Source organism: Leptidea sinapis, chromosome 31, assembly GCF_905404315.1.
Source record: "Leptidea sinapis chromosome 31, ilLepSina1.1, whole genome shotgun sequence".
In the NCBI taxonomy this organism is placed as follows: Eukaryota; Metazoa; Arthropoda; class Insecta; order Lepidoptera; family Pieridae; genus Leptidea; species Leptidea sinapis.
In genome coordinates this window covers 5,961,626-7,082,703 of record NC_066295.1, presented here as the reverse complement: position 1 = coordinate 7,082,703, position 1,121,078 = coordinate 5,961,626, and the positions used below count along the sequence as shown (strand labels likewise).

The 1,121,078-nt window shown below is 34.3% G+C and overlaps 23 protein-coding genes across 31 annotated transcripts; 11 read left to right on the top strand and 12 right to left on the bottom strand.

Annotated features, from left to right (window-relative positions):
- Positions 1-40,553: 40,553 nt before the first annotated feature.
- LOC126974111 (fos-related antigen 2) lies at positions 40,554-141,715 on the top strand. 2 transcript variants are annotated; one of them, XM_050821530.1, is made up of 6 exons: positions 40,554-40,970; positions 119,924-120,369; positions 124,656-124,745; positions 129,371-129,493; positions 136,092-136,250; positions 136,587-141,715. In XM_050821530.1, exons 2-6 carry the CDS (start codon positions 120,106-120,108, stop codon positions 137,130-137,132), a joined length of 1,182 nt encoding a protein of 393 aa, XP_050677487.1. In that variant the 5' UTR covers positions 40,554-40,970; positions 119,924-120,105; the 3' UTR covers positions 137,133-141,715. The 2 variants fall into 2 exon arrangements, with proteins under 2 accessions (XP_050677487.1, XP_050677486.1); XM_050821529.1 differs by having other exon boundaries at positions 40,555-40,970; positions 129,338-129,493.
- A 1,992-nt stretch (positions 141,716-143,707) lies between these two features.
- Positions 143,708-164,673, bottom strand: LOC126974089 (histone acetyltransferase Tip60). Of its 2 annotated transcripts, none has more exons than XM_050821493.1 (14): positions 164,474-164,673; positions 164,276-164,402; positions 163,160-163,312; positions 162,260-162,388; positions 160,558-160,715; positions 159,949-160,143; positions 158,767-158,850; positions 156,071-156,272; positions 153,414-153,536; positions 151,082-151,244; positions 150,302-150,410; positions 147,382-147,485; positions 145,969-146,003; positions 143,708-143,821 (listed from the first exon to the last, which is right to left on the bottom strand). In XM_050821493.1, the coding sequence occupies exons 1-13, from the start codon at positions 164,516-164,518 to the stop codon at positions 145,997-145,999; spliced, it is 1,599 nt and encodes a 532-aa protein (XP_050677450.1). In that variant the 5' UTR covers positions 164,519-164,673; the 3' UTR covers positions 143,708-143,821; positions 145,969-145,996. The 2 variants fall into 2 exon arrangements, with proteins under 2 accessions (XP_050677450.1, XP_050677451.1); XM_050821494.1 differs by having other exon boundaries at positions 163,184-163,312.
- Positions 164,674-167,032: 2,359 nt separating this feature from the next.
- On the top strand, positions 167,033-168,645 carry LOC126974152 (mitochondrial import inner membrane translocase subunit Tim9-like). The gene is made up of 3 exons (XM_050821590.1): positions 167,033-167,250; positions 167,341-167,436; positions 168,430-168,645. The coding sequence occupies exons 1-3, from the start codon at positions 167,206-167,208 to the stop codon at positions 168,562-168,564; spliced, it is 276 nt and encodes a 91-aa protein (XP_050677547.1). The 5' UTR covers positions 167,033-167,205; the 3' UTR covers positions 168,565-168,645.
- Positions 168,646-177,729: 9,084 nt separating this feature from the next.
- Positions 177,730-182,865, bottom strand: LOC126974141 (keratin-associated protein 4-8-like). The gene is made up of 4 exons (XM_050821576.1): positions 182,693-182,865; positions 181,084-181,139; positions 180,301-180,440; positions 177,730-178,303 (listed from the first exon to the last, which is right to left on the bottom strand). Exons 2-4 carry the CDS (start codon positions 181,109-181,111, stop codon positions 177,809-177,811), a joined length of 663 nt encoding a protein of 220 aa, XP_050677533.1. The 5' UTR covers positions 181,112-181,139; positions 182,693-182,865; the 3' UTR covers positions 177,730-177,808.
- A 1,956-nt stretch (positions 182,866-184,821) lies between these two features.
- On the bottom strand, positions 184,822-190,795 carry LOC126974092 (UDP-glucosyltransferase 2-like). The gene is made up of 4 exons (XM_050821498.1): positions 189,932-190,795; positions 189,102-189,324; positions 187,579-187,795; positions 184,822-185,354 (listed from the first exon to the last, which is right to left on the bottom strand). The coding sequence occupies exons 1-4, from the start codon at positions 190,739-190,741 to the stop codon at positions 185,063-185,065; spliced, it is 1,542 nt and encodes a 513-aa protein (XP_050677455.1). The 5' UTR covers positions 190,742-190,795; the 3' UTR covers positions 184,822-185,062.
- A 4,334-nt stretch (positions 190,796-195,129) lies between these two features.
- On the bottom strand, positions 195,130-206,006 carry LOC126974091 (UDP-glycosyltransferase UGT5-like). Its single transcript, XM_050821497.1, has 4 exons — positions 205,176-206,006; positions 204,885-205,104; positions 204,385-204,601; positions 195,130-195,559 (listed from the first exon to the last, which is right to left on the bottom strand). Exons 1-4 carry the CDS (start codon positions 205,998-206,000, stop codon positions 195,277-195,279), a joined length of 1,545 nt encoding a protein of 514 aa, XP_050677454.1. The 5' UTR covers positions 206,001-206,006; the 3' UTR covers positions 195,130-195,276.
- Positions 206,007-216,012: 10,006 nt separating this feature from the next.
- On the bottom strand, positions 216,013-227,231 carry LOC126974094 (UDP-glucosyltransferase 2-like). Its single transcript, XM_050821500.1, has 4 exons — positions 226,372-227,231; positions 221,513-221,732; positions 216,898-217,114; positions 216,013-216,542 (listed from the first exon to the last, which is right to left on the bottom strand). Exons 1-4 carry the CDS (start codon positions 227,188-227,190, stop codon positions 216,266-216,268), a joined length of 1,533 nt encoding a protein of 510 aa, XP_050677457.1. The 5' UTR covers positions 227,191-227,231; the 3' UTR covers positions 216,013-216,265.
- Positions 227,232-234,875: 7,644 nt separating this feature from the next.
- On the bottom strand, positions 234,876-244,320 carry LOC126973985 (UDP-glycosyltransferase UGT5-like). Its single transcript, XM_050821331.1, has 5 exons — positions 244,312-244,320; positions 242,391-242,666; positions 238,269-238,491; positions 236,423-236,639; positions 234,876-235,350 (listed from the first exon to the last, which is right to left on the bottom strand). The coding sequence occupies exons 1-5, from the start codon at positions 244,318-244,320 to the stop codon at positions 235,074-235,076; spliced, it is 1,002 nt and encodes a 333-aa protein (XP_050677288.1). The 3' UTR covers positions 234,876-235,073.
- Positions 244,321-244,599: 279 nt separating this feature from the next.
- Positions 244,600-261,168, bottom strand: LOC126974093 (UDP-glucosyltransferase 2-like). Its single transcript, XM_050821499.1, has 4 exons — positions 260,313-261,168; positions 246,304-246,526; positions 245,988-246,204; positions 244,600-245,094 (listed from the first exon to the last, which is right to left on the bottom strand). The coding sequence occupies exons 1-4, from the start codon at positions 261,129-261,131 to the stop codon at positions 244,818-244,820; spliced, it is 1,536 nt and encodes a 511-aa protein (XP_050677456.1). The 5' UTR covers positions 261,132-261,168; the 3' UTR covers positions 244,600-244,817.
- A 12,848-nt stretch (positions 261,169-274,016) lies between these two features.
- On the bottom strand, positions 274,017-278,660 carry LOC126974090 (UDP-glucosyltransferase 2-like). Its single transcript, XM_050821495.1, has 4 exons — positions 277,635-278,660; positions 276,969-277,191; positions 274,851-275,067; positions 274,017-274,497 (listed from the first exon to the last, which is right to left on the bottom strand). The coding sequence occupies exons 1-4, from the start codon at positions 278,454-278,456 to the stop codon at positions 274,176-274,178; spliced, it is 1,584 nt and encodes a 527-aa protein (XP_050677452.1). The 5' UTR covers positions 278,457-278,660; the 3' UTR covers positions 274,017-274,175.
- Positions 278,661-299,737: 21,077 nt separating this feature from the next.
- LOC126974127 (brachyurin-like) lies at positions 299,738-308,168 on the bottom strand. The gene is made up of 5 exons (XM_050821557.1): positions 307,864-308,168; positions 304,553-304,820; positions 303,840-303,938; positions 302,312-302,502; positions 299,738-300,183 (listed from the first exon to the last, which is right to left on the bottom strand). The coding sequence occupies exons 1-5, from the start codon at positions 308,077-308,079 to the stop codon at positions 300,082-300,084; spliced, it is 876 nt and encodes a 291-aa protein (XP_050677514.1). The 5' UTR covers positions 308,080-308,168; the 3' UTR covers positions 299,738-300,081.
- Positions 308,169-350,632: 42,464 nt separating this feature from the next.
- On the bottom strand, positions 350,633-351,669 carry LOC126974136 (cuticle protein 3). The gene has a single exon (XM_050821570.1). It carries the CDS (start codon positions 351,637-351,639, stop codon positions 350,869-350,871), a length of 771 nt encoding a protein of 256 aa, XP_050677527.1. The 5' UTR covers positions 351,640-351,669; the 3' UTR covers positions 350,633-350,868.
- A 46,987-nt stretch (positions 351,670-398,656) lies between these two features.
- Positions 398,657-402,297, top strand: LOC126973984 (craniofacial development protein 2-like). The gene is made up of 6 exons (XM_050821330.1): positions 398,657-398,957; positions 399,057-399,287; positions 399,396-400,484; positions 400,848-401,072; positions 401,295-401,549; positions 402,122-402,297. The coding sequence occupies exons 1-6, from the start codon at positions 398,657-398,659 to the stop codon at positions 402,295-402,297; spliced, it is 2,277 nt and encodes a 758-aa protein (XP_050677287.1).
- A 23,375-nt stretch (positions 402,298-425,672) lies between these two features.
- LOC126974077 (semaphorin-2A) lies at positions 425,673-963,569 on the top strand. Of its 3 annotated transcripts, XM_050821480.1 has the most exons (17): positions 425,673-425,848; positions 612,213-612,248; positions 721,277-721,408; positions 879,091-879,178; positions 883,413-883,464; positions 883,714-883,776; positions 891,290-891,397; positions 907,202-907,472; positions 913,290-913,520; positions 921,360-921,618; positions 926,755-926,909; positions 954,392-954,492; positions 955,792-955,964; positions 958,251-958,442; positions 961,091-961,228; positions 962,293-962,401; positions 962,862-963,569. In XM_050821480.1, exons 3-17 carry the CDS (start codon positions 721,303-721,305, stop codon positions 962,916-962,918), a joined length of 2,103 nt encoding a protein of 700 aa, XP_050677437.1. In that variant the 5' UTR covers positions 425,673-425,848; positions 612,213-612,248; positions 721,277-721,302; the 3' UTR covers positions 962,919-963,569. The 3 variants fall into 3 exon arrangements, with proteins under 3 accessions (XP_050677437.1, XP_050677436.1, XP_050677435.1); XM_050821479.1 differs by lacking the exons at positions 425,673-425,848; positions 612,213-612,248; positions 721,277-721,408 and adding exons at positions 759,643-759,804; positions 772,344-772,606; XM_050821478.1 differs by lacking the exons at positions 425,673-425,848; positions 612,213-612,248; positions 721,277-721,408 and adding exons at positions 759,643-759,850; positions 772,344-772,606.
- Positions 494,924-495,936, top strand: LOC126974137 (uncharacterized oxidoreductase TM_0325-like). The gene has a single exon (XM_050821571.1). The coding sequence runs from the start codon at positions 494,978-494,980 to the stop codon at positions 495,731-495,733; it is 756 nt and encodes a 251-aa protein (XP_050677528.1). The 5' UTR covers positions 494,924-494,977; the 3' UTR covers positions 495,734-495,936.
- Positions 569,717-572,524, top strand: LOC126974118 (spermatogenesis-associated protein 17-like). The gene is made up of 2 exons (XM_050821540.1): positions 569,717-570,079; positions 571,384-572,524. Exons 1-2 carry the CDS (start codon positions 569,783-569,785, stop codon positions 572,152-572,154), a joined length of 1,068 nt encoding a protein of 355 aa, XP_050677497.1. The 5' UTR covers positions 569,717-569,782; the 3' UTR covers positions 572,155-572,524.
- On the top strand, positions 668,019-668,785 carry LOC126973982 (uncharacterized). The gene is made up of 2 exons (XM_050821329.1): positions 668,019-668,483; positions 668,525-668,785. The coding sequence occupies exons 1-2, from the start codon at positions 668,019-668,021 to the stop codon at positions 668,783-668,785; spliced, it is 726 nt and encodes a 241-aa protein (XP_050677286.1).
- Positions 963,570-1,018,194: 54,625 nt separating the features above from the next.
- LOC126974128 (collagenase-like) lies at positions 1,018,195-1,026,266 on the top strand. Its single transcript, XM_050821558.1, has 5 exons — positions 1,018,195-1,018,408; positions 1,022,219-1,022,492; positions 1,024,023-1,024,121; positions 1,025,016-1,025,209; positions 1,026,134-1,026,266. The coding sequence occupies exons 1-5, from the start codon at positions 1,018,208-1,018,210 to the stop codon at positions 1,026,236-1,026,238; spliced, it is 873 nt and encodes a 290-aa protein (XP_050677515.1). The 5' UTR covers positions 1,018,195-1,018,207; the 3' UTR covers positions 1,026,239-1,026,266.
- A 4,541-nt stretch (positions 1,026,267-1,030,807) lies between these two features.
- LOC126974124 (brachyurin-like) lies at positions 1,030,808-1,054,132 on the top strand. Of its 5 annotated transcripts, none has more exons than XM_050821553.1 (6): positions 1,030,826-1,031,076; positions 1,031,296-1,031,420; positions 1,049,826-1,049,974; positions 1,050,371-1,050,469; positions 1,051,507-1,051,700; positions 1,053,990-1,054,132. In XM_050821553.1, exons 1-6 carry the CDS (start codon positions 1,030,849-1,030,851, stop codon positions 1,054,098-1,054,100), a joined length of 906 nt encoding a protein of 301 aa, XP_050677510.1. In that variant the 5' UTR covers positions 1,030,826-1,030,848; the 3' UTR covers positions 1,054,101-1,054,132. The 5 variants fall into 5 exon arrangements, with proteins under 5 accessions (XP_050677512.1, XP_050677510.1, XP_050677509.1 ...); XM_050821552.1 differs by lacking the exon at positions 1,031,296-1,031,420 and adding an exon at positions 1,047,283-1,047,473 and having other exon boundaries at positions 1,030,834-1,030,885; positions 1,049,701-1,049,974; XM_050821554.1 differs by lacking the exons at positions 1,030,826-1,031,076; positions 1,031,296-1,031,420 and adding exons at positions 1,040,603-1,040,831; positions 1,040,945-1,041,069.
- Positions 1,054,133-1,058,195: 4,063 nt separating this feature from the next.
- LOC126974108 (26S proteasome regulatory subunit 6B) lies at positions 1,058,196-1,067,702 on the top strand. Its single transcript, XM_050821526.1, has 10 exons — positions 1,058,196-1,058,361; positions 1,058,430-1,058,522; positions 1,058,601-1,058,772; positions 1,060,363-1,060,524; positions 1,061,738-1,061,941; positions 1,062,911-1,063,058; positions 1,063,145-1,063,241; positions 1,063,459-1,063,553; positions 1,065,626-1,065,784; positions 1,067,564-1,067,702. Exons 1-10 carry the CDS (start codon positions 1,058,329-1,058,331, stop codon positions 1,067,646-1,067,648), a joined length of 1,248 nt encoding a protein of 415 aa, XP_050677483.1. The 5' UTR covers positions 1,058,196-1,058,328; the 3' UTR covers positions 1,067,649-1,067,702.
- Positions 1,067,703-1,069,878: 2,176 nt separating this feature from the next.
- Positions 1,069,879-1,095,216, bottom strand: LOC126974085 (serine/threonine-protein kinase PAK mbt). Its single transcript, XM_050821490.1, has 11 exons — positions 1,094,845-1,095,216; positions 1,093,967-1,094,123; positions 1,092,317-1,092,872; positions 1,091,470-1,091,579; positions 1,088,924-1,089,115; positions 1,086,527-1,086,703; positions 1,085,459-1,085,581; positions 1,084,854-1,085,018; positions 1,079,713-1,079,900; positions 1,078,297-1,078,349; positions 1,069,879-1,076,169 (listed from the first exon to the last, which is right to left on the bottom strand). Exons 2-10 carry the CDS (start codon positions 1,094,105-1,094,107, stop codon positions 1,078,337-1,078,339), a joined length of 1,665 nt encoding a protein of 554 aa, XP_050677447.1. The 5' UTR covers positions 1,094,108-1,094,123; positions 1,094,845-1,095,216; the 3' UTR covers positions 1,069,879-1,076,169; positions 1,078,297-1,078,336.
- Positions 1,095,217-1,097,855: 2,639 nt separating this feature from the next.
- LOC126974084 (CWF19-like protein 2 homolog) lies at positions 1,097,856-1,106,682 on the top strand. Its single transcript, XM_050821489.1, has 5 exons — positions 1,097,856-1,098,192; positions 1,098,284-1,099,096; positions 1,103,547-1,103,930; positions 1,105,434-1,105,772; positions 1,106,528-1,106,682. Exons 1-5 carry the CDS (start codon positions 1,098,133-1,098,135, stop codon positions 1,106,657-1,106,659), a joined length of 1,728 nt encoding a protein of 575 aa, XP_050677446.1. The 5' UTR covers positions 1,097,856-1,098,132; the 3' UTR covers positions 1,106,660-1,106,682.
- LOC126974129 (dnaJ homolog subfamily C member 17) lies at positions 1,106,653-1,109,362 on the bottom strand. The gene is made up of 3 exons (XM_050821559.1): positions 1,109,113-1,109,362; positions 1,108,423-1,109,029; positions 1,106,653-1,106,896 (listed from the first exon to the last, which is right to left on the bottom strand). Exons 1-3 carry the CDS (start codon positions 1,109,185-1,109,187, stop codon positions 1,106,706-1,106,708), a joined length of 873 nt encoding a protein of 290 aa, XP_050677516.1. The 5' UTR covers positions 1,109,188-1,109,362; the 3' UTR covers positions 1,106,653-1,106,705.
- Between the last annotated feature and the right edge of the window lie 11,716 nt (positions 1,109,363-1,121,078).

Genomic DNA, 1,121,078 nt, shown 5'->3' with positions numbered 1-1,121,078 from the left:
ATTCATACTCATTATTATGCTCAATATATTTCTCGTGTTTAATGTCAGATGATAAAACAATTGAAATGTCATCAGCAAACATTAGGGATCGATAATTAGTCACATTAGGAAAGTCATTTACATAAAGTAAAAACAAAAGTGGCCCCAATACACTTCCCTGGGCAACTCCATGATTATTTTAAAGGTGGTTTGATTGGTAAGTACTGACTGTATTTGTACTATCAAGAAAAGTTAGTTGGGTACACTGCACCCTATCCTCAAGATACGACTTGAACCATAGTAATGATGTTTCCTTGATTATATTTCCATCTTACTTAGCAATATATCATGGTCAACATAGCCAAATGTTTTTGACATATCAATAAAAAGCCACTGCCAGTGCCACTGCACGTCTTCCGCAGTCCAAGTTATAAATAATAGATTAAATTAAATTAAATATTTTTCCAGTGTAGAAGATTTTTCCTTCTGAAAACCATATTGATCTGAGGTAATTATTTTACACTTGTCACACAAGTACTAGTAAAAAAAGAAGGACTCGGCGCCGTGATATTAGCAAGTGAAGCAACTTTATGCTAGTGTGTGTGCTATTACGGGGTTATACCAGTTACAATAAATAAATACTTTTATATTATTGTTTTTACACTTTTTCACAACCCACGACGGCATTTTTAAAATATTTTATTGCGACGCAAACTGATCTGTCACAGACGACGGCAAATCTCATAATGGCGACTGATCGGCTTGTATTAGTGTAAGTGTATGCGTGGGGCTATGTATTTACACGTTTACCGGCTTGTTTTGGTGCCTCACTGTTATGTACGGTGACACGGAGTTCTTATTTTTTTGCAAGTGTTGGGTCTATAATTCGACATTTAAGTTTTCTCACCTCTTTTATAAAGTGGTCTTATTATTGATAGTTTTAAAATACTTGGATAAATGCTTTTTTCAAAAGAAATGTTCATAAGATGTGTTAAAATTGAATCTAATTCATCTTTATAGGCCTTAAAATTTTAGTCGGAATTTCATCATATCTGCAAGTATTTGAAGTTTTTAACCTTTCCGGATCGGCGCTCTCCGCCGCAAAATGTTCGCCTTAGATCAGCATGCGTTCGGCGCTCGCGCAGCGTTCTCCCCGTGCGTATTATTTTACGTGTAGTTATAAAATGCTTATAATTAGGGTAATTTGAGTGACTGTCTCTGAAAGCTATTGAAACAAGCTATAAGATCATGTATAAATTATTCATATTGTGTTTTTATTTTATTTCACACAGACTTTTCATTCGACAGTAAGTGTAAAAATGGGTATATTTTAGAATAAATTATTAGTTTTAATGATAATTACTTGTTTTATTTACTAACTTTTATGTTTTTGTAATAAACATTTTATGTTCTTTATAAAATAAAACCAAAATCTCCACAAAGAACAATCTTTGTGCAAAGTCTTGATAACGACCGCTCGCTGCGCCGCCCGGGAACAAGTGAACACAAAAATGCTATGTCCGTAAAGCAATGACGTCGAATATTGGTGGCCTTGAATCGTAACGGATCGAAATTTGTATCGGACTTCACTCGTTCATAATTGCGTAGGCAAATAAACCATCTTGTACACCTAATAAGTGTGAAAACTGGGTGAGGTAAAGGGAGTGCCTTGGGGCACTGCCGAACTCTGTGTGTTTGTAATTTCAAGTGCCTGCGGGCACCGTCCGATGTGGAAAGGTGGTTTAATAATTTTTTGAGTTTTTCTGTATCAAAATAATAATAATAATAAAATGAATTCAGTTTAGGTTTTATATGCTTACAAGCTTTCAATGTATTTTTCTTATGGAAAGCTATGTCGGATTCTAAATTAGAATACAACTTATTGAACTCCGTAGCCTTTTGCAAGGGATCAGTTACTGTTCTATTATCTGCTCTTATTTCTCTATATTATGATTGGGACATCCATTGCTATTGTCTTCTTTAATTGCTGTCCATGAGGCTCAGGCAGCATTTTTACTATTTTTAATATAACTCATAGATCGAGTTTTTTGAGCATGGTAAATACACTTCCTTAAAATTCTAGAGTAATTGAGATATTTTATTTTATTTTCTTTACATTTTGTTATACTACATCTGAAACGTAGACTTCTTTTTGTTTAGCCCTTTGGTAACCCAATTCAGACCTTCCAACTTATTTGTAATATTTACTCTAAGTTTTGGGAAGCATTGTTCAAAAATAATTTTATTATTACTTAAAATAACTGGAAAGCTAAATTGGAGTAATTTTCAGCATATACGTCACTAAATGTTTAACTTTTTAGGTACATTTGGATTTTTTTCATTTTTCTTAGAAATTATGTTAGCACATAATATTTCACATTGCATAATTTAATTTAATCTAATTCAATTCAATTAATATAATAAAATTTAATTCAATTTAATTTTGATTGAATTGAATTGAATTTACTTTTGATTTAATTACATTTCTTTAATTTTTTTTTTATATATTTTAGTTAAAATGTGTTATTAATGTGTTTGTAATTTTTTGGTTATATGTTGCTCTCTGTTTTTTATATAGTGTGTGAGGTAATTAAGGTTTTTTTAAGCTACGGGGGTGACATAGTCATTATTGACTAAACCCCAAAAAAAAAAGAATAAAAATGTGTACATGTGTGTTTATCCAATGCCTCAGTATTGGGCAGTCAGGCCCAGCAGGTCAGGCAGTTGTTGCTGATAACAACAACACTCAACATGGTGTTGGTTCTCCCCCGCACCTTACGCATGAGCGATGCGACTCGTTTCCGCATGACTGCGTAAAAGTCGTATGTATGTGCGTTCGCACATATTGCCGGGGGATATGACGGGGGCGCCCCAACATCATCCTGAATGCGTTATTGGATTGGATTCAGAGAGCATTGTAAGTATTCTACGTATATTTAACCCACAGGCTGCACGTGTATAGTGTTTGACAAAACGCTTTAAAAAGTGTGACCCTAACGTTCAATGTACATCGAACCTACGAGTCAACATATTTCATCGGACCGCAATGGCTCCCCTTTCCCTCTCTATGTCTAGGTCGTCCTTTAATTCCTCGGTAACAATATGGCCAAGGTATTTGAATAGCGACACTCTTTTTAGTTCCACTCCATCCAGTATCACTAGCGGAACATGAGCTAGTTATGAGCTCGCCCGAAACACTAGGAGTTCACTCTTCTTCAGATTGTATTACAGACCGTGCCTCTTTGCATAAGACTCACAAACTGCCAGCATCCTTCGAAGTGCACTAATTGATGGACTCAACAGCACCATGTCTTCTGCACAACTAATACTGTATATACAGTGACCCTTCCTCGAGCAGCCGACCATGGTAGCGCCGATCTACACAATGTGCTGATTGACGTTAAGATGGTAGAGCGCTGGAGATCTCAAACCGCCTTAACACCACACTTCAATCCATACTCATCAGAAAGTGCATTTTTCCACTTGACCTGACCATTAGTCTGATGTTCATACCAATGTTTAAAAATATTAATTACTTCCTGTTACGCCATTCTCACTTAATTTAGACCATAGGATGTCGTATCTAACTAGGTCAAATGCCTTCGACAGGTCAAGGAAAGCCGCGTACATGGGGGGACTTTAGTAACTGACGGTATGCTTGAGCGCCAGGATCGCACTTTCCGTAGATAGACCCGGGTGAAACCCAAATTGTGCATCATGAAGAATGAGTTGTTTAGAAAGCTGACGCTCTAACGAACCGTCCAGTACCTTTGCATTAATAGTAGCCAATGAGATCAGTCGGTAGCTCTATCCATTATGTCCCCGGGTTTGTTTTTAGTTATAGGTACAATGACCGTTCTCATCAACTCGGAAGGCAGATAGGAGTGCCTGATACATATGGTGAAAAGTAAAGCTAAGAGCCTAGGGAGATGCGGCCCGGCATGTATAAGATGCTCTATACTCTATGCCATCGTGTCCGGGTGCCATCAGTATCTCACTGATCACCTCAGCAGTTATTGCAGCCGGCACGCTCCCGCCCACACTCAGTACAGGCTGTGACGATGAGTGTACCTGAAAATGGTCTTTAAACATGTTCGCTATCTCCGTTGGCTCTTTAACGCCATCAACGCTCACTGGTACCCCCATTTTTGGACTTCTTTTTCACTTATTTTCAGAAACAACGAAAGTTTTTATTTTTATGGCGTGAAGCTAATTATAGCTTTAGTCCATAGACATTAGTCCATTTTTATTGCTTCTTGATTATTTTGACAATGTTTCAGCTTTTTCTTAATTTTTTTTCTAGAATCACACATAGCCTCGTATATACGACCCTGCCTCAGTTTTCCGAACCGAACCCAATTTATAAGTTTTTGCCTAGCGTCACAGTTTGCGTTGCGTACGTGCTTATTCCACCTAATATGCATCGCCTACCACTACCCTTCCTCGGCTGACAATAATTAAGTTCATGACTGTAAGAGGCCGCCTCTGTTATAGTTATTTATGCAACTGTTGTGTAATAAGGGGTATTAAAACACGAATGTGGGTTTATCATGGTATCACATGAGTGTTTTAATACCTAATTATCAACAGTTGCATACAAGACTTTATCTACACCCAGAATATGAGTCCTCCAAAAATTCTGAAACAGTTAGCTTACTGCTAACATTAAAACAGCCAGTCCTAGTAGTAACCTAATATCATCCATTACTGATTATATACAAATAAACTAAGTATTAATGAAAGAATTATTTATTTTAGTAGTAATTTACATTTTGTATAGTGCAATTATTAAAATTCACTTGCATATTATGTTCTTTTCCAGCATTTAAAATATCCGGCGGTGTGCTGTGAAAACTTAAATTGCTCATTTTTTCAAGAAAAATGGCGAGGTTTGAATAACCTACTTTTTTTTAACGGCGCGCCACGTTCTGGTAGTGTGGAATGCCCGTAAACGAAAATGTTCTTTTTTTGAAATTCATACAGATACCAAGCATTGAGCAAAAAGAATGTGGCTGTTTGTTGAAACTCTGCGCATGAAGGGATCGAAAAAAAAACCAAGGAGTGTTGTTATGAAATTCAGTACAACATTACAACACTCATTTGGATTATTACGACATTGGGTGTTTTAATGTTGGTAATAAGCTAACTGTTTCAGGATCTTTAATAGAGGACAAAGACAAAGGCATTTTTTTAAGCTTTTCATTACAGTATTTAAATTTATTTATTTACTTATTGCACCAACAAAGTATACACTAATTCATGCAAAAAAAATATATAGACAAAAATACAAGTTGAGTGTTGCCTCAAATAAAGGCGCAAATGACATACTTAAATAATGTGATTAAAAAGTAAAAATTTCTGTTTTAAAAATTAGGTCACGATTATGCCATGAATCATACTAATCATATCAAACTAAATCACAATTAAATTGAATTAAATTAATCTAAATAACATACATAATTAAATTATTAATTTTATAGTAAATAATATAATAATTAAATGATTCTACAGTTTTTACTTATAAAAGGTTAAAAGAAACAGTTTAATAACAATATAATAAATAAAATTAATTTCATTACATTAATAACAGCAAATTATAATTCAAATTAATACAAAAAAAACAATAACAAATAATTATTAAAAATTAAATAATTGTATTAAATTCAAATTTTACATTACTTCAATTAACTACCTACTAGCTAAGATGATTTTTTATTGTTTCATCCGCCAATTTCTTAAATTGTGTTATCGAATTTGAGAAAATATCTATCTCGAAGCTTTCCTTAGTTCTGTCTTTTTTGGTCGATATACCATCAGGGGCTATGTTTTGAATCAAATTATAACTTTTCATGCATCGGTATAGTGGAGCGTTTTGACCCAAATTCGATTTAGTTCCGTTTATATTGAAAGGAGGTTTCTTTAATTTTTGTACTTTCCTATATATTAATAAATAATTATAATAATTAATATTAATATTTATTTTAGATAAGTGATCGGGGCTATCTATAATTCCATTAAAAGTTTGTACAGAAACATGGTGTCAAGCATTTCTATACGATGTCGAAGTGAAATGAGATGAAAATGTAGCAAACAATCTTTATAACTTGGAAGGTGCCTAGACAAGTTGCAACTGTAGGACAAGTGCCATAAAAACAGCTTTTGCACACTTTCTAACCGCTTTACATATATCTCGTAGTGCGGATTCCATACAGAACTGCAAAATTCTAGGATACTAGGTACGAGACAGGAATAAACTACTACTTTAGTCCTGGGCCTCTTAAATTCTTTACAGTTGCGAAGAACAAAGCCCAACATTCTAAATCCCTTGTTGGTAATATCGTCGATATGCAGGTTAAAACGCAATTTGCTGTCTAGAATGACTCCCAAGTCTCTAGTGTGGTTGACTTCATTCAGGGTTACCTGATTAATCTGATGAAGCCTCTTTGGTGTGTATTTTTTACTACTAAATCGAATTATGTTATTATTTGACTTAAAGACCGATCGCCCAATATAACCCTGTTCATAGAAGCGCACGGCGTTTCGGTCTTTGGCTTGACCTCCAACATGTTATACTGGACCTCCAGCGGAAAATAATCGGACCAGTAAACGTCATGAAGTACTCTTATCGATTTTATTGACCGCCAGGCGGCCTCAGTTACTAAACTGTGGTCAAGCCAACGACGAGAGCCATGCGTTTCATAAAAGCGTGGGTTGCTTTTCAGGATATTATCAAAATAACCCTTCTACTCATATCTGCCCGCAGTTTTTTTTATTTTACTATAAAAGCGTATTTTTTTAGTGTTTTTTAAACTATTCTTTAATTTTTTATACACAGGGGATTTCGTTTTACGTTTCAATTAAAAAAAAATGTAGTTTTATCCGTTGAAAATAAGAAATAGCTACAAAAACATTAGAATATAAAGGTAAATTTCGCCATTATATACAAGACTATAATGGCTCAGATGGGACATTGGGTGATCCGGAAAGCAGAAGACTCCGGTTCGAATCCAGATGTCCTATTAGTTTTTTTTAGCGCAAGTTTTGTACATTCTTAAAAATACGAGCAAGGCTCGGTCGTCCGGATATTTAATATCTAACGGCTTAACAAATATAAGATAAAATAGACTTTTATAAATATTACTTGCGCTTAGACAAACAAAGCATGCGAAAGTGAAGAACATCTTTAACACAAATACAGCAAGATAGATAAGAGAAGCGAATCTATTGTAACTATAACCGATTTTGATTGACAAGTCAAAGAATTAAAAATCTTAGTATTTTGAATACTATTAAAATATCTAACGCACACAGTTAAATCAAAATTGGTCACACATTGTCCGGCTGTCTATACGCTAGGATATATATACAAATATAATGTAAAATAAAGTCTTCCGCCGCGTCTGTCTGTCTGTTCGCTATAAACTCGAAAAGTAGGACCTCACAGATTTGTTAATATGTGTTGTTATTATTATGATGTTATTTACACCAATGGATTGGTTCTCGAGAGAGGTTTAAGTATATAAGTTGTTAAGTTTTTGTATCCATTTTTTGATTTTTCGAACCGAAGGGTTGGGATTCAAGTCCCACATCGTTCATAAAATTTTGTTTTGAAATTTTATTTGTGTATTAATTTATATGTACATATACACAAATGAAAGTTGTGTGGTTCCTAGAAGCGAGGGTTATCACTTTAAAACATAACAAATTGTTTACATTTGTTGAGCAGGTTTTCAACTGTAAAGTAGGATCCTGTAGATGAAGCCGCTAACTGAGAGTTTTTTTTTTGTTTTTTATGGAATAGGAGGACAAACGAGCGTACGGGTCACCTGGTGTTAAGTGATCACCGCCGCCCACATTCTCTTGCAACACCAGAGGAATCACAAGAGCGTTGCCGGCCTTTAAGGAAGGTGTACGCGCTTTTTTTGAAGGTACCCATGTCGTATCGTCCCCGAAACACCGCACAAGGAAGCTCATTCCACAGCTTTGTAGTACGAGGGAGAAAGCTTCTTGAAAACCGCACTGTGGAGGACCGCCACACATCCAGATGGTGGGGATGATATCCTAACTTGTGGCGTGTCGTGCGATGGTGAAATTCGGCGGCAGGAATCAGGTTAAACAGCTCTTCGGAACACTCCCCGTGATAAATGCGGTAGAAGACACACAATGAAGCGACGTCTCTACGCAACGCCAAGTGATCCAGCCGTTCACAGAGCACTGAGTCCCCGACAATTCGAGCTGCTCTACGTTGCACGCGGTCAAATGGATCGAGCAGATACCACCAGACCACTAGATGCACCAGACCAGAGATGACAGCAATACTCCATGTGTGGCCGGACCTGCGCTTTGTAGAGCGCTAGAATGTGGGCCGGCTTGAAGTATTGCCGTGCTCTATTGAAGACGCCCAGCTTCTTGGAAGCCAATTCGGCTTTGCCCTCCATATGGCCACGGAATTGGCAATCGCTCGAGATTTCGAGACCCAGTATTCCGATACTAGGCGCGGCTTTAAGAGAAGTGTTCTCGAAGAGCGGTGATACGACAAATGGGGTTTTTTTAGTGGTAAACGCGCAAACTTGAGTCTTCTGGGGGTTAAATTGGACAAGGTTCAATTTACCCCATTCCGCGACCTTCTCGAGAGAGGACTCGATAGAAGACACAAGTTTCTCCCGGCACTGGTCGACGATTTCCCGAGAGAGACCTGCATGGCCCGTGTATACGGCATCACCAGTGCTGTCATCTGCATAGCAATGCATGTTGGAGGTGTCCAACATATCATTGATATGCAGAAGAAACAGCGTAGGAGATAGCACACAGCCTTGGGGCACTCCAGCATTCACGGGCTTCGGGTTCGAGCAATATCCGTCGACAACGACCTGTATGCTACGCCCAGTGAGGAAGCTGGAGGTCCACTTGCACAAGCTCTCGGGAAGCCCAAATGATGGAAGTTTTGAGAGGAGCGCCTTGTGCCATACACGATCAAAGGCCTTCGCTATATCCAGGCTAACTGCCAGGCCTTCCCCCTTGCTTTCAATAGCCGCCGCCCATCTATGTGTTAGGTATACCAGAAGATCACCTGCCGACCGTCCATGGCGAAACCCGTACTGTCGGTCGTTGATCAACTGGTGACCCTCTAGGTATACTAAAAGCTGGTGGCTAATTATGCTCTCCATGATTTTGGAGAGCAGGGGGGTGATAGCAATAGGCCTGTAGTTCGCCGGATCCGAACTGTCTCCTTTTTTTTGGATCGGATGGACAAGGGCTGACTTCCATGAGTCAGGGACTACGCCTTTGGAATAAGAGTGCCGGAATAAACGCGTTAGCACCGGCGTCAACTCAGGGGCACACGTTCTAAGCACGATTGGAGAAATGCCATCCGGCCCGCTCGACTTCCTGACGTCCAACGAAAACAGAGCTCGCCTAACAGTTTTCTGTCTGAACTGTACTTCAGGCATAGAGCTCTGACACCGCGGGATGGTCGGCGGTGTTTTTCCGTTGTCGTCAAGAGTCGAGTTGGAGGCGAAAAGAGCGCACAGGAGCTCGGCTTTCTCTTTTGCCGTATGGGCCAGGGTGTCATTCCTCATGTGCAACGGCGGCATGGACGGCTGGTTGATGTTACCAAGAGCAGCTTTCGACAACGACCAGAACTTGCGTGTTCCGGTCGGGTAACTGGAAAGCTGCTCGCCGATTTTGACGACGTGCTTAGACTTCGCACGGGCGATTTGCCGCTTAAAAAATCTGGAGGCACGGTTATATTTCCTCTTAAGAACTTTGCAGTTCGGATCCTTTGTGCCCAGCGCCGCAACCCAAGTTCGATACGCCTGTTTTTTGCAGTCAGATGCTGCTTTAACTGACGCATCGAACCAGGGCTGTGATCTGCCATCGATCGGTACTACAGAGCTTGGTATAAAAATATCCATGCCCTGCAGTATCACATCGCCTACTGCAATGGCGCAGGCACTAGGATCATCCGAAGAGAAACAAACCTTGCCCCAAGGGTAGGATGCAAAAAAGGAACGCATCCTATCCCAATCTGCTGACTTGTAGTGCCAAACGCGGCGGGTCGCTGGTGGTCTGCGACGTTGGCGTCGGATAGGCACTACACTCCTGACCAGGCAATGGTCGGACGTTCCAAGAGGGGCGTCGACAAAGACCTGGTAACCATCGGGATGTGTCAGTCAGCAGTCAGCAGAAGATCAGCAGAAGATCTAATAAGTCAGAGTCAGCAGAAGATCTAATAAGGACGGCATGTGGCTATCCACATCCGGGAGCCGCGTTGGCGACTCAACCAATTGGGACAGACCATACGCCAATGCAAAATTATGCACAGATCGCCCTGCGTAGTCTGTGGTACGTGATCCAAGCCATTCGGCATTGTGCCCGTTGAAATCACCCAAGACCACGATTTCAGCGGAGGGGATCTGTGCAAGCACGACGTCAATTGCAGCTTGAACGCAGCCCATGAGATGATCGGTTTCTGCGTTACCACTATGGGACCTGTAGACACACGCATAGATACGGACGCGGTCGTCTAAATCTACGCGGAGCCAGAGAGTAGACAGGTCCCTACCCTCAAAATTGCCGAGACGGCGACAGCAGATATCCTTCCTAACGTACACACATACCCCGGCATGAGGCAAAAAGTTGTGCTCAATTTTGTACCCGGGGTACGTTAAATATGACGTATCGCTAGGTCGAGATATCTGCGTCTCCGTAAGGAAACACAAGGCCGGCTGCGCCGTCTCAAGGTGGTGGTGGACGGCGATTAAATTGGAGTGAATTCCCCTGATATTGCAAAAGTCCACGTTGAGCGTGGAGCGGGGTGCCGTGGTGTTACTGCCTCGTTTGTCCTCGGTCATGCGCGGTTCTGTGCCCACCCCAGAATACGAAGGGCGGCCCGAGCGAGAGTGCTCGGGGAGGGATTCTCCGGCTCTGGTAGAGCTGGTACCCTCCTGGGGTAATATCTTTTTACGGACCGCTCTCATAATTTGTGTGGGGGGGGGGGAAGGGATGGCCTCCGGTCCTCGACACTAACCTATGCGAAACATAGCGGCACTAGGCCGCTACTTCACGCCGGTATTCTGTGCGAGTGTGGTAATTAACCCGGACGAGTCTGGCCCGATTGTGCTGACGTCATAAGACGGCAGCGTGACTCTCCCACTTCTAAAAAGCCCTTAGTTGCCTCTTACGACACCCATGGGCCTGGGACTCCCCTATTCTTTTTACGCCCCGGAGAAAGTACAGGGCAAACAAGTTGAACAAAGCATACAAGATTTTATCAATTAAGATTGGCACTATTACAACAATTAGTAAAAATTATTAAGTTTTATAAGTGCTGCCCTGCAATTTAAAAAATGTTTCCTTTACGAAGGTATTTGCAGCAGTACAGGTATAGTGTTTTATATTATTTTGTACTATGGTACAGAGCCCGTCGTCTGGGAGTTTGAATCGCGTTTGACCGATTTCTTGTATCAATATGTTAATAACTATTAAGTCACCATTAAGTAATGTCTTAAAAAACCTCTAGTACTTATCCAAGTCGGAACCGGCTCGAAATAATGAATCATCGGACAGATTACAATATGAGCACACAATAATATTATTAATCTCTGTACATACAAAAACTATATGATTTTAACAATATTTTTAAGAACTCCATGTCATTTTATACCTAATAAGTTGACGAAGACAAACTGCCAACCATTCATTTATTTATATTTATCAGTGTTCAGACTTATTTTAATTGTGCGATAATTATAAAATTTGGTTCTTAATAATTTTTGGTTATTTCAATATTGCTTATCAAATATTATGTATCCGCTAAGGAAGTTGCAAGATATTCCCAATACCCATAGATTTCCCAAGTGTCCTAAGACAACTTAATGGTCTCTAAACAAAAAATTCTAATTTGAAAAATGTAAAACCAAATCACGATTACTTATTAGATATTTATGAAAGGTAAATAAATACTCCTTAGATTTCATTAAACTGACCATTGATTGAAATTTCTTCATAACACGATATGACCATGTTAGTTTTATAATATGTGTAATTTACCAGTGTTTTGACGTCAATACCTATTGAGCCGTTTTGGATATTTGCCGTAAATAAGTTAAATAAGTCTTATCGTATTGGTATTTGTGTAGGTATTATTAATAACGATCCAATGCCAAATATTCCAATATGTGTATTGGTTGTAAAACAAGGAAGAAAAATTTCAATATTATTCGACAGTGCTGTGGTACTACAAGAGTTAATGAAAATAAACTTAGACTCAGGGCTAATACATCAATGTCACCAAAGCTTTTTTTTATGAAAATAAGGGACCAGATGAGCAGGACGTTCAGCTGATTAATTGATACGCTCTGCCCATTACAATGCAGTGCCGCTCATGATTCTTGCAAAACCCAAAACTTCTGATAGGCACTACAATTGCGCTCGTCACCTTGAGACATAAGATGTTAAGTCTCATTTGCCCAGTAATTTCACTAGCTACGGTACCCTTCAGACCGAAACACAGTAATGTTTACACATAACTGCTTCACGGCAGAAATAGCCGCCGTTGTGATACCCATAATCTAGCCGGCATCCTATGCTAAGGAGCCTCCCACTGGTGAAGGCTCCAAAATAGCTGAGATCAAGACTACGAGGATCCAGTGGAAATGATGTCAGATACGAAATGGATAAGCAGGCATCCAGCACTGTATCACAGTAGCGGTACCATTGATACCAATACCCTTCTGACAAGAAGACTAACAGGCGTTGCTGGATCTTATTAACAAGACTGTCGCCTGTTTTCTATTTGGCAAATCAGATGCAGCAAGCCAAGTTAAAGAGCATATTGCAGAAATCCACCACAGATGGCATTCAGCAGTATGTGAACACACATGAGCCTGTCCAAATCACAACACCCGCTTCAACCAACCAAAAATATTGGCAAAAGAAAATAGGTTATATGGTATATAAAGCTATTCAATTTTTAAAAACAACATTCAATTTTCAATAGAGAAAACGAGCCATAAATCCGTGATCTAAAAATATCTAAACCGAAAGTGCCATTGATTGGTAATTTTTGAAGTATCGGGGTGCACCTGACATCATTATGGCTTACTTTACTGTCATAATATCCTGTCCCATTCTAAACGCGTAGGGTATAATACTAGTATACGATAGGACATAAAAATGAGCACGCAAAAGACCGTCAAGAAAAAGCTGGCGTGTGGCATTAAAGCGAACTATTTATTTTCTCAGATTCAAATTCAAATATTTTTATTCAAAATAGGATATGAAATCACTTATAGAAAGTCAAGAACTACCACCCATTTGAAAAAGTGTGCCTCAAAGGTTTGAGGGAGAGGTTAAAGGGAGCAAGAAACTCAGCTGGTTTCTTATTTTCATAAAAATATCGTTACAATGTAATATCATGCAATAAAATGTATTATTTAATGCCTGACTGTGGTCGCTCCATTCCTAATATGTTTTATCATTAAGAGAGTCATTTATGTTTTACTAACCTTTACCACACAAACGTTTTTTACTTCTTTTAAATTTCGTAGTACCGTTGTTTTGAACATTTTCTAGAATCTTGATGTAAAACATATTCATCGGCCCAAAAAACGTGTACTTACTCTACTTAGCCGAGTAGTAGGCATAAAAATTCACTTATGTGCCTATGTACATCCATTACATTATCAAGAATATATGAAGAGGCAACAGTTAAAATGTTTATTTCTTTAAATTTTGCTCTCAATAATTCTTTAGGACCTAGATTATAAATAGCGCGAATAGCCCTCTTCTGCAGCACAAAGATGGTATTACAATATGAAAATATCGCATTTTACTTATTCATTTTTCATATTAACTAGTCACACGGTATGTATGGATGCTTATATGTATTTATGTATGTTTGAGTATAATGTATTAAATATATCGTTGTCTTGTACCCATAGTACAGGCTATAAGCCTAGTTTGGGGCAAGATAATATGTGTAAAAGGATGTCAATATAATTATTATTATTATTTACACAATTTTTAGGGTTAATCAACCATTTTATGGAAGGCTCTTTTATTGAAAAAATAAAGGTATCTAGACTTTGACTTAAGTGACCATCGTAGGTCGGTAGCGTCAGATCAGATATTATCAGCTAAAATGTTATTCCAAACATTCTGGAATATTCTGCTTTCCAGAAACGATTACCTTGAAAGTTTGCCTATAGCATTTCTAAACCATCAGACAACTAATACAGTCAATATCAAATGAAGAAATCTTACAATCATTACTGAATTAACCGTTAGTATGATTTGAGACTAATTTTATCAACGTGCCCCTGACATAAAAATGCTCGCAATAAGGCTGTCACTAATTAATACGAACTCTGTCCATTTATCATTTCAGAGACGTGTTTCTAGTTAATTTATTATCAAATTCCGTGGATGAGTTGTTCCGCGTTCACTTGGCGACTTGGATTACAATAATGCTATGTCTTATCCACACTAATATAAAAAAGTTGAATCGTTTATTTTTTGGTCACACTAATCAATTGAATAGTCAAAAGAATAACTTTTGATATTCATAAGTGTAATTTCTTTGACCTAAATGAATAAAGTAATTATTAACTGACTCCGAAAAACGAGGAGGTTCTCAATTCGTTGGTATACTGTTTTTTGTTTGTTAATTCAGAACTTTCGTCTAGTTGATCCGATTTTGATAATTCTTTTATTATTTGAATGCTCGTACTTTCCGTGTGGTCCCATTGCAATTCAAAAATAACAATAATTGTAAATAGAATTAGATTAATTAATTAGATTGTATACGTAATTGTTTGTTTACTTTTTAGTTTAGGAATAGTTTTTTTTTTAAGTCGGTTGTTTTTTTGTTAATTTTTATTTGATTTTGATTCTTTTCATCATGATTGTCAAAAATGAAAAAGTAGTGAACGATGTAAGAATATATACTGCAAGTATATTTTATAGCAATAGCAACGACTGTACCATATTGTATATTTTATTAAAAAGAGCGCAAAAAAGAATGCGCAAGAAACTCTCCCAGAGTTTCTTGAGCCGCTTTTTCTCTATCAGAGCGCCATTTGTTTCCGAAGCGGTAGTAGTATCTAGTATATTAGAAATGACATTAAAAATAATTCTAAAGGAATCAATTTTGTGAAATAAATGCCTTTTTATACCAAACATTGTGATTTCTGAAAAGGTCTATAACTTGATGCTATCGTAACTTAATAATTAAACAATTTCTTCAGTTAATTTAAACGCTAGATTGTATCGTAACCTCCAGGCGGAGCTGACTTCATTAAATGAAAGGCGTGTCGCGTTCCCTGCAGTCATTCTTGAGTAGAGCTAATTTTCAATAATCAATCAATATTCATTGAGCCCTATCATTATTCAACTAACATTTGCCGGTGCAGAATGGAAATGCGGTGATATTAGAGTGGGTTATACTACACGCTTTGGGTGTGTTTAAATTATAATTAAAATTTATTTTCTATACCAGCTTTGCTCTCAGGTTTGTCTGGATAGATTTTAAGCCTTTTATATTGAACAAATACAAAACCTAACAAACCATTAAAGAATTAGAATTCAACATTTAAGGAAATGATGACGTTATTTCGTAAGGCTGTGGAAGCGTATCTTCGAAAATATTTGATAATTTAAGACAGAAAGTTGGAGCTTGGAAAGGCTTTTACCGAATCTGGGATCCATATTTCAAATTTGTTAATAAAAGCAAGTTTGTTAACAGCCTAGAAAAAACCAAAAAGTGACAACATTTGAAATGTAATATTACTGTGTGCAATGGCTTTATATATAATAACAAATGCTGACTCGGCATACTTTATTTTGCTATATAAATTAAATTCCCCGCGCCCGCTCATTGTATGAATTGTTGAATGTCATTGACTAACTTATTTGTATTACGGATGGACGGATATAGTTATTTCTAAGTCAAAATATGGGTTCGGGATAGATAAACACCAACATATCATATTAAACCTTCTCCGAAATACGTTGAATCTTAGCGTATATGTACCGATGATCGGTTCAGTAGTTTTCGTAGTATAAACGAAGAAAAACATCATCTCACCATTTATTAATATAGATAGGTAAAGGAATGATTGGTTTGAGTCCGCTTATTAGAAGTAATAACACGACGTCACACACGCGAACGTTCGCGGTGTGAACATTTTAGTTTTCAAGTAAAATGTAATTATTTAGCAAAATGATTAAAAACGTCAAGTTAGACATAATATTGTTAATTTCAACGGGCACTTACCTGAAATTCGACACTCCATCGATTTGTCATTGCGTGGCGTTGTATTCGAAGCGCGGTTGAAACACAACTTAAACATAAACTCTGCCCAACAGACGCGTACGCAGAGTTTTGTTTCATAAAATTTTGAGCGTGATTGTGAGTCTAACTGTTTACGTCAATGACTATATAAGATACATTGTTTTCACAGACCGACGAATAACTGAGGCTTAGTAAGAACTAATAAGGTTCTCGTTTAGGTATGGTATCCTAAAAAGCATTTTTAAAACAGTCCAACATCTTTCATCGTAAGCTTAATATGTGGTCACATGAATACTCGATTAAAATCCTGTGAAATAGGCTCAGCTTAAGTCGACAAACCGTTAAACATTCGAGTTGATTGAGAATTCTATTAAAGGGAGTGAGCTCAGAGTCGTGGCATACATTAACAATGCGTGAACTTTATGTTAAGGCAAAGCTCACCGCTCAAGTAATCGTTCGAAGGAATGTATTAAAGGCGCGCTCATTTCCTATTTAAATGACGGTTATATTCTAGGCAAATTATTCTTGCAACGGGATGCCCTGAGGATCATTAGAATACATTACATTAATTTCTATTCTTATATTATAAAAGCGAATGTGATGTTAATTATTGTACTATCGATGTCTATTGTATGTTTTAATTTATATTAACCTTGAAAAAAATAACAAAAGTTTCTAACATAATAAACGCGTTCTCAATTTGAATTTTTTTTTTATCAAACACTGGCTGGAAATTGTGATAAAATAATTTTAAAACGTTAAATGACAAACTTCAATATGTAACAACAGTACAATCAATGACGTTCTATACATAACGAATGCTCAATGCTAATGAAATCTCAAGCAATTGTTAAGCATCCCATAGAATACTGTTTCCATTTAAGCATTAATTTATACATTTGTGGCCAGACAGATTAAAGACCTGTATTAGAGCGAAAGTTATTATTCATTTCGATTATAATTCAGGATCTTTGTCTATTTGGGTCCACACCTCTGATAATAACGTATTTTTTCTCTGTTAACAAAATTAAATGCTTATCTACCATCAAGTGCGAGACTCCTTTGCACAGGATGCCGGCTAGATTATGGGTACCACAACGGTGCCTATTTAAGCCGTGAAGCAGTAATGTGTAAGCATTATTGTTTTTCGGTCTGAAGGGTGCCGTAGCCAGTGATATTACTGGGCAGATCAGACTTAACATATTATGTATTAAGGTGACGAGCGCAATTCTGCTACCGCTCAGAATTTTTGGGTTTTTCAAAAATCCTGAGTGGCACTGCATTGTATGAGCAGGGCGTAACAATTACCTTCAGCTGAACGCCCTGCTCGTCATGTCCCTTATTTTTATAAAAAAAAAGTGATCTTGGTAGAGCTCGTCCAATACATTTATCGTGCTATCTAGTAATACCAACAGCTGTACATACCGAGTAAATTTTACAGAAACAGTGAGTCACATAATACTATGACGCATTATTATTCTAAACGTTATAAATAAATAATACAAATCGAGATAAAATTCACCTTCTAAAAAACTTACAGAGTAATATTCAATTCAGATCTTCGCAGATCTGTTTGATAAAGGGCACCTGTACTGAACGGATATTCAAAACATTTTATACAATGGACAAATATTTGAAGCTTTTGTAGAGTCACTACATTTTAAAAAAGCTGAGCATATAATAATGAGTTTTGGTTTGCAGGGCGCCGTACATAGTGAAATTACTGGGCTTATGAGACTTGACATTTTATGTCTCTAAGTAAAGAGTGCCATTCTAATGCCGCACTATATTCTTTTTAGTAATATAATATCTTTGACCGTCAATAAATAGCCTTTCAACAAAAAGACAATATAATTATAATAAATTTTAGTTACTTTAATATCGCATAATATTACCACCATTACATAATCTAAGCTTCCCAAACTAATGTCACTTTCAAGTTCTCGTAACGTCACTAGTGACGTATTTATAATGACGATTTCGTTGACTAAGAACGATGCGTAAGTTATCGATATCGATAAACAGGATAACTGCTATCGAGTGTCGTTTTTATTTGAATTTAAGGCACAATATATCATAATATTAAGAAGTATTACAAATCTATTCGTTACTGAGATTTATGATATACAAACATTTCACGATAGTTTATGGTTTTTTTTTAGACTGCCAAAGAGTGATTGCAACTGTCTTTAAGTTAAAGTAATATATTTAGAAACAAATAAAAAGCCTATATAAACTTATATTGGTTCAAACAATCTGCATAATCTTTGGCACACACGAGACAATACAATTTACAAAAGTCAAACTTTAAACCAGCAAAACTCTTAAAAAGCTAGGAAATTTTAAGTGGAAATTATATGAAAATAATATTACGTCTGTTATAATTTTACACGCCCGAACAATACTACACGAACTCTCTCACTCGTCTCTGAAATATTTGGCGACTTTACATGGCACGAATCATCGACAATATCGTGATTCTGTCGGCATCACTATTACATTATTAGAAGCGAATCATCAAATCAATTACGAGGCATTACATCATCGAAGGATTGAGTCACGGCCATAACTTGTTGCCTTCAAGTATTGTCCTATTCGTCCGTGGGTAGGATCCTTTTAGTCATCTGAATATGATACTCATAATAGGTTAAGTCACTACTGACCGCAATGTAAACAATTATTTTGTTAACCTACTGACATTTATTAAGATAAATATAACAAGAGCACAGCCCGATGTGGTAATATCCTTTTATATTATCGCTAAACATGCATTTGATAAAGATTAATGATTATTAGTTAAGATAGAAAATATTGCAAGGGTTTGATGACGTAGAGAGGATGTATTATAGTCAGCGACGGAAGAGATGGATTCACTGCACAAATCACACTACCAGTAGGAGGCTTCTTAAAAAAAATTTAATTACAAATTTTCTTATTTATTTTATTATTTATTTATTTATACTATTAATCATTTACAGAAAGAATCTTAAAAGCTAACATAGTCACGCAAAACAGTTTGGACAGTTTGTCTGCAGGATCAAGTCTCTTGTAATACATTAATGCTTAATTTATGCTTATTGATTTTATACAAGTGTTATTAACAAATATTGATAAAAAATATAATAAGAAATCTAATTTTAATTTACTATCACATATCTATATAAGAGCTTACTGTCTATAAATAGAAGCTATTAAAAATTTAGGCCATATATGTAGGTGTCAGAAAACTTATTTCTATAACCCTAACTACGAGTTGAGGGATCAAACTTTCGTAAGCTTATAAACTAATACTATATTATCTTCTAAGGGAGTCCAGGAAAACTGGGAAAACCCTGGCTATTCTATATCTACCATACCGGCGTATTTCTCTACCCTCAAGGAATAGTGTGCGTTAGTAAAAACTCTCCTTTTTATCCAACGGCGTCTGTCTTATTACCTTAGTTAAATGAATGTCAATAGTCCACCTAAATCTATAGGTATTAATATCATAGATACTAAAGAAATTCTAGACAGTAATATGTAATCAGGAAAAGGCACTTTTTTATATGATATGCAATTGTTAATATATCTTGAATAAAAATTCTTCAATACTATTTTTTTTTCAGAGATCTTTAGTCTGGGTAGGCAAATAATTTTCTATCTCTCTTTCCTTTTTCGTTGGCCCCTCGCTACGCCTAGTAGTTCGTTACATCAAAACACAATATTTAAACAATTATAGTATTTAATACATCTAATATTCTATCTGTTTACGAATGGAACAAAATCTACGAATCATTTAATGATAATTCTGGAAAGTCATATTTAATATACGTTGTATGTTTCATAAGTCTGCCAAGGACGTCTTATCCTGGTGGAACCAGGATACCAACCTTTCCAAAATATAATAATTGATAATTCAAAATATAAAAATTATAATAAATTAATAATTCTGGATAAATCACATTTCCTATACGTTGTTTAATATAATCTGGAAACACGGTACCTCTCTAAGACGAGCCTTTGAAGAAATGATAATTTTTAAGAATTATCATATTTTCGAACGGTCATAGCTTCGGTCTGTTTCCACCAGGATAATATGTCCTTGGCAGACTTATGAAATATACCAAAAGAAGATTAATAATAATATTAATATATTAGTAATATTATATATTTATTATATATATAAATTTCATGACTTAGTTAAAACTGTTTATGCAAATAAAATTTCACCAATATGTAGAGATTTTATTTATTGGTACAAATGTGGTAAAATTCAATAATTCTTGGTCTTATTAAGTTTAGATTCTGGCACAGAAGTGGCACATTCATCTGTGATGTGCAGTACATATTGGAAGTCAGAAGTTGGCTCTACTTAAAGATTTCTTCTCATCAATAAAGGCTTACTGTTTTCACTGAAAACTTATGAGTTTTGGCAGCCAATTTTACATTAAATTAACTGCCAAATGTATATAAAATAAAAGTTACAATTTATCGTCTTTTACAATTAACATTTAATTAATATTAATAAACTATAAGGGTGAGATCTATAGAGTCTACTCAGACTCTACTTACGTAAAACATAGCTGAATGTGATCAAATTACCTTGACTTTTGTATTGGGCTGTCTTAGCTTAAGCTCAGTACAGTTCAGATGTAAAATGACTATAAAAACGTAATCAAATATTATACCTACTAGGCTAACACTCATCTAAGTTTTACGTAAGTTAAGTCTGAGCAAAGTCTTACTACGCTGTATAGATCTCAGACTAAGAAAATTTATTGGTTTAGGCAATTCTGTGGGGAAATCCAACATTACCCAAATGGTTTGAGTTTTCTTTAGTGTCAATTCCGCCAATATTTGTCTTCAAACAATTCGACACGTTTCGCCTCTACACGAGGCATCCTCAGGAGATGTTGACTCGCCAAACTCTGGCACGAGACTCTGACAAAGTCTCTGTAAAGAAAACTAAAACCATTTGGATCTCAGACTAACTCCTCGAATCAATTGTATTCAAACAGGCTCAAATATTGTAAAATAAAATACTGTTGACAGTACAGGCACATTTTATTGCTAAACATCTTTAAATTCTCATATGAGACGTAGGTATCACTATTAGTATTTGGTGGCTATACATGTATATATACGATTGTATATATATAATCTTTAATTTGTTTAAATGCCAAGGTCTTACAAACACAATACTTATATCCTTTAACGTATTGGTGTGTCTTTTCAATGAAATGTTTTGAGCAAATTGTTGATTTTTTCTAAGAAATTTTACTTCAATTAAATAAACTTTTTAATCAAACATGACAAAGTTATATGAATATCTGTTTTAACTAGGTTGTTTGGGAAGATCTCTGATGTGGGACTCGAAATGCGTCGAAACTCTGACTCCTTCTCATGTTCAAGCAACTCCAGTTGGTCTTGTGCACAAGACCAACCAGTTTAAATTTGTCGGTCTTAGTGACTCTTACATGTTTGCGCCATTTGATTTCGATACACTTATCTCATGGGGCCCTGAGGGGCAGAAATTGTGCAAAGTACAACAGTAAGAAAAAAACTTTGAGTTTTTTCAATGCTACCAGTGTTTTGAATAATTTTTTGTAAATTCATATTAATCTTTACTATACCAGATACCAGTGTTAACAATATCCTGTCTGTTTTTACCGACTCATGTTCGAAATTCAATTTATGCCTGGCCTGTACTATGGTTACAAGACAACTATATATTTAATACAATATACTTACTTAAACATACATAAATACATATAAATATTCTGGACGCGGAAACAAACATCCATATTCATCATATGAATGTTTGCACCTACCGGGATTCCAACCCGGAAACTCTAGGTCAGTAGGCAGGGTCACAAACGTCGTAAATATATATGTATGACAAATTAATAACCAAAATATTATGTTTATTCAAAATACTCTCCTAATGAAACCCGACCGCTCTCAAATTCTGGAAAGCTGAGGCGATGACTTCACGGTGCTCAAGCAAGGTGCTTCTCTTCCAAAAGCATTTTCAAGACGAGCGGTACAGCCTTGCGGAGAGAGAGAACTTTTAAAATCATAAAAAATAATCGCTCTAAAATCTTTTCGACTTAATTCCATTTTCGTTGCGTACGTAGAACTTTGATGTGTGATAAAAAACAATTGACAAATGATTTCCCGCCAATTGTTTTTTATTAGTAAGAAGGTTGCAACGTTTCAAAAAATATAACATTCAAAATTCAAATAGTTCCGAATAGCTAGAAGTCCAAAACTTTTCGTGTGCCCCATGTATAAAATCATCTGACATGGTTACCATTGAACATGCCTAATAAATAATCTTGACAGACGTATTCTAATTAAAAACACCTCGAATGATTAACGATTTAAGTAGATTATACTTTGAAATATAAATTAGTATTTATTAATTAAAAATATTCAAATTAGATACAATAAAATTGAATGTAAACGAGAGATTAAGTAAATTTTTATTGATTTCAATCGGATTAGATTTTACAGTATTGGTTCCAACAAACATAAATAAGTTGATGAGGGAGCACGAAATAATTTTGATAATTGTGAAAGATATAAGATCTTTGCGTATTTATTTATTAAGGTACACCGATGTGGTGCACATAAGATACAATAGAATACAGTGCTGTTCTAAACTATATGAAAATTATGGCTAACATAAAAATTACAGATAATACTGCTTAATTGCTTTTAAAAATAAACCAAATACTATGGCTACAAACAAAAGGAAAAGAAGAAATAAAAGTGCAAATTATAAATTTTACTTATTCATCGAAAAAAAAAAGAAAAGGATGCTGTGGTGAAAGGAGCTCGTTATCTATGCATACTCCTCTAGAAGACTCACGATTACCTTAATCTTAGGATAAAGTATATATGTAAGTAAATTAAAGTTGTTGTTTTGTTTTTAAAAACTCAAACGTATCGCGTCCTTTACAATTCGCTGCTAATGAATTGATGCAGGCTTTACTTCCGCAGAACCTTCAAATACTATTGTTATCTTGTACTAGGAAGTTATATTATAAATGTACTAACATAATGTTAGTGTTACTATGTTATGATAACAAATTGGTATATATTGTTTTTATGAAAATAAGGGACAAGACGAGCAGTATGTTCAGCTGATAGTAATTGATACGCCCGGCCCAATACAATGCAGTGCCACTCAGGGTTCTTGATAAGCCCGTAAATTCTTACCAGCACTACAATTACGCTCGTTACCTTCAGACATAAGATGTTAAGTCTCATTTGCCTTTCACTAGCTACGGCACCCTTAAGACCGAAACACAATAATGCTTAGACATTACTGCAGAAAAAGTCAACGTTGTCGGTATCCATAATCTAGCCGGCCTCGTGTGCAAAGGGGCCTCCCACTGCTACATAATATTTATTAAAGTTTTTTTACACGACGTACATGAGATGCCAAGTCATATGTATTCTTGATTGCACCAAACCTTCAAAACAATATTGATATTGCGCTCGAAACCATGAGACATATTAAGATGCTTAGTCTTTCAGTAATTTCAGTAGCCCCTATATACTATTACTGCTTCAGCGCAGAAAAAGGCATCACTGTGGTATCCTGTGCAAACAGTGCAAAGTTCAGAGCCTGTCAAATGAAGAATCCTCCCCCTTTTAAGCTATATCATTGAAAATGTAATAAATTAAAGACATAAGTTAAGAATGAAAAGAATATAATCAGCCAAAAATATGTTTCATCACAAACAGCTAAAACAAAATGTAGAGATCATATAACGTGAAAAGTGCCTATCAAATGTAGTTAAACAGAGTTTGCTTCTATATTTACTTCTAAGACAGTTAAATCAGGTGGTCTCCTGTCATTTAATGATTGGGCAACAGCTGGCATTCATAGGAGCAGACAAAAGCTATATGAACTACACTGGCCTTCAAAAGTAAGTATCACACTTTTAAAATTGGAATAACGTTTTAAGTTAAGATATACTTTCGAAATAAAAAGGACTCCAAAGAGAATTTAATTTTGTACATAAAAACTTTATAGTCGGTAACATTCTTTTAAGAATTGGCTGAAAAACACTTCAAAAACAAAACCATTCCTTTTTCAAAGTGGACGTTTCCGAATTACAATTTTACCATTCACATTTTTCTTTCTGTTTTAAATTAATTTCAAGATCGATGGGTCTTGTTTTAAGAATTTATGCTAAAAAGCACATAACATTTATTTATCATGCCTCTTTCAGTTGAAGAATGTGCTAGGATCGTGGCTTTTCTGGAACTAGGCATCAGTATGCGTCGCACTGCAAGAATGGTGGGTGTGACGGTACGAACGGTCCAGAAGGTAAAGCGAAGGTACGAAGAGACTGGACACCATCTGAGGAGACCTTGTTATGGCAGACCCAGGTGTACCAGTGCCCGAGAAGATCGTTATATTATTTCCACTGTGTTAAGAAATCGCCACCAAAATGCAGTTGAAGTCCAGCAACAGCTACTTCAGACCCGGAGGGACTACTTTAGTGACAGTACAGTGAGAAGAAGACTTGCTGAAGCAAATTTGAAACCCTGAAGACCAGCGAGTGGCGAGACGGCGATACGCCCGTGAACACATGCAGTGGGATGAAGAAGAATGGTCAAGAATTTTATTTGCAGATGAGTCTAGATTCTCCCTTCACCCTTCTGATGGAAGGCGAAGTGTTTACAGGTGACCTGGTGAGCGATATCTTCAAGCCTGCATTTCAGAAAGAGTCCAATACGGTGGAGGCAGTGTACATGTATGAGCTGGCATATCTTCAGAAGGTCGCACAGAGCTAGTAGCCATAGAAAATGGCACCCTCACTGGGCAAAGATATGCTCAAGAGATTCTCAATGAGTATGCAGGGCCGTATTTAGCAAATATGGGTGATGGATCGATGTTGATGCATGATAATACCCGGCCACACACGGCTCATATCGTACAAGAGTATATTCAGGAAGTCGGTATCAGCGTGATGGCTTGGCCATCAAGAAGTCCTGATCTCAACCCGATTGAACACGCCTGGGATGAGCTTGGGAGGCTAGTCAGAAATCGCAGACCACGACCTACTACCCTCAGGGCACTAAAGCAGGCCCTGGTAGAAGAATGGGAGAATATTCCCCAACATCGGCTCCGAAACCTAGTGTTCAGTATGCCAAACCGGCTCGAAGCTGTAATCAGAGCTCGAAAAGGCAATACCAGTTATTAAAAATTAAATAACATGTAGTACATTTTAGTTGATTTTTTTTTACACTTAACTAAAAATGTCTATTTTCATTGTTTTTTTCTTTTTTAAGTTAAAAATGTTACTAATGTATAATTTTAGTTTCTAAGAATTAAATCTCTACCTTCTATAGTTAAGAAAAAAAATTAATTTGAAAAGTGCGATACATACTTTTGCAGGCCAGTGTATATAGTGAGAGATCATTGTATAATCATGATGCATCTTTTCTCGAGTATGTTAAGAAATACTCTAAATCATTTAAAAGTGTTTGTTATATTGCAAAGTCTATACATATCAGACAAATAATTAAAAATGCACCAAATAAAATAAAGATGACTTGGAATGTTATTAACTGGGAATCTGGAAGATTGAAAGACCGCAACATTGAATATAATCTATCAATAAACAATACAATATTTCAATCTCAGCAGGAAGTTGCTACTGCTTTTGAGAATTTTTTTTCCGAGATTCCAGTTTCTATCACAAACACTCTTGTCTCCTCCACCAGTGTTGCTGAGTCACTTCTTCTAGAAAATGTTATAGGATGTCAACAAAGTTTACAATTTTAGTTTTGTTAGCCCTGGAGAAATAATTAAAACTTTTAAATCTCTAGACTTGAAAAAAACTGCTGAAATATGGGGCATTTCTGTTAAAATAATAAGTTCAATAATTGATGTCATAGCAGCATATCTTGCAATAGTCTTAAATTATTGTATTAATCATATCGTGTTTCCTGACCTTCTGAAACATAGCAAAATTACACCAATATTTAAATCGGGATGCTCTTCTGACCCGAATAACTATCGTCCTGTGTCGGTTTTGCCGACCCTTAGTAAAATTTTTGAAAAAATAATTTTAAGCCAAATTACTTACTTTAACTCTCATAAGAATACAATACAGTTGAAGTAATCATTTGAAACAATTTGGCTTTACTAGGGCGTTCCCTAGTAAACCATAGTAAACCTAGTAAGTCCATCCGTTGTTGAACGTTTTCAACAACGGATGCAGGTGTTGAGCTTATCAAGAATATTTTTGATGCCTGGGAGGAATCGCAGAATGCTCTTGACATCTTCTGTGATTTATCTAAGGCTTTTGATTGTGTTCAACATTCAACGCTGGTCAGGAAGCTATGTTACTATGGCATAAAGGGAACTTCGCTCGATCTTCTGATTTCATATCTAAACAATAGAATTCAGAAGGTCGACGTGAATGGCAGGAGATCTCCTGGGACTCCTCTCAGTATGGGGGTACCACAAGGGTCTATTCTCGGATCGTTCCTCTTCCTTATCTATATAAATAATCTTCCTAATCTTATAGAGAAAAAACATAAGGTAGTATTGTTTGCGGATGACACTTCACTGATTTTCGAATTGAAAAGAAACCAAGCTATGTATGAGGAAGTGAACGATATTCTATCTAACATCGTGTACTGGTTTAGCGCTAATGACCTGTTGTTAAATAGCAAGAAAATGAAATATATAAAATTTACCGTACCAAATGTCAAAAATGTTGATGCAAGTGTTTTGTTAAACGGAGAGGTGATAAAATCGGTGGAATCTGCTAAATTTCTTGGCATTACTCTGGATTCCAAATTACAATGGGGCCCCCATATTGAAGAATTGGCGAACATACTTAGTTCTGCAGCATACGCGGTTAAAAAGATTAGACAATTAACTGACATAGAAACGGCGCGACTTGTATACTTTAGTTACTTCCATAGTATTATGTCCTATGGTATATTGCTGTGGGGCAGCGCTGCCGATATTAATACAATATTTGTGCTGCAGAAGAGTGCTGGCTATTCGCGCTATTTATAACCTATGCCCTAAGGAATCATTGAGAGCAAAATTCAAAGAAATTGACATCTTGACTGTTGCTTCTCAATATATTCTTGATAATGTAATGTATGTTCATAGGCACATAAGTGAATTTGCCAGAAATTGTCATAACCATAATGTTAACACCAGGAACAGACATAAGCTTATAATGCCTACTACTCGACTAAGTCGAGTTAACAAGTCTTTTGTGGGGCGATGTATATGCTTTTACAACAGGATCTCAGAGAATGTTGAAAACAAAAGTATTACGTTATTCAAAAGAATTGTTAAAAAACGTTTGTGTGGTAAAGGTTACTATAACATAAATGACTTTCTTAATGATACCACAGATTGGGAATGGAGCGACCGCCCTCAGGCTATTAAATAATAAGTTTAATTGTAGAATGTTAATTCGTTACTTTGTAAATGTTACTTTGATACTTTGTAAATGTTACTTTAATTGTAAAACATATTTTTGATGAAAATAAAAACCCGCTAAGTTTGTTGCGCCCATTCTTCTCAGGCCTGAGGCATTCATTTTGGAATGGGTGGTAGTTTTTTGACATTCAATAAGTGACTCACATCCTATTATGAATAAAAATATTTGAATTTGAAATTGGCAAAAAGTAGCAATTTGGGAACGGGAAGAATGTAGGTCCAAGCGGGTGAGAATATAGGTATTTGGGATTTTTGATAATGCCAAGTAAAGAACTTACCACTGCTAATCAATACCATCGCAGACCCCCTGTCGTATTGTGATGGAAACACCGCACAGGGAAGCCGATTCCAAAGTTTGATTGTTGAAGTAATCTTCTACCTATGGTAATTTGCTTGGTAGTTTTAGAATCATAGACCTTAATTGACCTAAAGTCGATTCTTATTTGTTGAAGTGTATTTGAATAATGTTTATTTGACTTTGAATTTTGAATGGAAAATATGATGTATATTATATGAAATCTGGGGGAACATATAACACATGATATGTTCGAAGTAAATGTCAATATTTTATTAACGTATACGTACTACTTAGATAATGACTAGATTATCTAATTAACATAACTAAATATAATAACAATATAAATAGATTCATCAATATTAATAATTAACAATTTAAGCAGATTCTAAATACAATAACCTTAAAAATTTTAATATGATTATTAAAATATATGATTAAAAGGAATCCCTTTAGGCAGCGTTCCCTCATTGAATAGCTAGACTAATTCTGTTTCCGAGGTAGCTGCCAGCTCTTCGGTCTCCTGTGATGTCGACTAATCTTTTTGCTTTCCTTAAAAGTCCTTATAATCGCTAGAATCCCACGGAGCATGGGTCACTACACCGAATGGGACAAAATCGTATTCGGAGCCACGACCCCTGTATTTGTATGCTTTAGCTTTTTCAGCTGCTTCACAAACCGCACTAGCTCTGTTGTTGGTTCCATCATCCATATAGAAAATATGTAGATGTAGTCACGTACTACACGGCCATATTTTTTGTGGACCTCGCTGGTACGTGAAGCCCCCTCCAGTACCCCTTTCACCCCCTCGCGCTCGTCCTGTTGTGTCAGTAAGGTTTGCAGCTTCATTACATTTTATATATATATACTTCATAACATTTGTTAGGTACATGTCGTGATATTTTCGTGCTATCACTGCTTTGTTTTTGAAGTTTTAATTGTTTTTACTTTTGTTGTTAACAACAAACAATTAATTAAAAAAAATCAATTAATTGTTCTTTATTTTTTGTTGTTCTGTCTCGCTATAATAGTACTGGCAGATAAATAAATCTTTTTTTTATGTAACCCTGATTCTTTATTGATTTTTTTATCATTATAATAATAATAATCAGCATCACCCTTACATCGATCTATAATACTGAAAAATAAATCGTTGTTTATTTAATAATAATATCCAAGTGATCCTTGTTTTACACTCCGCAACAAAGCGACGATGTGACGTCATCGACGTCAAGTCCAGAGATCATGTAACATGCTGGTAAATCACATGTTATTATAACTTGAACTTACCTATTCAAACAAAATATTTCAAATTCATGAACTTGAAGTAAGGCTATCTCAATAAAATTTTGGGAAATAAACATGATGGCTACTTATTTTTAGCCATTTTATTAATGATCGGCAATAATAAAATGGCTGGCTTTCAAGTTTCAATTGACTGGCTGATTCAACCAGATGACTGTGTCGTGGCTGTAGAATTGAGAGTCTATCTTCCACTTTGTCACAAACCATTTGCCTCGAATCATCTAAAACGATTAAACATCATAAATCATAATGTAAGACATTAGGGGCCTAATATAAAATCAATCAAAAAACAAAAATCAGCATCAATAATTCACTTACGAAATAATCAATGTTATCGCCATCAATTATCTTCAGACGAGATTGATGAGATTTAAATATTAACAAAGCCCTCACGAAACCTTGGATTATTCTTATAGCATTAGCACCTCTACGAATCTACGAAGGTCCGCCAACTAGTGGTTTGTTTTGGTCGCTCCGATACGCTTCATAATAATATGTTTATTTAATAAATTATTATTCTATTGTTGGCTCGCGCATTCATTTGCCTATCAAAATATTTTGACATATAGAGTACCTATGTGGATGTTATTTGCTTGAATTTATTACGTTCATCATCATTTGTGTGTGTACATAGGCATATAGGTAAATTTGCTAATAAGTCTCGTAACCACAATGTTAACACCAGGAACAGACACAAACTTATAATGCCCCCTAATCGGCTAAGACGAGTTAGTAAGTCTTTTGTGGGGCGAAGTATATGCTTTTACAACAAGATCCCAGAAAATGTTCAAAACAAAAGTATTACGAAATTTAAAAAAGTCTGTGTGGTAAAGGTAACATAAATGACTTTCTAAATGATCCCACAGATGGAGTGACCACCCTTAGGCTATCAAATAATAGGTTTAAATGTACAATATTACTTTGTAACCAATTTTTTTATGAATTAAAAGAAGTCCACTGAGTTTGTTGCGCCAGAATACCTGCGAACAGCTTCTCAGATCTGAGGCATATTTTTTGGATTGAGTGGAAGTTTTCGACTTTCAATTAGGGATATAACATCCTATTTTGAACAAAAATATTTGAATTTGTATTTGTCTATATTATAAGGTAATAATATCACAAAAACACGACGGACTAACTCTATTGTTAATTAGTAGAATTAAAAGGCGAAAAGCAGTTCGGTGCAATGAAAGTTGATACAAGTTGAGTTTTGATTTTACTTTATTGTCTTAGGTAGGTTAATCCTAGCTCAAGATATTTTATGGACACTTTCAAAAAGCTTCATAAGATTCATACGGCCAATATAAGGTATATAAAAAAATAAAGTCTTATTTGTATACAAACACACGTGTTCAATCAAATATAAATATCCAAGTTTCATAAAACGTCAATAATTTTATTAATAAATGAGTAATATTAAAATTAATTTGAATTTAAGCAAATGTGTCTGCTCAACTCATTCAGTCAAGTAATGGGGCCGAATATGTCAACACAGAAAAATTATAGCTTTCGTTGTCTACGTCCAAAATTAACCCAGACTTTCTTAAGCACACAACTATTTCTTTGTCTCATGAGCGTTCGATATTTCAAAACTTCATTATCGAATACCATTAGTATTGTTCACAGTTCTTTGTCGTTTGTCAAACACGGCGTTCACAGATTTATATTTTCATACCCTAAATAATCTTAATGTCTACCCATTATCGGGCTCCACGTGTTATACTTTCAGTAGGAAACGGGCGTTCAATTCTCAAACCAACCGAATTTTAATTAAAGATACTGCTACAAGCTTAAGTAAATAAATAATAATATTATTTAATATGATGAAATTCCTATATGTTATGCAAAAAAAAGGTATCTTCATCAACGTAAACTATTTTCGGAAATGTTTATAAACGGTTAAATAAATGTCAAACCAAAATTGTTATTGATAGTAATATTATAAGAAAAAGTTGTTAAAGTTATTTATTTTTTCATGATGTTTTTCTTTGGAAGTACTTTGGAAATAGGTGACGCTCCGCGGTCTAAGGCTGATAGAAGGCTGAGATTTATAAAGCGTACTTAGAAATTGTTCAGACTTTATTTTCGTAGAACTTAGTGAGTTGATAACACGCGAACTTGACTTTTGCTTTATGCTCTCTCAGCTTAAGCTCAGCATAATTTCAGCTGTCAAATGACTATAAAAACGAATACAAAGATGATGCTATTCTTAGACTCAAATAAGTTTTTCTTAAGTAAAGTTCGAGCGAAGTCTAAGTACTATATAACCTAATAGATCTCAACCTAAGATTGGAGATGCGTAGGTAATATTAATGAACACATCTGCCTATTCACAAGTTTTTATCATTCGCCACCGATATATTATTAGTTTAAACACCGGTACTGGGGAAGTTTCACAAACGAATTTTATTATAAACTTATAATTATTATGCTTCTCAATTACACGAAAACATAAATATGAGATCGAAATGTGTTTTGACATAGTTTACTTGTACTATTATGTATTCTTATGTTTAACTTGAATACTAAATTCCTACTGCAAGTATCCAGACTTAGAAGAAAAGGTATTTGAATCCTCTTCAAAAAACCATTATTTCCAGAAACTTACACTTATTTGATCAAGGGCACATATTAAATCCCTTAGACTTGTTTCAGCTAATTCGATAGACAATATATCTATGACCATAAGAATACGGCATGACATGTTATAAATGACGGCCTAGTTGCACCCTCTGTCTACGCTAGATTTACAATTGTGAACAAAGGACATCAATTCTTCTGTGACACGTTATTTCATATTGGGGTCTTTGTCTAAGAAATTGTGACATGATTTTTATTAAGTGAATATTTGATGGTATTTCTTTTGTTTCGCCTGTGAGGAAGTATACCTAAGTATAGATAGATCGATCTTCAGTTGGATTAACGTACCTATCTTTTGCCATGTCATTAAACTTGAACAGACAGGGTGCTACTTGTGCTGGCTGGATGATTCTATGTTTCTAAAATTTGCGTTATTTAATATATTTATAGTTTTATATATATATATATATATATATATATATATACAGTCGTTGTTCTGTATATAACAAAAAAAAAATACTGTTTTATAGGAATTTGTCAATAATATTTCATAACATCAAGAATTATTTCGTAACGTATGCTCCTTGTTGTTATAATGAAATTCTCTTACAGCAGAACTGTCAAATCGTGCGTCAATAAATTCTCTCACAGAAAATATATCCATACAAAACAAATATTGGAAATAAAAATAATTATGGGTCCCAGATCGAAATAAAAAGTATCCTATCTCTCAAGTTGGACTTAACTGCACTCCATGAAGTAATCCCCATTTAAATCCGTTCATTAGTTAAGGAGTCCATCGCGGACAAAGAACGTGTCACGTAATTTATATATATTAAGATAATATCATAATTATAATTGTTAATGTAATGCTGGCTTAATATCTTCATTAAGTTACTTACAGTGTGTGTGGATTGACGTATCTACTATATTCAATAACTCTTGTGTTTTTATCTATTTAATTTTACAATTATTTTCCATTGTTTTTCCTACATTATTTATTTTGACTTACTCGTGTAAGACATTGACTATTTGATGTTTGATTATTTTTGTTGCATCATTTTACACTTATAATATATTCTAAATAAAATAATTTGTTTGTCGATGAATCTGTAAAAATTGATTTAAAAGAGTGGCAATGAGTTTCTTGCCTCTTCTTCTCTTTAAATCTCAACCGTTTCGGAAGTGGTGGTACATGGTAATTAGAAAAAAACTTTTGACATTCATAACTGTAATTTAATAAACCTAATTGAATAAAGTGATTTAGATCAATCTTTTAATTTAACTATAATATCATTGATTTAGATTTGATTTAATTAATGAAGCATCAGTGTTTAAAATGAATCTGACCAGGAGGACATGTAACGAGAAGAGCTGGCTATATTTGGATTAGGATTTCAACCGCTATGAAAGACATTACTATCACCGCTACTATATTTATGTTCTTCTGGTATTTATGTAGTAATACGTCGAGCGCATGACGTCCGAATATATTAAGGTATACTCCTATATATACACATAGGCTATAAACCTTTTCTGTGCTGTCAGCCTTAAAGGCTTTTACAGCGAAGCCGGGCGGGGGCATTGGAAGCCGAAAATGTAGCTCTCAGGCGCGGGGCGTCTCGGAAGGAGAATCGAACCTCGGACCGCCTGCTCACTAGGCTAGATAGAGAGAATATCACTAAAGATCTCATACATCTGTTAGTCCAATGGACTCTAGGTTTGAAGAGACTTCGCACTCGCCGACGAGTGCGGTGATATATGTATGTGTGTTTTGTGATTATGCGTGAATGTATGTATATGTATAAGTGTGTGTGATTTGTGATGTGAGTGTGAGTGGTGTTAAGCGATTGCAGAACGAGGGCTATCTCGTCGGGTTCTACCAAAGTATGTGACTTGTATTATATTAAGCTAGGGATTGTCAAAGTTTAGTGTGCCAGCGGTTTATTACACCAGAAAGTGGCTCGGCGGACTGTGTTCTATGGTTACAAACACACACATGAACTGAAAACCTCTTCTTAATTAAAGTCGGTTAAGAATAAATTGAGTTTAATTAGTTTGTTTTATATCCTAAAAACATGGTCGGATTCGGTACGGCGTTGTACTTGGTACGGTCCGGTCGGTACTCAAAAATACGACATATCATCGAATATGGTCCGACCAGACCACGTCTGATGGTTTGCGGACCAAATCCGATCATGTGCTCAGACTATTACAATTTACCAGGAAATATAAACTAGCTGTAAGATGCGACCTAAGGGCCTTGTCCTACCGCCAGCTATAAGCGAGAAACGAGTAGAACTAGAAACTTAAAATGGACGAGCAGCTAAAACCCATAGATTTGACATTTGTTGGACGATTACTAGCACATCACTAGAATGACCGCTAGAAGTCGTTCGGTGAGTGTTTGTAATCGCGTGCATCATGCAGTATTTTCTAAACTAATGAAGACCGTCCACGCCGGCTGGCCTGTCTCACTCCCCGTGTAGGTATCGAAATCGTAAGTATTTGCAGCGACCTCTGCAGCCAGCCAGTAGAGACTCACGCAGGGGTAGGACAGACGCCTTAAAGTGACGTTTTCAGAAGACTGTAGTGCCATCTGTTAGTTGTCCCGAAAATGAAAGCTTTCTTTTCCCGCTTTGAAACCTTTCAACTTTTCTTTATTTGTGTCACTGCCCACTGGTCATAAAATGGCGGCTACTCCTAGCGTTTGCGCATGTATGTAGCTCTCGTGTTCCATTTTGCATAATTACACTACTAAATGTATCTTTTATGTTCTATGTTGTGACAAAATTAAATAACTAACTCTACGCGCAATTTCAAAATGGTAAAACATTGCAATACCTACATTAAAAAGTTAAGAGTTAGTTATTTAATTGCGTCACAATATTAAAATGAATTTTATAATTTCGAGCTTGTACATAGTTATTTTCGGGGCCAATCTTCAGATGACGCTAGTTTTCAAATAGACAGCTCATAATGCGTAGAGAGGGCTCTCTCTTCCCTATATATTATTATACTCTTTGGACTCACGAGTGAGATACTTCACAGATCCAACATAATTTACAACATATATTTAAAAAATGGAGAAACATAAATAAAGCAAAATATATTAAGGATCATTGGCGATACAATTTTAAATTTTTAAACTACCTAAAGACGCTGAAACAATTTTATTTAAAGTGATAATTATTATAATGAAATTACCATTAGCTACCTATTTATTTCCTATAAACTAAGTAGGTTAGAGAATGTCGTGATCTTCCAACGCATATATTACTAATTTGGTTATATATATAAATAAGGTTTGATAGCGAAAGAATATTGATTTAATATAACGATTACATACCTATTTATATTATAGAACTTGACGTTGAATAAAAATGTAGGTTAATAAAAAATAAAAATGCGCCGTGCGCTGTATGTGCTGTGTGTGTGTGGTGCTGGAAAAGAATGCTCGGTATACCGTGGACGGAATTCCGAACCAATGAGTCCATTCTTCGGGAGCTCGGTATCAAACAGAGACTGTCTCGCTCGTCAGACAAGCTCGCATTCTCACTTTCTTCGGGCATGTATCGCGACGTGGAAGCGACTCCATAGAACGCAGAGCAGGGTAAAGTCGAGGGCACTAGACCACGAGGCAGGTCCCTGATGAGGTGGAGGGACCAAGTGAGACAAGTTTACAGCTATTAATATATTATGCCTCTTTTTAATTCACATGGTATCTAGTTATACATTACTTGAGTCAAAGTTATTGTCAAACTCAAATAAACATAATTCAAATAGGCTTAAACTAACCGCATTTGAAATTTTATTATAAATATTAAATTTAAATTACTGGACCTACCATATGATAGGAAAAGTCGAGCTCGTAAGTTCAACGGATACTCTTGTAAACCAAATAGAATATTTTACAATAGCGATGAGCTATAAATACTCGCTTTCTCGCTGTCACTGGAACCACTACCTAAAGTTCTTTATTGATAATCGGCTTGCGCGCCACCCGCGTCTACTTTCATTTGTCAACGTTATGTCACTTTGACTTTGACACACTTGGTATGTTGATACAGCTTAAACATCTTAATTGCCGGGTGACGATGAACATGTACAAATACTAGGCGAACAGTTACCGATTGATTCCTACTAATAAATTTAAGTAGTATATGCTGATGCATTGTACACGCGCCGATAAATAATTTATCATAGCAACTGTGATAGCAACCATATTGTAATTGTTATATTATTTCATGTTTTGTACACTTTTTCCGATACGGAGAATCATTGAGATTCTTGTCTGGTTTTGTTTCAGAACTCGTGCTTAGAACGTTTAATATCATTGATAAATTGATTAATTCACGCGATGCTCGTGTCGAATGTCTTGTAGCTCTTGTTATATTGTACTAGGTTTGCCAATCGTAGGTACTCTAAAGTACGAGTATTGTACTTCATATTATGTAGTCGTACTCTTTAATCTAAAACACTAATAGAGTATGATAAAATACACCTTTTTTACACAATTCTTTTTTAAAATCTTGACCAATTGTTATGAGCTGCAAAAAGTACAAAAAATACCTTTTTAAAACTATAAAATAAATGATATTCTTTTTGGAAGTCCGTACTCTTTATTTATCCCCTTTGAAATCAGATACACTCTTTTTCTTCTAGTAAAATTTGGCAACCCTATGTTGTACCTACATGTTGATAGTCTTAGATAATTTATACGTCTAGATAGAGCCTCCAGCTGCTAGACAGCCGATGAAAACAGGCCAGATTTATTACTTTAGTGTGCGTGACAAGCTGCGTCTTACACTCGCGATTTGTATGACACTTGCATGGAATGTTCAAAATAGAGGTTAATCTCAATATTTTCTTACGTTTTCACAGCGGTCACAGTCTATCTAGACGTATATATGATCTAAGTAAAAAGTTTTTCCATTTATAAAGGCATACTGGTCCTCAAAAATAATAAGTATCTGTTTTTAAACATATAAAAACGTATTCCACGTGCTTATAGCTTATATGTTTCTAAAAATATATTTGTTTTTGTTTCAATAAAAGCAAGCGTGTACGTAAATAATATATACATAGATAATTCAAGTAGTTTAAATATATTATTTTCTTTTTATAAAACATTTTTTGATTTTTCAAGACCTACACGACACAAAGAAACTATAGCTTTATAAGCTTCATTTTGTGTTTATCACCAAAATTATCTATGTGTGTTGAAATTAATACTTTAATACCATTTTAATATTATGCGACGACATTATCTCTGTTTCGGACAAGCGGTTTCCGACGTAATGTTTGTGGACTTATGTAGATTCAATATATGTCGTCCGCATACTGAAGCTTGACAAACGAGCGTACGGGTCACCTGGTGTTAAGTGATCTCCGCCGCCCACATTCTCTTGAAACACCAGAGGAATCACAAGAGCGTTGCCGGCCTTTAAGGAAGGTGTACGCGCTTTTTTTGAAGGTACCTATGTCGTATCGTACCGGAAACACCGCACAAGGAAGCTCATTCCACAGCTTAGTAGTACGAGGAAGAAAGCTCCTTGAGAACCGCACTGTGGAGGACCGCCACACTCCAGATGATGGGGATGATATCCTAATTTGTGGCGTGTCGTGCGAAGGTGGAATTTGAAACTTAACTATACTTTCAAGATTGCTACCAAATATAGTTTTGTACCATTGCTCCTTATACAGGATGCCGGCTAGATTATGAGTACTACAACGGCGCCTATTTCTGTTGTAAAGCAGAAATGTGTTACCGGGCAAATGAGACTTAACACCTTGTGTCTCAAATGATGAGCGCAAGTGCAGTGCCGTTCAGAATTTTTGGGTTTTTCAAGAATCTTAAGCGGCACTGCATTGTAACGGGCAGGGTGAATAAAAAAAAGTTTTAAAGATTCTAGTTTAAGCAAAAATTTTCAGCAACTTGATAGTCATTCATAAAGTTTAGAATGTTACAGTGATGGGTTTAGCCAAATATTGGCGCTATTTATAACCTAGGTCTAAAAGAATCATTGAGAGCAAAATTTTAAGAAATAAACATCTTGACCGTTTCCTCTCAATATACTCTTGATAATGTTGTGTATGCACATAGGCACATAAGTGAATTTGCTAGAAACTGTCATAATCATAATGTTAACACCATAAACATAAACTTATTATGCCTACTACTCCGCTGAGAAGAGTTAGTAAGTGTTTGGTGTGGGCATGTATATGTTTTTACAACAAAATCTTATAAAATATTCTAGAATGTAAACGCGTCCTTCACCGAAGAAACGGCTGTGAAAACGTGATCTCTCGTGACTAATCGACCAGGTTAGTTGGCAACGTGAAATTCAGTTTGTTATTTTATATCTCTTCCTTTCGTCAGTTAACACACAAGCGTAAAAAATCGAAAGCAAGAGCCTCTCTTTGCTTGCTTGAGATGATATTTAAATTCTTATCAATTGAGCTAACCGTTCGAATGATATCTTAGTATGTCTTGTTCAACTCTCAGGTTGTGACTCTATCTACAGGATCTACAATTTGTTTAGACATCTCAATTCAATTTCCTAATATGCTCTTATTGGGGTTGAGCAGGTTATCAAGTGTAAAGTAGATCCTTTCCATATCTATCCATAGATTTAATTTGTATAACAAATTAAATTTGTGACCGAAATTTATAGACGATGCGTGACCCGAACCCGCGCCTCTCGGGAAACGTCCCAGCGCTCTTACCCACTCAAACAACCGTCAGCATGCTGCATGATCCGTAAATATCGGTATGTTTGTTCAACTCTCGAGTTGGCATCGTCCATAAAAATGTTGGTTACAATTTACCAAAATACAATAAGTGACAACAGAAAAAGGCGCCGCTGTGGTACCTACCATCCTGTGTAATGTGGACCCCCACTTTTCTACAATGATAATTATATAATTAAAATAATATTGACATTCTAATAAATCAAAATGAAATAAAATAAAATAAAAAGTCTTTATTTCTTGCCAGTTACAATTCAGTTTACTTTACATTAATTACACTTAATTACACAAATGAAATTCGAAATTAAGTTAACTTATTTTGTTTTAATTTTTTACTTATTGTTAGTAATAATTCTTTTTTTTTCCATTTGAAATATATGAATGTAAGTTTATAGTATTACATTGCTTGTATTATTTCAATATATTTGTAAGCAAGAATCCATCTTCAGGCCTTTGACACACTATTAGACATATTATTATCTTGCCAACAACTATACATATGCCTGTAATAATATGGTTACAAGACAACGATATATTTATATACTTAAACATACATAAATACATGTAAACATCCATAACTCGGAAACAAACTTCCATAGTCATCATATAAATGTTTGCACCTACCGAGATTTAACCTGGGACCTCTATAGGTCGGTGGGCTAACTAACTACCTATATGAGTCATCATAATAATACTTGTTCATCAATAGTAAAATTAATATATTTTTATGCATTTTACAATAAAAAACAGTAGTCAAAACAATTTATCTATTTATTAAATAGAAATCCAACGGTGTATACAATATTAATCCTCACTCTAAGGCACACCCTTAAGTATATATGATAGAAATTGTATACCTCTGAACTCAAAAACAATGCAATACATTAATTGCAAGGAGTTGTTTAAAAAAAATTACATTACAAAAAAATTATAAAAAATCAACTAAAATTAAAACTACTAAAAAGTAATATACAATTAAAATACAATATGAACTATTAAATATTTCAGTGTATGAAAAAAATAAAATGAAACAAATGAAACAAATCACGCAATGCAACATTAAAACTAAACTAAACATTTATCATTATTTGTGATCAGCCGGAAAATGTCCACTGCTGGACAAAGGCCTCCCCCAAAGATTTCCCCAAAATTTCCCATTTCATAGAATAATTTTGGTTTTCTCTATTGACAAAATAAAAAAATAAGATAATGAAATAACACATAATTTTTTTAAAACAACTGAAAACAATGGATCTATTTGAGAAATTATAAAGTATATTAATGTTAATGAGTTCTACTAAGCATTAAGAATTGATGTGTGAAAATGTCATGTGACTCTATCAACTCTACCAAGATAGACTCTGCTTTAAAATCACGTTTTACTTTAGAATATTACTATAAAATTTTGTTACAGCATATTTGCAGTCATTTTTTGTTATCTTATTTAAATTTTAATGCACTAATTAGTCAGGATATTATAAACTACATACTACAAGCTTTTAAATTACAATTATTTAGAATGCACCTAAAATATAATATTTGAAAGATAAACTATCTTCATTTAGAAAATCTTGAAAGATAATCTCAACAATTTTGTTGTTATACATTAGTTAATTGCCTCTACGATTCCGTATCAGTTAAGTTATCAAAAGTTTCGTTAATCGCGACTTGAATTAACTTCGGTATGCTGTCTATCAATGAAGTAGCCACCAATAGCGGCTCTGTATTGCGTGATAATGCTCGAACATGATTGGCTAGCAATGACGTGATGTCTATTTTAAGACCGAACGAGAATGCGCGCGCTGGTGTCTTTACATGTGTGAATTGTATAATACGTCGGCATGTTGTCACGTATGTGTGCGTCTGTTGTTGCGGCGAGGCGCTCGCTGTTTATCGCGAAGCAGGTTCTGTGGCCGGCGAACGCTTCGTCTAAATTATTATTTGTTTTCACGTGCGTAGCTCGAACAGTTTTCCGGCGGGTGCCATTTGCCAGTCTTCACTGTTTTTCAATTTACTGGTGATTCGCGCCGGTATGAACACGAAGCAAGCGCTTTTATAACGCTGCTTGTTGATTTAAGTGTTACCATCGGATGCGATGTATAAATTTTGCGAACCGAATCTGTGTGATGAAAAGAAGATTTGTGATGGCTGTGTTTTAATTGGTCGGCTCTCTGTTGTGAGCCCTGTGTTTGTGAAGTGCTGGTGTTGTTCGATGGACCTCACCGTTGGAAACGTTTTTATTATTTGTGCGAAAAAACGAAACTCATACAGCGTTCCGGGCGATCATTAAGGTATGACCTTGACTCTACATCACATGTAAATTTCTTATAGCAAATGCGATCCTTATCGCTTTACATTTCCTTTACTTAAATGTGTTTTCTTTGCTTTTATTACGTTTTATAATTAAACAACAGACTACATTATGTATTTTACTTTCGTGTTTTTATGTTTTTCTGGTATATAAAATCCATAATAAACGAAATAATTGGCTTAAAATTTTAGATGGATGATAAAATTTTATAAAAATATAATTTTTTAAGCTTTACTGCTATTTTAATATGAAACCTTATTTACAGAAGCTTAAGAAATTTATTTTAGTTTTTAAATTTGCATTATGTGTTTATACTTCATAGATGATTTTAAATTAATTGCATACTATTTAATAACATTTAAATTATATTTATTATTATGTTCTTACTATCATGAAGTGGACAAATCATAAAAATAGAGTTTGAAGAGCAAAATCCGGAACTCTATAAAACGAACCAATCTTATCTAAAATTAATTGAATTTTTTTTGTGTAATCTGATTTGAATTTATAACCATGATTTGTTTAGTGTATAGTAGTTTGTTAGTAGTTGGAGCTTTCACAACGCAACTCTACAAAAGCTGTAATGCATATTCTCGGATGTTCCTTAACCAATCAACAATCTCGCATTCATACATATTTTCACAGCACTGTGAACAATTTATATACATAATATGAACAATTGCTTAGTTATTGAATGCTGCGGACTGCGGTATGTTAGTTTAATCAATCATTATGATAAGATTAAGAGAAAATTTCTTCCTTATAATGTTGGGTATATTGAAAATTCTTAGACACATTAGCGATTTAGATTTTAGATATAGCGTAATTAGCATAAGCGTTATACACCAGTACCGAACGTAAGCTTATTAAGCCTACTACTCGGTTAGGTTGAGTAAGTAAGTTCTTATTAGACGCTTTTACAACATGATCCTGGAAATTGCTCAAATATGTTCCGAAATTCAAAAGAATTGTTCAAAAACGTTAATCTGGTAAAGAATAGTATGACTTAAATAACTCTCTTAATGATATTATACAGGAGCGATGAGGAGCATACATGGAGCGACCGCTTTCAGGCTGTTTAATAAATAAATTTTATTTTAACCAAATTTTATGAAGAAAGAGGAGTCCGTTTAGTTGGTTTCGTCCGTTCTTCATGTCATAAATCTTCAAGTGGGTGGGAGATTTATACGTTCAATTAGTAACATAAAATCCTATTTTCATTAAATATGTTTGCTTTTGAATTGTAATTAACAAATAAAGCTCTGTTAGTGATTTGTAACTGATTCATATGTATATATATAAGTATGAGCCGGTCTTTGTAATTTCATTTGTAATTAGCTTTTGTTATATACTCTTTGGTTTAAAACCCAAATCAATCACTCACTTCATACTACTGTCACAATGTACTACTGTTCAATCTGTCGCCAGAGTGTCGAATGTCAAATGCTTAAGTTAATTGCGATTTATTGAAATATCGTGTAAGACTGTTGGCTATAGTCAGCGGTGGATTTACACTAGGGGCAGTTGGGACAAGTGCCCAGGGCGGCAAATTTTTTAGGGTGGCAAAATTTTGAAAGTGATGAAGAAATTCAATTTATCCATTATTTGTAAATTATAATTTTGGCACGTTTAGTAAAAATTTATAATTATATTTTATATTATAAAAACATTAATAGTTTCTGCAATAAATTATAATATAAATAAAACATATAAACTATAAGTTTAAGTAAAATTCCAGTATTGGGGCGGATTTTTTTCCGGTGCCCAGGGTGGCATTAAGTTTAAATCCGGCCTTGGCTATAGTATAATATGCTTAGTAGCTTGGGTTTATGGTGTTGTTTTTTTCTTATAGTATTAACTCAGATTTGTTTTTTGTAGTTTCTCTACCTCTATAAGACAAAACGTCCAGATTTAAAAAAAAATACGTTACCTGCTTTTTAACTTCCAACCCTCCGTTTCTCTAGTCTAAACTCTATAAGTTAAAGTAATCGAATCCATTCCGAACAAATAATTGTTAAGTAAAACTCTTACTTAATGTTTGTTAATCTTCTCTAAACTTATCATTTTATAATTCTTATTGATGCCAGTTAAATCACTACTCCTGCTTTGGAAACGAATGGCGCGGAGAGAGAAAAAACGGCGCAAGAAACTCTTCCATCATTCTTTTTTGCACTCAGTTTCATTCATTAGACTAACATCGATTATAATGTTGTATATATATTTCTATAAGATAATCTAATCCCTCTGGAATTCGAAACATATAACTTACTGTTCTACTAAACTCAAAATATGTAATCATCTGCATCTAAAAACTAAACATAAATCAGCAACTTTAAAATACAAGAATTCGCGTCTCGCTTGAAGTTTGTAATTCTACTGTAATTCAATTGAGTTTATATCTGAAGCTTTTACACCACTTTGAATATTTTATTATAATATCAAAACAAAATTTTATCAACAGAAACGAAATAACAAAAATGTCAACCCAACCGCAATGGCCGAAAATGTTTATTGCGAAATATTTGCAACGAGTTCCACCAATACCAATTATATTATGATAAATAAACATTATGTTGATGTTTCGTAATACCGAGTTTTATGAATGAGAGGAGTGAACGCCTACATCAGTTGTTTTTATACGCTAACAAGCGGTACAGAAATAATTGTTTTAACACTGCACCGGAGCGGGTTGTGACACGATTTAATAAAGGCCGTCGAGTTAACACGATTCTACTGATATTCAGGAGTTATATTTAGAATAATCGCGTCTTGGGTACAAATAAATGCACGTTTTTCTTTGATTTTCAACTTTATAGTGAAATCGTTAAGAATTAGTTTTGTCTGTGTGGAATTCGCAAAAAACATCTCAGTCGAAACATCATTATTACAGCGATTGTGACGCCGGCACGATTCTATTGATATTGTTGGTTTCAATTGTATTTTAATGATCGCACGCTAGTAACTAATTCTCAAATTTTGTTGAATATTAACGGTCTCTCTCTACCATGGACCATTTCATAGGTCTTCTGTTGATCTGTTAAACACTAAGGTTGACATCTATATAGTTTGCACAGACTTTGCTTAAGTAAAACTTTGCTGAGTGTAATAGAACGCGAACTTGACTTTTGCATTGAGTTCTCTTAGTTTAAGCTCAGTATAATTTCAGCTGTCAAAATGACTATGAAAACGAAATCAACGATTATGCTAAGCTTACACTCACCTAAGTTTTACGTAAGTAAAGTCTGAGCAAAGTTTAAGTACGCTCTACAGATTTCGGCCCAAGACATTTTCTTAAATAGAAATACAAGAAAAATTATTGGGTTTTTTACATGTGAAACATGTTTTTCCAAATGCTGAGCATCTATTAAGTCCATGAGTTTTGCCACAGTTTCGGCAGTTTTTAATAATTTTTTGTTTTATTTGCCACAAACACCTCCGCTTCCAATTTACATTCGTCTGTTTTATCTTGTTGTACAAAAAGTCTACAGTTTTCTGCGTTTTTTAAAAAGTTCATTACATATGGTAGGTCTAACTTTGCATCATCTTCGGATATTAACTGAGCCTTTAAATTATTATACCTCTCATCCAGCCCTGCTATAATTTTGCTCACCGTAAGCCCTTCTCTCAATTTACCAAACTCACACGTCAGACCAATATTTATAACTTTCGTGAAGTATTCTTCCAAGCGCTCACCGCCATTTCGTCTGGTGACGAAAAATTCATTTCTAGCTATTATTAAATTCTTTTTCGGTGAAAAATGCGCTCTGAACTTCTCAATTAATTCGTCAAACTTCTTGTCTTTTGACTCACAATTAAATGAATTATATATTCGGATAAAAAGGCAGGCATAAAGGCATAAAAGGCATTTATTTTCTCAAAATTTATTCCTTTAGAATTCTTTTTGATGTCATTTCTTATACTACTAGATACTACTACCGCTTCGGAAACAAATGGCGCTCTGAGAGAGAAGAAGCGGCGCAAGAAACTCTCCCAGCATTCTTTTTTTTTTTGCGCTCTTTTCAATAAAAATATACAATATTGTACAGTTGCTATAAAATAATCACAATCTAGTCCCAGGCTGTCCGATCATTTAGATATTCAGCAGTGGAGTAATAGGATTTACGACAGAGCCATTTTTTTATAAAACATTTAAATTTATTTATAGACAATGCCTGAACAGTGGCTGGGACTTTATTGTAGAAGTGTATACATTTACCCTTAAAGCTATTATGTATCTTATGACCTTATTTTATTTACATTTTACTTTTATTGACTTATACCTTGCTGCCTTGCTATTTTCCTTTGCTCAGTAGCTCCGTCCAAGTCATTAGCTGTTAAGTAAATTTTGAGTCTTTGACTCCACGTGTCAAAATTTTGTGCCAAATTGCCATCATGGCACATTGGCGGCACCGCACCCGACGCACCTGACACCATGTTAATTTACTTGGACTTAAATTAAAATAAAAACGCACTTACATTTTAAACGTGTATCCTTCAATAGAACCAGACCAACAAGAGAGTAGCCATAGGTAACCCCAAGTGAGTATAGAACATAAGTACCATAAACAAATGTTTATGAAGCATTCTATAAACAGTCCTACTTCATTTAACATAATTAAGGTATCTCCTAGTGAAAATTTAGGCGTTTCGGACACGGTAAAGAGGCACAGGTAAAAATTAAAATATATTCTGATAATATAGTATTTTAATATTTATTAAGTTATAGTATTAAGCTTTTGTCATGACATGCAAAGCTGACATTACAAATTTACATGTGTGAGTGCGGGCGTGTAAAGATTTTTACAAATTAAATAAATTATATCATTGCGAATTCAATCTGAACTTCACCGGTTTTTGTAAATATCAAAACCGGTACAAATGAAGCAAACAGTATTTCCATTTAGTAAAACTGGTTTCGGATTTATCATTCATGATAGTCACCGTACATAACTCCATATTAATTAAAGTCTCAACAATAAAACATCTTGCAAAAAGAACTCTACATTCCGTGTTGACAAACAGACATAGAGACGCCAAGTTTAATTATTAATAACATAGCACTTACCTACATTGCACATTTCTTACAAAGTGAAACTTGATACTTTTATTTATTTAAATCTATCTTGTAACTTTTTTTGGGATTTAAGAAGGCGTTGTTCTGTCTAGATTACAGGGGTGCTCAAGCTTGAACTGCTGGCGATCTACCTCAAAATTTGTAGACTACGATCGGCTCTGAGAGGCTTCAAGTATGTGTGATGAAGGATTGTCGTCTAGGTAGAGTGTTACGATGACATAGATATTAGATTTGTGCAAAATATGCATTTTTTAGTCAAGGTAAGTGTAGGTCTGCTCTTAAATGTCAATGAAAAAGCTCATAATTATTATTCAAAATTGCGAGTTTATTGGTTCTAACAAAACAAACGCGTTCTAAAGTTCTAAGCATAACTAAAGAGTGACTTTGGATGTTGAAGCGTGACACTGCATGTCCTGAGCATACTTTTCATAAGATGGTACGTAATTACCCATTTTAGTTTATTATACCGGATTTTTTTCTCGAGATCAACTCAAACAGCACTCGCGATCGACCTGTCGATCCCGATCGACCGTTTGAGCACCCCTGGTCTAGAAGGTGCTTGATTGCTGATCTCTTAATGAATATACATAGTAAAGAATAATTGAATCGTATCTCAGAATGAAGTTACACTTAAAATAACAACTTAAATGTACAATTATTCATACACAGATTCTTATAGTTGCTAGCTATCGAAACAAAATAATTATTTTTATCTCATAGGACGAAGGATGATGTTGACTTTATAAAACAATATTGAAATTTAATATATTTTTTATTTACGTAAACTTATAAAAGCATTTGTAAATAGTCATAATATATTTATGTCTTCAAACAGTAAATTACGTAAGTAATTAAAAATACTTTAGTAGAGCATGTTACGGGGACGTAGAGACTCACAATATGCAAGGAACCGTACGCCTTCATCTTCAATATTCTCGATCTTCAATGCTGCGATTGTTGTTCCTTGTTTTGTTCAGGCAATTCTGTTTTGCAGCCTTTTAGATCGTGGGGAGCTTATTACAGAACCTAACACGATTTCCCAAAAAAGACTTATTTGCTTACTAGTTCTAAAACTGGGTATGACAATTTTATGTGTGTGTCTAGTGTTACAATGCAATACAATTCCCCACTTACATAAGCCTCATATTACAAAATCATTTACTTTGAACAAAAACAGGACATTCTCCTACTAAGTTTCAATATTATTTCGTACACTTTGAACTGTAAAAGTTACGAAACCAAATTATATTAAAAGAATGGATCGTCAACAGAATCATGTACGATAAATACTTAAACTGCTCGCACAAGGGCATAAGGGACGATTATGCAATAAGCACTCGCATAAAATACAAATAAAACGGGACTTACGAGTTATTGCAAAGAGACATTACGGCCGTCTTGCTGTATAATATTAAGATTATCATGTATACTAGTATTGCGCCCACGGATTACTTGCATTTAATGTGCGAAAATTACAAATAAATTTATGTAGTACCTTTTTTGTTAATGCATTTCGTATTATTCTTAACAATTTCTTGTACATTGTTTGTCAGTCTGACGTAGAGTTGTTATAGTTACTCTCACTTAGTAACAATTGTGCAATAGGTTGAATGGTTCACTCACACCCGAAAGGCCCTGGTTCGATCCTCGCGCGCCACGTACCAATCTTTTTAAGGTTGGCAACGCTCTTGTGATTCGTCTGGTGTAAAAAGAGAATCAGGTGACCCGTATACTTGTTTCTTCTGCTCTTCAATAAAATATAGTAAAATTGAACCTATCAAAAGACTATAAACACACAACAAAATGTTCCGAAGAGCTGTTTAACCTGATTCCTGCCGCCGAATTCCACCTTCGCACGACACGCCACAAATTAGAATATCATCCCCATCATCTAGATGTGTGGCGTTCATCCACAGTGCCGTTTTCAAGGAACTTTCTTCCACGTACTACAAGGCTGTGGAATGAGCTTCCTTGTGAGGTGTTTGCGGGACTATACGATTTAGGTACCTTCAAAATAAGCGCGTACACCTTCCTTAAAGGCTGCTAACGCACCTGTAATTCCTCTGGTTTTGCAAGTGAATGTGGGTGGCGGTGATCACTTAACACCAGGTGACCCGTACGCTCGTTTGTCCTCCTATTCCATAAAAAACAGTATTTAATCAAAATCTTATTGACAATTTTCAAGCCCATCCAGTAGCAATTTTTCAGTAATGTCGTGCTATGACGACTCTAGTCACGAATCTATCAGCTTTTCGAAGTATTCTAGTACTGTGGCTCATATCTTTTAGCCGTAAGTAAATATATACAGACGGCAGGGAAGTGTCAACAATTTCAGTGACTTGAAAAGGGTGTACATGAAATGTCAGACTTAAACCACGAATTTATCTGATGAACTGTTTCTCATCACCATGAAATATTGCACGAGTGTTATCGAATTGTGTGGGTTTATTCCAATATTCTTAAGATATATCAGCGGGCAGAAACTTGCGTCTTCCAATATAGATAAGTAAGCTATGCATGTGGACAAGGTCTCCAAACACATGAATGGCTGTTAAATATGTCTGTCTGTTTACCCACCCACACACATTCACACCTGCAAATGTACTTGTCGCAAACACAACTGATATAATGAGCCTTCACATTTAGCACTGCTTATTATTAACTACACAATAGGACTAAAAACATACCATATTCAACTAAAATTCAAAGGACAATTCTGTAGATGGCAACAATAATGAAATCTGCATTAGCCAGTCATTCAACTGTCCCGGATAACTCTTCTTTTCTCACCAACTCTTTCATACAAAGTCTACTGTTCTACGTCTACCTCTAATAACATTGCAATCTCAAAGTAGGTTGTATTCAATTCAATCCACATTCTTTGATAATCGTAATAATAATCTCAGAACCTCCACACGTTCAAAATATTTCCTTCTATTTCATATTCTCGTACAAATTATGCTCGGAACTCATTAGTAAATCCTTCATGCTGTTTTTACAATAACACTCTTTACAGATATATTTTATTTAAACGTGTTTGGATATAAGAAAGAAGTTGACAAAATTATACTTTGATTAGTTCACTGTTATAATATGTACAACAATTGTCTAAATACTGGCTTTCTCTCGAAGCTTACATTTTTCTATTTCTGTATACTATTTTGGTCTATTAGATTTACTTAATTATTTTTATATGACTGTTTGAACCTTTGAAATCAATAAATAAAATAATCTCTACATGACCAAACCACTCAACATTCCCTTCTAACATTATAATAACATATTAATTATATCTTTTTGGGATGTCAAACTAAAAAACTCAGTTGCGATCAAATAAAAGCATGCGATAACGAAGCGAATAGTGAAGTTTAACAAAAAAATGTTATTTTAAAGAACGTCAATCTTGACATGAAGATGTCTTCAGACTTGACTTAAGTTCGGCGAGGTAATTTTGTATTTTACGACCATTAAATTACTATTAAATTATTATATAAAATTAAATTAAATTGTATTAGATTTAAAGTTGAGTTTAGGTAAATAAAGACCTTTTATAAATTAACCTAAAACTGTTGAATACAATATATATTATATTTGGCATTATGTTTTGCAGGCTTTCCGTTTTACAAAATAAGAAAACATTCAATTTAAAGTTTATCTCCATTGTTAATCTCAAGGTGTTGTTCATTAAAATTCGTTAGACCATATTATCACAGATTTGTTTGTTGCTGTGTCCTGTCGTAATCGTATCGTGTTACGTTAAGTTCTAGGTCTTTATGTAGTGTGTTACTCAGACTACATTGTCACGTTTATGTTGTCCATCACTTACAAATATCAGGTGCCACAATACGTAAGTAATATGTAAGTTAATACTCACACTTTAAGGCGAAGAGTAGGCAGAAAACACGCAAACATGGTGTTTTTAGACAAATTTTGTGGTGAAAATATATCATTTCGAGCTATGATCATTACTTAATCCTGTTACACATATCCTTTAGTCTTGTTTGTAGGTTGCTTATGCCTGCTGTTGGTTATAGTTCACACTCCCGAGTCTTTTTGAACTACCACTTTTCTTTGCAGTTAAACAAGTTTTTTGGCATGGCAGGACGTATTTTTTTAGTACTACCTACTCTCAGAAAAGTTTTTTTGTGTAGGTACATTTATTCAGATTAGTAATGAATAACGAGGATTGTAAGTAAATAAACTAATTTCCACGCAAGAATTTTGAAAATATTGGCTTTGTTACATAGATGGCGAGCCGGCAGCCGTGAATTGATATCGCTCAAGGTCGCTAACATTTAGTGTCGCCTTAAGATTAAAAAGTAAAAATTCCATGCATAGGCTTCACACGTTGATTCTAAAAGCGTACGATTCGGCAATTGTTGACATCGTAACACAACGCTGTAAGTATGCTTTATAAACACATTTATGCAATCAAAGATTAATTTTTATGATGACAGATGCCCTTGCATGCCCACTCGATTTTAAAGAGCCACTCGACGCTGTGCGTATAACGATTCGGAAAATAAACATTTAAATTTGTGTCACAATCGATATTTGGTACATCTTTAATTTCAACCTTCTTCCAAGGGCAATACTAAATTGTACTTACGCTATATGTTAATTTATTATGTATGTAAACGCATTGCTTCCGCCCTTTAAGCCGTGGGAAGTGATTAAGTGTTGTTTCAATAAAAAACAACAAAAGTTTGTGCTTACAATTCTCATGTACCAAATCGGAATGTATTTGAGGTCATTCTATTTAATATATTCGAAGTGCGCTGGTATCTTATTGTCCGTTTTGTTTTACGTAATATTTATTAATAATGTGTGTACTACGTAATGTGCGTAACTTCAAGATTTTATATGAAAATTGACCCATTTATAAAATTTGTTTAGCTAAAATAGTACTTTCGGGTTTAATATAGTAATAAGTAAACATACCTATGATTAATATGGATGCTTGTTTTCGAGTCATGTATGTTTATAAGTAAATACTTATATATACATAAATATGTTTGCTTAAGTAAGTATATTGTATTAAATATATAGTTGTCATGTATATAGTACAGGCTATGCCTAGTTTGGGACAAGGTAGTTTGTTTTTTTTTTAAATAAGGTACGAGACGAGCAGGACGTTCAGCTGATGGTAATTGATTCACACTGTCTATTACAATGCAGTGCCGGTCAAGGTTATTGAAAAACCCAAATATTTTGAGCGACACTATAACTGCGCTTGTCACCTGGAGACATAAGATGTCCAGTTTCAAACTGAAACACCATAATGCTTATACATTACTGCTTCACGGCAGAAATTGTGGCACGGTTGTGGTACCCATAAACTAGCTGGCGTCTGGTGCAAAGGCGCCTCCCACTTGTGTAATAGTGTGTCAATATTATTTAAAAAATATAACATGTTTTTAAGGATTGCGTGTATGTATTTGAACATGGTAAGGAAGCCGTTGAAAACACCACAGTAAAATGCAGTCAAATACGACTAAAATTAGAATAGATAGAGTTCGAAATCCAAACATATTCAATATTAAAATGGTTCTTCAACTTATTATACTAACTGCCTGTGGCTTCATCCGCGTGAAGCTATAAAGCATCATTAATACTATGCCTACATTTAGAATGATAATAGAAAGCCTATATATTGTCCCAAACTCTTGTTCTTATTTATGCAAAATTTAAAATAAATCTATTGAGCAGTTTTTGTATTATTCCTGGGTATAGATGTACTGACAAACAGACAAAAGTTATATAAACTACTTTTTTGGTTTCGGTATTGTTTTTGGAACATACAGCAAGTAAAGTATGCTAAAAATATATTCAATGTACTGTTTTTACTTTGTTAGGATTATATTATAGATGTATAGAAATTCCAAAACATCTTTGATTTACCAAATTTTACAATGAAAACTTTGTAAAAATACTTCTGTCTTGAGCCTTGTTTGTAAGATAAGAATCTCTAAATAACGAAATATGTAGACACTTATTACTAAAATCCAGTCTCAAACTTAATTAACTCTAAATTAATATTGTTTATCATCTTCAAATTTATTTCCTTAAATGTTATTGCGTCTAAAATTTACCTAGATCCGCGTTTGTGAGCATTTTATGACAGTGTTTTCGCAAATATGTATCTATAATATTTATAAAGCTATATTTATTCATTCATATTCATTCATTCATAATGTCATATTTGAAGTAAGTTAACATAGTAGTTATATTGTGTTAGTAAGTACAGTTTTGCTGTATTTTCTTTCTTGAGGTTTTCGTTGGGGTAAATGCCTTATCCAGATTCTTGCACAAACAATCCAGTGTTTTCATTAACTGTCTGTTGCGTCATCAATCCACCGTTTGGAAGGTCTTCCAATTTTGTCATTCATCAATCCATCAGTTTTGTCATCGAGTCTTCGAGGAATAATTTTACAATTGATGTTCAATAAATAAATTATTAAAGAATAGGTATTGTATTGTGATATAAGAAATAATAACCGGATTTGTTTATATGGTTCATAGAAATTAAAGAATATTCCAGAAATGGACAGATCAGTTAATGCACGTTTTAATAATAGCTGTTATTTCACATTTATCTCGGATTATGCACTCAATATATGCGCTCACTCCTGAGTGAATTGCGCATTTGTTTCGAGACGATGAATTAATTTATTTGCAAAATATTCAGATCGCATGCTACACTACAATTGAAATCTTTTATATTTAGTTATATGAGATCAAGTTATTTACTTCAGTGTTACCTTTATAAGTCTACTAATGTATCTTAAAACTATAAAATAAACAACCTCTTATTAATTAATACATATCTCAATTATACTTTTAAATATGTAAATAAGAACATTGTTGTCTCAAAATATGTTAGAAGTGGGTATTTTCTTGCTTTCTTGATTTTTACAAAATAGCTTCCGCAAGTTTTTAAGGACCGGAAACTTTGTTCAACTCTTAGGTTGTGGCTTCATTTACAAGATCTTATCAACGATACGTCACTCCAACGGTTGGGTCAGTAGGTAAGAGCGCTCGCACGGAACGCGAGAGGTCGTGGGTTCGAGTCCCGCATCGTTCATAAAATTTTGTTTTCAGTTTTATTTTTGTAAGTAATCCAAGAAGTGGTTATCACTTTAAAACATAACAAATTGTGTAGAAAAATCTGTGGTTTTTGGTGTGCAGGTGTGGTGGCCAATTTAAATATCTAGAATATAAAATGTAGATGCGACTGTTTTGTTAAACGGACAGGTGGTAACTCCAGTGGAATCTACTATATGTTGGCATTACTCATAATTCCAAATTAGCATCTCACGTTTGGTTTACTTTCGTTATTGTCATGGTATTATGGCCTGTGGTATATTATTATGATGAGACAATGCAGCTGAAATGAATATCATCATTCTGCTGCAGGAGAGGGCTATTCGCGCTAGTTATAACTAGGTCCTAAGGAATCATTAAGGGAGAAATTTAAATAATTTTAACGATTGTTTCTTAATATTTTTTTTTATGAAAAATAAGGAACGACTCGAGGAGGACGTTCAGTTGATGGTAACTGATACGCTTGCCCATTATAATGCAGTATCACTCAGGATTGTTGAAAAACCCAAATATTCTGAGCGGCACTACAATTGCGCTCGTCACCTTGAGACATAAGATGCTAAGTCTTATTTTCCTAGTAATTACACTTGTTTCGGCGCCCTTCAGACCGAAACACAATAATGTTTACACATTACTGCTTCACGGCGGAACATAGGAGCCGTTGTGGTAATCTAGCCGACATTCTGTGCAAAGGAGCCTCCCACTGGTATTCTTGTAATGAATATTCATAGGCATATTAGCGAATTTTCTAGAAACTGTAATAATGATCATGTTAACACCAGGACCAAAAGTAAACTTCTAATACTTTTACAACATGATCCCAGAAAATGAAAAATCCAACAAAGAAAAATATATTACGAAAGTCAAAGGAATTGATAAAAACGTTTATGAGGCTCAGGTTTCTATAACAGACATAACTTTCTTAATGATGTCACAACTCAGGATATTTAATTAATAAATTTTATTAATAAGAAATTCTTTGAGTGCTACTCAAAATATTTTTTTTTTAATTTGAAACACTTTTCTTCTTCCTCCTGGACAGACTTACCAGTGGGAGGCTCCTTTGCACAGTGTGCCGGCTAGATTATGGGTAGCACAACGGCGCCCATTTCTGCCATTAAGCAGCAATGCGTAAACATTATTGTGTTTCGTTCTGAAGGGCGCCGTAGCTAGTGAAATTAACATGTTATGTCTCAAGGTGACGAGCTCAACTGTAGTGCCGCTCAGAAGTTTTGGGTTTTTCAAGAATCCTGAGCGGCACTGTATTGTAATGGTCAGGGTGTATCAATTACCATCAGCTGAGCGTCCTGCTCGTCTCATCCCTTATTTTCATTAAAAAAAAACAGATCTTATACCATACCGTTTTTGGCCTATATGTACCTGTTTTTCCATTCCGGAGCTAGCAGCTAATGCCTTTCTTATAATGTGCTATTTACAGCCATATGACTTCAAATTACTAATAATTTTTGGTAAACATAAATCATCTTTATTGTTCATAGCACGAAAGATTTATAGTCGAGCATTATGGTGTTATAATCTTAATTAATCTTGTGATAAACATATTATCTAGCAAAGTTTGCACTTCGGATGGCCGAAGTCTGCCTGACCTGTTTGAGATGGTAAATATTTGCCAGCAAATATCATTATCCGTGAGACGGTTTGCTTAGCTTCGTTGCCTTCACTATATAAATATAGTTTACTGAACATGTGATTTTGATTAAAATTGAATTCTATTTCGTTATAATAAGACTGATAATTTAACTGTAGTCGTGATTTGTATACAGCGGCAAAATTTATAATTTTACTGCTATATCTTTTTTAGTAGCATTAGAATTAAGTGGATTTTGCTTAGATCTTATAATCATAGGAGCCTAAGAAAGGGTTTACTCTGTGAGAGAAAAATTTAGGGAATTTTACCTCAATATAAATCCACAATAGCCAGTACTGATTATTTCATAACTTTATTACTACTCGCGGACCTGACAGACGTTGTCTTGTACACATAACTTAAATATAAAAAATCCAGCCATTTCAGCCGTAAGGAGAAGTTCACTACCATAAACATGAGCAGGAGAATTATATATGGACTGAATTGAGAATCTAAACCATTATCAAATTCACTGGAACACACAAAAAATCATCAAAATCAGTCCAGCCGTTTTGGAGGTAGTTCAACCGTAAATCTAAGCCATCCTCGAATCCACTTAAAGACACACAAAAAACTTCATTCACATCGGTCCAGCCACTGGAGTTCGAGGAGCCAGAGGAGTTCACTGTCAACACACATACTGAAGAATTTTAATATATAAAGATATCACATCACATTTTGTGATTGCCTGACCAATTACAGTACGCTGTGACCGTTACCTGACCAATGAGCATTTATAACCCCCCACCCTTTACCCCAATTGATTGATTAATTTTATAGATGTTTGGAGCATAGCGAATTTTATAGTTTGTAGAAGCCTATATTATAAGGTCTGTGGTTTGGACAGTACATCTGAACTTTTGTTTTGATTCGAAGGCCGGATCATCGCATGAGAATACATATTAAGTGTTAGGTTGCCGAGCGCAGCTTAACGTCATTGGCGCCGTATTGCTTTACGCAATGATATTGATCTTCTTGCATTAACAAAGTATTAAAATCGTGAGCTGTTTTTAATACTGACTGTGGGAACGATTTCGCATTCATTGATAATATGACATATATTGTGTTCAACCGAAGCAAAACGAATCTCTCCCCCACCTCACCTTCCGCCAATGAGATCCTATTTTTTATTTCTGCGCATCCAGTGAGATCCAAAATCCGGGCATGTATAACGTGACAGCGGCAGACCTGTCTCCAATGCTTACTCAATTATTACTTTCGGCGATAGATATAAACAACCATTAATAACATTTTTGCCTCATGTATGGTAAGAGTGGTTAAGAAGCCACAACTTTTGTTTTTCATTAAAATAAACAGGATTCAATGAATATAAATATGTATAACATAAGTTTCATTATTTAGTGTTACAAAACTTATTTAATAGCAAACAGTAATGAAAAATTGATAGTAGATATTTATAAAATCTTTTTAAAATTGTCTTTTGTGAGTTCACTCATATACGGACAGCTTATAACAAACATTATAACATAGAACTATTGTGTGAATAAATGACCTGAATTAATCTCAGCAGTAAATACTTGTAAGTATTTAAAAACACTAATAAATATTTTATAGAGCTATTTCCCCACAAGCACATAAAACACTCCAAGCTGAGTATGTAGGTCAACATATCACATCCCATTTCAGAGAATGGAAAATTTTCCGTTAACAGCTTGTATAATTCAGAATTAAATCTGATTCGCTGATTTTTGTATATGAAATATATTTTTCTATATTCTCTAGAATTTATGAACAGTTGACTATATGAAGAGCGAGTTAGGTTTCGTCCCTGTTTGAAGAGATTTTCAAATATCTGGTAGAGAAAGTTATATACACATAATATATATTGTTCATATATAAATAGCTTGCATGCATAAATGTATACAGAATAACATACCATGAAACAGGCAAGATTTTTGATGCTAATGGAGAAACCTAAAGCGTGGAAAAGGTTTTGCTTTAAAATGTGTTGCAATTTAAGATGCAGTTTGCAATTATAATATCAAGCTAATTAGTATTTTGCTGGAAAAAAATTGGCAAAAAATACAAGTCTTATACAACTTATTTTATAGTTTCTTCAATTCGTAAGATGCTAATTACTTGGAGAAGGTCGTGTAGAGTGATGCAAAAAATATTGTGTTTGGTTATTTGACGTTTTCTTCATCGTGTACTTCGTTTAATTCGATTACGTTATGTACTCATTGGTTGTGTGGTTGTTAGTGTCTGTCTTGCAAACAAAATATTCGATATAAGTTTCTTGCGCCCGTTTTTAGGTCGGCTGCAGTCACGCATACTATTTCGAATGGGTGATAGCTTTTGACGTTGATAAGTGATTTCAAATCCTATTCGGAATAAAATGGAGAGCTGTTTTTTCTTCGGTTATACTGCGAAAACTACTGAACCGATCGGAATAATACTTATACCATAAAATGCAGCGTGTTTCGGAGAAGTTTTTAGTATATAATGTATGGTGACTACTTAACCGGAACCTATTTTTTTTTTACCTAAAAATACCTATAGTTTGGAACGCAAATAATTCAGTAAAAACAGACATAGAATATCTCCTTTCCATTCAGTCCTGAAAAATGTTTTTTGGTACAATTGGTTAATATTTGGACGAGGAAGTGGCCAAGAATGAAACCTTATTTTTTGAGGTTTTTACACACGATTTTTAGTCGGAGATGATGGTTTTGCCCGCGTTAACGCAACAGTATCTTGTTTAAGGATTCTTAAATCCAAAATAAGCCGTAGCTAAATCTAAAATATCAAAATGACCAATCATCGAATGATCCATATTTTCCGTACGATGGCAATAACAAGTTACGATCCGTTATTAAATCACGAATAATCAGATCTCGGGTGACCCAATATTTGTATAATCAGGTCACAGGTCGGGCTAGGAATGCCTTATGCCGTATATTGACGCCTCCGTTCATTGCCAGTAGCCTTGTGCGCTATTTAGGTGGGCTATTTCAATGATATTTGCTTGTTAAATAGTCTTGTTAGCACGATTTTTGCGCAAATTAACTGAGGTATAAATTATTTAATTTCCCAAGAAAGAAGTCATGTTTCGCTTATTACTAGTGGGGGGCTCCTTTGCACAAGATTATGGAATCTAGCCGGCAGAAATATTTCTGCCGTGAAGCAGTACTGTGTAAACACTACTGTGTCTCGGTCTGGAGGGCGCCGTAGCTAGTGAAATTACTAGGCAAACGAGACTTAACACCTTATGTGTCAAGGTGACAAGCGCAGTTGTGGTGCCGCTCAGAATTTTTGGGTTTATCAAATCCGGCGAATCCTCAGCGGTAATGCATGTAATGGGCAGGGCGTATTAATTACCATCAGCTGAACGTCCTGCTCGTCTCGTCTCTTATTGCCGTAAAAAATCAAAAATCAAACTCTTCATGTATATTAGAGTGTGAAAGATTATACTCGTAGTTTTATTGACTACAAACGACCGCCCATGACAATATCTGTAAAGATTTCAGATCATTAAAACAAAGCTGTTCCAGTTAGTAAAGTCTGAATCCGTTCAGCTGTTTCGGCTGTTATCCAATACATACAGAATGCCATATCGACAAGAATTTAAACATTGTGTTTTGGTACAAATATAGCGTAAGATTTAAATTCATTTACCATAATGCTGTTTAATTAATCTAAACAAAATGAAAAATGTAAATAAATGAGAGATTCCTAATGAGTTTTATAGCTATTCAGTGAATTTTATTGCAAATACTAGACTTATCGTCAATCACTTTTAAATAATGTTTAAATAAATATTAAAGTTTAAAACTTAAAATAACTAAAATATATAAAAAGGCTAAATGAATCTTTATACCATAATGCCTCCAAAATATTGCAAAATATAATTAAAATTATTAAATTTATAACAGCAGCTAATATAATATTCTTTGTTAAATATAGGTTATTAGTAGTCACAGTAGTTCAAATATACAAAGTTCGCAAGTACAGTAATACTTCGTAACATCTGTATGGCATTGTAACGAAACATGTAAATTGGGTCATAGGATTTATAAAAGTATAACTCGCTAGGTTACAGAGATGACCCCGAAATTTAATTTGATTCTCACTAAATCTGTAGCTCGGGTGCTGGCTACAAGAAGACTTGTGAATTAACTTAATAACAAAATCATACCTCTTTCAATGTTTCTCTACAAGCTAATTAACTTAATGATATTATTTTTCGACAAATTTTTGACTGAATAAAAAGAGACTATAAAGAAAGAATAATTTATATGTACTTTAACGAAAACTTCAATTTAAATCATTTGATACTAAAACGAACTTATGATATTTAAAAAAAAAATTGTCAATTTAAGGAAAAATAGTAAGATCATTGTATTTAGGGTACTTTATTGACGACCAATATAGACCAGTGGTAAGTAATCTCCTGCCCATTGAGCCAGTCCCAGATTCGAATCCCGGTGGGTGCAAAAATTTATATGATGAATATGTATGTTTGTTTGTTATGTATGATAAAGTATATATTGTATGTCCTGCACCCTACCTACCTATGTACAAGCTATGCCTAGTAAGAAGTAAAATAATTGCAGTAAGAAGTGTGTCAATATTATTACTGTTATCTTAGAGATAAAAAAGTAAGGAAAACTAAACTCCGACTTCTGATAAATCACACATAAAATTATGAGACAGCTAACATATTCTTATCTAAAATTGTGTTACGTGTAAAAGCCATACAATATTTATCATCTGTTAAATGAAATACTTACTAGTAATATTTTAAATAGAAATAATATTATTACATAATCAATTACATATTTGAAAATTATTCGTAGTGATGTTAACCCTAAGTGTTTATTCTTACTAATTACAAACACCTTTAAAAGCTTACGTAAATAAAAATATAATTTGAATATCCAATAAGTTATTAAGAACTTTTTTTGGGGGCGCTCTACTGGGTATCAGATGGAAGGGCATGTCTTTATTTCCTTTATCGGCGCCATGTTCAATTATGTGTGGCGTTATATTTTATATTGACTCTGAAACAGAGGACAATCATATATAGTTTAGAAGTTATATATATATATATATATATATATATATTTATTTATTTATTCTAATTTATAAAATTCTCGTGTCATGGTGTGGTCATTTTGAGTGCATATTGGGTAGGTCTGAGAATCGGACAACATTTATTTTTCATCCCCCTAAATATTAAGGGTGGTCGACACGAAATTTTTTTTTTAAATTTGTTTGATTATGAGTCAGCATTAATAAATACATACAACTTTAAATTTTCACCCATCTACGATCAACAGTTACTTTTGTATCGAGATTTTTATATCGGCAATACGTTTGCTGGGTCAGCTAGTATATATATATATATATATACGCGAAGACAGTTTCTTGTGCCGTTTTTTCTTTCTCAGAGCACCATTTGCTTTCGAAGTGGTGGTAGTGTGTGACATCAAAAAGAATTCCAAAAGAAGCAGTTTTAAAAATATGAAATTTCTTTTCTTTTTTCATACTCACCTACTGATCAAAATATTAAACCTCCTTTTCCTAAAAACCTACTTCACTGTAAGTAAAATACGAATGGTATCTTTGAAAATAGACCTTGATCGTTAATTGAATTAATTAACATACAAATTCTTTCGCATTAAAAGCCTCTGCATTATAATATGCAGTTAAATTATAATGAGTCACATCAAAGGCGCCGCTAACGTAATGAAGAAAAGATAACAGAGACTAGATCTAGAAGATTGATGACACAGAAATGAACATACAACTAACTAGGACCACATGTCCTATATTCTTAACTATAATTAATTACTTTTGGCCATACGGTAAATTCAAAGTTCATCATTGATTTACGTTTGGCCTTGAAAGGTCATTAAATAATAACAATGTTACGTAATTATTTTATTCAGACTTACTTAATACCTTAAACATTATATTTCTGAGTAATGTACAGTATTGAGCAGCACTCACTGTCATATTATTTGGGTTCTGAGTCCCTTATTGATACACCATCCCTTTGCACAGGATGCCGGCTGGATTATGGGTACCACAACGGCGCCTATTTCTGGCGTGAAGCAGTAATGTTTAAGCATTATTTTGTTTCGGTCTGAAGGGCGCCGTAGATAGTGAAATTACTGGGCAAATGAGACTTAACATCTTGTGTGACTCATCTCAAGGTGACGAGTGTGCTGTAGTGCTGCTCAGAATTTTTGGGCTTTCATCAAGAATCCTGAGCGGCACTGCATTGTAGTGGGCAGGATTATTGAAAAACGCAAAAAATCTGAGCGGCACTACAACTACGCTCGTCACCTTGAGACATAAGTTGTCAAGTCTCATTTGCTCAGTAATTTTACTAGTTACGGCGCCATTCAGACCGAAACACAATAATGCTTTCACATTACTGCTTCACGGCAGAAAGGCGCCGTTGTGGTACCCATAATCTAGTCGGCATCCGGTGTAAAGGAGCCTCCCACTGGTATATTACTAGAATTGTGCCTTAGATACTATGTTATATTGTTATGCAATGATTATTTTATTAAGGCATGGCTTAATGAAAACATGTGAACCTTAAAAGATTATATTCTTTTATCGAGTTTCTTAAACAATATTATAAAGATATTCAATATAGGAAGACAAGTGCAATGCTGTTATCAACTAGAGTGTTTTAAAGGAAGTATTCTGCACGATCGTCATTATCTTAAAAAAAATAACTAAAAGTAAATATAAAAAGGATAAAGTGAATATAAGTACTAAAATGCTTTGAAAGTGAGGTCAGGTTACACAAAATTATAAAGTAATTCTACTCTTCACGAAATTTGATGCTCCAGAGTTTGTTTTTATAAATCAAACCTGCTTTCTATCGAGTCATTTCACTTCACCTGAACTGTTTTGTGCTAGTTTGAAGGGTGGTGAAGGTGACGGTTACGTTTTAAAACCTATTTTGAATAAAAATATTTTAATTTGAATTCAAATAGGTTTAAAAATTTCTTTTAAATTACTGAATCTACCATTTCTTCGGAAAAAGAAGAGCTCGTGGAAAGAACATGCAAAAAACTCAATAGCCACTCTTTTCAATCAAATAGAGTATTTTACAATGGCTGTAATACACATAATAAATTAGTTTGGAGTCTAATATACGAATCGTGTTCATTTGCGATGGTACAGAAACATTTATGTGGAAGCCCGACTCAAATTTTATTTTGTTGGTTTTCAATGTGACGCTGTCACGCTCGGCTATGTAACGTTAATTGGGGTAAAGTCATCTCAAGTCGACAGTGATATCAGTCAGAATAATTTATAAACAATGTTATAACTATATCTACAATTACGGGGAAGCGTACCATAAATACTGGCAGCATTTCCACGTTGGATAGCAAGGCTGATCCGTGGACTGAAATAGCTGCCACCGTTTGGGTTTCCAGTAGCCCTATGGAGACACGTAGATAGTACTTTGTACATTCTCTGTCAACGGGCCAATTGTCTCGACACCAAAGGACACAAAAATGTATGACCCTCTGAGCCCCAATATATTTACGACGTTTGCTGTCTTCGGCAGTTGAAGCAGCAGCCCCAGCACCAACTGACGTAACTTGGACATGAGAAGGAGCCAGACTTGAACCAGATTGTCGACGCAAAGTTGCGTCCCATACCATGCCACCAGCGTCATTCCATCAGAACGCTTGCCATCCCGGCGGGTGCAGCGGCAAATTGCAAATATATCTTCATTATTCTTTATGAAAATAGATTTAAATAAAATGATACTGTATTTAAGCACATATAATTTTATTTAAATTTTTACTCCACTTAAGTCAATTTCTGACTCCAAGCAGACGAACCAGTGGGCTTTTATATATTAAAATATAATATATAATGACTAAGAGGTTGGTGATATTTTGTTGTGGTACTTGATATCACGGGTCACATTCGGTCAAGATGTCAAATAGTAGGCATTATCGTTTGATAAACGACCGCATAGCAATTTGTCGGCTAACTAGTGTTGATTATACAGAACTTAATTAAGAGTTATTTATATTTAAGTTATAAACAAAGTCTATTAATGCGTACAATGAAATCGCAAACATTAAATATTAAAAACAGTCTATACTTCTGTAAAGGAGACCAAAGAATACTAACTAATACCCGGTTGACGGTTTGTCTTATTGCTTATGCACGCTATCAGAAACGGCTAGATCAATATGAATGCGGCTTGCACTGGTGAACCTAATATGGCATGCTCAATGTAGCAGTGTTCGTGAATTACATACAAAGAAAAAAAAAGTTAATTGAAATAGTACAGCATTTCTTCTAATTCTATCATCTTTCAAATTAATTAAAATTTTAAAGGTTCAATTTATCACATATTCTAAACTTCCTACTCCATCTACATTGATTTCCGTATAATACTATTTTAATCTCTTATTATAAAGCTACGTTCATACTAAATTTCATCAAAATCGGTTGGTTAGCTTAGAATTACAGCGACTAACAGACATGCACAGCTAGTTTTACAATAATTAAAGTAACAATATGTTATTTTTTAAAAGTGATAAGCCTTGCTTCTGGGATTAATTATACAAATTAAAATTGAAAAGAAAATTTATGAACGATACCAGACTCGAACCCGCGACTTCTGCGAGCGCTCTTCCCTTGAGCCAACCGTTCGAGTGACGTATCGTTGATAAATCTTGTATATGTGTTTTGTTCAACTCTCAGGTTGTGGCTTCATCTACAGGATCTACTTTAGAGTTGATAACATGTTCAAGTCCAATAATTATATTAAAAGTCTAGTCAATAGTAGATTGTATGTACCTTTAATTACACCAGTACAGTTAGCAAAAAAATTCAAAGTTTTTCAACGCAATTCGAAAATTATAGGCAATATATGTATTTCACGTACCGGAAGACGCAGTGTTGGTGGGCCCCCCACAATATGGACCGACGACCTGGTCAAGATCGCCGGAATACGTTGGAAGAGGGCAGTGCAGGACCGATCGTCGTGGAAATTTTTGGGGGAGGCCTTTGTACAACAGTGGACGTTTTCCGGCTGATGATGATGATGTATTTAATGTAAACCTGTATTATGCTAAACAAGCGTAAGTTGTTATTAAATTATTGCTATATTTAAACTTAGTTACACTCAGGAATTGCAAAACTGGGTGTTTGAACTAACACACTTTATCTATAATATAGCTGTTGCTAAGTTTATGGAACATTCGTTCGTTCGGTTTACATTTGATAAGATATACATGTCGGCACCTTTAATGACATGCACATTAAACGCAATGTGGCAATCAAATTCAACAATTTTTATTGAAAATAGCCGTGATTTTTATCTTCAAGAGGCCAAATTGATATGAATTTTGTATATTATATGCAGTGGCTGCATTAACACACCAACTAATATGATTACAATGGTAAATGTTAATAGAGGACGAAGTCGCGGCTTACAGCTAGTGATACTATGAGAATAACTGAAGTAAACTAGTCGCCCCGTATCTATGTCAGTTAATTGTCTAATCTTTTTAACCGCGTATACTGCAGAACTAAGTCTGTTCGCCAATCCTTCAATATTGCCCCATTGTAATTTGAGTCTAGAGTAATGCCAAGATATTCCACTAATACAATAAATAATAGATTCCATTGGTTTCACTCCCAGTCCGTTTAACCAAACACACATTTTGAGACATTAGGTGCGGTACATTTTATTGAATTATACGGGATAATTATACAAGTTCTGGTACGAGACAGTGCCATAATTTGGCACGTCAACATCTCCTGCGGATGCCTCGTGTTGAGGCGAAACAGATGTCGAATTGATTGAAGACGAATCTTAGCGGAGTTTACACTCAAGAAGGCTTACAACAATTGAATATATTTCGTTTTCTTGCTATGAAACAATAGGTTATTTGCACTAAACTAGTCAAATAATTAAGCAATAGATAACAAAATATATATATTACATTCATTTATATTGTGGGGCGGTCATGAGGTTAGGAAATGAAATCAAGATAAAACTTCTTCTCTTTCACACAGCTCGTAACATACACTATTAATCTCTCGTTCTATATCTTTTTTCGCTGTCTTCCATACATAATTATATGTTAGGCCGATTACATAAAATTTGATTATTGCTCAAACTGAACATGTGTGTAACAGCCCTAAATAAGTGAATATGTTGAACGAAATGTGGATTTTATTAAAACAATGGCATTCGCGACTGACATCGACCTTCACCGCTGTATGCACGTCGTAGCTACAATTATATTTCAGAAATTACAACATGTGCTTGCCCCGAAAACATTTAAAATAATTGTTATTTTATTGAATAAAGTATTGAGACTTTTCACACTGGCCGATTGTGGGCACGAAACGATATCGTGGGACTGAAAGTTTCATATATTTTGTTACAAACAACAGTTTCACAAACTTAGATCATTAAATACGTCTAGATATACATCGAAAGTATTGACTTTAGAACTAACCTCTATTTAGAGCAATTCACGCACAGTAACACAAAGTGTCATACAAATCGCGAGTGTAAGACGTAGCTTGTCACGCACACTAAACTAACATTCCTGGCCTGTTTTTATCGATTGTCTAACAGCAAGAGACTACCTAAACGTATAAATTATATTATAATTTCACAAAATATCGTCACCGACACCGATATCGTGTCGATATCTATGCGTGGTGTTTACATATATTTAAGATTCATAGTACATAATATATATCGGTAGAAATTGTTTACTTATAATTTATAAATAATAAAACATAAAGCTATATATAATTTTATTTATCTTAATTGTAAAATAAATTTTCAGTTTGTTACTTTTAAGTGATATCCTTCACTTCTTAAATATATACAAATTTAATTTGTACCATAGTTTATGGACGATGCGGGATTCCAGTTCAGTTCCAGCACTTTTACCAACTGAGTGGCACGTCCGAATGATCCGTAAATCTTGGTATGTTTGTTCAACTCTCGGGTTGTGACTCCAAATACGTTTTATCCATACAATAAGTAGAGTCAGACGTAGATATAGTTGTATGACCTAATAATACCTCCACTTTAGATGTCGTTATTGTTACGTCATTGACGTTGTTATAGTTAGGTCAGTATCTAACAAAACACGTGTCTAAGCCATGGCTAAATTATCTTTTTGTAATAATACCGTTATTGTTTTAATTTTATTTACGGTTCTCTTGCAATAAACATACATATTTTGGCAATTTTTTACTATAAACTAGGAAAATATGTCAGTTTAACCCGGATTACTGAAACCATTCCTTAGTTACCTTAATACTATTCAAAAAACATAATCTAAATACAGTTTGTGTATTAAATTCGTGAAATTAATAACATGTTATTAAAGACAGGTGTGGCTAATAGTGAACGCACGCTTGTCGTAAATACAACACGAATATATGTCAAATTTTGACATGCCTTTTAAATAATGGCCGTTTGTGACATCAAGGTTAACCGACAATGCGTACCTTCTTAATGTTAATACTGTGACAGTTAAAGCCTTAGAAAGGGTATTTGAACGCTATTAGCTAAATACGACTTAGTCTGGTACATTGAAAAAAAAAAACTTCTTCTCATAAGTTTATCTTGTAATAACTTATATAGTAACCCGTGGAAATTGTCGTAGTATATACACTTAGTACTACTTATGTTATTTCTTCCTTTAATGTAATAATCTAGTGTGTAATTATTTTGTGTCCTAAATAAAATAAAAAAAAGTAAAGTTTCGTTTCCATAGAACCGTTGAAATTTTTTTGAAGTTGAAGTTTCCTTAGCTGCGTTAAAATTCTTTTTTGTAGGGGAAAATCTTATGGGTTCGCGTCACCGAGATGCTCAGGACGCAGCGATTAATATATAATGAAAAAGATAAATATAAATAATTTAGTTAGACACTTTTTGGATGGGTGAAATCTTGTAACTAAGTCCAACTAAGTATATCTTAAAAAACCCGTTTTTGAGTATATATTTTTTTAAATTGTTATCAAATATGTCAACTTCATCATGATGCCTGTTATATTATGTGGTAATTCTATTCAAGGGAGAGAAATAACCTAAATTAGTTACAAAATAAAGGATTATATTTCCTAAGATATATAATAAAGGAATATGATTCGGTACATATTGTTAAGTACCTAAAAAGGTGTACGGTATATGTATGCATATATATATGTATACTTATAAAAAAGGGAAAAGGTTTTTTTATCAGTCTTCAATCTTCTATCGAAAAATATACATCATAAATATATATTCAAAATCTGTTTAATCTTGTGCCAATGACTTTCCAAGCATAAAGACTCTATTATTTAATCACATAATATTTTTCCCTTATGTAACATAAGGCTGTATTACTTGCCAAATTTCATAGTTCTGGGTTAACGGAAAATACTCTATAAATTTTCATTCCCTTGAGATTGTCGAATTATAAGTTTACTGCGTCATAAACGGCTGTACCTTTTTTATGTTAACTTAGAAGTTCAATTTATTCAATTTCAAACGACTGTAGACCTGAGTATCACGTTTAATATATAAATAAAATAATTTCAACGCAATATCTCTACGCGTTCCCGAGATAAAGGGTCTTGACGGACAGGCGGATGGATGGACGGATAACAACCTGATTGTATAAGAATGCCATTTTTTTCCGATTAAAGTACGAAAGCCTAGAAAGAAGTTTTATACCTTGTGATTTGAGGTGAGTGGAGTGCCTTACTTTTCTTTACCCTGAAGTAGGAAAGTTACCTCCTCAAGTGGTTCAATTTATATTGAACAGTGGTTATTGAATATTCTGTTATTGCTCTATTTCGAACAGAAAAGTGATCGTTTATCTCGACACATGTATGGACATGCACCTTCGATGGATATTTATTGTAATTTTAAGCGTTACGTGACTGACACGAGCCTCGTAGGTAATATATTGCGCTCCTTAAAGATATGTCTTTCAATTTAATGATAAGTTAAAATTGTTGGTTTTGAGCATACATTTCAATAGATATTAGATTAACACAGCATATAATCATTATTATTATTAATCATAAGAGTAATTAGGAGGAATTACAAGCTTTTACTTAAGGCAAGCAAAATCAAAACCTCAAAATAGATAGAAGTCATTCCTTACTTTGGGCTTTGTTAAGGATTCACTTAGAAAGAAATTATTTCCAGCACACCTTTTTTTTACGATAAACTACTTCCAAAATTTGATGACGGCAAATATTATTACGTTGTGTGGTAAAAGAGTGGCAAAAAGTTTCACGCCACATCATCACGTTAAACGTTAACGTTTCCGAGGTGATGGTTAATGATAGAATGATATAATTTTTACATTCAAAAGTGTAATTTTTACTAAGTTATAAGAATAAATTAGTTTTGCGTTTGGGAGTTTTGAGAGTGTGTGGTAGGGGCGTAACTACGTAACTTGTGGCAGAAATTAAGGGTACGTGTAGACGACGCCGCCGCTACGCTGCAGCGCGCTGCTGTTGCAGCATCAGCATTTGCTTTTATGTTGTATTCGGTACAACATATTTTTTTTTATGAAAATAAGGGACAAGACGAGTAGGACGTTCAGCTGATGGTAATTGATACGCCTTGCCCATTACAATGCAGTGCCGCTCAAGATTCTTGGAAAACCCCAAAAATTCTGAATGGCACTACAACTGCACTCGTCACCTTGAGACATAAGATGTTCAGTCTCATTTGCCCAGTAATTTAATTAATAAGTTCAGACCGAAACACAGTAATGCTTAGAATGAAATGTCAGAGCGTTTGTCTTACAGAGAGAGTTATATGTTGTTTAGAATTTGAGATGGATTGATTATTGTTACATCAATAGTCCACTGCAGATCTTTTATGTGTATATAAATTTATTAAAATATGCTTGTTTATAGTTGAATACAATGTCTGTAAACATTCTCAAAACCATCTTTAAAGATGAGATTAGGTAATAAGTGATTTTGAACAAACGAATATTACGTTTTATTATTACTAGCTGAGCCTGTCACTTTGTCAGCCTGAATCTTTCCCGGCAAATTAATATAAGATTAAAGGAGAAATAGTTTTGTATGTCGATTATCATAACAAATTACGCCTTTGTTTTGGTTTTTTGCTTGTTAGAGGCGCTTGCATTTATTTAATTTCATTATTTATTACCAACGTGAGTGTAAGAATGATGTAGGATTTTGATTTTCGGACATTCATATATTTGGTAGAGAAGAGACCAGTGTAATAAAACTTTAGATATCTTAAAAGTGTGGTTAAAAATCTGTAATTTAAAACATGCACAATGATTTTTTTTAACTGTGAATTCAAAATAATGCCGATAAACACGCGACAAAGACGTGGCAGCATAGACTACACTAGCCTTAACTCTTCGGTTAACTCCATGATGTTCTAAGATGCACAATAAAACGATGTCTCTACGCAAAATCAAACTTGTTCAAAATCAAGTTAACCTACTGTTTATGCCATACACTCACCTCTACTATACACCACTGGACTGGCGGCTGTCAAAGTGCTTTTGTGCCTGTTTGATATTCGCCATTTTGGCGCTGTTGGCTATGAAGTGATGACAACCTCAGCAAACATCGATAGATGGTGGGAAACTATTTACAAAAGATATGTGTACTTTATTACGTTGATTCTTGAAGTATAAATAGCACGGAAAACGAAGGAAATTAATTCAATTCCTTCGCAGCCATTTGTATTATACGTCAAAATTAGTTCTCTGGACGCTCGCGAGTGGCGCTTCAAATAGGCACAAAAAATTTGCTATCAAACACATGGAACAGCCTTTCCAGTGGTATTTATACAGGTCAGTGATGCCATACGTTTATAACAGAATATAAATTAAAACGTGACAGGCGACGTGATAAGTGAACATTTTCTACGAAGTTATACCTCGCGTCGATATCGCTACTTACTACCAAGAAATATTCAGCCTCTTGACATGTTGCACTCCTAATACTTTGATTTAAATTAAACAAAATCAATTTTAGTGTACAACGAAATAATTTTGTTTTTTTTTTCTTTTTTTTTTATAAAAATAAGGGTCGAGACGAGCAGGACCCATTACAATGCAGTGCCGCTTAGGATTCTTGAAAACCCGTTCGAAAATTCTGAGCGGTACTACAATTGCGCTCGTCACCTTAAAAGAAGAAATAAATATAAGAAAACTAGCTGCCCCGACAGACGTTGTTCTGTATATAATAAAAAAAAAACTGTTTTATAGGAATTTGCCAATAATGTTTCAAAACATCAAGAATTTATTAGTAAAAAATGTTCCCTGTTGCTATAATAAAATTGTTTCACAGCGGAACTGTCAAACCGTGCGTCACTAAATTCTTTCATAGAAAATATGTCCATACAAAACAAATATTGAAAATAAAAATATTTATGGGTCCCAAATCGAAATAAAAACTACCCTATCTCTCAAGTTGGACCAAACTGCACTCCATGAAGTAATCACCATTAAAATCCGTTCATTAGTTTAGGAGTCCATTGAGGACAAACATTGTGACACGAGATTTATATATATTAAGATAAGTAATTAGTAGTTAATTAGATAGTTTGCTGTTCAGTAATATTGTGCATACCTTTGAGGTAGGTATCTAAATGGTAATAGATACTCATAATTGTACACACATTGGTATATGTTTAATTATGTATCTAGTTGGTAAACCTAAATAAATAAATAAAAAAGTCACAGCGTTGGTTTTACGGAGGAGTTTTTTTTACGGAGAGAGTTTTGTTTGTTGACTTGAATTTGAGATTTAATGACTTTTGGAACCATGCCAGCTAGATCGATGCACGATTGTTTACAAAAAATATTCACCTACGCGTCTCTTTTATAACAGACTCTATATCAAACAATCCGCTATACGCTATTGAAAAAATCTGCTGTGAAATGTTATAAAATATTATCGTATACTAGTGGACCAAACAGACGTTGTCCTGTACACACGTCTTAAATTTGAAAAATCGGTCCAGCCGTTAGTAAGAGTTCACTAACATACACATGAACAGGAGAATTATATAATATGGACGGAATTGAGAATTTTAACTAATCTCAAATTCACTGAAACAAATAAAAAGATCATCAAAATTGATCCAGCCGTTTAGGAGGTAGGTTCAATTGTGAATCTAAACCATTTTCGAATCCACCTGAAGACACACACCAATCTGAAATTCACTGGTACACACAAAAATATCATCAAAATTGGTCCAGCTATTTAGGAGGTAGTTCAATTGTTTATCTAAACCATCCTCGAATCCACCTGAAGGCACATAGAAAGTTTCATCAAAATAGGTCCAGCCGTTTAGGAGGAGTTCAGTGACATACACACGCACATAAGAAATATATATATTAAGATATATAGGAAATTAAATAAACATCCCAACCCGAAAAGTCTTTATTTATACAATACATACTAAATTTCTTGGCTGACAATGATAAATAATCAAAAAATCGGTGCATCATCAATAAATCTTAAATGAAATATATGTCCCTACCTAAATAATCTCTATTTTATAATACATATTTTTTGGCTGACAGTCATAAAATAATTATTGTAAAATCCAACCAATAATGTAATTATTCAATTTATATCTGTAATATAAACTCTTCAACGAAAGATATGTCCCACTGTCCCAGAGATTTCTTAACAATGCATATTTTCTTAGCTGACAGTCTAAAGATGATGATTGTTGAAGTGAAAAGCTTTTACTGCGTTAGACACCTTTTTATTGGAAAAAATGCTTAAAGCAGTATATCTGTAGTTATACAGCTGACGTGCAACATTAGTGCTGTGTATATCTTATAAGTGAAATTGAATGGATTTAGTGAAAAGTTATACTGTGTACTTATTGCTGAAATTTTTTTTTGTTTGATTTGAATATATTATTGAAAATAAGTTTTAAAAATAAATTGAAATAAATAAGTAATTCACTTCTAACGGCAGTCTCTACAATTGACAAGTTTTTATATATTTAGATTGACAGTGACACAAATGTTTAGAGGTGGCCTTAGATTGCCAAAAGGCACGCTAAGGGCGCACTAAATTAGGGATATCTTGTGAATTTAGTTAGAGAATTATTATGTACATAGCTAGTTTCGGAATAAATGAGCTTACTATTATTATATATGTATATATTAACATAGAAATCCAATCAACAAATCAGTACGGTAAAACTAGAGATTGCAATCTGAGTGCAAATGATTTCGTTATGTAAGATGAATTATTATGTGTTCTTACTGACTACGTGTATAGTTTCCGGTGTTCCATTGGCATCTTTCCAATATGTTTATGTGTTAAAATCGCGTCGCAACGGCTCATCTGTGCTTCAATAAACACAACAGTATGCTGGACCTACAGCCTAATTAAATCTACTAGCAAGGTCTCTGATGAAAAATCAAGGATATTCTGCATGTTAATATTTTGAGAGAGCTTCATTGTAATAAGACAAAGGAGTATCTTTGATGATGTGATTTATCTATATATGTATATAAAAATGAATTGCTGTTCGTTAGTCTCGCTTAACCTGAAGAACGGCTGGACCGATTTGGCTCATTTTAGTCTTGAATTATTTGTGGAAGTCCAGAGAAGGTTTAAAAGGTGAATAAATAGGAAAACGCTGCTACATTAATAAATATGAAAATTTTCGAAATTAAATAAAAACAACAATTTTGTTTTTCCTTTGATGTGTCCCCCGTCGTGTCGCTCAGAAATCAAATTGAAAGAATAGTTTAAAATGAATGTTTTTATGGCTACTTATTTTTATTGTTTTTGTATTATTTTGTTATTTATTTCCTTTTAAAATTAACTTAGCGAAGCGGGCGGTAACGACTAGTATATTATAAATTTAACTTTGACTATGTCTATATAAGCATCGTAAAAGTTGGAAGTTGTATGACAGTATTGTATAATCTATCTATCTATATATATAAAAATGAATTGCTGTTCGTTAGTCTCGCTAAAACTCGAGAACGGCTGGACCGATTTTGCTAATTTAGGTCTTGAATTATTTGTGGAAGTCCAGAGAAGGTTTAAAAGGTGAATAAATAGGAAAACGCTGCTTAATTAAATAAAAACAACAAATTTGTTTATCCTTTGATGTGTCCATACATAATTTCTATGAGAGAATTTATTGACGCACGGTTTGACAGTTCTGCTGTGAAACAATTTCATTACGACAGCAGGGTGCATATTTTACGAAGTAATTTTATGATGAAATTCATATAAAAACATTATTTTATTTCAACGTTTGTCGGGTCAGCTAGTAATAATAAGCAAAATTGAATCCAGACACGCCTTCACATTACATAATTTAACAAAGTTCAATCAGTCAAAATTACCAATTACTACTATTAATGAATATTGAGATATTAATTTAAAGATATTAAATGATGCACATTAAAATAATATTTTAGAATGGGATTGTTCAAGTACTCAGACAGTAGCAATAATTTTATTGTTAGAGGAGTCGCGTATACGACGCGACCAAAAGGACTATATATCGATATTTTATAGAAGTTTTAGATTTTTTAACTTCAACTATGATTACAACTTTATCAAAATTACAATCTTTTATCGCTCTACAAAATATATAACGCAATTTCGAATGAACAGATTTAGACGGGTCGATTAAAATCGATTTAACGAAGCAATGCAGCATGGCAAATATTGAAAGAATCTATACAAATGATTTAAGTTTTCTTTAGTGTTAATTCCGCCAATATTTGTTTTTATAACAATTCGACACGTGTTTCGCGAGGCATCCTCAGGACGTGTTGTCTCGCCAAAATCTGGCACGAGACTAAAACAAATATTGGCGGAATTAACACTAAAGAAAACTTAAATCATTTGTATAATTATGGATTTCCGCAAAGTAACGCCTAATTCAATAAATTTTTTTTTTGAAAAAATCTGTTAGTGTGTATTTAATACTTCGACTTAAAACGAGTTTCATTTCTTCTGCATCTATCTGAAATAAACATTATAATATATAAATAATTCTTTATCAATTATAAAATTATAAATCCCAGTGAATGTTGACCTGGCTATTACATAATTTATCTTAAACCATAAATAAAGTATTTTATGTCATGGAAATGAATTCGTAGACATAATAATACAAACCTTGGTATTATTCAAACCGATTGTCCTATTCAATACTCATCTTATGTGTAATTAATATTTAACGCTTTCTGTGTTTTTCCCGAACAAAGATACTATAGATGATGATTGATAGTAAACAATAGTACTTATTACTAAACCTTTTTTTATTATAGGGGGCAAACGGGCGTGGTAAAATATATATCCTATCGAACAACAAGTTAATGGTTCCATCCCAGTGTTAGTTATGAATATTAATTACTGATAGAGGAATATTATTCACTAATATTAATTACTGATAGAGGAATATTATTCACTAATATTAATTACTGCACAAAGGCCTCCATCAAAGATCTCCACGATGATAGGTATATATGTGTACATACTTATCTAGAGTTGCAAAAACCCCGTACTTATTCATTCATCCTGCGTTCTTATATAACTAGAATTAATTAATTAATTTGCATTCAATCGCTAATGAATTGAGTGCGAATAAAGGGTGATTATTCGAGGTCAGAATGAACAATTGACTTTGTAATTTCTAACAATTTATAAGCACGCTAATCTTATATTTGCGGGTCATAAATGGCTCTTAATGAGTTAAGTTCGTGGTGCAGTTTGCAGCCATTTTTTCGCTCGTGGTGCACTCAGGAACCTTCACTTTTTTACAGTTCGTGTTGTTATAATTGTTTTTTCTTTGCCTCCACCTTATCCTCCACGATTGACTGATGTAGTTTGGTTATAATATATTGTATGAAGCAAATGGAAGCGCTGAAGCAATATTTTATTCCTGACCTCTTCTGTTTAGTAAAGGCTCTATATTTGGCGGTAGCGCGACATCTCGAAGGAAAATGCGTCTTGTTATCCTCAGTTTGCCACAGTCCTATAGTACTTACTATAATAATATAGTTATACTTTATATACCTACCCTTTCAAATTTTCAGAACATCCTGTATGACTCGGTAAGCCGATCTTGACAACTTCAATTCACATTTGCTCAAGAAATGTATTGAGTCAATCTACTTTCATTTCTGCTTTCTTTATGTCCAAACTTAGATTTTGTTGATAATATTAATTAATAAACGGAAGACGCAGTGTTGGTAGGCAGGCCCCACAAGATGGACCGGTGATAAGGTCAAGATCGCTGGAATACGTTTGATGAGGGTAGCGTAGGACCGATCCTCGTGGAAAACTTTGGGGGGAGGCCTTTTACCAGCAGTGGACGTCTTCCGTTTATAACATACTAAAATAAGAAATAAAACTTCTTTAATATATTCAATAGCTATTATTCACTTGTCACCTAATGTGATATTCTGTGTTGATTGATACTCATTTGTTGACTTCCACATATTTTGTATGTTTGGATTTAATAAATTTATGAAGAGAGTGATGGATATCTTGTGTCTAGAAAACAAATCACGGGCATATTGCCAATGGGTGTCATAAAATTGGGTTACTGACAATTATTGGATTGTTAATGTTGGATCGTGGAAATATCTCCGATAATCTTGTATTTAGAAGTTGAAGAATTTAATTTCGAATAGAAATATAAATATGTATATACTACTTATACCTATATACTTTTTATAAAATAGCTATTACGAATTAGCAGATTTTTTACTAACGCATAATGCGTGAAGCGACCTAATTGGGACAAATTTTGACAGTAGATAAGTGACACAGATACAAAAAGATGCTGTTTTAATTTTTTCACATTTTTCAACCTTTTTACGTCATTAAAATAATTCAGTGTGCTGCGAATAACAAATTTTCCGTTGTATATGAGTATATTACATACTCAACAATCAATTTTTATAATTATAAATTGACTTTTTTTTTACTTACTCGTGTAAGCCGTTTAGTTTTTGACGTTTGAGTATTTTTGTTGCATCACTTTGCATATATTTGTAATTGAAATGATTTGTAAATTACATTAAAAATAAGAACTTGTTATGCCTAATCTGTTTTTTAAAGAGCAACCTTAGAATTTCTTGCTCATTCTTCTCTAAGGGAATGAGCTGTATGAAAAAATTACATATTTCAAGTGTAATATGATTTACCTATGAAATAAAATAAAAATAAAAACAATAAGTTTAACGTTTGCATATTTTAGTCTTATAAATGCACTAAACTCAAATAGCGACCGATGTGTTAACATATTGTTTGTTAGTTTTGATAAAACAAATAGTGTTGGATTTCATTTTTTTTCCTCAAGCCCTAGAATAACATTGCAGTAACTTCACAACATTTATACGCCTTTCAGAAAGTTTTTTATTGAAAAGAATGTGTTAGAAACATATTAACAGCAACTATAGTAAAAATTCAACATGAAAACTTCCTTCGGCGTACTGAGCGTTTATTTTGTGATAGCTGAATGAGACTTGGCTGAGATCATTAGAGCCTACTCAGTCTTTACTTACGTAAAACTTAGCTGAGTGTGATAAAACGCAAACTTGACTTTTGTATTGGGATGTCTTAGCTTAAGTTCAGCATAATTTCAGCTATTGGTTATGTTTTTTCCCTCACTTCTAGGATTAATACTCACATTTAAAAAAAAAAATAACAAATTGTTTAGATTTACAAGAGCGACATCGCAAGTCAATTTCCTCATATGCAAATATTGGGGTTGAGCAGGTTATCAACTGTAAAGTAGATCCTGTAGATGAAGCCACAACCTGAGAATTGAACAAAGCATACAAGATTTTATGACCATACGTCACTCGAACGGTTGGCTCAGTTGGTTAGAGCACTGGCACGGAACGCCAGAGGTCGTGGGTTCGAGTCCCGCATCGTTCATAAAATTTTGTTTTTCCAAATTTTATTTGTGTATAATTTCAGCTGTTGAAAGACTAAAAAAACGATGTCAATGATAATGCTAGGCTTACACTCAGCTAACTTTTACCTAAGTTAAGTCTGAGCAAAGTCTAAGTACGCTCCCAGCCTTAGCTCGAATAGGTTAAGTTATCCAAGTGAGCGCAATTAATCAAATAATCAATACACAGTTAAAATATATCTAGTATTATAAATGTTAAGGAAGTTTTCACTTTTGTAGCGTTGTCTTAAAGGCACGCCATTTTCTTAAGGAAAATAAATATCATTGTCTAACCAAACAAAATGTATAAACATTTAATGAATGTGAGTCATAAAAAACTTTTCATTAGTATCTTTAAATAGATTAGTCTATTAACATACTTATGTATTTTAATCGTCATATATCAACATTTCTATAATACTATGATGTATTCAGGTTTTCCAACTAATCCATTAACTTTGAACAGCATTTTATTTCGCCCCGAAAATACATCGGAACTTGCGTGGGCTCTTTGCCAGATACGAAAAATACTGATAACGCAATATTTATTAGCCAATCTTACGAATTTTTTACTTTTGCTGAATCAAATTTGTATATTAATAATGACATTTATTAACGTATTCGAAGACAATCGGCCTTACAAATAAACTTGGTATAAGTTATAAAACAAGACGTTATCAATAACGTATCTCTAGTTTCGGATACATTGCTGTCACCGTTTGATGACAAGATCTTATCTATCCGTAGTCCAGTATAGTTATAGTCCAATGCTTTATGTCTATATATTATTGAAATGTAAGTAAGCGTAAAAGGATAGATTTGTCTTACCTCTAGTAAGTTAAACTAAGGATAGATAGGTTATTGAAAACGGCCATATATATCGCTGACAATACTATCAATACAGATATAATTCTGAAGTTTTCCGAATGACTAGCAGCCAAATAAACGCGGTGAACGTTATATGTAATTAACTCTTGGTTTATTCTCAGGTATAACTTTATAACAAGTTTATTATTATTTTGTAAGACCAAATGTGTTACGCATACCTAATACCTTACATCCGCAATTGTTACACAGCTTAAAAAATTGACAGAGTGCCTATTTCTATTAAAGAAAGAATAAAAACCAATATGGTGATTTTTTTTAACTTTGGTTCTAAAGTAATTCAAATTGTTTATTGTATTTTATTATGGTCCCATAGTTTGTGTACCACGTACTGTTGTAAGTATTAATATTTTTGTGATATCATTAAATCAATTATTATAAATGAAGTAGAATTTTTTGATATAACAACGATAACAATAGAATTAGTGACCTGGTTTCGATATTAGACTTCCCGCTCGCGCCCGCAGATTCCTATGGGATACCACGAAATGCCGCCATTTTAATCAAAACGCTAGTAAAAATTACGTTGTGAGCATTTAATAGGTCAAAGTCAAATGTAGTCCAAAACCAAAGTTAGTAGTTCTCGCTAACATCAGAATACTTTAACTTATATTTATGTTACTTTAGGTTAAATTATGATCTGCCCAAAGGTTTTTTTTTAATGAAAATAAGGGACGAGACGAGCAGGACGTTCAGCTAATAGTAATTGATACGCACTACCCTTTACAATGCAGTGCCGCTAAGGATTCTTGAAAAACCCAAATATTCTGAGCGGCACTACAATTGCGCTCGTCACCTTGAGATGTTAAGTCTCATTTGCCCAGTAATTTCACAGTAATATTTACACATTCCTGCTTCACTGCAGAAATAGGCGTCGTTGTGGTACTCATAGTCTAGCCGACTTCCTGTGCAAAGGAGAAATGTAACTTTGAAGATCTTATGAATGTGAATGCCAAATAACTTAAAAATCCAGAATTTTTTTTTCGTTTTCCTTTGAAGGGAGCCGTAGGAACTGGGATTACTTGGATAATAAAACTATCATCTTATGTCTCCAGCGCAGTTACGATGCCGTCCGGCTTATATGCATTACATAACTTATTCTCCTAAAAATAACTATTGTATCAACTAAATGTTTAAATCTGGATTTAAAATACAAATTAAATAGAAGGAAGTATGTATTTTATGGTTAAATCGGCGCCTAGTTCAAATTTCTACAGAATTTTTATTATTTGGTTTAACTGCCTTATAAACTAACAATTTAATTTTGTACTTTTGAGTTTTGCATATAGTTTGTGCACGGCTAGAATATATCCAACTTCATAATCAAACCACGTACCTACAAATAATTTAATTTAATTGGTCCCTAACGGTTTCATGACAAGATAAGTTGTATTTAGTATTTTCTTTAATTAACGCGAGTGTTACACATTTAAATAAAACACTTTTAAAGGATTAAAACACGTGTTATTGTAACGGTTTCAAGACCTTTCCAGATCTCGTTTTCAGGTGGACAGCAGATGAAATCAATCATTTCATCTGCATCTTAAAAGTATTTTATATGTTGAACTATAAATAATCTTCTATATATATAAAAATGAATTGCTGTTCGTTAGTCTCGCTAAAACTCGAGAACGGCTGGACCGATTTTGCTAATTTTAGTCTTGAATTATATGTGGAAGTCCAGGGAAGGTTTAAAAGGTGAATAAATATGAAAGTGTTCGGAATTAAATAAAATCAACAATTTTGTTTTTCCTTTGATGTGTCCCCCGTCGTCCGATATTTGTTTTGTATGGATATATTTTCTATGAGAGAATTTATTGACGCACGGTTTGACAGTTCTGCTGTGAAACAATTTCATTACAACAACAGGGAACAATTTTACGAAATAATTCTTGATGTTATGATATATTATTGACAAATTAATAAAACACATTATTTTATTTATTATATACAGAACGTCTGTCGGGTCAACTAGTAGTAATATATAACTTAACTTTACAATATAACTCATGACTTGATAGCCTTCTTCTTTTATTGACATAATCAATTTATTGAATACAATAAAGAGTAAACATTATATTAAGGCTCATATATCCTTGTGTTGAAAACCGATAGCTTTACAATCAAGAATTTGCATCGCTCGAATACAAAGAATTGTACTGACAATAATAACAATGAAATCGACAATAAGATATTATACAAGTGTTCAAAACATATTTCTAATACAATCAGTTTTAATTAACTGAATACTTGATACACAATAACGTTATTAAAAATAGAAATATATTTATTTCCAATAATTGGGAGTGACAATAACATAACATATTGCAACAACACTTGGTTAAACGTAATGAAACGTCAGTTTAAGTAATGGCGCTATGACACGGGGAGAAGTACTGATAAGAAACTACCAGCCAATCTTTTAAATCATATATCAATAACAGAAATCATATAATAACAACCTACTTTATTAAGTTTAATATAGTTTTATTATATTAAATATAGTATTATACAATTTGTTGTTGCCTGCGGAGAACCAGACAATAACCATGCAGTATTATCTTCTATATAATTTACTATACTATAGTCTGGCCATAAATACTGTTACAATTAAAAATAAACAAATTATTACATTTGAATATGGAATCTGTCATTTTTATATGAATGTTCATTGAGTTTATGACATTAGATTTATGTATCTCTTATAAATCGTTTTGTAAACATTACAATACTATGATATATAGAGACTAATGATCGTTATTTCATGATCATCATAATATGGAATAATTGTGGATGAATGGAATAATACATATTATGCATTGTCATTAAATAAGAGTGAAGTTCAATATTTTATAAGCTTATAATATGACTCCATTGTGTAGGAGTACGTGTGATCAAATAAACCATATTTTTTGAAAATTTTGGCAAATTTTGAAGACACTCTGAAAATAACAATATCATTATATAACTACAAATTTACTAATACTTAATTTAAGAGTATAAGTAAAAAATAATTTCATAAATATATGTGTGAGAAACTGTAAGCTTTGTGTGTGTGACTCTTAGTTTGTTTGTGTTTTTGGTACTTATTTTTCTAATTTCTGTTTGTATGATTCTCACCAATTTCTCAAATTATAAACGAATAACATGGTGGTCAAGGATCCGTAGGAAATTTCTTCCTTGTTATCGTAATTCGTGCAAAAATGTTCAGTTTAGCCAAGTTGAATTTAATTATACAAAATAATTTGCTGTAAATTTCTAATTAGCTTATATTAATTAAGCTAAATGCAAAATTACAAGCGCTGCTTAAAACTCACACAAAGCATGCTATGTTCACGGACGAGTAAAAAAAAAGGACTCCGCGCCGTGATATTAGCAAGTGAAGCACCGTTTATGCTAGAGTGTGTGCGGTTACGGGGGATACTAGTAACACAATTTTTTCTCCCTTAAATAATCATATATGGCCACAAATACTTATATAGTATCATTTTTACACTTTATCACAACGCACGACGGCATTTTTAAAATATTTTATTGAGACGCAAACTGATCTGTCACAGGCGATGACAATTCTCATAATGGCCGCCTATCAGCCTGTAGTAGTGTAAGTGTGTGCGTGGGGCTATGTATTTATGTTATATATCACTGTTATGTAAGGTGACATGGAGTCCTTATTTTTTTACTACTCCGTGGCTATGTTAAGCGAATTAAATATGAATACTACAATCTTCATCTTCTAGGTAGGTACTAAATATTAGAAATATATTAATTGTAATACAACTGGTATAAGATGGAGATAGTTGTTTTGAGTTTAGACAATATTTGTTTGTTTGTTGCATTCAATTATATATTATGCATGTTCCTTTGTTCTGTTGTATGAAGAGCTAGTGTTGTTATCATAACTATGACTATAATATTAATCTACGTTTCTTTAAGGGTTTACAGTTTATGCTTTATTGCTCATCTCAAGGGTAGTGTGTTTATCATTATATCATGTAATCACGAAAAAAGAGGCGAGACTATTCAAAAAAAAAGTTCTTACGCATCTAAGTAATTTGTTATATTTTAAAGTGATAACCCCTTCTGGGATTAATTACACAATAAAAATTGAGAAAGTAATTTATGAACGATGGGGGACTCAAACCCGCTTTCTCGCGTTCAATGCGAGCGCTCTTTCCAACTGTATGTCTTGTTCAACTCTCAGGTTGTGGCTCTACAGTATCTACTTTACAGTTGATAACCTGCTCAACCCCAATATTTGCATATATGGAATAAACCTGAGAGTTTAACAAGACATACGAGACTTATCAACAATACGTCACTGGCGGCGTTGGCTCAACGGAAGAGCGCTCGCAAGGAACGCGAGAGGTCGCGAGTTCGAGTCCCGCATCGTTCATAAATTTTGCTTTCAAATTTTGTATGTGTTCTTTTGCATATTAAATTATCGTGTAAAAGGAAGAGCCGCACTATAACAGACTGTGTAACGTTAAAGAAGATATGTCTGTATGTTTTGTTCTAGTTCTTAAGTTTAGTAGTAACTCTTTTTTATGTTAATTAGTAAAGTCAATTTCATTCAGCGTTGCATCACATTTGTGTTGCAACACATGCTGAGTGGATCCTTTTTTAAACACCACACGTTTTTATATATTTTTTTTTATATTTTTAAATTGTTTCACTTTTGTTATTTGTGTGTGTGTGTTTATAAATAAATATTTTTCTTTCTTTCTTTCTTTCATATGTACTGGTGAGCTGACTTCTTCTGAGCTCCTCAGTCTCGTAGGCTTTCATGTCCCAGCCAGGTCTCTCCGTTCATGCATTTCTTTTGAATCATTGTTATGGTCGCCCCTAGTTTTATTTCATTTGTTTGTTCTTTTGTATCAATGTGTATTATCAAATTAGTTATTTCTATGAATTTGTTTGCGTTTGTGACTACTGTTGTCTTTGATTTTTCTTTTTTTATTATTGTATCAGTATAATATGTGTCAGGACGCATCTATATTTATATTTTATAATTCTCCCTATTTTTTTCAGATCTTGTAAAGTGTCTGTTATGTTTCCTTATAATCTTAATATATATAAATCCAGTGTCCTGATGTTTGTTTCCAGTGATCTCTTAAGCTAATGAACGGATTTTAATGGGAATTACTTCATGGATTGCAGTTTAGTCCAACTTGAGAGGTAGGATAGTTTTTATTTCGATTTGGGACCCATAATTATTTTTATTTCCAATATTTGTTTGTTATATAGTGACATATTTTCTATGAGAGAAATTATTAAGGCACGGTTTGACAGTTCTGCTGTGAAAGAATTTCATTATAGCAACATGGAGCATATTTTACGCAATAATTCTTGATGTTATGAAATATTAAAAATTCATAAAAACAGTACTTTGTTTATTATATACAGAACAACGTCTGTCGGGTCAGCTAGGAATAAATAAATAATGTATGTTCCATCAAATATGTGGGGAGATTTTAATGATTCTAAGTCAGTTAATCGTGCGAGTGTCATTGAGGTCAAAAAAGGGTCGGGATTTTCGATTTTCCGTATTTTTTGGAAACAGCTTAGGCTGTCTTGTTGTTTTTGTTGACTCAGCATGTTGCCAATTATTAGAGATAGGAGCCATAATATATACGCAATTAAATATATTGTATATATTCTTTTCTATTGTAACCGTAGCAACGATGTACTGGTAAATACAATACAATATCGACACATAAACTTCATACAATCGTGTTGCTTATTTTTGACTAAAAAGCAAATGTAACTTATGCGATCGACAACATTCTTTGTTTCCATATAAATGTAAACATTTTTCCGAAATATCATGCATTATGAGCTAGTGGGCGGCTCCTATGCATAGGATGCCGGCTATATGGGTACCACAACGACGCCTATTTCTGCCGTGAAACAGTAATGTGTAAACATTACTGTGTTTCGGTCTGAAGGGCGCCGTAGCTAGTGAAGGTACTGAGCAAATAAGACTTAACATCTTATGTCTAAAGGAGACGAGCGCAATTGAAGTGCCGCTCAGAATTTTTGGGTATTTAAGAATCCTGAGCGGCACGCCTTGCCCATAGGCGTATCAATTACCATCAGCTGAACGTACCTTATCGTCATAAAAAAAAAATCTTATTATGGCAGCCTTATGCAACCTTTTTATTATAATCCCCGCTTTGATGTTGTTTTTTTTACTTTTGTCGTGTAGTCTTGATCACACAGCGATTTTTCTCTCTTGCTCCATATTTCTTTAAAAGTCAAAACAGTGCTATTAAAACACTTAAGCTACCGGATGTTAGGAAAATGTTCGACGATAATGTATAAAGTATGTTGACGAACAGATGTCGCGGTTATAAAAATTGTCGACTCTTTGATGTCATATGTTTAAAGTTGACATTCGCAATAAATTGTATTTTAGTTAAAGAGTTATACGTTTAGTAGAATATCCTATGCCATAAAAATATACAAAGTCATCATCCTTTTGTACCTTAGAACTAACACACCAATGTACCTACTACATCCTCTTTTAGTTTTTAAAATCACAGGAATTTTCTGTTATACATACAATACAAAACATCTTAATATTATATTATTATCTATTATTACATAAAATGCTAATGTTCGTACGTATGTCCACGGTTTTCTCTGTCATCCGCAACTTCAATCAACTTCCGGTTGGGATGTCAAACACCTCTCGGTCCCCTGATGTGTATAAGGGAGTTTGGTCGGGATGGGTGGAAATAGGTTATTGTGGGTGGCAAAAATGTGAAATTATATACATCTGTCCTTCTCTAACTAATGTAAACTTTGAAAGTGCTAACTGAGGTAATCAATCTAGAATGTTCTAAGGCTTTCTGGAATGATCTAGAAAGTTCTAAGACTCTCTGGAATGATCTAGAAAGTTCTCAGACTCTCTGGAATGATCTAGAAAGTTCTAAGACTTTCTGGAATGATCTAGAAACTTTCAAAATGTATATAATTGATGCAATTGATACGAAACGGTCTAGAAATCCGAAATGGTCTAGAAAATTCTAAAATACCCTTAAACATGCGATGTAATTTTCCTCGAGCAACGCCGGGTTTCGCCGCTAGTTATAAATAAAAAAATGAGAATAAGCTGCAGTTAGTTATTCGAAAATAAAAATCAATTTGTCATCTAATCTCAATCGAATGAAACGGAAGAGCAAACGAGTTCGAAAGGTAATCTTATAAGTGATCACCGACGCCCATGTTCTCCGCAATATCGTAAGAACATATTACGTCCATATATCGGCAAATAGTATCGTAGTGCGGTACACTCATTGTAAAAGAATTGCAAAGTTTATAAGGAAAAGAAACTTGTAAACTCAATTGTGAAACTGTAATCTGATTAGTAGTCAGAAGAGTGAATAGTGAAATGCAGTACCATTTTAAAACAGCCAATGAGAAGCGGTAACATTAAACAAGGCCACGCCCACTCGGGATGAACACTGACCTACTGCTTAGTGCTAGGCTAAGGTTAGTACTTAGTAAATATTCAGCATAACACCTAGGCCATTGCGTAAATAATATATCACTTACGACAGACACCTATGATTATTAATTAACGACCGTTTTCAATAACCTATCTATGTTTAACTTACTAGAGGTAGACAAATCCATCCTTTTACGCTTACTTACATTTCAATAACCTATCGACATAAAGCAAGGACTATAACTATATTGGACATAACTATGGATAGATAAGATCTTGTCATTAAACAGTGACAGCAATGTATCCGTAACTAGAGATACGTTATTGAAAACGGCCGTTAATCATATCGTTATGGTACAAAAATGATAGACATAATATACTGCCTTATTAATAAACACAATGTAAAGTTACTCCAAGTTTAAAATTACTTCTTCCTGTCATGTAATTCTGTTGTAACAAAGGTAAGATTAAAACAAAAATTTATAAATGTGGAATAACTTTACTTCGCGTTTATTAATAGCATTTAATGTGATTTCCATTACATTTCAAAGTCTTAACATATCAAAAGTCATAATTAGCTACATGCAAATTTACAAACACTGCGGATTTATAAATATAAGTATAGTAAAGTACCTTAAAAATATAAACACTAAATACGATATTTATGTATTAAAATAGTTAATAAATAAATCATTTTTAATATGCTGACGGTACAGGCTTAAGAGCCGCCATTTTGTTTTTACACATAAGACATAAATTTGCAATTGTGAATATTTGAACCCCTGCATCTAATAAGATTAATAAGAAGTGCCCAAACAGATTATTTATTAATGGGAAACCTCTGGATAAAAAGAGATAATGAACTTTCCAGTGATAGTCGCGGTTAACACGTCTTCAAAAAGTATTTATTGAAACCAAACACCAATGACATAGGTATTAATTTAAATGTGTGGAAAATAGCCATGAGCTTCGAGTAATAATATTTATCTAATATTCTGACATAGTCGACCGTGGTTTGACAGGCAATATATTTCTGTAACTCAATATCTTTGTTTTGCTACAACAGTGTTTTACAATATATTATTTTAACATTTCGACAACAATTTGACGTTCACAGTTCACGTCGTCTCACATGTAATTAATTGTATTTGCATGCGTCCGTCCTGCTAAATAAAACAATTGAAAAATCAATCTGTGACGATTTTTGGTCTCTCATGTTGTAAAAAATAAATTACACCCGACAGAAGTGATAACTTAAAGAATTTTTGGTGATTGACGTTGACAATCTTTTGATTTGATGTCAATAAAATATTTTTGAGTTTGACTTCGACTTTTATCTAAGGTGAACTATGAAATTGTTTAACTCGAGAAAAGCTTATGTTATTACTTTTTTTGTATAATAATATGATAATGTAAGGAAAGGATATTAATATTGGTATAGGTTATAGGAAATGTTATAGAAGAGTCTAGATTCTAGACGAAGCTATCTAGACTCTAGAACAAAACAACCTTACTCATTTTTTTTATACTATTTAGTTTTTGAAGTTAGTTTTTTTAAACGTAGTTTCTTTTTAGTTTAATCTTTTACAGATTTATTATTAATTGCCGCCTTAAACCAAGTTGGTATCTTATACATACTAAAATTGATAGCCACTAATCAATATCAGTTGTTATGCAAGGTTGGCTCAACCTTCGGATACTAAATTTTAAACGTTTCGAAATCTTCTCGAAGCACCTAAGATAATATTTGAGTTGTTTTATCACGGCCCGTTTCCTGTATTGCTATAAATGTTTTTACATCTGCTAATCTGTTGGTATTCATTTTATATGTCATACACTTACATTCACGGAACCCCTTAAATATATGATTTAGGGGGTTTTGTTAATAAAAAGAATAAGCTAGACCGTAGACAAAATAAGATTTTGTATAATTAATTTAATACTCATTTTTACTCTAAGAATTTAAATTTAATTAATTCAGTTGGACTCCAATAACATTTCATAAAAACACATTGGATTTAAATTTCACTAAAGAACCAAACTGAGTGTTGTGTTCAACTGTAATAGTGATATGCTAGTTAACCTATCCATTGTTGCTGCAATTAAAACCCCACAGTGCGAGAAAAATGATGTGGGATATCAAGCAATATCAGAAAAAAACAGCCATAACTCGGAACCAATCCAAACAGGACAAGACCGGGGGAGAAAAACAGTCAAATCGAAAGGCACTTACAAAAAATACTGACAAAACATGGCATTTCGTGTTTTTCCCCCAACCCAGTGGTGAAAAACACGCGATGCTGTGGGGGTTGTTACTAGAAAATATAACACTCAAATCAGGCAATAGATTCGTAGGATTACTCATTACTTGATGCTTGCATTGAGTATATATTTCAATACTAAGTTTAACTGCGGGTTAAGGAAAATGTAGGTTAAAGGAAAGACTTGTAAATCCCGAGTAAAACACATGACCTAGTTTTGGTGTCGTGACCCAGTAATGGTTCGTGTGTTCGTGTCTGCGGTGGTCCGGATCCAGCTAATGGAAATCCATTAGACATATTAACTCGTATCAAAATCATTCGGCCAACTCTTTGTTGTGAAAGAAGATTCTCATATATCAGGCGTGGCACTTCGTTCTGATTCCAAACCGATCAAGTAATTCGTACAAGATAAACTGTGTACTAAAATTTATGATTTCCTTGGGCTGTCTTTTCGGAACGATATGACATGGGTATCTTCAAAAACGCGCGTTCACCTTCTTAAAAGGCCGGGCAGGCTGTCCCTCTCTTCCATAAAAATTAAAATTTAGATTTTTCTCCATCTAGGTATATATTTATTGTTACATCACCAACAAACTCTCTAACTATTGCATTGTTTCACACTCGCTGTTCCGATTAATACTAAATCTATACTTAGTCACTGGTGGTCTGTGGTGTAAGTGAAATGATAAGGTGAATTTTCATAGTATCTTTAAGATAACGTTTCAATTTTATGATTTATGCTAAAAACGGTTTGTTTAAAAATGATTGTATTGATTTGTTTATTTTAAATGGACACACCGCTACATCCAAAATTTCGAGAAATATATAAATGCTTCTTTGACAAAGACGGCATACTATAGTATAGTAGATTATATAAAGGATAATGATGTATGGTTCTGCGCAGGTCACCAAAAATTGTAAAATATTGTATTAAGTAGGCTCATTTGTTATATGATTTAAAAATGGGCTGGGAGTTTCTTTTTACTTCCTCTCCCCATGTCATTATCATCATACCCCTTTACAAATTGATGTAGCTTCATGACCTGCACCAAGTGTTGTTGCAATATGTTATGTTATTGTCACTTCCTATGGTAAATAAATGTATTTATATTTCTAAGTAACAATTTCCTTAACGTATCTTTTCATGTACTTATTTATACCTATCTTTTACCAAAGAATGTGCCCTATATGTATAAATACGAGGACAATACAATTCATAGGTAGCTGGTAACACTCAAAGACAATGTTGTTTAGTTTTATAGCTGCCATAACAGATCTAACCCAGTTACAACAATGTATTTAACTGATCAACGTGTCGCTACGAAGGATTTGACGTGAAGGGCGCTTTTAGATAAAAATTTATATTTTTTGCGGCGCACTACATTCCGCTTTCATTTACCGATGTTTTTGGAACTCGATAATTTCAATATTTCGCAATGAAAAAAAGAGAGGCAAGACTTTATGTAAGAATCAATATCTGTCTTTGTTTTGCTTATTTGATATATTTATTTTTGTTAGTGCTAGAGTACTTCAAAAATTGCTTAAAACAGCTTGATCCTTTAAGCTACAAGAAGAGGCAGGGATACAAATCCGACAATAAGAGAATAAATCGACAGTCTACCAGTGGGAGGCTCCTTTGCACGGGATGCCAGCCGGATTATGGGTACCACAACGTCGCCTATTTAGTATGAAGGGCGTCGGAGCTAGTGAAACTACTGGGCAAATGAGACTAAACATCTTATGTCTCAAGATGACGAGCACAATTGTAGGGCAGCTCAGAAATTCTAATGGGCAGGGCGCATCAATTATCATCAGCTGAACGTCCTGCTCGTCCCTCAATGTCATAAAAAATATTTTTTGCTACAGAATACTTGGTTCGATTCAGTTTCCAAATTTTTTTTCGATTGGTCAATTTTCGGAGAAGGAAATTGGCAAGAATGAAACTCTCATTGATGAGTTTTTTACATAAGATTTTTAGACAGAGCTGCAGTTGTCCTAATCGCAGTGATGACTGTCTCGTCCGAATAAGCGCGAAGGCTGAATTTTTTAAATCTGAAAAAATTTCAACTAGCAAAGAGTTGCGGGTAAAATTTCAATAATCTTTATCCAAGTTTACCTTAAGCAATGCACTTTTGTACTGTTATTCCGTACCTATAAGTTAAAATACCGGTAACCCTTTTTACTAAGACCTGACTTTCTCCTTGACCGTCTGTCTGCGGGCATTTTTCGAAAAAGCTGTTTTTTATGGGTTGTAAGTTAGGATTGAACCTGTAAGAATGAATGAGTAACAAAATGGCGAAATACAAATGGATTGCAATGCATTTAATAGACAAGTTGCTCAGTGGCTACTTTTTCTAAATTCACTTATTCTTCATTAAGTATTTGTACGTTTCAATTCCCGACAAAAACATATTTTTTCTATTATTATCTTCTGTACTATTATTGAAACTATTATTAGGTTGCTGAGGTTGTTAGTACACTTGACAGATTGTCAAAGTTTCAAAAAAGTCATTCGAATATAATTCACGTTATTTAAACTACTTACCAACGTTTTGTTGACTTATCGTGATAGTTTGAAAATTCAGGAGACATGCTTCATAAAAACATTCGATTATTTACTGTTATGATGAAAATTCATTCGTCATTAAAACGAATTAGGTATATCCTATCTTAGTCTAATTGATAGAATCTCCATGTTTTTGTAGAGCTATAAATCCTTATAGAGCTCCGGCATGAGATCGTAAAAGTGTTTTAATCAGTCGTGCATTTAATGTTCACTAAGGTTGGAGTTTTACGTACATTCGTTTATTTAATTAACTACAAAATGCTAATAATTAATAAAATAAAATAGCGTTTATACTATTACTGGAGACTTAATTTTTCTTATAAATGAAACTTAGATTAGCTTAACTAGTAATTCGTCTCTCGACAAAGGCCTCCTCTAAGGGCTTCCACTTTATTCGGTTTCTAGCTACTCTCATCCAGTCCAGTCCTGCTATCCTTTTAAAATCGTCCTCCCGCCTTCTAATCTTTTCTTTCCTTCGTTTCCCGTCTCTTGGATACCATTCTGTAACGGTTTTTGTCCATTTCTCTTTCTTTTCCCTCAGAATGTGTCCAATCCATTTTCACTTTTGCTAATAATTAATATGTTGTTAATCAGTTGAGGAAAATATGTTAAAATTATAATTTCTATGATAATATTACCATAGAATCTATTAGTTTAAGGCTACGATGTGCTTATGTGATTCCTTTGGTGTCATATGTAGTGGTGATCACTTGAACAGACTGTATTGACTTGTATTGTTAGCTGGTGGTATACATAATAGGTTTATTGGCCCATATAAAAGTTGAACCAAATATAGATAGTGGTTATTATATCGCCTAAATAAATTTGCTTGCCAACTCTAACTTTAGATAATTTATACGTCTAGATAAAGTTTCTTGCTGCTAGACTACCGATGAAGACAGGCCAGATTTATTACGTTAGTGTGCGCGACAAGCTACGTCTTACACTCGCGCTTTGTAAGTCACTTTGTATTAGTGTGCGTGCATTGCTCAAAATAGAGAGTAACTGTCAACCTCAAGACTATGACAGCTGTGAAAAAGTCGAAAAAAAATAAAGTTTAGAACTAACCTCTATTATGAGCAATTCACGCACACTAACACAAAGTATCACACAAATCGCGAGTGTAAGACGTAGCTTGTCACGCACACTTAACTTATATTCCTGGCCTGTTTTCATCGGTTGTCTAATAGCAAGAGACTATAGACGTATTAATTATCTAAGTGAACTACTACGTGAACGTCCAGATCTTTTTATTCCTCAACTAGAGGTTGTTTCATTGCACTTATCAATGGCCCGGGATGCAAACCTTCGATATTACCAAGCGTATGAAGGCTTTGAAAAATTGTACTTGGTATTTTCTTTGATAAACGCGATTGTTATTTCATTTAAATAAAACACTTTTAAATGATTAAAACACGTGTTATTGTAACTGCGTTTTTACATTAGATATTTGCGTAAAAGTTACAATATTATTTTTGTTTTAGTTAACTCGACGTTTCTAGACCTTTCCTTTCCTTCCTTTGAGACCCTCTCACAACGAGATCTGAAAAAATTAATCTAAAAACACAGTTACAATTACAAGCGTTTTAATCCTTTAAAAGTGTTTTATTTATTGCCTCCATAATTGTGTATTACCCCACTCCATATTAATACGACAATTTTTTTTAACACAAATTGGCGCTAATACGAGAAAACACAATTAAGATTCATATTATTACAATGACAGCTTCCAAATTCAAACACAATTTTTTTTTATTGTAATGGTGACGGCCAGATTAAAAATTTTGTTATCTAAAGTTTCAATAACCTGTTTTCTTCCCGCGTTAATTCTATACTTAAAACACCAGATTTGGAATTATCAAATTGGCTTGCTAACATACTTATAATACGTAATAATACTAAACACAATTACGTTAGTTTTCCTCAACCGTATTCATTGACATTGAAATGCTCTTAACCACAAATGTAGCTAGATGAGATTAGTACACGAAATGTATTTAATACACAAACAACATACGCTTTGGGTTTTACGTTTTATTGTGCAAATTCGACTCCACTCATCTATCAAACAAGACATGCAGTTTTAGACTTTAATGTACACTGTTACAAATTAAAATTGCCTACGCTTATATTCGGGAAAAGCCGCCATTAATTCCGGGCTGCCGTAGACATATCTGCTTAGTAAGGTAAGCCCTACGTGCTTAGGTAGTTCATTAGAATATCTATTTTATTTTCAAATTATACTATTTATTCTTTTTTTCTGATTATTATTTACTGAATGATAGGCGATAAGGCCGCCTATTGCTTGTTATGTATTTTTGATTTATGTAATACTAAGAATGCCCCGCGGTTTCACTCGCTTAGATACCAATCTCGTGATAGTGGAAAGTCTACTAAATCAGTCTATAATAGATTTATTTTTGTTCACATTATTATTTGATTTAGTTAATATGTTATTATTGCATTATTTTCCTTAGATAGATATTTTTAAATTTGTTATGTCTTTTGAATGGAATTTCCGAATAAATATAATAAGAATATATAAAAAACGCTGAAGCAGGGTTTTTAAATTAACTTACAGTGTTTTTTCGTGGTGAAAAAAAAATCTGAATGTGCTTTAGTAATTTTTTAAATTGAGCTAGCTCCAACTGAATGATTATTTTGCTATATAATATATGTCACTGTATAGTATATATATATATGTATGTTTACTTGTAACCGACTCATTTGGGTGCGATTATGACCCACTTTAAACGGCCCGATTCAAACTTCGTGGATTTATCGAGGACCGATGACAATGCTTTAATTTGATAAATTTATTCCATTTTTCAATTTACAAAATAAGATTTTTGTTAATTTATATAATTTTTTCATTTATCGTCGATAAGGCAGGATTTGATGTTCATTTTAAGTTTCAACCTGATATAATCAAATATATTTTCAACCAACGCGTGTTTTTCAATTTTTTAAACTTTTTTTTACTAAAGCAGCAATATTTGATAGCAACAAATTCTAATAATGTTTAAACAAACACAACTACAAAATTCACTATATCACTACGCTCAAACGCCCAGTGCCACTCGCTCATGTTTATGAAACGAAATAGGCTTTTTGTTTTTCCATATGAATCTCGGTTACGCAATTCACAAAACAACCTGTTCAAAACTATTTATGTATTCAAAACAGGCCCTTTATCAAATAATAAGTCAGTAAGAGTCGAGCTTCATTCAAAAGAAAGCGAATCCTCATTTCGACTGTTTACTTACGAGTTACAAGATTTCTCTGTCGAGTTGTAGCATTTATGTGTTTTCTTTTGAATACAAATAACTTTTATTGTGATAAATTTATTAGCTTACGGTAACTGTACGGTGGATTTCATTCTTTATTTGCATTTTGAAAGCTCATTCAACCGACAGGGTTAAGTATTAAAAATTAGGAAATAAAACTGTAAAGTCGACGTGTCTGTAAATTACTATAACATAAATGATTTCCGATACCACAGGCTGGGAATGGAGCGAACGCCCTCAAGCTATTTAATTGTATTTTTTTTGTACGACAATACTAGTACGATGCAGTGTTGCTGGGTCCCCCACAAAATCGCCCTCATTACGTATACGACATACGTAATGAGGGCAGCTCAGGACCGATCGTCGTGGAAATTTTCCACCTTCGCACGACACGCCACAAGTTAGGATATCATCCCCACCATCTGGATGTGTGTGTGGCGGCCCTCCACAGTGCGGTTTTCTAGGAGCTTTCTTCCTCGTATTACGAAGCTGTGAAATTAGCTTCCTTGTGCGGTATTTCCAGGATACGACATGGGTACCTTCAAAAAAAGCGCGTACATCTTCCTTAAAGGCCGGCAACGCTCATGTGATTCCTCTGGTGTTGCAAGAGAATGTGGGCGGCGGTGATCACTTAACACCAGGTTACCCGTACGCTCGTTTGTCCTCCTTTTCCATAAAAAAAAATCTTTGGGGGAGTCCTTGTCCAGCAGTGAACGTTATCGTACGTCCACTACATAATATATTGTAACTAGATAAAAAACCCGCTGAGTTTCTTGCGCTGTTCTTCTCAGGTCTGAGGCATACTTTTTCAAGTGGATTCTTGTATTTGACGTTCAATAAGTGATTTTAAATCCTATTTTGATTAAAAATATTTGAATTGAAATTGGATATTTTTTATTTTAATCCGATTGTAATAAAGGGAGTTGTTATAAAGGGAGTGTAGCTGAAAAATTGTCTATCTATCTGTCTGTCTGTTTGTTTTGTACACACTAATCTCTGGAACTACTAGACTTACTCAAATGCCTTCAGCGTAGCCAACATTTAGACTGCCTGATCAATATCGTGCATGAAAGAAATAGTTATGTTTTCGTTTGGATGGTTTATATAAAAGCGAAAGCATTCCTATAAACATACACTAATTTATATGAACGAAGTCATACCTAAGGTCTATAATACTACAAGTAACACTTATTTTAACTATAATATTTAAATAAAATAGCTATTTAAGTAGCCTAGTCTTAAAAGTACAGAAAGTTATCAATGAAATATTTCAACTTAGTAAATTTACGTAACGATCGGTTTATCATATTTTAACTGCATAATACATATTATTTAAATATTCATGTATTTTGTATACGTCATAACATGAAAACCGTCTGTGTAACGAATGAATGTTTGGTACAGAAATAGCTCGGTTACGAATTATTCCAAACAAAATTTGATAAATAATCATTAACGTTGAAGCAATATTAACATTGCCTTACGAAACCTTTGGTATACTAACACATACTTCGTGGACGTTTTACGTTTTTGATCGGAACTAGGTTACATTAGATTCGTGCCGCGCTTTTAAATATTGTGCTTGTAAGTTCTTGTTTCATAGTAATTCATTGAAGAAGCATTCCTTGCAAGACTATAATATAACGTCAAATTATCTTAGTACTGCATTAGACTGTTAAATAATTTTCTATATTAACCGCTTGTTGCAGAAGGCATCCATAATAATGTTTCATTACATCAAAGATAGCATCTTTGAGTGTCAAAATGAAAAAGTGACGGTATTATAATTACGGCCGTTTTCAATAACGTATCTCTGGTTACGGATACATTACTGTCACCGTTTTATGACAAGATCTTATCTATCCATAGTTATGCCCAGTATAGTTATAGTCCAAAGCCTTATGTCGATAGGTTATTGAAATCTAAGTAAGCGTAAAAGGATAGATTTGTCTTACGTCTAGTAAGTCAAACTAAGGATAGAGAGGTTATTGAAAATGGCCGTTAATGAAACTAGCTCATGACCAGTGCGATTCGCCTCACCTAAACCAACAAATACATACATTTAAAATATTTTTTGTTAATTACGAAATTTATAGATGATTATTCATTATTATAATTATTTCGTTTTTCCCTGTTCTTGTAATGAAATAATCTCACAGCAGAACTGTCAAAACCGTGCGCCAAAAATTTATCTCATAGAATTATTTATACAGAAATAAAAATTGAACCTTCGGACGACTGAGCTTGCTCGGATTTTTAAGAATGTACAAAACTTGAACAAAAAAAAACTAATAGGACATCTGGATTCGAACCGGGGTCTTCTGCTTTCCGGATCACCCAATGTCCCATCTGAGCTATAATAGTCTTGTATATAGTGGTGAAATTTACCTTTGTATTCTAATGTTATTGTAGCTGTTTCTCATTCAAACATGGATAAAACCATTTTTTTTAAATTGAAACCTAGCTAGATCGATTTATCACCCCCGAAATCCCCTGCATACTAAATATTATGAAAATCGCGCGTATGCGCAGAAAAAGAACGAATTATTTTTCACTGATTGATAGGTCACGCTATCAACAAGGCGAATTTCACTATAATATGTTTCACGATTACTACAGAATGTCAAAGACAAAATTCTATATACTGAACAATTAAACCTTACGTGAAGGATTGTTCTCCGCTGCGCTTCAACTAGATACCGCAGGCGTAGTCGCAAAGAGTGAACTTTTCGTGTGAACAGAACATCGTGTGACGTTGACGTGCCACATGTTCTGTTAAACTTTGCTAATACCTAATTGAACTAAAATGCCGGGTTGCATAGTAAAACTTAAAAAAAATGCTGGCAGATTTTCTTGCGGCTCTTCTTCTCTCTCAGAGCGCCATTTGTTTCCGAAGCGGTAGTTGTATCTAGTATATTAGAAATGACACCAAAAAGAATTCTAAAGGAATCAATTTTGTGAAATAAATGCCTTTTATGAAAAGAATACCACAAGAAATAAGAAAGACACTGGGATCACATATCATCAGTAAGTATTTTGTATTTTATCAATTTCAATGGAAAAGAACACGAACCGTTATGTTATAAAATTTGAAAGATGCCACGCCCACAAGCATCTAGTAGTTGTCATAATCAAAAAGCTATTGTTCTTAGGTAGTGCGGTATCTCGTTGAAGCGCAGCGGAGACCATACCTTAATCTAAGAATAAAACTTTAAATAGATGAATCATGAATTATCTATATATATATATAAATGAATTGCTATTCGTAAGTCTCGCTAAAGCTCGAGAACGGCTGGACCGATTTGGCTAATATTGGTCTTGAATTATTTGTGGATGTCCACGGAAGGTTTAAAAGGTGAATAAATATTAAAGTGTTCGGAATTAAATAAAAACAACAATTTTGTTTTTCCTTTGATGTGTCCCCCGTCGTCCGATATTTGTTTTGTATGGACATATTTTCTATGAGAGAATTTATTGACGCACGGTTTGACAGTTCTGCTGTGAAACAATTTCATTACAACAACAGGGATGGTCCCTGTTTTACGAAATAATTCTTGATGTTATGATATATTACTGACAAATTCATAAAAAAACATTATTTTATTTATTATATACAGAACAACGTCTCTCGGGTCAACTAGTCATTAATAATAATGGTTATTTCTACGGTAAGTGGGCATGCATTTAAATTTGAATTTACGTCTTTATTTGCAGTCTAACATAATTTTTCATTCAACTCGTTCCCTCGTTGACCTCGAGGTTACCTTCGGATCTATGAATTGTGTGGGCATATTCACGATAGCACATCTCAATAAGATCTGTTTGTCTCATTACAATATAATATATAAAATATTTAATCTATAGATACATTTAAAAATTCTTTTATAATGTTGTATACTCCACTTACAGGCTAACTCGACATGCTTAATAGTATCATATACATTCTTTGTTAAACTAAAACTTTTGAAAATAATTTTTGAAAAAATTTAACAAATGAAAGCCACAAGCAAAAGGCTGATAAAAAAATAACTATGTTCTTACTTAATAACCAAGAAAAACTAAAGAATAAAACAATAACTACGAACAATGACTAACCATCTTGAAGTAATTTCATAATTTTTTTGACTTCTTTTTTAAATGGTAGGTTTTATTAATAAATGCTGAAGATTTTATAATCAGATCAAAACAGAAAATGGCTCAGCGGTTATAGTTAATATGGTTTGAAATTTTGTAACTGTCAAATTAATAGAAACTGATATTCGGTAGCTTTAGTTTGGATTTGCGGTGCGGACTCAGTAAGTTTATAATAATGAAAGTTTAAGTAAACTTTATATTATATTATTTTTAAGTATAATAGTTTTTAATGATGAATGCCATTAGTCCATTTTGAGAATAAGAGAATATTTTAACAAGAATATTTACATTTTTTTAGTAATTTACCCTTTACCACAGTTAATAAGCCAAACCAAACGGCAAATAAACTGTGATTAGTTTAAAATTTAACGGTTATTACCGGTTAAAATCCGCTTTTATGTATTATGAGTTGTTTTATAACCCTTACTACCCGGTAAATTCTGAAATGGCCAGTTTAGTGCGGTATTTTGGATAAATATTTGGTAAATGTCACTAAAATTGATTCTGTGCTCTGTCAAATGATTCGGCAACGGAAAAAATACCGGTTTGCACAAGATGCCGGGTAGATTATGGGTACCACAACGGCGCCTATTTATGCCGTGAAGGAGTAATGTTTACTGAGTTTCGGTCTGAAGGGCGCTGTAGCTAGTGAAATTACTGGGCAAATGAGACTTAAGATCTTATGTCACAAGGTGACGAGCGCAATTGAAGAGCCGCTCAGAATTTTCAAAAATCCTGAGTGGCACTGCATTGTAATGGGCAGGGCGTTACAATTACCATCAACTGAATGTCTTGATCTTCTCGTCCCTTATTTAAAAAAAACGGTTTATTTAGTATAATCTGTATAATGGATTTAACCAACTGTACAGTTTCGGTTAAACATGGTACAAAACCGAACAAAAACCTCTCGCTGAATTAAATCGTGAACCGGTTAGATTTCTTCGGCTTCCAAACCTTTAATAGTTGTAGATAAAACATGCCAAATGTCATTCTTCATCAAAAATAGATGCTAAAAATGTCAAAGACTTAATTGACGAGCATTTAACATCACGAGAATTAGTTTCGAAGCTTTTTGTATTCAAACCGGTACCCGCCCACTCAGTGCTGACATTTTGCGAAAGTTTGTTTGATCCAAAGGCTTACTTTTGCATGCCTTAAGTGCGAAGCACGTAGGTATGTTCTACTAGGGCAAAATTAAAATCAAAACTACCAATGATATATAAAGAATTTCGTCATAAAAAATGGTTTTAGTGGCTTATAGTGTGGATTTATAGAGTCCGCGGGGTAAACACAATAACTTCTGAGAATATAATTTTTTTAACTGAATCTATTTTTTATCTCTCCTTTAACTATGTGGGAAGCCATGGAATGTTAATGACGGTATAATTTTGTTCTGTGAACTTATAAATTTTTTTTTCAGCCGGTACATGCCCAAATTTTCAGTCTTTGAGCCGTATGTTTTATTTATTTGTAAATAGAGCTTTAACTGACAGCTGATACTAAATTGTGTTTTATTATCGTTTGACGTAAAATTATCACAAAATAAATAGTAGTTAAAGAAACTAAAAAACACGCATTCTATAAAAAATAGTAAATTTATTTTGAATTTTAAATTTAACATCAATTCCTGCCTTATAGACGATAGATGGAAATTATATAAATTAACAAAAATCATATTTTGATAATTGAACAATGTAATAATTTTATCAAATTAATGTATTGTCATCGGTCCTCGATAAATCTACGAAGTTTCAATGAAATCTGGCCGTTTAAAGTGGGTCAAAATCTAGCTCAAATGAGTCGGTTACAAACAAACATACATACAGGTGATGTTAATACAATGCGTGTAATTAGAAGTAACGTAATACGGTCATATGAGGTAATAACATATTAGTGAAAAAATTTACTGTACTTTAAACTGTTTTTACTGTATTTAAAATACTTTAAAAAAATTACGTCTAAAATTAACACTTATGGCATGCACATAGGGCTTCCAATCCCGCGGCCCGTATTCAATGTCGGCATTTGCGAAATCAATCCCGCGGGATCTCGGTATTTGCGGGATCCCGCATATTGAAAATATGCACATTTTAAGACAATGAATTTATCAACTCCACATTTATTTACGTACATATTACTATTAAAATGAGATCAATCAAATTATACAGTTTTTTTGTTCACAAAAAAAAACAATAACAAATTCTGAATAAAAAGCAAAACAACACAAAAAAATCAACCAAAAGAAAACACATTTTAAACTGATAAATTATTACTTAATTATTAAGTTTGTCAGTTTTTAATTTTAACTGAAATTGTTTGCGAAGGAAACACAACATGTCCAAACTGTCGTCTGCCAAAATTCTGCGTATTTTAGACGCAATATAGCCTGCTGCAGAAAATGCCCTTTCTGCTTCCATACTTGTGGGCGGTATTCCGCGGCGGTAATGAATCTTTCATTCACGTACAAACCCTTAAAAGGATGTATCAATAAACTTCACGAAAATACGAAACAGTTAATAACTTGAGTTATTAAGAATGATATTTCACGCAGATTATCCTATTTAGCATTGCATGCACGAATTTTTTCAGTCAAGCAAATCCCGCGGATCCCGCGCCCTTAATCCCGCATCTGGCGGGATTGGAAAATGTCGCGGGATTGGAAGCCCTACATGCACATTTGCATTTACGAAACTTTTTTTAGTTTTATTCTCATGTACGGCAATAAAAGTTGGTCAATATGATGTTTTTGTGTTATCACCTCACGTTTTTATAATACGCAGTTTATTGTTTATTGTTAATGAAACGTGATTGTGGTTTACATGTTCCGATGTATTTAATGTGTGTTCTTCATAGAAACGATAGAAGCGGATCTCGTAGTATTTGTAAAGGACTTCCTTTACATACTATATGCTTATAATACATACTATATGCTCTAATATATATATATATATATATATATATAATATACTCTCGTATAGACAAACAAAGTGTGCGAAAGTGTGCGTCTCCAACGGAATACAGCAAGAAAGGTAAGAGGTATATTATTGTTGTAACCGACTTTTATTGTCAAGTCGTAAACAGTCAGACACGCTTAGCACTAGCTCTTTATTATTTTGAATATTACGCATTATCCGGCTGCTGTCGTCTATACGTTGGTTTATTGTAAGTCCATGATAATTACTGCCACTATATCAACCACAGCATTCTAAATAAGCAGGTACTTGAAATGTTAAAGTAGTATTTCCTTGCGGTTCAACTGGTAGTCTTTATATACAATATCTAATATATAAAATTCTTACGTCGCGGTGTTTGTAGTTAAACTCCTTCGAAACGGCTTCACCGATTCTCATGAAATTTTGAGTGCATATTGGGTAGGTCCGAGAATCGGACAACATCTATTTTTCATCCCCCTAAATGTTAAGGGTGGCCCACGCCAAATTTTTATTTTTTATTTTTTTTGACTTATTCAGCATTAAAAAATACATACAACTTCAAATTTTCACCCATCTACGACCAACAGTTACTTTTGTATCGTGATTTTAATATCGGCAATACAACGTTTGCTGGGTCAGCTAGTCTATATATTTCATTGCTAGCTACTAAATTAAGAATCCCACAGTTAAAAATAATCACTATATATATCATTAATGTAAAAATAGCAGTTTAGTGAAAAAAAATTAATAAAACAAAAACCTATGCACGAAAAGTAAAAAAAAATATTGCGTATTATTTTTTTATAAAAGGAAAAAATATTGCTACAACTAAATAATGAACTTATATTTAGATTTCTCATAAGTAAAATGAAATTAAAAATATTCGACTACCTAAAAGTCTATAAAATTGTTAAGACAACCATTAAAATAGGAAAACTGGGTTCAACCAATCGAAAGTTCTGAGGTGAAAAACACAAAAAAATACCATCGAATCGAGAACCTCCTTTTCTGAAGTAGGTGAAAAAGAAAAATTACTGATGAAATGTGATATTTTAACTATTTATCTATCGCTGTTCCGATAAATACTAAATCACTACTTATATATTTAACGTGGTTATGTCACTTCTTATACCTATTTATTGATAGTTATACTAGCTGACTCGACAGGCGTTGTTCTGTAGATAATGAAAAAAATACTGTTTTATAGGAATTCGCCAATAATATTTCAAAACATCAAGAATTATTTCGTAAAAAAATGCTCCCTGTTGTTACAATGAAATTGTTTCACAGCGGAACTGTCAAACCTTGCGTCACTAAATACTCTCATAGAAAATATGTGCATACAAAAAAAATATTGAAAATAAAATCATTATGGGTCCCAAATCTAAATAAAAACTATCCTATCTCTCAAGTTGGACCAAACTGCACACCATGAAGTAATCCCCATTAAAATCCGTTCATTAGTTTAGGAGTCCATCGCAGTCAAACAACGTGTCACGTAATTTATATATATTAAGATGATAAAAGCAAATATTAAACACCAGGATGACTCCAAAAAGGTTGATGGTTCTTCTATTCAAATAAATTGTGTTTTAAATAATAGTTTTAATATGCCAAGGCTATTATGCGGTTCTGTTAAATAATAACAATGGGATTAACTTAACCAGTAGCTGTGGCTCACCGTGGTTTACACTTTAGATAGCAATGTTACCATTCGTAAGTTTATTGTTATTTTGACCCATTTAGGATATCTATACTTAGAACGTGAGTTCAACTGTGTCTTTTATATTTTTAACCTTAGATTATTTAGCCGTCTAGATAGATTGTGACAGCTGTGAAAACGTCGAAAAAATTTAGGTACACAGTTAACCTCTATTTTGAGAAATGCATACACACTAACACAAAGTGACATACATATAGCGAGTGTAAGACGTAGCTTGTCACGCACACTAAAGTAATAAACCTGGCCTGTTTTCATCAGTTGTCTAGCAGCAAGAGGCTCTATTTTGACAAATATACTGGCCTTCAAAAGTAAGTATCACACTTTTAAAATTGGGATAATGTTTTAAGTTCACAAGATATACTTTCGAAATAAAAAGGACTCCAAAGAGAATTTAATTTTGTACATAACAGCTTTATAGTCAGTAACCTTCTTTTAAGAATTGGCTGAAAAAAAACTTCAAAAACAAAACCATTCCTTTTTCAAAGTGGACGTTTCCGAATTACAATTTTACCATTCACATTTTTCTTTCTGTTTTAAATTTTTTTCAAGATCTTGGTGGGTCTCGATGGGTCTTGTTTTAAAAATTTATGCTAAAAAGCACATAACATTTATTTATCAAGCCTCTTTCAGTTGAAGAATGTGCTAGGATCATGGCTTTTCTGGAACTAGGCATCAGTATGCGTCGCACTGCAAGAATGGTGGGTGTGACGGTACGTACGGTCCAGAAGGTAAAGCGAAGGTACGAAGAGACTGGACACCATCTGAGGAGACCTTGTAATGGCAGACCCAGGTGAGAAGATCGTTATATTATTTCCACTGTGTTAAGAAATCGCCACCAAAATGCAGTTGAAGTCCAGCAACAGCTACTTCAGACCCGGAGGGACTACATTAGTGACAGTACAGTGAGAAGAAGACTTGCTGAAGCAAATTTGAAACCCCGAAGACCAGCGAGTGGCCCAAAACTCGAGAGACAGCATCGAGTAGCGAGACTGCGATAAGCCCGTGAACACATGCAGTGGGATGAAGAAGAATGGTCAAGAATTTTGTTTGCAGATGAGTCTCGATTCTCCCTTTACACTTCTGATGGAAGGCGAAGTGTTTACAGGCGACCTGGTGAGCGATACCTTCAAGCCTGCATCTCAGAAAGAGTCCAATACGGTGGAGGCAGTGTACATGTATGGGATGGCATATCTTCAGTAGGTCGCACAGAGCTAGTAGCCATAGAAAATGGCACCCTCACTGGGCAAATATATGCTCAAGAGATTCTCAATGAGCATGCAGGGCCGTATTTAGCAAATATGGGTGATGGATCGATGCTGATGCATGATAATGCCCGGCCACACACGGCTCATATCGTACAAGAGTATATTCAGGAGGTCGGTAACAGCGTGATGGGTTGGCCATCAAGAAGTCCTGATCTCAACCCGATTGAACACGCCTGGGATGAGCTTGGGAGTCTAGTCAGAAATCGCAGACCACCACCTACTACCCTCAGGGTACTAAAGCAGGCCCTGGTAGAAGAATGGGAGAATATTCCCCAACATCGGCTCCAAAACATAGTGTTCAGTATGCCAAACCGGCTCGAAGCTGTAATCAGAGTTCGAGGAGGCAATACCAGTTATTAAAAATTAAATAACATGTAATACATTTTAGTTGATTTTTTTTACACTAAACTAAAAATTTCTTTTTTCTTTTTTAAGTTAAAAATGTTACTAATGTATAATTTTAGTTTCTAAGAATTAAAGCCTATAAAATTTGCAACAAAACGTTTTTAATCTTAAATCTCTACCTTCTATAGTTAAGAAAAAAAAATAATTTGAAAAGTGTGATACTTACTTTTGCAGGCCAGTGTATATTATTCATATTAGTTTTAACTTAAAAGGGCTTATATTTTATAAAAAGGTAATAAAATCGCAATATCGTAAAAATCGTACATATATTTTTTTAAAGAATACTTGTTTTTTTTTTTACCGAAGCCAAAAAATATTTTATAGAATTTTTGTCTGTTAGTTTATATATATGTCCAAGCAAAACGCAGAAGTACTGAATAGATTTTTTTTTATGGAATAGGAGGACAAACGAGCGTACGGGTCACCTGTTGTTAAGTGATCACCGACGCCCACAATCTCTTTCAACATCAGAGGAATCACAGTAGCGTGACCGGCCTTTAAGGAAGGTGTACGCACTTTTTTTGAAGGTACCCATGTCGTATCGTCCCGTATTTTGCTTGCATAGTCAAAAGAGTAAAAAATAAACGTAGCCTAAGTTACTCCTTATTACATCAGCTACCTGCCAATAAAAGTCACGTCAAAATCAGTCCAGCCATTTCAAAGATTAGCCGGAACAATCAGACAGACAGACAGACAAAAATTGTAAAAAATGTTATTTTGGTGTATATACATTCATATTATACATGTAGTAAGAAACGGTTATTTTAATATTACAAACAGACACTACAAATTTATTTATATGTATAGATAACAAGAATCATGAAAATTTATTGAATTAGGCGTTACTTTGCGGAAATCCATAATTATACAAATGATTTCAGTTTTCTTTAGTGTTGATTCCGCCAATATTTGTTTTTAAAACAATTCAAGACTTGAGTCTCGTGCCAGATTTTGGCGAGACAACACGTCCTGAGGATGCCTCGTGTAGAGGCGAAACACATGTCGAATTGTTTTAAAAACAAATATTGGCGGAATTAACACTAAAGAAAACTTAAATCATTTGTATAACAAGAATCATTTAATTACTAAACGTAAAGATCCATAAGTGCGAGCAAGTACGCGATATGGGCAATACCGCTCCCTCCTTTCACTCCCGCTTTCCACAAGCCATGAATGCGTGCAATCGTCGTCGGCAACTGAAATATAACACTAATTCTCATTCAACACCGTGCCAACTTCGTCAGCAAAAAGCATGAAGTTTTTGTGCAACTAGGAAATAAAATCATGTCTATTCATATATGCCTGAATATAAAACAGTTAATGGTTGCGCGGGTAATTCATGCTGGAGTTGACAATGGCGTATTGTAATTAGCGCATCTCTTGTGAATCTGCAGGTATCATCATTTTATTATATTTCCTGTCGTAAAATGAACAAGGTCGCTCGCAATAATTGCAATTGCACGATCGATACTTGCTCTCCAGCGTGGGTGGGGTTTATGTTCTGTGACAAGTGTTTGACTTCTGTACGGGGCTATTCTTAGTGCAATAAATCTATATCCCTACTTATCTATATAATATAATGAAAATGGTCTTTTTTTGAGGCTCAATCACACCTAAACCACTGATCGTATCGACATGAAACTACCACCATTCGATGCGAAATTTATCCTAGATGGTTAATGGCTACTTATTTTTATATGGTATCGTAATAAGATGAATAAAATTAAATTTATTACCTTATAAAAAACGCCCAGCGAAGCGGGCAGGAATGGCTAGTAATATTATAAATGTGAATATAAGTTTGTTAATTACGCTTTTACGCCGGACCTATTTTTCTGAAATTTGGTACAGCTTGGGAATGGACATAGGCTACATTTTATTCCAGAAAAATCCATGATTCCCGCGTGATTTGTAAAAAACTGAAATTCACGTCGATGACCTATAACTATACTATTATTAGGTTTAGTTTGCCATAGCAATCTTCCTCGAAATAAGATTCATATAATATTTTGGGAACGGGAGCGAAAACGGAAACCGAAAATTGATTAGTATATGAAATATTCTTCAACCCCAAACTTGCTTATTATTTTTAAATACCCTCTATCTACAAGGATGAAGTCGCGGGCATCAGCTAGTGTAATATAAGTATGAAAAGTAATACAGGTGTACCTAACTACTGCTTAACCCTTCAATGCTATATAATATGAATGTACAAACGTCATATTAATGCGCTCACATGGAAAGCTATCTTCTCAAATCATTTCTCTGGTTTCAACCCAAATTTCTGAGCGGCACTACAATTGTGCTCGTCACCTTGAGACATAAGATATTAAACCTCAATTTCCCAGTAATTTCACTAGCTACGGCGCCCTTCAGACCGAAACACAGTAATGCTTACACATTACTGCTTCACTGAAAAAATAGGCGACATTGTGGTACTCATAATCTAGCCAGCATCCTGTGCAAAGGAGCCTCTTACTGGTATAAAAGCTGGTATAAAAATATGTCTACTTACTATTATTTCAAAAATATAATAAAGTAGGCGAAAGAGTCTTAATTTTATCAAGCCAGAGAAGGTAGCGCTGAATACTCAATTTGTTTTCCATTATAAATTCCTATAAAAAAAGAATCATACATTCAAACTGATCCTATAATAACTGAAAAATTAGTCAATTAGATTGACAATATATAAATATTTGTAAATTTGGTATTCACCATGTTGAGTCTTATTATAGAGGCAATACATAAAATTAAACTTTTAGTTTCCGAAACGGTGATAGTAGAAGTGACATCAAAAAAGAATTCTAAAGGAATATTTTTTAGAAAATAAATGCTTTTTATACCTCTTATGTTTAAAAGAATAAAAATAAAATATCGCCTAATATTTTAAGCATAATATTAAGCATCACTTATATTCGATTATTACACTGTAGGAAGATTGTAGGTAAGTTATTATCGCATTTACATAAACTTATTTAACTTATCGCCCTTGACTTTGTTCATGAGCAAGAAACTTGCGGAAAATAACTGCAGAGTTCAATTTATATTGAAACTCAACTATGTAGTATTATGAATGTTCATTTTAATTTATGGTTTAATAAAAGTTTATTGATTTAATTAAATAATTACTCATTGAGGTGTTATTACATTTATAAGTATAACATGAACTGCATGTAAACTATTATATATTAATCTGTCCGCGGGCGATAGATTATTTATTATAGTAAGTAATATCTGGTGAAGGTGCTCTTTGCTTCTCCAAAGGCCTAAACAAATGCATACCTGCACTAAGAACATGAGTGTCTCAGATAGCGGGTAACAGCGTACTACTAACGGCCGTTAGAAATATACTATCTACAGATAGATATAGATTACCTTCTACTGTCAGTAAATAGCTATTTATCTTCTGAAGCTGTCCCAATATTCCCGATAAGTGATTGTTATCTGAGCCCTCCCATGCGCTCCAACTAACTCAAAATAACTGAGGGAATTCAGGGAGAAATTCGTCAACTCAATATTGTTCTCTTTTCTATCTCACGTTTTTTTTTACAACAAGAGTACAAAATATTATTCTATTCTATATATTTTGACGGAAACTTTTTCATAGACACCGATGAGTCTCCTTACCTCTACCCTCCATAATATACACAAATAAACCGAGGAGAACATCTTTAACGGAGATACAGCAAGATAGAAAAGGTAAGTAGTAGTAGTTAGTAACCGATTTTGATTGACTGGTCGGTCAGTCACGTTTGACATCAGCCCCATACTATTATGAATATAAAATCACTAGCACTAAGGCATACATTTTACCAGTGGGAGGCTCCTTTGCACAGGATGCCGGTTAGATTATGGTTACCACAACGGCGCCTTTTTCTGCCGTGAAGCAGTAATGTGTAAACATTATTATGTTTCGGTCTGAAGGGCGCCCTAGCTCGTGAAATTACTGGGCAAATGAGACTTGACATGTTATGTCTCAAGGCGACGAACGCAGTTGTAGTGCCGCTCAGAATTTTTGGTTTTTTCAATAATCTTGATAGGCGCTGCATTGTAATGAGCAGGGCGTATCAATTACCATCAGCTGAACGTCCTGCTCGCTCGTCCCGTATTTTCATAAATAAAAAAATTTACGAATCAAAATTGGCTGGCTGTTGTTATCGGGCGTCATGTCGTGTATACGTTAGTTTATTCTCAGTCTATAGTATTGTATAACAATGCCTCCTTCTTTTTAGCATTTCTATAAACTCTAAATAATTCATTGCTTGTTTACGTTTTCTGTCAGTGTCATACTCGAACAAAATGTCTGTTTGTTGCCAAAAAAGATTTTAAAACGTCAGATGAGAAATTTACTACCACTGCAACGATTATAAACTAAAATATACTCTTTGATCAAAAACTTCGAATAAATATTAAAAAATTAATGAATTAATATCGGATTAAGACCTCCTGGCCTCTAGGCTATTTGTGTATGTATGTATTTCATTATTATGATTAATAATTATATCAAAACAGATAGGTACGTAAGTCGTGACTACGAGACGAACATTAATACAGTATTTATAGTAGAGACATAAAATCGGTGAAGGTTAGATAGGTTTATTATACAGATACTACAAATTTACTAAATGATTTATCTGTTATTAATTAATATATTACTTTTATGAGATTAAATTTGATCCTTTTAATTTATTCAAATTTTATTTAGAAATCATTGATTGTAAGTTACAATAGTAGGAGCAAAAGACGTACATAAGCATACAGAGCGCATATTTTCTGTGATGAAAAAAGTGGAAAGAGCAGAAGACGAAATACAGTTAACATTTAGTATTTTGAGAAGTACTGATAAAAAGCCTTTCATAAAAGTCCGAAATAAGTTATAACTTTCAAGTTTATCTCGTTTAAATTACTTTTCTCGTAAAGAGTAATGACTTATTTGATATTAGTTGTTACATAGTTGTATTTTTATATTCCATCTGAGTTAAAATTAAATCCGGATAAGTTACAGAGCCGGACATAATCCGGACTAAAGTCTAATAGTCCGGACTCGTCCGGATTAAGCCGGATGTATGGTAACCTGACACCCAAGGGACGAGAGTCGTAACTAGATTATAAAGAATTTGTATTCAGAATAGAACGTGTTGTATTTAACATTATTTACGTCACCTTAATAAGGTTATCACTTCTATCATGTACGTAATCATAAACGCACACCGGTTATTACTAATTTGCATGCCCAATTAACCCTCCTACATAAATTGTTAAACAGCGAAGTCTTACTGTAATTAATTAATCTTAGTACACACAGTTAGTGCTGTTGGTCTACCCATCGGAACCCCAAAAAGCAACCAAAAAGCTTAAGAATTCTCAAATCGTGTAGGCGTCTAATGGACAAAATATACAATGCAAATTTTTCGTCTACAACTTGACAGGGAACAATACGCTGCCAAACTTCCTTTGTTCCTTTTGCGAGATATACATTTGTGTATGTTATACATTTTATACCTACCTACGTATTGGAACCGGCCGCGGATTCGCCGAATTAAATGTCAAAGATTTACAAACTTCTAGACGGATGCAATCTTTATTTGAGATGTAACGTTACGATTCGAACACAAAGTATTAAAGGATCAATTTCAAACTGTCTGTGAGTATCAAATAAATTAAAAATTAAAAATGATATATATATATATATATATACTAGGTCAACCGACAGACGTTGTTCTGTAGATAATAAAAAAAATACAGTTTTATAGGAATTTGCCAATAATATTTCATAACATCAAGAATTATTTCGAGAAATCTCTATACAAAACAAATATTGGAAATAAAACAAATATGGGTCTCATATCGAAATAAAATATATCTTATCTCTCTAGTTGGACCAAACTGCACTCCATGAAGTAATCCCCATTAAAATCCGTTCATTAGTTTAGGAGTCCATCGCGGACAAACAACGTGTCACGTAATTTATATATATTAAGATATATTTAAACACATATCATTATATGAAATACTAGGCCCTACCCAATTTCTTTGTGATTTAATATTATAGTACTTATAAGGAAAAAATCTACAAAAATAAATAAACCCTATAAACCATCTAACCATACGTTTAGTAGTTTTTGCTTCAAAGAAATTTGCACTTGAAAAAGAAACAAAGCAAAATTTAAATTAAATAAATAAATTTTCAAAAACATTTGCGCATTCCATAGTTTTACACATAAGTAATATATTGCTTTATAACAATAAGGCATTATTATATTACTATCGTATTTTTAATATAAATTATCTTAAAAAAAATTTAGATAGTGCATTTCTGAAAACAAAAGCTTTAGACAATAACAATTATAATACAGTAACATACTCCTTTAATATACATTAGTAATGAAACACAAACCTATAAATAAATAATTTATTGTTAAGATAAACTAGGTGAAGGTCACAGTGACAATAAAATTATTAACACTTGTGCCATGAATTAACTGGCCTTTAATTTGTCGTTACTCATTTGTGAGACGGTATGCAGAAATACTACTCATAATAATATAAAATACATATACATTAGTTAATTTATTGAATTAGGCGTTACTTTGCGGAAATCCATAATTATACAAATGATTTAAGTTTTCTTTGGTGTTAATTCCGCCAATATTTGTCTTTAAACCAATTCGACACGTGTTTCACCTCTACACGAGGCATCCTCAGGACGTGTTGTCTCGCCAAAATCTGGCATTATACATTTAAAATATATAGAAGCAGATCTGAATGCAACTAAAAAAGATATAGCAGATATAAAATGATGCGTTATATAAATCAGGATCTTATCATCTTAGAGATATAACTTTTACATAAAAAAACAAAATAATTTATTAAATTAATTGTTATAATTAATTAATCTTAGTCATACCTTTATATTAGTCAAGCCTAGCTATTGATTGATTAACTCTTTTGTGATTTAATTGCGAAAATTACAGATTTGTATGGCCTTTTTCACATACAACTGCAAAGTCTCCCTTCTCTTTTACTCTCCTCGCCACACATACTTACCCTTTCTATTTCGTTGGATAGCTTTTCTTCTCCGAACCCGTTTAGTGTGGCTTTGTAGAAGTATCAAAGATATTACGTTCTAGCAATGTACCTACTTATAATTTAAATAATATAATTGTGTCTATTTCATTGCTAAGAAGTTATCACTGCAGCTATATTGATTGTATGTAAAGTCGATCGTCGGAACGCTTCTGAGACAAGTTCAGGTCAGAACCATCACCGCCTTGATTAGAATTTTGATGTTTTCATAGTCATACATATTGCATACAACTTACAATACATTGTCCATGTATTTATTTTTTTTGCGAGCGCAGAGCGCTCAGAATTTTTGGGTCTTTTGAAGAATCCTGAGCGGCACTGCACTTCAATGGGCAGGGAGTTTCAGCTGAACGTCCCGCTCGTGTCATCCCTTATTTCCATGAAAAAAAAGTATCCCTTCACAGTACGGTTGTCAAAGAACTTTCTTCCACATTGTTCGTGGAAGAAAGCATAGTATGGGATGAACTGTATTTCCGATAACGCATGCCCATACTCTGAACAAACTAATATAATATTAATGGCGTGTGAAAGTCTAATGATTGTAACTCTATGGCACAGATACGGTGGTGTGCGTGTTAAAGAACATTTGCCACACCCACCGGCACGCCGAAATTACGGCCGATACTTTTTGTCCGCTGCTGAGTGTCAAGGACAAGCGCTTCTGTTGCTAAGTTCGTTTTAATGTTTAACATATTTTAACTATACGTATCCTCAAGTAATAACAAAATTACAGTAACATTGAACCGGTTTGAGGAACTTTCTGAGATAATCGGTTGAATATTGAAATGTAATTACATAATATTAAGGAGTATAGGTACGAATTCATTTTATATTTTTAATTTAATGGCCATGCAATGCATTATCGATTTAGTCCGCTTCGCAACAATGATATTATAGTATTAAACTTCCTAATTGTTTATTTAACACGCTTCCTGGGAACAAGTAAAATTCGGGATAGCATTAAAGAAGTTTGGATTAGTTAATAGTTAAGTCTAGCGCCAAACGCAATTATGTAGGTACTCTAACAATGTAAATAGTTATTCTTTGGTAGTATAGATAAAATAGTTTGTAGATATTGAAATACAAAATAATTGTAACTTCTTACTGTAATGGGATTGAATATCTAAATGAAACCACACCGTGGGAATGGAAGGGTCCTGCCCAGGCTATTAATTATTGAATTAATTTAATTATTGTAATATAATTTTATTAACTTAGAATACATTACACTAGGATTTCGTCCGGCTCTATTATTTGTCCGGATTTTATTTTTAAGTAGATGGAATATAGAAATGATTATTAACTAATATAAAAAAGTATTTTATTTTTACGAAAACGAAATCTCAACGAGATCAACTTAAAAGTCCGGACATTTATCGAAATATCAGGCCTTTTTCCTAACTTTTCAAATTAATAAAAGGTTGAACCGAAAGAAAAACAGACCCGCTGAGTTTCTTCTTCGCCCGTTCATGTGAAGTCCGAGGCATTTTTTGGAATGGACGGTAGATTGAAATAAAAAATATTTAAGTCAGATAGTTACGAGCAAACGCCCGCGAATTAGCTCTCATAGATTCGTTTACAATTATTATTAGACCACTGAATCATTTTTGTTGAGACACCGTAAATAAATTGCTTTAAATAATTATTTAATATACAGACAACGTTTACGACTTTATTACATGTATCATGACCATCTGACGGTCCGGTGGACGCCTCGCACCAATTAGTCCCACTCGTCGTACTCGGTACAGTCCGGACGGTAATAATAATACTTTTGTATGATGGACAATGCGACGTACTATCAAATATGGTCCGATGGCTTGGCCGTACCAACTCCGATCATGTGTTTAGGCTATAAGATTAATTTAGAGTTACAAACATCCAATAATTTATAGTCATCAATAAATCTGCATCAATGGTAGAATTGGACACCTACACATACTTTGTGTGATTTTTAACAAATAATAGAATTATCGCAATATATTCTGTTGTTACATAATAATAAATGGAAATCTGTTTTTTTGTTCGGTGAAAACTACTGAACCGATCTGAATAACACTTATACTATATGATGCAGCGTGTTTCGGAAAAGGACCCCTTGGATATTTTTGTTTCTGTTTTTAAAACGTTTTTAACTCGTTATTGTTATCATTTGGCTTAAAAGTGAGTTATGAACGAAGAGTGAACGAATTTATAAACAGACAAAAAGCCATGTTCTATTGTATCTTCTAATATTGTAACATGAATGAAAGAATAACTTCTAACTTCTTGTGACATGAAATGCCATAACAAGTCAATTGTGTGGGATATAAGAGTGAAATCAAATATGTTGACAGCTTGTTTGTTTTTATTCGTCTTATAAGTGACAAGTAAAATCTCTGGTCAGACAACTATTACCTTTTTGCTCTTAATAGTGATTTTCATTTTTATAACACTAGAAATAAGGGATTGCTTGTGACTAATTCTAGTAGGCTTCATAAGATAAATAATAGCTTTAAGGGTAAATGTATACACTTTTATAATAATGTCCCAGCCACTGTTCAGGCATTATCTATAAATAAATTTAAATGTTTTATAAAAAAAATGGCTCTGTCGTAAATCCTATTACTCTACTGCTGAATATCTAAATGATCAGACAGCCTGGGATTAGATTGTGATTATTGTATAGCGATAGAAATGACTGTACAATATTGTATATTTTTATTGAAAAGAGCGCAAAAAAAGAATGCTGGGAGAGTTTCTTGCGCCGCCTCTTCTCTCTCAGAGCGCCATTTGCAGCGGTAGTAGTATCTAGTATATTAGAAATGACATCAAAAATAATTCTATAGGAATCAATTTTGAGAAAATAAATGCCTTTTATGCCTTTTTAAGCCTTTTATTATTCTCTGTTGAAGCTCTTATACCGCTCAAATCGTCCGTGTAAATATTTACTCATAATACCTAATAATATTCTTAGGCTAGTGCTTGGTAAAATACATATTAGCAGCAGTAACTCGTGATTAAAAACCTACTCCAGTTAGGACGTATCCGCCCTTAGTATAATATGAAATTTTAGTGATTTTTGTCCAGAACATATATTTTTTTTTTACTTAGAAATACCTATACAATCGCAATACAAATATAATTTAGTCAATGACATTTCATTACATATGACAATTCAAACAATAAGCGGGCACAGAGTACTTCATTTATATGGCAAAAAAAACGTTTACGAAGATAGAGATAGAATAATAATTTTATTTCATGGACGACAATTTAAATTTAAATAAAGTGCTTTTAAATTTCACAAAACACAAACAAATAGTACGTTAATAATACTTAAATACCAGCTTTACCACATCACAGAGACCACTTTCTAACGATATAATAAAACTAATGCAATTAAACCAACATGAAATCGACAAGTGGGTGCGTCTAAACTGGGTAACCTATTTCTTGTTGAGTCGAGGACAAAGAGGAAAGCGTTATATTATGTTACATACTTTTATATATCCATCTTAAGGACACGCTGGCTATTTCATCGAACTCCTTCTGAATCGAAAGGGACGGAGATATAAAGGGTGAATAAATGTGATTACTGAATTCTACGCAGTTTGTTATTTAAGAGTACTTAACAACCAGAGATTGGATTTGAAATATCTTTACATTTTTAATAATAATAATAATAATAAAAAGCCTTTATTCACTCAATTTACAGTACAATAAAAATACAGACCCCCGCCAAACTGGATAGTAGTTTGTTGGCAGAGAAACAGCTCCCAAAGTTATATAGATGTTATAATTACCTCCGGCTTTCTTTTCAGTTTTTTAGCAAATGAGCTAGAATGTTCCTTTTATACTCACTTTGGTATTGGGCTTATTTCTGATATGCCTAGGCATACTGTTTAACAGTTTTGGTACAAGAAACCTTCTAGCTCGTTCACCATAATAATTCTGCGTTCTAGGTACAGACAGCATACACATTTCTTTGCTACGACTATTTTATTTATATGCAATAGGATTTTTGTAAGAATTTTTTTCAAACTGTTCCGATATTAACAAAAATTGAACCTTCTCATGTACTGTAAAACTTTAAGTTCATTAAATAGCATTTCTAGTTAGTCTCTTTACAAGTATTTTTAGTGGTTTCATTTACAAGCATTTTAAGGAACTTCTTTTGTAGTTGTTTAAAATTATCTACAGAAATATTGGTGAATCTACATACAACTTTTATTAACTTTTTATGAGTATTAGTATGAAAAATATGTAATGGTACAGAGCTGGTATTTCTTAGACCTTAGTAGATTGACGCTAAGAATACTATTGTAGTAAGTCTAGAAATAAATATAAATTCCAGTTTGAATATTTTGAGGTTATGTCTGACAAAATATGATATTATGCTTAGATAATTTATTCTTCTATCTAGATAGATCTCTTGCTGTTAGGCAACGCATAATACAGGCCAGGTTTATTAGTTTAGTGTGCATAACAGCTACGTCTTATACTCGCGATACGTATGTCACTTTGTGTTAGTGTGCGTGCGTTTGCTGAAAATTGATTAGTGAAACTATCAAATCTGGTAATAATAACAATTTTCCCATTTAATAATATCATAAATATATCTATATTAAGGCAAAGAAAATGTGCCATACAGCCAAACACAATAAAAAGTTCAGAGATAGAATTTATTATTTTATAATATTTAAGTACTTTAATTTATTTGCCTCATGTATTTTTTAAGACATAAAAAATATTCAAATTTTATTAAAATACAGTATTTAATAAATTAAAAAAATATCTATATATATTACAAAATTAATTTAATAGTAGGCTGTATAGGTCTGAAGCCCAAGCCTAATATCAATTATCTATTATAACCAGATTTAAAAAAAAAGCGGCGGGAAACAGGTCTTGTTTTTTCGTGTGTTTATTAATTTCTTCAAATTTGCTAAAATTGTTAAAATGTCCATGTTATACTACTGTTTTATTTAATCAAATTTCCTTGTAATCGAAATGAAAAACAGAGTTTATAACTCGTCCACAAAACCATTTTATCCTCGACATTACTATCAGCCCTCGCCTTCGGCTAGGGCTGCTAAAAGTCTCGGATAAAAATGGTCCATAGGGACAATGCGATATACCTTCGAATATGGTCCGGCGCCGTAATCCTTAAAAAAAAGTATTTTATTTAAATTATAATACTAAATTAATACTCAAAATACTAAATGAACTTCAAAAACTTTCAGAATACAATATGTCTAAATAATCTTCAAAAGAACGAAGTTACGTTAGAACGTTGCAGCCACCAACAAACCTTGTTTTCAAAAACAAACCCACGCAAGCTTGGCCGGATACATTTATTTTCGATTTTCCTTTTTTGGATACGGACGTCCTACTAGTCAGTTTAGCATATTATATGGATATTAACGTTGGTTGCAGCCCACGCAAATGGCACTTTGATATGTAATTTCATTCATATTTTATGCGAGTCAGTAATCGGATAACCACGCTTTCTTTGAGAAGGTTAAAGGCTTCTAATTTTCCTATGTGACCACGGCACAAGCCAATTACGAATGTGTGACGCGGTGGAGAATTCTTTGTCACCTTTTATTAATAAATAAATATATCAAATTCGATTAAAGCGATTATAGGTTGGTCTTGGCTTACACCAGAGTTCATTGGAGGTCTTTCTTAAGTTTTCCTCTTTTAGTAGACTCTTGCTCTTAAGTAAATTTTGATGTTTCGAAGTTACAAGCCAGAAAAGTGGAGATACACTTTATAGACAATCTGTTAGTACAGTGGTTAGTAACGATTCCGGTTGTACAGACACAAATAAGAATATTTATTTGATAGTTATGTCACCAGGGAGGAATGATTATAATGATGAAATATCCTGGTGTTTCAATTTTTATATATTTTCAATGAAGTGTCAATGTCACGTCTTACATTTCTTCATTCCCGCAATTAGATTATATTGCGCTTGGAAATACTCAAAATTTTCAGGGCAAAATCTAACCTACGTTGAATTAAATTGATTGCGTAGAGTTGGCGTCTTATTTAGGGTTACCAACAGGAACTTTATTACAAGCTAGCTGAACCGACAGATGTTGTTCTGTTCATAATAAAAAAAACTCTAATGATAACGGCTCTAGTAGTTTTTGAGTGTATCGTGAACAGACGCGGCGGAGAATATTGTTTTATAATAAAAGGCATAAAAAGGCATAAAAGGCATTTATTTTCTCAAAATTGATTCCTTTAGAATTCTTTTTGATGTAATTTCTTTTCTTATACTACTAGATACTACTACCGCTTCGAAAACAAATGGCGCTCTGAGAGAGAAGAAGCGGCGCAAGAAACTCTCCCAGCATTCTTTTTTTTGAAAATATACAATATTGTACAGTTGCTATAAAATAATCACAATCTAGTCCCAGGCTGTCCGATCATTTAGATATTCAGCAGTGGAGTAATAGGATTTACGACAGAGCCATTTTTTTATAAAACATTTAAATTTATTTATAGATAATGCCTGAACAGTGGCTGGGACTTTATTGTAGAAGTGTATACATTTACCCTTAAAGCTATTATGTATCTTATGAAGCCTACTAGAATTAGTTACAAGCAATCCCTTATTTCTAGTGTTATAATATAATATGTAGTGATATTCGAAAAATAAAATTTCACAAGAAACATTCTAACTGACGTGCACATTTCATTTATTCTTTCCATTCGAAAAAAAGATGAAACATTTAGAAAATGGATTCATTAATATTACTTTCGAGACGAAATAGGAATAAAGTCTAGGTCGAAAAATGATTTTGCGAGACGAAACTCTGCAGGGCAAATGAGGAACGAATCCTGAAAATATTCCTTCTCCTCCGATTGTACACAGCTTAATGTAATTCAGACAGACTCTCCTTGTAGTGTTCAATATTTGATCGTAAAGTAAAAAGTGTTAAGTTTACACAGATGTCGGATTGCTTAACAAATACAGCCGACCGCTACCGAATCAAGTACCAACTATTACGTAAAATGTTTAAACAGTTCTTACTTTTTGCGGACAAGTTTTTTGTCGTTTTAAGCTCTTCTACTTACTAGTTTATTTAAGGCTTATTTTTCCTCAAGCCAATACTTGCGGCTATTTTGATAGAGAAACAGAAACAAAATGTACCTATTATTGAGCTGGTCCACGGGTTCGATTACTGGCTTGCTATAAACATAGAACGATCAGATTGTAAGCGGCGTATTTTCACATAATACCAACATTGGTCGTAACGCATCTCAAAGTGACAAGGCGTAGCGTACCGCGATATGGGCAATATATCACCCTGACAGCTAATGTTAAAGTGTCTCTTGCCCATGTCATTACACCGCATTATATTGAAAAATACTACTTTATACCCGCGTGGCTCATCCGTATACATAACCTGAGTAAACTTATGGAATAAGTGACCACTTTACACCACGCATTACATGCATTTTCACTTGAGAAGTATAACATGAAACTTGCAAGCTTTACGGGAATAAGATACGGTAATAAGTTCAAATAGTAATATTTTACTAAATCCACCCAAACCATGCAATTTAGACTTTATTTACTGCAAATAGTTTTGCAGAAACTTGGCATTTTATCCTCATCGCATACAGAATAAAACATTCTCAGCAACTAGGTTACTCGGAGCCAGTGCTTTATTGTATTTACGTGACAGATATGAGAGATAAACAGATAGAGCCGCTTAGCTGGGTCAAGGTGTTTGACAGCTTTCGAGTCGCATATCTAAATATGGACTCAATGAATTTAGCTCCCGTTTTAATAAGAGCTACAAATCGTGATTTCGGTCACGGCACGCGTTCAATGGGCCCCAATCTCCACACAATGTTGTCTCAGCCATCGGTATTATGCACAATAATTGCTTGATACGAGTGTCCTTGCTGTGATAATCCATATTACCACGCCCATCCGAACAATGGATATAATTCCACGCGGAAGAGTGTTAAAACGCGTCGTAAAAAGAGCTAGTTTCAATTTTATGGCTCGCATTCAATTGGCGTCTGTAAAAACGTTTTATTAGAGTAACATCCTGGCTGCGAGGTCGCGATGGTCGGATAACTAATTAAAAAACCAGCTGATACTTACGAAAGACAGGCCCGCACTAATCGTATAATTGCGATTTCACTTTTGTGCTTTTTAGCTAAAAAAAGAAGCCCGCTAAGTTTGTTGCGCCCGTTCTTCTCGGGTCTAAGGCATACTTTTTCGAATGGGTGGTAGTTTTTGACTTTCAATAAGTTATATTATATCCTATTTTGAATAAAAATATTTGAATTTAGCTTTTTGAGCTAATGTAGCAATTTGCGAAGAGCCAACCAAGCAAAGCACTTTATTTTATAAACTAGGTGACCCGGCAAACGTTGTTTTGCCATATAAAGTATAATTCACGCGATAGTTTTATAAGTAATAAAATATTGCCTATATTATAGCCTGTACATCATTTTGTTCTATTGTCAATAGTTTTTGCAGCGCACTCAAAAATAGGTTTTCGATTTTACACCTTGTGTTACAAAATAGCAATTTTATTACGGATCCCTAATTTTGAAAAAAAAAAACATAGCCTAAATGTAGCCTTCCTCGATAAATGGACTACCCAACACTGAAACAATCATTCAAATCGGACCAGTAGTACCAGAGATTAGCGCGTTCAAACAAACAAACAAACACTGCAGCTTTATAATAATATTATTTTAATTATTTTATTATTTTATAAATTGCATATTGCATATTTCCGTCGTAAGCGGTTCATTTGATGGGTGAGAGTTAAATTAGCACATTGCTGACTCATAGTAAAAATAATTTAACATTTAGAAGCAAAAATTAATAAAAATCTATAATTATTACTAAATTAAATAGTTAAGCGTTTAATTCAATAATAAAAACACACAAGAAATGGATTTTACTAAAAACGGTATTATGGTGCAGTAAGATTATAGTTGAACATAATGAAACTGCATGATATTATGTCTATATTTGATTCTTTTTTCCATTTTCTTGTATAAAATGATGATGTTTATCACACTTCTCAATCGGTCGCAGATATTAACACAATGACAGTTAAAATCAGTGTTTATTTCTATCACCATGAAATGTTACAACAATAAAAACATGACACTGAAAATGAATTTTTTTTTGTTGCAGATATCGCAAGAACCGTTACCAGTGAAGATTTAAAGACTTGAGTGCCATTGGGAACCAGTTTACCAAATTCAGTGATATTTAGTCATAGTGGTTATATTTACTTAGTATTACGCTTATGCTAATAGATAGTTTTATTGTGAAAGTACCAAAAAGAAGTGAAGCTGGCTCCCTACAAGGATATCATGAACACGTCGAGCATAAGCTCAGCTGTGCCGACCATCAAATGTGAAGATACTTCACCATCACCAACTGCCGCTGTTGGCAACGACGGAGAAACGGGACATTTTTTAAGTGTTAATTTAAATCTAAGTGCTGCAATGATGAATCTCTTAGCAGCAGAAAATGGCGGAACGACAACTCTACGAACGCCTGAGATTGTCAATGATCTTATCACCATGACAAACCCTTTAGACCAGTACAATTATGACAAGAATTCGAACTTTAAGGTAAGTGCGCTATCAGGTATTATTTGATGAAATTCTTGTTTTTAGACAACAACCTTAGATAATTTGTAGGTCTAGATAAAGCCTCTTGCTGTTAGACAACTGATGAAAACAGGTCAGGTTTATTACGTTAGTGAGCGTGATATGCTGCGTCTTACACTCGTGATTTTTATGTCACTTTGTGTTAGTGTGTGTGCATTGCTCATAATAGAGGTTAACTGTTAACCTCAATTTTATTCAACGTTTTCACGTCTGTCACAGTCTATCTAGACGTATAAGTTATCTAAGTCCACAACAATTAAACAAAATCTAAAATTATTGTCATATTTTTTATTCACTGTGTCTCAGTATTTTAAAGACGTTTTTAGATTGGGTTCGTATATTGGTGCGGCCTATAAACAGATAAATTTTAATATAGTTAACTAAATACTTGTTTTTTGTAGTGCTCAGTTTTCATCTATGAACCATCAAATAGTTCAGTTGGATCCTCCAAGTATATAAATTATTTTAAACTAAAACTATAATTGGCTCATTGCTTTGTAGAAACAGGAACTACTTAAGTAACATTACAAGATTTATAACATTATTCTTAATTGAGCCGAATTTTAATAATTGGAAACTATTTTTGTTCTCAAATTGTTTTAAAAACGTTAGCAAAATCACGACTAGGCGTTATTTTGGCATTGAAAACACTTAGTACCAAAGCAATTGGAAGTGACCTTAAAATAGTTCCTAGAACTGTCTAGATAAGTGCATTAATTGAATAAACACCTACATTTTAGAGTGCTTGATTGTAATTCTGTTATGTAGTTATAACACGGCTAAATATTACTCATTTAAATAGCCAATCATGACAAACAAACTATAAAAGAATATCTTTATATAACCACCTATTGTATCCGTTATTCGAAGGATTATTGCCAGTATGTTTTGCATTTTGTGGAAACTCTAAATCCTTACTGATTTAAATTACAAATAGATGAGGATCCTTCAAGCATTTAGGTCTGTCAAGTGAAACGCTCTGTCGAATGCAAAATGAGCTATTGAATGTTTGCCAAGAATACGTAATACCACGTGATCATCTACACATGAATAACTAGGCATTACCGGTTGTGATACTTTTGTACAATAGACATTCAGGCGCCAAAATGTATCCCTAGATGCATACAATGTTTATTAATAAAGATCAACAATTGATGTTTAAACAGGGCCTTCATAGATGTTCGTGATAACCGACCATATAGGATTACAATATTTTAATTTTTTTTTGCGCCCAGTCAAAGCTTCCCTCTGGGATAATGATGGGGGGGAGGTGGTGAATACTCATGTATGCATACCAACGTAGCCTAAGTCTGCGTTGGTTATGTTGGACTCATGTAAAACCTTTCACCAGCGGAAGGCTCCTCTGCATAGGAAGCCGGCTAGATTATGAGTACCACAACAGGGTGAAGTAATGTATAAACATTACAGTGTTTCGGTCTGAAGGGCGCCATAGCCAGTGAAATTACTGGGCAAATAAGACTTAACATCTTATGTCTCATGGTGACGAGCGCAATTGTAGTGCCGCAGAATTTTTGGGTTTTTCAAGAATCTTGAGTGGCATTGCATTGTAATGGGTAGGACGTATCAATTACCATCAGCTGAACGTTCTGCTCGTCTCGTCCCTCATTTTCAAAAAAAAAACCTAAGTGCCTTACCCCCTAAACACCACCTGAGATTGGCTTTGGGCAAGTGCCCTCTAAGCCTTCATTTAAGGCGACCTTCTCTTGGGGAGAGAAAGGCGCAATGGCACTCCCTATGGAGTATCCGCTGGGAAAATTATTTACAATTTGATAACTATAATGATGTTAAAAATAATCTCATAAAATATACATTTAATATTATAATCAATACATTGATTTGCAAAGTGCGTAAGAAGCTCATTTTTGTAGGAATGCAAAAAAATGCAGAAATTGAGACAGATTTGAAAGTCTTTAATGTGAATTCGTAAAGTTATTTGGAATCGGTTTTGTGAATGAACAACGCGATAAAACTTATATCGAACATAGCGTAGATGAATAATTTAGAGCGTGAAATGACAATAAACAATGGAATGATTTTGTTATCTGATGTGACACATTTTACATAATGGATTACCGGGGTGTGTTAATGGGCGCCTGGTAGCTTTGTTATTAGAATGTGATTTAATACAAACTAGTTATTGCATGCAAATTTTACTGTTCTCTGATTTAAATATTTCTCTAGATTTAGCTTAATGTCTCTGAAACTTTTATTTTTCTTACACTATTTGGCGTTTTTCCGCTTCAAATATAGTTTAAACTCATCTGCCAGCCTAATTTTTGTTTCAAATTAAACATATTCAATTAATGTTACCTGCTGTTAAATATGCCCAACGAATGAAGTTCTTATAGAATTTTTCAACAGTCTTCAATTGTGTTATTTTAAATTAAGTTTGAAATATTTTTTATAGATAATACTTATTAGGGACGCATCTACTTTAAATGCGATTTACTATCGTGAACCTCGTTATATCTCTCAGACTCTCTATTTTAATCAGTTCTCAAATATAATTAATAATAAAATAAAAAAAACAGTATGTTCTTCCTACTATTATCTTTTCGTTCTACGGGAGGCTAGGTATTATTACTATGAAAAATTTTTCTCCAATTCAACCTCGTTAATTTTTTATTCCTATCTTGAGGACAAAGGGTTTCTACAAGCTCTTCAGACGATATCTCTTCTTGCAACTAAAATATTTTAGTTATATTCCTGTTTTAGCCAAATGGGCCTTACAAATATTTTAACAAGAATCTAGTTACGCTAGAATTAAGATACCATTTACACTAGTTCTATTTACATACAATAAATAAATCTATTTACATAAATTAAGCAGATTTACTTAAATGTACGAATACTAGACTGATATTACCATATTTATTGAATACTAAACTATATTTATTGAAACGAAATTCAGTTTCAACGAGTTTTATTTTTGAATGACATAGAAGCATTACAATGAAAATATAACTTTATGATCACGTGAAATTGCGTGTTACTTTTATAAAAAATATTTAATTAGTATCAGTGCCTACTCTGTGGTATTAATAATAAAAACTCACTGAAAAGGCTTATAATTATATACAGTGCTGAAATATTCTCAAATAGTAATCAACCTATTATGAAGTTAAGACCAACAATGAATATCAATAATACAATTTACATTTTCTTTATTTCCATTCTAATTATATTAACTATTAGTAAATCGATATTAGTGACATCACTGTTTTAGGATACCCAGAAAAAGATTAATCCTATTCAAAACCACAATTTTGAAACACAATAAACTTAGATGATCTTTTAATTTAATACGGAACCGTTAGCGCGCTCGTGTTTTTATGTTTGCACCAAAAACTGTCTCATTGCAAAAATTGCCCGCCGGTGATAGTAAGGACAGCCAAGAACATTCTTGTTATTTTAATGTTATGAATAACTAAAAATCTGTAGTGTTTATACCACTTAGTATGTTAGCCTACATGCAGAATGCAACAGTGTCCCACCTAACTCTAAACGCATCTTCTATGAAGACTCGGCTCCCGCTAAACTCTCGACTGAACGACCAGATTAGTTGCTAATAAGAAGGCTGCTTAATCCATTTTGACATGTTGCGCCTCTACTCGGGGCATCCTCAGGAGCTACTGAATCGATAAACTCTGAAATAAGAGTAATAAATAATTAAAGATTTTCGTTACATAACGCCTAACTCATTCAATCTTCTCTCAAGAATATGCCAACTATTTAATTTTAATCTTAACCGTTTAACTATTTCTTACAGCAACCCAGACCTTGAACTTTTTCATAACGTAGGTCACGGACGATTAAAAAAAGAAGGACTCCACGTCACCTTACGTAACAGTGAAGCACCAAAACAAGCCGGTAAACGTGTAAATAACCCCACGCGATGAGTGTGTACTCACACTATTGCAAGCCGATTGGCCGCCATTATGAGAATTCCCATCGTCTGTGACAGATCAGTTTGCGTGTCAATAAAATATTTTAAAAATGCCGTCGTGCGTTGTGAAAAGTTGTAAAAAAGATACTATATAAGCATTTGTGGCCATATACGACTATTTGACAGAGAAAAATTGTGTAACTAGTATCCCCCGTAACCTCACACACGTAAATAAAGGTGCTTCACTTGCTAATATCACGGCGCGGAGTCATTCTTTTTTCACTCGTCCGTGAATGTAGGTATGTTAATAATTATAAAAAGGTTCTGTCAATATTTTCAGAGCATCAGCGGAAATGACTCCAACTCTTCGATGTCAAACGGATCCTCTGCCACCTCACCAGCCTCAGGCACTCCGCCGAGTATCCAAAAGGTACTAACGAATTTATCATTTAAAGATTATGTTTGTTTTAACAAAGGTGTTTGGCGCATTTAGATTTGGCTTCATCATCATCATCAGCCGGAAGACGGTTTTAAAGTGAAGTTGATGTTGACTAATATTTTTTAAGGGGATGATTAAAATTTCTACATAATTTTGCTGTAAAATTTTCTGTTATTCATATTAAATTAAATAAATATAGAGATAAGAATGCTAATAATACTTTAAGGACCTTTACTTACTATAAGGACTATGTATTGTGGAATAGCTCATAAAAATATGTTGGCGATGTTTAATTACATATTATATTTATACATACCTATTGATAATATTATTGTGAATGGCCATCATAAGTTCCCACAATAAACTAACTCGATAATCTAGTGGTATACGTCCGCCTATGAAGCAGATTAGATGCCTAACAAAGATCTCCATTGGTACTAGTATATATTTCATTTATGAGAAGAAGTAATGAGTCAAGCAAGATACGCCCTGCGCTTTGTAATATTGAAAACGCCCCAATTTCAACGTCATCACAATTAGACTCATCATCTCGAGACATAAGATGTTATCATTATTTTTATGATATTATTAAAAGATGATAAAATAAAATATAAAAATAAATAAGCCTTTATTTCTACTACTTTCCAATTTATACAAAAGAATAACTTAAAATTAACTTAGTTATTAAATTAACTATAAATTTAATATTAATAAGTACTAAATCAACTATAATAAATAAATTAAGTAGTAGTTACCTCTACTGCAAAGGCCTAAACCTTTCCAATACGCTGTATATCTGGATCTTCTCATCCAGTCCAGTCCAACTCTTTCTTTCTTTCCTTTTATCTCCCTCTTTGTCTAGAGCCTTCCCATTGTATCCATTCCGTAACTCTTTTCTTCCATCTTGAATCATCTAATTATGAGATAAGCATCATTAACCTAACAATTTCACTACTTAATCCACCCTTAAAGCCCAGAAAAGGGCAACAGTTTGATACCCACCGTGGCTTCCAACGGGTAAAAAACTATTGTTAAGTGCTTGGTCCTAAGCATTTTCCTTTACTGCTTTGCTTGGCAACAGGCATAGTTAATGAAAATGCTGTTAATGGTGCCACTTTTAAAATACAACTAATTCAAATTTTTAAAAAGCTAATACATTTTATTTATTTTTTCATATTATTCATCTTCAATCATAAATGGATGGTTCTTCGATTAATTAATTCCAATGATGATAATTACAATGGTTATTGCTATTTTTTGCTATAAATAATGGACAATAAGCGGATGTTATGTGTGAGAAAAATATATACATTAGTGCAACAGTGATGATAATTATTTACCTTGTGTGCACAATTATTACTTATTCATGTGGCTATGTAATGAGGAACTTGTAATTTATAACTCATCTAGAATTATAGTGTTCAAAAACAGTGCGTTTTCTAGAAACTTATTTCAGGCACAAATAAACTGTCTATACAAGTGCGCTTATTTTATTTTATTTTATTATTATACTAGTGGACCCAACAGACGTTGTCCTGTACACACGTCTTAAATTTGAAAAATCTGTCCAGCCGTTAGGAGGAGTTCACTAACATACACATGAGCAGGAGAATTATATTATATGGACGTAATTGAGAATCTAAACCAATCTCAAATTCACTGAAACAAACAAAAAGTCATCAAAATCGGTCCAGCCGTTTAGGAGTTAGTTTAATTGGGAATCTAAACCATTCTTGAATCCACCCGAAGACACACATCAATCTCAAATTCACTGGAACACACAAAAATCTCATCAAAATCGGTCCAGCTGTTCAGGAGGTAGTTCAATTGTGAATCTAAACTATTCTCGAATCCACCTGAAGACACACAGAAAGTTTCAATAAAATCGGTCCAGCCGTCTAGGAGGAGTTCAGTGACATACACACACAAGAATTATATATATAAAGATTATTTCAAAAAAAGGAAAACAATTAAATCCTCGCATTTGTAACGTTGAATACTTAACATAATGTGACACTCGTGGTCTAAAATCCAATAAAAAAATTGCATTGAAAGAAGTGATTCCATCATAGTTCTAACTAAGCCCATATAAATGGACAAACGACCGTACGGGTCACCTGATGTTAAGTGATCACCGCCGCCCACATTCTCTTGCAACACAAGAGGAATCACAGGAGCGTTGTCGGCCTATTATTGTATATAAATTATTTTTAAGTATACATTTAGAAAGATATTGTTTTTTTTTAATGTTACGACCTAACATCTTAGATAATTTATATGTTTACATAGAACCTCTTGATGCTAAACAGCCGATGAGAACAGACCAGTAATATTAGTTTAGTGTGCGTGACAAGCTACATCTTACACTCGCCATTTGTATGACACTTTGTGTTAGTGTGCGTGCATTGCTCAAAATAGAGGTTAACTGTCAACTTAAATTTGATTTCAACGTTTTCACAGCTGTCACAGTATGTCTAGACATATAAATGATCTAAGCTATACAAATTCAAATTAATTTAACTTTTGTCCATTCATCCAAGTTTAGTAGACATATGAGTTACAAGGGGCTAATGCTAACTGAAGTTTTTTTTTATGGAATAGGAGGGCAAACGAGCGTACGGGTCACCTGTTGTTAAGTGATCACCGCCGCCCACCATCTCTTGCAACACCATAGGAATCACAGGAGCGTTGCCGGCCTTTAAGGAAGTTGTATGCGCTTTTTTTGAAGGTACCTATGTCGTATCGTCCCGGAAACACCACACAAGGAAGTTCATTCCACAGCTTTGTAGTACGTGGAAGAAAGCTCCTTGTAAGCCGCACTGTGGAGGACCGCCACACATCCAGATGGTGGGGATGATATCCTAACTTGTTGCGTGTCGTGTGAAGGTGGGATTCGGCGGCAGGAATCAGGTTAAACAGCTCTTGGGAACACTCCCCGTAATAAATGCGGTAGAAGACACACAATGAAGCGACGTCTAATTGACCTACAAACGTCAGGGTGTTTAATTAGGGTTGAATTAGGGTGTCGGAGTGAGCGCACATCGTAACTTAAAAAAAAAATCCACAATGGCGTGAATTTATGTTACGGACTCTACAATATTTTTACAGCCGTGTGGGTCTCGATACCTTGGACATACACAGTACACAAGTGTAAGTTAAATTAATGGAAACACACACTACCTCTACAGCCTTCACATTATAAACATCAAGGTAAATCGTGATTTGTGAATAGCAATAAAAATAATTACTATGTTTACAGTAATTTATTTTAAATACAAACATGTATAAGCTGTTGTAGCTTCTATAATCATGACGGGACAGTTTACGTAAACTTTCAAAATGATTAATGTTATTTCGATAACGAATTCTATTTGGATGTACGTAATTTAGTATTAAGTGGGTGATTAAGTTTGTTTGATGTATAACGTAATTATTTCATAGTTTGCGATACTTTTCAAGGTCACATGACTTTACACTATAATCTTTGTAATAATCGAATAGGCTTAAACTAAGCGCTTTTGAATTGTCATTATAATTGCTGTTCGTTAGTCTCGCTAAAACTCGAGAACGGCTGGACCGATTTGGCTAATTTTAGTCTTGAATTATTTGCGGAAGTCCAGGGAAGGTTTAAAATGTGAATAAATAGGAAAATGATGCTAAATTAAATAAATCCAACAAATTTGTTTTTCCTTTGATGTGTCCATACATAATTTCTATGAGAGAATTTATTGACGCAAGGTTTGACAGTTCTGCTGTGAAACAATTTCATTACGACAGCAGGGTGCATATGTTACGAAATAATTTTTGATTTTATGATATATTATTGACAAATTCATATAAAAACATTATTTTATTTATTATATACAGAAAAACGTCTGTCGGGTCAGCTAGTATGTAATATAAATTACTGAATCATCCATATGTTCGGAAAAAGTAGCTCGTGAGAAGTACATATAAGAAACACAGCGGCCACTCTTTAAAATATTATTGAATATTATAATTAGAATTAAGTGAGTAAGCTTGGGGAACGGTAAAACCACCGGTGACATAAAAGTCCACCAAGGGTACGGGCCACCTGAACGTAAATGATCACCTGAAGAACTAGAATACTATTTAGAACAGTGCGAACTTTTTTTGAAGGTAACTACGTCAAATCAATATCGAAGGAAACAGAGTTAAGACATTCAGATCAAAGATTCGTTTTTTACGTCAAATAAATTAAATTTGAAAGAAGCTATTTTTTTTCAATAAACAACATATTAATCAATTTAATAATCGGAAGAAAAATCACACAAATTTATTTATTATATTATTATGCTTTCTTTTTAAAAAAAAACATTGTCAGGTGTGGGTTTCAAGTTACGCTCCCTCTCCTACGGCCACGGTACTCCGCGTCCGATTGTAGTGCATAATACGACATGCGATAGTTGGGCGAAAAAATTTGAAGCGATTTAATAAAAGTTTCACTTTACAACCGCATTTTAGAGGAACGCCCAAATAAAAGGACTCCAAATAATATTTTTAAAAGTATACCTTTATTACAACTTGTGTTAGCTAAAATTAATATTGATATTTGTTTGCAGACGTGTTCGGAATTAATAAAGGCTGGTTTAAAGTTGTCGATAGAATCTAAGCGGAAGATGTCTGGAAGCGACACTGACGTTGGTGTGAAGAGGATGAAGCGAGAGGATAGCGACGAGGACTACGACAGCAGTAACACACAGCAGTCTAAAAATGAGGTATTTATTATCCTTGAATAATATTATTTTAAAACCCTTATTCAATTTGTTATGTTTTTAAAGTGATAACCCTCACTTCTAGGATTAATACACAAATAAAATTTGAAAAACAAAATTTTATGAACGATGCGGGATTCGAACCCACGACCTCCGGCGTTCCGTGCCGGTGCTCTAACCAACTGAGCTAACCGTTCGAGTACCGCCTCGTTATAAAATTCTGTTTGCTTTGTTCAACTCTCAGGTTGTAGCTTCATCTACAGGATCTACTTTACAGTAATTGACAACCTGCTCAACCCCAGTATTTGCATATTAGGAAATTGACTTGAGATGTCGCTCTTGTAAATCTAAACAATATGTTATGTTTACAACCTCAGAGTTGAACAAATCAAATAGAATTTTATAACGAGGCGGTACTCAGTTGGTTAGAGCACCGGCACGGAACACCGGAGGTCGTGGGTTCGAATCCCGCATCGTTCATAAAATTAAGTTTTTCAAATTTTATTTGTGTATCCTTTATTCAAACAAAACACATCTTATAACTATATTTACAATACTATGATTACTTTTTACCGAAATAGCTGCCAGCCCTAGATTTCCAGTAGTCCAATTGAGACGCGTAGATAGTATTTTGTACATTCTCCGCCCCTTGGGCTCCACGGGCCAAATTATTATTTAAATATTAATATTATTCTTTATATTACATGAATAGAATAATATTACATATTGCAGTAACACTTGGTAATTGTCATGAAGCTACATCAGTTGATAAAGGAGCTTTGACATGGGAGAAGAACTAATAAGAAACTCCCAGCCCATCTTTTAAATCATAGAATAACAAAATTGCTTAGACTACTTAATATAATGCATACAATTTTAGGTGGCATGCACGGAACCAGTCAATAACCATGAATTATTACCTATAATATAACTTGTTATAGGTACTTGTGAGCCTTTCTTATCAAAGAAGCTAATATATATTTCTTAAATTTGCACTCAGTGAGATCTAGTAGACTGTCTGTTATTTTATAGCAAAATTGAATACCAAGACCTATGAAGGAGCCCTTAACCTTTGACAAAATATAGTTTATTCAATCTACTTAAATTTAAGATAAAATACTTTTACTGTTGTTGTTTCATTAAACAACTTCCAATTCGTTGGCAGAGCTTTAACTGATTAAAATAAACCATTTGTTATCTCTGATTGGTTTCCCTCACGGCTGCGAGCTTTGAACCATTGACGATTGAGATTCAACCCTTACAAGTGTACCATACCTGATGTTAAGTGATCACTGCCGCCCACATTCTTCCGCAACACCAGAGGAATCATAGGAGCGTTACCGGTCTTATAGACAGGTAAACGTGTCATATTTAGAGTAGTCATTCCATAGTTTGGTTGTACGTGACAGAAAGTTCCTTAAAAATCCACATCGTGGAAGAACGCCACGTATTAAGTATGCTTCCAGACGGTGGGGATTCAATTGTCTGTGTGAGATTCAAATTTGTGGCGTGTCGTGCGAAGGTGCAGAGATTTAGGGGCAAGATCTACTTAGATTTTTATTTTTTCACTAAGTTAACTGAAAATTTTGAGTATTCTGTTTCAAATTAAAATATTTGTATTAAAACTAGGTACCACTCATTCGAATATTTTTTCTTCAGACCTGAGAAGAACGGGCGCAAGTAACTCATCGGGCTTCTTTTTATTAATTTCGTTTTAAAAAAATAAAATTTATTATTTTAATAGCCCGAGTCCTGTGGTATCATTAAGAAAGTAGTTCATGTTAACCTCAACTGCATTAAAGTGTTTTAACAATTCTTTTGAATTTCGTAGCACATTATTATTGAATAATTTTTGAAAATTTTCTGGAATCATGTGGTAAAAGCTATATATCGGCCCACAATAGACTTACAAACTCTACTTAACCAAGTAAACAGTAGTTTTAGACTTTTCATATGATACTACAATACAATACAATTTATTATATGAAGAAGCTGTACATTTAAATAAAATAATAAAATTGAGTTTCAATTTTCCGAAGTAAAGGAAAATGGCAAAATGAATATAAAAACTTTTGACTTTGAGTTTGAGAATAGACTTCAGATTTGATATTTCCTGGAACCACAGTAGTATTACCGTTTATCAATATAACTTCTAAAGTTAACATTTTCAAATAAAAAAGTCTCAATAAAATTCTCTGCCATTATTCATCATAACTCAACTAAAGCACAATATTATTTAAATGCGCAGACGCTGACAGACTCATAAAAATGTAATCAAATATTAATGTCGCCGATGAAAAAATATTGCATTCACTCTTAACAATCAAAAACAATGAAGTTCATTAATTTCAATTGTTACAAAATAAAAAGGGTTACAGATTACAAGATTTTACCGGCGTAGTTAAATGAATAAATAAAACCTAAATTCCATCGCTTTATGCTTCATTCATATAATATGGAAATGCTGTGAATCTGTTAAATTATAACATATATATAATAGAAATTGCCATATATATTTACACTAGCTGGACTGAGTACGTAGTAGCAACATTTCAATATTAAAAAAAAACACTTACTTATATCAACTTATACTTACTTACTTACCTGTCACCCGGGGATAGTGTAGCTTCTCAACAGTGAAAGGATCGTTCAAATTGGTTCAGTGCAAACAAACAAACAATCAAATATTTCCTCTTTATAATATTAAGAATACATAATTTTCTGTCCTTTTTTCAATACCGGATTTAGAGGTCTGGAGGCTTCGAGAAAACAACGAAGTGGAATTTCTAGTGTTATTAGCATTAGTTGTTAACCTTTGTGGTTTTTTTAGATGCTAAGTTGACCTAGTTTTATATCGGTATAGGTATGTAATATGATAAATAAAAAAAAATTGACAAATTTTTCAGTCGAGTTATTAATAATTTATTGTGAAACCAAGTACAGATTCTTTTATTATTTAACAAACATATAAATATAAACAGTTTGTTATTTTTGTAAGTGATATCCCTCACTTGTGGGATTAAATATATATATACTTTCCTACCAATTAATTTTGTACCAAATATTTTTTCGAGTACCGCATCGTCCATAAATAATTTTGGTACGAATTAAATTTGTATATAAATATAATCGGATACAAGAGTTATCTGGAATTAAATTTTATCGTTAACGAATGGAACCTTTCGAGCTTTTTTCACCGAAATCCAGTTCCCGGTGTAAATCACTTTCAATACTCAGGAGAGAAAGCGGTTGCCTCATCGTGGTACGAAACTTGATAAAAATGCATTTTCAATTCAATTTCAAGGTTTGGGAATGTAACTCTGAAATTTTGAACTTCGAGAATTTGGAAGTAAAATAGTTTTAGTAGGTTTTTCCTTTTGTTCGAAGTCTCTATTGAGCCCCTCTTCTCGGAGGCCCCGGGGCTTCGGCCCCGGTTACCCTCTCCTAAATCCAGCCCTGTCTTTTTTATGAGAAAGAACCGAAACACAATAATTCTTGCACGTTACTGCTTCACGGCAGAAAGAGATACCAATATGCTGCCACCTAGTCGGCATTACAAGCCTCCCTCTGGTCTCACTGTCTACATTCCTTTATACATCTAGTTAATTATTTAACTAATTCTCTTATTCTTTGGTGTGTTTGGTCTTATCTATAGAAACAAAGAAACAGTCTTGACGTTCAATATCATGTTTCGGCTGTTCACTCACCCAAATATAAAACTGTGAGCTCGTTAAACCATCACGACAGTAATAATCATATTTTGGCAAATAATTTATTGCTTCCTCGCACATGGTCCGCATTCAATAAGTCTCGCCTCGTTTAATGTGGTATGAAATTTTAATTTTACACAGAGAAGGTCATCTCGGGATAATATAAACTGTTGTTAATTTGGGTGTTAATTATGTAATTTTATGTGTGCACAGTTATTGATAAATTATTCAGTCCACAAGTTATCTTTTTTCGCGAAGATTTTAAATGGACAATCACCTTTTTGTTAAATGACAACATCTGCCGATACTCTTGCCAATACTAGAGTACGCTTTAGTACGCTCAATAAGAGCTTATGAACGAGCTAGCAAAGGAATTATATTTCCGCTGATTTTGATTATCATCATCATCATCCACTGCTAGACAAAGGCCTCCCCAAAGATCACCATGACGATTGGTGATACACTGCCCTTGCCGGCGATCTTGACCAGATCGTTGGCCCATCTAATGGGGGGGCCTACCAACACTAAGTATTCCGGTACGTGGTTGCCATTCGAGGACTTTACTACCCCAATCGCTATCCATTTTTATTATAAGATAGCAAAATCTTTCAACCACATAGAATTGTGGATTTTAAAAGGTAACTGCGAGAGTTTTTTATTTTGTAGAGCGCTTTTTCTGCCCGACACATTATATTGTATTCACGTAATAATAACGTCGTAAGAAAAAAGAATAAAAATCTAAAGAAATCTATTTTGTCAAAATAAATAGCATGAATTTATAAATCTGCAATAATTCTACGTAATAATTACTACTCATTCTATGGGAAAATAGTCGTTTCCACACAACTAGATTTCACAAAATTCAACTATTACAATACAAGTGGAAAATACTTGAAGTAGGTAGTATGAGAACAACCATACAGTTAATATTTGCCATTGTACAAGCCAAACTATCAAACCTTTCACTAAAGGTCTCACTGATATCGTTTGAACAGTTGGAGTTATTAGGATTGAGGAATATTTAGAAGCCAGGGAAACAAGAAACTACCTGGTTTTACGGAATAATCTGTTATAATAACATACTTTGTTACAACAAGAGTGAACAAATTTATCATATTTATTACTGTACCACCCAACAATGTCCCGGGAAACTTATACAGTAACAACATATCTGAAGTAGCGTTCAATCATAGAATAGAGAATTATTTAGACGGAGCGATTACCAAGTATGTGCACCTACAGATCACAGAAATCAATGTCTAGAGTCTGTGTAATATAATAATATAATCAACAAAATTTTATATTAATAATTATTACGTGATCCAAAAGTTCGAATAAGTTTATATCAGTACTCCTTGACCGGACCTATACATAGATTTATAGTTTACATACTATGTATTGCAAATATATTGAATATAAAACAACCTAAAAAGGTATTTGTCATTTCAGTGGAGATGTACTAAAGATTGTCGCCAATCAAAATAAATTTCAATTGACAATATATTATATCTATAGAATTTCATTTTTTATTAATTTATGAAATAATATTTTAATAGCAACGCCTTCACAGCAATATAAATCACTGCTTTGCTAATATCTGTGCTAAGTTTGGTTAAAGAAGAAAAAGGTAATAAATCTATAATTATTGTACTCAAGAGTTCTTATATAAAATAGTTCAATTTATAGCAGTTATTTATTACTGATATTTGGAAACAAGAAGGATCAAAACTGTTTAGTTTTCGTTCCGTCTACTGTATTCCTAGGCCAAGTGTTCCCTTACTTATAATTCAACGGCTTGATTGAAGTTTTACGAGCCTCAAGCCGGTGTGCATTGCAATCGCACTAGCTCGTGACTCTACTGCTTGATTGAAGGATATCATGATGCATGATCGATCGAATATTGATTGCGTCACAGTACAATCTGTGCCGGCTTATTTGCTTTCCTGTCACAATAGTATATCTTGCATATCAGCAACTGCAAGACATACATTTGTATGAAATTCTAATCCAACTTAAGCAGAATTGATGTGACTTTAGGTTGTTAATGAATAGAGTAGAAATAAATACAAGCCAGAAATTCAACTGATTATCAATTTGTGGTCGACAGAGCCATGTTTCTTTTACAACATTTTTCTTCTTCGGCGTTACACTCTTGTCAGAGTGGTCGTGGTCGTCACGTCGAGGTTAGTGGCCTGTTTCACAATGCGACGCCACTCGTCGCGAACTGCCGCTCTTCTCGTTCATTCATGCAGAGTACCGTCGACAGCTTGCCTCACTTGGTCCGTCCACCTCATCGGGGACCTGCCTCGTGGTCTAGTGCCCTCGACTTTACCCTGCACTATTAAGCGTTCTATGGAGTCGCTTCCACGTCGTGATACATGCCCGAAGAAAGTGAGAATGCGAGCTTGAACGGTAGTAGACAGTCTCTGTTTGATGCCGAGCTCCCGAAGAATGGACTCATTGATTCGGAATTCCGTCCACGATATACCGAGCATTCTCCTCCAGCACCACATCTCAAGAGCATTGATCTTTTTCTTCTCACTTTCTCGTAGGGTGCATGTCTCAGCAGCGTAGAAGAATATGGGGAATATGAGAGTCCTTACAAGTCGTATTTTGGTGGTTTTAGTGATATTGCGATCCTTCCAAATTTTCCTCAATTTATCCACAGCAGATCTGGAGATTGCCATGCGTCGTTTGATTTCGTCTATGCATATTTACAACATTAGCGAAATCAAATAAGCGGTTTTGGACTTCAAGGTATCCATGTCATAAAGTATCTACGGCTCATACATACATTTTACAATAATATTATTATTGATTATAAACTTATTATAAGATATAAGAAAGCTAAACTCTATACAGGACTGATTCGTTTTAAATGTTTATTACAGTTGACACCAGAAGACGAGGAGAGGCGACGACGCAGAAGAGAAAGGAACAAAATAGCAGCAACTAAATGTAGAATGAAGAAGAGGGAACGAACTGTGAACCTTGTTAACGAAAGCGAAGTTCTGGAGAATCAGAACATTGACCTCAAAGCACAGCTCAAGGTAAAGTGTACCTAAATATTAATTTCAGTAGGGATAAATATTCTATTTAAAAAATTTAGGTTACTTATTTGTAGAATACATGTGTATGTTCTATTTTACTTCCCCTTCTTCAGTTTTGTGAATATTTTCAATTAGTAAGCAGTCAATGCAATCTGTATCAGCGAAGAGATGTTTTGAAAAAAATTAAGTTTTTTAAGAGTAGCTATCTAATATAATTAAGGACTTCGTAATAGAGGAGCAAGATCAACGTGCTCGTATAAACTAATATTTCACCCAAAAGGTGCTCTTACTGACCGAACTATATAATACGTAATAATAACTAATATTTTGTTTCAGGACTTAGAAGTACAGAAAAGACAACTAATGGACATGCTGTCAGTACACGCAGCGTCATGCCTCAAGAACAATACTGCCACAAATACCAACCGAACCTCACCAACAACATCATACAATATGATTCGAACATTTGAATCGCCAACATTCCCCATCTCTTTTGATACCAACTCTCCCTACATCAGACCCGAATCTGCCAACATTCTCGCATCCAGCTACACATGTGTCACTCCGATCAACGGAGACTCTTCCATAGACACAATTTCTTCACTGGAGTCGACTTATATCGCTCCTCATACCATAGATATGGACTACACGAGACCAGAGAGTGTTCTAAGCCTACCTCCAACTTCAGACGGTAATTTTGGGACCACTGACGGTTACTTGCCTAAAGCCTCCACAATACTCGGTCCGATTGAGCACGAAAGTGAATATTACGAGACAGAACTATCTTATAACGTTTCATCACAGTGCCATACGTATCCCAACACTCTTCAGGATGCTCAAACGAAGATTAACAACAGCTTAAACGATGGCTGCTTAGTTTAGTTGCAAGTATCATACTCGGCCGGTCGCTGTGGTCCAAATTATCCGACATGTATACGTATAAAATTTTTTATTAATTCGAAATGTTCAGTCTTCACATTTTTCGCTTCCAATCTTGTGATTAATGTTCAAATTTTGTTGAAATTATTGTTGATGGGAATTATTTCGAAATGAAATTGTATGTCTACTATGTAGAACGACGAAATATAGTGGTGTCTGTATTTTACCCACGAAACATTTTATACTTCCATGCAAAAAAATTTAATGTAAAACAAACTTCCAACATAATATCTTCATTGTGTTAATTTCAGCGTTGTGAAATAATTTATTACCAGACACCAATGGATAATTTAAAACTGTGAAACAGTTGCTTAGGTAGGTATAACATAAAATAATTGTTTTACTCTAACATTACCGTAGTTTATAAGTTCTATAATTTTGCTTTGATCTGTACAAAATATTTATGAAGATCTGATTAAGTTAATCGTAAATCATTCGACAAGGGACAAGTTATAGCAAATAGCCATTAAATCTAGTCGAATATCGACACCAAATACAAAGATCACATTCTACCAGTACAAGTAATAAATAAATAAATACCTCCAGTTGATACTTCAGAAATATATTGAACGTTGAAGAAATTGTCACATTTTTATTAGCTTTCGATAATTTACCATTATATAAGTGTAGTGTAAGATGCTTTAACTCGGAGTATGCGGTGATAATATAATATAATAAAATTATCGAAGAGTGTGATGTATATAACATATATATTGGCTTGTATTTTTGTGCTATAGACACAAAGTGTCTCTACATAACCGTCTTAAGTGCCTATATAATATATTTATTCGTTACTTAATATATTTAATATTAAGAATATATTTTATTCAGTGTTCGGGTTACCTTTTCTACAATATAATATTAAGATTTGCAAAGCAACCGGAATTGTACGGCTGTGTATTTTCTGAGTTATGTTATTTGGAAGGAACCCAACGGTAAATTATTTTATCTGTGACCCATTAAAAAAATTGTATTAATACCAGATTCAAAAGTAATTATTCACAAAATAAGCTGCATATTTAAGCTTTCGGGAGCTTATGCCTAGAATAATTATGTAAGTCAAATTGAAATAGTCTATTGGAAAAATATTGTGATTATTTTATATTATCTGTAATCGAATCATAACGCGTGTAATATTTTTTTATCAGCTTTCCAGTACTTAATAATAACAATTTTATTTTTTTATAACTGTTAATACTAACGTGCCCTTTTTTAGATACGTTTAATTGATAAAACTACATAAGGCACCGAAACCGCAATCGTACAAAAAAATTCTGCGCACAATTTTGTTACAAGTGCCTTCACGCAGTTATCCTAGTCTTACGACTGCAAATGTTCAGGTCTTTAGGCTTAAGGCAGTCATGAAAGCATTTACTTTAATATAATGTGATAACGAGCTTCTATTACATAATGATGAAAGAAGCCAGATAAAGGCCTCCCTTCCCTTTCTACTACATATACGTACCTTCCTTCGTCAATGTTCGTTACATATGAACCCGGCCTTATAATCTAAATTTCTCTTGGAAATTTCACTGTTTACGGCAACTTCAAATTTCCCCCCAATACAATCCCAGTTAATCACTGGTGTACGAGAGACTGTATTTTTTTTTTCAAAGCAATATCGGTCATCGTCTCTTCGTACCGGCTCCACGTTTGGGGCGCGACTGCCGCGTCCTGCGAGTATCGATGGTTGGTTCCACGGTTTCACGCTCGAAATTCGCGGCGACTATAATCCGACAACTTCGTGCGCGACTGTCCAACGGGGTGACAGGTGGTTGTGGAGACGAGGTACTGTACGACTGTCTCACGCGTTACCCTTCTCCGCTACCCGCTGATATCATTGGCACGAAGTTGTTGAACGACATGTCCCGTGACAACGGATTCAGGCTTCGTTCTCGGTTGTGAAGCGAACTAGGTAAGCGTTGTATTTTTATGGCGGAAAGTTCACACATGAGTATCATCTGTAAACAGTAGCTGCGACTCACGAGCAAGTATGTAGAAACTGGCTGACCTCTACTATACACCATTGGACTGGCGGCTGTCAAAGTGCTTTTGTGCCTGTTTGATATTCGCCATTTTGGCGCTGTTGGCCTTGCGAGAGTCTGCGATACTAAAACTACTGATGACAACCTCAGCAAAACATCGATAGATGGTCGGAAACTATTTACAAAAAAAATGTATACTTTATTACGTTGATTCTTGAAGTATAAATAAATAACACGGCAAACGAACGAAATTAATTCAAAATGTAAAAATACCTCAGAGTATTGTACGTTCCTTCGCAGCCATTTGTATTATACGTCAAAATTAGTTCTCAGGACGCTCGCGAGTGGCGCTTCAAATAGGCAGAAAAAATTTGCTGTCAAACATATGGAACAGCCTCTCCAGTGATATATTTTATACAGGTCAGTGTTTCAGCAAACGGTGCGACAGAGAGCACAAACACATCACACATATTGTTGCCCCTCGAACATATTCAAGTTCGAAATTAGTACGTTAAATTTGAAATAGGCCTTTTATTTTTTTATGCGAGCTTGTAAATTTGTATCATATAAAATGTTGAATTGAAAGAGGTTTAACATTTAAGTTATATATTAACATATATTATTTCCTCTAAGTAATCTTATATAGAAGATTATCTTCAGAAGGCGTTATATCTATATTTTTATTGACATATATTCTGTGTATGTGTTATTAATAAGTATGCTTCCGATTTTTTGTTGCATGTTTAGGTACATTATTTGAAGTCACAGCTTTTGTAAATTATGATTGATAACGACAGTGAGAAAACAAATGTGAGATTAAAAATTATATTATTAAGATATTTTTGTATTTTTATCCGCCACAGGCATAATAAAATTTCACCGAAATTGTTTTCATGTGGGGTGTATGTATTTTTATTGTTCTATGAATTTTTATTGCGTTGCTGTTATTACTAGTTGTACGGACAAGAAAGTGGGATAGAAATAAAGTGAGGGAATCAGTGATCTCTTTCTAGATTTCTGATTGTCTTACACTATATTAGAGAATCTCTCTATACCTATCTATGTTAGCACCTGTTACAGACATACAAGGTTTGTCTAGGGAAGAAATTAACATCAATCTCATGCATTGACTACTTAATACATACTACAACTAGACTCCCAAACGCCTATAAAAAGGTCGTCAAAAATATCCATGCGGCGTTGTATAATACATAACTAACACAGATAACATTGACACATTCATTCAAATTAACACCCCATTTTGTGGCAGTGATGTTCAATCTATGTAATACAAATAAGAAGCATTGAACGAAAACTCTGCCTACTTGACGCGTAGACAGAGTTTTGCTTCACACAGTTTTTGAGCGTGATTTTGAGTCTAGTTGTTAATTGTATATCAATCTGTCATATAATATTGTCAATCGCCAATTTTAAAATACGCACCTATAGCAAGATAAAACTATATTATGTATAGTTTTATAAAACAATTATTATAAATGTGGCTGGAGGTTGAAAAGTTATAATGCGATTGGTCATCTGATTTTAACAATATTCCAATATAATGTCAACTTAAGAATAGTTGTAATAATACAAATTAATTTATTTTTCAAATTGATTATAAATAGATACCGAAATGTCACAAATTGTGTTTAAGTCGCATTGATTTGGTCATATAACGGAGGATGTTAAAATTACAACACGGTTTTATCGTTTCTCGAAACAAATCTAGTGATTTGACCAAATGCCAGAGTGGATCCGTGAAATGACACAAAGTCTTTTCTTTGGTTTTCTTTTCTTCTAATTTAAAGGTTTATTTGGTAAGACTTCGACATAATTTGGTAAAAATTTAGTATCGTGTCGCAAGTGGCGGGGGATGAGAGGGGGAGGGGGGAAGGCGGAACGGAGGGTGATGTCCTCTGTCCCCACAGTACCACTCCCATGAAAAGGTAACGCACCATTCTCTTGAAAATCAATTTAATGTAATCTATCCTCAAACATTGCTTTAAAGGCCACGAAGTAGATGGCGGGCCATCCCACCATCCCCTTTCACCAAACCTGTCCGAGTCGAAGTCACTCAAGGCTGAAGTCTGAAGCTCGCTTTTACATCCCAAGTTCTTCTTGTGGGGACACTTCATGTCATTTCCCGGAACCAATTCTGGTATTTCATCAAATCACTAGATTTGTTTTAAGAAATGATAAAATCGTCTTGTTCTTTTAGCATACTCCGAGATTTGATCAAATCAATTAGGGAATAGACCAAATCTCTGCTATTATCATATCCGTACACATATACAATTCTACATTTGCCAATGTATCGTTCTAAATTTAATGTACATACTCAATGAATATCTACGGTCATTTTATTAGTAATGTATGTATACACATTTTATTATCCACAGTACATTATTAAATTATTGTTTTATTAATAAGATAAGTGTTAAACATCACTTGTACCTGCTTCTTGATGATATATATTTTGACAATCGAAGCAAAATTAATGTGCTTATTTACTGAAAAAATAAAACATTATATTGCATAATATTCAGCTTGGTTTTATTTGACGATTCCGTTTCATCTATTATTTTTAAGAGACGTCTACGGTAGTGCAAAAATTTTTGAGCACTATAATACTAAGGCCAACGAGACGATATAAAGAATGTAAACAACCAGGCCGTTACTGAGTACATTACCTATCCTGAGTTATATTGTCGTAAATACGACTGATTCGGATTTCGGACTCTTCAGACGAATCATCTTTATCTAAAACAGACGACAGCAATTAGAATAGGAAATCCATAGTTATTTAAATAAGTTATTTATTCAATTAAAAATATTTTCAAGCCCTGATATGTCTCGTTGGCCTTACTATACTTATTTATAAAGAAACCCAGATAATTCTAAAAGTAATTTTCACTATAATGATGACTTCAAGGACGAGTTACACGCTACTCTTAGGCCTGTACCAGAACGATTCTCAGCACTTGAGGAATTAGTAGTAGTATAAACCCCGTATTAGGATCTTTTCAGTCACGGAAAAGACGATATATCGTGTGGTGACATTATTATTTAATATACCAATAACATCGATTGTAAATGTACTTTTAAATTAAATTTGATATAATAAATTTTAAATCAAAAGATTACTATTTATTTTTTGTTGAAATATTTTTTCCCGTCTGTTGAAGTTTCACTTCTACTATACCCCAGCATTTTTATTTTTTTCTATATATTACCACAAGATCGCCATGAACATTGTGAAAGCCGTAGACATGTACTGTCGGTCTTTAATCATCTTCATGATTTAGGAGCCTAATCCCAGATGACATCATTTCTAAGGATCGGATGGACAAGCACTGACTTTCATGCGTCCGACATTCTCAACTCTGAGTATGAGTGGGGATATAACCGCGTTAGCACCTGAGAAGGCTTACTAAAGTATAGTAGATTATATAGACAATGATGCATGGTTCTTGTCTGGTTCTACGGAGGCCACCTAAATATTAAGTAGGCTAACTTGTTAGGTATATGATTATATGTAGATGTTTCTTCATGACGTTCACCAAGTGTTGTTGCAATAATATGTTTTGATTGTCACTCCCTCTGGTAAAAAAATACAGTAAAAGCTCTTTATTCGCGGGGTATATGTTCCCTAAATATGCCGCGAATACAGAGACCGTGAATACGGAATGGTAATTTATATGGGATTATAGGGGATATGTTCCTATGTGACAAAATAAAAAACAAACATATAAAAAAACAATTTAATTGAAGCTTTTGACCATACTTATTAATTATTATCTTCAGGCTTAGGAAACGGTTTAAACAATTTTGTAATTTTTTCTTACTTGGCAATTTTTAAAAGGTCCTTCAGTTCAAACTGATACGAGTATTCAGCACTGGCATTAGCAATTTGCCACTAAAAATAAGACTTCGTTCCATAGACGGATAAATTTTCATAAAGAAATCACAAAGATCATTTGCCAACTTTAAGCCTTCACTAGGATTTTTCAGAATTAAATGTCACATTTCCAGTGCTTGTTGAAGCCTCTTCTTCAATGGGCTGTGAATTTCACATTTCCTCCAAGTCGATTTCAGTCAAATCTTCATCTTGCATTTCAAGCAACTTCTGAATGTCATTCGATTCTATCTGTTCGTACTCATCTCGTCCTATTCCATTCGCAATTTCGGCTATATTGGAATTCTTTTTATTAATATGCATGTACTATATACCGATTACATCCGCGAATAAAGAAATCTTTAGCCGCGAATATAAGAATTGTGTCACAATTTTCTAATGCGCGAATGAAGGAAGCGCGAATGAGGAGCTTTTACTGTATATTTCTATTTGTAGTCAACACACGAGCACACGATCTGAGCAAGATCGGAGAAATGCCATTCAGCCCCGTCGACTTCTTCACGGCCAAGGAAAATAGAATTTGCCTTATGTTTTATTTGAACTGTACTTCAGACATTACAGCTCTCTCTGACACGTTTCCCTTGAGAGAAGTACAAAATTTGTAATAAAACAATAAAAATTTAGAGATTTTTTATTCATTACAAAAATACTACTATACATAACTTGTACAGATAGGTATCCACATTTCAGTGTTGGGCGCGGTGAAGATTTTATTACTTACCTACAGACATCTGCAAACGACAAAAGAAATTAATTCGAATAAAACAAAATATAAATATATTTCCGACCATTAAGGTAATGAATAGATTGAGAATACAAACAGCTATAGGGGCGTGGATGAAGGTAACAGGTAACAAATTTCGTTCTTCAAATCCAAACATAAATATTACTTTAATTTTAACATATTATGAGTTTCGAAAATGAGAGCTTTGTGAAAGGTTGGCAAGAACTTTGCTAGTAGTTAGAAGTGGTCGGACGTTCAAACTGAGGCGAAGGCAACAAAACGAATATTCCAAGATCCCACTATCCGTACGTAAGAGCCTGATGTTACGTCTGTACGAGTTAGCGGCGCGAAGTCGTATGATTTACTTGCAAAGTATACGCGGAAACGAAATGAAACATGTACTACTAAGTACCTATCTTCTTCTTCAAACCTTCAGAGTAGTATGTTTATAGAATTAACTGTATCAGCAGTATTATTATCAGCGCCGTAGCTACTGAAATTACTGGGCAAATGGGACTATACATCTTACTCAAGGTGACGAGCGCAATTGTAGTGCCGCTCAGAATATTTGGGTTTTTCAGTAATCCTGAGCGGCACGTCATTGTAATGGATAGGGCGTATCAATTACCATCCGCTCAACGTCATGCTCGTCTCGTCCCGTCTCGCCCTATATTTCATAAAAAAAATCGAAGAGGCACTGCCACCACATCAATATATATATATATATGTACAGTACACTGACAGTGCAAACGTACTGTTTTGTTATAATTTGAAGGGTTGCAGGACACAGGTAATATAACAGTAGCGTAACTCTGCGGTCTCTACTTGTAATTTATACCTGCGTCTAGGCGGAGCGCTAGGGCTGTTACTTAGATTGACGACGCGGACCAGCTAATTTAACTCGGAGAACGACCAGTCTCGGTGGCGTGGCAATCAATAGTTGTGTATGTCCAAGATTGTTTAGCGGCCGTGTAAATCGTGTGTATGTGTGCGAGCGTCGATTTAGTTAAAGTACTGTTATATTACTGTGTATATTGTGGTGCGATGTGTTGGTGTGTACTGCAGTTATTAGCATATCAGTTATGAACATAGCACAATCAATTAGGTTTCCGGGTGGGTGGTTTATATGGAAGAGGGGGACAAACGAGCGTACGGGTCACCTGGTGTTAATGTTGATCACAGCTCACATTCTCTTGCAACACCAGAGGAAACACAAGAGTGTTGCCGTCCTGTTAAAAAGGTATTCGCGATATCCAGATGGCAGAGATATTCTTATCTAGAAGCGATTGTCTCTTAGCAACGCTAAGTGGTTTAGCCATTCACAGGGAACTGGATCCTCGACAATTCAAGATTCTCTGTGTTATACCCGGTCAAATGGTTCAAGCTGATACTGGGGTACGTCAGACCAGGCCGGCTTTTACTCAGGGGCAGACGTTCCGAGCACGATGGAAGAAATGCCACTACTTTACGTCTAAGCCCCAATCTCACCCATGTTACTTCAATCTGACTTCAATAAAACCCCAGTTTTACGTAAACGAGTCCAAATGCCAGTCTTGATCTCACCAACGATTTCATCAATACCTTTTCAGTGTGTTGACGTAAACTGAGTTTACATGTCATTAAAAATAGAATGTTTCAAATACCTGTCAATACTATCATCAATAAGTATGAAAAAAATCAAAATGTTTATATGTCAATGTTTCTATTACGATAACGACAGTGACAAGTTTTTAAGAATACTGGGACACAAAATCCTCAATAATGCCCCCTTTTTTACGTGTAGAAACCCCCACGGGCCGTCGCACCACACGGTGTACCATACCACGCCTTAGTAGGAGGAGTTCGGGAACGACGTTATTAGTACATCCGGTACTCCTCCTGGCGTCTATCCGCAAGAACGCGGGCACCATCTTCAAACTTCAAACGTTTCCGGCTGACCACTAAGACGGGTCCCCAGGTTTGGTTATCAAGAGCAGCTTTCGACAATGACCAGAACTTGCGTGTTCCAGTCGGATACCGAACTTAAAAGCCACTTTCCGGTTTTGAAAGAAAAAACCCAATAAAGCGAGCAAGCGAATCGCGGCGAATCGTCTCAGTTTGAACGACGCTTTAGCCGTTGGTGGATTAATTTATAAAAACAATATATTGTCATACATGTTGAGGCCTCCGATGCTGTCTGCATTCAAACACTGTTAACAAAGAAAAAATATATTAATGGAAAGTCTATATAGTATATATTGCTGGAGAAGGAAAAAATAATAGGATTCTCTTTGAAATATTATTAACAACTCCCAATCGCCTATTAAAGGGTCGTCAAAAAATGTCCGAGCGGCGTTGACAATAACTTATACAGATCACATCAAAACATTCATTCAAATTAACACCTTATTCGTGGCAGCAGGGCGGATTCAAAATTAATGCCGCCCCTGGGCACCGGAAAAAAATCCGCCCCAATACTGGAATTTTACTTAAAATTATAGTTTATATATTTTATTTTTCAAAACTGAAATAACTATTTTATTGCAGAAACTATATTATAGTTATATATTCTAAAAACATGAATAACTATTTGTTTTTTTTCTAACAATTATAAATTTGGCACTAAGCGTGACTCATAATTAATAATTATTAATTACATTACATCAATTTTTTAACAGGCAAGCACGTCCGACTTTTTGAATTGCGAATTCGTCGATTAAATCTTTGCAATCTACAGTTGTGCAATCTTTATAACACTAAAAAAAATTTTTTTGACTTTCAAAATGTTGCCGACCCAAAAAAATTTCCGCCCTGGGCAATTGCCCCAAATGCCCCTAGTGAAAATCTAGCGCTGCGTGGCAGTTATGTTCAAAGTGTATGAACAAAAACTCTGCCTAATAGACGGGTAGGCAGAGTTTTGCTTCAGACAATTTTTGAGTGTGATTGTGAGAGTCTAGTTGTATTGTATGTCATTGAGGAATCTGCATTATTGTCAAAACAAAATTAATAAGTATTTTTTTGCATTTAAATAAACAAGCGTACGATCCGGGTAACCCATTGGTTTGTGACCCTGTCTACTGAGATAGATGTCCCGGGTTTGAATCCCGATAGGTACATTATATGATGAATATGGATGTTTGTTTCCGAGTCATGGATGTTTCTTTGTATATATATGTAGTAAGTATATAGTATTAAATATATCGTTGCCTTGTACCCATAGTACCTACAGGCTATGCCTTGTTTGGGGCAAGATAATTTGTGTAAAAGTGTGACAATATTACACAAATTAAATTTGCTAACACAATTTATGAACGACGCGGGACTCGAACCCGCGACCTCCCGGGTTCCCTCCAAGCGCTCTTCCGCTGAGCCACCCGTTCGAGTGACGTTATCGTTCATAAATTTTGGTAAATCTTGTTCAACTCTCAGGTTGTGGCTCCATCTACAGGATCTACTTTACAGTTGATAGCCTGTTCAATAGTTTCATATTAAGAAATTGATTTGAGATGTCGCTCTTGCAAATCAATCATTTTAAAATTAAAATGAAAAAATTAAATAATAAAGAAAAGTTATTAATTGATATCGTACCATTTCGCTCGCTTCGACCAGTCCTTCGGCGTCCAGTGCAAGCATTTGGGGTCGATTCGTAACAACTTCTTCTCCATGGCTGCTTCGTGTTGTTCTATTGTTTCCTGTGAAACATTGCCACAAATATATTTTTATGTTTTGAAAATACGATGACCAATCAAGTTAGAACGTTGGTAAGTAAGCGGGTAAATTAATTTTATCTACACCCATGCTTTAAATCCTCTATTAAAGATTCTGAAACAGTTAGCTTATTACCAACATTAAAACACCCAATGTCGTAATAACCATTACATCAACCAAACGAGTGTTGTAATGTTGTACTGAATTTCATAACAACACTCCTTGGTTTTTTTTTTCGATCCCTTCATGCACAAAGAGTTTCAACAAACAGCCACATTCTTATTGCTCGATGCGTTGTATCTGTATGAATTTCAAAAAAAGAACATTTTCGTTTACGTTCGCGTTCCACACTACCAGAACATGGCGTGCCGTAAAAAAAAGTAGGTTATTCGAACCCCAGCTATTTTTCTTGAATAAATGAGCCATTCAAGTTTTGACAGCCGCCGGATATTTTAAAAGCTGCAAAATAACATAATATTCATGTGAATTTTAATAATTGCACTATACAAAATGTAAATTACTACTAAAATAAATAATTGTTTCATGAATACTTAGTTTATTTGTATATAATCAGTAATAAATGATATTAGGAACATGGTGAATGGAGCTTTGCACTCCTTTATGAACAGTCAGAAGGTGTCTAATAAGGCTCGCTTGGCTGTGCATGAGGGGGTGTTGGTTCCAACACTCATGTACGGAAGTGAAAGTTGGGTATGGCAGAAGAAACATGAAAGCAGAATAAATGCAGTTGAGATGAGAGCGTTGAGAAGTATGATAGGGGTTACACTGAGTGACAGGATAAGAAATAGTGAGATAAGAAAACGTTGTGGTCTGAAAGAAGATGCTGTGACAAAAATTGAGAAAGGTATGCTGAGATGGTTTGGACATGTCGAGAGAATGAATGAAGAACGATTGACGAAGAAAGTGTATAAGGCCAGTGTGAATGAAAGTGTTGGAAGGGGTAGACCTAGGCGGACGTTTCAAGATCAAATCAGGGACGTCTTGAAAAAAGGCCAGGTCAAGAGTACCCTAAACCGGAGAGCATGTATGAAAGGAATAATGAAAGTGGACGAAGCGAAAGAAGTATGTAAGGATCGTAGCAAGTGGAAAGAAGTGGTCTCTGCCTACCCCTACGGGAAAGAGGCGTGAATTTATGTATGTATGTATGAATGATATTAGGTTACTACTAGGACTGGTGTTTTAATGTTAGCAGTAAGCTAACTGTTCCAGAATCTTTTAAAGGATTCATATTCGGGGTGTAGATAAAGTCTTGTATGCAACTGTTGATAATTAGGTATTAAAACACTCATGTGATACTATTATCACAATGAACCACAACAAATCCACATTCGTGTTTTAATACCCCTTATTACACAACAGTTGCATAAATAACTATTGCTTTTCACTTAGAGCGTAAAGCGGTGTTTTCACTGTCCAATTACAGTCGGCATTGAACTAGTTGATTGTTTGCACCTTCGATCACTTATAGGTCTAGATGGACTGTGACAGCTGTAAAAACGTCAGAAAAATTGAGGTTGACAGATAACCTCTATTTTGAGCAAAGCACGCAAGCTAACACAAAGTGACATACAAATCGCGAGTATAAGAAGACGTAGCTTGTCACGCACACTAAAGTAATAAACCTGGCCTAATTTCATAGTACTCAGCGGATCACAAATGATGCAGTTGAAGTATTTTTCATTTAGTTTACGTCACGCATTAAAAAAAATGTATTATTAAGCGAAATCAAAAGCGAATTAAGTTTTTAACATTTATACAAATGATTCAAGTTTTCTTTAGTGTTAATTCCGCCAATATTTGTTTTTAAACAATGCGACACGTGTTTCGCCTCTACATAATAAATAATAATAAAATAGCAGTCTCGTGCCAGATTTTAGCGAGACAACACGTCCTGAGGATGCCTCGTGTAGAGGCGAAACTCGTGTCGAATTGTTTAAAGACAAATATTGGCGGAATTAACACTAAAGAAAACTTAAATCATTTGTATAATTATGGATTTCCGCAAAGTAGTTCAATATTTTTTTAAACATTTATTTATGTATTACATATTTATGATGTAAATACAAAATAATAATACATAATAAATTCGACCAAAGCTAACTGTAACTATATTTTTTATTTAAACCATTTATTCTTTCATTATTTATAATGCCAATCCTTTGGTGTTGCAAGAGAATGTGGGCGGCGGTGATCACTTAACACCAGGTGACCCGTACGCTCGTTTGTCTTCGTTTTCCATAACAAAAAAACCGTTAGAAATAGTTCTACGACTACTTCGGACCGTGTTTTCACGGGTTCGGATCGGACGTAGTGCGAAAGCGCTCTTAAGCAGACTTTATTTAGTCTCGGACACATTTTTAACGTAATTTAGAGTCTATTGTTTTGCCAATGCATTTATCACGGGGAGTGTTCCGAAGAGCTGTTTAACCTGATTCCTGCCGCCGAATTCCACCTTCGTATGACACGCCACAAGTTAGGATATCATCCCCACCATCTGGATGTGTGGCGGTCCTCCACAGTCCAGTTTTCAAGAAGCTTTCTTCCTCGTACTACAAAGCTGTGGAATGAGCTTCCTTGTGCGGTGTTTCCGGGACGATACGACATAGGTAACTTCAAAAAAAGCACGTACACCTTCCTTAAAGGCCGGCAACGCTCTTGTGATTCCTCTGGTGTTGCAAGAGAATGTGGGCGGCGGTGATCACTTAACACCAGGTGACCCGTACGCTCGTTTGTCCTCCTATATAAAAAAAAGAAACTTGATAGTCTAGATTGTACTGACCCGGTTGACTGAAATAATATACTGTCCCTTGTAGTAGTTGATAAGATTCAAGTTCTGCAGCGTACTTATGACGTCCTCTTTCTTAATGCTGGTCAACTCGCAAATTTCACTGAAACAGAAAATAAAACCAATTAACATTTTTTTATTTTTATAGCACTCTTACCAACTGAACCAACCGTTCGAGTGACGCATGGTTTTAAAATCTTAGTGTGACTTCTCAACTCTCATGGAACCACAACCCAAGAGGTCAATCAGTAAAGGATGTCAAAAATAAATTGTTTAGATTTGAAAGAGCGACATCTTAAGCCAATTTCCTAATATGCAAATATAGGTTATCAACTGTAAAGTAGATCCTGTAGATGGAGCCATAACCTGAGAGTTGAACAGACATACCAAGATTTACGAACCATGCGTCACTCGAATGGTTGGTTCAGTTGTTAAGGTCGCTCGGACGAAACACGAGAGTACGGGGGTTCGAGTACCGCATCGTTCATAAAACTTGTTTACACCCGTTTTATATCTAGTCATTACCATCGATACTAATCTCATATGACCACTATTTAGATAAATCTGGATATTGCATGAATACTTTATCAAAATCTATCCAGCCGTTAAAATATCCACACTCATTGTTTTCAAATATATAGTCAAGTTAAAAAAGACACCGTGGGCTAATCATATTGTATAAAATTTCATCAATATCGGTCTTTTCGGTGAAATTTTAATTTAAGAATTAGAATTTAATCAATTATTTGCAAATTACATTAAACAGAAACTTACTTTATCGTTATAATGGGTTTTTCGTTATCACCTACAGGTTTTATGCTTATCAGGATGTCGAGTATTGTTTGAGCCCAATAACTTCTGTAAGACAGCAGTCCCAAATCTGACAGGGGTTTCTCGGGGGAACCAGTTTTACCTTCAAACTTTGACAGTTCATAACCTGGGAATGAGATTATAATTTATTGAATTAGGCGTTACTTTGCGGAAATCCATAATTATACAAATGATTTAAGTTTTCTTTGGTGTTAATTCGGCCAATATTTGTTTTTAAAACAATTCGACACGTGTTTCGCCTCTATATTATAATAAAGAACAAATGTAATCTCATTCAACAAATGACCTTCTTACAATGGCAGGTAAAAACTGGCTAGAGAAAGCAAAAAATGGAGAGAGTTGTGGAAGAAGATGGAGGAGGCATATACCCGGATGAGATCAAGATTATAGTTTAAGTAATAACAATAGTTTAAGGCTTATTTTTGTTACTAACACATTCAATCTTGGGAAAGGGACGGAGGGAGAGGGAATAGGAGGCCAGTTTTCGCCGTTATTTAATTCTTATAACTAAACCAATTTACAATATATTGGTTTTACATTTATTCAGACCTAGCTAGAACTCTGTGTGCGTGAGTGTGTGTTTGTCTATACGCTAGTGTTCTGTGAGCTCTAACCAGTTGTGATGTGGTAATGCATGTTTATAACGTTTTATGCTGAGGCAGTACTCTGTGAGTGACTTACGACTACAAGTCGACCGGAGGGCGGGGTTTATTCCGTCCTTCAGTCGGCGTAGCCCTCTGTAGAAGCTATACTGAATCAAATGAGCCGGAAGCCGCTGTTTTATACCCTCGTCCCATGAAATGACGCGCTGTGATTGGTCGGCTGTTGTGACGTATTACCCCCGGATGAGACACGTAACAAAGGTGATGGGACTAAATTGGTTTGTTCACTCAACAATGTAAACATGTTATTTTTGTGTTTTATTATTTCTAATTGCTCTAACACATTTAAGCGAAATCTTTTTTCACATGTATGTAAAATATTAAAATTATTATTGTTTCCGAATGAGTGACTGTCAATTAAATGTTTCGCGAAGTGTGATTTTTCCGGATGATTATTATTCAGTCTCGTGCCAGATTTTGGCGAGACAACACGTCCTGAGGATGCCTCGTGTAGAGGCGAAACACGTATCGAACTGTTTACAAACAAATATTGGCGGAATTAACACTAAAGAAAACTTAAATCATTTGTAAGATTATAATAATAATAAGCATATTCATTCAAGAGTCATAGATTACATATTTGAATGTGTTAGTAACTTAAAAATATGCCTTAAACTAATGTTATTACTTAAACTATAATCTTGATCTCATCCAGGTATATGCCTCTTCCATCTTCTTCCAAAACTCTCTATTTTCTGCTTTCTCTAGCCAGTTTCTACCTGCCATTGTAAGAAGGTCATCACTTCACCTCATTTTGGGTCTACCTCGGTATCTGTTACCTGAGGGACCACTCCATGTTGTCGTTTTTAAAGTCCATCTTTGGTCTGGGACCCTAGCCTGCCCATGTCCTGCCCATTGCCATTTCATTGTTTTGAATGAGATTATATTTGTTCTTTATTATAATATAACCAACTAAGTAGTCTTAATACCAAGTACACTCAACTTTGTAGTATTAATAAACGACCGTATTTGTTGGATGTAATTACATCCAAAATTAAAAAAAAATACTAATTATGACAGTAATAACGACCATCATGTTCACGAAGCATTCTTACACAAGCAATGAATTCAAGGTCTAAGGGTTGATGCATCCAATAAGCGATAATTTATATTTATAAGGTATATATATAACATGTTATGTTTTTAAAGTGATAACCCTCACTTCTAGGATTAATACAAAAAATAAAATTTTTGGAACGATGCGGAATTCGAACCCACGACCTCCTGCGTTTTTCAAATTTTATTTGTGTATTAATCCTAGAAGTGAGGGTTATCACTTTAAAAACATAACATATTGTTTAGATTTACAAGAGCGATATCTCAAGTAAATTTCCTAATATGCAAATATTGGGGTTGAGCAGGTTATCGGCTGTAAAGTAGATCCTGTAGATGAAGCCACAACCTGAGAGTACGAGGCGGTACTCGAACGGTTAGCTCAGTTGGTTAGAGCACCGGCACGGAACGCCGGAGGTCGTGGGTTCGAATCCCGCATCGTTCATAAAATTTTGTTTTTCAAATTTTATTTGGGTAAGTATATATATATAATTTATACGGTATATAAGGTGTTAATTTATATTTTTTGTGTACAAGTTAATGCATGTAAGGAAACTTACTAAATTCTATTAGTAGTGTTCCATATCCCTTCCTCTGGTACGGCGGCAGTGTAAGTATACAAGCTACATTGTAGTCTTCTGTGCTCTCTTTTTCTTTTGAAAAATAACCCACGATGTGAAACCCTGTAACATCATGTCTATTTAATATAAAAGATAAAAATGACCAAATATATTTGCACAGCGGACTTGGTCTGTTGCTCTACAATCAATTCAGGAAATACATACAATACAAGTGCGTGCTTAAACACATAGATAATGGTTACTTATAACATATTATATTAAATTTAGAAAGGAGTACTTTACTTCTATCAAATATTTTCAGAACTCATTTAAAAATTTAATTCGAAGCTCACTCGTGAACCTGTTTTGTAACTTAATTGTATTTGTATGTTCACTTGTTTTCCGCAATACAGGCATGCCTAGTGCGGAAAGCGCTGCTAATTTTGTACTTTTATGTAGCCATTTTTGTCAATAAATATATTTTCTTTCTTTCTTTACAATACCTGGGTATTGTCAAACCAAACTGAAATTATCGAGAATGCGAACCTGAAATTATCGTCATAATTTTGTAAATAAACAACCGTCGCGTTTCGCTCTTGGTTCGCGTCTCTCATTCGCTCTCTGTTTGACGTCGTGCATACAAAGCCAGCTAATACAACTATCTCGCTTACACCTCGCTTTGTCCTAGCGTGAGGCGACTTAAGCATGCTTTTATTGAGCATGTGTGCATTAGTAGCACGTGTGTACTGTAATGAGCATACTTATTTAGAGCATGCTTAAAAATCAAACGACGTTTGATTTTCGAGCATGCTACCTGAGGCGCGGGTAGAAGGGGGCGTGCTCCGAGCGCGTCTGAACAGGTTTGCTTATTAGCATGCTATTATCGATTTGATCTCGATCCGCCGCGGGCGACTATGATTATTTTATTGAGTTCTGTATGGATATCACTGTCACTATATCTTTGTACATCCATTTTGTCCAAGAGCCTGGTGCCAAATAGCAGCACTTCTGTCCGGTACGTTTGCTTTAAGCATGCTTTTTTATGAGTATGCTTAAGCAAGCATGCTTATTGCTGGCAAATGTGAACAGTTGCATGAGCATGCTCACTTTAAGCATACTTAAAAACACGCTTTTTTTGAGCAGGTCTGTCCGTACCTTTACGGTTCGCCACGTTTTCGCTTTTCTATGTGACTAGATTCAAACGATACTACACATAACAAAAAAAACTAGGTTTAAAAAAACCGACTTCAAAAACTGAAAAGTATAAAATTACTAAGTATAAAGTTCTACCTATAGGTTTTAAGTCGGTGCCCAGCACTAAACAAAATAAAACTTAATATTATAAACAGCTTACTTACTAAACAACTATTAAAAGTACGTCAGGCCGTGCGTGTCTGCCCGCTAGGGTTGTTATGTTCTAGACTTAGCTATCCCGCTCAAAGTCACGCATGGCGAGTGTAGGTACCTACCATTACTTTTGGCTTGGCACCGACTTCAAAGCAATCCATATGTAGCACATACAAATAATAGTATTTTATTAATATTAAGGGTAAAGTTTAGCATAAGATGTGCATTAAATTAAATTTTTATTAAGTTATTTTATACTTTTAAGTTTTTGAAGTCAATATTTTTTTTACTTTTTAGTGTCAGTTTATAATTACATACATAATCAAACTGAATAAAAACTCCTAAAAAAATAGTACACAAAAAACAATTTTTTATGGGACCAAATGGCATCTATTCCGCATCAAACTAAGAACCGCCATCTTTTTGAAGTCTGTTAAAAATGAAAACACTTCGCTTGCTTTCAGTTCGCTGTCTGTTTGACAATAGCTTTAGATGTTTGCGTACGTTATAATTAAATTGTATTCTCTTTCGCTTTTAGATTCGAGAACAAATCTTCGTCACTAAATCAGACTATATTTACATTCAAATCAAATCAAATCAAAATCAGTTTATTTACGTAGGTCACGGAAATGACACTTATGAACGTCAAAAAAAAATCTTATTGAATCTACCGCTACTTCGTATAGGGTTGAGCTAATGAGAAGAAGTAGCAAGAAACTCATTGCCACTCTTTTATTTCAAGAAATACATTTACATCGATTTACAAATCATTTCAATTACAATATAATATGTAAAATGATGCAACAAACACACTCAAACGTCAAATAGTCAATGAATTACACGAGTAAGTCAAAAAATGTAAATTAATATAAAAGTTATTGAGTACAGTTGCTGCATCATCCACATACACCATAAATCAATAAAGGTATTCTGTGAGCATTTTATAAGCGATTATAAATAAATAAATATATATATATATATATATATATATATATATATATATATATATATCCATACATATATATACACGCAATAACTTTTAAGAATCTAAAAGGCATAAAAAGCATTTATTTTCTCAAAATTGATTCCTTTAGAATTCTTTTTGATGTCATTTCTTATACTACTAGATACTACTACCGCTTCGGAAACAAATGGCGCTCTGAGAGAGAAAAGTGGCGCAAGAAACTCTCCCAGCATTCTTTTTTCGCGCTCTGTTCAATAAAAAATATACAATATTGTACAGTCATTTCTATCGCTATAAAATAATCAGAAACCGAGTCTTTATCATTAGTTTAAAGAACACAACGCACCTCTAGAATCAACTTCGGTCATAACATAAAACAAGAATGGATCCGTGTCATAGTACAAGGTCTTGTGATCCAGGAACAGTTTCGCCAGTAAACATAGATTTTGGGCATAACACTTGTTTTTTCTTCCATCTATCTCGAAAAAGGATATACTGCCTTTTCTGTATATCTCGTTGCCGGGCGGATGTTTTAACTTGCATTTGATCTGCAAACAAATATCAGTCAATATATTATTTTATATAAAAAAAATATATAGATACTATTTATCAAATGACATGTGGGTCGATAAATATGAATGAAAATTAATTTTTAACTTGTTCTTCATTTGTGTTTGAATATTTTGAAGGAAAACGACTCTATCCAGTCCATCTATTTGCCAGTGGGAGGCTCTTTTGCACCGGATCCCGGCTAGATTATGGGTACCACAATGGCACGTATTTCTGCCGTGAAGCAGTAATGTGTCAGCATTACTGTGTATCGGTCTGAAGGGCGCCGTTAAATTACTGGGCAAATGAGACTTGACATCTTATGTCTCAAAAGTGACGAGCGAAGTTTTAAGGCCGCTCAGTATTTTTGGGGTTTTTCAATAATATTGAGCGGCGCTGCATTGTAATGGGCAGGGCGTATCAATTACCATCAGCTGAACATACTGCACAATTTGTCCCTTTTTTTTATTTAAAAAAATAGCTAGTTTCAATTTATAAGAAAATAATGCAACGATCTTTAAAATGGTTAAGATTTGAGTGTATTAAAATCCTCGGCTTCGTCTCGTGCCTATAAATTGCGCACTCGTGGGAATCTCTATCATTATCCTATTATGGACTCAGGACTCATAAAATAAGGCACTTTAGTATAAGAAAATTCTAAAGATTCAGAAATTATGCGCGCTGGGTAATACTATCACTGATAGCGCTGCTTTTGTTGTTAAATTTTTAACATTTTTTGCGCATTTTCATCGTGGTAACTTATATTTTTTACTTCAAAATATATAGCTGTGCACGTATATATTGGTATATTATTACAAAAGAATTATTAAGTAAAAAAAAATAAAGACGATGCCATTTATATAAGCATCTGACTAAAAGAAGAACTTCAAGAATTGTTTATGTATGCAAACTTTACAGCATTTCTATTTTACAAATTAACACTATAAACTATATACATGTTTTGCCTTTAACAAAGTTTGGCAGGTTAAATAAATTATAATGTAATAATAACGACAGTAATAATATCCTATAGATTTTTACTATTATGTTAATTATATAAAAAAAAGAAGAAGAAGTCCTGAATAATGTGTGCTTGTGATGTATGTTATGAGTTGTGAGTAGTGTTCAGTGTAATAGGCATCGTTCTCAGCTTGGGACATGTGCTCGATCACTGAGTTAATAAATTTATTACGGTTGATGAAAAAAAATGACAATATCTTCAATTTCTTTTTTCGTATAAATTTACAGGATTAGATTAAGATGGCTGGCCTTTTCAGAAACAATTCGTGCACTCAACCTTTAACATTAGAATATTTATAATGACACCGAAATACTACACGGTTACATTATCTCTGGATCTGATGACGTCACATCGTCGCTTGGTTACGGTGCGCAAAATAAGCATTACTAGGATATTGTTACTAATAAATAATATTGACACACTCTTATACAAATTATCTTGCCTCAAACTACGCATCGCCTGTGCTATGGTTACAAGACAACGATATATTTAATCTATACTAATATTATAAAGCTGCAGTGTTTGTTTGTTTGTTTGAACGCGCTAATCTCTGGTACTACTGGTCCGATTTTAATGATTCTTTCAGTGTTGGGTAGTCCATTTATCGAGGAAGGCTATAGGCTATGTTTTTTATTTTCAAAATTAGGGATCCGTAATAAAATTGCTATTTTGTAACACAATGTGTAAAATCGAAAACCTATTTTTGCGTGCGCTGCAAAAACTATTGACAATAGAACAAAATGATGTACAGGCTATAATATAGGCAATATTTTATTACTTATAAAACTATCGCGTGAATTATACTTTATATGGCAAAACAACGTTTGCCGGGTCAGCTAGTACAATATACTTACTTAAACATACATATCAACATCCATGACTCGGTTAAACAAACATTCATATTCATCATATAAATGATTGCACCTACCGGGATTCGAACATTCTCTCCTCTAGCTCAGTAGGCAGGTTCACTAACCACTGGGCTATAGGGGTCGTCAATAAACGACGATTAATTTTTAATAAATTGGTGGAAAGCTGTTGTGTTGTTTTTTTTTATGGAATAGGAGGACAAACGAGCGCACGGGTCACCCGTTGTTAAGTGATCACCGCCGCCCACAATCTCTTGCAACACCAGAAGAATCACAGGAGCGTTGCCGGCCTCTAAGGAAGATGTACGCGCTTTTTTTGAAGGTACCCATGTCGTATCGTCCCGGAAACACCACACAAGGAAGCTCATTCCACAGCTTTGTAGTACGAGGAAGAAAGCTCCTTGAAAACCGCACTGTGGAGGACCGCCACACATCCTAACAGTTATGAATCTGCAAACCGTACTGACACAACAGGACGAGCGCGAGGGGGTGAAAGGGGAACGAGAGGGGGCTTCACGTTCCAGTTATCCTGAGATAATGTGGCCGTGTAGTAATACGTAACTTACATCACATTTTATAAAATTCATTAATAGAATCACTCACCAGATGTCGTTCCAGGCATTTTTTACTTTTCCGATACTTCAAACAGAATTCACATATGTAAATGCAGGGTAGATTTACCATTTCCTGAAATAAAGAAGTGTGGTTAAGAAGAATTTCTTAAACGTTTGACGTTCCGGCGTCATCTGCCACGTAGCACATCATGAAAAGACGTTTGGCTTAGCCAGGTGCGTGTATTAGTTTTCAAGGCACTGTAGATTTAACTAGTCGCAGTTGAGCTTTAGTCGGACAGTACTAGGTTTTGATGTCTAAATATTGAAATTGTATATCGAATATACCATCTGGAGACTGCCTACCGTTGGTATTTAGGATCTAGCGTAAGTAATGTTTCTGATTCCTGCCGCCGAATTCCACCTTCGCACGACACGCCACAAGTTAGGATATCATCCCCACCATCTGGATGTGTGGCGGTCCCCCACAGTGCGGTTTTCAAGGAACTTTCTTTCACGTACAACAAAGCTGTGGAATGAGCTTCCTTGTGCTCTAATGCCGGCAACGCTCCTGTGATTCCTCTCTCTGGTGTTGCAAGATATTGTGGGCGGCGGTGATCACTTAACAACAGGTGACCCGTACGCTCGTTTGTCCTCCTATTCCATAAAAAAAAAAGATTTATGAGTTGGTGTTCAGTAGTTTGGTAATAAATTACTGAACCAAATTAAACTAAATCACCATTAACACTAGTGCTATATTTATGTTGATTCTAAACGAGGTAGGCACTGCCTAATTGCCTATACGGTATGTACGCCCCTGGACGTAGCACACTGCGATAACGCCCCGATCTCATCGTATTGCCCATCTTCGTGAGACTTAGACTGATATCTATAGATCATACTTAGATTTTGCTCAGACTTTAGTCACGTAAAACTCAACTGAGGTCAAACTTAGCGCAATCTTTGATTTGATATTTGAAGTCATTTGACAGCTGAGATTCTACTTTTATATATATTACATACATACAGCCAATTAGAAAGGTTAAAGCGCGCAGTATAACAGAATTATTTCTGCGAATTGTCTATGTATTTTCGTCTTATGTCTTGTCAACTTATTTGGTATAAGAAATGAGAGCTGCTATTGCCAATATAGAATAAAGAATTGAGAAATTGACATTTCCCAGTAAAATTATCATAATTTTATGTTATTCGTACAAATTGCCTTATGCAGTACCTGCGGATAGGGCGCGAAATACCATGGCCGAATCCGATGCCTGCCCAGCTCAATCATCTCGATATTCTTCATTCTGGTGACCAGGTCATCATGGCCATGCGCCACCATACTGCCAGAAGTCCTCGGTCTGGTGGTGGGAGTGGCAGTGCCACTTACCACGGGCTCTCCGCCATCAAGGGAGTCTACTGGCTCCATCTGGATTTATTTCATTTTATAACAAAAAGTGAAATAATTGTATTATAATTGTACACTTTATAAATGTATTTTATTAAGTTTCTTTTTTTTCTACTATTTTCAACATCACATATATCTTTTTGGGTAAGAGATAAGGCTTAAGAAAGAAGTTTTTTCCGTATTAAATTAAAGCTATTTTATTTAATAGACATGCAAACCAATCAGTATTTTTATTTAATCACTTTCAAACTATACATAATACGAAAATTACGTCCGTAAAGAAGTTTCATTCGCTTCAAAAAGTAAATACTCACAGGTTGGCATTCTCTCTATAATTTCTCTGGAGAGGACAAGAGAGCATGGGCTTTGGTGGTCACTTACTCACAGTTGAATTGCTGCAATCTCATAAAAAAGGTAAAAATAATTAGTACTAACAATATCATTGTCGAGTGAGTTCGCCTTGCGTTTCCTGCTCATCTTCTTCTGCAGGGCTGCGACTAAGACCGCACCACCGTTGACTAGCGATGACGACTCATTGACCAGAGTCGGACTCGCCGGTCGTGATATCAACTGGCGAGGTTCCAGCGTGGTAACTTGAACCAAAATAACACAACATTAATAAACAAACGATCTCAAGTCGCACCTTGACAAGATTAGTGCGATGTGGGGTCGTGGCTCACTACGCCTAGGTAAGGTAAGAAACACGTTAGCTGCATTAATATGCCTCACATTCATCATAAAGTAGTCCACTGACTGTCCAGAAGCTTGCGAGACTCCAAGTTCTTATCGCGGGCCAATACTTTTATCGAACCTTACATAATGTGAGTTGTCGGAGCTTAGGGCATGTTCTGCCACTGCCGAGCTGCTGCTGCCCAATATGTAGCTTTTGCTGCACTCGCACCGGATTTCGTAGACACCAGGACTCTCCAGAGGGTCCCTATACTTAAGCGATCGTAGAAGACTACCAACCAGGGGGCGGAAATATAGTCTCATCTCGTTGGCCTTACAAAAGTCTTGGGTGACCACGCCTATAACGCCGATTAAAACAGACCGACGAGCTGTTTTATGAAATGGATAACATATGAAACTGTATGTTGCGGAATTAAATTACTTAATGTGATCCCAGGACAATACAACACGGGAACCTTTAAAAAACGTGAAAACCCATGTAAAAGGCCGGCAACACTCCTGTGAAAGAACTGGTGTTGTAAAATAGTGCAATAGGTGGTAATCACTTACCATCAGTTCCACTGTACACTGGTTTGTCCTTCTTATTCCAATAAAAAAGACAAGCAAAGAATTTTTGATGTATCAAAATACCTATATAAATATAAGTACTTACCAGAGTTATTTTTGTATTTACACACAATAGAATACTTATTTATCACACTTGTCTGAACAACATTTTAATATAATACTTAATGCTAATAAACACATATTTTCTATAAAAAAAAACACATCAATATTGCTGATACAATCAAAGCAATGCAATCTCTTAGGGCCACATTTCATCGGGACACCACGGTGGCGCAACCAGTCACGTCATCGTGTTGCCCGTAATGTACCAAACTAGACACCAGAGTCATGACAGACTCTGAGACAGAAAATGGAGCTCAAAGAGATAGCACCACTACTGTATGTACGTAGGAAAAGAAAGCTTAAGAGAAAAGGAAACAGTGGTGGTTTCATCCTTATTAAGCCTTAGCATTTCATTTTTAAATGAAACGGAATTATCTGCTGAGGAATTAAACTAAATTGATAATCTATATTGAATTTCGACAATAAATCTGCATCGAAATTATCCATGGTATTCAATTAACAAAGCAATTAAAACAACAGTGCATACTTGTTGCACACAACGGCCGGACTGACGGCAGAATGAGAGAGACACCATACATCTATATAGTAATTAATGGTTGCGCGACCAGTAATATTCTGTGCATGCGTCCGAGCTGGTCGCACAACCAAAGACACACCAAATGAGTAGCTAGCTCCCTATAGAGCTGTATATATTTTGTTGGTAGTGGCGACTGGTTGCGCCACCATGGTGTCCCGGTGAAATGTAGCCCTAATATAATGCAAATAATGAAAAGTTCGTGTACTATTCTCATTCAAATGAAATTGAAAATCGACATACCAGGTGCATTTCTAACTGAGGAGCCATTAGGAGTGTGGTTAATATGAGTTTTCTCGGGTTGTTTTGGTGGAATTGAGTGTGTTTCTCTATTGCTATGTGACTTCTGGATTTCACTGCAGAAACTATCATCTGCAGACAAAAATAAACTTAAACCATATAAATCCACTTGAATAGCATCACACAAATTTTTAATAAAGTTTGTAAAGTTAAATCCTTAGTTAATTAACAACTTAAAAAATTATTTAACCGGTTAAGTGGCGTAAAATACATTATTTTTATTTCGCGCGTTACTTGATGAAAATGATGCATACATAATTCTCAATAGTCCTCACGTATGTTGGCCATGCAAACAAATGTGCTGACATAAATAAAAAAAACAAAAGCAAAGTGAAGCGGTTGAAATTGATTGGAGAAGTTAAGACTTCTTTATTTACATGACCTGATGACATAAAACCCCCCATAGCTACGGTTTCGCTTAGTAAAAAAAGCTATAAAATGTAAAAACTTACTTTACTTATCATTTAATAAATTGAAACTACAATTTTTATAACATTTTACTGCCTAAGCCATTCCAATCAAATATTTTTCACAAATAAATTAAATTACTCATACGAACAAAGCCTAAAAAAGGCAGCATAACAGATATTTTTACGCAAATAGGTCACCTAATATAAAACACATAGCAGTAACATCATTCATGCATCAGGCAAGGTACAGGTGATTTCATACCATCAAGAAAACTCTGCGCTCTTCCTATGATAATATTATAAATTTAGATACAATAAATTGCAAAGCAGTGCTAAATAAAAATCAAACTAGTCAACAAAACTGTACAAAATTAAAAAAATGAACATACATAATATGCAAAACTAAGATTAACTAAAGGCAAAACACACATACTAAGAAAAGTAGGCATCACGCCACCTCCTGATCCTATATGGGTTTTCTTTGGTGTTGTTGTGCCCGCAGCGGGTGCCCCATCTCGTCTTGGAAATATAACCTTCCGGGTGTCCAACCATGACTCTTCAACCCATTCGTCCAATCTTTTGTTATCTGAGGATAATTAATATTAGGTTATGCATTGAGAATAATACAGACTATTATTAGATATAATTAGTATTATTGAAATACAAGGGAAAACACCTGTGCAAGTCTAACTTGACTGCACACCAAAGGTTCGTAAGCTAAAAAATAATAAATCATCATTATTTTATTTATTTTGACGATTCTAGTGTAGTAACACTGTGCTGTAACTATCTTACAAATAAAACAGGTATTGATAATATTATAGTAAAGATTAGTGATGTTAATGATTCAGTTGAAATAATTAATTATTTTTAATAACAGAGAAAATAAGTAATAGTGATTGCACATTCCTATTATACTACAAATATGGTGTCACTGTGATCCCCAAATAGCTTCTTGTAGTAAGAGGCAGCTACTAGCAATTCTTGAATATAATTGTTAATTGTCAATGATTTACTATTTTCATGAGATAATTTCTTGACTTTGTGTTATATTTTTTATTTTACTCATAATACAGTTTTCCTGGTAATCACAATTAGGCTTTATATATTTCGATCAATGCTAACCCAAAAGTTCTGTCTGTTACGTTACTTACTTACCTTCTAATTTTTTCTCTTTTTAATAAATTCTCTTGAATAGAGATTTTTAATCCATGAGTATGTAACATATATGACACTCTTTAGACAAGAGAATAAATAGTAACAAAACATATAACACCTGTGTGTGATGTTGACAAACTTGCACTGGGCCACAGTGTTTGAATAAAATCTACTTCATTTTACAGTTCTAGGGGATCTTTGAACGTTTTTATCAGAATTTAATTAGATATCTCTACATGTTAATGGAAACAGAGTCTTAAGCAAAAGACTGTCCACAAAGTGATCCTACAAGAATTACAGGTAATTGTTTCAAGCAATGGAGCTCTAAAACCGCTTATACAAAAGCTGCTGTAATCGACAGATAAAATTAAGAATGAATCCTAAAACTCACAATCAACATAATGAACATAATATTCTCTCTGTCCCCGTACTTCTTTAATACTGATTATTTCGGCTAGAGGCCAATCGTCTCCACCTTGCATTCGGACTGGCATTCGACATCCTTCCACCAATGAAGCCTGAAAAGATTCAATTGCATATTATGTGTTGAATACTCTTCTTAGATGATAGAAAGCATAATAAGAAATACCGTTGAATCACAGAATGTCGCTGCTTCATCTTCATTTTCATTCATTTCAACTAGTACCTACTAAACTAATAAGTATGATTTATTTCTATTATATATTTGTTGTATTACTTGTTTACAAAAATACTATTTAGTGTTTACAGAATAGTGAAATAAAAAATAAGAACTCACAATAGGTACGTTTAAAAAGACCTATAGAAATTACAAAACACTAAATGACACTAACTAAACAACAACTTTGACACATGACACTTGACAGTCATTACTCTGTTTTTGTTTTTTGAGATTTTATGACCTAGTCTTTACTCAATAATAAATCAACACAAGAGATACTACGATTCTCAGAATAGACTGTTTTCCAGTTACAACATTAGATTCGTTACACATTTTTCAATCAACTAACGACATAAGAAAATGTGTTTGAACGATGCTGGAAGACCAGCATCGTTCAAACGAATACGTAACAAATTATTTTGAAAGTTTTTTAAGAAAATAGAAAAACGTACGGACATAGACTCATTCTTCCTGAAAATATTTTATAAAAAATTTTTTTGATACGTTCAATATTTTAGAGGAAAACACAAAATTTTGTAGGTAAAATCGGTCTGACCTGCATTTCTCCATATCGCACTCTTCGGGGGAAGACTGGAGGTGACGGGCGTTGGTTAGCATGTCCGGAGTATAACATATGAGTTATGCACATAATATATAGTGCATCGCCCTGATACTATGGGTTTGCTTGTCAGTTTGGTAGAATTTATTTATGGACAATTTTCGTGAATGTGAGATGTATTGTGTAGCTGATGATTATATTAATTTATATAGAATAAATCAATATAAGTTACCTACGGATAGCCAAGCATGTATAAATTATACATGCAACCACAAGTATAAGGGCGCGTTTCCACTGACACGGAGCTGGGCGAAACTGAAATTTAATTGATCAATCACAGCTGCTTCCATCAGCGACATGAAGTAGAGATTTTGAGTAGGTAGACTGTGATGAGATAGTCGCACTTCTTTGATGAGATAGTGGCACTTCTTTGATTGCATATTGGGCATATTTAGCGTACCTACTACAAATTTCACACACTATACATACACTATTTCAATATTTATATTACATTCGTGATTGAATGTAAAATGTATCATCATCACGACAAAGTCGTTCCCGCTGTCTGTCCCTATGTATGCATAGATCTTTAAAACTACGTAACGGATATTGATGCGGTTTTAAATAGATAGAAGTTGTAGTGTTAGCAGGCCCCTAACAAGATGGTCCGGAACAGGTTGGATGAGGGCAACACTGGACCGATCGTCATGGCGATCTTTGGGGGAGGTAATTTGTTCAGTAGTGGACGTTTTCCGGCTGAATGATAATGATTATGATGATAGTAGAGAAACACTGGTCATTTTTGAGTTTTCTCATGTGATGTCGTAAATTAACACATTTTTTTTGCGCATACATTGCAAACGGTACGGTACAGCCAGTGTACCGTACGAGATAAGTAGATCAAAATGTGCTAGAGTATTGTACAACATTGTTGTTCGACGAAAAAGTGCGCCATGGTAGGTATATGTCTATCTCTTAAGGATAACCCACAATATCAATGGTTATATATAGTATACATATAGCATAAAAAATGTTTTATCCTTTACTATTTACGAGAAATAATGGATTATTTACGAAGCGAATTTATGCAATACAGCATTAATCCTTATAAAATTAAGTAGATATACATTGTGCATTTAATATAGAACAACATGGCCTTTTACAGCATTTAAATGAATATTCTCGAAGATATTAAATATTTATACATAAAAGTGAAAATAATTACTCAAAATCCGAAAAATTTTGAAGGCTTTCGTTTCGTCGTAGTTTTTTAGAAATAAAAAACTTAATTCAGACTGTGTTAAAAAAAAATAAGTATGAATAAAGGTACCAATTTACCGAAAAATGATTTAAATATTCTTCTTTTATTGTATTTTGGTTTGAGCTGATGATATTGTTACCAATGCCCTAAATAAATAAAACTAATGATACCTTTATTAGTTTTAGTTTTATTGACTATTTAATTTTATATACCACATTAATTAAAATGTGAATACAATTTCATTTTAGAATTCTAAGGTATACACAAATTTATTGAACAGAAATATACTTGGCAATGGCTAGATCGAATCATTTATTGAAGCAGACATCATAAATGTTTTCGTAGAAATGAACTTATTTATCAAAATGGAGAAGACAACATCTTACTTTCTTATTAGATTGCTAACTCTATGAATATTTCATTTCAACACTGAACTTAGTACACACGCACTCTGCAGGTGCATTTTAAAACAAATTCATGTTCCAATTAAGCGTCACCACAATTCGGCATTGTGTGGCACTCAGTCGCATTACTCTGTAATTGGAAAACAGCCATAATTTATAATCACGTTTTATTTAATGCATTTTGGTTTGAGCTGATGGTCCAGTTACCAATGCTCTAAAGAAAAAAAAAGTAATACTGTCAACTGTCAAGTGTCAAATTCTGCACATTCAAATTTCAATTTCAATTTTCAAATGATTTTTGTTGAATTTCTTCTTAGAATTTGGGGTATAGTTAACCTAAATTTAAAAATGATGAATGAATGTTGAAAAGTTTTAAATTTCAATTTAGGTATTGTTTCTTATTTATAATAAGGCTTCTTCTATTTAAAACAAGAGCTTAATAATAGTCGACGAAGAAATGGCTTCAACAACTGAAATGAGTGAAGCTGATCAAATTAAAACGGTATTTACTTACCTATCATTAATATTGGTTATAAATATCCATGAGATCTGTGAATTAAATTAAAATGAACTTTTTTTATATATATTGCAGTTTAAGGACTTTCTCGTTCAGTATAACAAGTTATCGGAGTTATGCTTTAATGACTGTGTTCATGATTTTACTTCAAGAACTCTTAGAACTACTGAGGTAACAATTTTATCATTATTTTCTAAACTAACTACGATTCTTATTGAGAATTCAATGCCCTTAGGTACTTAATTATCACTTACTTAAATGAATTAAACTGACCTAAGAATTTATATATTATAAATAGTATAGCCTTTATTTTAGTAGTATAGGAAATTTAACTAAACTAATTGTGGAAGTCATTTTTTACTGTTATTTGGTTATATATTATGCATTAATTTCATATGTTTATTTTTACCTTTGTGTTCTTCCGTAATAATATAATAATCTATAAAATATTTTTTTCTATATTAAGATCATTAGTTTATTTGTGTTTCAAATTGTTGAGTTAGCTTCATCGAGCATACTTGTAGATATAATTAATCACAAATATCTCTGTAAATATAATACAATTCATCAAAACCATCTCCTAGTAGGCATTAATATTAAAGGAAAAAAAATAGTCTTATTAGCTACAAAGTATTCAAATAACTTTACTCATTATGTTGAGTAGTGTGATCTAATATAATTTATTTTATACATACAACATTGTTAGAAGTTACAATCTAAATGGGTTAATAAACCTAAAAAGAGGGTGTATAGTTTTTTTTTATCACAGTAAGGGACAAGATGAGCAGTGTGTTCAGCTGATAGTAATAGATACACCCTGCTGATCAGCAGCACACAAAAGATGGAAACCTAGTGGTTTGATTGAGGAAACAGGACCCCTATACCATACCCACATGCACTTCTGCGCACACTATAGCCGTACTATAGTATTGCACAGAATCGCCAGTCACCACCTGAGATATGTGAATTGCAGGGCAGGGGAGGTAGACAAACATCAAACTAACTCTATCTGCCGTCGACCATATATATCGTGTGCGTCTTGTCATTCGCACCCTCCTCTGTCTTACCCTCCCACATACCTCAGAATACCACCACTCTCTGTCGCATTATTGTTGACTTTTATTTAATCAATTTTAAGATCTATTTATAATGCATTATTTTTAGGAAAAGTGCACCCTGAACTGCATGGAGAAGTATTTAAGGACAAATCAAAGGGTATCACAGAGATTCCATGAATTCCAAATGATAGCTAATGAAAATATGCTTGCACTTGCTCAAAAATCTGGAAATGCAAGTTAGGTTAGTCTATAATTTATTATATTAGTTGTTTGCATTTGTAATTAATGAATATAGGTTATTGAATATATTATATAACACCTACTATTGTTTTTTAATAATTATTTCATAATCTGGTATCCAAATATAAAAGAGTTAGCTAACACAGGACATCCAGTACAACTCAGTGAATATATGCAATTTCTAATTAATAAAAACAAAGTACTATGACTTAATTAATAAAAACAAAATATGAAGTGGATGGTCTCAATACACACAAATAGGGGAAACCACTTTCTCCCAAGTGCTACACAATATTTTAGACTACACTTAGGTACTAGGAACTTCTGTGCAAAATCATACTTAATTTGGCCTTAAATGTGACATTTAGTAATAACAATTAAAATCTAGACCTTAGATTAATGATTGGTTTCTGCTACGCTCCAACCTATGTTGTGCTGTAGATACTGTACTACCTTAAAACATAGCTTTTTTAATACAGCAACTATATATTGTAGTGTGAATTGGATATTTGTAGATGCTTATGTGCATGGCATCTTGACACTCAATGGTATCTTTCAAATGTAACTTATATATACTTAGTGTTATTATATTGAAAGTAATAAATTAAAAATAATTAATAAATGATATGCGTGTGGTATTGCACCAGAATAGCACCACCCCATCTCCTCCCGTGGGTGTCGTAAGAGGCGACTAAGGTATTCAAAGAATGGAGGATGGGCAGCAGCATCCTTCCGGGAACCACCAATACCCACTGCGATCGCCAACCCGCCTGCCAAGCGTGGCGATTACGGCAGAAAATCAACCCATATATGAAAATGGACACTGAAAGGCCCCGGCCCCCAGTCCCCGGCGGCCCCGCGCGTGGTGGCCACGGTAGCAGCCACATAAGCGGCGGGGCAAGGGGTGCTAAAAATCCGCGGGTTCGGAATCGCTACCACCGACGAAGACCATTGGCCCTGGTAACATACAATGTCAATACACTGCGACCGACGAGAAGTTGGAGGAAGTTTTAAGCAGATTACGATGGGATGTCATGGGGTTATCTGAGGTCCGAAGACAGGGTGAAGACTCGATAATCCTTAATTCCGGACACCTGCTCTACTGCCGGGAGGGCGACCAACTGTCCCAGGGTGGTGTCGGGTTCCTCGTGCACAAATCTCTCGTCAGCAACGTAACTGAAGTGGGGAGCGTGTCGAAAAGGGTAGCGTACCTAATACTCAGAATTACTCAACGGTATTCGCTGAAGGTCATTCAGGTTTACGCTCCGACTTCGACACACTCAGACGAAGAGGTGGAGGTCATGTATGAGGACATCTCAACAGCCATTCACACTCCTAAGACCCACTTCAGCGTTGTCATGGGAGACTTTAACGCAAAGCTGGGCAAACGTAGCGGCGATGAGTTGAGAGTGGGGAAATTTGGTTATGGAAATCGGAACGCCCGAGGCCAGATGCTGGCTGACTTCATGGAGAAGGAGGATCTCTATATGATGAACTCCTTCTTCATGAAGCCAGAATAACGAAAATGGACTTGGATCAGCCCCGATGGTGCCACCAAAAATTAGATTGACTTCATCATGTCGACCAAAAGACATATATTCAATGATGTCTCTGTGATAAACTCAGTGAAAACTGGGAGTGATCACCGCATAGTAAGAGGCAAATTGAATATAAATCCAAAACTGGAGCGGTCTCGACTGGTGTAGTCTACGCTCCGGCCTGCACCCATCCAGATCCAAAACCCGGAAAACTTTCAACTCGAATTGCAAAACCGCTTCGAATGCCTCGGTGAATGCGTTGACGTGGACGAGTTTAATAACAGTTTCGTGGCAGACGAGGCTAAAGATAGGCGACGGCAGGGTCATTTCGTCTAAGCCCGAACTATTGAGAGAGGTCGAGAAGTTCTAAGGACAGTTATACATGACTGCACGGGAACACAACAACAAAAAAAGGCTGAAGACGCAAGAGCCAGACACTATACCGAAGATATCCCAGACGTCAGCCTGTACGAGATTAGTATGGCCCTAAAACAGCTTAAAAACAACAAGGCGCCGGATGATGATGGAATTACAGCCGAGCTTCTGAGAGCTGGTGGTACTCCTGTGCTGAAGAGTCTCCAGAAGCTATTCAATTCCGTTATCCTCGAGGGCAAAACGCCGCAAGCATGGCACAGAGGTATAGTGGCGCTATTCTTCAAAAAGGGCGATAAAACGCTATTGAAGAACTATAGGCCCATATCACTTCTGAGCCATGTATATAAGCTGTTCTCTAGGGTTATTACGAATCGTCTCGTGCGCAGGTTCGACGACTTCCAGCCTCCCAAACAAGCCGGATTCCGAAAAGGCTTTAGTACCATAGACCACATACATACGCTGCGGCAGGTTTACAGAAGACGGAGGAGTATAACTAGCCACTATGCTTGGCGTTCGTGGACTATGAGAAAGCCTTTGATTCGATCGAGATCTGAGCGGTGCTTCAGTCTCTTCAGAGGTACCACATTGATTATCGACATATCGAAGCGTGTTTGTATGATAACGCCACCATGTCAGTCCGTCTCCAGGATCAGCTCTCGAAGCCTATCAAACTGCAGCGGGGAGTCAGACGAGGCGATGTTATATCGCCGAAGCTGTTCACCGCTGCACTGTTGGATGTCTTTAAGCTTCTGGACTGGAACGGGCTGGGCATCAATATCAACGGCGAATACATCACTCACCTTCGATTCGCAGACGATATCGTAATCATGGCAGAGACCATGGAGGACTTAAGCCATATGCTCGATGGCCTCAATACAGCTCCCCAAGGAGTAGGTCTCAAAATGAACATGGACAAGACGAAGATCATGTCTGTGTGTAACAGTTGGGAACTGTACTCTCGAAATTGTTGACGAGTACGTCTACCTTGGACAAATAATCCAGTTGGGCAGGTCCAATTTCGGGATAGAGGTCACTCGTCGAATCCAACTCGGATAGACAGCGTACGGGAAGCTCCGTAAAATCTTCTCGTCCAAAATACCACAGTGTCTGAAGACGAAGGTTTTTAACCAATGTGTGTTGCCAGTGATGACATACGGAACACAGACGTGGTCGCTAACTATGGGCCTTATGAGGAAGCTCGCTGCTGATCGAATTAGAAATGAGGAGATCCGTAGGAAAACCAAAGTCACCGACATAGCCCAAATGATTGCGAAACTGAAGTGGCAGTGACGTGATGTGCAGAAAGGCCACTCCATAAAATTAATAAAAGACATAGGGTCCCTTGCGGCCATATAATAAGGTGTGATTCAGATTTCACAGCGCTATTAACCTACATTTTTATTCACCTAGCCTCTTTTTCTATCGCGTGATTCTTACCTCTTCTGACCACATTAGGGTTGCCTTCTTTACCTAAAACTATACCTACCTAGTCTAAGGTCATCTTATAAAAAATGCTCAGTTTTTTCTGTAATATTTGTATAGGTATGTAATCGTAATTTTAAATCAATATTCTTTCTATGTCAGCTACATTAGTTGCAGATAATACTGTATGTGTTGGACCACGACATCTAGTCAACATATTTCATTTTTCCTTCAAAAGGTATTGACTAAATAGGTAGGCACATACGAGCTTGAAGAGAACCATGACGGTTTTAAGGCGATACTAAATCCCAGCGACCTTGAGCAATAAGAGTTCATTAACGACTGCCCTTCCGCCATCTATGTGACAAATTAGCCTGTAGTTCAATTTCTTCAAAGAGTAATGTACTAATCTAAATAAAATTACCTACAGAAATAAAGTACAAACTGTAAGATTAACTCTTCTTAGTTTTATTATAAACAAATGTTTCATGTCGAGCAAAAACTTGTTTAACTATAAAGAAAAATTATATTTCAGAATAGCTCTGGTGTGTTAACTATAACCAACAACAAGCATTGGTAACCTAGAAATAAGACTTAAGGGTATGTGTAACAAGATAAACTAGCATTCATAGCTCCAAATTCTATATTTTCCGAACAAAACTTGTATGAAAGCACATTGTTTGCGTGTTTTCTCGGTACCCTTCGCCTTGACGATTGAAAGCACATTTGCTCACCGCTCCAGATTCGTGTCGTTGTCTATACCAGCTGAAAATAAAGTCTAAAATTGTATGTAAGGTATTGTATATTCATTGGTTTCAAAATTAATTAAAGTTTCTAGTTGTTATAATTTAAGTGTCGGTGATGCCGGTAGATCCGTTGAAGCCTCACCACGGAGCCCTCGGTTAGATACTTGCTCGCCACGTACTTTTGATATTTTTTTTTTCAAATTCATATGTGTAGCTTTAAGCCTCTATTGCTGATGACAATTGATAACACAAAGGGCTATCTTTCTTTTGCAACGCTAATATGACGTTTGTGCAGAAGTGCTTAATGAATATAAATTATTTCCATATTACAAGCAATAAGTCTGCGAAAAGGTACGCGAATCAAGTTCATTGACTGTAGCTATGTTTATTCAATGCTTCATAAGGTTGGCAACAATTGTGATGGTGCTACGAGGCTAGGTGATCATATTATAACATCAGACATGAATTCTCGTATGTTTTGCTTGTACCTCCTACAATTAGCCAACCAACAGGCAAAAACCTTAGTGAATACGAGGTCGCTCCTGGAAGTCTATGAACACCCCAGGAGTGTTCTGAACTGCTGGAAGGTGCTGGGATGGTGGAATGACTGCACGCAAAATGGACCCAACTGAGTGGGGTCTTATTGCGGAAACACGAGCCATTTACCATCTACTGCAGCTTTGTTTCCTAATTATTTACACGCCATGGATTGATTATCGTCATACTTGCTATAAATTGCATATTCAAATTCAAATTCAAAAACAATTTATTCATGTAGGTCACGGAAATGACACTTATGAATGTCAAAAAAAAAATAAAAATATTGTTTCTTATTGAATTTACCGCTACTTCGTAAAGGGTTGAGCTAATGAGAAGAAGTAGCAAGAAACTCATTGCCACTCTTTTAAGTCAAGATTTACATTTTAATTGTTTTACAAATCATTTCAATTACAATATATGCAAAGTGACACAACAAAAATACTCAAATGTCACATATAAACACAAGTCTTATTGAGTATAGTAGATGCATCAATCCACACATACCGTAAATAAATAGAGGCATTATGTGAGCATTTCATAAAATAAAATATATAATAACCTTAGCTTTAAAGGAAATAATAATAATAAAAAACACATCAAGCAGACCTCCCGGTAATAAGATCATCCAGCCACCACGAGTAGCACCCGTTCACGAGCTTGACGCATAGACCAGCCATCGCCTCCCTCGACCATATTTTAGGGAAGGGAACGGAAGGGAACCCGCCCCACGTTGCCGCCACAAGCAGAGGCATTTAAGCGAGCATGACGATACCTGTCACGAGAAATCTACCGAATAACAAAACAATTCAAGTTCATCTACATATTATGCAATACTTACTAAATGCCTCTACTTACAATTTTGTTTCAAATTACATAATTCATGATAATTATTATTCTTATTAAAATTGATTAAAAAACAGAAACAATATTAATATGTAAATTATATAATTATAATGACATTTATCAAACTAAGACAGACATGTAACAGCCCAGCAGCTCAGTCCCAAGGGTTCTTCAGATCCAGATATTCAGATATTTTATAGTACCCTTTTGTATACAACTTTTTCTTTAGCACTGATTTATATTCATTTAAAGGTAAGTTCTGAATGTCAATAGGGACCTTATTATAAAAACGTATACATAGACCTCTGAATGAATTTGTGACTTTTTGAAGTCGACTTACATGAACAGCAAGCCTATCCCTATTTCTAGTATTGACATTATGAGTGTCACTAATTTTTTTAAACGAATTTATATTTTTTTTACATAAACAAGATTTTCATATATGTATTGCGATGTCAAAGTCAAAACTTTTATTTCCTTAAATTTTTCCATTAGTGACACTCTTGGTCCTAATTTATAGATGGCACGAATAGCTCGCTTCTGCAGTGTGAAAATGGTGTTAACATCGGCAGCATGTCCCCAAAGTAAAATACTGTATGTCATCAGACTATGAAAATAGCTGAAGTATTTTCATCCGTAAGTTGCCGAATTTTTTTAACTGCGTATGCTGCAGAACTAAGCTTTTTCGCCAAATTCATAGTATGAGGACCCCACTGAAGTTTGGTATCTAAGGTACTCAACTCATCGTCTTTTACTACAATATTTGTGTCAACCTGTCTAACATTAGGCAGGGAAAATTTAATACATTTGGTTTTTTTTCATTAAGAAGGAGATTATTCGTAGTGAACCATTCCACTACTTTGGAGATAGCATTGTTCACGTCATCAGAACCAGTATGCTGTCTATGTAGTTTAAAAAGTAAAGAAGTATCATCTGCAAACAATACTATCTCATGTTTATTTTGTACAAAGTATGGTAAATCATTTATATTAGGAATATTATACAAGGAATAGGAATGGCCCAAGAATCGAACCCCGCGGAACGCCCTGTTATTGAGCGACCCCTTGAAAAACCAAATTGTTTAGTGCTCATTAAATTGTTACCATAAAAATGATTAAGCAATTGTTGTAAAATAAGCTTTTCAAATATTTTACTTAGCGTCGGTAGTCGTCGATATTGGTCTAAAATTTGTGGGGTCAGAAGAACTACCGGCTTTGAATAATGGAATGACTACTCTGTTTCATCAAATCAGGAAACACACCATTGTCAACACATAAGTTAAATATGACAACCAAGTATGGAGCAATACAATCAGCTATGGAGTGAATTATTTTAACGGAAAAGCCATCAAGATCAGCAACCTTTTACAATTCTACTGATTTAAAGGCTTTCATTACATCATTGTAAGTAACATGAGTGAATTTGAACTCTATTTTACATTCATTTACAGAGACTATATATATTTAGACATAATTATAGATTCAGCAAGAGTGGCAGATGACATGGGCCTTGGTGGTGGAAACTGGAATATCAGCAAAAAATCTTTCAAAAGTATTCAAGATTTTATTATCATTTATTTTTAAACTAAAATTTAAGTTGCGAGGTTCGTTTCTTCTCACTGTTTAATACTTGCCATGAGCTATTTTTAATTTTATTACTTATATACATTGATTTTGCTAAGGTACATGAGCGTTTAAATATCTTTGAATAATTTTTTACATAGTTAGCAAATCTTTCTGAGTGATTATACAATTTTTCCTCATATTTCCTCCGGAAATTATACTCACTGAGTATAATTTCCTCCTGCTAATTTGAATTCCCACCGTTGCCCAATCACTGAAAGACAATGATTTATTTTTCTGTATATACTTTGGCTTAAATATAACATTATATTCACCTTTGATAACATCAATAACAGAATCATATAGTTCATTCGAGTCCTCATAATAATTTAAACTAGGTAACTTCATTAAAGTATTTGATCTAAAATTATTTCGGCGACTAGTGTTCACAGGTACATATTTAACACTGTACTTACTTAGGTTTACTATAATTAAAATTAAAAGTGGTTAGTAGGCCACAGTGGTCTGATTCTAATTTATTTATAATTGAATTTGACTGTGGAACAATATTGGTAAATATATTATCAAGACAGGTTGATGTAGTCACTGTAATTCTAGTTGGCTCTAAAAATTAATTTACTAGAATATAGCATCGAAATAGGGATATTAGCTAAGTGCTCAGGCAGGATTCAACTAATAAATATACATTAAAATCTCCACAAACAAGAATATTTTTATAACTAATTTTAAATAATACTTCATCCATAATTTTTTCAAAAATGTCATATGATGCAGCTGGTGGCCTGTATACACTCATTACAACAAGCTGCTCAAGCTCTATACAGGCTATCTCAATAGTTTGTTCAACTGACAGGCTCACAATATCTGAACGTTCTTTATATTTTAAACTGTTATCAATCAGTATTAGAGAGCCTCCGTGTATTGCATTTTGTCTGTTGAACGAACTAGCAACCTGGTGCTTGCCAAAATTAAACATAAGCTGATGACTTTTTAACCAATGTTCTGTTAAACAGTATATCAATATCATTATTATTTAAAAACAACTCAATTTCCAAGTCTTTCCCAGACAAGCCCTGAATATTTTGGTGCACCAGGTTAATAAAATTTTTATTATTAAATTTATCTAATACGGGTGTGCTATGCTTTATATTCAAGTTATTATTTTTTGTTGTATTAGATTTCAAATTTCTGCCGGAGTTGTTCTCAGTTGTCTTATCAACTAGTTTAAATGGTTTGGAAAATATTCCACAGTAATAACAGTATAATATAAAGTAATACCACTTTCCGCTGTCAGTTCACGGAAGGTTGTTACTGATGATGTAACAAGACCTAATTAAGTTTTTATGTAGGTAAGTAAAAAAACAATATTTTGCAACCAAATTTAAATTGTTTATGTAGGCTAAGCGTTAAGAAATTATGAAATATTATGTACTACAGAATTTTAGTTCTTAATTCTAAAGATTAACAAACTAAGCCTGGGCTCACCTAAACTTACAACATGGGAGTGCCAGTCAGACAACATACTTTATCCTTGCATTGACTAACAACTAGACTCCCATCACCTATTAAAAGGTCGTCAAAAAATGTCCCGAGTGGCATTGTATATACGTATTAAGACATAACTTTATAACACACAATAAAATTAACCCCTTATTTAGTTATAATGTTCATTCTATTTGTATACGCTCATTAGAAGTAGTAACACTACGTTACGAGCGAGAAGAACGTGAACACGAGGACATTTTGTTTAAGTAATTGAAATATAATTATTTAGCAAAATTGATTAAAAACGTCAAGTTGCACAATTTTGTTAATTTAAAGGGTCACTTACCTCAAATATGACACTCCATCCTTGTTAAGTTTGGACATGCTGTTATTTGAACAGTTTTTCACTGAACACTGTCATTGCGTGGCGTTGTTTTCAAAGCGCGGTCAAGACGCCTAGGCAGAGGTTTGCTACAGACAGTTTTTAAGCGCGATTCGTATTCTGGTTGGTTATTGTACATCAATGTTGCTTTGCTAAATGTTTTACTAACAAAACCATACTTAGATATGACGATTTAAGAAAAGCAACGAAGTAATTCTATAGAGTATGAACATAAACGATTGTCTTGTTTCAAAATTTTTATTTTTATTTATTCATAGTTTATTTCATGTGTAAATGTTACTTTACATACCCTGCGGGCAATCAGATCTAATCAGCATGGGGGGCAAGTGGGACACTTTTTGGGGCAAGGCTTGTAACATTTTTGTTCAGGAGGGGAGAAATCTATTATAAAAGATGTTTGAGAGCTAGTGTAGTCAAAATGGTAGTCATTGAACTTGGCTTCTACGCTGTATTTAACATTTTCATTCTTATCATCAGGATCTGTATTTAAAACGTATTTTAAAGGGTAAGGACCATGAGGCGCGTTGCTAACATTCGAGGGCTTAGTGCAAATTGAATATTCTCCTCCATGTCTTATAATTCTTATCAGTGGCTGATTGCAAGGTTGGGGTTTGCAGCAGGAGGGTAATGATGGGCATACACCTAAACATTTAGGTGGTGCGCAACAGGCTGAATGCGAGCACGTAGGTTTTGCGCAGCAGTCTGACGGGCAAGGGGTGCATTCACGTGATTTCATACAATTATGTTGTTCGATCTTTCTTAAAACGGAGCAAGATATGTGACCTGGGCGCCAACCACAGCGTAACTGTAAAAGAAAGGTGAAATAATTAAATAACCCTAATACCATCGTCATCAAGTCCACAATCAAACTGGAATGAATTTGCTCGTTTCCATGTCGATAGAACTATAAAATTTCATTATATCGAATAGAAATTATAATTTGATGTAATCATTTAGTTAACGAGGGGTTAGGACTTCGAGCTACTTAATGTATTATAGATATGCCCGTGAACGCTGGAGTGCCCCAAGGCTGCGCGCTTTCTCCTACACTGTATCTTCTGCATGAATTGAATGATATGTTGGACATCTCCAACATACATTGCTATGCAGATGGTGATGCCGTATACACGGGCCATGCAGGTCTCTCTCGGGGAAATCGTCGACCAGTGACGGGAGAAACTCTCTTCGATAACACCTTTTTTATGGAGAAGGAGGACAAACGAGCGTACCTGGTGCTAAGTGATCATCGCCGCCCACATTCTCTTGCAACACCAAAGGAATCATAGGAGCGTTGCCGGCCTTTAAGGAAGGTGTATGCGCTTTTTTTTAAGGTACCCATTTTGTATAGTCCCGGAAACACCGCACAAGGAAGCTCCACATTCCACAGCTTTGTAGTACCTACTTGGAAGAAAGCTCCTTGAAAACCGCACTGTGGAGGACCGCTACACACCCAGATGGTGGGGATGATATCCTAACGTGTGGCGTGTCGTGCGAAGGTGGAATTCATCTCTTCGGAACGCTCCCCGTGATAAATGGGGTAGAAGACACACAATTAAACGACGTCTCTATGCAACGTCAAGTGATCCAGCCGTTCATAGGGCACTGGGTCCCCGACAATTCGAGCTGCTCTGCGTTGCACGCGGTCAAACGGATCGAGCTGATACAGGGGTGCGCCAGACCAGAGATGAAAGCAATACTCCATTTGAAAAGGCATTTATTTTTTCAAAATTGATTCCTTTATAATTCTTTTTGATGTTGTTTCTAAGATACTAGATATTACTACCGCTTTGGAAACAAATGGTGCTCTGAGAGAGAAGAAGCGGCGTAAGAAAGTCTGCCAGCATTCTTTTTCTGCGCTCTTTTTCATAAAAATATGCAATATTGTACTGTCATTGCTATTGCTATAAAATAATCATAATCTAGTCCCAGGCTATCCGATCACTTAAGATATTCAGCTGTGGAGTAGTAGGATTTACGACAGAGCTATTTTTTAATAAAACATTTAAATTTATTTAAAGATAATGCCTCAACAGTGGCTGGGACTTTATTATAAAAGTGTATACATTTACCCTTATGTATCTTACGATTATGTGGCCGGACCTGCGCTTAGTAGAGGGCTAGAATGTGGGCCGGCTTGAAGTATTGCCATGCTCTATTTATGACGCCCAGTTTCTTCAAAGCCAATTTGGCTACGCCCTCTAGATGGTCATAGAATTGGCAATCTCTCGAGATTTCGAGACCCAGTATTCCGATACTAGGCAAGGCTTTAAGGGAAGTGTTGTCGAAGAGCGGTGACACGACAAATGGGGTTATTTTAGTGGTAAATATTTTATCATTGTGAAAAAAAAATCTGAATGTGACTATTTTAATTTCTTGTGTCGAGCTAGCTCTATACCTAATGGATAATTGTTTTGGATTAAAATTTATATGATTGTATAGGGAATCTAATTTTCTAGATATTAAAGCAGAATTATTTGTAAAACAAAATTCTAATAGTTTTTAAATAAACGAAACCGATTGCTCAGTGCTGCGCGCTCATCTGTATGAACCGAGATTGCATTTTAGTTTTGCCATACTTATTCAGAATCTTCTTAATACACTTTCGTTGTAGGTATTGTGCTTCCAGTAATCCAAGCAACTTTATATTATTACCATTGCATTCGCAACTAAAGGATTTATCTCAATAAAATGTTTAAGTAGGGATAACAGAGAGAGTTGGCATAGCGACATCGCATTCTGCACGGTCGGTCGTACGCCAAGAAAGGGAAGTTATATATTTATATTATTAATATGTAAAAATACCTGATGTTGCGGGGCATCTTTAGCAGTGTAGAGCCAACCCATGTTACGTGGAATGGGGCCAGGCTTGACGTCATGTTTCACTAAGCAACGATGTTTCGGTAAATCACACCGGCCCAAACAGCTTACTGACGATTTATTTGCTACACACAGAAACATTTTTATAAATATGAAGGGTTTTGATTCCGTCTCCAGGATCAGATCTCGAAGTCTGTCCGAATGCAGCGGGGAGTCAGACAAGGCGGTGTCATATCGCCGAAGCTGTTCACCGATGCGTTGGAAGATGTCTTTAAGATTCTGGACTGGAACAGACTGGGCATCAACATCAACGGCGAATACATCACTCACCTTCGATTCGCAGACGATATCGTAATCATGGCAGAGACCATGGAAGACTTAAGCTATATGCTTGATGGCCTCAACACAGCTTTCCAAGTAGGTCTCAAAATGAACATGGACAAGACAAAGGTCATGTCTAATGTCCATGTCGCACCTACTCCCATAACAATTGGGAACTGTACTCTCGTAATTGTCGACGAGTACGTCTACCTCGGACAAACACTCCAGTTAGGCAAGTCCAATTTCGTGAAAGAGGTCACCCGTCCAATCCAACTTGGATGGGCAGCGTTCGGGAAGCAAGGAAGACATTTTCATCCAGTGTGCTTTCCAGTGATGACTTACGGTAGGTATCTCATACGTGGTTGATGAGAAACCTCTAAGCTATGGTTCTAAGGCTATTTGAACAGTTTCACAAAGATGAGACTTGTAAAATATAAGGACACTTACATCGCCCCGGTTTGCAGCAACACGCCATTATTATTATTGCAAGGGAGTGTTAAAGCCTGAAAAGTAATCGTTTTTTTTTTATTAATTTAACATAGAAAGACTAGGCTTTGTAATAATGAAGCAAATTTATGTAATTGTGAGCGCATAATATTATGTTTGTATTGGTGTTAACGCGTCGATGGCGAAATGGGTCGAATAACCTTTGACTCCACGTAACTGTGTTTTCGGTTTTCGAATTCATATTATTATGTATGTTTATTCAATGCTTTCTTGTGATTCTTTTGGTGTTGCAAGAGAGTATAGGTTGCGGTGATCACTTACCATCAGGTGACCCGTACCTATGCTAGTTTTTCCTCCTGTTACATAAAAAGATTTAACTTTCTTTTTAAAACAAATGATTGATAATTAATAATTATTCCAATAAACTAATTTCTGAATTCAATAACGATGTTACTTAATTCCCATTTAATTTGATCAATGAATAAAGTGAACTCAAAAAAAAATATGAAGCGATTACATAAACATTCAAATTGTATTTTTGTCAAGGATAAGTTACGATTTAGGGTCGTATCGTATCGCTAACGTTCCTGACGTTTTACGATGCGGACAATATTGCTTATGGAATTTTTAACTTAATAAATATATAAATATGTAGATATACGTATACACATGACTGAGCATGTAGTGTTTTCTAAAATCTTTGTTTTTAACAACTTTAATAACTTTATATTAAATGTAGATATCGCAATTTAAGAGGCCAAGAATCTGAGGAATAAAACTTAGAAAACTGATGATGAGATTGACGAACGAGAAGAGCACGACGTTCAGCTGATGGTAATTGATACGTCCTGTCCATTACAATGCAGTGCCGCTCGGGACTAGAAAAACCCAAATATTCTGAGCGGCACTACATTTGCTCTGGTCACCTTGAGATATGTATAAGAAGTTAAGCCCAGTAATTTCACAAGCTACGGCGCACTTAAGACCGAAACACAATAAAATACATTACTGCTTCACGGCATAAAAGGCGTCGTTGTGGTACCCATAATCCAGTCAGCATCCTGAGCAAAGGTGCCTCCCACTGGTATCTTCCTAATTGAAATCTATCCAATACATTTTTCATGATGCGCACACAAATGAAAAACTCTTTATTATTTTGTTGATATAGATTACAAATTGGTATTTTGTTTAGATCTCCCATCAGCTTGTAAATATAACCTTTCTATTAAACTGTGGTTAACACTATGGATGCCACTATAAATAATATTGTATTGTATTTTTTTCTTTTTTATGGAATAGGAGGACAAACGAGCGTACGGGTCACCTGTTGTTAAGTGATCACCGCCGCCCACAATCTCTTGAAACACCAGAGGAATCACAGGAGCGTTGCCGGCCTCTAAGGAAGGTGTACGCTCTTTTTTTGAAGGTACCCATGTCGTATCGTCCCGAAAACACCGCACAAGGAAGTTCATTCCACAGCTTTGTAGTACGTGGAAGAAAGCTCCTTGAAAACCGCACTGTGGAAGACTCCATAATAAATAAAACTCCTACCATCAGAAAAGTTATTTAGTCTAGTAAAGAAGTATACAGAACAAAATAGTTAACTTACTGTTTATGGATTTATGGTGCTTGTAACATATTGTTTCGTCTCTATCATATTTTTTTAGAAATATCCATGGTTTTGTTATGCAAGAGAAACTACATTTTTAATGCATATTTAGATAAATTTCTAAAAAAATATGACAAGTTTTAATAATCCCGACTAATGTGGCAAATGCATTGATATTTGATAGAACTCTATTTTTCTTATATACGTCTGAATTATGGATTTATCAAAAAGAGGTTTTTAGCATGCAACGGCTATTTAGAGAGACTTATCCTAAATATTATGCGCTTATTACACTTAACTGAATTTAGTCGTCTAAATCTAGTCGTTACTGAATTTAGACAAGTATAATCGAATTGAGCAACCTTGCTTCCTAAATTCTGAAGTAAGGATGGTTTCTGGCTGCCTAATTTATTTAGGTGCCTAATAGAAACGTATTTAGGAAAGTGTTATCGATTTCAGTCGCTCGTGGCTCTTCGTGCGTGGAGGACGTATCCAATATACGTTTTATGTTCACAAATAATAAATAGTAATAGCCCCAACAAGTTTCAGACATAGTTTTTGTCAGCAGGGCTTGGGATATTAAAGAAATGAAATTAAAATCTTGATATGAATTTCCTGTTGCAAGAAATCTTAGTGTTACGACCAATTTTTCTTTTACGCTAATACTATCGAGTAGGAGTAGTACTGTAGTAGAGATAGTTTTTTGCTTTCGAATAGACGGTGTCACAAGATTTAATTATATGTCATACGATCTTGAATCCATTCGTAGATAATTCTAATCTGCTGGTACTAAAACACCTATACTCTTTGTAATGTTTGCTTTGTTGCAATTTGTTTCCAAAGTTGCTTCTGAATTTAGACGACCGAATTGAGTGAAATGTAATAAGCGCTTTATAATTTGCTCTATAATTCTATCTAGTTTCACTTGATGTGATTGTCGCGATTTTACTCGCAATAACACACACAAATTAATGCGGTTTGGAAACGTTTGGTTGGTAATAGCTGTGACAAAGAACTCCTAATCACTTGTCCAGTAGCAGTTGTTACACAAATATACTACTCAAATATCAGTCGATATTAAAATACCCGATGTTACTAAATACTCGTAATCAGTCGTCGAGTGACAGCTGTTACTCAAATAACATTGATAGTTACGATGTGAGTGACTTCCGGAGCGTTGTGACTTTTGAACGTTGTTACTTTAGTGTGACATTCCAGAATGGTAGATCACGATGACTTTTTCACCGTTACATTATTTATCACTCACCTCTAGACTCTCATCACTGTTCCTAATAAAGGCAGAATAATAATAAGCACATGATCGGATTTGGTACGTATCGGTGCGGTGGGCGTGGGTTGATCACCTCACGCCAATTGGTCCGCGTCGTACTCGGTACAGTCCGGACGGTAATTATATTAATTTTGTGCGACAATGCGACATACCATTCAAATGGTCCTATACCGGCCGCGTTCGATGGTTCAGCCGGACCAAATCCGACTATGTGTTAAGGCTATAACAGTTTTCTAACTAACTTTAAATTCTATTTTTGCTAGAAAGGTGGTGCTTTCCGTGTGGTTGCATTGCATCATTTGCAAAATGGTCGAGGTCTGACAATGGTATCCATGAGAAAACCAAAAAAGTCTTAGGTATGTGCGCGACAAATGGACGAATAACTCAGTAGCACGCCAACCGATTTCGTTTACCCTTTTTAATTGAAAAGAATATACTTTAAGGATACTTTGGTGAGGTTCTGACTTAGGGATCCATGACAAAGTAACGGAACTCTTCAGTTCTTAGGAGCAAATTAACGTTAGGTACTCAGCCGAATTTATATGCTATCCGGATATTTGAGTCACCTACCGTAACGTCGTTATGGTCAAGTAATTGTTGTTGTCAAATATGTTGATCGATGGAACTCTTTAACGACTTACAGTAAGGGTGCAATCTGTAGCAGAATTTCAAACTGTCTGTAATCAAATTGCAATGTGCTTACGTTCATTGCTGCATTACAAAATTCAGTAAGTCTAATTAGACTACATATTACAATACATATTCAGACAAATTAGTTAGTGTTCCACTTCAGATTCACTCAAACGCAAAAAATAAAAAAAAATAACAAAAAACAACCGACTTCAAAAAACTATATTATACTAATACAATAAATATAAAATATAATATAAAATAAGAACTTAATTCTTAAAATATGAACCTCTTTTTCAACCTACCTTCTAGCACTGCTATAAAACCTTGATAATGAAAAAGTTCAGTGAAGGATATAATAATTGGATACGTTATATTCTGTCAAACATTTATTAGAAGAACTACATGTAAAGATTTACATGTAGTTCCTCTCTCAAAATATATCATTTTTATTCTTGCTTAGATCTCTTCATGGTATGCTTTTTATCTTGTACAATATGTTTAATACGATACATTTTTAGAGCTATTTTAAGTAAACATACAAATGTAAGTATAATTGCGATATAGATGCACAAAATGTCCAAACACCAATATTGGTAGAAAGGTATATCAACGACTCTATTACGATAGTTCAGATGTGGATGACGAGCTACAAACTCAGTCCAGTAGATGGCAGTGTTTAGTGCTGATATGGGTCGGTCATGCCACGCTCTTGACAAACGTGTAACATTTTCACGGAATCTGTAAAACAATATAAACAAGCATTATTATACTTTATTATAGTTCAATCTTGAAATGAAATATATCTTAAGGATCCGAGCCAACAGTCTTGAGGAATCGACCGGAGCTTGGTTACCTCTCTCTATCTATCTTACCTCGTCTATAAAAAATAGAAATGAAAAGAAAAAAATAATTTTCTTCTAATATTCTGTAGATATAGGTAATAATATAAATTATAATAAATTTCGTTTATTTCAAAGATTACATATACATTTTTTAGTGGTTGAGACTTCCCAGTAAGTTGTCTTAGGACACTTGTATTGGGAATATCTCGCAACTTCCTTAGCAGATAACTTTTTATTTAGTAAACAATATAGAAATAAACAGAAATGATTAAAAACCAAATTTTACAATTTACAATTAATTGTGTGTGTTTGTGTGTGTGTGTGTGTGTGTGTGAGTGAGTGAGTGTGTGGATGTGGGTTTGAATTGGACCTTTGATTGGGTCCATGTCCATAGGTACTATTATTTTTTATAAAAAGATAAGCTGTATATAAACCGTCAAGAAATTAAAACGCGATTTATTCCAGGCAACCTGAACTGGTTGTAAAAAAATAGTTATAGTTGATAAGATAACACTAGGTAGTAGGTAACAGTAGTAGCTATCGGTATTCATATAATTAAATTAAATTATTAAATTTATTATTAATTATTATTAAATTTTAATATAAACATACAGTAAATAAAAACAAGATAAATTTGTCACAGTGATAAATAATAATTTAGGAGTATTGTTTGAAATATTGGAGAGTTTGAGTCTTTCTGATTTCAGTTGGAAGAGATAAGTTTCCAATAATAAGTAAATAAGGTTCCATAAGTTAACAGCTTGCACAGTGAATGAACTGTTAAAGATGGAAGTTTTATGAACAAGTGTAGAAAGCAAGAGATCATGGACAGACCGAAGATTTAAAAATAGAGTACTGTCGTCGTTGTTTCTGACTGATGAACGTCCGCACGATACGTGCCGTTAACAAAACAGGTGCCTATTGTATCTGACCCTGTTATTAAGCGAGAGCCTAATGAGATAGTGGGAGGCTCCTTTGCACAGTATGCCAGCTAGATTAAGGGTACCACAACGGCACCTATTTCTGCCGTGTCTGTTTCGGTCTGAACGACGTCGTAGCAAGTGAAATTACTGGGCAAATGAGACTTGACATCTTATATGTCAAGATGACGAGCACAGTAATTGTAGTGCCGCTCAGAATTTTTGGGATTTTCAATAATCCTGAGAGGCACTGCATTGTAATGGGCAGGGCGTATTAATAACCATCAGCTGAACGTCCTGCTAGTCTCGTCCCTTATTTTCATAAAAAAAATAGTGTTCGAGGCTATTTGCTATTAGACCGTTTCCAGAAACGAATTTCAGGACAAATATTGTTGAATTATCATCCTAAATGTCAGTAACCTCGTGTGCTAGGTACTTCGACAATTTGTCTATCTCATATCTCATCTCTAACGAGGTTACTTATATTTTTTTAAATATATTTAGTGGTTGCCAGAAGCGAGAATTTGGCATTCAATTATATGCTTGGTACTTAGGTATAATTATCTAAAAACTGATAGAGATTTCAACCTCCTTATTCATAATGGTCCGCTAACTTTAAACAGCCGCTAAGGAGTGTTTTTTCTCATTCTGACTCAGGTCAATATAAGAAGACAGAGTGAGAATTAGCAATGCCTTAAGTTAGCAGACTATTATGAATAAGGGGGCAAGTCTTTAAAATAAATAAAGACACACTGTGTTATTATGTATATGCTTATTGCAATATTCTTATATGGTTTTCCAGAATATATAAGAATTATAGCACATAATTTGAGAAAGGTGAAGCAGTCGTGTAGCATAAGAGTGTAGACGGCGGATATCTCTTACCATCACCATATGAGCCTTGTATGACGTACTTAACATCACTATTTGGCTAAGACAAAGCTAACAAGTACTGAAAAGTAATTAAGCTATTGAAAACTTTATGTATAGACGAACAAACCGAGCAAGAGTGTTCTCTCACGAAGATACAGCAAAATAGAAATGGAAAGTGAAGCTATTTGTTACCAGTTTCGATAGACAAGCCGTAAACAGTCAACCATTGGATTGGAATAACCTCATAGTGTATTCTAAGTCGGATACAACTAAAAGACACCAATACTTGTTTCAATGTAGACAAAAAAAAATTAAAGTCTAACTCACTGTGGATCCAGAATCTTCTTAAGCGCTGCAACTAGAGTTTCGTTTGTAATTTCATGCCCTTGTATTTGTACACCCAAACCAGACTCTTCAATGCTCGCTGCATTTGATGGTTGATCCCCTAAGATAGGAAATGCCAGGATAGGTACGGAATAATGCAAAGCTTCTACAGCACCATTTAAACCGCCGTGTGAAAAAAACGCTAAAGTCTTCTCATGGGCTGGAATGTAAAAATAATAATCGTGACTGTCTTGCAGCATATATAGGTTATCTTTTTTTTCTAAATAAGGGACGAGACGAGCAGGACGTTCAGCTGATGGTAATTGATACGCCCTACCCATTACTATGCAGTGCTCAGGATTACTGAAAAACCCAAATATTCTGAGCGGTACTACAATTGCGCTCGTCACCTTGAGACATAAGATGTTAAGTCTTATTTGCACAGTTATTTCACTAGCTGCGGCGCCCTTCAGACCGAAACACAATAATGTTTACACAATACTGCTTCACGGCAGAAATAGGCGCCGTTGTGGTACCCATAATCTAGCCGGCTTCCTGTGCAAAGGAGCGTCCCACTGGTAAACAACAGGAGATATGATCAGGCTAATATAGTGATTATCCGCTTACAATCAAAATTATAACAAAATTAAATCAAAACAATGACGTCATAGGTAAAATTCAAAAAATCTTAAAGGCTTTAAATTATAATTTTAAAATATCTCGGTTACGTTTAAAATATATAATATTTTCAATGCAACAAAAATGTTATCCGCCATACTTGCTAACTAGTTAATTATGCTGCTTTTTTCGTTTTAAGTAAAACAAATACGAAAATAGCCATGACAAACTGTCGAGTGTTATACTCGGTTACTTGTCATTGAAGACCTAGAAACTGTCCTGAACAGACATATGTCTGCATTGCACGTGGCTTTCCACGTTACAAGATTCTATATGTTCCACCTGCCACGCCAGCACTTCAAAAAACGCTTAGCCTATATAGTTGCGTAAGCTGATATGAGATATATGCAGCTTTTTAAACAATTGGTATAAACTCGATTTGTTTGTTTATTATATAAGAGCAATTGTTTTTTCTAGTGGATATTTGCAGGTTTAGTTTTTTAGTCTTATGTGATTTCTTAGTGTATATAAATAATTGGGTATTGCATTGTTTCGCACTAAGAAGCTGTGGAATGAGCTTCCTTGTGCGGTGTTTCCGGGACGATACGACATGGGTACCTTCAAGAAAAGCGCGTACACCTTCCTTAAAGGCCGGCAACGCTCCTGTGATTCCTCTGGTGTTGCAAGAGAGTGTGGGCGGCGGTGATCACTTAACACCAGGTGACCCGTACGCTCGTTTGTTCTCCTATTCCATAAAAAAAAGGCCATTAATAAAGTTACACTAGTGAGAACAAAATATAATATTATAATAGTGTTAATGTTATAAATAAATACACATTGAGATTGTTTGAAACCAAACAAATTAAGTGACCAGAATAAATTGTAATGCAAAATGAAAATTAATTCACCTAAAATATCTATTTGAGGCAACCAATCAGCTATGAAAACTTTATTTTTGTCCAATACTTGAGACTTGTTATGCCATTTCCAAATGAATCGCTGTGGCATTGCAGATATTGCGTGTATTATAGCAGTAACTATGTTGTCAGGTAGGCTAGAAGTCTTGACGAGAGACCCAAACGATATGTAAATGACACCGTGAGTGGCGCCTTCGATGAAACTCTTCAAATCCTTAAAAAATCCAAAAATAACATTAAACAGAGATGTTATAGGCAAATCCTTGTATATGACGTAGTCTGAATATAATTTTGTTACTCAGTTAACCCAGGAAAATTGTTATACATTTAAATTCTAGCCTATAAAATAAAATTGTATTAATGTTGTGCTAGGTTTTTCTTTGCAGTTCTTTTCCCAGTAGATAGTATGTTTTGTCATGTACTGCCATAGGTACAGTTGTTATTGACATACCCAAGTGGCACTTTGTGTCCTATCGGTAAAATTTATATCTTTGAATCTTTGTTGTATTGTAGATTTTTATCCGTTTACATGTGAAGAGCGGTCTGTGGGTTTCGTTTTTATTGCTTTTAAATTTAATAATAGTAGAATAAACCTACAAAATCATTTAAGCATATTATGTGCAAATCTCAAATTGAATGCATTCGGTATGAGGAGCAGTAGAACTAACAGTAGTATTGTATTGTTCAGTTCGGATCAGGTGCTGTGTTGAGCTTTTATGCTATGATCTTAAGATAGTAGGTATACATTACATGCCTGGATCAGTATTTGTTTGCACTATTTCTTGTTCATACAGATTGGTTGTATAATAATAATTACTTACTCCAGTTACTTCCTTTGCCTCAGGAACGTGATAACCACTTACACTAATAATATTTGAAGGGTATATATCCGAACCCGTTAGAACAAAGTTATTATAGACAAGTAACAGTTTAATATCTTTTGCTATTTCTTCTAATGGAGGCACTTCACCCAAATACTTAGCGACTTTTAATTGTTCAAGTTTTTGTGAAAAGTAAAATATAAATTTGGTGTAGGTATTCAATATCGACCGTTCAAATCTTTGTAAAACTGTAGGATGTCTTCCACCACCAACGAACTGGAATGGCACATACGCTGGGTGGTAGGGAACTCCAAATCTTTCATAAAGCCATGGCATTATACCGTTTGCTGATATTCCAACTATAGGAGCATTAAATTTGTAGGCGAGTCCCAAACCGCAATCAGTATTAAATTGATCAACGATGGCTAAATCGTATTTTGGCTTTTGCCTAATAAGTTGTTGTACATTTTGATTCGATAACAGCACTTCACAAGATTCTCTTCCATATTTAAGCATATTGAATGAAACAAGAAGAAACTTTACATAAGATTGTCGGTATAACAGACTATTTTCGAATACTGTACTGTTTTCTGCTAAGCTCACATCATAATAGTTTGAGGGAGGTGATTTTTCTGGAAAGTGAGATATTACGGTCAAATTATGACCTCTTCTGAGTAGTTCGTTCAGATATACACGTTGTACTATAAAATGGCTCCTCCCGTGAAAAGGTAAAATTGCCACGATGTTAAGCGTGATGCAATGTCTAAATGCGATAGCAAATACTGTAAATACAATATATATATATTTCATGATAACTTTTCCAATATGTGTGCACTACCGAACGAGTTACAAATAATACTATTTGTATTGGTTTTCGAAAAAACCTTGATATTTAAATAGTATTTATCTATTCTAATGCTTTTTTAGCATGCAGTTGTTCTAGTTTTATTTTGTATTATCGGCTTTTTGTTCAATCCATCAAAGAAAGTAATTATAAATTTGAAGCTGCTGGATTATTATATCGAGTTCGTACCCGAAGGTTAACCAGCAACGTCCTATTAATATGACTTTGCTGTTAATCTGTCCATCCATCTATCTATCAGCGACCTGTGTCTCGTAAATCGCAATAGATAGGCAGATGGACATTTTACATATTTTAACAGCGCCATGTCTTGTTTTTGTCTCGCACTTCTTGCCCACTGTGTTAACATAATTATAAAAATATGAAACAAGTTCCAGATGGAAGAAGTATAAAAAGTAAAAACGTCTCTTATATAGAAAATATTTATTTTAGTTGAGGACAGTATAACAAAGAATGTTACACAAAATGCTATATTCCCACGCATATGCGGACAATATTCTCTGAATTTTTACATTCTGTATACAAACCATCGCCTCCTTCGCTTGAAACGTGTCGAGAATCAACAGTTAGTGATATCATGTTAGTCTATTTATACCTCACTGAAAATAAGAATATAGCTGCAGTTTTCCTTGTTAGAATGGCTGACGTCATTAACAAACCTTAACACCTTTTTTAAATGTATCATGGTGTTGTTCCTGAAGTATAAACGTACGAACATAGAACCAGTACAAAAGGCGTGGAAAACTATTAACTAAGCTCTTTCTGTTTTATTTCATAACTCTATCATTTTGTCCAAAGTAGCATTTTACAGGGTTCATCAAAAAACGACTGGTATTTTTCTTTTATTGAATAGTATTTTATACCTTTATATTTCACTTCCTTTCTAAACGACTATATTGGCAAAAACGTTCTAACAGACGTGATTTACACAGATATTATGAAGGCATGATATAATTCGTATTTTATTACCCTGGTGTTTTCCTTATATTCCAACAAAATACTTAAAAAGTAGACTTAATAACTAATGAATCTCGGTCTCAGAGTGTTCATGTAATTTCTAGCGTACCTCAGGGCGCAATACTCGGACCTTTACTGTTTATCATGCATATTAATGGCATAAAGCAACATTTGCGTTATTGTAATTTTATTTAATGATTTAATTAATTTGACCTGATTTTTATTTGAGTCGTTTGAAAATATAAAACAGAATGTGATTAAATCCAACAAGACCTAATTCGATTATCTGATTAATGTAGCTAGTATTATTACTACTAAGCTTGCATAAATGAAATTTTATCATAATTTTGCACTGAGTAATCTAAAGTCTTATCTGTTAGGGACCTAGGATTATTTGTAGTAACAAATTATATTTAAATCTACAAATCGACACAATTGTTAAGACTGGTTACTAAATGTATGGATTTATCATCAGATTAACTTTCAAAGCTAAAAAAGCAAATCAGTGCTAATGAAAAAGTTGTATACAAAAGGGTACTATAAAATATCTGAATATCTGGATCTAAAGAACCCTTGGGACTGAGCTGCTGGGCTGTTACATGTCTGTCTTAGTTTGATAAATGTCATTATAGTTATATAATTTAAATATTAATATTGTATCTGTTTTTTAATCAATTTTAATAAGAATAATAATAATAATTATGAGTTATGTAAATTGAAACAAAATTGTAAGTAGAGGCATTTAGTAAGTATTGCATAATATGTAGATGAACATTGTTTTGTTATTCGGTAGATTTCCCGTAACAGGCATCGTCATGCTCGCTTAAATTCCTCTGCTTATGGCGGCGACGTGGGACGGGTCGTTCCCTTCCCTAAAATATGGTCGAGGGAGGTGATGGTTGGTCCATGCGTCATGCTCGTGAACGGGTGCTACTCATGGTGGCTGGATGATCTTGTTACCGGTAGGTCTGCTTGATGTGTTTTTATTATTACTCGTATTATTTCCTTTAAAGTTACAGTTATTATATATTTTATTTTATGAAATGCTCACATAATGCCTCTATATCTCAATAACTCGTGTTTATAAGTATTAATTTACTTTTTTTTTTCTTTTTTTGACTTACTCGTGTAAGCCTTTCAGTTTTTGACATTTGAGTATTTTTGTTGCGTCTCTTTGCATATATTGTAATTGAAATGATTTGTAAAACAATTAAAATGTAAATCTTGACTTAAAAGAGTGGCAATGACTTTCTTGCTACTTCTTCTCATTGGCTCAACCCTTTACGAAGTAGCGGTAAATTCAATAAGAAACAATATTTTTATTTTTTTTGAAAATCATAAGTGCCATTTCCGTGACCTACATGAATAAATTGTTTTTGAATTTGAATTTGATGACTGAAATATACGGATAGCATAAAAAAGATTCGGCCGAGTATCGTTAAATTGCTCCTAAGAATTGAATAGTTCCGTTACTTTGTCATAGATTTCGTAATCAGAACCTAACCAAACTCTCAACAAACTATCTTTGAAGTATATCCTTTCCAATAAAAAAAAATCATAGAAATCGGTTGACGCGATATTGAGTTATTCGTAAATTTATCATCCACATCCACATGCTATAGACTTTTATGGTTTTCTCATGGATGCCTTTGTCAGATCTGGACCAAATTACAATGGGACCACACGGGAAGTACCAGCTTTCAAATAAAAAAAGAATTATCAAAATCGGTTCATGACGTCGAAAGTTTTGAGGTAACAAACATAAAAAAAACATACCGACGAATTGAGAACCTCCTCCTTTTTTGAAGTCGGATAATAAACAATTATAATTTTTAATAATATAAAATATCCAATGTAATTATTTCAGATCCATGAGTGCTATGGCAAATGCTATGGCAATTATAATATTTCTTACGTATATTTTTTTTTTCAGTCGCAAATTTCTTCAAAGCATGTCTTTGCACGGCATTATAAATAGCATAATTGTACTGCATTGACCAACAAACAATGTTATGTTATTCCTAGAACAGAACACATCCGAAGACAGAGTAATCTTATGCTATTTTCCACTTTTTCATATAGGAAGGGGCAAACGGACAATATCGTCAACACCAGGGTTCAAGATGATTATGAGATGCGTTTCCGTCATTTAAGGTGGAAATAGGTGTATTCTTGAAGGTGCCTAAGTCGTATCGATACGGAAAAACAGCAGCAGTGAAGTACTGTCTCGCCTTACTTGGGTGCACTAAAATTTTTAGGAGCCACTTTAATTGACTAAAGAACTCAACGTCTATCGATATATCGACGCCGACTATGCCGATACAGACTGTGGCAAATAGAGGAGTGATCTCGAATCGAGGGGATTACGACAAAGGGTACGCATAAACGTCTTCTTAGGGTTAATCCGGATTAAATTTTGTCTGTCCCATTCTGAGATATTGCAAGGCATTGTCTAGATTTCATATACAAGTCTGTTCCGGTTCACATTTACGCTATACTAGGAGGTATTGACATGGCCGCTGTAAGTAGTGTACTGTGCTGTCGAGTCTGCTGACATACAACATATCATTGATATGCAGAATAAACAGTGTAGTGGTGATAGCACGCGTCCTTGCGGACTTGCGTTTATGAGTTTTAACTCGGAGCAAGCACCGTCGATAACGACCTTGATCCTCCTATCTGTCAAAAAGCTAGTTAGCCATGTGCACAATCTCTTGGGAAGCTCTTCGAATCGAAGGCTTTCGCTATGTCCAAAGTCATCGCCAACGCCTTTCACTTGGACTCAACCGAGTTACAAGAATATACCAGCTGAGCGACCTTGGCGGACACCGTACTGGGAATGGCTAATCAGCTGGCGCTCCTCTAGGTAGGAAGGTAGCTCCTCATAGGAATGAGCTGGCGTTGATGATCGACACCTAATGTTATTTTTTCCAACTTTGGAGAAAATGGCTTGTGGTGGTAGTTGGATGGATCCGAGCGTACACCTTTTTTAGGGATCGGGTGCATTATAGCCGCCTTCCACAATTTCGGGACTACACCTGATGAGTAGAAGAGCCGGAAAATACGGGTAAGGTCCGGCGCCATTTCCGGAGCCACTTGTAAATATTAATATAGGATTATTTTAAATATCTTCTGTTTCTGTTGTCTGTGTTAATAATTATTGCAGCATAATTAATTTGATCATAATATCCTTACTTTAGGAATTTGAATTTGTACTGAGCATTGTAACTTAACGTTTTACACAGCAAGATGCGGATAGGCGCCGTATTGGATTAAATTTTTATTAGATCAATAAGTGAACCTTTCATATTAAAATCGATGTTAATTTACAGTTGATATATATATTCTCAATAAAGAAAAAAAAGATTGTGTCCCCTTAGTAACTCTAAAAATTATTTTATAGGTTCTTCTTGCATGAGTTAAAATCAAAACTTGTTTAACAAGGTCACTCTTAAATACGCGGTATGTAGGTAAGTCAAAACAAGTTAAAACAAGTCATTAACAAATAGGACATAAAATATTCAATTTAGTCCGATTTCAGTTTCTTTGATTTTTTCCGTAAATTTATAGATTTTATAGAATACATTAAAACAGATTTTAAAATCCAAATCAACGTTATGGATAGCAACAGGAGCACGACTGCCACATCTAGACCTAGATATTGGTAGAGAGGTACATCGGCAGCTGGTGTTCGGAATGTGTAGTTATTGTATCGAGCTGCGAACTCCGTCCAATGAATAGCTGTATTCATAGCAGTAGCAGGCCTGTCGCGCCACATCTGCGATATTGTTTTCACTTGCGTTCTAAACCTGAAATGAAATTTTATTTGCAACATGTAGTTAAGATATTAACATAATATTATTAATAATCCAATATGTTACGTAAACTGACATGCAAATTATGTTATAGAGTTGTCTAAATACCAACACACTATTGTTTTACTGAAACATGTCGGATTTCACAATGCTATCATTAATATTTATAAAATAAAATTTTAATTTGGCGTTATTTTGCGAATATCTTATTCAATGTTATGAGTTTTCTTGAGTGTAGTTTCGCTATGATTTGTTTTTAACCAATTTGACTCATGTTTCGCCTCTACACGAGGCATCCTCAGAAAATGCTGAATTGCCGAATAGTGACACGAAACTCACTGTCTCGGAGGGTAAGAAATCTAAGTGGAATGAACAGTCAAGAAAACTCATAACATATTTTGTACACATCAGTTTATATATTTTCACAGTAGATATACTTAGGTAGATATAGCGAAAGTAATCCTCATATATTTTTCTCTCCCAGATCACTTTCTGTCAATCTATGGAATCAAGTTGAAAGGAGACTTTGGGCCCACTTTATATGGTGATGTTTATTTATCGTATTATGCTAGTAAAATTGTAAATAATTTATTATTGTCAACAGGCCATATTTTATTGTAAAATCTAACCGGGATTATGAAATTATTGTAAAAAGGCAAACACTTTATACATTTCCTGTATCCAGTTCTGGTCACTATGGCAAAACAATGCGTATAATGAAACAATTGTAACATTTATGTGAGATAATAAAAATATTACTGCAAACGGTGGCGGTGACAGTGATTTTCGGCCTTTGAAGAACCTCAATCAATCATCAAGATGAGATTTAGCCACCTGCATCGTTTCTGGATGAGATTCTAATACTAAAAGATGATTTTGAAAATGATGATGACTAATAAATATTTATACTATATAAACAATGTGTTTTTTCTTTCTATGATATGACTTTGAAATTATAGTGATGGTTGTTAAGTACCTACTGTTTGCAAGCTTTCTGGTTTAGTGGTTATGGTTAGTGCGCTGACTGCTAAACTGAAGTATTGGGGTGTACACACGCCTGGGACTCTTAATATACTTGTGTTATTAACATTTTTGTTCTGTGCATCATTGTAAATCATCTTTTATCAGCTGTATCCTTACTCTTCCTACAGGCTCTGTTTATTTTGATATCAGATAGTACTACCCCCACTTAATTATGGCTGTTTCTGTTTTCTCAAGACATTACGTGATATGATTTTTAGGTTATTTTGAGGTTTACAATTTTGTCGTATTTCTCAGTATTCCGGTTAGACAATTTCAAACTAAATATACTGTTGAAATCTAGATATTATAAGGAATAAATCAGTATATGTTTCTATACTATACACCACATTTCAAGGTGGGCCTAATCGCCGAACAAAAACAAATTTCTCCTTTACTTTCGTTACCGGCTGTTGTTGTTGTAAGTTGTAGAATAACTAAGCTTTTAAATTAACCCAATATACAGATTCGTATGCGTAATATTTCAACACAGAATGGAAACCTATGGTACCTATGGTAACCTGGGTACTTTCAATTATCTTGGAATCATACAATCTGTTGAGTACCAAACAAGGTCAAAACACAAGTAAGACAAATCGTTCTTTGTTGTTTTATAAAACAATTTATTAATGTGTGAGCAACTGTAAACAAGTATATTTTCATTGATCAAATCTTATAACTATATTAACAATAATATGACTTAAAATTAATACTATCATTACGTGGAAGCGTACCAAGAAAACATGCGAGCAACTTGAATACATCAATAATTTTGAAAGCAAATTGTAAAATTTTTTAGTAACTATCAATATAAGTTATTTCATTTAAAAGGAAGTCTTGGTACGCAAGTTAGACTTGTACTTGTCCGCTTTCTGCATAAAGAGTTTCTGAATTTCATAGATGCGTTAGCTTTCGCTTTAAGTGCATGCATGTTGTGGGCTTATTGGCATACACCTTATACATCGAAATACCTCATAAAATCCATGTTTGTGCATAAAAGAGGGGCAATCCTTACACCTGTCCGAAATGACAGAGAACCAACACCACCGGAAAACATCGACCAATATCTATACACACTAATCAAATAATAATTGAAGTTTGATTCTTTTGGGCGATCACTGTTCCATCATGCAAGTATACTGTATAACCGAATTTCTCAATTACTCTCCTCACAGTTGAACTATTTACATAATTATCACGGGCATATGTTGAACTCAATTTCAATTTCAAAATATCTTTATTATCAAGTAAGTTAAGTTATGTACAAAACCAGTGTAGGTAGATCCTAGTAGTACAGTATCGTGGTTTTAGGTATTGTTTTGTGGGTACTTAGGCCTAATAAAAACATATAAAACGTATAGAATAAGTTAATTACATGGTAAACAAACGTTGTTAAGTATAATAATTATTAATTCAGCAAGGTTTTTTAGTCTATGTAAGCCTTAGACACAGCATTACATTTTATAACACTGACAATTTTTTGTAGTTGGAACTTCGTAATAAAAGCATTTGCATTTATTAGAGGATAGGAAAGTTACAGCACTTGGTATGATAACATATGAATGTGTTTCCAGCTAGCAACAAGAACTCGTCACGTATTATGTCGCGTGTAGTTCACAGCATACAACCCGCAGAACACTATTACTCTAACGAGATGCAACCGCTCGCTCCAGCGCGGTAACCGTGAGTGAGTCACGAATGCAGTGCATAGAAACAAACGCGGCCTAATCGAATTCAAGGAAATGGTGATGCGGTAACCGATATCGATGATACTTATCGATAAATGTAAGATTTTTACTGCGGGTTTTGCATAGATTTCTAATAAGTTTGTTTTTGCTTTTAGGATTGTTATATAAGTTAAATTTTGTTGCTAATTTATAAATGAAAGCATCGATTTTAGGAAGACCTATGTTGTTATGCAGTTTATGTAAGTTTATCCGAAATGGAGTACTGAATGCGAATTTTAGTGCTTTGTTTTGTATTATTTGTAATTTGTTTAAATTGGTTTGGCATGTACTGCTCCAAACCGGACAAGCATAAGTTATGCAGGGTCGGACCAAGGTGCAGTATATTCGCAGTTTGGTGTGGCTACTGAGTCGAGAACGCCTGTTTAAGATTGGACTGAGTGCGTTGAGTGCCTTCACTCCTTTGATGCAGAGCTTGGAAGTATTTTCAGATCAGTTGAGTTTTGTGTCGAGGATTGTGCCCAGAAATTTTACTGTACAACTCCAAGGTATATTGAGATTATCCATTTTCAATGTTCTTTTAGGAGGATTTCGTTTTCTGGAAAAAAGGATAGCCTCTGTTTTGGATGCATTTATTTTTAACTTCCATTTATTAAAGTAGTCAAGTAATAGATCAATCGATAACTGTAACCGACTAATAATGAGATCGGTGTCAGAGGATGAGGTAAATGATGCCGTGTCATCCGCAAAACAAGCAATATTAGTACGCGGTTGGATACGTATATCATTTAAATAATTTAAAAACAGGATTAAGGCAAGGATTGAGCCCTGAGGGACACCTGCAGGGATTGGTTTAGGGGAGGATGAATATTTATTAATACAAACACTGAAGTTTCGACAAGTCAAGTAGGATTTGATAATTCGTGTTAATTGAGTACAGATTCCCATTGAAACCAGCTTATGCAGAAGGCCTTGGTGCACGACCGTGTCAAAAGCTTTTTCAATATCGAATAGGAACATTCCTGTAGACTGCTTTAGATTAAGATTGTAAGACACGGTTTCTGCAACTCGGACAAGCTGTTGCACTGTAGAATGGGCCTGACGGAATCCAAATTGTTCGTCGATCAGGAGGTTTTCTGAGGCTCTCGTTAAGCGCTTGTATATAATTTTTTCGAAAAGTTTACCAATGCATGGGAGAAGACTAATGGGGCGATATGCATATGGGTCTGATAGATCATTGCCGGGCTTAGGTATAGCTATTACCTTCGCTGTTTTCCACGGCGATGGAAAATAGCAAATAGTAAGGCATGCATTAAAAATTTTTACCAATAAAACGATACATTTTCGGGGGAGATTTTTGATTAGTAAATTTGAAATTTTGTCCGATCCTGGAGACTTTCGAATTTTTAAGGATGAAATAAATTTTTTCACTTCCTTCGGGCGAACTAGCATGAAGTTGCTATCGGAACTGGTATGGTTATTAGTCAGTAGCGATATAGATCGCTCGACTGCTTGTTTTTCAACGCTATCCCAATCATGGGTCAGTAGCATGTTGTTTAAGAAAGCATTAGCTAAGACATTACACTGTTCTTGTGGGTTAGTGGTATGGGACAAAACATCCGCCTTGAGAGGAGGAATAGTGGATTGCTTGGGGTTTAAATTTTTTACAAGACGCCAAAGGTCGTTACCAGGGTTGTCAACTTTATTAAGTTTATTATTCCATACTTTGTCATTGTGTCGACTGATAGCGTCATTGATCCGTACTTTTAAGTGGTTAATTTTGCTGAGTAAGATTCTGCGAAGGTAATAATTTGGTTCTTTTGATACATTTCTACGTAAATAGTTTTTTGATTAATCATCCTTTTAATACATCTAGGTAAATGACAACTGTTCCAAGGCTTAAGAGTTGAAATTGGCACACTAATGTCTCTTGCCTCTAGCATTGAACGTTGCAAGTCTATAATAGAAGAGTCAATATCGTTTATAGATTCGTAGACTTTGGAAGAAAGTGTAGCATTGAACGTTGCAAGTCTATAATAGAAGAGTCAATATCGTTTATAGATTCGTAGACTTTGGAAGAAAGTGTGATATTGTCGCTAAGAAAACTCCGATATTTTGTCCATTCGGCTTTTGCATAGTTAAATTTTTGCATAAAATCACGAGAGGGATTACTATCAAATTTGACAAGGACGGGGAAATGGTTAGAGGATAGAGCGGAATTGGTTTCAATGTCGCTAGGTGGAAAGTTTTTGCTTAAAAGTATATCTGGAATGGATGGTCTGTAATCTGCACAATAATGCACTAGAGTTGGGACCTGGGGGGCGTGGAGAGTATATTCGTTACCAAGCATGTGAGAGTATAGTTTTCTGCCGTGGTTATTGCTAGGACCAGGTGACCATAAAGGATGTTTGGAATTCAAGTCACCCATGGCAGTTACCTTGGTACCAGATGACATAATATTATCTATATCTTTGGTGATAAGTGGAAGGTTTGGGGAAAGATAAATTGAAAATATTGTGATCGTCTCGTTGGAGATATTTAGAGAGATACCAATGGTTTCTAGGTTTTCCGTGTTTGGAGTCTGGATCAGGTTGTGAACTAGATCAGAACGAATCATTAACGCTACACCCTGGCCAAAACCATTGCGATGCTTGTCTTGTCGGTAAGAAATGTAGCCTGGGATATTTAGTTTTAATCGATTTGTAAGTCTTGTTTCGCAAAGTGCTATGATACCTTTATTTTATACTATACCTTATATATACTATACCTTTAATTTACTCACCGCAAGGTCTGCGAGTTCTTGTTGCTTTCTGTGAATACCGTCGGCGTTCCAGTAGAGTATGCGTAGTTCGTGGTGATTAAACATAATGACCGAGCTTAGTTATTATGAGTATCACTTTTTCCATGAATGTGTTGCACTTGACAAAATCTTTCTTTAGTGATTGAATAGTTGAAAGGATTTCAAGCATTTCAATCATTTCTTGGTCTTGAGGGATTTTTTCAGTGTTAGCACCTATACAGTACTGAGTCGGAAAAACTTGAGGCTTCGTGAGAGGGTGTTCAGTTGGTTGTAGTGAATTGCCTATTTTATCAGCTGGGCTATGGTTAGCTGGAGTAATATCCTCAATTTGGAAGTCGGACATTTTCTTATTTTTAGTACCAGATCTTGCAATTTGGGCCCAGGAATTTGGTGTCGCCTTTGTTCGGGATGCTTCAGTAGCTATAGCCCTACGTAGTGTTTCGCGTCTGGTCTCAATACGGGATATATATTTTACTCTCTCACTACACTGGGCATAGTTTGCTGGGTGGTCTTGTTGGCAGTTGCAGCATCGAGCAGGTTCTTGTCTGTCTTTCTTGGTGCATTCCCAGGTGGGGTGATTCTGTGCACACTTGACACAGCGTGGTGTACGATTGCAGCTGCGAGCAGCATGCCCAAAGCCTTGGCATCTAAAGCACTGAGTTCCTGTCTTGTTACGGGGCTTGTAACGTTCGATCTGTACAGCGCAGTTGGACAGGTATTTAATTTTCTTGAATTTTGTCATGTCTGTAGCTGGACTAAGATAGGCGTACATTCGGTGGAACGAAGAGTTCTTAATTCAGAAATGACGGCTCCTGCAAATCCTACAGACTCCAGTTCTTCAGGTAGATCACTTTGAACAAAATTAGGTAGTCCTTTGATAACCACTTTGGGTAACTTTTCGTCTTTGCGGCTGTAAGTGTAAAATTCGACTTTTTTGTCAGACCATCTTTAAGTATTTGGTGGTTTGCGGCGGAATATCACTGTACTTTTATTATTTTGCGGCCACTGTTCTGTATATGGTAGTCTTTGCAGTGTTTCTCGATCGCTTGTTTAATTTTTTGAAGGGTCCAAACGCCGACTAGTTCTATCGTGATTGGAGGAATATTGTTGGTTTTCTTCTTCTTACTGGCATGTTGAAATAGGTTTGAACTTGCTTCAACAGCGTCAACAGGAAGTCCCTTGAACTGGTTGTGGGTAGGCGTTTCCTTGTTCTCGGAGTTGGGTGGAACTTTAGTAACGAACTTCTTCGAGGTTCGCCATTTATTTGGAGATATTTCATCTTCTCTTGGCCGCTTGCTGGCCAAGTTTGGGTTAGATGTTGATTTCTGTAAAAATTTGTCCATGTTGGACTAAGGTGTAATCAATCGACAAATTGTCGATAGCACCTTAGTCCAACCCTATTTGTGTTGAACCGGTTTAAAAGAATACGGAGTACAACTAAATACGTGCGGTCGTCGTGGCAATCGAGCACGAATATATATTGAACATATATTGAACTGTTGTCCCAGATAAAGACTTCTATGTACGAGGGCGGCACTGAAAATTTCGGGGATCAAGGAAGTGACATAACATTACTATTAAAAATTGTATTTATTGCTTTTCGAAGTATTCTCCGCGAAATTTGACACATTTTTCCATACGATGGAACCAATCATTGAAGCAACCATTCCATTCGGAAGTTGGGGTCTCCAAAATGGCCGTTTTGTAGGCGTCCACAGCTTCTTCAGGTGATGAAAATCTCTGACCACGCAATTTATTCTTTATTTTAGGGAAAGTATAGAAATCATTAGGGCTTAGGTCGGGGCTGTACGGCGGATGGTCTAATAATTCTATGTTTTCTTGCTCTAAAAACTCTTTTGTTCTGTGCGTGGTGTGAGAACTCGCATTGTCGTGATGGAGGATGATGCGGCGGTTGCAGTTCTCTTTACGGAGTTCAGAAACGACCTGTGGCAAACAAATGCTAGCATACCATTCTGCATTAACCGTTCTTTGTCCCTCAAGAGGAATAGTCGCAACATGGCCGGTTTTGGAGACAAACGTGGCCACCATTTTTTTTACAACACTCCGTGAACGAACAATTTTTGTTGGCTTTAACTCATTTTCGAACACCCAAACTCGTGACTGGTTTTTTGTTTCGGGTTCGTTCGCGTATATCCAGGATTCGTCACCTGATACGATGTTGTATACAGCATTTGAGGATCCTGCGTGGAATCTATCGAGTGTTCTGACGCACCAAGTAACGCGAGCCGCTTTTTGCTCTTCACAGAGCAAATGCGGTATCCATCGGGAAAACAACATTTTTACACCTAATTGTTCGTGCAAGATTATTTTTATTTGACTCATGCCAATGTCTAAAGTTGCCTGAATTTCGCACGTCAAATGTCACATGTCGATCTTCCTCAATCAGCTTACGCACAGCATCATCGTTTTCTTTGGTGACTGCAGTTTTAGGACGACCTTGACGGGGATCATCACTGAGCTTGACACGTCCATATTGAAATTCAGCAAATCAGCGATAAATTGTGGTTTTGGATGGCGCTTCATCACCAAATGCAGAAATCATCCGGTCAACACACTATTTTTGTGTTATACCACTTCGAAAGTCATAATAAATCATCGCTCTAGAATTTTTTCGAGTCAATTCCATTTCCTCAACGACTAAACAAGTTTGAAAAGACCTTGTGACAAGACCGAGAATCTTTTTTTAAATGAATAAATGGTATTCGATCTTCAAAACCAAGGAGGTTTCGATTAAAAAGATTTTAATATGATAGGAACAGTGGAAATATTCCATTCCCGATACTTTTAGTGCAGCCTATGCATACTACTAGACAAGATGTTTGGAATAACAATTGTGTCCCAATTTAGGATTTAGGACTATTCATTATTTTTGAAAGTTTATTTTCTTAAAATATTTTTCGACTATTAAAACTCGTTATTCCATTGTAAAACGTCAATTTTTTACTAAACCACAAAAAGCTGTCAAATGGTATATACACCTTTCTAAAAGTCAGTGGACGCATATAAAACATATGCGTTTATTACCTGCAACGCTTCTGTGATTCCTCTGGTGTTGCAGGAGAATATGGGCGCCGGTGATCACTGAACGACAGTTGACTGATGAATTGGTGAATGACATCAAGTGATTTTGATGACACCGCCTACATTCACTTGCAACACCAGAGGAATCACAGGAGCCTTGCAGGCCTTTTAGAAAGGTGCACGCGCTTTATTTTTATTTTAGTAAAGTAGTAACTTTGTCTTTTGTGGTTTTGAATTAAAGTAGGAACTTATTCACCAAATTTTTCACTTACCTTGGATCTAAGATTACTTTGAATTTTTCCAATAAAAGTTCTTTACTGATACTGTTATACGATATTTGAACCCCAAGTCCTTGTTCTTCTATAGCTGCTGCGTTTGTAAATTGATCACCAATTACAGGCATACCAAGGACTGGAACACCATGGTGTATAGCTTCAGTAGTTCCAAGCATTCCACAATGAGAAAAAAATGCAACTACGTTTGGGTGACCTAAAAATATTAAGTCCTTTAAAATTTTCTTAAAAATACATTATGCCTCTGTAGTCATACCATTCTTTCCGAAATTTTTGACTTGATAGTAATTCAATTGTTGTACGATGGAAAACAATGTATTGTTCAGAAAAATAAAAAAGGCACGAGACTCGTGCCAGACTTTGGCAAGTCAATATATCCTGAGGATGCATCGTCTAGAGGCGAAACATTAGTTGTGGGCCTATTGCTCGACTCTCAATGCCAACTAGGTATATAAACTATTTAACTTTATAATACGTACTTAGAATATCATTTTGCGGAAGCCATTTCGATGAATAAATGTTGGTAATGTTTTGAGGCAGTTTTTTGTCCCACTTCCAAACAACTCGTTGCGGTAACTCGCTCACTACATCTAAGATTGCTCGAAAATACTCTTTCTTTATTGAAGATCCTTGTAAAATTGTACCAAAACTGATATATATAACTCCATTCTTTGATTCGTCAATGAAATTTTGGAGGTCCTACAATGAAAACTTTTGATATAAAAATACTTATGCCTGCATATTATAATATTTTTTGAAAAGTTACTTACAGCTGGCAATTGTTTTGGTTGAGCTATATGATAACCGCCAACTTCTACTACATTTGGGGGTAATATCTGAGAACCAGCTAGGACTAAGTTTTGATATAAAAGTAAGAACTTCACTTGACGGCCCAATTCTTCAACAGATGGTACGTTGTCATAGTAGTGCGAAATTACAGAATCTTCATGTTTACAAATATGTTTCTGAAGGAAGTTTATAAACTGATATGAAAAGCTTCTAACTATTCTTTGCAGAAATGTTGGTTTTGTTCCTCCATGGTACACATCGTAGAGGATATAGGAAGGGTTATAAGGAACTCCGTATCGTGGGTAGTGCCAAGGTAACAACATATACGAAGTAATTCCAACAACAGGGGCTTTTAATAAGTGAGCAATAGCAAGAGGACAGTCAGTGTTAAATTGTTCAGCCACAACAAGATCGAATTTTCGTTGTGTGAGTATTATGTCCTGGACCTCTTCATCATCTAAAATTTGTCTACATGTGTAAGAACCAACTATTGGTTGTAAAATTGCAAAAGACAACAATGCTTGTGCATAAGATACAGACACGGGATGATTTAGTTCAAAAAGGGACTTTCCTTTTCCTAGATCAATGTCGTGATAGTTTTCCAGCGGTTGTTTTTGAGGGAAATATGATATAACAGTTAGATTATGGCCCCTTCGCGCCAATTCTTTGAGATACACATCGTAAACATAGAAATGACTCTTGCCCATAAACGGAAACACTCCTAATATATTATAGCAGTTCACTTGATTAATTAAAAAACAATTCAAAATCACTGAACATATTACTAAATACACTCTTACGTTCATCGTAGACGCGAGTTATTGTGTTACTAATGTATTGCTTCGGTTACTAAAGTCGTGATTCAGGTTTTGTTTTATTTTTTATTATGATACAGGTTGTAATATCTCTTAAAATTAATAATATGAATATCAACTGATAACAGTGAGCTGATATTGAAAGTCCTTAATCGTTATTATTATCTTTCAAAGTGTAAGTTGATATATGTAATTAGGTATAAAACATATCAGATAGCCCCGTCACTTGTATACGTGAAATCCAAATTAAATTAATTAGCAAATAGGTGTTACGCATTCAAGCAAAATAAAACCACTAAAGTATGATAATTGAACATGTTCGGGAGTGGAATACATGGCGTTTTATTGAACACAAATTCATTAAAAACAGTCATTAGTTTTACTAACTTAATAATTAAAGTTAATAAATTAGTAAAAGAGAAAGGACAAAATATAACTAAAAATAACCCACGAGTAGAGCATGTTGCTCTGAGCAACTTATATAATATGATGTCATCGTCTATGGTAGCAACCATAGATGTATTATACAGTTAGTGGGATAATATATGTATGGTAGCAACGAATTTATCAAACCAACCGAAGTGTGTAGTAAGACACACACGCGTCGGGAAGGGTCACATTGATATGTTTGTACTCTTTATAGTTTATACAGTTAAGACAACGCAAGGTAGTGATTACAATTATAAACGGCCGTTTTCAATTACGTATCTATGCTTAGTTTAACATACTAGAGGTAGACAAATCTATCCTTTTACGCTCACTTACATTTCAATAACCTATCGACATAAAGCATTGGACTATAACTATATTGGACATAACTATGGATATATAAGATCTTGTCATTAGACTGTGACAGCAAAGTATCCGTAACTAGAGATACGTTATTCAAAACGGCCGTTAGACAGTGATAGGGTATAAGGTATTATTGCATACATTATATGAAAAATAATAGTTTAAAAAAACTAAAAAGCACGCTTTATAGAAAATTCAACTAAAAAATAGAAAATAAATTTAAGTTGAAAATAGTGTAAAAAAAAATATATTTTATTTTAAAAAAAGCGTATTTATTTTCTATTTTTTAGTTGAATTAAGTTGGTTTTTTTACAATAAAATATTTTATTTTTACACTATTTTCAATTTAAATTTATTATCTATTTTTTAGTTGAATTTTATATAAACCGTGCTTTTTAGTTTTTTCTAACTATTATTTATTTTTCATTTTTTAGTCAAATTAGTGTAATGTCATCGGTCCTCAATAAATCTACAAAGTTTGAACGAAATCTAGCCGTTTAAAGTGGGTCAAAATCGCGCCCAAAGAAGTCGGTTACAAACATACATACAAACATACAGGTGAAGCTAATATAAAGCGTATAAAAAGTACGACACAAGGGTCTAAACGTAGCAATTCCTATTCTACTATAGTGTAAGTATGGAATTGATGACTTTAATTTTTTACTTTTCATTTCGAATTAAAGAAAAGTATAAATAGTTCTTTTTCTTAAAAGATGTTTATTGATTACCTTAACACATTACCTGTAGTATAAATCTTAGACTTAGATGTTCAAAAACAACAATTTGTGAATTTTATAGTTGAATTCTTGTTTATGATACTCTGAATATTTGCTATATATTAATAGATTTTTCTCTGTTGGATGTCTGTCATATTTAGAGATACTGTATGCAATAAATATAGTTAGTTCGTCTGCCGCTGAATTCCTACAACGCTGTCCCAATATACTAGCGTATATACAAACAATGCGTGCGGCAGAGAACATCTCTAACGGAGATACAGCAAGTTAGAAAAAGAAAACGAATATATTGTTACTGTATTTTGATTGACAAATCGTAAACAATCAGCCATGCTTAGCATTAGCTCCTTAGTAGTTTGAATATTAAACCACAAGCTAAGATAATTTACACAAACATATTCACAAATCAAAATTGGTCACGAATTTTCGGGCTGTCAGGTCGTTTATACGATAGTATATTCTAAGTTTGTGGTCCCGTCTAGTTGCTAGTTAATATGCAAGGGTTGTCACAAAAACTTGCTATAAGATGCTGATGAACAGCTATTACAACACAGGTGTTTAAGAGTATTTTAAATAAAAAAGTAGGTACCTAGGTACTAATTTTATAATGGAGATATAGAAGGGTGGTGGTAATCTAAACACACACAATTCTTATTATCACTGTATTTGGCCATAGTTTCCACTTAGAATTCACAATAATTAACGAATACTCGACTCTAACTTATCACTATTGCATGTATAGGGCGCGACAGGCAACCATGATTATATTAACAAGTATTAGTTAACTAACATACACTAATCAATTAATTAAAGTTAATTTAACTAAAGATCTGAATAGTATATGCTATTATAGCTATTTATAATCATCTTTGGGCGCAGCATATAGGTTTTTGTCGACGGTTATTGCTCGAACACGAAGCCCGTGAACGCTGGAGTGCCCCAAGGCTGTGTGCTATCCTCCACGCTGTTTCTTCTGTATATCAATGATAATATGTTCTTCTATTGAGGCCTGTCTTAAGAAGGTCGCGGAATGACGTAAATTGAACCTTGTCCAATTTAACCCCCAGAAGACTCAAGTTTGCGCGTTTACCACTAAAAAAACTCCATTTGTATCACCGCTCTTCGACAACACTTTTCTTACAGCCTCGCCTAATATAGGAACACTGGGTCTCGAAATCTCGAGCGATTGCCAATTTCGTGGCCATCTGCAGTGCAAAGCCGAATTGGTTTCGAAGAAACTGGGCGTCATAAATAGAGCACGGCAATACTTCAAGCCGGCTCACAGTCTAGCGCTCTACTAAGCGCTGGTCCTGCCACATATGGAGTGTTGCACCCCAGTATCAGCGCGATCCATTTGACCGCGTGCAACGCAGAGCAGCTCGAATTGTCGGGGACCTAGCGCTCTGTGAACGGCTGGATCACTTTGCGTTGCGTAGAGACGTCGCTTCATTGTGTGTTCTACCGCATTTATCACGGGGAGTGTTTCGAAGAGCTGTTTCACCTGATTCCTGCCGCCGAATTCCGCCTCGTACTACAAGCCAAAAATTAGGATACCATCTGGATGTGGGGCGGTCCTCCACAGTGCGATTTTCAAGGAGCTTTCTTCCACGTACTACAAAACTGTGGAATGAACTTCCTTGTGCGGTGTTTCCGACGATACGATACGGGAACCTGCAAAAAAAGCGCTTCTTTAAAGGCCGGCAACGCTCCTGTGATTCTCTCATTGGCTCATTGGTCCTCCTTTTCCATTAAAAAAATCTTTAAACTGAAATGATAATTATATAAATAAACATTACTAACACAGTTATTCATTATACAGAATATAGTCAGTATTCGGGATTACTTGAATGTAGGGACACGTATCAAGCTTTGTGAGAGTCTAGTTCTATCTAAATTCAACTATGCCGATGCAGTTATAAGTCACAGGCTCTTAGCATGAACTAAAAATCTTATTCAGCGGGTACAAAATGCCTGCGCTAGATATTGTTTTAAAATCCCTCTTCGTGAACTTCGTGAACACTCACCATATCTAAATAATGCTAAAATGCTAAAAATGGAATATCGGAGACAATTGCATTCCGCCACTCTTCTTTATAAAATACAAAATTCCACAATATCTATATACCAAGTAACGATGGTCTGCTGACACTTGCAAGTATCACACTAGAGCTTCTCCTTACCTGCTCTGTGTACCACCACACCGATCAGAGGCATTCGTAGGCGGCTTTTGTTATAATTATTCTAAAATATTGAATGACTTATCTCCTCCCCTTCGTAATATAAATAGTTATATAATAATTATATTATAATTATAATAATAATTAAATAATAATATAATAATTATATTATATATAATAATATAATTAATCGCTTATAAAATGCTCCTGTACTCAATAACTTTTGTGTAAGGCTTTGACTATTTGACATTTGAGTATGTTTGTTGCATCATTTTACATATTATATTGTAATTGAAATGATTTGTAAATCGATGGAAATGTAAATATTGATATAAAAGAGTGGCAATGAGTTTCTTGCTACTTCTTCTCATTATCTCAACACTTTACGAAGTAGCGGTAGATTTAATAAGAAAAATATTTTTTTGACATGTGTCATTTCCGTGACCTACACGAATAAAGTTATTTTGATTTGATTTGAGAATGTAATGGTGTAATTAGTGAATGCAGGGGCGTGCATTCTATATAGGTATTTAGGCAATGCCGACCTTAATAAGAACCTTAACTAATATATACCACTATTGTTAGTCAATCTAGTTCCAATATTTCATAACAAAACTTCCCACATCCCAGTTTTAGCCTACTTACTTTTAAAACCACAAAATTGACATGTCGAGAGTAAATCACAACATCAACCTCTTTGCATTATGTATGCGATACCTAAATATTATATTATAAAGGTAGGTAATTGTATCTACAGTGCCAACCTTGCTAGAAAAGCAAGCACGCCCCTGATTGAATGGCATATCTCAATGACTCCATGACGTTGGTAGCGCATGTTAGCACATTAACTAATCAAAATAATAATATTGCTGACAATAATAATTTCAATAACTAAGAAGCAAAATCGTGTGGTGGCATGATAGAACCAGGAGGTCTATTCGGAAAAATTGACAAGGATATAGGTATTCGGAACGATACGATAATAACCGATACGATAAAATTATTTGTCGTATCACCGCTCTTCGACAACAATTCCCTCAAAGCCTCGCCTAGTATCGGAATACTGGGTCTCGAAATCTCGAGCGATTGCCAATTTCATGGTCATCTGGAAGGCAAAGCCAAATTGGCTTCAAAGCAACTGGGCGTCATTAATAGAGCACGGCAATACTTCAAGCCAGTCCACATACTAGCGCTCCACAAAGCGCAGGTGCGGCCACACATGGAGTATTGCTGTCATCTCTGGTCTGGCGCACCCCAGTATCAGCTCGATCCATTTGACCACGTGCAACGCAGAGCAGCTCGAATTGTCGGGGACCCAGTGCTCTGTGAACGGCTGGATCACTTGGCGTTGCGTAGAGACGTCGCTTCATTGTGTGTCTTCTACCGCATTTATCACGGGGAGTGTTTCGAAGAGCTGTTTAACCTGATTCCTGCCGCCGAATTCCGCCTTCGCACGACACGCCACAAGTTAGGATATCATCCTCACCATCTGGATGTGTGGCGGTCCTCCACAGTGCGGTTTTCAAGGAGCTTTCTTCCACGTACTACAAAGCTGTGGAATGAGCTTCCTTGTGCGGTGTTTCAGGCACGATACGACATGGGTACCTTCAAAAAAAGCGCGTACACCTTCCTTAAAGGCCGGCAACGCTCCTGTGATTCCTCTGATGTTGCAAGAGATTGTGGGCGGCGGTGATCACTTAACAACAGGTGACCCGTACGCTCGTTTGTCCTCCTATTCCATAAAATAAAAAAAACCCGAATATATCGCACCTACCCTACTCTAACAAATGTTCGTATTCCATATCGTTTATCGTAACAACATCGTAACCATAGTCTAATATTTTGATTGTTTACGATGTTAGAGTGAATTAATTATGCGCAAACTATGTATAATCTGTGCTATGTCGCTGCTAAGTGTCAAAAGTCAAAACATAGGCGGCATAGGCATTAGGCGCTTAGGACTATTCCAGACTCTGCACCACAAATTTGCATCATTTACGCAAAATGTAAATATTCAAAAATTATGTAATGAATATAATATGAACATTTGAAATTGAATAAATAATACAAAACTTGCGGATAATAAAATGTAAAAAAAAATAACTCAACCCTTCCCGTCGACTTCCTATTTCTCAGGCGGCCATTAGCATTACTTTCTACGCATAAACGATCAACAAAATGACTTAAATTACTTGATAGTAAATAAATCCTCTTGAATAATAAATCACATATCATTATTTTAATTTTATTCATTAAGTATGTATATTGTATGGCAAATATATCTATACAACTTGAAACGATAATAGCAACGGCAGCGTATAAGGTGCAATGATTTTATAGTATTAAAAGAGGTAGATATGTCACTAGCGCGCCGAAAATCAATCGCCTAATTGGAGTCAATTGGTTCATGTGGTCGTAGTCGCTCTCTCGATACGATAACGGTACACACGCGTTTGTTGTTGACAGAATTGCTTACAATTTTATATACAGCATTAAAATGTGTAATGCGAAGATGCACTAATTACGCAACTAATAAAAGCAAAATTGATGGAATTACATACCACAGGTAAGAAATCGTGAAATAAAGTATTTTATTTGATTTCTATATTTCTCTAATTAAAATAAAATATATGGCGGTAGGAGATCGCGTGCCGGACGGAATAGTGCAAGAGCCCGTGAACCCCAGACCTACGTAAATCTATAAAAGCTGAAAGTTTGTCAGCGCATGCTTCCAAAACGGGTAAGAACGATGGACCATTATGGAGTTTGGGTTACAGTGGCTTTGGCAGGTAAACGGCACTAAAGGCGTGTAAAATACCGATCTAAATACATCAATTAATAAAGTGCGATTTTTCGGTATTACCTACAGAATATTATTAAAAACCACGTTATTCATTGCCAGACCCTTAACATACCAGACACCCTAATGTTCATGAAATTATAGTTTTACTTACGTCATAGCATAAGAGGTGATTTTTATAGATAATAACTGGGTAATAAGTTGATGATGTTTCCTCATTAGCCAGTCACTGTTGATATTTCCAACCCCTTGCCAGACAATAATTGTAAATCGCAAGAAGAGATTCGTGATAATAATGACTTATGAAATAAACTTTTTGGCGCAGACTTATATAACCGATAGTCTATGTAAATTTTGCAAAGATTCTCAGAAAAGACATTCGATGCTACAACTACCTTAAATTGTTAAAAATTTAATTTTTTTCTGTCAATAACTGGTTTAAAAAAAACAAATTAAAATATTCCTCAAAAATTTAATTTAAAATTGGTTTATGATACAAGTTATTATAAGGGATAAAAAAATTGATTGGTGACTTTACATATTATTTTAAAATTAATTCACATTTTTTCAATGTCTCGTTAGAAAATAATGTTATTTTATCACTAATTTTGTTGCAAATAACACAAATTAATGTATCACCCATGACTTGTTTTTTTTAACAAACTCACTTTTATTTACAAAGTCACACAAACAAATTGCAAACATATAATCTACGTATCATACACCAATTATATTGAATTTACTTTGTAGACTGTATTCGAAATATTTTATATCGTTAATTAATAATGAATATTAAATTAATAGTACTTGAAGATAGTTTATTATAATATTATTTTAGCTGATGATAACAAGTACTGAGTACTAAACAATACATGCACAGTAGAAATATCAACTGCGCGGTGAGGGACCGCGGTAGACTTAACTCGCCATCTCACTCGCACTCATCCATATACATACTGCTTCGCGCTCTCCTACAGCTACCCTACATGCTTGTCTGGCAACGGTTGGAACTATCAAGTGTCTGGCTAATGAGGAAACATCATCTACTTATTACCCAAGTATTATATTATATGAAAATCAGCTTTTATGCTATGACGTAAAATTATAATTTCATGAACATTAAGGGTGTCTGGCAAGGGGTTCCCACGATGTTAAGTGTCTGGCAATGGATAACATGATTTTAATAATATTCTGAAGGTAATACCGAAAAAAATATTATTTGATATATTAAGATCGGTATTTTACACACTTTTAGTACCGTTTACCTGGCAAAACCACTGTAACCCAAACTCCATAATGATCTATCGTTCTTACCTGTGTTGGGAGCATGCGCTGACAAACTTTCAGCTTTTATAAAATAACGTAGGTCTGGGGTTCACGGGCTCTCAGACTATAAGTCGAGTGAGACTCGACTACCGAGTCGAGTCGAGTCGAGTGCCATAGATTAACATACAGAAGTTCCAAGTGAAATATTGATGCTATCTGTCACGGAATGATCCAGGTATTATATGTATTAATGTAATATTTTTTACCAAACAAGTACGTTTTTAGGTAGCTGAATTCTTAAACTAAAGAAACAAGTTTTTGGGGAGTTGTGGGCGTTGATCGTGCTATTTGACTTACTTTGGAGTTTTTGCAGCAACTCTGTTTCTATCGGTATATTTTTTGCTAAGTGCAGAAGAATCAATGGATAATTTTCTTACTCTCCCATTATCTTATTGTAATAAACCCTCAACAAAAAGATATTCATAAATAACATTACAATATACAAAAAATAATTATACACTTAAAACTTTTTGGGATCAGTCGTTAGTAAAATTGTAAAAATGGAACTCTTATTGTAAATAAATACCGGTTTTATTTTATTCTGTCTGTATGTGTTTTAAGTGAAAACTTATTTTACCATTAATCATTGTGTACGGGTAAAAGTCATATCTGATGAATTACTCTATGTTGTTTCAATTTAAACGAAGACGCAATCAGCAAGTTAGATTTATCTCTTTCTCGCTTGCGATAATTGTATCATTCTATGCATCTTTCAGATGTAATCGTAATGTAGTGTGCTATTGAAATGTTAAATCATTAATGTGTGCGTAAGTGAATCATTTTTAAACATCGAATTTAGTCTAGGTAACCTATCTATACTTTTAAATATCATTGATAATGTTTCGTTGAGATTATCGTAAAAATGACGTTTGATTGTGTGTCGAATATTCGTCTCAGACATTTTCAACTAAGAGTAGGGTTAGGACCGATAATATCGACAAATGTTTCGTTCGTTCAATCATCGTTTCGCCATTAAATACGATGTAACTAAGAGTAGGATTCGACACAACTAATGCCATGAAATATTGAATATCGATTTTAGTAATAGGCCCCCTGACGCGTGCATTGATTTCGTGTACGAGACGCCTTAATATGAGTACCTAATTCGTAATGGAACGAATCGGTACCACGGCAGACTGCGCGGGGAGGAGGAGAAATCTACTGACCGCTCGCCTTAATTATCGCACAACATCGTTGCTCTGTGTAGTGGCTGATTTGACTCACAGATTAGGTATTACAATTTCTTACTAATAATGCAATTTACAAATCATTTCAATTTCAATATTATGCAAAGTGATTCAACAAAAATACTCAAACATCAAAAACTAAATGTGCAAGCACAAGTACGTCAAAAAAAGTAAATTAATACTTATAAACACAAGAGTTATTGAGTACAGTAGATGCATCAATCCACACATAGGTACCGTAAATAAATAAAGGCATTATGCGAGCCTGTAATTGAATAAAATATGTAATAACTTTAATTTTTAAATAATTAAATAAAAGAAATGAAAAAAAATGTTGCAGACCTCCCGCAAAGAAGAGCATCCTGCTACCACAAGTAGCACCCGTTCACGAGCATAAGGCATGGAACAGCCATCGCCTCCCTCGACCATATTTTAGGGATGTGAACGACCCGCCCCACGACGCCGCCACAAGCAGTGGCATTTAAGCAAGCATGACGATGCATGTCACGAGAAATCTACCGAATAACAAAATAATGTTCATCTACATATCAAGCAATACTTACTAAATGCCTTTAATTTACCATTTTGTTTCAATTTACTTAAGTAACTCATATTTATATATCATAATTATAAGACCACACATAGGTATTTGACACCTTTGATTAGACGAAAGTAGTTGGTTGAGGCGAATTGAACAATTGAAGAACAACAAGCTTACAACGCTTGAGGTAAAAACGAAATCATTTACTAGCTCAAGCAATATCGATTACTTACAGGAATCTGCAATATTTTGAGTCTTCGACGTGAGCTGAAATTGTAATAATAGTAACAGATATTAACTCTGATATTGAGTTGATGCATTAATTATAAAATATAAAAATGGTAAGCATCAAAATGGGATCCATTTTAAACATTGTTTCATTTTGACACTGGTAGCATACCAGTAAAAACTCAGTAACGAAATTCACCAAAGCCAATTAAACATTATGTATTATTATAAATTTATTATATATTCAATCAAAACCAATCATACAATCAATTGGTCACATAAATTACAATAATATTTACACAATTTCCATCAACAAGCTCTGTATGGGGTACTTTATTAATTCCGGTACCTAATTTGTTAAATATTTTTTCTGGGTCGTAGATAAAATCGTAAATTTACACTCGTTTTGCATTTTTGAACAAATTGCATAGAAAATAGATATTATTATATTGCCTAAAATTACCATACTTATTGCTTCTTCTTTTTATTTTTAAGGATTTTCTTAGGAGATAGAAGTGATTTCAATATTTTTATAGTAATAAGAATAAATGTTAGGATAATAACAAAGAATAAAGACAGTATATCTAATGCGTAATATTGGTAGGCAGGTACTGTAGCTGCCGGGCTCGTAAATGTAAAGTTCCTGTATCGTGCAGCAAATTCTGTCCAGAAGACAGCGCTATCCATCGCTGACACCGGTCGATCACGCCATGCTTTCGAAAGAGATTTCACCTTGCTCCTAAATCTGAAAACAAATAACAATTACTTGGCCATAATTAAAGTCGACTACCTAACGTTATTGCAATAAACAGAGACTATCCTTATAAAATGGCTTATATGCTAGAGAATTCCCGATCTTTCATGACAAAAGAAAAATAAAACCCAACCCGTACGAGCTTAAGTGTTTTCTTCTACGCTGCAGAAACCCGGACTCTACGAGAAAGGGAGAAGAAGTGGATGCTCTCTAGGGATATGGATGTTCCTACCATTTAGTTATTCGCGATAGGATGTTCCTTCATATTATGTACTAAATGGTGGATGATGTGTATGCATCCACACGGCAAGGATGAAAATTAAGATTCTAGATAGGTCATTCTTACTCTGGATCAAGAATGGTCTTGAACTTTTTCAAGAGATTTTCTCTGTTCAAATCAGCCACTTGTATTTGTACTCCGAGTCCACTTTCTTCTATAAATTTTGCGTTAGCCGGTTGGTCTCCAAAAATGGGCATGCCAATAACAGGTACTCCATGATGAATGGCTTCTGTAGTTCCGAGTAGTCCACAGTGTGAATAAAACGCCAGTACCTTTGGGTGTGCTGAAATAAAGTTGAATTTATTAACTTACAAAAAATGTGTTTTCTTTTTCCATTTATTATAATATTATATAACTTTTTTTGGTAATATTAAATCATTTTAAGTAGTAAATATATCATAATCAGTTGTGCTAATTGAAGTTAACATTTCGTTTGATGGATGGTTCTGTATTTTAGTAAACTTTATACAGCATTACTATTTATTTTTATCTATTAGTACAGTACCTTAAAAAGGCGAATTAATTTTATTTAGCAATTCCAAGTAAAAATCTCTTTTTGTTATGTGTTCTGTATGGAACATTTAAATAAAAAATGTATTAAGTATTTATCATAACATAGATATCTTTTGACGATAGGCCGCTAAAGGATATCGTTGATGTATACAGTCGCAGACAGACTGACAAACACGACCTGGTAATAGTTCTGTCCTATTATGTAACTATTCTATGAAATAGTCTTTTAAGCAACTAGGATATTACACTTACTGCAGTCCTAGTCGGTGCAAAGAGCGTGTTTTCTGTCTGTCTCATTTACGGGTATTACTGAAGACAGAATAGATTTTTAACAGACTAACATTTTTAGAAGTGGGAGAGTCACGCTGCCGTCTAATGACGTCAGCACAATCGGGCCAGACTCGTCCGGGTTAATTACCACACTCGCACAGAATACCGGCGTGAAGTAGCGGCCTAGTGCCGCTATGTTTCGCATAGGTTAGTGTCGAGAACCGGAGGCCATCCCTTCCCCCCCCCACAAATTATGAGAGCGGTCCGTAAAAAGATATTACCCCAGGAGGGTACCGTACCAGAGCCGGAGGATCCCTCCCCGAGCACTCTTGCTCGGGCCGCCCTTCGTATTCTGGGGTGGGCACAGAACCGCGCATGACCGAGGACAAACGAGGCAGTAACACCACGGCACCCCGCTCCACGCTCAACGTGGACTTTTGCAATATCAGGGGAATTCACTCCAATTTAATCGCCGTCCACCACCACCTTGAGAAGGCGCAGCCGGCCTTGTGTTTCCTTACGGAGACGCAGATATCTCGACCTAGCGATACGTCATATTTAACGTACCCCGGGTACAAAATTGAGCACAACTTTTTGCCTCATGCCGGGGTATGTGTGTACGTTGGGGAGGATATCTGCTGTCGCCGTTCTGTGCTGCGTTCAAGCGGCAATTGACGACGTGCTTGACGCTGAAATCGTTGTCTTGGGTGATTTCAACGGGCACAATGCCGAATGGCTTGGATCACGTACCACAGACTACGCAGGGCGATCTGTGCATAATTTTGCATAGGCGTATGGTCTGTCCCAATTGGTTGAGTCGCCAACGCGGCTCCCGGATGTGGATAGCCACATGCCGTCCTTATTAGATCTTCTGCTGACTACACATCCCGATGGTTACCAGGTCTTTGTCGACGCCCCTCTCGGAACGTCTGACCATTGCCTGGTCAGGAGTGTAGTAACTATCCGACGCCAACGTCGCAGACCACCAGCGACCCACCGCGTTTGGCACTACAAGTCAGCAGATTGGGATAGGATGCGTTCCTTTTTTGCATCCTACCCTTGGGGCTTGGTTTGTTTCCCTTCGGATGATCCTAGTGCCTGCGCCATTGCAGTAGGCGATGTGATACTCCAGGGCATGGATATTTTTATACCAAGCTCTGTAGTACCGATCGGTGGCAGATCACAGCCCTGGTTCGATGCGTCAGTTAAAGCAGCATCTGACTGCAAAAAACAGGCGAATCGAACTTGAGTTGCGGCGCTGGGCACAAAGGATCCGAACTGCAAAGTTCTTAAGAGGAAATATAACCGTGCCTCCAGATTTTTTAAGCGGCAAATCGCCCGTGCGAAGTCTAAGCACGTCGTCAAAATCGGCGAGCAGCTTTCCAGTTACCCGACCGGAACACGGAAGTTCTGGTCGTTGTCGAAAGCTGCTCTTGGTAACTTCAACCAGCCGTCCATGCCGCCGTTGCACATGAGGAATGACACCCTGGCCCATACGGCAAAAGAGAAAGCCGAGCTCCTGTGCGCTCTTTTCGCCTCCAACTCGACTCTTGACGACAACGGAAAAACACCGCCGACCATCCCGCGGTGTCAGAGCTATATGCCTGAAGTACTGTTCAGACAGAAAACTGTTAGGCGAGCTCTGTTTTCCTTTGACGTCAGGAAGTCGAGCGGGCCGGATGGCATTTCTCCAATCGTGCTTAGAACGTGTGCCCCTGAGTTGACGCCGGTGCTAACGCGTTTATTCCGGCACTCTTATTCCAAAGGCGTAGTCCCTGACTCATGGAAGTCAGCCCTTGTCCATCCGATCCAAAAAAAAGGAGACAGTTCGGATCCGGCGAACTACAGGCCTATTGCTATCACCTCCCTGCTCTCTAAAATCATGGAGAGCATAATTAGCCGCCAGCTTTTAGTATACCTAGAGGGTCACCAGTTGATCAACGACCGACAGTACGGCTTTCGCCATGGACGGTCGGCAGGTGATCTTCTGGTATACCTAACACATAGATGGGCGGCGGCTATTGAAAGCAAGGGGGAAGGCCTGGCAGTTAGCCTGGTTATAGCGAAGGCCTTTGATCGTGTATGGCACAAGGCGCTCCTCTCAAAACTTCCATCATTTGGGCTTCCCGAGAGCTTGTGCAAGTGGACCTCCAGCTTCCTCACTGGGCGTAGCGTACAGGTCGTTGTCGACGGATATTGCTCGAACCCGAAGCCCGTGAATGCTGGAGTGCCCCAAGGCTGTGTGCTATCTCCTACGCTGTTTCTTCTGCATATCAATGATATGTTGGACACCTCCAACATGCATTGCTATGCAGATGACAGCACTGGTGATGCCGTATACACGGGCCATGCAGGTCTCTCTCGGGAAATCGTCGACCAGTGCCGGGAGAAACTTGTGTCTTCTATCGAGTCCTCTCTCGAGAAGGTCACGGAATGGGGTAAATTGAACCTTGTCCAATTAAACCCCCAGAAGACTCAAGTTTGCGCGTTTACCACTAAAAAAACCCCATTTGTCGTATCACCGCTCTTCGAGAACACTTCTCTTAAAGCCGCGCCTAGTATCGGAATACTGGGTCTCGAAATCTCGAGCGATTGCCAATTCCGTGGCCATCTGGAGGGCAAAGCCAAATTGGCTTCGAAGAAGCTGGGCGTCATCAATAGAGCACGGCAATACTTCAAGCCGGCCCACATTCTAGCGCTCTACAAAGCGCAGGTCCACACATGGAGTATTGCTGTCATCTCTGGTCTGGTGCACCCCAGTATCTGCTCGATCTATTTGACCGCGTGCAACGTAGAGCAGCTCGAATTGTCGGGGACTCAGTGCTCTGTGAACGGCTGGATCACTTGGCGTTGCGTAGAGACGTCGCTTCATTGTGTGTCTTCTACCGCATTTATCACGGGGAGTGTTCCGAAGAGCTGTTTAACCTGATTCCTGCCGCCGAATTTCACCATCACACGACACGCCACAAGTTAGGATATCATCCCCACCATCTGGATATGTGGCGGTCCTCCACAGTGCGGTTTTCAAGAAGCTTTCTCCCTCGTACTACAAAGCTTTGGAATGAGCTTCCTTGTGCGGTGTTTCCGGGACGATACGACATGGGTACCTTCAAAAAAAGCGCGTACACCTTCTTTAAAGGCCGGCAGCGCTCTTGTGATTCCTCTGGTGTTGCAAGAGAATGTGGGCGGCGGTGATCACTTAACACCAGGTGACCCGCACGTTTGTCCTCCTATTCCTTAAAAAAAAAAGACATTGTCAAGAAATACTGTCATATCGCGTCGAGCCTAATTAAATTAATGAACAACAAAAGTAACATGTGGCTGTTGTAACCTAAGATGATTTACGTGTACAGGGACAGTGATTTAAGATGCTAAGCATAATGCGTAGCGATCGTCGACGCTTAAATTTGCTGCTAAACTCGACACAACACACAGTAGGAGGTCTTTCTGTACTTTTCATAACTAGTGAATAAGCTTCCTTGTTACGTTTGACTGCACTGTATCCTGGCACCCACCCCAGCGCCAACCAATTGGACTTACCATGAAGATAAGTGCCTGCTAAGACATAGTTCGTTTTGTCATGTGTAACGATTTGGATCATTTTGTCAATGTTACCGTTAACAAGTACCTGCTGTTTCCGTCAATTAGAAAGCATCGTCCTGACATCAGTAAAAGTAAACCCACTAGAGGCTTCTTTGTGCCACTACGCTTAAGTGTGTGCTAGTAAAAGTGTGCAACCACAAATTTTATTATATTTTGCCTGAAGGGGACGAGTGCAATCGCGGAGTCATGCTGCTTTAAATTTCCCGTAGAATTTTACTGGGGAATAACGAATCACAAACCATCAGATGATCGTCTTACTCTTCTTATCATAGAAAATAAGAAGTGAGTAAAATACCTAATATATCGTTCTGCGGGAACCATTTTGACAAATGAATATTTTTTGGGTTGCCAGGCAAAGTTCCCTCCCATTTCCATAAGACTCTTTGAGGTAATTTAGACACTGCAGCGACGATTTCTTCAATTATGTTTTTAGAAGTCGTAGCTGCTTTCACCATGGATCCAAAACTGATGTAGATTACGCCGTGTTCAGATTCTTCTATGAACTTCAGTATATCCTGAAATGAAGACCAAAAATTAATTAAGTGCAAAATCCTTTTTTTAATGTTATACTTCTTAAGGCGCATTGTGAAAAAATTATGAGAGTGAAATTTTAAGATGCGCGCGCTTCATTGTAACACAAAAGTAACAGGTTGAAGTTGGTTTCTTAAATTTTCTAACGTTTGCGTCATTCGTTATTTTTTTGGTTTCTTCGTCCATTATTAGGACAGGCAAAGGGTTTAAGTCCATACAGCCGTATTCATTATTTAATAATTATTTGTCAAAGCCATCTTTGCATCATTTCTACAAAATTGTTCTTTCTAAAAATGTAGAATAGCACGAGGAATAAATAATTTTAATGATTTTTATTTCGTTAGGACAAAGAAGTATAACTTCTTGCGTGCATACATAAGTACAAACACAATTTTTTTTTGATTACGTAAAGGTTATGGTGCTCGTTCACATATGGCGAGGACTCGCTGAACGTGTAGAGCACCATTTAAGGTGTGGCTTAGTGTGGTTTGTGGCAAACGCTCGTTACCAGTCGCAACTACACAGCTTATTTGAATGGATTTCAAATTCAAATTGGCGTAACTAAAAACCATAACAAGTATTGATTAAGACCCGAATATCTAAGCAATATTTGTTTTCCTTCTTTATTTATCTTCTTGTGTACGTACATAAGTACGTACACATTTTTGAAGTTATAAGTAGTACCTACTTATTATTATTATCAGAGTGAATTTCAATGACGCTCGCGCACATCGATACCCAAATTCGAAATCTGATGTTAGTTGGTCAACTAGACCATTTGTATCAAACTTCAGCCACCATAACCCTTTTGTAACTCATAATTTATGTCCATTGAACCACAACCAATGGATGAAAATTAAATAAATTTCAATATGAATGAAATGAATGAATAAAAAAACTTTGAATAAGAATTATAAAATTTGTACATATTAAAACTTGTGGTAGCACAATTAGGCGATCTTATCGCTATTCAGCGATCTCTTCCAGGTAACCTAAAGTTATGTAGATATGTATAATTGTATAAGTAAAATAAAAAAAATCTAGCTTTCTTCTTCATACAATTTTATTGAATTAATTTAATCATATGTATATTAACGTTAGTGAACTAAATAATGCGGCTTAATAGTATTTTTATTGGGTGTTTAATACCTACTTTATTAAGAAAGAACCATATCTTTCTTCAGATATTTTTTTAAAGATTTTTGTTTTGTTACAAAGAAGTATTCCTACGTGCAAACATAAGTCCACACATACTTTTTTTTAAATCAATTATTTAAGTGTAGAAAAAACGAAGTTAACTCTAGAGAAAGAGTCGATTGCTTTTGATTTCCTTTCACGAATTTTCTCTTCTATTACTAGAACGTAACTTATATTTTCATCTCTTTAATCTTGAATATAGTTTCAATAAAAAATATAATATGTATTTATTTTATGCAGAATCTGCTAATAATAAAGTTTTATAACCTTTGGTCGAATCTGTGGTGAAAGTATAACTGATTAAAGGTCCTCAAGACTCTGCAAGGTGCATGCGCTTACCAAGGATTTACTGTTAGATCTCATATCGTAATAAGCAACATTATAACTTTTTTGGTAAGAAACATGGGACAGACTATATAATTGACATCAGTCTTTGGCCAGTGTGTTAAGATTCAAATTAATCTGACGTTTTGAAGGAGGAAACAGACAACATACTCAGGGTATGTTCCCATATGCACTGCGACCACTGAACAGTGCTATCACTGTAGAAAAATTCGTTCCGTTATGGACTGCATGTGTACTGCCGCAGTACCCTAGGGAAATATATGACGTCATAAATCGCCGCCATATTCTACTGTGAGCACTGGCGTTTTCGAGGTAAGGTACTCGCAGTACTTTGATCACGTGATCAGTCAAACCCACTCGAGTGCCTAAAATTTTATAAACAATACCTACAGTTTAATCCCAAATATTTTTAATTCGACAGTAGTCCAACAACAGTTTTTTTAATGAACTAGAAAACTTTAATACACTCATTTGAATGCTGCGTCAAAAAATGCGGCAGACAGTATACGGGATTGCGTTCCGTTTTAAACAGTAACCAGTATAACTGGCTATAAAGGAACGGCTTCACAGTATACTAAATTGACGTCACACTGTACAGTGGTCGCAGTGCATATCGCAACATACCCATAGTAATTATAACTTTTTTGGTAAGAAATATGGGACAGACTATATATTTGACATCAGTCTTTGACCAGTGTGTTAAGTTTCAAATTAATCTGACGTTTTGAAGGAGGAAACAGACAACATACCTAGTAAAAGTGGGACAGACTGTTATAATTATTGTATTATCATCTTGTTGTCATCGGTCCTTGATAAGAGTGCAAAGTTTCAATTCGAACCTTAGATTCAAACCGATATTTAAGAGTGGGAGAAAATCCTATTCCAAGATTCCGTCACAGAGTTCATAGGTAGTATAGGTCTAGCCAATAAATTAATTGCATTATGATTCCTTCATTGATTCAATGAAGTGTTTTTCGAAAGTTACAGATGTGTACTGACCTAATTTTTTTTATGGAAGAGGAGTTCAAACTAGCGTACGTGATGTTAAGTGATCACCGCCGCCCACCATATAGTATAGTCTTGCAACACCAGAGGAATCACAGGAGTTTTGCTGGCCTTTAAGAAAGGTGTACGCGCTTTCTTTGAAGGTACCCATGTCGTATCGTCCTGGGAACACCGCAAAAGGAAGCTAATTCCACAGCTTTGTAGTACGTGAAAAAGAATTCCTTGAAAACCACATTGTGGAGGAACACCAAACATCCAAATGGTGAGGAATAACTAAAAGTTAATAAAATACTATAATATCTCAAGTAATGCTATTATACGGCTTAGACCCTCTTTCACCATCTTCAGGTAAAGTATCAAGTAGGCTTATTATTAATTATTATTACTAAGCTAGAGGTCCCGGGTTCGAATTCCGGTGGGTGCAATCATTTATATGATGAATATGGATGTTTGTTTCCGAGTCATGGATGTTTATATGATTTATGTATGTTTAAGTAAGTATATTGTATTAAATATATCGTTGTCTTGTACCCATAGTACAGGCTACGTCTAGGTTGGGAAAAGATAAATTGTGTAAAAAGTGTGTCAATATTATCATTAATTAAAGTCACCCATATCTTCACATATGAATCACATGACCGACAAGTTACACTAATAGTTTGATAAATTGTCCCGATAAACTTAGGCTGAGATCTGTGGAGAACTAAGACTTTGTTTACATAAAACTTAGGCGAGTGCGATAAAACGCTAAATTGACTTTTGAATTGGGCGGTCTTAGCTTAAGCTGAGCATGATTTCAGCAGTCAAAATGAAATGAAATTGAAATCAAAAATTATGATAAGCTTACCCTCAGCTAAGTTTTACGTAAGTAAAGTCTGATCAAAGTCTAAGTACGTCTTTTTTATGAAAATAAGGGACGAGACGAGCAAGAAGTTCGGCTGATGGTAATTGATACGCCATACCAATTACAATGCAGTGCCACACAGGATTCTTGAAAAACCCAAAAGTTGTGAGCGGCAATACAATTGCGCTCGTCACCTTGAGACATAAGACCTGTCTTCTACTGCTTCACGGCAGAAATAGGTGCCGTTGTGGTAGTCATAATCTAGCCGGCTTCCTGTGCAAAGGAACTGCCCACTGGTGGTACGTTCTATAGATCTAAGCCTCAGATACTAACGTTTCATATTTTGAGTATTCCGTTGTTTTCTATTTAATATATGACTAATTATTGTAAGCGTATTGACTAATTGAAAAAACTTCAAGCATCCTAGTAATAAACTAAAAAATTAATACAGATTTGAATCCATACTGAAAAAAAAAAATATATATTCTGTAAAATAAATGTTTAGATGCCATGTCTTAATGTACATGTTTCCAGTTCTGTATTTTTTGTAAGTTTTTCATATTGTACTTTTCGAAAAAAGCAAAGATCTGAAAATTGCAAAACATCTCGGATCCGTTTTTGTTATAATGGTAGTTACATTTTAAAGTAAGGGCCTTCCTATATTCTTTAAAAAAAGATCGGTCCTGTAGACGGATTTTCGATGAAACAATAAAATTTCAGACAACTACGCCTTTTTTGAAGTCGGTCAAAAATGTTTTATTTCTTGTATTAATTAACTAGCAAGGAAAACCATATGAAGAGACAAAAAAAAATATTACAATAAATAAAAATATAATCAATATAGAAAAATAAGAATGAAATCATTGGTTGTTTATAAAATAAATTTGTAATCTCTAATTAGATAATTTAATGTTGTTAACCTACTAAGTTAAGACATCACTAAAGTACAAATCAGCACTAATAGAAAATAACATTTTATTGACCTAAATGAGCTTATTATATTATTTACAACATAAGTAAGTAATAAAAAGTATTTGCTTCATTTTCTATAAGATTGGCACCGTTCGTAATAACACAGAATTTGTATATTAGAATAAGTTCTTAATGGAAAGATGTATTATAATTAATATAAATAATCATGCTATTCGGTATAACAAATTTCAAAAAGACTCTTCTTCGAAAAAATATTTTAAAATTCGAAAATAGTTGAGTACATAAAATGCGTTACTTACTTTAGGTAATGGTTTCGGCTCCTCCACATGATATCCGTTTACTTCTATAACGTTGGCAGGCAGCAACGTTGATCCAGTTAATGTAAAGCTAGTATATTGTAATAAGAATTTTATTTCTCGAGCTAAATCTTCTAGCGGCGGAATATCATCGAAGTATTTCGCTAGAGTATTTTGATCATAGGCTTGACAGAAGTACTTGTAGATTAAGTTGAAATATGCGTTGAATATTGTTCTCTCAAATCTTTGGTAAAATGTAGGTTTTGTGCCACCTTCTAGGAAATGGAACGTTACAAAAGAGGGATTGTATGGAATACCAAACCTGCTGTAATGCCATGGCATGATCACATGACTATTGATTCCAACTACAGGTAGTCCGAGTTTGTAGGCGAGTCCAAGAGAACAGTCACTATTAAATTGTTCTGTAACCATGACGTCAAAATGCGAATTGTCCTTCCAAATATTTTGCACATTTTTATCCGATAGTAATACAGAGCAACTGTCTCTACCTGAAGTAACAAGAAACCAGCTAGATTGAATAATAGTCCAATAACCACGTTCAATCGGAAAAACACTTTCTAAAATTTTAGTTTTGCCTGTCAGACTGATGTCATAATAGTTTTTTATAGGTTTGTTCAATGGGAAATGTGATACGACCGTAACATTGTGCCCTCTCGCCGCTAATTCGCGGAGATATTTCTCGAACACAAAGAAGTGACTTTTACCAGGATATGGAAATATTCCTAAAATATTCAAAGACTCCACATTGTTAACACTAATAAACGCGCACAATATTAAAGATATCGGGCCGAGGCACTTCATAATAATTTACAATACACGAGTTGCTCTTATCAGATCCATAGGCCGACTGATTTGATTTTTAATTTTTATTTTACAAACACGTTAGTACGTTAGCGTTATTCGTTGACCGTTGTAACTTGTTAGTTGTTACACGATCTGTGTATTGTGTATGTCAGACATCAGTTTAACCTTTAAGTACATGCGTTCTTTGTGGTAAGTTTTGTTGTGGGATACAGGCGAGGCTTAAAACAACATACCTTCAAGACAGCCCTCTGTGCACGCTCCACCAAGAGAAGGTGAGATTTTGCAGCACCACCCCATGTCGTAATGCAATAATTCAAAATAGTTTGTCATATTGATATTTGATGGATGTTACTTTCTCAATGCAGCGAATACCAGCTGAGATTTGACCGTCATTTGGTAAAACAGTGATTTGTAAGTAGTCTTCTTCTTTATAGTTGTGCATAGAGAAATGGATCATTTTAGTTTTGGCTACGTTTAAGGTCAGCCGGTTTTCTTTAAGCCATTTATTAGCAGCGTTAAATCCATCTTGAGCAACACTATACGTCCCAGACAGCGTTCCGGAAGAAAATACCAATGCTGTATCATCTGCGTAAGAAAATATTTTTCCATTATATAATTTAAGATTGCATAGGTTGTTTACGTATACTAAGAACAAGCTTGGGCCAAGAATGCTCCTCTGAGGAACGCCATATTCAATGGTAGTTTCAGAACTTGTATAAGGCCCAATCTTAACACATTCGGATCGACCGGTTAGACTGCTTTCAAACAGGAATAATTGGTTTCCTCTTATACCTAACGAGTCCAGTTTGGATAGCAATATCGAAATCGAAACCGTGTCGAACGCTTTCGCAAGGTCCAGAAAAACAGTGCTACACATTTCTGTTTATCGTCAAGTTTTCTGACTATGTGATCCACTAAATTGTGTACAGCATCAGCAGTGGAGCAATTCTTCCTAAAGCCATATTAGTTTGCAGACAGGAAATTATGTGACTCTAAGTACTTAGTGAGTCTAATATTAATAATTTTTTCCAGTACCTTAGACATCGCAGGCAATACAGATATTGGTCTATAATTTATAATATGACTTTGATCACCTGATTTGAAGGTTGGATAATAGCCCTTTTAAAGCCCGAAGGAAATATTCCCGTTTTCAGGCTCATATTACATATGTAAGAGGAGGGATTATGATGCTCTTGTGCTTCTTCAAGAACCCAGAATAGATTCCGTCCCAGCCCATAGCACTATTGTTTCTTAATGATGTGACTACGCGTTCGACTTCGGATTCGTCGGTGCTGAACAGGACAAAAGAGTTGGGGCATAGAACGGACGTGTGGTATCTCGCAGCAAAAGCACTATTGTGTATTTTATCTACCAGCTGCCTACCAATATTTGCATAGTAAGAGTTTACCTCATCAACACTAAGCTGTCTGTTCTCCTTTAGGCACAATAGGTTTTCAGCCGGGGACTTCGTTTTACCGGAGTTGGTAATTAATTGTATGGTCTTCCATACTTGCTTGGAATTGTTGCCGGCTTATTGAAATTCAAGTTTTTCAAATGCAATTCTGGTTTTTCATAATAGGTTAATGCAAAAGTTACGACATCGCTTATAAGCAAGTCTTAGTGTTTCGTTTGCTGGTTCTTTCCTCACACGTTTGTAAAGTTTGTCTCTGTGACGCATACACCTCAGTAAACCTGGAGTAATCCAGGGTTTAATGGGTCTTTGTCTTCTCGACAATTTGATAGTTTTACCAGAGATAGCGTGGAGAATAGCGTCATATAAATGTTTTAGCGCGATATTAGGATCATCAGAGCTATATACAGACTTAAAGTTTATGCCGATTAGATCCTCAGTCAGCTTATCTTCGTCAAACTTTATTATTGAGGTTCGACAATGTGATATTTTCTTTTTCAATGATATCGCAGCTACAATAGCAAAATGACCAGTGACGGTCGACTCGACAACTAGTATTTTAATAGGTAGATGACTCTTCAGGTTGAGATGATCGAGGCAAGTTCGATCATGATTTGGAAGATTATTACCAAAAAAAAAGACCATGGTGGGCCAGTACTTCCATAAAGTCAACCGAATGGACATTTGACTACTCATTTGAAATATCAATATTAATGTCACCCGCAAGAATTATACTACTGTATGCCTTCAGCTGCTGAAATAGGGTGTTCAGTGATTGTATAAATCTGGAGGGGTCTCCGAATGGGAATGGTCTATAGACGGCAACTATAGCTATGTCAATACCCAAAGTAACTAATAGACAGTTAGAGTCATGTATAACTGGTTCCGTGACAATTACTCGAGTCAGTGTTGATTTGGTATACACAACCACGCCGTTGTTCTGATTATGTGTAATTTGGGTTAAGTTATAGTTATACCCATCCATTAAAGGAATAGTGGGATTTTGAGATAATCGACATTCAGTTAAGACAATAATATAAGGATAGCTGTGAATCCTCTCAATTAAGGTTAAAAGTCCCGGAAAATTTGCATTAATACTACGAATATTTTCAGATAGTAAAGTGATACATGAACTCGATATTGTTAATAACAAAAAACATGCTTCGGCATTGCATTGAATAGCATCACAGAAAGTGATGTTAGTAAGGTCGGATAAAAAGTCACAAGCCGCCGCGAATTTTAATTGGTATAGTTCCCGAGGTGAAAACACAAGGTATCTTGATAATACTCGCCAAAATGGTATTTAGTCGCAGGTGGAGACACAAAATAGAAATGTTATCGTTAGGTTAAATTGTAGATAATTTAACCTTTATTGAGCACAGTGAGGGCTCACAGAAACAAAGTATCAGAATGTAAAATTTGTGTAAGTACTTAACATTTTTGTAACAGTATGATACTGTCGATAGTTTGTAAATGATTAAGCGTATATTATATGGTTGATCAACGGGAAGACGGTGGAATATTCGGGGAAAACATGTATTTAGTATAAAAGTGGTTAGTATGAGCTGTTTGTGTGGAATCTAAGTGTGCGTTTGAGTTGAAATTTTTGACAAAATTATTTTAAGCCAAATGCTTACTCACTTTAACACTTATAAGTTACTTCATATAAAACAATTTGGCTTTACTAGGGGACGCTTGATTTGTTGTTTTAAGATGTAAATAATACAAACGTGTAACTACAGAAATAATTGCTAATTCTAGTTACTTTTGCAGTTTCAGTTGATGTACTTGGTCTTTATTTCTAATCATAATAAATGGAGATTGGTCGTCCTTTCTGACATACACTTTACCATAGGCTGTCCAGCAATACTTGTAAAGTCCAGATCGGGTTAGGTCTCGGGCGAGGAAGTGTAGACGGGACGCCCTAGGGGTTAAATGTTCAGAGAGGAAAATGGGATTATCCTCATTGGTTTAAATACCCAGTTGTTTGCAGGATAGTTTGGATTTGATAGTTTATCTTGTATGCCTTACCCAATTTCAGGACTTCTGCCTTCAATATTGTCGAACCGGTTTCCACTATTATAGGTGCGTTACGTTGTTCGTTGCTCTTATTATGTGATCTATATAATATATCCTTTATATCAGATTTGGAAATGCTGCAGTCCAAGTTGCGGGCGAGACACATTATCATTTCGATGAGGTCATCCTAAGTTCAATGCTTCGCCTGGGCACATTCTTTACGATGAAATTCGATTTGCGGTTTCCTATCTGGATTTCCTCAATTTTTGTCTCCAGCATAGAAATACATTTTTTGTCTTCTTTGGCTTGTCTCTCTATTAGATTAATTTTCTTATGGAGCTCTTCGTTCTACCCAGTCAAAAATGCAATAGAGTTTTCTATGCTGACGTTAGACTGTTTAATTTCTTTAAGGGTAATATTAATCTGCTGAACCTCTCTGCCGTGCTGTTTTGTAAAGGTATTCAGCATTTGTCGCATTTTCCGCTTCAATTCATCCAGCTGATTACTGATAGAGTCATCCATTTTATTCCTAGTTCTATTGCGATCAAATCATAATTAGGTGGTGTCTTGTTGCCTTTCCCCATCAAGTTAATATCCGTATCTGATAGTGATTTATCCATATTAGGTGTTGAAAATTGAAGATGTTCGTCAAAAGTTAAAGTTGATGGTGGAGATCGTTCACCTTTAGGCATATTATAATTTACTTTCATAGCATCTCCAATCGAAAAAAATTTAAAACGTCAGCAGAATTAAAGCAAAACGTAAAAAAATTAAGCAAAAAATACAAAATAAAATGCACAGGACTGTTTTGTGGCTGAACCGGACGCGATCTCAGGTCTTGTGCTTAGCTTTCACGATGTTATACCATTCCTCCACGACATCACTTTATGCTTTATTGAAATTATAGATAAGTTGACACATTGAATTTACTCCCTTGAGTCAACAGCTGTTTTTATGACCATATAAGGTAAAAAGTGTGTTTCAGTGCACAGAAAGGTGAGTCACAACACGTTGATTGATAACTTATGTTTACCAATGTTCGAATGATTTTCAAAATGATTGCTTGTTGCACCACTTAATATTGTCACCACTGATTCTACTTTTCACAGTTAATTGATCTGATAACGATGTAAAATAGGTATCTGAAAATTAGTAATAACCGACTTTATAATTTTAGAAGTAACGAGCACAGTGTCTACGTCTGATCCGCCGGGGGGGCGCGGAGGGGAATGAAATCCGTGTATTGCCCGGGCCTGCACAATCGCCAGACCTCAACCCTAAGCAGCACGCATGGGAAATGCTCCAGCGACGTGGTTTGAAGGACTTGGACGGAGTGGCAACAACCCAACAGCTGAAGGATTTGCTACAATTGCATTGGGAGCGAATACCGCAAGATAACAAAAACAGTCTCATTAATTCAGTGAATAATCGTTTCCGACAAGTTCTGAATAGCAGAGGAGGCCATACTTTGTATTAAATTATCCTATTCTTTCACAATAACTTCATTTTCTTTAGAAACTTCATTTTTTTTAAAAAAATGTTTAGTTGCTTATGTACCTTAGTTTCTGCAGCATTTTCTAATATTATTAATTTCTGTTATTAAAAGAACTTATAAAGACAACAGCTGTTATTCTTACATCATAGGACCATCATAAAAATATTATTTAAAAAATAAAATACAATGTTATAATGTGAAAAACCATCCTAAAATTTAAATGAGTTCCTACATGTTGCTTAGACATTTTTGATGTCTGTTTATACGCGTTGTTTTAGTATTGTGTTAGTATTTTTTAATATACGACTACCTACGATTTCGCACTTCCAGCTAATTTTAGTCACAAAACACTTTTACTCTAACGAAATCTATGGTACATATATATATAGATTGGTCGAGTAATATTATATATATATAAACACCTCTTTGCACACTTAGTTGATCCAGCCACGACCTCGTACATTGCTGACTCCGCCTTTTACACCAATATTTAAAACGGGACTCACTTCTGACCCGAATAACTATCGCCTTGTTTCAGTGTTGCCGACCCTAAGTAAAATTTTTGAAAAAATTATTTTATGCCAAATGCTTACTCACTTTAACACTTATAAGTTACTTCATATAAAACAATTTGGCTTTATTAGGGGACGCTCGACTACGGATGCAGGTGTTGAACTCATCAGGAATATTTTTGAGGCCTTGGAGGAATCACAGAATGCACTTGGTATCTTCTGTGATTTATCTAAGGCTTTTCATTGTGTTCAACATTCAACGCTGGTCAGGAAGCTATGCCACTATGGTATAAGAGGATCTGCACTCGATCTTCTGATCTCATATTTAAATAATAGGATTCCGAGGGTCGAAGTGATTGGCAGGAGATCTCCTGGGACTTCTCTTGATATGGGGATACCACAAGGGTCTATTCTTGGACCCTTCCTCTTCCTAATTTATATAAATGATCTACCTAACCTTGTAGAAAAAAAACGCAAGGTGGTATTGTTTGCGGATGACACTTCACTTATATTCAAAGTGAAACGAAGACAGAAGTAAACAATGCTCTATCTGACATCGTGTACTGGTTTAGCGCCAATAACTTATTGTTAAATAGTCATAAAACCAAATATATTAAATTCACCGCGCCAAATTTAAAAAATGTAGATGTGAATATTTTATTAAATGGAGAGGTTGTAAAACCAGTGGAATCTGCTGTATTTCTCTTGATTCCAAATTGCAGTAGGGCCCCCATATTGAAGGATTGGCGAATAGGCTTAGTTCTGCAGCATATGCGGTTAAGAAAATTAGACGGTTAACTGACATAGATACTAGTTACATATTACATTTAGTTATTTTCATAGTATTATGTCCTATGGTATATTGTTATGGGGCAGTGCGGCCGATATTAATACTATCTTTGTGCTGCAGAAGAGGGCTATTCGCGCGATTTATAACCTAGGTCCTAAAGAATCATTAAGAGAAAAATTTAAAGAAATAAACATTTTGACTGTTGCTTCTCAATACATTTTTGATAATGTTCTGTATGTTCATAAGCACATTGAGGACTTTTCTAGAAACTGTGACATTCATAATGTTAACACGAGGAACAAACATAAACTTGTTATGCCTACTACTCGGTTGGGTCAAGTTAGTAAGTCTTTTGTTGGGCGATGTATATGCTTCTACAATATGATTTTATATTTAAAAAAATGCCCCCTGAGTTTCTTGCGCCCATTCTTCTCAGGTCTGAGGCAGTCTCTTTTGAATGAGTAGTTTTTGACGTTCACTAAGTGATTTTAAATCCTATTTTGCATAAAAATATTTGAATTTGAAATAACTTGAATCCAGTTGCGTATTTCTCGGGCGAAATGGCAACGTAGCATTCTATTATGCGATGTTGACAAATGTATTCGTCGATAGTACCTATACTCGACAAATAATTTTTCAACAATTTCATGCAATTGTGGATCGGTAACGGCTAATTTTTTTAAATTCACGAAAACTTCTTGACTCTGACTATATTTCAAAAATCAATCACTTGTGTTGATTCATTTATATACTCGTACTTCCAGTAATACTTGTTTTGATACCAATAGGTACCGATATCTTAAGTGTCGATCAATAATGAATTTATTGTAATTACTCTGAAATCTGAATATTTTATATTCGCAATGCTTCATACTTTGTAAGATCCGCCTCGGTTGTAACGGTGGAGGCACGGGGGAGCACCGTACACCGCACCACGCACCCTTTAGGCCTCGGCCTCGATTGGCTTCAATAAAAACAGCACGTATTTAATTACTGTTGCAACAATTTTTTAAGTGCAAGTAAAGAAGTTCTTTCGAATCATTGTTTTTTGTAAGTTGATGAAACGAAAAAGCGAGACGATAGAGGCGCCGTTCCCAGCTATATCAAAGGTTTTCTGGGGAGCAGAGAACGAATTTGGGGTCATTTTTGAAATCCAAGATGACCGCCATGCAACTTTATGATTTCAACAATATGGATATCGTATGCGAGGTTCTCGAGGGTGCAGGGAACGAATTTGGGATCATTTTTGACATCCAAGATGGCCGCAGAGCAAAATTATGATTTCAACCATATGGATATCGCATCTGAGATTCTCGAGGGTGCTGAGAACAAATTTCCAATCCAACCAATCCAATCCAACGAATCCAATCCAAGATGGCCGCCGTGCAAAATTAAGTATGTATTCAAACAAATTCAATTTATCACATGTATGTGATGTAATGTATTACAATATAATTAATAACACAAATTGCATCACAACGCTCTGCATTGGATTCAATTATCATTTATTTCCGTAATCTCTTAAATAATTTTTCAGGGTCGTAGACAAAATCATTAATTTAAGTAGTTAGACATTTTAACTCGTACGATTTTTTGAACATCAAACAACGAAATTTTTATTCCATAAATAGATATTATGATAAAAAAAACATACTATTGCTTCTTGGTTTTATTTTTAAGGATTTTCTTAGGAGACATAAGTGATTTCAAAATTTTTATGGTAACAAGAATAAATGTTAGTATAATAACAAAGAATAAAGACAGTATATCTAATGCGTAATATTGGTAGGCAGGTACTGTAGCTGCAGGGCTCGTAAATGTAAAGTTCCTGTATCGTGCAGCAAATTCTGTCCAGAACACAGCGCTATCCATCGCTGACACCGGTCGATCACGCCATGCCTTCGAAAGAGATTTTACCTTGCTCCTAAATCTGTAAACAAATAAAGATTACTTGGCCATAATTAAAGTCACTTACATAAAATTATTGTAATATTCAGAGACTATCCTAATAAAATAGTTTATACGCTAGAAAATTCGAGATCTTTAATGACAAAAGAAAAATTAACCCGACCCGTACGAGCGTTAGTGTTTTCCTCTACGCTGCAGAAACCTGGATTCTACGAGAAAGGTAGAAGAAACGGAAAGATGTTCTCTAGGAATGTTGGACAAGAATGCACGTTTGAGGATGTGGAGAGATATTACTGAATGGACTTCTGTACGAATGCACCAAGAGAGCAGTCTGTGTAAAAAAAACAAAAGTGGTGAGGAAATTAGGATCGAGCCACCACGCCTTGTTAGTGTAACAAGCTTATAGCGACTAAGAAGATAAAACGGAAAGGGAAATTTCTATAGTTGCTATTTGTATTCAAAACGACTTTCTACGTGCAATTTCAATTATTTCAACAGTAGTGCTGACTCGCTGATGATCTTATAACTTTTGGCTTGTAAAGTTGTTAATAAGACCAGAAATTAATTTGGATGAAAGCCTTTAAATGGTCCCAAGGAAATCTACCTAAAATTTACTGCAGAATTGTAGATTTAATAAGGAATTGATTGGCATCTGCAAGCGGCTCAAGCAAGCAATGATGAAGTCAACTGTTACTCATATAACAAAAGAGATTTCCTGCAGCATGTTCAATTCCAACGTGGCTTGCATATTATGTTTCAGACGCTGTATTATTTTACCGATAATCACAATTATTAGGTCAAATACGCTAATAGAGCACGAGCGACATTATACACACAACAAACTTGTTTTTTGTCAGTGTATGACATCGTTTCAATGTTATTTTAAATAAGTTAAAATGAAAGATCTCTCAATTATATGAATTTTTGCATCTTGACCATGATATTGTATATGAAAGTTATCACCTCAATCACACAAGCAGGAACAAGGGTGGTATAATTTGGTTGTTCGCGAAAAGATATCTTCATCTATATATACTACATCTAATTGACCACATGGTGGACGAAAATTAAGATTCTAAATAGGTTATTCTTACTCTGGATCAAGAATGGTCTTGAACTTTTTCAAGAGATTTTCTCTGTTCAAGTCAGCCACTTGTATTTGTACTCCCAGTCCACTTTCTTCAATAAATTTTGCGTTAGACGGTTGGTCTCCAAAAATGGGCATGCCAACAACAGGAACCCCATGATGAATGGCTTCCGTAGTTCCCAGTAGTCCACAATGTGAATAAAACGCCAGTACTTTAGGGTGCGCTGAAATACAGTTGAATTTATTCTATTTCAAAAGTGTTGTTTTTTTCTATTTCTTATGTAAAATCTTTTTTATAAGTATAATATTTTTAATTTTAAGTTTAACATTATTATGAAACAGTCCATTAATTAAGTTAATATTTAGTTTTGTAGATTTGTTGTGTATTTCACTTAAACTTTACACTGTTAAACTAGTAATCCACGGCTATGCTGTTTTAATATATTTTTAACTATGCCATATAAAGCGAATCAATCTTATTTTGTGGGTTCAAGTAAAAATTACAACAAAAGTTAACTATTTTCATCATATTATTATAATAATATTATAGATATCATTTGACGATAGACCGTTAACGTATATCGCTATAGTGTATATTATTGACATGCGATCACGATAGGGACGCCGGATAGGGACGCTATGCTCGGATGCTAGTCACAATCTGATTTAACTACTGCTATATTGCTCAATCCCTGCGGCATTGTCGCTATGAAAGTGACACCGGAGCTTAGACGCTCTGGTTGGAAGTCTACCTTTACCTTAACGAAATACTGTCCTATCACGCCCATCTTAATGTTATTAAAGAGCAACAAAAATAAGATGTAATCCCAACCTGAGATATTTTTATCACTACACGAATGTGAATTTAAGGTGCGCACATTATGTTGGAGGCGTGTTCATACACGCTTCCAACATAAGGCTTTGAGGATAGTTGTGCCGTGACCCTTACCTTGCTTTTATCTAGTTTATTATATCCCTGGATATTTTGAGAATTTCGTTGGAAGTTCATGTTCTCCAAGATGCTGGGTCCTTTTAGAATAGAGCGCATTGCATTCACTTTGGATGTGATACGGTCATTCTTACCGGGATAGAATCTATAACTGGGGGACTTATTGCTCCTTATGGTATTTGTACAAGCAATTAGCCCGCAGTGGAATACATTTTTTCTGCTTTAATCTTTTATCTAGTTTCTACTAAAAGTCTACTGCTAAATTTTTAAAACCTTTTCAGAAAAATATGCGATTGAGAAGTGTATTAAAATTTAACGCCCTCAGTTCGCTTCCATTACTTTTCTATGCTCAAGTTTTATGCTCAAGTTCGACACCCCACAGAATGGTTCAAGTGGGAGGTTTCTCTGCACTATTCCTAGCTACTTCTTTGACTTTAACTGAACACTGTCTTAGCAACCACCCTAGCGTCAACCTATTGAACTAACCATAAGAATGCCTACTACGACTATTCGTTTGCGATTTTTAACTATTTATATCATTTTATCAACGATGTGGGCAGATGATGCGGTTAACATAAAGTACCTGCTATTTCCAACAATTATTACTATAATCGTGGCCTTGAGTAGAAGAAAACCCACCAGCGGCAGATAATTAATGTGCCACAGCGATTTAGAAGCGGCATAGAAGCAGTGTGCAACCACTATTCTTGTGGCTGAAAGGAGCCGTAGCTATTGAAATTATTGGACTGCTGAGACTTAACTTCTTACGCTTTTAGGTGCTGAGCACAATCGTGGTTCTGTGCTGCTCTGAATTTGCCGCAGAATTTTATTGGGAAATAATTTACCATTGTGTGAACGACTTGCTCGTATATTCCTAGCATAAAAATAAGCAGGGAGTTTATACCTAATATATCGTTCTGCGGGAACCAGCTTGACAAATAAATATTTTTTGGATTTCCAGGTAAACCTTTTTCATCCCACTTCCATAAGACTCTTTGAGGTAATTTAGACAGAGCAGCGAGGATTTCTTCAACTTTATCTTGAGGAGTCGTCGCTGCTTTCAGTATGGATCCAAAACTGATATAGATCACCCCATGTTCAGATTCTTCTATGAACGTCAGTATATCCTGAAATTAATACCAGACCTTAATTGAGCGAATAATTTGTTGATAACATAAAGTTAATGGTGCTTTATCACGTATGGGTAGTGCTCTGGCCCAACGCGCTCGCTGCAAGTGTAGAGGACCATTTATGGCATGAGTTTGTGGCAAACGCACACTGCCGGACGTGGTGGCATTTATTCACAAGTCGAAGGATAACAGCGCGCTTTTATAGATCGGCGGGCGTTATTGAAAAACTTGAACAATTATATTAATACATACATTACATTAAGGGAGGTCGAATCAGACAAAACTTCTATGATGTACTTTTTAGGGTTTGGTATTGTTTGAAGAACACCCTGTTAGTATTCATTAAAAAATATAACTAACAAGTCGTAAAGCCGGTGGTCGAATCCATAGTCGAGTTTGTGGTGAAAGTATAAATCAGTAAAGGACTTCCGTACGTCTTTTGCTAATAAGCGTAGTTATGAAAGGTTGGAACGTTATACACTTACTTACTATTTTTGTCGCTACGATATTGTTGAAGTCTGACAATTTAAATCGCAAGTAATTATGCAAGTATGTTGGTCGACAAAAAACGCGCCATGTGAACAGGTTATAACTAAAACAAGCTTTGTAAAGACCGTCAAGTACAAAAATATAAACATAATATTATCATTGTTGCCAAGGTCAATTTCCTCCTCAGATAATTGTTGCAATGTTTATTTATCGTCACATGTTATTTTATCGAATATGACTTGTGGTAAAATATATCATATTTTAAAAACTCTTTCAACAAAGTAGGTATTTAGGATTTTTGCCAGTTCTTTTTGGATTGCTGCAATTTTTATTTTTGTCTTTTTCTTTGTCTCATCAGCATAATTATTATGTGGTAACAAGACTATAATTCAATTAACTACAAGTGGTACTGCATGTAAATGAGTAGTTTTGGGTAATCGTATGTTGGGTAAACTGTTCATATAAATAAAATTTAAAGGAACTACTGAGTTAAATCTATAACCAAATCATGAAATTCTGGTATACTGACTGATTATCGAAAACAGTTCCGTAGGTAAAATGCACTACTTACTTTAGGTAATGGTTTCGGCTCCTCCACATGATATCCGTTTACTTCTATAACGTTGGCAGGCAGCAACGTTGACCCAGTTAATGTAAAGGTAGAATATTGTAATAAGAATTTTATTTCTCGAGCTAAATCTTCCAGCGGCGGAATATCATTGAAGTATTTCGCTAGAGTATTTTGATCATAGGCTTGACAGAAGTATTTGTAGAGTAAGTTGAAATAGGCGTTGAATATTGTTCTCTCCAATCTTTGGTAAAATGTTGGCTTAGTGCCACCATCCAGAAATTGGAACGTTACAAAAGAGGGATTGTATGGAATACCAAATCTGCTGTAATGCCATGGCACGACCACATGACTATTGATTCCAACTACAGGTAGTCCAAGTTTGTAGGCGAGTCCAAGAGAACAGTCACTGTTAAATTGTTCTGTAACCATGACGTCAAAATGCGAATTGTCCTTCCAAAGCGTTTGCACATTTTTGTCCGACAGTAATAGCGAGCAACTTTCTGTACCTGAAGTAACAAGGTACCAGCTAACTTGAATAATACTCCAATAAGAACGTTTAAATGGGAAGACACCTCCTACAATTTTTGTTTTGCCGGCCAGACTGATGTCATAATAGTTTTTTATAGGTTTGTCCAATGGGAAATATGATACGACCGTCACATTATGCCCTCTCGCCGCTAATTCGCGGAGATATTTCCCGAATACAAAGAAGTGACTTTTACCAGCATGTGGAAATATTCCTAAAATGTTCAAAGCTTCCACACAATTTACACTTATAAACGCGCACAAGATTAAAGATATCGGGCCGAGGAATTTCATAATATTTTACAATCCACACGAGTTGCTCTTATCAGATCCCTTAGCCGACTGTCGAGTGTCGAGTCAGAAGTCAGAACTCAGAGTGTCGAATGATTTTTTTATTTATATTTTACAAACAGTAACGTGATTTTTTGTATTGTGTATGAGGTTTATTATTATAATGCTTCTATTTTGCTGAGTACATATCAATTGATAAGCTCTTGGATTCTCATAATGAGTATTCCGTTGTTTTGTTTTTAAGATGTTTCTCCTACGCTGTTTGACTAATTGAAAAACATCCTGTGCCCTATGTAAAAACTACTGAATTGAATTCAAACCCGGGTCAAACGTAATTTGAAAAATAGGTATTTGAAGAAACTATTGCCGTCGCGCCGCGCCCGAAACACAACGATCTATGCGTGAATAGCCCGTGTTTTGTGTGAGTAATGCATATGATGGGGTGCGCGCACGCCACAAATCCCGTTTCATTTATCAACTTACTCCGTACTCGCTTTAAAATTAGTTTTTTACCCTGGCATTGATACACGGATTTGTAACGTTGCTATACTTTGACTCTGCTCGCACTCGGCTTGTGAATCGGATTTTGAGTAATTATTTTCACTACCTACTGAAAAATTTATGTATCAATATATATTTTAAATCTTTTATATCTTCGAAAATATTCATTTAAATTCTATGCTGTAAAAGGCCATGGTGATCTTTATTAAATGCACAGTGTATACAAAATTTTATAAGGATTAATGCTGTATTGCTTAAATTCGCTTCGTAAATAAGCCTTTATTTCTCGTAAATAGTAAAGGATAAAAAATAGTTATTGTGGGTTATCACCAAGACATATACCTACCATCGCGCACTTTTTCGCCGAACAACAATGTGTTCATTTACGACATCACATTAGAAAACTCTAAAATGATCAGTGTTTCTCTACTATCATCATCATCATTATCATTCAGCTGGAAGACGTCCACTACTGTTGCAAACAAATGTTGACAAATTACGTCCCCCAAAGATCGCCATCGCGATGTCCAGCGATGCCCTCATCCAACCTGTTCCTGACCATGTGGTGGCCTACCAGCACTATATCTTCTATCTATTAAAACCGCATCAATATCCGTTACGTAGTTTTAAAGATCTATCCATACATAGGGACAAACAGCGGGAACGACTTTGTCTTGATGATGATACGAGTACATCTTACATTCAATCACGAATGTAAAATATATATAAATATTGTAATAGTGTATAATGAAAACCTAAATTTGTAACAAACTATATATAAAACGTCTGTGGAAGGAATCTGGGATAGGTTTCTGTTCAGGAAATGGATATTCGCAGCTGTTAAATGAAATTTGTAGTAGGTACTCTAAATATGCCCAATATACAATCAAAGAAGTGCCACTGCGATGAGGGTTATCACTTTAAAAACATAACATATTGTTTCTATTATATTATTTTATGGAGCCCTAAGGGCATAACTTTATGAAACAATTGAAAAAAATGACGGATCCATGCGAAACGTGACAGCAAATCTAGAAAAAATTACTACGTATTCTCGCTACCCGAACACAACCAAAAAACCTAACAGATATGTGATATATTTGCTCAAGAAATACCTCCACTCAAAATAAAAATTAAACAGTTTTAAATTAATATCTAAATAATGTACGTTTCATAATTGTGATAACAAATAATTACAGACACTCCTTATAAATGATTATGAGCACTCTATTTCACTGCCAAAACTTATCATATTTGCAAAATTGTCGCCTTCGGTAAAATACTTATCCGGTGAGCATTTTTATCATGATAATTTATACATGCAATAAATTTCTATGGTCTCTCTATTTCTCATAGATACATCATCAGATCTGTTCTTTTTTTAAGGCTATCCGGAAGGACCTGCCTATATCATTTCAAATGAAAATCTTTCCGAATTAAACCCTGAGTTCTTAAAATAAAACTACGCCTTTTTTTTAAAGTCGGCCAGAGCAGTAGTAGATAAAATGCTTATACTTACTTTAGGTAATGATTTTGGTTTCTCCACATGATATCCGTTTACTTCTATAACGTTGGCAGGCAGCAACGTTGGCCCAGTTAATGTAAAGCTAGTATATTGTAATAAGAATTTTATTTCTCGAGCTAAATCTTCCAGCGGCGGAATATCATCGAAGTATTTCGCTAGAGTATTTTGATCATAGCCTTGACAGAAGTAGGTACTTGTAAAGTAAGTTGAAATAGACGTTGAATATTGTTCTCTCAAATCTTTGGTAAAATGTTGGATTTGTGCCACCTTCTAGTAATATGAACGTTACAAATGAGGGATTGTATGGAATACCAAACCTGCTGTAATGCCATGGCATGACCACATGACTATTGATTCCAACTACAGGTAGTCCGAGTTTGTAGGCGAGTCCAAGAGAACAGTCACTATTAAATTGTTCTGTAACCATGACGTCATGACATGATGATGAAGCACGTTTTCATCCGAAAGTAATACAGAGCAACTGTCTCTGCCTGAAGTAACAAGGAACCAGCTAGCTTGAATAATACTCCAATAAGAACGTTCAATTGGAAAGATACTTTCTAAAATATTTGTTTTGCTGGCCAGACTTATGTCATAATAGTTTTTGATAGGTTTGTCCAATGGGAAGTGTGATACGACCGTGACATTGTGCCCTCTCGCCGCTAATTTGCGGAGATATTTCTCGTACACAAAGAAGTGACTTTTACCAGGATATGGAAATATTCCTAAAATATTCAAAGACTCCACAACATTAACACTAATTAAAGTGCACAATATTAATGATATCGAGCCGTGGCACTTCATAATAATTTAGGTAGAATCCGCACGAGGTGCTCTTATCAAAAGCATACGGCAAATGTTTTCAATTTTATATTTTACAATTTTACAAACATGTTAATTGGTTTTTGTGTATAAAGTTTATAATTATCATGTCTATAATATCTTGCTGAGTACCGTAATATTGTATATTAATATATATTATATCAATTCTAATGAATTGGTTGGTGAGAAGCCCACTAAAGTGACTTTAAACCCATTACATATTATTACAACAACATAACATCAATTATGTGCTTGTTTAAATAAGGTATAAGTAAATGACCAAATTATCTGATTACGGTTTGGTGATTACGGAAAGATTTGATCTTATTTGTTATGTTGCTACTTTATTTTTGTAATAAGTGCTTTATTAGTTTATTTCGATATAATTGTCTCACTATGCTGTGGCAAAACGATATATTTAGCTTACTTAACATAATATAAATATCAATATACTTAAATCACTTTGATCAATACTGACCTATAGTAACACACGCGACAGCAACCTAAAGAGCGGGGCCATGTTCCATGTTCTGTTTGCTCCGATTCAGCAACGATCAAGACTTTGACAGAGAAAGCAAACTAATTGGTTTCACGATGAATATCCAGAAAAGGAAAACACCCAGAACCAATTGAGAAGAATTAGTGGCAATTAAATAAATTCAAAATTGTTACGTATTCGTCTGAACAGGGCGGTGAAAAAATTGCATTTTCTACGATGTTTGAAGAGTCATATTTTCTCTTGTCGATAGTTGATTGAAAAAAACAAAACGTACAGACATAGCTTTAGCATAACAAAATCTCCTCTCTAGAAGCATTATCCAGGGAGAAAAAAGGGGAATACGTTTGTATGGAAAAACGCTGCTAGCGTCCCCTCTTAAGTACGCACACACTTTAATTTATTTATTAATATATTATACGGGTTTGAAAAGGCTTTATAATAAAACAAAATATCAACTAAAAGTCACTTCATATTAATTATTAAAATAACTCCTCTCACTGCAAATTAATTTTAATCTAGCGTTAAAAACCAAGAAGAAAAGAAACTTAAAATATAAGAAACAAAGTTTTAAGAAAAAATGGTCACTAATATTACCTGGGTCATTATTGATTTTATTATTCATTTTTCACTGGTCAGCTTACCAGTGTAAAACTACTAAACATACACAGTCATTAAGTTAGAAATTTTTACTCAACAGCCAAAAGACATCCACTACTAGGCAAAGGTCTCTCCCAAAGATCTTAATGGCGATAGGTCCTGCATTGCCCTCTTTCAACCTATTCACGGCAATATACAATTAAATAAACAAATATTCACGACAATAAGGCAACACCAGGTCTGAAGCTCACTTGCCAGTAATAGATAAGCAATAATAAAAGGATATAATTAAAATATATATATTCAAAAAATACTAAATATACAATTAATTGATCAAATAAATTACAATAAAATTAGTATCACAGATTCCATCAACAACCTCTGCATTGGGTACTTATATCATTTATTTTTGAAATCTGTTATATAAATCTAAAATGTATGTAATTAGACATTTGCACTCGCATACTTTTTTGAAGAACAAACAATCGAGCTAAAATTAAATGCTATTGCTTCTTGGTTTTATTTCTAGGAATTTTCTTAGGAGACAGTAGTGAATTCAATATTTTTATAGTAATAAGAATAAATGTTAGGATAATAACAAAGAATAAAGACAGTATATCTAATGCGTAATATTGGTAGGCAGGTACTGTAGCTGCCGGGCTCGTAAATGTAAAGTTCCTGTATCGTGCAGCAAATTCCGTCCAGAAGACGGCGCTATCCATCGCTGACACCGGTCGATCGCGCCATGCCTTCGAAAGAGATTTAACCTTGCTCCTAAATCTGAAAAGGAAATAAAAATAAAAACTTGGCGTGCTATAATTAGAGAAGCTTACCTATCAATATTATATAATATGACATATAAAAATATTTTATATAGACTAGATTATATTTAAAAAAAAATTATTGCGTATAAAATTAAAATCTGCCATTACAATAGCTGAAAGACCTGGGCCGTACCAGAGTTGGTGTTTTCCTTTACGTTACAGAAACCTGAACTCAATGGGAAAGTGATAAGAAGCGGATAAATGCTGTCGAGATAGTGTTGAAGAAAAATGCACATTTCACGACTTGGTGACATATCATTGAACTGTCCTATGTATGAATGTGCCAGGAGAACGGAAAAAAAAATATAAAAAAGTGGTGAAGAATTGAGGATTGATACATGACGACAGAAAATAATTGTAGCGACGAAAACTAAAGAATTATAGATTTAATAAGAAATTGATTTGGCATCTTCAAGCAAGCTTGAGCTCGCAATGAGAAGGCAACGGTTACAAAATATACTTATATATTTTGTACTTATATAGAAATTTCCTGCATAATTTATCTTTTCCTACATGGCCTGCATATATTCCAGGCGCTATATTAATTTAAACATTAGATGGAATACGCGAAAAGAGCACGGAGAACAAAAACTTTGAACAATTTTCTTTTTCAGCGCATGACATCGTTTAGCTGTTATTTTAATTAACTTTAAATTTAAGATTTATCTTAGTTATACGAATTTTTGCATCTTAACCGTTTTATTGGTTATGAAATTTATGACCTAAATCACACAACCAGGGACAAGGATGTTCCTAACATATTTTGGTTATTCGCGAAAGGATATTACTTCATCTTATTGACCACACCGTGGAATAAAAAGATTAAGATTCTAGATAGGTCAATCTTACTCTGGATTAAGAATGGTCCTGAACTTTTTCAAGAGATTTTCTCTGCTCAAATCAGCCACTTGTATCTGCACTCCCAGTCCACTTTCTTCAACAAATTTTGCGTTAGCCGGTTGGTCTCCAAAAATGGGCATGCCAAGAATAGGTACCCCATGGTGAATGGCTTCCGTAATTCCGAGTAGACCACAGTGTGCATAAAACGCCAGTACCTTTGGATGTGCTGAAATAAAGTTAAATTTATTGTATTCCAATAGTAGCCTTATTTTTTTTTCTATTTCTCATATGAAACTGTTCTTTTTAAATATTGTATCATTTTTACCTAATATATCGTTCTGTGGGAACCAGTTTGACAAATAAATATTTTTTGGGTTTCCAGGTAAAGCTTTATCCTCCCATTTCCATAAGACTCTTTGAGGTAATTTAGATAGTGCAGCTACGATTTCTTCAACTTTATCTTTAGGAGTCGTCGCTGCTTTCAGCATAGATCCAAAACTGATGTAGATCACCCCATGTTCAGATTCTTCTATGAACTTCAGTATATCCTGAAATGAATACCATTAATTAACTGTGTGAGAAACTTTTTTTATTTAATTTTTACGTTAGTAAATGTAATGGTAGTTTTTCACATATGAGGAGCGACCTGGTCCATTGCGCTCGCTCAAAGCGAAGAGCTCCATTTATGGCGGCATGGCTAGTGGTTTGTGCATTCACGTACTATAAGAAACTAGGCTCACAATCGCCTATTAAAAAATAAAAGGTCGTCAAAAACGGCGTTGTGTATACGTAGTAACTCTTAACATGAACAGATATACAGATAATATCAAAACATTCATTCAAATTAACACCTTATTTCGTGGCAAAAATGTTCAAAGTCTATTGTTTACCCTGATAAGAAGTCCATTGATTGTGGTTCGAAATGTGCGAATGTGACGTTCATCGAACCGCATTCGTCGGCCATGTATTTTGTTTTAGCAAAAAGATTAAACGTCAAGTTACTTACATAATTTACGCTCAATCAAATCAGTACGGTCGTAACGTTCGGATCGTGCACTCGTTTTGTTTTTACCTTCAATAACTAATTCTGTGGTTTAAAATGTTCAAATTTATACGTTGTGACATCGAATTTAGAGATGGTGTGCAGTGCTCCAATTGTCAAGGTCACCTAGACTTTCCATGCGCAGGAATTACCGAAACGGGTTACCATAAGCTTGGAGAGAGAAGAAATACCTGGAAATATCCTGCATGTAAGTCGGGGTCGTTACATAGTCCGTGACCCCAATCATCACCTAGTCTAGTAGACATGGTTTCCCTCGCCTCAGAAATTAAACTCCTGACAGAGCAAACAGCCACATTACCGGAACTTATTAAAAGTATTGAATGTATTCAGACGGACACTGCGGACCTTAAAGCGATCAAGACCGACGTCTCCGATTTAAAAAATTCCATGTATTTTTTACACCAATCACAAACAAAATCACAGATGTCGATCGTGAAGTCCAGCGTCTCAAAAAAACAAAGGAAGACGTTACGCTGCTTAGGCAGAAATTTGACCTTTTTGAACAAACATTAAGAGAACAGGAACAGAGAGCAAGACATAACAACATAGAAATCAAAGGTAAAGGCTATGACAAAAAACGAAAATTCTGTATTGTGAAGGGGTGTAAGATATTTACAAGAAAAAACTCAACTTCCCCGGTCATACACATCAAATCGGAGGAGGATCTAAAAAAATATTAAATTTGTAAATAGTGCTTCCTGTATTCTAATTCTAATAGTTTCACTATATATTTTTTGTTAATACATAAAATGTAAAATTATTAATCCCAATCGCAAATATCCGCCATGGTATCAGAACTCTCTGATCAAACTCTTAAAAGAAAGAAACAAATATCGCACGATATTCAGGAGGTGGGAGGCTCCTTTGCACAGGATGCCGTCTAGATAATGGGTACCACAATTGCATCTATTTCTGCCGTGAAGCAGTTATGTGTAAGCATTACTGTGTTTCGGTCTAAAGGGCACCGTAGCTAGTGAAATTACTGTAGTGCCGCTCAGAATTTTTGAGTTTTTCAAGAATCCTGAGCGGCACTGCATTGTAATGGGCAGGGCGTATCAATTACCATCAGCTGAACGTCCTGCTCATCTCGTCCCTTATAATCATAAAAAAACTGATACAACATGCAACTTCGCATCTATTGAAATAACAGGAAAAGATGTGCTGTCCCAGAAATCAGCTGACCCAGACAGCGTGCCCCCATTTTAATTTACAAATGTGCTGAAAATGTTAAGTTACCTTTAATCATGCTGTATAAGCGCTCTTTGGAAGAGGGGGTAGTACCTTCTCAATGGAAAGCAACGCTCACTACCCCAATCCACAAAAAGGCCCCAAAGACAAAATAGAAAACTACAGACCTATTTCTAAGCTGTGTATCTTTACAAAAAATTTAGAAAAAATTGTATGTGACCAATTATATTACTCGCTTAATTTATTTATTTATTTATTTCGACTGGGTGAACGGATTTTGATAATTCTTTTTTTTTTAAAGCTGGTCCCATTGTCTGGCTTCCCGTGTGGTCCCATTGTAATTTGGTCCAGATCTGACAATGGCATCCATGAGAAAAGTTATAAGTCTTAAATATGCTATACATACGTATAGCAAATTGGATGATAAATTTACGAATAACTCAATATTGCGCCAACCGATTTCGATAATTCTTTTTTTATTGGAAAAGATATACTTCAAAGATAGTTTGGTGAGAGTTTGGTTAGGTTCTGATAACGGAATCCATTGCAAAGTAACGGAACTCTTCAATTAAGCGCTTACGTTCATTGCTGCATTGAAAAATTTAGTGTATCTGCACATATTTAGACAAGTTGTTAGTTGGTGTACTTCAATTTCACTAAAAACAAAAAAAAAATTAACAAAAAAACAACCGACTCCAAAAACACTATTCCAAAACAATAGATATAATATGCACTAAGAAGTATAAAAATAATTGCGTATTTTTATACAATCTAATTCTAGTTACGATTATTGTAATTTTTGGAGTCGGTGTCATCCAAGATAGGCTTGTAATACATAGTTATAGGTGAGATGTGCTTGAGTCGTGAGAAGATAAGAGGCGAAAGCGGGTCGCGGCGGAAGGACCGATTCCAAAAACTACAATAATCCTAACTAAAATTATATTGTATAAAAATACGCAATTATTTTTATACTTTTTAGTGCATCTATTGTTTTGGAATAGTGTTTTTGAAGTCGGTTGTTTTTTTGTTAAAAATTTTATCAAAACACATGTCGGAGCCAGCGCAGGTTGACGTTATTTATACTGATTACAGCAAATGTTTTGATAAAATTGACCACCACCTCTTAGTTCCAAAACTGAGCCGAGCTGGTATTCGTGGGAACTTGTTCAGATTGTTTTCGTCGTATGTACATAACAGATGTCAAACGGTTGTTCTCAATGGTTTTACCTCTGCTCCAAGGTCAACCCCATCAGGTGTTTCTCAGGGATCTCTCTTAGGGCCTCTTCTTTTCGTTATCTTTATTAATGACATATCTCAGTGATTCAAATTCTCTAAAATCCTACTTTATGCTGATGATATGAAAATTTTATGTCCCATCAGAAACATTCATGACCCGATACATCTCCAGAACGACTTAGACCGTTTTGATAATTACTGTTATATCAATAAATTGGCTTTTAATATTTCCAAATGCTATGTCTGCTCGTTTACGCGTAAAAATTCCCCAATCATCCACAATTACCTATTTAAAAACTCATACCTAAGCAGGTTAAGAGCATTAGAGACTTGGGTATTATCTTCGACTCAAAATTACTGTTTAATGAGCACGTGGATTCCATTATAAAAAAAGCATCGAAGGCGTTTGGTTTCATACTCAGAACGTCATCGGAGTTCAGTTCTCTTAAAACCATTAAAAGTCTGTACTGCGCATATGTACGGAGCTACCTCGAATACTGTTCACAAGTATGGAATCCCCAATATAATGTCTACATTAACCGTATTGAAAGAATACAAAAAAAGTTTGTGAAATTCCTTCAACACCGAGCCGTATCGTTTTCACATACCTACTTTGACAGGTGTAAAAAATTTCATCTGCTACCGCTTCAGCAGAGGCGTCGTACAGCAGATTTGGCGTATATATGCGGTATAGCGAACAGTAAGATCGACTGTCAAGGGTTACTTAGAATGCTTGGACTAGTAGCGCATGCGTTTCCAATTCGTAATCCTAGCCTTTTACATACTCCTATGGCGAGGTGGAACTATCGTGCAAATAGCTTCATTACTAGATCCTGCAGAAATTATAACGACTTATCAAATGACGTAGGTTTAGATTTATTTTCTACATCTAGCACTAAATTAAAAATAACCTTAACTAATAACTTCTTCCAGTTCAAATAATTGTATTAAGATAAGCGTATAATTAAATTATATCTATAGTTCTATATAAATGTGGAAACTTTTAAGTAGCCTTCATTAGATTTAATTATTTCATAAGTTATAATAATTATTGTAAGCTAGCTGTAAGTCTTCCAAATATTAATAAATAAATAAATAAATTTTGGTAATCTAAAAAGAACTTACCTGAAATGCGAGACACCATCCTTTTTAAGTTTGGATACGCTGTTATTTGGACAGTTTTTCACTGACCACTTTGTCAATGCGTGGCGTTGTATTCAAAGCGCGGTCAAAACACAACTGAACGAAAACTCTGCCCAATAGATGCCTAGGCAGAGTTTCGTCAGGCAATAGTTTGAGCGTGGTTTTGAGTCTAGTTGTTTATTGTACGTCAATGGGTTTATAGCAATTGCTCTCCATCTATCGTAATGTGGCGGCAATTGTACACAACAATAACAAATTTGCAAAAAAGCGGGCACCCAAAATTTCTCTGTACAACTATGAAAATCTTAAATAATAACGGCCTTACAAATAAACTTGGTATAAAGTTATAATTAGATACAAATGTATCCGTATTCAAAATAGTAGCACGGAAAATAAACTGTTCCAAATTTGAAAATTTCATAGTTATTTAAAAATATTCTATTCTATTCGATTCGAGCGTTCATCGCAGTTTATGTTTAGATATTGTGCTATAAATAAATAAAAAGGTTTTGTAATGTTTATGTATTGATGTTGATGTAAAATTGTTTAAATTGGTTTTTGTGACAAATTTTATACAATTACTAGCTGACCCAGCAAACGTTGTATTGCCGATATTAAAATAGCGATACAAAAGTAACTGTTGATCGTAGATGGGTGAAAATGTGAAGTTGCATGTATTATTTAATGCCACATTATAAAAAAATAAAAACAAAAAATTTCATCCAAAAATTATAAAAAAAATTTTAAGGGTGAACAACCCTTATTACTTAGGGGTATGAAAAATAGATGTGGGCCGATTCTCAGACCTACTCAATATGCTCACAAAATTTCATGAGAATCGGTCAAGCCGTTTCGGAGGAGTACGGGAACGAACATTGTGACACGAGAATTTTATATGTAAGATATAGCAGATAAGACAATAATTATCGCTTGGAATATAGTGGCCCTTCAAGAAGGTTTGGTGTCAGTCGTTCCACTGTTCAGAGGACCTGGACTAGGTTTAAAGAAACGGGTGATTGAAACGAAACCTGGGATGAGGAAGAAATCGATGTACTGGTCCCAGTGACGATCAATATATTGTAACCCCACCTTTACGAAATTAGAAGTCTACCTACAATAACATTAAAAACAATATAGCAACCTAATAATAACTCTTCATCTTAAGATTGTATAATCTCATTAATGTAACATGAATAGATATAATAATATATTCTTTTGGTTTATCGTAGTGGGAGGCTCCTTTGCGCAGGATGCCGGCTAGATTATGGGTGCCACAACGGCGCCTATTTCTGTCGTGAAGCAGTAATGTGTAAACTGTATATGTGTTTCCCTATTTATCTATTTAAAAAGTTAAAATGGAGAAGTGATGCTAACATTCCACATAAGACCCGCGCTTCGCACGATTCTTTAAATATACCCATCTTCCACACAACCGCATTTCGTGGTAGCTTTCGCTACGCAGCCACTAAGTGTTGGAATAACCTGCCACCACCACTTCGAAATTTGCACTCAAAGGAATCTTTTAAGAATAACTACAAAAAGCTATTATTGCAAGAGCAAAAACTAAATTAAATACATCGACTGTAGTGAGGATGGGTATCATAATGGATATATTTTATCTATATAATATTAAATTACTCATGCATTTTTTATATATATTTTTATTATATACTTGTCTAGCTAGTGGGGATGTACGTAAATGCGTGTATACGCATCACTACTTGATCTAAATATTTTCTTTTCAGATTTATAAATTTATTAAATTCCGAGCTTTGTTTATTAGATAGAGGATACGATAAATATTTAAATATTATAATTATTTGGTTCACTCATTACTGCCAAAATAGCTTTCACGGAAAAAAAAATATAGGAAGTTCATAATATCAGTGTTCGGAAAATACGTCCTAACGTTTGCTGAGAACTTTCCTTTTTGCGAATCGCGCTGCTGCCTGGTTTGTTATCATTCTACATAGTTAGTTTTAAAGCATTTATATATCTTTCTTTATTGTTTTTTAAACATTTGTTTTGTTATTTTTCTTTTCTTTATACAATGTTAATTGTCATATCTATTGTACTTGTAAAAAATTTGGTGGCAGATTTTCGCAAATAAAAAATTTATTATTATTATTATTATTATTATTATTAAACTTTACTGTGTTTCGGTGTAATGGGCGCCATAGCTAGTGAAATTACTGGGTAAATGATACTTTACATCTTATGTCTCATTGGGGTCGAGCGCAATTGTGTGTCGCTCAGAATTTTGGGGCTTTTCAAGAATTCTGAGCGGCACTGTATTGTATCATCACCATCAGCAATCAGCTGAACGCCATGCTCGTCTCGGCCCGTATTTTCATAAAATAAAGAACAGGTCATAACTAAAGCAAGCTTTGTCATGCTTAGCCTTAACGCTTCAAGGTCACTATAATTGTTGTCAAGGTCAATATAATTGTCGCCAAGGTCAATTTATTGCATTGTTTGTTTATAGTCATGTCACATTGCATAATATTTTATCGAACATGAGGTATGGTATGTAATCAAAATCACAACCTACATAGTGGTCCACACGAGACCGCGAACCATTTTCAATACATGCTCGCTGCACATCGTGAAGAATTATTGATTTCACGAGAACTGGAAACAAAAGGTATCGACGTCATGAACCTGATATCGAAATATTTTCGGAAACATAACATTAGCTGGGAGAAACTCCTTGGTTTCAAATCAAATCATTTAATTGCATAGATTGAGTGGGTACATTGGTGTTACATTAAAATCATAGGTGCTAACAATCTGCCGGGTAGGCATGCAAAAATAATATTTTACAATTCTTACTCTAAGTTTACCGTGAAAAACATACAACATAAAAACCAAATTATTCATAAAAGTCTATCCACCATAATATTATAAAAATGTGAAAAATAAAAATTTTAAATATCTGAATTAACTTATTCTAATGACTATACATTCATGTCTGTTAAATATTCTTTAACTGAATAATATTTCTTCGTTATTAAAAATTTCTTAATTTTATTTTTAAAAGAGTTAATATTTAAGATTTGGTCCGCTAATGATGCTGGTAGTTTATTATATAGCTGAGGAGCTATATTGAATATACTATTACCAAAAAGTGCCGTTGTATGCTGCGTGAAACATATTTTATTTTTTCTGCGTTTACTATCAGAGTAACTAAATAGTTGATCATTTGTTCTAATGAATACTAGCACTTCATATATATAGGCACGGGAAAGTAAGTATTTTAAATGTATCAAAATATGGTTTCCAGGAATCAGTAGGGCTTAAATGAAATATAGCTCTTATACATTTTTTCTGACATTTAAAGACTCTCTCCTTATATGTGGAATTTCCCCAAAATATGATCCCGTACCGAATATTTGATGTGACATATGTGTAAAAAGCTACTAACACTGCGGACTGGTTTACTACTTTAGACAGCATGTGCAATGCAATTGAAAATCTATTTAGCTTCATGCACAAATTTGCAATATGGGTTTTCCAATTTAGGCAATCATCAATATGTAGGCCTAAAAATTTTGTTTGTGTTATTTCAGATATTTTTTTACTTAGATAATTAATGTTCAATGCTATCTTATTGCGTCTATTTACAAATGTCATTATGCTAGTTTTGTCAAGATTTATGATTAAATTGTTACATGTCAACCAGTTTATAATATTGCCTATAGTATTATTAATGTCACTTTCAAAAGAATTTAAATTTTCACCTATAAATATCACTGTGCTGTCGTCAGCAAATAAAATCATCTCATGGTTGGTTACCGTAGGGAAATCGTTTATATATGTTATGAACAACAATGGACCTAATATACTTCCCTGCGGTACTCCAGTGGTTACGGTTTTTGACTCCGATATATATGGTGTTTCTGTTTTATCATGCCGTACTAACCTCGCTATTTGTGTCATTTGTTGCCTCCCGTTAGATATGGTTTTAGAAGTGATAAGCTATTTCCTCTAACCCCGTACACGCTTAGCTTATCCAATAATATTTGATGGTCGACATAGTCAAATGCCTTAGTGAGGTCCATATAAAGTACGCATACATGCTTTCTTTTATCTACATTAGTAATGACTTCCTTCAAGAAATTGTATATTGCTAAATTAATTGATTTATTTTTTCTAAAGCCTTTTTGCTTTTCGGTTAATATTTCATTCTTTTCAAAATAATCGTTTAAGTTATTACAAATATACTTTTCTATTATTTTTGAGATAATTGGTATAAGTGTAACTGGTCTATAACAGTCCATGTCTTCCCTATCTTGTTTTTTAAAGAGTGGCTTCACAATTGAAGTTTTTTAATTATCTGGATATACACCATTCTCTACACATAGATTTGTAATATGACACAAAACTGGCGATATTATATCAGATACATATTTTACTGCTTTGGTACAAATTTCATCAAACCCAGTGCTATTTGTATTTTTTAGTGTTTTTATGATATTATTTATTTGAGTAGGCGATGATGGTTTCATAAAAATTGAATTCGGCTTGTTCCAGTTAGTGTTTGCTCTTTCATTAGTTGTTGACAAAATTTAACGACTAAGAAAATGTTCATTAAAAGCTTGTGCAATCTCTAAGGGGTCACTTATTATTTCGTTGCCTTTTTTAATACGTTAAATTTTGTAATTATTGAGTTTTAATCTGTTTTCATTTATTATGTCCCATGTAGTCTTAGATTTGTTATGCGAATTTCTTATTTTATAATCATTTTGGAATTTTTGTGTTAGTTTGATGATATTTTTTAAACACTTTCTATACACTTTGTAACTTTATTTATTTTTATTATTAGGTTTTTTTCTATATTTCCATAGTAACTCTCGTTTCCTTTTGCAACATTTCAGTACGGATGGTGCTCTGGCCAGCAATATTAGGATCACGCTCTGTAGACCGATTCACGTATATTCTAACAATCCATAAATCGTTTTAGTTCAGAAGTCGTCCTATTGAAATTTGTTCCAAAATTGGTATTCACGTACTGATTCGATAGGACGACAACTCAATAGGACTGAAACTCAGCGACTTATCGACGACTTACGATAGGACATTGCCAGTCTTATTCTACTATTCCTTTATTTTCTACCTTATTCTCTTAAATATGTTTATTATGATATCAGAGTCTTTTGCTCAGTTACTAGTACTCAACTTAACAATATTTGAAGCCATAGAGTAGTAAGAAGGTAAGGTATAATTATTTTTATACAGAAATGAATAGGCTGAAAATGAAAAGTCGTATCAAAAAAAGGCCCACCGTACCTACCAAAGTCAAACTGGATTTTTGCCAAGTGTAGGTAACTCTTTCTCGTTTCTTTTGTTCGTTTAAACAAAATGAGCTCGAAGAAGATTGTAACCGTGCGTCAGCTTGAATTATTTACTCAGCTATTTAAGTTTTTTCATAAAAGCTGTAATAAGTACCTAACATATTTAATAAATAATTAAGTAGGTATTTAATTAGTCCAATAACAAAGGTAAAGGTAAATAAATACCTTCTCTTTATTCTATCTCTTCCATCCTGAGTAAGAAAAATAAATATGGAAAATAAATATGTATTTTGACTCAACATCATTGAGTGCTTTAGTCAACTGTTGCACTGCTCTAGACACTGTAGGTTGAGATACCTACTGAGTTGGAATTACTCTGACCAATAATGGTTTGGTAAGATCCTGTAGCATAAAATGCTAGTGCTATTTATACCTATAATGTAAAAAAGCACATGATTTTATAAATTATTTAATTAAAGTCTTAATTATAGTAAATATCTAGTCAGATAAGTAGGTAGGTACCTACTAAGATCTTTCTTAGTAACTACCAACCTAAATAGGAAACTAAGTATAGTTTTACGCTCCCATGGAATTAGAGGAACGAGGTCTTCAATAAGACCAAGGACTAAATTCTTGGTAAAGCGAAATGTTTTCACGAACTCTGTAGGTATCTGTCATTTCGAAAGCAAAATATTTGTTGATCCTCATATTATTTCGGCGTCGACGTTCTCTTCGCCGATCTTCCCTTTCGGAAAGATTCAAAACTAGCCAAGACAAGCTGATATTCATGTTTATGAAAAATCTTTCAACAGCCAACAACTGCAAATTACTAACTTCAGTTCAGCGACTTCTCAGACGTTCGGTTTGACATTAAATCGTTTGTAACCGATTGTAAAAAGATAGCAGAATACCACTGACACAACGATTGAAGTCCGTCTAGCTGACGTGAATACGCTTTAGCGATCATTCCTCGAACGTGCGATTTAAATCACGTGAATACGAATCGTAGGTGAACGACAGATGTCGCTGCGATATCGCTCATGTTAAATTACGTGAATCGGGCCACTGGTCTGGCAAAACAGAAGAATCCTCAGGCAACAACAACGTATTGTATCATCCACCGTCAGGCGTTAGCTCCGAAGACTCTTCCTGGATGCCTTAAGAATACAATGCAAATACAATGCAATTTTTAAATTCTACTTTTTGATAAAATTTTATTTTCGGATTGATTCAGTTTAATTTTTACGTCGTCCCTGCTACCAATAAACAATACGAAGTGGTCCATGGCCAAGGAAAGGCTGGGAACCACTGGTATAAAACAAAGTCGCTTTCCGCTGTCTGTCCCTATGTATGCTTAGATCTTTAAAAGTACGTAATAGATTTGTATAGGGTTTTCTTTAATAGATAGAGTGATTCAAGAGGAAGGTTTATGTGTATAATACATGCATAATATAGTGGAGAAACACTGATAATTTAGGAGGTTTCTAATATGATGTCGTCAATAAACACATTTTTTTGCGCTTACATTGGAAACGCTGGCTCAACCCTACGAGATAGATCAAATTAATGTAGTAGAGTAGTGTACGCCTTAATAAGGTCTACAAAAAAGTCACCGATGGTATATGTCTACCTCTTAGGGATAACTCACAATAACCATTTCTTTTCCTATACTTTTAACGAGACCATAAGGGCTTATTTACGAAGCGATTTTAACCAATACAGCATTACCAGTGGGAGGCTCCTTTGCACCGGATGCTGGCTAGATTATGGGTACCACAACGGCGCCTATTCCTGCGGTGAAGCAGTGTTTCGGTCTGACATCTTATGTCTCAAAGTGACGAGCGCAGTTGAAGTGCCGTTCAGAATTTTTGAGTTTTCCAATAATCTTGAGCCGCGCTGTGGGTAGGGCGTATCAATTACTATCAGTTGAACGTCCTGATCGTCTCGTCCCTTATTTTCAAAAAATAATCTTTATCCAATAAGTACCATAAAGACATTGTTCATTGAATATAGATCATTATGGCTTTCTACAGTATGAAAGTTAAATGAATATTTTCAAAGATAGTATGCAGTTTAAAACGCAGGGACATAGCAATTGCGGTGGTAGCATTAGAATGATTATCATCAAGTTTATAAAGTATTGAAGAAAGAAGAAAGAAAGAAAGAAGAAAGAAAGATTACGAAAAGTCTACGAAACTTATTTTTGTACGTAATTGTCGTGTATTTTTGATTTAAAATCACTCGGAAATTACATTATAATTTATTTAACTTTGTACTATTAACTTTTGACAGAACGAAGTGTACGTCCGGGCAGCTAATAATAATTATCAGTGAAGCAGTAATCTGTAAACATTACTGTGTTTCGGTCTGAAGGGCGCTGTAGCTAGTGAAATTACTGGGCAAATGAGACTTAACATCTTATGTCTCAAGGTGACGAGCGCAGATCTAGTGCCGCTTAGAATTTTTGGGGTTTTTCAAGAATCCTGAGCGGCACTGCATTGTAATGGGCAGGTCGTATCAATTACCATCAGCTGAACGTCCTGCTCGTCTCGTCCCTTATTTTCATTAAAAAAAAGCCATCACACTTCATAGTAATATCGACTTTAGCTCTATAATTTAGAGGCATTTGTATGACTTATCAGCATCATTATGAGGTAACAAGACTACCATCATTAACTACAAGTGGTACTATACATATAAATGAGTACTTGTGGTGTGGGTAAACGACTAAAGTACTAATTGAACTTAAATGTTAAATACCTGCGTTACATAAACACACTTATCAACTTTTGACAGCTAAACGTAGTAAGAATGCGAAAGATATTAAAGAATAATACTTTAGTCTTTTATTTTATTTTGAGATTCGATTTTATTTTTAGATATTGTTAAAATGAATTTATAAAAACTCTACCTATACTAGCACTTGACTAGACTTCGGGACTCAGCTACTAACGGTCGTTCCCAATATAGTATCTACAGATAGAGATAAATTACTACCTTCTACTGTCAGTAATTAGCTGTCCATAATCTGAAGTTGTCCCAATATACCCGATAAGTCATTCTTATCGCCTTATATTGGGACGCGTGAATTGAAATTTCCATACAAACTTCTATCGCTGGTAAGCTATACGTCGTCCCATTGACAGACAGCGTGTACGGATAAGGAGAGCGTCGATAAGTTTATTGGGACAGAAAAGTCAACGATAGTTACGACTTTATATCAAGTAAGAGATAGACTGAATATTGGGAACGGCCGTAATTAAGCTAACTAGCTCTAGCATACTTTTCAATTGTTCTTCACTTTGGAAAGGGAAATCGAAGTGTATTTCAATACGGATATAAACTCTATCATTAATAATCCCATAAAATGTGGAAACACATAAAATATCATATTCGAATAAAATCAAAGAACACAACCCATTACCGCCCCACTTAAATGATACAAATGAAATTAATTCTCATTTCTTGAATATCTCTGGAAGTAATCTAGTATCACTGTCCACTGTTACGTATTTTGAGTTTCACCGTTAACACGTTTAACTCAACTTTATGACTGTTGACAAAAATGTTAATCTTATTGCTTTTTTATACCAATAAGGGACGAGACGAGCAGGACGTTTAACTGATGGTACTTGATACGCCCTGCCCATTACAATTGCGCTCGTCACCCTAAGACATTAATGTTAAGTCTCATTTGCAAAGTAATTTCACTAGCTCGGCGCCCTTCAGACTGAAACACAGTAATGCTCAAACATTACGGAAATCTGAAAATTTGAAAACATCCTGTACTCTTTATCAAAAAATACTGAGTTTAATTCACAATTAATAAAATATTTCTTAGATGCCATATTTTTAGGTGAATGTATGTTTCTAGTACTCTATTATCTGTAAATGTAATCTATATTCGAGAAGTGCAACGATAGCGTCGTATGAAAATTCAAATACGCCTCTTAAGGCCATGATAATATTTGGTCTCATTTAGAAAACCCGATGCCTCTGTCCCGGCTGCATCTTCAGTTTGGTCGGTGGTACTATTTTCACTAGATTCTCTTTACTTTTAGTTGGTTATATCTTGCCGACTTCCATGAAATTTCTATCATTGAAAATGTCCGGCGGCCATTTTTCTCGAAATGATAATTTATACATACAAATTCCCAAGTTCCCTCTTTTTCTTATAAATCCATCTTCAGATCTGTTTTGTTTATAATGGTCGTTCCATTATGAAGAATATCTGGAAGAACCTATATCCTTTCAAATGAAAATTACTTCTATAGTCTGTTTAAACAAAAATAAACACAACTATGCCTTTCTTGAAGTCGGTGAAATATTCCATGTATTAATTGATAAATCATGAAATTCGGCTAAGTATACTATTTTAAAACATTTCAATAGATAAAATGCGTTACTTACTTTAGGTAATGATTTTGGTTTCTCCACATGATATCCGTTTACTTCTATAACGTTGGCAGGCAACAACGATGACCCAGTTAATGTAAAGCTAGTATATTGTAATAAGAATTTTATTTCTCGAGCTAGATCTTCCAGCGGCGGAATATCATCGAAGTATTTCGCTAGAGTATTTTGATCATAGGCTTGACAGAAGTATTTGTAGAGTAAGTTGAAATATGCGTTAAATATTGTTCTCTCCAGTCTTTGATAAAATGTTGGCTTAGTGCCACCATCCAGGAACATGAATGTTACAAAAGAGGGATTGTATGGAATACCAAACCTGCTGTAATGCCATGGCATGATCACATGACTATTGATTCCAACTACAGGTAGTCCGAGTTTGTACGCGAGTCCAAGAGAACAGTCACTATTAAATTGTTCTGTAACCATGACGTCAAAATGTGAATTGTCCTTCCAAATATTTTGCACATTTTCATCCGACAGTAATACAGAGCAACTGTCTCTACCTGAAGTAACAAGGAACCAGCTAACTTGAAAAATAGTCCAATAAGAACGTTCAATAGGGAAGACACCCTCTAAAATTTTAGTTTTGCCGGCCAGACTTATGTCATAATAGTTTTTTATAGGTTTGTCCAATGGGAAATGTGATACGACCGTGACATTGTGCCCTCTCGCCGCTAATTCGCGGAGATATTTCTCGAACACAAAGAAGTGACTTTTACCAGGATATGGAAATATTCCTAAAATATTCAAAGACTCCACATTGTTAACACTAATAAACGCGCACAATATTAAAGATATCGGGCCGAGGCACTTCATAATAATTTGCAATACACACGAGGTGCTCTTATCAGAAGCATATGCCAACTGATGTCTAATTTTTGCAAACACGTTACGTGATCTTTGTACTGTGTATTTGTGTATGTCAACTATGAGGTTTATTATTAGCATGCCCATAATTTGCAGTACCTATATAGCTGTAAATTGTAATAAGCCCACTTAAAAACTTAAACCCATTACATAAGTGTTATGTCATATAATGTGCTTATTTATCTAAGATATATTATAGATATAAGTAAATGCCCCAAATATCTAATTGCAGATAGCATAATGTACTTTTTTTTTAAGATTTTATCGAATGGATTTTGATACCCACAAAATATCAGTCTTTTTGTAATAAGTGCTAAATTGGTTTATTGAATGTAATTGTCGGACTAGGCTGTGGTAAAACAATATATTAAGTTCCCTTGCCATATTAGATTATAAAATATGGGAACACTTGGAGGAAAAGGCGTAAAGAGCCTTAAAGCCCCATCCCGTTTTGGAGTCACTCAATGCTTTGCTTTCTTGGAGGTATTTCGGGTAATAAGGTCGGGCATAAAGTCTTTTCGCATTTTGTATGCATAAACTTGTTATAAAATCTCTATGGCTGCACTATTTGTAAATGGATGGTTCTGATTGAGTTAAAAAGGTTACATTTCGCAGAAAGGAAAAAAATTGTAAAATTTTATTTTCAGCTATTTTCATTTAAAATTGTGAAAAATAATAGAGAAAAGATAATCCTACATCAAGAATTTTTTGCCTATAAACCTGGGTTCTTCTTGTAATCGAGTATATTGGAAAATGAAATAAATATTCTCTTTTATTGTATTAGGGTTTGAGCTGTCGGTCCAATACTCTAAATAATCAAAACTATAACTTTTTCATTATTTTTCTTTTTGTCAAAATGAGTTAAACTTAAATTACCGAAAATCATTAATTATTACACAGTGAGCCGTTATAAAACATGGACGCTTTGTTCCATTGACAATTTCTGACGCTTTAAAGTAGCGCATATACGGTATAGTTCTATACCGTAGTCAATTTCGTAAAAAAAGTAATAAAAAAAACGATAGGGCTCAAAAACTGTACCGTTTCAAAACAAAGAAAATAAAGATTTAAAATGCAAATTAAGTTTTGTACAGAAATCATACGGATTAACATCGCGAGGGTGTGGAATCACTCTTTACATATAAGTGCACGAATAGCTTAAAAATACAATTTAATTTATTTTATAGTTGGCACGGCATTATGCATACATTTTATCATCATATTTTCAGCCTCTCTGAAAGATTTCCATGACGATCGGTCCTACGCTGCGCTGGCTGGTCTAATCCAACCTATTCCAGTGATCTTGACCAGATCATAGCTCGGCCCATCATGTGATCCTACCAACACTTCCGGTACGTGGTCACCATTCGAGAACTTTACTGCCCCAACGGCCATCTGTCCGTCGAGCTACGTGCCCTGCCCACTGCCATTTGACTAACTTTATATTATACCTACAACTAGTAAATTTTGTTACAAATAGATGCGGTGCTTTTTGTATTTCAGTAATTTTCTTAGACTTTTTACTTTTCTTCGCAATAAGTAAATATAAAAATATATGTGCGTTAATACTTGTGCTAGTAATTTAGATTAGAACAAGACCGTAGTCATAAAGATTTATGGATAACATTTTAAGAGCAAGGAATATGATTGCATACCTAGCAAGAGATCTAAAGTATATTCACTTCATTTGAGGATGTACATACTATGTAATAAGAGGACTGCCTAAGTACAGATTGAAATTTAGTTTAGTATGAAACGTGCAGTCATTTGACATAAGTTTGAAATAGTAGTCATTACAGTATCGTGATTTCCGACGAAGCATAATCTGGCAAGTTTGAAAGCGAACACTTTTTTTTTACAAGACTATAGCCGTCATCTGTCAATCTGACAATGAATGCACATTTTGTACTACACTAAATTTAAATTTTTACTTAGGCAGTCCCGTCTCTTATTACATAGTATGTACATCCTACTTGAGATTCATCTTTAAAATGATGTGAATATATTTTAGACTAGCTGACCCGGCAAACGTTGTTTTGCCATATAAATTGTATTGATCTTGTGCTTGCTAGTTGATAAGAGATGGCGCTAGTTGTATTCATTAGTAACAATTACACTTCTTTTATATTTTGTATAATTCACACTATAGTTTTATAAATTATAGCCTTTATGTTATTCTGGTGTGTTAGCTATATTATTCTAAAGTTTCATCAAAATCTATTCAGTACATTTTGCGTTAAAGAAGTTCAAACATACATCCAGACATACAAACTTTCACATTTATAGTATTAGTAGGATTTTGTTCAATGACATACATGTCGCCTAAAAAAGAAGAGATTCCTTGCTTCGCTCGCTTATGCTCGTCTAAAGTGATTTTCTTTTATAATCCTTACCATTTTGTTTTTAAGATTTTTCTGCAATCTTTGTGTAACTTTATATCTCTCTTTTATATCAATATTCTCTATAAATATCTTTTGGAGGTAGTAAATTTAATATTTAAGAAATAAAACTATTATAAAAATAACTTCATTATTTTAACAAATATAATAAAATATTCGATTCTGAAAGAACGAATTAATATACATTTGCCCACATTTTATATGCTATAGGTAGCTCTGGTTAGATATATTTTAGTTTTGTTTTTTAAAACATAATTTTAAAAGTACTCGGTAAACCGATGTGAATAATATTGATGCAATGGTGTCAATCTTAATACTAGCTGGTTATGTGTTACATTTTAGACAAAATCTTTACCTTATATCTGACTCTGTATCTGGCACATTAAGATAAGTTAATACAAAGTAAGTATACTGCCCTGTCGACTGAGTAAGAGGTCCCGGGTTCGAATCCCGGTAGGTGCAAGCAATTGTATAATGTATACCGATATTTTTAGGTTCATCTGTATTTATGTAATATGTCTAAGTATTGTGTCTTGCATGTATAAAACAAGGTATACCTAGTTTGGGGCAAGATAATTTGTGTAAAAGTCTCTCAATATTATCTTATGTATGAGATCGACACACTAGGTTAGTGCCTACATTTACGTCACATACTTGTTAAGTTGTTATCATCACCAATATATTATCATCAACAATGTTTATTTTAAGCATGATGTTATACCATTATAATACACCATAAACTGCAAATCAATAAAAAGAATATTTCTTATAAATGATAATATGTTCAGCATTATCAGCTAGAATTTAATATGACCTGGCATGACTTATCAGAGTACATTAAAATAACAAGTGATATCACGTATACTTAAGATAACTCATAAAGAAATTGTCAAAAAAATAATATATTTGGTAATTGTTGTTGCACAATACGAATGAAATTTGTTAGAAAATGATATAGTGATCTGAAAGAGAAGAGGAGTGGTCTCGAATCGAGGGGATCCGATTTAAGGAGACTTTTCAGCGGTAACCACACAAACTTGTGTCGTCTTGGGGTTGAATTGGACTAAATTTTTTGCAAAGCATAGTCTCGATTATAGACACAAATTTGTTCTGGTTCTCGTCGACGCTGTCTCAGGACATTTTGACACAGCCGGTTTAGGGTCCATACCCTGTGCTGTCGTCTGCATAGCAATGAATACTGCTGATTGGCAGTATATCACTGATATGCTGAAGAAACAGTGTAGGGGATAGCACGCAGCCTTGCGGTACACCATCGTTTATGGGTTTTAAGTCAAAGTATGCACCGATGATAACAACCTTGGTGCTCCGATCGGCCAAAAAGCTAGTAACCTATTTGCACAACCTCTCAGGAAGCCCATAGGATGGCAGTTTTGCTATAAGCGCTTTATGCCACACCCGGTCGAAGGCCTTCGCTATGTACAAACTCACCGCCAACGCCTCTCCCTTCGACTCAACCGCTTGCGCCCATTTATATTTATAGCCCATATATATGAGGTATGCAAGAAGATCACAAGCTGAGCGACCCTGATGGTACCGTATTGACAGTCGCTAATCAGCCGGTGCTCCTCTAGGTATTCAAAAAACTGGCGGTCGATAATCGACTCCATTACCTTGGAGAAAATTGGGGTAATGGCAATGAGGCGGTAGTTGGACGGATCCGAGCATACAACTTTCTTATGGATCGCTCTTGGTAGGTATCGATCTAATGTTGGTATTTTATAATCGAAAGGTATTGGTAGATATACCAACACAATATTTTCTCTAGAAGACCATAAAAGATTATGAAATGAAGATTTTTGTTAGGGTTCTTTCACGTATCATCAAATTTTGAAGCTTGTGGCTTTGCTATGCTTATCCTACCCATGCATATCATCAATATATAAGAAATGCCAATATTAATCCCCTTTTTTCTGAAAGAGGAGATTAAGTCATAAAAAAGCAGTGTCTTTGAGCAAGGAACGGCGGTCCAAATTTAGAGTTAAATGTGTCTTTTGGGGAATCGTATGAAAGCGATTCACTGGCACAACCTTAAATAGATTTTAAATTATTTTTAGTATGTTTAGTTTTCAATTTATGACGAACAATAAAAAAAAACCATTTCACCTGTTTTATAAGTATTGGTAGATACGAAAACTGGTGATGGTGGTTATGATTGATGTCCAGGCACTACTGCTAACCGAGCCGGTTTTATATATTTCTACTGGAGTCCGTTGTCCTAGCCATATGAGTTTATTATACAAATAAATAGGGTTTTGCTATGTATGGAATCGAATAGCAGTGTTTCAAAATATAGGCGCCTCGAAACCATATAAAGAATATCGGCGTCATTCAAGTATGGAGTGATGTGCTGTCTGGGAGGAATATTCCAACAGAACGAGCGCATGCGTTTTGCACTCGTTGGATAGAGCATTTTGTTTTATAGCATGCATACATTTTGTTTTATTCCATGCGTCAACTCTTGAACGGGTGGGTTGAAGTTAATAAATCATTGTATTTATTGGATGCCATTACTAATTATGACAGTAATAACGATCATCATGTTCACGTAGCATCCTTACAATAATAATGAAATCAAGCTCTAAAGGTTGATGCATAACAATTTATATGGTTCATTCTTTAATACTTTTTATGATATATTTTATATTATTTAAACACGATTCATTTAGATGCATCACCTTACAAATAAATCTTTACACGAGGTCTACTTTTTCCCAACATACGATAGATTCAGTAATTTAAATGAAATATTTGTAGTGATGATTCAAAAGCGCTTAGCTTGCTTGAATAGAGTTTATTTCACTTTGACTTTTACGTTAGAGTAGCAAAACGAAATGCTACGTCCAAGAAATTGAATTTTGATAAGACCAGTGCTTCACATATCTGAACCAATATTATGTGTGAAGGTAAATAAAAAAAATCCAGCACGTTTAAATTTAAGAATAATTACTTTTTCGAAAATTGCGATAGCATAGCCTCAAACTATTATCAAAACAATATAAATTATAATTTATTTTTTGCAGTACTACAAAGTTTACTTATTTTACTGAATTTTAATATTACGAAATAAAGCCGACCGGTTTCGAGACTAACATTCAGGTACGTTAGTCATTTACGTTTTAAACTATTATTATTATTATTATTGTTAGCGTCTTCAGAATTGGCTCAACGACGGGATGAAGTATAAATGTATGTGCCACATATCATTCAAAATAATTAGGTGTGTCTAACTGATTGAGTATAAATTGTAAAAACATTAATATCGCGCAAAGGTAATCCTAAACCTCCTCTGCTATTTTTAACCTATTGAATTCAGTAACTGAGAATCTTGATTGCAAAAACTGTTGTATATCTTGACATGTCCAAAGCTTTCGATTTCCTAAGTCACGATATTTTATTAGGAAAAATGGAAAGGTATGGTATTAGAGGCCCTGATTTATCTTGGTTTAAATCATATTTAATTCGACACAGGTAATGTACGCAAATCAATGTGGTAAACGTAAAGCAAGAAGTAATTAAATAAATAAATAATAACTCATCAGTCATTCTCTTCCAACTGTAAAAGTGGAGTTCCTCAGAGAACTGTTTTGGGTCCCTTGTTGTTTATTATTTATTTTAATGACTTTGAAAAAATAATCAACACCGTTGTTTTATGTTTGCTGATTATATATCGATTTTCATGTCCTCTAATACTGATAATTTAAATGAATATGGATCGGACATTAACTGCACTTTCAAAAATATTATTAAGTGGCTTGATTATAATGAATTAGTTTTGAATTTATTGAAAACCAAGTATATGGATTTTTATGAAAATGGACGTAGACAAACTGATCTAAATATTAATTATAATGGAATTAATATTCAAAAACTTGACAGTACTATATTTTTAGGTGCTATCTTAGATAAGGACCTTAATTTATATGATTACATTGATAAGGTATGCTTTAAAATTTATAAATTTGTGTATGTTCTTAGAAGACTGAGGACAATGGCTTGTAATAAGTTATCTATCAGATACAGTCTTCTCATCTGGAGAAATGGCACAGGAGTACATCAAGCAATTTTTGCTCAAAAAAAAATGTATTCGTTGTATTTGTGGAGTTGATCCGAACTATTCACGTAAAGATATATATAAAAAGTTAAATATTTTGTCATTGCCCAATATGTATATAATTGAAGTGTGTAAATTTTTAAAACAAAATAATCATTTATTTGAAAGGGCCATTGAATTGAATCTTCGTTCCACCAGACTTACTGGATAGACTGGTTTATGGCCACTGTCCCAGAACAACATTATACCTAAATAGTAGCTACGCAATGTGTATAAAATTATTTAGTCATCTACCTCTAAAAATAAAAAACTTACCACAGAAACAATTTACTGGACTCCTGTTTAAATGGTTGATCGACACAAAAAAATATAGTGTTAAGAATTTTTTAAATTTTAAGTTAATTTGTTGCATGCTAATTTAACAATTTGACACTACAATAAATTGAAGAATGTATTCGACGCAATAAATAAATTTCATTTCATTTCGCCCGCGTTCACATTACAAAATGAACGAAAAACATACCGACGAATCTCAATTCTCACACCTTTTTGAAGTCGTTTAAAAATCCGAGTCATTGACATAAGTACAATAAACAACTAGATTAACAATCATACTTAAAAATTGTCTGAAGCAAAACTCCTACGTGTCTATTAGGCAGAGTTTTCGTTCAGCTGTGTTTCGACCGCGTTTAGAATAAAACACCCGCCAATGATAGTGTTCAGTAAAAAACCGTCCAATTATCAGTATATCCAAACTTAAAATTCACGGAGTGTCGTATTTGTGTCCTTTAAAATCAACAAAATTGTGTTTAAAACAATTGACTATTCTATAATTTTGCTTAATAATTACATTTGAATTGCTACAACAAAATACATCGCGTTGCATTTCGCACCCATAATCAATGAGCTTGTCATGAGCTTATACAAAGACTTTGAATGTGGCAGTAATGCAACCTTCAAATTGGCAGTAGAAATGCCAAAATCCTGTTGTTATAATTAATGATTTTATAATTGGATTATTTCTACTCACCTTGGACCGGCTATGGTTCTTTTATGTGATATTCTGCTACTTCTATGACTTACGAAGGCAAAAACTTAGGAATTGTATATAGCCTGACATAGTAAGAAAAACTTAATATTTCTACCAACTTCACTTATGGGGGGTAAATTATCAAAAGGAGAAGGTACTTAGAATATTTTACTCGATAAACTGAAAGTGGGAATACGTTCAGCTTATTTATCGATTCAACTGGTTGGAGTAGTAATCGTAGATTTGGCTTAGCGCCAGACCCCATCACTTGAATTGAGGTGTTGGAAGTCCAGTCTGGAATTCTACGCCGCCGGCCGCGGCTATAGTGTTGAGGCATCGGATAATTAGCAGTTATTCCGACCACAGAAACACCAAGAATACACGCCAATCCTACAGGACAATCAATGCTAAATTGCTCTACTATGACTACATCAAATTTGAATGAACTCGTCCATAAATTTTGCACGTGAATTTTTCTTAGCAATGTTTTGTATTTTGAAATGTAGTGGGAGATGAGAAAAACAATATTGTGTCCTCTTGGAGCCAGTTGCTGCAACTATGTTTTATAATGTTATAAATTGGCTTCTTCTGATTAATACTGATATTATATTGTACGCTCTTATTCTAAGCCAAATCAAAATATCACTAAAGGTTTTCGTGATAATGCATGATGAGGATTTTTATTGCCTTTTATTATGTATCTAAATGAAAACAATGAAGTTTAGTCGGGTCTATTATTATTTATGTATCCATACAATGACGTTGTATAGAACGTCATAAGCGGAATACAATTATAATATGATGATTGATTTTATTGTGAAAATAGTGGAATAAGTGCTATTTAGAAATATATATACAAATGGAAAACTGTAAAATATGGAATAAAATTTTCATTAAAAGCCATTAAGGCTTGTGTTTCGTTATTTAGTTTGAGAAACAGTTTTTTTTTTATTATTTCATTTCGCCAAACAAAACTATTGAGTGCGACGTTGCCAGACCGATCTACCCAATAAGTCATCTCGGTCTTAATTATAGCGGTGAAGTGATTGTGAAACGCAATCTGTTTTATCTGGAACTTTTATGCAGCCATTAATTAATCTAGCCTATAATAATCTGCTACTTTACTTGAACACTGTGAAACAGCCCCTTACTAAATCAATTATCAATAATAAAATATTGTAACAAAATCGCTTGCGTTCGCCTGATCTTATGCTGCGCTTTTTGGCGCGAAAATGCGCGTACACCTTCCTTCAAGGCCGACAACACTTCTGTGATTCCTCTGGTGTTGCAAGATAATGTGAGCAGCGGTGATCACTTAACACCAGGTGACCCGTACGCTCGTTTGTCCGCCTTTTCCATAAAAAAAAAATCGATTCGGGGTATGAATTGCGCGGGCAAGCGCGGCGATTCACTATAAGATTTTTACACAAAATTATCATAGTAAATTGATTGAATATTTATTGTTTATTTAGTTATTTTTTTGATGTTTAGGAAACAAACAGTATTTAAAAACATTTACCTACAAAAATACATAAAAGATTTCCACTAACATATTATTATCATGTGAGAAGAAAATATAAAAAAACTTTTGAAGAAAATATAAAAAAAAATTAACAAAAAAACAACCGACTTCAAAAACACTATTCCAAAACAATATAATATATAATATGCACTAAAAAGTATAAAAATAATTGCGTATTTTTATAAAATCTAATTAATTAATCTAATTCTAGTTACGATTATTGTTATTTTTGGAATCGGTGTCCTTCAGCCGCGACCCGCTCTCGCCTCCTCACGACTCAAGCTCATCTCACCTATAACTATGTATGTAGTTACAAACCTATCTTGGATGACACCGACTCCAAAAATTACAATAATCGTAACTAGAATTAGATTTATTAATTAGATTGTATAAAAATACGTTATTATTTTTGACACCTCGTATGCAAACCTTTATCTTTAATATTAATAAAAAAAAATATATGTGCTACCTATTGATAGGTTTTAAGTCGGTGCAAAGCCCTTAACAAAATAAAACTTGATATTATAAACAGCTTACTTACAGTAATTATTAAGGTTGTGGCCACGCGTGTCTGTCCGCTTGGGTTGTTTTGTTCTAGACGAAGCTATCCCGCTCAACGTCATGCGTGGCGAGTGTAGGTACCTACCTTACATTTGGCTTGGCACCGACTTCAAAGCTATCAATATGTAGCACATACAAATAATAGTATTTTATTCATATTAAAGGCAAAGTTTTGCATAAGAGGTGTATTAAATTTAATTATTAGTTATTACATACTTTTCAGTTTTTGAAGTCGATTTTTTTAAATGTAGTTTTTTATTTTTTAGTGTCAGTTACTAATAATAATATATTATCAACCGGAATGAAAATTCCTAAGAAAGCCGTACACAGAAAACAATTATATTATCAACGTAAATTTTCATAAAAAAATATGATAAAATGAAAACTACTGGGCCAAACTATGTTAAATTTTTCTGGGACCAAATGACATCCATTCCACATCGAACCAAAGAAGAATTACGTAAATCTGATTATAAATCTCAAAGTTACCGGTGTACATATACATAAAAAAATACCGATCGAATTGAGAACCTCCTCCTTTTTGAAGTCAGTTAACAAATGGATTATAATACAAGTATTCCCTAAAACTTATATTTTCTAAACTGTATGATCGTGCAAGTATTTAAATAATTATTATTAAATTTTACATTATGCCTTATTACAAGCTCGATATATAAAAGTATTTTAAACATATTTAGTACCTACTTATTGGCGGGATTTGAGCAGTGTCTCTTGTGATGGAACTAATGTGATGGGAATAATAAAAACTAGCAATGGATTTACTGAAGTAGTAAAGACCTCCGTCACTTTTTTTTAATCACAGCTGCAAGTGCATCTTCTGGATTCATAAATAAATGAATACGTCTGATTTTTCTTTTATTTTGGTTAATAAATAAAAGTGGCAAGTTGCTACAAATCCGGACTATATGACACACAAATACATATTAAAAATCACAAACTAAGCAAGACAAATGGTAACATTATTATGACTGACATAATATGGACTTGCTCCCGTGCCACTAAATAAATTAAAAAAAAAATGACATAATATAAACCAATTTGCAGTCAGTCATGTTATCTCCGCGGACAATTGTTACGAAGTGAACATTTCGCCATTTTTATTTTTGTTGACAAATCTCAGAAAAATAACCATTAGTAAGACTTTTTAATGTTTTATTTGTAATCATAATTTATCTAGTAATAATCGTCCGCTTGCTAGAGTTCTTTATTCAACATTAAGCTGATTAATTTATCAGCATGATTTGTTACTGGTTATCAGCTTGTAATGAATAAGTATTTTTTGTGTGACCCTCATATTAGGTATAATATATAATAAAAAAGCAGCCAAGTGAGAGTCGGACTCGCTCATGAAGGGTTCCGTAGCAGCAAGTAACATAATGTAAAAGTTCTTGTACTTCGTTGTAACTTTGATCGATATTTTAATAATATTTTTAAATTAAGTTATTTATAATACGATGTATGACGTATTAAAAAAACTAATTACTACATCTTGTTCAATTTTCGGTAGAAGTTTGCATGGTAATGCACATCATATATATTTTTTAGTTTTATCATTCTCTTCTTAGAATAATAACACTTAGTACGTGAGTAGGCCCAACCGAAATGAAGCAGTTTCAATGTGGTCTTTTATGACCACATTCGTTTCACCCCGCGTCAGTGTTTTTCTCTCAACTTCCAGCACAATCAGTGCGCGGAATTTAATTGAAAAACGACTTACTGTTCAGTCAAAAAAGTCTTATAATAAAAATTATGATAGAAGAAAATCACATTTCACACCTAAATACTATTTCACAACTTTTAATTTCAGCTAATACATTCGTCAAAATCATGATGAACCAAACAGACGCCATTAAAAAAATATGTTGCCAGCTATGAAAGTACTATATACCCTGAGTTCCTCCGCTGGGATAGTTATTTGTGTGTATTGGTAGATATTTATATGAGGCTATATATATACGACGCCACATGATGTTATGAGTATTCAAAGTCTTTTTTTTTAAATTACTGAATTTACCATATGTTCGGAAAATTTTGAGCTCGTGAGAACATTAATGGCCACTCTTATAACAGACTTCAAAAAAGGAGGAGGTTCTCAATACGGCGGTATGTTTTTAAAGTGAAACTTCTTTATCGACGTATGAGAGAAATTGTATAGCAAATCGTCACGATTTTCGGCTACGCGCCATTTTGTTTTTTAAATCCAAGATGGCCGCCGCGCAGTTATAATTTCAACATTATGGATATCGTATCCGAGGTTCTTGAGGGTGCAAAGAACGAATTTGGGATAATTTTTGAAATACAAAAATTTCATACCTATATTGCTCTCAAATGCCCTTGATTAGTTTTTAAGATAATATATGTATGACATTAATGAGTGTAGTCTGTACCGAAATTGCATAAATTTTAATTTAATTTCTAATTTTTTATTTTTTTATATTCATATTATTTGTATTTTCTAATGATAACGTATAAATTCTTATTGTAATTATTTGACGTGAAAAAGAGTATTTTGAGATACCTACTTTCAATAAACTGTTTTGATTCGATTTGATATGATTATTTGGCTGTCTGTGTGCGTGTTGGCGAATGTAAGTACGTGACGCTCACGCACACATTAATTATAATGTTACTTCTATATTCACAGGAACTATGAAGAAAGGTATCGTTCTGAGCGTTATTTTTCTATGATTCTCTTATTTTGAACTTACAGGGGTGGGAGACACATTTTACCACTTTGGAAGCTAGGTGCCTAAAAGTAAGAATTAATGAAAAAAATTACATTAGAAACCTCAATATCATTTTGAATACCTATCCATAGATATGAGTTTCAGTTCCAAGTATGGGGAACACCCAAATTTATTCTTTTTTTTTTTCTATTTTTGTGTAAAAACTAAAAATCCTCATGCGGTTTACAGAATACATCTACTTACTAAGTGTCAACAGTATAATTCTTATAGTTTCAGAAAATAGTGGCTGTGACATACGGACGGACAGATAGAGAGACAGACATGACGAATCTATAAGGGTTCCGTTTTTTGCGATTTGGCTACGGAACCCTAATTAGTCACTTTGGTACACGAATAATTTTAAAGAAATCGGAATAACTTTTTATGCTAAATTAAATTTCCTTTTGAAAATGATGCAAGAAGAGAAAAATTATAACTGGTAATTAATTTTGCTGGTGTTAAAAAATAGTATTATATTAGGTAGGTATTGAAAATAAAAAAGGTGCTTAGCTATTTAGTTGGAGCTTAAGAACTTTTATAACACAAAATAAATAACAACTCTCGTCATAAACAATTATATCAAGTACTCACTAACACAATAATTAAGAAATAACAGTCATTTAAGTACCGTAAGGTAATTTTACAAAACCTAGCTTCAACAGCTACTCAAATTTTACTCTTTTTGATCGTGTCTCTTGTTCAGCCATATCGATAGGTCTGACATCTTCCGTTTTGCAACAGCAACAGCAAATTGCACTTATTATTTTGCACAACACGCGCACTAATATGTAAAGTACGATACCAACAAACGCTAACACGTCCAGTTGCAACTGCTGGTACCACGGTATTAAGGTAGATGTCGCTACTAGGTTGGGAGCACCACGATATCTTGCTACATACTCGGTCCAATAGATGGCGTTTTCTAAAGGCGCCATCGGTCGGTCATGCCAAACTCTCGACATGAATTTCGCATGATTTTTATACCTGAAATTTAGAAAAACAAGATAATTTAACTAAAATACTTACTTCTATTTTTATCGTAAAATTCCAATTCATTAATATATTAAATGCTTAATTGATCCAATAAAAAAATACAATAAAAAAATCCTTTTTACAATTTCAATCAAACAGAAAACCATAATTTATTAATGTGAGGAGTAATAAGAATCTTAAAATCTTATTGCTAGGTCCGCGTTAGTATAAAACAAACATCATAATAATATAATTGGTTTGGCAATCTTTTATTGCAATTACCTACCTATTTTAGATAAATATTATAGTTAAATATTAGTATCTACATACAAATTTTTGTATAGTTGAAAAATTATTAAACTTACTTTTCGTCCAATACATCATTTATAGCGTCTAAGAGATATTCTTTTTTTAAGTCCTGGTAGGAAACAATTGTGGCCATCCCAGCATCGGTCAATACTGCAGCGTTGCCGTATTGATCGCCGAACAGTGGAATCGCTATAACTGGTATACCGGCGTCTATAGCTTCAATTGTGCTCAATATACCAGCATGAGATATAAATGCTTTGACGTTTTCGTGCTCTGTAAAGTTTACAAAAAAAAACTGTGTTTTATACAGGATAGGAACTTATTTAGTTAATAATAACAATACCTACATATTATGGTAAACCAAATTTAGTCTTGCATGCAAGATAAATTGTAATAATTCGTTGGTTATGAAAAATAACAAGAAGATCGTATAGTAATAAAAAAAACTTTACACTTTAATGTTGGCCACAAAGAAAAAAAAAGAATTTTGTTTAAATAAGAAAGATGAATCAATGGATTGAGACGAATGTTATTACTTATAGAGTTACGCGAGCCGAATTTTGCTTAACTTAAATTAATAAAAATATAAGTAATAAATGATGATGGAATAATAAAACTGGAAGGGCACAGAGTCCAATTATTACAACGTGTATTGTGTACAGCTACAAAGAGTACGTACACGTTACAGTAGGTGATCACAATACAATGACTGTATGCCAATTTACATGCAAAGTAGGTATATTAAATACTTGAAGAACCTCATGATATTCATAAAAAGGGCAAGGCTTTAAAGGCAAACCGGTTATATTATATTGTTTTTATATGGGATAAAAACTAAACCACTAACTAAATATCTTATAAAAAAAAATTTAGGTCACGTATCATGTCATTATCACGTACTGAGGAAATATCATAGCTATAATGTTTATATTGTCATATTTAAGGTGACATGATACTATAAACGTATAAATTAACCCTTTAAGGATTCATGGTTCATTCATTCAGAGTTCAGGAGAACTCTGAACTACAGGATAGCTCTCAGTTCATTGTGTCTCCTGGTCACATCTACCAGTTTCCATTGAACCATGTCTTTGGCAACTCGTCTCCAAATTCGAACTAACTGATACTAAAATTCGAATATTAGTAATGGTTGCTGAACTCTATCTCTCAGTTTCTCCAGATTTACTCTTTATCTTTTTCTTTCAGATATTATTCTGTCTTTTTTTATTGAGTAAACTGGAAAGTGGCTCAAGTAATGGGTAGTGGTGCGGCAATCACCCATGGATATTAGTAACACCAGTGGTCAAGAGATGCTTTGCCGGCCATAAGATGGGAATATGCTCTATTCTTAAACTATCATGCGAGCCGCTCATGCGAGCCGCTCTTTGTTATATGCAGTAAAATGGAAGAAGCTGGTTCCAGCTGGTATAAGCGTCCACCCAGAGGTATGAACAGAACTAAATGAGTTGTCGAATTTGCGCCATAAATAGTTCCAGAGGGCTGTTTTTCATGAAGTACTGTCTCACCTTACTCAGTACACCAAGCTTTTTAGAGGCCAGTTTGCCTTTTTCTTCCAAGTGACCACCATCGAATCGAATGAAATAGGGAGACTTTTTAAAGTTGAACGCACAAACTTGTGTACTTCTTAGGGTTATATTGGATTTAATTTTGCTAGCCCCATTCCGGAACTTTGCAAAGCATAGTCACGAGTTGTTAAGATTCTCGTCGACGCTATCCCGGGAGTTGTGTGCTAAACATGAGAATTGTGCCGTTTTTCCTCTCTCAGAGCGCCATTTGTTTCCGAGTGGCAGTGTTTCAAGTGACATCAAAAATAAATCTAAAGGAATCAATTTTGAGAAACTATATGCCTGTAATGACATGATGACAAATGGACAAAAATAGGTAAAACCAAATTCATAACTACGCTTATTCGAAGCTTTATAATATGGCCAGCAACGCTCTTGTGATTCCTGTATCGTATATATATGCTCATCTATCGTTTTCCATAAACAAATAGCCAATTTAGGTCGCATTGGTTGCACTTAAACATCAGCCGTAAATTACACATCATGAAACAACAAGAACTTAACTTGAAATGACAGGAGTTGTAGACTATATCCATTAAATTTTATTATTCTACATTTTCGTAATTGAATGTTTTTGGCAATACTCACTTAAGATATCATATTGAGGCAGCCATCTCATACTCATAACATTTCTTGGCAGATTCTCCACATTTCCTCCATCCCATTTCCAGAGGACTCTGAGTGGCAATTTAGCGAATGTTAAAAGTAGCTCGTTTAATTTGTCCTTTGGAAGCGTCGAGTCCTTTACGGTTGAGCCTAAGTTAACATAAATCACTCCAAATTCCGCTTCATTTATGAACCTCTCAATTTCCTGGAATAATATTTAAATGTAATTAATTATATTAATGTAATTAATGTTATTAATAATTAATTTATTATCATTAAACACATTGTCTTGTAAAGCCATTAAAAGTTACAAGAATGCTATTAATATTAAACGCAAAAAATGCAAACACTTAGCTTATATAAGAACTATATTTTTTGTTTCACTAAAGCATCTTATATTATTATCGTAAATGATTTAATGTTTATAAAAACACCTTTTTTTATAACTACCCTCTTGAATATATTTGAATTAAATAGATAAAAACTATTTATATTTAAGTGATTTTAATTTTATCTCGTAATCGATATATTTTTTTTATTTACCGGTTTAATAATTAATAGTATATGATGGTTTGAGCTGATGATCTCGAGTTGCCAAAGCTCTAAATAAAATAATAATAAATAAGTAAGTAAGGTAATGATACTTACCGTGGGTATAATCTTAGGTGGTCTAATGTGTATACCACCAACATCTACCACATTGTCTGACCTGGCCACTCCGCCAAATACTGACTGATGTGTGTTTACAAACACGAGGCTCGCATTCGAAGCGATGCTTTCCAACGTCGGTAGGTCATCGCCCAAGAACTTGTACAGATATACATGATCAGTAACTTGAGACCCAATGTAATAAACCCATTGAGAAACATAGTATAAAATATAACTCTTCAAACGGTCGAAAAACCACGGCTGTCTTCCATACGATAGTATCGACTGCGGTATGTGGGCTGAATTAAAATTGATTCCCAGTCTATTAAAATGCCAGGGATGTATTGGCTGTGGATTAAAAGCGATGTATGGTGCACTCAAATTAGCCGCTAGAGCGAGAGCGCAATCACTGTTGTACGATTCCACAATTATCACGTCGTACCGAGGTCGAGTCCTTATCATGTGAAGCACCTGATTATTATTCATAAGCGTTTTGCAGTCGTCATTCCCGGCTTTTGTTGACACTAAAGTCTCGAACGGCACACGCGAAACTTCATTCACTATTACGGATTCAAACGATAAGCCCTTGTACACTAGTTTGTCACTTAGCAAGATATCTCTGTACGTTTCGGGCGCCTCCGTCATTTGGAAGTGGCTTATGAGAGTTACATCGTGATTCCGATTCGCCAGTTCGTGGAATAGTCCTTTATACGTGAGGTAGTTGTTCCGATCGAGGGAAGGAAATATGCCGAGTATTTTGTAGCTTTGTCCGACGGCGAATTGTGCGATGAGATAGAAGATCAATGCTTTGAAATTTGCCATTTCAAACGTTCGTTGTGTTCCGCGGCACTGAGTTCACTATCGTTTTGATGCTATGTAAAGCTGACGTATCTGCTAATAATAGGTAGATTCTATGAGGTAATCATGTCGTAAGACCCGTAAATATACGTGGAGACCGCGATGTCATTGATCGTGACCTCGTTTTAAATATAAAACGTGCAACGAAACCGAACGAGTCGCGGCGACTGACTGAGGAGTGACGACTGTTCGGAAGAGAAAGTTAATTATTATGTTTGGCTTGCGTTTGTTTACATATGAACCTCAGTGCTTACTTCACAATTCATATTGATTATTTGTATGCAAGTGATTATACGTTTTCATTACAATAAGGGATTAGTAGTTAGTAGCTTAGTAGCTATTAAATAATAACATATCTACCTACCTAATTGGTTCCTAATTTTATGGTTTATGCGATGGTACCTATAAAATGATTCATACTAGTTGTTGTTGAAGTGATACTTTTAATCCTGTATACGTAATAATGAGATATTTGCAAAAAATCTAATTTATTTCAAATGTATTGTTAAAACAACAGTTCGGAAGTTACACCATAGGATCTGTTGGTGGTGGTATTAATATAACTTTTATATATATTTTATAAATAAAAATCAATGTTTGTATATTTTGTTTGATGCGTTCCAAAACCGTTGATCAGATTGTGGTGACACTTTTATAGAGTCTTCTTGGGCCGTTTCCTGGCCCACATAATCTAAATTATATTTAAATGAAATGAAATGAAAATTTTGCGACTTCTCTTCTCTTTTTTTATATAATTCATGTGGCTTTGCAACGCCTGCCGGACAAAGCCAGCAATAAATATTTTTCACAGTTCGTATGCCTGGCAGGGCTTTCTCAAAAACCGTAACCAGAAAAAAAATATCACCTAGATGATTTTAAAAAGTGAGGCCGCTATATAGATGCCCAATTCTAAAATGGGCGCCAAGCAAAAAAACGTGTTATAGATCCGTATTTCAGAAGGTAATCCCAATACGAAAATAGTCATAAAATATGTTTTGTCACTATCATAAGAAGTGTGTATGAAAGAGACACGATCCCATAATATAATAGAAAACTTCACCAAGGTGGTTTTTGTTCAATATTCATACAGTAAGTAATATTTACAATGTATACTGTGCATATATTCAGTACCGGTTTAAGCCCGGATGCATAGCAACAGCTCGTCTAGTTAAATACTTATAGACAAGTACTATACGGATACATTACCTCTGTTCTTTAAGCTAACACTCGGCTGAGTTTTACGTGAGTAAAGCCTAAGTATTCTCTATATATCTCGGACTAAATCTCCAACTTCTCTTGGGCTAAAACAACATATGGCAGAATTAGGAATTCGCTCAGGCGGAGGTGGATATGTGGCTACCGTTTTACGCGAGATCTGTAGCAATATACTATTTCTACGTGGCTAGTCAGGCACTGCATGTATTGGTAAATTTTGTTACGAGGAATCACGCTCCCTTTGTTGATTCGAGTCGACCCGAAATAGCGTTACATGGCCGATCGTGCCAGCTCGGTATTGTTCAATATCCACATTGATTCTCAGCGTGCCTAAATAAGTTTTCACTTCTAAAGTTTCCTTACAGCTTAGTGTATCTTTTACAGTTAATCCTTTTTATATACTTACCATACATTTACCGTACCAAGAGTACGATGGTACTATCAACGGAACCGGAACGGTACGGAACCCATTGTATCAGACTCGTAAAAAATGTATAATATTTTGTGATTCTTTATTATGATTAATAGAGAATGAAATAGGAAAAGAAATTTATTTATTTACCATCGGGAGTGACAATAACATAACATAATGCAACATCACTTGGTAAACGCCATGAAGCTATATCAGTTCGTAAAGGGGCTATGACATGGGGAAAAGAAGTGATAAGAAACTCCCAGTTCATCATTTCAATCACATTAATAATAAAATTGCTAAACCTATTTACTATAATCAATTTAAGGTAGCCTGCGCAGAACCAGCCAAAGAGGCAGAACTACGAAATAAAACAAAATATAGGAAGTTCATAATATCAGTGTTGGAAAATACGTCCTAACGTTTGCTGAGAACTTTACTTTTTGCGAATCGCGCTGCTGCCTCGTTTGTTATCATTCTAGTTATTAAATAATCCTTCCATGTTTTAAAGCATTAATATCTCTTTCTTTATTGTTTTTTAATATTTGTATTGTTATTTTTTCTTTTCTTTATATAATGTTAATTGTTCATATCTATTGTACTTGTAAAAAATTTGGTGGCAGTTTTTCGCAAATAAAATTATTATTATTATTATTAAATATTTTGCTGTCTGTAATCCATAGCATGATTTGAAAGTGAGTTTGTTAAAGTTTCCCCTACAAAGCTAGACTCGAACCGGGTCATAAGCAAACTTTTATTAGTTTTCAAATATAATCAGAACTTGGATTAGACAAGTTACCGGTTACAACATTATATAATACACGAATGTGATTATTGTTTTGGGAAGTATGGACGGAACTTAGATTAAAATATCTCATCATTCAAGTTATACAAAATAATTTTGTTCTAAAAAGATTTATAATCACATATTAAAAGTCAAAAAACTACCACACATTCGACAAAGTATACCTCAGACCTGAGAAGAACGGGTAGCAAGAAATTAGCGAATTTATTTATTTTTCATAAAAAAACAGTTACAATGTTATATTGTAGAATAATATTTATTATTGAATAGCCTGAGCTCCATTCCCAATCTGTGGTATCATTAAGAATGTTTCAAAAAGAAGAACGACAAAATAAGAATGTTCATTAAGAAGATTGTATCGAAATTTTATAGAAAAAAACGAAAGCCCGCTGAGTTTCTAGCGCCTGTTCATCTTAGTTCTGAGGCATTCATTTTCGAATGGGTAATGAGTGAAATTGAAGCATTTGAGCATACCGTCGATTTTATTTATGCAACGGGTTTAGTAGGAAGACGCTAACATAATAGCAGTAACAGTAAATGTATTTACAGTTGAGTTAGTTGGTCATATTGCTGGTACTGTGAGTAACGGTAAAAGAAAGTTTTCACGTAGACATGTGGATAAAGATAAAGTTTAGAAGAGTTGTTAACCTTAGGCTATGTATTATGGCCAATAAATAGATTGAAGCTGTACAGGCCGTGCTTAACGCCTTCCATCATTTTACAATGGTAAGCCCAGAAAAGCGCGATATCAAAATTGTGATGTATCCTACTAATATTATAAATGTGAAAGTTTGTAGGTCTGGATGTATGTTTGAACTTCTTTAACGCAAAATCTACTGAATAGATTCTGATGAAACTTTACAATAATATAGCTTACACACCAGAATAACTAATAGGCTATAATTTATAAAACTATAGTGTGAATTATACAAAATATAAAAGAAGTGTGATTGTTACTAATGAATATAACTAGCGCCATCTCTTATCAACTAGCAAGGAAACGATCAATACTTTTTATATGGCAAAACATTAAATTAAATTATTAAATAAATGAAAATCATCACGTTTCATAAAGTATAATAAAGGACAAGTGTGGATAAATATTGTAATGTGAACAGTAATTTGGTGTTTTTTCATCGCATTTTTAGATAGGCTGAAAGTTTGTGTATTATTAAATAAAGCATAATTGTTGTTTTTTGATAACAGGCTACATCTCAACACTGCTATTATAAAATTATAATAAAACTGCTTTTCACATTACCATAACTGAAAAAATTAAAACGAAAATTATGTCAAAAAATTATACCACTAAAATAGCCAATTATTGACAAATTTCAAAGAATGCAATTGTGTGCGTATTGATTCACAAAAGAGAACGAGGAATTCACATATTTATAAATTAATAGGTAAACTTGTCCTCGCGTCCCTTTTCTGGCCACAGAATAAAGACTTATAGAAGTATCACTCAGTTACACCTTTTGAAGAAATAACTACCTTAGCAGTCCGCTAATAAGATTAAATTTTGTGTTACTCAGTTCGCAGTTACGGTGGACTTACACGTAGTACTTTTAAATTAATTTACGCACACTAAGATCTACTTGTATCCAATGATATTATAGTATTAAAGGAGGTAGATATGTCACTAGCGCGCCGAAAATCAATCCCTTAAATTGAGTCAATTGGTTCCTTTCGTCGTAGTCACTCTCTCGATACGAAAACGGTACACACGCGTTTGTTGTTGACAGAATTGCTTACAATTTGATATAGGTACAACGTTAAAATGCCGTCTTGTGTTATGGGAAGATGCACTAATCACGAAAGTAAAAAAAAATCATAGAATTACATACCACAGTTAAGAAATCATGAATTATAACATTTTATTTGATTTCATTATTTATCTAACAAAATAATTAATATGTTGCCAGGACAACGCCGATCGCTGCCACGCCGATCATAGATTAACGTACAGAAATGACAAAATATTGATGCTGTCTGTTGCGGGATGATCGAGGTAGAATATTTAAGGAAATGATGTAAAAAAGTCATTGTTGCAGTGAATGTAATAATTTTTAATAAACAAGTGCGTATATAGGTAGCTGAACTATCAAACTACTAAAACAAGTTTTCGGGTAGGTAGCGGATGTAGACAGTGAGTGCTATTTGTTTACGTAGGAGTTTTTTCAGTATATCCCTTGCTAACTGCAGAAGATTCAATGGATCATTTTCTTCTTCTCCCATTACCTTATTGTAATAAACCCTCAACAAAAAGACATTCCTAAATAATATAAGATACAAAAAATAATAATTGTAATCTTAAAACTTTTTGGGAGCAAATGTTAGTAAAATTGTAAAAACGGGACCCTTACTGTAGATACCTTTCGGTTTTGTTTTGGTGTCTGTATGTTTTTTTATTATTTTATACATAAATAATTAATATCATCAATGTGGCTATATATTATAATCAATATTATTTTTTTTATAAAATCAATGACATATTATCTACCTAATTTCAATGCAGTTTTACTACTTTCTAGCTTTTACTACATGAACTCATGAATGAATCGTGATTTATGTAGGCATAAATCACGGTGTACGGTAAAAAATCATATCTGATCAATTATCTGTATTTTCTCTATACAAATACGAAGCAATTAGCCAATTAGAGTTATCTCTTTTTGCTTGCGATAATTGCATTTACTATCCTTCTTTGACGTGTAATTGTAATGTAGTGTGCTATTGCAATGTTAAATTATTCATGTGTGCGTTAGTGTATCATTTTCAAACACCGAATGTTGTCTACGTAACCTATCTATACTTTTAAATATCATTGCTTGTATCCAGTATAAAACAGCAGTCCCCGTTTTACTTAACTAATTTACTTTTGGCTCTAAGATCTAAAGATGAAACAGTCTCTCACTTACTTTGCTTAATTAGTTACGTAATGAAATGTTGTGTTATGTAATAAGTATGTTATAATTATCTAAAATTTTTTGTGCTTCTCTATGTTAGAGAGGAAGTTTACCACGGTGAAGTAAACAAACAGAATAACTTATGTTTGTAACCACGGACCGTTTTTTAGTCAGTGGCATTGAGAAATCAAAAATCTTCTAATATGAACTTCAAGAAAAACCTCGAAGAAGTAAGAAATGTGCAAATCAGAATATGGACGGTCTAGGAGAAAGGAGGCTTCTAGTTGACGATATTCGAGTTATTGCCAAGCCCGTGTTCCTAAATTACTCCGTGAGCCCCGAGTTACACTCGTTGAGCAGGCTTAGCTTTGGGAAATATTATTTAATTGATTATTACTTCTATTACAACAACAACTGCTATCCAAGATATCAAATTACCGAACACCGGTTGCTACACGCACTTCACCAACATAATGACAACACCTTCATTATAATCAGCGTACCAGAGGAGAAAGTCCCTACTGTGATGGAACATGAGCGTCGTCTATCTTTCATGCTGGGCACGGTATATATAAAGTTCCAGAGACCGGGGGGAAAATTTATTGAAGTTTCTCCCTCCAAGTCTGCAAACCAGGAGGGCTTTTCTACTGAGAAAACAGATAAGGAAGTTGCACAGTCAGAACCGATGGACGCTCAATTAGAGGACCCCACCACTACCGGTGCGCGCGTCATGAATTCCCCTTCAGAGGAAGCGCTGGTCAACCTGATGGAGCTCGAAGACACACTGTTGACGGGCTCCAAAGATGACTGTGTGTACCAAGGAGCTGGAAGAGCTGTACATCGGGGACGGGGAGGAGGTCCTGCTATCCAAATATGGCATCCCTTTCTCATAAGTGAAACCGCAACGGCTCAACTCCGGAAATGGTTGGAGGTTAACCCTACAGCACTCGCTCTAATCCAGGAGCCATGGGTTAGACGAGGCCCCATATGTCAGCTCTCCAATATTGGAGGTAAGGTCATCCACTACTCAGGTCCAGAACACCCTAGGACCTGTATATACATTTCAAACAACCTACAGGTGCATCCACTAACAGAATTTTGTTCCAGGGATATATGCACTATACAATTACTGGACAGGAATACAAACGAGCGACCGATGGTAATTGCCTCGGTGTACATGCCCCACGGTACAGATCTACCACCGGAAGAACTCGTGAGACTGGTGAAACACTGCGAGACCGCCAAATGCGAGTTGTTAGTGGCTGCAGACTGCAATGTGCACCACCCGCTGTGGGGCATGCAGACACCAAACGAAAGAGGTAAGCAATTGGCTGAATATCTCTTTACAACTAACCTAGATATCATAAACACAGGGTCAGAACCAACTTTTATCAATAGCAGTACAATGATTGACATTACTCTGGCATGGGAAGGAATGTCTAATTTTATATCCAATTGGCATGTGTCAAGAGAAGCATCCTGCTCAGACCACAGATGGATACTCTTCAACATTGAGGTAAACACTATTAAATTATCTCCTCGAAGGAACCCCCGCAGAACGAACCTCGTCGAATACAAGCTGATTATAGAATCGCGTCTGAAAGAGGGGACAAACCCAGAGAAGATATTTGGAGTAGAGAACATTGAAAAATAGGCAATAAGAATTCTAAACCTGCTGATTGACATATTCAGGGCGTGTCTAGCGCATGGATACATACCCCGAATATATCCATGCGCTAGACACGCCCTGAATATGTCAAAGGATACTTAACAACCATCTTGTTAAATTTCTCAATAAATATGACATAATAGCTAAAAATCAATTCGGGTTCAGAAAGGGTATATCTTCAGAAATTGCAACCACAAATCTTATTAGTAACGTAGTAAGTAAACTTGATAATAAAATAAAATGTTTTGCAATCTTCTTAGATCTCTCCAAAGCCTTTGACACGGTATCAATTCCGACCTTAATCACTAAGTTAGAGCGTTATGGAATTCGAGGTCAAGCGCTGGGAATTTTCCGGAGTTATCTTTTGAATCGGCAACAGAGTGTGAAAATAGACAAGCATATCAGTGACACGGAGTTAATTGACCACTGTGTCCCGCAGGGCAGTATCTTGGGACCTACACTCTTCCAGCTGTATGTCAACGATCTGTGCAAACTAAACATACCATACTGCAGCATATACGCGTATGCAGATGACACCGCACTCGTTGTACATGGTAATGACTGGAGTAGTGCCAAACAGCACGCCCAAGAAGCGATTAACATCGTGGCCGATTGGCTTTCAACTAATTTACTCACACTAAATATCCGGAAAACACAAATTCTTCCTTTTTCCTTAACATCTGCTTCCTCGGTTCCACCTGAAAACTCAAATATCATTATACATACTTGTCATCCAATAACACCCACCTGTAACTGCCCCTCTCTCAATATTGTCTCCAGCGTAAAATACCTCGGAATCCACATAGACTCTAACCTAAAATGGCATACACAAATAGAAGCGTTAAAAGTGAGGCTGCGGAAATTAATATACATATTTAAGACGTTACGACACTTGACTGATCCCAATACGGTGAAAACTGTATACCTTGCCTTATGCCAATCACTTTTGACCTATTGTATCCCTGTTTGGGGTGGAGCCCGCGTAACTATTATGTTAAGTCTGGAAAGAGCTCAAAGAGCTATTCTAAAGATAATGCTTTATAAACCTATCCGATACTCTACCAACCTCCTTTACTCAGAATGCCAAGTCTTAACGGTCCGGCAACTATATATTCTTCGGAGTGTATTAAGAAAACATACGACCCTACCCCTCAACGTGACTGTTCTTGAACGACGCCGCACCCATATATGTCCCATAATAAAATGTAAAACGGCCTTCGCAAAACGTCAATATGATGCTCTCTCCTCTAAGCTTTACAATAAGATTCATGAGAAGACTTTTATCTACACACTAAGCAATTTTGAGGTAAAAAAGAAAACCACCACTTATCTTAAACAATTATCATATTCAGAAACGGAAAGTCTACTGTAACCTACTCACTAAGAATTACACACACACACACACACACACGTACATTCACATTTAATTTTTAATTTTTGTTTCGTTTGTCATTGTCATTTGTCGAGGAATCACTGACTCTGAAGATACAGTTTTAACTAGTTTCGGGGTCAGAGGTCTTTTAATATCACTGCAAAACCAAATTTTCAATGTTCAACGTATTGTAAATAAAAAAAAAAAAAAAAAATATGGAGGGAGGTGAAAATGATTTTCATTCCAAAACCAGGTAAAAGTGACTACTCTAATGTTAGATCATTCAGACCCATTAGCCTTACCTCCTTCATCTTGAAAACTCTGGAAAGGCTATGCGAGAAAGAACTGAGGGAAAACTACCTTCGAAATATACCCTTACACCCTAATCAACATGCGTATTGTCAAGGGAAAAGCACTGAATCTGCACTGCAAGCTGTAGTAAACGTTATAGGAGGTGCACTTTCAGAAAAGATCTTTTGCCTAGGGACCTTCATAGACATTGAAGGTGCCTTCGACAAGACAAAATTCACCAAAATAAGGGATGCCCTACAACGCCATGGAGTATGTACAACACTTAACACATGGATTGATAACATGCTGAAAAGTAGAGTCATATAACTTGCTGAAGGTGAGCCACAAAAAGCGATTGTTGCCAAAGGTTGCCCCTAAGGAGGTGTAATCTCGCCTCTGTTGTGGAACCTCGTTGTAAACGATCTGATTACCACCCTCAACCAAAACCTATACTATACTGTAGCTTACGCAGATGATCTAACCATTTTACTATGCGTAAAGTTTGCTAATACAGTATGCGAAGTAACAAATGCAGCATTGAACCTTGTGGAAAAATGGTGTAGAAATAACGACTTATCAGCTAATCCAACAAAAACGGAACTGATAATGTTTACAAACAAATGAGCTCTGGGAAACTACAAACTACCAAAACTGTTTGATATTGAACTCCAAATAACAAACGAGGTAAAGTATCTAGGAGTATTACTGGACAGTAAGCTGAATTGGAGTGCCCACATAGAGGCGAAAATAAAAACGGCTACTTTATCTTTTTGGCAATGCCGTAGAATGGTAGTAATTTAGAAGTGGGAGAGTCACGCAGCCGTCTTTTGACGTCAGCACAATCGGGCCAGACTCGTCCGGGTTAATTACCACACTCGCACAGAATACCGGCGTGAAGTAGCGGCCTAGTGCCGCTATGTTTCGCATAGGTTAGTGTCGAGGACCGGACGCCATTCCCCCCCCCCCATCCCCAACAAAGATTATGAAAGCGGTCCCTAAAGAGATAGTACCCCAGGAGGGTACCGCCTCTACCAGAGTCGGAGAATCCCTCCCCGAGCACTCTAGCTCGGGCTGCCCTTCGTATTCTGGGGAGGGCACAGTACCGCGCATGACCAAGGACAAATGAGGCAGTAACATCACGGCACCCCGCTCCACACTCAACGTGGACTTTTGCAATACCAGGGGAATTCACTCCAACTTAAACGCCGTCCACCACCACCTTGAGACGGCGAAGCCGGCCTTGTGTTTCCTTACGGAGACGCAGATATCTCGACCTAGCGATACGTCATATTTAACGTACCCCGGGTACAAAATTGAGCACAATTTTTTGCCTCATGCCGGGGTATGTGTGTACGTTAGGGAGGATATCTGCTGTCGCCGTCTCGGCAATTTTGAGGGTAGGGACCTGTCCACTCTCTGGCTCCGCGTAGATTTAGAGGACCGCGTCCGCATCTATGCGTGTGTCTACAGGTCCCATAGTGGTAACGCAGAAACCGATCATCTCATGGGCTGCGTTCAAGCGGTAATTGACGACGTGCTTGCACAGATCCCCTCCGCTGAAATCGTAATCTTGGGTGATTTCAACGGGCACAATGCCGAATGGCTTGGATCACGTACCACAGACTACGCAGGGCGATCTGTGCATAATTTTGCATTGGCGTACGATCTGTCCCAATTGGTTGAGTCGCCAACGCGGCTCCCGGATGTGGATAGCCACATGCCGTCCTTATTAGATCTTCTGCTGACTACACATCCCGATGGTTACCAGGTCATTGTCGACACCCCTCTCGGAACGTCCGACCATTGCCTGGACAGGAGTGTAGTGCCTATACGACGCCCACGTCGCAGACCACTGCGTTTGGCACTTCAAGTCAGCAGATTGGGATAGGATGCGTTCTTTTTTTGCATCCTACCCATGGAGCAGGGTTTGTTTCCCTTCGGATGATCCTAGTGCCTGCGCCGTTGCAGTAGCCGATGTGATACTACAGGGCATGGATATTTTTATACCAAGCTCTGTAGTACCGATCGGTGGCAGATCACAGCCCTGGTTCGATGCGTCAGTTAAAGCAGCATCTGACTGCAAAAAACAGGCGTATCGAACTTGGGTTGCGGCGCTGGGCACAAAGGATCCGAACTGCATAGTTCTAAAGAGGAAATACAACCGTGCTTCCAGATTTTTTAAGCGGCAAATCGCCCGTGCAAAGTCAAAACACGTCGTCAAAATCGGCAAGCAGCTTTCCAGTTACCCGACCGGAACACGCAAGTTCTGGTCGTTGTCGAAAGCTGCTCTTGGTAACTTCAGCTAGCCGTCCATGCCGCCGTTGCACATGAGGAATGACACCCTGGCCCATACGGCAAAAGAGAAAGCCGATCTCCTGTGCGCTCTTTTCGCCTCCAGCTCGACTCTTGACGACAACAGAAAAACACCGCCGACCATCCCGCGGTGTCAGAGCTCTATGCCTGAAGTACAGTTCAGACAGAAAACTGTTAGGCGAGCTCTGTTTTCGTTGGACGTCAGGAAGTCGAGCGGGCCGGATGGCATTTCTCCAATCGTGCTTAGAACGTGTGCCCCTGAGTTGACGCCGGTGCTAACGCGTTTATTCCGGCACTCTTATTCCAAAGGCGTAGTCCCTGACTCATGGAAGTCAGCCCTTGTCCATCCGATCCAAAAAAAAGGAGACAGTTCGGATCCGGCAAACTACAGGCCTATTGCTATTACCTCCCTGCTCTCCAAAATCATGGAGAGCATAATTAGCCGTCAGCTCTTGGTATACCTAGAGGGTCATCAGTTGATCAACGAACGACAATACGGGTTTCGCCATGGTCGGTCGGCAGGTGATCTTCTGGTATACCTAACACATAGATGGGCTGCGGCTATTGAAAGCAAGGGGGAAGGCCTGGCAGTTAGCCTGGATATAGCGAAGGCCTTTGATGGTGTATGGCATAAGGCGCTCCTCTCTAAACTTCCATCATTTGGGCTTCCCGAGAGCTTGTGCAAGTGGACCTCCAGCTTCCTCACTGGGCGCAGCATACAGGTCGTTGTCGACGGACATTGCTCGAACCAGAAGCCCGTGAATGCTGGAGTGCCCCAAGGCTGTGTGCTATCTCCTACGCTGCTTCTTCTGCATATCAATGATATGTTGGACACCTCCAACATTCATTGCTATGCAGATGACAGCACTGGTGATGCCGTATACACGGGCCATGCACGTCTCTCTCGGGAAATCGTCGACCAGTGCCGGGAGAAACTTGTGTCTTCTATCGAGTCCTCTCTTGAGAAGGTCGCGGAATGGGGTAAATTGAACCTTGTCCAATTTAACCCCCAGAAGACTCAAGTTTGCGCGTTTACCACAAAAAAAACCCCATTTGTCGCATCACCGCTCTTCGACAACACTTCCCTAAAAGCCTCGCCTAGTATCGGAATACTGGGTTTGGAAATCTCGAGCGATTGCCAATTCCGTGGCCATCTGGAGGGCAAAGCCAAATTGGCTGCAAAGAAACTGGGCGTCATTAATAGAGCACTGCAATACTTCAAGCCGGCCCACATTCTAGCGCTGTACAAAGCGCAGGTCCGGTCACACATGGAGTATTGCTGTCATCTCTGGTCTGGCGCACCCCAGTATCAGCTCGATCCATTTGACCGCGTGCAACGCAGAGCAGCGCGAATTGTCGGGGACCCAGTACTCTGTGAACGGCTGGATCACTTGGCGTTGCGTAGAGATGTCGCTTCATTGTGTGTCTTCTACCGCATTTATCACGGGGAGTGTTCCGAAGAGCTGTTTTACCTAATTCCTGCCGCCGAATTCCACCTTCGCACGACACGCCACAAGTTAGGATATCATCCTCAACATCTGGATGTGTGGCGGTCCTCCACAGTGCGGTTTACAAGGAGCTTTCTTCCACGTACTACAAAGCTGTGGAATGAACTTCCTTGTGCGGTGTTTCCGGGACGATACGACATGAGTACCTTCAAAAAAAGCGCGTACACCTTCCTTAAAGGCTGGCAACGCTCCTGTGATTCCTCTGGTGTTGCAAGAGAGTATGGGCGGCGGTGATCACTTAACAACAGGTGACCCGTACGCTCGTTTGTCCTCCTATTCCATAAAAAAAAAAATGGTAGCAAAGTCATGGGGTCTCGCCCCATATATCGTACTATGGCTTTACACAACGGAAATACGTCCCATGTTATGTTACGGCGCAGAAGTCTGGTCGCCACGCACTAAACTTAAAACCGCATGTAACAAACTACATCGTTTCTAAAGACTAGCCTATATGGCTATCACAGGATGTATGCGAACTACACCTACTGCAGCTTTAGAAGCCATGCTGAATCTTCCAGCGCTACACCTATTCATAAAACATGAGGCAGCCTCCGCTGCGGCAAGGTTAAAAACACAAAATCTTTGGAAGATCAATAAATCTGCTTCTTCAGAGGTCCTAAATGAGGTGATTATAAAGGAACCACTGCTGTTGGCAGTAAGTGACAGGTTTCCAAAGCAATTTATTTTTGACAAGTTATATAAAATACAGCTGCATGAAGAACCGAAAGAGTGTCTTAGTGGAAAGGAGCTCTGGATCTTCACTGACAGCTCGAAAACAAGGTCTAGAACGGGATACGGAGTGTTTTCGGAAGATCTAAACATAAGCATAGCTGCAATACTTGGAGCTCATAATTCTGTCTTCCAAGCGGAATGCATGGGCATCATCGAGCGGCTACGGCGACTCTGACACGTAAGGTAAAGGATTACTCCATCCGGATCCTTACGGACTGCAAATCAGTACTACAAGCCCTACAAAGCAATATCTATCACTCACCTCAAAGCTTATATACAACTATTACTGTTCCCTGACGGAAGTATGTGATAACAACAATCGCGTAACACTGCAATGGATCAAGGGTCACAGTGGCTCTAGAGGTAATGATGCCGCTGACGAATTAGCAAGGAGAGGCTCAGAGATGATAGCCATTGAACCGGAACCAATAGTCCCTCTCCCCTCTGGTTGGCCTGCATCAGTCATAAGGCAGCACACCAAGGAGCTACATAATAAATACTGGACGGAGATGAGTGGATGCAGACAGACAAAAGAGGCTCTACCATGCATAGATCAGAGGCTCTCTCGCAAGCTGGTGAAACTCACACGATCAAAATTACGTAAAATAACTCATGTAAAAACGGGTCACGGCCCCTTTAACAAGCATCTTTTTAATATAGGTGTCACTGACAGTCCCCTGTGCAGGGCTTGCATGGAGACAGAAGAAACGGCCACACACCTCATTCTGGAGTGCCGTAGTGTGGCCACATACCGGGCCAAACCCCTGGGGTCACCGAGGACTCTCCCCGAAATCATGGGTGACATCAGAGGTTTGAGTAACTTCCTTGAGATGTTGGGATGGCAAGATTAGCAACCCAACCCTATAACGCAAAATAGGCGCTTAGCAGACGTCGAGTTGCGGAAAGTAGCCCATGAATACCTATACCTATTTCTATTACAAGTTTCCTATTGTTATTTTCATAGTATATATCCTATGGTATATTCTTATGGGGCAATACGGCAAATGTTAATAACATCTTTGTGCTGCAGAAGAGAGCAATTCACGCTATTTATAACCTAGGTCGCAAAGAATCATAATAAGAAAAGTTTAAAGACATAAACATTTTGACTGTTGCATCTCAATATTATATTCTTGATAATGCTCTGTATGTTCACAAGCACAAAAACCAATTTAATAGAAACTGTGCCACTCATAATGCTAACACGAGGAACAGACATAAACTTGTTATGCCTACAAGTCCAGTTAGTAAGTCTTTTATTGGGCGATGTATATGCTGTTACAACATGATCCCAGAAAATTTAAAAAACAAATGTGTTACGAAATTCAAAGGAATTGTTAAAAAACGTTTGTGTGGTAAAGGTTATTATAACATAAAATAAAAGGTTACCACGGACTGCGAATGCAACGAAAGCCCTCAGGCTATTTTAATAACAAGTATTGAACGGTATTACATATATTGCAATGAAATTTAAAAAAAAGCCTGCCGAGTTTCTTGCGCGTGTTCCTCTCAGATATGAGGCATAATATTTCGAATTGGTGGTAGTAGGTACTTTCAATAAGTGTTTTAAATCCTATTGATTGAATAAAATATTTGAATTTGAATTATTAGGAAATATGGGTGCTGAATTTGAATCACTAATGAACTAATGACGTCACACTTGATTCACCATCAATAATATTTAATATGCTAATGTTAACTGACGTAATATGTGAATATTTATTATTTGAACCATCATTTATCATATCATCAGATGGGAGAACATGTTTCGTCACATTTTATATGAAAACTCAAAACATTTTCTTTTCAATGCTTATATACATTACAGAACATAATATGTGCCATTTTGTTGGATCACTTTTTGCCGTTTTTTAGGTAGTGACATGATCTCGATGCTGTAAAAATTGCGGAACTTCTGATAAAAAAAAAAACAAGACAAGTAGTTTTGTCCTCTCTTTATTTTAACCTGACACCAGAGATTAAAACTGGAAATCCAAAGGTTTAAAGAATCAGGTGACGCGATGAAAGACCACACCCTTTCTATTGATCGCTTCTGGCCGCCTTCTTCTTTTTCTTTTGTATATCTCATCAGTTATTGGCGTTAGAAGAAAACGATGGTCATGAGCGTATGCTGCTAGTGGTATCAGGTTGACCTGATATAGCTAATAAATCATTGTATTTGTAAGATGCGATTTCTAATTATGATGATAATCATGTTCACTAAGCATCCTTACTCAAGCAATGAATTCAAGCTCTAAAGGTTGATTCGTCCAATATACGATAATTTATATTTGTACAGTTTATTCTTTATTACTTTTTATAAAATATTTTATATTTAGAACGCTTTTAACTTCGATCACGGTTCATCTATGAGATGCAGCACCTTACAAACTAATTTGTTTTGCATAATACAGCCATTGTAGCCATTGTAAAATACTGTATTGATTGAAAAGAGATTTCAATACAAATCCGGACCAATCTGAAAGTATCTACCGTCACTTCTTTTAAGCAACTAGGTCCCCTTAAAGTCCTTCTTTTTTTAGAGGCAACTGTATAGTTAAAAAGAATAATAAAAAAAAGATGATATATTTTTGTTTCGTTTACTCTTATCACTAAGAATTGGCGACGAAACATACTGTGTATGTTTAATGATTTCGTTAGTTAAAGTTGAATAAATGATTTTTATTTCAGAGTAATTTCAATGTAAGTAGTATTATTTACTAAACATTTGCGAATTTACATACAATAGCAAATAACCGTATGAAGCCCCTACGTTGTTATAAGAAATTTTATAAATAGAATGTTATTTTATCAGACACAAATAAACCTTTGAGTTACCAATATCAATAATATTAACTACTCAAGGGTTTCTCAATAGGGTTGTCAAATATACAGGGGTATTCTGTCTGTGACAGTATAGACTATAGGGAAATCCAAAACCAGTGGTTATGCAGGAATAATAACATGGTTTTTGCAGGAATAATTTTGAAACGGTAAAGTATTAGTCAAGAGTGAGTTTTCCCTAAAAGTGAATAAAATTGTCACTAAAAAACAGCTATTCCTAGAGCTATTAACGCTTTAAGTATGAAACAGATTTTTTTTTTGTAAAATATATTTGTCTTATCGAAGATTTTTCTCCTGTTATCAATGACCTTCTTTCTATACACATACATATCATTCTCAGTCTGATAGCAGAACGATGTGCTTAATTTAAGCATACTTTTCTCTTTAGTCGTGTGTCAACAGTCACTGTTTGAATCAAATCTGAACTGAATAAATGTTTTACATTGCTGCTTATTGACCAAGAATATGTTAAACAACTGGAGTAAATGCGGCAATGTATGGATGTAGCAGTCGAAGCTTACTATGGTGTAATTTGTGTCATGTTCCATATTTCGGCTTTATTTTTGTACGACCTGATTTGTCTATATGTATAGAACGTCATTGCCTGTTATCTGTAAACGTCTGTCATCAATGTCATTTACGCATTTTCTGTAGTACTAGCAGGGACCAGGACTTAAGAAACTCTGTAAAGGAATTTTCTATCGCGTCTTAAAAATATTTTATTAGCGTGTAAAAATTTGCTACTTAGCCTATTTAAAAGAGATCTTAAAAATTTCTTAGTTTCAAAATGCTTCTACGATTTACCCGAATTTTTTAATTATACCGAGTGTGAGAATCTATATATATACTCGTATAAAAGAGGATGTATGTTTGTATGTTCCCTAATAACTCCTAAACTGTTCAACCGATCTCAATGAATATCGTTTGTAATAGATTCGTTGAAGCTCAAGGAAGGTTTACATATATGTATATCTAATTTATATGGCAAAACAACGTTTGCCAGGTCAGCTAGTTAGTAATAACATAGAAATAAATAGAAGATGGAAGAGGAAGCTGGTCAGTAAACTTCAGTTGACAATTTCGAAGTTAAATTAACAGAAGTAAAAACTTTATCAATGTGACAAACGTTCTTACCAAAATATAAAAAACTTTACCATCGGTCCGGATTATTCCGGAAATATCCGGATTTTAATATTATTCTCTCTAACTTGTCAGGATTTATAATTAGATGGAATATAGTAATAAAACTACAATATCTTAACTAATATCATATAAGTATTATATCTTTGCGAGAAAAGAAATCGACTAAAAAGTCCGGACTTTTCAAATTACTAAATGGTTACCCTACTCGAACTGAGTTTACCTACACGACCGAGCCTTGGATGGCGCGATGGCTTAGTCTTACTCAACACTCACAAAATTAAGTTTGCTTCAAGAAGGTTTCACTTCAAATAGACATAATATTTTGAAACTAATAAATATTTTCCCAAATGTTATATTTGATTTCTACGTTTATCTCTTTTTCATAATATATAGAAATTACAACTACATAGATGCGCCTTTAATCTCATTCTCTCTAAATAAATTTATCTTTCCGTTACACATTTGCGTTTTATTATATCCAATTGACACTGTTCTTAAAGAGATTTCACTTCAAATATTGGAATTTTGATATGAAAAAAGTCAAGAACAACATTTACCTTACTGTTAGTTTATCATTCTTCAATTTTACAAGAACAACGTATGTAACACAATGAAATATACATTATATTCCTCTACCAAAACTCTATTATATCCGTATTTGTAAGAAGCATTAGTGGGGCTTAAAGTTGTGAGCCCTCGACAACATAAAAATGTAATTACAGAAGTTCGGCCCACTTAAATATAGATTTACCCTTTGAAGAGAGATTTGGTAGGGAGGTGTAGATACGAAGATCCATCATATCTCGATTGCGAACATCTCAATCATACCCCTCATCGCCTACAACTACTTTATTCATTTTTCATGCGTTTCACACCCTTGTTACATGACATTGTTAAGAGATACTATGCAATAGAAAAACTTTTTAGTTGCGAAATTTGGTACTGGTAAGTAAAATAGATTACACCTGTTAGTATTGTCAACTTATAAGTTAAACCTAATAAACGCAGACTCATGTCGAAGGCTTATTACGTTTGATTACGTTTACGATATAACAATGTGGAATAGTTGTTTTTTTTTATGGATTTTATGGTCCAGCCTTGTGTTGTTTTACTGGATTGCATTAATTTTAAAATATACCTAGTCTGTATTACTGAAACAAAGAATATAATTAAACATTTATTACTTTTACAGTGTGTTATTTTAATAAATAAATATAAAATAATTTAAAATATAAAAAGCGAATTGGTCTCCTTAAGCTGCAATACAGTCCTTTAAATGTCGAGTCCAGTAATCAATCGAAGCACGTACTCATTCCATAGAAAAATTCTTCCACCGTACTCTCTAAAACTGACCATAATCCAGGGGATTAACATATTTTTGGCCAGACTAAGTAAATGTTGTAAACTTTGTGAAATTTACATGTATTTGAATTGTATTTTTGGTCATTGACGTTGACAGGCAATCTGTTGATTTTATGTCAATTTTTTTTTGACTTTAACTTTGATTATATGCAAAGATTGTTGAACTATCTTTATGAATCATAAGCAACACAAGATTTTAAAAGTAAATGCACCAGGACCGATCGAGTGGGGAAAAGCGTGGCTCTGCTTGTAATGGTTGTACCATAGACTAACTGCCTTATTCATTATAAAACGCTTTTCGAAGGTATAAAGCTATATTAGTTAAAACGTGTTTTAAGCCTATCGAATGTTCGATAAAATTCCTTATTCATATTCGTTAGATAGATGTCCCATAACTAATACGTCTCTATAGTACGCAATGTTGCCATTACGTACAAAAAAACATGATTTTAACTAATTTAATGAGGAACTGTCAGTGGAAACAGATATCTTTTCAATGTCAATGGTTTGCCAGTTGTCAAAAGTCGATGTCAAAATAATTTCAAACTTCAAAAATCAAAGTTTTGAAGTCTGTCGGTGGTCAATCTATGACGGATATCCTACAACTTTGAGCGGGAAGCTATATAACACATTATTTAACGAACAGCTGATCGATGTCGGCCATGTTTCTTTGCGTTCGAGTGCTTAAAATAGGTTTATAGAAGGGTCCTAGCTACTGTAAGTCACGTCAGCTTTATCGAAGAGATAATGAGCGTTTTAGCTCTTATATACAATTATGAATACCATTTTTTAACAAGCGTATATAAGCGATGTTTTAAATCTCCGCGAAGTCATTATGAATAAGACAGTAAGAATATACTACCGTATAGACGACCTGATAATCCGATAATGCATGACAAATTTTGATATAAATTGATAAGTAATGAACGATAATGCACACCAATTAGGTATTAGTTTAGAAATCAAAATACTAAGGCGCTAATTCCAATCGTGTTTGACTGTTGACGACTTGTCAATCAAAATTAGTTTCAGTAATAAAAGATTCACTTACCTTTTATCTTGCTATATTTCCGTTACAGTTGTTCTTCTCTCTCTCACTTTTTGCTGGCATATTATAAAATGTAAGGGTATTACATCCACCACCTGGAAATGTGGCGTTTCTCCACAGTACGGTTTTCAAGGAACTTTCTTCCATGTACAACCTACATATGGAATGAGGTTCCTTGTTTCTGGGACGATACGACATGAGTGCTTGCAAAAAATCGCGTATACTTTTCTAAAAAGCTGTAACGCTTTCATTCCGAGCCATAATTGCTCAATTCAAGTAACATGTCAATACAATGAATATTAACGCCTGTCAGAAAATATCAACACAAATTATTGCAATTAAAATTTGCTCAACTTTTCGTCATAGTCTATAAAGATCTTCGTACAAAACTCTGACTAGAAAAGCCTCTATTGTTTTACATTTTCATATAATACAATGAATTGTTACATGTACTTATGTTTCCACTATGCTTTTAGTCTTAATAGAAACTTGGTTCGCAATTAATTAAATGGGTTGAGAGCTGAGAGAATATGCATTGATGAGGCTTGTCTATTGGGAATGTACTGTCTACTATATATTTAAAGGTATGACGAAGCTATCAGTGGGTTGAATATTACTTAATACCTATTATAATTAGCCGTATTTCTTTTTATATAGCAGACCTTACTTACCCTTAAAATTATATGATACAAATATTTTTAATAAACTTTGATTATTATCATAAACAGTTCAGTGTATGAATGAAATAAAGGCTAACAACATATCTCTAGTTATGCAAAACCCATATTATGATGATCAAGTTCATTTTTGACATTAATTTTATGGTCTGAAATTGAAAACACTCTCGCCCAGACGTCTGGATACGTGCTATATTGTGCTTTTATTGTATCTCAGATACAGATACATTAAGTGTTAGTTAGTGGAGTCAATGTAAGGGTAGGGTATATATACCAGTGAGCCTCCCAGGTATATATACCCTACCCTTCCTTTATACAGGAAGCCGGTTTTCTAATGACCGACCCAGTATGATATTGTTCTATTTCTTATGAAGAGTGTAAGAGGAATCACTGGTGATGGTGGAATTTTCGCCCCTGGTGTTGTAACAGTCAAGTGATTTGATGATAAGAGTATTTGTATAACTTAACTTACTTGAACCTTTCTTATGTTAAATGTGCATTCATTTCAGTTTCAAAATTGTCTATTGGAAGAAATTCCTGCATTTAGCCCCAAAATACTCAATAGTTTTATGGATATATTTTCTCGAAGATGTGCGGTTGATAAACTTAAGGACTTGAGTTTGTTTTATTGGATTTCAATTAAGCTATTCGAGAGCCTGATGACGATCACCCCGCTACCATGACGTGGTAGGTATCGTTTATGAAGTAAGTTTTGGTATGGTATCTTTAACCACATACGCCTTTCATCAGATTTCCTATGAATTTAGCACAATATGACGTATTGAGTGCATATATTCATTGGATTCTATCGTAGAATCATATTATATATTTTGCTCAATAAAAGACTTACTTACTTGAGTAAGCTGTGTTATAGGAATAATATTAAAAATTATAATATTTGTTTCTGATATTAATGTTATAAAAATTATGTCCATAATTTCAAAATTTATTTTTATTGTAATATATTTTTGAACTTAGATCATTTATACGTACGTACTAGATAGACTGTGACAGCTGTGAAAACGTCGAACAATATTGAGGTTGACAGTAAGCCTATATTTTGAGCAATGCACGCACACTAACACAAAGTGACATACAAATCGCAAGTGTAAGACGTAGCTAGTCACACACACTAAAGTACCTGGTAAACCTGACCTGTTTTCTTCGGTTGTCTAACAGCAACAGGCTCTATATAGACTAAATTATTTAAGGTTTTGACATAATAATATGTTAATAATGGAGTGCCACAAAGTAATGCGTAATACATTTCAATATATGTATATTTGTATTTATATTTCGTTTATCCAGGATACAAATGAAGTTACTCTGGTATAAGCAGCAGGGTAGCCAACCTCGCAACCAGCTTTTGCGCCGAATGACGTGATGCCAATCTGCAAAGTGAAATTCGAATATAGCTAGTTCAGTCTGGTGATATTTTGTTTTTGTTATAACTACTTGATCATTAATTTTGCGACAGTCTGTAAATAGTCTGACTTTAAGTGTTTTAGTATAGCAGAATGCTTCCTCCATAGGAAGTATTCTGTAGCCATCTACAAGAAAAACGCCACCTTTTTTTGTTATGGAAGAGGAGGACAAACGAGCGTACGGGTCACCTGGTGTTAAGTGATCATCGCCGGCCACATTCTCTTGCAACATCAGAGGAATCACAGGAGTGTTGCTGGCCTTTGTGGAAGGTGAACGCGCTTTTTTTGAAGGCACCCATGTCGTATCGTCCCGAAAATATCGCACAAGGAAGCTCATTCCACAGCTTTGTAGAAAGCAGAGCAGTTGGAAGAAAGCTCCTTGAAATTGGCACTGTGGATTACCGCCAGACATCTAGATGATGGGGATGATATCCTAATTTGTGGCGTGTCGTGCAAGAGTAGAATTCGGCGGCAGGAATAAGTTGAAACAGCTCTTCGGATCACTTGATAAATGCAGTAAAAGACACACAATGAACCGACGTCTCTACGGAACTCCAAGTGATCCAGCCGTTAACAGAGCACTAGGTCCCCGAAAATTCGAGCTGATCTGCGTTGCACTCGGTCAAATGGATCGAGCTGATACTGGGGTTTGCCAGACCAGAGATGACAGCAATACTTCATATGTGGCCGGACCTGCGCTTTGTAAAGCGCTAGAATGTGAGCCGGCTGGAAGCTCTAATTATGACGCCTAGTTTCTTCGAAGCCAATTTGACTTTGCCCTCCAGAAGACCGCGGAATTGGCAATCGCTTGAGATGACGAGACCCAGAATTCCGATACTAGGCGAGGCTGTAAGGGAAGTGTTGTCGAAGAGCGGTGATACGATAAATGGAGTTTTTTTGTGTCAACATGCAAACTTGAGTCTTCTAGCCATTCCGCGACCTTCTCAAGAGAAGACTTGATAGAAGACACAAGTTTCTCCCAGCACTGGTCGACGATTTCCCGAGAGACCTGCATGGCCCGTGTACACGGCATCGCCCGTGCTGTGGTCTCCATAGCAATGTATGTTGAAGGTGTCTAACATATTGTTGCGTAGCAATGCTTCGACGTATATGACGAGAGTTGACAAACTTCACATCGTGCACGAACGTAAATGACGAGAGTTGTCAAACTTCAAGACATTGTTAATTTCAACAGCTCCGTCAGCAATACTCGTAGATCAGCGGAAAAGTATTTACTTTAGACGCTGCATGTAGACCCGGGTTCGATACACCTACCAGTATATGGAATTTTTTAGGTTTTGTAATGTTAATGGAAATTTCTAGAAAGTTCAAGATCAAATCGAACAGAGTAAAGAGGATGGAAAATAGGTAAGCAGGATAACAATAGTTAAAAGAAATTTCTAGTACAATTTAAATTTAAAGATGGAATGGGGGAATCATTATTTTATTATAAAGACTCGTTCCTATATGCGGGGTATTATTTCCAATCTCTGACCTACTCTCGTGTCAATATCATTGATATGCAGAAGAAATATTGTGGGATATAGGACACAGCCTTGGGGCACTCCAGCGTTCTACAAGATAAGTTTTTGTTTTGTAGGCGGTTAATTAATCCGAAATTTTAGGGTCCCTTGTTGTATTGATATGTTGTTAAGTATAGTAACAATGCGGAAGATATTCGATTCAAAGCTTGGTTATACATATGGAACATATGTCATATCTAGATGAAAAACTAATCTCAAAACTAAGACAATAATAAAGTAAGAGCTCAAAGACTATGCCTAACATATTTTTTTTATATCTTAAGGCCAATACACACTAGTTAAAAATGTTTAGGTATTATTTTTAATGCAGCATTTTAAAGTACACGACTTTAAAGAGCAGCTAAAATTGAGTGATTACCACCACTTAAACGCTCCTGGAGCAGAGGGATGACAGAAATTTTGTGGAAGCCCTTATTCCATCTATTCAACTTGAAAACTTTCAGAGCCTCGACAGAGAACGATATTGTTTGTAAACGCTGTATTCTTACTTGCGAATTAAGGTCAGTCAAGTACAGGAGTACCTCAGTAAATTTCCTTACATTAATTCTTACCAGTATAGGTTTATCATCAATAGTAACTGCTAGTGGTCCCCCAGAGTCGCCATTACAGGTTCCTTCTGAATCAACCCCGCTTGTACATATATTCTTGCGAGATATGTTCTTATAAGTATCCTTACATTCCGAATTTGTTATAATTTTAAGATTAACAGAACTAATACGTTGATCCTGTGTAATCTTGCTGCCTGTGAAAATTGTGTTTCAATGTATTGGTCATTTTAGATCATTTATACGTCTACATACTGTGACAGCTAAGAAAACTTAAAAAAAAAGAGTGTGTGTACTCTTGTACACGCGTTAGAAGTTATACTTCTTTGGCGTATGGAAAAATAAAACAAATTTTAACAAATAGTTAAGATCAAAGATAGTATAAACACCCAGCATTTAAGGTTAATATAAACAAGTATAGAAAATTATTTTTTTTTTATTTATACATAAAATTTGTTAATATACCAGAAATAAAACAAAATGAAAAAAAAAATTTAGATAATAATGTAATAACTTTTAATTAACGATGTCAATAAATTATACATACCGACAATTAACCTCAAATGTATAAATGCACTCAAAACAGTTTATTCAAATCAGTTTTATCACATATATTCAATATATATAGATATACTAATAAATTATTAGTTAATACTATCACCGTCGTATATGAAATTGATTTAATAAAAAAACCAAAATAATATTTATTTATTCACACTGTTTAATTGTACTAAATATAATATAAATTATCGATTTTCATGCCACCTAGAACTAACTTCATGATGTAGAATTCAGGTGTCGGTGTACGCGCGCATCATAAAAATTCACTCTCATCATTTTTCTACATCGCGCCAAAAGAAGTATAACTTCAAAAATGAGTTTAACAGTTAAACTTTATTTTCAGCAATGCACGCACACTAACATAAAGTGACATACAAATCGCGTGTATAAGACGTAGCTTGCCACGCACACCAAAGTAATAAACCTGGCCTGTTTTCATTGGTTGTCTACCAGCAAGATGTTCTATCGATACGTATAAATTTTCTTTTATTTGCTAACAGTATATTAAGTGAAATAGCTATTCATACCTACCGCTAAAGTCATTCCAAAAAGTGGATGGATCAAGTTCAATTACAAAAAGAAAAAATAGTATGGCTTTTTTGAAAGAAAGCTAGGGAAGTATGGAACCTTATGGCTTACGATAGATTTGAGGCAGTCCCGATTGAAAAAGCACCAAAATTTGTAGATAATAACAAATCCATTCCGAATCCGAAGAATGTCGATTCTATAACTATTATGTAAATAGGAGCAAGTAGAAATACCTACTGATTCCTCCTAAATTTTGAATAATAATAGATTAATTGGATAAGAGTAATGGAAGAGAAAATTAAGACATTGTTTGTATCACGCACGTCAAAAACATAAAATATTGCCAAGATCTATTCTGAGGTAACAGCTATGAAAGCAGTAAAGCAAAAAAAGACAGAAAAGAAAGTGAGCTTAGAATTTCAATAATAGTAATTAATTTTACTACCGGTACTAGTTCTGCCGTATCCAGACGCGATTGCAGTCCATCCTACAAATTGCTCTCGTAACACAGAAGTGGGTGGTAAGTTAATAGGCCGAATAACATCTGAAAGAAGAAGTCGCCTAAATTTTATAATCAATTTTCAAACTTTCCATTCAATCACTCGGGCAAGCAATAATAAAGATGATTTGTACTCTTTGATGATTTAGTTTCTTCTCAGGTGGCAGCAGGTGGCTCTACCAGGGGGAGGAACATTTGCATAAGATGCCGGCTAGATTATGGGTACTACAACGGCGCCTATTTCTGCTGTGAAGCAGTAATGTATAAGCATTACTGTTTTTCAGTCTGAAGGGCGCCGTAGTTAGTAAAATTACTGGGCAAATGAGACCTAACATCTTATGTCTATCTTCAAGGTGACGAGCGCAGTTGTAGTATCGCTCAGAATTTTTGGATTATACAAGAATGATTTTGAATTTGATTGAATGGACAGGACGTATAAATTACCATCAGCTGAACGTCCTACTCGTCTCGTCCCTTATTTTCATAAAAAAAGCCTATCATCAGGATTTTTTCAGGATTTTCTAATAATGCACTGCATAGCAGAATTATTTCATAGGAGAATAAATTTTTAAAATCGGTATAGAGTTTATCCGTAGCTACAAACATACAAAAATCTAATCGTCGTTATAATTTTAGAAAAGATATATTAATTAACTTACCTGTATATTTCACTGATGGAATAAAAACGATTGCAATATCATTTAAAAGTGTTTTCGGATTCCAATTGTGATGAACGACAAAGCCATTCGAAGTGATTCGTTCTCCTCCTGCAAAAATTTTGTTTGATCCCAGCACCACTGTAACTGATTGTGCTGATACAGAGCCATCGTCTATGCAATGTGCGGCAGTTACAACTCTGTTTTTAGATATGAGAGAGCCTCCGCATACAGATGTTAGCAGTCGAAGAACTTGGATTACAAGACCTGCCTGAGAATCATGATTATATTAAACACAGTTACAGAATGGATTTGATATCAGACATTCAAGCGATGCACTTTGGTATGAATGAGTTAAATCAAAGTAAAAATGCTTCCACAAAAATTTCGCTTATGATTAATTAAGGTTCGTTTTAACCACTTGAACAATTTGAACACGTTGAGTAGTGATATCACTGCGATGCGATGTTATTAAAATATATAGAACAAGAAATACCTACGTAAAATATCTAATTTATAATAATTGTAAAAAATATGTTTACAAGAGTTCTCTTTATCGATTTGTATTACATCACACGAAGACCGTGGAATACACCTAACATCACATTAAACATATTTAATACCATCATATCCTCTTACATAAGTAATATTAAAAGTGTTAATAGTTCAAATATTATTATTTTTTATGGAAAATGTGGACAACCGGGTCACATTCTCTTGCACCAACCACCAACACCAAAGGATCACAGGGGCGTTGCCAGCCTTTAAGGCTTTTTTTGAAGGTATCCATGTCGTATCGTACCGGAAACACCGAAGCTCATTTCACAGCTTTGTGATACGTGAAAGAAAGTTCCTTGAAAATCGCACTGTGGAGGACCGCCACACATCCAGATGGTGGGGAAGATATCCTAACTTCTGGCGTGTCCTGCTCGAGTAAATCCATAATTAGCCTCTAGAGTTTGCCCTACCTATAATTTGAAACTATTTTGTCAAATACTTGTCACTCTGCCGGGCTATCCAGTACCCGGCAGATAACCATGATATTTGCTACTAGATCCATCCTTTAATTTAAATGGCACTTGTCTGCTAGATAACACTATTTATGCATCATGAAAAGCAAATGATATCGTTATTCTATAGATGACTAGCAAGTAGCCTATTCGTAACTTTACTTGTATATTGTGAAACAGGGCCTAACTTACATATTATAAGAGTATATTTATATGCGCTAGTGTCATGCTGCTCAGAATTTTGCATTCCATAACGAGTCTAAAAAATTGTAATTATGTAATAGGATATTAATATTATAATCGCGAAACTTGGCAAGTTTTTGCCGTACTGGGAAAATTATCACCCCATTTTCTGTTATTATTGGCATAAATAAATATTAAACCAGCAGAAAATAATTTAGTTTTTGGGAAATCTTAGCAAAATAAAATGTTTGAAGCTTAACGCCAGTACATCAAACTTTGATATTAATAGATTTTTTATATTCAATTAGCACTCAATTTTACCTAAAAAAATATGAGATTCTGCTCAATTGACTTTGCGATCTTATTAAGCATCTGAGTATTAATTAATTTCACCCACCATTACTTGTACATATTCTTTGCAACCACTCAAGATCATTTCTTCTCTCCCTAACGGCTCTTTGCTGTTGAGGTATGGTAGAATAAGGTAAATTAGAAAGTAATATAATTACAGTTCCTTCTTTATTCCTTGTTTAACTTTCGGAATAATACACAAATAAAATATGAAAACAAAATTTTATGAACGATGCGGGACTCGAACCCACGACCTCTCGCGTTCCGTGCGAGTGCTCTTCCAACTAAGCTAACCATTCAAGTGTACACTTGTTCATAAAATTTTGTTTTCAAATGTTATTTGTGTATTATTCCTAGAAGTGAGGGTTATCACATTAAAACATACCAATTGCTTAGAATACTACTATTATGTTACTACTATTTCCATTGATACACCAAGTTTGGTAAAGCATTTGCATTTTAATTTAAATGTTATATTACAAAGGTTAATGCTTATTGACAGTGGTAATCCCCTGGGGTCATACTTAGGCAGTTGAGGGCTCCATGTGAAGGCTCCCACGGGACTTAGCAGTAATCCGCGAGTAATCAGGACGAATCTCGGCGGGGCTTCCTACGTCTACGGACTTTCACGGGTAGATGACTAATTACTAAGGATGAAGGTGGAGAAAATCTGAGATAATATCAATTGAAAATAATTTTATTAAAGACCTCCATGTTAACCTTCGCAGGTTTCCATTACATGTCTAAACACATCAATAATTCATTTTCAGTTATAAATAAAATCGCCTACACCTACCAGGTTACCTGGTAAATACCGCTGAATAGCGATAAGGTCGCCTAATAATTAGTGTTCTACCATAACTTTTATGTACAAATTTTATAATTTTATTTGGTGCAATAGAGTGTTTTCATTCATTTATTCATTTTTCACAATAAGAGTAACCTTAGAATTAGATAAGTTGAAACAAGTAGACAGACAAAAAGCCTAAAACAGGTCCTCTGGTATTGGAGAAAGAATTCAGAATATCATCAAATTTATTTACACCTATTTAATGATTCACTGATTTGTACATTAATTGTACTAATATACGTCACTCACTGCTGCACTCAAAGTTTTTTTTAAATTAATAATACTTAAACCATTATAATTCCATTAATACACTGATTCGTTCAATGCAAAATATATATTAATAATCGTATATTTATATGTGATTACAAGTTATTTAATATGCAGTTAGTGCATCTAGAAAAGCGGATCAAAATTGCATTATTTTAATATAAATGATTAGATTATTTACATTATTATATTAATTTATATAAAACAGGGGCGTTGCCAGCCTTTAAGGCTTTTTTTGAAGGTATCCATGTCGTATCGTACCGGAAACACCGAAGCTCATTTCACAGCTTTGTGATACGTGAAAGAAAGTTCCTTGAAAATCGCACTGTGGAGGACCGCCACACATCCAGATGGTGGGGAAGATATCCTAACTTCTGGCGTGTCCTGCGAAGGTTGTTAGAAGGTTACTATCGTAAACAACGCAATTGACAATTTTTTAAGTGTGATACACATTAGTCAGAGTACGTAGGTATTATAACTGTATTTTTACAGTAGATTTTGCTTAAAAGTTACATTTTTATTATTATTTTAGTTAACCCGGCCTTTTCTGGGTCCCCCTAGTACTACACCACAGTTACAATTACACGCGTTTTATTCGTTTAAAAAGTATTTTATTTAAATACTCGCGAAAATTAAAAATTCTAGATACATACTTGATAAGGAGTTTTTGATATATCGCTGATCTGACCACCGACTATTGAGTCAAGACCTGACATCGCCATTTCTTTCGCTTCCAGAATCATCATTCTAGCTGCTTCAGGTATTCCCGTTTTCAAGTGATAGTTGGACACAGTAAGGTCATTAATACTTAAACCAAACGCATGATTAACTGTTATAATTAATGGAAATAATATAAAAAATTCCTTCATTTTAATCACAAATAACACAAATCACTATATCAAATGATTGCTAATGCAGTATGCAACATTCACAATGAATTATTGGAATGTAAATTAAAAATGAAATATAAATTGACAACCATTTCATATTTGTAGCATTTCAAAATATGCAAGAAAGGTATAAATCAAACGAGAAAATGTAGATAAATTATAATGGTCTAGCTGTTTCTCACAGTTTTACCATAATAATATTTTTTTGTCATCAAGTACCTATACTGACTACACATGATATCTGTGCTTTTTAAATGTACTTAGGATCAATATTCCTGTAGTAAATATGAACGTATTACTGACAATACAAGCGCAGGCAATGTAGTTTGCGAAGCCTCACTTATGAGAATAACTGATGAAAATTATGAGAGTATGTGATACGCCCTACCACTATAGCGCAGTTTTGAACAGGATTCTATGTATCTTCATCAGCCGGAAGACGTCCACTGCTGGACAAAGGCCTCCCCTTAAGATTTCCACGACGAACGGTCCTGCGCTGCCTTCATCCAACGTATTCCGGCGATCTTGACCTGATCGTCCGTCCATCTTGTGGGGCCCTAACAACACTGCGTCTTCCGTTACGTGGTCGCCATTCGAGGACCTTACTGCGTCAACGGCCATCTGTCCGTCGAATTATGTGCCCTGCCCAATGCCACTTCAATTTCGCAATCATTTGAACTATGTCGATAACTTTAGTTCTCCTACGGATCTCCTCATTTCTGTTTCGATCTCGCAGGGAAACTCCAAAGATAGCCCTCTCCATTGCCCTATGATTGTTTAATGCATGCCCCATTGTTTCTATGTATAGAATCATTTTATTCAGTCTCTCTTTTTCATAAACTTCCAAAGTGACAGAATTGAAATCTTTTTTTGCTGTGTATTTTACAAATCTACTTTCTTTTATTCTCACACCGTTCTTAGTATGAATAGAAATCTTTCGCGCGCTGCAAAGTGTGAAATGAAAACATAACTAGGTCAAGTAGGCCTCGCTTCCACTGTTTGTAATGTATGACTATTGAATAACTTATGTACCTACTCGTACCTCCTGCGCTGACCGTCTCAAGACCCAAGCTGAATGCCTTAGCTGTTTGTTCGTAATGTGTAGTGTGTAAATAATGTCTTTGGATTTTAAATCACTTGTAAGCATATGTCCACTGAATAGGTGTCAGTATAGTTCATAATGCATAATGTTGATTTTAGAAGATGACTCGCTTTTCAGTTTGTTTCGTGTTTGTTTCTGCAAATCATCTCATTCTGAAGTTCCGATAGAAAAAGGAGTTTGGTACAATTTTAAAGGTTTTTCATGTGTGTTTGTAACATTTGTTGTCATAGGAATATACGTATTTTGTGAATTTAAAGTGAGTTTATAATCATATTATAGTCTTTTTTTCTTTTAACATCTAACTTTCCAATAAGTGCTCTCGACGCTCGAGTAAATCCATAATTAGCCTCTAGAGTTTGCCCTACCTATAATTTGAAACTATTTTGTCAAATACTTGTCACTCTGCCGGGCTATCCAGTACCCGGCAGATAACCATGATATTTGCTACTAGATCCATCCTTTAATTTAAATGGCACTTGTCTGCTAGATAACACTATTTATGCATCATGAAAAGCAAATGATATCGTTATTCTATAGATGACTAGCAAGTAGCCTATTCGTAACTTTACTTGTATATTGTGAAACAGGGCCTAACTTACATATTATAAGAGTATATTTATATGCGCTAGTGTCATGCTGCTCAGAATTTTGCATTCCATAACGAGTCTAAAAAATTGTAATTATGTAATAGGATATTAATATTATAATCGCGAAACTTGGCAAGTTTTTGCCGTACTGGGAAAATTATCACCCCATTTTCTGTTATTATTGGCATAAATAAATATTAAACCAGCAGAAAATAATTTAGTTTTTGGGAAATCTTAGCAAAATAAAATGTTTGAAGCTTAACGCCAGTACATCAAACTTTGATATTAATAGATTTTTTATATTCAATTAGCACTCAATTTTACCTAAAAAAATATGAGATTCTGCTCAATTGACTTTGCGATCTTATTAAGCATCTGAGTATTAATTAATTTCACCCACCATTACTTGTACATATTCTTTGCAACCACTCAAGATCATTTCTTCTCTCCCTAACGGCTCTTTGCTGTTGAGGTATGGTAGAATAAGGTAAATTAGAAAGTAATATAATTACAGTTCCTTCTTTATTCCTTGTTTAACTTTCGGAATAATACACAAATAAAATATGAAAACAAAATTTTATGAACGATGCGGGACTCGAACCCACGACCTCTCGCGTTCCGTGCGAGTGCTCTTCCAACTAAGCTAACCATTCAAGTGTACACTTGTTCATAAAATTTTGTTTTCAAATGTTATTTGTGTATTATTCCTAGAAGTGAGGGTTATCACATTAAAACATACCAATTGCTTAGAATACTACTATTATGTTACTACTATTTCCATTGATACACCAAGTTTGGTAAAGCATTTGCATTTTAATTTAAATGTTATATTACAAAGGTTAATGCTTATTGACAGTGGTAATCCCCTGGGGTCATACTTAGGCAGTTGAGGGCTCCATGTGAAGGCTCCCACGGGACTTAGCAGTAATCCGCGAGTAATCAGGACGAATCTCGGCGGGGCTTCCTACGTCTACGGACTTTCACGGGTAGATGACTAATTACTAAGGATGAAGGTGGAGAAAATCTGAGATAATATCAATTGAAAATAATTTTATTAAAGACCTCCATGTTAACCTTCGCAGGTTTCCATTACATGTCTAAACACATCAATAATTCATTTTCAGTTATAAATAAAATCGCCTACACCTACCAGGTTACCTGGTAAATACCGCTGAATAGCGATTAAGTCGCCTAATAATTTTCCTACCATACCTTTTATGTACAAATTTTATAATTTTATTTTTTACAATAAGAATAACCTTAGGATTAGATAAGTTGAAACAAGTAGACAAACAAAAAGCCTAAAACAGGTCCTCTAGTATTGGAGAAAGAATTCAGAATATCATCAAATTTATTTACACCTATTTAATGATTCACTGATTTGTACATTAATTGTACTAATATACGTCACTCACTGCTGCACTCAAAGTTTTCTTTTTAATTAATAATACTTAAACCGTTATAATTCCATTAATACACTGATTCGTTCAATGCAAAATATATATTAATAATCGTATATTTATATGTGATTACAAGTTATTTAATATGCAGTTAGTGCATCTAGAAAAGCGGATCAAAATTGCATTATTTTAATATAAATGATTAGATTATTTACATTATTATATTAATTTATATAAAACACTAATTGTATTCTAAATTTGAATCCTCTATGTTACAATTTTTGATAATTCTGGAAGATTAAAGCGTCTTAGTCTATTTTATCCACAAATTGAGGATTCCTGCGCTTCAATACTTCTAAAGTGGGCATTATTTTGATATAAGCCACCCAGACCTATAGAAAGCGCCACGTAAGTTTGCCACACAAACACCAACTGCATAGTAACTTTGTAATCTTATATATAACATATGAGATTTCAAAGTAATTTTATGCAGTTGGCGTATCTAGAAAACTGAACCGAAATTACAAAATATAATGTATAAGTATATATAAGTTTTTCTTTGATTTATACCCTAAGTCCTTATTGAATTGAATTGAAATTTCAAGTTTGTAGGTTTACCCACATTGAAGTTGAAAATGGGGGGTTGAAAATGGGCTCAACTGCTTCGAGAAAAGGATAGTATGGCCGTGCCTCTTATTTTTACTCGACTTGGCAGGGGCGCTGCCGTGCCCACAGATCATAAGAAAAATGTCAGTTTGTAAGCATTATGCATAGTCTTGGTTTATTATCATGTGTAACTTTATTTGTAAGGGCTATAGTGATTCAAAATAATAATTTCAAGTTGATACCTAATTAGATAAGTATCGCCTCGATTCGAGATCACTTCTCTAACTACCAGAGCCTGTATTGGCATACTTGGCGTCGATATATCGAGCGACGTTCAGTTCCGTGGTCACTTGGAAGAGAAGGCCAAACTAGCCTCAAAAAAGCTTGGTGTACTCAGTAAGGCGAGACAGTACTTCACTAAAAGCCACCGCCTGCAACTTTATAAGGCGCGAATTCGGCCTCACATGGAGTACTGTTCTCACCTCTGGGCGAGTGCTCCCCAGTACCAGCTTCTTCCATTTGACCGCATACAACGAAGAGCGGCTCGAATCATCGACGATCAAGTCATCTCCGATCGGCTTGATTATTTAGCATTACGTAGAGATGTGGGTTCTCTCTGCATGTTCTACCGCATTTATCACGGGGAGTGCTCAGAGGAGCTGTTCGGGTTGATTCCAGCGGCCGAATTCCACCACCGGACATTACGTGCAAAGTACCATCAGCATCACGTAGACGTCTGGCATTCCACAACCACGCGTTTTGTTCGAAATTTCTTGCCTCGCACAGCCACTTTGTGGAATCAACTACCGGCGGCGGTCTTCCCGAACAGATACGACTTAGGGACCTTCAAGAAAAAAGCATACTCCCTTACATACCTTAAAGGCCGGCAACGCATTTCTTGACACATCTGTTGTTGCGGATGTCCATGGGTGGTTGCCTCACTCCCCATCCAGTGAGAATCTTGCTCATATAAAAGAAAGCATGATATCATATATTTACATTATTGATATACAGTCTGTGTGGATTGATATACTGTACTCAATAACTCATGAGGGATTGTTTCAATTATTATATTTTTTTTTATTCGATCTATTTAAAATAATTTGTAAAACGATGAAACTGTAAACGTTGATTTAAGAAACTTAATAGCTGAGCTTAAAGGAGAAGAAGTGGCAAAAACAAATAACTTTTGACATTCATAAGTATCATTTATTGACCTAATGACATAAATCTGATTTGATTGCTTTGCATAATTAATAGTATTACTGACATAAGGACGAAATCTGAGTGGCACTATATTATAATGGGCCGGGCACATCACTCACCATCAGGTTAGTCTTGCCAGTCATGTCACTTTTTCTCATTAAAAAAAACCAGGCACTCCGGCAGTACCAACAGAAAACAATATGAACAATTAATTTAATGAAACGTATGTGTTAGATAAAGTTAAGATGTTAAATCTATATTTAACAATTATATTATTGCGCAGGAGACAATTCTTTTTGGAAACGGTAGTATATAATAAATAAAATAAATATATTATATATAAGATATAAATGGTTTTTCCTATCTCAAAAAATGCCCAATGCGCTTAGAGTAGTAATCACTTCAAAAGAAATACTTAAAGAAATAATTAAAGGTAAATAAAGTACGTGTCGCCTTCAGTCGTTTCATTATCCTATTTCTCTCTCTCATATTATACGCACAAACGCGGTGGTTACTCGGGAAGGGTGAAAAAGCACACCTGCTTACACTACTTTAATTACGTTAGCCATTAATCCAAGTCAGGGAACAGGGGCTGTTGACAGAGACGAATTAGTCTATTTTCAATATTTCAAACAAAACATAACGTTAAACGATCCGCCGGCTCTTAATTGTGTTGTTGTCTCAATTGCTTTCGTATTAATTATTTGGTGAATCTGAATGGTAAGAGTTTTTGAAGAGGCAAATGTTGCTAGGGCTGTGTTCTGGGTTATAATTCTTTGGAAGCAAGGGTCTTATATCCTTTCGTGACTGCCTGCAAAATTTTGTGTCATCACTTCAGCCAAAAGACGCACTGCTGGACAAAGGTCTCCCTCTAATATTATCACGACTGTTTGTCCTACGCTGCCTTTTAGATCATCGGTCCATCTTGTGGAGGGCCTATTATATTAGCACTGTGTCTTTGACGACTTTACAGCTCCACCAGCCATCCAGCTATGTACTTTTTTGCGTTGTTAACGGCCTCACGGCGAGCTGTTACGAACTTGTAGCTATCTTACCTGACATATAGCTCCTGAAATAGAATCGCAAACTTACATTCTGACTTATGAGGTATAAGTCATAGGTACGTGGCAGAAAAAACATAACACATTTCTTAGTGGAATGCAGGAGTGTGGCTTAACAACGGGCAGAAATCCTCCAATTTCCAGAATAGCGTTCTGACATCTGTAGCAATATGGAAAGGCTGCTAGACCTCTGGGACGGTCTGGGTTGGTTGGAGTAAAAAGATGACAGGACAGGCACAATGGCCCAATCCAAAAGGGGCTAAGTGCGAAAAAAGCCCAGTCAAACTAAGTCATGTGCACAAATATTATCGCGATGATGTATACATATCAAACTTTCTCTTTCGTGTAGCAACTTAGTGGAATAATCTGCTAGCAGTTGTATTCCCGACCCGGTTTAGGGATCTTTAAACTTATAAAATTCTCCTATCTTTATTGGGTATAGTTAGAGGCAACTGATTTTTTTACTTTCGATCTGTTGGAGCACTTGAAGTTATTCGCCGTATATTGTGTATTGCAGGTTTCTAATCCTAATTGTCAAGTGTTAGGCTTTCTGTAAGAATAATGCTAGATTAATCTACTTCAGCTTTTTACGGTGTACCGTAATATTTAACCGTGATGCATAAATACAGTGGTTTGGAGTTTGACTCGTATGTTCTATTTTTATAAGTTTTTTTTGTTTAAAACTTGAAGTGAGATTCTTTAAAATTTTATATTTATCTTAACATTTTTAAAGTATAATACAAAAATTAATATATTTTGAAGTAAAAGCTTAACAAGGACAAGGCTTTATGCCAAAATATTTAATTACACCTCAGAGAGCACACTGTAGTTGATACCACAGAAGCAAAAGTATCGTCAATCATAATTGAAAAATCTGCCAAGTGCTCAAGATAAAACAAAATTTCATTTGAAAAACTACAATATGCTTTACTTTTAGATAATATTTTTAATGGACATTTTGTACTATAGCGATGCAGTCCACTTATATTTTTTTAATGGTAATAAACCAGTGAACGTGAGCGAACTTTCTATTAAGAAAAATGTTATTTAAGCTTCTTATAACAGAAAGGCTCAATTTCTTCTTATATCGTGTGTATTTCAATAATTTTTTGGGAATCCTTTATTGGAATAGAAGGCCAAAGTACTGAAAAACTTTTTTTGGCATCGGTCCTTCTTAGTAAATTTGGCGGTTTGAAGCAAATGAAAATCGTGTTCATAGATTTCTTTACATATAACGATACACATAGGCGAGGAAACCATAAAGCGTTACATTAAGATCACGTTGTCGAGATGTGGCCCATTTATATATAATCGATCTGATGACCCGTTGATTAATGAACATAACGTGGCTTAAAGTATTACGAATATGGACAATCAATCACTCAACAATCACCAGTGATAGGCTCCTTTGCACAGGCTGCCGGCTAGATTATGGGTACCACAACGGCACCTTTTTCGCGAAACGCCGCAGCTAGTGAAATTACCTGGACAAATGAGACTTAACATCTTACTTCACAAACCCAATTGCAGTGCCGCTCAGAATTTTTGGGCTTTTCCAGAATCCTGATCGGCACTGCATTGTCATGGGCAGGGCGTATAAATTACCATCAGCTGAACGTCCTGCTTGTCTCGTCCAGTATTTTCATAAAAAAAACTCATGCATCCAAGATGGGTAGCCATACATTAGATTTCGATTTGTGAGTATTTGTTATGTCTCAGGTTTGGGTGCAGACAGGTGGGTGTTATCGAATAAAACTGAGAAATTAATCACTGATTCTTGATGTTTGCTTTCTCAGTAAAATAGCTTTTGTTCAGTAAGTAGCACTGCACTAGGGGACGTCCGCTCCCAACCAATGACCGGTTGGAACTTTGAAAGTGGCGTTCCCGACTCCCGTTGTGCTGCGCATTCTTTAATGCACTTAATGTCACACGCTTAATGTCAGTGTCAATGTGATATCAGCGACAATGATTGTTAACACACATTTAATTCAAACTAAATGTCACGACACTACAGTATTGTATAATAATATGTAGATAAACATATTTTTTATTTATTTAGTTGAGTTCTTGAAACAGGCTTCGCTCAAATGCCATCGCTTGTGGCTGCGTCGTGGCTGGCTAGAAAGCTGTTAGCCTCTATTATCAGCAACGCACACTAAGACAAAGTAACTGACGTATAGCGAGCATTAGACGTAGCTTGTCATGCACACAAAAATAATAAACTTGGCCTGTTTCCGTGCGTAAGGCTCCATTTAGACACATAAATTATTTCAACCCAATACCTATAAACTATGCAAATATTTCTACCCCATTTATGCTACTTTTAATACTCTTCTATTGATTTTATTCATTACATTGGATTATATTATGGAAGGTAGAAGTTAAAGTGGGTTGAGTTTCCTCTGAGGTCGAAGAAACACCACTTCTTAACATGTAGCTTTATAAATATAGGAATTCCGAACGGGTAACTTTGACAAATGGATAAGTCGTGAAACTATGCGGATCTCATTTGACGTACGAAGGGAGTAGCTTACTTAAGTCTTAGTAGATGTTCCTTCTTGTTTAAAGTTTTACACTCCAAGACACATATACAGGATGCAATCATTAAGTGTGACCAAGCGATTATTCCCTAACTATTACAAATATCAAAATACATTTTACAAATATCGAAAGCTCGTTCACTAATCAGTAAAATGACATCAATATTTTTTTTTAATCAAACGAGAAGTATTTAATATTTTGATATTAAACACTCCTATACATTTAGTATCGGATATATTATATATTATGATATAATATATTCTTATTAATATTAGCAAACTTAATATTTGGAGTAAATGAAACATTCCAACTTTAAGGCACAGTACGATAGTCCGCGGATCAGTTTGGGATAAGTTAGGTAAGGTAAAGTGGAGAAGCTTTATAGTCTGCACCGAAATCTATATATATATATAAATGAATTGCTGTTCGTTAGTCTCGCTAAAACTCGACAACGGCGGATATATTTGGCCAGTCCAGAGAAGGTCTAGAAGGTGAATAAATATGAAAATGCACGGAATTAAATAAAAACAAAAATAGTGTTTTTCCTTTGATTTGTCCCCGTCGTTCAGAAATCAAATTGAAAGAATAGTAAAATGAATAACTATTTAGAATCCTTATATCTTTCTAACTTTCTATGGAGGTAAGAAACAAACTTAATTTTAGCTACTTATAGTTGGTAGATTTTATGTACGATTTAATATTTGGTACGTCTGAGATTCGGTCGTCATTTATTTTTTGTATCCCAAAAAATTCAATTATTGATTTTTTTCTTATTACTTTATATGGCAATACAACGTTTGCTGGGTCAGCTAGTAATAATATAAAATTCATATTCACTCAATATGTCATATGTTTCTGTAAGTTTATTAGTAGCATTTCATCTGCCCTACCCTAAATCGTAATGGACAGTGTACGATTTACCATTTGGTGAACGTCTAATTACGTCTTCGATTTTTCTTAAAAAAAAGTATATATTTAAAATATTTGCTAAGTGCGGATCATGTTAGACTCAACGTGGCTACGAAATAACATCTCATTCGGAGGTTGTATTTATAAGCACGTGAGTTCAAGAGGCGTGTAATGACCCTTCCACATATTATAAAGTCTTTTTACCGCCTTTTATGTACAAATTATATCCCTTTGAGTTTATGTCGAGCATTAAAGTACCTCGGGGTTCACATTTAACGTTTGCGTTTTAGATAATCACAAGAGTGTATACTATGTACGCGAATGACATGGGTTGAAACTTTTTAGATAAATTATACTGGGCGAGGGTAGTTAAATAGGTCGTTAAGCACGTTTTGAATTGGTAATTATTGCTCTGACTGAGATGAATTCTGTGTATACGTTTTTATTTTTTGAAGACGTATTATAAGCATTAAGGTATTATTTAAATAATTTGTAATTTTTTCAAAGTGATAACCCTCACTTCTGGGATAAATTACACATATTAAATTTGGAAACAAAATTTTTGGACGATCCGGGACTCGAACCTGCGCCTCACGGGCACCGTTCTATCGCTCGAACAACTAAGCCAACCGTCGGCAGGCCTCATAATTCGATAAGAATTTTTAATATAATTCCTAGTTTTTTCACTTACACGTCTATACCAAGTCGTATAACCTTCCCAATTTGGCATTGCCCCAGGGCACTAGATTTTACAAATACACCAAAACCGAGAGTGCCGTGCGGCACCCTACTCGCTCACGAAGTTCTGACCCTTTTTATGTTTGAAAGATGGTTAATTTTGCATGGTCTTATAGCTTGTTTCAATAGCTTTCTGATACATTCACTCAAATCGTCAATCTATTTCTACACGTAAAATAATACGCATTGACGAACGTAGAACGCTGCGCGAGCGCCAAAATCACGCCGATATGAGGCATACCGAGCGATCATAGTTTCCCGGAACGGAAAGGTGCCTGAAAATTAATAAAAAAGTAATGAGATAAAAAAACTCAGCTTCTTATTATTTTAACTAAGATTATGGTTGAGCATACATACCCACATCTGTGAATAAATTTAAGAGATTCCAATGTGATCCCTAAGATCTTGACTACAAAAGGACTTGAACCCAGGTTTGTTTACACGCAAAATAGCAAACACACTTGACTTCGAAATGTGAAAAACAATAGATTATCCTCGATTATGTGTTATTGTTTATGCTTAAATTATAGTTAATGCTTGTCTATACTTTATAGCAAAAAATTTTAAAGTAAAACGTTCATCATTCAAATCTCTTTTTTCTTCATTATCATAATTCTTAAATGTCAAAAAAATATCAAATTACTGGCCAATTTCCAAAGCAGAAACATGCTAACACTGTCAACAGTGTTTTCGCCGAAATTAATTCCGTAGTTCGCAAACATTTTCTCCACAACAACAACAAATCACATCGTTTTTGTCTCCCTGTACAAAAGCCTTACAAAAGGACAACACAAAATGTGATTACGAGCGTTTGCATGACATGACTCTAGTGAATTACCGTGGAGGTTTTTCAGGTGCGCCAACAAAACCACGCAACAGATAGAACATTCGGACAGACAATTTTATAATGTTGATGTAGAGGTGCATCCTCTGTTCACATTTTTTTACTCTTTATTTTTACAAGCCATATATCATGTTATTAATTCCTTCCCATTTATGATTATTACGGAAATTAATAGATCAACAGTACATTAGATAATATTTTTGACCTCAAAAAGTTAAAACAAGAGAAATATCAGATGTCATGTAGTTCATGGGGAAATGCGTAATAAGTATTCGTTTAAAGTTGAATTTTTTGAAGTGACATAATTTTTGGGCACGCTGAATCCTTATGTTATGGGAATGAAATGAGACTGAAGCGTAACGCACGCTCTGTTAATGTCAGCTCAAATCAATTGGTAGATTAGTTTTACCAGTGGCTCCTTTGCACAGGATGCCACCAAGATTATGGGTACCACAAAGGCGCCTATGCCGTGAAGCAATAATGAGTAAAAATTACTGTGTTTCTGTCTGAAGGACGCCGTAGCTAGTGAAATTACTGGGCAAATGAGACTTAACATCTTATGTCTCAAGGTGACAAGCGCAATTGTAATGCCGCTCAGGATTTTTGGGCTTTTTAAGAATCCCGAGCGGCACTGCATTATTATGGGTAGGGCGTATCAACTACCATCAGCTGAACGTCCTACTCGTCTCGTACCGTATTTTCATAAAAAAAGACTCGTTCGGTGAAAGTGAGAAATTAAATACTTCTATTCGAAGCATTTTGTGACAAAACTTCAATTTATACACATAGGTAATATATAAAATTGTAAATTACATTACCTTATGAAATAGAGAAAAAAACCGTAATCTTATCGCAAGAAATTTTATTTATAATTTACTATTTAACCGTGATAATAATAATTGACAAACTGTTATAATGTTAGTTTTTATAAATATTTTTTGTTAAAATAATAACAGTAAGTGTTGATGATACGAGTACATAATATTTTATATTCTTTGCATTTTAAATCTATTTGTAATAAATGCGAAGAGTATTTTAAATTTGACTTATAAAAATTTTTTAATATATTATCGTAAAAATTATACTATTCTTAGAAACACAAGATAATTTTCAAGACGTCACGTCACCTCTCTCCACTAGCAGCCGACAGACCGCTATATAAGCGGTAGCAGAACAGTTGGTGACTCTTTTCCCACAAGCACACAGCCGGTCTGAGGTTCGAGTCTCCTTAGGAGACGCCCCGCGGCTGTTGTTGCGTAGTCTTTGCGGCCTCCACGGCCCACGTCCTACTTCGCTGTGAAAGCCAGGGCTGCTAACAGCACAGAGGAGGTTTTAGTCGGTATGGGGTGTCCTCTGTGACACTCGAGTCCGACATATTACGCCCCGTTCTGGGTCGTAAATACGTAACAGTATTTCCTCCTCTCAAAAAAAAAAAAATTGGTGACTATTACTATACTTCGTTCGTCGTCGGACTGTGAACATCTCACCGAAACTCTGTCCGTTTTCGTATTGATTGTTTGTAGTGAATAATTATTTAAATTGTGTTGACAGTGACAGGTTTAAGATGAATAATAAAAAAAAGGTGGACAGGGTGCAGATGTCTATAAAAGGCGACGTCTCCCTAGCGTCGACACATTTTCGCTTCCACCGTTGACTAGTTAGGACGTTACTCTGCTCGATTTCTAATCGAATATTAGTCTTTGTGTTGTTTGAAATTTATTCTTAGAAGCTTAAAAACCCTTTTTGATCTTATTTCCCTAATACTATTATTTATTTATGAATATTCAATGTTGTGTATCTGTGTGATATTATTATAATCTTTGACACGTAGAAGCGATGAGGGCAGTTGTTAGCAGTTCGCAAGCGCTGTAAACATAACCAGTGACATGTTTGGAATAGGGAGCTGGCTACAGCGCGATGTTTGTCCAATATTTTAGCCGCTTTCAAAATCGCTACGTCCCAAAAAGCCCTTTTATGTGGGTTGTGATTATAATTTTCTAACAACTGCTTAAATGTTTTATTTAGTAGGTATACAAAAAAATAAACAAAAAATGGCAGTAGTAGAGACTGCCGAAAGAAGTGAAAACTTGTAACTTGTAGTATAAAAATTTGAAATTTCATAATGCTTAAAAACAATTATCTACAATTAACAACTATTCTTAATAATATATTACTAAAAAAAAACACTATTTCATCAAAACACAGCAATATATACAATGAAGATAAGCACAGCACTAATTTTGCACAATACGTCAGCTGTATAGCGACAGGTATACTGCTATAAGCATTTGGGTGACGCGAAATCACGAGATATCACCCATCCAAAAATCTCTAACTATAAATATTTATATTTATTTTTTTAATTACTTATTTATCGCGTGCGCCAGTCATGAGCATGTCGGTTACGCAAACCCTTAAGATTTTTCCACGCCATAAAGTGCCCAACGGGCTAAAGAAGTATTCACTCCAAAAATCTTAAAAAAAAGAAGACTTGAACTAATTATTTTATATTTATTAAGCTATTTGTCTTAGTATTCATCACTGGGTAAAATGTTATAGCGTCTCTCTTACTACTAACAACGTATTTAACCAAGATATAAATTGATCAGTCGATACAGCAAACTTCGATAAATGGTAATAAAATATATCATAAATTATTAGAAACATGCTGCAAAATACTATTGAAACTGTTATATTGGAGCTTAAAATATAATAAAGTGTAATTCAAACTTCTCACAATCCTCGCAATAAACGTCTTGGAAGAAGTTATCGGTCGGTGATTCACGTAGAAACCCATTGATATTATTGTTGCGTATCTACCTCGCTATACTCTATGTACAGACGTATTATATCCAGAGTAAAGTTTTAAACTAAACAATATTAGGAACAGCTTTTATAGTTTTTTAGTTACCTCCCCATACTCTATGAATATAATTATTATATACAGAGTAAATTATTAATCTTAACTAACATTTTACTCTGGATGTAAAACATTAAAATATGAAATACGGTGAAATATGATTTGAAACTGTATTTGTGATAAGAAATGTTATATTTAAACATATTATTATGCACTGTAACCAAAACTATGATAAATAACTAAGATAATTAATAAAATAATAACTTCTGTTTTTGTATACCATTTTGTAAACTGTATGAACTGCGCATTTTTTCAAAAAAGGCTAGCCACTTACGTTTTCATACTTTTTTTTTTACATGAAACACTCTCAAACTATGCCAAAATTATTTTGGTATCAAATTTCATGTCAAAAACTCAAGTTCTTATTTTGTTTTTTTGGAAAAAGTATCATAGATACTTATATTATTTAACGTATTTCTAGTAGTATAGTCTATCAGGAATAAGATGACACAAAAAACGCAACAAATTTCACTACTTTGTGGGCGTTGTGCACATGAATGTGAATGTGCAAACAAAAATGTGAAGTAAAGTAAAAAAAACGCATGTTTTTCTAAAAAAATCATATTTTGGGTATCACATGGAATTATTTTTTTTTATATTTTTTTCTGAGCCTTGGAGAGCTGTCCCGTGCGGGGTTAAAGGATTATCCATTCTTTCTGGGACACCCTGTATATTGATTTTGTGTCAATTATCTTTTCATTAATGTAATAATTCAATTATTATACGAGTTTCAATCTATTAAAAAGTATAATGTGTTCTATATACGTTACTTAAGTTAAAAAAAAAATAAGTATGGGAATTTAACAACATATTATAAATCATAAACTAAAAAAAGTATAAATCATAAAGGCATATTGTAATCCTAATTACGTGACGTAGCGACACGTCTACATATATAAAATAGTCGCATTAGATGTTTCACATAAAAAAAATCTTGTCAAAATTTAATTTGTGTAAATTATAACCTTGTCCATACCCATCAATAAAGTTACGAAGAATTGTTCTCGAAAAAAATTCGAATATTAATTACTATTAATTATGAATATTAATTACTATTTAATATTACATGACTATCAAATAGTTAACAATTTAGGCGTTAAATGTAGGTGTCACAAAACTTATATCTTTAAAGCTAATCACGAGTTAGGGAAACACATATTACAAACAAACAATTTTTTAAATAAATAATTACAATATTATGCTCTAAGAGAGAGGAGACCAGTAAAAAATGGCTTTTCGTTCGACGGTTTGTTCTGTATAATATCAACTCCATACTACATGTGTTAAGGTTGAGAGGAGACAGGGGTGAACAGTAAATTCTTTACTTCGCCAACAAATCCACGTCGCTTGTGATAGCGCTGTTTTATTTGGGTCAGGTTGTAAGCCAAAGTGCCTCTCGGTAAGTGTCACTACTAGACGTGCTTCACTTTGCTATGTTTCTCACACTATCGCATTAAATTCTCTTATTTTACTGCATAAACTGCTTTTGCAATGGAATTTTCAGATTAAAGGAAAATAATATGTTCAATAATGGGTATGAGCTCGTATAAAATAATCAAACATAGTTTTCTTTTATGAAAATAAGGGACGAGACGAGCAGAACGGCTGATGCTTCAGCTGATGGTAATTGATACACCCTGCCCAAGGATTTTCACCGATGGCTCGAAAACAAGATCTGGTACAGGATACGGAGTGTTCTCGGAAGATCTAAATATAAAAATGCCGCACCACTAGGAGCTCAGAACACTGTCTTCCAAGCATGCATGGGTATCATAGAAGCGGCTACAGCTACTTTGGCACGAAAGGTAAAGGATTACTCAATCCGCATCCTCTCAGATAGCAAATCAGTACTACAAGCTTCACGGCAGAAATAGGCGCCGTTGTGGTACCCTTAATCTAGCCGGCATCCTGTGCAAAGGAGCCTCCCACCGGTAGTTTTATATTCACACGTAATCGAAACAGAAATAAATTCGGTGGGTACTGCTTTATTGCCTTAATTAGAGAGATGATCATAACAACTAAATCCCACGTTATAAGTATATCAAGAAAGAAACAAGAAGACGATTACAAAATTAAAATATGAACTATATATTGAATACAGGCACCTAAAATGAGCACAACTTCCTTGCTATAGGTAAATGTGTATAACATAGATAGTAAATAAAATTTAAATATATTACTATATTAATATTGACACGAGAGGGGGTCAGGGATTGGAAATAATACTCCGCTTTTAGGAACGAGTCTTTATTTGCGTTCACTTTTTCTGAATTTGCACTTCGCCGGTCTGCCGCTGTTCCTGTTGTGGGCTGCGATACCTTCAACGCCTCACACCGCACCGAACACTCTCTTCTATCTTCTTCTTCTTGGAACACTTCCACTTTTCACTACTTCTTCTTTTCTTCTGCTTCTTCTTTACACTTTCGAGTCAGAACTAGAACTGCCGTAGGCCACGCTTAGTACGGCTTATTCTTTTTTTTTTTATGGAATAGGAGGACAGACGAGCGTACGGGTCACCTGGTGTTAAGTGATCACCACCGCCTACATTCTCTTGCAACACCAGAGGAATCACAAGAGCGTTGCCGGCCTTTAAGGAAGGTGTACGCGCTTTTTTTGAAGGTACCCATGTCGTATCGTCCCGGAAACACCGCACAAGGAAGCTCATTCCACAGCTTTATAGTACGAGGGAGAAAGCTTCTTGAAAACCGCACTGTGGAGGACCGCCACACATCCAGATGGTGGGGATGATATCCTAACTTGTGGCGTGTCGTGCGAAGGTGAAATTCGGCGGCAGGAATCAGGTTAAACAGCTCTTCGGAACACTCCCCGTGATAAATGCGGTAGAAGACACACAATGAAGCGACGTCTCTACGCAACGCCAAGTGATCCAGCCGTTAACAGAGCACTGAGTCCCCGACAATTCGAGCTGCTCTACGTTGCACGCGGTCAAATGGATCGAGCAGATACTGGGGTGCACCAGACCAGAGATGACAGCAATACTCCATGTGTGGCCGGATCTGCGCTTTGTAGAGCGCTAGAATGTGGGCCGGCTTGAAGTATTGCCGTGCTCTATTGATGTCGCCCAGATTCTTCGAAGCCAATTTGGCTTTGCCCTCCAGATGGCCACGGAATTGGCAATCGCTCGAAGATCACAGAAGATCACCTGCCGACCGTCCATGGCGAAAGCCGTACTGTCGGTCGTTGATCAACTGGTGACCCTCTAGGTATACTAAAAGCTGGCGGCTTATTATGCGCTCCATGATTTTGGAGAGCAGGGAGGTGATAGCAATAGGCCTGTAGTTCGCCGGATCCGAACTGTCTCTTTTTTTTGGATCGGATGGACAAGGGCTGACTTCCATGAGTCAGGGACTACGCCTTTGGAATAAGATTGCCGGAATAAACGCGTTAGCACGGGCGTCAACTCAGGGGCACACGTTCTAAGCACGATTGGAGAAATGCCATCCGGCCCGCTCGACTTCCTGACGTCCAACAAAACAGAGCTCGCCTAACAGTTTTCTGTCTGAACTGTACTTCAGGCATAGAGCTCTGACACCGCGGGAAGGCGGTGTTTTTCCGTTGTCGTCAAGAGTCGAGTTGGAGGCGAAAAGAGTGCACAAGAGCTCGGCTTTCTCTTTTGCCGTATGGGCCAGGGTGTCATTTCTCATGTGCAACGGCGGCATGGACGGCTGGTTGAAGTTACCAAGAGCAGCTTTCGACAACGACCAGAACTTGCGTGTTCCGGTCGGGTAACTGGAAAGCTGCTCGCCGATTTTGACGACGTGCTTAGACTTCGCACGGGCGATTTGCCGCTTAAAAAATCTGGAGGCACGTTTATATTTCCTCTTAAGATTTTTGTAGTTCGGATTCCTTGTGCCCAGCGCCGCAACCTAAGTTCGATACGCCTGTTTTTTGCAGTCAGATGCTGCTTTAACTGACGCATCGAACCAGGGCTGTGATCTGCCACCGATTGGTACTACAGAGCTTGGTATAAAAATATCCATGCCCTGCAGTATCACATCGGCTACTGCAATGGCGCAGGCACTAGGATCATCCGAAGGGAAACAAACCTTGCCCCAAGGGTAGGATGCAAAAAAGGAACGCATCCTATCCCAATCTGCTGACTTGTAGTGCCAAGCGTGGCGGGTCGCTGGTCGTTCCGAGAGGGGCGTCGACAAAGACCTGGTAACCATCGGGATGTGTAGTCAGCAGAAGATCTAATAAGGACGGCATGTGGCTATCCACATCCGGGAGCCGCGTTGCAAGCACGTCGTCAATTGCCGCTTGAACGCAGCCCATGAGATGATCGGTTTCTGCGTTACCACTATGGGACCTGTAGACACACGCATAGATACGGACGCGGTCGTCTAAATCTACGCGGAGCCAGAGAGTAGACAGGTCCCAACCCTCAAAATTGCCGAGACGGCGATAGCAGATATCCTCCCTAACGTACACACATACCCCGGCATGAGGCAAAAAGTTGTGCTCAAAATTTGTACCCGGGGTACGTTAAATATGACGTATCGCTAGGTCGAGATATCTGCGTCTCCGTATGGAAACACAAGGCCGGCTGCGCCGTCTCAAGGTGGTGGTGGACGGCGTTTAAATTGGAGTGAATTCCCCTGATATTGCAAAAGTCCACGTTGAGCGCGGAGTGGCGTGCCGTGGTGTTACTGCCTCGTTTGTCCTCGGTCATGGGCGGTTCTGTGCACATCCCAGAATACGAAGGGCAGCCCGAGCGAGAGTGCTCGGGGAGGGATTCTCCGGCTCTGGTAGAGCCGGTACCCTCCTGGGGTAATATCTTTTTACGGACCGCTCTCATATTTTGTTTGGGGGGGGGGGGGGGGGGGGGGAAGGGATGGCCTCCGGTCCTCGACACTAACCTATGCGAGACATAGCGGCACTAGGCCGCTACTTCACGCCGGTATTCTGTGCGAGTGTGGTAATTAACCCGGACCAGTCTGTTCTGTTTTAGTTATCATTATGATTATTATCAAAATGATTCTCCCATTCTATCTTTAAGTTTAAATTGTACTAGAAAATTCTTTTAACTATTTTTTATCCTGCTTACATTTTACATCCCTTTCTTTCTGTTCGATTTGATCCTGAACTTACTAGAAATTTCCATTAACTTTACAAAACCCAAAAAAATCCATACACTGGTAGGTGTATCGAAACCGGGTCTACAGCGTCTAAAGTAAACACTATTACGCTAAAGCTACGAGTACTGTTGACGGAGCTGTTGAAATTATCAATGTCCTGAAGTTTGACAACTCTCGTCATGTACGTTGCTGTACGATATGACGTTTGACAACTCTCGTCATAAACGTCGAAGCGTTGCTACGCGACACTATGTATACGTATATGTCTTTCATTATATTATTTTATTGTATGAATATTTTATTTGTATGAATGTCACTATTACCATTACTTATAAATAATATTTTTAAGCACTAACTTTATTACGCGTAGATAACGCAATATTGTTAAGAATCAGCGTAACACGTTGTTTAATGTGTGATCATTTTAGAACTCATTGTCTACTGATATATTTGTATTTCTGTTTTTCTAATAAAATAAATAAGCTATCAGGTGAACCCTACGCTTGTCTGTAGGTTGTCTCACAAGGATCAAAGTAATAAACCGATCTTAATGAACTAAGAAGACGTATCGGAAAGAAAAAACACTGTTTTTGGGGATCCGATACTAGATGTATCAGGTTAGCGGGATAGATGGACTGATTAGAAAAGGATTATGGGGAGTAAAATGAGATAAATACCTTGCAGTAAAAGGTTCCAGTCTGCGTCATTCACCGCTGCGAACAGACTTACAAACTGGACTTTACCGAGTAGTAGGCATTAATCTTGTTATGTCTACTCCTCAATAATCTCTTACTATTGATTATCACAGTTTCAAGATATTTTCCTAATGTACACGCATTATCAAGAATATATTTAGACGCTTCTGTTGATATATCAATTTCTTAAAATAATTCTCCCAATGATACATTAGTTTAAGCTTACACTAAATTATTATAAGATTACCTCTATCATTCTATAATTTAATGTTTGTAACTCACCAAATTGTGCGGATAACTTTGTCCGCATCAAATTCGGTTATTTTGATCTCCAAAGGGTTCTCCTATTTATGTGACTTTTCTTTACTGTACTTCTTCTAAACTACTTAATAACGACTGCTACCGTACCAACAATTTACAATATACAACATTTACATCTATAATTTAAAGTTAGGTTATGTGAATTTTCGATCGACTTAGTTGATAATGAGTAAATCAGTAAGAAAATAAGCTTTATTCATGCTCTATATTAAAAAAAAAAACAAGTTATCTGAATCTACTGTGGAGTTCTTGTTTGATTGCATAATAAAGTTCTGAATAGTCCGAAAATACATCTAAAAATGTCCAATTCCAATTTAAATTAAAAATCAACTAAATCGGACGATTTCTAAAATATAAAGCTTCAACATAAACCCAAGATTCATTGAAATATTTATACATTTAAGAACCCCAGTTCCATAAGCCACTTCAATTATTATAATTCTATTATCAAAACCTCCAGCCGTGGAAGATATGATGAAGTTTAAGTAAAAGTCTTGGTTAAGCGGGGTTCGAGTGGCTGTTAGGGTAACTTACTTTAAAGGGTTGTAAATCAAAGTAAAACCTTTGATTCGACTGAATGGGTTTCTCCAACTACCTACATAAAGTATGTTCTTTATTTAAACGAAAAAGACCAGTTTTATAATTCAGCTGCATTGATGTGCAATAAACAAACAATTAAATATTGTCTGAAGTAAAACTCTGTATACACGTCTATTAGGCAGAGTTTTCGTTCAATTGTGTTTAGTCTGCGCTTTGAATACAACGCCACGGATTGACAAAGTGTTCAGTGAAAAAATGTCCACATAACAGCATATCCAAATTTAAAAAGGATGGAGTGTCGTATTTGAGGTAAGTGCTTCTTTGAATTAACAAAAAATATGTAACTAACTTAACGTTTTTAATCATTTTGCTGAATAATTACATTTCAATTGCTCAAACAAAATACACCGCCTTTGAAATGTGCGAAAGAGACGGGCACCTCTTTCGCATATTTCACCATCAGCACCATAGTCAATGAGTTTCTTATAAACGTATACAAACACTTTGAATATTACTGCCACCAAATAAGGTGACAATTTCGATGTATGTTTTAGCCAGTGGGATGGCTAAAACATAGACGGCTCCTTTGCACAGGATGCCGTCTATATTATGGGTACAACAACGGCGCTTTTTTCTGCCGTGAAGCAGTTCTCTAAGCATTATTATTGTCGCGTAGCAACGCTTTGACGTATATGACGAGAGTTGTCAAACTTCAAGACATTGATAATTTCACAGCTTCGTCAGCAACACTCGTAGCTCAGCGGAAAAGTGTTGATGGTAGATGGCAGACGCTGTAGACCCGGGTTCGATACACCTACCAGTGTATGGATTTTTTTGAGTTTTGTAAAGTTAATGGAAAAGTGTAAAGAAAGAAAAGAAGAAGAAGTGAAATGTGAAATAGGAAGAAGAAGAAAGAAGAGACTTAGTGTTCGGTGCGGTGTGACGCGTTAAGGGTATCGCCGCCGATAACAGGAACAGCGGCAGACCGGCGAAGTGCATGTTCAGAAAAGTGAAGGCAAATAAAGACTCGTTCATATTAGCGGAGTATTATTTCCAATCTCTGACCCACTCTCGTGTCATTATGTTTCGGTCTGAAGGGCGCCGTGGCTAGTGAAATTACTGGTCAAATGAGACTTAACATGTCCCAAGCGCAATTCTAGTGGCGCTCAGAAGATTTAGGTTTTTCAAGAATCCTGAGTGGCACTGCATTGTAATGGGCAGGGCATATCACGATATCTCTGGAACCATTAGAGCTAAAGACTTGAAATTAGGTAGGGATATTCTTTTCACCGAGTAGACTTCAGCTAAGAACGGATTTTCCAAAAATCCATCCGGAAGAGTTTTTTTTATTATAAACAGAACAACGTCTGTCGGGTCAGCTAGTAAATAATATAGTCACTTCCGCATATATTTCCAATTATTGTTTCAGAGCATTTAGAAGAAGAGTGTTTTCGATATATTGTGATAAGAGTTCCGGTGAAAATATCACTTATTGGATTTATCATATGCTATACAAAATGTTAAGTTACTCGGAGTTTTCCTGCGAGATCGAATCAGAAATGAGGAGATCCGTAGAAGAACCAAAGTCACCACCATAAGCCAGATGGTTGCGAAACTGAAGTGGCAGTGGGCTGGGCACATAATTCGACGGACAGATGGCCGTTGGGGCAGTAAAGTTCTCGAATGGCGACCACGTACCGGAAGACGTAGTATTAGTAGGCCTCCCACAAGATGGACCGATGATTTGTTCAAGATCCCCGGAGTAGGTTGGATTAGGGCAGCGCAGGACCGATCATCATGGCGATCTTTGGGGGAGACCTTTATCCAGCAGCAGACGTCTTCCACTTGAAATGATGATGATACAAAAGATGATAATACAATTCAACTTAATTATATAAAATCCAAATGTTTTAATAGTCAAGAGCTACCTTTATAAATATTAAACATTTCGGTATAATATAAATAATTCTTTAAAAGAATAATTCACCGTGAGATGTGGTCGATAGATTTTTAAAAATGTAAATGAAATATAAAATGTAAATGTAATAGGCACAATGACCGTATTGAAATAAATTAAAAATTTCAACCTTCGAACATTCATTTCAGACTCAAACGCTTTGAATTCTTTCCAGAAAATATTCCAAGTCCAACGGGAATATGTCACTTCGTTATTTATTCTATTCTTGCCATTGTATGAAACGTGAACAATTTGTAAATTATCCCTTTTATAACTTTGTTGGTTTGTAATAATTTTTAAGAAATAAATAATACACTGTAATTAATAAATTAGCTAGAGTTAAGAGCTCCTTTATAGATCTAGTATTCATTTTTACGATAAAAAACCAGACAGTCTTACTATAGTAGATTGTATAGAGGATAATGATGTATGATTCTTGTCTGGTTCCGCCCAGACCACCTAAAATTGTATCTAAACTTAATGAAAGTTCGTGAATAAACAAATTACTTTACAGATTAACATAAGAAAACGACGTATGCGTAAAACACACGACTAAGTAAAAGCTACCCTCCGGGATAACGACGGGAGATATGTGGTGAATGCTCATGCATACCAACGCAGCCTATGTCTGTATTGGTTATGTGGGACACAGGTGAAAACCTAAGAGCCTACTCACTAAACACCACCTGAGGTTGGCTTTAGGCAAGTGCCTTCTAAGTCTTCATCGAAGGCGATCGTCTCTTGGGGAACGAGAGGCGCAAGCGGCACTCCCTTAGGAGTATCCGATAGGATATAGCAAAGGAGGTCCTATCTAGTTGGAACTAGTGACATCAGAAGGATGACCACAAACTGAAGGTAAGTCTGAGTGTGTCTGATGATCCAGGTAGAGGGACAGGCAGCGAGTAAGGAGGTCGGTGAGGGCGTTTCTGGGCCTTCTGACTTAGTAAGGGGAAGGACGGGGGGGGGGGTGTAATCCGTTTATTGCTTTACCGGTTGTCTAACAACAGCAGACTCTATCTAGACGTATATATTATGTAACGATTCTAGCTTAAATTAATTACAACAGTGTATCAATCTTCGTGTTAATAGTTTCAAAAATTGATAGGTGAAGTCATATCCAAAAACATTCACATAAAATTTGCATTAAAAACGCAAACCTTTGGAACATCTACATTTATTATAATCAAGCCGCGAAGATCCACTTCGAAATGTTCTCGGGTAGCAAGCACTCATCTTGCAATCGTTGTTGCATTTTATTACTTTTCCATTTCCACAGGGGTTTCAATTTCCTTTCTCATAATTAATAGCCTTTCTACAGGCCTGTGACGTTTTCTATTCCAGAGGTAGATACATAACTTTAACGTTCAATTAGCATGCCATCTACCGCTTTGTTATGGATAACGTTTCGTTTAGTTGCAGTCTTTTATTGTTTTTGATAAGCCCTGCTAACTTTTGTGCAGATGTTAGTTCTATGATGAATTATCGTTTCGTTTCTTTTTTCATGTTTTGCTCTATTACCTTTTGTGAAAATAAGGTAAGAGATACACTTTTAATATTATGAATTGCATACTTTTTTTGTTGAATTGCGTAATATTTAGGAACATTATTTTAATCATAAATTATCAGAAGAGGAGTACAAATGAGCGCCTCATGTTAAGTAACCACCGACGCCGAAATTCTCCTGCAATACCGGAGGAATCACAGGAGCGTCGCGGGTTTTTTAGGAAATGGTAGGCACTTTTTTAAAGGCACATTATATATACATTATTATTCTTTTACTGAAGCCAAAAAGGCTTAAATTATCGAACCGACTGATTATTTGTGCAAGCTGCCCGTAATATTAAGTGTTTGATTAAAATCCGTTATATATGGCCATGTTCCCATGGAAGATAAATGTAATCGAATTGGACCAAGTCGCGGATCGCCTCTAGTGATATAGAGAAATTGTGAGTCAGGAAGATTGCCACTAATATTTTATAGGCGATAAGTATTCTCATGCTTCAGAGGAATCACAAAAACAGTACAGTAATAGAACTATAACATCATACTAGAGCGCCCGAATCAACGCACACACACATACACACGATTTATACGGCCGCTAGGAAATCTTGGGTAGTACAATCTATTGAGTGCCACGCCGTACGCTGCCGAGACTGGTCGCTGAACGAGTTAAATTAGCTGCGCCACGCTTCCCGTGTGTCAATCTATTTGTATGTACCAACCTTAACGCTCTGCCCAGACGTAAGTATGAATTTCAACGAGACCGCTGAGTTACACTATTGTACTATTACTATGACATGTACAATGAAGGCTCCACAAAACATTAGAATTCTAAATTATATCGTAACAGTGGATTGGGAATCTATTCCGCAAGAAACTAATATTATTAATACTATTACCAACGCTCCTGTGATTCCTCTGTTTGCAAGAGAGTGTGGGCGGCGGTGATCACTTAACATCAGGTGACCCATACACTCGTTGTCCTCCTCTTACACAACTAAAAACTATAAGGCGTATCGTAAGACTAGATTTCATTTTCGATTCGTCTAGGATTGCATGTAAGCAATAACGGTATGAGGATTAGTAGATACACGACATATCAAAATTATATTTACTTTATTAAAAAGAAAAACAATTAACTAGCAATTCGAACTTTGACACTATTTCTCAGTATATAAATTATATAATAATATAAATTAATCAAAATGTTATGATGAAATTAACAAAAACCATGCTTATTGATTTAGAAATTCTGAAATTATTGATGATTAAATTAATACTTGGTTCTGTTCTTAAATAATGTCTTGTTGCTAAGTATTCTATACGTTTTTTGTAAGTTAATCATGTCTCATGGGCCTGGAAACACAGCGCAAGGAAGATCATTCTACAGTTCTGTTGGCATTACCAACCACCATTAAGTGAGGACAATATTTCAGTTTGAAAGACAACAAGGGACGAGACGAGCAGGACGTTGAGCTGATAGTAATGCGCCCTGCCCAATACGATGGAGTGCCGTTCAGGTTCAAAAACCCACAATATAGTCTCATTTGCCCAGTAATTTCACTAGCTACGCCCTTCAATATTCAAAAACATTTTATTTCGTAGGCTAATTACACTACACCTGAAATATGTATGTTTTTTTATACTAAATCTCATTCGGAAGTTAGATTTCTTTAGAGAAGAACGAGCAAGAAACTCTAAGGTTGCTTCTTATCGCAAGGTACTCAAACCATCGCTGTAGAGACATCCGCCCATAGTTGACCACGCTGGTCCGGTGCGTTTTGTTCAACTACGCCGACAGACTTTTAATTTTTTCACAGATAACTATAAGTTTCCTTACGATGGTTTCCTTCATCACATTATGTTTATTCTAATCTGTATGCGTTTGCCTTTTTTTTTAATCGAATAGTTTGTGGCGGTCGATCGAATCAGTATCCTCCAAATGATAGTCAACGAGCCCTGCCATTATGCCACCGACGCTTTTAAAGATTTTTTATATTAAATATATATCATTAGTATACTGTATAGGTATGTAAAAATAACAAAAACAATGAAATTTAACGGTTTATTTGAAGATTTATGGATCGTAAACATATTGTCGTCACTTTATGACTTGTGACGGAAAAACCGGCCAAGTTTATACAGTTTTTACGATTCAATGCTTGCTCTTCATTGCTTATATCTTATAAAAAAATGTTACGCCCAAATCAAATAAAGATGAAAGAATAAGTTTAAATTTCAATTGTGTTACGCCTATACGTGATAATTAATTATTATAACATACACACGTCCCTTTATTATACGCTAACGCATAAACTACAGGAAACTACAACAATTCAGTCAGTCAGTAAGTGTAAGCCCAATCTTAGGCTTTAATTATTCAAAAATGCTTTAGAACGATGAAACTGCTACGGACTTCTCAAATTGCTGACATCACTTTGTGAACGGCTGGATCACTTGGCGTTGCGAGAGACCTCACTTCATTGTCTTCTACCGCATTTGTTACTTATTTCGAAAAATTGTTTAACCACATTTCTGCTGCCAGAATCATAAATTTTATGGAAGATTAAGTGATAAAATGACTATCTACATATTGCACCTGTTTTACCAGATATGTCAGCATTATTATTATATAGATTAGCTAATCTGTTAACAAGCGATCAACGTCATGGAGCCATAAGATATCCCAATTAATAATTACATTTATATAACTGTGTTAGTAATTTAATTTAAATTAGAAAGAGGATTATAAACAATTATGCAACATAAGTTTTCTGATATGACCTATAAGTTGTTAATTGCTTCTATAATTAAATAGTAAGTTCTTATGTAAATATTTAACAGCAAACAATTTTTTTTTCCACTATTCATTATATATTGTGAATACTTAGTGGTAAGTACAGTGCCCAAATACAGTGATTACAAGAATTGTGTGTTTTTGAGTAAAAAATCCCCTCTTACATATATATTTCCTCTTTTGATCATAATTTGTCGTGATCTGTGATCACCAAGGCCATTACTCGCAAAGATATCATAATATGATGACTGTTGACCTTATTGAGCGAAAAATTCCTTATGATTATTTAGGACCTTGGTTATCAATAGCGCGAATAGCATTCTTCTGCAGCACAAAAATGATATTGATATCGGCTGCACTGTCCAATAACTATATGCCACATTATGAAAATAACTAAAGTAAACTATTCGCGCCTTGACCATGTCTTGTTAACGGTCTAATTTTTTACCTGCATATGCTGCAGAACTAAGTATATTAGCCAATCCTACAATATTGCCCCATTGCAAGTTGGAATCAAGAAAAAGTTTACTTCAATTACTTAATTAGCATGCCAATAGTTCAAATCAAATCAAATTAAAATCAATTTATTCACGTAGGTGACGGAAATGACAATTATGAATGTCAAAAAAAAAAATTTTCTCTTATTGAATCTACCGCTACTTCGTAAAGGGTTGAGCTAATGAGAAGAAGTAGGAAGAAACTCATTGCCACTATTTTATATCAAGATTTACATTAACATCGATTTACAAATCATTTCAATTACAATATAATATGTAAAATGATGCAACAAACATACTCAAACGTCAAATAGTAAATGTCTTACACGAGTAAGTCAAAAAAGTAAATGTAAATTAATACAAAAGTTATTGAGTACAGTAGCTGCATCATCCACATACACCATATATAAATAAAGGTATTCTGTGAGCATTTTATGAGCGATTATAAATAAATAAATATGTATATATCCATACATATAAATGCACACAATAACTCTTAAGAATCGGAAACCGAGTCTCCGGTAACAGGATCATCCTGCCGCCGTTCTGGGTATATAGGTATACTAAATATTTCTTGAGCGAAAGAACAGCAACAAAAATTTAATCTTAATCGAATTAAATTGCGCTGTTCTAAACATACTAAGCCCAACAAGAAGTGTAGCTAGATTTAAAAGAAAATTAAACGAAAATAACCGTATAATAAAAAGTAACTGCACTGTACGCGAATGGTTACTTTAAGTGCACTACTAATGTAAAATTATCAATAACTACGACAACTTGGCAGAACATTGCAGTCAACTTCATAATGAGACTTGAATATTCTTGTACGGCAACTAGAAACTTAAAATACTCATGAAGTTTCATTCAACGCCATTAAAAGTTTTGGGTAAGATTTGTGCCAATACTAATTACAAACTTGGGTATGTAACTAATTGTCTGGCTGGCAGGTTATGTATGAGGTAAAGTTTCCACAAATGCAAACTTTACGTTTGTTTGTGGTGGAATTATGGAATTTCTATAGATTACTTTTAGGGTTTCAACGTTACGATTTTTTAAGGCCATTCATGCCAGTGATCTTGCTCATAGAGCGAGGGCATGTACCAGGGTATACAAAGTGGTATAATCGTATTTAAATATTGAATTAATTTTTAAATAATAACAATTGATGACTAAAAAAAATAAGACAACAACCCTATGTAATTTTCTTTTCTGCATTTTTGAAAAATTATGAAATGAATAAAATATATTTTTATTGCACACCACAAAATAATTAGACATAACAAAAATCGAGACTACAAAAAGCAATAGCCGGCCTTATCACTTAAGAGCGATTTCTACCAGGCAACCTGTAATGAAGTAGTTTTAGTTGAAAAGATAACAGAAGGTGGTTTTATCGATATGCATATAATTTAAACATAGGTACATACAGTAAATAATGTTATTTGGAGTAATATTAATTGAAGGGTTACGGTTAAACCAGATATTCCGTGGTCAATTTATGATTATTTAATTATAATATAATATTATCGAGATTTGAAAAATAAAAAGTATACATATATTTAAGTTTTTTAGAACTGCTAGTTATATATTCAGAGAAAAACGGAAAACCATAGTGATTAAGAGGGATTTTGGGACTATCAATGAGCGAATTGGGAAATCTATTAGTTAACGGTTATACAAGAAAAGCATATTTTTAATTTTTATCCACTCTACTGATTGCTTGTCTGTTTGTGTATTTTTATTCAAGACTCTTTGAGGCATTTTTATGAAGTAGAGGACAAATGAACGTTCTGGTTGTGATGTTAAATGATCACCGCCACTGATTATTCATTTGATGATTGACTTTACAGGAGCTTTGGCAAACTTTTGGAAGGTGTATGTGCTTTTTGAAGGTACCAATGTCGTATTATCCCAACTGTGCTGTATTGTGCAAGAAACCTCAGTCCTAAGTTTACAGGTAATTAATTCTATAGAATTATCAGTTCATTTTATTTTTGCCCCAGTGCGCCCCCGATAACAATTACCTTAAGCCATTTATTGTGCAAGATTACTCCGCCTATATGTTATCGTTTGATCAGCGCATTTAGATTTGCCACAGCCTGGGTTTTTGCAGCCCAGCAAACAATAATTTATTAATTCAGTCATTGTGTCGTTATCACAGCTATCTAGTTACTTAACTCATCAGAAACATATAACATGAGGGATTTTTATAGTATTTCATGACGCGATCCTCTATCCTGCATTACTTTTTACATATAATATTAAAAATAAAGTTTTAGTTAAGTTTAGTAAAAATTACCAAACATAGCCAGTTGTCAGGCATGTTCCATTATGAAATACGCCCACCTTTTATTTGATCTTCCGACTTTTCTAATGCCTATTCCGTTCTGATTAATACTAAATAACTTCTTACTCGCTGGTGATCTATAAATCACCTGTGAAGCGACATATTTTGACCCGGCTTTGTAACTCCTAATACATTTTTATTTAGAATTCTATTGTTTGTATTTATTGTTCGGCGTGAATCCAATCAGAGTTTGACGGAAGTGATTGTTGTTCAAGACCTAGGATGGATAATAATAATAATAATAAGGCATTTATTCCTTAACCTTTATTTTAGAATCAAATGTTAGTAATATAAAGTTCTTAAAAACTAATGTTGGTTTTGTTTATAGTGACCAAATGAATTATTTTTTTCCTTTATAAGTTTGGTTTTGGACCCCATTTTGAGTATAGGCCTCCCCCAACTTATGAAGGATAAGACTAAGTAATCAAATACAATTTTAGATATAATGAAATTACACACAAACTAACACATGAGATACATTAGTCTTTGCATGCAAATACTCTGTATTTATTATGCTTTTGATCTGATCACTCTAATAGCAAAATGCTTAAAAGTAAGAATAGCATTTGAAAATGTGTCCAATGGCAGTAAGCGACACTGAAATTACTGAGGTTATATTGACAGCCTTAAAACGCTTTGATGATAAACGAATAGTTAATTTAATATGCGTAATTGATTGTATGCTCCCAAAGGGTCGGATTAATAAATAAACTTTTAATTAAGACCTCCAGTTTGAACACAAATCTGTTTAATTTAAATTAGTTTTGCTAATCTGGGTCGCATTAGAATAACGTCCTTATTTACCTCTAGGAAGTGGTTAATGCTTTCGAATGGATAATGAAATAAACATGATATATTAGCTCTTTTAAGGTCTTTACTGCAGTAGACTGATTTTTGGTATGTATATATATAGATAATAGACGGATTGATGTTAAAGAAATTTGTTTTCGACATAATATGGAACTACTCAACTTGGTACTTGGTACAACATGTTGCCTGTAGTATAATGATATTCTCGTAGAAACTGAATAATCGAAAAATAAACAAAATTAGATGATCATCAATTCAGCCCGAATCCGTCCACTGCTGGACAAAAGCCTCCCATCTCCATCATAGGTCCTTCTTGTGGGGGGCCTTTCAACACTACGCCTTCCGGTTGAGCACTTTACGTCCCCAACGGCCCCACGACTGCCCGTCGAACTATGTGCCCTGCCCACTGCCACTTCAGTTTCGCCATCATTTGGGCTATATCGGTGACATTGTTTCTCCTACGAATCCCCTCATTTCCGATCCGATCTCACAGTGAAACTCCCCTCCATCGCTTAAATAATATCTATAATTCTGTAGATTATGTGTACGTTCAATTTTAGTTCAAAAATAGAAGGTGACTCACCATTTGACTGTATTGTACGTTTGTTGAGTACCCTATATTCCGACTTTTCCGTTTCATTGGGTATCAGAAAAATATAAATCTGATGATGGAGTACTTAAGGGAATATATATATAATATATCCCCGAATTTCATAGTTATATTCTATACATATTAATATACTCAAACGTATAGACGATGAAAGATAGTAGTTGGACCAAATCCAGTACAAACTAGGCATTTAGATAAAAGCATTATAGTAATGAGTACAAATAACAAACAGTATCTTGTCACGAACCAACAATAACTTCACAAAGTGCGTTAATAACAATGTATAAAAACTTGAAGTGTTCATATTATGAGATGTGGATGGTAACCCTAATAAATCATTACATTTCATTTCATGGTAAGTTTTTGTGTCAGCAGCGCCTGATTTGTACGAGCTCGAGAGTCAGATATTTCAACTATTTTATGAAACAAAACAAAAAACCAGGCTCGCCATGATCAGAATAAGTGTGATAAATAAATAAATGAGTTGGTATCCAACTTATACAAAACGTGTTAGCAATTCTATTGCTTGTATTGTGACTATGTTACGTTACAGTAGCGTAACTCGCGGTTTCCTTGAAAGTTGTATAAATAGGTAGGTATGTGTTTGGGCGGAGTGCTAGGGTCAAACATCGACCAGTCTCGGCGGCGTACGTCGTGGCACTCAATAGTTTTGTGTCCCCAAGATTGCTTAGCGACCGTGTAAATCTCGTGAATGTGTGCGTGAGTCTTTTCGGTCGTATGAAGTTACAGTATTGTTCGATTACTGTATTGTGACATAGTAACATTGACTTTATTGGTCAGATGTACGCAAAAGTTACCTATAATAGGACATTTTACTATCTTAATTAAATTAAAAAATGAAAATAATATTGTCATTTAAGTTGTGAAAATAATGCACAAAATTATATTGGAAATTCTGTAAAATTTTATAAGGGTAATTTTTATTGAGATGTATGAATTACCTAAGAAAAATTGACTGAATTGTTCATATAGAACTCTTTAAACAGCATAAGCTATAGAATTTATTTTCTTAGAGATAAATGTACTATTTTAAACTCTTCAATTAGCTCCCAAGAACGGTAATGTTCACTGACTTAAATACTAATTAGGTTAAGCCAGTTTGTAGAATAAACAAATACAGCAAATTCAAAGCAACTTCTGTAATAAATGGAATAATTAGCTAAAGTCCCTTAATTATCTAAGATACTGATAATATTTGTAGTTGCAGTACATTTATTTAAGGTACGTGCTAAGCGTAGCTTGCACTAAGAACAGTATAATATTTAGCAACCAAGTATCGCACAAAACTATTCCAACGTAATACCGAGTAAATTGAGTAAGGCGGGCTTCTTTTCGTAAACACGCAAGCTTCCAAATTTATGTCACTATAGCGAGAAAATATTATGAAATCATGTCTTATACAATAGAAGTACCTGGTGCTTGTAAATCAATTTATTTAACAGTTTAATATTTCAAAATAGGTGGTAGAAATCTATCTTCTTGATACAGACTTGGATTTGGCTATATCTTTTAATAAGATATACAATAAGAAACAGTGCTACAATTGAAAAAAGCTTTAAAACTTCGAAAAATTTATCGTCACTAAAATAAATACTAACATACGCGTTTATGAGATTTGTAAGAGATGTTATAAATACAATGTTGCGCTGCCCTCATTCAACGTATTCCGGCGAACTTGACCAGATCATCGGTCCATCTAATGGGAGGCCTACCAACACTGCGTCTTCCGGTACGTGGTCGCCATTCGAGGACTTTACTGCCCACTGCCACTTCAGTTTCGCAATCATTTGAGCTATGTCGATAACTTTGGTTCTTTTACGGATCTCCTCATTTCCGGTTCGACCTCACAGGGAAACCCCGAGCATAGCCCTCTCCATTGCCTTCTGAACGACCATGAGCTTTCTCATAAGACCCATAGTTAGCGACCACGTCTGCGTACCGTAAGTCATAAATCATGTCGTACTATAAATATAGTAAATTTAATCGATAATTTGATTTGATCAAGGTATCAATATCGCTAATCGATAAGACAGTAGGCGTATATCGATGTATGAGCTAAATTCGTAGTTACTTTTATTAAAAAGTATTTTCAACTGTTACTCTAGTTGATTTAATTTCGAAGGAAAATTCCTGCACTAGTGATCTTAACTCAGGAAACGTAACAAAGTTAAGTTAAGGTTACGGCCTAAGTTTATGGTCACTAAACTTAACTTCGTGTAGCGTTTACTGAACATTTCCGAACTCTATGACTCAATTACTGTCACTCGTGATAAAAGCCTTACGGACTTATGTTCATGTGAAGTGAAATTCTTAAAGTAACTTTGAAAATCCAGAGTTTTAAATTGTTTCTGTAGTTAGTTAAACATACTAAGCCATGGATCTATTCCTGTTCAGGATTTAATTGATTTTCTTGTAAGAATAATCAAGGAATAATAAACCGAAAGTGCTCATGACCCACTGCGAAGCGTAGACAGTATTTGAAGTGACTTCAAAAATAATTCTAAAGGAATCAATTTTGAGAAAATAAATAATTGCGTTTTATCTCAATCAAGATAATACGATAAAGTATAATTATATGCCTGACCGCATGTAAAAACTTGAAAATAAATTATCTTCGTACTTATGTACGAAGATAATGGATGGGTGGATGGATACATAAGTATCCATCCACCCATTGGTAAAAATCAGTACGAAATCAAATAAATCGCACCAAATTGTAAAACAAAGTTGGCAATGGCGAGTATTTGTCGTGCAGGCATTCACAGCCGGCGTGATCTGCAATCGAATGATTCACAGATGCACAATGCATATAAATGGAAATACTAGCCGTGATTTTTCTTTCCTACATCTTCAGATGGTACAGGGAAGTGACAAAGCGAGTTTCTTACATTTGCAATAATGGAACGTGTTCTGAAGACCTACGTGAGGCGAACGTCTGCATATTTGTATACTTTGACGTTTCTTTTTACGTTAAATTGCTCTCTTACGGTAAACTAGTTTTCTTGTTTGTACTATAGTCAGGAAGTTGTTTTGCATTGGTATCAGTTTTATTAATATTCATGAGCCTGTAGTAGATATGCAACTTGAGCCACACTTTTACACAAATTATTTTTCCCCAAAGTAGGCATAGCCTGTGATATGGGTTTAGGACAACGTTAAAATATTCAATATGATAAACTTACTTAAACATACATATAAACATCAATGGCTCAGAAACAAAAACTCACATATTCATCATATAAATGCTTGCACCTACCGAGACTTGAACCTAGGACCTCTAGCCCAGTAGGCAGTGTTACTAACCACTGGGCCTATATGGGTCGTCATATAGCCCAGTGGTTTTGGTAAAAATGTATCTCACGTGCCTTTAAAGTTGACTACGAACTCTTTAAACAGGTATACGACAGCTCAAATGCATAGTTTATTGATAAATTAAATTATTGTACTTGTAATACATAACTTTATATAAACTTAAATTATAAAGAGGAAAGATATGATTGTTTGTTTGCATTGAATATGCTCATAAACTACTGTACCGATTTGAAATTAAAAAAGAAGGGGGGGGGGGGGGGGAATAATGTTTTCTGATTTAAAAATTATCAAAAATTCGCATAAACAAAATTATTATTTGGTGTGAAAACAACTGTTGATACGTAAAATAGGCAATATTTTATTTCGATAACCAAAGCAAGAGCAGGTTACTAGATTAATAACAAAATTGGACTCTTAAATTATAAAAAGAAAAAAAAAATACCCGCACACTTAAATATAACAGTAAGGTACGGAAGTTTGAAACAAGGTTGAATCGGTATTTTATGAAGCAAATTTAAAAACTTTTCACCGTTTCCAGTAACAAAAATTGGTCGTAAAGTTTAGTTATCTGAAGTTGGTACAATGAGAACAACTTTGCGCACCCTACTGCTATATATTAAACTTTTCTACAACAACGCTTCACTTAACGCGGATTAAACTATTTTCTGTTAAAATATTTCTCAAAGTTCTCAGCTTTCTTTAAGACGGGCTTTCGTCTCGCTTCAACAGAAATTTATTTCAAGGCGCTTTCAAGACGTCAAAGATCAGAAGGGCTTGATGACTTTTACGTTATTATTTAATTAGTAAAATCTTTATTAATATATATATAAATATAGTGTCTGTTTGTTACACCGAATACCTTACTATTTATATTTGAATGCTAACATGGGTCTTGCATGTGATTTATTAAATTTCTATCTATCTGTCTGTTTCAGGTATCTCGAGAAGGGCTGTACCGCTTTTCACGGAAACTTTAGTGGTAGACAACCAATACATAGCATGCACGTGACTGAGCCTACTTGTATTTCAGAAAATAATTCATCGATGCAAGTACTTGCCTTGTACAAATGGCAATGGAGCCATCGGTTATTTTTAAGATACAAACATTAAAAGCTAGGTATTAACAGTAAATAGTAAAAAAGATCTTCTCAGGTCTGAGGCATAACTTTTGGAAAGGATTTTGACATTCAATAAGTAATTTTATATCCTACTTTGAATACAAATATTTGAATTTGAATATTATGTTCGTATGTCGTACTATCGTTAGATATACATACTCTCTGTAGAAGACTTCTGATCTACTTGAAGATCGAAGCTGTCGATATTTTTTTAGTATAGTATATGATTCTACTATCCTAGTCCTTGTATCTTACAAGGAAAATCTTATGAAAATGTCATATTGTCATTCTTTTGTCATAAAGCGTGACAGCCCAAAATATTCAGCGTGCATAAAGAAGTTTAAACTTCAATTAAACCAAATATATGATATTTTATTCAAAGTTATTAAAATTATTTAAAGTGACATTTACAAATACGAAAAAAGAACAACTTTAACTTTTCATAGCAATAAAGAACGTCCTAAATGTCTTAAACAATAAATGTGTGTTTTAACACTCATACAAACTTGAACTTATACCTACTAAAAACTACGAATCGATGTCAATGAAAAATTTATCTAATAAACTTTTTCGCCCCAACCGTCGACTGTGTCAGGCGACTTTTAAAGTAATGCATTATTCAGTTGGTTATTAATATTGTATTTGAAATTCATTTTGCTGTGGTCTATTTTATAATTGGATTGCTAAATATTGACTTTGGCCATACAGGTGCAACTTCTGTTATTTTTTGCTTTTGCGTTTACTGTTCGCTGAATATAGATATATTTGTAGCTTTTTATATAGATATGTGTTTACGAATTACATTATAAACATATACACAATGTCTGAAGCATATCTTTTCGCCACCCGTGAAATACGAATCTTTATCAGGTCTTAATTCATGGTCTTCTTAATCAGTTTCTTCTTCTTCCAAAAAAGATTTATCCCTCCTCCATTTTACACTTCTTTGCTTGGTCTTCACAACACATTTAGTCCAGCTTTTCTCGTTAATGTGGTTGTAGAGTCTGACGTGAACCTCAGAGTATTTTTACTGATCTACGGTGATTCTGCTGATATTCTGCCAATCTCAATCGTTGTACTTTCATTTACCGAACTGTTATTCTGAATTAGGTGATTCAGTGCATAAATAACTCTCTCATTTGCTAATCTTCAACTTCATCCCGAAACCACCCAAAGATTTTCCACAGCACTTTTTTTCAAAGAAGCTCAGTTTCTGCTCATTCTCATTAATATCCTAGTTTTACCATTGGCCATATTTTTGGTATGTACATATTCATTTCTTATATGGTAGTCACAAGCTTGCTACATATTTTGTTTGCATGACTAGTCAAAGAGTAATAATTGCTGCAGTATTCCTGGATAATATTTCATCTTCTGGAACTGGTAACAACAGTAGCAAAGCTACTCTCTACAGTGACGTATTTTGTCCTGCTTAGGCTGCCGGATAATGGCAAGATAATTTGTCTTAGCTGCATTAACATGAATGCCATATTTGGCTGCGTCTTTCATAAGGTTTACTCTTTGGTTGCTGTTTTGCGTCCGGATTCTGATAACCATATCATCAGCATGGGCAGATATCTGTGTCAAATGTTGTAAGTAAGTTAAAGTTCAAATTCGGTGATTCTAGGATTAGGTTGAAAATTCAAGTTGTTAATGTATCACCTTGTTTCACTCCTGTATGTATCGCAAACGGTTCTCATTTAGCGTTTTGTAGATCTATGTATATTCCATGCTTTTACAGTCCCATAATGTGGCATCATAGAGACGAAGTAAATTTACATACATATACTTTAACTATTATTGTTGTACAATACCTGCTTGAAGTTTATGAATATGTAATGCGATCTCGAGACAATATGAAAATGACACAATAACTACTCTAGTATTCCTTATACCTTAAATAACTTCCAAGTACTACACCAACCGTCACTGCTTGTGGCGGCGACGTGGGACGGGACATTCCCTTCCCTAAAATATCTAGTCCTGTAATCCTGTGTCCTGTATGGTGTGATCCTGAAGCCGGAAACTCTGCTTCATAGTTTTAAAATTAATAATTATATTTTTTATAATTGCTAATAAAATGGTTGGTAAATACCTTTATTTATTTACGGTGTGTGTGGATTGATGCATCTACTGTACCATGGCCTACTATTATTGTTGATACAGTAGGCGTCAGCCGTGACTGTACTTAATAACTCTTGTTTTTATGTATTAATTTACTTTTTTTTTTAGTTTTTGTAGTTTGAGTATTATTGAAATGATTTGTGATTGAGTGATTGTCACAATGAGTTTCTTGCCACTTCTTCTTATTAAAGCTCAACCCTCAAAGGAGGTGGATATAAAAAGAAAAGTAATTTCCTTGATAAAATAATTTTAGAAAACAATTTTAAATTGTTCTGTGAATTTAGACATCATGACTTCAGGCAGGAAGCCGTCCGCCGCGTGACAAATGCCTCCACTTAAAATCTCCATGACGTTCGGTCCTGCGCTTCCCTCATCCAACCTATTTCGGCGATCTTGACCAGATTGTCGGTCCATCTTGTGGTGGGCCTACCAACACTGCAAATTAAGATTTATGTGTTGTATATTAATATTTATTTGGGTTAATTAATGACGATAATATCCATATGCTATTATTCACACATTGAAACACGGAATAAGTTTGATAAACATACTGTTAATAATAATTCACTAAACAAAATAAATCTCATAAATCTATAAGCTTAAACCAAACATGAGATAGAACTTCAAAGAACCTTTACTTACGCTACAGCAAAGGTAAGATAATCTGGTTAAGATTTCATTAAGCGCTTAATTTGTTACGCGTATCCGACATCCTTTAAAGTTACCAAGTCTACTTAGAGCCTTAACTCAATATATGAACACTTTAAAAGTCCATTTACTAATACTTTATCTTGTCTCGAGTTCAAATATTAGTTTATAAGAGTGGCCTAGTTTCCGCTTTTTGCCGTTGCAAGCTGCGATTTAACTTTTTATTCCTATCCAGGTGCATTTGCTGTTCCATTTCCTTTTCTAATAAAATTGTTAGCAGATAAGTTTATTAAGCTTTCAAGATGTTCTCCTTTAAAAGATTCTAGATAATGCAATCGAGTTAATAATTTACTTTAGCTTTGTTTGAATGTTTCGTTTTAAATCATTGGATAGCTACTGTTTTCTTCATTAGTTCAATTGATTCTTATTAACAAACTAGCTTATACCTGCGACATCGTCCGTGTGAACGCTTTTAGCAGCAAAGTACTATAAAATGATAATATTATGTAGTCTTTATTTTGGCCTTGTTAGTAAACTTTGGATCAACATAACATTTCTTTACCAAAAAATTACTTTCTTTTTCACTGTCCACAATTAATTGAGTCTTGGAGAGGTGAACCTTACATGGGTTCCATATTTCTCGTAAAACTCGTATCATTACTGTCAAACATAAAAATATAATTTTTCTGCGGAAAAAAATAGTAAAGTAATATGCAAACGTTATCTACTCCGACATAAATATATAGATTGGTGATGCAATCGGAACAAAACAATACAATCACCAATCTATAGATAGTGTGACCAATCTTCAAAGGTTATCTGAACATACCAATTGATCAAATCATTCAAGTGATTTGAAACATTCTCCTCCGTTTGTACTATCGCTTACAAAAGTCACATCGTAAAATAAACAAATCTGTCATAAAATATTGTTATTGTAATTTTATATTTAATTTACTAATTTAATAAATACGTGTCCAAGGATATAGAATTTCCAAAGTATATCTGCATATTATTAATAGCTCAGCACATAGATGTAATAGCTACATTTAATAACTAATACAACCGGTTTTTTTTTATGAAAGTAAGGGACGAGACAAACAGGACGTTCAGTTGATGGTAATTGATACGCCCTGCCCATTACAATGCCTTGTCGCGATTGGGATTCTTGAAAAACACAAATTTCTGAGCAGCACTACAATTCGTCGTCACCTTGAGACATAAGATGTGAAGTCAAATTTGCCCAATAATTTCACTAGTTACGGTGCCCTTTAGACAGAAATACAATAATGCTTACACATTACTGCTTCATGGCAGAAATAGGCGTAGTTGTGGTACCCATAATCCAGCCAGCATCCTGTGCAAAGGAGCCTTCCACTGGTATGTGGCAGTTGTCGTGTATTTTGGGATGTTAATGAAGTCATAAGAATGTTGAAAATTTTTCGACAAGTGTGAAAGGAAAATAAAGTAAGTTCATAAATAATAAATAGTAATAAATAGTAATAAAATCAATTCGGTATAGAAATAATTCTTCCGTTACTATCACTATATTGATAAACGTCAATTGAATGTGACAGCTCGATTCAAAAACACCAAAATATTCAATAGTACAACTCCACTTAGTACGTATGTACTGCGATTGTACATGAAACCTGGAATAATATGCTAATGGTGTATGCAGACAAGTGCTTATGTCATAGATTCATTTGATTATAAGATTAACTACTAAGGGCATTTGTTCAACAAAACTAAATGCGATGATAACATGGAGACCAATCTTTAAAAAAAAATTCAAAGAATCTGGAAAGATAAATTAATTAGATGGGAACTAAATATTTGTTTTGTTCGGATTATTGTCATAATAAAAGGTGGCTTAACAAGTGAATGTAATCCTTTTACCAAGGCTATCGAAACTTAAATTTAAGATTGGCAAGTGATAATTAAACATTATCTTATCAAATGAAATTTATACAAAAGAATATACTCAGTAGTGATAAAACTTTTAGTCATAGTTTTTATTTGTAGAAAGTTTTACGCTATAAAAATCAGTATATTTTGTTAAGGATTGTCCTACAATAAAAAAAAACAATAAAGATGAATGATACATGCGATGGTTTAAAAGCTAGTATCGATATTAAGTTAAATTTGTGAAAAACGCAACGAAATTAGCTAACTGTAGTAAATAATAAAGTGACCAAATCAACCATTAAAAATATTTTATATTTGAAATAAATAAATTAACTTGGCCGTCGCATAAAATCAGTGTATTTTTTTATTAAAAACACTGCTGTATATAAATATAGTCAAAGCTGCAATCATATAATTTAAAATAAATAAAATATAATTCAAATGTAATTTTGTTGATAACAGAAGAGGTGACATTACAATAACATTTTGTTTTATTCTACATGACTTTATTCAACAAATCATAAGAATTTTATCTTTGGAATTTGAGTCAGAATAGTAGAAACATCATTAAGTTTATTAATTTGAACACAATTAGGGAAGCGATGACGACTCTTTCTTGGCCGATTTTTTATAAAGATACCTACTCCTTAGCATTTTTTGTTCTTACTTTCTTTCAATGTTGCAGATATAAAATTTTAAATTAATAATAAGTTACACTTTTGCTAATGACTGTACACAATATAATAGCACCACAGTGCAGACAAACACATTGAAGTTAGTAATATTACTGAATGGTTTCACATAAAAGAAACTATTCGTATTATATTGTGCCTTAAAATAATTAATCACTTCATAAGTTCTCGGCTTACAATATGAGGTAGGAGTGCTAAATACAATTTAAAATGCAGCATTCTCATTGATAAAAATAGGCTGGATCGAAAAATTGACATAGTGTGTAAATCATATAAATAAGGTAAGTATTATAGTTCTTACAAATCTTAATTAATTGTGTGAACCAATGTGGTTATTTTTAATGAATAATTCGTTTATATTCGAAGAAAGTTTTTATGAAAAGCAAAATTTTATAAAATATTCAAAAGTTAGAATGAACTGATTTATAAGAATAAATAATGTACGTCTAACTGAGGCTACTAGAAGTGACTGATCACAGAATCAGATCTGAATATTTTACAATGGAACGCATCTACCCTTTCAAAAGCAAAAAAACGTAGATATGAGGTTACAAAAAATGTAAAATTGAAGTTGGCTAAAAACGATTCAACCTGTAAGAAATTATTGTCAACACATTGTCACAAAAGGCACCTTGAATAGGAAAAAACAAGCCCACTTCACACGGGAGTTGTGCGTGAGAATGTTGCTGAGAAAATAGCTTTATTGCTCTAGTTTTTGTTGCATAATATTGCAAGTCAATCCAGCACTTTGTCGGTAATATAAACTTGTACAATTTACCGTATTTGCGAAACTGGCGCAATTTAAAAGATTTAATAAATCGATACCAACCTAATCCGTGTGAATGTTATCTCGATTATGCCCGCTCGATAAACCAAAAAAACATTTCAAAATTAACTGACATTTGATATAACCGTGCAATTTTTACAATGGAAATTTTATCACGTAGTAGTATGACATATTTTTGCTTGGCAACGTTATCGGTAAATGGAAAGGCGTGGTAGAATAAAAGGCTTGAATTAATACACTTAGTGTTAAGGTGATCCAGTTCGGTTTGTTGAAGTAGAATGCGGACTTACCCACGCCTGTACTTGTATCAGTAGGAAGTGTGCGGCGCTTTTTTTGTATGAAATTATAAAACAAACCAAAATCTCGCTCAGTTGGTATAGTTTTTTTATTCGCAATTTCAAAGTTTAATGATAAAATATTATTGCAACAGGCTTATTGACGATATTTTCTAGTTTATTAAGGATTCTTCCTAAAGGAACATAAGTGTGAATGAACCTAGTACACCTTGATTTTATGGACACTTCCAAACCCTATCTTTTCTTTCATTGATTACTATTTTTTATATATATTTATTACCTTTCATACTATTTTAAATGGAGCTGTGTCAAATAGATAGATATATGAAAAGGTAATTGCTTTATTGGATTTAATTAAAGATAGCTTCCCCATATTATATACTATATTGACCTTGTGACAATATATATTATTTGTGGCTAAAAGGCTAATTTCACATAACGTGCTTAAATTATAAATTTAAATTATGATAATTTGATTGTGTTGAATATTAATTCAATTTCGGGACTATATGTTTTAAATAGATGTATTAAAATAAGTGTTAACCGTATTGATTTATTAAATATCTAAAATTATTTACAAGTTCAATTTTACATTATGTCAGTATGCAAAACTCCTTCAGTAAACAGTAAGAGCATAAAACTGTCCGTCAACACTTAATATCACAGCAAAACAACGAAGAAACTAGTTAGTAACGTTCAATCGTTACGCCTCTTTGTAAACCCAACGATGTCATTATTCACAATTTACATCGGCAAGGGTCACTCAGTAACGATATTAAACTTTGTGGAAAGAGTAAGTGTAGCCGTCAGGTGCTCTATTGAGACTGAACTTGCCGGGGGGGAAGAATCTTGTTGGGGGAGGTGTTGTGGGTTCATAATATTGCTCTTGGCGAGCTTGAGGTGCGTTGTATTGTTGGGACTGAATTCCACTGTATTGGGCTTGTTGCACACCGGTGTAAATGCTGTTAGCCTGGTATTGTGGTTGGGCCTGGTATTGTGGTTGCGCCTGGTATTCTGGCTGAGCTTGGTACTGCTGTCTTTGTGGCTGGGGAGCAACGTAGTTCTCTTGTTCGTACAATTCTGGGTGATATTGACCATCATCTACACTAGGCTTGGCATTATAGTTACGTGGTGCAGAGTACTGCTGCTGTTGAGGAGCATTGTATTCTGCTGGCTGGTAACGAGGGTCTGGCGTGTATCCGGGTGTTGGTGCAGCGGCTAATGGTGCTGTGGGGATGTGGTCACCAACGGCCTGGAAACCATTTTTGCCTGCAACGTAGTTCACAGTCTTTTTCTGTCCATTTGGGTCGATGTAGGAGTAGCTGCCTCTTCTGTTACCATCTGCGTCAGTTTCTTCCTTGAAGTTGATGCCGTCTTCTTGTTGATAGGCAGCTCCAAAGGCTCCATTGCCACTAAGGTAACGTGCTTCTTGTACAATAGCGGCTGTTCTTGGATCACCAGCGTATTTCGGAACACGTTTCGCTCCTTCTTGCTGTTGGCACGTGCCAACTGCAATCACAAAAGCGATTATAAAGAGCCTAAACATTTTCGATCAAATGTATACTGCTCGCGTGAAAGTTACAAAGTGTGTCGTGTTGGGCGTGTGGAGTGGTTTTATATGAACATTAAAGACCTTGGTATATTGGAAGGGCCTAAAGCTGACCGCGAAAGTAATGATTATGCCGCAGATTTATGAGCTAATGTTGGTTACAGTGGATGTAAGGAAATGACATTATGGTGAGGACTACTAGTGTCGTCTTTTCTTATGGAGATTTTTTTAAATGTCAAGTAGGAATGTAATTTACCGCCTTTAATATATTACTATATTATGGTTGAGAATTCGTTGGTATTTCCGTTTTAACTTCCGTAGAGGTTACCACAATTAATCTCTCAATCTAAATTAATATAAGTGCAATTTTAAATTTTAAAATACTTATTCGAGAACTCTTTTCATAAAGGATCGTGTTTTGTAAAAAGTAAGGCTTATAGAGCTAATACAACTATAGATAACTTCTTTAAACAATTTTGTAACGTCATGACGATTAGTAATTGCTTAGCTCATGTAAAAAGAATATTTAAATTTCAAGTTATTTTTAAGAACATAGTCTTTATTAATAACCTAGCAGTTGCTTGCGACTTCGCTTGGGTAGATGTCTAATGATTTACGTGGTACAATCAGAATCTGTACATGAATCAAACCTACATGGCTTGAAATTACTTTCGCGTAGCTATTTTTAATTTTTTTTTTCATACAACATCTGCTACATATTTAAACAAGCACTAAATGCCTTTGTCTATCTTTTAGAACCAACTAGTTGAGACCCCATCACGCCACGCAATTACGGTGAAGGAAAACATTATTAGAAAATCTACACAAATATCGAAGAAATTCAAAGGTTGTGTTTGAAGTTGACTAACTCCCACTGGGTCAATATAGCCCACAAATAAATGGAACTAAAGACTCCAAAGGGTTTGAACCCAAGATTATATTTAAAAAAGGCACACAGTAGACTTTAATTGCGGAAAATATACAGCCAGTCCGAACATTTGCTCTTCGGTGATTAACCGGAAGAAACAGAACAATAAAGGAAGAGACACACAATTGGTTTCCTGTTATTCGTAGGTAAGTACAATTCATATGGACCTATTAAATACCTGTAATATTGACATTACAAACTTACACTTAATGTGTTAACTTATTTATCTTTATTTTATTTACTTATTTATCTGGAGGTAAATTTTGTGAGGTTATAGGGGGCAATGTCCGGATCTACTAAGCCCATTTTGAAAATTCTGTTACCAATAGAAAGCCACAATTTACATAGGGCATGATGACACTCACAAAAAATAATTAATATTATAATACACAAATAAAATTTGAAAACAAAATTTTATGAACGATGCGGGGCTGGATCTCTGGTCTGAGGTCGTGGGTTCGAGCTTTCGAGTTTTCAAATTTTATTTGTGTATTAATCCTAGAAGTGAGGGTTATCACAATCAAATTATAATTTTGATAAATATTAACCCCAAAAATTAAAAGACTTTTGTGGTAGTCGAATTGGCAAGGTAATTCAGAGAAAACTGTATAACGGAAAAAAGAGATATATGATTGTTTTGTATCTATTATGCATTGGAACACCAACTGATATGGTTACACTGGTAAATACGAAAGAAGTCACAAGAGACAGCTAGTTAGTATAGATATTAAATGATGGTTTACAATTTCGACTATTCAGATATGTATAAAAAGATATAAAACTGATGGAAATTCAAACATTGATTATAACCGATGTTATCTATGCGATTTAATATCACAATTTTGTCTCTTTGCACTAATGGTATTTGCAATCATTGGAATTCACGTTATCAATCACAATACTCAGCATTGACGGCATGACTATAATGAGAGAGATAGAAACATGAGCTATCTGTCAATGAAAGTCTCTTCAAAATCAATACAGCCAGTTCAGAGGTTACCGGGCATAAACAGACAGAAAATAAAAACAAATATTTTAAAACTTTATTTTTCTGATATAACGACTGTGTAAACATTCAAAATAAAAACCTGTTATTGTATTACTGCAAACAAACATACATAACAATTTTAATAGTAGTATACCTTATTGTTCGTTCGCTGTATGTACTACCACTAAGCCTATTTCTAACTTATTAAGTGTGTTGTAATCGGGATACCAACTTTTGCATAGATCATTTAATAATATGACGTTCGACAGTATGTTTTAAGGTGTCCCTGTTTTGATTAGATGGTAATATGATTACCCCAAATATTTTGAAGAAAAAACTTTTGCGGCGTTAAGATTTTTCTTAGGTTGCATTTAAAATGTGAAACTCACGTCGGGACAAGTGGCCTGGTCGAATATTCGTGAGACAGTTGAATTGATTCGTTGAAATTATACATGAAAGTTGATTTTTCTGAGATATAAACTTTTAAATGTAAAATAATTGTAATAGTTCTGAAGTGTTAAATTTTTTATATACTATGAATTGTTATTTTTGTGTACGATAGCGCAAGATATGAATATTTTATTTAACCACATAATAGTTTTATATTGATAAATAAAGCAATTCGTGCGGATTTATAAGAATATTCAAAAATGCACAATGTTAATGGTCAAGTTTTCATTTCTTCTGGCACTCCCGAAGTGCAACCCGTTATTTTTCTAATAATCTTATAATAATATACAAAGGTAAACAATTTGGAATGGCCTGGATCGCATAGCTGAGCGTACGCTGGGCGCTTTGATCCACTTAATGTAAGCAGATTGGAATGGAATAGTTTCCTTTTTTGCACCCTTCTTCTTGTTTTGATTTCTTCTTAAGAAGATGTACAGCTAAGGCCGTTGGAGTGGCTTGAGTGAAGCTACAAGCAATAAATATAAATAACGTCTATAGTATCATTTTGTGACAGATTACCTACAGCTCTGGCTGAGTGAATCAATCAGACAGCTGACTCAAACAGCCCTATGCTTCCCCGGGACGTAAAAAGAATAGGGAAGTCCCAGGTCCACGGACGTCGTAAGAGGTTACTTAGTTCATTTACTAGTGGGAGGCTTCTTTACACAGGATGCGGGCTAGATTAGTAATATGTAGAAGTAGTAATATGTAGAAGTAGTAATATGTAAGCATGTGTTTTGGTTTGAAGCACGCCGTTGCTAGTGAAATTACTGGGCAAATGAGACTTAACATCTTATGTCTCAAGGTGACGAGCGCAATTGTTGTGTGGCTCAGAATTTATGGGTTTTTAATAATCCTGAGCGGCACTGCATTGTAATGTGAAGGGCCTATCAATTACCATCAGCTAAATGTCCTGTTCGTCTTGTGCCTAATTGTCTTAAAAAATAGCAGACATAATAAAAATTTGCTCGAGTGAGATACAAGTTGCACGTCATCAAAATTGGCGAACAGCTTTCAAGCCACCCGTCAGGAACATACAAGTTCTTTTGTCGGAAGTTGCCTTTGGTTACTTCAGTTAACCAGAAAACGACATCCTCCCCCATATGACAAAGGAGAAGGATGATCTGAGTGCTCGTTTTTCTTCACACTCAACTCTTAATGACAACGGAAAAACATCTCCGACCATACGGTGGTGATGTAGCTCCATGTCTTGAATGCAGTTCTGATAGGGACCTATTTGTTGAGCCCTGCTTTCTTTGTAGTTAAGAAATTCAGCGTTTGATTATAATTTGATTTGATTTCAATCTTGAGCTAAGGCCTTTGATATTACATATATATGTTTATGAAAAAAAGGGACGAGACGAGCAGGACGTTCAGTTGATGGTAACTGATACGCCTTGTCCATTACAATGAAGTGCCACTCAAGATTCTTGTAAAGCCCAAACATTCTGAGCGGCACTACAAACAAGCACTACACGTCACCTTGAGACAAGGTTAACATCTGTTAAGTCTCATTTGCCCAGTAATTTCACTACTAACACCGCCCTTCAGACCGAAACACAATAATGTTTACACATTACTGCTATACGGGAGCAATAGGCGCCGTTGTGGTACCCATAATCTAGCTGGCATCCTGTGCAAAGGAGCCTCCCACTGGTGTATATCTATCATACACAGCGCCATGTATAAGCTACGACTTATTCTTACATACGAGTACTACTTCCTTCCGTGAGGATTTTCGTAAGTCAACTTTAACTGGAAGCAGCGTTGAAGAACTTCGAGCCAAAAACACAAGTCATGGGTAGCAAATTATCGAATTTGGTGAGAATCGTCGGTAATTACGTATCATAGCAATTTTATTGTGAATTCAATGCCTGTGTACAATTATGTAAAAGTAATAACCTTGATAGATTAAGTGCGTCTAATCTTAGGCAATGTATTATAAAATCTAATATACAAATAAATTCATTAAATATATTCAGTATGAAACTTATCCCACATGAATTAAAACGATTTTCACACGAGATAGTTCTTGAGTTACTATCTCATAGTTAACATGAGAATACACAAGAATTAACAAATAATTAAATATATAGTTTTATTCTAGTTTTGTCCAGTAAGTAGGCTACTGGGGCGAAATATTGCATTAACTATGAGTAGGTAATTAAGTTTATTACATGCGTCGATTTCGGGTATAATAAAATTATAAACAACACGGCTGCTTATGTTTATTATATTGGTTTTTCGAAAATGGTAGCAGTAGCTTAGATAATTTATACGTCTAGATAGAGCCTCTAGCTGTCAGGCAACGCCTGAGAAACAGGCCAGATTTATTACTATAGTGTGCATAACAAGCTACACCTCACACTCGCAATACGTATGTTACTTTGTATTAGTGTGCGTGCGTTGCTGAAAATAGAGGTTAACAGTTCACCGCCATTTTTGTGACGTGTTCACTGCTGTTACCGGCTATCTCGATATATAAATTATACAAATGGGCACGGGGAAGGGCGCTGGTGTGGGACGCTACTTGCGTCGACACGCTGGCTCCTTCTCATGTCTAAGTTACGTGAGTTGGTGCTGGGGCTGCTGCTTCGAATGCCGAAGACGGCAAGCGTCGCAAATATGTTGGTCTCAGTGAGTCATACATCTTTGTACCCTTTGGTGTCGAGATACTTGGCCCGTGGGGCCCAGAGGCGCGGAGAATGTTCAAAATACTATCTTCGCGTCTCAATAAGGCTACTGGAAACCCAAGCGCTGGCAGCTATGTCGATCAACGGATCAGCCTTGCTATCCAATGCGGTAATGCTGCCAGTATTCTTGGTACGCTTCCACGTAATGATAGTTTTAATTTTATGTAGTCGTTGTATTGTAAATATAGTTATAAGATTTGTTTTGATTAATATACTGAGTTATATCCATATGTGAAGTAAATACGGATGCCTCTAAATACCTTTGGGTACTTACTCTGTTATTAATAAGTGCATAGATCATAGTATATACCATATTACACTGAAGTATTAAAACAGTAGGAGTGACAAAATAAATAAATATTCGGAGTTGTCTGCACCAGATAACTAAAATTCTATAAACTACAACAGAATTCCATAAGTGATCATATACTAATGAAAAATAAGGTTAACATTGTTTGAATCTCTAAATATATATTCTGTTGGTAAAATCTTACTTACGGAAAACTATTTAGGTTTAAATAAATTTGTTCTCATTAAGACCTACTGTCACTTACATGAGAAATTAACATTTTAACAATTAAAGTAGCTATTTATAAACAATGATTTTGGTAAATACAGAATGCAATACAATGTTAGGCAAATAGATAAGACATAAAATAACCCACTTATGTTATTAAAAGGTTTCATAATTATTGAGTATGTGCCTTTGGAGGCTCGCTTTAAAAGAAGTCAATGTTTTGGCATTTATTATTTCTGAGGGCAGGTTGTTATAAATCTGAACTCCCTCAAAAGTTATTGTCTGTTTTCCATAATTACTTCTCACAATTGGCAGCTCAATATGACTAGCTCTTCGTGTAACAATTCTGGTTAAATCCTTTTTTTTTAAGGAAGTATGTGTTAGAGTTATTTTTTTTATTCAAAACCTTGTAAATGAGTATCTAAGCATGTAGTGTTTGTGTATAATTGTCTGATTGTCATAATTTTTGTTTCTGTGTGGATTTTTTCAGTTGAAGTTAAGTAGGGATAATGAAACAATAGCTTGACTAGTTTATTTTGTGTTGTCTGTAGTTTGTAAGTTAGTATCCATGTGATGACCATGTAAAGTTGTGGTCCGTCGGTATATCTAGACTGGGTAGCATCATATTAGCTGTTATAGTTTAGGCTTAAGTCAAATTTTACGTTCACAATAATGCGGACTATAACATAGACTACGAAATGTGTTAGTTTCGAATTTATTTGAAACTTTTGACAGGTTTAGTCCGGTCAATTTAGACCAAAAAATGAGAGTGAAGTTACATAAAGTCCCAACAAGCTGAAAATCAGTGAAATTGTTCAAAACATAATTATAAACAATGTTTAAAAGTTCCCCATCATTCCCGTGTATGGAAAAAAATTTATTCAAGGTCAAAGGTCAAAAAAAAATAGTTTTTCGCGATTTTCAGCAAAACGGTAAGTTTTATCATAAAAGTACCTCATACAAAAATTGTAGATCATAAAATTATCTATAAAAATGTATCAATATTTTTTTTCTTACGAGCCACCGTTTCTGAGATATAAACGATTCAAAAAGTTATAAAAAAACACGCTAAGTACACTACCTGGTCGCGTGGAAACGTGTGCATATTATGACGATAACAACTTTTATAACTTATTAAATCGTTATATCTCAGAAACGGTGGCTCGTAAGAAAAAAGTATGCATACATTTTGTATAGATAATTTTATGATCTACAATTTTTGTCATAGGTACTTTTATGATAAAACTTACTGTTTTGCTGAAAAACGCGAAAAATTCGTTTTTATGAACTTTGACCTTGAATTAAAAAAAAACCATACACGGGAATTATGGGGAACTTTTGAACATTGTTTATAATTATGTTTTGAACAATTTCACTGATTTTCAGATTGTTGGGACTTTATGTAACTTCGAATGTCTAAATTGACTGGTCTAGTTGCTATTTTGCTATTTGACTTGAGCAATAGCTTTAACCGGCAAAGATTGGACGATTTCGATTAACAGATAAATTTAAGACGTCATCTTGAAATTGTCAAATGGTGCAATACATTTTTTGCTTAACCGGTACTTTAACATGTTTGTTATTAATGTTAGTAACTAACCCAGCCTTAGCCTTTTAATATTATGTAAATCCTGATTTAAGAGAGTGGCAATGAATTTATAGCTACTTCTTCTCATTAGCTTAACCCTTTACGAAGTAGCGGTAGATTCAATAAGAAAAAATATTTTTTTTGACATTCATAGGTGTCATTTCCGTGACCGTACTCATGTAAGTAAAGTGATTTTGATTTGATTTAATTATTGTTACTACACGCCTTAATTACAATTGTCATATCTATAGTCAGTCTATCTTGCCCATTATTATAAGTCTCTCATGACTCAAGAAATGCCCCAGATTCGCTACTTTCCTCCGTTTGACGGTCTGCAACTGTAGCCTTGACATTCAAAATACTGAGGTCAGTTAATGCGCAGTATTCTCCGGTAGCATTTCATCTCGAAAGCTTCTGTGTATGCTTTCAGACTCCAGAGTTCATTTATAGTTATACTAACCAATAACAAAGGTGTATTCGCACTGTCAGCTTTAAAAATAACTTGTGGCTGCACAAAACATTCTGCAATTTTTAAATCGCTTATAACTAAATTGGACACAATATTTATGAACGATTCGAACGCGCATGGCTTACGTTTTAGTAGATATTGTTAAACTCTCTGGTTGCGGGTTCGAGCCCCGCACCGCTCATAAATTTTCGTTTCAAATTTAATTTATATTATTTATCCCAGAAGTGAGGGTTATTACATTGAAATAACAAATTGTTTATCGCTTGTTGGGTTCTTTGTTTTAGCGATTTGTTATGCTTGATACTCATCCTCGCGTCGTTTTCCTCGCTGCATCAGTTTCCATCTGCTGCGATCCTTAGCCTTATGAAGGGCATCATGGAAGTTGATGCTTAGAGCAGATCGTATTTGGTCCGACCATCTCGTGGGACTGCGTCCTCTGGGACGCCTGCCATCTACCTTGCCTGTCACCAGCTTGCTAACTACAGGCTTGATTAAAGATTAGAAATAAATAGGGCAAGATGTTCTATTATTATCAATTGTAAAGCACTTTTCATGAGTAAGGGCGCTCACTGATGTTTTATTTGTCACATCTTCCTGAAAATCCTGACTTGCAGCACATTGCTAAGTCCTTTACAAGTCCTTCAATATCCGGGGCGTTGCAAGCGTTCCTAGCAATAAAACCTATGCAATATTCTCACAAATCTTGTATTCATTGCGAGTTAATGGTGTGACTACACGGTTTGTAGGTATATCCATAAAAATCATGTTTGTTTTACTTTCTTATTTTGTTATGTGTACTTACGTGTATCAATAAGACATGTTTAGTTAATTAATTATTTAATTAATATATTATTTCATTCAAAAGTTTTTTCAAGTAATATTGATTTTAGTCAATTGTTAGCTTTACAAAATTTTTCTGTTCCTAGTAGAATCTTGAGAATTAACGTCACTTAGAAAAGTATGGAGTAGATTTAGTCGAAACCAACACAAATCCATGTTGAATACTGATTTTTATCATCACTCTCCTATTTTTAAACTCAGCCAAGGGACTAACAATCAAATAAATTGAATTGATTTATGTAAAATAGTTTCCTACCTGTGACCATGTAGAACCATGTTTGATTATAACTAGAAAGTAAGATGCGTTGATTAGTTAGTTAAATATTATTACTTATATATTTAAACATAGCATTCCTTAAATTGTAGTAATTTGGTAAAAATGGTTTGCCTGTTCGTAATAAATATAAGATAATAATGCCGGCTAGATTATGGGTACCACAACATGGGCGCCGTAGCTAGTGAAATTACTGGGCAAATGAGAATTAACATCTTATGTGTCACGGTGACGAGCGCAGTTGTAGTGCTGCTAATAACTTTTGGATATTTCAAGAATCCTGAGCAGCACTACATTGTAATGGGCAGGGTGCATCAATTACCATCAGCTGAACGTCCTGCTCGTCTCGTCCCTTATTGTCATAAAAAAAAATATAAATATTCTAGCCGTTCCCGCCCGCTTCGCAGGGAAAATTTCAAAAGGAAGGAACGTTGGAATCCGAAAAATAAGTAGCCATAAACCATATAGGATAAATTTCGAATCGAATGGTGGTAGTTTCATGCTGATACGATCAGTGGCTTAAGCTTGAAAGAGCCTCAAACAAAGACCATTTTCATTATCTATATCTACTAGTGGACCCGACAGACGTTGTCCTGTACACACGTCTTAAATTTGAAAAATCGGTCCAGCCGTTAGGAGGAGTTCACTAACATACGCATGAGCAGGAGAATTATATAATATGGACGGAATTGAGAATCTAAACCAATCTCAAATTCACTGAAACAAACAAAAAAATCATCAAAATCGGTCCATCCGTTTAGGATGTAGTTTAATTGTGAATCTAAACCTTTCTCGAATCCACCTGAAGACACACACCAATCTCAAATTCACTGGAACACACAAAAATATCATCAAAATCGGTCCAACCGTTTAGGAGGTAGTTCAATTGTGAATCTAAACCATCCTCGAATCCACCTGAAGACACACAGAAAGTTTCATCAAAATCGGTCCAGCCGTCAAAGAGGAGTTCAGTGACACACGCACATTATACACACAAGAAATATATATATTAAGATATAAAACAAAGTCGTGTTAGTTACACAGTTTATAACTCAAGAACGGCTACACCAATTTTTCTGTTGTTAGATTTTTTTGGATTTCTCTTAGTCTGGAATAGGATAATAAGTAATAAAATATCAAAAAAATCACGAAAAACTATTATTATAATAAATATATTTTCTAATACATTTTGTATGGATTGACATTTTGATGACATCTCGAGAAGAGAAAGAATTCAATGAAGTTGTTTGTTAGTTTCACGCTACATGAGTAATAAAATACAACTGACAGTGCACATCATGTTATTCAAGTTGACTGGTTGGTGTGTTTGTTTCGAGTTTCTATAAGCTTATTATGCCGATATTATTATTACAATGTCACGACCAAGACGATCAAATTAGTCCCGACAAAGAGGTAATGCAACTGGGATTCGAAACATTGCGAATGAAAGGACTGAAGAAGAACAAGAAATCGCAGGTGAAAAGAACCGCGTTAGTATGGATCGACTTTGTGCTATGAATCACAAGAGCAATGCGAGGCAGCCCGTAAAACGGATCGGCTGGCAATACGAAATCGTCCAGTTAAACGTCAGAGATCAACAACTAGATAATTTTCGACACACAAGGAGAAATTTATGAAGTACTGATTTGAATCGAGGAGCATTTCGATACGATTGCAGTACTTATTATTGTTTGAGTGTGGGAAACTACCAAATCACGACATTTTCTAGTAAACACTAAAAAATACAATGTTTGTTTCTAAATGACCCCATTTGGGGCAGACATTATCTAAGAACGAGGACATTCAAGGTATTTATTTATTTATATACTTACACACAATACAGTAGAAGAATAACATACTTACTACACTTATTCCTGTGTATTATGTATGCTAATTCTAAAAAAAAGTGTTTATTTATCAGTAATACGGACTTTGCTTTAGATATTGTAGATATAAGGACAGATTCACCATCGGATTGGATCATTGCAACCTCTCGAAGATGCACAGCAGAATTTTTTACAATTATACTTCATGGGCAACATGGAGGAATAACTTGATCGATATCAAGAGATCAATGCAGCAATGAAAATATCAATTCTTCAAGATCTGCAGCAACTACTTCATGAACATTTTGCATGTCGAGTAACCCCGCAAATCTTTCTTTTCCGATCCGTCTCGCATTCGCCCTGACCATTCAAATCTTAAGCACAATCCTTCAAAGTTTTTGGTCCAGGTGAATCTAGAATCCATTTCCCATGTTCAATTAATTATAAGTGGTATGTTCATGGGATGGTAGACCATCTGCGTTATTTGCTTTTGCGCATGATAATAAAACGGTAAATGTCGTCTATCACAAGGTGCTTCACTGAAGAGTGCAACCCAAGCACCAAAATACACAGCCAATAAAGAATCATTAACGAATTTGATTTTTTTATTTCCTTATATTTAATATCCTATTAAAATATTGAAATTAATTAAATCCAAAATATGCTCATTTGCCTCTAAGGCGGAACAATGTTCGCCGGGTCAGCTAGTATACAGGGTGTCCCAAAATTCAACGATAACCTGGAAAAAAATAAGAAAAAAAATCTATGTAACTTAGTCAAGCGATGATAGACATTTATATATGAATGACATTTATAATGAAGCATGATAATAAAACGGTAAATGTCGTCTATCACAAGGTGCTTCACTGAAGAGTGCAACCCAAGCACCAAAATACACAGCCAATAAAGAATCATTAACGAATTTGATTTTTTTATTTCCTTATATTTAATATCCTATTAAAATATTGAAATTAATTAAATCCAAAATATGCTCATTTGCCTCTAAGGCGGAACAATGTTCGCCGGGTCAGCTAGTATACAGGGTGTCCCAAAATTCAACGATAACCTGGAAAAAAATAAGAAAAAAAATCTATGTAACTTAGTCAAGCGATGATAGACATTTTTCGAAAATGTTAAAAATTTGACACCCTTTGTCGCATTTTTAGGTACTGTGATCGCAATTTTCACAATTTTACAGTGATTTTTTTAATAATGTTATCTCAAATAACAGTGCTATTAATGGTGACCACAAATGAAAGTAATAATCATTGTTAACTAAGTAAAATAAATTAAATTGTGACGAGTTATGGTTTATAAATTTATGTCAGTCAACTTTGACACTCTACGTGGGAAAAAAAAATGTACTACACTACCTATTTCAAAATAGTACAACACTTGCCACTTTTCTTGCCAATAAAACTGCTATTTCGTATGCTATGCGTAGGGATCCCTCAGTAAAAAAAAATACCTGATATTCTTTTGTTTGAAAAGTTCGAAGTCTCCATTGTTTGTAATGAACAAAAGTGATAAAAAGAAATGGATAGTAGTTATGGTATTTGTCAAAACGAGACGTCACTATCCGTCTCACTCACAACGACTCATCAGTCGTTCATAATAAAATTTAAACAATAACATTTAGTACGCATCGTTTCTTCGTTTACTGCGCTTCTCTCGTAATCGTGTTACTTTCGTACTATCGACTTTGGCTTGTGTTACCCTGGACTTGATACTCTATCCGTACTTGACGACTCTGGCTTTGTTTTTTGGACTTTGTGCTGTGCAAACTGTGTGTGAACAAAATGCCGCATTTGTACACACCGCAAGAGTATGCAAATATGCATCTTATCTACGGTGAGTGCCATTGTAATGCCTCTGCGGCAGCTCGACTGTATCGGGAGAGGTACCCGAATGTGGAGCGGCACCCAGATTATCGTGTCTTCCTAAATGTGCACGCATCATACTCGGAAGGAGGATTACCCAGTGCTCGTACATCTGGAGGGAGACCTCAAGGAAACTACGACGCTGAAGTTGAAAATGACCCCAGTACCTCAGTACGTGCGATTGAAATTGCAACGGGTGTGGCGATGAGTACCGCACATCGAATTTTAAAACGATACGATTTTCATCCTTACCATGTACAACGTGTGCAGAGCTTGTTACCACGTGATCACGCACCCAGAGTTGATTTCTGCAGAACCATGTTAGCGAAAATTCGTGAAGATCCGGATTTTCTAAATAAAGTTTATTTAAACTTACATAACCTTCATAGTTGGCATACGGAAAACCCGCATTTGATGCGTGAGGATCGATCCCAATACCAATTTAAAGTCAACATGTGGATAGGAATATTAAATGGTCAAATAATTGGACCATTTGAATTCACTGAAAATTTAGATGGCGCCACCTACTTGCATTTTCTTCAAAATGATTTGCCGACATTGCTAGAAGATGTACTACTCAACTTCTACAGAGAAATGTGGTATCAACAAGATGGTTGCCCAGCACATTATGCCCGGCCTGTAAGAGAATATTTAAACGAATTATATCCCGGTAAATGGATTGGACGCCTTGGACCAATTTCATGGTCCCCTCGGTCCCCAGACCTGAATCCAGTAGATTTTTTTTACTGGGGATGCATAAAAGAAAAGGTCTACTCAAAACCAATTCAAAATGTAACAGAATTGCGCCAAAAATTGATGCATCATCAGAAGAAATCAATGCGAGGAGATTTGCAAGACTGGTGAACAGGTCATTTCTGAGGCGATGCAGAGCTCGTGCTTTAGGGAAACAATTTGAGCATCTGCTTTAATTTTAGTATAATAAAGTGTTACGATAATTTACCGTTTTATTTTGATTAAATTTTCCATGAGTTCCTTTCGCAAAAAATACGAAATAGCAGTTTTATTGGCAAGAAAAGTGGCAAGTGTTGTACTATTTTGAAATCTAGACTAAATGGGCCATCTTTTAAAAAAACTTGCCATAGGTAGTATTGTACATTTTTTTTCCAACGTAGAGTGTCAAAGTTGACTGACATAAATTTTATAAACCATAACTCGTCAAAATTTAATTTATTTTACTTAGTTAACAATGATTATTACTTTCATTTGTGGTTACCATTAATAGCACTGTTATTTGAGATAACATTATTAAAAAAATCACTGTAAAATTGTGAAAATTGCAATCACAGTACCTAAAAATGCGACAAAGGGTGTCAAATTTTTAACATTTTGAAAAATGTCTGTCATCGCTTGACTAAGTGACATAGATTTTTTTTCTTATTTTTTTCATAACTAAGAGAGGCCAAGGTATACCACCTTGGCCTCTCGCCCGGTACCAGGTTATCGTTGAGTTTTGGGACACCCTGTATATATAGATAGAAGATAGGCTTTCAAAATATTGAATAAAATATAATTTAATTACTCATATAACATTTTAGTACATATTTCTTTTTTGGTAATTGGTTCACAAAAGTTCATCTTAAGTTTATTGTATATTCTTCGAAATCACAAGATACAAGACATAGCGGATATTCTCGACAGGCAAAAGGACCTAGTGGTCCATTCTATTAATGAAAATTAGTATCTGTGTAGATAAGCGCCGGTTCCCGATATTTACTAATGTCAAAAATAAAGGCGCTAGGCCGCTTCTGTGCCAGTTTCTGGACGGCAGTATGGACCACATCGAAAAGCCTTCCCACGTAGATGTAAATTGATACTTATTACCGGAAAGGAAGGTTTTATATCTTGAATTTATTTTATAATCATTAATTTTAGTATTCTTATAAACAAACAATTATACTTCTTATTTGCCAGCCCGCAGAATACAGGCATCCATACGTGACCTTGTAGACTCTTGTGTTTCATCGACCCCTTCACTCAAACATGTTTTTCAACTTGTACATGTAAGAACTATTATAATTTTAACAATTATTTTAATCTTTGTAGACCTTTAAAAACTCGAGTTAAAGAAAGGTGACATCGTATTTTTTTTTATATAAGAGATTTGTGAATGTCCAAGGTGAGAAGTGCCTTAAGCACGGCGCCATGCCGGATTTTTACTTGCGGCATATTTGACTCGCACCGTGGAATATGCGGTCGTGGTCATCCAGAGTCGAGTTGGACGCGAAGAGGGAGCCCAGGAGATCAGCTTTCTTTTTCGCGTCATGGGCCAGCGAATCATCGTCCCTGTGCAGTGGCGGAAGAGGGAAAGTCTCTCGCCAATTCTGCCAATGTGCTTCGACTTCGCGTCAGCAATAACTCTTTTGAAGGACCTGGAGGCATGATTGTAGTGTTTTTTAAGTTTGCTGGAGTTCACATCCTTAGATACCACAGCATTGACCCAAGCCTGATAGAACTCCTGCTTTCGGCGAGAGGCCTTTTTGCAGGAGCGGTCAAACCAGACCTGCCACCGATAGGCGCAGAGGAGGATGGAATGAAGAGTTCCACCTTGCAGTACCACATCAGCAACAGCGTCAGCAGCGGCACATGGATCACCTAGCGAAAAACAGACAAGCCTCCACGGTAAGGATGCAAAAAAATACCGCATCTCGTCCCATTCTGCTGACCTAAAGTGCCACACGCGGCGACAGCCTAAGAAGCGAGGCCGTGTTAAGGGCGTGATCGGCACGGTGCTCCGGATCAGGCAGTGGTCCAACGACCCTAGAGGAGGGTCAACAGAAACTAGGTAGCCGTCCGGATGTGAGGTATTTTAACCGATCAATGTCTTCATTATTGAAATCTTTTAGAAAACCGACTACAAATACTGATAAGTACAAAATAACTTAATAAAGATTTAATTTAATACACCTCGCAAACCTGATACCTTAAGTATTAAAGTCGGTGCCTGCGCGCTTGGGTTGTTTTGTTCTAGGTGAAGCTATCCCACGCAAAGGTACCTGCTATTACATTTGGCTTGGCACCGACTTAAAACCTATCAATAGGTAGTATTTTATTAAGATTAAAAGTATGTGGTTTTCGTAAATTAAAATCTTTAGTAAGTTATTTTATACTTTTCAGTTTTTAAGTCGGATTTTTTAAGCGTAGTTTTATCATGTAAATGTTTTCATAAATTTCAGCGTAATCGGTGTATAAAAAATGGGTGTTGCCATACTTAAATTACTTTATTCCATTTAAATAATTTAATATCATTTTCCTTTCTATATAACTTTTATTATATGGATCTTAATGCTACTGAACCCTTTATGGGAGAGTCCGACTCGCACTTGGCCGCTTTTTTAACGTTCCTTCAAAACTGCCCGAAGAGGAACGCCAGACATTCAGATGCTGGGGATGATATCCTAATTTTTTCTTCAGCAACAAAATTTAGGTCAAACAGCTCTTCGGAACATTCCTCGTGGTAAATGGGGTAAAAGACACACAATGAAGCGATGTCTCTATGCAATATGAATTGGCAATCGCTCTTGATTTCGACACCAAGTATTCCGATACTAGGGAAAGCAGTGGTGTCGAAAATCAGGTATACGACAAATGGTTTTTTTAGTGGTTTACGCACAAACTTGATTCTTCTTGGGGTAATATTGGACAAGGTTAATTTTACCTCATTCCGCGACCTTCTACAGAGAGAACTCGAAAGAAGACACAATATTTTTCGTCCGGCACTAGTTAACGACTTCCCCAAAGAGACCTGCATGGCCCATGTATATGACATCTCTAATACTGTAGTCCTCAATTTGGTGACGTCCAACTTATCATTAACATACAGTAGAAGCAGTTCAGGAGATAGCGCACAGCCTTGGCGAACTCCAGCACGAGCTTCTATTATTTATGGACGTTGTATTAGTGACTCAGTATTTGAATATTGTGCGGATATAGTTATAACATCTTACGCGAAAGACGATCCGCGTCATTAATTGTCCAATAAGGAATTAGCACTTATTACATGCTTTGCATTATAAGTTGTCTCTTTCCTTAGTATTTATATGTATATGCAGGCGATAGCACCTTCGCTAATTACGAAATAATAGTTTTTAAACGACTTCAAAAAGGAGGAGGTTCTCAATTCAATCGGTATTGTTTTATGTATGTTAGCTAATTACGCTGAAATGTACACAATTACATGATTCATCTTTAGTTTGATGCGAAATGTTTGCCATTTGGTCCCATAAAAATTTGACATAGTTTGGCCCAGTACTTTTCATTTTATGAACATTTTTGCTTTCGTGGATGAAATAATTTATAGTTCGTAGGGTTCTAAAGTTTTCACATTACGTTTTAATATTAAGACGATAATAGGAGTTATACTTATTCACAATGTGAACACATAAACTGACCTTAAAAACATATGTTAAATATATTTTCTGTGATTCATCGAAAACCAATTAGGAAGATTTGAACGAAAACAAAACTCGAACATCATCGTAAACTGGCCCTACTTCTTAAACACTTTGGTAAACACCGAAATCGAGTATCTTATTACTTTTGAAGAAGGGTCCATCGAAACACAAAATAATGATAATCCTTTTTACTGAATTAGAACTTGTGAGACGTCAGCGTAGTAATTATATTTACTATTGTATATTTTAAACAAAGGTAAGCATGAAATTATGTGTTCATACTATAGGTACCAATGCAAAAAATAAAATTAATAGTAAAAATATAATCATTTATTTCAGGCCATATAATGTTAGTAAATATTATTCTAGGATTAGTAACACATTAATACCATTTATTTGAACACTTTAATTTTAACAAACTATGTCTATTTATTATATTTTCAAAATTATTCATTACATTTAAAACAATATTTGAACTTTTACTAATGCCGTCTCTAATAGAAAAAATATTGTTTCTAATCTTCTATATATATATATAAATGAATTGCTGTTCGTTAGTCTCGCTAAAACTCGAGAACAACTGAACCGATTTGGCAAATTTAGGTCTTGAATTATTTGTGGAAGTTTAAGGTGTGAAGAGAAGGCTTAAAAGGTGAATAAATAGAAAATTGCTGCTAAATGAAATAAAAACATCAAATTTGTTTTTCCTTTGATGTGTCCATACATAATTTCTATGAGAGAATTTATTGACGCACGGTTTGACAGTTCTGCTGTGAAACAATTTCATTACAACAACAGGGAGCATATTTAACGAAATAATTCTTGATGTTATGATATATTATTGACAAATTCATAAAAAACATTATTTTATTTATTATATACAGAACAACGTCTATCGGGTCAACTAGTTACTGTATAAAAATCGTTAAGACTATACAATGCAAACATTTAGGAAGCGCTACAATATTGTGGCAGGTCCATGTACATTGGTACCTTCAAAAAAAGCGCGTACACCTTCCTTAAAGGCCGGCAACGCTCCTGTGATTCCTCTGGTGTTGCAAGAGAGTATGGGCGGCGGTGATCACTTAACAACAGGTGAGCCGAACGCTCGTTTGTCCTCCTATTCAATAAAAAAAAATGCGTTGTTATATTGAACTCTTAAGATGTTCATGACCCTACGCTAACCCAGAAATTGCTTGAATAAAAAGACTGACTCGATGATTAAATCTTACTGTTAAACTTCGCCTCTCTCTCTATGTCAACGTCGTCACTTACGGCCGTTCCCTGTATTCAGTCTATCTCTTACTTTTGATAAAAATCTTAACTATCGTTGACTTTATGTTAGACTTGTATGGAAATTGCAATTCACGCATTCCAATATAAGGCGATAAGAAAGACTTATCAGGTATATTGGGACAGCTTCAGATTATTGACAGCTAATTACTGACAGTAGATGGTAGTTATTTATCTCTATCTGTAGATAGTATATTGGGAACGGCAGTTAGATCTCTATGTCAACGTCGTTACTTACGGCCGTTCCCAATATTCAGTCTATCTCTTACTTGAGATAAAAATCGTAACTATCGTTGACTTTTCTGTCCCAATAAACTTATTGACGGTAACTCACCTTATCCGTACACGCTGTTTGTCAATGGGACGACGTTTAGCTTACCAGCGATAGAATTTAGTATGGAAATTGCAATTCAATATAAAGCGATAAGAAAGACTTATCGGGTATATTGGGAACGGCAGTTAGAGTACTGATTGTCAAATGGCCTAAATATTTAAATAAAAAAGTTATTGTGTGGTTTTGTGAGATAAAGATTACAGTGAAACCTTTTTTTACAAAATATCATATTATTAAGTGACCAACGTTACGAAAACTTTGAATATCGGACACGGTCTTGAGAAATGACGAATGCGACCAAGCAGAAGATCAGCATTATAATCGAAAGAAAATATCACAGATTTATCCCTCTATTTTCAAAGAACCTTATACTATACCCATCCTTAGCCACAGATGCACTGTACCTACTAACGGTCATACGTTTAGACATTTCCTTGCTATTTAGAAGCTCTCTCCAAATAATTACAATCTATTTATTTTGATTTAGCTATTTGATGGCAATAGACCGTCAAAGTGTCATCTACACAATTTTTTATTCATTATAACACTCTGTGTTTATGTAACTATATGACACTTATTTTTAACACAGAATTAAGATTTACAAAAGGGAAACAAAAACAAAATATATGAAATTATGACCACTTAATACTAACAAAGCCTAGGACCAATTATGGACTGAAAACAATTATGAAGGTGCTAGCTAAACTGTACAATGGACTATCTTCGGATATCAAAGATGCAGGCACTTTTTATTTATTCAAGCTCCGTTTAGTCAAATGTATTCCAAATGTAATGACACTTCCCTTATCTAGTTCATACACTTATATTGATTATAGTTAGTTTTATACCTATGCTTATAAAACGGGCTATTTAAAGATTATTGACAGCTTATAAGTTTTTAATGAGAATAAATGATTGAAACCTTTATTTTTGTACGCCATCTATAGATCTAAACGAGAGCTGAAGACTGTATTTCATTTATCATACGAATGCTGTTAGTTCTCCAAGTAAAAAGACATTCAAGAGAAAGTTGCGTAATATAGCTACAATATCTTGAAATGGGTATGCTTCCCCCCACCAGGCACATTAATTTACTGCTCTCGCTCAACTTAACAATTTAATTGATTCCTTGGCTATTAATTAAAATAATTAAACTTTGGTTATGGCTCATAGATATGTAGCTACAATAGCCAAACTTTATACACTATATTGTTAATTATTATCATCACTTTTCTGGATAGCCTACCATAGTGGGAAACGAATTAAAAAGAATTGGGTAAAATTTTATCGACACAAAATATTCACGATACTGACTGTATTTAGTTTTTTATTAAAACCAAAAATATTACGAATGTTTATCATAAATTTGTCAAAAATTTTGTAAATTAGTTTAGGTTTAAGAAAATTTATTTTCGACAACTGTAACGGATGGATACAGTGATCTACTAACTGTGTTAACTTGTCTCCCTTTATCGTTATCTATAACTGAACTGCGTTTGGTTGCAAAATTTACCCCATGCCTTCAGTCATTAGTGTTTTGTTCTGATGTAGCTCCTTTACTTATATCAAGATAACCTGGAAGGAAAATTATGTTGTCGCATCTAGCTCCAGCATTGCACAAGTATTTATTTAAATCACAACTGCTGCGAACTCGGAATGAGTTATGAACTAGTTATTATTTTACTACAGTTCAAAGGAGGAGTTAGATGACTTGGTTACTTATTTATGTGTAAAGAATTTCAGAACAGTTTTTCCATGCATTTCTGTGACCATGCAGTTTCTACCATCACTACACTATCATCATAGTCATCATTAGCCGGAAGACATCCACCGGTGGGCAAAGGCCTCCTCAAATATCTCCACGACGATCGGTCATGCGCTGCCCTCATCCAACGTATTCCAGTGATCTTGACCAGATCGGTCAAGGGTGGTCCATCGGTCCAACTTGTGTGGGGCCTATCAATACTGCGTCCTAAGGTACGTGGTCGCCATTCTAGGACATTACTTTCCCACCGGGCACCTGTTCGTCAAACTATGTGCCACTGCCACTTTAGTTTCGCAATCAACTGGGCTATGTCGGTGACTTTGGTTCTCCTACAGATCTCCTCATTTCTGATTCAATCTCATAACTCCAAGCATAGCTCTCTCCATTGCCCTACGAGTGACCATGAACTTTCTTATCAGGCCTATAGTTAGCGACCTGCGTACCTTTAGTCATCACTGGCAACATACACTGCTTGAAATCCTTTGTCTTTAGATATTGTTATATTTGGGACGAGATGATTTTATCTAAATATGTTTTACATTTAACCTCACGATGCAGAATATTAATAGAAACAAGTTAGGTGGTAATCCACTTAATGTTAAACAGACAATGTGCTACGAATTGTAGTGCATCACTAAACGACCCATATATTAACATGGTACAGATTTTCAACTTCACTCTGGGACCCATCTTTTAAATAATTTCACCGAGTATTTATTGGATAAAGTACATTATGATTTATTTAATATTGCACTTGTCATTAGATTAGATAGAACAGGTTGATAGGAATAAAATAGTAATTTATTAAATCATTAAATGTGTAAGTTGTAACTAAACACACTTAGCACTTAAGAGACAGACAGTAGACGGCCTTGAAACTTGTAAGCAAATAACTTATCATTCAATAACTTAAACACTTTTACATTGATATAACTTCATCAGCAGAAATTGGTTCTATAGCACATGTAATATAACACATTTCAACACTTTAAAATAATTGGATTAATTTTTGTTTTAGGTAAGCTCTTTACAAGTCATCTTAAGAAAAATTTAGAGTGCATGCACATTTTTTACGAGAACGCAGATAAATGAAATCAAAAGATTATTTCTAAAGAAAATAAATTGAATAGTAAAAACTGTTAGATATAATGGTGACAAGATATTATGAGGTCTCTTTGGCATTATAGCAGAATAGATTTTAGTTTGGGGTCCATAAAATATGATCTCAAATTGTGTATCGCGGTGACTTTTAAATGGCATCATTACACCAACATTTAAAAGTTACCTAACCGTTTTTCTGTTGGGATGATTCAAATGTCCAACACAATTTATTGTTTGGCAAAATCAGAACCAATTCAAAGTTTGTATCACTGGATGAGAGAGACAACTTTGTAACTAATTTGGCATAAATTCTGATATTTGCGTTGACTGAAAGAACGATGGAAGTCAATTTAATTGAAATCTGTTGTAGTTTTAAAATTAATTCACGGTTAGCGGTTGTCACTAATATAGATAGCCTTTTGCAAGCATCTCATGAAGTTGTTAAGTGGATGTTTGTAACATAGTTAGCTCGTGTTTCATTATGAGACAAGTATACGTATAATAGTTTTAAAAGTAGAAGTTTGTACATAGTTTAGCAACTATTACATTCATTAAGTGGATCGGTATGTCGGAAAGGTCAGTGGTTGCCCGCAACCAAGGACTTGTTAAGTATGCGACTGCTTTCGGACGGTGAGGCTTTAATTACTTTATGTTTTCGACACAGCTGTAGGGTAATATAACTAATAAAGAAATAATTAATGTATTTAAAGATATCTCGATAGTTGCTTTTTCTGTTTTGTCGTAATCTTTATATTTCCTCAGTTTTAAAAACTCTTATATGTTTGTTGTTTGTTAAATGAGTCATTTATAACCTTACCTATGCAACTAAGCAGCCTCCTTGCAATGATAAATATTTAATATGAATATTGGTTTATTAATCATCATCGAATCTATATCTAAAAACTTGTAGAGCTCTTTTCACCGTGACAACTTAGAAAAAGACAAGTTTTTAAATAAATAATGGGAAAGATGGGTCAGACCGGCTTATTGCCCAAAAATACCACCATGTAGAAAAAATCTTCCAAATCGTTAGAGCCGATTCCGTGATACATAAAATATAGGCAAAAATATATACGAGAATTGCTGAACTGGACAAAATAAACCTGTATTTAAACTTAGTATTTTTACAGCAATTCAGCGATAACTTTTGTAGTGAAAACTTCTTTAGCGACGTTGAGCACGTTTCTTCGAAAGGGTATAAAATGTAATGCCGAAACACCGCGAGGTGAAGGGACATATTTTTGCAGTTTAATCATTTGGTTTTAAAGCTTTGTAATCAGCGAATACTCTCATTCAAGCGATAGTTGTACTTGTATTTCTTTGTTCCTTATTATTTTGTTTAAATTTTTAACTTCGTCAGATCTCGATGTCTTTAGGTCCTAGAAAGTTTCCCTGACTATTCCCGCGATGTTGTCTGTGCGTCCTGTATGTATGTGTGTGTGCGCGCGTGCGCGATAGTTGTACTTGTAGTTGTATGCGATAATTGTACTTAAATAACACAAATTATCTTAATATATATAAATCTCGTGTCACAATGTTTGTCCTCAATGGACTCCTAAACTAATGAACGGATTTAATTGGGAATTACTTCATGGAGTGCAGTTTGCTCCAACTTGAGAGATAGGAAAGTTTTTATTTCGATTTGGGACTCATAATTATTTTTATTTTCAATACTTGTTTTGTATGGACATATTTTCTTTGAGAGAATTTATTGACGCACGGTTTGACAGTTCTGCTGTGAAACAATATCATTATAACAACGGGCCGGAGCATATTTTACGAAATAATTCTTGATGTTATGAAATATTATTGACAAATTAATAAAAAAAAGTAATTTACTTTTTATGTACAGAACACGTCTGTCGGGTCAGCTAGTATTATAACTATATTATAAAATCATCATTAGTACAATTTGAAGCATTTAGGTATGGATTTAGCGGGAAGTTGCAGAGATGGCCTTTAGGGTCAACCATTTTTCTAATTTTTTTTATTATTAGTTTTCTTACTTCAGCTATCATAAACCTTTTGTATCAGTTTTAGAAATTGGTGATGATGATGCTGGAAATGAAGATGGTGAATGAGTCGTTGAAATTATGGATTAAAGTTGATTTTTATAGACATAAACTTTTTAATGTAAAATAACTGTAATAGTTCTGAAGTGTTAAATTATTAATGTAATATAAATTGTCATTTTGTGTATGATAGCCCAATAAATGAATATTGTATTTAACCACATAAATAAAGTACTTTTACACTGTTAAATAAAACAATTCGTATGAAATTATTCCCTTAACATCCCAACCATTATTAATTATATTTAATTAATATTTTAATTAATTATGATTATCATTGCAGCCCGGTTTTTTTTTGTTATTAATAAATATGACTGCTCTTGGATTTTTCCACGCTCCCGTGATTCCTCTGGTGTTGCAAGAGAATGTGGGCGGCGGTGGTCACCTAGCACCAGGTGACCCGTACGCTCGTTTGTCCTCCTATTCCATAAATAAAAAAGTATACTAGCATATAGATAAACAATTCTCGCGAGGAAGAAGAACATCTCACAATAGGTAAGCGAATATATTGTTACTGTAACTGATTCTGATCGACATGTCGTAAAAAGTCAGCCACGCTTGGCAGTAGCTCCTTAGTATTTTGAACATTTAACCACTAGCTAACACATAATAGTGACAAATCAAAATTGGTCACGTATTATCGTGCTGTCAGGTCGTCGATACGATAGTATATACTAAGTCTATAGTTCCAACAATACATGTTTCAACATCCAAACAATACAAACTTAGAGAATTGCAGAATTTGATTTGAATAATAGATTGTTAAAAGTTTTCTTGTTATCCACCCTTTATAAATAAAATACATTTTACAATAACATTATTTTGTCTACATTCAGATGTAGATAACGACCCAGGATTTCAAATGTCTAAATATTCGCCGAAAATGATCTATATTTTTCCTGTAGACCCGTAGGATCTATATCCTAAGATACTATTATCTTCATATTTATTTATTATACTATTTAATATTGTTCTTTGGTCTAAATAATATCATGTTAATTATGATCATGTAAAAGTGCTGTTCATTTGGATTTGCCTCTTGTCAAATAATCGTTAAGATTAGTTGATTAAAGTCCACTGAACGTAATATGGTGTACTGCTGTCATCTCTGGTCTGGCGCACCCCAGCTCGATCCATTTGACCGCGTGCAACGCAGAGCTCGGATTGTCGGGGTTCGCTTTGTGAACGGCTGGATCACTTGGCGTTGTAAATAACATATTAATAGTATAGTATATACGCAAAGTATTTAAAAATATTCAAGAACGACATCTTTGCGATATATAGGACTACGGTGCACATAAGTGGAAAAAGACGGTGCAGTGGGGAAGTAGACGGGATCAGCACTTCTGAATTATAGCGAGGGGCAGGCGATTATAATAATATAGTTTAGTTTCAGTTTTCTTACTTATTAATAAACTATAATTTCAATTTTGTCACTCTTGAGTACTTGGGTATACGTGTTTTAATAATATGTTCTCGTTACTATACAGTTTGTATAGTCAGCAATATATTATTTCACATCTATTCTAGATCAGGTTTAAATATTCCTTTCAATATAATGATATTGAAACGGTTTTACACAAATTATCTTGCCCCAAACAAGGCATAGCCTGTACTATGAGTACAAGACAACGATATATTTAATACTTACTTAAACATACATAAATACACATAAACATCCATGACTCGGAAACAAACATCCATATTCATCATATAAATGATTGCATCTACCGGGATTCGAACCCGGGACCTCGGCTATATGGGTCGTATTATATATAGCTATACATAGGCTGCACTAAAAGTATCGGGAATCGAATATTTCCACTGTTCCTGTCATATTAAAATATTTTTAATTGAAAACTCCTTGGTTTTAAAAATCGAATACCATTTATTTATTTAAAAAAAGATTCTCGGTCTTGTCACAAGGTCTTGTCAACCTTGTTTAGTCGTAGAGCGATGATTTATTATGACTTTCGAAGTGGTTTAACACATAAACAGAGTGTTGACCGGATGATTTCTGCATTTGGTTTGAAGCCCCATCCAAAACCACAATTTATCTCTGGTTTGCTGAATTTCGACGTGGACGTGTCAAGCTCAGTGTTGATCCCCGTCAAGGTCGTCCAAAAACTGCAGTCACCAAAGAAAACGTTGATGCTGTGCGTTAGCTGATTGAGGAAGATCGACATGTGACATACCGCGAAATTCAGGCAACTTTAGACATTGGCATGAGTCAAATACAAATAATCTTGGATGAACAATTAGGTGTAAAAAAGTTGCTTTCCCGATGGATACCGCATTTGCTCTGTGAAGAGCAAAAAGCGGCTCGCGTTACTCGATGCGTCAGAACTCTCGAAAGATTCCACGCAGGATCCTCAAATGCTGTATACAACATCGTATCAGGTGACGAATCCTGGATATACGCGTACGAACCCGAAAAAAAAACCAGTCACGAGTGTGGGTGTTCAAAAATGAATTAAAGCCAACAAAAATTGTTCGTTCACAGAGTGTTGCAAAAAAAATGGTGGCCACGTTTGTCTCCAAAACCGGCCATGCGACTATTCCTCTTGAGGCACAAAGAACGGTTAATGCAGAATGGTATGCTAGCATTTGTTTGCCACAGGTCATTTCTGAACTCCGTAAAGAGAACTGCAACCGCCGCATCATCCTCCATCACGACAATGCGAGTTCTCACACCGCGCACAGAACAAAAGAGTTTTTAGAGCAAGAAAACATAGAATTATTAGACCATCCACCGTACAGCCCCAATCTAAGCCCTTATGATTTCTATACTTTCCCAAAAATAAAGAATAAATTGCGTGGTCAGAGATTTTCATCACCTGAAGAAGCTGTGGACGCCTACAAAACGGCCATTTTGAAGACCCCAACTTCCGAATGGAATGGTTGCTTCAATGATTGGTTCCATCGTATGGAAAAATGTGTCAAATTTCGCGGAGAATACTTCGAAAAGCAGTAAATACTTTTTTAAAAAGTAATGTTGTGTCACTTCCTTGATTCCCGAAATTTTCAGTGCCGCCCTCGTATTCTTCGATGCATGGTACTATCGAAAACTTTGACAGAATTAGGAGGTAGTATCATTAAAACTGTGAGCGTCTTTACCGTTTGTTTATGCTAATCGAGTTGACAAGTAGCAAAGCTTTGATTACGCTAGCCCATGCCATACGATACGCCCCCGTTTACTTTGGACAGCTTTTACAAAATTCAGCTTCAGGAGCGGACGAAAGTAAATTAATTGAAATTGAGGCAATTAAATTACTGAGTAACATCCATACTATCATACTTTATTCATACTTGAAGTCATTCGTTTGAATTTAGTATAATTATAGGCCTAAAGAAATGTGAAAAATTTGTACTTTGGAATGTGATTAAAGTTATGTTTCTAATTAGCCTGAAACATATTTACCGATTGCTGTAAAAATAAATTGATATGCTTAATTACTCCGTATCAGACTCCAGAAATTCCCCAATTGGCCCGTTATTTTATAAGGCTGTGAAGCATAAACCTTATTAGAACAATTACGTAAAAAGATTAAAGCCTTCTAAATGTAGACGTTTCGTAGGATGCTCCGCATAAGTTGGATAGCTATAGTGTCTAACGCAGAGGTGGTCCGAATGCAGAAGAAAATCAAGTTAGTCTGAACTATCGAACAGAGTAAGATCTCGTACCTCGGTCATATACTACGCAAAGATAGGTACTACCTGCTGAAATTATTTTGACGGGGGAAATTGCTCATAAAGATGTTGGAAGAAGAAAGAAGTCTTGTCTAAGAAATATAAGGGAGTCGACTGGCATTACGACAGTCCAAGAACTATTCCGCCTAGCCATGGAGAAAAAGAAGTTTAAAAAACTGACTGCTGACCTCCAGTAATGGAGAGGCACGTGAAGAAGAAGAAGATGCTTAGTTAGAAAAAAAAACAATATTTATGACCAGTCTTTAAGACCACATGATATAAGTGCAAACCTTATCAAGGTTATGTCAATAAAATTAAATGCCACTACCGTCATCATCACACTTCTATACTTAGATTATTCTAACGTTAATAGTCGACCCGGTATAACTAATGTCAAGTGTGGCTGAACGTTTACTGCTACTTACTCGTCAATCAGAATTGGTTACAGTACAGGTTATTGTACCCTAGTACTTTGTATATTCTCAGCCCCTCTAGGCACTACGCGCAAAGTGTCTCCACACAAAACGGCACAAAGATGTATGAATAACTGATACCGACATATTTGCGACTCTTGCTGTCTTCGGCAGTTGAAGCAGCAGCCCCAACACCAACTGAATTGGCTTGTACATGAGAAAGAGCCCGAGTGTGAACGCGAGTCATCAAACATTAATTAATTTTAATAATAAAATTTTTTCTGGATTTATTTAATTTCTCACTTTGAATAACTTGTCGAGACGTCAACGTCGTCTTATAATTACTTTCTCGTTTTGCTTAGCCAAGATGAATATAATTTAATTGCTTATGCATTTAAAAAGAAATTATGAAAATGAGTTTTAGTAATCAAATAGCAGGATGAATGTAAAGGTACTTAAATCCTTTGAGGAAAACACATGCCTTTTTAAAAGCTACAGAAGTGTTTAAGGGTTAGACACATGAGAGTGTTATAATTAAAATTATTAATGACTAATAAATATTCGTGCCACTAGTAATAGTATCAAGACAGTAATACATTAACGTCTTACATTAGAAATAAAGGAATATTGGAATTTTCACGATAACTGTAAGCGTAAAATGCAATGGTTGACCCCAGGTTAAACACCGATACAGTGTCCTAAAGCAAAGCTTACCAATAAAAAGATAATGGTAACTGTTTGGTGGTCTCAGCATGGTGTTATTCACTATAGTTTTCTCTGATCATGTCCAGCAATAACGGCAGATATCTACTATGCCTAACTCTGAACAATGATAGCAACACTAGCAGTGAAACAGCACTGACTCATGAATAGATCTTCACCATTATCGCTCCATGATAACACAAGACTTCATACAGCACAAGAAACCGTTTTAACTCTACTGGAAACTGCAATTAGAAACCATTCTTCGCCCTCCGTTTTCGCCAGACCTTGCTCCAACTCCTACCATTTTATTCGTGATTTGGACAATTTTTTACGTGATATAAAGTTTTCTACTCAGGGGGCAGTACAAAATGCTTTCACAGTTCTATCCCAAAGGCACAAATGGTCTTCCTATTAGATAGCAGCAATGTATAATGTGTGGTAACTATTTTGATTAAATAAATATTTTCAATAAAAAAACTGTATTTAAATTTTTCAGTATAAAATCGGCAATTTCATACTTTAAACGCTCCTATTATGATGGTCGGTAATCACAATAATCGCTGTCATAATTTATAATCGCATCCAACAAATCCAACTTCATAAAAAAAAACTCAGACTCAACTCAGATAAAATAAAGTTGTATTTAGTTAGCCCGGCACATTTAAAGGAAATTAAATTAAGCATACCGTTAGTATTTTGATAAAGTTCGTGTAAGTAGGCGATCTCACGCAAACTAAACGTGAAACAATTTGTTGTAGTTAAAATATTGTCCGCTTCAAGTGCTCGGACACGGCCTACTTAGCTTTGAATCACAACCGCACATGCCAAGGATTCTAACTAAATATTTCCATTATATTTAATGGAATGGTATAAGAAAAATCTTAGAATAGCTATCTTTGTTTATTTAAGATTATATTTTGCAGCATGTTAAAATTATTTCTAGGGAATATCTACTAGTTTTTTTGTATTTTACCATAAATTTAATGAGAGCTTGGAGAAATTGATCGTAGTTGGGAACACCAGATGGACTGACCAAATAAAAGACTCCAGGTCCCCGAGGTTTAGCTCCGTCGTCAGACATGCAAATATTCCAGGGGTTTTGTTTTGTAATTATTATTATAAACTAACACAAATCAATAATTAGTGCTACATTTAAATTGACCAACGTAAAGCCATACCTACAATACATAATTACACTCCAAGAACATTTAAAACAAAATTTTTGCGTTGATAACTTACGTGTCGGCCATTTTAATAAATGTCTTTCATGGTTGTTAGCAATTCTAAAAAATCTCGGGATATAAAGACCGGCGGGATAAAGTGTCTTTTTTGTTTAACTTATAAATTAAAATTTCATTTGGTTAAAATTAACCGAAATCAGACGTGACAACAGCAGCAAAAAAATGTTATCCTAGATTGTTAAATACATTGTCCCGTAGAACTTTGATAAAGTATAAAGTAAATAAAAGTAAAAATACTGCATAACTACGTAAAATACATCAAATAAGATATGACCTGTTTTGAAGTAACAGCAATACAACAGAGAGTTAATTTTGCTAAGGCGAGATAATAAGGTAGATAGTAGCTGGATTTCTGTTGAAGTACTTAAAAATAAATACCATAATAATCTTATCAATCTATATTGTTATTATGTGCAAATTATTATGGCATTTTGTTGTTTGATGAAAAAAGCATATTATATATGTGGTATAAAATATCCATAGTTTTCTGAACTTCTTCAATCGTAAATGAAAAGTAATCTTAATTATATATAAATCCAGTGTCCTGATGTTTTTTACCAGTGAACTCCTAAACTTATGAACGGATTTTAATGTGGATTACTTAATAGAGTGCAGTTTAGTTTAACTTGAGAGATAGGATCGTTTTTATTTCGATTTGGGGTCCATAATTATTTTTATTTCCAATATTTGTTTTGTATGGACATATTTTCTATGAGAGAATTTATTAACGCACTGTTTGACAGTTCTGTTGTGAAACAATTTCATTATAACAACAGAGAGCATATTTTACGAAATAATTCTTAAAAAGAAGTATTTTATTTATTATGTACAGAAGAACGTCTGTCGGGTCAGCTAGTTACAGTATAAATAGTTTTGAGTTATTTGTACGCCCTTTCATATATTTAATAATTAATATAATGAGTGTAATAAGTTTAATCCGACAGATATTATCTTGATAAATGTCATTAATGTGTTTTGACGGAGTACGCTTGGTTTTCACCATGATTTTAATTACGTGGTTTATAAAAGCTCGTAATGAACTCAGCGCCTCTACGTGTTATAATTACATTATCTTATTTCGGAAATTTAATATTTGATAGTAGTTTTGCTATACTAAAATAATTAACACAAGCCACAACGGCTTACTTTGTTGATTATAAAATGAATGCAGGTTGTAGATCAAACGTTGATGGAAATTTATTTTATACAAATGTTGGTATAAAATACTAACTTACTTTTAATATGCCGCATTGGTGAAGAGATGAACTCCAAATAGCTTAGGTTAAGATAAATATTTCCATAGGAAATTTAAGTTAGTTATATTACCATATGAAGAACATTTATTGCAATACTATTTAAGCAGGAAAAGTGTGGTTGGTCAATCACGGAAACTAATTCGCTGTGAAGCGATCAAGATTTGCACCAATATGTTCAATGAATATATCTAAAATATCATGCACATACAATAGTATGCTGTTTGCTACTTAAACAATAGGTCAATCAATTTAAATGTGTAGAAGAAAATATTTTTTACTTAAATTAAATTTTTGTTAGCGGGATTCTACAAATATGACAAATGTCGTCGTGGAAATAATTGAATCTGGTATAAAAAAACAGTATTTCTTCGAATGAATATTCATTCATATTGTTATCGTTCTACGCCTTCATATCATGCGTTAGATTGAGAGCGATTTTTACATGGAAGATTTTTATGCTGTGAACATTCTCACAACTTAGAACAAACTGTCGTTCCAGTAACACACCAAATATAATATTTTTAACGTGGTTCAACCGACCTTCTAATTTTTTTGGCAAACCGAGTATTTACATACACTGCAACAGAAACGGAAGTGGTTCAAAGGTGACCAACAACGATCTGAAGTTGAACAGCTTGTCACTGTTCCAGAACATAACTTACCTCTTAATGAATTGTGTTTAGGGCGTATTGACGAAGTTCATCCTGGTAACTATAATATTATTTGCGTTGTAACGGTAAAACCTCCAAAGCGTGTACTTAAAAGATCCGTCGTGAAGCTTTTCCCTTTAACTCTCAATTAAAACTATATAAAAAAATATATTTATTTTAAAATAGTATTTAGAGAAAAGCAACCTTGTCTTATGTATTTCCTTTTAAGTTAGGTTATCAATGCACATATTTTAGTTTAGCTAGGGTATATACTAATTTACATTCAAGTTGCTAGTTTATTGTGTTTTTCTATGTAAGTCTATTCTAGTCACTGTCTGAGTTATTGGATCATGGATGCCTAGATGTTGACGGGCAGTGAATGTCTTGTGACACCCCTGGATGATTCCAAATGGGGGGAAATGTTACGGCTTCAGAACAATCCCTTAAACTTGTCCTGAAAACCATAAATGCTCCATTTCAAACTTTCCCTCCTTATATGTACATCCGTGGTAAAAAACTCTCTTAATGGCCGCGTGCGTAACCGCATCGTCACACGTAAAAAATATAGAATTCAAATTCAAATTCAAATATTTTTATTCAAAATAGGATGTGAAATCACTTATTGAAACTCAAAAAAACTACCACCCATTCCAAAGTGAATGCCTCAGGCCTGAGAAGAATGGGCGCAACAAACTCAGCGGGCTTTTTTTTTTCATCAAAAATATGTTTTACAATTAAAGTAACATTGTACAATTAAACTTATTATTTAATAGCCTGAGGGCGGTCGCTCCATTTCCAATCTGTAGTATCATTAAGAAAGTCATTTATGTTATAGTAACCTTTACCACACAAACGTTTTTTAACAATTCTTTTGAATAACGTAACACCTTTGTTTTGAACATTTTCTGGGATCTTGTTGTAAAAGCATATACATCGCCCCACAAAAGACTTACTAACTCGATTTAGCCGAGTAGTAGGCATCATCAGTTTATGTCTGTTCCTGGTGTTAGCATTATGGTTATGACAGTTTCTGGCAAATTCACTTATGTGCCTATGAACATACATTACATTATCAAGAATATATTGAGAAGCAACAGTCAAGATGTTAATTTCTTTGAATTTTGCTCTCAATGATTCCCTAGGACCTAGGTTATAAATAGCGCGAATAGCCCTCTTCTGCAGCACAAATATTATATTAATATCGGCAGCGTTGCCCCATAGCAATATACCATAGGACATAAACTAAGGTCAATCAATCGCCCGGAAAACTATGTACGTACCAGTAATAGTGCCGAGTCTACCAGAAAATAAATAGGTTCTCCTATACATCAAGTGTACTGACGTCTGCATTGGATAAAGAGGTGTGCTCCTGTCTAGTGAGTATTCCTTTCAAACCTTCCAGTTCTGTTGCCACTATATTTATCATTTTTTGAAACTTACTAGGTTTTGATATCCGTTGTTCCGGTGCCTTAGGTAATCTTAAATATATCTAACATATGCACCAAACCTTACACGTGTTCATGTACCAACACATAATATTATGTAATATACACCTGTGGCTTTTATTTGTGAATTTCTCTTCGCGTAAATATTTCCAAAATTATAAAGAAATTACATTTTACGAAAGTTTTGTTAGGTGCGAACTCAACATTTAATGCTGAAGGCTTAATAATACAAAATACAACTTTACACACTTTACTCGCGCTCAGGTAAACCGAACGAGCGTTGCGTGACAGCTTAGTATCATTCATAACCTACAAAATAAAGTTTACAGTGCGCCCAAAGAAGTATTTAATGCAATACTGAGCCGAGCAAGTCGTGCTAAAAGCCTAAGCTGTATCTTAAATCCACTTAAACATAAAACTCACCTTGTTCTAAATGTTAATTAGCGTATAACATGTCAAGGCTACTTAATATAAGTTTTAAGGAATTTAATATGACTTAGTACATCTGCGCTAAGTCTGTAATTAGATATTCAGGAATGAATTATTCATCCAATAACGAAATAAGTGCCAAATTGGAAAAGTGCCTAAAAGTGTTAATTTGAGAAAATGATGGAATGATCTACGGGCCTACCATGAACTCTTATTGCGATTCAATTGACAACCTAAAACGAACTGCTTTGCTATTTCGTACCACGACATGATTAGAGCTATATAATTTAGGTTGACGCCAAATCAACTAATTAAATCGCAATGATGTCAATTGAATGTCAAAAATTATGTCCATTGAATCACAAACTTATTTAGTTTGTTCATTCATTCGTACCATGGGGTAATATTTTAACCTAAACTGGATATCTTGTTTGTCAAAGTGAGCGATTCGTAAAAAGTTGCTACTTCCTTAGAGAAAAGTGTATCGTGTTATTAGTAACACTCTATAGGCCCTCTCGTGTCTGAACAAAGACAACGTAGTGACACAAAATTTAAAATGTATGATAGCAATTTCATGAGAATCGTAAAAGTTTAATACTAATGACATACATGTAAACAAGCTAGTAAGTCCACATAAAAGATTAAAATATAAATTTTCTAAACTAATGTTGAAAAGAAACAGCCATCTATCTATAGCTGTTATTACAATCGAGCACAGTGAGACAGATTAACAATTTTGCTGAGAAAGTAAATGAGAAAATACCGACGACGATTGAAGTGGAAAAAATAATAAAACAGATTTTCACAGAAGTAATAGTGTCAATTGTTGTCCGAAGACCTTTGTTCATCTGATATAAAAGAAGCAGGTTCCAATAATTCGGCCTCTCATTGATTTGTCGTAATGACGATTCTGCATTGTGATTCGACAAACTATAATAAAGAGACTGTGGCAATACATTGAAATGTCAACTTAGATATACAGGATGGGCCAAAAGAAGTCATCCGATGTTGTTTGGCTCTCTTTTTTTTCTAAATGAAAAACTTCGATTCTGTTTTTTGATTATGTTTATTTGAACCTTTATAATTGTATTGGTCAAGTCCAGGAGATGATATCGGCCAACTGGGCGCCGTCACAATTGATTGCCCTACGGGCTCGTTTTATGACATTTTTCATCACAGCGATAACTTTGGGCTATAGATTCTCGCACTCGTGTCGAATGTTGTCCTTGGGGGCTTCCAGAGTCTCAGGCTTGTTCACGTAAACACGGGACTTCAAAAAATCCCACAAAAAAGTCTGAAACGGTTAAATCATGCGATCTTGCGGGAAAGTGCAAATCGCCAAAACGAGAGATGAGGCGACCCGGGAACGGAATATCGGTTGTGGCTCACGCAGTGTGCCGATGCTCCGTCCTGTTGGAACCACATGTCCTGCAGGCCTAATTCGTTCAATTGCGGCAGAAAAAACTCGGACAACATGGCCCTATAGTGCGCAGCGTCCACTGTTGTCGTTTGGCCAGGGTCTCGCAAAAAATGGCCCGATGGCTCCTCCAGCGTGAACAGCGCACCATGCAGTCACTTTGAGCGGGTGTAATAACTCCTCGTGCATCACTCGTGGATTTTCGGTACCCCAGAATCGATAGTTTTGTTCGTAGCCGCTGAGGTGGAAATGAGCCTCATCGCTCATTATGATTTTGGTCGAAAAATCGTCCACTCCTTCCTCGAGATTGAGGGTGGCTTGGGCGTAGGTTACGCGTGTTTGGCGGTCGTCAGGCAGCAGGTGATGCACGGACTGGACTTTTGACGGGAACATGCGCAGGTCTTTGACAAAAATTTCCCTTACGGACGTCCTGCTGATGGCTAATTGCGTGGCACGTCGTCTGGTCGATGTTTCCGGCGACAGCTTGACATCCTCGGCAACAGCGGCGATATTCTCAGAAGAACGGGCCCTGCGGGGCCGACCACTCTTGGCATCGTCTCATGTGGTCCCATACTCTTCAAGGTTGGTGGCCAAACGGCGCAGTGTTTGCACAGTCGGTGTCAGATGACCGAGGAATCAGCGACGGAATTCGCGCTGCGCCAACAACACAGACGAATTGCTACGCAAAAATTAGACACAATTATTTCGCGTTCTTGGGGAGTGTATTGCTCCATGGCTTGTTCACTTGTATTCTGCATCTATCTAGTCCATAAATGTCAAAACAGATTTGACATTGGCGGCCATTTGCAAAAATGAGAGCATCTTCCAATAGGGTGATTTTTTTTGGCCCACCTTGTACAAATAAATTAAAAGATTTTACAACGAGTGCACAAAACGAACCATTTTTTATCCGAGACTTTTAGCAGCCCGAGCCGAAGGGGAGGGCTGATAGTAATGTCGAGGATAAAATGGTTTTGTGGACGAGTTATAAACTCAGTTTTTCATTTCGAGGATATAAAACATTTGTATAACATGGACATTTTTAACAATTTTAGCAAATTTGAGGAAATTAATAAAAACACGAATAAACAAGACCTGTTTCACGCCGCTTTTTTTTTAGTCATACGACACTGATATTAGGGTTGGGCTCCAGACCTATACAGCCTACTATTAAATTAATTTTTTAATTAATTAAATAACCTAATGTATTTTAATTAAAATTTTAATATCTTTTATGTCTTAAAAACACATGAGGCAAATAAATTAAAGTAAATATTATAAAATAACAACTTCTATCTCTGAAATTTTTATTGTGTTTGGCTGTATGGCTCATTTTCTTTGCCTTAATATAGACACATTTGTTTGAGTAGATACTTTTGTGCTACTTGTGCACAAGAATCGATTTTGTGCAGCCTATATCGTGCACAAATAAGCGATTTCAGAGAATGAGAAGTAAAAAAAGTTTTTTATTTCAAAATTGTTTGACTCAGTTTTAAGTTTTAAAAGATTTTTTAATTGTAATTGATCATGTTATATACATATACATATTAAAATGTTTATGGCGGCTTGCAATAAATGTAAACAAATGACACTGTAGAACCATTGATCTGGTTTTAACACATTTATTGAACAAAAGTTATTCCATGATTTATAAGCGGAATTGTATAAGTGGTCTAGGACTCCGCAAGTATCTACTATGCAAAGTATTAGAAGGTAATATACATCTTATCAAACTGAAGCTTTCGCTTTAGCTGAAGACGTAAATCTTGCTTCTACGACTTCCCACCTGTCGGAGGAATAATTTAGTACCAGTTTAAAGCGCTTTCTCCTAAAAGTATAAACCTAGGGTAGGAAACGTTCTCTTGAAAATAAGTAGTCGTTTCTGAATACTAATTAAATCAGTAATTCTTTATTTATGGTTTATAAGCTGGCTTAAGAGAGACGTTGTTCTGTCCATAATATAAACTGGTCTAATGGGATACAAAAAAAAAAATTTAGAATTTTCAATAAATTATTTTGTAGAGCAAAGTCTGAACCATAGTATGGTTTATGGTGACTTTATGTGGAAGCTCACTGTCGCTCAGCGGGCAATGTAGAGGGCTATTCTCAGAGTTTCCCTGAGAGATCGAATCAGAAATGAGGAGATCCGTAGGAGAAAAAAAGTAACCGACATAGTCCCGATGGTTGCGAAACTGAAGTGGCAGTGGGCATAGCACATAGCTCGGACGGACAGATGACCGTTGGGGTAGTTAAGTCCTCGAATAGCGACCACGTACCGGAAGACGTAGTGTTGGTATGCCCACCCGCAAGATCTGGTTAGGATCGCCGGAATAGGTTGGATAAGGATAGCGCAGGACCGATCATCATAGCGATCTTTCGGTAGGTGTTGATTAGTCTGAACCAGGTAAAAGGACATCGTGGTTTCACAGAGGACCACAGCAAAAAGTCTATACCGAATTAAATGATTTTTATGTTGTTTTTCTTTAATTATTATGAAATATTTGCAGAGCAAGGTCTTAAAATATAATTTGGGTACCTGAAATACGCAGTGATTGATTTTCTATAAGTTTAAACTTGATGCTATTTTCTTTATTTATCTGAAGAAATATGAGACAAAAGTTGACACTGACAAATTTCTGTTCTAAGCCGCTTTCACAATTAAAAAAAACCTAAGATGGTTTCAATACAGTGTTTACGTTACCTACAAAAGTGCTGCAATTTAAATACAAAAAATTATATTTCGATTTAAGAGTCCGAGTAGGTTATAATTTTTTATCAAAGACTGGATGACATAGTTTCTACTGGACACTGAACCATAACTTTTCAAAAGTCATATTAATTATTTAAAAAACTTTAAAAAGATAAAATGTAGCTTTTCATTAATTTCGACGCCCTTTAATAAACGAACTCAACAATATATATGACAGTAATAAGTTTAATTTGAATGAGAGTTTATTTTAATAAATGACGTGAATGAGTATTGACGCGGCACGCACGGTTCTCCACAACATAACCAACAATATGGTATTAATTATGATTTTTATAAAAGCTCTTAATCAAATCAGCGACTATGCATGTTATACCGATATTATTTTATGACGGCGATTGATAAGTTACAGAACATACCTTTATCAAACTGCTTATAAATATTAGTTTCGCTTTTAAAGATAACCCTATGTTATAACATTCATGGGTTTTTATATATATCTCAAGGCCTAACGTTGACAGAAATGTTTATTAATCAAATTTAAAATATTTTTTTATAGGATTTTAAATGACTTACTGAACGTTGAAAACTACAATGCATTCTACAATTTATGCTTCACACCGGAGAAGAATGCACACAAGCAACTCAGCGGGCTTCTTCTTTTTGAATTGAAAACTTCTTTAGCATTCGTGGGAGGAAAAGAGATTGGAAGCACAAAACAGTGTTTTGGTAGCAGGCAATCATAGAAGAAGAAAATATTGTCTTATGTATAACTCGAGTATACCTTTATATATTCTGACGTAATGCGCACGAATTATTACTACATAGACATCAGGAACACATAAGTATTGTAGCGATGATAGTAGCTTTCATAGCGATTGAAATCATGTGTCATCCTAGCAATATGTACTAGGACTTCATATGCAGTTTGAAGGTTTATTGTAAATTTTACATCGGTTACAGTGATTGCGATGACTGAGTTTTTGGACGTCAAATTTAATTTGAAAACATGCAGGCGTCGCACTGTATCAACAACAAGATCAGAAACAGTAATTGACACAGTATTTCAAAGATATATTGGGCATATTAAAACCAAAGTATTTATTTTATACTTTAGTAACTGTACAAATCCCAAAAATATCCGACAAACTAAGGTATTAAAACACTTAATAGGGGCGTACCAATCGTATATTCACCAGTTTTTTTTTTTTTTTTTTTTTTTTTGCGCCCAAGCAAGGGAATGGGCTACCCTCCGGGATAACGACGGGAGGGAGGTGGTGAATGCTCATGCATACCAACGCAGCCTAAGTCTGCGTTGGTTATGTGGGACTCACGTGAAACCTAGGTGCCTACCCACTAAACACCACCTGCAGTTGGCTTTGGGCAGGTGCCCTCTAAGCCTTCATCGAAGGCGACCTTCTCATGGGGAGAGAGAGGCGCAAGCGGCACTCCCTATGGAGTTTCCGCTGGGATAGTATTCACCAGTTACATAATAAGTAAGGTCACAGTTCTATAATAAACTTAGATAATGCGTCCTTGATGGCTTAGGGCGACATCTATGAACAATATCAAACTGTAATCGATTACAAACCTTAACAGTAAACATAAGCCTCTTGTATTATTTATCGAAAATGTAAGCTCTGGGTCTGTATAAATCTATGTAATATATGCGAATAAAATGTAAAATAAGTATCAAACATGGTATCACTATCATCATTACTAAAACCTACAATTATCCTCTTCCCGAAATTTTACATTCGTCTCATTATCTTGAAACCAAATTTTTGAAGGTTGTATTGTTTGTTGTACGTGTGAATTGCACACATATTTTTTTTAACTTCATAACAACATGAATTCTTATATAAATAGCCTAGGTACAATTGTTCCATACCCAATCTGTAGTATGATTGAGAAAGTCATTTATGTTAAAGTTACCTTCATTACATAAACGCTTTTTAACAATTTTTTTTAATTTGGTAATAACACATTTGTTTTATAAATTTTCTGGGATCATTTTGTAAATACATATACATCGCATAATAAAAGACTTACTAAATCGACTTAAATGAATAGTAGACATAGTAAGTAAATGTTTGTTCCTGGTGTTCACAACATGTAATTAGATCCTAAATTTTCCAAATATACTTACTAATTCTCATTCGGATTTTTGCTGCATTGATTGGGCGGATGACGTCCAAATAAACCAAGTAAATAGTTTAGACAAACATTGACTAGGACATTTCAGTTTCCCGTTTTACATTTTATAGCAATGCTGTGTTAGTACGAAAAACGCGGTTGTTCAAACAGTAAATCTAATTTTATTGTGAGTGGAGCCACGACAAATTTCACCAATTTATTTTATACATACGACTCAAATACTATTCGAGAACAGTTAAATTAGAAAAAATATAAGAATCTATATTAATTAAATATAATATTTTTTATGATGCAATTTGCAAATTATTTCATAGATATTATATTAAAGTTTTGCTCCGACAGATTTATTTTTTATTTATTTATGGAAGACGCAAAAGAGCGTACGGGACACCTGATGTTAAGTGATCACTGCCACCCTCATTCTCTTGCAACACCAGAGGAATCACAGGAGCGTTGCCAGCCTTTAAGGAAGGTGTACGCGCGTTTTTTGAAGGTACCCATGTCGTATCGCCCCGGAAATACAAGGAAGCTCATTCCACAGCTTAGTTGTAAGTGGAAGAAAATTCCTTCAAAACCGCACTGTTGATATTGTAATTTGTGGCGTGTCGTGCGAAGGTGGAATTCGGCGGCAGGAATCAGGTTAAAGCAGCATTTTGAAATACTCCTCGTGATAAATGCGGTGGAAGATATACAATGACTACGTCTCTACGCAACGCCAAGTGATCTAGCCGTGCACAGAGCACAGGGTCCCCGACAATTCGAGTAGCTCTGCGTTGCACGTAGTTAAATGGTTCGAGCTGATACTGGGGCAAGCGAGACAAGAGATGACAGCCGAATGTGGCTGAACCTGAACTTTGTAGAGCGCTAGAATGTAGGCCGGCTTGAAGTATTGCCGTGCTGTTCGAAGCCAATTTGGCTTTGCGCTCCAGATGACCGCGGAGTTAGCAATCACTCGAGGTTTCAAGACCCAGTATTCCGATACTAGGGAGGCTTTTTGGGAAGCGAAACGACAAATGGTTTTTTTTTGTGGTAAACTTGTAAACCCCAGAAGCTTAAACTAAATTATTAGCTTTGGAAAGTCGCGCGAAAGGTCATAGATTACTATCTAGCCAGAGTTTTCTAATTGTTAAGCAAGTAAATTGGTAAATTGAAAGTCAATCACACTAAGACTATTATAAGATATTTGTATTAAAGAATAAATTATTCGTCTGATAACGTGGAGATTATGAAGCCATATTGAAATAGTGCCTTAACTTCTCTATTTGCTTTATGTTTGTCATAGTTATGGCTTGTTAGACTTTTCAATAGCATTCGTAAAATTTCAACATTGTTACTCTTTGTACTCTTATCTTATGTAGGTATGTATTTCTTTTTGACAAACTGAAATTATAATATTATGGTTGAATGAACTGAACTAGCTTTAAGGATTTTGGTAAGGACATATGTAAGCTCTATGCCTCAAGAGTAGTTAGGATTTCAATGGATTGAATTTGTTTTCTTAAATAGGAATTTTTTATGCATTTCCTTTACAAAAGTATTAGAGAGAATATGACTTGATTTGATTATTGGTCGTCTTGTCAATTCATATCAGTATTTTTAACTTAGAAATAATAGATAATAAATATAATTAGATATAAAATATAACAATAGATTTGTATTACAATGCAGGAAGTCAAAATATCTTCCGCGAATAATGTTTTTTTTTTTAATTTTTAAATTAATCAAAAAATATTCTAAACCTACTTCAGTAATTCAATTTGAGTACATTCATCAAAGATGCAAGTTGAATATTCTATTGGTTTTTACTCAGTGAGGGTACTGTCCTTTTTTTTTCGAAACTGTAGTTGATGTGAAGTACAAAAGAGGCGTAATATCTGCACACAAAATGTACTCGTATGAAATAATAAAAACTATGTAGGTACATAGCGCGGTATGTGCGCTCAACACACAAATTTTACTTGCAAATTGCTTATATATCGATATTGGATGCCGGGCTAGCCGCGTCTACTGACCAGCAGACTCAGCCAATATGCATAATAATAAAATTGTCATTTGAGTACATTTAATATGTAGAGACAATTTTAAATTTGAATGAATATTGTAGCAATTTGTGTTGTTACTATTATTATTTTATTAATATCTTATTTTAACTGCGGAGTTGTTTGGGGATTCGATTGCTTGGGTCGTGTTGTATTTACTCTATACCTTAATTGTTTACCTTAATTTCTGATCGTATTTTCAATGCTATAGGCATATGTTGGTCTTCCTTACAGCCTTGAAAAATATTACAGCATTTTTATATTTTAATTTTCTCTTTTCTTTAAAATTTATACATAGATATAGTTTTTAAAATATTATAGTTAGTAAAAATTGTCAACAGTATGCGGCCTAAATGCGAGCCTTGGGGAACGCCAGAAAGTTGATTAATTCATTGGATAACAACTATAATTAGATATCCTGATGTCTCTTCGTGTTTGCAGTCGAATGGATTTTTTTAAGATCAAAATAATTTAAACTGTAAGAATCGACTTGTGGTTTATTCAAGGGAAAAATTTGTTTAGGATCGTTTACCTGAACAATCCTATATGTGTTTTGAGTTTTCGATTATCGGCTCGATTCGAAATTATATTCTAAGCTCCATAGCCGTTGATGTGGGGTTTATTTAAATAATAGAATGTTAATATAGTTTGAACAATGCACTTATCATTATATTTCAGGGAATTCGGGTGTTGTGTGGTTTTTCATTTTAAGGAATTTATTTAATTTTTTAATTGTATTTTCATCTGTCTGGCTATATATCAGTGTGTATATCTTAGTATTATTAACTACAACTACTTTTAACACTATTAAAATAATTATAATTAAAGTAATATAAATCGTGTAGTGTATCGATACGTATGCGTTTCGCAATTTTTTAGTATTCTGTTTACCTAAGTTCGGAAATAAGACCAAAGTTTTTAGAATATTTTATTACCATCGGTACTTGATACCCGTCCAAATTATTAGGGAAATCGGATTTCTTCAAGGCAATGAATACAACGATGAAAATTTTCCTTAAATGTATAGATAATGGATCTAGCTTATATTAAGCGTATAAAAAGACGAGGGAATGAAAAGTCTAGTTATAAAAGACCTGTATGAGGGTGTTCAATTAATTTTCAACATAAACCCTCGTGAGCTCTTTGCATTTCATCCATCGATTCTAAAGACTTGATCTCTATAATGATTTTTCTCAAGACCCTCAAAATAGCCATGTATTCCATCTATTACTATGTCATTGTTCTGAAATCGTTGCCCAGCTAAAATTTTTTTGTGTTTGGGAGACGGATGGAATTCTGAAAACGCCAGATAATGGGAAGCCGGGTATGGATGCAAATCAAAGCGAAAGTTGCATGAGGACGCTAGTTAATTCTTTATTTATACTTCCCCATATTATGTTTTGTTCTCAAATATATTGCGTCTCCTCTTTTTTCGAAGAACCAAAGAACTATTCTTAATTCTTTTACCTATTGTTCTAAAACTTAAAGTCCCCCTATTGTTAATTAGTGTTATATTGTCTTATAGAGAATAAGAATAAGTCTTAACGTCTTTAAAAATTATGTTCACTTTAAGAAATACTTTTCTTAACTAGCACTGACATACTTTCGTCGACAGATGTGGGTCATATCAACAACATTTACGTTTTCAGGTAAAGAGAAAGCATAAAAGAATGTTTCATAAGACATAATAATAAGTGTTTAAGTTTAAAATTGCCGCTTTGGCATACTCGCTACTGTAGATTAAAATATAACATTAGATGACAGCTAAATTAATATTGTAGAATAGCTGACCCAGCAACCGTTGTCAAGAAAAAATCAAGAATTAAAAATTTTGGGGTATAAAAAATAGATGACGACCGATTCTCAGACCTAACAAATATTAAATCGTACATAAAATCTACCAACTATAGGTAGCTAAAATTAAGTTTGTTTTACCTCCTGAGAAAGATAGAAAGATATAAAGATTCTCATTAGTTATTCATTTTAAACTATTATTTTAATTTGATTTCTAAACGACGGGGGACACATCAAAGCAAAATCAAAGTAGTTGTTTTTATTTAATTCCGAGCATTTTCATATAATTATTCACCTTTTAAACCTTCTCTGGACTTCCACAAATAATTCAAGACCAAAATTAGCCAGATCGTTCCAGCCGTTCTCGAGTTTTAGCGAGTCTAACGAACAGCAATTCATTTTTATATATATAGATTTAAAAAAGTATTATATTATCCTGCTAGAGGGAAGCTCCTTTGCACCGGAAGCCGGCTAGATTATGGGTACCACAACGGCGCCTATTTCTGCCGTGAAGCAGTGAAGCTTACTTTATTTATTGATTACTGTGTTTCGGTCTGAAAGCCGCTCAGAATTTTTGGGTTTTTCAATAATGTTACCATCAGCTGAACGTCCTGCTCGTCTCGTCCCTAATTTTCATAAAAAAATTGGATTGTAGGACTCTCAATTGTTTTACTGCTTTAAAAGTAAGGATGGATACTTTGAATGTTAAAGTAATTTTTGAAAATAAGTTCACGATAATCGTCTGGACCTCGAACTTGGTGTGAAAGATAATGAAAATAAGGGACCAGACGAGAAGGACTTTTAGCTGATGGTAACTGATACGCTCTGCCCATTACAATGCAGTGCCGCTCTGGATTATTGAAAAACCCAAAAATTCTGAGTGGCACTGCAACCGCGCGCGTCACCTTGAGACATAAGATAACAACTCTCATCTGCCCATTAATTTCACTAGCTACGCCGCCCTTCAGACTGAAACACAGTAGTGCGTATACATTTCTGCTTCACGGCAGAAATAGGCGCTGTTGTGGTACCCATAATCTAGCCGGCATCCTATGCAAAGGAAGAAACGGAACTCCATACATCGTATTTACCAAATCCCCAAAAGTCCATCCAATTTCTATTTTTCCACATTTTGGACAATTATTTACATGGTAAAAAATTCTTCGAAGCAACACAAAATTCCAAACCAGACTTTGTTTAAGCCAGGTCTCCAGAGTTCTACACTAATTGCATAAATAACCTTCCCTTATTTGATTTTTTATTGTATTATTCTAGTATTTTGATTGATTGACGCGAGTGTTACACTTTTAAATAAAATACTTTTAAATTGATTACGTGTAATTGTAGTTTTTACATAAGTTATTTACGTAATAATATTTTTTTTTTCAAACTTTTTTGTTACCTACCCTGCTCGATTGATCCAAATTAAAATCCAAACGACACATACCTAAAAATACAATACTGCCAGTTACTTTTGCCAAAAACCATCTGTCTACAGAAAATACTAATGAGGTGTAAGTATCATGCAAATAGCTATATTACTGTCAGAAATTACGACGACTTGTTACATGAAGTAGGACTACATATTATAATTTGTACATCTAGTACCAAACTAAAGATTATGTTATGTAATAAATTCTAGTTAGTTTTAAAGCGTATACATCTTAATAATAGTTTTATGTAAAATGTGAAAACTTTTAAGTAGCCATCAATAATTTCAACTATTTCATATGTCGTTATCTTTAGTTGTTAGTTAACTGTAAGTTTCCCAAATAATTATAAAATAAAAATACCAACTCCAAGGCACCACCATCCAAACACTCCACCTCCACCAAATGGCGCTAAACTTCACAATGACAACTATGACAAATACTATCTAGACTAGTGTCAACGGCAACCCCCCAGAAAATTTACTTCTGCAATGGTCAAGAAACGTCGAGTTAAATAAAAAATTATAAGAAATATAACAATTACAAAGTATTTGATTTATGTTAATTTTATCAGCTTTATTTTGTTTTTAAAGTCATCTGTAGATCATTGATTCGACTATTTCACTATTTTCCGCTTTCAGTCCAAAGCAAATGGATTATCTAGGTAAATTTGTCGGGCGTCATAAATTTTGCGCGAACATTCCAAATAGAAAAATGTTGTTTGAATAAAATACGAGTGGCATTATCTGACTTTGTGATGTTTAAAATATAGCAGAGAATCCAATAGTAAAAGCTTTTATTATTTTAAAAGCCCCAAAACTTGGAATTGTTTCAATTCGAAATCAAGCGCTTAAAAACGACGATGAATACGACAATATATCTCCATTAATTCTTCTATTATGAATAAAAATCCGTCTACCTCTTATGAAATAATCTAATCTTAATAAAAAGTTTAAAAGCAAACTAATATATTCAAAATTATCAGATTTGGTTTGGATTCAGGTTTTACATCTGTCTGACCATATTATTTTATAGTGAATTTATGCTAGTAAGGTAGTCATCACTTTCTTTCAATGAATCAATAGCAGCTTGATAGGAAAGGAATTCTGATCTAGATTATATGAGAGTTAGTCGTCAGCTTTTATAGAGTCTAAAAAGTCAAATGAGAGCGTGGTCAGTTCACGAGCTTAGTTATTATTACCTAAACCATGCTTTCATGCCGCATGACCAGTTGCAGAGCTTAAAAAAAGGGCCTCAATACAGTTTAAAAAACTGTGTTTATAGAAGTTCCATAACAAAGTCATAACAGTCTGTTGTTAGTTCAAACGGCACGCGGCTATTCCAATTTTTGATGATCTTCATTAAAGGAATTTGACGAAAGAACGATATAAGAACGGCAAATCCGTACCAGCCATTTACTATAATGAAATTTTTTATATATCTCTTTATGAGAAGTGTTTGTGAAAATTATTTTCAGTATAAATCATTGCACTTCTTCTTATATTATTGAGTTACTAATACCACAGAGTAGGGATAAAGATACGAATTTCCGTCGTCCACAACAGGACAAAGGCTTTCGTCAAAGATATGCCGGCGATCTTGACCAAGACTTAGGAATAAAATGATGATAATATTTCATCCAGGCAACCGTAGCGATTTATCTGACCCAAATTCTTACCCCCTTATTCATAATGGTCCGCTAACTTTAAACAGCCGCTAAGGAGTGTTTTAAAGCAAAAAGTAGTTTTGGTTGTCAAAGTGTCAAGATTTAACATTGAAGCTCTAATAGTTTTAAATAGTAAAAAGTGGTTAAAAGTACTTTTAAACCTGTGATTTATGTTAAAACAAGTAGTGCAAGTGCCAATCCCTTGAATTGCTATTAAATTCACTAGTTTTAACAAGAGAAACTTCATTCAAACCACGGTAAAAAATCACTATTATCCAATTTTCTAGACTATTATTCATGAATCATCAATAATCACCAACCGCTGCTGTCAGCTAGCATTGACATTTACTAGCAAGCACTTGACAGCGGGGTGAGCTGCCAACTGCCAACGAGTATACGAATATCGCCATAGACAAAAAGCAGTATAATAATATTACGTTCCGTTTTAAGCATACAACATACAACGTAATTAACTTTACCACTAGAAACAAGTTATCGTTATGGATCTCAATTTACAACAATTATTTCTGAAGATAAAACTCGAAATGGAGAACCAAACGAAAGAAATTACAACTAAATTAACGGAAAAAATTGACGAAAAGCTTCAGCCAATCATCGAAGAAAATAAAAACTTAAAGATTGAAATAAATAATTTGGAAAAGAAAGTAGCTTGGTTAGAGAAGGATAGAAAGAAAAACAATATTGTTATATTTGGAATGGAAGAGAGCGAGAAGTCCAACAAACAATTAATTACGAAGGTCATAGATGAAATAAAAAAGTTAGAGATAGAATTAAGTGTACAAGAGATAAATTCTGCGCATCGAGTTGGAAAGACAACAGCTGATAGTAAAAAAGCTCGGCCGATCGTAATAACGCTTGCAAATACATGGAAGAAAATTGAAATTTTAAAAAACAAAAAGAAATCAAAAAATATTTATATAACAGAAGACTTCTCGAAAGAGGTGTTAGAGAAAAGGCGCTCGTTACAAGCTCAATTGCTAGAAGAGAGGAAAAGAGGGAATTTTGCTTACATCAAATACGATAAACTAATAATAAAGAACAATAAGAGTCATGAGAAACGAAAGCGTACCCCATCTACGCCATATAGCTCTAATGCTTCTTCACAAAGTCCAAATGTAACAGAGTCTATAAGCAACACACCAACATCAAAATTTAGTAGAGTCAATGCTTTCGATATAATGCGGGCTCGCTCTAATTCTTTTAACCAAGGCACGGACCAAAACAAGTAGCAATCCCCTTTACTCGGCAACCGAACTGTTACAGACAACATTAAGAATAACTACGAAAATCTTCCTCCAAGCCGATTGGTCATCGTGGAGGAAAATGACCAACACCCTCTAAATCCTAATTGTAACTTCACAGTTAACTACCCTTCTCAAAAAGACAAACATAATATATACATATCAACATTAAATGTACGATCTATTAGCTCACCAGAAAGGTTACTTGAATTTGAAAAAGCACTCGACGATATTAAATGGGACATAATAGGTTTAAGCGAAGTGCGAAGAATGGGAGAGTGTATTGAAGAATATGACAACTACCTTCTATATCATAACGGAGAAACACCAGGCCTTTACGGAGTTGGTTTTCTGTTAAAAAAATATCTGTCATCAAAAGTAGAAGAAATAATTGGTATATCCGAAAGAATAGCAATCTTAAACATTAAATTACCAACATCAGTAAAAGATGAATCATGGACAATCGTACAAGTATATGCTCCCACTGAACCTACAAATAAGAAAGAATGTTTGAAAGTTGAAGAATTTTTCGAAACATTACAATCGATCAACCATTATATGAAAAAGAACGTTATAGTTATGGGTGATTTTAATGGCAAAATAGGACAACGTAAGCTCGGCGAAGAGCACATAATAGGCAATTCCAGTTATGGTATACGAAGTAAAAATGGTAATAAAATTATCAGTTATGCCTTACAAAATAAACTAACAATTCTCAACAGTCAATACAAAAGAAAACCTAATAAAAAATGGACCTGGGTGTCACCTAATGGAAATTATAAGAACGAAATTGATTTTATTATGACAAATAAAGCGAGATGTTTTTCTAATATACATGTTTTGAACAATTTTAATTTTAATACCGACCATAGAATGGTAAGAGCTTCACTAAAAAAAGTACCAGCCAAAAAGTCGAGAAGAAATTATAGAAACACCAAGCCAATACCTATAACAGAGGATTGCAAAAAACTACAAAATAATCTGTCCATAGCTTTAAACCAGGAAGACAAAAACTATGAGGATATAGAAGAACAATATAATTCATTAATAACTAACCTAATAAGGGAAACAGTAAAATGTAAACCAGAAGCAAAGACTCTATCAGATGAAAGTGAGAAATTGATAGAACAAAGAAAACAGTTGATTTCAAAAAAGGATAAGGCCACTAAAACTAAAATTGCAGAATTAAGTAAAAAAATAAGATCTCAAATACGCAAAGATATAACTCAGAAAAGAAATAAAACTATACAAGATCACATTACCAAAACTGGAGGAGTAAGAAAAGCACTAAAAAAACTGATGAACAAAAAGGATTGGATGATTAATCTCAAGAATAAAACAAATAGAATAACTAGGAATAGGGAAGAAATAATAAGAACTGCAGCCGAGTTCTATCGTGATCTGTACAAAAGTTCTAAAAATTATCGAAACTTAGCGGAAAATGTAAAAGACAATGAATATGATGTTATTACAGACAAAGATCCTCTACCGGAGATCCTTCTTAGTGAAACTGTTTCAGCTATCAAATCACAGAAAAACGACAAATCACCAGGACCTGACCAAATATCAAATGAGATGCTCAAAGCCACCTTACCTATAATAGCACCCAAGCTCACTGTACTATTTAATCAAATCCTGAAAACTGAAAGCATTCCGGCAGACTGGACTAAATCAACTATAGTATTAATTTATAAAAAAGGTGACAAAAACGATATTGGAAACTATTGACCGATAAGTTTGATGGCAAACATATATAAAATTTTCTCCAAGATATTACTATCAAGAATCTCTAAGGTATTAGACGAGAACCAACCCAAAGAGCAAGCAGGCTTCAGGACAAAATTCTCGACTGTAGACCATATACACACGGTAAAACAAATATTAGAAAAATTTAAAGAGTACAACTGTGTATATTATCTAGGTTTTGTCGACTACAACAAAGCTTTTGACTCGCTAGAACATGATGCAATTTGGAACTCTCTTAAAGTTCAAGGAGTTCATGGAAAAATAATAAATATTTTAAAGAATATATACTCCAAAAGCACAGCTCGAATAAAATTGGATAAGGCCAGCAGCGAGTTCCCAATAGAAAGAGGAGTCAGACAGGGAGATCCTATATCTCCCAAACTATTCTCAGCAGTATTAGAAATGATATTCAGAAATCTTGAATGGGAAAGTGAGGGACTTAATATAAATGGGGAAAAACTAAACCATCTACGATTTGCGGACGATATAGTACTATTTTCTGAGTCTTCAAAGAAACTAGAGCATATGCTACAACAATTGTCAGAGGAAAGTGTTAAAGTAGGCCTCACAATGAACGTAAACAAAACTAAAATAATGACAAACTCTAATAAAAAAGAAATTAAAGTAGATGGTAAAACAATTGAATATGTAGACGAATACGTTTACCTGGGGCATTTATTATCAATCAAAGACTGTATGACAAAAGAAATCGATAGAAGGGTCACGAACTCCTGGAAAAGATATTGGTCGCTCAGCGAAGTGATGAAGAACAAGCATATTCTCATTAAGGACAAAAGAAAGGTTTTTAATGCTTGCATACTACCATGTTTAACTTATGGATCACAAACATGGGCCCTAACCGAGAAAAATCTCACAACTCTAAAAACTTGCCAAAATTCTATGGAAAGAAGCGTCCTAGGTGTTAGATTGAGAGACAGAATGAAGCTGCAGGACATAAAAGAAAAAATAAAATTTAAAAATGTAAGCAAAATTATTAAACAGCAAAAATGGCGATGGACAGGCCATATGATCAGAGACAATTCTGGAAAATGGACGAAAAAAGTGACGGAGTGGTACCCCAGAAACGGAAAAAGAAAAAGAGGCAGGCAATCCAAAAGATGGGAGGACGACATCCGAAACTTGGTCGGAAGCATGTGGACTCGTCTAGCCAGAGATAGAACGAATTGGAAAAATTTAGAGGAGGCCTATGTCGAGGGACACGCAGCAAGAAAAGTTTTTAATAATTAAGTTATGCAATATATTTAAATGTAATGTAGTTGCTGCAATAAAGGCTATTTTTATTTATTTTATTTTTATAAGGAGTGTTTTTCTCATTCTGACTTATGTCAATAGAAGAAGACAGAGTGAGAATTAGCAATGCTTTAAGTTAGCAGACTATTATGAATAAGGGGGTTAATATACAAATAATTCTTTTTTTTTCTATTTATTGGTATGTCATTTTCGCAACAGCCCGTAAAGTCCCTTTTAGAATAAATTGCACAATCTTCATAATAATGTGGGCACAATAGTGGGAAATTTTTATTTGAAAATTTAAAATAAAAATCGTGTTATGAATTATATTAGAGCAACTACTGTCATATTAAATGATATTGATTCAACTATTGACTTTACTACTCTTTGTATCAAACTGTGTGTTTAGATTTACACATTTTTTTGGGTGTATATTAGATTATTTTCATTATATTTATATTAAAAGAGCCGAGAAAGCCGTAACAGATATAAGGTAGTCCTTTTCAAAGATGTTTTAGATACTTATAATTTTTATATATTAGCTTTTGTTTACAAAATACTACTCGAAAAATATTCATAAAAGTATCTTTATTGCGCTCCAAGTAATAATAATCAATAAATTTAATAAATACGAATTTTATTTAAATATTCATGCAGATTTTTACTTAGCGCGATTCCGAAATGAGAACAAAATGACAGAGAAAAACTATATCCTTTAAATAATAAGGGCTAAATGTAGCACTACATATTTTATATCCACACATAATAAACTTATAGAAGAGAAATCCATATGAGATTGTTATCTCATAATCGAAGTTTTCTTGTTATCCAGCTTTTTGAAATAAGTAGTTGATGTAAAATTATTATGCCTACGTTTCGATTTTGTATTTATAACGGTTTTCCTAATGTTTATTGTTTAGTCTACACATTACAGTCGTATCAATTTATACTTTCCTTAGACTTTGTATGTCTTTGATTATAAATAATTGACCTTGATAACGTTTAAGAAAATTTATTGAAGTAGGCGTTACTTTGCGGAAATCCATTGTTATCTGACTCGTACCAGAGTTTGGCGAGTCATTATCTTCTGAGGATGCCTCGTGTAGAGGTGAAACACGTGTCGAATTGTTGAAAGACAAATATTGGCGGAATTAACACTAAAGAAAACTCAAAACATTTGGATACTTGATAACGTTGTCAACACAATTAAAGTAAACTAGCTGACCCGACCGACATTGTTTTTCCAAATAAATAAATTTTTGCGTTCAGCCGTTTTTCTCCTACTTCTTTTTATTTTAAGTTTCTTATCAGCCTATGACACTCATAAGAAATGTGGCATTCTATTGGTATCAGAATTTTCAAAATCGGTAAAGTTGTTCCAGAGATTATACCCTAGAAAATTATTGTGATAATTATGATAGAGTTTTTTATTTTCGTCAATATTTTATGGTATAAAATCGCGGGCTTTTTGTAGGGCTATTTAAGATCAACATTTCCATTATACACTCATACTAAATTTATATAAAGTATAGCCTATGTGTTATTCTGATGTGTAAGCTATGTTGCTCACTAAAAGCAACCGAATCATGTAAACCTCACTTTATTAAATTAAATATTCTTAGCATGCCATCAATATATATTTATGAAGTTGCAGTTATGGTAAAGAATAATATTAATAAATATGAAACCCTAATTTCGAAACGAAACGACAACAAATTACGACCTTTGAAGTCCAGAACAGAGTTGTATCGAAACAGCATCTTTTGCATGGGACCAACAATTTACAATAAGTTACCTGACAATATTAAACGCGAAAATATATTCTACTTTAAGAAGTCACTCAAATCTTACTTAATAAAAAAGCATACTACTCATTAAGAGATTTTCTTGACGATAAAATACTAAATAATAAAAATAAACTTCAACTGAACTCAACATCATTGTGTAGCTAATGACATTATATTATAAATTAAAATGAATAAGCCTATGAAATAATAACTATTGTATGATTGATGTTAATCTAAGTTTGCCCTGGATGTATATCTTTTTTTAGTATAGTACAGTATAATAATGTAATTGTTACAGAAATTAAAACGTGAACTGACTATGTATTCCACTATAAGTTTGCATGCCTTATGGGTTAGGATAAGAGCAGCTGTTAATTATAAGCCAACAACATCTTATTATTACCTTATCTCGCAAATAAAGTTGATTTGATTTGATTTGATGTTATTGTAATAATAATCCATTCAGTAGTTTTTCCGTGAAAGAGTATCAAAAATACATCCATACATTCTTAAAAACTGTCGCGTTTTTAATTAGTAGAATGACGTAGATAGGTCACAGAAAAAATTCAACATCAGAAATGATAAATATAAGGTTACCTCTATTCTTTCACTCGAGAAGTTGAATGGAGATTAATTTATAACATTCGCTAAGGAAACATTGCCAGCAGCGGAAAGCTCTCTATTAGGGCGGACGGGCGGAGAATAGTACGATTAATTATAATTTCTTTTAACTTGCGGTCATCACGGGACCGTTGGGGTACCTTGTTACGACTTGTCTTGTAATAATAAATGCTCAGAATCTCATTACTTTTACACCATTCTAATATTTACATTTATCTTTTCTTACACTATTGGTTTACTCGAGTTTGGTCTTAAGATTTCTATGAAGAAATAATATGAACTTTAAGCATAACTGACGGTTATAATAAATTTAACTGTAGTAGTGAAAGTTGGGTCTTATACTGTAAAAATCAAAGTAGGGGCTTTTTTATATAAAAGGAGGTAAACATGCAATAGGCTCATGTGATAGAATTGGTGAGGCAACCGCCAATGAACATCCGCAAAAGTTGCGTTACCGGCCTTTAAGGTGGGAATTTGGCGCCTTTTTGAGTGAAGTTCTGTCTCGCCTCACTGTGTACAGCAAGCTTTTTAGAGGCTAGTTTGGCCTTCTCTTTCAAGTGAACACGTATCTGAACGTCGTCCTGTCATCTGATGTATATATATCTATGAATACTGCTGGAGGATATGCAGAAGAAACAGTACAGGGTATATATAGAATGGATCCTTGGGGGACACCATCGTTTATGGGTTTTAAGTTGAATGATTAATTGGTACACATTGATTTACCGTCGATAATCTTGATGCTTCGAATGGCCAAAAAGCTATTGGCCCAGTTGGGTCACAGCCTCTCGGAAAGTCCATAGGATAGCAATATGTCTATAAGCGATATTGAAGCTAACCCTATCGAAGGCCTTCGCTCTGTCCAAACTCACCACCAACGCCTCTCCCTTCTACTTAACCACATGCGCCCATTTATGGGTGAGATATACAAGAAGAGCACCAGCTGAGTGAACTTCACGGAAACCGTATTGGCCGTTATGGGACCGTTAAAGAAGTCCTTACAATATACACATCGATAATACCTAGTCTTGCCATAAATACTGAAACAAAGAAGAAAAAAATTCTATTGCAAATAACATTTATTCCTTTTACAGTGTATTAGTTTAATACATAAATATAAAAGAATTTTAAATATAAAAAGCTTATATTCGAAGTGGTCTCCATTCGCTACAATATAGTCCTATAAACGTAGAGGTCAGTTGTCAATAGAAGGGCGCACTCTTTTCATGAGAAAATCCTTCACTACCAATCGTACGGATCGTTTTAGAGACTTTCAAATTATCATGGCGTTTAGAGCAAGCCGTACTAACTCACTAAAACTGACACTAAATCAAAATCCAGCGGATTAAGATCGGGACTAGACGACGGCCAGTCTTTAGCTTTGATGAAGGCCGAAACATTCGTTTCCAACCAAGACTGCGTAGATCGACTTTTATGAACCAGCACCGAGTATTGCTGGGATGACCATTCTTGCTTATTGAACATGGTGTTGTTAAGAGGCTTCACTACCTTCTCAAGAATGGTATCTTGATACACTTGTGCCGATGAATTGATACCTTTTTAACAAAAGTATGGCTCAGTAACTCCTTCATAGCTAATACCCCACCAAACCATAAATGACGCCGGATAGTGTCCACGTTGCACTCTGAACAAAGGGCTTTCAACAATAATACAGTATTTATTTTTATTGCGAACCCCTCACGAAATTAGTCTTCGTACTTTTGTTAGGCTCGTCTCGTTTCGATAATTGCGAAATAGATCTGTTAATAAGGTTTATAAAACATCTCTCCATTTATACTCCGATTGAAATAATAGATAAAAGCCGATTTTAAAATCGGTTAACCGTCATATTTAAAACCGCTTCCCAGCCTTGTAGTTCAGCCGCTGCTGTGACACAAGTACTAGGATTACCATAATAATATTTATAAAATAAAACCAACGATTGTTAGCACAGCTTTCGCTTAAACAGCTCAAACATAATAATTGACGAGGCACTTTGAATATAATGGTTTCCTGCATTCATTATATTTGCATTAATTATAATGTTCAACATTTTTCAAGATTTATTTAAATTGTCCCTTTTCTAAATAACTTGTCGAGACGTCAACGTCGTCTTATAATTACTTTCTCGTTTTGCTAAGCCAAGATGAATATAATTTAATTGCTTATGCATTTAAAAAGAAATTATGAAAATGAGTTTTAGTAAGCAAATAGCAGGATGAATGTAAAGGTACTTAAAGCCTTTAAGGAAAACACATGCCTTTTTAAAAGCTACAGAAGTGTTTAAGGGTTAGACACATGAGAGTGTTATAATTAAAATTATTAAAGAATCGCGCCACTATTAAAGTGACTCGAGACTGTAATACATTACCGTCTTTCTTTAATTTGAAAAGGTCTTTGAAGATCAAGAATGCGTTAAGTAAATGAGTTATGAGTAATTATTGCATTTAACCTATGTTCTAATGTTTTGGTGTAATATAATATTTGCTCTACAGCAACTAACATATGCAGTAGTATGCACAGTATTACAGGTTATATTATTAACTGAATTTGAAATCACAGCTGAAAACAATTATTTTATTTGTTTCACCGCCTTTTTCGCATCACGTTTTTTCTTTGTTTTCCATCCTACTTCTACTACAACTTCATGTCTTAATTATTAAGTCTTTGTTGTCACTTTCTTATGTCTTATTCTCTAACTTAGGAGTTAGCAACCAGCTACAGTATTCTCGAAGTCTTAACTTTAATAGAAGGCCGTGATTTCACCTCAAATTAGGCAAAACCTATTCTTGTATTGCGTATATTTATAGAGAGGTCATCAGGAAAGCCACTTACTTGCCCATTAAAAATTACTTTAACATCGTATAAAAAATATTGATTTACAAAGTGAACATACGTGACTTTAATGAGAAAAAGTAAGAAAATGAGCTTGACGTTCATGTAATGGTAAGTAATACGTCCTGCCACTTACAATGTAGGTCCGTTCAGGATTGTTGATTGAATCCTATATTATGAGCGGCATCGAAATTTCGCACGTCACTTTGAGACATTACCAATGCAAATGCAGTACTGGCATCTATAAAATCGGCAAAAATGCCACGTTTGTTGTATGTGAGCCTCCTTAAATATTAATTTTATTCTGATTTTGAAGCTTTCCTTGTTATTGCGGCAACAGAAACACATCATCTGTGAATTTTAAAAGTTTAACTATCATAATTATTGAGATACAGCCTGGTGACAGATGGTCAGACAGGTGGTCGAACAGTGGAGTTTTTAGTAATAGGGTCCTGTTTTCACCCTTTGGATAAGATACTCCAAAAAAAAATTGAACCCACTGAGTTTCTTGCGCCCGTTCTTCTCAGGTGTAAGGCATATATTTTCAAATGGGTGGTAGATTTGAACGTTTGATACGTGATTTCAAATCCTATTTTGAATAGAAAAAATTGAATTTGAATTAATTAAAAGTATACTGTAAATAATATTTCAGAAGATACTAGAATGCATCTCAATAATAAACAATAAAGCAAATACATGGTATATATGGTTGTATTATTATTCATGTTTTATTCAAGTACATAAAAATAACTTGTTTCTCATTAATAGCGTTGTAATAGTGCGTTGGTTGGAGACGAAAAATCTGCATTTAAACAGTAAAAAACAAAGTGTTTACGGTTCGTTACACCAAACACAGCGGAGGTACAAACCAACGTACTTGTAAATGACCAGAGATTGGAACTTGTGGACACTACGGTCTTCTTGGGTATCACGTTAGATAAAAAGCTTCAGTGGGGTCCACATATTGCCCATCTAGCAGATAGACTCAGCTCTGCGGCAAATGCAGTTAGAAAGATTAGAGAGTACACGAATGTTGCGACCGCTAGATAAGTGTACTTCAGTTATTTTCACAGCATCATGACGTACGGTATTTTAAGTTAGTCGTAAATCCTATTACTCCAGCAGTGGAGTATCTAAGTGATCGGACAGCCTGGGACTAGATTGTGATTATTTTATAGCGATAGATATGATTGTACAATATTGTATGTTTTTATTGAAAAGAGCGCAAAAACAGAATGCTGGGAGAGTTTCTTGCGCCGCTTCTTCTCTCTCAGAGCGCCATTTGTGTCCGAAGCGGTAGTAGTATCTAGTAGTTATTAGAAAAGACATCAAAAAGAATTCTAAAGGAATCACTTTTGAGAAAATAAATGCCTTTGATGCCTTTTTATGCCTTTAGCAGTAGTAAGGATAACTTTACATTTTTCGTATTAGCTATTGTTTACACTTTCAATTTCATCCTATGAATAAACAATACTAATAGTTAGATACTGTAAATAACATGCTCAACATATTGTTTTTATTGAAAAGGAGGACAAAAAAGCGTACGGGTCATCTGGTGTTAAGTGATCACCGCCGCCCAAATTCTATTGCAACGCCAGAGGAATCACATAAGCGTTGCCGGCCTTTAAGGACGCGTTTTTTTAAGGTATCCATGTCGTATCGTCCCGGAAACACCGTACAAGGAAGCTCAATACATAGCTTTGTAGAACGTGGATGAAAGCTCCTTGAAAACCGCACTGTGGAGGACCGCCACATATCCAAATGGTGGGGATGATATCCTTATTTGTTGTGTGCTGTCCGAAGGTGGAATTCAGTGGCAGGATATTATTAGTTGACCTAGATTTATGACATAATGCATTTGTGTTTTTTTAACAATAAATAAGTAATATTAATTTCCTAAGTACATTAATTCCTATATACATATTATATACTAAACAAGATCTCTGTAAAAAAAATACAAATACGAATAAGTATTACAGAATAAAACATAACATCTAAATATTATATTATAAATGATCACATCCCATCTCAGTCTGTGAAATCGTACCGTCGAACCGGATGTTTTAATGACAAATTCGTTTGTGAAGTGAAACAGACAACCGATATTGATTTACAGCCCTTGATACAGAAATGGAATAAATTGGAATATTAATTCAACACAACAATGGTGGAAGCAAATTAAAGTGTGCCAGATGTCCGTCTCAGATCCCTTCCAAGTGCTTCGGATCTTGTTTTATTCATATTAATATAATATTGTGTTTGGGAAATCAAAACTTATATAACTATTGGAAGCGTAAAATTTTCGCTCATTTCAAGACATATTGTGGACAAAACGATGAATTATATTGAGTTGCCAATAGGTATTTTTTGAAGTGATAACTTCTTATTTCCTCTTCGTAACGTAACGCGTTGCGGCGCCAGTCTGCCTGGCTTCTTTTTCTTTCACACATACGGCAGCGCTAGGCAGGCTCCTCTTCTCTCACTCTAACCAATTGTTACTTTAATACGATTAAATAATGATACTCATAATGTATATATACAAAATTCTGATCTAAATATTCAAGAATGGTAACTATAAATAATACATATTTTATAATCAATATGATTAAATAAATTAATAACCTTTCCCTACATTATCCTATTAATAAACGTAAAATTTAAGTGATAACCTAAGCTTTTCTCAAGGCTACCAGTTTCAATATGAAATAGTTCGAGTGTATCCTCTGATATTACAAAAGAGAATGAGCTGAAGTAATCACTTACCATCAGCTGAAGGTCCTGCTCGTCTCGTTTCTTATTGTAATCATTTGATAAACATACATAAACTGAGTATAGTTTAGTGAGCATTTCATAATACATAGATACATTCATTACTTTTCATCTTGGTTGTTATTTGGTTGAGTTCTTGTGGCGGCTTCGTCATGCTCGTTTCAATTTAATTGCTTGTGGGCGGGTCATTTCGTTTGTAGATATGGACAAACTTTTAATTTGAAAAACAAAACTGCCTACTGAGCTAGAGGTATCGGGTTCGAATTCTGGTAGGTGCATACATTTTTATGATGATTATGAATGTTTATTTCCGAGTCATGGATGTTTATAATATGTATTTATGGTATGTTTATGTAAGTATATTGTGTTAAATATTACATCGTTGTCTTGTACCCATAGTACAGGCTATGCCTAGTTTGGGGAGAGATAATTTGTGTAAAAAGTATGTTGATATTATTATTATTTTAAAATCATCGATCTTTCTATGGTTTTATTAATTGGGGTGGGGAATTTATTCAGTGCCTAACTTCGGATTGGATAGATTTAGTCCAATTGTACACTAATGGCCGTTCCCAATATACTATCAACAGATAGAGATAAATTACTACCTTCTACTGTCAGTAATTAGCTGCCAATAATCTGAAGCTGTCCCAATATAACCGATAAGTTATTCTTATCGCCTTAAATTTTATTGCAACACTCTATCGGCACCTAAACCGCGGTTATTCAATCATCGAATCTAATTTGTTGCGAGCAGAGCAATGTGTTTTTTTTTCATTTGTTCGATAACTTCAACTAAAATATCACGCGCGACTGTTTTGTAGAATCAATGATTGTAACAATATGTGCGAATGCCGTGTCAGATTTTTTTTTATAGAATAGTAATGTAAAGAGTTATGTTTTGTAGTGTGAGACCTAAGTGAATAATGTCAGCCATGTTCTGAATTTGGTAATTAATTGCCATTTTCACATTCTATTCTAATAAACGGAAAGCCGGGTTATTCTTTGGTTATACTACAGAACGTACTGAACCGATACTTATCCCATAAAGAAACTACATTATCACTTCTACAAGAAGGGGTTATGAAAGGTTATGAAAAGCTTTTTGCTCTTAATAGTAATTTTCATTATTATAACACTAGAAATAAGGGATTGCTTGTAACTTATTCGAGTAGACTTCATAAGATTCATAATAGCTTTAAGGGTAAATGTTTACTTACTTTTTTAATAAAGTCCCAGCCACTGTTCAGGCATAACCTATAAATAAAATTAAATGTTTTATTAAAAAATGGCTCACCGTAAATCCTACTACTCCACAGCTGAATATCTAAGTGATCGGACAGCCTGTGACTAGATTATAATTATTTTATAGCGATAGAAATGACTGTAAAATATTGTATATTTTTATTCAAAAGAGCGCAAAAAAAAGAATGCTAGGAGAGTTTATTGCGCTGCTACTTCTCTCTCAGAGCGCCATTTGTTTCCGAAGCGGTGGTAGTATCTAGTATATTAGGAATGACATCAAAAAGAATTGTAAAGAAATCAATTTTGAGAAAATAAATGCTTTTTTATGCCTTTTAAATTAACCGCTAAGTTAAAGAAAAAGTCTCTGTTTATAAGATGTTCGCCCTGTACTTTCCCCGGGGCGTAAAAAGAATAGGGGAGCCCCAGGCCCATGGGTGTCGTAAGAGGCGACTAAGGGCTTTTTAAAAGTGGGAGAGTTACGCTGCCGTCTTATGACGTCAGCATAATCGGGCCAGACTCGTCCGGGTTAATTACCACACTCGCACAGAATACCGGCGTGAAGTAGCGGCCTAGTGCCGCTATGTTTCGCATAGATTAGTGTCGAGGACCGGAGGTCATCCCTTCCCCCCCCCCTCCCCCCAACAAAATATGAGAGCGGTCTTGAAACAGAAATTACCCCAGGAGGGTTCCGGCTCTACCAGAGCCGGAGAATCCCTCCCCGAGCACTCTCGCTCAGGCTGCCCTTCGTATTCTGGGGAGGGCACAGAACCGCGCATGACCGAGGACAAATGACGCAGTAACACCACGGCACCCCGCTTGATGCTCAACGTGGACTTTTGCAATATCAGGGGAATTCACTCCAACTTAAACGCCGTCCACCACCACTTTGAGACGGCGCAGCCGGCCTTGTGTTTCCTTACGGAGACGCAGATATCTCGTCCTAGCGATACGTCATATTTAACGTACCCCGGGTACAAAATTGAGCACAATTTTTGCCTCATGCCGGGGTATATGTGTACGTTAGGGAGGATATCTGCTGTCGCCGTCTGCGCAATTTTGAGAGTAGGGACCTGTCTACTCTCTGGCTCCGCGTAGATTTAGAGGACCGCGTACGCATCTTTGCGTGTGTCTACAGGTCCCAAAGTGGTAACGTAGAAACCGATCATCTCATGAGCTGCGTTCAAGCGGTAACTGACGACGTGCTTGCACAGATTCCCTCTGCTGAAATAGTAGTCTTGGGTGATTTCAACGGGCACAATGCCGAATGGCTTGGATCACGCACCACAGACTACGCAGGGCGATCTGTGCATAATTTTGCATTGGCATATGGTCTGTCCCAATTTGTTGAGTCGCCAACGCGGCTCCCGGATGTGGATAGCCACATGCCGTCCTTATTAGATCTTCTGCTGACTACACATCCCGATAGTTATCAGGTCTTTGTCGACGCCCCTCTTGGAACGTCCGACCATTGCCTGGTCAGGAGTGTAGTGTTTATCCGACGCCAACGTCGCAGACCACCAGCGACCCGCCGCGTTTGGCACTACAAGTCAGCAGATTGGGATAGGATGCGTTCCTTTTTTGCATCCTATCCTTGGGGCAAGGTTTGTTTCCCTTCTAACGATCCTAGTGCCTGCGCCGTTGCAGTAGCCGATGTGATATTACAGGGCATGGATATTTTTATACCAAGCTCTGTATTACCGACCGGTGGCAGATCACAGCCCTGGTTCGATGCGTCAGTTAAAGCAGCATCTGACTGCAAAAAACAGGCGTATCGAACTTGGTTTGCGGCGCTGGGCACAAAGGATCCGAACTGCAAAGTTCTTAAGAGGAAATATAACCGTGCCTTCAGATTTTTTAAGCGGCAAATCGCCCGTGCGAAATTGAAGCACGTCGTCAAAATCGGCGAGCAGCTTCTCAGTTACCCGACCGGAACACGCAAGTTCTGGTCGTTGTCGAAAGCTGCTCTTGGTAACTTCAACCAGCCGTCCGTGCCGCCGTTGCACATGAGAAATGACACCCTGGCCCATACGGCAAAAGAGAAGGCTGATCTCCTTTGCGCTCTTTTTGCCTCCAACTCGACTCTTGACGACAACGGAAAAACACCGCCGACCATCCCGCGATGTCAAAGCTCTATGCCTGAAGTCAATTCAGACAGAAAACTGTTAGGCGAGCTCTGTTTTCGTTGGACGTCAGGAAGTCGAGCGGGCCGGATGGCATTTCTCCAATCGCGCTTAGAACGTGTGCCCCTGAGTTGACGCCGGTGCTAACGCGTTTATTCCGGCATTCTTATTCCAAAGGCGTAGTCCCTGACTCATGGAAGTCAGCCCTTGTCCATCCGATCCAAAAAAAAGGAGACAGTTCGGATCCGGCAAACTAAAGGCCTATTGCTATAGCCTCCCTGCTCTCCAAAATCATGGAGAGCATTATCAGCCACCAGCTCTTGGTATATCTAGAGGGTCACCAGTTGATCAACGACCAACAGTACGGCTTTCGCCATGGTCGGTCGGCAGGAGATCTTCTGGTATACCTAACACATAGATGGGCGGCGGCTATTGAAAGCAAGGGGGAAGGCCTGGCAGTAAGCCTAGATATAGCGAAGGCCTTTGATCGTGTATGGCATAAGGCGCTCCTCTCAAAACATCATCATTTGGGCTTCCCGAGAGCTTGTGCAAGTGGACCTCCAGCTTCCTCACTTGGCGCAGTATACAGGTCGTTGTCGACGGATATTGCTCGAACCCGAAGCCCATGAATGCTGGAGTGCCCCAAGGCTGTGTGCTATCTCCCACGCTGTTTCTTCTGCATATCAATAATATGTTGGACACCTCCAACTTACATTGCTATGCAGACGACAGCACTGGTGATGCCGTATACGAGGGGCCATGCAGGTCTCTCTCGGGAAATCGTCAACCAGTGCCGGGAGAAACTCGTGCCTTCTTTCGAGTCCTCTCTCGAGAAGGTCGCGGAATGGGGTAAATTGAACTTTGTCCAATTCAACCCCCAGAAGACTCAAGTTTGCGCGTTTACCACAAAAAAAACCCCATTTGTCGTATCGCCGCTCTTCGAAAACACTTCCCTTAAAGCCTCGTCTAGTATCGGAATACTGGGTCTCGAAATCTCGAGCGATTGCCAATTTCGTGGCCATTTGGAGGGCAAAGCCAAATTGGCTTCGAAGAAGCTGGGCGTCATCAATAGAGCACGGCAATACTTCAAGCCGGCCCACATTCTAGCGCTCAACAAAGCGCAGGTCCGGCCACACATGGAGTAGATGGTGGAGTATGGTCTGGCGCACCCCAGTATCAGCTCGATCCATTTGACCGCGTGCAACGCAGAGCAGCTCGAATTGTCGGGGACCCAGTGCTCTGCGAACGGCTGGATCACTTGGCGTAGCGTAGAGACTTCGCTTCATTGTGTGTCTTCTACCGCATTTATCACGGGGAGTGTTCCGAAGACCTGTTTAACCTGATTTCCGCCGCCAAATTCCACCTTCGCACGACTCGCGTCAAGTTAAGATAACATCCCCACCATCTGGATGTGTGGCGGTCCTCCACAGTGCGGTTTCCAAGGAGCTTTCTTCCGCGTACTACAACGCTGTGGAATGAGCTTCCTTGTGCGGTGTTTCCGGGACGATACGACATGGGTACCTTCAAAAAAGCGCGTACACCTTCCTGAAAGGCTGGCAACGCTCTTGTGATTCCTCTGGTGTTGCAAGAGAATGTGGGCGGCGGTGATCACTTAACACCAGGTGACCCGTACGCTCGTTTGTCCCCCTATTCCATAAAAAAAAGATGTATGTACTTGTATAAACCTTTATTAGAAAGGCGTAGACATGTCAATAGTGCGCTGATAGAGTGACTTTATAGCGTCCTAATTGGGACACATTTGAACCTTGACTAACACTAGTTGTATTTTCCTGTATGTAGTTGTAATAATGCGTAGAACGCTACTTTTATATGGAAAATGAAGGACAAACGAGCGTACAAATCATCTGGTGTTAAGTAACCACCGCCGCCCACATTCTATTGCAACACTCGTTGCTGGCCTTTAAGGACGTTTTTTTTGAAGATGACGAATCGTCCGGGAAACACCACACAAGGAAGCTCATTCAACAGCTTTCTTAAAGCTGGAAGAAAGTTCCTTGAAAATCTCATTGTGGAGGAAAGCCACACAACCAGATGGTGGGGATGATATCCTAACTTGTGGCATGGTTCGTACGACGAAGATGGAATTCAGCGGCAGGATTCAGGTGAAACAGCTTTTCAAAAAACTCGCCGTGATAAATGCGATAGAAAATACATAAAGAAGCGACGTCTCTAAGAAACGCCATGTGATCAAGTCGTTCACAAAGCTCTGGGTCCCCGACAATTCGAGCAGCTCTGCGATGTACGCGGTCAAATGGTTCCAGCTAATACTGGGGTGAGCCAGACCAGAGATGGCAGCGTCCGTTAGATCCATGTGTTGCCGGACCTGCGCTTTGTAGAGCGCTAGAATATGGGCCGTTTGAAGTACATCCGCACTATATTTATGACGATATTATGATAAAAATGATCTACCTAACCTTGTAGAAAAAAAACACAAGGTGGTATTGTTTGCGGATGACACTTCACTTATATTCAAAGTGAAACGAAGCCAAGTTTTATATGACGAAGTAAACAATGCTCTATCTGACATCGTGTACTGGTTTAGCGCCAATAACTTATTGTTAAATAATCATAAAACCAAATATATTAAATTAACCGCGCCAAATGTCAAAAATGTAGATGCGAATATTTTATTAAATGGAGAGGTGGTAAAACCAGTGGAATCTGCTATATTTCTTGGCATTACTCTTGATTCCAAATTGCAGTGGGGCCCCCTTATTGAATGATTGGCGAATAGGCTTAGTTCTGCAGCATATGCGATTAAGAAAATTAGACGGTTAACTGACATAGATACGGCGAGATTAGTATACTTTAGTTATTTTCATAGTATTATGTCCTATGGTATATTGTTATGGGGCAGTGCGGCCGATATTCATACTATGTTTGTGCTGCAGAAGAGGGCTATTCGCGCGATTTATAACATAGGTCCTAAAGAATCATTAAGAGAAAAATTTGAAGAAATAAACATTTTGACTGTTGCTTCTCAATACATTTTTGATAATGTTTTGCATGTTCATAAGCACAATGAGGAATTTTCTAGAAACTGTGACATTCATAATGTTAACACGAGGAACAAACATAAACTTGTTATGCCTACTACTCGGTTGGGTCGAGTTAGTCAGTCTTTTGTTGGGCGATGTTTGTGCTTCTACAATATGATCCCAGAAAATGTAGAAAACAAATGTGTTACGAAATTTAAAAGAATTGTTAAAAAACGTTTGTGTGGGAAAGGTTATTATAGCATAAACGATTTTCTTAATGACACCACGGACTAGGAATAAAGCGAACACCCTCAGGCTCTTTAATTATAAATGTTTATTGTACGATATTACATTGTAATCCATATTTTATATTAAAAAAAAAGCCCGCTGAGTTTCTTGCGCCCATTCTTCTCAGGTCTGAGGCAGTCTCTTTTGAATGGGTGGTAGATTTTGACGTTCAATAAGTGATTTTAAATCCTATTTTGAATAAAAATAATTGAATTTGACGCCCCGCTTTTAAGGGAGGTATTGTCGAAGAGCGGTGATACAATAAATGGGGATTTTTACTGGTAAGCTCGCAAACTTGAGTCTTTATGACGTGTCCATAATAACATAACTTTAATATAATAAATTATTATCTATCTATATATATATAAAAATGAATTGCTGTTCGTTATTCTCGCTAAAACTCGAGAACGGCTGGACCGATTTGGCTAATTTTGGTCTTGAATTATTTGTGGAAGTCCAGGGAAGGTTTAAAAGGTGAATAAATATGAAAGTGTTCAGAATTAAATAAAAACAACAATTTTGTTTTTCCTTTGATGTGTCCCCCGTCGTCCGATATTTGTTTTGTATGGACATATTTTCTTTGAGAGAATTTATTGACGCACGGTTTGACAGTTCTGCTGTGAAACAATTTCATTATAACAACAGGGAGCATAATAAGCCAAATCGGTCCAGCCGTTCTCGATTTGGAGCGAGACTTACGAACAGCAATTCATTTTTATATATATAGATATACAGAACAACGTCTGTCGGGTCAGCTAGTCTTCCAATAATTTCAATAACACAAGTTACGATCCTAAATTGTCAACAAATTTTTGCACGGTTAATTCAGTCGTGTTAAAAACAGTTGCGCAATATTGACTCTTGCAACAAATGCAACAAAACGATATAGAAGCTTCGTTGTTATCCGTTTTCGGTCCAAAGCTAATGGATTATCAAGGTAAATTTTTCAGGAGTGTTAAATATTGTGCAAAAACATCATGTACAAAATGTTCAATAAAATACGAGTGGCATTATCAGACTTTGTCATGTCCAAAAGTTAAAAGTGGAACTGATTGCCACATCCTTTTATTGTTTTCTACGCCGGAATCTTGGAAGTGTTTCAATTCGAAAACAGAATGTTTAAAACTTTTATGGTAATGTAGGAGACATAAAAATGTTTGTTTAATTGAAAAGCTAAGCTAAATCTCTTTTTAAGTTTGTTTTTTATGTGTCTTAGCTAGTTGTTACTTGAGCATTTGTACATCAATGAATTGCGATTTGAAGGCTTTTCTCTTTGTAAGTTAGTTAATTCTAGTTAATAAAAGTTAATCTTCTACCTTAAAAAGTTGTAATCCATGTAATACCAAGTAAGGCCTTCTGTTCTAAGTTATTAAGTAATTAGCTAACCTAACAACATCTTATAGTGATCTTATATTTGAAAATTTATGTTTTAAGTAAATGGGTTAACTTGGATGTCACATTACGTTAAGTACTTTTTAGAATGAATTTTGAGTTTATTAATATTCCGTTCCATACAGAAATAAAGATAAAAGCCCGCTGAGTTTGTTGCGCCCATTCTTCTCAGGTCTGAGACATTCGTTTTGGAATGGGTGATAGTTTTTGACTTACAATAAGTGTTGTCAAATCCTATTTTGAATAAAAATATTTGAATTTGAATAAATACAGGACAAGATAATATAAAGCATGTGAAAAACTTCGTCTCAATCCCTTTCATTTAGCATGTGATCTTAATACAAAACCTTATTCATTATTACGTGGGAGTTGTGTGGAAATGTTAAAAATTTTATCGTATTGAGAGGCATTACTGGCCGCATTATTGTAATTATTGTAACCGGCTACCGTCATATTGAACGGACAGGGATATTGGGTCAACAATTGACTTTATTACTCCCTGTGAAAGCTGTGTAATTTTATTATTCCAATATTGTATGTTTTTTTCTAAATCACTATTATTGTGTGTCTTCTATCGCATTTATCACGGGGAGTGTTCCGAAGAACTGTTTCACCTGATTCCTGCCGCAGAATTCGCACGATACGCCCCAAATTAGGAAATCATCGCCGTACGTGTGGTATCTATAGATATGTCTTCATAAATGATATTGAGGTTTCTAATATATATATTTTTTTAAATTGAATAGTTTGCGCAAGAGAAACTTGCAAAATGGTATAATGTGGCTCCCCCTGTAACTTCTAAAATAAGTGAATGATATAACTAAAAAAAACATATTATGATTTTGAGTAAAGATTTTTTGCCTTTTCCATTTAAATTATTTAATATAATTTTTCTTTCTATACAAATTTTATATTATGTTACTTGCTGCTACGGAACCCTTCATGGGCGAGTCCTAAATTATGGCCGTTTATGTGTTTTCTCAAGATATTAGATAATATCTTATTAATAACATATCTTTATGATTTTTACGTTATTTTAGAGATTATAAGGAATAAATCAATATATGTTTCAATACTATATACGTACACCACACTTCGAGATTCTATTCGTCGAACAAATAAAATTGTCTCCTTTTACTTGGACTTTAGCCGTACATAATGTACTCATTAATTAAAGAAGTAAATAAAACAATGCGATAGAAATCTCGCGCATGTAATGGATTTTCAATGTGACTAAAATTTATTTCACGTTCATGTAAGGATCACACAAAAACATTTATATCCTGGAAGAAATTTTATGAAATTTTTCCACACTTTTAGTTCTACTACTATAAGTTCAATGTTATCGATTAGCTCTCTTAAATCCCTAATATGTTATCAATTGAGATGGATCCTATAGATAGCCTCACTTCTGGAGAGTTGCTCAAAAGTACCAAGACTTATAGATCATGCATCATTTGAAATTTGAACGTAGCGGTTTTAATCGCTTTGCTAAACTGGACATCTAATGTGAACATAATCGCTTTAGCGTTGAGAGAGTAATCTACACTACATTAATACAAATAACCAAATTAAAGACAATAGGTATACAGAGGAATATACATAGAAAAGTCTTTTGCGGACCATAAAATATTCTCAATACTTGTTTTTATGTTGTATTTCATTTTATGCAAAAAGTCTTCTTTCATACAAAATGTATGGAATGCATATCCTCTCTGTTAGAACAATATCTCGAAAGTAAATCTATAAAAAGGTAGTATTGCATAATGTATTAGTACAAGGGTAGGCAAATCTCTGGTCAGATATAAAATTTACATTGTATGTATTATTTCTTACTAGCTTATGTCCCAACGAAGATTCTGCTCACTTTATGTTTATATATTCTATACATTTTCACTTGTAGAATTATTGTTGTTATCTAGGAATAATTGATTTGTGTCAGATCAAAGATGTTGCTTCCTAACCGAGAGCGTTCACAAGTAATGCATATTACTATATTCTAAACAGACTTGAATGCAAAGAGAAATTATGAAAACAACAATCATTCTTAATTTATTGTCTCTCAAAACTCTTTATCTCAAACATTGTATACAATCATAAATCGTGTAAAGTTTTTACCACTGGGAGGCTCCTTTGCACAGGATGCCGGCTAGATTATGGGTACCATAACGGCGCCTATTTCTGCCGTGAAGCAGTAATGTATAAACGGTACTGTGTTTCGGTCTGAAGGATGCTGTAGCTAGTGAAATTATTGGGAAAATGAGACTTAACATCTTACGTCTCAAGGTGACGAGCGCAATTGTAGTGCCGCTCAGAATTTTTGGGTTTTTCATGCATCCTGAGCGGTACTGCATTGTAATGGGCAGAGCCTACCAATTACCATCAGCTGAACGTCGAACCTGTATTTCATGCCATATTTTCATAAAAAATAATCTTATCTTATCATGAAATCTCTTAAGTAATAGAAAAAAAATTTACAGAAAGTGTCAGATTTTAGAACAAATCAAGAATTTTTTTTGGCGAAATACGAACTTTAATAAATTTTTGGATAAAAAAACAAAATATATCTAAATAAATTAATTTAACAGGTACCCAAGGCCATGCTAGTAAGTTATACTGAAAAATAAACAATAACTTTAAAGTGCAAATTTAATCACCTATTTATCGTGTGCCTATCTGTTATAATTCGCGGAACGTCTGACCAAGGAATCTAACTAAATTAAAGTCACATAATATTTCAATAAAAGTAGCCAAACCTACTCCTTATATTTTGAGCTCAGTCCATCGAAATCCATTCAGCCGCTGCGGAACAAAAACATTTTAAAAGACAAATCTATATCACGAACTTAATATGTTCTTTAGACATATGCATATATATTTGGTAAAAATTTTCTTCTTCTTCTTAAAATGCCTCTTTGTTCGTCCGTCAAAAATTTTAATCCGTCCGTATCACCGACGAGACGGAACAATTGTTCGACGGGCAGAATCCTCCCGAATACTCCCAGGAGTTCCTTCTTCACCCAGCGCGTCTATTTCCCTCCATCTTGCCTCTCACGATGATCTCAAGCAGCTTGTATACGTCACATATTGGTCTCAACTCAGCTTGTTTGCTGGTTTAACAACCAGCATTGGTCTTCCGTTGCCCTATTTTATCAAATAAAATTAAAATACCCTTATGTTAACGCTTAATATCTTAAAATATTCTTAAGCTCAATCTATTTTTATTTTATTTAGTTTATGATTAGATATAAAGCATCTTCTACCAAAGATAATCATAAAATAAATTTAACGATCACAAAACAGCTCCACGAAGACAAATCAAATAAAGTTTATTTAATTAGGCTGAAACTATGGCTTTTGAATATTTACTATAAATATTGATTTAAAATTATTAGAATTAGGCGTTACTTTGCGGAAATCCATAATTATACAAATGATTTAAGTATTCTTTAGTGTTTATTAAAAATCTGGCACGAGACTGCCAGATTTTGGTGAGACAACACGTCCTGAGGATACCTCGTGTAGAGGCGAAACACGTGTCGAATTGTTTTAAAAACAAATATTGGCGGAATTAACACTAAAGAAAACTAAATCATTTGTATAAAATTATTGTATTATTTTTAATTAATTATTATGTTAGGAAAAATTGTAGCTAGTGAGAAGAACATACAGGAAACTCAAACTACACAATAATATAAATTATTGTATATCAGTGCATAAACCTTTACAGCTTGAATTTATTGTTTGTGTATAGATGCTTCGTGAACATGATGGTCGTGATAACTGTCACAATTAGTAATCGCATTGTACAATTCAGACAAACCTTAACAAACCTCATTTAGAGATATAAAATTTATATGTTAAAATATTACAGTGAGACCTATTATCATTCCATCCCCTAGACGAAGTGTACATCCTACGCGTTGCTTATAAACAAATATAATCACAAAACCTCAGACAGCTGAGCGGCTTGTCCCAAAGGACTTTGCTAATATAAAGGTTATCTTAGATATCTTTATAAAGAGCTATATTTTATGTTTGCTTTATTATTTGAAAGAGTACGTTAATCTTTTTACTAAAAGCTTTATCTAGCATTACTTTCCATTGTGACAGAGATGGAATTTCAAAGCTTTTCATTGATTTTAGTTCTTAAGCCGTGCGTAGATAGTTTCTAGGAGGCACCTTTGCACAGGATGCCGATTTCTGCCGTGAAGCAGTAATGTGTAAACTTTACTGTATTTCGGTCTGAAGAGCGCCTTAGCTAGTGAAATTACTGGGCAATTGAGACTTATCATATTAAGTCTTAAGGTGACGAGCGGGGTTGTACAGCTCCTCAAAATTTATTTCAAGAATCCTGTTTTGCACTTCATTGTAATGGACAGGGCGCATCAATTAAGATACAAGAGACCTATGGGGTAATATTTTTAGTATTATAAAGAACAAAATTCATTATAGTTCATAAAATGGGAATAGTAGTTAAGGGTATACATTCAAAATAGATTGAACCGGTAACCCCGATTCCAGGTAAAAAGATAGCGAGTGTTTAATAATCACACAACATCAAGGAGTAATTTACGTAAGTGCCATATAACATCAATTTGTGATAATGTACATCAATCAAGTGAAAATATTTTCTAGAAAAGTTTTGGTCTGGTATGTAAAAGTAAGTATACTTTTTTATTTAACAGATTACAACATTATTTGATGTATAAGAAATTTTAAGCAGACGGGATACTTTTTCTAAATTCATATGTATATAATGAAATGTTTTTTAATATATTATATCACTGTCTGTCTTTTGTTCTGTCTATTCTCACACACACTTGTGCATCCTTTTTTATTATTTATAATAGTAGTGTGCAAGCATTATTGTGTTTCTTATTGTAAGGCACCATAGCTAGTGAAATTAAGTTGTAATATATGTCTCGACAAGCACAAATGCAGTGCTTTATATGATAATACGGGACGAGACGAGCAGGCTGTTCAGCTGATGGTAATTGATATGCCCTGACCATTTCAATGCAGTGCCGCTCAGGATTCTTGAAAAGCCCAAAAATTCTGAACGCCACTACAATTGCGCTCGTCACCTTGAGACATAAGATGTCAAGTCTCATTTGCCCAGTAATTTCTCTAGCTACGGCGCCCATAAGACCGAAACACAGTTGTGCTTACACATTACTGCTTCACGGCAGAAATAGGCGCCGTTGTGGTACCCCATAATCTAGCCGGCATCCTGTGCAAACGAGCCTCCCACTGGGTTTATCAGGAACCCTGAGTGCTATTGCATTTAAATAGGCAGCGTGTAGCATTTACAATCAGAGGAATGTCTTACCCGTCTTATCATTTTTATCAAAAAAAAAAAACTCCCCAATATATACTCATACTACACAATGAAATGAAGATTTTTTTCATATTGCAAAGTGTTCAATTCGGACTCAACTAAAAGGATTATTGGGACAAACAATTTTGAGCAAAACGAAAATTCAAAACAATGACTCAATAATGCAATATGCAATATATGGTTATACACACAGACTCGTTTTCTGATCGGAATATACGTATAAACCAGTTATGGTTAGTTAGTTAGTTTATAGTCTGTATAGTAGTTATACTATACAGATATAGTATTTTATCCAAACGTGGAAAATTATGCAATTTTTCCAGAAAGAATCAAACTTACAACCTTTTACTCTATAATTAAAGATGAAAGACCACTAGAAAATACTTAGTACTAACTTATTTGTATACAATATTATATAGTCTAAGAAATCTGTCAGGATAGTTAAAATATTGGCCGAAATACGAATACGTGACAATGTAATAGTACAAGTAATTACATAAGTCATATTAATTTAAAGAACAATTTGTTGTAACTCAATATTGGCCAAATTCGTCTCGTTTCATAACCTTTATAATTGTTTTATAAAAAGGTGTACGTGAGGTGCTCCGCTCGGGAATGTAAATTAGCGCACCACACGGTCGATCTCAACCGGAGCTTCGAATTACTCCCTTCCTTAAAAGCCGGCAACTCTTCTCTGATTCCTCTGGTGTTGCAAGACTATGTGATCACTTAAGACCTGGTGACCCGTATGCTTGTTTCTCCTCCTTTTCCTTGAATTTTTCTCATTCTTTACGAAAAATTCCTTTTGAAACATTATCTTTTTAATCCTTATATCCTAATGGATATTAGATAGCTTTATATATTATAAGCTACGACTATAAATATGAAACACTCACACAGCCTGAAATAAATAACTTCACGAAAAGTACTTACATCGTGCTCTTACCAAAAATATTTTAATGTCATGCAAACAATATTGCATCAATTTGGAGAGTTCCTAAACGAGGGAAATGGAAGTTTCTCTTGTCTCGCGAAGTTTGGGAAATATTGGGACGGCTCCAGTTTAATAAAAATTGAGATGTGGTTCGTTATAGGAAGTTCCACAGGTTCGAGTGAAAACTTATTGAAATTTAAATTAACATTAAATAGATTGATATCCAAAAAGATCTGTTCAAACCTACTTAGATCTGTGATAGTTTATCATTTTAAGGTTCTGTTGAATAAAATATCTACTATTACCAGAGATTTTCTTAGCATCGATGGCGTAAAAGTCTTCGTTTGCCACGTATCAATGTGTTGTCGAATTTGCGAATTAATATGTTCGTTTGTTAGACACTCAAATGGTGTTGAAAACCATCGAAAGGAAACCTACACTTACCTCGGCTTAAAATATCTTGAACCTAGGGTTTTTTTACGCAAATGTAATACGCAGTCCATTAGATGACGAGATGCGTATAATAGCCCGTGAAACTATACATAACCCAGTATTTATGCTATCATTGTTTGATTAAAGCAAAAGAGAAAACTTTAAATTCAAAGTAAAAGGGTCCACATTGTTATCGATATTCAGTAATTAACATCAAGTATTTTAAGAGCCGCCCAAATGTAACAACTTAACAGATTCCCCCCGTTGTTCAGAAGGTTCCAAAGTTATACAAGTATGTTTTAAGACAACTTTAATTGCTAACAAGATCAGCCTTTCCAAATTCGGGTCCGACAAATCGGCAACTCTTAGTAAAACAAGTATTAATTTTGTATCGGCGTCCCAGGCTGTGTAGGGCGGGCGGCGTAGAGTTCCCCTCCCCTGGCAGTATTTGCCGCGTCCTCGACGAGATACTACGCGTTCAACCTTCGCTCTGACATCATACTAAAAATATAACATAAAAAACGTGTCGAAATATTGATACACTTCTTGTGGACAATTAATAGGCTTTTCATTTATAACCGTGACACCTTGAGTATGTAAACAAATAACATTATGTCCAAGTGCATTTAAAATGTGATTAATATTGTGTAATTTATACTTGTGTTTAATATTGGTGGATACATAGTCTCCGGAATGAAGTAAAGGCTTGCTTAAGGTACGTAAGTTTCTTAAACGGAATCGATATTTCTTATCATCTCAAATTTATCAAACTATCTTCATAACAACATTTACATAATGACTTTCATATTATGTCCTGTTACTTTTATTAAAATTACATTATTCCAAGATGTGTCGCTGTTTATTAGACATTTGTTTAAGAGTGTATATATACACATATTATGTAAATTTTAAGGATATTGCGTAGCCAAAGATGTCTAGATTTTTGTGTAGGAATGCAACAACGAGTCAAAGGTGTTTTAAGCACTCTCATCTTAAGACAGCTTGTCTGGGATTCTGTTAAACTCAGACTAAACTTAAAAGTTTAATTTATTTTTCACTTTACAAATAAAGGAAATAATATATTCATATAAATTACTACTATGTATGCTAGTAATATTATTAAGATGATATTTTTTGTAATTTTTTTTTGTTTTGTTTACGTCATCATTGTGACATAAGTTGAGTATTTCAGAATACTTTCTAATATAACCTATCCAAAGGCTTCGTACACATAGCTGGGCTGAAACTTACTTTAGTTAATTCAAGCTACGGTGGCTTACTGCAGGGTAAATATACCAAATATTTTTTTATAATGTATATGGATGTTTTTTATTGCCTTATGCACATTGTATGAAAAATAAAACTGTTTTTTTAAGGATTTACAGACGCTTCTGCCACTGGTTTCCAGCACGAGAAGAGTCAGAAGAATATATAATATCAAAAACTGATTATACTTAATTTTAGTCTTTATAAAAGACGTCGTTGCGACCTGACTTGGAAAATTACTTAAATGAGCATGCTTCAAAGTAGATATTTGACTATTATCAACCGACTTCAAAAAATGAGGACGTTTTAAACGACAGTTTCATACATATTTAACATACAAAATTTAAAAGGGGTGAAAATAGTACTATTAAGTCTGGTAATAAAGCCTAGAGCGCCGGGTATGCGCCGGAATCATGTTTGGGGGTAACTAGAATTCTCATCAGACGACAGCACCATTTCTGTTTATTTGTTATTGTTTTTGTGGAAGAGGAGGACAAACGAGCGTACAGGTGACCTAATGTCAAGTGATCACCACCCCTTACATTCTCTTGCACCACCAGAGGTATCACAGGAGCGTTACCAGCCTGTATGCGTTTTTTGGAGGTACCCATGTCGTATGGTCCTGGAAACACTACACATTATTTACTACAACTACAGCTTATTCCATAGTTTGGTTGTAAGTGTATGAATATAATATAATGTTATTTTATATTGCAATTAATAAAAATACAAAATATTTACTGATGATAATATGTGATCCCAGTGTCTTTCTTATTTCTTGTAGTATCATTTTTACAAAGTTTTACTACGCAACCCGGCATTTTAGTTTCAATTATTAGCGAAGTTTGACATGTGGAACACGAACATGTGGCACGTGAACGTCACACATTGCTCGAAACTGTCTTGAGTACGCCCAATTGTGCGTAGTATTAGTTGCTGCAATTTGGGACTACGCCTGCGGTATCAAGTTGGAGCGCAGTGGAGACCAATCCTTAATCTTAGTGGTACAATTTTCTTATTCTATATTTTAAACGAAAGTATATTAAAGTTTATAACATTATTAATTATAATAAATTATTTAAATACCTATGCCCCGTCACTATGACTACACGGTCGCGCTCCTCGTAGTCTTCTTGTTTGTTTGTTTGTTATATGTATAATATGTTGAATGTTAGTCCTGGCTATCATTTATCAATTGCTGGATTAGGGAACTCAATTTTAATTTGTGACCAAAATTAATGTGGGACTCGAACCCGCGACCTCTCGGGTTCTGTTCGAGCGCTCTTCCAACTGACCCAAACGTTCGAGTGACGTATGGTTCGAAAATCTTGGTATAGATATAATTTTAAATGGAGACACAACCTGAGAGTTGAACCATAAATTTTGGATACAAATTTAAGTTACTTAATCCTAGAAGTGAGGAATATCACATTCAAAATAAATCAAATTCAAATTATTAAGAGTATCAACTTCAAACATGCATAAGATAAGAATTAACTATATTCAAGCTAATTTTGACCTACTTGTTTATCTGACCGTAGAAAAATGAGATTAAGGTAGGTCATGATTTTGTCGAAACTACATACAATGCAATATCAAGAACAATCTTTACAAAGTCTATATAATAACATAACAAAATACCATTACATTATCTACAAAACACGACAAACGGAGGCAAGATAAGCGGTTTTTCTTGCAAATCTTTTTAAATCACAAAAGCCAGTCAGATCTCGTATCGAAGAAAAGAAAATGTTCTGTGGAATTGCGCAGCTGCGTACGTTTGGTGTTAAGTTTGGAGTAAATCCGAAATGAAAACACGAATGTGGGCTACGATGTGAAGATAAATTCTTAAAGGATTTTCTCAACATACAAGTATGATAAACGCCATAAGGATTAAAATTTCGTTTGGATCTGAATTAGTTAATCGAATTTAGCCTGAGTTAAATATTTTCATAGGGTGTCATATGTGTAGTAGAGTTTGTCTTGTTATTGGTCACAAGGCAGGGCTTTTGCTAACTATATGACGTTATGTCTGAGAGTTTTATATGTATACTAGCTGACCCAGCAAACGTTGTATTGCCTTAAAAAGTAATAAGAAAAAAATCAAGAATTATAATTTTTGGGGTATAAAAAATAGATGACAACCGATTGTCAGACCTACCAAATATTAAACCGTACATAAAATCTACCAACTATAGGTAGCTAAAATTAAGTTTGTTTTTTACCTCCTGAGAAAGTTAGAAAGTTATAAAGATCCTAATATTTATTCATTTTAAACTATTCTTTCAGTGTGATTTCTGAACGACGCGGGACACATCAAAGGAAAAACAAAATTGTTGCTTTTAATTAATTCCGAGCATTTTTTATATTTATTCACCTTTTAAACCTTCTCTGAACTTCCACAAATAATTCAAGACCAAAATTAGCCAAATCGGTCCAGCCGTTCTCGAGTTTTAGCGAAACTAACGAACAGTAATTCATTTTTAAATATATACAGATTACTGCAATGGAAACAAGGTTTAAGCATGAGCACTGCAATTATAAGCTCCTTTTTTATACTATGCAAGCGCTTATATAACAATTGAAGAGATCAGTGTGTGCATAGGAGTATAAAGGTAATACACACACTACAGGGTTATTAGCGTGAAAGTAAGTAAGTGGTAAAAGAATAAGATAAACTAGGGTCTCATAAGTGTAGTATGTAAGTGTCATAGGTAGAGGTTTTGTTAAGTGTAAAACGTTATATCTAACGCAGAGTTTCAATTACTGCAATTGGAACAAAGCTGAATGTTCGTAATGCGTAAACTTTACCCGACAATGGCGTATATAAGAAGGGCTCACTTAATAGTTATACAAAAAAAAAAAATCAAATTCAAGATTTCTATATTTGGTATTAAATACATTTTACAAAATTACTTAAATCTACTTATTAAAGCAATTTACAATTAAGCCTTATATATGTAGGTATCAGAAAACTTATTTCTACAACCCTATCTACGTATTGAGGGATAAAACTTTATTATGCTTAAAAACTAATACATGAGGTTTGTGGGGAATCCAGGAAACTGGGAAAACCTGGCTATTTGCTATTGATATAACGTAATATTAATCGTAACCTATCACTTAACCTAACTTAAGACTAATGACTAGAACTTAAAACTAACTTAAAACTAAGGTAAATAAATACATAGATATGTATACATACATATATAACATAAATATAAGAGGGGGGGATCTTGGGAAAGGGAAGGAGGGAGAGGGAATAGGAGGCCAGTTTTCGCCGTTATTTAATTCTTATAACTAAACCAATTTACAATATATTGGTTTTACATCTTAATAGTTATACATACGGCACGCTATGATGGCCGTTTTGACGTTTGTCAACCCATGAAGTTTCGTATTAATTGATAATTACATTGAAGGATCAAATTACGGTTCTTCTAAAAATATCAAGAAACATAACTTGTACACGTGTTTATTTCAATTTTTATTTAATTAATATTTCTAAATCTAAATATAAAATTTCGCTTCTTATATATAATATACTTGTAAGTAAAAATTTTTCATCCTTCAGACCGAAACACACTAATGTTTACACATTACTGCTTCACGGCAGAAATAGGCGCTGTTGTGGTACCCATAATCTAGCCGGCATCCTGTGCAAAGGAGCCTCCCACTTTTAAAGTTTATTTTGCGGGAAAAACGAAAAAAGTTAGTGAATCAATAATTTTTAGATTAATCGCGCGTGAAGTTAACAGGCACTCATTTTTTATGCATCATTTTTAACTAGACTATTCAAAATATGACACGAACCGATTTAAATAATTTTCTGTATAAGAAAAAAGCAAAGTGGTCCACACCGCGACGTTTTTCAGCGTTTAAATACTAAACGACTGTATTATTTTCAGTGTTTTTTTTTATATACGATGGGGAAAATGGGCATTAATTTGGTACTTTGATTACTTCTGTATGAATTCGCGAGCTTGCTATCTTTTAACTGATATTGGGGGGTAACATGAATTTTATTAACAAAACGAATACAACTAAAATATTAGCAGAAGGGATTAAACCCGCAACTCATAGCTGTTCATTACATTCGTCTGAAAAGCTCGTCAAATAAAAAAAATATCGTGTAAATATTCAGTATTACGAGTACGTACGCGATCTGTTTTTATACACACTTAGTGAGAAACTTTTCAGTGATGTTCTATTCATTGAATGGGCTTTGTCCCTTCATTATACACTTTTATTTATGTACTAATATGAGTAATGAAGTAAACCCATTTATATTATCATCTATTTAATAAGAGTATGATTGTAAAAAGATGAAGTATGTAGTCATTTTTATAGTTTTCGAGAATATTGAAGTCTCCTTTTAAAGTAAAACTACTTAGAAGGATAATACTATATGATGTGGGCTCACAAGTTGTTGAAAATCCACTTGTAATGTGTTCTTCATTTGTGTCTTGGGCTCGCGTAAACAACGGAGCCCTGTTGCTGAGGCTCCGTTGTCTGTCGTCTGTCTGTCTGTTATCTCACAAGTGGAAATACTTAGATAACTGATATTTTGACAGTCTGTTTATTTCCGAAAAAATTTAACTATAAACTGCAAATTCGTTGGAATCGCTGACTTTCTCGACTTGCTGTACTCCCCCAATGTAGTAACTGTGTGGTTTTATTTAAATGTTTCTTTTTTTACTAAAAAAACCTCCCTTTTAATGTGTTTCCGGGTCGATTCAAAGAGAAGGGGCACAACTTTCTCAATGGCCGTGATTGTGATTCCTCTACAGTTTGGCTTGGCTTATTTATCCATGCATTCCATATAAATTAATGAAGAATTTAGTTCAAGTTTAATTAGTCTTCTTGTAGTAAGCTAGACCGTTAGAGATGGCCAACTTATCATTATCATCATCACATCATTAGCCGGAAGACGTCCACTGCTGGACAAAGTATTCCGGCGATCTTGACCAGATCGTCCGCGTCGGTCCATCTTGTGGGCGGCCTACCAATACTGCGCCTTCCGGTACGTGATCGCCATTCGAGGACTTTACTGCCCCAACGTCCATCTGTCCGTCGAACTATGTGCCCTGCCCACTGTTACTTCAGTTTCGCAATTATTTGGATCATGTCGCAGATTCGATATCGCAGGGCATCTCCGAGCATAGCCCTCTCCATTGCCCTCTGAGCGACCATGAGCTTTCTCATAAGGCACATAGTTAGCGACCATAACTGGCAACACACACTGGTTGAAAACCTTCGTCTTCAAACACTGTGGTATTTGGGACGAGAAGATTTTACGGAGCTTCCCGAACACTGCCCATCCCAGTTGGATTTCGAGCGGCCAACCGGCCGACTTATGCAGACAGTTAGTTCAAATTTATTTAACTTACACTGGAGCTCAAGTAGTCACCAATACATACATCATCTCAAACAGCGAAAAATGTTTTTATGTTGTTTTAATTTAATTAATTAACAGATTATAATATTAAAAAAATAGATAACAATACATTAATATTCACTTTTACCTAATGGCTTAATGATGTAAAGCCATGTATCACTGCGCTTAGCTGTTTGGCTTTGCTTTGTTTTTCAGCCAATTATTAAATCACTAAATGAACACTTTTGCCCTCTAATTGACAAGCTTATTTGGTCAAAATGCTGCCAAATATTTCATATTTGTCAAAGCAGCATGGTTGATGAAGCACCGTCTGAAATGAAAAGGCATAAAATACATTTATACTCCACCTTTTTATAGAGCCTACACTTTGCCTGCGCAGATTTCATTTTCATTCAAAAACAATTAATCGGATCTTGGTTGCTGTGCATGGGTTATATTATTGCGTGGAAACCTAATTTTAATTCTCAAAAAGAACACGTTAAAGCAACCTCTAAATATAAAAAATACAAATAAAGAAATGTAAATCTTGATATAAAAGAGTGTATACAATGTGTTTCTTGCTACTTCTTCTCATTAGCTCAACCCTTTACGAAGTATCGGTAGATTAATAAGAAATATTTTTTTGACATTCATAAGTGTCATTTCCGTGACCTACATGAATTATGTGATTTTGATTGGATTTGATTTAGAAGTCTAGTCAAAATTGGTTCAGTGGTTCCAAAGATCAGCTGGAACAAACGGTACAGATATCCAACGTTATTGAAAACAAAAAAATCTACTATAACTTGTACACACTATTATATGACGGTGCATTGCCAGTCACATGTTCAGGATCCTCGTAGTTATCCATGGTTGTTAGCATTGATCACAACAATTATTAAAACACAGTCTTATAAACACACGGTACCATTATTAGCAACCAACGTTACAATTTTAATGATAGGTACACTCCACAAAGCCTTATGATTATGTGACAAGAACGCGGTCCCGGCATAGGCGTGCGACACAACCTCTTCGCTCGATAGTCGTTCACTGACTGCTTGCTCAGCGCTCGCCCGGTGCCCGTTCTAGCCCGCACTCTCACCGCATGCCAATTACACCTGAGCAAAGACGAATACTAAATAATCTTCGTACTCATGATCAACGTTCTTGACTACAAAATATATAAATTCAGCTTCAATTGTATTCAAACGTATAAATTACAACAAGTTACAATCATAATATATTCCAGTGCCGTTAATGTGGATGTTTTAGGCTAAGCTCCGTCAATCTGATATTGAACGAGCTTTTCAGCTTACAGATCCGGCCCGATAAGGATTCGATGTATCGTAAAATGAGGCTTCACGCGTGCAGCGCCGTGCATCATTTATGACTCGCCTCGACTGTAACGGTCTGCAGTAAAACGGCCCTCGCTCTACATTGAAAGTATATTTTATTATGAATTGGATTTGAAAGGAAGAAACGCTTACGTCAACCACATAACATCCTGATAAAGGAAATGCTCTTTAGATTATGTTCGCTTTAACAACATGATCCCCGAAAATTTTCGATACAAATGTATTAAGAAATAAAAAAGAATTATTGCAATTATCAAGATGTTTGTGTGGTAAAGGTTACTATAACATAAATGACTTTTTTAATTTAACCAAAGATTGGGGTTGGAGCGACCGCCGTTAGGCTATTTAAATTATAAATTTGATTGTAAGAAGAAGCCCGCTGAGTTTTTTTCACTCGTTCTTCTCAGTTTTGAGGAATTTGAAAATAAAATGGGTAGTTTTTGACGTTCAATAAAGTGATTTCACATCCTATTTCAATATCTTATCAAAATATATTTAAATTTCAATATATAGTAATGTTTGGCAACATCTATCTAGGCTTTAAATCGCACATAAGATAGTAATCTCTTTTGCGCTCTCCAATCTCGTAGCTTTAAACTCACATCATTGAACAGATGTCTCCACTACATGATAAAGTATTCTTTAATGTTAATAATATGCAAATCTTTGGAGTCAAAACCTTATTACGACATCGAACAATTAAATCTCTATTTAATGGCTGAGTGTCTACCTTGAAGCTTATGGTAGACAGAAAAGACAGAATTTAGTAGCCCTTACATGGCTTGTAGTATTGCTTATTCAAAATTTTTACGAAACTAAGAGAATTAAATTTGTAACCAAAATTTATAAACGATGCGGGACTCGAACCTGTGACCTCTTGGGTTCCGTTCTAGCGCTCTTCCTACTGAGCCAACCATTCGAATGACGAATGGATCGTAAATCTTGATATGTCTTGTTCAACTCTACGACAGATGGCCATTGGGGCAGTAAAGTCCTCGAATGGCGACCACGTACCAGAAGACGCAGTGTTGGTAGGTCCCCCACAAGATGGACCGACGATCTGGTAAGGTTTGCTGGAATACGTTGGATGAGGGCAGCGCAGGACCGATCGTTGTGTAAATCTTTGGGGGAGGCCTTGTCCAGCAGTGAACGTCTTCCGGTTGATGATGATGCAAAATATTAAAGTGGAAATGAACTGGACATATTATGATACGTGAGAATTGCTGTAAATCGATTAAACTTACAAATAACTGGTACTTATAAATGCTGGACTAATATTAACAGCACAAAATACTAATTAAGACTTTTGTCCAATATAATTACTGTGTTGATTTTTGTTTTAATTTTTCAAAAATAATCGACAATGTTTGAGTTACTACACTTATTTTAACCAGGTTTTCGGTATTCTAATAGTAATTACGTGCACTACTATGAGAGTACGATTTAAAAAGTGAAAAATAAAGCAGTGATCCTAACTCACGAACGAATGAACAACCTGTTTCCATAAAGGGATCTAGTCGTACACAGAGTAGTGAATCCCGCCAATTAGAGCTATACATAGCTTGCGGTCAGATTGTTAAAACCAATTCTGTGTAGCACCAGACAGTAAGTTTTAGATAATTAATTCAAATAGGTCACTTGAAGGTAACATATAGGCGTCACCCACTTTCTCGCCCACGAAATCACAAAAGCATTGTCGGCTTTAGAAAAAGTCGTAGGCGGCTTTTGAAAGAACCATTACTCTGTCGTCTTGAAACGGCTTTAGGAAAATTGTTTAAAATTTCAATGTATGTATAATGCATTGCATTGCATGCCTTGTATTACATGTAGAATGCCTTAGAAATATCTTTTTACTAAGTTGATCACCACTAACACACCATCATTACAGGAAATCCCAATCAGCCCCCTGTCAATTCATATCACCAGAAAATTTCCCACCAGTTCCTCTTAAGAATTATATTAATCCGAGTGTACATGACATGCCTATTTCAATTAATCTTTCAGAATTTATTAAAGTAATAGATTTTTACTGAATTGGGTGTGTATAGTGAAAATTTTACAGTTGGGAAAATCAAATTTTATGAACGATCCGAACTCGAACCCACGACCTCTCGCGTTCCGGGCGAGTGCTCTCCCAACTGTGCTAACCATTCAAATGATGTATCGTCATAAAATCTTGTATGCTTTGTTCAACTCTCAGGTTGTGGCTTCATCTACAGAATCTACTTTACAGTTGCTAACCTGCTCAACCCCAATATTTGCATATTAGGAAATTGACTTGAGATGTCGCTTTTGCAAATCTAAACAATTTGTCATGTTTTTAAAGTTTTTCACTTTTCTGCCTTACCGGCCATCTGTCCGTCGAACTATGTGCCCTGCTCAATGCCACTTCAGTTTCGCAATCATTTGGGCTATGTCGGTGACTTTGGTTCTCCTACGGATCTCCTCATTAAAAGGCATAAAAGGCATAAATGGCATTTATTTCTTTAAACTTGATTCCTTTAGAATTCTTTTTGATGTCATTTTTAATAACTACTAGATACTACTACCGCTTCGGAAATAAATGGCGCTCTGAGAGAGAAGAAGCGGCGCAAGAAACTCTCCCAGCATTCTTTTTTGCGCTCTTTTCAATATTTTTTGCTTTACAATTTCTGAGTCGATCTCGCAGGGATACTCCGAGTGTAGCCCTCTCCATTGCCGTAAATTTTATTGTAATTGAATTTTCGTAAAGAAATTCAGAAAAGTCAAAGTTTTATTCACTCACACTCTCTCTAATGATATATTCTAAACATCAATAGCGTTCAAAAATCCATTGTTTAATAAAAATACTTGAAATTGTATAATTTTTAGCAATCACCACCTCAAAGTTGGTCTGTAAACACATGTCGTGCACAGGCTGGCGAAAGCGTTTGAGATTAAAATTTTATAACAAAAGCTGGTTTAATATGATACGAGTTGTATGGCCTGTTTCATCCAAAACTTCGCCGTAGCAGTTTCGTAGCGAGCATGCCATCGCTACGCTCAGCAAAATCGTTTGAGTCATTTTAAACAAGATCCAAATAACTTCAGTACCTGAAATTCAAATTCTGCCTAGCTATTTACTAGTTGAACGGACTTTTGTGAAAATACAGCTTAAAGGCATACATTTAAAGTAGATTAAAGCGTAAAGGCGTGATGAAGCGACTGGAAGTACGAAAACTCGCTAAGCATATAATTATCTGCGTAAGCGCTAAGTAACGATGTTTTATTTTTCTTCCATACCAACTTCAATAATTAGTAGAATAGTAAAAAATTGCCAAAGTATTCAATTCTACAAAAATGTAGTCAAAAATGAAATATTTAAAAAGGTCTAGTTTTAGGCCCTAATAATAGAAGTTTCGAGAGGAGCGCCTTATGCCAAACACGATTGAAGGTTTTTCGCTTTATCCAGATTAACACCTTTATTTGACAGATATTTTATGCACCTTAAAAAATACTTATACAACTGGGTGAATGCATATACTGTATCGTAAGAGTATATTTTCAGTGGTAGGAATGTTAAAATAATAAATAACAGCGATAAATCTTTTACAATTTTAAGAGCTGTGTAAAGCGGATTTTGTTTCTTTTAATTTCCATGTTGACGTTCATACATTGACGACTGACATAAATTAATAATAACATAATAAGTAACCCAACTTCAACTGCATAGCAACAAAACACTATTTTGCAATATATTATCGTTCTACTTTATATAATTATTTATACGTCTAGGTAGAGTCTCTTGCTGCTAGACAACCGATAAAAATAGGACAGGTTAATAACATTAGTATGCGTGACAAGCAACGTCTTACACTTAAAATTTGTATGTCACTTTGTAATAATGTGCGAGTATTGACGAGTCTGGCCCGATTGTGCTGATGTCATAAGACGGCAACGTGACTCTCCCACATCTAAAAAGCCCTTAAGGTTAACTCTAAACCCACTTTTTTTTGACGTTTTCACAGCTGTCATAGTCTATCTTGACGAATTAATGATCTAAGTTGCAAGATTTTCAAACTATTGGGATATCAGTGTCAGCTGTCAATTAATGTAACATGTCAAATTTATAATATTACGTATACAGACAGCCATCTAGTATGCCGCGTATATAAAAGTCTTATTTGGAATATATTATATATATGGGTACCTTCAAAAAAAGCGCGTACACCTTCCTTAAAGGCCGGCAACGCTCCTGTGATTCCTCTGGTGTTGCAAGAGATTGTGGGCGGCGGTGATCACTTAACAACAGATGACCCGTACGCTCGTTTGTCCTCCTATTCCATAAAAAAAAATAAAAAAAAAATTGTTTTAAAAACTGAATTTACAAATAAACTTCAGAATCAGAATCAGTATATCTTTATTCAATAAAATCTCGAAGATCACATTGAATTGTCACACAATGAACTATTCTGGCTAACTACACTGGCACAGCTACTAGAAATTATAGCCGTAAACAGACCACACGGACAGACTACCCAGATTTGAACTAACAAAACTTAATACTAATCACAATCACTAAATTGATAAAAAAAAAGCGGCCAAGTGCGAGTCGGACTCGCCGATGAAGAGTTCTGTAGCAGCATGGAACATAATATAAAAGTTGTTGTAATTAGTTCTAACTTTGATCAACGTTTTAATAATCGTGTATTTTTTAATTAAAAAGAACTACCTGGTAGATCTGGTTCAAACCAATTTTCGGTGGCAGTTTGCATGGTAATGTACATCATATATTTTTGTAGTTTTATCATTCCCTTATTTTAGAAGTAACAGGGGGGGGGGGGGACAAACATTTTACCTATTTGGAAGTGTCTCTCGCGCAAATTATTCTTTATTAAATATTAGTTTTATTAAATATTACTTTTGAAAAAAAATATGTTAGAAACCTTAATATTATTTTTGAAGACTTAATATGATTTTAATGGGTTTGATGAAAAAAAATTTTTGAGTTTCATTTCTAAGTATTATTTTTTTGTATCTTTGTGTAAAAATCTTAATGAGGTTCACAAAATACATGAACTTACCTAGTTTCAACAGTATAGTTCTTATAGTTTCGACGGACTTAAGACGGACAGACAGACACACATGACGAATCCTTAAGGGTTCCGTTTTTTGCCATTTGGCTATGTAATCCTAATTAAAGAGCAGCTTAAGCGAACGATTCGTCTCACAAAAAACATCTACGAAAGGGTTAAAATATTGATTATCTGTTCCTTCTTTTAGTTTAAAAACCTCTTTATAGACGATAGAAAGGATGCCTTTAGAAGTTGTTTTATCGAAGTTATATGAATTAAATTACCAAGACTAATTTAACTTTCCTTTTGATGATCTTTGCCAATTTTATGAATCATATTTCTGATAATTTCAACAGCTGTGTTAGTTCAAGATGTAAACAAAATATTGTTATTATCATATTAATAATAACATTGATAATTCAAATTTCAATGCATGGCGCTTTTAAGGGATATTTCTTCCATTCAAAATTTAAATCTGAAATGAAATTTATTTCTTCTCTCTCAAACTCCCATTCTTTATTTGAAATGGTGGTATTGAATAAATCAACATTATATCGAATTGTTTTTTTTAAAACAGAAATAAATTTTATGACCTTTTCCAGGATGATATAATTATTAAAAATGCGTAATTAGAGGCTGACAACGATCATCCGATTCCACTAGGGTTTATCCCATTGAGTTATGTATATAATTAAGTAGTATAAACTGCCATCAAATCCTCTTAGTAAGCCTTATAAATTTACGTGAGAATTAGTGCCAGGAAACTGTAGAGTCCCAGGCAAGTAGCCGTTATATGGGGATATAATTATACTACCTGACCAAATCCCGAGCCATTCGGAAATACAACTTCCGGAAAAAAACATTCCGAGTATTCGGAAATAATGTAGACTAAGGCCATCGGAAAATCAAATTCAAATATTTTTATACAAAATAGGATATAAAATCACTTAATGAAAGATAAAGACTACCCATACCTCACCCAACGATACTATGATACATCTGGTGTTGCAAGAGAATGTAGGCGGCGGTGATCACTTAACACCAGGTGACCCGTATACTTGTTTGTCTTCCTTTTTCTTTAAAAAAATTAATGGAAACAACCTAGTTATCCCACATATCAGTCAATGAAGAATATAAATAATAACTACTGTCCTCAAAGTTAAAAACCATCAAATAACAATTTATTTGTTTGTGTTTTATAAATATGAATAGATATTTAACTATAAAAGTTGCAGAAGAATCATTAATTATTAAAGCTAGTTGATAGTTATAATCCTCTTATAATATGACCCCAGTTCGATTCTTATATTATTTCGTTCACCACGCACCAACACGTTTTCTGTTTAAGTATATATAGGATCGGCAAAGATCTTATGATTCATTTGGTATTACAAAAAAACAAATCACATACCATCAGGAGACCCGTATTTAAACTCGTTTGACCTCTTCTTCTATAAATAAGAATCTGAAAGTAATAAATATATCTATACGTTTTAATATATAGCAGGATACGCATTTATTTCAATTAAATGTCTAAACGTATTGTATTACTAAGAAATCATTCCTTAAAACGTAGCCCGTAGCGAATGGCACTTGAAACAAACGCCGTTATCAAATCACTGCACCCAAGTTAAAGTGCCGGTGAAATAGAAGGCACTTATTGCCCTTCGGCCTTCTCCTCCCGACCTCATACCCCCGAAGGCCTCCCGCCAAACCTAAATTTAAAATATGAAGGGCTAAAGAAAGGCTTTTATGATTACTTTTAAGTGGAGTAAATTTTGGTTTGCCATGTTTGGTAGAGTAAATAATTGCTAATTATAACAGCAGAAAGCTTTTACAATTTTTCGTTTTATTTTTAATTTATGTAATATATTTGACTAGGTTCCGATTAGCTTTCGTCTTGGTAATGTAATAACTGAATACTTTGGGATTCGCTGGCGGATATAAACAAGCATATTACAAAATTTGATATACTCGTAGCTCTCATCTGTGGAAACCCCACTGTGGAGGAACGCCACACTTGTTTTTATTTGTTTGTTGTTTTTGTTGGAGGAACGTGTGTTTCCATATAACTTTCTAGATCATGCAATCAAACAGTGGAATGAGCTTCCTTACGTCATTTTTACAGGACGTTACCACATGGCTACCTCCAAGAAAAGCGCGTACACCTACCAGAAAACGTCGATAACTCTCCTCCTAACAAAGGAAACCTTGTTATTGGTGACGGTGATCATTTAATATCAGGTGACAAGTACAATACGCGTGACTCGCATGAAATCTTTAACAAAACACATTCAAAATAGTGTATTTTTCGACGACGCATAGGTATTGCTCAGTGGTTAGTGACATTACCTATTTAGCAAGAGGTCCCGGGTTCGAATTCCGGTAGGTGCAAAAATTTATAAAATAAATATGAATGTTTTCCAAGATATGGATGTTTATTTGTATTGAAGTGTGTTTAAGAATGAATATTGTATGAAATATATCGTTGTCTTGCAACCCACAGGATAAACCTAGTTTGGGGCGAGATATTTTATGTATAAGTATGTCAAGATTGTAAGAATAAAATCATTTAACTACATTATATTAATAAATGTATTGATTGTTGCGTGTGTTCTTTCGTGCAATAATTGAGTTGCGATTTTTAATAAATTTATAATTTGTATCGAATACTTACGTAAAACAAAGTAGAGTGAAGCTTAACATAATGTTTGATTTTCTTTTTAAGCTCATTTTACAGCTAAAATTATTCTGAGTTAGAGTCGAATTCGCGTTTTATCACACTCAGCTAAGTTTTGCGTAAGTATGGTCTGAGCAAAGTCTAAGTACGCTTTGGTGACAGTCATTGTCGCACAGTAGGTACCTATTTTTGAAGTAATTAATTATATTATTTAATTATTTGTATTGTAGTTAAAGCTCTATAATTGTTATTAATATTTTTTTATTCTATTATATTGTTAACATAAAACTATCAGGCAAGTTTTCATTTGCAACAATAGTAGAAATGTAACACAATCCGTTTGCAAAGAACCGTGAAGCCACAAAAAGAATTACACGTGTAACCCTTTTAGTTACACGTCACATTACACTGACATGGCCGCGAACTACTCACAGGAGGCAAGCTCATGCCGTGACTTTGTTAGCAAACAAATAATTATTTGTACTGAAATATTAATAAAAAATATTTGAAAGATAAAAACGCTATTACTGAATTTTGGTGTTTGGAACAGAAGAGCTGCGAGGTGATCTTTGAGCATCAGTGTTCATTGTATGAATTTAAAGAACAGTTGTCAAGAATAGTAATCACAAACGACAATTTGTCGTAATTATTTTGGCATAAACTCAATTAGTTGTAATTTATTAATTCATATCATTCGGAATACGTCCAGTGCTGGACAAAGGCCGTCTCCCAAATGGGTGGTTTTATATGTTGTCAAGTCTCATTTCCCAGTAATTTCACTAGCTACGGCGCCCTTTACACCGAAACACAATAATGCTTACACATTACTGCTTCACGGCAGAAATAGGCGCCATTGGGATAGGTACCAACCTATAATCTAGCCGGCATCCTGTGCAAAGGAGCCTCCCACTGGTGTAAAGGAGTCTCCCAATGGTACAAAAGAGCCTCCCTCTGTGAATAACTTTGTCTCGTCTTACGACACCCTAGGTAGTACAATAACCAAAAACTACAATGAGTAGTAGTTATTTGAAATTTAATTTTTGTATATTTTTGTTTCTAAAAGAGAAAGGTTTCTCAGTGATTGTGCTCACAGCCAAGTATGCTGTCAACGAATATTATATTTCACATCTCTTGTCACTGCGACAAACTAAGGTTCTCGCGGCATTAGCGATCAATAATAATTAATATTTTATGTAATATCTCTTTATTGACACACGATTCATATATTATATATTATAAATAAATAATAAAGCCTTTATTTGGACAACAGATATACAAGTATGTTTCATCATACTACTGCACTATTTTATATGTATTTTACATTATTAAAATTATTTGTGCATTTGGTTTGCTTACTGTAAGTCCGTTTGTCAGTTGGCCAAGGCATCCTCCAACCTAGGTACTCCATTCTGATCTATTTCTGGCTACTCTACTCCTCTATGTTATGCCAGCAACCTGATATAATCGTCCAATCTTTTTTATTGTCTGCATCTTGTCCTTTTACTTTCTCTTAGGTACTAATGTGTAATTATTTTGCTTCATTTGATATTTCTTATTCTATTTCCCCTCTTTACAATAAATAAATCATTAATTAAAATTCTACAACAAATAAATTTTCAGCTTAAAAATATTAATATAGATATAATAGGACTAAAAAAATCACCAATTCTCTTTTATGAATACTAGTTCGTTAGTCCACGGCAATTGCGTATTTAGACTCCCTCGAACTTTATTTGGAAATAAAACTAGCCCTCTACATCCCTGCTTTGAACTTTTTTTACTGGTACCATACATATTTTTGATTTCGCAGGTATTTGTTATATTATGTTTAACTTTGTCAAATAAGTGTAAACCAGCTAATTTGTAAGGTTCTAGTTAGCCCGACTATGCTTCACTGTGGCTAATTATTCTCTACATATTATAAAACAAAGTCCTTCACCACGTCTGTCTGTCTGCCTGTGATCAACTCTATAACTATTGCAGCGATTTTCATGCTGTGTCCACCAATGGATGACAGATTTATACTTCTAACTAATTATAGTTCAGCTATTTCAACTTTATGCTCAGATGGTCATCGGACCAGTGGTTGAATCATTGTGATTGCGAAGCCGAAAACATCGCGAGTCGAGGGGTCGAATCTCAGCCGTGAAATATTTTTACAGTTTATTTTGGATAAAAGTTTTTTTCTGATAGATATTTTTTTTTATGTAAAATTATTCCAATAGTTCTGAAGTCTTAAATTTTTTATGTAATATAAATTGTCATTATTGTGTACGATAGCGTAATGCTGGTAATTTTATACTGATAAATAAAGTAATTCGTGCGAAATTATTTCCTAACCGTTCCAAAATATTCAAAAGTGTCCAACGTTAATGGTCTATTTTTCACTGTTTTAGCGCCTACAATAATATTGACCGCAAATATATTATGGAATTTTTGCTATTTTTATTACGAGTATATAGTAAAATTTAATTTAATGTGTCTTTTATTTCATCAATACAAAGCTGACACACAAGTCTGCTTGGCACTTGGTTTCCTCACAACTTTAGCTATTGACACCATAGAAGCTCTTCAGAGTTTGCTTCTAATTGAGATCTTCCCGATATTCTTACTGCAGTCCAGAAATTTAAATCCATACTGGAATGTAATTGCAACAATGTAACCTGTCATTGGAATACACTTGCTCATTCAAATTGAATACTTATTCAGCATAATTTACTTTTCCATATATCAAAAATTACCTGTGTGACTCTATAGTATCTATAGTAGTATTCCTGAATGTATATAGATGAGTTTTCTTAATTTAAAAATGTTAAGAAATAAATAAGTTATGAGTAATTATATGAACAAGAAGGAGTTTGACTCATGCTTGTATCAAATTCCTTCTTTGTCCGATCTTTAGAATCATTTCCGTTTCCTCTCTCTCAAATTGCCATTTGTTTTTGGAGCTTGTAGTTAATAATTGATATCAGACAAAACTAAATTCATTAATAAATTGCCTTATCAACCAATTTTACCGCAAGCTTGAGTCAATCTCGAACGTGAAACTCTTTTAACATCTGATTAAGTTTTCGCGTTAACATGCATGATAGTAATTCAAGTTAATGTATCGTATACAAATAGTTAACAAGGTGACGCGCACACTCTACCATACATCACGACTCTCAAGCAATGGCACGCCACTTTTGATAACATAAGCCAACAAGCCTGCTGTGTAAATCATGCAATAAATTATTGGGCATGAAATATTCAAACGCCATACACTAGGGTGTGAAAGTGGTGGAAAATATTCCTTCGAAGTCTTATAGCGTTGATTGTTTCGCCTACCTTTGCTTTTATAAAATATAATGTTCATTTTTGCTCTTGGAAAATCTTGATGATGTTAGTATTTGAAACGGCTAATGGTTTTTCGTATCAGTCTAAACAATCAACCAAAAAGTATATTTCAGTAATTATTGTAAATAATATAACGAAATAGTTTATTAGATGTTGCATCGAAAATGCAAATTATGTACAATATTAAAGCGTTTTAAATAACAAATATTACATGAAATAGACTAAAAAACATAAACTGTACAAATATGAATTATCAAATAGCTATAATTTATATTTATATAAATGGACACTCGACATCATCAGATTTATAACGTTATCTAGCATCTTAGGATAATAATAATATGCTATAAACAATCCATTTTAAATATAAGTATATAAGTTTCGCGGTGTAAGTCACCAATCCGTATTTCATTGCTATATAATTTAACTCTTATACGATATAGAATGTATATATAAAAATCCTGTTCAGCTATATAACTCATACCCTTATTTGCATGATAAGTATAATTCTTAATGTCATCTTAATTCAAATAGTTTAATAATTCACACTATTTCATTCCAATAGTCTGTACCGCATAAAATTCGAATCAATTTAATTTGGTTCAATGCCAACATCAAATTCTGCAGTTTTTTTTGTTTAACGCTATATTTATTTCATTTAATTAAAATCTTCCACGCATGGAATGATATTCTTCTAGAGTCTGGACAGTCTTGAAATTCTAATGAAGCGTTACACTTGAAGCTCTTCCTTTTAAAGTCAATCGTTATTTTCTGCAGTAGGTTATTGATTCTCTTGCAAAACCACTCGGGAGGCCCTACTATGGAAGTATTAACTGTTGACAAATGGCAGTAGCAAAATTAAGTTTGATAGTTAAGAGTGAAAAGGTTTTAGAAATAAACGCCACACATCCTGCTGGTTGGGATAATATCGTAAGTAGTCGCGTGTCGTGCGAAGGTGAAATTCGGCGGTAGGAATCAGGTGGAACAACTCTTCGGAACACATCCCATGATAAATACGCAACGCCAGTTGATGTAGCCGTTCACAGAGCACTGGGTCGCCGACAATTCAAGGAGCTATGCATTGCCCGCGGTCAAATGGTTCGAGCTGATACTGGGGTGCGCCAGACTAGAGATGACGGCAATACTCCATGTGATGTGGACGGAACTGCGCTTAGTAGAGCGCTACAATGTGGCCGGCTTGAAGTATTACCGTGCTCTATTTATGACGCACAGCTTCCTCGAAGCCAATTTGGCTTTGCCATCCAGATGACCGCAAAGTTGGCAATCACTCGAGATTTCGATACCCAGTATTCCGATACCGTTGTTGAAGAGTGGTGGTACAACAAATGAGGTTTTTTAATATAAATGGGCAAACTTGAATCTTCTGGGGATTAAAAATAACCCCAAGAAGCTAAGACCTATTGTTCAAGGTTTAGTTTACCATTCCGCGACCTTCTCAAGAGAGGACCCGACAGAAGACACAAGTTGCTTCCAGCACTGGTCTTAAACAGGTTTTAATAAAGCCTGTACCTTCAATAGCAGGCCAACCGAGCTATTGGGAGCTTATTAGTACAACATATATCACATCATTTATTATTAAATTGTTTTGATGACCTTGATACCAATATCCATTACTTTAAATAAAAGCATGATACTGCTTTCTGTATAATACATTAGTGAGAATCATTAATCATAAATGCATTAAAATAATAATAACTTGAACTATATACATACTTTTAAGTTAGTATTAATAACGCTCAAGTTTATAAAGGTGAAACAATTTTTTATAGCTTAATACATAAGCTTAATAATAATTGATAATTTATTATGCATCTTGTCTTAATTATACCCTCCTAAAATTAATAAAAAAAAAAACAAAGAAAACCAATTTTCTCTAGTTGTACTTAATTCATGGATTATCTATTCGATTAAAATTAAATTGAGAGATTTTAATCATTTTTGTCGTTAGGTATTCACTTATGAAATGAAATGAAATTATTTTATTAGCATGAAACATTGTACTTAAGATGTTAACATAATTTAATTAATAATCCATCAATATGTATCGTCAATTGACATGTAAAATATGTTATCTACATGATAGTTATTAACTCATAAGAATACCTAAATACCTTATTTGTAAATTTTCGCTAATAAGGTACATTGAATTATGCTTAAACACTACCAAAACACTACCTACGGTCATACTTAAACATGTTGAATTTCACAATGCCATCATTAATGTCAAAAAAAACAAAATTTAAAGATATTATTATATAAGATGTAAATAATTGAATAATTCATTTAATACCTATGTATAATGTGAACAAAAAGGGTGTAATTAACATATATTCTCAAATAGATTAATAGTTCGTAATAATTCCCAGCCACTGTTCGGGCATTATCTATAAATAAATTTAAATGTTTTATAAAAAATGGCTCTGTCGTAAATCCTATTACTCCACTGCTGAATATCTAAATAATCGGACAGCCTGGGACTAGATTGTGATTATTTTATAGCGATAGAAATGACTGTACAATATTGTATACTTTTATTGAAAAGAGCGCAAAAAAAGAATGCTGGGAGACTTTCTTGCGCCGCTTCTTCTCTTTCAGAGCGCCATTTGTTTCCGAAGCGGTAGTAGTATCTAGTAGTTATTAGAAATGACATCAAAAATAATTCTAAAGGAATCAATTTTGAGAAAATAAATGCCTTTTTATGCCTTTTTAATAATTCATTTTGTATTCAAAAATCTTAGATCATTTAAACGTCTAGATAGACAATGACAGCTGTGAAAACGTCGAAATAAATTGAGTTTAGAACTAATCTCTATTTTGAGCAATGCACGCACTCTACAAAAAACACAAAAAAAAAACACAAAGTGACATACAAATCGCGAGTGTAAGACGTAGCTTGTCACGCACACTAATGTAATATGACTGGCCTGTTTTCACCGATTGTCTAACAGTAAGAGACTCTATCTATACGTATAAATTATCTAAGGGTATGCAATAGAAGTTCAACACAGTATTGAATTTATGGAGATAGTCTTCCTTATTACTATTTAAAAGTAGCTTGATAAAGTTTTGAAAGAAAAATTAATTGATCTTTGAATTATTGAATCGTGAATTTTCCTACTGAATATTCAATCGTAGTTCTGAAGGTAAAACTTGACTAGGTACCTTTACTTTTTTCTGTTTAGTAGAGAAAAACGATAAAGGAGTTTTTAACTTTTAATATAAAATTGTAATATGAAAAAACACTGCATTCAAAATATGGAGTATTAACAGAATGTCTATTGCACATCATTTATTTCGTTAGAGAAAATCGTTAAAATTATATCTATATATATATATACATATCATTTTAAGCTCCATAAAGTTATTTCGTATGGGCTCGAACTCGACTGTAAGCGATGAATGAATGAAATCTCAGACCACCCTGTATTGTCAGAACTTAATATGCCTGGAGTACAGATCAGACATAAAATTGTTTTGCGAGCTCCGTTTTCCTTGTACATGTTAAAGTCGAAAGGGCTAAATGGTATTTATCTCTCTATCTTAAAACTACGAAGCTAACGCTTTTATTCCGGCCCCGGCTAGAATATTTGATAATTAAAACGCTTTTAACTAACACGATTCATATTGGATGCAGCACCTTACAAACTAATTTGGTATGTATATTACAAGCATTGTAAGATACTCTATTGATCGAAAAGTGGCCGTCGAGTTTATTCTACGTTCTTCTCAGGAGCTCTACCTTTTCCGAACATATGGTAGATTATGTAATTTAAAAGAAATGTTTATAGTGACGATTCATAAGAGCTTAGTTTAATCCTAATTGAAAAGAATATTTATAGAAGCAGAATGGAATATAAGCATTATATGAATGATTGTAAGTTGCCGATTCCACCACGGCCGATTTGCTGACGATCATTATCAGTATGCAAACAATAGGTAGGTATACAAATACCTTGATACATAACACGTTTATTACATCTACAAAAATACTCTTTTATGAATTTTATCACAATATACGTTGATAGTTGATATCACAATGCATTGTGATTGATGACTTGATTGTTAATTTGTGTAAATAATGAATGTTGTTTTCAAGACGTTTTTATCTATGAGTATCTGAAGAATCTCGACGAATTTTTGAACACACATTTGAACATTAAACCACAACATGTTGTGGATATTATTATAGAAAGTATTATTTGGCCAAGTGTACCTGATAATGAATACCTTGATTATAATATTAACAAATGTAACTTTTTAAAATTAAATATAATATCATCATCATCAGTCGGAAGACATCCACTGCTGAACAAAAGCCTCCCCCAAAGATCCCTACGAATATCGGTCCTGCTATAATTAAATATATATTTCAGTATATATATAACATTTTGGTGCTTGTATGAGGTAGATTAAAATTGTAAAAAAAAAATTCAAAAAAGTACAGCATTACAACAAGCAAATTAGATAATAATATAAAAAATAAGTCAAATAAAAAAAAAATGCCTAATTTGAATCAGTATTGATTTTGTAAATTTTCAAGAATCATATTATTGTAAAAGCACAAACATCGCCCAACATAAAAAGACTTACCTGTCTTGTAGAGTTGTAGGTATGAAGAGTGTTTTTTCAGTTTCTAGAAACTTCGCTTATGTACAAAGGGACAAACAGACTACATTATCAAGAACATAGTGCAAGACAACAGTTAGTATTAAATACTTTAAATTTTTGTACGACCAGCTAGCTCGTCAAGTTTGTCAGCTCATCAGTAGTTATAATATACTCGTCAGTATGCAAGTCATTCTGTGTATTATGTTTATTCATTATCGTTTATACCATATCACTATTGTGAAAATTAGGTCAGCATTGTTGCTTCCATTAGCGGTGACATGTCAAATACAAAACAACCCCAATGATATATAGAACGGAAAACATCGGGTATTATTTATACGTTGTACTATGAATCTTTATATAATTGTAATGTATCGTAGATTTTATAAAATATTGGCCCTTGATTAATTTAATATATAGTTTACATTAATTGTATATCTTGTAGAAAAATCAAAGCTTAATATTCTTTACGGATGACAATAATTCACCCATGTTTCAAGTGAATATTAATAATTACCTTTTTTATGACAATAAGGGATGAGACGAGCATGACGTTCAGCTGATGGTAATTGATATCCCATGCCCATAATGCATTGCTGCTCGGGACTCTTGAAAACCTCAAAAATTCTGAGCAGCACTCTAAATGCGGTCGTCACCTTGAGACATAATAATAATATAATATTGATACACTTTTTTCACAAATTATCTTGCCCCAAATTAGGCATATATAGCCTGTGTTATGGGTTGCAAGACAACGATATATTTAATACAATATACTTACTTAAACATACATAGTATTTAGAGTATCTTTATTTCCCAAACATTACAATAATTTATAATAGTTAGTAGTGACAAGTTACAAGTTACAAATTGTTCTAAATTATATTATTAATTATTTACATACAAAACAGGGAGCAAAGACAACTAAACTAGTATGAACTGTGTTTCAGCTGTCAGAGACTTCTCGGTACAAGACATCATTACCTATATAGTCAATCAAATTATCAAAATCAGATAAAATAAAATAAAAGTATAACTTCTAAGATAAAATATAAATAAATATAAAAAATAAATAGTATGTTTAGCCGCATTTGCCCAGTAATTCCATTAGCTGCAGTGCCCTTTAGCCCGAAATACAAAAATGCTTACACATTAGTGCTTCACAGCAGAAAAAGGCGCTGTTGTGGTACGGCATCCCGTGCAATGGACCCTCCCACCGCCCAATCTAACTGACGAAGTGAACAATGTTCTATCCACTTTTGTTAAATACTTTAACGCCAAGGGAATGTAAATAAGCAAAACATAAACCAGTATAAAATTTACTGCACTTAATGTTAATAAAATAGATGCGACTGTTATTATAAGCGGAGAGGCGTTTACTCCCGCGGAATGTGTTGTATATCTAATCACCACTTTTGATTCTGAATCGCCATATTGTGGGATCCTCATTAAAAAGGACTCAGTTCTGCTTAACGCTGCTTGCTATACTCGTACAAAAGCGGTTAAAAATATAAACGCAATGAACTAACGTAGACTGACATGATTGTTTTCTTAAGTTAATTTCACAGTATTATGTCCATATAAGAATGATTTTTGAGCTGCAGAAGAAGGTAAAAATGATCCAAGAGAAATATTTAGACAAACACTTTTTGTTGTAGCTGTTGCTCAAAATATCCTAGATATCCTTGATCAATCATCATCAATGAATAGGTTTAAAAATTCTGTAAATCAATATAAAGTACTGGAAATTGGTAGCAATTTTAATGCCTACTACTTAACTGACTCAAATTGGTAATTCTTTTGTTAGGCAAATTATATGTTTCTATCATAGGATTACAGAAACTACACAATGTAGTGCAAAAAAATGATTAAAAGTCAGAAATAATTGTTTAGTAAAAGTTGTAAAAGAAACAATAACATAAATAACTGTATATGCGATACCACACCTGGAAATGATGGCCACCCGACAATTCCATTAAATTTGTTTATTTGTACTAAAATAAATAAAATATGTATTTCATTAAAAACAAACACATAAACGCTATGTGCTTTAGACCCCACTATAGAAATGAAAACTTCATCGGCTGGTGACAGATATTTAGAGGGGCGTAAGGTCATCTAAAGACAATCACCTGAGACGTCGGCTCATATCGTGCGGTGCTCCACAGGGGTCTGTTCTTCGACCACTACTGTGGAACATAGGTAGCTTTGAGGTGATTTCAACCCGGCTGGGCTATTTTATTCAGTAGATTTAGTTGTACTCAAATTTCAATATATACAGGTTGTCCCAAAGTTATGGGACATGAAGGGAAAGTACCTTAAATATCGTAAATAGGGTATTTTACTGAAAGAAGACTTTATGTTATTTTTAAAAGTTAGTAATTCTGCATTCAATGATTTTTTTAAAATTACTTGCCTCGTCTGAGAATCGAACCGACTTGAATGTAAAAAAAAGTACCCCTACTTTTATAATGCCAATCGAAAGAATGGCCAAAAACTTATAACTCTTCTTAAGTAACATTGTATTTTAAAAGAAAGGAACAACGTAAAATGTTTGAGTCAACTTTCAAGAAAGTTATTTATTGCCGACAACGACGTTCAAAAAGTAGCGATATTATCATTCCATAGATAACTTTGATTAGTCGTAAGTAAGTACCCACTTCTTAGCATAGTTTTCCTTATTATAAGTGGACGTGTAGAAAAAATGATAAAACTTAGTATTACAATAAGTCCTCTGTATGCTTAGACAAGAGGGATCACATTTTGAGCATTTAATTAATTAATTTACAAAAAAATACCCACTTAATGGACTAATTTCCTTTAAAATACTATGTTACTTAAGAAGAGTTATAAGTTTTTACCATTCTTTCGATTGGCATCATAAAAGTAGGGGTGTTTTTTTTTACATTCAAGTCGGTTCGATTCCCAGACGAGGCAAGAATTTTTTAGAAAATCTTTGAATGTAGATTTACTAACTTTTAAAAATAACATAAAGTCTTCTTTCAGTAAAATGCTCTATCTACGATATTTAAGGTACTTTCCCTTCATGTCCCATAACTTTGGGACGCCCTGTATATATTTCTTGCGATTTATGCCACACGAAAGACATGAAAACTTCATCAAGGAGAGGGTAATAATGCGCAATAAAACAATTCTTCTGTTCTTTATTACAAAGATTCCTTAATACATTTTAACTGTATAAATTTAATTGTGTATAAATGACTCCCGTTTATGCTAGCTGATTTTACCTAAATGAGCATGTCAGTCTCCTTCAGCATTTCTTTTCCAAACGTTAAAGAAGACAGTTTTTTTTGGGCCCACTGGATATGGTGATGTTTATTAATCGTATTATAATAGTAAAATTGTAATTAATTTATTATTGTCAACAGGCCATATTTTCTTATATAATCTAACCGGGATCATGAAATTTTTATATAAAGGCAAACACTTGATACATTTCTTGTATCCAGTTATGGTCACTATGGCAAAAAATACGTACAATGAAACATTTGTAACATTCATGTGAGATAATAAAAATATTACTGCAAAACGTGGTGGTAACAGTGATTATCGGCCTTTGGAAAGTAATAAACACCTGTTGTGGATACAAGGTTAATGGATATTAACCTCATTTAAATTATTGTTGTAGAGGTTAAACTAAGTTAACAATAAGTAACATAGATAGGTCTATATCTGTGAACTGCCCATATGTCATTTTGATTTTTATGTTGTCAAAACAGAGTTCTGAATTATCCGTTTTTTTCGAGTTGCGTGAAAGTTTATTTTGTATTAGGTATTATAATTATTTTATAGATTTTAATATCGCATCTGCAGCATATTTTACTCCACAGAGTCGATGTGTAAATAGTGCAGTACGATCTCTCGATCGTAATGTGCGAAAACATTAATTAGTGTCTGAGGTACATGGAGACTTGAAAGGGGCTTCCGGAGAGTAAAAAATTGAAGAATTCCGGCAACCTATCCATGAGTTTGGTCAAAATAAATATCTTCTAAGGAGTAGGATACAATCAAGGCACACAAGTAGAAAAACTTATAAAAGTTATCTACTGGTGGACACCAACCCATCGATTTCTAATACTAGAACTGCTGTTGCCCCGGATACTGTTCCAATTGATTGGTGGGTGCTGTTGGTTGATGTGCACGGCATCAAGATGAGATTGAGCCACCTGCATCGTTTCTGGATTAGATATAAATTATAAAAGAGATATATAAAAGATTTTGAAAATGATGATGACTATTAAGTATTTGTAGTATACAAACAATGCGTTTTTTCTTCTTACTTATGATAAACAGTGTACAAAACCTTACATCAATAGTGTTTATAGAAAATACTTATTTTATTAAGACTCAACTTTGAAATTATAATGATGGTTGTGAAGTATTTTTGGCAAGCTTTCAGGTTTAGTGGTTATGGTTAGTGCCCTGGCTGCTAAATTAAAGTATTGAGGTGAACATTTATGTTCTGTGCATCATTGTAAACCATCTTTTATCAGCAGTATTCTTACTCTTCCTACAGGCTCTGTTTATTTTGACATCAGATAGTACTACTCCTATTTATTTATGTCCGCTTCTGTTTTCTCAAGATATAACATAATATCTTATTACTAACAATTCCATATGATGGTTATTTTGACGTTCACATTTTTTTCCTATTTCTCAGTATTTCGGTTAGACTATTTCAAATTAATTATACCGTTGTAATCTAGAGATTATAAGGATATATGTTTCAATATTATACACCACATTTCGAGGTGGGCCTAATCATTGAACAATAAAATTGACTCCAAATTAGTATTAGATACCGACATTATTTCACAAATTTTGAATGTGAGAATAAAGTGTTCGAAATACAGACTGTGCCGTATGTTTGAGTTAATTAGGTACAGAATTATATTAACAAAAATAATTAGACTTGCGACGTTGAGTTAATTTACTTTAATTATACATTTTATATGAGTATGTTAATATATTTCACAATACAATTTAAGTTTCTGCTTGAGTTGTTTGGTCGTCTGTAACCCACAACAAAATACGTTTAGATGAAAAGGAAATTTAAGATTTTATAATGAATTGAAATTGAACGCTTGTTTATGAATGAAAACATCCCCATTTCCCCATTAAAACACCCTCGTGTAAACAAATCACCAAAATATACGGATCGTTCACTCATTTCCTTCCAAGTGGGGGCCTCCATTAGCTTTGCAAACACATAACGCTTACTACGTAGGTGACATAATGTATTTACCAAATTTTAAGGGAATTTGAATGACATTAATTAATATAGGAAAGTGTTTGATGATTGCTGCGTCTTCGTAGGCCATACAATTTATTGCATATACAGATAAGCTTTTAATATTTAATATCGTCGAATCGGCTGTAAGTTATAGCTATATATATATATATATATCGATATTTTTATTGAGATTACTACTGATATTTTTACCCTCATATACTACAATATTACATTATACGTAAGTACATATCTACACACTGATGTAATTATTAGTGTTATTATGATAATAATTTAATGCACTCGGTGGACGCATATGGTATTGCTTCATTATGCCATATGGTGTGTTATAGATATGACTAGATTGCATTTCAGATGCTCTTTCCAATTTTACTCCAACTTTATATTTCTGTTTGGATTACTGACGAGATTCTTATTTTAAAAATTTATTAGTTATATTTTTTTACAACAACGTCTTATATTTTTCTATATCACTCTAATATTTCATATACGCAATCGTCAGATCTCGCTGATATCTGAAGATTGAAGCATAAACGTAGCTTCTGCACGTAAAAAGGTATTCTAAACGGAAATTATGTGACGCAGTGGAAATATCTTGACATGGAAGTTCCTCCCCCTCCTCCTGGTGCCATTCATAGTCTCCACTCAAAGTAAGGATCTCTTTCATTCTTTAAGTATCAAATGATAAATTCATAACTACAATACTAACCTGTATCGCCTGTATTTTTTGTCATCACGTTTCTGTATTCGTTCCCATTATTGAAGCAAATTGGAAGATGCTGTCTAATTTTTAATTATGTGGTTATCTGTTTGTCTGAAAATTCCAAAGTATCTGTAAAACGGCTGATACAATTTTAAGAACAGCCGCTGTTATGAAAAGGAAATAAATTAAATTTGATTTTTGAAAGGGAATCAGCGTTCGATTATACGAGATTCAATCGCATTACCTTGCATTCAAAACCTACCCAAACATAGTCAATGGAGACTGCTTGTTATTAAATAAAATACTTAATAACTTTTGTGTTTATTAAAACGTAAAAGCAATATCTTGTCATACTCTTGCAGCTAATGATGTTAGTTTTTAATATCAAAAGGAGACGATATTTGTAAGAGCACCTTTACTGAAACCCAAAAGTGTATTAATTGGAGTGAGTTACTGTAATAATTCATTGATTTTATTAATTAATAATAATATAATTTGTTGACTTAAGTGCCCCGAAATCTATCTATGGTCGCGTAAGGCAAAGTTTATCTACTTTAAATAACAGAAGCGATAAAAGTGTTTATTTTAATATAAGAATCAACTTGAAACTACCAAATGTGCATCAAAATAAATTATATAAATAAATGTATTTTATGGCTCACTATTTTGGCAATAATGGCTTACACGTAAAAGATAGATTATGCTGTCGCGGGTTTTTTTGTTAGAACTATTTAAAATAAAAAAATTCATTGGACATTATAGGTATGTACGTGTAACGATAGAATAGCTCGCAGATGGTAGATTTCTTTCATAATTACTTGACATTTATCGTTGTATTTTGAGTAATTCACACTTTATAAATTATAGAGTTATTCTTATGTGTAAGTTATATTATTGTAAAGGTTCGTCCAAATCCGTTCAGTAATTTTTGAGTGAAATAGTTATAAAAATACATCCATATATTCTTACAAACTTTTCATTTATAATATTAGTAGGATTGTCTGCATGCCCTACAGTTGGCTTAGGCGTTCACACTTCGGTAATGTTTGGTTTCATTTCGTGTGGTTACAGTTTAACATTTAAATATTAATCTGTTGTATGTGAAACAAAAACTGTCACTATAAGAACAATATATATAATATCCTATTCCTCGGTAGTGCTTTACGGCTGTTAGAAATTTTTAAATCAAAGCAGACGAAGTCACGAGTATAATATAATAATAAGGGCATAAAATCATTTTTAGTTCAATTTCGCACTCTTACTCGAAATGAGATACCCGGAGACACCAACTCTCAATTTCTAAGCAAATGCCCGCTATTGTTATTTAAATTTTGAATTAAGAATTCATTCACGTCATATTCATTCTTTTGAAATACTAAGCGCTTTTGAATTATGTAGGCAAAATAAATATTTCCCTCCCACGAGTTTCTAGTCTTATAACAAATTAATTTGAATGAATACTGGAACGTAGTCCGCAGACTTTAATAATTAATATCAAATTGAATTCATGAAGAAAATAGAACTTCTTTTCATATTAGCTTAATTTTTCATGGTTTTATATTTTATCTTGTTGCATTTATACAGAGTATATGCAACAATGATTAGTTACTATTTATTTTTATTGTGCTTTTCTATTGTTTGCTGTCTTGGTGTGGTTCAATACCATTGATTTATTAAAACAACCGATTTTAGAGATATAAATATTTTGAATAGTACGTGTAGTGGCACGCGCTATAAAACAAATTTCAGAAAATTAATATTGTAACGTATTTAATAATATTTTCACGTGGCCATTACACATTTAAATGAATGGCTAAAAATCTATTCAATAAACTGTTATCTTTAGTACGGATTCCGCTTCGTTTTGCTAGTCTTAATGAAAATGCACAGGATGCACAAATAAATAAAGGAAATGCACATAACACATGAAATTGAAATATCTCGAACATAAAGCTCAGGGAAAAAATTGTTGGTGGTGAAATTTAAGGTTTATACTTGACAGCTTTATACATGACATTCATAATGTTAACACGAGGAACAAACATAGCCTTTTTATGCCTACTACTCGGTTGGGTCGAGTTAGTAAGTCTTTTGTTGGGCGTGTATATGCTTCTACAATATGATCCCAGAAAATGTACAAAACAAATGTGTTACGAAATTTAAAAGAATTGTTAAAAAACGTTTGTGTGGGCAAGGTTACTATAGCATAAACGATTTCCTTAATGACACCACGGAATGGGAATACAGCGAACACCCTCAGGCTCTTTAATTATAAATGTTTATTGTACGATATCACATTGTAATCCATATTTTATATTAAAAAAAAAAAGCCCGCTGAGTTTCTTGCGCCCATTCTTCTCAGGTCTGAGGCAGCCTCTTTTGAAAGGGTGGCAGTTTTTGACGTTCAATAAGTGATTTTAAATCCTATTTTGAATAAAAATATTTGAATTTGAATGTGATGAAATCAACTGCATAAAACAATTTTGTATCATTCATTTTTCAACATAATAAGATCATTCTCAAGAAGCTTACAACTCGAAGATCAAATTCTCATACTACAAGTAGGTGGGTTGTATGGAATAAATTTTGAATTGTTTATGTTAAAGATTTTTAATACACTGAGCTGTACGACTGTATTATGTTTGTATTGAATATTGACGACCCCTATAGCCCAGTGGCTTGTGACCCTGCCAAGTGAGCTAGGGGTCCCGGGTTCGAATCCCGTTAGTTTGAAACATTTATATGATGAATGTGAGTGTTTGTTTCCGAGTCATAGATGTTTACAAGTATTTCTGTATATTTAAGTAGTTATATTGTATTAAATATATCGTTGTATTTTACTCATAGTACAGGCTGTGTTTGGGGCAAGATAATTTTTGTAAAAGTGTGTCAATATTTATATTTATAATGTGATTAATTTGTCACGCTTAGGCTGTTGATGAATGAATGAATCAACTTAGAGAATCATTTAATAGTAACCCGGTTTCCCTTTTTCCATAAATTAGTGCTCAAACGTGTCCTTAAACTGATACAGATAGGAACCTAGATAAAATACAAAATTAATATTATTCTGTCTAGAAAGCAACACATTTCTATTCAAAACGTAGTATCGTGATAAAATCAAGTTTAGTACAGCCGGTGTTAAGATGGTATCACGCACGCCTTTATACCGACATTTTATTCTCTGACACGTTCCTTGGCGTATCAAAAATATTTCCGAACTGAATTTCCTTAGAGACTAACATTGTAATGCCTTGACAATTTATTATGTGGATTTTTTGGGTTCTCTTCTCTCTAATATTCATCATTTCATATTTATAAGCGCTTATATTCAACTTGCAATGTTTCTATTACAAGTAGAATAAGAACAAATTTTGTTTATCCTACAGTAAATTATTTAATAGATTGGGAGATTTTTTCTTGCATTGCAAAAAAAATATCGTGTTTTTTTTCTTTAAAGTAATTTACATTAATGTACAGTTTATATTATGTACCATTTTGCTCGAGGACGGTTGGCTATCTTGTAGACAATCCCGTTGCTGTCAAAATCTTGAGACTACTAATAAAATAAACGCCATTAGTAGTTTCGGTTGTCCTCACTTGATGTAAATCTGATACTTCTTAAAGAAATCCGAAGAAACCGAAATAGGTGAAAATCTAACGGTGGAAGGCTAGGGCTATACAGAAAATGCACATTAAGACCTCCCTTACAAACTCTACCAATTTATCTTGAGAGGCTAAATATGTGTAGCCTAGCGTTATCGTGATGAAAGTCCCACCCTTTCTATTGATCGATTCCGCGACTTCTTTCAGATGGCTTAAAACTCTGGTATGTAATTCTCAGTTCTTTGTGTTTATCGTAACTACTGATATGTTTTATTTTGTTCCAATTTTATAAAATGGCGTCCAATGTAGTTAGTGATGACAGCGAGGTGCATCTTTGACATTAATAAATAAATAAATTTTCATAAACATCAATAAATTTTCGTTGGACGTCAGGAAGTCGAGCGGGCCGGATGGCATTTCTCCAATCGTGCTTAGAACGTGTGCCCCTGAGTTGACGCCGGTGCTAACGCGTTTATTCCGGCACTCTTATTCCAAAGGCGTAGTCCCTGACTCATGGAAGTCAGCCCTTGTCCATCCGATTCAAAAAAAAGGAGACAGTTCGGATGCGGCAAACTACAGGTCTATTGCTATTACCTCCCTGCTCTCCAAAATCATGGAGCGCATAATTAGCCGTCAGCTCTTGGTATACCTAGAGGGTCACCAGTTGATCAACGACCGACAATACGGCTTTGACCCGTACGCTCGTTTGTCCTCCTATTCCATAAAAAAAAATAAGTAATAATATTAGATTAGGTTCTTTAGTATTAATTTATGAATGTAAGATTAATGTATATAATTAGATAAGGTACATACAAGGTTAATTTGTAATATATGCTCATTTTAAATGTTAATTTGTTTTTGTAAGATGTATGTTACACTACCGCATTAGATATCCTGTAAGGCTAGATGTAAGTGTTGAAAACAAATAAATAAATAAATAATAATAATAATAATAATAAAATTCCCGTTTAAATCCTTTAACTAACTTAGTGCGGACACTGCATTATAATATATGGGTTCTAATAGTAATGCACTCTTATTATAACAATGACCTGAATCAAATCCATAGTTAACTCCAAATGAACTTCTCCAGACTTCAGTTCCTCAAAAGCGATTTGAGTACGCATAGCATGGCTGCTACACTCAAGGTTGATTCATAGAAATAGAACTAATCAATGTTTTTTTGTGGATCCCCATGATATATGACGTATCAAATGAAAGGGTTTAATAAAACTTAAAAGAAAGTATATTAAAGATTTATTTTCTCAATTTATTTCTCTCAAACATATAGCGGAAATAGAAACTTAAAGAAGGGGAATTTTAGCTAAATAAATAACTTGCACGTTAAAGGTAATGCAAAGTTCTTTTTTATTTGGTCTTGTTATTTATTATTTGTCCCACCAAATTCTGAATTTATTCTTCCTTCCTTCTGTTAACAGGAACTTACTTTTTAGATATCAATTGTTGTAAGAAAAAACTAATCTCTAAAATTTACTCATGCATAGATACCTAGATCAATTTAAAAAAAAACTAAACGCCAAAACCTTTAGCGTTACAATTGTAGTAGCCAAACCTCGAGTAGCAAGGTCTCATAAAACAAGTATAGGAAAAATATCCAAAATTATTGCTCAAAATTGGAGTGTACCATAAACTTTTTTGGAGCCCGCCAATTCACTTCGATCAAATAATTACTAGATTAAGCTTTGCCGATAATCAGTGCAAGAATATGATATGCCTCAACTAATATGCTTTCATTTCCATAAATTTATAAATACTTTTCTTCTATAATACTCAGAATAAAAAACTATAGCATGTTCAAAACAGTATTTTATAAAAGTAAATCTTTCTGGGGTTTGTTAAGGTTCAGTTTGGACTAATATATTGTAATAACTGACTGAAAGCTCGTAAAATGTTATTACCGTACGGTGTGATCACTTCTCAATGTGTACCTTGATTATTCGCTCCTTGAATATTGTCTATGCGTATAATTGAAATATTATTTTTTAGTTGCATAACAATGATTTTAGACAAAGAAAAAGACCATTAAATACAAACTGAAATAATATACTTGTGTCTTCAGCATAATAATATGTAGTATATCAAGAACACCTGCAACAAACGTTGCTATGCAGACCACAGTACTGGTAATGTCGGATACACGGGCCAAGCAGGTCTCTCTCGAGAGATCGTAGACCAGTGCTGGAAGAAACTAGTGTGTTCTATCGAGTCCTCTCTTGAAAACTTTGCGGAAGGGGGTAAAATAAATATTGTCCAATTTAACCACCAGAAGACTCAAGTTTTCGCGCTTACCACTAAAAACCCCATTTGTAATATCACCATTCTTCGACAATTTATTCTTCACCTTCTTTCTTGGCTTTTTTAAGCAAAGTCAGGAGTATGCTTGAAGCTTCTCGAATCACATCATTATCATCATACTGTTATTTGCCTACTCTTTCTATATTATATGTCGTTTAAGGTTCTATATTATATACCGTTTCGAGTGCGAGAGTCAAGATCTCATATTTTATCCGCTCGTGAACGATTTTTAGCAAAATATGAAATCCTCTTTTTTTCTTCTAATTCAAAATACATACATGATATGTGCATAGTACCAAGGATCAAGGGGAAATGATGGAACTTTTTCATTTTGGGTAAAGGATTGCGATATGAATATATAAATATTAATTATATATTCTGATTGGGTCACGTTTGACCGAATGGTTGGAATCAACGTCCTCAAAAGAGTAGCAGTAACACGCTGTTTCAATTTCATTTTCAAAATTAGAAGCATCCATCACTATAATATAGAAATTTGCTCGAATCTTCTTTTAATGGAAATGGTTCACAAGCAAGCCCTTCGCATCACCTGTTTGTTCGGTATATTATGTGATGCTCAAGTCATGTCAAATTTTTACGTTCTGATCATGGAATCTATAAGTAATAAAGGCCATACTCAAATCTCACGGAAATGGAACTATTCAAGAGAAACACAAATGGCGAATGGAACTTTTCAATGATACTTTATTATTTACTGGTGGCGATCAGAGAGTTACACCAATCCAATGGACTGATCTGATGATAATTAATGACGTATAGACATTGTAGTATTAATTAAACTCTGTTTATACTAAAATCATTCATTTAGTTGAAAGAATTTCTAAAACTGAACTTCTTTCATGCAATGAATAAATTCCTTTTCTTTCATCTGGTATTGAAGCTTACAAGCGCAGGGGTCAACCGTGCAGGCAATATTCAAAAAGGCCGGAACATTCTTCATCTATTTTCCGTGCCGTAACCGTCTACTGGAACTTCATGAATATTTCAGTACGGATCAATTATTAAAATGATTTACTACACCCAACTCTGCTTTATAAACTTGATGTGGATTTCTTCTAAAAACTACGACTTTTTATAAGTACCTACAAAGACTCTCCTGGTCTCTGGAGGGAATATGAAATACTAAGCAAATTGGGTCTTACTTTCGAGATTGTTCAACGTAATAAATTTCTGAATTTAATCATAATATGATTCAATGATATTCAGGCTTTGAATAAAATATTTAATTACTTTTTCGTTTTAATAAAAATATTTGTTGGTGATCCAACTGTATTAAACATATTTTTGAAGTGAAAAATCTTCTAAAGGTGTTTAGAGCACTTCATTTTATGTATGAGACTGAGCTTTCACTGTCTTCTAATGCTGGTTAAAGTCGGATCAAGTCGGCTTGGGGAGCGCATACGTCAGAGCAAATTCTTAGAGAGTCAAATTTTTTGAAAACAAAATTTTATGAAAGATGCGACACTCAAACCCACGGACCTCTGGCGTTTCGTGCCAGTGTTCTGCCAACTGAGCTAACCGTTCGAGTGACGTATCGTCATAAAATCTTGTTTAAAAATTATTGCAAATGACCCAGCTGATCTTAAATTTTGCTTAATGTAATGAAACAGGAAGATATTTTTTTAAATAATGTTTAATGAAAGTCAAAGCACGAAAATTTAATTTTTAATTTATCGAAAATGTTAATGTTTTGACATTTATTAACTTTACTTATATTTTCAGGTACAAAATATCCTGGTATGCAATCACTGGTAAGCTTATTAATAGGAACACATTTACAATTTAAACCTTTAAGCATTAATCGTATATTTACCCATGAGTTGGAATCCATTTGCATTTGTATTGCTCCAGTTTAAAATAAAAACAAATGACAATTTTATTTCTTTTTTTTTTTAATTTTAAAACAAAGGTTACTTCTATTAGGTATATTATAGACTATACCTAATATATTATAAGCGTTATTTTCCTCTCCAAACCAATTAAAAAAAATGAAATCGACTTTAAATTATGTAGCCAACCAAAACTTATTACAAATATAGAAGTTATTACAAATATTAACTTTGCTTTAGACCATAGACCCCTACGCGCTGCATTAAACATTGGAACTCAAAAGAAGAAAAGAACAAACTTTAAAACAATTTTAAAACACCCGACCACACTAGAAGAAATAGAACTATATATCACACAACTAAAGAAATGTTTATCAGAATTCGAGCAAGGAAAACAAAACACAAATAATGTACAAACATATTACGACACATTGGAAAAAGCTATTACTAAGGGATAAAATTTAAAACTAAATACAAAAAAGTCAAAAAATATCTTAAATGACTCAACAAAAAGCCTATTGAAAAAAAGATCAGAACTTATAAAAACAAAACCTAAAGATAGAAAAACTAGAAATGAACTTAGTAAAATATTCAAGGAAACAAAAAAATCAATTAAACAAGACTACGAAATATATAGAAAAAGAATAATAGAAACCAATCTGGCTAAGTATAGAAGTACAAAACGGGCAAAGAAAGAATTAATATCACATAAAAATGGATACAAAAACTGAGTAGAGGATCAATAGATACGAATTCAAGAATAGACATACTAGAACAGGCTACTGACTACTACAGGAAGCTCTATAAATGTATGGATGGACACACAGAAAATGAAATTTTCGAGTACTCAAATGTTACCGACACTGATGTTATGGAAATCAAAAAGACGGAAGTTATAAAACACATAAAACAAATGAAATTGAATAAAAGTCCTGGTCTGGATGGAATCACGACCGAAGCTATAAGAAAAGGAATACCCGCCATAATAACTCATCTCACTCGACTTTTCAACTTAATATTAACCACAGATACCATACCCTTGCAGTGGACTATTTGGAAAAAAGGAGACCCGCATAATATAACAAACTATAGACCCATTAGTCTAATGCCTTGTATTTATAAACTGTTTGCATCAATAATACTAAGCCAGATCACAGAACGCATAGATGCCACACAACCCAAAGAACAGGCTGGCTTCCAATCCAGTTTCTCAACAATAGATCATATACATTCGGTGGAACAAATAATTGAGAAGTACAAAGAATATAATAAAACCCTCTACATAGCCTTTGTGGACTACAGCAAAGCTTTCGATAGCATTAGCCACACAGCCATCTGGAATACTCTAAATAATCTAAAGGTCGACTCAAAATATATAAAGATAATAAAAAATATATATATGAACAGTGTTGGCAAAGTTAAATTAGAAACTAAAGGAAAAGACATCAGGATTGAAAGAGGAGTCAGACAAGGAGACCCACTCTCTCCTAAATTATTCATAGCCGTACTAGAAGAAGTTTTTAACAACATAAACTGGGTGAATAGAGGTATTATGATAAACAAAAATTTCTTAAGTAATCTTCAATTTGCCGACTGGAAACTATGGTTAATCAGTTACATGACGCAAGAGCCATAGTAGGCTTGAAAATGAATCTTGAGAAAACAAAAATTATGACAAATGGTCTATCAGCGCCGATACCAATAAGCGCCGGATCACAAACACTTGACTTTGTGAATGAATATATATACCTAGGCAAGCTAATATCCTTACTAAAATATGTCATGAAGAGGAAATAAACCGATGAATAAATCTAGCCTGGAAAAAATATTGGAGCCAGAAGGAAATTTTAAAAGGAAACTACAGCTTAGAATTCAAGAAAACGGTAATGGAAACCTGTGTTCATCCAACTTTGTTATATGGCTGCCAAACATGGGTGCTTACGAAGAAAATACAACACTTAATTAGGACATGTCAGCGCGGAATGAAAAGAAGCATGCTTAAATTAAGGAAAATTAATAAGATACATAGCCATACGGTAAGGAAGAAAACAAAACTGACTGATGCCTTAAGTCAAGCATTAAAATTAAAGTGGCAATGGGCCAGACACATTTCCAGACTAACAGACGCTAGATGGACCATTCAAACCACAACATGGAAGGGACCTGCAGGAAAGAGAAATGTGGGCAGACCACATAAAAGGTGGACCGATGAGATTAGAGAGATTGGCGGAACTAACTGTCTCGAAAAAGGAAAAAATAGAAAGGAATGGAGGAGGCCTTTACCCAATTGGGATCCATTTGAAGAAAACTAACATAGTGCATGCATTATAACTTACTAACATAAAAGTTAATAATAAAATAAAATAATCATGTTTGTCGACTAACCGTACTAACATACTAACACTAAAATGTAGAAAATCAAATGGAAAATCATTAATAAAGGCTTTATTATTATTATAATATTTTCCTCTCAAATAACTTGTTGTTAATGATGTTTAGGTTTGATTCTATATATTATATATATTTTATATTTCTAAGTATTCCTTGTGATATATATATATATATATAAATTTTCATGTGAAATGAAATCTTCATAAAAAGGGATATTCGTACTTAAATGTATAAATTTCTTTTTCACAAAGGCCAGCAACGCTCCTGTTATTCCTCTGGTGTTGCAAGAGATTGTGGGCGGCGGTGATCACTAAACCAGGTGACCCGTACGCTCGTTTGTCCTCCTATTCCATAAAAAAAGACATCATATTCCAAACCCTGTGAAATGTTTTTCTTTTTTCATTAAATTGATACAAAGAGTAGCACTAATATTTATTTTCTTATCAATATCCAGTTGCCATTAATAATGAAGATTTAATAATCATCGTCTATTATTCATAATATCGACAGATAAAGCGTGGATAATGAAGTGAATGTCATCTGCTTTACAAAATACCTAGTGTCTCGGCTAGGATCATATTCCATAGCATTTTGCTTGCAAATTGCTCCTCGCAGGCAGATCGGATCGTGTTACGTGAAACGGCATTAGCATATCGATGGGCTGCGAATAAAGTTTTGGATAAATTCGCACTGCTCTCTGTAACAGTATTTGTGTATCGATATTTGCACCAAGTAACAACTTGGCTTCAATAACTTGTTGGCATTTATTGATTTGTCCTCTTTGTGCGATAAGATTATAAATAAGCACTGCTTTGTCGGTGATAATGATTACATAGAGAGGATGATCTGTGTTTTTTCAACGCGTGTTATCCTTGACATGAGCTCCTTAGCCTTTCTCAGAATCAATAATTCTGTGCGACAGGGACTACTGCAGAATTGTGAGTATAATATAATTAATTCTCAAAATTTGTTCACGACTTTTGGAGGAGAAAATCCTTCAAAAGTGAACCAATCGTTTCGAAATTTTGGAAACAGAATAGGAGGCAAATATTCCTTGACGAAATGCTGAATTTGTCTGCCTTTGATTGTTGGATTCATATACAAGACTAATATTTGCCGCCTAGATCATAAAGGCCTTTTAAACACTCCTTGACGTACTCAGCACGTAAAAAAAGAAATTTAAAAAAAGCTAGTTAAACACAATAAATGATAACGTATTCCACTATGCGTAACAGTATCACAAACTTGCCTTTTAAACGTGTTCGTAATTGCTTATTTTTGGATATCATTTCTATCACTTTCTCTCTGTACTTTTTATATTATAATTCTGAGTTTTCCTTGTGATATGAGCCTATCTCGCTCTAACACAACAAATAATAATTGGCATGCTTCGCCACACTTGTCTCTCTTTAGTGAAATTATAAATTGCTTTTATTACAATGAAAATTAAAATAATCTTGACTCTTCTACAAATGGCACCAATTTTTTTATTGAATATAATTTGCGAATAGTCCATCCTACATATTAAATTTCAATTAAGCTCTGCTGGAAATTGTGAGTCACAATAGCCATGCACCAAGTCTTGTTATCATATTTTATAATAATTGCTTTTCATTTTGTTTTGCACATAAATGTTGGGGAATATAATAAACGATCAAAATAATAAGAAGACGAGTAGAAAGAAACAAGGTAAATTAGGAAATTGTTATTGCGAACGGTTTTGTGATATAGACGCACCTTTTGTCCCTCTCTTTGAGTCAGAAATTTGGTGTAAGAAGAATACAATATATCTTCAAGAAAATATAGTTTTAATATAACGATTGAGACATAAAATCAAATCGCAAAGCAATCAATTCTGATAGCGGCTGATTCTGTCCTTGTTCTTCATACCAGAAGAATCACAGAATTTAACAGCCGGCTTTTCAGATAAGTGTAGGCGCTATTTTGAAGATATTCATTTCTCATCAAACTGGAATACTGCACATAGAATATTATTCCTTCTTTTGGTTATACTTCTTCTCACTCATAAACTCTTGATAGACCCCGTGATCCCTATGATCACGGGGTTTTATGCGCTGGTGGCTTTTAAAGCAATGTTACTCCATTTTTGCTAGGTTGTGGGATTGCGCGAATTCTAGAGCAAGGGATTTTCGGGAACATTTTTAATTAGATACAGAACAGTCCAGCGTGTTGATGGCGAAATGTATGTTAGTTATAAGTCCTCGTATCTCCATCCGTAAAAGTATTTGATATAGCTATATATTACTTGACATCGTTATTATTCTGACATCAGGTTTTCAGGCCCACTATAATCAATAAGAAATTTTGTCACGGTATAAACAAGCCCTAACTCTAAACTAAACAGCTCTAAAAATTTGAGGAAGTTCTCCATAATGTCTTATATCTTATGTGCTAATATCATGAATGTTTTATTGACTTATCGGAATGATATAGCCGAATAGATAAACATAATTTTATAAAAAAAAAAATCGGTAAAGGAGGTCCTTTAACCTATTCAAAATTAACCTACAATACAAAATAAGGGTTCTGACGCTGAGAACGTAACAAAAGCAAAAAGTCTCGACGAGATAAAGTACATCCTATTTACTACACTAAAAGTGAAAAATGTCAGTTCTTTCAGCTAAAAGGCAAATAAACGACGATATAAAGAACCCTTCCTTTCGCAACTAGTCAGCTGACCGGCAGTCCTTTGTTCATTTTTCAACGTTTTATCAAATTAAGTAAATTTTTATTACTTAAGAGCAGTTTAGCAAAGAACTCATTGACAACTAGTGTCTAGAATTTTTTTTATAATATCATCAGATGATAAAATGTTCTGTTTGAAATTTTAATAGGGCTACTGGTCGCCATTTTGTAATACATAATTAATGTAATCATGACGTAATCAACTAATCATATTGTTATCACTACAATCTAACATAATATAATATTATGTAGAGATGCGGCTCCAACAATTATTACTTTTAAGATACATGTATTTTACATTAAAAAAAGATATATTGTGTCATACGAGCGCCACGTAAATCTATTTGTTTAATACATTAAGGATTTTTAATAAAGATGGTCACTAGTTGCTAGATCAAATAATTATTTAATAACTTAAGAGAGAAGGACCCTTAAGTTGGGATTGTTTAAGTTGACCGACTTGGTATTACATGGATCTTACAACTTTTTTACGGTAAGAGAACCAAGTTGCGATACTTAGTGGTTTTTACCATTTGTGTTATATGTTTTTCTTGGTTATTTTGACCGAACTTCTCTAATCCATAACACCTTTCCTAATACTTGTATCAACAGACGGTATCAGTGCATAGCCATGGTATGTACGTAATTGAAATTGCATTGATTGTACATATATATAATACTCGTTAAAATAAGAATTAGCATTCATTAAATTATCACAATATAGAATGGTTAATAAAAACCTAAGAATTAAGGGGCGGATATAAATATTCCCCATCATTTCAGTGAGTTAAAATTATTTAATTCATGGGGCCCGATGTTAAGAGGCTAAAATACGATATTTTAATGAGATTTTATTACGTTTTCCGCTTTTTATTCTCCGACGTATTAAATGCTTAAAATAGTAGAATAATTATTGTGGGGACTAATAATTAAATCACAAATGCTTAGGGCTCGTAGCCGTTGGGGCTTACACCAATTGCGTATTTTATTATACCTATTTCAGTATTTTTATGTAACATTCATTAGCTTAAATTTCCCAACGAATTTCATAATCTAAATGGAAAATCTGAAAAATTCATACATAAGTGTGTTTCTTTTATAAATATTGATCGATTATAATATTTTATAATAAGACATTGTCTATTTGACGTTTGAGCATGTTTGTTGCATCAGTTTACATATTATATTGTAATTGAAATTATTTTTAAGTCAATGAAATTGTAAATCTGCATTTAAAAGAGTTGCAATGATTTTTTTAGTACTTCTTCTCATTAGCTCAACCCTTTACGACGTAACGGTAGATTCAATAAAAAAAAAAATTTTTTTTGAAGTTCATAAGTGTCATCTCCTTGTCCTACATGAATAAAGTGTATTAAATACATCCACTTATTGTTGTTAATATGCAAAAGTTGCAGTGACGACTGCTACAAGCTTCTTGTTTTTGATGCATTAAGAATTTTACATCTATGATTTCAGGAACAATAATAATTGAGTGTGGGGTTGCGTTTTGTTATATAAGAGGAAGCAAATGTCTAAATTGATATTAGGTGGAAACTGTATTCTTGAAGAATTGTCAGTTTTTAAAGTGGAGTTGCATTTCACTTGGAAAGACTATAATGCTATCGTTTCGAAAATACTAAAGCCGACAGACAATTCTATTATGAGTGATAGTGCGACCCTGAACCTACATTTGTCGATATTAAATTCCAAATCTGAAATTTGAGTTCTTCTGCCTCAGGATTTGTCACCTAAAAGAAGGTCCTAAACATTTATTATACCATGTACTTACTTATGTATACTTTGGATAGCAAAAAGAAAATTTAATTTGAAAATATCCATATAGAATAGAAAACGCTTATTTGTCACATTAATCTCACAAAAATCTAATATGTTATCCAACAGATCATTGAAAAAAGTGTTGAAAAACGTTTCATAGATCGGTTATTGAAATGCCAGAAGCGGGAAATGGATTGAAATGCCAATACCAATTTTGAATAAGGATTGTATATAAAAACTTGCATAAATTTTGTAAACTTTGTAATCTTATCATTAAATACGTGCAATTCCGAAAAAACAAAAAGCAGCCTGCGTTATGCCTTATTGTGTCAATGAGGTTCCCTCTAAAATGGTTAAAGATTTCTCGGAAATAAGCTGATAGAAACAGAAAGACAGCCGAAAATATTGAAATCTGCTAATACAATTTTTTATTCGAATAATTTACGATACCAGAAAGACGTTCATCTGTTTGTAAGATTTGTCTGTTACATTGCAATTTCAATTCCTGATCTTGAAAATCACAAAATTAAAAGCGATATCGCATTTTTGCTCGTCAGTTTGAGTCATAAAATAATAAAAGAATTTCACTGGCAACGACGCTTTTCAAACCAAAACACAGTAATATTTGCATTACTCAGTTAGTAACTTAGTACATTACTAATTCACGGCACAAAAACACGCCGCTGTTCTACCGTTCTTAAAATTAAAGTCAAAGTGACATATACCTTTGTACTTTAATTCTAATAGCACAAATTTATACTTCACTCTTAATTACATGTATAGGCTTGGAGGAGGTGGAGAAAAATCACTCAATTACTACCAAATACTATAAAGACAAACGTGATTATGTTCCCGACATTTATATACATTATTATTGGCAAACACAACTCCCACATAACATATGACTCAATAACAAAAGCCTTACATCATTATAAGATGTTTGATTGTTGAGATAAACGAATGAAGAACCGAAAGCTTATTGCTTTCTCCGGGGAAATGTATATAAATGCTACCTTTGTCAGTATAATAAAGGTGAAACCTTCAAAGAATTTTTTTACGTTCGCCTCGTCTTTATTCTCTTTAGTTTTGAATTGACATGTTTGAATATAACGTTATCATATATTTTATTACAAACATTGTCGAGAATACACGAACTGAAACGTAGAATTTATACTTCACTGTTGTAAATTACCGAATATATTCTTAGTTCTAAAGTATTAAATAGTTGATTATATCGCTAAAATGTATATCGTAGAATAACGTAGTCGAAAGCCATCGGAAATGTTTTTTTATGGAATAGGAGGACAAATGAGCTTACGGGTCCCCTGGTGTTAAGTGATCACTGCCGCCAACATTCTCTTGCAACACCAGAGGAATCACAGGAGCCTTGTCGGTCCTTAAGAAGGTCCTTTTGAAGGTACCCATGTCGTATTGACCCGGAAACACCGCGCAAGGAATTTCATTCCACAGCTTTTTAGTACGTCGAAGAAAGTTCCTTGAAAACCGCACTGTGGAGGACCGCAACACATCCAGATGGTGGGGATAATATCCTTACTTATGGCGTGTCGTGCGAAGGTGGAATTCGGCGGCAGAATTCAGGTTAAAACAGTATTTTGAAACACTCCCCGTGATAAATGCCGTGGAAGATACACAATGAAGCGACGTCTCTACGCATGGCCAAGTGATCCAGCCGGTCACAGAGCACTGGGTCCCAAACAATTCGAGCTGATCTGCAGAAATGTGTTATCAATGAGTTAAAAAAACAAAAACGTATTTCAGAATGTATGTATGTACTATATTTATCCAGAAAAAGTTACACTCTCATTTAAACCATGCCCCGCAAAACTGCTTACGCAGTTTCACTGCAGTGACTCCCTTTATATAAACATATCTTATAAATTATTAAATTTGGTTGTATTAATACAATTCATTTACGTAAATGGTTACAATGTATTTAACAAGTGTTTTTTAATAAACTCTTAAATTTAGCAAGTGTAGGCTCACGTCTTATATCCTCGGGTAAACTATTAAGTAAGACGTATGGAACTCGTTTTTTTAACGTTCTATCTCCATAGTAATTTTGTACCATGGGTATTTCAAATTTACCTTTGGACAATGACCTTGTGCCAGTTTTATGTTGCAACAAATTAGTGAAACGATCCTGTTTACTATTGTTTACAAGTAGCAGATATTTATGTTTCAGTCTAGCCGATAAAATTTTAGATATTTTATATAGTTTAGAGTTATCTCCCTTACATTGATTCTTTGTATTTTTATTTACGAGTAATTTTAAAATCTTGTTTGCAATGATTCTATTTTATCTATATATGTTTTTAATGTTAAGCAATCAATAACTTATTATGGAATCCACTAGTGCAAAATATAAACATTTAAGTATTCTTTAATACTTAAATGATAAAACTTTTCTGGTAATATACTTAATTTTCTACATACGAATTCTATGTGGGAATCTCAGGAAAAAGAGGTATATATTTTACTCCTAGGTAATTTACACAATTAACTTTTTCGATAGGATTACACGTGCAGTTAATTTTCTTATTATGGAAGCAATCAAAGCCGTTTGCATGGTGGATTATCAATAGAACGTAAATGTCAGCGTTTAATATTATCACGATACCGTTATCATGTGACCATTTAACTACCGCATCCACATCCTCTTGAACCCGGCGACACAATTTCGCGAGGTCGGTACCTTTGTATATATATGAATATAAAGGTATCGGCAAACATGTGCAGCAGTGACGTAATACTCTACAGGGGCTATTTACGTCCATCAGGTAGCACACGGGCCCACACCTGGAACCCTGGGGAACGCCGCAGTTAACTTGTTTCTCCTCACTGAACCTGTCGCCGACTTTAACACGGTAAGAGCGCGCCATAAGATAGTCTAAGGGTTCAGCGGCTGCCCCACGTTGCACTCCTCCATTCCATTTAAGAGGGTCTCAGTCTATAGCGTATCAAAAGCCTTTCCAAAATCATAAAAAATAGCTACAATATTTTTTTTCCAAAAGTGCATTAATTTCGTCCGTAAAATTTGATAATAAGGTGTTGGTGCTTTTATTTTTCTGGAAGCCATGTTGACATTCCATTAAGATATTTTTTTGTTAAAAAGTTCCTATTTGATTGACAACACATTTTTCCATAATTTTATCAATACTTGATAGTATAGCTATCGGTCTATAATTTGAATGATTTTATAATTATTTATGTATGAAGTAATAAAATGATAAGGATTGATATCGTATATTTTGGTTAACGGATTTTAAATTACCACTTTATAATTGCCAATTATTGAAAGTATAAAAATGGATATAGTATGTTATTTGACAGTTGACAACACAATTCCACCATACTTTATTTTATTATATTTCAAAGCGTTAAGAGAGCGTTTTTTTAAATTGTATACTATACTACACAATTTGTTAATTGTAAACTTTCCTCGAGAACCACGCTATCCAAGGTGAAAACAGCATGAAAATCGTTGGAGTGGTTTTTGAGTTTATCGCGAACAGACAGACAGACGCGGTCCGCCGCGTCAATGTCAACAAAGTCCTCCGGGACTTTGTTTCATAATATGAAGTGATTTAGCTATACACTACAGATTTATTAACCTGTGTATATTTTATGTAGAAAAATAAGCATTTATATTAAGACATAGACTTACATAAGATATTGAGCTGCAGAGAATACCGACATAGATTTAATAAAAGATTTATTGTATAAGATTCACGAGGTGCTTTGATTTATATCTGACATATAATTAATTATACTGTAATCGTTCGGAGGATTTATATTTGTAAATTGTATGTTATTGGGAATATGTTTTTTAAACTGCCGACAAACAGTGAAGTTAACATGACAGTGTGCACCCTCGAACCGTTGTTAGTTTTATACAGTTCTGTTAAAGTACTTGTCAAAATCTATTACTTATTTCGAATACACGCGATAAAGCAATCGATCCTAGTGTGATCTATCAAGTTTCTAGCAACGAATAAATATAACATTATTTAATTTTAACTAGATACATTTGTTTTATTTTCTCTCAGCTATTGGTGGATGAGTTAGTCTGTTTTACTATAGGTCTTTGCTGTACATCGTCGATCAAGGTTAATGTTACTTCGAAGTTCGAATGTTGTATATCACAAACAAAATACATAATAAACATGAGTTGGATTATATCTGCATTTTATCACTTTCAATATATGAGTATTGGTATATAACTACTCAGAGCATAATCACGATGTCAAATGGGTAAGGCAGTGGGAAGCTCCTTTGAAGCTGTAATGTGTAAGTATTATTGTGTTTCAGTCTGAAGGACGCCGCTGCCGTAGCAAGTGAAATTTCCGTGCCTTAACATCTGATGTCTCAAGGCGACGAGCGCAATTGTAGTGCTACTCAAATTTTTTTCTCTATCTCAAGGTTTTTCAAGAATCCTGAGCACTGCATTGAAGTGGGCAGAGTGTATCAATTACCATCAGTTGAATGTCCTGCTCGTCTCGTCCCTTGTTTTCATAAAAAAATTGTTGAATTCTTGGTGAAATAACTTAATACAATTAATACACTCAGTCCACCGAAAGCAAAAATCAATACGAGCAAACTGCATTTTACGATTTGTAAATCAAATATTGTGCTATAAATATTGCAATACATTTTATATTGTCGGCTGTAAATATATAGCTTGCTCTAAAATCAGAATTTACAAAAGATAATCTATTTAATACTACAGTCAAATCGTTCGCTAAATTAATTCTCTTTGAAATATACTCTTAGGTAGGCTTACTTATTCGAATCTATTTGCCCAAGTTCCCAAGTCTCATGCAAAATAATATCTTTAATCTAGAAGTAGAGAGTAATTAAGATAATAATGCTGCTTTGAGAATAATACTTTATAGTTAAGCTCTTCGTCTAAGTTGCTACTTAAGAATTTAAAGAACATTATGCTCGTTAAGTTTCATTTCTCAAATGAAGAGGAGTTCGGTTTTGAATTATTTATGATAATGCTCGGTTCTCTTAGCTTTTAGATTTGGAATCATAGACATATAAATAAACAGAAGCAGCTGTATATCATGAATTATTTTGCACATAAATTAACAAAAAGAATAATTGGAAAACCAATAAATGAGTAATTTATAAAATATGTGCCTGTCTCTTTTCAATTCAACTAATCTCTTTTTATAGGCCGGATTCCAACGGAAACTTCAATGGCCAGTAAATGTGTTACATGTAAAAAAATAAAGATTTTGCGGAAAATCTGATTCAATAATTAGATTTCCATGTAATCCAAAAATATACATGGGCCAAGTCGAGGGGGTGGCCGCTCGTTATAAGTAACCAAAATATATAGCTAATACTTATGGTTATTTATGATACTAGTTCAGTTCGTTTTTACAAACGAGTAGGAGATGTAGTGCAAGACGAAGTCATGATATTTCGATGGTCACAATATTTTTAAATACGAATATCTTTGATATTCAACGTTAGTTTTAAACCACATTTGCGAAACAGTAGTACAATTGGTGATACCAGAAACTATTTGTTGACAAATATGAGTCGAAAAGTCGCAAAAATCTTTGTATTCACGTGTTTTTAACACGCTTTTTATTAGCTTCACCTGTATGCTTGTTTGTAACCGACTCATTTAGGCGCGATTTTGACCCACTTTAAAGGGCCAAATTCAGTTCAAACTTCGTAGATATATCGAGGACCGATGACAATGCATTAATTTGATAAAATTATTCCATTTTGCAAAATTACATTTTTGTTAATTTATATAATTTTCATCAATCCTCTACTCGTATGAGGCAGGAATTGATGTTAATTTTAAATTACAAAATAAATTTTCAAATTTATTCGGTTTTCTATAAATAGCGTGTTGGTTAGCTTTTTAACTACTATTTTTTTTCAACGTTTCTAATATGTAAAAGTCGCATTTGCGAATGGCGTCAAGTGTCTTGTAAATTAGCACTACAACTTTCGTCTTATTTTCTCCTTTAGTATAAACGTGAGAGATATGTATTGAGCAAAACATCCAACTTCCAAGTAGGTTCCATAATATGCTGCCTTTTTGTTACTTTCGAACAATATTCATGCGAAAATATACAGGCTCCTTGAATATATTTTTGAACAAGTATGAGGAAGAAGATATTTACTTTACACAGCTTAGTGTCAAATATGATGTTCCTGAGATTCTTCTGAAGAGAGTTATTAGAGTTCTTGGAACAAACTTCTCAACAACATTTTGAAGTTAGTAAAAATCACTACGAATCTATTTCGTATTAGAATTAGTAGGTACGTTATATTAAATATGGAATAACGCAGTTTTTATGTTTAATTTAAAACAAACTATAGTTTTTTTTTTATGGAATATTTTTTTTTTTACGTTTTAGTTCTTCCTTTCTTTATGGTAAATTTTACATTATGCATATTTATTTCTTCTAAAAGGTTGTGACACAGCAGAATATTATACGCTTCGCGTTTTCAAAGTAAAGAGTATGAAAAAAGATGAGAAATATGCTTAGTACTTTATATATTTTTTTGTTATAAGGCATAAATGTATTTATTGTATTAAAAATGTAAAATTGACCCATTTAATCTAAAAAGAAATGGGAGTAGTACCTGTAATGGCATTTTTATACAACATAGATAAGTGAGAGTCTTACGTGAAACAAAGGACGTATTAATATGCTAAAATGTTCCTTATAACGACGTGTTGGGACCACCCATCGCGGTGAAAGCCTCCCTCAAGTGCTTATATTCCTTTCTATCTGTTAGCTTTCTTAGTATAAGCTTCCACTAACACTACCTCTACTTTCATTTATAATTTTATTGAAGATTATTTCTTGTTTCATTTTGAGTCCTTATAGCTGCAAATAGGTTTTCTAATTATTATTTTTATTATGATTATTTTTATATTAAACATTTTGAGCAACTGTTTTGCAATTACCTCTTTATATGCTTAACAAAAACAATTACCATAAATATTTATTATTAAAATAATATTTTGTGCGTACATTTTATCTTTTTGACCATCGCCTGAAATATTCTTTAAAAGAATAAAGATTTCTTTATTCTCTTTTATTTTTCTTCACATCTTGTTGTTTTAAGGGTTCATTAACAAAGGCTCAGTCCCAACAAATCACTGCCAATAACTATAACGTTTAAAATGTATCGTATATATTTATTATTACTTCAGCTCTCTATTTCGTTATACTCGTAGCAGTATTTATTCAATGTAACTATTATTTAAACCGTAATTTTCCTTCAAATCTTAAAGATGTTATTTTATGTTTAAAACTATTTTAATTGTATGTCGTTTTATCTCATGTTTTTGGGTTAAACATTTGCTTTGTAGTTTGAATAATTGCGACTTGTCTCATGTCTCGTAATTCCGCTAGCTTATCTTAGTTCTAAACTAGGTCGCTGCAAAGAAGATTGTGAAGCTAGATAACTTCTTTGACCCTAGCGTTAACATTAAATCTGTCATTAATGGTAGAATATCAATCCAGCATAACATCACGCTTATCTTCAAATATCCATTTTTTTATGGAAAAGGAGGACAAACGAGGGTACGGGTCACCTGGTGTTAAGTTATCGTTGCTCCTTACATTCTCTTGAAACACCAGTGTGGGTCCTCACCCACAGTAGCGTAGCGTCCTGGAAAACTGAAAAAGGAAGCTATGTCCATAATGTGGTTGTAAGTGGAAGGTAGTTGAAAACCGTACTGTGGAGTACCGCCACATATCCAGATTGTGGGGATGACATCCTAATTTGTGTCGTGTCGTGCTATGGTTGAATTCGGCCGAAGAATTAGGTGAAAAAGCTCTTCGGAACACTCCCCGTGATAAATGCGGTAAAAGATACGCAATGAAGCCACGTGATCCAGCCATTCACACAGCACTGGGTCTGATTCTATTTACAATTGTCCTGACATCTGCTACAATACCTCCTCCCTGGCTGGCTAGTGACACCAATCCTTTCATGTTAATACTCTCTTTCTTGATATTATTAAACTGTCCCTGGAAATGGGTCGTCTATACAATTTCATTTATGATTAAGTTACTAATTACTGTATTATTAGCTTGATAAGAAAATATTTTAAGGGAAAGAATAATGTTACTCGTTGGCACTAAACGTTTGTTGTACCAGGCCACGTACCACTGCGTATTCGAATTTCGAATTCATAATATGTTCTATTACTCGAATCTCTTGCGATTCCTCTGTTGTTACAAGTATCTAAATTCTACATTGATCACATACTATCATGCGTAATGTAAGTTCTTTGGTCCTCCTTTTCCGTAATAAAATGAAATACTACTAAATAAACTAAATTCAATTGTTATCGTGTACGTGAAAATATCAAACACTTATTGATAAATAAATTACTCGCATTCGCCAGTGTATGTAATCGTGTGGAACTTTCTTGGGGGATGATAATTTATTACAGATACTTGGAACAGTCCTAAGTTGCAATCATGATGCAGGCTACTCGGTATCTATCCCTGGTTTAATTTATTACTGTTACGTAAGGGGCGGTGAATAACAGCTTCCTTTTCTTGACTTCTCGAAATTTATACTAATAGGGGCTAGGGGTGATAAATTTTGAGATTTTCTCGCGTTCTTTAGGGACTTTTTTCGCATGTTAAAAATAAAAAAATATTACAATTTTTCAAGTTATACTTCTTTTGGCGCGATGGAGAAAAATGATGAGAGTGAATTTTTACGATGCGCGCGCACACCGACACCTGAATTCTACATCGTGAAGTTAGTTCTAGGTGGCACGAAAATCGATAACTATGTTCAAGTTGTATATTCCAGTATTTTTATATTTAGAACACGTGTTTCATAACAGTACAATTAAACAGTGTGAATAAATAAATATTATTTTGGTGTTTTTATTAAAACAATTTCATATACGACGGTGATTAGTATTTACTAGTAATTTATTAGTATATCTATATATATTGAATATTAGCGATAAAACTGATTTCAATAAACTGTTTTGAGTGCATTTATAGATTTGAGGTTAATTGTCGGTATGTATAATTTATTTACATCGTTAATTAAAAATTATTACTTACATTATTATCTAAAAAAATATTTTTATTCGTTTTGTTTTATATCTGGTATATTAACAAATTTTATATATAAATAAAATAAATTAATTAATTTTCTATACTTGTTTATATTAACCTTAAATGCTGAGCGTTTATACTATCTTTGATCTTAACTGTTTGTTGAAATTTGATTTATTTTTCCATACGCCAAAGAAGTATAACTTCTAACGCGTGTACATAAGTGCATACACTCTTTTCTTATTCTTCTTAGATGTCACTAAGCCAAAGTTACTTCAAAGTCAATTTATAGGCAAAAATATATGCTGATGTAAGTTAAATAAGAACGAAAAAGCATATCCAAGTAAGATGCGTTCTTATCATATGATTATTATAATTATATTAATATTATAAGTCCTGTTCGCATGTGCGACCCTTAGGAGTTTAAATAATAGGGACACGCTGACCCGAGGCTATTGTACAAGGGTTGTAAACAACCAAAAATGAAAGTGTCATACTGCAGTGTAACGGTGACAGCAGGAATATATTGTCATTACTACGTATTGCGAGAGAGATAGGGCAGTGGTAGAGATTCTCCTTCAACAGAATGAACGATTATGTGAGCATATTGCCTTGTCATTTATCAATGTCATTTACTCGAAAAAAAAAGTGTGTATGTACTTATGTATCCCCGCAAGAAGTTATACTTCTTTGGCCTAACAAAGTAAAAATCTTTAATGTTATTTATTACTCGTGCTGTTCTACGTTTAAAGAAAGAACAATATTGTAAAAATCTTTCAAAGATGGCTTTTACAATTAATTATATATTGAATACGAAACCCTTTGCCTTTTGACGAAAAAACCGAAAAAAAAATGAATGCCGCAAACGTCATAAAATTTTAGGAACCAACTTCACCCTGTCACTTTTGTGTTACAGTGATGCCCGTGCATCTTAAAATTTCACTCTCATCATATTTTCATAACGCGCCTAAAGAAGTCACTTAAATCTTAAAAAACACGTTATAGTATTATTTATAGACTTCTCTCGCGCCTTTGATACTTTGTTGCATAATCAACTTATTCAGGAGTTAGACTTTTGTGGAGTCCGTGGTCCATTACTGGAATGGTGCAGTGACTATCTAAAAATCGGACATACAAAGTATATAGACAATACGTTGAGTAAGCCAGTCATGGTGAGAAAGGGCACCGCTCAAGGTTCAGTATTAGGGCCGCTTCACTTTCTTTCATACGTCAATAACATCATAGATTGTATAAAAAACTTCACTTGTTTGCAGTTTGCGGACGACACTTGTCTCGTAATCGCAGACAAAGATCCAATGAAGGCTTGTGATTTTATACAACAGGACCTCAATAACCTTACCCGGTGGTGTCATGATGTAGGCCTTGTTATTAATCCAAATAAAACTAAGCTCTTATTGATAAAACCACCGTTTATTTAAAAAAATACCAATCAAAAACATAGTAGCTCACGAACATGTCTGCCTACATAAAAACTATCACTCATGTAAATGCACACTCTTGGAAATAGTTAGATCTCACACATATCTTGGGTTAATAATAGATGATAAATTTAAATGGAGTAATCATCTGGACTATGTATGCAACAAACTTAGACAATTCCTTGCAAGTATTTCAATTCTTAAAAATCGAATACCCTATAAAGTCAAAATAATACTCTATAACGCCTTAGCCGAATCGTACGTTCAGTATGGACTGAGCAGTTACGGTCGTACTTACAATTCGTACCTTGACAAAATTAATAAAATTCAAATTCAAATTCTTAAAAAAACCGTATCAAATATAATTAAACGTAAATTTCAGAGTAACAAAAGCGGGCTATTTAAGCATTGTCAAGTGTTATATTTAGTGAAATTACTGGGCAAATGAGACTTAACAACTTATGTGTCAAGGTGACGAGCGCAATTGTGTTGCTGCTCAGAATTTTTGAGTTTTTCAAGAATCCTGAGCGGCACTGCATTGTAATGGGCAGGGCGTATCAATTACCATCAGTTGAACAACCTGCTCGTCTTGTCCCTTATTATCATTTAAAAAAAAATAGGAAGAAAATTATTTTAATAATAAATTAAAAACAGCCATAGATCACCCCGTGTATACGCGCGCTGTTAGTCTAAACCGGCTGCACATGCCTCGGGCATCAAATGCGTTCTGTGAAAGAACAACAGCTTACATAGTACCTAGACTGATTAATAAACTGCCACGTGACTAGACCGACTCGTTGACTGAGACTAATTTAAAACAGAATTTAAAAAAATTTAATAAAAAATAAAAAATTTTTAAGACTTGACTGACCACCGATCAACTTATCGTGCTTAACTATTAATTGTATCAAGTACTTTTACTTTTATTTGTATAATTATAATGTATAGCTAAGTTTCATACGATTGTGAATTATTTTTTCTTTTATTAATTTAACTCTGTTGGTGTTGACTTAATTTAGCAATTGTACAAACCTCAGTGGTTTTTATTGCTTTGAAACCGCAATGTAAAATTTGTTTTTTTATTAATAAATATATTAAAAAAAAAAAGTATAACTTCAAAAAATTATTAATTAAAAATTGTGGCTCAGTTTTGTAATATTATTATGATATAATAATACTATGATGTTCATCTTGATAATTTCACGAACTACATTAACCCAGTGAGAAGGTTGTATAATTACGTTTCAGACGATCGTGCTCGCGTGCTCACGTCAATTTTCGTCGGCGCCTTATCTAGGAAGCCAATGTTCAGTATAATACTATTTCCGACATGAAAACTGCTTGTACTCATTGTTCTTAAATATTGTACAGCAATACAATACAGAAAGGAAGTCACTCGTTACTTTTGCGGAACTATTGTTATTGAACATAAATGCTGGCTTATAGCTTTGTTGGGGAGGATAAAGGCCTCTTGGGAATCGAGAAATTAGCAGCGAAAGAAAGATGCTCTCGATGTTTACAGTAAACTTTTGCGTTTACTGATAACATGATACATAGTGGTTTTTTGAAGAATATACAAATAGGTATCTAGAAAGGATACATCTCATATCGAACTAGAATGTCTTCAAAGTTTAAGTATCTGTTTTCTAGCGTTTGTGTAAATTTCGTTGGTATGTGTTCACATGTTGAAAAAATAGTAGATATATCTTTGATTTTATCTTAACAACCAATCACTTGTAGTTAATACGTGTAACGCAGGTATGTAGATTATGAAGTAAATACCACTATAGTCGAATAATATTAAGAAGTGAAAATACAAAAAAGTATCAATAATCTTCTCTCTCTCTGAAAATTTAATACCAACAAGCATTCACTACACATAATATGTCTATTCAAATACCAAAAAGGGTATGTAGGGTAGTACCCTACCACCCCCTACTAGCCTAACTACCGCATAAGTTGCAATATGTGAATGTCACTTTTTCTTAAAATGACGATTTCTATCAAAAACTAGCCGCGCTAAATAACTTGTTCACGGGAACATGCAAACAAGGCACTTTAACACATTTAAATACAGATATTGATATAGCTGCATCATACTGCCAATTATTATGAATTAAAATACAAATTCACATCAGCTTATATTGCAATTAATCGCGAACTAATTAGCAGAGCTAAATCTGGAAAGTGATAAGTGACTAATGTGTCTGAAATATCTGATAACAGATTCAATACTGTAATTATTAATAATTATTATTAAATTATACTTTAATGCAGTGTTCTGAGGCACTACTGGTTCCACAGATATTTCGGACGCATGCCAGATGCTTTTGAACAATTGTTTTCTAAGCTGAACAGCGTAGATGCCGTTGTAATACCTAAGATAATAATGTAATATATCTTCTAATGCCCGATTTCATCAACACATGGTTTTTTTAAGTATTTTTGAATGGTTAGGTATATGAAATATATGAAATATATTATCTTTGTATTGTGCACATAGTACAGGGTATGCCTAGTTTGGTGCAAGATAATTTGTGTAAAGGTGTGAATATCATTATTATAATTAAAAAGGCTTAATTGCGAGTTATTACCAACTTTTTCTGGAATTAAGATTAATACGACGTTAGTGAAATCAGCCCTAAGGGCGTCTTGGGTGACAGGAAGAATACTATGTAATAGGAGTTGTATAGGGATTTTTTATGCCATTTCTTGTTGGTTTAGTCACTCGATTAGTTTTAATGATTGTTACGTGGCGTGGTCATGGCTGGTATGCAGTGGAGGTGAGAAACCTTCTCCCTATTGTTTATATAAATAATATCTAGGATGGTATTATTTCTAAACAATTCTTTCAATTCATGTTGTTGCATACGACTATCGTATCACGCAACAAAACAGTTTTCATTGATTCAGTGGCACAGCTGGCGACAAAACGCCGAGGGCTTTACATTCTGATGACCTGACTTGACATTTTTATTGCTCGCCATATTTCCTACAAGGCCTCTGAGGCATTCTTCGCTTATGGAAGCCGACGTGAAATATTGCTAGACTCGAAGACACGGTATGATATTATTATGACGTTATTGCTTCGTATAGCCGTTTCAGATATTCATGGACATGGTTGATTAAGTTTACGTGATAATATTAAGAGCGGTTTGTTATGCTCAAATTATTTATTAGTGAACGAAATTAAGGATTATTCGATAGTAGTTAGATAAAGTTGGAATGAACTTCCTTGTGCGGTGTTTCCGGGACGATACGACATGGGTACCTACCTTCAAAAAAAGGGAGTACACCTTCCTTAAAGGCCGGCAACGCTCCTGTTCGATTCCTTGGTGTTGCAAGAGAATGTGGGCGGCGGTGATCACTTAACACCAGGTGACCCGTACGCTCGTTTGTCCTCCTTTTCCATAAAAAAAAATTCACTAGTCAATTCAAAAAAGATTGCACTGACGAAACCATGGCTTTATACCCGGTAAAAGAGATGTAGAACTTATTTATCCAAAAACAACTAACGTAAGCGCCGTTTTGCGTTTGTACATTATACAATTCATTGAACATATTTTCTTGTAAAGGAGTCCAATTTAACCCCCTGAAGACTCAAGTTTGCGCGTTTACCACTAAAAAATCCCCATTTGTCGTATCACCGCTCTTCGACAACACTTCCCTCAAAGCCTCGCCTAGTATCGGAATACTGGGTCTCGAAATCTCGAGCAATTGCCAATTTCGTGGTTATCTGGAAGGCAAAGCCAAATTGGCTTCAAAGAAACTGGGCGTCATTAATAGAGCACGGCAATACTTCAAGCCGGCCCACATACTAGCGCTCTACAAAGCGCAGGTCCGGCCACACATGGAGTATTGCTGTCATCTCAGGTCTGGCGCACCCCAGTATCAGCTCGATCCATTTGACCACGTGCAACGCAGAGCAGCTCGAATTGTCGGGGACCCAGTGCTCTGTGAACGGCTGGATCACTTGGCGTTGCGTAGAGACGTCGCTTCATTGTGTGTCTTCTACCGCATTTATCACGGGGAGTGTTCCGAAGAGCTGTTTAACCTGATTCCTGCCTCCGAATTCCACCTTCGCACGACACGCCACAAGTTAGGATATCATCCTCACCATCTGGATGTGTGGCGGTCCTCCACAGTGCGGTTTTCAAGGAGCTTTCTTCCACGTACTACAAAACTGTGGAATGAGCTTCCTTGTGCGGTGTTTCCGTGACGATACGACATGGGTACCTTCAAAAAAAGCGAGTACACCTTCCTTAAAGGCCGGCAACGCTCCTGTGATTCCTCTGGTGTTGCAACAGATTGTGGGCGGCGGTGATCACTAAACAACAGGTGACCCGTACGCTCGTTTGTCCTCCTATTCAATAAAAAAAAAAGGAACAAATTTAAACGGCAAACACTTAGGTTTTTGTTGGAAAATGGTAAAAAGCCCACAAGGTCTAGTTTGTTGTCTGTAACTTAAATTTTATTCTGTTTTGATTACTTAAAAATTTTACATAGATATAATAATATTTCGCAATAGGTATATTGTCAAAGCCTTGATATTACAATTTCACTAGTGATATTATAATTAAACGGTAGATTGTTAATCAACTTTTTTTCTCACAATTTAAGGGCCTGGTTTTGGTGGCATTGTAATGTCACGGGTACACCATAGTGATATTGTAAGGTGAAAAAAAAGTGTGTATGTACTTATGTATGCCCGCAAGAAGTTATACTTCTTTGGCCTAACAAAGTAAAAATCTTTAAAGTTATTTATTACTGATATTTTGAAATTTTTACTGGTCGTTAGTTACTGAGGCCGTTTCTAATTGGTCTGTATTTTCTTGTATTGTTGTATACATTATCGCAATAAACTTATCAATTAAAACCCAGACCTGTCAACAGTACATATGAGGCCCTTAAGGGTTTGCTCTTAAGGGTATGGCTTGGTTTCTGGTTTAACAACAGTAAGATATTATGTGAACGGTAATATACAGTTAATTAAATTGTTACTTTTCAGATTATAAATTCAACCAATCTATTTCCAATAAAAGATAACGACTTCAAACATATTTTTAAATATGCTTATTAAACAGAAACAAAAAAATCTCTACTTAATGTATAAAAATGCTTGAATTGTTGTTATTAAAACCAAAAATGTTACAAAAATACCTATAAAAAGTGACGAGTACCTTCAGTTATTAGATTAAATCAAAGATTACTTAAAAGACGTCCAGGTGATTGAATTTTTAAATTATAAATTATCTTATGCTCCGTGGTGTATATAAATATTTTTTAAAACAGAAGAAAACTTTGAAGTGGCAACTTCTTCAGATGCGTTAAACACTATACTATTGTGGGTATTGAATGGGATTAAGGTGTAACGCTCAGTTATTTTATGAATATATGACAAAAAAAATATGTTGTATGTATTTTGAATAATTAAGCTCGTCTTGATGAAGTCTCCAGTAATTTTGGTGTGATCTTAAGCAAACACTGTTTTTATGTTTCCATATAAGAAACTCATCCGGTTTTTTAAATAAAATTTTGTTACAATAAAATATCGTGCAATAAAATTTATAATTAAATAGCCTGAGGCTAGGGAGCTGCTCCATTCCCAATCTGTGGTATAATTAAGCAAAGTTATTTATGCCATAGTACGCTTTACCACACAAACGTTTCTTAACATTCTTTTGATATTCACTTTTGAACAGGCACACTTGTCATTCTGACAGAATTTGTTTTTTTTTACGACGTGACGGGCAGGTCATTCAGTTGATGGTAACTGATACGCCCTGTCCATTACAATGCAAACGCTCAGGATTCATGAAAAACCCAAAAATTCTGAGCGGCACTACAACTGCGCTCGTCACCTTGAGACATTAGATGTTAAGTCTCATTTGCCCAGTAATTTCATTAGTTACGGTGCCCTTCAGACCTAAACACAGTATTCCTTACACATTACTGCTTCACGGCATAAATAGGCGCCGTTGTGGTACCCATAATCTAGCTGGCATCCTGTGCAAAGGAGCCTTCCAGAAAAAATAAGCAGAGTCAAGTAAAATAAAGGTAATGGCCAAAAATGAGCGAGTGATTATTATTGTTATGACAAAAAGAAAAGTTTCAGGTGATTTTGATGAAACAACTCTCAAAGTTGTATAGGGACGGCTTCCAATCGAAGCACAAATTTTGTTTTGATTGATCAAATAAGTTGGACAGAACAAGGAATGTTAGGTAACGGTTGCGTCCCTTTTTGTGGCGAAAAATTGAAGTTACGAAACAACTTTTCAGGTACTTACAGCCCTTAGAGTCTCGTGTCATTTTGTAGCGTTTTTGTAACGTTGAAATGTTTCTTTTATTTGTTTTAATGATATACACTTTTTTATTAAGAGAGTGGAATATATGTCAGCGTGATGAGTTAACAAGCGCTATCAACGTCATGAGCTGTCATAAGTTATCCCAATTGATAATCACATTCATTTAACTACTGTTAATATTTAAATACCATTTAATATACCAGTGGGAGGCTCCTTTGCACAGGAAGTTGGCTAGATTATGGGTACCACAACGGCGCCTATTTCTGCCGTGAAGCAGTAATGTGTAAGCATTACTGTGTTTCGGTCTGAAGGGCGCCGTAGCTAGTGAAATTACTGGGAAAATGAGGCTTAACATCTTATGTCTCAAGGTGACGAGCGCAATTGTAGTGCCGCTCAGAATTTTTGGGTTTTTTGAGAATCCTGAGCGGCACTGCATTGTAATGTTCATGGCGTATCAATTACCATCAGCTGAACGTCATGCTCGTCTCGTCCCTTATTATCATAAGCATAAAAAAAATATAACTATCACTATAATTAGAAATAACTATAATAGCATACAATATTTAGATATTTAGTTAACTTGATTCGTGTAAGTTAGTTGGCACTACAGCAGTGCGAGTTAACAGTTGGTAGCGGTAACATATAAATGTAATAATTATTATTATTGGAAACTGTAAAATACAGATATTTAAATTTTAAGTGCGTTTAAATTACAAATTACTTCTACAAATATGGTATATATAATATCGGAATAGGAAGGAAAATTGACAATTAAATAAGAGTGGCCGTTGAATTTTTTGTATTTTCTTCTCATGGGCTCAACTTTTTACGAACATAATATTATGGTAAATAAAGTAATTTAAATGAAATATTTGTAGTGAGGATTCAATAGCGCTTAATTTATGCCTAATTGAATAAAGTTTACTTGACTTTGACCTTATACGTTAAAATATTCAGTAGTTTGTATATATTTTTAAATTGCTGCAGCTGACAAATAAAATTTATAAGAGTGGCAAGTATTTCTAGGTACTTTTTTTCATTAATGATGTCTACTATGTATTTTATTTTCCCTTTTTTTATGGAAGAGGGGGATACATGACCGTACGTGTTCCTGTTATTAAGTGTCGCGCTTTTTTGGAGATACCCATTTCGTATCTGGAAACACCGCACAAAGAAGCAAATACTACAGCCTAGTTGTACGTGAAAACAGATCCAGATAATGGAGACGGCCCTGCATAGCCCGTGTATACGCATCTCCAGTACTATCATCGGCATAGCAATGGATATTGGAGGCGTCCATCAAATCACTGATTTGAAGATTAACAGTGTAATAAACGCGAAGTAAAGTTATTCCAAATTTAAATCTTTTTATTTTTATAACTAAACAGTTGTTACTTGACAGCGAGAAATAATTGTAAACTTGGAGTAACTTTACATTGCATTTATAATTAGAAAGTATATATTTCAAGTGTTCGCTTAATTTCGCACCTTTATTTATTTACAGTGTACATAAATTAAACCTTGGTGCTTTTTTATGATTTACTTCTATTTTTCAATTGTTAAGTTGACATATTTAAGTATTTCTTGCATCACGTTACATACACTGTATTTAAAACAATTGTAACAATATGAAGTTGTAAATATTGATTTAAAAGAGTGGCAATGAGTGTCTTGTCACTTCTTATTTTTTTTTTATGGAATTGGAGGACAAACGAGTGTACGGGTGACTTAACTTAAGTGATCACTTAACACCTGGTGTTAAGTGATCCGCCGCCCACATTCTCTTGCAACACCAGAGGAATCACAAGAGCGTTGCCGGCCTTTAAGGAAGGTGTACGTACTTTTTTTGAAGGCACCCATGTCGTATCGTCTCAGAAACACCACACAAGGAAGCTCATTCCACAGCTTCCAGATTATATTAAAGCCTTCAGCAGTGGTGATAAACTTTGACAATAATAAGCGTAATATTTAATCTACTGTCTGAATAAATAATTTTATTTGATTTGAAGAAATATATTTATTTACCATAGGGAGTGAGAAAAATATAACATATTGCACTAACACTTGGTAAACGTTATGAAGCTATATCAGTTCGTAAAGGGGCTATGACATGGGGAGAAGAACTGACAAGAATCTTTTAAATCATATTATAACAATTGAGCCTGCGCAGAATCAGACAAAAATCATGCATCATTATCCTCTATATAATCTACCATACTATAGTATGCCTTCTTTCGCTTAGAAGCTTTGAAGGTTTAATTTGGCTATGGCATAAGTCTCATTTTAAACATATTATATTAGAGATTATATTATATCTAAATAAAATAGGTTCTTTTGACGATTGACATAACACCGAAAACTAACAACTTCCAAATCCACTCGATTTTGTGTTGAACGACTCGTGTTAGGGAAACAGTCAAATATAGGAATTCCCTGGGGCGTCGTGAACAGCGGGGAAACTATCGGAAATTTATCTTATAGGCCTATTCTGAAAATGGGCTAAGCTATTAATACTGAATGGTCAGTTCTGTTACGTGGTCCAAAGCCACGGACATTCTGTCATCATTAAAGACGATAATAGTTTATAGCTGATGCTATCGTTTATCAAACATCACTCATGATAATTAAATCTTACTTTTTTTCTGGATCCACAGTTACAGTTGATATTTATTTTATTTTTACTCGTGATAAGTAAGAATCTACTTCCATACTCAGTCATTCATCAGTCTTCGTCTATCTTAACTCTAAAACTGCTGAACTGATTGTTTTTTAATGTACGATTTTCCTATAAATATTTCTAAAAGAATATAAAATTGAATTTAAAGTTACCGTGTGTTTTTGGTTATGCTCAATCTGACTAAAACTTTATGTCCGAGGTGCGTCCTACGTTTTCGCAGCACATGCAATTGTTTTTAATAAATTGTATGTTAGTATTATTAATTCATTGCCCTGTCCTGCCTCGGGGCGTAAATAGAATAGGGTAGTCCCAGGTCCAAGGGTGTCGTAAGAGGCGACTACGGGCTTTTTGAAAGTGGGAGAGTCACGCTGCTGCCTTATGACGTCAGCACAATCGGGCCAGACTCGTCCGGGTTAATTACCACACTCGCACAGAATACCGGCGTGAAGTAGCGGCCTAGTGCCGCTATGTTTCGCATAGGTTAGTGTCGAGGACCGGAGGCCATTCCCCCCCCCCCCAACAAAATATGAGAGTGGTCCTAAAAAATAAATTACCCCAGGAGGGTACCGGCTCTTGTAGAGCCGGAGAATCCCTCCCCGAGCATTCGCGCTCGGGCTGCCCCTCGTATTCTGGGGAGGGCACAGTACCGCGTATGTCACAGGACAAACAGGGCAGCAACATCACGGCACCCCTCTCCACGCTTAATGTGGACTTTTGTAACATCCGGGGAATTCACTCCAACTTAAACGCCGTCCACCACCACCTTGAGACGGCGCAGCCGGCCTTGTGTTTCCTTACGGAGACGCAGATATCTCGACCTAGCGATACGTCATATTTAACGTACCCCGGGTACAAAATTGAGCATAATTTCATGCCTCATGCCGGGGTATGTGTGTACGTTAGGGAGGATATCTGCTGTCGGCGTCTCGGCAATTTTGAGGGTAGGGGCCTGTCTACTCTCTGGCTCCGCGTAGATTTAGAGGACCGCGTCCGCATCTATGCGTGTGTCTACAGGTCCCATAGTGGTAACGCAGAAACGGATCACCTCATGGGCTGCGTTCAAGCGGCATTTGATGACGTGCTTGCTCAGATCCCCTCCGCTGAAATCGTAGTCTTGGGTGATTTCAACGGGCACAATGCCGAATGGCTTGGATCACGTACCACAGACTACGCAGGGCGATCTGTGCATAATTTTGCATTGGCGAATGGTCTGTCCCAATTGGTTGAGTCGCCGACGCGGCTCCCGGATGTGAATAGCCACATGCCGTCCTTATTAGATCTTCTGCTGACTACACATCCCGATGGTTACCAGGTCTCTGTCGACGCCCCTCTCGGAACGTCCGACCATTGCCTGGTCAGGAGTGTAGTGCCTATCCGACGCCAACGTCGCAGACCACCAGCGACCCGCCGCGTTTGGCACTACAAGTCAGCAGATTGGGATAGGATGCGTTCCTTTTTTGCATCCTACCCTTGGGGCAGGGTTTGTTTCCTTTCAGATGATCCTAGTGCCTGCGCCGTTGCAGTAGCCGATGTGATACTGCAGGGCATGGATATTTTTATACCAAGCTCTGTAGTACCGATCGGTGGCAGATCACAGCCCTGGTTCGATGCGTCAGTTAAAGCAGCATCTGACTGCAAAAAACAGGCGTATCGAACTTGGGTTGCGGCGCTGGGCTCAAAGGATCCGAACTGCAAAGTTCTGAAGAGGAAATATAACCGTGCCTCCAGATTTTTTAAGCGGCAAATCGCCCGTGCGAAATCGAAGCACGTCGTCAAAATTGGCGAGCAGCTTTCCAGTTACCCGACCGGAACACGCAAGTTCTGGTCGTTGTCGAAAGCTGCTCTTGGTAACTTCAACCAGCCGTCCATGCCGCCGTTGCACATGAGGAATGACACCCTGGCCCATACGGCAAACGAGAAAGCCGATCTCCTGTGCACTCTTTTTTCCTCCAACTCGACTCTTGACGACAACGGAAAAACACCCCCGACCATCCCGCGGTGTCAGAGCTCCATGCCTGAAGTACAGTTCCGACAGAAAACTGTTAGGCGAGCTCTGTTTTCGTTGGACGTCAGGAAGTCGAGCGGGCCGGATGGCATTTCTCCAATCGTGCTTAGAACGTGTGCCCTTGAGTTGACGCCGGTGCTAACGCGTTTATTCCGGCACTCTTATTCAAAAGGCGTAGTCCCTGATTCATGGAAGTCAGCCCTTGTCCATCCGATCCCAAAAAAAGGAGACAGTTCGGATCCGGCAAACTACAGGCCTATTGCTATTACCTCCCTACTCTCCAAAATTATGGAGAGCATAATTAACCGCCAGCTCTTGGTATACCTTGAGGGTCACCAGTTGATCAACGACCGGCAGTACGGCTTTCGCCATGGTCGGTCGACTGGCGATCTTCTGGTATACCTAACACACAGATGGGCGGCGGCTATTGAAAGCAAGGGGGAAGGCCTGGCAGTTGGTCTGGATATAGCGAAGGCCTTTGATCGTGTATGGCACAAGGCGCTTCTCGCAAAACTTCCATCATTTGGGCTTCCCGAGAGCTTATGCAAGTGGACCTCCAGCTTCCTCACTGGGCGCAGCATACAGGTCGTTATCGACGGTTATTGCTCAAATCCCAAGCCCGTGAACGCTGGAGTGCCCCAAGGCTGTGTGCTATCTCCCACGCTGTTTCTTCTGCATATCAATGATATGTTCTACACCGCCAACATGCATTGCTATGCAGACGACAGCACTGGTGATGCCGTATACACGGGCCATGCAGGTCTCTCTCGGGAAAACGTCGACCAGTGCCGGGAGAAACTTGTGTCTTCTATCGAGTCCTCTCTCGAGAAGGTCGCGGAATGGGGTAAGTTGAACCTTGTCCAATTTAACCCCCAGAAGACTCAAGTTTGCGCGTTTACCACTAAAAAAACCCCATTTGCCGTATCACCGCTCTTCGAGAACACTTCCCTTAAAGCCTCGCCTAGTATCGGAATACTGGGTCTCGAAATCTCGAGCAATTGCCAATTCGGTGGCCATCTGGAGGGCAAAGCCAAACTAGCTTCAAAGAAACTGGGCGTCATAAATAGAGCACGGCAATACTTCAAGCCGGCCCACATTCTAGCGCTCTACAAAGCGCAGGTCCGGCCTCACATGGAGTATTACTGTCATCTCTGGTCTGGCGCACCCCAGTATCAGCTCGATCCATTTGACCGCGTGCAACACAGAGCAGCTCAAATTGTCGGGGACCCAGTACTCTGTGAACGGCTGGATCACTTGGCGTTGCGTAGAGACGTCGCTTCATTGTGTGTCTTCTACCGCATTTATCACGGGGAGTGTTCCGAAGAGCTGTTCAACCTGATTCCTGCCGCCGAATTTCACCTTCGCACGACACGCCACAAGTTACGATATCATCCCCACTATCTGGATGTGTGGCGGTCCTCCACAGTGCGGTTTTCAAGGAGCTTTCTTCCTCGTACCACGAAGCTGTGGAATGAGCTTCCTTGTGCGGTGTTTCCGGGACAATACGACATGGGTATCTTCAAGAAAAGCGCTTACACCTTCCTTAAAGGCCGGCATCGCTCTTGTGCTTCCTCTGGTGTTGCAGGAGAGTGTGGGCGGCGGTGATCACTTAACACCAGGTGACCCGTACGCTCGTTTGTCCTCCTATTCCATAAAAAAAAAAAATCATTCATACAGGACGGATGCCCTTCAATTGACATTGTAATTACTTAAGTTTATGACGACCTACTTGGACCAGTGGCTAGTGACTCTGAGCTAGACTTCAAGCATTTATATGATGAAAATAGACGTCCATTCCGAGTCATATATTATATTATCTTTAAGTATGTATATAGTATTATTTATATCGTAGTCTTGCATCCATAGTTCAGGTTATTTGGGGCAAGGGCAATTCAACATCAGCAGCAACTTTTCTTCATCAAATTTGACATTCAATTTTCAATGCTTTGTCGTGTAATCAGCGAATTTAAGCCAGTAACGGTATCAATAGTTTCACACAATTAAATCGCCTTACGTGCAACGAGTTAACGTTTAAAATTGCAATCTTTTGATCCGTGAATAATTGCTGTGAATTGCACGATTTGCAAACTAACTAAAGTGCATAGTTAGCTCATTTTAAGTGAGCAAGATTATTGGTTATAAAATCCTTAAAGTTTTTTAGTAGCAATGGTTATTTTAACATATAAGAATATAACAAGCTTTTCAAAATTAAAAATAATACTTCAAAACATATATCAAGGCATTATTTCTATCGCATCGTCATTTCCTCGTTACACAAATACTTTAAAACAAGTTTGTGTTTAAATAATATATCTATTATTTTTTTTGTTTAATATATTGATGTACCTCATACGATGTCAATAAGAAAGTAATTATCACCAACTGTTATACCAACCAAGGTGTTATAGAGAAAATTATTTACATCGATATTTAAGTCGGTTTTTGTAAATCGATCTTAAAAAGATTTAAATTTTTAGCTATTTATGCAACTGTTGTGTAATAAGGGCTATTAAAACACGAATGTGGATTTACCTCACGAGGCGAAGCCGAGTGTGATAATAGTATCACATGAGTGTTTTAATACCTAAATATCAACAGTTGCATACAAGACTTTATCTACACCCAAATGAATCCTCTAAAAGATTCTGAAACAGTTGCTTACTGCTTACATTAAAACAGCCAGTCCTAGTAGTAACCTAATATCATCCATTACTGATTATATACAAATAAACTAAGTATTGATGAAAAAAATATTTATTTTAGTAGTAATTTACATTTTGTATAGTGCAATAATTAAAATTCACTTGAATATTATGTTCTTTTGGAAATTAATCGCTCATTTTTTGTAAACAAAACAATAAAAATATCGAAGTAAAATGGCGGGGATTCAAATAACCTACTTTTATTTACGGCGCGCGACGTTCTGGTGGTGTGGAACGCGCGTAAACCAAAATGTTCTTTTTTTGAAATTCATACAGATGCCACGCATCGAGCAATAAGAATGTGGTTCTCTGAATGTTGGTTAAGTCTGTTCAAACTCTTTGAGCATGAAGGGAATGAAAAAAAAATAGGAGTGTTGTTATGAAATTCAGTACAACATTACAACACTCTTTTGGATGATGTAATGGTTATTAGAACATTGGGTGTTTTAATGTTGGCAATAAGCTAACTGTTTCAGAATCTTTAATAGAGGATTTAAAGCATGGGTGTAGATAAACACTTTTAATTTACCTAATACACAAATTGATTGAGAGTAATCTAGTCCACACATACACATTTACGTGTAATGTAATGTCTTGTCACCTCTCATGAAGTAGTAAGTTCTGGTGGTCATTTGTGGTCCTCATCATCATTTCCACTTTACCAAATGATGCTTTCTATACAAATTCATCATTTTGTTTTTAAATTTGAGATTTTTCCCTAACCACAACATCAGATTTTTTACTCCAGTAAATGAAAAAAAAATACTAATCGGTTCATAAATGACGGTATTATAGGTATTAAGGTATCTATGTGATTATGTATATGAGTTTATAAAAAAGGTAGAAATTAAATAATTAACTCATGTTATAAATTTTAGAAAATTAACTCAAAAATAAAAAAGTTATTTATGTGTAAGTAATTGCGAAAAAATGTTTTTCTAAAGTCAGATTAGATTTTCGTAGGCAAGCTCGCGGATGACCATTAAAACTTATTTAACCTTAATACGATTTTATATTTTAATCATGTCAGTTTTTTATTCATAATTATGTATGTATATTGTCATGCTAAAAGTGATCGTTAAGTTAACCTTACCTACCTTTATTTAAATTATTTCGTTTTATAATTTTGTTTTTAGTTATCACGAGGATGATTCACAGTTGAAAAACAGTTGGAAAGCGTAAAACGTACATTCTGTCAGTGAACCATAACAATTCTGATTATGTATTGAACGATAGAGTATGAAAACATTATATTCTATTGCGTCTTGTATTTATATAAACATTCTAATGGAACGTGCTCAGTAATCGTGAAGCCATTGCGCGAGATGGACTTCTGTAACAAGGTTGTTGTGATAACCGGTGCCAGCGGCGGCATTGGAGCCGACGCAGCCTTGACCTTCGCTAAACACTCGGCAAAACTTGTACTAGCTGCTAGAAATGAATCGAAACTCATAGACATAGCATCAAAATGTGAAAAACAAAAGCAAATTAAACCACTGATTATTCGAGCCGATGTGTCAAAAGATGATGATCTGATAAATATTATTGCAGAAACAATAAAAACGTTTGGTCGAATCGATGTTTTGGTGAATAACGCTGGGCAAGGAATTAAAGGAAATGTTTTGGATGGTATTGAACTGTACGATACAGCCATGAATGTAAACGTGCGCTCTGCTTATCTATTGACCAGTTTGGCCGCACCCTATCTCGCCGAATCAAAGGGGAACGTGGTCAACGTATCCAGCGTAGCGTCATTAAGGCCGATTAAGGATATAAGCTTCACGGCGTACTGTGTCTCTAAAGCCGCTCTTGATCAACTTACTAAGTGTGCCGCTTTGGATCTATCGCGTAAAGGTATTCGAGTGAATTCAGTTAATCCCGGATGTACGCGCAGTAATTTCCTCGAATCAGCTGGTTTAGATGCTAAACTTGTGTATGGAAAACGTAGTGAAGCACTGCCGCTTGGAAAAGTTGTGGAAAGTGATGAGGTGGCTGACCTTATAGTATATCTAGCAAGTGATCGAGCGCGCAGTATTACCGGTTCTGTCTACGTCATAGATAATGGTGAAATGTTGGTTTGATTATCTGTCTTGCAAATTTTATAAAATTTAAATTGTATACTCTTATAAAGATAAATGGCCCAGATTAATATAATATTTATAAGTGCCTTGCCTGCTTAGAATTCTGTGTATTATTTTTATTAACTATTTGCCCACCGATTGGAATCAAATCAGCAAACAGACGCACGAATATAAATTAATTTTGAATAAATATTTATTGTGCATATGTGCTTTTTATTTAATCATATGTATAGTTATTATTGTTATGAATTCATATTCATGAAGAATGACGATTACAAAGGCGATAATAATTGAGTTCAGATGCCCACCCACTGCGTATCGCATATGTTTTTCCACATCGGGTGTATGTTTAGTGGCTTTATGATATTCTAGTGTGTTCTAATTAGTGAATTCTGACATAGTAACTCCATTGTTCAAAATTGTAAACTTCAAGGCCAGGGTGTTTTGGATTAACTTAAGAAAAACACTCTTTACTGTTAAATAATAATAAATGGATCAGTTGAGCTTGGGGCATGACGTATGGGCCGAGTGATCAAATGAACATGTTATTCTGTTGACCTACGTAAATACAGATCCTTATATTATAATACATTGCATTTGGATTGTAATTTTGGTTTTTTTTTTTAATAAGATTATTTTGGGTTTTTAATAAAAGGGTTGTTAAATTAATGAATTAAAAATAAAATATAATTAACAAAGGTGCGAAATACATTATATTTTCATATGTACCTTTTTCTCTTTTGCTGATTTACATAAGAGGATGGCTAAATCTTTAAATAACAGTATGTATTTATCATAATGGAATTACATCAAGTTTATTCATGTGTGTATATTTTATGTACTTTCTGTTAGTAGGTATGCATATCGTATTAAATATATTGTTGTATCTTTATGAACTCTATGTGCCATTTCAATAAAAGGACTTCTGTCAGAGAAATTAGCAAGGGAAGTATGCTACAATATTCTGTATAAACAAAATATGAATATTTTCTACTCCTAGTTGAAACTGATGGTAAGTGATCACCGCGGCCCATGCTCTCTTTTAAACCAGAGGAATCACTGGAGCGTTTCCATTAATCATGGAAAAAATGTATTATTTGAATTCAAAACCCGAAAACAGTTTTGTACTTGGTGGATGAGGATTAAAATGGGGCCGTCGTGGTGGTAGTAAAAGGATCTAACTATTGCACTACTGACTCTATGCAATGTTGCTTGTAGACGTTTTATTGATTAATTTAAGTAGCGTAAGTATATTTAATTTAATTTATTGTAAGTGTAATATGTAATCGTTAATTTACTCAAAATAAACACACCTACAAAACAAGTTAATGTTTATTTAAAGAGATTTTTTTATGACAATAAGGGACGAGAAGTGCAGGACGTTCAGCTGATGGTAATTGATACTCCCTGCCCATTACAATGCAGTGTCGCTCAGGATTCGATAAAAACCCAAAATTTTCAGCGGCACTACAGTTGCGCTCGTCATCTTGAGACCTAAGATTGTAAGTCTCAATTGCCCAGTGATTTCACCAGCTACGGCGCCCTACAGACCGAAACACAACAATGTTTACACATTACTGCTTCACGGCAGAAAAACGCGCCGTTGTGGTACCCATAATCTAGCCGGCATGCCGTGCAAAGAAGCCTCTCACTGGTAAATGCCCTTAGCCGCCTCTTACCCTTAGGCCTGGGACTTCCATATTATTTTGATGCCAACGGAAGTACAGAAAGAAATAGTATAGAGATCTTATGTTAATAGATTCCCGCAAAATGGGCATTCGTGATGGCGTTGGAGGTTGGAGAAGTGGACTGTCATTAATAATTTTAGGCAGATAATTTAAATTTCATTACTATATTTTATATATCTGAGCCTGTTTTATTCAGGATGTTACAAAACTACCCGTAAAGTTGAAAGGAGGTTAAATGTAAAAAAAATATATTATTTTCACTGATGTCCAAACCCTATTTCAGTAAAATTAAAGAATAAACTACTAAAATGTACCTACATTCCATACCTAATTAGCGGAACGACAAAATTTAAAAGATCTAACCTAACGAAACAACTTTAAGGAACACTTACTTTTTCATAATAAACGTCAAATTTACAGAAACGGCTCAAAGTGACTCCGCCTTGCTCAATACACAACCTCGTTCGCCGGGAAACGGCTTGTGTGGTATTTCGTACCATCGTCGATGTTATTGATGCGAAAACCGATCCAACACGTTGTTCCATCTCGGCAACCGTTGGGCAATCGGAGAAACACACTCTGCCCTTCACTTAACCATATTTTCCAACTTAACGTTTTTTGAAGCCAGAACTTGAGTATAATGACATCCTTGTATTGGTAGAAAATATTTATGTATGAAAAATAGAAAATCTATAGTAGAAAATTAATAGGCCTTTCTGCTTAATAATCTGGTTCCCTGACATGACAGCTTACTAGGGTTGAGAAAAATTTTAGCTTTGATAATTAATTATATTTCTAGTGGGTATTTTGTAACACGGTGTATAAAGGCCTGGATAAATAATAAAAATATATAATAAACTACAGTAAAAATAGGTAGTTTTACTCAGGTTGGTAATTTAAGTAAATAATTTACACATTTATAGCCAAACATCAACTAACCACTGTAATATAGTTATTATTTAAAGATATCAGAAACAGTTAAAAAAATTAAAGCCCTTAAAATTAAATATATAAGTCAGTAAAACTGAAATACATTATTTAAAAAAAAACTCTTAATAAAAATAGGTTTATGGATATAAATATAAAATTGAATAAGAATAAAATTAATACTTACGTGTAAAAAATTCTTATGTCTTGTGTCTCCTGCATAAAGATACATTAATTAATCTATACCTTTTCAAAATGTCATAAAAATTATGTCCAACCATGCCAATCTGGGACGGCCTGCCAGTAACATAATAGAGACGACAATTTGTATGTTAGTAATTAAAAAACTCAAACTATGCATGGCCACTTAAAATTTAATTCACCAGTAGATAAGTAATTATCAATTAGAGTTACGTATTTTATTTAAAAAACTAGAGATGCTTATGTGAATTGCAAGAGTTTTATAATTTTGTACCTAATCACAGGAAATAAGTTGTCACACTATCAAATTCAGTTTATAGGTTAGGGCAAAAAGAAAATCTGTGAATACAAGCCTTACCAATATGGTATTAATATAATTCTGTAGCTATTGTATGTAAATGCTTTAATCGTTCTCGACGATGCATTTACAAAGAGGGTATACATCAGCATGTACCAACAAACTACCAACTCGTCTGTTTCAATATTCTTGAGCACGTTAACACGTACGATATTCTCCTCATTTGCTTCCATACATTTTGCTTTGCGCTGCACACCCTACTTTGTTCCACAGAAAATCAAGACTAATGGTCTAGAAAATAGCAACTATTTTAGCAAGAATAAGTTACTTTGTTGCTGACCTGTTTATGTACAACTATGTCACGCTCATACATTCTGTTTACAACAATATTACTTTGGGAAAATTCTGGAATCGTAAAGTGCGGAGCTGATAAAATATTACGTTTTGTAAGATCTTAATATATGAGAACTTTTACGGGTTTATTTGTATAAATATCAGTAACACATTTACTGAATTAAATCTTAATAAATTAAAGCTTCCTCTTGTGCGGTATTTCCGGGACGATACGACATGCAGTACCTTCAAAAGCGCGTACACCTTCCTTACAGGCCGGCAAAGCTCCTGTGATTCCTTTGCTCTGTTGTAAAAGAATGTAGGCGATGGTTATCACTTAAGATCAGGTGACCCGTGCGCTTGTTTGTTCGCCTTTTCCATTAAAAAAAACATGAATCCGAGCCATGAGATTCACTATCCATTTCAAATCTAAAAAGAGCTTAAAATAAAACCGGCTCAAAACATATTGAAATCAAGACAAATAAAATGGAAAAATAAATTATTGTATCTACAACACAAAATATATCGTAATTATAATGGTTTGAATTGGTAACAATTTCAAAGTGTGATTTTTGATAGGCTTTAACTATCGCTTTCAACACATCATTGTTTACTTTAGTGCCTGGTCTTCCTCGGACTTCAGTGTTCAAGTTAAAAGTCCTCTACAAAAGTAATAAAACCAAAAACACACGAAGCTTTCATTTACCGTAATTTTTAATAAAGAAACGGAAGAATTTTTGTATATTTTATAAAAAAATAATACCTGTAAAATTTATGCTTATTTCAGAAAACCGCAATGAAACTAAATATTTCACATATTACAAAAATAATTTAGTTTAAAACAGCAATATTTACAATTATTTCGTTTTCATCAATCTTACTTGTTTACATATCTTAGCATAAAAGGATATAAGTAGGAACTTTTTATTTGTGTATTTTTCATCGAAATATAGTAATTTTCTACCTTATTCTAATACTATAATAATTTAGCTACTCACACCTATTTTTGTATTTCACCGAAACCATCTATTTTTTTTATGATTTTTTGAAATCATCCATCTAACATCAAACATGTCAAACTTTAATTGCGATTTCTCACAAAATTGTAATTTTGAGATAATTCAGTTTATGATTCAAGGTGCGGTATGCTCGTCTCTTTTTTTATATATATATAAGAGGGGGCAAACGGGCAAGAGGCTCACGATACGGGGAGAAGTGAGGCAACCGCCCATCGACATCCGCAACATATGTTGTGTCAAGAAATGCGTTGCCGGCCTTTAAGGTGGGAGTATGCTTTTTTCTTAAAGGTCCCTAAGTCAAATCTGGTTGGGAAAGCCGCAGCCGGTAATTGATTCGACAAAGTGGCAGTGCGAGGCAAGACATTTCTAACAAAACGCGCGGTTGTGGAATGCCAGACGTCTACGTGATGCGGATGGTACTTTGTACGTAATGTCCGGTGGTGGAATTCGGCCGCTAGAATCAACCCGAACAGTTCCTCTGAGCACTCCCCGTGATAAATGCGGTAGACGATGGCGAGAGAACCCACATCTCTACGCAATGCCAAAGAATCAAACCGATCGGAGATGACTTGATCGTCGATGATTCGAGTATACGCTACTAACCTTATTCCTCGGTCAAATATACGGTAATACGGTCAAATGTACCCAAGGAGCACCCGCCCAGAGGTGAGAACAGTACTCCATTTGAGGCCGAATTTGCGCCTTATAAAGTTGCAGGCAGTGGCTTTTAGTGAAAAACTGCCTCGCCTGGTAAGGCGAGACAGTTACTCAGTAGAGTACACCAAGATTTTTAGAGGCCAGTTTGGCCTTCTCTTCCAAGTGACCACGGAACTGAAGTCGTTCGATATATCGACGCCAAGTATGCCAATACAGGCTGTGGCAGTTAGAGGAGTGATCTCGAATCGAGGGATACGACCAAGGGAGACTTTTTAGTGGTGAACGTACAAAATTGTGTCTTCTTGGGGTTGAATTGGACTAAATTTTGTCGGCCCCATTCCGAGACTTTGCAAAGCATAGTCTCGATTTCAGACACAAGTTTGTTCCGGTTCTTGTCGACACTATCCCGGGACATGTTGGCACGGCCAGTGTAGGAAGCATACCCTGTGCTGTCCTCTGCATAGCAATGAATACTGCTGATTTGCAGCATATCTTTGATATGTAGGGCCGGCTTCGCCGTCTCCAGGTAAAAGTGGACGGCATTTAAATTTGAGCGAAGCCCCCGATGTAAACCTGATGTCTCTTAACTGTGTCCTATTGATAATTATTATTGCAAACTGTTTTTGCTATTTTCTTTCTTATTTTCATTTAAGCTTTACTTTTAGAGCCTAATAAAAAACAGTTGAAAATCGAGGAACACAATATTCTACATTATTCAATTCCAGAATGTTGAATAACGCCTGAACAGCATTTATTATGAAATGTATATTTACGAATTGAACGCCAAAATTCGAATAATACTCTAACTCATTTTCTGTTGTCTATAACTTGAATAGCTTAAAATGCCCTTATCCTATTTTTTAACGGGTAAAGGTATTGTAATAACTTATTATGAGTATAGATGTTTAGGCATCGCTAATCTAACTTATGATGATCTTAATATATCCCATGCAAAAAACCAACACACACCTGACTATATTGTGGCAATACGTGATGCTTAATAATGCAGTGACAGTAATTGATTCTTGTTTGAAACTGAAATTATTCTGAGCGGCAAAGCAGTTGTGCTCATCATGTGAAAAGTGGTACCTACCCCCAATGATAAGAAACTCATTTACATAAATTCATCACCACAGATTAAACCAAATCTAACTATCCAATAGAATAAATAATGGTCCTCTGAAATAGTAATGCATTAGTATATTAGATCAGAATTTATTGTTGTATTGTGGTTCCATGTTATTTCCACAACGCGATGTACAAGATTGACAGTACGTAGGATTTGGCTTTGTTCCAGAAATAATAAATCTACTCTCTGCTGCGGGAATATTATGGAACGAGGAAAAATTATATTTGTGTATCTATAATAATATCTATAATCATGATAACATCATATTACGAGATAATCTTATGAAAATCAATATATTATCCTTGTTTGATTGTGATTAGAACGTAATTACTATTCATGACATAAGCTATGCACGGTGCAATGAAGTTAAGAATAAAAATGACTCTTATTGTAGCGTAAAATTTTTTTTTATAATAAGTAATATAATATTGACACACTTTTACACAAATAATATTGCCCCAACATATCGCTATACAACTCTGATAACAGTATTCTTCCTGTAACCCAAGACGCCCTTAGGGCAGATTTCACCAACGTCGTATTTATCTTAATCCAAGAATAATTTGTTAAAAACTTGCGAGTAAGCCCATTTTAATATTAATAATAATATTGCACAAATTATATTGCACCAAACTAGGCATAGCCTGTGCTATGTGTTGCCAGACAACGATATATTTAATACGATATACATACTTAAACATACTGACACGAAAGTGGGTCAGGGATTGGAAATAATACTCTGCTTATAGGAACGAGTCTTTATTTGCGTTCACTTTCTCCGAACTTGCACTTCGCCGGTCTGCCGCTGTTCCTCTTGTGGGCGGCGGTACCTTCAACGCGTCACACCGCACCGAACACTAAGTCTCTTCTATCTTCTTCTTCTTGGAACACTCTCACTTTTCACTACTTCTTCTTTTTTTTCGAGTCAGAACTTGAACTGCCGTAGGCCACGCTTAGTACGGCTTATATACCCCCGGATCTGTTCTATTTTCAAAATGATTCTTCCATTCCATCTTTAAATTTAAATTGTACTAGAAAATTCTTTTAACTATTTTTATCCTGCTTACACATTTTCCATCCCTTTTTTTCTGTTCGATTTGATCCTGAACTTACTAGAAATTTCCATTAACTTTACAAAACCCAAAAAAACTCCATACACTGGCAGGTGCATCGAACCCGGGTCTACAGCGTCTAGAGTAAACACTTTTCCGCTAAAGCTACGAGTATTGCTGACGGAGCTGTTAAAATTATCACTGTCTTGAAGTTTGACAACTCTCGTCATGTACGTTGCTGCACGATATGACGTTTGACAACTCTCGTCATATACGTCGTAGCGTTGCTACGCGACAATACATTAATACATATATAAATCCATGCCTCGAGCTTTTTTAACATTATAATACATATTTTGGCAGTTAATCTACTGCCACTATCAATACCCTAGGCCTGTGTCTTTGCCAAGCGCACCATGTACATCTCGTCATCATCATCCACTCCTTGGCAGCTTCTCAGCTGTGAACAACAAAGTGAACTTTGATACTGCTTTACTCCAAGGCCTTGTGGTTTGGAGGTTCTAAAGTTGCATTAGTTCTTCGAGCAAATATATAGTTATATGAAATATCATCAGAAAATAATTCAATAATCACAAAAAATGCATAGTTATATTATGTGGAACATTACGGCAAAGTATGTTTTATGAGTCATATAATTTATTAGTTAAACTAGTGCGATATAAAAACTACAATACTTGGCTCAAACATTACACAGTAAGTAAGGATTTGTCGTTCAAGGGCGCAACGATGATGCGAAACGTGCAAACCTTTTCCCTCACGGGATTTACACGAGAGATTTTTCAATTTTTATTTGCACTAGTAAGTGCCGATGCTGTCGCAGCGTTTGTTTGCAACTGCTCGTTATGTTTTTGTAAAGCAATCGGTAACTACATTTCAGTGATTATATTTGTAACATTTTTCATGTTGGGCTTAAAATACTCTTGTGTGGATTGGATGAAATCAAAAATTTGCAAAGTTCATTGTTATTTCACACAGAGTTTTATCTATGTAAAATCAATTTATATAATCTTTATGATTTTTATATCATACATTTCAACTAGGTTGTTGGAAAATTGATAAACAAGGCTTATAAACATGTAATCTGAATTTTCGTATCCACTTAAGAAAAAAAATTAATTGGAAAAAAAAAATACCAACGAAATTATGTTATAAAACAATCAAATGCTATAGGATAATGCCCACTATTTGGCATTTGGCTTAATAAGATTATTTTCATAATAAAAAGGCCACCCATTATTGTAGGTTTTCTACTCACCAAAGAAAAATAATCAAGCACATCGGTACGATTAAGAAGTGTTCCATTAAACACTGACGTAACAAAACTATTCACTAATATATTGTAATATAAAGTGCCTAGTCAAATAATATCTATAATGTAAAGTAAGAAGCCACTCCTAATCAAAATTAATTGCTTCTATATTTGCCATCGTCAGGCGGAATTAAAATTTAATTCAAACAAGTGACTAGATCTCGAGTCTGTATCGTTTTCGAAGCTAAATTGCGAATAAACCAATTACGTAGATTACCTAGGCACTGGCTTAGCACGTTCGCCTCATTTCGACTCTCATGAGTTGAGCTAGAACGTAACCTAGCTACAAACATGATCTCGTTAGTATCTAACACTTATCTTACTTTACACGTTTTGTTTTGCACTTCAGTAATTATTTGAATACGAATCTCATGAACCATAATAGCTTGTCTTAATAGATTTGTTAATTATAGTTTTTATAAAATAGCAAAAATACGGATCTCCTGGTGGTAAGACATTATCGCTCCTTTTACCCTACGTATAAGCGTGAGACTGTGTCGTCGAAACAACCATGTATTTTGCGTGTAGGATTAAAGAAAATAAAACATTAGATTCATATTTTGTTACTAAGCATTTTCCATTCGTTGGATTTAGGAAAGATATTTATAAATTTAACAGATATTGCTTCATCTGGGATAGTATTACTAAGCAGCGGTAAGTGTTTTCCGTTGGAATATTCAAAGAATGTAAAAAATATGTTAATAGCCGCAGATATTCTTTATTCCTTTTCGTTCTCTGCACTCTGCATATAATACCCTGTGTTTCCATACAACTATTTCACACTATACAATAGAACTCAATGAGAGCTAAATATTGAAGTATAAAGGAGAAGCTTAGGTTTTCCAAAACAAAAAATACTCTGAGTGAAGTTTGTATGATCCGGTGAAAAAAGGTTTCTACCTTAACAAGGCCCTCATTTAGCGTGTCCATTTCTTTGAGTCTATAGGTATATAGCTTTCTTTCGAGTAGTATACTTTGGTTGGCTAAATTAGCAGCTACAGCACCAAACTATATTCCTAAATTTTTTTATCATCACTTTTCTGCGTTCCCACTTATTGAAGCAAAAAAGACCTATTTACGTCAGAATTTTAATATAATAATATATTAAAACTAGTATTAAATAGTTTAGTATAACCGAGTGTTTGAATTGAATTGTTGAGTATAATTTTGCATTAGAGACTAGAGAATATTGATTGGAGGAAATTAGAGTATCACAGGCGGTTGTACGTTGCTATGGGCATCTTGTTTGCTCAACTCTCTTGAATAGGCCCGTCCGAAGCTTTCAGAACTTAATGAAACACAAACTATGTCATTGGGTTCTGTCGAAATTTCAGGACTTGTTTGTAGTACTAAACGAACTGCCTTGTGCTGAGTTAATAGAGTTTGGATGATGACTGAATACAACGTTGGCTAGTCTAACTGGGCAATTTTGTTCCTTTACTTCGGAGTTCTATTCTACAATGCAAATATTAATGATGGAAATAATAAGCCGGTATTCACCGACCAGATATTGAGTTCAAAATTTGTTTTGTTGTTCAAACAACCATGTATTGATCAGTCGGTCCACAGACATAGGCTTCCCTTCAGTTTCTTCCACACTTATGTACGATCTGACTTATTAAACTTCTTTTGGCAGGTCATCTTCCCATTTCTTCATTATACATCCTTTCTGTCTATTTCCATTGGATACCCTGTCCTTACATCTTCAGTCCATTGTAGTTGTATACATTGAATTAATAAGATGGTCATGGGATGCCTGGGAAATGTTTGAAATATCTGTTTTTTTGGTTGCTTCGTAAGGTACACATTATCTGTAGTAGATTTCTTTTAGGTATTAGTATGTAAGTAATGTACTTGTAGCGGATTGTTACTTTCTATAGATATTAATAATTGTATGTAGGTATAGAATTTAATGTTAAGATTATATTTATTTTGTAAAAAACTGAAATAAGTCGTAAACTAAGATAATGCATTGAGGTCAAACCTCTGTGGTTTATACGATGTATCTTATTTGTTCACATTTTGTTAAATATGTATATCGATAAATATATAAAAACATATTAAATTAAATAATAATTCAATTTAATTCTATATCAAACAAAATTACAATATTTTTGTTATAATGTTTATAGTCACTGTTACTTTTGTTATCTAAGTAATAATTAAATAATATAAAATAGTGAAAACTAAGTAATATTTAGAAATTAGTCATTGTCGTTAGTTAAACATTTTAAGGGAAGATATTATATAAATAACTGAAGCAAGCTACTTCAGATATAAGGCAGATACAGCGGAATAAATCAGGAACAGATGAAGATATACGAACGACATTCAGATATATTGTTAACAGTGCTTCATTTGTCATAATTTGCCTTTCAAGTAATGGGAACTACGTAACGTTGTGGCACTTCCGTGGGTCTTCATTTACATAATAACCCAACTACGTCCTCCACATCTTGTCGAAATTTGAACCTTAACCGTAATACCTTTACATAAGAGCATATTTTGCATAAATTTGGTTGATGAAATTGTTGCACGTTCGATCAATTCGCATATTTGAATTGTATGAGTTTTGGTGTGAGTTAACATACTTCAGAGTACAGTCACGTTGTCAAAATCATCTAAAATCTGATTAAATTTATATACTGTGTACTCTGAAATATCAGTTTAATTAAGAATATCTCTATATACCCTTTGATAAGCTTTGAGGGTAAATTATATTTCCGAGAGAAATTTATAAGAAGCAAAATATAATTAAGTTCTAAGATTTTAATGTGAAATATGTTTGAATAATCATTTCATCGTTATAATTAAAATGAAAGGATAATTAATGATTTTGAATAGGCGCTGTAGAACAATTATCTGTTGATTTGAAAAGTACCTTTGATATTTAATGTTTTGTTAAAAAAAACGTCTGTGGCGGAGAAGATAGACACGTTGACTCTCAGCGCAGTGTCCCCGGTTCGACTCTCACTTGCAAGGTACCAATGTGATTTCGGTTTTTGAATTTATATGTTCATTTATTCGATGCTAAATATGCTTACGATGACCTTTAAGCTCCTCTTCCGTAACAAATATTATAACAATTACTTTCTTTCCTCTGCAGTTTGCTTGAATCGTCTATTAATATAAACGAAACCCTTCAATCATGATCACGCAAATGGCTCTGAAAAATCTGGAGGAAGAAAAACAAAATTAAGCGATAGGCAAATACCGCCCCCAAATCATGACCTAATATTGAGTAATTTATCACCGACAGACCTTTGTGCCTGAGCTATCAATCTTGAGCTTCTTCCGCACTCAATACTCCAACTAATTATTGTTGAACGTCTCTTGACAGTCTGTGGAATTTCAACACTTTTTTCATCAACATCTTGTGTGATAAAATAGGGTTCAAGTTGTTTTACTTGCTCACAAAGTTTGTAGTATTTTCTTTGGTTAAAGCGAGTGTTACACATATAAATATAATACTTTTAAATGATTGAAACGTGTGTAATTGTAACTGTGTTATTACATTAAATTTTTAAAGACCATTCCAGAGCACGTTTTCAAGAGGACTGCATATAAAATCATCTTCACCTTCATTAAATCAAATTAACTTCGTTAAATTTAAAAGCATCTATAAATATCTAAACATGCTTTAAATTTAATTGATTATTATGTGCTTTAAAGTAAAAATGAAAAGTTTCACTAATTGGATATGAAATTATACGAAGCTTATAACGCAATTTTTTTAATATTGTATGTTTAAATGTCTCACTACTGAAACGGCTGGACTCATAAAGACTGGATGGAACTTTCACTAGAAAATAGTCGTACCTATATATATAAATGACTTCATAGGTTGTATACAAATCATTTATATAAGAGGTTCTTCTATTTGAATGCTGTCTTACAGTTGTAAAATTTGGTTTTTCGTCTTTTTAAATAAAAAAATGTATATAAACAATATTATAGGGTTGCTCAAGAGTACTTATATTATTTCAAAACACTTTCAGGAAGTTAGTAAAAAATAACTGTTGATTGCAATAAGATCACTAAATCATAAGAATATTGTTATAATAAATATGTATAAAATTAATGAAAAAATGTATAAAGAAATACTAGAAAAACGAATATGCTAAGCTTACCTTTATTGTGGCCTAAGTGCTCATAGATTGTGGCAAGCAAAAGGAATTACATAAAAGTTTATATTGCGAAACAATTATGTAATGGATGACTTCAATTATTATTGATATTAAATACATCTACTTACGTATACATAAACATATTTTAAGTATTTATAAATGAAATAGATTCGAGTAAGTAATAAACATACAGATTTTTTCCATAACGTGGCTCAAATCATTTAGACATTAACGAAATGTTTTGAGAACTTAAGATGTGAAGAGGCGCGGGTAAACCCATTTACTTTATTACATTTACATCACATACACACAGAATGTAAAATGTTGTGTAAAATTTCATGTCACTCGACTTTTATCTCCTGCGAGTTAATGGATTGTTATGAAAAAAAGAAAAGAAGTGTAAAAGCTTCAATCTCGTAACAACGTGTCTAGTCAGTGTAATTCGCTGTAATGAATATGATATATAATAATGTCCTTGATATTCAAAATATTTCTGACTTGTAAAGTTTTAACGCAGAGTTTTTGAATTGAAAACTTAGTTTGGCGTGCTGTCAACCTGTACCTATTGAATGGGACTGAGACATCACGCTCAGCTACGTTTTTGTTTTATGGAATAGGAGGACAAACGGGTCACCTGGTGTTCATCACTGCCGCCCACATTCTCTTGCAACACCAGAGGAATAAACAAGAGCGTTGCCGGCCTATAAGGAAGGTGTACGCGGTTTTTTTGAAGGTACCCATGTCGTATCATCCCGGAAACACCGCACAAGGAAGCTCATTCCACAGCTTAGTAGTACGAGGAAGAAAGCTCCTTGAAAATCGCACTGTGGAGGGCCGCCACACATCCAGATGGTGGGGATGATATCCTAATTTGTGGCGTGTCGTGCGAAGGTGGAACGGTACGTACCACGCGCTTGGTAGAAGTTGTCTCTGTTGGATTATATATTATAGCGTTTTCTTTGATTACCGCGAGTGTTACATTTTTGTTATAACTTTATTTAACCAGTCCTCATGAAAACGTGCAAAGGTCAAAACGTCGGGTTAAATAAAATAATAATTTAAATGTTACTTTCACGCAAAAATCTAATGTGAAGATACAGATACAATGACACGCGTTTTAATCCCTAAAAAGTATTTAAGTTAAAGGATTATATATGTATTTTATATTATATTATATGTTTTAGATTTACACTCTGTATGAAACACACTTTTAACTGTTCTGTGATATGAACAATGCGGAACTCGAACCCCACCTCTCGCAACGTTCATTAATTTTGTTAACAAATTTAAATTTGTAATTAATCCCAGAAGTGAGAGTTATTACCTTAAAAAATAACAAATTATATTGAGACTATTATTAATTTGTACAAAAAAAATAATTGCACTTATGTCGCGCGCTGTTACGCACATACCGCTTTTTGTTTCCTTTTATGTATGGTCACATATTTCTATTTCTAATGGTACGGAAAAATATTAAAATACACTATAGTCTTTGAAATATTTTTGAAGGCCGGCAACGCATCTCTTCACACCTGATGTTGCGGTGTCCATGGGCAGTTGCCTCACCTCTCCCCATCCCGGAGCCTCTTGCCCGTTTATGTATAAAAAAATATATTTTTTTATAAAAAATGATACCTTCTCAGATCTACATACATCCTTTTTCGAATAGCTGGTGGCTGTTTTTTAAGTTCAATTAGAAATTATGAATCCTATTTAGAATAAAAATATATTAATTTAATTTGGAAAGAAAGTATGCACCAGCCTCGAAATTACAAAATCATCTGCGATGAAAACCAAAACAACACTCAAGAAAAACTCAGTTTCTTATTAATTCTTCTAAAACTTTGGTTTAGGAATCGGTTACTGTCTCGTAAATGTGATTTTTATAAATTACTTGCAGACCCGGCAAACGTTGCCATATAAATTATCTGTAGTGAATATTTTTGTACCGACATAAAAATAATTAATTTATTGTAAATGTGTGGGGATTTTAAAACAGGAATAGAGCGCTGTGGACGATGTCGGTCTATAATTAAACAAAAAACCTTTAGGGGGGGTAACCCTTATCACTATGTATATACTTATAGCTTACGACCTAATCATTTAACTCTCATAACAAAAATTTCGCAATCGATCAGGTTATCTCGGAGTATGGTGACAACCACCGTGACACGAGAATTTATATATTATATTTTATTAAAACTAGCTGATCCGCCGTAGTTCGCGTATGTATTTTCACACCTTGGGTTACATTACTGGACTTTTAGTAGGGATCCCTAATTTTTTGCAAATGCAAAAGCTTAAACACTCGGGGACCCAACAGTGAAAGAATTATTCAAATCGGTTCAGAAGTTGCGGAGCCTATTCAATGCAAACAAACAAATAATCAAATCTTTCCGCTTTATAATATTAGTGTTTTCGTAATAAACACTTTTATAAAGACTCATTCGCCAATAATATTATTATATTAACACGATCGTGTATAAAATTATGGAAATAGGCACACAACTTTATAGTGAGAGTATGGAAGTTGAATGAAATTCGGCAAAATGTCTCTTTATAAATGTTCCAGCGATTTTTCTTGATTCCGACTAATTGGATTGATGGAGCGTCCCTCGCAAATCTGTCAGGCAAAGATAATGAACGAGATGATCAAATGAACTTTTTCCTGATGAACTATCTCTTATATGTTTGAAATGTTTGTATAACATCTTTTAGCACGAATATATTCTCAAAATCTCTTTACCTTTAATGTTCTTTTTTTTTCTACAATATTAAGGGCTACTTTTGGATTAAAAAAAACCTCATTGGTTAGACATTTTTAAAGTGAAACTTTTTGCACATGACAGCTAGAACATTCTAGGCTTAAAAATGTAAAAAATGTTTGACTTGCAATTGTTTCATCAGTTTTAGTTTTAAGAGTAAGCACGAATATCTTGAGTTTTGGAGTAATTTTAAAATACCAGTGGCCTAAACATGAAGAACCGGCATGCAAATAAGTGGTGTTTGGATTATATTATAACGAGCTAAAATAGTGTATTCTATACGATATTCGCAATCTATCCACTACATATCAAATGCAGCAACAATTCTCTAAATCGAAGCTTACCCATATAAATGTAATGAGTGATGGTAACTCTTTGATTGACCATCAATCATGTTCACGGTATAAGCCTCAAATCCAGTTAAGCAGAAGTTTCATATGTCCTACTAAGCCTTAAATCATTGTGGTGAAGGACACAGTGAGACTCGACTTGTCAACCAACCTTCACCATTATGACTCTATGATAACGCAAAACCTCGTACAGTACTTGTCAGACCTTGTCAATATTTCCCGGCTGTCTTGACCAGATCTTGTGGGGGAACTACCAACACTGCGTCTTCCGGTACGTGGTCGCCATTCAAGGACTGTTCTGCCCTACCGGCTATCTGTCATACTTTTACCCCAAATATTATGCATCTAGAGACAAATACTATACAAATGTTGCTTGATGGTACACACATACAGTCCTTTTTTATATTATTAATACAGCCTTATTTCTTAATCAGTCATTAAGTACCTTAAAATTAAATTTGAACATTATTAAACCTTATATTGTTAGTGACTCTCTGAAGTAATAAGCAAGTATTATTGTCACAGAAACAAGATGTTATTAATTTTAAAAACTACATAAATAAAAACTCTGCGAATGTATTTCGTTTCGTAATAAACATTTGTTACGAAAATTCTCCAAATGTTATGAGTATTCTTGAGTGATAAGATTTATATTCCATCCATCCTGAATCATAAAGAAGTGAACCCGAGGCATCCTCAGGAGATGTAGTCTCGTGCCAGAATTCGGTGAGTCAACATCTCGCGAGGATGCCTCGTGTAGAGGCGAAACACCTGTCGAACTGGTTTTAGACTAATCCTGAAGGACATTTATTGAAGTAGGCGTTACTTTGCTGAAATCCATAACTATTAAAATGTTTTGAGTTTTCTTTAGTGTTAATCCCGCCAATATTTGTCTCGTGCCAGAGTTTGGCCCGTCAACATCTCCTGAGGATGCCTCGTGTAGAGGCTAATTACTTGTCGAATTGTTTAAAGACAAATATTGGCGGAATTAACACTAAACAAAACTCAACACATTTCGATAGTAATAGATTTCTGTAAAATAACGACTTATTTTATAAATTTTCTACGAAAATTCTAAAAGCATTTCACAGACGTCAGGAAAGTAACACATTCCAAATAATATTTTACGCAGAAAATAAGATTTCACTATTCCGTGTACATTTTTGCCTAATGCTCTTCCACCCAAGTTACATAATAAATGAGGGTTCTATGCCAAAACCTAAAGAAATGGTGTGTACTCAGACCGACACGAAAAAATACTCCGCGACCATCATTAATTTTCATTTCCTTGAACGTCCGAGGATTGCAGTCTTGAAAGTGAGAAGTAAAACCACTTTATTAGGACCGAATAAGTTAAATACATCAACGGTGAATGAGGTGAAAATATATTGCAACGTTTTTATGTAAGCAAAACAGCGATTCAAAATAAAGCCCAGTGGTTAGTGACCCTGCCTACTGAGCTAAAGGTCCAGGGTTCGAATCCCGGTTAGAGCAAGAATATTGTATTAAATATATCGATGTCTTTAGCCATAATACAACTATGCCTAGTTTGGGGCAAAATATTTTTTATAGAAGTGTGTCAACATTATAATATAAAAATGCACAGACCAAAGCTTTCGTAACAAATCAAATATTAAATAGAATATATACTTTATCCGTAGTTTTGTTGGGCCGTACAAAACAAATACCATTCAGATGCCCATACAAAGTACTTGAGACACAATACCTGAATCTACAGAACCACAGACAAAGGTAATAACGTTCTAACTCAATATCATCTATTGTTGTCACAGTAAATCCTACAATATTACAATGGCCGCAATTGAATAATTACTCTGTGTTTGAAATGTAAACTATGCGTGTATTAACAACGGTCCATCTCTAAAATTAAGATAAATATTAGCCTTGGCTTAAGATATACATGGAGTATATATAGATATTTCACTGACGTAATTCTATTTGAAAATATTAATTTTTATATTAGTGAATGCATATAATTTTAATTAATTTAATATTATAGTCATAAGTATTAAAATTGTCATGTTATTATTTTAATGAAGCAATTTTGACACTACCATTTCGATATTTACCAGTGGGAGGCTCCTTTGCACAGGATGCATAGCATTCTGAATGCCTTGAATAAATTGAATGTTTGGTATATCCTTGAGGATATAGTTAGTATTTAAAAGTTTTTGAACGATCTGCTCAATGTTATTTTAATTGTTATTTAAAATTATTGTTCAAACAGATCAAAAAATGTTCGATGGCGATGACATAATAATGCCATTAACTGTATTTTTTTTTTATAGAAGATAAGAAGGTTCGCTTCCAGTTTTTTAAATCAATTTAATTGGGTGATTTTTTCGAGACTCGAGCTGTGATTTTTACTGACTACGCTGACTGCTTACTTACTTGCTGACTTATACTGTGAGACGACTTTTATTTTACACACACATACACACACACAAACAAACAAAAACACATGCATTTTCATACATGCTCGCCGGTTCCGGATGCCTCGAACCTTTCCTGTTTTAATTTATCTTATTAAAATGCAATGTTTGTTTGTTTAGATCGAATCTTGACAATTATCACATTTATATATGAATGGGATATTTTGTTTTGATTAAATAATAAAATAAAAATAGCCTTTATTTCTCCGAAAATTTACAAAAATGTTAATAATAAATAATATTATAAATTATATCTCTAATTTCGGAGTGCTTATTGGCAAAGGCCTCCTCTAATTCTCTCCAATGTTCTCGATCAAGAGCCACCCTAGTCCAGTGTGTACCAAGAGTATAGCGGAGCTCGTCTTCCAAGCGTCTTGTGGGTCGTACTCGGTTGTATTTGATGTTGTCCCAGCCCGTGGGTACCAAAGGGTAACTTGCTTGGACCATTTTTCAACATTACAGCGTAGCATGTGGCCTGTCCATCTCCATTTTTGGTAGAGGTGGTTTCATTTTTTCAAGTGTTTTGGGGTCTTTTGCTAGAAGGATTAGATCGTCTGCGAATCTAAGGTGGTTTAAGTTCCGGCCATTTATATTGATACCCAACTCGTCCCAGTTCATCTTCCGAAATATACTTTTTAACACTGCTGAGAACATTTTTGGTGATAATGGATCGCCTTGTCTGGCGCCTCTGTTGATTGGAAACGGGTTGCCTGTCGATTCCAACCTTACACTACTTCTGCTGATGCTGTAAATATTTTTTTATAAGATTTATGTAATTTTTATTACTACCTTGTTCTTCCAGGCTTAACCAGATAAAGTAGTGGATCAAGCTGTCAAAGGCTTTGGAGTAGTCAATGAATGCAATATAAATAGACTTCTGATATTCGTTATATTTTTCCAGAATTTGTTTAATGGTGTGTGTTTAATATGATCTATAGTGCTGAATTTTTTTCGAAATCCTGCCTGCTCAATAGGTTGGTTCTCATCTTATATTTTTGAAATTCGGCCCAGTATCACTTTTGCAAAGTCTTTGTATACATTTGATATGAGACTTATCGGTCTATAGTTTTCAATATTATCTTTTGCGTCTTTTTTGTGGATGAGTATGATGCAAGAATGACCCCATTGGCTCGGGATGTGGCCTGTGCAAAGAATGTCGTTAAATATTTTTGTCAATGGCAAACTTAATTCTTCAACGGTTGCTCTCATCAGCTCATTAGGGATGTTGTCTGGCCCTGGTGTTTTTTCCATCATTTGTGAGCTTATAGCCTTCTCCACCTCTGACCCTAGTATGTTTTTAATCTCTTTTCTTTTCTATCACTTTCTCTTATCTGTTTATTAAGTTCTGCTATTTTAATTTACTTTCCTGTTTGTTTATCAGTGATACTCTTTCCTTCAGTAACTCCAAAGTTCTTTCGCTTGGTTGATTAGGCTTGTTACGGTGTGGGTTATTTTTTACAACTTCTTTTCGTTTTTCAACAGCGACTTTACAGAGCAGGTATTAACTTCGTTAGAATCGTAATCGCTAGAGAGCAGCTGTTTTCTGATAATATGTTTCCTAGATATTTTTGAAGGTTGTAAGGTAAAACAGCTGCGCACCATGCGATGATTGGTGTTGAAGTTTAGTTTTTGGATAACATGCGTATCTTGAAACGATTTCACCTTGTTGGTTAATATATAATCAATTTCGTTTTTGTAATCACCTCCTGGAGATCTCCACGTCCATTTAGATTTAGGTTTCTTCTTGAACAATACGTTTTGATTAAATATGACAGTTTTATATATATTACCGTAAGATGACTCTGTATTCAAGAATCATTCTTGACGAGCAAAGTTGGTTCTCTCTTTACATTTTTAACAACTCATTAAAAATTATATATCAACAATTTAATAATTTATAACAAAAATTCAATGGGAGTAGAACTTAAACTAATTAAAAATCTGTTACAAACATTGATAATTTCGAAATACAGATTAAAAGCTATTTTTATATTATTTTATTTTATTAACCATTTAAATTATAATTCAAAAAACAAAGAATATTTTTCTATTTTTAAATATTTTCATAAAACACCTAAAACACAAATTTCACTGTTAATAATATTACAAGTTCTAAATATCATTTGATGTTAGCAGAATCATCGAACTAATCAACACATTGATCTAACTCACGTGGGGCAGCAGACACAGTAGTCCCCAAATCCTTTAATTATCCAGTACCTAGGTAGTCGTTTAGTTGACGAGCTCTAAATAGTTAGTTAGTTATTGATTAGGTTCTGCGGTTTAATTACAGCTGTAATAGATAGTAATTATGTTATTATTTGATTGGTAGATTATTGCTAACAACTGTGATAGCGATAAAGTTATATTAGATAAAACACCCACTTAAAATTCGTGTTTGTAGAATGTCTGTTACAGGCTGCATAATGGTTGACAGTGAACTCCTTCTAAACGGCTGGACCAATTCGAATTAATTTTTTGTGTGTGTTCCAGTGAATTTGAGATTGGTTCAATTCAGTCCATATAATATAATTCTCCTGCCCATGTGTATGTTAGTGAACACCTACTATCGGTTGAACCGATTTTTTAATTTAAGACGTGTGTACAGGACAATTCTGTCGGGTCCGCTAGTGTTATTATAAAGCATCAGTGACGCAATAGCTAGAGCCTATGCCTCCCATGACAGGATGCCAGTTCGATCTCCAGCACCTAACAATGTGCTAATTTAATTCGTATGTAAGATTATTTGGTGCTCTAACAATGATGAAATCTACATTCACCTGCAAAGAAATTCAAAATAGATATTTATACAATAAAAACTTAATACATTAAGCCGTCTTTAATTCTCTAAACATTTTCAGTGTTACCTAGGTATTAGTAATTAGTTAATAGTTAGTAATAATATGTATGTAATAGTTGATAATAGTCACAGCAGCAACGGTGAATGTTGAATACATCTGTTATTGGTACTTGCACCAGTAATGTAATTTCCTAGACATTGTAATTGTTATATGTGTGTACTGTACTGTTGGTGTATCATTAAGAATAAATTAATTAATTATTTGCCATTTAATTCAAATTTCAATATTTTTATTCAAAAAAGGATTTAAAATAAGTCCAAAATTTCTACCCTTTCAAAAATGTATGCCTCAGACTTGAGAAGAAGTGCGAAAGAAACTCAGCGGTCTTCTTCTTTTTTTCAAAAAAAAAAATTGTTCACAGTCAAATTTATTTTTATTGTTTGCAGTTCACTTTCTCTTAGGGCCTGTGTAGACTACTAAAGATTGAGGACACTAATATAGTGTAGGCTCTCTTAAATCATCCTTTAACACCGGGACGCGTCGGATTTGCCGCAATCTACGGTCTTCAAGGTCACCGATCTCATGAGATCATTTAGTAGATTGGAGCTTTAAAAAAGCCACATGAAAGGCATAAAAGGCATTTATTTTCTCAAAATTGATTCCCTTTAAATTCTTTTTGATGTCATTTTTAATATATACTAGATACTACTACCGCTTCGGACACAAATGGCACTCTGAGAGAGAAGAAGCGACGCAATCACACTGTCCTCGGATGACGCAGGGCATTTGGAATATTGAGTCCCATGGTGGTATATATTTGGTCAGATCGTCAGTGATCGCCGCCAATTTTTCCCCCGATTTTTCCCCTACAAGCAGTTTCTTCAGAAATGAATTATTCTTAACTTCTCGAATGAAACAATCTATATATATATTTATATTACCAAACACTACTTTAATGTAGACTTTATTATACAAACATAAATTTAAATGATGATTGAATATCAATCTTACTATGGTAGTATCATAGTATAACAAGCTTTAAATATAACGCGGATAAGCCACTAATAAACGGATAAAATAATTAATCAACTAATCATTCGTCTATCGCAATCGATAAAACAATTTGCAACGGCAGAAGCGCATTTAAATAAGCCTTCAAATTAGCCTCCATCGGACTGAGCGATCAATAATAATGAGGGTATGATAAAAACCGTGATTGGATACGCGCGACAACAATTGGATTAACGCACGCTACGAGTTGCTACATGGAAAGTTCGCAAATTATTTCCTCTTGCAACAAATATGATTAAATATCTGCATTTTATAATTGTTCTCTGTTTATTTCGATATGTTACTTTATTAAAATTGCTCGGTTCATCAGGTCAAATTTAAAATACAGAAATAGTTACTCACACTCACCTATGTAGACATAGAAGACAAACAAATAACAGATGATAGTGTAATAGATACTCACACACACACACTGCATTCCTTGATGTTTCGTTTCTTTTATTGGTAGCCATATATGTACTCGTAGAATGTACATTGGTTGCCAGACAAGCTGTGCCTAGAGTATTCTGTTATATTATGTGATAAAGTGTTTCTATATAATTATTGTAAATAAAAAAATATATTATTTTACCTATAGTCAAAATAGTATTAAATTCTTGTATAGCTACTTTAAAAAACTTTTGAATAACATAAGCATATTTCATTAGGGATCGCGAATAATTTTAATTTATTTCGATATACCACGCTATCGAACTATGGGTCATTTTCACCGGTACCACGACTGCTTAGGCAATACAATGAGATTAAAAAAATGGAGAACTTAGACATATTTTCCAATAGTCTACAGGAATTTAAACGTAATCTTCGGAAACATTACATTAAATAAAAACTTTATACATTAAGCCGTTTTTAATTCTCTAAACATTTTCAGTGTTACCTAGGTATTAGTAATTAGTTAATACTTAGTAATAATAAGTATGTAATAGTTGATAATAGTTGCAGCAGCAACTGTGAATGTTGAGTACATCTGTTATTGGTACTCGCATCAGTAATGTAATATCTTAGACAGTGTAATTGTTATATGTGTGTACTGTTGATATATCATTAAGAATAAATAAATAAATCATTTGCCATTTAATTCAAATTTCAATATTTTTATTCAAAAAAGGATTTAAAATCCGTCCAAAATTTCGACCCATTCGAAAATGTATGCCTCAGGCTTGAGAAGAAGAGCGAAAGAAACTCAGTGGTCTTCTTCTTTTTTTCAAAAAAATTTGATCACAGTCAAATTTATTTTTGAAATAGGCCGAGAATGGTCACTGCACTCCCAATCTGTGGTATGATTAAGAAACTCATTTACGTTACCGTAACCTTTACCACATAAACTTTTTTATTGTTTTGAATTTAACGTAACACAATTACTTTGTACATTTTCTAAGATTTTGTTGTAAGGACATACTTCGTGATTATTATTACAATTGCAAAAAAGAAGGCTGTTTTATTTTCGTAATTTATGTTTTATCGAAAATGATTAAGTTATATATTTTGTTTAAAAAACAAAGTATAATTTGTTCTATTTTTTGTTTGGAGTTCGAATGTGAAGACGGCATTTATATTTAAAAAGCAGAAACAGGCACGAGTTAGAATAAGCAGTTATTGAAGAAAGATGTGAAAAAGAAATACTTTTGTTTGTAATTATTATGACGGGTACTCACGATATATATTTTTTTGATTTGATGCCGATATTTCGATCCAATTGCATAAAGCGTGGTCATGGCGGGTCTGCGGAGGCGGCGGGAAAATATTTTTTTCATATTCAGTAAACTAGAAGACATTTTTTGAAAAAAAAAATTGCACTCAGCAAGAAAAGACAAAGATAAACAAACTCGCATATATACCTCATAGATATTATTAATGTTACGGGAACTTACTTCAAAGCACCTATTATATTAACACATTAATATATTCTAATTATGACTTAAGAAGTTGGATAGAAATATTGGATTCGAGTATAAAAATTTATAATACACTTTTAAACCGAAGTATTAAAAACTTTCTAGAATCTGCCATTATAAAAGTACATCAGTAACATACAGCAGAGAGTGATTTTATTTCCTACTAGCTGACCCGACAGACGTTGTTCTGTATATAATAAATACAATAATATTTTTATATGAATTTGTCAATAATATGTCATAACATCAAAAATTACTTCGTAAAATATGCACCCTACTGTCGTAATGATATTGTTTCACATTGTCAAACCGTGCGCCAATAAATTCTCTCATAGAAATTATGTATTGACACATCAAAGGAAAAACAAATTTGTTGTTTTTATTTAATTTAGCAGCATTTTCCTATTTATTCACATCTTAAACCTTCTCTGGACTTCCACAAATAATTCAAGACCTAAATTTGCCAAATCGGTCCAGCCGTTCTCGAGTTTTAGCGAGACTAACGAACAGCAATTCATTTTTATATATATAGATATATTGCTTGTTGGTTTAGAGTATATTTAAATATATTCAGTAAGCAATACTCAGTATCATCAACTTAAACAAAAGACCATCAAGACAATTTATCAATGGAAATTGAATTTCGACAATAGACCAGCACACGTTTGTATAAAAACAGAGTAACAAAAGGGTCGGAGTCACCAAGCGTAACTTTGTTCCGGGTTGAAAGGGACTGATACTCGTGGTTTCCTCATCATGCTATTAGATCTCAAGGCAACAATTGATTGGTCTATAGTGTAAAGTAATTAAGGTCGCATTATACAACGTGTTTAAAAATACCCCGTAAAAATATAATTAATTATCAAAGCCAAAAATTTTATCAACCCTAGTGAACTGTCATGTCAGGGAACCCAGATTATTAAACAGAAAGGCCTACGTACCTATTTTACCTAATGATTGTCTACTGTAATAGTTTTTCTATTTTTTCATTCATAAATGTTTGCTACCTCAATACAAGGATGTCATTATACACAAGTACTGGCTTGAAAAAATCTCAAGTTGGAAAAATGGTTATGTGAAGGACAGAGTGTATTTTTCCAATTGTCCAATGGTTGCCGAGATGGAACAGCGTGTTGGATCGGTTTTCGCATCCATAACACCGACGATGGTGCGATATGCTACACAAGCCATATCCCAACAGGAGCACACTTTGAGGCGTTTCTGTAAATTTGACGTTTATTATGAAAAAGTAAGTGTTCGATTAGATTGTTTCGTTAGATTAGGTCTTTTAATATTGGGTAGAAATGTAGGTAGGTACATTCTGCGTAGTTTACTCTTTAATTTTGCTGAAATAGGGCTTGTAATAATAATAATATTTTTTTTGGTATGTTATACAGCGTTACAACGGTCCTTAAATATTGTGAATGGACATTATAAGGCTCATTTAACCTTCTTTCGGCTTAACGGGTAGTTTTGTAACATCCTGTATACTCAGGAATATTGTTATTGGAATGACGTCAACGATAACGCCTTGAATCACGTGTTGTTTCAAACTAACACGGTACGCGCGCTAGACTGTGTATTTCAATTAACTTTTTTTTTTATTAGGGTTGACAACAGCTTAATACAAAATAATCACTTATAGTTAAATACAAAAACATAGCCAATTATAGTCTACCACAGTTTACCTAATGGAAGGAACAGCAGTGTTTACAATAATAAAGAAAAAAATGAACAATGAATAACACACGATCAGAGAAATTAAAAAAAAAAGTATTTAAAGAAGTGCGTTGGCTGCATTATGCTACCAACGCAGGCACTATGTATAAGTCTGAAAAATGAATATAAATAAGAGAAAAACATGATACATACACAGATTTACAGATTTAATAGTACAATACATACATTTAATAGTTTAATCTATTAATAAATAAATAAAGATATTTGCTGCAAATGAGATTTCTCTACAATACTTTTTATGGTGTGGTTTTTAAAGGTCAACCTAGAACCGTAGAATGGATCTATATCTTTGAAGGATTTATTATATACATTTGTGCAACGAGTGAGAACACTGTTCTGGCCATAATTAGTACGACGAGTAGGAACTTGAAAAGTAGAAATGTCACGGGTGCGCAACGACGGAACGCGTAGGCATATTTCTGCCAGAAGAGAGGGACAGTTGAGACGACCGCTCAGCACATCATGTAAGAACATTATGTCCGAGACAGTACGCCTTTCCTGCAATGTCAGCAGATTGTATATGCGACAATTGTCTTTGTAGTTGGATGCAACTTTACGGAATTTATAGTTTAAGTGTGTTAAAAACTTTTTCTGAATTCCTTCCAACCTATTAATATATATGGCGTAAAATGGGTTCCATATCACGGAGGCATACTCTAAAATTGATCTAACGTATGCGTAATAAACTATTTTTAGGGAAAGTGGATTTTCAAAATGATGACAAGTACGCATTACGAAGCCCAAATTACGATAAGCGCGATTTATTATGCAATCTATGTGATTTGACATATTCATTTTGGAATCCAGGAAGACACCAAGATCTCTAACAACATTAACCCTTTGTATTAACTCTCCATTGAAACTGTAAGAGAAAATTATTGGTGTAGGTTTGCGCGAAAAACTAATGACCTGGCATTTTTTGAGGCTGACTGTGATATTATTATTATTATAGTAGGTGTATAAGTTATTGAGGTCATGTTGTAATAATTCACAATCATCCTCAGAGTACACCTTAATGAAGACTTTTTTGTCATCAGCATACAATAAATAATCAGAGTTAACGATGCTTGCTCCTATATCGTAAATATAGGCGTTCCAAAACAGGGGCCCTAGCAGCTTACCCTTTTGTTTTTAGAAATGATTCAATATTGGGCGTTCTCTCAAATTGACTATGTATTCACATTTTCCTTATAAAAATCCTTTTTGTCTGTTGTTCAGGACTAAACCTGATATTCAATCCAGCAAGGCAAAGTACTTTTTAAGTGACTTTCTTTTTCTATATCATTTGGGTTTTCAGACTTCGAATAGTCTAATTGTTTTCTACTTTTGAAATTTATCAAGCAAATTATATTATGTGATCGTCAAAATATTCCATTTGTATGTAGTTTTTAGTACAATTAGATATATTATATTAACACGCTTGATACAAAAGCATTGCTTAGTTTCCATGAAAATACTTTCATCTATAAAATGCGCTTGATATCCAGTAGATCAGTACTCATTAATTACAAATTATTCAATCAAATATTAGGAAAAATTACAGTTTGAAGCTAAAACATGTGATGCATTTATCGATACTTTTATTAATTAAATAATGTTATTTACGAATACGGCTCGTAAGATGTATCCTAATGGTGGAAAAATGGACAGATGTTGAAGGTTTACTTGGAAAAATCTGCAAGGAAACCGCAATTTCTTTATAATATTATTCACTGCAAAACTGACAAATATAATATACAGTAAGCCCGAGTGAGGGAGGAATGCTACTGAATTATCGATGTATTTACTTTTGATAACGAAAAGTTGTAATATTTAGTAGTGTAAATCTAATAAATAAAATTCTCATGTCGCGGTGTTTGTAGTTATACTCCTTCAAAACAGCTTGACCGATTCTCATGAAGTTTTGAGTGCATATTGAGTAGGTCTGAGAATCGGACAACATCTATTTATCATCCCACTAAATGTTAAGGGTGGTCCACGCCAATTTTTTTTTTTGTTTTTTTTTTTATTTGTTTGATTATGAATCAGCTTTAAAAAATACATACAACTTCAAATTTTCACTCATCTACAATCAACAGTTACTTTTGTATCGCAATTTTAATATCGGCAATACAACGTTTGCTGGGCCAGCTAGTCTATACATGTAATAATTACGTAGCAGGCGTTATAACGTAATTTCGTTTCGTAATTACGTAAAAGGCGGAAGATTCTACGTTACTTACAAGGTTCTTCCGACCTCAGACTGTTTTCTTATGAAATAAAAAAAAATTAAGTCGTGATTTCTAATAACCTTTTTTAAAACGATAAAAAACAGGAAAGGTATATTGTTTATGTTGTTGAAAAGTAAATAATGCACAAAACTGCGTTTTCAAATAAGATCATCCGTCTTGGTAACGCCAAAATTACAAAATTTGCACTCAGCTAAAAAAATCTTTCTCGACGCTATAGCTAAAGTTAGTCTTAATTGTTTTAAGCTACTATGTACTAAATAAGTTCATAACATAACACAACAGCTTAATAAAAACTAACAACAATAAATAGTTATTAATTATTATTAGACTGTAAATTACATGGAGTCGGCAGTATAAAAATTTTATCAAATTAATGTGTTTTCATAGATCTTCGATAAATCTACGAAGTTTTAACGAAATCTAGCCGTTTAAAAAGGGTCAAAATCTCGCCCAAATGCGACGGTTACAAAGAAACATACATATATACAGGTCAAGCTACTTAAAGGCATGTAAAAATTAATACTATTTTACTACTAATGCTCAAGAATCAAAAAAGCATGTAAATTTTGTGTCATTAAGATTTTAAGCTAAAATGAAATCCAAATTCAAGCTAAAATTTCGTGTTGGAGACATAAATAATAATGCTTAAATTAAAAACGGTACACCACATGAGATACGTTATTGCATATTAATGAGACACAAGTGTTACTAATGTCCTACCGTACATTAGTAGCTAGTACTAGCATTATGCATATTAGAAACGGTTAACATTTTGCATATGATAGCGCGTCGCTTTAATATACGAGTTCGTTTTAACCAGCATTACTCACATAAACATTAAGTACTTGCATTTGCTAAAGGACGATTTACTCACAAAGAGAATATTAATGTCACTTTTAATTTAAACTGGAACTTGGAGATTTGATTGTGGAGCAATTAAGGCAACAAAACAATCGGCGGCAAAATGCTTTGTATTGTTTAACTTTATCGTCAAACGAATTTACAAATAGAATACGATAACAGTATACAAAGAACAGTATAAATGAAATGATACACATTTAATGAATAAGAGTATTTTTTTATATTTTAATTCTAGTTAAACAATACAATCTACACATCACATTGAAGATATACTTCTGATGGCGCGTTTGGGAAAAATATGAGTGATCCTAATACGGTTCGGATGCACAGTGACTTGATTTTCATCTGAAGTAAGTCTATAAATCATCGTATGTTCATATTTATATAATAAGTGACACTGTCCATACACAATTGCAGGTAACTATGGTAATCAAGAAGATAGAAAACTACAAAGAAATAGTTTTAAATTCTCACGGTGCGGCCACATTTTTGCGATAAGATAACTATAATATGTATTGTCGCGAAATGTCTAGAAGCAATTTGTCATATATCATTTATACTGTAAATACAGTTTAAGACTTACATTTGTACTGATATGCCGATGATGTAAAACTTTTTACATGCGTGCATTAGTTTTATGATTCACTAACAGAGATTCTATATTTTTTTGTTTGCTGTATGTTTTTTGCAACTTCAAAACGCCCTTATCACAATGAAATTTATAATACAATAAGAAAGTGTACCTTGCTGCTCAATGAAAAATTATAGTTCCAATGTAAGTTGAGCTCAATTTGATATGGTTGACCAATTAATTTAACGGGTTTCAGCTTAAACTGGATATTGCTGGTCAAGCCTTAGCTTAATCCTTTTTTTTATGAAAATAAGGGAAAAGACGAGCAGGACGTTCAGTTTATGGTAATTGATACGCCCTGCCCAATTTAATGTAGTGACACTCAGGATTCTTGTAAACTCCCAAAAATTCTGAGTGGCAGTACAACTGCGCTCGTTACCTTGAGACATAAGATATTAAGTCTCATTTGCCCAGTAATTTCACTACCTACGGCGCCCATAGCACCGAAACACAGTTATGCTTACACTAAAGCTTACACATTACTACTTCACGGCAGAAATAGGCGCCGTTGTGGTACCCATAATCCATAGTGGCATCCTGTGCCTCTTAAGAATCCCTGTTGCAACTATTATATAACATTATTTTATCACCTTGGCTCTAAATTTAATACCTATCACCTATATCATCATGATGAGAACCAGATAAAAGGTAATAATTTTTGGTTTCAGGTAAAGGGATAACTCCTTTTGTTCATTTCAAAGAAGGTGGTGTGAAACTGGCTGAGGTAACGTTTAATTTCAAATTACTAGTCAAAATTCATAAAGTGAAAGTAATACTTAAGTACTCAACGCATGATTCTTTTGGATTCTGTAGATATCGTGCTACGAAGTTGTTCGTGGTATATATCAGCTTGGTAGTAGACAGTCACTCAAAGAAAAATTTAAAAAAATGAATATTGTGACTGTTAATTTTCAGTACATTTATGAAAATTAAATATACGTTCACAAAAATCGTCACCTTTTTGCTTTATTTAATGATTTTTATTATTATAACACTAGAAATAAGGGATTGCTTGTAACAAATTCTAGTACGCTTCATAAGATACAAAAAAATTTTAGGGTAAATATATACACTTTTAAAATAAAGTCTCAGCAACTATTCCGGTATTATCTATAAATAAATTTAAATGTTTTATAAAAATGCCTGTGATGTTAATCCTACTACTCCACATCTGAATATCTAGGTGATCGGATAGCCTGGGATGAGATCATCATTTCTTATAGCAATAACAATGACAGTACAATATTGTATATTTTATTAAAAAGAGCACAAAAAAAAGGAATGCTGGGAGAGTTTCTTGGGTCGTATCTTCTCTCTAAGAGCGCCATTTGTTTCCGAAGCAGTGGTAGTGTTAGAAATGACATCAAAAAGAATTCTAAAGGAATAAATTTTTAGAAAATGAATGCCTTTATGCCTTTTTATCTGTTGGTAAAGGTAATGAAACTTTGGATGTGTATGTGGCTACAAAACAAAACTGTATTTCCATAACTTTTCTAGATTGCCTCCCATTATTCAAAAGTCGTTGCAAACAGAGCTTGATGTTGTTGAACAAGAACTGAACGAACGTTCTAGATAAGCGTAATATTCAAACTACGTTGTACATGATGACTGAATCAAATTTAATGCGTCACGATTAAGTAGCAATTTTATATTGAATCAAAAGATATAAGAATGTATAAAAATACGGCAATAGAATAATTAGACCGCCTTATAAAATCATACTTAGGCTCAGAATTTTTAAGCCTTAAGTATTAAGTTAGCCTTAAGTATTACCTCGGACCATTTTGGTCAACTAATAAAAATAAAAGACATCAGATCAATTCTGAAAAAACAAGTTAAATGTACTCCTGTAGCAAATTATCGTTTAAATCAATTGAAAAATTGCCTCAGTTCCAATTCTCTATTCCTACCTCAACTTAACTTGGATGACAATGCAATGTACAACATATTGTTTTAATCATTTAACAAACTGTTTAACTTTATTTTCATTTCAAAATCATTCATCTTTTAATGCCTGGGCTTCCGTCAATTTACATAAACGTAGACAAACATTGTATAACTTATATGAAGAGAGGCGATTTAATACAAGTGCAAAATTGAAAAATTATGTAAGGTTATATTCTAAAGAATTTAAGAACGATTGTAAATTAGCTAAGTCTCACAACATAGGTTTAAAGATTTAAAATAGCAATGACAAAATAAAAACAACTTGGAAAATTATAAATGAGGAGATCGGTAAAACAAATAAGAGAAACAATAAGTTCAAATTAAAGATTGGTAACAGAAACATAAAAACAGATTCTGAAATCGCAGATACGTTTGAAAAGTTTAATACAATACAACAAAATATCTAAATTCCTGCATCTGCAATGAAACTGCTACAGAAAAACCTATCTATCTTTATGTAATACAAACTTTAAATTTAAGCATGTTGATCGTATAGAGATTTTTAAAACGTTTAGACTAATAAGCGTTAAGAAAACTAAATATCTCTGGGGAATCTTTGTTAACGTAGTGACATCTGTAATAGATATTGTAGCCACAGACTTAGCTTTAATTTTCAATAAGTGTGTAGATTGCGATATATTTCCAAACCAAATGAAACAGAGCAAGATCACTCCTCTATTTAGGTCGGAAGATAAAGCTGACCCCACCAATTTTAGACCCATATCAGTACTACCACCCTTTAGCAGGACCATAACCATTGATAAAGATTTTTTGACTTTGACTTTGTATTAGCAAATTTTACTATATGAGTTCCTGAAATACATATTTTAGTAAAAGATGACCAGCTCGAATGCGTCATGACTCTGGTGTCTGTATGGTGTCTGGGTGAAAAATAGCCCTAAGATAATTATCATTTTTTTACGGAAGAGAATGAAAAGCGATCGTATGGGTCACACGAGCCTTGCCAGCTTTTTAGAAATTTGTACGCGCTTTTTTTTGGAGGAACCTTCGTGTCTTTTTGGTACTTACAGGCATAAGAAAGCTACCATAGTATGGGAAGGGAAAAGGGCTTGTTTAATATAATTACGTACAGTGAAAAGAAAATTTAATATGTTTGTTCTATTTATATACGAAGCTTTCACACATTGTACATTTCAAATGGATCTAAAGCCATTATTTTCCGTATTTATATAAAAATGATACTAAATATGAATGCATAAAAGTAGTATCCCAACAATATCAAAATCAAAAAAGTTGTCTTGAAATCTTGCTCTGAAATAAGTATACTACAGCTACACGGAGTCTGCATGGATATTCATTTTGTATTCCGAACCCTTACCCTACAACGTTGCGAAAAAATCACAAAATAAATTAAAACGTCATCATAATATATGGTTTCGTTCCATTCTAATTTTCTTCTCGTGTTTGGCTTCAGAAAAAGAATAAAATATAAGAGGCGTACAATCGTGTGCAATTAGTGTGCTGTACCGTCAATTGCAATAGATTTTCTCTTATTTTATGTAGTTTTAATCAGTACTCGTTTGACAAATAAGTCATCTACGACGTCCTAAGGTAATAAGCATTTCACCATTTAATGTACAAATTTATTCTGTACTATCCTAGCAGTAATACTTATGTATAAGAGCTATGTGCATGTGTTTGTTTTGATGTTACATTGTCTGGTTTCCACTTTATCTTCATCGGATAATATGCAAATATTATGAAAAAAAAAACCCTTATGAAGCATATTATTTTCAAGCTACGATGTAAGCCATGTTTGTGTCCTTTTTCTTACAAATTGAGATTAATAAATATAAATATACTTAATTAAATCAACTTTAGTAAGGCATATCACATAACCTTCAGAAAATAACAGTTAAAGTGTCTGTATTTTTTTATATATTATGTGTTATCTTCTGCACGGCGACTTAGAGTAGAATCAGGTATATAGCACTTTCGGTAACACTACTATATTAAAAGTTAAAAGTCTACATCTTTATCCGTAATATCGTTAGGGCAAGGACTCTTTATTTGCTTAAGACCACATGACAGAAGTGAAAACTTCATCAAGGCTAGGTAACGAAATGCATCAATTATTCTTTCTACACAAATGAAGTATTAATATTTATAATATACACTAGCTGCCCCGACAGACGTTGTTCTGTAGATAGTAAAAAAACAACTGTTTTATATTTCAAAACATCAAAAATTATTTCGTAAATATGCTCCCTGTTGTTAGAATGAAATTGTTTCACAGCGGAACTGTCAAACCGTGCGTCACTAAATTCTCTCATAGAAAATATGTCCATACAAAACAAATATTGAAAATAAAAATATTTATGGGTCCCAAATCGAAATAAAGACTACCCTATCTCTCAAGTTGGACCAAACTGCACTCCATGAAGTAATCACCGTTAAAATCCGTTTATTAGTTTAGGAGTCCATTGAGGACAAACATTGTGACACGAGCTTTATATATATTAAGATGATTGTAATATTATTTATAAATAACGACGTAATTGCAACGTGGTCGCTAACTATGGGCCTGATGGGAAAGCTCATGGTCGCTCAGAGGCCAATGGAGAGAGCTATGCTTGCAGTTTCCCTGCGAGATCGAATCAGAAATGAGGAGATCCTTTAGAGAACCAAAGTCACAGACATAGCCCAAATGATTGCGAAACTGAAGTCGCAGTGGGCAGGGCACATAGTTCTCCCCCTCCCGCGATGGCCTGATGTTTCGGTCAACATTGCCGTAATAGGTTGGATGCCGATAGCGCAGGACTGATCTTCGTGGAGATGTTTGGGGGAGGCTGATATGATAATGTATAAATTACTCAGTTCTTTATTACCTTAGAGACGATACTCGAACACAGAACCCGGTGTGACCACTCAGTCTCATTCAATACAAACAAAATAGGTACTCGATGCGCCTAAATAAGTTTGTATTTCAATGAATAATTGAACTCTTATTCGCATTAAAATAAATGGTATATTAATGTTATTCATTGAAATACAAACTTATTAATTAAGAACTTAACAATGTAAACTACAGTTTACATTGTTAAGTTCTTTAATGTTTTTTGCTAAAAATCAGGTCAAGAATGAAAAACGTTTGCGGAAAATTGTAACATTTCATTGAAACTCCAAGGGAACAATACATCTGTTACCAACAGCTCGCTATTGGCTGTCTAACATTGCCAGCGGCTTGATTGAGTATTGTAGATGAAGACCATACTTTGTTCAAACTTTATTATCCACTGCTTCATGATATTACATTATAGAACTGGATTCATTTATAACATTATATTATAGTCGCTGAACAAATTTTTACTGTTCTGATTTCATTAATAACTTCTTATAAGCATTTTTATAAAAAAAATAGGAAAACGGTTAACCCTAAAGGCCATCCCTGCATCTTCCCGCTAATTCCATTAGTAAACGCTTCAAATTGTTCGTATAACGAGTCTGATAAGAGTTAAATAACATCCTATTTTATAAATTTTCAAACCGCAATTACTTTTGAATGAATAAACCGATTTTCACGCAGTTTTCAATCGAGTAAAGTTATCGTTTAAAAACTATTCCATAATAAAAACAACATATAGATTTTTTTTTGAGATTTCTCAAAATCTACCGGTCCAAATTGTATTAAAAATCTCAGTTTAGTCAAGCCCCTTCGAATGACGCCACACACACGCAATCATACATACAGACACCATCTTTTAAATCGTCAGGAACGCTTCCTAGGAAAAGCCCTAGAGATCTGAAGAAAACTCGATTTTCGAAACACGAAATTTCGAAAGATATGTTATTTCTGTATGACGTGTGCAACAACAAAATTGACTGCCCCGAACTTACATTTTCATTCATGCAATTTAGAATCCCGATTAAGCGTACAAGGCATACCACCCTTTTTAATGTCCCAATTACTCACTCTATTTATGCACAGAATTCGGTGGTCTGCCGTACCCTTAGCTGCTATAATAAACATTTCTTACCAATAGATATATTCGTCCATACTAAAAGCTCTTTCAAAAAGGAAATCATTTTAAGTATACTGTAATCGAAGAGTTGAAAACGACTTAAGACATACGCACATACACTCATATGCACATACACTCATACACACATACACTCATACACACCTTTATATTTATTAGTTAATTATTTTTTATTTTGATTTAATCATAGTTTAATTAGAGCGTTAAATGTTATACCATAAATAGTGTGAACCTGTAATTGGCAGTCGGCCATCGCATAATATTTTTGTTATTAGTTTAATTTTTGTGTGCTGTTGGTTCAATAAAAAAAAAAAAAAAAAAAAAATTCAATATTCTTAGCGGGAAGTTAAAAATCTGTATAAAAATCTAGCATGTAATGTCTAATATTATAAAAGTAGCTAAGAACGCTCTTACTCTACAAAAACGCTGGGTTACATCATATTAGCTATTATAGTCAAGTATACTCGTATAAGATACTATTAAAATTAAGTCGTATTATTTGGCTAAGTTAAAAAGTGAAATATCGAGTCAATACCGAATATTTTTCTGAAACTTTTGACAGGTTGCTATTTAGCTATTTAATATTAACAATAGCTTTAACCGTAGATTGTACAGTTACGGTTAACAGTTAAAGTTATGATGTCATCAAAAAATTTCAAACGGTGCAACACTTTTTCGCTAACCGCTACTTTAAAATATTTGTTATTGCTAAAGTTAGTTGGTGCAACCCAGCCTTAAAATCATCATGGACAGTTTACTATCACCAGTATTAAGTTTGATTGAAAAATATCGAAACAAGATGCTGTGACCTCCTTGCGGTATCTACCAGGAAGTCACATCTTAAGAGAAAATATAACACGATTCATTATCGCTATTTTCAACTAAATGTCCCAAAATTGGACCAGACTGTAATTTTGGAATTTCAGTAATTTTAATGAATAGTAAACTTAAGTTTCGTTATTTTGATGCTTGTAATGAATTTAAGCAATTGGTGACATAAACACAATGCGATCGCACTTAAATAATCAAAAAAAGACAAAAATAAATGAGACATCCTAAATTCAATAATGCACGTAATCCTATATTAACAAAAACAATAGCTTATATAGCTTATTAGCGTAATCCTATATTAACAAAAACAATAGCTTATATAGCTTATTAGCGTAATCCTATATTAACAAAAACAATAGCTTATATAGCTTATTAGCGTAATCCTATATTAACAAAAACAATAGCTTATATAGCTTATTAGCGTAATCCTATATTAACAAAAACAATAGCTTATATAGCTTATTAGCGTAATCCTATATTAACAAAAACAATAGCTTATATAGCTTATTAGCGTAATCCTATATTAACAAAAACAATAGCTTATATAGCTTATTAGCGTAATCCTATATTAACAAAAACAATAGCTTATATAGCTTATTAGCGTAATCCTATATTAACAAAAACAATAGCTTATATAGCTTATTAGCGTAATCCTATATTAACAAAAACAATAGCTTATATAGCTTATTAGCGTAATCCTATATTAACAAAAACAATAGCTTATATAGCTTATTAGCGTAATCCTATATTAACAAAAACAATAGCTTATATAGCTTATTAGCGTAATCCTATATTAACAAAAACAATAGCTTATATAGCTTATTAGCGTAATCCTATATTAACAAAAACAATAGCTTATATAGCTTATTAGCGTAATCCTATATTAACAAAAACAATAGCTTATATAGCTTATTAGCGTAATCCTATATTAACAAAAACAATAGCTTATATAGCTTACTAGCGTAATCCTATATTAACAAAAACAATAGCTTATATAGCTTACTAGCGTAATCCTATATTAACAAAAACAATAGCTTATATAGCTTATTAGCGTAATCCTATATTAACAAAAACAATAGCTTATATAGCTTATTAGCGTAATCCTATATTAACAAAAACAATAGCTTATATAGCTTATTAGCGTAATCCTATATTAACAAAAACAATAGCTTATATAGCTTATTAGCGTAATCCTATATTAACAAAAACAATAGCTTATATAGCTTATTAGCGTAATCCTATATTAACAAAAACAATAGCTTATATAGCTTACTAGCGTAATCCTATATTAACAAAAACAATAGCTTATATAGCTTATTAGCGTAATCCTATATTAACAAAAACAATAGCTTATATAGCTTATTAGCGTAATCCTATATTAACAAAAACAATAGCTTATATAGCTTACTAGCGTAATCCTATATTAACAAAAACAATAGCTTATATAGCTTACTAGCGTAATCCTATATTAACAAAAACAATAGCTTATATAGCTTATTAGCGTAATCCTATATTAACAAAAACAATAGCTTATATAGCTTATTAGCGTAATCCTATATTAACAAAAACAATAGCTTATATAGCTTATTAGCGTAATCCTATATTAACAAAAACAATAGCTTATATAGCTTATTAGCGTAATCCTATATTAACAAAAACAATAGCTTATATAGCTTATTAGCGTAATCCTATATTAACAAAAACAATAGCTTATATAGCTTATTAGCGTAATCCTATATTAACAAAAACAATAGCTTATATAGCTTATTAGCGTAATCCTATATTAACAAAAACAATAGCTTATATAGCTTATTAGCGTAATCCTATATTAACAAAAACAATAGCTTATATAGCTTATTAGCGTAATCCTATATTAACAAAAACAATAGCTTATATAGCTTATTAGCGTAATCCTATATTAACAAAAACAATAGCTTATATAGCTTATTAGCGTAATCCTATATTAACAAAAACAATAGCTTATATAGCTTATTAGCGTAATCCTATATTAACAAAAACAATAGCTTATATAGCTTATTAGCGTAATCCTATATTAACAAAAACAATAGCTTATATAGCTTACTAGCGTAATCCTATATTAACAAAAACAATAGCTTATATAGCTTACTAGCGTAATCCTATATTAACAAAAACAATAGCTTATATAGCTTATTAGCGTATTCCTATATTAACAAAAACAACAGCAAGAGATTGTTATGTTTAATGAAATAGAAAACAACTCGTTTAGTAATTCCGTAAAAAGTAGTTAATATTAGTTTAAGATGGTGTTTGAATCATCAAATTTGATGAAGAACTGAAGATGTGATGACGTTCCAGTAACAAAAACACCTTTTAGAAAAAATATATAAAGATAACAGAACAGAATTTTACTTTCCACGAATTTTTTTATCATACATCTTATATCATTTAATATTGAAATGTGTTACTTGTATTATGTACCTTCTATTAGCTTTGTCAAGACGAAGCAATTAACATCTGTTTCTCTAAAAGTCATAAAGAAAACAATGCATTTTAATGACATTAGTCGACCTAATCGGTTTATCTATTTCCTTATTACTAATATTTACTAATTTCAATTATTGTGAATCTAAAAATTAATTAACGATGTAAACACGGCATTCATTAACGGCCGTTTTCAATAACCTATCTACCCTTAGTCTAACTTACGGATACATTGCTGTCACCGTTTAATGACAAGATCTTATCTATCCATAGTCATATCCAATACAGTTATAGTCCAATGCTAACTGTCAATTTGAAATGTCAGTAAGCGTAGAAAGATAGATTGTCAACGTCTAGTTAGTTAAACTAAGGATAGATAGGTTATTGAAAACGGCTGTAAATGAAGTTTACACTTTAACTCTAGATGTCAATTTACTCAGTATTCGGGTCAATGACTGCAAGGCTAGTTTTCTATCCAATACTAAACCTCGTCAACGGCCTGCGTATATATACTGTCAGTCACTAGACTGATGACTACATCAAAAGGAGTTCGTATTTCGATTTTCTCCCAAATTTCGCCCCGTGGCTTATGTATAAATCCCGGGAAAAGATAGTTCTATCTGTTGAGATTTATTGATAAAACGTTATACTTATACCCAGAGAATATAGATTTCATTGTGTATGATGTGTATCGGTTGTTTCAATATCTTTATGTTAAACCGGATAACCGGTTCTAATCCGGCCCTGTATTGATTCCTACGTGTTCGTAACGGCTACGATTTTTATAGTGAATGTTTGCTCTGCTACTTTATATGTTTGTGAAAAAAAAAGAAATCATTCGTTCATCCAACTAGCGGTACTGTTATATATTAAACAAAAAACGTCGTTAGTAAAGCTAACTGGATACCAATTAAACTGTTACCAGTTTCACTGGAAATTCTAAACCAATTAAACTGAGATATTTCATAGCTCTAGCTTTATTTTCTAAATAATACTAAACGAATCAATTTACTACACCCGCCTGAAGGAATTATTTATAATATTTTTGTAATAAAATATCTTTAATTCGTAATTTTAACAGTCTCTTTTCTATACTTAGTTTTTATTTCAACTTAATTGCTGATAATAGACTACAACACAACCTATTAACTTCACAATTAATAATTATTGATTTTCTGTAGGGATTCATATTTATTAATTGCGATCTTAATAGTATTGCCATGAACAAATATATAATAAAACGTAATTAATGTAAATAATATATCTGTATCTGCCCACACACATTTTACTTTTTTATTATGACTTGATATCGAGGTTTTACGAACATATTTAATTTTAAGGTACATTTCCATTTTGTTGTTTCTTTGTTTCTTCTCAGGGTTTGCATGCATGTTTTGATGGCATTGTTCGTGCGTTTCGGCTTCATGGAGGGGGGTTACTTTCTTTAAGATAGGTATGCTATGCATTAATCGGGTCAGTTCTGTAATCAGTGATTTTCATTTTTACTATATTATATTATTGTAATACCTTTACTCTTTTGAGCTTTTTTATTATTTCATTGTTCTTTTTTAACTAACACAAACAAGTTGAAAGCATTGATAATTTTTGTTGCATCGCTGTATTCACTTTATAAATATAATTTAAAATTCTGATGCTGTAATTGCAATGAGTTTAAATTCATCTCTCATATAGCTCAACTATTAAGAAATGGTAGTAAATGGTAAAACACAATAACGTCGTAAAATATAGAACATGTCAAAATGATACCCCTGTTCCGTGTTTAGCTTCAACTTCAGCTGCTGTATCTATACATTGCCGCATTTACTCCAGTTGTTCAAAATGCTCATGGTCAATAAGCAGCAATGTAAAACATAAATTCTGTTAAAGTTTCATTCGGACAGTGACAGTTGACACACGATAGGGGAAAAGTGTGCTTACATCGTATTTGGGAACACTTTTCTCGTTCCGCTATCAGACTGCGAATGATATATCTATATTTATGTATAGAACGTCATTGCTAAAACAAGTATTCATTTTTGACTTAAGGAAATAAAAAAAATGTTGATTGTTTTTATATGACGGCGGATGTTAACTAAGGATAATTAATATTGTTCAAGTTGATTGCATAATAATACCAATGAAACTTTCATATAGTTTTGATTTCTATGTATATTTAAAAACTGTATCTGTAATTCCCCTGGTATTACAAAAGAGACACAGCTTGTTCTATAATAATTTACGAACTTGTTGTGGGTAAATAACTGATTATTTTCTTCAAAATAATTGGTTATTAAGCAAAATAATCCTCAAATGAATAAAAATCATTAATGAAATCTCGAGATTCTATTAAAATTAATAACAACATCAATTGAATATTATTGAAAAATAAGCATTGCTCCTCGCTTAGCAGGCACTCTAACGAAGTATAAAAACACTTCAACTTGTTAAGCCGTTGTTTTGTCCAAACTTGAAATGTAAAATGCAAGCAGCAAGTTGTGGATGTTTACAAAATCCGAGCTGTATAAACTGTGAAGAGGTATGACTGGGAGTTAGTACAAAATAGGAAATAAGAACTCATGTTCGTGGCACAAAGAGACTGTACAGAGTATCCCCTTCGTCTATCGCTGTAGCTGCAAAAATTGGCATAAATAGAGCGAAGGTAGGATTTTGTCTTTCGTTTCACAATGTTCCTGGAATAAGCAAATCATTGTGTTATTTTAAGGTTGAATTGTGATAACTGATGAGACTGTTGATATTTATATAGTATCAATATTATTTATAATAGTGAGATATACAAAGTGCTAATGATCGAGGACAAACGATAATATTAACATTAAAAATGATTATAAAATATTAACTTTGTCAGGGTTGTTGTGGAAGGCACATTTGCACAGGATGCCGGCTAGATTATGGGTACCACAACGGCGCCTTTTTCTGCCGTGAAGCAGTAATGTGTAAGCTAGTGAAATTACTGGGCACATAAGACTTAACATCTTCTGTCTCAAGGTGATGAGTGTTTTTCAAGAATCCTGAGCGGCACTGCCTTGTAATGGGCAAGGCGTATCAATTACCATCAGCTGAATGCCCTGCTCGTCTTGTCGCTTATTTTCATAAAAATAATAATATTTTTTTTTCTATAAATAACGAATTCTGGGATCACAAGAATGTGAATCGACCTATTTCCGGATGGAATGGTATAACAAAGAGATTAAGTACCTTTACCTTTTATTGTGAGTATTATACATTACTACTATGAGTATGAATAAAAGCATTTTCCAATCTTTTCCAACAGGGAAATATAGTTTAAATTTGTTTGTTATAATTTTTTGTCCCGTCCATGACTTATTGCGCTTGAAATATGATTCATTATCTACTCAAAAATAGTAAACAATGAAATTTATCACCGTGATGTTGCAATTAAACATTTTTATAAGTTATTAAATTCATTGAATTAGAGGCTTTAAAATCCCGATATTAATTTGTGACCGACAAACAGGTCACACTCGTTAATTAAGATTCTTCGTTAAACTTTTTAATTACAAAAATATGAAAATAACAAGTCAAATTCTTTTATATCCCCTAAGCACTGACCTGACGTCTGTGCGACGGAGATACCTTTAGAGCAAAATGGCTGTCGCTGCGCGTGCTTGCTGATCACATAGCGAAAGGGGAAGGCAAATGCTGAAGGTATTGAGGCGCGCCAGAATAAGCGACGAAAAGGCAATGAGAATTATCATAAAAATCATACGTGGTGTCTGTGAGACGGGCATGTCACCAGATATCTAACGATTCCTAAAATCAATATTGTATCAAAACTTTTATTTTTAGTCGTAAATACAAAAAAATATCTTCTGAAAAACGTTTTCCGAGATTGTCTTTCACAATGAAAACATGGTCTTCAAAGGTTCGCCACAATAGATTGTCAAAACAAAGTTTCAAAGTAAAACAGGATTTCGACCGGCCATTCTAATCCGACAGTAGTATTTGAAATTTTCAGAAAGGTGGTTTTGATAAATTTAACATTCTTTATCATTTTTATTCAGTTGTAAATGGGAGATAAGGAAACCGATAGATTATAATATCAAGTACAAAGAAAATACTGGCTTTTGAAATGTAATTCACTAACTCACTATTTACAAACAGTATTTAATCATTTTATATTATTTTGAAATAATTCTTATCGATTTATTTCATAGCACTAAATAGTACAAGAATCTATATCATATATCTAGATGGAAAACCGTTTTTATTGAGTACCATTGAACTTATGATGCATCTCAAAGTCAAAGTCAAATAAAATTTTATTCAAGCAGGCTTAACGGCCACTCATTTCAATTAAATAGAGTATTTTACAATGGCTGTAATATACAGAACAAATAAGTTTGTAAGGTTCTGCATCCAATATATGAATCGTGTTTAAATAAAAAAGTAATAAAGGATAACCTGTAAAAATATAAATTATCTTATATTTGATGCATCAACCTTTAGAACTTGGATTAATTGTGTGTAAGCAAGGTTCGTGAACGTGGGTCGTGATTACTGTCAATCAATGATTTATTAACTATAGCAGATCGATTTGGTATTTCAAGCAGCACCCGTGCGCGAGTTTACGCATGGACCAGCCATCGTTACTTTCGCCCATAATTGAGGGACGGAGACGACCCGGTACACGACGCCGCCGAAAGCAATGCCATTTTAGCGTGCATGACAAACTGTGTTATAGCATGCGGATGCAACAATATTAATGCTCATTTCGTCCCGGCTGAAGAAGGCTGAATTTTGCAGCTACATAAAACTTTCAGTTAATACAGTGTTGAAATATTCATACACAAACTTTTAGTTTCGTATTCAAATAATTATGTCTAAAGTTGTCCTAAAAACGTGAACGTCCAACGAAGTCTAGACTGAAATTTTAGAATATTAAGCGTCCGAGTTTGCTTCGAGTACAAATTTAATTACTAAATAATAGGAACGCGCGCAAGATAACTGCCTGGCTGTTCCATTAGGCACTTTAAATGGAATCTAAGTAATCGACGGAAGATATTTATCATTATTAAACAATTTGTGGGATCACGGCAATGTGAATCGACCTATTTCCGGATGGAATGGCATGACAATTTTACCAGTATTTACCAGTGGGAGGCTCCTTTACAACGGATGCCAGCTAGATTATGGGTACCACAACGACGCATATTTCTGCCGTCAACCAGTAATGTGTAAGTATTACTATGTTTTGGTCTGAAGAGTGCCATAGCTAGTGAAATTACTGTGCAAATGAGACTTGACTTATGTCTCAAGGTGACGAGCGCAGTTGTAGTGCCGCTCAGAACTTTTGGGTTTTTCAATAATCTTGAGTGGCACTACATTCTAATGGGCAGGCCGTATCAAATACCATCAGCTAAACGTCTTGTTCGTCTCGTCCCTTATTTTCATAAATAAAAGACAAAGAAAGTATGTACCACCTGTCACTGAGCTGCCACATAGTTCAGTTTTCATTTAAGCACCCAGTTTTAAATATACTCTCGAAAATTTACTGAAAAGTCAGTCTGTGTCAATCGGATGAAAGATAATATTTATTGGATACACCATACCCAAATAGATTTATAAGTTCACCAAAACCGAAAGCTCCGGTTATAAGTTATAACCTTTTGGTAGACACGTGAATCGTGTTTCATTTTAACTATCAAGCTGGGTCGTAAAGCTATTGATTGTGTCACAGATCTTGTTTCGGTTTGTCCAATCAATCTTATCCAACTGTACTCAATTTGAACTGTCAATTAAGTAGCATCTTGAATGTAGCGTAGGAAAGATCTTAGATATATAGGTACTCGTTTCTGATAATTGATGATAATCCAGCAATAAATATATATATTTTTATGTTGCTTAGTCTCATTTGCCCAATAATTTCAATAGCTACGGCGCCCTTCAGACCAAATATTATTTTACTTAATTTTAAAATATTCAGTCTATGATGAAAGAGAACATGTATAAAAAATATTTACAAGCTGAATCTGAAATGTACAGTCCACAATTCGCTTCCTATACTGACCCTTATGTAATTTATTAATTGAATACTCCTGTCACCCGGAGTTTACAATACAATACAATCTAAACCTGGAAAAATAGTCAATGCTGTGAAGCAAGAATGGACCTGCAACTATTTGCTGAATAGACTGACATCATCATCACCATTTCAGCCGGAAGATGTCCACTGCTGGACAAAGGGATCTCCCAAAGATCACCATGACAACCAGTCCTGCTCTGCCCTCATCCAACGTGTTTCGGAGATCTTGATCAGATCGTCGGTCCATCTTGTGGGGGGCTTACCAACACTACGTACGTGGTCGCCATTCGAGGACTTTACTGCCCCAACGGCCATCTGTCCGTCGCGCTATGCCCACTGCCACTTCAGTTTCACATCCATCTGACACGTATACTATCAGTTTATTGGTCTCATGAAATTATTCATACAGTCTCTATAAGTAAGCATTTAAAATAAAAACACCGAGTGGCCTCAAATACGTGAATGTCCAACGAAGTGTAGATTGAAATGTTAGCAACAAAGAGTCCGAGTTTGAAGCGAGGACAAATTTAATTACAAAGTAACAGGAACGCGCGAGAGCTAAATGTCTGGCTGCCGTGTTCCATGAGTTAATTCAACCGAAATCTAAATTCAACGAAAACTGATAAACATAGTCTCTATACTAAGAGTAGAAAATTACAGGAATTACAACAGTTTGAATGTGGCTTATGTACTTCATATATCAAGCTCTTTCAAGTTTAACTAGCTCCTGTGTTAGCACCTATATTTATTTTGTACATGATCAAAATACCTAAAAGTTTATGATAAGTTTTAGATAAAAAAATGCTCTTCACATTCTTTCCACGATTCGAAGAAATCATATTCATACCAACAGTCCTCTTCCCGTCGTCAGATGAAATACCAATCGGCAAAGATTGACGGTAGTAAAGACCAAGCGGTTTTAAGGTGGATTTGCTCTTCTTTGTATAGTTTTGAAAGGGAATCATCCCACAGCTTCTGCGAAGGGAAATTTGAAAGAAACTCCTCACCCGGACACGTAGTTTTCCTCTCATCCTTAGGTACTTCGGCACCTTCTATGGCACAGGACCTAATGACGAAGAGAAAATGAGTTCGTATTGGCAGTAGGGAAAGATGCTTAGCACCAGAAAAATATCTGAAAGTGTAGTAAAATAGTTAAAAAATTTGTACAGAAAATTCATCGTTTCGTTTAAACCTAACAAAAGGTCATAGTAGGGTATAGGAATATCGAAGTACATAAGTGAATTGACGAAAGACAAAAACAAATTATTTAAGCGATATGACGTGAATTTATGCATAGCAATCGGTCTGTTATAAGGAAATGCGTACTCCGAAATTGGCGTTCCTGAAAGGCGAAGTGAATTTCTGTTTAAAATTTGACTAATTGTTCTGTTTTCGTATCAAGATGTACTAAAATTGTGATAATAAGCTAATAAGTAGAAAAAAATAATACCTGATTTCAGATTTTTTAAGTGATATCTTAAAATATGCACTGTATTTCACATCACCTCCAAAAGTTACGTCATATAATGTTATCACCACATTTAATATACCACATATAGAATTTAAGGACGTATTTATTGGGTATATATACCAAGACTATGGTCGTTCTGAGTGGATCACCCTGTTGACAACCAATTGACTGAAGGATATGGTCCCTGTTGTATAATTTTAAATCTGAGGATAATTAAAATTTTCTGGAATCGAATTTTGAATGTAGTTCAAGAGTAGTTCTGTCAACAGAATTAAAAGATTTTTAGAAAAGAAAGAAGCTTATGATTAATATTTAATTAATAATTAATAAAAGTAAAGTAATATTTGACTTTTTGTACATTCAACAATATATTTGTTTATGAGGTTTCATTGAGAAACTCGAGTTGAAAGTACTTCCAATTAATAGGAAAGAGAAGCTTAAATTACATTTTATTTAGCTACTTCTAACAAACTCAGTAATTAAGCCGCCTTTTATCGTATAAATAGTACTCGTTTAGCAAAGAAACTGGCGTTTATCGCAGTTAAAGGAAAAAGGCACAAACACCAATGCAGACTCAAGTACCTTGTTAGAATCGCTCCAAATGTTGTAAATACCTGACTCCAATGCATCACTTGTACGCATTTTAATTAGTGACTTTACGGTTGACATACTGACACTTAAATCTAATTTTAGTATGTAAATATTCGGACCACCGAGCCTTGCTCGGATTTTTGAGAATGTATAAAACTTGAACAAAAAAAACGAATACGACATCTGGATTCGAACCGAGGTCTTCTGCTTTCCGGATCACGGAAATTTACCTTTGCATTCTAATGCTATTGTAGCTATTTCTCATTAAAACACGGATATAACTACATTTTTTTAAATAGAAACAAAGAAAGCTAGATCGATTTATCGCCCCAAAATCGGGGGACCGTATACTAGATTTTATGAAAATTGTTGGAGCCGATCTGAATATATATATATACAATAATTGCTCGTTTAAAGATATAAGATTACACAATACTAACATAAACATTCTGATAAAGGAATAACTTGCTGTTAGTGGTAATAAAAAGATTAACGTTATATATTTACATATTTATTCAAAAAATTCACGTGTTGATATAATTTTCTCATAATTCCTATATTCTTTTACAGTGGGTGTAGGTTTAATAGGCTTACTAAAATGTACTGATAACTCTTTGGAGGTTTTTCTGATGAACGTCAAGTAATTGTATCGGTTCTCGGTATTTTATTCACATAAACAATACACACCTAATTATGAACAGACAACATCAATAATGGCACAGTCGGCGTTACCACTCTGTATGGCCAAACTTATAGTGTGACAGAAGTAATTACAGCCAATCGTGTACACGCCAAAGGGAACAAAATATTTATCCATTACCGAGTGATGTATGTTTGTTTTGCTAGGTTAACAGCATCTTCCGTCATTGAACCTGTCACCTCAGTTATATTTTCAATATGAGAAGAAGCTATCGTGTCTACACCCGTCACATCGCATACAAGAGGTCCCCACGACCCCAGGAAATACTTTTGTGACGTCAAAACTCTCAATGTTGAGGCCACTTTTTCTCTTTAAAACTTAAATTTATAGAAACGGGAAAATTAAAAGTTTGAAATTTTGACCGATATTCTATAGAAATCAAAGACTTTTGCCTGTGGCTTTTAAATGAAGAAATAAAGATCTCTTTCTAAATGCCTATATAAATGTGTTTGGGTTGACTTTAAGTTTAAATGAATTAGAAATGCAAAAAGGAAATAAAATACATAAAAAAATTAAATTACTTACCGTGTAAAACTATAAGACATAGACTAGGCATTATAGGTTATTATTTGATAATAGCACAATTGACAAATTATATAAAAAATCAACTATTATAGAAATTAACTTTGATAACTTAAGAAATAATAAACTTGTAGTGTGAACAGGTACATCACGTACATATTCTAGTATTAAGATAGATAATATCATACTATGTGTTCCTAAAGTTATGAAAAATATATTTTTGCTTGTTATCCCATTGTTTGTTAGGTACAAAGCTTTCTTAAGATTCTGCTATTCTTAACAAAGCACCGTTAACCTTGTTTCTTATTTAAATTTAAAGTTTTCTTTGTTTTGAATGTATTGTTTGTAAAACATTATTTATTTACTCAAAAGACAATTCATAAGGAAATTTTCATACAAATAGTATTTTAGCGAAGTAAAAAGTTAAGTGGATATATTTTATTGCTTAAGAATCTACTTTTGTCATGTGTATAAGGAGCCTTTATAATTTGTCATCATTCTTAAAATAAGTTTAGAGGTCCGCTTGAAAGCTCTAAGGTTTTAGAAGTTTATCCATCCATACGGAGAACAGGCACAATACCGTAATATAATAATAGTTAAACTTCATACTAGAGCGACCGAAACGACGCACACACACATACACACGATATACACGGCCGCTAATCAATCTTGGGAAGACATAACTATTGAGTGCCACGCCGCCCGGACGCCGCCGAGACTGGTTGCTGTCCGAGTTAAATTAGCTTTACTTTTTGCATGTAAGACGTTGGTATAAATTTCAAGGAAACCGCTGTTCTATTTCTGCATAGCGGTATAGGTCTTATCTCTGGTCTGGTTGATGTACGCCACTACCAGCTTGAAACGTTTGACCGCGTGCAACGAAGATCTGCTTGAATTGTCGGGGATCCAGTACTCTGTAAACGGCTCGATTGCTTGGCGTTCCGTAGAGACGTCGATTCATTCTGTGTCTTCTACCATATTATCAACGGGACTCTCTAGAAGAGCTGTTTATCTTTTACCTGCCACGGAGAACCAACCGTCATACCGTATCAACCTCATCTGGTTGTATGGCGTTCTTCCATAGAGTGGCATACAAACTTCTCTTCCACCAAAAATTGTAATACGTTGTCTTGCACGGTGCTTCCAGGTTAATATGTCCATAAAAAAAAAAGAAAGCAATACTGTTTTGTTAGGAAATTATCATCCACACCTTCTTGAGGGCCGGCAACGCTCTTGTGATTGCTCTGGTGTTGCAAGAGAATGTGGGCGGCGGTGATCACTTAACACCAGGTGACCCGTTCGCTCGTTTGTCCTCCTATTCCATAAAAAAAATGCAAAAACACTACAATGCATCAACACTTTTTAAGTATCGGAACTGTTAACCTCTATTTTCAGCAATTCACGCAAACAAAAACAAAGTGCCATACGTATCGCGAGTATAATACGTAGCTGTCATTCACACAAAATTAATTAACCTGGTCTGTTGTCATGCGTTGCATAACAGCAAGAGTTGTTAAGTCTTCTATACGTGAGTATATTCTAAGTGAGTGTAAATAATATAATAAAATCTGTTTAGTTATTCCTCTTTACAGCAAAACTTACACAAGTAGGTATGACTAAAACACTTTTGAAAGAATCAAATCGCGTATAATTGTGACTGTGTTTTGACATAAGATTTTGCGTAAAAATAAATTTTTAACTGACTTCAAAAAGGAGGAGGTTATCAATTCGATCGGTATTTTTATGTATGTACACCGATTACTCTGAGATTTATGATCCGATTTTCGTCTTTATTTTGATGCAGAATAGATGCCATTTGGTCCCATTAAAATTTTACATAGTTTGGCCCAGTAGTTTTCATTTTATGAACATTTTTAATCAAAATTTTTGTTTACCTCGATGACATAATTTGTTATTTAATTAAATTTTTATTTATTTGATACTTTTCAGTTTTTGTTCGACGGTTTTTTTAAACGTAGTTTTTTTTACTATTATTTTAGCTAACCCGACGTTCAGAGCGCGTTTTCAGGGGCATTGCCACTTATAAACACAGTTACAATGGCACACGCTTAAATCCTTTAAAAAGTATTTTATTTAAATGTGTAACACTCACGTGTTACTCACTCATCAAGGAAAATACTAGTAATACTCTTACCAAAATAATATAAACAAATCTATCACGTATGTAAACAGTAAGTAGCCCGTAACAGAAAACAATACAAGTCCAAACATAATAAATGAAGGACGACTGCAAGTAAATTGATGTGGACATCGTTCAGACTGCCTCTTGTCTCGTAATGGTCAGTCGCTTTTAAAAGCCTTCCCTTAGCTCGCTCATTAAATTTCCATTGAAGTCGAGCTATTCATACGCGTTCCCTCAACTGAACACCGTTTTTTTATGCAATGTTGCGTATAATGTGGACGGGGGTCGAGGAATATAGATCAAAATATTATTATATATAGAGAATTGTTATTATACCAGTGAGAGGCTCCTTTGCACAGGATACCGGCTAGATTATGGATACCATAACGGGGCCTATTTCTGCCGTGAAGCAGTAATGTCAGCGTTATTGTCTTTTGGTCTGAAGGGCGCCGTAGCTAGTGAAATTACTGGGCAAATGAGACTTAAACTCTTATGGAGTGCCGCTCAGAATTTTTGGTCTTTTAAGAATCCTAAGCGGTACTACTGGGCTGGGCGTATCAATTACCATCAGCTGAACGTCCTGCTCGACTCGTCCCTGTCATAAAAATATAATTATTATTATAAGTTTTCAGTTTCAATGTATTCTAATGTCATGTTTTAATCAGCATTTTATAAAAATTTATAGATTAAATTCTGACCGGGGAACTGCAAACCCACATTATCCGCTAAATGATTAAACAAGTAGATTGCAGATTGCATATTTTGTTCATACAGTGAGAATTTTCTCACAATTCGAAGTAAAAATAAAAAATCGATCATTCGAGAATCATTCCACTGCTCGAACTTAAAATAAAAACTCTTTAGATCGAGAATCTTTCCATTACTAGAAGAAATAATAAAATTAATCGTTCAAGAATCATTCCATTACTTAAAGTTAAAATAAAAACCAGATCATTTAAGAATATTTCCATTGATTGAAGTAAAATATAAGATCAATATTTCGAGCAACACTGCATCACAACGGGTTCATTAAATAACAAACAATCCACGTTACAGAGACCGATGTACAGTCGATTGCTTGACATCTAAACCTTGTTCTATGGATAGATTAGTTCAGACTCTCCAAGCATTCTCTGCATTCATTTCTACCAATTTCCCATAAAGTCCAGGTTCCTGCAGTGTTGAAGAAATCAGGAGGTTTTTCATGCCTTTACCATTAATATTATTTTCATTCATTTCATTATTAAGAATACAAGCAAAAGGAATATTTTATTGTTAGGAAGATCAAGAATGCTACTTATATTTGTAATACCTTTTTGATTTTCTAGATTGATCCATAGATAGACCCATGGAAATTCTAATCTTGAAAGAGTTTAAAATATTATAACAGTAATATTAGACTTTTTCTGAATACTTAAAGGTTGAAACGAAACTGAGCGTATCGCCTTAAATGCGTCTGGCAAAAAACAAATAATACAGTTTTACGCTGACATTCTAATCCATTCATACAAATCCCCTGTATTACCTTCTCTACCCTTTATGTATTATGCTTACTGTAGAAAAATTTATACTTATAGATTTTCTTATACGTTTTCCTGCCTACACACATCCAAAAATTTATCTTTCTCTTTAGTCAGAAAGTTAACATTTGTGAGAATTTGTTTTTTATAAAACAATAATTAAATATTTCATACGTAAGGAGAAAATAGGAGTGTTAATTTTCTTATGAAAGACTTTTGTTAGTAAGACACATTAAAATTATAACAACAGCTGCTACATATGAGTGGTAAATAATAACCAGTTGCATATTTTTTTGATATTGACATTTCGTGCACAAAATGCTAAATTATTCAGTGTCCCTCTATGTGTAACCAAATTGTGAAATTAATTTCAAATCAAATCAAATCAAATCAAGTCATTTATTTGCATATATTGAGTGGGTACATTAATGTTACATTATAATCACAGGTGCTAAAAATCTGCCGGGTAGGCATGCAAAAATAATATTTTAATAATTCTTACTCTAACTTTACAGTGAAAACATACAACATAAAAACAACATTTTTCATAAAAGTGTACGGTCTTATCCATCATAATATTATTAAAATGTGAAAAATGAAAATTGTTTATTAAAAATGTCAACTTTAAATATCTAAATTAACTTATTCTAACGACTATAGATTCATGTCTGTTAAATACTCTTTAACTGAATAATATTTCTTCGTTATTAAAAATTTTATAATTTTAGTTTTTTTTATAACATAATGTGCCCACAGCACCATCAAGTTCTCCTTTGTTCTATCTTTAAAAAATTGACTTCATCTATTTTTCCAAAGGTTACTTACAATAGATATTAAATTAATTTAAATGTCCGATGTCTTGGCGCTGGTTAGAGAGATTGTTTAATTGTGTGTCTTCTACCACATGCTACATTCCTCTGCTCTTGCAGAAAAATTTAGGCGGTGGTGATAATGAAAACAGGTGACCTTGTTTTTCTCTTCCTGTCCCTAAGATTTATTGGTTCGAGAAAGCAGCCGGTAATTCATTTCACAAGGCGGCTGTTCTGAGCTGAAAAGGGCAAGAAGTTCCACAACATACTACATACAATTACCTACCATCATAACATACATGGACTTTGATGCCCACATTTGATTCTATCTCTATTAATATTGAAGTTATGGCCTTTACTTAATATTTGTGCCACCATTAATTATCTTAATTATCAAAATGATCGAATCAACAGCGTCATTGTATTCAATGATTAAATTTAAATTTTACTAACCTAATGTGTTGCAAACATCATTAAAATAAATATGTTACGTATTTTGTTCATATGGCGTAGTAGGTATGTAACTATTTTATTGATATTTCATTCCTTGAATGTTTGATGTTAGTATTTGAAGTTACGAGTTCGAATACATTCGAATCAAAATGAAAATTCCTTTCCAGATTGACAATATCGTAAATATTTTAGTTAGATTTTTGCTTGTTGAAATCGTTCAGACGCCATTGTTAGCTTGCTTGTTATTATTTTGTCACCTTGAGACATTAAGTTGACATGTTAAATATCATTTGCCCAGTAATCTAGCTTCGCTTGGATTCCTTGGTTTTGAAGTAAAACTTTTTTACGCACGTTTGACTTTGGGAGTAAGCTAATAACATTTTATTAATATTTTATAATGATTTCATGTAATAGGTATCACATATAGTGATATTGTGTCCTCTTCGCGTCTTGCATTTGCCACTTCCACACATTTTCTTACTTCCCACGTCCTTGACACATTATCTATATTTTTGGAATCGGTGCCCTGTCGCCGCGGCCCCATCTTCGCCTCTCGTCTTGTTTCGTAGCGAGTGCGACACAAGCACATCTCACCTACAATTATGTAAACAGTTTCAAACCGACCTTGGTTAACACATTGGTTAACACTCCAAAAATAAAAATAATTGTAACGAGAATTAGATTAATTAGATTGATAAAAATACACAATGATTTTTTTTGCATATTATATCTATTGTTTTGGAATCTTTTTTTTAAAGCGGTTGCTTATTTAGTTAAAATCTTGAATCAGCAATGAATGTCATCGCGTTGCAATTTGATTACAGACAGTTAGAAATTTGACACAGATCGCACTCTTACTGCAAGTCGTATCATCATATTTGACTACAACAATTACTTGACCATAATGACGTCACAGTAGGTGACTCAAATATGCGAATGGCATAAAATAGATTCGGCCAATATCGTTAATCGGCTCCTAAGAATTGAAGAGTTCCGTAACTTTGACATGGACTCATATTCAGAACCTAATCAAACTCTCGCCAAACTACCATTGAAATATATCCTTACCAATAAAAAAAACAATCACCGGAATTGGTTGGCGCGATATAGAGTTATTCGTCCATTTGTCGCGCCCATACTTATACAAAATTTTAGACTTTTATTGTTTTCTCATAAATGCTATTTTCAGATCTCCATCAGCTTTCAAATAAAAAAAGAATTATGAAAATTGGGTCACGCACGGGGGTCACGCAGTCGAAAGTTCTGAGGTAACAAAAAACAAAAAAAATATACCGACGAATTGAAAACCTCCTCCTTTTTGGAATCGGTTAAAATACTTTGCGATTTGTTTGTGCGCGAGTACTTTGTAGAAAAGTATTAAATAAATCCCAAACATTTTATAAAGTTATTATTTAAGTTAGAAATTCTCACATAAAGTTCGTGAAGCATGTTACCTACGTAGAAGCATTAACAAATTCCTGTGCATCGTACAAGTTACCGGAGAGAATATTGGCAAAGTTTTCATTTTTCTAACCCAGTTATGATGCCGAAGCAGCGGCGACAAGTTTTTAAGAAATAAATATTCCCATCGGCGAAGCTTCATCGAGGATTTTTGAAATATTTGGCACAGTTATTTATAAATAATTTTTTAAACATGAATTCACGCTTCCAAATTTAGTTTGTTAGTGTATTGAGGAATCTGAATCTATTCGAAACCTTCCCGTGCCAAATACGATAGAAGACACAAAATTAATTGCTAATTAAAACATTGCTAATGAAAACTTTTTTGAATTTCAATTTTAGAACTATTTGGTAACCTAATGTAGTATATTGCATTCATCTGTCATTTATTTTTGTGAATTGGCGGCAAATCTAAAACTCTTGTTACACTTGAAAATGAACCTAACGCGATAAAATTTTCGGTCAAAGATTTATTATGACTTTCGTTGTGGGCTTACTCAACAACAAAACTATGATAGGCTGCGATAATCATTTCTAAATGAAGCCCCATCTCGTGCTATTTAGTTAAAGTGTGGACGTAGCAATCTCAATGATGATCCGCGTGAGGGACGTCCTTTACCAGCGACTACTGAAGATAACATCAGTGCTGTGCGACGCATGATAGAGTAAGATAAGAGAGTGACCTATCAGCAGATACGGGCAAGCCTAAGCATTGGTATGAGTCAAGTTCAAAAAATATTATACGAACATTTAGGCGTCAGGAAGCTTTGTACCAGATGGATTCCCCATACTTTAACCGACGACCAGAAATACCTTCGCATATACTGGTGTCGCCAAATGTTAGATAAGTTCAACGGCGGTGACTCAAATGCTGTATTTGATATCGTCACAGGTGATGAAGTCTGGATATATTGCTACGAACCCAAAACCAAAAGACAATCAGTTCAGTGGGTGTTTCCTTTCGAGAATCGGCCAACTAAGGCAAAGAAAGAAAGAAGTGAAGGAAAAAAGATAATTGCCTCATTCTTTGGTCGGAAAGGTCATTTCGCGACAGTTGTGCTAGAAGATGGAAGAACAGTTACTGTAGACTGGTACGTCAATCGCTGTTTGCCTGTTGTCTTGGAAGTTCGACAGCAGCGGTCTCGAAGCAAGATCCTCCTTCACCGACGACTTTGCTTCAGCGCACTCCGCAAAACGGACTGTTGAATATTTTTGACTATGGCAGGAGATAATGAGTCATCCGCCATACAGTCCTGACCTGGTGCCCCGCGACTTTTATTTATTCCCAAGAACTAAAGATAAAATTCGAGGTATTTGCTTTACGAGCCCTGAGGATGCGGTAAAAGCGTACGAAAATGTACGAGAAGAGACCCTAAGGAAGAATAGGCCCACTGCTTTTCTCTTTGGTTCCATTGAATGCGACGATGTGTAGTGAGGAACGGAGATTACTTCGAAAAACAATAAAAGTATTGGCAACTTTCTACATGAAGCCGTTTTTCATTTTCTAAACTTTTTTTGTGTTATATAGGTAAATGTATCTCCGCTTCGACACTCAATTGAACCCACAGACTGAGGTAACCCATAGAACCCCAGTGAAACTATTGTTGATGTAACAAATTTTTATTGACATGTCGTAAGCAGTCAGCCACGCGTGACATTAGCTTTTTAATATTTTGAGTATTATATTTTTAAATAATTCTTAATAAGGAGATAGAACTGAATTAGACGAGATATATATAATAACATTATGTCGAGGCGATAAGGCTTAAGTTGCATCAATGGGTGTCTATATAGTAATACTAACTGCATTATATACATACAATTGTGGACAGTTCAAGGCATAGGCTTACGATATACTAGTGTATAGACAAACAAAGCGTGCGAAGAGTGAACATAACACCAACAGAGATACAGCAAAATAGAAAAGTTAAGCGAATCCATTGTTAGAACCGGAAATCGAACGAAAATCGAAATTTTTGATTGAAAATAAGCTGTTTAGAATTTTGAGTACTAAGCCAATAGCTTAATCAAAATTGATTCCTTTATAATTCTTTTTGAAGTAATTTCTAATATACTAGATACTACTACCGCTTCGGAAACAAATGGCGCTCTGGGAGAGAAGAAGGGGCGCAAGAAACTCTCCCAGCATTCTTTTTTTTGCGCTCTTTTTAATAAAATATACCATATTGAATAACATATATTAGATCGATAGATTGATTAGATGTCCTGTCAAATGTCATGATTTTTGTGTTCAATGTGACTGATTTGGTTGGAATAGGTTTGGTTAACTAACCGACGTATTCCAGAGCTTAAAAGCCTGACATACAGAATGTGATACTATAAGTATATGATTTTTCGCCTTTTAGTAATAGCAGAACCCAAAAGCTTACAATAAAGAATTGTGTGACAAATAAACTGAGACAAGGTTTGGTATCAATTATTCAACAGTACAAGCTCTAGATATAAAACCTTATTCTGTATCTAATATCAAACCAGTAAATAAGGTTAACAGCAGCCCATAGTGTACACTCTTCTACAATCATAAAGTTCAAGTAAACATCTCGCTCGAGTCCGAGACATAAACTTCCTTATATTTGTTGCATACGAAAATAAAACGTTTTTATGTGTTACTTCTTGACAACGTCACCTCGTAAAGTTCCTCAATTCAATTATGTGCTACTTAGATATTCTACATAGGTTAGGTTTTATTGCGAGGGAAATACAATTGTACATAAAAAACGTATCTTATATGTATTAAGTTCAAATATAAAACTGTAATTTTGTAAGGTGTTTTGTCGTTTATTTCTTTAACAATCTTATGTAAGTAACTATTAAAATTGGTAGCATGACCTACCTGATATTATATTAATATTTTTCAAATAAACATTACATACATGTACTAACCTGTATAAATATCACTGGATGGCTGTTCCATATGTTTGAAAGCAATTTTTTGTGCCTATTTAAAGCGCCACTCGCGAGCGTCCAGAGAACAAATATTGACATATAATACAAATGGCTGCGAAGAAACATACAAAACTCTGAAGTATTTTAATATTTTGAATGAATTTCATTCGTTTTCTATGTTATTTATTCTTCAAGAATCAACGTAATAAAGTACACGAGTTTTTCTTGTATATAGTTTCCCATCATCTATGTTGTCCACTAGGTTGTCATCACTAGATTGAGTACTGCAGACTTTCGCTGCATGGCCAACAGCGCCAAAATGGCGAATATCAAACAGGCACAAAAGCACTTTGACAGCCGCCAGTCCAGTGGTATATTATAATAGAGGTCAGTGCATACCTAGTTTTTGCTGTTTTGTGGTGCATACACGTCATATAATGTTTTCGTATGTTGTCTTTGCTGATGTAGGAAGCTATCTAAATTCTAAGATAATTACTATTTGTTTGTAAATTTACACTAAAATACAGTATTAAATAAAAATAAAAATTTTCTTTATTTTTTATATTAATAAAATCTCACCTCTGTAAAAAGGTTTAATATTACTTATTTTGTTACAGGCTTAGTAACTAGTTAGTTACACTAAATGAAGTATTGTACAATAAAATTAAAAATTTTATAAAACCTGACAGCGTACGCTCCATGCCCAGTCTATAGTATCAACAAGAAAATCATTTATGTTATAGTAACCTTTACCACACATACATTATTTAACACATTTTTTTTATGGAATAGGAGGACAAACGAGCGTATGGGTCACCTGTTGTTAAGTGATCACCGCCGCCCACAATCTTTTGCAACACCAGAGGAATCACAGGAGCGTTGCCGGCCTTTAAGGGAGGTGTACGCGCTTTTTTTGAAGGCCTCCGGTCCTCGACACTAACCTATGCGAATCATAGCGGCACTAGGCCGCTACTTCACGTCGGTATTCTGTGCGAGTGTGGTAATTAACCCGGACGAGTCTGGCCCGATTGTGCTGGCGTCATAAGACGGCAGCGTGTCTCTGCCACTTCTAAAAAGCCCTTAGTCGCCTCTTACGACACCCATGGGCCTAGGACTCCCCTATTCTTTTTACGCCCCGGGAAAGTACAGGGTTTATTTTGTACATTTCCTGGGTCAATGTTGTAAAAGCATATACATCGCCCAATAAAAGGCTTACTAACTTGACTTAACCGACTAGTAGGCATAAGAAGTTTATGTTTGTTCCCCGTGTTAATATTCTCATTGTCACAGTTCTAGCAAACTCGTTAATGTGCGAGTGTGTTATTGCGCATTGCATATTGTCCGTTGCGCGTCGTCTAGCAACACCAATAACAGAGGAATAAAACCAATCGGCCCATTGGGAAGAAAAGTAGCTATTTATGTTGTGTTCAAGCAGAGTACAATATTATATGAAGATCGCAATCCGTGGTTGTAATTATCGTAAGTTTTGATTTGTGCACATATATTTGAAGCACGTAATTACGTCACCAATATCTTTTTTAGTTGCGACTTAAATCTGACAATTCCTTTATAAATAAAATCCACATGAATTTTTAATTAGATTGGACAATGACATTCTATACATATATATGTACATAGACAATGCACCTCATACAAAATCAAAGCCGAAATATGGCACATGCCACAAATGACACCATAATAACCTTTGACTGACACAGTTTATAACATTTCTGCGTTTACTCCAGTTGTTTAAGATATTATTGGTCAATGGGTAGCAATGTAAACACTATTTCAGTTTCAGCTGCTTATTTTGAATTTAGAACCTGGATATTGACATCAGTGGAGTAGCAGTTAGGTATTGTTTCAAACCCAGACGAAAAAGAGGGTTGCTATAAGTTTTACGTTCGTCTAGGAGTGGTAGTGCCATGTTGGGTCCTCACGGACACAACCGAATTGGGCCGGCACGCCCGGAGAAATACCACTCCCCCACTCGAAACCGGCGTGAAATAGCGGCTATGCCGCTGTGTTTCGTCCGGTGAGTGGGGTATCCGGAGGCCCCCCCCCCCCCCCTCCGTAATACAAATGGCAGCACAGACTAAAAAGAGACTACTCCAGGACGGTACCAGGCTATGCAGCCCTGGAGAATCCGTCCCTGGGCGTCCACAATTAAGGCCTGTACCTAACAGTGGTTGCCCAGGCTGCCCCGCGTATTCTGGAGGGGGCAAATCTGCGCTGACTCGGGGCAAACAGAACAGGAGGCTCAAACCACCCTCCTCCACACTAGCTGTGGACTTTTGCAACATCAGGGGGCTTCGATCAAATTTAAATGCCGTCCACTTTCACCTGGAGATGGCGAAGCCGGCCCTGCTCTTTTTAACCGAGACACAGATATCCTCCCTGGCTGATTCATCTTACCTTTCCTACCCGGGGTATAATTTGGAACACTCCTTTATACCACGGGCTGGCGTGTGCGTTTACGTCAGGGAGGATGTCTGTTCTCGACGCCTGAGTTTTCTTGAAGGACAGGACCTATCCATCATCTGGCTGCGTGTAGACTGCGATGACCATCCGCGAATCTACGCATGCCTGTATAGTTCCCATAGCGGTAACGCAGAGACTGACCGGCTCCTCGAACACATCCAAATGGCTACAGATTCCGTGTTGGAGCAGATCCCCACTGCAGAGATCGTGTTTCTTGGCGATTTTAACGCCCACCACGCCAAATGGCTAGGCTCACGTACCACCGATCATGCAGGGAGATCTGTTCACCACTTCGCCTTAGCATATGGTCTGACGCAACTGGTTATTGCGCCAACGCGAATCCCAGATGTGCAAGATCATACACCTTCACTGTTGGACCTTCTGTTGACCTCACATCCGGACGGCTACCTAGTTTCCGTTGACCCTCCTCTGGGATCGTCGGACCACTGCCTGATCCGGAGCACCGTGCCGATCACGCGCCTAACACGGCCCCGCTTCTTAGGTTGTCGCCGCGTGTGGCACTATAGGTCAGCAGAGTGGGACGAGATGCGGTGCTTTTTTGCATCCTACCCGTGGAGGCAGATCTGTTTTTCGCTGGGAGATCCAGATGCCGCTGCTGATGCTGTTGCTGATGTGGTACTGCAAGTTATGGAACTCTTCATTCCATCCTCCTCTGTGCCTATCGGTGGCAGGTCCCAACCTTGGTTTGACCGCTCCTGCAAAATGGCCTCTCGCCGAAAGCAGGAGTGCTATCAGGCTTGGGTGAATGCGGTGGTATCTAAGGATTTGAATTCCAGCGAACTTAAAAAACACTTCAATCATGCCTCCAGGTCCTTCAAAAGAGTTATTGCTGACGCGAAGTCGAAGCACATTGGCAGAATTGGCGAGAGACTTGCACGCCTTCCCTCAGGAACTCGTGCGTTCTGGTCGCTCGCCAAGGCTGTCCAAGGAAACTTCTGCCAGCCAGTCATTCCGCCACTGCACAGGGATGATGACTCGCTGGCCCATGACGCGAAAGAGAAAGCTGATCTCCTGGGCTCCCTCTTCGCGTCCAACTCGACTCTGGATGACCAAGGTGCACCACCATCGCATATTCCGCGGTGCGATTCATATATGCCGGAGGTAAAAATCCGGCATAGTGCCGTGCTTAAGGCGCTTCTCACCTTGGACATTCACAAATCGAGCGGGCCCGATGGCATTCCGCCGATAGTGCTGCGGACATGTGCTCCGGACCTGGCGCCGGTCCTTACCCATCTTTTCCGGCTCTCCTACTCATCAGGCGTAGTCCCGAAATTATGGAGGGCGGCTTTAGTGCACCCAATCCCTAAGAAAGGTGTACGCTCAGATCCGTCCAACTACCGCCCTATTGCCATTTTCTCCAAAGTAATGGAGTCGATCATCAACCGCCAGCTCTTGGGATACCTAGAGGGGCACCAGCTGATCAGCGACTGCCAGTACGGTTTCCGTCAGGGTTGCTCAGCTGGTGATCTTCTTGCATACCTCACCCATAAATGGGCGCAAGCGGTTGAGTCGAAAGGAGAGGCGTTGGCGGTGAGTTTGGACATAGCGAAGGCCTTCGATCGGGTGTGGCATAAAGCGCTTATAGCGAAACTGCTATCCTATGGGCTTCCCGAGAAGTTGTGCAAATGGGTCACTAGCTTTGTGGCTGATCGGAGCATCAAGGTTGTTACCAACGGTGCATGCTCCGACTTAAAACCCATAAACGCTGGTGTCCCGCAAGGCTGCGTGCTATCCCCTACGCTGTTTATTCTGTATATCAATGATATGCTGCAAATCAGCAATATTCATTTCTATGCAAACGACAGCACAGGGTATGCTTCCTACACCGGCCGTGCCAACATGTCCCGGGATAGCGTCGACGAGAACCGGAACAAACTTGTGTCTGAAATCGAGACTATACTTTGCAAAGTCTCGGAATGGGGCCGACATAATTTAGTCTTATTCAACCCCAAGAAGACACAAGTGCGTTCACCACTAAAAAGTCTCCCTTTGTCGTTTCCCCTCGATTCGAGATCACTCCTCTAACTGCCACAGCCTGTATTGGCATACTTGGCGTCGATATATCGAGCGACGTTCAGTTCCGTGGTCACTTGGAAGAGAAGGCCAAACTGGCCTCTAAAAAGCTTGGTGTACTCAGTAAGGCGAGACAGTACTTCACTAAAAGCCACCGCCTGCAACTTTATAAGGCGCAAATTCGGCCTCACATGGAGTACTGTTCTCACCTCTGGGCGAGTGCTCCCCAGTACCAGCTTCTTCCATTTGACCGCATACAACGAAGAGCGGCTCGAATCATCGACGATCAAGTCATCTCCGATCGGCTTGATTCTCTAGCATTGCGTAGAGATGTGGGTTCTCTCTGCATCTTCTACCGCATTTATCACGGGGAGTGCTCAGAGGAGCTGTTCGGGTTGATTCCAGCGGCCGAATTCCACCGTCGGACATTACGTGCAAAGTACCATCCGCATCACGTAGACGTCTGGCATTCCACAACCGCGCGTTTTCTTCGAAATTTCTTGCCTCACACAGCCACTTTGTGGAATCAACTACCGGCAGCGGTCTTCCCGAACAGATTCGACTTAGGGACCTTCAAGAAAAAAGCATACTCCCATCTTAAAGGCCGGCAACACATTTCTTGACATACCTGTTGTTGCGGATTTCAATGGGCGGCTGCCTCACCTCTCCCCATCCCGTGAGCCCCTTGCCCGTTTGCCCCCTCTCATATAAAAAAAAAAAAAGAATGCCCCTATTTTCTGATCAAGATCTGTTCAGTCGGAGGTTTTTTACGTTTTTAATCAAAAATCACTATTATATTATAAAGGGAAAAGTTTGTATGTTTATTTATTCTAGTATCGTTAATTTGCTCGGACTAAGAATTGGGGAGTTCCGTTACTTTGTAATAGATCCCATAATCAGAACCTAACCAAACTATCACCAAACTTTTTTTGAAGAATATTCTTCCCAATAAAAAAATAATTATCGAAATCGGTTGGCGCGATATAGAGATATTCGTAAATATGTCGCGTACATACTTATAGCAAATTTAAGACTTTTATGGTTTTCTCATGGTTGCCATTATCAGATCTGGACCAAAATAAAAAACATACCGACGAATTGAGAACCTCCTCCTTTTTTGAAGTCGGTCAAAATAGAATTATTAAAATCGGTTGACCCAGTCGAAAGCTCTGAGGTAACAAACATAAAAAACATACCGACAAATTGAGAACCTCCTCCTTTTTTGAAGTCGGTTAAAAAGAGCGACTCTATTGTTTTCATTTCTGACTGTGTCCTTTCGTCTGTCCAATTCTGACAAGCGGGTGTTGTCTGCCTTCTCAATCATTGTACCATTATTAATGAAAAAATATTCGTTTTACTAAATTATTTACGCTTTTTGCATATCAATCTTATATAAATAAAATTACCTTACCGATGATAACTCACACCATCTTTTTTTTGATTCGGTATTGTATTATTTATGCACTTTTTATAGCACACTTATGATTGACACACAGTTGACACACGACTAAAGAGAAAAGTGTGCCTATATTGACTTTAAGCACACTTTTGCCGTTCCGTTATCAGACTGCGAATGATATGTCCATATGTATAGAACGTCGTTGAGATTGGAGTTCTATTTTCTTCACGGTAATTACTCACATCTCTTTTCAAAACTACAAGAATGATGGGAGTTTTGTTGATTTTTTTTTTTACTTTCTTAACTTTGATAATATCGCAATTAACATATTTTTATCTGGTCTAAGTCAGAAGCAAATAAACAATGTGTAATTTAATTAGGCTTAAGGTAAGTGCTTTGAATCGTCATTTAAAATATTCAAGTAATTTGAATTACTTAATCTACTATATTATGTGTTCGGAAAAAGTAGAGCTCTTAACAAATACATACAAAAAACTCAACGGCCACTCTTTTAAAATTGTTTCATTTGTTTGTAAGGTGCATCCAATATATGAATCGTGTTTAAATAATATATATTATATATAAATAATATCAAATATTTGATAAAAAGTAATAAAGCATAAACTGTATGTCGAGTGGCAACATTAGTTCTAAGCAATGACTTTGACGTTTTAAAATTACTGTTCCCCTCACCCCCTTTCCTCTATAAAATGTCAACAAACAACAACGAAGAGACACCATCTTGTCGTTTTAATATTAAAAGTTAATAACCATAATTCAAAATCCAAAGCATATAAAATCAGTCTTCTTCACCGCTACTGAACATTGTATAAATATAAATAATTCTCTATTGGATTCATCAATCTTTAGAGCTTGAATTCATTGTTTGTGGATGCTTCGCGTACGACTATCATTACTTTCACACAGTCTCACTGGTCAGGTCTACAAATTCGAAATAAATTTGGGGAAGAGACCATAAGCTTAGTATACCTACCGTAATAGACGAACCCTGTGTGAAAGTGAGTGAGCTATCCTTTTTGCTTAAAATTACCCTCGACCCCAAACTAGGATAGCCCGTGACATGGGGGTCAGTCTCATCCCAGAATGTTGTGTGTGTGTGTATGTGTGTGTGTGTGTGTGTGTATGTAAAATGTATTTAGCTTTTTATTTATCAAATACTATACCCAATATAAGTAGACAATAACAAATAAGATTTTCAATGGCTTCGTGAATCTCAGATTATGTAAAAAAAGCTCGGTGTGAAAAAGGGACGAAATAGATGGAGACCATGAAACCGTTTTGAAACAATTTAGTGTCCATTAGTCTCCTGTGAAATTGGATCGCGTTGTTATTTTAGATTTTATATATTCATTGATCTGTGTTTTAACGGATATTAATTGAAGAATATATTGGTGTCATGTTCTGTATTTGATTGTGTTGTTACATATAGGAACAGTCCAACAAAAGAATCATTTCACTGATTCCTCAATACTACTTTCGTGATGTTTATTTCGTAGCACATAATATGCACTAAAATACTAAATATAACATGTTATATACGCAGTAATTACTGTATTTTCTTAAGATTATAATCATTTAAGAAAATATGTGTTAGATAATAAAATTTTGTATACGTGAATATGACACTATTTATCAATACACACTTCACTAACTCACTAAGACATCTGTAAAACTAGCACTCATGAACATTTAAATTAAGTCTCACCGTAAGGAGGAGAGTGTTTGTCTATTACGCCAGTATACTAAGTTTATTAGAGAGATAATTAGCATCTACTTCCATCAATTCGATTTGAAACTGACTTGCGTCACTTAATTTGCAAACTAATCACCGGGACGTACAAAAGTCAGTTGTAAAACCAATTAAACTACAAACTAGATTTGAATATAGTAAATTTATTCAAACTATATTATTCTAAAATTAGTTTCCGAGGAGAGTTTCAAGGAAAGTTCCTGCTTTTAATTTTATTTGGCTATCTCCACGGTACAACGATTCTGCATTGTCAACTAGCGCTGGACTGAATAATATTGTCAAAACTTTGAAATGAAGTGCTCCGTTTTATTGCGGTCTTTCTAATGTTTGTCTTGTTCGTGTTTCAACCTATATTTTTAATTTATATGACGGGTTTTAGTTACTGTTACAATTGAAAATAAAGAAAATATTACATTTAAATTTGGAATCTGCCATTTTTATATGACTGTTCATTGTGTTTTCTCATTTTGGCGCCAATACATTGTACAATGTTTTGCGATATTAAAATGGAGTGGGGTGCTGAAGACTGGCCGTCGTGTAGTCCCGATCTTAATCGGCTGGATTATGATTTATGGTCAATTTTAGAGAGTACGGATTGCTCTAAACGCCATGCTAATGTAGAGTCCTTAATACAATCCGTACGATTGGCAGTGATGAATATTCCCATGGAAAGAGTGTGTAGTTCTTTTGATAACTGATGTGGCCTCAACGTTTAAAGGACTGTATTGCAGCCAATGGAGACCATTTCGAATAAGCTTTTTATATATATTTTTTTTATATTTATGTATTAAACTAACATACTGTAAAAGTAACAAATCTTATTTGCAAAAGAAATTATTATTTTTTTGTTTCAGTGTGTATGGCCAGACTAGATATGTGTACGTATGTTTAATACTATTTTATCTGTCTATTTGTAGGTGTCGCACAGCAAGGTTTCGCCGATTTATATCACCCCAAATTTTTGCCTATCTGTCGCATGTCGCATTACAATCGACCGTAGTACTCTACGGCCAATTGTAGTAGGGGTGAAGTTGCATCATTAATCTCAACTATTTCTTTCAAGTCAGTTTTGCCGCGTGGTCTAAGGGGCCAGATTTATGCTCTGGTTTCCGAGAGGGAGAGTTGGTTCGAACTCCACACCTGACAAAGTGGTTTTATTACATTATATATTTATTTTATGATTATGTAAAGGATAATAATAAATTTAAACAATTTGTTATCTTTTAAAATGATAACCCTCACTTCTGGGATTAATTACACAAATTGAATTTGAAATCAAAATTTATGAACGATGCGGGACTCGATCCCGCGACTTCTTGCGTTCCGCCATTACCACTGAGCCAACCGTTCTGACGTTTTGTTGATAAATCTTGTGCCTTGTTCAACTCTCTGGTTGTGGCTTCATATATTTTTTTTTATGGAATAGGAGGACAAACGAGCGTACGGGTCACCTGGTGTTAAGTGATCACCGCCGCCCACATTCTCTTGCAACACCAGAGGAATCACAAGAGCGTTGCCGGCCTTAAAGGAAGGTGTACGTGCTTTTTTTGAAGGTACCCATGTCGTATCGTCTTGGAAACACCGCACAAGGAAGCTCATTTCACAGCGTTGTAGTACGCGGAAGAAAGCTCCTTGAAAACCGCACTGTGGAGGACCGCCACACATCCAGATGGTGGGGATGATATCTTAGCTTGTGGCGAGTCGTGCAAAGGTGGAATTCGGCGGCAGGAATCAGGTTAAACAGCTCTTCGTTCCGAAGATCCGTCTCCCCGTGATAAATGCGGTAGAAGACACACAATGAAGCGACATCTCTACGCAACACCAAGTGATCCAGCCGTACACTGCGTCCCCGACAATTCGAGCTGCTCTGCGTTGCACGCGGTCAAATGGATCGAGCTGATACTGGGGTGCGCCAGACCAGAGATGACAGCAATACTCCATGTTTGGCCGGACCTGCGCTTTGTAGAGCGCTAGAATGTGGGCCGGCTTGACGTTTTGCCGTGCTCTATTGATGACGCCCATCTTCTTCGAAGCCAATTTGGCTTTGCCCTCCAGATAGCCACGAAATTGGCAGTATTCCGATACTAGGCGAGGCTTTAAGGGAAGTGTTGTCGAAGAGCGGTGATACGACAAATGGGGTTTTTTTAGTGGTAAACGCGCAAACTTGAGTCTTCTGGGGGTTAAATTGGACAAGGTTCAATTTACCCCATTCCGCGACCTTCTCGAGAGAGGACTCGAAAATATATAGATTTGTTTAATTTTTATGTTAATATAATTATGTGCGCAGAATCTTTTAACCACAAACCATAAATAAAACCAATTTTTTTCATTGAAAATACTCATTTTTCCAATATATAACGGTTTTTCAAGTATGTGTTGTCGGCAATCTTCTACAAGTTTACTATTTTTGTTAAAATGAGATGGTGTTCTTCAAATTCTTATGTAAAAAAATATCCAATTTTATTGTACTTTTTTATATTTCACAATTTATATTGTGGTACGTATGGAGCTCACACGACTAATAATGTAAGTATTTTAGCGCGTCTAGCAAAAGTTAAAATCCAAACACCCCCAAAGCAGTAATTGCGATATTGAATGCACATCGTCTTGCTCAACAACTATGGGTATAAACTCCGCTGAACATGGATTTCTAAGTGATATTTCAACTGTGCTGAAATTTCAAACTTTAAGATCTAAGTGTTATATATTATTGAAGTTGGTACAATCTCCGTTATTACGAACTCCTACACGCCTGGATTATACTTGGGGATATTAGTATAAATTACTTCTAACACTGCAATGCACCATCATTCTATGTACTTGCGTCTAATTAGTGCGGTCTTAAGTAGATATCATGGTTCAGAGCTTACTACGAGAACGTCCATGAAGTTAAAACAGTAAATCATTACCAAGAGTATAATATTATTCATACGAGGATACGTTTGTACAATTTATCATAATTATAAGCGCATTCTTTTTAAAGTTAAGTCAAAGACTGTTTATTTCTCCAAGAGTTTTCAGTATAGTCCGGCAGTTGTCTACAAGTCTTGAGACCATTATGTTTGAGTGAGATGTAAGTACGCTTGCCCACCTAGGTTTTATTCAGGGTTCACTATCCTTAAGATGATCAAGCTCATCTCAAAGTCAAATTCAAATAAAGTCAATTCAATTAGGCTTAAACTAAGCGGTTTTGAATCGCCACTAATAATATTTCTTTTTAATTACTGAATCTACCATATGTGTGAGTATGTAACAACATACAAGTAACTCAACGGCCACTTATTTTAATTCAAAGTGTATCTTACAATAACTTATATATGAAATAAATTAGTTTGTAAGGTGCTGCATTCAAGATATCAATTGTGTTCAAATTCAAAGGCGTTTTAAATATCATTATATCATAAAAATTAATAAAGAATAATTGTATAAATATAAATTATCACATATTGGATTTATCAATGTTTAGAGCATTAATCTATTATTTTTGTGAGTATGCTTGTCACATTTTCTCATAAAACAATATATATATTTACTTTTATCTCTGTATCGTAACGATAATGCGAGCTCCCTGCTTAATCACCATACCAAAACCGCCCAAAGATCCTAAAGAAGTGTTCACTTCATGAACATTTATAACCATTCAAAAGTGTTTACTTATAGCCGATTTGAATCAGTCAATAAATTTAAATTCTTAACAAGGCAAACAAACATAAATAACCTACATTTTCATGTTCTGCAATTCAAAGCGTCGGATTAAAGCCTTAAATTTTTGTTCAGCACGTAATTTACCAAATGGGTGCTTATTAATGAAACAAGCAAAATTACAAGCTTTCGTTATACGTTGTAATCAGTCATTGGGTTTCATTATTTAATCAAAGGACTCTGATTGGTACCACATCATGAAATCACACACTAAAATTGTGAAGAATGAATTGTCTTTGCAAAAAATTACATTAGAACCAATAAGTTAATGCTTTGGTATAGATGCCTCTTGATCTCTATTTCCGTTGACGACTAATGTTTCAATAATCATTGTATTTTTCTTAGATTGATTAAATATTACATACATAATTATAATCGGGATATTCCCACTTATTTCTTTAATATTACAAACTGAAAACTTATAATTTAAAATGTGCGCTTTTTTGAAAGGCTAACTTGCGTATGTTTAGCTGATCAAAATAATCACAGTTACGTTGCCAGCCATTTCTAAGGATTTTACGCGCTGTTTTTAAGAAACCCCTATCGTATCGTTATGAAATCACCATAGAAGGAAGCTCGGTCCAAACTTTCATAGAAAAATTCTTGCAAAATGCACTGTAGATGAAAGCTTAAAATTCGAATTTCATTTAACGGTTGAATACCTATTATATTTTATGAAATTAAAGGACAAGCAAGAATTAGCAGAATTCTCCAACTTTTATGGTCACACTTGAAGATACCCTTGTTTTATTAAGTCAAAGTCAAAAAATCTTTACTAGATTAGGCTTAAAGTAAGCGCTTTTGAATAGTTATTAAACTATTTCAGAAATTTGAATTACTAAATCTACTATGTGATGGGAAAAAGTAGACCTCGAGACAAGAACATACTTAAAATTCAAGGACTACTATTTTAAGTCGAATATTTTACAGTGGCTTTAACAGGTACACTTAACAAATTAGTTTGTAAGGTGCTGCATGCAATATACTTATGAACCAAAGTGTTATATTCTTATGTGTTCAAACTGAATATCAGATATTTCATAAATAGTATTAAAGAATAAACTGTATAAATATAAATTATCGTATATTTTATGCATCTCGGATCTCAGAGCGCCATTTGTTTCCGAAGCGATAGTAGTATCCAGTATATTAGAAATGACATCTAAAGGAATTCTAAAGAACTCAATTTTGGGAAAATAATAGCCTTTTATGCCTGTTTTTTTATCAACCTTTAGAGCTTGATTTAATTAGCTTGATTATAAGCTGGAGAGATCTCTGAAGAAACATGGAAAGAAGTTTTAAAAAATTAACGAGTAATTTTCTAATTTGTTCATATTATGCATAACATCCAAAAAGAGCGTGCTCATTAAAATTTATAATTAGCGGGCTTTTTATTACAATTTTTAAGAAACATTGAATTTAAGTAAGAATAAAAAGACATGATAGGAAATTGCACAATTCCTCTATTCCTTAAAGTATAATACTTAAAAAAACGAAACAAAGAGCTTTGTAGTCAAAAAGAATTTTTAAATTGTAATCACAAGTTCTATCATAAATCCAATTTTGGTGAAAATTTATCAAAGAAAAAGCCCGTGTTCGAAGCTTACTGCCACTCTTATCCGCTTTCGCGAGCTTAAAGCTCCCGTTATCCGAATATTTTGTTTTCTTAATTGGAACAACGGTACATATCTGAAAAACAATAACACAATATTGAATGTTATCATATTTAAATACAGCGTAAAATGCATGACTATATAATGTTATTAATTAAATTAAATTAAACGTTTTTTTGATGTTAACCATTAATGTATTTGTATTTTAAATTTTTGATTAAACCCTCAATTAAAATATTGCTTAAAAAGAATTGTTGTGTGCCATAGATGTATTATACTGAACGTCAGTGGGATAATGTCTCTATATTTAAAGGAACACTTGTATACAAAATGGTACTACATATAAAATATCTGGACCTAAAAAGCCTTTGGAACTGAGCTGCTGGACTGTTATATGTCTGTCTCAGATTGATAATTGTTATTAAAGTTAAATAACAATTTGTAATAAACTGTTAAGCAACCTTAAAGTTTATTGCTGGTTCTTCTCCCAGGGAAATCTGCCTTCTGAATGAGCCGTATAATAAGAAAATGACATGTTTCAAGAGTAATGTGATTCACTTACGAATTAAATATTTTTGATTTGATTTAATAATATGTTACGTGCAATGTGGTTTTTGACATTTCTTATTAAAACTCAACCCTTTCCTTTCTATTTATAAACATCATTTTTTGGTTTAATTGTATCCAATTGTACCCAGCATCCTGTGCAAAGAAGCCTCCCAGTGGTAAAAGCAAGCTAGCCTAGTATATTCTTATGGTTTATGGGGTAAAAAATGTAAAAATCACATTTCTAGGACAAAAAAAAAATATCAAAACATTGTTATCGTAAACAAGTTAAGAAATTCTTGTTTAATATTTGTTTGAATTAATATGTATTGAAGATTGGCGCGAAAATGGCGCGAAATCATTCTCGTAATGTTTTATACAAACGTAGTTTTGTAAATTGTACGTTACGTCAAAGGGGTAAGGTGTAATTTGTATTATGGTTGTTTATCATGTTGATATTAACACTTATAATTATGACTTTTGTATGGAATCTTGTATTTGTTATTATATTTAAGCTAATTATCCTCAAGCACTTTAGAAGAGTCATTATATTTTTCCGTGTTCAGAATAATTCGAGCCCGTGAGATCATACAAGTAACTCGTTGGTTACACAATATTCATGAAGTATATGATATTTACACAATACTTTGAAAGGTTTAAAACATATCAATCTTCTAAATGTTATCATGCAAACTTTAAGCTTTCCCCAAAATAAACTGATTTTTCAGATATATGTTTTTTACCTGCAAATTTTTGTTTTTTTAACGTAACGTTTGTTATACGTAACACAAAAATTTTTAATAGTTTAAAAATATTAAAGCTCCTTTATTTCAGTCTGGTTAGGAGTATCTTGGAGTATGATTCAGTTGTCTGGCGTCCTCACCATTCTACGCATATCCTAAGACTGGTACGTATTCAGAAAGTATCCGGTAAAGCTAAGAAAATTTCTTCTTACTAAGAAAGGCTGACCATCTTTAAAATGACCACTTTGGATAAACGTAGAGAACTTCTGGATCTTCTGTTTACTCATAAACTATTGGACGGCTTTATCAACTGCCTCGAATTGCTAAATAAATTTAGTCTAAGAGTACCAGTAAGAATTCCACCTAAGCCTATTACTCCATTTTGTCCTCCACTTCGTCGAACGATCTAGCTAGGTACCAATTCCCCAGTCCCACGATTATGAAAAATTTTAAATTCTTATATCGTAGCTGATATGGACGTATTTGCTGATTCCTTAGCCAAATTCCCCAAGATGGTCTTGGTGCTGCATCATTGGTAATCTTTAATAATGTTATAATTGGAAAATTAATGTAACCTATTCAATTATTAATTAAAAATAATGTTTAATTCGTAACTTATTCTATATAATACCTAAAATTAATTACTTCTGTGCATGCTGTGTTTATTTGTAAGTAATCACTACATTTAGTTCCTAGTTTATTAGTTCTACTTTTTATATTTGTGTGTATTATTGTAAGTGATTGTAAATAAACCTAATAAATAAATAAACCTTATTCGGCATACAGCGACAAATCAATCCAGCTGATGTTATCAAGTTATGCGCTTACCAACAATTAATGACGTTATATCTTTACTGTGCTGTTAATAAACGCCTCGTAAAGTTATTCCAAATTTAAATATTTTTGTCTTTATATTTGTCACTACAGAATTACATGACATAAACAAGTAATTTTAATCTTGGAATAACTTTACATCGCGTTTATTAATAAGGCATTTTACGGTCTTATTAATAAATGCAATATATAAAAATAGCTCTGTAGTGGCAAAGGTAAGATAAAGACAAAAAGTTTTAAACATGGAATAACTTTATTTCGCGTTTATTAATATAACACAGTTAGGGTTTTTAAAACTTTAGAAAGATCGTCTATTTCTTTTTTTGGTATCCATTATTTGATGTTATAAGTTTCAAAGGGCAAGTAACTGTGGCTTACTTATAATGTTAACTCAAAAGATAACAAATCTAACAAAACTGATCTTATATTGTTAATAAAACTCTCAATTCTGTATATTATCCGTAATTTGAAAGCGAAAAACAAATAAACACAGCACACCTTGATATTTTTGTTGTTGAATTATTCATGACATCCTACGGGAACACACCTGCGTGAGGGTTCAAATACAAGTCATATCATTGCTTCGGGGAATGAAATGAGAAGACCATAGCGACTTTTTAGGGGCCCAAAGCTATACTAATAAATAGAGAGCCATTTTTTCCTAAGTTAAACTGTGAAAACTACTGGACCGATCGGAATAATACTTATATCACAAGATACAGCGTGTTTAGAAGAAGGTTATAGTATTCTAGCTGACCCAACAGACGCTGTTCTGAATGTAATAAAAACTGTTTTATAGGAATTCGCCAATAATATTAATTCAAAACATCAAGAATTTAATTCGTAAAAAAATGCTTCCTGTAGTTATAATGAAATTGTTTCACAGTGGAACCGTGGGTCACTAAATTCTCTCATAGAAAATATGTCCATACAAAATAAATATTGAAAATAAAAATAATTATGGGTCCCAAATCGAAATAAAAACTATCCTATCTCTCAAGTTGGACTAAACTGCACTCCATGAAGTAATCCCCATTAAAATCCATTCATTAGTTTAGGAGTCCATCGCGGACAGACAATGCGACACATAATTTATATATTTAAGATTTATGGAATTACTTTCATATTTTTTTTCAGAAGTACCTATATATTCATAATACGAAATATTCAGTCAGTGATATTTCATTACATCATTGTGACAATTTACACAATAACCGGGCGAGGGGTACTTAATTTAAAAGGCAAAACAAGGTTTGCCGGGTCAGCACTTGTAAGGAATAAGCTAGCTTAGACTTATTTCCGCTTATAAAAGAGTATTAGATACTAATGACAACCTCAATTTTAAATGTAAATACTCATAAACGACAAAAATCTTTTAATGTCATTAAAAGTGCGTGTCAATTTAATTGTGACAATTCGGAGCATTTGGACTTGGTGTTTACAAAATGTATTAATTTAAAAAACAACGAAATTGTATATGAAATATGGCCACTGTTTACAACGTTCTACCCACTGCTCAAGAGTTCTACTATTACTTACAATATCGTGCTGATCTTGCCGAAGCTAGGCGCCATGAGAGATTCCTTGCCGCGCTGTTCCTACAGCGTGTGATCAGGGGCTATTTAATAAGAAAACATGTTGCTTGGTTGTCGAAGAACGCTACTGTTATACAATGCGCTTTTAGAGTTCATTTGGCAAGAAAGGCATATCGTGCAGCTTTAAGGAGAGCAGTTCAGCAAAAGCATTCGAAGCACTACTCGAAAGCCGCTACAAAAATTCAGGTTTGTTTTAAGAAAAGTTATTTGGGCTTAAATACCCTGGAGGGTTTAGTTGTAAGGCTGAAATCATCAATTTTGTGTTATTAGGTGCGAAACTTTAACATTTTACGCTTTATTTAAAGTATCGCATACAAAGACTATTTTGGTTTGATGCACGAATAAGTTCATCTATAATATTATTTGTTATTTATTATTTTTATTTTATACCAGTGGGAGGCTCCTTTGCACAACATGCCGGCAAGTTTATGGGTACCACAGCGGCGCCTATTTCACCCGTGAAGCTGTAATGTGTAAACATACTGTGTTTCGGTCTGAAGGGCGCCATAGCTAGTGAATTTACTGGGTAATTGAGACTTAACATATTTTGTCTCAAGGTGAAGAGCGCAATTGTAGTGCCACTCAAAATTTTGGGTTTTTCAATCCTGAGCGGCACTGCATTGTACTTCATGCTCGTCTCGTCCCTTATTTTCATTAAAAAAAAAATAGAAAGTTAATTGCAATCTATTCAAATATACACTTATAATATATAGTATTTTTTTACTTTTATAAAATATTAAAATTAAGAAGCAAAACAAAAATAATTTAACTCTGTTGTTATATAACACTTAATATTTGTATATAATTAATTTCATAAAACAATTAAAAATATTGCTCATGCAAATATAAATAATGTTCTCAGCAATACTTTACATTTAAATAACAGCTTTCGTGTTTTATAGTTATGAAAAGCCAATGAAAACCTTAAATTATCCCATGCTGGTCTAAAACAATGCCAAAAGTTGATGATCATATCATAAAATGTTTTTACATTTTGCAAGAGCACTCTTTACAAACATGTACTTCACTGAATACCATAAAACTTTGAAAGGCCAGTTTGTTTTGGAATATTCCATCTCTTTTTTCACAGATAAAAGGATAAAGGAAGCTTTAATAAGCAATTGACATAAAATTATATTGCAGCAATCAATAATGGAGTGTGTAGTAGTATATTTTCAAATCAAATCAAAATCACTTTATTCATTTAGGTCACGGAAATGACACTTATGTTTGTCAAAACAATATTTTTTCTTATTGAATCTACCGCCACTTTATAAAGGGTTGAGCTAATGTAGCAAGAAACTCATTGCCACTCTTTTAAATCATGATTTACATTTTCTTCGATTTACAAATCATTTCAATTACAATATAATATAATATGTAAAGTGATGCAACAAACATACTATCACGTGGCACAAATTATCACGTAGCATTAATAATATCTTCGACGAATATATAAAAGAATTTATTTTTAAATTTTTGGTTACCAGGCATTATGGAGAGGACATTATTCAAGACGAACTAAGTTTTGTTACCGGTCATACAGAAAATGGTTGGCAACAGTCACTGAAAGGGGTGAGAGACGAGCTGCTGAAGCAGCAGAATTTGGTGTACGAAGCAGAGCTGATGATCTCAGGATTTTGGAAGAAGAAGCACGCCAATGGCTAGCCTTTGTGGTGTTCAAACTTCACCATCTGCTAAGAACACACGTGTGTGCCGGTGTTTACTCAGAACCAGGCTCGTTTGAACTGTCTGAATTCGAAAAGCTTCTTAAGTCTATTCATTACACTGAATACATACGGCGGCTTAAACGTAAATACAGAGAGTTTGTGCGGAAATTCAGACCAAAATTTAGCAACAAAAGACTATTCCCAATTATTGGAGATGGTGCTGATTATTGGTACCTTTCGTTGCCTGAAATGTACGAACTGACTTCGCCGGTGACCCAACAACGAGATACAAGGCATATCGCTACGCATCATGGTCCCCAACATAAACAACCTTTCCTCTGGCGAAGAGTGCGACCAACTCTAGAAGTCGGGCGAGGGCCGTTCAAGTTACCGAAACATCCCACCACAAAACTGCCTCCGACACCAGCCCCAACACCAAGTGGTGACGCAAAACCATACAAAGATCCAAGATTTCATCTATACGTTAAATATTACACGCCACAACCAGAACTTTTTGACTACGTCGACTATCACATTAACGTGCTCCTAGCTAGAAAATGTTCCATACAAAATATATATAATGAAAAATGAGACTTTTGTTTTCAAAGTTAATGCATAAATTGTTCAAGTTCATATTCATATTTTGCAATGTTAGCACAATGGGTTGTTAGGCACATTCCTCACAAAAACATTTTGGTCTTTTTTTTCCTTTTCTTATTCGGAAATCCGTAATCAGAGTGAGTTTGGAAAGGCCGTCCGGATGTTGCGAGCCACGAGCCTTTTGTTGTTTCTCTTTTGTTGTTGTGAGTTTTACACTTGTAATTTATTTGAGGAAACGCCTCGGTGAGAAAGGAATTACGTTAAACTCTCCGAGGCAAATGTGTTTTGTAAATTAACATCTCGCCTTCGTGAGTTCTATGTTATGTTACAAATAATCATTAAAATAATATATTTTATTTTATTCTCGCGTTATTTAAAATGTCATTTTCACCATCAAGGTTAATATTGAAATATTTTTGACGATATATTATATTATATTATATTATATTATATTATATTATATTATATTATATTATATTATATTATATTATATTATATTATATTATATTATATTATATTATATTATATTATATTATATTATATTATATTATATTATATTATATTATATTCATAATATAAATGTAGTTTAGTCAAAAATATTTCATTTAACATAAAACGAAACATTGCGCGTACCAGTGATTTATATATGTGTCTTTAGCAATGTTAATGTTTGATAGGGGAAGAAACTTGAAAAATATATTCTTAATGTATCAAATTGTCAAAAAACGAGTGATTATTACTAATAATGTCAAAGTAGAGGACACTAAGAAACTCAAACATATTAACTAACAAAGTTCAACACGCAACTCTTAAAACATTAACAGTCAACATTATAATATTATTATAAATACTTATACGGAATTTTACACAAATTTTGTAAATTCTCCATCTGTCTGTCTGTTAGTTCTGGCTAATCTGTGAAACGGCTTGAAAAATGTGTACTTCTTCTTGTTTCAAAATCTTTACCCTTTTATTTTGGAAAAGAATGAACAAATAGGTTTCCACGTAACTGAAATAAAAGCTGGTAAAGGCAAAGATGGAACTCAAAAAAACTCTGAAAATGGACTCAAAAGCGCACCTCCCGGATTCCGTCCGAACGCTCTTATCAACTGAGCCAACCGTTCGAGTGACGCATGGTAAGTTATCTATTGGAATGTCTTGTTCAACTTTCAAGTTGGGGCTCCATCTTTCACCCATATTTTTAATGGAACAGAATGACGAACAAGCAATAGAATATTAATCTAGTCAATTCGATATATTTATTTTATTTATAGGGTAGAACTGATCAGTAATAGGTAATTTAAGTTATTTTCGTATTCAATTGCAGTGCCACTCGTCTTGAAACTCATTTGTTTAACAATGGCCGTTTGACTCGGAAAATTTATTAGGGTAAGAATAATTTAGCGCGCGGGTAACAGTACCTTATTGCATAGCCGGCTAAGCTGGAGAGGTAACGCTTTGAGAAAATCTACAGCTTGATTTGACCATTGTGTTTTCTGTCTACTACATAAGGTTTTATCCAGTTTACATATATAGTTAATATAGACACTGTGAAAGAATATGATTGAAATAAAAAAAGAACTACTACTTAGTATTTTCTTGATATTTTCTGTAAATAATTAATCAGTTGATTTTTTTTCGACACACTTTTACATAAATTATCTTGCCCAAACTAGGCAAATCTATGCGTACAAGACAATGACATATTCAATACAATATACAAATTATTTAAGTTTTCTTTAGTGTTAATTCCGCCAATATTTGTCTTTAAAACAATTCGACACGTGTTTCGCCTCTACACGAGGCATCCTCAGGACGTGTTGTCTCGTCAAAATCTGGCACGAGACTGAATCAAATGAGCCGGAAGCCGCTCTTTTATACCCTCGTCCCATGAAATGACGCGCTGTGATTGGTCGGCTGTTGTGACGTATTACCCCCGGAAGAGACACGTAACAATGGTGATGGGACTAAATTTGTTTGTTCATTCAACAATGTAAACATAGTGTTATTTTTGTGTTTTATTATTTCTAATTGCTCTAACACATTTAAGCGAAATCCTTTTTCACATGTATGTAAAATATTAAAATTATTATTGTTTCCGAGTGAGTGACCTGTATCAATTAAATGTTTCGCGAAGTGTGATTTTTCGGGATGATTATTCGTAAATGCGGCAATATGTTCCTTTAATCTAATTTCGAAATTTCGACCTGTTTGACCTATATATACCCCGTTACAAGTGTCACAACCTAGTTTATAAACGCCGGATTTTTCGGAATTATGTAATCGATCTTTGCCATTACATATTCGACTGACATTGTGATTCGTTCGGAAGGACACATTAATATTGTTTTTCCTAAATATTTTAGCTATTTTATCAGATATTGGACCAAAATAAACCACGCACATATTTGGTATTTGATTGTGGTGGGACGGGATAAAGTTCTGAATTAATTAAATGTTTTTGTTTATTTTAATTAATTTGTTCACTAACTGTTTTGTATAGCCGTTGGAAACCGCGATTTTCTGGCGATATAAATGGTTGCACCTACCGGGATTCGAACCCGGGACCTCTCGCACAGAACGCAGGGTCACTAACCACTGGGCTATAGGGGTCGTCATCGTCATATTATTATGATTACTGATGATACACTATTTGCATCAGTACACCCATGTGTGATTCCTTTACTTTTTAATTATGGAATTTAATGAATTGCTTTTCTTAAACTAGGCAAACGTAGTATTTTTGGATTAGCACAATTATCGTTTATCCATACTTAATAATACAAATGTGAATGTAAGTTTATTTGTTACGCTTTTACGCCTAAACCACCAAACCGATTTTGATAAAATTTAGTACAGAGGTACTAAATTTAGGTAGAGGTAGAGCTTGAAAAAGGACACACAACCTTTTACTGAAAAATAAATAAATGGAGGGGTTGAAATAGGGGATGTATATGTATAGGGGATGAAATAGTTTGTATGGAAATTCGTCACTATCGAAGATAAAACCATGAAACTTTGAATTTAGGCATTTGATAAGAAATCATTAATAAACATTTGTTCGAGCGTTTTTGTACATGGGGATGAAATAGGAGATTAAGGTTCACGGGGAAATACTATTAAAGAGACTGTCCACAATGAAAAGGGCGCTGTATCATAGAAGAGCGGAAAGAGCAGTCTGTATATTGTGTATTATTTGAAAAATATTCTAAAAAATAAAAAATGTTGCTCAAAGTTAGTATTCAACGCGGACAAAACTGCGGATAAAAGCTAGTCTTAAATAAATTATGGCAGTGAGGTTGATGTTACTAAGCGACATACTTAGTGGAAGATCGGGATAAAGAAATATTATAAATTTAGCAAAGCAATAATTATTGAATAGGAGGACAAACGAGCGTACGGGCCACCTGGTGTTAAGTGACCGCCGCCCACATTCTCTTGCAACACCAGAGGAATCACAAGAGTGTTGCCGGCCTTTAAGGAACGTGTACGCGCTTATTTTGAAAGTACCCATGTCGTATCGTCCCGAAAACACCGCACAAGGCAGCTCATTCTACAGTAGTACGAGGAAGAAAGCTCCTTGAAAACCGCACTGTGGAGGACCGTCACACATCCAGATGGTGGGGATGATATCCTAACTTGTGGCGTGTCGTGCGAAGGTGAAATTCGGCGGCAGGAATCAGGTTAAACAGCTCTTCGGAACACTCCCCGTGATAAATGCGGTAGAAGACACACAATGAAGCGACATCTCTACGCAGCGCCAAGTGATCCAGACGTTCACAGAGCACTGGGTCCCCGACAATTCGAGCTGCTCTGCGTTGCACGCGGTCAAATGGATCAAGCTGATTCCTGATGAAGTTCCTTTTAATTATTTTTATTAATATTTATCTCATTATTTGTTAATGCATTTTTGACAAATCTATAATTTCAAGCATTAGGTTTTGTCGATAGCTGCTGCATACATAAATTTTAAAATGGTGTTTTATCATTAGATTTTGTAAAAAATTATAAATTCTCGAAATTACGCCGTTCCCACAACACCTATGAAGCATAATAAAAGACTTAAATTCTATAAATCTCTTTTATTTCAATTAGATGTATCTTCGAGTTAAGTCTTCAAATAGTCTGAGATGTAATTTATTATTTAGTGACGTCACTCAATGTTCGATCGAGCTCGCTCAAGCAAATACTGTACAATTTACTGTTTATTTAGTCGTACTTCGTGGAATTCGTGCATCAACTGAAACTGTCAGGCGTTAAGGATGTTTGGCGCATGAATAATGTATGGAGTAAATTTGCAAGTGTTTCAATTTACACCCGACGCCCGTTCGTACGCACCAAGGGCTGTTCAAGTATAAAAAGGATACAAAGACTAAAGCAACGGGAACAAGGGAATAAGGGAACACGTTCATATTAGCACGTAGTTAGTTCGTGGCGAAATATTTTCAGCTTTTCCGCGTCTAAGAAGCGTGGCGGTGGCAGTGAAGTACTTCGCAAATATGAGGGTTTATTTTCTTTGCGTAACACTCGTGGTTCTTGACGACGTGTAAATCATACTAATGTTTCATTAATCCTTTCTTGTGCCGCTGTAAGGTATCCCTGTTGGCGTATAATTTTTGCATACCTAGTTGTTTAACGTCCGTAACCAACATTTCAAGCCTGTCTGCATATAATTTTTCAATATCCGGACGACCGAGCCTTGCTCGGATTTTTAAGAATGTACAAAACTTGAACAAAAAAAAAACTAATAGGACATCTGGATTCGAACCGGGGTCTTCTGCTTTCCGGATCACCCAATGTCCCATCTGAGCTATAATAGTCTTGTATATAGTGGCGAAATTTACCTTTGTATTCTAATGTTATTGTAGCTGTTTCTCATTCAAACATGGATAAAACCATTTTTTTTAATTTGAAACCTAGCTAGATCGATTTATCACCCCCGAAATCCCCTGCATACTTAATTTTATGAAAATCGTTGGAGCCGTTTCCGAGATTCAGATATTATATATATATATATATATATATATACACAAGAATTGCTCGTTTAAAGATATAAGATAAGGGGGTTTGTTTATGATAGTATTTATATTTTTTTAAAGTAGTACCTACTTCATAAGGTTAAGGTAAAAGTAATATTAGTTGTAACCAAATTAAGACTTACTTGCACTAGCTTACCTAAGAGTATTAAATTAGTATTTGTCTTAATTTCAAGCCTCTACATAATCTATTAGTGATTTGATGAAGTTCATCTAAAGATAGTCTTCTCCCTCTCTCTCTCTCTCTCTCTGCATCTTTTGGTCAGAGGAGTGGTTCGGCTTAATAGTAACCAAATAGTAATTAACAGCAACCAAATTTCAACACCGGACATAACGTCAAGATGCAATAAATAAATCTCAGATAAGTAATGCGGTTATATATAGAGCCTCTTACTGTTAGGCATCGCATGAGAACAGGCCAGGCTTATTACTTGAGTGTGCTTAATAGCTACTACTTACACTCACGATACGTTGCTGAAAATAGAGGCTAACAGTTCGCCGATATTTTTTCCGATCTGTTCACAGTTGTCACAGTCTATCTAGACATTAAAATAATCTAAGAATTAAATATTTACTTATCTTATTGCTGGCTTATCTTAGCTTATCTGCGTAAAAATCATACTATTGGTTTTCGTACATATTTTTATGTGCAAAACGTTTCTTTTACGAAATAAAACGTTAAGATCGGATACCTGCCAATGAAACCTCATCGGTCCAGCCCTAACGAAGATTTGCCGCAATAAAGAGACATATACGAGAATATAACATCAGTAGATATTTCGTATTTAATTAACTGAAATTAATTCAAACAAAACAAATCTTATAACTATATTTACAATTCTATGACTACTTAAAATTAACTCTATCATACTGACAGCATTTCCGCGCTGGATAGCTAGGCTGATCCGTTGACCGAAACAGATGCCAGCGCTTGGGTTTCCAGTAGCCTTATTGATGCGCGAAGATAGTAGTATTCCTTTATTTATTTGAACATTCTCCGCTTCTCTGGGCTCCACGGACCAAGTGTCTCGACACCGAACATATGACTCACTGAGACCAACATATTTGCGACGCTTGCTGTCTTCTGCAGTTATAATATCAGCCCCAGCACCAACTGACGTAACTTGGACATGATAAGGAGCCAGAGTGTCGAGAATATATTGATTTTTAGGACGAAGTGGTTCACAGTAAAATGAACAAGCAGAAAATGTCATGTAACAAAAAAGTTTTACCGAACGTCTCGATCAGTTCAGCTGTCACGTGGCCGCTTATTTATATATCTGTGAGGAAATTGTTGCATAGTTTGAAGTAAAACTTAATAAACGCACGCTTGACTTGGGGAGTAAGCTTAGAAACGAACGCTAGCATTACGCGGACGGTGATATTCTGACCTGTGGTTTTAGCTAGTGAATATGTGGAGAGAGCGTTAAGGACGAACGCTAGCGTTACGCAAACGGTGATATTCTGACCTGTGGTTTTAGCTGGTGAATACGTGATGAAAGCGTTAAGGACGTACGCTAGCGTTACGCAAACAGTGACATTCTGACCTGTGGTTTTAGCTGGTGAATATGTGATGAAAGCGTTAAGGACGAACGCTAGCGTTACGCAAACGGTGATATTCTGACCTGTGGTTTTAGCTGGTGAATATGTGATGAAAGCGTTAAGGACGAACGCTAGCGTTACGAGAACGGTGATTTCTTGATTATTTCATAATCATCTTTTATTTTTTTAGTACAATTTTATAAATTGATATTTTGTCTTACTTCAGTCGTGTGGCCCACTTGTTTTTTTTTTTTAATTGACCTTCTGGTATACGTTCGGTCTAAGCTTTAAAAACATTTCAATTCGATTTAAACGTATGGATGACTTATGAAATGGTAATAGTGGTTTTTATGCCTTTTACTTCGCACCCTAGAAATTCCATTTCATAAGGAAAACTAACATCCAGCAAATGCCATCACGTTCATATATTTATTGGAGTGAGGTCGGAAAATGTAAAAAGAGGCGGTCACAGCTGCATTCCTGTAATATCTTATAGCGGTAGCAATTCTCGACAGAGGTCCGCGATCGATACGGAGTGGTTCCGTGATCTGTGTAAAGAATTCGTAGCCAGCCCTGGTATGTGATAATTAGTGGTTCTGGCACGCTCGTGCTCGCATGGGCAAAGGGCTTGTGAAGTTTTGTGTGGGCGTTCTGTTGAAAAAGCTATTATTATATTCCATATTTCTTATAGTATGTAGGTTAAGCTATTTTATTTTTATATTATTTTATATTTTTATGTAGGTTAAATTAAGATAAATAATAGTGTTCTATTAAGGGAATATTTTAAAAACAAATTAGAACGTAGCTCCACCAACCAGTGGGAGGCTCCTTTGCACAGGAAGCCGGCTAGATTATGAGTACAACAACGGCGCCTATTCCTGCCGTGAAGCAGTAATGTAATGTCGATCGAACATTGAGTGACGTCACTAAATAATAAATTACATCTCAGACTATTTGAAGACTTAACTCGAAGATACATCTAATTGAAATAAAATAGATATATAGAATTTAAGTCTTTTATTATTCTTCATAGTTGTTGTGGGAACGGCATAATTTCCAGAATTTACATTACTGTGTTTCAGTCTGAAGGGCGCCGTAGCTAATGAAATTACTGAGCAAATGAGACTTAACACCTTATGTCTCAATGTGACGAGCGCAATTGTAGTGCCACTCAGAATTTTCGGGTTTTTCAAGAATCCTGAGCGGCACTGCATTGTACTGGGCCGCACCCAGTACGTTATCATTATCGTATCAATTTTTTGTAAAAAATCTAAGAATAAAGTGTAATAATAATAGAAGTTTTATTTAGTTACACCTTTTAAAGAAATAGCTACTTTAGTGCCCCGCTTATAAGAATCATTTTAAATCGTACTCAGTTATGCGGTGTGGACTAATAATACATTGATAAATAAAATGACACCTATGGCTATTTACTAGTGGCTGTAACGTCGAGGACCAATTTGACAAGACCAAACTACTTTACAACACGCTTGATGAAAGAAGAAATAATTATCTACTTACTTTGCGTAATTACGTGTACTTATGTGTAATATTTACAACGTTTGTTATGTTTATCTAAATATTATTATGCATCTCATGTTTGAGAAACTTTTAATGAACAAAGAAGGGAAAAATGTACTAATTGTCATTGGAATAAAAGGCATGCGTACCATCGAGAGTAATAGACAACTGAATATCTATCTTAATTATTCCGCGCAGGTATATTTTCATACCTAGACCGAAAAGTGACACTGATCCTCGAAAAAGTCAAAATGTTGCGTTTTGATATTGAAGAATTGGCGAACAGACTTAGTTCTGCAGTATACGCGGTTAAAAAGATTAGACAATTAACTGACATAGATACGGTGCGACTAGTATAGGTACTTTTGATATTTCCATAGTATTATGTCCTATGGTATATTACTATGGGGCAACCTGCCGATATTAACACAATATTTGTGCTGCAAAAGATGGCTTTTTGCGCTATTTATAACCTAGGTCCTAAAAAATCATTGAGAGCAAAATTAAATGAAATTAACATCTTGACTGTTGCTTCTCAATATATTCTTGATAAAGTAATGTATGTTCATAGGCACATAAGTGAATTTGGTAGAAACTGTCATAACCATAATGTTAACACCAGGAACAGACATAAACTTATAATGCCTACTACTCGGCTAATTCGAGTTAGTAAGGCTTTTGTGGGGCGATGTATATGCTTTTACAACAAGATCCCAGAAAATGTTCAAAACAAAAGTATGACGTAATTCAAAATAATTGTAAAAAAACGTTTGTGTGGTAAACGGCACTATAACATAAATGACTTTCTAAACGATATCATATCAGGTCGCTCCATTTCGAATCGGAAATGGAGCGACCGCCCTCAGGCTTTTTAAGTTTAATTGTACAATATTACTTTGTAAACATAATATTTTTTTTATGAATAAAAAATCTCGCTGAGTTTGTTGCGCCCAATCTTCTCAGGTCTGAGGCATTCGTTTTGGAATGGGTGGTAATTTTTGACTATCAATAAGTGATGTCACATCCTTTTCTTAAAAAAATATTTGAATTTGATTTTCTTTAGTGCAAGAACCTTGGAATTAGAATATAATAGCGTATAGACGACCTGACAGCCCGATAATGCGCGTCCATTTTTGATGTATCAATATGTGCGTTAAGCTAGTGGTTTAATATGCAAAATTCTAAGAAGTTAATGTCAATCGTGGCTGACTGCTTACGACTTGTTAATCAAAATCGGTTACAGTAACAAAAGTTTCGCTTTACTTTTCTATATTGCTGTATTTCCATAAGAAATGATTTTCTTTTTTACAAGCTTTGTGTGTATAGACGCTAGTAAATTGTTAGTCAATCATAAGAAAACTATAAAGAAGATCCTATTTAATATTTTTTTTCAATCAGGCTTTTGCTTCTGTAATATTTTGAATAATGAACCTAATAGACATTAAATGCACCATCCATCCATCATCAGCCGGAAGACGTTCACTGCTGGACAAAGGCCTCCCTCAAAGATCTCCACGATCATCGGTCCTCGGCTGCCTTCATCCAAGGTATTCCGGCGATCTTGACCAGATCGTCGATCCGTCTTGTGGGGGCCTACCAACACTGCGTCTTCCGGTACGTGGTCGCCATTCAAGGATTTTTTTGCCCCAATGGCCATCTGTCCGTCGAACTATATGCCCTGTCCACTGCCACTTCAGTTTCGCAATCATTTGGGCTATGTATAGCTTTGGTTCTCCTACGGATCTGCTCATTTCTGATTCGATCCCGTAGGGAAACTCCGAGCATAAAACATAACTACCTAACATACATAAATGCACATAAAAAATTATTTGAAAAAATGGGTACAAGCCGTTAAAAACTATAATGAATAAGACTGTTCTTTCGACTTACACTTTATTACTTACATAAATAACGTTAGTTCTATTCTGAGCCCAGTTACTTTATGAAGAAAGCAAATTGTGTGTTGAAACTTAATAACTTAGAGCAATTAACAGTATTAATCACAGAAAACAAACTATGCGACGTAGTTAAAATAGTTGGCCGGAGGCTTCGCCGGCGTGTAATGAATAATCGCGAAGGTAGTTAAATATTGAACAATAATTGAATTATATTTAAAGAGTAAACATCATTAGGTAAGTGTGGTATCCGAATAGTACTAGAAATTTATATAGCAGTTAAAAAACCACCATTATTTATATTGTGTAAGTAGTTAAATCAATTCAATATTACCAGCCTCTCCACCAGTGAAACTCTCTAAGATAAAAGCGATTCACTCGATTGTATGAAAGGTGCAGTCATTGACATATTGACAGATGACGGCTATAATTTTGTAAAAAACGAAGATAACCGAAATCCACTACGTTTTATGCAGCTGTTCGCTTTCAAACTTAGCCGGATTATACTTCGTCGCCAATCGCTTTATTGTATTTACTACTATTTCAAACTTATGTCAAACCACTTCACGCTTCTAGTAAACTAAATTTATATTTTGGCCTAATCAGTCCTGCCTCTTAATACGTCGTATTAACATCTTCTTTGAATATCACTTTGGTCAAGAAAATAACATTTAGGAATGTCAAAAGTTATATTTTTTCACGCTACCACTTGGGAAAAGGTAAGCTGTAAGGTGAAGAAGCAAAAAACTCATTACTACATTTTAAATAAACATTATCTATATACAGTTGTATTATTTTACAAATTATTTTAATTACAAACCATAGTTTGTAAACTGATGCAACAAAAATACTCAAAGTTCAGATACACACATTTTGTGGGAGGCTCCTTTGCACAGGATGCCTGCTAGATTATGGGTACCACAACGGCGCCTATTTCTACCGTGAAGCAGTAATGTGTAAGCATTGTGGGAGGCTCCTTTGCACAGGATGCCTCCTAGATTATGGGTACCACAACGGCGCCTATTTCTACCGTGAATCAGTAATGTGTAAGCATTACTGTGTTTCGGTCTGAAGGGCGCCGTAGCTAGTGAAATTACTGGGCAATGGGACTTAACATCTTATGTCTCAAGGTGACGAGCGCAGGTACAGTGCCGCTTAGAATTTTTGGGGTTTTTCAAGAATCCTGAGCGGCACTGCATTGTAATAGGCAGGGCGTATCAATTACCATCAGCTGGACGTCCTGCCCGTCCCTTATTTTCATATAAAAAAAAACACAATTACTTACACTAACTCGTGTAAAAAAAAGTGTAAATTATTTAAGGAAAAAACAGAAAGATAATTCTTTTGGTTTTTTTTAGTACATGAGCATTAATTCTCACACTCTTAATAATAAATACATACAATAACCTTATTACTAGATTGAGTCTCTTGCTCTAAGACAACAGAAAAAACAGGCCAGGTTTAATACATTATTGTGCGTGACAAGCTACGTCTTACACTTGCGATTTGTAAAATACTTTGTGTTAGTGTGCGTGAATTGCTCAAAATAAAGGTTAAATTCAAAATTTAATTTTTTAATTCAATTAATTATTACCATACACAACAATAATTAAATAAAACGATCGCTTTCAATTTCATCAACGTAGATTTTGATCACGTGGCAATCTGAACATTGAGTCGAAATTTCATGGAATTTTATTTATGCACTGAACCCGAATTCATAACTCTCAGCCAAAAGGCATCATATCCGCTATTGAAAATCCTTTTAAAATTGATCTAGCCGTTTCACTGTAAGGGTTCCTATTGACTCGAATCACGAAAGTTATAAGGTAAGTATTTACAGTTACAGCTTACCTAATTACTTATTTTTTGAAGTGAAAACTTCTTTAGCGGCGTTGATTGAAAATTCGTAAGACAGTCGTTTAATAATAGCTTAGCTATTTCAACTTAATGATCATAAGGTCATTGGACCAGTGGTCGAATCATTGTGATTGCGAAGCCGAAACACCGCGAGGTAGAAGGATCGAATCTCAGCCGTGAAATATTTGGTTTTTAAGCTTGAACATTAGCGAAGACTTACCCTAAGGTGATAGTTATAATTGTATGTCTTCTTAGTTACTTATTATTTTGTTTAAATTGTTGTTTATTATTTTATTTCTTACTTCAGCTACGATGTTATTCAGTAATATATAGTGATGAAAACACTAAATCGCTTGAGTTAGAAGCAGGAGCGTTTTTCACGCGAATAGTGACTCACCGAGCGGTACTATAATCGCTCAAAGCATCCAATAAAGTACAATTTTGCTGCAAAATAGTACAAAATTGAAAGCCTTTTCAGTGCACTGAAATGCCGCTATTCGTGCAATAAAGTGTTGATCGAAACGGTTTGTTTACAACTTAACTAAATGGGATTGCATGGACGAAAATATTTCTAGATTGAAATTAATTTTTCAAAATAGGATTTTATTGCCTCTTGTCATCATCACAACAGCTTTCAAAATTATAAGAGATAGTAATATTTTAAATGTAATACAGATTAAAGAATACGATATTATATTAATTTACATTACATAAAACACAAATGCTTTCCCACTTAGGCTAACTATGATAATAGAGTAAAAAAATAAGGGTTGCACTCCGAGAGTGCCGCTAGAAGTTAAAACATGAACATTAACGTTGTGTATTTTGAATATTTTGGAATGGTTAGAGAATAATTTCGCACGAATTGCTTTATTCATCAGTTTAAAAGTACTAGCATTTTAGTGGTTAAATACAATATTAATTTATTCCGCTATCATAAACAAAATGACAAGTTATACTACATAAAAAAATTAACATTTCAGAACTATTGCAATTATTTTACATTAAAAAGTTTATCTCTCATAAAAATCAACTTTCATTCATAATTTCAGCGACTGTCTTACGAATTTTCGATCAGGTCACGTGTCCTGGCGCGATATTAACATTTTATACCCATCCCAAGAAAAGTGCTCAATGCCACTAAAGAAGTTTTCACTAAAAAATTAAATGTTTATAGCGGGAATCGAACCGAAAATCTGTTGCTCAATAGGCATAACCCATAAACAGACCTCTGAAACCACAAGCTCATAAAATAGAACAAAAATATCAGAATTCGACAAAAAAACGTGTTTTATTAACAGCTGTCAGTTCAGTATGCTCGATGCAATTTTAATAATTACTAACCACAGCTTCACATATAGGGAAGGAATCCTTATATTATAATTACTGTTTCACACATAGGGGTAAAAGTGCTAGCATTTTGTTTCATTGTTTGTTACAATGACCTGTTATTAGCGTAATGGTTTACTCCACAAGTGCATTCTTAAGACTAATAAACCATAAAATATTTTTCCAAACTTTATACACGGGCTATAATTATTTTTGAAGTATATTTTTGTGCAATGGGCGAATATTCAAATACTTTTCTTCAATATAGGATACAAAATCACTTATTGAACGTCAAAAACTACCACCCATTCAAAATAGACTGCCTCAGACCTGAGAAGAATGGGCGCAAAACGATAAACGAGGAGTTACCTGATGACGTATAATCAACTTGCCCATTACTTTTTTTGCAACACCCTGTCTTTTGAAATGTCAGTAATAATGAACATGTCACATGAAGCTGAGTCGATCCGCATTTAAAAAAACATTCTTAAAATTAAATCATTTTTATGGACGTCGCGCTGGACCAAAATTGATTTCACGAAAAATAGCAAATGTTTCCTAATACGTATAGTATTTTTGTCTGACAGAATTTCTGTGAATTAGGATTTCCAGATACTGTCCCAGTTAACATAATAGACACTGTAAAACTCTATAATAGACAACCTGTATAGCCGAGTGGTTAGCGATCATACCTACTAAGCTAGCGGTCCTATATAATGAATATGGATGTTTGTTTCCGAGTCATGGATGTTTAAATGTATTTATGTATGTTTATATGTATATGTGTATGTTTAAGTAAGTATATTGTATTAAATATATCGTTGTCTTGCAGCCCATAGCACAGGCTATATATGCCTAATTTGGGGCAAGATAATTTGTGTAAAATGTGTGTCAATATTATATTATACTACTATACTATAATAGAGATTCATTCGTGCATATTAGTTTTAAAACTGTATTCAGGTTCCTTTCATTTCTCGCCTGATATAAATAAAGTTAGCTCCCTTAATATATAATTACTCGCAATCGTGACTTATTTGATCAAAATTGAGCTCAAGACATGTCATCAATATATTATAATCTCCAATTTGCCAACGACGTTATTAATGGGTGCGGTAATTATCTCTTGGGGCTAAACTTCCTGTTCAACAACAAATAACATTCTTAATAATATTATGTATTTGAACACACGATTTATCACCATTAAAACTTTGCACTGATGGTATAATTGCCCGCGAGAGCGTAATACATTTTGTCATATTATGACAGTTATAAAGGTAAATTATTCTAAAGAGAATATGTATAGATCATCGTTTTATTATGCGATGTGGCTGTTAATTAGGTCGAAATGATAATTTAATTTGTCACCAGTTTCTAATCGTCTTTCAAATGCAGGTTATCAACTCCTGTGTATTGTTTTTTTTTGTTTTTAACATATTTTTATGGGGGAAAAGCGAGGGAACGTATTTTCTGATTAAAAGTGATCACTGCTCACCTACGCCCGCATTCTCTTCAAATCCTTGAAGAATTATAAAAGCGTTGCCGGCTTTTTAAAATGGTGAACGCGTTTTGTTTAGGAAGTCGTATCGTCCTGGAAAAAAAGCACAAGGAAGTGCATTCCATTCGTGCTGTTTCGCTATGAGGTGAAGGCTTGTCGCGTCACATTTTCTCATATAAAAGATAGTCAGAACTCCTTTTTCTTAATGATATTGGGACCTTGGGAATGCAACAAACATGGAAAATGGGAATGTAAAGGAATTTTGAAAAAAAAGAGGCTTTGTTTCTTGCTCCCGTTCTTCTAGGTCTGAAGCATGTATTTTCAAAAATCTTCCCAAAAGGCCTTAAACTCTCTCTATAACAAGATTTACCCCGCTGTTACAAGCAACTATAAGGGGCGTTTATCACTTAACACCTGGTGCTCTACCATAAAAAATATGGTTGGGTGGGCTTATGACGTGCAATAAGCGAATTTAATTAAAAATATCAAAATTTTATTTTAATTATAATAGTTCCTTTCAGTTTTATTTTATAATACTAAATTAATAGTCATGTAATTTTATATAATATCAGCTTATATAGATAGACCTTACGATTTCCGAAACGAAAATATCTAGTTCGGCTCGACTGGTTTTATGACAAACGTCATTTCAAGGCAGTAAAAAAAATAGACAGACACTAGAAAAATCCCTCAAAACCGTAAACAATACAACCGTCCGGCGGGTGGCGGGTTGTGGCATATCAATGACGTACGTGTCAATCAGGCCGACAGTCGGATCTGACGAGTGCCCTGAGGCAATTAAAGTCTGCTCCGCGGTGGCTCAACGCCGGGGTTAAAAACATTCCGTTTTATACCGACTACGTTTTGTTGGTATTTTGAATTGTATTCGAAAGTTTGAATTTGGAACATGTCTGGACAAAATGGCGTAGAGTGGATTTTTAACTTGAGTTTCGAGTATAGCACTGAAAAGGTTCATGCTTATAAATTCTAGCATTTTAACCATCATTTATATGAATTTAAAAATAAAAATAATAACTTAACAATTTTCATTGGCAACCCTATGCAATACAATATTATAACCTGATTTGAAACCTTCTTGGAAGTACTTTTATGCCATAAAATATTTGGAATGTCACTACAAGGCTGCTTATGCACCTCTGTGTTGACGAATGTGGTGCCGACCTTTGAGGAAGGAATATGTAAATTCTTCAATGTATGTATCAATCCATATGCAGCCAGCAACAGGCCTGTGATTTCTCGGTTGCTGCATGAGAACCATGCTCTTGGTTACCATACCATACCATACCATGAGCCGTACGCTTTGCTCATTTAATTAAAAAAAATATTCAAAAACAAGATATAATTCCCCTGTAACGATGTCAAGTGTTTCTTTACGAGGAACGTTACCTTTAAGTATGTGAGATATTTATACGCACACATTTCCTCCATAAATCATATGCCGTGTCACATTGCAGACAAACGTATCATAACTCACACACGGAGACGTCTATAAACAAGCCAAAGATACGTCGCGTGACGTCACAACCCTGAATATGCTGTGTAGAGTTGAAATACGTTCAGAGCTATGATTTCCTACGTAGTTTTTGTGGTTACAATTTATACTGATAACTCACCACAAATTATAAAACAAAACCCCAGCCGCATATTACTGTATGTTCATGCTTTACTCAAGAAATATCTAACTCATTTTAATGCGGTTTTCGCTGAAATACTCGTATAGATTGATTTCAGAGGAATTCTTCGATGTATAATATGTTAAGGTTTTGTGTATAATGGTTGAAGTACGATGTTTGTTGAAAATCAAGCTGGCTGGAAGGTATGGTCGAAAACGAATATTTATGTTGGAAATATATCCATTTTATAGATCTACATAAAGTCCGCGATGGGATACGTTTATCTTTATAGGACAAATTAAACCTACTGTGAAGTCTAAGGAATGGTCACATATAATTCTGTATTTAGCCTCATCAAATTCGACATCCTGTCGAAGCGAATGGTGACATTTATAGTTTTTTAAAATAGATATAGCATAAATGTAGACGATATTGCATTTAATTAAATAAAACTGAATATTTGATAACTGAACATAATATTAGAAAGAAATAAATGTTTTATTTGATTACTACACTACAATGAATACTACTATAAACCTTAAAATTAAATATATAAATCTAAGATCAGAAATAATTTAAACATAAATTTAAATAATTGAAAATTTTACCAATAATTCTATATTCAACATTACTTTCATATTATTTTCGCCCATATTTACAATTATTGTTATCAAAATTCTAAATTAAAAAAGTGATACTATAGTATTAGAATATGGTAAAAATAAACTTAAACTTAATTATCTCCTGAGAATGTTTCTCCTATGCAGCAGCATATGCAGTTGACGATATAGTCTTAATTCATTTTAATACTAATAAAAATCTTATAACTATATTTACAATATATGCCTATTGTTTTTGAAATTCCTGTCGAATGTAAAGTATAGATTGAAGTATATGGAGCAGTTATCCACACAATTTTTTTAAAGAAGTTTTCACTTCAAACGTAATACAAGCTAGAAAACAAATAATTATATATTTTATATATTTAATTATAATAAATATTATTTTATTATCGCTGAATAATTATAAAATAAATCTATATAAATATAAAAATGAATTGCTGTTCGTTAGTCTCGCCTAAACTCGAGAACGGCTGGACTGTTTTGGGTAATTATGGTCTTGAATTATTTGTGGAAGTCCAGAGAAGGTTTAAGGGTGCATAATTAATATGAAAATGCTCGGAATCAAATAAACAATTTTGTTTTTCCTTTTATGTAGTTTCCCCCGTAGTTCAGAAATCAAATTGAAACAATAGTTTCAAACGAACAACTAATTAGAATTTTTACATTTCTTTCTAACTTTCTCAGGAGGTAAAAATAAACTTAAACTTAATTTTAGCTAACTATAGTTGGTAGATAAACTACAGTGGTTAACTGTCTATCAGATTATTTTGATGTAGATTGATAAATCTTAAGTTTTGTCACAAATTAAATTTCGCAACCATTCGTGAGTGACGATTACCGCTACGTGCGCGAGAACTTTTTTTACTTCGGTTATCCTTTGTGATAATGACATTTCAAGCGATATACTATTTTTACACGCTGTTTATTAGCTTCACCTGTATGTATGTTTGTTCGTAACCACTTTAAACGGCCAGATTTCGTTCAAACAATTATTTTTATTTCCAATATTTGTTTTGTATGGTTATATTTTCTATGCAAGAATTTATTGACGCGGTTTGACAGTTCTGCTGTGAAACAATTTCATGACAACAACAGGGTGCATATTTAACGAAATAATTCTTGATGTTATTATATATTATTGACAAATTCATTTAAAAATTATTTTATTTATTATACACAGAACAACGTCTATCAGCTAGTATGTAATAAAATTATAAAGCACAGTATTCCTTTTAACTGTAGCTCTGGTTATGGTTAACTCTACGTCAGATATAGCCGGGTGACGCAAAACATACAGGCCACGGTCGTGACGTCATTTGTCACTGTCACTCACCCTTAACGGCCGGTTAAATCGCACAAACATGTCTACTACGTTTTCAAACTATATATCTGATATCTTCATTAATGGATGCTGGGGAATTTACTTGACGATTAACTTAATTAAATATACCTTTGAGATATAGTTACCTTATTATGTCTAGTATCATTACTCAGAAGGTAATCTTAACAAGAGACTGAAATCGAGATTGAAAAAGAACGGCGAAAGATAAATATTGAGAGCAGGGAGGTAATAGCTATAGGCCTGTAGTTTGCCGGATCCGAACTGTGTCCTTTTTTTCTTTGCTCGGATGGACAAGAGCTGACTTCCATGAGTCCGGCAATACGCCCTTTGATTATGACTGTCGGTATAAACGCGTTAGCACTGGCGTCAGCTCAGGGACACGCGTGATAAGGCAGAGCTCGCCGAACAGTTTTCTGTCTGAACTTACTTCAGGCATAGAGCTCTTACACCGAGGGTTGGTGGTATATTTTATAAATTAATAATTAATATAAATTTCGTGTATGCTCGAACAAAGAATTCTTGACGACAATTGTATATTATGTCTGATTGAAAAATAAAAAGTTTTCACTATTTTTAAAAGCTGGCAATGTTCTAGCAAATTTTTCTCTATATTGCAACCCCATGTTGGATGGCAGTGATTTTTAGACTTAGATGAACAGTTAGCTACTTCACTCTACTATTTGTTAAATATTCTTAGCATCTCCTGAGACTGTTTCTCCTATGCAGCAGCATATGCAGTTGACGGATATAGTCTTAATACTTTATTCATTTTAATACTAATAAAAATCTTATAACTATATTTACAATACTATGATTACATTTAATTAAAACAATCAATACGGGGAAGTATACCAAGAAAACTGACAGTATTTCTGCGTTGGATAGCTAAGCTGATCCGTTGACCGAAATAGCTGCCAGCACTTGGGTTTCCACCAGCCGTTTTACGCGCGAAGGTAGTACTCTAGGCCCCACTGGGCAAGTGTTTGGGCAACTCCACAAAGATGTAAGACTTACTGAGACCGACATATTTGCGACGCTTGCTGTCTTCGGAAGTCGAAGCAGCAGCAGACCCAGCACCAACTGACGTAACTTGGACATGAGTAGGACATCACCCTTCCGTGCCCAAGCCACGATAGTCTATATAAAACTACTCTTTTGCTCAAAATCAAGTTAAAACTCAGAACAAACCAGAAGGAATGTCAATCACTTTTCTACGCAGTATATTGGTCCGAAGTAAATTCCCGCTCGCACCTCATCCCCGGCTCTGTCCTACCAACGCTGCATGCATTACCGCTTAGGGTGTATTTAATGAATTAAATATCTATTTTAATAAATTGACAATGTGCTACTTACAGATGAAATACCATTCCATTCGATTTCTTCGCAAGCCTGGTAGTATTCTTGCATATGAGAACGACACACAACGGTATAATTACTTAAAAACTGAACACTGCGATAAGCTGTAAGCAGTACACGGGTGGGGTACTTCGGATTTCGATTTTGGTAATAGCCCTCCTGAGCCTTTGTGTTTAGTCTAATTTTGATGAAAACTGACATTTCATTTACTATGCAATGCTTCGTCGCATCAATCTTTGTTTACTCAATCTCTGGCGTTCAGATCTTTATTAAATTCAGTGAAGCAGCCCGTATGTGCGGTGTTTATTGTCTTAAGATTGGTTTAATTCATGTCAACCGTAATCTTTAATATTCTTACCATGTAATAAACCTGTGATATTGTAACGTCGTGACATTTTACATTATATTCTAATAAGTTTTGCTTTATATTTGAACTTACACTTCTTTTTTGCGCGTTCGCGAAAAATGATGAGAGTGATTGATGCACGCGCACACCGACATCTTAAAATAAAATAATGAAGTTGGTTTGTAAGTGTCCTTAAAATTATCTTGGAAACCTTTTCACTCTATGTGTTTCTAAATGTTTATCTTCAATCATTTTTGCTGCTTTAAAGTTTTTTTACCCCGTAGAAATATCTAGTCTTGCCATTAATACTGTAACAAAGAAAAAAAACCTATTGCAAATAACATTTATTACTTTTACAGCATGTTTGTTAGTTTAATACATAAATATAATAACCGGTACACAAACATTTTACTAATACCAAGCGTATGGAGAGTTTTAAAAATTGCATTTGGCTAGACTTCTAGGTTCTTTTCATCTTAACTTTAAAAGAAACAGTTAATAAAAGAAATAGTAATTTACCAATTAAACATTCAAGAAAATTTTAATCGCGTATTTTTCATAACTTGAATAACACAAAATAATTTTGTTTTTATGCTCAAAAGGAAGCTTCCCAATTAGTCGACAGAGTGCAACGTGGGCACTATCCGACTTCAGTGATGGTTTCAGAGCTGAAGACTGGCCGTCTTCTAGTCCCGATCTTTATCCGCTGGATTATGATTTATGGTCAGTTGAAGAGAGTATGGCTTGCTCTAAACGCCATGATAATTTGGAGTCCTTAGAACATTCCATACGTTTGGCAGTTAAAAATTTTCCGATGAAAATAGTGCGTGCTTCTATTGATAACTGGCCTCAACGTTTAAAGGACTGTATTGCAGCCAATGGAGGCCACTTCGAACAAGCTTTTTATATTTTAAATTGTTTTATATTTATGTATTAAACTAACACACTGTAAAAGTAATAAATTTTATTTGCAATAGATTTTTTTTTGTTTTTTTCAGTATTTATGGCAAGACAAGGTATATTAAAAAAAGTCTTACATGATAATAATATGTGTCTTAAATGTTGTCTCTTCGTCCTGTACACAATTTTATTTTTGTAAGCACACAGCAATAATTCTTTAAAATAATATTCAACTTAGTTTTTACTTTATTGCAACTATATTATACATATATATCCTAAGAAATATTTTCTAAGCAGTTAATTAAAATTAGTACCACGATTTATCAAAGCAAAATATAATTTCTAAACTATAAAATTAAATTTCATGTTCATAGCGACTAATATTTTTATTTTATCTAAGTTACGATTTATATTTATGTATACAATGTGTGCAAATCAGATTCGTAACTGCCCGGTTTTATTTTATATATTACTAGCTGACCCAGCAAACGTTGTATTGCCGATATTAAAATCGCGATACAAAAGTAACTGTTGATCGTAGATGGGTGAAAATTTGAAGTTGTATGTATTTTTTAATGCTGGCTCATAATCAAACAAATTTAAAAAAAAAGTCAAAAAAAATTAAAAAAAAATCGTGTGGACCACCCTTAAGATTTTGGGGGATGAAAAATAGATGCTGTCGGATTCTCAGACCTATTGGGTAGGTGCACTCAAAATTTGATGAGAACCGGTCAAGCCGTTTCGGAGGAGTTCGGTCCCGCACACCGTGACACGAGAATTTTATATATTAGATTTCAATTTCAACGTAACTATATCTAAGTTCAAAAATAAAGACCATACTTATAAGACAAGATCAGTTTTAATAGATATCCAATCCATCGCAACATCGTCTCTATAACGTTTATAATCGCTACCATACTTTAAAACAACTTGGTTTTTCTAGCAAAACGCTTTCAAAGTCCCCTAACGGCCCGGGTATGCAGATTGCAACTACGTGATTTGAAAGTCAAAGTCCTTCTGTAGGTGACAAGCCGATTAGTACTCGTAGCTTACGAGTATGTACGCGCAGAATCTAGTCGGGACACTTTTTATTCTTAAGCTCTACGTTTAAAATTGTATTCTGAACTGGCGTGCACGTGAACTAGGACGATGAAAATGTTTCCGTATCGTACAGATATGGGCTGTATCGAGTGGCAACTTCTTAACATTTATACACATTCAATATTCACTTTAATAATAATATTACAATTTAAAGAAAGGGGATTTATATATAGAAGCCTATATATTTGCCGATAGCAATACTATATTTGTGCTGCAGAAGAGCGCTATTCGCGATATTTATAACCTAGGTCCTAAAGAATCATTGAGAGCAAAATTTAAAGAAATAAATATCTTGACTGTTGCCTCTCAATAACTAATAAGTGAATATGCTAGAAACAGTCATAAACATAATGTTAACACTAGAAACAAATAGAAACTTATAGTGTCTACTTACTACTTAAACCTACTACTCGGCTAAGTCTATACTTATAAGTACTTAAGTATATACTTTTACAACAAGATTCCAGAAAATGTTCAAAACAAATGTATTACAAAATTCAAAACAAATTGCTAAATAAACGTGTGTGGTAAAGGTACTATCACATAAATGACCTTCTTAATGATACCACAGATTAGGAATGGAGCGACCGCCCTCAGGCTATTAAATAATAAATTTTATTGTACGATTATATATTGTTACCTTATTTTTATAAAGAAGCCCGGTGAGCTTATTACGATCGTTCTTCTCGGGTCTGAGGCGTTCCTTTTGGAATGGGTGGTAGTTTTTGACTTTCAATAATTGATATTTTATCCTATTTTGAATAAAAATATTTGAATTTGAAGGAGTCCTTGTAGTGGACACGACTATAATACATGGTTTTGTTAAGGAGTTCCGATGCCTATCAAATCAAATCAAATTCACTTTATTTTTCACCATTTCGAAAAAGTTTGATATATAATTAGAAGAAGTTCATAATTCAATATCCGATCTGATATTTAATAGGACCAATCTGGGATAACTTTTCAAATAAAGCAAAAAATAGTTTCAGATAAGTCCATAAAAGTCGAAGGTATAAGGTACCAGGCATAAAAAAAACACGAAAAAAAAGCAAATTTTTGAGGTTAGTCTTAATGTCGTAGGATTTTTTTTATATATCACGCTAGTCATTACATCTATCTAGGTTGAATTTCTTTCATGTATTCTAACAGATAAATAACCGTGTATGAGTTTGAATATCACATTGCTGGTTTTATTACTACGGTTGCGTTATTCACCAACAATTCTAGCCTCGCAAACGAATAAAACGCATATTGTGCGGTGACACGATTAAATTGAAATCTATGGCAGTTGACGAGCAACATCTGTTCCAAGCCTTAATTAAGGAGCTAAATGTACTGTCAGCCAAATATCCGACGCGAAAGTTTTGATTGATGACTCGTGTGTACCTTCGATGTGTATTCATTCGTGGAATTAACGACACTTTCATCTGTATTTCCGTTCATATTGCGATGAACTCTGATATTGCTGAACAATATGTTTATTTGATCAATTACAGGTAATTTTAACATTCTGAAACCGAAGTTTATAGTAAATTAAAATCTTATCAATTTCTAGGACTCGTACAGGAAGGGGAATATGATATAACAGTCATATAATGCCAATGTGATTGTACAATCGGTATTGAAACGTCGCTAGTAGCTTTTCATTTACAAATTGAATGGTCACAACAAAAAATTATATATTTTTGAAATTTTAAAATTAATACAAAACAAATCTACCTGTATTATTTCAATTGAAGTTTAAAGTTTAGTTTTTGCCATAATATTTATAAATTAGGCACTTTTAAATGAAATATTGTTTCAAGGACTTACACACGTTTAATATCACTGAATTTGAACGTTATTAACTTATTCGCTATCTTCATAATTCCGAATAATACAATATTATATACTTTTCAGATATTTTATGTATTATTACTAATTATTTAGCAAGTATTGTGATTCTTTGATTTATGATAAAGTGGGACGAACAGTGACCTACAGGTCACTCTACAGAGTAATAGGCATCAATTTAGTTGTTCTTCGGGTACGGATCCTGAAAAAGAAAATGATGTATGATCACTTCAATATACATCAACCATTTTAACTATCTTACATTAAATTAACATCAATACCATAACATCTGTAGCGTGGTGTTGTAGTGTGTTTAATTTAACGAAATTCAAGTTTTCCGAAATTCTGAGCAGGCTCCTCTGAATTTTGAGTTTTTCTATAATCACAAACACACAAGGTACAAAATATATTATACTATTTAGGGTTCCGTGCTAGAAAAGTTAGCAGCTGATCGTCCATTTGTCTGTTCGCGCACTGTATGTCACCGCAATAGTAAGACGGCTGAAATTTTGACAGAGTATGTATAAAAATTAACGATGTAACATCAATGATAAATATCTAAATTGGTGAAAAGAAAATTTACAACTTTTGACTAATTATTATAGACCTTTCTCTTCTCTCTTTTATTAAGATATGGATATCGTCGAGGTCAAGGAAATAAAATTAATTCATTTATATTTAAAATTTTCTTCTTTCCGAAAGTTACTACCACTGCTTCGAAACAAATGATACTCTGAGAGAGAAGATATGGCGCGGGATTTTTTTTTGTGTTTTATTGAGAATAACTCCACAAAGTATAATCTATAGATATGTTAATCTACAGATATGTGCTAAATCAGTTCATCCTATAGGCGATAGGATAAACTGGTACAGACTAGGGTAAACTAGCTTCTGATATCGGCCTTTGAACAAACCCGTTTAGCCTAGGATAATCCAATTGAGTAAACCAGTTAAACCTAGTCTATACCGGCTTATATTATATTATTAAAGATTTAATTCTTTTTTTGCGTAACCATTAACAGGAGGTCGGATCATCATAATATTATAGTTTAAACATTATTACACTAGATCTCAGTTCAGTAATTTTACTGCTGTACAGCGTCCACCCGGAAGTAATCACGGGCAACAGGTAGTTATATCAATGAAGGTGATAATGATCTCATTGACTCAACACTTGACATCGAGTCATTCAAACTTCGTACTTCTCTTGGAATGTTAGAGAAATATTATTAGAGTGAATTTTTAGGATGCGTGAGCACACCGTCACGCAAATTCGACACCCTGATGTAGTTGTTCAACTAGAACATTTGTGTCATACTTCAGCTACCATAAGTCTTTAACTTATATTTCTGCTGAACCACAACTTTAATAAACAACTAACAAATTAAATAAACTTTTATATGTTGCATCCAACAACAATACAATCAAACAGAACGTTTGCCAGAGCAAATTAAAATAAATCTTCATATATTTCTGCAAGCGGTACCAAATACAGTGGACGCCATTTTGGTCGACCCAAATAAGAAGGGAAAGAGCGAGCTGTAAAGTGTAGCTCTTACTGACGACTAATATATTATACTAGCTGACCGAACAGACTTTGTTCTGTAGATAATAAAAAGAAAACTGTTTTATAGGAATTTGCCAATAATATTTCAAAACATCAAGAATTAGTTCACAAAAATGCTCACTGTTATAACAAAATTGGTTTACAGCGGAACTGTCAAACCGTGCGTCACTAAATTCTCTCATAGAAAATATGTCCATACAAAACAAATATTAAAATAAAAATAATTATGGCACCAAAATCGAAATAAAAACTATCCTATCTCTTAAGTTGGATCAAACTGCACTCCATGAAGTAATCCCCATTAAAATCCGTTCATTAGTTTAGGAGTCCATCGCGGACAAACAACGTGTCACGTAATTTATATATATTTAGATATACATACATGTATATTAAATCCCTTCATATCAAATTTTATAATGCATTGTGGTCAAAATATAACAAGTATTAATTTCAGAAGTTGGTACATATTACCATTCCCACTTCGAGAAGAAAGGCCAAGAAACTGATCGTCACTCTTTTAAATCAAAATTTACAGCTGTCTTTACATAGAGAAAAAGATGCAAAAAAAAATACTTATACGTCATGAGTTACTCGAGTAAGGAAAAAAAATGAAATGTTGTTTATTAATAATAAAAAATCCAAAAATTTGATTGCAGTATATCAATTCAATCATGCTGCAAATATAAAAATTCCTTTTTGCACTCCGGTAGTGCTGGCAGAAGTGAAAACTTGAACATTAACATTGTGCATTTTTGAATATTTTGGAATGGTTAGGGAATAATTTCGCACGAATTGCTTTATGTTTCAGTGTAAAAACAAAAGCATTTATGTGGTTAAATACAATTTTCATTTATTGCGCTATCGTACAAAAACATTACAATATATATTACACAAAAAGTTTAACACTTCAGAACTATTACAAATATTTTACAGTAAAAACTTTACCTCTCAGAAGAATCACCACTGGTCCAATGACTGTCCATAAATCTTTCATCCATAATTTCAACGACTGTCTTACGAATTTTCGGTCAGGCCGCGTGTCCTGACGCGAGTTTAACATTTTATAACCATCCCAATAAAAGTGTTCAACGCCGCTAAAGAAGTTTTGACTTCAAAATTGTTAAATACTAGCACTATATCAACACTGTGTAGAAACAATATAAAACTATTTAATTTTTAACCGACTTCGAAAAGGAGGAGGTTATCAATTCGATCGATATTTTTTTTGTATGTACTCGGTGTACATGCATAAAAAAATTACTCTAAGATTTATGATCCGATTTACGTAATTCTTCTTTTGTTTGATGCGAAATGTAATAAAGGTACCTACACTGACCACGCGTGACTTTGAGCGGGATAACTACGTCTAGAACAAAAAAAAAATGGACAGACATGCGTGGCCAGCTGCTTATAATATTAAGTTTTATTTTGCTTAGGGCTTGGCACTGATTTCAAAGCTATCAATATGTAGCACGTACAAATAAAAGTATTTTATTAATATTAAAGGTAAAGGTTTGCATAAGAAGTGTATTAAATTAAATTTTTAGTTATTTGATACATTTCAGTTTTTGAAGTCGGTTTTTTTAACGTAGTTTATTCTTATACTAATATAATAATAATGTTGACACACTCTTACACAAATTATCTTGCCCCAAACTAGGCATAGCCTGTACTATGGGTACAAGACAACGATATATTTAATACAATATACTTACTTAAACATACATATAAACATCCATGACTCGGAAACAAACATTCATATTCATCAAATAAATGATTGCACCTACCGGGATTCGGACCCGGGACCTCTAGCTCAGTAGGCGGGGTCACTAACCACTGGACTATAGGGGTCGTCATAATAATAATTGATTGATGGTTGGGCAGTGGAGTGTAAGTTAACGTAACCTTTCAGGTGAGAAATTTTAAAACAAAAACTGACCTCATTTCATTAATTAAGTATCACAATCACAATAGAGGAAGAATTTAGATAATTTCTAAACTCCAAAATGCATTCTGCCGTAGACATAAATTATGAGTCTACGAACATTAGTAAGGTTAGATGACGTTAGTAATATTGTCATGAACCGCTGCACGTTGCTACACAACGGATATTGAAAGCTGTTTCCTTCATTAATTTAACAAATAGAAGCTATATTTATGAACACTAATCTATTGGGAATATTTCAACAAAGTTATAATTTTTTGTTAGATTCTTTTGGGTATCCATATTATGAGAATAAATAGTGGTAAGAAAAGAAAACAGAAACCCAATTTCTTTTTTCATTTATTTTTCTGATTAATGAATCAACAATGCTTTCAGTAAATTGGTGGAATACTTAATGTTATTATTTCACTGTGATTTGTCATTAATAGGTAATTCATTTTATGAAATAAAATAGTATTTATAAGTCACCATATGGTAACGTTGCTCGCAATCAAAGACGATGTACCTCCGATAAAGAATTTATGATATTTTATGTAATAATATTTATTAATGGTATATAGTAGGCTTGACAAAGTAGCTTTAACTACATTAATCGTGTAATTAAGACCCACGTTAAAAAATAAGTCAGTATTTTGCGACGATTTTTACATACAGCGCCACTTCGCTTTACGAAGCTAAACACATATTATTTTTACTTTAATCTCAAAATGATCCGATACTAAATGCGTCTTTTAACTTTATATCCAATATATTCAGGTTGTTTAATATTCCATTGAAATTTCTAATCAAAAGTTTATTATCGTTGCATTATCTAATTAATTAATTCATCAACGCAGAGATTTAAGTTCTGACATAACAGTCTACAAAATGCTTCTCTTTGGGCACAAAAATTTCACCTTACATAACTTAGTTTAAAATAATAATTTACAGTTTCCAAATTCAGTACTATTTGCAGTCTGTTTATTATACTCATTTTATTATACAGTACCTACGCAAAAGACCACAAGTCATGCACTACACAGCATCTTTGTGCATTACGATTACGATGTTTGATCGAAGCACTTTCAAAATATTCTGCGATTTTATCATAAACTGTATTAAAATAAAAGGGGAAAACAAAAATAAGAATGTGTTCACTAATGTTTACCTATACTAAAGCTCCATATCTTTGGGACGACGTGACAAAAAGGCGAAAAAAAGACGAAATATTGTCGAGTCTGTCACTCCAACAGAATCAAGTCGTCACCTACTATTTCATAGACATACACTTACAAATACAATCGACACTCAAACGGTGTAAAGTGAAACAATATAATGATAAGCAAAACAAGCGGCAACGATATACTGGTCGTAAAAGTTATTAGTTAATTATAGCAATGATACGTGTAATAATAGCTGGTCTATTATTACTTATTATTTGGTCTATATATCTCTATGTTGACAGACTGGAACACCTGTTTCAATTGGTACAACACAGGACTACGTCTGCTGAGCTGACGGCTAGCCCTCAGTGGTGGAGAAGTATCTGCAAAAGATAATCTAAGATAAGTTTCTGCTCAGCTGTTTTGCTTATGCGGATAACACGATGAAACCATTACGAACGAAATGAAGTTTGTGACGAGATGTCTTTTTTTTTATGGAAATGGAGGACAAACGAGCGTACTTTGCTGTACCTGTTGTTAAGTGATCACTGCCGCCCACAATCTGTTGCAACAATAGACGAATCACAGGAGCGTTGCCGGCCTTTAAGGAAGGTGTACGCGCTTTTTTTGAAGGTAACTCACGTCGTATCGTCCCGGAAACACCGCACAAGGATGTTCATTCCACAGCTTTGTGGTACGTGGAAGAAAGCTCCTTGAAAACCGCACTGTGGAGGACCGCCACACATCCAGATGGTGAGGATGATATCCTAACTTGTGGCGTGTCGTGCGAAGGTGGAATTCGGCGGCAGGAATCAGGTTAAACAGCTCTTCGGAACTCTCCCCGTCATAAATGCGGTAGAAGACACACAATGAAGCGACTTCTCTACGCAACGCCAAGTGATCCAGCCTGCTGCTCAAAATGTAACCACAATTACCTATTAGGAATAGATAAATAGTTATAAGTACTTAATATTGTTAACCACATTATATTTATAAACCTTCACCGTCTGCAAAAACTGTATCATATTTAGTATTTAATATCTAGATAAAATCTCTAACTTAACGCACGTAATTTTCAAAATATTAATCTTACTAATAACACTGAAAAAAGTCGTCAACTTTCCTTTAAAAACTTCACAAAGATTTAGAATTCTTCTTGAAATAGAACAAAAAAGAAAAATTAAGATATTCAATTAAGTAGGAAAAACTCACCTTTTCATTAATTTGAAGAACACTCTGATGAACTACATAATCCTAAATGAGTGTACATTTTGCCTCCGTCAGGCGTAACGAAGACAAATTTAAGCTTCGGCGACCCGGATTGTAAGAGTTCTGACTGGATTATTCATGACACGAAACTACAATGATTAAGATACAATAGAAATAAATTTTAACAACGAATATTACGAATAATTTATGTACAGTACTGATGGTGCTATTTTAACATGATTAGATAGAAGAACCCTTTTACCACTGAAGTAATATAAACCTTACAAAATATAAGTCCAAAACTACAGTCAAAGTCTAATATTGAAGTGCATTAAAAAAAAAAATAAGTTGTAGAGACTGCCGATATCAGTGAAGCTTAGAACTTGTAGTATTAAAATTTTAAATTTCATAATGTTTAAAAACAGTTAAATTATTAATTTCATGAATTTTTAAAACTTATTTTCAATACTATAATAATTGAAGAAAAACACTATTTCAACAATGCACTGTATATAATAATATTGACACACTTTACACAATTTATCTTGCCCCAAGTTAAGCATATATAGCCTGTGTTATGGGTTACAAGACAATGATATATTTAATACAATATACTTACTTAAACATACATAAATTCATATAAACATACATATAGGAGGGTCCGTAGCTTCTACGTAAGTCGGTACTGACAAGGAGCCGATCTAACTCCTAGCCAACAGATATGTTTGAAGCGTTTAAGCAAAAAGCAATCATATATCGTGAACTATAAACATGCATATAAACATACATAAATACATTTAAACATGCATGACTCGGAAACAAACATCTATATAGCTACACATTGGCTAAATCCATTAAATTTTACTTATAAGATATACACAGCACAATACGTCAGATGTATAGCTACAGATATATTGCTATAAGCATTTCGGTGACGTCACACACTCAAGGAGTCACGAGATTTTACCCATTCAAAATGTGTCTAACTATATAAATGTATATATTGTTTTTTTATTATTTATTTATCGAGTGCGAGAGAGTCGAGTGATGTGAGCATGTCGGTGATGCGATCCCATAAGATTTTCCCCTACCAAAAAGTGCTCAACGCGGCTAATGAAGAAACTTCACTTCAAAAAATTCAACGACTCAACAATCATAATAAAATTATTATTATAATACAACTAGTATTATTATCAAATAGGATTTTACCAGTGGACGACTTCTTTCCACCGGATTCCCTTTTCTGCTGTTAAGAAGTAATGTACTTAATGGCTTAGTTAAGATTGGCCTCCGCGCTCCGGTGCGCTCAAAGTAGATACTGCACTACCTAAGAACAATTGCTTTTTTATTACGGCAACTATTAGATGCTTGTGTGCGTGGCATCTTGATACTCAATAGCATCTTTCAAATTTTGTAACATACAAAATACTTACTGATGATAATATATGATCCCAGTATCTTTCTTAGTTCTTGTAGTATTATTTTTACAACGTTTTACAACGCAACCCGCAATTTTAGTTTCAATTATTTGGAAAGTTTAACAGAACATGTGGCAAGTCAACGTTTCACATTGTACGAGATTGGCTCGAATACGCTCATTTGGGCGTAGTATTAGTTGCCGCACTTTGCGACGACGCTTGCGGTATCTAGATGGAGCACAGCGGAGACCAATTCATGATCTAAAGTACAAATTACTGGACCTATGGGACTTAACATTTTATGTCTCAAAGTGGCTAGATCAATTCGAATACCGCTTCAAACTTTGGGTTCAACAAGAATAATGTCGCCTTACTCCAAATGTCAACAATTAAAAATGACTACAAACGTCCATCCGGACAAAGGACTCTAATTAAAGGCTAATGCAGTAGCTGACCTATATTTGACTTAAATTAGGTCCCTGACAATGACATCATTTAATTTAAATAATGGCCACTTTGAAGTTTCAAATGAAAATTTAGTTTCTCTTAGCATAGGACAACAAAATTCAAGAGTTTTGTTCATTTATATTTTTGTGTATTTTCATTTCATCTGTTTTTGTCTTTTTCTTTCTTTCATCTGTGTTTAGATGTATGAGTTACAAACGTAGTGAAAAATTCTTTAAATTAGAGCACAAGTTTCTTCAAATGATTAAAACGCCCCGAGTTACGAAAATAACCAATTTAAGCTGTGCTTAAAAATGACTTTCAATGTGATTGAGACTTTAAGCGTTATTAAATAACAAGCGTATCAAGAAACTAACTCACAGTTAAATCTCTTTCTGTTCCTTCAAGGTATCTAATCAAATTTTTTGCTGAAGTTGCGTGTTTATGATCGGTCGTGCACGGTATAATATCGAATTTCACATCAATATGATCAAAATAATATAATCTGTGTTCTAAGGAAGATCTTTTATTTCCATAAAATATTAGTTTTGAGGCGGCTTAACGTGTGTCCAATGTGTCTATGCATCATGGTATATGTCGCAGGTATATTGTTATAGCCGTGTTATTACAACTTCACTAATATTATGGTAGATTTTTAATCGACTTCATTTCTTACTATTTAACAGCCTGGTTCCAGTGACATTGTAATGTCACGGGTACGCAATAGTGTGTTGTATATTTTTCAATTTTACTGCCCCCTAGTTTGAGAGGCCGCCTCTGATTGGTCCTTTCCTTGTATTTATTGAATAATTTTTTTTAGTTGTATAGTAGTGTGATCAATCGGCCTTTGTTCACTAGAAGGTACTTACCAAAATCAAATTTAGATTGTTAATTATAACGCTCTACTATTTGAACAATAATTTTGAACGGAAAATTGTATAAACTTTCCAATTTTTCCTACTATTGTTTTGCAAATTGCGTATGAAAAAAAATTTACATATATCAATCGTGATATACACAGATTTATTATAATATCACTATATATACTGTAACATTGTAAGAAATGAAGTTTATTGACAATCTACCAGTGAGCGCATATTAAACATACATTAATCCGCGAATAGTGACAACGCGAAAGAAGAAAGCGCGAATCAGTAGCTTTTACTGCAATTTGAATATTAAGTACATGATTTACGTATAATACATCGTTCCAATAATGTAATTTTAAATTATTCCCACATATAGTCGAGCTTAGTCTAATTTAACATGAGAGCATTGATAGACCAATTAACAGCATTAATTTGTTGCACGACAGACTAATGACGGTAATTGATCGTGTGGTTGGGCCTTAAGCCGCAACCGTCCGTAAACTGTTGTGACAGGCTTGATGCTTGAGCAGTATGGTGTTAGATGTCAACATTACTTCACTGGTTCGATTCCTGATACAGAATATATAACAGTGTGTCATTTTGTAATGAGATTAGAAATAGATAGCGCAGGGGTCACCCTGAAGGCAGTCATCACCGCTGCTTGAGTTCTCTTGCAACACACATCGGTTGTTGATGATTATTGATGATTTCTAAATCATAACAGTACCTATAACTGATATTTTTATGAAAGTACCCAAGACTAAATCATATGGAAATATCGCATAGAGAAATTAGCCCCATAGTTTTATTACGCGTGGAAGAAGAAAAGAATAAATAAATAAAATTTGAAACATTTATGATCACGCTGAGCTTAGTAACTTATAATTATAAACTTAATTAACTATTTCACCGCGCCTTCTATATATTTATTTAACATGAATAAATACGTTGGTTGTTTCTCCAGATAAGAAAGACCAATTTGTTAATGTCATGATAATAATAACAAGTAATAAATACCAGAAAGTATTGTAGGAATAATCCAATCCCTTGCAATCCATGAAATACAAAGGAATATGTAGTGCTCTGTGAACGGCTGGATCACTTGGCGTTGCGTAGAGACGTCGCTTCATTGTGTGTCTTCTACCGCATTTATCACGGGGAGTGTTCCGAAGAGCTGTTTAACCTAATTCCTGCCGCCGAATTTCACCTTCGCACGACACGCCACAAGTTAGGATATCATCCTCACCACAGTTCGGTTTACAAGGAGCTTTCTTCCACGTACTACAAAGCTGTGGAATGAACTTCCTTGTGCGGTGTTTCCGGGACGATACGACATGGGTACCTTCAAAAAAAGCGCGTACACCTTCCTTAAAGGCCGGCAACGCTCCTCTGGTGTTGCAAGAGACTGTGGGCGGCGGTGAACACTTAACAACAGGTGACCCGTACTCTCGTTTGTCCTCCTATTCCATAAAAAAAAATATCATGTATTTACGTGGCGAGGATGATAATGTAGTTGGTGACATATTGTCAAAGTCTGAGTCATAATGATGGAATTTGTCGTTAGGAATGTAATTTAAATAAATAACATATTTTGTTTTACTGTAATTTTTTCAGACTTGTCTTACCATCCCTTGTAATCTGATTATAACTTAAATGATGTCATAATTATCTAAATAAATAAATAAAATTTATCAATAGAATATGCTCTCTACGTCCGTGACGTAGGTAATAAACGCCAAAGGAAACCCCGCGAAAAGCTACAGAAAGCTTCCAATAAAAAAAAAAACAAAATATATTCATAAAAAAATTGAGACAATGTAATAAAAGTTTCACTTTAAAAACTGTCTCCCTAAGTATCATAGCTTTGGAGATAGAAAGAATAAATATTAAAATCCCTATGATATTGACTATCGGAGGACCATATTTTGAGAAGTTCAAACACTAAATAAACAATTACTTATTATAATGATGCAACAAAATAGGTTTTATTTACATAAATATGGAAAAAGAAAATTGATGTTTAAATACCTTACGTACAGTACAGTTTTAATAAAAGGCTCATAAACATACAATTAATTTAATAATAAGTAGAATTCCATTTTCAATGTTCAAACCAAACGCAAAACATACCCATTAATATTAAAGCTCGGAGATCCAACTCCACTTTATTTGTTTGCCAACATAAAAGTGTCCTCTGAGAAGGTTAAATATTGTTTTAGATTGGTTTTAGTTATAGCCAGTCCTAAACAAACTCATAACAAACGTTTTGTGAATGCAACTTGCTGATAATACATGTCTGTCTCATTTTATTGAAATATTAAATCAATTTTCTTTTATGCTTACCTATTCATTTTATTCTTTAACATTTAGTTCCTATGTTTAATTTAATATTTTCAGTTTAAACTATGTATGTAGGTGGGCTATCGAGAGTGTGTAACAATGTATTTAAATTTCCTAATTAATTGTTAATTCCTACCCAATCTTAACAGTTCACATGTATATTTGAAATATGGTTATAATATTATCTATGACAAATGCAATGTAGACCCACGGACGAGTAAAAAAAGAAGGACTCCGAGCCGTGATATTAGCAAGTGAAGCACCGTTACGCTATATAGGTATGCGTTATAGTGTGTGTGTGTGGTTACGGGGGATACTAGTTACACAATTTTTTCTCCCTTAAATAATCATATACTTATAAAGTATCGTTTTTACACATTTTCACAACGCACGACGGCATTTTTAAAATATTTTATTGAGACGCAAACTGATCTGTCACAGACGATGACAATTCTCATAATGGCCGCCTATCGGCCTATAGTAGTGTAAGTGTGTGCGTGCTATGTATTTACTACTTTAGCGGGGCTATGTATTTACACGTTAATCGGCTTGTTTGGTGCTACACTGTTATGTAATGCGACACGGAGTCCTTTATTTTTTACTAGTCCGTGTGAAGACCGTAATAATTATATAATACGTAGTAGGTACTTACCTATTAGAAAATAGGTTTGTAGTGAAATAAAAAATCCAATATAAGATGCTTTATTTAATTATAATTATGTCAATTGCTATGATATCATAATTGTTACTATGATTGTCACATCATAATTTAATGATAATGATATGCAGTTGCATCGCATCAAGCTACCTACAATGAAACCAAGAACTTATCGATGTGCGTATAAAGCGCCATCTATATTTTGTAAGGCTTTAGATGCAACCTCCAAAGAAATTCAACGTTACGCCGTAAGAGGGCAGGAAACGGAAAATTCTGTGAGCTCCAGGATCCCTTGGTTTTGTCAGGGCTCAATAGATGGCGTTATCGCAAAAAAAAATATTTCAAGAGTAAAATTGAGCCTACGAACTTTTTTACTCTTCCGTGATGGAGCCTTGTTATTGTGAATACAGTTAATAATTCTAAACTATTTTTCATTGAAAAAAAATATTATTAGGTTAGAGTACCTATGCCTTAGTCTACACTACGGCCTATACATTTTTCCTTTCATAACTATAAATACATACGTAGCTATTGCCCGGAGGCTTATTATTGTTTCATTAGAATGTTTTGCTCTATTCGAATATTCATACAATTTTATTAACATTCATGTGCTTATAAAATTAAAAAAAAAAATATTGAGAAGCTATTACGAAGACACCGTATCTATATTTCATGAATGTTAGCCGTGAGCTAGAAATGTAACAATAGTTAAATGGCTTCCCACGGGATTTGCTACGATAATGGATTGAAATACCACCCATCTGAGATGCTATCTAAACAACTTTAGAACTTCCATCGATCAAAGGATTCACCATACCGAAATTTAATACTTGGTCTTAATTGTAATTGTCCTATGTAGTTAATAGGTATTGTACGAATACAGTTTACACAAAAAGTCGTCTCTATTATTTAAAAGTCTGGTATTTTTAAATTTGGTACTGTCATTTGAAAATAATTGCAATTTTTTGAAAGTACTCTATTATTTTTTTAATAAATGGGACCCAATAAGTTCCTAGATTATATTTTTCTGAAACATAAGTTTTTTATGTCACCAACGTTGTTTCTTTCTGCGATAGAGTTCCAGTAATTCAGTAAGTATGTTAATACCTTTCTATTCTCTAGTTCTGAACGATTTAGTTTTTGCTTCAAATTAAGCATCTGTTGTTGCAAGTACCCATTGAGTCAAATTTCTTGTAATTATTTATTTATCGACCCAAAGGCAACAGCAGTGGCCCTATTTGATCTTACAATAGTTTTACATAAATTTTGGTTATTTTATATAAGAAATTAAACGTGTGGTTATTTTTTAATTATAGCGCTTGATATAATGTTCTATTAAATTCTATAAAATTTATTAAAATATTTTATTTTATTCTACTAAATATGATCAAGATAGTTATGCAATATAAATTAACTATTGGACTAAGAAGACTCTGCTTAGGGCAAAGGGTGTACTCAGTGAGTGTTTGTTGTTAAGTGGGATAATATGTTTCCCAAATCGAAGGGTTCTACCCTTAACGTAACGTGGAGGCTCTTAAATAGAAAACCTGGTAGTACTGGTAGTAGATGGAGGAACGGTGGAAGGCACGAACTTTGTTACATGGACAGCATTGAGCAGAACTTCAAAACCAAAATTAAATAACAGAAATAAGACACTCAACTTAATGAAATAAAAAAGCTTAATGATTGAAAAACCACAAGATGGAAGTCATTATTGCAGCAAAGACCCTACTGAAAGTTCTTTCTAAACCAGCTCAATCTCAACCTGGTAGTGGTACGTTTAACACTTGGCAAAAAAACTCTGCTTCCTACATGAAACGTGTAACTTGTCAGCTCGTAAAATTATAAATTCCAAATTCCACATGTCCAAGCTTGCATTTGACACATTGAATTAAGCAAAGCCACCATTTGTTAACAGATTTTCGGTAATTCTCGTTACATCGCTTACGTCGACCCAATTTTATGCTAATCAGCTTAGTCGTGTTATTTATTAGACTATTATTACAAACGTTTCATAGCATTTCAGTGACAAAGTTATTCAACGCAATTGCACGATTTATATTATGATTTTAAGTGGGTTACGCTTCAGGTGTGTTTGATAATTTTGTGTTTATTTAACGGAATGGCGTTAATTGTATTTTGATGACGTTGAAGGCTTTGTAATGTGAATTGCAAATAGGCTATTCAACAAGTCCAGAGATGTGCTAATTTTATAATAAAGATAACGATAAGTATAGATGATAAAAATATGATAGATTTGATTCGAAATGAGGTCCAAAAATTGTCTCACAAGTTTGTGTTAGCTCATTAAAAACTGCTGTTATATTCAAAAAGTTAAGATGAAAAAATATCTTATTATTTTAATTATTAAGATCGTATTTAGTTGTTTGTTAATTAGTGAAAAACTATTAAGATTTAAGAAAAATTGAGAAAAGTTCCTAAAAGATTCCAATGAAAAAGTGATTCCAGGATTATTATTTATTATTTTAATTCAACGCCGAAATTTATTTAGTCTCCGCGCAGCTGTTTCGGTATGGACGCACTACTGCTACCAAGAGTTGATAAAAATAAATTGTTGGCTGTCTTATCCACTATCAGACATGAATTTAAATTGATTGAATTATGCGTTATTTTACGAATATTCATAATTCTTTGAGAATTAATTCTCGATTCCTCGTATAGAGGAGAAACACGTGTCGAATCGGCTAAACACAAATCTTAGCGAAACTAACTCAGGAAAACGCATGACATTATGAATGTTGGAAGACCGAGGAACCGTACATTATTACTAACTTGCGACCAAAAATGGTATAAACTTATTTAAAATTACAAGTCACCCAATTTTAAGTAATAACCGCTTCGCAATAAGAACCGCGTGAGCTGTATTAGGAGGAGATAGTTTTATAAATTCATTAATAAACTTATTTTAATTTGGAAATAACAATGTGTGTGGTCAAGTAATATCCTTATAAATTCACTTGAAGCTCTCAAGTTTATATTCACCGGGACACCACGCTGCCGTAACCAATTGCGCCACCGTGGTGTCCCTAAGCTACCAAACTAGACACCATACAGAAGAGTCATGACGCTTCCGAGCTGGTCTAACGGTCTAGTTAAAATAGTGGCAATGAGTTTCTTGCTACTTAACATAAAAGCTAAACCTTTAATGGTGGTATACGGTAAATTTTCCAATATTGATTTTTGTAAGAGTTTAATTTTTGGGCCTAAATTATAAATGTTTTGTAGTCTTTTACAGCGCCAGTATGGTGTGAAAACAGAAGTGATAACATACTATCGAGTAATCGTTAACATTGTAGCTTGAAGCCAGCGTAAAGTACAAATACTCAACCTAATTACGTTCCATTATATAAGTGGTCGCATTTCTGTTCCCGCAGTGGTATTACCGTCACGAGCGTAAGGGGCAGCCATTGGCGACCACCAGACGCCAACCGGCTCACGTCACGAAAACTGAGCAATTTTGTGATAATCATCGGCACAATGATTATGTTTGACATGCCATTTATATTTCCATTTGTCAGTGTTAAAGTCTAATTGTAAGAAATGATATGATGTTTCGTATTTCATTTTGCAAAATATTTTGCTAGCTTTTGTTTTATCATTTAACACTCAAAACTATTGTAACCAAAAGCGCCAAGTCTTTGTACGTGTACTAGAAAACTTGGGATATTCAGATTAAAATAAAAATGTATTATTTATACACGGACGAGTAAAATAAGAAGGACTCCGTGTCACCTTACATAACAGTGAGGCACCAAAACATGCCGGTAAACGTGTAAATACATAGCCCCACGCCTACACTTACACTAATACAAGCCGATCGGCCGCCATTATGAGATTGCCATTGTCTGTGACAGATCAGTTTGCGTCGCAATAAAATATTTTAAAAATAGCGTCGTGCGTTGTGGAAAATTGTAAAAACAATACTATAAAAGTATTTGTGGATATATGATTATTTAAGTGAGAAAAATTGTGTATCTGGTATACCCCGTAACCGCACACACACTAGCATAAAGGTGCTTCACTTGCTAATATCACGGCGCGGAGTCTTTCTTTTTTTACTAGTCCGTGTATTTATATACCTTAGTGGTAAGGAAATGACACTTGTGAATGTCAATATTATAATTCTTTTTACTAAATTTTTATATAAAATGGGGTAAAACGACAAGAGTTTCACGTGATGGGAAGTGGTGGGGAAACCACTCATGGACATCCACAACTTATGGGTCAAGAGATATGATTTAATTTGGAAGTATGCTCTAAATTTGAAAGTTCCTAAGTAATGTCGGTTCGGGAAAACTGCAGTCAGTAATTGATTTCCACAAGGTGGCTGTTTGAGGCAAGAAGTTTCTCGCCATTCCCATCACGTGAGCCTATTGCACATTTTGTCCTCTTTAATATTTAAAAAAAATATTGAATGCTTTTCGAAAGCAGTTGATTTAAGAAATTGTAATACCTATGTATACACCTGTACAGTTGAATACATTTTTGCTCCAAGCTATCGAATAAAATACAGTTTTATTGCGACTCTAGAGGCTAAGGAAAAATTGAGGACGAAAATTGAATTTACACGGGTTGTCTTTGATGAAGTAAAATAAAATAAAGTTCCTTATTTTGTTTCAGATGTCGGCGTCGTTTGAAGCAGTAGGATTAAGATAGGTGAGTTATTTAAAATGATAAACTGATATTTATTAGTTGATACTGTATAATATTTCAGATTCTGAAAGTAAAAGAACAATTTGAACCTTTTTCTAAATACTTCTGCAAAACTATATTTAAAGCTAGGCATCCCTTTTTTCAATTTATTATCCTGGTTTTTATTTTCTTCATAGCGGCAAGTTTTGGACACTCTTTCAAAATATGTAAATTTTGAGGTACCTACCTGTATGAAGAACCTGGCCTGCTTGGTAACAGGATTCCCAAAAAACCAAGCTTGTGACGTCTAAAAGGTTGGGGACAAGTTTCTTCGCATTTCATACATAAACTCAAGAATTTTATAACAATGTGTATTTATGTGCCATTTCATTCGTTAACCTTTGGCATCTTGCAGGTTGTGCCGTGATTCTGTTGCTATAGAAATTTTAGGATTCCTGATCAAAAATCGCGACAAGTAGTTTTGGTAGGTAGTCTTCTATTGATGATTACCTGAAGATCCTAAAGGATTCTGAACTGATAAAAACAGTTGGAAATCTGAAAATGCAAGACCAGGGCTATATTATGGCGAATGTAGTAACACTTTCAAACCAAACTTTCATAACTTCTACTGAGTGGCTAAAGATTTGTGTGGTTTAACGTTATCGTGATAAAGACAACCCTTTATATTGATAATTTCCGGTCGCTTAATCTTAACTTATTGATTTAATCTCATCGGCTATCGGCAGTGAAGATCTGAATCGATGGGTTTGCCCGGCGGTTAATGCTAATAATGAATAATGCCCTCCCAATTCCGCCATACATACAGCGAAACCTTTTAACTCAGGTTTTATTTGTGAAGCCAACCTTTGACCACAATCTTTCTCGAATTTTCATGACGTACGTGATCTACTTTTCATCACCAGTTATCACTCTCTTCGAAAACGGTTCAGTTTTATTACGTCACAATCAAGAGTCGCAAATGTGTATTCAGTTCATTAGGTCTCTTTCAGTGAACTCATATTTCACCAAAATATGTCGAACTTTTTTTTACTAGCTTTTTTCAAATGTGTCAAAACTTTTTTGTTGTCAATTTCTATAGCTATGTCGTAACTACAGATATAATGATCTTGTTCTATGTTTTCAAAAATGGCGTCCATTTTATATACAGCAAGGTGACCAGAGCTTCTTTGACTCCAAAATTTCCGGAGTATAATGCTAATACCAACATTTTGCTTCTTTTATTGTAACTGCATTGTGTCCGTTAATTCAAAAAAAAAATTTTTCGTTAGTTGCATTTCATTTTTCATTTTTACTATACAATTTTAAAATATATCAAATTTCTTCATTAGATTCATTTTGATAGAAAGAAAGATAAATGAAAAGTATCAGGAAATATTAAAATACAAATTTGTCACCTTTTTTTGAAATTTTATTTTCGAATGTCATCGAAAGTAGCCAGATGCAAATAGTACAGCCAAACAGATTTTATTGGGTTAAGTTTTTACACCACACTTTTTACGAACAGGCTTTTCCCTCAAACTAACAAAGCAATGTTGGAATTCGATGAAATTCAGGAACCACGTTAAACATTCGAATTCCTTTTTGCAACGGCGAGGGAAGCCGTTTACAGAGTACTAGATCCCCGACAATTCAAACAGCTCCGCGGCAAATGGTTCAAGCCGATATAGAGTTGCGCCAGACCAGATATGAGAGCAAAAATGTAGGTGAACTTACGCCCTGTAGATTATTTGTAAGCCTTATAGATTTATGTCACTCTATATATTCCCAGTTTCTTTGAAGCCAATCTGACTTTCAACTACGGCAATTATTCGAAATATTTTAATATTTCGTGGCGTATTTTTGTAGCAGCAGATACGGTAAGGCAATTATTTATTTATTGACGAGTTAAGTATTTATTATTTTCCTAAAAAAAAACAAATAACAGGTTTGCAGGACGTATCATACTATAGGGTCACTTTATGATGATAATTTTGTTGCTGTCGTGATTTTCGTGTTCAAAACTAGTTGTTAGTACATATTTGCTTCAAAATTTAATTGCGGAATAATATAAGTGAAATCCTAATACGTAGGGTAAGACAATTTGAAATTAATAATGTAAAACAGTTTTCAAATAACTACAGCAGCCCATAAGCTGCGAAATTCACCCGGAAATCCTAACGAACAAGAAAGTTTTATGCTAGTAATACGAAATGTTCCCTAAACGTCAAAGCTATGAACTTAACAAGTTCCAGATTATTTAAGCCTGTTGTTGTCTTGCACATTTTATTTATCTATTTCTTTTCAATGATTATGTTTAACCACTGTTTTATAATGTTTTTATTTATGAGTTATGGGAAGTGATGAGGCAAAAGCCCATGGACATCCACAAAACCAGGGGTCAAGAGACGTTGCCAGCCTTAAAGGTGGGGTGCTCTATGCTTGAATTTTGTATCGGTTTGGGAAAACTGCAGCTGGTAATAGATTGAAAGATGCGAGGCATGATGTTATCGTCGGCTGAGGATACTGGTGCTGTGATACATGTTATGACCTGCCTCCATCGGTGCGCGTTCATTGCATCTCTGACAACCGCGCAGTATTTATTCGAGGGAGAGCTTTTCACTTGATCGTTCCATCTTTAAGGTGACCGTCCACGATCAGTTTTTAAAGGTTCTGATCTCCTATCCCCAGTATGTGACCGAAATAGGTATGGATTCTCTGCTGACAAATTTTAGAGTGGCGGGCTTAAACACGAAGTGCGAAATATTCGTTTCATTGCTGCACTTGCCTGATATACGTATCATGCGCCATCAGTCCCACATCTCGAATGCTTCTTTCCATTGTCTTTCTTGACGTATCCACTCCATATAGGAAATTTGGGAATATAAGAGCGAGTATTAACCGGGTCTTTGTGGCAAATGTTTTCCAATTATATCAAATATCTAACACAAAGAAAAAGGTGGGTTCAGACGGTTCACTCGAGTGTATGCTCAATCGAAGTCTTCATTTTTCTCTCATTCCATATTCACATGGTTTAGCTGAAGTGCCATAGGAACATCTCTACATCGATGCATCTCTTTGTCCGTTTTGGAAATAGTTTAATTTCTATTTTTATTTTATATATTCATAGTTTAATATCATTTAATCAAGTAAATTAAAAAAAAAAAAAATTAACTCATTAACAGCATCAGTTATTATTATAATTATATTTTTGATAGAATTAATCGCTGAAATTCCTGAATAAATCAAAGCTAAACACCATTTTGACGTTCGTTTGCTGCGTGACTCGAGATACAATGGGCGAATCCGAGTGAATGTTCTCTCTATCTCCTAATACACCATCGTTGGTTAAGTTGATTAATGAATTCAGAACTCTTGTTTCATTTTTCCTTTCTGAAAAATGATTCATCTGATATCTCCTTGCGGAGATGTCCCCAAAGATAGACGTTTACCCAATAGCCAAATCTATTTCTTATCTATCATTCTATAAAATGCAATAAATTTTGGAATAACATCATTTATTCATTCAGATCAAAAAGTACATGTCTTATGAACTCATACCACAGATTTAGGATTTAGTTTAGCTTTAATTACATGTTTAAAGAAACCTATTGGTACTCCTATATCGATATATTTTGTATCTTTAAAACTTTATAAAATATTTTTTTTTCCTTTTTGATTCCAGACAATGGAATCAGTCCCCAAAGTATGAGCAGATGAGTTGGATATGCATGTTTGTATGGTTTATAGTGAGTAATTCCACTACAAATGGGCTTGGATGAATTACTAGGCGGTGTTAATTGTAATTTGAAGAATATTGTTTGATTTCTTTCTTTACTGTTTTAAATTTAAGCCCTTCATGAAGTTCATTGTTATAAATATATATATACATATTATTAAAATCTAATTGCCCGTCATGTTCTGCTAATTTAAAGATTTTGTTTTCAACAACCAATCAAGTGCCATCTGCAAATTGGTACACTGAGGCTTTTCTGATTACACCCCACATACCATTTACATATTATAGTATTAATTGTAAAAAAAGGTCCTTAGATTGAAAATTGAGCATTACCGCTTAGTGTAGGTATCATAGTGCTTCTAGTGTTTAATATTCTCACTGATGTACAACGATTATTATGATAGCTTTTGATTTTGTTTAGAAATGGTGAACAGGTGGTCTCCTGGTCAGAGAGCGAAAGACTTCGATGCACTAGCTTTAATTACACAATAATGATACGACAATAATAATAGTAGAATGGAATTTCAGTATCTAAGTTTAAAAAACTTTTTGTCATCCAACTTCTCCTCGTCACAGCACGTACGTATGGCCTTCCAGAACAGCATAATTTTTATAAATAAAGCAAGCCAGCGTACACATTTGTATGCTACCAACTCAACAAGACTTTCAGGAAGAAGTCAGGGTTGTATCCTTGTATTTAATAAGCATGTAATCAATGTGTTCAGGACATTGTCCTTTAAGTACGAACCGTAATTATGCTGTTGTTACTTAATTTATTATTCAGGACATAAGTGTCGGTGTTGCGCTGTGTACAAAGCAATTTATACAGTCCAAGCTAACTAATTGTTCGCGATTACTGTAACTTTATCATTACGCATACACGTTGAAATAACATTACGTTATGTAGCAATAACTGGTTTTTCATTTGCATGTCCTGGCAATCAATATGCTTAATAAATACCTACTTTGAATCTAGATTAATAAGCTTATCTAATCTAGTAATTAAGTAATATCCAAAAGAGTAATTCCAGTAATATTAAACTCTTTCTGAAATATATTTTTGATAGCTGTAGTATAATCTACACAATGGAAATAGTTACTGACAATATATTCTCATTTATTGCTATAAAAAACGTTAAAGCAAGTTAATAATCATTAATTATTCTTTAAATATCTTACTTTTTACAGCCTTTGTATTAGCTTCACATATATCCATATATTGTGTAATGGAATCTTTAGACACGATTGTCATGTTGGTTTGAATTGAACTTGGCTCTCCAAACTTATTAAGGACTAATGACAATACCTTTACCAATACCAATGTTTAACCTGATTCCTGCCGACGAATTCCACCTTCGCACGACACGCCACAATTTGAATCTGTTTTATCATTTATTATATAAAAAACAAAGAATACTAAGAAGTTTCAGTGTTTTCAACCGACTTGAAAATCGGAAGGAGAGACCATCTATTTTTTAATAGTATTATTTTTGCATACAACATTTGAAGTTAACGTTATTACAAACTACCTGAAGCCAATACATTATTTAGAATTGACAATATATAAAGTATCTATCATATAATATTTAAGTATATCTTAATTAAAAGAATACTTCAATAACAGGCTTTATCATTGTATCGTACGTTTACTATAGCATATTGTATATTCTCACGTAACAGTACTATGCTCGCATTTAATTACAGAGTATTATATCGCAACGAGACTAATTTTCTATCACTGAACATGAAAGGCTTTGTGACACGCTCAAAGGAAACGCCGATTGCGCCTGTTACTTGCAAGCAGTTGCCGTGGAAAGGTACAATCGATTTATCAAAACCCTTGTATCTTTGTACTTGATATTATTAGGTATGTAGCTGCTTAAATACAGAGAAATGATTTGTTCTATGTTATCACTGTCCATGTTCCGATCACCTTAATACGATAATAGTTATCTTTTGTCGTCATTTATGAAATGGGATATTGGGAAAACACTAACTTAGTTAAAAAAAATTGAAAAATAAGTGTTTTTTTATTATTTAAATTATTAAGATTCTACCACCGTTATTTTTTTTTTAAACATTTCTTATGTTAGAGGGACAAACGGGCAAGTACTGCTACTATTAAAAATCATCACGCGATGTAATCTGTAGGCCTATTTTCAGAGTCACAATATATAAATTATAAATAATGGAGATAGATAATATTGGACATGTCCCCTTCTTTCAGAATTTATATATATATATAATATATAAATATTGAAATTATTTAATAATGATAACTTTTTGTGCTCAAAAATACTCAAGATGGATTTTTATCAACCTAACCGATATAATTTTTCTAAATAATGGTATCAATACCATTATAGTTAAAACCACCTATCAACGATTCTCGCCAAGATAAGCAATTTAACTTCCAAAGAGGATGTAAGTAAAAATTTAAATTTAATTTAGTATGATACGTGCAGTGATTTGACAAAAGTTTGAAAGTGTAATTACAATATTATTATGGCCACGAAGTATAATCCGGCTAAGTTTGTGAACACTTGCTTAAAACGTAGTGGATTTCGGCTATTTCCGTTTTTTACTGATGTAGCCGTTTTTACTCCGGCCATAGTCATCTATAGCCGTTATCTGTCAGTCTATCAATCACAGCACGTTTCATACAGTCGAGTAAATCGCCTTTTTCTTGGAGAGTTTCGCTAGGCTGTTAACTGCAATTTTTGTTAAAGTCCAACTATGTCTTAAATTTGAATTTGGAATTAACTTTTTTATGCACCACAGCACCTCATAAATGGGCCAATTATATTCTCTAATGGTTAAAACCTCTTTTGGTTCATTATTGTTTCCGTCCCTTAGGACGGAAAAAATACCCTGGACCTTCGTCCAACAAAATTATTACTGAATCGACCAAAGCGTAAATATAGTTATAGTATTGTAAATATAGTTATTAATTTATTAGACATATCAGTTATTTGAGTGATACCATTAGAATTTGTATATCAAAAGGGTTGGATATTTAGCTCCACTTAAAAATTGCGAGGTTAATATTGTTCAGATAACAGGGACGCTATATAAATCAATAACAAGCAACGAAGTATACAATATGTCAGATCCTTTGTAAACTCACTTTCTACATCGTTTCACTATACGATGGTTAAATAAAATCGGCAGCCTATCGTTAATTGTGTTATGAGTATGTACTTTCAAAAATGGATTCATAGTATATGAGTTTACATTCCTGTGTAGCCTTGCACAATAAAATTAAAATCAAACATTTCTGTTTCTTCTTTCGACTTTTTTAAAGTCGGTTTCTAATTAGTTTTCAAAGTCATCTATGAACATTGAACATTCGAAAAGAACTGGCTCAAGGCTTGATAAGATCAGGTGAAAAAAATTCAGAGAGACTTTTGTCCTATACATACTTTTTAAATAATCTTAATAGAAAATACAATCAATAAATAGCCACATTGAGGCATGAACTTGGCGCTATGAAATCAAAGCATATCCCAATAATAGCATAATTAAACGCGTCATATACTTGCATCAAAAACCATTAAAGTGTCAAAATAGGTAATAAAATTAACTGTATAAATCAACAGCGCACGTATCTCGGTGTCGCGACCAGATTAATATTTAATTTCTCCCTATAAGCGGCTTGATAGCTTTTCCTGTTCCTGACATTACAGTTTGTTTTGCCAATTTGATACGATATTTAATTTTCCAATTGCAGCGGAGTCTCGCTTGCTTCGATAAAAGATTCAATACGATAATCATGGACCTTCCTTTATACACTTGAAAATATTTACAGTATGTTAATCCTGGAATATTTATTTTGCTGAAACAGAACTGTTTTTGAAACGATAGACTATTATTAGAGTTTTAATTAGTATGTATGTTGTAATTGAGTGGTTTTGGATGCTTAGAAGTACTATTTTAAATTTCGGAATCAGTATTATAAAATGCATTATTGTTTATAAAACCGAGATGTCCTTTTTAAATATATCGTTGAATTTCACACGTATAAATTAGGGATACTTACGTGCTACAGGCTCTGCCTAGTTTGAGGCAAGTTCAAATTGGATCAAAGGTGTAATAGTATTCATCTTTATTTATATCTGCAATCAGCCCCATGGCTTTAATCAGATTTGTTAATCAATACAATAAAATTTGGGAGTACCTATCCAGTGATGTGTCAACTCTAAATTTGACACTTCGTAGTGCGGTTAGATTAAGGCAAGTCTCGTTCTTTTCAGCCGAAACGTGCAATTATTTATATTCATAAGGCTCTCAGCCAGATGATTTAATACCCTTAAATTCTTTGTTTATAGGCCACAGAAGACCTATTTCTTCAATCTCTTCTTTGATTGTTGGGATTTTAAGGCAATAATGCACTTCTTTGTTCTTTATGAATCATGGCGCATTGTTCAAGGCTTTATTTAGTACTTTATTCTGGTAGCGCTGAAGTATTTCAATATTTGAGAGACTCGCTGATCCCCACAGTACTATAATTAAAGGATTCATCTATATCAATAATAATAATTATTATTATTATACAATGGAAATAAACTTGGATAATATTTGTAAGTGTTTTGTCACAGTCTTCACAAATATTTCATCATTGCTATCTGAGATTAGTCTCAATTTGTTTTTAATTAAGGAGATTAACAGTGTTAAAATTATATTATGTTAATTTTAGCATTCAATGTTGATGAAAATTAACATTATAAATATTAGTCCCATTTGATCAAATAGGTCGCAAAGCACGCGAAACATCAGTTACATTAATTATTAAAGTTTGTTTTTCAGCTACTGACTTCGGTTTTTACAACTTTGTGGGCACTGTTTTATGATGCCTACAAGGTATCGAATTCTTCCTTCGGCCTACTTTCTACTAAAATTTTCCCGAAAACTTTACCACATTACTCACTCATCTATAACGCTATACAAAGCTGTATATAATTACGAAATAATTCAAGGTCTAAAATTCCAGCTGGCAGTTGAAAAGTTCACCAAAGTAAGACTATGTCATACAGTTCACTGCTGCAAAATTATTAGGAAATTTGTTAGAAAACTTTTATCTCGAGAGATTTCAGTGCATCGATTGAATTTGAACTCTCTTCCCGACTTCGTTGTACATTGGATTCAAATATTTTCACAGAGGACAATTCAACAAGGCTTCACTGGGGGGAGGGGGAGATTCTTTTGCAATTTTCGCATATAAACCCATTCACGTATGAACTCAAAGCATTCGTTACCGTTTAAAGGCATTGAGCTAACGAAGTGGACTTAGAGATAAGTCAAATATTTGATACTAAATAAAATGAAGTTTGCTTTTGACTGCGACTTTTTCATTTAATCATGTTTCTTTATTGATGGCATTCGTAATTTTTTCGTAGGCTAGATTGTTTCTTTTTTTTTTATTGGCAAACGGGCAAGTAGCTCACCCGATAGAACATGTACCTAAGCCAGCCACCCGTAAACCGTGTTACAAGAGGCCACAAGATACGTTGCGAGCTATTGGGAATGAAGCGACCGCCCTCAGGCTTGTTAAATAATAAGTTTTATTGTACTATATAACACTATGATCATATTTTTTTGAAAATAAGAAGCCCGCTGAGTATCTTGCGCCCGTTCTCCTCAGGTCTGAGGCATACTTTTTCGAATGGATGGTAGTTTTTGTCTTTCAATAGGTGATATCATATCCTATTTTCATTAAAAATATTTAAATTTGAATTAAGATACGCTCTAAGCTTAAAGAACCCTAAATCTTATCGATTCGAGAATAATGCAGCCCTCTGAAAGTGACTGTGAATAACGCAGTTTTGGAACACCAGATATTATAGTGGAACTGGTATTAACCATGAGAGACGTCGAGTCTCACTTATCTATGCCTTGATTATGATGATGATTATCTAGATTCTTGATGATCAATGAAGTAAATATCATCCTCATTATCAGGATGTGTGTCGTTGCTCCGCAGTGCGGTTTTCAAGGCACTTTCTTTTACGTAAAACCAAGCTCTGGAATGAGCTTCATTAGTGCGGTTTTTCCGGGTTGATACGACATGGCTACCATCAAAATACGCGCACATCTTAAAAGGCTGGCAACGCTCCTATGATTCCAATGGTGTTTCAAAAGAATGTGAGCGGCGGTGATCAATTAACACCTGGTGACCCGTACGCTCTTTTTTCCAATCGTGCTGCCTCGGTAACTTATTTTTTTTTTTATTAATTTAATTAATAATTAAACAGCGGCGGATGGACACCGATTCCAAAAATTACAATAATTGTAACTAGAATTAGTATAATTAATTAGATTGTATAAAAATACGCAATTATTTTCATACTTTTTAGTGCACATTATATCCTTATATTACCATACCAAAATAGTTTTGGAATGGTAATTTTGTAGTCGGTTGTTTTTTTGTTAATTATTTTTGATTTTTAGTGAATTCAATGAACACTAACTAACAATTTGTCTAAAAATGTGTAGAAATACAAAATTTTTCAGTGCAGTAATGAACGTAAGTGCTTTGCAATTTGATTACAGACAGTTAGAAATTCTGCCACAGATCGCACCCTTACTGCAAGTTGTTATGGAGTCCCATTAATCATCATATATACCCCGACTACGAAAATTACTCGACGATAACTATGTTATCGTAGATGACTTAAATATTCGGATAGCATAAAAAAGATTCAGCTGAGTATCGTTAATATGCTCTTAAGAATTGAAGAGAGAGAGAGAAGAGATCTTTGAAGTATATCCTTTCCAATAAAAAAAGAATCATCGAAATCGGTTGGCGCGATATTGAGTTATTCGTAAATTTATCATCCACTTTGCTATACGTATGTATAGCAAATTTAAGATTTTTATGGTTTTCTCATGGATGCCATTGTCAGATCTGAAGCAAATTATAAAAGGACCACACGGGAAGCACCAGCTTTCAAATAAAAAAGAAATATCAAAATCGGTTCACCCAGTCGAAAGTCTTGAGGTAACAAACATAAAAAAAAACATACCGACGAGTTGAGAACCTCCTCTTTTTTTGAAGTCGGTTAAAAAGTACCCTATGTCCTTTCACTTACTTCAATTGTATGATTAGTTAAGCAGTTAGGGCGTGAAAGCGTAACAAACATACATACATATTAACAAATATTTTGCAATACCGTTATTTAATAATGAAATGCTGCCATTCTCTTGGGCAGTCGTAATCATTTAGTATCATACAATAATTTAATCATAAGCTTGTCAGTTTAAAACCAAACAGTTTCAGATTCTTTAGAAGGGTATTTCATTTTGAGTTTGTTATTTAAGTTTAAATTTTATTAATACAAATACTTAATTGAACTAGAAGCAAAACAAGATAAGAGCGAAGCAATAAAAAACAAAACAGCGCAAATAGTCTTATTAATATTAAACTGTGCTTACAGACAGAAATAACGTCGAATGCTCCAATATAAAGAGCACTACACATTTTATGGATTCAGCACTTCAAATAAAATCTATTATGCACACAGTTAACGCCAGTTTTATGTTTCGTCATGTTTTATGTCAATTTGACTGAATATTATTACTTTTTTGATCGTGTCATTATGTTAAGGATATAGTCAAAATTGTAATAAGGTTAAGGTTATTCTAGAATGGCTACTAATAGATTGCGAATTCAAATGTATTTACGGGGTGACATGATTAAGTTCATCTGAAGGTAAGATAGATTAAAATGCGGTGTCGGTCAGGATCTTGGAATCCCAACATTCCGAACGATTTGAGACCTTGAGAAATGAATATGAGACATGATGGTTGAAATGCCCTACGAAGTAAGCCCTGTGCTTGATAACTTATCCTATAAAACTACGTAAAAATTAAATGAAGCATATGATAACGTATGTTTGGAAAGGTAAGAACGCGTAATAACTAATAGATTTACAATTGTATAATTAAAATAATTTGTCTTATGTTTGTAAAAGTAGTAATTATACATTATCCACCTTTATTTTCCTCTAATCAATGTTATTTCCTTTATAACAGTTTAAGGTTCTAAGGTTTCATTACCTTATGTTAAATAAGATCCTTCGACTTATCTCATTCACTAAAATTAATTTCATTTCACAAAACGACTCACTCAACCATCTCAACACTTTATTAAAAACGTAATTTCGATTCGAATTTATAATAATTGTCACTTTTATAGCTAAAGCAATCTCCCCTTGTAGCATTAAGTTTTTATTCCGAGATTAATTTTCCGAATCGTTATCGTCGCCTTGCGATTGCCGGCGAATTTGTTACGGCAGACTACACCTTTTCAGTCAAATTGCAAATTCTATGTGACGCAACGATAAAGTACCTATAATCATTATTGTAAGTCATAAATTTGAACGAAATTCGGTCACAATTTCGGTGTTATCGCATCGTTGCAGTCGGCTTGAAAAATATCTTTCGGTAAATTCCCGAACCTGCCGAAGAGACGACAATTCCAATCGATTTACGGTTTATGTGCTGAGAGAGTTTATTTTATTTAATTCTTTGTCAATACATTTATATAATCTCTTTTGTCGTTCCAGATATATTACTTTAATAATTTGTATAAGCTTTTTCTTTGAGTATTTGCTGCCTTCGATATTAGAACTGATGTTTTCTACTCATTCTCCTTCTTGTTCAACATAAGCAGAATATATAAAATTTAAAATTTAAATCATTGGCTAACTTGTCTTGCTTATGATGAAGTTGAAAATCTTCTGATCAGACTGACATGACAAGCACACGTAGTCTATAGATGGAACCAATTGAAGGTCCAAACTCAAACCTACATGCACACACTTACTCACACAAACACACATAGTTTTCAGAGTTGTTTTCATTGTGCGTTATTAAACATTATAAATAAGTCTCAACCACTAAAAATATATATGGAATATTTAAACGTCATATACTCGTAAGTAATGTGTACTACGACAGGTGATCGCATATACAAAATCACTGAAAGTATTTTTGTATAAACAAGTATATGGTGTTTTTGGGAGTTTCATTTTGGAAACATAAACTCGGTTGTTAGAAGTATTGAGAATTTTTTATTGTTTGAGTGAAGCGAATTAATAAGATCCGTACGTATTTAAGTAACATAGTAAAGTCAAATAATTTAATCAAGAAAGGGAAAACACAAAACAAATATTTCGTTCTTATCACGAGAAGGGACGAAATATTGTAATAAATAGAATAAAATCGCATTTAACGAAACAAAGCATCCGTAATTCTCTTTGCAGATCTCGTTAGAGTCTTAATGAATCTATTGAGATTTCGCCGAGCGAGTGAAAGTCGAGGAAGGGTAGGTTGTACTATAATAATTTGCGTGAAGAGCGAGACATTGTAGTGTAAGCGAAACGAATAAGCAAAGCCTAATTCGGTTTGCCCTTTGTTACAATAAAACCCTAGTATTTGTTCTTGATTATTTCCTTATGTTTCTATTTTAATTAAACAAAATTATTTCCAAGTTAAATTTTCAATTCAAATAAATCGCTCTTTCGGGTTCCGTTCATGGAATAGCCAGCAATAGGAATCCTATTAATGTCTGAATGTCTGTCTGTGAACTGTATTGAAGTTTTAATTCTACTTCAAGAGTATTTTATAAGTTAAAAACGCAATTTTGTGGTTTCATAAAACCACGATGCAAGTGAAATTTTTGACGTGATAACCTGTTATAAATCGTAAAAGCATGATTAATTGTCACGTTCCGACTGAGACGAGCGTGCGAGCGAGAGCGAGGAACAAGTGATGGAGAGAGGCACGATCAGTCTTCCTGCTGATGATGATGATGAAAAGAAATAAAAAAAACAACTTAATCATAATATGTTTCTTTACTTATTCATAAAATAAAAGTAGAATGTATTAAAAATAAGTTTTCATGTGTGGGATTTGAACCTACGCTCCCTGCCGTCAAACAGAGTTTAAATCTGATGCTTTAGACTACTCGGCCAAGCTAACTTATGAGGAGTAGTGGAAATTATGATTCGAAATATTTTATTGATTTAGGCTTAGATAATTTATCTCTCTAGATAGAGCATCTTGCTGCTAAACAACCGATGAAAACAGGCCAGGTTTATTACTTAGGTGTGAGTGACAAGCTACGTCTTACACTCGCGATTTGTATGTTATATTGTGTTCGTGCGTTGCTGAAAATAGAGGGCAACTGTCAACCTCTATTTTTGTTCGAAGTTTTCACAGCTTTCACAGTCTATCTAGACGTATAAATGATCTCAGTCTTTAGGCGTAATAACGCCGTAAAATATTGCGGAAATCCATAATTATCCAAAACCTTTGAGTTTTCTTGAGTGTTTGTTGTCTTAGCGAAATTAATGCTCAAGAAAATTCGACATGCAACTGTAATGAGACATGCAACTGTAATGAGACATGCGTTAGATGGACGAAAATATTTAAGGCAATAATATAATTAAAACTTCAATTTAATATTGTTATAATTATCTCGTACGACGGTACGGAACTCTTTGTGTAAAAGTCCATTATTTTAATACGTTATTAGCTAAACATTTCTTGTTTACGTGATACTAATAGCTCACATTGAGAATTATGTCATGGTTTCAACTTCAATCACGAACATTAAATATTACTGCGAAATACGATGTGAATTATTTATATTTAAACCATAAAGAACTATTTTATATTCAGAATATTTTGCATTACAAGATTCATAATAAGGAAAAGGCATAACACAAACAATATTATGTCATATTTACAGTGCTATCGGCAGATAAGACTCGTCAATATATATGGTGTTCCCGTTTTGCGATTTATTCCCATATAGTTATAACAGTGGGAGGCTAATTTGCACAGGATGCTCGCTATATCATGGGTAGCACAACGGCGCTTATTTCTGCCGTGAAGCAGTAATGTATAAACAATATTGTGTTTCAGTCTAAAGGGCGCCGTAGCTAGTGAATATACTGGGCAAATGAGATTTAATATCTTATGTATTGCCGCTCAGAATTTTTGGTCTTTCAAAAATCCTGAGTGGCACTGCATTGCAATGGACAGAGCGTATCAATTACCATCAGCTGCTCATCTAGTCTCTTAATTTCATTTAAAAAAATACTCTTCCATCTAAATTAATACACAATTCCATCCAATATATATTTGAGAAGTATATGTACTTTTAGTTACGTAACTATGTGTATTTTCAGAGATCTAAGGAAATAATTAGATTACTTCACGAATATATTCAGGTCGTGTTCGACGTTCGTCGCTCTCGTCGCTGTCGCGGTGTCGTAGCAACTAGCAAGTAATTGCATTTAGAGCGATAGAGTGGAGCAAGCGATGCTAATGGACGGTATTAATTAATAGTAGTAAATATCTTATAGTATCTATGTGTTTAAAATTTGTTTTTTATATAAAAGAGGGGACTTATGGGTCCGAATGACGGAACACATCTACAGGGTGGCGCAATAGAACGTGCATATTTAAAATATTGATTAAAAAATAAATACAAAAGGTATACTTAAAATAAACCTGAGGTATTATTAAGAAATAACTGAAGTTTATATTTTTAAAATAACATCGTCTAAATGATGACCCTCTCTACAACGACACTCCTCTAATCGCAAACGGAAGTTATTGAAAACTTTCTTCAGTAATGCTGGTGTAATTGCTGCCATTTCACCATGAATATTCTCCTTGATCTGATCGATGTTTTTCGGATTATTGCTGTAGACTTTGTTCTTGAGGTATCCCCACAAAAAAAAGTCAGAAGGCGTCACGTGTGGACTACGTGGGGGCCATGGGATATCACCTCTTTTCGAAATCAGTCTGCCAGGGAACATCTGTTTCACAACCGCCATGGAGTCATTTGATGTGTGACAGGTAGCTCCGTCTTGTTAAACCAAGTCCTAGAATTCACTATTCTTGAATTTTCAAGCTCCGGAGCCAAAAAACCTACCAACATCGCAACATAGCGTTTGGTATTAACAGTGACGTTTTGCCCCCGCGCATTTTCAAAGAAAAACGGTCCAATTATTCCTCTACCAGAGATTGCTGCCCATACTGTCACTTTAGGACTATGCAGTGGTTTCTGGTGCTTGAGTTTGGGATTCTCACTGTTCCAGTAACGACAATTTTGACGGCTTACGAACCCATTGATATGGAAGTGGGCCTCATCTGAGAAAAGGATATTGTCAAAATTGGAAAATCGATTAAGCATTTCATTGGCAAATGCGAGCCTTGCTCCGAAGTCAGACTCTTTCAATTCTTGTGTTAACTGCAGCTTGTAAGGATGCAGTTTAAGATCCAAGTTTAAAATTCGTTGCAAACTTCGTCTCGATAAGTGTAGGACAGACGATCTCTTGCGAGTAGACATTTGTGGATCTCCTCATACAGACTGCATAACTCTCTCAATATTGTCGTCGGTCCTAGATGTTCTTGGACGACCTTTTGCTTGTGGTTTAAACGTTGAACCAGTCTCTTCAAAACGCTGTACCCATATTTTAATTAAATTAGCACTCGGAGCTTCACTAATTTTCCGTAGTCCATATTCAGAATAATATAAATGCCTAGTAACGATGCATGAACGAGAGTTCTCGTAAAATGCGCGCACGCAAAATGCGCGACGCTTTCCGTCGAAGTGACTCATAGTCACTAAAACTCCATGAGCCCGCCTACCCAACGATGCAGACTCCCCCGGCCGTGCACTTTCTACCCCGCGAAAAAAGATGATGCAATATGCACGTTCTATTGCGCCACCCTGTACTTTATATGACCATATTGCGAGCCATATTGGAGATGCGTTGCCGGCCTTAGAGTCAGTTACCAGAGGCCATTTTTTTTTGCGATGCCAGCCCTTTAAAAAAGTGTACGCGCTTTTGTTGATGATACCCATGTCGTATCATCCTGGAAACACCGCACATGGAACCTTATTCCACTGCTTGGTCGTACGTAGAAGAAAGTTTCTTGAAAACTGACTATGGAGGAACGCCACACATCCAGTGGAGCATGAGAAACTTTATTTTAGTTTATTAGTCTTATTCCTGAACAGCCCACTTAAAATACTGTAGGAATACTTATGTGTGATTCTTGCGAAAAGAAAATCCAAACTTAAAATCCTGTTAAATAATTACATCACGTTATGCACATGAGTTCTTTCCTGCCATTTGTTCTTATAGAAAAACCCAGCTCACAACGCCGCCACAAGTAATGTCATGATAATATCTCTTTTGCAATAACCCACTAAGATTGTAGCACCTAACGCTAGAAAACCGATCAAAACGGACCGGGTTTATTACTTCAGTGTGCGTGACAAGTTACGTCTCACACTCGCTTAGCGTTTGTAGGTTTATACGTCAAAATAGAGGTTAACTGTCAACCACCGTTTTTTTTTAATTTTCCATCTGTCACAGTTTATCGACACGTATAAATGAACTAAGAATATATTCTTCAAATTCCTAAATAGTTACTTATTGCGTAACAGGAAATGGTATTGCATAAATTATATTCAGCCATTGTTCCCGCAGTACAATATATTAGTCAGAAGGAGTTGCCCTGGCATATAACTGCCAATAATAATACCATCTTACAAATTTGTGATTTTAACGAAGAAACTCAAAACTTAAAAATACTGACAAATAATTACACATTTGGTCATAATATTCAAGGTTACCGGATGAATTCTGTCCACTATTGTTATAGTAGTACGAGATGATATTATGATATAAGAGAAAGAGGCGACCTGGTACATGACGCCGCCGCCACCAATTCCATTTTTAGCAAGTCAGATAAACTTTTGGCGTAGTCAATCCACTTCATGTACAGTAAATTAGGGTTGGAGAGCTAAATTGTGATTTTTACGAATATAATCAATGTTACTTTCATCACATGCAAAAGTCACCGCATGATTTCTTTGTTCTTTCTCACCCCGAACAGCAAAGTAGACCGCTCGCAGCGATTCAAATTTAAAATATTGTACCCTTTGCCATTATATGAGCTTATTCACCCTTGAAATATCCCTGGGGGCAGCAGGTACAACGATTGGGGAAAATATTTTACACTTGTTACTAAAGACGACAATTTTAACTCCTCTCAATGCATCTTAATCCAAGTTTAATCTTATCGCGTCTTCTCAAAGTTGAATTTTGAATGTCATAAACTGACGATATTTATGAAAGCACTTAATTAGTGTGTCGAGAGTGAAAAATTGTTATTGAAACTGAGTTAATTGAACTGCCTTTTTCATAACTATGTCATTTTGGATGCGATGCTAATGAAAACGTTATTAATCACTGGCGAAGCACCCGTCTACGCTTTTAGCGAAATGGTACTGGTTTTTTGATTCGGAGCGCGGGATAAACATCGCGGGACAAATATGTATTTTTGTGACCGTCCATTTTAATTAAGCCGCTTTTATTGGTAAGTATCGTACAAATAGAAATAAATTAAGGACTCATGTTGTAAATTTAAACATAATAATATATTGATAGAGTCCTAAAGAACTTATATTTTAAGGTTTTAGGCTTAACGATTCATTAAATTTTTAAAATATTTGGGTTCTTATAAAGTTTCCCGTAATTCTTATTAATTTTATTATTACCATTTAGAAATATAATATATTGATCTTGCTTATCAAATATTGGAGCTAAGAAGTATATAGAATGTATTCCAAATTGAGAACAAACTAATCTATGTTAATATTTCTTCTCTTTCATGGCGTGGGTTTTCTCACAAGACTGCAGCGTCCTTGCGATGATTCCGTTGTCGATAATTACTAACAGACAGACAGATGACCTGCACATCCCTTTTTGCTCGTATTCTTTAAAAAAAGACTATGAATTGCACAAAATTCTTCCTAATAATCTTTGTAGCAGGAACCATTTCAAACTGCTGCTGCTTTCATATTACCGTTACAAGTAATGGTTTTCAAAAGATTACTAAAAAAACTTAGAAAAAAAGTAGTAAATACTAAACTTATTATACCCACTACTGGTCAAAGTCGAGTATGTTTTTGTGGGGCGATGTATGTGCTTATATAACATGATCCCAGAAAATGTTCAAAACAAATGTGTTACGAAATTCAAAACACTTCTTATAAGACGTTTTTATCCTATTTTATTATTATATATTATCCTATTTTAAATACAAATATTTAAATTTGAATGTTATGAATTGATTTTATTATGAAATCAATTTATAACTCAAATTGTATTTACAAAGTTCCTTATTATAAGATAGGTATATTTTAAAGATTGATAAATATTATTATGTTTTATAACATTGATTATTAACATTAAATTAAATTTAAGGAGACGGTAATCTGTGAGCCATCCAGAAGAATTAATACATTAAAGATACATAATAGCTTCAAGTGTGATTGTATACACTTTTAGAATAAAGTCCCAGTCACTGTTCAGGTATTATCTATAAATAAATTTAAATGTTTTATAAAAAATGGCTCTGTCGTAAATCCTATTACTCCACAGCTGAATATTATCTAAGTGATCAGACAGCCTGTGACTAGATTGTGATTATTTTATAGCAATAGCAATAAAAGTACAATATTAGTATTAAAAAGAGCGCATAAGAAGAATGCTCGGAGAGTTTCTTGCGCTGCTTTTTCTTTCTCACAGCTCCATTTGTTTCAGAAGTGTTAGAAATGACGTCAAAAAATTTCTAAAGGAATCAATTTTGAGATAATAAATGCCTTTTATGCCTTTTAAAGGTGCCTCATTGTTTGACTTTTGAGACTTACATTGCATAAGTTATATTGGGTATCAAGAAGAAATATTTGTATTTATAATTTATAATGAATAAATGAAATGAATATAAATAACCACAAAATGTAATTAATATTGCTGATTAAAATATAAAATTACGCTAATGAATTTAAATGTAAAATATCATTACAATGGCATGACTTTAATTATCCAAGCACTACGAGTTAATCAGAGTTTGTTGATAATTTCATTGCGATGTGATTGTCAATTATGTTCCAAATATAATGTTAAATCCTCCGGGAATCGTTTTATATATGTTTTAGTTTGACTCAAAGACTTAGGCAGAGATCAATATAGCGTATTTAGACTTTACTTAAGTAAAACTTAGTTGAGTTTAAGCTTAGCGTGAACTTTGATTACGTTTTTATAGTCAATAATAATTGACAGCTAGAATTATGCTAAGACAATGAAAATGCCAAGTTCGTTATGAAGTAAATAATAAAATAAAATATAATAACAAATGTGTTGCAAACAGACGTCGCTTCATTGTGTGTCAAAGTCATTAAGTTAGTCAAAGTCATTAGTCAGAAATTAAAATATATCGATTTACATACGATTTGAGAAATCAATAAAACCTGGGACTAGATTATTATTATTTTATAGCAATAACTTTTGTTATAATCGTAAATTAAAAAGAGCGCAAAAAATAATCCTGGGTGCGTTTCTTGCGCCGTATGTTCTCTCCGAGAACTCTCTGTGAAATTTGTTTCCGAAGCGGTGGTAGTCTTTGACCTGACATCAAAAATAATTTTATAGGAATCAATTTTGAGAAAATAATTGTATTTTATGCCTTTTTATCAAAATCACTTTATTAATGTAGGTCAAGGAAATGACACTTATGAATGTCAATAGTTTTCTTTCACTTTCAGGAAAGGTTGAGCTTTAATGAGAAGAAGTGGCAAGAAACACATTGGCACTATTTTAAATCAACATATACAGCTTCATTTAATAGTTCATAGTTCGTGTTACATGCTCCTCATCTTTCACCCCATTCTATTGTAGATACATTGAAAGTGTCCAGAAGTGGATGTAGATACAAGACGAAAAAACAACGAGGGATTTAAACTCATTACAACCCTACTCCTGCATCGGGTTAAACATTTAATTGTTCAGTAAGCGGAACTCGTAAAAATAATTAAGCAAATAACTTCATTCATTAGTCAGCAATATATACAGCGCCCAGGTCTGCCCACAGTAAATGCTTACTGCATATTACGTTCAGATCAGTGAGTGGAAGGCGAAGGTTTACTTGATAAAATAAATTTGAACAAAACAAACGTAATCATTGTGGCAATATGAATCCTCTCTGAAGTCGTGCTAAGTGGCATGGAAGTGGAAAAATGGGTGCTCCGTGGGCTAATATGTGAATACTTCGCATACCTTATGATGAGTATTGCCTTCTTATTACCTATATTAAATTCGCCGATTTATTGGTCTTTTTCTTATGTGGGAGTCCCCTTTATTGTTGCCATTACTGAGATATTTTATGGCATTATACGTTAAGAACCACATTGCGTTGGAAATTATTGTATCACAAAATTAGAACTGTTATTTGGAGTTAGCTTAACTGCGAACCATGGCACTTGAACTCCTTGATTGAAGCTGAAAGTTGTGCATTTTTTTTTACTATTAATCCTTCTTTTATAATAGAGTAGAGTAATTTAATAAAGGGGGTTTCACAAACATGGATGGCGTAAATATGTGAAAAACTAAATCGCTTATTAATAAATTTAATTAATACATAAATAAAATTAATTTATTAAATGATAACTTAAAATACATAAAGACTTATTCATTGTACATAAAAACCAAATTTCACGATCCATACGTCACTCGAACGGTTGCCTCAGTTGGTAAGAGAGCTCGGACGGAACCCGAGAGATCACGGGTTCGAGTCACGCATCGTTCATAAATTTTGGTTACAAATTAAATTTGTATAATCAATCCCAGAAGTGAGGAATATCACTTTAAAATTATAAATTGTTTTGATAGTCAGATTAACCAAACAATATAGTGTAGTTTTGACTTGTAGATGATACATTATGAACGATGCGGGACACGAACCAACGAACTCTGCCAACTGAGCTAACCGTCCGAGTGACGTATCGTTGATAAAATCTTGTATACTTTGTGCAACTCTCAGGTTGTGGCTTTATCTTCATTTTATTTGTGTATTAATCCTAGACGTCAGGGTTATTACTTTAAAAACATAACAAATTGTTCATGACTTGTGATATTTTAGTATACACCAACTTGCACCAACAAACGGGACAGGTGGAGCTTTATAAAAGCCATAAAAATAATCCAATTCCCTTTCAAAAACATTCAGCTTCATCTGAAGCAACTACCAATCAAGTTTTTCGGAGCCGCAATTCATTCACTGCCACTCAAACAGACGTATTCATTAACCGGTCTATGAAAACCGTCAAAAACTGAGTCGTTAGAAATCTAGGCGTGAATTTGAATGTCTAACTCGATTTAACCGGATTGGTGTCAAGCGAAACGAGGGACTTGTTCTAACGTATGGGGTCGGCGTAGCTATTCGTTAGTCTAACTCTTTTGGTAATTCAACCCCAGGATAAGCCGGCAATGTTAACATACTTTTCAATAATGACAGAAGGGGATACGAGTACCCCACGGCTTGTTTATTAGATTTTTTGAAACATCTACATATGAATGGGAACTATAATCATTGCAATACTAAACTACATTGTTTGCACAATATTGTGTACGAGTTTGAACTTAAAATCTGGTTCAGTTTGGAATTAATTACAATATTGTACGTGTAAATATTAGCGAGCGTTTGTGTGCTTACAATTTTTTTTTAAACGTTGCCTGTTTTGAATTGGAAAATATTTGTAGACTCGAATGTGATCATATTCAGATTATTTATTCATCGCTGGATATAAATATTAGATTTGGGAAATAAAGACAATTAACCATGCAAACACCAGAATATCACAAAATCGTGGCTGGCCTTTGAGGTACAATAATATGTTGGTTGACATTTCCTATTTACGGTCGACTTGAAAACACAGAATTAATTCGATTTAAGAGTTTGGTCGTAAGTGGAATAAAGTTCCCTGGTAATTTCAGTAAAGATGTACGTCACACTTCCAAAACACAATTTGGTGTCAGGTACCGTGGCGTTGATGGTCCTTCATATTTGATTTGGGGATCGAATAACCTTTCAAAGCGCTCTCTGACTCCAAAAAGTGATATTGCCGTGACGATATACTCATAGGATAGTGGTATTTTCGTGGAGATTACCCGACAACCGGGACTTGTCACGGTATACTCCCTCCTGAAGAATTGAGAAATTATACAGACTTTTAAAAATGTGGTCTGGAATCGGCTCTCTGCAGGAGAATACATGTACCGATACCCTTGGGCAAGCCCATGTCAGGGTTAGCTTCATGGCAGTACTAAGAGCATTTACATTAACACCTTCAACTCAGCGATAGCCCACGAGAGTCACCAATGGTAGATGTTGCTATTCGAAAGAATTGCCGCTGACAATAATTTGACTGTACAATGAATTAAGGGACACAATGGTTTTTTGGGTAATATTGCATCGAAGGAACTGAAAATTAGGGTCTTAGTGACTAGTGGCTACCTCCATACCACTCTTGGCACCTTCTTTCAGCCAATCGCGTGGATGTATATGAATACAATCACCACTATCAACAACATAAATAGCGCCTGATGGGAAAACATTAAAAGCTGTAGAGGGTCGAAGAAAGCGATTCTTGCAATAGTGGTGATAGTAACATTTTAAACAAACACGACATCTGAATTATGGTGATCCCTCACAGATCTCAAATATCTTTACGCGATCGGCATAACAGAAATCGCTAGATGCAGAGAATGTCTGGTCGAAAATGAAACGGTCGCTCAAGTAATTCTGTAATGTCACCTGTAACCTCGGAAATTTGAGGAATTCCAGGAAAGTTCTAAGCATCTGGAACTGAGTTCTTAAGTCAACACCCGTACGCTAAAATGGGTCATATTAAGGAGACTTCTGAAACAGGAGCCTCACTGGCATACCATACCAATAGATATCCATTCCAATAGATGTAAAAATTCATATATTATAAAGTAGGTAAACATTGCAGTCAATGTTTAATGTTATACTTCGTTGCTACAGAGAAAGGCGTTTCTTTTGTAACTTCTTTTTGTATCAGATATAGATAAGTCTGTAACTAACCTTATCTGTAATAAAGAATATTTGAAGATACAGACTGTACGAGGTCGGGGCGAGCAAGTCGGCCTCTGTTATCATAAGCAGTCTTTGTTGCAAATATGATATTTTTTTATCTAATTGTTAAATTGTAGCTTCCATTCATTCATAAAGATATTTATATCAGAAAAACACTATATACAAGCATAAACTTAGCTAAAAAAGCACGCGTCCCTGTATATACAATATATACTCTTAGTATAAACTTTAAAGTAACACATCGTGGCTTTAATAAGTGGCGTGCATCGTGCATAATAAATCGTATCAAGAACAGCTATCTCCATCCTTTTCACAACTAAGTTGTAAGGTAATGTTTGTCCTTGTCTAACAATTTAGGGTTGTGTATTTGTTTAACTTTTGTGAAGTACAAAACTTAATGAAAGTATAGCTGTAGCTCCGAGCATCATTATCGGCGGCTTAGCCAAAGATAAAAAGGTTTAAAGCATAGAAACGTACGCTTCTGTATGGGTACTTTGAGCAAGAACAACACATTTTATGTATATAAGGATAGAGAAGAGTACTTATGTAGCCACGCAATAAGTTATTCATCTTTGGCGTAATAAAACAAAAATCCTTAAAAAAAATACCTCGTGCTTTTTAACGTTTGTAGAAAAACAATATTGTTATTAAAAAAAGTATTAAATATAACCAATGAAAAAATTATTAAATATCATTAAATTATTTTTATTAAATTGGAGAGAATTTTTTTATTTCATTTTAACTTTTTTATAAATTGAAAATTGAAATTTATTTAAATCTCGTCCATTGGTTATGGTTCAGTAGACATATGAGTTACAGGATGTTTAGTAGATTAAGTAAGATACAAATAGTCTAGTTGACCAGCTAACGTCAGGGTGTCGAATTTGCGTGACGGTGAGTGGGCGCATCGTAATAATTCACCCTGATAATTTATCCCTAACGCCATAAGAAGTATAACTTTAAAAATAAATTCATACAGGACATCGATCAAATATACGATCGTTAAATGCGAATTGTAGATATCTAGCTAAGATTATGAAATTGATGTCAATACTTGAAGTTAAATATAGAATGGAAAGACTTCTTCCTTCATTTCCAGATCAATATGTCTGTGTATGGGTCGTGATCACCAAGTGAGCTTAGAGCTTGTTTCTCCACCAATTCAATAAGAAGGAAGCCAAGTGTTGTTGACTTGTAACCATGATGTACCGTACCGTACATTAGCATATTCACCAATCATCAGAAATAAAAGAAATACTGCATCTAAAGCGACATACCGCATAGGATACGAATAATATGTAATTAAAAAGTACAATAATTGAACAAATTGCATAAATTAGTCGCTTAAGGCCTTGTGTCAGTCTACATAAGCTTTTCTATAGACTTGACTAACTTTGGCACCGATGTCTGTCCATACCTCAATATTTCATAAGCTAAAATAGTTACCTGATAGCTCTGACAGTATTCGATTTTTTTACTATAGAATTCAAAGAGTACATACATATTGTTAATCTATACGAAACCTTCGACTCCAAATCGAACGACGACTTTTTTTTTAGATCGGAGACTATCCGTATAAACCGATCAAATAGCTTCAATTACTATCCAGACAAAACTAATGCCTCACTAAACCATCAATACCACAAAGTACTTCAATTTGTACAAATCATTAATCGCCAAACAGGCATCTGAATTATATGGAGTAGATAAATTGAAAATAGGTAACGCGTGTAGCAAAATACTGGTAATAGAGGGAGGGAGTTAATAGAACAGTATTAATCTACTGTGTACTAGACCCCATTGGAAACGAAACAAAGTTGGTTATTGATGACTCCACTACATCTGTGTCAGCTTGAGACTTTGAGCGTTATTCTTGACCCTGCATTATCGACTACACTAACACACAATTCATGCTTCATTCATTCATTAACGCTATATTTTTGGTATTAAGGTTTTTATGTCTATGTTAGTTAATCTATTTTTTGTAGTAAAAGTACCGCTCAGGATTCAGGAAAAACCCAAAAATTCTAAGCAGCACTATAATTGCGCTCGTCACCTTGAGACATAAGATGTTAAATCTCATCTGCCCAGTAATTTCTTTAGCAACAGCGTACTTCAGACCGAAACACAATATTGCTTACACATTACTTCTTCACGGTAGAAAAAGACACCCTTGTGGTACCTATATCTAACCGGCATCCAGTACCTGTGGGTGGCTCCTTTGCACAGGATGCCGCCTATGGTATGGGAACCACAACGGCGCCTATATCTGCCGTGAAGCAGTAATGTGTAAACATTACTGAAGTTCGGTCTGAAGGGTGCCGTAGCTAGTGAAATTACTGGGCAATTGAGACTTAACATTTTACGTCTCAAGGTGACGAGCGCAAGTGCAGCTCAGAATTTTTGGGTTTATTAAAAATCCTGAGCGGCACTTCATTGTAATGAGCAGGTCGTATCAATTTCCATCAGCTGAACGTCATGCTCGTCTCGTCCCTTTTTTCATAAAAAAAACAATGAGGCCCGATAATACTAGCAGTTGCTTAATTATCTTTATCTTCATATCTTATCAACAATTATTATATAGTTATTTATGCGTAAAAATTAAAAGTTAATGTGGCTTTATCTCACGAGGCGAAGCCGAGTGTGATAATAGTATCACATGAGTGTTTTTATAACTAATTATCAACAGTTGTATACAAGACTTTATCTACACCCATAATATGAATCCTCTAAAAGATTCTGGAACAGTTAGTCCTAGTAGTAACCTAATAGTAACCTGATCCATTACTGATTAAATACAAATAATCTAAGTATTAATGAAAAAATTATTTATTTTAGTAGTAATTTACAGTTTGTATAGTGCAATAATGAAAATTCACTTGAATATTACGTTCTTTTGTAGCGTTTAATATGAATCGCTCATTTTTTGTAAACAAAACAATAAAAATATCGATTAGAACATTGGGTGTTTTAATGTTGGCAATAAGCTAACTGTTTCAGAATTTTTAATAGAGAATTTAAAGCATCGGTGTAGATAAAAATATTAAACTATCAGAAAAAGTTCTGGTAGCCTTTTCAGTTTACTACAAAAGTAGACAAAACAATACAAGTTAATGTAAATCCTAATAATATAAATGTGTAGGTATGTGACTTTTTTTTGTTTCTTATACTTTCATGAAGTACAGATAACAATAAAATGGTTTAAATATTTAAGAATTTAATATTTAAACCATTTATACGATGACGCATAAATTCACAACTTTAAAAATGCGCGAAATGTCAATTAGATACAATATAGATGTGAAACGGACCTCACTGCACTTGGTCGGTGTTACCATACCAACTGTTATATTAATTTGGTGCATGTGCGCGGAACTAATATACTGTTTGTTCCTTTGTGCACGAAAAATGTTGTACAAAACGGAATACGTTCAATTAAAAATGTTAACCCTTTAACTTATATCAATTAATATAAGTTTATTTGTTTGTTGATAAAATAAATAATAGTAGGTTTTTTTAATTCATTATAAATTTAAATTAGGCTTGAAAAGATAAAACTGATTTCATATTCATTTGAAGCGATGGTGGTTCAATAGTTAACCGTTGACCCCGGTTCGATCCTCACCCGCCAATGTGTTCTCGGTTTTCGAATTCATATGTTCGTTTATTTGTTGCTTTAACTGCCTGGAGGTACATTCTGGACCGGACCAAGGCCTAATGGGCGGCACTATGATAATAATAGTAATAGTATACTTGACCAAGACGCGGCCTTACGCGGCCGTTCAGCAATCTTGGGAGGATCAAACTATTGAGTACCACGCCGTATGCCGCAGGGACTGGTCGCCGTCCGAATAAAATTAGCTGCGCTGCACCATGCGCGTCGTCGATCTTTTTGTATGTACCAACCCTAGCGGTCAGCTCAGATGTAGGTATAAATTTCAAGGAGATCGCTGTGTTACGCTTCTGTTCTATTACTGTTTTGTGCTCAAACCAACTGGAGGTTCATTCTTAACCTGAACAAGGCGTAAGAGGCTGTAGCACTTTGCTCTAAACAAATTAGCACTTTATAAAAATTCTCTTTATTAAATTAACTAATACGTATTTTAAGCGTCGAAGTTTTCCTCAACTTACTAAAGTTCCAATAAATATATCTACTGTAGGCAAATCAATCCTCAGCATTCATCTATCATTTTTGTCAACTAGTTAACAGTAGAATACACAAAATTGATTACAAAATGACAATACCAAAATCACGCGTCCCAACCGGCCCCAACGACATAAATGGCGCGGACAAAATATTATTGTTTGACTGTAGTTGAATTTACTTCAAACTAACCATTGTTCGGTCGACCGCTGTTATCAGTAATATTCGTATTGTGTTCAGAATTATAGTATCATGTGTGGTGTTCTTGAAAACAAAATAACACCGAAGGTGTTCAATTACTTGGCTAAAATATAATTTTATCTTTTTGTGTACAAGACTACACGAATAACAAACCGATAAAAAAATAATAACATTACATTCAACGCTGTCGTAGAGATTTTGTCTGCTTGTCTGTTCATTCATTTGTCTGTTTATTTGTATGTTTGTCTGGGAAAAATGCAAACGTTACTGAATAAATTTAATTAAAATTTTGCACGAATATTAACAAAAGGTCAGATCAATATATAGGTTACACAACATTGTCACGTTAGATGCAATCATAGTAATTTTGCTGTTTTATTGGCGCCTACTTAGATGACATCCCGGAAGGAAAATAGAATATAATATTAATGTTATGACTTTATTTATAACATATTGCACAAAAAGCATAGTTGTATTTCATATTATTCACCTCGCCTTAATAAATTTTCACTTCCTATATGTAGTCTTAAGCACACAACATTTTTTCAAAGAAAAATCTTTCAACAAACTCTACTCCAAGTACAACTTAATTATTGAATGGAGTATCTTGAGTGGTTTTTCTTGGACGATACAACTAAGTACCTTCAAAATAATAGCGATTACTCCTACCTAAATGACTGGCAATGCTTCTGTAATTCCCCTGGTATTGCAAGAGAATTCTATAAAAGAGCCTTCTTACACATTCAATACAACGGTGACATTGCTTCAGTTTCACTCTTACTAAATACGCGTACAGTGTTATTAAATATTTAAAAATAAAAGCAGTTGTTTAGCAAAAGTTTCCGGACGCCTTGAATTAATAAATACGCCTGGAGGCTCGCAGGCTTTCACATAAACTGTCTGCCCATCAACTCTACAATTGTCTAGTTTTATACCGGCGTTAATTACTCCTCAAAGTTTGGTCTTTTGATGAAAATTAAACTTTGAACGCTCTCTGTTAATGTTCTATTTAGGATTCATAGTTGTAGCTGCATTATGTCAGTGATTTGTTTTGTTTTGATACAGTTTCTATGATAGCAGATCTAAACACTCACTGCCTTATTAATAATCGCAATTAAAATTTACTCCAACTGTAAAATTACTTCTCCCTGTCATTTTATTCTGTTGTGGCAAAGGTAAGATAAAGACAAAAAGTTTTAAATTTGGAATTACTGTACTTCTCGTTTATAGCATAACACAGTTATAGCACAGTTGACAATACATATGTCTACTGTGGTTATAGTTTAAAATTTTCTTTTACACTTCGTTGGCGTGGAGGAAAAAACGGTGTCTCTCGAACTGGTTGCAAGTTTAATTGTTTTATGTCAAGCACCCACTAATAAACATTTTTTGCTTTGATAATATAAACGTCTTGATATAACCTCTTGCTGCTGGACATCCGATGAAAAAAGGCCAGATTTATTTCTTTTGTGTGAGTGACAAGGTACGTCTTACACTCACGATTTGTATGTAACTATGTGTTGGTGTGCGTGCATTGCTAAAAAAAAAGGTTAAGTATCAACCTTTTTTCACAGCTGTCACAGTCTATCTGAACGTATAAATGATCTATGATATTTTATGAAAAATAGTGAAAAAAATAAAAAAACGTGGGTAGTGTGGTGGTAAATTATATGCCAATTCATCGTTAAAGGCATGGCAATTGCGTTTGTCAATTTGAGACAAAAGATGTAGGTTTCATTAACCCAGTAACTGTACTGCTTGCTGACAAGAGTGCACATAGCCTTCCACTATTAAAATTAAGTTAAACTTGATTATTGGTGATCATATAAATTAATTGTTTATTAAGTAAACAATCCTATCATATACTGAGGACAATATAAATATATACAAACACATTAACCACGTGTGGAAAAGTGAGATATGTTTCCCGCGAGCAAAGAAACCTCGAAGATTTGCTTGGCAGGCAGACAGGTGTACAATTCAACCAATGGGTGATGGGAGTTGATCAGCTTTATTAATTACATCATCAATAATGCGCCTTCGATCAAGTTTAATTTGAACGAACGCACGCCCGAGACATTTTCCACGAATATTTTTTTTATCTCAGGATGTGGCTTCATCTACAGTCACAACCTGAGAGTAAGACAAGACAAATATAAGATTTATCAACGATAAGTTACTCCAACGGTTGGCTCAGTGGATTAGCACTCGCACGGAACGCTAGAGGTCGCGGGTTAGAGCCCCGCATCGTTCATAAATTTTGTTTATATATTTAATTTGTGTAATTAATCCCAGAAGTGAGGGTTATCACTTTAAAATATAACAATTGCTTAGATTTGCAAGAATGACATCTCAAGTCAATTTCCTAATATGCTAATATTGCGGTTGAGCAGGTTTTCAACTGTAAAGTAGATGCTGTAGATGAAGCCACAACCTGAGAGTTCAATCAGACATATATAAGATTTATTAACGCTACGTCACTCGAACGGTTGGCTCAGAGGAAGAACACTCGCAGGGAACGTGAGAGGTGGCGGATTTGAGTCCCGCATTTTTCATAAATCTAATATATAAAATTCTCATGTCACGGTGTTTGTAGTTAAACTCCTTCGAAACGGCATTACCGATTCTCATGTAATTTTGAGTGCATATTGGGTAGGTCTGAGAATCGGAGAACATCTTTTTTTCATCCCCCTAAATGTTAAGGGTGGTCCACGCCAAATTTTTATTATTTTATTTGTAATTTTTTTCAAAGTTGTTTGATTATGAGTCAGCATTAAAAATACACACAACTTCAAATTTTCACCCATCTACAATCAACAGTTACTTTTGTATCGCGATTTTAATATCGGCAATACAACGTTTGCTGGGTCAGCTAGTTTTGGTTATAAATTTTATTTGTGTAATTAATCCCAGAAGTGAGGATTATCACTAAAAAAATAACAAATTGTTTAAAAATAATTTGTTTTGGCTAAAAAGCTAAAGAGTAAATCAACAAATTGTTTGTAAATAATAATCACTTGAAATAAACAAGGGAAATTGTTAAAATGTATTTCAGAAATCCAATAAACTTTCACGTCGGCTTTCTACTTAAGGTTGTTTAAAAATTTAGCAACAGTTCTCGACCAAACGCCCTAGCAGGCTTCACTCTTAATTATTACTTTGGGAAAATTAAGACTGTCGTTTAAGAAGAGTGCCAAAGTGAAGGCGCCTCCATTTATCTAAATGTATTTTATCTTCCGTAGGGCGTTACGATCCATGGAGCCGCACCGAATAGATAATAATATACTCGCAGTAAGGGGTTGGAACTGCACGGAGATTATATCACATCTGAGGTCAGATTTACGCAAACATTGTGTGAACATTCTAGCGCTATTTTAAAGCTTTGGGGTGAAGTTTAAGGTATTTCAAAATGTTTATCATTTCCGAGAAGATGGATATTTTATACCCCATTTGTATGGTTTATAGTTTTAAGAGGAAACATAGGGTTTAATGCAACAAGATAAAAGTCAATTTAAATATTCAAAATGCAAATAAATGTATAAAAAATATATATTTTTTGCCAAAATTAAATATTCAAAATTTTAATTTATTTCGGTACACTATTTCGGAAATCAAAAGGCGTGAGAATCAAATTGAGTGAGATTTAAATAATAATATTTAATAATAGTATTACCCATATAGGAATAACACGAGAAAATACACACACAATATATTTTATTATTAAGTCTTGTATTGAAATAGTAGATTTTACAACGAGTGCACTAAACGAACCATTTTTATCCGAGACTTTTAGCTTTTTGATAGTAATGTCAAGGATAAAATGGTTTTGTGGACGAGTTATAAACTCTGCTTTTCATTTCGAATGCGAGGAAATAAAACAGTAGTGAATATTTTTTTAACAATTTTACCAAATTTGAAGAAATTAATAAACGCACGAAAAAACAAGACCTCTTTCCCGCCGCTTTCTTTTTTTAATCTTACGACATTGATTGGCTTGGGCTCCAGACCTATTCAGTCTAATATTAAGTAAATTTTGTAATATATATTTTTTTAATTAATTAAATAACTTACCGTTTTTAATTTTAATATCTTTTATGTCTAAAAAAACACACGAGGCAAATAAATTGAAGTTTATATTCTAAAATAACAGATTCTATATCTGAACTTTTTATTGTGTTTGGCTGTATGAATCATTTTCTTTGCCTTATTATAGATACATTTATGAGTAGATACGTTAATGCACTTGTGCACAAAAATCGATTTTGTGCAGCCTATATCGTGCACAAACAGGAAATTTCAGAGCATGAGAAGTGAAAAAAATATTTTTATGTCTGTTAGTTATTAGTACTGTGCCTTGTTATATTAATTACTTCTTATTATTACCTATTTATATAGTTTTACTGAAAAATAAACTATTATTACAAGTGTTATTATCTTATGTAAATAGCTATTTAATTTATTTTCCACGACATAAATAATTTCTAAAACTATAAGGAGCGACTCCACAGTTTCTCTATTCTCGGAGCCTGCTCAAAGTAATGACGCACGCTAGGCACTATTCGCTAAGCACATTACCTATTGTAAGGTCCTTTGAGGTGCCTCCAGTGTCACGGATATAACGCTTTTACTCTAATTATGAGACTCTCTGACAACCCCTGTCTATTAAATGATATTAACATTTTCAAAAGCATATTCGTGTTATGTTTGAGATGTATCAGTTCATTTAAATAGCATGTATTCCGTCAAACCTACTACTTCTACAATTAATTATAATTTTGTTTTATCAATTAGTTTTATAATTAACTTTTTTTGTCATATCTGGAGACTGACAATTGATCAATTGTGAAAGTTTCACTGCTTGGATTGTTCTGGAGAGCCAGTATTCTATGGAATTCTAGGTTTCTGATTGTTGCGTAGAGACGTCATTTCATTGTACGTCTTAAGCCGCATTTAACACGCGAAAGTTTTAAAAGTACTATTTGACCATAATTTAAATTTCTAAGATCGATTAATTTGAGATGTTACCGATCTAAATTATCATACCCCGATCTACAACAAAAATATAACTTACAGACTCTAAAGTCCAGAAGGAAACTTCTCGGGGCTAAAACATTATATGGACTGTGTAACAACAAATATGACAGCAGTGATTTAGTACACAATCTAAACTTCCTGGTCCCAAGTACGAAAGCGTCCCCTTTTTGCAGTTAGCCCAATTCGGACCAACTCCGGCAAACGCGCGCCTCGGCAGTGCCTATATAGTTAGCACATACAATGAAATCTTTTCAGATATTGACATAATAGGTATATCGAATTACAATTAAAATCAGCAATTAATAGTACATTGAAACAGCATCAATTTATTTAATCTTATTAAATTAAATTTAAATCTCATTGTTATTAAATTAAGTATTCTCATTGGAGACTTATACATTATATCTAACCTAATAATAATATTGTAAGCAATATCTGTTTGTAATAATCTCTTGATTACTGCGTTATTAGACTCTTCTTCTCTTTCTTGTAATGTATCACTTATATAGTAACCCGTGGACATTGTTTTAGATTATGCACTTAGTACTACTTATGTTATTTCTTCCTCTAATGTAATCATCTAGTGTGTAATTGTTTTGTGTCCCAAATAAAATAAAAAATAAAAAAGATATTCAGCTCACCGATATCCTAATTACATTAGACGCTATTTAAATCGCTTATGAAGTTTGAAAATGTTACATTAAGTAGTTTTTTCAAAACATCCAATGGCCAGTTTATAAAATTTAAGCACTTGTTTTCGTTATAAATACTTTCGTCTTCATGTAATGAAATTCCTCCTAAGTTAGACATGGGTAACATCAAAAAAATATCTTCTTCTCTCTTTAAAAGCCTGCAACAGTATTATAATTCCTCTGGTATATCAAAAGAACATGATCGGCGTACCAACAGATGATAGTTTATATTCGTATCCCACAAAGAAAACTTATTAGTACCGCCCATAACGCTTTAGATTCAAAAGAGTATGTATGGATACTTTAATAAATATTCACATTTTCGAAGGTACCGCTGACATATAAACCTTTAAATTGCTGCTAAAATAATTTATTTGATGGCTAGATTAATGTTTTACTGCTTACATGGTACTGCTTTGCATTGTGCCAGTCTAGTTGAGACTTGTAAAGTGTATCATGTGCATGTAACAATTTTTTTTAGAAAAGTAAAGGACACTAGTGGAGAGTAATTGAGACTATAACTCGGTCTTTAAAAAAATCCAGCCATTTAAAATATACCAAATAATTGGACACATTGACCTGATCATTTCATAGTAAGACACGAATATCTTACATTCAATATTATGCTATTAAGAAATGAATGTGAGATATTTTCGTACATTTTTAAATGAAAAAGAAATGTTCATATTTGTAAATATATTTTTGGTAAAATATAGGAATATATCAAAACTTAAATGTTTTATAACAGCTTAGGCCTAAGCCTAAGCCTAGCCTACTCTTTTGGTGCCATAGTTACAAATGATAAGAACAATAATTAATAATAGTTTGAATATGTTTTTTACGTGCCCAAACTGCATTCAGTCTTATTTAGATAGAAAGTGATATAATCATTATAATATTAATTATAAACCCGAAATAACGTAATCTCATCAGAACATGAATTTAATAAATAAGCTTACAACAATGCCCGGAATTACGTAGATCCATAATATCATATAAATTTTAATCCGTGTTTTAATGTGATTATAATCAGCAGTATCCGAAATTAATTTTCCGTTGGGAATTTATTTATACAATTCAAATATCGTGTCATTTGTGTTGCAACAACAAGATGTGAAAAACAATTCCCATTTATTGGTTTACCAAAATTTTGCAAAGATTTCATTTGCATGATGTGGTTTGTGGTGCGAAATGTTTTTGTGTATCGCACGAACTTTATCATACGCTCTGTTTATTTGGTACACAGAATATAACTGTATGTACATCTATTTTTTAATTTGTTTGGAATGCTCATTTTTTGCTGTTTTTCTATATTTGCAATGGCTCGCATTTAATGCGTAATGAATGGGCGATGTATGAGGAATTAATAATTATAATAGATAATATTCTAACTCCACTCTCCTCATCTAAAGAGTGCCAGCAAGAATCGTTGGTACTTAGCTCACAAGATCACTTGAGTGTATGGAAGGGAAAGAAGCATCATGGACGGTTTCATTGTGCTCGCTATGAGTCTGATGTGAAAAATTTGCGTCCGTGACGTGGCTACGTTCCATGGGCCTCTTCGTGAAAGCGAAGGTTTGTTAAATTGCGCTAATTTATTTGCGAACACGAATACATACATGCTACTGAAAAAAAATCATGAGTTTGATGTTTGACATAATATATTCTAGTCTTCTCTGTGAAGAGTAATTGCACAGTCATAACCAAGTAACTAGGATTATATATAAGCAACTCAACGGGAAGACCTTGTACATTTTCAAGTGTAATTTTATAAGTATGCTCAGGATACTCAGAAAATTACACTTGAAACCTCACGAGGTTTGCTTCGTGAAGCAAAAAGTTCGGTCATCCTTCCACTTTTTCTTTTGACGTCACTTTTGTCTCTTTCTGTGTGTCGGTTACCAACTACTCCATTACGTTTTTTCTTCATTTTTCTAGTATTATATTATCTTTTATTTATTTATATTCCATGAGAGATTATGTTTTCAAATAGCCTTCGATAAAAGCAATCACTTAGCCGAATTCCACCACCGGACTTTACGTCAAAATGCAAAATACTACCTGCATTATGTTGACGTCTGGTATTCAACAACGACTAATACGACTGATATGAGTTAGGGACCTTCAGGAAAAGAGCATACTCCCACCTTTAAGGCTAACAACGAATCTCTTGACACCTGTTGTTGCGGATGTCCATGGGTGGTTGCCTCACCACTCCTATGCCGTGAGCCTCTTGCCCGTTTGCCTCCTCTTAAATATAAAAAAAAACTATCAGCTGATAATTTTTTTAATATAAATTCTTCTACCATCTTAAGTGCAAAAAAACTTGTACGTTGAAGAATATTTTAGATAAGAAAATAAAAGGAATTTTTATTTATTAGATAAACATTTTATAGTCTTTCTCCCCACGATTTTCTCATTGGCGCTGCATCTTTAATTAAGCCCATTTTATTGCAAGATCCCCGTCCCTATTAATTAGAAACTTGAAACAATATATTCAGAGGTACGTTGCGCATGTAATTACATTGTGATAGATTGTTAAACTTGTTTAAGCTAAGTTTTTATTAGATTTACGGACTTATGAACTATTAAATAAATCATCTTGTTTTTTAATTTATTGCAAGATTCTTTAGTAATTTGGATACGACACAGATAATGGACTAGGATAATATCTGATTTTTGTATTAAGTAGATGTAATTTTTACTTATAAAGGATAGCGTATCGTTTTGGAATCTGATGAGCAGAGGTCACTTGAGGTTGAGACTTACGTGAAGGGAAGTTTTGAGGCAATCGCTCATGGACATCTGCAACACCAGGGGTCAGGAGATGCATACCCGGTCTTTGGAAAAGATATATCTGTTATTTCTTGTTTTATGCTATATCCCAAGAGTTGAGAATGCTGGGCGGCACCGGGCCATTTATTATAATAAGCAAAAAGATAAACTGTATTCAGTCAATATATTGTACAGATATAAAGAATAACTATACTTATATCACGCACTCGTTGAGAAGAGAAGAAGGTGATAAATGAGATAATGTATAAAATGATAATGATAATTATTCGAAGTTTAGTATTTAATAGGAATACCCGTCGTTAGTCTTAGGACGTTAGTCTTATGGGTATTCTTCGGATTACGAGACCGATAGTTCAAGACAGAGACAATGTTATGTAAATACTAACCCTGATATTTATGTGGAATTTCTCATGTGCCTATAATGACTGCAAATTCATTCACTTCACGGCGGCTACTGATGCTTTAAAAGCTACGTGTTATATGAATTCTAGACAGTCATCATCATTTTCATTTCAGCGAGAAGACGTCCATTGCTGCACAAAGGCCTCCCCCAAAGATCTCCAACCTATTTCATCGATCTCGGCCTAAACAGTAAACTACTGGAAGTAGTTCAACTAAAATTATTCCTAGTACCACAACCCAAATATTGTTTACACAGTTTTAAAAATTAAAGTTATTTTTGATCTATTCTTGTTTATTAAAGACACCAAAGCAATTTAGTTCCGCTCATTGTTATCTTGATTATACATATTTGTTAAGCTTGTATGATGTGAGTAATGTAACCACTAAATTTTTCATTAACTGCGTATACTTCAATTCAACTCAGAGCTGCTCCAATTGTCGGGGACTCAGTGCTTTGTGAACGGCTGCATAACTTGTCATTGCGTAGAGATGACACTTCATTTTGTATCTTCTACTGCATTTATCACGGGGAGATTTCCGAAGAGCTGTTTCAGCTGGTTGCTCTCGCTGAATTCCATATTCGCACTACACAAATTAGAATATCATCCAACCGGATGTGTGACAACAATCCACAGTGCGCTTTTCAAAGGAACTTTCTTCCACGAACAACCAAGCTGTAGAATGAGCTTCTTTGTGCGGTGTTTCCAGGACGATACGACACTGGGAATGAAATTCGCATACCTTTATAAAATGTGTGACTGTGTTAAAAGATCACTTAGCATCAGGTGATCGTACACTCGTTTGTCCTCTCCCATTAAAAAATAAATTTTTGATGTAAGATGTGGCGACATATTGAAAAGACTCATAGCATTCGTGTGTTGCATCATTTGTTGTTCCCACTGGATCATCAACGCTGATTGCGCTAGTAGCTAACCCAAACTCAACAATTTTAATCATTTCGAGACCTTTCCAACGATATGGAGGTCTAAACCTATTGAGGTTGCTGACGAATAAATTTTCCAACGCCTCTTTCCTAGTTCTTTATAAAGTTGTATATACTGTATTTGTTGCAAATAAACCCATTTTTTTTTTGTATCTTTTCTTTAAAATATGGACGACTATTTTGTATTTTCACGTAATATTTTAGCTTGTTGTGTCACAAATTCAACTTATTTCAGTTATGGTTACACTTATCTCTTCCACTAAAAAATAAAAACTTTTTTCCCTTAAAGTGAAAACACAGGTAATAACAACGAGTCGTTAATTCCACACCGGAAGATAAAACTTCAGTAGAACCCATTTTTTATTACAAAACCGCTCAAGTTTGAAACATTAAAGAGGGTCATATAACTGACCACTCGTAAACGATGTTACTTTCCTCGAATTAGACAAGTTTTGAAGCGGACCAGGTGGCGAGATGAATTATATTCCTTACAATGGCTCCCGAGAGGATCGTCGCTGTTATATTAGCGTGACGTTAAACTTAAACGTAACTTTTTGTTAAAGAATATTGTCCTAATGCATACTGAATGGCTAATGAGCTTGAGTCTCATTTATAAATTTTAGGTACAGATATCGCGCGAATTGAATGTAGCGTTCAGGAATGCGATAGTGTTGTGACCTAATTATAATTGATAACGATAAACATGATCGTGTTGACATTTATTTTTTAATAAAAATAAGGGACGAGACGAGCAGGACGTTCAGCTGATGGTAATTGAGCCCTACCCATTACAATTCAGTGCCTCTCATATAATTGTGCTCGTCAACTTGAGACATAAGATGTTAAGTCTCATTTGCCCAGTAATTTCACTAGCTATGGCGCCCTTAAAATCACAAAATAACACGGGAACGCGACTTTAGTATTAACACGATAATACGGTAAGCGGTGACTACGGCACATCACTACACGGTAGGCGCGCGAGGTGAGGCTTGTGGACAGCTGTAGCTTATGCTCCCGCTGTCCGCACTTTACTTCCGGCCCCGACTGTATTGAACTCGCGCGCAAGCTGTAACTTTTATTACATACATGAATTTAATTTTACTTATACTAATTCGACCTAAACATGTAGACAACGTAAAATGTAGCAAAGAAAATGAATTTTATTATTTATTTGGGTCAACAAACAATGAAAAATTACATCAGAAGAGCTGAAGCAATAAGAATATGTGTACTATTTATTAAGTTATGTTTACTAAATGTACCAACAGCACCGCCAACCACAGATTCATGATATTAACAGATTTAAATATAATTAACAATAAAAAGAATGCAAAAAGTATGATAAAATATTCAAATATTTTAAAGTATTTCTTTTAAATACTTGTTTTAAAGATCTTGAGTAAATATTTCAAAGCATCTAAGATTTATTTAGTAAACAATTCAATTTACGAGCACAATATATCAATACAATTAAAATTTGCATTATACGCTTGAGCTACTCGATATAATGGAGTTCGTTTGCTCGCATTTGTACGACATAGTGTGGTAGCAAAAAGTTAATGAGCTCTACGACAATAATTGGAACTCGTACGAACCTTGTACTGAATCTTACGATACTCGTACGATACAATCATATTTATCATAAAACATCATTACACCAAGTAATAATCGCCTATCCTTACGTTGTATTAATTCGTAAACTTTCAAGGAACATCTTTTAGTGAGATAATCTAATGTGACAACATTTGTATTTTTTACAACCCTTAAAACTTACACTCATAACTGGCATAGTTGAAATAAATTTCATCTAAATAACAATATACCAACTCCCAGACGTGGCGCAAAAATGCTTTTTATTACATAATATATAGGAATATGGTGGATTCTATAATCCGCGGAGGGCATACACGATGATTTCTATTAGCACTCCTTCGAAGGGTTTGATTAAAACAATTCCACCAAAATATGTTAATTTTTCCGCCATTAACATACCAGATATTTTACAGCTAAATGGTATTATCCGCCACGACGGCAATCGCACTGGTAGAATGATCCTAGTGGCTTGGATACGGAGAAGGGCGCTGGTGTGGGACGCGATTTGTGTCTACACTCGGGGTCCTTCTTATGTCCTAGCTACTTCAGTCGACTGCCGAAGACAGCAAACATCGCAAATATGTCCGTCTCAGTGAGTCATACATCTTTGTGCGGTTTGGTGTCGAGACACTTGGCCCATGGAGCCCAGAGGTGCGGAGAACATACAAAGTACTATCTACGAGCCTTTATACTACTGGAATCAGTTTTCTTGGCATGTTTTTATATAATTATTATTATTTTATATTATTCGGTAATGACAGTTTTAATTATATGTAATCATAATATTGAAAATATAGTTAAAAGCAGTGTTGTATTTGAATAAATTATGAATTTCACCAAACGGATTTCAAATCATATTATCAGCGTACAAATATATATAGTCGAATCAAATTAAAACAAAGAAAGTTATATAATTGCGGAGATAAAACTGAATCTAAAGTAACGCTGTGCATATTAAACCTTTAGGATCACAATTTGTATTATTAGGACAACCCACTTATTGAATATTCATATACAAACTAACAATGCTTGACTCATTCGGACACTGACAGGTTTGCAATATTCCTATTGTACGTTACTAAATCTGTCTCATTCGTTGATGTCAACGAAGATTCGGTTACTGTTTCATATACGCTCTGTCACCAGAAATCAATATTGCATATCAACTCAAATCCACTTACAATATACCGTATACAATCGAGCTTTATTTAGACAAAGGTAGATAAAATAGCCTTTGTCCTCCCTCTTTACTTATTCAAACAAAATTACATATGCCCGCTTCTGAATCGCCATGCCCGAAATTTTACGTGTTAGATAGTGTCATGAATATAAATCTATCGTAAAGGACGCCACGGAGAGACTGAGTGTGTTTATGGCGTCGCTCACTTTGCATTCTTTCGATATGGACCCTTTATGGTCTCTTTATAGAGTCGGGCCGTTTCCATAAAGCTTCGGGTCTAAAGTATGACGCTCTTAGGAATCATTATTATGGACATCAATAATCATTTCTGTATGACGTTTATTAAATGTATCAACGAAATAGGAAAGGAAATGATTACGCTTTTTAGGAGAAAACCAAATAACTGAATATTATAAAATCTTAAAAAACTGTATTAATAAATCTACGTTAAACATAGCTATGTGAGTAAGCAATGTTAGTAATGTAAGTAAAAATGACTTAATTTTTTTTCAGTAATTTTATGTTAACATTAGTATAACAAGTATTTAGGGAGTATTTCAAACACTAAATTGGATGTTTAACGCCTTAGGGGATCTTTCTTAACTATTAATCCCGTTTTCTTTTGCTAAGATAACGAAACTCATTTAAGATATCTTGCGAACGCCTTTCGAGTGTTTTAGGGTGCAGCCAACAAAAAGAACAACAAAAGTAATAGATGCGACTGTGAAATAATATTTCCCCTCATACAATATATTGAGATAGTTCCAAAGTACAATGTCGAAAGGACTGAATTATAAATTATTATAATACATTAAAATATTTACTTATATATAATGGTTGGACAACCCCTATCAGCTCCAGCTCCATAACCCACTTCATCTACTAGACGAAATGGTGATAAGAAATGTGTGATTGACGAGGATTTTTTGTTATACAAGTATTTTTTTGTGGCATGTAGGATCTTAAAGGGAAAAAACAGCAGTGTTCGAAGTAAATCCATCGAACAGCATTATACTAAAAATATTGCTTAGTAGATAAAATTAATTATTTATAACCATGTGTTGCCTTCAGTAAGGCAGTACGCGAGTAACCATTGATCGGTCCGGTCCTAGTTACCATTAACCATTTGTCTATAACCATTAATAGTAGAGATCGGCGTACTCACAAGTAGAGCCATTAATTATAGTTACTTAACAAGTGTCATTGATATTTTTACCATAAAACCAATATATATATATATATATATATATATATATATATATATATATATATATATATATACCCTTAAGTGTACCCCTTTTCAAGCAGCTCATTCCTAAGTACATTCCACATTTCGTGCTAAAACTAATAATAGTTTAATAAATGTTTTGCTTTACGATATATTAAAATACAACGCAAAAAGGATGACATGATTAAAACAATATTGAAAAAGGAGACAGCTAGAGTGTTCGTCACTACAAACACATCCATGTAGCTTGTCTCATGGCGATGCAATGACCATAAAGTCTCCCCTTGTCACTACACTATTTTAGAATATATTAATAATATTAATTGTTTTAACTTTGATAAATAGTAAAAAAAAAGACATAATACAAAATTGTTATTATTCTAAATAAGCTTACCACATGTTTCTGCTTTGGAAAAACCGTTATTATAATCCTACGTGAATACCACTCTACGAAGTTTTCTGTTCCTTAATACGTTCGTATTTCGTATAAAGAGACCAAAGGTTTCTCTTTATGTCTAATAAAATTTTCTTCAGGGATTCTTAATTGAAAATTCAAATTTATGCATAAGCTCTGATTGTAGCATTATAAAAGAGGCACACAATTTAAGAGCATTTACGAGTCTCAAGCCTTCGCCAGCTAGACCTTTGCTAATTTTATAAGATGAGATTGTAGATTGGAAGAAGCTAATTTTTATTCTTATATATTTAATTTTATTATCAGTTATATTATTTACTTTATTATGTGCTTGTTGATTTTGATTATTGTTGATTAACTTAATTGATTGTAATTGGTGGTAAAGGTTACTATAATATAAATAACTTTCTTAATGATACCACAGATTGGGAATGGAGCAACTGCCCTCAGGCTATTAAATAATAAGTTTAATTGTACAATATTACTTTGTAAGATGTTTTTGATGAAAAAAAAGGCCCGCTGAGTTTGTTGCGCCCATTCTTCTCAGGCCTGAGGCATTCATTTTGGAATGGGTGGTAGTTTTCTTGACTTTCAATAAGTCATGTCACATCCTATTTTTAATAAAAATATTTGAATTTCAATTACTTGTCCCTACATATAAAACAATTACTTTCAAACCCATATTACATCAAAACTTAACCTCTTAATTATGTAAGTTGACTAAGTTTTACGCTTAAATATGTTTAAAAAACTGTATCGCAAATAGCTTACTAGAAATTTCAAAGATGTTTCGAAGGTTTAACGAGTAAAGTAAAATTATTGAGTTTCTTCAAGATGAGTTGCTAAGTTGAACTGCGTATAATCGTTCTTTTAAAAGTCAAACTCTATATTTATCAGCGGTAACATAGCTAAAACTGTGAAAAAATCTGTTACAATAATACACAATCCTATAATTATGTAAGAGGTCGTTAATTGTCAGGATAGTCTTTCTGTTTCCGTTCAAATCAATAAATATATTTTAAACGTGCCATTATCTGTAATATATCCAATATAATATATAACCATAATTGTCTTTGGGGGAGGGTTTTCTTCAGCAGTGGACGTCTTCCGGTTGATGATGAGTATGTATTAATTATTACTGATAATCCAAATCCTACAATATGAGCTGATTATACTATAAATGATCTGACTTACGTGACATTATTAAAGTAGGTTATTTATATTATTATACCTTTGTGTCATCTTTTTAACAAAATTATTTCTGAATTGCCCCATATCACAAATGTCGTAAAGCGTGGCCCTAAGAACTTTAATAATAATTTCATAAATATCTTTGGCGGGTCACGTAAAAGGGAGCAAGGCGAAAATTACATTCTGCCTAGCAACGTGTGACGTCAGCGTCCGCGACATGGGACAACTGAATTAACGAGTGTTCGCGAATCTTTCTAAGTAATGCTTATTTTTACCCTGTAAATACTAAGAGATAAATAACAAAAATATAATTTGTTTTTAATAATCAGGTTTTAGTATATAATGTAATTAATTGAAAAATCTACAAACCCGATAGGAAAGGAAGTAGTCGATGAGAATGACTAACGAACGAAACAAAGTTAGTTATATAATGTATTAAACATTCTATTTTGACTTTTTTTGATTAATCTGTCTTAATAATTGCATGAAAGCGAGTGACGTACGTAGGTACTACATGTTTAACCGTTTGTTGAAAATAAAAATAATATTTATTTTCTTTATCACACAAAACCTCTATGAAAGTCTCCAAGTCTTTAATTTTGCTCCATAAATAATAATTTTGTAAATGTTCCTTCCATGGAATTGCGTTGCGTGTTCAAAACTTTTATTACAATTTTATTGTTATTTAGATGTGTTTTTACTTGTTTTTGATTAGAACGCCGTTTTAAGGCAACGCGATGGTAATAAGACCTTTTTTCCCGTTATAATATTACGTATTTTTTTTGGTTTAAGTTGTGTAGTTACATGTAATTGTAAAACTTTCTTCACACAGGCAGCTAATGTAAAATAGAGTAGCGGTCAGCAAAACTTTTTGAAAGGGAAATTCAACAGTGATGGAGACCCAAACTATGGGCGTTAAGAAACTTTTATGAGCCTACCCTCCATTTGACCGCGAGTCAAGAGGTACTCCTGTCCGGCCAAACGATACACCTGAGATGGAGTTTTTATTTCTCTCTCTCATTTCCACCCAATTTTAGCTCACCGCGAAGCAAGCTGTTGAGGTGGGTTGAACTTTGTCGGGCATCATAAATTTATTTAACGGCCCCAAGGCAATAAGAGGTAGAGTGTAAAAAGAAAAATACGATAGCAACGTGCCTTGCCGTTATTGCAATTAAACAGAGGAAGTAAATCTTTCAATACGAGCGCTGCCGTTTCCTGCCTTAATTTATCGCTTTGTTTTAGTCTGTGCCGCATCCAATTGACGGATAGCAATGTGTTTGATTAAAAAAGCTCAGCTTAGTCTTCTCACCGCAGGTACTTCACGCTGTCCGATTGTGGTAGGATTACGATTTCCAATGCTAAGCGATACATTTTGTAAACGCTCGTTAATTATTAAAAGTTAAAATTTTACTTACTTTCAAGTTATATATTAATATGAATTATTACTTAATAATAATGTAGACACAGCTTTGAAACATAAAAAAGATTTTATATAATAATCTTTGATTTTGAATCTTTACGTGAGCACACGAAAAGTTACAAGAGTCAAGAGTATTAGGTTTCTTCAAATGATTTATGCAAGATTGTTAAGTAATACTTCATACAGCATTAAAATAAAAAGCCCACATATACTTGCTATCGTTCTTAACGCAAGATTTTTTATATCTCTTATATGTATTAGATTTCAAAACAGTTCATTATTTATTGTAAAACATCGATTATAATGATCAAACGTAACCGGAGCCTAATTTAACGAAATTGTCCTTTACAACCCCAAGGCATAGAAATTGGAAAATATGATATTTGCTAAGCGGATTTCATAAATGTAAGCAAACAAGCATCGATAAAGGAATACGACTCGCTAATATTCCTCGGCATTTATAATTTATCAGAGCAAATATCAATGATTGACAAGTTGAAATGGGAAATAATTTATTACCCGGTTTTGTCAACATGAAATCGTCGATTACAAAGAGGCATCTCACCAGTTTTCGTTTTCGTCGCTACCCCATTTTCGAAGGCTCAAGTAATCGTACACTTTCTGTGGCAACAGGAAAATGAAGGGACGAGTGTAAAATTCAAATTGCTTAATGGCTCGCAAGCAGGCATTTCATTTTCCAACTGAATTACTACGAAATTTAGAAGTGCGTGAGCGTAAACGAGTGTTGCCTATTGTTTGTTCAGTTTAAAAATATTCCCTCGTAAAAAAAATTAATATCAAAGTGCCATAGAAATATTGTTCGATGAAAATTGCTGCGGTTAAATTATTATGCGGTACGTACTCCCTTAAGTGGGCTTTTGTTTTGAGAAAAAATGATAAATACAGTGTCTTTTTAGTGTTTTTTATGACAATAAGGGACGAGACGAGTAGGACGTTCAGCCGATGGTAATTGATGCACCCTGCCATTAAAATGAATGCCCCTCAGGATTTTTGAAAAATCCCAAAAAAACTGAGCAGCACTACAACTGCGCTCGTCACCTTGAGATATAAGATGTTATGTCTCATTTGCAGTGTTTAGTTTGTCCATAATCAAATTGTCCTACTTTCATATAAATACTTAAAAGAGTCACAAGAAAGACTAGAATAGCCGAGCTTGAGATCAATTCATAACAAAAAAAGTTAAAATTTGGATTTTATCTAATTATAGGGAGTGTTGAGATTGCGAGACCAATACCTCACAACCTCAACACTCCCTCGAGTTACTAGAAAATATGAAAATTTGAACACATGACCGATGACAAAATGGTCTTTTGATTACTTTGACCATGCATCCTAACCAGGATTAACACGACGATATATGAAGTCACCACAATATACGACAGAAGAATAGAATATTTAAGTCATAACTACATTCGATTTTAAAATATGCAGAAATCCTTATAAAGTGATATGGCTTTATCAAAAGAGATCTTTTTCATTTATTGTTTATGAAAAGTTGTTGAATTTAATTTAACTTCACCGTTGTTACGTATCTCTTCCGGGGGTAATGCGTCAGAACAGCCAACCAATCACAGCGCGTCATTTCCTTGGGCGACGGTATAAAAGAGCGGTTTCTGGCTCATTTGTTTCAGTCTCGTGCCAGATTTTGGCGACTCAACATGTCCTGACGATGCCTCGTGTAGAGGCGAAACACGTGTCGAATTGTTTAAAGAAAAATATTGGCGGAATTAACACTAAAGAAAACTCAAATCATTTGAATAATTTATTATTTATTTTATCGATAAGAACAACTTTAGTCAATTTATTTAAAAAAAAGCATTGACATAGGCGTTACTTTGCGGAAATTAAAGGACTTGTTTAAAATACAAATATTGGCGGTATTAGCACTAAAGATAACTCAAAACATTTTGATATTAAACTAATTTATACTCGTACAAAGCATATAATTTTATTGCTTGATTGAAATATTAAAGTTATAACTATTTCATTCAACCAAGTGCGATACCGTACGGATAGCACAAATAGCGTTGAAATATTCATAGCGCGGTATTGATTGTAAGCCCAGTCATGAATACACCCTATTGAAAGATGCTATCGGTCACCGCACCCATATTATTACGGTTGCGATGAAACTAACGTGTCTACAGAAAGCGAAGGGTATAATTTGACAGATCGTGTTGTAGTGCCTAGCCCGGCTTGTTAGCTTGGAAATAGCTACCTTTTGTATGGGTATTGCAGGCATGGGATTAAACATTTGCTTATAATAGAGAATAGGTATGACTTTAAGTGTTGACTGTCTTAATAGTATTGTGCTGATCTGCATAAATGATATTGTATACTTATTGAAAATATCGTTGCATGTTCATTTGCCAATAATCGGAATAGTACTTATACCAAAAGGTGCAGCGTGTTTCAAAGAAGGTTATACTCGTAGTGTAGAAGGGGGCGGTAATTTAAATACACACAATTCTTATAACTACTGTATTTGGGTAGAGTTTCCACTTAGAATTCACAACATGTAATGAACACTTGAACTTAGCATTCTAGCTTATATAGGTTACGACAGCCAGCCAATACTAATTAAATCAAAGATAATAAATGTATTAATTAAAATAAAGATATGAATATTACCTATATGTTAATATAATAATCCTCTATAAACTGAAGTGGTAATTATAAAAAATAACATTACTAACAAAGTAATTTATAAAAGCAGTTATATAAATGTAATTAATAATTGGAATATCTTTTGGCTGCATGGCGTAGGTAGCGCTTGTTAACACATTAACTAATCTATATAATAATATTGTTGAATAGTATATGATATGTTGATAACTTCTTATCTGGAACACATATTTTTTGACCAACAAATACCTATATAATCGAAATACAAACAATTCAGTCAATGACTTTTTCACAATAATTCGCACAAGAATTGCATCTTTTTGGGACCGAATGAGACGCTCCAACAACGAAATTTTTGTCTCTAACAATGTAATTAATAAAGACTAGCTGACCCGGCAAACGTTGTTTTACCATATAAAGTATAATTCACGCGATAGTTTTATAAGTAATAAAATATTGCCTATATTATAGCCTGTACATCATTTTGTTCTATTGTCAATAGTTTTTGCAGCGCACGCAAAAATAGGTTTTTGCGAAAAATAGGTTGCGATTTTACACCTTGTGTTACAAAATAGCAATTTTATTACGGATCCCTAATTTTGAAAAAAAAACATAGCCTTTCTCGATAAATGGACTACCCAACACTGAAAGAATCATTCAAATCGGACCAGTAGTACCAGAGATTAGCGCGTTCAAACAAACAAACAAACACTGCAGCTTTATAATATTAGTATAGATATGTACAAAAGATAGGAATTGATAAAAATAAATTTTTTTTTTTTTCACATACAAGTAATTGTAATTAATTTAATTTTTTTGGAAGTTTTTATAAGTACTAATTTATTTCTATTTTTAATTTTAAACTTCATCTTCATTTCAAATGTATTTTCTATGGGTAGGTTAAGCCTGAAATAAATTATTATTTTCATTACATGTGACAATTCATACAATGAGAGGGCGCGGGGTAGTTAATTTATATGGCAACAAAGCAACGTTTGCCGGGTCAGCAATTGTATTATAACATAGTTTCCGGGTGTTCTAGATTCCTTGGACAGTAATAAGTTGTATTCTGTCTGACCGCTTGATATGCTGAAAGAAGTAGAGGGCCTCTTTTGGGTTTTTCAGGAGAAGAAAATATGAATAGCTGTTTTATCTGGCTCTTGACATATACTGTATTATAGATAGACACTAATTAATTGCATACCATACCGTCTTAAAAAATTTATCAAAATATATTAAGGTAATTACAGACATGTACTTAATGGATGTATATGTCGGCGTTAAGCCAGGCTTTTCTCGATCATGGTCCATCACCGTGAAATAGCACACTAATAATTTCTTAGTTTGATCACTCACAATTACTAGTATAGAGTTCAACTTGAACTGAACAGTCTTTGCATGAAACAACCGCTTTTATAGCTACCTTACAATAGATAAAAGTAGATACAACTTCTTTTAAAACAAACAAATAAAATTAGGTACTGTAAAATAATTCCTAAATACAGCTTAATATTTATAATAAATGTTTTAGAGAATTTATATAACTTCAAACGATTCATATAATATGGTTTGTTCATTACATTTCAAGAAATATACATACAAAATAAGAACTGAAACAATGCATAAATTACTTAATTTAATAACTATAAAAAGTCTTAAAACTTTAAATATGCTCAGTAAGGTTTAAATTTATACTTTAATTTTATTGAATTTGAAATCATAAGCTATTAGAAGTCTTAAAACTTATTAAACGGCTATTTTAGTTTTTTACATCTCCACCCTTGATGCACAAACGACACTAATGTTCGACACATCGACATGACAGTGGCAAATGTACACAGCAAGCTATGACTTCTTCGTCTGTGATATATGTCCCAGCATTCAAAGTTCCCTTGAAATATTTTATATGTTTCACTGCATCTGTTCTTACATTTCAGGGGGTTCTAAATAAATAATAACAGTGTTATAACTGTGTAAGATCACCTACCGTCAAATAAAATCCAAAAAAATTTTGGCACAAAAGTCCGTAATATATAATAGTAGAACAAAAGCATGTTCTGTGCGTTACGAGTAGTTTGTTACATGTAGTTATTAAGTAGATCTTAATAATTATAATATTAATAATTTGATTAAACTTTAAAATGTTGTGGAAAATATTTTTGTTATTATCTAGATTTCCTCTTTTTAAATAGAGCGTTAATTTATTTTAATCTCTAGTTTATTCTCAATTTATTTGCACAAATTTTTTTATTTAAAAAGAAATTATAATCAACAAATTCTTTCATTGAATGAATTCAAAGGTCCTTTACATCAAAAAAACGCGTACACTTTCCTTAGAGGCCGGCAACGCTTCTGTGATTCCTCTGATGTTGCAAGAGAATGTGTGCGATGACTTAACACCAGATGACCCGTACGCTCGTTTAAGTATCAACAAATAGGAAATTGAAATACTATATTATATATATTATACAAGAATCTCGATTGTATTTTACGGACACAACAAGATTAAAGGGAAGCGAGCATTATTTCTTTGTAATTAAAACTTTTACCTTTAAATTTTTATACTCTTGAGAGCTGAAAATTTCTGCGCTTAATTAGTAAGTTTTAATATCCTACATAAATTAAATACAAGACCGTAAAGGGACAAGTCTTAGAAAACAGCTTGTTACATTAATCTGAATGAATACAGAAGGTATCGTTGGTACGCGATCTTGAACAAGTTTCATGGGCTTTCGCATAAAAACTAGTAAGCTTTAAAATGTCAAGCGTACCTTGATTGAATTCATTAAATTTTTGGTTCGCTTAGGAAACAGAACAACAAAAACATTATAAGAGTGAATTTTTCATATATTATAATATAGTTAAGAAATTATTTCACAATTAACACTTTCAATACCAATAACAATCAACAATTTAGCACGGAGGTGCTAACGCATCTGCTATTTTACCACGTTTAGTTTTTCTTTATTTAATTATTAGGTTTATTTACAACCACTTACAATAATACACACAAATATATAAAGTAGAACTAAAAACTATGAATTAAATGTATTGATTACTTACTAATAAACATAGCATGCACAGAAATAATTAATTTAAGGTATTACATAGAATAAGTTAAGAGTTAAACATTTTTTTTAATAAATAGATTAGTAGGTTAGATAGTTATACACAGTTACATTAATTTTCCAATTATAACATTATTAAAGATTACCAATGTTGCTGCAAATGGTCTTGGGGAATTTGGGTAAGGAATCAGTAAAAATATCAATATCAGCTACGCTATAAGAATTTAAAATTTTACATAATCGTGGGACTGGGGAATTGGTACCTAGGATCGTTCGTTGAAGTGGAGGACAAATTGCAGTAATAGGCTTGCGTGGAATTCTTACTGGTACTCTTAGACTAAATTTATTTAGCAATTCGAGGCAGTCGATAAAGCCGTTCAATAGCTTATGAGTATACAGAAGATCATTTGTGGTCATTTTAAAGAAGGCCAGCCTTTCTTTGTAAGAAGAAGTTTTCGACCTGTTTCGGTCTCTTCTGAATTCTTTAGGCAATGTCCAGTTAACATCAAAGAGGACTGCCCAAATTTCTATGGCAATGGGATCATGTCACTACCTACAAGATGGCACAAAGTGATCAAAAAATCGCACATATAAACTGTAAGTAAATGTAAAAAAAACTGAATAAATCATTTCTTGAGTTTTCATAAGAAATGAGTAGAAACTATATTCAACAGTTTTCCGAAATAATAAAAGTAAAAAAAAATATAAATTGACAGACAAGAAACTGCAATAGCGTAAGTACCTTTACAAATTCTAAAAAGCTACGAGACGAATCTTTAAGCTATATACCCAATTTTCATTGACATTAATAATCAGCTAATTAGAACGCAACGTGTCTGGCCAATGATTTAACTCAATCAATACTGAATCTAGTTATATTGTCACAATATCCTAATTCAGTATAATGTTATTGGCATATCAGATCGGTTGGAGTAGATTACAGGGATCGGGATTATATTTTGATTAGTAAAGCTTAATAGTATTTACTTTGTCTTCAGTCTTAATGGTTTTCAATTAACAATATATTCAGAGAGCGTTTGATCTCTAGATAGAATCTATTCAGATACTTTTAAAATATTTCTAAGAGTAAATTGAAGAGCAGTACAGCTGTGTGATGTAAGCTTGTGTAAGTGGATATCGATAACAGAATAAGAAAAGTTTATTAACAACAAAAATGTTATAAACGATGACAATAAGACAATCTTACAAATATTTCAATTAAATTACAGAATATTTTAGGACCGTTTTCTCTATTGAAGCTTTTTTACCTTTCTTTAATTTCGCTGGCGTCATGCACAATTCTTGAACCAATTTTAAAATCCTAACCTATTCTCTTTTCTAACATTTTATGTTTGAAAAAGTGTAAATTTTAATAAAAAAAAATTTTTAGAAAATACCGTGCCTGAGATTAAAAAAGCCTACTTAAAAGAAGAAGACACTTCGTCAATTTCACTGTCATTGCATTTGTTATTGCGTGGCGTTGTATTCAAAGCGCGGTCAAAACACAACTGAACGCAAAACGTCTATTGGCGCGTAGGCAGAGTTTTGCTTCAGACAATTTTTGAGCGTGAGTCTAGCTATTTACTGTACGTCAATGGGTGAACGTCTTACTTGTCTTGCCACTTTTTCTAAAATTAAAATAAATACTTTCTATGTACGTAGGCTTACGAAATATTTGACAACTGTTTATTAAGTAGGAACACTTTTAAAGAGACAGCAGGGACAGTAAAGGGCCCTAATTTTCAAGAAGTACTACTATTAACTATGGGCCTTATGAGAAAGCTCATGGTCGGTCAGAGGGCAATGGCTATGCTCAAAATTTGAATCAGAAATGAGGAGATCCGTAGGAGAACCAAAGACACCGACATAGACCAGAACATTGTTAATTTGAAGTGGCAGTCGGCAGGGCACATAGCTCGACGGTTAGATGGCTGTTGGGGCAGTAAAGTTATCTAATACCGACCACGTAGCAGAAACGCAGTGTTGGTAGGCCCCCACAAGACGAAATAGGTTGGATGAGGGCAGGGCAGGACCGATCGTCGTGGAAAACTTTGGAGGAGGCCTTTGTTAAGCAGTGGATGATTTTCTATTTATGCTTACGAAATAATTGACGGCAGCTTTTAAAGTAGGAATACTTCTAAAGAGAAAACAAGGTCAGTAAAGGGCCAAATTTTGAAGAAGTACTACGTATTAATTAAATACTATATTACAGTGTATCTATCATTTTCCAAAGTTCTAACTATTAATACAATTTCATCGTAGTAAAATTAGTTCGTCGCTCGATAATGAAGTAGAGTACATACTTATTCCAGCATTATGTAGATGAGGTTGGTGTATGTAAATGTACGAGCGCCAGGTGTCTGCTGTTTGTGTAACTGATTTAATAACTGGGCTCATCGGCAATCGAATCAGGCAGAGTTTGTGTGCGGAATATCAATGCTGCGCAACGCATTAGTGGGATAGTCGCAAATATGGGCTTGTAACCGTAAATTATAGCTTGATTAAAGGATATGGATACTGAAATGATTATTATCGTGGTATTCTTTTTTTTATAAATCAAATCAAATTATAAATCAAAATTTCAGACTAGAATAGAAGTGGCAAAGAACCCTTGCTACCCTTTTACATTAACAGCTTCAGGATATAAACTTTTAATACAATCAATGCAATGTGCAAGAGAAAAAGTACAAATAAAAAAGCATCGGTGACGCAATAGGTTGACTCTCACCACTGTGCCCCTGGTTCAATCTTCAACCTCCACAACCGTATCAATAATAATAATAATAACTTTATTTATTTCCAAACATTACAATAATTAATAACAGAATTACAAGTTGATGTTGAAACCAACGAGTTTTCTATTTTCAAATTGAATATGTATGTTTGTTCGGCGCTTTTTAAGGTTGTTTAAACTTTTATTAGGCGCTGCATTTATTAGTATAACGTAATAATTGTGACGAAATATATTTCCATATAATAATTATTGAGATCTTGTAAATTTCCAAGTTAAGGCATTTTCTTGTGAATTTGTAATCTAAATGACGAATTTGTGATAAAAACAAATAGAGTTAAAATCATACATTGGAAATCATAGATTGTTAATTACTATTGCAAATTTACATAATTTATACTAATAACATGATAAATAAATAACTTATATTTGTGTTTGTTAGAAACATTTTTAAAATAAAGAAAATATATACCTAATAGTTTTTCGTGACGCAGACATGATTACTGATAATGAATAAGTAATTTTGTATAGTAATAGTAAAAAAAATTTTATTTTTAAACCCTCACTTTTGGGATTAATTTAACAAATTAATGATGCGGGACCCGAACCCGCGACCTCTCGCATTCCGTGTGTGGGCTGTTTCTACTGATCCAACCGTTCGAGTGACGTATCGTTGATACATCTTGTATATCTTGTGTAACTGTTAGGTTGTGGTTTCATCTACAGGATCTACTTTACAGTTGATAACCTGCTCAATCAACCCCAATGCTTGCATATTAGGAATTTGACTTGAGATGTCACCCTTTTATATCTAAACAATTTGATAATTTTTAAAAATTGGTAATCCTCACTTCTGAGATTAATTACACACAGTAATAGTAGTAATTGTACACTAATATTTCGAATAAATGGTTGAAAATGATTGACAATGACAAGTCTGTGTGTTGGTTGGTTGTCACACAAGCCCGACTTTCACTTACTTGATGATTATAAGAGCAATAAATATTGGTTGTTAAGGAATAATAATATATTATATTAACGATTTCACAACAATTATAATTTACAAAAAAGCAAACAAAGCCTATTGTAACCCCAAACATGTCAATGTACCCGGATCGCGCAACAAAGTGCCTAATGCCTGTTTATTCTGCGACATTCTGAATAGCAAGCGTCATAAAAATAATCTACACTCACAGCGAGTTGGGTAAACATCAAAACGGCACGTATCATTTCCTCTGATACGCTAGTTCCGCCCTCACAGCTCAGCTGATAAGGCAAGGGTGAACGCACGAATGCGTCCAGGCTCAGGTATGAAGGGGCGCGTATACCTACTTGATTAATGGATTCACTAATCATAATAACCAGCCTGTGCATCATTCGAATCAATGCGAGTCCACTCTAGTACTTCCACAGCGCTGTAATGAAAGAAGTTTTCGTTTCTAGTTAGTTTGTAATTGGATATGAATAGCTATAGCGACCTTGTTAGTTACTTTTGAAATGACACCGCGTGGACGTGTTTGAAAGCTTTTGAATAGTTGAGAATGGTTGCGAGGTTATTAGACGAGGTGGAGGTGTAAAATAGAAATTTACTGTCGCTAAGGGAACTTTGCACAAAAACGGAGTGTAGTTTTGAATTTCAGTTTCGGCATAATCCGCTTAGCTCGTGGTCGTAATAAGTTAGTTAACTTTGTAGATAGCTTGATGAAGCGTGGATAGGATCCTTTAATTATGATTTTAGGAATTATTCAGGTATATAAGCGAAATTTTGTGACATTTGGTATGTTGTATGATCTTTATGCTTCATCATAAATGGGATTTTGGTTTGTTAATTCTGAAAAACTCGTACTGACTTCCATCTATCGCTCCTAGATTATCAGATGTCAAATTTGTTTATAATGGGACCGATCTGCTTAAGAGCAGCACTAGATCATTAACCCGGCACCAGGGAATATGGAGTCACACTCTATTATCCACTCGGGCAATTCCTGGCCGACACGTCTATCATCTGCTGTATATAAGAGACCATATGAAAGAGGTTAAAGTCCCTTGATATTGGAAACGGCTTCAAGCTACTCTACAATGATTCAAACACAAATCAAAACGGAGTGGGCATCTTGATCAATCAAGACCTGCAGTAGCACGTAGTGGAAGTCAACCACGTAAGCGATAGGCTCATGGAATTCAAAATTGTCCTCGATAATCAGTCATGCATGAATGTCGTATCAGCATACGCACCACAAACTGGGTGCACAACATCTGAAAATGAGATCTTTTGGAACGACCTGGACGACGTGCATTGAGGTCAAACCTCTGTGGTTTTTATAATGTATCTTATTTGTTCACATTTAGTAAAATATGTATTTCGATAAATAAATAAGAAAAAACCTAATGCAGTCGATACAGAAACAAAATACATCCAGGAAGACTTCAATAGGCTTATTGGACACACATATCCTCTATCACGACAAGGCCACTGGGCCCGATGACATGCCTGCAGAGCTCAGGAAAATATTGGGACGGAAAAACCTTTCTCACGCACCTCTTCAACAAAACTATCACAGATGGGATGCCAGTGACATGGCAGACAGCTTTCTAGTGCCATTTAATAAAAATAAGGGAGACATAAGATTATGTGGAAACTATAGAGCCATCAAAATAATATCCCACACTCTTAAAATCTGGGAACGAGTAATTAGCAGATGGCTCCACTTAATGACCAAAGTGACTGAAAAACAAGATCTACATAATATTATGGTCTTCATAGATTTGGAAAAGGCCTTCGACCGCATCCCCAGAGATTACATTTGGCAGTCCCTGCGAGCTCAGAATGTGCCAGAATGGCTCGTCCAACTGGTGATGGTAAAGAGAAGTGAAAAATAAGGTTCAACTCTCAGCCCATTACTCTTCAACTTAGTGATGAACCATATAACAGCTACAGACCTACCGAAAAAGCCCCCGTGGAACATCTTGTACATGACATAGCTCTTATTAGTGAAGATGTGAAGGAGCTACAGACTACACTAGTACAATGGCACAGTGATTTGGGAAATGCTGGCCTGAGAGCTCAGCATAAACCTCCAGAGCACCCCACTCAAGAGAGTAGAGTTCTAATATCTTGGCTCTATCCTGACGAGCGACGGCACCATAGAGCTTGATGTCCTCCAACCACATTAACACTGGCTGGGTGTAGTGGAGGGAGCTTAGGTGCATACTGTGTGACTCTAAAATGCCCATACCAATAAAAGGCAAAGTCTACAAAACTGTCGTGATGCACGGCTCGAAATGCTAGCCGCTCAAAATGCAACAGGAAGACAAGATGCATGTCACCGAGATAGAAATATTCAGATGGTCTGGTGGCGTCACGTGCTTGGACAAAGTGAAGAATGAGCACATCCGCGGCTCTTTCAGAGTCATGCCAATCCCAGAAAAGCTGTTGGAGACTAGATTGAGATGGTATGAGGAAAGATCATATGATCAAGAGAGTGCTTCAAATTAACACCGGACCCAAGAGGATACGGAAGACCCTGTTTAACATGACAATCAGTCGTAGACATAGATAAAGCAGAAATAGATCCACAGACGACCCAGGACAGAACGTCCTGGCGCAAATTGGTTGCCTACAGGACAGGCTACGCCTAGTGTAGGGACCAAATATAATGTAATATTATGTGATAAAGTGTCTGTATATAAATAAATAAATATGAAATATGAAATATGAAATTGATTAGGAGAGCCGACCCCAACTAAAATGGGATAGGACAAGGATAATGAAGAAGACTTTTTTTGAAGTCGGTCATTGCGATTTGCAAATTTTTCACAGGCTTCACTTCTTCCAATATAGTATGATAGATGAGTAAATAAAAAAAAAAACGAATCAAAAGAGTTTTCAGTTCAACAATAAAAACAAATCGATCTTCAGGTGATTATATTTACGCCCAGAGGTTGAAATTCGACGATTTATGCACTTAATCTCCATGTAAACTTTAACTGTGCGAAAATTTCACGTTCATCCGATCGTGAATTATTTTTAAAAAGGGGTTATAAAGTTATTGCTTCACGTATTAATATATAAATAACTCTTATACGTGTAATATAAATCTAAAAACCGTAACAGAATATGTCGAGATTCATTCACTAGTCAGCTAAAGTGAGGATAAGCTGCAAGTAAATCACAGAGCGATGAGTATGCGACTGTGGTAGTTGATAACGATTAAATATGGTGAAGCCGTTTATACCGTACTTATCTCGAGCGAATTGTAACTGAATCGTTGATTTATCACAGCGCTTCTAGTTATTACACATAGCCAATACAATACAATCAATAGTCAAAATATTATATTAATGATTAATATTTTTTTTATGTATTTTTGCTTCATTAAAGTTATTTGCTTTTGCATGAAGATAGGTAACGATATACTTTTGAAAGATTTTAAGACGAAAATGCTGGTTCTTTAAACATTTTTAAAACGGAAATTCTGGTTCTTTGTATAACGGGTATTTTGTGTCTTGAAAGATTTTTTAATGTGGAAATTCTTCTTTTTAGTGAAAACTTGCTTAAGCGGGCTGTGCACTTTATCATATGTTGAATAAAACTTATCAGTCACGAACGGCTTTGTAACGCACAGCAGAATTTATACAGTAATTTATACACAATTATTATCATATACCTATATATTATAATGTTTTAAAATGTTATTTATTGTTTTTGTCTATTTTCTTCTTTTTGAAACCAGTGAGGGTATTTCTAAGGCTTTTTATGCCTGAATATACATTCGTTTTAGATACTTAATACAACAGTTTCTACTGTCAGATCAATGATTAAGTTGTATGACTTTCTGTTTTAATTTAAAAAATCAACGTCTAAAAAATTTGACTAATTCATACAATGAAGCTAACCTATTTAAAAGGCTGATAATAGCCAATCACCTTCTTTTGAACAGTTTTTAAATAAATTGTTACAGTTTGCAGTAGTGGGAAAATAAGTGTTAATCTTGAACATACGTATTTCTGAGATAACCTAACATACGTTTTGGTTTTGTGTAAAAAATCTCGATTCAATATCTTCTTAAAATTTGTTTCCAACAAAAAAATCTACATTCAACTTCAAATACTCTTATTCAAAATAGGATTCAAAATCACTTATTGAACTAAATGAAATAAGAAAACTTTTCACATCCGTATCAATATTATTTTGTTTGATATATATGATATAAAGATAATAAGTTGTAATATATTTGAAATATAAATATATATATATATATATATATATATATGCCTTTCGATCAAAGCGTTATGGCATCAATCCTCATTCGAAATATTTCCTTGCCTGGGCGTTTGTCATTAGAAAATACAAAATCAATCAAATCAAATAAAATCAAAATCAAATAAAAATCACTTTGTTCATGTAGGTCACGGAAACGACACTTATAAATGACAAAAATGTTTTTTCATATTGAATCTACTGCTACTTCGTAAAGGGTTGAGCTAATTAGAAGAAGTAGCAAGAAACTCATTGCCACTCTTTTATATCATGATTTACATTTTCTTCGATATAATAATAAATAAATAAATGTATGCTGTGAGCATTTTATAAACGATTATAAATAATATTAATATATATATAATACACATAATAACTTTTAAGAATCTGAAGCCGAGTCTCTGCTAACAGGATCATCCTGCCACCACAAGCAGCGCCCGTTTACGAGCATGACGCATAAGCCAGCCATCGCCTCCCTCAACCATATTTTTGGAATACATTTATAGCACAACAGCAGGATTCTTTTTTTTTAATATTTTGACAGAACGTAATAACCACTGTACACCTGTGCTGTACACGAATGTTGGCCGGTCTAGTATTAGCCATAAATCTCCCAAAATTAAGAAATTGTATTGTCTTTTATTTGACTGTATCTAGAACGCCACCAATTAATTGCAATAAGTTTACACAAAATTGCGAAATTGTTTTAGTAATTTGGTTATTTGTTTCGAACACTCAACTCTAGTGTAGATCTCGATAATGAAAGTTCAAATATCATTAATCATGTTAAAGAAACAGTAAACTTTGACTCACGCTACATGTAAAATAACTCATAAATCTTTGACTAAACGAAACTTGATTTTCATATTAATCATACAAAATCCTGTATGACTTTTAACATCAACATTCTTATTTTCAAGAGGCCATTATCGATAGTTCAATGACTAGTATTGACTTTTTCCATTAACGTTGTTTTGAAAGACAATGGCTTTGTTACCAATAGGCTGTTTTGATTTTTTTTCACACGTCAACACGGGGTTAATAATCTTACTTTCACGATTATTATATTGTTTTCCAATATACAGGCTAATGGAAGATAATACGATACAGCCTTATTGTTATCTTTAAATAATTATAACGCAAGTAGTGACCTCATGACCCTGTCCTAATATATCAATTGTGTCAGTGCCCCTGAGAGCTACACTGAACACACTAGATAACCCAAGACGATAGCATATCATTTCAGCTGGAAGACGTCCACTGCAGGACAAAGGCCTCCACTAAAAATCGCAATAACGATCGGTCCTACGGTGCCCTCCAACCAATTCCGGTGGTCTTGAGCAAATTGCGGGTCCATCTTGTGGGGCGCCTACCAACACTACGTCTTCATATACGTAGTCGCCATTCGATGACTTGACTGCCCCAACGGCCATCTGTCCGTCGATCGTCTGCCATATGCCCTGCCCACCCTGTTTCGCAACCATCTGGGCTATGTCGATGACTTTGGTTCTCCTACGGATCTCCTCATTTCTAATTCAATCACGCACGGAATCTCCGAGCATAGCCTTCTTTATTGCCCTTTTAGCGACCATGAGACGAAAGCACACTGCAGATGGATTGGGATGAAAAGGTCCTACACTTTACCCACAGGACCTGTATATATGCTGTATATGTGCTATATTAAACCTAATATGTAGGTATTTAATGAGACTAGGTTGACGCTCGGTTCCTTTCTTTCTTCAGGGTATTATTATACTTCATCATCACTATCAGTGTTGGTTTTTAGTAATATAGCCAGCACAAGTTACAATCAACCTAAGATCTCTAGTGCCTTTTCCAAGTTCAAGTAAAGTAACTTTGCCTAAAATACTCACTGACTGTTGTTAAAGCACAACTTGTCAATTTTCTTGGTATTTCTTTAGACAGCAACTTGTCCTTCAAGTCACATGTTGACAAAATTAGCAAAAAAATTAACCAACATGTATTTGTCCTCAAACGCGTATCAAAAACAATAGGTGAAAAAACAGCGCTAATGGCATATCATGCATTCGTGGTTTCAGCTTTAAGATATGGATTGGTCATATGGGGCAACTCAGTGAGCATAGGGCATTTATTTATTGGACAGAAGAAGTGTATCAGGGCGGTTTGTGGAGCCGGCCCCCTAGATTCTTGTCGACCGCTATTTAAAAAATTGAAAATTCTATCGCTGCCATGCCTATACATTTATGAAATAAGCCTATTTGTTCAAAAACATATGTGTGATTTCTATACAAAAAAAAGCCAGAAGGTTTTAAATACAAGGTATCCAAATAAACTCATAATGCCCTTCTGTAGAACTGCATCTTTTAGTAGAAATTGTTTCAGCATGTCTGTGAAAATATATAATAAATTGCCCAATGAATTGAAAGATTTACCGTTCAAAGTTTTTAAAAGAAGACTGCATCAGTGGTTAACAAATAAGTGCTTCTATAGTTTAAATGAATTTTTCAATACAAAATGAATTAGTCTATTTGATAATAATATATGTAAATTAATATACTTTTATGACATTCAATTTGTTAATATTATACATAGGTACTAAATGAATTATTAAGTTATTTACGTCTCATATTATAATAGTATATAAGTATTAAAATTTCATTTTATAAATATTATTGATATCATTGTGAAATCCGACATGTTTCAATATAACAGTACGATTAGTGTTTAGACAATTTTGTAACATATTTTGCATGTCAATTGACGAAACATATTGGATTATCCATTATATTGTTAACACCTTAAGTACAATGTTTCCTGCAAATAAATTTCATTTCATTTCATTTCATTTCATTTCATTTCATTTCATTTCATTTCATTTCATTTCATTTCATTTCATTTCATTTCATTTCATTTCATAAATGGAGAGATTTAAAAGTGTTAATTATTTCTGGGGAGCTGAACGGGAGGAAATTGGAGCCTCAAATTGTTTAATTCTCATCGTCTAGAGACGTGCGCTTATGATAGCAGTGCAGTTTCTGCCAGACACTGAAACTTTTTATTAAGCGTGCACAAGTAATAAATTATTTTCAAATGTTTCTTCTCAACTACTATTTCAAAAGTGTAACTGTCTATTTAATGAACTGGCAGTGGTTTATAATATTATTAATTGAACGTTGAACCTGGTATTTAGTGATCACCACCGCCCACATTATTTTGTAAGACCATAGGAGTCACAGGAGCGTTGCCGGCCTTTAAGGAAGGTGTCCGCGCTTTTTTTGAAGAACGCAACCCATGTTGTATCTTCCCAGAAACACCACACAAGGAAGCTCATTCCACAGTTTTGTAGTACGTGGAGGACCGCCACACATCCAGGGGATGATATCCTGATTTGTGGCGTGTCGTGCGAAGGTGAATTTCGGCGGCGAACTCGTAACGCCAAGTGATCCAGTCGTTCAGAGAGCACTGGGTCCCCGACAATTCAAACTGCTTTGAGATGCGCGTGGTAAAATGGATCAAGCTGATACTGGGGTGCGCCAACCCCGGGGATGACAGCAATACTCCATAAGTGGCCGAACCTGATCTTTGTAGAGTGCTAGAATGTGGGCTGACTTGAAGAATTGCCGTGCTCTATTAATGATACCCAGCTTCTTCAATGCCAATTTGGCTTTGCTCTCGAGATGGCCACGAAATTGGCAATCGCTCGAGATATCAAGACTCAGTATTTAGATACTAGGCGAGCCTGAACTTTTGGTATATCACCCATCTTTTTGTACATTTTTATTTTTAGTCTATTTGTCTAGCTATCTACCTAAAACCCAGGATCCTACGTTAGCGTTGCTCCCAAGACACCCCTTCAGATAATTTACATTCATCACGTCCACTTACAACCAAGCTACCACAATGTTACCAAGTCTATATGAAAAAAAATTAAGTCAAATAACATTTAAAAATTTATACCTATAATTGTGTTTAAATTGCTCCCTTTACTTGACCTGTTTTTAACCGAAGATGCGTAATGCAGATGACCATGACATGTCAACAAAAGAAACGGTCCAAGAAATCACTTCGCAATGGTTCCTTTTTTACAATGCGTTTGTACAATTGTATAAATGAAGTAATCAATTTGCTTGCAATAATCTCGTCCAATCGGTCACGCCATTCACCACCTAAATATAAATAAACAAACATGCAATTATTTTACAATACATCAAAATTTGATCGAACACTAATACAAACCCAAACTAAATCTAATTACGGTTAGTGTTGAAACGTATCGCTATCACCCGGTTACATACTCAAACACGATTAACACAAAATAAATGTCCCGTTGATATATCGCGCAGTGCCCATGCTAACTGCTAAATAGCGTGTGACTAATGACTGTACGATACATTCAATGAACAATGGAACTCGTTCGATGCACATCTATTTGTTATTGTAAACTACACCACCATTGAGGGAAATAGTCCTTTAAATGTCAAGCCACCTTCTGTGTACCCCTATAAATTTTAACTTGACGGATAGCCCTTTATGAATCATATATTATATCCACATATCTAAACATATAAATCAAGCTTTAATCTCGATGCATTACCGATAAAATACAATTTTATTTAAATAACAAAATGAGGGCTTGATAGTACACAATTTTTTTACCATGGACCATTTTTTAATAGTTTCGAAGTTTTGAATAAAAATCGTGTATACAAAGCAATACGATAAGAAAACCGTTTTGTATCGTGTTGTGCCCGTGAGACTGTCAGATTCAGACCTTGAAATGTCTGACTGACAACTCCACATCGCTTTTAATTATATAAAAATAATAATTTTTCACAAAATACAAATACTGCGCAAAATTCTCATTTTTGCAGCTTTTCATTGTAATTTGTTTACTTACGGAAAGCTTGCAAACCGGTTCTAAAATAGATACGTTTAATAATCCTTTCTCTTTTTTCATATCTATAATTTCTTAGTACTGAAACAATTCTTCTATTTCTACCACAAGTTAATACATAATATATCCTTTTTAGTTGTTAAATGATACCTAAATGTAATTTATAGCGTTATATAAGTTCGTAGCTCGAGAAGCGTAGCTTACTCGTAACCCGTAGCAAAACCTACGCGTTCTGCCTACCTAGCTATCTTTGACATATTATTAATAGAAAAATGAATTGTTTGAAATTTTAACAATATATTTCAGTCAGATAATTTTTTTATTCGGTTTTAAATTTTATGATTGATACATGAAAATTACAGTATTATTTTTAATATGAGTTCCAGCGTAGAACTAACGCAGCAGAAACTGCAATCAACATCAATGCATTACTATGCCTTCTTACGATAGGCGTTAGGAATTATAATAAGTATTTATAGAACAATAAATATTAATAGGATGAAAAATGCAAATAAAGAATAATGAATTACTTGTGGCCCAACCCAACGGTGTTTCTAAAAGTTGAAATATGTAAAGTTGTATGTGTGTATGTCGTTTTGTATTCCTGTTCCTAACACAAAACAATATAAATTTTATTTAAAATTCATAAATAAACTTAAAAACTTATTTTTTTATTTTTACTGCAATTTTGAACGTGTATTAGATTGATTGTAGAAACTTCGATCATTTCTCTGAAATTTCACATATGGAGACACGTATGGTAAAGTGTATATTATAGAAAATAGAATTGAAAATATTAGGAATATATTTATTTACGATAGAGAGTGTCAATGACATAACATATTGCATCAACACTTAGTAAAAGTCATGAAGCTACATCAGTTCGTAAAGGGACATGAGAAGAAGAACTAATAATAAACTCCCAGCCCATCTTTTAAATCAATTCAATTCAATTTCAAAATATCTTTATTATCAAGTAAATTAAGTTATATACAAAACCAGCGTAGGTAGATCCTAGTAGTACAGTATCGTGATTTTAGGTATTGTTTTGTGGGTACTTAGGCCTAATAAAAACATATAAAACACATAGAATAAGTTCATTACATGGTAAACAAACGTTGTTAAGTATATCAATTATTAATTCAGCAGGGTTTTTTAGTCTATGTAAGCCTTAGACACAGCATTACATTTTATATCAGTGACAATTTTTTGTAGTTGGAACTTAGTAATAAAAGCAATTGCGTTTTATTAGAGGATAGGAAAGTTACAGCATTTGGTATGATAACATATGCTTACATCTTTTTAATCATAGAATAACAAAATTGCTCAACCCACTTAATATATTATGTTAAAATTTTAGTTGACCTGCGCAGAACATGGCAAAAACTATTCATTATTACTTTTTATAATATAATGTGCTATACTATAGTAATCTTTTTGTGTCAATGTAACTTTAATATATTTCTTAACTTTTTTAGCATCAAATGACTAGAGTTTGTCAAGTTATTAACACAATAACTATTAAATAATAAAGAAAGTCGTTAACTGAAAAACGACTGAAACTGTAGTTATGATTGTTTTAGTTTAATACTGTTAGTAATGACTAAGTTTTCGTTTAAGGTTGTCTGCCCTTATGGCAGGCTTGCATGCAAGTCTGTTTACTATGGGCATTAAAGATTAGGGCAACCTACGTTGAGCAGGTCCTTTGATTAATGGTTAAGTTAAATGCATTAGTCTAGACTAATAATGAAATACCCGTGTTGAGCAGATTTAATTACTTTAACACAAAATATGGAAATATTAATATTATACTTGTAATTTAATATGATATCAAGATTTAGGAAAGTAATTTTTATTTTTGAACAATCGAAAACGGGTCGTCATATTAACTGCCACTCAACATCTTATTTCACGATTTTTGCATAAACCTAAGAAGACTTATGAAATGAAATTTATTTATTGTGTCGAATGCAGTATACACATTCGGCAGATTTAAATTAGCATGCAAAAAGTCAACTTAAAATTTAGAAATATCAATAAAAAATCGGGTGGACGAGGATTCATTTCAATCGCCAATCAAATCAAAATCAGTTTATTCACGTAGGTCACGGAAATGACACTTATGAATGTCAAAAAAAAAAATCTTATCGAATCTACCGCTACTTCGCAAGGGTTGAGCTAATGAGAAGAAGTAGCAAGAAACTCATTGCCACTCTTTTATATCAAGATTTACATTTAAGTGCATCGATTCACAAATCATTTCAAATTACAATATAATATGTAAAATGTAAAATGATGCAACAGACTCGCAAATTTACATAAATGATTATTTTGTTTTACAAATTTACACAATTTCCAAAAATATTTAACTTTTAAATAAGTCTTTATATATTATCTATATTGTATATCATAAAGTCGTATTATTATAGAGTTTTGTCTATTTGTGCGTCCAGACAAAACACAATAACAACTGATTAGAGGTTATTCTATATTTGCATGAATATTAAGCAGATAATGGTACAAAATATTGCGTATGACGTCGTTGGCAGCATTTAGTAATAAAATAAACAACAATATATATTTAATAATACTGAGAACTATGTTTAAGTAAGAATAAAGAATAAGTTAGTTTCTACCATTATCTAACTACTAATTAAGTAAGTCTTACTTTCGTCTAAGACTATTGCAGTTAACTACATGTCGACTTGCAAAATAATAAGAGGAAGACATTAAATTATTAGATATTACTTTCAAATGATTTAAAACATAATTTTAACTACATAAAGAACTCAGTCAATACGGATATAAAAACATGAGTTTATTAAACATTTGAAAGGTTGCATTCAAAGGCAATTTCCCTTATGATTGTCAATAATGATGGGGTTGCTTTGAACCTGAATCAAACACGTAACCACACATCCAATTTGTTGATGCTTTTTAATATGTATACTTTAACTCATGTTCAATAGATTTTATCTACTGATAGAAAGTGTAAGTAACATAAAATTATCTAGCTGAGCATTAATTAATAAATTTATATCACATAGTAATATGGATCCAGTTTTAATTAATATTTTTGCTGATGAAAATGTCTCTTCTTCTTTATCCGTTCTCAACCTCTAAGGCGTAGGTCTCCTTCAGCTTATGCCATCTTTTCCAGTCTTGAGCAGTTTCCAACTTTGTTCAGTCGTTTGATACCGTCATTACAACGCATCTGCGGTCTTCCTCTCGGGCGTTCCTCACCCCACGGTCTCCATTCTATCACTGCTTTGTACCACCAGCCATGCTTGCGGGCGACATGGCCAGCCCACTCCCATTTCAATTTCACAACACCAAAATGTCGCAGTCAAGAACAAATTGGCAATTACATTAAAAAAAAATCAGTTCATTTGTAAAACTCTTAGGATGTGTTGCATCAACTAGCTTTACACAGCATAAGCAAAACTATATTGCACCATATGACAATTTTAAGATGACGTCATAATGTTAACCGTTAACCGTAATGGTCTAATATACGCCAGTTATAGCATTTGTTAATGTTAAATAGCTAAATAGCGATCAGCCAAAAGTTTCAAATAAATATTTGATATTGAATTGATATTTCACTTTTTAATTTGAACTTTGCCGAGGAATACGATGGTGCAACACATTCCGCGACCTATGTTAAAGTCAGCGTCACTGTTAACGTTAAATTTTACTTAAACCTTAAGTATAACTGCTATTATGATGCAACCCAGCCTTACTTTTTTATTATCGTAATAAATTAGACATGTTAATTTATAAAATGTCATACAAAGTCTTTCTAAAGCAAAATTAGCTCGTATTCTGAGCGACACTGTATTGTAGGGCAGGCATTTACCATTACATGAACATCTTGCTATTCTCGACACCCTTTCTAAGTGCGAGTCGGACCTTTCCACCGAGGGTTGCGTACAAATTAATATTTGTTCAGGTTAACTTAGAGGTTTAATTTTTTGCACAGCACGTTCTAATTCTACATGAATAAATTTCTACACTACACCTCAACGCACTTACAAGAGAAATGGTCTTACGGGCAACAAATGGAACCCTTATAACTATAAATTTGCCACAATAAGCAATTAAATAAATGCTAAACAGGACTTTTCTGTCTATTGCATTTGTGAATATAACTGCAGTTCATAAATAAGAATAAACTTATGAAGCAGAATATGTACGTATGAGCTATACCCGCCGCATGTAGTTTGTGGTTAATCCAATTAGTAGACGCACAGATGCTTCATAATCCTCTTATTTGAGAGAAAGAGTTCACAGTTTCGGTTAATTATCCATATAAAGTATATATTTACACACAGTAATTATGTACATGTATTACAAGAAGCTATTCACTTTTTTTACATACCGCCCAAACTCCTTTCTATCTATACATGAGTATTAATACGTGATGTGAAAATTTAACAAAAAAACAACCGATTTCAAAATCTCTATTCTAAAAACAATAGATATAATATGCACTTCAAACTATAAAATAATTGCATATTTTTATACAATTCAATTAATTAATCTTATTCTAGTTACGATTATGGTTATTTTTAGAATCGGTTTCCTCCCACCGCGGCCCCACCCCACCCACGTACGACTCAAGCACATCTCACCTATACCTATGTATATAGTTTCAAGCCTACCTTGGCTTACACCGACTCCAAAAATAACAAAATCGTAACTAGAATTAGGTTGTGGTACACAATAGATCTACAGATTTAAGTGCTACAATAATTTAAAGAATACTAAACGGATTTTCATGCATTTCCCGCTAATAGATGCCCTTAAAGGCCTTGATGCCTGGCAACGCTACTGTGATTCCTCTGGTGTTGCAAGAATATGTAGGCGGTGGTGATTGCTTAATACCAAGTGACCGGTAAGCTCATTTATCCTTTTTCATAAAAAAGATAGAAATTAGCCTGAGTGAATCGGACTATGTAAATTTTGCCAAGAGGCCTACAAAGACCCGAAACACATCCTTCTGGAGTGCCCTCAAAATCCAGACAGAGGACCTACCCTACTTGTGTCTCCGGATGATACTGAGCCTCTTAAAGGTCAAGGAAATAATTTATCAAAACGTTTGCCCAACTACTTTGTCATCATAAAGACGTACACGTAATGTAGGGCACAATAGATCTACAGATTTAAGTTCTACTTTCCCCAATAATAATAATAATACTAAATGGATTTTCATGCGTTTCTTACTAATATACAGAAATTAATAAAGAATTTAATATTATAAACCCCAAAAGTTTTAAGTAATTGTCATATAAATCAGAATATTATCCAAACATTATCAAGGTATTATCATTAGCTGCGGGCTACGTAAATAATTTCCTTGATTACCAAACAAGCAGTACCAACGTGTTAGCTTATATCAATAACCAAGAGCACACAACGGCACTGATAGATTAAATTGCATCCAACACTGTTTTGGTAATCACTAAATAATCTATAGGCTGGTTCAATTTAGACCCTACTAGTATGTTACGTGGAGTATAAACCTTGCAGTATATTCTGGTACGACTCACTACAATCAAAGGGGGTGTTAGTATATACGGTTTTGTAGCTGTATTGTTTAAAAATAAAGATTATCTTAATTTTAAAACAATCTTTCAGATTTTGTGCATTTTAAAATTCGATCTCTTGTTTAGGATTACTTGAACCCGAATTTTATGTGACCCGTAAATTGATTCGGATTCTTCATTTCAATATGTCAGTATCTGTATCATTTGCAGTTTAGAAATATCCATCCAATGTGCATCCAGTATCACTAGACAGTCATTTATGTTATGCCATATAAAGGTCTTTTACCTATTTTTTGAATTTCGTGATATATTTGTTTTGAACATATTCTGGGTTCATCTTGTAAAAGCATAAATATCGCCCCACAAATCTCAAACTGTCTCATTCAATTGCCATGCATATGAAAATATGTCCATGAAGTCAATAAGCAACAAACTGGTTTAATATTTTCTGAAGGCGAACTTAATCCTTTACAAACAAAATCATCACTCAAATCTACACTTCAAATAAAGAAAAGCACAGCCATTAAAATCAATGAACGCTACCTCAAATACTCGTATCTGGAGTCGCGAATCGATCGCGTGGACGCGGTGCAACCCCTTATCTGTGCCTTGCGCACGTGTGAACCCGTTCAATTTTAATTTCATGCTCAAACAATGACGCTATCGAGCCACCTATTATTTTGTATCGAGGGTTGAGTTCATCTAAATCCGAAAGATAAGCCCAGAGCTCTTTGTCGGCTGATGGCTAATTCAAGAGCATTCGCTGGCCATTACGAGACTGTATGTAAAGTAGAAAATATAGAGAGGAATTAATATTTGATAATATATTTAAAGTATTGTGAGAGTGTACTGTTTTTATTCTTTTATCTCTCTTTACAGTTATTTGAAGAGGTATTCATAATGGATATATGTAATATTGAATTACGACAAGAATTTAGTTCGTTATTCTTCTCAATTATTTTTCATTTAATCCTCTGTATTAGTAAAAGGTACAGTTAAAGTGCTTTTTGACCACTGTGTAACTGTAAGTTTAACTAATTATAATAATATTATAAACTGAAAAGATTGTTGCTGGTTTGCAAGCACTAATATCTAGATCTTCAATACGGATTTGAATAATTAATAAGTATTGTATATGGCAGCTAAATTAGGCTATGCCGAAAAACCAGCCCTTGATGAATTTGAAATATTGATTTTTATACTACTTTATTAGCGTGTGTAATAGTTAGTGATATACGTTGTTACATAAAAATTGTACAAAAATGTTTTACCGTTACCTACGTCTAAAAATCTCTTAAAATAAATACACTGAAGTACTTAGAGATTTAAGCAAGAATAGTCACCATGCATAATATGATTACGTCAAATTTTACTTTGACTGATTCTCTGTTTAAGTTAAAGTTTATTTTTACTTGGGCGTGACTAGGCACCTAAATTAACGTCATTTCTCTTTCGCTGATGGCTAGAAATAAAAAAAACGCTACCGTTATTTTAATTGAATATTTGCTGATGATATTTTTTAAGTATTCCTTCTACATAATAATATTTTAATGGTTGAATTAGTGCATAGAATAAATTGTAGTATTATCATAGATAACAAAAAACCAGTCGTGTCTCTGATCAGTATCTACTCACGAGTATCTCTTACTTTTAACTAGTAGTTAGTATATGGTGTTGTTTAAAGAACGGTGCCATGTTATCGATCCCTCGATCTTTTAAATCTATTCTAAGCTTTCGTATATTTAATTAAAGTATCGCTATTTGCATGTGACTTTCAATTATCTATTCTTGAAAGCTATTTCCTTGAATTAATAATTATAATCAAACCTTAAATTCTTTAAACTCTAAGCTATTGTACACATATTTGTGATGCTCGAGATGAACAATGCTCTATTAAATCCAAAATAAATAAACAGAATAGCATAATGTATACGAAGTATTCTTTCTGAAATATTAAGTTATTTTGATAGGTTAAGTTAGTTGGTTAGGCTCTCTATATTTTTTATGTTGGGAGAAGGCGTCTGAACGCTATCACATCACGAGGTCAATATTTAAATAATGCGGTAACGTAAATTACCTAGTAACTTTAAAACTACTTGCTTGAGTGTATTAAAACAAAGCCTAAGGCTTAACGGACTAAGTAATATTCTTCATTGTGACCATGGATTCCCCGTTCACTATTAATGTTAGTCATAAGACAACCATCGGGCTCACTTAATGGTAGATAAGTAATGCACAGCTAATCGATAGTCTACAACCAAGTACCTACTGGGTGAGATATAAAAATTACATGCAATCCCCATTTCATAGCTCTCGGTGAACGGTGGTTCATATCGCCTGAATTGATTATTGAAACATTTTTATCACCCTTAATTTTATACTCGATTAAAAACATAAAATAGTTATTATTTATCGTTTGTTGAAATACAAGCCTGAAGTCAATACTTAAAAAGTAACTATTTAGTTTTAATCCCCTTTCGTTTTGTGTTTGAAAATATATTTGTTTTTTTTGTTTTTTTAAATTTATCATTGGCGTATACATTACAAATGTTTAAAATTTGCAAAGAATTTTATAGAGATATTTTAAGGCAATAATATACTTGTAGTAGTAGTATTAGAGGTATATTGCATAACACCATCCTGCAATCATAACTGTCCAAACAGAATCACCTCTCAGTGCAGGGACGTACTTCACGATGAATCATAGAACCCCCAGTGTCTGTGTTTATCAAAACACTTAACGATTTAATATCTTTCACCCCTTTTCGTAATGTGTGCTTCTGTTATGTTAATCTTGGTGTATCTGTGTAACTTATCTTTGACATATTAAATGTTCATGAATTTATTTAATATTTATTTTTAATAACTACCTACCTATAAGTAGCCTTACGGGATACTAGGCACGTTAGGAATTTTTTCATTTTTCAGGTTAAATATAACTTTAAATTTAACTACATTTATTTTATTAGGATTATAAATTTAAGATATATATTTTACAAAACCTATACGTTATTGATAGAAATTTAGAAGTACAAATAATTTATATTATCATGTACAATCCCTGTGTGTATCCGAAGACTATTTTGACCATAAGAAGAGGATTTTTATCCACCAAATTCCACTGCCACACCACGTGGCCCAAAATTAAATATCGCATTAACTATGTAGATTTAACGCGTTCCTCCACAATGTTACAATACAGTAATAAAATAATTATACTTTAACTTAACTAGAGCGCCCGAATCGACGCACGTACACATACACACGATATACACGGCCGCTAAGCAATCTTGGGAAGGATAAAACTATTGTATGCAACGCCGTTCGCCACCGAGACTGGTCGCTGTCCAAGTTAAATTAGCCGTCGCGATCGCGTCGTCTATCTTTTTATATGTCCCAACCCTAGCGCACCGCCCAGACATAGGTATAAATTTCAGGGAGACCGCTGATATACGCTACTGTTCTATAACTTGTATTATGACAGTGCACTTGTTAAGGGATTTTTTTGATGTAATGTACATCAAAAAAATCCCAAATCGCAATGGAGTGAACTTCCTAACGCGATGTTTCCAGGTCGATACGACGTCAAAAAATTATACCTTCAAAAAATGTGTGTACTTATCTGAAAGGCTGTCAATGATCCCACGATTCTTCTGGTGTAGTAAAAAATATGGGAGACTGTGATCGCTGCAAAATAAATTATTAGAAGCATGCTTGTTTGTAATCAAATGAAAATCAATTTAATTCATTTAGCCAAAGGAAATAACACTTATGACTGTCAAAACTTCTTTTTCAGTTCACCATTTACAACCACTTCGGAAAAGATTGAGCATTAATGAGTAGTAGCAAGAAACAGAAATAACTTGAAATCAACATTTACAGACAAATACTTTTAAAAGTAACTATGTAAAGTGATGCAACAAAAACACTCAAACGTCAAAATGTACTCAATTCTTTATACGAGTATGTTAAAAAAATAAAATGTTATAAGTAAATTAAAACCACGAGAGACATTGAGAACAGTAGATGCATCAACTTACACACACTGTAAATAAATAAATATATTATTTTGTTTGATTCTATTAAAATATCTTAACATTCAAATAAATTAGCTTTAATATTTAAGTACTAGGCATAACTATTTAATTATTAATACACATATAGCTGTTTCCACTTTCATTCAATTATTATTTTAATGAACGACTCAATCTAATGAGCTGTCTATTAATATTTGATATTAATTACGACCCCGGCCGAGGGGTCTGCACTCCTGGTTATAAATCGCACTGCGTTTTAGAGATAATAATTCCATTTTGACGTGATTCTTCTCATGTACTACAGTAAATTCATATTATGTTTTTGTGATTTATCAGCGAATGAGCTTAGGGTTCACGTGATGCCTGTGGGAAGAAAAAGGAAAGAAAAGCAAAAGAAGCTCTATATTTTATTATATCTTACAAATAATCTCAAAGCATTTCCCAAAATATAATAATTGAATTCAAAGCTACAGAAAAACACTATTACATAATCCGTTCGAGACGTATAAAAAGGTTCCAATTCCAGATTAATCTTATTCTCTGAGCATTTGCATGAAAGTAACATCTAAATCTATTAAAATATTTTTATTCAGTTTTTGACTTTTAATAAGTGATTACATATTATCTTATTTTAAATAGAAATATTTGAATTTGAATTTAAGGCGCTTTTTTTTGGTTTTATTTCACTGCAATTTATTTATTAATTTTGAGTGTATAAAACAGGATTAAAAGTACCTACCTATTATTAAAAGGCTCGATTTTTTCATACCGTACGACGATAAAAGTCATGATAGGGATGAACATAGTAGGAATTTAATATTCAAAAACAAATTTATAAACGATATGTTCTTATATTAAAAAAAATAATTTACCAGCATTGAAATAGAAACAAAATACATTAGATGAACATAAATAAAATCAAAATGTTACTTTGATTTTTCCATCAAGATAAACTAGCTGCCCGAAGTCGTAATAGAGGAAGTTCTAATAAGAAAACTTCTAATCGACCATTTGAAAGCCGGTTCCTTGGAATGATACCCCCGTTATGTACTCAGTGTGTTTCTGTAATAAGCACGCAATCACTGCTGTGATATTACTGCCAAATGATCGTTATTGGCCCTGGTTGGACTCCGAGCTTGTACAAATGTATATCGTAGTGTAGCTTTTACTGAAACATTTATAAGCGTCGGGTTTCTGTTGGATTTGATCATAAGATAGCTCTTTTTACTGGTATAAATTAAATACGTGACTAACGATAAAACTGCCCTAAACTACGGAAAAGTTTACTTTCAGTTTTAAATAACAAATGATTCAGTAATGTTGTATTTAAATTGTCAGGATCTTTGCTTTTTTATGAAAGCCTCCATCCAGAGTTTCTTGCGCTGCTTCTTCTCTCTTAGAGCGCCATGTTTTTCCGACGTGGCAGTAGTAGTAGTATTAGCCTGTTATGCCTGCCATCCCCTACCTTAACGTAAAGTTTTATGGTATACCTTTTATCCTCTATTTGACTTCATTCCAGTTACCAAATTACAGCATCGTATCATTAATTAAGTTACTAATTTACTTTATAATTAATTAAATTATCAATAGGTTCTATAGCACTTTTACTATTATAACACTCATTTATTAGCTTTTTTATTACCTTCATACGAATGTTGGATTTAATTGAAAATTTGCACATTTATCAAGGACCGATGATGATAATATAATTGAAACAATCTGTTCCACTTTTATTGGCTGGGTATGTTGTCTGTTCATATGTAATGGAATCTTTCAACGTTATTTGCGACTCCTTCAAAACCTCGGATTAATTTGAAACTGCTCACTGGTCCATGATTGGTGTATATTTACGAATTAATAGTAATTACCAGGATATTTAGGATAAACGATTTTTTTTTATGTCCGATACCTATAAAGAAGCGTGGAGTGTATTTTAAGATATCATCAAAATGACTCTACTTTTACTAATTTGTTTGAAATTTTATGCAGAAGAATGAACCCCTTGCGTGCAATTTAGTTTTTTTCGAACTATTTTTTAACTATAATGTACTTAAACAACACGCTATATCGTATATATTATAAAAGTTCCTTAAACTACAAAAAATTTAAGTTCTACTTTAATCCTATCGGAACTTTTTCACCAATCTCGAAATATATCTTTCAAATGAATAATTTTTTTTTCAGATCAGTCTATAAGTGATGGAATTCTGGAAACCATAGAAAGTCGCGCTACAAATTAGGATATCATCCCCACCATTTAGATGTATGGCTTCCTTGTGCGGTGTTTCCAGGACGATACGACATGGGTACCTTCAAAAAAGCGCGTACAACTTCCTTAAATCCTGGCAACGCCACCGTGATTCTTCTGGTGGTAGACCCTTACGCTCGTTTGCTTTCTTTCTCCATAAAAAAACGGTAATTTCCACCGTCATTAGGTTTTTGATCTCATTTTTATAATTATTTATTTAATATTGTATTTATCATCTTAGAATCTTTATCAGTAAAACTGCAGACTAAGATTATATTTTCAATACTTAGTTTTTACCGTTTACTATAATTTCAATCCAAAAGCTTGTTTTATAATAGAAGTTTCCTTAAAATATTCTCTAGAACATTGTAATATAAAAAGTCTAGATACGATGTAGATCAGATCAGAAACGCTCTCTGATGGAAATTCTTTGTTTACCTTATCTCAATTAAGTCTACGTATTGTTTGCGATTCCGATGCTGCTACTGAACAAAGCAGCACTTTCAATATTTTGTTTGTTCTATAGCAATATATTTGTTCTGATGACTCGACCCCCAATTTGGCTTGTGAGGGATGTGGTTGCGATATGATCTGTGTTTCTGTCTTTCTGTGAGGAATTTTGATTTTACTTTTAGCTGTTAGGTATAACCTCCAACAATCATTATTGTTGTCGATTCTGTTACTATATATCGAGAATACCTTTGTAGTCATATCGAACTATTTTCCAGTAGAGTAGAAACAATTTGAAATTTTATTGTTTGCATTTGTTAAACACACCAAAACGCAACCTATTTTTTTCTATAATTAAACAGAATGAAATTGTAAGTTCATTACAGAATGTCCTAAATTCATAAAATAGGATACATTCTTTTTAAATAAAAAGTTTGGATTCAAAAGGAAATGCAAAAAGTCATATCAACACCAAAAATATCTTTGGTATCAATTCAAAATCATTAAAATCAAAACATGTATTCGTTTCTATTTCAACTGTGTGAGATTTCTCTGCAGTGCTTTAAGTAGTTTGTTTTGGAACGTAATTTAAATAAACGTATTCATATTATATTCTCTATGATATTATAAAATAAGATAATAAAATTTTAATCTACAAACGTAGAATCTTCTAGAATGCTAAAACAGATCGCGTATTTGATTCAATAGAATCATAATAACAGTGAGACTGGTCTGAGGGCAGTTAATTGAAATCAAATAAAGATTAGTCGACGATTCCAAGAGGATCATGCGTTCAAGATCTAATCTCAAACAGGATTTTAAAACTGCAGAGGGAATGAAGTGCTTCTGAGTTGTAAAGTAGTTCAATGTTCTGAATGGTTTGTGATTCAATAAAAGGGTTTATATTCGTAATCAATACTCTTGCTGTGATTTTAAAGAACACAATTTATATCTTGACTATATTTTGCTGGTTCCTTGAACTGAAATATAAGCTATACTGTTGTTCTATGATTTTTTTCATGAATAGGGGGTACGAGTTTGGAGGTGAACTCAAGGTTGTTATTATTAGAAGGTGTTGACATATTATGACGAATTACGAGCTCCAATTTTTTTATGTGATAAAATAATCTAATCAACAAGTGCTGTTTTGTTAATCTTCTTGCATTAGTCTCGGAAAAATATGAGTTTGAAGTCATTCGATTCGTAATAGCAATAGCGATTTTTGGAAAAAATATGAAGTACGGCTGGAATAATAGAATCGAAACTATACACAATAAATAACTAGAAAATATTCTATTTTTTTTTTTTGTATTATTGTTTGTTGTATCGATCCGTTTAATGACAGAAACTTTTTATTTCTTAATTTTCATATTAAATATGTTAAATAGTTTTTGTTAAATTCCCCAAAGTGGCCGTGGATTGCCCAAGAGGGAGCAGCAATTTTCGGCCATATTTTATGGTTCGCGTAGTTCTAGTTCTTTCAAAATTTCCAAATTTTTTTTTATAAATTTCTATATTTTAGTTATTTTTATTGGTTCTGATTAAATAAAAAATCGATGAAAGTAAGAGAGGCCGACAAAATCCATATTGTGTTCACTTCGTACTGAGAATTTTTAATAAAAAAGTATTAGTATTTATGTATGTAGTTAAATATTCATTTATCGTACCCAAAAATGATTATTTATATTACTAAATTTTAACACTTCAGAACTATTACAATTATTTTACATCAAAATGTTTATCTTTTAGAAAAATCAACTTTCATCCATAATTTTAAAGACTGTCTTACGGAGTTTTGATCAGTCCTGACGCGACTTTAAGATTTCACACCCTTCCCAAGAAAACTGATCAACGCCGCTAAAGAAGTTTTCACTTCAAAAACAATATGTAGAAATAGTAATATGTATAAAATAGTTATATGTATAAAAATCTTTCTTACGAGTGAGTATATATGTTAAAAAAAAGCCCGCTGAGTTTCTTGCGCCCATTCTTCTCAGGTCTGAGGCAGTCTCTTTTGAATGGGTGGTAGATTTTGACGTTCAATAAGTGATTTTAAATCCTAGTTTGAATAAAAATATTTGAATTTGAATTTGAATGCTTGAAATTGTTATAATAAAAGTCTAACAAACTTACAACTTCTTATAAAAAAACCAAGTTCTATACATGACATCTTTATTCGAGATATGTATAAGATTTTCAGTCAGATGCATAGAATTTTTCTTAGAAGTACATTATTTGCAAGTGAAGTCCTTAAAAAAACATAAGTATCCATCCCTACTATGTGCATAAACGTTTCCAATTAACAAACCTAAAAGCAATTATGTAAATTGTCCAACTAAAACCAAACCAAGCCAAACATTGGCTTAGTTGGTAAGAGTGTTGGGACATAACTCGAGGTGCATGGGTTCGAATCCTGCATCGTTCATAAATTTTGGTACAAATTAAATATGTTATTTAATCCCAGGCTCCATATCCAGGCATAATAACACGCTGATAGATAAATATTTTTTTTCATAAAACATATAAATACTGTTTGTTTTTATTTTATCACCACCTACGAATAAGCTATTTAGAATACTTTACATTAATTCTAACCTAAAATTTAATGTCGCTTCGTGTAACAGGAGCCATTACAGGGAATTAAAACAAAATAAATTTGGTTCACGTAACTTACGCTTGGGTTTCGCAAATAGCTACAATGTTATCCCCTTTATTTTATTAGCATTGAAGCCGCTTAATCAACAGCGACCTAAGCTCACTGTTATCTTTTATTAGCTTTCAGAATTTATTATGTATTCGTAACTCAAATAGAATCGACGATGGAAAACTTTGAGTGTTTGAAGTCGAACAATGGCTCCACAATAATGCAGGGCACGTTTTGTCGCCTTAAAAATACGACGCTTAAATCCATAAAGTAGTCGGAAGTATTGCTGTTCGTTCTCGGTATACTTTGAATAGAAGATATTATGTTATTAGATTTATACTGCACCAGACTTTGCAATATTCCATTACTTCAACGAATATTGTTCCACACAAAAAAAAATCTAATAATAAAAATATTGAGGGGAAGAAAACAATAATTTAAATAATTTAGAGTATATTATACGCTGTATATTATGAGTATATATATCTAAAACTAAGACTCTGATGTATATGATAAGACACAATTACAATAAAAATATAATGAAAACAAAGATGATGCGCTACAAAATGGCTACCAAGCATATAAAAAAAGTTTATTTATAAAATTATTTTGAAATATGCATAGTCAATGACGTTCTGTACAAATATAAGGATATATCATACGCTATATGATACCGGGACGGAAAAAGTGTGCTTAAAGACAATGTAAGCACACTTTTTTCCTTTGTCGTGTGTCAATTGTGATTGTACGTATCGAATTATAAATTTAACATACTTAACCTGAACTGAATAAAATGGTGATTGCTGCGGAATGACGAATAATATGTAAACAAAGAGAGATTAGAGTAAATGCGGCAATGTATAGATACCTATAGCAGTCAAATCTTATTGCAGTGTAATTTGTGGCATGTTCCATATTTTGCCTTTGTTTTTATACAATGTGATGATCTCTATAATGTACTGAACGTTATTGTGCATACTACGGTACGGAATCCTTCATGTACGACTGATACTCGCAATTGGCCAGCTTGACTATAAAACAATCAAGAAGTAAAAGAAAGTAAACATTTTTTTAACAAGAATACTAAGAAAAGTGAATAGTTAGATAGATACTTAAAATAATATAATCAATATACATGTTACCATATTCTACAAATACTCAAAGCTGCAACTCAAGTAAAACAAAAGCTCTCCATTGTTCCCCAATTACATAGCAGAACCCTTTAGGATGCTGAAAATTTGAATAATCTCATTAATCACTTATGAAATTCAATACATTGACACGTTGAACGGCCCATTATGGCATTCCATGGATTTTGTGTTTCAATTTCTATAGACATTACCTCGAATTGTTCGGATAACAGTACTTAGGTATTCAGATATGCAGACGAGCTACGGTATGCACTAGGATTGATTGTAGTGCTTCTGTTTATTTACTAAGATGGGATATATTGATGTCTGTTGATTCAATTTTTAAATGATAGTATTGTTAACTAGTGGTCAATACTCAAGTTGTGATATAATGCGTGCGAGCCGTAGACAAGTGAAAAGGATGCGACAGTGTCATGATCAATGCGGGGAAAAGACAAACTTATTTTATTATATTAATAGTTGAGTTATTTCTGACAATAGACGCAGTTTTTATAGGCATTTTTACAGTTGGTGAAATGCAATAATTTCAATAAATTCACTCATTTAATTTAATTTTATCATGTTAATACTTCGATGAAATTACTGCTGCTTGTGTACTGTGTACCTAGGCACATACCTCTGTATTGCAAACGAAGCGTCAATGATATCATAGTCTCCAGCTGCCAGCAGCTGCAATGATATAACGACTCCAGCAGTAGGTTCTTTAGGTTGATGGTTGCTTTTATGGGACAGAAAGATGAACGAGCGTACGGGTCACCTGATGTTAATTGATCCCCATTCTCTTGAAACACCAGAGGTATCACAGGAGCGTTGTGGGCCTTTTAGCAGGGTAGGTACGCGCTTTGAACCATATGGTATTGGCTTGGTTTTACGTTGAAGAAATTTCTTGAAATCCGCTCTGTGGATGAACGCCCAAATCCAAATTGTGGCGATGATATCGTAATTTGCTGGTGATAAGTATTTATTTTGAGGCTTCACCTAAATGACCAGAAAGGATTATCGTTGTACAACTTTACAGTTTATGTATAAAGAAGGAACAATATTTTATATTTAACAACTCAATTCTCGTATATTAGTTTTATGTTATAAGTAATCCTTGTATTGCTCCTAAGAAGCTGATTGTTCCGTTTCAATGCACCTTAAGCTGATTGCAACGTATATTGTAAGCACAGAGCATTATAGACTTAAGATAAACTTGACTTAATGCAATATTGTATTATCTACAATATAACTTGATTATAATACACTATTTAGTGATCTTGTGTGGCTGAATTTAGTTTGAGTATATAATTATATAATTAACTAGCTGACCCAGCAAACGTTGTATTACCGATATTAAAATCGCGATACAAAAGTTACTGTTGATCGCAGATGGGTTGGAAGATGGTGGAAGTTGTATGTATTTTTTAATGCTGACTCATAATCAAACAAATTAAAAAAATGACAAAAAAATAGTGTGTGACCACCCTTAACATTTAGGGGGATGAAAAACAGATGTTTTCCGATTCTCAGACCTACCCAATATGCACTCAAAATTTCATGAGAATCGGTCAAGCCGTTTCGGAGGAGTTCAAAGTTTTACACCATGACACGAGAATTTTATATATAAGATTAAAAGTATCTACTACGATTGTCAACTCTTGTAAATATTCTTTAGTTTAAAAAATAAAAACTTGAACAAAATACTTGTATTGTCAGCAACATAGTTCACTTTCCAGCAGTATGCAATCCTGTATTATAAAAATAGTATATTTTCCTACACGACAACATAGAAAAAATATTGCTGAAACCGAATCAAATCAAAAAGATGACATTGATAGATACAACATGATTTTCATATTATGCGATACAATGTAATGTCACACTTTGTGAGCATGACTTTATCTTCTGCATAAAGCTAATGTTTTTGTTGTCATTTTTAACAACCAGTGAAATATAATAATACCCTCTTAGTTCATTTAGTCTAGTGTATTCAACTTAACATATGTTATAATAATTTTTAACTGACTTCAAAAAAAGAGGAGCTTCTCAATTCGTCGGTATGTATTTTTTTTATGGAATAGGAGGACAAACGAGCGTACGGGTCACCTGGTGTTAAGTGATCACCGCCGCCCAAATTCTCTTGCAACACCAGAGGAATCACAAGAGCGTTGCCGGCTTTTAAGGAAGGTGTACGCACTTTTCTTGAAGGTACCCATATCGTATCGTCCCGGAAACACCGCACAAGGAAGCTCATTTCACAGCTTCGTAGTACGTGGAAGAAAGCTCCTTGAAAACCGCACTGTGGAGGACCGCCACACATCCAGATGGTGGGGGTGATATCCTAACTTGTGGCGTGTCGTGCGAAGGTGAATTTTTTTTATGTTTGTTACCTCAAAACTTTAGGCTGGGTGAACTGATTTTGATAATTTTTTATTTGAAAGCTGGTGCTTCCGTGTGGTCTCATTGCATTTGGTCCAGATCTGACAATGGCAACCATGAGAAAACCATAAAAGTCTTTAATGTGCTTTAAGTATGTGCGCAACAAATTTACGAATAACTCAATATCACGCCAACCGATTTCGGTAATTCTTCGATATACATCAAAGGAGTTTAGTTAGATTCTGATTATGGGATCAATGACAAAGTAACAGAACTCTTCAATTCCTCGGAGCAAATTAACGATACTAGACCAAATCTTTTTTATGTTATCCAGATACTTGGGTCACCTACCGTAACGTCATTATGGTAATGTTATTGTCGTAGTCAAATATGATTATAAATGAAACTCCTTCACGACTTACAGTAAGGGTGCGATCTGTGGCAGAATTTCTAACTGTGTAATAAAATTGCAATGCGCTTAGGTTCATTGCATTGTAGTTTAGATTCACTTAAAACCTATTAATAAAAAAAATTAACAAACAAACAACCGATTTCAAAAACACTATTCCAAAACAATAGATATAATATGCACTTAAGACATAATAAATAATAATAATTAATCTAATTCTAGTAACGACTATTGTTACTTTTGTAATCGGTGTCCTCCCATCGTGGCCCCGCTCTCGCCTCCTCACGTCGGGCGTGCGACTCAAGCACATCTCACCTATAACTATGTATGTAGTTACAAAACTACCTTGGCTGACACCGACTTTTTAATACTAAGTATTATTTTAGAAATAGATTCTGCTCAACATTTTATAATCCAAGAGTTGTGTAAAATATAGTGTTTTAAATATCAGAGGCAATGAAATTAAAAAATTATGATACATTTTCAATTGGTACCTTTATTAAGATAAAATATAGTCGTAAGGTGTAGTGTAGCAATAAGAATTTAATGGGGTACAATATTATAAATTTTACTATCGACGTATTTCCATATAGTATGATACGCAAATGAGTATAAAAAGCTTTTAAGTAGGGGAGACTACCACTTACCTTTGAAATGGGGCTTAAAATAAACTATAACTCTTGGAGTTACAGGAACGTGCCTCGAATACAAAATTTATTGTGAAAACCTCCGTTCAATAGTTTGTGTAATATTTTGCCGATTGCTTGAACCTCAATGAACTTGCAAGCACCAGATCGCAAGTTCGGTTCCCGATGTGTACAAAGCTTCATTTAATACTCAATTGTCATAAATTGCAAGTCGGTAAGTCCTTGTTACACTCGTAAAAAAATCATCCAAAAATATAACTCGTCTTCTCTTTTACATGGCTAATGTTAATATCAATACAATATGTACATTTTATTTATATATTATACTTGGGAGGAGAGTGAAATATTGGAGTCAAATGAAGATAAGAGTCTTAAAATACATACCACAATAACAGGTGTAGGAACTCCCCTGATCCTCTGATTCCTCTGGTGTGTCAGAAGAACGTAGGCGGCAGTGATCAGCTTACATCATGTGACCCATACGCTCGTTTGTTCTCTTCTATCATACAGAAATCAAATCAGTGTGGAAAAACCAGAGTATTTTAGGGGTATTTCTAAATTTGAATAATTACTTTTTAGGGGCATACGATCCTCAAGGAGTTCAGAAGGGGGATATTTCAGTAGTATTCTTCTCATTAAAGCTGAACCTTTTGCGAAGAGGTGATAAATGTAAAAAGAAAAGAAAAATTTCGGCATTCATAAATGTCATATCCTTGACATACAGGAATAAATTGATTTTGATTTATGTGCTTAGACTATTTAGTAGCTTGACAGCAGAATGCTTAATGTTTTAACTTAGTAGTTAGTTTTGCTTGCCGATTGCCAACGAGCGGGTTTGTAGTTGAAATAATAGAAGAAACTTTTCTTCAAGTGTCAAATCTACCAACAAACTCTGATATTAGTTCAGAAAGGAAATTAATTAGTCATTTTAACTTAAAGGCAAAACAGATTTAATAAATACCTAATTTATTTTGCATAAAATCCAAATTTAATTTTGCAATAATTGAAAATGAAACCAAAATTTCGCTAGAATTAACTCTTCACAATTCTAATTTGCATTCTCAAAGCATAAAAGACTACTTACTTTTTCAACTAATTGCAACGCTCGCTGCTATTAAAAATTTGAATAGTTCAGAAATTTTCCGAACACTCCTTTGAATTCTTTGTGAGCGTTCATAAGTTGAAGAATTTGACGGTAATATATATGCAGTGAAGCCAGGTCACATAGTCTGTGTTGCTGGCTTCATATTTCAGTCTCGTTTCTGGTATGCCTGTCATGCGACGCTGCTTAGTATTGGCATGTACTGGTCAGCTCTTGGCATTCCTGAATAGATTCATAATTAAATATCAAATGCAGGAAGTTGAGTAACAGTTTTCGAAGCAGCTTAACGTGATTTCAAATCTGTTAATCAATGCATGTTTCCATAATAAAAATAATAATTACGGAATAAATTTCGTCTTTTTAACAAAATATGACAATATCTAATTGGGTAATACGTATTTAATTAAGAGAATATATACTTTTTTTATCCTTGTAAGAATTTCTTGCATTATGTGGCTGAAAAAAACATTTTGGACTAGGTACATACTGTTAGCCAAAAAAATACTAATTTGGGATTATATAATAAAACATGAATGCAGTAAAGTAAAACTTTTTTTTTATTAATTTAGATAAATTCAAGGAATTTGGTAACTTCATGTCAATAAAACTTTTGTTAAAAATAGCACATTGCTGAATGGAAGAGCGGAGCCATCCGGTACATATATTATTTGCCTAAAAGGTGAGTCCGGCCACTAGTTGCTGTAAAGTTATGTTTTTGAGGGAAAAAAAATATTATTATTTTTACTATCACAATACATTAAATTAAATCACTAATTCATAATGTATTAATGTATTCATATTGTATGTATATTTAATAATCAATCTTCACTATCCGTCCATTGCTAGACCGTTATGCGATCACTGTCAATTTCGTTAAATTATGTGAATTGAATACATTTATTGAGAGGGAGGTCTTTCCTTAGTAAGAAAGTCATTTATGTTATAGTAACTTTAACCACATAAACGTCGTAATATCGTAATACTTTTATTTTGAACACTTTCTGGGATCTTGTTGTAATAGCATATACATCGCCCCACAAAAGTAGTAGTAAGCATAACAAGTTTATGTTTGTTCCTCGTGTTAACATTATGATTGTCACAGTTTCTAGCAAATTCCTCATGTAATTTGGAATCAAGAGTAATGCCAAGAAAAATAGCAGATTCCACCGGTTTTACCACCTCTCCATTTAATAAAATATTCGCATCTACATTTTTGACATTTGGCGCGGTAAATTTAATATATTTAGTTTTATGACTAGTTATCAATAAGTTATTGGCGCCAGTACACGATGTCAGATAGAGTATTGTTTACTTCCTTATTTAAAACTTGGCTTCTTTTTACTTTAAATATGAGCGAAGTGCCATCCACAAACAATACTACCTTGGGTTTTTTTTTATATAAATTAGGAAGTGGAAGGGTCCAAGAATAGACCCTTGTGGTACCCCCATATCGAGAGGAGTCCCAGGAGATCTCCTGCCATTCACATCGACCCTCATAATCCTATCATTTAAATATGAGATCAGAAGATCAAGCGCAGATCCTTGTATACCATAGTGACATAGCTTCCTGACCAGCGTTGAATGTTGAACACAATCAAAAGGCTTAGATAAATCACAGAAGATACCAAATGCATCCTGTGATTCTTCCCAGGCCTCAAAAATATCCCTGAGGAGTTCAACACTGGCATCCGTAGTCGAGCGTCCCCTAGTAAAGCCAAAATGTTTTATATGAAGTAACTTATAAGTGTTAATATTTTTAGATTTTACTAAGGGTCGGCAACACCGAAACAGGACGATAGTTATTCGGATCAGAAGTGAGCCCCGATTTAAATATTGGTGTAATTTTACTATCTCAGGGAGAATCAGAAGGTCAGGAAACACGCCATGTTCAATACAGCTATTAAAAACTAGTGTTGATATGGTGCTATGACGTCAATTACCAAACTTATTATTTTTACAGATACATATATCAGCAGTTTCTTTCATTTCTAAAGGTCTAATTAACGAAAATTTTAATTATTTCTGCCGGGCTAACAACAATGAATTTAAAATTTTGTTTACATTCTTTAACATTATCCAAAAGAAGTTACTCAGCAACATAGGTAAAGGAGACAAGAGTGCTTGCCATCAGTTCCTTTATCATTTTAACACTTAATTTTATTTTTATGCTTGTTGTTTTATCTGAGGTATTCATAAAAACATGGAAGGCAAATGTAAAATAATATAAAAGATTAAAGCCGTTGTATTTTGTAGTGTACTTTAAGGGGAAGCATTTTCAAAACACGTTCGTCTAGTACTTTGAGACTCGCGAGGAAAACCAACGTTTAATTTAATTGTGACAAGGCACTACAATTAGAATTCACGCATGCCGCCGCCTGTTGTGGAGTCTTTTATAAAAGTGTGAAAACGGAGCTTCTGTTGTTTAGAGGTGCGAACCGAGTCTCATATTACCAATAGACGATCCGAGAGCAAAATACTCACAATTTTTTACAAACATACATGCCTCTTTTCTAGCGTTGCATTTTAGATTTAATGTAAATAGAAATAAGATATTCTTTTGAGTAACACAAACCAGAGATGTGTCGTATTACATTCGGGTTTATTCTTCAAGACAGAATAGACTAAAGACTTTACGACGAACACAAAAGTGCTCTCTAAATTGAACTTTATTTACATAAGCAAAAGAGTTGATGTTCTGATTTTCGCTCAGTAGAAAATGTCATCGCAACAGAAATAAGCGTAAGTGAACGCGTCAAAGTGTAAAATGAGGGGTTTGGCGCCGTGTCAGTGAAAGTCATTAGGAATGGAATGGATAAAATTGCCTGAGTATTTTCTTAAGCTTTTCAACATCAATATAAATAGCGGGATGAACATATATTTCATTTTGGGCAACAAAACGTCCACAGGTATGTTGAAATATGGGGTTGCCAAAGGACTGCTTTTTATAGACAGAATGAAGTAATTTTCGATTCAGTACCCAAAAATATAGTAAACAGGGTATTAGTTCATAAAAATATATTTTTAAAACTATTCTTAAATGAATATTTACTCAGCCAATAATAGCTTTCAGTGATAAGTTTTTATGTTAAAGGACCCTTACGAGAGATTCTCTTTAATCAGAACGATACTGGTACAGCTAGTGACACTTTCTTCATTACAGAAAATATGCGCTCTGTATTTTGAAAATAATAGTAGGCAGACACCTTAAATAGGTTCCTATATTACATAGCAGGGTGGCAACCTTAGTTGCAAGCTGTATAAAATTAATATTACTATAAAAAATATAAATTCACATAAAGATACGTCTCGACTATAAAACCCTGACCAAAGCTCGACGCTTCATCAATAACATGACATTTTTTGATAATTCTAAAGTTATTAATTATTCCCTAAAGCAAGATTCATCCATCCTATTATTCCCAATCCATTAACTTATTAATTATATAATTTTGTTTTTCTTTATTCTCATTCAGTCAGTTCTATGCCTGCATAAACTCCTAGTAATTTATAAATTTTGAAAAAGGAATTTTCGACTTCTGCAAAATAACGCTTACTTCATTAATTATAGTGGTAGATATTGAAGTATCTATTTATAAATGTAAAAGATTTTTTACAGTGTATTTATACCAGAAAAGCAATCCTTTAAATTTTTATATTAGGTCCTCTTTGTCATATTGTAGCTCATCATATGAAGAGTGAAATCCTTTTGTTTTAGAAAATAAATAAGGTATAATTAATTTAAGCAATTCGTTATAAAAAGGCATAAAAATAATTTATTTTCTCAAAATTTATTCCTTTAGAATTCCTTTTGATGTCATTTCTAATAAACTAGATACTACTACCGCTTTGGAAACAAAGGCGAAAATCTTTCTGAGAGAGAAGAAGCGGCACAAGACACTCTTTTTAATTAAAACTATTCTATAAAATTGTCTGGACAGACAAAGAACAAGAGGGACAAAGGATTGACGCACTAGAAATGTGATGTTGGAGACGAATGCTACGAGTATCTTGGACACAACGTCGCACAAACGTCTCGATACTTGAAGAGCTCAAGGTGAAAGAAAGGCTTTCATCTATAGTCAGAGCCCGTATCCTCAGATACTTCGGACATATCCCGCGACGTGGAGCATGCCATAGAGAGACTTGTTGTTCAGGGAAGGGTCAACGGTAGGTCAAGAGGACGCTCCCCTATGCGCTGGACAGACCAGATCAAAGCCATAACCAATACTCCCCTCAACACATGTGCCAGAGAAGCAACAGCCAGGGATAGCTGGCGTAGAATCGTTCGTCGTTCGACGTGACCACGACTGCTCTGTCAAGAGTAATCCGACGAAGAAGAATTATGAAAAAGCGAAGAAAATGGAGCAATTCGTACAACGACAGACTTACGAACGCAACAACTCGTGTGTAGCATAACAAGCTTATATTTGTTGTACCAAAATTTTTGAAAACCCGCACCTGTCGGATTCCGGGCGAACGCTCTTACCAACTGAGCTAAACGTCAAATCAATCAAACGGTAATCTGCTCAAACCTAGTAATTTAAAATCAAGTTAAAACTATAATCCAGCCAGTGTGAATGATATACGCAGCTTTGTCTATGATGTTGTATGTATCCACGATATGCACAATACGGGCTTAATCAATGATGATAAACTTATCCCACACAATAGTCGCTTGTTCAGACAGCAGAGTACAAAACCAGTCAATCGTCTGAAGTTGAAATGTGATTTCTGTCTGCACAAGAGTAGTGCTCTGATATCAACTCCTAACGTTGAAATACAATAATTTACATACTACCGTTGTTAATATTAGATTAAGTAAGGTTTGAATTGTTTTTTCATCTCGTAAATTTTGTTTGGCAATACGGCTAAAAGATCATTTTTTGTAGTAAATTTTATAAGGTTAGATTCCTCAACATAACATTCTACTTACGAGTATTTTTTTAAGTCTAAATATGCAATGCAGTAGAGTTTTTATAGTTCTTTTTATTAATTCTTATATCGAATGAATATCTTAAAATATATAAATCCTGATGTTTGTTTCCAGTGAACTTCTAAGCTAATGAACGAATTTTAATGGGGCTTACATCTTGGAGTGCAGTTTAGTCCAACTTGAGAGATGGATAGTTTTTATTTCGATTTGCGACCCACACTTATTTTTCATTTCCAACTAGCTGATACCCGCGACTTCGTCCGCGTAAACACATGACTAAGCTCGTAGTACTTATAAAAAAAATTATTTCTAAAAACTTTATCAACTTAATATTTAATAAGGTATCGCCATATTTTTTTCTAGATAAGGGCGAAGCGTCTAAGGAATAAAACTTAGAAGACTTAATAATTAAAATATATCCATTAGTTTTTCCATTATGCGTGCACAAATAAAAACCTCTGTTAACTAACCTGTGTTAACAACTGTAGTTAATCTACCAACTATAGTTGGCTAAAATTAAGTTTATTTTTTACTTCTTGAGAAAGTTGGAAAGATATAAAAATTTTAATTAGTTAATAATAATGAATTGACTTCTGAACGAACACACAAAGGAAAAACAAAATTGTTGTTTTACTTTAATTCCAAGCTTTATCTTTTTTATTTATTTATTATATATATCTTTTTTATTTATTTATTATATATCTTTTTTCTTTATCATATTTATTTACCTTATAAACCTTCTCTGAACTTCCACAAATAATTCAAGGCCAAAATTAGCCAAATCGGTCCTGCCATTCTCGAGTTTTAGCGAGACTAACGAACAGCAATTCATTTATATATAGATGTATATAACCACGTCTGTCGGGTCAGCTAGTAGTATATTATGATATTATCACATAGTTACCTGAGCTTCAAAATTTAGTAGGCATTGTATTTCATTAACGTGTTCCAAACTCAAAATACTTCAAATGCTTCACGGCTATTATCCTGAGTATTTTCAAAAATTCTGACCTTATGACGCAATAAAGATAAGAATTATATTTTTATATATTTTCGCATAACATTAAATGTGAGCTCTACTTAAATATTACATTTCGTATCTTATAATGAAAGGTATATAATCATATTTCCCAACAAATATTAAGAATTATTCCTTCCCTATTAAGATTGGCACAGCATTGTCATAATGAAGTACTTATTTTGGTGATAAGGTAAATAATGAAAATTGGAAGTATAAAAGACTAAACACCTAAATTCTGCTTTTGAAATTCATACAACGGTAAGGGTTACCAAAAAACACGAGATCAAATTCAAATAATCTCTAATAGAATTCACTGCGAAGGAATGGAATGTTCTGTTGATGCTTATATATTTTCAATAAAGTTGTAAGCTGAGAAATTCTCTTATGTTAAAACACGAATGAAGATTTTGATGCAAGATACAAAAATATTCGTAGTTCTGTCGAAAATATAACATATATTTTTGTTTTAAAAGAAGCCATTTTGAGGGCAAAAGATTGCTAAGCCTAGTTTTTACGTTATCACGTACTACCGTTGTTGTAAATAAAATCGGTACATAGTAGTTCATATTATATAGATTTAGATTTATTTTTACTTTTAACTAACCTTACGTCTGTAAGCGGGTTAACAGATTCGACACTGATTTCACCAACAGAAATCAAACGCAGTTATAGCCTAAACGCATTTAAAATACTGATCAACGAGTTTTGGACTTCTACATATTCGATCGTGTTCAAGAGCTGTCACTGTTGTTATCGTAATAGAAACATTGACACTTAACAATTTTGGTTATATACATATAAATCGATGATAGTTTTGACATGTATATAACCAAAATTGTTAAGTGGTAAGTTAAGAGGTACTATGATATATAAACTCAGTTTAAGTCAACACGCACAAAACTTATTGGTGAAATCGCTTTGTGTTTAATCGAGATCAAGACTGGCATTTGAACTCATTTACGTAAAACTGAGTTTTATGAAACTCAATTTGAAGTGATATTGGTGAAATCGGGTCTAAGCGATTTTAATACAAGCAAAGTCACACCGAACTTCATTCGAATTTAGGACTTATTTACTAACGCAATGTCATTTTTATGTTTCGGCGAAAACTTCCAGTCCGTCTCCTCATCTTAATATGTGTGCATTACATCATCTGACTTCTTAATAAAAAAGAATATCAGATGATTTTGTTGTAGCAGTGCCGTTGTGTGTGGTCTGTGTGAGAGCGGGCTTGCTAAATCAAAGAACAATGAGGCGGGCGTATTGTCTACTCGTGGAGCACTTCGCACCACTTTCGCTACTTTGTGGATACGGCTTGCAAAATTATATGGTACAGATAGAATATCAAAGTTTTGTTAGAATTATTCACTTTTTTATTACAGTTATTAACGGACGTGCCAATGACTCACTTATTCAGAGGTGATTATTACTTCATATATTTTAAGTTACGTAATTAATTTAAATACGTAGTCAGTCCAGGTTACGCGTTATCAAATCAAATCAAAATCACTTTATTCATGTAGGTCACGGAAATGACACTTATGATTGTAAAAGTTTACTTTTCTTATTGAATATACGGCCAGCGGCAAGAAACTCATTGCCACTCTTTAAAATCAACATTTACACCATCATAGTTTTACAAACCATTTCAAAATAGTCAATGCCTTACACGAGTAAGTGAAAAAAGTAAATGTAACTAAGCAATGCTAGAGAATCAAGCCGATCGGAGATGACTTGATCGTCGATGATTTGAGCCGCTCTTCGTTGTATGCGGTCAAATGGAAGAAGCTGGTACTGGGGAGCACCCGTCCAGAGGTGAGAACAGTGCTCCATGTGAGGCCGAATTTGCGCCTTATAAAGTTGCAGGCGGTGGCTTTTAGTGAAGTACTGTTTCGCCTTACTGAGTACACTAAGCTTTATTGAGGCCAGTTTGGCCTTCTCTTCCAAGTGACCATGAAACTGAACGTCGCTCGATATATCGACGCCAAGTATGCCAATACAGGCTGTGGCAGTAAGAGGAGTGATCTCGAATCGAGGGGATACGACAAAGGGACACTTTTTAGTGGTGAACGCACAAACTTGTGTCTTCTTGGGGTTGAATTGGACTAAATTTTGTCGGCCCCATTCCGAGACTTTGCAAAGCATAGTCTCGATTTCAGACACAAATTTGTTCTGGTTCTCGTCGACGCTATCCCGGGACATGTTGGCGCGGCTGGTGTAGGAAGCATACTCTGTGCTGTCGTCTGCATAGCAATGAATATTGCTGATTTGCAGCATATCATTGATATGCAGAAGAAACAGCGTAGGGATAGCACGCAGCCTTGCGGGACACCAGCGTTTATGGGTTTTAAGTCGGAGCATGCACCGTTATGCTCCGATCAGCCAAAAAGCTAGTGACCCATTTGCACAACTTCTCGGGAAGCCCATTGGATGGCAGTTTCACTATAAGCGCTTTATACGCCTCTCCTTTCGACTCAACCGCTTGAGCGACCCTGACGGAAACCGTACTGGCAGTCGCTGATCAGCTGGTGCCCCTCTAGGTATCCCAAGAGCTGGCGGTTGATGATCGACTCCATTACTTTGGAGAAAATGAAGGTTATGGCAATGGGGCGGTAGTTGGACGGATCTAAGCCTTAACCTTTCTTAGGGATCGGGTGCACTAAAGCCACCTTCCATAATTTTGGGACTACGCCTGATGAGTAGGAGAGCCGGAAAAGACGGGTAAGGACCGGCGCCAATTCCGGAGCACATGTCCGCAGCACTATCGGGGGAATGCAATCGGGCCCGCTCGATTTGTGAATGTCCAAGGTGAGAAGCGCCTTAAGCACAACGCCATGCCGGATTTTTACCTCCGGCATGTATGACTCGCACCACGGAATATGTGGTGGGTGGTGCGATCCAAAGTCGAGTTGGACGCGAAGAGGGAGCCCAGGAGATCAGCTTTCTCTTTCGCGTCATGGGCCAGCGAGTCATCATCCCTGTGCAATGGCGGAATGGCTGGCTGGCAGAAGTTTCCTTGGACAACCTTGGCGAGCGTTCAGAACGCACGAGTTCCCGAGGGAAGGCGAGCAAGTCTCTCGCCAATTCTGCCAATGTGCTTCGACTTCGCATCAGCAATAACTCTTCTGAAGGGAGGCATGATTGAAGTGTTTTTTAAGTTCGCTGGAATTCACATCCTTAGATACCACCGGATTGACCCAAGCCTGATAGCACTCCTGCTTTCGGAGGGAGGCCATTTTGCAGGAGCGGTCAAACCATGGTTGGGACCTGCCACCGATAGGCACAGAGGAGGATGGAATGAAGAGTTCCATACCTTGCAGTACCACATCAGCAACAGCGTCAGCAGCGGCATCTGGATCTCCCAGCGAAAAACAGATCTGCCTCCACGGGTAGGATGCAAAAAAACACCGCATCTCGTCCCACTCTGCTGACCTATAGTGCCACACGCGGCGACAGCCTAAGAAGCGGGGCCGTGTTAGGCGCGTGATCGGCACGGTGCTCCGGATCAGGCAGTGGTCCGACGATCCCAGAGGAGGGTCAACGGAAACTAGGTAGCCGTCCGGATGTGAGGTCAATAAAAGGTCCAACAGTGAAGGTGTATGGTCTCGCACATCTGGGATTCGCGTTGGCGCAATAACCAGTTGCGTCAGACCATATGCTAAGGCGAAGTCGTGAACAGATCTTCCTGCATGATCGGTGGTACGTGAGCCTAGCCATTCGGCGTGGTGGGCGTTAAAATCGCCAAGAAACACGATCTCTGCAGTGGGGATCTGCTCCAATACGGAATCTGTAGCCATTTGGATGTGTTCCAGGAGCCGGTCAGTCTATGCGTTACCGCTATGAGACCTATACAGGCATGCGTAGATTCGCGGATGGTCATCGCAGTCTTCACGCAGCCAGATGATGGATAGGTCCTGTCCTTCAAGAAAACTCAGGCGTCGAGAAAAGATATCCTCCCTGACGTAACCGCACACGCCAGCCCGTGGAATAAAGGAGTGTTCCAAATTGTACCCCGGGTATGAAAGGTAAGATGAATCAGCCAGGGAGGATATTTGTGTCTCGGTTAAAAAGAGCAGGGCCGGCATCGCCGTCTCCAGGTGAAAGTGGACGGCATTTAAATTTGAGCGAAGCCCCCTGATGTAGCAAAAGTCCACAGCGAGTGTGGGGGAAGATGGTTTGAGCCTCCTGCTCTGTTTGCCCCGAGTCCGCGCAAATTTGCCCCATCCAGAATACACGGGGCAGCCTGGCCAACCACTATTAGGTACAGGCCCTAATAGTGGACGCACAGGGATGGATATGCAGCCCTGGAGACGGTACCAGGCTTGGTACCGTCCTGGAGTAGTCTATTTTTAAGTCCGTGCTTTGTATTTGGGAGGGGGGGTATAGGCCTCCGGATACCCCACTCACCGGACGAAACACAGCGGCATAGCCGCTATTTCACGCCGGTTTCGAGTGGGGGAGTGGTATTTCTCCGGGCGTGTCGGCCCAATTCGGTTGTGTCCGTGAGGACCCAACATGGCACTACCACTCCTAAAAATAAAATTTAATGAGAAAAAAAAAGCATCGTAATCTTCTGGGGAGATTCATTTAAGTCAAGTTTTATTCAATAGACACTTGCCAATTATTTAAAAAATATTGAGATATTTTCGTCTAATATAAAGTTATTATTATGGTTTTTAAGAAACAACGATTGTTATAAGAACTACGTACAAAGCCGCGGGTATCAGGTAGTTTGAAATAAATAGAAGTTTATAATTTAATATTATTTTTTATGTTTCTCACTCTTTTAATAGTTACGTTATTTTTAGATTAGTTTAGATTAGTTATTTTTGCAACATTTCTAGTAAATGTTACTAGGATGCTAGGTAAAATTTTGCTAACAATAAGCTTTTAACTGCTAGAATTAATTAAAGCATCATTCAAGTCATTAAAATCATTTAAGCAAACAGTTAATTCTAGTTTATCCATTTACGCTATCGGTCTTTTAATAATCCAACTCATTAACCGTTTATCATAAAAAATAAAGAATAAGAGAGCTGTTAAAACTGTTTTGCTATCTGTATTTAATATTCAGACTATTACACGACGTGGCAGAGGGTGCGAAAATTCACTGCTTATTTTCGTGTGCCTACATAGGCTTTTAATTTTCAATATTAATTCGTAACCTGTCTAGACCACAAAGCAGAACTTTCTTCATTAAGATTATTATTCTAATTATGTTAAAGTTTCAAAGACGTAACTGAATTATAAAGTTTGATTATAGTTTTGCAAAGGTTACTGATAGGTCCCTTATATCAATATCTTAGTTTATAATTAAAATTTAGCGATAGTATATAATTTGAGTATAAATATAGTAAATTAATATTTTCTGTTCGTATTTTATGCGATATAATGCCGATCATCCGTTTGCTATGAATATATGCTAAATTATTTCTTACAATTACTTGAAGGCTATCAAGGCATAATAATATATATATATATATATATATATATATATATATATATATAGGTATACCTATTAAACTATTAAAATGAGTCTATTCAAGCGAGCTGTTGTATCATCATAAAGTGGTTTTTACAAACGCCAATACTTGGGATATCATCCCCACCATGTGGATGAGTGGCGTTCCTCCACAGTGCGGTTTTCAAGGAACTTTCTTCCACGTACTACAAACCTGTGGAATGAGCTTCCTTGTGCGGTGTTTCCGGGACGATATGACATGGCTACCTTAAAATAAAAGCGTAAATCTTCCTTAAATGCCGGCAACGCTCCTGTAATTCCTGGTGACCCGTACGGTCGTTTGTCCTTCTTTTCATAAAAAAAAGTCACTGTGATAAAAGACTATCTATACTATTTGTTCAAACTTCAACTGCGCTGTCACCTTGAGACATATAAGATATTATGTCTCCATTGCCCAGAAATTTCACAAGCTACGGCACCCTTCAGACCGAAACACAATAATGCTTACACATTACTGTTTCACGGCAGAAATAGGCGCCGCTGTGTTACCCATAATCTAGCCAACATCCTGTGCAAAGAGCCTCCCTGGTAAAAATGGTCATTCCCACTGTAGGCTAAGTGTGCAAAACATTGGAGCGTACCCTTGTATGTAAATCTATATTTGTGCAATGCTTAAACCTAGAAGTGAGGCTAACTAAAATATCAAATTACTTGTACTTGAAAATCCTGAATCACAAATTAACTGTTTCGATATCAGAAGTTGAGGTGTGATGACAAATCTCTCTACATTCAGTGTCTCTGGCGTTCATTTGGAAAAGCACTTTATTTTAAGAAATATCCATTTTTATTTAAATATATGATACATTTTTCTGTAATAAGGTACTTCTTACGCATTCTCAATCAGACAAGTGGACAAGTGGACAATATTTGCGTTTAGAGTTTATAAAGATGATTCTCTGTGAACTCGTAAATGATTATCGGGAATAATTTTTAAAGTAAATAACTATCATAATATTGATAACCATAGAATGTAAATTAGTTGCCTGCAGGACAGGCTATACATATAAGACGATATACTATCAAATATTATGCTATAAAGTATCAGTATATATGGTAAATACATAAAAATTAAAATAAATACATACGTACAAACAGCAAGTAAAAAAATCAATTATTTTAAAATATGAATTATGAAAAAAATATTAAAATTTTGTTATTTAAGTGATTTGAGTGTGAAGTTTTTGATTACATGACAAGACAATGTTTTTGTATTCAAATTATTTCATTAACTTAATATTTAATAAAATAATCTGAAGAGGGATTAAAAAAAATATCGCAAGTTACGTCCCATTTACAGCGTAGAAACAAGTCACCAGAGCCAATTTAAATTCTGTAATCAGTATTTTGCCTTTCGCAATAACATGGTACAATACATAGATAGACTTACTATACACTAGCGTATAGAAGACCTGACTAATGCGTGACCAATAATGTTTACAGCTTGTCAATCAAAATCGGTTACAGTTACAATAGGTACGCAAACCTTTTCTATCTTGTTGTATCTCCGTGAGAGATGGTTTTCTCTCTCGCAGGAATTGCTTATCTATACGTTGGTAAATTGTAATTGCAATAGCTAGAGGCTTAATATTCAAAATACAAAGGAGTTAATTCTAAGCGTGGCCGACAGTTTACGACTTGTCAATTAAAATCGGTTACAGTTCTATCTTGCTGAATCTCCATTTGAGATGTTTTTCTAGTACGAATTACTTGACTAAAAACTATTGATCACTTTTTTCAAATTAACTAAAACAATCAGTGACCGTATGAATCAAGCAATAAAAATATTCAAATATTACCTTGATTACCTTGTATCAAAGATTACCTTGCAATTCGAATAAAGAGAGACAAAGAAAGGAAATCAAGAGTCGGCCATATTGTGTCTCCAATAACTCATTTTAATCCAAGCGAACGGCAAACGTTGGTCAGCTGTACCTTATCATTCGTAACGGGAAACCGAATGGATTATTTACATTGGATTGCATATTACACATTGCCAAAAATTTAATATTGGTTTCAATTAAATTGTGGTACTTTGTTTATTTTACGTTAATAAATTTGTTTTAAAAAGCCATACAGTATATAATTATGATGGTATATAATATCTTATGTATAAACAAGCAAATCATGTCCATAACAATAGTACTTTAGTTTTTAATTATGCGATTTGGATGAAATTTACTACACACAATGTGACAGACCGATCTAGCTGATTTTATTTCATATAAAATTATTTATCTTAAGGCGGCACTAAATGCCAGCGACCTTGAGCGATATGAGTTCACGGCTGCCGGCCGCCATCTATATAACAAAGCCAATATTTTCAAAATTCTTGCGTGGAAAACAGTTTACATGCTTACATTCCTCGTTATTCAATACTAATCTGAATAAATTAACCTACACAAAAAAGTACAAGCTATAAGAATAACTTTTCTGAGAGAAGTACCAAAAAAATGCGTCACGCCATGCCAAAAAACTTGTTTAACTTCAAAGAAAAGTGGTAGTTCAAAAAGGCTCGGCAGTGTTAACTATAACCAACAGCAAGCATTAGCAACCTACAAATAAGACTTAAGGATATGTGTAACAGGATTATGTAGTGTTCATAGCTCGAAATGCTATACTTTCACTACAAAACTTGTCTAAAAACACCATGTTTGCGTGTTTTCTGCTTACTCTTCGCCTTAACATAGTATAAAGCAAAGTAGCTTAGTAGCTCTACTAAATCACGCAATGGATTATGTTGTGGTTTTCACCATTAGTAAATAGATAATTTCACCAGAGGTTTATACTTAGTAAAACCAAGTTTAGTTTAATGTCTGTAGCAATAATTAATATTTTACAATCAAGCCACTGACTTAATTTACATAGCTAATGTAGAAAACCTGACGAGATATATAAAAATGATTCTAATGAATAATTTAGAAGATATCAGAGTTTGAAACAAAAACAAAGTTAGAAAAGAAATATATTAATAATTTATCATAGGAAGTGACAATAACATAACATATTGCAACAACACTTGGTAAACGTGATGAAGCTATTTCAGTTCGTAAAGGTGATTTGACATGGGGGAAGAACTGTAAAGGAACCCTTAATCGTACCTAAGCTAATACTAACCGGGTGGATTTGGGTTACGAAAAGTTATCGTGGAAAAAAAGTGGACCCTTGAAACCAGAAAAAGTAATATGCTTGCATTTAGCGTGACATTAGTAGCCTATTTGTAATCATGACCTCTTGTTCTGTCTGAAAGACGTCCACTGCTGGACAAAGGCCTCTCTAAATTCGGGGTTTTTGCCATAGTCGCCACGCTTGGTTGGCTTAACCCACTTGGGTCGGCGATCACATGAAATGATCTCTTACAACACCCACGGAAGGTGATGATCCCATCCAATTTAATAATAACAATGTAAATAAAAACATTAATGTAAAACTTGATCCTTTTTAAGAAAACCGAGTTAATTCTGATAACACAGACAAAACTAAAAATGAAAAATAAAATAAAGACATAGAACTGTTAATATGAGTATATTACTCTACCAGTACTTTGATATACATTTATACTCTCGATACTATGTCACGTACCTCTTTGATGTTTATACGATAGATTTGTAGATGAGTGCCTTTGTTGTATTGAATATAACAACATGACTACAAAAGTAAGGTATTATGATGACAGGACCTGTTCGATCAAGAGAAATACTTATAGATTTTTTTTTATCTAAGTCGGATCTGCGATCAATCACAAGACTATAAGCGGATGAGTTGGGTGAGTATGACGTTTAGACGAAGAGACCAGTGTCTCATCTGCCTTTCTATAACACATCCTTCCGGGACGGATTAGGAGATCATTAGCCAGGGTATTTGGGTGAACCGAGAGGCGATCAGCGTATTTCCTTTTGAATTTATCAATTTCCGACTGAACACTGGGAACGCCAAGATATTGATGGATCTCGTCATTTCTGGGAAACCATGGGGCACTTGTGATGGTACGCAGGATGTTGTTTTGCACACGTTGGATGAGCATGATGTTGCTTTTGCTGGCAGAGCCCCACAGTGGGATTCCGTAGGTCCAGATGGGCTTCAATACAGCATTGTAGATTAGAAGTTTATTGTCAGTAGACAGGACAGAGTTTCTACCCATGAGCCAGCGAAGGTTTCGGAACCTATGATTAATTTCATCTCGTTTCTTCTTTATGTGAGAAATCCAGGTGAATCTTCTGTCTAAGTTAAAGCCTAGGTATTTCACTTTCTCAGAATCTGGTAGAACATCAGAGCCAAGTTTGACAGGAGGGCAATTTCCCCTTCTTAACGAGAAGGTGATGTGGTTCGATTTTTGAGCACTTGCCCGAATGCGCCATTTATTCATCCATGCATGGGTCTCGTCTAAAATGTGTTGGAGCTTATTACTAGCCTGTGCTGGGTCTTCATTGCTTGCAAGGTAGGCTACATCATCGGCATATGTTGCTACGGTGACGTCTTCAGATACCGGTAAGTCTGAAGTAAATATGCTATACATTACGGGACCAAGTACTGAACCCTGTGGAACGCCGGCTTCAATTTTTCGTAGCGTAGATCTGGCATCTCTCTGTTTCACTTGAAAAAGCCTGTCTTCCAGGTAGGACTTGATGATGAGGTAGAGAGAGTGTGGGAGTTTGTCTTTAACTTTGCACAATAGCCCTTTGTGCCAGACTCTGTCAAATGCTTGGTGAACGTCTAAAAATGCCGCAGAGCAGAAAAGTTTCATTTCAAAGCAGCGTCTGATCTCGTGATGAACCCGATGCATCTGCTCAATTGTTGAGTGCTGTTTCCGAAACCCGAACTGGTGCTTTGGAATGATGTTGCAGTTTACCATGAGTTCATTCAAGCGGACTAAAAATATTTTTTCCCATAATTTTGATATCACTGGAGTTAAACTTATTGGTCGGAATGATGAAGCGAGGAGGTTTTCCAGCTTTGTGAATCATAATAATTTCCGATACTTTCCAGATTATGGGAAAATATGAAGTTCTCATGGTAGCATTAAAGAGTGAGGCAAGAAATGTTATGCATTTTCTGGGAAGATTTTTAAGAACTGTCGGAGTAATGAAATCAAATCCAGGTGCCTTGTTGGAATTCAGTCGTCTAATCTCATACGCGATTTCCTTTGGAGATGTGGGTCGGAGAGGCAGGCATAGCTGGAGATCTTGTCCAAGTAATTTATCAATCTCAGATTCATCGCCACCACCTTGAATACATTTTCAAGATAATTGGCAAATACTTCTGCTTTCTCAGCGTCCGTTCGAGCCCATGAGTTTGATTGTTTGAGGGGAGCGTGATGTTCTTGCGGCTTTGCAAAGGATTTAGCAGCTTTCCAAAGCGACGTTTCGCCCTTTCCCTGCGGTGACAATCTTTCGAGAGTATTTCGGAATGAAGAATTTGCCTGATCTTGCAATAGCTTCTTTAGCTGTTTTGCTTCTCGGTTGAAGGCGGTTTTATCTGCAGGATGGCGAGATTGATGCCAGATTCTTCATAGTCTTCGTTTCTCTCTAAGGCTTTCTTTAATATCTGCTGATTGTAGTGACATCTTTGGAAGGCGAGTGGAGACTGGTGAGTTTTTCCACGCCGATACTTGGATCAGGTTTGTGAGGTACAAGCAAGCATTGTCAATATCCTCCGGAGTTTTCATGGGAACATTTAACTGGATATATTCGTCCAAGAAATTACGAAAGCCATGCCAATCAGTTTTTCCACTAGATAAGGAGTCAGATGGCTCGGCATGAATGACTGAAGTACTTAAGGTGAGGATTACCGGCGTATAATCAAATACTTATAGATGATGAAAAATAAAAACATTTATTGTAGTCATTTTTATTTATTTGAGAGAGAGAATACATAAATACTTATTTGTAAATGAATTAGTAGCAAAATTAAATTGAAAAATTGTTCGTTTTTATAACAAAATATATTTAAATGCAATACATGTTAGATAGGGATAGCAATCATCCAATTATTTCTACTCTCTAGTGGTTCTCTAAAGCGACACAGAGGAACAAACATACTAACATAGACAGATAAACACCTCTTTTGCGTCGCGTAAAAATAAATTAACTCTTGTATTTAATTTTCATTTCGCTTAATTTTCACGTAACTGTAACTCTACATTATTTAGTACACAGTCGTAACTAACTATGTTACATGTTGTGGAAAATAACGAGCGTTCTTAACCATTGTTAATGACCGAGTCGAGAGTGTAATTGCGTTTTTTTTCACACCACACTAATGACCCGAGTATAATGGAAAACTTTATACGCACTTTCCTAATTTCCTTTTCATTCATTCTATTAAGACTTTAAGCATGAATTGGACTTGCAGTTGAGGCAAATCTAGCCCTGCTTTTTCCAATTAATTAAAAAATACTTGTAACGTTAATATTTTTATAATACTTATATATATATTCAGAATATCATCCTCCCTTATTGTATTTGTGATCAAAGGCAGTAGTAGTACAAATTATAGAAAATATGTATTTCTAAATAATATATATTTACCATACCATGTCACTTCCCAAAGATGAAAAAAAAATGTTAATGTGGCACGGGTTGAATTAAAAAAAAAGATTTTGTAGTAATACTTCTTTAGGCGCATTATAAAAAATAAATGACTAGAGTGAATTATTTTGATGTCACCCAACTAGGACATAAGCATCATATTATGTAATTCTTAAAGTGGTATATTAAAAATAAGTCAATTCTTAATTTGATTCGAATTAATTCTTGAGACAATATTATTCGAATATACCAAGTAAAACTCAAGAAAATCGAAACTCCTATCTAAAGTTAAAGTTTATTTTATAGTTTAACGGGTGTTACGAAATATCGAAAATATTTTTGATATAAAGCAATTTTCTCGTGCCAAATTTAGGTACAAAAAAATATCAAATTGTAACAAGAACTCCAGTACTTCAAATATTCAAATATAATAACTTTACAGTACTTTTATATAAAAAGATAGTGCATTATACCATCTGCTCCAAAAACCTCTATTACAGGAACTTCAACTTTTTCGATAACCATAAAAACAAAAACAGTTGAACATAGTATATTGCGTAAGAGTTCAGAGCAAAAGGCAACTTTGAAAGTCCGAAGTAATCTTGACCAAGTTTCCGAACTATGTAAATAAAAGTAGGAAAATGTAGGTGACTTTTAAAGGAATAGCAAATATAATGGTAAGTTAGAGTTTAGTTCTATTGGAAGCTTGAATATTTACTTTCGTTGTATGCTGTGTAGCAAAACTCTTGAAATAGTGTTCAAATATATTAAGCCTGTATTGTGAACATTGCTCTTTATACTTTTATTTCCATCCGACTTCAAAAAGGAGGAGGTTTTCAATTCGATTTGTATTTTTTCTATGTTTGTACGTATGTATATTATAATATTATGTATTTTTCGCTGAGGTTTATGATCTGATTTCCGTGATTCTTCTTTTAATTTTAGTAGTTTTAACTTTATGGACAATTTTCATGAAAATTTCTTTTTATACCTGTAAGTGTTAGACTACCTGTCATTCGTAGCTAACAAACGTTCTTCACGATATTTCAGGGTCTCACAAGAACGTGAAATAAAGTTTCAAATAGAATTTTTTCGGAGTCGTTTCTATTTTCCGTCCGCGTTTCTTAGGATATATATTGTTTAAGGCACGCGGCATATTTCTTACCCATAGCTACAAAAAAAAATTTAATAAAAATGACAGAATTGAATTTGAATTTGAATTGTAGTTTATTAATATAAAAAGGTATTAGGTTTTGCATAAAATGTTTATTAAGTTATTTTATACTTTTCAGTTATCGGTTGTTTTAAACGTACTTAAATCTATCGGAATATAACACGATAAGATACACCGTGATTCGCCGAAGGTTTTACTATATGATATGTCGGTGATTACTTATCCGGAACCTATATTTTTTGTCTTATTTATATTTTCAATATAAATAATGCAGTCAATGACATATCTCAATACGTAAAACGTGACCAAGTGTATTTTATCAGACAAATTATTATAGACAGTTAAGCGGGTGTTACACTGATGTGCACATGTATGCCATATATTTTTTACAGGTAAATTATTCAGATGCCTTTTCGTATTATTAAAATATAATAAGTATTTAAAAGATTTATTTTATTTATGGAATTGCAAATGATTAAATATTTAACTTTACAAAAACTAATCTTAAACGAAAATGTAAAAAAAAATATTTTGAATACGGAAAGTTCATCTTAAACGAGATAACGACCAGTAACTAATTACCGTTCACACTATTGCTGCATCCATTTCGGATTCATTTGGTTCTTTATTTTGAAAAGCCCAGTTAAGCTACACAGGGCCAAGCCGCTGTCACCAGGGATTATGTTATCTAACGTTACATTTGGTTCAAATAGTTTGTTTATGTTAGGAAATACAATAATATTTTATAACTTTTGTAATGCAATTTTTTAATTTTTCGATAAACTTATTACTAACACACGTTTAATCCTGCCTGTTAGACTGTCTTTAGGGGAATAGTTTCTATTTACGAAATCCTACAATATTAATGGATTATTAATAAAATAAAAGATAATATTTAATATAACTTTTAATGAAAGCTTAATTTGTGTCCAATTAGCTAGTAAATATAAATATTTTCTTATCGATTCACTAGTTTCTGTAATTTTTTACGGTACAAGAATATAATTCAATTAAATAACCAAAAAAGTTATGTTTTACTTGAATGGTAAACTTATACACAAATCTACATCTAAATTCAATGCCAATATTCAGTTACTTATTAATGTATGAGCATTGTACGTAGAGAGGAACCAACCAGCCAGTACCTTAAGCCAAGTAATTACGAATAGTCTTAAAGCGTCTTGGAACGTTAATCAGGTGTGGTGACAGGACCACGCCTGTCGGGCTAATTAGAACGCCTCCTCGTAGTCAAACCTTACCTTAGATCTTTATGTTGGTACTCATCCTTCTACAGAGGTATTTATTTGTTCGTCATCAAAAAACAGTGAAAAACGTGATAGTGTATTTTTTGTTTTTGCAGTTTGTTGCGGACTCTGTCGTTTATGATTTAGTCTTGGATATATAATATATTTTCGTGGCAAATAAATTTGACCTATACCTACCGTTACATTCACTGTATAAACAACTTTTTAATAGCTTTTATTAAATTTTATGTAATTTCTGTAAGTGACAGAAATAATGAAAAATAATTGAATTTAAACTTAAAAAAACTGATATTAAATTTATTTAATATATATTTCTGCCGTGAAGCAGTAATGTGTAAGCATTACTGTGTTTCGGTCCGAAGAGTACCGAAGCTACTGAAATTACTGGGCAAATGAGACTTGACATCTTATGTCTCAAGGTGATGAGCGCAGTTGTAGTACCGCTCAGAATTATTGGGTATTTTAAGAATTCTGAGCGGCACTGCATTGTAATGGGTAAGTCGTATCAATTATCATCAGCTGATCGTCCTGCTCGTCTCGACCCTTACTTTCATAAAAAAAAAGTAACTCGATGCTGGCGTGTCGTGTAGGCCAAGTGGTGTGGGCTAAACAAGAGAACGCTACTTCTTCTTCTTATATATTCTAAAATAAATACAAGTTTATTTTACGACTTATTAAATTGAATTTGATCATTATCATCTCTATGGCCAGAAACTCAATTACACTCGTTAAATTGCCACGTACTTAATTTAAAAATACCTTCACAAAAGGCGTTCCAATTTACGCGAAATTCGAGCCCAGACGTGATTTTTTTTAAATTCATTTGCGTTGGGCGAAAGGGGATGAAGGGCTGACAATAAAGGTAAAACGGTTACGTCAAATCGAAACGACGGCCAAACGAAGGGTCACTTGCATTTCAAGAACCAAAAATAACGAAATCTGACATCGTACTCGTGAAAAGGGTTTTCGTTTATTTGTTATATTTTCCAATGCGATACCTTGAATGAAATGAAACTGGGTATTAGTTATACTGAATTACATAACATATTACTTTCAACGTGTTCTTTTATTAAATCTGTTGAAGTACATGGATGTTATGTCTTAGTTAAAAATGGTTTTCCACTCTTTACACAATCAAAACGCTATCTATTGTCTTAAGATTCCATAACTATCTGAATATCAAATGAACTTATGAAACGGAAAAAGCGTATTATTTTTTTGCTTATATTGAACATTTGTTTCTCATTGTTCCTGCAATTTCTACCTCGGGTTGTAATAAAATATCCCAAAGATAAATTTTTGACATTGGAAATATTTCAGTCACATGTGATGAAGGGATCACCACATTCCATACTCTCTTTCCACAACAGTGGTGCAACTAGTGGTGTCCGTAAGCTACCAAACATGATACCATACATACCATGGTCGCGCCACCAAAATGGTTGCGCAACCAATCGGACACTAGATGAGTAATGAGCTGTATTAATGTTGCTGGTAGTTACGACTGGTTGCGCCACCATGGTATTCCGGTGATATAAAGCCCTGAATATACCCATGTCCTTCATTAGGAAATTCAATCCACACTTTTATTGGACGTGCAAGAAAGTCAATTCAGTCCTATCATATTTTAAGTATTATTGGTAGCGGTGCAATAACAGGTACATAAGTTATTTTAGACTAAGAAGTCGCTAGTTAACAGGCCAGTAGTAAGTATATTATAGGGTTTGTATTGTGGATGACGACTTAGTTAAAATTGTTGCTGTTATGTGTAGTTGATAATATCACACAGGTTAGCCTGCTCCATTACTTATTTCAGTATACATTAGACATTTTTACCAGGGAGGCTCCTATGCACAGGAAGCCGGCTAGATTATGGGTACCGCAACGGCGCCTATTTCTACCGTAAAGAAGTAATGTGTAAACATTACTGTGTTTCGGTTTAAAGGGCGCCGTAGCTAGTGGAATTACTGGGCAAATGAGACTTAACATCTTATGTCTCAAGGTGACGAGCGCAATTGTAGTGCCGCTAAGAATTTTTGGGTTTTTCGAGGGGTAGGGCATATCAATTATCATCACTCAACGTCCTGCTCGTCTCGTACCTTATTTTCATTGAAAAAAACAAGTTGGCCAATTCAATGTGATATTATGATATTATAGTCGTATCTTTCGAAGATACATACGACTTAGAGATAAAAAATAGACAAAAAATAAGTTAATACTATGAACAATTTGCGTATGAAACACAGGACATTACTTTCTACGACATTCAACAACTTAACCGAAACTTATCTTATGTGACAAAATAAAGAAAAAGCAAGTGTAAGCACTCTTGACATTCCTACCCTCGAAACTTTCCCAAGGAAGTGTAAACAAAAGGAAAGCAGTATTTCTTTGTCGCATTATACTGAGAATTCTGTAATATCGAAATGAAAGCGGCTTTGCGGGCTAAACTTTTTCAGTTATTATTCATAAATGCAAATCCGCAAAATTTTAGACGAAATCGTTCTCAAAGTTAAGGGATCGGCTTAAAAAATTAAATTGGTTTCTATCGATATAAATTGAAATGTTATTAATAATTGTAAAATACTCAAGAAAATGAAACATTGAACAGACTTGTTGTTTAAAAGAAACAATTTTTTAAGTGATATAAAGAACTTTGCTCTCATTGTTGACACAACAGTGTTCTTTGAAAATTCAATTATTTTAGAACTTGAAAGTATTGATGTATGTGTGTGTATTTTTTTTTGTTCGAGAGGAAGACCATCGACCATACATTGAGGTCACCATGGATCATACTCTCTTATACTACCAGAAGAATGCCAAGAGTGTTTTAAGTCTTCTTTGATACGTCGAATAAGCGTACATATGAAATCAAAAACAGTTTTTTTTTCCGAAAGGTGGAAACTATATTTACGATATATTTACTAATTTGATCCTAAAACGGGGCCTATATGTCGGGCTTGGGTATTAGCACCCCCTACCGACTCCTGTGTGCAGATAGACCTAAGTTTTACAGCGATGCCAGGTGGGGCCTTAAAATATAGATAAATATAGTGGGGCGTCTCAGAAGGAGACTCGAACCTTGGACCGACCGATACAAGATCATTAACGATCTAATATATCTGTTAGTCCAATAGATTACATGTCTGAAGAGATTTCGCACTCGCCGGAAAGTGCGGTGATGTATGTATGTATGTTTGTGATCATGTGTGAATATATGATTGTGTGTATAGGTGTGTGAGTGTATTTGTGTGTAGTGTTATTGTAGGTGAGCGAAACTGAAAACACATTGGTTCGACGTGACGGGTCGAAGATCTGTCGAGCGCAAGGATGTGAAGTTAACTATTAATTTCCGCCTGTAACAATTCAAAACTTTCTACAAAGAATATATTATAATGTTAAAATTAACTAACCATATTCTACCAATAGAAGCTATTAATACTTACTATTATGAGGACATCTCCTTTCGAAGTCCTGAACATTTGAAATACCTTTCAATTAACACTCTTGGTGTAGGCACTATTGCATTACGGGTTAAAGTATGAAATTTGCATTGAGAAGAAAACTTTTTATCACGTAGAAAATTGACCAAATCACAATAAAAATGGTAGTCCGTTGGAGGAATAGGGGGGGTGATGAATGGTTTCAAATTGAGTTAACATTTAGAGTTAAAAAGGTTTCTCGTATTGTATGAGATCTCGCCGTATCATAGTGCAATAATGGTGAAGATCGATTCATGAGTCGGGACTGTCTCCCTGCCGTTATTGCTGGATTAGATCGGAGAAAGCTATAATGAATAACACCATACTGACACCACCATTACCTTTTTATTGGTAAGCTTTGCCTTACGACAATGTCGCGGCGTTTGAGCTAGGGTCAGCCATTGCATTTTTCGCTTACACAAGTTTCAACACGCGTTTCTTTCTGCAGATCAATCAAATGATGAGGCACCCATTTTTGATATGAGTCAAATGAGTCAATAATGTTGATAAGTTAACGTTAAACCAGGCCGCTAATTCCTGTGTAGTTTGGCTCAGATTGGTTTCCACCATTTCATTCAATTCATTGTAATTCACCTGTTTCATTCTTCAAATCAAAGTTCCCATCACGAAAGCGTTTAAACCAAACTCGCACGGTGCGTTCATTAGCAGTCCTCTCTCCAAACGCAACATTGATATTGCGAGCTGTTTCTGCCGCGTTAGTTCGGCGTCTGAACTCGTATTCAAAAATTACTCGAATGTTCGAAGTAACCATCTTTCTTGGCTAAGCTGAATAAAAAAAAAACAACTGAAAGTCGATAATCGAATTTTGCACATTTTTTAAAAGAAGGTACCATGTGAAAAAAGTTTCACTCAAAAATCTCAAACCATGAAGGTTCGATGTCAATACAATAATTAAACTGCAATTTTACATTTTAACCCCTAATATTCATATCAAAAGCCGAACGTTTAACGATATATTTCCTTTGTTACAGTTGTGGACCAAAGAAGCTGTATTAAGATGGAAGAACTAGAATTATCATTAAGAAGTATGACTTTACTTTGGATTTTATCTGGACTTCTTGCAGTGGAAGCTGTTAAAATCGTCATAGAACCCTTGCCAAAAGGTATGTTTAGTGTTTAAGTATATCAAAATACTCTATACAATATTGTTTTCTTTTATTTATTATATTTCTTGGTCACAATTTCATTTTATTAATTCAAGAAAAATTTTCCTTAAATAATTGATAATGTCATAGGAAGGAGAAATATTTTTAATAACATTAAAAATACTCTGTTGAATATGAAATCATTGTCTCTTAATCTTGTTCACATAAAAAAACCTGTTAAAAATACAACATTAAGCAATACAGAAATGACCCCTCCTAAGTTTTAAGGGCTTGGATTATTAGAGGGACATAGAGTGTTCCTCTTGCTTATCACATAGGAATCTACTATGAGGTAATAATTAGACTGCATGTATGTATGACATCAGCGCTGACCGGCGGTCGAGCACTAAATGCAGCCTTATTTATTAAAACAATTTTCAAACTGCCACTTTCAGTCAAGCAGCAATCAAATGACAATTTTTACTTTTTCTATCAACAGACAATCAATCTCTCCTCCCTCTTCATGGCGTTATTTTAGTTTCTTTTATTTTCCCATCTCACTTACCACGATTTCCATTGAATCACACAGACCTTCTTTTGTTCCTACGAGTGGCGGTAATAATCATTCCGAATTAATTTTTACCGTCTCCTCATCTATTTTAGGACCCTTATTGTATTCACATAAATTCTGCAGATGCAAGTTTCGAAGAATTCTAAGGAGTTTTTATCTTCAGTTCTTTCTTTTGAAAGTGAGAGCTCCTATTAATATTAATTAAAAGTTTGAATAATTGAATGAATTCGGAATTGTTCCCCGTTGTTGGGTTTCAGTCGCAGCAATAATTAAAACTTGATGAAAGTAGGTTCGAGTCAATTATTCTGTATTTGTATAAGACAGGTTTTGTCTTGAAAATTTAACAGAACAATGTATCTAATATACATTTTCTATAAAATTTGTGATATCTAAATTTCAACCAACCTAAATTTATGATGATTACCTATCCTTTTAAAAAACAGTCATGATCATACCCAAACACTCAACAAAACTCACATATAGACGTGTCACACGCACACAAAGAAGTAAACTTGCGTACTATTTTCTGTTTGCTATATCTGTTTTTATATGAAGTAGGTTATTTAATAATTTTATTTTATCTAAAGTTATAGTACCTAGCTACGTGTTTATGTAATGCGCTGTATAGATTTTACGAAAAATAAATAAATACATAAATATATTATTCACGACGAGGCAGCGATACGTAAATATGCGTTCACAAGTTTGTTAGTTAACTTCATGTATAGTTATTGTTAAATCTTTTTTATCTATCTTTTTTATCTTTTAATATAGTTTTTAATTTATATATAACCAGTGGTATCCATCTCGCCGCGATCCTGTGCAAAGTCTCTCACTATTAAAATTGAGGACTATGAATAATTTTATTTTATATGTATACTGCGTCGGATACCAGTATTAAGACTAAAACAATTACTTTATATTAACAATGATAAACAATCTTATATATAACAGCAGCTTAGTTTAATTAATTAAATAATTTATACATCTAGATAGAGTCTCTTGCTGCAAGACAACCGATGAAAACAGGCCAGCTTTATTACTTAGTATGTCACTTTGTGCGTACATTGCTCAAAGTAGAGGTTAGTGTCAACCTCAATTTTGTTCAATGTTTTCACAGCTGTCACAGTCTATCTAGTCGTCTAAATGATGTAAGAACAGCAGTTAAAGTTTTTCTCTCTCTGTTCTCCTCTCTTGTCCGGTACACCCCAGTATCAGCTCGCAGGGAGAGCTACTCACTTGGTGTTGCGTCTCTATGCATTCTTCTCTACGTCGCTTCATTGCGCGTCTTCATGTGCATTTCATATGCATAAACCACGAAGAGTGAACTGTTTCACCTGATCCCTGCCTTAAAATTTTATCACGAGGAATGTTCCGAAGAGCTGTTTAACCTAATCCCTGACACACAATCCCATTTAACTTAACTTAGATATCACCTTGGTCACATTGGAATATCAGACACTCCTTTACACACTCTGCCTCATACAAACTGAGGAATAAACTTCCTTGCGCTGTATTACCAAGACTATACGACATAGGTATCTTCCTAAGCACGTAGTTGTTCCTAAAAGGCCGGCAACGATCCTGAGACTCCTCGGTTGTTGTAAAAGAGTGTTGGCGGCAGTGATCACTTACCATCAAGTGACCTTATTGGTACCGCACCTTTGTCTTCCTTCAACATAAAAAACTACCTTCGTGAATACACCACCTAATTGAAAATAGATCTATCTTTAATGTTAATTGTTAGTGAATATTGCAACAATTTCAACCTACAGTACAGTAGCCAGAGTATTAATGAAGTTACAGTTAATACTTAATCTAAGGCTTCACGTGGTTGAACACTCGGCGGTCAATAATCGCCTTAACAGTGTATCGCTAATACGGGCCGGTGCGAAGTAAGTGTAATCTTTTTTAGTTGGTGATAATCCCCAATGTACACGGGCGTCAAAGGTTGCTGTTAATTAGATCGACATTGAAAATATAAACACATAAGCTTTGTATTTTGTACCAAATGCTGATTTAGACTTTATTGCACGTGTTAAGGCTTACTATTCATAATAAAGGCTAGGCTTACTATTTATATTTAATTTATATAACTAGGCTAAATATTTTTATTTTTATTAAAGTTAATGAACATTATGGATCAAAAATGCATTAGTCTAATAATAAATATTGAAAATAATAATTAATTAAAATGAAATGTTTTAAAAGGATTTAAGTGTGTGTTGTTATAACTGAATTTTAAGATTGTTTTTTTTTAGAAGATGTAATTACCTGACATCTTCATCTACGTTGTTAGTAAAACAGAGTGATAAATAAATGTTATTGTTAATTTACAAAAGATTTACAAGTTCAGGGGCTATAAAACATTAAAGTGTCTTAGATTACTGTCTCAGAACACAAGACTAATTTGTTTACATACTTTTATGAGAAAAAAGCATGGCATATGAGATATTATTATGTAGATTGTAAAGTATAAACAATAGAGTTTATTTAAAATTTCTAAACACACAGATTTCATTTAGTATATTCTAATATCATTTTTAAATATTGCCTTCATTATACCTACCTGTGCCTTATTTTGTGTACTAATGCTGTTTTGTATGTACCTATTGTTCAAGACCTAATATTTTTGAGTTATAGTAATATTTTTAAATAATTCCCAACAAAAGTGTTTTTTTATCAACTAATGAACATTGTAATAAAATTAAATCTGAAAAATATTCATTATTATTAATGAATAAACGAATATATAAAAACATATAGATTAAATACAAGTTCATCAATTTGAATTCCAACAACTCTTATTCTTACCATAATTATTAAAAACAGACACACCATACAGTCTGAGGATAACTTAAATACAAACTTATAATTCAATATTCGAATGATTGGTAAGTGAATTTTCCAGAAACTGTTATAACCATAATGTTAACACCAGGAACAGACATAAACTTATGATGCCTACTACTCGGCTAAGTCGAATTAGTAAGTCTTTTGTGGGGCGATGTATGTGCCTTTACAACAAGATCCCAGAAAATGTTCAAAACAAAAGTATAACGTTATTCAAAAGAATTGTGAAAAAACGTTTGTGTGGTAAAGGTTACTATAACATAAATGACTTTCTTAATGATACCATAGATTGGGAATGGAATGATCGCCCTCAGGCTATTAAATAATAAGTTTAATTGTACAATATTACTTTGTAAACATATTTATTCGATGAAAAAAAAAGCCCGCTGAGTTTGTTGCGCCCATTCTTCTCAGGTCTGTCTGAGGCATTCATTTTGGAATGGGTGGTAGTTTTATTGACTTTCAATAAGTGATGTCTCATCCTATTTTAAATAAAAATCTTTGAATTTGAATTTGAATTGACGATCACGCGAGTATTCAGTGATTATTCCATCCATTCCAAAAGTGCCCTGTGTGTCTATAGAATAAAAAAAAAACCTAAAAACAATCCTCTCTGCATATTAATATCGATATATCGAAGATAAATATACAAATATCCAGCCAGCATTTAATTCGCAGCAATGCACATGGTTGCTCAACGAACGGGCGCACACCATTTGTTGTCAACATGTAACCATCTATAGTTTTAATTGACAACACTAGATCTACACCCATACATCCAACATCCACTAGACATGTTGATGTGTTGGGGCAGACGCTATTCGTTTCATGGAAATATTTGCGAGCAAACTCGAAAACAACAGTTTTATAGTCTCATCACTCACGCTTCACTGAAAATGTTCATATTTAAACGAACATCTAAAAAATAAAATACTTTATTGAATATGTTTAAAATAAAAGTATTATTAATATATTGTATTCCTTATAAGCTATCCAAACTATATCTATAATGTTATCTTCTCTGAGTTAATCATCTTCTGAACTTCATCTGATAAAATACAAAAATATTAAAATACATGAGTATTTCTGTAGTATTTTTTATAATATCATTTCGGAACAACCTGTAACTTCTTCGACTGTCTTATGCGAACATGAAAGGGTGGTTAAAATTGTGTTTCTTAAATATATAATTTGTTTGTTTTTAAATTGCAAAATTTCAATTATGTACTTTAAATCTTAGAATTATTTTTTTACAATTAAGATAAGATAGCTCTACCCGTGTGTATGTAATGTTGCCATTTTAGCACTACGCTGTATTTTAACTGAAATGATGAGTTTCTTCTTCTCATTAAAGCTTAACCCTTTCCGAAGTGGCGGTAAATATTAAAATAAAAGAAAACTTTTGACGTTATAAAGTATCACTTCCTTGGCCTACATGAATAAAGTGATTTTGATTTGTTTTCGGTTCCTAACTTAAGTTATCAATTGGTGGTGGTATATTAATGCAACATTTTGCAGCTGAGTACCTGAAGCAGGGTATGAATGCTGCTGTATTGTAAGTTGGTATGTATAAGAGCGAGGCCTCACTAGTGCGTTGCGTTGCGTTGCGTCGTCTCAGCGTCGTTTTTCATAGATTTTTTGTGCCATGCCACATTAATGCGTTGCGTCGTCGCTTGCGATGTTTCAACGGATCGACGGACAAAAAACGAAGCGGGGGGAGGGTGATGCGTCGGAGCTCCGATGCGACGACGGACAGTGTTGTCAGTGTACTGGACGTGTGAAAGACTGTGAACACTGAGACGCTACGCAGCGACGGCGCGCGTCACCCTCATGCGTTGTAAATTCGTGCGTCGCCGTAACGCAGATGGGGCATACAATGCGTTGGTCCGTTGCGACGACGCAACGCAACGCGCTAGTGAGCCTAGCTCCAGGGGTGGGTCAGACGCCTTATAGTGACGTTTTCAGAAAACTGTAGTGCCATCTGTTAGTTGGCCCAAAAATGACAGTTGGTCAGCTGTCACTCGATTTGAAATCTTTCAACTTTTCTTTAGTTGTGTCACTGCCCACTGGTCATAAAATGGCGGCTACTTCTAGCGTTAGCGCATGAACGTAACTCTCGTGTTCCATTTTGTATATTTACACTACTAAATCTATCCTTTATGTTCTATGTTACGGCAAAATTAAATAACTAACTCTACGCGGAATATCAACATCGTAAAAAATTGCAATACCTACATTAAAAAGTAGAGTTAGTTAATTGCGTCACAACATTAAAAATGAATTTAATAATTTCGAGCTTATATATAGTTATTTTCGGGGCCAATCTCCAGATGGCGCTAGTTTTCAAATAGACAGCTCATAATGCGTAGAGAGGGCTCTCTTATCCCCATATATTATTATACTCTTTGCCTAGCTCTAAGCCTTTATTACACAGAAATGTAGTACGAAACGCAACATAACACCACTCCAATTTACTTTATAGATAGCTTGGCTTTTGTGTTTTTATAAGACTAAAAAGCAGAGTTGTCAGATGCAGTTCCCGACAATGTACAATTTTTAGATGGTTGTTCTGCTGGAGATATGGCGTGACATGTGTTAGAGACGGAATATTTAAATATATAATTATATATAATATAATTATAAAGAGAGCCTGATTTATTATAAAAGACTGTATATGTGTAAATAAACGCTGCCAGGCGTAACTTAATTAAATAAAATCATATATAACTTCACGGATTTCTCTGATGTTCTGTCGAAGTATGATCGCTTACCGTCACACAATAAGGGCCAAATAGTTAAACTGAGCATTTAAGTGCTTTTAGTAGTTGTTAGTACTACAATTCAGGTAGATAGAACACTTCTCTTAAAGCCGCGTCTAGTATCGGAATACTGGGTCTCGAAATCTCGAGCGATTGCCAATTCCGTGGCCATCTGGAGCGTAAAGCCAAATTGGCTTCGAAGAAGCTGGGCGTCATCAAGAGCACGGCAATACTTCAAGCCGGCCCACATTCTAGCGCTCTATAAAGCGCAAGTCCGGCCACACATGGAGTATTGCTGTCATCTCTGGTCTGGCGCACCCCAGTATCTGCCCGATCCAGTTGACCGCGTGCAACTTAGAGCAGCTCGAATTGTCGGGGACTCAGTGCTCTGTGAACGGCTGGATCTCTTGGCGCTGCGTAGAGACGTCGCATCATTGTGTGTATTCTACCGCATTTATCACGGGGAGTGTTCCGAAGAGCTGTTTAACCTGATTCCTGCCGCCGAATTCCACCTTCGCACGACACGCTACAAGTTAGGATTTCATCCCCACCATCTGGATGTGTGGCGGTCCTCCACAGTGCGGTTTTCAAGGAGCTTTCTCCCTCGTACTACAAAGCTATGGAATGAGCTTCCTTGTGCGGTGTTTCCGGGACAATACGACAAAGCGCGTACACCTTCCTTAAAGGCTGGCAACGCTCTTGTTATTCCTTTGGTGTTGCAAGAGAATGTGGGCGGCGGTGATCACTTAACACCAGGTGACCCGAACGCTCGTTTGTCCTCCTATTCCATAAAAAAAAAAGATTTATATATTATTATACGTTACATATTATAGTATTTTATAATATACTATCGTATAGACGAACAGAAATCACGATTTTTTAGCACGATAATTGGTGACCACATATGATCTATCGTTGAATTCGTCAGGTATGAATAGCAAATTTATACAAAATACTAACTAGGTACCTATTTCTGCCGTGAAGTAGTAATGCGTAAACATTACTGTGTTTCGGTCTGAAGGGCGCCGTAGCTAGTGATTTTACTGGGCAAATGAGACTTAATATCTTACTTATGTCTTAAGGAGACGAGCGAAATTGTAGTGTCGCTCAGAATTTTTGGGATTCTCAATAATCCTCATCTCGTTGACGTCTGGCATTCTACAACCGCGAGTTTTGCAAGAAATTTCTTGCCGCGCACAGCCACTTTGTGGAATCAATTACCGGCTGTGGTTTTCTCGAACCGATACGACTTAGGAACCTTTAAGGAAATAGCATACTCCTGCCTAAGAGGCGGGTAACGAATTTCTTGACACCTGTTTTTGCGGATGGCATGTCTTTCCCCATCCCGTGAGCCTCTTGCCCGTTTGCCCCCTCTGCTTGCTGCATCAGCTGAACGTGCTAGTGTATCGTAGGTCTGTGATTATTTTAATAATAGAAACATCAAAGTATCCTGACGACATAATTATGGAGTTTAAAGCTCATTTTAATAACACAATTTTATATGAACAGCGGAAATTATATATACGAAAAATCATGTTTAACCACTAACTTTTTAGCACTTCGCCCAATTTGCATTAATTTTGTTGAACTAAGCTTAAATATTTTATTGAAAACTCAAATATAGTCCAACATTCTGAAACTCGTTATGGAAATCGAATTTGTGTGTCACTTTTGGCAAAAATATTAGATTCTTTTGGCCTATATCCAAATATAAATGGAAATAATTTACGTACTTTTGTGATGTGGCATTTTGCAGCTTTTTATTACTCAATGACATGTGTGATTCATTTGGATGATGATCACCCTGGATTTATGGCGTTTAATCTTCATTACCGAACGATTACTCTTGAATGCGGAATTATTCAAGAAATTTTCTTTACGTACGATATTTTGCACGATAAAAAAGAAATATGAATTCCGGTGAAAAGAGAAGATGTCTAACATATTAATTAAGAGTGAACCAAATATAGAAAATAAATTTATAACATTGATATTTACAATAGATTTATTCAAATTAAAATAATATGTTTTTATATATCACATGTCCTTTGGCAAAAATGTAATATTTATTTTCAAAATATTTTGTGAAGTCAATAAAGTAAAATGAAATGAATAAGTATTTTCTTTAAGTATAATATTTGCAAATGATTATTACTTTTAATCATAATTTATAAGTAATACTTACATTAATATAAATAATAGTTTGGTTTTGTAGTGTTCTATTAGGTCATAGCTCCTTTGTCACATTTCTCTATTTCGTTGAGTCTACTCCTTACGGAACACCATCTAAGTACATATTTCAATAAGAGTGCAGAGAGTCAGAGTGTAGCTACTGTAACTGTCTAATTTAAATTAAATAAAAATAATTAAAACAAGAATGAACTATAGTTCATTCTTGTTTTAATTATCATCATCATCTATAGATGAGTTCTCATTGAATCTTAAAAATGAACTACTGGTGTAAAATACATGAATACTAGCTGCGCGAAGAAACTTTGCCGTTGTCTTCCCCTCCCACTGTTGCCGTCCCACCCCGCTCTCGCCTGACGACGGTCAGTACTGCCAACAACGCAGTCTCAAACCCAGTACTTCCGTGTTGAAGTAAATTATTAGTTTTAATTTAATCTATAAATAAATGAGTGAATCAAGAGTTTTAATTAAGTATATTGTTGTGATGTTTGTTCGTTGTATGAAACAGTTTATTACACCATTTTAAGGGGAATAATTAATTGTTTTCATTTGTATTTTATTATGATTTCTATTGGATAACGCAGCGCACGCGAGTAAAACTTTTCAATTGGCAATTTTTTTCGTTCGTTAATTTTTTCCAACCTCTAATTAATTAATTAATTAACATGTATTGTATGCCATGCGTGACTTTAATTTCTGCGCGCGTATAATTCAATATTTTGGTTTTTAAAAAAATTAGGAGTGCCAGTAAGATTTTAGCATAATTTAAAGCAGTAGATTTGAGTTAGGTTTAAAGATATTTATTTCTCTTAAAAACATAATATTGTCACTTACATCAGAACTTAAAAATATGATGTAATAATTTATCCGCCGTTCTTTAGATGTTCAGTACATACATATTACACATTATAGTACTTATTCTTCTTCACAAAATTTGTGATTACACACTTTTACAGGTCACTGTCACATAACAAACAATATCAGACGTGTTTTATAAAAACTTTGTAACAATATAGTCTTTGCAGAGTTGCATAAAATAACCTTAAAGATTGTTTATTGAAGCAGGCGTTACTTTGCGGAAATCCATAATTATTATTTTAAGGAACATGAGTTGTAATACGAGAATACGTAACATAATATCTTGCCGAGATCTCTGTAAAATAATAAATTGTGTAGAAGACCCAGTAATACGTCCATTTATCAAAAATTTTTTTATATTCAAGTAGGCACATGAAATAAGATATTGGGTCATAAACTGATCCTATTATATTTTTTCTCGTTCTAAAACAATGAGGAAAATACTTATTTTCTTGTATCTCTCATATTTATTAATACTTATATGGATTCTCAGAAATAATGTTTCTAGAGTAACTTGATTGTATTATGATTTTAAGAGTTAATACTTTTATAATATTGTGTGTCACCCTCATCTTGATAATGTACGTATTTTTAAAGCTGACGAGAGCAAACACTGTGCCATCTACTGTTTTAAGTAATGACTCCATATTGTAGCAATCAGAACATATTCACTATCAGGTTAAAGTCAGCAGTAATTAAAAATATTTTTACAAAAACAGGCCACTTCTATTGCTGGATTTTGGATGGTAGATTGATTGGTAGATGGTAGATTGGCAAAGTGAGGATTATACTTCAATCTGAAAATCACGCTTTTAAAATGCAATTAAATAACTCAAACGGTAGTTTGTATCTCCATCAGAATCATCTTATATATTCTTACCAACCAGATAGCAACTGTGAAAACATCTATGCAACCAAATAGGAATCAAAGCATTCACTCGTTGGCTTTCTATTACATCAAGTCGCGGTATATCTTGTGTTTGAATTATTCGATAGACGTATTTCGCAAGTTTCCACAAAATTCAAACATTACTAGGAATATATCAATCTTCACTAAATTTTCTTACAAATCCGACAACTCTTAACGTATTCTGGATGAGTCTAGCTTTTCAATATCCTGCGGCTGCCAACAGAAGTCGTTTGTGTGGAAAAGAAGTCCATCACCCTTGTTTACTCATAAAGTTGTCTTCATTGGCGAGATAAAGAGGAGCAAAGATTAAATTGGGGTTCTGTTTGCTTTGAGTCCCGGGCACCCAATGTAAACGAGACTAAAGTAAGAGAAAAATATCATTTAGCATAGCGTAATAGGCTCTAAGAGAAAGGTTGCTTTACGACTTCTTATTTGGCGTGGTGTAATGAGTTTTGTAACGAGAAAACCCCTCTTCGAACTGTGTTGAAGTGAACACGCGATTTGCTGTGTTCGTGAGTCGTGACGTTAATGTTGGAGAAAATATCATTTTGCACGGTAGTGCTCGTAATAGCTGAAACGCGATTTGTGGACAATTTAGATATTTATTAACACTCCCACTATTTTTGATTATGTATTTTATTACTTGTATTTTGAGACGTTTTTCAATGCTAGAATCAATTTAATTTTATTTTATTTTAGCCTTAATTTTTCTTCGAAATAAATTAATTAAAAAAAGTATTAGGTTTTGATTTTACTGTTTGGTTTGAAATAATAATTCTGCATTTTTGACGATATTGCTATGATATGTTAGTTATTAGTTTTATTTATTTAGTTTAGCTATTTGCTAAGCTTTTTGATTATTAATAAAACCCATAAGTAATATGAAAAGTTTTTCAAAGAAATTGCAATGCTTATAAACAATATCTAATAATTATTTATCACAGACAGCAAGATTATTCCTTTTAAACCATTCATTGTGCTGGAAGATCGGTTTGACCGTCGGGTCTTTACTTTTGATACCACGATCCTGTGTGATGATAACCTCTTGAATACAGGATGGACATAATGTCAAAGTACCCAGCTCCAGCATGAAAGTTTATTAGTTATTCAAAATAATTTTTGAGATCGCCGTTTCCACAAATAGTCTAATAGCAAGGAATCTCGAACAACATTGTAGGGGCTTTCGCCTTAGTGACTATTCACATGCATACGGTCACAGCACGGTCATCATGCCGTGTTAAGTAGAAATGAGCTAAAATGACAGCTTGCACATGGCACGGCGACCGTCCGGTGACCGTGTGTCGCCCGTGATACTCTACTATATACACGTGTTTCAGCCGCGCCGTAAAGACGGCAACCTTATGCATGTGAAGAGGCACTTAGTCACTAGGCTATTTACAGCCACGGTCATAGCACATATTGCTAATTCCGTCAGGTTCAGAAGGTATCTTTTTAATAACAATATTAATAATTTCACGACCCATATAGCCCAGTGCTTAATGACCCTGCCAAGAGCAAGAGGGCCCGGTTTCGAATCCCGGTAGGTACAAACATTTATATGATGCATATGGATGTTAGTTTCCGAGTTATGGATGTTAATTTGTATTTATGTAGGTTTAAGTAAGTATATATTAAATGTATCGCTGTCTTGTGCCCATAGCGCAGGCTTGTGCCTCATTTGGTGCAAGATAATTTTTGTAAAGTGTGTCAATATTATTATTATTTATTTTTTATAATTTAATACTATCCAGCTCGAAAGTAGGTATTTGGCTAAATTTGTTCAATAAGATGTCAGACATGATACATCGATATATATCTAAAACAATATTAAACAAACACTACTTGATCACATTCACTCAGCTAAGGTTTTGCAATGTGAAAGAATTGTAATAATAATGCTACTTCTCAACTAAAAATACGTTACAAAAAAATCGTTCGTGTTAAACGAACAAAAAATATTCACTAGGTTCGTTCAAAAAGATGTAAATGTTATTAAGCCTTAGCCACATATTTAGTTCATTTTAAATATACCAACCGGTAATAAGATCTGTGAATAATCCTTTGGAGTCTGACCCAAGCCGAATGCTCCAGTAATCTTGTCACTTTGAATTTAGTATTACCTGTCTTATCCACGTTACCTTTTTACACCTTAGCAATGTTCTGTAGTGTTTATGACTTGCCTTCTTACTTCTTTTATTCATTGTATCTGTAATATTGTATTACATGAAGAAAGTTTATTTTTTTTTATAATTTTGCAATGATTAAATGCATAGAGACAGAGTTTTGTCTTGTTTTATATTTTAATGGTAAAGGAATGTTTTTTATATTAAATAATAGCAAATAAAAGATAGTATATCATCTATTGTGTAGTGAATTGTTAATAAGATTACAGTTAGGTAAAATTATACAAAAATTAGAATCTGTAGGAGTAAGGGATTAAATCCATCAATCAAAAAAATTGCTTGAATATGCTTTGAATGAAATATTGAATGCTTATATTGGGGGTTTAAGTATGAAATTTCTGATTTCTACTGAAAAACTCAAAATATAGAAACTAGTACAAATCAATTGTCATTTGTACAAATCACGAAAAAAAATGGTAGTCCGTTGCAGCAAGGTCTGTCGATTAAGGAATGATGTCTAATAGTAGTTCCTGTGGAGTTAAAACCGTTTCTCGTGCTGTATAAGGTCTCGTGTAATCATGGAGCAATGATGGTGAAGATCTATTCATGAGTCGGGGCTGTATCACTGCTAGTTTTGCTATCAGTGTTCGGAGTTCGCCACAGTAGACATCTGCCGTTATTGCTTGACCAGATCGGAGAAAGTTATGGTGAATAACACCATGCTGAGACCACCAACAAAACATTACCTTTTTAATGGTAAGCTTTGTCTTTTGCGGCAATTGATCTGGGGTCACCCATTGCAATTTTCACTTACGGTTGTCGTAAATAATCCACTTTTCATCGCATATCGCAATTCGATTCAATATTTCTTAATTTCTGTATCGATTCAACAAGACAACACGCGTTTCTTTCTGGAAATAAGTTAAAGCATGAGGCACCCATTTTTCATATTTCTTTATTTTATTCATTCTACGCAAATGAGTCAATATTGTTGATAAAGTAATGTTAAACCATGCCGCTAATTCCTGGGTAGTTTGGCTCGGATCAGCTGCCATCATCTCTTTCAGATCATTATTATTCACCTGTGTGGGCGGTCATCCACATGGTGCGTTCTTCAAATCAAAGTTTCCATCACGAAAGCGTTTAAACTAAAATTGCACGGTGCGTTCATTAACAGTCCCCTCTCCAAGCGCAACATTGATATTGGGAGCTGTTTCTTCCGAGTGAGTTCCGCGTCGGAACTCGTATTCAAAAATCATTCGAATTTCCGAAGTATTCATCTTTCTTATCACATGTGAATAGAAAAACAACTGAAAGTCGACAATTGAATGTTGCACTTTTTGTAAAAGAAGAACTAGGTAGGGGTAGGAATAGGAACCTTGTGAAAAAAGTTTCACTCAATACAAACTCAAACCGTGAAGGTTAGAACCTTCACGGTTTGAGATATATATATATATATATGTATACCTTCACCTTGACATAGATGTTAATTCGAAGTACCTTTTATAATAAAACGGCAATTTCATACTTTAAACCCTATTATTTATTGTATGAAACTTAGTGTATAAAATTAAGATTTAAATTTCGTTTAACTATAAAATGTTATTTTTTTTTAATATAAGTTACGGAAAATTAAGCGGTTTTATTATTAGTATAAGGCAAATTACATTTTCAATTTGTCTATAATTTAGGCTATGTAATAGCTCAGGGTATTAGTTACGAAGTCGTTATGTCCGATACAGGCAGCCACGATACCTTTGTCTCTGAGGAGCGGACCCTAATTGGACGTTGGGCCGTCTGAGGAATCGGCTATCGATTACTTAATCTTCAATCCTGTATTTTTCATATTATATGTCTGAGATGCCTTGTCTCTGATATTTGACCGAAAATAAATGTAATACGGATTATAAAGCTAAAAACTTAGTCCCTATTTCACGCTTGAAGTAGAAAGCGATTAGAACACTTTGAACTAAGCTGTAAACGAGCATACAGATTCAATACTGATTTTAGCACCACGAACTAAACGCAGTTATACCCCAAACACGTTGAAATGCTGACCGGACGTTCAACATATTTCACAGGTATTTCATACATTCTATTGCTTTAAACATGTAAACTCAGTTTACGTCAACACACTCAAAAGGTATTGGTGAAATCGCTTTGTCTTTAATCGAGATCAAGACTGGCATTTCAACTCGTTTACGTAAAACTGAGTTTTATTGAACTCAAATTGACGTGTCATTAGTGAAATCGAGGCTTAGTGCTACTGATGACGGATATATTATACAGCCACAAAACATGGGTTGAATGAGGTACTATAGTAGTAGTGTGTTGGAAAGGCGCTGCAGCGGTATCTATTCAAATATATAATAAATATAAATTTTATATGTATTAATCCAGATACATAGTACAAAAGAGGTGAAATATATTACCTATTATAATAATATGTAATATATTACAGGTTTCGATGCAACTTAGATGTTTTTGAAAAATGAGATTTTTTATAGCTGTCACCTTTTAAATTCTTTGTTTTTTAAGTCCAGGTATAATTTTCATCTTCTAATAATGTATTTTTCATGTGTGATTTATTGAATAATGATTTATTATCATTTTTGAAGACTGATTTGTTTTGAAGAGTTTTTCTTATCATTACTGTGTCAGAGGTTGAGGTTTTGTTTAATATTTTCTTCAATAGTTAGTCCAAACTAGAATTAAATCAAACTTCCATAATTGTACAAACATATACATTAGTCTCTTATTATTCTTATGTTATGTCTTATTGTTTCTAAATGTTTGGAAATAAATAAACGTATATTCACATTCATTAGGTTCACATACTTTTTTCTTATAGTGGGTGAAAGAAAGTTTATTTCCCCACTGCGCTTGGAATCCTAGCCTAGGTTTCTTCTGATCTGGTTTAAAAAAACTCACTTTTAAAATATATGTTTACTTCTCCCACCAGTTCTTACCAATCAACGGATAATCCTCGTTCTTATATTGTTCTATCATAGTAAAGAAATCCCATAAGAAAAGACATCCCACTTCCATAATTCCAATGGAAACTGGAAGAAGGGATACCAAAGTATTGTTTTTAAATAAAATAGCTGATCTAGCTTTATTCAAATGAAGTAATTTTAAAAATCTCTTAATCAATAATAATATTTTTTATCATCAGCCATATTACCTACTATATTAAAATTACTTTCATAACTTATTCAGATTTTTTGCAAAAACATCCTAAAAAGTCCTATAAAGCCGAGGCTATTTCATAAATTGACACTTATAATTCCTCACGCAAAAAGCTGGCAGCGGCTTCGTTGGATCAGCGAAGTGTCAAAGTTAAATTGAATATGGAGCGAAATGATCTCTTAGCGAAGTTGACTTGCTCTGCCTGAGTACTGAGTAGTTAATCCCACGCTACTGACATATAGTAAATGTTACAACATTGTCTGGTTCATTTATTTACATTGTTACCTACTCCATTTTCTTCTTTAGTATAAGTGCCATATATATACATAATACCATGGTATTATTTTTATTAAGGCGAGTGTTACACATTCAAATAAAACACTTTTTAAGCGATTAAAACGCGTGTCATTGTAACTGTGTTTCTACATTAGATTTTGCGTGAAAGTTACATTTTTATTTCGATACAATCATTAATTTAGATAGCCCAACGGCTATATACCATATATTCATCTAAAATCTTTACCACCAACAAGTCTCTTTACAATTCTTTTTAATTTCGTTATAAATTTGTTTTCACCATTTTCTGAGGTCAATTTGTAAAAGCATATAAATCGCACCACTAAAGACTAAAAAGTTGTTGAAGGGCTATTACCTAATAATCTATAATAATATTATTGTGATAGATGATACATTGCACGCAGTAGGGACACTCAGAAACAGAAAGAATTCGTTCTATTTCATTGACGGCTGTTTTGTTTCAATTGAACATTACTTTGATTAATTACCTAAGATAGAGCGTCTTGCTGCAAACAGCTTATGAAAACCGGCCAGGTTTATTACTTTAGACTGCGTGACAAGCTATGTCTCACACTCGCGATTTGTATGTCACTTTGTTTTAGTGTGCGTGCATTGCTTAAGATAGACGTTAACTGTCAAACTTAATTTTTTCGACGTATTCACAGCTGTCACAGCTGTCATAGTCTATCTAGACGAATAGATGATTTTAGGTTAAACCCAAGCCATAAAAATTGACTAAAACCACAGACATGGATCCAAATAGATGCTGCGAGTGTCTGTACTTCGCGTGACAAAAAAACATCAAAAAGACGAGCAATGCTCTTCCTTTGACGCTTTTATTTTATTTTTTATTATGATTTATAATACATTGCCGATTTTAGTAATAATACATCAATACCGACTATCGATGTACTGAAAACGTCAACTAATGATGAGGTGAGTGGCTAAACGTTAGTCTCGATGCACTGGCATTTAAACGACGTCACAGTAGGTACAAAAAAAGGGCACGCTTGGTTTTCATACAGACGGAGGCATTTGCGTTATATACTTGGATCTATGTCTGTGATCAAAACGTTAATAAAAATTCTGTACATAGTGATGTCTATCCAAATTTAAATTCATTAAACAGTTTTCTAAAATACAAAGACGTTTTCACAAAGACATTCATATTCAAAACTCACCGAAGAAATAAGAAGCCAAATCGATGATGCTCGTTACGATACAAAGAGGGCGCTAAAGGATCATTGAAGTTCACAAATTGTTAGTTAAGAGTTTTAGAGCATATTCCATGTATGAACAAGTTATGATTATTCTTGGTTGGGAGCTCAACGTAGCTCTAACTTCCATTGTTCAATACAAGCAACATAATGTCTATTCTGCTTTGATGAGAAATTTCACTTTACTCCTCAATTCAAATTGCTATTCAATAATACAATTTGTATAATATATTTACTTACCATAGTAATATTTTATATTAAATTCACTGAACACATGTTGCAAGATTAATGTGTTATAAGTATTTACTTTTGAACTTTTAAAGAAACACATATTCAAATAATTTTGTAAACTCTTTTTAGCCCATTAAAAACAAATTAATGAATTTTAATTATTCTAAAACACTGAAAGAATATTGTTTTTGCTTTATGTTTCATTACTTTGAGTAATTTAAAAATTATAATGCCTCATTTAATTGTCACAAATAAAATTTGAAAAACAAAATTTTATGAACGATACGGGGCTCGAACCCACGACCTCTCGCGTTCCGATCCAGTGCTCTCCCAACTGAGCTAACCGTTCGAGTGATGCATCTTCATAAAATCTTGTATACTCAGGTTGTGGCTTCATCAACAGGATCTTCTTTACAGTTGATAACCTAATAAGAGTTAAACAAAGTATACAAGATTTAATGATACGTCACTCGAACGGTTAGCTCAATTGGGAGAGCCCGGCACGGAACGCCAGAGGTCGTGGGTTCGAGCCCCGCATCGTTCATAAAATGTTGTTTTTCAAATTTTATTTGTGTATTAATCCTAGAAGTGAGGGTTATGACTTTAAAAACATAACAAATCATTTAATTGTCCTAGTTTTCTAGTAAAATACGAAACAAATAGATTGAAACCCAGTGTTAGGGCTTCAAATTACATCAAACATCTTTAATAGCACAATAACATTGAGGACATTAGCCTTATAAATGACATCTATTTGTAAGTACAATCTTACATCAGTGTATTAGCCTCTGTCAACCATCCCTCAGTCAATTGCTCGCGACAAATGTGTCTTTCATATCTGAAGACAATATGGAACACCCCATGTTTAGACACAAAGGAGCCTTCTAATCAAAACTGGGCACATTTTCGCAGTATTATCACAAATTGGGATCTCAGAACTATATAGTTGTTTATACGTTAAGGTTATTTACTGAATATTGATGAATATGCATGAGATCCTAGAATGCCAGTAAAATTTGTCTCACTGTTTTACTAATTAATGTGTTTTTATGCATAAGTATTTCCTTTTATTGTTTGTTTTTACAAGGTCTATAAAAATTAATACGTCGTTATTTTATAATTGAAAAGCTGTAGCTTACAATGAACTAAAAAAATGTATCTGCACTTCTTTAAAACCAAGTATTCCAAGAGAATATGGTAGCCGAAGTGATCACCTTGCGATCAGACGCGCAAAATCACATTTTTTTTTAGATAAAGATTTGTAGAAGAATTTTGTAAGAAGACCAAAACAACTGTATTTTGTACAAAGTCACAATATTTCAGTGATCTTTTGTGTGCAACAATTAATTTAGTAGAATGTCTTTAACAAAAAATAGCAGCAAATCAGTGCAAAATACGTGCAAAACACGTAAAAATACGTTTAAGTTTTTCTCAAAACCTTTCTCTATCCTTTGACCAAAGCCCCGGTGCAACTGACAGGCAATTTTCTACAATATAATTATGTGTATAATTTCTCTTTGTTTAAAGCATACAAATAAGGTTCAATAGATTAGAGCGTGTAAAAGTTTAAATTTAAAAAATACTGATAATCAATGCATTAGACAAAGTATAAATATTCATTTCATGAAAGAACAGAACATTTAATTAACTAATATACATTTTTAGTAATCATATTAATATCATAATTATAATAAAATCACAAAGTATTTTTATTTGATCAACGAGAGAATAATGACATTTTGAAGAGTGATTTCCAGAAAGTACTATAAAAGAATAACTTAAAAGTAAAGAATAAATAAAAAAATCTTATAATTAAAAGTGGCACATAAATCGTTATTTCATTATTTTTCTTACAAACTAGTGGGTAGGTATTACTATGAGTAGGTAGGTATACTTTTGCTAGTACATTGATTGCATCAACTGAGTAACGCCGTCCACAGTCTCTTGCAACACCAGAGGAATCACAAGAGCGTTGCCAGCCCTTTATACGCGTTTTTTTTAAGGTAATCAGGATGTATCGTCCTCGAAATACCGCACATGGAAGCTCATTCTACAGCTTCGTCGGACATGGAAAAAAGTTCCTTGAAAACCGCGCTTTAAAAAATAATAAAAAACTAAAGAAAAATAATATAAATAAATTCATAAAATGTAATAAAGAATTAACTGTTTAAATATAAATTATCGTTTAATGGTTGCGCATGGTTTAATGGTTTCGAGCAAGCAATCTATTCCATGTTTAACAAAATTCGAGACGAGTATTTAATTCCCAATAGAGCGCCTTTCCTCAGCCGCAAGTGACAAGGTCATCAACAGACAATCAGAGACTAAAATTTTTAAACTAAATAATTTGTGAATTTAAATAATAATTTGGTAGTTATCGTGACAGAATATACAGCGAATATCATTCCAAAATATTAGGGAATACAGATGGAAGAATTGAAACGTGGAAGCATTCATAGACCGGTCATAATATATATAACCTTAACTTCCAATATAAAAAATATAAATTAAGGGAATGCATTATTACTTTATATTTAAATGGTATCCTCTTTTAATGAAGAGAGTTACATTAACGTTCTTTTAATTAAAATGAAAACAGGAAATGTAATTAAATAAATTGTCACTTAACAGTGGACATAAAGAGTAATTATTTAAAGAGTGTAATTTAAATGTAAAATACACCATCTTCTTTAACACCCATTACTTATGCCATTACAGTCCAAATAAGAAAACTTTTATACGACTTTTATGTAATGAATATTGTTTTAACGGCTCCAAAAATATATTAAAATGAAACCAAGTGAGTCGTTTCAGGAATCCATTTAGGAAAATCATCAGATGTTATTATTATGACCAAAAACTTATTTTTAGTCATTTTTCATTGCTACTTTGCCAAATGCTGGCTGCTCTCTGTAAGTTTTAACAGTGCAGTCAAACTAATCATTTAGAAGTTAAAACTTGAAAACTATTCGGTTAATAGTAATAATAATAGAGACACACTTCTAAACAACTTGTCTTGCTGCAAACTATGTATTGCTTGTACAATCGATACAAGACAACGATATATTTAATATGATCAACTTAAACATACATTTTTATATAAACATCCATAACGCGGAAACAACCATCCATATTCATTAGAACCCAGATCTCCAGCTCAGTGGGCAGGGTCACTAAGTACTGGGCTATATGGGTGGTTAAAATTTACAAACTGTTGAACTGATAATCTTAAGGAAATATTATTAGATAAAACTGTACTGGTAAACTTCTGCGGGGGTAAATCTGTAGAGTTAAAATTGAAAGTATATCTTAGCTTAAAACTACGCAGAATTGTCAGATACTCCAAAGCGCCTATTGCAATATATCATATCCTCATATTATATCTAAACCTTGCTGGTAGAAATTTAAAGCTTAAAATCGGCTAAAAAGAAAATAAAAAAGTTTTGGCGAAATTTCAAGAGATAAAACCTAGATAGAGGTGACAAAGAACATGCTTCAACTTTTCTTGGTAATGACTTATTTAATGGCAAATTTTTTCTTCTTCGTCTTCTCTTTTCCAAAATGCACAATCGCAAAAAGTCTATTAACTGCTACAGGGTCATCCGATGAAGCCATCTGATTCAGTGAACGTGTTATTTCAATCGAAAAGGGATTACAACTGAAACAACGTTTGTAAAAACTAGAATTGATAGTTTATAATGGACAGTCAGAATGTTTAGTTAAAACTAAAGGCCTGTAGTTTGTTAAATTTTGGTGAATACTAACAATTGCTCAAATAGTCCCAAGCTAACTTTCAAATTATAGAAGTTTCTGTTTTGAAATCCAATATTCATTACTTACTAAAACAAATGGCATTTTTTTAACAACATTGTCTTAACTTTAAAATAGTTTTAAATTACAGAGCACAAAATTTCATCGATTCTCCTAATGAAAAAGCCTATTCAATAAAATATTAGTCAACCCAACTTCAAATACTATAAGTCTACATATTTTTAATACAAAATAGATCGAAGTACATTATCTAACATCGCTATTATTACTACTGAAATCTGACATCGGACAGTTTTGGTTTCGTGATTTCATTGCTATTAGGGCCGCCGAACCGTCCAGCATTTATTGTTCAAGATACGAGTGGATTTGTGGAAGCAATTTCCTTTATACATTTTGTTTTGTCCTTTTTCTTGCAGTTTGATGGTCCATTTCAAGAGTTGTACAACTAGTTCGATTTAACAGGACTTCCTCGATCGAAATGATACGCATCTACGTCATTCCTGCGGATGGAAAGGGAAAAATGCAATTATTCAATCAGCTCACGTACCCGGACTGAACGAAAACTAATTCAGAGCAAAAGTTTCGTTCGCCGAAATCAAACATAGCCGGGGATTTCAAGCTGTGATTGAATATATTTTAAATAGAAATAATTTGTAGTAATTAGAAGAGGTTATATTGCTTTGTACTTACTGAAATTAAAATAGTCTTTCCAACAATAACGACAATTTTATCTAATAAATTGATAATTTTAAATAATTGAGACAGTTTATAATTTTTAAGAAATATCATAAAAATAACAGACTGTCTGGATTTAAAAGAGCGACTTCTCAAGTCAATTTCCTAATATGCAATTATTGGGGTTGAGCAGGTTATAAAGTAGGTTCTGTAGATGGAGCCAAAACTGAGAATGGAACAAGACACACCAAGATTTATGACCGATGCGTACGGGTTACGGATAGTTGGCTCCGTTTGTAAGAACCCGAGAGGTGCGTGTTCCAGTCCCGCATCGTCCATAAATCTTGGTACAAGTTAAATTTGTATAATCTCAAATAATTTTAAAGCGTAAGTCTTTTTATTGTAAAGCGATCAAACTGTTCTTGAGAGCGACTGGTTCATAGTTAATGGAATTTATTTTATTTTTAAGTTTTAGTTTGGTTTACGATTTTTTACGGATTTTACTAACAAGTAAGCCAACTAAATAAAATAACAAATAATATTATACGGAGAAAAACCCGCCAGTCTAAGGTGGAACTGGGCTAGGCATGTATGTCGGATGACCTATAGATAGACCGATAGACTGATGGGCATAGATCGCATTGCATTGGGTGCAAGACGTCGAGGCAGACCTCGGAAACGATCTGGATGCCTGTGTAATAAGACCTGGTCAGGCACAGGACCACGATAAATGGAGTAAAGCCTTTGCCCAGCAGTGGGACACGATAGGCTAATAAGAAAAATATTACACAAAAATTAAAAGTTAGAGTACCGAACCAGAACTGGAAAAAGCCATGGCTACACTGTCAATGATTGTTAATAATAATGTGCCAAATAATAAATAAAATCCATTCAAATATTTGATGGATGTCATGGATAAAATACTCAGGCTTTTAGTAAAGTTGTTGAACATGACAATGTTATTTCGAGAGCAAAGAAGGCCCAGCAACAATGTATCAATAGGAATAAAGTGAACACAGAAACGATGCCATTTGAGGAATCAATCAAAGCCGAATGTTCGCACAATCAGCGTGCGTGAGTCGGACGAGCTAATCAAACTAATGGTCAGTCGGGGGCTGCTATAAAAGCGACGGGGTTATGATTCTTCAATTGTAGATATTTTGTCAACACAAATATTAATTAATATAGACATTTATTTATAATCAGAACACATATTTTAACGTAATAGCAGTGTATATTTAATTTAATAAAAATAACTAGTGGGAAGCTCCTTTGCACAAGCCGGCTAATTTATGAGTACCACAACGGTGCCTATTTCTACCGTGAACCGTAATGTGTACACATTACTGTGTTTTGGTCTGAAGGGCGCCGTAGCTATTGAAATTACTGGGCAAATGAGACTTATCATGTCTCAAGGTGACGAGCGCAAGTGCCACTCAGAATTTTTGGGTTTTTCAAGAATCCTGAGTGGCACTGCATTGTACTGGGTATCAATTACCGTCAGCTGAGCGTCCTGCTCGTCTCGTCCCTTATTTTCAAAAAAAAATATACAGACATACCATCACTAAGTTCCAGTCGCAGTATGATTTTTAGTCTGCTGAACATATTATGAAAAGACTATGAACTCATATTAATTTATATAATAACATATTTAACTATCATTTCCTTTATGTACTATTTGCTTGTCCCTTGGACTATTAATCATCTCGACAACGAAATATAAAGACCTAATGTTTACAAAGATATTGTGAAAACTTTTACATTTTAAACATATTATATGCTCGTAAGGCTGACAATTTTTTTTTAATTACACAATTCTGTGATATCGTTTTATCTCCATACTACACATCTTTTATTATTACGTATTATAAATAGATTTCCTGTCACAAAAAATTACTAACCATACCCAGATATGAGGCTTATCGTCTATATCTGTTATATCGATAATTTAAAAATTGGACCTCTGATGTATCCCAATCCTGGCCTCAACAAATCACAACAATAACTCTAACGTTTGATTGATTACACGAGCTGATTCAGCCGATACATTTTAAGATTTATATTTATTCGAATGCCATATGCTTTTTTTATGTAACGGAATTGTATACGTTTTAATTTTAAATTTAAGTCCATCAAGTCAAGTGATATATATGTCGCAGGGATATCCCTGCATCATATGATAAAAACAGCGATTTGTTGGAATCTCAGAGGATATTAAAATAATAACACGGTTTTATAATTTCTCGAAACAAACCTAGTGAAATGACAAAAAGTCTATTCTTTGCTATTTAAAAGGTTTATTTGGTCTGACTTAGAAATAATTTGGTAAGAATTTAGTATCGTGACGCAGGTCGAGGGGGGTGAGAGGGGTAGGGGGGAGGAGAGAGATTTCCTCTGTCCCCTGGCTCACTCCCCCACTCCCATGAAAAGAATAAAAGAAGAAGAAAAAAAATCAAACTAATGTAACCAAACCTCACAACAGATAAAAGTTTCTCTAAAGGCCAAGGAGAAGCCCCGCTTTGCGGGGCCCAAATTATTAAAAAAAACTCCTTTCACCTAGCCTGTCCAGGTCGGAGTATGTATGACTCAAGTCTAATGCTCGCTTCGGTCGCTTTTACATGCTTAGTTCTTCTAGTGGCGTCACACAACCCTGGTATTTGATCAAATCACCAGATTTGTTTCGAGAAATGATAAAATCGTGTTGTTCTTTAAACATACTCCGTGATTTGATCAAATCACTTAGAAATTCACCAAATCTCTGTTATTATCATTTCCCTGTCACGTATATACCTATCTGTATATCATGCAAACGGTTAGAATTGAGTATAGTTACCGAGTAACGTGGATTGATATACTTTCCTTAAGACCTTTCGTCAAAAAGACATAAAAAAAAATATTTAGGAAAACATCGTACCGATGATTTAAAAAAGTAACTCTCAAAAAGAAGAACATGTCGTGCCATTTTTATGTCCTATTTAGTTAGATTACAAAAACTATCCCAAATTCTTATTTCCGAATTCATTTGAAATGCCATGTTGGATGTAAAAATTGATCCCAAATCCGTTCTTTTTGCTGCCCTGAAAAGCATGGATGCAATAATAATTTTACATGGCGGCCATTTTGGATTATAATGATGATCTCGAGTTTGATCTCAACTGAGAACCATGGAAACAATATCAATTGCAACAATGCAATAAAGATTGTGTACGGCGGTCATCTTGGATGCCAAATTCGGTCTCTCCTATCCTAAGAAACATTGGAAACGGTATCTGTATTTATATTATCCCATTGTCTGTCACGTTCCATATCCATTAACGGACCTAAAATTCGTGTAGATGTCCCAATTGGGCCCTAGGGAACTCTGAAATATAACGGGATAAAATGTACCCTATATCCTTTTCAGTACCCCTAACAAGGTGTAGAAAACAATTCATTAAAATCGTTTAAACAATAATTTTAAGGCAATTATTCAAATAATTAATTTAATTAAAATTTAATTAATATAATTTAATTAATCTAATAATTAACTTCTAATAATTACGTAATTCAAGAAGAACTATTAGTAAATCTTTTATTTGTTGTATAAAATTCTTCAATCTAAACAAACTTGGTACGGCTTTTAATATCATATTACAAAAATATATCTTATTCAACTGTTTACTTTCTTTAAAATGAAATTCAAATAAGTCTGGAATTTGTTTACTGGACCTTGAAATGTAAAGCTTGAAAGTTCAAGGTTACGCTGTTCTCTGTCATGTCTGCTGTTGTAAGGTCATGAAATAGCTAGAGATTATATCAACAATCTAAGAATAGGATCACTAGTACATCTCAAAGTTACAATAATAACTTTAACGGTTGATTGTTAACACGAACTCATTCGTTAAATATCTAATCTAGTCCTATAATATAAAGATATATTTGAAAATGGACGTTTGTAAACAATACAAGATGATTTTTAGTGGAAGAGAAGAATGCAACAAAAATATTCAACCTTCATTAGTTTCACGAGTTAGTTAAAAATAAGAAAGATGGATATTTATTAGGAAAAACATAGGAATTATTAAGTATAGTACTTGCACCAATCAACATATACTATAATAAAGATATTATGGGAGCACTACAAAAATATAAATAAATACCAGCTGACCCGACAGACATTGTTCTGTAGATAATAAAAAAATACTGCTTTATAGGAATTTGCCAATAATATTTCCAAAACATCAAGAATTATTTCGTAAAAAATGGTCCCTGTTGTTTTAATGAAATTGTTTCACAGCGGAACTGTCAAACCATGCGTCACTAAATTCTCTCATAGAAAATATGTCTATACAAAACAAATATGGAAAATAAAAATAATTATGGGTCCCAAATCGACATAAAAACTATCCTATCTTTCAAGTTGGACCAGACTCCATGAAGTAATCCCCATTAAAATCCATTCATTAGTTTAGGAGTCCATCGCGGACAAACAACGTGTCACGTAATTTATATATATTAAGATTATCACTGTAGATATATTAATTTTAAAATTAACAATATGAAGCAGATGACAGAATCATGCAACCACCACCTCCCCATATTAGATTAATATTTTGAAAAAATCCAAAAAAGATAAACACAATAGTATTCATTTGGAATTGGTTTCATAATTGTTTGCAGTACAATAAACTTAAATTGTGCTGTCAAGAGAAATTTGTTTACTGAACGTTGAACAGTAAAGCTTAGAATTTCAAGGTTAGGTTGTTCTCTATCACGATCTATGTGTGGGTAGTTAAGGTCAAGTAGTAACTGCAGTTTTATCGACAATCTAAGAATGAGAACCTCTCAAAACAGTAACTCTGGCTTTCGATTGTTGACTTTGTTGTTAATGTTTAATGAAATGTATTTTATTCATTGCGTTCTTAAATTTATGGTAGTGTCTTCTGTTCGGCTAATTTCAATTAGAATGCAAAAAAGTTTACTTAAAACTAATAATATGCAAACACTTTAAAAAAAATTGTCCAATAACGTTTTAAAATGAGTCCAGAAATCATTTCTGTGGTATTTTTTTTAATCTAGCGATAGATGATACTACTATTCAAGTATAATTTTGTTATAGGACAGTATCCATAATCCAGTCTATCCGGTCATTGGGTGGAACGAGGATTTAATTCAATGGTATGACAGAGAGTCAAGTTCAAGAAAATCCATTGTTGGTATCGGAAACAAAAAAAAGTAGGACTACAAAGAGAAATGAAATGCTTGACATGTTTATTTAAAACATAAAAAAGTTTTGGTATTGATATGGTCACTACAAGATTTTGTAAGGTTAGCTAATTACTTTATTACCTTGAGAACCTTAAGTAGGCACTAAATAAATTAACCAATTTGGTATAATTTGGATCTAACAACTTTTTACAGTATAAGAACTGAGTTGCGAGACTTAGTTTTTTTACAAGTTATATTTATGATGGCCTATGTCTTTACATGAAAATGTCGGACCAATTTCCCATATAATTTTATCATACCGTTATTTAAGGATAATTGAAAATATCTCGATATAATTGAATAACACGAAATAATTTATTTATGCTAAAAGACATCGTTGCACTTGTATTTTGAGGTCAGATTTGTAGAGTGTGAGTGCCCATGTAAATATAGGTTTGTGGTATTTGATTCTAAAATTTAGAGTGATTTCAATGAAATTGTTTCACATTACACTACCCCTTAGTTTTTTTTGAAGATAATTACAAATGAACATACACCTGATAGAATATCGAATGAAAGAGTTTTGCAAATGATGAATAAAAAGGTAGAGATCTTGAAAACTGTCAAGAAACGCTAGATGCAGTACTTTGGTCACATAATGCGTAATATTATAGACGACCTGTTCCAACTCATTATGCAAGGGAAAATCCAGGGAAAGCGTCCACCCGGAAGAAGGCGTACTTCGTGGCTTAAGAATCTCCAGACATGGTTCAACCTTAGCACAGGATCCCTGTTCCGAGTTGCTGTGTCAAAGATAAAAATAGCCCTAATAGTAGCCGACCATAGCACCTCAAGAAGAAGATACACCTGATGGTATAGGATCACTGGGACCTCTTATAGCTTCAGAAGAACTTCAAAAGTGTTTATAACCTTAAAAGCATCGAATAAACCTACATATGAATTCCAAAATCAAAAATACGCAGGGCTAAGATCGGACCAGGGTGAGATTAAATGATCATCTACCCACTGTGCTAACAACGCCGTCTGGTTTGCTTTGGGACATATCCCACGGCTTAGATCTAGTGACACTGTTGGACAGAACTTTACTGCCTCCTACTTTATTTCAGGCGGACCGTCTGGACTATCTGGAGATTCTGTCAATCTAAACGATCTCATCTTGTCTTGTACAGGTAGAAAGTAATAATAAACTAGGAAGCGCCGGTGTGACATTCGCCCTTAGATTTTGCCGTATTATTTCAATTTATTTAAGTTTATTTTAAATGGATTGGAATAAACGCTAACATTCGTACATAATAAGGGGTATCGATACGTAATCCGTGATCAAGTGTATGTTGTCTCTTTCATACATGGAAACAAAGACAGTGATAAAACACACTTATTCACTAAAGAAATACGGACGTTGATGTTACGGAGCGCTGGCCACAGTACACCAGTGAAATTTGCATTAAAAATAGTTATTTCTGAGATAAGGATGCACAAATAAAGAGACAAAAATTCTAAACAAATATATTTTTTTCCTTCAGAAAAGTCAATTGTTCACAATGACCTTCTATGTACATATGGTTCATCATTATGGAATTAATTTATGTTATTATATTTATTTATCGGGTAAAAAACGTTCGTTCAAGTTAAGTAAGAGAGAGATTGCTTGGCGGGCTGTCAAGCTCCCGTCGAGTTAATGTCACTCCGTACATTCCCGGACATTTATGAACAAAACGGGAGCAATCTATATGATTTTGAAATTCGGTGATACCCCAGAATACTTCTGTAACACAAAATAAAAGCAAAATCCTTCGTAGTATCCATTGTTGTCTGTCTAGTCTCACTTTCAATATTTTTTTTATATTTTGTGGTAAAAACTAAATCTAACACATCTTTAGTGAATGTAGATAAATATCATCCATGTTTAGAAATCGACGCATCCGAACTAATGCTACGCAATTTTCCGATAACACATCCTGAAAAACACAATTTTTTCCGGGCTAACTATGACGAAATTAACAAAGCTTTAATCGAAACCAATTGGCATCTGGTCCTTAGAGGTGTAAATATTGACGATATTCTTAAAACATTTTATACAACATTGTTTAAAATAATAGAGGAATTTGTGCCAAAACGTAAAAAAAGATTGCAGAAATATCCTCTTTGGTATTCAAAATCACTCATTCATATAATAAAAGATAAAAAGAAGGCTCATAAAAGATGGAAAACTTATAAAAATCCAAGAGATTACGATGAATTTTCTTTACTGCGAGCTCGTGAAAAACAAGTTATTAGAAAATGTTACGATTCTCACATAGAGCACTTACAAAATAATGTCATAAAAAATCCAAAACATTTATGGACGCATATAAAGAATTCAAGACAGAACAATTTGGGATATCCTAATCCAATTAGCCAAGGAAGTCAAGTTTTTTCAACAGAACAGGATGCATGTGAAGGTTTCAGTAAGTTTTTTGAAAGTGTGTTTCAAAGTCCCGCGACAAGATATAATCTCCCGCTCTTACCAGAATCTGATGATATTTGCAATGGTATAAATGTAACTAAAGAAGAAGTTTATAAGATACTAAATACATTAGACGTAAGTAAAGGCCCAGGGAGTGATGGATTGCCAAATATATTTTTACAAAAGTGTTTAAAAACTCTGACTGAACCTCTGACCCATATTTTCAATTTATCTCTTAATACATTTGGAATATTCCCGACTATTTGGAAGGAGGCCCTTATTGTACCTATCCATAAAAACGGCCCCAGAAATAAAATTGAACAGTATCGTCCTATTTCAATACTGAATTCATTTGGAAAGCTATTTGAAAAATTAGTATTTAATAAAATCAGTCCAATTATTATGAAACAAATTCCCTCAGCACAACATGGATTTATACCAAAACGCTCGACAGTAACAAACTTGGCTCTTTTTTCCGATTTCATTTTAAACAGTATGGATGATGGATTCCAAGTAGATGTAATTTATACAGATTTCCAAAAAGCATTTGACCGCGTGGATCATATAATACTACTTCACAAACTGCATGCTCTAGGAATTCGGGGAGATCTCTATAGATGGATAAAATCGTACATTACCAAACGAAGGCAAGCAGTAGTTACAGGTAGTTTCAAGAGTAGTTATACAGAAATTCTGTCGGGTGTACCACAAGGATCTATTTTAGGGCCTCTCTTGTGTAACGCTTACCTATTCGATATTGATTTGTGGATAAAAAATTCAAAATATTTACTATTTGCCGATGACAAAAAAATTTTCATAAAAGTTGGTTGCCTTAATGACTGCGTTCGATTACAGGGAGACTTAAATAACTTGTCAGAGTATTATAAACTAAATAGAATATCGATAAATGCAGATAAATGCTTGCACGTATCTTTTACACGTAAAAAACAAATATATAAATATGAGTATAAAATAGATAATCATTTAATAAAATCAGCTACAACAGTAAGAGATTTGGGAATATACTTAGATTATAAAATGACTTTAACTCATCATATGGACTAAATTAAAGATAAGGCCCTTAAGCAATTGGGCTTTGTTAAACGTACCTGTAAAACTTTTTATAATATCAAATGCATAAAAATTTTATATTTCGCACTTGTTAGAAGTCTACTAGAATATGCATCCAATATCTGGTCTCCACACTATACAACTTACATACAAAAAATTGAAACCGTACAAAAAAAATCCTAAAATATTTATGTTACAAAGCATATCATCCCTACACATCATACGATGAAGCATGTAGATTTTTTAATATAGACCCACTGGAACTCCGCCGAAACCAACAAGATGTAATGTTTCTACATTCTTTATTGTCAGGCAATACAAACTGTTCTGAATTATTAAGTGCCCTATCGTTTAATGTACCACAATATAGAACACGTCATACGAAACTCCTGGTTGCACCACGTACCAAAACGAACTATTATAAAAACTCGATTATTTGCAGGATTCAAAATAATTACAATAATAACTATGATATTCTAGATATCTTCATGTTAGAAAAGAATAAATTGAAGCGTGAAATTATTAAATTACACCAGTCTAAAGCAGTGCCATACTCATTTATTTAAAATATATACATATTGTTATCTACTAACCACACACATACCCTTTCACACCCACACACAAACATACACACAGTATATAAGAAACACAAGAGGCAGTTGTTCTGTAATATATCTTGTTGTAAAACTATTGTAAAATAATATTGTCAATATGAGTAATCTATAATGGCCTTAAGAATTATGTTATATATTATTGTTTATTAACGTTTACTGTAACGCTGTTGATTACAAATAAATAAATAAATCAATTGAAAAATACTTAAAGTGCGCCGTAGGATAGCCTATGCACTTACTGAAATAGCCGAACAATAGCAACGTCAGAAACAAAGGACTTTTAAAATAAATTTTGTCGCATAATATTATTGCCTTTTTAACAAAAAGCGAACAAGACCTTGGAAAATATTAAACATAGTGTTGATCAATGTTATTTCGTTTATAAGGTTAATTACGAATTTTCTAGAGTAAAAGAATTAGTTTCAGTCCCACTTATAACCCTCGTTGCATGAGTTAGCTTCGCACTTATCCAGTTTTATTAATGTAGCTCAAGTGCTTATATAACTGTCCTTCGAAACTCACTATATATTCATTCACAGATCACATAAAAAATGTTATGATAGATCAATAAAACAGAAAAGTTCACGATTATGTTTCCGAGAAAAAGCACTACAAATCTGAACGTGTATATGTAATGTCGTACAAAGGCAGACTAACGGAAACTATTGAACTTTTTTGACCAAAAAACCAATGGTTAGCTCCCTTTGTTTCTGCTTTCCTAATATTTTGACTACCGTCGCTCAATCCACAGTACTTTGACTACTATCACACCGCTCGATTGCCAGTGGTTTGCGCATAAAAATTCATAGAATTTCGTGAATAATGTTATAGTACCTCGGCGTTCTGGAGTCCAAGCGACCTTATATTCTGTTCCATTTCCTCTCACTTTAAATTCATGGACGTTTTATAGATTCGCAATAAAATCCAACAAACGGGCTTTAAATAAATTTAATTTTATATTTTAGGATTGTGAGAAGAACTTTAATACATTTTGTTGAAAGCCAGACTCTTATTTTATTTTGATACCAAAGCCGATATCATTTATTATTAAATAGGTGGACAAACGAAAATGTCTTCTGTGGGTACTGATGACAACCACGGCTATATTATTTAAATTATTAAAATTTAACTAGAACAAGGAAATAATGCAATACATAACGTAGTTAAAAGTAAGTTTAGTAGACTTGTATTGACCTATTTATTTAATACATTGATTTTCTGGTTTTTTGCACTTGCTATATTTTTATGTGGTAGAGTCAGTTAAGCCATACATCATTAGCCATACATGGTATCTTTCATTATATTTTTAACCGACTTCAAATAGGAGGTGATCAAATCGATCGGTATTTTTTTTATGTATGTACACCGATTACTCAGAGATTTATGATCCGATTTACGTAATTTTTCATCGATGCAGAATAGATGCCATTTGGTCCCATAAAAATTTTACATAGTTTGGTCCAGTAGTTTTCATTTTATAAAAAATTTTGTTTACCTAGATAATATAATTGTTTTTTGTGTACGGCTTTTTTAGGAGTTTTTGTTTCATTCGGTTAATTATATATTATAATTATTAACTGACACACATAAAAAAGTAAAAATAAAAAAAACTACGTTTAAAAAAACCGAATTCAAAAATTTTAATAAATGTAAGCCTTTAATAAAATGCAGTTCTGAGTAATTGTATCGATTCTTCTAGAGGTTTGGTGAAGGGTGTATCATGTGTTATAAGGTGTTATAGTGATTGTTGTTAAGCCTGTACTTTAACTTCATACTAGAGCGCCCGAATCGACGCACGCACACATACACACGATTTACACGGCCTCTAAGCAATCTTGGGAAGACATAACTATTGAGTGCCACCAAAACTAAAATTAGCTGCACCGCGTCGTCTGCGTCTTCAATCCATAACGTGGTATTAGCAATAAAAATAAACAACAAAGCATTTAAAACTTGTCGCAATAGACGCAAATATTTTTGTATTACTCATTTACAATATAACTTTACAATAAATAATAAATAAACATGTTTCATTCTCAAAATTAAAACAACACACATACAATAAAAATCTAAACACATATTTTACTTTTTGTATGTACCAACCCTAGCGCTTTTCCCAGACGTAGGTATAAATTACAATGAGACCGCTGCGTTGCGCTTCTGTTCTGTTACTTCTGTTGTCTCTAAAACGTTGTTGTTTCAATAAAATGTATTCACAAACACAAAAAAATAATTAACGTCTACGCGAGTTAAGTCGTGGAAAACCACAGGTTAAACATTAAAATTATCAGTTGGACTGTCACAGGTGGCATTACGTCATTCTGCACACATCTAAACAAAATAAACTGAACGCAGCTGCTTATTGTATTGCTGACAGCAAAGCCGTGGTACGCCATTGTCGGGATCTTCCGAGAAATATAATAGCGACTTACGATCCTGGGAAGCCACAATACGTCACTATTATTTAGTGCTTATGGACTAAGGTAACACATGATTTGTATTTTCAAACCTGCGTCGACTTATATTCCAGATCATATAAATTCTTCGTGAAGCTTGTGAGTGTAATGTGTCTGGTACTTTTATGTATTAATACATATAATCTTCAATTGCTTTGAAATAAACGTCCAAATTTATCATTTTAATGTTTGCAGTAACCACTGGGCTATATAATAATAGTATTATGTAGTAGATTATAGTTAAACAAACTAAATGGTATAAGAAATGGTCTGTTGAGTCTGTAGCAATAGTAATGCAGTTAAGAATGTTTTTAATTATAATAAGCCATACAAATGATTTAAGTTTTCTTTAGTGTTAATTCCGCCAATATTTGTTTATAAAAACCAATTCGACAAGTGTTTCGCCTCTACACTAGGCATCCTCAGAACGTGTTGTCTCGCCAAAATCTGGCACGAGACACACTCACTTAACACTAAAGAAAACTTAAATCATTTGTATAATTATGGATTTCCGCAAAGTAACGCCTACTTCAATAAATTTTCTATAATAAGCCAGTTAAATTAACCTTCCTAAAAAGCCGGTAATGGTTCTGAGATTCCTCAGGAATAATAGTAGTATATATCTAGTTAAGTTAAAATTTTTGAGTATTTTGTTGCGTCACTTTCCATATATTGTATTTAAAATAATTTGTAGAACATTGTTGATATTAATTTAAAACTAAAGCAACCAGTTTCTTGTCACTTATCATTAAAGGTGACTTTTTGACAAAAAAAACAATGAAGGTTTTTTTTGCCTTTATCAGTTATATTAGTTAAATCCTGATTTTTGAACGAATCAATTTCTTCTTATGTAGCATTCGTGTCAATATTTTGTAAGAGTCCTTTCATTTAGATCTATTTAGCCGTTTTATTATGTAACAAACCCGATTATATATTAATTTCTTAAAAAAATTATAAATTTGAACGATGTGATCTTAGACAATCTTAAAATTTTCTCACAATGCTTCCTTGAATTGTTTTGACATATTAACTGTTAAATACCTTCCACTGATTCGGAAATAAAGTAAATGAATTGCGACGCTTTCGCTCTAATTACTAAGATAATAACTATGACTAATATATTTTATAGTTTTTGTTATTACCTCTCCTTAAGCTAATGGAAGTCTAGTACTAATTATATAACAAATAATATATCAAATAAAAATTTATTTAATTAGGCGTTACTTTGCAGAAATCCATAATTATACAAATGATTTAAGTTTTCTTTAGTGTTAAATCCGCCAATAGGCATGGCAATGACTGAGTCTCGTGCCAGTGCCATGCCTATTGAGATGCCAGATTTTGACGAGATAACACGTCCTGAGGATGCCTCGTGTAGAGGCGAAACACGTGTCGAATTGTTTTAAAAACAAATATTGGTGGATTTAACACTAAAGAAAACTTAAATCATTTGTATAATATATCTAATGCTTAATAAATTTTATATTTAAATTTTCAAATTTTTATATTTTTAAGGCACAAACAATATAATATTAAACGAGTATTCATAACCATGCTAATAAAATATGTACATCTTGATAAGCGCCTCGTAAATTCGTCTTCTTTCTTTCTTCGTCACATAGTTTGCACAATAACTATGTATATATCTAGTAGATGTTTGTGGGTTCAAACTTCGTTGGTATCATAATCAATGTATTTGACAATAATCCACCATTCACAAATACAAAAGTTAAAATTAGCGTAATATGTTGCATACCGTTAATATTTTGAGATGATAGGTTAGCCCCATGCTTGTTTTACTTAGCTAAAATAAAATTTTGCATTTACAGTGCAACTAAAAATTTATTTCTGTTTAAATTATAGGGTTTAGCTTAGATAGCTCACCCAGAAGTAGTTAGCCCGATATTAGTTAGTAAACTGACTGACATAAAAAAACAATAGTTGTAACATAATAAGCAGCTATTTGTAACATGATCATTGTTTCAGAACTATCCTGTCAGAATTCATATGCGAAGGTAGAGGCGTAAATGTAATATTAATTTGTGTGTTAACGTGGAAACAAACTGTATATTTTGATAGAGTGTCGAGACTTATTAACGTCACACCGCCTACAGATAGCGGGGTCAGATTTCGCAGAAGTGTTCGCTTAACGCTCTCACACACGACGGTTTTTTATTAATAATCGGATTCCACAAAAGAGCCACGCTGTGCGGTATTATTTTCACGACAACCTTTTTTGAATTTTATCGATGTTTTTGACTTTGGCGCGTTAGTAATACGGGTAGCTCGTATCAAGTGTATTCAATTACTCATCCTTAAGTATTTAACGTTTTTAATGATCCATTTAATGATTTCATAGTGTTTATAAGAAGGAGTGTCATTTGATTGACATCTTTAGTCGAAAAAGGTTCGGGATATAAAGATGCAGACATCTTCATAGTGGTTGAAGTACGACAAAAAGTTGGGTAAGTAAAAATAGCTCCCAAAAATTTGCAGCACACGTTCTGTTCTCGGAACTGCTACCTGCTATTTTGTGACACCTTGACTCAGGGTTGACACTGTTGAAACTCGGTTCAAAAAGAAATTAATTAAATTTTTTTTTATTTATTAAATACATAATATTTACTTGTAATAAAAATTCCACGAAATAAAAATATTTTTTTGTACTTTGTTTTACTTCATTATTCTATTTAGAAAATGGTTATCTAAGCGGAAATATGCGTATTTATAAAAGTAAATTTTATACTTAAAAAAAAATTAACAAAAAAACAACCGACTTCAAAAACGCTATTCCAAAACAATAAATATAATATGCACTAAAAAGTATTTAAATAATTGCGTATTATTAAACAATCTAATTAATAAATCTAATTCTAGTTACGACTATTGTTATTTTTTTATTTTTAGTGAATTTGAAGTATACTTCTAAGAATTTGTCTAAATATGTGTAGATATACAAAAAATTTCAATGCAGCATTGAGAACGTAAGCGCTTAATTGAAGAGTTCCGTTACTTTTCCATGGATTCCGTAATCAGAACCTAACCAAACTCTCACCAAACTATCTTTGAAGTATATCCTTTCCAATAAAAAAATAATCATCGAAATCGGTTGGCGCGATTGAGTTATTCGTAAATTTATCATCAACTTGCTACGTATGTATAGCAAATTTAAGACTTTTATGGTTTTCTCATGGATGCCATTGTCAGATCTGGACCAAATTACAATGGTACACGGGAAGCACCAGCTTTCAAATAAAAATAATTATCAAAATCGGTTCACCCAGTCGAAAGTTTTGAGGTAACAAACATAAAAAAAAATAAAAAACATACCAACGAATTGAGAACCTCCTCCTTTTTTGAAGTCGGTTAAAAATGCGATAATTATGTCTATTATCCCTTGATTCGGACTAGGTTTTCACTGTCTAAATATATCATAATAATTGTACGAACATTTTTTAGCTTTTATTATGCGAATTAGGAAAAGTAAAGAAAGTTTCAATGAATTCGTCTGAATCTTTCGTCATTTTTTTATGAACATCTTTCGTCATGTTTGCTACTTCGTTTCTCCGACATCAAAGGACTGATGTGAAAAATGTTTCGACTTTCGTCTAAAAGGTTACACATTCAAACTTCATTAATATATAAATTCTGCTCTAATTTATAGTTTTCTTTACTAAAATTTTTTCTATTAATAAAAATAGGATTAACCCCCTTTCATTTCTGATTCCCTAATATTATAGAAGGTTTATCTTGAATAAATTGTTTTATTTTAATAACTTGACAAAAAATTTCCCCTTTAATTCTTTTATTTTATTAATCATGCATTTCTTTATAAAACTATAATTTCAATTAGTGAAACTGTTGAGTAAAACCACCAATGGCATCCTAAGCTATTCCACGTTTTGATTTTAATGAATATTTGGTCTCATAATGTGACAATATTATTATTATTAATACTATATAATAAATGCATAGGTTAATCAATGGTTATGCAACTTTAATCAGTTTCAGCTTTACCCAAAAACGCAATATAAAAAAATATCCAAAATTTTAACTTAGCTCCTAGTAACTGTTCTTAGTCGTAAGTGATTCTAGCAACGTTTTTTCCCCTTTTAAGTAACAACTATAAGTTAGAAATGGAAAATAAACTTTGAACAAAAAATATATCATTTTATAGTATTTTTACCGTTTTACTTTATATACTTATTTTTTAATTTTTTTAAAATATATTTATTTATTCATTTATATTTCTATGTTAAGCCTATGGCGATAATTCTTAAAAATCGGGTAGAAAATGGCATCATTATCATAAGTCATTGAGACTTGACAACCCTAAAAGTTTCATCTGCCACTTGAACGATCGAAAGGTACGACATCGCGCCGGTATCAGGAAGGAATGTACAACGGGTGACTTGAACAGTTCCTATCCCTTTCCCCCGCAACCGGTGTCGCTTAGCTAAATTTGCACGCTATCCTACTCATACACACCAACATTTTCAATACTTACCTGCGTAAAATGATATACATCTGTTTTGTATTGCAGTCTCCCTTACTCTCAAGTCCGGTAATGGATTGTTGATATTGCCATCTCTTTCCGAAGTCTCACGGACAGGGGGTAGACGATATTCGTACGTGTTTGTGTTTGTGTTCGTTTATTTAGTGAACTTGGAAGCTCGCTTTCGTGTTTGTGCATAGGGTGTTGTGTGAATGTGTGCGTGAATTGTAGAGGCGCGACATAGCTTTGCCGTCTCCATGACTTAAAAGTTTTGTTCAGAATGAAAGCTCCGAACAGCGGGTTAGTTCTGCGCCGACCGGCATACGGTACTGACGTGTGTTCCGTGTTCTTGTCAAACTTATTCGTAACTACTAACTACGAGTATACAATTATTAATTTATTGAAAATCTAGTTAAGGGATTAAGTGTTTATATTGAATGTCAACAACAACTATAAGTGAATACTTATTTGTACGAATCGGTGCGTGTTTATTTTCTGTGCATCGTGTTTGGTTCAACGGACTGAGGTTGGTCGCCACACCGTTCACAACTAGAGATTGTTACCAACCAAAAAACTCCGGCATATTTTATGTTCCTCTAAATTATCAAAGAAATGAGTGTTATTACTTTATTTAATTACAATCAAGTTTTGGAACTAACCAACTATATTTCGCAATGAAATTTAAGTTAAGTATCGTTGATATTTCCAATGTAGATGTAAAGCTTTCTTAATAAGACAGTAGATAATGCAGCATAACATAGTACAAATATTATTCACATAAATTGTCAAAAAAATATTATGTCACGAGAAGTGTTATGTATTTTATTTCTTATATAAAAGAAAATTCAAAAAAAGATTGGATATATTTAACTTTCTAATAACATACCTATAAAAAGGGTGAGTCTACTTCGGTGCTTTTATAAATAGATTCATGCAACGATATTATAAAACATTTTTCGTATGACTATCTGCCTATAACCCTTTCAGTCAACAGAATACCTTAACCATCTTTATCTTATCGTATAAGTAATAATAATCATATTGACACACTCTTACACAAATTATCTTGTCCCAAACTAGGCCTTATTACTAAGACTATAACTAATTATTTTCCACATGAGTTTATTAAAAAATTAGGCCGCTTCTAAAACAATGACCACGTGATAGCTTCTGTCTTCAAAATCGAATTAATTAAAATTATTAAATTTATTTAAGATAATCTCCACACAATAATAAAATAGTAACAAAGTATAAACTGTAAACCTACTGAATACTTTTCTTAAATATTTTCTCTTTATAATCAATACCGAAGCCAAAAAGTACTTACACGATTTTGTCTTTGTTTATCTGTATGTATCCGGACACAACGTAAATTTACACAATAGATTAAATTGAAATTTTCTATTAAATATAATTAGTTACATATTTTCCCGCTACATACAGGCATAGTGTTTTTGCTGCTTTATAGCGTCACGCAGGCAGTAAGAGGTATTACTAGTATTAATATAAAATTCCATGAAATAATTAAAACTCACTTTCACTTTTTTATTTCTATCAGGAACGATAACACTATCTATGTTTCTTTGTTTATAATTTACGATATAACATCTAACTAGCCCTGCTTTTCTATACAAAAAATAATAATTTATTTCATTTATAAAATATAAATTTACCACTAAAATACAATAGTAAGAAATATGTTTCCCAGACCGATAGAAAGATAACCAAATGAAAAAATCGTGTTACTAATAACTTATTATACGACAGGCAAACTTCTCCATAAGTACTTCTTAACGATTTTTTTTTGCCACTTATATTAACTAACCCGCGCCTGCTAATTCTATGAATTGTCATTTAATACTTATAATGAAGTGTCATTGGCTGAATTATTTGTAACGAATATATAGGTATTTCTAAATCAAAAAAATATGGGTTCCGAACAAGTAATCACCATAAATCAGACGCTAAAATCTTCTCCGAAACACGTTGTATCTTAATATAGTTTATGTATTATTCCGATCGGCTTAGTAGTTTTCGCTGTATAACCGAAGGAAAAAAACGCCTCTCCATCTATCCATCTATTAGTTCAGTTTTCAAAGTTTCGTTATAATTTATAACATTCCTGTACACATTAACTTCAGCATCTTTAATTTACTAATATTTAATTGTAATCTAATGTAATTAATTACTAAGTATGTTATAACTTTTCTGTGGTTCACGTAATTTAGTATAAATTTTTTGCATTTACAACCCTCAGGGGATTGAAAGAGCCGAAGTTATGAGACGTCGATTACAATTGATATTTTCCCTTGTATCTATATTAGATAGCAGGTAACATTCATTTTGTACGTGGTCAGAATGTAGTGGTCATGCCCCAACGAAGGGCTAACATTTATAGATAGTGTTTACATACAAAGAATTTTGTTTCCTTTATTTAACCGGGACAATATTTGACACAAACATTCGCGACCCTTATTTAGTTAGTAATTGAGATATATTTTAAAATACATTTATAAATTACATCGCTGGAATAATGCTATACAGCATAGTCTGTATGAGTTAAAAAAAAAGGTTTTTTTCTTAAGCTACGTCTTACATTCGCGATTTGTATGTCACTTTGTATTAGTGTGCGTGCATTGCTCAACTGTCAACCTCAATTTTTCACAGTCTATCTAGACGTATAAATGATCTAAGTGGGGGGCCATTGCTAAATGAACTTCAAATGCCAATATATTATATAAAATATCAGCTGGATTCTGGAATCTACAGCAAGGAGTATCATTGAGTATACCTATTATGTATTTAGATGTTAGTTCAGCTTAATGTTGGCAGTATTTGTTCTGCTGGATTTAGAATATTTCTAAGTTAAGTGTTACATAATTATTATTTAAAAGCGCAAGTAAAACTATTGTCTGTTTAAATAAGAAATTATATTAGAATTATCATATTTATTCGAATTTTTTTATTTGTTAAAGAATCAATGAAAATATACAATCTTTTCATGCTACTAAAACAAAACACTATTTTCAGTTTGGTGCACTCTATGTCATAAAATATATACTTTAGTTTCTTTGTTATAAGTACTTACATTAGTTTATATAATAAAGTTCATTAATAGTTATTGCAGTGTACAATTTCCAATAATAACTTCAGACAGTTTTTGATACAAGACTCAATTTTTCTCATACGTCCTGTTTCTCTAGAATAAATTAATTTTTGAAACATAGGAACAGATATGACTCGCTCATAATATGATTTTCTATAGTCTAGCAGTTTTTGAAACTTTCTCTTCAAAATATTAATTTATATACAGTAAATAACGATTATCTACACCCAAAATATGAATCCTCTATAAAAGATTCTAAAACAGTTAGCTTATTGCCAACATTAAAACACCCAATGACCTAATAACCATTTCATCAACCAAACCAGTGTTGTAATGAAATTCAGTACAACATTGTATCATCCGTTTTCATAATAACACTCCTTTGGATGATATTATGGTTACTAGGACTGGCTGTTTTAATGTTAGATGTAAGCAAACTATTTCAAAACCTTTTATATAGAGAATTCATATGATGGGTGTAGATAAATTCTTGTATGCAACTGTTGATAATAAGGTATTAAAACACTCATGTGTGATAAATCCACATTCGTGTTTTAATATCCCTTAATACTCAACAGTTGCATAAATAACTCTTATGAACACGGTTATCCAATTCTTTTAAATCACACTTAATTAGTAGCACAGAGTAGAAATGGATACTTACGTATGAAGTAATAGTGAAGCTTCTATCCCAAGCCAAGAATTTAATTATCGAAGTAATAATATCTGTTGTTCCTTTGAATTAGTATTTCTTGAGGTTGTGGTCGTGGGAGGAGGCTTGGGGATCCAATGGTTTTGTTTGATACATTCAATTGATTTTGCGCTTCAGAAACTAATTACAGTTTGTGGTTTATGTAACCGAACACTATTAATTACCAATCTTAATGGCTCCTTCATAGGTTTAAGTAAGTATTCAATTTTAGAATAAAATATTAGATGGCATACTAGGAATCACGGGGCACAAATACAAAAAATAAATTCAAGCTTCTTTGACGAAAAAGACTTACAATAGTATAGTAGATTATATATCAAGTAGGCTAAGTTGTTATTTGATTATAAGACGAGGAGAGAGTTTCATTTCAGTACTTCTCCCCATGTCGAAGCCTGAAATAAAAACTGAAGTAACTACATGACGTTTTCATTTAGTATGTTATAGTTACTCTCTATAATAAAAAAATAAATATTTTTCTTTCAATGTAAGGTAAGAAATTTAAGGCCGGTAATCTCTGATGCAAATTTTTTTTATAAACACCTTCGGATTTAGATTAACCCTTTTATTTTATTTTTACACTTAGATATTATAGTGAGCGCTTAGAAAAGTTTTTCCTTAATACCGGCAGCTGATCTTACCACCGGACATAACGTCACAATGCAAAATTTCATCGCACGTTTTGCACAACTTTTTTCACCCCAAACAGCACAGTTACTGTGTGGAAATAATTACTGGCTGCATTATTCTTGAGCCTATATAACTTAGGTACTTTCAAGCTTTTAGCATACTTTCCATTAAAGTGGCTGTAACCGAATAAGTAGAACATCTTCCCAACAAAACTTCGATCGATATTCTTTATTCGCAGCTTCGTTAACATCAAATCTATAAGACTCACGTAAACTTTTAATAACTTTTTATTAAAACGGCTGACTCGTACATGAGTTCGTTGAATATAATACGGCCAAGCAAAGCATAAAAATAGTTTTTATGCTTTGCTTGGCCGTAGAGTTAGAGATTTTTTGTCAGTTTGTGTATGCGAATTTAAGAAATTATTTAACTGAATTAAATGCACTCTTAACTGATGTTTTGTGTGCTTAAGACTTCACGGCGGAAGTGAAAACGATATTAAGGCGAGCACCACATACAGTTGAGTGTGACGGCCCAGTCTCATTCAATATTAACAAAATTCCTCAGTGCGCCCAAATATTATCGTTTCAAAAAGACGATTGAAATAATATGCGTAGACTAAGGCATATCTATAGAGCATGCTTAGACCTTGCTCAGTTTTTACTTACGTAAAACTTAGCTGAGTGTGATAAAACGCGAACTTGACTTTTACATAAGGCTGTCTTAGCTTAAGCTCAGTATAATTTGATGTGTCAAATAACTATAAAAACGATATCAAAGATTATTTTAAGCTTACACTCATCTTAGTTTTACGTAAGTAAAGTCTGAGCAAATTCTAATTACACTATAGATCTCAGCCTAAAACTTCACGGGTAAAGTCACAGGCGCTTACTGGTAAGAATTAAAAATATCTCTTATATTTTTAGAACATTCAACCCTAAATGTGTTTATGACACCGCCAGTCAAAAGTCAACAGAGACTGTTTTAGCTTATGTAGAAAATTGATATAATATAAACATTCCACGTTATAAAATCTTAGAACTCTCGTGTCACCTTGTTTGTCCACGATGAACGCCTAAACTACGGATTTTAATTTAGTTTGATCCAATTTGAAAGATAGGATATGTCATGATTTCAAATTTTATTTCTAAATTTATTAATTTCTTCCTTATGAATAATTCTATGAAATTAATTTTTAATACATAGTTTGACAGTTCTGATGTGACATTATTTCATTATAAGAACAGAGAAAAACGAAAAATGAGTTTTAAATTTTGATATTATAAAATATTTGATCAAATTGATATGTTCATGTTTAATGTGGAGTTTCTTCAAAGACAACCTATCTTCTATATATATATATATATATATATATATATATATATATATATATATATCTATATAAATAAAATTCAACATTTGCCTTGTGATAAATATTTAAAGTAGGTTCCTGCGTCACTTAGCGTAAAAGAGTTTCGGATCGGTTTACCTAATATTAACTTGAATACACAATATAATTCATGTATTTTTAGATTTCTTTAGAAATATAATATGAATTAACTGATTAAACGCGAGTTACAGGCGACTTATAGAGAAGAAAAAAGCAATGAATTAGGTTATTAAAGTTCATAAGTTAATAAATTATGAGTCAATAATAACATAACTACCTATTCAATTCAATCCATATTTCCCATTACAATAACAGTATTCAATTGATTTGTTATTCATAACATGTAAAACAAACTTTTATTATCTTTATAAAAATTCTAGTATGAATCGGGAACACATTAAAATGTTTTCAATTAAGCGTAACAGAATGATGTTGTTTCAGGCCCATCCAACAGCTGAAAAACTATTTTGAGATTACATTGTGTTATTCTGTTTGGGAGCGACTATCATATCGGTATAATATTTATTCAGCCCCTTAGTAAGAAGCTTATGATTCGCTCTATAGTATTGTATTAATAATTCAAAACGTATATCCGGTCCGTGGCTTTCCAGGCCAGACAATTAACTTGATTGTATTTTGATTTTTCAGGCTAAAAAGAGAATTATTTTTGGAAAGCTATGAGAGTGTAATTAATTATAATGGTATAGTTTAAAAATATCTTGGAGCGTTATTGAATATAAAAAATTTCGTAACTGAGTAAGTTTTTTTTAATGAAAATAAGGGCCTAGACGAGCAGGATGTTCAGTTGATATATAAATCTATGTAAGTAAGTAAGGATCTATATAAAATATATTACACAGATTTTCATTTCTGCGTGCAACCGGAAAAACTACAAGATAGATTTCAATTATGTTTTCTAAGTTTTATTCCTTAGGATCTTAGCCTTTATTTAAAAAATATTGTGATATCTTCATTTATTATTTAGCAGTCTGGGGCTGTCTGGTCGTATATACGCCAGTATCTTCTAAGTCTATGATATATCCTATTTTCAATATAATTTCACTGTGAAAATAAATAGAATTAACTATTGAAACGTTAAAAGTTTCATTTATAAATGAATCGAAATAATAGAACAGTGATATAATTAAACTATTACTTATACCAAATCAATAACAATGAAATGCGAAAGCGAGTATTCTCAAAGCTAAGATTCGTCTGTAGATATTTTTATTCGACTTAATAGCGTGACATGGATACGTGTTGGGAAAGAAACATCAAGTATTGTATTACTGGCTCAGTGGTCTTTATCGCGAAATTTCATTATATTCGTACCCCATTCAATTGGAACACCTTCACACAATTAGAAGGGCTGCTTCAATAGGCCGTCGGATGAAATTTCTTAACATTCTTCGGCCATAATAAGAGAAGGATGTCGTGCAATGGCCAGTAACGGTGTAATTATGGAACAAAATGAGATTGACAGATATGAAAGGCAGATTAAAATCCTCTTAATGAACTCGTGTAAAGTAATGCTCACGAAATGTTCAAGATTTTGGCGTTGGAATTACTTTGAAATATCTCGAGATACATTTACGATACGCGTTCCTCGTGATAATTTTATAAGATGAATTCCAGAATGTAATTAGAGATTCTTTGATAATAGTCGCTTTTAATGGGACTGTAAGTAACTTCTCTTGTACTTTTGATGTCTACGGATAATAAAACCCAATTATTATGTATCACATTACGTACATCAACACGAGGTTTCTGTTACAGCTTTTCTATTTAATCACACAATTAAAACTTTTATTAACAATTTACGTAGGTATAGGTATGTATTAAAAATAAATATACATATCAGATTATTAATAGTTTACAATATTAATTATAAAACGTAACCACTGGAATATTTGCATGTTGCCAAGCCGAAACATGTGCCTAGTCTTAAATTTGTAACAACTGTAACTGTATATGTTTCCGGCAAATAAAGAACTTTGACTTTGAAAAAATAGTACCTACAGTGTGAAATAAATTTCAGTTATATTTCCAGAATCAATAAACAATCAAAATGTACGACCGTCTCATTATTGACTTAAATTTTTATTTCAATATAATGTAAAGTAAAATGTCGATACATTAACAATAAGGGACGAGATTCAGCTAATGGTAATTGATACGCCCTGCCCATTACAATGCGGTGCCGCTCAGGATTATTGAAAAACCCCAAAAATGCCCTGAGCGGCACTACAACTGCGCTCGTCACCTTGAAACATCAGAAGTTTAGTCTCATTTGCCCAGTAATTTCACTAGCTATGGCGCCCTTCGGACCGAAACACAGTAATGCTTACACACTACTGCTTCACGGCAGAAATATGCGCCGTTGTGGACCCATAATCCAGCCGGCGGCATCCTGTGCAAAGTAGCCTCCCACTGGTCTCTTAAATCTATAAAAATGTTTTATTACAAATTATTATTATGTGCTATTCTGTACAACTATTACTAGTACATAATCATAATATCGTTTTCAAATTTGGGGTAACAGATACTCAAAATAATATCCGTGGGAAGTAAGTGGACTATAGTTAGATATTACCCCTGTATACATAAACTATAATTGACTCTATTGATAGTATTACTGCTTGTTATACAGATGTTTTAAGCGACGTCCGGAATATAAATTATGATGGAACAAGCATAATGATATGAAGTGGTCTTGTGAGTTCGAGATCTGTAATGAAGACATCATTTTGGAACCGGTTTTGCACGAAATGACCGGACGACTTGCGCGGTCGTTGTCGACGCTATTGAGTCATTTTTTCTACGAACTTCATTATTGTGTTCCGGCAAACAAAACATAATTTTAAACGAGAATTTTCAACGCTTTATCCTCTAACTAAATCATATTATTAATGTTATGTTCAGAATCACTTTTAAGCTTTGTATTAAAATAATTTAATGGAGCCATCTTATATGTAAGTTTTACTTAAAATTATGGATTGACCAATGACAATATTTTTATAACTTTGACTTTATTTCCTTGATTAAATAGTGAGGTATAAAGTTCCTCCTCTACTACACCTATAATTGTTCTGGTATTGCAAAACAGTGAATATATAGTAGTGTTAACTTTACATCTTACACAATCTACCTACTACAGGTACGTTAGGTTATCATCCAACTATACGGTGTTTGCCTAGAACCTTATAAATATATAAAGAAAGTTATAACTTCATCAAGACGAAAATAATAATACGAAATACAAGATTTCCTTTTGTATTCTATTCATAAAATAATAATATTTACTGTTTATATCACTCTGACTGACCGCGCTCCCTTATACGACCCGATCCGACTTTAACCAACCAGCCGAGCGTGACAGCTGAGTCTTATTCAATACCCACAAAATAAACTACTCAGCGTACATATATAATTTTTTACTTAAAATAAACAATATAAAAAACATTAACAAATACAATAATACGAACTGACTCTACTTTTGAATGCTCTATCATTTTAAAAATCTAAATATTATTACAGATTTTATCGTTTAAAAATCTTAAAACATCATCAATTTCTTTCAACAAGGTCTTTGTGCGACAGATATCCCACAGGACTGTATAGAATAGAATAAATCCACCCCAAAGATTATTTGAAAAGGGGACTTTAAAAAATATTAACTTAAATCTTGTGTCAACTACACAGTAATAACATATTAAATCATTCATCATTATAATAGTGCCATTTTGTGAATATCTTTGATTATTTGGATTTTGATATGTATACTATATATTTTGATATAATATATATTAAACAACATGTTCCAAGAAAATGTACAAAATAAAATATGTGGTACGAAATTCAAAAGAAATGTTTTGAAATTTTGACGTGGTAAGGCATAAAAAAGCATTTATTTTTTCAAAATTGATTCATTTAGAATTCTATTTGAGGTCATTTCTAATATACTAGATACTACTACCGCTTCGGAAACAAATGGCGCTACTAGATAAATGTTACTATTATATAAATGTCTTTCTTATAAATGATACTACACCTAAAATGGAATGAATGAATGAATGGAAATGGAACGAAAGGACCACCTCAAGCTATTTAATTTGCAGATTTTATTGTTATGAAATTTTATAAAAAAATTTACCCTCTGAGTTTCTTGTAGTACCTGTTCTTCTCAGTTGCGTGGTTTTTTATATTTCATAGTATCTTACCTTAGTCGTGCGGTGTTTTTTTATTCCAAATTTATACTAAAGATTTTATATTACTATGAATCTGTATGCCAGTTTTTTTTGTTTTTATAATATGAGGAATGGAAATTAATTAAAAAGATTTATCCGTTAAAATTTAATAAATTTAAAATGTTATAAGATGTGTTGTTCGTTTGCCTGACTGAACAATATCATAAATAAATAGAATATAATATTAAAATGTCATGAAGATTGAAGGTTTTCACTTTGCATGTTAATCTTTTCTTTGTATTTCCAAAAATCACTTTATTTTAGTCTCACCATAGTAAGAAGAATGTATTGTGTCACCCGGAATATTAAAAAAACGTACGAAAAATAGATTCTTACTAAATATATTCTCGACTCCAACATCCCTAATCGTACGAGCGATAACTAGCCCATTCAATGTCCCTTTTTTGAGCTTATCTATTTAATTCATCTCGGAACTCTTTCGTGGGACTATGACCGCATTCAAGTTAAGATACACATGACGAAGGACCAAAAGATTCGGGTTAAATTTACCAGAAGACATTTATTCACCGATGTGCCCATGATTATCTCTTTTTGGGTGTCCTGAATGACACGATAGGGCAATGTAATGAATTGGGAAGTATTAGGATTATAATATTCCAGATTAAGCTTTCACACAAAATTAAAATGATTATTTAATATTTTTAAACACAAAGGTAAATTAAGTAATAAATTGTTAACTTAACAACAGCAAAAAGACGTCCACTGCTGGACAAAGGCCTCCCCCAAAGTAATAAATTAACAAAATGTATTCAATTTATTTATTAAACAATCAACAGTAGAAGTTAAAGTACTATTAAAGGTACTTTTATATCGTCTCCTCATTAATTTCTTTATATTTTAAGTTCGATATTTTGTTGCTCTTATAAAGTACTCGTACCTTGTCCAAAAAAGAAAGATTATAATTAAACATTTTTTTCAATTAACTTTTGAATATATTTTTCCTTAGATATATTTCCTACATATTGTACTGACCCGGCAAACGTTGTTCTGTATAGATGACGTACGCCGCGCCCGCTCATTGTATGAATTGTTATATTATGTAATGAAATGTTATTGACTGAATTAATGTATTGCAAATATATAAGTATTTCGAAGTAAAAAATATGGGTTTCGGATAAGTAGTCAGCAAAATAACCTATAGGTACTAAAACTTTCTCTAATAAACGCTGCATCTTTTGGTTTATGCATTTTTCCGCAGTATAACCTATTTTCCTTTTGTAATGTCATGTCGATACACTCTAAAATAAGATTCGCTATTTTAGTTGTATAATATAATAACACATATTGGAATATTAAGAAATATGAAAGACAACAAAATATGAGGAAACTAGCCTACCTTAATATGTTTTGTCTACCTAAATATAACAATTTATATGGTAAAAGAACCTGTTACTATGTATTACCTATGATATTAAATACATTACCCAATGATCTAATAGATATATATCTCCAAAAGAAAAATTTCAAAGTAAAGCTTAAAAAATACTATCTATAAGCTTATCACCAAGAATACCTATGATGTATATTTTTAATATTACTACTGTATCTTATAGTACTTAAGTCTTAAGTAATTAAAACAATTATTGTAATGCGAACTTACCGCTCGCACATAACCTTAGAGGTTTTGCGAGTATGCCTTTATTATTTCATTGAATAAATAAATAAAAAATAAACCGAAAAAAACGGCTCTCCGATTATTAGTATAGATATAAATTGGGCTATACCCTAGTCATAAACTTGTATGTCTTAAATAGTTGCTGTGTAATAATGTGAACCAGTCATGTCAAAACTAGAGTCAATAATGCAATGTAAGCATTTAATAGAGAGTTTAAATCACAAAGCTGAATCCCAACGACCATAAATATTACCATGGGCGTATATTGTTACTTTTTTATCCCATTATTCCAATGATTGCATTTATTGGAATTGCTTACTTGTATTTGCGTCGCGTGCATTTTAACTATAAATCATGGCGTATAAATCAATCGTTTAAAGTTATATTGTATCATAGTGTTTCGAGTTTAAATCAAACCAGATTAAATTCTGTTGGGGTAGTGTTTATTTATACTGAATGTTTATCTGATGACGTGATCATTATAATTATTCGTTCGCTAATTAAAATTACTTACTAGTTTATACTCACGACTTCTTCAGGTGATCTTTAGACAAAGACTGAATTCAATCTCTTTAGATTGATACATCCAATGTAGTATAATTTATATTTATTCAATTTATTTTTTATAATATTTTATGAAATATTTGATATTTAAAACGCTTTTCACTTTGAACAGGATACATTTATTGGATGCAGCAATACAATAACAGCCATTGTAAAATTTTTGATTGAAGAGAGTGGCCGTTGTGTTCTTCTTCTCACGAGCTCTACTTTTTCCGAACATATTTTATGGTAGGTTCTGCAATTTAAAATAAATATTCAGAGTCACGATTCTAAAGCGCTTAGTTTTAGCCTAGTTGAGTAAACTAAACTATTTTACGATAACATTTTTCATTCAATTCAAATAGGCCTACGGCTCTTTTAATCTTATAATAAACCTGATCAAATCCGATAGGAGGTTTTATACCGTCATACAAAATGTAACACTGTGTTACTTTTAAAACTTTTGTAAAAGAAATATTTCTTGAAATTACAAGGCGGCCATTTTCGGAGTAGGCAGCCATCTTGTTTTTTTAATGCTTGTTGTTAAGGCGGCAATACTGATAAACAGACAGACATGGGCATCTGAGTTTTAACTAACAAAATATTATTAATTAATATTTAGCTTTATGACACATAATTTGTAATAAATTTGATTTAGCTTTTGATGTAATTAAACACTCATTTCAACAGCGAACATAAAATATGCCGTTATTTGTGATAACTTCAGTAAAACTAAGTTATTTAATATTCTATTGCAGGGCTAGATAATGTTCTAAGTGAAATAAGCAGTGAAAGGTGAAAAGTACAATGTATAGAATAGTGAGGTATAATTTTCGGACTATTGGAGCTCTCGCCCTCACTGTTCGATGGTTAGCTGTGCTCCTCGTGTGTGTGGAGTGGGTTCAATCCCAGCTCCTAAAACCAAACTCGGATGTCGATAGCTCATATAATTTCTACTTTGAGCAACCATGCTGTACTGGGCCTGTGACTAAGAGTAAATATCACGCGAGACACCGAAGAGGTGAGTAATATTTTAATGGTATTTACAAGTATTATAAGTTGACAAAATTATGTGTTTGTCCATTATCAATTTTCTTATAACATAATACAAAGCAGGTACTATCTACACGCCTCGTAGGGCCACTGGAAACCCAAGCGCTGGCAGCTATTTCGGTCAAAGGATCAGCCTAGCTATCCAACGCGGAAATGCTGCCAGTATTCTTGGTACACTCCCCGCAACGGTAGTTTTTATTAAATGTTATCATAGTATTGCAAATATAGTTATAAGATCTGTTTTGTTTTAATACATATAATATATATATAAAGTTGAATAGAAACCTAGGTTTACACATCAAATAAAAGGGATAATTTTTAATTTCTGCACACTTCTATACTGGTTTTCAATAATCTTACTAAACAGTCTATATATTTTTAGAATCCTACTAATTCCGTGTTGTCTAGAATCTATGTTCTCCAATATTATTACATCTTGCAAGAACCTCTTTAAAATTTTTCAAAACAAAAGTTGCATTTATTTTTTATTTTTTTAAATATTAATGTTAATTTTTAGTTGTCAGTCACAACTTAATTTTAAGATTAACAGAGCGTTAGTTGTTTATCTATTGGTTTTTGATACATTTGGTTATTTGTACTTTGTAATATTATTCAAGATTTATTTAGTTCATATTACATACATAAAACAATTGCCGCAATCATGAATAGAGATAATGCGTTTGTTTTATTTGTAAATCGTCTCTAGGTAAAATAAAAATAATAATAAAACTTGGATACTGTCATGTAAGCCCCACGATTATCATATTTTATTATTGTTGTCCAATATTTATTTCTTCACCACATTTATACAAATGATTTAAGTTTTCTTTAGTGTTAATTCCGCCAATTTTTGTTTTTAAACAACTAAAACTAGAGACTCTACTCGAGAGTCTCTTGCCAGATTTTGGCGAGACAACACGTCCTGAGGATGCCTCGTGTAGAGGCGAAACATGTGTCGAATTGTTTAAAATCAAATATTGTCGGAATTAATACTAAAGAAAACTTAAATCATTTGTATAATTATGGATTTCCGCAAAGTAACCTACTTCAATAAATTCTTTTACACCACATTTTCCAAATTATAAAAATCTAAGTTCGTCACACTTGCTAAGTCTATGTGTGAATGTGTGCGAACCTGCTTCGATGTGTGAGTAGACATAACTCAATGCACACATGCAGCAATATGTATTCAAGGGTACGGTAACAGAAAGAGTACGAAACATATATCCCGCCTTAGTATGATGAGACAGAACAATGCTTTGTTTCATTGCCCTATCTGATTATTATGGGAGATTATAAAAAGATGGCTGTAATAAATTCTAGTAAAGTAATAACCTCACCTTATAATTATTAAAGTATTGAGTGAAGATAATATGTCTTTTACCATTGTATGTATGTACTCGGCAGGATTTTTGAAATAATATATAAAAATCAAAGATTTGCGCTTCCATCTATGGCTTCATGGTCGTGGATTTCAGAGTTACAACATAATAGTTACTAGTAATATAACATGGGAAATGTATATTTTTTTACCGACTTCAAACAAGGAGAAGTTGCTCAATTCATCGGTATACATTACAAAAAGGTCCAGGCAAAATTTCCTGTCTATTCCCACAGGTAACATAGTTCACCTGGCTTGTTCTGAGTATCTTTTAACAGTTGATAACCTGCACAACTCCAACTTTAGTTAGTGAGAGCATGAGCGTATCCCGAAAGGCGCGATTCGATCCCTCATCGTCCGTCATATATATTCGTACCAATTAAATTTGTACACCAATGTAATTTCGTTCAATTAAGTAATTGCTGAAGACAATCATGATTTTGTCCCAGGCTATCACATCTTAATGCCGTCAATCCACTTTTATCCATCCGCTAAACATTAGCAAACCTCCGATACATTACCTTTTTTAATGTCAATAATTTCTTCACACCTGCAGCGCTATCTTAAAATCATTCTGGAAACCAAATCACACCCAAAACGCTAGTTATAATTTATATTAGTAGGATATAAAAACATTATAATATAATAATACTGTTTTGTTAAAACAGAATTTATATTAAAAAAATAATCAAAGTTTATTTAATAACATATTCATTAACAATAACAGTTTCTGAAGTGATTACTCACTTCTGGGATTTATTATACAAATTATATTTATAACCAAATTTTATGAACGATTCGGGACTCGAATCCAGTTTGGGTTAGAAATTTAACTTAGATTAAAAGTAAAACACTTTTTAAAACATTAAAATGTATGTAATTGTAACTGTATTTTTACATTAAATTTATTTTTATATTAGTTAACATGACGTTTCGAAACCTTTCCGGATCACGTTTTCAGGAGGACTGGGTAATCTAATGTAAAAACACAGTTATAATTACACGTGTTTTAATCCTTAAAAAGTGTTTTATTTATAAATTTTATTAGTGTAACAAATTCATTTTCATAAACAGGAATATTTATGTTTGCAAAGAAGTAAGCTGCAAACTCGGGGTGCCGGGATCAAGTCTAACATCATCAAAAGTGTCAATCACGGAGGAATTCCCGAATAGCAAAAGCGATTATCGGGCATATTAAGTCGGTTATTGTTATCGACAGGACTCACCCAACCATGTATTGGATGAGGGACATCATATTATGGGGTACTTTAGCGTCAGCTGCACGCATCACATACAAGAACCTTCGATTTTTTGCAAACGTTCTTAAATTTTAATAATACCTACTCAAATTGGAAGCACGGATTTGATTCGCATATTTGATTGAGTGGTGTTGTCTGCCTGTCAAATTCAAATTTATAAAAGTGGGTGTGTACGCACATAAGAATTTATGAACTTCTTTGACATGAGAAAAGAAAATAAATCAAAAACTTTTACTAATTAAATTACTGCTGAACTGACAAGTTGTTAATCGACTTCAAAAAAGGAGGAAGTTCTCAATTCGACTGTATTTTTTTTGTCTGTCACCTCAGAACTTTTGACTGTGTTTCGATTTTGATGATTCTCTTTTGTTTGGCTGGTGCTTTACGTGTGGCATCCACGAGAAAACTATAAAAATCTCAAACTTGCGCGACAAATGGACGAACAACTCAACATCATGGCAACCGATTTCAATTATCGTTTTTGTTTGGAATAGATAAGGGTAGCTTGATGAGAGTTTGGAGAAGTAGGTAGGTTGATATCTATGGGATCCATGATAAAGTAACGGATCTCTTCAATTCTTAGGAGAAAAGTAAAGATGCTCAGCCGAAACTTTTATATGCTATCCGGATATTTGAGTCACCTACCGTAACGTCGTTGTGGTCAAGTAATAATAGTTGTCGAATATGATGATCAATGATACTCCTTGACAACTTACAGAGAGGGTGCGATCTGTGGCAGAATTTCAAACTGTCTGTAATCAAATTGTAATGTACTCACATTATACACATATTTAGACAAATTAGTTAGTGTATTTCAGATTCACAAAAAAAATACAAAAAAAACACCGAATTCAAAAAAACTATTTCCGAACAATAGATATAATATGCACTAAAAAGTATAAAAATATTTACGTATTTTTAAATAATCTTATTAATCTAATTCTTGTAACAATCCTTACATGCAATTATTCGGGTTGAGCAGGTTATCAACTGTAAAGTAGATCCTGTAGATGGAGCCACAACCTGAGAGTTGAACCAGACATACCTACCACAATTTACGACCCATACGTACTCAATCGATTGGCTCAGCTGGATAGAGCGCTCGGACAGAACCCGAGATTACCCGGGTTCGATTCCCGCATCGTTCATAAATTTTGGTTACAAATTCAATTTGTATAATTAATACATGGTTCTTAACTTCTATGCAGGCCACATTAAATTTTATAGTTTGATATTAAGTAATCGAAGCAGTTTTGTTATTATATGATTTAAAAGATGGGCCGGGAGTTTCTTAACAGTTCTTTTCGCCCCTTTACGAACTGATATAGCTTCATCACGTTTGCCAAGTGTTGTTGCAATATGTTATGTTATTGTTACTCCACTCCACATACGGCCGTTTCCAATATACAATCTACAAATAGAGATAAATTACTACCTTCTACTGTCAGTAATCTGAAGCTGTCCCAATATACTCGATAAGTCTATCTTATCGCCTTATATTGGGACGCGTGAATTGCAATTTCCATACAAACTTCTATCGCTGGTAAGCTTTACGTCGTCCCATTGACAGACAGCGTGTACGGATAATGTGAGTTACAGTCGATAAGTTTATTGGGACAGAAAAGTCAAAGATAGTTACAATTTTTAACTCAAATAAAAGACAGAGTGAATATTGGGAACGTCCGATAGTCTATTTTTCTCTATCTAGCAACAGTTTGCATGTTCGGTCCCCACTGGGATTCCGGTTGGAAGGAATCTATAATTAATAATGCTATGAAATGTGCATGCACTGAATCTTTGTATTCCGTACTCGAAGCTAAGAAAACATTATATCAGCGGTCCGATGTACTGTGTACAATGTTATTAGAAGTGATCAAGTGTAGCCACTATACTAGATCACTTAGTTGAGTAAAATTATGTGAAACATATTTTTAGATGTCGCAATGGGTGGTCTGAGTGATTTAATAACTTTTAACAATACAAGTTTCATATTGTTAGACGACTCTGTTACTACCAATATGAATTTATAACTGTAATTATAAAATAATAGTTGGACCAATAAGATTATTATGGCCTTATATGTATATTAAAAATTACAAATATTGATTTGATAGCTAAAAGGTTTTAGTAAAGTTGCTCATACAGTCTACGGCACTTACTGAATGAAGTGTAATGAAATGGTTGCCTCATATGTTGAACACTTTGCAGTTTTTCTAACTGAAGATAAATGAGAACGCCCTCTGTATTACAAGCAACACATAAACTGCTACTAATTAGCTCAAAAAATCTCCAAACAGACGAGCTAGTTCATGAAATTATAATTCTGGATTGTCAAAGTTTATAAGAATAAATTGCAACGAATGTCCAAACTAGTCGGTAATCAGAAGTGCATAGAAAATTTAAAGAAAGAACGCAGCCGACTGAAGTATAGAAGGGAAAAAACATACAATAAGTGAAGGAGGCTTGTCGGCGAACGACGTCCGGTCAAAACTTATTTGCTTTGACTGCTGGGTCAAGTTAATGGCTTAACATAAACTGATAGATTTTTAATAAATTTTTTTCCTAATAAATTTCGCGCTCTACAAACTATCTCGTTTTTAATTCAATATTTTTAAAAATAAATATATACAGTCTTCTTTAACAGTTAACTTGTTTTCTTTCATACTCTAGTCTCTCTCTTTCTAGGCGACTAGGACTTAACAGCGACGACCATCAGGTGACAAAGATAGTTAGTCAACTTCTTATAAAAAAAGAGTGCACAAATGTTAAACCCTAAACACATGGTCGGATTTGGTACGGCCGGACCATCGGACGTGTGGTCGTGTGTGCGCAACTCGCACCAGTTGGTCTGCCATCGTACTCAGTACGGTCCGGATGTTAATAATAATAATTTTGTGCGATGGACAATGTGACATAGAAGGTTCGGCAAAGAATTTTAACTTCTTTGGCATAGTAAAAAAACCTTTTATACAAGGTTTTTTTTACGCAGTGTGGAACATGATATCATCCATGTTTGTGGCGTCATGCGATGCTGGAATTTGACGGGAAATATCAGATCGACCAGCTCTTCGGCATACTTCTCATGATAAATGTGGTAGAAGCAATGAAGCGACGACACAACTAACTGTTTCTCTAACACGCCCAAGAAGTTTATAAGCTCTAAAATTAATTTAGTTCAGTTAATTTTGAAATTCAATTATTGATGTTTGTGTTAAAGTAATTGAGTTCATATGAATGTTATTATTTTCATACATAAATCGACAATGCTAATAGGACATTCAATAATCCTGTTTTTTTAAACAAATATTATATATGATAAAAATATCCTCTTTATAGATCAACGAGTACCTTAGCTAAATGTATTTTAAAAAAGATACATGACAGCATGTTCCAGTGGAGATGACATTACTTATATATCGGGCATTCGTTACACAAAACATTTTGTTTGAAATTTGGTCACGTATTCAGAGAAGGGTGCCTCATATCGTATCTGAGAGGCATTGCGATTGTCCATTGTGTTCTCACGAGACAAAAGGGTTGTGGACATTCGAAGGAAGCTTACCTTCGTCAAACCGCTTTTTAGTAGAAACGATCAGGTATTTGCGAATGATCTGAACACTTTATCTCTTCTGGTCTTGGCTTCAATTCAAACAAGCAAATCAAATGGAAAAACCATTCCATCGTATAACCACAGAGTAGGTTTGTATACTTATGGTTGCATAACATTGTGTTTTTCTAATGAACATATTATATTATAACATATTATGATAGTTTTATTACTTAAATGTCTCTAGTGTAACTGACGCTCCAATCGTCTAAGATCATTGACACAGTACAAGTAATGGAACAGAAGCGTAACTCAGCGGCCTCCTTGAAATTTATACCTTCGCTAGGGTTGGAACTTAGAAAACACGTGACGACGGAGGTCGAGACGTCTCGGAGGTGTACCATACATTTTTACTTATTTTTATATTATAGTGTTAAATATAGGATAACTAATAAAAGTCAATAGATTTTATTTTTAATCAATATTCTTTATTGTGTTCAGTCATTATATTATTAAATTTAATATTTAAACAACATTTTAAAGTGGAATGCCGAATTAGTAATTTTTACTCCGGTATCATAGATTAAAATAAAATTCTTTTTTAAAGATTGAAACACGTCTAATTCTCGCACATAAATTGATTGTTGGAACGTCAAGTTCTCCTTAAATAAATATTCTGCAATTCACACTCGACAGTAGACTAACGATACTGTTTTACGATAATGTTTTACTCGTGACTAATTAAAACCGTAATCCAACTTGTTCGACAATTAAATTCAATTTGACAAGCCAAACATTAGATTCGAATCATTGTTGTTAAATTCTCCGCTGACTATGATGACATAGTATCACATTCAAATTCAATAACTTGCGAGCAAACATGCCTAGAGCAAAACAGAGCTGATATGTATTCTATAATTGTACGCGCCGAATCGTTATTGCAAATTAATTAATATAATTATTTGTATTGAATCTCATTTTATCACATTACATGAATATTTAATAGCTTTATTATAACTGGCATAATAAAGCTAAATTACAATCAATATAATTCGTTTATCGAAGTGGTAATGAGAATTAACGATAAGCATATTATATATGTAAAATAATTTTAAGTTGTACAGAGAAAGTTCCAAATTTTCTCTCATGCAATATTAAATCTCATTTGCGGGACGGTACATAACTTAAATTTCAGTTTCTATTCCCTTTGCGGATGCTTGAGCTCGGCTACATTAACTTCATAACGGCTTCTTTGTTCGATTTAAAACAATTGTGGTTTTAAAGAGAGGGCTGAATTCCGGAGATGAAATAGTCATCTTGGTACAGAGTGAACCGACATCAACTCCAACTCTTGGCGAAGGCATAACATTCCTACCTCCAGAAATGTTGCTTTGTGCTCTTGTCTTTTCCAGATATGCTTCAATAACTTTATTATTCATTGTTTCTGAAATAATGGGATATTTTCTTACTACCAACATTTCTGTAGTACTGGTCGTTGTTCAGTTGGAAGCTATTAATAAATAAAGTATTTCACTTTGAAAACCCTTATTAAACTTATATGACCAGTGCTAATTTTGCTCAAGTGGCAGAGATAGAGTAGTGCGGGGCGAGGATCTTATTATTTATCAATAGAATTGTGAATTGAAGAAAATTGGAAAATTATTTCGATTTTTAATTATTTTTATAATTATTGACATTATTTTTTCCTCATCAATATGGTCTGTAATGTAAACTGATAAATCAGCTTCCTTTTATTTTTGTAATTTCTTAATAGAGTTAATATGAACTAATCTGCATTTAATAATGATAAAAAGTTCTGATGATTGAAATTAATAAATAGAAGAGAGGCTTAAATGATATGATAGAAGTGAAAGCTTCATAAAAGCGAAATACAACAATATTTTTCTATATCGGTATTTAATAATTATTGTGCATAAAGTGCTCTGTTAATTTAGTTCAGCCGAACTACCGTTAGATTGCCTAGATTGAAGGCTCACTATCAATAAAGAACCGCAAAATAAAGTAATTACAATGCCTAAAGAATTTTAAATCTAAAAGACGTTTATAATTAAATGAAAACTTTTGGTAAATTTCTCACTTGCCAGGAATGAATAATGTTTCAAACAGTCTACTTGTAATTGATTTGCTAATGCTGAGCATTATCTCAAATAAAATTTTAACCAATTGCAAATCGGGAATTTATTGAAATGAGTCAGGTTTAAACTGGAGAGGACTTGCATGGAAGAGTTGATGCAACTGAAAGAAACAACAAAATTGATAGCAAAACTGTGGCAAACAGTAGACTGTCATCTGGGACAGGAGATAGAACGTGTTGGTATGTAAAGCTCGTATATGATAATGTAATGTAGGAAATATATGTGTGGCACGAAAGTAAGTTGTATAAAAATTCGTTAAGTTTTGAAGCAAAAATGTTAATAAAGCCATATCAAGCGACTTAAAATTTCCATATAAGTAGCGGACCAAAGTAGAACAGTTTCGTTTTAATTTAAACTGAATGTCTTACTGAAAACGGACAATGTATTTACATTTTGCACAACGTAACTTTAGTGGAATTTGCAATGTTAATTTTATTTCACTTTAAAAACCTTGCTGTTTTTGAGGAACTGGTAAATAAAGTTAGCAGTACTTTGAAATTTAGATAGAGAACGTACGCTTGCCTTGATAATATAATAAATTACATATTAATTTTTATCTCTGTGGAAATTTTAAACTAAATACTAAGTACTTGAAACAGAATGCAGTCACAAAATGAAATAGTGGTATTATCAATGTCGCGCACTTAGCGTGACGAACATGTTGGAAGACTGCAGTACTGTCGATTTTTCTGATTCCTTGGTTCTTATTTTACTTTTCACGAAGGGCGTAAAATAGTTTCTTTATACAAATAAACTTCAAAGAATATTATATGTTTAAAGTTTTGACTACATACTAATTCAAATAATCTTTTTAGGACTAAGTTATTCATGGTTGTTTTCAAATATCGACTCAATTTGTTATATATGTTATATATAATGTATTAATCCTAAAACAGTGCTTAAAAACATCGACTTTATACTTTGCATTACATTAATGCGTTAAAATTTAAAAGAGAAAACTGTTGCTGAGACACATTTCAAAGATCAAATCCTTAAAAATGGAACCTTAGTTTTTATGAGGCTGTGAGTAAGATGCAATGTCTTTATTTCTGCAGACGAAGCGCCTTAAACTTCAAATACGTACCAAAGGCGAATCTTTATAAAATTTTCTTTTGCAGAAATAATGGAATAAGTTTAATTAGTTCGCTCTGTCCCATCTTAATTAGTCTTTTGATTTAAATTGGTATGCTCTGATCATATTGCGAAGTTGAAATATTATTGATCATATTTTTTGTATATTCAGAATTAGATGCTCGAAACAGTCAGCAGTGAAATTTTCACTTTAAAATCGGTCATAATTGGTTTTAATTTCTGCATACCTGAAAAAGCATTAAGTTTATTATTAACTATTATTTTGGAAGCAGTAATTTGAACTCTTAAAAACTTGATTCAAATTTATATCTTTATTTTATTAATTTTTATTTATTCTTAAATATATATCAACAGTATATTACAATTACATACTAATTTTGCCGCTGTTACGATTAACTAATACTAACTTATTACTACTTATTTTTAACTTAAAATTTAAAACTAAATAACAAATAAAGTTGTTTTTACACTTGAACATTAAACCTGCTATCAGTCAATTAATACTTATAAACTTTGAATGAAATTCATGATTTGACGAATAGTATATATATATATATATATATATATATATATATATATATATATATATTATATATTTACAACATGGATTGTTTTTGAATTGTATTTACAATCCCTTTCACTCTCATTTGTTCCCGATAGCACGCTGGTGTTCCGATCAATAGCACATTCAGTCTATTGCAATACTCTCGTCAAAGGTAATTCAATATCACGTCGGATCGCTCTTTTTGTTTTGGCACTTATACGCGTTTAGTTTATTTTCCCTGTGATTTTCCCTGTAACCTAATATGTGCGCGTCACTATTGACACTTTCGACCAAAACATTACGAGCAAAAAATAAAATTCGATCGGCTTTTGATTGAAGAATGTTTTTACGCGGGCTCTCAATACGTTTATATCGTGTTTTCTGTTTGTATTGCTATGTATTTGACAACACAGTGAATTATATATCAATGGTATGGTATTGTTTGTAAATATATGTTTCAATTGAAATTAATTATTATTTTGTTAGAAAAGAACAATATGAAATGAAAAAACTGCTTCAAGATTTTAGTGTTTGAAATGTTCTTACAATTTATATCAATCATTAGAATCTAAATTTACTTCTAATAGCTGCCTGTTATGTGTAAAGGTGCTTTCTGGCGGTGTAATCTTCGAGCAAGTCAACCTCAAACCTAGACAGACAAATTGATAATACATACGTATTCATTTTTTAAATGAAAATAAGGGACGAGACGTGCAGGACGTTCAGCTGATGGTAATTTATACGCCCTACCCATAACAATGCAGTGCTGCCCAGGATTCTTGAAAAACCCAAAAATTCCGAGCGGCACTACAATTGCGCTCGTCACCTTGAGGCATAAGATGTTAAGTCGATTTCGCAGTAATTTCACTAGCTACGCGGCGCCCTTTAGAGTGAAACACAACAATGTTTACACATTACTGCCTCACGGCATAAATAGGCGCCGTTGTGACCCATAATCTAGCCGGCTTCTTGTGCAAAGGAGCCTCACACTGGTTCCTCCCCATTATCGGCTGTAACCTGTAACATTCACAAAATCAAGTGTGATAACAGTACGTCGTTTACGAGCCACGTTATAAACCGCGCGATTGTACTGTTATAAAACAAACCACAGATTACCGAATTAAATACGTCGATACCAAAATAGTTATGGAAGCTTTATAAATTAATGTCGTCAATATCCCTAATGATACTGTAACGTTTACGATCCACGATTTTATCGATTTTGAACCCTGATCTCAGCGAAAATCGTACATCTTAAATATCACATTTAATTTGCTATTTTGTTGCGATTGCCAAAATAATTATTCACGGAACGTTGTCTGGAAATTAATTATTGAGTGCTTTTACCAGGTGCGCCTTCGGGCTTTTAAAATGTTTCGAGGCCTTGTCATGTTTAAATTGTTCCAATAAAAGTTTACGATTTACGACTTCAGATTTATCTTGTATACAAAATATTGACAAGTAACTGTAAGTTTAATTACTATCGATAAATTTCTTTCTAGCAACTTGATATATATTTATTATATTACAACTGCTTGATATATGTTAAAAGGACGATAGTTTGTTTTATATCTGTATATTATTAGAAATGTGTGTGTAATTTAGCAGAAGCAGAGAACTAGTTACTTAAGACATCTCAGATGAAGGTACTTTGTTTCTACAGATCGTTACTCACTTTTATGTCAGCAACTATTTAAAACCGCATATTATTTTAATATAGTTGTCCAACCATAGAGCCCTTTCAATGCAATTATATGGTACCTATTGTAATAACAGCGTATTAAATATAAAATACAAACGTAACTTTATGTTAATGTAATATTCAAAAGAGATTTAAGTTAAATTAGAACATAAGCCAAAAGGTGTCAAAACATCGCCTCAAGTGAAGATCACCGCTATTAAGTATATAGTGTACATGCACTGGCGTACTTCATACAACTAGACTCCCAATCACCTATAAAATAGGTCGGCAAAAATGCATTATAAAAAACATTAAATCATTCATTCAAATAACACCTAATTTCATGGCAGTAATGTCTATGAACGAAATATCTGCCGCGCAGGCAGAGTTTTGTTTTGATAAATTATTAAGCGAATTTGCGAGTCTAGTTTTTTATTATAAGTGCTTTTTTTTAAGATTTCTAATCCTTAAATATTCAAATATAGAAAGATTTACTTGTAAATATTGTAGTCCAAAGTCAAATTCTAGTTTATGCAACATAATGTCATCTGAACTTAATTCAATAACCAAACTGCATTACACAACCAATAACAGTTGTATCAAATATTCGGAAATCAATTACGAATCCTTCATTAAATTAGCTCCGTCCCTACTAGGTAACGACTCTACCCACTGCCTTGCTCCTAAATTATATTACTTTATTGTTATTTTTTACTTTGTTCCCCCGAACTTACATAATTGGCTCGGGATTACAGTATAAACTGTTATTGGTTTGCTTTTGTGAGACTCTTTGTAGTATGTTTTGTATGACTTTGGGACTGTTTTACTATCAATAAAATGTTATAACTCAATATTATTGTACATCTGTTGGAAAGCAGGTAATCAATTGTTTGACATTAAAGTATGTAATAAATTTATTGTAGATGTATACTATTTCTATTCCTGAGTACCGTTAGCAATCCTTTTGCCCTAAAATTTATGATTTCAATATTATAATTTTCAATTCAGTAAATCTTATGCTATCCTATATTTATTCTTTCTAGTCAAATTTGAAATTAAATAATGTGACTTTCTTTTATACGTCTAAGATACTCATGTATCTTGTCTTGCTGCTAGACAACCAATGAAAACAGGTTTATTACTTTTAGACTCGTGATTGGTATGTCACTTTGTGCGAGTGTGCGTGCATTGCTCAAAATAGAGGTTAACTGTCAACCTCAATGAGTATTTTTTTATGTTTTCACAGCTGTCATAGTCTATTTAGATGTATAAATGATCTAAGGTGTCTGTGTTGATTGGATTACGATTTTTAAATATGAACTATGGTTTATTTTAAATTCCTTACTTACATGTCCATTATAATACATTACTGTGTCACGATTATCTTGTCTTTTTTTATACGAATCACACTCAAAAATTGTGTAATTGTTATGAACATAATTCCAATCAGTTAGTCAAAGATCTACATTCGATTTTACTAAGTTCTTTGTAATAATAACTATAAAACTATAAATTGGTTTATTACAACAAAAGTATATTAGGCTGTCATACTCAATTAATATTTTTGGAGATTTATACCACGAAATTTTTTATCAAATTAAGTTGGAATTTCATTGAGTAAGTCGCAGAATGAGCAGATGATGAGCGGTGTCATCTAATCATAACACTGACCTAAGGCGGAGCGTAATGCGATAAGACCCAAGATAAGATGGAATGTCTCGTGTGTTTATAATTCACTTCTGTATAATAATGAATATTTAATCGCTAAAGTATCCATAGACAATCCACAAGGAATGTTTCGTTCACAGCAAACGTTTCAGCAAATGACACACTGCTAGTAGTACGACCAAATTAAATTAGTCTCTTCGATGTCACCAAACCAAGATTCAACCTTAATTTAATTAATTTAGTATCTTTATTGACAAATGGTATAGTTAAGTTGCGGCTCTCTCTAGATCTACATATATATATGATGTTAAGCATGCGTGTACAATATTAGCTGAGGACCAATTGACACCTAATATGTGATTCGCATGATAGGCCCTCCATTAACCAATCCGCTGTAGACTACCTCTGCTTTGGACACTGATATCCCGAGTACGTACTAGAGACCGACGCGAGCGTGATGGTGGATCACAAATCGAGCACTCTCGCCAGCACTCGATACCCCGAATACGATTAATATCGATTGTTCAAGATGCTATTCTCTTTGTTTTCGATTCGATGAATAGCTCATGTCGTGTTTTGGAGAGTAGACATATATTATAAAAGCCGATATGGATGAGACGAGCAGGACGTTCAGTTGATGGTAATTGATACACCCTGCCCATTACAATATAGTGCCGTTCAGGATTCTTGAAAAACCCAAATATTCTGAGTGCCACTACAACTGCGCAACGTCACCTTGAGACATAAGATGTTAAGTCTCATTTGCCCAGTAATTTCACTAGCTACGGCGCCCTTTAGACCGAAACACACTAATGCTTACACATTACTGCTTCACGGCAGAAATAGGCGCCGTTATGCCCATAATCTAGTCGGCATCCTGTGCAAAGGAGCCTCCCACTGGTGTATGTGATGTATGTCACTAGTAAAATTATAACGTTGCTTGTTTTTTTTCAATTAGCACTAAGTACTATCCTTTTTTCTGGTCGTGCGTCGAATTGTATTCCAACTTATTCTGTATGATCTACTATCAACTAACTATGTTTAAGTAGTTTATGTTTAGCAACAATTAAAGTTATGCATAAGTTTCCTTCCAAGTGGTTTAATAACATAGACATTAGCTTCTAAGCCCTGCGTTTATATAACGCTCTAAGTTCAAACCAAACGCAACCATCGACTACTGCTTAACTTGTACGGTCAACACTTTGACCAGACTTGTTTGAAACTATCGCTTGCATTAGCTGTGTACCGACAGCAGACATAATCTTACTTCTTGTAATCTTTACAGTAATACTACCGACACTATATTCGACCATTCGTTGCTACACCAGTAGTGTTATAACCTTGTCGATACTTCTTGTGGCACAATTAAAATATTGGATGCAGCACATTACAAACTAATTTATTATATTATGTATATTACAGCCATTGTAAAATACTCTATTTGATTGAAAAGAGTGGCCGTTGAGTTTCTTGTATGTTCTTCTCACGAGCTCAACTTTTCTTTCTAATTCAGTAATTTAAAAGAAATATTTGTAGTGAGGTTTCAATAGCGCTTAGTTTAAGCCTAAATGAATAAAGTTTATTTGACTTAGAGTTTAATGGTAGAGGAGGACAAACACGGCTATGGGTCACCTGAAGTTAAGTGATCACCTCCGCCCATATTCTCTTTGAATCATTGGAGTGTTGCCTACGTTTTAGAAAAGTATATGGGCTTATTTGAAGTTACTCATGTCGTATCGTCTTTGGAATATTGCACAAAGAAGCTCATTTCACAGTTTTGTTATATTATACAGCGTTTAACGATTAATTATTAATGACGGAGATTTTAATATAAGATTGTTTGATGTCTCGTGCCAGATTTTGGCGAGACAACACGTCCTGAGGATGCCTCGTGTAGAGGCGAAACACGTGTCGAATTGTTTTAAAGACAAATATTGGCGGAATTAACACTAAAGAAAACTTAAATAATTTGTATAATTATGGATTTCCGCAAAGTAACGCCTTATTCAATAAAAGATTGTTTGAGACAAGATTTTTTGATACCTTCATTTCTATGAAATAATCTATGAAATTGGCCGAATTAACCGGATTCATATTAGCTATAGTCATTAGTTATAATCTTTTTATTTTTGTTTACATTCGAATTTTTTTCAACGATATGCATATAAGCATCAAGCAGTTTGAAAGAGCTAAGATATGTTTCATGATGCGAGCTGTTTACAATAATCACGTTGATGTGAAGAAGATTTGTGTGATAACTTGAGCTATATTTCAGTATGCATGAATCAGAGCAACTGCGCTAATCTAGCCTCGATAGTTTGGTTTGATGAGCTTTGTTAACACAAACTCGTTCGTACATAGGCAATTGTTTAGACAATCACAATATGACAGTCCGCCTGGTGAGTGTCGAATTAGCACGACACCAACTGACAACTAAAACTAATGATAAACTATTTACATTGTTCGGTGATTCACTTGTGTGAATACATTGGATTCTGCTAAAGCTGTTGTTTTGATGATTTTAGAATATTTTTTTATAAGTTTTAACAAGTATCAAAGCAGGGTGTTTACAGTACAAGTAAACGTAGTTCGATTGCAGAGGATGACTCCTTTACTATCTAACTCAAATCAAATCAAATCATTTTTTTTTAAGTTCATAGGTAAATCATATTACACTTGAAATGTGTCAATTTTTTTCATACAGCTCATTCGGAAGGCAGATTTCCTCAGAATAGAATGAGCAAAGAAACTCTAAGGTTGCTCTTTTCAAGACAGATTTAGTATTACAAATTCTTATTTTGAATCTATATTATAATATATGCAAAGTGATGAAACAGAAATACTCAAATATAAAAAACTACATGGCTTACACGAGTAATTAAAAAAGGTAAATTAATAATTATAAACACAGGAGTTATTGAGTACAGCAGATGCATCAATCCACACACACCGTAAATAAATAGAGGCATTATGCGAGCATTTTAGCAAATAAAATAAGCACTCGATCCGAGTGTATTCGGTGCAAGTCCCACCTAATTATATCTATTCTTAATAAGTCTTTATGACTTCATATAAATTTTGCATGATGTCAGCGAAACAACTAATTTAATAATTACTTATTATAATACGATATTACAGAACTCCATGCGCTTGAAGGCACGAGATAGAGTCTTGTTTATTTTAAAACAGCAATATCTTTACTAATCCGTCTTAAATTTCTTCATTTAATCTAATATACTTTTCCCTCGATTCAAGTAAATGAGATTAAAATTTGGTAAAGCCCTGGTCAATTATAATGTTTTAAAATATCGCTGGCATTATTCTTCGTTTTAAAAACGAAGGGTTCTCAATCCTTTAAACCGCTGAAATGAAACTGCCGACGCAAAATCGTATCTTTGTGTATATCTCTAAGCAGGGATTGCTACTCGGCGCTTCTTGAATATTTCAGTTATTCTCTTAATAACCAAATCCTCCTTTTTCACTTGGATCTGAGGAAAGCCGGCATTCACTGTTAACAGTTTCATGATTAATGACTGAAAACTCTTTGATGGCTTTTTAATTAGAGCTAAAACAGGGGTCGGTGCAAATCGCCGGATTTCGGAAGGTTGTTGCGGCCACTTCTATATTCTAACCATATTTAATTTCAGAATGCCCATCACGAATTCCAATTTCAAATAATGAAGTACGCGTTTTGTACTAGTGGATTGATTGGATCAATATTATTATTGGATAATTATTGGAGTTAAACAAGGACATATCAAGATTTATGAACTTTACGTGACTCGAACGAGAGGTCGCGTGTTCGTGTCCCGCATCGTTCATAACTTTTGTTTTCCAATTTAATTGGTGTAATTAATCCCAGAAGTGAGGTTTATCACTGAAAATAAGTAACAAATTTATTAACTTATTTTAAAACAACTTATGCTCACCTTTTGTTTTCAAATTAAACTCAGCAATTTCGTTTGACTATCTACTAAATAGTTAAATGAGGTTTAAAATTATCTGTTACAACAAATATAAACTTATTTAACATACTACTTGGCTAAGTCGAGTAAATATTTTGTGGGGCGATGTATTGTTGTTTTACGACAAGATCCCAGAAAATGTTTAAAACGAAAGTATTACAAAATTCAAAGGAATTCTTTAAGAACGTTTGTGTGGTAAAGGTTATTATGACATAGGTAACTTAATGATACCAAAGATTGGGAACAAAGCGATCGCGCGCCGTCAGGCTATATAAATAAAATAAAAAAAGAAGAAGCCCCAAGAGTGTCATACGCCCGTTCTTTTCAGGTCTGAGGCATTTATTTCAGAATGGTTATTAGTTTTTGACTTTCATTATGTGAATTCACATCCTTTTTTTTTAATAAAATATTTAAATATCTACCTAGAGTTGTTCTTACAAAATCTTAATTTACTTTAATCCCTCCCAGTTATGTAAACGACATAATATTTCAATAAGCATTATTAGAGATTGCTTTACCTTTGTACGTCTTTTAATATCGTTTTCTTATCGATTACAAGAACGGACTAACTTTGCATTACAAATGTATTTTCAACCTTTAGCTTCGACTTACATTATTGCTATTCTGAGAGTGAAAATCACGATTAATATTCAATATGAACAGCCTATTTGAGTGATTGTTTCTGGATTCCGATTGGATTGGGCTTTATATTTGTCGGAGCTTTCCAATTCAAGATGTAAATGTTTAATTTGTTATAAAATATTAACCTTTGGATTAACAATGCTATTTCCATTATGAGTAATGAAATGTCTACAGGTGATTGGATTACTGTTTCTCAATTTTCTGAATACTTCCATTGTTAATTTGTTGGCGTATGGTACTCAGAGTATATAATGTTTTTCTTTACGGTATATTTTACTCTGACTTTCATAACTTTTGTGCTTAAATATTTTGTACAACTACTATCCCAATATCAATTTAGTTGACAGTACAAGTTTTTCTAGAGTTTCAATTTTTTAAGACATTTAATGTTAGACTGATTTATCAAATTACAAATAGGTAAATTATCGCAAATATACCAGAGCTACTGTATGCATAGGCACATTAAATTTACTTAATTGTTAAATAATATCTAACATAGTAAAATAAAGCAATAAAATTAAAAATAAACCATGTTACTTCAGTTTGTGCTGGGGCTGCTGCTTCGACTGCCGAAGATAGCAAACGTCGCTAATTTGTCTGTTAGTAATACATAATTTCGCTGTTTGGTGTCGATACATTGTGCCCGTAGTGCTCAGAAGAATATACAAAGAAGTACGATATACGCGGTTCAATAGGGCTCCAGCTGGAAACCCAAGCGTTAGCAACTATTTCAGCCAACGGATCAGTCAAGCTATTCAGCACTATTCTTGGTACACAACTTGTAGTGATAGTTTGTCATCATGCGATCATATTAATTACTGTTTTGTTGTTTGAATAATATTTTTACTAAACATTTGTAGGTAGTTTTAATACTAATTGTAGATTTAGAATCTAAGTCTTTTATAAACAATTGTCAAATATATGCTTATAATAAGAACATTGAACAAAATCAATCGTAATTTAGATTTTGTAATTAGTAAAGGCATTTATTTTCTCAAAATTGATTCCTTTAGAATTCTTTTTGATGTCATTTCTTATACTACTAGATACTACTACCGCTTCGGAAACAAATGGCGCTCTGAGAGAGAAGAAGTATATTAGAAAAAATTGTTTTAAAGTTCACCGCACCAGCTCATTGTATGAATTGTCGTCGTATGTATTGCATTGACTGAAATATTTTTATTGCAAATATATAGATATTTATAACTCAAACATATTTAAATATAGTTTCCAGATAAATAATCACCAACATATCATATACTGAAGCCTTCTCCGAACGCTGCATTTTATGGTATAAATATTTTTCTGATCGGTTCAGTAGTTTTCGCAGTACAACCGAAAGAAAAACACTGCTATTCATTTATTAGTATGGATATTTTTCGTTTTATCCTTCAATTTCCGATAGAAATAATTAAATATTGAACAGAAAATATCAAGGCCATTTCGACGTTGGCATGTTTTACAAAGTCACTTATTTAAGGGCGATACGAAAACATCCGGTATTACCTTGAATGTAGTTGCGAAAACAATGACTTGCATTAAAGTCGCTAAGCAGCCACTCTGAGCAATTAGGACAAACAAAATATTTTACACTGGCAGGATAGCTGCTTCTCTCCCCTTCTTTCGTTACTTTTTATTGCAACACCAAAAATTCTTGTCATCTTGATTATATTACTAAAATGTTTATGAATGACGTTCTTTGCATATTTTTATAATTATCGTAAGCAGGGGACTGTTGGGAAAATTTGAGCGTGAAAAAAATAAACTTAGATGATTTTAATAAAAATGGCGCCTTGTTGATCACTTGCATATAATAGTAAATTATAAAACCCATTATAACTTATATATCTACATAATATATAATGTAACTAGTGCCCTTGTATGCATGCCTGAATGAACAAACCTCATCTTCAATGTAACTTTATGGGTAATACTTTTGGTCCCAAAACCAGAACCCAAACTAGATTTTAATATTTTCTCATCAAGACCTTTCTAATTATATATTATAGGGGTCTGTACCTGTAGTGGCTGAGGAATAAAATTGCCAATGCCATCTTTGTGCCTTATATATCTAGATTTTTTCTTTCCCTTTACGTTTTTTATGCTATAAGATCATCTTTACAAACCATTCTATTTTCGTATCATTCACAACATAAAGATAGGGATGCACGCAGTTTGGCAAAGCTTTTTCATTTTGCTTAGAAACAACTCAAAAAAAAGAATTGAAAAGAGTAGGTACTGTAATACTAGATAACCTTGACTATTTCATATGAATCTGGCTATTATATAAAATACAACTGTAACTCAAATCAGACTGGTTGATCTAAAAATTAACGTGTCCAAACAAATAAATAAACAACCAAAAAGTTCTTAAGCTTTATCATCACTCTGTCACTACTTTTTTTTTTATGAAAATAAGGGACATGACGAGCAGGACTATCAGCTGATGATAATTGATACGCCCTGCCCATTACAATGCAGTGCCGCTCAGGATTTTTGAAACCCCCAAAAATTCTGAGCGGCACTACAACTGCGCTCGTCACCTTGAGACAAGATGTTAAGTCTCATTTGCCAGGTATTTTAACTAGCTACGGCGCCCTTCAGACCGAAACACAGTAATGCTTACACATTACTGCTTCACGGCAGAAATAGGCGCCGTTGTGGTACCCATAATCTAGCCGGCATCCTGTGCAAAGGAGCCTCCCACTGGTGGGACCACACTTTGTACAACACAGATTTATTATTTTGATTATGATTAAAGATATTTGGAAAGAATATACAATTAATTTTAACTTTATAGTAAGCGAAAACTTGTGGAATCCATAAATATATACCCTTGTGTTATTAAGTATGACATTATTATAGCACACAAAATTGTGAACTATGTGTGAAAATGTTTAATTCTATGTGAATATATGAATCATAATTTCGGGAATAATAATTTAGAACTAATTCAATATGCATAATATACGTTACTCAAAATTAAATCTAGCCTGAATTGAAAAATAGAAATTCTAATAACTTAAAATGAAAAATAATTTGCCGGGTATTAATATCTTGTTCAAAGAGACGCTCAGCTAGAAATTTGAATTGAAATAGTCTATTATAAAGTTGATAGCTTTTAAAATGTTCCGTAACGAGTGATATTATATAGAAACTGAACTAGTTTTATCCTAGATACTTCATTTTGTATTGCTTTGTGAAGTATTTTACTTCACTCACATAATAATTTTCAGAATTGTATAACTTACTCCTTAAAAATCTTGAGTTTGATCAATGGTTGCTATTTGGTTTGAAAACTCTCATTGGGCACAAATAAAACAACTTCTTTTAAATTGTTCTTTTACATCTTTTAAAACTTGTTTCGTTGTAGATGAACGGTATCTCTCTGAATTTATTTTTCTTAATGGCCGTGAAACTCAAATGGGTTTACTTGTCACGTGATGGTACCGCAATTGGTTGAATTGGACACCAGAGAACTCTCAAGAGTGTTTCCGACCGATCTCAAAAGTACAAAACTGTTGCAAGGGACCATGGTATTATATACAGTTATTTGAAAAAAGAAACCAACTGGTTAATTGGTTACTATGTATTACAAAACAGATCTATGAGAAAAAAATATAATGTCAAACAATTAACCCACGAAAATATCAAATCATTGACAAACTGCAATGGCTGTTATTGTGTTCCCAATGATATTTATAAATCGTAAGGCAATTTTGATCTCGCATCGTCAATTCTCTTGTCGTCACCGGCTGGATTCTTAAATCGATACAGTTTCAACCTATAATCATTTTAAGAGTCTAATATATATATGTTTGCAGAATTTTCATATTTTCCAGTACAAAAAAGTTTTAACTCAAGTTCTATTTTACATAGCCTGGCCCTTCTTTTTTGTTAACTACAACCTAGTATATATACAGGATGTCCCAAAGTTATGGGACATGAAGGGAAAGTACCTTAAATATCGTAGATAGGGTATTTTACTGAAAGAAGACTTTATGTTATTTTTTAAAGTTAATAATTCTGCATTCAAAGATTTTTTAAAAATTACTTGCCTCGTCTGGGAATCGAACCGACTTAAATGTAATAAAAACACCCCAACTTTTATGATATGTAAATATGAGAAAGTAGTCAATAAAATGGGTATTTTTTTTACGATGCTCCTTTCTTTTAAAATACTATGTTATTTGAGAAGAGTTATTAGTTATTGGCCATTCTTTCGATTGGCATCATAAAAGTAGGGGTGTTTTTTTTTACATTTATGTCGGTTCGAGTCCCAGACGAGGCAAGTAATTTTTGAAAAATCTTTGAATGCAGAATTACTAACTTTTAAAAATAACATAAAGTCTTCTTTTAGTAAAATACCCTATCTACGATTTATAAGGTACTTTCCCTTCATGTCCCAAAACTTTGGGACATCCTGTATAATAGTGCGCGCATTTTCTCAATATCATCCTGATAGAAATGCATTTTGACTGTGTTTAGTTTTTGTCTTCTTTTCTTTTATTACTAATTTTGCTATCATTTTTACACCATGCCAATGTATCAGTGTACTACATCTCTGCAGCAAAATTTTGGTTTAAAAACAACCAAAATCGCGATGTTGATTTTTATGTTACCATAATGTATAGATTAATAAAATATGCGAAAAACAAAATAAAACTAGCATTTCATTCAGAAATCAGGTTGTTAATGATAAGATTGTATTTTTTTTTATCTAGGAAATGTTTTGTCTTTATTCCAAATTTGACCATACCAACAAACTAATGCTATCAGACATAATTTAATTATAATTATATCAAAAAGAAATTTTACAGTTCATTATATTTCACAATTAAAATTTTAATTCCACATTGCAAATGTTTTACATTGAAATTTGGTAACAATGTAAAAAGTTGTGTGCAACCACAGCGAGACTCAGATGTTCAGAGACTGTTCACAGTAATATATGGGCCGTATATAAGCAAAGTTATAATTTCACTAATCCTCTTACTTCCACAATATATCTCATGTTTCGTTTATCAAAATTGTCATGTTTTATTTAACTTTTGGAATTAATTTGGCTGAGATCCAGTTCTTTTTAAATTATTGGTGTATTTATTGTACAATAAATAGAGAAGGATTTTGCTTCTACCATCTGTTTTAATGAAAAGTTTAAAATAGTATTTTAAGTTTATACCAATATAAAGTTAAATAAATATGACTAAATAGTATTTTAATAAATAGATAATATGTCAAAGCATAATATAATTAATTAATGTATATCACTGACCTGTACAAATGCCACTGGACAGGCTGTTCCATATGTTCGACAAATTTGACAGCAATTTTTTTTCCTATTTAAAGCGCCACTCGCGAGCGTCCAGAGAACTAACTTTGACGCATAATACAAATGGCTGCGAAGGAACGTACAATACTCTGAAGTATTTTTGCATTTTGAATTAATTTCGTTTGTTTTCCGTGTTATTTATACTTCAAGACTCAATGTAATGAAGTACACAATTTTTGTAAATAGTTTGCCAACATCTATCGATGTTTGCTGAGGTTGTCATCACTAGTTTCAGTACCGCAGACTCTCGCTACATGGCCAACAGCGCCAAAATGGCGAATATCAAACAGGTACAAAAGCACTTTGACAGCCGCCAGTCCAGTAGTATAAAGTAGAGGTCAGTGATGTATATATACATAACAGAAACTATTTAAGGTAACCTCGTATGTGTAACCATAATTATTATTGGAAGTCTTTTAAATTATTGTATTTTTAATTAAAACTATCGCATTAAGAATAAACTATTTTTCTTATTTCTGCTCAAAATTTCTATCCTATTTGTTTGTTTTTTATGTGTTACAATTGTTTTTTTTTAAAGTTGACTTTATAAAACAATTTCCTGAATGACAAATTTACGATTGCGGTTGTACCAAAACTGTCTTAGTCAGCATAATATATTAAAGGAAGTCTTTGATGAGCTACAATTAATTTCCTTTACCTTTCTATTAGTGGAATTTCTGCCTCGTCACGGACTCGTCATAATGGATCGGTTTCATATCAATAGCACTAATCAATAATGTTGGAAACGTAGTATGTACTTAAGGTATATCGAATTCAGTGCTATATTAATTAATCACATATTAATATACAATTCAGGTATCGCTGTTTGATGTTGTAATAATAGTTGTGCTCAATTGTGCTCATCAGTGGGTTACATCATGTTTCTGTCATTACATTTCTTTATTTCGACCGATGTTTTGAATATCTACTCGTTTTTTAACAGTTTTTTATTTTTTACCGACTTCAATTGACCATATTATTGTTAGGAGCTGATAGATAGATTTTAATTTAATCGGACTCAAAAGTTCCCTTACGGTAACCATCGGTAACCCTATTAAGAGTCCATTATTAATCCGTCCGTGAGTCTGTCTGTGGATTGTCTGTATCTCATATACCCAATGTTAAAATGGCCAAAACAAATTTCTTAAAAAAAAATTATGATTATTATATAGTATTAAACAAACATATAATATGCCTAAATAGTATTTTGTGCTTTGTACACTATGTTTATTATATATTCGTCCTACTTGTATAATTTTAAAGCAGTTTCTACAATACATTAGCAGAGAAAATTTCACACAATAATTTTAATACTCTGTGGAGCTCTAGCTTTATAAATAAAGCACAGTATTCGTAGAACTATTACTACAAATAATTGTGCTGAAGCAAACTAATATTAAACAGGTGCTATTTAAAGCGCTTTAATATTTAAGTGTTAAAGAGCAAAGCGGCTTAAACTTTAGGAACAGTAAACGTTTACAATAAACCAACAAACAACACAACGGTTCATAACTCCGGTGTACAATGTCAGATTTAAGAATAGCAAACAACAATTAAACTCTCATTTGCGTATAAAATATGTATCGACTTTACTGTCGGTTACAATTTGTGTAAGCTGTTCGGGGAATGTTTTCGTTTTGGCTTACACAACAATTTCTCTTCGGTGTCCGTTCTGGAGTAAGTTTAGCTCCAAACAATAGTTAAGCCTGGATACAAAGAAAGTTGGTATACTGCAGCTGGGTCGTATGGACCTTACAGTTGGTTTGTTTTGAACTTCCGAACTCTATTTGAAGCGTATGGTATATTTTGTTTTATTTTAGTCAGATAACAAATTCTACTAAACGGCTGAAGATAATTTTAGAAATGTTTTTCATTTATTTCTAGAGAAAAGTTACGAGACGCACAACATATTTTTTTATATTGACACACTTAAACACAAATTAGCCTGTAGTATGGGTGCAAGACAACGATATATTTAATACAATTTACATAGTTACTTATCTTTGTGCCTTGGCCCAAACGAAACCCAAGCGCTGGCAGCTATTCCGGTCAATGGATCAGCCTATCCAACGTGGAAATGCTACCAGTATTCTTGGAACACTTCCCCGTAAAAGTTTAAATTTAATGTAATTGAATTGTTGTTAATAAAGTTATAATATTTATATTGTGTATTGTTTTCTAAATCATTCTTGTTAACACTGATAAGTGTTTTTTATATACTTACCTAAACATAGTACTATTTTGTGCAACTCTTAACTAAACAACAATTAAATGTGCTATCTTTATCTCTGGTGAGTGGTTTAATTTTTCTTTCTAGGACAAGGTCTATACAAAATTAATAGTCAAAAGATATTATGTATGTAATATAGTACGTATTACCTAATATTTCTATGAACCTATGGTAGGTTACAGCTAGGTAGGTACCTCCCCTAGAGATTGTCTGTGGCACCAAAAGACCCATACAATATAGACTTTTACAAAGACTCAACAAAGTATGTAGTTATGTTACTGATCGTGGCTGTATAAATGATAGATAAAAGTAGAGGAGTACAAAAATACATTTAAACATCCATGACTTGGATACAAACATCCGTATTCAATGTTTGCACCTACCGGGTTTCGGACCCAGGACCTGTAGTAATATAAATCCTGTTCATCTCTTAACTTTTTTTCATTAAATGGAAAAAACAAGGATAACTGAACTGATAACAATTGACCAAGATAATGTGTAAGTGGCGCAACATAAGTCCTAGTTACCACGTTACAGGGCAATCAATTTAATGGGTAGGTATGCATGATTCGCAATAAAAGACTTTACTTATTCCATTATGGTGCATAATGTATCAAATGCATTTGCATTGCTGAATACCATAACTAAATTTAACTTGTAAGCAGTGTAAGTAGTAGGGATTCGCCGGTTCTGGCTCACAGTAGTAGGGATTCGCCGGTTCTGGCTCCTCGATTCTGGCTCACTTGCTCGTGATGCCTACTAAAAAAAAAAAAAAAGAAGTTTGGTGTCAAACTGGGGGTTTTGATGTATTTCCGAGCGATTGCGCTGATCCGTTTTTCGATATCTCTTATAGTTTCAAAGTTAGCATTTTAAATTAAACAGATCCATAATCATTAATAATCACTGGTCATTTAGCTAATGATTGGTGAGCGACTCAATGTCTAAATTTCCATGAACGTGATACAGGTAATTTACTAATTACCTTTATCACATTCATTACTACGATTAAAAAGACAGTTTCTGTATTTATTATTTATTTTTAAAACATGATTTAAATAAAGTATATAATAAAACATCATTGCAGATTGTATCATTTTCAAAATATTTGATGAAATCATTCAAACTCTTCTTATTAAACTTAAAGTATAGATACATTATGCAGTACTCGCCACACACTGCGGTATATTCATTCTGTACTCTTGCAGTATTGTAGTTATACATTCTGCAAATCCTTTGTAAAAACATCAGCTGGAATCCCTGAGGTGGACGACCATATGAATCGAAGTATTGTCCAATACCCTGCTCATCAATGTGTATTGCAACCCAGTGAGTGCCTGGCTTATTATCACTATCTAAATTGCTGACAATATAACAGGGCGTTACAACATATATCGGCAATCGGTTTGCCGCATAAACATTATTTTTAATACTGGGATCGATTTTGTTCAAATAATTCTGTATCTCGATTGTATTCATATTAGTTGAGAACAGGGTCTTGTCAGTTGCGAGGATTGAATAGTTATGTGGATCATAATAACATAAGCACTCAATAAATAAGGCTTTAATGTATCTTATTCATGTATTTAAAACTTATATGGTTACAATAAAACAAAATATCATTACAAGCGATTCAAATATAAATCTATGAACATTTGATGAAATTATATTTTCATCAATAATTTTAATTAAAATAATTATAATATAAAAGCTGATTGAAAACGAACTTCGTACCTACATACTTACGTAGTCATTAGTACAATCTGGAAATGTTGACTCCATTAAACTATCAATAATTGAACTTATCATTTAAGTGCCATTATGTTTCACCATAATAAAACAAAATATCATTTTATATACATATTTTTATTATATAAATTTATAAGGTAATCTAGTATTTAATCAACATAAAAAATACACAAGGATACAAACGATTCAAACATTAATTATTATATTCTAACTGCTGTAATCTACAGAAATATTACGATTTTTATCAATTTCAATAACATTATCGAATTCCGCATAAACAATACAGTTAATTGTTTGTGTAAGAGCTGATTCAAAACGAACTTCTAATCTTACACTACCATGTTTTATAAGATTCCAATGACTTGAAGAATTTGCTGATAAATCGGGTGTTAAGTCGAAGGCTAGCAAGCAAAACCCTTTGGCATATTGCTCTCTTGATACTCCATTGCCTTCATTTAGGAAATGTATACCTGTTCCTGAGAATAACGTATGATAGACCGTAGTAAAAATATTATTGTCAAACGATGGCTGTAAGGCTTTTGAAGGTATCTGTTGTCCATCTATGTATAAACAAAATGTATTAATATCATAATTTTCGAAATTGAATGGGTTTTTTGTGAGACTACCATTAAAGGATGCATTATTCACAAAACCGACTATACACCTTTTGGGTATTTGGCCAAGGAATATGTTATCAAGGGTTTTCCCCTGAATGCCTGATGGTATAGTTAAAACTTTGACTTCTGCTCGCGTGATTGGATATTTTGCTGTGGTAGATGATAAAACTTTTTGATGTGCAAGTAGCACAGTTGGGTTGATTCGTGCTCTTCGAATAATAAGAGTTGCATCTGTAATAGAAACTTTAAATTTATGGTCAGTTGATGAAGCCATGAGATTGAAATTTTCTCTAGAACGAACTAACTTTACGCACATGTCAACGCCATTAATCAAAAATTTTTCTTGGTTGAATAAATCTCCATGTAAATGTCCTATCATTTCTATTTCTTTGCTTTCACTAGCCAATTCTTGTCTTTTAATAAATCCTTTATTTTGTTCATCAGTTGCATCCATTTTTCCAGCTGTATCTTCATACCATAGACCACAAGTGAGATGAGATTCTTTTGCAGCAGGTGCATAATTCAATAGAGTTTCAATATAAGCTCGATATGCATATGTATTATTCGGTGGCGATACAAGTTTTTGATTTAAATATACATCAAGTTGACTGAAAAGTGTATGTAACCAATTATTAACTGGGGCCACAACTGTCGGTACTGTCAGTTTTGTATAATCTTGATTCAAAACTTTAGCTTTTATATGGAGTAAAGTATGGGATAAATCCACATAGTCATCACCTGCCCCAGGTACTTGAAATTCTATTGGTCCATCATCAGCAAGTGATGAAATGGGCTTATAATGAATCCATAGTCCACTTTCAATGCTAGTTTGAGTTGATGGTAATGCAAATAAATCCAATTCGGACTTAATGCATTCACAAGACTGACTATGTAAAAATGACATATTTAATCAGTAAATATATCTTTGATTTGTTTTTGATTCAATTTTAATTTTTTAATAGCTTTCGCTTTCGCAGTCAATGATGGAATGATCGCAGAACGACGTTTTCGTTTTGTTATATACCCAGATCCAAACATGTTGATATTATCTATTTTGGCATCAGCTTTTCGTTTCAAATTTGAGCTGACTTCTTTTAGACGAGTTTTTATTGAATCTTCCATGGGGCGTGCATTAACCATATCTGATAATATACCTACACCGGTACTTAATGCTTCTTTACCAATAGTTCGAACACCACTAGACAGTAGTGGTAAAATAGATCTAAACAGCCCCCCAAGAAAACTTCCGATTCCATGACCTCTTTGATACGGTGCTCCTTTATAAATAACTCCGATACCTGATCCGGCCTGGTGAGTATAATAGTGTTCATATGGACATGAAATATTATCACGTTTGCCGTACATTATAATTTTTGAAAGTGGAGTTTAATGCACACTGTTCCAAATTGGAATGGTATCTTTTGACCGGTGCTTGTTCTTATATCTATTTCAATTGTATCAAATTCTCTACGCATCACAGGTAGGTAATGGGGAGGAGAGAAAACGTGCATTTTGTACGCTCCATATATGTATTTTGAGGGATCCAATGGTATTATTCGTAAAAGGGGTGTCATAACATCTCCAACGATTTGAGGCTCCACTATGTCACAATAAACAAATAATTGAGACGGTAAACCCAAATGCAAATTAGCTGGACACTTTCCAAAATTTTTTTCAACGAGGTTCCTGTTTGGTTCGAACCCTAGTTGAAGACATAATTTAGGTGATAGAGTTACAGATTTTATGGATTCATCCGTTATCGTAGCAACTACAATCCTTGAAACCTCATCGCACTTAAATTTAATTTTTTCTCGAGTGTTATTCAGTGCCATCAAAATATGATTTATGTTATCGTAATTTGTGGCTGGAATATGTGTCTTGTAATAAACATATGACGGTTTACTTTCATTGAGTACTTGCATCAACTTTGTTATATAAATAATGTTTTCATGTTCTTGAACGGTGAACATAGTGCATGGGTACTGAAATTCTACTACTCCAACCCTCCATTCACCTTCTAGTATTGTTGGTTTTGGCAGTTTCGTAGAAAATAATGTTGTTGTATTATCAGGAAAATAATCCATAGAACTATTGCTTAGTAAAGTTAAATAAAAACTATCTTTATTCATATTTTTTTCAAAGTAGAAGCTAATATCCAGCTATTAAATTTATTTGGATAACCTCTCCACTTCACCAACAATTCTTTTCTGTTACCGGTATATCGAGAGCGTATTATTTTATCTATTTTGTATTTAGTAGTGGGGTCGAATATGATTTTTTGTAACTCTTTTTCATAAAAAGTACCAACTATCTCTTCGCCTTCTAAATCCTTTAAAGTAAATACTACAAACGGAGATCGGTGTATTATGGTAGATACGATGAATATTTCGTCACTCCAATTTGATTCATATCCTTTTTGGAAAATATGTTTATGTTTTGTTATTCTAACATAATCTCCAACGTGAATTCTTGGATTCACCATACTAATTGATGTTTTTATCTTACTTTCTCTATCATATAAATTTTGCCATACACTCATTATATTTGTATTATTAACATCACATGGACACATTTTTATACTAGAATGAAAACTATGATTATATGAATGCACTAGATCTTGTAAAACATCAATGTATTTATGAGTATTTTTGTGTGTAAAATAGCGCCACATTTTCGTTTTAAGAGTTCTCTGAAATCTTTCGACAATACTTGCTTTAATATCTGGATTATTGGTTGTATAATAATTTATGTTTTTTAATTTAAAATATTTTTGTACATATTTGGAAACAAATTCAGTTCCTTTGTCAGACTGTATATGTGTAGGTGTAGTATTAGCTTCAGCAAAAATACTTTCAAAGCATTCCTTAACTGTTTCAGAGTTTTTCTTTTTCATTGCTCGAACATACGCATATTTACTAAAGACATCAATAACACAAAGTATGTATTTGAAACCATCATTATATTCAGAATAAGATCTCATATCACTTAAATCGGCCTGCCATAACTCATTAATATTAGACAAAATATATCTGTTACGAGAAAATTTTCTTTGAACAGGTTTATGTAACGTATATGTTTCTTGTGATTGTAACCACTTTAAGACACTATTTCTGTCCATTTTACCCTTCATTGCTTTTGACAATTTATCAATAGTGCTGTAGCCAGCAGGATGTGATGCATCATAATAAATTTTATTTATTTCTAATATGGGGTCCATTTTTCCCAGTCCGATCTTTTTTTTAGTTTCCCTGTGTACTTATTACTTGTTGGTGTAGAAAATTCTTCGTCAGGTACTGATTTAGATTCAACCTCTTTTAATTCCAAATGGTTTATAAAATCCACTCGCTTTGGGTTCCCGATATAAGTGAGTGGTACTTTTATTTCCTTCAAAGTTGTTGCGAATTTTTCCCAACCTATAGGTTCACTTTTCTGAAGAGCTCTCAAGGTATCACTCACCAAGTCCACAATATTACTCCCAGGTATTTTTTCATTATCTATAATCACGGTACCAGATTCATCCCAGCTTATTTTATTTTTATTCAAGGAAATCAAATTTAGTAAAAGTTCACCTTTTTTAGCATATGTTTTCGGTATTAGTTTCAGTATTTCAGAGCTCGTGTATATTTCCCCAATATTTTTGTTAACCTCCACTGATGTTTGAGAAGGAACTACATTTATTTTATTCACATCATGATTTATATAATCAGTATCGATTTCATTATGACCTTGATTAAAACCAATATATGAATCATTATCATTTATAAGTGGTATGTGGTATGGTTGTCGATCCTCTTTGACGAAGTTTAGATATCTTTGAAGGGTTTGCAAATATAAAATACATTTCTTTCGATCTTCTATGTCACTGCTTAAGATATTTTGCATATCAGTATCTAATCGAGATCTTGGCGTATCATTTTCTTTGTGTTGTTTTAACTTCTCCAATAATGATGGTTCAATAAGTAACATTTTTTTAGCATTATCCATTTTCTTAAATAAATGAATTAATCAACCCACTTAGAATAGAACCCAATATTATCGGTAGAAATGAACCTCCTTTTTGTACAATTATATTTTTTCTAATTTTATTCGTACCTTTTCTTACCAATTTTCGAAGAATATTTTTATATTTCTTTAATTTAGATTTTTCTTTCTCGGCCAATTCAACGTTACCCCGCAGTACGTTATGAATACATTCACAAATGTAATTTATTTCTGTTTTGTTACATGATTTTAATAAAGCTTTTTGATATTTTGGCTTCAGTTTATGTAGAGCAATTAACAAATCTTTATGCGTCTTTAAACGTCTATGCATCATTTATAAATGATCGAAATTTCTTGATTCTTACCATATTTAAACCCTTTTGTGGGTACATAAACAGTGCAATATCCATCGGATGGAAATATCTTTGTCTTAACGCGACACAATTCATTTGTTTCTTGTTTCAAATCAATCATTAAATAACCATGAGCTTCATTGGTAGCATCTCTGTAAGAATCTTCCAAATATTTCGGATTTTCAGGGAATACTTGACGAGATAAGTATCGAATTTGGGTTTTATCTCGAGGATTTTTGAAATATATTATATAACTTGAGTTGAGTGATATATCTCTTTGTCCTTTACCTTGATGAAACAAATTTTGAGATAAATAAAACACACTTAAGTTTCTATGATGACTTCCTTTCGTGAATATATCAACAATACGACCATCTGATTCCCTCATCAGGTCATCAATTATTACAAGTTGAGGATTTTTTCCGTCAAACATAGATAAATCAGGTAAACCTTGAAGATAATTAATGTGGTTGAGATTATATAAAGGCTGCATTTCATCAAAGCACCAGGTGATTTGGGTAAAATTTGCATCACAGATATCATTCAAAAATTTTATAAAATTATTTACGAAAACTGATTTTCCACATCCACTTGGACCAGCAACTATTGCAGTGAATGGATGATTGAAATGATGCATTATCTACTACGTCTATGTGTGTTAAGGTTTAGTATAGTAATGAAACAATCTGTTATTAAACCACCATTTATTTAAACAGAAAAATCTATAATTGAAACAATATGCATCATGTTTTACTCCGCAACTGAAAAATCTATAATTGAAACAATATACATCATGTTTTACTCCGCAACTTATACATCTAAATACAATAATCTCTCATTTGGTTTTTTAAAACTATAATAATTTATTCTTAAAATTTAATATAATATTTATTCTATTTTATGATGACCCCAAGCTAAGGTATCAATATTATTTGGTAAAATGTACCGTTTGGTATCATTAAATGACAGACTAGATTTATTTATTCTTTGAGTAAAAATATTATGCTTTATTGACTTAAATCTAAGCATTGAACAATATTCGTTCTTATTTTCAAATAAGCAAGTCTTATAATTTTCCATTTTCATATTCTTAGTAACACTTTTATTAACCCCCTTAGCTTTAGCTGTGAATTTTCCCTCAACATCTAATGCATACATTTTAGATCTAAGTCCTACAAATTCATTAAATATGTTACCATTGTTTTCATCTTTAAAGTAGCCTAACTTCTTTTTATTGAGTTTTGGATAGCCAAATATATTTTTTTCTGTATAGTCCGAGGTATCGAAACGCAAATGTAAATCAGGTTTTATATCTCTGTAAAAATCATCTGTAAAAATTTGATATATTAAACTATCAGTATCTGTGTACAATAATTTTAATTTGTTTTGAAACTTTTTAAACATATAGTTATAGTGAAAGTCGTACATTAGAGTTTTAGAAATATCCAATATACAAAATCCCAAATAAATAGGTTTATTATGGAACAATTTCGTCTTTCGTAATTGAACTGCAACCAAATTTTCATTAAAAATAGATAAACTATGGAATTCTGGCTTAGCAATTAAATCTTGTGCGCCTAGAATTTTACCCTGATTTTCCCAATGACTCAATAATTTTACATTTACTCTTTTTTCGATATTTTCCATTGTTTTTCCAAACACTGAGTTATTCATTAATTTATAAAAATCTTTTTCGAAATCAGATGTGGCTAGTTTACGCATGCTTGTATTTAAATCTATATAATATTGTAACCATGCGCATTGTTTGAATTTTAAAATTCTATGAATTTTTTGTAATTTTAAACCCATTGTCAGACATTGCTTTAAATTTCTGTAGTGAATCACATATTTAATTTTATTACGAAGGTTTGGAACTAATTTTATGGCTTTTGTATTACCAATACATATATTCTCGGGACATAAGGGTAGGTCAGAATGTAAATCATGCAGTTCAATAGGATATTCTAGATCTACTTCCAAAATAAAACCATATTCATAATCATCAGGGACATCAAAATTAGTTGTGACATCTACCCACTCAAAACCTCCTGTAGGAAGGAATTGAGACATGGCCCATCCGTAAAGGTTATTAGCATCAAGATAAGTTAAAAATGAGTTTGGTGTGTCTTTATCATATTCTCGCATATATTTGTTATTAGCTTTGGCATAACGATTGCTACATTGAGATACACCTCCTCGAATGCCCGATCTAATAAAAGCTATTTGTTCAAAGTCTTGAAGTAATTCTAATTTAATTTTTGTGCATTTTAACATAGCATCCCAACTTAACCCAGGTGCTGTATAATAATGAGCTGGATCTAGACCATATGTTTGCAAACATAAGGCTCGGAAATTTTCAAACACATCTGTTAAAAGTAAAACATCGGTTTTAAGATATAAATCAGAATAATCTGACATATTTTGACAATGAAAGTGTTGCCAAACATCCTTGGCATGTTCATAATCTTCATCGGAAATATGTGTGTCGGTTAATGTATTGTAAAATTTATCGCGACTAGGGAGTGCTGAAAGTTTTAAGGAATCATGTGATGACATAAATTCATATGGATAAATTCCTTTTTTTCTAAGACGTAAAAAATCATTATTATTTGGAAAATTATATTTTAATGTTTGAAATTGTTCTTCCTTCAAATTTTGAACAAGTTTGTCTAAACTACAAGGTAAAAATTTAAACGAATCAACGAATCTCAATTGAATTTTATGATTATTTAATTTTATCGTTTTTGTGAAAGAAATGTACTTTTCTTTCGTTTGTGGAATAATATCAATTTCCCCTTCAATAGAATTTAATGCATGAACAATAAAATGAGAGTCATATTGACTAAGATTGTGTAAAAAAACTGGAATGTGATAGGGGATTCTAAACTTTGTCTTACATACTTCGTGTGCAACTCCTCTAAAATTTCCTGTATGCGAGTCAAAGTATAATGCACATTCACCATTTAAATTAGATTGACATATAAAGCAGTCTTTACATTGTGAAATAATTTCATTATCATTGGAAGTCAAAGGTTTTGGACTTATGACAAAATAATTTTTTGTGCAAATCACTTCTAAATCTTTATACAACTGATTCATAAAGACATGAGTACAATGAGGACCACTATATGTTTCATATTTTGATAAACTATCATCATATGAACATTTAATATAGTACCCAAAACTATAAACTTCGTGTTTGTGAACATTAGTTGTATAAGGTTTTGATGGATCGTTAAAGCATGTCTGAATTGGATTAAGGAAAGCTTCAAAATCCGCGTATATAACAAAGGGTATTTGTAACATCTTATTAAATTTATCAAATTTTAAGACATTGTTTGAAATTGGTTGTTCAAACCAATCTTTTAAAGTTTTTTCTGTATTAGGCAATTCCACTTTAATATGACAACAATCATTCAATTGATGAGCTGATAACTTATCATTTGTTGAGAAGTGTAAAAGACAACCGTCACAGATGTAGATTGCATGTTCATGGTTTGAAATTTGACCACTTACTAAACGCGATAGGTTTTTAATGTAGCAAAAATGATTAATTGTTCCGTGCGAAATAAATAATAAATTGATATGAACAATTTTCCGTGATTTTGTTAAATACAATGGACCAACTACTTCATGTACTTTCTTTTTACAATTGTATTCAAGACCAAAAACATTTACACTTAAATTATTTAACCTTTCTACTTTCTGTATATCTGTCATTTTAACAGGAAACGTAACTCCGTCAAAATTTAATTTATTTGAATATTTACTGTAAGATGAAACTCTCTGAGAGTTCTTAGTAACTGGATATAATGCAGAAAGCAAAGCCCATTTAAAGCATAAATCATCCGAGTTTTGTACATTTATAACACTTTTTTTTAATTTGATTTCTTTAGGTAATTCAATATATGATTTTCCACGTAATGGATTGAATTTGTTTATATTCATGTCTAATGCATTTATTTTCTTAAGACTCCAACCACTATCTTTTTTCTCAAATGTGCTAATTTTAGTCATCAACATATCACATAAGGACGAAAAGAAAAAATTTAAATCCTCACCCTGCATTATAGTATAACTACATGTTTGAAATTCAAATTCATTAGAAATATTTTTTGTTTCTTGAACAAAATTAGCGTGCAGAATAAAATTAACTTTAAAAATTGTAAGCAATCGAACAGATTCCTCAAATAGTGAAATAATTTCATTTTTAATAGAATTCAAAAACATTTCTGGTGTTTCGAATGTTTGTAATTGGTTGGATTTACTCTTAATTTTATATGAGATAATTCTATTACCAAAAGCCGATTCGTGTACTGTGACATTTTTTAAAGTACTATGTAATTGCATTACGTTATTCTTATGGAGGTTACTTCTAAGATGATTTGCATAATATCTTTTCCGTATTAAGATTTGACATAAAGAACAGTTCACCATTTCATCGTTCACACTGGTGAGCCCCGATGATGTGGATGGTTCCCCTTGTCGTCCTCTCTTTGTACTTGTATCATTGTCTTCACTGCCTTGTAATACTGCACTTCTTCTCTTAAAACCTCCTCCACTTTGTAGAACAGGTTGACTACAACATAAGTGAATGATATTAGCCACATTTCATCAATAATATAATACTAAATAATTTACAAAGAAAATAACTCACTTGATCATTTTTTCAACCTCATTACATACAAAGCAGAGTTCCATATCGTTATGTTTAATTTTCCAAATGATGAGAATATAATAATATTATTTGTATAAGAGAATAAATAAACTAATAACTAAACTGAACTAATATTTATGTATTTCTTCATAGCTACCTACTTATTGTTAAAATTATATTTCTTATAATTTTCTGTTTCTAAAATTTTCTTCGTAACATTGTATAAAATCTTTTTTATGTCCTTATAACTTTCATTATTGTCGATTGTATAATATTTTAATCTATAATCAGCGTATTTCCATTGTTCTTGTGCAGGCGTGTTTTTTATTTTATTGAGATCATAGATTTCTATTTTAACCAAATGTGATGCATTTCTTCCGTCATCTGCATTAGTTGTAATGTAAATACTTCCATTCTCATGTGCTCTGGATATTGATGATGATATTTTCTTTTGTTTTGTTTTTTTCACTTCGAATAATGCATCTATATTTTCATTTGAGCTGGCCCTCTTCAAGGATTTAAGTTGAGGAACTTTTAATGAATCCTGACTATCTTCAGATAATGGATAGTAAAATGTTTTATATGTAGTTTCTTCCATTGTTGGGGTGAATGCATTCTACAACAACAATAAGACTGCTTTAGAATAGTATTATACATACATATCTTAATATAACAAATGATATTACTTTTTAATTTCAAAGTGAATAATAGATAAAACTTACCTCCATTGCAGCAAATCACTCAACAATTACACAACACACAAAATATATAATAATTTGACTGAATACGCCACTTCAATGATTATTTTTCTGAACAGTTCTAGCATTTTATACTAAAATATCGTAAAAGTAAATTTGTTTATGATTAGTACTGGTTTTTAAATATTGTGGTGAAACATAATGGCACTTAAATGATAAGTTCAATTATTGATAGTTTAATGGAGTCAACATTTCCAGATTGTACTAATGACTACGTAAGTATGTAGGTACGAAGTTCGTTTTCAATCAGCTTTTATATTATAATTATTTTAATTAAAATTATTGATGAAAATATAATTTCATCAAATGTTCATAGATTTATATTTGAATCGCTTGTAATGATATTTTGTTTTATTGTAACCATATAAGTTTTAAATACATGAATAAGATACATTAAAGCCTTATTTATTGAGTGCTTATGTTATTATGATCCACATAACTATTCAATCCTCGCAACTGACAAGACCCTGTTCTCAACTAATATGAATACAATCGAGATACAGAATTATTTGAACAAAATCGATCCCAGTATTAAAAATAATGTTTATGCGGCAAACCGATTGCCGATATATGTTGTAACGCCCTGTTATATTGTCAGCAATTTAGATAGTGATAATAAGCCAGGCACTCACTGGGTTGCAATACACATTGATGAGCAGGGTATTGGACAATACTTCGATTCATATGGTCGTCCACCTCAGGGATTCCAGCTGATGTTTTTACAAAGGATTTGCAGAATGTATAACTACAATACTGCAAGAGTACAGAATGAATATACCGCAGTGTGTGGCGAGTACTGCATAATGTATCTATACTTTAAGTTTAATAAGAAGAGTTTGAATGATTTCATCAAATATTTTGAAAATGATACAATCTGCAATGATGTTTTATTATATACTTTATTTAAATCATGTTTTAAAAATAAATAATAAATACAGAAACTGTCTTTTTAATCGTAGTAATGAATGTGATAAAGGTAATTAGTAAATTACCTGTATCACGTTCATGGAAATTTAGACATTGAGTCGCTCACCAATCATTAGCTAAATGACCAGTGATTATTAATGATTATGGATCTGTTTAATTTAAAATGCTAACTTTGAAACTATAAGAGATATCGAAAAACGGATCAGCGCAATCGCTCGGAAATACATCAAAACCCCCAGTTTGACACCAAACTTCTTTTTTTTTTTTTTTAGTAGGCATCACGAGCAAGTGAGCCAGAATCGAGGAGCCAGAACCGGCGAATCCCTACTACTGTGAGCCAGAACCGGCGAATCCCTACTACTAGTGTAGATGTAAACAAAATACCTATTATTATAAAAATATTAAGCATTGCCGATACCCCGCGACTTCATCCGCGTACAAACAGGACTGAGCACGTAATACCGATATTTCAATTAAATTATTAAAATAAAAGAGCCCTTATTACAATGACACCTTCTATACATAGAACGTCATTGACTCATAACATAAACCGTAGCGAATTTTTTTGTAAATAAGCATGTGTTCTGCAAAGTCGTATTACATTATTTTATTCTATCGTCAATACTTTTCATAGCGCACGCGATGTTAAGAATATATCAAGTCATTTTTTACACCTTGGAGTTAGCTCTTAATGGAGCAATACTTGCAATTGTTCTCTTCGAGGGTTGGAGATGTAAAGAGGATTACTACTATGAAATACTAATTCCTTACGAAGTCACATAGATGTCACTTGACAGTGACACACGAGAAATATTGGAATATCATGGTGAAGTGTATTTCGAATATATTTCGAATCTAGAAATAGATTTAAAATTTAGAAAAGGTAATATATAGGCTTTAAATGTTGTTTTTTTCATTCAGAAAAACGCAATTAGTCTTTTCTTTCATCCTCTTAAGTGTGCTCATACAGACTTTAAATTTGGTAGGAATATTCCTTTAGCCGAAGTCTGTGCTCTCCGTGTATATATGCTAGCTGAACCGAAAGACGTTGTTCTGTCCATAATAAAAAAACTTATTAATTTATAATCTAAGTCAATTAAAGAAAAGTCCCCACAACCCCAAATGTGGATGAAATTTCCGACCATTATTTATCGGTATATATAGATTATAATATGTATTTATAATTCGCAAACATGAATTAAATTTGTGCATGCATAAATCACAAAGTGCATTCCGAAAATTGAAACTTCTAGAACATCTAACTAACCAATTCCAGTGGTTTGCGAGTTACTGGCTGTCATTGTCGACGATTAGTCAACCTACTAAGTGCTAGAGTGGTTTTTTATTTGCAAGTACCAGTTGGAAACAGTAATTTATGCCACTTACAGTTGCAAAATTTGCTATCGTCGGAATCCCTGGTAGAACCAAAGGTTTATTTATGGGTACAAAGTTAGTTCTAGAAACTTTGGGGCGCTGAACTTTTTCATTATCTAAAATTATCTATTTTCAGTGTTTGTGTTTAAGTGTATGGCTTCGATTATACTTTAGGCTTGAAATTAATTATGAGTTCATTGACTACTCAATTATTCAATTTTAGTTTTTGATTAACTACCATATAATGAAATTTCTTTATTCATTTACAATTTTTACGCTTACCAAAGTCAATTTTGATTCCATCGGTTCAAGAGACTACCAGTAGGCGTTGTCCTGAGAAGAACCGGCAAGAAACTCATCAACTTTTACCCTCCCTTTACAGTTTTCACAGCATCCATACATTTTTATCGTCTATATTTTTCTGACCTTTATAATACGCTTTATTCATTAAAACTGCCTTATTATGAACCTTAAATTTACGAGTATATAACGGAAGTTCAGTAACATGATGTGGGAGTTTATTATTTGCATACATTTGTCCATCAATAGAATTATATCCATCAGCGATTTCATAGGCAAATCATTGCTATTATCATACCTAATCATTACTCAAAATGTTTGCCTATTAGTTTATTGTTAGATAAGATTTGAGAATTACGATATACCTATGTCTTATACAATTTTTTTAGAAGTACTATGAAAAGAAAAATATCTGGAGAATTTAATTTAATTGACCAAAGTTGTTGAATCAATATACAAACACAAAAAGGATATTGTTATTTATGTGTAGCTTAGAAGTTCAGACAAGTTTCAAATCGTCTCAATGATAGATAAAATCATTAAAATCAACAACTCAATTCGATGTTACCCCATAAACAATGAACGCAAACATTCCTTAGTTGAATAAAAAGAAAGATAAACATTCAAGTAGTAAATTCGAAGAATTCTTGACAATTTAGTTATAAATAAAATGTCCAATAGTTAACGTAATTGAATATAAAGTTCCGATCGTGTTAGGTCGTCTTGTGTACACGCACCTACAACTTCGTCTCAACTTGTTAACTTAATACTTAAAGTCAACATTGCCAAGTGACAACGGATCTCACAAAACATCTGAACAGAAACAAACAGAGCTTCAACACACCTGAGCAGATTGTGTTGACAGAAACTATAAAGAAAAATTGAGTCAACATAAATGTAAATTGAAAAGATTTACAATGTCAACTTGCTTTGTGTTTAAAATAATCACTTGCCTCGGAAGCGGTCAAGCAGATCAGTATTCAGGCTTTTTTTAATAGCAAATTGTTGCTATCCAACATTGAACACGATATTTATCTATTCTATACATTATTGCAATATCCGTATTCGTTCATATGATTATTTAATGTTATGTTTCTCACGTTTCTCAGTGATATAAATACCGAAAAAAATATTTAAAGTCAGTTTTTTTTGAGGTTATTTATTACAAAGAAATATTTATTGAAAAGTACAAATCCTTCGTCCTTATAATATTAGTATAGAATACGAAAACAAATTAGTTTGTAGAGTCTAATTTTTTTTATGGAAAAGGAGGACAAACGAGCGTACGGGTCACGTGTTAAGTTATCACCGGCGGCAGGAATCAGGTGAAACAGCTCTTCGGTGATAATACATGATAAATGCGGTAGATGACACACAATGAAGCGATGTCTCTACGCAAAGCCAAGTGATCCAGCCGTTCGCAGAGTAAATTAACTAAATAATCAAAATTTTAAATATGTATGTATGGGTATAAATTTTAAATATGTAGGTATTTGTTAAAATTGTTTTAATATTTTTAATTCGAAATTCGAATTTTATACAGATAACAAGGCCTAATAATAATCTTTTAACATAACTTGTAAATAAAAATAATAAATCAGTGTAGTCCATGCTTTAAAATAAACCTGTCCTCAGTTTGTTTCGTATATTGACAGGCAATCTGTTTCAACAAGAGTACACAAGAGAGAAGCCGTGATTGCGAGGTTTCAACGAAACTTTTGCTTTTCATTAGCTGCTTACTTTTATTTAGAAAATACGGAATCAGGTCAATCTAATTAGTGTTTCGTTCGAGTCTTTGATCGCTGTATCTAGTAGATATTTTCTGATAAAACGCTTTAAGTATTCAACACCTGGAGACGGTATTAAAGAGCAAAAGTGACAGCTACTTAATTATACACCTAATTAAATAATACTTGTTTAATTTCAGTGTATTCATGTAAACTTTAACTATTAATAAATTTAATAATAGTTCAATCGCTGGCTCCATTGTTTTTATGGAGGAGTATTTTTTATTTATTTAAGAGGAGGACAAAGGAGTTAAAACATATTATATACCCTATATCAGGGGTCATCAAACAGTTCGGTCGTGGTCCACACAACATTTTATAGATAAAATATTTATTAAACAAATGTAATTACTTACGGAAATAATAAAGGTATATCTTACAGAAATACCATGAGAAATATGATATTTTATGTTGCGGACTATCTGTACGAAGTATGGAGTAAAATTGCTACAAGCTATTGCAATTAGATCCTGGAGGTGTTCATCAGTTTATACTGGCCTAACCTGTATCTATCATTTTATATTACGAATAAAGATCTTCAAGCAAACTATTTATTGACACACTTTAAGTAAAAGCTGATGTTTTTTCAGTATTATTATATGAGCATCTCCTAATGTCTGTTCTCTATGATAAATGCTTCGCTTTAATTTTCATAATTTATTTAGTATTCGTTATTCGAACAATTATCGCATTGAAAGTTTATAATAAAATATAACAACTTTATTCTTGTACAACTTAATGTCTGTTTTATAATTAGATACTTAGTGAGAGGAATTAATTTGTTAAGTTACATTTTACTTTTAGAAACATTATTATAAGTCAGTTAAAGCAAGTCAATCTGAAATTAAAAGTTTCTTCAAGTTAGAAGTTAGAAAACTTTGAGATATTTATTGGAAAAACTCAGAAAAGACAAGCAATCTCATGCAGAAACGAAATTCTATTTTTGAAAAACCACCTACTGTCTTCCCATCTAGAAATGACCAAGTAGCCATTACTAGACTCCGTATTGGACATACAAATTTAACTCACATTCATTTAATTACGAAACCTGAAAGGAACAAACATTACAAATGTGGACTAGACTTAACTGTGTTACACCTGTTAGTTGAGTGTAATTCTTATTCTAATGTAAAAACTAAATGTAATCTTCCGAATAGTATAAAACATTGTTTAAATCAAGATGGATGTATAAGAACACTAGAATTTTAAAAAATTATAGATTTATATAAATATTTGTAAAATATCGTGGTCGCTAATGACCTTGTTGTTAAAAGCGACCTTAAATAAACGAAAAAAAAAATTAACGCGTTGAAAGTTTATCATAAAATATAACAACTTTATTCTTGTACAACTTAATGTCTGTTTTATAATTAGATACTTAGTGAGCGGAATTAATTTGTTAAGTTATATATTGCTTTTAGAAACATTAGTATAAGTTTAGCTGTTTGAGATCGGGTCGGCCATCTTCTCGTTCTATCATTTATTCTCATAGAAAAATTGCGAGAAACATTTAAAAAGTTGAGCTTGACAACAGCGACATACATTGATTGACCTAGCATCATTCAACGTTTAGCTAGTTGCCTTATTGGAGGCTAGTCCATTAGGAAAGGCTGACTTTCCAACGAAACGTAAAAGCCCCTGTCTACAGTGGAACCCCAAAAACAATAACTTTAATGTTGCTATTTATTGATATTAAAAGACATAAGTAACTTAACATAACAACGAATCATAAGCACAATCAAAGTGACGTACAATAAAGAACTAGACTTCCAATCTCCTATTAAATGGTTGTCATTAAATGTCCGAACGGCGTTGTATATACGTAGATAATATTAAGTTATACAGATAACATTAAAAGATTCATTCAAATTAACACCTTATTTCATGGCAGTAATGTTAAAAGTCTATTGTATACGCTCATTAGAAGCTCGCACGCAAAAACGTTTTGTTTTAGCAATTGAACAGTATTGTTATTGTTATTAAGCAAAATGAAGAAACGTCAAGTTGGTTACTATTTATTATAATTTTGTTATTTTGAAGGGACTTGAAAGACCTGTTAGTCCATCCTTTTTAAGTTTGGATATGCTGTTATTTGGACAGTTTTTCACTGAACACTTTGTCATTGCGTGGCGTTGTATTCAAAGCGCGGTCAAAACATAACTGAACGAAAACTCTACCTAATAGACGCGTAGGCAGAGTTTTGCTTCAGACAATTTTTGAGTGTGATTATGAGTCTAGTTGTTTATTGTAAGTCAAGGCAAGTCAAGGAAACCCTTAAGTTTACTCACAATAAGCCGTTTCATTTTATAAAAAAATAGGATCATCTTCGTTTCATTTAAATATCCCACAGCATACTATATTGGCTTAAAATTAACGTAAAGTACAAAATTTTAATATGTAGATAGTTGGAGACTACACTTGTAAAAGATTATTTAAATCCGAAGCTTAGCCGACGTCGAGTGGAGTCTCAGAGCTCTCGCTTTCGGCCTTTGATTTTTAACTACCCTCCCTTCGCCTCATTCGCAGTACTTGTAACATTTTATACACTTGAAAACTTTAAATTTAGTTTTTCATGTTAATGAGTTTGATATATTATCTGCTTGGATATAGATTCCCTTAAGGGTCTGAAGATAAAAACTTTAACAACGGCCCGATATGCGCTTGTTTTCCTGTTGTGTGGCGGCGGGGATTACTTAATATCAGTAATGGGTACAAGTTTATTAAGTTTTTTTTTTAAATGATAATAAGGGACTAGACGAGCGGGACGTTCAGCTGATGGTAATAGATACGCCATGCCCATTACAATGCAGTGCCGCTCAGAATTCTCAAAAAACCCAAAAACTCTGAGCGGCACTACAATTGCGCTCGTCACTTTGAGACATAAGATGTTAAGCCTCATTTGCCCAGTAATTTCACTAGCTACGGCGCCCTTCATACCCAAACACAGTAATGCTTACACATTACTGCTTCACGGCAGAAATAGGCGCCGTTGTGGTACCCATAATCTAGCCGGCTTCCTGTGCAAAGGAGCCTACCACTGGTAAAGTTAATTACAAGTGGCGTCCCAGTCCTCTGCCTGTGTATGTATGCCTCGTTAATCATATGCATTGGTAGTTAAGACTCAGAAGAGACGCTCCAATTTGTTCTAAGAGGATGTCCAGTTTCACATCAATGAAACTCTATAGGAAATGTTTGAACCTGAATATATTTTGATCCCGACCACCTGAAACCCAACTTCAACGATCTTAAGCTTTTCTCATCAAGTCCTATCCAACGATATACATATATCGGAGTACCGTGAACCTATAGTGGCTACTGAGGAATAAATTTCCAACGCATCTTTATTTTTTGTCTTGTAGATTCATTCACTTCTGCTCTATTAAAAATAGTGTAGAACAGAAAGTCAACTATAGCTTAGAGTTTATTTTATACGGACATATTGTGTACTTAGTAAAAAAAATATTATTTTGTGTTTATTTTTTTCTGATTTTCATCTCGGCTTGATTTGGTTTTGTATTGTCATCGAGGCTAGATACCTGGAAATCATAAGTGAGCTTTAAGCTAAAAATTTCCATAAAACGGAGAGATACCGGTCAAACTAATATAATCGTGTAGTTTTAATATTTATATTTATTTAGTATTATCCTATTTATTCAGTCTATGATTCAGTAAATCTAGCCTTTTCAGGTTATATTTTCTATTATTTTATTATTTAGAACTCTGTCAAATGTCCCAATTTCAAAACAAAATCCGTAAAATTTGAAAATATAATTTGCCTTTTTGTTATTGTAAAAAAAGTATCAATATTCATTAAAAAAACCATTGAGTAAATCTATACTCAGTGTTTTAGTATTGGTTTTAATTATTTAAACTTATAACACATTTTTGAAAACAAGAAATACGTGTTAAATCTACAGATATATTTTAACGTTAGTGTTATTATTTTGTTTTTAATAATTACCAAAGGCATTATGTACAAGATAATTTTGTAAATTCACTGTCCCCGTCAGAATTTATAAATGACAATATTATACTCGTTATGTTTTTTTTTAAGTCAATTATGTCTACGTATTATTTTTATAAGATTACACCCTGCTTTTACTGTAAGGTACTGTAAGGAATATACTCAAACAATAGTTAACTAATTGTGCTAGTTTATGGATAATTATTATATGACATGAGAATCTGATATTAAATGGTCATAATTTTATATTTATTTATTTGTTTTGGATATTGGATTCCCAACAGTTTTACATATCAAGACTAAGACATGATTACATGTATTTAAATTATAGGAGAACACATAATTCCATAATAATAACAGTGTCTATAACTTACGTTTAAAGTCAACCAAAAAAAAGTAGCCTAATATAAAAAGTTAGTTACTAATAATTTTTGTAAGAGCATCGCTTCATTTTTTCACGAAAATTTAGATTTGATCACAACCAATGTCCAGTGTTGCTATAATTGAGTGTTTTTTTAATTCTTATGTCAGATAGTTTATTCATCCGTTAACATCATCATTAAAATTACCTTTAAATTTCATTATAATATAATATATCTCTAATTAAATTGAACCTTCTATGGTCTGAGATATAACTCTTTCAAATCCATGACAGATTCGAACTTTTCAACAAATTTTTACATCAAATTTAGATTAAAAACAATTGAATCTAAATTTTTAATTATTGTTTAAAACACACGAAGTCATACTATGTTGTTAACAAATTAAAATTCATATTAAACGCAGGATTAGCTTGTAAGGCTTTCCATTTCCACCTATATTAAATGAAAGCTTATATCCAACACCCTAATTGTTCTTATTTCGCAAATAAAAATGGCGTCCATACAGGCGGGGTTCCAAAATTCGCCGAACCCTTACAAGTGATACTTGATACATAAAACCTTAAGCAGTAGAACCTCCCACCTCTCAACGGCAACAATTAAAACAATGAGAACAGAGGGTGATTCCTTTAAGTGGAAGCAAATGATGTCTGCCACAAACGAGACGATGTGATGGTTAAAATGATGGTGTCTTTGTTGGGCAATGCTAAATTTTTTTGCTATTGAATTGTAAAATGGGATTTTGCTTTTAGCTGGCGTCTATTGTCAGATTTGTGTCATTATTTCAGTGTGATTGTTGATATGCTTCATAAATCCTCTTCTCCTTTTCAAATACAATATTAATTTTATCAGTAACAGCCATAAATTTTAAACTTCAGCGAAGTTCGATTTATTTAATTTTATAATAAAATTATGAAATATATTTTGAGGCCTACATTCCTTTTATTACATAATATTTGCCATCTAATGATTTAACGTCTATAATCAGAAACATACAAACAAACTACAGCTTACAAACAAGAATGAGGCAAAATATATCAGTCATTAATTTAAATCAGTTAAGCAATTTAAACTGTATGCATCGCTAAAATTGTTTAATTAATTTTAAAATTATAAATTTATTTAATTATAAGAGGGTTCACATTTAGCACTTAATTATTACTTGTCGCCAAACTGTTAAATAATAGTTTTCATCAATAGTTTGTTGCCGAGTTTATGCACTTATAAAAAATTATACTAGCGTACATCTATATATAGTAGATTATATAAAATTAGATCGTGATACTATCTTACTATCCAACAATCTCATACATATATTACTTAGCCTTTAGATAAGATTCCATATAACATAGTATAAACATAACTCTATATATACTATCTGAAATTAGTGTACTAACTCCTGTAGTTTATTCTTAATGACTTCCTTACAGTATTTTTTATCCTGTGTATCATTCGATACTTTTGTAAAGGTTAGGCACAACATATTCACTTAATCTTTTCCGTAGTAGTTACTAACTTTTGTTAGGCTTATCCTTTTATTACTTTTCAATTTATCAGAATAATAATTATCCTTTTTTATTAAAATAGTCTACTTTTCTGCTTACTGGTAGAATTTTTAAATCATTTTCATAATTTCATTTGTATTTTTCGTTAACCTTTAAAAAATAATTTTTAAATCAAACCACATGGAGTATTTTTTTGATATTTCATGCAGTAAACTGTAGCTTTGGATATTTACGGATAAAAGTCCTTTTCTGTACAGTTTCTGGAAGACTTTCTCGCTGTCTACTGATTGTGCCGTGCATCCGTTGTAAATATGTACGTCTACTTTTAAATTACTTACCTTACATAAAATAATTAACAAAATACTAATGTGATGTAATACATGTTAATTTTATCCTTAAAAAAACTTATAACAATTTAAGTAGGTACTTATTAATACACCTATGGTATTATATATTCATTTATTCAAAATATTCCTCATATAATTATGATATGCTAAGTGCAACGATGAAAAGATATGATACAGTAATTTTAAAAACCCTTTTTATGCAATGTAAATTGGTAGCAATGAGACCTACAATATGATCTTTTATGAAGCGAGTAATGAGTCACTATGAATGAAAAACTTGATGACTAAAATGATTCACTTTGTGAGTTAGAATGCTTACTATGTGAACTAAGTAAATCATTACAACCATCCTTGTACTCTTTTTGCTATTCAAAAGACTTACTATTTTGTAAGGCAAAAAGAGTAATAACATGATCTGTAAAGTTTAAAATAAGAATTCACTTGTTTAAATAAAATACTGTCTAAATCATATTTGTGCTGCAGAAGAGGGCTATTCGCGTTAAATGTAACCATAATATAGACCATATAGAAATAAACATCTTTAGTGTTGCCTCTCAATATATTCTTGATAATGTTATGTGTGTATATAAGCACATAAGGCACATAAGTGAAATGTAGAAACTGTCATAACCATAATGTTAGCACCAGGAACAAACATAAACTTATTATGCCTACTACTCTGCTAAGTCGAGTTGCTAACTCTTTTGTGGGGCGATGTTTATGCTTTTACAACAAGATCGCAGAAAATGTTGTTATTTCATCTCAGTTCTGAGGCATACTCTTTCAAATGGGTAGTAGTTTTTGACCTTCAATTACTGATATCATATCCTATTTTTGATTAAAATATTTGAATCGGCTTATAATTAAAACTTCATCCAATCGCTCATGACCATGGAAGCTGTAAAGCACGTAATTTTCTCATTCTTGAAAAATAAGTAGCCTTATCCCAGTAATTACACTACTTCACACTACGGTACCCTTCAAACCGAAGCACAAGGTAGTGTTGCACCCTACTTAACCCATCCTACCTAATATTAATTTGAATCTTCGCTAAATACTGATGTATTCATGACAATGTTATAATCTTCAATTTAATATCGTTTGATGAATGAAAAAGCTTATACCGAGATTCATAAATTACACACACTATTTTAATTTCATATTTTGAAACCTTTGGTTTTAGTATCTAGGTTAAATAGTTGAGTAAGTTGAAAACATCCAGTCTTTTCATTGCAATATTTTACTGAGATTAAAATGTATGTATATTTTACAAAATGCTGTAACCATAAATGATGATTTCAAATATATGCTTGTCATTTAAACGGAACGAAAAGATCGTATTTTGACATAAAATGTGTATTTAAATAAAACACTTTTAAAGGATTAAAACATGTGTAATTGTAACTGTTTTACATTAGATGTTTGCGTAAAAGTTACATTTATATTTTAGTCAACCCGACGTTTCAAGACCTTGAAGACTTCATCTGCTGTCCCCCTGAAAACGAGATCTGGTCTTGAAACGTCGGGTGAACTAAAATAAAAGTGTAACTTTTACGCAAACACCTAATGTAAAACCGTTACAATTACACGCGTTTTAATCCTTTAAAAGTGTTTTATTTAAATGTGTAACGCTCGCGTTAATTAACGAAAATACTATTAAATGTGTAATTTTTTGACATGAATAAGTTGTTGAATGAATTTGTATGGTCATCACCAACAAGGCTACTGTATTCTGCATCATTGTGATATCTCCACCAAAAAGTGAACCCTAAACTCATCCCTCATTAGCTAACAAACTAAAATGACCCATATTTCGTAGAGCATAAGGTAGATTAATGATTTGAGGTTATAAAATCGTTTCCAACTTATATTAAAGTACTTAAAGGGCATCCCATGTGACGTCGTCATCGGGGTTCATAAGCGTTAACAACACATCACGTGTATGTACTTTCCCTTCTAAAACAATGGATGCAATGTATGCAAGGAGAAGGGGTGTTACTCATAACGGCCTACTGATGTAGAAGGAAGCCGTACTTAACTTTTTTCAAAATGGCTGCTTGTCACATGTCAAATTACGATGTTAAATAATAAAATTAAGATGGCGGAGTTTTTAAAAGGGTTCGTTAAATTTGGGGTTTTATATTTCGGTTTATTTGTATAGTTATTAAATAAATGTGTTAATAATATGATTCAAATAATTTAAATATATTGCTTAAATCAATATTAATGTTAACTTAAAATTAATTAAAACAGTAAATACAAGTTAATACAATTTAAGAAGAAATAAAAGTCTTTTTTTAACTCAGCAGATAAATATGAAATAGAATCATAGACTTTCATTTGATATTTAAAATTATTTTCATTAAAACATAATATTATGGCTTTAGGATTGTTATCCTTCGTGTATTCGTGTTCGAAGTTATAAGTGGCAGCTTACGTAGATATTGAACAACACTATAAAACTAGGTTATGGATTATTTGTTTATTACAATTGACTTTCATCCCCAAAAAATATCAAAAATAATTATATGAAAGTCCGTTATTCTGTACGTAATAGCCACCTACGCGTAAACAGAATTTTAAAACGTACAGACGAAATGAAAAAGTGAATTGTAGGCAGTGATTGTAGGTATATAATCATCCATTTATCCAGTTGCCTGATTGGATAATTATACACATCTATTTAATAGTTTTAATGCATAAATGAGTTTGATGCTTCTTAAATCTATTTTTCACCACGACACCATGGTGACGCAGCCAGTCTCCGCTACCAACAAAATGTATACAGCTCTATAGAGAGCTACTAATCTGGTGTCCATTTCGAACGCGTCATGACTCTGGTGTCTGTATATCTGTATGTAATCTGGTAGCTTGTGGACACCACCGTGTGTCCCGCCGAAATATAGCCCTTAAGGTTCTAGTACCGAGCCTCTACGTAAGGACATAAAATGTTATTTAATGCTGATTTTACTACTTATCGAGAATAGGAGAGAAGAGGTGCTACAGTAACAAGACAGCCGCACAGGCTGGTATTGAAACATTGTCCTAAAACAAAACTTGTTGCCATAACATGCGCATAAAATTATATAACAAATTGCCTGAGGACTTGAAAATATGTCAAATAAAATGTTTATACCAAGACTCCTTAAATGGCTGCTTGAAAATATTTTTATAGCATTCATGAATATTAAAATAAGTGTTACGTTTTTGCATGCTTCTTAGTTTAAGCTGTATAGAGGAAGCATTGTAATATTTAAGATCTGGACAAACCCAATTGCAAAGCAAAATAAATAGTTTCATTCCATTTCACTAGCTATGCAGTATTATATGTTACGTACACATCTTCAGTTGGATAATCTTTTATTTCTGTATTAATGATACTACCCACTTCGTTAGCATTAAGTTATATCGTTTTCATTCAGAAAGTATTAGAAGTTTCTGGATAATATGTATTCTAAATCCATTTTGAACTACTGTTAACGTGTGTAAATTTTCATGATAATTTATTCAGGAGTATTTGTGTGAAAGCATTATAAATAAACATACTCATATTCGTTAGGATCTAATATGATAAACTTATCTTTTATAATTTAAGAATAATAAAAAAATCTTAAATAATTTATACGTCTAGATGGACAACCGATGAAAACAGGCCACGTTTATTACTTTAGTGTGCGTGACAAGCTACATCCTACACTCGCGATTTGTATGCCACTTTCTGTCAGTGATAATAGAGGTTAACAGTCAACCTCAATGTTTTTCGACGTTCTCACGCTGTTACAGTCTATCTAGGTGTATAAATGATCTAAGAATATAAAAATATTTTTTGAATCGTCTTTGTTAGCACAAGTAGGTACAATTGTTTTATTCTAATATAAAATTCTTGAGAATTGTCTCTTTTCATCGCTTAATTAAACTCAAAGAAACTAGAACGAACAAAACTTTGATACGATTTAATTAAATTATGCTCGAGTTTTTATTTGACTTGCATCAAAGTTCAGCGTAGGTCAAACACAGAGGAATTTCTGCTTGATTTATTCCAACTATTCTCGACTATGACATAGCAGCCTTTGAAGTAATCAAGAAAGAATGAGGTCAGCTGAAAAATTGTCTTTTGACCTTTCTGAAGATTTTCGACCTTTACCTTACTTGAGGCACTCAAAGACAGTCTTCAGTGTGAGCTCGTTCGGTAAATCAAAGAGAAGAAGAGCTCTCAGAACTGGGCAGGGCAATATGAAACAGGTTAAGGCAAAGGTCGCTTCTAAAAGGGCTGCGACTCAGATGTCGCTATGAGAGGCCATTCGTGAGTCCGGACCCCTCCCTCCACTCGACTCGCACATAAGCCTACAAAGCGGACTTTATTTATTATACAGAACAACCATTAACGTCACATGCAGTATGGCAAAGATAGTTAATTTTTAATTTTCGTTTTAACTTTAACCGACATTCGATTCAGTAAATACAAATGTATATATTTATACTCTAATGCCATCCGCTTATGATGTTTTATAATTAAATTAGTCATAATTTATTTAAAAACATTAGAAAAAAATGTTAGGTTGTGAAATGAACAATGACATTATTTTACTTGATTAAAATTGTATGGTTTCTACACCCCAAAAACTATTCGTGAATTGTTCATAATAAGACTCTCAAATGGGCGAAGAATTTTAATTTATAATTTTATTAAAATAACTGGTGATCGGTGTGCCGAAAATCATTTTTGTTGTTACGAAATTTGTGAAATTAAATCATTAAACTAATTATTTCGTTGTTCCCTGTGCTTGTAATGAAATAATGTCTCAAACGATGCGTCAAAGATATATATCATAAAATTATTTATATTAAGACAGTATAATATTATAACTATTTCAATTATTTAACAAGATAACAGAAACAGGTGCAGATATTGCTAGAAGAAAGTAATAATAAAGAAAAATATTTAAGTGAATAAAATTCCATAGACAATAACATTCGCGCCATTTACACAGATAAAATATAATGCACTGTCACAGAATATGTTGAGATTACAAATTGAATAACTGTGATAATATTAATTCCTATTATATATGTATTTAAACTAAGCATTTGTGTCAGCTAATCATTGTTTATTAGGAATGTTAATTAATTAATATAATAATAAAACAACTGTAAACTGCTTTGGTTTAAAAATTGAAAAACTAAGAACTGCAACTACGAGATTTATAATTGTTTCAATCCCTTGTAATTTCACAGCAAGGGAAAGTATTTAAGTATCAGGAATGTAATTTTTGTTCGTTAAACTGGGTGTGAAGTATACTCGTTAAATTACTAGCAAGGGTTTAATAATTTATTACGTCGGTCTTAGCGTAGTACTTGAGGCCGGTGGAAGTGAAAGACATCGAAACTCCCTCAAGATTAATTTGCGGAGGTACTCGTGAACTTTAACTCGTTTGCTTCGGCCGAATTCCCAACTGGCTGCCCTGCCAGTTTAGAATTAAATTAATGAAATAAATTTAGAGAATCACTAGTTTCAAGTTGGGCACTTTAGGCTAAGATGGACAAGTGGCTTGCGGCTTGTTCGCGGTCGTATTAGAGCGCCTCGCTGGCAACACTGCCAGGGATTATCAAAATTGTTACAGACATGTCCATTACATTTTATAGGGTTAACTTTTGGGTTCTTTGAGAAAATTTGAGAGTCCTTCAGATAGTTGAACAAAGGGTCGCTGGTCTTATCTACTTCTGGGTATAAGTTATTATTATTATGTGTATAATATTGAATAATTTGTGTATTACTAATCGTAGCTTACACGTATCTATTTCTATTCCAAAATCACATTTAACATCATTACATATAAACATTTCTTCGTGTCAAGTTGTCTGTACGCGTATCTTTCACACTGTGTGTTGAGAGATAGGATAGATAGATAAATAGGAATGACAACATTATGGCGACGAAGTATAATCCGGCTAAGTTTGATAGCCAACAGTTGCTTTAAACCATTTTTGACAAGATTATAGCCGTCAACTTTCAATCTATCAATGATTGTACATTTCACACAATCGCTTTTTTCTTAGAGAGTTTCGCTAGGTTATATACAATGGTTGTATTCCAAAACTAACAGATCTCTTTTTCCTTTTAACACTAGCTATTTTCTTATATCACTATATTTTTAAAATGTAAAGAATGATGCTGTCTTTCTACGGTTTGGCGAGTCAATAGCTTTTGAAGAAGCCTCGTGTATAGGCAAAACATATGTCGAAGTGATTTTGTGAATCTAAGCGGTATTAAAACTAAAAATCATAATTTGTAAGAGTTTAAAATATAAAGCCTTAATTAAGTTTCTTATTAAGAGAGGATAAACGAACGTACAGGTAACCTGGTGTTAAGTGATCACCGCCGCCCACATTCTCTTGCAACACTAGAGGAATTACAAAAGCGTTGGCGGCACCTTAGAAAAGCGAACGCGCTTCTTTTAAAGGTGATCATATCCTATCGTTCTGTAAACACACCGAACAAGTTAGCTCATTCCACATTTCATCGTATGTGTAAGAAAGTTCCTTGAAAACAGTATTGTGGAGGTACGCCATACACCCAGATGGTGGGTATCATATCGCGATTAGTGGCGTGTCGTAATTTATTTGCAAGTTTATTGTACTCTTGATAAGGTCAAGATCTTTACGGAATTACATTTTAAATTTGTATGTATTCCCTCATAGAATTACTGTGTTGGTTATGAAATATTCGATTACTATTAATTGCATTTTTTTTGTCCACAGGTAAATATTATATCAACGTCTCCAATCAAGTAAACTATTAAAAGAAGTACCAAACATGGAAGTGTATAGAATATGTATACAGTAGAGATAATAATAAAAGTCGAAATGACCAGATAATCCTACTACCGTCAATATAGCTATTATTATATGTAACGCATTGAAATTTTTCTTCTGCGTGAATCATTGACTTACAGTAACCAACTAGACTCACAGACACGCTCAAAATTGTCTGAAGCAAAACTCTGCCTACGTGTCTATTAGATAGAGTTTTCGTTCAGTTGTGTTTTGACCGCGCTTTGAATACAACGCCACGCAATGACAAAGAGTTCAGTGAAAAGCTGCCCAAATAATAGTAATATAGCAACTTAAAAAGGATGGTGTGTCGTATGTTAGGTAAGTGCCCCTAAATTAACAATATTATGTAATTAACTTGACGTATTTCTTGCTAAATAATTATATTTCAATTTCTTAAACAAAATACATCGCCAACGAAATGTGCAAAAGAGAATATATCCGTCACTGTTGTGAGCGGACGTCCCCAGGAGCAGTGCTAATTACTGAACAACAGTTTTACTAAGTGGGCAAACCCCAAGTATCTTCAAAAGCAGCACAAACATGGAAGTCAGCGCGGGTGAACGTACTCAGTGATTCATTTCAGGTGTTCTATTCTAAACCACAGAGGTGTCTTTAATTCATACTTCAGTCACTTCAAAAGCTAGCAAGGTTTTGTGATTCCAGTGAAGCTGCAACACTGAATAAGCGGCGTTGGTAACCTACCATAAATTGACTTCCAATTCAATAAGAAACACAATTTACAATCCAAACCGACCTTACTTAAAAATGCGGCCACAGTTCAAAGGCTTTGCTTTTCACGATGTTTTCAATTACTGCTACGTTTTTTAGTTTCATAAAGGCCGCCTGCGAAAGTTTTACCCAGTTTCTGAATGGGGTCACTTGTGTTTGCATATAGGCTCCTAATCGAAACTTCTACAGGCTTGTCAAATATTCAGTTTATGATTTAAATATCGTGAGATGAATAAAAAAATTGAGGAACAGGCAATGTAAGTCAAGTTCTTTATATGTGAGAAATATTCAAAGGTTTAAAATCTGATTTATGTGAAATGTTTCGTCTTGACAAAAAATAGTTGTACACGCAACTATCCATCCCTACTCTGTGGTTATACTCATAAACTTACAACACACTAGCGTAGCGTACCTGACAGCTCGAAAATGATTCATCAATTATATTTGTCAATGTGTGCGGTAGCTAGTGGTTTAATCTTCAACATACTAAGGAACTAATGCCACACCTGGCTGACTGTTTACAACTTGCAACTTGCTAATCGAAATCGGTTACAGTAAGAATAGCTTCGTTAAATATGTTCTTCTCTCTCGCACGCTCTGTTTATCTGTACGCTATACTTCTATCTATTAATATATTTGTGTTCCTTTCTTATTACTTATATATAATAATGCAGTCAAAGTTTCAAAGAAGAGGTAAACGGACGGCATCTGATGATATGTGATCACTGCCACCCACATTCTCCTGCAACACTAGAGGAGTCAAAGAAGCGCTGATCACCTCTTAGAAAAGTTAACATGTTTTTTTAAGTTACCCATGTCATATCGTGTCGAAAACAATAAATACCACTCAAGGAATCCAATTGTACAGTTAGGTTGTACGTGGAATAGAGTTCCTTGAAAACCAGACTGTAGAGAAATTCCATACATCCAGCTGATGTAGATGATCTCCTTCCTTTCCTTTGTGTCGTGTCATGCTAAGGTGGAGTTACCCAAATTATAATAAATATAATTCGTTGGGACCTTCGCTGACAAAACCTGTTCTTAAAAAATAAGCTTTATACAAACTTAGGTTAAATGTAATTATTCTAAAAAGCATGATATTTAGAAATTGTAGTTCCGGAAGACGTTGTGTTGGTGAGCCCCCTACAATGTGGACCTATGATCTGGCCAAGATCATTGACAGGGACATGTTGGATGAGGGCAGTGCAGGACCGATCGTCGTGGAGATCTTTGGGGGAGGCTTTAGTACGATATGATGATGATGGTGATTTTCAGTATTTATAAAAATTCTTCTCTTGATGTGAGATCACTGCTCCGTCTACTTGTGAACACATTTTAAGGCTCAATTCAAAAATAAAAGTGAAATTTGATAGAGGTCTCGCGAAATCATATTCCACAAAGAGGATTAGCTACGTTTGAACCGAGCAGCTAAGGTTAAAACTTTGTAATTACCACGGCTAAATGTCCATTAAATTCGTCAAATGAGTCGTCTCTTCATTTACATATTTTTGCCGCGGGTCGGGTAAGCGGTTAATTTTCCAGACGTCCCACGACGATCGTGTATGAACTTTATGGTATGAAATTAAATGTTGATTAATTTGCTGCTTTCAAGTATCGCTTAATACCTACAGGTGTCCAAATTACCCATAGGCACTTCGGTAACTAGTTACTAGTTGGCCCAGGGCCCACAGCTGAGGCAAGCTATAAATATGTCATAATGTAATAGCATTCATAAGTCTCTGGTTGGTTCTAATTAATAGCTAGATTAATGAAACACTCTCCGCCTACCAATACTTACAAGTAATTACTTCGTTATTGGAAGCAAACTTTGTTTTATAATATTTTAGATTAAGCTTCTTTTTAGTTGGTAATGACAACTCTAAGGATATCTTTTGAAGAGGATAATATTTTAAAATGTTATCAATATGTTGGATATAAATTGACTAAACATTTAACAAGTTAATTTTATTTCAAATTCAAAATAGGGTTTAAAATCAATGAACGTCAATAACTACCACCCATTTGAAATAATATGTCTCAGACCTGAGAAGAACGTCATTCGTGCTATCATTAAGAAAGTCATTTATGTTATAGTAACCTTTACCACATAAACTATTTTTAACAATTCTTATGAATTTAGTAACACATTTGTTTTGTACATTTTCTGGGATCACGTTTTAAAAGCATTTACATTACCCAATAAAATACTTACTTACTCGACTTAACCGAGCAGTAGGCATAAGAAGTTTATGTTTGTAACTCGTGTTAAAATTATGATTATCACATAATAGTTGATATCAAATAAATAAATTTGCTGATTTATAATGTTAAGAAATCTATAATTTTTACTCATTTCACAAAAAATAACTTATAATTAATGATACGGTACTTTCGTGATTAAATGCATTACATATTCTATTGTGATTGCGAAAAAGTACTCGTATTATAAATAATAAACAAAAATGCACAGCACAAATCGTATTTCCCTTTGCACCACGATAGGGACCAAGGGCTGTCAATCAGTCACCCACCAATCCACAATTGAGGCCATAAAATATTTACAAACGTGATTCAGAGAGCCGCGAATCCATTATGTGCCCTTTTGTAATGTTCGCCCTATCCTATTGCAGTTCGGAGTAGGATTATTAATGCGACAGAATATGCCACTCGTATGTTTCTTACTGTTCTGATCCGTTGAGATTGTCTTGCCTTATTCAATTGCGAAACAAATAGTGGGCTAGCCTAGTTAACTAAAAATTATGGACCTTACTTACCGCGACTAAGGAATGTGTTGGTAAAGAATAATTATTCAATTTAAACCAAAAAATTTAATTACGTTTAGATTCCTAACTAGTGGAGGAGAAAAATAATTTTTTAATTAATGAATGAATGCATTAGATCCATTAAAACTTTGAACTTAGGAGCCAATTGTTGATCGGTCTGCTAAATATCTTCAGAAGTTCAGTGTGCTTCTTGACAAGGTTCGTTCATCCTCCAGAATGGAACAACTGCTTGTGCTGCCCTGCTCATCTTCTTTTACTCTCTCTAGACTATCACCGCTCTTCGACAACACTTCCCTCAAAGCCTCGCCTAGTATCGGAATACTGGGTCTCGAAATCTTGAGCGATTGCCAATTTCGTCAAATTTCGCCAAAGGCAAAGCCAAATTGGCTTCAAAGAAACTGGGCGTCATTAATAGAGCACGGCAATACTTCAAGCCGGCCCACATACTAGCGCTCTACAAAGAGCAGGTCCGGCCACACTTGGAGTATTGCTGTCATCTCTGGTCTGGCGCACCACAGTATGAGCTTGATCCATTTGACCGCGTGCAACGCAGAGCAGCTCGAAATGTCGGGAACTGATGACTTGGCGTTGCGTCGAGCCGTCGCGTCGCTTCATTCTGTGTCTTATATCGCATTTATCACGGGGAGTGTTCCGAAGAGCTGTTTAATCTGATTCCTGCCGCCGAATTCCACCTTCGCACGACACGCCACAAGTTAGGATATCATCCTCACCATCTGGATGTGTGGCGGTCCTCCACAGTGCGGTTTTCAAGGAGTTTTCTTCCACGTACTACAAAGCTGTGGAATGAGCTTCTTTGTGCGGTGTTTCCGGGACGATACGACATGGGTACCTTCAAAAAAAGCGCGTACACCTTCCTTAAAGGCCGGCAACGCTCCTGTGATTCCTCTGGTGTTGCAAGAGATTGTGGGTGGCGGTGATCACTTAACAACAGGTGACCCGTACGCTCGTTTGTCCTCCTACTCCATAAAAAAAAAGACTATCATTCTGTCACCATATTGCTCCATTGATCCTAGGTGTTTCAGGCATATTCGAGTTTTGATGATTGATTAAATATTAATTAATTATAAGTATTGAATTGTGATAAACATAATGTCAAGTCCATAAACTAATGTAACCTTATTATAATAATAAAGCATAGTTGATTTAGTTATATTGGGCGTTTTATATATTGTAAGCTACACTATAGCAAATTTAAAAAAAAAAGCAGTTGTATGATATAGGAAACTAAATTATAACACAATTTAGTTTCCATAGTGTATGATAATGTGAATTATGCAGTATGAAGTATATAAATATGGTAATCAGGCATCACAATTCACAAGTCAAACATTAATCGAGTCAACTCACAAAACGGCATCACACCACACCAGACAGGGTTAACTCGATTCATCTACCACAATTTTATCGATACAATGAATGATGCTATTAATTGTCCATTTGGAGTTTTTCATGCTTGTATAAATTGTTGAATCTTGCTTAAGGCGACACTAAATGCCAGCGACCTTGAGCGATATGAGTTCACGGCTGCCGGCCCGCCATCTATGTAACAAACCCACTATTTTCAAAATTCTTTCGTGGAAAACAGTTTATATGCTTACAATCCTCGTAATTCACTACTAATCTGAATAAATGAACCTACACAAAAGAGTACAAGCTATAAGAATAACTTTTCTGAGAGAAGTACCAAAAAAATGCGTCACGCCATGCCAAAAAACTTGTTTAACTTCAAAGAAAAGTGGTAGTTCAAAAAGGCTCGGTAGTGTTAACTATGACCAACAGCAAGCATCCTACAAATAAGACTTAAGGATATGTGTAACAGGATAAAGTAGTGTTTGCGAATTGCTATACTTTCACCACTAAACTTGTCTAAAAACACCATGTTTGCGTGTTTTCTGCTTACTGTTCGCCTTAAGTTGTGAACTGCGATCAAAAGACCAAGGGTACAGAAATATGGGGTCTTCTTAGAATTTCCTTTCTTAGCGAGCGTGTTTTGTTTCTAGCTGACATCGGCTGTCTATCTCTATAACAAATATCTGCCACACGTCACGATTTGCATAAAAAGTTTTAAAAGCACGTTGATATTTTCGTCATTAACAAGGTATAATATAGCGGATTAATTAAAAATAATGTATAATATAATAGAGATTAAAATTATTGTAATACATATTAATTTTAATAGTTGGTCTACGTTGGCCAATCTGCTGGTTGGAAGTATGCTTGAATTATTTGCAAAGTCTCGGGTCGCAATAAGTACGAAGAGATTTAAAATATATCTTTATTTTTTCATTAAAAAAGTAAAATTATGTAACTTTAGTCGTTTTAATTATAAAATTTTATAAGATGTGAACTAAAAACTACATGACAGAAGTGAAAACTTGATAAAATGAGACTAATTATTCATAATTATGATAATAATTGTGTATAAATTAATTTTTTAAATTGTTCTCCCACTGATCGTGCTCCCTTAGTTGACTCGAGCTAACTTCACCCGAACGAGCGTTGCATATCTGAGTGTGACAGCCAAGTATCTTTCAATAACCAATATAAAATCCACAAAATAAAAAACTCGATGCCCATAAAGAAGTTTTTCAAAAAATAAGTTAAGGTGTAACTACCGCCGATATATTTGGACCAATTTATAAAAAATCATTTTTAAACACAATTGTCGTGTATATAAAACTACTTATTAAAAAAAAGTGTGTGTGTAGTTATGTATACACGCAAGAAGTAATACTTCTTTGGCCTAACGAAGCAAAAATCATTAAAATGATTTATTCCTTGTACTATTCTACGTTTTTAGAAGGAACAATTTTGTAAAAATCTTGCAAAAATGGTTTTGACAATTAATTATTAAAACACAAATACGGTTGTATGAGCTTGAACCCTTTACCTGTCCTTATAATGTACGGAGAATCCAAAAAAAATAACGATTGACGCAAACGTCAGAAAATTTTAAGAAACAACTTCAACCTGTTACTTTTGTGTTACAGTGATACGTGCGCATCGTAAAATTTCACTCTCATATTTGTCTCATAACGCGCCAAAATAAGTATAACTTCAATTAAATTTATAATTGTTTCAAGAAGTTTCAAACTCTTCCGTTTTCCAGTACTGTAAGTGCATCATGTCAATGATTAAGTAATAAAGGCTATATGTTTTGATTAAGTCTTAGTCTCAAGATATATGTTTACGTGCTCTCGAGAAAAATAATCTTGGCAGCAAATAGACAAAAGATAGATCTAATGTTACACTTTCTTTTAAAGATACGGAATCCTAAAAAGAAGGGATTGCGAAAATTCTAATCCATAGATAAAATTATAAATAACTAGAAGTCTTAAGCTGACCTCAATAGATATACACGTATTAGGTTCCAAGAACGTATAGAAAATGAATACAGCGATTTAATATCGAAGATAGCTCATAACAATAGCCATTGACATTTTTCATTTCTTAATTTCCGTCGAAGTCATATAGGACACTACGGTACAGCTGTAGCTCAATTCACAAGAGCTTCTTAAGAGTAAAATCTTTACAATTTTTCTTTCTCTTCTTTATTTGTTACTGTCCGTCCAGACGTCGCACAGACAAAAGAACATCAGTCACGCATTGAACGGCATATCATTTGTTATTTTAGTATTAGGATAATATTATAATAACAATGGGTAAAACAAAACCATACGTTATATTATGTGGAGTCATTAACCAATTTGCAAAAACTATGAATGTTACTAATAAGAATGGTACTAATAATAAATTCAAATTTAATCATGCACACCACTTACATTCATTACTCGAATGAAACACGAAAAGTCAGAAGTGGGATTGCTTCATCTATCACAATAGAACACGATAATCGATACAAAGAAATTCATTATCACTAGACAATTCTTTTGTTATCAGTATTATGACATATTGGTCATAAAATGTATGTAATGAGATCTTTGAACATGATTTTCACCTACTTCAATACGTATGATTTACTTTAGAATGAGCACACTTATGAAGAATACATGAAAATTAAATATTTTTATAACCTAACCAATATCACTTATATAATTTAAAAAATATCCACACATTTCATATTAGAAGTATTCGAGCCTATATACCATATATATTTTTAATGCTGTTTTTAACACGATAAAATAAATAGAATTTGGAAGGATATAATGTTTTTAAATATAATCGTTCTGTAATTAAAATATCGATCAGTAATTTGTAAATATGGTGTTTGGAGGTGGTAATATAGTGTGTAATATCATGTTCTGGTTATGAAATCAGCTGCTGGCTAATGCTGTTTGAACCAATCTTCTAGCCAAGAGCTGTTACCCCAAAAGCTGGCAGCTCATCTCTAACCACTGGCAGATACCCACTGACAGCAGTTACTTACTATCACATGAGTTTAACTGCCAGCTTGCTCGTACTAATGTAAAAAAGTGTATCTGTACTTGTGCAACCTCGTAGAAAGTTATAATTTATAGGCATAGCAAAACAAAAGCAACTCCAAAACTTAAACATATAAACGATATAACGAATTGCTTTACGGCCGTTCCCAATATACTATCTACAGATAGAGATATATTACTACCTTCTACTGTCACTAATTAGCTGTCAATAATTTGAAGCTGTCCCAATATACCCGATAAGTCATTCTTATCGCCTTATATTGGGACGCTTGAATTGCAATTTCCTTACAAACTTCTATCCCTGGTAGGCTATACGTCGTCCCATTGACAGACAGCGTGTACGGATAACATGAGTTACCTTCGATTAGTTTATTGCTACAGAAAAGTCAACGATAGTTACGATTTTTTATCTCAAGTAGGCCACAACCAGAGATAGACTGAATATTGGGAACAGCCGTTAGAAGTGTCGCGAAACGCAAGCGTTAGCCTTATCGCGAAAATGTACCTGCAGCATAAGAAGTTGAAACTGTTTTGAATCCATAGTATTATGATATCTCGGTTACAGTAGTTATTTGTTGTTTTACATTTAGGGTGTCACTTTCATTATAAATAAATATCTTGAATATAGTTATCACTTCACACTATACACTACGTACTATACTAGATTTGTCGCCTAATGATGTCTGTGTTGAAAAAATCATTATTAGAAGTTTAATTTCAAAAAAGGAGTCCTACGCATCAAGCTCGAATAACAGAAAAGCTTATATCCTAGTCTTACAGCCGTTTCAATGTGTTTTCCAATGGTTTTCCATCACGAAAAAATACCATGTTATTTTCTTCACAAATAAAAAGCTGAATAACTCCGTAATAAAACTTTAGATTCCACTTTCATCGTCCTCGTTATTATCTGCATCACATTTTGCTTATCATGACACCGGTGTCTTAGGCGAGTAACAAAACTCATTTATTTTCTTGTATTTTGTCGTAAGTTTTGTCAGTTGCTGTAAAGTTTTAAAAATGATTAAGTAATGACATTTTACCAACAGAGTTTACTATCTCTGCAATCCCTTTCCTTCCTAGCACAACTTTGTTTGAGGAGTTTGTTTTATTTGGGTACATCTTTAACTTTTATAGTATCGTACGTACTGCGAAGAGGTAACTGAAATCTAAAAACTGATAAGCATTTATTTCAATCTTAATATGAATTAACTTTAGCTATTAGTTTATGGCAGCCTTATACTAAAATTCCTACAAAATTTCTACTTTTTGTTAAATTTTTTTATCTACAAATTTTCTGCAATATTAGCAAATGACCTAGTGGATTGTTACGCAAACAACTTAAGCAAACAATAAACATGTTTTTATTTTACATACTAAGTATTAATACGCAAATTGAAAATATTTGCTCTATTAGACAGTCATTATCAACTTCATTTTGAAGTTTATAATATTGTCTCCTGGCTAAACAGCAAAACTTCAAAGAATGGCATTCATTTCAAGAGATGTTTTCAATTTACTTGTAATCCCACAAAAAGTCAACATTATCCCAAAAGATCCCTCTGATCCCAAAGTTTGGACTTTGCGAGCAAATGTTGCGCTATCAGCACTCCTCAGAGTAAATAACGAGTTGAAAAATGACAGTAATAAGTATCAGCTATAATGAGTGGGGAGTTAAAGCCCTCAGGAATACGAGGGCGGCTTGAGTACACCAAATGTTGCATTCGATGCACCTCGACAAAACAGATCATTATAAGTGATTTGATGTGATTGACAAGTAAACCGAATTTGGTACTACGCTATATATATATATATATATATATATATATATATATATATATATTCATTCATCCTTACATTGTGTAATGTTACTATTTTAATTTGTTTTTATGACACTTCATTTAGGGAGGGTAAACGGAAAAGTGGTTGATGGGAACAGACGTATTGAACGTGCGTTACTGGTGAGGTGATAGATAGTACTTATGCAATGAGCTTGTAGGCTTGGAAAAACTGCAATAATAAATTTAAATAAATCTCTATACAGCACCTTCTCGAAGACTGCCAGCGTTTTGATATACATATATAAGAGCAAAAAAGTTGTATGAAAAAACAAAAGAAAATATGTATTCTTTATTTTATTTTAGCTCTTGCTGGTTATAATTACAAACAATGTTTCAGAACAAGCGTTTCTAGCGTTTCAAACATTTTAAAAGCTGCCTCTCTCAGTTCTCATCATTCAATTTTTTAAATAACTCGTTTTTATTATCGTTGGTATAGTACATAACGACTGTGTATCCTATTCGGATGTAACTGGCCTTTGACTTCGTCTCATGCCATCGAATAGCTAATATTTGTTGAATATTGTACTCTTTCTGCCATTCCATCATCTAACATCAGCGGCAGTGTCTTTAAAAATAGACCGCATTTATACGTCTAGAACTGGAATCCTAACTACATGCATTCGAGAGCTATTATCATATATTTATATTATTTAAAAGGAGCCTTAAGATTACCTCTTAATCTATTTATTATTTTATTCTACTGTTTGTATCACAGTTAATTTTAATCGAACCATTTCAAAAGAACTATGAAATTCCAGAAAGATAAAATGTGCAGAAATTTTCAGCTTCTTCGTGTCGCACTGAATCTTACCGCCCCCTCCCATTTATTTCCACTCAATCGCCCGAAACAGAATGGAGAATATAACATTTACGTAAGATGTGATCATAGAATTTTAAAGTCCGTATGTTATCCCCATTAGTGACGTCACAGATTGTCACTTCCAACGTCTTATAATGACACAATATCGCGACGTATAATGACGTCTCTTGATGACACCTCTTAGAGTGTCATTACAAAGTTACCATGACTACAGGATGCCACCACGCTTACTCGAATGAGTTTTTCAAATGATGATGAGATTTCTTTTGTTGAGCGGAATTAATATCAGCTGGTTTTTAAATTGTGATGCAAAAATTTTCCGCGTTGTCGTGAATTACCTTTGCAATTTATTTCGTTTATGTCATGCAGATTTGAACCTTATTAGACTGTTATTTAGAGTTTCACTTACGGTTGAACCAGTTTTAAAAATAAACTATTCCTTGATTGAGATTTCTTATTAAATTAAAAGTATAAAATTTGTTGCAAAGCATACCCTTAAATTGCCAAGGAGACAAGAATAGCTTTTAAATTATCATGATGTCGTATAGATGTATTAATATGAAAAGGGCAGAATAAATTTGAAGAGATACAAAAAGCCCAATTAAAATTTGTATGCAAATAGTCAGCTGAATAAACGGAGAAAAAATGTCTAACAAGTAAACAGAGACTAGGTAAGCAATTTAGGTCCATAATAAGATATTTATGAAGTTTCGGTAGACGGTAAAGAAGAAATATTCTTAGCCAGCTAAATGTAAAATAACAAGAATAGAGGCTTACTTGGAGCGCACAATGAGTCTCTAGACGTCAAATTTGCTATTTACAAATAATTTACAGCTTATTTGTGAAACAGATACAATACTCGCCAGTTGAATTAAATACGGTATATTTTCTATTCTTTAATCATGTTTACAGAACTTTGACGCTTCTACAACCATTGTAATTCTTTATTCACGAGTACATATTTCGCCAAAGAATGCTAATCTTGTTTGTAAAATAATATAAAATTCCGTTACAAATAATACTAGTTGTGCCAGCTACTACGTCAGCGTCTACTGAAATCTATCTCGATACTATGACAATTGACACCATTTTGTTGTTTTTTTTGTTAATTGGGCACATTAATAATGGCTTTATTAAGTACATGACTTATTTTTAATGAAATGAAATGAATTTTATTTATTTGTATGAATCCTGGTAACATTATTCTTAACAATGCGTAGATACACAGTGCAATTCGCCAATAAATCGGCATACACACATTTCTTAAATTTTTTATATATTTCATTTGTAATGTACCTATATTATTATTTACTAAGCTATATTTGTATCAATTTCATATCACTCTCAAATAATTACTTTTAAATATTAGTATTTTTGGCAAGTGAATTATTTTAAACTATGCAAGTATTTATCTATTTGCCATAATTTTAAGTTTTTATGTACATATTATAGTATCAGGCAACTCTCTAATATATTTGGGAGATGTTTAAGAACTTAATATAATTAACATTTTCTTTATTTTGATAAAGCGCTGTTATACGGTATGTATGTATATTAATCCGTTAATGTGACAATTTACACCATTGTTTTGTTGTAACTGGACACGTTTTGCCTGGATTCAGTCTGTGAAAAACCTGAAGCCGCCAAATTTTAACGTTGCTTTATTATCACTAAAACATTTGTCTTTATATAAAAATAGAAAAGTATGTACAAAAAAATATTCATGCACGAAATGTAACTCAAACTCAAATATCTCCTTGGGTATTAAAACATTAAGTATATATTTTATCCAGAGGTATTTAAGGTTTCCCGAATATGCGCGATTACGAATTTAATATGGATAAATCTTTGGCAAAATCTCAAAGCAACCTGGGTCCATGCCCTTAGAAATAGTTTTTGAAGTTTTGGTGAAAAACAGAAAACCCTTTCAGATATTTTGAACCTGACGATCGTTTTTAATGTTACTATAATTCATATTATTCCTTTTAAAGACCTACAAAACATCGAATAAGTCAACTAAATACTTTCCTTGATGGGTGTAAAAAAATAGCATTTTTTATTAACAAAAGACGAATAATGATGTAGCTAAAACTTCCATGTGATTAGCATTTGTATGGTTTTAACTCTTATTTCATTTCGTTGTTCATTCAAAATCATTTCGTTATAATCCCCCACTATATATTAATATAATCTAAAGGATCCCTTAGACTCACTCAAACCCCCAAAGACAGCAGATGTATGACAGTTATAAGTCAGCCGAATTAATCCCTATCACTTGACAATAAAATGAAAGCTACGTCTCAAGAAGTTAATAGAAATTTATTAACGTCGGGGGAGATAGACTTGTGATGAATTTTTATTGTACGAATTTTATTTTTATTTCCTAAAATATTTTATTGGGGCAATGTATTTGATTTGTTTAATGGTTCTTTATCATATTAATTGAAACAATTTGTTATTTGGGTACTGAATGTAGGGTCAACAATAATTTAGCTAATTAATTTATCAATTAGCTTCTGTTTCTTTTTGATACGAGTATATATTTTCTTTATTAAGTATTTTGATACTTTGATTGATTATGTTTTATTCAGTTTTATTAATTAGCGTTCATATTACAATATTTGAATTATGTATTTGAGCCTAGATTTAAATTAATAATTACCTCCGATAACCTCATACATCGCTGAATCGCATCGCATTCTCCAAAATCTGTTTGAAGAAGCAGTATTGATATCTCTAATATTATATCGCTAAATTTAATTGGACCATCAACTAAATATTCCTTGTATATGTAAAGAAGCATTAAGTCAGCCAACGATAAATACCAGCGTATCTTCAAAATCACCAAAATTTTTCATTCGAATAACACGTAAAGTCAAATCTGCTTCCCTCCTTTGTATTGTGACAGCCAAGTCAGTAGAAATCCTGTGACACACGAAGTTAGTCAAATAATTTTCCGCTATTCCGCCTTCGTATTGCCCATTGCATCGCGGACCGCATTTCAAGCAAATTGAAAATCAATTTAGGCGAGGGCCCCTCCTCGAGACGTCAAGAAACAGCAGAAAGGGAAGGAACACGAATACATCACCTTAAAGCGAATAGGGAAGATTCATATCAGACAGGAAATTCAACTCTCCTGCCTGAGTAGATTTTTAAGGAAAGAAACCTTACTTCTCGCATATGGCCTTGTGATTCATGAGTTTTATCTCCCGTAAAATGTGAGCCAGAAATTTTATTTAATGCTACCGGCCTGTCTGCAGCCCAGAATTAATGGTAACGACTATTGATTTTCATATTTCGAATGAATTTTGCAGCTAATGTTAACGTATTTTTGTCGGTGTCATTAAAATATAATATTAGTTCACATTCCTCAGTGAAATATAGATCAAATCATATTAACACTCATCTAGAAGTAACGGTTTATTAAACAGGCATATCACGGCCTTTATAGAACATTTTCTGACTAGAGATGATACAAACATGTCTGTCCAAGTCTAAAAACTGCTTATTACTACTCAAAATAACAGCGTTTCCATTAATAAGTCCTTGTTTCTTTATATCTTGCCACTTTCTCCTCGGTGCGTGAACCAAACTCTTTGCTTATAGGAGGGCAACCAAGCACAGAATGTCATTGGGGTCATATCGAATTACGCTACGCCTCTGATAGTTTTGAATTGAGTTATGATGTGAATGTTCTGGTTGATAACTGCCATAAAAAATGTATATCAAGTGTGTTACGGGCCTTTAAGTAGGCTATATATTTAAGCCAAACTAAAGTAAATATCTTTTGTAACATGTAGGCGTGTATCCAAATAACAAATTGAACAATATATACCAGAGTGAGTTTATGACGTATAACCAACGAGTCTAATATATTTGAATAACAAAAGAACGTGAGCGATACAAAAGGGCCGTAGGTGAATAATACGCCCGAGATATAACTCAATTTGCTGCATAAAAATTGGCGTTATTGTAACATTCGTTGATTCACCCCTCCTCGCGATATAGCGATTATTATTACGTTCGAAAACCCATCAAAAGTTACAATTGAAAAGTTAAAGTATTCCGAGTGGGTCGCTAAGCCTCCCTTAGTACCTACAAATGAGATTGCTTTAGGAATATTCTTTTGTTAACATCAGCCCTGCTTCAGTCTTGATTACAATTAGTTTTGTTGGGCTTACTACTAACTCTTGTACTGTCTGGAGTTTTCATAAGATTTAAGGAATCCGCTCAACAATACCCGACGAGAAGATGTATATTATAATCTTTATCCATACTATAAGTACGGCTTTACCTTTTTATTAATATGAGCTATTTTATAACGCTACAGTTCGGTATATGTTTGAGATAGTTGTGTTTGAACAAAATTTAAAGTTAAATTTTCAAAAAGTTATACCATTGTTAATTGACTGATTATTTTTCTAATCTCTATTATTATTATTATTATTATTATTATTATATTATCGATATTTTTAACAATATAATAACTTTTTGAGAAATTAACGTCAATTTCTTTTCCAACAGCTTTCTTTTTTTGAAATAGTTTTGAATAATAAAATATTATTTCAACTTTATGTAGTCATTCGAATTTCAAGACATTTTTCTAGATGTCATTTCGCTTATATTTTTGGGAGCTTTATCAAGAATTAGCACGTTTTTGAACTAACCCATTAAGAGAGTACAAAAAAGTATTTTGTTTCTACATTAGAATTTTTTAAAATCACAATAAGGGACGAGACACGCAGGACGTTCAACTGATGGTAATTAAAACTTACGCCCAGCCCATTACATTGCAGTGCTGCTCAGGATTCTTCAAAAACTCATAAATTCTGAGCGTCACTACATTTTACGTCACCTTGAGACACAAGATGTTAAGTTCTAGCTACGGCACCCTTCAGACTGAAACATTACAATGCTTACACATTACTGCTTCATGGCAGAAAAAGGTTCCGTTGGGCACCGGTAATTATTTATCATTGGTATAATAATAATTATGTATGATTTATGACTTCATGAACCGAAAATAAACATGTCGTGTTTATATTTCCCATGTTTACTAACAGAAGAAACTTTACAAAGCTCAAATCGATGTGTTATTCAACTGGCAACTTCTCACTGCACGATGCATTCTCAAACGATTTTATTAAACTTTCCTCCCGCCGATTTCAAACGGGAGAGATTTCCCTCGCGCGAATTCCGTTCTCAGTATTCTTTTCTAAAACAAATTACCGCTCACAAGCACACCTAGAATAACGAAAGTACTGCCCTGAATAATTAATACAATGGCAGGTTAAGTTCCGCCAAGTGTCAACTTCCCCTAACTTTATAAAACACAACACAGTTGAGATGCGGTCTGCATCAACCGTCTAGACCTTTTATCTTACAGGATTGTTTATTTTATTATCTATTTTATTGGAATTGACAATGATTTTAAGAAACTTCTAAGAGAAAGTTTTGTTCGAGGGTGTTTGATCCTGATTGACAAATACCTAGTGTCGTGGCAAATAATATTCTTTTATGTTTACTTGTCGCTGGAAAGCTTTTACACAAAGAAGGGGGAACTTGCTTTATGTATTTTAAAGTAACCACAAGTTACTTGTATGGTAAATAAAAGACTGTCTGGTTGTAATAGTGTTTTAATATCTTTATGTTAGTAAAGAAAATTAACATTAAGGATAGTTTTGTATATATGGTAAATACATTTCAATAAAATGAACTTTTATACAATTTTTATATTCATAATAATTTATAGATTACTTAGTTTCTTTATTTTTGGGTAGGATTTTAATTTCTCATTATATATTTCAACAAAAGTATGTAGGTATATAGATCGACACTGTTTTGAGATAAAATTACACCTTATTTTATTTAATTGAAGGGAAAGTATGTTCACATAGTGATTTACGTACTTTCCAATTGAAATTAATATTTCACAATATTTTTAAACCTTTATTTTGTTTTTTAAGGTATTTCCTAATTCACTTTATTCGTAACGTGCGATATACGATAATGTTAAGGTTGATGCAATTAAGCGAAAAATAAATGAAACTTTTAAAATATATAGACGTACATAAATAAAAAATATGTATGTTTATAATGTCAAATTAAGAGCTTTTAATGTGGTATTTCCACAAGAACCAAATTTTTAATTTAAATTTTTTTATCTTCAAGTTTTTCATTTTAAATTTTACCCAAACGTTTGCACTGAGTCTTACTCGCTGGTGTTATTTGAAACTATTAAGCGTTAGTTTAATTTTAGGAAAAAAATTGACACGCACACACATTCCAGAACCTTATAATTATTAATGATTTAAAACTAACCAAATCTGTAACAATAGTCAGATTGTCGTGTAAATTAAATCCTATCGAGTGAAGACGCGCGAAGCAACTAGTACTAAATAAAAATTACTCACCATTCAAACGATTGATTTCCATTACAATTGAAGTCACGTGACCAATATCAGAAACAAACTTCGATTATAAAGTACAATGTTTTTTCTACTTCTACGAAGCTATGCCCTTTAAAGCCCGACAATAATTTCCCTGGAGAGATGGCGGCGGCCTTTGACAGGGGTGTTAGCGGACAGTGAGGGAGGACCGGGTAAGAACTCGGCTAAAGGTACCCGGGTCACTCCTGCTCGTTTATTTATTGTTCCCGGACGTTTATGGTCAGCAAAGGTCACAAATAAAGGCCAGATTCGCTGAACCCTCATAACGTAATTGCACAATAATTAATAATAGTTACGACCTTATCATCAGGAAAACCAGACCTTTTGTTTTTTCACTAAAGGTTAATTCATTTTGGAGCTTATATTTTTTTTTGTACAACGCGAATTTCACACATCAAAAACAAACAGAAGTGACAATTTCTTAGATTAAAACTTTTCTGGATTGTTAATTTTTTTAAGTATTAAAGTTATTTTAAACAACGAAATCTTAAAAATGTTCATTTAGTGTTTAACATGAAAAGGAATGATACTTATTAATGTTATGTAAAGAAATTAACGAATATATTTTTATATTGTTAATTTTATTTATAATCTGATCATAATAAGGACTTATAATATTAATTTTATCAGTTTCCACCCTATAATTTAAACTGTTCTCGCATTATTATTATCATTATCCATTTCATAATATAATTTCATTACATGCTTATGGTAACTAATATGGGAAACAAACAATTGTGCTTCAATTTTCAAAGTCTAATCTCAAATGAATGACGGTTAAGTTCCCAACGTAAATTTTATAATATATAAAATTCTTGTGTCCAGGTGTCAAATCCATATGTTTGAAAATTTGTGTCTATATCGGGTAGGTCTGAGAATCGCCAAAAATATATTTTTCATACTCCTAAATGATAAGGGTACCACTTTTTTTTGACATTTTTATTTAATTATGATTCAGTACTAACTTCAAATTTTTACCCGTCTACCATCAACGCCTCTTTTTGTATCGCGATTTTAATATTATTCTATTCCATCCACAATAGAGTTGCAAGATGGCAATCGAATATAATGATTTTGTACTACTATAAATTTTATGTACGATATATTTGGTAGGTCTGAGAATCAGTTGTAATCTATTTTTTATAACCCAATAATATTTTTATCACTTTATATGGCAATACAACGTTTGCTGGGTCATCATAAATATATTTTGACTTCAAACATTTTAAAAATTCAAAAATACATACTATCTCTAAAAATTCCTCGATACCATACGACTATTTCTAATATATAGCTACACAAACATTATGATAAAAAAAATAAAGCGTTTCCCTCCGGCAGAAATGAAAACTTGACCATTAGCGTTGTGAATATTGTTGAATATTTTGGAATGAGTAGGGAATAATTTCGAAGGATTACTTTATTTATCAAAATAAAAGTAGAAGCATTTATGTAGTTAAATACAATATTAATATATTGCGTTATCGTACACATAAATGACATTTTATATTATATAAAAATTTAACATTTCTGTCTATTACAATTATTTTACAATAAAAAGTTTGTCTCATAGAAAACTCAACTTTCATTCATAATTTCAACGAATGTCTTAGAAATTTTCGATCAGGCCACGTGTCCTGACGCGAGTTTAACATTTTATACCCATCAAGAAAAGTGCTCAACCCTGCTTAAGAAGCTTTCACTTCAAAAATGCAGGCGAACTAGGAATTTGTAAGTGCACCGTACAACCAACATGGTTTAGTAACCAGGAATGAACTATACATTTTGTAAATATGTTTTTGAGCATTAAAGTTCCAAAATAAGTTCACATGTTTATGATTTAATATAATACTTTATTCACGCAATGAAAATGTTTTCTAGCATACATAAATTGCAAATACAAATTCAAAGTTTGCATATAACTAGTAGAAACTATGTTATAGCTTTCTTTCAATAAATATTCTTTGAAGTATTTAACTTTAATAGAATATGCATGAGTTAACGCTATCATTGAGGACATACGAGTATTAAGGTTGTTGCAGTTTTGTATTGAGAATAAGTTAATTTTCTAGTAAATTGTACACGACGAAGTTAAACATCTATTATAATGAATATTAGTAAAATAATTATAACTTGGTAGTGTAACCAGGCAGATTTTTTTGGGTTTAATAATTCCAACCTAATAATCCTTTTAATATTTGGAGCATTGGTCAACACCAACATATTTTTTTCCTTTTCGTTCTTCATTATGTTGCATAAAGCTTTTGTGAGTTTGACTATGCCAATCAGCACGTAGATAATTCAACACTAAAGCAATTCTTACTCTTGTATCAAATTCTCATAGATTAAATTCTGAAGGAATGAGATCAGGCCAATATAAAACAAACTTTCTCCGGGCAGAATATAAAATAAGGGTTCATAATTCAAATCGGAAAAAGTTGCTCGGGTAATTTTTTCCATCTTAAAACAAGTTCGCCTGAGGGTCGAGGCGAGTTTGAAGAAAATCTAAGAGAGGTCTTACGGTTTTAGCCTTTCGTGTCCCCGCGTTCACTTTATATCGTCTTTTGATTACTCTGCTAACAAGTTATGCATATTGTAAGAATCTCTGTCTAAGATTTTTGGCATCTCCTTTATACCGCATCTTTTCGGTGTTGATGTCTCATTTTTCATGTCTTTTATCTCAGCGCTCTCTTTATTATGAATGAATTTCGCCACGACCGACGATGCCGTTATTACAAGGTAACATCTTGAAATAAATTTAGTTCAGCAAAACCATTTTTAATAATTATTTGCATATTTATTCTTGGGAGTTGTGTGTTAATCTTTGATTATGGGAACTATAGTTACACTTTATAGAAAAGCCATTTTAAATTTTTCAAGCTTAAATTCCATGTTATTTATTACTTTTGTTAGTTTACAAAGTTTATTGATAGTTTTTTAAGTGTGAATAGTTTATTTATTATTTCATGAGTTTTTTAGCAACTATTAACTAGTCCACAGAGAACGGTCGAAGGCCCACTCTAAAAAACTCTATATGCCATTAATTAGTCTAAGTCTTTGCTTAGTTTGAAAAATATTTGTGGTAAATGTTGTATTGCATCATATAAAAGAACTTTTTTAACTTATTCGTTTAAAGCCAAACGTGTGAGTTGATGCACCACTTCGCATAGATTTTGTAAATATTCTTGCCTCTTCTTCTTATTACGGCTCTATTTTACCAAAGAAGCTGTGAATGGTAAATATATAATTATGGTAATGGTAAATATATAATATATACTACTTGGGGATCTTTAAGTGGCATCTTCTCAGCTCAAAAACTGACATCTTCACCTCTATGGTGTTTGAGTATTGCCTTGGCAGAGATTATCACTTTAAAACAGCTGAAATGCTTGCAATTTTGCCGCTGTATTATAAAGATGCATATTTAAATAATAACTTTACAGTTATTTTGGTTGTTTATATTTGTATATCTGTAGATATACCAGTAGAGAATAGTAAATATACATGCATTATACGTGTAAAAAAATCCGGAATACCATTAGCCTATTTCTTATATTAACTGGACACCAGATATTTTATAACAAAAAATCTGTGAAACGTCACCCGCCTAAAGATTGTCGTATTCCTATTGCAGTATTATATACTTTATAAATTAATTTATACTGAATGCACTCTAGATCACCCCGTATACAACTCGTATTGTTGCAAATTATCGTATTGTGTTCGGTCAGTTCCTTTCTAGTTACTTATAGTCCATTTTGAAATGAGTAGAATTTTAATAAGCCTTAGGTATGTGTCACTATTAAGTATCCTTTGTTACCATATCATTTTATAATTTAAGGTGTTCTAATGGTCATACTTATGCAAAAAGTATACACATATTTCAAGTTGATAATCAATTAGTTTATTTATTAACTCTAATATTTGACATAATATACTAACTTTTTTTATGTAATTGCTTACGCTATTGTGTAACATTATATCTCTTTCTTTCATTCATATTAATCGTAAAAATATGCCAGAAGTGTTATTCTTAAAAGCCGTGAACATTCCTTAAACCAGTGCTAACTTTGTAAACTGCCAATGCTCCGTTAATTCCCCTTAAGGCTCGAACAACCCTAATTGTTATCGGTCTTCCCGACCCTAATGTTGAATCTAATGCGCCTAATGTATTTTGGGACATTGTGCAGCCCGAGGCCATTTTTCTGTTTCCATGAGCCTTGCATTTCCCCTATACCGTTAGTGGCGGTAACGGTATTATGTTCGAATATGTTCCCAATTTCCATTGTCCGTTCGTAACGCGGCGACGAGAATGTAATGGACATAAATATCTTATATGTCCTTAAGTGGATACTAAAGTTGAGTTATGTTTGATTTATTTCATATCTAAAGATTACACATATAAATTATTAAGTATCCGCCAGTTGCAGAAAGCATCCTTAAAGTCAATGTTACAATGTAATACTGTCACTTCCTTTTTTATTGACAGTTAAAGATAGCATGTGATGTAATGAAACATTAACTTTAAATATGCTTACTGCAACTGGCGGTTTATCTTTTATTTTAATTGTTTATTGGCCGTTTTCAATAACCTATCTACCCATAATTTAACTTACGGATACATTGCTGTCACCGTTTAATGACAAGATCTTATCTATCCATAGTTATGTCCAATATAGTTATAGTCCAATGCTATCTGTCAATAGGTTATTGAAATGTATGTAAGCGTAAAAGGATAGATTTGTATACGTCTAGTAAGTTAAACCAAGGTTATTGAAAACGGCCATTAGTCATTAGACAAACAGCCGTAACTATTTTTTAAGTTAATTTTTTTTTTCGATTTCTCTCAGTAAGTACGAATTTTTTATCTTTGTATCAAATCAATTCATATAAATAGGCTTAATCTTAGCGCTTTTAATTGTTTTTACGTCATGTTCACCATTATACAGAGTCCTCCATATTTTCGATAAAATTAGTGTGTGTGAACAAACTGGATACTCTTTTTAAGTGAATTATATTTGAAATTGTAGTGCTGCGTCAAATATTTTGATTCACCAATAAAAATAGTTATTTAAATAAAATATCAAAGAGTAAAAAGCCCTTTCTTTACTAACTACTCCTACGATTTATCTCGGAATTTACTTTGAAAGCTCGAGACGCTATAAGAGTTAACAGAAATCGAAGACGAACAATACATCGAGTCAGCAAGCCGTAATCGTAAAACAACGGTCTCCCATAAACGTAGCAAAGCGGTAAATTAGATTTTATTTTATTTCTTAAACAATTTGTGGCCGGACACAGACAAAGGGCATAGGTTCGATGGTGGTCAGCAATTCAAAGGTTTATGCGGGCACGTTTATTACTTACCTATCCATGTGCTAGTGATGTGCATGAATACGTTTTATCGATATTATCAATTTAAAAAATGTTTATTGCATGCTCTTTTGGATTTCTATTACACGTTTAATATTTCAGCTTTCATACTTCATATTCATAGCGATAATTTGAAATTTGTGGATTATGGATATGGAATTATATAATTTATTTTCTTCTATATTTATTATACTATGATATAGAGCTCACTAATTTTATTTATTATTGACAAAGCGGCAGTGGCACAAAAGAAAGGCAAGGAGTAAAGCCGTTGCCTCTCACAGTAGTAGCAACCAAATTTTGAATTCACGAAGCATCATGAATCATAACCAGAAATCATTTGAAAATATTGATTTAAAAACCACGTGATCACCCTTTTAATACGGAGTCAGCTCAAATCCTTCGGTGGAGATATAAATGAACGACGTTAAATGTGAGATGTATAATAATTAAGACAATCCCGATAAACAATATGGCAGGATCGATTCCTCAATAGGAAAAATCTCTCTCTTACAAACCACTAAATTCCGAACTTTTAAGAACAATGTGAACTAAGTGAACATTCTTACAAGAGAACTGCTAGTTTATTTGAGAAAAAAAAATTAAGCATTGAAAACATAATGTCGTCTATCTATCGATATCGATATAATACTTTGAATTGAACAGACCTAGTGCACAGCAAGTTCGAGCTGACCGCTAGTGGACCCCAATCGCCAAACCATTGTCCAACATGTTCTCATTCACATTAAAACGCACTTAACGTTCTTTATTGTTTCATCCACGCCACTTTGCCAATAAATGTCCGTTGCTCCTGGGAAACGCTGGCGCAATTCTATTTTGTTAGTAACCGTCATAAATACGCCCTTTATTAATCAGATTTACGTTATTTTCCCGAATATAATTCGGAGTAATTGAAGCTGAGGTGGTCAAGGGTCGCTAAGTGAATTAATCATTGTGGTGTATAAAGTTTTACAGAGCTACTATTGATATCACACAATTCACATTTCTTTGTAGACTTAAAATTCTAGATTCAACTTGAAACCAGGAATCTCTGTTTGTTTGTCTGTGGAACTGTACTCGATATATTTGCTGCCACGAAATAACAGGTATGAATTCTCTATGAAATGCCTTCTGATAAGCTTAAATTTTTCGAACATTTACCAGTTTAATGTTTATTTTTTACAACATCGGAAAGTAGGGATTTCAAAGATCAAAAAGCTTTGAATAAAGCTGATATTTTGACGGATGAATTTTCCATTGCAAATAAGGTTTCTTTTTCAATATTTGAGTCAAAATAAGGTGAAAACTAAATTTTTCACTTCAAATAAATTGCAATTAATTTCGTGAAAGCACTGGTCTTTTTTAAAATTTTAATACATTTTTGCAAATTTTAATACATTTTAGCTTTTCTTTGAGTAAATATTTGAAAAGTCTAATTTAATTCTCTTTAATAACTTTTGAATTTAAATCCCATTGATGACGAAAATGTAAAAACCACCATAAAATAAAACTCATTCCAATTTAGGTAGAGCTGATCAAACGATAGCAAGGTACATAAATAAACACCCATTCTAACTTCCAGCCCTCTCGTACTTGATTGAACCAAATCCCGTTATCCGTATCCTCAAGGGTTGACGAGTTCGAAACATTTACAGCTTTCACATTCAAAAAGCCCCGCTATAAGGTTTACCTTTGTATATAACTCATTGAAAGACATCTGTAAAGATACACAAAGAAAACTGCAGGCCACAGAACCATTAGACGATTTCCAATTTTGAGGAACAATGATATAAAGTATTCATAGGCCGAAACGGGGAAACACAAAATCAGATTGTCTCAGCACCACACGAGTGACGTGGAGATACGACGGGACTTCACATTTATAATTCAGTCGATACCGAGATCGTGGTACGAAAATACTTTTCCCGTCTTCTCTTAAACCGTGGCTTATGTCAAGTATATTTGTACTGTCTGAACGATGCCTTTGTTTTTAACCTGCTATACAAATTATTCGGTATTCAGATCAATAATTTTTAAGTTAAAGAAAAAATGTAATCGTAACCCCATATGGGGTAAATTAACTACGTAATCTCTTTTTAGTTTTTGTTTACAATAAATGAAAATATAAATCAGTTAGCTGAAATTTTATCATTTTTCCTATACATGTCACGAAACTTATCTTTAGGCTGCATTTAGTACTCGACCGCCGGTCAGCGCTGACGTCGGTCTAGCGTAGCTATACCAATGAAAACATATATAATACAGTCCAGCACTGGTGAGTCGCTACGCACGTACAGCTACGTCTCCCTGACGAGAATCCTCGGTCGAGTTTGCTATCAGCTGAGCACTAAATACAATATGGTCAGCGCTTACGGATACGAGCTACACTCGACCGACGGTCGTGAGCGCTGACTGGCGGACGAGCACTAAATACAGCCTAACATAAAATATTATTTTCTCATAAGTAAATAAGTGTTGTTTTTCCATAATATTTGTAAACGTGTTTCGGCAGATAATATTGAGAATAATATCATTAAAACTTACTGCATTTCTTAATATAAAAAAATACACGAGATATGCTTTAATATATTATATAGATTTATTTTCATCTATATATAGCTTTTATGAGTTGAAAATCTATCTCATGGTTAAGTAAATACGTCTTCATTTTTATATTAGCTTCTGCCCTGATTGGCTTCAACTCGTTTTAACCGAGGTTAGTAATAATTAGTAAATACAAGCAAATGGTTTTATGTTGTGTTAGATATACAAAAGGATCAATATTGTAGAAGCCACGCGAAGTACAATAGCGCTTTTTAATTACATGCATATACACATATTAAATATTATATATTTAGATAAATTGAAACTAATTGGTTTAAATATAATTCTACAGCTTCAAAAAGTAGATAATATACCTAAGCCAAAACCTATTATGTAATAGTATGATTTGATAATTTAAATGTACCTATGACGTATTTGCCCTCGCTTAGAAATTGAATCATTCTTTTAAAATAATTGATTTCCATTTTTTCGCTTAAAACTAAGTTATCCTACTATTATTTGTAAGACCTAAGTAAACCAATAATTATAAACACAGCCATTCAGAATACTAGAAGCAGGCATATAGTTCACTGTTATAAGCTACCATATAATTTCACACAGATAAATATACTCCCAGCTATACATAAGCCAACACTAGTAATTGCTAAAGTGAGCTATATCAGAGTGTACAATTGGCACCCCGTTCACACTTCAGTAATTATCGGCTGGAAAGTTTTCCGAATGCAGCCTTTACTCGAAATCAAAAGGGAGGGATTCTGTTAGCGTTCAACTCCCTAACTTTTAAAGTTGATCTTGTCTTTGTTCGAAGTTACGCTAATACTAATCTAATGTTTGTGTTTCCGGAAAAAGTCATGTAAGTTTATAAATTTAAAAATAGAATATTTTAAAATTGCTATGATTTTTAAAAATATTTCATTTTATTGTGACAAAATATGAATTGAGTTATGGTTAATATAATAATTATATTAATGTTCAGCTGGCTCACCTTCTAGAAGAATAAATTTTTTATAATATTAGATACTTTTACGTTATTTAATTACATTTACTTGCTCTGTGACATGTAGGGACTTTATCATAATATTATAATATATTTATTGACTATCTACGAATCTATGAATATCTTTAAGCGACGTTTTATACCGTTTTTACTTCTACTATAGTTTACCAAAACTTCACAAGATAATATTTTCATACCATTTACGTATAATTATTTTGTTTTACATGGTATTGGGGTTCCTTCTTGTTAAACCCTCCCCATGTTGTTTCGATCTATTATAAATATGCCAAACATTAAGTCTTAAGTCAAACATATTCAAGTTCAAATATTTTTATTAAAAATAAAATATTAAATCACTCATTGAGGGTCAAAAACAACCAGCCTTCGTAAATTAATGTATCAGACCTGAGAAAACTGGGCGCAAGAAATCGTATGACTAAGAGAGTCATTTGTGTTATAGTAACCCCCTGTGCCGCACAAACGTCTTGTAACAATTCTTTTGAAAATATTAGTAACACATTTGTATTCAACATTTTCTGGAATCATGTTGTAAAAGCATATACATCAAATACGAAGACGATACAGTGTCACATCACAGTTTGATTCAAATACAGGTCTTTCACTTATGCTTAAATACATTTATAAAGAACTATGCGTGAAAAAGACTCTCACAAACCCTCAGCGGGAATCGAGTCCAAGATCCATTAGTTAAACATAGACATAAAATAATTGAGCCTAAGGGTTCGTGTATTAATTATCTAATGTCAAACCCAAAATATTATCATCGGCACAATCCCTAGGGGGATATCAAACTTTTCATAATTAATTGCAAAATTTTAATCATAGTACTAGCACAGCAAAATTGTAATGGACCGTTTAATTTCCTTGCCCTACGCCCTTCGGCATCTTACCACGGTAATGTGTTATAACAAAATTTTAATCAAGGGTGTACAGAATTATTAAATTATGCAAGCTGTCGTATGCACTCTGCTAACATAAATCTTTTGCGTTTGTTTATAATACAATGTTCTTATTTGGAATGTAACGCTATAGTCGTAAAATTAAAGCCACATTATACACAGCTGGAGTAGCTAATGTTACGTAAAGATCCCCCTGTGGGCGCTTTAAGCTGTTTATTTTGGAACTTTCAGTGCTTTAGTGGAAAGAAAAAAGCTTGTCCCGTTCCGTTTACAATACTTCGTTGACTTCAAATTGTTTAGTTCTTAATATACAATTTGCGACAAAGTTGCTTCAAACATTACGTCACTACTTGTTATTAAGTTAATACTTACTTCAATGATTTGTATGCCGCAACACGAATCGGCACTTTAACCAATTTGTCCGCTTATCGAAGTCAAAAAGTTGTAACAGTTTCGACAGAAAGCAATGAACTTCAGTTACATGTTTATGTAGTTTCCCGGCGAATAAACTTTGTTCGAACGTTTTGCCCGTATCTCCTTCAAGTCAGGAGCAATGTCTAACTATAAAAATAAAATTTGTTCTGGGCTTGGATATAAATTGTACTCAATTTGTTGTAGCTTCCACAACTTTTATGGACATATTGCTAGAGTAAGACAATAGCAATTATACCTATATATAAATATATTTCCTACAGATATCATTACAACTCATCAAAACTTGTCTCGTCTTCCCTAACTACCGGTTCAGCTAAGTAAATACTGTTAACTCCAAAAAAATTGTTTTCAGTACTATTTATTACATGTGGCGCGAGAAGATTATGTAGCAGAAAGAGAACCCATTTTGTAAGGATGATAAAGGAGTTGGATTGGAATGATTTCTAACTTACATTACTATAATATATTCCTTGAATATACCACAGCAATATTTAATGTAAATATAATTTTGATACCGTCACCCATTTCTTAGACAATGGTTCTTGACAGGCAGTTGAGTAATTAATCATAGAAGTTTATTTCTTCATTAAAAGCACGTCATTATATAAAATATATTTTATGTTTCAATATATGCTCATATTCATATTGCGTTTCTAAATATGTTTTTTTGTATAAAATAGTTTAATATACCATTACTGCAATCCAACGCGCAAATACCAAACCAAAGCCAAGAACTTTGGTACATTTTCTCGCAATGATAGTCTTTACTTCATAATATTAAGTATTGTAAATATTGTTATAAACATTGTTATGTTGTGAATAAATATAAATTGGGTTGTTAAGAAGTAATATAGACTTATAATTAAATTCGTCAAATTTTATTTTGCCAGATGGATTTTAATTACAGTTGTATGGTCGAGTGTTATGAAGCTCGCCCGCATCCATGGAACTCAAATTGTATGTTGCGGTTATAATATCGCTCACACACCCGCTTTCGGCCTTGTAAATTTACTGATTCTGGCTAAGTAATTTATTAATGAGCACTCATTGCTTTTTGTTCCAATGGCTGAACATTTTCGGTCATTTGTATCCGGGAATGTAACTGCCAATTGTGTTGTGATAGTATTTAAATCAGTACCGTAGCAAATATTTACTGATTTTAATTATCTTGTATTTATCATTTTAACAAAATTGTTTTGCGGAAATTTGTTTTATTTTTAATTTTATGGTTTGTATTTGTGATATCCGCCGCCCATTCAACTGAGCTTTTTATGAAGGACCCATGGCGTATCAAACTGGAAAAGAATTTGGAACGCATTCCAAATTTGAATTCAAAATATAATTGAGTAGAGAAAGAAAGTGTGACGGTATTCCGAGTAGTGAAAAAAGTTTATAAAATCTGACTAAAACTCGAAGCAAATGGCGGGAATGTTGACCACCCAGTGAACTTCGTGCTTGACCGTAATCAGATATCTTGAAAAAATAAACTTGTTAACTATATAAACTTGGTTGTCCCATTGGAGTGATTGCACGCGCAAGGAGCTGAATCCGATCTCATCAAACATTGTGCCCTACCTGAGGGTTAGATAAATAACATGAGCAAATTAAAAACACCCACTCCCAAACGATCGACGGGAATTCAGTGGAGGTGATAATAAATATGCATGACGCGTCTATAGCACATCCTCTGTGATTAGTAGGGAGTTCTGTGATACGACTAGGTGAATGATAGCGAGGGGGCAAACTGAGGTACCCCCAAGCTAATAATAGTACGTGTCTCTCTCCATTGTATCGTAGGAATTTCTTAGATATTGCCAATATAGGGCGTTCACTTGTGGCTTATTTTGTTTCTGTCATTGCTATGTACACGTTGTTCTATAGGTTTATTTCTATTACGGGTCTTACTTCAAAAGAGTCAATATTCTCTGCTATTTCTTATATAATGTCTCTGATAAGTCTAATTTTCGATATATCATTTTTACAGAAGTTTAAAAATAATCCAAGTAATTTCGCCATTTAAATATTACTTGATTAATTCAAAGAAAGTACTTTTTTATACAAAATAATTATTTGATTTCCATTAGTTTTGTACACTTGTTTCCTACTTCACTAAAACATCACAAGAAATATTTTTATCATTACAAAATTGATTGATGAGACTGCATCTGAAGGACTTTGTTTACCTACTGTTTCTTTTGCTTTGTATTGGGCATAAATGAATAATGCATATTGGGTTTTATGCTTAAATCTAACGATATTTTTTTTTGGAAATAAGCTAGCTTAATACTACAGCCACATTTCAGCTGCCGGCTTTTATGCGCCCTTAACCATAATTCGTACTTTCAGCCACTCTTATATAAAGTCACTTAAATATTACTATATGCTCTATTGAACATTCACGAATAAAACAAATGAAAATTTTGTAGTTTGCATCGAAAAATATGTTTCAAATGTTTAATTAATACAGAATATTGAGACATGTACCCTCAAAAGCCATATAGTATTGACTGTATTTACAAAATTAAACAACATATTTTTTTAATATCCTTGAGCATTTGCAAATAAATCTTTTCTTAATGGAAATGTTAAATCAATGCAGTATTCAGAAACAGTGATTCACCTCGAGTTTCTATATTTATTGTTATTGCTCGCAGATTGTGCGAACCGTCTCTGTAATCAAATTAGATGCCCTGAACACTCCTAAACAAATTTCAATTTCCAATTATGACCCCGCGTGATTGTCAGCTGGCTTCCCTTGAGTCTTACTGACATATTGTATGTTCTACTACAGATACTAAATATTGAATTCGAAATATATATTAGTTAGTTTCAATTACCTCATGTATGGAGTAATATAACGGTGTGATTATTTATTTGTAAAGTGTCCCGAAAAGTTATTTTATATGATTTTTTATCATTATTTTGTTCTCGTTGTTAGTCAACTTAACAGCTAAAGTAGAGGACCCCTGTTCGAACCCTAGTAGGAGCATGATTTTATTTCCGAGCCGTAGATGTTGATATATTATATGTGTGTATATTATCTGGCCTCCACATCACACGCTACGCTATGCCTGAGGTGAAGCTGAATGCGTCAATACACCTTTTCAAACAAACTTTCTCTAAACTGCACTATCTGAAGTCTTTTTTGGAGTTTCACATGGTTTGTATTTATATATAAGCTGCCAGTGTAGTTTTCTGAAAAAAAAAAACAATAGCCAAAATAAAAAAGCACGTTAAGATTTTAGACGTGTTAAAATTTTATTTGAGGAAAATATAATTTTAACACGTTTTTTTCTGTCCCCTTAAGAAATGAATGTGTGTTCAAGTATAAATTTCGTATAACTTATTAATCGTTATAAGAAATAATAAACTATCACATGTAACTACAGTATAAACCTGACTTTATAACAATTAGAGTGCAAAAGCTCTTTATTATAATGGAATTGTTATTCCCGTAATACCATTAAGGAAAACGAAATGCGAATGTCACGGTTTGTATTGATTCTGAATGACAATAAAAGAATCGCAAGCGAACTTAGACTCTCTATATACTTTTTCCAATTCAATGAACATAAATTGTTGTAAGATTCAACGCGGTGTGTGCCTCCGATATTCTTTACCAAAACCAATCGTCCCTCCAAGGAAAAGGTGCAGATTTATGCTTCCCTGGTACGCCGGTTAACATTAAATTACTTATTTTTTGTTTCCGTTACCCGGGATTGAAATCTCACCGAGACGGTCGAATGGATAAAATCATAATAATCGAATATCGAGCTGAGTCATGGAACCATGATCTGGAATTAGATTTTGCAAATTGTAATTTATAATAAATAGAAGCAGGATTCTTTGCAGCAATATAGTACATTAAGAAGTCTGAAGTAGAAGGTACATCGCCACTAGACTGGAAATTGTGATCCTATAATTGAAGTTTACTCAATTCACTGAGTTTACTTAAGATTTTATGTAAATTATTTTTGATAGCGTCGAGGGCTTGAGTCTGGGTGAAATACAAATTATTTTAGAGAAATGGTTCTTAAAATATTATGTTGAGTTGACAAGTGTGTTATATTTTTAGTTATTTAATACTTAAATTTTTATACACTTTTCTTTTTAGGTATATAAGATATTTTTATGCCGAGGCTATATTGATTGGATTGGGGTTTGATTTTGTTTGGTTCTGGTTGTTTTGTTTTACTAATATGTTTGTCTTATAACTTTTATTGAAGTAGGCGTTACTATGTGGATATCCATAATTATGAGTTATATAAGTTATAAAAACATCCAAATGCCCTTAGTTTTCCTAAGTGTCAATTCCACTAATCTTTGTCTTTTAACAATTCTTTTTTTAATATAAGAGGGGGCAAACGGGCAAGAGGCTCACGGGATGAGGAGAGGTGAGGCAACCGCCCATGGACATCCGCAACAACAGGTGTGTCAAGAAATGCGTTGCCGGCCTTTAAGGTTCAATTCAACACGTGTTTCGCCTCTACACGAGGCATCGTCAGGACATGTTGCCTCGCCAAAATCTGGCAGGAGACTCTTTAGTCTCATGTCAGAGTTTGGCATTTTACACTTAGGAAGACTTAGGACATTTGGATGTCTTATAACTTACAAGTCATAAGGAAAATATAAATAACAAACATGTTTACACTAAAGATGTGTATAATATTTTTGTGTACGTTGTATAGTTATTCATTTTATAATTATTAGAGAACACAGTGAAGTATTGTATTTCTAAAGTTGATCAGTGCTTTGAAAATTGCATCGTGGATGAACGTAAAACATCCATTTCATCCAAATTGTAGTCATTTTGAGGACGTATTTTTCGATGCTAGAATTCCACTTATGACTTTAATGTGTTTTCATTTACAAGACAATAAAGACGAGAAGATATAAAACGGGCGCCATTATGGAATAACTCAATCTTGTTTTTTTTTATTTTTTGTAATTAGTAGTCATACTTATAAATATACTCCAAAATACACTCTGTCGAAATTTCAGCTGTCTAAATATTGCGGTTCAAATTCAAATATTTTTTATCCAAAATAGGATGATATTGAACGTCAAAAACTACCACTTATTCGAAATAGACTACTTCAGATCTGAGAAGAACGGGCACAAGAAACTCATCATGGTTCATGGCTTCATAAGATACATCCCACTGACAGACAGGCGGACGGACGGACAGACCGGGGAATCGCAGCAATATGTTTCCGATTGGTTACCCTTCGGGTACGGAACGCTAAGATGTAAATCAATAATGTTATACCCAGTAAAATTTTGTTGATAGAAAATAAAATCAGTTACCTCGCCGAAAACATGTTTTCCTTTTCCGCCCTAATCTGCACCGGTGACAAGACAAACAGGTATCAATATTGAAAACATCCTCCATATTACCTTTAAGAGGGAACTAGCTGTGGGGGACACTGCACGTGATACTTGGGAAGTGTTACCGATTACTGCAAAATACCACGTTATATGATCTCGTATCCATGAAAGTATTCGAATCTCTTTTTGTCTATTGTTTGGATCGTATTTTATTAAAAAAACTGTGGCACTCCGGGAGTGCCGTGAGAAAGTTACATTTTCATTATTATTTATTTAAACTGACGTTTTGTTAGGACTGCAACAATACAGTAACAATTTAACAACGAGTTTTTATCCAATAAAACACAATTAATTTATTTAAATAAAAAATATTTAATTCCAATTAATCACTGTTATAACTAACTATTCCGGAATCAATTTGAAAGTAGAAAACAATTATAATTGAATCTTCTAGATTGATGTGTATAGACTAAAAAGATTTCATATTCCATCCGTAATACTGTATCAAATAAGTTACAATTGTGCTTTAGAAAAACACGTTCCGAAATTTTCGAGAGGAAAACAAAATGTTTATCGAATAGCAAGAGGGTAATGCTCAGTAATAAAATTTTACACACCTTAATAATATGTCGCTGAACGATGAGTCGAGGCACGTGTGAAATTATGAACACCCAACATTGTGCCCAAATTTACAGCACTCATCTCGAAGCATAAAGTGGTGACCTCATTTGCACGTGTAGATTGTAGACGACAAAATTCGATTGTGTACATATTGTGTTATGTAAATAATTTTTTATTGTGAGAGAGTTTTATGTGACGAAGTAAAATATACTTGCTTTTATAATAATACATTACGAGATTTAGGTATGCTTATTTTCTGAAACAAGTCATTTTATAAAGAATAACACCAGGGTTCGAAAAATCTAGACTACTGGTATTTTACCGTCCTAAATTGATCTTGAAGCAATCTTGCGAAATGCGATGAATTTCATTTATGATGATCTTTATAAATAATACTATGATGATAAAATATCTTTGGCGAACTACGCTACAAGCTGTATCTTAAGCATATAATCCATACTAATATCATATATCTGATGATTTATTTTAAAGTGAAACTTTTATTGCATTAACAAAATAAATTTAAATGCCTAACTATATTTTTGTCGATTTAGCACAAGCCTTTGACATAGTTTCTTTGCCCCTCCTTATAACAAAACTAGAAATATCAGAGATTTGGGGAAAACAACAACTACCGATCCAGAATTACCTTTCTGAACAAACACAATGTGTAAAGATTGGTGATATAATCAGTGATGAGGAATTGATATTTTAGGGGTACCGCAAGGTAGCATACTACGACCTACTTTATTTCTATGTTATTTGAATGAATTAAGTGAAATGAAACTGACCAACTTTAAAATCATATCTTACGCAGATGACACGACCCTAAAATTTTATGAAGACAGAGAGGTATACAAATATGCTCAAATGTCTTTTGTTGGGCAGAAGCTCATTAACACTTAGTTCATCATAAAACTAATCAAATTTTCTATGAGAAATGATGCAAGGACTACATAATATGAAATGTTTAAGCATTAAAGCACATCAGCGTAAACAAAACAAATAAAATGTACATGTCCTAAAATTATGAATACAGAAAGCGTAAAACATTTAGGTGTAATAATTAATAAAAAAGTTTTAAGTTCCTTAATTGCATAGATAATAATGTAAGTAAAAATCTAAAAAAACTTATATATATATTTTGAAACAGAAAAGTAGCAGATGAGGAGGTGTTGAAGCTGGTTTATAAATCCCTAGCTGAATCAGTTATCTCATACTGCATTACGACTTTCATTTCGACAGTCTACAACAAGAACCTGCGCCAAGACTCATTATAAAAATTATGCTTTTTAAATCGCGGCTATGCCCAACATATCAGCTATATCACGATACGCATATCATTAAAGGAATTTTAAGACAAGATAAAAGCATAAATTTTAGAAAATATAAAGAAACGAGGTCCAACAAAGACGATACCAGCGATATGAAGCTTGTAAAAAACGACGTTTTAGGTCCACTGTAAATAACAAGACAGACAATACATTAAATTTAACTAATAAAACAACAAATTCTTTCAAGAAAGAAATAATAATCATTTGGTTATTTAAACACAATTATGACGAAAAGAAAAAATGTTAGCCCCAAGTTTAGCACAAAACAAATAAATATACGTACATATAGGTTCTTATATTTATCATCTTTACTTCTACAGACAAACGTACATACACAAAACATATTTAGTCTATTTAAGTAATTATATTTATTAAATAATTACTTAAGAGTGGGGGGACTAGGAGACTCATAGCACAAATTTCTACCTAGTTTGAGCTCCTGTCTCCCAACTGCTGTACTATTCTAACTATACAACATATTGGGAGAAAATAAATATAATATGTTATAATAATACAAAAATTATTTGTATTTGTATTAAGGTTCACACTCTAACATTACACTTATGAGTCTCAAAAAAGATTGACATTCAAATTGCTACTACTAATGATCAATATAAAAAAAAAAAATATATCATGAAGATAACTTAATTTTTCTGTGAATAAAAGTCACAAACACAAAGTGTATGAAGATTGAAAAACTTAATCAACCTCACAAAGCCATCATAATAAATTGGAAATCTGTTTTATCGTGTTTGAGGTAAAATAACCCAATCACGGCAAACCTTTCCAAAACTACCCACCACTGTAACTAATAAAGGTTCTAAACTCTTAAGAACCGCATTTATCAAAATACGGTGTCGCAAAAGTTTATTATTAGTTCCCCCTTTAATCCAACCAGGCGTTCCAATGTCTTTATGGCGAATTTTCAATCTGAGACTGAGCGGAAGCCAATAAGAAATCAACTATTTGTACCCTGATTCCCGTGCATCGAAGGGAGACTCGCTTCTTTACGACTTCTTTTACGATTTGAGGTGCATTCGGAATTAGTTCGCGCTGTCGGGAAAGCCTTTTCGTGTACGAAGATGAATGGTAAAAGGATTACAATCACTAACAGACTGGATTTCTATTATGGTTACAATATCGAATCCTTATTGCGGACGATCGTATTCATCTATTGGTTTTTCTCAGCTTGCTAATACTTAGCTCAACAATATCTCAGATAAAACAACATAGAGAATTGCGACTCGGCAATAATAGACTTGTAGCCTTATTTGTGCTTGTAATATTGTTGTTTAAAGTTTCATCATTAAGCTTTTAAATTTTTAGGAACTTATTTTTTTTATATCTACCATGTTTTAAATATAGAACGGTTGTTCTCGTACTTTGAAATTAAACGAACACGAAAATAGTTACATTACCTGTCAGACAAAAAGAAACCGAGACCATGACATTGGCAACAGTGTCAATATATCGGTAGCCTATTGGAAGCCCGTATTGTATACAGTTCCCCGTACGTATTTTAATGATGGCGAAAATCATAAAAGTAGTATGAACAGTACCATAACCATGCTAAGTCCAATAAAAATATGTAATATATATGACGAGGAAAGAACCTCTGTATTGTTTTTAAAAGGTGTGACGTCATTTTACTGTTGACATGACAATTGCTATCTTGCTGAAGATCACTCATTGGTTCTTCTAAAGAAAACTACACGAGTAGGTATTTTATTACTTTCGTTTATTCAACGGCCAGCGTTACGACGTCCCGGAGAGGTCCGTACCGTACGACAGCCCGAGCACGACTGACCTCAGTGTCTTTTTTTTTTGAGAGGAGGAAATACTGTTACGTATTTACGCCCCGGACCGGGGCGTAATATGTCGGACTCGAGTGTCTGCGTAAGCTGACACTCCATACCGACTAAAACCTCCTCTATGCTGTTAGCCCTGGCTTTTACAGCGAAGTAGGACGTCGGCCGTGGAGGCCACAAAGACTACGCAACAACAGTCGCGGGGCGTCTCCTAAGGAGACTCGAACCTCGGACCGGCTGTGTGCTTGTGGGAAGGAGAGTTTTTTTTTTGCGCCCAAATAAGGGAAAGAGCTACCCTCCGGGATAACGACGAGAGGGAGGTGGTGAATGCTCATGCATACCAACGCAGCCTAAGTCTGCGTTGGTTATGTGGGACTCACATGAAAACCTAGGTGCCTACCCACTAAACACAACCTGCAGTTGGCTTTGGGCAGGTGCCCTCTAAGCCTACATCGAAGGCGACCTTCTCTTGGGGAGAGAGAGGCGCAAGCGGCACTCCCTATGGAGTTTCCGCTGGGAATGGAAGGATAGATCGTGCGGGCTGTATTTATAGGTTTTGCTCGTGTTTAACATTCATTTTGTTTTTACAATAATTTAACATCAAAAAAAAATTAATTAAACTAAATTATTCTCGTTTTTATAATAAGGTGTGTTGTAGTATGTGCGCCGATATATAAAAAAACATACTGTCACAATTTATATTCCTTTTTTTAAGAACTATAATATATTCGTTACCAATTTCTATTAAACTGATACTCACGATTTAATAGTGTTGTCCTGTGCAAAGTAGCAGTGACTTAGGTATGCTTTGCTGTTTTTATAATGATCCAAATATTACGAGCTTTCTTAAGTAAAGATTATTAATCACACCGCTCAGAATTGTCTTTAACCAATTCGTCACATATTTCGCTTCTATACAAGGTATCCTCAGGAGATGTTGACTTACCGAATGTACATAAAACGTTTTGTTTTGAAGACAGAGTTCCTGTAAGCGGTAACATTTTTAAACGTTGCATATAGACGTTCAGCTAATGGTTATTGATACACCCCGCCCATTCAGGATTTTTGAAAAACCCAAACACTCTGAGCAGTGCTTACACATTACTGCTTCACGGTACAAAACAGCAGCGTTGTGGTACCCATAATCTAGCCGGCATCCTGTGCAAAGAAACCTCCCGCTGGTAAATGAACTAAGTCGGCTATTACGAGATCCTTGAGCCTGAGACTTCCCTATTCTTTTATTGCCACGGAAAATCACAGGGTTTGATTATGAATTTCCAAAAAGTAACGCCTAATTCAATAAAAGTTTTTATAATGTACAAAATACAAAAGTATCTTCCATATCCAATTATTCCACACTCATTTAACAGTTAATATAACTGCACTGAAAAATATTACTGCACTGGAAAATACTCCGTTTCACAGCTCAAAGTACTTGATGATAAAACGTCACATATTATTCACGCGGTGGATATAATAGCGTACTCAACTTAAAGAGCTCGCATAAGTGATGTTAATAAACTTAATAAGCATTAAAGGATGGAATTCAGGTGATCTGTCAGTTTCAGTGGCTTTATGTAACGTTAGCAGTGAGCTAGTGTTAAATAACAAGCCTTTTGTGTCTGCTTTCAATAATTATTCACTCTCATCTGAATATCATTATTTGAAAGAGCACTTCGTTCACTACCTCATCAAATTATACAAAGTTATGTTACTACAAATTACATACTAGCTGAACTGTATATATACATATACATAATTGTATAAAAAATCTAGTCCCAAACTAAGCATGCTATGGGTGCAAGACAGTAATATATAGATATTTACGATATACTTACTTAAAATCCATATTCATCATATAAATTTTTGCGCACCTACCGGGATTCGAACCCTTTATTTCGTCGTCATACAAGCACAAGTGGTATCCTCGGAACAATAACATACAGTTTAGATAGCACTTCTGTTTAAATGTATCACCAACGCTAACGGGTTGGCCCGTAAATGACCAGAATGCTGCAATTGATTTATTCTTACTTATAAATTTAAAAATTATAATGAAACTTACATAATTTTAAGTTGGTTCTACTAACATTTTTATAAAACCCTGTAACTTTTCTGGATAAATATTATCTTTTATACTATTTATTATTTAGCAAAAATATGAAACGCCAATTATTTTGTTTCCTAGAAGTATGTTTCTTACATTATTTAAAGAAGTGTTTTAAAGCAGTTTCAGTAACAATAGATTCGCTTACATTTTCTATCTTGCTGTATCTCCGTTAGGAAGTTCTTCTTTCTCGCACGCTTTGTTTGTCTAAGGTTTATAGCTTTATCTAAATTGCTCTAAATAATGACGTCACATACTTTCATTGTTAATAACTCAATTTTAAGACATAAGTGTAATGTCGTTCACAGTATAACCTCATAAAGAGAGTCGTCTAGCGCCGCGCTGCTCCGCGCTCGCCTTGGGTGAAGACTTAATACTTTATTACGCTTCGTATGAGATTACTTGCTTTGCTTTTACGACACTTTTAATAGTTACTCAGTTTCATTGACCTTTGTCTGCCTGAATTTAAGTTTATACTTAATCGCGAGACTGGCACGCTGATAATGCTTCCCGTTGTATTTTCTTGAGACAGCCTTATTTTAGTTACACTCAAAATAAAATGCACCATTGTGTATTACAGTCAAAATTGAAACGTATAAATAATATGACATAACATCGTAAGAGTGTCGTCATTCGTACGCCAAATATCTTTTCAAAAAGAGATTTATTACGTTGGTACTTCTAACTACTGCAGCTAATAATTAGTTTTAAGACTTTCTGTCTGTTTTCAGAAAGAGCTTAAAGGATTTGAATTCGGTTTTTACTAATGGATTTTGGCAATATTGCCGTATCATTAAGTGTTTATTATGACTAGAAACTCCCAGCCCATATTTTAAATCGTATAACAAGTTAGCCTACTTAATATAATATTATATTATTTTAGCTGGCCTCCGCAGAACCAGACAAAAATCATGCATGATTATCCTCTATATTCTCTGCTATACTATAGTATGCCTTCGTTTTCAAAGAACCTTTTTATTTCTTAAATTTATGCACAGTGAGTCCTAGTATACTGACTGCTATTTTACTAGCTATTTTACTATGAGTCCCTTACTCTAGCTAAGGTATAAAACGGCATGTACAGATTATTCTTTCTTTTTAAATTGAATATATACAAATCACTTTTTTTCATAACTCGTTGGTCCTCCTGCTTCATAAACAAAAATGAACAAAACAATAGATGTATAATATGCACTAAAAAGTATAGAAATAATTGCGTATTTTATATAATCTAATTAGTCTAGTTCTACTTACAATTATTGTTATTTTTGGAATCGGTAAGCCCCGCTGCGGCCCCACCGTCGCCTCTCACCTCCTGACGTCGCGCGTGCAACACAAGCACATCTCACCTATATATATATATATATATATATATATATATATATATATACATGATGACATAATATTTATCGTTTGCCAGTACGAACCATCAGAACTGTAATATTAATGTTGAAACATTTTGCAGAACTACGTGTACGTACACGTGTCTCGATTAACCCTCTAACTTCACTCCTCCTAGACATCGCAAAGAGATGCTGATAATAATGTAACATACTAAATGCTAATAATATACAAAAATCGGAAGTTGGCCACCATTGCACAAAATGCCAACTAAATAGCAGTGTTTGTATTTCAGTTTGAAATGCGCTATTAAAAATTAATATTATTTTTTTAATCGCCTTCTTAATTAAAATGGTAGAAACGTTACGTTGAAGCTTACGGAGACTTCGTTTTGATCCTCACCCGCCACGTAACAATATGTTTTGGGTTTTCGAATTCATATTATGTACTTCTTTAAAGAGAGCTTTTAACATCGGAAGGCATATGATCACAGCGGCCCATAAGAGTATGGGCCGCTGTGATCACATTTTGTGTGTTCGTCATTCTATTCCATAAAAAAATAACCACAGAGTAAATAATAGAACACCACTTTGATCTTAAAGAATACTGTTTTTATTTATTTTAGCCGCAAAACTACGGAAACGAAATGCACTTGATCACCGTGTTCTAGACTTGTCATTACTTTCTTTGTATACTCGCCGTAACATACCTACGCTTATAGACGAGTACAAGAGCTATCTGAAAAGAGAAATAAATTAAGCATGCAAAAAAGTAAGCAATTCCAAATCGGTTTATACTAAAAAGTAATTAAAGTTTATTATTAATATTGGTATTTCTTAAGGGAGGGATGCTATCATGGAATTTACTGAATATAATAACTTAAATAAATAAATTTTTACCTTATACTTCAACTTCTCATCACTAAATTCCAATACCGTACAAAGTTCCAACAAATTGAATGTTAAATTTAATGCGACATCTCTTAAACTACAACGTTGTGTACGGAAGATCGTGACTAAAATCTCATATTATAAGCAAGTTAATTTAGTCCTCGGTCGGAAGTTGGTTGTGACGCGCGAACCTCGCAATTACATGTCGGTTTATGAACTTAGATCTAAACTAAGCTTATCGAATAACGACGATTCAATCGAGCTTCATTTTGCTAAATTAAATTTCTACTCAATGTGGTAGTACTAAGTCCTTACCGTTTCTTACCTAGTTTGAAACTTCCAAACTAGTACTTTAAAGTTTAAACCATTGTTCTGCCTGTAATATTTTGTAATCAAACTAATATGTAATAGCTTTTTTTATATTTGATACATGATACCAATATTCCATTCTATTCTATTCTTTTTAATTGTGGCTTTTGTGGAACGGCCACCACAATTTTGCCAATGTCAGATTTGGGTAGGTTTATTCGACGCTTAAAAGGTCGGCATCGCTCTTGTGATTCCTTTGGTCTAATAACAGGGTATGGGCTGCGATAAATACTTACCATCAAATGCTCGTTTCTCCTCCTCTTCCCTAAACCAACCAAGTATTTCAATTTGAATTCAATTTATTTATTAAAAGATTATTAAATTAGGTAATAGGAATAATAATACAAGTCTTACTTAAAAGCTAGTTAACACTGTGCCTGAACTATGTAATCCTGTGTTTCAGGCGTAAATAGGTGATATTAGTACTAAATAATCACAAAAAAGAAAAACTAGATAAAGTAAAATGGTATAAATTAATCTACAGGTTAAGTATACTCTTATAAGTAAACATCGTCTTCAATGTAATGACTATTAACCAATACAAATAAAATATAGATAATGTTTATTTTAACACTATTAATACTTTTTCTGTATCTTCATAGGACACATTTTGAAGTACTTCATGACTTCAAGTCTTCTTACAATTAATATAATTTAGGGGATCGATGCTATTGCGTTTAATTTATTGTTAAAAAACGGTCCTAGGAATATATAAAACTTTGAAGTAAAAACAAAGTTTGTTTTTGTTTTTTGAGGACAAACAATATGTTAGCGTCTCTTATCAATATGTTGAGTCTTGGTGCTGTTTCAGTACTATGCTCATTATAAATAAGTATCGAACTGTTAGTACTTTGCATGATTTATAGAGGATGTTGGTAGGAAAAAGGAAAAGGCGTTGGTAGACCTTCAGGATAGCTCTCAGTATAGAATCTGGAGGGCAAAGCCGAATTGGCTTCAAAGAAACTGGGCGTCATTAATAGAGCACGGCAATACTTCAAGCCGGCCCTTACTAGCACATACTAGCGCTCTACAAAGCGCAGGTCCGGCCACACATGGAGTATTGCTGTCATCTCTGGTCTGGCGTACCCCAGTATCAGCTCGATCCATTTGACCGCGTGCAACGCAGAGCAGCTCGAATTGTCGGGGACCCAGTGCTCTGTGAACGGCTGGATCACTTGGCGTTGCGTAGAGACATCGCTTCATTGTGTGTCTTCTACCGCATTTATCACGGGGAGTGTTCCGAAGAGCTGTTTAACCTGATTCCTGCCGCCTAATTCCACCTTCGCACGACACGCCACAAGTTAGGCTATCATCCTCACCATCTGGATGTGTGGCGGTCCTCCGCAGTGCGGTATTCATGGAGCTTTCTTCCACGTACTACAAAGCTGTGGAATGAACTTCCTTGTTCGGTGTTTCTGGGACGATACGACATGGTTACCTTCAAAAAAAGCGCGTACACCTTCCTTAAAGGCCGGCAACGCTCCTGTGATTCCTCTGGTGTTGCAAGAGATTGTGGGCGGTGGTGATTCTCTTAACAACAGGTTACGCTCGTTTATCCTCCTATTCCATAAAAAAAAGAATACTGGTACGATGATTAAAGCAGGTAGTAGGTACATTAACAATTGTTGATATATTATATTATTGATTATTATGTCAATATATATCTTATATAATAATCTCACCTCGCCATATATCGTCTCCCCTCCACACAACCATAACGATTTTTCAAGTCAGAAAAAATCTTTATACCACCCGTCTAAATAGACACAGTTCCACATCATAAATATATAATGTACTCCAGTAAGAAACAAGACGTTGCTTAGTTTGTAATGGATACTTTAGTTCTACATAACATGAACTCCATGAAATGACTTTTCTTTTATTTTTTTCTTCCGTGTTACAAAAGCATGCATAGGTAAATATACCGGCTGATAGTGTTGCAATAAAGTGGTTGCTGTTTTTTCTTCTAGTATTCGAAGTTAAGTACTTTCTTTTCAACCTTATTATTCATTTTTGGCCACCGTTTCTAATCTGAATTGTCAGTGTCTTCTCCCGTCCTTTGTATAATCATGTCGATACAGGTTAGTAGAATATCTTTTGTTTGTCTTTTACCAGAATTACCAATCTTCGCTTTGATCTTCTAGCAGTCGCAGATTTAATAATGATAGGTTATCGTTCTATTACTGCTTGGAAGTGATAAGTTATAATGTTAATGGTTTTGCTGTTGCAGAGAGTATGGCCGATTGCTTAGTTCGCATTAACTTTACAAATATGTTTTCCATTCAAAGCTATAACAAAATGTAACTATTATAAATCAATATTTATACAATCATAATTTAAAACTACATATAATATTACACTTGTATATGCACAACCGAAAATAAACAATAACGCATTAAATTATTCCAAAAATAATAAATTCAGAATGTTTTCGTTAAACACTGGCGCGATAATCTCACGATACAAACAGCTGGAGGTCGAATTAATCGTAGCCACGAAACAGGTACTTTAATAGTCGAAGTTTTTATGTAAGCCAATTGTACGTTATTAATCTAATCGGTGCCTTGTTATTATTTAATACGTAACAATTGCCAAATGAAAAAAGCGTGGGTTTCCTGCGTGAGACTGGCGTGCAATCAATCAAACAAAATGATGTTGAACAATGTGAATACAATGTAAGCCGTTTACTTATTGTCACCATTTATACGAGATTGATTGATATTATCATGCTCTTAATTGATGGGGATATTTTATTCATTTTATAAGCCGTACGCAGTTGTTCTGATATCAATTTAACTTGATGAAGTTTTGGTATAGATCATTATCTGTATCGTAATATAGATTTAAAAACTATGATAATTTTAAATTTTAAGTTTAACAGAGAGTAACATTTACAGGACACCGAACACACCGCAGTAGTATATATAGATACTTAATTCAATAATATATTATATTGTTTTCATTACAAAAAACAAAATACTTCCCTTATAATATCCTTCAATCAGCTGTCGGCAATATAACTTTAGGTAGTTATATTACAACATGTAGCTCAGCGTTTGAAGGATGACGCAATATCTCCGAGCACAACAACACTGAACTTTAATTTCACTTTTTACTTTATTTACCAATTATCAAGTTTTTCTAACAATATATATATATTATTGGGGTGGAAACTATACTTTTAAACTTAATTTACTCATGTATGTGCAGTATTTCTTTTTATTTCAATATTTAACACTACGTCAATGTTAACACTCCTCACAGCCACAGCCTAACATTCTGCGGGTTTAGCTATAGTATAAGTTTCATTGTTGTTGGCTGAGTGTGGCGAGTCAACAACTACTGAGGATGCCTCGTGTATAGGCAAAACACGCGTCGAATTTTTTCAAGACGAAAATTGGCGGAATTTAGACTCAAACTCAAAACATTTGGATAGTTTTGGCAAAAAAACGCATACTTCCATAAATTTAGCTATATTGTTATATGAATGAAATGAAATTATTGAAATTTATTGTTTCAAGAAGGATTAATTTATCTGTATTTGGTTAAATATAATGTCATGTTGAATGTCACGTTTAGTTAATACTAAACGTCAACATAACATAATATTTAATATTATTTATAAACGTAAGGATTTAAAAAAAATCTGCTATTTTTTCGAATTAATATGATTCTTGGAACTAAATCATGTTTTATTGTTCACGTTATTGAATAAATAGGCTGAACCACCCTTTTTTCTTAATATAAATAATGGTGTAAATGAAATGATTTATAATCCCATGCTTAATAAAAATATATAATTAATAGGAATATTTATTAGCACATCTCTAGTTATTAAAACTTTTTAAATTAAAACGAAACTTTTTAAATTAAAGAAACATTAGAGAAATCCTAATGATTAGATCAGACTGTTTGCTTACATTATATTTTTCATTTTCTGTTGTCTTTTTATTATAGGTGTTCTTAGAGCTCTTTGGACCGTGGCTAATGGCGATTCGTAATTGAAAGGTTGGAACAAAACCATACATAGCACATAAGGACCATTATAACATCGTCCATTTGCAAATGGTAGATACCTTTGAATGGTGGTTGTTGACGTTTATGTCTGAAACTAGTGGGGAATTTTTGAGAATCAACAGCCCAAATTCAATAACAATTGGTCGGTTAGTTAATTAACTGTCTCATATTATAACTGTTGCATATTAACACGATTATATAGATTATAATACTTTTAATAAGGTTATGTATTATAATTGATACTTATAGTTGAATTCAATTGATAATTCAATCACGCTGGGCGTCATAAATAGAACACGGCAATACTTCAAGCCGGCCCACATTCAAGCGCTCTACAAAGCGCAGGTCCGGCCACACATGGAGTATTGCTGTCATCTCTGGTCTGGCGCACCCCATTATTAGCTTGATTCATTTAAACGTGTGCAACGCGGAGCAGCTCGAACTGTCGGGGACCCAGTGCTTCGTATCGTTTCGATATTTAATCTCGACTATTCCAGTCTCAACAATTGCCACTGGCGACACTTTGACTTAATCAAAATGGTCTCAACGCGCGAGGATTGTATTTACAACAATGGCCGCCGATAACGACTCTCACTACAGGTTCAACCGTAAAACCCCACAATAAATATTCAAGTTCGTAACAAATAAAACTGAAAACACGAACAGAAACAATACATCCTTGACCAATATAAAAGAGAGTGATATGATCTTTTTTTCATGAAACTTTCTGGTTTCTGCGTCGTATCCGAAGTTCGTTAGTGGCCAGCTCTGTTCATGCGATAAAACAATTACCCCAATAAACCACGTGAAATTATGAAAAATTCCAAACTAAATAGAACTTCATTACATATTCAAATTACACTTTATATTGGCTGGTAACTTATATTAATGATTAATATTAAATAGCTAAGCAGAGAACGAATAACTTACTTGATTTATTATAAAATTCATTTTCGTGATTTTTAATTCAAGATCCTATTTTAACTATTTTTAGTCTGATCATATATAATATCTTGAAATTGTGGTGACAAACCGGCCATAAAATGTCTTATAAACTATGCTTCGTCAAAAAATATATCCAAATGTATGATTATGATAAAAAAGGTATAAAATACTCACACCTTATCATCATTACCAAAATAAGCAATACATAGTACGCTTTTGTCATTAATGGGTACAAACCCGTAATTAAATTATTACGGAAAAAGGTATTAATACTTACCTTTCTATGCTTTACCTGGGTCATCGGGTGTGTCATACTTGACTGTGAATCTCTGATGTTGCGAGTGAATATGAGCGGCGGTGATCACTTGTCTTTAGATGACCCCTTCGTTTGTCCTCGTATTCTATTTAAAAAAGGATACATAAGTTACTCTAAGGGTTACGCTTCGTCGAAAATTTTAGTAGCAAAACGAATCCAAAAGATTATATTCTACATCATATTCATAATCGGTTACTTATCTTATTCAGCATTATATTAAAACAAATATAATTATCAAACATTTCCAAGGAAATAGAAAATTAAATGTTTTGTTAACAATTATTCTGATAACGCAACAATCACAAAACCAAATAAGTGATTATCGGATCTAGTGTCGTGTTTGTAAGTAAGTTGCGTGTTGATCTTGATATACCACCAACTACGCTAATTATAGTTTCACTGGCCCATACTGGATTGTTCACGATAGTTCCAAGGATTCATTAATTCAATCTTTACTTTAAACTTTGTTGTAAATGTCAACAGGGTGTTTTAATGAGGTTTGTTTATATACTAGTATTGTGGGGTGACCAACAAACATTATTGCTATCAAAATAAGGTGTGTTACAGACATTCAATCTTCCACAAAATGGAACTACAATATCATATACTTGTATATTTACAAAAAAATAATGAATTCTCACCTATATGAATGACAGTCGAGAAGCATAATTGAATTTGAAACTGTAAGTTTATATAATTTGTATAGGTTAAGTGTCAACCCCATTTTTTCTCGACTGTCACAATTGTGACAGTCTATCTAGATTAATATAACTCAAATATCTCTTATCAGAAAAAAGAATCCAGTTCCTTTAAATATTATGATAAAAGTACGACACAAAAACAACAACTCGTACAAAAAATACATAGCACAAAGGATTTAAGTGGCGTTACTTTAAGAATACTTAAAAGCACAACAAGACTGCACACTTCACGTATGTAAATTGTTGCTACAACAAGGTTGTAGTGTCCTGGTCCCGGCGGCGTCGCGCCAGCTCTATGCAATACTGATTTCTGAATTCACACCTGCACTATTCCCAGCCGTCACAACTATATTCAAACTTCATTTACATCCGAACATTGTCAACAGTGAATTTGAAGCGCGACATTTGATTGTACTTGAAATAAAAAAAAAACCTCTTATGGCGACCGTTATAAGTTATTCTGACACTATATAATGCAATAAATAAAATGGATTTGCTTCAAAGCGTATTCAAGGGTAATATATTTCAAACAAGGTAACTATTTAAAACTGCGTACGACTAACTGGCTTTGATAACACGATAAATAAATAGTCATTCCAAATTTTTGCACCCTTCTTTCCGTAGGTGTGTACTTAATTAAAATACACTTGAGATACTGCTTCTTGTAATTTTGAAAAAACTGCTGGAGAAATTAGGTAACATAAACACTCAACATATGCCACTCTAATGTAATATGTAGAATTATATACTCTAATATAAAGAAAAAATACAGATAGATTTCGGTGGAACCGAGGATATTCTCAATTAATGAAATTAATTGTCTAGTAAATTATATTATTAAAAATAGTCTTCTTAACTTAAACTGATCTTAAAGTGCATATACTTCCATTATCTATACAATACCTTTAAGTTTAAAGAGAACAAATACATGAAGTATTCTTGTGGAATTCATACTGTATCCCATAGAGGTATATGTCTATGGGATACAGTATTCGCTTTCTACTAGAAAAGCCACTTGCCCGTATTGTTTAATAAAATTATAACTTCAATTATATCTACATTCTTGTTCAGTTTGTTAACTTCATACTATTTATCATAAAATCTACATTGTCACCTTGAAACCTGTATATAACCTTAAATTCTTTAAGAAATGAAATCATGGAATACTTATTTAACTACAATAATAAATATATTACTTTAATATTTCCAAGTTGCCTTTTTCTAGCACAATACTCAGCACTTACCTTAGTGATGTTAAATAAGAAAACATTCCGTACGTATAAAGTCCCGACAAATTTTGCTAAAATATGTTATAAATAGGAAATATTCAGGCACGTCTGGCAGAGAGACAGTGACGGCTGGCTTCGTGAAAAATGTATTCAGTGTATGAGGCAGACGCGAACACGCTACATACATTGAAAACTGTTCCGCACCAGTTCGTCTTACGGCACGTCAGTTGAGACGTTTCGGTTTTTTAAACTCTCACACTCAGAGGAGTATACACAAAGACCGTAATACCCGCTCCTACGTTCAAATATACTCTTTAAATACAATTTCGTTTCACTTCACTTAATACATACGTTGAGAATATTTCACATTTCGTTTGAATCACTGTAATATCAATTGACTTTTAGTGAAATTGTTCGCTACACGATTTCTACATTAGTGAAAGATTCTGTGGGACATAAAGTACGTACTAGTCAGAGACCAATTGTCAATTATTTTCGGTAAATAATAGATGAGATAGTTTATATATTATGCTTTGATTCATGTTATCGTACTAAAAAATCACAACATTATTAGCTTTATTCAGTAATCATAAAATATTTTTACCGATACTAAATTATTATGGAAACAAAATATTCTAGCATATTATTCAACTAAAAAAATAACATATTGACACGGGAGTGGGTCAGGGATTGGAAATAATACTCCGCTTATAGGAACGAGTCTTTATTTGCGTTCACTTTTTCTGAACTTGCGCTTCGCCGGTCTGCCGCTGTTCCTCTTGTGGGCGGCGGTACCTTCAACGCGTCACACCGCACCGAACACTAAGTCTCTTCTATCTTCTTCTTCTTGGAACACTTCCACTTTTCACTGCTTCTTCTTTTCTTCTGCTTCTTCTTCTTTACACTTTCTAATCAGAACTAGAACTGCCGTAGGCCACGCTTAGTACGGCTTATATACCCCCGGATCCGTTCTATTTTCAAAATGATTCTCCCATTCCATCTTTAAATTTAAATTGTACTAGAAAATTCTTTTAACTATTTTTATTCTGCTTACACATTTTCCATCCCTTTTTTTCTGTTCGATTTGATCCTGAACTTACTAGAAATTTCCTTTAACTTTACAAAACCCAAAAAAAATCCATACACTGGTAGGTGTATCGAGCCCGGGTCTACAGCGTCTAAAGTAAACACTTTTCCGCTGAGCTACGAGTATTGCTGACGGAGCTGTTAAAATTAACAATGTCTTGAAGTTTGACAACTCTCGTCATATACTTCGAAGGGTTGCTACGCAACAATATCCTATTATCAATTTTGTTTTGTTCTACTAGGATTATTGCTTAGCTGGTTCTGTTAAATTATTTATCGGAGGTAAAGGTAGACAATTCCTCAATCGCATAGATTAAAATATTGTTAAAACTTATCTCAGAAAATGAGAATGAAAAATTACAATTGTATGGGGATAATCGAGAATTAGAATCCTAAAACGCAAATTAACCTGTGTTCTATAAATTAAACTGAGGCTTATTGGAATAAAAATATTTCTCTACAGTAGTAACTTCATATGAACTCGATTCACTTTTGACAGGATGCGATTTATTGAAAAAAACTCGAGCACGCAGTTACTGCTGTTTTCTAAGGCAATAGAGAAATATTAATACTTGAATCACGTACTGTTTGCAGTACGTTGTTATTCGTTCACTATTCGATTTTTTAGTTTGAATCCAGATTGTTATTGCTTGCAAACTCACTGATGCCCACTGCGTGACTTTGTGTACTATTGCCAGTTGATTCACGTAAATAAAAATATCGAAGTAACTTTAATACTGTTTATTGACTTGATCTATGCTGATTAGTGCAAGCCTATTCTTTTTTTATGGAAAAGGAGGACAAACGAGCGTACGGGTCACCTGGTGTTAAGTGATGACCACCGCCCACATTCTCTTGCAACACCAGAGAAATCACAGCAGCGTTGCCGGCCTTTAAGGAAGGTGTACGCCCTAATTTTTGAATGTCGTATCGTGCCGAAAACCGTATATTTTAGAAAGATAAATTTTACCAAAGATTTAGAATAAATAAATATTAGCCGTTTAAGTACATACACATAGATGGTCGTGGTAAAGTTGTATTGTGTACTTCATACAGCGTGTTATCCATAGACTTGTATCCATGTACTAGCGTATAGACTACCTGACAGCCCGATGATGCGTGACCTTTGATTTGTCTTTGAAGCGTACATTAACTGGGAGGTTAATATTCAAAATACTAAGGAGCTCATGTCTGTTTTCGACTTGTAAATCAAATTGGCTTACACTTTATAGTAACAATCGATTCTCTTATCTCTTCTATTTTGATCTATCTTCTATCTCCGTTAGAGATGTTATTCTGTCTATCTTTCTGTCATATACATACTACACTATCATCATAGTATAGGTCATGTTTAATAATCAAAATCACTTTATTCATGTAGGAAATGACACTTATGAATCTCAAAATATTTTTTCTTATTGAATCTACCACGACTTCGTAAAGGGTTGAGCTAATTGGAAGAAGTAGTAAGAAACTCATTGCCACCCTTTTAAATCCACATCTACATTTTTATTGTTTAACAAATCATTTCAATGACAATATAATATGTAAAGTCATTCAACAAACATACTCTAACGTCAAATAGTCAATGCCTTACATGAGTAAGTCAAGAAAGTAAATGTAAATTAATCAAATACAAAAGTTATTAAGTACAGTTGCTAAATACAAATTATAATAATACCATGTCATTTCACATAATTTGCAGAATTTGTGAAGATATATTTAAATATTATGTTTTATAGTTTTAATATTGTTATTTTAATGCTGGAATAAACGAAGTATTTGGAAGATGGGCTGAAAATAAAAGCTGTTAAAATATGGAAGGCAATAATATATTATTTTTAAAGTTGGTTTTTCATCCTATCGAGATTCGAACTAAAGAGGTTCTATTGTACGTGAACGTTTCTAAAGCTACTCAAAACATTATAGTTTTATGATAAAACCTAAATACATCTAAAATATCGTAGGTACATTCTCTATAAAATATTATTTATTTTCAGATCATGTTCGGGAATTCTCCTGTGGGAACCTCTACTATAGGACATTCTTCATGGATTCGAAACGCGACGCGCTCTACGTTGGAGCTATGTAAGTCTTATTATATTATCCTCTTTGGCTAACTAGTGGTAACATTGTTATACACCTTGAAAAATGTACTATGTAAAGTTTATTCGTATAATTAATAGGAATAATATAACATAATACTTTTACACAAATTATCTAGAACCAAACTATGCATAGATTGTATTTTAATGGGTGATGTTGTATCTATTTCAATAATATACTTAAGTAAATATACATTCATGCAATACATGGTACGGAACCAACGCAAATATTACTGGGACTGAACTGGGTACAAATATTAATTTGTATAGGTTAGTATATTTACAATACAAAATCACGAACAATAACATGTTAACTGTATCAATTTAAACTATAAAACAAAACGATAAAGTTTTATTATAGTTTTCACACAACAATGTATCTCCGCCGTACAAGAGATGCTATTTCCTTCAGCAAACCGATCAATGTACAACTTATCGGTAACTTATCGTTTTAAATTCTTATACCTTAAGTTCTATTAAACTCACAATATCCACTTTGATTTAGAGTGAGGATTTTATATTGTATTGGTTTGAGTTTTATGGTGTACGAGCAGATATTATAAATAATAATATTGATACACTCTTACAAGCCTCGGTGCAACCCAGCCTTGGTGATACCAAAACCATTAAGTCACATTTTGTTATAACATATATGTATTTTTTTTTATGGAATAGGAGGACAAACGAGCATACGGGTCACCTGTTGTTAAGTGATCACCGCCGCCCATACTCTCTTGCAACACCAGAGGAATCACAGGAGCGTTGCCGGCCTTTAAGGAAGGTGTACGCGCTTTTTTTGAAGGTACCCATGTCGTATCGTCCCGGAAACACCGCACAAGGAAGTTCATTCCACAGCTTTGTAGTACGTGGAAGAAAGCTCCTTGTAAACCGCACTGTGGAGGACCGCCACACATCCAGATGGTGAGGATGATATCCTAACTTGTGGCGTGTCGTGCGAAGGTGGAATTCGGCGGCAGGAATTAGGTAAAACAGCTCTTCGGAACACTCCCCGTGATAAATGCGGTAGAAGACACACAATGAAGCGACGTCTCTACGCAACGCCAAGTGATCCAGCCGTTCACAGAGTACTGGGTCCCCGACAATTCGCGCTGCTCTGCGTTGCACGCGGTCAAATGGATCGAGCTGATACTGGGGTGCGCCAGACCAGAGATGACAGCAATACTCCATGTGTGGCCGGACCTGCGCTTTGTACAGCGCTAGAATGTGGGCCGGCTTGAAGTATTGCCGTGCTCTATTAATGACGCCCAGTTTCTTTGAAGCCAATATGGCTTTGCCCTCCAGATGGCCACGGAATTGGCAATCGCTCGAGATTTCGAGACCCAGTATTCCGATACTAGGCGAGGCTTTTAGGGAGGTGTTGTCGAAGAGCGGTGATGCGACAAATGGGGTTTTTTTAGTGGTAAACGCGCAAACTTGAGTCTTCTGGGGGTTAAATTGAACAAGGTTCAATTTACCCCATTCCGCGACCTTCTCAAGAGAGGACTCGATAGAAGACACAAGTTTCTCCCGGCACTGGTCGACGATTTCCCGAGAGAGACGTGCATGGCCCGTGTATACGGCATCACCAGTGCTGTCATCTGCATAGCAATGAATGTAGGAGGTGTCCAACATATCATTGATATGCAGAAGAAACAGCATAGGAGATAGCACACAGCCTTGGGGCACTCCAGCATTCACGGGCTTCGGGTTCGACCAATGTCCGTCGACAACGACCTGTATGCTGCGCCCAGTGAGGAAGCTGGAGGTCCACTTGCACAAGCTCTCGGGAAGCCCAAATGATGGAAGTTTAGAGAGGAGCGCCTTATGCCATACACGATCAAAGGCCTTCGCTATATCCAGGCTAACTGCTTCCCCCTTGCTTTCAATAGCCGCAGCCCATCTATGTGTTAGGTATACCAGATCACCTGCCGACCGACCATGGCGAAACCCGTATTGTCGGTCGTTGATGAACTGGTGACCCTCTAGGCATACCAAGAGCTGACGGCTAATTATGCTCTCCATGATTTTGGAGAGCAGGGAGGTAATAGCAATAGGCCTGTAGTTTGCAGGATCCGAACTGTCTCCTTTTTTTTGGATCGGATGGACAAGGGCTGACTTCCATGAGTCAGGGACTACGCCTTTGGAATAAGAGTGCCGGAATAAACGCGTTAGCACCGGCGTCAACTCAGGGGCACACGTTCTAAGCACGATTGGAGAAATGCCATCCGGCCCGCTCGACTTCCTGACGTCCAACGAAAACAGAGCTCGCCTAACAGTTTTCTGTCTGAACTGTACTTCAGGCATAGAGCTCTGACACCGCGGGATGGTCGGCGGTGTTTTTCCGTTGTCGTCAAGAGTCGAGTTGGAGGCGAAAAGAGCGCACAGGAGATCGGCTTTCTCTTTTGCCGTATGGGCCAGGGTGTCATTCCTCATGTGCAACGGCGGCATGGACGGCTGGCAGAAGTTACCAAGAGCAGCTTTCGACAACGACCAGAACTTGCGTGTTCCGGTCGGGTAACTGGAAAGCTGCTCGCCGATTTTGACGACGTGTTTTGACTTTGCACGGGCGATTTGCCGCTTAAAAAATCTGGAAGCACGGTTGTATTTCCTCTTTAGAACTATGCAGTTCGGATCCTTTGTGCCCAGCGCCGCAACCCAAGTTCGATACGCCTGTTTTTTGCAGTCAGATGCTGCTTTAACTGACGCATCGAACCAGGGCTGTGATCTGCCACCGATCGGTACTACAGAGCTTGGTATAAAAATATCCATGCCCTGTAGTATCACATCGGCTACTGCAACGGCGCAGGCTCTAGGATCATCCGAAGGGAAACAAACTCTGCCCCAAGGGTAGGATACAAAAAAGGAACGCATCCTATCCCAATCTGCTGACTTGTAGTGCCAAACGCGGCGGTGGTCTGCGACGTGGGCGTCGTATAGGCACTACACTCCTGACCAGGCAATGGTCGGACGTTCCGAGAGGGGCGTCGACAATGACCTGGTAACCATCGGGATGTGTAGTCAGCAGAAGATCTAATAAGGACGGCATGTGGCTATCCACATCCGGGAGCCGCGTTGGCGACTCAACCAATTGGGACAGATCGTACGCCAATGCAAAATTATGCAGAGCTCGCCCTGCGTAGTCTGTGGTACGTGATCCAAGCCATTCGGCATTGTGCCCGTTGAAATCACCCAAGACTACGATTTCAGCGGAGGGGATCTGTGCAAGCACGTCGTCAATTGCCGCTTGAACGCAGCCCATGAGATGATCGGTTTCTGCGTTACCACTATGGGACCTGTAGACACACGCATAGATGCGGACGCGGTCCTCTAAATCTACGCGGAGCCAGAGAGTGGACAGGTCCCTACCCTCAAAATTGCCGAGACGGCGACAGCAGATATCCTCCCTAACGTACACACATACCCCGGCATGAGGCAAAAAATTGTGCTCAATTTTGTACCCGGGGTACGTTAAATATGACGTATCGCTAGGTCGAGATATCTGCGTCTCCGTAAGGAAACACAAGGCCGGCTTCGCCGTCTCAAGGTGGTGGTGGACGGCGTTTAAGTTGGAGTGAATTCCCCTGATATTGCAAAAGTCCACGTTGAGTGTGGAGCGGGGTGCCGTGGTGTTACTGCCTCGTTTGTCCTTGGTCATGCGCGGTACTGTGCCCTCCCCAGAATACGACGGGCAGCCCGAGCTAGAGTGCTCGGGGAGGGATTCTCCGACTCTGGTAGAGCCGGTACCCTCCTGGGGTACTATCTCTTTAGGGACCGCTTTCATAATCTTTGTTGGGGATGGGGGGGAATGGCCTCCGGTCCTCGACACTAACCTATGCGAAACATAGCGGCACTAGGCCGCTACTTCACGCCGGTATTCTGTGCGAGTGTGGTAATTAACCCGGACGAGTCTGACCCGATTGTGCTGACGTCAAAAGACGGCTGCGTGACTCTCCCACTTCTGTATGTATATATATACTTTGTATTTATGTTTAAGTAAGTATATTGTATTTCATATATCGTTGTCTGGCACCCATAGTACAGGCTATGCCCCAAACTAGGGCTTGGGGCAAGACAATTTGTGTGAAAGTGATTCCATATTTAAAAAATATATGTATATAAGAAAGCTTAGATGTTTATTTTTTGTTTTAAGCCAAAGAAGTACAACTTTTTATTAACGTTCAACTTTATAATACTTACAGTTATATTTTTTGTTCTAGGGATCGTCTGTTTCGACTTAACATGAACAACGTAACCGCTACACATTGTGATGTAAGTAAAATTATTAACAGTATTTTTCATATAAGTTTTTATAATTTAAGTTATAACATTTTATACTGTGAGCCTAAAACTCTCTCTTCCTCTACAAATATATCAAAAAGGTATATTTTACCACTTTTAAATATATTTATTATCATTTCAAATACTGGTATAAATATATACCTGGTATAACTAGAATGAAATAGTCCTTTTATGATAAACGATAATTTTATATTGAAAATGTAATTTATTTGTCCGCAGAGAGATTCAATAAACTTAGAACCGAGCAACGTTGCACAGTGTGTGTCCAAAGGAAAGTCTGAGGTGAGAAATGATTATAATATTATCAAATTATAGTTTTAATTTAAATCATATTTTAAGTAAGTATACACTTAATTTTATGTTTCCCTCATTTTTCATTTATTGTAATTTTTTTATGGAAGAGGAGGATAAAGGAACTGTTATAGATTCATTACTTAGACAACACTATGGCAGGATAACTGCTGACTCTAAACAATGACGACACCTTAGTAACTAGGAACCGATATTAATTATTACAGTGTGGGAAAAGTTAGTCTGTTTCTAAAACCCGTCGCGACCGCACGTTGTTCTATATCTTCTATCTCCTTATATGTAATTACTAATTTTTGAATTGAATTAAACAATTGTTAATTAAAAATTGTTTTTTTATAAACTTAACTGAGACGCACCCCGTAACAGAACGTTCGGGTTACATGATCACCACCGCCCACACTGTCTTGCAACGCCAGAGGACTTACAGGAGCGTTGCAGGTTATATAATAATAAATAGTTATAATAATATCATTGACATACGTCATATAAATGAAGTCAAATTGTTGTCAATTTGCGAGAGACGATGTTTGCATTAACATTCGGTAAACTGTTGCTTCAGTAGAATTTCGAATTCATTAGTGAGAATTAGTTTTAATGGATTTTTATTAAAACAAACAAATTGTATACCTACCTACAAATCACACCAAAACAAACACAACATGCATTACATATTATGTATGTTATTAATGAAAACAGGCTAGGTTTATAGCTTTAGTGTGCGTGACAAGATACTTTAGTGTACGTGTTATTACATGAGTACATGCTCAAAATAGAGGTTTACTGTGGGCTTAAATTTTTCTCCGTTTTCATAGCTGTTATTTATTTATACGGAACATCAACATCATTTTATATTTAACAATCAATGAGTATTATTTTATAAAGGAACAAACACTGATACACATGACTTTAATAGATGTACATAATATAACTCAGTTTGGTTAGTTAGTTAAATTTAAATCCAAAAACATATAACTCAATAACAATAAAGGTTATGAGATCATCTTAAGTAATTTTTTTTTAAGGTTATAAGGCTACAAATTATCAGATTTTATTTTCCCTTTAAAAGGAGTGAAAAAGTAATAACTAAATATAAAAATGAATAAAGGTGCATCTCAAAGATAGAGTAGAGTTGACATTTTAAACAAACACTTAGGAATTGTAATAGTCTATCTTCACGTATAAATGATCCAAGAGTAACGATACCATTATATTATAACACCTGAATAGTCACTTAATGAATATCTCGTGATTTAAGTTTTTAATGAGCTCTCGATGTTTCGTTACTATACAAACGCTACGACTCGTGTTCTATACAGCTGTTCATAGCGCTGAATAGAATACCTGTTTCACCTTAAAACACCAAAATATTTCGTAAATTGATCCTAATTAGCTAATGCATAAGGTTTACCGTTTACTAAAATCACAGATTCAATTATTGTTTTCTTTTATTTTATGTTTTTTTATTTTTATGAAAATAAGGGACGAGACGTGCAGGACGTTCAGTATTCTTGAAAAATCTAAAAATTCTGAGCGGCACTACAATTGCGCTCGTCACCTTGAGACATAAGATGTTAAGTCTCATTTGCCCAGTAATTTCACTAGCTACGGCGCCCTTCAGACCGAAACACAATAATGTTTACACATTACTGCTTCACGGCAAAAATAGGCTCCGTCATGGTACCAATTATCCAGCCGACACCCTGTGCAAAGGAGCCTCCCACTTGGAATTATCTTTTAAAATTTATCTTTTTAATATCTTCCCATCCGCCTAATCACTTGGCATTTGGCTAGAGGTCAGTTCAAATTTGCCTTTAAATGCTCCAGTGATCAATTTTTTTAAATCCCAATATATTGTGATATTTTGATATTGAAGTCTTGAGGGGTTTTTATTTGTTAGTCTGTTGAAAGAACTTTTATACATCAGATTGAGGCGAGCGTATTTGGGTGAGATTTAATACGTTTTGCGTAAGACTTGAACTTATTAATTAAAATTCAAATATTTTTATTAAAATTATGATATCACTTCGCGCGTACACCTTCCTTAAAGGCCGGCAACGCTCCTGTGATTCCTCTGGTGTTGCAAGAAATTGTGGGCGGCGGTGATCACTTAACAACAGGCGACCCGTACGCTCGTTTGTCCTCCTATTCCATAAAAAAAAAAACACTTATTGAAAGTCAAAAACCAAAATATTATCCATTTGAAAAAATATGAATCAGAACTGAGAAGAACGGGCGCTAGAAACTAAGCGGACTTTTTTTTAAGTATCTCTTGTGATATACCAAGGTGATTATTACTTATACTAAGGAAATCCGCATTTTAGACTGAAGTGTTAAATTTCACGTTCATCCGATCCCGCATTTTTTTTAAAAAGGTATACAAAATTTTCGCTTTACGTATTAATATACATATAGATAATCAGTTTTTGTTTTACGGAATTTAGTATTCTATTGTTTTAAAATTAAATGAAGATATAATCATAATTATGTATAATAATATAATTTCGTTCACAAAATTACACAGTTCTCACACTATTTATTTTTTTTTGAACGATATTCACACTCTTTTCATAGTTTGCAATACTAGGAAAATTTATCTCTTAAATTCCTTATAATATTTGTAGATGGGTTAAAAAAGTTGTAAAAAAAAATTTTTTTTTTTCTAAAATTTTTTTTTTTTTTCAAAATTTATTTTTCTTTTTTCTATTAAAAAAGAATTAATATCGCTGAGCTACCTATTTGAATAGTTATTAGCAACTTATCAAAATTAAAAGTTGTATATGTAGTAATGTAAATTTTACCACAGTATCTGAAGACGAAGGTTAAAAACCAATGTGTGTTGCCAGTGATGACATGCGGAACGCAGACGTGGTCGCTAACTATGGGCCTTATGAGGAAGCTCATTGTAGGTCAGAGGACAATGGAGAGCGCTATGCTCGGAGTTTCCCTGCGAGATCGAATCAGCAATGAGGACATCTGTAGGAGAACCAAAATTACCGACATAGCTCAAATTATTGCGAAACTGAAGTGGTAGTGGGCAGGGCTCGTAGCTCGACGGACAGATGACCACGTACCGGAAGTGTTGGTAACCCCACAAGTTGGGCCGACGATCTGGTCAAGATCGCGGATACATTGGATGAAGGCAGCACAGGACCGATCGTCATGGTCATCTTTGGGGGAGGCCTTTGTCCAGCAGTGGACGTCTTCCGACTGAAATGATGATGAAAGTAGTATATAAGCATAATTATGTATATTAATTAGATTTGGTTCACAATATTCAACAGCACTACCACTATTTCAATCAAGGGTTAATCCTATTTTTAACGTTGTACGGCGGCCGGCGGGCGGCCCGGGCTGGCATATTTCACAGCGGGGTGCTTAAAGCCACGTTCTCCTCGCTATATTAAAGCCGTTAATTTTGATTTACAATCGTGGCATAGAAGCAATATTTGTTTTATTTCCTTGTTAGCCCCGTCTCCAAAGATCGGAGGGCTGATGGTTTACCGCACTGTTAATCCGATAATGGCCGAGATTGGGATTTATGTTCAGTTTAAATTGGTTATAATTAGCAATAGTTTTAAAATTTTATCCGAAAGCACCAAAATATATACCTGATAAATTCAATAAAACGTTCAAAAGTTATTTTTTATGGAAGAGGAGGACAAACGAGGGTACCGGTCACCTGATGTTAAGTGATCACCACCGCGCACGGAGGAATCACAGGAGCATTGCCGGCCTTTTACAAAAGTGCTAGGTACTCTTTTCGCACTTTATGCTATTTGTAAAATTTTTATCAGAATATAGAATTAAAATAATTAAGTGCCTTAATTTCATTCATCAATATTTAACATAAAATTGGCGAGGCAATATCAAAAATAAAATGATACACCAACAGACCGAGAGACAAAAATGTCACTCTATGGCAATCCTTGATAAATACTTGCAACATTTCTGGCGGAAGAAATTCTTTATGTGCACAGAAGAGGGTTATAAAAAAGAATTATATTCGAGTCTATCACCTCGGAACGGCTACTCTTTCAAAGGTATAATCAAACTTTCTCGCTGTCTGCTGGTTTTCCTTTCTCTAAACACGATGTCGTAACATGAAAAAGGCTGGAAAACGCCGTCGGCGAATTCTGTAAGGCAGCGACGGTTTCGACACTCTTCTTGTTGTTTTAACTCATTGATTTCGTCCGTCTTACAGGAAAATGGCTACGCGAAAACTGAGCAAAGTAAAACTTTACAGGAAAAATTAGACGACATTTATACAGCGATCACTAATTTTCATTTTAAACTAAATTTACAATTTGTCAACATAAATTTCAGTTAAAGCCATTTTTAAATAAAAATTCTACAATCCAGTTAACAGCAGGATATTTACATTGCTAATGTGATATCTGGATAGACATAAAAAACTCATCGAAGTGGAATTAAAACGTTGAAAGACTTAAAAAAGCAAAGCCGATCGTAAATCTACTTACGTACAAAGTGGCGAATAATTAACGAAATGGACCAATGGTGAGCATTAGTTCGAAGTGAAGTTATGCGAGCACCAGCTAAGTGCCGTTAAAAGAAACTTAGACGTGAGCTTGATTGTTCTGCGTAATTCTGATTGTTTCTGAGCACAAAACACTTCTGTTCGAGTCAGTACAGCGGCTCAACATTCCTAGTATATTAATCCCGTAATTACTTTAGAACAATCTCCCGGAAAGTTGCCGAAAGAAAGTGTGGCACAAGTTTTTACGAGAAAACAAAGAACTCGCCCTAATTGTTTATTTTCACGCGCCTATTGTACAGAAAACTACGATCTGGGATTACCGAGAGCTGGTGAAGCGAGAAAATGAAATTAAGTTCTGCGAAGCTTTTTCGGTATAGCTAATTTATCGAAATGGTAAAATTTTATTCTAATTGTTGCGCGTGTTGTTTAGAAAATAGAGGTTAGGACTAAATACAATAACGACGTTTTCACAGCTGTCATAGTCTATCTAAGACGTATAAATCTAAGAGTCTAATATCGCATAAAAAATATAATCTAAATCGTACATAAAAATATAGTATATATTATCAAGTTTCTTGCAGGTAGTGCCGATAGACAAAGACCAGGCCACTCAGTTGTAAATTTGAAATATATTCACACTCTTTTCGTAGTTTTCAAGACTAGTAAAAGAAATATCTCTGAAGATACTTATTACATTTTTAGATCCAATTAAAAATAATTACTGTAAAAAAAGGATGGTTTAAATTTTTTCCGATACCAATTTTTTAAAATACCAAAAGAGGTTTTAATCATTTAAGAATATTACTGGCACATTTATAAAGTGATGTGGTGCCTAAAATTTATTCAAAATTCAAATTAAATACATAGGTGGCCGGACTTAAACAAACAAAAATTGCCAAAAATTGTAGTTAATTGCGTATCGTAATTGCGTAATTATTGTCAGATTCTCCTATTTTCTTGATATTTTTAAATCTTGAATCTTTTATTAGCGGTCTCTAAAATGGTTCATAGAACGATAACAGTGAGCAAAATTATAATTTTAAGCTAAAGCGCTACTTGAGGAAGGGTGAGTCAATGTTATGTGTCCCAGAGTACTATAAAAATTTCATATCACGGAGTTATGGATTAGAATCATTTATTGCAAATATCTTGATTTCTCTTGCACATACGCCAAAATAAACAATTTTACAGACAATTTTGAAATCTACATTTTTTATTGGAAACATTTTTTGATATATTTTTGTGTCTTTAAGATATTTTTGATAAAATAGTTTTGGCGATGGTTTAATTTTTTTTCTACCGTCTTAACATAAAATACTTTTAAACTATGGATTATTTTAATCTATATTAAAATGAACTTACAATAAAAATGCAGGCTTGCTTTCCGCGTGATAAATTAAACCCTGATTTTACTGGACTATAGCGACAGTCTCAAATGTCAGTACCAAATCTGTCAGACTATTCTATATACTTCAAAAAAGCCACAACATGATGGGGCCTGATCTCGCCATGACATCGAGAAAATTAGTTTCAATCTCTGTTCTCACCGCAATAACCGCACAGTGTTACTACATAGATACAATTGTAACATTTTGTCCATTGTAGGAAACAGTTATTTGTTACCAAAAAGTATGCGATATAAGAAACAATTTCACCCATCAGACAATGCATTGGAATTAAGGAATTAATAGAAATCGCAAAATTTTGTTGAAATAACTTTGGATTCCAGACAGTCCCACGACTGTTCAAAGTAAAGGTAACTTTCATTTTTGATAATGAAGAGATGTAAATGATATACGTTAGCTAATTAATATTCAAGATTACGCGAGTTGTACAGGAATCATTTCTATTGACGTGTTTGTTAAAATAATAGGATACTTGATCTTCAAAATGATCGAAACGCTAGGAACTTAGCGCTTATTCTTTGACTACATTGTTAAAAACAGTGCGAACATACAAATTTTATAAAACTCTGATTTTTCAGATCATTTAACAATAATTTTTAATATTTACTAATACGAGTAGTATACAAGTTGCAGAAGATCCCATAATGCGCCAAGTTTCTTTATCTGTAATCTTAGAACATTCGATTTGCTGAAAAATCCCTGTTCATAATGAAGCAAATTCACTTATGCCATGAAATTTATTGAAATTATTTGAAGCATCATTTTGTTCACTAAAACGAGCAACGCGCACTCCCGTCACACAGAATATTAATGTGCCGTTCAATATTTATGTTGGACGCAAATTTACATAATCACAGCCGATGAACGTCCACTCACTCTTTAAAATTACTATTATTCCAATAAAATTTTCGATGCAAAATTCGTGGTGCCATCCACCGGCAACACTTTATTATTGCAGTTGTATTTTGATCAATTTATTTGTGTGTCGCATGCGGAAAGGCGCGGATTGTACATTACAAAGGGCTATCTACGCGCCTCAATAGGTCTACTGGAAACCCAAGCGCTGGCAGCTATTTCGGTCAACGGTTCAACCTAGCTATCCAACGCGGAAATGCTGCCAGTATTCTTGGTACACTTCCCCGTAACGAGAGTTTTAATTAAATGTTATCATTATTATATTATATGTTAACATTATAAATATAAGATTTGTTTTGTTTGAATAAATAAGCTTATTAATTTATTCTCTTAGCTTTCCTTTATCCGGTCATGAAACCTCTATGTTTAATTTTCGTTCTTTATAATCTACTCGCTTACAATTATCTTTTATTGGAAACATTCTGAAGTGCAATGAAAACACCAACCCCCTTGACTTATACTTATACTTCTCACACAGTCTGTAGAATAATGTACACATATAATCAGAAACTTTTCTTAGATCTCAATTAAAGATATGCTGTATATCATAAAGATGAACTAAGTATCAGATCATTACTGATATACTGACTGTTGGTCCTAATAGAACTCACTGAAATGCATACATGATACAATTATGTAACTAAAACAAATTTTCTTTCATTTCTAGCATTTCGACTGCCGTAATCATATTCGAGTTATCCAGCCGATGGGAGATGGATCCAGGCTTTATGTATGCGGAACGAACGCTCACAGTCCCAAAGATTGGGTTCTTTATGTAAGTAATTTTGTTAAATATTTTGATATTAATCTTCATTTTCATAATAAAGTTGATCATTCTGAGGCACGTTTCAAATTTGGTTCATGACACACTTCGCTTATGGCACGTGTTTAAAATGTAAGAGGTGACCTATATTTTGATTTAACACAAACTATGCACGATAATTAAAAAGCTGATAAGTCTGCTTTTACTACTTATTACTTACAATAAAGTTAAGACTTAATACAGACATAATAAGGATAAGGTACACTTTGTACTTTCGTCATTAAACATGGCTTATATTGCTTGGAATGAACTAAGTATATTAAAGAAAATTAAAATTAATTACATAAATAAATTTATAGACCAATAAAAATGTAATAAAGAGCTTAAACTGGTATAAACTATGTAGTTAGAGTAAAGGAACAAGTAAGTCGTTCTTCCTTGAGACAACGAGTCTTGTCTTGGCAGACTGCGACATAAACGTCAGATATTATCTGTGGAACTACTTCAACTGATACAAACATGAGGCTTGGAGAGTCGCCAGAAATGCAACAGATCTCAACAGGTTACATTTATCAGGAAACAGCTAAACTGTGTATTTATAAAACATGCGTACTGTAACAGAAGTAATGAGGAAAACTATCAATCCTAGAATTTTTAATAACTGTATGCTTGATTTTTTTGACAGCTTGTAAAAACATCCTAGGCCAATAAGTAGACCATGACTTTTGTTGCCTTTTACCTGATTGGGACTTACTTTAGTTAATTCCAGCTCAATCGCAGTTCTTCTTATGTACGGGTACACTTATTCATTAATCCCGTTGTTACATCATTATTTGTAAAAAATATTTGATAAATAATGGTATATGCTTAAAGTTCAAAATATCATCAAGGTGAGGTAAGTGATACCTACATTATGCTCATCCAACGAGTTTCCCTTAGACTCGAGACAGAGATAGACGTCTTTACCTGAACGAGCGTAACAAATCCAAGCGTGATGGCTCAGTATCATACACTATAATTATAATTTTTTATATCAAATTTGGTCCACTTTCTTGTATATGATTTTCCAATGGATAATACAGCTGTAATAAGATAGCTACTAAATAATATTTATAAAATCAAAGAGATTGATTGAAATTATTGGGATTTTTTATGAGAAAGGCGAGCAAAACGGTCACCTAATGCTAAGTGATATAACAGTGCCAATGAGTTAAAAAATTCTGAGCAGCATCACAATAGTTGTCCTCGTCACTTTGATATATTTGATGTTATGTCCCCTATATATATATGTATATGTTATCCTAGTCATTTCACTAGCTACGGCGCCCTTCTTACTGAAACGCAGTAATGCTTGCACATAGATGGTATCCTATCGTATCCTATGCAAACAAGGCTTCCAACTGGTGGATTTTATGTAAAAATATATGCCTAGCCTACCTAGACGTTTTCTTGACATGTCTTAGATCCTACAAAGTACTAGAATATTTAAAATATGTTATTTTAACAAAATAAGGGAATGAATAAAAAAAACGGTACCAAATGAATATGCAAGCAATATCTTATATATCTCAAAATTTTTACTGACTAGCACATCAACGTTTATTATATTTTATTCAATATAGAAACGAAAACAGATAAAAGGTATTTATTTCCTGTGAAATGTGTATGTACATATGTACACTTATTATGTATATATAGTAAGATATCACATTTCACAGCGGCATGTCTACAAAGGATGCATCCGTGAGTATGTAAAGCAGTAACTTCGCGCTGGCAACCGCGACAAATTTCACGGAGACTAACTCCAAATGACGCCTCCACAAGACGGGCACGGATTTTTCTCCAAAGGAATTTCTGACTGAACGATCACGTGGAGACTCTATCCAATGACAATTTTATGCGAGCGCATTTTGAAGCTGTAAATATTTTATACTCAAAGTTCTCATAGCTTGCTCGTAAAAGAACTCTAACGTGGGATACTTTTACCGTTCCTCCTCTCAATGTGTTAAATCAACTTTGAAATTCTTTACTGTGCCGCTTTTAATATTCTCGTTTACAAAAGTACCCAAAAGAACTGTATAACTTAGTCATAACATTGGAAGCATTCTTTCTACTTAGGTTTTATTTTGTTGTTTTCCTTCAATATAGCATTTTCCTTCGTGTAGCAGTGGGAAAAGCGCTATAAGTCATTCGTTGAATCTCCGTCCCAAAAAATTTCACAATGGTTATCAAATGCAGGCAGTAATAAATTTCTCTTTTCTCTGTCCACCTTTTAATACTGACTTTATTTATATCATAAATTGACTCTCGCTTTGACCTTTACCTTTATTATCCATATACATATATATACCGTCCAATTTCAAATAATACTTTTATGATTGTAAATACTGATTTTTTAATACAATTTCTAAACATCTCTACTTCAATTAATTCTCTCTTTAGGGGTCCGTACCTAAAAAGGAAAAAACTGAACCCTTATAGCATCACTTTCTAGTCCGCCTATCCGTCCGTCCGCTTGTCTGTCTGTCTTATCTCGGGAACGCGTATCGATTTAAAATTAAAACGATATACTCAGGTCTACAGTCTTTTGAGGCTGTGAAAAAATCTAAATTAACCTTGCCCTGTGTGTAGATGTGTTGTTCTAAACACGATATATTTTACTTCGCTCCATAAAAAAGGGAAAAAGGAGTAAATTCCAATAATTTACCCCACTTATATATATGTACACATTAAGTATATTAAAAGAAAGTTATTTGTTTTCTCAAGGGGAAACTATTGTTAAATTTAAAATGACATTTAATTTAAATTCAAATTATACCATAAACAATCAATAGTATAGTACCGCGCTGGGAAAACCTTCCAGTAAGCAGCTGACTTCAACAGGCACAGATTAATTTAGCAAAATGCAAGTAATTATTGATTGTCAAAACCTGAAATAAATAGCCAATACGCCCTACATAAACGAATAGTTCTGTTTCAATAAATCGCATTAAAGGTCAAAATGTAGAACGGGAACGGTGGAAATTGAAAATATATTACGTGGGGATAGACGCATTTGTTATGACCCCGCTTCTACTTGCCGCCAGCCCTTATTGAGGTGCTTGAGATTTAGATACAATTTAGGTTTGTATCCGTTTTTAGCTACGGTTAGTGCAGTTCGCCTTTGTTTGATTTTTTTATAAATTACCTGCATTATGAAGTAGTTGTACACGGCGGTTTCACGTTCGGTAAAATTTCAGCTTATGTGTGAGAAATAGGCATTTATGGTACCGTACACTTTTTTAAATGTACTAAGCGTCCGTTATTTTTGTAGGACATTGTACTCGTATTCACGCAGCAGTAAGCATTCCCATTGCGCACCGATTCCGAGTTTCTATATGATACAAAGTAGTCACAATTCAGCATGTTTGCTGATTTGAAACCAGCGTTTGTCTTCCGTTAGGCCATTTATATCACCGTAGTTGCAAAAGCACTTTAATTACGTGTCCGTCTTAGTGACATGGTACTAAAACTATCAGCTGCAGCGCTGATTATACTCATAGTATTTTAGTGACTTTCACAAATGATCTTAAACCGCTAAAGCCTAAACAATTTGTTATGTTTTTAAAGTGATAACCCTCACTTCTGGGATTAATACACAAATAAAATTTGAAAACAACAACAAAACAAATTGTTTAGAGAGCGACATCTCAAGTAAATTTCCTAATATGCAAAAATTTGAACAGGTTATCAACTGTAAAGTAGATCCTGTAGATGAAGCCACAACCTGAGAGTTGAACAAAGCATACAAGATTTTATGACGATTCGTCACTCGAACGGTTAGAACAGTTGGAAGAGCACTCGCATGGAACGCGAGAGGTCGAAGGTTCGAGTCCCGCATCGTTCATAAAATGTTGTTTTCAAATTTAATTTGTGTACCGCTAAATAATGGTGAACATTTTAATTCTTGCTATTCATATATGTTCCCATTTCCAGGTGTAGAAATATTTGATTAATAGGCTCTACATAACGTCGTCCCTATAATATATTTCCGTAGTTTACTAAAGCGTTAACAATGACAGAAGTAAATCTTGACTAAATCTGCACAGGTTAGATTTCTATAGATACTTCAAAATTTCAATTCATTTTTATTTACTTTGATTTTATTATAAAAATATACAATAAATAAAAAAGGAAATTGCGGATCCATTTAACTTACAATGAAGCGTATATATAAAAAAATATAGAAATTACAACATTTTCCAACCCAGTGGCTTTAGCTTGTTATAGGCAAGACCAATGCTAAAATAAAATCCTTCATCCCTACTTGTAAAATAACCAATAAATATTGCAGGATAATCACTCGTGTGAATAATACCCTCACTCCCCTGGCAAGGGGCGTTAGTCCAAGGGATGGCCAAGAACGTGTCGGCAATGCCATATTAATCTATACTGGTAAACCTTGTCAGAATAAGGTTTAAGGATATATTATTAATTATTGAATTTATTATTTTGATCTTATATAGCGCAATAGTTTGATAGCTGAAGTTTGTTAATCAACCGAGATTAAAAATTTTGAATTAAATTAAATTTAGAAATTAAACATATATAAATAATGAAAAAAATATAATATTTCCCTCAGACTCGAGACTGAGAAAGCCGACTTTACCTAAACGAGCTTTACAAAGCCAAGCGTGATGGCTCAGTATCATTCAATATCCACACGAAAGCATGCCTAAAGAAGTGTTCACTTTAAATATACTTTACAAAAGTAAATAGTGTTATATTTTTTACGACGGTACGTACCCCAGTCGTGTCAAACCGGCTCACACTTGACCTTTTTTTGAGAATAAAACTATAATTGAATATGAAAATAAGTACATCTATATTAAATTTAAAAGCAATTTTTAATTTAAAATCATTCAAAATTTCATCAACTTTCAATTGTATCCTATAATAACATGTACAATTGCAAACCCTAAAAAATGTGACGTAATGCCATGAAAGCAATTGATGGGGCTGAGGGACCGAAACACATTGGATTGATGCTCATAGAAACCAAAACGTTTCATATTTGATGCAGCTACCAATTTATATCAATTCTGTTCGAAATAGCGGTTTGCGATGTGAAGGGAAACAAAACAAATGGCACGTCGTATTGGCTTCTTGCAGAGATGACACGTCGCCTGTTTTCTGATGTATGATTCATACAAATATTACGTAACCGTATATGTATGTGTGTTTCAGTTTCATTTTTGATTTCACCAATGACACTTCATACTGAGGTAAAAAAACTCCGTTTTACGTAAACGAGTTCAAATGCGAGTCTTGATCTCGATTAAACACAAAGCGATTTCACCAATTCCTTTTGAGCATGTTGACGAAAACTGAGTTTACATGTCATAAACAATAGAATGTATCAAATACCTGTCCAAACTGTCATCAATAAGTATTAACAAAATAAAAGTTAATGTTAAATATTAATGATTCGACAACGACGGTGACAGCATTTGAACGCGATCAAATATGTTTAACGTCCAAAATTTGATCAGCATTTAGGCTATAACTGCGATTAGTTTGTGTTGGTGAAACCAGCATTGAATCTTTAAACTCCTTTTCAGACGTAAGCTTAGTTCAAAATGTTCTAATACTCGTAGCGTTCTACTTCAATGGCGAAATCGGGGGCTTACCCTATATTGGAGCATTGTGCGTGTCCGGTCGTCTTCTTACTTCAAACAGCCCAGATCGTCCCAGAAATCTAGCACTATTTTCGAATTGCTTTTTGGCATTTCCTTTGCCTCCATGCATCCTCTGCATTAAGGATTGTCAATCAATCCTATGGTAGATGCTTGTTCAAAGAACAGTCGCCGGTGGTAACACCTACAATTTTACGTAATCTGTCCCTGTAGAGTCTGATCAGGTTGCAGGAAAACCTCTAGTGATGCCGGAACTGTATTAAATGTTTGCCTTCATCCTTTATTATTTCTTCATTCTTTTCAGTTTTTTTGGCACAGCCACTTTTTGATTTAGGTTTAAGGGCTGGGTAGCAGTGGTTCCGGTCCATATGTTATAGCCTCGAATCCCCTTTTGACTATTTCGTGTGCAGCATCATTGCCCAATGAGTTGTTATGTCCTTTGATTCATTGCAGAGTTAATCTGTTCGTATTTGTGTGTCTGTTATTAAGTATGTTGATATACAATATCATCGTGGGATCCAATCACACTATTAATAATATTATATATTTAAGAACTGCATTTATATTTACTAGTGAGAGAGTTATTTCCAAAAGATGTCGGCTAGATAGGACCGCAGTGTGGCCTTTTTGTGCAGTAATATTCAAGCGTAATTGTGAGTTGGTTTGCAAGGAGCCGTAGCTAGTTACATTACTGGACTGATGACACTTAACATATATGTTGCAAAATGCCACTATTTCCCCGGTGCAACGCCGAACTGCTTGAATTGTCACAGATCCAGTGCAGTAAATGGCTAGAACACTTGTTGTTGTGTAGAAACGTCCCTTCATTCTGTATCTTCTACCGCATTTGTCACTGATGCTGTTTTTCCTGATTCTTGTTGTCCAACCCTACTTTCGCGTGACACGCCTCAGGATATTCCCACCATCTCGATGTCTTGCGTTTTTCAAGAAACTTTCTATTTGTTCAAACATACCACAGAGTAATCCAGGATACATTTAATAAAAAAGACAAGTGTTGCTCGAATGTTCACTCATCAATCCAGCAGAAAAGGTTTATGTTATATAGTATGAGATGCAAGAAGAAGGAGAAATCAAAGAAGACATGTCTGTTGAAGTCGTATTTAAAGAGTATGAATCAGATTAATAATTAACAAAAATCAGAACTACACAAAAAGTTGCTACTAAGATTAAGCAAAGAATAACACAAGTCATGAAGCAAGCAAGATAATTACAACGTATTGCTAAACTTATTTTATTTCCTTGAATGTATGTGTTGCAACGGTTGTTAAGCAAACTATTGTTCAGACAATTCAGTTCAAGCTATTGCACAGGTTATGAAGTGAGTAAAGGCAATAAAAGGCAGTGAATCTTCGAATGAAAAACAAAGGTATCGTTTGTATCCGGCTGGCGTGCATACAATAGACCGATTTGTATAGCAGATTTAAAACACATCACATTTATCCCGGCCGAATGAATGCGATAAGCCGCTCTTATTGATTGTTCCCATTTTAAATTGAAAACATTCAACCTGTTCCGTCGCAAGTGTTAAATGAAGCGGGGTTACAACGATGTTGTTACATTGACATGCTTTCATCGTAAAGCGTTAATGTTTTGCTTTCTGTCTGTATTTTAATAATTCTTTACATTACTTATGAAGACGCACGTGGACATGGGAAGTTGAAGGATATTATTGTGATTAGTAAAAGTGATATTTGATAGCCCGTTGTTTGATATAATTTAAATCTGATGGAGAAAGTAATAGAAATGTTTTAATTGCCAATTCCTTGCGGGGTGACTTTCGCCTATATAAATATATATTACATTGCTACAAACGCTTGCAACGCTTCGGATATTAAAGGACTTTTGTAGTAATGGTATGGAAAATGATAGTAATACGAATAAATTAAGAATCGTACCGATGTCGTACCGATTAAATGTCATATGTTGATTTGTATAGTTGGAAGGTAGTGGAAGAGTATCCGCTGTTAGGCATACTGAAATAGACCATTAAGTTTAATTTTGCTTAAAAATGATATCCATATTATAAATATAATAAAATTTCGCTGTGGCCATCTTGGATTTCCCAAATAATCCCAAATTTGATTTACACCATTCCAAGAACCTTGAAAATGATCGTCTTATCTTCTATATCTTGCTCTCGCCTTCACTCATTCTATGTGAATCTAACTTTAAATTTAAATCACGCTTCCTCTTAAAATATTCTATACCCCTGACAATGTGTGTGCAAAATTTCATGCCGATCGGGTATGTAGTTAGTCGTGAAACAAACAAATACATTTACATTTACAATGTTAGTCAGGATTTCTCCAAGGATTAGAATTACCGATAACGACTAAGTAATAAAACTATCATTTTCAAATCACTAATGTTAAGTTCGAAGCAAAGAACAAAGTTAAATCCGAGATACATGCATCCTATCCATCTGTTAATAGGTTCTGGTGACAGGAGTACATTACTCATTACCCTAATTATTACGCCAGCTCAGTAGTGCTTAGTGACTGGCTAGACGAGAGCACTTCGCGCGACTGAGAAATAATTACTTTCAGTTATGTGAAGTTGTTTAAGAAGTATCATGGAACTAGGCGAGCCGTGTAAACACTTTACGCCGATAATGATCAGTTACGTTATATAATAAACAGGAAAATAAGCAGATAGAAATGCTAATTAGTTTATTAATATTTATCGCAAAATATCGTTTTTTTTTTAATTGAAAAACTATAACAAAAGATGCAATATTATTGAGATTAGAATAGTACTGCACAGCTTCCCCAAATTCTTTACAGCAATAACTTTACTACCGTAAACCGTTACACTGTACAAAAATAACAAAACGATGGCGCATCCTCAAATATAACAAAACAACCTGATATTTGACAATAATCTAAAGAACTGTATATATGTCACCACATTTTTGGTACTTTAATTTTTAAAATTTTATGTGGTGTTTGAATGAAATGTTGTTGAAATGAAATAATTTATAGATATCATGTTATGCATTATATTATAGTTTTGTCATTTAAATGCCGTACAAAAATCAATAGCTGGGAAAATGTTATAAAAAACGTATAATTTTAAATATAGAATTGATATAAATTCATTTTAACAATCACCCTAAATAAAATAAACTTAAAAATTTAAATTCAGGATGCTAAACTGCATATGCTGAGTTTATGACGGGTAGTGGGAAACTTCACGCAGACAGTTGTTTTCTTACATTTGCAAAAGTCTTAAAGAAAACGTTGTTGATATGCGCAGCGCGTAACAAAGTTTATACAGGAGCGCGGTGAATTGAAGTTTTTACCACTTTAATGGAATGAAACATTTGCTGCAAAAGTATTCAGCGCATCTTAAAAATTTCCTTTTCAGTCTGAGCCAGTTATAAATACATATCGGAAATATATACTACGCCTTTCTTACTTTACGCTTAACTCTCACTAACATAGGTTTAAAAGTTATTGCATACTTCTTTCATATCCCCCAATCCTTTCCTGTATGCCAATTACTCATTCCTTAAATCAATTGCACCAATAAGTTTATACTTATAATATACAGAAATAATGTTTTGTGAGAATAAATCAGCCGATCGATTTCAAACATTGCTCTTCCCAAATATCCCATTTCTGTTAGTAAAATGGGGGGTCGTTCCAACGACGCTATTTTACGTGACATCTTTAAAGTGAACGTGCAGTAAAAGTGACGTAACAAAAAAGCGTTACGCCCCCGAATATTTCGAAAAGGTCCGGCGTAATTTGGATATTATCGTCAAACACTTATCACACTTACTTACATATTTCAACCCTTGTCTTAGTTTCTGTATAGCTCAATTGGTCTAGTCATGGACAGGTGGCAGGCTTCATGAGAACAAATATGAGGGAAAGTTATTTATTTATTCTTATTTTTTTTTTATTCTGGAACTTCAAATCTCACGTAATTCTATCAATTTGATTTGATTTATTGATTATGGACACGTTTGTATTGAAGATTTCTCCTTCAGTAATCTGTAGTAGCAGTACTGACTCGGGCCAACACTGAACATACATTAATATTTAGTTATACTAAAATGCAAGTGCCCATCGTCCTTATATATTTCTAAAACGAACCATAAAAATATTTATGGTAGTAATATCTAAGTCGATTTCCATATACCTGACAAGACGTGATCCCAGGTGTGTTCAGAGTTGAAACGATGCCGTACCTTCAAGAACAACACTTTGTTTTGTAATAATAGTAAAACTACGAGTATTAGACTTTAAAATTGCGTTACTTGTGTAATGCTCTTTTACGATCTTGTACAGACGGGAAAATGAATGAAGAATAAGGTTTAGTACTGTGTTGGTTTTACTATTTAATTAAAAATACAATTTTTATCGAAAAATTGATATATGATGATATCGCCAAATGATATTACTCGTTGTCAAATTTGCTATCAATGATTTAAATAAGGCTTTTGGAATTGTGACTTCTTGTTAATAAACATAGTTTACATATGGATCATGTTAAATGATATTTTTCATTGTTAAATTTGCTATATTTTAGTGTACCTATACTATATTAACATTGAAATGTACTATTTGAAATGTACTATTTCCATCGATAATATAGAAAATATACTATAGGCACATTAGCGAATTTTCTAAAAACTGTGATAATCATAATATTAACACCAGAAATAAACATAAACTTGTAATGCCCGCTACTCGTTGAAGTCGAGTTAGTAAATACAAAACAGATATGTTATGAAATTCAGAAGTATAAACTAAAAGAATAAGCTAATAAAGTTTATGTGGTAAAGGTTACTATTACGTTTATGACTTTCTTAATAATACCACAAATAGGTAAACATAGAAGCCAATGTAGGCTTGCAATACTTTTTCGTTAAAAATCATAAGGTGTTACATATTTTACTTTTTACACCTAAACTACAAAATAAATTTGGACAAAGTCGGGGCGAGTGACTAGTTCTTAATTAAATAGATGGAAATAAAATCATTTCAAAAACAATATTTGGAAATAAAGAAGCAACAAAGAATAAAGAATAAAGCAATTAAAATACAACATTGGTTATTTCGAAAACTGGAATCGTTATTAACAAAGAAATGCTTATTATTCCCATCGAGATGTACATAATTGCTTTAATGTAACTTACAGAGGACGAAGTTTGAGACAAACTCTTCAAGTACAATCTTTGCGCAAACAGCAAAGACGATCAAAACTTCTTAGCATAATTTCTGAATAAACTTCCGCCGTAGACGTTATAACTAGTTAACTGTGTTATTATGTGACAATTTCAGATCACCCTTTTAATCATTAACTGATAGTGACACGACTCCCGAAACTTAGTCGTCCCGATCAAGTAATTTCAATCTCCCTTGTAGTATTTGATTTAGGAGTTTGCTTCCTATTATTGTCATTATTTGAACAAAGGCTTCTTGGTATTGTGGAACTTGGTGATGCCTGAAAAAAATACCAAAAAAAAAACTGTTTTCATTAATTTAAAGTTAATCGTTTATCTATAATATTTTCGCCTAGTTATCTTACACAATTTGTACGTTAATATCAGATCAAACAAGAAGCAAAAAAACAAATTTTATTCAGAAAATAATTAACAGCTACTCTTTGTGAATCAGCTGCCAATGACATGACTCAAGTTAAGAACTGTCTTAGATAGTTTGGACAACATAAGAAAAACGTTTAAAGCATTAGATAGATTAGAAAATATAACAACAGCAAATTATACGTAATTATTTATTTATTTATTTATTCAGAAGGAAACAGTTTTATATAACTATATTGACACAAAAACAATTTTTTAATAAAAGAGCTACAGTTTTCCACATTTTTTAAAACTACATTATTAATAAATTTATGTAAAACAAATACATAACATAAGTTTTGAAGAGCTACATAATATAAACTACATTATTGACCTACTGTTTCTTACATTTTTATAAATTACCTTATTATTTTGTATAAAGCAAATGATATAAACTATATTAATAGTTGTTAGTCAACTATAATATAGTTTATAGTATAGTATAGTTAATAACCTCTTAGATAGTTTATACGTCTAGATAGATACTTTTGCTGTTAGACAAACAATAAAAACAGGCCAGGTATAATACTTTAGTGTGCATGACAGGCTACGTCTTAAACTCGCGATTTGTATGACACTTTGTGTTAGTGTGTGTGCATTACTCAAAATAGGGGTTAAATTTTACTTTTAAAGTTAGACATATAAAATATGACCTATGATAAACCTATTCAAAACAAAAGCAAGTAAATCTTTCGCCCCTACTACTAAAACAATATGGCGAGGTACTGATGGAAAAAGACCATCCATAAAAGCTAGTAAGATAATTAAACACAGCATAAATTCACTTTGAGTTTGCATTGTTAATCCCGTTGAAATAATACATAACTGACATACCGGAACAATACAAATCTATTGTGGCAGAACTTGCAAGACTCATCCATATTCAAAAGTTATTGGAAAGCTGTCATAGTCTCCCAAATACGGATAGTATGCAGGTGCAGGCTGTATAGAAACTATCGTCATATTTAACATTTAGGTGATCAATGCCTACATTCAAGTTCCATTTTTCATTTTCGTAACGCATGTCCGATATTATTCGTTCTTTTTTTATTAGAACTCCGTCTAGTAATAATAGGCATATGAGAGAGAGACTTTACATCTTCTCTTTTATTATTAAACGCAATTGAAAGATACTCCAAGTTTAAAATTACTTCTTTCTGTCATGTAATTCTGTAGTGACAAAGGTAGGATGAAGACAAAAAGTTTAAAATTTGGAAATCTTTACTTCGCCTTTGTAAATAAAACAGCTCGAATCTGCGCGGTTGTATCGCATTGCGCTACGGATTATAAATTTTAATCATATTATTGCTAAAAGCAGATTATGGTGACATTTAACATCAGGTAGGTATCTTCGCGTGGCGTTATTTATAATTTAAAATACATAGTTTTATACAGATTGAGATAAACATATGGGCAAAGTTTATAATTTAGTGATTAAAATTTATTAGGCATTTAAAATATTTTCATAATTACGATGAGATAGATTGTTGCGTGAAATGTTTTATGTCTTAAAACTTTTTTCGTGTTATTATTTCTTATTTATTTTATTTATATTCTTGTCATAGATAAAATTTGATAACAAAATTTTATGAACGATGCGGGACCCGAACCTACGACCACTGGCGTTCCGTGACATTGCTCTGCCAACTGAGCTAACCATTAGAGTGACGTATCGTCATAAAATCTTGTAACAAATTGTTTATATCTTCATCGTTAACAATGAATTATAAATGAGAACACAACAGTCACATCATAAAAAACAAACAAAGTGTTCGCGAGAGAGAACATCTCTCATAGAAATGGTAAGCAGATCTATGGCTACTGTAACTGATTTTGACTGACGATTCGTAAACAGTCAGCCACGCTTGGCATAAGCTCCTTAGTATTTTGAATATTAAACTACTAGCTAACGCACACATTGATACATCAAAATTAGTCACTAATTATGGGGCTGTCAGCTCATCTATATGCTAATATATTCTAAATCTTTGCTTTATACAGTAGATAATCTATATATTACTTAATTTGCATCGAGAAATTGTCCTTTAGTTTAGCAATAGCTTGGTTTAAAATATCCTATAAAATTATTAAAGTCAAAGCACTTTAACGTTTTCATATTTTGTTTTTTTAACACCTTCATTTATAGAACAACCCTATTGTTACTCATTAACAACCCTTTGTCACAAAATTGTGAACTTTGTCGGTTTTGGCATTAGAATTCACGAGCAAAAGATGTAAATCCGTGGACCGCCAACTTTCACTCGATGTGTAGTCATTACCGCCGCCGGACGCCTCATTCCGTCACTGAAAAGCTTTAAAGATGGTAATTTGGTAAACAAACAATAGCAAGGGTCTAATGAAGGTTGCGGGAGTCCACAAACTTTCTTATTCTGCAAGGGGAACGCCCGGAGGTCTTCCGTCCAATCCATTTGCTTGTTTATTCTAGACTTACTTTCGTTTCATTCCACAGAAAATAATGTACAGACAACCTCGTTCGCAAATGCACTGTTTAAACAACTGCTTATTTCACACTTAAAGCTTTTTAATGCAACTGCAGATATAAAAAATCCCCGGAAATATTTAAATATCAATTAGACAAAGATTTTTTAAGATGCCTAGCGACGCCCCTGTTTTTATAATTCAAATTCAAACCGAGAGCCTAATGTGTTTTTATAGGCTGACAATTATAATGGAGTGGTAGGTATCTCCTTGTATTTTGAACGTTGAATCCAACACTTAGAATGTTCTATCGACAAAATTGATTCATGACCAACTTTGCTCATTTTCTTTAAAAAAAAACTTTGGGTTTATATTTGCACGAAAAAGATTGTATGACAATTAGTGGGCTAGTGTCTAATAAAATGATAACAGTTACTTAGTAAATGTATGTTCAAGCGAATTTCGCCCTACTTGTTTATTATGATTGTAGGAAAATGACATCAAGGTGGGTCACAATTCAATTATTGTGATTTTGTCTATAGTACTAGTACTAGCGCTCAGATGACCCGACCGCGTGACCAATTTTGTTTTGTTAATGTGTGCATTAGCTAGTGTTTTCATAATCAAAATACTAACGACGTGGTTGACTGCTTACGACTTGTCAATCAAAATTGGTTACAGTAACAACAGATTCGCTTACCTATTCTATCTTGCTGTAATCTCCGTTTTAGATGTTTTTCTTTCTCGCACACTCTGTCTATACACTAGAATAAATTGTAATTCTATGGTTGAATCTATGTATTTCAAATAAATTGAAGAGTCTCTTTGCAAATTAGAAAACCACCAATTTTCATTTCTGTTCGCTTGTCACTTATGGGTAATCTTGAGACGGAACTATCACTAACTTAAATACCTATAACTTAAGTTACTTTAATTTCAGAACATAGATCTAGGTTTTACACGATATATTTAAACCCACGAATTTGAGAATAAAATTCGTTTTAATAGTCGATATGAGCCGCTTGTTATATAAACTGATAAACCTACTATCTGGATCTACCATTTGAATATGAATAGTTTCTTTTGTATATGATACCTAAGTTCATGAGGCTCTAAGCTATGTATTATAAGGCAACAAAAGTCCTTTAAAATTAATCTTTGTGACGTAGATCGTAAAAGTACTCTTTTTCTTCATAATGCGCTGGCGTATTGTATCTACATTTATTGATCCCTTTTTACAACTAAAAATGTATGATACATGTATGCCTTTTTCTATACATAAGCCACGATAACACGCGGGGCCATATGATTTTAGTATTATCGGTCTTGTTGCAACGAACTGAAATTTCAAGATAAAACTGTCAAACAAGATGTAAATCCCGTAAAGTGAGTTCACGGCTGTAACTTATCTTTAAATCGGGATGAAGAATGAGGGTAGTCTCAACACGCCGCGGGCGATCGCAGCGGGCGTACTCCGCATGCCTAATTTAATCCTTAGCTTATTGAAATAAAAACGACATAGGTTTTCGACAGGTGCGGGTGTAAGGGAGGAACGGTCACAGGTGGCCCCGATGGTCGCGGCGTCGTTAAAATTTACATAAAGTCTCAATCCACTACGAGAACCCCGCTGCCCACCCCTCGTTTTATGCTACATTTAGTAATTTTATGATAATTTTGAAAACAGTCCGCCACCCATCACATTATACTAATAGAGGATACCAAGCTACGCCCATGCGATGTCGAAAATATTCAACCAACTTTAAATAATAAGTTTCTGTCCATAAATCGTGGACATGAAACGGACATGGATTTTTGGGCGAAATTAATAGCAGATGTGTTTCCGAGTGGCCGATGGGGAGGGCAGTTACACAGACGCATAAATTCACTTGTTAGACGGTGCCTTTTAAAATGCCTTTGATTAATGGCGCGTGAAATCGAAGTGTTTGCCAGTAAAAATTTAATATTTAACTTTTTACGACGTTGCGAGGGTACGGAAGCAATTCCATGCAAATGTAGCCGGCCATTGGCGCCTTGTACAGGTAGAGAATAGGGAGGACAATAAAAATAAACGGTATTGTTTTGTTGCAGTCGAATCTGACGCACCTGCCTCGTCACGAATACGTGCCTGGAATCGGGATGGGTGTCGCAAAGTGTCCGTACGATCCCGCAGACAACTCGACAGCTCTGTGGGTGGAGAGGGGCAATCCTGGCTCGCTTCCCGCATTGTACTCGGGAACTAATGCGGAATTCACAAAGGCTGACACGGTCATATTCAGGACTGACCTGCACAACTTGACGACCGGACGCCGGGAGTTTTCGTTCAAGAGGACACTGAAGTACGACTCCAAATGGCTGGATAGTAAGTAAAGACTGTTAATAATATGTTTTTTTAAAATATATTAGTGTTTTTGTCTCAGATCTAAGTCACCATGAATAAACTAATGGACATCATAGATTTTTTATGGATCTCATCTATGCTTTTACGCTTTGATTAGTGCGCGACCGACAGTAAACGTTTTCGTCGGTCTGGCATAGCAATATCAATGAACACTTACGTACAGCTAATAGTGTAGTGCTTATAATTAATTTCTACGAGCTACGTCGCGCTACGAGCACCATGGGACTGTGACCACTGGCCACTCGTCGCCCTGTGAACGCGATAACGAACGAATACTTTCATATCCGATTCTAAGCGAAGTTATCCACCAATAACAGTGAAAATGAGTGTCGTAACGCATTACAAACTTTCTTAGCCACAAACCTTTCAACCTTAGATAATGTATACGTCTAGATAGGGCCCCTTGCTGCTAGAGAACCGATGAAAACAGGCCAAGTTTATTACTTTAGTGTGCGTGACAAGCTACGTCTTACACTCGCGATTTGTGTGTCACTTTGTGTTAATGTTTAATAATTATTTATACGTTTTCACAGCTAATAGACTGTGACAGTCTATTTAGACATAAAATACAAAAAATACAGTTGGCACTTAATAGATTTGAATTTTTACAGTATTTGATACTGATTTCATAATAATACTTCCGTAGACGAAATACATTGCCATTTATTGCGATTCCAATCATTTGAAATTGGAATTGAACTCTACTAATATCTCATGAAATTAATTGATAATCATTAAAGTCAAAGCCAGTGCTCGCCAGCCACGTTACGCTTCTGTTATCATTAGAACAATTGTTTCATTTATGGAGATTATTCGAATTAAACAGAAATTGTGCCGTTTTCATCTAAACAATCGAAATTAAACTGTTCTCGCTCTAATGAACGGTTATGTGCCTAAAATCTTTACGTTAATTCGTGATTCGTAGCGCCGTACACAAGTAATAGCTTAATAAATCCAGCTTAAGTTCAGCTATTTGTATTATTTTATCGTAGCTGTTTGTTGAGGCTAGTTAACGCGAATTAAAGAGTAATTATCGTTTGTTAGCGTTATTTTACTATGGCTATCTCTTACTTTTAACTTACTTTAGATATTCAGGTACTCATTTTAGTTACTCTATGTAATATTTATGAATTTATGTTTATATATAATGTATCCCTTTTTACTATGGAAGAGTGGAGCCTCCTCCTACAGGTATTTCCTGCTTAAAAGGAGACCCCCAACTTCTGGTAAATTGTCTCTTATTATCAAAAACCTATAACATTGGTTATATTATTAAGTATCTAGTTTTATTAATTAACTAGCTGACCCGGCAAACGTTGTTTTGCCATATAAAGTATAATTCACGCGATAGTTTTATAAGTAATCAAATATTGCCTATATTATAGCCTGTACATCATTTTGTCCTATTGTCAATAGTTTTTGCTTTTTTCGATCTTACACCTTGTGTTACAAAATAGCAATTTTATTACGGATCCCTAATTTTGAAAAAAAACAAGCCTATAGCCTTCCTCGATAAATGGACTACCCAACACTGAAAGAATCATTCAAATCGAACCAGTAGTACCAGAGATTAGCGCTTTCAAACAAACAAACAAACAAACAAACACTGCAGCTTTATAATATTATTATAGATTATTTATATTATAAGTAGTTTATTGTTTGATTATGGTCTCTCACTCTATTCCTTTAAGTTACTTTTAACAAAACAATCGAATTTTGTAACAACTTAAATGATAAACGTCAATAATACGCGATGATAAATTAACATTACATTCTGATTTACATTTTGTAATAGCGGCACATGGAATTAACATAAATATTGAACAACAGAGAATAGTGTTCTGTACAAGTGCACAATCATAATAGAAGCAACATTGATCTGTGATTATCACAATATTATATTCTCTATAATTGTCAAACTTTGAGGCTGGGTTGCTTCATATTTCATCCATTATCCATCAGCCATTTGCCAAAACTAACCTTAAGCAATTTTCTCCCATACCACGTCTATCAAGAACTTATAACTCCATGTGTGGTGAAGTAGATATTTTTAAAGATTCTTTACCTGCTTTTAAAAAAAATATTACGAGATTGTTAGGCGCCAAAATATGATTAATATTCTTCTTCTTTTTTTTCCTTCTTTTCAAATTCGTATCTTGATTTTATAATTTTTGCTTTATTTTATATAATTGTTTTCTTGGTGTCACGGAAGCAAAGACTGTGCATGTTGTGACACCTTAATTTGTTGTACATTCAACTCATAATTTGTTAATATTTGATATATTTTAAGCATATTAGAATGTAACAACTACTGGTTGTCCTATAAATAAATAAATAAATATTAGCTGTTACAATTTAAGTCAAATTTAATGTTATTAGCAATGCTGACTTTAACATAGACTGCGGAATGTGTTGGACCATCTTATGTCCTGGTAAAATGAAATATCAAGTCAATATCGAATATTGATTTGAAACTTCTAATAGGTTGCTATTTAGCTATTTAACATTAACAATAGCTTTAAGCGGTGAAGATTGGATGGTTACGGTTAACAGTTAAAGTTATGACCTCGTCTAAAAATTATGAAATGGTGCAACAAATTCTTTTCTTAACCGGTAATTTACCATGTTGTTATTGCTACATTTGCAACCCAGCCTTAAGTTGCTTATCTTATCAATATGTCATTGAAATAAGGTAGAAATTTAATAAAATTCATATGAGATGTTAGTTTGAATTCACGGGTAATTTTAATACAAATTGCATTCGTCCAGCGTTTAATAAATTCAAAGAATATCTGATAATCTTCGTTTGTTTACAACAGTGGACGTCATGCGGGAATCTTTATATCTATGTTATTCCTTCAAAGAATTGAAAAGTTGAGTTTTTAAAAATTACGATAATTTTCATAAATCGGGAATTTTACAGAACGTTTACCTATTGGAGTAAGGAACGTATGTAGCATCTCAAAAAAAATAAATATAACTTAAGTCTTAATATATAAACGTCGGGATAAACATATAAAATTAAAGTCCCGACGCATATATTTATTTTAAGAAGTTTTTTTGTGAATGAAATAAAAACGTCATCCATAATATAGTCACAGTACTAGTAATATATCTATTTGATTATCATTATAGTCACCATTTCAGCCGGAAGACATCCAGAATCCTGTGATGGTCTGTGATTATCATTATAATACGTACTATAAAATTAATTATGGATTTATAATATTAAAATCAATATCTATACTCGTATAATGAATAGGAATATTCTTCTTTTTCTGTTGCTACAATATTTATAACAATAACTTCAGTATTAATTGTATATTTCATTAAAAAGAGCGCAAAAAGGAATGCTGGGACAGTTTCTTGCGCCGTTTCTTCTCTTTCAGAGTGCCTTTTGTTTGCGAAGCGGTAGCAGTGTTTGAACTGACATAAATTAATTTTAAAAGAATCAATTTTGAGAATATAAATGCCTTTTAACAGTAACACATTTCAATGAAGTTGTCTCCAATAAACATTATAATTGTTATACATCTAAAATTCTTACAAAGTACACTATTTTTGCATGAACACCTTCAATTTACAAGTAATTAAATTTATTACTGTTTGTTTATATTATTAGAACAGCCTCAATACATAAAATAATCCTATTGCTAATCATAAATTCAGCGCGGCTGTTTATCATAACACAAAGCTTTCGTAACCTTCATACAAAACTTTTAAATTTAATATTTAACAGCGCTACGCGGAGATAACTTTGTCGATAAATTGTAACTGCCGCCAATATTTCACGGATTTTTAATATCCCTATACTTAATTAAACGTTAATACGCTAATAAATAAGATAGGTATTTGTAGTACCGGACTTCACAATATGCCTCGAAACACATTTGAATAGAGTCGCGTGTGTTAAATCCTTAACACGCGTCAATTTCATTTCGAAGCCAGCAAATGAGTGCTTATTATCCCCATCTACAACGCCCTATACAATATAATTGACTCAAAGCTTCATATATTATTTATAGCATATCACATGGAATAACAGCTGTTACAGTCTGACGTTGACATGAGAACCTGACGATACAATGAAAGGCCATTTTGACCGTATTATAGTCGTTAATATTAATCTATATATTTAAAAGTAATTTGTATTGAATATGTGCGCTTATTGGCGGTTTTAATGAAAATTCAACAGCATAATGTGTAATAAAAATTCCGTTCATGGCTTATTTTATACGATACTATTTAAACGGTGGCCTCGATTTTTAATGCTCGGAAATTACATGAGATTTTTTTTAAAAGATTAATTAATGAATGTCTTCATCACTACATAGTATAAGAAAAATCTATCAGTATGTATGCTTAGATCTTAAACAGTACGCAACGGATTTTAAAGCGGTTTTTTATATAGATAGAATGATTCAAGATGAAGGTTTATATGTATAATTCATGCATGTATAAGCATGTGATTATCTGGAAAGAAAAAGAGACAGTTTATGGGTTTACATACGGAACCTTGTTTCCTAAATATTCTAGGTCACATGTTGTTCTTTACTTGTATTACAATCACGACCTTTATGTTCACGAACTATCCAAACACAGACAGAGAATTGAAGCTCTAAAAGTCTCTTCCAATATATAATTATTTATATTTATACAGTTTATTTTTATTTCAATATATGAAATATTTATGTATTTGTTTAATGTTTGTTACCTCAAAACTCTCGGCGGTTGTTTTTTTGTTATAAATTTTTTATTCCATTTATAGATGAGTATTTTCGGCGTATACAATCTAGTAACTACAATGCTAGTCGCAAAGCAACAAGACCCGGTCAGGTGGAAATCCGCACTCAAAAGGCTCATCAAGGACATAAACATATTTTTTAATTTTATAAAGAGAAACACTAGATGGTGCCATGCAAAAAAGAGACCCGCTGTAAATAGTAATATAGTCACTAGTGACACTATATTATAATACTAGCTGTACCCGCGACTTCGTTTACGTAATAAGGGTGCCCGTGTCATAAAATATGAATGCAATTTTAATAAAATGTATACAAAGTTATAATTATTGTCATCGTGCAACGATTTTGATCAAATACAGCCTAAATGTTGCTTTAGGGTATGCTTCAAAAACGTGAAAGTTTCATTAAAGTCTGACCAGTATTCCCAGAGACTAGCGTGTACAAGAAACCAGACAGACAGTATTTTTATGTTCAGCTACACTCCCTTTACAAAGATTAGAAAAAATATCCAATGTACAGGCGACTCTATAGTTTTATTTTTATGGAAGTATTTAGTATGAGATAAGTAGAAGGGTTATGGTTTCCATATTTAAAAATGTTATTTTAGCTTAGTACTGATTATTAACGGAAACTGTTTATTAACCTAACAAAGTAATAAAACAATCTTTTAATTGAATATTATTTATTTCTTAGTTGGTGCCAAGTTTTGTATTAGAAGTGAGGTCTTGTTTGTGCGATACAATGACCTATCTACTAACCTCATTCTGAATGTATGGAAATGTTTGGTAAAAACATTTTGGATACTTTTCTTTTGATTTTTAAAAAGTTATTGACGTCATTTTACTGTTTACGTAACGTTCTTTTGATAACAGTTAAATTTTTTTATGTATGTAGTAGGAACCGAATAATCAACTTTTTTAGCGTTTATGACCAGAACATATTAGTTAGCTCAACATAGTTATCAAATATAGGACCATACAGTCTTGATGAACCATAATTTCTTGAATGATTAATCTGTTTTTTCTGTTTCTAGAACCAAACTTCGTTGGATCATTCGATGTTGGGGAGTACGTGCTATTCTTCTTCCGGGAGACAGCAGTTGAATACATTAACTGTGGCAAGGCAGTGTACTCCAGGGTGGCAAGAGTTTGCAAACGGGACACAGGTGGCAAGAATATCCTGAGCCAAAACTGGGCTACTTATCTCAAAGCCAGACTCAACTGTAGTATTCCAGGGGAATTTCCGTTCTACTTTAATGAAATCCGTAAGTACTCATTTGTGTTCTTTTATTGATCTGGAATAGGTAATGATTATTAGGTTTATGATTTTTAGTTCCAGCTCCAAGAGGTTTTTTATATTAACAATAAAATGTTTTTTTTATATTTTCCTTCTTTTATAACTTTAAAACTGGATTGAAATCAAATTTAATACAAATTTTGCCTATATCAGGGCAACAAAATCAGGAATTATTTGGTTTTATATAACAACAACCTAACTTGAATCAGGAAAGTTGCTGTACAAACTGGTCTATTAATTGTTTATTGAATAATGTTTCCTACAAATATTCGCCATTCACAGTGAGCACAATCGAATAAGGGATTAGAGACTTCAACTACATACAGGGTCCCTTCGTCCCATACCGGCAAATATTGACTGTCAATCCGTAGCAAACAGTGCCGTAGCGAGCTGAATTCAATGGCGCAGAGAGATTCGGCGACAAAAGCGTAGCCAATTCCCGCCACGATACGGCCTTCATTTAATATTAACGGAAAACGTTCTGCCTCTAACACGGCTTTTCGCGCCCTCCCATTGCATTTCTTGCATAACTCATGAGCTCGTAATAAGAACTTTTGAATATTTGGAAATGTTAGCAAATTCAATGAATAATAAAAAAAATCGTATATTTTTTTAGTCAGTCGTCAACTGACAAGCATAGAGCTCTTGTGATGGTAGGTGAATATCCCCGCTCAACATATAATTAAACTATCACAAGCTATGGACAATATTTACCCTGTTCTTCCTAGGGGCATAAAAAGAATAAGGGAGTCTCAGGCTCCAGAGTATCGTAAGAGGCCAATAAGGTCACTTACCAGTGGGAAACTCCTTTGCACAGGATACCAGGGCTAGATTATAGCTACCACAACGTCGCCTTTTTCTGTTGTGACGCAGTAATGTGTAAGCATTATTGTGTTTCAGTCTGAAGGGCGCCGTAGCTAGTGAAATTACCGGGCAAATGAGATGATCTTATGTAGGTGATAAGTTCAATTGTAGTGGCGCTCAGTTTATTTTTGGGATATTCAAGAATCCTAAGCGGAACTACATTGTAATGGCCAGGTCGTATCAATTACCATCAGCTTAACGTCCTGCTCATCTCGTCCCTTACTGTAATAAAAAAAACCTAATTTTGTGTATTTTTACTTTGATTTTGTATTATTTGATGAGTGAAATTCAGTAATTCAGTGGTCTTTAATTATGTTTAATTTAAGCGGAATATTTAAAAATACCGGCTCTATATTATTCAATATTGATTGTTCGCACATTATAATTATCGTATGAGACGTATTTAAAACGGAGGCTAGGTAAACCATAAATTATAGTCACAAAGCGAGCAAAACTACAAAATTAACACTAATTACAAGATATTTAGCACCCTTCCTTCGATTCTTATGATTTTAAAAGAGTTCATCGTTTTCATAATCACAGTAGTTTTAAATGACGAATGAATTCAACTTAAATAATGATCGTCTTCATAAACCAAAATTATTCTATTAATAATGTATACATTTTCCTTGCATATTATTTAAATGAAACGAAACTGTTTATTGAAACAGTAATAGTCTATCTTATCTATTATATAACAGAATCGTGGCGGATTGAAAGAAATTGTATGCTTTCAAACATGCATTCAAGAATGGTATTTTTCTATTCAGCTCGACATCAAAAGGGAAATAATGATAGTATTTCACGACCTACATTTAGTAGTACAAGTATGGTATTATAAACAAGCTGGCTATAAAATGAATGTGTAAATGAAATAGAACCCATTTAAACATTTAATAATGATGTGAACACAATGATAATTGACGATATTCTTCTGCAATTTTAAAACGTACTTACTTTATACACTGTAAATAATAAAATAAAATAATAATCATTAAATACATTACCTAATAATCTAATAGATATATATCTGCAAAAGAAAAATTTCAAAGTAAAGCTAAAAAAATACTATCTAGAAGCTAATAACCAGGAATACCTATGATGTTTATTTTTAATAATACTACTATATGTTATATTAAGTCTTAAGTAATTAAAACAATTGTATTGTAATGCGAACTTACCGCTCGCACATAAACCTTAGAGGTTTTGCGAGTATGTTATATTATTATATATATTAAGATAATTTTGTTCATTGAATAAATAAATAAATTACGTCTTAGGTTTGACGGTAATATAATTCAATAGGCTTATTTCTATCTAGTATAAAACTCTTTTGGGTGTTGCGGATACAATATAATTTTGCAATTTTTTTTTGGAATAGGAGGACAAACATACATACGGGTCACCTCAAAATCACAAACTTACTAACACGAGAAGTATCATATTATAAAGTATCAACTTAACGTGATTAAGAGTTCGAAAACTGAAAACACATTGGTACGTGGCGGATGGGGATCGAACCGGGAGCTCGGTGGTGAATATAGGTGGAACATGGTCCTACCTATTCTGTCACCGACTCTTTATTTGCATTAGTTTTTAGTTAAAAACATTTTTAATTTGTAGAATATAATAAAAAAATATAAAAAAAAATGTTAATAGACGTTTAGGTGTTAAAAGTTGCTATAACATAAATGACTTTCTTAATCATACCATAGATTAGCAATGGAGCGACCGCCGTCAGGCTAAAATTATAAATTTTATTGCATCGAAAAGAAAAGCCTGCTAAGTTTCTTGCAACTGATCTTCTCATGTCTGAGGCATTAATTTCCGAAGGGGTAGTAGTTCTTTACGTTCAATAAATGAATTCATATCCTATTTTGATTAAAATATTTGAATTTGAATACCTTCTTCATTGTATCACAAAATATTATTATTTGATAATGAAAATTCTTTTAATACATTAAGAAAAATCTTTGAAATAGCCACAGAGGCAACAAAGGTTCAACAAACGCCTCGGATTGAAAAGAGAAATAAATGCTTAGAACAAAAATACTCATAAGGTGTGTTACTCTGATATTTAAACAAGTAAATTGTATTTTGTTGTCGGCACGTGCTAGGCTTGTTTTGACATTTATTTCTTATTTTGTTCGTGAAATATTATATTTTTTCTTTCGTTAAACGTCGACTACGCTTTTCATATATTTAACACGGTTATTTATTTATTATGTTCACTGTTTAATATTTGACATATTGTTTAAGACTTTTTTATTATCGGATTACATTATATTATCTAAATCTAGACTCTTCCAAGATTCTCTACAACGTTATATGAATCCATTCTGTTGAAATTCATTAAAGCCGTTTCATGAATAGTGTTGAAAAACATGTTATGTCTTGATAAAGGTCCCAAAATCATCCAATTGTCTAGAAAAATGTATATCGAGGATGTTCAGCACATACGATATTTATTTTTATTTTTTCGTTAAACACCCTAAACTATTAATATTTCAGAAATATTGAGAAAACATCATTAAAGTGAAAAAAACTTCCAATTAAACAATGCCAATTTTCGGAATTCTACTTCTATGTATTGTTTATAATTTTAATTCAACAAAAAATATATCTCCGCTAGGCCGTTATGGTATAGACATACTGTGACTAACAGACAGTGTGCCTCATAAAGTATTTTTATAGTAACAAACAATAATTCCAAAATAGATTCTGGTACAGTATATTAGGAATCACTGAGCACAAATTTAAAAAAAATATTATATAAAAGCTTCTTTGACAATGAAGGCTTACTATAAGTGGGTAACACTGAAAATGTTTAGAACTGGCCAGTTAGAAACTTTTTTGAATTTCAATTTAAGAACTCTTTGTTAACCTAATGTAGTATATTGCATTCATTTGTCATTTGTTTTTGTGAATTGGCAGCAAATCTAAAACTCTTGTTACACGTGAAAATGAACCTAACGCGAGAAAATTTTCGGTCAATGATTTATGACTTTCGTTGTGGACTTACTCAACAAACAAAGCTATGATAGGCTGCGATTAGTATTTCTTAATGAAGCCCCATCTCGTGCCACTATTTATAATTGGTTTAACGAGTTTAAGCGTGGACGCGTGAGGGACGTCCTTAAACAGCGACTACTGAAGATAACATCAGTGCTGTGCGACGCATGATAGAGGAAGATAAGAGAGTGTCCTATCAGCAGTCCTATCAGCAGATTCGGGCAAGCCTAGGCATTGGTATGAGTGATGTTCAAAAAACATTATACGGACATTTCGGCGTCAGGAAGCTTTGTACCAGATGGATTCCCCATACTTTAACCGACGACCAGAAACACTTTCGCATGGACTGGTGTCGCCAAATGTTAGATAAGTTCAACGGCGGTGACTCAAATGCTGTATTTGACATCGTCACAGGTGATGAAAGCTGGATATATTGCTACAAACCCGAAACCAAAAGACAATCAGCTTAGTGGGTGTTTCCTTTCGAGGATCGGCAACTAAGGTAAAGAAAGTAAGTAGTCAAGGAAAAATGATGAATGATTGCCTCATTCTTTGGTGTGAAAGGTCATTTCGCGACAGTTGTGCTAGAAGATGGAAGGACAGTTACTGCAGAATGGTATGTCAATCACGCAGCGATGCTTCAGCGCACTCCGCAAAATGGACTGTTGAATATTTGACTATGGCAGGTGTAGAGATCATGAGTCATCCGACATACAGTCCTGACCTGGTGCCCTGCGCCTTTAATTTATTCCCAAGAACTAAAGATACAATTCGATCTATTCGCTTAACGAGCCCTGAAGATGCGGTGCAAGCGTTCGAAAATGCCATAGAAGAGACCCTTAAGGAAGAGTGGGCCCACTGCTTTTCTCAGTGGTTCCATCGAATGCGACGATGTGTAGAGAGGAACGATGTTTAAGCCGTTTTTCATTTTCTAAACATTTTCAGTGTTACCTAGGTACTATAGCAGATTATATAGAACACAATTATGATTCTGGACTGTTGCGCAGGTCACATTAATTGTATAGTTTAAATGAGTACGCTAAGTAATTTTGTTATTATACAAGTAAAAGTGTTTAAAAGATGGGCTGGGTGTTTCTAAGCAGTTCTTCTTCCCACGTCAAAGCCCCTTTACAAACTGATGCAGCTTCACGACGTTTACCACGTATTGTTGCAATATATATATATAAATATATATATATGTCACTCCTTATGGTAAATGTGTATTATATTTCTATTCTATCATATAGACTTGATTTACTCACATGTTTTTCCAATGACAGTTAACTTGTTTTATGGAAGAAGAGGACAAACGAGCGTACGGTTTACCTGATCTTAATTGATCACCGCCGCCCACATTGTCTTGCAACACCAGAGGGGCGTTACCGGCCTTTAAAGAAAGGTGTACGTCCTTTTTTGATGATACCCATGTTGTGTTGTCCCGGAAATCCCTCACAAGGAAGCTCACATCCAGATAGTGAGGATGATATCCTAAATTGTGGCGTATCATGCGAGGCGAGGGTGGAATTCTGTGGCAGGAATCAGGTTAAACAGCTCTTCAGACTCACTGCTCGTAATAAATGCGGTAGTAGACACATAATGAAGCGACGTTTCTACGCAACACCAAGTGATCTAGCCGTTCACAGAGTACTGTTAAAATGATTTAATACTGAGATAAATATAAGAAAAATGCCAAAGCGAGCAAAAAAGTTTTGATCCATTTTTAGATTATCAACAATTTAAGTGTTGCAATATTTATTTTTATAATTATAGAAAATCATATGTTTCATTACTTCTAACTAATAACTACGCGATAGTTTTGTAGGTGACGTTTTCAATTTCAAAAGCTAATAATGGTTTCCGTGAGTGAAGTTTAACACGTAGCAGTACTAACAATTAATTGGATTGCCAACTTGTGTAATTTTGCTGGAATATTAATTTCAAATGTATGACCAACTCTATTTAAATAATTATTAATGTTATTTGAAATATTGAATAATATCTTAGCATAACATCATACCTAATAAGCAATGGGTACGAAAGCCCTCAGTTGTTTTTACTTCCAACATATTAGTTAGCCTATCCTTCACTGGTCACATTATAAATAAAAACTATTTCCAGCAAACGCTTGTTTTATACATTCTTAGATAGAAGATACGTCATAAAAACATAGCATTAATACGCGTAGGTTGATGGGTTTCGCCACATTGGCTATTGAAATATTACAAAAGAGTTCTTACAGCAATTCTTGAAGATGATTTGTGGACATCTGATCATGACATATGATCTCCTGCAGTAGTCTTCACGATACTATTAAATTAATACTATTTAATAAGAGGGGCCAAATGGGAAATATGCTCACGGCTTTTAGGAAGCGTTTGTTTACGAGTTATGCATTAGCACGTAAGTCTGCGCGCGCGTTCGTATGTAAAGAGATCCTCTCCACAAGTGTTGGTGCATTTCTTCCTGGTGATGTTTCCAGTCGTAATTGTACTGTACATTGTAATGTTAAGAAATATGAAAGAAAACAAAATATGAGGAAACTAGCCTACCTAAATAAGTTTTGTCTACCTAAATATAACAATGTATATGGTAAAAGAACCTGTAACTATGTATTACCTAGGATATTAAATACATTACCCAATGATCTAATAGATATTTATCTGCAAAAGAAAACTTTCAAAGTAAAGCTAAAAAAATACTATCTAGAAGCTAATAACCAGGAATACCTATGATATATATTTTTTAATAATACTACTATATTATGTTATATTAAGTCGTAAGTAATTAAAACAATTATTGTAATGCGAACTTACCGCTCGCACATAAACCTTAGAGGTTTTGCGAGTATATCTTTATTATTATATATATTAAGATAATTTTGTTCATTGAATAAATAAATAAAAAATAAAATTATCGCCTTTATTTATTTCTCGTCTTTTTGTCTAGTCCTAATGAGTCCTAGTAACACCGTGTTTAGAATTGAATTATTGTATTCGCCACTCATACTTATAGTTCGTCGTCAAGCCCTGCCACATTGACGAACCGCATTATTTTCTTGACACGAGAATTACAAACAACACCCGGGAGTAGGGTGTAGTCACCAAAGAAGGTGCTACGCTTATGCATTAGTGGTGTAGCAATCTCAGAAGACATGAAGAGGCGTTTTATCAGCCTCAAGAAGAAACCGGCAAGTTTTTTTCGTTCGACCACACTGAGGTGCCTGTTTAGGCGACAGTGCCCAGTTAGCATCCTGGCCAGTATGAATAGGTTTTTCCTGCTCAGTGATAAAGCTTCATTCACCTTTCTATTATTGAATGCCTTTATCAGTGCCTTATCGCCTTACTCTAATACTGGTTCAAACGCCAATGGTCTTTAATTAAATTTGCAAATGACAAGCAATACGTATTTTCTAAATTCAATATTCTTTAACAGATATTTGAACATAAATACGATATTGAAACAATTAAACTCGCCTTTGGGTTCCCTTCAACTAATGTAGCATGTAATCCGTAAGAGGACGCCTCGTGAATTTCAGGCAGACTCTCCTGGGACACATTAAAAGCGAAACAGTATCGCGTCTAAATACAATACCGCCATCACTCTCGTGTGTGGCTCGTTCAAATTGTACAGAATTTTATTAGATCTGCAGTTGTACTTAATTGAAATATAGTTAAGATAGACTTAAAAGATTAGAGCGATCTTTTATAAGTGTTTTCAATTAAGTGATGTTTTGTCTTATCTTGTATACATCTTTTTTAAATATATTTTGCTTTGTTCATTTAGAAGAGATAATATTTCTGTGATAACACTATCGTTGATGATTCGTTTTGATTTCAAGTTCAAGTACTCAAGCTTCACAAATGAAGGTCGATTCATTTTTAAATAACAAAAGTCTTAAGATACAATATAACCAATTATTTTTTTTTAACAGAGAGTATCTACAAAGTACCAGGCGATGACAGCCGGTTCTACGGAGTGTTTACAACAGCGTCGACCGGCCTGATGGGGTCCGCCATATGTACGTTCACGATCGGAGACATCCAGAAGGCTTTCGAAGGCAAGTTCAAGGAGCAGGCTACATCCAGCTCTGCTTGGCTGCCAGTCATCAGTAGCAAAGTCCCGGAACCAAAGCCCGGGACTTGTGTGAACGACACATCATCTCTGCCAGATACAGTTCTAAACTTCATAAGGTTAGTATTTTCTTTGATTAACACTTTTTAAAGAATTAAAACGCGTGTAACTTTGTTTTTACATTAGATTTTGCGTAAAATTTACATTTTTATTATTGTTTTATTTAGCCCGACGTCTCTTGACCAACATAATTAAATAGACTCACAATTACGCTCAAAAACTGTATGAAGCATAACTCCGTCTACGCAAATATTAGGCCGAGTTTATGTAGAGCTGTTTAACGACTGCGCTTTGAATACAACACCACGCAAAAATCTTTCCAAATAACTGCATATCCAAACATAAATGTATGGAGTGTCGTATTTCAAGTAAGTGCCTCTTTAAATTAACAATATTGTGTTACTTACTTGATGTTTGTAATAATTTTGCTATAATTATTTCAATTACTAAAGGAAAATGTTTCTGTCTCGTGTTCGCGTCCTTCTCGCGCGTGACATAGTGTCACCACTTCTTACGTGCGTATACAATAGACTTTCAACATTACTGCCATGAAATAAGGTGTTAATTTGAATGAATGTTTTAATGTTATCGGTACAACGTATATACGTGTATACAACGCCGCTTGGACACTTTTTTAACAACCTTTTAATAGGCGATTGGGAGTGTAGTTGTTAATTGTACGTCAATGGAAGTGGTTCGTTTCTGTGTTGGAGTTAAATTTTACCCACGGATGTTCGTTAACTACCTATTGCCTAGTAATAAGCTGAGACTTATCAACAAACTCAATTTTAAGCAACTTCCACCTTAAATCTCTTATAATAACGTTTACATTTATTTTTTTATTAACAAGTTGCGAGTGAGCTTTCGCCGGTACAATATTCGTATTTCTTATTAACTAACATTGATGTGTTAATTAAATTTGAATTCATATTGCTACACCCACGGGAACTTTCGGGATAAATTAACCTATATCATTTATGTACCCCTGACAACATGTGTGCGTGTAGCGTGAAACTGTAATAAACAGACTAACAATTCAATTCTTATTTGTAGATATACTTATTCATTGGCTTTTTTCCGCAAGGCTTATTTTGCATGAAGATGCCCCAAGTTTAAGCAAGCTTCCAGCTCTTTTGAGCCAGTTATACACTTTACGCTATGGGTTTACAATATAATAGTGTATAGACTAACAAATCGTGTAGAGAGAAGAACATCTTTAACGTAGATACTGCAACATATACAATGTGAGGGAAATTGTCGTAAATGTTGTCCGATTTTGATTGACAAGTCGTAAACAGTCAGCCACGCTCGGCTTTTGCTTCTCAGTATTTTAATTTAAAACTATAAACTAACAATCACATTTATAAATCAGTATTAGTCACTCATTATCGGACTATCAAGTCGTCTTTACGCTATTATATTATATCTCTATAGTTATAGTAGAGCATCCGAATAGGAAACTACCTTCACCCGTCTGTTTTATGGGTGACAAGTATATTTTTATCAAATTTAATATGCAAAAAAATATATTTCATGAAATAAAATCTGTCAACGCTATTTATAATTCATTAAATATTAAAATAAAATATTAGTTGTAACGATGTACTCAGTTGTGATAATTATTACAATATATCAATAAAAAATATCAAGCTGTGCAAATGTTATTATGTTTAGTGGTATTTCGCCGTCATAACTATTGGCTTGGCAAGTTTAAAAACAGGTGATAGGTCAATACTAGCGACTTGACCTCATCTATTTAATTAATAATCCCTATAACCATAGTAAAGAGAATTTCATTCAGAACACATGGTTACTGCCTGCGAAGAATTTTTTTTTTGACGTTTTAATAAATTTTATCCTTATTATCAGAAAATTTTCAGACTCAGTATATATTTTTCAGCATATTATATTTAATATAAAAACTTTTCATCCATTAAATACATGAGTGAACACCTCTTCCGATTCGTCTCTTAGACTATTATAATTATCGTCGAACGCAATTTCGACCAAACAATTAATAATTCATTTTTATAAGTTCAAACGTTACATGCATATCGTACATAATGTAATATTGTATAATAACGGCGTAACTTTAATTATGAAGAAGTGCTGATAAGGGTGCTACATAGTTGACCTGTCCGTAACCTTCTGGCCCTCTAAGTGAGAAGTGCTGGTAGAATGAGGTCGATACTTAACACATATCTGTTGTAAAAATATGTGAATTAATTACCAGCTTCACAATCTTATCTAACAGACTTTTATTATTTTAATTATTTCGGTATAATATTATGTGATGTTTCAAAAATCTATTTGATTTTAAGTTTAAAAGTAGGGAGCTACTATTATATAAAGCCTCGTTTTCGCCAAACGTGAGTGTGTAATAATTTTAATTATTAGTTCGGACACTATGTTGCCTACAATGTATTTTATTTTTAAATTATACCATAAACTTCTGTTCACATGGAAAATAAATATATAAAAGAATAATATGTGTTACTTTGAAGTTCACACATCTGAACACGATAAAGAAACGATTGAGATTACGAAAACATAGGAGACGTTATTTTTTTTAAATAAAATATTTTCTTTTTAAATGACCAATTTGTATTTGAAGTAAATTTAGAAATAGGACTTATATTACGTTCCATATACAAGCTGCTTGTAATATCTAAACAATGTATTATATCTTAATTGTTTTTTAAAATTAACGAGTTCAATTATAGCGTATACAAAGACACAGCGAGTTAATTAAACCCTCTTATAAATGTAAATTACAACGATATGTCTAAGACACACGCAGACGAAAACATATTATATAAAGTAGACAATCGCTTATTAGCTGCCAACGAACCTACGAATCTCCGGCGAATAAAGTACAGTCAAATACAAATACACGTAAATATCCGGTTACAAGAAAAAACCCTTTATATAATATTTTAAGAGATCATGAAAATAGTTTCTTGAAAATGATTTATTTAATGAAATACACTATTATATGAAAACTTACAGCTAGGCTTAAGAAAAATACATAAAATTAAAAAATTCACACAAAAACGTATATAAACGGGTGTGTAAACTAGTGTTTATTATGTACACACAATTGTGCCACTCAGTAAAAACTAGCTTATTTTAATTTAGATTTTATTAATGAAATACATTCAGAAGCATGGGCGTGGGATAAACGCGTGGTTGTTCTTTTCATCTCAACAAATTTTCAATTATTGTATTGAAGATATTTTATTTTGAAGTTTTAGTAAATAATTGTAGAAAGTTTCGTATTGAAATGAAAAAAATTCTAATAATGTTTCAGGTGTCATAAAATCTTAAATAATATTATATAAAAAAACAGAAGTTTCCACCTTAGTCAATGGTCAGTTGCTATTAATTTTTTTAAGTATTTTTTTACTGTTAGGATTGATCTTCTTTTATACTTAATACAAATAAACGAGTATACGAGTCAACTGATGGTAAGTGATCACCGCAGCCCATACTCCCTTGTATCACCAGAGGAATGACAAGATCGTTGCCGACCTTATAAAGCGTACATATCAATTTGGAAACTGAAAACACATTAGATCGAACAAGAGGCTCTGTGGAAAATGTTTGATCTACATATATATACCCCCACGCTACACAATATAAAACTTATTGTAGAGATTTATAGTATTAATTAATTAAAGATTTAATTAAAACATTGTTGTTATTATTACCATTTACCATTACCCAATTTTTTTTAATAAAAATAATTCACTTTTATCGTAAATAATAAGTGTTGCTCATATTTCGACGAATCAATTTAAAATCGAATTGTAGACTTACAGTCACGACTGTACCTCTGATTGTAATCCAGCAAGCACTTTTATCTAGCGACACGTCCTGTTAATTATTCGACGCTCTCGTCCCGGGAGTGTTCAATTATTTTTTTTCCACACTTTAGCCGTCCTCGTGTGGAAACGCTGAGATTTTAACACTTCACCTGCGTGATGAAAGTAATACTTTATCGAATGTTGGAAATTTTAATTAAATAAGTGGTGATTTGTTAGTGTTCAAGGTATGTCGCTTTGCTTTTGAATCAAATTTTATATATTTTGTCGTAAGTTAATATAGAAATGTAATTTTTTGTTTCGACTGAAAATTAATGAATTCAATGGTAACTCGCTGACATTAATTACCATATTGTGTATACCATAATAAATATAATAAGTTAGATTCTTAAAAGTGTGTTTTACAGTAGTTATCTTTATCTACACCCATGCTTTAAATCCACTATTAAAGATTCTAAAACAGTTAGCTTATTGCTAACATTAAAACACCCAATGTCCTAATAACCATTACATCATCCAAACGAGTGTTGTAATGAAATTCAGTACAACATTACATCATCCGTTTTCATTACAACACTCGTTTAGATGATGTAATTTTTACTAGGACTAGCATTTTAAATGTTAGTAGTAAGCTAACTGTTTCAGAATCTTTTATAGAGGATTCATATTATGGGTGTAGATAAAGTCTTTTATGCAATTGTTGATAATTAGGTATTATAAAACTCCTGTGATAAACCCACATTCGTGTTTTTATAGTATTTATTACACAACAGTTGCATAAATAACTAATACATCGCAATTGAAGTGTCTGTTTTTTAGTGTTATCAAGTTTACACGGTATCTGTCTGTATGTTTGTTGTCCATTATTCCCCGGAATGGCTGATTAGTATTTCACTGGCCGATAGCCGTGTTTTAAGGAGTTAACTTGGTTATTCTTTTTATGAAAATGTTAAAAAAATATTAAATTATGAACTACCGGCCGTTCCCAATATACTATCTACAGATAGAGATAAATTACTACCTTCTACTGTCAGTAATTAGCTGTCAATAATCTGAAGCTGTCCCAATATACTCGATAAGTCATTCTTATCGCTTTATATTGGGACTCGTTAATTGAAATTTCCATACAAACTTTATATAGCTGGTAAGCTATACGTCGTCCTATTGACAGACAGCGTGTACGGATAAGGTGCGTTACCGTCTATAAGTTTATTGGGATAGAAGTGTCAACGATCGTTACGATTTTTATCTCAAGTAAGAGATAGACTGAATATTAGGAACGGCCGTAAATGTGTCAGATTGGCTCAATGTCGAAAGCTGTGTGACCTCGTAAAGTCTGTTTTGATGAAAATATTATCCTCCCGTTAACAGGTCCCACCCATTGATGGATAGCGCTGTATCCCACGAGCACGAGAAGCCAATCTACTACAAACGGGACCTGTTCTTCACGAGGCTGGTGGTAGACCGGGTCAAGGTGGACATGACGGGTCACCAGCTAGATTACACCGTGTACTACGCCGGCACAAGTAAGTATAGAATTGAATAACATCAGTATTAAGTGATTGTGATTTTTGCTTCAGGAGAGGGCTATTCGCACTATTTATAACCTAGATCCGAAAGAATCATTAAAGAAAATTAAAAAAAAATAAACATTTTAAGTGTTGCATCTCAATATATTATTGGTAATGTAATTCATATATATAAGCACATAAGCGAAATTTGATAGATATTACGAGTATGATAATCATAATGCAATCACGAGAAACAAACATAAACTTGTTATGCCTCCTACTTGGTTAAGTAGACTTTAAAAGTCTTTTGTTGGGATGTAGATGCTTTAACATGATCTCAAAAAATGTTCAAAGAAATGTGTGTCAAAATTCAAAAGAATTGTTAAGTAACGTTTAAAGGCTACTATAACGTAAATGATACCACAGATTGGGAATGGAGCGATCGCCCTCAGGGTATTAATAAAAAAATGGTACAAAATGATATTTTTACGAAATTGTATAAAAAAAAGAAGAAGACCGCTGAGTTTCTTGCGCCCGTTCGTCTCAGGTCTGAGGCATACATTTTCGAATGGGTGGTTAATTTTTAACTTGCAGTCAGGTGTTTTTTAATCCTGCTCTAAATATAAATAGCATTGGAAGTAAAGAGCGTTGGAGGTGTAGTAGAAGTGTGGGTTTGAATCTCGCATCGTCCATAATTCTTGGGCTTAAATAGAATCTTCTTGCATATAATATACATACTTAGAATAAGTGGAAATTGAAAACATGTAGTACTAATTAAGTTAATTTAAACAAAAGTTTGAATCAACTATTACTTTTATTGAACAAAATAATTATTTTTTTTAAATTATATACATTAATTAGACACGTTATTTTAATAATGATTCAAAATAATTTCGTAATTTATTAGATTTCTGTTAGATGATAAGTAAAACAATATCTATTAGCGATTAAAACAATGTTCAGCAATCTGAACTACTCGTATGAAGTATAAACTGTGCCTACATAATATATTACTTCTAGTACCCTAGCACAAAATAAACCAATCATTGTTTACAAAATTCAGAAGCCATGTTGATACATATTAAGTGAATCTCCTCTGCTCGAGATAAAAACAAATCCAATAAGTTAACGCATCCGTTTACAGCTAAACTTGTATTAATAAAATTGACGTCACCTTCCAAAAGTAATATTGAACAATAAACGCGCAGCACTCCACAGAATGTCCCACTTTTATGATACACAATTATATCAATTGGATTTAATTTCGTGCTCTTCTTCAAGGTACAAGAGTAAATTATAAAAAAATAATAATAATATCCCAGTCTTGACCATAAACATCTTTTTTATTTAGGTTTTCGTATATTTACGTGATTTTATTTTTTATCTTCATGTATATAAAAGTATATAGATTACTAGCTGACCCAGCAAACGTTGTATTGCCGATATTAAAATCCCGCTACAAAAGTAACTGTTGATCGTAGATAGGTGAAAATTTGAAGTTGTATGTATTTTTTAATGCTGACTCATAATCAAACAAATTTAAAAAAAAATGGCAAAAAAAAAATTCGTGTGGACCACTCTTAACATTTAGGGGGATGAAAAATAAATGTTGTCCGATTCTCAGACCTACCCAATATGCACTCAAAATTTCATGAGAATCGGTCAAGCCGTTTCGGAGGAGTTCAAAGTTTAACACCATGACACGAGAATTTTATATATTAGATTATCTTAATACGTCATGTTCTCAGTGAAACAAGTTGAAACAGTATTATAGATTTGAAACTAAACTTTATGTACTTCTTTATATATTATTTTAATTTCATGTCTTTTCTATATTATTATTTAAGTGATGCTTCTGTTTTGTTTCCAAATAAATAAATAAATTAAATGGTAAGTATAGAAATAGTATAGAACCTAGTTATAAGTCTAGTTCAGTTGGCTATGCGTACATAAACAGAGTAGGGCCTCTACGAAAGCTCTTTTCACTTTGTAGTGATAACTTCATTACTAATCTGATTTCCTTTCACTCAGAGCAAATTTTAACAGCTTTACAATATTACAGACACTTTATATCATGTCTTAACGTTGGAATCGAATTAATAATTTTGACTTGAGTGATACAGTAATTGAATAATGGCTAGCCCTAAGGGTGCCGGTCGGCGCAATTCGAAGGAAGATTTATTTTAGTAAAATTCATGCATAAATTTGTAAGTTTATGCGGTATAGATTAACAAAATTGATATTTTTAGCGTGCCAAAAGTGTAAAAACGGAACCCTATTTCTTAGATTCCGCTATTCGTCTGTCTGTCTGTCAATAGGCTGTGTCTCATTAACCGTGATAGTTAGATAGAAAGAAATTTTCATAGATGATGTATTTCTGTTGCCGCTATAACAATAAATAACTAAAAAACAGGGGGCTCCTATACAACAAACGTATATTTTTATAGATAATTTTTTATATAGATAATGGTACGGAACCCATCGTTCACGACTCTGACTCGCACTTGGCCAGTTTTTTAAATATTGAAGATTTGTCCTTCTCTTTACCATCATTTTATTAGGTTCACCTGTATTATCTTTGAGTACAGTTCGAAAGATTTAAAATAAAGCAATTAGGACTTATTATCGCTATAGGCTGCTGTTGTATCATTGCGATATTAAATCGTATTTTATAAATATAATATATTGTATTTTTTGTATATAAATGCTAACTACATGTTCTTGATATTTAAACACTGAATGCATTCAATGGGACTCTTATGTGTAGAACACCGTTGTCTCGTAGGGTTTTATCACTTACACTTTACACTTTAACCTTCTTTGATCTTATACCATGTCTAACTAATATCTGTTGTTATCACACAAACTTCACCCATTACATCATAGGGTTAAGTTCACAAAACAGAATTTTCTATTATTGTCCTGCATTTCAAGGATTCTAATGATCAATATTTAGTTTTCTTTCAGCTTCACAAGATATTAATTTAGCCTCGAATTTTAAATGTTAAACGCCTTAGTACGAATTAGTGCAAAATGCAATCGCGTGACATAAAATTTCAAAAAGGCATTCCTATTAAAAATTCCTACACGCGGGAAATTAAAAGTAGCGAGTGAAAGTGGCACAAAGACCATAACTCGTTGTGGTGACAGTTTACATTCTCTCACCCACTCGGATCCACTCCCCTTCACCCCCCTGCCCCTCACTGGACGCTGTGTTAGCCCCCGCAACCACACATTCAGCGCAAAACCGGATATTCAACTAGGAACACGAAAAAGCGATTATACTTTCATTGTTACCATCGAAAAAACGCACACACAACACCTAACACCTATACCATTTAACACTTTTGTCAACTCACAATTTATTAACTTTTAAAAGGCCGCACTAAAGCTTTTAAGCCGCACACTTCAACAGTATTTCGTTGCCAGAAGTAGCAAAAAGTGCATTTCTCTTTAAGCCTTTTTGAGAGTCGCATTTCATTCCACAGTTTTTCTTTCTCCTAAGGGGTTGCAGGATCTCAAAAGTATAATGCGAATGAGTTTATTAATTTAACTCCGACACTCTCTGTTTTTTCACTGCTGACTGCTGACTGTGAACAAATACTTCACACTAATGTATTTTTAAAACACGTCTTGAAAATTTTGATGAACTAAACATACTTCAATAAAGCACTAAGATACAATACAGGTTCCATTTATGTAACGTTTTTTAATTAACACCTAATTTAAAATAGGCCATGTGTTGTGAATGAAGGTTTAATACGAGTACATATCGATATTTTATTTTTAAAAGCGTATTGTTTGTGTGATGCAAATTTTTCGAATACTGACATTCCTTCTTCTTCAGATTTTCATACTGGCCTAAATAATTTCGTTCAGCAATAGGAATCTAATCAAGTAAAGCAATACTAACATTATATGTTATGACTTTGGTGATGATACTCTTTTATACTCTCTCTCTCTCTCTCTGGCCTCTCATGTCTGAGGATCATGATCAGCATTATGGTTGCATCTAGAACGGATGATCTGCCTCCACCGGTTTCTGTCTAACGCGTCTCTTACAACCGCGGAGACTTTGGACGATGAGTCATTAATTTGGTCAGTCCATCTTGTTGGAGAACGACAGCGCGATATTTTGTCTTCGGTATTTTTAACCACAATTGATTTTCCATAAGGTGGACAAGTGAATTTTTATTCGGAGCTGGTTCTTGGTCGATGCATTGGTGCGTTTCACCGTCAAAGGTATTCTTACCTTTCACCTCTAACACAACATCTAGAATGCATCAATCCTTTGCGTTTCTCGGCTGTGACTGCTCTGTGATACTAGAAGAGGCCAATTACAATACAGATACATCAAGATGTCTAAAGTTTTAGCTTTGGTTTGGGATAGTATTGTTTAGCAGAGGAATGTATTTTTCTTTGTTATTTTTACAGAACGTAGAATACACATCTCCCCAGGCCACAGTTATACTGACTGCGTCTTTTATACTTCATTATTTTACGTGCACCGCTTCACTCTATCGTATGTTGTTGGGTATCATTAAATTACGTATGAGAACACCTTTCTATTTGTATATTATCTCTATATTTCGATGCAGCTATTTTGTAGGTAAAAAATTGAGGTTTAAGGTTAACCTCTATTGTAAGCAATGCACACTAACACAAAGTGATATTAAAATCGCGAGTGTAAGACGTCACTGACACGCCCACTAAAGTAATAAACCTGGCCTGTTTTCGACGGTTTTACAGCAGCAAAAGGCTTTATCTAAACATATATATTATCTAAGGTTCTTATCATGAAACATTATATTTTTGTATAGATTCACAATCGGTCAATGAAAGCCATAAGCTTCACTAAGTAATGTGACGTGCTTAATAGACATGTAGCTACAACACCATACTGTTAATCATCCTTTTCTAGACGGCCTCCCTGTATTGAAGCAAATTGATCCGCTATCTACCGTATCCACTAATTGATAATTCAAAAGATATGATATGGTATTATTCATTGTATATTGTGTTAGCCAATATAAAAGACTAACAAGAGAACCAAAAACTTTTAATTCAAGTTGTAATTCTCACCCGTGTTGTTGCAATTTCAACCAATTTTCACAAAATCGTTTTCGACAAACCGCCCCATTGCGAGACTTCGAAATGGATTAAACTCACGTAGATATCTAACGAAGGGGTGTTCGTTTACGGAACAACTTTTACGGAAGGAAAGCGTTTGAAATGCTCGTGTGGAATATTAAATTGTTTAAGCGTTACCTTTGACGTACCCTTCACTGCATTAGCCACGTACCGCGATAATTACTGTTGCTTGATCTCCATAATACTACTCGGTTTTGCCTGAACTAATGGAAATTCGTCAAGAGCATATTACGGATACGAGAGCGCTGATTATGAGCCGTTGCGAGACAAACTAGAACGTAATAAAGAGCATAAGCGTCACGTCTACTTCCGCCTCTCTGACTACATGCCGCAATATATGGCTCTATGTTTACAAACCGTTGCAAAGTGAGTTGTGGGTAGTCCGGAAATCATAGCGCTCTTGCTAACATTTAAAGCGTACAACAACTTAAACGAAATCCCATCTCAAAGCCCGAGCTGTCTGAAAAAGGACAGTTTACAATTTCAATAAAGAGCTTGGGTTTCCAGTGTATTACGTGTTTGCCGGCATTGAGAGCTCGCCGTGTTATAATATGCATTAAACTGAACCGAGCTCGTCGGGAGTCGTAGTTCGCTCGAGGTGCCGCCACCAGAGATCCCGCAGACAATGAGAAATGAGCGTATGATGTACCCGCAATGCGGGCGCCCTCCTTGCCTCGTTCCATTTGTTTTATCGTGCCTAAATCACTGTTGCCACACAACTTCTCGCCGATAAAAGTTTGACAGCCACTGTCATATACAGCTCGAGACTTGTGCTCGTCAATGTAAAGGCGGGTATCAAAGACGTTAAGAGTATTTAGAAGTTAACGAAGTTAATTAAATTCCTCAAGTTGACGTGTCTGAGAGTCTTCTAGGGCGCTGTTGTAAACAAACATATTAATGCGAATGTATCGCACAACGCGAGCTTCTGTTTACAGTGATCGTTGAAGTTAATTATAGGGGCTGCTTTAGCATATATAAAATTATATGAATGTAACGAAATTATATTTCTCTAACTACAATTGTTATAGGAGGGGTAGCGTAGTAAAATTAGTTTACTGAAATGTAAGTGAAATCGAATTAGGGTTGTGAGATTTTATGTCGTATGGCATCCATGTATTATTAAAATGATTTAAAATTCACAGTGAGCTCAGGCGAGCGTGGTGAGGTGGAGTGGTCAGTGATTTGATGATATAATTACGGGAACTGGAAGTCACAAAATGCTTAGTCCTTTGAGGTCGAAATTTAGTTACAGAGTTAGTTCGATGTGGCCGCCAGACGGATTTAATGGCTTTTACAAACGCATAAATGTCGCGGAAAGTTTGCAACAGCTGCATCTTCCGTGCCCTGTGGAGGCATATTTCTGCTGACTATAAAATAAACTTAAGTTCCACTTACAGAAAATGGGAAACTCTAATTAAAAGCCATGTTCCGGTTCTGAATTACATTTTAAGAATTTTTGAAGTGAAATCTTATTTAGGCACTTTGGGCAGTTATGCTAGAAGGAATATACACTGATCTTTTGGCAAACGGCATGACAAAGAGATCAATATAATCTAACATGTGACAAATAATGGAATATACGAAGTTTTTTTTAAATAATACTTTCTATAATGTAGTTGTTCTATTTGTGACGTATAGTTCCGCAGCTGATAGTTTTTTTATATTAGAGGGAGTAAACGGGCAAAAGGCTCACGTGCTGGGAGTGGTGAGGCAACCACCCATGGACATTCACAACACTAGGGGTTCAGAGATACGTTGCTGGCCTTTAAGTTGGAAGTATGCTCTTATGTTGAATATGCCTTGATTCGAGAAAACAGCAACCCTGAATTTCTTGCAAAACGCCGGTTTATCAACGTGATGCGGGTGGTATTTTACATTTTGTTACAATGTCCGGTGGTGGAATTTGACTGCTGGTCCCAACTTTTGTTACCAGAAGCATTTATTTTATGATTTGAAATAAGATACTGATGGATACATATAACAAGATAATCAATGTTATAGGTGTACTTCAGAATAAGGCTAAGTCGGTAGTAAACGTGCAATCATGGATTTATAAATTATTATTTTTTTAATTTAAATGGATGTTTCCTATATGCCAGCTTACAATTAAAATTACTATCAAATATTTGACTTCAAAGTGTGTGTTTTATTATCCTCATAATAGTTTATAACTCTCATACGAAATACGTAATAACACGAAACACTGTGGTACTCTTAAAGTATCGGAAATCCATTTTCCTGAGTGCACGAATAACAAGTTATGCCGTAAACAAGAAATGTGTAATGAACTAAACAAATTGATATGCTTATGTTATGATTTTTCTATATTACCATTTATATGGTTCATTGGAAGGAAGATTGAGGTATATATAGAGGGGAACAGCTACACCTTCACTTATACATTATATTTTACAAGCTTAAGCGAAAATGTACAATTTTCGAATAATTGAATTTTTTTTATGTAATACATTTGTATGGTGATCGACTAATAAGATTGGCTTCTATCTTTATCTATTAATATCAATATGACTAAATTGTGTTTTCGTTAGACTCTAATGAAGCAATATTATTAAATAACCTTCATATTTAATATCAATGTCAAAGTCAAATAAATTTTTCTCATCTTTCTTTAGTTGAAATTATTAATTTATGTGTAAATTAATGGAATCAATAGTACTTTAAGAATTTAGGTGGGTCTTATTTTACAATACAGAAATGTAGGTCCAGTAAATATGAATATGTCTTTATTGTTTGTTTCTTATTGGCTCAGTATTTTGCGAAAAAGAGGAGTAAAGTTTGATTTCAAAGTATAATTAATATTTACGTCTAATTGTAGATAATTTTGATTATGATTTTGAATTCGAATAATTAATTAATTATAAACCTACAGCTAATGATACATTATAATATGTATTACAGAATATAAAACAAATAGCTAATTAACCGTTTACAAGATTAGAATAATAAAGCACTTACTGTGAAAAAATGTTCCTTCCCACTCAATACATATATTATTAACATAAATAAAACCATCTACTAAAACAGAGGCTTGAAAAGACTTCAAATTGTATTTAACAACATATTCTTGAACGTTACATAATAATAAGTAACATTGTTAATTATTCCTGTGAAATCTATTTCGACGTGGAGATGTCTTGACGTAGTTGCGCTCGGGGCGTCATCAATGCACCGACCACAAGCCAAAATGAACAATATTTATTGCTGTTACGCGATACTGCAGTAAAACGGAAACTCCTAAGTAATTTATAGCTCAACACAACCGTACCTTACGGTGTGTCCACCATTTTGACTTACCTCTCCATTTTCATAGATGCCCGATATTGTTCGCTCGCAAGCTATATTTTAACGTTTCAGCGTACGTCGTGATAAAGGTTTTTATTGAAATAAAAGTGTAAGTTGCAATAACCCGGGTCATATATTGAATTGTTTTCCAGTATATTCACGTCTGTAATTTATGAACACCAACATGGCAAGAGCTCAACGTACAGAAAGACCTTGTAGGTGATCACTCACATATACATAGTTGAACAATTATTTTTTTGAGGTGAGAAATTACCATTGCATTCGCGACTCTTTTACCTTCCCGTTACCAAAAAACACTTCTTTCAAAAAGTATCTCCAATAAAATTTTTCCTGACAATTCAAATAATAAGTACTTAATTGTTCAAGTTTTCACTTCTGTCGGCACTCCCGAAGTGCCACTGTTCTGTTTTAGAAAAAATCATTAACAATAAATTAATTATTAAAATAGCCTTAGGGCGATCGCTCCATTCCAAATCTGTGATATCAAATGATGTAAGTTGTATCGTTTTCGAGACTTTCACAAGATAAGCACAAAACAGACATCGCGGCCTTCACATTTCTAAATAGTCGATAATTGCCGTATTTTACACAAATAATATCACAAACTCATTATACAAATTGCTTCGTAAATAGACTCATCATAATCTCATCTTCTGTAGTAATAAGTAATAAACCAAGTGTTATATTAAATTATTATTCCACGCAACCGCTTCTTAAGATAAATTAACAACTCAATCAAAAAGGCCAAAAATCCGGACCAAACCAGCTTAGCGGTCTCCTCGCAAAAACTTAACCCTCGGGAAAGCAATTAGCTATTCCTATAATTAGCATTCAAATCGCGTCCACGGAGAATAAATATTGATTTTTTTCAAAAAACTCACCCCAATTTTCGTGTCACGCTCAGACTAAGTCATAATAATGTGCATACTTCTGAACGTTTACCAGCCCGCGCCCACGTTTTTTGCATAAAACATCTCATCAAAGGATTGCTAAGCTCTAGAGTATATTGAATATCAAAAGGTGTACGGGAAAGTTCTGGAAGGTGGCGCGGTCGCGCATCCCTAATGTTGGCCACCGTGAAAGCCTTCTTTAAAAATACACCTTTGGAACGTGTTTGGAATAGGCGACCGTTTAATATAAAATACAAAATAAGCAGACAGCAACCCTACTCATATAATATTCATTGGGGCAAATATTTTATACACCTCACAGATATCTTCTATGTTTTGTAAAAACTTGACTATAAAGAATACTTTGTAATGGCACGTGCCTTTCCTGAAATTATTGATATACATTTAGTTGTATTGTGTTTCAATGCTTAGGATGATTCAGAGATAAAATAAAGATGGTGATTTGAGTTAAGAATTTTATATCTTAACTTTATGATTATTATGCGAATCTTAATAATGATATTCATTAATGATTAAAACACCTCATTAAATCCAATACAATGATCCAACTATTAGATAAAAATAGAAAAAAAGGCCTATGGCTATGTAGGGCTTAAATTCTCGTAGAGTACTTTGAGATACGAGGTATGTTTATATTTATTGTTAACTCTTACCACATTACTCTTGTTTTGATCCTCGCAAGTCATGTACCAATATGTTTTCGGTTTATCCGCATATACAAGTACTCAATATTATACGGTTGACAATAAATATTTAAAAAAAATATATATGAAAATAAGGGACCAGATGATCAAGACATTCAGCTGATGGTAACTGATATGCCCTGCCCATTACTATGCAGTGCCGCTTAGAATTCTTGAAAAACCCAATAATTCTGACGGGCACTACAATTGCGTTCGTCACCTCGAGATATGAGATGTTAAGTCTCATTTGTCCACTGGCTCGAATTAAATAGATTGAAGTGACATGAACAAGAAAACAATCGGATAGAATAGAAATGATGAGAAGTGAAAACGGTCGGCCCTCGGCCTAATACTTAATATTCATAAAAATGTTTAATAGAAAGTGAAAGAATAATAGTACCAGAGAATATTAGATTGTTTTCTTCTGCAATGATCCCGCGTGCGAGGGAGGACTCATACACTACAATATGTACATTAATTCGACACTTCTTAAGGTCAGTGGCGTAACAAGAGAGTCGGGGTCGCAGTAACCACTTACCATCATATGAACCGTATATATGCTTCTACAATATGATCCCAGAAAATGTACAAAACAAATGTGTTACGAAATTTAAAAGAATTGTTAAAAAACGTTTGTGTGGGAAAGGTTATTATAGCATAAACGATTTTCTTAATGACACCACGGACTGGGATTAAAGCGAACACCCTCAGGCTCTTTAATTATTAATGTTTATTGTACGATATTACATTGTAATCCATATTTTATATAAAAAAAGCCCGCTGAGTTTCTTGCGCCCATTCTTCTCAGGTCTGAGGCAGTCTCTTTTGAATGGGTGGTAGATTTTGACGTTCAATAAGTGATTATAAATCCTATTTTGAATAAAAATATTTGAATTTAAATTTGAATTTGTGAGTATGTTTGTCCGCCTCATTCACAAAGAAAAAAAATTAATACTACACTCACTATTTGGTTCTATGGAACTACGTAACAGGTATAATATTCATAAAACCTTAAAGCAATAAAGATTTCGATCGATCAATTACAAAACCTTGAACGAATACCCTTGAAACTGAAGTGATGTCGAACAATTTCGGAATTAATTATTAACTCAAAGTGAAACTTCCAAATTTTCGATCGAATACTTTATGATATAATTGATATTTAAATACCAGATGGCATGAAACCTACACCAAATTCAAAAATAATTGACGATAAAATTACCTGCAATTAATTTTCAACATTTTTCTTTTATGTGAGTTACCTTCGTCCATTTAATTGATTATCGCTTCTTTCGAAACCCAGACAAAAATCGCGGAGAGGGGAATCGTGGCAGGTTTAGTTAGGTGCGCGAATTAAGGTATGATCTTGGTATCAAACTCGATCCATTTGACAGAGCAGCTGGAACTCTCGGGGACCCAGTGCAAACGGCTAGATGACTTGGCGTTGCGTAGAGACGTCGCTTCATTGTCTGTCTTCTACCGCATTTATCACGGAGAGTGTTCCAAAGAGCTGTTTCACCTGATTCTTGCCACCGAATTCATCTTCGCTCGACACGCCACAAGCTAGGATATCATCCCCACCATCTGGATGTGTGGCGGTCCTCCACAGTGAGGTTTTCAAGAGGTTTCTTCCACGTACTACAAAGCTGTGAAATGAGCTACCTTGTAGGGTGTTTCTGGGGCGATACGACATGGGTACCTTCAAAAAAAGTGCGTACACCTTCCTTTACGGGCGGAAATGCTCCTGTGATTCCTCCTGTGATTTCGGTGTTGCAAGAGATGATCACTTAACAGCAGGTAACCCGTACGCTCGTTTGTCTTCCTTTTCCATAAAAAATTTTACCTTCTTATTATTTAAACATATACATAAAAGCTTCAGATGTGTGCGTTATCGAATAGTACAGTTTTTTAATATACTAAATATAATAGAATCTATTTATTTTAAATCTACTATTACATTTTTTATATATTCAAGCGGCTTTCCGTTCAGGTTGATTGTGTTGTTGTGTTTGTCTGTCAATACTTCTGTTTTACTTTCATTTATTTTAAGACCTACTTCTTCGCTTTCTGTGTTCAAACTATTTAACATATTTTTTATTTCATTTTTTATATTAGTTTACATTAGAAACAGAATCGAATTTCCGTGTGCAAAATGTAGTAGTAATCTCTATATACACTATAATAAATCTGTACAGTCGACCTGTCTGTAAATTTAATATTTTTGCTAAAACCCGTTGTCCGTTTATTTGTTTGTCTGTTTTTTGTACACGCTAATCTCTGGAATTACTGGACAGATTTTCATGAAACTTTCACGAATACCTTCAGAGTAGCCTGGATAAATTGGTGCACGGAGACATTATCTATGGTGATCCAAAGCTTATTACCAAGATAAGCATTCATACAAATGCTCCCCTAATTTACGTGAACGAAGCCGCGGGAACAACAAGTAAAACATAAAATTGATAGTCCGCGTGTACAATTGTAATAAAATACAAATAGAGGATACTATTAGATATTCATGTCTTTGAAATACGCACATAAAACTTGTAACATTTACCAATAAAAGAACTCGGAGTATTGGATGGAAAACGTTTAAAAGCCGCGCGATTCGATTTATGGCATCTATAAAATACATATTTCGACATCGTGATAAAACGTCCGCGCCCCAATTTTGTCCAGATTGTTGATCTCTCGAATTATTTATTGGACTCTTTAGTTTAGGACAGCAACTCTATTGATTGATAATATAATTTTAATTATGTCCAACGTATCACATATTAAAATAAAAAAAATGGAGTTCCACGAACACATCATCACTTCAACTTGAAGACGTCACGTATTCCGGCGATCTTGACCAGATCGTCGGTCCATCTTGTGGGCCTAACAACACTGCGTCTTCCGGTATGTGGTCGCTATTCGAGCACTTTACTCCCCAACGGCCATCTGTCGTCGGAAAAAGGTTGCTTAGAACGACCTTATCCCCGATTCAAGACCTGCCCTAGATGAAAGTTAAAACTACAGACTCTCCCTTAGTCGGTTTGAGTCTTAGAGAGTTTAGTCGAAACGCGACAAATAAAATATAATTCTAAGGCTGGGTTGCACCATCTTAGCTGTTAAGATTTAAGTCAAATTGAAATTTAACAGTAACGCTGACTTTAACATGGACTATGGAATGTATTGCATTATCGTATTGTTTGAAATAAGTGAATAATTATTTGAAACTTTTTACAGGTCGCTATTTAACTATTTAACATTTACAATAGCTTTACCCGGCGACGATTGGACGGTTACGATTAAAAAGTTATAAAGTCATCTTAAAAATTGTCGAATGGTGCAACTTATTTCTTGCTTAACCGGTACTTTAACATGTTTGTTATTGCTTAAGTTAGTTGGTACAACCCAGCCTAACTTTACCGGCGAATTAATTCTAATTAACGCTAATCAAGCATATTTCATAGACTTGCATAGATAATAATTATTCTGTACAACCCTGAAGCAGAATTTTGTTGATTTAGAAGATCGGCGGTGAGTTTATTTTTATTTACCAAAGTAATGGTCATATATAAGTGAATAAATTATAAGAATGTTCGGTCTAGAGTTTTTCTTAGAAATGAGGATTTTGTCGTTTGAAATTTTGAGACCTTTCGGCATGTGAAACTCATGTCATTGTCTGCTAGCTTGTAAAAGTAGTAACAATGCAACGCAGTTAACCAGTGGGAGGCTCCTTTGCACAGGATGCCGGCTAGTTTATGGGTACGACAACGGCGCCTATTTCTGCCATGAAGCAGTAATGTGTAAACATTACAAACATGTGTTTCGGTCTGAAGGGCGCCGTAGCTAGTGAAATTATTGGGTAGTTAACATCTTATGTATCAAGGTGACAAGCGCAATTGTAGTGCCGCTCAGAATTTTTGAGTTTTTCAAGAATCCTGAGCGGCACTGCATTGTAATGGGCAAGGCGTATCACTTACCATCAGCTGAACGTCCTGCCTGTCTTGTCCCTTATTTTCATAAAAAAAAGGCAGTTACTGTCTTATAATAAGCGCAAGAAAAAGTTGCTCCAGGTTTTAAATTACGTCTCCCTGTTATGTAATTCTGTCGAGGCAAAGTTGAAAGACAAAAAGTTTTAAATTTAGAATAACTTTACTTCGCGTTTATTAAAAATACAGTTAATGATTTACTTAATTTATTTCTAATTCCTACTCTATTTAAATTTAAGCTTTTTAATGTTAAATGTCTCAAACTGTCACAGACTTTTTTCATGATACATATTATATATATAAGACATTAATAGTACATTTTACGTTATCAATAGACTGCTTATCTAAATACCCCTAAATCAGTTCATAAATCACTAAGTATATTTTACAAAAGTACAAATACAAAACTCATATCAAACTGGTTTGCCCTAACAGGACGTGACGTCACGTCTTCAAGCTTAAAGAGCATTACAGGCTTGCCATAAACAGATTTCAGTTTGCTCCTATACCTCCCTATTTGGTTGCTATTCCTAAATGCTTTCTCTTGTACCCGCTATTATCCCATCAACTTGAACTCTGTCAAATTTCAAGAACTCTTTATGCATCTCAAGATAACAGACGCTGTATGGTGAATAAAATTATACAGCCTTATAAATAAACTTGCTGACATTTGAAAAACTTCAGAATTATCATTGTATTCATTGGTGTATTGACATTGGCATCAGCGATATATTCAACATTTTGTGTTTTGTGTTGCAATTATTGTGTGTTTTACGTGACCGAGCACCCCGGACGGTGGTTGGGTCCCAACCATTCGACACGTAGATCAACAAGTCTTAGCGACATTAACAAATAAAATTTAGATACCAGTGGGAGGCTCCTTTGCACAGGATGCCGGCTAGATTATGGGTACCACAACGGCGCCTATTTCTGCCGTGAAGCAGTAATGTGTAAGCATTACTGTGTTTCGGTCTGAAGGGCGCCGTAGCTAGTGAAATTACTGGGCAAATGAGACTTAACATCTTGTCTCAAGGTGACGAGCGCAGTTGTAGTGCCGCTCAGAATTTTTGGGGGTTTCAAGAATCCTGAGCGGCACTGCATTGTAATGGGCAGGGCGTATCAATTACCATCAGCTGAACGTCCTGCTCGTCTTGTCCCTTATTTTCATAAAAAAATAAAAAAAAAAGATATATATATTATATATATCACTTACAGCTTAATATGAGTGTACTTATATCAAGTCAAATAATATGTGAGGTAAATAAAATATATTTTAATTTCCAAACTTTTCTTGCATTTATATTTTAATATTTACATATTTCTTCTTAACAGCACGAAATATTTGCACGGGTCTTTCAATATCATTTAATTTCTGGTGCATAAAAAGTAGAAAAACCATGCTGTTGGCAAGGTATTAATCATAAAAGCAGGTTATTTTAGGACTGCTTTGTCATGGATTCCGTAATAAGAACCTAACCAAACTATCTTTGAAGTGTATCCTTTCCAATAAAAAAAAGAATCATCGAAATTGGTTCGCGCGATATTGAGTTATTGGTAAAGGAGGATGACGAGAATGGACCCATAATTTAAAAATTAAGGAAGCATCGTACAAGTACAAGTTTATCTTAATTATAAACTTTAGTTTATACAATGTTTATACAAAAAATATTGAGGCGCTAAGATATGGAAGTCAAAAGAAATAAATTATTATAATTTATTAAAAAATCATTCAAATCATACAAATGATTCAAGTTTTCTTTAGTGTTCTTCAGTCTCGTGCCAGATTTTGGCGAGACGGCACGTCCTGAGGATGCCTCGTGTAGAGGCGAAACACGTGTCGAATTGTTTTGAAAACAAATATTGGCGGAATTAACACTAAAGAAAACTTGAATCATTTGTATAATTATGGATTTCCGCAAAGTAACGCCGAATTCAATAAATTTTCACTCAAACCAGTCATCTTGCACGCTTTGCGCAATTTACATCTCATTTTTTTGGCTATTATCTATACAGTTTGTAGTAGTAATTCAAAATAAGATTTAATAAGTATATTATCGTTTTTTGATACTCAAATCAGTAGTACATCAAATCTTCTTTCAGTGGGTGCCAAAATATATGCATTCTCGCCATCCTCCTTTATCATCCACTCTGCTATACGTACTTATAGCAAATTTAAGACTTTTATGGTTTTCCCATGGATGCCATTGTCAGATGTGGACCAAATTACAATGGTGGTCCCATTATAATTTGGGGGAAGCACCAGCTGTCAAATAAAAAAAGAATTATCAAAGTCGGTTCACCCAGTCGAAAGTTTAGAGATAACAAACATAAAAAAAACATACCAACGAATTGAGAACCTCCTCCTTTTTTGAATTCGGTTAAAAAATGCGAACGATGACTTAATCAAAATAAACATGTCGTGTTTATATTTCCATGTTTACTAACAGAAGGAACTTTACAAAGCTCAAATCGATGCTGTTATTCAACTGGCAACTTCTCACTGCACGATGCATTCTCAAACGATTTTATTAAACTTTCCTCCCGCCGATTTCAAACGGGAGAAATTTCCCTCGCGCGAATTCTATTTTCAGTATTCTTTTCTAAAACAAATTACCTCTTGCAAGTAAACCTAAAAAAAACGAAGGTATGTATGCCACTTAATTATTCAAAAATAATGCATTCTACCCGGTCATTATCTACGGGCCTGACGTCGCTAGCGTCACATAGTCGCTTTGTTACGGTGTGCAAAACAATCATCGCTAGAATATTTTTATTAATAAATAAATGATTTATTTTATCTGTATAATTGATTGATGTAAAGGTAAAAAAAATAAGTAGGTGTTACTTTGCGGAAATCCATAATTATACAAATGATTTAAGTTTTCTTTAGTGTTAATTTCGCCAATATTTGTTTTTAAACAATTCGACACGTGTTTCGCCTCTACACGAGGCATCCTCAGGACGTGTTGTCATATTGGCGGAATTAACACTAAAGAAAACTTAAATCATTTGTATATGACCTAAAGGTGTTGTAATGCTGATTATTACTATTTTTTATGAAAAAAAATGAAAGAATTTGCATGAAAATTTCACATGCAACAGTAATGAAACTGCAAACCGCACTAACGCAACAGGACGAGCGCGGAGAGGAGTTCACGTTCCAGCGAGGTCCAGAAATAATGTAGCCGTGTGGTATAGGGATTAATAAATACAAGGGAAGGTTAAAATGAGAAAAATGAAAACTGTATCATAACTTTTTTCTTACTTACCTACGTGTTTATTAATAATATGAAGTCATTCACGTACAATATTAGGCAGTAATGTTCAGTCAGTTGACTGAACATTACTGCCTAATAATCTGTATATAATATATTTGATGTCAACGACACTCGAACATTTTTTGACGACTTTTTACTGGGCGATTGGGAGTCTAGGTTTTAATAGTACGTCAATTTACAAAGTCATAATTATTTATTGCAAGTTAAGGGTTAAATAATATTTTAACATGTTTTAAGGGCAAGGGCCTTTATGGGCAAAGTCACGTTAAAATGTTTTATTAGGAGTTATTTTACGGAAATCCATTGCTTTTTAAAATGTTATAAATATTAATATTTGGTGTTATATTCCGTTCGGTTTCACAAAATCACATGTACACCAGATTCGCTTCAACACGAGGCGTCTTCAGGTGCTGTTAATTCGTTAAATGCCGGAACGAGTGTGAAATATTTATGATTTTGTGTAAATTAGCAAAATCAAAATTATATATGATCATTTATAACATTTTAAATAATAATAGAGATAATAATAGCAATAATGTCATATTAATACGATAAAATTATAAAATATATTTTTATACATTTATTGATGAGTACATTACATAAAGGGCCGTATATCAGAACGAAATTTCAACCGTGTAGAATTAATTACTAGTTACTTGAATGTAGGTACATTAAATAAAACAATCAATCAAATACGTCTTTCTCAAGCTTAAATATTTTGTATTCATTTAAATTATTCATTTAAATAATTAATTTTATATATATTTTTTTTCAATAATGACATCATTAAAACTACCTAAATTATTATAAAAAAAAAAACACCCATAATCATACCCACACAAACACACATATACATAGTATGTCCCCACGCACTCATCCCAAACACACACACACACACACACACAGAAGTAAACATATAATGTGTTTATCTCTTTGTTATATCTTTTATTATCTCCAGTATTATCTCAAGTTTTTTAACCGACTTCAAAAAGGAGGAGGTTATCAATTCGATCGGCATTTTTTTTTTTGTATTTACATGGATTACTCTGAGATTTATGAGCTGCCATTTGGTCCCATAAATTTTACATAGTTTGGCCCAGTAGTTTTCACTTTATGAACATTTATATGAAAATTATAGTCTACCTGGATGACATAATTGTTTTCTGTGTACGGCTTTTTTTGGAGTTTTCATTCAGATTCATTACTTGCTACATTACTAACTGACACTAAAACGTAAAAAATAAAAAATAAACTACGTTTAAAAAAACCGACTTCAAAAACTGAAAAGTATCAAATAACTAAAAATTTAATTTTATACACCTCTAATGGCAAACCTTTACCTTTAATATTTATAAAATACTATATTTGTATGTGCTACATAATGATTTGGAGTCGGTGCCAATCCAAGTGTAATAAAGGTACCTACACTCGCCACGCGTGACTTTGAGTGGGATAGCTTCGTCTAGAACAAAACAACGCAAGCGGACAGACACGCGTGGCCAGGCAACCTAAATAATTACAGTAAATAAGCTGTTTATAATATTAAGTTTTATTTTGTTTAGGGCTTGGCACTAACTTAAAACCTATCAATAGGTAGCACATATAAATAATAGTATTTTATTAATATTAAAGGTAAAGGTTAGCATAATAGGAGTATTAAATTAAATTTTTAGTTATTTGATACTTTTCAGTTTTTGAAGTCGGTTTTTTTAAACGTAGTTTATTTTTTTTAGAATTTAGATTTTTTTTTTAATTGTTTTGCCGAAAAAATTACTGATATCCGGTGTTCTGTATTATATGATGTATCTAATAAGTGATGTAATATGCTGTAGATTTTATGAAAATAAAAAATAATAAGTAATAAAATAATATATTCTAGACAAGGTTATAATAAAACGTTTGTAACGTAACTCTACTCATTGTAATAGTGGTGACGTAAGCACTAAAATATTATTATTTGATTGCCGTCTCCGTAACGCAACTTTTATGGTACACTATTGCCCTAAATATATTTCTCATTATCCTTTATTGTGCCTTTGATGTTAATCACACAACGCTTATATTACACGAAATAACATAGTAATTAAAAGGCAAGCCTGTTTTCATAATAATTACGTATATCCTTCCGGAATATGAAATATAAGCAAGTATATAGTTTTACACAGAGATATAAGAATTGTTTTCATAAGATAAAGATGTTACAATTAAGGTTTTTGAAATCATATTATTAATTTCTAATATATAAAAATTCTCGTGTCATGGTGTTAAACATTGAACTCCTCCGAAACGGCTTGACCGATTCTCATGAAATTTTGAGTGCATATCATTAAGTCTGAGAATCGGACAACATCTATTTTTCATCCTCCTAAATGTTAAGGGTGGTCCACACGATTTCTTTTTTTAATTTTTTTGACATGTTTTTTAAATTTGTTTGATTATAAGTCAGCATTAAAAAATACATACAACTTCAAATTTTCACCCATCTACGATCAACAGTTACTTTTGTATCGCGATTTTAAAATCGGCAATACAACGTTTGTCTGGTCAGCTAGTATTAATATATTTAGTTATAAAACGTTTATTTATTACAAAATTTCACAGAGATAAAATTTAGACAGAGGCTACATAATATAAAGTAGGATTTATTGTTTGACTATACAAAAAAAGTTTTAGTGGCCATTAGTTTTTGAAGGCATTATATTATTAGCTTCACATATAAGTATGTTAATATTATTATGATTGTCATGCAATCTTTTCTTTTGATTTTGATTTGAATCATGATTTTCACCCGCTTCAAGACGCCAATCACACAAACATTTGAGAGTCAGACGTACTATTGTATCTATTTCTATAACTAAAAAAGTAAACAATATATTAAAAAAAACGCTGTCAATAAAAGATATAGAAAATATTTTTTCAATATGGTGAAATAATTCTACAGCGAATACGTCCATTCATTTCAAATACATAAAGAGATTATCAGCCCGCAGCAGATTGTCAATATACAACGAATTCTCCATATTTTTGATTTTGTTTTCGTTTTTTTTTTTATTTACTTATTGTATATAACGTACAAAACAAACATTAATTTGAAAACACTTCGAGGCACAGTGAGTAATTGTAATCATGTTCTGTCAAAGGTAGTGAAAGGAATGTTCTAGAATTTAGTTCGTGCGTACTTCATGCCGTATTCACCGTACAATTATACACGCATGTTCCTGTCGATCAGATCTTTCGCGGTTGTCGCTAAAACTAATGAATGCGGTAGCGGGATAAATTGTTTCAATTAATATTAATTCGTATACACTTACGATTAGTGTGTTTATGACGTATTAGCTCTATGTACAAAACTATTTTTAATATCAGCTCTTCCCACAAAATTCGTTTCCTAAATTTCCATTACACGTGTAATTTTTATATTTACGTTAATTATACATAGTAAAAACAATTGCATTTGCTTTTTGCTCTAACAAAATACAGCTTTTTACGACACGCCTTGAATTATTTAAACAATTTTAAAGTAAAAAGTGCTTTAGGCGTGCAGAACACTATCTTTCGTTAGTATTGATTGAGACTGAGCTGTCACGCTGGGGGATACGTTGGTTTACTCGCGATCAATCATAAATAAAAATCACGAGAATCATTTATACATAACTTTACTTACATTGAACTAAAACTAGTTGTATTTTGTATTATAAACTTCGCATGATGCAGTTTATCACTGTTTTTTAACCACTCATAATTTGTCTGTCGCTCAGCCTATTCCGGTTAATTACCAAACATTCGAATAAACATTGATGTACTTTCACTAGCAAAGACTGCATATTGCAAAGAGAAACATCGGCTGCTCTTATTTTAGGTTCCGGCAATGGAGTTTTCCTGCGGAATTGAATCAGAAATGAGTAGAACCGTAGGAAAACCCAAGTCACGGATATAGATGATTACGAAACTGAGTAGCAGTGGGCAGGCCAGTAAAGTCCAGGAATGGATGGATGTCGGTAGCCCCTAAGATAGACAAATGATCTGTTCAAGATCGCCAGGATACGTTGGATGAGGACAGCGCTGGACCGATCGTCGTGGAGATCTTTGGGGGAGACCTTTGTCCAGCCCGGACGTCTTCCGGCTGAAATGATGATTGATAATGGCAAAAAGTTAAATCGAAATCTGTATAATAAGAAAAGAACATTTTCTATAGACAGCAGTCAAAACATTTTAATTAATGTATGTTGGGAGGTCTGTGGAAATATCCTGTTTCCTAGTATATTCTTTGATAACATACTTGCTGTATTGCATATTTAAATAAAACACTACGCGTGTAATTACAACTACGCAATTTTGTTTTGTTTTTACGCAAAATCTAATGTAAAACTGCGTTACAATTACACTTAAATCCTTTATTTAGTTCTGTTTCCGATTTTTATTGTGAAAGAAATCAGCTTGAAGATTTCATTGCAAACTAGCTGCTAATATACGTAATAGTTAAGGAGATTCAAGGGAAAGGGAGGAAATAGCTCTTTTGTAAGTCACATTGTCATTTTAACAGGAAATGTCTTCGCTTGTACTTGAATCATCTAGTGTGTTATATTCTGCAACTTAAAACTTTAGATTTTGTTTTGTATATTTAATTGTAATCTTTCACCAACTTGAATAATACTTACATAATCTGTATTTTTGTTTACATATTATACTTATTTTTAGAAAAATTTACTAGATATTCACTGACAACTTTTTCTAATCAAAAAGATTTTACAAAAAGCATACCATGCATCTATAATAATTAATACCATATACCTATAAGAAATTAAATTGCAAGGTCCTGCATCCAATATACGAATTGTATTCAAACAAATGGGAGCTCAAAGTTTTTCAGCTTTATTCCAGCAGCTGATTTTGTCCACCGGACATTATGACAAAATGAGAAATTCCATATGCACCTTTGTACCTGCTAAATGCTGTATTCCCGAACCGACTCACCTTAGCTCTAAAGGTTGATATATGTTATATACGATAATGTATATTTATACAGTTGATATCCAAAAGGTGCATTTTTTTACTTTCCTACTGGTGAGGGGTAAGTATCCGAGTATTAAAAAAAACTATAGAAACGAAGAATAAAAAATAGACTGCATAAATATAAATTATCGCATATTGAACTCATCAACTTTTAGTGCCTGAATTCATGATTTTTGTCAAGATGCTTTGATAATATATTATAGTGCTTAGATCATTAATTATACGTCTAGATAGACAGTGATAGCTGTGACAACGTCGAAAACGATTGAGGTTGACTGTTAACCTCTATTTTGAAAAATGCTCGACACCAACCCAAATTGACATAAAGTAATAAACCTGGCCTGTTTTCATTGATTGTCAAGCAGCAAGGGTCTATCTAGATGTATAAATTATCTAAGTTATATGATTACTATTCAAATTAGTAATTGAATCAAAGAAACACAATAATCTTTTATTTTCATTATGACAGACTAATTGGAAACGGAAACAATGAGGATTGTAACACACGCACACTCAACACATCTAGAGTTACATTATATCAGTACACGCTTAAATCCAATTAGCTATTAAGATCCGTGCCCAGAATATTAATTCGGTAGTGAATCGATTCGTTTGTTGGGAAACTTGGTTTAGGAGGCTGTGACCTTATGTACAATAGAGGTTTAACTAAATATATAACGGTCACGTGCGAGATTTGATTGTGTTCAACACAATTGTATTTGCTGATATTTCGCTGAGTTTTCTCGATGTTTCTATTTCTACATCGCAAAATAATGTTATTTGTAAAGATTGCGTTCGAGACAATAAAACAATGGGGACCTTTCAATCGTATCTACAGATTTTTGTCATTATTCTTATTTAATTATATTATAATCCATATACATAAAAATCTCGTGTCACAACGGTAGTTGCCATAAATTTGCTTCTCCAAAATGGCTTTATTACTTTTTATGAAATTTTATGTATATAATATGGTATCTTCTATATTGGAATCTTCTACCGCATTTATAATGGAAACGGTTTTTTTTTATGGCAATTAGGGGAGAAGAGCAGGACGTTCACATGATGGTAATTGATACACCCTGCCCATTACTCAAAAATTCTGAGTGTCACTACAACTGTGCTCTTCACCTTGAGATATAAGATGTCGAGTCTCATTTGCTTAGTAATTTCAATAGCTACGGCGCCCTACAGACAAAAGTCAACAATGTTTACACATTACTGCTTCACAGGAGAAAAACCCCCGTTGTGGTGCCCATAATCCAGCCGGCATCCTGTGCAAAAGAGCCTCCCACTGGTAAAAGTGTTCCAAAAAGCTGTTAATACACGTGCCATAAACTCGTATCATTTATCTGAAGAATCAGAAGAAAGATGATTGAACTATTTGATATAATTTATAATTTGTTTTGTACGGTGTTAATCGTTTTTAATATCTGCACTTCGTCTACAGTAAGATAGAAAAGAATCGACTGTTACTGTGATTGATTTTGATTGACAAGTCGTATACAGTCAGCCACGCTGGGCATTAGTTCCTCCTTATTTTGAATATTAAACCACTAGCAGCATGTATCATCTGCTTCGTACTATCATGTCGTCTCTATAGACCTATGTACGTTTGTATATGCTGCTCGTAGCTCACCCGAGCCCACGACTGGCGACATTCTTAAAAAGGGATCCACGAATTAATATATTTATCTATATCGGTTTATACCGAAAAACGGCAGTGTCATTTAGTTTAATTAATAACGTCATAATCTGTCTCTTTTAAAAGATGGTAAAGTGAGTATAATCAAAGTTCACGGCTTGTCACCACCGCGGACGACTCACATTAATTGTGGAGCCGGGCCGCCCGTGCCATTTATCATTTTATTAGACAACCTGTTTATTAATGCACACAGTTTTGATTTGGTGAATTATTATCCTGACGTGACGGATCGTTATCAAACTTTATTACTTCTTTTAACCGGACGGCTAACAACGTAATCGGAAAAGTTGTTTCAATATCGCGTCACTCTCTTGTATTTCTAGATTATTTAATTCATTTTTATAATGATGAAAAAATTATTTCTAAAAAGTGGATATGATTAAATACCCGTTTATTTGTAGTATTATCGATAAAAACGCTGTATGTTTAAGTCTGCCTATATATATATATATAACCTATGTTACTGTGTGTTAGTGTGTGTGCATTACTCAAAATAGAGGTTTATTGTCAACCTTAATTTTTTTCGATGTTTTCACAGTTGTCACATTCTATCTAGACATATAAATGATCTAAGTTATAAACATATTATATCAGTTGCAGGAAATCAAAAATGGTAAAACTATATGCGTGTCATGTTTACGACCGATTGAAGTAAAACTTAAGAATTATTCTCTTTAGGAATAATTAACAGATACATACATAAATACATTAATTAAAGCCGTGTTACCAACTAAGCACTCACGTATTGCTGAAGAGCTGGGAGCATTGTTAGATTTTTTTTCTATCTTTTTTCTCGGAAACGCTTACCTCATATATTGAGGAAAGTTGGCATTTCATTGTCTACCTAGATTAAAAAAAATATTTATAATTATATTATTTTTACAAGTGACATTTTATTTATTTTACAAAAAAATAATATAGAGTCATATTAATATTATTCTTCAGAAAACAAACACTTACACTCTTACAGGTCAAGTCATTATCGGGTTTTTGATTTTCTCTTTTATTATTATTTATTGATGAAAGAGTAAAATGTTCCTGGGGTTCCGCCATTTAATTGAACTGATTATTATTTTCATTTTATATTCTATTTACAATTCATTAATACCACTTGCACGTTTTGTAATTTTCACTCATTAAATAAAATAATTGAAAATAAGAAATTGAAGGTTAGATTATTAACTACCACATATCAATATGACAATGTATTGAATATTAACAGATATGGCTGTAGGCTCGAACCCTTTTCCAGTCCTAATACTGGACGAAGAGACCAAAAACCGGATGGTACAGAAACTTGACGCCGTCTTGCCGTAACCGACTTCCGTTACGCTATCTTGCCGTAACCGACTTTCGTTACGCTATCTTGCCGTAACCGACTTTCGTTGCATTGTCGCTCAGTTACCACGTATTCGCCCCAAAAGAACTTTTACTTCGAAAATTAATTATCCATCCAAGTCTTTTATTTAGCCCCCCATCGCATTACCTTACGTAATGTAATACGAAATCTATTGGTTTTAGGCAATAATCCCACCAATTTCAAAATGTTATAAAAAATTATTACTGTTAACCTTGTAGTTGACTCACTTTGAAGTATATTATGCATATTTAGAGTCGGTATTTTTGAAGTGAATGTTCTTTTGGGATGATAAGAATTCGATTTTATGAAAGGAAAAGATGTAACGAAAAAGAGACAACTATAAATATATTAATAGGGCTTTAGAAAAGATATATCGCTATTGTTTAATCTTCTGTTTGTGCTAAGGTTTGTTCAAATTCAAATATTTTAAATGAAAGTGGTATTTAAAATTAATTTTTGAACGAAATAATATACCACTATTCGAATATATAATAATGCTGCAAACCTGTTATTATTAAAAGAACTGTCGTAAAAAACGGGCTCCTTTTGTATATCGAATTTCATGACAATAAAATTTTAAAGCCAAAGACAAGCAAAGTTAAATTAATAAATTACTGAATCTACCATATTATGTTCCAAAAAATAGAGCTCGTGAGATTTTCAGCTTGTAAATCAAATAGAGTTACACAATATGTTCAATGGCTGTAATACAAATGTAATTCTAGCATACATTTATTATCACACATATACATTTCCTATAGTTCATAAAAAGTTATGATGATGATATATGAAAGCTTATGATTGCGGTTCATACAGTTTTATTTACCTCAAATGTTTGTATGGTAGTAAGTGTTGATATAGACAAAGCAATCAACATAGACCTTTACTAATTGATTCCTTGATGTAACGAACCATTCTAATTTATTCTTACGGCTGTGCGCTGCCCTCACAATTAACGCAAACCTAATTACAAAGAAAACTCGCTTTGTGGACAGTAAAATATTATTATAGTAGCTAATTCAACATATTCTATTTGACCAAACATATAATATAATATTGTGATGATTGTTGTTATTTGCAAATTTAATCACAGATGGTAGACGTTTTAATCTAAACTGCATTGTTAATGCTAGCATGCTAATATATCCCTACTAATATTATAAATGTGAATGTAAGTTTGTTTGTTTCGCTTTCACGCCTAAACTACTATACCAGTTTTGATAAAATTCAGTACAGAGATAGATAAGAGCTTTAGAAATACATAGGCTTACTTTTATCGCGAATAAAACGCTTGGTGGGATGGGGGAAGTTCGTCAGTATCGGACATAACCCCAAGAAACTATGTATTTAAGCACCTGATAAAAAATAAATAATTATTTGTTCTACTGTTTTTAAAATTTACACCTGTGGGGGGATGAAAGTTCTATAATTTGTAGCTTATAAAAATGTATAAACCACAGAAGTTCTATGTGTATTAGTTTGCAAAGGAAGTATATTATTATTAATATACTAACTGTGCATTTTATATGCAATTTATATAAGAAATGCTGCCCAAAGTAACAATTGCACGCGGAGGAAGTCACGGGTAAAAGTTAGTAGAATATATAATATATAGAGTGTAATAGTTAAGTGTAACCAGGTAACTGTTTCGTAGCTAATTCAGATATCAAGAAACTAAACTGGTATCGAAAGTACGTTACCTTATTAAAATGACATCAATAACTTTACAATTATCCATCACCAGAAGTATCCAAAATTTTGATATTAATCACTTCCAAACATTTAGTATGATATTAGTAGAAAGGTCATTGTATCGCACAACAATGACGTCACTTCGAATACAAAATTTTCTACTTCAAATAAAATCAATATTATTCAATTAAAATATTGTTTTATTACTCTGTTAGCTTAATAAAGAGATCCATTTATATCAGTACTAAGCCAAAATAACCCTTTAAAACCTTTCTATATATGTATGACAATAACTCTGGAAGGTACAATATTGTTTTGTATTAGGCTCGCTCTCAATCACACATGGTCCTTGTTCGAATATCGAGAGTACGCTGAAAGCAATATGTATCAATTGTTGCAGATGAAGGGAAAATTCATAAAATCGTTCAGTGGACCCGGAATGGCGACAGCCAGTCAGCTTTACTTGACATTTTCGACGTGACTCCGGGCGAACCTATTCAGGTATGTGCTAAGCAAATTACATTTTAACACTATATTGAAGTTTTGACGTGAAACAAATTGAACTAAATTTTTATTTGAACTTCGAATTTTATAATAAATTTTGTTTTGGATGTGCAATTAAACGCGATATACTTATTTTGAAAACTTTGATAATTTTGCTACTAGACAACCGATGAAGATAGACCAGGTTTATAACTTTAGTGTGCGTTTCTAAATAGTGTTTAACTGTCAAGCTCAATTTTTTCGGCGTTATCAAAGCTGTCACAGTCTATCTAGCTAGACGCATAAATGATCTAAGTTGGAAAATATAAATTTTAACTAGAACAATTTGGAGAGTAATAGTCTTTCAAACGTCCCGAATGATAGAATCCAGGGTCGACTGTCAGCTCAGACAAGTGACGGCCATAACTGTGAGTCCGGTCGTAGTCTTACCGGTTGATAGCAATCAACGCTCAATGTTGCATTCGGAGCACTCGGCAACTGCTTACGGTGCTTAAATATACTTACAAACAAACTCTACCGGGGGCCCAGCGTCGGATATCCGGCGACTGGATATTTAAAAAATTATTTAAAACGAAGAGATACGTTATAAAATAAGTTCTATTGGATAATTGTCATTAATTCACAAATGATGAATAAAACAAGAAGGAGTAAATCCTTTAACTGCTTCTTGTTTTAAGCTCTGAATCTTGTACTTTAGTAATTAAGTAAAAAATTATTATTTTAAACTTTTATTGAATCTTATCAGTCAGTCACAGAAACAAAAATGAAATAAAAAATAGTGTTGTGGTATGAGAACACAACAAAAAAAACAAGCAACTGATTTCGTGTATCATGACTTAATACGATTACCTGTACGATGTACCAGTACTCAGCTGACTAGCTGCGTAGGTGACTTGCTGTAACAAGAGATATAAAGTCAAAGTCAAATAAACTTTATTTAATTAGGCTTAAACTAAGGTCCTTCAAATCGTCACTACAAATATTTCTTTTAAATAGCTGAGTTTACCATATGTTCGTAAAAAGATGAGCTCGTGAGAATAACCTATAAGAAACTCAACGGCCACTCTTTTCAATCAAATACTGTAAATTATAATTGCTGTAATATACATAACAAATTAGTTTGTAAGGTGCTGCATCCAATATATGAGTCCTCGTTAAATGATATAAACTATTTCATAAAAAGTAATAATTGTTATAATTGTTGTAACACTGTTATGACTTTCGCGTTGTTATGTAAGTAGCATTATAGTCGTAGCGTCGTAGGCGAACCGTAGAATAAACTCACATTCTTTGTAGGCGATGGCTCTGTCTCGTGTTCACGGCTCGCTGTATGCGGCTTCCGACAAACGCGTGCTACAGCTACGGCTGGCGTTGTGTGCTAGACGCTACGATGCGTGCGTGCGCTGCGCCCGGGACCCATACTGCGGCTGGGATAGAGAGGCTGCCGTATGTAGAGAATATATGCCTGGGTAAGTTGTGTATTATTGTAAATGCATTTGAGGATCACTTGATTCTATAGTTATATTAGTCTATTATTTAAATTTTTTAAGATTATTTGCATTCACGGTGAGCTTTTTACTTCTGAGAGTATCCCTTTTACAGTATTCTTTACTTCATCAATCGTCAAGCAGTATGTGTAAGTGTTATTTGTGTTTTAATTTAAGTGATTTGATATTAGAGAAACTCCTGTTAAGATATTGAGTTGTAATTGATAGGAGTCTCAGCTATCACGATGGTGAGAAAATCTCGGGCCAAGCTCTAGACCGTACTTCGATCCGAGCTATAAAGAGAAACAAAGTATACTGTCCAGACCACAGGTCCAGTTTGACTAGCAACCAGGATCACCTGCAAGCTCAGGACATACTTGTGCTCTGTGCCATACTGGAGTATGTAAGAAAACAATCAAAAGCCTACTACCAAAAATGATCTGGAGAGAAGGTGGGGATCGCGCCGCTATATGGAAGAAATCTGAATAAGAGAGACCGCCGAAAATACAAGGCCTAATCAACAGACTTCAAAAGAGAAAAACAAAGCCAGAATAAAATAAAAAGATGAATGATGAAAAAAGAAATGGAAAAACCAACACCAAACATTGAAAAAAGTTGTATTCGTAATGACACCAGTGCAACAGTAGTTTTAAATATACTAACACTCTCCCAAAGTTATGGGAGAGCCTTGACACCGTCATTCCATCTCCACCAGGAGGTGAGAAGATAATTTGACTCGACTAAGAAACCGTTCCAATGGTAATACTTGAAGGTAAAGGTCCACCCAAAAATTACAGAAATTTCCGACTAAAATTTTATCGAATTCTCCACCTTTCACTATTCTGAAAAATTATAGCTCCAAGCAATAATCTGTGAAATTTCGTCAAAAAATTCCATCACCGCCTTTTTTATACCATTAAAATCAATAATACAATCTATATTTCTGATCATGAATTGTTATCAAATAATACAGCGAATGCCTGACTTTTTGTTGTTTGAAATAATCACAACTGTATAAACAAATGGAATTTCAAACAAAGCCTTTATTTCATTGTATGAGTAACCAGCAATCACGGTGCGTTTAAAACTCAATATATGGAACACCCATTTCACTTGTGAGCCTTTGGTCAATATAATTACCCTAACTATACGTAACCTAGTTTCGATGGAAATTGACTTTGGTGAGTGTTCAAATATTGTGTGGATTATAATATGAGCAATCATATAGAATAATGATATGGTTTTTTGATATCCGAAGGTAATTTATTACAGTCTAAAGAAATTTCGTGCCGAAAGCTGTTAAATACAGATTTACTTTGCACAATCAATAGAATACATATTATTATGCAAACACCTATATAGCAGACTTAAAAAGGAGGAGGTTATTCGTTTTTTTATATTTGTTAAGCTCTTTCGTCGTTGATGGACATATTTGAAAAACTTTCTTTATTAGAAGACTCTAATCCCAGATTAGTCTGATTCTAAATAATATTCAGATTTCTGGGTAGAATGTATATTTAATTGATATAACTTTTTTAATTTTATTGGTATTTATATCGTTTTTGGTTTTTCAACACCAATTCAAGCATGTAAATATAGAAATTTTCGTCAAGGTAACTTATTGGAAATCAGTTTTTGTGTTCATATGCATTGTTTGTGTAATTGTTAAAATTTTCCATAGGGTTAGAATTGCTACGAAAAAACTTTTGATACTTGTACGGTATGCTGTCTACGTGCAAACTGCCAGTTATAGAGCTCATTTTGTGTGTTATATTGCCGTAGTAATTTTCGTAATTTGTGCCAATAATCTATAAGTAACATATTATTTATATTCTTTTATTTATGGATAAGTAGAGAAAACACCAAATTGCCGGTTTAAGTTGTTTCAGCCATATCATTTTCCCGTTTGCCAATGGCATAGCGTACCTAAACACCACCCCAATAAACATGTTACTGCGTCCGTCACTCGCGCCCTTAATACACACTATAATGCATATAACAATATTTTTATGTATCGTGTCAGATTACATCGTATATATCTATATATATTATCTATATTTGCCGTCGAGACGGATATCCAATAAAATACTCAAAATTTATGTTACAAGTCAAAAAAAGATTGAATGCTTTTTAGTAATCACTTTGCATGTTCTTGACTTCTGCACGATAACGTTTAGATCGAATAGAACTTGTCGAGTACCAACTCACGATAGAAATCTAAATAGGTCTTACAATATATAAAAATAAAGAGTATATTTCCTGGAACAGGCTAATTCAAGATGTAGCAAATGAGACAGCTGACATCTGCGACTCGTCAATATCCCGCAAGAGTGTGTCAGCTACATGGGGACAGAGTCTCCATCTCGGTAGCTTTGTGAAGATGCCGGAAGTTCTGCAACCGAGGGCCGTCTCTTGGTATCACTACTCGAGGGACAAAGGACGACATCCAATCACATTTAAGTGAGTATTCACTTGTTATAATCACTAAAACACCATTTGTTCGATTTACCTGAGTTTCATATATGTTATGAAATAACTTTTTTAAAAGATTAAATTCACGTACCTGACCGTCGTAGGTGACCTGTACGCTCGCTGTACCCTTCTTCTAAAAAATAACTCTGCCACTCATAACTGCAGCTCATACTATATATATGTATACAGAATGTATTAGTTCAGTGTAACCAGGTTATTCAGTAATTATTACAGATATCAAAAAACTTTAAATTGATATCAAAGGTACGTCACCTAATCTGTAAAATGACGTCATCATTAACTTTTTAAAATAAAACGATAAGTATCCAAAATTAAGATAATAAAAACCATACATTAAATCTCTTACATTAATCAGTATGAGATTAGTTGAAAAGTTGTAGGTACCTTATTTTACAAGTTTATTTTAGTTTAGTACTGAAATAAAAAGATTTTTAATTAAATTATATTTATTTATATATCTATATAACATGGTAAGTGCAAAATTTTGTATTCAAAGCGATACAATGACCTTTTTACTAGTCTCATACTAAATGTATGGGAGTGATTAATATGAAAATTTTCGATACTTCTAGTGATGGACGATTGTTAAGAAGTTATTAATGTAGATTTACTGATTAACGTAACGTACTTTAGATATCAATTTACAGCCGTTTTCAATAACCTATAGACTATCCTTAGTTTAACTTACTGAAGGTAGACAAATCTATCTTTTTACGCTTACCTACATTTCAGTAACCTATTAACAGATAGCATTGGACTATAACTATATTGGACATAACTATGGATAGATAAGATATTGTCACTAAACGGTGACAGCAATGTATCCGTAAGTTAAACTAAGGATAGATAGGTTATTGAAAACGGCCGATAAAGTTTATTAAATTCTGTAATAGCTACGAAATAATCGCCGATTACACTTAACGTTTACATTCTATATATTGCGATTTTGCCAAATAAACGAAATAAATTCTGTTTGTCCCATAGAATTACTATATACTAGCGCAAAGACAAATAAAGCATGCGAAACAGAAGAACATCTCCAACGGAGATACAGGAAAATAGAAATAAAAAGCGAATCTATTGTTACTATAACAGATTTTGATTTCTAGTTTTAAACAGCCTCGCTTGATATTTGCAAAGACATTGACAAAAAAAATGGTATATACGCTATTATATTCTACGTGTATGGTTGATTCGATCGCTATCAAAGTGACTCGCTGGACTTATCTGAAGATTGCCGAAAATTTTATTAAAAGTGTAGCCATTATGGAGTCCTTAGGGAACACACACATACACACATAGATTTTTGTGCTATAAAAAGCACCTTAGGCTTCGTTTTCAAGACTTGTAAATTGTAATACAAATCAGTAGTAACAGGCCGCTAGTGTCCGCAATGCTAAGTTAGTTAAATAAAAATAATCAAAGAATGTTACAAAAACTGACAGTTAATGTTCCAAAATGAAACCTCTGTGTAAATCTTTTAAGCATTCGTGGCAGAAATATTCATTTAATCACGTCCAAATCCAGCGCTAGTGCCGCGAGCATAATTAAAATGTGCGGTAATGCCAGAGCAGCCTCCCGTTCTTTAAATTTGCTCGTTTCACTGTTCTCGTGATATTGTCTAGTAAACAAACACGCCAGAATGGATTACATTATCGCTCTCACACTGACCCGGTTTGGAATTAACTTTTTAAAATTGTATGAGCTAAATGCATATGGAAGATTAGAATACAGTGAGCCTTTTGAAACTCAAATGAAAGCAAGTGCCATAAGATTATTTTTGAATGGAACTTTTGGAAAGATGTTCCTTATAGAACGTTTTGTCAAGAATAGCATAATTCGGTATCTCTGGTCTTCATGAGAAAAAGAAGGAATGTCATGTCTAGTTGCATAGAACATTTTTATTATTAAAACCAGGGAAACATAAGTGATATATTATATTAGATTTGAAAATTAATTGATACCACAATATGTTTTCCGAATCTTAGTATTAATTTTTAGAAAGTGACACTTAATACATAGAAATTACTGTGTTAATCATTAAATATAAATTGTAATACAAGCTTATTGGTTAGCTTTTATATCAAAATCATTTATTCATTAAGATTTTAATGATATATATTACTTTTGACATAGAGATGCATTTATCACAGTAAAAGGAAACTATAAACAATTGAATAAATTTGAATACGAGGATCTTATGATTTTGTTACAAGTTCTTATCATTTATAGGAAATAAATATTAATTCTGGATTTCTGAAAACAAAACAGACAAGACATATATTCTTAAGTCACCTTTGGGTTAATAGTGTATTCCTTCATTGATAAAGAAGTAAAATATGATTCTGCAAAATTAACCAATTTGTTATTTTAAAATGATATCCTTCACTTCTGCTATTAACTATACCAATTAAATTTATAACCAAAATTTGTGAACGATGCGGGACTCGAACCCGTGACCTCTCGGGTTCCGTCCGAGCGCTCTTACCAACTGAGCCAACCGTTCGAGTACGCATAAATTTTGGTATATCTTGTTCAACTTTCAGGGCTCATAAATTTTGGTTACAAAATTAATCTGCAAAACTTGTGTCACAACTACATTTGAAATATTCCAGTAAACCGGAGAAATACATTGAGACTTCCGAGCACGGCCTGCTCATCATCTCGGTGGGAGAGTCGGACGCCGGTCGCTATGACTGCTGGCTTGGCGGCTCTCTGCTGTGCTCTTACAACATCACCGTGGATACCCACAGGTAATGACCTAACACATCATCCAAGTTACCCAGGCAGATGCTGGGAATCAGCGCTGCAGTCAGTACTGGTTTACAGCACCAGCTGAGCATCGGCCTTTTCTTTTGAAACACAGCATATTTAGTTATGTTAGTGAATGGAATATATTATTAAGTATTTAGATTGTAATTTTATGTGTATGGCATGGAATAAATTTTCTTATTCTTATTCTTAATTGCCTCATGGCCTCTTGCCCTATTGCCTTATTGCCTTATATATAAAATAAAGTAAAAAAACTATTACTATTATTAGAAACAATATGCGAAAACTATTAAATGGTGTGAAATGTTCACACTATTATTTAGTAATTAAGTTATTGTAACACTGTAAGTTTTCCAAATTAAATAAAATAAAATAAGCTTCATAAGATACATAGAAGCTTTAAGGGTAAATGTATACACTTTTATAATAAAGTCCCAGCCACTGTTCAGGCATTATCTATAAATAAATTTAAATGTTTTATTAAAAAATGGCTCTATCGTAAATCCTACTACTCCACAGCTGAATATCAAAGTGATCCGACAGCCTGGGACTAGATTATGATTATTTTGCAGCAAAAGCAATGACAATACAATATTGTATATTTGATTAAAAAGAGCACAAAAAAGTGCTGTGGTTACAATTAGATCGTCATAAGTTTTGGAATTTGTTACCCCCAATCTCTAGCAAAACTTTTAGTGTTAAGTCCGATATTAATACTAATAATTATCACTTGCGAAGAACATCAACGGCCTCACAAATTAACTTAGTATAGTATAGTTATACCTAAGAATAACCATAAATTATATATGCAACATGTTTACAAATAGACATATTGCTTAAGATTGTTTTATTTTATGATTTCCTATAATTTTTCCCGCGTTTATTTCCAAGGCTGTCTGACATCGGAAAACTTAAGAAGAAACATGATTATCATTGTATTGACTGTGCTGTCAGCTATATAGTCAACATTTTGCATATTCTTGGTTTATTCACAGGTATAACATATAAAAGATTCGTTTATTAAAATTTATTTTTTATTTACCAGGTGTACGCCGCCAGAGAAGAGTAACGAATATCAAAAGATATACTCGAACTGGTGCCATGAATTTGAAAAATATAAAACTGCGATGAAAACATGGGAGAGGAAACAAGAGGTAAATATGTGATATAAATAACTAGGTAACACAATTTACTGCAATTCATTTCGATACCTCAGTAACAAAGAGTAAATATTCAGAAAAGGATTCTAAAAGAAAACAACTCGAGTTGTTACTGTTTGACACTAAAATATTCAAGAATTATGAAGAAATATTGAAGAAGTAACACATAAACTGCATTCATTTATCGACTTATTTCTCTTTTCATTCATACTTATTTTAAACTTACTGAATTTCAGACTTGCTTGTTTTGAACTGAGATATTGATTTGTTTTGGACTTTAAGAGGATATGTTTAAATGTAAAATAACATTTGACAAGTAACAGCTTTGTACTTCTCTCCTATGGTATACTTTTTACGTCAATACATGTATAGTAAATTTATTCAACGTAATATTAGGTTTTATTAGTAAGAATTAGCACCTGCTTATTAATTACAAATTCGTTTTTATTTACAGCAATGCGCTCGTCAAAATGACTCAAATCAGAATACGCATCCGAACGAGATCGTGTGATAGCTCCTAAACATCGCCTATCTCATGTACCAGTCCGTCGCTTACGTGGGCTCCATACCCATTCCCTACGTAACTTCCGGTCTAAAACAACTCAATCTGCTTTCATAAACCTATATATTACAGTAAGATGCCAAGAATGGTAAAAATACAATGTAATTAAAATAAGAATTGCGTCCATTTTACACAGACTTCACTTGAGTACTTTTAGTACGGTCGGCAAAACAGATGTGGTTTTGTTATTTGTGTCCAAAATGTGTGTAGTCGTTTCTTTCACCTGTTTCACTAGTTTTAAATTTTTTTTTTATTATTATTTTTTTCATATTACTACATTGTGTGATTATATATTCCGCGTTTATATAATCTCACAATTAAGACAGTCTTTTTATGTAGATATACACTAAATAGTTATTAGCATCATGAGTCTTATACTACATCGTTACGACTATTTTAGTTTAGATTTAGAAAAGATTTGCCAATTATCGCCCAATTAGGATTCCTAATCGTGGCTTTAAATAATAAGTTAATTCAATGAAAAAAAAATAGAATTGAATTACAATTAATTTTTAAAATAATGTCATCTGATAAAAAATATTTTATAACTTTTTTGCAAACTGTAGCTAACACAAGTGAAGTTGAATATATTATGACGTCACAGCGTCATAATATATTCAACTTCACTTGTGTTAGCTTCACTTAGTAAAGCTAAGGCAGTCCAATTCTTACTTTTAATTGCATTGTATACAAAGCTATGATGTATTAAAATTGGAAGAAATGACTTTCTAATGGATTATATATTATTTGTACTTATTATGTTATGTGTTTCGATAGAAGTGAAAAATACCTAATTCTTTATTGAACGATATTATTTATGTATTAAAATATATAGAGATTCATGCCAGTGCCACGATATATCACGAAACATGAGATGGTGATTTATTAATATAGGTAAGAACGGACATTTTTGATATAGAACGAAGTTAAGCGTTGTGCGTTGCTTTGGTATTGGCGTGTAGTTTAGAACGAAATATTTGTAAGTATGCTTTGTTAAGAGAGTAGTAAAATTGTTAGTATTTTAAATATTTTGTAATATTACATCTAAGCGCCGAATGTTCTGCCTAAATAAACAGTTAGATCAACTGTTTACTGTATAATTTATTTTGCATTTATTAGTGAAATTTCGTATTCGTAATAATAAAAGGAATAAACTTTGTTTTCTTCCTAAAACAAAGGAACAGCGCGTAAACAAAAGCTCACCTGTAACGGACGCGTGAATTTTGATCCTATTCGTAATTAAGTTTGTTAAAATGATCAAGACTCGTTGCCTTTTTACTAATGAGTGAATACGTATAGCTGTACCCAGTAATTTGAAATCTCTGAGGGTTGTGGGAGGGTTCGCCTCATTATTTTTCCCCTATTTGTGTAAATAGTTACCTAATTTCATATAAAGTAAGTGTAAGTATAGATTGCACGTCCCTATACATAATGTATTTAAGCCTGTGATATATAAGTTTAGAAATAAGTGTTTATTAAGATGCAATAAAAAAAGTTTGGTTTAGACTCTACAAAATGAGCAAAACTCAACTAATATTAATTATAATAAGCTTAATTTAAACTTATAACTCATTTATTGTATAGTCTACACTAAACTTAACCATCGGGGATTGTTTTGAAGATTACACATCAAATAGAAAGTAGTAATAGGTATTCACTAAATATTAACTGAGAATAATGTAATAGGAGTTCTATTTTGTATTTTTCTTTGTGAAATATCGCATTGTACAAGGATATTATTTAATGTATTTTATAAATTATTCACACACTCCAGTGGGAGGCTCCTTTGCACAGGATGCCGGCTTGATTATGGGTACCACAACGGTGCCTACTTCTGCCGTGAAGCAGTAATGTGTAAGCATTACTATGTTTCGGTCTGAAGGGCGCCGTACCTAGTGAAATTACTGAGCAAATAAGACTTAACATCTTATGTCTCAAGGTGACGATCGCAGTTGTAGTGCCGCTCAGAATTTTTGGTTATTTCAAGAATCCTGAGCGGCACTGCATTGTAATGGGCAGGGCGCATCAATTACCGTCAGCTGAACATCCTGTCTCGTCCCTTATTGTCATAAAAAACTCACACTTTCATACACTTCATAATGTCAGTTATAAGATCAAAAAAAACTCATGACTAGTTTAGTCATAAAAGAGAGAATTGTATTAGTATGGTTTCTGTGTATTTTTAGTATCGGAGGAAAAGTGAATAAAAAATGGAAATATAATGGAACTCTTGAAAAGTATAATGTTGTAACCTAATCTTTTCCATGAGTTTCATTTAGCTATACGGCTTGGACGTTAGAACAATCATAAATTAATTAATTAATTCCTTCTGCTTGTTTTAGCAATTGTTTCAACGATGAAGTAATAGAGAAGAATCAGTTAAGAATCTGTTGAATTGTTTCATGTGAATGCAATTGCTTGAAACTTACTTTATAAATATAATATTCATTTATTTATAGATTAAATTAGATGATGTCTTAGGAAGTAATTCTTCATATTTTTGTACAAAATTTGATCTTAATTAGACGAATAGTTGTTAATAAGTATTTTCATCATCATTGGTACCTTTACTTCAATTCCATATCAAGTATATTAAGAGCTTGAAATACAAATTTAAATGCAAAAATGTTTTATAAATTGTATAAATATTTTTTCTAGGGATTTTTTACAAGCCATAAAATATATTCTCAAAAACACACTCCCTTGCATCATCTCATATTCTCTAAATGAACTCAAATATTGAAACCGGCCATTTTAACGTGTAAAGTATTTTTATGCAGTCTCCTCATTCTTCAAACTCTTCATGAATACGTCATTTTTATATAGAATCTTTATGACTAGATATAATATTAGGTGCTTTAAGTATATATTACTTTCCTTTAGCAGATATTTTCAAATCTCTCATATCATACTGTACATACATTTATCGAAATAGATGTTATTATAGTGTTAAATATCTGAGCTTTTTAAATTATGTATAACCTAAGATTTGGTAATTAAGTATTTAGGATTTTAAAACTATGGATGTCCCTATATAGGGGCTCTCAACGCAATAATTATAACTAAATACTATCTGTACTAATCATATAATTCTGTAAATTATCATGTTACTTTACTGTATTACGTTCAAAATTTCAAAATTATTGTAAGATTTTATATATAATAAATCTATAAAATGTATTATGCACGGCTGTGTTTCATTTATATACCTGGTTACATCCTCCCAAGGTCCCAAGAGGGACACCTCTTCCACATTGCTTGTCCATCTTGTTGATATCGCATTCTTTAAATTCAAATTCAAATTCAAATTCAAATATTTTTATTCAAAATGGGATTTATAATAACTTATTGAACGTCAAAATCTACCACCCATTTAAAAGAGACTGCCTCAGACCTGAGAAGAATGGGCGCAAGAAACTCAGCGGGCTTTTTTTTTTCTATATTAAATATGGATTACAATGTAATATCGGACAATAAACATTAATAATTAAAGAGCCTGAGGGTGTTCGCTTTAATCCCAGTCCGTGGTGTCATTAAGAAAATCGTTTATGCTATAATAACCTTTCCCACACAACCGTTTTTTAACAATTCTTTTAAATTTCGTAACACATGTTTTGTACATTTTCTGGGATCATATTGTAGAAGCATATACATCGCCCAACAAAAGACTTACTAACTCGACCCAACCGAGTAGTAGGCATAACAAGTTTATGTTTGTTCCTCGTGTTAACATTATGAATGTCACAGTTTCTAGAAAATTCCTCAATGTGCTTATGAACATACAAAACATTATCAAAAATGTATTGAGAAGCAACAGTCAATATGTTAATTTCTTTGAATTTTGCTCTCAATGATTCTTTAGGACCTAGGTTATAAATCGCGCGAATAGCTCTCTTCTGCAGCACAAAGATAGTATTAATATCGGCCGCACTGCCCCATAACAATATACCATAGGACATAATACTATGAAAATAACTAAAGTATACTAATCTCGCCGTATCTATGTCAGTTAACCGTCTGTTTTTCTTAATCGCATATGCTGCAGAACTAAGCCTATTCGCCAATCCTTCAATATATTATATTTAAAAATAGAACAAAGTGAGACGCTAATTATTGGATACTCTTTATATTTTCGACACATGCATTGTTTGATTTCCATAAATTAAGATTATCGACACACGTATAAGGCCATATCATTGGTAGTCTGATAGCGGAACGGCAAAAGTGTGCTTTAAGACAATGAAAACACACTTTTCTCCTTATTTGTGTGTCATCTGTCACTGTCCGAATAAAGGCTTTACGTTGCTGCTTTTGTCGAAGAATATTTCAAACAACTAGAGTAAATGCGGCAATGTATAGCAGTTAAAACTTATTACGGTTTTATTTGTGGCATCTTCCATATTTCGACTTAGGTTTTATACGACGTTTTTTGTCTATACGATAGGAAGGCTTCTTTTCATAAGATACCAGCTAGATGGACCTCAACGGCGACTCTCTACCGACAAGCAATATTGTTATTCGGCCGGAGCTAGCGAAGTTACTGTGCTAATAAGACTTTACATCAATATAAATATTTGATATTAACTTGATTATAACTTTTAACATTAACTATGCTATGTAATACGATGGTGTAACACATTCCGCAGTCTGTGTTAAAGTCGTTACTGTTTACCAATAAATTTGACTTTAACTATATGACTGTCTGTTTACAATTTATCAATCAAAATCGGTTACAGTAGCAACAGATTATCATAACTTTTCTATTTTGCTGTCTTTCTGTCAGAGAGGTTATTCACTCTCACACGCATTGTAAAAAATACGTCAAATATATTGAATTGATCGCAAAAGCTCGTAAAAATATAACAAAAATAATATACTCATTCGTCACAGCCCAGTCTGTCAGAACATGTTATTGAAGGGTAAGTAGGTATAAGATGTTTAAAGTAGCACAATACATCAAGTGACAGGCCGGGGTGACATGTTCGTCATAACAACGGGGCGAGCGGGGCCACCCCACAGCAGCGACGAACGACCGATCGGTAGGGCTATAAAAAGTAAGGGCCCGTAATTATATAGTGCCACTAAACTAATTTCACGATACATTGCCGTCGAAATCTGTGCTTGGCACCGCCTTGCCTGCCGACGAATACGATTTCTTTCATAGCGAAACTCAATTACTATTTTTATATGCTATGAATACAATGTTGAATATTTAATGATTTATTTTAGTTTGAGAACAATCATAACATTTAATGCATGGGGATAATAATTATAAACATGATTCACATTATTTTCCGTAATTATTAAGTTGGAAAAAATAGAATTGTTTCACTTTTTTGTAATTGTAGGGACAAATCGGCACTAAGTTCAACGGCTGTAAATTGAATGCCACTGTTCATAAAGATCTTAAATACAAGAGCATTTTGATTTTCTGAAAAAAAAAAATTGTAACATCGATAGTCTAATAAGCCTGTATTATACCTAGTGCATATATCTTATTATATCTAGTTCATATGTTTTTCAAACATTTAATTATTTTCTATTTTATTTCTGTTAGGACCCCGTATACAATGTCACACACAACTGCTGAACAACTGGATTTAATATTACATATCATTAAAATTATTATAATTAATAATAGAATATTATAAGATTACAATTAAGACATCCTATGGAATTTTTCAAAGTGCTTTTCTATTGTATTTGTCACGGGGAGTATTCTGAAGAGCTGTTTTATATGTTTCCTGCAGCCAAATTTCGGCGTCGTAATAACTACCACAAAATATATAAAATAGCATCCTCGCCATTTGGATGTGTGGCCACAGTGTGGTTTTCAAGGGTCATTCATTCTACCACTAACAACCATTCTGTCTTATTAGCTTTCATGCGCAGTGTTTTCACGACGATACGGTGTGGGTACGTTCAAAAAGGCACGAACACCTTTCTAAAATGCAAGTGATAGTGAGAGTTGTCTTAAAAAATATATAAAACAGTAATCATATCAATATTTAACATGCAAGAAAATATTATATTGAAAATTATCAAAAAAACATGCAATTTCGAAATAATATTACCGGCCTTTACAAATAAACTTGGAATAAAGTTATACCTGAGAAATGATAATAAACCAAGAACAAGTATATTAAATGTTTACCACAAATATTTTGGTTTATTTGGACGTATAAAGTTTCCCGCGTTTATTTGCAAGGCTGCTTGACAATCGGAAAACTTCAGAATAATTATGGTATTATTGTTTTGATATTGTTGTCAGCGATTTAGTCAACATTTATTTGTAAGGCCGTACTTATGAAAAATAAACTCCTGCATACAGTCGATCGTGACCATGCAGAGTAAGTTGTGACAGAGCAAGCACGAGAAACGTCAGAATAAATAAATAATGTTTATAGGTTTGTCGCAATAGTTAATTTTATAATTGAGTCTTAATGACACGCTATTCTATGAATAGATAACTTAAAGATATCAAGGTACTGCCAACATTACCTGAACTTCATAACCTCGTTACATAAGCTACCATGGAACGTAAGGTAAGAAAAGAGGAGGGGAAGCTCCCCGTATCTAGTGCGGAACTTGTAATTTTAGATACACAAACTTGTTAAATTTGTCATCCGTTACCTAGTTTCCAACTAACATACATTGTGAACACTGAACAGCAAGCATTAATGTTGCCCAACTTAACACAGCCCCAACTTTGTGTGACGAACAAAACGTCTCGCTTTGAAGAAGTCGTTTATCGTATCAGAGGACTTTCTACAACTAGATAACAAGTACACTTTAATAGCGCACCTGGAACTGTTGCATAATTTATTGAGATAATAACTTTATTTGGCTTGAGTTCACCGATATATGTTACCACTTACACTTACTGTTACAATTTCCCACCCAATTCCCAATCCAATTCCCATATGACGTTTGTGTATTTTGTTGCATCACTTTGCATATATTGTAATTGATAGTATTTGTAAAATTAATTTGAAAATAAGAATCTGTAATATCAGTTTTGAAAAGAGCAACCTTAGAGTTTCTTGCTCGTTCTTCTCTAAGGAAATCTGCCTTCCGAACGAGCTGTAAGAAAAAAAATGACATATATCAAGTGTAATGCAATTTACCTACGAAATAAAAATATTTCTGTTTGTTTGTTTGAACTAACTGGACAGGGAACAGGGAACAACACTTTACAATATTTGCGGAGAATGTGGTGTGCATGTCCCAGAAATACCGAAATTTTTAGTTAAGTTTAAAAGCCAGCAATTCACCGATATCAATATAAAACTGTGGATCTACACTTCCGAACGATATATGAGTTTTAAAGATTATTTCAAGTTGGTAATTAACCTAATTAATGGATGCTTTTCAATCTACAGTTTTAAATTATTCAGAATCTATACTCAATATCTTCTGACAATCGATCCACCTAATATAAAGCAGCAATTCAATATTTCAATCTCAATTTCCACATTCATAATATTTTTTGATTCCATTGATCTAGGCTATCGAAATGCCAATGGATTTTAAAACTATGAAATATAATTGTAATATTGGGAATCCATACTTAAAACTACAGTCATTGATTCAGTTTTAATACTATTTATTACTAATAAATCAATTACAAAACTTTCAATTGCAACCACTACGTTATGTAGCGTGTAATTGGTAATTTCATGGATTATTATGACTCAGCAAGATGCATTGGAGTTAACATTATTACTGGACATGAGGGTAAGTAAGGTAAGGTATGATATTTATATATTATAAGTACTAGCTGACCCGGCAAACATTGTATTGTATTATATAATAAAAAGATGCAATAAAAAATATTTGGGGTATAAGAATTGATCACTATTAATTCCCAGGCCTACCAAATATACATATAATATCTCATTAAAATCGATCAAGCTGTTTAGGAGGAATATGGCAACTAACATATTGACACGAGAATTGTTGGTATATAGATTACACCAAGACAGAGGAGTATAATCAGCCACTATGCATTGCGTTCGTGGACTATGAGAAAACCTTTGATTCGATCGAGATCTGGGCGGTGCTTCAGTCTCTCCAGAGGTGCCACATTGATTACCGATATATCGAAGCGTTGAAGTGTTTGTATGGCAACGCCAACATGTCAGTCCATCTCCAGGATCAGATCACGAGGTCTACCCGAATGAAGCGGGGAGTCAGACAAGGCGATTTCATATCACCCGAACTTTTCACCACTGCGTTGGATGTAAGATGTCTTTAAGCTTCTGGACTGGAACGGACTGGGCATGAACATCAACGGCGAATACATCACTCGCGTTCGATTTGCAGACGTCGTAATAATGGCAGAGACCATGGAAGACTTAAGTCAAATGCTGGATGGCTTCAATACAGCTTCCCAGGAAGTAGGCCTCAAAATGAAGATGGACAAAACGATGATCATGTCAAATGTCCATGTCGCACCTACTCCCATAACAATTGGTATCTGTACTCTCGAAATTGTCGAGTACGTCTAACTCGGACAAACAATCCAGTAAGGCAGGTCCGATTTCGCGAAAGAGGTCACTCGTTAAATCCAACATTCGGCAGCGTTCGGGAAGCTCCGTAAAATCTTCTCGTCTCAAACACCACAGTGTCTGAAGACGAAGGTTTTCAATCAGTGTGTGTTGTCAGTGATGACTTACGGTACGCAGACGTGGTCGCTAGCTATGGACCTTATGAGAAAGCTCATGGTCGCTCAGAGGGCAATGGCTAAGCTCTGAGTTTCCCTGCGAGATCAAATCAGAAATGAGTATCCGTAGGAGAACCAAAGTAACCGACATAATCCAAGTGATTGTGAAACTGAAGTGGCAGTGGGCAGGGCACATAGTTCAAGGGACAGATCACCGTTGGGGCAGTAGAGTCCTGGAATGGCGAACACGTACCGGAAGATGCAGTGTTGGTAGGCCCCCCATAAGATGGACCGACGATCTGGTGAAAATCGCAGCACCGATCGTCGTTGAAATCTTTGGGGGAGGCCTTTGCCCAGCTGTGGACGTCTTCCGGACTCAATTGATGGATAATATTGAACTGTGCCTATTGTTTGAACAGCCGTATATTATACGATTTTACGATAATTTCCATGTAGTAAGAAAGAAAATGTGTTCTATAGTAATTTTACGAATTTCTACATTCACAATTTTACTACTAAGAAGAAATAAAAAATTGAAACATATTTTTGCCGTTGATTTCCAAAATCCAACACAAAACAGAAGCGAAGTTTGTGGAAACTTTCGTACATCCGTTACCGATGTAAAAATTCCTGAAGGAGCTTTTTTTCAAGTCACCCAAGCATTACAGTAAACATTTTGTAGGCCGGGTGCATTTTTGAATGCATTTATAACGAGTGATGTACGAAGGAAAGTAATGGAACCAAATACAAAGAGTATGTGTTACTATGTGAGTGAAAACTGAGGAGACGTCATCTTGGAAAGGAGGAGGTGTTATCGTAGAAGGGATTACGCACTTATTATTGTAACTGATTTTATTTGAATTACAATTTAACTAGTTACGACAAATGAGCAGCAGTTATTGTTATTTTGTTTTTCTCTTTCAATTTCACCTCAGGTGCCTAAACAAATTTTTATTTAATACCTTTAAATACATATTTATACTTACACCTTTCTATTTCATGCGTTGTAAATTAATGTGTTAAGTATTTTTAATGTCACTTACATTGAAATATAATAGGTACGAAGAAAATCAAAATATGTTAGCAATAAGTTTTAACATAAATGAGAAGGGCTGTTGTTGATTACTTTATTTCTTATTGTAACAAATGTGACAACGAAATAAACTTAAAATCGAAAGTAAATAAAACAAATAAATAAAATTAAAAAATTAAAGTTCAAAAGTCACACGATACGTGCCAATATTCGTCGAATTATTTTTGCTAAATGTTCTGATTTTTGAAGATAGTGTATTTTATTTGATTAATGCTAGTGTTACACTTTTAAATAAAACACTTTTTAAAGGATTAAGACGCATGTAATTGTAACTGTGTTTTTACAATAGATTTTGCGTAAAAGTTAAACTTAAGTAAAATAATAATAAAAATGTAATTTTTTAACACAGTTACAATTACACGCGTTTAAGTAATTTAAAAGTGTTTTATTTAGATAGAGTTACAGATATGTTAATTCAACTAATTATTGATACTCATAGATTTCTGATATTTCAATCAAACTCAGTTATTACTTAGATTCCCTCTAATGAGATGCGTCAGGACGCAGACAGGTCTAAAACAACAAAGTGTTATCCATTAGTAAATTGAAGAAGTTGCGGTGACCTGATGCGTATAATCCTTTATAACATTGTCAGGGTTACCCAATGTCCCGCTTGGTAAGCGCATTATACGAATTAACAATTAGTCATGCCTTCGTCTGGCTGCGGAGTTTGCACAGATTTACATAACAATAACGCCCTCCCAAACATCGGATGATTTTTTAAATTAATTGGATCGTAGACCATGCGAAATTGTTCGCCCCCAGCGGTCAGTACCTATTTTAACCCGTTGCACAATCGGATTTTCGGTGAAGCTACAAATTCTAATTAGCATTAAAGTTAATGGCAAATGAACGGTCATTTGAATATAAGTCGTTTGAGTTATAAACGTGACTATACTTTTGGTAGTTATCAAAAAAATCCGTAGACGGTTTCATGGCATTTAGACCGCTGAAATTTTATTTATCTGAAGCCGAAACGTACAACTGTTTTCAAATGAAATCATAAATGTTTGATTTCATAGGTAGATTACATTACACTTGAAATATGTCATATTTTTCATACAGCTCATTCGGAAGGAAGATTTCCTTAGAGAAGAACGAGCATGAACCTCTATGGTCGCACGCTCTTTTCAAAACAAGTTAGATATATTTACATTTTATACCTATATCGTACACGTTAGGATAAGATATTGACAATTTATTGGAAAGCCTTAAAATTATAAACAGTACAATACAATACGTAAAATTAATAAGTCAAAAAAAAAATAACGACAGCAACGCCTATATGTAAATATATAATCCTCACACATCTTATACACGGCGCCTATTTCGGCCGTGAAGCAGTAATGTGTAAACAATACTGTGTTTCGGTTTGAAATGCGCCGTAGCTAGTGAAATTACTGGGCAAATGAGACTTAACATCTTATGTCTCAAGGTGACGAGCGCAATTGTAGTACCGCTCAGAATTTTTGGATTTTTCAAGAATCCTGAGCGGCACTGCATTGTAATGGGTAGGGCGTATCAATTACCATGAGCTGAATGTCCTACTCGTCTCATCCCTTATTTTCATATAACAAAAAACATTCAAGTCGAGGATGTAATTGGACTGCCAATTACTACATTTTTATATAAAACGTTTTGTTTTGAAGACAGTGTTCATGTAAGCGGTTACATTTTAAAACGTTGCATATAGATGTTCAGCTGATGGTAATTGATACACCCTGCCCATACAGGATTTTTGGAAAACCTAAAAAAATCTGAGTGGCACCATAATTATTGCGCTCCTCACATTGAGACAAAAGGTCTCATTTGCCCAGTAATTTCACTAGATACGGCGCCCTTCAACATCGAAACACAATAATATGCTTCATGCATTCATGCATAATATATGCTTCGCGGCAGAAAAAGGCGCCGTTGTGAAACCCACAATCTAGCCGGCATCCTGTGCAAAGGAGTCTCCCACTGGTAAATGCCCTCATTCGCCTCTTACGACACCCTTGAGCCTGGGACTTCCCTATTCTTTTTATGGCCCGGAGCAAGCACAGGGCAAAATATTTCAAGTTGTGAAAACAGTCCTTAAATACACTTAGTCTTAAATGCATCATTTTCTAAGTCAAAAATCACTTTATTATTTTTTTATTCTTATTGAAACTACCGCTACGTCGTAAAGGGTTGAGCTAATGACAAGAAGTAGCAAGAAACTAGATTGAAAGGGTTCGTACACATAGTATCTATATTACTACATGATCAGTCGAAATTTATTGAAGCGAATGTGCGTCGCGCTCGCTATTCAAATGGGCAACGATAAAAGCTCAAAACTAAATCGAGAGCCGAATGAACAAGAACAATGAATCGTTTAAATTGTAGCGTTCTGAATGAACAACGGGCCGGCGCAATCCAAGGAGAATAGAGTCATTTGCTCCTAACAACATTAATGCCTTCGTGACCCTCATACCATCAGTTTTTGTTTGTTAATCTACAGAAAAGGGCGTAACTCATTTCGTCAACTCGTAATTTAATTTCACTTGAACCCCTACAAATCGCAAACCATCCGCTAGCCTCCGGATATGGTGTTATACATTTTATTAATTTATGTATTGTTGGGTCCGAATTCAGTTAATTGCATGCTGTACATATTTGTATTGAAAACAAGGATATTAAAAATACAGAATTCGTATCTGCATTCAAGATTTGTTATAAATAATATTACAAGTATTGGATATATATAAATAAAAAATATTATAAATTCAAACATTAATTATCTATATTCAGTTTAGTTTAAACTTTCATTCTAAAAAAGCGCTATAACGGTTTATTTTTATTTCAAAGAGTAAGTATTTTTACCGTATATAGCCAGCATATTTTCGAAAATCATGTATGTTCCCATAAATTAGCACCGGTCCTTTTTGTTGGTGAAATTTCTAATAATAATATTAATCCAAATTTATGTTAACAACATTTACCTTGCTGTTCAATTTATAAAGGTAAGATATTTATTTATTTATTTATTTATTCAGGAACAAAACAGTCTTTTACAATAGTGAGTTACAAAATCTACATAAACTAGAAGACAAAACAGTTCCATAAATTAAATACTAATTATGTTTACAATGGACAATAATGCAAAACAAAAAACAACATAGATATTTTAAACCAAAAGTAAAAAAAAACAAAATTACAATTTACAAAACGAAAATTTAAACAGTTATAAGAGTATAGTTAAGAACAGGACACAACAACAATGATTTTATTATTTAGAGTTACAAATTTTTTAAATTGAGAATAATATCACCTACTATTTTCTTATATTTTTGTATATTTAATGAGAATATATAAATTTCATGAAGATGTACATTGTAAAAACTACAATAGCGCCTCACAAATGTATTTCCTGCATAAGGTGCTTTTATAAGATGATACATTAAATATAATCTTAGAACGAGAGGAGATTCGCGGTGTTATAATTTTTTTTAGATTTAACAAGGATGCTGAGTCGAGCTTACTGTTAATAATTTTAAATAGAAAAATTTGATCGATATAGTTTCTTCTGTTAATATCCCCTATATTCTGTGCCTTTGTAACGTAGTGGCATAGTCGATAAAAATATGCCCAGTCCGGTATTCCAATAATCTTAAGAACTTATTTTGTATACCTTCAATACGAGCGATATAAACCTCGTACTGATGGTTCCAAATAATGCAAGCAAACTCGAGGATACTGCGGATGAAAGCGTAGTAAAGAAATTTGAGTGTATTTGGTTGCCTAAATGGTTTTGACAGACGTAATACCATTCCTAATTGCTTATAAGCCTTAGAGGAAATGTTGTCGATATGAAGATTAAAGTTTAATTGAGAATCAAGGGTTACACCTAGGTCCGTAATACTGTTGACTCGTTTTAGTTTCTTACTAGAAAGAAAGTAATCAAAAACAATTAAATTACGTTTCCGGGCAAATGTTATTGAATAACATTTATCAGGATTTATAAACAGTTGGTCATTTTAACAAAATAATTCAAATCTTTGTTAGTCTGATTGTAACTGAACACAATCTTCTCGAGATTTGATTATTTTATATATCTTAGTATCATCTGCATAGAGCAAATGATGAGAGTTCCTAAAACACTTCTCTATATCATTAACGTACAGTATAAACATAAAAGGCCCTAAATGTGAGCCTTGTGGTATACCCGAAGAGATTTCAAGGTACCTAGATGTATAACCCTTTAGTGCAACAGCTTGGCTACGATTGGAAATATAAGAAATCAACCAACGAAGTAAGTCCCCGTGTATACCGAATTTCGACAATTTATTAATTAGCGTGGTATGGTTTAATTTATCGAAAGCTTTGAAGAAATCCGTATACACCGCATCAACTTGATATCCTGAATCCATAGCATTAAGGATATAATCTGTATATAATACAAGAATGGTATCAACACTTCTTCCCCGTTAGAAGCCATGTTGCTCTTGTGAGATTTGTTGGGAGATCAACGCCGACAACTCGTTCGTTACAATTTTTTCCAATATTTTACCTAATATACATAATTTGGAGATTGGCCTATACTGTCGTATATAGTGCTTATCGCCTCCTTTATTGATAGGACTAATAAGAGCCTTTTTCCAAATTGAAGGAAAACATCCTTCTGATAATGATTTTTAAAAATTATAAATATAGGTGTAGATAATTCTCTCGACATTTTAGATAGCCTTAACTAGACCATAAAGACCTGGCTTCAAAAAAAGTAAATTTAAGACAGTGATAAAAGATATTTTACATACTGGAGCGTAATAAAACGTGTTCAGGTTTTGTGTTCGACTTATATTATATTTATTTTTTTCAAGCTTTACCCGCGACTTCGTGCGCGGGCAATAGTTACTTTGAGCAGATTTTTTTAATATACTCATTTTGGTAATAAAACACAACAAACTGTTGTGTTTAATACATTTTTATAAGCCTACTATAGAACTTTCATCCCACTTTTTCATCCCGATACAGGTCTAAATTTTAAAAACGCTACAACAAATATATATTTATTTCTTACTAAGTGCCTATTATTTTCATGGTGTTATCTTCGATAGTGACGAATTTTCATACAAACTTCCACCCCCTTTTTCAACTCCGCCAAGCTTCTTATTCGCGATAAAAGCCCATGCCCTTTTTCAAGCTATTGTCTATCTTTATCCTAAATTTCATCAAAATCGGTTCACTGAAACCGCCTAAACAGGCATGAAAGCGCAGCAAATAAAATTACATTTATAATATTAGTAGGGATTATATCTTACTTTTTATAACTTCTATATTGACAACTTCGAATAATTCATTATATTATTTTAATAATGAAATTGACTTACCACTAGGTTACATATAATATTTCTAAGTATGGTAACAATTTATTGAAATAATTAATATTACCAAATTTTTAAGTTAATTTTAAATACATTAATATTTTTATCAGTTTAAAGCTCTTAAAATTTAATTCTACCAGAATACTCTTTATTTATTTGTTTATTGTTATTGATATGAATCTACAGCTGAATACTTTACAATAGTTACAGGATGAAGTAACAGAAAGCCATTTACAGATTCTCACGAGTAGCTATGTAAAATATAAAACAAGAACAATGTGAGAGTTACGTACACGAATCAAATGCTTAAAACGATTGTATTACCTATCTAATTACATATTATCAGCTCGACCAACAAATTGACCAAAGAACTAATTTCCTAACTGACGCTTAATGGAATCAGAGCTGCTACAGAATAAGTCAAGATCGAATTGTTTTGAAAATTTGTTAAAGTAATAGCCAACACGTACGATGAATGAATTTTGACGATAGTTAGTGCTGACAGGGGATATAAAGATAGGAGCATATTTACGAGCTAAAATGAAGGTGTGTAAAAAGATATTTTCGTTAAGAGATCTGGAAAATCTATTTTATTAGTTGTAATGGCTATAAGCAACAAAATATCCGCAATTTCACGGCTGTATGACAGAGGTAAAAAGTGAAATGTTTTGCACACCTCTAAATAATCTTCAGATTTATAAGGGTAATCGATAGCATTTGTATTCGTTGTATTCTGGATATATATTTATCATAACGTGGATTCCATATTTGTGATTCATAATTAGTAACGATACAATAAATCAAAAAATAAATAGATATTTGCCACAAGCCTTACAGCAACCAAGCAATCTTCGAAATGAACAAAGGAATAATTAACGAAAATGTGGTTAAAACAGACCAAGGCTATCGCGCACCAAAGATCATTCAGATATTATTTTATAATTAATTAGTAGAGATTTATTATTTACAATAGGCCAGTAGACTTTATATATATATTAATGAAAAATTTATTGAGAAGAATATGATGTGGGTTTAATGTTAAGTTATACCATGTAAGTGACAATGGAGTGTCACACAGATCTTTGATATTTTAACAAAAAAATGTCGCTATAGAACGAAATCTACTTAATAAAAAAAATTCTACTTCTTACTTCGGCTTGCTTTTATAGTGTGCTATTTCAGTTTTTCAATGTATTTTCTTCTTTTTTTTTCTTCTTAAAAAAATGACCAATGTAGTGATTATTAAAAGACAACCAATATTGTATGTAACAATAAGATCCTGATTAGGGCTTGAAGCTAAAGTTATGAAAAATATTATTTTGTCATCAATATATAAAATCAAAGTATTATATATATTTCAAATATAAAAGATATTAATAGGAAGATGAGCATTAGTTTGAAAGATTACGTTACCATAGACTTGTATAACAAATAAAAAGGTATTAAAATAGCTATTAGTGTAAAAATATGTTTAGGAATGATATGCTAAATATATATGTAAATTTACCAATAAAAGTGTTTTATTACAGAAAATACCATTAAAAATTCCCACAGAAGCCTTAAATCAAAACATAATTCAAAAAATTCTAATAACTTTACAAACTTACATCATAATTCTAACTTTTTATAACGACCCCTTTGACCAAAGGTGACTTTGTCGTTTGGAAAAATGCTTAAAATGCCATTTGACAAAGGCTCTTTATGACCCTTAAAAATGCGAAATACAAATGTTTTATTGCAAAGCTTTATAAAATGGGTAAACAATGCTCCTGTTATCCTAAGACGGGGGATGTCGGGATGTATTTGTCCTGTCTACATCTTAGGGCGCACCCTTAGTTGGGACATCTCTTCTAACTTCTAAAACATGTTGTCAGGTATTACGTTACTCTTTGTATATTCGGATTTAAGTGTAATAGTGGCTTAGCTTGGCTGTATACACAAAACTTAAATAACGTTTATTAACATTTTTGAAGCAAACTGTTTAAGATACTATTTCTTTAAAAGTTTGTGAATTTTACAGTACGATTAGCAACAACTTTCTAGGCTAGTTTTATCGCAAATCCTAAATAAATATATTATTGGACGGCAGCTTGCAGATTCAATTCTGGATAGATCATTAAATTAGGATTCTATATATTACTAGCTGACCCAGCAAACGTTGTATTGCCGATATTAAAATCGCGATACAAAAGTAACTGTTGATCGTTGATGGGTGAAAATTTGAAGTTGTACGTATTTTTTAATGCTGAATCATAATTAAACAAATTTCTAAAAAACAAAAAAAAAAAACAATTCGTGTTGTTAACCACCCTTAACATTTAGGAGGATGAAAAATAGATGTTGTCCGATTCTCTCTAACCAACCCAATATGCACTCAAAATTTCATGAGAATCGGTCAAGCCGTTTCGGAGGAGTTCAAAGTTTTACACCATGACACGAGAATTTTATATATTAGATGTATATTTATTGTTTACCCAAGTAGCATCGAGTCGATTGTTCTTCCCGTTCGAAACATTGCTTGCTTTGTCTTGGGTTCAAGAAGATAGTAATTTTATTAACAACGAAAGAACAAGTTCACTCATTTTTTTATTATATCAGAAAGGTAAAGAGGAATATGCACGTTTGAACCGTAGTTTCTAAATCTCCCAAGTAGTCGATGTTCAAATAAATGAAACATACCTACTTTGTTAATAAGTTTTTACATAAAAAAAATCGTAAGGAATATGTTAAAAATGGTGATGTGAATCATCAAAAACCCACTTAATAATTTTACATATTTATTGTAGACATTATAAAATTTGTTTTTTTTTTGTTATTTGGTTGAGTTCTTGTTTCAGTTTTCATCATGCTCGCTTAAATGTAACTGCTTGTGACGGCGACGTGGGGCGGGTCGTTCCTTTCCCTAAAATATGGTCGAGGGAGGCGATGGCTGGCTGCGTCATGCTCGTGAACGGGCGCTTCTTATGGTAGCAGGATGATCTTGTTATCGGAAACTCTGCTTCAGATTCATAAGTCATAACGTTATTATATATTTTTTATAATTGCTTATAAAATGCTCTCAAAATGCCTTTATTTATTTACGGTGTGTGTGGATGAGCTACTGTAACTCAATAACTTTTGTTTTGTATCAATTTACATTTACTTTTTCGACTTACTCGTGTAAGGTATTGACTATTTTTGAGTATTTTTGTTGCATCGCATTACATATATTGTAAATGAAATGATTTGTAAAACGATGAAAATGTAAATGTATTTATTTAATAGAGCGGCAATGAGTTTCTTGCCATTTAATTTTGCTATATTATTTTGACATTCATAAGTGATTTTGATTTGAATAAACCGTCGTATTCTGAGATAAAATTTCTCAAAGCACACCATTACAATATACATTATTATTAAAATAATAAAATATTAGCCGGGTAACACGAACAAAGTAAAGGCAAATTGAGAACTTCCCCATTGTTTAAGCTGGATAAAAAAAAATATTTTGCCAATCCAAGTCCAAGTAATCAATAGAAAAATAGGGGAAGTAAGTCGTTAAGTTAAATTTAATTATGTATTAACTAACAAATAGGTACTTTTAATTAATTATAAATATACAGGGATACCAGGTAGATCATTAAAAGAAATAAACAACGATTACATACAAAGTACCTATTATGTTATTTTACAATCAGATTTCAAAATACACCCCGCTTGTTTCTAACTTTAATAAACTCATTCCGGATAAAGTAATTGTTGTATTATTCGCATCTCGGAAGAATATTGCGAAGTTAAATGATGAAAAATGTGAAATATTTGGGATGGAAAATTTTATAATAAAAATTGGTGAGATTACCTTGTGCCTGTGTGCTCATCTATTTTGAACGTAGCGGTAGAGTGGGACATTTTTATTGCCCTCAAGCTCTAGATTAGTTTTGTTCTGTGAATTTGATGCATATAAAATGAACTCGATTATTCAACACCCTGTGCAACTTGCTTAGGATTGTAACATGAATATACAATGAGGTATTGTGATTATTTTAAACAGCGGACTGTATACTATGCTATATGAAGTAACAAGTTTGGAATTTTTGTAGTAATAGTAGAAAGGAAGCTACATAAGTACCGAATTAAATGCAACTTAGTAAGTACTTAACTACTTACTTAAATAAAGGTACTTTACTATATTTTTACTTCAAGTATACAGTCAGTTGATTATATAAATCGAATTTATCCTCATTGTATCGTAATAACCAACATAATTATTATGTAGACAATATAAACAAGACTGGTTTCAAATGAATACAAAAACAAATATTAAAACCATAAAAGAATCAGTTCTTTAAAAGCGTTAAAACTAAATTCGTCGGTGCAGCAAATGATGCGAAACATAATTGAATTGAACCATTACAGTAAAGTAAATATCTGTTTAAAATAAAAATCCTGAGACACACACAAAAGGCAACATGACATTCTGTATCGAATGATCCGACAAAAGTGAGAATATGAACATGTGCGAAAAATATTCTGCGAATGCATTTGGGAATTTCGCGTGACAGAGAATTTAATACGAGGGGAGTCTAATATTAAACCTCAGGGAACCATCACTTTTAATATTTGGCCGAGGACCTAGAGGGATTCTAAATTATTTACCAAATGGAAAGGTAATGGACGCCAAAGAGTGCGAATGAACGTATGCAAATTTTATGTTCCTATTGTTAGCTTTAAAATTTCATAATATCAACAAAATAAGTATATATGTATAAGAGAGTAATAATCTATGCAACTGAGTAATGAGACAATGCTTCATTTGTCATAACCTTGTCAGGAAGAGTATTCTGATGACTAATAAACCTACAAATACGTATTTTTGTAGGTTGTACTATTTCTTGTTTGCACATTTGTTAGTTTTTTTCCCTTATTGTTAAAATCCTTACGCTAATATATTTATTAGTAGAATTTTAGTGAGAATTATTTAAGCAATAGCCAAAATTTTATTTCATAAAATTCTGTGTCTTCTACCACATACATAATGGGGAGTGCTCAGAGGATTTCTTCAGGTACGTCTTCTGGATATTACGTCTTAATGCGCGTGGCATTGATGTCAGACAATCCAACACAATATCTATTTAGAGTTAAACCGTAGAGTGATGTGATTGCTACACCTAAGGTCGTTTTGACTACGTTCAGACTCAGATCGTATTGATTATTATAATCAGATTACCGGTTAACATTATGAGTATTACGTTGGTCACACTAAAAGTTTTGCGTAACTAAAAAAAACAACATGTTATAACCAAAATTTTATGTTTATTGCTTTTCGAAAATACTCTACATTTTAAACATTTTTTCATGCAATCGAACCATTTTTTAAAACAGGAGGGCCACAGATCTGAAGGCATGTTTTCTACGTGCTGATTGAACGCTACCACTGACTCTTCGGAATTGGTAAAAGTGAAGCCTCTCATCAAATCTTTGATTTTGGGGAAAATACAGAAATCACAGGGTGCTAGGTCGGGGCTATGTGCAGGATGGGTGACGAGTTGTACTTTTTCGGAAGCTAAAAATGATTGAGTTTTGTTGGTCGTGTGTGAAGAAGCGATGTCATGATATAGAGTAGTGGCTTGGTCGCCTTTTGCGATCTTTTTTTAACACCCTGGGTAAACAAATGGTAGAATATCACTCGGCATTAACACTCTTTTGTTCTTCAAGTGGAATTGTGCAGATGGGACCCGTAGCTGAGAAAAAAAAGCGATTACTTTTTAACCAATGTTTTTCCCCGGCTTCACTTTTGTTGGCCTGTTCTCATTTTCAAACACCTATTCAAGATTAGCGCTTAACAGTAGCCACATTATTTCCGTTGACGGCAGTTCAACTGCCGTCAACGGAAATAATGTGGAAAACACTTCACGAAATTCGTTATGTAAAGAAACGTGACCTCTCTAATTCAGCAAACCACTACATCACGGTGCTCAAGCAAGGTGCTTCTCTCCCAAAAGCATTTTGAAGAATAGCGGCACAGTCTTTAAGAACTTTTAAAATCATAACAAATCATCGCTCTTAAATCTTTTCGACTTAATTCCATTTTCGTTGCATACGAGGAACTATGATGTGTGTGAAAAAACAATTGACTCAGAAGGTTGCAACGTTTCAAAAAATAGAACATTGGAAATTCAAATAGTTCCGATTAACTAGAAGTGCAAAACTTGTAATTGCTCGCTACGTCAATTTAAACCATTAAAACCTTTGCCGTAAGATTTAATTGATAGATACTTAGTATAGCATATTCTACTACTACATGTGACGCTTGATATTTACAGTAAAATTCTACCAGCGCTTAGTTTTCATTTTAATTTATGACCAATTTCTAACCAACTTAATGACAATGAAAATTGTTTTGTTCCTGTAATAAAATCGCGCGAACATGACGCGAGAAACAGACATTTGGTCGTCTGTGGATTAATGGGGAAAAATCAGTATTAATCCGTACACGTGTCTGTGTTTAGACGCGAGGGGTGAAAGGGTGAACGAGTCACGGAACATAAACAGTCACGCATCGCGGCGGACCGCTAATGACAAACCGCTCTCTGATCGTTTGTTCTGTGGAGTTCTACTATTATATCAATATAAGGTAATTTATACGTCTAGATAGAGTCTCGTGCTGTTAGACAACCGATGAAAACAGCCCAGGTTCAATACTATATTGTAGTACATATCAATACAATATAATCGCAATTTGTATGACACGTTGCGTCAGTGGGCATGCATTGCTCAATAGAGAGGTTAACTCTAAATTCAAGTTTTTTGTTGGTTTCTTAAATCACGCGATTGATTGAACTATTTAAATACTTTTGAAGAATAATAAGTGATTAACAAACAAATTGTACTTAGTCGTCTTGGTTTTTGTTATAGCGGCAATTGTATTACTGTTTCCGATTTTGATTGCCAAGTCGGAAACAGCCAACCACACTTGTAATTTCAATATTAAACCACAAGCTGACGCACACATTAACAAATGAATAGTGTTTATGCATTAACAGACTGTCAGTTCGTTTATACCAAGTATATTCTGTCTTTGAACGGACAGCAGTCTAAATCTAACAAAACCTTCTCGTGTCCATGCTGCACGACGATCACGTCGTGAAGAGAATGTGGAAATCTAACTTCTCTCTAATCTCTTAGTAACGTTGTCTTTTGGAATTCATTAATCAGCAACCATAATACGAGAGAGGATTCAATTTTATCACGACTCTTTAATTAATTAACTTTGCACTTCATTTTATAACAACATTATTAAATAACGAAGATTTAATATTCAAGAGAACTATTCATTGCTGAAAGATTTGGCTAACATGAAATAAGGCAGCGAGCGTTGGTGTAAAAACAATGTTTTGATAATTATTTGGTATGTATTAAAAACCAATCGTAGTTTCGAGAAAACTCCTTTTTTTGACATATCGAGAATAGAGCACTACCTCACACTTTGAACCATCCTATAGACAGAGTCAATCTTAAAAATTTTACAGTTTTACTGAAGGTACTAAATTTATTTCCTCAAATTTGATTCTTACGAATTACTTTTCACGTTAATATACTAGCACCGCTTCGGAACCGAACACCGCATTAAGAGAGAGAAGAAGAAGGCGCATACAGAGCGCATGAGCGCACGCCTAATAATTTTGTCTTAAAAAAATATTCTTAATAAATATACACCTATTTATAGTTACACAAAGTTATTGTTGGAAAGCGTACCAAAAATACTGGCAGCATTTCCATGTTGAATAGCTAGGCTGATTCGTTGATCCGAAATAGCTGCCAGCGCTTGGGTTTCCAGTAGCCCTATTGAGGCGAGAAGATTGTACTTTGTACATTCGCCGCGCCTCTGGGTTCCACGGATCAAGTGTCTCGACACCAAATGGCACATCTTTGTGAGACTAAGACCGACATATTTGTGACAACGTAATTTGTGTAAACGCAAGTCGCGTCCCACACCAGCGCCCTTCCCCGTGCCCAAGCCATCAGGGTCAATCCATCAGGACGCTTGCCATCGCGGCGGGTAATAACCCGGTGGTATTGTATAAATGGTATTCCATTTGGCTCTAAAACAGCTGGTATATTAAGAGCGGCAATTGCCCTGCGGATGACTTCATTAATGCTGGCGTGACGACTGATACGGCCGGCCGATTTTAAGCAGGATAACCCGTAACGCCACAGAGCATCCACCTGAACGCCACATCTATATTAATGTGGTTCATTCAGTTTTATACCTAGTAGGAGTGATACGCATATTGACAATGTCATATTGTTAAGTAGCCTTTACACTTCCCGTAATCATAGTTTTAATTTAATGTAATCATAGTATTGAAAATATAATTATAAGATTTATTTTGTTTGAATAAATTATAAGTTTTTGCTATCCTACAGTTAGCCATAGTCTGATTATTTACATACTATGTAGTTGGCTCATCATATTTATGACTGTTTTTTATGATAGAAGATCTCCTTAGCTGGATTTTTGCTATAAAAGTATAAACAAATGACGATAATTCTATTTTTCCTATACCTGTCAAATTCAAAGTCAAATAAACTTTATTCAATAAAGCTTAAACTAGCGCTTTTGAATAGTCACTACAAATATTTCTTTAAAATTACTGAATTTACCAGGGCAGCGTTACAAATATACAAATATTGAATTGTTCCAGTAATCTCGCAAGCACATACATTAGTAGAACCAAACAATATACTATCGTATAGACAAACAAAGAATGCGAGAAAGAAGAACATCTTTAAAGGAGGTACAGGTAGATAGAAAAAAAGCTAAACTATTGTTACTGTAACCGATTTGGATTGACAAGTCGTACACAGTCAGCCACTGTTGACATTAGCTCCTTATTATATTGGAATATTAAACCAATAATTAACGAAATTAAGCAAAATTGGTCAAGAAATGTCCGGCTGAAAGTCTATGAGTAAAAATAACTGTCAATTTTACAGTGAAATAATGAAGATTTTAGGGCAAAAAGAAAAAACAGAATAGGACGATGGAAAATAATTTTAACAACCATGCCACTAATGGCATATTACCCCAGGCTCTACTGTGTATATTTTGCAATAAAATTAGGGAAACTATAATTCAAACACTGATTTTCAGTTGGTATTAAGTTGGCCTGAGTACGGCACCCGGGGATAATAACACGATGCCTTTCGTGCAAGAATCAAATAAATTTATTAATGGTTTCCGCCAAATGTAATTTCCAGAAGCAAACGTTACATTGCAGTACATTTAATTTATCCGGCATGCATGGCTTGCTGTTAGTGCGTTCCAGACAGGTGTTTGGTTACGATTGCGGTCCTTGAGCGATGTTCGGCCAGAGACCACAGGGACATCGTGGTTACATGTCTACAGACTTACTTACAACCTCCTATAACGACTACGACACGATTTTTACACCGTCTATTAGTCTGCAGTGTATTGACACTACATTAGCAAAGTTTAGGTGCGAATGTAAAATAATAAATAATAACTTTAAGACTTTTAAAATTATACTTCTAATAGCGAAAGATGTGAAAGTGAATTTTTACGATGCGTGCGCACACCTTCACGCAAATTCAACACTCTGGCGTTAGCTGGTCAACTAGACCATTTGTATCATACTTCAGTCAGAGTGTTCTGATAAATATTTGTATTAGTTCCGCTAGTCTACATGCACAATGCAACACCTCGTACATACATCACGGCCTCACCGACGACCTAATCGGTTCCCTCTGAACTTCCAGTACCAGATCAGAGATAAAAGCAATACTTCCTTTTTTCAATTTCAATAAATTTTTCGCTCTATATCAATATAACATGAATCTGGGAGTAATTTTCTTGGTGCCCAATTTTGTACGGCATGACCGCGAAGTCAGCAACGAAAGGAAAATTACCATGGACGGGGCCCACACTTATCACGTCGTGTTATAACCATACATAAATAAAAAATGTGTTAATTTTACAGGTTTACATGTATTATATCAACATTTATTTCAACCTAGAATTAAAAACAAAATAAATAGTTATTTAGCTTATTGTAGGCATTACTAGAAATCGAGTCGGAATCGATTCTTAATTAGTAATAAATTGCACATTAATTATTTACTTCAAAATAATGTTTAACTGGCACTTTATTATTTTTCTTCAAGACGCGTCAGTCAATATTACTTTAATAGTAGAACTTACTCGTGGCTTTGCCCGCGTATATAAGGATCGTAACTTAGGTAATGTTAATTATTTAATAATAATTAACATTACCTAACATTACCTAATTATAATATGAATAGAAGTCCCTAATGACGTCTTTTTTCATGTGGCGAATCCTCATGAATACCGCCCGTCCCGAAAAGGCACGGTAATAGACATGGAACACTTTTGCAAATATCGGCGACCCAACCAGCTTTCGTTGAAACGGACTCTCCTCCGGTGACGACAGTTGAAATGCCCTCACAATCACTAAATTCACACATTTGAAAGAAAGAGCGTCTGTGCCTATCGCCCAGAGGTCCCTCACGATGGTGATAGACGGCGTGGTATATTGCGACCCACATTAACCCGACGCTACTACGGCGGATTTGTTGAGAGTCGCCGTCGACCTACACTTCTGCCTCGGTAACGCCATTAGGTAGCATCTGGCTTGCTTTAAAAGTACAATAATTTCCGGCTGAAATCTTGAAATTCTTCAAGATAGGCGGAATTGAGTGAGTGACTTCTATATATCTATATGAATAAGCTATGAAGCTAAAATATCTTTTGCTTTTTTATGGAAAAGGAGGACAAACGAGCATACGGGTCACCTGGTGTTAAGTGATCACCGCCGCCCATATTCTCTTGCAACACCAGAGGAATCACAGGAGCGTTGCCTTTAAGGAAGGTGTATGCGTTTATAATTTTTTTATGATTATTAAGTACTTCTTTTGCTATTATAAAATAGCAAAAGATATTTTTTTAGTTTATTGGCCAATACAGAACATTTTAATCAAATAAATACCACGAAAACCTCACTCAGGTTTATCTGAAATTCAAATTTGATTTTTTTTTGTATGTTTTAAAGCGTATTATAATTTCCGTGGTACTTAAGAACATTTTTTGCATCTCTTTTGGCAGTTCGTTTATGTAATCTCTTACGTACTCTACGTAATTGACAGTTCTCTTCCCACGTTTATTATTAATTTTTGGTAACTAGTATTTGTGATTTATATCGTAGTTGTCGTAAACCTAAGGGTCTATTTTATTTTTTTCAATTAACAGGGTGGGATATTAATTTCGGATAAAAAAGAAAATTTAGCTTTACATAATACATTTATAATATAATAACGTCCAAAGAGCTGATCATAATTTTCCTTATTTTTTCTAGTACATGTTTTGGTACAATTGTTTTAAGTAATCTTAAATTAAAATTAATAAAGTAATTTCAGAGCTTAAGCAAAATAATCTTTCAAACTAATATTTCCTCTCTATAATATGAGTATGTATGAATTACTTAAAAACGATTTTAACTAAGTTTGTCAAATGTCTAACGTTCCATACAAAATAATTATTCCTAGCAACACCATAGTATTATACCGCAATGTGTCAAATCTGGCGGTAGCAATTGTAGCTTAGAATATTGACACTATTAATATTCTAAAGTAGTTCTAAAGGTAAATAAAGAATCGCAATCACACACTAAGCTTTCATCGATAAAATCAATAAATAACCCCAATTTCAGCAACTTAAGAAATCAGATAATTTTAAAAACCTGGGTGAATGAATGGAAATAACTTGATGAATATAAAAATAAAAATCATTGTCTATGATAAAAAGTTAAAATAATAAAATTACCTGGGAGGAGTGCTCAGAAACCAGCCAAGGAATTTTATCATTACAGTAGTCCTCTACACTATAGTTAGCTTTCTAAATTAAACAGGAAATAATAAATTTCTTAAATTGATTCAATACTTGGACCATAAAATCATTTCATCGGTTTCGTGAGCCTGTAACAAAGTGACTATGACAATGTATAACTTGTTTTTGCTTCTTTAGAACTCCTAAATATATGGAGCAGGAGAAGAATAGAAGTCATCCATTTATAATTGACTTAAATCGGCTTATACCTCAGCAGTCCAATAGCTGTATGCTTAGTAAAATATAAAACAATTATCGTAGTCGTGTCGGGATGTGTAAAATATTGAAATTCTTCGAGTAATTCGTTGTTGTAAGGCATTCTGAATCAATGCCGTTTGCCGATGCAACTGAAATCAGTTTAAGAGTGTGTGGTGGATTGTGTAACAATAGCTTTAAATTTACTGAAAAGGTGCTGAAAATCTTTAGGGTACAATTACTTAAAAATTTAAATGAATTTTTGCCCTGTGCTGCCTCGGGGCGTAAAAAGAATAGGGTAGTCCCAGGTCCAAGGGTGTCGTAAGAGGCGACTACGGGCTTTTTGAAAGTGGGCGAGTCACGCTGCTGTCTTATGACGTCAGCACAATCGGGCCAGACTCGTCCGGGTTACTTACCACACTCGCACAGAATACCGGCGTGAAGTAGCGGCCTAGTGCCGCTATGTTTCGCATAGGTTAGTGTCGAGGACCGGAGGCCATTCCCCCCCCCCGTCTTTCCCCCCTCCCCCAACAAAATATGAGAGCGGTATTTAAAGAGAAATTACCCCAGGAGGGTACCGGCTCTTGTAGAGCCGGAGAATCCCTCCCCGAGCATTCGCGCTCGGGCTGCCCCTCGTATTCTGGGGAGGGCACAGTACCGCGTATGTCACAGGACAAACAGGGCAGCAACACCACGGCACCCCACTCCACGCTTAATGTGGACTTCTGTAATATCAGGGGAATTCACTCCAATTTAAGCGCCGTCCACCACCATCTTGAGTCGGCGCAGCCGGCCTTGTGTTTCCTTACGGAGACGCAGATATCTCGACCTAGCGATACGTCATATTTAACGTACCCCGGGTACAAAATTGAGCATAATTTCATGCCTCATGCCGGAGTATGTGTGTACGTTAGGGAGGATATCTGCTGTCGCCGTCTCGGCAATTTTGAGGGTAGGGGCCTGTCTACTCTCTGGCTCCGCGTAGATTTAGAGGACCGCGTCCGCAACTATGCGTGTGTCTACAGGTCCCATAGTGGTAACGCAGAAACGGATCACCTCATGGGCTGCGTTCAAGCGGCATTTGATGACGTGCTTGCTCAGATCCCCTCCGCTGAAATCGTAGTCTTGGGTGATTTCAACGGGCACAATGCCGAATGTCTTGGATCACGTACCACAGACTACGCAGGGCGATCTGTGCATAATTTTGCATTGGCGTATGGTCTGTCCCAATTGGTTGAGTCGCCGACGCGGCTCCCGGATGTGGATATCCACATGCCGTCCTTATTAGATCTTCTGCTGACTACACATCCCGATGGTTACCAGGTCTCTGTCGACGCCCCTCTCGGAACGTCCGACCATTGCCTGGTCAGGAGTGTAGTGCCTATCCGACGCCAACGTCGCAGACCACCAGCGAACCGCCGCGTTTGGCACTACAAGTCAGCAGATTGGGATAGGATGCGTTCCTTTTTTGCATCCTACCCCCAACAAAACAAACCCTGCCCCAAGGCAGGGTTTGTTTCCCTTCGGATGATCCTAGTGCCTGCGCCGTTGCAGTAGCCGATGTGATACTGCAGGGCATGGATATTTTATACCAAGCTCTGTAGTACCGATCGGTGGCAGATCACAGCCCTGGTTCGATGCGTCAGTTAAAGCAGCATCTGACTGCAAAAAACAGGCGTATCGAACTTGGGTTGCGGCGCTGGGCTCAAAGGATCCGAACTGCAAAGTTCTGAAGAGGAAATATAACCGTGCCTGCAGATTTTTTAAGCGGCAAATCGCCCGTGCGAAATCGAAGCACGTCGTCAAAATTCGCGAGCAGCTTTCCAGTTACCCGACCGGAACACGCAAGTTCTGGTCGTTGTCGAAAGCTGCTGTTGTAAACTTCAACCAGCCGTCCATGCCGCCGTTGCATATACATTACACACACAGGAATGACACCCTAGCCCATACGGGAAAAGAGAAAGCCGATCTCCTGTGCACTCTTTTTGCCTCCAACTCGACTCTTGACGACAACGGAAAAACACCGCCGACCATCCCGCGGTGTCAGAGCTCCATGCCTGAAGTACAGTTCCGACAGAAAACTGTTAGGCGAGCTCTGTTTTCGTTGGACGTCAGGAAGTCGAGCGGGCCGGATGGCATTTCTGCAATCGTGCTTAGAACGTGTGCCCCTGAGTTGACGCCGGTGCTAACGCGTTTATTCCGGCACTCTTATTCAAAAGGCGTAGTCCCTGATTCATGGAAGTCAGCCCTTGTCCATCCGATCCCAAAAAAAGGAGACAGTTCGGATCCGGCAAACTACAGGCCTATTGCTATTACCTTCCTACTCTCCAAAATCATGGAGAGCATAATTAACCGCCAGCTCTTGGTATACCTTGAGGGTCACCAGTTGATCAACGACCGGCAGTACGGCTTTCGCCATGGTCGGTCGACTGGCGATCTTCTGGTATACCTAACACATAGATGGGCGGTGGCTATTGAAAGCAAGGGGGAAGGCCTGGCAGTTGGTCTGGATATAGCGAAGGCCTTTGATCGTGTATGGCACAAGGCGCTCCTCGCAAAACTTCCATCATTTGGGCTTCCCGAGAGCTTATGCAAGTGGACCTCCAGCTTCCTCACTGGGCGCAGCATACAGGTCGTTGTCGACGCTTATTGCTCGAATCCCAAGCCCGTGAACGCTGGAGTGCCCCAAGGCTGTGTGCTATCTCCCACGCTGTTTCTTCTGCATATCAATGATATGTTGGACACCGCCAACATGCATTGCTATGCAGACGACAGCACTGGTGATGCCGTATACGCGGGCCATGTAGGTCTCTCTCGGGAAAACGTCGACCAGTGCCGGCAGAAACTTGTGTCTTCTATCGAGTCCTCTCTCGAGAAGGCGCGGAATGGGGTAAGTTGAACCTTGTCCAATTTAACCCCCAGAAGACTCAAGTTTGCGCGTTTACCACAAAAAAAACCCCATTTGCCGTATCACGGCTCTTCGAGAACACTTCCCTTAAAGCCTCGCCTAGTATCGGAATACTGGGTCTCGAAATCTCGAGCAATTGCCAATTCCGTGGTCATCTGGAAGGCAAAGCCATACTGGCTTCAAAGAAACTGGGCGTCATAAATAGAGCACGGCAATACTTCAAGCCGGCCCACATTCTAGTGCTCTACAAAGCGCAGGTCCGGCCTCACATGGAGTATTGCTGTCATCTCTGGTCTGGCACACCCCAGTATCAGCTCGATCCATTTGACCGCGTGCAACGCAGAGCAGCTCGAATTGTCGGGGATCCAGTACTCTGTGAACGGCTGGATCACTTGGCGTTGCGTAGAGACGTCGCTTCATTGTGTGTCTTCTACCGCATTTATCACGGGGAGTGTTCCGAAGAGCTGTTCAACCTGATTCCTGCCGCCGAATTTCACCTTCGCACGACACGCCACAAGTTACGATATCATCCCCACCACCTGGATGTGTGGCGGTCCTCCACAGTGCGGTTTTCAAGGAGCTTTCTTCCTCGTACCACGAAGCTGTGGAATGAGCTTCCTTGTGCGGTGTTTCCGGGACGATACGACATGGGTACCTTCAAGAAAAGCGCGTACACCTTCCTTAAAGGCCGGCAACGCTCTTGTGATTCCTCTGGTGTTGCAGGAGAGTGTGGGCGGCGGTGATCACTTAACACCAGGTGACCCGTACGCTCGTTCGTCCTCCTATTCCATAAAAAAAAAAAGACACGAAACACAGTGAAACATGGCAAGATGTCAAAGAATATATATAATAGTACAACTTACAAGTAACGATGTGATAATATACACGTTATAAAATTACACACAGAATAAAAATACTTATTCCAAATCCATCAGGAACAATGTTTCTTTTAAATGATTATAGAATGTTTACTATGCTTCACAAACTCATGAATATCATGAAACATTAGCATGAATACATACTGCACTTATCCCGTAACAGTTTGTCTAGTAAAGATAATAGAAAGAGCTAATGTAATGTGTCGAAAAAAGGCAAAGAAACTTTGGATTGAGACGCACACTCCCAGCTCTCACTTACCCTACATTCTGAGTAGGGTATTAAAAAGCAGTTCCAAATGTTTGCTAATTCTCCGACAGAAAAGAACAATCGCGTTGTGAGTGCTGTGTGTTGTGCATTACTATTGTTGTTTGGTACAAAGGTAAAGATGCAGCGAATTTTTCTCTATCTTTACAAATATTATAGTAATATTATAATAAGCTGAATATTAACCTTTGTACCTACATCACTAACTTTAAACTACTGAGAACGAAAATCGGTAGCGTTTTTTGTGCTGGTAAATAAAATGTTTTACGATGCCTAAGGAGGTAATACTTTATTAATGAAGTACATCTATGTATGAAATCTATCAATGGCGGTGAGAGGGTAGCGTAGGGCAAGGAACACAACTGGAAAATATTGTTACAATTCAGTATAACAGTCTAATAAAATCTGTTTAGCGTAAAGTAAAACTGGGTTATAGTAATTAAAAATATATACTGAATAAAAGGTATTTTTTTAAATAAGTTTTAATACTAAAATATATATTTTTTTAACATGAATGTTTTAAGGCGAAAGGAAAGAAATTCGGGACACCACATCTCTAATTCTTTTGAATGAGCTGCGACTGGATGTGCATTAGTTTGTTTGTCTAACAGAGCCTCTTGCTGTTAAGCAATGTATGACAACAGGCCCGGTTGATTAGTTTAGTGTGCATGACAGCTACGTTTTACTTTGCTTTTGTGTGCGTGCGTTTACTGAAATTAGAGGCTAACAGTTCGCTGCCATTTTTTTCAACGTGTTCACAGCTGTCTTATTATATCTAGATGTAAAAATTATGTAAGGTTTAAGTACTTGGGCTGCTGCTTTGACTGCCGAAGACAGCAAGCGTCGCAAATATGTCGGTCTCAGTGAGTCATACATCTTTGTGCCGTTTGGTGTCGAGATACTTGGCCCGTGAAGCCCAGAGGCGCGGAGAATGTTCAAAGTACTATCTTCGCGCCTCAATAAGGCAACTGGAAATCAAAGCGCTGGTATCTATTTCAGTCAACGGATCAGCCTAGCTATTCAACGCGGACATGCTGACAGTATTCTTGGTACGCTTCCACGTAATGATAGTTTTAATTTTATGTAGTTATAATATTGTTAATATAGTAATAAGATTTGTATTGCTAAATAATAAATATTTAATCTAAGGTGTTAATAATATTTTTTTTGCCAAGATAACGTGATTTGCAGAACAAAATGATATGTGACGAGGTGCTCCATCTGGTTTTTTGCTTCGGAAGCTTATGTTATTTATTGAACTACACTGGCCTTCAAAAGTAAGTATCACACTTTTAAAATTGGGATAACGTTTAAAGTTCACAAGATATACTTTCGAAATAAAAAGTACTCCAAAGAGAATTTAATTTTGTACATAAAAAACTTATATATATAGTCGGTAACCTTCTTTTAAGAATTGGCTGAAAAAAAACTTCAAAAACAAAACCATTCCTTTTTCAAAGTGGACGTTTCCAAATTATAATTTTACCATTCACATTTTTCTTTCTGTTTTAAATTTTTTTTCAAGATCGATGGGTCTTGTTTTAAAAATTTATGCTAAAAAGCACATAACATTTATTTATCATGCCTCTTTCAGTTGAAGAATGTGCTAGGATCATGGCTTTTCTGGAACTAGGCATCAGTATGCGTCGCACTGCAAGAATGGTGGGTGTAACGGTACGAACGGTCCAGAAGGTAAAGCGAAGGTACGAAGAGACTGGACAACATCTGAGGAGACCTTGTAATGGTAGACCCAGGTGTACCAGTGCCCGAGAAGATCGTTATATTATTTACACTGTGTTAAGAAATCGCCACCAAAATGCAGTTGAAGTCCAGCAACAGCTACTTCAGACCCGGAGGGACTACATTAGTGACAGTACAGTGAGAAGAAGACATGCTGAAGCAAATTTGAAACCCCGAAGACCAGCGAGTGGCACAAAACTCGAGAGACAGCATCGAGTAGCGAGACTGCGATACGCCCGTGAACACATGCAGTGGGATGAAGAAGTATGGTCAAGAATTTTGCTTGCAGATGAGTCTCAATTCTCCTTTTACACTTCTGATGGAAGGCGAAGTGTTTACAGGCGACCTGGTGAGCGATACCTTCAAGCCTGCATCTCAGAAAGAGTCCAATACGGTGGAGGCAGTGTACATGTATGGGCTGGCATATCTTCAGAAGGTCGCACAGAGCTAGTAGCCATAAAAAATGGCACCCTCACTGGGCAAAGATATGCTCAAGAGATTCTCAATGAGTATGCAGGGCCGTATTTAGCAAATATGGGTGATGGATCGATACTGATGCATGCATAATGCCCGGCCACACACGGCTCATATCGTACAAGAGTATATTCAGGAGGTCGGTATCAGCGTGATGGCTTGGCCATCAAGAAGTCCTGATCTCAACCCGATTGAACACGCCTGGGATGAGCTTGGGAGGATAGTCAGAAATCGCAGACCACCACCTACTACCCTCAGGGCACTAAAGCAGGCCCTGGTAGAAGAATGGGAGAATATTCCCCAACATCGGCTCCGAAACCTAGTGTTCAGTATGCCAAACCGGCTCGAAGTTGTATTCAGAGCTCGAGGAGGCAATACCAGTTATTAAAAATTAAATAACATGTAATACATTTTAGTTGAATTTTTTTACACTAAACTAAAAATGTCTATTTTCATTGTTTTATCTTTTTTATGTTAAAAATGTTACTAATGTATAATTTTAGTTTCTAAGAATTAAAGCCTATAAAATTTGCAACAAAACGTTTTTATTCTTAAATCTCTACCTTCTATAGTTAAGAAAAAAAATAATTTGAAAAGTGTGATACTTACTTTTGCAGGCCAGTGTATTTTTCAATACTAAAATAAAATATAATATTAACAATTGGACCAAAACAATTGTGCAATAGAGATTAGAGTTGAAGACTACTGGATATACAGACACGAGCTCGGCTTTTCACTGCGGCTTTGTCCATTATTAACTTCCTCCATATATACACCTGCATTTAAAGACACCGTTGTTTTATTTTATTTCGTACACTTCTACTAAAGCGTACTCTCAACTAAATGCATATGTTAATATTAACTTGTCTGTTTGAAGAATGGAATAGATAATAGAGACATGCACATAATGTTAGGAGAGTATAATAAAGATAATAGAAGTTTTGGTAACAAACCAGGTATTGTGATTGTTGGATCTTACTTACAAAAGTAGTTTTGTAATTAAATTAAACAGGAAATACCATTACTCCTTTCCAATTGTTTTAATTAAAACAGATTTTTTCCGGAAGAGGAAAATACATTTATGTATCTGGGCCGTGATGGTATACTAGACTAGAATAAAAACCTCTTTTATGCTAGAAGATCAATAGATAGTCTTTCTAGCGACACCGAATGGGATAAAGTCGACTAAATTCATAACGCAGAGACTCACCTCGCGGGACACGACATTTAAAAAGAGTATATGATAGGGTGAAAAGAGAGTGGTTTATTTAGAAACTGACATAAGTGATCACTATTCATGGACACAAGGGACCTTGCAACACTTATAAAAACGACAACAATGTAGTATTCGTGTGTATGTGTGTGTAAGTATATACTGTAGTGACAGTGACGACCGCACGGACACACACACCATGCCACGTACATAAGGCCGGACACAAGGTCCGCCCGTCAATCAATCAATCAAACTATATATTTACGTATATTTGTCTGTGTGTTTGACTGTAATTATGTGTGTGTGCGTAATATTGTGGTGCATATGCATCAGTGCGAGACAAAGGTGTTCTCATCAGAAATCAAACCGGACCATATTACAAAGGACAAGATTCTGCCCACGACAAACTCAGATTGGAATTTTTTGGAATGGCGTTGCCTATAACACTTAAAGTTATAACAAATTCGTCGTCTAACCTGTGGCTCTACTACTTTTCTTCAAAACTGGTTGGATAGCTAAACCATGAAAACGGAAAATAGAATGATAGAATAATTTTGTCTAACATCTATATCAAGCAATCATTATAATGCCTGTAAACTTCATCCAAATTTATTTAACCGTTTTGGCATCCAATGGACATAAACACATCGATTTTAAGATGTATATATGTGAGCAGAAAATGTTTTCTAAACAGATGAATAATTAATCTGAGCATATTATGGAACATTTTATGCATTAATGCGTCATTCCGTCTATATGTATACCGTAAACAAATAGAAAATATTGTGATACAAATCTTGCGCGTCACCGGATCAATGAAGCGTTTACAGCAATCGCGATCCCCCAAACTAATGGCCGGTCAAGCGTTGAGTCCCATGTTCACAATGCGAGATAACCGTGCCCAACCATGCCAGCGTGCCACCCTCGCACCGGAACCTGCCAACATTCCCCAAGCTAACCTTAATGGATGAGCTGGTAATTGATATTTTGAAAAACTTACGCATTCATCTTAACTTCATGTCAGTCCATATCCGATGACTGTTGACATGTACAGTACATATACAATACAAATACAATCTTATTATAATGAAGTCATCCGCAGGGCATTTGCCGTTCTTAATATACCAGCTGTTTTACAGCCAAATGGTATTACCCGCCGCGATGGCAAGCGTCGTGATGGAATGACGCTGGTGGCTTGTGCACGGGGAAGGGTGCTGATGTAAGACGCTACTTGCGTCGACACTCTGGCTCCTTCTCGAGTCCAAGTTACGTCAGGTGGTGCTGGGGCTGCTGCTTCGACTGCCGAAGACAGCAAGCGTCGCAAATATGTTGGTCTCAGTGAATCATACATCATTGTGCCGCTTGGTGTCGAGATACTTTGCCCGTGGAGCCCAGAAGCGCGGAGAATGTTCAAAGTACTATCTTCGCGCCTCAATAAGGCTACTGGAAACCCAAGCGCTGGCAGCTATTTTGGTCAACGGATAAGCCTTGCTATCCAACGCGGTAATGCTGCCAGTATTCTTGGTATGCTTCCACATAATGTTAGTTTTAATTTTATGTAGTCGTAGTATTGTAAATATAGTTATAAGATTTGTTTTGTTTGAATTTTAAATTTTTAAATTTACATTAATTAGGAGTATTATATTACGTGAATGTGAAATAATTTAATAATAATTATACAAATACAAATATACAAATATTTTATTTTGTCTCAAAAGAAAAACGTATTATACAAAAAAGCCATGTACATGCTACTACATACTCATAATACCTACTACACAACATTATACATCACAACCTTTAGATACAAACATTAAGAAGAAGCCTATATACTTATGTTTGGTAAGTGCATCTAGACAAGTAGGTACGAAGTTTTTATTGCTAGGACTTCTTAAAGAACCTAGGCACATACAGACAGTAGGTTTTATGTGAAGCAGACATAAAAGCTGGTGCCTTCCCAGAAAATTGATATTTTGCTGGAGTGGTAGGTATGTAGTCTACATTATGACTACAATCTACTAGTACATGGCTGAGCTCTAACTCCTTACTAAGTTTCCCTGTGTTTAGGATATAAGTACTCCCCGTGTATCGGTCTGTTATTCCATAGTTCAAGAATGTGTATGTCTAACTATTATAATGCACAAAATGAGTTGTAGTTTAATAATTTTGAGAGGAAAAATAAATAAGTAATATAATATAGTATATAATTAATTTAAAGGTATGAGTGGTAATGAGTAAATATGTAGGTCGGTATGTATACCACCAGATAATTATGTACATACTAGTGAAGGTATATGATTGTATATTTCTTTATATGTATGAAATATAGATAGATATAATATTTTCTAAAAGAATATGTGCTTATTTGCTAATTAGTGACGTAAGGTATCTAAATTATTGCCTAGTTTTAAATTAAACAAGTTTAAATGTATCCTAAACCTATTGAAATATAAGTACTTATTAATAAATAATATCGTATATTAATTATTTAGGTCAACTGATGTAATGTAAATGATACGTGTAATGTGATATTTAATTAAAGCAGAATTACTTTCGGTACATACCCAGACCATTTCGCCAGTTGGGTAGTTAGGTAGCTAACCTGATTCACATATTTGGTTTGTTACACTTAATTAAATAACAGGATGTCTACCAATTGATAATCAAACACACTACATTATTACCACAGTTTCTAATAAAAATGGCAATAATTGCACAAAATAAATTGTACTTCGCTGTTGTATTAAAATTACATGTACCCTCAATAAAACAATAAGTGAGTTGATACCGACATGAATCAACACAGTATTAGCAGCTACTAGATGCGACCATGCAGTTATAAGTTGCATATTATTAATATATATATTTTTTTTTATTTTTTTTTAAGGTGGATTTTATTGATTGATCCTAAAGTAGTTTTACTTACTAAGAAGAGTCATGTTATATTTTAAATGTATTACGTTATAATTTCTAACAATTCTTCAGTTTCTCTATAGTCTTTTGTTAGAAACCAGTTTTGAACTTCATGTTTGAGTTTATTTGTGGTCATTTCAAAAATATTTAGATCTTTATTTATTTTATTATATAGAGAATTTGAAAAGAAAGGGATTTGTTTATTAGTAAATTTTGTTTTGTTTGATGGTATTTGACAGACATTATGTCGGAGCCTTTTTTGCTTAATTTGTTCGCGTATTGTGTTATATGGGAGTTCATTATGTTTATATAGAAGCACATGTAAAATATACAACAGTCTCACGCTCATTAGCCTATTTTCACGATACAGCTGCTTTGTGGGATGCCTAAAATGTTTAAAAAACATTACTTTAAGTATGCATCTTTGGGCCCGTTCTATACTTATTAGGTGTGATTTCGGGACTCCTCCCCATACCGGTAGGCAATATATTAATAGCGATTGTACCAGGGACACATAAATGTTTTTTATAAGTTCCGGATCTGCGACATGTCGTAAGCTTTTAAAAATATATATTAGTTTCCTAATTCTGCTTGTCTGGTTATCGATATGTATGTCCCATCTCAGGTGTCTGTCTAGATAGACTCCTAAGTATTTAATATGGTCAGCTCTTTGGATATTTGGACAGTTGCAATAGTCAGATCGACCAGGAAAATGCATACATGAATGTATTTTAATCTGATAGTCCTGATCAGGATTGTTTCTGGTTGAAATTGAGAAGGGGACATACTTCGTTTTATTTACATTTAAGGTCAAAATGTTGCATTTTAGCCAATTAGATACTTTGGATAACCCTCTTTCTGCTATTTCCTTGACGTCTGTCCATGTACTTCCTGAAAATATTAATGCAGTGTCGTCTGCATATGTTGAGATGACAGTGTTAGGTAATTGCATGTTACAGAGTTCGTTAATATATATAGTGAAGAGCGTTGGCCCGAGTATGCTTCCTTGCGGAACTCCACAGTCAACATAGACCTCGTCACTAAGATATTGGTCAATTTTAACCGCTTGTTTGCGGTTTGTAAGGTAGCTTTCAAAAAGTTTAAGCTGAAAACCCCTTATACCGAGTTGCTCTAGTTTATGTAAATGGTTGGGAGCAGAGACAGTGTCGAATGCCTTCGTGAGATCTAGGAAAACGCCCAAACATTTTTTACCTGAATCCAGGTTATTAACTAAATCATATGTTATTTTTGTTACTGCGGTAAAAGTTGATTTTTTGGGCCGGAAACCAAACTGATTATTCGATAACAAGTTTTTACTCTCTAGGTATATCACCAATTTTTTGTTTATGATCTTTTCTATAATCTTGGATAGTGCAGGAAGTAAAGAAATTGGGCGATAGTTCGAAGCACTATCTCTATCTCCACCTTTATAAATGGGACATATAATAGATTTTTTCAATGCAGTGGGGAAAACTCCTGTCAAGAAACAAGTATTGCAAATGTGTGTAATGGGTTTGCAAATAGCAAATTTAGTATTTTTATAAAAGTCGTTTGATATTCCGTCCCATCCTGGAGCGCTTTGAGATTTGAGTGAATTAATTGTGCTGATAATTTCGCATTCATTTACAAGAAAGAGAGCAAACGATGATTCAGGAGTTTTAGTAGATTTTTCATTGTCTTTTTTCACCATTAGTTTTGCTGAGAGACTAGCAGATATATCTGCTGCAAGTGAGGATCCTACTGTGGTGAAGTATTTGTTTACAATATTTACAGAATCGATTGGAGAAGATGATAAGCTTAATAGTTCCTTACATTCGTTAGTTTTACCACTACCAAAATTGCAAATTCGTTATATATTATCCCACATATCTTTAGTTTTATGTACGGAATTATTTAGTAGTTGCCTATCGTATTTCCGTTTGGCTGCTTTGAGGATAGAGTTACACATGTTTCGGTAAAGTCTGTAAGTTTTTTGCAATTCATTATTATTAGGAGCTTTTCGACACTTTTTATGCAGATTGTCTCGCTTCCTGATTGATCTTATTAGCCCTGGGGTTATCCAGGGCTTTATTTTTCTTTTAGCGCTTGCAACTCTCTTTACGACAGTATGTTGTTTGATTACATTTGCTAAGTAGCTGAGAAACATATTCGTTGCTATATTAGCATCTGCAGAATCAGTAATGAAATTCCAGTCCGTGGTTAGTAGATCTGCTAGTGCAGCTTCATAATTAATTCTTTTTACAGATTTATATTCAATATTATGTCGCATAATAGGTTTTGAGATGTTAAGTAAGACTGACGCATGATCCGTAATGTCTGTCTTAATCACAGCCACAATATTGTCACATCGAGTTTTAAGAAAAATGTGATCTAAGCAGCTGTTGTTTCTGGTTGAAAATGTATGTCCTGGTAGAATACCATGGCTAGCAACAAGGGATAACAAAATTAAATTAATTAATTAAATTAAATTATAATGAGTAAAGATGTATTTTTGTATATATTTATTTTTAGATTGTAATGTCTCTACCATATCATCAGATAATCAATGCGTAATTCATGAATAGCCATAACAATATTAGAACACAGATTTAAACTTCATTAAGGCAAAGTTATTAGAGCGAGCCTAACAGAGCCAAGTGTTGTCATTCAGTACCCACAAAATAAAGTGCTTAGCTTGCCTAAAGAAAAGGCAAATGACGTCCAAACAAGAATCTTAAATTAGTGGCTAAGTACTTATTCATAGTTAGAAGATGGCAATAGTAAAAATATTACAGTCGAGAATGGAATTAAGATTCCAGTTGTGTGATTCAGTGATGTGTCCATACGAACTGACATCAGAGTTAATGTAAAAGTAAAAGAAACTCATGATCTTGATCTAAAATGTAATCCACGGTTACTTTATGTATTTTTGGTTGTTAATGACGTACTAGGTTGTAACATTTATAACGATGGTGTAGGCAATCATATTGAACTCTATACTTGGCTGGCTATTTGTCTGTCAGGAATTTCAGTTTTGGTATAACAGATCAAGGCGTCTTTGTGTGGATATGGTAAGGATCTATTAAAAAGCAGTTTATGCTGGCGTATAGTACACAGAGGTTGACAAGGACCCGTGACCTTCATGAATTGAGGGTATGTTAGGTACAAAGCTATTGAAAAACATAAACTGTATGAAAGCCACATCTTCGCTGGAGATTGTTCACACAGAAAATACTTTGTTCTATTTGTTGTTAGTATACGTTTAACACGTCCACATATTATGTTACACGTATTTCTTAAAAAAAAAAGAAAAAAGTGAAAGCTATTTTTTCGTATTTTTCTGTTTTTGGTAGAGAATTAGACGGAAACAAAATAAATTTCTTGCGTTTAAACAATGGGGCAGATATGTAATAACTGTTTATTAACTGTTTAATAACTGATTATTAACAATATATTTCGTTGAAGATCAAAGATTGTTTTAATCTCACGGTATGGTACTGAAACAGTACCATACAGCCATCAGTAAAATGGGGTCAGTGGTTATTTCATCATGTATTTGTATTGGTATGTGTGTACATATTTTGATTTCATCGTGTCTCGTATATATTTTTATTTTATCCTGAATTGAAATTAAATTTAATCAAACAAAACAGTACTTATAACTATTATGTTTATAATAATATGATTACATTTAATTAAAACTATCATTACGGAGAAGTATACCAAGAATACTGGCAGGATTTCCCAGCTCGATAGGAAGACTGATCCATTGACTGAAATCGCTTGAAAACTGACTGAAAAAAATGACAGCGCTTGGGTTTCCAGCCCCATTGAGGCACGTAGATAGTACTTTGTACATTCTCCGCGTCTCTGGGCCCCACGGACCAAGTGTCTCGACACTAAACGGCTCAAAGATGTAAGACTCACTGAGCCAATCAACATATTTGCGATGCTTGCTGTCTTCAGCAGTCGTAGCAGCAGCCCCAGCATCAATTGAAGTAGCTAGGTAGGTAATACCGTTTAGCTCTAGCTGGTATAAATATTATCATTTTTATGTAAATATATTTTAATTAATAAATAGTGAGAAAATCGTATTCTCATCTAGCTGTTAAAAGTCGTATACAAAAATACAGAACATAATAGTAGGTGAAACCTATTTACTAGATAAATTGTTAATAGCAATATAAGGGAGTCATCTAATAATTAATCGATAATAGTTCGAGTCAGTCTCAGTTAACGTCTCAAAGTTGAACCCTTTGGTGAAGTCCCACGGGAGAAGCGCTGTGTTAGAGGGAGCTAATGGATGATGATAAATTGTCAGGAAACTGTTCTCTGTAGAATAGTTTCATATTGAACAGGTGTTTCAATGATTATAGTTACTTATTTTGATTTATATTTCAGAAATAAGTTAATCACGACAGTAATTAATATAAATTTATTAGTTTATTCATACAAAACAAGTATTTTATCTATATTTACAATATGATTACAGGGAAGTGTACCAAGAATACTGGCAGTATTTCCATGATGGATAGCTAGGCTGATCCTTTGACCGAAATAGCTGACAGCGCTTGGGTTTCCAGTAGTACTGATAGTACTTTTACCATGTCCTCGCCTCTAGGTATCTGGATAATTATATTATTATTATTTTTTAAATGAGGAGAACAAACAATGGTACGTGTGGTGTTCTGATGGTAAGTGTACCCTTTATCAATGTAATCCAACTTGGATCATGTGGGTTAAACGGCCCTAAGGCTAAAAAGCCCCGTAAGTTATTACACCAAGCGAATGTTTGTACAAAATTACAGAATAGATTTTTTCTCTCCCTCTCTCTCTCTAGACGTTCCTGGCCAAAATACGAAAGAATTCGTTGGTGGCATATCGTGGACAGACGGGTTTTTATCTAATCTAGAGATTTATTTTATCTGTGAGACGATCAACACATTTGTTCGCTTGGCCGTCTAAGGTATCCTTAACATACGCCTCCAGCACCACATCTCTAAGGCATCAATCCTCTGCCTCTCTCGAGCCAGTATCGTCCACGACAGACGACTCCACGCCATACAGAAAAATTGAGATTTTTTAAAGTGATGTAATTTCCTGCTGAAGTCTGAACTGTACATGTGTACTATTATTTTAATAAAGTATTGTCTGGGACGATCACAGCTCGCTTACAATAAGGAAAGAGTAGATATTGAATCATTGGCGCACGTTTTGCTTACCACCAGATCAGGAAGAAACCTGATTGGTACGCATTCAAATTCAAATATTTTTATTGAAAATAGGATATGATAACACTTATTGAAAGTCAAAAACAACCACCCATTCCAAAAAGTAGGCCTCAACTCAAATCATAAAAAATCATTGAATTTTTTTATATTTCAAATTTTATTTACGCCAATCTTTTTCATCCTTTTACATCATTCCTTTGCAAAAATACATAGGCTGCACTAAAAGTATCGGGAATGGAATATTTCCAATGTTTCTGTAACAACGAAAAAGTACATTATACTGACAGTTCTGGCTGGATTACTTAGCATTGCGTAGATACGTCATTTCATTGGGTGTCTTCTACCGAATTTATCACGGGGACTGTTCCGAAGAGCTGTTTCACCTGATTCCTTCTGCCGAATTCCACCTTCGCAAGACACGCCACAAATTAAGATATGATCCCCACCATCTGGATGTGTGGCGGTCCTCCACAGTGTGGTTTTCAAGGAGCTTTCTTCCATGTTCAAAGCTGTGGAATGAACTTCCTTGTGCGGTGTTTCTGGGACGTTACGACATGGGTACCTTCAAAAAAAGCGCGTACATCTTCCTTAATGGCCGGCAATTCTGCTGTGATTCCTCTGGTGTTGCAAGAGAATATGGGCGGCGGTGATCGCTTAGCACCAGGTGACACTTACGCTCTTTGTCCTCCTTTTCCATAAAAAATGCTTTGTGTTTTTTCGGTTACCATGTGAGTAAGACTGTCTCACTTCAGCCTCATTCAGAATGTATTGAAACGCCTCCCACTTTTTACATTACTCAGGTTTATTTTTATATTACTACAATATACGTAGGGTTCTCTAATTTTTAAGTGTAAATTTACTATCATCCGTTTAGATAGAGATGTCAATAATCAAGCCATATCCGTAACAATAATACTTCCTTCGATAATCTGCATATTTAATCCCTGGCAATCCAAACATGCTGAGTGCTTTCTTTTCCTTTCTCAAAGGGTACTGAAGACTCTTATATCCCTGTTAATCTACACTTTAAACATACAATCTGCTTTACGTTTTACATCACATTTAGTAGTTTTAGTTTTTACTAAATGACACGTAACTTTCGTATTTGTGTTTTTCAAAGCCATTTTCAAAGGTTTTCACCTTGTGCATAAAATGTTAAATATAATTATTAAGCGAAATAACTTAAGCTTTCATTTTTAAGTCCTGTCCTTCATATGATTATCCTATATCTCCTTTGCAGTATCCGCATTTCTGACCTCCAGTGATATCGAACATGTATATTTAAGATAAAGCATTTTGTTCGTTTGGTTAAGGTTTCCGAAGATTTGGTACTTGTAGGTTATTTATTTATTTCTTTATCTATATATATAAAAAGTAATTGCTGTTCGTTAGTCCTTAAACCTCGAGAACGGCTGGACCGATTTGGCTAATTTTGGTCTTGAATTATTTGTGGAAGTCCAGAGAAGGTTTAAAAGGTGAATAAATAGGAAAATGCTCGGAATTAAATAAAAACAACAAATTTGTTTTTCCTTTGATGTTTCCACACATAATTTCTATGAGAGAATTTATTGACGCACGGTTTGACAGTTCTGCTGTGAAACAATTTCATTACGACAGCAGGGTGCATATTATACGAAGTAATTCTTGATGTTACGATATATTATTGACAAATTCATAAAAACATTATTTTATTTATTATAGCGCTCTGTGGTTTGAAAGAGGATGTTGTGACAAGGACTGAAAAAGGAATGCTTAAATGGTTTGGACACGTGGAGCGAATGAGTGAAGAAAGAATGACGCATCAAATATATAAGGCAAGTGTGTGTGGGCAATCCGGTCGCGGGAGACCTCGTAGAACATTCGTCGATCAAATTGGGGACGTTTTGAGAAAAGGAGAGGTCCGAAGCACCCGCAACCGACGAGCATGTATGAAAAGAGTAATGAATGTAGAGGAAGCGCGTGAGGTTTGTAAGGATAGAAGCAAATGGCATTCTATTGTCTCTGCCTACCCCGACGGGAACAAGGCGTGAGTATGTGTGTGTGTGTGTGTATTTACTATATACAGAACAACGTCACTCGGGTCAGCTAGTTAAAGAATAAGATACCTCATTAATAAGAATTACATAAAACTATGTGAGTACTAATAACATATGTTGACAACGTTTAATCTAAGCTTTTACGAATAACAATAAGTGTTACTTAAAATTAAATAACAATTAAAGTCATTTTCAGATTTTAAGTTACATTCTGTTAATTTTTACATCACATAATAGGAGAGATTAGGTGTAGTATAATAAAAAGATAAGAAATAAAAACGGGTAGCTATTAGGACCAATATAAGTAATTATATTATATAGCCTCAGGTTTTCATCACGATTTCTAAAGGTCGGAAATCCTTGAAAATTGTTAAATCATTATATGTGGCTTCTATATCCAATATATTCATAAATCCATTAGATCTAAGAATTCCATTCGCGCTGATTACATGTTGCATTAAATTAAAAAGTTAAATTAAAGTAAAAAAATTAAGAAAACTAGAAAACCAAAAAAAAAAGATGAAACTCCATGAGTTTCTTGCGCCCGTTCTTCTCATGTGAGGCAAAAAACTTTCGAATCGGTTTTTTACGTCGAAAAAGTGTATATTGGTTTAAAAAAAATATTTAAATAATTGAACAATATTTTAAATGTTATTATTATATCAATATGTCTACGGATTTTCAATATCATAACAAAAAAGGTATTAATACAACAGTTATCACTTACCATCGGGTTACCTCTTAATGAAATAAGCTGACTTCATCGAAAGAATAAGAATAAGTATACCATGCCACACACATAAAATTACATTCTAAGTACTTAAAACATTTCCAATCCTAACTTAACTAGAGGGATTCCATTCAAATTACTTGCGGGTAAAGTTAAAGAGAACTTGAAGTTACATATTTTATATACTGTTTCAGTATTTTTTAGCAAGGCATTCAATAGATACATATATATTTTACTATCAAAAATGATTTGAAATTTTATGTGTTAACGTATTATATGACATGAACAAGCGAGAAGGGCTTGATTGATGTGTAGCTGTGACGCGGTGCCAGTAAATCCATGTGAAAAGTTTAAAACTGTCGGCCATTTTGAGCGAGCCGTAATTGGTGTAACAAGAGTACTCTACAGCTATTTAGTGAGTCGGCGTTAACGTCCAACCGCCCGACACTCTCAACATTTAATTATAATTATATTTCAATCGCCTTGTTTCACGGGAGAATTATTTTAATGAGAAAATAAGCCCTCGTTTGCAGTTAGTTTTTAATTAATATTGAAATCCGGAAGTGTTGGTCGTTTTGCAATTTTTTTTTCAAGTTTCAGGTTTGGTTTATTAATCGTAGAAAATTCTGACACTGTGGCACTGCTTTTGATTTAAATGATATCAAATCAATTTTCTTAGTTAAGGTTTATGTCAAATTTAAGGTTAATTCGTCGGTATTTTTTTTATGTTTGTTACCTCAAAACTTTCGACTGTTTGAACCAATTTTGATAATTCTTTTTTTATTTGTAAGCTGGTGCTTCCCGTGTGGTCCCATTGTATTTTGGTCCAGATCTGACAGTGGCATCCATGAGAAAACCATACAAGTCTTAAATCTGCTATACATAGGTATAGCAAAGTGGATGCTAAATTTACGAATAACTCAATATCGCGTAAACCGATTTCGATGATTCTTTTTTTATTGGAAAGGATATACTTTAAAGATAGTTTGATGAGAGTTTGGTTAGGTTCTAATTACGGAATCCATGACAAAGTAACGGAACTCTTCAATTCTTAGAACCAAATTAACGATACTCGGGCGAAATCAAAATAAATTGCAAAGCGCTTACGTTCATTGCTGCATTGAAAAATTTAGTATACATATTTAGATAAATTGTTAGTTAATGTACTTTAAATTCACAAAAAATCATAAAGTAAAAAAAAATTAACAAAAAAGTAGCCGACTTCAAAAACACTATTCCAAAACAATAGTAATATAATATGCACTAAAAATTATTAATATAATTGCGTATTTTTATACAATCAAATTGATTAATCTGATTCTAGTTACGATTATTGTAATTTTTGGAGTCGGTGTCATCCAAGATAGGTTTGTAACTACATACATAGTTATAGGTGAGATGTGCTTGAGTCGTGAGGAGGCGAGAAGTGAGCGGGTCGCGGCTGAAGGACAGCGATTCCAAAAATAACAATAATCGTAACTAGAATGAGATTAATTAATTAGATTTATACTTTGTAGTGCATATTATATTTATTGTTTAGGAATAGTGTTTTTGAAGTCGGTTGTTTCTATGTTAAAAATTTTTTTAACTTAATATTTATCTAGAGATTTGTACAGACTTCTACAGAGGAGATACGATCAACAATTGTGAACTTAGGGCACAGTAAGGTGAGAATTGTGAGAATTTAAACATCTTGGTTTTTTTGTCGTTTACATACATTTTATGGACAGCTTTGAAATTGTTTTTACACTTACTGCTTCAATATTAGTGCCATAATAAATAAAAAGATGAATTTAGATCTGATTGTGGAAGTCTAATTGAGAGAACTTCTAAAATATGACACATATAGCGATATTTTTTCTATCGACTAAGTAACCAATATGCAGGTGAAGTCTTCGCAGGTCTATGTAAGGTTTCCTTACGATGTTTTCCTTCTTCACGTGGCGGGCGGGTACTGATGCGGTACCGCCTCGATGAATGCCACTAACACCTGCGTTATCGCCACACTTTACAAGATTTTGAAGTTAGTGGGAAAATATGTTTAACATCAGGTTACGTTTTATATTACATATATTGAAGCTGGTCCTTGAACTTATCAATGTCAGAACGGAATGGAGAAATTATTAAAGTCTGTCATAAAATTATTCTTATTTGTATATTATAAATATTGCATGAATTTTTGACAATAAAGCGTATTTGTTACCCTAGTTTCTTGATTTAATTACTTGTTATTTTGAAAGAAATTCCTAATATAATATCTTAAAATTTAAATATTTGTTTCATCGACGAATAGTCTTTCCGATAAAAATATCATAATTTGGTTTACATTAGCGAGTCTACTTTTAACTCAGTTAAGGTTACAAAGAAGCACACGTTCCTATTAATCCACTTTTTTATGTACAGAGAAGTGAAAACAATGGTGTAAATTGTCATACCAATGGACAAATATACTAATATCATCGATGTATGATTTCATATGAGAATAATTCTTTGGCTATTTTTGCGGATTAATAATGGTATCATAGTAAAATTCTGGCCAATTCGATAATTACTTTGGCAGCACTATAATCTAACGTTGGTAGGCAAGACAAAATGGACCGTCAATCAGGTCAAGATCGCCGGAATACGTTCGATAAGGGCAGCTCAGGACCGATCGTCGTGGAGATATTTGGCCTCTGCCCCAGCAGTGGACGTCTTCCGGCTGATATGATGATGGTGATGATATCTAATGCAACAAGTATCCCAAGAGATATTTTAACCATATCCCAAGACATATTTTAATACATACGAGTATCCCATTTGACAAAATAACCCTTTCACATATTTTATAATTATGTATGTATATGTGTAATAGCGTTAGCTTGTATGAATTTTAACGATAAACGTGTTAAAAAGGGTGTCCATTAGACACGTTAAATTCTCTCACCTCATCCATTATGAACCCGAGAGATTCGACGAACCTGCACTCTACTACCAAAAGAGTTAATAGCACGGCTCGCTCGTGTTTATGATTTTAACGTATGTTTTAAAATATTGATGGCTCTTTTATACGTTCGTACATTTTAGAAAAATCGAATTAAATAAAACTTTAACTGAATTTTTATTCAACACGTTTACTCAAACCGAGTATTTAAAAACATTAATAGCAATTAATAATAATAGCAATTACAGGGAACAATTAAAATGCCTTAGGAATTTTTTTAATAAATTCTTCGTATTTCGTGTTTTCGGCCTCAATTGAACTGTTGTCTTTTGTAATGTCATTTCTTATTTATATCTACGGACTTATCTCCAAAAATGTGGAACAGATTTTGACGGTAGTGTCACTGGAAAAAGTGTAAATATTAATTTATTACGAGTGCCCAAGGCTTGAACCGGTGGCAAACTGAAAGTGACTAACAAATAAATATTATTTTGCTCAATAATCGAATATATATATATATATCTATCTATAGATTTAGATACGTCTGCATAAAAGAGACACTTATATTGGTTATACACATTTGACCTTATTCCTGTCTCCAACTTTCACCATCACACGACACGCCACAAATCAGGATATCATCCGGTGGTGAACTAGATGTGTGTCGATCGTATACAGTGCTGTTTTCTGGAAACTTTCTTCCACGTACCTACAACTAATCTGTGGAATAAGCTTCCTTGTGCGGTGTTTCCGGGACTATACGACATTTTTTTTAAATAGCAACGCTCTTGTGATACTTTTGTGTTACAAGAGAATATGGGCGGCGGTGATCACACCAGGTGAACAGAAAAAATAGGATAATAAGCACAGATACAGTATAACCAATTTATAATAAAAAATACTTAAGAAAGATTAAATTTACACAAACAGTCCAAAAAAATGGTATCAATATATCTGTATTACCAACTACTAATCTATACTAGTTTTTATTGATAGACTTAGCGATCTAAATATTGATATAGCTGTATCGACTATTAGTGAGTTAACAAATTAATGTGGATTGCAGAATATTTCCATGAACAACGCTGTGATCTCCAAAATTTTAAATCAATATCGAGATTACTTTCTCAGATGAGCGGCCACGAACGAAAAATAAATTGCCACCGCTCAGAGAAAACATTGTTATTGAATAATTTTTAATCGCCAGATTCATTCAGTCAGCTCATTGACGATAAAAATTATTAGGTATTGTTACTGCTCTTATCTACATAGTACATAATCACGGACAATTAGCAATTACAGCGGATAAGGGTTCTAATCAAATGCGTGATGAAGTTGGTGTTTCAAAGATTAGTAATTGAACACGAGCACATGTCCAGGATTACGATAGAGATAAAGGGATCGGGTACTTCCCGACACCGATATTAAAGTTATGTTAGATAAAGACGATCACCTTTGAAAAACAGTTTTGATAGAGTACTAGCTGCTGCCTGCGACGTTGTTTACATGCATCTAGAATTGTGTTAAGGAACCCATTATTCCGAAGAGCTTTTCACCTGATTCCTGCCGCCGAATTCCACCTTCGCACGACACGCCACAACTTATGATATCAGCCCCATCATCTGGATGTATGGCTTTCCTCCACAGTGCGGTTTTCAAGGAAATTTTATTCCACGCACTACGAAGCTGTGGAATGAGTTTCCTTGTGCGATGTTTCCGCGACGATACGACATGGGTACCTTCAAAAAACACGCGTACACCTTCCTCCAATTCTTCTAGTGTTACAAGAGAATGTGGGCGGCGCGCCGGTAATCACTTAAGATCAGGTGTCCCGTTTTACATCAGGTACGTTCGTTTGTCTTCCTTTTTCCAATGACGTTCTATGGAACGTCATTGCCTTTTTCATAAAAAATGCATACATACTTTAAGTATACATGCAATGCATACATACTTAAAGTATGTCAACCGCCTTAAAAATATTTAAGGAGAGTTGTTTAAATACATTTGTTGTTGTAAAATATTGTTAATATGACTTCAAACCTTGCAATAAACATCATCTTTTACCTTTTAAGAAACGTTGTTAAATATCCGATATTACTCTACTACTAATACTAGCCTTAAGGGCTTTTTGTCCAGCGGGTCTCTTACAACAACGTGAATAATTTGGACGAATGCTTAATCTGCTTTGTCCATCTTGTTGGAAAACGACCGCGCTATCTTTTGCCTTCGATACTGCCAACCACAATTAGGTTTTCCAAAGATACTTCGCCTGTGTGCCCTGTGTGGCCCTTAGATAATTTATACATCTAGACAGAGTCTCTTGCTGTTAGACAGTCGATAAAAGCAGGCCAGGTTAAATAATTTAGTTTAAATAGAGGTTCATTCTAAACTCAATTATTTTCGACATTTTCACCGCTATCACAGTCTATCTAGTCGTATAAAGTATGATCTAAGGTGTGGCCAAAATATTATAGAATACGCTATCTACATAAAGTGAACAGGCAAGTTTTTATTCGAAGCTGGTTCAGGATCGACACATTGGTCGATTTCGCTATCCAATGTATTCTTAACATTCACCTCCACACCACATCTCGAATGCATCAATCCTTTGCCTTTCTCGGCCCAAGATTGTCCACGTTTCTACTCCATACATGAGAATAGGAAGTAAGGAAGGAATAGGAAGAAAAGTAAGACTAGACTGATACGAGTATCAGTCTAGTCTTACTTTTGATACGAATTCCTCTTTTCTTTCAAATGTTGTTTAGTCAGAACATAGCATCTTTTTGCGTCCCGATTCTCCTTTTTATCTCGGGGACACAGCTGCCGCCATTGGTGTTTTGGGAGCCTAAGTATATGTTAGTGATTGACGTGATTAATGCCTTCAATGTTGTACATGTCATTTACTAACCGAAGCTCAGCAGATTAGCAGTACTATCAGAGTTTTAAATGATGTATGTTCGTAATTTAATAGTGCACTTTATATCTGAAGATTCCGAGAGCTGTCAGTAATAATGAAAGTATTCACTTGACAGTCGTCTAACCACTCTTGTTAGAGCTCCCTAAGAATTAATACCAAAATATATTCGAACCTCAAAATCCATCGCGTCATTCATAGATGGGGTCACGGTAAAAAGGTCAGCATTCGTAGTGAGGATAATAGCCCGATGAATGACAGTCCCTTGAGCGAATCGAAATCTGCGAAGCGTGTCGGGAGATTCCACCCCAAGAGGAACAAAACAATAGCAAACAGCCCGAAGCAAATATTGTCGGAAATGGTAGTTTGCATTCATTTGTTTTGATATGCAAATATCTTATATTTAAATTTTCTTTCCAAAGTCCGTTCAAATTTAACGGAAGAGCTTAAAGAACGTCACTAAAGATTTTTGAACGATTATTTGTCTAAAGGATCATCGATATGTCAAAAGTAATTAAGTAGTAAATAGTGTAAGTATATTACCCGGAACCGTTATTACTTTTAAAAATAAAGATATATTAATTACGATATGAGGTATCGGGAAGTCAGTCTTATAGTAGTATGTGAATGGTGTATACATTTCAATGACCATTTATATTTCTAATTTATATACACCAAGAACCTATAAAACATAAGAAGTAAACAATAACTCACTGTTATGATTAGCCTCGATTTGGTTTAGGCAAGAAACACACGAGTTTTCCTAATAGATCTTTTCAATTTAATTCTAAAACATATGTATGTTATAAGTATATGTAATCCAATTAAATATATTTAATTGAACTAATAATTTTGAAATCGATCTCATTTTTAAATTTTAGTTACACCAACCAACGTATCGGAAGACGGAGTGTTGGTGGACCAACCTGACTCTGAATCTGATCAAGATCGCTGGAACAGGTTGGATGAGGGTAGCGCAAGACCATACGTCATGGAGAACTTGTTTGTCCAGTAGTGGACGTCTTCCGGCTGAAATTATAATAATGATTGTTGAAATTATAGCTTAGAAACTAACTTTGTTCTACTCTTACAAACATTAGGTACATTAACGTCTCAAACTATTTCACGGTTTGCATTGCATTTTTTCCTAAAACGTATCAAATTTATTTCATTATTTTCACTCATTTGTATAAACAAAGAAGAAGAAATAAAAAAATAGCTGAAGACAACATTTTACCAATTTGATTCTTTTTTGCTGTTTTAACCTTTTAATGTCATGAAATCCATCCAGATACAAATAGTACAGCCAAGTAGTAGATTTTACTTATAGTTTGTACGTACTTATGCGTATAAGCACGTACGTGCTTATAAAAAACTTTACCCCGACCTACTATTTTGTCTGAAACATAATGTTGTTTGGTTCCGAGTTTAAATTTTAAATTTAATTATATAATATATATTTCTCTAATATATATTATACCTATAATCATATATTGAATTAGCCCTTTCTCATTTTATTTATATTTATGTATTTTATACTTTTACAACATGTTCAAAACAAATGTGTTATGATAATGAAAGGAATTGTTCCAAAACGTTTTTGTGGTAAAGGTTACTATAACATAAACCATTTTCTTAATGATACAACCTTGCAAATGGAATAATCTATCAGGCTATTAATTAATTAATTTTATTGTTATGAAATTCTTTTTAAAAAAAAGAAGCCCGCTGATTATCTTGCCCGTTCTTTCCAGGTCTGAGGCATATATTTTCGAATGGGTGGTTGATGTTGACGAACAAAAATATTTGAAAACGAATTCGGATCTAATTGTCATCTTTACAATTTGTGTTTAACATTAAAACAACAAATATATTTTAATTTTGTACCGAAACTTTTAATGTTAATGTATCTTATTTTTAATTATAAATCAAACCAAAACATATTTGTTTATCCATATTAAATTGAAAGCTTCGTATGTAAGTTAGATGCACAGTTAAAAGCAATAGCCTTAGAGATTTCCACCAAAATTTTTAGTTGAGTAAAACGTGAGCGGTGATTCGATTAGTCACCGTAACTCGATTTAGAGCAAAGAGGTCTCAAACATTAATCGAATTCGGTCTATGGACGGACTATCAAGTATGCGTTAGTTCACAGCGCTTGAGCTGCCCCAGAATATTCGATACTTGTATTCGATGCAACTCGAGACGATTGAATTGAGTGATTGTAGCTTGTCAAGAGATTGATTTGCTAGTCCGAGCCATGGCCTTTGAATGAGTCAGATGATACGATTGTTTGATCGGAATTTCAGGAGTTTCGATATCAATTGAAATCTATTCTGTTCCATCTGTGGAAGCATACTCTGAACAGTGAACCGAGAGAGTTATAATCACAGTAGTTAACTTATAGATTATCGCCATTTGTTGGAGCTGGTATTTAATACATTGATATGTTATGTCTCCCACCTGTACGCTGAAATCTTAGTTTTGTGTGTCTTCCACGGCTATAAGCTAAATGGTTTGAGTCGCGCATCATAGACTACGGGCAATCTCTGCATAACTCTGCATTGCCGTACTGGTTGAGTCGCCCACGCGGCTCCCAGTCGTTAATGCAGACTTATTGCCATAACCTTCTCTGCTCTCGAAAATCATAAAGAGCATTATGAACCGCGAGCTCTTGACATATCTGATCAATGACCGATAAGCCGGTGTTCTCCAGGGCTGTGTTCTATCTAAAGGCAGTACTGAAGATGCCGTATGCACCTAGGCCCTAATTTTCGTTTTTAAATTTTTAATGGAAACGAGGCGAAAATTTCTATTATAATTTAATATATACTTTAATATTTAATTCCATTTTATATTTAAAATTCTTAAATATAAAATGGATGTCATGGATGGATTCATTATTTAAAGCCTTCGCCTACCGTATTGGTATATTTCTGTTTATGCTGTTATTTATGCCGTTCATACCTGGTATGAACCACTACTTCTTCATTGCGTTTCATATAGTAGAAAATTCCATAATATACACGTACATAAGTTATGATTACGATCGGATTGAGGGTGAATTTTCTCTCGGGTACGCTGTAATCTTGCTCCCCAACATATGCTGATTAAGGGCTTATGACTCGGGCTAGACTAGCACAGGCACCAATTAATAACCTATAGAAAGTCCGTGAATAATGCGAACCAAATCCAATTACATCGTACGTTTAGCATTTCGTCGACAATACACGTCTAATTACTAAAATGGTTCACGCCACTGGTTTATGTATAATTATCCCATTAGGCAATTTATTATACTCGTTATGATTCTTATATACATCTGGATGGATAACTTCAGATAATTTTTTAAGCTAATTGCTAAGATTGCCTGCCTGCCGAAGTCCGAAGTGTTCTACACTTTACGCGTTTAAACAGAGCTAATAGGAACCCAAGAAATCAGTTACTACGGTCAAAGAATAAGTCGTGTTACTCTCCAACAGTTTGAAAGTTTCTCTTCGAGTATTACGAGTTTCCATTTTGACCACACCATCCCCTTCTTAATCGGCTAATAACATAAAATCAAAAAGTTCAAAACATACATTAACTGAAAAAGTTTTCTACATCATGTGCTTGGCATCAATCATCAATTGTTATATTATTTATCATCTACAACAAAATATAATTATTAAATCCTGTCAAATTTTTCATTATAAATTTATTTAATTAGATTAAAATCCATAATTACTTCATCCGCAATATAATCCGAGATTATCACGTTGGTTCATGATAAAAAGTCGAATATATAAGGCATTTTAGTGAGTTTCCGCGTGGTAGGATTTGTCGTTCTCCAAAATGAAGTTAGTCCTGGTACTATCAGCTCTTGTTGCCGTTTCTGCGGCTTACATCGTCGAACAAGACCAAAACACCGCCTTCAATTACATGGAACGGTTTGGTGTTCCTGAAGCAGAGAGAATACGTAAAGCTGAAGAAGAATACTTTAGTTCTAGAATCACAGGTGGCGCTCCTGCTAACTTAGGACAATTTCCCTACCAGGTATTTATTGATTAACAAAGTATAGTTAACTGTACGTCCGGGGCAGCCCAAAATAGTGGTGTACTTGTAACGATTCGTTAACGTTTAAATAACACACTTTTAATGGATTAAAATGCGTGTTATTGTAACTGTGTTTCTATATTAGATTTTTGCTCAATTACATTTATATTTTACTTAACCCGACGTTTCAATACCTTTCCAGATCTCGTTTTCTGGGGGACTGCAGATGAAATTATTGGTTTAAAAGTGTTTTATTTAAATGTGTAACACTCGCGTTAATCAAAGAAAATACTACGATTAGTTAACATGTATGTGCAGGAGTAACAGCTTAAGGACGCGTTGTCAAAACAGAGACGTATCGAATCGCACCACTACACTGACATCGCTCAAACACATACACGTACTTAAAGTTAGTTGCGGGAATCAAATGAATTTGATACTTTGGCCAGTTTGAATTTTATTTTTCTTAATAACTATGTATTTTTGATAATTGGTTGATGTATTCGTTTAGTAGTTAAATATTAGAACTTTAGATGGCAATTCTGTCGCATAACGTCGTGTGCAGTTTTTTTTATCCAAGATGGCCGCCGCGAAAAATTCTGATTTCAGCAATATGGGTATCATATCCGAGGTTATCGAGGGTGCAGAGAACGATTTTGGGATCATTTTTAAAATCCAAGATGTCCGCCGTGAAAAATTATGATTTCAGCAATATGGGTATCGTATCCGAGGTTATCGAGGACGCAGATAACGATTTTGGGATCACTTTTGAAATACAAGATGGCCGCTGCGCAAAATTATGATTTCAGCAATATGGATATCGTATTCGAGGTTCTCGAGGGTGCAAAGAACGAATTTGGGATCATTTTTGAAGTGAAACTTCTTTGCCCGCATGAGAGTAAAATTTTTACGGATGAAACGGAATAAAGTGTCACGAAAATGAAGGACGTTTTTATCCAAGAAGAGGGGAGGGAGATTGAGTCTGATTGAGATAGAGTGAGAAAATGCGAATGTAGTATGAAGCAGACGTTACCGCTATGAAGTAAAACAAATTCACTACTAGCATTGTATCATGTAGGTTTAGCGCGCGGCCGCGAGTAAGTAGAACATCTTCCCTACTAGCTTTGTATTGTACAGGTTTCATGAGTAATAATAATTAGTAAAACATCTAATAATTTCTAATATTGAGAAAAATAAATTGGTTTAGAGAACAGATTAGGATAATTATTAATATAAACGAGATTTAAAAATTGGTTTTCACAAATAAGTTTCACTTCTGACATGTGTACTTTGTACGCACGCCATTTTTTGTGATGTCTCGTGCTTTGGACGTAGCTTCCCCCTGAGGACACCTCCCCTAAAAGTGGAGTTGAAAAAAATACTGGAGACTTACCTTGTGGGGTATCGTTGAATAGGTCTTTGAAAGTTAGATTCAGGTTTGATACATGACATTTTCTTTGGTCTTTTGAAAATAATGCGGGATTAAGGAAGATATACGTTACATTTTTGTAATAGCTTATACCTTATGATTACAATATCCTTGAAATAACTCTTCTTGACATAATATGGTCATAATAATTGATAAGAAGGGTAGAGCTTCTTGTGGTTAAAAAGAGGATGAAAATTTTTATGCATGTAGGGTATCATTAGATAGGTCTTTCAAAATCAAATTTTGAGATTTTTTAATTAGATTGGTAACGGAATGTGTTTTGTGAATATTGTGGGTGGAAAGTCGAAACGTAAATATTTCTATATTTATGGAATGAAGAATTAATTTAGCATGTGGGATATTATTAGACAGGTCTTTTATAATATAATTTAAGTTTATGAATGAATTCTACTTTTGACGATGTAACTGACACCCATGAAGAAAATTTTGTAGATTTCATAGGCGCCATCATGGATTTCGATTTTGACCCGATATTTGTTATTGTTGACCCCAAAAACCATGAAAATGACACCCATGATGAGAAGTTGGGGAATTTCATAGGCGCCATCTTGGATTTCGATTGTGACCTGAAATTCGTTATTGTTGACCCCAAAAACCATGAAAATGACACCCATGAAGAGAAGTTGGTAAATTTCATAATCGCAAATTTGAATTTTGATTTTGACCCGATATTCGATATTGCTGACCCCGAAAACCATGAAAATGGCACCCATGAAGAGAAGTTGGTACATTTCATAGGCGCCATCTTGGATTTCGAATTTGACCCGATATTCGTTATTGCTGACCCCGAAAACCTTGAAAATGACACCCATGAAGAGAAGTTGGTGAATTTCATAGGGGCCATCTTGAAATTCGATTTTGAACCGAAATTCGTTATTGTTGACCCCGATAACCATGAAAACGACAGCCATAAAGAGAAGTTGGTAAAATTCATAGGCGCCATCTTTGATTTAGATTTTGACCCGAAATTCGTTATTGTTGACCCCGAAAACCAATAAAATGACATCCATGAAGAGAAGTTGGTAAATTTCTAACTGAGTACAAAATATGTAAAGTATCAAAGACAGTATTGTAGAGCGTATAAAAAATATTCATGTTCAAACAGCGATGTTTCCGAGTACGAGCTGCTGCTTACAACCGACACAGTGTCTACCCACGACGGCGGCCGAGTGCGGACTGACGTTGTTTCGATAGATCTTGCTGTGCAATGCGTACGGAGTGACAAAATAAAATAACCCTTAATACCACACTTTAAAGCTCATGCTTATCAGAAAAATATATGAATTTTAGACGATTCATTTTTTTTTTCTGAGATTATTTATAACATATTTATTAATTTATTTCCCGTGTTTTTGAAAATATTATATCTGCTTTTCTTAGGTAATTTTTAAGAGACAAATTTATGTAAGTAGTAGCAGAAAACTGATCCTGAATGAATCCCCACTTCGTCAATTTTGTGTGAAGAGGTAACGGATAATCGTTTTTGCGACATAAAATATCAAAATTTCAAAGCAAAAATTTCCCGCTGATTAGAGATAAAGAAGTAATCTATTTGTGGCAATTTTTAGTTTTCTTATATTTAGTTTAATTTCATCACAAACTCTACCGAAAAATATCTTATTTTTGTCGGATTCGTAAACGCGTCCTTAATAAATAGTTGAGTGTTAGCTCTAGAGTCCTTCGCTATGATCCAATATGACACCCATTATGTAAAACAGTGCTTACTCCCATTCGGTCTTACAAATAAACTGCCATTATACCTAAGAATAAGACAAGAATATGCTATATTATTTTATTTTATTTATTTATTTAAATATTAACAAATAGACATTTTGCTCATGATTGGTTTATAGTGGTTGGCTTGACATTTAGAAAACTTCAGTTTCTTTTTTCATTCTATCGACAGTTTTGTCAGTGATATATCAGAGACAAAACTGTCAATACCTATAGTTAACATTTTGCATATTTTTGGTTTATTCTCAGATATAACTTTACACATTTCACAACACATCCATTTTTAAATAGTTGTTCATTGCCTCTTCGAAATTGATTAAATAATCAATAAACGGGGGTTGCACAACCATCTCGTCAATTATATTTTAAGTAAGGGACGAGACGAGCAGGATGATAACTGATGGTAATTGATACGCCTTGCCCATTACAATACAATGCCACTCAGGATTCTTGAAAAACCCAAAAAGTCAGAGTGGTACTGCAATTGCGCTCGGCACCTTCAGACATGAGATGTTAAGTCTCATTTGCCCAGTAATTTCAGCAGCCATAATCTAGCCGGCATCCTGAGCACAGGAGCCTCCCACTGGTAAACTACTATAAACTATATTATTTATGAATATTTCTAGGCTGGCCTCATTTCCGACATCCAAGGAATAAGTGGACAAGGTGTATGCGGTGGATCCCTCCTCAGCGCCAACAGAGTTATCACAGCTGCTCACTGCTGGTTTGATGGAGTCAATCGGGCTTGGAGATTCACGGTGGTGCTTGGTTCTGTGACCCTGTTCGCAGGAGGCGTCAGGGTCCAGTCGACTGATGTTGTCATGCACTCCAGTTGGACTCCATCCCTTGTTCGTAATGATATTGCAATGATAAGGCTACCTGTACAACTAGCGTTTACCAGTGAGTTGATAATATTTATATTTTTTTGGAAGAGGAGGACATTCGAGCGTACGGTAATGTTAAGTGATCACCACCACCCACATTCTCTTGCAACACCAGATGAATCACAGGAGCGTTGCCGGCCTTTAAGGTAGGTGTGCGTGCTTTTTTTTATGTACCCATGAGTTATTATCCCAGAAACTCTCTCATTCCACAGCTTGGTTTTACGTGGAAAAAAGTTCCTTGAAAATCGCACTGTAGAGGACCGCCACACATCCAGATGGTGGGGATGATATAGTGTTTAATTTTCATTGAAGTTTATTTATTTTATTCTTGGATAATATATACGCCTAGATAGACTGTGACAGATGTGACCCAGTCGAAAAAAATAGCAACAAACCGCTAGCCTCTATTTTCTGCAACGCGAGCACACTAAAACAAAGTGACTGACATATTGCGAGTGTAAGACGTAGCTATCATGCACACTACAGTAATAAGCCGGACGTAATATTAGACGTATAAATGATCTTAGATTTAATTGACTAATATTACTTGCAAATTGAGTGTAGACAACGACTAAAAGTTAAACGTTTTTATACTGACATAAAGTAAACAAAAATTCAGTAAACAAAGATTCAATCTGTGCCAGCTTATTACAAGTACCATTATTGTTTATAGCTGACCCGGCCAACGTTGTTTTGCTATATAAATTATTTTAGAGTTAAACCGTTTCTTGGATATTGCAACATTACTTTATTTTTCTAAAATATTTTTTTTTTGAAAAATAAATGTAGCCTAAGTTACTGCTTATTATATAAGCCACCTGACAATGAAAGTCCCGTCAAAATCGGTCCAGCCATTTCGGAGATTAGCCGGACCAAACAGACAGACATACAGACATAAATTGTAAAAAATGTTATTTTGGTATATGTACCGTATATGTGTACATTTACATGTTGTAAAAAACGGTTATTTCAATATTACAAACAGAGGTTACGTTTTCATTTGGACAGTATGATCCCTGTAAAATTAAAAATTGCTGTTATCATTGCGTCGCTATTATTATAAGTAGGTATATTGCTGAGAGTTTAACAAGATTCACGAACCATGCGTCACTATAACAGTTGGCTCAGTTGGTAAGAGCGCTCGGACGGGACCCGATAGGTCGCAGATTTGAGTCCCACATCGTTCATAAATTTTGTTAAAAATTTATTTGTATAATTAATCCCAGAAGTGAGGAATATCACCCTAAAAATAACAATTTGTTAAGAATTGAAAGAGCGAATTCTCAAGTAATTTTCCAAATATTAGGGTTGAGCAGGTTATCAACTGTAAAGTAGATCCTGTAAATGGAGCCAAAACCTAAGATTACAACAAGACATACCATGCTTTACGAACCTTGCTTCATGTGAACGATTGGCTCAGTTGGTGAGAGCGCTCGTACGGAACCCGAGAGAACGCAGGTTCGAGTCCCGCATCGTCCATAAATTTTATTAGTATACTATATCGCTATTTAATACTAATTTATTATCCTTTTAATAATCGTTACAGATAATATACAGCCCATCGCCCTACCAACTGGTTCTGAAGTCAACGAAGCCTTCACTGGAGTAACCGCCGTAGCTTCTGGTTTTGGAATGCTGGGAAATAGTGAGATATATTTCTAATATTCTTTTAAATAATAAGGACTACTGAACTGAATATAACAAATATATTTATTATATATGCAATTTAATGGACAGAAATGTCTTCTTGTGACCGATTTTTTATTTTTTATTTTAATTACTGAATCTATCATATGTTTGGAAAAAGTAGAGCTCATAAAAGAACATAGTACCAGAATATCAACGGCCAATCTTTGCAATTAAAAGAGTATTTTACAATGGCTGTATTATACATAAAAAAATAGTTTGTTAGGTGCTACATCTAATATATGAAAAGTGTTCAAAGCGTTTTAAATATCAAATATTTCATAAAAAGAATAAACTGTAGAAATATATAATATTTTTTTTTGACACACTTTTTACACAAATTATCTTGCCCCAAGTTAAGCATATATAGCCTGTGTTATAGGTTACACAAGACAATAATATTTTTAATACAATATACTTACTTAAACATACATAAATTCATATAAACATACATAAATACATTCAAACATCCATGACTCGGAAACAAACATCCATATTCATCATATAAATGCTTGTACCTAACCGCGATTCGAACTCGGGACCTCTAGCTTAGTATGTAGGATCGCTAACCACTCGGCTATACAGGTCGTCAAATATAGTAAATAATCACCATTATATATTAAAACTTAAAAATTATTCCAATCGGTTCACTAGTTTCCGCAGTATAACAGGGAATAAAATAGCCCTCCATTTATTATAGTTCACAATATTAGCTTTTTGCTTAAACTCTTCAAACATATCTGTTGGCTAGGAATTAGATCGGCTCCTTGCCATTACCGACTCTTTTCTTTTTCAAATTTAATCCACACACACATCACAGAAAGCTGATGTATTTATATATTTTTTTTTAAAGATATCAACATTAACAACAATCAATTCCTGAGCCACGTGTCACTCCAAGTCATCTCAAACAACGTCTGTTGGCTGTCATTCCCCTTGATCGTGCAAAGCTCTAACATCTGCACGAGTGGAGCCGGCGGCACCAGCCCTTGCAGAGGGGATTCTGGTGGCCCACTCGCACTCACAAGAAGCGGCAGAACAATCTTGGTAAACGGATTTCTAAACTATTTTATTTTTATTAAATTTTTATATATGCGCATCGTAAGTCTATCGGCCTTATGTTTACAAATAGACATTTTGCTTATGATTGGTTTATTCGGACGTATAACGTTTCCCGGGTTTTGTCGAGTATTTGTAAGGCTGGTGGACATGACATAGTGATGCTAGTTTAACATTGCACAACTGGGAAGAGATGGGCCATGGGCCATGTTACGGGCTATCCTAATTTGGGGGTCGGGGGTAATTTTAAGCAAATTTGTATTTCTTTTTTGCAACAAATTAACTCAACTTAAGTTATTATTATTATAATTATTAGTCGGAAAACTTATTTGTAAGGTCGTATGTGTTTAAATTAATCATTTATCAATCTTGATTTATTTGACGTATCAAGGAACATTGCCAATACAATAATTTAATTACTTTTAATTTTAATTAATTAAAACATGGACAGATTTACGATATAAGATGAGATTATGCTTCTTCATAAGTTCTATTGATGCTCTTTTAAAAATAACTTAAGAATGATTATACAAATAATGTATAAAAAGAGTCTTAAAATATGTTTTATCTACCGTATAATTTAATTTAAAATATCTCATTAGAATTTATATCACTCCATAGAACACTTCAATAAAAAACATATTGTCTAGTTCTTAATGTGTATTTTATTATATTATAATTTTTTTAATTTTTTCTGAATATTAGCAAATATTGATATACATATTTCATTTATCAAATGTTTGTGAAGAGCTATCTTAAAATTAACAACAGCAGTTTAAATTTGTCTCAAATTTATAAAAATAGAAGTTTGAATCGATGTATAAATAAAAGTAGCCTGGTGTACAAGTTCGACGCAAGTAGTATTTATTATTAAAATGAATATATTTCTAATACTAAAATTTTCTGTTTCAGCTCGGTATAACCTCTTTCGGCTCCCCCCAGGGTTGTGAGAGTGGTAATCCGGCGGCCTTTGTAAGAGTTACGTCATATCTCGACTTTATTCAAGCCAATCTTTAAGCTAAGAAATAAAACTATATGTATAACATTATGTATCTTTTATTATACATTCATTATAATATTGTTCGTAAAAACGTACAAAACCCTACAAGTAAAAATAAATAATATTTTAGATAATTTGACCAATGGACCGAATTTAAAATTATAAATCGTCTGTATCGGGGACTTTAATTGGTTAATGTTTTAGGGAGTAACCTCGGGATTTGCAGCTTTTCTTTAGTAATTAGGGTCGTGTACAATAAAAGTCCAATCTTCACTACATTTATTACTCCAAGCCAGACATAACAATGTATAGTATTCTTACTCTGAGTTTTATATTTGAGTCCTATTTGGCCTTTGTTTAGAAGTGACCATGAAACTGAACGTCATTCCATACTTTGACTGCGGAATCGACAAGCGCTTGCAGTTTATAATCGACTAACGGCATTTCCCAATATACTATCTACAGATAGAGATAAATTACTACCTTCTACTGTCAGTAAGTAGCTGTCAATAATCTGAAGCCGTATATACCCGATAAGTCACTCTTATCGCCTTATATTGGGACGCGTGTATTGCAATTTTCATACAAACCTCTATCGCTGGTAAGCTATACGTCGTCCCATTGACAGACAGCGTGTACGGATAAGGTGAGTTACCGTCGATAAGTTTATTGGGACAGAAAAGTCAGCGATAGTTACGATTTTTATCTCAAGTAAGAGATCGACCGAATATTGGGAACGGCCGTAATAGTTGAACGAAATTGAGCATACACTTTGACGGATCAGTATCAGGTGGAACTAGAACTGTTTTCTATATTATAATAACCCCTTAATTAATCATTTAGATCGCCATTAGTAAGAGAATCATATTAATTATTTAAGCAAACTTTACAGAATTTACATTTCATAAATTATATACAATCGATTGTCATCTTGCAACCCTGTAGCCGATTTTGTGGATGGAACATAATAATATAAAAAACGCGGTACAAAAATAGTTGTAGACCGTAGAATGGCAAAATTTGGAAGTTATGTGTATTTTTCAATGCTGAATCATAATAAAATAAAAATGAAAAAATTTACAAAAAAAAATATATTTAAGGGTGGGTCCCTTTCATCATAGGGTGACTCACCCTTAAATAAGATGATGAGAGTTGGGTATGATAAAAAGATGTTGGCCGATTCTCAGACCTACCCGATATGCACACAAAATTTCATACAAATCGGTTCAGCCGTTTCGGAGGAGTTTGGTAACAAACACTGGGACACGAGAAGTTTATATATTAGAGCTATATTGCTTATACCAAAGTTTGACAGGTTGAAATTATTAAGACGAATATACTCGTAGTGTAGAGAAATTTATACAATATAAGTAAAAAATAATTATGGAATAATAACGTTATAGAAATTATTCTATGGATTGGTGATTATATAAAATGAAGAAGGTGTCCAGAGTAACATCCACAACATACGTATGATATACAGGTAAGGATTACCCACAGTACTGCACATGTCCGCTACACGAACGGGAGAATACGATCGGGACACGTGACTTTTCTGAACGCAATGCGACATGTTAGATTATAATCCATGGTGCTCCAACAGTTGATGTGTCAATGGCCTATTTGACCTGTTCCCAATTTTCGCTTGCGCTGAATTACTTGCGCCCGTTCTTCTCAGGTCTGAGGCATTAATTTCCGAATGGGTTGTAGTTTTTGGCTTTCAATAAGTGATTTCGTATCCTAATTGGAATAAAAATAATATTTAAGAAAAAATAATAAAAATCCACATAGAGAATAAACTCTAAAAAAAATTTAGTAAAGACATATAATTAGGTCCTACAGTAATTATTCTGGATTCTCAGTAATAATGCCATATATATAATGTAAATTTTTTTCAAAGTTTATCCCTTCATTATTTACATACTTGCATTATATAAAGCAGCTTTACGGGCCTTGCAAATCGTAAACCTCTTAGTTTATCTTTAGTTTTCGGAAATAAACTATGAAGTAATGTTTATGAACTAATTCGGACCTACAAAATTTGTGTGTAAGTACGTCAAATATTTTAATTATTTGGATGTGCTCAAGGCGCTGGTAGACCATGCGTTGATTCTCGAATGGTATCCGCTGCAGGCACAGAACATTTATCCTGTCCTTCAAGGATTTAAGGCAACGAAAACATATCACCCTGATGTATACATATTAGATTTTAATGCTCCAGTTTATAGGCCGAATTACAGATGGTAGAACTATCTGCTTGAAAGGATGCCTTGTGGATGATTTCAATCTTAGATTTATAATATAAAATTTAGAAGTAGGTCCCCGATATTTCTAACGGCCAACGTAATGGAAGGTAGTTTGAAACTCCTATCCCGTTTATATTTACAGCAACCCATCCAACATCAAATTCAAATACTTTTATTCAAATTGGGATGTGACATCACTTATTAAAAGTCAAAAACTATTTCGAAACGAATGCCTCAGACCTGAGAAGAATGGGCGTAACAAACTCAGCGGGCTTTTTTTTTAAATATGGTGACAAAGTAATACCGTACACTTAAACTGATTGTTGAATAGCCTGAGGGCGGTCGCTCCATTCCCAATCTGTGGTATCATTAAGAACTCAAGTACAGGTCTTAGAAGTCAACGTCCAGGTAAAGAGTTTTTCCAATTTTCTGGTGAAAGTACCAGTCCATAGTAGTCCATTTGAAAACAATGTTCAACCCACTAAATACATTGTGATTTTAATAATAATAAATTATTAATGTTTAAAGTAAAAATAATTAATATCGACAAAAGATCATAGAAATTCACTCAAGCTCAGTCACATTTAGCAGTTGTTGTAAAACATAAGATAATATGATACAACAATAAAGTATCAAATCACAGAGAAAACCGTCACACAACCACAACCACTACTACTATAATAGTGACAAATACCTTTAAAGATTTATTATTTTAAGTAAGTTGGTATTGATTAATAACTACACAATCAAATAACTTTCAAACTTTATCGGCAAAACAAACATTTTATAAACGATTAAGAGGTATAATGCGATCGTGACAATAAGGTAAAACTAGTAATATTTATGTATTATTAAGCGACTTGAGTCTGTAATTCCAAATATTACAGTATAAGGTATTTTAACTACGGTAGGTACAAATGGGCAGACTCATGTTTACATACCACGCAATGAAAAGTTATGACATATTAGCAATCGAGTGCCAGTAAAAGCACAAACGTCGAGTAAATAGATGACGAGCAAATGTTGGATGTAGTTGAAGTAGCCGTGGACTAAAAGAAAGACATGTTTGTGTGCCAGCAGTTCAAGAAAAAGACATCTTAACAATTGACACCAATGTATTGAATGCAAAATGTGAAAGTCTCTGGATTTTGAAGCAACCATACATAATACATAGCCTAGACCTTTTATTTCATAAACTTATAATTCTAATTATACTTTCTTGTAACACCAGAGGATTAACATGTTATCGGCTTTATATTTGAGCGTGCGTGCCCTATTGTAGGCACCCGTGAGGTTTCGACCTGGGAACACATTCCATCCACATTCATGAAGCTCATTCCACAGTTTCGCTGTACGTCAAGCAAAATGACTTGAAAACTGCACAATACTAAACTACCAGTGCTCTTTGAACGGCGTTCACTTGTCGTTGCGTAAAGCCGTCGCTTCAATGTGTGTCTTCAACCGCATTTATTACGGGGTGTGTTCCGTTTCAGTTCAGTTCGTGTTCAGTTGAATAATTGTCAAAATCCCGAAAATTATGCATAAACTATTTATCCCGATGTCAGAAGTGCCAAGTGATTATAGAGCACGATTGTTTTGTACAAGTGGCACCCATTAGCACTTATGAGTTACCAAAACGTACAATATCTAGCTACTTATTTAAGGCTAATCCTATTCACTTATATATGTCAAACATTCTCCGTTGGCTAGATCAGTACAACCGTCCCTAAAATATCTATCGTGTATTGACTATTTAGCGAATGCCCACAATGCATTTCCTGTAATAGCATGACTTGTAAGAGCACTATTATACAATGGAAAACTTTCCTCAGAGTCCACCAAATTGTTGCCAAGTCACTAGTATCCGTATATTAATAAAGATATCGCAAAAAAACATTCGATCGGTAGAGATGCAAAAATAAGATAAAACTGTTGTAATCCAGCGATACAACATGAGTATGCGGGTTATCTTTGATAATGTTTGCAGGTAACGAACTAGTCACGTAAATAAATACTTTAGGCAGTTTGTTACCAAATGTATTAGTATTACAAATGAAACGAAATAAAAAATCAAATCCTTTATTATTAATAGGTTATCGAAGTATTAATCGTATTAACTATAAGTGCCGTTTACGTGAAGTGTGCAAGTGATTAGATAAATCATTGATTACTAATAATTAAAACAATGAATATTTGCTCAACCAAATATCTCCGTGATAGTGGTTATAGTGCTTTACACCGTAATTTTATTTAGTTATCACTCAGCTTATCAATGTTATCTTTTTAATTGATGTCAGGATTTTTATAGTATCAAAAGGACAAGGTTAGAAACCTATATAAGATTGATTTGCAATTCCAATTTTTCACACATTACCGAAACAATGAAGGTGCTAGCAGCTCTGTTATTCGCTCTTATACCTCTCGCTTTTGCGGAGGATATTCTTGAGAATAGTGATATTCCCTCATACAACACCGCTTATGGATATCTATCTAGATTCGGAATCCCTGAGGCTGAGAGGATTCGCAAAGCTGAGGAGCAGATGACGAACAATGCAGACTCGCGTATTGCTGGCGGTTCGCTATCGACTCTCGGACAATTCCCATACCAGGTATATTTGGAGCCTTTGCCATTACACCTATTTCGAAAACAAAATTGAGAATGTGAATGAAATGCGTTGCAACTACAGTAAATACAAAATTTCCGAAATGTTAAATGGTCTTTTAGTATACAGCGATAAGATCTACTCCTTAACTCCAATGTTAGATATTTGTTTTTACCAATTATTGCTGTATTTTTTCGAAAATAATAAATATCTTTCGTTCAACAGGCTGGTCTGATATCCGATATCATCGGACTAAGCGGTAACGGTGTATGTGGCGGGTCCCTTCTCAGTGCTAGAAGCGTCGTCACAGCTGCTCACTGCTGGTTTGACGGTATCAACCGTGCCTGGAGGTTCACTGTGGTCTTGGGCTCCGTCACACTCTTCCACGGCGGCACCAGAATTCAAAGCAGCTCGGTCAGAACCCATCCTCGTTGGTTTCCTGTTTTCATTCGAAATGACGTTGCTATCGTAACTCTACCACAAGCTGTTCAGTTTTCGGGTGAGTAGAAGCAAAGAATATGTAATAGTACAAGTAGTAGCAGCAAAATCAACATCTACCTCTATCAACTTTATAAATTTGATTATTTTTTTATCTTCGTAATGTAGACTTAATTTGATTCTTATAAATTTAAAAAAAAAACATACATAGATCTACTATAAAACAAGGTATGTAACGAAAGATAACTTTTCTATAGAGTGTTAAGAAATGTTGTAGAGAAATGTTATTTTTAACGGTTTAGTTTCTTTATGTTTTCAGTATAATATGCATAATTTATTTAAATGGGCTTTACACTATACTCACCCTTATGACGAACCTTCGAATGGTCGGAAAATAGTCGATACCAACACGGATGAACCGTGATTAAGGCCGATAAAATAAGTAAAGTTACAAAAGAGTCTTATTTATTCATATTATATTTTTTAAACAATTATTTTACACTTTTAGTTGTCTAATTCGGCAACGGCTGTTATAGAAAATCATGGAAACATTTCCATACACGTAACTTACAAGTAACGCGAAAAAATAAATAATAGTTTTTAACTATTATTTATTTATAAAACGTATAAAAATAGTAATTATTATAGTAGTAGGAACAATACTATTGCTATTCAAGGAAATATTATTAAATTATATAGAAAAAGACAATTCTAATAGTTTTTAACTACTATTTATTTTTCGTTTTTTAGTTAAATTTTCTATAAAAGCGTATTTTTAAAACTATTAAGTACTTTAACATCAATTCCTGCCTTATCGACTATAGATGAAAATTATATAAATTAACAAAAATCATATTTTACAAATTGAAAAATTGAATAATTTTATCAAATTAGTGTAATGTCATCGGTCCTCGATAAATCTACAAAGTTTGAAAGAAATCTAGCCGTTTAAAGTGGGTCAAAATCGCGCCCAAAGAAGTCGGTTACAAACATACATACAAACATTACAGGTGAAGCTAATATAAAGCGTATTAAAAATATATTTTTTTACACTATTTTCAATTTAAATTTATTTTCTATTTTTTAGTTGAATTTTATATAAAGCGTGCTTTTTAGTTTTTTTTAACTATTATTTATTTTTAATTTTTTAGTTAAATTTTCTATAAAAGCGTATTTTTAAAACTATTAAGTACTTTAACATCAATTCCTGCCTTATCGACTATAGATGAAAATTATATAACAAAAATCATATTTTGCAAATTGAAAAATTGAATTATTTTATCAAATTAGTATAATGTCATCGGTCCTCGATAAATCTACAAAGTTTGAAAGAAATCTAGCCGTTTAAAGTGGGTCAAAATCGCGCCCAAAGAAGTCGGTTACAAACATACATACAAACATTACAGGTGAAGCTAATATAAAGCGTATTAAAAATATATTTTTTTACACTATTTTCAATTTAAATTTATTTTCTATTTTTTAGTTGAATTTTATATAAAGCGTGCTTTTTAGTTTTTTTTAACTATTATTTATTTTTAATTTTTTAGTTAAATTTTCTATAAAAGCGTATTTTTAAAACTATTAAGTACTTTAACATCAATTCCTGCCTTATCGACTATAGATGAAAATTATATAACAAAAATCATATTTTGCAAATTGAAAAATTGAATTATTTTATCAAATTAGTATAATGTCATCGGTCCTCGATAAATCTACAAAGCTTTAACGAAATCTAGCCGTTTAAAGTGGGTCAAAATCGCGCCCAAGGAAGTCGGTTACAAACATATAAACATACAGGTGAAGCTAATATAAAACGTATAAAAATAGTAATTATTATAGTAGTAGGAACAATACTATTGCTATTCAAGGAAATATTATTAAATTATATAGAAAAAGACAATTCTAATAAGCCCAAAAATGTGGCTATGGATATGTTGTTAACGAGCTCCAATGTCCTCCTGCTGGCTTCATCATCAGATCCCAGACCAATTCGATAGTACTATTTTCCTTCCTTTTGAATATATGTATAAAACTTACTTATATGTATTTTTTTGAGGAAATCTCTCAACTACCCATAGCGGAAAATATTATTTTAAATGGAACTAATTCGGAAGTCGCATCATTTCAAACAAAAAAAAAAATGCAATCGGTTAATAAACTGCGGGCTTATGAGGTCACAAACATAGTTATAATACAGGCAAATTGTACTCAATTGAAACCTCTCTCTGTTTTTGAACTCGGTTGAAAATAAGAGATCTACGTAATATGAAACGGTGGAGATTAAGAAAGTGCAACAATTACAAAAGTACAAAATTTTATGAACCATAGTAACTCTGTAAACTAAGTTTTTGACTAAAAATAATAAATAAAAGATTTGAAACCTGATTTTCAATTTGAAATATTTTCTCTACTATCTACTATTAACTATAGTTCACTGATATATTTCTTTATTACAGCCACCATTTCACCCATTTCTTTGCCAACACCACAAGAAGCTCAAGAAACGTTCGCTGGTACCCAAGCCGTGGCATCAGGATTCGGGCTCACCGGTGACGGTAAATACAGTCCAAAATTACAATCTTTCTAAAGAATCTGCAATCATGTTCGACATCCAATTCTATTATTCTCCATATTGACAAAACAAGGTTTATGAAACTAAATGACTGGTTTATTTGGGTTCAATAGAGTTTTTCTCTCTCAGAGAGCCATTTGTTTCCGTAGTGATTGGACTGTCATTAGAAAAATTCAAAAGGTAACAATTTTGAGAGAACAAATTACTATATAAGTCATTTACATCTCTCAAAACTGTAGGGAGCAACTCAATTATGACAGAAATGATCTCAAATATTATCGAAATACAATCATTGATGCAAAAAACACTCTAAAATTCAATTCTCACAGATTTTATAGGGAAAAATACGTAACCAAAATTATAAATTTCAGACCACGAACTAACCAATCAGCAGTCGCTTAGCCACGTTAACCTGAATGTCATCTCCAACCTTCGCTGTTCTATTGCTTTCCCCTACGTTCTTCAAGACTCAAACATTTGCACAAGTGGACGTGGTGGAACCAGCACATGCAGAGGAGACTCTGGTGGTCCTCTCGTTGTTGAATGGGCTAACCGTCCTATATTGGTAAGAACAATGATTTATTTGAAAGAAATTAAACAAAATCTTACAAAAAAAAACATTTTAAAGTCCTAAATTTATATTTTGTAAACATGAGAACATTTTAAGTATAATTTTATATGGAATGAACGTGACAAATTACAAGTAGCGAGGCGAGTGAAACGGTATCTCCATAAGGCGTTTTCTAACACTGAGTTAAAATAGAAATTGAGGGTGTGATCACTTTCCCTCAAGTGTACCCTGTGATTGTCTGTTGGCTGACAAAAAATTAAATCAGAGTCATCATAATGATGTTCGTTCTACAAATGTTACTGTAATTGGTATTTCAACTTTTCAGATCGGTATAACATCATTTGGATCTGCCTTGGGATGTGAAGTGGGCTTCCCTGCTGCCTTTGTAAGAGTCACATCTTACCTGGACTTTATTAACGAACATGTTATAAACTAACTGAAAAAATATGTAACTTATATGTTATTATACTTATATGTTATTTTATTCTTATTTTATTTGTAGAAAAACCCATCCAATGAGTTGGTCCATTTCAGGCCAAATTTATGTTACCTAAAATACCATACAATAAAAAAAGGAAAAAATCTTACTTATCTTCTAAAATTAAATTGAAATTAAAAATAGTACCCATCTATCCTTAAATTAACTTACTAGAGGTAGACAAATCTATCCTTTTACGCTTACTTACATTTCAATAACCTATCGACATAAAGCATTGGACTATAACTATATTGGACATAACTATGGATAGATAAGATCTTGTCATTAAACGGTGACAGCAACTAATCCGTAACAAGAGATACGTTATTGAAAACGGCCGTTAGTGGTATCAAAAGTGTCATATCAAGCTCGAATTTTTTATACTTGAAATGATGAATAATTTAATGAAGTGAATGTTATAACGTGTTGGGTATTTTTATTGGTTCCGATTGTGCGCGATATTACTTAAGTTTAGTCATTACTCATTACAATTGCAGAAGTTTTGATATTTATTTCAATACAGGGCAGTGTTATAATTGGGATGAGTCCTAGCAAAAAAGAATGCACTAGAAATGGACCAAATTTACCAATAAGTATGAAATGCTCTCACCCCAAAGTATCTCAGAAAAATTCCCATTTACGGGATATGAAGAGAGAAATTCTTGGAAACAAGCAGCACCTAGGATATGCAATGAGAGAATCCGCAGTAGGGCTAAAAGGCGGTAAAAGACTTCATTACAATTTTGAAATGAAGAAAAGAAAACACCTAAACTACCTGTAGTAGGGGGATAGGACAGTAGGAAAAAAAAGAAGAGGCTTACATCAAAGACATTTACAAGAAATCATAAAACTGATTGTACAACGGACGGAATGCTCTGGTTAAATTTTCTGTGCGATCTTAACTGACACGGTGCAGTATTATTATGATGATTTATCCAGTTATTTATGACTTAAAATGTTTAAAGTCTAATGATCATTTTCGAAAAATCTATATTTTAAAATCAAACACTGAGTGAAGTGAGATGAATAATATTAAGTAATACATAATTGCAGTAAAAATATAGAAGTTTGCTGTTCAACAATTTGATCGTATATGAGGGGTATTTTTATGAGTACATACATATGTGAAATATTAACAGTTACAATTCCTTTTGCTATTTAAATATTATATTTGACTGCAACGAAATTAGCAGATAGTAGATATGCAATAAGTTGTTAAACATTTTTATGAAACAGCATTTTTCAATGACGTCTGAGCTTTGTTAAGATGTTTAAGCTACTATAATTAATTAACTTTTTCGTCAACTGATCACTGCATCCCCTTTTGCAACACTAGTGTTTCAACATTCAACTGGAGTTCCGAGGTTTTAAAAAACTGTACACCGGGTTTTTTTTAAATAATTATAATGTTGTTTTTGTCTTTTAAAATTATTAAAACAGAGTTTGCTTCTATATTTACTTTTAAGACAGTCAAACCAGGTGGTCTCTTATCATTTAATGATTGGGCAACAACTGACATTCAGACAAAGGCTATATGAACTATATAGTGAGAGATCATTATATAATCATGATGCATTTTTTCTCGAGTATGTTAAAAAATACTCTAAATTATGTAACAGTGTTTGTTCTATTGCAGTCTATGCATATGAGACAAATAATTAAAAATGCACCGAATAAAATAAAGATGACTTGGAATGTGATTAACTGGGAATCTGGAAGAGTGAAAGACGCAATAATACTATAATTCAATCTCAGCTCCTGCTTCAGTTGCTTCTGCTTTTGAGAAATTTTTTTCTGACATTCCAGTTTCTATCACAAGCACTCTTATCTCCTCCACCAGTGTTGCTGAGTCACTTCTTCTGGAAAATGTTAGAGAATGTCAACAAATTTTCAATTTTGGTTTTGTTAGCCCTGGAGAAATAATTAAAACTTTTAAGTCTCTAGACATGAAAAAAACTGCTGATATATGGGGCATTTCTGTAAAAATAATAAATTCAATAATTTTTGTCATAGCACCATATCTTGCAATAGTCTTTAATAATTGTATTAATCATGGCGTGTTTCCTGACCATCTGAAAAATAGTAAAATTACACCAATATTTAAGTCAATCAATCAAATTCTTTATTTGCGTATAAACATGGTATGTTACGATGGTATAATGTTACAGTTTCACACGTTGCGCCAGGCTTAACTAGGCATGCAAATTAATTTAATACAGTAAATAGTAAGGTCAAAAACACATAACAAGATTAGATGATATAATATGTCTACATGTCAGAAACAATAAATATTAATTATCATAATCCTGAAAAATAATACAGAACTACAGACTCACATAATAATAAAGTAATAACAGACTAACATAATAATAATAAATATTATCTAATTAATTATTAACAAAAATTTTCACATTTTATGTTATGACATTACTCGCGTTCAGAAATTCATTTATCGTATAAAATAGTCGCTCACGTCTAGTCGGGATGCTCTTCTGACCCGAATAACTGTAGTCCTGTGTTGGCTTTGCCGACCCTTAGTTAAATTTTTGAAAAAATAATTTTAAACCAAATGCTTACTTACTTTAACTCTCATAAGTTACTTCATTTGAAACAATTTGGCTTTACTAGGGGACGTTCAACAACGGATCCAGGTGTTGAGCTAATCAAGAATATTTTTCTTATATAATATAGTTCTGTGATTTATCTAAGGCTTTTGATTGTGTTCAACATTCAACGCTGGTCAGGAAGCTATACCATTATGGCATAAAAGGATCCGCGCTCGATCTTCTGACTTCACACCTAAACAATAGAATTCAGAAGGTCGACGTGAATAGCAGGTGATTTACTGGGACTCCTCTCAGTATGGGGGTACCACAAAGTTCTATTCTTGGGCCGTTCCTCTTCCTTATCTATATAAATGATCTTCCTAATCTTATAGAGAAAAAACGTAAGGTAGTATTGTTTTCATACGACACTTCACTGGTTTTCATAGTGAAAAGAAACCAAGCTATGTGTGACGAAGTGAATGATATTCTATCTGACATCGTGTACTGGTCTAGCGCTAGCTTAGCAAGAAAACTAAATATATTAAATTTACCGTACCAAATGTCAAAAATGTAGATGCAAGTGTTTTGTTAAACGGAGAGTTGATAAAACCGGTGGAATCTGCTATATTTCTTGGCATAACTCGATTCCAAATTACAATAGGGCTTATATAAGGATTGAAGGATTGGCGAACAGACTTAGTTCTGCAGCATACACGGTTAAAAAGATTAGACAAATAACTGACATCGATACGGTGCGACTAGTATACTTTAGTTATTTCCATAGTATTATGTCCTATGGTAGCAATAGCTATGGGGCAACGCTGCCGATATTAATACAATATTTGTGCTGCAGAAGAGGGCTATTCGCGCTTTTTATAACCTAGGTCCTAAAGAGTCATTGAGAGCAAAATTCAAAGAAATTAACATCTTGACTGTTGCTTCTCAATATATTCTTGATAATGTAATGTAAGTTCATAAGTGAATTTGCTAGAAAATGTCGTAACAATAATGTTAACACCAGGAACAGACATAAACTTATAATACCTACTACTCGGCTAAGTCGAGTTAGTAAGTCTTTTGTGGGGCGATGTATATGCTTCTGCTTCTGCTACGAAAAAGTATGAAATAACTAAAAATTTAATTTAATACACCCTTAATATTAATAAAGTACTATTATTTATATGTGCTACCTATGTGCTACTATTATTTATAAGTAAGCTGCTTATAATATTAAGTTTTACTTAATATTATAAACAGCTTACTTACTGTACTTATTAAGGTTGTCTGGCCACGCGTGTCTGGCTATCTCTACCTACTATTACATTTGGCTTGGCACCGACTTCAAAGCTATCAATATGTAGCACATACAAATATATAATATAGTATTAATAAAAATAGTATTTTATTAATACTCAAGGTAAAGGTTTGCATAAGATGTGTATTAAATAAATTTTTTAGTTATTTCATACTTTTTCGTTTTTGAAGTATTTTTTAAGCCTAGTTTTTTTTATTTTTTACTTTTTAGTGTCAGGTAATAATAATATACAATCAACCTGAATGAAAACTCATAAGAAAGCCGTACACAAGAAACAATTATAAAATTGAGATGAACAAATATTTTCATAAAATAAAAACTACTGGGCCAAACTATATAAAATGTTTATGGGACTAAATGGCATCTATTCTGCATCGAACTAAAGAAGAAGAATTACGTAAATCGGATCATAAATCTCAGAGTAATCGGTGTACGTACATAAAAAAATACCGATCGAATTGATCCTTTTTGAAGTCGGTTAAAAACAAAAGTATTACGTTATTCAAAAGAATTGTTAAAAAACGTTTGTGTGGTAAATAACATAAATGACTTTCTTAATGATACCACAGATTGGGAATGGAGTGACCGCCCTCAGGTTATTAAATAATATGTTTCATTGTACAATATTACTTTGTAAGCATATTGATGAAAAAAAAAGCCCTATGAGTTTGTTGCACCCGTTCTTCTCAGGTCTGAGGCATTCATTTTGGAATGGGTGGTAGTTTTTGACTTTCAATATGTGATGTCACATCCTATTTTGAATAAAAATATTTGAATTTGAATTTCAAGGTAGATATTAATATATAATAACTAAATGTCGTAATGTATTCGCATTGTCTGTACAAAATAGTCTATTTCAGATACTTTAACTAAAATTCTTAAGAATCTGCTCTTATATAGCATGCTTTAGAGTTTTAGACCATCGATAAATTACTTGATTGAGTATTGGGCATTTTGTGGGTAATAGCAGTAGGGATGGACACTTACGTATAGCAGATTATTATTAATAGATCAATTATTTGATAGATTCACTTAAACGATGGCGAGCCCAATAGATATTTCTTATTCATTTCTGTTAGTTATTCATCTTGGAATCTTCCTGACATCGAAAATATTTTGTTTCTTAGAAGTGTTCTAGGAATTAAATGTAGTGTAGCTGTTGTAATTTGACCATCTCAAGAGTATATTGATACATTGAAATCTGTACCTATACCTATAAAGATATACAACCCATACAAATTTAGGAGAAAACTGTTGAATTAAAACGGTACATAAGTATGCGTCTTTTAAAATTATATCTTTCTTGTTAAAGAAGTAATTATTAATTCTAAAAACTAAAAAATCATTCATCATTAAGAGGTTAATAAATATTAAATGGATTACCAATAAGTACTGATGACGTGAAGTATCTTATCTTTGATAAATACAACTTTTAATTTATACCGAATCGATAAATAATTAATAGTGTGAATTATTTCTCAAATCAAAAACTGAAACAAACCAAATTTTTAATTAGTTATCACTCATCTTATCTTATCATTTTAATTTTTACCAAATCACGAACGTATATAAGATGGATTTGCAATTAATATTTTAATAAAATAAACAGAACAATGAAGGTGCTAACAGCTCTGCTATTCGCTTTTATACCTCTCGCTTTTGCGAAGAATATTGTTGAGGATGGTGATATCCCCTCATACAATACTGCATATGGATACTTATCTAAATTTGGTATCCCAGAGGCTGAAAGGATTCGCAAAGCTGAAGAGCAAATGATTAAAAATCCAGACTCACGTATTGCTGGCGGTTCCCCATCGGCTCTCGGACAGTTCCCATACCAGGTATACAGGAAATAATTATAGATTAAAAATATTATGTATATTTTTGTGAGGCATTGTGAAACTAATATTTATTTCTAAAAGATTTTAATTTAATGAATTGTGTGTTTTAACAGGCTGGTCTTATATCCGATATTATTGGACTAAGCGGTAACGGTGTATGTGGCGGGTCCCTTCTCAGTGCTAGAAGCGTCGTCACAGCTGCTCACTGCTGGTTTGACGGTATCAACCGTGCCTGGAGGTTCACTGTGGTCTTGGGCTCCATCACACTCTTCCATGGCGGCACCAGAATTCATAGCAGTGCAGTCAGGACTCATCCTTCTTGGTTCCCTTTACTGATTCGTAACGACATTGCAGTCGTAAACCTGCCACTATCTGTTCAATTTTCATGTGAGTAGGTTTCTACTTTTGGTCGTTGATAAACTTTTTTTCTTAGCGTGTTAAAATTTTAAGAATACCTTATTTTAGCAATATTTGATACACTTAAATAAAACAGAAAATTGTACAATGAATACATCCCTGGGATACACGTCATAATAAATTATTATTTCTTTGCTAAGTTGTATGGAAAGTAACTAATATTAACTGTTCATAATTACATATTATGTAGTATATAGAATATTGTAGGCAAAAAATTTATCATAACTATGCTTATACTTTATACCTTGTTCAACTTAGTTTATTTATTGTGAAATTTCCTTATTACAGCCAACATTTCCCCAATTTCTCTGCCAACACCACTACAAGCTGAATTCGACACATTCGCTGGCCAACGAGGTATTGCATCTGGATTTGGCCTCACTGGTGACGGTAAATATTTTCAAATACTTTTTCATAGTTTTATTATATCCACAACATTTCAGTATTTGGGATTGCATAGCGAAGGTGTAGTGGAAGACTAACTAGATAAATTAACTTTTTACTTCGCTCAACAAACACGTGTTTCCAACCCTTGAAAATTGGAGAAAACACGTAAAATAAAGGGCATACCTAACAGTTAATGAATAATCATTAATGAAACGTATTGTATACTTCTGAACGAGTAATACTAGAAAATATATTTTGAGTAACTCAGAAACAGTTCTTACGATTTGTTGAAAATTACTACACGGTGGCTTTGGGGGCAAAAAGCCAATCTAGATAGTTTCATCTCTAACATTATTTTGGGTAACCCTTTTTATAGTAGCAGTAAACTTATTACTTCTTTGCATACACCGACCACAGCTTGGTCGACTAGGTCCTACATTGTTAAATAGAAAAACCCAATTAATCAAAACTAATTCTCTTAGATCACGAGCTAACCAACCAACAATTCCTGAGCCACGCTACCCTGACCATCATCTCCAACGAAGTCTGTTCGATTGCGTTCCCCTCCGTAATTCAAGCCTCAAACATTTGTACAAGTGGACGTGGTGGAACCAGCACATGCAGAGGAGACTCTGGTGGCCCTCTAGTTGTTGTTAGGGAAAACGGGCCTATCTTGGTAAGAACAATGCATTTATAATATTTTTTACCTATTTAAATATATCATTGGAATTATTCCTTACACCAAGGGTTTGTTTGAAGCATAGAACAAACAAGCTATATTTTAAAGTTTATCTCTACGTAAGTTACTACTATTATACATATTTGTAACTTTTTGGTCTATCTATCTATATTTGCAAGAATAATTTATTATTTATTATGATTAACTGAGACAAATTCCATTATTTTTTAAATGTCTATTTATCTGTTTACAGAGAAGTAGAATTAAGTATACGAGCACATATTGAATGTTTTCCTAATTTATATGTAACAACAAAACTGATTTTAATAATATTTCGTACGAATATAAAATGTTTGTAACTCAATATAATGTTTATTCATTCCAGGTCGGTATTACATCATTCGGAATTAGGTTTGGTTGCGAGGTTGGGTACCCAGCAGCTTTTGTAAGAGTTACATCTTATCTGGACTTCATTAAGGAAAACATTAACTAAAAGGTTTTTATAATAAATATTGAGATCCTAAACGTGTATTATTTGTTACGGAAAATTAACGTTGAATCAGTTGTAACAATAGGCGGGTGTCCCGGTCTTGAATGGTATTCGTTACAAGATTAGTTGGTAGATCTATAGTTAAGTATTATATAGAAGGCATAAAAGGCATTTATTTTCTCAAATTGATTCCTATACATTTAGAATTATTTTTGATGTCAGTTGACGGCAAACAAATGGCGGTCTAAGATGGAAGAAACCTCCTTTGGTCGCAATCTTGTCACTTTATACCGTGCGTCCGTGTGACGCCTGCGGGAAGTCGTCACCTTACAATATGTTGCAAAGTCCTCTATTGACGTCACAAGGAGAATTTTTGATTGAAAATTAGGGGTTTTTTTCGATATTTGAGCATAATATATATAAAAAAAATATTTAAAATAAAAAAAATACAGTGTATCTGGGATGTTAAAAAGTATGCTTTTCACAAAATTTCGTGGAAAAAGAAATATTTGTAAAAAAAAAATTATATGCAAAAACTTGTTATTTAAATTTTTTACATAAATTTCAATACTACGTGAAGTTAAAAGTGAAAGTGTGAAAAAAAAAGTTGTAAATCTTTTTATTACCTACAACTTTGCTATTTAACTTTTTTCCATAGGACTTGTAGTTTCGCCGGAAATTGATATAACCCGTTTTTTACCCTTAAACATCCCTTTTCCAGGTCCCGATCTCAGATCGCCCGTATTTTTTTTTTCCTTGTCATTTTTGTTATATTCTCGTCCTTTTGCAATGGGTTTCATCCTACTATTATTTTTTTTTTGATTAATTATTATTTTAAGTCAAGTTAAGAAAATAAAATCTTATTTTTTTTTATGGAATAGGAGGACAAACAAGCGTACGGGTCATCTGGTGTTAAGTGATCACCGCTGCCCACATTCTCTTGCAACACCGGAGGAAGGTGTACTGTGTTGCCTTTAAGGAAGGTGTACGCGCTTTTTTTGAAGGTACCCATGTCGTATTGTCCCGGAAACACCGCACAAGGAAGCTCATTCCACAGCTTTGTAGTACGTAGAAAGCTCCTTAAAAACCACACTGTGGAGGACCGCCACACATCCAGATGGTGGGGATGATATCCTAACTTGTGGGGTGTCGTTTGAAGGTGGAATTCGGCGGCAGGAATCAGGTTGAACAGCTCTTCGGAACACTCCCCGTGATAAATGCGGTAGAAGACACACAATGAAGCGACGTCTCTACGCAACACCAAGTGATCTAGCCGTTCACAGAGCACTGGGTCCCCGACAATCCGAGCTGCTCTGCGTTGGACGCGGTCAAATGGATCGAGCTGCTACTGGGGTGCGCCAGACCAGAGATGACAGCAATACTCCATGTGTGGCCGGACCTGCGCTTTGTAGAGCGCTAGAATGTGGGCCGGCATGAAGTATTGCCGTGCTCTATTTATGACGCCCAGTTTCTTCGAAACCAATATGGCTTTGACCTCCAGATGACCACGGAATTGGCAATCGCTCGAGATTTTGAGACCCAGTATTCCGATACTAGGCGAGGCTTTAAGGGAAGTGTTCTCGAAGAGCGGTGATACGACGAATAGGGTTTTTTTTAGTGGTAAACGCGCAAACTTGAGTCTTCTGGACAAGGTTCAACTTACCCCATTCCGCGACCTTCTCGAGAGAGGACTCGATAGAAGACACAAGTTTCTCCCGGCACTGGTCGGTGTTTCCCCAGAGAGACCTGCATGGCCCGTGTATACGGCATCACCAGTGCTGTCGTCCGCATAGCAATGTATGTTGGCGGTGTCCAACATATCATTGATATGCAGAAGAAACAGCGTGGGAGATAGCACACAGCCTTGGGGCACTCCAGCGTTCACGGTCTTGGGATTCGAGCAATAACCGTCGACAACGACCTGTATGCTGCGCCCAGCGAGGAAGCTAGAGGTCCACTTGCATAAGCTCTCGGGAAGCCCAAATGATGGAAGTTTTGCGAGGAGCGCCTTGTGCCATACACGATCAAAGGCCTTCGCTATATCCAGGCTAACTGCCAGGCCTTCCCCCTTGCTTTCAATAGCCGCCGCCCATCTATGTGTTAGGTATACCAGAAGATCGCCAGTCGACCGACCATGGCGAAAGCCGTATTGCCGGTCGTTGATCAACTGGTGACCCTCAAGGTATACCAAGAGCTGGCGGTTAATTATGCTCTCCATGATTTTGGAGAGTAGGGAGGTAATAGCAATAGGCCTGTAGTTTGCCGGATCCGAACTGTCTCCTTTTTTTGGGACCGGATGGACAAGGGTTGACTTCCATGAATCAGGGACTACGCCTTTTGAATAAGAGTGCCGGAATAAACGCGTTAGCACCGGCGTCAACTCAGGGGCACACGTTCTAAGCACGATTGGAGAAATACCATCCGGCCCACTCGACTTCCTGACGTCCAACGAAAGCAGAGCTCGCCGAACAGTTTTCTGTCTGAACTGTACTTCAGGCATGGAGCTCTGACACCGCGGGATGGTGTGTTTTTCCGTTGTCGTCAAGAGTCGAGTTGGAGGCAAAAAGAGTACACAGGACATCGGCTTTCTCTTTTGCCGTAGGGTGTCATTCCTCATGTGCAACGGTGGCATGGACGGCTGGTTGAAGTTACCAAGAGCAGCTTTCGACAACGACCAGAACTTACGTGTTCCGGTCGGGATATGAAAGCTGCTCGCCAATTTTGACGACGTGCTTCGATTTCGCACGGGCGATTTGCCGCTTAAAAAAACTGGAGGCACGGTTATATTTCCTCTTCAGAACTTTGCAGTTCGGATCCTTTGAGCCCAGCGCCGCAACCCAATTTCGATACACCTGTTTTTTGCAGTCAGATGCTGGTTTAACTGACGCATCGAACCAGGGCTGTGATCTGCCACCGATCGGTACTACAGAGCTTGGTATAAAAATATCCATGCCCTGCAGTATCACATCGGCTACTGCAACGGTGCAGGCACTAGGATCATCCGATGGGAAACAAACCCTGCCCCAAGGGTAGGATGCAAAAAAGGAACGCATCCTATCCCAATCTGCTGACTTGTAGTGCCAAACGCGGCGGGTCGCTGGTGGTTTGCGACGTTGGTGTCGGATAGGCACTACACTCCTGACCAGGCAATGGTTGGACGTTTTGAGAGGGGCGTCGACAGAGACCTGGTAACCATCGGGATGTGTAGTCAGCAGAAGATCTAATAAGGACGGCATGTGGATATCCAAGGGAGCCACGTTGGCGACTCAACCAATTGGGACAGACCATACGCCAATGCAGAATTATGCACAGATCGCCCTGCGTAGTCTGTGGTACGTGAACCAAGCCATTCGGCATTGTGCCCGTTGAAATCACCCAAGACTAAGGATTTCAGCGGAGGGGATCTGAGCAAGCACGTCATCAAATGCCGCTTGAACGCAGCCCATGAGGTGATCCGTTTCTGCGTTACCACTAGAGGACCTGTAGAAACACGCATAGATGCGGACGCGGTTTTCTAAATCTACGCGGAGCCAGAGAGTAGACAGGTCCCTACCCTCAAAATTGCCGAGACGGCGACAGCAGATATCCTCCCTAACGTACACACATACCCCGGTATGAGGCATAAAATTATGCTCAATTTTGTACGGTACGGGTACGTTAAATATGACGTATCACTAGGTCGAGATATCTGCGTCTCCGTAAGGAAACACAAGGCCGGCTGCGCCGACTCAAGATGGTGGTGGACGGCGTTTAAATTGGAGTGAATTCCCCTGATATTACAGAAGTCCACATTAAGCGTGGAGCGGGGTGCCGTGGTGTTGCTGCCCTGTTTGTCCTTAGATATGCGCGGTACTGTGCCCTCCCCAGAATACGAGGGGCAGCCCGAGCGAGAATGCTCGGGGAGGCATTCTCCAACTCTGGTAGAGCCGGTACCCTCCTGGGGTAATATAACTTGCAAGTCCTCGTGATAATATAAACTGGTGGTAAACCGAATGAAACCGATGATGATATTTTAACATAAATTTCCGATAGTGATGAAGATCCGCTGATACATAAGGTTTTAACAAAAGATGTGATTAATGGTCCGTGAGGAATATTAAATCCCATTTCTCCGTGAATGGCTGACAGAAAATGTTCAAAAAGCTATCTAAGACTAATTAGTAGCAAGACTTATTTATGATGATCCACTATATCGCTGCAGATTTATAATATAATGTAGTTTATAATATATAAATATTAATGACGTGAAGTATATCTTATCTTTGATAAATACGACTCTTAAATTTCTACCAAATCGATAAATACCTAATTAATAGTATGAATTATAATTATCCAAATGAAAAGCTGAAATAAACAATATTATCTTATCGTTTTAACTTTTTCCAAAGGACGAAGGTATATAATTGCTTTGCACAATTATTTTACTCACATTATCGGAACAATGAAGGTACTAGCAGCTCTGTTATTCACTCTTATACCACTCGCTTTTGCTGAGGATATTCTTGAAAATAGTGATATTCCCTCTTACAACACCGCATATGGATACTTGACGAGGTTCGGAATCCCTGAGGCTGAAAGGATTCGCAAAGCTGAAGAGCAAATGATTAAAAATCCAGACTCACGTATTGCTGGCGGTTCCCCATCGGCTCCCGGACAATTCCCATACCAGGTATCCAGAATAACAATTTAAGATTTATTATAAAAATAAAAAAAACTTTTTAAAAACAAGAATGTACTTATTCGAAAATTCAATTGATTAAACAGAAAAAAATATTTTTTTTGGAAATGGTGTGCTGATCATTGTTATTTAATCAATGACGTTCTATATATATTTGTACATATCATTCGCATTCTGATAACGAAACGGCAAAAGTGTGCTTAAAGTCAGTGTAAGCACACTTTTCTCCTTAGTCATGTGTCAACTGTGTCTAAATCTGGTTCTACATTCAACATACGCAACTTAAACTGAAAAATGCGTGCATTGCTGCCTATTCACCAATAATATTTGAAACAACTGGAGTAAACGCAGAAATGTATTAATATGGCAGTCGTAGATAACTTTGGAGTAATTTGTGGCATGTGCCATATTTTTGCTTTATTTTTGTATGACGTGAATTGTCTATAATGTATAGAACGTCATTGTATTAAATCGATAAATGTTATATAATAGATCGATTAATACATACACGATCTACATATACATGCACAATGTTATGATAATCTATAATTATAATAAAAGCTTGTTTTTAGAAGTTTTGGTTTATAAGTGTTTTTGTTGCTTTGTTCTTGTACCTTGTAGTTTTGTTTTTTAATTATTAATTTATCTTTATATGTGCATTCATGCATAATTACTGCAAGGTACTTTTTCTGTTAATATCAAACTATCTTACTTTTCAAGACCCTGGATGTTTATCGCGATTAATTCAGGGGTCCCCTGACCACTTCGCAATTCCATCATCAAACCCTGTAAATTATTATCCATCATACATAGTCATAGCTAATCCAAATGATGACTGCCAAGTTGAATAGTAATCGTATCTGATTCACTGACAAAGTATATGTACATATATAAGCTTGTAAAATGTTTAAGCTGATCATAATCTCATGTTAACAAATATGTTAAGATATCAATTTAAATAAATTATTTCTGTTTCTTATCAAGCACTAAAGTCCTTATAAAGACATATATAAAACAAGCCCAAACACGATGCGGTTCTTTCGGCTTATTACAAAGTTACCACAGTCATGTTCCAACTTCATCATCAGACACTGAAATTCATTAAGCAAAGAGTATTTACCAAATCGAATCAAAACTAACCCAAACTCGATGGGTTAAACTTGTAGTTTATTAGTTCCCATGAAACGCTTCCAACTTCACCATCAGACACTGAAATTCATTAAGCAAAGAGTATTTACCAAACCGAATCAGAACTTACCCAAACTCGATGGGTTAAACTTGTAGTTTATTAGTTCCCATGAAACGCTTCCAACTTCACCATCAGACACTGAAATTCATTAAGCAAAGAGTATTTACCAAATCGAATCAAAACTAACCCAAACTCGATGGGTTAAACTTGTAGTTTATTAGTTCCCATGAAACGCTTCCAACTTCATCATCAGGCACTGAAATTCATTAAGCAAAGAGTATTTACCAAATCGAATCAAAAGTAACCCTAACTCTATGGGCTTCTCTTGATTAGTTTATGAGTTGCCGTGGACTACCGCCAGCTTCATCATGAGACACTTAAAATCAGCCAGCAAAGAGTATTTGCCAAATCGAATCAAAGCTAACCCAAACACGATGGGCTTATCTTGATTTGTGCGCTTATGACCACCCTCCAGCCCCGTCATTAGATCAGCTCTACGTTATCATATTCTGTTTACATTAAAGATACGCAATTGTACCATATACAAGTCAGGAGGTGGTTCTATAAAATGTTATATCTTTTAAGATTTGACCCAAACGAACGTACAAATACGGCATGTGTATATTTTTTTTTACAATAAGGGCGCGACGTTTTTTTTATTACAAGTAGGACTTTCGCTGATGGTAATTGATACGCCGTGGCTATTACAATGCAATTCCGCTCAGGATTCTTGAAAAACCCAAAGACATAATAAGTCAAGTCTCATTTATCCAGTAATTTCACTAGCTACGGAGCCCTTCAGGCCGAAACACAACAATGGTTACACGTTACTGCTTCGCTGCAGAATAAGACGCCCCTGTGCTACCCATAATCTAGCCGAAGGAGCCTGGTCAGTGTGTAATACAGGATTAAGATTAATGGTAATATGGTATGGTAATAACTTTTGTGATGTATATGAAAGTAATATTTCATTCTAGACGGTTTTGATTTATTATTTCAAAAATAATTAAATATCTTTTTTTTCAACAGGCTGGTCTGATCTCCGATATCATCGGACTGAGCGGTAACGGTGTATGCGGCGGGTCCCTTCTCAGTGCTAGAAGCGTCGTCACTGCTGCTCACTGCTGGTTTGACGGGATCAACCGTGCCTGGAGGTTCACTGTGGTCTTGGGCTCCGTCACACTCTTCCACGGCGGCACCAGAATTCAAACCACCTTTGTCAGAACCCATCCTTCTTGGTTCCCGTTACTCGTTCGTAACGACGTTGCAGTCATAGATCTGCTACAAGCAGTTCAATTTTCAGGTGAGTCGAAACTTTGTTGATAATATTATATTATAAAAGCGTTAAACATACAAAAACCCTTGCTCTTAGTAATCTTTAGTGACCTACATTTGAATATAGCAGATACGGAACGTACAATGCCTAAGATTACGTCATAATTAAATAAGATTTGTTTGTAAAGTGCGTGGTAAGTAGCGCATGCAGTGCTATTTTAAGTTTTTAGGCATATTTATTCAAAACAAAACAATGCTTATAACTTATATTTAAATACTCAATATGATTTCATGATATTAAAACTATCATAACGGAAACCAAGAATACTGGCGGGATTTCCCAGTTCGATAGCAAGAATGCTCCGTTGACCGAATTAGCTTTAGGTATACAATAATTATATATTTAGTTATTTTTTTATTTCAGCCACCATTTCTCCTATTTCTCTGCCAACACCGCAGGAAGCTCAAGAGACATTCACTGGCTATCAAGCTATTGCATCTGGATATGGCCTTACTGGTGACGGTAAATATATTAAAATACTTTTTCCCTTTTTATTTTCTATATTCATAACATTTTATTAATTTTGTGTTTGTGTTGTGACACCGGCCCTTGGCCCTTGAAAATCGGATAAAAATCAACATAAAACACGGAAGTGGAGCGCCTACTGAGTTGACGCTTAGGGTACCGTGAATATTAAAAAGTATGTGTGTCAGCTCCGACGCACGACTGGAGTTTCTCCTCAAGATCTTTGAACAGATACTAAACAAAATCAAGTCCAATGGAGTCGGTTACAAACAGACATACAGCAGAAGCTAATAAAAGCTTATTAATTAAAAAAATCAAATAAATCCTTTACGCTCAAAATATGTCGGGAAATGCCCAAACACAACTCCTGTTAAAAGCGGAACTTAAAATTCCAATTTTACAAAGTCCATCAAGGAAGTTACATTTTGGCACACCCTAATAGGTATATTACATAGTATACTACATGCGTAAGCTATCACGCAGTACGCACTGTGTATGCTGGCTACACACAAGTATACACACACACACACACACACAACTGAAAAGAGAAAGGTGCGCGAGAAATGATGCGCACCAAAAACGTTACTATCCCATTTGATGAGTAGGTTTTACTCTCCATATTTTTCTCATACCGGGCGCCTTATATGAAAATCGATTCTTAAGGAGTAAACTCACAAAACTTCACAAAACCTTTCGATTTCTTTACAAAATACCCATTTTTGTATGTTTTAGTCATGTTGAATAATAAAATAATTTATTGTTTCTCTTTTCTTATATTCTGCAATTAGTTAATTAATTATGCAGATCCCCTAAGTTGTATCAGCCCAAGGTCTGAAAAATTAACCAATCGATCCAGGAGTCATCTCTTGAAAATCAAGTTTTACCGAGTTATCATGACGCTTCTTATCGTTTACGGTTTTGTATACATTTTTTTTAGTACAGGAAATGTATTAACCCTTTATTTACAGTGATCACAGTTTTGTCCTACTTTGTTGAATGGAAAAATACAATTAACAAAAACAAAATTGTTTCAGACCATGAACTAACCAACCAGCAACATCTGAGCCACGTTACTCTGACTGTCATCTCCAATGAAATCTGCTCGATTGCTTTCCCCTCCGTTCTCCAAAACTCAAACATTTGCACAAGTGGACGTGGTGGAGCCAGCACATGCAGAGGAGACTCTGGCGGTCCTCTCGTTGCAGAAGTGGCAAAAAGGCCTATCCTGGTAAGAACAATGCATTTAATACTTTTTTTCCGGGTTTAGATAAAAATATATTGATATCAATGTTGTTTTATTTTTTGTCTGTGGTGTTTTAAGATGCCAGTCCATATTGCGAGGCTCTTTTTAAATAAGTGGCGTTGAGATCCCCTAGCCAAGACAAATTAATGTAGTAGAGCATAACTGCAAAGTAGACTTTTCTGTAGCAACTCATTTTAAGAACTTCGGCATCGTTCAAAAACGGAGTTATATGGGATCGGGCAGGTATGTCCCAGCAGTAGCGTGCACACGCGTTTTGTACACGTTGTTTCGCCTTCCGAGAGCGCGCCAGTAATCGATCCCCATACACCACGTCTCCGAAATTCAGTTTCGACAAGTTAAGTGAATCGCATAGTCTAAGACGTAACTGAGTTCTAATGTAATTTCTTATACGATAAAGTGTTTTAAGTCGATAGTAACAGTTAGCTATAGGTTTATTCAAATATTTTTCGAATCTCAAACTCTCGTCAAAAAAGATGCCTAGATTTCGAGCCGCAGAAACTCGTCTATACTTTTATTTCCAATTTTAATATGAAGATTTAGGCGCTCAGTCTTTTCTAATTGAGAAGGCAGCTATTTTTGTTTGGTCTCTTATGAAATGAAAAAAGGAAAAATATTTATTTCAGTGATAAAAATGGAACAAATATAATAGTGGATGTGACCTTCATTAAGTGAAAAACACCTGTGCCAGAAGGCCACGCTCTTCCATATCAATTAAAATTAACAGTACCAAAAACTAGGGATCACAAATTAAGTCTAAAAATATAATGTAACAAAAGAAAAATATTATACATACAGGATATCTGTGTGTGTGTATGTGTGTGTGTGCGAGTGTGTGTGTATGAGTGTGAGTATGTGCGTGTATGAAAATGTGTGCGTGTGTGTGGTGTGTGTCATTGTTACTTTTCGGAAATCTATAATTATACAAATGATTTAAGTCTTGTTTAGTGTTAATTCCGCCAATATTTGTTTTTAAGGCGAGGTTTTCCCAACACTTTAGGCAAAAATCACTCGAACGTATTTATCTATAGCGGTACATAATATACGTTCGACACGGGCATGGCTGAGACACTAGCCGAGCTATGCGGGTCAACGACCCCACCCCGGAAGGACCGCGTAATATTTTATAAAAACGGTTGCGCAAGAGTACGAAATGCTGTGATATTTTTATGCATTTTGAAGTGAATCTTCTTTAGGCGCATGAGGGTATTTTTTTACAAATAAAACGAAAAAGAACGTCACGGATATTTGAGACGTTTTTGTTCAAGGGAGAGAGCGATTGACACCGATTGAGGAAGAGTATTTTTTACTCTCGGGCTTCCGTACTAGCCACAAGGCTGGGTATCGTGCAGGTTTTTTTTTATTTCCAAGATGGCCGACGCGCAAAATTATGATCACAACATTATGGGTATCGTGTCCGAGGTTCTCGAGGGTGCAGAGAACGACTGTGTGATCATTTTTGAAATCCAAGATGGCCGCCGCACAAAATTATGATTACAACAATATGGGTATCGTATCCGAGGTTCTCGAGGGTGCAGAGAACGATTTTGTGATCATTTTTGAAATCCAAGATGGCCGCTGCTCAAAATTATGATTACAACATTATGGGTATCGTATCCGAGGTACTCGAGGGTTCAAAGAACGATTTTGCGATCATTTTTGAATTCCAAGATGGCCGCCGCACAAAATTATGATTACAACATTATGGGTATCGTATCCGAGGTTCTCGAACGTGCAGAGAACGATTCTGGGATCATTTTTGAAATTCAAGATGGTCGCCGCGCAAAATTATGATAACAACAATATGGATATCGTATCCGAGAGTCGAATAAAACAAGTTTTGTGTTTATAGCTATCATAGTTTTATGATAATATAAACAATTCAAATACAAAAAAAATATTTTTCAAAAAATAAATATATCGAGATATTTTTTCGTAATCGTGTTTTCGAAACAGCGATAATTTTGATAAAGAAATGAAGAAAAACTGTCAAAAAATTGGAACCGTAGTATTTGTAGAAGTATTTTAAGTAGATTTTTAAAAATGTTACTTTTTAGGACTATAGCGCCTTAAAACAATTCGACACGTGTTTCGCCTCTACACGAGGCATCCTCAGGACGTGTTGTCTCGCCAAAATCTGGCACGAGACTGATCAGTCTCGTCGAACTGCAAGAAATTTTAAAATAAATCTTCTTTTTCTTCTCTTCTTCTTCTTTTCGTTGATTTTGTAACTCATATTATGCTTTTTCATTCCAGATCGGTATAGTATCTTTCGGAATCACGTTTGGCTGCGAGATTGGGTACCCAGCCGCCTATGCAAGAGTTACATCTTTTCTGGACTTCATTAACGGAGAGATTGTTAACTAAAAGCTTTTTATAATAAATGTTGTGAAGTTGAACGCGTTTATTTGTTGCAAAATTTGGAAAATTTACTATTTATATGTTTAAACCGGTCCGGAATGCTGGTGTGTATCAGCTTGTCTGCATTATCACCGGCGAAGATTTTGATTGAAATAAATCTACTAACTTCAAATCAAATAAGACTTAATAATCCTGTTACACATGTAACACGATAAAGTAGTGTCCATAGCTTCAGAAGATTTTTTTTCACTACACTTGTCTTAAAACACTTTGTCAGCGTGTCTTCTACGAAAGTGGCTAAATTTGAATTTGTAGAACGTAGTTTTAAATGGCGTACGTTTTGGGAGGCTTGATTAAAACAATAACCGCAATTCAATACAAATAAAGAACCGTAGTGTATTTTTCTTCAATAATATGCAAAAACTGTCATAAACCAGAGCTAAATTTATAATTTCTGCAGATAAAATTATCTATATTTACTACTATATAAATCTGTAAGCTCTGTTTGTGAAGCGATTTACGACTCACTAGCATTAATTCTATGATTTTTGCATTTTTATATTTATGTCTGTGTTTCGCATCTGTTTGGCTGTATGTCGATTTATAACTCAAGAACGGCTAAGACGATTTTGATAAAAAAACAGGTACCTATGTAGTAAGATCATGTACAGAACGGATATATGATGACAAACTTAAGCTTAAAAAAATCGTTCCCTAATAATATTGACTTAATTGCTATCGCCGAACAATATTCAAATAAATATAATATTGTATTGAATAGAGGAAAGCGAAAAGAGAAAAGAACTAAACACTACTCTGATCTGATTCACGACCATCCGAATAAAGCGAAATGTATATGGAATATAATTAATTCAGAACATGACCGAGGAGACCGTGAGAGAATCGATTATACCGACCTTATAGGGTACGCTGATGGATTTCCTTTTAACACTAAGCAGCAGTTGGGAGATGCGATGAATCTCGAGCAAAGAGCAAAATATTCGGTGAGAAAAAGTTGGTTTGGACCACAGGGTCCTGTCCTTCATAGGAGATCGCGACTTGATGGCTGACAGGCAATACGCGTATAGAGCTGGACGCGCCACTACGGACCTGGTGCGCGAGGTGGTATGTCGCGTGCTGGGCGCACGCGAGGCGGGCCAACACGTCGCTGTCTTGTGCTGCGACCTCTGGCTTGCGTTTGACACAGCTGATCACCATCTTATCGCTAGTAAACTTAACTTCTACCGGCACTGTCCTTGCTAACCTCATTCTTGTTCAAGATATCTCAGACTGTTGTAGGGCAAAACGGAAGTTTAAAGTCATCTGAGATTGTCACAACCCTCGGATTCCCGCAGGGTTCTTGTCTGTTCAGCTTTCTGCTAAATGACTTCCCCGACGCGGTCGGCGCCGCAGAGGTATTTATGTCCGCAGACGACGTCGCCGCCATTGTCACTGCACCGACAACATACGAGTTGCAGCAGAGGCTACACTCAATTGGTCAAAAACTTGAGCAGTGGTTCCGATCAAACAGTCTGGCTCTGAATAAAACTTGCTTTATGTCCTTCTACCTGAATGGTACACCACCGCCGCCTCTCACAGTCACGGCGCGGGCCGCGGACGTTGGGCGAGTCTTTGTCATGCAGAAACGAGTCGTCCGTGCCATTGTGGGCATCTCGGACGATGTCTCATGTAGAGAGCTGTTTAGGGAACTAAAAATCACATTTGATAAATTAACTCGCAAGGAAGAGGACCTTGCGAGCTGATTTATCAAATAGCTTTGTACACGTATAGTAATATAAACCTCTTCCGGCACCTTCTTCTTCAGTACCTGCCACATGTTCCGATACCATTTAATTACAATAATTATTCTTACCTGTCAATTCTAATGCATGTACTCAGAAGCTATCACTTAATGTATTTCATTAAGTAAGAATATATATATGTTTTACTTTATATACTTCATTTCCTAATAAACATAAATAAATATGTATTCATAAATAACATATAAATATAAAGCATTTTTTAATATGAATAAAAATAAGAATTTAGTACTTAAGGATTTGGGCCGGCATAGCTGTTACTAGTTATCGAATGAAACACGCATCTTCTCCACCAGAAAAATCGGTATTTTGGGGAGGAAACAGAACGGTGTGTTTCTGAGGGCAAAACATGCGACAAATTAAAGAGGGCAATTGCAACATTAGGGGGATCTACTCTAACTTCAACACCGTCAAACACCACTTTGGGACGGCGCAGCCAGCCTTGTTTTTCTTTACGGTTACGCAGATATCTCGACCGAGCGTATAAAATTGAGCATAATTTTTTTCCTCATGCTGGGGTATATTTTTGAACTGCATTAGGATATCTACCCGTGTCACGTCTACTACACGTCCCAGTCTAGTGGCTACACAGAACGGATCGTCTCATAGGCTGTGTTCAAACGGCTACGGGCTTGCACAGATCCGGGCAGTCATCCAACTCTAGTGCACCCAGTTGACATTACTTGTATTGAAGTTTCTCTAGTCCACGACTTAACTGAAAGATTACCTAATTATTATTTTATAATATTTTTTATTTTCTTATTTTTTTTATGATTTATCATTACACGACCCGTTTCTGCATTATAACTACGGGATCAGTCTGTGGACACGTGTAGCTGCAGACGTGGAATTGTACCCTCCGTAATGAACACATGAGGCATAATATTATGGTATTTATGACATGACATTCTTCTCCTGAAATTACCCAGTGATGCAATTCTTATTAACAATATTTTCAACAAAAACTATGAAATACAGCTAGAAGAAAATCCAAATGAGGGTCTTAATATTAGGGACCTAAGAATCGTCACTGATAGCTCTAAAACAAAATCGGCATTTTATCCGATGATCTAAACATGAGAATCTCATTACCTTCAGGTACCTATAATATGGTGTTTCAGACTGAATGTCTAGGAACCCTTGACGCAGTTCGAACAATCGCGACGTGGAATGTCAAAGACTTCCCCATCCGCATATTATCAGACAGTTTGTCCGTACTACAGGCATTGAATAGCAGTCCACCACTTCAGGTATGATCTAGGAATGTCATTACACCATAATTAATGTGTGCAACTGGACCGAAGTTACTCAATAATGTATTAAAGGTCACAGGAACACATGCGGATATGATATGGCAGATGAGTTAGCAATAAGAGGCTTAAATATCACTTCCATAGGGCAATAGCAATAGAAATCATATTAAACTTTAAATATTGCATAAATATAACGGGTGGACGGTTGGCTCAGTTGGTTAGAGCGCTCTGACGGAACCCGAGAGGCGCGGGTTTGAGTCCCGAATCCTCCAAATTAAATAATATTAAATGGTACAAATTAAATTTGTATTGATATTTAAATCCCAGAAGTGAGGCATATGACCTAAAAATAAAAATCTATTTAATATACGTATAAATGATAGCCCCTAACATCTTGTCACTCCAAATACACTCCCGGAAGCCTTTTAAAAGAAGAGGGGGTTGCTAAGGTTTCTAGAGGAGTGTCATATGTTGGAGGATAGGTATATATAGATAGTCTGTGGTCTGTGAATATTCTAAGTGTAGATCTTATATTATTAATATAGTGTCATTATTCTAAGGTGTAGACTGTATATAATTGACGTCTCCAAACAATGACATTTCTCCAAACCACAGGTTACTATAATATTTTTATCATATGAAAATTAGGGACGAGACGAGCAGGACGTTCAGCCTGATGGTAATTGATACGCCCTCAGCTTATATATTATTAAAATGTAGTTCCGCTCAGGATTCTTGAAAGACCCAAAAATTCTGAGTGGCACTACAACTACACTCGTCACCTTGATACAAAACTTAACATTTTAAGTCTTATTTGCCCAATAATTTCACTAGCTACGGCGCCTTTCAGAGCGAAACACAGTATGCTTATATATTACTGCTTCATGGCAGAAATATGTAGCTAAACTTTCCAAAGTCAAACTCAGTCTACCTACACGTTTTTAGGTATATCAGATTCATTACTTTAACGTATCAAAGATTTATTATTTTCCATTTTCAGTTTTGACATTGTCAAATCGGTGTGTAGGTACCTAAAAAAGCAAACTGTCAAAGTTAAGGAATTAGGAAAGTCATCGCCTGTTATTTGGAAACTTGGGAACTAGAAGTTGTTAACTTGTAAATCTATATAACAAACAGAAATAAAATTTGTTATTTGTAAAAATGGAAGAAATTGGAATCATTCTCCCCGAAAAGGTATAATTTCATCTTTTGTGATGTAAATGATATTGTTAACAGTTATTAAATTTCATAAATTCCTTTAGGACGATCAAGTCACCGACACAAAAGGTCTCCCATTTGCTGGTCCACAATCATTTGAAGAGCTAGAATCTGAGGATCTGTACACTAAGTATAAGGTTGGTATAGTTTCAGACCGCGTCTTTGTGCAAAGCGCTCATTGTCAATAAACTGGATAAATGACTTAAAATTTACAGAAATTGCAACGCATGTTAGAATTTCTTGAGGTACAAGAAGAGTACATAAAGGATGAGCAACGCAATCTTAAAAAAGAATATCTGCATGCTCAGGAGGAAGTGAAGAGAATACAGTCAGTGCCTCTTGTTATTGGGCAATTTTTGGAGGCTGTGGATCAAAATACAGGAATTGGTAATATTATTTTTCAACAATTTAAAGATAAAAATATCAGAAATTAATCTCAAAGTGAAACATTGCAAAGGTTGGTTCACCCACAATAATATTAGCATCTTGAGGGTTATGTTAAATCTGTATGGTTTAATCCTTATCTGAAATGAAGTCCCGTCTGAAAAACAATGAATCTTTCTGAATAATAAAACAATAAAGCCTTGTTCAGTTTTGATAATTTATATAATTATGAAAATAATAATAAATATATTATCCTAAACAATTTTTTTAGCATTAAATGTACATAGATATGATATCTTTATTTTAATAGTTCCATACCTGAGTGATTGCAGTATTGTTATGGCTCAGTAGTGTTTGACAATATTTAGACCACTGAAATTTTGACATACTGTTGCTGGTATAACAAGATATAGAAACAATGATGTCTAGAAAGGCAGTAGTGCAGTTGTATTTTACTATTTTAGACGTCTAACTTTTATTTTATAAATATGTTAGTAGGCATATATACTATGTATACAGTGTATATTTTCTGTTAAGAACACAAAGTGAAGATTTTTCGCCTCTACACCAGGCATCATCATGAGATGTTGACGCGCCAAACTTTGGCACAATACTCAATAAATAGAATTTAATTGTAAAAATGTCCAAGAAGTAGTAATCTATATTTTTTTACATACTATATTTTATATATAAAACCCTAGGCACAAAAGAGAGTATACTGCTTTAATCCAAAATCATGGCATGGCTTTTGGAAAGTAACTCAATAATAAACTTTTGCCCTGTGCTTCCCCAAGGCATAAAAAGAATAGAGAAGTCCTCAACCCAAGGGTAAGATAATAAGATGTGTCTAAGGGCATTTACCAGTGGGAGGCTTCTTTGCACAGGATTCCAGCTAGATTATGGGTACCACAATGGGCAGGTTTTTCTGACGTGAAAAAGTAATGTGTAGGCATTATTGTGTTTCAGTCTGATTTCTAGGCAAATGAGACTCAACATCTTGTGTCTCAGGGTTACTACACTTGTGCTCATCACAAGTGTAGTGCCACTCAGAATTTTTGGATTTTTCAAGAATTCTGAGCAGCACTGCATTGTGATGGGTAGGGCATCAGTTGCCATCGCCTGGGTGTCATATTTTTCTCTTTCCTTGTTATGATAAAAGTACTACTCTAATAATACAGAAACTCTCAAATATCTGAACATATGATATACAACTGTGGGAAACAGCCAGATGGACCAATATTATCTATCTGCACTAACTAATGAACGCTAAAAATACAAACTATTGCTGACAAAATAATATCAACAAAAGACAAACATGCTGACCTCTTTCCTCAACAATCAAATGCCATTGTTACACTACTCACAATGTATCAGAAATCATAAAAAGGTTCTCGAAAGAATAAGACGAAATGATGTTGACCCATTCTTTCGAAATTATGTTACCCTTTGTCCATATCACACACAGCAAGTTTACACAGCAGTTAATATTAAGAATAGGAAAAAATTGTATTGTTAAAAATATGACTTAAGAGTCATATTTACTAGACTACCTAATTTGGGCAAATTTTTAATAGATTATAATCTGTATTTCAGTTGGCAGCACTACGGGTTCAAATTACTATGTGCGGATTTTGTCTACAATTGATAGAGAATTGTTGAAACCATCAGCATCAGTGGCCCTTCATAAACATTCTAATGCACTTGTTGATGTTCTGCCTCCGGAAGCTGATAGTTCCATTTCCATGTTACAAGCAGGTATTTAAACTGATTGATGTCATGATTCATTTGTTTTCAATTCTAAAATAAATATGTGCACATAAAGCACTTAATATGATATTCACACGATACTTGTCAGAAGGCCACATGATTGGATATTAAAGATTAAATAGAAGTGACAACTTATTTATGCACTTTTTGGTAGGGGGAAATCCTATGGATTTGAACCAACATGCTCATGACGAAGGCACATGATAATAAATAATTAAAAAAATCTATATAGTGAGATACTTTGGATAGCTACAGATATATGACAGACAACAGTATATCTGTAGCTATTATAGCTGACATAATGTGCAATGTTGGTGCTGTATATATACTTAAAAGTGGAACTGAAAGTTCTATGTGTATAGTATATACAGTGCATTGTTGAAATAGTGTTTTAGTTTGATTAATATTGATATTTAAAAAAATAATAATAATTTAATTTATTGTTTTTAAACATTTTTGAAATTTCAAATTTTAATACTAAAACTTCTAATTTTCTATTGGCAATCTCTACAACTACTATTTTTTTACAGTAGACCCTTTAATGCAAACACAGTTGGTTTAACACACACACACACACACATACTCACGCCTTGTTCCCGTCGGGGTAGGCAGAGACAATAGAATGCCATTTGCTTCTATCCTTACAAACCTCACGCGCTTCCTCTACATTCATTACTCTTTTCATACATGCTCGCCGGTTGCGGGTGCTTCGGACCTCTCCTTTTCTCAAAACGTTGGTTTAACAATTACTTAATATTCCATATTCCACCCATATTCTAATCAGTTTCTTTGAACCCCCTTCTAGTCCACACAATTGACAAAATATCCTACAATTTTAATATATAAGTCTTGTCTATAAACTATTGTACTAAAGAGACTAAAGCTGCATTTTTGTTCACATGAACAGATAGAAAAATAAAATATATTTAAGTATGATTTCTTTCAAATATGAATAATTATTTAGTAATAAATAATAACGCCATATGATAAATAAATCCTTAAATAATGTAATCATAAATTTAAAAAAAACCTTAAACAAATTATTTGCACACCTAAAATTCTACTTTATATCAACATAGAAGATTATACTTTACTTTATCTTTGTGTAAATAGAGAGTTCTAGGTTTTTGAAAATTAAAAAAATACGAAGAGGTTTTTTTCGTTGTTGAACAATTTCAATAATAAAATTTATCAATTACAGATGAGAAACCCGATGTTCAGTATTCAGATATTGGTGGTATGGACACACAGAAGCAGGAGATACGTGAAGCTGTTGAACTTCCCCTAACTCATGTAGAGTTGTACCGACAGATTGGTATTGAACCCCCAAGAGGTGTTCTTATGTATGGACCACCGGGCTGCGGCAAGACTATGTTGGCCAAAGCTGTTGCGCATCATACTACAGGTCTATTTTCATATTGTATTCATTTCATACTTTAGTTTGCATAACAATTTGTTATTTTTAATGTGATATCCTCAATTCTAGGATTAGTTAAATTAAATTTGTAACCAAAAATTATTAACTAAGCAGGACTCTGTTTGGACTTTGGTTACAAATTTAATTCTTACATAACTTGAGTCCAAATCACAATGGAGTCCCCATTGAAAGATTGGCTTATTAATAGACTCAATTCTATCTAATACACTGTTAAAATTGAAGTTAATTTATTAGTATTTTGTGATATCGTATATTATTATAGATCATCAAAGAAGCCAATATTAGTATGATCTTTTTGCTACAGAAAAGGGCTATTTGAGCAATTTATAGCTTAACATAGTGATAGAAAAGGTTTCTGATAAAAATATTTAATTAATTCCAACAGTGCAAACTCCACTGTTGATTTTGTTTTGATTCATTCAATTCAGATTTCATTAATATTTTACCATGTCTAACATATGGCTGCCAAAACTGGTCTCTGACTAAAAACATTATTTAAAACTAAGAACATGGGTAGTGGAAAGAGACATGATAGGAGTCACACTGAAATACAGGAATAGAGTAGGGGTAATAAGGCTTACAGCGAAAGTGGAAGACATTAACCAAAAATTTAGTTAGCTCAAATGGCAATGGACAGAACATATGACCAGAGGCAGCAGAAAAAATGCACAAAAATTGTAATAGAATGGTACCCACTAGATGGAAAAAGGAAACAGGTCAGATTTCAGAAGGCATGAGATAGGAAGATGATATAAATAACATTAGTGGTAATTGGACAAGAACAGCAAACGACAGGAAAACATGGAAGAAAATGGGAGGCCTATGTGTCATGTCCTATGTTAAATTTAAACTTTAACACTGTTAAATTAAAATTAATAAAGGTTTATTAACATAAATTAAATAGATGATAATCAAAATATTTTTATTACATTTTAGCTGCATTTATCCGTGTAGTTGGCTCAGAATTTGTGCAGAAGTACTTGGGTGAAGGACCTCGAATGGTCAGAGATGTGTTCCGTCTTGCTAAGGAGAACAGCCCAGCTATTATATTTATTGACGAAATTGATGCCATTGCTACAAAGCGGTACGGTTAATTTGAATTAAACCCTATGTGAGTATTCATAACTTTCAAATAAATATCTTTTAACAGGAAATTTTATTATTTAACAGATTTGATGCACAAACCGGAGCTGATCGTGAAGTCCAAAGAATATTACTTGAGTTGCTTAACCAGATGGATGGTTTTGATCAAACCACAAATGTCAAAGTATGTATCAGATATTATATGATATATTGTACGCCTTACACTCGCGATTTGTATGTAACTTTGTGTAAGTGTGCGGGCATTGCTCAAAATAGAGGTGAACTGTTCGCCTCTGTTTTTTTGACGATTTCACACCTGTCACAGTCTATCAAGACGTATAAAAGATCTAAGTATGTAACAATATATATTATACTTCAATTATTATAATGAAACATTTTAGGTGATTATGGCCACAAACCGTGCTGACACTTTGGATCCAGCCCTGTTGAGACCTGGTCGTCTTGACAGAAAAATTGAGTTTCCACTCCCAGACAGGTAATATTTTGATTTCTTTTTTGTTTCACATAAGCATCTGTTTGTCTATTATATGACTGGATTTGAATATGTGCCCTCATGTTTATGAATAAACATAAAAAAGTGTGTGTACTGTTACTGTGATAAAGTATACCTATGTTTTGTTTTTATTGAATGTTTATAAATTTCATATGAAATTAATAAGGTCTTTATCTTAGTATGATAAAAAATATAAATCAGTTTAAGGGTAAAATATATAAAATGGCATTGTTAAAAAAACAACAGGAAGCTGAAAATTTCAATTATTGTGTATGGAAAGAACTTCCCTTAAATAAATATTTTTCATTATTTAACCATAACATTTGCAACTTGTTTCATATTACATTTAAACTGACACATTGACACACACTCATATATTTATACAACACACACACTCACACTCACAAATACAGTCATAATTTATACAGAGGTTGATACATTTAGAAAAAGTTTAGATCTGCATTTTAATGGTTATAATTAGTTTGCCCTCTTTACTATGTATCCCACCTTACACCTTAGGGAGATGGGAATGGCTGAAAACCAGCGCTGCATGAAAATATTATTTCAAGCAGCATAAGCTGAGCCTACTCCCTTTTGTCTTAATGTATGTTTGTAATAAGCTGATATTGTATACTTAAATTAAGTTCAAGGCAATAAATTTTATTATTATTATTATCTATTTGTGCTAAATAATACTTCGCTTGGATAATATAATTTTTCTTCATCATGTAGGTGTTTATTTCAAGTATATTACGGGTGGTCAAAATGTATTTGAAATAAATTGTTTGCCATATACCATATGTAATGTAAATTTATTCTAATAAATTTATCAAATAAAATCAAATTGAATTTTGCTGTAATATTGAAGTTACATAAAATTTTGTTGAGATATTACATAATATGACTTTACGAAATTACCTAACAATTATTTTATTTCACCTGAGTAAAGCCGATTTAAATAAATAAAGTTAATGTCTCATGAAAGTTTTTATAATTTAATATATTTAACCTAATAATATTTTATCAAAAATAAATTATCATAATATTTATATATAAATATTTCATATTATATTAATAACTAGCTGACCCGGCAAACGTTGTTTTGCCATATAAAGTATAATTCACGCGATAGTTTTATAAGTAATAAAATATTGCCTATATTATAGCCTGTACATCATTTTGTTCTATTGTCAATAGTTTTTGCAGCGCACGCAAAAATAGGTTTTCGATTTAACACCTTGTGTTACAAAATAGCAATTTTATTACGGATCCCTAATTTTGAAAAAAAAAAACATAGCCTATAGCCTTCCTCGATAAATGGACTACCCAACACTAAAAGAATCATTCAAATCGGACCAGTAGTACCAGAGATTAGCGCGTTCAAACAAACAAACACTGCAGCTTTATATATTAGTATAGATTTAACCATGACATCAATATAACTAGAACTTTTTATATAAAAATCTTTTGTTCTAACTGTTTAGATCTATCCTTTCGATTCTATTGTGTTCTCTATATTGTGTACTCTGTGGAAGGTATACCACAAGTTAGCTAATGTCATGTTTAAGTAACCATAGCTTAGAGTATATGTTGTTTTTAATGTTAATTTTAAATAATAGTGATTGGTGCTAAAGACTGAAAATTTATTTTCTTATATTATACCTGAAGCAAATAAACATAGACTAGATATAAAGGACATACATAAATATAATTACATAAAATATTAACTATAAGTAGTTAGTGATATTTACAACTATATTATTCTTTTAAATATTTTTATTTACACAAAATACTTACAAAAGAAGTGAAAACTAGAGGGAGGAGACATTTAAAGGAAGTTGGTTGGGGAACTTCAGCAGGTATAAAATTGTATAAAGAAGGTTGAATTAAAGGACAATTGAAAAACAAATGATTCACATATCCTTCATCTAGGCCACAATCACAAAGGGAATTGTCTTTAATCCTAATTTTAGCTAAAAATACTGGAGTAAAAGCGTGTTGACATAATACTTTATTTTCATATGATATTCTAACGTTATTGTTTGTTGTCGTAGGCGTCAAAAACGTCTTATCTTCTCGACGATCACAGGCAAGATGAATTTGTCAGAGGAAGTGGACCTCGAGGAGTTCGTAGCAAGACCTGACAGAGTGTCTGGTGCTGACATTAATGCCATCTGTCAAGAGGCCGGCATGCACGCTGTGAGGGAAAACAGGTATTTTTTTTCTTTCGATATATATTCGATATATAGGTATTTGATATCCCTCACTTGTGGGATTAATTTGAAAGAGCGACATCTCAAGGTTATTTCCTAATATACAATTATTGAGGTTGCAATTATGAAGCCACAACCTGAGAGTTGAATAAGATATACCAAGATTTACAAACCATATGTCACTAGCGGTTGGCTCAGTGGAAGAGAGAGAGATCGCGGGTTCGTGTCCCGCATCGTTCATAAATTTTTATTACAAATTTAATTTGTATTATAATTTCAGTATGAGTGGGGTTTTAGGGTAATACTCAGGAAATACCGACTGCCTTTAAGTTAATGTTCTTGGGTTTTTTGTTCTTGATTCCTGTTTAAAGCATTTCATATAGCTACGGCCCATATTCCAGAAAGTGTCTCAGATCAAAAATCTCTAGAACATCGAGTTTAGTCATTTCAAAAATCACCAATCGAATGTACGACAACCTAAATTATATGAGAGTTCTGTCCGTCTATGTTTCAGGGAGCGAGAGTTATGTACATACGCTAAAAACTGCAAATTTCATGTTTGAAGTCTATTGATTTGATAGGAGTATGTTAAATTAAAATATTTTATATTCAAAATAGGATTTAAAACTACTACCAACCATTCGAAAATGTATGCCGCAGATATGAGAAGAAGAGCGCAAAAAGCTCAGCAGGCCTCTTCTTTTTTATTATAAAATTTCGCCACAATAATGTAATTTCGATACAATAAAATGATTAACTTTACTAAGGACGGTTGCTCCATTCCCACTCTGTGGCATGATCTCTCCCTGTACTCAGACATCATATTTTCATAGAAAGGAAGTTTTTTGAAGTGATACTTCTTATGGGAGGGTAAACCGCTTTGTATCGTAACGCGTAACAACGCCAGTCTGTCTGGCTTCCCTTTCTCTCACGCACGGCAGGCTCCTCCTCCATCACTCCATCACTCTAACCAATTATTACTTGGATAGGATTAATTATAGTACATTTTTTGTTATGGAATAGGAGGACAAACGAGCGTACCTGGTGTTAAGTGATCACCGCCGCCCACACTCTCTTGCAACACCAGAGGAATCACAAGAGCGTTGCCGGCCTTTAAGGAAGGTGTACGCGCTTTTCTTGAAGGTACCCATGTTGTATCTTCTCGGAAACATCGCACAAGGAAGCTCATTCCACAGCTTCGTAGTACGAGGAAGAAAGCTCCTTGAAAACCGCACTGTGGAGGTCCGCCACACATCCAGATAGTGGGGATGATATCGTAACTTTTGGCGTGTCGTGCGAAGGTGAAATTCGGCGGCAGGAATCAGGTTGAACAGCTCTTCGGAACACTCCCCGTGATAAATGCGGTAGAAGACAAACAGTGAAGCGACGTCTCTAAGCAACGCCAAGTGATCCAGCCGTTCACAGACCGCTAGGTCCCCGACAATTCGAGCTGCTCTGCGTTGCAAACATTACATTATCACCTACATACACCAAATTCTAATGAACATATTCAAGAATTGTAACTAAGAATAAAATGTAATAATAATCAATAAAAGATTTTATAATATATAATCTTTCCTTACATTATCGTATTAATATACGTAAAATTTAAGTAATAACCCAAGCTTTTCTCAAGTTAAACAATTTCCATAATAAAATAGTTGAACTTAGATTAGTTTAAGTTATCACTTCTGTCGGGCGTCCTGAGACACACGGTTTTTTCTTCATAAATATGACGTTGCGCGATGACTTACTGTAATTTTTATTTACTTATTTCAGATACATCGTCTTACCCAAGGACTTTGAAAAGGGCTACAAAAACAACATCAAGAAAGATGAAAGTGAATACGAATTTTACAAATAAGTTTTATATTATTCTCAGTCTGTATAATCTTAATAAAATAATGTCATTACATTAGCATGTTTACTTTTATTTATTATCAAGAACTGTTGTTGTAACACTTAACTATAAATGATGATGGTCTATCTATGTTAAGGAATGTCACACTTATATAAATATAATATTCTAAAATTATTTTGGAATACACTAATCTAGCTTATATTCATAGTATAAAAATACAATATTTTTACTATGACTAGTCCTCATAACTACCTAACGCCTATTATATCGTCCTTTTTTTCTTCAAATTTCTAATCAGAAACATCTCAAACATACTTACGAGGGCGGCACTGAAAATCAGGAATCAAGGAAGTAACACAACATTACTATTTAAAAATGTATTTATTGCTTTTCGAAGTATTCTCCGCGAAATTTGACACATTTTTCCATACGATGGAACCAATCTTTGAAGCAACCATTCCATTCGGAAGTTGGGGTTTCCAAAATGGCCGATTTGTAGGCGTCCACAGCTTCTTCAGGTGATGAAAATCTCTGAGCACGCAATTTATTCTTTATTTTAGGGAAAGTATAGAAATCATTAGGGCTTAGGTCGGGGCTGTACTGCGGATGGTCTAATAATTCTATGTTTTCTTGCTCTAAAAACTCTTTTGTTCTGTGCGCGGTGTGAGAACTCGCATTTTCGTGATGGAGGATGATGCGGCGGTTGCAGTTCTCTTTACGGAGTTCAGAAACGACCTGTGGCAAACAAATGCTAGCATACCATTCTACATTAACCGTTCTTTGTCCCTCAAAAGGAATAGTCGCAACATGGCCGGTTTTGGAGACAAACGTGGCCACCATTTTTTTTGCAACACTCCTTGAACGAACAATTTTTGTTGGCTTTAACTCATTTTCCCAAACTCGTGACTGGTTTTTTGTTTCGGGTTCGTACGCGTATATCCAGGATTCGTCACCCGATACGATGTTGTATACAGAATTTGAGGATCCTGCGTGGAATCTTTTGAGAGTTCTGACGCACCAAGTAACGCGTAAGTAAGTAATTGTTCATGTAAGATTATTTGTATTTGACTCATGCCAATGCCTATTTTGTGTGTCTATTTTTTCAATTTCGCGGTATTATGTCACATGTCGATCTTCCTCAATCAGCTTACGCACAGCATCAACGTTTTCTTTGGTGACTGCAGTTTTTGGACGACCTTGACGGGGATCATCACTGAGCTTGACACGTCCACGTTGAAATTCAGCAAACCAGCGATAAATTGTGGTTTTGGATGGGGCTTCATCACCAAATGCAGAAATCATCCGATGTTAAACCACTTCGAAAGTCGTAATAAATCATCGCTCTAGAATTTTCTCGAGTCAATTTCATTTTCTCAACGACTAAACAAGTTTGAAAAGACCTTGTGACAAGACCGAGAATCTTTTTTTAAATAAATAAATGGTATTCGATTTTAAAACCAAGGAGTTTTCAATTAAAAACATTTTAATATGACAGGAACAGTGGAAATACTTTTAGTGCAGCCCTCGTATATAAACATTTGTAACAAACATATTTTTTTTGTAACAATGTGCCCCACCTTACCCTACTAAATTTATAGGCCGCTTTGCGTATAGACAGTCTTAAGTACCTACTTCACATATAGCATCTTTTGTTTTCTTTGTTGATATATCAGTTTTTTATTTATGGGTGCGGACCATTTTCTGAAAAAAAAAAAACACTATTATTCGTTCGGGACACTTTATTGATGGGCAGATTGATACGTATCATTGTACCCCGCACCTTACTGATTCAATGTGCCCCATCGGATTTTTTCCACAAAAGACCAACCCCCTGATTCATAATGGTCCGCTAAGTTAAAACAGCTGCTACGGACGGAAGAGGACAGAGTGAGAATTAGCAATGCTAACTTAAGCAGACTATTATGAATAAGGGGGCTATTCATTACATTATTTATAAATATTATACTCAAAAACATATTTGGAAACACTTTAGAATGTATTCACTTACCTTTGGTAAAATAATACAACAAAGCCACTTAAGAGACTTGTCCGAGACACGATCCCTCATCTACTAACATTTTAGTTGGCAGCACCACAAACACGTTGTCTTCAAGCGTTTTAGTAATTTTTGTTAGTTTAGATGTTTACCTACGGATAGCATTACATCTAGGATATATAACGGGAATAGGTACTTATATATTAGTAGGTACCTATGACCGATTAAAACAAACAGTTTTAGTTTCTTCAAAAATCTATATATTATAACAGTTCTTAACAATGGGATAAATTACAATATATTTGGCATATCTATACCTAGCGAACACTTCTATTTCCAACGTGTGCATTGTGATGAAACAATCCGGTGCAAGAGTGCTAACAACTCACAGAATACTAAATACGTTAGACGGAATCATTACATACGGCAAACTCAGCATAAACCCTTATATACTTAAACATTAATTGATTTAAAGGCGAAATAAAACGTGCCCAATATAAGTACAGGAATAAAAGGTAAAATATTTTTTAAGCTCCGTAGTTTCTGCATATATTATAAACAAGTGGCATATTATGATAGTCGTTTGAATTTTACTGTTAATGACATGCGCATACAAAGTACAAGCAACGTTTTGTGCCCAATTATATGGACACGGAGAATTTACAATTATTTTGGAATTCATACTAGTATAATATATATATATACATATATATGTATACTATATATATATATATATATATAGTATATACGAACACAGTCACAATTGCGAATATCAAATGGCATGAGCTTAGTTACTTAAGACAGTATTTTATTTGATAGTAAATTGACATTTTACGTCAATGTCAATATTCCAATCGTTCATGGTTGGTTGTTAATCGTGATTGTTTTTTGTTAATTTTGTCACAAGGACGCCCGATGAGTGCGAGCGAGAACGCAACAGTGGCAGTACCGCTCTTGTTATATCCTCCACATGACACCTTAAAGCATTAGCGCAATATTGGCCAAGCCCTGTTTAGATGGCGAGGGCAAGTCACTTATATAGATATATTTTAGCATTGGATAGTAAAAGTAAAAGTCACTGGTTAAATATATACCAGCTTGCGCTGCATCAACTAAAGCTTACTAACGGCCATTCACAATATTCAGTCTATCCCCGGTTGTGGCTTACTTAAGATAAAAAATCGTAACTATCGTTGACTTTTCTGTTCCAATAAACTTATCCAGGGTAATTCATCCGTATACGGTGTCTGTCAATGGGACAACGTAAAGCTTACCAGCGATAGAAGTTTGTATGGAAATTGCGATTCACGCGTCCCAATATAAGTACTCGCGTATAAGGACTTATCCGTACACGCTGTCTGTCAATGGGACAACGTATAGCTTACCAGCGATAGAAGTTTGTATGGAAATTGCGATTCACGCGTCCCAATATAAGGCGATAAGAATGACTTATAGGGTATATTGGGACAGCTTCAGATTACTGACAGTAGAAGGTAATAATTTATCTCTATCTGTAGATAGTACCTATATTGGGAACGGCAATTAGCCACGCGATTTTCAAGTTATCACGGCACGATATCTCAAGGCCTTTCATCAAAAGTATCTCGGTGCGTCATAACCTTCTTTATTCGTCATTTCTAAACTGACAAACTAAGGTCGTAGGTCTACCAATACTTGCATACTAAAAGTTTTCGGCATATCTAAAACTACCAAACCTAGTGTAAAATAAGTAAAAACAACGATTTTTACAGAGATTTAAGTAAATTAAATTCATCTTCAACCACATATATCATAAGGAAATCGTCATCAAATAAATCGGTTCACATTATACATCTAGAATCTAGAAACATCCTCGTGCTGTCAAACAACACAACACCAGCCAGGTTTATTCCACTAATGTACGTGACAAGCTACCTCTTACACTCGCGATACGTATTTCAATTTATTTCAGTGCGCGTGCGTTTCTGAAAATAAAAACAGTTCGCCGCTATTTTGACGTGTTCACAGTCTATCTAAACATATAAATGATCTAAGGCGACAATAATCGAAACAATATCAAGCTACCTCATATAATATATCATAGTGTAAATAAACATTACAATACAGATATCATCAACGCGAGTGTAAAACACGATATTAACAATAATAAACGTTAAGTTGATATAATATTTAGAGATACATAAGTTACAACAACAATAACACTTGGAATGTGATAAGTAAAGGCTCCAGTTTACAGTTATTATTACATTGTCACAGTAATCAGTGGATCACTACGCTTATCTGATTTATAAAAGCCACTCAAATCGGATCAATTTGTATATTAATTTCCTTCCGCTTTTCTCCCCCAACGATGTAACAGTACATGATACAGACGAGACTCGTAATTAAAATATAGTTTTCATCTCGGCCTTACCATAGTGACAAGTTAGTAAATATAGAAATTGTGTCATACAACGATTTTCAATGCATTTATGAGAAAACAGTGCAGTGCAGGTGATATAACAAACTTTATATGTAAATATCAGTGGGAAAGTTGTAATAATAATTGTTTCTAATGTCGTGAAAAAAAAAACACAGATCCGCAAATGGCGCCATGTACGCCTGTTAGAAAATAATAGGCTCTTACGTCTCACTTTCTCTTTGGTATTAATGTGAGACAATGCATTGAGCAAGGAGGTTCGAACATTTAATCTAGTTATTCTCTTAATGCGAACCTCCTTGGTTGAATTCTTATATTTTTCATTAATATTTAAAAAAGCTTTATAAGATACGCATTGAACAATACAACTAGTGCGGTACTCACCTAAGTGCCTATTTTACCTCACATTTCGTTATATGATACGTAATTTGTAACTTTTTAAATGACACAGCATACGTAAATACATTTTCGAAGCAAGTATATGAAAAGCTATTTATTATACTTACATTCTAATAAAAAGGATTCCAATATGTATCCAACCCAATATCCTTTTTTAAACGCGTCGTGAATGGACTAACAAAAAAGGATAATAGACTTGATTACAACCGATTGAAAAAACTTTAAAAACTGCCAAGCAAAAAAAAATAAAAAAATCTTTAAACCATTGTCGCAGCCTGAAAATAATTAATATCGTAATATGGTCAAAAACTTCAATTTTTTTTTTCTGTATTTGTTCTATATAATTATTTTCATCTAGGAATGTCCCCTAGAAAGTATACTCCCATTAAATGACTATTCACGATTTCTGTATTCGCGGCAGTAAGGATAATATACCCCGCGAATAAAGAGCATAAACTGTATATTAATAATCATAACACAATCCAATTTAGAAAACATATATTATACAGAATGAAGTTAATAATGAATACCTTGTATATACTGCAAAAATAACGTTTAATTTAAATAAAAATATATTTGCTACAAATAAATTTGCATATTTAAGGCGAGACAGTTTAATTTCATTGTGATGTGAATTTATCTGAAGTTGAGTATAAAAAACTAAGTCTCAAACTGTTTGCACTGAACTTGAAGGTGAAAAATTGGACTAAAAATTTGAATTTAATATCGTTAATAATTAATGGATTGAATAAATACGAATAAACGATTAAACCTATCGGAGGAAAGATAAACGACATGATCCAATCAAATTCATTTACACACACAAACACGGCCTTACAAATAAAATTGGCATAAAGTTATAACTGAGAATAAACCAAGTACCTACATATATGCAAAATGCTTACAAAAATACATTTTGCATATAGTTTGTTTATTCGGACGTGCAACGTTTCCCACGTTTACATTCGGACAGAAAACTTCAAACTTTCATTGTATTAACAGTAGTGTCAGCGTATATCGCTTTTCCATATTTTTGGGTATAACTTTATGCCAAGTTCATTTGTGAGGCCGAAAGTGTATAGAATACTTATCGTTAGTTTAATATAATTTAAAGCCAAATTTAAACGATTAAATTGTATAAATACGATAAAATAGTGTATAACAAATAGACACGCAACATGATTAAGAAGTAAATACAAAATATATTCAACACTTTGTATGAACATGTTTAATACTGATTACATTTAACACCAAGGCACTGAATCTGGCACTAACTAATTTCTAAATATATCACTAACCCACAATTTTAAAAATAATCATTAATTTTATTCGCCGAATTGATTTATAACTAATTAAGGCCTCTTATATGTTGCAATATATTACAGAAACAATTTGAAAATGGCGACATAATGCAAATAGTGGATATTAAGTTTATAAAGTTTCAAACAATTCATTATATTCTTGCAGATCTTGGAGTTTATTTATCATCATGCCTACTACTCGGCCAAGTCGAATTAGTACGTCTTTTGTCCGGCGATGTATATGCTTTTTACAAATGAAATTCAAAGAAACGTTAAAAAAGCTTGTGTGTTAAAGGTTACTTGCTGTAACATACAGTATGACTTGCTTAATGATAACACAGTTTAGGAATGGAGCGACCTCCCTCAGGCTATTGAATAATAAATTTGATGGTAATATATTTTAACATTTTTATGAAATAATAAATCCCGCTGAGTTTCTTTCGCCCGTTCTTCGCAGATCTGACGCATACTTTTTCAAATGGGTAATTTTTGACTTTGAATAAGTGATTTCATAGCCCATTTCCTCCATATTCCAAATTATAGCTAATTTTTAATAATACTACAAACGAATCTAATGCGCGAAAAACCGTCGCGTATTTATTCTTACATTTATATATTCAATGACAGGGCTCGAGATGACATTTTAACAGTCGCCATTTTAAATTCGTTTATGTATGTCTCTATTTTGCAACTGGGTTACATAATATATTTTATATATTATTAGAAAAAATATTGGACGGGGTCTTAGTATGATTACTGGTTAAGGCATTTGTGTTACATACTAAGAGACTTCGAATAACCAACAATTAAAATACTTCTAATATTATAGAAAATACGAAATTATTTCCAGTCCATTTACATAATATGGAATGAGATAATGCAATGGAATGATTCACTGGGAAGGTTTGCAAGAAGCGCTTATTAAATATTACAGATACATTTAATATATAACCTCAAAATACAAGGTTCAATAAATACAACTAGCTAGCAATTATAAAACAAAAATTAATTGATTAACTATAATTAATTCTTAACATAAAGATATTAAATTATTTATACAAAAATGTAGATAGACAAGTATTTCATTCATATCAATGAACACACAGACGTTGAGAGACTCGCAAGAGAGAAGAGTTCGCAACTTAAGCACATCAAAAACATCAAGTCGTGAATCAGGTTTATTGAACAGAGCTGAAACGTGTGTGCTAGCGGTAAGTGATCACCTCCAGAGGGGATTGTTTCTTTTTAGGATTCAATCAGAAGAAATGTATTTAGAAAAAGAGGTTATTAACATTTTAGTGTATGTGATTTATGTACATTTCATTATCATTAAAAGTAATGCATTAAAGATCATAAAACATTATAACTAGTTATTCTGTTAAATGATCTCCTTTAGGCCATACATTCAAAACAGATTGATGACACACGGTTGAGGCTTGGTAATCCTAATACCAAGTAAAAGAGATAGGTGGCATGCTCGCAAAACCGTCCAAAAGCAATTTATAGTAAGCGCGTTACATCGTTATTTCAATTTGAATTATAATATTAATAAGTTAACTAAACAGAATTATACATTCAAATATTATTTTGGTAAGCAAAAAGGTAAAAGTATTTAAGAAGATAGTGTTGTATGTTGAATTCCCTTCCTGTTCGACTTGATTTAAACTTATAATTGAAGACTGACCTAAACTGTATCTTCCTGTGTACCTACTGAAGTACACAATAATAAGTCAATATACTCCCACTATTCTACAAGAAGTTACAAGGTAATACCATTATAAGAACTTATTTACTAATTCATTAAACGATTGTATGAAACCAACGATGTTCTATACATATATTTCGACATATATGATATGCACGCAGTCTGATAGCGGAACGACAAAAGTGTTCTTAAAGATAATGTAAACATACTTTTCTCCTTAGTCATGTGTCAACAGCTGTCACTGTCCGAATCAGGTTCTAAATTGAACGTACGCAACCGGAACTGAATAAATGTATTACATTGCTACTTATTCACCAAGATTATTTTAAACAACTGGAGTAAATGCGGCAATGTATAGAAGATTATTATTATATTATAATTTCTGTCATGTTCCACGTTTTAACTAAAGTTTTTATACGACGTGCTTTGTCTATAATGTATAGAACGTCATTGAATGAAACAACTCATACCTTCAGGTCTAATCTCTCCTCTCGTAGTTCAGCAGTCAGTTTTATAACGTCATAGTATTAACAGAATTTCTTCTGATTCGAGTGAGATAGTAGACGTATATAGAGTAATATATAGCACTATAGTAAGTCGGTGGATTATATACTTGTCATGTTTGTAAGAAATTTAAATTTTTAGTAAGAAATAGTTATTATAATAAGTACTCAGAATAAATATGATGTAACATACTTCAACACCTGCAAATAAAACAAATATTCATGTCAAAATAATATTTACAATTTTATCTAAACTAATATTCTAAAGAGGAAAGATTTGATTGTTAGTTTGTTTGGATAAAAGTTTCATTTAAACAAGATAATGCACCATGTCACAAGGTCTACCATGACCTTGTGACTTATAATTTTTGAATCATTGAGAATCATTACGAGAAAAATTTAAAGAAATAAACATTTTGACTGTGGCTTCCCAATATATTTTTGGTGTTATTCTGTATGCTAATAATAAGCACATTAAACGAATTTGATAGCTAAAAACTACGACAGTCATAATGTTAACACGAGGAACAAACATAAACTTCTTATGCCTACTACTCGGTTAAGTCAAGTAAGCAAGTTTTATAGGGCGATGCATATTATGCTTTTACAACTTGATCCCAGAAAATGCACAAAACAAATGTGTTATCAAATTCAAAAGAATTGTAAAAAAACGTTAGTGTGCTAAAGGTTACTATTACATAAATGTGACCACAAACTGGGAATGTACTTGTTGTACTGACGCTCAATAAGTGATTTTAAATCCTATAATAATAAAAATATGATTTAAAATCACTTAAAATTTGAAATAGATAGTATTAAACTGACTGGGCTTCGAATTATTTCCTTTGCCTGTTGACCCGATGGGCAAAGGATACAATAGATCTTGAAAGGGCTGCAGTGTTCGAGGAGAGAACTATCCTCTTGTCCACATCTTATCGTATCTCCATCAAATTTCCGTACATTACATGAATAAGTTGAAAATTCGAATTGCTTTCTTTTACAAGACATCCATCAATTAGCCCAAATGCAATCTCATTTTAAAATTTTAGTGCATCTGGAAATTTCAATTATTATTAAAATCAAAAGCGACTTTCTTATGAAAAAAAAAACAAATAAATAACATAAAATATTATTAACAAAAAAAAATTACAATAAGCAACTTTGACATATCAACTTATTCACATATTGTACCGATTTATTATTTAACTGTCAAAAAAAAAATTGTACCAAAAATTACGTTCGATGTTTCACTCGGACGGTTGGCTAGTGTGTAATAGCGCTCGGACTGAACCCGAGAGGCGTGAGTTCGAGTCCCGCATCGTCCAAAAATTTTGGTACGTCTTAAAATTGTATAATTTATTGAACTTAAGGCACAAATGTTTGACCTGCGGGCCTACCATGAACTCTTATTGCGATTCAATTGACAACCTAAAATAAACTGCTTTGCTATTTCGTACCACGACGTGATTAGAGCTATCTAATTTAGGTCGACGTCAAATCAACTGATTAAATCGCAATGATGTCAATTGAATGTCAAAAATGATACCAACTGAATCGCAAACTGATTTAGTTCGTTCATTCATTCGTACCATGAGGTGTTATTTCAACCTAAACTGGATAGCTAATTTGTCAAAGTGACCGATTCGAAAAAAGTTGCTAGTTCCTTAGAGGAAAGTGAATCGTGTTGTTAATAACTTTTAAAAAATAGTGAAAACATAGAAAAGAAAAATTTTATTGATTAAAAATGAGATGAGAATACTTTATTGGATTTTTTTGTAAAACAAAATACTGAAAATAAATACCAAAAATGAAAATACTAAAGACGAGGCAGTAGCCCGGGGCTATAGCCTGTTCGCAAGAACGAATTAAAAGAAATGTACTCTGTGGTCCTGTCAAATCAAACATCAATGGAGGTGCGTTCATAACTCGTTATTTTTACGAAAACACTTAACCAAACATTTAATTTGTAATTCAAAGAACTATATTTATTTATATTACTATTATTTAATAAGTATAAAAAAGGGCTTAATGGTTTATGATTTGACGCAATTGCGCAATTTTAAAATGTATTTTTAGTATTTTCTACGCAAAAAAACATATCATATCATTTTAGGTTTCGAAACGCAATTTTATTTCGTTCATTCTTCATAAGCGATCCAAACGCCATTTAGTAAAAGGCACTTCATGGTACGAATTTTAGTGATTCAGTTTAGGTACCTAAACTGAACTGGATCGGATTCGCATCGCTTATTAATAGTTGATGGTAGGCCCTCAGGTGATTAAAGGATAACTAAAGAAAAGTTGAAAATGACATTGGTTTTTTTTTACCTTTTCGTATCGTCGTTGTTAAATTTTGTGTTCGTGATAATCATGGCGCTTCCCTGAAATAAAAAACATAAAATTAAACATTCATATTTAATAATATCAAATTCAAATATTTTTAATCAAAATAGGATGTGACATCACTTATTGAAAGTCAAAAACTATCACCCACTCCAAAACGAATGCCTCAGACGTGAGAAGAATGGGCGCAACAAACTCAGCGGTCTTGTTTTTCATCAAAAAGAAATATGTTTACAAAGTAATATTGTACAGTTAAACTTATTACTTAATAGCCACAGAGCGATCGCTCCGTTCCCATCTGTGGTATCATTAAGAAAGTCATTTATGTTAAAATAACCTTTATCACACAAACTTTTTTAACAATTCATTTGAATAACGTAATACTTTCATTGAACATTTTCTGGGATCTTGTTGTAAAGGCATATACATCGCCCCAAGACTTACTAACTCGACTTAGCTGAGTAGTAGGCATTATAAGTTTATGTCTTTTCCTGGTGTTAATATTATGGTTATGACAATTTCTTGCAAATTCACTTATGTGCCTATGAACACACATTACATTATCAATAATATATTGAGAAGCAACAGTCAAGATGTTAATTTCTTTGAAATTAGCTCTCAATGATTCTTTCGGACCTAGGTTATAAATAGCGCGAATAGCCCTCTTCTGCAGCACAAATATTGTATTAATATTGGCAGCGTTGCTCCATAGCAATATACCATAGGACATAATACTATGGAAATAACTAAAGTATACTAGTCGCGCCGTATCTGTGTCAGTTAATTGTCTAATCTTTTTTACTGCGTATGCTGCAGAAATAAGTCTGTTCGCCAATCCTTCAATATGGAGGCCCCATTGTAATTTAGAATCTAGAGTAATGCTAAGATAAGAAATATAGCAGATTCCAGCGGTTTTATCACCTCTCCGTTTAACAAAACACTTGTATCTACATTTTTGACATTTGGTACGGTAAATTTAATATATTTAGTTTTCTTAACCTGTACACGATGTCAGATAGAATATCGTTCACTTCGTCATACATAGCTTGGTTTCTTTTTACTTTGAAAATCAGTGAAGTGTCGTCCGCAAACAACACTACTTTATGTTTTTTCTCTATAAGATTAGGAAGATCATTTATATAGATAAGGAAGAGCAACGGTCCAAGAATAGACCCTTGGGGTAACCCCATACTGAGAGGAGTCCCAGGGGATCTCCTGCCATTCACGTCGACCTTCTGAATTCTATTGTTTAGATATGAAGTCAGAAGATCGAACGCAGTTCCTTTTATATCATAGCTTCCTGACCAGCCTTGAATGTTGAACACAATCCAAAGCCTTAGATAAATCAAAGTAAGATGCACCCGCACCAGCGAGCCTGTTACTACGGGCGGGTATAGTTACATGAGCGGCACCAGCAGCGCGGGCGGGCCAGCTCGCCGCAGGAAGGGGTGGTGCAGCAGCGCGGCGGCCGTGTGTCTCTGCGCCGGGTCCCGCACCAGCGCGCACTCCAGGAACCCGAGCAGGTCGGCGGGCGAGCGAGACGCCCCGCGCGGCCGCGGCGGAGGCATGTCGCGGATACGACGCATCGCCTGCGGGGACACGCGGAACCGGGTTTATTAACGACGTGCCAACACATACTTTTTTACTTTATTTACTTAATTTTGAGGTGAAAACTTCTGTAGCCGGGATAGGCACTTTTAAGTAGGGGAAAATCTTATGGGTTCGCGTCACCGACGTGCTCATGACTGGCACACGCAATAAATAAATAATTTTATAAAAATATATAAGTAGATAAACTTAAACTGACGCATAATGCAACATTAGTGCTGTGTATATCTTATAAATAAAATTGAATGGATTTATTGAACAGTTCAATGTGTATAAACTGTGCATTGTTGAAATAGTGTTTCTGTTTGATTAATATATCATTGTAAATAAGTTTTCAAAATACATTCATCGTAGGCCGGAAGACGCAGTGTTGGAAGGCCCCCCACAAGATGGACTGACGATTGGTCCTGCGCTGCCCTCATCCCACGTATTCCGGCGATCTTGACCAGATCGTCGGTCCATCTTGTGGGGGGCCTACCAACACTGCGTCTTCCGGTACGTGGTCGCCGTTCGAGGACTTTACTGCCCCAACGCAACGGCCATCTGTCCGTCGAACTATGTGCCCTGCCCACTGCCACTTAAGTTTCGCAATCATTTGGACTATGTCGGTAGCTTTGGTTCTCCGACGAATCTCCTCATTTCTAATTTGATCTCACAGGGAAACTCCAAGCATAGCGCTCTCCATTGCTCTCTGAGCGACTATCAGCTTTCTCATAAGGCCCATAGTTAGCGACCACGTCTACGTAACGTACAGTCATCACTGGCAACACACACTGGTTGAAAACCTTTGTCTTCAAACATGGTGGTATTCGGGACGAGAAGATTTTACGGAGCTTCCCGGACAATCGAATAAATCAAAGGCTTTCTATAGTCCACGAACGCGAGGCATAGTGGCTGGTTATACTCTTCTGTCTTCTGTATAACCTGCCGCAGCGTGTGTATGTGGTGTATGGTGCTAAAACCTTTTCGGAATCCGGCTTGTAGTCGGACGGCTGGAAGTCGTCAAGCCTGCGCACGAGACGATTCGTGATAAACCTAGAAAACAATTTATATACATGGCTCAGAAGTGATATGGGCCTATAGTTCATCAAAAGCATTTTATCGCCCTTTTTGAAGAACAGCACTACTATACTTCTGTGCCATGCTTGCGGCGTTTTGCCCTCGAGGATGACGGAATTGAATATGTTCTGGAGGGTCTTAAGTACAGGGGTACCACTAGCTCTCAGAAGCTCAGCTGTAATTCCATCATCACCCGCCGCCTTGTTGTTTTTAGCTGTTTTAGGGCCATACTAATCTCGTACAGGCTGACGTCTGGGCTATGGGTATAGTGTCGGGCTAATTTGGCTCTTCAGCCTTCTTGGTTCAGCAGTCTTCAGCCTTGTTGGTAACAGGTGCCCGTGCGGTCGTGTATAACTGTCCGAAGAACTTCTCGACTTCCCTCAAAAGTTCGGGTTTAGACGTAACGACCCTGCCGTCACCGGTCTTCAGCTTCGTCAGTTGGCTCTGCCCAATAGACAAATCTCGTGCGAATACTTGAGCCGTGAAGCCTTGAATACGTGAACCTTTGTTACGCTTCTTCCGCCTTCACACAATCTGAATTGTGGCGGCATATATTGCGAGTCAATGACTTGGACATCTGTCTATTTAGCTGCCTATAGTGGGAAGCATCGTCCGGGGACTGAAGGGTCGTTTGGTGTCTTACATCCATCAATTTAAGCGTTATAGTCTGAGATTTTTCCGGTTCTTATTGAACGGCTGGCCTTGAAGATTTGAAGAAAGACCCAGCCGTTTGAACAGCTGCCACGAACCTGTTATTATGCTCGTCCACATCATCGCAGTCACCGAGGCATTCGAAGCGGTTCTGCAATTCGAGTTGAAAGTTTTCGGGATTTTGGATCTGGATGTGTGCGGGTCGGACGTAGACTTCACCAGTCGAGACCGCTCCAGTTTTGGATTTATATTCAATGTGCCTCTTACTATGCGGTGATAACTCCCAATTTTCACTGAGACGATCACGGAGACATGATTGAATGTATGTTTTGGTCGACATAATGAAGGCGATCTCATTTTTGGTGGCACCATCGGTGCTGATCCACGTCCATTTCCGTTGCTCTGGCTTCATGAAGAAGGAGTTCATCATATAGAGATCCTCCTTCGCCATGAAGTCAGCATCTGGCTTCGGGTGTTCTGATTTCCATAACCAAATTGCCCCACTCTCAACTCATCGCCGCTACGTTTGCCCAGTTTTAAGGTAGTGTCTCCCATGACAACGTTGAAGTGGGTCTTCGGAGTGTGAATGGCTGTTGAGATCTCCTCATACATGGCCTTCACCTCCTCGTCTGAGTGTGTCGAAGTCGGAGTGTAAACCTGTATGACTTTCCAACGAATTCCGTTCAGTAATTCTGAGTATTAGATACGCTACCCTAGTCGACACGCTCCCCACCTTAGTTACGTTGTTGACGAGAGAGTTGTGAACGAGGATCCCGACACCACCCTGGGACAGTTGATCGCCCTCCCAGAAGTAGAGTATGTGTCCGGAATTTAGGATTATCGAGTCCCAACCCTGTCTTCGAACCTCAGATAACGCCACGACATCCCATAGTAATCTGCTCACAGCTTCCTCCAGTTCCTCCAACTTCTCGCCAGTCCGCAGTGTCCTGACATTGTATGTAGCCAGGGCCAATGGTCTTCGTTTGTGGTAGCGCTGCCGCACCCACCACCCCATGCCCCGTCATGAGTGTGGATGTTACCGTGGCCACCACGAGCGGGGCCGCCGGGGACTGGGGGCCGGGGCCTTATAGTGTCTGTCATATTTTTGAGGGGTTTTTTGCCATAATCGCCACATCTGGCAGGCGGGTTGGCGATCGCAGTAAATGGTGTACTCTTAACGAAAGATGCTGCTGCCCATTCTCCGTTGTTCGTAACCCTTAGTCGCCTCTTACGACACCCACGGGAGATGGGGTGGTGCTATTCTGGTGCGACACCACACGCACAAAAAATACATAAAAATACATTGAAAATTAATAATTTAACTCTTTATTTTAAACATTATAAAATTTCAAATTTTAGTACTAATAATTCAAGTTTTCGCTGCTCACGGCAGTCTCTATAACTGCCAATTTCATAATTTTTAATTTAATAATATCTTTTCAAATTGATTTTATTGTGGTTTTTAGTTCAATAAAACAGGATCTTTTATATTTACTCATGATAAACTAGGCTTAGTACCAATGGAAGTACACTTAAAGCATGACTAGCTGTGAGAAGTTTCTACATCAAAGGTTATTGCATTTCTAGTTCTGTAGGGCATTGTGAATATAATGAAGACACAGGGGCGTGCATTCCATATATGCCAATAGGCATAGCTTACCTACCATATTTAGATTCTAAGTAATATACCTACACTAGATTCCAAGTTAATTCAGATAAATTTAGTTATTTTATTCAATAATCGAACTTCTATTGAACACCCAACCCGTAAGTTTTTCGCTACGCGATATACTAAATACGTTCCGATAAGATAGTAGGCAATTCCGATAATGCCTACTGAAAGCTAGTAGAATACGTTCAATTTCTATGACAAAATTTATTTTACAAGGTTATACGACCACAGCAAAAAATATACAATGACTATGTAAATCGTTCTTAAATATAACCATCGCAATTTGACTTCTTTGGGAATTCTCGGGTAGGCAAGCTTATGACAGTTCGAACTTCCAACTGTAGCTGTCACGGATTAAACCGACGAAAGAAATTATACCTACATTATGATTTATGAGTAAATCTTGTTCGCTTAGTGTCCGAGTATCAACTTTATTGCGCTCCCATAAGAGTTTTGTCATCGCACATGACGTGATTCATGATTGTGAGATATAAAATATGACATTTCCGGAAATAAAAATATATTGTTTAGTAATCAACAACAACAGCGCCATTGTTTTAGATGTTGTGTTTTCGTGTACTTTATATCACGGGCGTGAATTATTAAGCTAATTACATTAGTCATTTGTTTTGTGTTGATTTGTTTATTGTTAATTATATTTAGTTGGGGAAAAAAAGAAGTTAATGTGTGTTTTGTGTTTAAAATTGGTAACAAGAAAGGAATTAAAATATAATGGAGAAATTCTAATGTCGCGATTGTGGCGACTATACGATATTTTGTTTACAGAAATTAGGTACCTACGTATCCTTTTGCACTATTTTAGTTCGTAGATAAAATAAAAATTGTTTCTCTTCATAGACCATTACCAAATATTAGTTTAACTCAACAAAAAGGTAAAACTATGAGATATTACAATACCAAGTATTAAGAAAAATACATTTGGCTAAACGAACGGCAGAAAAATGTTGGTTAATAAAAAAACTTATAGTTATCCTTATAACAGGAAGTAAATATTTAAATATTAATCGCAACTACGACTAGTTAGGCTTACAGTGCCTACCGCGCTGGAAAACCGATGCACGCCCCTGTGAAGACACATGTGACAAGAACTTCCTTAAAGCACAAAAACTATATAAAAGTAATTATAAGGCTAAGATCAGCAAAAACAATCAACTTTCTGCGAATTTTCAGACTGATATGACAAAGGTAACATAAATGAACACTAGTTAACGGATATTTAACCATGTAAAAGGTTGATCACTTTCCAAAGGGTGACATGGCAAGATGGTTTCTGCACCAATTTCGTAAGAAAATTCAATGAATTTATAGAAGACTACTGGATATCTTGAACATGATCGTAGCCACAAATTCTATTTTCTAAACAATATGTAGTAAAACAAAGAATACAAAAACTCATTGGAGTCATTATCCTCGAATTATTTTGATAGATCGACTAACAAGGGATCCTATATAGCGCCCAATAAGAGCCCTCTTCCCCAGCTTCCTGTCACTTCTGTCCGTTCACATAATAAATTTTTCAAGATAAACATACCTGCAATGGTGGTTCATTGAAGAATGGCGGTTCCCCATCTATCATCTCAATGACCATAATGCCAAGCGACCAGACATCAACTTCAGGACCATATGGTAATCTGGATACAACTTCTGGAGACATCCAATACGGTGTTCCCACTAGAGATTTACGCTTTGGTAATTCCTGCAAAATATTAAATTTCAATTAATAATAAATCTCTTCCATTTTTAAAATGAGCTGAATAAACCTACACGGATAAAAACGATGAGGTTTTGTCTTTAAAGCCGCTTCTTCTCTCTCAGAGCGCCATTTGTTTCCGAAGCGGTAGTAGTATCTAGTATATTAGAAATGAAATCAAAAAGAATTCTAAAGGAATCCATTTTGAGAAAATAAATGCCTTTTTATGTCTTATTTAAATAAAAATGATGGTAATGTGTCCTCTAGTGTTACAACGCTCTGTTGGCTAATTTTTTTTAAAAGAACCGGCCAAGTGCGAGTCGAACTCGAGCACAAACCGTTCCGTACCTTTTATTATATGAAGAACTAATAATCAATATTTGAAAGTTAATTCCATACTATTGTTAATGATTACACAAATTAACATAACCTTAAATTACACCGACCTGTGAAACTTGCGCACAAAATCCAAAGTCTGATAGTTTGACACGTCCATCTGATGTTATAAGAATGGAATCTGATTTTATGTCTCGGTGAATGACTCCTTGTCCGTGTAAAAATGCTAGAGCCTGCAATATGACAACAGATATATTTTATTTACATATTTTTATTATTACAATTTATTGAATCAGGCGTTATTTTGCAGAAATCCATAATTATCCTAATGTTGTGATTTTAATGGAGTATAAATTCCGCAAAGTTTTGTAGTTGTTATTCACGAGACTCGAGCCAGAGTTTGGCGAATCAACATCTCCTGACGATGCCTCGTGTAAACACGTGTTGAATTGATTAAAGACAAATCTTATCAGAATTTACACTCAATAAACAATATTTGGATAGTCTTGGTTATTCCTTACCATTACAGATACTATCCTCATATTCAAATTCAAATATTTTTATGCAAAATAAGATATGATATCACTTATTGAGAGGCAAAAACTACAAATTAATCGAAAAGCTATGCCTCAGACCTGAGAACAACGGGAGCAAGAAACCTTATATATAACCTTTACAACACAAACGTTTTTTAACAATTCTTTTGAATTTCGTAATATATAAAAACAGATTATACTTTGGCCAATATTGCTAAACCATAATTGGGGATTTCTTGTGCCACACAATAAACACTAGTGAAGCTTTTGGGCACAGCTCTGAGATATGACTCACTAGATGATCCATTACTTGTTGACAAATTATATCTTGCATTCAAAACTGCAAATGATCTTAATGTTTATATTGTGAAAACAAAACATGTTTCCCTGGATGTTGTTTAAATATATGATAAAAACAAATATCCCAGAAATATAAAAATATTTGATTTGTCACAAAATTAAATTGTCGATCATCATCAAATAATAAGTCATCCAGGGACACATTATAAGCGTAACCAAAAAAAAAAGGAAAAAATTGAGAGATTCATTTAAAGTGGTGTAGTTTATAGGGTATAATTATTTGCTTTTTTATCCTAATTTAATAGCAAAATACTTTCAACCCATAAAATGTTTATTGTATACCTTCAAGCACTGCTTACAGACGGTGGCTATCTGTTCCGGGTCCATCCTGGCGCGAGTAACGATCTGTGTGAGCGACGCGCCGGCCATGTACTCCATTACGACCCACAGCTCGTTAGCGACCAGGTACGACGCGTACATCTCGACTATGTTCGGGTGAGGGTAGTCGCGCATTATCACCTGACAAATAAATTGGGACGTGTAGTTGTATCAATCGAATGGCGACCTGGAAGACGTAGTGTTGGTAGGCCCCCGCAAGATGGACCGACGATCTGGTCAAGATCGCCGGAAAAGCTTGGATGAGGGCAGCGCAGGACCAATTGTCATGGCGATCTTTGGGGGTGGCCTTTGTCCAGCAGTGGACATCTACTGGCTGAAATGATGATGGTGATGATTGATAATTATATAAGAGACATTTTTTCCGCACGTTTGTCAGTATTTCTGCTGTGACATTATTTCATTACAAGAACAGGGAATAACGAAATAGTATGTAAGTAATTGTAATTATTTAACTTTCACAAATTTCGTAATTAAGATAAAAAATCGTAAATTAATATGGAAGTATGTACCTAAGGCAAAATCACGCAGTTAAAATTACCCAGTTTTTTTCACTCCGTGTCTGATCAAGTGCATTAAAGAAATATATGATGAAAGTTCGCAAATATAATAATCCATGCGATAAACCATCCTTTGATATATTAAAAAAAGATGTGAGGTATTACTCGCATGCTCCTACGCTGAATTTGAACGATTTAAATATTGAACGACTTGAACTATCAAGTTAAAGTCAAACCAGAAAGAACAAGAACTTACAAGTCAAACCCTTAATTAATTTGGCCATTCTTAAAACAAAAGAGAGGCAAAAATGTTTCCAATGAAACAGACAATTGTAATGTATTCGCTAATTATTTCTCGTGAGTAGACAGTTCCAATAATAGTAATAATCAAAATTTTTATACTATTTCTTATCTTATGAACCCTTGTTGTAATGTGTACCTTGATTATATATCTTATACAGTGGACGAAGTTTATAATGTTTTAAAAAGACTTGATATTTGGAAAGGATCTGGAGCAATATATCGATATTTGTCCATAATTGCGCTACTGCATTACCACTTGCACTGATTACCAACAAATCTCTTAGGACAAGTACATATCCAACCTTATGGAAAAAAGCCCTGGTGTTGCCTTTATTCAAAGCCGGAGGCAAGGAGGAGGTAAAAAATTATAAATCAATATCCATCATTTCTGTCTTTGCAAAAGTGATTGAGCTACTTATATATACTGTCGTTTCATGGCACTTTAATAACTTTGTTACATCTGAGCATCATGGGTTTGTGAAAGCTCGATCAACAGTTACCACCCTTGTTTCCTTTGTGGAAGACATTACTGAGGCTCTTGATACTGGCAAATCCGTTGATACAATCAACACAGATTTCAAGTAAGGCCTTTGACAAGGTTGATCGATGTTTTTTACTTATGAAACTCAAAGTCATGGGTATAGCTGGACTGGTTAAAATCGTATCTTGCCAATTGGTCATCAACTGTTGTTGTTAATGATTATGCTTCTGAGCCGTTTTTTGCATAAGTAAACCAGCAGTCTAGTGTACATTAAGGGTTTCACCTAGGGCCTTTGTTGTTAAACATAATCATTAACGACAGCAGTAATTGCTTTAGGAATTCTAAGTTTTACTTATTCGCTGACGATCTAAAGATCTTTAGACCTGTGTCGTCAAATTCAGATGCAGAGTTTTTACAGGAAGACTTAAACAATCTGATATTGTGGTGTCGTAACAACGACATGATGTTATATGCAACAACATATTACATTGATGGTCGTATTTTGTCTGAAGTTCCTCACATACGTGATTTAGGAGTTACACTAGACAAGAAGCTGCGCACAATAATATTGTCAACAAGGGTTTTAGCACTCTTGGCTTCCTTTTCCGTAATTGTAAGCAATTTAAGGATGCTCGCACTAAAATAACTATTTACTCAGCTTTGGTACGTAGTATCTTAGAATACTGCATAAATTAGATACAACCAATGAAAATATTATTATACCGCATAATTTAATTAAATAACGAGTAATTAAATATCATTAAATTATTTTAATACAATTGGAGATTTTTTTTCAATTTGTATATAAATTGAAATTATATTTTGAAATTTATTTAACTCTCGGCCTTTGGTTGTGGTTCAGTAAACATATGAGTTGCAAGAGGTTTGTTAGCTGAAGTATGATACAAACGGTCTAGTTGACCAGCTATCGTCAGGGTGTTCAATTTGCGTGACGGTGGTCGCGCGCGACTTAAAAATTCACTCATATTTTTTTCCTAAAGCACCAAAACATGTATAACTTCTAAAGAAAAATAAACAATAAATAAAAATATAAATTACCACTTCATTGAATAACAGCTCCCGTCTCTGCTGGTGTCTCAGATGCATCATTTTGACAGCGACCCTGCGCCGCGTTCTCGTGTCTGTTGCCACGCACACCACACCTGTGCTGCCCTTACCGATCTTCGTAAACCCGGTCAGGGTTTCTCGGGGATCACCTTCGCTTACCACCAGACGGAGAGCTGCCCGGAACTGAAACATTGCATGACAATCTAAATATATAAAGCACAAAGACGGCCTTGAAATATTATTCCTTAACAACCACAATAGTACAGACCCCCATAATATATCGTTGGAAGGGTCTTGATGAGAAAAGATTAAAATCGGGATCAAAAGCTATTCAGGTTCAAAAGAGTTTGTTTTAACTACCATTTGCATAAGCTTAACCAGGCAAGCATACACGGGCAGCAGACAGGTGAGGTACAAGGGGGTCGTGACTAGTATAATTATAATAACCTATTTTTTGTAAATAATTCCTTCTTTTTTTACCTACAGGATGTAAAGTATTTAAAAAAATTGTTGATTTTTTTTTTATTTATGGAATATGAGGACAAACGAGCGTACGGGTCACCTGTTGTTAAGTGATCACCGCCGCCCACAATCTCTTGCAACACCAGAGGAATCACAGGAGCGTTGCCGGCCTTTAAGGAAGGTGTACGCGCTTTTTTTAAGGTACCCATGTCGTATCGTCCCTGAAACACCGCACAAGGAAGCTCATTCCACAGCTTTGTAGTACGTGGAAGAAAGCTCCTTGAAAAACTCCGCACTGTGGAGGACCGCCACACATCCAGATGGTGAGGATGATATCCTAACTTGTGGCGTGTCGTGCGAAGGTGGAATTCGGCGGCAGGAATCAGGTTAAACAGCTCTTCGGAACACTCCCCGTGATAAATGCGGTAGAAGACACACAATGAAGCGACGTCTCTACGCAACGCCAAGTGATCCAGCCGTTCACAGAGCACTGGGTCCCCGACAATTCGAGCTGCTCTGCGTTGCACGTGGTCAAATGGATCGAGCTGATACTGGGGTGCGCCAGACCAGAGATGACAGCAATACTCCATGTGTGGCCGGACCTGCGCTTTGTAGAGCGCTAGTATGTGGGCCGGCTTGAAGTATTGCCGTGCTCTATTAATGAGGCCCAGTTTCTTTGAAGCCAATTTGGCTTTGCCTTCCAGATGACCAGGAAATTGGCAATCGCTCGAGATTTCGAGACCCAGTATTCCGATACTAGGCGAGGCTTTGAGGGAAGTGTTGTCGAAGAGCGGTGATACGACAAATGGGGTTTTTTTAGTGGTAAACGCGCAAACTTGAATCTTCTGGGGATTAAATTGGACAAGGTTCAAATTTCCCCATTCCGCGACCTTCTCAAGAGAGGACTCGATAGAAGACACAAGTTTCTCCCGGCACTGGTCGACGATTTCACGAGAAAGACCTGCATGGCCCGTGTATATGGCGTCACCAGTGCTGTCGTCTGCATAGCAATGAATGTTGGAGGTGTCCAACATATCATTGATATTGAGATGGCCACCGGTCCTCGACACTAACCTATGCGAAACATAGCGGCACTAGGCCGCTACTTCACGCCGGTATTCTGTGCGAGTGTGGTAATTACCCCGGTCGAGTCTGGCCCGATTGTGCTGACGTCAAAAGACGGCAGCGGGACTCTCCCACTTCTAAAAAGCCCTTAGTCGCCTCTTACGACACCCATGGGACTGGGACTCCCCTATTCTTTTTACGCCCCGGGAAAAGTACAAGGCAGTTGACAATAACCATCCGATACTAACACTAACGCCTGCCCATGCGCCCACTTACGATGACGTCATAGTTCATAACAACAAAGAAACAAGTGTAAATAATTATGTATATTTTAAATATTCCCAGATATTTTTTACAGTCAAACTCATAAAGTTCATTCAAAAAATATTAGACTCTTATTTAACTTATTACCTACATGCAATGGATGTATGAGTTTCACTGTTTATAAATATCTGGGATATAAGTACCATACTTTTATGGAAAAGTAGGACAATCGAGCGTACGGCTGATCACCGGGTGATGGAACTGCGGATATCTATGGACGGCTGGTTTTTTCTCAATTTGCATAAGGTGCGCCCGTTGTTACCACCTCTAATGTTGATATTAATCACCACCACCTACTCTCTTGCAACAGTAATCACAGGAGCATTCCCATATGCAAGCTTTTAGGAAGGTGTACGCGCCTTTTGAAGATCACAATGCTCATTCCATTGTTTGATTATACCTAAATAGCAGGAAATTACTTTAAAACCGCCATACATCTAGATGGTTAAGATGGCATTCATGTATGTTATGCAATAGAATTCCTGTTCAAAAACCAGGTCAAACCTGATAGACTTACAATATATTAGCATATAGACAAAAACAAAGCGTCAAACAAGGCGAGAGAAGAACATCTCTAATAGCGAAAATTCGATAGTTTATTATTATCGATTAGATAATTTCTTCACTTCTTGTAAAAAGAAAGGAATTTAGCTTATTATATTTGATTTTATAACAATTTTATGTACCTGTTCATGTGTCAGTCGTAGCTCATGCTTAGAGGCAGTCAGGGGTAGGTGGGGAGGTATTGACGGAGCTGGTGGATATTGATGCCTCACAGCTCCCTGATATGCTTCACCTGTTCCATAAAACATTATTAGTCTTCAGTAGTTTTAGACCAACAATCAAATATAATATGTAGGAACTACTTATTTGAAAGCCTCTTAAAGTACAGATATAATATGTAGCCTCAATGTGTTCTGCCTGCACCTAAATTGCCAGAAGACTACAAACAACCCCATAATAAAAATTTTGAATATATAAAAACTTAATCTACATATAAAATTTTATGGACGATGCGGAATTCTATGAAATCAAGTGATTTATTTGTATGAATCGTTATAACATAAATGATCGTTATAACATAATTGATAGGTGTACAGCACAATTTGCCAATATATCGGCATACAAATATTTGATTGTCAATATTGGAATTTTTATATTTATACGTCATTAATACACATTACATACACCTCTAGGGATACACCAGATTAATAAACCCTTGGTATTATTGTGAGTATAAACATTACAGTTGATCCTGAACTGACCTGCTCAATCCCCAATAATTGTATATTAATAAATTTACTTGACATATTGCTCTTTCAAATCCAAACAAAACGTTATACTTGTGTTGTGTCATACATGTCTTAATAGTCACATCAATATATTTATTTGGGTTAATATAGGTGTTCAATTTGGGGAAAGGTATATTTAGAAATCACAGGTTAGATAAACTATAAAAAAATCTAGGTATATTTTATGGAATGAATGATGAACAATACTTAGTTTTATTGTTGTTCAAACTGGTAGACATACCTATATTTGCATTATTTCCATTTACTCCGACCTGGTTGTTGCCTGTGGGTAGTTGAGCTGAATGGTTGTGTTGATAAGGCACATTAGCATTCTGTATATTCTGATATGTCATATTAGCTTGATAGTCATTAGATTCGTTTATCGCCCTAATTGTTGCTTCATGCGCATGTTGGGACCATTCAACAGGTGATTCTATAATCGGTTGGTTTAAAGTGTAATTGCTTTGCTCACGTCGTAATGTGGGATACTGTGGTGCTGGGGGCAAAGGTGGTGATTCTTCAGGCACTGATGGAGGTATATTCGGTTGATTTCTTCTTATCCTAGGAGGACTACTGCTCCTGAGTGAATTAGAGCGAGCAACATTGGAAGTTTTCGGGAGTGTGACACCATTTTGTACTGGTGGTGGAATTGGGTTAGTAGATGTTGGTCTGGATATTGCTGCCACTGATGAAGTTCTGTGGTCACCTCTCACTACTGTTTTCAAGTCTAATATTTCAGTTGGGGTGATTTCAGATGGGTCCACCAATGGAACAGGTCTGTTAGTTGATTTCAATATCTGGAAATATACAGATTATAGTTATTTATTATGTAGTAACATTTGTTGTGACTTACCTTGAGAAACTCTGTGAAGGCATTTTGTATTGATTCTTGAGAAAAAAATTGTTTTCATTAAAAATTGTCCATATTGCGCAATATTGGTTCTTTGCCAAATCTGGCGAGTACAGTCAGAATGAGGATGGTACTCTCTCAGCTCTTTTTATATACAACTACTTTGTTGACCATATTTTTTTTTTTGGAATATCAGGACAAACGATCGTACGGGTCACATGGTGTTAAGCGGTAGTAGAATCGTAGAATAGTATATCAGAAAAATAATTCTAAAGTAATCAATTTTGAGAAAAGAAATGCCTTTTATGCCTAGTCACTGAGTTTTACTTTTCACTATCATTGTAATATTACAAACCTATTATTAGTAAGTTAAGGCTAAGTAAAATGTTTTGATTGATTGAATAGAATAGAAAAATCTTTATTAGCAATAATTTAACGCCACACTATTATCTATAAATTACATCTTACAATACAAATCACATAAGAGAAGATGAAAATTTTGTATTTATTTAATTAAAGAAAACAAATAGCAATACATTATTTAAAATAAGTATACTTGATATGAAACAGGTACAGAAACTGTGTGTGAATCATAGCTAAAAGGAGCTGGCTCAGTACTGTAAGTTGTGTAGAGTGCTTGAGACATCAACACACCACTGGTTTATAGCAGCTCCTCGTTATATATATATATTTATATAAGTAGGTATAGTTTTCCAAAATATATTTATATTTAATCTAATTAAGATCCCATGACAAAGTAACAGAAATCTTCAATTCTTAGTAGCAAATTAACGATACTACCCATTACAATGCAGTTCCGCTCAGGATTCTTGAAAAACAAAAAATTCTGGGGCAAGCCTCATCTGGCCAGTAATTTCACTAGCTATGGCGCCCTTCAGACTTAAACACAATAATGCCTACAAATTGCCTCCCAGCAGAAATAGGTGCCATTGTGGTACCCATAATATAGCTGGCATCATGTACAAAGAAACCTCCCACTGGTAGTGTACAACAAAAATCAATAAATTATTAAAACCATACCTGATTATTACCAACAAGTGACGCCCATTGTAATGGAAGCCCAACAAATTTGTTTTCTCTTTTATCAAAGCCTGTGTGAACTCGGTGTTCAAAGTTACTTGGTGGTGATATCAGAGGCTTCTTCTTCTTCTTTGAGAACATTTTGATAGAAACTCTCCTATGAACAACAAACTATGTAACAGTAAAAATAACCTTTTATCTATTTATTGTAGACTCATTTTCTAGCAGTTGCTTCCAAAACTTAGTATTATTTCATGGTTTTTCTTCATTATTTATCAATACAGTATTTGAAGGGATTCCTGTATACTTTTTTACATAGACACCCACAATGCCAGGGTTTAAGAGATGTGTTGCCAGCTATTAAGTTAGGAGTTTGCTCAAAGCTTTAGGGCTCCTAAGTTAATAGGTTTGGGAAAACTGCAGACAGTAAGGATTCTACATAGCAGTGTGCACGGCAAGAAGTTTCTCGCAACACAACTGATATACTATTTTCATTTAGATGAAACACCCTTAGTCTGGCTATGAGTTCTGTTACAAATAGAAATCCATTTATTTTTTTATGATGTAATAAAATCTAAAAAGACTGTACTTAATGAAGTCTCAGCAATAAATTAAAAAAAAAACGACTTACATTATTGTTACCTACATTAAGGGCAGTGACAACAGTCATAGCATGATCTTGATTACATTATGTGTAATGTGTATTAAAATTTTTCAGGTGGTTTGAATTAATGATATATAATAAACAATACAACCAGATATCACTATTTAGGTACACAATAATTACATTGTTTATAAACAAGTAGACAAGTTATTGATGACTATATTATGTAAACATGAAGTGATGTGAAGAATTGCATTGCTACAAATAAACTTACCTTTAAAAAAATAATAACAATTTCTCTGGTAACGAAATCAACACTTCTAAATTACCGATTTCACTTCCATGAAATTCCTGCCATGCCCATGTCACAAATTAATTATTCCGTACCTGTCGCGGCTGACACAATTTGCTCTCATTTCAGTTAAAATATACTCAACTAAACATGGTATTTTGTACCTTCTTCATTATTTACAAAATTTAATATTTCACCATACAATTTTTTATAAAAAAATGCATTTAAATAAACTGGAACCGAAAGGAAGCAAAATCCACACTTCGCACACCTCTAAAGTCAAAACATCAAATAAAATAAGATTACGATTTACGAATTACCTAGTAGTAGAGGAAATAGTAAAATATGAATTACGATTCAATTAAAATGTACCTAGTACATGCATACTCTTTGATCCAATTTCACCACAGAGAATAACATCATTCTAATGTCAAGATCAATCCTATGTCTATCTCCACCATCCCAAGTTTTCTGTACATAAAAAAAAACATATAGTGTACATCCTAATGATTTGAGTTTTCTTTAGTGTTAATTCCGCCAATATTTGTCTTTAAACAATTCGACACGTGTTTCGCCTCTACACGAGGCATCCTCAGGACGTGTTCGCTCTCCAAAATCTGGCACGAGACTCAACTTGTTGAGTTTTATTTCGAGACAACACGTCCTGAGGATGCCTCGTGTAGAGGCGAAACACGTTTCGAATAATTGTTTAAAAACAAATATTGGTGGAATTAACACTAAAGAAAACTCAAATCATTTGGATAATTATGGATTTCCGCAAAGTAACGCCTACTTCAATAAAAAATATTGTGTGTATCAAACGTGGTAGAAGTGAAACCTTCAAACATTTTGGCTCCAGGATAATGAGACGTATGTAAGATTTTGGTAAGAGGATAGTTGTAGGTTTTAGTGTGATAATTATTTTATTCCTATATATTACATAGATTTATTCAGACTCAGAGCTTTCATTTTCGATATACATATTATGATACAAGAGGTTTATGGAAACTTAAGTATAAAATAAATACTTTGGTCATATGCTCAATTAAAAGTTACTCAAAATATTAGAACTAGAATTATTTTAGAACTCAAATAACATTGACATTATGTGCATTACTGAACATTTTCTAAAAAGTCATGAGGTCATGTTTAATCATAGTAATCATCAACCCTGGTAGTTGTTTCTGCAGAATGGGGGCCGAATGTGGTGGTTCATTAATATTACTTAATAAACAAATACACTCTAAGGAACGCTTGGATATCGTTAATCTCTCTGTAGAAAGACACATTGAAATAGCCTGTGTAGAGTTGGAGCAGTTCATAGTTATAAGCGTATACAGCCCGCCTTCTGCTTCATTTGACATGTTTCAAAAAATTATGGAAGTAATTTTACATAAAATATCTAAATCAAATAAAAATATTATTACATGCGGTGACCTTAAAGTAAATATATTTGAAAATAATTCAGATACTACGTCTTACCAAAATAATTTATTTATTTAATTTTTGGCTTAATTGCCTCAATTTATGGAGCCTACTCGGATAACTACCACTTCGACCAAATGTATAGATAATATTTATGCAAATGCTAATATTATAAATAAGAAATTAATTTGTAACCTTCCGTGTGACTATCTCGGCCAATTTATAAAACTAGAAATTAAAACAATAATCCCTGTTATGTGAAAAGCTACATAATAAGTACCTATGACCATGGATAGACTGGAAAAACTGAAATTAAATTTTTCACCTATACTTCCATTTCGATATGACACCAATAATCGAAATCAGCTATTTTGAAATTCAAATTCAAATATTCTTATTCAAAATAGGATTTAAAATCACTTATTGAACGTCAAAAACTACAACACATTCAAAATAGACTGCCTCAGACCTGAGAAGAATGGGCGCAAGAAACTCAGCGGGCTTTTTTTTATTAATATAAAATATGGATTACAATGTGATATCGTACACTAAACATTTAAGGTTAAAGAGCCAGAGGGTGTTCGCTTTATTCCCAGTCCGTATTGTCATTAAGAAAATCGTTTATGCTATAATAAGCTTTCCCATACAAACGTTTTTAGCAATTCTTTTAAATTTCGTAACACATTTGTTTTGTATATTTTCTGGGATCATATTGTAGAAGCATATATATCGCCCAACAAAAGACTTACTAACTCGACCCAACCGAGTAGTAGTCATAACAAGTTTGTATTTCTTCCTCGTGTTAACATTATGAATGTCACAGTTTCTAGAAAATTCCTCAATGTGCTTATAAACATACAGAACATTATCAAAATGTATTGAGAAGCAACAGTCAAAATGTTTTATTTCTTTAAATTTTTCTCTTAATTATTCTTTAGGACCTAGGTTATAAATCGCGCGAATAGCCCTCTTCTGCAGCACAAAGATGGTATTAATATCGGCCGCACTTATACGAAATATTTTTAATTAATTTCGAAAATCAGTGAAGTGTTGTCCGCAAACATTACAATATACCTTATGTTTTTCTCTAAGATTAGGAAGATCCCTAGAATTAGCGTTAATATTCTAAGGGAAGATCATTTATATTTATGTTAATAAAGATAAAAGATATTTATAGATTAATATAATAGTAGACTAAAATTGTATGAACATTATGGTGAAAAGCAGTATAATTTTAATGAGAAGTTTAAAGAAAAAGTTTTTTTTTTTAATGTCTGTCATGAAGCAAAATCGCGTTACCTAAGCCCAAAAATCAAAATAAAGTAAAAATCACTTGGAAAATTATTAATAATGAGTTGCCTGTCCAGATGGACGAACAGAACCAAAAAAAATATTAATAATGAGACAGGAACAGTCAAAATTAGTACCTACCTAGTTAAACATTAAATTTGACAATTATTAAGTTGATGATTTCACTTTCTTCATTAACAGCTGTCATCCTCATAGAAATATTTGATAGTTAAGAGAATATAAGTAATTTAACGACTACATTCATATTTCATACTTCATTTGTGATTTGATAGATATTAGAGTAGAGTAAAGAGTAAATATGTTCCTTGGATATTAGATACCTACTTTATAGTTTAACATAATAATTTGTGTACCTACTGTTTAATGTTAATTTAAGGCTTTATTTCCATCTTTTAAAGTGAACATTGATCTCCACAGCTTTGATAAATATCTACAGTAACATGACAACAATATTTAAAGTTTAAATATTTCTGTAGATAATCCACATCAGACTGTATAATTTTAATTTAAAAATTATAGTTCTTAATTTCCACGATGAAGGAAAAGCGACATAAAAAGCATAAAGACAAAAAGATGAAAAAGAAAACATATAGGGTTAGTTCTGATTAACAATAATTATTTCTGCCATACAATGTCTTGCAATTAAAAGCATATCTTGTATAATGTAATCACTAATTATTTACAGTCATCTGACTCAAACTCCTCCAATGATGAATGGGTTGAAAAGAGTGTTAAGAGTGAAGGACAGTCAACACAAAGTCATGAACAGTGGATGTCTATGTCTGGAATATTGAAAACTTATACAAAGAATGATATTAAACCTAAACGTGAAGAACCTAAAAAGCACAATATAGACTCGTACAATCCATCTACAAGTAGTAGAGAACTTAATCCATATTGGAAAGATGGAGGTTCTGGTCTACCACAAACACCAAATGAGTTTCGCAAGTCTAAAACATTTAAGAAACCTACTGATAGTGATGATGCATTCTTTTCTAGAAAAATAAGACTTGATGATAATTTAAGTAAAAAAGTTGAAAGCAAAGATGACTACAACAGATCCTATAATTGGAAAAATAGCAAATCAGAACCAAATAAACATGTAGACAATGTCAGAAAAGACACAGCTAAGGAAAAAAATTGTACAAATGATAGTTCTCCTAAGATAGATGCTGAAGAAGGCATGTACTTAAGTGATGAAAAAATGAATAAACTAGCAGCAAAGATTGTTAAAGCAGAGATTATAGGTGATAACCAACTTGTAGAAAAATTGAAAGCAAAACTTGAAGCAGCAAGGGAATACAGGAGGAGTAACCCTGAAGATGATGGTATATTGTTGTTATCTACAAATAGTAGTGGGAACAGTAGACCACTAACAAAAGGTGAAAATGTGGGTGATCATAGAAGTAAAAGTAATAAACGCAAAGCATCAACACATGATGCAACAGGGAGATTGAAATATTTTGGCAATGATGACAAGTACAACTTAGCACAGATGGTAAGTATATTTTTTTCTAATTTTATTAAAATGTTAAATATAAATTATTAAACAATAATGACACCTCTCAAGCCACCTAAATTATCCATTAAAAATACTCAATGATACCCACACACACACATGTAGAAGTAAACATAATATCTGTACTTTTTTATCTCATTGCTATATCTGTTTTATATCTCAAGTAGGTTGTTTAAGATATTTTATCTACACCCATGCTATAAATCCTCTATTAAAGATTCTGAAACAGTTAGCTTATTGCCAATATTAAAACACCCAATGTTCTAATAACCATTACATCACCCAAAAGAGTGTTGTAATGTTGTACTGAATTTCATAACAACACTCCTATTTATTTTTTTCATTCCCTTCATGCTCAAAGAGTTTTAACAGACAGCTACATTCTTATTGCTTGATGCATGGCATCTGTATGAATTTCAAAAAAAGAACATTTTTGGTTTACATGTGTTCCACACCACCAGAATGTCGCGCGCCATAAAAAAAGTATGTTATTCGAATCCCCACCATTTTTCTTCAATATTTTTATTGTTTTGTTTACAAAAAATGAGCGATTAATTTCCAAAAGAACATAATATTTAAATGAATTTTAATTATTGCACTATACAAAATGTAAATTACTACTAAAGTAAATAATTTTTTCATTAATACTTAGTTTATTTGTATATAATCAGTAATGAATGATATTAGGTTACTACTAGGACTGGCTGTTTTATTGTCAGCAGTAAGCTAACTGTTTCAGAATCTTTTAGAGGGTTCATATTATGGGTCTTGTATGCAACTATTGATAATTAGGTATTAAAACACTCATGTGATACTATTATCACACTCTGCTTCGCCTCGTGAGATAAATCCACCTTCATGTTTTAATACCCCTTATTACACAACAGTTGCATAAATAACTATTTTGTTGCCTTTATACCTAATATAAAACCACTGTTGCACAACGTTTTGTATTATATTATCTAGCTAATAAGTGATGTAATGTGCTTTTTTTTTTTTTTTTATGGAATAGGAGGACAAACGAGCGTACGGGTCACCTGGTGTTAAGTGATCACCGCCGCCCACACTCTCCTGCAACACCAGAGGAATCACAAGAGCGTTGCCGGCCTTTAAGGAAGGTGTACGCGCTTTTCTTGAAGGTACCCATGTCGTATCGTCCCGGAAACACCGCACAAGGAAGCTCATTCCACAGCTTCGTGGTACGAGGAAGAAAGCTCCTTGAAAACCGCACTGTGGAGGACCGCCACACATCCAGATGGTGGGGATGATATCGTAACTTGTGGCGTGTCGTGCGAAGGTGAAATTCGGCGGCAGGAATCAGGTTGAACAGCTCTTCGGAACACTCCCCGTGATAAATGCGGTAGAAGACACACAATGAAGCGACGTCTCTACGCAACGCCAAGTGATCCAGCCGTTCACAGAGTACTGGGTCCCCGACAATTCGAGCTGCTCTGCGTTGCACGCGGTCAAATGGATCGAGCTGATACTGGGGTGCGCCAGACCAGAGATGACAGCAATACTCCATGTGAGGCCGGACCTGCGCTTTGTAGAGCGCTAGAATGTGGGCCGGCTTGAAGTATTGCCGTGCTCTATTTATGACGCCCAGTTTCTTTGAAGCCAGTTTGGCTTTGCCCTCCAGATGGCCACGGAATTGGCAATTGCTCGAGATTTCGAGACCCAGTATTCCGATACTAGGCGAGGTTTTAAGGGAAGTGTTCTCGAAGAGCGGTGATACGGCAAATGGGGTTTTTTTAGTGGTAAACGCGCAAACTTGAGTCTTCTGGGGGTTAAATTGGACAAGGTTCAACTTACCCCATTCCGCGACCTTCTCGAGAGAGGACTCGATAGAAGACACAAGTTTCACCCGGCACTGGTCGACGTTTTCCCGAGAGAGACCTGCATGGCCCGTGTAAAAAAAAGTGTGCACAGGAGATCGGCTTTCTCTTTTGCCGTATGGGCCAGGGTGTCATTCCTCATGTGTAACGGCGGCATGGACGGCTGGTTGAAGTTACCAAGAGCAGCTTTCGACAACGACCAGAACTTGCGTGTTCCGGTCGGGTAACTGGAAAGCTGCTCGCCAATTTTGACGACGTGCTTCGATTTCGCACGGGCGATTTGCCGCTTAAAAAATCTGGAGGCACGGTTATATTTCCTCTTCAGAGCTTTGCAGTTCGGATCCTTTGAGCCCAGCGCCGCAACCCAAGTTCGATACGCCTGTTTTTTGCAGTCAGATGCTGCTTTAACTGACGCATCGAACCAGGGCTGTGATCTGCCACCGATCGGTACTACAGAGCTTGGTATAAAAATATCCATGCCCTGCAGTATCACATCGGCTACTGCAACGGCGCAGGCACTAGGATCATCCGAAAGGAAACAAACCCTGCCCCAAGGGTAGGATGCAAAAAAGGAACGCATCCTATCCCAATCTGCTGACTTGTAGTGCCAAACGCGGCGGGTCGCTGGTGGTCTGCGATGTTGGCGTTGGATAGGCACTACACTCCTGACCAGGCAATGGTCGGACGTTCCGAGAGGGGCGTCGACAGAGACCTGGTAACCATCGGGATGTGTAGTCAGCAGAAGATCCAATAAGGACGGCATGTGGCTATCCACATCCGGGAGCCGCGTCGGCGACTCAACCAATTGGGACAGACCATACGCCAATGCAAAATTATGCACAGATCGCCCTGCGTAGTCTGTGGTACGTGATCCAAGCCATTCGGCATTGTGCCCGTTGAAATCACCCAAGACTACGATTTCAGCGGAGGGGATCTGAGCAAGCACGTCATCAAATGCCGCTTGAACGCAGCCCATGAGGTGATCCGTTTCTGCGTTACCACTATGGGACCTGTAGACACACGCATAGATGCGGACGCGGTCCTCTAAATCTACGCGGAGCCAGAGAGTACACAGGCCCCTACCCTCAAAATTGCCGAGACGGCGACAGCAGATATCCTCCCTAACGTACACACATACCCCGGCATGAGGCATGAAATTATGCTCAATTTTGTACCCGGGGTACGTTAAATATGACGTATCGCTAGGTCGAGATATCTGCGTCTCCGTAAGGAAACACAAGGCCGGCTGCGCCGTCTCAAGGTGGTGGTGGACGGCGTTTAAGTTGGAGTGAATTCCCCGGATGTTACAAAAGTCCACATTAAGCGTGGAGCGGGGGGCCGTGGTGTTGCTGCCCTGTTTGTCCTGTGACATACGCGGTACTGTGCCCTCCCCAGAATACGAGGGGCAGCCCGAGCGCGAATGCTCGGGGAGGGATTCTCCGGCTCTACAAGAGCCGGTACCCTCCTGGGGTAATTTATTTTTTAGGACCGCTCTCATATTTTGTTGGGGGGGGGGGGGGGGGGGGGGAAAGGACGGGGGGAATGGCCTCCGGTCCTCGACACTAACCTATGCGAAACATAGCGGCACTAGGCCGCTACTTCACGCCGGTATTCTGTGCGAGTGTGGTAAGTAACCCGGACGAGTCTGGCCCGATTGTGCTGACGTCATAAGACAGCAGCGTGACTCTCCCACTTTCAAAAAGCCCGTAGTCGCCTCTTACGACACCCTTGGACCTGGGACTACCCTATTCTTTTTACGCCCCGAGGCAGCACAGGGCAGTGCTTTAGATTTTATTAAATACATAAACAAATCATTGGATAAGCATCAGGCTTAATAATTAATTCATAAAAAGGGCACATGATCAAGTTTATTTCAACTTAAAAATACTTTCTAGCTCCACCGACTGCACTTTTCTTTGTGAGTTATAATTTCTCAGATTATGACATAATCTGCTAAACCAGCTTCCTGTACAAGGGTCCAGTATCCTAGTATAATTGTGGTTAAATATGAGAAAAATAACCCCAATTATATTATAGTATTAAAAACAGTGAAATGTGGTACTCAATATCATCGTAACTTTCATTTATTTCAATATATAACACAAGCACCATAAAATGTACATACACAAGTGACAGAAAACTGCTACTTTGTACTATCATAAGTATCCAATTTTATTCATGTTTAAAACGACTCGGTTTGAAAATGAAAAAATTACCTTAGAGTTTCTTGCTTGTTCTTCTCTGGGGAAATCTGCTTTCAGAATAAGCTGTAGTAAAAACGGAAATGTAATATAAAAAAATTACATATTTCAAGTGAAATGTGATTTGTGTATGAAATATATTTTTCCCCTTATTCATAATAGTCTGCTACCTTAAAGCATTGCTAATTCACACTCTGTCTTCTTCTACTGACCTAAGTCAGAATGAGAAAAAACACTCCTAAGTGGCTGTTTAAAGTTAGTGGACCGCGATAATGTTTAGTCTCTCCACCATGACAAAACCAACCTAACATTTTCTCTATAACCTTACATAAAAACAAATTAGAAAATCATTGAAAAGTATATTTATTGTAAATTAATTTTTATCCAATTTAGTTTGAAGAAGAAAAGTATGGTTCCAATTATGATCCTCAAGCAGAATTAGCTAAAGTTGCTAGTAAGCACAAAAATCCAAATGATGACTTGGATGACATATTCATGGATGAAATCTCTAAACCCTCAAATGCAGCAAAAGACAGTGAAAAAGAGAAGCAGCAAGCTATAAACCAGAGTGTAAAGTTGGAGAAATCACTGGAAGGCTGTGAACACTGCCTAGATTCTAAGAATATGATCAAACATCTTATGGTTAGCTGTGGCAACAAAGTTTATATGGCATTGCCAGCAAAGAAATCATTGCTAAAAGGTCATTGTATTTTAACAACAATACAACATCACACATGTGTTACTGCTCTAGATGAAGATGTTTGGGAGGAAATCATGGTAAGTTTAGTTTTTATGTTTTTCTTATCATTATACTAACAAACATACAGATAGCGCGCGAGTTGAATACAGTCGGGGCCTGAAGTAAAGAGAGCATCTCCCCCCGCTGTCCGCACGTCTCACCTCGCGTGTCTACAGTGTAGTGCTGTGCCGTCCTTGACGAAGTTATCGTATGCTTACCTTGTTATGTTATGTTGTTGGGTTAATACTAAAGTTGAGATCACGTATTATTTTTTTTTAATTTTAATAATGACTACATCACACCACAATGTACATCAGGTTCCGTTATAAAAAAACGTGTTTTTATTCATCACCAAGCACGATAAATGGCGAATAAAGTATTAGACATGTGTGTTGAAGAAAAGCAGAAATTTGGCATTAAATTATTAAAACTTTCGTGAGACATGATTAACGGACCATAGTGATCCGAAACTATACCCACACCTATAAATCGTGAGTAAAGCCGTATTACTAAATAAAAAAATTTGGGATTTAAGTATACAAAACTCAATACTTTGCTAAAAGCACTATATATTATATAGTATGTTTAGATCTTTATGATGGAAGTATTGTGTAGACAGGAGTTCGGTGGTAGGAATCAGGTCACTCCCCATGATAAATGCGGTAGAATACACACAATGAAGCAATGTCTCTATGCAACACCAAGTGATCTAGCCGTTCATAGAGCACTGGATCCCCCAGAATTCGAGCAGCAGAGCTGCTGCATGCCCTCAAATGGTTCGATATGATACTAGGGTGCCCCAGACCAGAGATGACAATGCAAGCAGAATACGGAACGGAATAATTAAATATTTAATTTCTTAAAATTAATAATTATCAATATATAAATATTACATATTTTTACACTGTCAATTTGTTTGTGCACGCTTATCAGAAACCATTAAATGTTTGTTTCATTCGTATCGGTTGACAAATAAAGGTTACGTTGATTGATTAGGTATGATATATTGATAACGTATTAAACGCATTGACGTACAATAAAAAAACTAGATTCAGAATCACGCTCAAGAATTGTCTGATGCAAAACTCTGCGTGCGCGTCTCTTAGGCAGAGTTTTCGTTCAGTTGTGTTTTGACCGCGCTTTGAATACAACGCCACGCAATGACAAAGTTTTCAATGAAAAAATTTTCGTCCCAAATAACAGCATGATATTTTAGGTAGTGTACAGGTAATTGCCAATTAAAATTAACACAATCGAACGTCAAGTTGTTACATATCAACTTGACGTTCTTGATCATTTTGCTAAATAATTCCATTTCAATTTCTAAAAGAAATTGTAAAATTGGTGATTGGGAGTCTAGTTGTTTATAATATGTCAATGATTAATCGTCGAAATCTACGCGGTAAATTTGACGCCTGCTAAATTTAAATTATATTTTGATAACTTTTCATTTCATCGGTCGATTTTATTCTAAGATTAGTTCTAAATCATGTTGGACTTCTTAAAGTCAGACTAAGTATGATTTAATTTTTTTTTTACAGAACTACAGAAAGAAGATAACTCTCTTTTTTAACTCGCAAAATAAAGATGTTGTATTCTATGAAACAGCAACAAGGCTGCACAGATACCCTCATTTAATCATAAACTGTGTCCCACTGCCTAGAGATGTAGGTGACATGGCATCTATTTATTTCAAAAAGGCTTTACTGGATTGTGAAGCCGAGTGGTCTATGAATAAGAAAGTAGTTGACCTAAAAGGTAAAAATATACGGAAATGTGTACCTAAAGGCTTACCATATTTTTGGATTGATTTTGGCATGGATCCTGGATTTGCTCATGTTATAGAAGATCAGCAATTATTCCCGAAAACATTCGCAGAGGTAATTTATTTAAAACTTTAATTCTGTTTGCCAATATTTATTATAAAATTACTCTTGTAAAAGGTTGTTGATGATAGTTAAGTATGTCCTTAGATAACCGATGAAAAAGGCAAGGTTTATTACTTTAGTGTGTCTACGTCTACGTTCGCTACGTCTTGATACCCGCGATTTGAATGCCACTTTGTGATAGTGTGTGTGCATTGTTCGAAATAGAGGTTAACCTCCATTTTTTTCGACGTTTTCACAGGTGTCACAGTATATCTAGACATATAAATGATCTAAGGATAAGTCCATTATGAAATATGTTAATGTGAGAGATGCTTAAAGAGAATAATGAATGCTTTGTGGTATAATATTTCATGTTTACTATAGTTACAACACTTGTGAGAAAATGAAGTCTAGTATTTTTGCCCTGCCAAACTATAGAACCAATATGTCTTAAGGATCTTTAAGTAAAAAGCACACTCATACCTCAAAGGTATCTTGACATGTGGTATAACCTCGGGCTAATATAAAAACAAAATATGACCTAACTTGCTTGGGTGGTTTTAAAGAAAGCAAGAAAAAAGGATGTTCCTAATTCCTCAAACATTTCAACAATAAAGTATTTGATTGAATATTTAATAAAACTTATGTAATTATATTCCTAGCACTCCACATTCGAATATAAATTTTTAAGACTATACATTATGTGCTTACTATATCAAATTCCCTCCTAAGTAACCTATTTAACTATAATGTAAATATTTTTACAGGAAATTATTGGTGGTATGTTGGATTTAGATCACACCATATGGAATAATCCGCAAAGGGAATATGGTGACCTGCAAAGGAAGAAAGTAGTGGAATTTGTAAATGACTGGAAACCATTTGAGAAAAATTTTTGAGTTAATAAATAATTTATTTTTAACATTACTTATTTCAAATTCTGTCTTATGTTCCTTGTTCTTCCTTCATCAATTCTTCTATTAATTTTTGTCTTTCAGCAGCTTGTCGTAGCTTCGCCAATACTACTGATTCATAGTCTCTATCTGATATGAGGGAGGGTTCTTCTGGCTTTTTTTTGGTTGTCAGAATTGGTCTATCATTAAGCCACTTTAATGATAAGGGATTTTCTGCTAAACCTGTTGGAAAATACAATTTTAATTGATTGATTAACAACAAATACCATAAAAACATTTAAAAGAAAATCAAGAAAAAGGTCAAATTGGGAGTTTGGGAATTATTTGAATGATAAACATAGTTGGATAGGCTAATGATAGTCCACACATCTACATTTTATAGTTGTAATGTTTAATTTAAGTTCTTTTTTTTATAAAGTATAACATGCAATAGAACTTCTTTGAAATCTACTTGCAATAAAGAGTTTATGAATTTGTATTTAAATTTAAAGGATTTATTATTTCTTATGAAAGATTGGGTATGAATTACTCTATTTTGAAGATTTGAGCTTTTAAGTACTGTTAGTAAAAATATAATATTATAATTATATAAAGTATTAATAATTACAAATTTAAGCAGAATGGTCAAATTGTAAATAGACATATTTAGTGAGTATTTATAATATGTAGATGAAGATTTTTTTTTGTTATTTGGTTGAGTTCTCGTGACAGGTCATGTCCTCACAAATGTCACTTCTTGTGGTAATGACATGGGACGGGTCATTCCCTTCCTTAAAGTATGGTAGAGAGAGGCTATGACCTGTGTGTCAACCTCGGGGCAAGGGTTGCTACTTGTGGTGTCAGAATGATTGTGTTATCAGAAACTCTCCTTCAGATTCTTAGAATTTAAGTTATTACATTTTTTATAATCACTAATAAAATGCTCACAAAATACATTTATGTTATATTTATTCCCTGTGTGTGTGGATGATGCAACTACTGTACTCAATAAGTATTTTTGTTGTATCACTTTGCTTAATATATGCTTAATATATTGTAATTTAAATGATTTGTAAATAGATGAACTTGTAGCTCACCCTTAATGAACTAATCTAACTAAGCTAATGAATAATAAATTTAACAAAAATATAAATTTTGTAAATTTATATTTTTGTTAAATTGTCAGTGTCATTTCTGTGACCTACATGAATAAAGTGATTTTGATTTTGTTTGGAGTCCTTACATTATCAAAAACATTCATTCATCCTAGATGTCTTTTCTAAAAAAAATATTTTTCAACATGAGGTAGTCTATACTGGTCTGTAAAATTAATATATTGGACATGTTTTTTTCAAAAGTTGTACCTTTATTATAATTGAAATATATTATATAGACTTATTTTTAAACTACAGGTATAAATTCAAAATAACATTGCAAATTACTTATTATTAGATTACCTGCAAGACTTTTAACTTTGATAACTTGGCTAAAACCAACTTTTCAATACAAAAGCAAGGATGACAATCTTTAGAGGTCCCTGAATGTTTGAAATCAGGTATGTGATAACAGAACCACAATGATAAATGTACAAAGTAGATTCAAACTGATTCACCCGTGTTAGCATTAACTAACATGGGTGAATCAGCAGTTGGCACAAATGCATGATCCATATAGGATCATTGTGGTCCATGCCAATAATGGTGAAACATGTGCAGAAATATAACCTAAACAATTTAATCTAAAATGTCTTTCTTTTATATCTATTTTACCTTTTTCTAACTCCACAGCCATTTCAGATGCTTCTTTTGTAGCAAATTCTACAAGAGCACTGCCCTTTTTCTTTGGTGATACAATTAAAGCTACAATATCTCCATACTTTCTCAAAAAACGTCTTAAATTTGTTTCATTATATCCACCATTATCTGGATCATTTTTGTCTGCTTTCCATTTAATTTTAATTCTGTTTAGAGTCGAGTCCCAGACAGGTTGATTTATTTTACCAAGTGTCCTCTGTATTTCCTCCTTAACTCTCTGTTGCTCTTCTAATAACAATCTACTACCCTCTCTTTGTAAACGTTCAATTTCAGCTGCAAGTTTTTGCTCACAAGTTAACTTTGTCTCTCTATTTGAGTTTGCTTCCTTTTCTCGCTTCTCTAAATCTTCTTTTAATTTTTGTCTTTTACTATCCAACTCTTGGTGCCGTAACTTAGCTGCTTCTTTAGCTCTTATAACTTTATCATATGCGTCGCGAGCTAATTTATCGGTCAATATTTCTAATGCTTGAGATAATTCATGAAAGGCTGCAGCAGCTTTTGGATCATCAGGATTTTTATCAGGGTGACATTGTAATGCCTTTTTTCTATAGGCTTTTTTGATCTAAAATAACATAGATATTAGAAAGGTAATACAGCGATAGGATAAAATTAATGGAAAATGATAATATAAAAAATGGTACCTACCTCAGAATCAGTGGCTGTAATTTTTACATCAAGTATTGAGTATAAATCAAGGTCTTCAATACTTTTCTTCGACATCTCTGTAGATACCCTATGTCGCTAGTATAATATTAATAGAAATAACAAATTCTTAAGTTTAATAATTAGTAAAGCTATAAATAATTTCTCTAAAATATTGTGTTTACAATCATCTCACAATTCACAAAATACAATGTTTCAAGTGTAACTCAAAGTACGTATGTTATTATACTCTTTGCTATAACTCTGTGACTGTGATACAAATTACAATCAATTAGTAATCACACTGACAGATGACACTAACAAATGACGTGAAATATGTTTAGAATCGTAATTTGAAACTCGGTGAAACGAAAAAATGTAGACGATAGAGACAATTACAAAGTAAATGCACAGAACAGAAAAAACTAGTAGAAGTGGCATCATGTCATTTTACTATGGAAACTGATGTCGCCAAACTCATACATTTATCTATTAAACATGACGTAATACACACACTTTTAATTCCTGCTTTACGATAGGCCCAAATTGACTATCACTAAAAGACATAACTACAAATTTACTTACAGCAATTTCAAACTTAATACAATTACGCTAATCTCATATTCTTAAAGTGATTATGACAACCAGGGGGGTGCAACTTCCCTTCATTGGCACATGAAAAATATTTGCATTGAAAGTGCTGCCACCTATTCTATTAAGTACGCTGCAACTCCACCACGATGGCGATAATTTAACATACATGATAGATGGATAGATGGAGCTAGTAATAGCAAAAAACTCACTTAACTTACTGGCTGGGACGTCAAGTTGTTCGTAGGGTCCGGTAACGTGGTATTTTGGGTATTGGTGGTATGTTTGTTAGGTATGGTATCGGTAAGGTTTTTGTTAACTTGTACAGGTAAAGGCAATGAATATAATGTAATGTTTTCTTCAGTTTCATTTAATAAATATGCAGGTTTTAAACGGTCGATCGATATGTTTGTTTGTCGACCTGGTAACTGAATGGTATAAACTTTACCGCTTCGTTTGATAACACGGTACGGTCCTTCATATGGTGTTTGTAATGGTGGTTTTACTGAAACTATTCTAATAAACACATGACTGCATGTATGTAAGTCTTGATGAACAAATATGTGTTTGTTATTACGATCTGAAGTAGGTGAGTGTGGTTTATTAACTGCGATATGGGTACGTAATTTATCAACGTAAGTATGATCCAATGAGGTAGATGATGTTTGTGTGTTTATGTCGAAGAAATCACTTGGTAGACGAAGGTTATAGCCGTATGTTAGTTCGGCGGCCCTAACGCCTGTGTCCGATCGTAGAACTGCGCGCAGGCCTAATAATACGGTTGGTAGTTCATTAACCCATGCACAGGTGTTCGTTAACCTTGAACGAAGGGCTGTCTTCAAGCAACGATGAAAGCGTTCTAACTTTCCGTTACTCTTTGGGTTATAGCTAGTACTTCGTATCCTCCCATAGTTTTCATGAGGTTGGTAAACAGGGAGCTTTCGAATTGTCGACCTTGATCGCTTGTTAGTGTTGCTGGGCATCCAAATCTTGAGATCCAGTGATTGTATATGATATCTGCAATTGTCTCGGCTGTAATATTGTCGCTAGGGATTGCCTTAGGCCAACCAGTATGTCTGTCGATCATTGTTATCAGATAACGATGTCCTTGAGCAGAGGTAGGTAGAGGTCCAACAATATCTATGTGTATATGCTGAAAACGATCGCTTGCGTCAAAACATTGAATTTTGCTGACTGTGTGGCGTTGTATTTTACTTTTCTGACAATTTAGACAAGTTTTACTCCACTTCCCGATGTCGATATTTATTGATGGCCAAAAGAATTTTTGAGATATTAATTTACGTGATGTTCGTATTCAGCACTCTTCGAATGATTGTGATGCTTCGTCGGTCCATTCAATTATTGTTTTATCACGTTTCTTGACATGGTGTAGGTAAGCGTTTAGCGGAGCTTGTATTGATGCAGCATTCGGTATGTGGTCACGATAGAAATTTAACATGCCTAGAAATCGTCTTAAACCTTCTATAGTTTTCGGTTTTGAATATTCGGTAATGGCTTTAATCTTCTCTTCTGGTGGCTGTATACCGTTTTTTGATACGACCAAGGAATTTGACTTCCGTTTGGCCTAAGTTACACTTCGCGGGGTTGATAGTGATACCGTTTTCTTCCAATCTTCTAAGAACTGTTCTTAGGTGATAGCGATGCTCAGTCTCGTTTCCTGAGGCTATGAGCAAATCGTCGATGAATGGGAAAACGTAGTCTAATCCACGGAGCACTTCGTGAATAAATCACTGAAATGTTTGTCCCGCATTCTTCAGACCAGGACACATGCGAGGAAATTCGAATAAACCCATTGGTGTGATGATAGCTGTTTTCTCTATGTCCTGTTCCCTAGTCTTCAATTGTTGGTAAGCGCGGTTGAGGTCGATTGTGGAAAATATTGTTTTGCCAGACAGATGATGGCTGAAGTCCTTGACTCTCGGCACTGGATAACGATCGGGTTTGGTTATGCTGTTCAATCGTCTATAATCACCGCATACCCGTATATCGCCATTCTTCTTAGGTACTATATGGAGTGGTGAAGACCACGGACTTTTACTCGGTCTGCAGAGTCCTTGTTGCATCATGTTTTCGAATTCTTTCTTCACTATTTCATAACGATGAGGTGGAATGGGACGAGCACGGCAATGTAATGGAGGTCCTTGTGTTTCAACATAATATTCCACGTTAATTTTTGGCGATAATTGCATCGATGTTAATCTCGTGGTATCGGGGAATTCGACGAGTATCGCGTGGTACGGGGCCTGTATATCGATACTTCGTATTGTGGGTGTGGTCGTTGACATTATTGGCGCGTTGATTTTAATCTTCGATTTTTTAAGTCTACGATAAGTTGATGGTGGTTGAGAAAATCGGCACCTAATATTGGTTTCGTGACGTCAGCTACAATAAACTACCGCTTGTATAGTCGACGGAGGTTGAGATCGAGTTCTAATGTTTTCTCACCATAAGTTGAAATTGTTGTGTTGTTTGCAGCGTACAATTTAAATGGTAGAGGCGTTGCTTTCAGGCCTAGTTTTCTTGGTAGGACGGATATATTAGCACCGGTATCTACTAAGAATGACATCTTTGTTTTCTTGTCTGTGACCAAAAGGCGGTATGAAGTGTGAAGGACGCCGGTTTCCGCCGCAGCTAACGTCCATTCTAGTTTCCCGATGGCTCTTTCTTGAAGCTGCATGGCGTAGTACAACGTCGTGCTTCACTACCAAATCGGCGATGGTAATAGCAGTAAAGTGTTGGTGAGCTATTGAGTGTGCGGGAACGGTGTTGTGACGAAGTTCTATTGCGAGATGACGAGCGAAATCGGTGGCGATGATAGTGTTGAGATGGCCTTGACTTGAGTTCGGCGACTTCTAGCGATAGTTTTCGTATCTCGTTAATAAGGAATTGTGTGTGATCTACCTGATTTGACGTCAATGATTCTGGACCTGATGCTGGTGGCTGGCTGGAGACGGCTGGTGGCTGGCTGGAGACGGCTGCTACCTCCTGGATTTGCTCCATCATCGTGTCAGCAAGCAACGCTAGTTCCTCCAGCGTCGACTTCGCGCTGAATGACTCGCTGACGGCGAGCATGGAGCGGACGTGGGCTGGCAGCAGCTTACTCCACATCATGCGGAGGGTGGAGTCGGTAACCTTGTCCCTTGCAAGGTTACGCATGCGTCGCAGTAGCTGTGAAGGCTTCTGGTCTCCGAGCTCCATCTCGGCGAGTAGCTTCTGGAACTTGCGGCTGTCGGATTCTTCATACACCGATATGAGATGTCGGAGATTTGTTCGATGTCAGCCTTTTCTAATTGGACGAGCACCATCTGTGTCAGCTGGGCTTGACTCCTCTTGAGATCATCGGTGGCGGCTTCAAAGCTGTGATACTACAATCGCGGATTTTCCCGCCAAAATGGTGGTATGCGCATCGACAGTGAAATGGTGGTGATTTCTGTCGCGGTGGGCGCTGGGAGTGGCTGAGCCTAGTTTGTGTCTTCCATTTCTTCGTCGGTTTGATATTCCTCGAGCAGAGATTCGTCGAACAGGAATTCGTCGTTTCGGCGAGCTGGTGAAGCTGTTCTTCGATGTGTAGCCGGGCAGAGGTTCGGTGTTCTTCTGTTCTGGCTTCCTTCCGGCGCCGTTCTTGTTCGGGTTCCCTCCGTCGGTGTTCTTGTTCGGGTTCCTTCCGTCGGTGTTCTTGTTCGGGTTTCCTTCCGTCGGTGTTCTTGTCCGGGTTCCTTCCGTCGGTGTTCTTGTTCGGGGTCACCACTTTAGAGACTGAGCGTTTGGCGATTAAATAAAACAACTGCTTGACTGTGAGGAATATGTGGAAGATATGATTTATTTGAAAGTTACATCATCCTTAAAACTAGTTACCCAATTACAATTGTTAATGAAAATCATAGTTATTGAAAATCATAAGGTACAATCCTAACAAATACAGATACAATTAATACTTTTGTAGTTATTACTTTTAGTTTATTTATTTATTTGATTAGTTAAGTTTTTGTATCCAGCTGTTTGTCACTAGCCGCTTGTATATTTTTATTTATTTCATAATTTAGTTACCATAAACCTCTTGTATCATTTATCAAAAGTGTAAGTTCTGACTCTGAATAAACCTATATAACTAATATACGAATAAAATAATTATCAAACTTTGTATTACTATGATCATTACTAAAACCTACAATATTCAAATGTTGTGAGCCTTCTTGAGTGTAAATTCCGCTAAGATTAATCTTCAATCATTTCGACACGTATTTCGCCTCTACACGAGGCATCCCGAGGAGATGTTGATTCGTCAAATTCTAGCACGAGACTGAATTAAAAGAGTTTTTTTGCGCCCAGACAAATGTGGTGAATGCAGCCTAAGTCTGCGTTGGTTATGTGGGATTCACGAAAGTGCCAAAGAGAATTTAAACACTACGTTCACTAAATGCCTACCCACTAAACCTACCAGTGGGAGGCATCCTACGCACAGGATGCCGGCTAGGTTATGGGTACCACAAGGGCGCCGTAGCTAGTGAAATCACTGGGCAAATGAGACTTAACATCTTATGTCTCAAGGTGACGAGCGCAACTGTTGTGCCGCTCAGAATTTTTGGGTTTTTCAAGAATCCTGAGCGGCACTACATTTTAATGGGCAGGGCGTATCAATTTCCATCAGCTGAACGTAATGCTCGTCTCGTCCCTTTTTTCATAATAAATAAACACCACCTGAGGTTGGATTTGGGCAAGTGAACTCTAAACCTTCATCGAAGGCGACCTTCTCTTGGGGATAGAGAGGCACAAGCAGCACGCCCTATAGAGTATCCGCTGGGATATAGCACAGAAGGTGCTATCTAATTGGGGCTAGTGACGACAGAGTGATGATCACAAAAAAAGAGGTGAATTTTAAGATGGGCCCTGTCCAGACGAATACGTAACAATTTTGAAAGATTTTTAAGAATAAAGGAAAGCGTACAGAGATAATCTCATTCTTCCTGAAAATATTGTATCATTTTGGTAGGTTCAATATTCTAGAGGAAAACAGGGGAGGACGAAACCTCTATTTAGAAAAATTTTGAAGGTAAAATCGGTCTGAGCTGCATTTGTCCTTATCGCACTCTTCGGGGGAAGGCTGGAGGTGAGGGGCGTTGGTTGGCCAGTCTGCAGTATAATTTATGAGTTATGCACATGTGCATCTGCAGGTACTATGGGTTTGCTTGTCGATTTAGTAGAATTTATTTATGGATAATTTTCGGGAATGTGAGATGTATTGATTGTTTGTAGTGTGTGACTGATGATTATATTAATTTTTATAGAATAAATCAATATAAGTTACCTACGGATAGACAAGCATGTATAAATTATACACGCAACCACAAGTACACATAAGGGTGCGTTTCCACTGACACGGAGCTGGGCGAAACTGAACTTGAATGAATTGATCAATCACAGCTGCATCCATCAGCGACATGGAGTAGACATTTTGAGTAGGTAGACTGTGATTGTTCAACTCATGAACCGATTATGTGTATATTTATTTCGATACCTATTAGGTACTACTGTAAAGATACAAAAATAAAATATGTAAAAGGCGGTGCTTATTATTAGACACAAAACATAATACTTAGAGTTATTTTTCATATAATTATGTAATTTATTATATCGTTAATTCTACTCTTCCCCGTACAGGGTACCAAGCATTTGTAGAATTTTTTATGTATTATTTTTATGGAATAAGCTTCCTTGTGCAGTGTTTCCAGGAAACTTCACTTCCGGCAACGCTCCTGAGATTCCTATGGTGTTCTCTCAACAGAATGTGGGCGGCGGTGATCACTTAACACCAGGTGACCCGTACGCTTGTTTGTCCTGTATTAAGTGAAAAAGAAGTTGATTAAAGTGAATAGCCATCGTGTGCGTTTACACTTTGCTATTCAGACACATAGGTACTATACTTTTATGGCAAGGAACATAAATGAAAAAATAAAATAAAGTTAGTTAATGGAATTATTAATTAATGGAAATGTAGCATTATTCTAGGGCGGAGGCTTCCATCAACTTCAACAGACTTCATCTTAGAATATTGACACTAATTTTTACACGCTTTTTATTAGCTTCACTTGTATGTTTGTAACCGACTTCTTTGGGCACGATTTTGACCCATTTTAAACGGCTAGATTTCGTTCAAACCTTGTAGATTTATCGAGGACCGATGACATTACACTAATTTCACAAGATTATTCCATTATTCAATATGCAAAATAAGATTTTTGCCAATTTATATAATTTTAGAATAAATAAATCACTAATAAGCACCATCTAGTAATTTATTGTAAACTAGAAAGGAACCGCGCGACAAGTCAAGACAGTTCCACAAAATTATAGTATCTAATTCGTTTAGAAGCGAATAGATGGCGGTGAATTTGTGTTTCACGCCATCTAGCAGCATTTTAATAAACTCTTAAGGCAATTATGAAATGATATCATGGAATATACGCGTATACAAATGATTCTGTAATGATGAAGTAATGTTTACGAAAAGATGGCGCTGTTTAAGTATTCTGTTTCCATTATAAATAACTTCCAATATATAAAATAACTTATTGTACTCTTTTTTGCATGCTATTTTTACTTTATTACTTACTAAATATTTAATCAACCGAATTTGTAGATTCTTAATGTCTCTAATGTAAGATATAAATGTACGCCCATACACTACATACGCCCGCCAAACCATAATTAATCAATGAGTCTGCAAGCGCGTAGTATACGACTTTTAATGTGTCTAAATTTAATATTTTCTTTAAGTGATAAAATTTTCCTAGTACAGATCTCAATTAATTACAAACATTGGATACATGCATTGCCCATTTAAAGTTTTTTTCAATGTTGAGACCTAAATATTTGAAATTTGTTACATATTTCAGCATCCTACAATTACAATTGTGTTTATTTCTATGTAAACAATCATATGTGTGTCCTATTACGGTAAGATGCTCTCGGTTAATACGTTTTGCGTTTTTATTATGTGGTGAATGTATATATAATATAAAACAAAATGCATGCAGCATTTTGTTTTATTGAAATTCAGAATAATACCGCTGTCATGAGCCCACTTCGTGATATTTTCAAAGTCGATCTGCACGTTTTTTTGTACAATAGAGATATCTTTTGACCGGTATATTACACACATATCATCCGCATACATAAATACTTGACAGGGTTTTAACTACGTTTGCCACACTATTGACATGCATTAAATACCCTACTGGCGCAAATACTGATCCGGTCGGGACACCTAAACTTACTACTGCGTCCTCCCCAGCGACTCCATTTATCATAGTACGTATTTTTCTATGAGCCAAATAGCTTCTTAATCAATTATTAGTAGGGCCACGTATCCCGCATTCATGCATAACCTGTAGTAGTATATTATGGTCCAGAGTGTCGAAAGCCTTTTTGTAATCAATAAAGAGCGCTATCAGCTGTTCACCTGAGTCTAATGCTTCATTTACATACCCGGCAAAGCTGGTAAGGGCAGTGGCAGTGCTCCTTCCTTTTCTGAACCCGTGTTGCGAGTCAGAGAGTATATTATGTGTTTCCAAGAATTTACTTACTTGTCCCACTATTATTTTTTCCACTGATTACTGATAATATTGCTATAGGCCTATAGTTGGCGTATTCTATGTGGCTTCCGGACTTGTATATAGGGCGAATAAAAGCACTTTTAAGCTGGTCATATACGCCTTTCGTTAAACACATATTAATGAAATCAGCTAATATGGGACTTATTTTTTTTCTCAAATATTTAATATCTTGTACTCTTATTCCATCTAAGCCTGGTGATTTTCTACTTGATAATGAAATTATAATTTTTTCTACATCTGACGGCAATACCTCCATAAACCTGAAACTTACACTACTTTGACATACGTACTCCTGTCTATCTAAAAATTTATTTTTACATATATGTTTAATATCATGTATTTCTTTAGTAAATGTCTGTGAAAAAATTATTACAAATATTTTCAATGCTTTGTACTTTCCCTTAATGTTTCATAATAACACTATCTAAACTAGTTTTATGCCAACCCAACCATTCATTTAAATTTTTCCATCTTTTTCTAAAATCCCTATTACATTTTAATATTTCTGACTGTAGATATTTATTCTTTGCCTCAATAATTAATTTATTAACTTTATTTCTGTACCGTGTGTATTCTAAACGCTTATTCATGTTTTTGGTTCCGCTTTCCAAATTCTAAATAAGTAGTTTCTACGCATTAACATCGAATACAAGTTGTGATCTATCCATGATTGTCTTAATGACACTGTCTTTACTGCTTGATATTAAAGCGCCACTATCTCCTTCACTCTAAGACAAGTTTTGTTTTTTTTCTTTTTTTTTTTTTTAAATTATTGAACCAACAGCACACAAAAATTAAACTAATAACAAAAATATTATGCGATGGCCGACTGCCAATTACAGGTTCACACTATTTATGGTATAACATTTAACGCTCTAGTTAAACTATGATTAAATCAAAATAAAAAATAATCAACTAATAAATATAAAGGTGTCTATGAGTGTATGTGTGTATGAGTGTATGTGCGTATGAGTGTATGTGCGTATGTCTTAAGTCGTTTTCAACTCTTTGATTACAGTATACTTAAAATGATTTCCTTTTTGAAAGAGCTTTTAGAATGGACGAATATATCTGTTGGTAAGAAATGTTTATTATAGCAGCTAAGGGTACGGCAGACCATCGAATCCTGTGCATAAATAGAGTGAGTAATTGGGACATTAAAAAGGGTGGTATGCCTTGTACGCTTATTCGGGATTCTAAATTGCATGAATGAAGATGTAAGTTCGGGGCAGTCAATTTTGTTGTTGCACACGTCATACAGAAATAACATATCTAGTAAAGTTCGCCGGTCTTTTAATTGCATTAATTTATGTTGGCTACAGGATTCCTCATAACTAGAACCATAATGCTGAAGGCGATATTCTAATACCTTTACAAATTTTGATTGTATATTCTCTATTTCATCGATATATATCCTATAGTATGGGTTCCAGATATTACAGCAGTATTCTAAGACGCTACGAACATATGAGAAATAAAGAACTTTTATACACTCTAAACCTGAAAAAGGTTGACTTACACGTATAACGAAACCTAGATTCCTGTAAGCTTTTTCAGTTATTGCAGCAATGTGATCATCATTTTTGTATCAAACACTATTCCTAAGTCCCTAATGCTATTCGTTCGTGTTAAAGGAACATCAAGTAATGTGTATTGGTATTCTAATTTATTTCTTTTTCGCGTAAAGGTGATTTGAAAACATTTAGTTACATTGACTCCAATACGGTTATTATGATAATAGTCACACAGTCTGATCAAATCACTCTGAAGGTTTATTGAATCTATTTCAGTCTTAATGCGAGCGTAAACTTTAGTGTCGTCAGCATACATAAGAAATTTAGCAAACTGGAAACAGTCGCCAATATCATATAAATAAGATAAATATAGTAATGGTCCCAAAATTGACCCTTGCGGAACTCCAGAAGGAACATCCACAAGGTCAGAACGATGCCCAGCCAAGACCACAGCTTGCGAACGATTGTACAGGTAAGATTCCATCCAACGAAGAAGATCACCACGAATCCCTAGTTCCTGCAACTTGCGTAAAAGTATAATATGGTCGACTCGACGCCTTCTCAAAATCAGTATAAATTACGTCAATTTGATAACCCTCATCCATTCCACGCTGAACGTAATTAGTAAAAACAGCAAGATTGGTATTAGTGGAGCGACCATGTATGAAACCATGCTGCTCTAGAGGTAAGTGACGAATGATTATGGGGTACAGGTAATTGTGTGCTACCCTTTCCATTAATTTACCTAACGTATTAAGTATTGATATAGGCCTATAATTTTCAACAGATGCTTTAGACCCTTTTTTATGTATTGGTACAATATTAGCAGTTTTCCATATTTTTGGGAAATATCCTTCAAGAAAGCAGCGATTAAAAATTAGTGTTATAGGCGCTGATAGTGATGCAGAACAAGCGACCAGAAAGCTTGGTGGAATTTTATCACAACCCGGGCCTTTTGATGAATCAAGAGTTTTTAGTAATTTTTTTACCTCGTCAATCGTAAGTTGAATATTGCTGATTGTATCATGACAAATAGACCGTTCCTCTGAAAAAACTTTATATTGCGATGCAGGTGAAACAAAATTTTTGAAGAAGAAATCATTAAAAGCATTACAAATATCATATTGATTTGAGATAGTCTCATCTTTATAAAGCATCACGCTAGGGTAAGCAGATTTATTATTTCTTTTGGATTTAACATAAGTCCAGATTAATTTAGGTGTAGATTTTGTTTTATCCTCAGAGTTCCTAATATATTCTGAATAGCAAGAAGTTTAATGACAGTCCTACTGTATGATGGTCCGACACGTGAGTTTCGAGTACAAATGAAGTTGCATCGCCGTCTATGTATCTCGCTCGAACCAACTCGTGATCCAAGCACGACGTGTCACTCCGCCCGTCCACTATCGCTTCGCGTGTAACTTCACTGCTGGGTATTACGCATTGAAGGCCCCATTCACACAGGCTGTTTTTGTATTTCGTCGTTACTGGGTTTGTGATCCCGTTCAGAGTATTTATGTTTGTGTCGCCGATCAAGATTATATTTTCGGTATTTGGTATAGGTTTTATTATGTTTTGAAGTTCATATATAAAGGTTAACTTGTTTTTCTTTGGTGGTCGATATATGGAAAATATATGTGTTTTAGTCTTTCCACTTGTCAACTGCCCGTGAATTACTTCAATGGATGTTGTATTTATTCCTTGCGCCTCGAAGGCAAGAGTATCCTTGACGTATATTAATATACCTCCTCCTCTGGTTGTTTCTCTAGTCAATATATGAGTAACATATCCATTTATTTGGTAAAAAATCAATTCTTCCTTCTTAATATTTATTTCACTTAGGATTACTATATCTATTATATACTTACTTTCTTCTAATAATATAAGTATTTCATTATATTGTTTCCGAAGTGATCTTATATTTTAATACAAAATATGACTGTGTCCTTCTGCCTGCCTAATGTCTACACTAAGTGTCTTCATATCAAGGTACCTTTTGTATGTTACATTAATATTACTTCTTCTTCTAGAGAATCGAATGTTATAAATAATCACCTAGTGTGTACCGATCGTGCTAGCAGCACTGAATTATTCCTTAATTTGTGATTTCTCGAATTTCTCTAAGTCTATTTCTGATCTTATGTTAAAAATTCGTTTCTCTTCGCTATTTTTTTAACTAATATATTGCCATTTTGTACCCATATGTATAGATAACCTTTTGGTTTCAATT

Bases quoted from the DNA above. Each gene is read 5' to 3' on its own strand.
- LOC126974111 (XM_050821529.1), top strand. From the start codon at position 120,106: ATGAACACGTCGAGCATAAGCTCAGCTGTGCCGACCATCAAATGTGAA. The intron at 120,370-124,655 runs GTAAGTGCGCTA...CAATATTTTCAG, and splicing joins ACAAGAATTCGAACTTTAAG to AGCATCAGCGGAAATGACTC. The intron at 129,494-136,091 runs GTATTTATTATC...TGTTTATTACAG, and splicing joins CACAGCAGTCTAAAAATGAG to TTGACACCAGAAGACGAGGA.
- LOC126974089 (XM_050821493.1), bottom strand. From the start codon at position 164,518: ATGAATGAAAATGAAGATGAAGCAGCGACATTCTGTGATTCAACG. The intron at 156,273-158,766 runs GTGAGTGATTCT...ATTTGTTTGCAG, and splicing joins AATGCCTGGAACGACATCTG to ATCAAATGCAAGTTAAAACA. The intron at 150,411-151,081 runs GTAAGTTTCTGT...TTTCTGTTTCAG, and splicing joins AAACCCATTATAACGATAAA to TGAAATTTGCGAGTTGACCA.
- LOC126974152 (XM_050821590.1), top strand. From the start codon at position 167,206: ATGGCTTCAACAACTGAAATGAGTGAAGCTGATCAAATTAAAACG. The intron at 167,251-167,340 runs GTATTTACTTAC...TATATATTGCAG, and splicing joins AAGCTGATCAAATTAAAACG to TTTAAGGACTTTCTCGTTCA. The intron at 167,437-168,429 runs GTAACAATTTTA...CATTATTTTTAG, and splicing joins GAACTCTTAGAACTACTGAG to GAAAAGTGCACCCTGAACTG.
- LOC126974141 (XM_050821576.1), bottom strand. From the start codon at position 181,111: ATGGCGTGTTGCTGCAAACCGGGGCGAT. The intron at 180,441-181,083 runs GTAAGTGTCCTT...TTCTGTGTGTAG, and splicing joins TTGCTGCAAACCGGGGCGAT to CAAATAAATCGTCAGTAAGC. The intron at 178,304-180,300 runs GTATTTTTACAT...TTTCTTTTACAG, and splicing joins AAGATGCCCCGCAACATCAG to TTACGCTGTGGTTGGCGCCC.
- LOC126974092 (XM_050821498.1), bottom strand. From the start codon at position 190,741: ATGAAATATATATATATTGTATTTACAGTATTTGCTATCGCATTTAGA. The intron at 187,796-189,101 runs GTGAATTAATTT...TTTACATTCCAG, and splicing joins GCCTCAAATAGATATTTTAG to CCCATGAGAAGACTTTAGCG. The intron at 185,355-187,578 runs GTGAGTTAGACT...ATTGTTTTACAG, and splicing joins AAGAAGATTCTGGATCCACA to ATTCCGTGAAAATGTTACAC.
- LOC126974091 (XM_050821497.1), bottom strand. From the start codon at position 206,000: ATGAACGTAAGAGTGTATTTAGTAATATGTTCAGTGATTTTGAATTGT. The intron at 205,105-205,175 runs GTAAGTAACTTT...TTTTCATTGTAG, and splicing joins AACCAAAACAATTGCCAGCT to GACCTCCAAAATTTCATTGA. The intron at 204,602-204,884 runs GTACGTATTATA...TAATATTTTTAG, and splicing joins TCCGCAAAATGATATTCTAA to GTCACCCAAACGTAGTTGCA.
- LOC126974094 (XM_050821500.1), bottom strand. From the start codon at position 227,190: ATGAAGTGCCTCGGCCCGATATCTTTAATATTGTGCGCGTTTATTAGT. The intron at 217,115-221,512 runs GTATTTTACTCA...ACTTTATTTCAG, and splicing joins CCCGCAGAACGATATATTAG to CACACCCAAAGGTACTGGCG. The intron at 216,543-216,897 runs GTAAGAATGACC...ATTTGTTTTCAG, and splicing joins AAGACCATTCTTGATCCAGA to ATTTAGGAGCAAGGTGAAAT.
- LOC126973985 (XM_050821331.1), bottom strand. The intron at 236,640-238,268 runs GTATAAACTCCC...ACTGTATTTCAG, and splicing joins CCCGCAGAACGATATATTAG to CGCACCCTAAAGTACTGGCG. The intron at 235,351-236,422 runs GTAAGAATAACC...ATTTGTTTACAG, and splicing joins AAGACCATTCTTGATCCAGA to ATTTAGGAGCAAGGTAAAAT.
- LOC126974093 (XM_050821499.1), bottom strand. From the start codon at position 261,131: ATGAAGTGCCTCGGCCCGATATCTTTAATATTGTGCGCGTTTATTAGT. The intron at 246,527-260,312 runs GTAAGTAACGCA...TATTCATTTCAG, and splicing joins AACCAAAATCATTACCTAAA to GATATACTGAAGTTCATAGA. The intron at 245,095-245,987 runs GTAAGATTGACC...TTTCCTTTTCAG, and splicing joins AGGACCATTCTTAATCCAGA to ATTTAGGAGCAAGGTTAAAT.
- LOC126974090 (XM_050821495.1), bottom strand. From the start codon at position 278,456: ATGGCAAATTTCAAAGCATTGATCTTCTATCTCATCGCACAATTCGCC. The intron at 277,192-277,634 runs GTAAGTATCATT...ATATTATTCCAG, and splicing joins CACCTAAGATTATACCCACG to GAAATTGAGAGGTTCATAAA. The intron at 274,498-274,850 runs GTAAGTTTAATA...TCTAAATTTCAG, and splicing joins AATGATGTATTGGACGAAAA to GTATAAAAATCATGCGAAAT.
- LOC126974127 (XM_050821557.1), bottom strand. From the start codon at position 308,079: ATGAAGGAATTTTTTATATTATTTCCATTAATTATAACAGTTAATCAT. The intron at 304,821-307,863 runs GTATGTATCTAG...CATGATTCTCAG, and splicing joins TATCAAAAACTCCTTATCAA to GCAGGTCTTGTAATCCAAGT. The intron at 303,939-304,552 runs GTAAGTTAATTA...TTCTTCTTTCAG, and splicing joins TCCATCAGTGAAATATACAG to ATGTTATTCGGCCTATTAAC.
- LOC126974136 (XM_050821570.1), bottom strand. From the start codon at position 351,639: ATGTTTAGGCTCTTTATAATCGCTTTTGTGATTGCAGTTGGCACGTGC.
- LOC126973984 (XM_050821330.1), top strand. From the start codon at position 398,657: ATGGAGAACCAAACGAAAGAAATTACAACTAAATTAACGGAAAAAATT. The intron at 399,288-399,395 runs GTAGAGTCAATG...GAACTGTTACAG, and splicing joins CACACCAACATCAAAATTTA to ACAACATTAAGAATAACTAC. The intron at 401,550-402,121 runs GTGAGGGACTTA...ATTATTAAACAG, and splicing joins CAGAAATCTTGAATGGGAAA to CAAAAATGGCGATGGACAGG.
- LOC126974137 (XM_050821571.1), top strand. From the start codon at position 494,978: ATGGACTTCTGTAACAAGGTTGTTGTGATAACCGGTGCCAGCGGCGGC.
- LOC126974118 (XM_050821540.1), top strand. From the start codon at position 569,783: ATGGCCACTGTTTACAACGTTCTACCCACTGCTCAAGAGTTCTACTAT. The intron at 570,080-571,383 runs GTTTGTTTTAAG...TTTGGTTACCAG, and splicing joins AAGCCGCTACAAAAATTCAG to GCATTATGGAGAGGACATTA.
- LOC126973982 (XM_050821329.1), top strand. From the start codon at position 668,019: ATGCAGTCGATACAGAAACAAAATACATCCAGGAAGACTTCAATAGGC. The intron at 668,484-668,524 runs GTGATGGTAAAG...TTCAACTCTCAG, and splicing joins CAGAATGGCTCGTCCAACTG to CCCATTACTCTTCAACTTAG.
- LOC126974077 (XM_050821479.1), top strand. From the start codon at position 772,393: ATGTATAGAATAGTGAGGTATAATTTTCGGACTATTGGAGCTCTCGCC. The intron at 954,493-955,791 runs GTATGTGCTAAG...CATTCTTTGTAG, and splicing joins CTCCGGGCGAACCTATTCAG to GCGATGGCTCTGTCTCGTGT. The intron at 962,402-962,861 runs GTAAATATGTGA...TTTTATTTACAG, and splicing joins CATGGGAGAGGAAACAAGAG to CAATGCGCTCGTCAAAATGA.
- LOC126974128 (XM_050821558.1), top strand. From the start codon at position 1,018,208: ATGAAGTTAGTCCTGGTACTATCAGCTCTTGTTGCCGTTTCTGCGGCT. The intron at 1,022,493-1,024,022 runs GTGAGTTGATAA...TAATCGTTACAG, and splicing joins TGTACAACTAGCGTTTACCA to ATAATATACAGCCCATCGCC. The intron at 1,024,122-1,025,015 runs GTGAGATATATT...TTTTTTTTAAAG, and splicing joins TTTTGGAATGCTGGGAAATA to ATATCAACATTAACAACAAT.
- LOC126974124 (XM_050821553.1), top strand. From the start codon at position 1,030,849: ATGAAGGTGCTAGCAGCTCTGTTATTCGCTCTTATACCTCTCGCTTTT. The intron at 1,050,470-1,051,506 runs GTAAATATATTA...AAATTGTTTCAG, and splicing joins ATATGGCCTTACTGGTGACG to ACCATGAACTAACCAACCAG. The intron at 1,051,701-1,053,989 runs GTAAGAACAATG...TTTTCATTCCAG, and splicing joins TGGCAAAAAGGCCTATCCTG to ATCGGTATAGTATCTTTCGG.
- LOC126974108 (XM_050821526.1), top strand. From the start codon at position 1,058,329: ATGGAAGAAATTGGAATCATTCTCCCCGAAAAG. The intron at 1,058,362-1,058,429 runs GTATAATTTCAT...AAATTCCTTTAG, and splicing joins GAATCATTCTCCCCGAAAAG to GACGATCAAGTCACCGACAC. The intron at 1,058,523-1,058,600 runs GTTGGTATAGTT...TAAAATTTACAG, and splicing joins ATCTGTACACTAAGTATAAG to AAATTGCAACGCATGTTAGA.
- LOC126974085 (XM_050821490.1), bottom strand. From the start codon at position 1,094,107: ATGTTCTCAAAGAAGAAGAAGAAGCCTCTGATATCACCACCAAGTAAC. The intron at 1,086,704-1,088,923 runs GTAATTTATATT...TTTATTTGTCAG, and splicing joins AGCTGTTATTCAATGAAGTG to GTGATAATGCGCGACTACCC. The intron at 1,085,019-1,085,458 runs GTCGGTGTAATT...AATATTTTGCAG, and splicing joins TTTGTGCGCAAGTTTCACAG to GAATTACCAAAGCGTAAATC.
- LOC126974084 (XM_050821489.1), top strand. From the start codon at position 1,098,133: ATGAAGGAAAAGCGACATAAAAAGCATAAAGACAAAAAGATGAAAAAG. The intron at 1,098,193-1,098,283 runs GTTAGTTCTGAT...AATTATTTACAG, and splicing joins TGAAAAAGAAAACATATAGG to TCATCTGACTCAAACTCCTC. The intron at 1,105,773-1,106,527 runs GTAATTTATTTA...ATATTTTTACAG, and splicing joins TCCCGAAAACATTCGCAGAG to GAAATTATTGGTGGTATGTT.
- LOC126974129 (XM_050821559.1), bottom strand. From the start codon at position 1,109,187: ATGTCGAAGAAAAGTATTGAAGACCTTGATTTATACTCAATACTTGAT. The intron at 1,109,030-1,109,112 runs GTAGGTACCATT...ATGTTATTTTAG, and splicing joins TTACAGCCACTGATTCTGAG to ATCAAAAAAGCCTATAGAAA. The intron at 1,106,897-1,108,422 runs GTAAAATAGATA...ATTTTCCAACAG, and splicing joins GGCTGTGGAGTTAGAAAAAG to GTTTAGCAGAAAATCCCTTA.